The 1,133,203-nt window shown below is 41.2% G+C and overlaps 5 protein-coding genes, 1 non-coding gene and 4 pseudogenes across 19 annotated transcripts; 5 read left to right on the top strand and 5 right to left on the bottom strand.

Annotated features, from left to right (window-relative positions):
* Window positions 1-50,586: 50,586 nt before the first annotated feature.
* Window positions 50,587-51,181, bottom strand: LOC138436281 (low molecular weight phosphotyrosine protein phosphatase pseudogene; annotated as a pseudogene).
* A 7,713-nt stretch (window positions 51,182-58,894) lies between these two features.
* TRNAC-GCA (transfer RNA cysteine (anticodon GCA)) lies at window positions 58,895-58,966 on the top strand. Its single transcript has one exon. It is a non-coding gene; the product is annotated as a tRNA-Cys (tRNA).
* A 24,037-nt stretch (window positions 58,967-83,003) lies between these two features.
* RAB11FIP5 (RAB11 family interacting protein 5) lies at window positions 83,004-128,179 on the top strand. 4 transcript variants are annotated; one of them, XM_069583696.1, is made up of 6 exons: window positions 83,137-83,758; window positions 110,569-111,005; window positions 111,101-111,800; window positions 120,032-122,032; window positions 125,545-125,734; window positions 126,021-128,179. In XM_069583696.1, exons 1-6 carry the CDS (start codon window positions 83,328-83,330, stop codon window positions 126,222-126,224), a joined length of 3,963 nt encoding a protein of 1,320 aa, XP_069439797.1. In that variant the 5' UTR covers window positions 83,137-83,327; the 3' UTR covers window positions 126,225-128,179. The 4 variants fall into 4 exon arrangements, with proteins under 4 accessions (XP_069439799.1, XP_069439797.1, XP_069439796.1 ...); XM_069583695.1 differs by having other exon boundaries at window positions 83,211-83,758; window positions 120,329-122,032; XM_069583697.1 differs by having other exon boundaries at window positions 83,231-83,758; window positions 120,788-122,032.
* Window positions 128,180-130,180: 2,001 nt separating this feature from the next.
* SFXN5 (sideroflexin 5) lies at window positions 130,181-258,188 on the top strand. Of its 10 annotated transcripts, XM_069583686.1 has the most exons (15): window positions 130,181-130,329; window positions 142,842-142,910; window positions 154,560-154,637; window positions 172,758-172,784; window positions 173,302-173,356; window positions 175,519-175,544; window positions 194,821-194,874; window positions 195,869-195,925; window positions 197,267-197,332; window positions 210,034-210,124; window positions 229,912-230,027; window positions 231,923-232,008; window positions 239,329-239,446; window positions 245,474-245,601; window positions 246,387-248,377. In XM_069583686.1, the coding sequence occupies exons 1-14, from the start codon at window positions 130,228-130,230 to the stop codon at window positions 245,561-245,563; spliced, it is 1,035 nt and encodes a 344-aa protein (XP_069439787.1). In that variant the 5' UTR covers window positions 130,181-130,227; the 3' UTR covers window positions 245,564-245,601; window positions 246,387-248,377. The 10 variants fall into 10 exon arrangements, 8 of the variants coding, with proteins under 8 accessions (XP_069439787.1, XP_069439788.1, XP_069439794.1 ...); XM_069583687.1 differs by lacking the exons at window positions 245,474-245,601; window positions 246,387-248,377 and adding an exon at window positions 255,252-258,188; XM_069583690.1 differs by lacking the exons at window positions 245,474-245,601; window positions 246,387-248,377 and adding an exon at window positions 255,252-258,188 and having other exon boundaries at window positions 130,206-130,329; window positions 142,842-143,027.
* A 7,715-nt stretch (window positions 258,189-265,903) lies between these two features.
* EMX1 (empty spiracles homeobox 1) lies at window positions 265,904-284,435 on the bottom strand. The gene is made up of 3 exons (XM_069583685.1): window positions 282,552-284,435; window positions 276,509-276,693; window positions 265,904-266,459 (listed from the first exon to the last, which is right to left on the bottom strand). Exons 1-3 carry the CDS (start codon window positions 283,063-283,065, stop codon window positions 266,292-266,294), a joined length of 867 nt encoding a protein of 288 aa, XP_069439786.1. The 5' UTR covers window positions 283,066-284,435; the 3' UTR covers window positions 265,904-266,291.
* Window positions 284,436-308,141: 23,706 nt separating this feature from the next.
* Window positions 308,142-314,435, bottom strand: SPR (sepiapterin reductase). The gene is made up of 3 exons (XM_069580500.1): window positions 313,761-314,435; window positions 312,875-313,165; window positions 308,142-308,943 (listed from the first exon to the last, which is right to left on the bottom strand). Exons 1-3 carry the CDS (start codon window positions 314,080-314,082, stop codon window positions 308,753-308,755), a joined length of 804 nt encoding a protein of 267 aa, XP_069436601.1. The 5' UTR covers window positions 314,083-314,435; the 3' UTR covers window positions 308,142-308,752.
* A 78,961-nt stretch (window positions 314,436-393,396) lies between these two features.
* EXOC6B (exocyst complex component 6B) lies at window positions 393,397-1,120,145 on the top strand. Of its 2 annotated transcripts, none has more exons than XM_069583682.1 (22): window positions 393,397-393,662; window positions 481,267-481,432; window positions 493,720-493,767; window positions 495,695-495,785; window positions 495,896-495,941; window positions 511,832-512,036; window positions 696,239-696,415; window positions 721,975-722,043; window positions 765,306-765,389; window positions 771,557-771,603; window positions 772,906-773,026; window positions 793,570-793,641; window positions 794,329-794,426; window positions 795,897-796,002; window positions 796,853-796,962; window positions 809,062-809,173; window positions 839,525-839,659; window positions 850,666-850,845; window positions 910,657-910,798; window positions 944,841-944,914; window positions 1,112,501-1,112,613; window positions 1,116,747-1,120,145. In XM_069583682.1, exons 1-22 carry the CDS (start codon window positions 393,550-393,552, stop codon window positions 1,116,871-1,116,873), a joined length of 2,436 nt encoding a protein of 811 aa, XP_069439783.1. In that variant the 5' UTR covers window positions 393,397-393,549; the 3' UTR covers window positions 1,116,874-1,120,145. The 2 variants fall into 2 exon arrangements, with proteins under 2 accessions (XP_069439783.1, XP_069439784.1); XM_069583683.1 differs by having other exon boundaries at window positions 393,416-393,502.
* On the bottom strand, window positions 406,045-479,840 carry LOC138435178 (transmembrane protein 225B-like; annotated as a pseudogene).
* On the bottom strand, window positions 654,139-655,671 carry LOC138435176 (heterogeneous nuclear ribonucleoprotein M pseudogene; annotated as a pseudogene).
* On the top strand, window positions 851,129-852,033 carry LOC138435175 (large ribosomal subunit protein uL1 pseudogene; annotated as a pseudogene).
* Window positions 1,120,146-1,133,203: the final 13,058 nt, after the last annotated feature.

Below are 1,133,203 nucleotides of genomic sequence, written 5' to 3'. Positions count from 1 at the left end.
TAGTACTGAGACTTCAAGTAGGTAGGGTAGGCAGTGAGGAATGAAGGTGGACATGAAGTGCAGAGGAATGGAATCACTGGAACCTTCGAGGAAGAGCTGAAACTCACAAGAAGAAACTGAAACTCACTTCTTTCACTATCTTGAAGCCTCCAGCTTCCGTGATGTAAGAGATCGATAGCTGAATCTGGTGTCTTTCATCTCAGAGCTAAAATTGTACCTAGGAGTTGAAGAAGCTGAAGAAGGAGATCCAATGAGACCTAAAAGCTGCAGACTCAGCTCCTGACTTACACCAGTAAAGTGAACCAACAGGTCCACAGCTCTATGCCTGAGCTGCAATAACACCTGACCATACAGTGACCTTCCAAGTATAAACTTAGCTACTTCACTTCTACCTTTCATGGAAATTTCTCCTGTGGCCAATCCTACCTCAGAACCATAGAGGAAAGGAAATTCTTGAAAGTATGATTCCAGCTTAGCTAAGGTGACAAAGTACAAAGCCATCATTGTCCACCCTTTGTCAACTGGGCATCCATAAATACTTGTTTTCACCAGACTTAACTTTCAAATAGCTTCCCTGGTGGCTCAGATGGTAAAGCATCTGCCTGCAATGCAGGAGACCTGAGTTCAATTCCTGGGTCGGGAAGATCCCCTGGAGAAGGAAATGGAAATCCACTCCAGCACTCTTGACTGGAAAATCCCATGGACGGATGAGCCTGATAGGCTACAGTCCATGGGGTCTCAAAGAGTCGGACACGACTGAGTGACTCCACTTCACTCAAAGGCTGAAAGCAAATGACAGCAAAACTGTGTTTCTGCTTAACATGATATACCTATTTCTATACAGTGAAAATATGTCATATCAATAGGGTATCCATGTGGAAAAGGTTCATTTCTAACTCTCCCCTGCCAAAAGAGGATATAAAGTCTACAGTTCAGTTCAGTCGCTCAGTGGTGTCTGACTCTTTGTGACCCCATGAATCGCAGCACACCAGGCCTCCCTGTCCATCACCAGCTCCCGGAGTTCACTCAGACTCACGTCCATCGAGTCAGTAGTGCCATCCAGCCACCTCATCCTCTGTCGTCCCCTTCTCCTCCTGCCTCCAATCCCTCCCAGCATCAGAGTCTTTTCCAATGAGTCAACTCTTCGCATGAGGTGGCCAGAATACTGGAGTTTCAGCTTTAGCATCATTCCTTCCAAAGAAATCCCAGGGTTGATCTCCTTCAGAATGGATTGTTTGGATCTCCTTGCAGTCCAAGGGACTCTCAAGAGTCTTCTGCAACACCACAGTTCAAAAGCATCAATTCTTCGGCGCTCAGCCTTCTTCACAGTCCAACTCTCACATCCATACATGACCACAGGAAAAACCATAGCCTTGACTAGACGGACCTTAGTCGGCAAAGTAATATCTCTGCTTTTGAATATGCTGTCTAGGTTGGTCATAACTTTTCTTCCAAGGAGTAAGAGTCTTTTAATTTCATGGCTGCAGTCACCATCTGCAGTGACAGGTTCATAGTTTTCGTAGTTTGGTGATGTTCACTTCTCTTCTAGCTAAGTCACACTACCCATTACATCCCGTAACAATTAATGTTAAAAATTTATTTATACAGTAGAGGAATTGGAAGGGAAGGAAAATTTTGGTTAAAAGACAAAAGTATTTACATTGAAATAAGAAAAATTTTGTCCTTATTCCTGCAACAGGTTGTCTTGTTTTAGCTGGTATTTATACTCTTCCTCTCCCCATTTCATATTCCCTGCCTGATGGGGTGACCTTTTTTTCTGGTATGTGCCAATAGCACTCCTTCTTGTATTAGTTTGTAGTAGTTTTGCTATGGGTTTTAAGTTTTGCTATGGATTTTAAGATACTCCCCATCCCCCACCCTTGATTGTCAGGAACAACCACCCCAGGCAATACAATAACCTTCTTTGCCTGTTGATTCACTGGCAAGAGAAGCCGGAAGTAGCCAGGGCCAGTCTCAATTTACAGTTCAATGTCTCCTGAGAAAATATTTCTCTTTGGGGAACTAATACTCTAAATAGCAGAGACCAAAGTTTCAGAGACAGAAAGCAATAATTCTGCTAGAGAAGTTCTGTGTGTTATCTCATCTCTATGTTCAGCTTCCTGACCCATGAATCCTTGCTTTGGGAGAAAGAACACCATATGTCAGTTGCTCATTTAGAGCATACCCTGCATCCTGAAGGGCATTGCCCAAGCCCTCAAGGTGTTGCCACCCAGCTGGCACCATAACTGAGTCTTCAAAAACCTATTCTACTGTACTCAGGCCAAGTTACTTTAGACTGATGGGGAACAGGGCAAGACTAGTGGATTCCATGAGCCTGAGCCCATTGCTGCTCTTCATTTGCTATGAAAGAAATTCTTCGGCCAGAAGTAATGTTATGTGGAATGCCATATGGGTAAGGCATCCTTTATGTTCATAGATGGTGGTTTTGGCAGAAGCATTGTGGGCAGGAAAGGGAAAATCCATGTCAGTTACTGAATATTCCAGTGAGAACAAAGCCCTGTTCCTTCCTATGTAAACAACCTGCCAGCAGGTGGCCGATTGATTTCCAAACTGGGAACTCAGTGTTGGCTTCTACTCTTGGCAGGTTGGGCACCCAGCAGTGGCTGTAGCCAGACTGGTGTTGGTGAATGGGAATCCATTACTAAGCCCATGCATGACCTCCATCCCTCCCACCAGGGCCACAGTTTTTCATGAGTCCATTATAGTGACTATACCTACTTTGTCTTTGGAAATTAAGCACCATCACTTGGTCCCTGCTAATGTGAGATTCCATCATCTCCACTGAATTTGGGGAACCAGATGAATGTTGTAAATTCCTCCATCATTTTTGGTCAACAGAGAATAGCCACCATAGACCTCTTCAAAGATATCAGAGCTCTCCTGTGAATGTGTTTTTCACAGATTTGATGAAAGGAGTGTTTTCTGGACTTTCTGGAGCACGTTTTTAGGTGGTAGGTAAATAAGTCTCATATGATAAATCTACTGTAGCATTCCAATCTTCCTTAACCTTTGAATATTTTCTTCTACTGTATACCAAAGAAGTTTTGACCTTCTAACTTCCAGATTTCAATCAACCAACTGAACAAATGGTTGGAAACGCTCAAGCTCTATACATTTCCCTAGGTTTCTGTTGATGTAAATTGACAAAGTCATGCAATTATTTTGGTGTTTATCACACCTTCTCATGGGTCATGCTTTGTATTTCACCCTTTAAAGTCTGTCTGGACTTGAGCCTATGAGCAGTGGAGGTAGATCCTGAGAAAAATCAAGACCACTATTTCAGAGAGGGCCATTACAGGCCCCACAGACAAGAAAGATTCCTTACTGGGTGGAAGGGTCATTGCCACTGAAAAAAGAGGTTCAACAGAACTTAGGCACTCAAGGTCCCCAGGTTCACTGGAATCTGTCAGTACATGTCTCCATCCTAAATTTCATGGTCCTACTCCCTCACAATCAACTTCCTAATTTTAACAGAAGAGGCTTATGAGGCTTATACAAGCCTCTTAGCCTCCTCCATCACAGGGTAGACAGAAGAAGCAAAAAAAAAAACAAAAACAAAAACATAGTCCTGTAGCGACTAAAACAAAAACCACATTACAGAGAGTTAATCAGCATGAAAAAGCACAAAGTTATGTCCCAGATGAATGGAAAAGATAAAACTCCAGAAAAACAACTAAATGAGGTGGAGATAGGCAACCTTCCAGGAAAATGATTCAGAATAATGATAGTGAAGATAATTCAGGGTCTCAGAAAAAGAATGGAGGCAAAGATTGAGAAGATGCAAGAAATGTTTACCAAAGACCTACAGGAACTAAAGAACAAACAAGCAGAGACGAAGAATGCACTAGAAGGAATCAGTAGCAGAATAACTGAGGCAGAAGAACAGATAAGTGACCTGGAGGACAGAATGGTGGAAATCACTGTCACAGAGCAGAATAGAAAAAAAGAATGAAAAGAAAAGAAGACAGCCTAAGAAACCTCTAGGACAACATTAAACGCACCAACATTTGCATTGTAGGGGTCCCAGAAGGAGAAGAGAGAGAGAAAGGACCTGAGAAAATATTTGAAGAGGTAATAGCTAAAAACTTCCCTAACATGGGAAAGATAAAGTCAATCATGTCCAGGAAGTGCAGAGTCCCAGGCAGGATAAACCCAAGGAGGAACACACCAACACACATAGTAATCAAACTGATGAAAATTAAAGACAAAGATAAAGTATTAAAAACAACAAGGGAAAAATGACAATATACAAGGGAACTCCTATAAGGTTATCAGTTCATTTCTCAACAGAAACTCTACAAGCCAGAAGGGGATGGCATGATATGTTTAAAGTGATGAAAGGGAAGAACTTAATTGAGAATACTCTACCCAGCAAGACTCTCATTCAGATTTGACAGAGAAATCAAAAGCTTTCCAGACAAGCAAAAGTTAAGAGAATTCAGCACCACCAAACCAGCTTTACAACAAATGCTAAAGGAACTTCTCTAGGCAGGAAACACAAGAGAAGGAAAAGACCTACACAAAATAAACCCAAAACAATTAAAATGATAGTAGGATCATACATATTGATAATTACCTTAAAGGTAAATGGATTAAATGCACCAACCGAAAGACGTAAACTGGCTAGTTGGATGAAAACATGTACAGGTACGCACTTCCACTTACCGCATCACTCTACTTAACCCCCCAGATTGTATGTTATTATTTGATATTGTTAGGCTAATCATGTTTCCATTATAGCTTGCAATTGTAGTTATCTTTTACCTTTTGTCTGGCTATTGATTGTGAAAACTGATAAATGTCTTCTACTATTTTGATTATGTAACTATTATTCACTTAATATCATTCTATCTTGATTGGTCAATAGAAAATAATAGAATTCTATATCACTAAAACTACCATTTAAGAGAAGAACCAATAATCACTTTTAAAAATTCAAATACATATCAGAATTTTCTCAGAATTTTTGAAACATACAAACGTTCAGATGTTGCTTTCTTTCTCCAAAGCTGCAGATGTGTTTTTAATGAGCAGCCATGTTTAAAAATAACCGGACTGTAAGATGATCTTCTACTTTTATCTAGTTTGTTTCACTTTTCCTATTTTATATTCAATGCTCCTATTTCACTTAGTTTGTTTTCCAATTTCTCCATCTCCTTTTTGTTGCTGTTCTTTCTCAAGCCTTTATCAAGCATAGCAGAAAAACTTTCGTATACATATATATATAAATAATGTGTATAATATCAGTCCAGTTCAATGGCTCAGTCATGTCCAACTCTTTGTGACTCCATGGATTGCAGCACACCAGGCTTCCCTGTCCAGCACCAACTCCTGGAGCTTATTCAAACTCATGTCCATAATGCCATCCAACCATCTCATCCTCTGTCATCCCCTTCTCCTCTTGCTTTCAATCTTTCCCAACATCAAGGTCTTTACCAAGGAGTCAGTTTTTCGCATCAGGTGGCCAAAGTATTGGAGCTTCAGCTTCAGCATCAGTCCTTCCAAAGAATAGTCAGGACTGATTTCCTTTGGGATTGACCGGTTGGATCTCCTTGCAATCCAAGGGACTCTCAAGAGTCTTCTCCAACATCACAGGTCAAAAGTATCAATTCTCTGGTGCTCAGCTTTCTTTAAGGCCCCAGCTGTCATATCCATACATGACTATTGGAAAAACCATGGTTTTGACTAGACAGACCTTTGTCAGCAAAGTAACTTCTCTGCTTTTTAATATGCTGTCTAGGTTTGTCATAGCTTTTCTTCCAAGGAGCAAGCATCTTTTAATTTCATGGCTGCAGAAATCATCTGAAGTTGATTTTGGAGCCCAAGAAAATAAGGCCTGTCACTGTTTCCAATGTTTCCCCATCTATTTGGCATGAAGTGATGGGACTGGATGCCATGATCTTAGCTTTTTGAATGTTGAGTTTTCAGTTCAGTTCAGTTCAGTTCAGTCGCTCTGTCATGTCCGACTCTTTGTGACCCCATAGACTGCAGCACGCCAGGACTCCCTGTCCATCATCAACTCATGGACTTTACTCAAACTCATGTCCATTGAGTCGGTGATGCCATCCAACCATCTCATCCTCTGTTGTCCCCTTCTCCTCCTGCCTTCAATCTTTCCCAGCATCGGGGTCTTTTCAAATGAGTTAGCTCTTCTCATTAGGTGGCCAAAATATTGGGGTTTCAGGTTCAACATCAGTCCTTCCAATGAACACTCAGGACTCATCTCCTTTATGATGGACTGGTTGGACCTCTTTGCAGTCCAAGGTACTCTCAAGAGTCTTCTCCAACACCACAGTTCAAAAGCATCAATTCTTCGGTGCTCAGCTTTCTTTATAGTCCAATTCTCACATCTGTACATGATTACTGGAAAAACCATAGCCTTGACTAGGTGGACCTTTGCTGGCAAAGTAATGTCTCTGCTTTTTAATATGCTGTCTAGGTTGGTCATAACTTTCCTTTCAAGGAGTAAGTGTCTTTTAACTTCATGGCTGCAGTCACCATCTGCAGTGATTTTGGAGCCCCCCAAAATAAAGTCAGCCACTGTTTCCACTGTTTCCCCATCTATTTGCCATGGAGTGATGGGACCAGATGCCATGATCTTAGTTTTCTGAATGTTGAGCTTTAAGCCAATTTTTTTCACTCTCTTCTTTCACTTTCATCAAGAGGCTCTTTAGTTCTTCTTCACTTTCTGTCATAAGGGTGGTGTCATCTGCATATCTGAGGTTATTGATATTTTTCCTGGCAATTTTGATTCTAGCTTGTGCTTCATCCAGCCCGGCATTTCTCATGACGTACTCTGCATATAAGTTAAATAAACAGGGTGACAATATACAACCTTGATGTACTCCTTTCCTAATTTGGAGCCAGTCCGTTGTTCCATGTCTGGTTCTAACTGTTGCTTCTTGACCTGCATACAGATTTTTCAGGAGGCAGGTAAGGTAGTCTGGTATTCCCATCTCTTGAAGAATTTTCCATAATTTGTTGTGATCCACACAGTCAAAGGCTTTGGTGTAGTCAATAAAGAAGTAGATGTTTTTCTGGAACTCTCTTGCTTTTTTGATGATCTGACAGACGTTGGCAACTTGATCTCTGGTTCCTCTGCCTTTACTAAATCCAGCTTGAACATCTGGAAGTCCTTGGTTCACGTATTATTGAAAACTTGCTTGGAGAATTTGGGGCATTACTTTGCTAGCATGTAAGATGATTGGAATTGTGCGGTAGTTTGAGCATTCTTTGGCATTGCTTTTCTTTGGGATTGGAATGAAAACTGACCTTTTCCAGTCCTGTTGCCACTGCTGAGTTTTCCAAATTTGCTGGCATACTGAGTGCAGCACTTTAGCAACATCATCTTTTAGGACTTGAAATAGCTCAGCTGGAATTCTATCACCTCCACTAACTTTATTCATAGTGATGCTGTCCTAAGGCCCACTTGACTTTGCACTCCAGGATGTCTGGCTCTAGGTGAGTGATCACACCATTGTGATTATCTGGGTCATGAAGATCTTTTTTGTATAGTTCTGTGTATTCTTGCTGCCTTTTCTTAATATCTTCTGCTTCTGTTAGGTCCATACCATTTCTGTCCTTTATTGTGCCCATCTTTGCATAAAATGTTCCCTTGGTATCTCTGACTTTCTTGAAGAGATCTCTAGTCTTTCCCATTCTATTGTTTTCCTCTATTTTTTTGCTCTGGTCACTGAAGAAGGCTTTCTTATCTCTCCTTGCTATTTTTTGGAACTCTGCATTCAAATGGGTATATCTTTCCTTTTCTCCTTTGCCTTTAGCTTCTCTTATTTTCTCAGCTATTTATAAATCCTCCTTAGATAACCATTTTGCCTTTTTACATTTCTTTTTCTTGGGGACGGTCTTGATCACTGCCTCCTGTATAATAGAATATATATATTTTAGAAAACATGTTTAATATATAATTATATATTATAACATAATACATATTTTAGAAAACATTAATTTTTGCCCAGCTTAAAAATGTATAACATTTTGATTCCACCTGTTTGACTTAGTATGAATAAAATGCTAGATTTCTAATTTATATTCACTCAAAAATTTAATATAATAATTGCATGCATTTTGGCAACTAGTGTTATTGCTAAAATCTAGAAATTTTATCTTAATGATTTAAAAAAATTTTGGAATGAAGCTTGAAACTTCTAATCCAATTCTGAGAATATAAAGAAATACTATGCTGTAAAAGAAACAGCAAATGAACATGTGATACAATATTATTAACTAAAGTACAGAGTTTGTTCAAATTTAACAAAATGTTATGCTAGTGTCCATTATTTGGCAAAGAACCTGTCTGCTGATGTAGGAGATGTAAGCGAGGCAGGTTGAATACCTGGATTGGGAAGATCCCCCTGGAGGAGGGCATGGCAACCCACCCTAGTATTCTTGCCTGGAGAATCCCATGGACAGAGGAGCCTGGCGGGCTACAGCCCATAGGGTTGCAAAGAGTTGAACACGACTGAAGTGACTAGCAGCAGCAGCAGCAGAACACTCCACTGCAGTAGAGAACTAGTTTCTTTCTCGGGATTGAGGGAAGAAGCCTCGCAGTACACACCAATATTCTGAGCCTTAGTCAGGACCCCAGGACCACTGGGGACTGAGGAAGATGGAACAGGCATGTTGGGAGGCCCCTTAGCTGCCCTTTCCTCCAGCACCCTTGAAAATCTTTGTCCCTTTTCTCTTTCCCCACCTTCTCTATGGTAGATTCTTTCTCCATCTCTTTTTCTCTTTCATCTTTTCAAAGGGAGACTTTTTCACTCAGAACAAAGGAGCTAACTGGGGAATATGAAGGTCATTGCAGCAGAGATGCAGGGCCCACACATATCAGGGCTCAAGTCCAGCCCAGTCTACAGGAAGAGAGAGCCTGAGGGCTACCTCGAGGGAAGCCCCACACCTCTTGCCCAGCTGCCTCAGCTCCCCCCGACACCTGCTTCCCTGCTCCTCTGCCCCCCTGCACCCCCTTGCACCTGACAGGCCAAGAGCAAACAAGTTGTTTGCTCCTCTCTCCCAGGAACGCACAGCGACACAGAGGAGGCGCACATTGCTAACAGTTACCTACTGTTCTCCTAGCTTTTTCTTATGCATGCTGCTTTGAAGACTTTCTCTGAAATTCTACGCTCTTTAATTAGACTGAAGTCAACAAACATCTATTTGCTTGAGACCTATTTTATGTGCTGGGTTTATGAGGGCTACAAAGAAATGAGGACTACCGTTTGTTCCCACTGGGAACTCACAGTCTCATGGTAGGGGAGAGCCACCACTAAGTGATACAACTGTCAAACCAGGTAATGCAACTGGCAAACTAAAAGTGCAGGTTCCATGTGAGTACGAAGGACAGAGATTAGTTACAGCTTCAAAGATCTGGGAAGTCTCCTCGGAGGAGGCTTTCTTCTGTGGATGCTTCCAAAGAGAGGAAAGCCTGCCAAGGCAAGAAGACGGGGAGATTTTGCAGAATGAAAGTGCTTTGAGAGAAGAGAGAAGGGCTAGCTAGTATGGACCCATGTGGACTCCTCAGGTTTAGGGATGGGCAAAGGCAGAGGGAAGAAGCAGTGAGCAGAGGGGAAATGTGAGTACCAGGGCAAACAGCCCTCATTCAGGGAACTGGTGTATTTTCTACCCACTGAGAGTACTTTAGAACTGAGGTCTAAAGTACTGATCTCAACTGAGCTGTGGAGATCTTCACAACCAGCTAGTCAAAGCCCTCTGTTGTACTGAAAAGAAGGACACTGAGCCCAGCCCGCTAACTGGGGAGAGATTTGTGCAAAAGGCAAAACTCGGTCCAGATTTCAGTTTCCAGCTCACTGTACACCATGCCCTCATGACAGCCCAGCCCCGGTCAGCAGCTTCTTTGTCATTTTACCCACCAGCCACACCTACCACATATTTGGTGAACTGAATTCTATTTCTCCTTTATCCCTCCAGCTTCTAAAGAAAGGAATAAGGAAGAGGGATGGTCCTCTACCAAACCCCCATGTATACCGCAGGCCCTGTGTAAGGTGTGTATCTTATTCATCTCCATGGTTTTTCTGTCATTTACATTTTACAGATGGGGAAACTGGATCTTGAAGAGCTAAGATTTGTTTTAGTTAGTGAACTATAAGAATTCAAACACAGGTCCATCTGACTCTAAATTCCACAATGAAGTCTCAACTTGAATGGCTGTAATTAATTTTTTTTAACTTTATTTATGGCTGTGCTAGATCTTTGTTGCTGTGTGCAGGCTTTCTCTAGCTGCGATGAGCAGGGGCTAGTCTTCACTGCGGTGGTTTCTCCCGATGTGGAGTGCAGGCTCTAGGCTTGTGAGCTTCAGTAGCTGCAGAGCCGGACTCAGTAATTGTGGCTCATGGGCTTAGATGCTCCACAGTATGTGGAATCTTCCCAGACCAGGGATCTAACCTGTGTCCCCTGCACTGGGAGGCAGATTCTTAACGTCTGGACCACGAGGGAAGTCCTGAAGTTGAATTTAATTGAATTGATTGATTTCTCCTCTCTGCTTCATAGTCCTTCAAAAGGGAAAGTGAAGTCGTTCAGTTGTGTCCGACTCTTTGCAACCCCATGGACTGCAGCTCTGTCCATGGGATTCTCCAGGCAAGAATACTGGAGTGGGTTGCCTTTTCCTTCTCCAGGGGATCTTCCTGACCCAGGGATCGAACCCAGGTCTCCCACATTGCAGGCAGACGCTTTAACCTCTGAGCCACCAGGGAAGCCCCTTCAAAAGGGAAGGATTCTTTTTTTCCCTTTGGGGGTGACTGCAGGATGATGTTATAGTAGAAGAGTGTGTGTGTGAGACAGAGTAAAGCCTTTAAAAGACCAGCTTGTTTCAACTGCTCATAACTGACTGAACTTCCAACACCACTAGAAGGGGCGAACAAAGGGATTGGATCTTTTAAAAAAGTCAGGTTGAGCCCGTCTCTGCTCATCATGTTCAAACCTGGTCCGAGGGTCCAGAAACTCAGGGGTGTTGATGAAATGGAAAAACCCAAGAGGAGTTGGGTTATCATGTGTGTGACCTCTCCAAGTGTCTTGTAAGCAGGTGGAGTTGGAGGGGGAGAAGATGAAAGAAAGACCTAGAAAGCAGTTTCTGTGCTCAGAAGAAAGGGAAACAGAGGACATCATTTTGGTGGTGGTGGTGTGCGTGTGAGTCACAGGCAGACGTGAAGGGTGTTGGGCACGGAAAAGAGGGCAGACTTGTCTCAGGCCCTCATACCCGCCCAGACCTTCCCTTGTGCCCTTGTAGCTGTTTTAAGGCTCTTCCACAAGTGGGCTTCTGGGGTTGACAGCAAGCCTTTGCCATCACCTACTAAGGCCGGGGAGGCCGAGTCCAGGACTGGGGAGAGAACTGGGTGGAAAGGAGCGCTGGAGTCCTGGGAAACCTCACGTCCAGGCCAGGAGCAGAGGCTGGGCCCTGCCACCAGCTGGAGGTCTAGGGGTCGGGGTGGGGGGCGCTCTGGCTGCCTGTTTGTTCAGCACTGAACTGAGATTCCTGTTAGGAAGTAGCCTTATTTGTGTTCAGACTGACTTGTTTGCTGTTCACACTTGCATGGAGAGCTGCCCCTTGGGGTCCTGACTTCAAACGAAGGGGTAGGCTTGGGATGTGGGAGCACTTCCCCCAGGGTCCAGAGAGTGCTCTGGGAAAACTAGTGTCTACAAGCTCCTGATGAGCAGAGGGAGGGTTGGACGCCCCTGGAAACTCTGCCCCGGCTCCCAGCTCTCCTGAGGGGAGCCATGCGGGGCTTGCCCAGTGAGGAGTCCTAAGCCAGGAAGGATGTGGAGCCTGGCTTCCTCACTCAGCAGGGGAAGGGCCTAGTGAGGAACGAAGTATTCTAAGGCCAGGTTCCCACCCTGAGATGCTGATCTGGTTGGCCTGGGGTGCGCCCAGGGCACTGAGACTTGTAAAACTTTCCTGAGTGAGTCCACTGTGGGGCCAAGGTGAGAAACTCTGTTCTAGAGTCTACCAGCTTCTCAAACCTTAGTGTGCGTACACATCACCCAGGAGTCTAGTTAAACTGCAGACCCACCTCAGAGTGGGTCTGGGCTGGGTGCTTAGATTCTTCACTTCCAACGCACTCCTACATGGTGGGGCTAGTCTGGGGACTATTCCTTGAATGACAAGGCTCTATACATGCTTTGCACTCCTCATTCCTATTGTCAGGGGAAGGGGGTGGAGCCATGGCCCCAGCTTACTGCACCTGTTTGCTCAGCCTGCCCTTTCCTCACCACCTTACTTGGTTAAGTGATCAACATAGTTCACAGCCTCTGTGGCCAAGGCCAGGCCTCTAGTCATTCTCGAAGTTTAAGTGGACGAAATAGACCCCCTACCCTACTTGAGACAAACCAATTCGACTGGCTTCGGCTGGGAGGTGTGGCAGAGGTAGGAAGAAGGCAGCAGCAAAAGCTGCAGGCACACCCTGTGGGCCCAGAGGCCGCAAACATGGAATGGGAGGGTATGTGTTCAAAGAAGGCTTCTTCCCCACGTGCTCTGTTGCAAAGAGGCCTTGCCGTTTCCTCATCCCCTCTTCCTGGATCTGGGTTAGCCCTGTGACTTTGCTTTCGTCAGTAGAATATGAAGAAAGTGACACTGTGTAACCTCTGAGGCAGGACTCTGAAGTTTTCCCTTTGCCATTTGGGTGCCCGCTCTTGGGATCCAGCTTCTACGTGAGGAAGCCCAAGCTAATCATGCAGAGAGAATGAGAGAGTCCCAGCCTCCCAGTCAAGATGTTAGATTTGTGAATAAAGCTATCCTGAATGGTCCAGTCCCAGCCACTATCTGATCGCAAGCCAGACAGCTGCATAATTTGCAGAGCCCAGGTAGCTTAGCAGTAAAGAATCTGTCAACTCCATGGACTCCCCGAGTCACCCCAGGTGGGGACTGACAAGGTCCTCCACTCCTCTCATTTCTCTAGCCTCATCCACTACTGTCCCCTGTCTCACTCTGCTCCAGACACACTGGCCTTCTGGCCTTCCCTTGACCAAATACACTCCTACCTCAGGGCCTTTGCACTTGCTATTCCCTCCTCCTGTTTGTCCTGCAGCTGTGCACATGGCTCAGCCCCTCACCTTCTTTTGGTCCTTGCTGCAAAGTTACCTTCTTAATGAGGCCTTCCCTGACCTGACTTTCTTGGCCTTGTCCTATGGTCCTTATTTCCCTGTAGTGCTTAATTTTTCTCCGTAGTGCTTATGTGTGTGTGTTTGCTCAGACACTCATTTGTGTCTGACTCTTTGCAACCCCATACAAAGTCCACCAGGCTCCTCTGTTCATGGAATTTTCCAGGCAAGAATAGTGGAGTGGGTTGCCATTTCCTACTCCAGGGGCTCTTCCTGGTCCAGGGATCAAACCTTCTCTTGCATCTCCTGCTCTGGCACTTTACCACTGCCCCATCTGGGAAACCATAAGTGCTTACTACTTTCTAATAAATATATATTTTCCTTATTTATTTATTTTTGTTATGTCTCTCAACAATAATGTAAGCCCCCTAAACAGCAGAGATTTTTCAAATTTGCTTTGCTTACTGATTTTTCCCTTGGTGCCTAGAACTGAGCCTGGTACAGAATGTTCAGCCCACAAATATTTGCTACATGAGTAAATCCATGAATGAATGAGCGTAACTGATGGTTTAGCTTCACCAAATACAGTCCATCCAGTTTGTTTGGATTTAGTAAATCTAAAACAAGTAATACAGATACAGTTCCTGGGGTGGAGCAGAGGCTTGCGCACACACATGTTGTGAATATAGGGGAGTTGGAGGAAGGCATGGCAACCCACTCCAGTACTCTTGCCTGGAAAATCTCATGGACAGAGGAGCCTGGCGGGCTACAGTCCAGGAGGTCACAAAGAGTCAGGTACAGCTAAGCGCGCGCACACACACCCCCACACCCCTCATTGTTTAATCCATTGCCTGAATTCCTGGTGGCTCAGACGGTAAAGTGTCTACCTGACGTGCGGGAGACCTGGGTTCGATCCCTGGGTTGGGAAGATCCCCTGGAGAAGGAAAGGGCAACCCGCTCCAGTACTCTTGCCTGGAAAAGTCCGTGGACCGAGGTGCCTGGTAGACTAAGGTCCATGGGGTCCCACAGAGTTGGACACGACTGAGCAACTTCACTTTCTTTTTCAATGATGTTTTCGCATTTTGGACCTCAGGAGCAGAGGATTGAGGTAATGTTTCCTGCCTCTTCTTGGCCACCGCCATCAGAGGTCCACACCAGACTGCTCTTCTTTCCGCCTGGCTTTCCCTCTTTGTCCTCATCCTCTTGCCAGTCCTCCTGCTCTCCTAATAAACTTTTCCCTCATATATTTGTTATCTGTTATTGAATATTTATGGATCCATGAAAAATATGCAGGGCTGTTTTGTATATGTGTTCTTAATTTACATAAATGGTAAATTTTTCCTCCTTGTTCCTTTTTACTCAAAACTGTTTTAAAGTTCTCTTTGGTGCCCTGTGGACAGGAGTCCCCTTGCTCCTGACAGCTGTTTCCTAGCATCTCACGTGCAGATGAAAAGCCTGCTGTCAGGTTGGCTTTTATTTGCAGAAAACCCTTCTGCTGTTAAAAAGCTTGTAAGATCTTTTTATTTATCATCAGCATTCAAAAGTTTCCACAAGAGATCTGAGTATCTCTCTTCTTTCAACATGTCCTTTTGGGGGTACTTCTGGCCATATTGAGGGTTAGGGTCTGAGAAACATCGCTGTGGAGACCTCTGACAAGAAGTTGGGTAAGAGAAGGTGTCTGGGCTGGATTGGGGAGTTATCTGCATTTGGGTTCTAGTTTGACAAGAAAAACCAGAGAAGGCGATGGCACCCCACTCCAGTCCTCTTGCCTGGAAAATCCCACGGACGGAGGGGCCTGGTGGGCTGCAGTCCATGGGGTCACCAAGAGTCAGACATGACTGAGTGACTTCACTTTCACTTTTCACTTTCATGAATTGGAGAGGGAACTGGCAACCCACTCCAGTGTTCTTGCCTGGAGAATCCTAGGGACGGGGGAGCCTGGTGGGCTGCCGTCTATGGGGTCGCACAGTGTCGGACACGACTGAAGCGACTTAGCAGCAGCAAGAAAAACACGGCTGGATAAGAGTAACGATGGAGGAGAACTGGTCAAGTGAGGATGCAGGGCTGCTGAAAGCAGGAGGTTATCAAAGGGTCTATTATTAGGTGAGCAACTGTTATCTTCTTTTTTTTTTATTATAATAAAGTATTTCAAACACTATGTTTGAAATAGATAAAGATATGATAAATACCCAAGAACTCACCATCCAACGTTGTCAACTTTGGCTATGTTTATTTCAGTTTTGTTTTGTTTTTTAAGTAAAAGTGCATTATAGTGCTTCCCTGGTGGTCCACTGGCTAAGAATCCGCCTTGTAATGCAAGGGACACCAGTTTGATTCCTGGTTCAGGAAGATCCCACATGCCATGGAGCAACCGACTACTGAGTCCATACCCTAGAGCCTGCAGGCCACAGGCTGCAACTACTGAAACCCGCGAGCCTACAGCCTGTGCTCCGCAACAAGAGAAGCCGCTGCAATGGGAAGCCTGGGCTCCAGCATGAAGAGTAGCCTCTGCTGGCTGCAACTAGAGAAAGCCTGCATGCAGCAACAAAGACCCCCCATGGTCAACAAATAAAATGAATAAATAAATAAATCTTTAAAAAAAAAGTGTATCATGGACATATATATAGCCCCCTTATACTTCTCACCAGTTCCATTCACTGGTGTTAATTACTATTCTAACCTGGTGCTATCATTTCCATTCATGCTCTTACAATTCTTCCATAGTTACTTATCCTTAAGCAGCATACAGCATGAAATGTTTTGCATGCTTCTAAACTTTATATAGGTGGTATCACATTGTACTTTTCCTTTTTCAGCTTACCTCTTTCACTCAGCACTATGTGAGTTTGCTATATGTTCAGTTCAGTTCAGTTCAGTTCAGTCACTCAGTCGTGTCCGATTCTTTGTGACCCCATGAATCGCAGCACGCCAAGCCTCCCTGTCCATCACCAACTCCCGGAGCTCACTCAGACTCACATCCATCGAGTCAGTGATGCCATCCAGCCATGTCATCCTCTGTCGTCCCCTTCTCCTCCTGACCCCAATCCCTCCCAGCATCAGAGTCTTTTCCAGTGAGTCAACTCTTCTCATCAGGTGGCCAAAGTACTGGAGTTTCAGCTTTAGCATCATTCCTTCCAAAGAAATCCCAGGGCTGATTTCCTTCAGAATGGACTGGTTGGATCTCCTTGCAGTCCAAGGGACTCTCAAGAGTCTTCTCCAACACCACAGTTCAAAAGCATAAATTCTTTGGCGCTCAGCCTTCTTCACAGTCTAACTCTCACATCCATACATGACCACAGGAAAAACCATAGCCTTGGCTAGACGGACCTTTGTTGGCAAAGTAATGTCTCTGCTTTTGAATATGCTATCTAGGTTGGTCATAACTTTCCTTCCAAGGAGTAAGCGTCTTTTAATTTCATGGCTGCAATCACCATCTGCAGTGATTTTGGAGCCCCAAAAATAAAGTCTGCCACTGTTTCCACTGTTTCTCCATCTATTTCCCATGGAGTGATGGGACCAGATGCCATGATCTTCGTTTTCTGAATGTTGAGCTTTAAGCCAACTTTTTCACTCTCCTCTTTTACTTTCATCAAGAGGCTTTTTAGTTCCTCTTCACTTTCTATATGTAGCTATAGTTTATTAATTTTCACGGGTTTAGCGTATTCGGACTTCACTGGTGGCTCAGACAGTAAAGAATCTTCCTGCAATGCAGGAGACCTAGGTTCAATCCCTGGGTTGGAAAGATCCGTTGGAGAAGGAAACGGCTACCCACTCCAGTATTCTGGCCTGGAAAATTCCAAGAAGCCTGGCAGGCTATAGTTCACCGGGTCACAAAGACCTGGACAAGACTGAGCAACTTTCACTTTCTTCAGAGTATTCAAAAAACGAATAGACTACAATTTATTTTTCCATTACACTGTTAATGGACATTTGCGGGTCATGTGCTGTGTGCTAGATATGGCGAAGCTGTAGCAGTGAATGCACTTCTCAACCTGTGATAAATTATGAATGCTATTTTACAGATAGGGAACGTAAGGCTCAGGCAGGGCAAGCCACTTACCCAGGCGTCACAGCCAGTACACAGCAGAAGGGCACCATCTCCTCCCTTCAGGATCCTCTGGCCCTGACCTTGCATTGTCTCTCCTTCCCCAGGGAACTCACAGCTTCACCCCTGGGGGAGCTGCTTCTGGAGCTTTCCTGAGCGGGGGCTTTTCTGTTTGCTGGAAGCACAGCTGGAGTTGGTTGGGGAGGCCCCTGTCAATGCTCACCGCCTGGGCAGGTCCAGCCCAGGACAGAACAGCTATACTCACAGGGCTGGCCCCCGGCCCGCGAGGGCAGCTAACAGGACACAGAATCAGGCCTGCTCCTGCTCTGGGGCTCTAGGTTTTCGGGAGGCAGGACCCTATCTTCTCAGTTTCCGCAGAGCTCCTCATACAGTGCTTGGAGAATTTACGCCCTCTGTTCCCTCAGAGCTTCGTAGAGGTCTGGACTTGCTGTCAGGAAACATAGGCTGTGGTTTGCTCCTACATCTTACCTGCGTAACGTGATGCAGAAAAGTCACTTAGGCCTCCTCCGAGGTGGGATTATAGCCTCGGGGGTGCTGTGCCCATTCACGGAGGCACCAATTTGCTTTTTAAATGTCTGGGCGCTGTCCTAACAAGGCCTGGGGAACGACTGCCACAGGAAAGGTTCAGGGAGAAGGGGTCCTGGCGCTTAGCTCTCCGACTGAAGGGCCAAAGGGCCAGGCCGATGGAGAGTGTCATTTCTCACAGCGGGCAGCAGGGGGCGCGCGCAGACCGTGTGATGTGGGCACCGCCTCCGCTGGCTGCAGGCTGCAATCGCATCCGCCGGGTCTCGGAGCAAGGAAGAAGAGGTCTTTCACCTGGGAGCTTAGTTAGGGGTTAGGATCAACTTGGTCTACAGACCCCTCAGAAACTCCGGGAAATGAAGCCCGAGTCGGAAGGTGGTACGCAGCGCTGTGCTCCGAGGGCACTAGAGGGGCAAGGAGGGACGTTGTGTCCGGTGTCTAAGATCACTGCTTTCCAGCTGGTGAAGTCAACGCTTCCTAACTATGGGATAGAGACAGGCATGACCCGCTGGTTCAACTGGCTGGAAGAAAATAGCCAGTTGCAGGATATCCCCAAATGTCAAAACAAAAAAAGACTACAATTCTCGTCTGGCTACCTTCCCAACCTTGGGGCGGAAGGGAGGGAAAGGACCGAGCGGGAGCAGGCAGGGAGGTTTCGAGGAAAGTCACACCTAGGAGATGTCAGTGTGTTGGTGGGACCCGTCTTCCTGCCAGAGCATAACCCTTGCCAGCCTCAAATGTGCTGTCAAGACCCTTCTGTCCTGACAAGATGGTCCATAGACTTATTTTTCTTTTCGAATTCCGAAGCTAATATATACATTTTGCGTAAAAACTAAACAATACCAAAATTATTATTAAGAAAATGAAAGCTTCTCTATAACCTCCTAACAAAATAACCACCATTTTTTTCAGGTTTACTTCTGTCCCATACATATACTAACATTTATTATAACAATTTTTACAAAAAATCATTGAATCAAAGTATTTTAAACTATTTTAAACTTGCTTTATTCCTTATTTAATATATATTGGACACGTCTCTGTGTCGGTATATATACCTCCACCAAATTTTTCACAAACTGTTGCACAGCATGCAAACGGTTGAGCCAGTCCACCACTGATGGGCTTTAAGATTTTTTTCTCTTTCCCCTCATGACAAACATCCTCCTAGGTGCTGTGCTCCCTGCAAGCACTTTTAAGGAGAGATTCTTGTGTAACTCCTGGGATGAGAGAGAGGTTCATTTGAAATGGCTGATGTGGCTGCATTGCCCTCCACAGGCTGCACTGTCTGGTCAGTATGTCCACCCATGGTGAGGGCAGCTTCCTGGTGGTTTTAGCCACAACCTCTCTTGAGGTGAGGTCTTAACCTCCTGAATCTTGGAACTGGTAGTTGCCTGATCATTTCTAGAGGTTCCAGCAGCTCACTAAGGACCTCAGGAGAAGGTGAAAAGGAAGCCTGTTTAGTTCAGAGGTGTCAACAGCCAGAGAAGGGACTTCATAAGCTTTCCAAGAACAGGGGAAGATTACAAAGTGGCCTTACCTCCCAAGGGATCTCGGTGGGGTGGGGAAAGGAGCAGAGGAGCCAGTCAGAGGAGTGAGGAACTGGGTGGGGTTCCCTGGGAGAGAACCTGTGTCACTCCTAAGGGACAAAGGCCCTCATAGGCACAAGTACCTCCCCGACCAGCCCACTAACTTTTTAAGCTCCAGCTGTCTGGAGGTGGGGGCGAGTGTGGGCAGATCCTATTCACAGCCAAACTGCTCAGTTCTAAGAGAACATACAGCCTGACTTTGAAAGGGAAGAGAGAAGGCCGGGGCCCACCACAGAGGGGTCTTGTGATGGAATCAGATGCTAAATTGGAAGGGGCTCTGAGTTGGAGAAGCCCTAGAGGGCTTCCAGGAGGAAGAGACTGGATGCTTGCTGTGCCTTGGTGGTCAGGATTTGAACCCTCCCGGAAACCTGAGCAAAGGCATGTTTGTAGGAATGGCCAGTCTGCTCAGGGAACAGGGAGGAGCAGGGTCTGAGAGTTGCGGAAGGGCAGGAGGGGCTGTAGCTGGGGCTGAGGCAGAAGCCAGGGGGTGAATTCCACAGCTCCCAGAATTTGTTCTGGGGTCCCGGACTGTCCTTCTGGCCTTTAGGTCCCTGGAAGCTCTGGAGTAAGAGTCTGGACATGTCCTCCGGCGCTCCTGGAGGCTTATCAAAGGCTTGCCTCCCAGAGCAGCGGAGAACTCAGACCGAGGGCGGCGGTCGGCGCCGGGCAGCGCGGGCCCCTGGACACAGGAGACGCCGTCCTCTGCCGCATGGCCCGGGCTGCAAGGGGCCCGCCGCTCCCCGGTCTTCACACCTCCACCTTTGCCTCTTTTTCCTTTCCCATCCCCAGCCGGGAGCTCTTGGCCCTCACCCCCACCAGGCAGATGGGGAGGTAGAGGTGCGGGGAGAGAGGAGGGTCGGAGGGACCGGCGCCTGGCTTTCCTCCATTCGCCCTCCGTCTTCCCCTTCCTTGTCCTCCCGACTCCACCCAGGTCCTGCTCTGTCGTCCATGCCCTCCTTTTTCTCATTCTCCCACCATGATCTACGGTACCAACCCAATTTTTACGGGAGTTGGTCTTCCACGTGTAAGCTTATTAAGGAGCAAAACTGATAAATATTTAAAGGAAGAAAAAAAAAATAAAACAAAATCCGTCGCTTCCCCGCCAGGCGCAGCTCGGCTCTGCGCCCCGCCCCCGCAGCTCGAGCCTGCAGGCGGAGCGTCCCCGGGGGAGCGCGGAGCCCGGGGCGGGGTAGGGGCCGCGGCCTCCCCGGCCCGCGAGGGCGCCTCCCCGCGTCCCGGCCTTGCGTAGCCGCGGGCGGAATAGAGGGCGGCGGATTGAGGCGGCCGCCGCTTGTTTGTCCAGCGCCCGCCCCCGCCGCCGCGAGCCCTAATCTCCGATACTCTTGCGAGTTGGCTTCCTGCCCCGGAGCCCCCACTCCCCGAGCAAACAGGGCGGCGCGGCGCTGCATCCGAAATGCGGCATTTGAGCCCCGCAGTGGAGGAAAGCCGGTGCCGGCCGCTCGCCCGTAATTGCCCTTCTCCGCCCTAATCCTTCGGTCCGGCCCAGTCCGCCGGCTGCGGCCCATTGATCAGCGCTGCAGTCGAGGGCTCCGGGAGGGGCTTCCCACCTTCTCCCCGGGGCCTAGGAGGCAGTGGAGACCCACCTACCCGTCCCCCACCTCTTGTTCTTAGAGCCCCTCTTGCTGAGGTCAATCCGGCCTTGAAGGCGGAGAACGTCCTTGGAAAGGGCATCGAGGTTGCCAGGGGGAAATGAGCGTGGAGGGAGGAAGAGAACACTCACACCCTTGGCAGGGCCCGCCAGGCTGAGACCGCAGATCGCGCTGACCTTCGTTAGGTGAGGGATGGGGTCTGGCTGAGCTTGACACTGTGAGAGTCAGCTATGGAGCTGGGGGGCGTTGAGTGGCCCCTGTGTGCCCCAAACTACCCTCCAGGCCCCAGAGCTTCTGCAGTTTTTTGAGGGTCCCACTTCCTGAAGTCTGCCAGAGGGGCCTGGGCGTCACTGCATCCACATTCAGGCTTTCTCCACTGAGTGTGGAGTGCAGAGTGCTCCAAGCTGGGAAACAGACATGGTCTCTTATATTATACGGGATTCCCTGGTAGCTCAGATGGTAAAGTGTCTGCCTGCAACGCGGAAAACCCAGGTTTGATCCCTGGGTCGGGAAGATCCCCTGGAGAAGGAAATGGCAACCCACTCCAGTATTCTTGCCTGGAAAATCCTGTGGACCGAGGAGCCTGGTGACGCGACTTCATTTTACTTGTGTTATACAGGTCCTTAGTAAGAGAGATCATAGCAGGAAAAGAGAGAGGGTGACATGGGAGCCTTTGGGGACAAACCCACTGAGGCTCTAATGATGGCTTCACCAGGACCAGACTCTGTTCCTAGCTAGGGTGAGCTTTCTTTCTTCCCAGTCTCCCCTTCAGGTCCCCAGAGTGCACCTCCCCCCCACCCCCTCTCCCAGAACAGCCATTGCAGGCGGTGGGGCGGTGGTGGGTAGGGAGGGGGGACCTCCTCTGACACCCTGAGGCATAGGGAAGGAAAGCTAAGGCTGGGGCCAGAGGCTGGGCCAGGGTAACTGGGGCTCTACGGAAACGGAGGATAAAAACCGAGACACACAGAGGAGAAATCAGACTAGGAGGACTTGATAGCAAATTGGAGCTTCCTGCCTAGGCTCCTCCCCTTAGTGTTCTTGACACAACTGGGATGAGTGTGAGGCAAGGGAGGCGCCACTGAGGGCACAGATTTAAGGCCACTCCCCCGGAGGTTGCACGGTGCAGGGGCAGCTCCTGGGAGGGAGGGTCTTCTTGCTTTGCCCTAGTCCCAGGCCTGCCCTCTTGCCCTAGGAGCCCTCCCCTGTCCTAGGGTAACCCTCCCTAGGTTGGTGCATTAGGTGGGTGCTGACTTTCTCCCAGCTGGGATAGAAGTTGCAGAAAGCAGGGGTCTCCTTCCTCAGAGCACTAGGTAGGCTGTAGAGGCTGAGTAAATAAATAGCTGATAAATGAATAAATGACTGTTTCTCCCTCCTTCCTCATTCCCAAGTCTGAATTCTTCCCTGTAGACATGGCCAGTTGCTGCGGTCACCCCGGGGTTGCTTGATTTACCTTGAACCCCATTTGATCCTCAGAGTCTCCACCTGACAGTGAGTTTGCACAGTTGGTGCGTGTTTGTTCTTACATCCTCTGATACGAAGCCCTGCTTCTCTCTCCAGCTTGATGCTGACTCCTTGAGGGCAGGGACCAAGCCTAGCCTGGAATTTCTTATCTGCCTTGCAGCACCCAGGCTGGGGTGGCCCTCAGTATATGCTGTAGGGTGAATCCCCAGGGCCCTAATGCCTGTCTGAAGACTTTGGACAGTTCCTCCTATTGCTTTTTTCCTGGTTGTGGACAGGGTGACCCAGGTCACATGTCTGCTGTGACAGGACTGAGCTAAAGCCTGAGTCCTACATCCCGGAAGCGGTGGGATCTCCTCCTCCTGCATCTCATCAGGCAGATTACGAAGGCGCAGTTCTCTCCACCTCACGCTCTTTGGTGCGGCCTGGTGGGGGCTCCTCAGCTTTCTCATATACCAGGTGTATGGCCGCCAACTCCAATGAATGTGAGGGCACGTGTGAGCAGGTGTAGTGTGTGTTGGGGGTGTGAGGGTGTGGTGTCTGCTGTGTATGAATGTGTGGGTGCCCGGGAAAGTGTGAGGCTGTATGCGTATTCTATTAGCAGAGAGTATACACGGCTTTGGTCGGTTGTGAGCATAGGTTGGTGGGGCAGTGTTAGCTGGGTGTGTGTGCCTGCTGAGTGTGGGTGTGTTTGTAGTGCCTCGTGCCTTGTGTCTGTATGTGTATAGTGTTTGCCGAGGGGAGGGTAAGGGTGTCTGCGGGGAGGGCTGTGTCGGTGGAGCGTCTGCAGTGTTGACGGGGATGTGTGTGTGTGATATCTGCTATGTATGCAGCGTGGCTGGCATGTCTATAGGCTGTTTGGTGATATTGCCTTCCGATGTCCCCAACCAGTAACCCTATGAGTGGCCAGAGAATGCTGTCCCTAGTCTAGGCTGGCTAGGGAGCCATGCAAGGAGGGTCTGGGAAGTCCAGTGTCTCAGGAGGTCAGGAAGCTGAGGGACGGCAGGGACTACTGTGACCAGAGGCATGGAGACCCAGGCAGGGAGAGAGGCCGGCTGCAGTAAGTGGACAGAGGCCAGTGCCTGGGGGCCTTGGCTCCTGATGAGTACAGATGGCAAGGCCCCAAGCTCCACACAGACCCAGGATGGAGGACAGGAGTGGACACGTCAAATCTGGGCCTCGAGCCAGACAACACATTCATGCTTAGGACATTCAGAAGGAGAAGAGCCCTGGGAGAAGGCTGAGCTCAGAGGGTTAGGGCATGTGGGGCAGAGAAGTGAGTCAGCTCCGAGCCCTCGTCCACTTGGGCCCCTTCTGGGCAGAGGCAGCTCCACGCCGGGCAGCACAGGGCTCAGTGAAAGCAGCAGGGGCTGTATTTCAGCCCTTGCCCGCCTGGCCAGTGCCTCTGTGCAGTGTGCAACCTGCCCAAGGGCCGCCATGATTCTGGACACTGGGAACCTGTGGCTTCCACTTGCTCTGGGGTAGAGAAGAGGAAGACAGCTTCCTTAGGCTCTGGAGGAGCGGGAAGGCCTGGCTGGCTGGGGGAGGATGGCTTTGCGGCAGGATGGCTGGATGTGTGTGTGTGATATCTGCTATGTATGTTGGCTGGGTGTATGGTCTCCTAGGTCCTGGGCTGACCTTCACAGGAAGGCAAGGCAGAAGGCACCAGCAACTCAGAGGGCCAGAATGGCCACGCATTTCCTACGGAGGAGCTATGACAGGAAAGAGATGACAAAAATGTTGGAGGGCTGACCAAAAAGGGCATTCAGAAAGGAGCTTGCTGGAGGAGAGGAGAGAAGCCTCCCAAACAGTAATATCATCAAGATGACCCACTGACTGGATTCACTGCCTCCATCTGCCAATTTCTGTCCTCAGGTCTGTCATCTGATTCTGGGAACTGAACTAAGACAACTTTAAGATTCGTTTCCCTGTGACTTTGACCACAGACAGAATTGGCCTGGCCACAGCCTGACCCGGGGACAGTTCACACTAGCTCCTGCCCTCAGTCGCAGGGAGGCTGGGAGAGTGTGTGTGTGGCTCAGTGGAGTGGAAACCCAGCCCAGGGTCCATAGCCCGCTGTCTGGAACACTGGCCTCACAAGTGAACAAAGGCTTGAAAGGATGGGTGCAAACTGTTGGCTCCAGGGAGGGCTTTGTCTTTCTAATTCTAATCATAGAATCAAATTTGGAGCTCACATCATCAAGAAAGACTTCCAAGGCTTAGATTCTGGGGAAGCCCAGCCAAACTCCAGGGCTTTTGTGAGTAACCTGCGACCATTGCTTTGGTCATTGGGGCCTTTAGGAGAGCGAAGGGCAAGAGGCAGAGAATTCCAGACCTTCGGATGTCAGGAGAATATGGAGGAAGCGGGAGCCGGCTGCCTCAGCACTGAGGAGGGAGGGGGGCAGTGGTGAGTAAGACTTTTCACCCCTTCAATAAAACAACAAAAAATTATTTCTCCTATTTCCTTTGCTGAGATTAATGATAAACTGTCTATCCCCTAAAAGAAAATGATAAAGACTCTAATTTTACTTGGAGGCTTAGAAATGCCATTTCTACGCAAAACAGGGAACCCATAATCAGACTTGAGCAGGGCAGAGCTTTGATAGAAAATATTTTCCTCTCTCCTATTTTTTCCCCTCCTTTCCCTGCGAACCAAGATGCCCGACAGCTAAGAACAATGCTCAATAAAGTGAAATAATATTTTAGTCAAAATAGGTCGAGACTGCTCCCAGCCAACTGTAAATTAGCATTTTGAGGGCAAATATGCAGACAATTTGAGATAATGAAGCCTGATTATTCAATCCAATGAATGTTAACTAGGGAGCAGAGGCTCCACTGCCTTATCTCACTCTCTTCGATTTATTTTTTTAATCGTTTCACATTTGAACTCTTTATTTGTTTCTGTTTTATGTGCCCCCTCCCTCCCTCTGTCTCTGTCACACACACACACACACACACACACACACACACACACACACAGAGACACACTTGGTCTCCCTCCCTTCTCTCCCCGCTCCACTCTTGCCCAGGCGGCAGAAGAGGACCACTGGAGATGGTCAGTCTGTCCGCCCAGCCTCCTGGCCTGCTTTCCTGCTGGCTCAGCAAGCCTCATGGAGCACCCACTGTGCACATGGCTCTTTGTGGAGCTGGCAGGGGTGGGAGGGCCCAGGTGCACTGAGCAGTTGACACAGGCCCTGCTTCTCAGAGCCTAGAGCTGGGCTGGATACAGGATATGGGAGAGTCACGCACAATTACAAGGAATATACTGGGTGCGTGTGAGGGGTAGGAATCCAAAACAACAGGAGGAATGCCTTCCAAGGCCTTCAGCCACCCTCCCTGAAAGATCCATGGGGAGCCCCCACCCCAATGCCCAGAAATCATCGAAAACCTTTCTTCGATTATTCATCCTTCCAGGCAGCACGAACTTCATCATCTGCGGGCCCAGTGCAAAGTGAGAGATGCAGCTCAGTCATGTCTGACTCTGCGACCCCATGGGCTGCAGCACGCCAGGCTTCCCTGTCCATCACCAACTCCCGGAGCTTGCTCAAACTCAGGTCCATCGAGTCAATGATGCCATCCAACCATCTCCTCCTCTGTTGTTCTCTTCTCCCCCGCCTTCAATTTTTCCCAGCATCAGGGTCTTTTCTAGTGAGTCAGTTCTTCGCATCAGGTGGCCAAAGTGTTGGAGTTTCAGCTTCAGCATCAGTCCTTCCAATGAGTATTCAGGACTGATTTCCTTCAGGATAGACTGATTGGATCTCCTTGCAGTCCAGGGACTCTCAAGAGTCTTCTCCAAGACCACAGTTCAAAAGCAGCAATTCTTTGGTGCTCAGCTTTCTTTATAGTCCAACTCTCATATCCATACATGACTCCTGGAAAAACCATAGCCTTGACTAGACAGATCTTTGTTGGCAAAGTAATGTCTCTGCTTTTTAATATGCTGTCTAGGTTGATCATCGGAGAAGGCAATGGCACCCCACTCCAGTACTCTTGCCGGGAAAATCCCATGGATGGAGGACCTGGTAGGCTGCAGTCCATGGGGTCACAAAGAGTCGGACACAACTGAGCGACTTCACTTTCACTTTTCACTTTCATGCATTGGAGAAAGAAATGGCAACCCACTCCAGAGTTCTTGCCTGGAGAATCCCAGGGACGGGGGAGCCTGGTGGGCTGCCATCTATGGGGTCGCACAGAGTCAGACACGACTGAAGCGACTTAGTAGCAGCACCAGCAGCAGCAGCAGGTTGATCATAGCTTTTCTTCCAAGGAGCAAGTGTCTTTTAATTTCATGGCTGCAGTCACCATCTGCAGTGATTTTGGAGTCCCCCAAAATTAAGTCTCTCACTGTTTCCATTGTTTTCCCATCTATTTGCCATGAAGTGATGGGACCAGATGCCATGATCTTAGTTTTCTGAATGTTGAGTTTTAAGCCAACTTTTTCACTCTCCTCTTTCATCAAGAGGCTCTTTAGTTCTTTGCTTCTGCCATGAGGGAGGTGTCATCTGCATATCTGAGGTTATTGATATTTCTCCTGGAAATCTTGATTCCAGCTGTGCTTCATCCAACCTGGCATTTCTCATGATGTACTCTGCATATAAGTTAAATAAGCAGGGTGACAATATATAGCCTTGACATAGGCCTTTCCTGACTTGGAACCAGTCTGTTGTTCCATGTCCAGTTCTAACTGTTGCTTCTTGACCTGCATACAGATTTCTCAGGAGGCAGGTCAAGTGGTCTGGTATTCCCATCTCTTGAAGAATTTTCCACAGTTTGTTGTGATCCACATAGTCAAAGGCTTTGGGGTAGTCAATAAAGCAAAAAAAAAAAAAAAAAAAGCAGACTCCCTTGTTAAAATATTAGTGAGAATTTCAAGATGGTGATGGTAAGGCACTAAACCAAGCATGGAGCCTCCTTCTTCTGAGCATGGGGCTTGGGCAGTTGCACAGGCCATATGCCCATGGAGCTGGCCCTGGCTCCAGGAGCTCCTGGTGGAGGTAATGCAAGAAGGCTTTCTGGAGGAGGAATGAATGAGGCCATTCTTAAAGAGATGAGTGCTGTTCCTGAGACCCTGGGGAGGTGCCAGTGGGCCAGGGCTACCCCTGGGTGGGCTGCGGAGGGGACAAGGCAGGAACCCCCAGCTACTGAACAGCTGTCAGCGTGGCTCTGTTTCCCCTCGGCAGTGCCTGTTCTCCAGCCCAGAAATAATGCTTACTTGGTGGTGGACGGAACAACTCACGCCTGGGCAAGGCCGCCTTAATGCTCTGGTGATCACTGAGCCTCAGCTTCCTTCTGTGAACGTGGTCCTATTATTTCCTCACCAGTGCCTGCCTCCCGGTTCCTGCCCCTTTCCCAGGCAGTCCTGAGCCTGCAGCTCCCCTTCCCTCTCTGCCCAGCGAGTGCCCCTCATGGTGTGCACAGCAGTCTCCTCCTGAGCCTGGACCCACCCTTCCTCCACCCTTCCCCTCAGCATGCCCACTCCCCCCAAGACCTCCTGCTCACTGCTGCCCACATCCGGCACACTCAGACCCCGCAGCGCCTCTGCTCACGAGGCTTCCTCACCTGGGGGATCTTCCTTCAGCCCCCTCCCATCTCCTGTCTGCTTTATTTCCGTCTGCCTTTTCACACCTAACCAGAGCTTTGGTGTCAATCAGCCCTGGTTCTATGCCCTATTCTGCCCTTTTCCTGTGTGTGCTCTTGGGCAGGCTGTTTAACCTCTCTGAGCTTCCATTCCCATGAGTAAATGGGGATGTATTAAGCCCTGTCTTATGAGGTACATGGGAGGATAGAATGAGCTGTGCAGGGGTGGGTCCCCATGTATACGTGAATATACATACACCACCCTGGGAGGCCGTAAGGCGAGCTGCCCTGTCAGAACGTCTGTACCGTCTGGAGTCCCCTTCACACCATGCAGCCTGCAGTCTTGCACTGCTTCCTCTGTCTGAGTTTCGCACCCCAGGTGGGATGGTGGACAAGGAGAACAGGCTTCCTCAGTGTCCCATCTCACCTTCGTTTCCAATGAAGAGGCTGGAAAACTAAAACCTGCATTTCCCAGACTCCCTTGCAGCTAAAGTTCTCCAGAAATGAATAGGATTCCACCAATCCGTTACATCCATGACGTCTGGAAGGTGGATGTGAGGGGAAGGCTGTTTCCCGTCTCTGGTTGTTTCTGGGTTTTTGCTTGTTTTCTACAGCAGCTTCTCATGGTCTGTTTTCTAGCTTCTGGATTTCAAGAGGCAAAGACAGTGGTGACAATGTCAGTGGTGGTTCATTCTGGTTTCTTGTTCTCTGTATTGCAGCTACAGTGGTTTTGAACGCATTCAAAAGATGAGTCCAAGAGATGGTCTCAGAGGCTGTAGTGCTACTGGGGTCAGTTTAGAATTCTTCTGGAAATCATTCCTGGGTGTTCAGTCTTGAATTCACTGTTCCGGCTCTTCCAACAGTTTGGAACGCATCTAATTCTCTGCACTAAATCTCTCCTTGAGATTCTGTTTCTATATAGAAGCTTGACAGGCACAGGTGCAAACCAGACCTTCTCTTTGTTCTGTACACTCAGAGCGCACACTACACAGGCCTCCACCTCTCAAAGAAAACCTCACCCTTCACACCTGCAGACCCATCATCACATGGGCTTCATGTGTTGGTCATTGTTCGTTTGCACTTCCATTCACCTCCTGCCCTTTCTCTGCTCTCCCCTGTATGCATGGAGCTGACCCCTGCAAATTGTGTTTCCCAGGGGGAGCCTGGTGGGCTGCCATCTATGGGGTCGCACAGAGTCGGACACAACTGAAGTGACTTAGCAGCAGCAGCAGCAAGCTGCTCTGTCCACTGGTTTACTGCTGGGTTAAACTAACGTGAAGCACCAGTGGGTGACTGGAGGGTGGGAGGGGGAAAAAGCCCAGGGTATTGCTTTTCCTTTCTCTGCTTCCACTGGCTTCTATTCTGTGCAGTCAGCTTCTGCCAGCACCCTTCCCCGATGGCTCCAGCTCCCAGGTGTTGGCCCCTTGGAGTTGTAGTTCTGCCCTGGCAGCTCCAGCTCAGGTTCCAGTCAACAGCACCTCCTCCCCTGACAGTCCAGCTCTGGGGTTCTAGCAGCTTCCTGCAACAGCTAATCTTTGAGTTGCCTCGCCTTCCCCTGTTTTTATCTCTTCCAGTGCTCCTGTAACTGGATTCTCAAATTAAATCTCCTCTGTAGTGAGCTACTTGGTGTGAATGACTTTTCCTGACTCTAATGTTATTCCCCATACATGTCGGTAGAGGGGCTGAGGGCTCCAAACCACATCTTCCCTCCTCAGGGACACAGTCTGCCTTTGAGACCTGCCTGATCAGCCTGTCCTGGTCCAGACTGCAGGCACATCTGGGCAGAGCGCTGCAGGGTCCCTTCCCCCAGTTGGGAGTGGGGGCCAGAGGAGGAGCCAGGGTGAATGGCAGCTTTCGCCAACACCTCACTCTTCTCTTCTCGACATGTTTACTCACAGGCTGTCTGGAAAGTGAGAATCCTCCTTAATGGATGTTTCGCCCAATTAAATAATTAACTCAGAGTGTTGCTACGCATCCCCAGCAAAGCATCTTCCAGTCCTGGAGGGTCCCCCATGCCAAAATAGATACTTAACCCCAGGGAGTCTAGATTCTCAAATCAGTATTTTTCAATCATTTTGGCCTGATGTCATAGTGAGAAATAGGTTCCCAGGATATCCAAGTACACACACGTATATATATCTGAAACAGAAATTCCACAAAAAGATGTTTGCCCTTAGTACATGTCATGTACCGTTTTTCTATTAAAAATTTTTTTCCCTTTAAAAATACTGATTGTGATCCTCTACATAGATTTCAAGAATTAATGGGTTCCAAAATGCAGTTTTGGAAAACACTGTCTAAACTGTTGGGGCTGCTGGGCCCTCTTAAGAAAGCCTTGGTGGTCAGGGGTCCTGCTAGTCAGGAGAGGAAGCCAGGAGACTGTCGTTTCAAGTCCCGCAGGGAACATGGAGAGGATGTTCTTCGCTGGCATGACCACAAGGTGGCAGCGCTGGCTGCATTCACTACCAACCTAAGCGCCAGCCCACAGGTTTATCTTTAAACTGAACCATGGCCAACGCTCACCCCCACCTCCAAGAGGTCCCTATATTGAAAGACGTTAGAGACAGGCCTCTACATAGATAACAAACGAAAAAACTCAAAACACTGTGGCGTGAGTGTCGTAAGAATGGAACCAAATCCCACCCAAGTTCCAAAGTGGCCTTGGAGAAATTCCGTAACTGATTTGTGTCTGTTTCCTTATCTGTAAAGTGGGCAGAGGTTAGGTTAAGGGGTTTTAAAGATCAAATGAGTTAATACACACCGAGCTCTACGAGGGCTTCGCAGGTGGCTCAGTGATAAAAGAATCCTCCTGTCAATGCAGGAGAGGCAGGTTCAATCCCTGGGTCCCCGAAGGCTCCCTGGAGAAGGAAATGGCAACGCACCCCGGTATTCTTGCCTGGAAAATTCCATGCACAGAGGAGCCTGGCAGGCTGCAGCCCATGGAGTCGCAGAGTCGGACCACTGAGCGACTAAGCACGCAGGCACACGGCGTAAGCCCTAGGAACAGTGCCTGCAGTCAGCAAGCGTGGGCTATTATCACCCTTCTTTCCCTCCAGATTGCTCGCTCTGGAGATGCGCCCGCGGGCGAGCAGTGCTTTCGTGGGCAATTAAACGCAGACATGAATGAAATCCAGCAGAGTCCATTTCCACCCTTTCCCTTGGGCGGGGCAATGGGCCGGAGCGGTTGGTCGGGGTGAGGGGAGGTGGAGTGTGGCAGGCGCCGATGAGGCTGATAAGTCACGAGTCCAGCTCCCTTGTGACCCAGCCTGGGGGCCTGACCGCCGACCCCTGACTCCTCCGCTCCCCCAGCCAGGCCTATCTTGGCCATCACTGCCGGCCCCTTTCCCCAGCCAGTGGGGCGGAGGCAGACACGCCCCGCAGACCCGGAAGCCAACCTAAAGTCGCCTGGAAAGGTGCCCCTCCCCGTACCCCACTCCCCTCCCCCCTCCCCCTCCCCCCCCCGCCCCGCTCCGCTCCGCCCCGCTCCGCTCCGCCCCGCTCCCCTCCCCCCCCTCCCCCCCCCGCTCCCCCCGCGCTCTGCACCTCTCCTCCGCCAGGTGCAGCACTCCTGCGCAAGCTCACCTCCTCCCAGGGCTCTGGTCCTCAGGTCAATCTCCCTCCTCAATTCTCTGATCCTGCTAAAAAGCATCCTTATACTTTGCCAACAAAGGTCCGTCTAATCAAGGCTATGGTTTTCCCAGTGGTCATGTATGGATGTGAGAATTGGACTGTGAAGAAAGCTGAGCGCCGAAGAATTGATGCTTTTGAACTGTGGTGTTGGAGAAGACTCTTGAGAGTCCCTTGGACTGCAAGGAGATCCAACCAGTCCATTCTGAAGGAGATCAGCCCTGGGTGTTCTTTGGAAGGAATGATGCTAAAGCTGAAACTCCAGTACTTTGGCCACCTCATGTGAAGAGTTGACTCATGGGAAAAGACTTTGATGCTGGGAGGGATTGGGGGCAGGAGGAGAAGGGGACGACTGAGGATGAGATGGTTGGATGGCATCACTGACTCGATAGATGTGAGTCTGAGTGAACTCTGGGAGTTGGTGATGGACAGGGAGGCTTGGCGTGCTGCGATTCATGGGGTCACAGAGAGTCGGACACGACTGAGCGACTGAACTGAACTGAACTGAACTGAATACCCTGGGCTCCCTAAAGCCTGTTTCCTGACCTGGGTTAGTTCAGTTCAGTCGCTCAGTCGTGTCCGACTCTTTGCGACCCCGTGGACCTGCAGCACACCAGGTCCATCTTAACCTGGGTTAAGCCAGGCCCATCTCAGCCGTCACTGGCCTGGGGGCCAGCGGCTTCAACTTCTTCATCTTTAGAAACCCGGACAAAGCATCCAAAAGTATTGGAAGTCACCTTTAAAAGGGCCATCATTGTTCATTTTAACTGTTTCACTGAGACAAACAACACAGGGTGGAACAAAGAAGGACCAGAGAACGAGCCCCAGCATTTAAATTGGAATACATTTAAACTTCTCTCTTGTTGGCATGTAGTTTTATGGATTTTGACCACTACAGAGAATCCTGTAACTGCCACCAAAATCAGGATACACAACAGTCTATCTCCAATTCCCTCCTGCCTCCTCTTTTCCTCAGCCTCTTCTCCACCCAGCCCCTTGTAGCCTCTCATTTGTTCTTCCTGGTAGTTGGCCTTTTCCAAAAATGTCACATAAAAGGAATGCTAGACTCTGCAGCCTTTTATATCTGACTTCATCACTCAGCAGAGCATTTCTAAGAATCAGTCATGTTATTGTGTGTATTAGTAGCTTGTTCTTTTTATGGCTGAGGAGCATTCCATTGTCGGAGAAGGCACTGGCACCCCACTCCAGTACTCTTGCCTGGAGAATCCCAGGGACGGGGGAGCCTGGTGGGCTGCAGTCCATGGGGTCGCTAAGAGTTGGACACGGCTGAGCGACTTCACTTTCACTTTTCACTTTCACGCATTGGAGAAGGCAATGGCACCCCACTCCAGTGTTCTTGCCTGGAGAATCCCAGGGGCGGCGGAGCCTGGTGGGCTGCCATCTATGGGGTCGCACAGAGTCGGACACAACTGACGCGACTTAGCAGCAGCAGCAGTGTTCCGTCGTATAGATGTACCACAGTTTGCTTACTCGTGACGGGTGAGAGACACGGGAGTAGTTTCTAGTGTGGGGCTATAGTGAATAAAGCTGCTATATGTATTTTGGTAGACCAGTTTCTATAAGAACGTAAGTTTTCATTTCTCTTGAGTAAATACCTCAGAGTGGGGTTGCTGGGTCACAAGTAAGTTACTTAAAATTAAAGAGAGCAAATCTCCTCCCAGGCCTCTAACACCCCAGGGAGCCTTCATTACCTTCCTTCTTCTCTGTATTTTTCCAAAGACATGTGTGTGCACGTGTACATGTATGTGTGTATAAAAGAGAAACCGTAATTTTTAAAAATAGAAGTGATCTGATAACACACGTATTTTGCTTTTGTTGCCTTTTCCACCCAGTGGATCTTGAAGATTATACCCTCTTAATTCATATAGCTCTGTCTCATTTTTTCCTATGAGTATTGGATATACCTTACTTCCCTTAGCAACTCTGTATTGGTGATTTCTGATTTTTTTTGAATTACAATATTGTAATACATATCCTGTACCGGTTTCCCCCGCTTTCTGAAAGTAAAATGTTCTTGTGAAACCTTTCATAAGCTGAAGTGGAGTAAAGCGAAGAAGGATATACCTTAGGACACATCTTGCTAACAGATGCACAGATTAAATGGAGATAAAGCACAGATGCTCACAGACACGGTTCAAAGCTGTGGTGGCTGATGCTGAGAGTAGTTCCACGGAAGGAGCTTGGTGTGCCCCTCTTGCTGCTGGAGATGCGAGCTGCCTCCGTCCGTAACAGCTCACTGCAAAACAAATGCTGAAGGCTATTTTCACTTCAAAGGGAAACTCCTCTTCTAATTTCTTTGCGTTAGTGAAAGCAGTTACTGATGCCAGTCTTTTGTAAAATTGAAGTGGGGTGCGGTGAGCTTTCAAAAAGAGGAGCACATCTGTGCTTCCTGGGCCCTGGTTTGAGCAGGGCTACAGGATAACTCAGAGGTGGACCTCCTAAAAGAGCAGCTCACAGCCCGCTGCCAGCTGCCGCCCTTCTCCGCTCCTGCCTGGCCCGCAGCAGTCTGGCCTGTGCCCCCAGCACACCAGTGAAAGGGCGGTCTCCAAGGCCACCACCGACCCTTCACTCTCACCCTCCTCGATTTCTCAGAGGCCAGCGATGTTGCTGACACCACCCTTCTGTTTGAAACATTCCTTTCGGGGTTTCCGGCCTTTCTTGGGTCCCTTACTTGTCTGATGATCTCTTCCACACTTCCACTTGCTCCCCACGGCCCTTGCAGACATTCAGCAAGATGTCCTTGGCTCTCTCCTGTCCCACCTGCATCTTCAGCCACACTTGCTATTAGGCAGCTCCCGCTCTAAGTTCACAGTTCTGAGCTCTGTTCTCAGCTCTAGTCAACTTCACTAGAGCGTGGCCCCGCACTGTGAGCCGGGCATCCCAAATCCGACTCAGCATCTCGCTGCCCTCCAAAGCTGTTCCTCACCTACCAGCCCTGGCTTTATTTATGCAGCTGCCGTGCTTCCAGGAAACTGGGGGAGATTGTGTCCCCCACTCTCTCCTCCTACTGATTAGTCACCCCGAGCCGCCCTTCCCGTGATTCTTCCCCTTCTAATTCCAGACCAGTCAGTCTGGGACTAAGCTTCCCTTGACAATAAAGCCTGACTCTTTCTAAGTATTTGCTGTGTACCAAGCACGATGCAAGAATTACTAAGCAAATGTGAAACCTCACACTTCAAGAAAGATTCTATTTGCCTTTGAAGCTCAGATTCATCAGCACACTTAGGAAATGGTGAGTCCAGGATCTGGTCTCGAGTCATCCAGAGTCTGTGGTGAGACTGCATCACAACACAGCCTTACTCACTGAGACTGTTTTGTGACAGAGTGTCTGGCCTCCAGACCTTACCATATCCAACTGACACTCGGCTCACAGATTGATATCCCTAAAGCCTTGCTCTAGCTAGGTCATAAGTTGGGTCAAAAGCCTTCACTGCCTCCAAATAGAACTTTGATGCCAGGCTTGCCATACAAGGTCCTCCAGGTGCTGGGCCCAGCCTCCGCATCCTGCCTCCCTAAACCTCCAGCTGTTCTCCTAAGTCCCTTGTTTCTATCTCGGCTCACACACTGCTTTGCTGGGAGTGCCCTCCCCTCTCATTTCAGCCGGGTCAAATCCGTCCCATCTTTTATGGCTCAGCTAAATTTTACCTCCTCCACAAAGCCTCCCACTTAACAAAATAGTGGCCATAAAAAGAGAATCCCTTCGACTCAGACTTCTCTTTACCAGCCTCTGTGCTTCCAGTTCAACCAACCCGACCCTCAGAGGTCTCACTTTAACAACTATGGTGGACTGAAATCAGTTTGATGAAAAAAATAAAGACTATTCCAGAGACATTTAAAATGAATTTATTTTTGGGGGTGATAATAGTTTTACATTGTACCCTTTATATCTGCAAAGGATACAAAGTAAAATTCTCCCTTGCCTCTCTCAGCCACCCAGTTCTTATGCTCACAGGAAAAAAATTTTATTAGTATCTCATCCTTTTTTTTTTTTTTCCCAGAGGTATTTGGTTGTGGTAGTTTAAAACTGTCTATAAATTCTTTGATATTCTTCCTTTGAATGTGGGTTGGACTAACTGACTCACTTACGGTAGTGGGTAAACCTTCCAAGACTAGGGTGTAAAGGCATTGTGACCTTCTCCTTGCTTTCCTCTAGCGGATCTCGCTGCTGTGTCACGAGGACCCTCAAGCAAGCCCTCTGGAGTGTCCCGCACGATGAGGAACTGAGGCCCCCTGCCAACAGCTGTGTGAGGGAGCTGTGCTGGAAGCAGAACTTCCAGCCTCAGACAAGCCTTCAGATGACTGCAGCCCTGGCCCACGACTTGACTGCAACCTCATGAGATACCCTGAGCCAAAGCCACCCAGCTGCTGCTGCTGCTAAGTCACTTCAGTTGTGTCCGACTCTGTGTGACCCCAGAGACAGCAGCCCACCAGGCTCCCCTGTCCCTGGGATTCTCCAGGCAAGAATACTGGAGTGGGTTGCCATTTCCTTCTCCAATGCAGGAAAGTGAAAAGTGAAAGTGAAGGCATTCAGTCGTGTCTGACTCTTAGCGACCCCATGGACTGCAGGCCTCCCAGGCTCCTCTGTCCATGGGATTTTCCAGGCAAGAGTAATTTCTGGCCTACATAAATTATGAGATAATTCAGTTGATTCTTGTTATTCATGTTCTATATAGTCACCAGGAATTATAGTCACACTGAATTATCTAAACCATTGCTCCTATGGGAAATATAGTTAGATTCTGCAAGCTTCTGGTCACATTTTTATCAACTGATCAAGATCAATAAGCCTGTTTTATGTGTGTTTCTATTTAAGGATAACAATATATACTGTTGATTCATTAGCCAACAGCACTGTAACTCATATCTGAACAAAGCTTCTTTAACACACATGCTTTCTCTGTAAAGCACATCACATCCTTTTTATGGCTAAGGGGGCCATTTTAAACAGTGAAATTACCAGTGAAAGTGCAAAAATGCAAAAAGTATGGCACTAAATACAATAAGAAAAGGATACTTCTTTACAGTGTGTAAACTGAATCAGGGCACCTTATTCAACCTCAGCTGGGAATGCACCCACAGGGCAGCTCAAATTTTGCTGCTCTGTTTTATATATATATATATATATATATATATACACATGGGCTTCCCTGGGGGCTGAGATGGTAAAGAATCTGCCTACAATGTTGGAGACATGGGTTCGATCCCAGGGTTGGGAAGATTCCTTGGAGAAGGGAATGGCAACCTACTGCAGTCCTTTTGCCTGGAGAATCCAATGAACAGAGGAGTCTGGTGGGCTATAGTCCATGAGATCACAAAAAGTTGGACACAACTGAGTGCCTAAGCACACAAACATATATATATGTATATAGAAATGGTCGCGAAAACACTTTGAGAATTGATTGTGGGATTATAAATTAATTTTCATGAGTAGGTGAGTTCACAAATACAGAACACACGAACGAGGAGGATTAACTGTAAATATTTGCTGTTTTAGTTCACTAAGAATTGGGGTTTCTTACTCTGCAGCAGGACATCAATAATATGCATACCCTAAATATGTGCACTATGATTCCAGTTTTGCAGCGTAATGATGTATGCACAGAAAAGGACCTGAAACAAAAAATTCCAGAATAAGTAACTTTGGGTGTGTCATTATGGGTGCTTAAAGTGTCTTCATTTCATGGCATCTTCTGATTTTTCCTGAAATAAGTGTGTGTTTCTTTGTGATAACAAAACATAATAAAAGAGACATTTAAAATTATATTGTTCAATGTTGTGTTTATCCCAATGAGTTACCAATTTTTAGATGAATATTTTGCTATAAATTCCATATTGTTAGACATTTATTTAACCGAAACAATCCCTTTTTGGATATTTAAGTAATCTCATTCCATCTCAAACCAGATCACTTTTGGCCAAATTGTTTGGGGCCCTGTGTTATTTTACCTATTCGACCACTCACTCTTGTCCTTTTTCTTCAACTTACTCTCCCTGATTCCTTTCTAGACCCCACTCAGGTTTCTCTCATTAAGACAAACCTTTCTTTGCCAAGAATTCCTGTATGTGCAGCTTTCTTTGTCACTCCCAGATTCTCTGTCCACTTTAGCGTACCTGCTGCCTGAACCCATTCAGCAGAGCTGTCCCCTCAGTCTCCTTGTGGCTGAGTCCAGTGGCCACCTCTCAGGACCTTTATTACCCTAGGACTTCTGGCTGTTGCCCCTTCCTCTTTCTGAAGCACTCTGGGTTTCCATGTCCACGCACCTTCTTCCTACCTGTCTGCCCGGTCCTCTGTGCCTCTTTCTCAGGCTCTCTCTTCACTCTGCACCCCCGTCTACAGGAGCCGCTCCCCATGGCTGCAGGGCTCCCATCAGCTCCCTGCTGTCACACCTGAGCTCCAGCCTGCCCGTCAGCCGGCCGCTGGGCCTCTCACGTGGAGGTCTTACCTGCACCACGCACTCAGTCTGTCCACACGGGACCCATCATCTCCCTCCCTTAGCCTTCAAGTTTGTCCTTCCACTTCCTCGTTCCAGATTCTCACACTAGGAGCCTGGGAGTTCCTCCCGCTCTGCCCCCTTTCTTCATGTTCTACACAGTGTCCGGCACTCAGGAGCATCCAATTAATATTCACTTAATGATTTTAATCAACCACCAAGCCCAGTCAGTCCCACCTTCTGGATGACACTAAGGCCTCTCGGTCTCCCTGCACCACCTTGCATCGCCTTGCATCGCCTGTTGTGTGTTCCTTCATTAGACTATGGGACCCATCTCAGAGGCGGCAGAGCTGTGAGCCCAGGACACTGTAATAAGATGCTACAGGAGAATGAAGTCCAACCCACAGGCACAAAACTGTGGGACCTGCATACGGCTTCCCGTCACCTCTCCCTGGCCACCACCCTCCATCCAAGGCGAAGTGGAGCCTTTAAATCTGTGTCTTCAGGGCTGCAATCAAAAGGGGCAGCCCTTTCTAAACAGTCAAAGGTGAGATTCATCCACACCCAGAACCTGGTCCAGCAGGCTGCATGTCCAACTAAGCTCAAGGAAAGCGAGGGACTCCTGCTTCCAGGAGGTTCCACTTGGCTGTGAGCCAGGAGAGGTGGGAGGAGGGAAGGGGAAGGGGCAGAGGGGCGGTGTGTCTTGTGGAGCAGTGGGTTCAGTGAGGATGGTCACCGGCTGGAAGAGGGGAGGATGAGTGACTTCCCACTGCTCGCAGACCTCCCTGGGGGTGGCCTTCCTTGTTGGGGCAAAGCAACCAAATTCAGTGGGGCGATCCTGCGAGCGACTCTTAGGAGTGCAGGTGCTCAAAGGAGTTGTAGTTTCTTCAAATCATCAGCAGAGGGCGCCCTCAGTTCACCTCTGCTCCTTGCCGGGCGGGGTACGCCAGGTGAGATGCGATAGGAAGGTTCCGATAAGCTGTTGAACGGGGGAAGCAAGTGCGAGAGAGAGGTGGGCTGATTTCCACATTTCTCGCATGTGTAACATTCAAAAGCCAAGAATACAGGAGAGAGCAGTGTGGTGGTAGTCAGGGAAAGTGAGTGAGATTTGAACCTGCGGGGAGTGAGGTCCTGAGGCACATCTCGTGGGAGATGTATATTGGGTGATTGATATACAACTCTGGAGCTGGGAAAGATGACCTCAAACACAAAGATCTGAGGTCATCGTTGTGTATGCAATGCTGCGAGACTTGAAGTGACTGAGACTGTCTAGGGAGTATGAGAAAGAGGCCAAACGCAGAGGCCTGGGGAGCTTTAGTGTTTAAGGGCTGGGAAGAGAGGAAGCGGACACATCAGAGATGTTGAAGAATAACCAAGGGATCATGCAGTAGATGCAAGGGATGAGACACTTTAAAAACAGATGAGTTTCCCGATTGCCAGCCATCTAAAGAAACTGCCAGCCTGGCCCCAGGATCTTTTACGATGTACGGCCCAGAGAGTGAGAAAAGAGAAACCGCGAATTCCCTAGTGGGTCAGTGGTAAAGAGTGGTAAAGCCTTGCAATGCAGGGGACGTGGGTTCGATCCCTGGTCAGGGAACTAAGTTGCCACATGTCATGAAGCAACTGAGCCTGCACGCCAAAACTACCAGAGCCCGTTGTTGTCTGCTCTGGAGTCTGTGTGCCACAACTAGAGAGTCTGTGCACTACAACCAAGATATCCTGCACGGTGCAACCAAGACACGAGACGGCCAAATAAATAAAGATTCAGAAAGAGAGAGACAACACCAAGAGGCTGGAGGGAAGGTGGGGCCCTTAGCTTGAGAGACTAAGTACCTGATGAAAAGAGTACATTTAAAAAGTTAGAGAAAGAAAATCCATGTGGGGTCAGGGGGGAGCATTACTGTCTTGGGGCTTAAAAATGTTTTGAGTTTGGAAATGTGAAGGTCTCCAGAGTAGCTCCAGAGTGAAAGAAAATTAGAGGAAGGAAAGAAAAGGGGGCTCTTGGAATGTATGTTCTTTCAGTAGGATGTAAATAGAAATTTCTTCTTGATTTCTATTTGGAGACCAGATAACACATCTTTGAATGGAATGCATCTTTGAAGATCTTTGAGGATCTCAGCTTTTTTAGGATTCATTAGACTTTAGCAAGCTAAAAATGGAAAAAAATATTCTTAACATGTTGAAGGGAAACTACCAGAAATCAATACCATACTTGATGGTGAATTGTTAAGAGCATTCCCATAATAATAACACTAAGGCAAAAATGTCCATTATCATTGCTGTTATTCAACATATACTAAAGGTCCCGCCTTGACAAGAAGACACAAAGAAAGTCTACTTTTTGGAAAGGAAGAATCAAAATATTATTGTTTACAGATGTTGCTATTATATACCTAGAAAAGAGAATTAACTGAAAAACTGTTTTAACGAACAGAGAATTAAATGGCCAATACAAGATCAACATACAGAAATCAACAGTTACACAATAATAAGTGATTAAAAAACATGAAAGTCAAAAGATACCATTTCTAATAGGAACTAAAAACTATAAAATACTGTACGTATACACTTTAAAATGGTTAAAATGGGAAATGTTATGTTATTTATACTTTATACAATAAAACAATTAAAAACACTATATCAAGGATTTAAATTAATAAGGGGCAACTTTTATACGATGAAAACTCTAAAGCATTACTTAAGAGAAAAAAAGAAAAGCTAACAAGTTAAGAGATACACCACATTCTGAGATACTATTGTTTTCTAGTATTTTAACTATGTTTTTAAACCTCACAAATTAGACATTATTAGAATCACTTTATAGGCAATATCTGTTTACGTACATGTTTACCAATTTCTTTGCTCACCATTCCTTCTTAAATCTCTGACCTTCCTTCTTGAATCATTTTCCTTCTTTCTGAAAGAACATTCTTTGTATAGGTTTATTCAAGCTAAGCTTAGTCTTTGTTATGTATAAAAGAAAGTGAGTCGATCAGTTGTGTCTGACTCTTTGCGACCCCATGGTATGTAGCCCACCAGACTCCTTTGTCCGTGGAATTCTCCAAGCAAGAATACTGGAGTGGGTTGTCATTCCCTTCTCCAGAGGATTTTCCTAACCCATGGACCGAACCTGGGTCTCCTGCATTACAGGCATATTCTTTACCATCTGAGCCATCAGGGAGGCCCTTATCATTATATATATATATATCAGTTCAGTTCAGTTCAGTCGCTCAGTCATGTCCAACTCTTTGCGACCCCATGAATCGCAGCACGCCAGGCCTCCCTGTCCATCACCAGCTCCTGGAGTTCACTCAGACTCATGTCCATCGAGTCAGTGATGCCATCCAGCCATCTCATCCTCGGTCGTCCCCTTCTCCTCCTGCCCCCAATTGCTCCCAGCATCAAAGTCTTTTCCATATACATGTCCCTAATTCATCTCATTCTTTTTTTTTTAAGTTTTTTTTTTTTGATGTGGATCATTTTTAAAGTCTTTATTGAATTTGTCACAATATTACTTTTGTTTCGTCTTTTTGGCCACAGGCATGTGGAGTCTTAGCTCCCTGACCAGGGATGGAAGCCATACCCCCTGCATTGGAAGGTGAAATCTTAACCACTGGAGTTTCAGGGAAGTTCCCACCTCATTCTCCGAAGATACTTTTGCTGAGTATGTAATCCTAGCATGGAAGCTATTTTCTCTTGGTCCTTTGAGTATATTCTGCTATCTTCTGTTTCCCACTCTTGTTGTTAAGCAGTCCTTGTTGCTTAATAGTTGCTTCTTTGTGAGTGATAAGACTTTTCTTTCAGATTGCCTTAAAATTTTTTTTTTTTTCCTTTTCCTGGCTGTACTGCAAGGCTTGTGGGATCTTAGTTCCCTGACTAGGGATTGAACTCAGGACTCAGCAGCACTGGACCACCAGAGAATGTCCAAGAAAACTTTTTATTATGGAAAATTTGAAATGTATCCCAAAGCAGAGAGAAGAGTTTAGTGAACTTCCTCATTCCCCACACCCAGGTTCAGAAGTTAACATTTTGGCAGTAGAGTTTCCTCTGTTCTGCCTCCCCTTCTTGGAAGCATTTTTTGCTTTTGCTGAAGCGTTTAAAGCAAATTCCACATTATGTATATGGATCAGATTGTGTCTTTGATAGATGAGGACTTTTTGCTTTATTTTTATGTTAATTTCTTTATGTCATCTAATTCCTCAGCATGTTCAGATTCCTCTGTTCCAAAAAGGTCTTAGCCCCACTCCACCTCCGTTTATTTGTTGATAAAAACAGAACATTTGCCTGTAGAATTTCCCACAGAATTCGGCTGATTGCTTCTTCAGGTGTCATCTCCCTTGTTCCTCTGGACCCTGTATTTCCCATAAACTGGCAGTTCTATCTAGGCCTTAATTAGATTTAGGTTAAATTATTTTGGGAAAAGCTCCCTGTGCATCAGGCCAGGAGGTGCACGATGTCTAGTTGTCCCACTTTGACTTTAAATTCATCTGTGACTGAATTAGGGGGTGTAAAATGGTGATCTCCTCCAAATCTGTCATTCCTTCTCCATTTATTAGCTGGAATTTATTCATCAGAAACTTTTCTTCATTAACTACTTGATTACAATGCAGTTGATGTGCCCAAAGGTGGGGGGGTGTATGTGTGAGATTATAAAATTATGGGGGTTTCTGTATTCCATGTGCTTTAATATGCAGTCATTATCATTTACTGGTTTTTATGCTGAAGTGATCCCATCTTTAGCCAAAGTCCCTTCAAGTTGCCTCCTATGATCTTTTAAAAATTCCTGAAATCATTTGAAATGATTGAAATTCCCCATCATTTGAAATGCTGGGCTGGATGAAGCACAAGCTGGAATCAAGATTGCTGGGAGAAATATCAACGACCTCAGATATGCATATATCACCACCCTAATGGTGTAAAGAGGAACTAAAGAGCCTGTGGATGAAGGTGAAAGAGGAGCATGAAAAAGCTGGCTTATAACTCAACATTCAAAAAACTAAGATCATGGCTTCTGGTCCCATCACTTCATGGCAAACAGACGGGGAAAAAGTGGAAACAGTGACAGATTTTCTTTTCTTGGGCTCCAAAATCACTGCAGATGGTGACTGCAGCCATGAAATTATAAGATGCTTGCTCCATGGAAGAAAAGCTATGACAAACCTAGACAGCATATTAAAAAGCAGAGACATTGCTTTTCCAACAAAGGTCTGTACAGTCAAAGCTATGGTTTTTCCAGTAGTCAGGTACGGAAGTGAGAGTTGGACCATAAAGAAGGCTGAGTGCTGAAGAACTGTGGTGCTGGAAAAGGCTCTTGAGAATCCCTTGGACAGCAAGGAGATCAAAAGAGTCAATCCTAAAGGAAATCAATCCTGAACATTCATTGGAATGGCTGATGCAGAAGCTCCAACACTTTGGCCACCTGATGTGAAGAGCTGACTCATTGGAAAAAAACCTTGATGCTGGGAAAGATTGAGGGCAGGAGGAGAAGGGGAAGACAGAGGATGAGATGGTTGGATGGCATCACCGACTCAATGGACATGAATTTGAGCAAACTCTGGGAGATGGTGAAGGACAGGGAAGCCTGGTGTGCTGGTCCATGGGGCTGCAAAGAGTCAGATACAATTTAACGACTGAACAACAGGTAGTTTGTTTGCAACTTCCTTCTTTATGGCTCAATTGATCTCCTAGGTTTGACTTGTACATTTCCTGCCCCATAACTGGAATCAGCCATTTCTCCAGGGAGCTCTAGTTCCTTTTTGTGAAAGATGGTATTCAGACAGCAAAACCTGGTCAGTAAAGGTGCTTCTTGCTACTGGATTGTCATTTCTTCAGAGGACAGAGCTGGAAAATACCAGTTTTTCTTTTTTTTTAAGTAAGTCATGAGTTCATAGTGATACTTCCAATCCAATTTCAAGATTATGAGATTTTTAAACTGAACAGAAAGTTTTAAATCTCTGGTGCCTTTTACAACTCCTTCTTTGTCTTTGGTTCTCATTTCCTTACAAGCATCTAGGGGTGGATTTCTTTTTATTTACCCCACTTGATATTATGTTGTGCATCCATCCTGTATCTGTGGATTCATATACTTCATCAGTTCTGGAATACTCTTCCTCTGTCTCCTCATATATTGCTTCTCCTACAGTCTTGCTGTTATATAATGCCCTACTGGGACTTCAGTTAAACAAATTACAGGCTTTTTCATTCTATACTCCATAACTCTTAAACCATTTTTCACATTTTCCATTTCCTGTTTATCTCCGCTGCATTTTAAGTAATTTCTTCAGCTCTTTCTTCACTGTATCCCTTTTCAGTTGTATATAATCTATTGCTCAGCATATCCAGTGAAATGCTTTTTTATTGTGGTATTATTTATATTTTTAAACATATATATTCTTTTTCATTATGGCTTATCACAGGATTTTGAGTACAGTTCCCTGTGTAGTATTATTTGTTGATGGCAAAACTGAAAGAAGATTAAATTCCATCACTATAAATTATTATATGTATATAAAATGAATATTTTAAGTCATTTACATGATATATATAAAGCTTTAAAAATAGTATACAAAATTATGTTAAACAATTGCAAGCAAAAAAAATCAATTATATACATGTTTATCTCAGTTACATATAAATTATGTACAGAAATAACTAAAGTGTGATCCATTGAAAGTAGAATAAGAAAAATAGATAAGACTGTGGTACTTGGAACACAATAGAGCAGTGAGAAATGCAATATAGCTACGCAAATGAACACGAACAAATCTCACGACCATGAAAAAGCAAACTACAGGAAAATACATGCAATATGATGTATAGAAAAGTCAAAACTAAACGAAGCAACATATTGCTTAGAAATGGGTACAGTTTGGACCATGTGAAATTGCTTAATATATATGTGGCAAAACTATAAAGAAAAGTTAAGTGAGAACAACAAAATTGAAAACACCTTGATGCTATTCAGGATGAAAGGGCTGGGATCTGGGAAGGGCAGCAGAGATTTCAGAAGTTCTGGCTTACTAACTGGGTGGTGGATCCACTGATGTTTAAATTTTGTTTCTATTCCTTATGTCTTAAACATATGTAATAAATGTTCTTTTATAATTATTCAGCATTTAATAAGACCATATGTTTAAAAGAGTAAAAGGAAATATATTTCAGTGAGAGTCATTGCTGCATCTGGGCATTTTGATGATGTGTGATTTTCCCCCTCTTCTATATTTTTATGTCATTAAAATTTTGTACAGCAAGAATGTATTACTTTTATAGGCGGAAAAATATCTCCCAGCTAAGATGAAAAGTTGGCAGGAGAAAGATGAATGTTTTTAGAAATGAACCTCATATTGGAATGTTAAAAAAAAAAAGGAAAATTTAGGTGAGATATCTTACTGGTCCTTATGCATAAGAAAATGGAGAAGGCAGTGGCACCCCACTCCAGTACTCTTACTTGGAAAATCCCATGGACGGAGGAGCCTGGTGGGCTGCAGTCCATGGGGTCGCTAAGAGTCACACAAAGCTGAGCAACTTCACTTTCACTTTTTACTTTCATGCATTGGAGAAGGAAATGGCAACCCACTCCAGTGTTCTTGCCTGGAGAATCCCAGGGATGGGGGAGCCTGGTGGGCTGACATCTATGGGGTCGCACAGAGTCGGACACAACTGAAGTGACTTAGCAGTAGCATGCATAAGAAAAAACCAGCATTTTGGTGTTTTTCTTGCATGATGACAATAATATGTACCTCACAAGGTTATTGCAATGACCTCAAAGTGACGACACTTTGAGAATGTTACACAGTGTTCTACAAGTATTATTTTTAACACTTATTATTTATTTAGCAGTGGGTCTTAGTTGTGGCATGTGGGATCTTCAATTTCATTTGCTACTTGTGGGATCTTTAGCAGCATGCACACTTTTAGTTACGGCCTGTGGAACCGAGTTCCCTAAATAGGGATTGAACCCGCACCCCCCCCCCCAACATTGGGAGCATGAAGTCTTAGCCTCTGCACCACCTGAGAAATCCTTCTATAAGTATTAATTGCTGTGAGAAATGAATAAGAAAGACTAAGCACAAAACTGTTCAGATAGAATTTATAAAGCATTCTTCAACAGTAAGATTTTGGAGATTTTATAAATGTTAACAAGATAAGTATAATATCCTTCTCTAGAGACTTAAAAGTAATTTATTACGGACAATTTCAAACATACCTGGGGCTTCCCTTGTGGCTCAGCTGGTAAAGAATCCACCTGCAATGCGGGAGACCTAGGTTCAATCCCTGGGTTGGGAAGATCCCCTGGAGAAGGGAAAGCCTATCCACTCCAGTATTCTGGCCTGGAGAATCCATGGACTGTATAGTCCATGGCTCGCAGCCGCCTGTGCAAGGAGATCCAACCAGTCCGTTCTGAAGGAGATCAACCCTGGGATTTCTTTGGAAGGATTGATGCTAAAGCTGAAGCTCCAGTACTTTGGCCACCTCATGTGAAGGGTTGACTCATTAGAAGACTCTGATGCTGGGAGGGATTGGCGGCAGGAGGAGAAGGGGACGACTGAGGATGAGATGGCTGGATGGCATCACTGACTCGATGGACGTGAGTCTGAGTGAACGCTGGGAGATGGTGATGGACAGGGAGGCCTGGCGTGCTGCGATTCATGGGGTCGCAAAGAGTCGGACACGACTGAGCAACTTTCATTTTTCAAACATACCTGAAAACTGGGGGAGGACATTTTAATGAATTCCCACATATCTATTACCCAGTTTCAACAATTATCAAGATTTTGTCAAACTTGCTTCATCTTTTCCTTGTGATTGTGTGTGTTTGCTGTTGATGAAGTATTTGGAAACAAAATCCAGACTAATGCAACTTTGCTCAGTTGTGTCCAACTCTTTGTGACCCCATGGATTGTAGACCACCAGGCTCCTCTGTCTATGGGATTCTCCAGGCAAGAATACAGGAGTGGGTTGCCATTTCCTTCTACAGGAGATCTTCTTGACCCAGGGATTGAACCAAGGTTGCCTACATTGCATGTGGACTGTTTACCATCTGAGCACCATGGAAGCCCCCTAAAATATGTACACTTTTTCTTACATAGACATAATGCCGTTATCATACTTAACAAAATTAACAATAATTTCTCTAATATCAGGTCATATTCAAATTTCCCTAATTTTCCCAGAAATGTCTTTTCCTAGTTCATCTCTTTGCATTAGGATTAACATACTGCATTTAGTAATTGTGTATTTTAAATTTCTTTTAGTCTGCTGCTGCTGCTAAGTCACGTCAGTCGTGTCCGACTCTGTGTGACCCCATAGATGGCAGCCCACCAGGCTCCTCTGTCCCTGGGATTCTCCAGGCAAGAACACTGGAGTGGGTTGCCATTTCCTTCTCCAATGCGTGCATGCATGCTAAGTGGCTTCAGTCGTGTCCGACTCTGTGCAACCCCATGGACAGCAGCCCTCCGGGCTTCTCTGTCCGCAGGATTCTCCAGGCAAGAACACTGGAGTGGGTTGTCATTTCCTTCTCCCTCTTTTAGTCTAGAGCTATCTTTTTTTCTTTGTCATTTGTTTGCTTTCCTTGTGATAGTGACATGGTGAAGAAACTGGGTCAGTTGTCTTGCAGAATGTCCCAGTTTTTGTTCTTATCTCTGACCTTCCTAATGGTGTGGTGGCCAGTGTTCCTCTGCTTTGTGTTGATGTAAACTGGAAGTCAGTTCCGAAGGCTTGCTGAAGGTTGGGTTCTTATTTTGTTGAGATCACTTTGTGCACAGGGTTGTGTCCTGTACATCCCATCACATCAACATGCTCATATCGCCCTCGCTCCATATCCACTGAGTCTTCCCACTCTAAGAATTCCATTTTTCTTTTCTAGAAGCACTCATTTTTTCTATTCTGTTTTGTCCTTTTAAATAGTCTCTTTTCTCTTTCTCATCTGTGATTCCATCTCTTATTTCCTTAAACATTTCATACATAGGCATTTCCATTATGTAGCTGATAATTCCATTCTCACTGAGAATCTACATCTTCTGACTGTCACTCTTCGTGGTTTGGATGGTACTCTATTTAAGGTGGTTAGGGACGCTTTCTCCAGAAAGCGTCTTGTTTTGTTTCCAGGAGAAACTGGGCACAGGGGGCTGGAACAACCTCGGTTTCCTTATAGAGTCCTGACTGTGGTGCTGAGCCCCAGACTTGGGTCCCCACCCTGCTTCAGTCCTGCAGATTGATGGAGGGCGCTGTTGGCATTTGACGTGAGTTCCTATCATTTACCATTCTGGTTTCAGCTTAAGGCTTTCTTTTTTTTTTTTTTTTTCAGTTCTACCAGTTTATTGCTACCAACCCCTCTCCCTGCTCCCTCATGCACACATGCTCAGTCATGTGACCCCATGGACTGCAGTCTGCCAAGCTCCTCTGTCCATGGACTTTTCCAGGCAAGAACACTGGAGAGGGTTGCCATTTCCTTCTTAGCTTAAGGTTTTTGCTTCTTTGTATTTTGTTTTGTTTTTCTTTTCTCTTTTGAAATTTTTCTTGCTTCTAGTGAACTCAGGAAAACACTATGTTTGATGTAGTAATTATTATTATTACTATTATTTACCTCTAATGTAGTAATTATTATTATTACTATTATTTGCCTCTAATAATTTTGTAGCAGGAGGGCCTTTCATAAGTATATAGTAAGCCACACTCCTGGGAGGAAGTGGGGAGTCTACAGCACAATTTGTAGAATTAAAATGTGGAAACAGAATATAACAAATGAGTAAATAAAACAAAATAGAAACAGATTCACAGATAAAGAGAACAAATTAACTGTTACCAGTGGAGAGAGGGGAGAAGCGAGGGGCAAGATAGGGCTATGGGATTAAGATGTACAAACTACTATGTATAAAATAAATAGGTGGACTTTCCTGGTGGTCCAGTGGTTAAGCATCCACCTGCTTTGAATTATTAACTAAAGTACATACTGTGTTCACATTTCACAAAATTTTATGCTAGTGCTTATTCAAGAGTCCACATTGTATTTAGTTGCCTTGAGCAGCTTCAGCTGCATGCAACAAATACTGATAGATTCTCTTTTCATTCTTATTCTGTTACACATGTTTTCTAATTTTCCTTGTTGTGGCTTCTTAGATGTACCCATCATTTAATAGTGGACATTCAGTTTCCAAATACATGGGGTTTTAAAAGTATTTTTGATATTAATTCCTCATTTTGATATTAATTTTTCATTTAAATGCTTTCTTCTCTGCAATCACCTTCTGGGTTTTTTCAGTCTTTTAACTTTATTGAGGCTTTCAATGGCTAAGTCACAGATCTCCTGAATCTTGAAGCTTCCCTGAGAAATCCTGAAGATTCCCTGGAGGAGGAAATCCAACCCACTCTAGTATTCCTGCCTGGGAAATCCCATGGACAGAGGAGTCTGGCAGGCTGCAGCCCATGGGGTGGCAAAAAAGTCAGACATGACTGAACCTGAGCTCGCACACAATCATTAGTGATATTGAGCATTTTTTCATGTACTTGTTAGCCATCTGAATGTCTTGTGGGGTTTTTTTTTTTTGGCACCTCAGTTGTATTTTTGTAATTTCCCGTTTGAGAACAATTTTTTTCTGACATATATTCATATGAATTTTAGATCAGTTATTTCAAAGTGTGCACAAATTGTGTATATTTCCCTATAACCAGGCACTAACAAAAGAATACCTAATATATCAATATTGAAGCATTCCAACATAAAAGGACTTTTCCCAGCTTAATACTGTTTACCACACAAGGTGATCTATAATTGACATTCAGGCAATTATACGCATGCAGAAGCAGACACAGTCCCCAAACTGACCATAAGATAAACCAGCACACATGTCCTTCTCCTGGATATAACTACATTTCCAGAGGCAAAGGGGTTCAAATGGGAACACATAAGGCGGCTTCCTTATGAAATGAACCACACAGACACAAACTAAGAAGGAGGGAAGGTGCTAAGGATGAATCCCACGAACCTCGCTCCTTCCTGTCCTGAGAATGTGCGCCCCCGCACTGCGAGCGAGTGGCCGCTGGGCGCCAGGCCCCCATCGAGAGGCGGGTGGGCAGGGCCAGGCCACAGAGGGAGGGGCAGTGCAGGCTCCTGAGGGGCGTCTTGTTTCACCTCATTATGGTCTACTGCGCTGCTCCACTACTTCGGCTGTTCCACTGTTTTTGTAACTGGGGCATCGTGGGAGGTTTAGCTAGTCTGCTACTGCTGCTGCTAAGTCGCTTCAGTCGTGTCCGACTCTGTGCGACCCCATAGACGGCAGCCCATCAGGCTCCACCGTCCCTGGGATTCTCCAGGCAAGAACACCAGAGTGGGTTGCCATTTCCTTCTCCAGTGCATGAAAGTGAAAAGTGAAAGTGAAGTTGCTCAGTCGTGCCAGACTCTTAGGGACCCCATGGGCTGCAGCCTACCAGGCTCCTCCGTCCATGGGATTTTCCAGGCAAGAGTACTGGAGTGGGGTGCCATTGCCTTAGGAATTCTTACCCCATAAACTATCTGAATCAAAGATTTTTTATTTACTCTTTCGCCAAACACAAAGACTGAGTTCCATCTACAATTATTTTTCCAGGTGAGAAACAGTGAGTCAGCTGAAGAGAGGACACTGTTGACACTTGCCACACGGCCTGGGGGGACGAGCCTGGGCCACAGCGGGACGGCTGGGTCCTCGAACCTTCTCCAGGAACGCTCTGCAGCACCGCACGCCCTGCTGGTAGATGGCCTCAAAGTCAGCGTCGTTGCCATAATAGGGATCTTCAATGATAAGTTGTTTTTGTGGATCATAGCTCCAGAGTAGTTCGATTTTCGCTCTGCAGTTTTTAACTTGATTACTTTTTCTATTCACACCTCTCAGATTGCTCTCATCTGTACACAGTATATAATCAAAAGTGGCAAAGTCTTCTTTGGTAACCTGCCGGGCAATGTGACTCATGGGGATCTTGCTTCTTCATGCAAGCCTGCCCCCAATAATCAGGAGGGTTTCCTAGCCATACGTGGATGTTGCTGCACTGTCTGTCCTCCAATTATCTGAAATGTTTTGATCAGTTACAAGTTTCCTGAAACCCGCTTCTGCGATGGGTGATCGACAGATGTTACCCAGACATAGGAACAGCACTGACTTGGTCACCGGCTCAGCCATCTACCCGCGCGCCGAATGTCTTCTTTGGAGAAATGTCTATTTAGGTTTTCTGCCCATTTTTTTGTTCAGGGTGTTTGTTTTCTTTTGCTATCCAGTTGTATGAGGAGTTTGCCTACTTTGGAAATTAAGCCTTTCTTGGTCCCGTCATTTGCAAATATTTTCTCCTGGTCCACTGGTTGTCTTTTCATTTTGTTAATGGTTTCCTTTGCTGTGCAAAAGCTTGTAAGTTTGATTAGGTTTCATTTGTTTATTTTTGCGTTTGTTTCTATCATCCTGGGAGACTGACCTAAGAAAATATTGCTACAATTTATGCCAGATGATGTTTTACCTGTTATCTTCTAGTTTTATGGTAGCACATATATGTTTATATACTGAAGACTTTAAGCCATTTTGAGTTTATTTTTGTATATGGTGTGAAGGAATGTTTAAATTGAAGGAACTGTTCAAATCAATCAAATAAATGTTCATTGATGTACATGTGGCTGTCCAGCCTTCCCCGCATCACTTGCTGAAGAGACTGTCTCTTCTCCATTGCATATTCTTGCCCCCTTTGTCAGAGATTAACTGACCACAGGTGTGCAGGAGTGACTGGTGTTTTGCTCTTGCCTCATCCGCATCTTTGCACTGGATGATCACTGTCTATTCTTTGTTGCAGAACTACAGATGCAGTGGCTCAGACCACCGGTCAGGTGTCTACGGGGATGAACTTAGGGCAGCATAAAGCCCTGCCAGGGTCAAGAGTTGATGACCTTGGGGAACAACTGTTTTTGAGCAATCCCTCACCCCATCTTTTGCTCTCCAAATTCCCAGGCTGGCCCCTCCCTCAAATCAACAGAGGAGCTTCCTTTCAGCACAGGGTAGAAAGTGAAATCAAGAACCCAAGGAGTTTTGGGACCAAATGCAAACAAGCAGGAGTGATGACCTGTGATTGTGTGATGCCTGGGGTACTCCAGTTGAGATCTGAGGCTGTGTCCTCTCCTTGAAGTTAATAGACTGGCAGACACTGAATGGCCTTCTGTCCTTCCCTCAAACGCAGTACAGTAAATACCCCCAGGGAATAGGGGTTCACAAGCCAAAAATGTTGAGATACTCACAGAGTAAAATTAAACCAAAAGAAAAATAAAATCACAACATGTAAGATCCGAAACAGCAGGACAGAAGCAGCAGAATTCATTAGTAGAGATGGACTAAGGATTTCAAATCAGTTCTACAAATACACAAAAGATATATTAGCAGTGTAAAAGAAAAACAGGAAAACACTTACAAGAGTCAAAAGAAAGTATTGATATGAAAAAGATAATAGTTGAAACAACACAATAAATGAGATATATAACTGACAAAAATAGATTTGAATACCATATTGAGAAACACTTTAAGAAGGACCCATTGAAGAATGAGAAGATAAAAAATTAAATTTAAGAAATAAGAAGGATAGAAGTAGAATGCCCACACCCATGCAACAGGAATTCAGGAGAAAGTAAAACTGAAAAGAGGAATACATTTGAAGAACAAAGGATCTAAATTTTTTTTTCAGGTTTAAAAAGAATGAATGACCAGATTGAAAAGGCCATAGAGTGGAAAATAAAAGAGAGAAATGAAAACCCACTAGATGGTAAAATTTAAAAATACCAGAGAGGGGATTCTCTGCTGGTCCAGTGGTTGGGACTCCGCACCTTCCCCGATGAGAGTGCTGTTTGGGGAACTAGGATCCCACAAACAGTGTGGAAAAAACAACAATAACAACAACAGCAAACAAAAACAGAAAAAAAAACCCCATTAAAACCAAAGAGAAAATTTTAACAGGGTTAGATTGGTGTTAGACTGCTCACCTACAACCCTGGGCACAAGAAGACAATGAAACAGTGTTTCTTAAGTACTAAAGAAAATAACTTGGAACCTATAATTTTGTCTACAGCCAGCTTGTCTTTCAAAATTCTTAAACAGATGGGAATACCAGACCACCTGACCTGCCTCCTGAGAAATCTTGACCTCCAGGTCAAGAAGTAACAGTTAGAACCAGACACGAACAATGGACTGGTTCCAAACTGGGAAAGGAGTACGTCAAGGCTGTATATTGTCACTCTACTTATTTAACTTACATGCAAAGTATATCATGCAAAATGCTGGGCTGGATGCTGCACAAGCTAGAATCAAGATTGCTGGGAGAAATATCAATAATCTGAGATATGCAGATGATACCATCCTGACAGCAGAAATGGAAGAGGATCTGAAGAGCATCTTGATGAAAGTGAAAGAGGAGAGTGAAAAAGCTGGCTTAAAACTTACCTTTCAAAAAACTAAGATCATGGCATCCATTCCCATCACTTCATGCAGAAATAGATGGGGAAACAATAGAAACAGTGATAGACTTTATTTTCTTGAGGTCCAAAATCACTGCAGATGGTGACTGCAGCCATGAAATTAAAAGATGCTTGCACCTTGGAAGAAAAGCTATAAGCAACCTAGCAGCATATTAAAAAGCAGAGACATTACTTTGCTGACAAAGGTCCATATCTTCAAAGCTATGGTTTGTCCAGTAGTCATGTACGGTTGTGAGAGTTGGACCATAAAGAAAGCTGAGTGCTGAAGAATTGATCCTTTTGAACTGTGGTGTTAGAGAAGACTCTTGAGAGTCCCTTGGACTGCAAGGAGATCAAACCAGTCAATCCTAAAGGAGATCAGTCCTTAATATACATTGGAAGGACGATGCTGAAGCTGAAGCTCCAATACTTTGGCTATTTGATGCGAAGAACTGACTCACTGGAAAAGACACTGATACTGGGAAAGACTGAAGGCAGGAGGAGAAGGGGACGACAGAGGATGAGATGGTTGGATGGCATCACCGACACGATGGACATGAGTTTGAGCAAGCTCCAGCAGTTGGTGATGGACAGGGAAGCCTGGCGTTTTGCAGTCCATGGGGCCACAAAGAGTAGGACATGACTGAGCGACTTAACTGAACTATCTTTCAAATGTGAAAAGAGTGAAAAAAATGTATCAGGAAAGGGAATCATCCTGCATTGTTGGTGGGAATGTAAATTGGTATAGTCACTATGCAAAATAGTATGGAGGTTCCTTAAAAACTAAAAATAAAACTACTATATAATCCAGCAATCCCACTCCTAGGCATATTATCTGGGAAAAAAAGAAAGTCTAATTTGAAAAGATACACATGCCCCAATGTTCAAAGTAGCACTATGTACAAAAGCCAAAACACGGCAACAACCCAAGTGCCTATCAACAGACAACTGATTTAAGATGTGGCATACATACCTACAATGGCACAATACTCAGTCCTAACCAAGAATGGAGTGTGGCCATTTGCAGCAACATGGATAGACCTAGGGAACAGTATACTTAGTGAAGTAAGTCAGACAGATAAAGATAAATATTATATGATACAGTTTATATCTGAAATCTAAAAAATAACACAAGTGAATCTATATACAAAGCAGACTCACAGACAGAAAACGAAGTTATGGTGACCAAAGAGGGGAGTGAGGGATAGACAAATTAGGAATATAGGATTAACAGATACAAACTACTACACGTAAATAGATAAGCAACATGGATTTGCTGTATAGCACTGGGAATTATATTCAATAATTTGTAATAATGTATAACGGAATATAATCTGAAAAAGAAAACAATCACTATGCTATAAAGTAAAGTGCTTTTTGGAGAAGGCAATGGCACCCCACTCCGGTAGTCTTGCCTGGAAAATCCCATGGACAGAGGAGCCTGGTGGGCTGCAGTCCATGGGGTCGAGAAGAGTTGGACACGACTGAGCGACTTCACTCTCCCTTTTCACTTTCATGCACTGGAGAAGGAAATGGCAACCCACTCCGGTGTTCTTGCCTGGAGAATCCCAGGGATGGGGGAGCCTGGTGGGCTGCCGTCTGTGGGGTCGCATAGAGTCGGACACGACTGGAGCGACTTAGCAGCAGCAGCAGCAAAGTGCTATGCTATAGCACTATGCTATAAAGTAACACAACATTATAAATCAACTATCATTTAAAAACTTCTCAGGCAATAAAGTTTCAAAATGCTTGTTGCACTAAGAAACACATTAAAAATATCTCTGGGGAGCTGAAAAGGAAGGACAAACTGAAATATCAATGGAAGGATTCTGAATTGTTTAACCTAATATATAAAGCAAACTGTTTAAAAAATGTTATGGGGGAGGGATATATTGATGTTCATTGTACTATCATTTTTATTTTCTTAGAAGTATGAAAATTTTATAATAAAAAATTTAAGACATTTTGGAGGAAGTGCACAAACAAGAAGAGATACATATTCAGAAGACTTTGCCAGAAATATATAGAGTAAGCGTGATTAAATACACTGGTAAAATTTTGTGTTGTCTGGACAATAGCAAGAACAACCACAAACTTAAGACCAATGAAAATAAATAGAAAGTGCATCTATAATAACTTCACATTAAAATCCTATATAATATTAAATTGATAAAGGATTGAGGGTAGGTAGAAATTTGGGAAATCTCCAAATATTTGGAAATTAAACAACACATTTAGACATAACCCATGAGTCAAAGAAGAAATCACAAGAAAAATCATTCATCTTTTAAACTTAATAAAAAAGAAAATTCAACATACCAAAATTTGGGGGATGTAGTAAAAGCAGTATTTTCAGGGGAATGTGTAGCTTTAAACATCTAGATTAGAAAAGAAGCAGTTTTCACTTTAAGAATCTGCAAAAAGAAGAGCCAACTAAATCCAAAACAAGAAAAAGGATGAAAATAGTAAAGATTAGAGTGTAAGTGAAATAGAAAACAATAACAGAGAAAAAACTTTTAAAACAAAAAGCTGGTATTTTGGAAAAAATTAACAGAACTGACAAATCTTTAGCTAGAATAACAAAGAGAAAAAAAAGACAAATTACAAAATCATTACTGACCCTAAATAAATGAAAAGAATAAAAGTGAATATTTTACAAATGTAAGGGAATATATGGGGGTAAAATACAAATTTAAAAATTTGGTTGAAATGGACAAATTTTCAGAATGATATAGATTATAAAAATCGGCTCAAGAAGAAATAGAAAATCTGAGTAGACTGATAGCAAGACAGAATTCATACTTAAAATTTTCCTACCAAGAAAAGCTCAGTCCCAGAACATTTCACTGGGGAATTCTTTTGGATAATTAAAGGCGATATAATACTATCTTTTATAAATTCTTACTGCCTTTTCATATTGCTCATGGGGTTCTCAAGGCAAGAATGCTGAAGCGGTTTGCCATCCCCTTCTCCAGTGGGCCACATTTTGTCAGAACTCTCCACCATGACCCGTCTCTCTTGGGTGGCCCTGCACGGCATGGCTCATAGTTTCAGTGAATTACACAAGGTGTGATCCATGTGAGGTTAGCTTTCTGTGACTGTGGTTTTCATTCTGGGGGCCATAGGACTGAAGCTCTTATTTCTTCTGTCTGTCCTCTGATGGATGAAGAGGTTTGTGCAAGCTTCCTGATGGGAGGGACTGACTGTGGGGAAAGCTGGTTCTTGCTCTAGTGGGCAGGGCCAGGCTTCCCTAATCTTTAATCCAGTTTTCTGCTGGTGGGTGGGGCTGTGCTCCCTCCCTGTTGCTTGGCCTGAGGTGGCCCAGTCATGGAGTCTGCAGTCTCTATGATGGGCTATACGTTCTATGGTAAGACTAATGGCGATCTCCTCCAAGAGAGCTTATGTCGAGGCACCGCGCCTCCCAGGACTGCTGCTGCTGGTGTTCCTGCCCCGACAGCACGCCACTGTCAACCCACACCTCTCTTGGAGACTCCCACACACTCACGGCAAGACTGGGTCGGTCTCCTGTGAGGTCATATCATGGATGTGAGAGTTGGACCATAAAGAAGACTGAGTGCCAAAGAACTGATGCTTTTTAACTGTGGTGCCGGAGAAGACTCTTGAATGTCCTTTGGACAACAAGAGACCCAACCAGTCAATTCTAAAGGAAATCAACCCTGGATATTCACTGGAAGGACTGATGATGAAGCTGAAGCTCCAACGCTTCGGCCACCTGATGCAAACAGCTGACTCACTGGAAAAGACCCTGATGCTGAGACAGACTGAGGGCATGAGGAGAAGGGAACGTTTGAGCAAACTCAGGGAGATAGTGAAGGACAGGGAAGCCTGGCATGCTGCAGTCCATGGGGCCACAAAGAGTAGGACATGACTGAGCGACTGATCAACAATAAATCCCTTCATAAAGCAGAGAAGAAGGGAACAGTTGCCAATTATTCTATGAAAACTACACAATATCCCTTACAAACATATTTGGCAAAAATCCTTAACACATTATATAATAAAATCCAGCAACATTTAAATAGAGTTATACACTATAACCAAGTCACCTTTATCCCAGGAGTGCAAGGCTGGTTTAACATCTGAAAATCAATGAGGGTAAATCCCATGTTAATAAAATAAAGGACAAAAACCGTATGATCATTTCTGGAGATGCACAAAAAGCATTTGAAAAACTCTTAAGCTAGGAATAAACATAAGCATAAAAACTCTTAAGCTAGGAATAAAAGGGGACTTTCTCAATGTGATAAAGGGTATCTAACTCAAATTTACAGTCTACATTATATGTAATCGTAAAAGACTGCATCCCTATAAACCTGGAACAAGGCAAGGATATCTGCTGATGCCACTTTTAATCAAATTGTACTGGAGGTTTTAGTCAGTGTGACAAGGCCAAAAAGTAAAAAAATAAAAATAAAGCCATTCACATTGGAAACGAAGTAAGACTGTCTTTATTCAAAGATGACATGATCTTGCATACAGAAAATGCTATGAAATTTAAAACTACTATTGTTAATATAATAATACTGCCCCAATTGATCTACAAATTAAATGCAATCCTTATTAAAATCCCAGCTCTGTTTTTTGCAGAAATTGACACACCAATTCTAAAATTAATATGGAAATGCAAAGAATCCAGAATAGCCAAAACAATCTCAAAAAAAATTGGAGAACTCACAATTTCTGATTTCAAAACTTACTACAAGATTACAGTAATAAACAAAACATGGTACTGGCATTAAGACAGAAATAGAGGCCAGTGGAATAGAATTGAAATAAGCCCTCACATGTAAAGTCAATTTAGTTCTGGCAAAGTTTCCAAAGCAACTCAATGGGAAAAGGATATCCTATACAAGTATAAGCAAGGATGTGGAGAAACTGGACCCCTCACACTTTCCAAATAGGAGTGGAAAATGGTACAGCCACTTTGGAAAACAGCTTGGTAGTTTCTCCCTTCCTAGGTATCTAGCCAAAGAAATGAAAACATACGTCCACATGAAGACTCATATATGAATATTCACAGCACCATTTATTTGTAAGAGCCCAAATCAGGAAATAACCCAAATGTCCATCAACAGGTTAATGGATAAACAAATGCGATTTACTCTTAAAATGGAATATGACTCAGGAATAAAAAGGAATACTACTGATTACTGATACACACTCTGACACAGATGAACCTCAAAAACATACTAAGTGAAAGCTAGACACGAAAGACTATATGGCGACCCCATTCATAAGTAGCCCAGAAAAGGTAAATTTATGCAGATAGAAGTAGATTAATGGATGCCTTAGCTGGACTTAGGAGTGGTGATTGACTGCAGATAAGCACAGGGTACTTTTTGAGTTGATGGAAATGTCCTAAATCTGGATTGCTGTGATAGTTGCATAACTCTAAAAATCTACTAAAAATAATTGTGTATATACTTATGGGGGTTTCCCTGGTGGCTCAGACGGTAAAGCGTCTGTCTGCAATGCAGGAGACCCAGGTTCGATCCCTGGGTTGGGAAGATACCCTGGAGAAGGAAATGGCAACTCACTCCAGTATTCTTGCCTGGAGAATCCCATGGGCGGAGGAGCCTGGTGGGCTACAGTCCACCAGGTCGCAAAGAGTCGGACACGACTGAGAGACTTCACTTTCACTTTCACTTATGTAATTACAATGGGTGGATTTCATGGCATATACATTGAACCTCAGTAAAACTGTTTTTAAAAAAACATAATCAGTTTAGGGACCAGAGTATTGGGATTATTAAGGGATATTTTAGAACTAACACGCAAAAAAAATGTCCTTTTCATTATAGGGGACTGGAATGCAAAAGTAGGAAGTCAAGAAACACCTGGAGTAACAGGCAAATTTGGCCTTGGAGTACAGAATGAAGCAGGGCAAAGGCTAACAGTTCTGCCAAGAGAATGCACTGGTCATACCAAACACCCTCTTCCAACAACACAAGAGAAGACTCTACACATAGACATCACCAGATGGTCAACACCGAAATCAGATTGATTATATTCTTTGCAGCCAAAGAAGGAGAAGCTCTATACAGTTAGCAAAAACAAGACCGGGAGCTGACTGTGACTAGGATAATGAACTTCCTATTGCCAAATTCAGAATTAAATTGAAGAAAGTAGGGAAAACCACTAGATCATTCAGGTATGACCTGAATCAAATCCCTTATGACTATACAGTAGAAGTGAGAAATAGATTTAAGGGACTAGATCTGATAGACAGTGTGCCTGATGAACTATGGATGGAGGTTTGTGACATTGTACAGGAGTCAGGGAGCAAGATCATCCCCAAGAAAAAGAAATGCAAACAAGAAAAATGGCTGTTTAAGGAGACTTTACAAATAGCTGTGAAAAGAAGAGAGACGAAAGGTAAAGGAGAAAAGGAAAGATATACCCATTTGAATGCAGAGTTCCAAAGAATAGCAAGGAGAGATAAGAGAGCCTTCCTCAGCGATCAATGCAAAGAAATAGAGGAAAACAACAGAATGGGATAGACTAGTGATCTCTTCAAGAAAATTAGAGACACCAAGGGAACATTTCATGCAAAGATGGGCTCGATAAAGGACAGAAATGGTCTGGACCTAACAGAAGCAGAAGATATTAAGAAGACGTGGCAAGAATACACAGAAGACCTGTACAAAAAAGACCTTCATGACCTGGATAATCACAATGGTGTGATCACTCACCTAGAGCGGGACATCCTGGAATGTAAAGTCAGGTGGGCCTTAGGAAGTGTCACTACGAACAAAGCTAGTGGAGGTGATGGAATTCCAGTTGAGCTATTTCAAATCCTAAAAGATGACGCTGTGAAAGTGCTGCACTCAATATGCCAGAAAATTTGGAAAACTCAGCAGTGGCCACAGGACTGGAAAAGGTCAGTTTTCATTCCAATCCCAAAGAAAGGCAATGCCAAAGAATGCTCAAACTACCGCACAATTGCACTCATCTCACACGCTAGTAAAGTAATGCTCAAAATTCTCCAAGCCAGGCTTCAGCAATACATGAACCGTGAACTTCCTGATGTTCAAGCTGGTTTTAGAAAAGGCAGAGGAACCAGAGATCAAATTGCCAACATCTGTTGGATCATGGAAAAAGCAAGAGAGTTCCAGAAAAACATCTATTTCTGCTTTATTGACTATGCCAAAGCCTTTGACTGTGTGGATCACAAGAAACTGTGGAAAAGTCTGAAAGAGATGGGAATACCAGACCACCTGACCTGCCTCTTGAGAAACCTGTATGCAGGTCAGGAAGCAACAGTTAGAACTGGACATGGAACAATAGACTGGTTCCAAATAGGAAAAGGAGTATGTCAAGGCTATATATTGTCACCCTGCTTATTTAACTTCTATGCAGAGTACATCATGAGAAACACTGGGCTGGAGGAAGCACAAGCTGGAATCAAGATTGCTGGGAGAAATATCAATAACCTCAGATATGCAGATGACACCACTCTTATGGCAGAAAGTGAAGAACTAAAGAGCCTTTTGATGAAAGTGAAAGAGGAGAGTGAAAAAGTTGGCTTAAAGCTCAACATTCAGAAAATGAAGATCATGGCATCTGGTCCCATCACTTCATGGCAAATAGATGGGGAAACAGTGGAAACAGTGTCAGATTTTATTTTTTGGGCTCCAAAATCACTGCAGATGGTGATTGCAGTCATGAAATTAAAGGACACTTACTCCTTGGAAGGAAAGTTATGACCAACCTAGATAGCATATTAAAAAGCAGAGACATTACTTTGTTAACAAAGGTCCACCTGGTCAAGGCTATGGTTTTTCCAGGAGTCATGTATGGATGTGAGAGTTGGACTATAAAGAAAGCTGAACACTGAAGAATTGATGCTTTTGAATTGTGGTGTTGGAGAAGACTCTTGAGAGTCCCTTGGACTGCAAGGAGATCCAACCAGTCCATCCTAAAGGAGATCAGTCCTGGGTGTTCATTGGAAGGACTGATGTTGAAGCTGAAACTCCAATAATTTGGCCACCTGATGTGGAGAGCTGACTCATTTGAAAAGATCCTGATGCTGGGAAAAATTGAGGGCAGGAGGAGAAGAGGACGACAGAGGATGAGATGGTTGGATGGCGTCATCGACACAATGGACACGGGTTTGGGTGGATTCTGGGAGTTGGTCATGGACAGGGAGGCCTGGCATGCTGTGGTTCATGAGTCGCAAAGAGTTGGACACGACTAAGTGACTGAACTGAACTGAACTGAACTGAAGGGATATTTTATTATTGTAGCTGAGGGAAAAATCTGAGATAGGTTGAGATCTGAGGGCTGTATTCAACTATATACCTGTGAAAAGTTGAAATGGCCCCAAAGATATTCAGATGTTAATTCTTTAAATTTGTGAATATAATCTTATATGGCAAAAGGGACTCTGAAGATGTGATTGTTAAGCATCCTGAAATGGGAAAATTATTTTGGATTATCCAGGTATGTGGCCCCTACATATAATCACAAGCACTGTTATAAGAAGGAAGCCGAGGGAGATTTGACTACAGGGGTAAGAAATGTGAAAATGGAAGCAAGAGCTGGAGGAAGGGATCATGAGCTAAGGAATGCAGGCATGTCCAGGAGCTTGGAAATGGAAGTAGATTCTCCCTCAGAACCTCCAGAAGAACTCAGCGCCACTGATGCTTCAACTTTAGACTGTTAATACTGACTGCAGATATCTGGCCTCTAGAACACTAAAGGAATACCTGTGTGCTATTTTAAATCACCAGTGTTATGGTAATTTGTTGTAAATGGCAATAGGAAATTAATATAATATCTAATCTCAAACATATTTGCCTTATATTTTATAAATTTTGAATTTATTGAAAACACCTAAAAACTTTAAAATCTCATACTCTGAACATTTTTAAATTGGAAAATTAGGCAGCACAAATTTTCCCCATCAATATGGCAGAACTTACCCCAATTTACCCATTTCCCGAACCCCTTCCCCACCTAAGAACACCCTCGGCGTACTTTCCGCATCTGGAAGGAAAGCCTCACGGAACAGCCCCGCAGCTGTGCTTTGGCACTGCCAGTGGGGCCCCTTGGGATATCCATTCTCCCCCTGGGGTCTCCATTCTGAAGGGGAGATTAGCCTAGAGTGCTCTGGCTGCCTCCCTGGCTCTCCTCCCAATTTCCTGTGGGTAACTGTTTTGAGCAGGATATACCCACATCCTTGCCAAAAACATTGGCTCTGGAGACTGCCGGGTCTGAATCACACTTGTTGAAAAGCAACATTTTCCTAATCCACAGTTTTGCATTGCCCTTAGTGGAAAATTCCAAATTCTCAAAGTGGCCCACACCAGCCTTTTGTTAATGTTGTAAATGCTCCCAGCAATTCCTTATCTTGGACTTTTGCACAAGCCCTTCTTTTTCATTTCTCTGCTGCGCCCCATGACATGTGAAATTTTAGTTCCCCAACGAGAGACCAGCGATTGAACCCAAGCCCTCTGAGCTGGAAGTGTAGAGTCTTAACCACAGGCCTGCCAGGGAAATTCCAAGTCCTTTCCTTTTCATGCAAACTGTTCTGGGACTCCTTCCTCTGGTCTCACCTAACGTAATTTCCTCTGGGAAACCATCCCTGACCAACTGAAATGAAGTCTACCTATATTCCCTATAACATAGTCCCCTATATATAAACCCCATAATACAGGCTCCCATAATCCTTCACAGTGCTTACTGAACTTTGTAGTTTTATCTTTTTTGTGGTCAAATATTTAATATCCGTTCCCTGGTGGCTCAAATGGTAAACAATCTGCCTGCAATGCAGGAGAACTGGATTCGATCTCTGGGTTGTGAAGATACCCTGGAGAAGGGAATGGAACCCATTCTAGTAGACTTGCCTGGAGAATTCCGAGTCCACATGGTGGCTCATGTGGTAAAGAATCCGCCTGCAATACAGGAGATCCAGGTTCAGTTCCTTGGTCAGGAAGATCCCCTGGAGAAGGAAATGGCAACTCACTCCAGTATCCTTGCCTAAGAAATTCCATGGACAGAGGAAGCTGGCAGGCTACAGTCCATGGGGTCGCAGAGTCGGACACGACTCAGCAGCTCACACACAGACATACGCACATCCATTCCTTCACAAGAGTTCCTCCCCTCATGAAGGGAGCTTCTTGAGAGGCTGTGTCTGTTCCTCATTTGTTGAATCAATACACAAATGAAAGGGAACCATTTACAAAGACACTTTCCCCCTCCATCACCAGCAGTATAAAATATGCAGAGATTCTTACTGCTTTAAACCTTTTTATTTTAAAATAGGATGTTGTATATATCTTCACGATTTTCCTAACTAAAAGGCCCAGGGTTTAAATGTTTTCCTCAAAATCAATGATAAGTCAGTCACCAAAGCTGAAGTCTAGCAGCATAAAAATATGCTGGCACCGGGAGGCCAGAGCCTGTCCCCAGTGGGACTGAAGGTCTGAGTGACCCTGGACCTCCGACCAGCAGGCTCTGCCAGAAATTTTCCCTAGCACAGGGCCAGTGAGACTACAGCTTCCCTTTCCTCAGCAGCCTGCAGTGCTCATGGCATTTTTCTCTGATAGGCTGTGACCTCACCTCTATTAATGGATATTTATACTCCACTCCAAGAATTTTGCTGTTTTAATGCAGAAATGAACATCCTTATACAATGTTCTTTGTATACTTATGTGAGGATTTCCACAGGGCAAAGTCCTTGAAATGTAATTGCCAGATTATAGGGACGACCTGTTTTAAATGATTGGTAGATAATGTTGAATTAGTCTCCAAAAAGGCTTTGCCAGTTCATACCCCCAGAGAAGGCAATGGCACCCCACTCCAGTACTCTTGCCTGGAAAATCCCATGGATGGAGGAGCCTGGGAGGCTGCGGTCCGTGGGGTTGCTAAGAGTTGGGCACGACTGAGTGACTTCACTTTCACTTTTCACTTTCATGCATTGGAGAAGGAAATGGCAACCTACTCCAGTGTTCTTGCCTGGAGAATCCCAGGGACAGGGGAGCCTGGTGGGCTGCCGTCTATGGGGTCACACAGAGTCGGACACAACTGAAGCGACTTATCAGTAGCAGCAGCAGTTCATACCCCAAAGGTGTCCTTTTGCCCCCTGACCCCACTGGGTATCGCTGTCATATTGATTTATCATTTTAAGCTACCAGTGAGGCTAAGCTTTGTTTTCTCCATGTTTAACTGCCCTTTACATTTCCCTTGTGAACTGTTTATTCAAATTCTTTGAGCAGTTGAGATGGAACTCCAAATATGAAAAGTAAACTTCTAAATTTTATTCTATTACTTAAGTGGGATTTTTAATGTTTAGATCTTTAGTCTATCTGATACCTTTTTTTAAAGTTGAAACTCTTAAGTTTATATTGAATATTTATGGCTGTTTATTTTTTACAAGTAGGAAGTAAAGTTGTCTTTTCTTTATGTGTTTGAGCTATCATCATTATCATAGATTAAATTCTTATGCGCATGTAAGGCCATTTCCAGACTTCCTGTTCTGTTCCTGCTGACTCTATTTGTCTACTTTTGGCTCTACCCCACGTTGTTTTCATTATTGCAGCTTTAAAACACATGCCTGGTACCCAGTAGGCATTCAACAAATATTTGTTACTCTCTGAATTTACTCTTTTGAATATACTTAAGAATCAATTTGTCAAGTTTTTTTAAAATCCACTGTTTAGTTCTTTTACTTTCAAACTCCTTGAGCCGTTTTATTTTAGGCTATCTTTATTGATAGCATATGTTTTCATTTATTTTTTTAAAATTATATCTGACAGTATTTTCTTTTAGTTTGCAAGTTTATCCCATTCAGTTATTGTAAAGCAGATAGACTTAGTTGCGTCATCTTTTACAGATTCAGATTGGTTTTTAATACTCTCTCTTTTTCCCTCATTTGCTTTCTGGTCTGTGTTCTCTTTGTTGTTTCTCCCCAACCTCCATAATTTGAAAAACATATAATTTTTATAAATTAGTCTTTATATTTTTACTTACAGAGAAATATCGTTAAGCCTGTGTAACTCCAACGTCATTCCTCTTAGAAACCTAGACACCAAGAGAGCAAGACAAAATTTAAATAGAGATAATGAAGATATGGCAATCCACTCCAGTGTTCTTGCCTGGAAAATCCCACGGACAGAGGAGCCTGGTGGGCTACAGTCCATGGGGTCGCAAAGAGTCGGACACGACTTAGCAACTAAACCATAAACCACCAATGAAGATATAAACAATACAGTTAATAAATTTGATCAATCAGATATAAAAGAACCCCACACTGGACAAATAATTCACATTCTTTTTGAGCCAGAAGAACATTTAAATTGGCCATAAAAGAAACTATAATAAATTTCACAGAATCAATATCATATAGACCATGTTGTCTGCCCATAATGCACTAAAATTAGAAATTAATAACAAAAGTAGGGCTTAAAAGCATATGCCTCTTGCAATTTTGCTGATTCTGCTGTCTGTTCTTCCCGCTGATCTATTCTACCTGCTCCTCCCTCGTGGATTGCTTTGTGGCTGTGGGAAACTTGAAATTCACACTCTGCACAGCAAGTCAGATTCTCTAGTCTCTCCTTGAGGAGCTCATGGACCAGTTTTTTCATCCAGAACCCATTCAGGCGATCAGCAGAAACAAAAGGGTTATCTTCTGACTTACCAGGATCCATGCTCCTAAGAAGTTTTTAATGGAAACTTCATGTACAATCAGTATCTCATCATTTTCCATCCCCATCTCCATGAAAAATGAATAAGCTATAAACACTGCGGTAATTCCCTCCTCCTCTCTCCCCCCCCCCCACCTTTTAAGCATGTTTTATGATTTTCATTCATCTCTGAAATCAACAAGTAGTACCCGGCATCTACCACATGCCAGGCACTGTGGAGGAAGCCGATAGAGGTGGTCCCTACTGTCAGATGTGGTCCCTACTTTCGTGTAGCTTATGGTCTAGCAGAGAGACAGACAGAAACAAATAGCCACTCAAACCAGTGCAGCACTGTGGACAGCAACGAGAGCCTGTGGTAAGGAGATGCTACCCAGCTAGGGAGGCCAGGCAAGGCTAGACTGTATGAAGGACGCTGAAATGATATCAACAGAGGAGCAGGAGTTACCTTGGCAGAGGAGGGAAGAGTGTGCCAGGTAGAGGAAACAGCAGGTGCAAAGACCCTGCAGCAGGAAGGAGCAGGTAAGATATGAGAGACAGAAAGGGGGCCTGCGTGACTAGGCCACTATGAATCAGGCAGAGATAGGCTGGCACAAAGTCATCTGGGCTCCACTGGCCAGGCTGAGGCTAGCTGCCACTATTCTAAGAGCAATGAGAAGTTACTGTAATTTTTTGTTTTTTTTTTGTTTTTATTTTAACTTGTTGTTGTTAAATATAACACAAAATTCAGAAAATTGTATAGAGCATATGTCTCATTTAATGAACTGCTATCAAGTAAACATCACAGAGGGTTTCCCAGGTGGTGCTAGTGGTAAAGAACCTGCATGTCAAGGCAGAAGATGTAAGATACATGGGTTCAATTCCTGGGTCAGGAAGATCCCCTAGAGAAGGGGATGGCAGCCCACTCCAGTATTCTTGCCTGGAGAGTCCCATGGACAGAGGAGCCTGGCAGGCTATGGTTCATAGGGTCGCAAAGAGTTGGACATGACTGCTGTGACTCAGCACACGTACACACAAACATCACAGGTGGGAGGAAGCTAAAGAGACATGATGATCAAAGGCAATGTGGGATCCTGGATTGGGTTTTGAACAGAAAAAGTGATGTTAATGGAAAAACTGGTGAACTCTAAAGTCTGCAGTCTAGTTAATGATACTGTACCAAATGTTGGTTTCTTAGTTTGGTCAATGTACCTATAAAATGTTAACATTGCTGGAAGCTGGGTTAAGGATAAATGGGAACTCTCTATATTATGTTTGCAACTTTTCTGTAAACTCAAAATTGTCCCCAAAATTGAAAAAAAAAAAAGTTTAAGCTGACAAATTCCAAAAACATCCTGCAATCCAGAAAACAATGTAATTCAAAAAGCTAACCAACTCACATACTTTAAGAATACTTTTCTCCTATTGTGTTTTGCTTTCATTTGACAATGTCTTCACATAACAATGATTTTGTAATATTTTCTAAAATAGAATAAAAGGTCTCTTTTCCCTCAGACTGTACTACAAAGCTACAGTAATCAGAACAGTATGGTACTGGCACACACACCACTGTGTGTGTGTGTAGATCAGTGGAACAGAATGGAGAGCCTAGAGATAAATTCATGCAATTATGGTCAGTTAATCTACAACAAAGGAGGCTAGACTATACAACGGAGAAAAGTTAGTCTTTTCAATAAGTGGTGCTGGGAAAATGGTACAGATACATATAAAAGAATGAAATAAATCCATCTTCTCACATCATATGTAAGAGAAACTCAAAATGGATTGAAAACATAAATGTAAGGCAGGAAACCACAAAACTCCTAAAAGAAAACATAGGCAGAATATTTTTTGACATAAATTATACCAATATTCTTTTTGACTGTGTCTAAAAGAACTAAAAACAAAAAGAAATACATGGGACCTAATTAAAACATTCTACACAGCAAAGGAAATCATCAACAAAACAAAAAGATAACCTACTGAATGGGAGGAGATATTTGCAAACGATATGACTGATAAGGGGTTAATATACAAAAGCAGATCACACAACTCAACATCAGTAACAACAGACAACCTGATTAAAACACGAGCGGAAGACCTGAACATTTCTCCAAAGAAGACATACAGATGACCAACAGCCACATGAGAAGATGCACAATGCTGTTATCACAGGGAAATGTAAATCAAAGCCACAATGAGATATCACCTGTCAGAAAGGCTATCATCGGAAAGAGCACAAAAAATAAACGTCTGTAAGAATGTCGTACACTACTGGTGAGAATGTCCATTGGCGCAGCCGCTGTGGAAACCAGTATGGAGGTTCCTAAAAAACTGAAAACAGAACTACCCTCACCCAGCAATTCTACTCCTTGCTCTATATCTGAAGAAAACAAAAACATTAATTCGAAAAGGTATATGAGCCCCTCAATGTTCATAGCAGCATATTTACAATGGCCGAGATACAGAAGCGACCTAAGTGTTCACTAACAGGTGAATGTATAACAATATAGTGCTTCCCCGGTGGCTCAGGAGTAAGGAATCTGCCTGCACTGCGGGAGACACAGGTTTGATTCCTGAGTCAAGAAGATCCCCTGGAGGAAGGCATAGCAACCCACTCCAGTATTCTCGCCTGAAGAATCCCATCGACAGAGGAGCCTGGTAGGTTACAGTCCATAAGGCAGCAAAGCGTTAGACATGACTAAATTGATTACACACGCACACACACACACACACACACACACACACACACACACTGGAATATTATTCAGCCCTAAAGAAGAATGAAAACTTGCCATATGCAAAAACATGGATAGACTTCAAGGATATTATGCTCAGTGAAAAGTCAGACAGAGAGAGACAAATACTGCATGTTATAACTTCTATGTGGAATCTAAAAATACAGCAAACCAGCGAATATAAAAAAGTATGAAAAAATTAAAAAATACAAAAAAAGAAACATTCACAGTCACAGAGATCAAGCTAGTGGTTACCAGAGAGGAAAGGGAAGGGGGTGGGCAGGATAGGAGTAGAGGATTAGGAGGTACAAACTGCAGTGTATAAAATAAGCTACAAAGATATATTGTACAGCACAGGGAATATAGCCAATATTTTACAATAACTATAAATGGAGTATAAACTTTAAAAATTGTGAATCACTATCTATACACCTGAAATTTATTTAATCTTATAAATCAACTGTATCTCAATAAAAATAATTTTTAAAAGGCAATTTCTTCAAAATAACAGGTAAAACTAAAACCTAGTGTTTGGGGATCACACTTGGGGGATGAATTGGACAAGGATGTGCACAGTTTAGGTCCCCTCAAGGAAGGACATGTCTCCTAAGTTTCCTCCCGTCTCTGATGATTATCATGACCTTGGCACTTGCCAAGGGTACTGCTCAGATATTCTGAAGGATGTCCCTCAATTTGTATTTGTCTGTTGTTTTTCTCTTGCTAGAAAGCAGCTATGAGTCTTTATTTTTTTTAAAAAATTGGAATATAGTTGATTTACAATGTTGTGTTAGTTTCAGATGTACAGCAAAGTGACTCTGTTCTATGTATACATATACCCATTCTATTTTTTCAGATTCTTTTTCCAAATAGGCCATTACAGAGTATTTAGCAGAGCTTCCTGTTCTATGGGCTTCCCTGGTGGCTCAGATGATAAAGAGTCTGCCTGCAGTGCTGGAAACTGGGCTTTGATTCCTGGGTCCGGATCCCCTGGAGAAGGAAATGGCAACCCACTCCAGTATTTTTGCCTGGAAAATCTCATGGACGGAGGAGCCTGACAGGCTACAGTCCATGAGGTCGCAAAGAGTCGGACACGACTGAGTGACTTCACTTTCTTTCACTTTCCTGTTCTATATCATAGGTTCTTATTAGCTGTCTATCTTATATATGGTAGTGTGTATGTATAAATCCCAGTCTTCCAATTTATCCTTCCCTGCCCCATCTTTGCCCCTGGTAACCATAAGTTTATTTTGCATACCTATAACTCTATTTCTGTTTTGTATATAAGTTCATTCATAGCCATTTAAAATTAGATTCCACACATAAGCAATATTATATGACCCTTGTCTTTATGACTTCCTTCACTCCATATGACAATCTCTAGGTCCATCCAGGTTGCTGCAAATGACATTATTTTGACCTTTCTAATGGCTGAGTAATATTCCACTACATATATGTCCCTATCTTTTTTATCCATTCCTTTGTTGATGGACATTTGGTTGCTTCCATGTTTTGGCTATTGTAAATAGTGCTTCAATGTATATTGGCATGCAGGTATTGTTGAATTATGGTATTCTCTAGATATATGCATGGGAGCGGGATTCTTGGATCATATGGTAGCTCTATTTTTAATTTTTCAAGGAACCTCCATACTGTTCTCCATAGTGGCTGTAGCAGTTTACATTCCCACCTACAGGGCAGGAGGGCTATGAGTTTTTCTAATATAAAGGCACACAGGTGAAATGCCCTTATTGCACTGTACATATGCTAATCAATATGATTTATCACTAGTGATGAAAGTGAAAAAGGAGAGTGAAAAAGTTGGCTTAAAGCTCAACATTCAGAGAACTAAGATCGTGGCATCCAGTCCCATCACTTCATGGCAAATAGATGGGGAAACAGTGGAAACAGTGGCTGACTTTATTTTTCTGGGCTCCAAAATCACTGCAGATGGTGATTGCAGCCATGAAATTAAAAGACGCTTACTCCTTGGAAGAAAAGTTATGACCAACCTAGATAGCAAATTAAAAAGCAGAGACATTACTTTGTCAACAAAGGTCCACCTGGTCAAGGCTATGGTTTTTCCAGTAGTCATGTATGGATGTAAGAGTTGGACTATAAAGAAAGCTGAGCACTGAAGAACTGATGCTTTTGAACTGTGGTGTTGGAGAAGACTCTTGAGAGTCCCTTGGACTGCAAGGAGATCCAACCAGTCCATCCTAAAGGAGATCAGTCCTGGGTGTTCACTGGAAGGACTGATGTTGAAGCTGAAACTCCAATAATTAGGCCACCTGATGCGAAGAGCTGACTCATTTGAAAAGACCCTGATGCTGGGAAAGATTGAAGGGAGGAGGAGAAGGGGATGACAGAGAATGAGATGGTTGGATGGCATCACCCACTCAATGGACATGGGTTTGGGTGGACTCTGGGAGTTGGTGATGGACAGGGAAGCCTGGCATACTGTGGTTCATGGGGTTGTGAAGAGTCAGACATGACAGAGTGACTGAACTGAACTGAACTGATGTTAATCTAGATCACTTGATTAAGGTGGTGTCTGTCAAGTTTTGTCACTGTGAAATTTCTAATTTTCATACTCTATGCTTTGAAGGTGAGTCTCTTGAGTCCAATCACACCCAAGGAGAGGTGAATTACGTTCCACTTCTTGGAGAAGCAGTATCTGTTAGAATTCTTGGACTTCCTTTGTGGTCCAGTGGTTAAGAATCTGCTTGCCAATGCAGGGGACACAGGTTCAATCCCTGGTCTTGCAAGTTTCCACCTGTTGCAACTATGCCTGTGTTAGACAACTACTGATCCTGCCCTCTAGCCTTTAAGCTGCAACTACTGAAGCTCTTGTGCTCTAGAGCCTCTGCTCAGCAACAAGAGAAGCCACCACAAAGAGCCTAGACAATGCAAATAGAGCGTAGCCTCCATTTGTTGCAACTAGAGAAAAAGCCCAAGTATAGTAATAAAGACCTAGAAAAGCCAAAAATAAATACATAAAAATTAAAAAAATTCTTCCATCTCTTCTTATTCAATCATTTATTCATATAACTTTAGGTTTATGGATTATAATCCAGTACTATTGTGATATATTTTATTGCTCAAATTACTCCAGCTCTGGCCACTGGGAGTTCCTTCAGGTTGGTGGCTGTACTCTTTTGACACTATCCCTCCCCTCTTTTCTTCCTGAGGACTACCTTGTTTTCTGGCATTACAAAATCATACAAGCCCGTCTTGTATTATCCCTGCCCTAGTTCTAGAATCAGCCATTTCTCCAAGGATCTTGGTTCTTTTTCATTGGTGAATGGTATTTAGAAGCCACAGTCTGGGTGCTGGATGTACTCACTGCTATGGGAGGGAGCGGTATTTACTCGTTCTTAAAAATGTATTTTTCAAGTTCCTGGGTTCTTCCTCTAGCTCTTTTTTCCTTGCAATTTATTTTTTTTGAAAAAAATTGTCCTGTAATTTCCCACAGTTTGGATTTTATTGGTTACGTCCCTGAGTTGTTGTTCAACATTTTTCTCTGTCCCATATATGTTTCCTGTAAATTTGTAGTTGGATCTATAGGCACGAGCAGATTCTGGCTGGATTTTGGGGGCAAGACTGCCTCATGAGTGGTGGTATGGTTCTTCCATCAGGAGGTGCATAATTACTGGTTCTCTATTTTTTGGTGAGATGTCAACAGCCATGGGCAATCATTGCCCAGATCTGCTCATTCCCTCAAGGCTGCCAGACGGTGAGCTTCCACTTCAGTCATTCCTCCTTCATTCATTCGTGGGAACACACAACAATTCATTTCATTCTATTAAAAAAATATCCTCCTCATCTACTATTCTGTTACCTCATGTTGCAGTTCATATAGAAAGTGAGGCTTTTCCCCCCTTATTTAGGAGTTTTTAAAAATAAAGTGTTGGCTCCTCTGACACCCTGTCACCCCACTGATTGCCAGGGTTTGTTTGGCTGATGTGGCTGGGCTGGTGGGTGTCCTGTTCCTCCCTCACAGTTCTGTGTATGTGTTTCCTGAAGCTGCACGCTCAAGTCAGAGAGGATGACCTTCTCCCAGGATGGTTTTTCGGTTAAGGGTAAATTAGTAGCTGTGCTCTCCTACTAGAACCTCCAAACAAGTTCCTTAGTATCTTCTAATGATGACAGATCATTATGAGATCATTAAATATATTTTATGTATTTCAGTGCATTGATTTATTATCCCTTTGATGCCCTATCTGTTGCACTTTGGGCCAGTGAAAGCCTCTCAAGTCGGCTCCTGACACAATACTAGTAGTCTTTGGCAGTTTCTTCCAATACGGTGTCGAGTAAGCAGGCAGGAGGCAGACATCCTCTGCAGCTCCCAGGTCTTGTGGGAACACCTCTGTTTAGTTTCGCCCTTAGAGAGGATACCACGCCTTCCAGGTTTCTGGTGAGGGCCTTGAGAGTCACCAAGAGAGGGATGACACAGACGGAATTGGTGGCGATGGTGGGGAGACGATGAGCTCGACTTTTAACTTTGTTATGGGCTAAATTTCAACACCCCCCTGCTCCTCCTGCCAATTCCTTTGTCCTAACCCCCCAGTACCTCATATTGTGACTGTATTTGGAGACAGTGCCCTTGAAGAGGTCCTTGCCTTGCTCAGTCACTTCAGTCGTGTCTGAAGTGACCGCATGGACCACAGCCTGCCAGGCTCCCCTGTCCATGGGATTCTCCAGGCAAGAATACTGGAGTGGGTTGCCATTTCCTTCTCCAGTGATAAAGTATGAAGTGAGTGAAGTGAAGTTGCTCAGTCATGTCCAACTCTTTGCAAGCCCATGGACTACCACGGCCTACCAGGCTCTTCTGTCATGGGATTTTCCAGGCAAGAGTACTGGAGTGGGCCGCCATTTCCTTCTCTATTTGAAGAGGTAATTAAGGTAAAATATGGTTATATTAATGGGCCTTAATCCAGTAGGATGAAGCACAAGCTGGAATCAAGATTGCCGGGAGAAATATCAATAACCTCAGATATGCAGATGACACCACGCTTATGGCAGAAAGCAAAGAGGGACTAAAGAGTCTCTTGATGAAAATGAAAGAGGAGAGTAAAAAAAATGGCTTAAAACTCAACATTCAAAAAACTAAGACCATGGCATCCAGTCCCATCACTTCATGGCAGATAGATGGGGAAACAATGGAAACAGTGACAAACTTTATTTTCTTGGGCTCCAAAATCACTGCAGATGGTGACTGCAGCCATGAAATTAAAAGGTGCTTGCTCCATGGAAGAAAAGCTATGACCAGCCTAGACAGCATATTAAAATGCAGAAACATTACTTTGCTGACAAAGGTCCGTCTAGTCAAAGCTATGGTTTTTCCAGTAGTCATGTATGGATGTGAGAGTTGGATTGTAAAGAAGGCTGTGGTGCTGGTGAAGACTGTTGAGAGTCTCCCGGACTGCAAGGAGGTCAAATCAATCAATCCTAAAGGATCAGTCCTGAATATTCATTGGAAGTTGAAGTTGCATATTCAATATTCATTCAAGTTGAATATTCACGCTGAAGTTGAAGCTCCAATAGTTTGGCCTCCTGATGTGAAGAACTGACTCAATGGAAAAGACCCTGATGCTGGGAAAGATTGAAGGCAGGAGAAGGGGACGACAGAGGATGAGATGGTCACCAACTTGATGGACATGAGTTTAAGCAAGCTCTGAGAGTTGGTGATGGACAGGGAAGCCTGGTGTGCCAATAAATGGGGTCGCAAAGAGTCAGCCATGACTGAGCGGCTGAACTGAACTGAATCCAGCAGGACTGGTATCCTTTATAAGAACAGAAGATTAGGACAGGGACAACACCTAGGCCAGGGGAAATCCATGTGAGGAGGAAGCAAGAAGACCACCGCCAGCAAGCCAAGGAGCAAGGCCTCAGAAGAAACCAAATTTGCCAACAACTTGACCTTGGACTTCTAGCTTCCAGAACTGACGGAGAAAAATCAATTTGTGTTGTTTAAACCACCCAGGCTGTGGTATTTTGTTATGACAGCCCTAGAAAATGAATACAAACTTGTTGAGTGAGAGGTATTTGGGGGATGTTTCGCAGCATCCACAAGGGTGGGCTCAGGGCTCAGGAAAGAGGACTGGCGTGGAAGCAGAAATATGGGAGCTGGGGACAAATACAGGGTGGATAAAGCCATGTGGGGGGAAGTGAATCTCCAGGGAGAGCCTGAGGAGTGGAAAGAGAAGAGAGCTGGGAAATAAACCCACGTTAAGAAATGAGGGAAAGGGATGTCCCTGGTGGTCCAGCAGTTATGAATCCCCTTGGTGATCTGGGGTTGAGAATCCGCTGGCCTACAGGGGACGTGGGTTTGGTCCCTGGACAGGGAACTAAGATCCTGCATGCTGTGAGGCAGCTAAGCCCGTGTGCCACAGCCATTGAGCCTGAGCTCTAGAGTCCATGAGCTGCACCTACTGAAGCCTGTGTTCCCTAGAACTCATGCGCCACAACAAGAGAAGCCACCACAAGGAGAAACCTGCGCGCCGTTCCTGGAGAGTAGCCCCTGCTCGCCCCAGCTACAGAAAAGCCCTCATGGCAACGAAAGCTCAGTGAAGCCAGAAATAAATAAATAAAAAGAAGCGGAGGGAGGAAGAGAAGTCCCTGCAGTAGCCCTAGAGGTGAGTGGAGGGGGAGGCAGGAGCAAAAGCCCAGAAACAGGCCCAGAGGCAGAAAGCGGGGTTAGGGAGCTGGAGGCCTGAACGGTTAACTACTGAATGCCAGAGAGGTCGAGTAACAAAAGGGCTGGAGGAGAGTCCTGAGATGCTGCCATCGTAGACGGGGTGGGAGCCTGGAGAGCCAGGCTGCTGCGGTTCAGGGTAGGAAGGGGGAAGACGGAGATTAAGGTAAATCATCTTCCGGAAGCCTGACAGAAAGGACGTGGTACAGACTGATGGAGGGATGTGTTGTTTCCTCTTGTGTTTCTTAGCAGTGACTTGAGCATGTGTTACATGATGAGATGAAGAAGCCAGTGGATAGGAAATAAGCAAATGAAGAGATGGACCCCTGGACTATTCCTAGGCAGAAAGAGGAGCATTAAGCACACAGGAACACCCATTCCTCTGAGAAAGGAGAATGCAGGTGGTGACAGGTTTGGAGGTTTGGGGTTGGAATCTGGGGATGAATATTCATGCACATTTTTTATGTAGGATGTATGTTTTCACTTCTCTTGGGCATATTTCTAGGAGTGAAATTGCTAGGTGATATGGTAGCTCCCATGTTTAACAATTTAACTGCCAAACTGTTTTCCAAAGCAGCTGTACCGTTTAATACTCCCACCAGCAATGTATGAGGGTTCCAGGGTCTCCACATCCTGACAACGCTCGTTATCATCTGTCTTTTTTAAATAGACCCATTCTAGAGGGAGTGAAGTGGTACTTCATTGTGGGTTTTTTAAGCTTCGAGAGGACCTATAGTTTAATTAATTTTTGGCTGTGCTGGGTCTTCAGTGCTGCGCACGGGCTGTCTCTAGCTGCGGTGTTGGCTTATTGCAGTGGCTGTTCTTGCTGTAGGGCACAGGGTCTAGGGTGTGGGAGCCTCAGTAACTGTGGCATGTGGGCTCAGGAGTGGCGGCTCACAGGCTCTGCGGCACAGCCTCAATAGTTGTGGCACACGGGCTTAGTTCTCCTGAGTCATGTGGAATCTTCCCCCTCCAGGGATTGAACCTGTGTCTCCTGCTTTGGCAGGCAGATTCTTAACCACTGGACCACCAAGGAAACTTTTCATTGTGGCTTTGATTTATATCTCCTTAATGGCTAATATTTTGATATCTTTTCACATATGTATCGGCTATTTGCAAATCTTCTTTAGGAATATATCTATTCAAATCATTTGCCCATTTTAAAACTGGGTTATTTGTCTTTATTGTTGAACTGTAAGAGTTCTTTAAATATTCTGTACGGGTGTGCATGCTAAGTCATTTTAGTCGTGTCCGACTCCATATGACGCTATGGACTGCAACCCACTACGCTCCTCTATCCACGGGATTCTCCAGGCAAGAATACTGGAGTGTGGGGCTTCCCTGGTGGCTCAGTGGTGGAGAAACCACCTTCCAATGCAGGGGGACAAGGGTTCAATCCCTGGTCCGAAAAGATCCCACATGCTGCAGAGCAGCTAAGCCCATGAGCCACAACTACTGAGCCTGCACTCTAGAGCCCAGGAGCCTCAGAGTCTGTGCTCTGCAACAGAAGCCACGAGAAGCTTCTCATCACCATGAGAAGCCTACACATCACAACCAGAAAGTGACCCCCTGTTGACCACAACTACAGAAAAGCTCCTAGAGCAATGAAGACCCAGCACAGCCAAGTAAATAAACAAACTTTTATATATATATATATATATATATATATATATATATATATATAAAAGAATATTGGAGTGGGTTGCCGTTTCCTTCTCCAAAATATTCTGGATACTAGTACCTTATCATATATTATGATTTAAAAATATCTTCTCTCAACCCATTCGTTGTCCTTTTACTTTCTTGATGATCTTCAAAGGACGAGAGTTTTTAATTTTGATGAAGTGTAGTTTATCTGTTTTTTCCTTTGGTTGGTTGTGCTTTTGGTGTTGTATCTAAGAAAGCCTTGCCTAACCCAAGGTCATGAATATTTACTTCTACGTTTTCTTCTAAAAGTTTTATAGGTTTAGTGCTTAGATTTAGATCTATTTTAGGTTAACTTCTGTGTATGGTGTAGGGAAGGGGTCCAACTTAATTCTTTTGCATGCAAATATCCAGCTGTCCTAACACCATTTGTTGAAAAGACTATTCTTTCTCCATGAAATGGTCTTGGAATCTTTACTGAAAAATCAGTCGGCCATGAATGTAAGGGTGTATTTTTGGAATCTCAATTCTATTCCACTGATCTATGTCTATCCTTATGCCAGTATCTTATTGTCTTGATTTGTAGTAAGTTTTGAAATCGGGACATGTTAGTCCTCCAACTTTGTTTTTTGTTTCCAAGATTTGTTTAGCTATTCTGGGTCCTTTGCATTTCCATATGATTTCCTGGATCAGTTTGTCAATTTCTGCAAAAAACAGCAGCTGGGATATTGATGAGGAATGTGTTGAATCTGCAGACCAATTTGGGGTGTACTGGCATCTTAACAATATTAAGTCTTTCAACTTATGAACAGGAGATGTCTTTTAATTAGGTCTTTGTTAATTTCTTTCAGTGATGTTTTGTAGTTTACAGTGTGCAACTCTTACACTTCTTTTGTTATGTCCTATTTGTTTCTAAGCATTTTATTCTTTTTGGTACTCATAAATGGAATTATTTTAATTTTATTTAAAAACTTTCATTGCTAGTATGTAGAAACAGTTGATTTTAATATATTGATCTTGTATCCTGTACCCATTTATTAGTTCTAATTGTTTCTTATGATTTTCTGTTTACAAGGTCATCTAATCTGTAAATAGATAGTTTTACTCTTCCTTTCCAATCTAGCTTTATTTTGTTTTCTTGCCTAATTGCCCTAGCTAGAACCTCCAGCACAATGTTAAATAGAAGTCAGGAGTATGGCTATTGTTTGAAAAGATGTCAGTTTTTCTCATAACAATTTCTCTTATAATTCCAAAAAGAATTAGAGCTCATGGGGATGAATACACAGGTGAGAGCAGTTATAAAAAGAGAAACGAGTGAAGATTTCCCCTTCTGCTGTAGTAAAGCATTTAAAAGACAACAATAATCAACAATAATCAAAATGGAATAGCACTGACAGAAAGATACAAATCTCAGTGGATTCGAGTAAAAAGTTCAGACTCTGTATATATAAGAGCAAGAAAACCAATGGCAAAGGGACAGGGTTTTTTAGTAAGTATTGGGAAACTTGGATAGCTGCTGGGGAAGACAGAGTTACATTTTCACCTCAAATCATTCATCAAAATAGTTTCTAGAAGAAATTAAAGAGAATGAAGGAACAAAGAAAAAGCCAAACAATTTAAAAACTAGAAAAAATATGAATGGATATTATTGGACCTGTGAGTGTGATAAAACATAAGCTTGAAATATTAGAAGAAATTCAAGGATTTGACTCCATAACATATGTCAAAACATATTTGCAATAAATAAAAAAGGCAAAGTATTGTTATGCCTAACATAGACAGGGTTAATATAAATTAGTAAGTTAAGGCTTCAAAGAAAAATGGGCATAGAAAAGAGACAATTCAAAAATAAACTTAATAAAAGGGGAAATACAGATGAGTAATAACTGAAAAAAATGTTCAATCTCACTGGCAATCAAAGAACTGCAAAGGGAACAACAAGAAGGTACTACCTTCAGCTTTCAGCAAAGATTTCTAAGGTGTTACTCATCACTGCTTAGGGTATTTTGAGCTAGCTCTAATACTAATCTTATTAATTATTAGATATATTATTAGGCCCATTTTATAATGTGGAGACTGAGATTCTGGGGCTCAGTATTTTGCCCAAGCTTATACCACTAGTAAGTGGTGGCACCAGGATTTAAACCCAGGCTGGGTGACTCTATTATAGTAAAGTGAAAGCGAAGTTGCTCAGTCGTGTCCGACTCTTTGTGACCCCATGGACTGTAGCCTACCAGGCTCCTCCGTCTATAGGATTTTCCAGGCAAGAATACTGGAGTGGGTTGCCATTTCCTTCTCCAGATCTTCCCCACCCAGGGATCAAACCTGGGTCACCTGCATTGTAGACAGATGCTTTACCGTCTGAGCCACCAGGGAAGTCAATTATAGTAAAGGCCCTTCAAAATGTGGGAGGGAGAGGTGAAGGACAGGGGGAAATGTAGCTTGCAGAGCCGGGGAAATGCATTTTATAGTGCCTGCACGGAAGGGTTATGATATTGCCCAGGGAAGCAATGAGTGGAAATTACATAAAAGGACCACTGTTTCAAAGCAAGAACTGTCCTGAATGCACTAGAGAGGCCCAGGAAGGCAGAGAACACACCCAACCCTGGGGAAGAAGAGGAAGCAGGAGGGGTCTCTCTTTAACCCTCACATCAGACTGCAGTGGGTGGTCTCATCTCCTAGAGCAGAAAACACCTCTAGGTGGCCAAGACCTCAATGTTTTCAGAGCTTCTGCTCTTTTCTCAACTGCAAACAGCTAATAGAGCCCACCCTTTCTCTTAGGGCCAAGTGGCCTGCAGTGGAGACCTTCCTGACTTCACTGCCCTCTTGCAGCTGCAATCCCAGGCTAGCAGGAAGCCTGAGCTTGCCAAATTATGAGGGCCAGGGCAGGAGGAAGGAGGGAGTAGCCCATCTTTGTTCTCTTTTGCCCTTTCCTGGAGCCGTACTACTCCATGGGGGATGGGGAGGGAAGTGGGCGGACGGAGCCAGTCCTGTCATGTTGGAGAGCTAAGAAAACACATTAAACAGAGCCATTAAAGGGCAATGACAAGCATATGCTAGTCATGGCTCGGCAAAGATACCTTCATTTGCAAAGCCCCCAGGGAGTTTATTCTTAAAGTGGGGCTTCATCCTGACTTTTAACCTCAGGCAAGCCTGTTTAACCTTTTTTTATATCTCAATTTCTTCATCTGTAAAATGGGTATGACAACACTTCCTGCTTTATTGACTTCAAATGATGTAGTAGGCTTAGATGACCAACAAACTAAGCCAGTGTAAGGGCAGAGTAACACAGGCAGTAGAGTCACTTGGACCTGAGCCCAAGTCCAGTCTGCAATTTTCTGGTTACAAACTTTAGCTTCCTCACCCATGAAGATGAAGTAGCAATTTGTTGTTGCTGTTTAGTCCCCAGGTCGTATCCAACTCTTTGCAACCCCATGGGTTGTAGCCCGCCATTCTCCTCTGTCCATGGGATTTCCTAGGCAAGAATAGTGGAGTAGGTTGCCACGATCTTCTCCAGGGGATTTTCCCAACCCAGGGACTGAACCCACATCTCCTGAATTGTAGTTGGAGTCTTTGCTGCTGAACCACCCAGGAAGCCCAAAGGTAGCAATAGCATTTGCTTTAAAGGGTTGTCTTCAAAGGTAAATGAAAAAGTATACATAAAGCAAATGGGAGAACAAGGACTCAAGAGCACCCAGGTTTAACCATTACACTATAATTCCCTCACAACCGAATGCATATAAAACAACAACATACACTGTAAAGACTGGAAAGAAATTCAACAAGTTGTTAACAGTGCTTATTTCTGAACAGTGAGATCCTAATCTATTTTTTATTTCCTTCTTTATATTTTTCTGTATTTTCCAAATAAATTTTATAATCAGAAAGAAGCTATATATGATGTTCAGATGCTTTGAGATCATTTGTGATGGTCTCTATCATGTAATCTCAGCAACTGCTTAAAGTAGGAATCATTATCCCCATTTTGTAGATCAGGAAACAAGGCTGAGAGAGGTTAGAGAGCTGGCTTAACCTTCAGGTCTTACTGTTGTTAAGTGGCAGAGAGCCACGATCCATAGGCAGAGGTGGCTGTCTCCAAAGCTAGGTGCTGTCCACAGGGATGCTGGGCTGCAGGGCTCAGCAGAGTATACTCCTTCACCCCATTTTGATCATAGGTGAGGTGGAAGGATTGAGCCCTGGTGCACAATACGCTTCCATGGGTCTCATGTACCTGGTATACCACCATATTCCTGGTAGAGGACATAGCCTGGAAAAGTGGGGATTCTGGCATCCTTCTTTCACAGCATAAAACATCAAGAAGTACTGTGGAGTCTCCCCAAGAAGACATCAAGGTTTCCACTATCAAATGCAGGAGACCTGGGTTCGATCACTGGGTTGGGAAGATCCCTTGGAGAAGGAAACGGCAACCCACTCCAGTATTCTTGCCTGGAGAATTCCATGGATGGAGGAGCCTGGTGGGCTACAGTCCATTAGGTCGCAAAGAGTCGGACATGACTGAGCGACTTTCACTTCACTTCACTATCAAAGTATCCAATAGAGGAGCAACAACAACAGCAAAAGCATAACTACAACACATAAGACTGAGAGAGAAAAGTGGGCAGGAGCTAAATCATTATCTGTCCTAGCAGGAAGACAATAGATAGTGACCAGTCCTGATAAATCTAGATGTAACTATGTAAGCACGTAGAGATGGGGAGGTAACCACCAAGCCCAAAGTTAACCCTGGAATGAGGGGTGGGAAGGAAATTTTTTGCTTTTCATCATAAGCATTTCTGTCCTATTTGATTTTTTTTTAAAGCTCTGTGTTTCATATATATTTTTTAAAATACGGTTTTTAATACAGGCTCTGAAACTAAAACAACAATAACGACTTTGGAGTCATCTGTGCGGATTCATATCCCACTTTCTCCAGTTATGAATCATGGCAGGTTAACCTCTCTAAGCTGCAATTTTATCTTCCTGAAAATAAGGATTAAAAACCATACTCACCCCACAGGGCTGCTTTGGGGACAAAATGAGGTAACGTATGTAAAACATAGGGGCCAGCACTGGCCGAAATTCAGCATCTGCAATTATTAACCACTGTTGTCATTATCAATAATAAACCCAACCATGCAAGTAATACCAAGGGTTTTGCACAGAGTAGGAACTTAATGGATATAAGGAATTGTTTAAAACCTCAACCAGAGCCTATAATTTTCCCCAACTCGGGACGCATGAGCCCCAGCGGTCCGAGTGAACACTTAAATATTGATGTGGTTACTCATTTATTCATCTCTGCTCTACGCCGCAGTGGACGCTGAGGGCGAGCTCCTTGGACTCCCTCGCCGGGTTCTTGCTGCATACTTGGTCCCTCCCGCGCGTAGAAGTGGGAGACAGCGGCAGCTCACCCGCTTTCGGGTCGCTGACCCGGAACCATCACGCGGCGTAGCGTGAATCGCCTCTGGTTTCACGCGGGGAACTTCCCCGGCAAGGGCAGGCTGGAGGAGAAACCAAGGGGGCAGCCGGGGTCCGCAAGGCTCCCACTTGCCAGCGCCAAGGGGATGGCCATCCAGGGGAGGGGTGGGGCGGAGCAGTTTTAGGGCGAGGGCTTTCCGGGCAGGGACGTCTTGAAGGAAGACTTGGGATTGGCCGGGAGGCGCGGAGCGGGCATTTCAGACCCGGCCGAGGGTGCGGCGCGGCCCCCAGACGAGGCAGGGTTTCCCGGGCGCCCCCAGTTGGGGGCGGTACCGACGCGGGAGCCCCGCCCCCTGCTCTGCGGAGGCCGCGCGCCCCGCCCACGGCCCGCGCGGCACCCGGCTGACCTCTAGCTCCCGGTTGGTCTGCGGCGGCCGGGGCGAGGGCGTGGCGGCCACCTTCCCGCCGCTCTGCCGCACTGTCGCGCGGGTCCGGGTCCCGGTCGCTAGTCGCGGGTTGCGGCCGCGGGGCGGGGCGGGAGGCGGGGCGCTGACGTCGCGGCGCGGCCGGCGGCCGGGAAGGCGGGGAGGCGGCGGCCGGCTCGGCCCAGCCCGGCCCGGCCCAACCCGCAGCTGCGGCGGCACTCCGAGCCGGCTCCTGGCCACCCTCCGCCGCTGTCCAGTTTCTTACTTGGTCCGGGTGTCTGCGGTCCTGGTTCGGCCAGGCCTCGCCCGCCGCCGCTTCCGCCACTATGGCCCTGGTGCGGGGCGCCGAGCCGGCGGCGGGGCCCTCCCGCTGGCTACCCACGCACGTCCAGGTGACGGTGCTGCGGGCCCGCGGGCTGCGGGGCAAGAGCTCCGGCGCGGGCAGCACCAGCGACGCGTACACGGTGATCCAGGTGGGCCGCGAGAAGTACAGCACGTCGGTGGTGGAGAAGACGCCGGGATGTCCCGAGTGGCGCGAGGAGTGCTCCTTCGAGCTGCCACCCGGCGCCCTGGACGGCCTGCTACGGGCGCAGGAGGCCGATGCGGGCCCGGCGCCCTGGGCCGCGGGCTCAGCCGCCGCCTGCCAGCTGGTGCTCACCACCATGCACCGTTCGCTCATCGGCGTCGACAAATTCCTGGGCCAGGCCACGGTGGCGCTGGATGAGGTCTTCGGCGCAGGCCGCGCCCAGCACACTCAGTGAGTGCGGGGCGCGGGGGAGCAGAAACGGTTAAAGGCCTCGCGGGGCGGGGCTGGGGGACGCAGGACCCCACACCTTGGCGGGGGCGGTGCGCCCTTTTGCCTGGGGTTCAAGGGCGTAAACCGACACGTTGGTTCTTCACATATAGGGTCTCCTTCCGGCCCCCAAGTATTTGGGAGGCCTGAGGGGTTGAGAATGGTGGTCTACTGTTAGGAGTAGATTGTCAAGTGAAGTTAGGAGTGGGATCCAGAGACTCCTGGGCTGTGGGAACCTCAAGAAGGAAAATCTGGGGGCCATTCCTAGGGCCTCTGGGCCTGCCCCACTTTCTTCGAAGGGGAGGGTAACTGCCTGCGGACGCCTGTTCCACACCAGGCCCGCAGGGAAGTGGAGAGGCGCTGCCTCGCCCTGTGAGAGGAGGGCAGCGATTGAACGGAGGTGCCACACCAGATCCAGAGGCTGCAGAGGGCATCTACTGCTTCCCGGCACTCGGGTGCCCTCTGCTGCTTAGGAACGCCCCAAAGCCTACTCTTCAGTGTCCCTGATCGGAGAACAGGAGGACCTCTAAGAAGGAAACGCGTTAGTTAGGCTTCAGGTGTCCTGCCTGAGGTGGAGGCAGCATGTGCTTAAGGCACAGCAGGAGATGGTCTCCCAGTCACTTATACCTAGAAAGGCCAATGAGTTACTGCTTTTTTCTTTAATCATTTATTTTGGCAGCATTTAACTTTCTCTGTGTTAAGATCAAGGCTTCAGACTTGGAGCCTCATTTCCTGTTTTGGGCTTGGGCAGGATCTGGAGGCCAGACAACCAGCCATGGGTCTCTCAGATAGTTAACTGGGGTGATGCCACCCATAGGCCCCATGACCTCTGGATGGGGAGCATAAGGGGCTGGGGGTCAGGGGTCCCATGGCTCCTGGATGAGGAGGGTAAGGGGTTGGGACAGGTGCTGGACAGGTTTGCCCAAATGAAATGGCATCCAACTGAGTCAATCTAGGAAGGCTTGCTGGAGAAGGATGAGCCTGGTACAGACCCAGATGAAAGCAGTATTTGGACAGAAAAGATCTGACCTTGAACACTTTAAAAACGTGGGTACAGAAGGCCTTCATGGCTTGTTGTGGCTTTGGTGGGAAACTAGTTAGCACAGGGCAGGTTTGGGGAGGGCTGTGACCTAGTGCCATCTCTCCCTCCCTGGCCTCGCCTTCCCTCCTGACTTGCTGTTTGGTTGCTGGCTGTGGGATCACGTGGTATAGTTTGGCCCTCCTTTTGTTTTTTTCCTCCCCTTTTCTGTCCTCTCCCCCCTGCCTGGCTCAGGGAGCCCAAGGGGGTGGGGTGGGGCAGAAAGCTCTTCTCTGGCTCTCTTAGCCCTTTCTTTTCCAGGAGAGGCTCCTGCCCCCAAATTCATTCCACCCCTTTCTTTCCTGGTCCTTCAATCTCCACCTCTCAGCTAATCTGACCAGACTGGTAGATAACACGTCCCGGGCTGGTGGGGGTGGGGTTGGGGGTGAGTACTAGAGGGGAGACTAAGAGCACAGACACAGAGTCTCTAGGCTTGTGGGGAGGGGCTTCTGTGAGGTCAGTGACTTGCAGGGGAAGGGGGTTGGGGAGGGGCTTTGATTTTTTTCAGTTCCTGCTCTTGCTTTCTTCTTGGCCTCTGGGTCTTCCTTAACTGAGCTGTCTTTCAGCCCGCATGCACCTGTTTTCAGCCAAGGACAGTCCCTCTTGGAGAACTGGACGTACCCACCCCTTGATCTCAGTGGGAGCTTTAATTTACTTTAGAGAAGTCATCTTTTCCACAGGATCTTTCCACACCCACCTGGCTGCCTTTCCTGTGATGCATTGACCTGGGTTATTTATAGAACTTGGAGGGGGCAGGAGGAGGGGGACTTACGGGCAGCAGAAATGCCTGTAAAATCAGCCCAATCTTTTAGTTTATGGGACCAGACAGCATGCCCATTGACAGAGGTGAGGGCTGCTGCTCCCGCTCTAGTTTGCACCTTTCACCTCTGGCTCTGATGGCCACTCTTCATGGCCTTTCCTGGAGCACCTTGGCGTGAACTGCTAAGACAGTGAGTCTGCACATTTTCCAGTGGGGAGAGGATTGGGGTGTGCCCTCCTCAGCTCTGGATAATGGTGGCAAAGAACTCCAGGAACCAGCTGTGGTGCTCTTAAGGAGAGCAGATGGCCCTGTGTTGCCCAGACAGCACTTGACTAGGGAAGAGCAGTCTCAAGCTTAAGAGGAGGGGCCTGTGGAGTTGCAGATTCCCTTCCCAAACCTGCCACCTTGTGGCCAGTCAAGTAAACACTGGCGCCTCAGTATTTTCATCTGTAAAATGGGCTAATTTCATATCTTGACAAGGTTGATGTAAGAGATGAAAGGAGCACCTAGTTCCTGGACATGTTTGGTGGTCAGTGAACGGCAGTGATGGTGGAGGGAGGTTTTGGTAGCCTGGTAGCTATGATCTCGGAGATGTCCCCTGTCTTAGAGGAGCCTCTCATGTGACAGGAGGAGATAATACAGAACTTAGCACCTGGGGAAGCCCCAGGACTGTGGTGGCAGGGTACTCACAGAAGTATGAGAGCTCCTGATGAAATGACCTGGCCCTTCACATCCTTCCACCATTCTCTTTGCTGCTGGAGTTTTGAGAATTGGGCTAGTCTTGGGAGCCCTTTGCAGTTCTGGAGCCACGCTCAGATCAGCCTTAGATCTCTGCAGCTGTCTTTCCTGGCAGGGCAGCAGCATACTGTTTAAGAACATGAAAACTGGGATTTCCCAGTTCTATCACTTATTAGCAGGCCAGTTACTTAACCTGTTTCTTCAATTCTGAAAAGGTCCTATGTGATAACAGTCAGAATTGTACAAATTAAATACAGTGGTGTCTCTAAAAGTCTAATTATTGTCCTAGAGACATAGCAAGCTTTCAAGATATTCTTGTTGGGTTATTCCCAGGGCCCTCCTTATGTGCTGGTAATGATGATGAGGGCGAGGGTACTAGGTACCTCAATAGTCCCCGAAGCTGCTTTGTCAGTGGGTTGCTATTTGAGGTGAGGGATTTCACCGGACGCTTCCAATTGATTAAAAAGAAAATTGTCGAAACAACATTTAATGGGATACACAAGGAAACTAACTATAACCCTCTCCCTTCAATGAAACCATTCATGGATCACCGTGGCTCTGAAAATCCCAAGAGATACTTCTTTCTTTGGCCACTCCGAGCAGCTTGCAGGATCTGAGTTCTCCAACAAGGGATCGAACCCAGGCCCCTGCAGTGAAAAGCACCAAGTCCTAACCACTGGACTTGCAGGAAGTTCCCTCTTTAGCTTCTTTAGATGTGTGCTTTCTGGTTTGTACCTCAGTGCCATCCATAGTACTCCCCAGTGGGTACTTGTATGGAGAAAAATGGTCCCTTCCTTAAAAGAACCCCCTTCCTGGGCCTGTTGGACAGAGGGTTACAGTCTGGCTCCTTGGAAAGGCCACGTCTGTGGCTTCGATTTGGGTTAAATGGGACCATGGACAGGCTGCAGCTGTTGCCCTCTAAGTGGCTCGATCAGCCCTGGTCAGACCTGTCTCGTTGGTTTTATGAGGGCCTCCGGGGGGCCTGTGCTGCGGAGGACTTAGGTTGGAGACCTGAGCCTTCTGCCTGGGTGGCGGTGGTGCCCTGAGACCTCCTTGAGGAGGGTCTGGGGCCCTGGGAGAGGCACCTGAAGCCAGTGTAGCCGGCTGGTCTAAGGTGGCATGGTCTTTGAGGGCTCCCACCTGCCCCCTAGCCTCCAGATGGACTGCGTGTTCCTCTTGCAGACAGATGGTGCGTGACCCACAGCCTCGTCCCTGCTGGTTTCCAGCTGTGACTGCTCCTCAGGAAGCAGCTGAGGCCATGAGGGTCCTTGGCTCTAGCTGCTGCTCCAGCCTCGGACCTGGCCGCTGGGGAAGTCTGCTTGGCTGCTGGGAAGGGCGTGGCTGTTCTTAAAAGCAGTAGTTAGGGCTTGGGGAGGCTGCATTCCCTGAGTTATGGGGCAGTTTTTATTTGGGGTTGCTTGAGCAGCAGCGTCTGGGGGTGTGGGGAGGGGTAGGAAGTGACTCCCCCGTCAGACTGGCAAGCACAGCAGCTTTCCCTTCCCTCCACAGCTGGCCCTGTTTTCCCCTCCCTGCTGGCAGCTGGGGACAGACGCAACTCAGCAGAGCTCCATGCGGGTGACCTTGAGGGCTGTCCCTTTCTTCTGATGGGGCTGCCTGCTCTCTTTATTGCTGCCACCCTGGTGCTGTGACACGCTCGCCAGCCACAGCGACACTAAAAGGCTTATCTGGCCTCGTGCAGGTGTTTCCCCTGCCATTCCCACCCTGCGCAGGGACAAGATTAATACAATGACAGGAGCTCTGTGTGTTCTCTGGGAGTCTGTACCTTATTTTTTTCCTGCTCAGGGCCGTCTTCTGCAAACTGGTGCGGTCGTGAAGAAGCCTTGCCCTTCCTCATGGCCAAGTAATAGGGATCAGTCCAGGGAGTGGGTCATTTCTGCAGCTGGCAGTTCTGTCAAGGAGGAGTCTGATGGCTTTGTTCTGACTGAGCTGGCCTGTGGGGCTGGGCCCAGGTCTCCTTAGTGAGCATAATAAGCTAGTTTAGCTCCCAGGAGATAGTGCTGGTGGTGTGGGGGAGGGGGGGTGTTGTCAGGGGCCACCTTGACCTTCAGTTGACCCCAGGGGTGGGAAATGGAAGCACTGACCTCGACTGACCACTGACCGTGGAATTCTAATGTCAGAGCTGTCAGAGTGCTTAGAGGTGTGGAAATGGAGGCTGGGAGGGCGAGTGGCAGGCTCAGGTATGTAGCAATTAGGGAGGGTGGGGCTCTGTGGTTTCTCTTAGGCCCTGGCAGCCTGCGGGGCTGAAGGACTGGGGGCAAAGAAGAGATGGCACTTGGGGCCCTGAGTGCATCCCAAGGTTTCTGTGGAAGTGCCAGAGCGCTTTTAGGGAGATGGGGACATTTCCACTGGGTTAGGGAAGGGGGCCTTGGGACTTCTCCGAGACGCTGAGGAACAGTCTAATCCACAGGCCTTTCTCTGAAACGCTGAGGAACAGTCTAATCCACAGGCCTTTCTGCCTGGGCAGAGGCCAGGGGAGGCCACTGGTTGGGCGGGGAGTTGAAAGGAGGGGAGCACATGACCCCAGCCTGCATGTTCAGAGGGTGCAGTCTTATTAGGAGGATAGACCCTCATTTGGAGGAAGGGCCATGGCCAGGTGCTGTATTTTGGGGCCTAGCCAGGAAACACTGGAGATTTCAGAGCAGACAGAAGTCCTGGGCTCAGCTGTAGTCAGAGACGGCCTCCTGGAGGAGGAGGTACCCCAGACCTGTCAGGCTGGCCATCAGGGATCCCGTTTGCCACCCAGCTTGCTCTGAGTTCCCATACAGACCGCATGTAGCACTTGTTTTTGGAGAACTGTCATTGCCTCATTTGTCTAGTGTATCATTGATTATGTCCTGCTTAGGTGCTGACGCTGTCCTGAGGATTTGTCTTCCGTCAGCTTATAACAACCTCTTGAGGTGTAGGTACTGTTGCTGTGTTTAACAAGTGAGGAAACTGAGACACAGAGAGGTGAAGTGACTTTCGTAAAGGTACACAGTACATGGCTGTCAGGCTTGTACCCAGACAGTCTGGCTCCAGATTCTGTGCTCTTCAGCACCATGCTGCACCATCCGTCTGAGTCTTCCCTCCTGTCTCCCAGCATTCAGCTTGGCACGGAACCCGGTGTTCAGCAGCTGCCCTCCTTGGGGTTCATCTCTCCTCCCCAAAGTCCATCTCTGTGGTCAGGCTTGGAGGCTCTGGAAGCATGACCTGCTTCTCCTGTGAGAAGCCTCGACTGGCTGGGATAAGTGCGTTTAGTCTGCAGCTCCGTGTCTAGTCATAGCTTTCTCAGGAGATGGGGGTGTTGCCTGGTCGTTTGGGGAAGAGGGTATCACTGCCACTACACTGTCTCACAGGAGTTAGGGAGGGGCTGGAAAGCTCTGCCTTGGCCCCAGACATCCCCAGCCCCCACCCCAGGGAGATTTGCTCTCGTTGACTTGTGCAGCATAGCTGGGCTTGGGATATCATCACCAGATACAAGACTTCCTGACCTTTCCCAAAAAATGACATGCTTGTTTTACTGTGATGGAACCCTCCGAGCCATCTAGTTCCTCTTCCTACAGTCATGCGGCGGTTTGCTTTTTTCTTTCTTTGTTTTGTTCAACATCTGGTAAGTAATTACTGGGCAACCACTGTGCCAAGGTTAGGGCTTTGGAGGAAACATGAGAAAGAAAATTTATAGCCCTTTCCCTAGGAAGGCAAAAATATGTTTGAGGCAAGACTTAATACAGGAAGGGTAATTAACTAAAAAGCGGTATATAAAAAGTATGCGAGAAAGGATCAAAAGAAGGACCAACTCACCAGGCTTGTGATCAGGGTGGCCTGCCTGTAGGAGGTAGAGCCTTGAATGACAGATGAAGTGTGATAGGGGCTGGGTGAGTTGGGAGGGAGACTGCCCCTCTGCAAGGGAAAGGAAGTGGGATGGGCTGGGCCAGGAAAGGGAGTGGAGGGGAGCTGAGTTAGTTTAGCTGTGTGCTTCTCTCAGCAAAACAGCCTGACTTTCTTCCACATTTATTTTTGAGTAGTTTACTGGTTTAAAAATTCTAAAGATACAGAGGTTACACAGTGAAAAATTTTCCTTGCCCTGCCCTTGAGTCATCTAGCTCCTTTCTTTGGAGGCAACCAGGATTACCAGTTCTCATATACTTTTAAAAGCCAATGCATTATAGCTTTCTTCTCCCCCTCACACTGTGTTTGCAGAAACGCAGCTTTCTTCATGCACACAGTTCTATGCCTACTCTCAGCCTGGCTTCCCCACAGAGGGATGTCACTGCTTGTGTCCACCTGTTGCGGTGCTTTCCTGGTGGCTCAGCAGGTAAAGAATCTGCCTGCAATGTAGGAGACACAGCAGACGCTGGGTCTGCAAGGTTGGAGAGGAAACTGAAACTCACTCCAGTATTCTTGCCTGACAAATCCCATGGACAGAGGAGCCTGATGACCTATAGTCCATGGGGTTGCAAAGAGTCGGACACGACGGAAGGACTGAGCACGCCACCTGTAGTGTCTGAGCCGAGACCCTGGCAGGAGGACGGCCATACTTAGTTTTATCCTCTGGAACGCAGGACTCTGGTTCAGGGTGAATATTGGGTTAGGAGCACCGGGGAGGGGAGTGTGGGTAAGTAGAATTTCTTCCTTATTCCTCGTCTGCCAGAGATTCTCCTGGGAGGGCCATTCGCTGCTCCTCCTGTCTCCTGGGCAGGGTCTTCGCTCTTAGGTCCTGGGCCACCTTCCTCCCATAGGGCTGACACAGCCTGTGAAAGGTCCCGACAGATGGTAAATCCAAATCTGTATGTGTGGGTTGACCTGCTTCTCAGAGTGCTTTCCCAGCATCACCTCATTTCCTTCTTCCCTGAGGGCAGGCAGGCTGACCCCCATTTTTACTGATGTTGAGACTGGGGTCTGAGGAGTGGGATGACCTATTCAAGGTCACGCAGCTCATTAGTGGTAGTCAGGTTTCCGACCCCTAAGCCCAGTGCTTTTCCCATACATCATGCTTTCAACTGTCCATACTTCCTGTTGCTTTGTGGTTAGACTTGTCTCCAAGTAGGTATGGATCCCTGGCCTCTGCCTGAGGCAAGCTGACGGAGACAGACCTTTGGATCCTACAGCAGTAGGAGGGGTGAGGGCTGGTCGAGAAGTTTGTGCCCAGGCGGGAGGGAGGCTGAGCCTGCCTGGGCTGAGGTGAGCCCAAGCAGCCCATGCCCACAGAGGCAGGGGTAACTAATGAAACAATGGTTCTGGGCTCTGAAGACTGTTGCCCAGGGCCAGAGTAGGTGATAAGAATCATCTGGCCTGATAAAAGGGCACTGTCGTCTCCTGCAGTTGAGTCTGGCTTGCAGTTTTTACCTTGGATACCAAATCAAAGGTAGGGTTAGGTTGTGAGTGTTGAGATCCATAAGGGATTGGCCTCCTCCCTGCATCCTATCTGCTGATGTGTGAGGAGGTCGGCTGGAGGGAGATCTGGGGAGGAGGGAAGGCATCTAGATGGAGGAGCCTATGGGGAAAATTTTTCCAGCTAGCTCTTCAAACTCTGAGTAATACGGTTTTAGTTGGTATTTCTCCCTGTCTTCACTGGCTTATTTTATCATCTCTTTTACAGAGGTGAAGTGGGTGGTTGAAAGACTCTTTGTAAGTCAGATCCAGGACTAGAACCTGGGTCTCCTGTCTTACAGCTCACTGAGGTTTTTCCTCACGTGAACTGTGAACTTCCAGATGTTCAAGCTGGTTTTAGAAAAGGCAGAGGAACCAGAGATCAAATTGCCAACATCCGCTGGAGCATGGAAAAAACAAGAGTTCCAGAAAAACATCTACTTCTGCTTTATTGACTATGCCAAAGCCTTTGACTGTGTGGATCACAAGAAACTGGAAAAGTCTGAAAGAGATGGGAATACCAGACCACCTAACCTGCCTCTTGAGGAACCTATATGCAGGTCAGGAAGCAACAGTTAGAATTGGACATGGAACAACAGACTGGTTCCAAATAGGAAAAGGAGTATGTCAAGGCTGTATATTGTCACCCTGCTTATTTAACTTCTATGCAGAGTACATCATGAGAAACGCTGGGCTGGAAGAAGCACAAGCTGGAATCAAGATTGCTAGGAGAAATATCAATAATGACCTCAGATATGCAGATGACACCACCCTTATGGCAGAAAGTGAAGAGGAATTAAAAGCCTCTTGATGAAAGTGAAAGAGGAGAGTGAAAAAGTTGGCTTAAAGCTCAACATTCAGAAAACGAAGATCATGGCATCTGGTCCCATCACTTCATGGCAAATAGATGGGGAAACAGTGTCAGACTTTCTTTTTCTGGGCTCCAAAATCACTGCAGATGGTGATTGCAACCATGAAATTAAAAGACGCTTACTCCTTGGAAGGAAAGTTATGACCAACCTAGATAGCATATTCAAAAGCAGGGACATTACTTTGCCAGCAAAGTCCGTCTAGTCAAGGCTATGGTTTTTCCTGTGGTCACGTATGGATGTGAGAGTTGGACCGTGAAGAAGGCTGAGCGCCGAAGAATTGATGCTTTTGAACTGTGAACTGTGGTGTTGGAGAAAATTCTTGAGAGTCCCATGGACTGCAATGAGATCCAACCAGTCCATTCTAAAGGAGATTAGTCCTGGGTATTCTTTGGAAGGAATGATGCTAAAGCTGAAACTCCAGTACTTTGACTACCTCATGCGAAGAGTTGACTCATTGGAAAAGACTGATGCTGGGAGGGATTGGGGGCAGGAGGAGAAGGGGATGACAGAAGATGAGATGGCTGGATGGCATCACCGACTCGATCGACGTGAGTCTGAGTGAACTCCGGGAGCTGGTGATGGACAGGGAGGCCTGGTGTGCTGCGATTCATGGGGTCGCAAAGAGTCGGGCATGACTGAGTGACTGAACTGAACTGAGGTTTTTCCACTATTCCTTTAAAATAATTTTTTTAACTTTTTAAAAAATATTTTATTTTTTAGAAAATTAATTTACCCCTTGGCTACATTGGGTCTTAGTTGCTGCATGTGGGCTTCTCGCTAGTTGTGGTGCGCAGGTTCCAGGGCACGTGGGCTCTGAGTTATGGTGCATCGGCTTAGCTGCCCTGTGGCCTGTGGGATCTTAGTTCCCTGACCAGGGATCAAAGCTGCATCCCTTGCATCGGAAGGCAGATTCTTCATCACTGGACCACCAGGGAAGTTCCTAAAATAATTATTTTTCCCAGCCTATTTCTGGGGTTGAAGCTAAGCCCTGTCCATGCCATCTCATCTATCCAGCATGTGTTGGAGCAGGCCCAGTCCCTGGGCTGTGGGGTTAAAGGTGAGTAGCATTCCGTGCCATCAGTAAGCAGCCCAGGTGGAGTGGCTCTGCTGCAGGCACAGAGACAACAGCTTGGAGAAAGGCATTCTGGGCCCCTCCTTACCGTCCCCATTGCTCCTGTCCTAGTTTAAGCAGGTTTTTTTTTCTTCTTAACGTCTCCTGCAGACTTAGCATAGCTGCTTCAGCTTTTTTATAAGCCAGAATGCAGTGTATTAATTTATGATGAGAAATAACTGCTAAGGCACAGGGAATTGCCTGCCTCAGCCTGGCTGTGGGACCTGACCTGGAGTGGCCGTCTCTGCGGCCTCACCTCTCGCCTGCCCCTTTCCCTGCTGCCCTGTGCTCTTCCTAGAGCCCAGCGGCCATAGGTCTTATCCTTGTTTCCTACCCTGTAGTGCTCTTCCAGGCCCAGCGGAAAGCTGCAGCTCTCTAGCATGATGTTTGGGGCAGTCTCCTCTATCTATCTGCTCCAAAGCACCTTTCTGTCCATCTTCACTTCTCCAGCCCTGAGCATCTAGATATTCCGTTCCTCCCACCTGGAATGTCTCTGCACCTGCCTCCTTGCCTCCTGACCCATCATTCAAGGCCCAGTATGAGTGTTGCATCTGTCAATGAAAATAATCAATAAACAGTCTGTTATAAAAATAGGAAAGAATTTCGTTTGAGCCAAACTGAGGATTAGCCTGGACACCCACTTCCCAGATTACTCTTGAGAAACTGCTCTGGAGAAGCATGGTTTCCAGCACAAGTTTATATATCCTGTCAGAACAAAGAACATGAAACAAGTCAGGGATACATGTCAAGAAGACCTCCACCCACCCACCCACAAGCATGTACACAGCAAGTCAGCATGGCCTTGCACCTGGGAAGGGAATCTTATTAAGGGAGGACCAGCATTGGGTCCCCTGGAGAAGGGAGCAGCTACCCTCTCCAGTATTCTGGCCTGGAGAATTCCATGGACTGGATAGTTCGCGAGGTCACAAAGAGTTGGACAGGACTGAGCGACTTTCACTTATGAGAATTTATGAGCATTGGTGACACAAGAAGAGAAGTATTTAATCTTTATTTTTAACATGGGCATGCTTTACTTTTTGTTAGTGTCTTTTCTCTAATAATTAAAGCAGATGTCTAATGTATGTTTGTAACCTCATGGCAAATAGATGGGAAAAAAGTGGAAACAGTGACATTTTATTTTTTGGGGTTCTGAAATCACTGCAAGTGGTGACTGCAGCAACACAATTAATAGATGCTTGCTCCTTGGAAGAAAAGCTATGACAAGCCTAGACCAGCATATTAAAAAGCAGAGACAATCACTTTGCTGACAAAGGTCCATATAGTCAAAGCTATGGTTTTTTAGTAGTCATGTACAGATGGGAGTTGGACCATAGGGAAGACTGAACGCCAAAGAATTGATGCTTTCGAACTGTAGTGTTGAAGAAGACTCTTGAGAGTCCCTTGGACTGCAAGATCAAACCAGTCAATCCTAAAGGAAATCAACCCTGATAATTCACTGGAAGGACTGATGCTGGAGCTGAAGCTCCAATACTTTGGCCACTTGATGTGAAGAGACTCATAGAAAAGACCCTGATACTGGGAAAGATTGAGGGCAAGAGGAGAAGGGGGCATCAGAGGATGAGATGGTTGGATGGCATCATGGACTCAATGGGCATGAGTTTGAGCAAACTCCAGGAGATAGTGAAGGACAGGGAGGCCTGGCATGCTGCAGTTCATGGGGTCACAAAGAGTCAGACATGACTTAGCAGCTGAACAGCAACAACAATGTATGTTTGATAGGCCATAAACAGGCTATTTTAGTTAGTGTAAGATTCAGGTTTTCTCAGCTATAAGCCAGAATGACTTCCTATATCTCAATATGTGAAAATTTCTTTTATCACATCCTTTACCACTTCTCCTGAAATATTCTTCCATTTAGCCTATCTGTGCATTTTATTTGTACATTTTTGTGGTGTTAATCACTTTCTTCCTTTATTTATGTGGCTGTCTTATCTCCCTACTATGATGTAAGCTTCTCAAGGACACTCCCTTTTTTTTTCTTTTAATTTTGGCAAATACTTAGGAAATATTCTGAGCCTGGCTGAGGGCTCCTCTGGTTAGATGGGATTTCATGGGCAAGTTCCCTGTGCCTCTGAGACTTTGTGGGTGTCAGGATCTCACATGCCATGCCCTGTGCTGAGGCTCTGGAGATGTGTAGATAGCACAAAACTCAGGTATGCGACCAGGAGAAGGGCGCAGTCTACAGGACAGGGAGAAGAAATCCTGTGTCCTGGCCCAACTACCCTCACCTCCACAGGGATCTAATAGAAAGGCCCTGTTAGTCTCAAGTGGGACCGAAGGAGAGTATAGCTGAGTCAGTGTGTGTTTCCAACCATTTCCAGCAGATGCTGGTGCTTTTCAAAAAACATCACCATGGTGCTTGTTAACAGACAGACAAAATCAGCAGTTCCTTAATCCAGTCAGTATCCAGTCCATATTCAAATTGCCCTGATATCAGGACTCCCTGTTTATGAGTGGTTTGTTGAATCAGGATCCAAATGGGGCTCCCTCCCAGCTGGGGCCTGGTTGTTAGGTCTCCTAGGGCAACAGTCCCCTCCTCCCTTACCTGAGGGAGGAGCTGAGTCACTTGTCCTTGAGAACATACACATTGTGGCTGATGGTTTCCCCTTTGATGTCTTTCACCCTAATTTTGCAGCCCCTGAGGGCTAGCTGCTGGGTCTGGAAGGCCTGTTCCCTAGACCCTGCCTCCTGTAGGAGTCCCTCTGCCTGAGGAGGCTGACTCTGCTACATGGCCTCAGCAGGCACACCAGCTCCATCTCCACTTCAGTGGGGCTGAGATTAAGCCGTGGTTTCTGGACTGTTAGCTGACCCAGCTACCATGAAGTTTTCCATTCAGCCTTTCTCCCAATGGATTTTAGTATCCATTAGTGATTGCTGCCTAGCACTCTATAGTTTTTTTTTTTTTTTTTAGCAGAAATCTGGCATAAGGAAGAGTTTTAGTTTTCCCTGTGATTATTTGGTCATTCTACATAGGAACATCAGGAATGGCAATTCTTTGCCATTGTTTTTCAGTTTGTGGTTGACTTCCAAATTAGAAATCCGTAATGGTGTGATGACAGCAGTCACTTACATGATGGGGGTTTCCTGCCAAAGAAAAACTGTAGGACTTTGTGAGCCTGGAGAAAGGGAGACAGGGTGGTCTCTGAAGGCTTCAGGCCTTTTCAGCTGTTGTTGTTGAGTCACTCGGTCCAATTCTTCACGATCCCATGGACTGTAGATGTCCGGCCTCCTCTGTCCATGGAATTCTCCAGGCAAGAACACTGGAGTGGGTAGCCATTTCCTTCTCCAGGGCATCTTCCTGACTCAGGGATCAAACCTGGTTTTCCTGCATTGCAGGCAGATTCTTTACTGTTTGAGCCACCAGGGAAGCCCTCAGGCCTTTCCAGAGCAAGCGACTTAATCAATACAATGTTGCTTGAAGTGACTGATGGCTGCTGGCCTAGAATAGGGATTTGGGGCAGATTGTTATGCCCATCAGAATGTCATGGACAGGTATCTTGATGTCTTCTCCTAGAGTTTTCCCCAACATCTGCTTTGTGAGCTGCAGTGTTCTCCTCTCTGGAGCTCTGTAGCCCCCACTTGTACTGACTCCCTGGGGAGGCTCAATGGGGAGAGTAAGCCCTGGAAAGGACAACTGGATAAGTATGTCTTTCCTTCACATTGGTGGTTCTTTTAGGAGATTCTTCAGCCAGAACACCGGGCAGGACAGCTGTCTTCTCAGGGCCTCTCAGCTTCATTTGTCTTGGGGTGCAGTTCATTCCTACAGCCGTCAGCTTTGCAGGCCCCTCATCCCCAGCATGGTGGTAGCTGTTCCCTAGCCTGAGGTAGGCCTGTCTCTGAAGATGGTGGCTATGGCCAGAAGGGAGAAGCTGCAGATAAGTAGGCCGGTAAGGCTCAGGTGGGGACCAGCCTGGGAAAGTTGGAGATTGTGGTCTTGGGGACACGAGGAAAAGCTCTGGGAGCAGCCTGCCCCTGAGTCAGCAGGTGCACCTGGCTGCTTTTGCTTGTGTGGAGTCACCTTCACTGCCTTGCTGGGTGTTTGAGGGTCAGACTTAGCACTGTGGTGAGACGCTCAGGAGCTGCAGAGCCTTTGGCTGGTTCCTTTCCCGTTACCAGCAAGGCTCTCTTGCACCCAATGGGACATGAGGTGTCTGTCCTCTCCTTTGAGATCTCAGCCTGGGAGCCATGCACTGGGACAGGAAGGGGAAGACGTGCTCAGCATGTGTTTTGCAGCAAGCCTTATAGAGGCAGCACAGCCCGAGCAGTGAGACTAGCATCGTCCAGCTCCTTCTCTGGGAACTACACTCAGCACCTTGCACAGAGCCCTCGCTTTAGCTTTGAGCTGTATCTGTGAGTGTCCTTTATTATTTTGTGCCTCTGTCAGCAAGATGTGTTCTAAGGTAATTGCTTTATCACTGTATGCCATTTCAGCATAAAAAGTAGGAATCCTCTACTTTCAGATAGCAGAAGCCTGTAACTTTAAAGTTCAAAGTAGTGATAGAGGTGATGAGCGTAGACAAGACTTGGCAACGCCTGCTGCAGCTGTCACGTGGTATGAAAATGCCTGGTTTCCCTTGGTGGCGCGTTCAGAGGTACTGCTGCTCTACAAAGATTTGCAAAAATTCATAATTGAAAAAAGTGCCAAATTTCAGTTAGAGATGAGGGGAAATAGAGATGTAATTCTCCTAACACATAGCCCCTGCTTTAGAGAAATTCCTTGGTTGGGAAGGAACATGGGGGTTTCTGGGTCCAGGTGTGTGTGTGTGCTGTACTTGGGGAGGGAGGCAGGCTAGTGCAGTGATCAGGGCCAGCTGCTCTGGAGACAAGCAGCCTGAGATCAAATCCTGGTTCCTCTGCTTACTAACAAGAAGCATGTGCTGTAACCCTGTGGACCTCTCTGTCCTAGTGCTTGCATCTGCAAAGCATGTCAGCTAACATTTGTGTGGCACTTCCTGTGTGCTTCACGTGTAATCTGTTTAATTGTCAGCGTGGTCTTGGGAAGGGAGCCAACATCCATTAGCCTCATTTAATAGATAAGTACGGAAAGGCATAGAGAGATAGGGGAACCCACTCTCCGTCATGCGGCTGGTTATGTGGTGAGCTGGGGCTTAGACCAGGCAGCCAGGCTCCAGAGTCCAGGCTGGTAGCCACTTTCAAGGTCAGCCTCCCACACCTGCGTCACAGGGCTGTCAAGGGTATTATTTGGATCTAATTTGGTGTGTGGAGTGCTTAGTACAGTGCCTGCCCACAGTAGATGCTAAATGAGAGGTGTAGTTGTTGATGCTAAGATTATTGCCCTAGTGATGGGCTAGCATGGGATCAACAGCTGACCTCCATTCAGGAAATGGGCATTTACCAGAGCTGATGGGTGTATTCTCTCAGGGAAGTTAATGGAATTCTTAGCTCAGGGATTGGGAATGAGGGCTTCAGGGTTAAAGAAGGCATCCTTTTGGAACTGTCTGTCCCCTGAAGCCTGGCATGTGGCTCCCACCTCAGGAGGCTCTTTCTGGGGACAGGGGTACCCTCTTTGCTTTGGGAGCTTCTGGTCTCATGATTAAGACTTGTGGGTTTGTGGTGATATAAGCATTACATATACATTCAGTTGTGAATAGGGACAAACAAGTTCCTAAGTAATTTCATAGATTAATTTGTTAGTTAATTGAAAATATACTTGACTATCCACTCTTTCAAACCTGGTGACACAGAGATGAGCAGACTAAAGCTCCTGCCTGTAGAGCTGGGAAAGACAGACATTCAACAGCAGTGTGTTGTTCAGTCGCCAAATCATGCCCGACTCTGTGACCCCATGAACTGCAGCATGCCAGGCTTCCCTGTCCTTCAGTGTCTCCTGGAGTTTGCGCAAACTCATACCATTGAATTCGTGGTATCATTCAGCCATCCATCTCAAGCTCTGTCACCTCCTTCTTCTCTTGTCCTCAATCTTTCTCGACATCAGGGTCTTTTCCGATGAGTCGGCTCTTCACATCAGATGGCCAAAGTATTGGAGCTTCAGCTCCAGCGTCAGTCCTTCCAGTGAATATTCAGGGTTGATCTCCTTTAGGATTGACTGGTTTGATCTCCTTGCAGTCCAAGGGACTCTCAAGAGTCTTCTCCAGCACCACAATTCAAAAGCATCAGTTCTTTGGTGCTCAGCCTTCTTTATGGTCCAGCTGTCACATCCATACATGACTACTGGAAAAACCATAGCTTTGACTATATGGACCTTTGTCAGCAAAGTGATGTCTCTGCTTTTTAATATGCTGTCTAGGTTTGTCACAGCCTTTCTTCCAAGGAGCAAGCATCTTTTAATTTCATGGCTGCAGTGATTTTGGAGTCCAAGAAAAGAAAATCTGTCATTTGTTTCCATTTTTTCCTCATCAGTTTACCATGAAGTGATGGGACCAGGTACCAAGATGTTAGTTTTTTGAATGTTGAGTCTTTTAAAAAAATTTATTTATTTTAATTGGCAGCAAATTACTTTACAACATTGTGGTGGTTTTTGCCATACATTGACATGAATCAGCCTGAGTGTTGGTCTTAAGCCAGCTTTTTCACTCTCCTCTGTAACCTTCATCAAGAGGCTCTTTAGTTCCTCTTCACTTTTTGCTATTAAAATGGTATCATCTGCGTATCTGGGGTTATTAATATTTCTCCCGCCATTCTCGATTCCAGCTTGCACTTCATCCAGCCCGGCTTTTCACATGATGTACTCTGCACGTAAGTTAAATAAGCAGGGTGACAATATACAGCCTTGACGTACTCCTATCCCAATTTTGAACCAGTCTGTTGTTCCATGTCCAGTTCTAACTGTTGCTTCTTGACCTCCATTCAGATTTCTCAGGAGGCAGGTAAGTTCAGGTCAGTTCAGTTCAGTTGCTCAGTCGTGTCCTAATCTTTGGGACCCCATGAATCGCAGCATGCCAGGCCTCCCTGTCCATCGTCATCTCCTGGAGTTCACTCAGACTCACATCCATCGAGTCCGTGATGCCATCCAGCCATCTCATCCTCGGTCGTCCCCTTCTCCTCCTGCCCCCAATCCCTCCCAGCATCAGAGTCTTTTCCAATGAGTCAACTCTTTGCATGAGGTGGCCAAAGTACTGGAGTTTCAGCTTTAGCATCATTCCTTCCAAAGAAATCCCTGGGCTGATCTCCTTCAGAATGGACTGGTTGGATCTCCTTGCAGTCCAAGGGACTCTCAAGAGTCTTCTCCAACACCACGGTTCAAAAGCATCAGTTCTTCGGCACTCAGCCTTCCCCACAGTCCAACTCTCATATCCATGCATGACCACAGGAAAAACCATAGCCTTGACTAGACGGACCTTAGTCGGCAAAGTAATGTCTCTGCTTTTGAATATGCTATCTAGGTTGGTCATAACTTTCCTTCCAAGGAGTAAGCATCTTTTAATTTCATGGCTGCAGTCACCATCTGCAGTGATTTTGGAGCCCAGAAAAAGAAAGTCTGACACTGTTTCCATTGTTTCCCCATCTATTTCCCATGAAGTGATGGGACCAGATGCTATGATCTTCGTTTTCTGAATGTTGAGCTTTAAGCCAACTTTTTCACTCTCCTCTTTCACTTTCATCAAGAGGCTTTTTAGTTCCTCTTCACTTTCTGCCATAAGGGTGGTGTCATCTGCATATCTGAGGTTATTGATATTTCTCCCAGCAATCTTGATTGCAGTTTGTGTTTCTTCCAGTCCAGCATTTCTCATGATGTACTCTGCATGGAAGTTAAATAAGCAGGGTGACAATATACAGCCTTGAGATACTCCTTTTCCTATTTGGAACCAATCTGTTGTTCCATGTCCAGTTCTAACTGTTGCTTCCTGACCTGCATACAGATTTCTCAAGAGGCAGGTTAGGTGGTCTGGTATTCCCATCTCTTTCAGAATTTTCCACAGTTTCTTGTGATCCACACAGTCAAAGGCTTTGGCATAGTTAATAAAGCAGAAATAGATGTTTTTCTGGAACTCTTGCTTTTTCCGTGATCCAGTGGATATTGGTAATTTGATCTCTGGTTTCTCTGCCTTTTCTAAAACCAGCTTGAACATCAGGGAGTTCACGGTTCACGTATTGCTGAAGCCTGGCTTGGAGAATTTTGAGCATTACTTTGGTAGCATGTCAGATGAGTGCAGTTGTGCGGTAGTTTGAGCATTCTTTGGCATTGCCTTTCTTTGGAATTGGAATGAAAACTGACTTTTTCCAGTCCTGTGGCCACTGCTGAGTTTTCCAAACTTGCTGGCATATTGAATGCAGCACTTTCACAGCATCATCTTTCAGGATTTGAAACAGCTCCACTGGAATTCCATCACCTCCACTAGCTTTGTTCGTAGTGATGCTTTCTAAGGCCCACTTGACTTCACATTCCAAAATGTCTGACTCTAGATTAGTGATCACATCATCATGATTATCTTGGTTGTGAAGATCTTTTTTGTGCAGTTCTTCCGTGTATTCTTGCCACCTCTTCTTAATATCTCCTGCTTCTGTTAGGTCCAGACCATTTCTGTCCTTTATCGAGCCCATCTGTGCATGAAATGTTCCCTTGGTATCTCTAATTTTCTTGAAGAGATCTCTAGTCTTTCCCATTCTGTTGTTTTCCTCTATTTCTTTGCATTGATCGCTGAAGAAGGCTTTCTTTTCTCTCCTTGCTATTCTTTGGAACTCTGCATTCAGATGCTTATATCTTTCCTTTTCTCCTTTCCTTTTTGCCTCTCTTCTTTTCACAGCTATTTGTAAGGCCTCCCCAGACAGCCATTTTGGTTTTTTGCATTTCTTTTCCATGTGGATGGTCTTGATCCCTGTCTCCTGTACAATGTCACGAACCTCATTCCATAGTTCATCAGGCACTCTATCTATCAGATCTAGGCCCTTAAATCTATTTCTCACTTCCACTGTATAATCATAAGGGATTTGATTTAGGTCATACCTGAATGGTCTAGCGGTTTTCCCTACTTTCTTCAATTTCAGTCTGAATTTGGCAATAAGGAGTTCATGATCTGGTGGTCTGGTATTCGCATCTCTTGAAGAATTTTCCTCAGTTTGTTGTGATCCACACGGTCAAAGGCTTTAGTGTAGTCAATGAAGCAGAAGTAGATGTTTTTTGGAATTCTCTTGCTTTTTCTATGATCTAACAGATATTGACAGCTTGATCTTTGGTTCCTATACCTTTTCTAAATCCAATTTGTACATCTAGATGTTCTTGGTTTACATACTGTTGAAGCCTAGCTTCAACAGGATTTTGAGCATTACCTTGCTAGCATGTGAAATGAGTGCAATTGTGTGGTGGTTTGAACATTCTTTGGCATTGCCCTTCTTTGAGATTGGAATGAGAATTGACCTTTTCCAGTCCTGTGACCATTGCTGAGTTTTCCAAGTTTGCTGACATATTGAGTGGAGTGCTTTAACAGCATCATCTTTTAGGATTTGAAGTAGCTCAGCTGGAATTCCATCACCTCCAGTAGCTTTGTTTATAGTATTGCTTCCTAAGGCCCACTTGACCTCATACTCCCCTGTCTGGCTCCTGGTGAGTGACCATACCATTGTGGTTATCTAGGTCATTAAGACCTTTTTTGTACAGTTCTTCTGGGTATTCTTGCCACCTCTTCTTAATCTCTTCTGCTTCTGTTAGGTCCTTGCCATTTCTACCCTTTTTTGTACCCATCTTTGCATGAAATGTTCCCTTGGTAGCTCTCATTTTCTTGAAGAGATCTCTTAGTCTTTCCCATTCTGTTGTTTTACTGTGTGGGATACATGCGTGCGCATGTACACACACACACACACACACACACACACACACACACACACACACACACACCCACCCACCCACCCACCCACACACACACACACACACACACACACACACACACCCCCACCCCCCCCCCCCCCCCCCCGTTGTCAGGTGGTGTGAGTATGCTGAAGAAAGAGAACAGAGTTAAGGAGCAGTTGTAGTTGGGCTACTCAGGGAAGACTGAGAAAGTTCAGACAAATGGGGACCTGTTGTGAGTGAGTAAGAGAAAATCTGGGCCTGTGTCTCAGGCGGAGGGAAAAGCAAGAGCAGTGGCCTGGAGGTGGGAACACAGTGAAGACCAGTGTGGGATGAGATATACAGAGGATCAGAGGAGCCGGGACCCGAAGGATGAGTCCTTTCTGCCGTGCTGAGGAGCAGTGTGTGGTGCACTCCAAGTTCAACCTACATGCTGCAGGAAGCATGGATGGCAGGGAGGCAGGTGCGCAGGGAACTGTGACAATGAGAGCGGGTTGTGGTAGACTGCGCTATAGGCTGCCAGTGGGGAGAGGGAGGGGTTGAGATCTGCATGTAGTTGGTCGACAGAGTTCAAAGTTTAGATGTGGGGTATGACGGGGAAAAAGAGACAAGGATGGTTCCTGGTTTGGGATTTGAAATAAATGAGGAGTGGATGCTTGGGAAGGGGTACCATTATTTGGGTCATAAGCTGAACTCTGGACTGGTAGTGGTACAGGCAGCAGAGCCAGTCTCCTGACACTGGGTAGTGGTGAAGTAAAGAACAGTGTTTGTCTTCAGAGTGGCAAGTAAGGTGAACAGGCAGCTCGTGCTCAAAGGCCTGAACTCCCCGTTGGCTTTCAGGCAGAGGTTTGTAAAGACTGTGTTAGGAGCTAGCTCGTGGACCTTCCGGTCGGTCGGTGGTGAGGTAACAGGATGTTGTGTGGGGAGCCTCAGTCGTTAGCTGTCTGGTTCCAAGCAGTCTGGGCCTGCTTGCTTGTTGTGGTCAATAAGTAGTCGCCACCCTCTGCCAGGTGGCGGAAGGGCCTTAGCTCCTGCAGAGCACCTCGAAGACAGGCATCAGCCTCCTGGAGGCCCCCCTGATGTCCTGTGGCTCCACTCTTCTAATCGTTAACTGCTTGAGTCTGCTCTGTGGAACTCAGGGAAGGTCTAGGATACTGAAGCCTTTTTTTCCCTACAAGCAAGAAACAGGACACGGAGGGGCTTTTGTGTCCTGGAAGGCCCCACAGAGTCCTCCGTGGCTTCAGTTTCCCTTTTTCTGTGGAACTCCGCAATCCTGGGGAGACAGGGGTGGGACAAGGAAAGGAAGAAAGTTTTGGATCAAGAGATAAATCATGAGAGAGAACTAGAACATGAAGACGCCTAACTCAAAGTCCACATTCTTAACCTTCAGTGGGCAGTGCTTGTCATTAAGCTGAATGCACACGTTGGGCCTCTGGATATCCTGAGAGGACAGAGCTGGAAAAGGTCGGCAGGGGGACTTGGTTTCAGTGAGAACTGGAGACAAGTCAGGTGTGCCTGGCCCTGTGGCTGTCAAGGACCCCACTGCCCTCGGGGATCCTGAGAAGCCAACCAGGCCCTTACATGTGTGTGTTTGACATCTGCCCTGGGTCTGCTTTCCCGCAGTGGTGGCTTTTCCAGTTTTGCTATCTGAGAGCTGTCAGCCCAGTTCTGTTTACTGAGAAACAGGTGAAGAGCTAGGTACGGTAGGCCTGGGAGCCTCGCTCATAGGAATAGCTAGGCCAGAATCTTGGTAACAGGTGAGGCAACTACCACCCTCCTTTATCCCGCCTCTGTCCTCTGCGCCCCCGCAGAGGGTGGGGAGGGGTCCAGCAGGGTAGGAGGCTGAGGGCTGAATCTTAAGTTCATACTCAGCCTGCTGAATTTTGTCACACAGAGGGAGTCTGAGGGGGAGGCATGGTGACTGAGCAAGGGCCGTTGTAGAGGTTTCCTGTGGTTCTGCGTCCCCTCCTGCTGCCGCCTCCCCCGCCATCCCTGAAGTCTGAATGCTCATGGCTGCGAGAGGAGGCTTTGAGCACGAGCTGCCTGTTCACCTTACTTGCTCTCAGCCATGGTTTTAATGGTCTGGGGACAGGACAAAACCCCGTGGTTCCCTTAGTGACCTTTCAGGGCTCCATCCTCCTGGGATTGTGCCAACCCTTTGAAGGGGGTTCTGGTCTCCATATCCCACCTCCGTTCCTCTTTGGGCCTCTGTGGTGTACTCCAGACCTTTTCCAGCTTCTGTCCTCTCAGGATGTCCAGCTTAATGAGAAAGGCTGCTCCTGGAAGGGTAAGAATGTGGACTGGGAGTTAGGCAGCTTCATGTTCAAGGACTGGCTGTATCACTTAATAGCTGTTTGATCTTGGACAAGTCACAAACCTTTTTGTAACTTGGTTTCCTCATCCACAGAATGGGGATGGTGGATCTCATCTCCTGGACTGTGTGGGTAACAAAGAAGATACAGAGTTCAGCACACACTGAGCATGCACTGAGTCTCGCTCTGCGGAGTCCTGCCTCTCAGGTGTGGTCCACAGGCCAGCAGCACTGGCATCCCCTGGAAGCTGGGAAGAGATGGAGCCTCTCTCGGGTCCATTTGCACCCATTGCATCAGAATCTGCATTTTAACTAGACTCAGTGGTCCTTTTGTATTAATACTTGAGAAGCTCTGTTGTATGTCACTCCTGAAGAGCAGCGTCTATAGCGGTGCATACCTCTTGAAAGTGCAGTGAAAGTGAAAGTCGCTCAGTCGTGTCCGACTCTTTGCAGCCCCATGGTCTGTAGCCCACCAGGCTCCTCTGTCCATGATATTCTCCAGGCAAGAGTACTGGAGTGGGTATTCACTTCCTTCTCCAGGGGCTTCCCAATCCAGGGATCAGATCTGGGTCTCCTGCATTGTGGGTGCGTTCTTCGCTTTCTGAGCCACCAGGGAAGCCCCATACCTCTTACATGCGAGGCATTTTCTCCTCCTACTTTTTTCCTGATGGAGCCTGTCTTGGCTGCGATCATACCTAGGATAAGTCCCAGATAATGATCATTGTCAAAACCCTTGTTTCCTGAGCACTTGCTGTCCAGGCTTTGGAAAGTTTAGGTGCTTGGATGGTGCAGGAGTTGAGGTGGGTGCCACGTAGGGGGAACGGTTAGGTTCCTGCAGTGAAGAATGTGCAGATGGGTGTTTTACATGCCACAGGGGCCAGGGAATCCAGGCTTTGAGGGCTGAGCGGGTGTCAGGGAAGTTGTATTGGGTCAGAATCACTGTCCTTCCTCCTGAGCTAGTGAGTCCCATTTTAGAAGTTGCTTTGTGGAACAGAGGCCTTGTTCATTTTGAAACTCTTTATTCACAGAAAGCACTTAATGATGCCTGCCCCTCCCCCATGTCTGTATTCCTTCAGTAACTTGTCCCCAGCGGGGTGGGGGAGGTGGGGGAGGGATGAGCATGTCTAGGGTCAGTTCTCTCAGAAGAAGCAGGTTCAGTGGACTTTGAAAGGGAAGCCTTGGCTGGTCAGGGGAGAGACGTGGGTTTCTTCTGGGTATCAATTGAGTGTTCCTTTTTTAAAAATTTATTCATTTGGTTGTTCCAGGTCTTCGTTGCAGCGCTTGGGATCTTCAGCTGTGGCGTGTGGGATCTAGTGCCCTGGCCACGGGAATCGGCCCTGGGCCCCTGTGTTGGGAGTAGTAGTCTTAGCCACTGGCCCACCAGGAAAGTCCCCCAGTTGAGAGTCGTTGATGAGGCGCCCAGGCGGAGGGAGAGTTGGTCTCCGATCCGTGAAGCACGTAGAGTAGGCAGGGCGCCAGGCAGGGGTCTGGTGAATTCCGTCACCCGAGGACGGGCTCCCTTCAACCTTAAATCACAGAATTTCCAGGCCTGTTGCTGCCTGCTGCTTCTTAGTCGCTCAGTCGTGTCTGACTCTTGGTGGCACCGTGAACTGTAGCCTGCCCGGCTCCTCTGTCTATCGGGTTTTTCAGGCAAGAATACTGAAGTGGGCTGCCATTCCCTTCTCCAGGGTCATCTTCCTGACCCAGGGATTGGACTCACATCTCATGCATTGCAGGCAGATTCTTTACCCACTGAGCCAATGGGGAATATTTTTTAGGCCTGGCCTTACTAATTTAGTGGGTTTTAGGTTGTATCTTGGTATGAGTAGGTATAAAGAAACCCTACCCTGATATGTGCAGGTTAGGGTACTGCAGCAGCAGAGCTCTGAAGATAAAATCTGTCTTGTGAGCCAATATCTGGGTGTGTGCTCAGGCCGTGGTCAAATCCTGATTGGTTTCTGCCAGATCTCAGCCATGGATGAGAGTGACAGGGCTTCGTCTAAGAGAGGTTGGCTTGTGGCCTTGCCATTGTGCTCAGCCTGTGTGGGTCACACTCCTGGGAGAAGGCCTGCTCCAAGTACCTGGCAGGGTCCGACCAGTCCTGCCCGTGACCTGTAGGGAGACAGATGGTGACAGTGGCTGAGGATCCATAGGTGGGTCCCAGCCATCCTCACTCTGCTCCGGATGGGGAGGGTGACAGCCAGAAAATGGCAGAGAAAGCCTTCTTTTCCCTGCTGTCTCCCTGAAAAGCAGGTGCAGAGGAAGCACCCAGATCCCCTCGGGAAGAGCAGGAGCAGCAAAAGTGACCTTATGGGCCGGAGGTTGGGAAAGGCGGGGACAAGGATCCTTTGGGCCAAGGACCCGAGCCCCAGGCTGGGCTGGCGACACATCCTCTGTGACTGAGGGGTTGGACGGAGAAGTGAGGAGCCCGCCTGTCCCAGGCAGCTGAGGGCGTAAGAAAGGATGGGGCTTGCTTTCATCGCTTTCCGATTACGATGGTAATATATGGCCCTAATAAAAAATTCACACAGGACAAAAACAGACAGTAGGAAGGGATAGTGCCCTGCAGCCTCGCCCCCGGAGATAGCCACTGTTAATGCCATGGGGTGTGGAGCGTGACTGCTAGGGCTCAGGGCCTCTGACCTCAGCCCCGGAGACGGACGTCTGTGCTTGCTGATTCCCGTCACTCGGGGCTTGGTGGCTTTGTGGCTGGAGTCCATGTATTAATACTTCTCATTGCCCCACCTCCCAGAATCTTTTTGTACTAAATGAGGTCTAGTCCAGCTTTGAGCAAGTTGACTTGCCCTTGGATGACTTAAAGGGTCAGGCCCAGGGTGGATGTTGGGTTAAGAAGGCCAGGGGGTGAGGATATTGATGCCCGCTGGTTTGTCTTTCTAGTAAATGTCTCCTCATGCCCCCAGACCCATCCTCGCACACATCCCATCAGTCTGTCTCTTAGCTCTCTTCTCTGCTCCTCGCCTTTCCTCCCCCATCTTTCTTCCCTGCCCCTGCTCATCTTGAGAGTACAGAAACACACACCCCCCCGCTCTGAGCACGGCCCTCTGCCCTCCTTGCTTGTGCTATGTCCTGAGCCAGCCTTCCCAGGGGTGGTCTCTCAGGTTTGGGGGGGAAAACCAACCGCCAGGGCTCACTTTACTTGGGCTTCCCAGTGGTCACCAAGAAGAGGCCAGGTGCAGAGCCCGTGATGGGCACCCAAGAGGTTAGTCATGATGGATACTTCCAAAGGGATCCAACTGGAAACTCCCCTGGGTAGGCTTTTTTTTTTTTAAGTTACAAGGTTTAAACCCACCAGTACCACCAATTCCTTGCAGTGACTTAATCTGGACATTTGGACATATAGAGGCTTTCATACAGAAGATCTCCCACCCCTTTATGTCCATGAGAAGCTCAGGGAGCTCGTGCTGTGGGGTGAGCAGATGTTAGGTGGGAGATGACCACCACAGCAGGGACTGAGGCGTGTGTGGTGGGGTTCGTGTGTAGTGTTTGTGTGTGATATGGGGGGTATGTGTGTGTGCTGTGTGTATACTCTGAGGGTCTTTGAGCCCTTCGGTGACCAATGTGACCACCTCCACTGGACTTTATTATGGAATAAAACTTGACTGGCTGGGTCTAGAATTCTGGGGCGTTTTTCCCTCAGAATTGCAGAGGCATGGCTCCATGAGGTGTCCAGTGCTGCCAGTGAGGAGCTGATGCTGCTCTGACTTGTGACTGTGTTACGTGGGCCTGGCTCCCCTCTGCGGAAGCCTCTAGTCTCCTTTGCGTGCCTGGGGCTCTGAAGCCTCAGTGGCCCCGTCCCCAGGTCTGTCTGTGCTCACTGTGCTGAGTGCCGGCGCTCTTGGTCTTCAGGAGAGCGTCCTTGTGTTATTCCTTTCGTGGCTTCTTGCTCACGCTCTCGCTGTGCTCGCTGTGTCTGCTTTTTTTAATTAAAAGAGTTTATTTTTAGAGTAGTTTTAGGTTTACAGAAAAGCGAGTGGAAAGTGCACAGAGCTGCCGTGTATACCCCCTCCCTGCTCCTGCTGTAGTATCCTCTGTTAGTAACATCTGTGTTAACATTAGTGCGGTACATTTATGATTGATGAGCCAGGAGCAGTGCATTATTGTTAATTTCAGTCTCCTTCCTGGCTGCTTGTTCTTGGCTGAGCTGCCTCACCGTGGAGCTTTGACCTCCTGATCTGTAAAATCCCAGGCCTGTTGTGAGCAGTGCATGGAGGGGAGATGAGAACCACCGCCCTCCCCATCCCTTTGTAACACATGGTGGGTGCTTCCAGATGAGGAGGGCTCTTTCCTTCCCTGAGCCTGTTGCTTAAGGCCTCTTTTATGCCATCGTGCCTGCTTCTCTGTCTTGTAGAGGTGTACCTGGCAGGGCTTTGGGTGAGTAAGTGAGGGCGTGAGGGGGGGTGGGGTGGCGGTGTGTGTATGTGTGTGTGTGTGCGCTTGCGTGTGTGTGTGTGTGTGCATGCACTAGCATTCCTGGCCCTGGGCTTCGGGGAGAGCTGTTCTTTCCAGGACTCACTGGTGGCTCAGAGCAGAGCTTAGGCTACGACCAGTCAGAGGAGATGATGTAGACGGGGAAATGCGGGTACCTGTGTCTGTACCTGGGGCCTGGAGTCGTAAGGGTTCCTCCCAGGCCTGTGGGAGCCTTTAGCAGGGGCTGTCATGACCCTCAGGGCAGGGAGGGGCTCTGGGGGTCCCTGCGACTGGAGCCCTGACACCCCCTTCTTTCTCACAGGTGGTACAAGCTGCGCTCGAAGGCGGGCAAGAAGGAGAAGGAGCGCGGGGAGATCCAGGTGACCATCCAGTTCACACGCAACAACCTCAGCGCCAGCATGTTCGACCTGTCTGTGAAGGATAAGCCGCGGTCCCCCTTCAGTAAGATCAAGGACAAGATGAAGGGCAAGAAGAAGTTTGACCTGGAGTCTGCCTCTGCCATCCTCCCCAGCAGCGCCCTGGAGGACCCTGAGCTGGGCAGCCTGGGCAAGATGGGCAAAGCCAAAGGCTTCTTCCTCCGCAACAAGCTGCGGAAGTCCTCGCTGACCCAGTCCAACACCTCGCTGGGCTCGGACAGCACTCTGTCCTCGGCCAGCGGCAGCCTGGCCTACCAGGGCCCCGGCGCCGAGCTCCTCACCCGCTCGCCCAGCCGCAGCAGCTGGCTGTCCTCGGAAGGGGGTGAGCGAGGGCAGCGGAGGGCGGGCTGTCCCCTCGGCTGTAGGGAAGGCCGAGGTGGGAGCAGGCGTCTCACCCCACATGTGCTTCCTTTCCAGGCCGGGACTCTGCACCGTCCCCCAAGTTGCTCAAACACAAACGGACCTACAGTGACGAGGCCAGCCAGATGCGGGCGGCGCCTCCCCGGGCCCTTCTTGACCTTCAGGGCCACCTTGATGGGGCCTCGCGCTCCTCTCTGTGTGTCAACGGGAGCCACATATACAACGAGGAGCCCTCGGCGCCCCCACGGCACCGCAGTTCCATCTCGGGCCCGTTTCCACCCTCCAGCTCCCTGCACGCTGGCTCTTCCCGGCCCTCCGAGGAGGGGCCGCGGTCTGCGGACGACTCCTGGGCCCGAGGCGGCCACCGCCCCAGCAGCTCTGAGGCGGCGCCTGGACAGGAGGAGCTGAGCTCACAGGCTGGAGTGTTGGCCGCGGGGGCCTGCCGCTCTGGAGAGGAGGAGGGGGCCCGGCCCTCAGAGGGGAGGCCGGTGCAGGTCGCCACCCCCATGGTGGCCTCCTCTGAGGCTGCGGTGGAGAAGGAGGGAGCCCGGAAGGAGGAGCGGAAGCCCCGGATGGGCCTTTTCCACCATCACCACCAGGGGCTGAGTCGGAGCGAGATGGGGCGCCGAGGCTCTCTGGGGGAGAAGGGGGGCCCCACTCTGGGAGCCTCCCCCCACCACTCGTCCAGTGGGGAGGAAAAGGCCAAAAGTAGCTGGTTTGGCTTGAGAGAAGCCAAGGAACCATCCCAGAAACCCAGGTATGTCCTTGGCAAGACCAGCTTTGGTCCCCGGGAAAGATGCTGGGGTGTCTGCAGTGAACCCCGGGGCAGGGAGGATGGAGCAGCTGGGGCCCTGGGGCAGGCTGCTGGGGCTCTGGCTTTGCATGGTTGAGAGGGGGAACCCTATCTACCTAAGCCAAGGCTTGTTGTCTACATGTGGACACAGGTGAGTTGAAGGGCACGGCACTCTGGGGGTCCTGTGGGCCTCACTTCCTGAGTTGGCACAACTATCCCCTGAGGAGGGGGAGGAAGGGGACAAAAGCAGGAAAGGCCATTTGTAGGGATTCTTTGCTTCCCAACCTCTGCCTCTTGCCTGCTGGCCTCAAGGTCATGAAGCTTTGCCAGATAGAGAGGTGGGGACTGAGGACTCACTTGAGGCTTCCCCACCCTGTCTGACGGAGAAGGCAGTGGCACCCCACTTCAGTACTCTTGCCTGGAAAATCCCATGGACAGAGGAGCCTGGAAGGCTGCAGTCCATGGGGTCGCTGAGGGTCGGACACGACTGAGCAACTTCACTTTCACTTTTCACTTTCGTGTGTTGGAGAAGGAAATGGCAACCCACTCCAGTGTTCCTGCCTGGAGAATCCCAGGGGGAGCCTAGTGGGCTGCCGTCTGTGGGGTCACACAGAGTCGGACAGGACTGAAGTGACTTAGCAGCAGCAGCAGCAGCACCCTGTCTGAACCTAGATGACTTCCCACCAGCTGTCCCAGCTGGCTCTCTGCTCTCTTCTCTCTGAGAGACAGGAGTCGAGTAATGGATGTGCCCACTCCTCCCCCATATACTCACCCCTGGTTGCTCCCAGGACTTGGCCAGAGGCTGTGGGCAGCTCCCCTGAAGTCTGACCTATTCTGCGTCTTTGGAGACTCTTGGGGCCCTGGCCCCCTCTGGTGTCTCTTGGTCTTGGGGTAGGGCGTGTGCTGATGGTAGCTGCTCTATTAATATCCTGAGTCCCATCCAGGAGGAGAATGCAGTCCTTCAGCCTAGGCCTGGGACAGAGCCCCTAGCCCCCACCTTAGGCCTTTGGCCTCCTCCTAAGTTGGAGCCGGTGGAGGTTGCCGCGTTGTCCAGCAGGGCTCAGGAAGGGGCTCTGGGCTTCGACCAGGAGCAGGTATCCTGCCCTCCCAAGGGCTGGACATGTGCCTCTGTGACAACCTCACCCAGTGTGGCAAGGGCGGCTGTCACTGTTCTCTCAGCAAGCCCACCCATCCCCATCAGTGGATATGGCCAGAGGTGGAGGGGGAGGATGGGGCACAGTGGTAAAGGGCTAAAAGGCAGGGTGGAGAGAAAGGCCCTAAGCCTCTTCCCCAGCAGGGAGGCGTGGACTCCTGAAGTCTCGGTTCTTCTCTTTCCCTGTGAAATTCTGAGTATGCTCAGGGGAGCAGGGAGAGAGATGCAGGGCCTTTTAGCTTTGAGCCCTGACCGTCTCACAGCTCTCTGTACAGGCTTGGAGATGAGTATGTGGGGGGATCAGTCTCTGGGCGGTTTCTCCTACTTAGGAGCAGCTTCTGTCCCTGCTGCCCAGCCCTGCTCACTGGAGCCCGGGGAACTGCTGGCTGCCTGCTGCCTAGGGGAAGGAACGGTGGGCCTTTCTCAGATACCCAGGCTGAGCCAGTGGCCCTGTGGCCACTAGGAGATTGTAGGTGGTGTGGTGGAGGGAGGGGCACAGACCGCGGGCCAGTGCTGCTGTCCGTGGGGTGTCTCTGGGCCTTTTCCAGGCCAGGATGGATGAGGGGACGTGTCTCAGTAAGGCAGTTTTTAGGCGTGTGCCGGGCCTTGGGCTCAGAGCTCTGCAGACCGTGACTGAGTGATGTGGGGGTTGTCCTTGGGCTGCTTACTGTATTCCTTCAGTGGCTCCATGTCTTCTGATGGCTTTTCAGAGGCAAGAGAAGTTGGATGACTGACAAACATAAGGAGGCTGAGGTTTTTGTCCTTCTGGACTTGAATTCCAAGTTCGTCCTCTGCAGGTTGGAGGGTAGACGGGGCTTCCTGCCCTCCCTGGGGCCTATTTGCTTGCAGTGGCTGCAGAGCAGGCTCTGCGGCCTGGTGTCCAGGCAGGGTGGGAGGGAACTGTTCTTGGAGTAGAGTGACCTGGACTTTGAGCCTTGTCAGTGTCACCCTGGCCCAGTGCCTCGGAGGTGGGGGGCTGGTCTGGGAGAAACCACCTTTGGTGTCTGCTCAGAGGGCTTGGGGCTTTTGAGCAGAGAGTAAGAGGTGAGCAGGAAGAACTTGTGGCAGGAAGCTGTAAGTTGGACACCTAGAACTGGAGTGACTGAATGTAGCTGCGAGACCCCCAGGGGGGCCTGTCTGCAGACCCAGAGGTTTGGGTGCCTCTGCCCCAGGGCTACCTTTGAGGAGTGCTGGGCGTTCCTCACTAGGCAGGGCAGCGGCGCCCTCTAGTGCTCCCACATGGCACTGAGCCCCTGGGAGAGGCCGCAGGCGGGATGTGCTGTGCTCAGCATGGCATGCAGAGAAAAGCTGTTGCTGTTGGAGGAGCCAGAGTATGAGAGGCCAGGAAGGGGGTCCTCCCGCTCCTCCTGCCTTGCCCCTCGTCCGCCAGGTCCCGTGACTGCCACACTAGCCCCTACCAGCGTGTGTGTGTGTGTTGGGGGCAGTGGGTGGTTCAGATCTGGGCCATTGGAGTAGGCCCTGCTTACCAGCCCTGCTGTGGGCCATTCACCCTGGGCTGCAGCACAGGCTACTTTAGTGTGTGTTTTAGGACCATCATGACCGTGCGTGTAAAACCCACCAGTGCCAAAACAGGTGGTTTCTGTGTCTGTCCCTTTCTGATCCTCTTAGGGTGACCTCTTAGGGCACCTCAGGCTCCTGTCCCTCCCTTCACACTAACCGTGGATCTTTGTGCTCAGTAGCAGATCAGGTGTTATATAAAAACTTTTTTTTTTTTTTAAATTGAGAGCACTCATGGTCCAGCCTAGAGGCATGTGTATTGTGGTGGTCTTTAGCAGTCTCTGCATCAGCCCCAGCCTCTCACCAGGTGTGAACAGCAAGATCTCGATGAACCTGGAGTGTGCGCTGGCTGCTGAGAGAACTCGGGGTCTCAGGGGCATCCTTAGTGGTGCAAACCCGTGACTCTGGCGTGTGCTAGTGACTTAGAGGTAATGAGGCTCTAAGTCCTGTTTATGCCTGTTTTCCTGGCATAGTCCCCTTTACTATATTAAAACTAGTCTGGTTTGGAAGATAACTCTTATGATCTCCCTATGTGGCAGCATACAGGCACCCCTTCCGCCCCCCCCACCCCCTGCCCGGGTCACCTCACTGCCCAGATGAAGGGAGAGGGTGTCTTGTTACATTTCCTGAACATTAGGGTACCTGTTAGACAGATGCCAGGAGATGGAGTCGTGGGGGGTGCTGGCTGAAGGCATGTTTGCTGGGGTGGGAATGCCTGAAAGGTTGGCTTTGGCCTTTTCAGGGAGTGTCTGGGGGAGAGCCTTTGTAGATCTCCATGCCCCTTACAAATAGCTGTGAAAAGAAGAGAAGTGAAAGGCAAAGGAGAAAAGGAAATACATAAGCATATGAATGCAGAGTTCCAGAGAATAGCAAGGAGAGATAAGAAAGCCTTCCTCAGCGATCAGTGCAAAGGAATAGAGGAAAACAACAGAATGGGAAAGACTAGAGATCTCTTCAAGAAAATTAGAGATACCAAGGCAAGATTTCATGCAAAGATGGGCTCGATAAAGGACAAAAATGGTATGCACCTAACAGAAGCAGAAGATACTAAGAAGAGGTGGCAAGAATACACAGAAGAACCGTACAAAAAGGATTGTTACAACCAAGATAATCACGATGGTGTGATCGCTCACCTAGAGTCAGACATCCTGGAATGTGAAGTCAAATGGAAAAGGTCAGTTTTCATTCCAATCCCAAAGAAAGGCAATGCCAAAGAATGCTCAAACTACCGCACAATTGCACTCATCTCACACGCTAGTAAAGTAATGCTCAAAATTCTCCAAGCCAGGCTTCAGCAGTACGTGAACCGTGAACTTCCAGATGTTCAAGGTGGTTTTAGAAAAGGCAGAGGAACCAGAGATCAAATTGCCAACATCCACTGGATCATGGAAAAAGCAAGAGAGTTCCAGAAAAACATCTATTTCTGCTTTATTGACTATGCAAAAGCCTTTGACTGTATGGATCACAATAAACTCTGGAAAAGTCTGAAAGAGATGGGAATAGCAGACCACCTGACCTGCCTTTTGAGAAACCTATATTCAGGTCAGGAAGCAACAGTTAGAACTGGACATGGAACAACAGACTGGTTCCAGATAGGAAAAGGAGTACGTCAAAGCTGTATACTGTCACCTTGCTTGTTTAACTTCTATGCAGAGTACATCATGAGAAACGCTGGGCTGGAAGAAGCACAAGCTGGAATCAAGATTGCCAGGAGAAATATCAGTAACCTCAGATATGCAGATGACACCACCCTGATGGCAGAAAGTGAAGAGGAACTAAAAAGCCTCTTGATGAAAGTGAAAGAAGAGAGTGAAAAAGTTGGCTTAAAGCTCAACATTCAGAAAATTAAGATCATGTCATCTGGTTCCATCACTTCATGGCAAATAGATGGGGAAAACAGTGTCAGACTTTCTTTTTCTGGGCTCCAAAATCACTGCAGATGGTGATTGCAGCCATGAAATTAAAAGACACTTACTCCTTGGAAGGAAAGTTATGACCAACCTAGATAGCATATTCAAAAGCAGAGATAATACTTTGCCAACAAAGGTCTGTCTAGTCAAGGCTATGGTTTTTCCATTAGTCATGTATGGATGTGAGAGTTGGACTGTGAAGAAGGCTGAGCGCCGAAGAATTGATGCTTTTGAACTGTGGTGTTGGAGAAGACTCTTGAGAGTCCCTTGGATTGCAAGGAGATCCAGCCAGTCCATTCTAAAGGAGATTAGTCCTGGGTGTTCTTTGGAAGGACTGATGCTAAAGTTGATACTCCAGTACTTTGGCCACCTCATGCGAAGAGTTAGCTCATTGGAAAAGACTCTGATGCTGGGAGGGATTGGGGGCAGGAGGAGAAGGGGACGACCGAGGATGAGATGGCTGGATGGCATCACTGACTCGATGGACATGAATTTGAGTGAACTCCGGGAGATGATGATGGACAGGGAGGCCTGGTGTGCTGCGATTCATGGGGTCGCAGAGTTGGACACGACTGAGCAACTGAACTGAACTGAACTGATGCCCCTGGGACCAGTGCATGGAGATAACAAGGACACACGGCTCGTCTCAGTCTAAGGAAGAGCTGTCCACCAGTGCAGCCTGGCCCCTAGCTACAGGGATGTTCTCCTCGTGCTGTAGGGGGTCACCCAGCGACAGTTGTGTTTAAGAAGAGGGGGCCTGTCAGAGTGAGCAGACGATTGCTGTGTTAAGTGGTGGGTTCATGCGATTGCTGTAAGGTTCCTGAAGCAACACTAAGGCCCTGAAGTTTTACTCTCACACCGGAGGGGCAGAGACCCTTGGACTTCTGATTTCTTTCCCTAGCTTTTGGTCCTGGAAGAGAAGATGAGTCAGGGTGTGTTGAAGCCTCGATGCTTGGTGGGGATCAGAAGGAACAGGGCAGCAGTGTGTGGGGCTGGCACAGTGGGCCCTGTTCTCAGAGCATACCCTGCGAAGACAGCCCCACACGGCAATGCGTTTCTGATCTGTGTCAGGTGCAGTGGTAGGGAGGGGAGTTTTTTTTTTGTTTTTGCCCCGGCTGCACAACTTGGGGGATGTTAGTTCCCTGACTAGACATTGAACCTGGGCCCTCCGCAGCCAAAGTATGGAGTCCTAACCACTGGACCGCAAAGGAATTCCTGGGAGGGGCCTTTGTAAAGTGAGAACTTGCAGAATGTGCCGCTGGTGTGGAGCCGGGGGGCGCACGGGGGCAGGGAGGGCGGGTGAAGCGGTGGAGTGCTGGCTCTGGGGCGGCTGCTAGCTAGGCTTTGTACCTGGAGCTCCGTCCTCTAGGGAAGGCCATTTGCGGGTGCCATACAAACAGGTGCAGGTGCCATACCAACAGGTTCGTGTGCCCCTCTGGGGAGCCAGTGGAGGGAGGGTTGCCCGCCGAGCCTGCGGCTCCCAGCCCTTCCCCTGCCCTCTCCTGCCCTGTGGCTCTGACAGTCTGCCAGATTGCTGCAAGACCGCACGGGTGAGTGGGGCCAGGCCGGGGCTGAGGGCTGTGGGGTTAAGCTTGGGGCTGTTTAATGTTTGATGGACCTGCTTCTGCCAGACTCCTCTGTCCACTTGTCATCACGGGCACTGGCAAGAGCTGGCTCCGCTTCGCTCAGCCCTGCTTCTGGGGCCGAGCCCCGCCAGCAGGGTTGGCGCTCCGATGGTGGGGTGGACTGGACCACGCGGTGGTGAGGCTTTGCTCTTCTGGCCCCTGAGGCAGACGTTTCTGGAGGAAAGGAGAAAGGAGCTCTGGGCCCAGGGTCCTCCCTCTGTCAGTGTCTTCACCGTGTCTTCACCGTAGAAGCAGAGCTGTTCTGGAAAGCCCTGGTGAGGTGGGAGAAGGCAGGACTTTATATGCCCCGCCCCCCACTCCTTCTTCCCCGCCTGCGGGAGTTATTACAGGGCAAAAACAGGCTCAGAAGAGTCTCTGGAAGCTGGATTCTTAAGAGAAGCCCAGGGGTTGGGGGTCTGACTGTGTCCCGCCTTTGAGACTAGGCCGATAGACTCCAGCCTGTCTGGAAAGCCCTCCTGTGACTCCTTCCCATCACCTGCCCCTGGTGTCTGCAGATGAGCGGCGCTGCCTCCGCCCAGCCCCCTGGGACCTCCTCTGACTGGGCCCTGGCTCCCTGCAAGCGTCCTGACTCCAGACTCCCGGGCCTCTTTCTGTAGGCGCCTCTCCTACCCCTGCCCTCCTTCCTCATGGTCTGACTGTTGAAGCCTGGCCTCTGCCGCCTCAGAGTTCACCCCCAGCATTTCCCCATGGGAAGGAGGTGCTTGAATGGAGAAGACGGATGTATAGGAGTTCTTCGGGATGTTTCCATCTGGGCTGGCAGGGATCGAGGAATTGGGGGTCTTAGGGCTTGTGGGGATGGAAGATGGCACTCGAGATAGCAGCCGAGGCCAATGAGGTCTGGGTCTGACAGGTGGGCTGAGCTGCAAAGCATTGTCAGACTGCTGAAAATGAGGGTGTCTGCCCCCCCTTTTTCCCTGTGCTATCGTTCTGGCCTTCTGTCTGTGTCCCGGGGGTGTCCCAGAGAAGCCAAAAGCTCTCATTTTAGAGTCTGTCCCTTCCCATTCCCCTCAAGTCAGCTGCGTGCCACAGATAAGGCATAGGTGCAGGGTGTGCTCCCCGCAGGGAGAGCCCGGAGGGGGCACCTGAAGGCCAGCACGTGTCTTGGTTAATGTGAGTGTATCATCAGGGAGTGGATTTCCCAGGGGAGCCAGGGATCTGTGTGGGGGACCCCAGGAGGCCCCTGGTGACACCTAGAGTTGCTCTTGCTGCCACGTTCCAGCCTTGGTCTCCCCCGCGGGGTCACTTCCAAGCCTGGCCCGCCGGTGTCCTCGGTGAGAGGCTGCCTGCTGGGTGCCGGGCCAGGTGGACGCCGGGCGGCAGACATTCTCAGCAGTGTCTCATCCTCTTTGGCTGGTTATGGTACCCCTCCCCAAAGCGAGAAGGCCACAACAGAAGGTTCTGTCTGGTTGATACCGTGTCGCATCTGATAACAGCCCCATCATTACCTTCCATTTCTTCCTGGGCTCAGGAGGACCCAGGCTGTTTCAGGGGTCAGAAGGTCAGGCACCAGCTGGGTTCTGTTAGTCCTGACTTCGTCCAGCCACATACCTGCGCCTGGCTTTTCTCTGGTCTGTCTGTCCTGTGTCAACCAGCCGGTATTTTCTTTTCTCAGTCCATAAAGAGATGTAAAGTGCTTTCTAGTTGGTTCTTCAGATGGCAGTCTGGCATTGAGTAATTGTCAGCAGGGGCTCGTAGTTGGGATGCCACCTGTAAAATGGGAGTGTTGCTCCTCGGGGTTGGTGTGAGGATCAGATGAGCTCTGTCCAGCATCCTCGTCCTGGGGGTGCTGCCTCATCATGTACGTGCCGGGGGCTTCCCTCTGTCCCCGGGCCCGCGTCCCTGAGCCCAGCCCGCGTAGCACTGGCACCTCTTCCCCAGGCGGGTGGGGGGCAGGCCGTGGGGCTCAGCAGGGGCCTCTCCAGTCTTGGCATTAACCAGGAGGCTCACGATTTTGTCTCCCCCCCACAGCCTGGACGTGTCTCCTCAGGTAGAATCTGGCCTGGCTGCTCTTCCTCACCACCACCCCTGCTCCCCCTGCACTCCGGCCCCCCCCACTGCTCCCCTGCTAAGCACTAACCTTGGTGCAGCCACCTCCCCCGCTGCTGCTGCTGCTGCCGCTGCCGCCGCCATCCCCGAAGCCACCCCATCTGGATTCTCGGGTCTCACCAACCCGTTCCTCACCTCCCTGCAGAGCAACCCTTTCTTCGAGGAGCTCATAGCCGACATAGCGCTTAACTCTCCTTCACCTGCTCCCTCTCTCCCCAGAGCCTCGAGGGCCAACCCCACCCCCCTGGCCTCCCCTGGGAAAGCCCCGCCTGAGTGGGACGACACCTTCAACGTCTTTGCTGCCAGCAGGCTGCGTCCAGAGGCCAGGAATGAGATCCTGGCCCTACCAGGAGCCGGGCTGGAGGCGACTGGGCTGCAAGACCCAGGCCTCAGGGCCATGACAATGAAGGCAGCTGAGCCCCAGGGGGACCCTGAGGGAGGAGAAGGAGGTGGGAGCAGCGTGTGGCTGGAGCCCAGAGTTCCTCTGGACTTGGGACTGGACTGTCCGAGCACGAGTGTGGCTGACCCAGGGCCCCTCGGGTCAGAAGGGGCCTGTCTGCCCCCCGCGTCAGCCCAGCTGCACCCGGGAGCCTCAGCCTCCGGAGCAGACAGGGAGTTGCCGGCCCCAGGAGGGGAGGCAGGGCAGAGTCCGGCAGACAGCGCGACGTCTCTGTTTAGCTCCCCAGAAGTGATCAGCATGTGGGAGAGGCTGCCTGACCCAGACAGCGCCCCTGAGGCCCACCAGGACGAGGAGACCTGCCAAGGTGGAAGCCAGCTCTTTCACGAGCTCGATACAGTGGATGATTCCTGGCCATGGGATGTGGTCACCGTTTCTCCTGCGGCGGAGACTGCCTCACCGGTCCTGCAGGGAGGGTCATCTGATGAGCTGCCTCCTCCTCCCCAGATGCAGCTACGGTCACCAGAACCTGTGAGCCCCCAGAGGAGCGGGGGGCTGCCCCCTCCGGAGCCAGACTCAGAGTCCAAGCCTGAGTGGGAGTTGGACCAGGGGCTGCAGCCCCAGACACCACCTCCCAAGCCACCGCGTCTCTTCACCCCCTCAGATTCCCAGGAGAAGGAGGCGGCGGCAGCGGAGGAAGAGAAGAAGGCAGAGGCGGTGGAGGAGGAGGAGGAGGCGGTAGGGGGGCTGAGTCGCAGGGGGTCAGAGACGGGAGAAGAAGATGTCATCCCAAGTGCACCTGTTGGTGGTCCCCAGGAGGCCGAGCAGGAGGAGGAGGCCCGGAAACCTGAGCTGGAGTCTGACAGCCATTCCTCTGGAGCCGCGCTGGGTGGGCCAGGCCCAGAAGCTCTAGCAGAGGATGCCAGCCCTCCCGTGGCATCCGGGCCCTGCCTCTCTGTGCCCGCCAGCTGCCCTCAGGGCCCTGCCCCCACACCCCATTACTCAAAGAGCTTGGCTCTTCAGAGTCAGCAGATGTGGGGGACTCCAAAGAGAGAAGACCCTGAGGCCCAGTGCCAGGACCCAGTAGGAGAGGGGCCTGGGTTCCCGTCAGGCAGCCGCCGACAGGCTGACTTATGGCTCTCAGAGGAGGATGCCTTGAACCCCTTCACGTCTCAGGGGAGCCAGCATCCCCCCAGCCTCCCATCCACATCCCCTCCAGGGTCCAGGGAATCTTCCATCCGCTCTGGTCCAGAAGAGCTGCCCACCCCCCCAGAACCTGCCTTGCCACCACCCCCTCTCCTGCCCGGGGCCAGCCACCACCACGGGGGCCCCAGCCCTCCGTGTTCTCCCCTGCCTGGAGCCTGGACCTTGACCTCTTCCTCCCCAGCCCCTGGGGAGCCAGCCTCCCCCACTGGGAGCCCCTCCACCCCACTTGGGGAGGACCACGCTGCAGGCACCCCAGCCTCCCCGCTTGCGCTTCTGCCCTTGGAGACACGACCAGCTGAGGATCCACAGCCCAGTGCCAGGTGAGCGGCCACCGGAAAACGCTCTCCGGGGGGAAGGGAGGTGAAGGGCAGAGCGGCCCAAGGCCTGAGGTGCTCACATTCCCGCCTGAGCCCCTTCGGGGGTGGTGAGGGGTTCCTTCACCCCAGAGCTCTGGAGACATGAGCCTTCCATGGTGCTGGCTCAGAGGCTGCTTCCTCTTGGGACCTTGGGCCAGCAGGTGCCCCCCCATTGGTCAGGAGTTGGGGGATGATGACGATGAGGTGAAGAGGGGAGGCATGGAGTAGGGAGAATGATACGGGCCAGCGGGGGAGCAGAGATGAGAGCTTAGGTTCCCAGCACAAGGGAGGCTGGGGCAGTTCAGCTTGTCAGATGGGGGCCGTGTCCTCCAAGGCAGGCCTGGGGGAGTAGGTTGTGAAGACAGAGACTAGAGGGGAGGTCCTGGTACTGGGATCAGAGAGGAGAGCCAAAATACCTTTAGAGGACAAAAGAAAATCTAAGATGCTCCCTGGGTATGACCCCCAGAAAAAAGGTTTGTTTTTTTCTGACTCCAGCAGGTGCCTCATTGGTTGGCATTTGTGCCTTGCACGGGGTGGTCCCAGTGTGCTTAGGACTGTGCTGAGAGGTCAGTGGATGCCTGTGAGGCTGTGGTCACTGTGGCATTGTTCTGTTTGGGAGATTTAGGCGGCCGAGACCTCACCAGGTGCCTGGTGAGGGATGACCAGAGCTGAGTCCTGCAGAGCTAGGTCACTGTGGGGAATGGTGTACGACTTAGCAGGAGCAGCAAAATTCAGAGGGAGTCTGGTGCTCTGGGAGAGCTGAGTGAAGAGGCAGGGGTGGGTAGCAGGGGGCACAGGCTCTCGCACTGGCCTCTGGAGGCCCCCAGCCCACCAGCTCATACCTTTGGTCATCCAAACTCACTGAGTGTCCACTGTGTGTCAGCCACTGAACAGAGGTGAAAGACACTCCTCCTGCTGTATTCCCAAGGAGTTCCCAATCCAGACAGCAGACAAAAGTGAAACAGGGGAGGGAAGCCCCAGAGGGCCAGTGCTGGTTTCTGAGAAGTGGGTGGGAAGGAGTCTGGGCTGCTCCGGCTGCTGTTGCGGGGAGAGGTGGTGATGCTGATCCCAGAGGTGGGAGAGCGGAGGTGATTACAGCTTCCCTGCTCTGATGACAGCACCCTCAGCTGGCGCTGCCACATTCCAGTACCACTTCTAATTATACTCACCACTTTCTGGAAGTTTTATTCTCTTCAGAGTTGACGTCACGTCTGTACTTGGCACGTTCCTTACATCATGACATGGATGGGCCAAGTAAAGCTGTCCCCATTTCTCAGATGAGGAAATGAAGTCTGTGAGAGTCGAGGGGTCTGGGGTCCCTCAGACGTAGCGGACAAGCAGACCGAGGGCTCAGGACTCCAAGCCCCCGTTCAGGGTGTTTCTGCGCCCCACTTGTGTCCCTCCCCTCCTTTGGCACTGCCCCCTCGGTGGCCTGAGCGCTGCCTTTACATCCTGCTCCTCCTGTGAAGCCTCCATGGGCAGGACGGGCTGGATGTGTTCTTCTCCCCACTGTCTGCCCCCGCCTGGGCTCTCTGCCTCTCCTCCTGGGTTGACAGCGAATCCTCAGCCCTCCTGAGTGCCAGCGCTGGCTTCTCGGGGGCTGGCTGGGCCTCCCTCCAGTGTAGTCAGGGCCTTGGACTAAGCCGCTGTGCTTCCCCACACTGAACAGTCCACATCCTCTGTGAAGTAAATGAAGATTCTGAGAGGTGCCCTAGAGGCAGGTACGTTGATTTGGAGGCTAGTGCTTGCAGTTTGGGTACCTGTGACAAGTACCGGGTGCTGGGGGATCTCCGAGGAGAGTCACCCCAGTAAGCATGGGGGGGATCAGGAAGGTTTCCTGGAAGAAATGGACTTGCACAGCTTTGAAATATGAACCGGCGTTAGCAGGCCGACAGGCAGAGGGACAGTGTTCCAGACAGAGGAACAGCTTTTATAAGAACCTGAAGGTGATGGAGAGCATATTTTCCTCTGGCTGGAGGGACAGACAGAGTAGGGGCCGGAGGACAGACCTGGGGCCGGTTGTGGTGGAGATTGTGTTTTCTTACTTTGATAGGGACTTCCCAGGTGGCTCAGTGGTAAAGAGTCTGCCTGCAATGCAGGACTGCAGAAGACTCGGGTCCAATCCCTGGGTTGGGTGATTCCCCTGGAGAAGGGCATGGGAACCCACTCCAGTATTCTTGCCTGGAGAATCCCATGGATACAGGAGCTTGGTGGGCTACAGTCCATGGTGTTGCAAAGAATCAGACATGACTGAAGCGACTTGGAACACACACACTTTGATAGGGAGCTGCCAGGGAGGGGAGACCATTATCCATAGCGGATGGGGGAGCGGTTGGAGGTGGTGGCTTGGGTGTAGCTGGAAAGTCTTACCCAGTGCTGGCTTGGAGGGGAGGGGATAGTGTGGGAGAAGGCAGCAGAGCTTGATGTTTGTCAAGGTTGAAGCGGAAGGAGGGCGTTCAGAGGGCTTCCTAGGTTTCTGATTGGAGCCATAAGAAGCTAATGGTGCCTGATACTCTCTGCCAGGGAGCACCGGAAAGGGCAGTCAGGCTGGAGGCGAGTGTGGACCCTGAAGGAGCCAGTCTGCAACTGTCTACATAGGTCTAGAGCTCAGGGGTGCAGTCTGGGCTGCAGATGGAGAGTAGGGGTTGGGGCGGGAACCGAGAGGCAGACCCTCAGCTGAGACTGGGAAGGATGTCAGGTGTCCGGAAGCCAGACAGAGGTTTTGGGTTTCCAACCAGGGAGAAGGAGCAGCCCAAAGGAAAAGTAAGTGAGTGGTGCCAGGGGAGGACCACAGAGAGGTCAGTGAGGTGAGAGCTGAGGGGTCGGTGGCCTCAGCAGGAACGCTTGTGACAGGCCGGTGGGGGCCGCTGTCCTAACGGGTTGAGGAGTCGACGAAAGGTGGGAACTTACGGAGAGAATGCAGTCCACATACTCTGGAGAGGCTCGTGAGAAGGAAGAGGAGGTAGAGATGACTGAGGGGGATGGCTAGATGAAGACAAGCTCAGACAAGCTCGAGGGAGTGTTTCTCAGGCCTGTGTAAATGCTGCTAGCAAGCAACCAGTAGAGTGAGGTAGGCCAGTGACCCAGCACCACAGGTTTGCCTGGTCTTTCCGGTTCTAGCACTAAAAGACCTGCCTGCTGGGAATCCCCTGTCCTGGGAAAATTAAGAAACTGGGAGGATAGATCATCACCCTGGAGAAAAGTTACAACAGAGAAGAGGAGGGAGGGAGGGAGTTGTGGGCGTGGGGGTTCTGGGATTAAAGACTGGGATTAGGTCCAGAGAAGTTTGTAGCACGCCTGGGCTGTCTCCGTGAAGAGGGAGGGGTCTGAGGGAGGAAGGGGGCAGGTGGGGGCAGGTGGAGAGCAGGGCAAGGGGCTGCCAGGTGGTGAGCCCTGCTGGCCCCACGGAGAAGGTGGCCGCTGCTCCCTCGTGCCACTCGTCCTCCCTGTAACGCGTCTCCCGTCTGTCTTCACAGTCCCCACCCTGTGAGGCCCCTCAGCACTGCCCCAGTGGAGGGGAGCCCTGACCGGAAGCAGTCCCGCTCCAGTCTGAGCACAGCCCTGAGCAGCGGATTGGAGAAGCTCAAGACAGTCACCTCTGGCAGCATTCAGCCTGTGGCTCCAGCCCCCCAGGTTGGCCAGACTGTGGATGCCAAGAGGCTAAAGGTGAGGTCCAGCAGGGTGCCAGTGGTTTCAGACCAGGCGTGTGGTACTCTGAAGAGATGCCAGGTGTCTCGAGGTTCGGGGGCGGGGGAGGCATGCCAGGCAGGCTGGAGCAAGAAGCAGGCCTGGCCCCTGGCCCCACTTGGCCAGAGCCTCGAAGCCAGTTAGGCTGTCCCTGGCATTGGGACAGAGGCAGCTCCTAGGGCCGGGGTTGGGAAATGGGGCTGTGGGGGGTGGGGGCAGGTGGGCCCAAGGCTGTTCTGCCCACACTCCCTCCGTCTGGCCTCAGGACTCGGATGTGCTGGACCAGTCAGCCAAATACTACCACCTGACCCACGACGAGCTCATTGGCCTGCTCCTGCAGCGGGAGCGGGAGCTGAGCCAGCGGGACGAGCATGTGCAGGAGCTAGAGAGCTACATCGACAGGCTGTTGGTGCGGATCATGGAGAGCTCGCCCACGCTGCTGCAGATCCCCCCCGCTCCCCCCAAGTAGCCCCCTTCATCCCCATTCCCGGAGGGTTGGCGCAGACCTGCTATCCCACGGGGCCACTCCCTCCCTCCCTCCCGCTGAACTAAGTCCCACCCTGTCCCCCTGTCTCCTCCCTCAGCTGGGGCTGCTGGAAAGGGGGCCGTGTGGACTCCCATTGGCACCGTCAAGTACTGTGGACAACCTGTGTGTCTTTGGGAGCTCTGGGTCTTTCCCACCTGCCTGTTTTCATACCCCTTAGCTATGGGGGCTCCAGAGAATTGGAACAAAGAATTTAACCCTCAAGATGAAACCAGGGTGAGCTCCAATTTGATGTGGTACCTGGGACATGCTTTATTACCCCCATTTCTTCCACAGCTAAACCCTTGTCCTCTCCACCTCCCTCCGCCTCTGGAGGGCTCCTAGTATTACTGGGGCTGTGGCAGGGACCAAGCTGCCCAGATGGCTGTGAGTTGTGGGCAACCAGGGTGCCTACTCTTCAGCTTCACACCCATACCCCCGGGAGCAGGGAGCCTCGTGGTCTGGTCTTTCTCTGCCATGTCCGAGTCTGCTTGTTTCATGAGCGAGTGCAGCGTGGATGGAGGGAGAAGACGGAGGCCACTCCCCGCCCTCCTCTTCTGACTTTTGCACGGAGTGAGTGTCACGTGTGAATGTGTGGAAAGCTGGGGCCAGAGTTGGGAGAGCGCCTCCTCACTCATCTCTGGGCTTTGGGTTGCTTATGTTTGGGGATCAAGCCTCCAGCTCTCTTCTCGTTGCCTGTCTAGATACCAAAACCCTGCTAGTGCAGGGTTTGAACTTTTGGAAACCAATTAAAATGTGCCTTTTGTGGGTGGGGTCAAAAGCCTCTGGATGTAGACCTCTCCCCCTAATTGGTGTTCCCCTTTCCTCCTGTTGAGCACATGGGGTTGGATCTCTTGGGAGCCTGGGAGTGGGGAAGGAGGGTAGGGCAGTGCTGCTGCATGCTCTGCCCCTTCCCGTAGAGTTAATTCCAGCTAAGAGTCTGGCCAAGCTGCTGCTGCTCGCTCAGCCTCCCTGCCATCTCCACCTCCCCAGCTGAGGAGGGTCTTAGGATAAAAACCACATTCTGGAAGTGGGAGGCCCCACCCTGCCTATACTTAGGAAAAAGCCTTTCTTGCCCTCCCATTCATCCACTAGCTGCTGACCAGCCTGTCCCTTCTGCCCCATGTCCTTGCCTGGCTTTGCTGCAGTGCACTTTGAAACAAAGTGTCTACCCTTGACACAGCCTCTGGTTTGCTTGTGGTAAACATGACAGGCTTCCCCAAGGCATCTGCAGGGAAATCTTTGGTGGCTGGGGCCACTCTGCCTTAGCAAACACTGTGGGGTGAGGAGGTGCTGAAGGGGGATACTTCTGGCCCACTGAAAATGTGAGAGCTCCTCTGTGGCCACCTCTTCTTCATGAGACAGCTTGAGGGGTCACTTGGAAAGCTACGGGAAGGGATGTGCTATCTGGGTGACGTTTTCCTTCCACCAGGATGAAGCAGAGGAGCCCCACACACAGGGGAAAGCCCCTGTCATGCCATCTACCTTAAGAATCACTCATCAAAGCTGAAGAGTGTCCATGGGTGCTCAGACTTTGGTCATGTTTTGGGGGGGTCACTGAGGGTGTCACTTCAGGAGGAGGGGGATTACTCCTCCACTGGATGTTCCTCTGGGCACTGTTCAGTCCTAGGCCTGACCCTGGTCTTCCGCTCACCCTTGGCTGTGGGCTTCCAAAATGCCCAGGGCAGAGGTCTCTCTAAGAGTTTTGGGTTGAAGCCCAGGGTTCTTGTGGCTGTTTATGCTCCTGGCCATAACGTGGAGGAGAGCTGCAGGTGAAGTGGGCAGGGAGCAGGCACAGTACTGCTTTGCTGTTTGTCTTCCTAGTTGTAACGCCTGTTTATAAAGAGCTTGTTCTTCATGTTTTGAGCACTTTATGATGAATAAAAAATTAACATACTGTAGGTGGCTCTGTTGTGTTACTGTTGATAGACATATGAAGGAGGCTTCTTCAGGAAGAAAGCAGCCTTTAATCAAGATGATGAGGTTCTCAGATAATACTGTCCTTGCCCTGACCTCAGGGGCAGCAGCACAGTGTTGCCCAGTGGGCTGGGCTAAGCCTTTTCTCATTCCCAGGTTACCCATACTTGTTGCGTAATGTGGGAAATACAGAGGGATTTCAGGACTTGGTTCCTACTCTCAAGCCACTTAGTCTAGTAGGGAAAGATGAGATACAGATCCAAGATACAAATGGTTCTTCATGGCCAGCTAGACTCTCCACAGCTAGGAAAAGTCTGTTTCTTGTGGTTTAACATGGATGAGGAACTGACTGCTACAGATCATGCAGTGTCCAGAGGCATGATGCAACCCTGAGCTTCACTATAAGCCTGAGGAGACTCAAAGCTGGTCAGCGGAGAAGAAGTTCCGAAGGTCAAAACCAAACATTTCTACTGCCCTCTTGGGCAAAACAGGCAGCTCTCCCTCTGTCCTTCCCATAGTCCTCCCCCGAGTCTGGCTCACTGACCAGGTAATTCAGCTGGGAGTCTGCTAGTCTGTTCTGCATGAGTGTATCTATTATCCCTGCTGGTGCCTTGCTCTACAGTTGGTGGTACTCTTGCTTAAGGGAAACTCCTGGTACCTGATGGTGGTTAAGCATGTCTGAAACTTCCCTTCCCCATCCCAGTTCTCTTCTTGCCCTGGAATTGGACCCAGAAGAGATCTTCTGTTGGCCAGAGGAAGAGAAGGCTGTCAGGACTCTTAAGCCCCTGCTGTTTTAACTCTTACAGCAACAGGATATTTGAGTCTCTGCTTGAGCCCTCAGCACTGAGGACTTAGCAATGAATCCCAAAATCACAACTCCTGCCCTGTGGACCTCACAGAAGAAAAGGCAGATACTCAAAACCATGCTGCTGCTGCTAAGTTGCTTCAGTCATGTCTCTGATATATGAAAAAGAAGGCACTTCACCTCTGTGATATTCTCTCCCTAAAACTCATAACTCTAACCGTTAAACACTGCTGATGCTGCTGCTAAGTCGCGTCAGTCATGTCCGACTCTGTGCGACCCCATAGATGGCAGCCTACCAGGCTCCTCTGTCCCTGGGATTCTCCAGGCAAGAACACTGGAGTGGGTTGCCATTTCCTTCTCCAATGCATGAAAGTGAAAAGTGAAAGTGAAGTCGCTCAGTCGTGTCCGACTCTTAGCGGTGGACTGAAGCCCACCAGGCTCCTCCATCCATGGAATTTTCCAGGCTAGAGTACTGGAGTGGGGTGCCATTGCCTTCTCCGACTCAAAACCATAAATATAAATGTAACGGCTGCGAAAGGAAAGTGCTGGCTGATAGGAACATGTAAGATTTTGCCCAAGCAGGGCGAGGATTGGGAAACACAATATTTAGGCTGAAGCCAGAGAGAGCCTGCATTAGGCAAAGACCAAAAGTTAATATCTTCTGGGTCAATGGCGACGAGCGCCCAGAATGCTCCAGGAGCTGAATCAGGGTGACTGGAGAGCAAGAGCCAAGGGACAGTGTGGTGACAGAAGAACCTGCATGAAGATTCTGCAGTGCGATTCTTCATAAAAAGCTTTCCAAGATTTCCCTACTACGTCTGGAGTCCTTACCCATCTGATCCAAGGGTCAGACCCATATCAGTAATGTCCTTCTGGGCTGCAGCTCCAGGGGCGACGCCCACTGCTTCAGCTCAAAATTCTAGGGGCAGTACCAGCGAGGGGTCGCCCGACTGACCCCTACTGAGATCTTAAGAGACGTACACGCGCCCTCTTCTTGGACTGCCGACGCCTGCAAAATTAGCGGCGGGAACCCAGAGCCAGTCTGAGTCATTGGAACTCTCCGCAGTCTAGGGCTGTCAAGCTCCGAGACAAGAAAAACTACACTCCCCACAACCCTTTGCGCCTTCGGCTTGCTGCGGTAGCTTATGGCCAATCGGGACAGGCAGCTGTGGCGGGGGCCGAGGAGGGACATTTTAAAAGGGCCGGAGATTGCAGGCGTCAGTGGCCATGGCGGATACAGCGACTACAGCATCGGCGGCGGCGGCTAGTGCCGCTAATGCCTCGACCGATGCACCGCCTTTCCAGCTGGGCAAACCCCGCTTCCAGCAGGTGAGGACCGGGCTGTGGCTTGAGGGTCGGTGGGTGGCACAGGGAGGGCCAGCAAACTCCTCCCCAAAAGCCTCTTTAGCCCTAGGGTCTCCGACCCGCGGCCACCGGGGAGCCTGCAGCTACTGCCTGGTGGACCTCGGCCACAGTCACCTTTTTCCCATTGGTCAGTGGTGTGGGCGAGGGCTGATATCTTGGCTTCCTATTGGCCATCGACGCCGTCATTCTCCGCCGCCCGCGCCCTCCAGCCCTTCCTGCCAGAGGCGCTCTGTGATTGGACACTGCCCGCCGCGGCCGGGGATCCTAGCCCCGGGATCCAAGCTGCTTCTTCAGGGTCGCTTGGGCAGTGCAGCCGCCCCCTCCAGGCGGAAAGTTCGAATCCGGCCCTGGGTGAAAAGTTGGCGTGGTCGAGATGCATTCTAACTTTTTTCCCGGTTGGTGACCCACATTCTTCCCGAGCTGCCCCGCTCCCAGCTCTCCACCCCAAGCTAGGTCCGCGGTGGGGATGGGTTAGGACCGCCTGCCGAGGGGTGCCTGGCCACCCCTGTCCCCTCCGCTGATGCAGCGAGTTGGCCGGCAGGTGCCCTGTCGGGGATGGAGTGAGGACGTGCGGGGAGAGCCGGGGGTGCAGAGGAAACGCTGTGTCATCCCCGGAGCTCGGAGCGTCCGCGTCCCCGGGGGTTTACCCCAGCCCTCTAACCCTCTGCGACCTCCACGAAGCGCTCGTCTCTGTCCGACCCTATGTGGCTCTTCGGAGCACAGTGACAGTCGTCCTTTTCCTTCGGACCTTTTCTCCTCACTACAGTCTCTTCCTCTCCCTCGGCCCAGGAGAGAGAGTCCGCAGTTCAGGAGAGAGAGTCCGCAGTTCAGACTTATTGCCCGGGCAGGAGCCTGGGTGGGACCGTTCCTACACCGCATACCCGGGTCCTTGTCTGCCTCCAGCGCTGAGGAAATGGACTTTGTTAAGAAAAGGGGCAAAGAGACTTGGCTAAAGTGAATTAGGCTTGCCTGGGGTTGAGGGGCGGGGGGAGCGCCACGGAGGTGGATGGAAAGTTTGCAGGAAGAAAGAAAGTTGTATCAAGATCGGTGCGGTGGTTGATTGGTTGGTTATTATCATGTTGGTGGGAGAGGGACTGGTTCCAGCAAAGCGGTGCACTGAGCTTTGCTAATTAAGGAGCTGCGCTTTTGAGCCTTCTGAGAAAACATCCCCACTGTTTTTAAACAAGACTTTAATTCCTTTAAAAAATAAACCGTCTCAACATGCAAGTCGGAGAAGGCAATGGCACCCCACTCCAGTACTCTTGCCTGGAAAATCCATGGACAGAGGAGCCTGGTAGGCTGCAGTCCATGGGGTCGCTAAGAGTCGGGCACGACTGAGCGACTTCACTTTGACTTTTCACCTTCATGCATTGGAGAAGGAAATGGCAACCCACTCCAGTATCCTTGCCTGGAGAATCCCAGGGATGGGGGAGCCTGGTGGGCTGCCGTCTATGGGGTCGCACAGAGCCGGACACGACTGAAGCGACTTAGCAGCAGCAGCAGCAGCAAGTATCTAAGGCGAGACTGATGTCATCCTGCCAGTGCAAGGTGCCACCCAGAGTGGCCTGTTGGGGTGCCTGTGCCTGGGCTTGAGTGACGCTTCGTTCGCTGACCCCTTCCCCACTCCCCAACCCCACATTCTACTAGTCCTTCAAGACTCAGGCCCACCTCCTTTTAAACGCTTCCTCCCTTCTTTCCCTTATCCCCTGGTGGGACCCCTCCTGCCCAGCTCTTTGACTACCCCAAGTGTGATCCTCATAAGTCAGCCTTTACTGCAGTCTGCCCTGTGGTCCTCGAATATCCCTACTCCTCTGTGTGATTACTGGTTCTCCTCAACACTGGTGAACACTCTCGGAGAGGAGGGGCCGCTCTTGCAGTTCCGCTTGTCTCCATGATACCCTGAGCTGGGGCTCAGCACATAGTAATGTGCTCAGTTAATTTATGGGCTCGTTTTTTTCCAGCAACTGTCCTGGGACAGTCACACACATTTGAGAACCTCCTAGTGGCTCCAAATGATGGAGCCCATTGCTGTTATCTCTGTTGGAGATGTAATCGCATACTTGAGGCTACTCTGTCGAGGCAGCCATTGCTGGTACCTCTTTTTGGCACCACTCCCAAGGGCAGCAAGTGTTTGCTATATTTGCTTTAGAAGCAGCTCTCCTCCAGCCCTGTGTAAAGCACAGTGCATGTGATATTCATTCATGTTAAGGAACCTGTCTCCTCCAGCTCTGCCCCTCTCACACGACTCCCTGGTTGTGCAAGCAGCCCAAACTGCCATCAAGTTGACTCCAAGAAACCCAGAGTCCCCTGTGTACTTGACTTCCTCTCTTTCATCCTCTAAATACAAACAGGATTTTCATCTCATATAGCTCTCAGATCCACTTGTCTCCACTGCTGGAATCCTAGACTGAGCTCCCATTCACTGATCTCTTGAGCCACTGCAGAAGCTTCCTTCCAGGTCTCCCTGCTTGCTCTCTGGCCCCCTTCCAATCCCTTCTTCTTTGCATGGCAGAGTCGCAACAGTGCAGGTCTGATCAGGCGATGCCGCACCCTCCCCCATCACACATGCTCTTAAACACCTTCTGGTGGCTTCCCCTGCTTCTGAGGTAAAGACCTCTATTTTGAAGACCCTAAAGGCCTGCACGGCCCACCCCTGCTGCCCTCCAGTCAAACCCCTGTCCATCCCCTGGAATCCTGCTTCCAACCACACTGACTGTGTTCAGCCCCTTGAACCCTGAGTGGTTCATGATCCAGGGTTCAGTCCCAGAGCCCACAGCAGGAACACTGCTCTTAATCCACTAACCAATAACACCATTTTCTGCAAGACTGGACAGAACCTTTCCTTACTCCCTGGAGTCCCCCAGAACCCTTCTTCCTTTCATTCCTCAAGGATCTCTCTTTGCAGGGGGCAGGGGAAGGAGGAGCTCTGAGCAGTATCAGAGGGCGGAGAAAGCTTGCTTTGATGGGCTTTGGTCTGTGAACATCTTTCTTCCCATAAGATGATGATGCTAGCTGAGTATTGTTCTAACCTTTTCATGTATTGACCTATTTAATTTTCATGACAATCATGTGAGACAGGTTGAGACAATTATCCTATATATTCTAGGTGAGAAAACTGGCACACAAAGAAACAGATTCAGTAGGCAGTCTGGCTCCAGAGTCTGCGGTTTTCTGTTTATTGTCAACTTTTTTATTAGGGAGGTTTTCAAACATACAAAATTGAGGACAGTTGTCAGTGAACTCCTGTGTACCCATCACTCAGCTTCAGCAATTACCAGTGTTAGGCCAGCTTCTTTTCTATGCCTTCCACCCCGAGTCAGGGAATTATTTCAGTGCGAAGCCCATTAGTTCACTCTACCTGCTATAGGTAACTCTGAAAAAGAAAGACTGTTTAAGTTAGCTTTTCTAAATACACTTTTTACAATTGGAAATCGTTTTGTGTGTGCAGAATTCGAGTAGCAGGATTCCTGTATAAGCCTCACCTCGTTTCCCCTAAAGTCATCATCTCTGATTACCGTGGCACATTTGTGGGAATAAGAAACCAGCATTACTATTAACTATACTCCAGACTGCTGGATTTTACTATTTTTTGCACTAATGTTATTCTTCTGTTCTAGGATCCCACATTAAATTTAGTTGTCATGTCTCCTCAGTCTGCCCTCTGTTTTATGACAATTTTTCAGACTTACCTTCTGTTTGATGACTTTGACAGTTTTGAGAAGTACTGGTCAAGTATTTTTTAGAAGGTCCCTCAGTTTGGGTTTGTCTAGTCTTGTTTAATGGGAGAAGGCAATGGCACCCCACTCCAGTACTCTTGCCTGGAAAATCCCATGGACGGAGGAGCCTGGTGGGCTGCAGTCCATGGGGTTGCGAAGAGTCTGATACGACTGAGTGACTTCACTTTCATGCATTGGAGAAGGAAATGGCAACCCACTCCTGTGTTCTTGCCTGGAGAATCCCAGGGATGGGGGAGCCTGGTGGGCTGCCGTCTATGGGGTCGCACAGAGTCAGACACGACTGACGCGACTTAGCAGCAGCAGCAGCAGCAGCAGTGTTTAATGGATAGACAGTTATGGGTTTTAGGGAGAGAATATCACAGAAGTGAAGTGCCTTCTTTTTCATATGATATCAGAGGATTTTATTTTATTTTATTTTATTTTTTTTAAAGTATCTCAATTAATTTAATAACTGTTGAAATAATATTTTGGATATATTGAGTTAAATAAAATACAGTAAAACAAATTTCACCTACTTAATTTTTAATATAGGTATTAGAAAATTAAAATTGACATATTTGCTCACATTTGTAAGCTCATATTATAATTCTATCAGAGAGCACTGTTCTATTTTTTTTTTTTTAATTTTAGTTTTTTATTTTTTAAATTTTAAAATCTTTAATTCTTACATGCATTCCCAAACATGAACCCCCCTCCCACCTCCCTCCCCATAACATCTTTCTGGGTCATCCCCATGCACCAGCCCCAAGCATGCTGCATCCTGCGTCAGACATAGACTGGCGATTCAATTCACATGATAGTATACATGTTAGAATGTCATTCTCCCAAATCATCCCACCCTCTCCCTCTCCCTCTGAGTCCAAAAGTCCGTTATACACATCTGTGTCTCTTTCCCTGTCTTGCATACAGGGTCGTCATTGCCATCTTCCTAAATTCCATATATATGTGTTAGTATACTGTATTGGTGTTTTTCTTTCTGGCTTACTTCACTCTGTATAATCGGCTCCAGTTTCATCCATCTCATCAGAACTGATTCAAATGAATTCTTTTTAACGGCTGAGTAATACTCCATTGTGTATATGTACCACAGCTTTCTTATCCATTCATCTGCTGATGGACATCTAGGTTGTTTCCATGTCCTGGCTATTATAAACAGTGCTGCGATGAACATTGGGGTACATGTGTCTCTTTCAATTCTGGTTTCCTCGGTGTGTATGCCCAGAAGTGGGATTGCTGGGTCATAAGGTAGTTCTATTTGCAATTTTTTAAGGAATCTCCACACTGTTCTCCATAGTGGCTGTACTAGTTTGCATTCCCACCAACAGTGTAGGAGGGTTCCCTTTTCTCCACACCCTCTCCAGCATTTATTGCTTGCAGATTTTTGGATCGCAGCCATTCTGACTGGTGTGAAGTGGTACCTCATTGTGGTTTTGATTTGCATTTCTCTAATAATGAGTGATGTTGAGCATCTTTTCATGTGTTTGTTAGCCATCCGTATGTCTTCTTTGGAGAAATGTCTATTTGATATCAGAGGATTTTAAAATTAGTTTTAATGTAACCACTATACCATTAACACACCTAAAATAATTATTTCTTAATATCATCAAACCAGTCTGTTTGGACTGCAGTAACAAAATACTATAGATTGGGTAGCTTATGAACAACAGAAATTTATTTTTCACAGTTCTCAAAGCTGGAAGTCCAAGGTCAAGGCACCGGCAGATTCATTGTCAGATGAGAGCCAACTTTCTTGTTCATAAATAACATCTTCTAGCTGAAACTTCCCATGGCAGAAGAGAGGAGGGATCTTTCTGGGGTTTCTTTTATAAGGACATTAAAACTTCCCCAAAGACACCACTTCCTAAAACAATCACCTTTGAGGTGGGGGTGGGGGTGGGGTGTCAGGATTTCAACATGACTCTCAGAGTGTGGGGACAGGCGTTCAGTCCATTGCACTATTCGCATTTCCCTTACAATGTTTTAAAAATAATTGGTTTGTTTCCATCAGACTCCCACAAAGCCCACACATTATATTTGACTGACAGGTGGGTTCATCCCTCTTTCTTTCTATTGGGTTGGCCAAAATGTTCGTTCAGGTTTTGCAAGCAAACCTATTGGCCAACCCAATATTTGTTGAAGAAACTGGGTTGCTTGTCCTGTACAATTTTCCTGTTCTGAACATGGCTGAAGGCTTCTCTGTGGTATTAGGTAAGATGCCCCTCTGTCCCTGTTGTGCTTGTCAACTTCAAGTCCATGCTTGTACCCAGCGCCCCATGTTACCCCTTTTCTACTCATTTCCTTCTTTTCTACTCATTTCCTTTCCTGAACCCACTCTTTTCTTCCTTTAGGGCTGACACCATTTTTGGCAAGTTGAGGCCCCAGGACAGGAAAACAACATACATGATTCTTTCCATTTGTGATTTAATCTATACAGAAATGTTTGCTTTATTATTATTATTTTTAAATTTCCTTGCTCCTTCAGAAATCTCACTTATCTGCTAAGATGACTGGGGGTATGGGTGTGCTATGTGTGTGCTGGGCCCCGAATCCACCAAGGCTTATGAGAACAGAGCAGGTGCCTTGTTGAGGGCTCCCTCTTGGCTCTGGGCAGCTTGTGGGCCCGGAAATGCACTCTTCACCTCAGGGTGGAGAGGTTTGTGTGGGCTGAGAGTCAGGCGGCAATGGGGAAGTGTCTCATATAGTTAGCTGAAATAAGTTCTGAAGTGAAAGTGCCTTGCAGGTAGTTATGTTTTTAAATCATTTATGTCCTAGAGGCTAGAGAGTGACTGTTCACAGGGCTGATCCTAGGGCTTCTTTGTGCCTTGGAGACGGTCAACACCTTCGAGTCCAGTGGTTCTCATCCCTGCTGCACAGTAATCACCTGGGCAGATTTTTAAACAGACTTTCATGCCTGGAGCCCACCCCAGGCCACTAGAATTCGAATCCCTGGGTGTACAACCTGGATTTTAGAAACCTCAGGGGATTCAACATGCTACCAGGTGAGGACTACTGAGCTCGTCTAGCCTTTCTGCCGTTGGGCTACAGCTTCAGAGAGTGCTTATTCCTCATCCAGATGAGCAGCCGTGTAGAGGTCCGGGTACAGGCCTGCTGTCAGTCTCTTCTCAGCCCTTTGCCCTGGGCTGCTGCTCCCGAGGCAGCTCTCTGGCTCTGCTCTCCTGGGCCAGGCCTGGGAGTTAGGAAGCAGCAGGCTGGGAGCCCCTGCTGAGAAGTAGCTGACTCACCTTTCTTGTAAGGGGAAAGGGAAGGAATTACTTGACTGACTCACTCTTCTGGTGAAGAAAAAGGGAAGGAAAAAAAAATCCACTGATTATCTGATGGGGTAAAAAGTGAATTTTTGGGGGAAAAAACCCAAAAGACCCTGTATACTAAACTGTTGAGAAAATAAAGACTGATGAGGTTGCCATGTTTTGCATTGGGCTGGGAGGACAGACACATTATTGCAGCTACAAAGAAGAGTGCTTCCCTCTAGGCCTACTCAGCTCTGAGGGACCCCAGCCGCCTCCTTCACTGGGTAGCCATTCTTTTGTACTCACTGAGAAATCACATTCTCCAAGGTTGTGGATTGCCAGGAACTTCGCTGCTTAAATGGAGAAGAAAATGGCAACCCACTCCAGTACTCTTATCTGGAGAATTCCATGGGCAGAGGAGCCTCTCAGGCTACAGTCTAAACTCCAGGCTGTACAGACCATAGGATTGCAAAGAGCTGGACACAACTGAGCAGCTCACTCATTCATGTGCTGTTTATATCAGTAGGGTCAATATCGAGGAAAACAAACACAAAAATGCAGACTGTAAGAACTGTGAGCTATTTAGTGTCTATTGAGGACTATAGTCTGGGAAGCAGCCTCTCAGAGAGCTCTGAAGAGGTAAAGGGGGAGAGGTCAGCATGTGTGTGATTTTGGCAAAGGGGTTACGTGTAATCAAGTGCACATCTCAGAAGGCTGCTGCTATATGTGAGGAACAGATATCTTAATTAATGGGTTTAGTGCATTTCTAAGTCTGGGAAGATGTAAGAATCCAGGTTCATAAAAAGTTTCTCCTGAAAAAAGTACTTAACTCTCTGAAGGGCTGTTCTACCAGTCTTCCCAGAGCACAGAGTGCTCTGCCCTAGACTCCTTTCAGGGTGTGTTGAAAGTCAGTGGCTGCAATGGCTAATGGCTCAATCCTTCTATTAATGGAACCAGGTGGTGAATGACCTCCTCTACTTGGCAATAGGAGTGAAACATCCTGCTTTTGATTGGTGGGTCTTTGGCACTTTGACTCAGAGAATCAATACGAGGGCAGGGCTTCAAAGAAGGAGTTTCTGGACATCCCATGCCATGGTTAACTGAATCTTATAGTTTTTAAGAAACAAAACCCTCTGTTTACTTCTCAGTCCAGACCTATGTAGGCCTCTTCCCCACAGCCCTGCTTTGCCTTGAGCCTGTTAATGTACTGTTTCACTTAAATTTTGCTCTACCTTTCCCCAGGATTCTGCACTAACTCAGTTTTCCCCCCCTTGTTTGACAAAATGCCTTATGGTTCCTCTACTTTATGGCCTCCATCGTTGCAGTGAGTCAGGAAGCCTAAGTTTGTGTATCCCTGGTGGGTCGGGGGGAGGTTCTTTGGCTGATTGGGTTAGGACATTGTCATGTGTGCACATAAAAGGAATCTCAGACCTTTATATGTGTTTATTGAAAAGTTACATCTGGAAGGCTCTTAAGTGTCCCAAGTGTACATCACCAATCCAGAACTGTTATCTTCCTCTTCACTGAATCAATGCACTTCTTGCTTTCCTCATCCTGGTTAGTAAGTGTTAGTGTCTGGCTAGAAATCTGGGCATTACTATGACTATGTTATTCCTCGTTCCCCCAGCCAGTCAACTTTGCTCTATTCTCAGGACCTAGCACAGCCTTGGGCACACAGTGGGTCTCCAGTAGCTTTCTGGTGAATGACTGAATAAACTGCAGGAGCCAGGTGCAGCTTCTGACCTGAGCCTGCGTGCCTTCGAGCTCCTGCTGATACCCTTCTCTTGGTAAATTCATCCATCCGCCCATCCCAGCTCTTCTGGGACGCTTCTTGACTCACGAGGGAGAAATAACCTGTGTCCCCAGTGCCCGTTATGATGCCTCACTTAATTTTATAGTTATCTCTTTACTTGTTTGTCTCTCTTGATGGCCTCAGCTCCCTGCGGGCTTGTTCACTGTGGTCTACCCTCAGCTAGTCCGGTAGGGGTTGGTAGGCATCTATGGAGCAAAATGCTTTATTTAGGACTCTCTCCCAGTGGCAGTGGTGGAGAGTGATACAGCAGGGTCAGCAGGCTGGGACAGAATGAAAACAGTGACGGACCACTGGGCAAGTCAGAGGCTGGATGTTTTCCCGGACCATCTACAAGCAGCGCTTCCCTTAGGCCGTTCTCCTCTGGGCCCTCCCCTCTGCTGATCCTCTTCCCTCCTTGGGCTGCTAACTGCTAATACTCTTGTCCCTTTCACATCCTACCCTCCCTTCAAGGTCCAGCCCAGGCTGCATCACTCCAGGAAGCCTCCAGGGCAGTGGCTGCTCAGCAGCCCACTCATTCATGTTGTGGCTGATGTATTTACGGAACTTCTTCTACGTGTGTGACATGCGATTAGGAGCCGAGAGAAGGCACATACAGAAAGAACATCCAATAGCCCACATCCTTCAGCAGTTTATAATTGAGTAATATATCGGTCTGTATTTTAATTTAAATGCGTATTTTAAAAATAGAATATTACTTCTTTATATTATTGTATATAATATAATACTGATTTTTTTCATTTAAAAAGCAATGTAAAAGATATGGAAATAAAAATATACCATATTCTTATTACCCGGAGGCTGTCTCTCTTAACATTTTAATATATTTCCATGTAGTTTTTTAAATAATGTAATTTTGAACTTTTAATTTTGAGGCAGTTTCAGTCTTACAGAAAAGCTGCAAGAAGAATTCATTCCATATACCCTTTGCTTCCATCCGCCAGCTTTCAACATTTTGTCACATTTCCTTTATTATGCTCTTTGTCTACAGGTGGTCATAAAGCCAGGAAGGACAGCAAAGGCACATGATACTAAGAACATCTTCAGTCTGTAAATAGAAGAATAGTACCTGCATTTCCAGGTTTTATTGCTGCCCTGTATATCCACACATCATTTTTCTGTCAACCTTTTGAGAGTAGGTTATATTCAGCTATCCCTTAATACTTCACTGTAATCTTAACAACAAGGGCATTCTCTTTTATCTCTGTTTGGGCTGTTATAATAAAAATAGCATAGATGGGGTGCTTTATAAACAACAGAAATTAATTTCTCCCAGTACTGAAGTCTAGGAAGTCCAGGGCTAAGGCACTGGCAGATACCGTGTCTGGGGAGGGTCTGATTCCTAGTCATAGACAGCTCCCTGTGTTCTTACATGGTGGAACAGGGCGAGGGGTTCCTCTGGCGTCTCTATAAGACTGTTCATGCCATTCATGAGGGCTCTGCCCTCATATATGCCCTCAGCTCTCAAAGGCCTCACCTCCAAATATCATCCCCTAGGGGTTTAGGATTTAACACATGAATTTTGAGAGGACACTAATATGCAGTCTGTAGCAATAACCAGAGTGTGGTTATTCAGGAAATTTAGCATGGGTACAATCCTTTTATTACTGTGTGATCCTATTCCAGTTTTATCCTTTGTCTCAGCAATGTCCTTGAACGCACCTCCCCCTCTAGTCTAGGATTCATTCAAGAATTACACGTTATGTTCAGTTGCCTTATCTCTTCAGTTTCCTTTAATGTGGGGCAGTTTTTTTGTCTTTCTTTGTCTTTACAGCATTGGCATATTTGGTGAACAAGGCCATTTATTTTACAGAATGCTCCTCAGTTTGGGTTCGTCTGATGTTTCCACATGGTTAGACTCAGTCCCTGCAGAATACCCTGTGAACCCAGTTGGGAACTTCTCAGGGACACACAGAGTCTCTTTGCATCTTACGGATCCTTCTGACACGCCCCCGTCATTTTGGGGAGGGGCACTTTGTTCCATTCTAGCACAACAAAATGTGCCAATCGCATCGTGTTCGTTCCCTACCTCAGCCCTGGAATCAGCCACTTCTCTAAGGCAGGGGTCCCCAGCCTCTCAGATCTAATGCCTGACGCTCTGAGGGGGAGCTGCTGTCATAACAATAGAAATAAAGTGCACAATAAAGGTAAAGTCCTTAAATCATCCCGAACCCGTCCCCCCACCCCACCCGCAGTCTGTGGAAAAGTTTCTTCCACGAGAAACCAGGTCCCTGGTTCCAAAAAGGTTGGGGTCCGCTGCTTTAAGGACCCCTGGTTTGTTTTAATAGGTGTCATCCTGTCTTCTTGCTACCCATTTAGTATCCATCGCGCTCTGTTTATCTCCTATTAAGTTGGAATCATGTGTTTTAGATGCAGTTCACAAATCGCAAGCTTTTTGCATGGCATAAACATAATCCCAAATATGATGGCTGCGCCGTGTTCCATCCTGTGAGTGGATCGTCATTTCCACAATTCACCCTTATAGATAATGCAGCAGTGAGTGTTCTCCGCACACGCCTCTGCCCACACTTCTGAACATCTCTGACTGAGCATTGTGTCTAAGCTGGGGGATGGTTTAGGCCTTTGATGTCTAAGAAGTTAGAGAAGCAACTGTTTTAGTTAGCAATGGTGTGGAAGCTTGATAGATCTGTGAACGGCTGGGGCTGGGAGTCGGGTGGAGAGGCTGCCCCAGGCAGAGGGTGCCATGGTGTGTCAGGAGACCTCGTGGTGACCCAGGTCTATTTTCGGTCTTTTTTGAGAAGGGGAAGGAGCAGAAATTGGCTGCAGGATCTGATGTCCTAGTGAGAAGGGAAAAGAGTGGGAGTGTTCTGTTTCCTCCCCCGAGTGGAGGCTGGGCTTGGAGAGCTGTGGTGCTCCAGGGAGGATGTGGCAGGGAGCCTGAGGATAGTGAGGCATGAACCCCCAGCGTGTGCAGCTTTCCCCTTTGTCTCCTGGCTCGGTCCCCTCTCTCCTCCCCTAGAGCTTGGCTTTGCCAAACTGGCTCTGTCCTGAGGGCAGAAGGCCCAGCAGCCGCGTTGCTTGGTTTCCTTTCACTGTGCTCTGATGCCTGTGGCCTGTTTAGCACAATGCCCTCCTTTTCCAAGGCCCCTGCTCAGGGATAAGGATGGGGAGCTGGCCTTCTGTCCTGGGGCGTGGGTGAAGGAAGGCCTGAGGGCTGCAAGCTGGGCATCCGCGCTTGAGCTCTGCTGTGGGGAGCTTTCCCTGGCGGCAGAGCCTGTGCTGGACTTTGGGAAGAGACCCTCTCTCCGAGAGACCTAAGTAAAGCAGAAAGGCCGTGGTGGGCAGGGCAGACTGGGAGAGGGCTGGGGACCAGACCGCCCCTCTAGCCTTCATGCTTTGTGGTTCTCGGAGCTGCTGAAAGGCTTGGAGTTGATCTCCGGGAGTTGGGAGAAGAGGGAGGAAAATGGGAGGCACATGGAAGAGATGTGGGGTCAGACGTGTCTTAATGGTCGTTCTGAGTTGACTTTAGAAAGCCCTTGACCTGGGAGAACTGCCGTCAGGTCACCGAGCAGCGAGAGGCCTCGTTGGCGCTCATCACCAATGAGGAGTCCTGGTGACTTTGGGACCCTGACCGTAAGGGTGAGCTGTGGGTGGGTTCCCCGTTGTCTAGAGAAAGAGGTACAGCAACTGACCCACTCTCCTCTCCCACCCCTTCTCCAGACTTCCTTCTTTGGTCGCTTCAGGCACTTCTTGGACATCATCGACCCTCGCACGCTCTTTGTCACTGAGGTGAGTCGTGGCTGTCGCTCTCAATGGAGGCCCCTTGGCCTTTATACCTTGTGACTTTGGAAGATCTGCAGGTCATCATTATCTCATTTCATCTGGATCTCACAACATCCCTTCAAGGTAGATATGTAATTATTATTATTTCAAACTTCAATAAAATGATTGCCAAGTACATGGATTATGTGCTCATTACAAAAATTCAAACGGTACGGAACAAAAAGGATCCTTCGTGCCCTCTCCCTACTCACTCCCCTCCTCTGATAGGTAAGATTGCGACTCAGGTATATGTTATATTTTATATGTGAACAATCCTAAGAGTTTTGACAGACATATCAAGTGGCCACAATGAAGTGTCCATCATGAAGATGGAGACCATTTCTGTCATCCTACCGTACTCCTCTGACCATTTATAATGCATCTCCCCAGCCCCCTGCTGAGCCCCTGGCAACCGTTCGTCTGCTTCCTGTCCTTGTTGTTTTGCTGTCTCTGCAGTGTCAGTGTCGTATGAGTGAAGCCCTACAGTGTGCAGCCTTGTGTGTCTGGCTTCCTCCCCTTGACATGGTGCTTTGAGGTTCATCAGTGTTCTGGCAAGTGTCAGGATGTCATCCCTTCTTACCACTGAGCAGCATTCCATTGAAAGGATGTTCCAGAACTTGTTTCTTCTGTCTACTTGCTGATGAACACATGGGCTGTTTCCATTTTCTGCTTATTATGAATAAAATTGCTCTGAGCATTCTTTGTGTGGACGTATGCTTTCATGTCTCTTGAGTGAATAACTAGGACTGGGGTTGCCGGCTCATATGGTAGGTATACGTTTAACCTCATAGGAAACTGCTGAACTGATGTTTAAAGGTTACTATCCATTTCACATTCTCATCCGCAATGTTCCAGTCGCTCCACATCCTCACTAATCCTTGATATTGCCACATTTACTGACAGATTTCTCTGAGCCATTCCAAGAAGTGTGTCTTTCTATCCTTTGTATTGTATTTACAAACGTTTATAGGAATGCATGCACATATAATGTAGGGAATATTTGTTAAGCACTTTCTGTGAGCAAGGCAGTGTCATAAACATTTTACATGTATTAGCTTGTCGGATTAGCTCAAAACAACCCTTTGAGGTAGATTCTATTTGAAGTTCCATTTTCCAGATGAGGAAACAGACAGACAGAAGTTAAGTCTCAGCCACGTGGTACTGGCCAGTGATGGAGCCAGGGTATGAACCCCAGTAAGCTTGTCTCCAGAACACTTATTTTTGGCCACTTTGCATTCCTGTTCAGGTCACTCAAGTTTAGGGAGCTCTCCCAAGCTGGAAGAAGGCCTGAACTCCCCACCCCAGGTCCCCACATACCCTGATGGAAGTCATTGAGCCTCTGAGTCAGCCCCCTGAGTAGGCAGCCCTTCTCTGCTCCCATTTGTGCTGAGCACTGGCTTGCTTCAGCTCTGGGAAGAAAAAGAAGCACAAGGCCTGCTGGGCACCTGGCCCTAGAACCATCTCCATCTCTCCATCCCCATTGTGCCTGGGAGAGCAGTCCAGTTATGGGAAGTGCGGGGATTACCCTGATATGTGATTTCCTGTTGCAGCTCAGGAAGGATGAAGGACTCTAGTATTTAACTGGCTGACCTTATTTCTGGGTGTAGTGCCTCTGAAGGGCAAGGCTATTGTACTTCCGGGCCCTGTCAGGACTCTCCCAAGGAGTAATCAATGGGATTACATAAAAATTTGGAGGGGCGCCAAACTAGAGGAACTACTTACCCAGCCTAGGTTATGTGTCTTTCTTGAAAGCTCTGGAATGGTGCCCAACTAGACAGAATTGTGACGAAAATCCCAACATAAATGCCTCCTGCTTGATGGAGGAGGCAGCAGAGACGAATGCTTATTTCAAAAGATGGAGGTGCTAATGGTGAACTTGAAGGCAGCACACTGAGAGATGGTGGAGGGAGCGCTGGGCGGTCTGGACGTATATCAGTGCTCCCCGCAGTTACCATGAGCAGGCAGGGGCTCTGGGGGCAGCTGGGCAGCATGCCGCTTGTGCTGGGGGCTCTCAGCTCCGCCTCTCCAGTCCACACTCCTCTCATCCCCAGGCCATTTCATGTCACTGCTGTCTTCCTGTACCACATTTTTACTTCTACTCTTGCATTTTGAAAGACCTCAGCATCTTTGTACATTACTAAGCCATCTTTTGCCTATTTCCCTGTGAGTAAATTTAAAAGTCTTATACACTTTTTTTAACCATTAGTTGAAATGTCAAAGACTCTTTACTATTTAATGACCAGAAAGTAACCAGTGCAACAATCAGTTAAAAATATTTTTCAAATTTCTGTTTCTTCTCATCAAGGGTGCCGATAGGCTTCCTGGAAAGACCTACACCTTTTCCTACTGCAACCCAGCTGGGGACTGTTTCCAGTACTACTTGCCTTTTGGAAATTTTCTGCCCATAGAAGATCTTCTAGGCCCTAAAAAATCCCAAAGGGCCATAAGTGGGCCCTTCCGTCCCTCCCTGGTTCCAATCCAAGCAGGTAGCTTGGCAAGGCCATCTGCCTGGAAGCGATGAAAATTAGGAGCAGGAAAAGGAAAGAATCCCTTACCTGAGCCCCTCCCCGACAACTGTGGTGCTATCAGGAGAGCCAGCCTTCTCCTGCTGGTAGGCTCAGCCCAAGACCATGACTTATGCCCTCAAAGCACTGTCTCTCTCCCAGAGTGTCCTGGGACACTCCTAGGCTGCGTCCTGGGAGGGAGCGTGGGGGGATGGCTGCCCCGGCGGAGGAGGTCTGGACAGGCCAGCGCAACTGTGTGAGAGGAGAGTGGAGGACAGGAGAGGTGGCTCTGGAAGCCAGAGTTTCCTGAGGTGGAAAGATGCTGTGCAGCTGGAGCCTTCTGGTGACCCAGTTCTGAGGAGCAGTAGCTGAGTCAACGGATAGACTCCTCTTGAGAGGGTTTGGCAGCTATTGTTTGTAATTTATAACCAATGAAGCTTTAAAAAGATTCCAGCCCTTGTGTGTGTAATGAGGTGGAGCAAATTTTATTCACCATAATTTCTCTTAGGAAGAAGGCTGTCTTTGTTCTAAGAATGTCTTGAGCAAGGCTTCAGAGAGGAAGGAGGTTGCCTGCTTGACAGAAGAGGAAGAATTGTGCTTTTCTGATCCTCCTAAGAGAGAGGAGAGAGAAGGAACATGAGGGGAAAGCAATGGGAAGGAGAGCAAGCAACCATGAGGAACGGAAAGGCCAGTGTCTGGGGGCTCTTTAGAGGTTGGTCGTGCATGCTGGGAAAGTTGCTGTCCCTTCTACCATCATTCCTATTATATTGTCATAACATCTGCCTGGTTTCTGAAGTCTCTGCAGGATTTCATTCTTTAAAGGGCTCTTGAGGGGCTGGGAGTCTGCTCTCGGTGCTGTATATGGACAGTTGAGCCTGAGGAAGGAAACCCCCGGGACCTGGCAGAAGCCCCAGCTTCATCCTTTTATGTGGGTCATGGAATTAGATCTAGATCTCTAAGGAAAAGGCTGTGCCAGCTGACATCTAAGTTGCGTTAAATCGTGAACTGAATGTGAAAGGGGTTTGCTATTCTGAATTCAATAATTATTTAAGAGAGTGAATGTTTGGCAGATCATCATTCTGAAGGACGTGGAAAACCAACTGAAGCAGTGCAAATAGTACAAACACATTACTAGTATTTGTGAAGTAATCTGAAACTGTTTTGGGTGTATCATAGGACAGAATAAATCATTATGCTGATATTGGGAACCAGGGTTCTCACCGCAGGAGTAGGGAGATACAAATATGAAGTAGGGGCAAGGCAAAAACTATGTTATGTTGTATTTGAATTGGAGGAATCAATGTGAATTGATTTATGCACATATACATTCATATACTTACATTTATATTTCTCAGTTTTCTGACTCTGCTCACTGAAAGGGCCTAGAAACAATGACACCCCAGTAATAGTGGACACACTTAGCACTCAGATCTTCATTCCTAAATGCTATTACTTACTAAAGCACCCAGGGCTTCTTGGAGAGTTGGCCAAATCCACACCTGAGGCAAAGAGCATCGCTACAGAAAGTAAGAAAATGTTTCTAGAATGATGGAGACACAGGAACAGGAAGTGGCCGAGTCCCACTAGCCACATTTGAGACAATTTGAACATTAAGAAGAAGAAAAACAATGGATTATAATACATTGAATAATAAAAAAGAATCCATGAGTCCATAGTAAAACTAAAAATATGAGAGAGGAGAGCTCTTATTCTCAGAAGAATGTCAGCTGATAAAGGTTGAAGGAAATAAACATTATGTAGTCCTCAGTGACAGAGAAGGCAATGGCACCCCACTCCAGTACTCTTGCCTGGAAAATCCCATGGACGGAGGAGCCTGGTGGGCTGCAGTCCATGGGGTCGCTAAGAGTCGGGCACGACTGAGGGACTTCACTTTCACGCATTGGAGAAGGCAATGGCAACCCACTCCAGTGTTCTTGCCTGGAGAATCCCAGGGACAGAGGAGCCTAGTGGGCTGCCGTCTATGGGGTCACACAGAGTCGGACACGACTGAAGCGACTTAGCAGCAGTAGCAGCAGCAGTCCTCAGTGAAATAACTGATTTCAACCAGGATCATTAATAGGTGCTATTTTCATGGAATAAAATGTTGTTGTAAAACAGGATATTCTTAGTCTTTCAGGTAAGTATCGCCTCCAAATGTTGCTTAGCAATTACTAAGGGAAAAAGGTACCTTTACGGTGGTGAGCTTAGAGAACACTCCTTTAACCAGATGACCAATGAAAACAATTGACACTATGTGCCTCTTGATGTGATGTGATTCTGGTAGTAATCTCTAAATACTGGAACATACGAAAGTCTAAAAAAGAAAATAAAAACTGCTCATTATCTCTCCTGCAAGAAATAATCACAATTATCATTCTAGTGTATAGATCTGAACAAAATTAGGATGGTTTGTATAATGTGTACATATATATATGTATCTGTATCTTACTCTCTGTCTGTATTGATGGTCCCTGACTTCAGTCTACGATTTATGGTCTTTATGATGGTGTGAAAGCAGTATGCATTCAGTAGAAATCATGGTTCCAATTGTGGATTTTGATTATATCCTGGGCTGGTGATGTACAGTACAATACTCTCTTGGGATGCTGGGGTCCAGCCACAGGTCCCAGTCAGCCACGTGATCACACGTGGGAACCACCGATACGCTTAGAACCATCCTACACCCACACAACCATTCTGTTTTTCACTTTCAAATAGTATTCAAGGAATTACGTGAGATAGTCAACATTTTACCATAAAATAGTGCCTGCATTAGATGATTTTGCCCAACTGTAGGCTAATGTTAGTGTTCTGAGCACGTGTAAGGAAGGCCAGGCTAAGCCATGATATTCGGTAGGTTAGGTGTGTTAAATGTATTTTCAACTTAAGATGTGATATTTTCACTTACAGTGAAATTTTTATGATGGGATGAACCCCATCATAAGTCAAGGGAGATCTCTTTCTGTATGTATTGTGTATATATATATGTAAATTTATATTTAAAATCATATGTGACATATGTATACAAGATATATATTGTTTTTTCCATATAGCGTATCTTGAGCATTTTTCGTTGTCATTAAATGTTATTTCAAAGTGTGTTTAATAACTACATAGTAATCCATCAGGTGGTTATTCTAAAACTTAATCATCTTCTCTATTGACCATTTGGGTGGTTTCAAGTCTTTTGCCATTATAAATCATATGATGATAAATATCCTTATATATATATCTCCCCATATTTCTCTTTATTTCCTTGGGGTAAATTCCTAGAAGTGGAATTTCTGAATGAAAGGCATTTTAAGGCTTTTGATATATATTGCCAAATTGCCCTGCAGATTGTACCAACCTGTACCAAGACTATCAGTTTATGCTGTCAATAGTAGTAAGAATATCCATTTAAATGCATTCTAGACAGCATCAGGTAGTCTAATTTTAAATTTAGAAATTTCCAAATTTCAGTACCCTTATACACTTCAGGTTTTTGCCCATCTGCATACATTTTTGGCATGCTTATTACATTGAACATAGACTTTTTATTTGCTTTTTTTCATATATTTCCAAGTCTTTATAATTTTAGGAAGTCTTTTAGTATAAATATCCATCTCTGTTAGGCTTTTAGGTCTAACAGATAGGTTGTTTCCTACTTTTTTCTTTCCTGCCAAAAATAGTCTTAGGCAAATTATTTTTCATTTCTGATAAATTTATTTTTTTAGAAAAATAGTCCCAAAAGTAGGGTATCCAGGATGTAGACCATGATTGTTTCTAAAGTTCTTAGGTGTAGTTGGGCAGATTTACTTTCTAAAAGGGTATACCACCTGTCATGCTGCCAGAACTGACTCACATTCAGTGTCCTGAAGGTGGCCAGAGGTTGGCCACAGGGAAACACGTGTGCCTGGTTTCCCCTTCCCTTGGGCCTCCCAGAGGTAGCTTGTGGTTGAGCTAGGAGACAGTCTCAGCGCAGATAACCCTGTGGGTCCCAGGATTGCTGGGAAGGAACAAGAAGGGCTTAGGAAGGCCAAGGGAGGATGAGAGAAGGGCTTGAAACTCTACCTGCACAAAGCCTTGGCCCCCAAATCCCACCGTCTGGGAGCCAGAAGGGAATGGTTGAAGATGTGGCAGGCAAGGTAAGAATGCACAGCCCTGCCCTTGGCTGATTCAAGACCGGCCCAGGTGAGAGCAGTCAGGTACTGAGCGATCAAGGCAGGCCGTGCCCCCGTCCCTACCATTAGCTCCGTTCCCTCATGCACACCAACCCCACTCCCCACATTCATTTTCACCCTGACCATCGACACTTCTTTTTCCTTTCTCTTTCTTTTCCTTCTTTCCTTTCTCCCTCTTCTTCTCTCTCTCCTTCTCTCCTTCCCTTTCTCCATTCTCCCCCGCCCCCTGTTTTAAGTGGGACTCCCAAATTTTGATTGCCTGAAATGTCCATGTTTCAGTTGTACCCACTTTTGCTAAACATGCAGCAGCAACTGAGCTTGCCTTTGAATGAGAATAAAGAAGGCCCTTCCCTTCCTTATGTGGGGTACCTGGCCCCTGTTGACATCAGCTTTTCAGGATGCAAGCGTTTCTATGGTTTCTCTGGGAGACCACCCCTCTTTCAATTACTGACCATCCTGAGGACAGGAGGCTCTTCCATGCTCATGTCTCATGGAAATGGCCCAGAGCTGGGAATGCAGGGACTTGAGATTCCTAGATGACACCCACCCACTCTGTGGTCCTGGTCATTGAAATGCCCTTCCTGCTCGGACCTCAGCTGTCTCAGAGAAAGGAATGTCCACATGGTTCAGCAGACACTCAGAGGAGTAGTCATCCACATCCTGTGTGAACAGGGCATGGTCTCTTGGAATCCCAGGATTCTGAAAAACCAGTATCGCTGTCAAGGGCCTCTAGCCTGCTGTTTTGGAACCTGGTCCCTAACCCTGATTATACCCTTCACCTCTCCTCCCAGCAGCCTCATTTTTATCAGTGCTCATTATGTGTGGCCCTGTGTTGGTGATGGACTAGGGTAGGTGTGCCCTGCGTTTAGGCCAACATAACCTACAACCAGTCTCTCGCTCCCTGCACCCTGCAGTCTCTGACAGGTAACATGGGCACATGGTGGTAAGTGATCACAGACCTCAAAGAGGTGCAAACTAAGTGCTCTCTGAGTGTTCAGAGGGCAGAGGGAACATTTCTGGAAGATTCCTAAAGATGGCCCTGAGCCTTGAAGGATGGACATGGGTAGGGACAGACAACCGGGGAGGCGGGATGTCCTCTTCCCCCAGGGTGGTGGGGTGGTATAGGAAAGATCAGGGGCGAGGGCCTGCAGGAAAAGTGGGTGGCCTTTATCACAAGTAGGGGTGAAGTGTTTCTGGGTAATCCTCACCTCCTGGCCCGGTGCTGTCATGCCCATCGTATATTTTAACATATTAAACATTATAATAAATAAAATATTCAGATCATTTAGACATGCTTCCTAGCCAAGCATGGATTATGCTGCGTGCATTTAGTTTGGGGTTTGGCTAAGGTATACCCCTTCCCTCCAAAGAGATTAGCTTTGCTTCTGACGACTTTCCTCATCTTCCTATTTTGTGCCTTTCCGTCCTGTGTTCCAACATCCCCATTCCTGTCTGTCAGGGTCTCCTGCCCTCTCTGCCACTACCCTAACACTGCAGGACTGCCCTTTGGCTTCCTTCTTCCCCTCGGGGCCTTGGGGCGGGACCTCTGTTCAGATTCTCTGCCCTGGAGCAGAACTCCCAGGTGCCTGTCTCCAGAGAGGCTTTCTGGAGACCATGCCCCATCAGATACAAGAAGAGAGTCTTGCTGCAGTGGTTTCTGGCAGGTAGGTGATGGAGTCTGGGAAGCAGCAACCTGGGCTGTCCCTCCCCAAGCCCAGGGCTCCAGAAAAGGGCCTGCAGCCTCGTCTCCAGGCCAGCTGGGCCCCTCACCATCTTAGCATTCAGGGCGTAGCTGCCTGTTTGTTCCTGACTGAAAAGACGTCCTGCAAATTTCACCTGCCACTGACCCCCTGATTTCCCCATCCTTCAAGCGCTCAGGGCTTCTCTGTCAAGTGTGTCAGTGCATCAGGGTGAGAGGAGGACTTCAAGCAACAAGACCCTCCTCCTGTCCCTCAAGGCTCCCTGAAAATGGCTCCCTTCTCTGCTGTGAGAAGTCCAGCTCCCAGAACAGCCAGCCCTCAGGGACCTCTCAAGACAAGGCCTGAGGCCTTGCCTGTCCCACAGAGGCGCTGGGAGCCCTGTCCCTCAGTCTCTGAGCTAGGAGGCCAAGCTGAGGCTTCGCAAGGCCCAGAGGCAGACAAGCACATTCTGGCTTGTCCCAGTCCTGCATTAGCAGGCCTGTCTCGGGAAGCTTGGATTTGGTTCTTTCTCAGTGAGTGCCAAGATCAGGGCTCTTTGGCACTTAATCCTGTGGCAAGAGGCCTCCCTTTGATGACTGTGTGGAATGAGATGGAATCTGGCCAGGTTGTTAGAGGAACTGAGTCCCTGGAGTGGGAACGTAATGAGAACGTGGGGCCATTCGCCATTCAGGGTGGAAAGTAGAGCACTTATTGTGGGGCCAAGGCTGAGGCTGGCAGGAAGCAGGCTTGGAGCGTGGAGCTTGCCGTATCACCAGGAGGATTTGGGGGGTGGTTGCAGAGACAGCGAGGGTCTGACTAAACTCCTGCCTCAGATACTGAACTGCTCACTTTCTGTTGAACTTAAGCAAGTTAGAGCAATCAACCAACATGAAAAGCAAATGTATTAAGTCTAGAAGGAAAATAATAACTTTTGCAGTGGTTATCTCTGTGGTATGTTGATAGGTGATTATAACTTTTTTGTGTGTGCTTTCAATTTTTCTGACATTTTTTCTAAACAGAGTGGATTACACCTGAGAAAACGTACAAACTCAAAGTTGTCTCTACTTTGAAAGCAAAGAGATTCTGGGGAAGGACTCTGGAATTCAGAAATTGATAGACATATTTTGAAAGGGAAGAGGCAGTACTTTACAGCAGTCGGGCTGCTCCCAAGTAAGATGTTCTCCTGGCCTCCTGACAGCCTGATTGGCTTATCTGGGCTGGGGTTAGTCCTGCTGTTTTAGTGTGGAAGGTGGCTGTTCCTTTCCCATCCTATGTGACCACTGTCAGCCTGCTCAGAAGATGCCCCATGGGGCAACCTGCCCTGGAGCTGCATCCTGCCTTTGGACCAGGGGCTTCTGTGGAGGTCTCTCTGCACTCCCATCCTTAGCCAACTTTGTCCCTTGGTCAAAGCGGATCAGGGTGGCTTCCCTGGGTTTCTTCCCAAACCATAAGCATCCTTGATGCCCCTTCCTCATCTGACCTAGACGTAGGCTGCCTTCTCTCACTGTTGTCTGTTTATTAGTGATTTTTTTTAAAAAAGGATATATCATACATACAGCAAAATACATAAATCCGAAGTGTATGGCCTAATGGATTTTGACACACATTTATACTGTGTAACTACCAGTCAGATCAAGGCACTGAGCATTTCCATTAATCCAGAGAGTTCCCTTGGGCCCTCTCCAAGTCAACACCCCCACCCACCTTCACAAAGGTAATACCATAATGACGTCTACCACCATAGGTGCGTTTAACCTGTTTTTGAAATTTGTATATACTTTTTGCATCTGCCTTCTTTTGCTCATCATTATGTGAATTGGCCTTCTATTATCATGTAACAAATCACCCCAAAATTTAATGGCTTGAAATAGCAGGCAATTCTTTTGCTCACTGACCTTCAGTTTTGACAGGACTTAGAGAGGATGGTTTGTCCCTCAGCCTTGGCTAAGGCAGCTTGACAGGGGGACGGTCTGTTTCAAGATATCTCACTTCCATGGTGGGACAATTGTTGCTGACCATTAGCTGGTCACTTAGCTGGAGCTGTGGGCCAGGCCCTCAGTTCTTATCCACATGGGTCTCTTCATAGGCTACTTGGGCTTCCTTACAATGTGATGGCTAAATTTCAAGAAAGCAACCATCCCAAGAAAGCCAGGTGGAAATGCAAGGCATTTTCATGACCTAGCTTCAGAGGTCGCATAGCCTCACCTTGGCAACACTCTATTGTTAAGGCAGTCACAAAGGCCTGCCCAGGATCAAGTGGAGGGACATAGACTCTACCTCTGGATGGAGGATGTGGGAAAGTTCTATAAGAGCATGGGGTGAGAGATATTAGGGTGCCATTCTTGAGAAAATTTATCCGATTGTAGCATATTTGTAGTTTGCATTTTAAATGCTGTGTAATATTTCATTGTGTGCATATACTTCCCCAGTCTGTTAACTGACATTTGAGTTGTTTGCAATTTGGGCCTGTTTGAAGAGTACCACTATGAATATTGTTATACAAGTCTTTTGGTGGACAAAGACTGCCTTCTCTCAGTGTTGCTGTCTCTAGGTTTTAAGATTTAAAAAATCATACAATTCTATTCTCTTTTATTTTTTCCCCATCAGTTACTGTGGCCATATGTATTCTAGTATGTAAATCTCTGCTAGTGTTTTTTAAATGATGAGAAGAAATTATATAAGTATTACATAAATATCTTCTCTTTATAAAAACTTTCAATATTACAATTAAGACTAAAATTTCTTCCAACACCACTTGCCAAATCTGAACCCTTTCCTCATACTTCAAGGTAACCTCTGTCACTAGTTTGGCGGGTCTCCTTTTAGAGCTTTTTTGATGCATTTACTCACATAAATATTCTCACAGGAAATACTGTTTTCTTTGTGTGTGTGTGTGTGTGTGTGTGTGTGTGTGTGTGTTGTTTGTTTGGTACAACGAATGGCATCATACAGCTCTGCAATTTGCTTTCACACTTAAAGAATACCTTGGAGATACGGCCATGGAGATCTACTTTACTTTTTAAACTGCTGAATAACGTGCATGGTATTGTTACACTGGATGAATGGCAAACATTTATCCATTTCCCAGTGGAAGGCCGTTTAGGCTATAGTCGTCTTTATCGTTTTGCGTGTGTCCCATAAACTGAAGGGCAGGCCTTGCGCACTGTGAAGACTGTCAGAGCTGGGTCAAGACTGATGCACCTCTGCAAAGGGAAGTGTTGCTGGAGCCCTGGATCTGTGCCCCTCAGTGTCCCTTTTCTTTGCCTGCAGAGACGTCTCAGAGAGGCTGTGCAACTGCTGGAAGACTATAAACGTGGGACCCTGCGCCCGGGGGTCACCAATGAGCAGGTAACTCTGCTGGAGGAGGGGTGGGGGAATAGTGGTGGGGAAGGACGGTGGCAAATTCACTATCCCTCCCCTGCAGCCAGAACCACTTCTCTTCCCCTCAGAATCCACTTTTACTGCTGCTACATCTCCTGTGGACTTCTGGATTTTGGAGGGGATGCTCAGGGCCCTCCTGTAAGCTGGTCTGGTGGGAAATGTGGAGGCTGCTAAGACTAGAGAAACCTAAGGCAATAGTCTGCTGGCTCTGAGACCTGCATCTTTTCCCAATTCCACATTCAGTGACATCACAGTGATGACTTGAAATCAGCCACAATGTGAGAATTTACGCCATGGAAATTGACAGATACTATAAATCAGGACTTTTTTCTCAAAAATACTCACCAGCATACCACTATCCCGAAGTTTAGACTGAGGATGAGAAAGATGGAGGAGACAGAGTGGAATTAGGCTAAGACACTGTAATTTCTGTTTTGTTAATATCATGTAGAAACTTGAACTAGAGCTAATTAAAAAGTTGATGGTTTTGTTTCGTTTGGGGGTAAGGTAGAGAGATGTAGTATAGGGCAGCTCTAGTGATTGTAGAGACAGATGGTTAATGTGCTGAAGTTTTTCTTTTTGTTCATAAGCTTTATTTTAAAAGCTATCAAAAACTAATCTCACAGTTTTTTTTTTCCAAAGTAATTTATATACAAAGTTCAAAAAGTCAAATAGTATGAAAACGCTTGTAAGGGAAAATAGTGTATTGCCCCATCCCTCCCCAGTTCCCATTTCTCTTCCCCAGAAGCAAATGCTGTTAGCTGTTTCTTCAGAGAGAAACCTATATTTCAAACTAAGCATATCTATACTGCTATTTCTCAACTAGTTCTTTTGTGTGGTAGTTGAGGATACATCTCTCTTATTATTTACCTCTATAAACACATTTCTCTCCCCTACCCTCATCACCCTCCCCAAATAATTGTCATATTTTGGGGTCTATGGATATTCAATATTCACATTATGACAGTTATATGAATAATACTACAACTTTGCTGTATATGATTATGTTTCCTCTCCTTTTTGACTTTATGTTTTATCTGGATTTAATAATTGCCTCATTTTTCTCACTGACAGAGTTTTCTTTGTACCATCTCTAATCCTTACGGTATCTTCTAGCAGCTCTTTGATATTTTTAATGGTGGTGGTGGTTTAGTTGCTGAGTCTCTGTGACCCCATGGACTGTAGCCAGCCAGGCTCCTCTGGCCATGGGATTTCCCAGGCAAGAATATTGAAGTGGGTTGCCATTTCCTTCTCCAGGGGATCTCCCAACCCAGGGATTGAACCCAGGTCTCCTGCATGGCAGGCAGACTCTTTACCAGCTGAGCTACAAGAGAAGCCCTTTCCACTTCTGTATTTTTCCCTGAAATTTTTAATGCTGGGACCCAGCTCCCTCAGCTCCTCTTGGTATACACCTTCATTTTAGTGGAAGACCTTGTCTGGTAGCTCCCTGGGGTAAATGGAAAGAAAATTTGGAGTCCTTTTATATCTGAAAATAATGTAATTTGTAATTGTAATTCTGTACTCAGCTTTAACTGACAGTTTGGCTGAGGAGAAAATTCCAATTTTTAGGTTGACAACATTTTCCTTTAGAATTTTGAAGACATTGCTCTTCTGGCTTCTAGTCTAACTTTTGAAAAATCCGATGCTGTTTTATTCCTGATTCTTTGCAAGTGACCTGTTTTCTCTCTCTGGGAATGTTTAGGACCTCCTCTCTATGTATATGTTTTATTTCTGAAATTCCACAATGCCATGTCTTGTAAAATTTATTGTTTTGGGTTTCTGGTGACCTTTTTCAATCTGAAGACTCCTGTCTCTCAGTTCTGGCAATTTTTCTTATACTGTTTCTTTGATAATTTCTTCTCATTCTGAAATTCCTATTAGTCGAATGTTCAACATCTTAGATTGATAACCGGGTTTTCTTATCCTTTTTTTCTCTTCTATTCTTTCACTTTTTCCTTCTGTCTGGCTTTACAGGACATTTCCTTGAGTTTATTTTCAACATGTCTATCAAATTTTTAACTTCAGCTAGTACAAATTTTAATTTCTGAGAGCTATTTGGCTGTTTCTTTTCTTTATTCCTTTCAACAGGATCCTGTCCTGTTTTGTTAATACAGTATCTTCTCACCTCTGCATTCTGGAAGCCAAGTAGAGGGGCAAGGCTGAAGCCCCAATATTCACTTTGCAGATTTTCATTGATTTCTCTGCTTTTAGCCACACCTGCTCCCTCTTTCCACTGGGCTAGCGTTCCCAAGTCTGGAGTCACTTGGATTCAGTTTCTCCAGAAGGTTGATAACCCTCTGGTGTTTGGGGGACACAGGCGAGGGCAGTGGGAGCCCCCTTGCTGTGTGGGGAAGGCCGAGGGGTCCTACTGCTTTGAATTCAGATTTTCAGCCAAGTCCCTCTGTTTAGCCCTATGATTAACCCTTTGTAACTGGGGTGCCTGGGCCCTCCAAGCCCTGAACTTTGCTGGCATCTGGGGGTGATGGTCTGGGTTCTCAAGTGTGGCTTCTGCAGGCATCGAGGGACGGCTTCCTCCTCTCTGCCGGATCAGTTCCTAAAACGCTGCTCGTTTTCCGTGCAGGAACACGTTGCTGTCTCTCCCGTGCAATTGCCTCTTCTGTTCTGTTGGCGACTGTGAGGCACCGCCCTGCCTTCTCACACCTTTAGCACAAAGTCCACACCACCTGCTGGCGCCTGGCTGGGTGTTCCCTGGGCCAGGTGGCCAAGCCATCAGCCCTCCCCAGTCCAGTTTGTTTTGCTATGTATTTATGGAGCACCTCCAGGCCAGTGTTGGTGCTAGGACCTGGGGGAGAGCAGGGGAGAGGCTGGAGAAGGGTGCTGCCCCCGGGAATCCCCAGAATCCGGCCAGGACAGTGAAAATGCATGATGCTGTGGGAGAGCAGAGGGAGGAGTCACCTGACCAGAAGCAGGGAGTCTGGAAGAGATTTCTCACCTGAGACTGAGGGATGAGCAAGGATTAGTGAGGACAGGGCGCTGGGAAGGGGCGGAGGAAAAACATCCTGAGCACAGAGAGAATGGCCCCTAGAGGAAGATGGTCCCTAGAGGAAGATGGTCCCTAGAGGAAGGGACGTGCCAATGTGCTGGTCAGCAGCCTGCCACATGGAGAGGGGGCAGAGGTGCCAAGAGAGGCAGCCCCTTGGCCAGATGTCCTGGTGCGGGCCCCTGAAGTGACGCAGTTGCAGTGTTGGCTACACAAGGTCTCAGGAGTCTGTGTGGCCTGCTGAGTTGGTCGGGAGCAGCCATCAGCAGACAGGGCAGGGCCGGATCTCCTTACTCCTGAGCGAAGTGCTGCCCTCTGGCTGTGGCACCGAGGAGCCCGCTGGTGTGACCTGACATGCCCCTCTCTAGGGTGGTGGTGGGGGTCCTCACACCCTGGCAGCTCCTCATGGACCAGAGGAGTCCAGCCTCCAGGCCCTTCCTGACCCAGTGTCTGCTCCCAGCCCAAGCTCCCCTCCAGCCTGGCTTTTCCTCCTGGGACTCTTTCCAGTTTTCAAGAGTTGGGAAATGAGGGCATGTTTCCTCTCTTTGTTCCCTTCAAAAGCTTAAAGCTGCCTGTCCTGTTTTCTGGGCCTGCTTTGTTTTCTATCCCGAAAGCTCTCATGTGCCTCCAGGCAGCTGGGAGGCCAGGAGGGTTGGGGGGGGGATTTGCTTGCACTAGCTGGGGGAGGGTGGGGGTACCCTGCACTAACTGGGGGAGGGTGGGGGTACCCTGCACTAACTGGGGGAGAGCTGGGTGAGGGTGCAGGTACCCTGCACTAGCTGGGGGAGGGCGGGGGTACCCTGCACTAGCTGGGGGAGGGGGGGTACCCTGCACTAACTGGAGGAGGGTGGGGGGACCCTGCACTAGCTGGAGGAGGGTGGGGGGACCCTGCACTAGCTGGGGAAGGGTGGGGGGACCCTGCACTAGCTGGAGGAGGGTGGGGGTACCATGCACTAGCTGGGGGAGGGGGGGGACCCTGCACTAGCTGGGGGAGGGGGGGACCCTGCACTAGCTGGGGGAGGGTGGGGGGAGGGCAGGGGTACCCTGCACTAGCTGGAGGAGGGTGGGGGTACCCTGCACTAGTGGGGGAGGGGGGGTACCCTGCACTAACTGGGGGAGGGTGGAGGGACCCTGCACTAGCTGGGGGAGGGCGGGGGTACCCTGCACTAGCTGGGGGAGGGGGGGTACCCTGCACTAACTGGAGGAGGGTGGGGGGACCCTGCACTAGCTGGAGGAGGGTGGGGGGACCCTGCACTAGCTGGGGAAGGGTGGGGGACCCTGCACTAGCTGGAGGAGGGTGGGGGTACCCTGCACTAGCTGGGGGAGGGCGGGGGGACCCTGCACTAGCTGGGGGAGGGTGGGGGGAGGGCGGGGGTACCCTGCACTAGCTGGAGGAGGGTGGGGGTACCCTGCACTAATGGGGGAGGGGGGGTACCCTGCACTAGCTGGAGGAGGGTGGGGGTACCCTGCACTAACTGGGGGAGGGTGGAGGGACCCTGCACTAGCTGGGGGAGGGTGGGGGGACCCTGCACTAGTGGGGGAGGGTGGGGGTACCCTGCACTAGTGGGGGAGGGTGGGGGTACCCTGCACTAGTGGGGGAGGAGGGGTACCCTGCACTAACTGGGGGAAGGTGGGGGGACCCTGCACTAGCCGCTCCTCCCTGTTCTGGCTCCAGTTGGTGATGCCTGAGGCTTCCCTCTGGAGGCTGGCAGCACAGTGCTCTAGGTGTGAGTCCATGGCCCAGAACCCCTCCCCACGCCCTCCTGGCTCCCCAGACATCAGGACTGGGCTCTGCTGCAGCTCTTACAGTACCTCCTGGACCTAGTCTACAGAGCCCTGGCCCCCACCAGCCTCCACGGCCACAGCAAGAGCGGGTAGGTAGTGACATACCAGCTCAGGATCTGGGGAGCTTCAGGGATCAGAAATTCACCAAGTCCCCATCCCTGGTTCAGGCTGGCCCTGCTCAAGGGTCATGCTGGTGCTGTCTGAAGAGGCTGAGGATGGTTCTTGACCTCGGTCTGGACGGTGGCCTGTGTGCTCTTGGGCTCTGTGCCTCCCCTGATGTCCTTTTGCAGGTGTGTGAGTCAGAAGCCTGTGGCTGTGTGCTGATGCCTATGGACCTGACGCAATGTCTGGGCACCACTGGGTATCTTATGCACTAATTTGTTCCCTAATCTGCCCTCCAGTTACAATATCCCACCAGGGGGCTACAAGCAGATTGAGAATTTATTCACACCTGATGGCCTTGGTTAGTGGGTGGCTGATATCTCCTCCAGAGACTGTTAACTTGTTGAAAGGTTGCTGTACCAATGAACAGTTAGTCCTAAGGATGAAATAAAAATAAGCACAATTCACTCTTTGGGCTTGACAGGTATAGATTTGATGTGTTAGGAACCCTAATAAAGACTGTAGCTATTGTTAAACAACAAAGCCATAGATGAGAGCAAAAACGTGAGCCCAGGCAGCTAAGTTTTTGAGGGTTTGCTGTGCTGTGTGCTTTGTGTATGCTGGGGCTTTGCTGGGATGGTTTGGTATGGATGGAGATGGCTGGGGTTCAATATGGAAGACCCCCATGGTAATGAGTCATCACTCACTGTGAGCTCACCAAGGGCTAGGAGCCATGCTGAATATTTGCACTTTATATGTATTCTCTCAATTAATCTTCACAGAAGCCTTATTTGGTTGATGCCTATATTGACCCCATTTTACAGGCAAGAAAACTGAGGCTCAGAGAGATTACAAACTTATCTCAGGTTACATAACTAATGTGTGGTGGGACAGGGACACTGGACCTGGAAGATCCAATGCCCATTTTTCACTCACTGTCTGAAGACAGATTTGGAAGGGAAGGTGATACTCTGGAGTGGAATGTGTGTGCTAACAGGCAGAGTGAGGGGGTGGGGTAGAAGTGCCATCAGAGGGGCTTGGCATGTGTGCAGGTCTCATAGCCCCAGTCACACAGGGCAGTTAACCCTGTCAGGCCAGGCTGTGGGCATCTGTGGGGCACCTGGTACATGGAGGTGCAGTGGCAGGTGGGCACTGGGAGGTTCCTGCCCTCATGCAGCCAGCTCCCACGCAGGCGCACACGTAAGGGAGTGGCTGGAGGCAGGAGTTAGGCTGCGGTTGAAGGAATTCAGCGGTGAGAGACTCCTGAGAACACAGGTGCTGAGGAAAGGCTTCATGGAGGACACAAGCGATTCGACGTAGAATGTAGAGACCCAAGGCATGAGAAGGACGTCCCTGTAAGTTGCAGACGAAGGCTGAGAAGAAGAGTGGAGAGAGAGAGAAGGACAGAAGATGAGAGAGGAAGTTGGGAAGTTTCAGGCCAGATTGTGAGTTTCTGGGACCCAGAAGAGATGCTGGTTGTGTTGTCCTGGAGTGAGGGGGGAGCAGGACAGTGGAACTGTGGCTGGATCCTTCTGTACCAGGTATATGGGGAGGGAAAAGTGCTGAAAGGAAACCAGCCTGGGAGCGACTGGGGTGGTCGGAAGTGAGGGGGCAGGGAGCCACTGTTGGCTTCTGAATGGCGGTTCTGGTCCATCATTCCACATCCCCAGAGGCTGGGAACCAGCCCACCTTCCTTGGTGCCTGCTCAGCACCCAGCACAGTGTATTGGTTGCCCAGGGGTCCCGTGAAGGATGGGTTCTGCCTGCAACCTGCCAAGGAGAAAGGGCAGCTGAGATGTGAGAGATCCTGCCGGTCTACTCCCCTGGCAGAGCAGAAATGGGGTCAGCTGTGTTTGAGTTTTGCTGAAAATAGCAGAGAAGATGCCAGAGAGTTAAAAATTCTTGCACCCTGAATCTTCTCTGGGTATCAGCAGGATTGTCTATCAGAAGCTTGACTGACATCCCCCCCACCCGACTTGCCCTGACCCCTGGCCTCTGGGATCCTGATCAGCACCCAGCACCTCTGGGGCAACTACAAGCTGACCCTTATTATTAACACAAAACAGGCAAGTGATCAGCATTAGCTGAAGCATTTGTATGATATGCTGGAAGTGGTACTGGGTGCTGTATAGCATCTCCAGGCTGGGTCTTTCAGTGGCCTCCTGGGTGGTCTTTCTGTTCTTCCTGGGCTCCCTCTGCCCATTCCCAGTATAGCACTCAGAGTGACCTGTGAAACTGCTCCAGGGTTTGTTCCTCTGCCTCAGGGTTTCTCAGACTCAGCACGATTGGCATTTGGGGCTGGGTAATTCTTTGTTGTGGGGGCTGTCCTGTGCACTGTAGGACGTTTAGCAACACCCCTGGTCTACCCACTGTGTGCTAATGGTACCCCTTCCCAATTCATGATAACCAGATATTTCCTAATGGCCCCTGGGTGGAAAATTGCCCTCCTGTTAAGGACCACTCTATAGTAAAAACTCAGAGTAAAAGCCACAGTCCTCAGCACAAACTGCAAAGCCCCAATTCCTCTCTGATCTTATTTCCTACTGCTCTTGCCTTCATTCAGCCCACTTCAGTCACACAGGCCTCCTTGCTGGCCTTCAGATAGGCTGGGGAGGTCCACTCTGCCTCAGGGTCTTTGCACTGGCTGTTCTGCTGGACAGAAAAATCTCCTACCAGGCATCTGCATGGCTCACTCCCTCCAGGTATTTTCTCCAAAGCCATCTCAATGAAAACTACCCTGACCACCTTACTAAACATCATCCTACTTGAGAATCTGTCCAGGGAAAGAAAAGTTGGGGGGGCAAAAGAAGGAGCCACTAGAACCAGAGGCAGGACAAGAGATGGAATTTTAGGGGGCCGTGGCCAGCGAAGGGATCTGACTAGAGGCGCTTCTGGGGGTGGAGGATGCAGCCTCAGTGTCTCCCCCTCCCCTCTTCCATCCCAGCTCCAGCCTAGCCTTTACTTTTCTGTCCCCCCTGTGACAGAAGCTGTGACCCTGGTCATGTCATCATGTTCCTGAATGTTCCCCATCCTTCACCCCCTCCTTTCGTGAGGACCTCACTATAATAAATTTTTAAAAATCCATCCTTGCTGCCAGCACACTCTCCCTACCCTTACTCTGCTCTACTTTCTCTTGTTTCTTGAAGTACTCATCCTTCTCACATGTGAGCAAATTTACTTTTCATTATTTTTTTGTTTATTGTTTTTCTCCACAATCCTGTAAACTCCACAAGACCAGAGATTTTGTGTTTTTTTTTTTTTTTTTTTTTTTTACTGATATATTCTTAGTGCCTAGAGCGGTGCCCAGCACATAATATGGACTCAATAGATATTTGTTGGATAAATGAATTGTTTTTAATTATCACAATAAGCTTGAAAGTAAGTATTCATATTCCTATATTACAAATGAGGAAATGGAGGCTCAAAAAATTGAGTTGTTTTTGTTTAGTCGCTAAGTTGTGTCCAATCTTTTGTGACCCCATGGACTGTAGCGCACCAGGCTCCTCTGTCCATGGGATTTCCCAGGCAAGAATACTGGAGTGGGTTGCCATTTCCTTTTCCAGGGGATCTTCCTGAGCCAGGGCTTGAACCCACATCTCCAAGTAAATTGCCCCAAGTCACATGGCTAGCAAGTGGGAGATCTGTAATTCCAATTCACAAAAGAGGGTTTGACTAGAGGCTCGAGCCTCTTAATAGAGAGAAGCTGTGTGTACATGGAAGTCATGACTGCTCATGTGTGTTGTGTAGCAGACTGAGGGGGGATATTTGTCTCGTTTCATCTGTAGATTGGCCCATCTTTTGCCCCACGTAGATTTGCATTTGTACATATTACCTGGGAGTAACCATGGCAACAAAGTTAATGGTGAGAAATAATAGGATTGGCCCAAATGATGAATTAAGAAGATTTCTTATTGTTTCATGAAGGCATCCTCTGCCTTATAGAAGGATCCCTTTCAGGCTCTGTTTAATTACATTGTAGAGGTTGTTTTAAATAGGCTCTGTTGTTGCTGCTTCAGAGGTTTGGAGAAGCAGCTTGGAAAGAGGAGAGGGGAAGGGGACTCCTCCATCTGAGGTTTGAGCATAGGAGGTCTCTGCCCTGAGAAGGAAGAAGCTTCTCCCCCTGAAGTTTGTTTGGGGCCCACCCTCTGCCCCTTGCTTGGCCTCTGCACTGGGTTCCTGATAGGTTCAAATGGCAACTCAGCTGAGACTTAGGCCATTTCTGAAATCAGCAAATGTCTGCATTGTTCCAGCAACCTTTCTCCCAGGCTGTTTCCCCATGTCCTCTGTGTCCTCATTCTCCAAGCTGAGAAATCAAGAAAGGTCGAAAGTCTCACATCCACACTGGTTGTTGCTGCACCAGTAAATTCCAAGGGATCGGGGCTATGCATTTTAATGTTCAGCCAGAAACACAGAGGGAGATGACTGAGCCCAAAGGAGACCAGGTCACACTGAGGAATTGTAGCTTAAAATGGAGCTGCTGTGGTGGGCCGGCAAGAAGACGCAGGGGGCACCCTGTTCTAGATTCTCAGTGTGGATGGACTGTCCACCATGTCTCCTTGGCCTCCATCAAGTGCTTCACATTCCAGGGTTTCCTTGCTTGTAACTTGTTTGCAGGGTTGGCTCATTAAACTTCAAATTAGCAACTAGTTCTTGGCTTGTGGGTGATATCTGCTGCCATTTCTGTATCCAGCATTCAACTCATGGGTCCAGCATGTCCCAGGGAAAAACCCAGACTCAAGAAATCAGGCCCGAGTCCTTGTCCTGGGCTCTCTGGAAGCCAGAATTGGCATCATCAGACGGGAAGGGACCTTGGAGAGACTAGCTTCCATCTCCTGTCTCATTAATTAAAAAACCAAAACAGTGTAATTCTAAGGAGTGAGGTGACTTGCTCAGGAAGATCAGGCGAGTTACCGGCTGAGCCAGGCCCCAGGTCTGTGACCTTGACTGTTGTTGGTGCAGCCTGGAGATCGGATGAACCTAAATGAGGTCAGATCATGACTAGGAAGTCAGTTTAAGATGGAGCTGTCCCTCCCTTCTCACCCCAAAACTTCCTGAGGTAGGAGCACTTCTAGATGCCGTGAGAAGAACCTCAACATGACTTAGTGTTCATTCCTTCCTCTCTCCTGTGGAGAGGCTTCCCTGACATTGTGGGAAGCACTTTCCCCAAACCCCAAATGGGTTACTTTGGTTAAGGTTATACTAACTGCTGTAATGAAATGACCTCAGAACACACCAGTTCAAATAAGATATATGTTTATCTCTTGCCCATGTCATAGTTCAAGTTCCAGGTGGGCAGGTGGCTCTGCTCCACAGGGTCTATCAGGAACCCAGGCTCCTTCCGTCCTGTTTCTCCTCCATCTCCTTAGGTACTTCCCTCTGCCTGGCCCAGGCTGGGCTGCAGCCACATTGTTGTTCTGGCTCACAGGCGGGTGATAGAAAGTATAGGTTGGGAGGAGCAGCAGCAGCAGCAGCAGCTAGGGAAAGGCACATCTCACCTCCCCTCAGATGCCACTAAGGGACTCAGTCACATGGATAAGCCTAATTGCAAAGGAGGCTGGGAAATGTAGTATAGCAGGCCAACCACCTGCCCTGCAAAGGAGGCTGGGAAATGTAGTACAGCAGGTCAGCCACCTGCCCACTACCTTTCTATTACTATGACAGAAAAGGACATAGGTTTTGTTGGACCATTAACAGTCTATGCCATAGAGGACTATAAAGAGCTGAAAAGTTGTGCATGTTATTTCTATTTTTCTCTTAAATTTTTAAGAATTATTTTTGGGAAGAACTGTACAAGAAAGATCTTCATGACCTGGATAATCATGATGGTGTGATCACTCACCTAGAGCCAGACATCCTGGAATGTGAAGCCAAGGGTGCCTTAGAAAGCATCACTACAAACAAATCTAGTGGAGGTGATGGAATTCCAGTTGAGCTATTTCAAATCCTGAAAGATGATGCTGTGAAAGTGCTACATTCAATATGCCAGCAAATTTGGAAAACTCAGCAGTGGCTACAGGACTGGAAAAGGTCAGTTTTCATTCCAATCCCAAAGAAAGGCAATGCCAAAGAATGCTCAAACTACCGCACAATTGCACTCATCTCACATGCTAGTAAAGTAATGCTCAAAATTCTCCAAGCCAGGCTTCAGCAATATGTGAACCGTGAACTTCCTGATGTTCAAGCTGGCTTTAGAAAAGGCAGAGGAACCAGAGATCAAATTGCCAACATCTGCTGGATCATGGAAAAAGCAAGAGAGTTCCAAAAAAACATCTATTTTTGCTTTATTGACTATGCCAAAGCCTTTGACTGTGTGGATCACAATAAACTGTGGAAAATTCTGAAAGAGATGGGAATAGCAGACCACCTGACCTGCCTCTTGAGAACTCTGTATGCAGGTCAGGAAGCAACAGTTAGAACTGGACATGAAACAACAGACTGGTTCCAAATAGGAAAAGGAGTATGTCAAGGCTGTATATTGTCACCCTGCTTATTTAACTTCTATGCAGAGTACATCATGAGAAATCCTGGGCTGGAAGAAGCACAAGCTGGAATCAAGATTGCCAGGAGAAATATCAGTAACCTCAGATATGCAGATGACACCACCCTTATGGTAGAAAGTGAAGAGGAACTCAAAAGCCTCTTGATGAAAGTGAAAGAGGAGAGTGAAAAAGTTGGCTTGAAGCTCAGCATTCAGAAAATTAAGATCATGGCATCCGGTCCCATCACTTCATGGGAAATAGATGGAGAAACAGTGGAAACAGTGTCAGACTTTATTTTTTGGGGCTCCAAAATCACTGCACATGGTGATTGCAGCCATGAAATTAAAAGATGCTTACTCCTTGGAAGGAAAGTTATGACCAACCTAGAAAGCATATCGAAAAGCAGAGACATTACTTTGCCGACTAAGGTCTGTCTAGTCAAGGCTATGGTTTTCCTGTGGTCATGTATGGAGGTGAGAGTTGGACTGTGAAGAAGGCTGAGCGCTGAAGAATTGATGCTTTTGAAGTGTGGTGTTGGAGAAGACTCTTGAGAGTCCCTCGGACTGCAAGGAGATCCAGCCAGTGCATTCTGAAGGAGATCAGCCCTGGGTGTACTTTGGAAGGAATGATGCTAAAGCTGAAACTCCAGTACTTTGGCCACCTCATGCGAAGAGTTGACTCATTGGAAAAGACTCTGATGCTGGGAGGGATTGGGGGCAGGAGGAGAAGGGGACGACTGAGGATGAGATGGCTGGATGGCATCACCGACTCAATGGACGTGAGTCTGAGTGAACTCCAGGAGATGGTGATGAACAGGGAGGCCTGGCGTGCTGCGATTCATGGGGTCGCAAAGAGTCGGACACGACTGAGCGACTGAATTGACTGACTGACTAAAGAGTTCATGGGGTTGCAAGAATTGAACACAACTTGGTGAGTAAACCACCAACACTGAACAATCTGCTGAATGTTAAAGATGTCAAAAGAAAATAGAATATACAATGTTTCCCTTTCCCTGCCTGCCAGTTTCTTGCTTCTCCCTAGAGTAAGGATCAGTTTCTTCTATATCCTGCCAGAGATCATTTGCATACATTCATCCTTTTCCTTTAAATGTTATTGATATAATAGTGGTAACTCCAGGGACATTCACTGGAGTAGGGTCATAATAGCAAAAGATGAGATAGTCACAAAAGGACAAATGTTGTATCATTCTACTTATACAAAATATCTAGAGTGGTCAAATTCAAAGAGACAAGAGAGCAGAATGGTAGTTCCCTGGACCTGAGGGGAGGAGGATTTGGGAGTTAGTAGTTACTGGGTACAGAGTTTCAGTTGAGGAAGGTGAAAAAATTCTGGAGATGGATGGTGGTGATGGCTGTACAACAGTGTGAATGTACTTAATGCTGCTGAACTTCCACTTAAAAATGGTTAAATGGTATAGTTTGTTATTTATATTTTACCACAATAAAAGATTGGAAATAGCTTAAAAGTCCAGTATGCAGGTCAAGAAGCAACAGCTAGAACCAGACATTGAAAACAGACTGGTTCCAAATCGGGAAAGGAGTACATCAAGGCTGTATATTGTCACCCTGCTTATATGCAGAGTACATCATGAGAAATACTGAGCTGGATGAAGCACAAGCTGGAATCAAGATTGCCAGGAGAAATATCAATAACCTCAGATATGCAGATGACACCACTCTTATGGCAGAAAGTGAAGAGGAACTGAAGAGCCTTTGATGAAAGTGAAAGAAGAGAGTGAAAAAGCTGGCTTAAAACTCAACATTCAGAAAACTAAGATGGCATCCAGTCCCATCACTTCATGGCAAATAGATGGGCAACAATGGAAACAGTGACAGACTTTATTTTCTTGGGCTCCAAAATCACTGCAGATGGTGACTGCAGCCATGAAATTAAAAGACGCTTGCTCCTTGGAAGAAAAGCGATGACCAACCTAGACAGCATATTAAAAAGCAGAGACATTACTTTGCTGACAAAGATCCATATCGTCAAACTATGGTTTTTCTAGTAGTCACATATGGATATGAGAATTGGACCATAAAGAAAGCTGAGTACAGAATTGATGCTTTTGAACTGTGATGTTGGAGAAGACTCTGGAAAGTCCTTTGGACTGCAAGGATATCAAACCAGTCAATCCTAAAGGAAATCAGTCCTGAATATTCATTGAAAGGACTTATGCTGAAGCTGAAGCTCCAGTACTTTGGCCACCTGGTAGAAAGAACTGACTCATTGGAAAAGACCCTTATGCTGGGAAAGATTGAAGGCAGGAGGAGAAGGGGACAACAGAGGATGAGATGGTTGGATGGCGTCAATGACTCAATGGACATGAGTTTCAGTAAGTTCTGGGAGCTGGTGATGGACAGGGAGGCCTGGCGTGCTGCAGTCCACGGGGTTGCAGAGAGTCAAACACGATTGAACGACTGAACTTAACTGAACTGAATAGGGTGAGGTTTATATGTTCATTCAATGTTTCTGTTAGGAAGAATAAGACTGCTCTCCATGCTCTGATGTAGAAAGATCTCCAGATTATACTAGATGCCTTAAGGGACAGAACAGTGTGAACTGGTGTGCTAGCATTTAGAGATGAGTGTATAGGGATTTGGATGGGGATTATGGAACCAGATGGCCTGGGTTCAAATCCCAGTGCTACTGTGGGACTTTGGGCAAATCACTGAACCTCTCAGTGCCTCAGTTTCCACATCTATAAAATGGGAGATACACTACTCCCTGCCGCATAGGGTTGTTGAGAAGATTAATAAGTTAATATGAACAAAGCCCTCAGAAAGATGTTTGACACATAGCACTTGTTCACTAAACATGAATGAATGAATGAAGATGAATGAAGGAATCCAAGTCACAGATCATAACCTGAAGTTCTGGCTCCACCTGCGAGAACTTGGGTGTGGCTGGGCTTTGCTTTTCTCGTCTGTCTTATGGAAACAGTTTTCTGAGTGTGAGGCTCAAATAGATAACAGGGCCATTGCCTCTTATCTGTGGCACTGGCCTGCCCACACCGTGTGTGTGGGTGTCGTGGGGAGGGAATATGTCTGTAAGCTCTGGCCTCCTGGCCTTACCTGCTGACATCCCTGCTGAACTTCGGCCTTTGCTGCTGAGCCAGCACCTGCCTGAGTCTCCCATCGCTGGGTGGGAATGGAGGGGGCAGCCCTTGAACTTGAGGGACACAGATGCAGCCATGGGTAGCAAGTGTTCCTTGGCTAGTCTTCCCGGGGAGGGGGAGAAGGAACAGGTGGAGGTTCTGGGACCTCAGGTGATGTCAGCCGAGGTCCTCTTCCTCTTCTTGTGCGTCAGGTCTGGCTGTCACCCTGGCCAGACATGATGTCAGTCTGCTCCAGAGAACAGGGGGCACACGAGTCTGGAGGCCAGGAGGCCTCCATCTTCTTCCTGCCACCAGGCCTCTGGAACCATGGCTGAGTCACTCAGTCTCTCTGAGATGAGTTGCTTTGTGTGATGTAATCTACTCATGTTGTAGGAATGAAACAACAGAGATGAATTTATTTAGAAATAATTAAGTTCTTTGAAAACTACTGCTCATTTGACTGACTTCCCCTTTATGTCAGGCATTTATGGAGCATGATCTATGGGCCAAGTATTCAGGTATACATACAGGTCTCAGGGAACTTCTGTGTTGCTCAGTCTAAGCAAAGCGCTGCAACAAAACCCCGTGGACTTGGGGGCTTAGACAGTAAGGTCTGTTTCTCACTCAGGTCGGAGTCCAGTGTCACCCAGGAGCCCAGCACCTGCCGTTGCCCAGGAGCCAGGCCCCTTTCACCGTGTAGCTTTCCTGACTTCTAGGGCCTCACTGTCCTCCAGTGGCTCCTCTGTGGGAGGTGCTGGGGCCGAGCCTGGAAGTGGCGAACTCCATTTCTACCTACAGCCCGTCAGCACCTGGTCGTGTGAGCCCACCTGACCGTGGGGAGGCTGGAAAGCATAGACTTAGCTGTGTACCCAAAGGGAAATGCCAGCTGTTGGGAGTATCAAGCATAGTCCTTACAACAGCCTATTGTTTGATGGAGAAACCGGCATGGAGGCAAAGTAATTTGCCCAGGGTCACACATCCAGTGGGTGATAGGAATGCAGACTGCTGGTTCTAAAGCCTGCTCTTTACACTGTCTTTCAATGTCTTAGATCAGTGTTTTCAGCCCAGGCTGTTCATCAGGCGGGGAATCTTTCTCTTTATTTATAAGAATTGTATGAAGACATCTTAGTTTTTTTTTTTTAAATAGACTTAGGTTTGCTGTGTGCACGGCTCTGGGAGATGCTGTGGCCGGTACTCAAAGGCAGGACCCTGCTCCAAGGATCTGGGCCATGACCCCACAGGGTGAGGGGACACGGATGTAGTGGATTCTGACTTGGGGTGGAGAGCCTCGAGTGTCAGGATTTTGTGCCCAAGGCCTGGGGTCACACCTGCTTCGGTCCTGGGACTTGGTGGGTTGCACTTCAGCAAGGCACTCTTTGAGCAACGAGAGATCAACCTATTATCATTTTTTTACTTCTCTCCTGTTATGCTCTCACATACTGTCTTTGGCTAACAGTGATTCTACATTTGGTTTTTCTTTCTTTAGTCCCCTCTGTTCCTCAATTATAATTTAAAAAAAAATCTACTGCCTCTAATCTTTCTGGATATGGAATAGCAGACAATCAAATATGTTTGAAATGTATCTAAAATCAGAGTGATTAGACTGTGAATTAGACTTAAGGACTCGACTGTTGGTAAAAGCATAAACTTTAATACAGATGGTCCTTGACTTACGATGGCTCAACTTACAGTTTACAGACTTGATGATGGTATGAAAATGATATGCATCCAGAGAAACTGTGCTTTGAATTGTGAATATTGATCTTTTCCTAGCTAGCGATGCATGGTCTGATACCCTCTTGTGATGCTGGACAGACAGTGAGCCGCAGTTCCCAGTCAGCCACGAGATCAAGGGGGGACCTAGCAATATACTTAGAACCATTCTGTACCCACACAGCCAGTATGTTTTTCACTTTCAGTACAGTATGCAATGAATTACATGAGATATTCAGTACTATATTATGAAATAGCCTCTGTGTTAGATGATTTTGCTCAACTGTAGGCTAATGGAAGTGTTCTGTGCCCTTTTAAGATGGGCCAGGCTAAGCTATGATGTTCGGTAGGTTTGATGTATTAATATTAAATGCATTTTTGACAATGATAATGTCAACTTACAATGGGTTTATTGGGACATAACCTCATTGTAAGTAGCAGACAATCTGTATGTCAATTATATAACTCTATTATAGCAGCAGCAGCAGTAGCAGCATTCTGCAGCTTAATTTATATCCCAGATGACATTGCCATATAAATGAAGCATAGCTATTCCATTATAAAACTTTAAACATCAGTGCTTACCCGGTCGCCCCTCTTACCTCATGCCCTTCTTGATCCAGTGAAGACGCACTGGCCTTTCATTTGCCCACAGTGCACATTTTTACTTGCCATATTTTCTTGATTCCAAAAGGTTATTTTATCACATAGTATCATCTCTTAAATGGGGTGAATCTTTTAACTGATGGACATCATGGTATCATGCCATAGTTTTCTTTCTTAGTGGCACAATTAGTATATCTTAGGATAAATGATGTCTTAGAGTCAATGAAGAGAAGGCAATGGCACCCCACTCCAGTACTCTTGCCTGGAAAATCCCATGGACGGAGGAGCTTGGTAGGCTGCAGTCTACCTGGTAGGCTGCAGGGTCACTATGAGTCAGACACACTGAGCGACTTCACTTTCACTTTTCACTTTCATGAATTGGAGAAGGAAATGGCAACCCGCTCCATTGTTCTTGCCTGGAGAATCCCAGGGACGGGGGAGCCTGGTGGGCTGCCGTCTGTGGGGTCGCACAGAGTCGGACACAACTGAAGTGACTTAGCAGCAGCAGCAGAGTCAATGAAATACAGTATTTTTTATTATTTGAAGAAATTGACAAATTGTTCTGTTCCTGTAGCCTGTCCCCACACTGTGCTGGAAGAAACAACCTCCTCATTCGTGTGAAAGTGCACAACCTTCTTATAACGATAACAAGAATAAGAATAATAATACGTATAAGATTTAGCACTTGTAAAGCATCTACTGTGTGTCCAGCACTGCTCTGGGCACTTTTCGTATGCCTCTTCAACAATGTTAGAGCCCAGCTATTATCCCCATTTTACAGATGAGGAAATTGAGTCTCAGAGGTAGAAGTGGCAAATCCAGGGATCCAGGCAGTCTGTCTAGCTCTGAAAAATTATGCTGTGATTCTGGGAGACAGCTGAAGTATCTACCTAATGAAATGAAATGAAGGTACTTAAATGAAAAGTATCTTCATTTAAATCAGGGCTTTAACCAGGGAGTGTTAGGAACATGCTGGAAGAATTCTTCAAGTAATTTTACAGCACAGTCAGAGTTGAGATCCCTTGGTTTAAATAGTCTGGGTGAGTCCCCCCAGCTCTGCTCTTCTGGGATTCCTGGCCTTCCTTCCTGGTGATGCCACCCGCCCCCAGTCCAGGGAAGCTAGGGCAACCAGGGGCAGCTGGTTGCCTCTAAACAGTCTGAGCCTCTAAAGCCCCTTGAGATGGAGCCCCTGGTGAGAAAATGGGGCTTTGAGACCTTAAACTAATATGTGCTTTTAATCTTTGTTCCTTTTCCTTCTGTTTCTTTTTCTCCCTTCCTCCTTTCCAGCTCTGGAGTGCACAGAAAATCAAGCAGGTAATTCCATTTTGGATTCCTTTCCTTCGTTCCCTTCTGCTGACCTCTGAAACCCTGCCCTGCCCTGCCCCCACCCCACCCCACTCCACCCCACCCCACCCGCTTCCTTCTTGCTCTGCACCCAGGCCTGAATCTCTGAAGACGAGCGCTCAGGTCAGCCTGCTTTTCCCTGGGCCCCCTGAGCTCCTTCCCTGTGGGTTCTCTTCATGAATCCTCCTTGTGTTTCTTGTGCGCATGGCATGGGGGACAGAGGGCCTGCAAGGTAGGCATGGGCTGCTCTGCCTGCATTTGGTTTGAGCATTTGTCAGGAGGGGAAGCTCCGCCTGTGGCCCATGTTTGGTTTTTTCTTGCCCCAAATGGTAGGGAGGACTGACCAGCCACAAGGCAAGGGAGGATACAGCTACAGGCCACTGGGGTCTCCCCTGGGGGGGCTCCCTCACCTCCTCCCCCTCTCTTCTCCCACATCCCTTCTCCCTCCCCAGTTGTCACCTTGTGCCCTGTTCCCTGCTCTTGCCAGGCTATTCTACACCCGGACACCAATGAGAAGATCTTCATGCCTTTTAGAATGTCAGGTAAGCCCTCGGGACCCTCTGGTTCTTCTCAGTTTGGGCCACTCTCGAGGGTCACAGCTCCGACGGTATCCGGATGTTACATCCTGTTGCACATACGGCCACACTTGCACCTGCAAGGTCATTTTGGCTCAGCTGTACAAGACTGGCCAGCCTATGGAGCTTTGGAAATGTGTCTGTCTATCTTCTCTGCCTGAGCAGTTGGGCTGGAGTCCAGGCATCCACAGGTAAATCTGGTGCGCCCACCCCAGGCTGATACCGCTCTCACTTAGCGGCAGCTCCAGGGTGGCGTTTGTTACGGCAGCCCTGCCTTCCATGAGTCACTCCTGTCTTACCTGCGCACACAGCATGCCTTCCTTCCAAGCCCCGCTCCCTGCTCAGCCCTTTCATGCAGTAAATCCCCAGTCTAACTCCCTTGTCTCTGATCCTACTTTTAACCTGCCCTCTGTATGTACAGGCTGAGTTTGCACCACTGCACACACAGGGAGGCAGATTCCCCTTGCACGGAGACCAGAGGGCAGAGGGGGCAATGGGAGAATGTGTCTAAGATCCCTGCCCCCAGGAAGTCCCCACCCTGTGGCCACTAGAGGGACAGCTCTATGTACAGCTTGAAAGTGAAAGTTGCTCAGTCTGTCCAGCTCTTTGAAACCCCATAGACTATACAGTCCATGGAATTCTCTAGGCCGGAATACTGGAGTGGGGAGACTTTCCCTTCTCCGAGGATCTTCCCAACCCAGGGATCAAACCCAGGTACCAGCTGAGTCACAAGGGAAGCCCAAGAATACTGGAGTGGGTAGCCTATCCCTTCTCTAGGGGATCTTCCCGACCCAGGAATTGAAGCAGGGCCTTCTGCATTGCAGGCAGATTCTTTAGCAACTAAGCAATGCACAGCTTATGTACGGCTTAGTGGCCTAGAAAGCCCTTGCCTGTACACTGGCTGGGGCCGGCGTGGTTGCCCTGCCTCCAGTTCTGAGAGGCTAAGGTCCTTGTCCAGAGTCATGAAACAGAGGCCAGTCTCACTGCAGGGTGCTGCCGCCTCCTCCACGCCAGTTCCCAGGGTGGTGCGGGGCGGGTGGCAGGGCGGCTGACTGCTGCCTTGGGAAGCCCCACCAGGGCAGGTTCTCAGTCCAGGAGCTGAGTCAGCGTCCCCACCCGCAGAGAGCCCGACCTCATGAGGGTGGGGGAATATAGGCAGCCAGGTGATGTCACTGTGTAAACCAGGGCAGTTAGTGCCTGGTGACCCCGGCCTGGCCGTGAGGAACTCCAAGGCAACGAAGGTTCTTGTAGCCGTGGCTGTGGGTGCTCTGAAGTACCTGCACGGGGCCATAGCAGACTCTCCTGCTGAGAAACTTATCCTGCAACTCTCTCCTCAGTCTTTGGGCCTCTCCCCAGTGGTGTGGGTAGGAGAGCGGTCTCCTGGTATGCATACGCAGGAGACCAGCGTTTGCTCTAGAAGTGACCCATACAAGTGTGCTTCCCTGCTGCGTGGCCACCAGCCGACTGGCTGCTGGGAGCTAGAGGCTGGGACAGGAGGATGCCCACCTATAGCAGTGAGGGTGAAGGAGGGAGCCGTGTCACAGTCCGAGGCTGTGGGCAGCCATGAGGTGGAGCCCAGGGCCCAGCTGCACCACACGCAAGCCCTTTCCTGATCTGTTGAAGCTGTCCAGCCAGGGACCTAGAGATTCAAAGAGCTCTGGCACGAAGTCTCCAGTAACGGTCATAATGCCAGGAAAGTAAGGGTATGTTTTAGAAAGACAAGGTGAGGGAAGGTGGAGGACATTCCAGGGCCTTCAGAGACACTGTGGGGAGTGTGGGCAGGGACGTGGACATCATGGAGGAAGTCGTGGGAGGACCGCCAAGTGCAGAGTGCCAGTGCCCCAGCCGTGGTTGGCCCCCTTCAGGAGTGGGGCCCCTGGTTTTGGAGCAGAATGAGAACTGAGGGGAACAGAGACAAAGAGGTTGGGGGACACAGGGGAGCCCTCTGTCCTGGGGAGGGCTGAGCTGGGAGAAGGTCTGGGGGCTGGAGATGCCTCCTGCTTAACTGACCCGAGCCCTTTCCTTGGAGCCACTGCTAAGATCAAGGTCAGAAGTCTCTGTGGCATCTCGGTTGAAAGGCAGGTGGGGCAGAGGATTATACAGCTTGACTCTTCTCTGTCCTCTCACAGGTTACATTCCTTTTGGGACGCCAATTGTAAGTATTACCGTCAAAGGGTTTTCTTTTCTAAAATATTTTTTAGTGTATAGCTTTACATCACCATTCATAAATATTTGAGTGAGTTGCTGATTTACGATAAATTCCTGGAGGGGAATTATTGTAGAAAGCGTCATGTATCTCTTCTTAATTCTCTTGATGTGTGTTATCAAACCTCTTCCCATAGATTGTCAGTAATTAGGACTTGCTGGTTTGATTACAGGGAAGTTTTTCCAGGGAGCTTGGGAAGTCAGAAAGTAAGGATGCCTTCTGAAAACTGAAGAACTCAGCATTATTTTTGTTCAGTTTTGAAATCGAGATTAAGTTTATTCAAATTTTTTTATATTGGAATAAAACGAATGTACAGAAAGGTTGCATTTGTCATAAAGGTACAGCTTGATAAATTTTCACAAAGTGAGCTCAGCAAAGTAAACATCACTTAGATAAACAGCATTATCAGCATCTCAGAAAGCTCTTGTGAACCCCTCTCAGTCCTCACAGGGAACCACTTTTCTGATTTCCTTCATTATATTCTCATTTTGCCTGTTATCAAACTTTATATAAATGGAATCACTTATATAAATGTACGTTTTGGGGGGCCTGGCTTCCCTCATTCAGCTGTTTATGAGCCTTATTGTTATATGTAGTATTAACTTGTTCTAGTTCGTTGCTGCCTAATATTCCACCACACATCCTCATTTCTCTTACATTTTGCCTAGGAGGCCAAAGAGACAACAGCTAAGTGAGAGGGGTGATCCTAGAATCAGAACTGGGTTCAGGACAGGTGTATGTGTAAAATGATATCGCAGTTTCTTATAAAATTAAACATATGCTTACAATGTGAGTCAGCAATCCTACATTTAGGTATTTACTTTAAGAGAAGTGAATGCGCATGTCCGTACAAAATCTATACATAAGTGTTTATAGTAACTTTTTTCATATTCACCTAAACTGATGGCCAGGATGCCAACAGATGTTAAAACCACTAAGCGAAAAATGATTGGGAACAGGATATTTACCTAGTCTAAAATTTCCTATTTATTTCATAAATATCATTCTATATTTATTAATTTATAGCCTCCTATAAATAAGGGTCTTCCCCTCTACCTCCCACTTTCTTGTGTTTTAAAATTATCAGTATGGTCTTATATATTTTTTGTGTTCCATGGATAATAATTTACTTTTGTCATTACTCATTTTTATATAAAAATTATGCTAAATTTTACCAGTAGAGACCCTTCAGGCAATTTTTCTGTCCATTTGACATGACATGTTTTTTATTCTTTGAATATGTACTTCAATACTTACTGGCACAATGTATGGATATTGCAAACTCATCTTGTAGTTTCTCTGCTCTGGACCTGGGCTCATCCATTTCTCCAAAGAGCCTGATTCCCTTCAGAGGGAAATGGTATTTAGAAACCAATATCTGGCTGTCTAGGTATGCTCTCTGTGCTCATTGTCACTGGCGTGTCATTGCTTCTAGCCCCTCTTAGCAGACAGAGCTAGGACCTACAACTTTTTAAAAATCATGACTTCAGACTAATATGTCTAATTCCAATCCAACATCTCAAAATTAATCCCCTCCTTCCATTCCATACCTACAATCTTTCTTCTCCCTGAGTGAGAATACAACAATGTATTTATTCAGTTACAAAATCTTGCATATACAAATAAAAGAACTTCAGCATTTCTGCATTAGTGCCACTCAAACATATATTAATCCACCAAAATGTACTAAATAAACCTCAAGATTTCTTTGAAGCTCTTTTTGTCCATGGAATAGATCCTACATATAGAGCATATAGTTAGAGGACTGTGTTCAAAAGTTATTTGAATTATTTTCTTCTGTGTGTATATGTTATTTATTTGAGATATAGTTAGGTTTATTTGTTTCTGTTGCCATTGAATTTCAGATGTTTCCCCATTTTTATTGATTTATTTTTTAAAATATATAAAATATCAACATAATTCAAAAGTCAAAGCTATATTGCGTGCTTTGTGCTAAGTCGTTTCAGTTGTGTCCAACTTTTTGTGACCCACCAGCTCCTTGGTCCATGGGATTCTTTAGGCAAGAATACTAGAGTAGGTTGTCATTTCCTTCCCTAGCGGATCTTCCCTATCCAGGGATTGAACCTGTGTCTCTTATGTCTCCTGCATTAGGAGGCAGGTTCTTTACCACCTAGCTATATTAAAAAGGCATAATACAATTCCATTTCCCTCTCTAACCCTTCATGGGAGGTCCTTCCCACTCATCCTCTCTAAGCAAATAATCTTATGCTTCTATTTCTTTTTGTAAAAATAAGCAAATGCAAATATATTTTCCTTTCTTTTTTATAAAGGGTAGCATACTATATACAGAGAAGGTAATGGCAACCCAATCCAGTATTCTTGCCTGGAAAATCCCATGGATGGAGGAGCCTGGTGGGCTGCCGTCTATGGGGTCGCACAGAGTCGGACACGACAGAAGCAGCTTAGCAGCAGCAGCAGCAGACTGTATAACCCTTTGTCTAATGCTTTTTTCACTTAATGACATACCTTGGAAATCACAGTATATCAGTTTACAGAGATCTTCCTCATTCTTTTTTTTTAAATAGCTGCATAATAACCTGCTATGTGGAAGTCCCATAATTTACTCAACTATTTTCTTAAATGGCTTCCCCGGTGGCTCAGACAATAAAGACCTGCCTGCAGTGTGGGAGACCCTGCGTTCAATCCCTGGGTCGGGAAATCCCCTGCAGAAGGGAATGGCTACCCACTCCAGTATTTTCCTACATATGGACATTTAGATTGTTTCCATTATTTTGCCAGTATGAATAAGCAAGAATAGATACTCTTGTACATATGTGTTTTGATATTGTTGGAAATATATATTAAGGGTAAATTTGTAGCTTTTCTGTAAGGAGTAATTAAATAGTCATTTCTGGCAATACTGAACAAGAAAAAAGAAAGAGGATACAAATGAACAATACTAGGACTAAAAGATAGAATAATTAAGTTTAAAAGATCAGAATGCATTGAGCAATCTGAGGCAGTAAATTTGAAGACTTAGAAAAAATGGATACATTTCTAAAACAGTATGGATTACCAAAAACTGCCTGAAATACAGGATTTGAAAAGACCTGTAAAGAGAAAGAAATTAGATCAGTTGCTTAAAATGTATGCACCAAAGAAGTAACCAAAAAAACAGAACTTACCACTAGGCTCCTATGATCTTTCAGGTGAACACACTCAAAGGAATAGCCAAATTCGATCTTTACAAAACTCTTTAAAGAGAATAAAAAAGAGGAAATGTTCCCCAATTCATTTATGAGGCACTTTGAGACCAATACCAAATAAGTAGATATAAGAAAGGAAAATTTTAGGCCAATGTTACTTATGAAATTATACATAAATAGTCTAAATGAAATAATAACAAGTTGAATCCAGCAATGTATTAAAATATATCATATAATATTTACCAAAAATGGTAGCATTAGAGAATGTATTAATGTAGTTAATTAAATTGAAGGAGAAATGATGACTTAGTAGATACAGAAAAATCATTTGATACAATATAACTCCATTTATAATTTTTTAAAAAAGATTATTTAGGTCTAGAGAGGAGGTTCATTAACTTAATAGAATATCTGTCAAAAAAGAGGAAAACCACCAAACCCCATAGCGAACACTATTCTTTAAAACATTTTTTATTTGGAGGATAATTGCTTTGCTATTTTGTGTTGGTTTCTGATGTACAGCAACATGAATCAGCTTTAAGTATCCATGCGTCCCCTCCGTCTTGAGCTTCCCTCCCACCCTACCCCCATCCCAGCTCTCTAGGGCGTCACAGAGCACTGAGCTGAGTGATCTGTTTCACACGTGGGAGTGTCTATGTCAATGCTACTGTCTCAATTTGTCTCTTTCTCCTACTGTGTCCACAAGTTCATTCTCTATGTCGTGCCTCTACTCCTGCCCTGGAAATAGGTTCATCAATACCATTTTTCTGGATTCCATGTATATTCACTAATGTACAATATTTGTTTTTCTCTTTCAAACTTACTTCACTCTGTATAACAGGCTGTAGGTTCATCCACCTCACTTTAACTGATTCGAGTTCCTTCTGCTTTACGACTGAGTAATATTCCATTGTGGGACTTCCCTGGTGGCTCAGTAGTAAAGAATCCGCCTGCCAATGCAGGAAATGTGGGTTCACTCCCTGGGTTGGGAAGATCCCCTGGAGAAGGAAATGGCAACCCACTCCAGTATTCTTGCCTGTGGAATCCCATGGACAGAGGAGCCTTGGTGGGCCACGGTCCATGGGGTCACAAAAGAGTTGGACCTGACTTAGCGACTAAATCACAGCAGCAACAACATTCTATTGTATAAATGCACCACAGCTTCTTTATCCAGTCACCTGTTGATGGACATCTAGGTTGCTTCCATGTCCTAACTGTCACAAATAGTGCTGCTGTGAACATAGGGCACAGGTGTCTTTTTGAATTATTGTTTACTCAGGGTATATGCCAAGTAGTGAGATTGCTGGGTCATATGGTAGTTTTTATTAATTTTTTTAAAATATAAATTTATTTATTTTAATTGGAGGTTAGTTACTTTACAATACTGTATTGGTTTTGCCATACATCAACATGAATCCACCACAGGTATACACGTGTTCCCCATCCTGAACCCCCCTCCCTCCTCCCTCCCCATACCATCCCTCTGGGTCGTCCCGGTGTACCAGCCCCAAGCATCCAGTATCATGCATCGAACCTGTACTGGCGATTCGTTTCATATATGATATTATACATGTTTCAATGCCATTCTCCCAAATCATCCCACCCTCTTCCTCTCCCTCTCCCACAGAGTCCAAAAGACTGTTCTATACATCTGTGTCTCTCCTAGTTTTTTAAGGCTCCATACAGTTTTCTATAGTGGCTGTATCAATTTATATTTTCACCAATAGAGCAAGAAGGTTCCCTTGTTTCCACATCCTCTCCAGCATTTATTATTCGTAGATTTTTTTTTTTGATAACAGCCATTCTGATGATGGCCATTCTACAGTGAGGTGATCACTGTAGTTTTGATTTGCATTTCTTAATACTGAGCAATGTTGAGCAACTTTTCATGTGTTTGTGGCCATCTGTTTGTCTTCTTTGGAGAAATATCTGTTTAAGTCTTCCACCCATCAATCTTTTTTTAATTGGAGGTTATTGCTTTACAATATTATGTTGGTTTCTGCTGTACAACCATGCGAATCAGCCATAAGTATACAGATATTCCCTCCCTCTTGAGTTCCACCCATTATTTGATTAAGTTGTCCATTGCAAGTACCATTCTTAAAGATGAATCAAATAAAGGTAAAATCTTAATGTCTGGGACAGAGTAAGAATGTTTGATAATAGTGCTTCTATCTGTCATTTTCCTAAGAGACTAACAAGTAGAATAAGACATGAAAAATATCAGGATTGGAAAGGAAGAAACACAAGTATTCATGAGAACAGGCAAACTGTGGGAACTACTGTTTTATGAGTTCTGGGTGTAGGACAAATATATAAAATCATTGCTGTATGCCTATAGTTCAGTTCACTTCAGTCGCTCAGTCGTGTCTGACTCTTTGCAACCCGTGAACCACAGCACGGCAGGCCTCCCTGTCCATCACCAACTCCCCGAGTCCACCCAAACCCATGTCCATTGAGTCGGTGATGCCATCCAGCCATCTCATCCTCTGTCGTCCCCTTCTCCTCCTGCCCCCAATCCCTCCCAGCATCAGGGTCTTTTCCAATGAGTCAGCTCTTTGGATGAAGTGGCCAAAGTATTGGAGTTTCAGCTTCAACATCAGTCCTTCCAATGAACACCCAGGACTGATCTCCTCTAGGATGGAGTGGTTGGATCTCCTTGCAGTCCAAAGGACTCTGAAGAGTCTTCTCCAACACCACAGTTCAAAAGCATCAATTCTTCGGCCCTCAGCTTTCTTTATAGTCCAACTCTCACATCCATACATGACCACTGGCAAAACCATAACCTTGACTAGATAGACCTTTGTTGGCAAAGTAATGTCTGCCTATAAGCCTATAGCAAACATTTAGATTTTGGTTTTTAAAAAAACATTTAAAATAGCACTTAGAATGATAAGTTACCCAAAATAAATTCAAGAAAAAATAAATTACCCAAAATAACTTCAAGAAAGGATATGCAAGACCTTTATGGAAAAACTTATAGCACTATATTGAAGGCCACTGGAAGCCTTCAACTAAATAAATGGATAAATATATCACCTTGGGTAGAAGTATTTGTAATCATGAAGATACTCATTTTCTTCAAATTATATTCAATATAATTCCAATCAAAATAACAGGGTTTTTCATGGAACTTAACAAATTGATACTAAAAATTAATGAACAGGCTAAACTGTGGTGTTGGAGAAGACTCTTGAGAGTCCCTTGGACTGCAAGGAGGTCCAACCAGTCCATTCTAAAGGAGATCAGTCCTGGGTGTTCACTGGAAGGACTGATGCTGAACCTGAAACTCCAATACTTTGGCCACCTCATGTGAAGAGCCGACTCATTGAAAAAGACTCTGATGCTGGGAGGGATTGGGGGCAGGAGGAGAAGGGGACAACAGAGGATGAGATGGTTGGATGGCATCACCGACTCAATGGACATGGGTTTGAGTGAACTCCGGGAGTTGGTGATGGATAGGGAGGCCTGGGGAGAAGGCAATGGCACCCCACTCCAGTACTCTTGCCTGGAGAATCCCATGGGTGGAGGAGCCTGGTGGGCTGTAGTCCATAGGGTCACTGAGTTGGACACAACTGAGAGACTTCACTTTCAGTTTTCACTTTCACCCATTGGAGAAGGAAATGGCAACCCACTCCAGTGTTCTTGCCTGGAGAATCCCAGGGACGGGGGAGCCTGGTGGGCTGCTGTCTATGGGGTCTCACAGAGTCGGACACGACTGAAGTGACTTAGCGACAGTGATACGTAAGAAAACAACACAGGAAAGAAAAAAATGAACAGGGCTACAATTGTCAGTACTGATAAATCTCAAAAACAATGATGAATGAACAAAAATAGCAGAGTAAGAATCCTGTCTGGTGTAATTTATGTAATGTTTCAATACGTAAAGCGATATTATATATACTATATATTAACATATAACAATATGTAATAATATATATGTATGGGTATGTTTTTCATGGAGTCATAAAAACACTCATGGGAACAGTCAGCAACAGCTTCGTGATCCTTCTTACCTCTGGAGAGAGAGTGCAGCGGGATCTAGCAGGACAGGAGGAGCTTCATTCATGGCTTTTATGTTTCATCTTTCAAAAAGAAAATTTTCACAAAAATTTAACAAAATAATTAGATTTGGCAGTGTGTGGATGTTCATTATACTGTCCTCTGGACTTCGCTGCACACTTGAAATGTTTCATTTTATGCATGTATTTTAAATATGTATCGGCATGTTTAGGCATATCATTCTCATCTCTATGCTTTTGTAGTTTCCCTGAAACTTCTACATTGTTCTGAAATATTCTGAGCAAGTATTATAAACTTCTCCCACCATAATTGTGTGTGTTTAATTTCCTTACATTGCTCATAGTTGTTGCTGGGTACATTTCAGTGCAGTGGGGTTTGGTATGTTCATGACATTTTTGTCTGGACCATTATAGTCTGCACCTTCCCACCTCTCTCTTTCTCTCACAAATGCACACACACACACACATGAAATATCTGCTTCTCTGAATATCGTTGTCTTGAATTCTACTTCATCTCATGTTAACATTTCTCTTCCCTTTTTGTTTGTTCGACTTGTAAATTGTTGCCTACACATTTTCATTAGAGTGATATTTCTGTGTATATGTCTCTCATAGACAAAACTGAACTGAATTCTACTTCTTTTTCTAACCCACTTTGAGAAACTGTCTTTAATTTCAATAATTAATGGAACTTGCTCATATTTATTCTGCCACTGGTTATTGTGAGCGCTTATCCCAGCCATCCAGTAGTAAGTTTGTTACTGTTTCCATTTATTTTCCTGATTTATGCTAGACTGATAATTTTTATTGGTCCTTTTTGTTTCTTAAGTAGTTTGGAAGGGGAATATCCTAATCCTTAATTACCTGTAATGTGTTATAGAGAGATTTCATTGATATTTACCTTATCAATATCAATAACTGAATAGGAAATAGGATCTCCCCAATCCTACTCATAAAGGGAGAGATTTTTAGCACACCATCTTAGCCTGTTTTCTACCATTTCATTCATATGCACTTGCCCAGATTTTGCATATAGTCTGGAATCTCACCAGCTTTTTGAACCCTTGCTTAACACCTATATTAAACTTCACAAGTATTTAGGCTGCGTGTGTGTGTATGTATGTGTATGTGTATGTATGTGTGTGTGTGTGTTCTCTATGCTTGGCTAGAGTACTTTTTTGAATAATATTAAGAGTGTGTGGGCAATACTTTCTGAGTCCTTGCATATCTGAAATGATTATTTTCCCCTCTTATACATGAACAATAGTTGGCCTGATTCTCTTTTTCTTTATAGGTAAACCTCCCCCATTCCCTTTGGGATCTTTTGGTATTTTTTCTCTTTTTATCTTTGGAGTGCAGAAATATACTTAGAATTAAAAAAATCTTCTCCATATATTTTATAAAATTATACAAGTAATACATGAATATGTTCTTTGGAATTCAAAAATATCACTAAGAATTTTTTAAAGAATATTTTTAAAGTTATACAAGTAATACATGAATATGTTCTCTCAACTCAGAATTCAAACAATGCAAAAAAGTATTAAAGTTCCTCTGACAATCCTGAATTCCAAATCTGTTCCCAGAAGTAATCTCTGTAAGAATTTTAGTGTGAACTTTCAGGACTTTTTTCTAGGTATTTGCATAAATATGAATCATCACTAAAAGTTTTGTTTTGTTTTATATCTTTCCATTAAAAATACAAAAATATACTTATTTATCTACAAATAGCTTAATTACACTTAGCAGTTTGCCTATGTAAAGATCTCTTTCCTTCCTTCCCTCCTCATTCCATTTTTCCTGCTGAGTAACATTCTCTCCCATAGTGATGCATTTAGATTGTTTCTCATAATTTTCTATTAGAAATAACAGTGCTGTGGGAAAATCCTTATAAAGCTTTTCTTGTACAAGTATGAGGATTTCTTAAGGGCCCAGAAATTGAGCTTGCTGTGTAAAAGGCTATGCACATTTCCCTGAACAACAAAAGATCTCACTTCTTTTCATATATTTATTGACTATTTACATTTCTTCTTTTGTGAATTAGCTATTAACATCCTTTGCCCATTCTTCCATTGACTATATTTTTCTAATTAATTTGTAAGTATTTCTTATATGCTGCTGCTGCTACTAAGTCGTTTCAGTCGTGTCCAATTCTGTGTGACCCCATAGACAGCAGCCCACCAGGCTCCCCCGTCCCTGGGATTCTCCAGGCAAGAACGCTGGAGTGGGTTGCCATTTCCTTCTCCAATGCAGGAAAGTGAAAAGTGAAAGTGAAGTCGCTCAGTCGTGTCCGACTCTTCGCGACCCCATGGACTGCAGCCCACCAGGCTCCTCCATCCATGGGATTTTCCAGGCAAGAGGACTGGAGTGGGGTGCCATTGCCTTCCCCAATTCCTTATATATTTGAATATTAATCCTTTGAAGTATATATATTGGAAATCTCTTCTCCTAGCCATTCTTTCTTTACTCTCTGGTGTCTTTGGTAGAAAAGTTTTAAATATTGATTCTTAAAATATAATGGTCTTTTTTAGGACTGAGCTTTGAGTCTTGTCCCCACTTCTCACCTCCATCTCCTTTATTAAAATAACTGGATTTTTGAGAGTTGTGTCTAGGAATCAGCTCGTAGATGTATTTATCGATTCTTCTGTTTTCATTTTCTAATTTATTCTTATCTTCATAATATCCACTTTTCCTCTTTGATTTGTTATGGCTGGCTTTTTTTTTTAACTTATTGCTTTGAATTTATTCTTATTTAGTCTCATTCTTTCCTTCTAATGAAAAACTCTTTAGGCCTCTGAATTTGCTTCTGAGTATATATCAAATACTTGGCTATGTCTAATATGTTTTCATACAATTATCTATATTTTTATTTTTGAAATAAGTTTGAAATTATAGCTTTGAGTCCTCTTTAATCAATTAGTCAGGAGAATACATTTTAAATTCCAAATGATTGTGTTTTAAAATTATATATTCTTTTATTATTATGTTTATCTTATTTTTAGAGAGAGTCACCTCTACAATTTTGCCATTTGAAATTTATTATGGTTTTCTTTGTAGCATAGTATATGATTATATGAGAAGTAGGATCGTTTGTATATAACAAAAAGTTCAAAACAATAGTAGTTTAAACAAAATAATTTATTTCCCTCTCAGATCAAAGAATTTTGGAGATAGGCAGAACCCACAGTCATTTTGAATCCAGACTTCCATTTTTCTACATCATTCTCAGTGCTGGCTTCTAGTGTCAGTAACTTCATAGCCCAGGATGGCTGCTGAAGTTCCAGTCATCACATCTACATCCCAGGGAGGAGAAAGAAGGGAGAAGTAAAAGGATGTACCTCTTATGTGAGTCATTTCCCTTTAAGTAGTCCTCTTCAGAGTATCACACAACAGTTTTGTTTATATTACATTAGAAATTAGCTGGATATATATAGTCAATCCCCAATTATAGGGATTTGTTAGTGAGAAAGAAGAAAAGAATAGCTATAGGTAGTCAAACAAGGATCTTCCATAATAATTTTTAACAAATATTCCATCAATGATTAAAAATAAAGAGATCTATCATTTGGCAGTATCGTCTCTCTCAAACCACAGAAGTTGAGTTTGGGGCTTATTCCTCATAGAAGGTCAACTGGACCCTTTCAAAATTAATGGCTGCCATCAACTGGTATTATCTAGCCAACCCAAGGGATGCTCACACTCTCTCTAGTTCACAAGTGTTATTGAGGACACCCCGTAGTTTTCCTCTCTCTCCTCTTCCTAAGACAAATCAATCACCCCAGGGCCACTACGGCCTTGTTTTGTAGGTGTCGTAGGAACGTGGGTGCTGATTCCCATGTTGCTCAAGGCTTTACTGCTGAAGTAGACACTGTGAATGTCCTACCAGGACCAGTGCCTCCCATCCTGGAGCAAACATCCCTCTGTGAAGAAATGTGTAGGATGTGAGAATAGGAATCCTAGCCTCTGACACCCTGTATGAACACATGATTGGGATTAATGGGCAACATGACTTGGGATGGTCTCAGTGGCAGCTGGAGCAAAATGACAGTACTCACCTAGCCTCCCTAGGTGAGACTCACTTCTTAGCCCCAAGTAGCTATATCCCAAGATTCAGAACAGCTGGGCCAGAGGCCAGGTCCCAGGAGGAGCCACTGGTTGTGGAGAACCTGTGGCCTTCTATCTGGGCACTTTGATGTGGATGAGCAATGTGAGGACTCATTGGTCCCACTCCCTTCTTGGGGCCACCACCTTGCCCAGTAAGGATGGAGCACTGTGATTGTCTGGGCACTTCAACCCCAGGCCTGGCTTCCACCAGCCACATCACCTCTCCTAAGATCCTGCTGTCTCCTGCTAGCACTGAACATCTCAGTAAGGGCGTGGTCTGAAGGGGAGTGAAGGTTCCAGTCCATGCCTTAGGGAAGCCCCTGCTCTGATAGAATGGGTAAGAAATATACACATGCAGAAACCACTAAAATGCTTACCAAAATAGAAATGGGGTGCCAGCGAATGTGCTAGGAACTGGGTCCCTGAGTGATAAAGGGAAGGGGTGAGTCAGGCTGGCAGGTGTCTTGGCTAAGATGCTTCTGGAAGTAATATCCGAATTACCTCCTGCGCAGGTGAGCATCCCTGACTTGACACCCCCCTCCCATGCTGCTCCCGCCTTGCCTGAGAGTAACCCTGCCCCCATCCCGCTCACTCCCAGAGCTCAGGAGAAACGAGCTGGTTTTCTCCCAGAAGCTGGTGCCAGTTTAGTCAGCAGATTTCACAGATCTATTGGCACCCATGTAGTGTCTTATTTTAAGCTTAACATTTGAAGATGGAAACTTTTCCCCCTTTGATGTGTGGCAAAGAGATCCCAATTTATACATAAGCATGGCGGCTAAGCCAGTGCACCAAGGCTGTTCCCAAGGCGGGTGCAGTTCATGGCTCCCCTTTTTCAGGTACCTTCCCAGAAGGACCCCCAGCAGCTGTGATCGCTTCTGACAATTGGCATCTAAGTCCTCAGATTTCCTTCAAGAGATATGCAGCCCTGTGCTTTCTGGGCACGTGCAGCTGGGAGAGGCAGGGCCAGGGTGTGGGCCCCATCCTGCCCTCTCTGCATTTCTCCAGCTGCCAGCCTCTACCCTTGGCCCGCATAATGTCTCAGGGCAGCGAGCCTGAGGTTCTCCCAGGCGGCCTCTGTGTCTCCCTTCTCGGCCCTGAGCTCCCTGACACTGCCGTCCTCCTCTCCTCTCTCCTGTCATTCTGGGAGTCTCGGAACTCAAGCCTGAAACCCCTCATATCCAGCTGGAAGGCTGAGGAGGGCAGACCAGGAGCATCCTGTCAGTGAATTCAGAGGTCTCAGGTTACTTCCAAACCTGACGTTTTCTTGGGACTTGAGGAGCCCTATCTACTCTGAACCCTCTCGTTTTAATGCTGCAGATGATTGTGTAGACTAGAAACCCCACTTCTGCAAAAGTGCTGCTATAAGTCACATCCTCTCTGTGGGGAGGACAGGTGGACCATGGAGGGTTCACTTACGTGAGGATTTGGCTGAGTCTCAGGGCCTTTCTCTCACCTCCCAACCCTCTTCATCCCAGACTCCACTTTTTCACACATTTCAATCCCAACCCCAATTTTCTCCATTGTGATCAGACACCAAAATGGCTGGTGTCTGGTTTGCTTCTGACTGCAGCTCTGGCTTAGTTTATACCATCCAAGAGGCGGGGTTCAGTTACACTGGAATGGACCAGTCAGGGACAAACATTCATTTGACAAAAGATATTTTCTTGAACTGGTTGGGCTGCTTTAAATAGCAGCACCCCTAATGCGCCTGAGTGTTACTTTTCGGACCATTAGCTTTAGAAATCAGAAGATGGAGACAAAGTCGAAGGAAAAAGCAGGCAAGTTGTTGAGTACCGGAGCCCATGCAAGGTCTTTTGAAAATGAAGAGGAATATTTTAGAACTGAGTGCATCAGTGTGGAGGAAAAGCGTGTGATGCTAAAGGACTGTTGCTTTGCCGGCGAGGACTCCCAGGTATTTGAGAAGTGAAAGTTATGTGGTCTCATCCCTCTGAAGCATCTGGAAGCTCTCAAGGAAGACAGATTTTAAACATATATTTACTACCAAGATAAAATACTGCAAAGAAGGCAGGCAGGGTGCTGAGAGAGCGTGTGACGGAGACCCACGTCACCTTGAGGGCTGGTGGGGGCTTCCTGGAGGAGGTGACAACTGACCGGAAAGCCAGAGGTGAGGAGGGACTAGCCGAATGAAGATGGGGTGGAGGGTGGCAGGACTAATATTTCTGCCATTTTCCTGCCAAGCAAGACGATTCTGTACCTACAGTCTTCCCCTGACTTAAATTTCACCACTCAGTCGTTTAGACACACACCCTGCTTACCCTTTGAATTTTTTTTATACTTTTAAAGTTTTCTTTTTCTTATCACTTGAATCATTTTCATATGAGTGCCAGCCCAAGGGGTGGGAGGCTGCTCAGTTCTGAGTCCCAATATCACAGTGGCTAGAACTGTGGCCCTTTCCTCATTCTATCCTGAGATGAGGCTCAGTTACAAACTTCCCTTCTTTCTGGACCAGCCAGGGTGGCCCCAAAACTGGGCCAGTGGTCACCAGTTGGAGTCGGTTGACAAGCTGGGCTGCTCAGGAAACAGCATCATGAGGGAAGACATTAGTAGTGGTACAGGTGCACTAGTAGAGATACCGAATTTTGCCCAGGAAGGACAGCATATTCACTATATGAAGGAATCCCTATACCAGTCAGCTATTGCTACTATAGTGCTGTGTAACAAACATCCACAACATGGCAGCAGCAGCCATAGCATTCATTCTTAGGGATCTGCAGTTACCTGGGAGTTTGGCTGGTCTAGACTGGGCTTGATTGAGGCAGTTTTGCTTCTCACTACAGGTCTGGGGTCAACTGGGAGTCAGCTCAACCAGGCTGGACTCTGCTCCTCACATCTTATCCTCCTTCAATGAATGAGAACACTGGTCAGGGCATGTCACCTCTTGGCGACGTTAGGAGCACGGAGGGCCAGCATAAATAAGATCTCTGAGGCCTGGGCTTCGAACTGGCACACTGCTGCTTCCTCCCACATGCCACTGGCCAAAGCAATACCAAGAGCACGGAAACAAATTCCTCCCCTGGCATGGGTGTGCAGGGACCAAACTCAGTCTGCCCCCTCTTCAAAGGCCAACAGCCTCATGCAATCAGACTTTAATGAAAGGAGTAAGACAGAGATGGATGACGGTGATCATTGTCACAATCCATCATAGATCTTTTCCCTGGCCAAGAATGAGTTAATGTCCTTAATAATGAGCTAGCGATGTTCTTCCAGTGTGTGCTGAGTGCTTTGGGGAACATCAGAGAGAAAAGCCCTGATTCTACCACCAGGAGTTCACTACCCTTTGTGGACTAAATGTTGCTCAATTGTGTAATGTGGACTGTGAAGGTCAGAGACACGAGAGAAGAGCAAAGACTGGAAAAGAATGAGATAGAAGGAGAGGACCGATACTAACACCTAACACCTGGGGCAGGGGGCGGGGTGCATGCTCCGTTCCAGACACCGTGCCCAATTCTTGCCATGCCTCACTTCTTCTTCTGGTCATTCAGAGACGTACCAGGACTGTCCCCATTTAACAGATGAAAAAACAGAGGCACAAAGACCTCGAGTTACTTGTGTGTGGTCACACAGCCAGTACGTATAAGAACCAGAACTGGAGTCCAGCTCCTCCCACCGCCAGAGTCTGAGCACTGGTTACGAGGGCCTGTGGCCGGCCACCCAAGGGGAAGAGGAAGCAAAGGCAGACAGATGTGCAGAGAGGACAGCTGCCAGGGGGCGGGAGCCGTGGAGGGGACCCCAGTCGTGTTATGAACTATAAATGAGAGCAAAGATAGGATGTGCGATTTGGCCGAGGTCCTGCGACAAGATAGGGTGCAGGCTGGGAATTCTGGCTGTCGGCTCTCCTTCATGTTCCCTGGTCGCAGCCGCTTTCTGGGCTCTCTACCCGCTGGGCGGCCACGCTGAAGCATCTCCGTCTTGGAAGAGGTACCATCCACTGGCATTGAAGCCGGCGGACTGGCTCCCTCTCTCTATTCATCTCTTTCCTCCTTTCCCCTGCCGTGTTCTGGAAAGGGCAGCGTGAGGGAATGTGGGCAGGTTGCACCAGAGATATACATCTGAGAACTGAAGGAACATTTATTTTTAATTTAGACTTAAAAAGAAAAAAGGAAGTTATAAAATATCTGCTCTTGCTCCTGGGATTGTGCAGATGGTGCTGCGTGTTGCCTAATAGGGAGCGGGGCTGGCACCGCGTGCCTGCGGCCCCACCAGCCACTGTAGGAACCCGGAAGGCGGGTCCCGGTTCCTCTTGCCTCAGCCTCAGATGGCTCCCTTGCGTCCTCTTTGGCCAGTGTGGCATGGTGTTCCACTGCCTTCTCACCTCACCCTCCCTGGACTCCCATCTGCCGATTGCCTGAACCTCCTCCAATGAAGCTCATCTCTCAGCTGTTCCTGCTCCCGGGAGCACACACGTGCACACCTCAGCTCCAGCCTACCACCTCCTTTGGCAGATAACCAGACCTCTCTTTTCCTCAACTCCTGCTTGGATGTGAGAACTTATCAGTTTTACACACATCCAAATACCTGTTTAAACCATCTAGTCATTTCCATGCCCAGGAGTTATAGAAGACATCCCCATACATTTTCCTGTTTGGCCTTTGTGTTTGCTGTGATTCAATGCTGTATATTCAACTCTTCTGGTAGTCTCCTCCGGAAGCTGATGGAGCTCAGTGCATAGAAGATGCTCGAAAATGGGCGTATAATGTGACTTTTCCTTTGTACTCAGGCAGTTGAGCTAGAGAAGGAAGCCCTAGAGAGGTGGGGCTCCCAAGCCAGAAATCAAGAGACCTGACTCTTTCTCTAGCTTGCTTTGAAGCCTCTGGCAGATCACTGAATTTGTCTAAGCCTCAGTTGCCCCATTTGTAGAATATAGAAAGTAATCTTTATTTTGTTTGGACCCCAAAGTTATAATAAAGATCTTGAAGGTGACATAAGGAAAAATGCTTAGTGAAATCAATCGATTAATTCATCTCTTTAAGAAAGTGTGCCAAGGCACAGGTGCCCAGCCTGTGCAGGAGTTTGGGACAGGAGTCTGGTCATATTGGCCAACCAGATGAAAAACTCACTGGTTACACTGTGTGTGTGTGTGTGTGTGTGTGTGTGTGTGTGCTGTATAGACAGGGTACTAATTTGCTTTAGTTTAGGGCTATAGTTTGCTCTGAAAAATAACTCAATATCATGTAAAAAAGGCACGCCATAAAAAACAAGTAAGTTGAAAATGAGACAAAAGGAAAGTTAGAGAAGAAAAGAAAAAATTAAGGTATAAGTCCAGTTTCATACAGGACATAGGCAGTGTGGTCTGTCTCCTTGGCAGATGTGGGTTGTCGAGACCCAGGCTGGACATCTTGACAGTCAGTGCAAAGAGGGACACAGTTGGATGCCCTGTGTCTATAAGATAGATGGAAACCAGATGTTCAGAAGTATAAATTTCTGGTCCTGAAACCAGAAAATTTCCTCCAAGAGGATTCATAAAGGGGACCGATGTAATGGACAGTGAGTATCCTGGACAACAGCTGTCTGGTAAATACAGTGAGTCCCATTGGCCACATCTTATGATGGTCCTGGTGACCCAAGCGCAGTTCAGGGGGTGCAAAGGGAACTGAGGGGGAGAATGCAATGTAGTTCATAACTCACCTGTGTTATGTAAACCAGTGGGTTAAGGGAATGTGTTTCCCAACGTGGAAAATAGCTTTTATTTTCTTGGGCTTCAGGAGGCAGGCAGACATACACATATGTACATGTACATCCCAGTGCAGGAGAAAGCACACACACTCACTCACACACACACACACACACACACACACACATATGCATACCACACACTCATGGGCTCACCTGTCTGCCCAGCTTTGGCCTCTCTAGGCTCAGCTTCCTCGCTGTGGTCTGGCTCCTGACTAGGGCCCTAGGAGGAGATCCTGGGTCCCCTGGGGTTCCTTCTTGGCAGGACTGGTGGGAAAATTCCCTTTTACAGACAATGGAACCATCTGTATTGGCTTCATACCTACTACTTGGACTCTGGGAATAGAATTTAAGTGGAGATTGGAACTCCAAGGTCAACCTCTTCATCCTACAGGGGTGAAAGCTAGAACCCCGAAGGGGCAAGTCTTCTGCTGGAGACCACACAGGAATAGAGCCAAAGCTGAGACCCCAGGTCCCTGATTCTCACTCCAGCACCCTAAACTGTCATTGTGGAGAAAAATCGAGTTGGGATCTTACCTGGGGGAGAAAAATATCATAAGATCATCCTTCACTGGTGCTGTGGAATGGCTTTACATTATATAATTTTATTCAAACTGATATGGGCCAATAAATATAAATGTGTATGCATGTTCACTGTTTTAAAACATTTTAATGTTTAAAACATGATTTACTAATGCTGCTAAGGATGTCTAGAATTTGATTTACTGCATAGAATTGAGTGTTTATACTTGTTCCTTACAGAAATTCTTGCCAAAGAGCCATTTTATCTACAGGAATAATAAATAAGTCAATATGTGGATGGCTGTGCACATTTTTTCCATATGCAGCAGCACTTGGTAGATGTTATTTTGCACACAAGCACTCAAAAGGTAAATCTGACAGACACACATGAATCCTTGAAGTCTAAGATTTGGTCAGTGTCATGGGTCTAGGTCTTAGGTGATATTTGGGCTTTGGGAATAATGGGTCCACACTTCCGTAACCAGACTTGGTCATATGTGTGCTTTTATTCATTCATTCACACATTCAACAAATACTTATTAGACATCTATGTTTCATTCAGTAGCCTAAATATAGTGTAGGTTTTGCTTCATGGGGGCCCAGAGATAATATATAAATTTCCCTACTTGTGTTGGTAAAACACTTAAGGCCTTTAAATATGGAGCTTCCCAGGCGGACCAGTGGTAAAGAATCTGCCTGCCAATGCAGGAGATGTGGGTTCGATCCCTGAGTTGGGAAGATCCCCTGTAGGAGGAAATGGCAACCCCCTCAAGTATTCTTGCCTAGAAAATTCCATGGACAGAGGAGTTTGGTGGGATACAGTCAATGGGGTCGCAAAGAGTCAGACACGACTGGGCACACACCCTTTCAGTTCAGTTCAGTCGCTCAGTCGTGTCCAACTGAGTTGACTCTCAGTCGACTCTTTGCCACCCCATGAATTGCAGCACGCCAGGCCTCCCTGTCCATCACCAACTCCTGGAGTTCACTCAGATTCACGTCCATTGAGTCCGTGATGCCATCCAGCCATCTCATCCTCTGTCGTTCCCTTCTCCTCCTGCCCCCAATCCCTCCCAGCATCAGAGTCTTTTCCAATGAGTCAACTCTTCGCATGAGGTGGCTAAAGTATTGGAGTTTCAGCTTCAGCATCAGTCTTCCAGTGAACACCCAGGACTGATCTCCTTTAAAGCCTTTGAAATGAATATTATTGAGTCCTCACAAAGATCCTGTTGGACAGCTAGGGTGCGAAGAAGCCAGGTTAGCTGGGTGGAAGTAAAGGGGCTTGTTGTGTATGTTCCTTTGTTTTTATTGTTCCCCTGGACACCAATTATGAAAATACACATAAAAGAATTGATGTGTTGATAAAAAGAATACAGAAATACTCCAGAAGAATGTGAGGAAGTACTCACCAGCAGGGACGTCTACGTGCTGTGCCATAGATTTTTCTGATGCTTGGAGATATGTATATGTATGTGTATTTGTGTATATGATATATATGGTGAGGTTTTTTCCCTTTATAAAAATGGGATTATGCTGTCATATAATTCTGCAACCATGGTTTCTTCATTGTATGTCAACTCCCTTTGGGCCCTGGTTTGTACAGATCGTACACATCAGTTTGTACAGATCCAGCTCACTTTTGTTCGTGACTGTGTCATTTTTCTTAGCAAAAGTGTAGGGGGTTTCTTCTGCCTTCTTCAGCCTTTTCTTTCTCTCTCATAGGTTGTTGGCCTTCTCTTGCCCAATCAGACATTGGCGTCGACTGTCTTCTGGCAGGTAACAGTTTCCCTGTGCACAGAAGGCTCCCTGGAGGGCACCCGAAAAGTGCTGGTTAGAGCACCCTGTTCCAGTGTCACCTCTGTCTAGTCCCCTTGTGGAAAGTCGCCTCCCTTCTGACTCCTCCCCAACCCAGAAGCCACTGGGAGACACCCCAGGACTTCAGTCCTGCTGAGCAGGTCCCAGCAGCCCTTGGGCCGGAGGGGATGAGGGCTGGCTTCACCTGGACGCTTGTTCCATGGCCAGTGACCTTGAGGCCCTCCGCCTCATTTTGACATCAGCCTCATCCAAATCTACGGGGGAGGTAATCCACCCTCAACCCTATGGTCATGAGGCGGGTGAAAGAGCATCGCGGCCCCTGGTCTCTGCCCTTGGAGGCAGTCTGGGTTGTGGCTGTCTCAAAACAGCAGCTCTGTGTGTGTCTGTGTAGGGAAAGCAGGACAGGAAGAAAAACCTGTCAGTCTTCAGGAGAAAATGTCAGAGTCTTCCTGAAGGGGGAAAAACCTCCTAACAGTGTCCGTGTCTAGGCTCTGCAGGCTGTGCGGGACACTGGGCTGGGGTATTCTGAAAGGGGCCCAGGGCTGCCAGCCGCTCCAGGGCCCTTCTGGAGTGGTGTCCACCTTCGGTCCAGTCGTCAGTATGAAAAGGAAGATGCAACAGAGGCAGTGGGCCCATCTGGGGCGGTGGACCTTATTCTGGGAGAGGGGGCTGGGTCTGGTCTGAGATGGACAGCTGGGCATGATGGGCCAGTGTCTTGGTTTGCCAGGAACTGAGGGGTCTCCCAGGACTGGGGCCGTTCAGCGCTGAAACCTGCATCGTCCTGGCAAATCAGGATGGCTGGTCGCACTACCTTGGGGGGTGGATGGAGCCACCATGAGTGGAGACCCGTGTCTTTCTGGAGGACTGTGGCCTCCCAGGTTCACACCTAGCTTCCAGGGAGGTGACCACACCTCTCCTGACTTCTCCTCCCACGTCCCTTCCCCTTGCCTTTCAGTGGCTGAACCAGAGCCACAACGCCTGTGTCAACTATGCAAACCGCAACGCTACCAAGGTGAGCATGGCAGACCATCGCCTGGCGGTGGGCTGCAGGCAGGGTGGCCCCTCCTCTCTGCCATGTGGCATGCCTCCATCAGGGCTGCTCCTCGGGGTTTTACTGCCAGCCCTTCGGGAGGGGCCCCACCAGGGAGGGGCTGTTCACCTGGCATGACTAAGGCCTATCACGTGGGAGTGTGGTGAGGAAGGCAAAAGGGATAAGCCCCGCTGGTTTCTGAACATTTCTGGGGCAACCCTTGGATCAGGACAGCATCAGCCACGTGAGGACTGAATTCCTCTAAATCTGCCTCCAAGTTTGCCTGGAAGCGGCCCCGGTGCCCCAAGATCACTGGCTGCACAGCTTTATAAAGGGCCGCCTGTGAGGGTAAGGGGTCTGAGAGGACTGGCTTGTCCCCCTAAAGTGCCCTGCACTCCTGGGATGAGCTCACAGCAGAGGCCCAGTCACCCTTCTCTTGGCGAGGAAGGGCTGGGCTCCTAGACTTTGCTGGCAAGGCTTTCTCTCTGATATCAGTGCCCCCACACTTCCGTCCAAAGGCAGCAGAGGAGAGGGGAAGTCTAGGTCCCCTTGGGGGCTGTCAGTCTGGGGAGGAGAGGGTCTGGGCACTCACAGCCTTGGTGGGGAGTGACAGGGGAATCATGAGCTGGGATGAATGGTACAACTTCTGGGCCTGATACTCCGGGCACCTCGCCACCTTCTCCCATCTAAACCTTTGGCCCACGTCTCTCTCAGATGCTCCTCACCTGGACAGCTCTGCTTGGCTGGCTCCCATTCACCTTAAACCAAACATCTCTAGAATTGCGGTCGTAGGTCCTCAGCTCTTGCTTAATTTTGTGTGTCACAACCTGGGGTCCACTTTCCCACCGAAATATGGAGCAACAGCCTCCTACTGGCCTGAAGACCTGCTTGGTTGACGAGGCCCGTGAGAGCCAGTCAGGCTGCGGCCACCTCGACTCTGCCATTTCCACTGAGAAAGGACTCTGGGTGCCAAACAGCCCGTTTGCAACATTTAGCTTTCCTGACTGGATCTGCTTGCCCCAGCCATAAGTGACCTATTTTGGCCCTTGCTGTTTTCTACTTCCAGCCAAATGTCTGCCAAGGACTTTTCTAGAATAGAAAGCAGAAGAGCATTGGGCCCTTTGGCGTCTCACTGGACATAGCTGCCCCGTGTTTCCATGTGCGGAGCTGTGCTGAGGGAGGCATGGATCCCTTTGGCTCCCAGAGGCCTTCCTTTCCTCCTGCCCCTCAGGCTACTGGGCGGGAATGTCCCTCGTGGCTGAGGCCATTTGCAAGGATGGGAGCTTTGGGCACCCCGGGGTCCTGAAATTCTGTATCTTTCAGCCTTCACCTGCATCCAAGTTCATCCAGGGCTACCTGGGAGCCGTCATCAGTGCCGTCTCCATTGCTGTGAGTAGCTCCCACCCCCCGCCATCCACGCCACCCTGCTGCTCTGTGGCTGTGCCCCCAGCATCTCGGGCCAGACCTTGTCTGAGGGTCAGGGCTGGGCAAGCAGTGTGGGAGGCAGAGGTGTCTGTTTAGGGGCTGTCAGGCAGAGAAAAGTGGAGCATAGGTAGAGAAGTGATGCTTTCGTAGAGGGAGAGTGCAGGCTGGTGCTCCAAGTTCGGGAGAACAGGAGGGGAGGGGAGGCAGTGCCCACGGGCCTTGTGAAGGGCTGACAGGCCTGCCGGGGCAGGAAGCCTGCTCTAGGGGGATGCATGCTTACCGGCTGCCTTCCTCAGAGGAAGCTCGGCAGTGTGACTGCTGCAGCAGTGAAGGGCCTTGCAGTCCAGCCCCAGGACTGGCCCAGGTGTCAGCTCCCCTTTAGTCTTTGCCTGTGTTCCCCGGGTCCCCTCTTGGTGGCCTTGGTCGTGTGGTCACACGTCCAAGCCCTCCTGGAGTTCTGTGAATTCCTCTAGACAGGGGCAATAGACTCATTTGGAATCCCACAGGGCTTTGAGAATACAGCAGCTAGTAAGCAGGGAAGGTTTGTAGACTGACTATGTGAGACCGACCATCTGCCCAGTTGAAGGCAGAGGGCAGGTGACCCAGCGAGGGGGCTGAGCCAGAGCCATAGTGAAGACCAGGCTCCCGAGACCTTGGCATGTTCACCCCACCCCTGCACCTGTCTTTGGTCCTCTCTCCATCCTGGCTGCTGGTCTCCCATAGCCCACTCCAGGGGGTAAGAGTCACGTTACAACTTGATTATTTTATTCATTACCCAATAAGTACAGGTAGTTGGCAAGAAACATAATCAGGAAATGCAAAATTAAAAACATTTACACTTAATAAAAATTCGCATATACTCATCTTTTTGTAAAACCCACCTTCTCATCTTTCCCATTGGAGAAGGCAGTGGCACCCCTCTCCAGTACTCCTGCCTGGAACATCACATGGATGGAGGAGCCTGGTAGGCTGCAGTCCATGGGGTCACTAAGAGTCACACACGACTGAGTGACTTCATTCTCACTTTTCACTTTCCTGCATTGGAGAAGGAAACGGCAACCCACTCCAGTGTTCTTGCCTGGAGAATCCCAGGGATGGGGAAGCCTGGTGGGCTGCCATCTGTGGGGTCACACAGAGTTGGACACGACTGAAGCGACTTAGCAGCAGCCGCAGCAGCATCTTTCCCATGTCTTTAAATAAATATGGTGGTTCAGACCTGTGTATTGACCCACTGGTATGGGTGATACCCGTATGGTATGGTGGTGATACCACATACCACCACTTATTTCACCTTTCTCCAAAACAGGGCTTTGTGGCTGTACTGATATGGCCTCATTTACTCTGTTCCCACGTGGACCAGGTTCACTTCCAAATACCTGTTAGGAGGGAGGGGGGTTCCCATTTCATGCCCAAGATCCCTCTCCTTTCCTTATGTCTCACCCAAGCATGAAGCCAGAATTGCCAGATCTATTTATATCACTCAAGAGGCTGCTAACCCACCCTGGTGGTCCTGCAACCCAGCATGAGACTTCATACCTTTGAGGGTCATGATAATTGGGATCTCTGATTCTGGGGGTTGCTGGTCAGGGTCAGGGGACCTTGTGAGAGAGGAGAAGGGGCTCCGTCACCTTCCTCCTGCTCCTTATGACACGAGGGGCCCATAGCTGTGCCTGTTTTAGTGGCTTGAAAATCCCAAGTTCCTTCTTTGAGATGTAAGGGGAGGTGGGGAGGAGCCAGGAGGAGGAAGCCACACAGGGCGTGGCCTTGGCTGGGATGGGCTGTAGTGCAAAGGGCTCACTGTCCTGGGAGACATCCCTCTCCAGCAGGCCTGGGGCTGCAGGGACGGGGACATGGCTTCCTCCCAGGGCTCCGGGCTCTCTGCACCCCCAGTCCTCACTGTCCCACCCTTGCAGTCCTCAGTCATTCCATCCCAACTTTGCAGGGCTGGATTCAGCCCAGATTGTGGGGGGAGGGTTCTGACGCTCAAGCTGCAGAGTTCCTGGGGACTTAAGGCCCTCCAGGCTTGCAGAGCCAGGGTCTTACTCACAGGGGATGGGGCCTCGTGCTGGGCTCTCACAACCCCTAGGGGGTGTACCTGTGCTGGGGACACCCTCCTCCCCCTCCCCTCCTAGCTGCAGAGCCCCTGGATGAGGTGTTCCCTGACTATGCCAGCCCCAAGTCCTAGAAACTTCTGTCTTTCTCGTACACTCGCTCAGTTACACCCCATGTCCTGCCCTCTCATTGTTCTGCCGGATTTCACACTTATCAGGGACAGGGACAGGCCCCGTGTCTTCTCCCCCACAGAGTGGGGTGCGGAGCAGTGCTCCGTGAACACTTGTTATTAGGTTGCTGATCGACGGTTGGCTTCGGAGGCCCCTCTGCGCTCCACCCGCCAGCGGCTTGTCCCCCAGCCTGACGTCTGCGCACAGTGAGGGTCTAGCTCCGGCAGATGGAGTGGAGTTTCTGACTTGGAAAATTTGCAGCTTGCTTGCTTTTCTTTTGTGTGTGTAAATCATGAAACCTCCAAAGAAAGAGGCTTTATTTTATTTTCCTTTCCCCTTGTTCTTTGGAAGCCCAGGCCTCGCGGCCTCATTAACTGATTTCTGCTTCAATTAATGACAAATCCACCCCTCTCCCTCCTGCCCCAGGGTGAGCCTGTTAGGAGGAGATGACCTGCAAACAAGTGTCACGGCCCCAGTGGTTGGCCCAGTTCTGGCATTAATTAAAGTGAGTCCTACAAGCAGGCGGCATGGATGAGGGCTGACAAGCCAAGGAGAGATCCCAGAGACTGAGGACCTGCTGAGTCAAGGCCAGGCCCTGTGAGTCCAGCCCTCTCTCCGGACCTGGGAGAGCCCGTTTCCCCTCTCAGAAGAGCCCCTGACCTTGGACAGCAGCCCCAAGAATCAGTCCCCTCTGTGCACTCCCTAACTGCAGTCTCCTCCTGGTGGCAGGACCACCAGTGGGAGGTTAGCAGCCTTTTGGTGAACCCTCTAAATAGATCTGGCAATGTCTGTCTTCTTACTCGGGAATGAAAAAGAAATTTCGTCTTAAGTTATTTTTGAAATCTAGCAGTTTGCTGTCTTTTAACAAAGGAAGTTCTGTCAGTGCTTGCTGTGCTTTGGTTCGGGCGTTCGTGTTGAGCGTTTCTGTGGTCACCCCCGCCGAGTCCTGGCTACCGGAGGGAGACCCGGTCATTCCCTTCAGGAGCGCAAGAGTTCCAGGCGCTTCGCCAGTGCTGGGGGATGGCACAGACCCGTGTGACCTTCAAGGTGCTGCGAGGGGAAGAAGCTGAGGATACTCTGTAGTGTCACCATGATTATGATAAAAGTGATTCGGTGGGAAGGACACAGGGGAGTGCCCCCAGTTCACACAGGGCTGACTCATAAGACAGACTGCAGAGGCGAGGGCAGGGCTGGGTGCTCCAGAAAGAGGGCACAGCACCCAGAGGGGCACCAGGAGAAGGAGAGCAGGACAGATTCCAGAAGCGGGTGGGGGTGGGGCAGCAGGGGCCCCGTGAATCACCATGCGTGCCTTGTCAGTCATGAGGACAGCCCTGCCAGGAACCCCTGCCTGGGCTCAGGGGCCTGGGGGCATCACAGAGGGCTTGGGCAGAAGAGGGTTGCAGGGGAAGTTGTGAGCGGTTGGCAGGGCCAGTAGATGGACTACCTGTCTGGACATGGGGTCCCGGTTGAGAGTGGACTTGGGGCCAGAGAGGGCACAGGGCTAAAGGCTCACGTGAACATTCAGGAGCTGGATGGCAGAGCAGAGGATGAGCGTTGCTTCATGCCTGATCCTCAGACACTTCACCTTCAGCTGGGTCTTCACTGGACAAAGGCTTTCCCTGTTGGAGAAGTGCTGACCTCTGTTCCTAAAGGGCCTGGGCCCTGGAGGGTCCCTTCTGTATAGGATACAGTGGTTGTCTGTTAACCCAGTCAGTGGACACAAGGAGGTATCCCAGGGGCTGCCTGGGCTGAGCTCCACCCCTCCCAGTTCCCATTGCTTACTGGAGCTCTGTGCCCCCGTGATAGTCAGACTGGCAAGTAATCATAGTGGGTAATACTTACGGAGCGCCTTCAACTTGCTAGGCATCTCCTAAGGCACAACCTAAGCTACACCCTGGACCACGGAGGACACCACTCGCTCAAGCACAGAACGAGTCAGGTGTAGTCTTGCAGAACGCCCAGAAACCAAGTATGCAGGTGGGTAGAGTGCAACCCCTTGTTACACTTGAAGAGCCCCTCAAAAGTTTTGTTGCAGTCCCCTCTGGTCTCAGAGCACCTGGGAGAGACTTGTCTACCAGGGGGCAGGGTAAGAGTTCCTCCAGTGGGGAGCCAACAGCACAGCCTGACTTTTCTAACCACCCTACACCACAGGGAAGCAGGAAGAAAGAAGTGGCTTTGTGTCAGTAAAATAGTGTCTGTCCTTGACTTCACTTCTGTGCCTCAGTGTCTTTATCAGCGTCTTCAGCAGGAGCCCTCTGTGGTCCAGGGTGTAGATCAGAGTGTCCTCATGGTCCAGGATGTAGCTTCAGGTGTCTTCATGGTCCAGGGTGTAGCTCCAGGTGTCCTCATGGTCCAGGGTGTAGGTCAGGGTGTGCTCTGCAGTCCAGGGTGTGGGTCAGAGTGTCCTCATGGTCCAGGGTGTAGGTCAGGGTGTGCTCTGCAGTCCACGGTGTAGGTCAGGGTGTCCTCATGGTCCAGGATGTAGCTTCAGGTGTCTTCATGGTCCAGGGTGTAGCTCCAGGTGTCCTCATGCTCCAGGGTGTAGGTCAGGGTGTCCTCATGGTCCAAGGTATATCTCTGGGTGTCCTCATGTCCAGGCTATAGCTCTGGGTATCCTCTGTGGTCCAGGTTGTAGCTCAGAGTGTCCTCTGTAGTCCAGGGTGTAGCTCTGGATGTGCTCTATGGTCCAGGGTGTAGCTCTGGGTGTCCTCTGTGGTCCAGGGTATAGCTCTGGGTGTCCTCTGTGGTCCAGGGTGTAGCTCAGGGTGTGCTCTGTGGTCCAGGGTATAGCTCAGGGTGTAGCTCAGGGTGTGCTCTGTGGTCTAGGGTGTAGCTCAGGGTGTACCTCAGAGTGTCCTCTGTGGTCCAGGGTATAGCTCTGGGTAGCCTCTGTGGTCCAGGGTATAGCTCAGGGTGTACTCTGTGGTCCAGGGTATAGCTCAGGGTGTAGCTCAGGGTGTGCTCTGTGGTCCAGGGTGTAGCTCAGGGTATCCTCTGTGGTCCAGGGTGTAGCTCAGGGTGTCCTCTGTGGTCCAGGGTATAGCTCAGGGTGTGCTCTACGGTCCAGGGTGTAGCTCAGGGTGTAGCTCAGGGTGTGCTCTGTGGTCCAGGGTGTAGCTCAGGGTGTGCTCTGTGGTCCAGGGTGTAGCTCAGGGTGTAGCTCAGGGTGTGCTCTGTGGTCCAGGGTATAGCTCTGGGTGTCCTCTGTGGTCCAGGGTATAGCTCAGGGTGTAACTCAGGGTGTGCTCTGTGGTCCAGGGTATAGCTCTGGGTGTCCTCTGTGGTCCAGGGTATAGCTCAGGGTGTAGCTCAGGGTGTGCTCTGTGGTCCAGGGTGTAGCTCAGGGTGTAGCTCAGGGTGTGCTCTGTGGTCCAGGGTATAGCTCTGGGTGTCCTCGGTGGTCCAGGGTATAGCTCAGAGTGTCCTCTGTGGTCCAGGGTGTAGCTCAGGGTGTGCTCTGTGGTCCAGGGTGTAGCTCTGGGTGTCCTCTGCGGTCCAGGGTGTAGCTCAGGGTGTCCTCATGGTCCAGAGTGTATCTCAGGGTGTGATCTGTGATCCAAGGTATAGCTCTGGACGTCCTCATGGTCCAAGGTGTAGCTCTGGGTGTCCTCTGTGGTCCAGGGTATAGCTCAGGGTGTAGTTCAGGGTGTCCTCTGCAGCCCAGCGTGTAGCTCAGGCCCAGATACTCTTCTCTGAGCCTGATGGAGTTAGGAGACCAACAGCCTGAGAATCCAGACCAGACTGCTGCCTCTCTGCTGTCACTCTGTGTGGCTTCCAGGTTGGAGGGCCCATTGTATGGACCCTGCATCAGAATCTGAAGTGTTCCGGAAGCCTGCAGATGGTGATGCTGGCAGTGACAAGTCTGACGCAGATATCGGCTCCACATCTATCCTGAGGAGGACATGTTGTTGTCCCTTCCTAGACAGAAGGGGTCTGATATCATTGGTTTTCCTGTAAGTGGCCAGCAGGTTCCTCTGGGGCATGGTTCAGGGGTCAGTGTTGGTCACTATTGCTAGCAAAGAAGCTACACAGCTGCGGCTGGAGCTGACTGGTGTTTGAACCTGTGCACAACTCTGTCCTGGCCACCTTGGCCCTTTGCTCTTGGACCTGTTGCCAAGCAACAGCCTGATTGGGGTTGCAGGACAAACTGACCTCCATAGAGGCTCAGGGTCCACTGGTTGCTATCGATTTTATTCTATTGGATCAATGCACGCCCTCTGGTGGGCAATTTTGGTACCTCGGCGATGCCTTGATCTGTTCCAGCCCTTGCTCCACCAGGGCCTGCAAAAACCCCTGGCCACTTTGGTGGTGTTGTTCAGTAGCTCAGTCGTGTCCTGCTCTTTGTGACCCCATGGCCTGCAGCACACCAGGCTTCCCTGTCCTTCACCGTCTCCCAGAGCTTGCTCAAACTCATGTCCATTGAGTCGGTGATCCATCCAACCATCTCATCCTCTGTCGTCTCCTTCTCCTCCTACCTTCAATCTTTTCCAGCATCAGGGTCTTTTCCAATGAGTCAGCTCTTCCCATCAAGTGGCCAAAGTATTGGGACTTCAGCTTTAGCATCAGTCCTTCCAATGAATGTTCAGGGTTGATTTGGTTTTGAATTGACGGATTTGATCTTGCAGTCCAAGGGACTCTCAAGAGTCTTCTCCAACACCACAGTTCAAAAGCAACAATTCTTCAGCGCTCAGCCTTCTTTATGGTCCAACTGTCATGCTTGGTTGTATGACCACTTGGTTATTTTATGATCCACCACCCAGAAGTAGATCCTAAATTCTGACCTCATGCCATCCCTCCTTTCAGACGTGCTCCGTCTGTCGTCCTCCAGGGCGCCTTGGGCCCCTTATGGCAGGTGCTGTTAGTCCGCAGAACTGGCTGCAGACAACCTGGTACTTCATATTCCTGCAGCCTGCAGAGTCCCCCTCCCTTCTTGCCTGGCTGCTCCCTACCCTCCCTCAGGGCTCAGTTGGGCATCCCCTTTCTCAGAAGCCTTCCTAGCCCTGGGGGAGGGCACGTGCCCCCTCAAAGCTCCTCCTCCTGGCAGAGTGGATATACCATCCGCTCAGGTGGTCTTAGCCCTGCATGTGGATCTGGCCCCATAGAGCTGTGTTTGCCGAGGTGGACAGCAGTGGCTGCACAAGGCAAGTCTCATTTGCGGCTCTTTTTTTTTTTTTTTTTTTCTGCTTCAGAAATCAGTCACTTGATTTATCTAGAAACATTTATTAAGCACCTACTCATTTCATCAGGCACCAGAAATTCCATGAGGAATAAGAGTGTACATAGGCCCTGTGCCCAGCACTTTAGGGCCTATGGGGAGAGATGGATGTTTGGTAAAGTGTCCACAGATAACAATATTTCCATATAATTCTGTTTTAAATAATACACATGAGTTACTTTGATTCCCAACGTTTTAAGAAGTAAATGAATGAACTTAGGGACTGTGATAGGAATGTGGAAAGAAGAGCTCCAGGTTTCGTGAGAGGCTGTAAAAAGGGGGAGCCCTGAGTGAAAAGGAGGCCTCTCTGAAGGCCTGATGTTCAAGCTGAAAAGTGAGGAAGCTGAGAGAGGGCAGGGCTTTCGAGAAAAGGTGGGAGAGGGAGGGAGGGAACTGGCTCATTGGAGGAGCAGGGTGGGGCTTAGGTGACCAGAGCCTTGCAAGCATGCCCAGGTGGTCAGCTAGGGCCGTGTGGGTCTTAAATGCAGTGAAACCACTGAGAGACTCACGCGTGTTGGTTCTACTCTGGCTGCTGTGGATTAGACAGTGGATTAGAAGGGTCAAGAGTGCAAGTAGGGAGCCCAGTTAGGAGGTGGGCAGTTGTCCAGGGAGAAGTGATGGGTGCTTAAGCTAAATGGTGGGCTTGAGCAGAGAGAGAGAGAGAAATAGCTGTACTTAAGACACCCAGCACACAGAGATGGGTGTGGGGTAGCAGAGGCTCCTGTCCAGGTAGACCCCTAGGGTTCTGGCTTGAAGAGCTGAGCTGGGAATGGGAGAGGCAGACAGGATGTGGGTGAGGAAGATCAAGATGACCCTCATTTGCCGTGTGTGCAGGTGGATTGCCTGAAGCCCATGGAGATAGAGGCATTCTGCAGGGGGCCAGATGTGTGGGCTGGAGTGGAGGACACAGGCATTGTTCCGACCCCATCCGATGTCTCATCTCTGGCCTTGTAGAAGCTAGGCTGGTGTTGGCCTGAAAGGACCCTCCTACTCAAGGAGACAGTTATCAGCTGTGTTCCCCGATGACACTGAAGGTCTTGGGACGTGGGTCCCCAGTTCTTGGTGCCGGGCAGCATTTGTCTCCATTGTGGGGGTCTGCCAGGGAGCCAGACTTCCCTCCTCCCCTTCTTGTGCCCTCAGCTGCCCATGGCAAATCCACCCTCCCGGGAGCGAGAGCTTGGACAGAGGTGGGTCCACTGCTCTCTCAGCCCAATCTGCTGTCCACGGGTCCTGGGCTCTGGCTTCTCCCAGGCACCCTGCCGCTGGCCCCATGGGGAATTCTTATACAAAATCCCCATTTTGTTTGTGCTCCCCTCCACCAAAATGGAGCCCCTGTTTGGTTAATTTCTATTTTGTGGTTTATCTGGAGGCTGTTAAAACAAACCCTGGGGGACCCTCAGCGGTGACTGTTCCATATCTCATTATCTTTCCCGAACCCGATTATTAGCTCAGATTTTTCTGATCGCTAGCTGCTGTTTGTGATGAGTTGTGTGCCATTAATGCCAGCTGGTTCCCTTAAACAGGACCCACCATGCCAGGGAAAGCGAGTTGGCATTCAGAGCCATCAGCCACTTGGCTTTTTAATTTTAATGGGCTCTACCAAATGTTCCAGGCCAAAGGGTCCCCGAGGAACCAGAACAGACGGGCTCCCAACCCCCAGTCTGTAGCCCACCCTGGTTCCTTCCCAGACTGTGGCCATCCTAATTGCTGGGACAATAAGATCTGGGCTGAAGCCTCACCTGTATTCATGCCTTCTTGCCACCAGGCCCATCCTTGATGAGTGGACAGAGTGACTTCATGGGTTCCTAGCAAGCTTGCAACTACATATACCAAACCTCTCTGGTCCCAGCCCCCTCCCTGGGGGAGACAGGCTGGGTCATCATCCTGGGCTGTGCTAATCCTAGCCGCTGGGAAGAACAGTCAGCCAAGTGTGGGGAAGGGTTGAGGGCAGCAGGCAAGTCTGAGTGTTTGCTCCAACCAATGGCCCCTATTCCTTCCTGCCCTCCCCCACCACCAGCCTGGCCTGTCCCCAGGAGGCTGTGTGGGGAAGGGCTCCAGCTCCCTGCTGGCTTCTCCAGCTGCCCATTCCTCCAGCACTTCCCCCGTCTTTCCAAACAAATGCAGAGGGTTTTGAACCCAGACCTTCATTTTCCTAGCTGCCAGGTTTAAGAGGTTTAAGGGCCCCATGTTCTCCACCTGAAGCTGCCTTCCGCTCACCTGGGCCTCAGCCCCAGGCTGGCCTTTTCAGGGAGGCTTTTGCGCTATAGACAGCCAGTCTGAAACGGCTTGTCGTCGTTTTAAAAAATGGCCTGTCGGACATTCCTGACTGAGATAGACGATAATTGGAAAGGAAATCGCGCCGTGGCCAAGAGCAAAGCTTTGGAATCAGCAGACTGTGGGCTTGAGTCCTAGTGTTTCCTGCCTCATGACAGTGTCTGTCTGTGAGCAGTCACCTCACCTCTCTGAATCTGCCTGAACTTCCCTGAATCTGTTCAAGGGCAACGCGCCCTGTCTCTACGGCTAGCACTGGGGACTGGAGTAAGATATTTCGTGTGACGAGCTCAGCACTTGGCCTGGCATCTCCACATGCCCTTTCCTCCTCCTTCCTCATCGCTTACGCCTGCCTGTGTCCTCCTTCTAGACTGGCTTTCTGTAAGAACATATCCCCTGGTATTTTGGGGGGCTTGGGGTGACCATTTCTGAGTCACCAAAATAGTCACTTGCTGTTTGAGAGTGGGGAAACCTGGCCTTGGTGAGTTCCCTCTGTGTAGCAGGGCTGCGGGACCCAGGGTGGGCTGGCATCCCCTCAGCCTACCCACCTGCACTGCCCTGCCCCCGAAGTGTGTCCAAGCTCCCCTGAGTCTCCCTGCCTCTCCTTGAGCAGGCAGAGAGGACGAGAATTGGACTCTGACCACCAGCTTGAGGCTTCAAATGGAAGTCAGGCCCCCGAGAGCCCAGGCTGGGTTTGCCTGGCAGCTCCTAGTGCGGGGTCCCGGGTTGCCCACAGCTGGTGGGCTGGCACTTGCTCTCTTCCCGGGTCTTACAGTTGCAGCCTGGTCTGGGCCATTTGTGCCAGGCCATGAACTGATTTGATTGCTGTGGCATCCACCCTGATGCCCTGGAGGCCTTCCCAAGGCTCTGCCTCTCCCCAACAACCCAGAAGGTTGAGGCCAGAGCCAGGGCTGCGGGTGCAGGGTGGCCTGCTGAGCTGCCGGGTGTACCAGACTGAGAGCAGGCTGTCCGTGGTCCTGTCAGGCCAGGAGGCCCCCAGGGGAGGCCTGGCTCTGGCCTCAGTTTGGGGGAGCAGAGGCTTCTACACAGCCTCCATCTAGACCACAGGCTCCTCTTGTGTCTCCCAGTGTCTGCGCTCATGCTTGTCTTCCCACCGGAGTCCTCCCCAGCCCAATCCCCCCTTCTCCAGGATGCTCCTCCTCCAGCCGTTGCTGGTCTCTCCATCCATCCACTTGTTTGTTGTTTTCTTGCATTTATTCCTCAGCCAGTGCTTTGCTGAGCCTGTATTATGTGCCCAGACATCCAAAGACGAGGAAGGCACAGTCCCTCCCTCTCAGTCTGGCCAGGGTGCCAGGCTCACAGACTCACAGGGTAGTGAGTGCTGGGGATGAGGGGAGTGATGTGCGAGGGAGTGACTTTCTGCTGGGAGAGGTGACATCACTCCTACCTAGGTTCTTTCACTGATGCCTCTTATGTGCCTGCTCACGCCAGGCACTGTGCGTACATCCTCACAGCAGCCCTGGTGCTGTCAGATGTTATCATCCCTTTTTACAGACAAGGAAACCAAGGCAGACAAAGGCTGAATGACTCCCAGCGTGAGTGACACGGGAGGTGGAGTGCAGAGGTGGGCCTTAAAGGGCAGGCGGGGACTGAGCAGAGGAAGGAGGGAGTTCGGGGCGCAGGGGCCAGCACGGGCAAAGGCCCTGGGGTGGGAAACGCACGTACTGTTGGTGACCAGCCGACTGGATCGTGGAGAGAGGGAATGGGGTGCTGGAGGAGTGGGGAAGGGAGGTTATGAAGGCCACGACTGCTGCACGGAGATGGCGGCTCTTTCACAGGCCACAGGGAGGTGGATATGAGTGAACCTGTGTTCTAGGAAGATGAGGCTCAGTGTAGGGGGTGGACTGGAGTTGGGAGTGCCCATGGAAAAGGCAAGGCAGGCCCAGACGTCCTGGACTGAGTGAAAGGAGCTCGAGTCTGAAGGTGGTCACCGAGCCCAGGGTGCCCTCTGAGCCCCCATCCTGCTCTGGGCGGCTCTGCTTAGCTCTCCAGTCACCTATGTGTCTCCCTGTGTTGAGCCCTCCAGTCTGGCCAGGCCTATGGCTGGGCTCACAGTGGGACCCCAGAAATGTGGCGCTTAACACGCTGGAAGACAGAAAAGATTCACAGACTTAGAGAATGAACTGACAGTTACCGGGCAGGGAGGGCAAAGGTTGGGGGGCTGGGAGATGGACACGTACCCACTGCTATATTTAAAATGGATAACCAGCAAGGTCATACTGTATAGCACAGGGGATTCTTCCCAATATTATATAACAATCTGAGTGGGAAAGGAATTTGAAAAAGAGTAGATAAATATGTGTGACTAAATCACATTACTAAACACCTGAAACCAACACAGCTTTGTTAATCAGCTATGCTTCCCAGGTGGCTCGAGTAAAGAACCCGGCCTGCCAATGCAGGAGACAAGAAAGGCGAGTTTGATCCCTGGGTCAGGAAGATCCCCTGGAAAAGGAAATGGCAATCCATTCCAGTATGCTTGCCTGGAGAATCCCATAGGCAGAAGAGCCTGGCTGTCTATTCCATTGGGTCGCAAAGAGTCAGATACGACTGAAGCAATTTAACACACACATCCACACTCCAGTATAAAATAAAAAATTTTAAAAAAGCTGAGTAGGAGTGAGGGGCGTCCTATACTTCCCCTACTTCCAGCTTATATATTCTTCTAAAAGCAACCGTCCTACCATCCCTTGTCCTGTGCCCAGGGAGGCTGTGTGCCTGCGTGCCTGTGTGCAGCTGTCTCCCAGGCCGGCTCACTGGGCCGCCTGGGCAGTGATGCCTTAAGGAGCCGCACTGGGGCTCGGCAGCCTCAGGTGGGGCTGAGGGTGCAGTTGTAGGGCAAGATGGTGGCCCTTGCTCTCTGCTCTTCCCCTGCCTGCCCCTCCCTCCCCAGGCTGCCTCAGCAGCACACACTCTTTCTCTTTTCTCTTTCGAAGGTGGGCCTTAATGTCCTGGTTCAGAAAGCCAACAAGTTCACCCCGGCCACCCGCCTTCTCGTCCAGAGATTTGTGCCATTCCCTGCCGTAGGTAAGCCTTGCACAGCAAGGAGCTTCTGTGCACGTGTGCGCAGGAATGTCTGGGAACATGGGCTGCTGGGCTCTGGGGAGCTGCAAGGGCCCTCCAGGCCTCTCTCGACGCTGCGGTGGGGGGAGTTCTGCCTGGAGCAACTGGAGGAAAATATGTGCAGAGAGAAAAAAGAGTGATGGGGTAAAGAATCCGCCTGCCAACACGGGAGATGTGGGTTCACTCCCTGAGTTGGGAAGGTCCCCCGGAGAAGGAAATGGCAACCCATGCCAGTGTTCTTGCTGGGAAATCCCACAGACAGAGGAGCCCTGTGGGCTACAGTCCAAGGGGTCACAAAAGGGTTGGACACGACCAAGCAACTGAACAACAAACTGAAATGTAACATTTCCTTCCATTATGAATCTAGGCAGCACATTGCAGTAGAGAGCAGGACCGTGACTCTCACCAGTAGAAATCACAGGTATTTTCATGTCATATTACAGTTGTTACAGAGATCTTAAAAATACCATTCGTGCTTAACACTCACCCCAAATCATAATAGATCCACTTAAAGATCTTTTTAAAATTCAGTTTAAAAGCACATATATTTACTATATCACAATTGAAAAAATATTTTGATAATTTATTTCAATATAATCTCCTTGTTATCCCACTTGTTTGGCTTGCAAAGCATAAACTTTAGAGACATTATTTGGAGAGGGGTGTAGGGGCCTCAGGTTCCTGACAAAAAAGAAGGTTCAAGGCTAGTCATGGGGAGGGTGTGGGTGTGTGTGGGTGTGTGTGTAGGTGCTTTCACTTGCTTTCAGCAGAGCCTTTGCTGGTCTTGGGAGTCATGAATTCACCATAAAGCCCAGCCAGGCTCTTAAAAAGCCTACACCTTACTTGGGGAGAAGGTACAAGAGGAGAAACAAGTGCTTGAACCACAACATCGAGTCCCCCATCTGATGCCAGAGGACAAAGCTGGGACAGGCCCAGAACGGGCAAGAGGTCCCGTGAGCTCCCTGGTGCCAAGACTCGGTCTGAAGAGCGGGGCATGAGACCCAAGCTCATGGTCCCAACCCTGTTCTTCACCTCCAGGGCTCCGCTTGCCCATCTGTAAGACGTGGGCACCAGTACCTACCTTTCCACAGCTTTGAGCTGAGTGAGGAGCAGATGAGACCGCAGACTAGCTCGGTTCTTCAGAAAGGGCTTTGAAGCACCTGAAAAGCCTCTGTGAATAGGTGAGAGATCACTGTTGAGCAGCCCCACCTCCTCGTGGGCCCGGAGGCTAACGAACTCCCAGGACCAGCCACCCGGCTGATCCTCAGCCGACCCAGATAATTGCTATAGCAACTCCACACTTTTAATGAACTCTCAGCTATTTCTGGTGTGGGCCATTAATGGAATAACTCTTTAGATCTGACTTTGTTAAGGGGCCTAATTGAGTGAACACAGCGGCCGAACCTGTGTTCCTCGCTGTCCTGAGCTGGGGGGTCAGATGCAGCCTGAGGAGGGGGCAGCTCTCAGCTGCATTGGACTGGATCTTGGTCTCAGCCAAGATTTAATCTGTCCTTGAGCCAGACTTCAGATAAGGACTCTACCGGGACCCACTGCAGCCTTGCTCAGCCAGCTATCTTGCTGTGTGACCTTGGAAGTGGTCTTAACCTCTCTGGGGGCTCCCTCAGGAGGAGGGCCCCTGCTTTCGGGTTTGACCCCTTCCGAGGCTTTCCGACCTGTCCCTCTTTTGGCTCCAGCCGATTCCTCTCCTATCTTATTGCTGGGGAGGAGCCTGGTCTGGCTGTCACAGACGGTCTTGCAGTCTTGCATGTCCCTAGCCCCTAGGGGGTTGCACGGGGTGTTCATGGTGAGGTCTGCAGCCCTGATGGTCCTAGCTCACCAGGATCCTAACAGCAACGGGCCCTCTCTGCCTGCTTCCTCACACTGTGGTCCAGTCCTGGCTGTGTGCCTGCCCTCCACACCCTGCCCCTTCTCTCCTCCCCGACATGTGAGCTTCCATCTCTCTGGCCTCCAGTGCCTATCCTAGGCCCACCTACAATGGCATTTGCTGACTCCCCTAGCCGAGACAGACACAGTAGTGTTCAGGGTAAATGGGCAGGCACCTTACCCCCCAGGGGCTTAAAAGCCCCCTGGTCCCCTCAGGCCACTGAATAGTCCTGCACTTGGCCTCCTGCACCTTATCCTCTGGGGCCTCCAGCCAGACAGAGTACCTGTCTGCCTCACTGCACACTGGCGGGGCCTAGGCCCTCCAGGCGTCCACCTCTCGGCTGGCCACCGTCAAGGCTGCTGAGAAGTCTTATCAGGGCTTGTTGGTCCTCTGGACCCCTGGACTAATGGAGAGACAGAACTCATGGAGCCCTCAGTGCACATGGGGAGCAGGTTGAGGCACGTGAAAGTGATCAAGCCGATTGCCAGGGTGGGGGTGGGAGGGTGGAGCAGCGGAGGGTCTCCCATTCAGGGTGAGAGAGGGTCCTGAGAGGGCCCCTGTGCTCAGCGGCCACGCCCCTCCTCCCTCTCCCCTGGGTGGGCTGGGGACTCAGGCTCTGGGAGCAAGGAAGCTCTTGGGGTCAGCTGCTTCTTTCCACTGCTTTGCCCTGTCCTGATCCAGCTTGAAGTCCAGGAGGTGCCCCACTGCTGCCCAGGAGAGAGGTTCGAGACTCTGGGCACAGGAAGCCTGATTCCTGCCGCTCCCACCCCTCTCTGGCATCAGGCCAGACCCTGCTGCCCCTTCCCATGGGGGCCTCTGTGACAGTCACCACAGGCCTTCCCTGGGTGTGCCAGGCCCCAGACACTGCACCACCAGGAGCACTCCGCCACCAGGAGTGATCCACCATTCTCCCCTCGTTTTTCAGCTAGGGCTATGCACACGTGTGTGCAACTAATGTGTGTGTGTGAGTGTGTGCTGAGTGTGTGGGAAGCCCCAAGGATGCTCACTGCAGCCAATTCTCTCCCTCAAGGTGGTTTCAGAGCCTCGCCGTGCCCTGGTCTAGAACAGCAATCATGTGGGAAATCTCAGTTTCTATTTATATGTGGAGATGTTAGGAAAGCCGGTGAGCCCAGGAGCATGTGTGCTGGCATTGGAATTGATTGGGGACTGGTAATTAATTTGTTTAGACCTTAATTAATTCTTCAGTTCTTTCTTATTTGTGGACTGTCACGCTTAATTGTGTTGAGGAGCTCGAGCTCAGAGCAGGCCCTCCATTAATTGATGTGCAATTGCTGTGAGGTGGAAGTTAATGGTTTGGGGAGCTGGGCAAACAGTGTAATTAAAGGTCAATCGAGGAGGCGTCGGAAAAATACCCCCGCCCCCAGGTCCAGCCACCAGTCTCCACGAGCAGAGTCCATTCCAGGGGAGGTGGGCTCCACAAACAGCCTTCCTGTGAGTCCTTGGGATGGGAGGCTGGAGGAGTGGCAGGCAGGGTCAGAGGCAGGTGCCAGTTCCATGATGGGACACCAGGAAAGAGGCATAGACACACCTGGTGAGAAGTGGGCATGGCAGGGCCTGTGGCCTGGAGCTGGGAAGGGGAGGCCCGGGTGTCACCTGGTGGCGCACCTCTGTGCCTGGCTCTGTGGATGTGGTGCGGGGCAGGGTAGGGGGCTCTGAAGGTCACCCCCAGGCTGCCCGGCTGCATCCACGTGGAGCAGCAGACAGGCAGTGTCGTGTGCTAAGGGCCCCATCTGGACCTGAGCCTCAGTACTAGCTGGTCAGCTCCTGGCACAGGGAATAGCCCTCCTGCATGGAGCCTCAATTATCCCTTTGTGGAAAGTGACTTCGTCGTGCGCTGTTGGCAGCAGTCCCTTACATTAAATGTCACAGCTTATTTCACTGCCGTGAAGAAGTCTCTGTGTTCTGCAGGGAGTCTGCTGCTCGGGGTGTCTGGGCAGCCTTTGGGGGAGGTCTTCTGTTGGTTCATACCCAGAGTGCCCCACCTCCACCCCCGTCTCTATGCTTCCCTTCGCCCCAGACCACGGGTCTTCCTGTCATTGATTCCCCCTTCATTTTACCGCTCGCCTCCTGGTGCTCAGTCCACCCTCTTGCTTCACCAGGACGTGGCCCTGGCAGTGTGCCCAAGCGGCGACGGTCCTCCCTAGGCGTCGCCTCCTGCATCCCTGTCGTTGGAAGACGCTCCCTAGGCGTCGCCTCCTGCACCCCTGTCATTGGAAGACGCTCCCTAGGCATCGCCTCCTGCACCCCTGTCGTTGGGAGACGCTCCCTAGGCGTCGCCTCCTGCATCCCCTGGGAGACGGCAGGGTGCTCCAGTGTCCGCTGTGTCCTGGGCCTTGTGACTTATCCTCCCTCTGTCTGGGTCAGTGATACTTGAAGTGGCATCCGCAGACCTTAGGCAGCCTCAAGGCCCTTGAGTCACCTTTTGGACGTGGCCCCTGGCCTTGCTCGAGCCCTGTCGCACTGTGGTGAACCTTGCGGCTCCCCTTCTGTCTGGCCCCGGGCCTCTGCACAAGGCCCTGTTTGACTGGAGCGCTTGCTCTTCCCACTCTCTGCCTTCTCTTGGCTGCCAGGCCTTCATTTCTCACTTCCGACATCACCTTCTCCAGGAAGTCCTCCCTGGGAGCCCCAGTCAGGGTTACAACACAGCACCCTGTGTGTGCCTCTGTCTGTCCTGGAACTACTCATTTTGCTTTTGAGTCTGCCTCCTTCATCAGACTGCGAGCTCTCCAAGACAGGGACTAGATCTCATTCATCACCAACCCCCAGCCCCGCTCTTTGCTCGGCACCTAGCGTTCTGTGTGAGTTTGTACAGTGAGCAGATGAACGTTTTAGTAAACATGGCTTGAAATTGGGCACCCAGAAGTGAAACCCCACCCTGATGACATTGGTGACCACATTGTGTCACCTTAGATGACATTGGTAGCCGCATTGTGGCTGCTTAGAATTTATTGCGGTGTGTTTCTTTTAATTGTTTTTTTTTTTTTTTTTAATGTTTTCTCATGCAAGTTTTTGCGGTCACTGTCATTCGCTCAGTTGGCAGGCCTAGGGTGGATGACTCGGTCGCCCTGGGCACATTCTTCAGCCTTTCTTGGTTGGATCTGGGTGGGGAGGTGGGCCAGGCTGGGTGCCAGAATCAGGGCCCTGGAACTGGCATGGGGCCCTGGTGTGTGTCAGGCCCCAAGAGGACAGGGCCAGTGGGCCCGAGTCAAGCAGAGGGGAGTCTCCCAGTGGTGTATTCTAGGGCTCTGCCTTCAGTCTTGTCCCCTCACTTATTTTATAACTGCCTTGGTCAGAGGAGGTCAGTGGGTCACACACAAGGAATGGAGATAGCAACTTGGCAATGATTATGAACTCACGGGCAAGGGTGTGTGTGTGTGTTCAGTCATTCAGTCGTGTTAAACTCTTTGAGACCCCATGAACTATAGCCCACCAGGCTCCTCTGTCCATGGGATTCTCCAGGCAAGAATGCTGGAGTGGGTTGCCATTTCCTCCTCCAGGCGATCTTCTCAACCTAAGGATCACACCCAGGTCTTCTGCATCTCCTGCGCTGGCAGGCAAATTCTTTATCACTGAGCCACCTACCAGGATCCAAAAAGATCTCACAAGGTTTGATGTAAGGCTCGCTATTCAAAAAATGCAGCTGCACAAGTTTGAAGGTGCTGAACTTGATTTGGTTGGAGTAATTAGGATAACGACTGGGGATTTTGTGGACTGTATGCCCGAAATAGGTCCACCCAAGTGGTGTGTTGGGCTTCCCTAGTAACTCATTTTTCACTTTCATGCATTGGAGAAGGAAATGGCAACCCACTCCAGTGTTCTTGCCTGGAGAATCCCAGGGACGGGGGAGCCTGGTGGGCTGCCGTCTATGGGGTCGCACAGAGTCGGACACGACTGACGTGACTTAGCAGCAGCAGCAGTAACTCAGACGGTAAAGCATCTGCCTGCAATGAGGGAGACCCTGGTTTGATCCCTGGGTCAGGAAAGTCCCCTGGAGAAGGAAATGGCAACCCACCCCAATATTCCTATGGGGTCTTAAAGAGTTGGACATGACTGTGAGACTAACATACAGACACAGACATGTGGTGTGTGGCTCTGATGAGGCTGCCCGGCTTCAGCTGCAGATTAGAGACAGTGGCCAGAACAAGGCTGCCTCTTTGGTTCTAGATCCCACACAGGCAGAAAAGCACTGGGAGTGGAGACAAAAAGAGTAGCAGGATCTCCTGAAAAACCGACAGTCTATTGGAGGAATGAGCCGCCTGACTCCTGAGATAGAGAAGCACCTGAGTATAAGCTTGGTACAAAAATCTGAGAGAGGCACTTATGTGTGACCAAGTCACCTGTTGCGGGCAGATTGCCTAGGACCTGGCATACAGTAGGTGCTTAGAGAGTGCTTGTTGAACGAGTGCCCTTCCAATTCAGTTATCTTCTAATTTCTGAAATCCGGAAGGCAGAGAAGACCAGACGTAGAAGAGGTGGGGAAGCCCAAGACAGAGGAGAAGGGGTTAGGAATGTGAGAGGAGGGGGCCTGGTTGGGGTGGGCCAGGCAGGGAAAGGGCATTTTGGGGCCCTGAATACTAGCTGAGAGTTCAAGCTTTAGTTTATGATTAATGGGGGCTCATTGAACAATCTTCAGCTGGGGAGGAGCTGTGATAAAAGGGTGCTTTTCAGAAAATGAATGAGTCAGCAGGAGTCTTTTGTTAGGAGATCCCAAACTTCAGAGTCGGCCTATACCTATGTTTACAGGCTGATTTTTCAACCCAGAAATTCCTAGTCCTGAGTTTGTGACGCTTCAGTATGGGTTGTGAAATTCTCCCTAAATTCTCAGGCTATTTAGAAGAAAATGTGTGCCGCAGGGCTTCCCTGGTGGCTCAGTGGAAAAGAATCCGCCTGCAGTGCAGGAGACGGAAGAGACCGGGTTCGATCCCTGGGTTGGGAAGGTCCCCTGGAGGACGTCATGGCAACCCACTCCAGTATTCTTGCCTGGAGACTCCCATAGACAGGGGAGGCTGGCGGGCTACAGTCCATGGGGTCGCTAAAAGTCAGACACGACTGAAGCATGCCCGCATGTACGTACATGTGCCATATAGCCCAGCCTCACAGGCAGAATGGTGAGGGATATCACGAAATCAAGCAGGTATTAGGGAACACATTCCCATCTGATAACTGCTCCTCCGAAGACAAAGGCTGTACAATCTGGTGTGATTCAAGTGTGTGTGTAGACATAAGGTAATGATGCATCAGTACATACATGTCTGCTTGTGAATAGACCATGTCTGGCAGGGACATGAGAATCTGGCTTCAGTGGCTGCCTAAGGGGAGGGGAGTAAACTGAAGGTCAGGGACTGTAAGGAGACTTACTTTTTATTATTCACTCTTTTTTTGTGATTTGGATTGTTCACTCTACGCACTTGTTACCTACAAAATAAGAAGAGGGAGAAGAAGTGGAGTCTGGAGAGCGTTATGCTCAAGTCTCCTGGTTTCCACTAGAGTGTTTTGGGTTTTGTTTTAATAAAAATTGTTCTGTTTTTTTCTGATAATACTTGATTGTTATATAAGTTAAATAATTTCACTTCTCTCCTCAGAGATAAGTTTGGTATATATCCCTCAAAATTCAAATAAATATCTCAAAGTATAGGAATCTCTGCCTGTTTATTATATTTATATACTATAAACATGCCAATATAAATATATATTTAATATAAGTGAGCCCATACTGTGTATACTGTTCATAAATTTCTTTTTAACTTCACAATCAATTTTGGATGTCTTTCCATGACAGTCATAAAATTCCAACTTATCCTTTTAATAGTCACAATAATTCATCTGTGGCTTTTTAAAAGATGTGATATATTATTTCAACACATGGAATATTATAGGAAATAGAGAATAAAATATTAGATGCACCCAAAGTTTTCTCCGCCCTCTGCCTTTTTAATTCTGTTTTCTTCTCTCTTGAGGAAGGCTATTGACTTACACCTTCCCCATTTGTGTTTTTATATTGTATCTTATGTGTCTGTATCATAAACCAGAAATTGTATTGTTTACATGTTAAGTTTACATTATGTTGTGCTGAACATGTCATTTTAAACTTGCTCTTCATTGTGGTTTTGAGATTTATCCATGTTAATACATATGCATTCATCTCAGCTTCTAAAGACTAATTGGGAACATCTAGGCTGTTTGCAGTTTCTCACTATTATATGTAGCACTGCACCAGACAGCCTTACACACGTGTCCGTATGCACACAAGTAGGAGCTTCTCCAGGCCAGAGGTTTTCAAACAACCACCTTGGGAGCTTTAAAAAGAGATGCAGACATCTGGATCCTACCTCCGATTTGGTTCAGTTGTGCAGCCAGTACTGAGAATCAGCACTCGAGGGTCAGTACAGAGAAGTGGAATGATCACATCAGAGGTAATGCCTGTCTCCTAGTTCAGTTCACTTCAGTCACTCAGTCATGTCCAGCTCTGCGACCCTAGGAACTGTAGCACGCCAGGTTTCCCGGTCCACCACCAACTCATGGAGCTTGCTCAAACTCATGTCCATTGAGTCGGTGATGCCATCAAACCATCTCATCCTCTGTTGTCCCCTTCTCCTCCTGCCTTCAATCTTTCCCAGCATCAGGGTCTTTTCCAATGAGTCAGTTCTTCACATCAGATGGCCAAAGTATTAGAGTTTCAGCTTCAGCATCAGTCGTTCCAAAGAATATTCAGGACTGATCTCCTTTAGAATTGACTAGTTTGATCTCTTTGCAGTCCAAGGGACTCTTACGAGTCTTCTTCAACACCACAGTGCAGAAGCATCAATTCTTTGGCTCTCAGCTTTTTTTATAGTCCAACTCTCACATCCATGCATGATTACAGGAAAAACCATAGCTTTTACTAGACAGACCTTTGTCAGCAAAGTAGTGTCCTGCTTTTTAATATGCTGTCTAGGTTGGTCACAGAAAACTAGCCAAGCTGATCACATGGACCACAGCCTTGTCTAACTCAATGAAACTAAGCCATGCCATATCGGGCATGCCGAGATGGTCAGGTCATGGTGGAGAGGTCTGACAGAATGTGGTCCATTGGAGAAGGGAATGGCAAACCATTTCAGTGTTCTTGCCTTGAAAACCCCATGAACAGTATGAAAAAGGCAAAATGATAGGACAATAAAAGATGAACTCCCCAGGTCGGTAGGTGCGCAATATGCTACTGGAGACCAGTGGAGAAATAACTCCAGCAAGGATGAAGGGATTGAGCCAAAGCAAAAACAACAACCAGTTGTGGATGTGACTGGTGATAGAAGCAAGGTCTGATGCTGTAAAGAGCAATATTGCATAGGAACCTGAAATGTTAGGTCCATGAATCAAGGCAAATTGGAAGTGGTCAAACAGGAGATGGCAAGAGTGAACATCGACATTCTAGGAATCAGCTAACTAAAATGGACTAGAATGGGTGAATTTAACTCAGATGACCATTATATCTACTACTGTGGGCAGGGATCCCTTAAAAGAAATGGAGTAGCCATCATAGTCAAGAAAAGAGTCCAAAATGCAGTACTTGGATGCAATCTCAAAAATGACAGCATGATCTCTGTTCATTTCCAAGGCAAACCATTCAGTATCACGGTAATCCAAGTCTATGCCCTGGCCAGTAACACTGAAGAAGCTGAAGTTGAACAGTTCTATGAAAACCTACAAGACCTTCTAGAACTAATACCCAATGTCCTTTTCATTATAGGGGACTGGAATGCAAAAGTAGGAAGTCAAGAAACACCTGGAGTAACAGGCAAATTTGGCCTTGGAGTACAGAATGAAGCAGGGCAAATGCTAATAGAATTTTGCCAAGAGAACGCACTGGTCATAGCAATCACCCTCTTCCAACAACACTAGAGAAGACTCTACACATGGACATCACCAGATGGCCAACACCGAAATCAGACTGATTATATTCTTTGCAGCCAGAGATGGAGAAGCTCTATACAGTCAGTAAAAACAAGACCAGGAGCTGACTGTGGCTCAGATCAGGAACTCCTTATTGCCAAATTTGGACTTAAATTGAAGAAAGTAGGGAAAACCACTAGACCATTCAGGTATGACCTAAATCAAATCCCTCATGATTATACAGTGGAAGTGAGAAATAGATTTAAGGGACTAGATCTGATAGAGTGCCTGATGAACTATGGATCTGGAGGTTCATGACATTGTACAGGAAACAGGGATCAAGACCATCCCCCATAAAAAGAAATGCAAAAAAGCAAAATGGGGAGGCCTTACAAATAGCTGTGAAAAGAAGAGAATCAAAAATCAAAGGAGAGAAGGAAAGATATACCCATTTGAATGCAGAGTTCCAAAAGAATAGCAAGGAGAGATAAGAAAGCCTTTCTCAGTGATCAGTGCAAAGAAATAGAGGAAAACAATAGAATGGGAAAAACTAGAGATCTCTTCAAGAAAATTAGAGATACCAAGGGAACATTCCATGCAAAGATGGGCTCAATAAAGGGCAGAAATGGTATAGACCTAACAGACGCAGAAGATATTAAGAAGAGGTGGCAAGAATACACAGAAGAACTGTACAAAAAAGATCTTCACGACCTGGATAATCATGATGGTGTGATCACTCACCTAGAGCCAGACATCCTGGAATGTGAAGTCAAGTGGGCCTTAGGAAGCACCACTATGAACAAAGCTAGTGAGGTGATGGAACTCCAGTGGAGCTGTTTCAAATCCTAAAAGATGATGCTGTGAAAGTGCTGCACTCAATATGCCAGGAAATTTAGAAAACTCAGCAATGGCCACAGGACTGGAAAAGGTCAGTTTTCATTCCAATCCCAAAGAAAGACAATGCCAAAGAATGCTCAAACTACTGCACAATTGCACTCATCTCACACGCTAGCAAAGTAATGCTCAAAATTCTCCAAGCCAGTCTTTAGCAATACATGAACCGTGAACTTCCAGATGTTCAAGCTGGTTTTAGAAAAGGGAGAGGAACCAGAGATCAAATTGCCAACATCTGTTGGATCATCAACAAAGCAAGAGAATTCCAGAAAAACATCTATTTCTGCTTTATTGACTATACCAAAGCCTTTGACTGTGTGGATCACAATAAACTGTGGAAAATTCTGAAAGAGATGGGAATACCAGATCACCTGACTTGCTATACAGGAGAAACTTGTATGCAGGTCAGGAAGCAACAGTTAGAACTGGACATGGAACAACAGACTGGTTCCAAATAGGGAAAGGAGTTTGTCAAGGCTGTATATTGTCACCCTGCTTATTTAACTTATATTCAGATACATCATGAGAAACGCTGGGCTGGATGAAGTACAAGGTGGAATCAAGATTGCCGAGAGAAATATCAATAACCTCAGATATGCAGATGACACCACCCTTATGGTAGAAAGTGAAGAAGAACTAAAGACTGTCTTGATGAAAGTGAAAGAGGAGAGTGAAAAAGTTGGCTTAAAGCTCAACATTCAGAAAACTAAGATCATGGCATCCAGTCCCATCACTTCATGGCAAATAGATAAACAGTAGAAACAGTGGCTGACTTTATCTTTCTGGTCTCCAAAATCACTGCAGATGGTGACTGCAGCCATGAAATTAAAAGACGCTTACTCCTTGGAAGGAAAGTTATGACCAACCTAAACAGCATATTAAAAAGCAGAGACATTACTTTGCCAACAAAGGTCCACTTGGTCAAGGTTATGTTTTTTCCAATGGTCATGTATGGATGTGAGAGTTGGACTATAAAGAAAGCTGAGCACCAAAGAATTGATGCTTTTGAACTGTGGTGTTGGAGAAGTCTCTTGAGAGTCCCTTGGATTGCAAGAAGGTCCAACCAGTCCAACCTAAAGGAGATCAGTCCTGAGTGTTCATTGGAAGGACTGATGTTGAAGCTGAAACTCTAATACTTTGGCCACCCAATGCAAAGAGCTGACTCACTGGAAAAGACCCTGATGCTGGGAAGTTGAAGGCAGGAGGAGAAGGGGACGACAGAGGATGAGATAGTTGTATGGCATCACCGACTCGATGGACATGAGTTTGGGTAAACTCCGGGAGCTGGTGATGGACAGGAGGCCTGGCATGCTGTGGTCCATGGGGTTGCAAAGATTTGGACATGACTGAGCAACAGAACTAAACTGAACTAGGTTGGTCATAACTTTTCTTCCCAGGAGCAAGGCCATCTCCACCTGCACCAAATGAGCAGACTGGCTTTTACTCTGCTTGCAAGGGTGATTTTTGTTTCCCTAAATCTTCTTCAGCATTTGCTATTATCAATTTTTAAAACTCAGTTTCATCCATCTGAAATGGATCTTTCTCATTTTAATTTGCGCTTTCCAATTCCCAGTATGGTTGAGAATCTTTTCTTAACTTCACTGGGCATGTGGTTTTCCAAATAGAAGAGAGAGAAGGAGATTTCTTTTCATTTATTGTTCAGTTGCTAAGTCTTATCTGTTCTTTGGGATCCCATGGACTGCAGCATGCCAGGCTCCCCTGTCCTTCACTGTCTCCCAGAGTTTGCTCAAATTAATGTCCATTGAGTTGGTGATGCTACCTAACCATCTCATCCTCTGCCACGCCTTCCTCCTTTTGCCTCAGTCTTTCCCAACATTAGGGTCTTTTCCAGTGAGTCAGCTTGTTATAGGAGGTATCCAAAGTACTGGAGCTTCAGCTTCAGCATCAGTCCTTCCAATGAATATTAAGGATGGATTTCCTTTAGTATTGACTGGTTTGATCTCCTCGCAGTCCAACGAATTCCAGACAGATTGAAGACCTAAATGCGTACAGTAAAATGTTAAAGCTTCTAGAAGGAAATGTAGATGAACATTTTTGGAGTAGGGATAGAGTTTCTTGGTAATACAAAAAGTATATACCAGAGAGGAAAGGATTGCTTATATGATAACATATATGACGATATATTGTATGTTAAAGGGCTTCCCAGGTGGTGTAGTGGTGAAGAGTCTGCCTGCCAGTTCAGGAGACACAAGAAACAGAGGTTTGATCCCTGGATCAGGAAGACCCCCTGGAATGGGAAATGACAAACCACTGCAGTATTCTTGCCTGGGAAATTCCATGGACAGAGGAACCAGGTGGGCTCTAGTCCATGAGGTCAGAAAGAGTCAGACACGACTGAGCATACACAAACACGTATGTATGTTAAACTGCATGACCGAAGACACCATCAACAAAGTGAGAAAACAAGCCCAAGCTATTTGTAAACCATTAAACCAATGAGTCAAACGCCCTTATTTTTTGCTTACACCCAAAGATGAAGAACTCTTGCAGGTTAATTTTTTTCTTAGATTCAAAAATCAGTCTTTGACAATTAGTAAGTTCACATTCATTGAATTTTAAAATATTTAAAAATATTTCTTTTATGAATTTTTACTTGAATATTTTTCAGTGAGTTTGACCATTGTATTTTTCGCTTAAATTTTTACCTTATATTGGACTATGGTTGATTGACACTGTTGTGTTAGTTTCAGATATATACCATAGTGATTCTGTTATATTTATACACATATCTGTTCTTTTTCTAGTTCTTTTCCCATTTAGGTTATTACAGAATATTGAGCAGAGTTCCTGTGCCATACAGTGGGTCCCTGTTGGTCATCTGTTTTAATTATTAGTAGTATGTATATGTCAATCCCGAACTCCAAATCTGTTCTCCCCCCTACCCTGCTCCCACCCCGGTAACCTAAAGTTCGTTCTTTGAGTCTGTTAATCACTATATCTTTTTCTTAATAATTGTTAATGCTCTTTATGTATTTTATGATCATTTTTGGCTGAAAGTAACAGAAACCCTCAACTCAAACGGCTTAAATAATAATGATGACTTTACAGAGGTCAAGTCTCCCTTCAGGCATCAAGGCCGTTCTTTCCTTATCTTTGCTCTGCTGGGGCTTCATCTTCAGGCTTACTCCCTTCATGGCTGTGAGATGGCAACTGCAATTCCAAGCTTCATATCCAAACCCACCACTGTCCAGAGGACAGGAGGTTCTGGTGACCACCACTTTTTTAGTGGGAGGAGGACTTTCCCAGAAGTCTTGCAGACACCCTCATTGTCTAAGTTGGTCACACATCCCATCCTCCATCAAGGGAAGGACATTATACTTACTTATGGGGAGTCAGTCACCATGACCCTCCATTAGACCCTTCATATCAGTAGCCGTTTGTCATATATAATAAATATATTTTAAAGTTTCCCATTTCTTGTAATATGGTTCATAAATAGGTATCAAATGCCTTTGTTTCTTAATTCTGAGATACCTTAGTTGTGAGGCATTAATGTAACAATCTTTCCGAAGAGGAGAGGACTATATTTCATTTGAAGGAATAAATAAGCATATACTGCACATTCAATCCAAATCACTTTTTCAATATCACAGAGTCTGAATCTCAGGCTTTTCCACATTTTACAGTTCTGTTTTGGGCATTGATTGTTAAATACGGCATCGTGACCACCACTGCTTTTTGTAATCTCTGCCTCTACTCTTGACCCTTTTTAGTCCCTTTTAAATTAACAGGAAAATTTCAAAACACATAAAAGATTATTGAGGTTTTTTTTTTTAACTCCTACTTTGTTATACTAGTGGTTTCATTTTATTCTTTACTTGAGGAAAAAAAAATATTTTTAAAGTTAATCAGCTTCTTTAGGAAGTTTTTGAAACAGATGCCTAAGTACAGGACCCATGCCTAGGTCACACCAACCCCTGCTGGGGTTTGACATTTTTCTGATCTACTTCAAGAAGTTTGGCATTTCCTTTTCAACTTTTAGAAAAGAAAAGCCTGGTTACATTCTCTTTGCAAAAATGCAAACAGTCTAGGTAAATTTAGGGTAAAAAAGTAGAAGTCCTTCAATAATCCCTAATTTCCAAATTTGGTTCTCTTCCCCAAGAGGATCACTTGGTGAGGTGTGACCCTTCCAGAACATTATCCAAGGATTTATGCAGACACGTGTGTGTACCAGTTACATGGTTTACGTTCCATAAATCACCCTGTACATACTCAGCAAGTCTGCTCACATAAGTTTGTTCTGGCGATCTCCCCGTGTGAGTTCCCTAATGGTGGACATTTAGGCTGTTTCTAATTATTTGCTGTTACAAACAGTGCTATAATTAACATCCTTGTAAATGTCTCTTTGTGCATATGGGCAAGCATTTCTTTAGGGGAGCTATCTATGGTTTGGCAATTTCTGCTGCCTTTAATTGCATTGCCTGGTGTCTGGCAGGCGATCTTCCGCATGCACAATAACTTTCCATGTCCGTGCTCTATTATGGTGTAAGTTTTAAAAAGATGTTTCAGGCAACAATTAGGAATCTAAGTTTAAGTTCAAATTCTGTGTGGATTGCTGTGGGCAGCTGAGGTGACACTTGCGTGAACAGGTGCCTCTAGACGTGGCTGAGGTCGCGCGTGCGCAGGCAATTGTGATGAAGAGCCAGCGAGGTCTCCCCTGCCACAGGCATTGTAAGGCACATTGTGATTTTTGTGCTGTTAAAATATGAGTAAATGCTTCTTAGAACAGAGGAGTTATGGTGTTTGATTTTCCCAGAGAAATAGCCCACTGCTCCACCCCATATTTTGAATGGCCCTTGCCCCGTGAATTGATACAACCGCATTTACAGAAATTCCTTTCCCCTACAGCCAGGAGTGTTTCAGGACTGTTAACTCCATTGATCTATGCTTCTGTTTCGCTGCTAGTTCAAGGGGCAAATTCCCCTGTAGTCTTCTTTTTGAGAATCTTCTTGCACATTTGTCTTTCTGTCTGATGCTCTGTCTTCCTCCCCACGCTGTCCTTTTTGCACGGGCACTTCATTAGCTGTTCACAATCTGCATGATTTTTGCATCGTGGTGTGTCTGATGTGAGAACATCTGCGGTAGTCAAGAGCATATTTTCCTCAGGCCTCGACCCTGAGCTCGCCATCAGCATGAAGCAGTCTCTCTCGCTTTCTCTCCCTCTCTTTCTCTCTCATCCACTGACATCTCCCAGCATCGCTGCTCCAACATCAGCTATGCCTGAGTCTTGAATGGTGTCAATCTGAGTTGAAAATGTGCCAGCTTTCTTAACATTATCACTAACAGACTGCTTAATTAACCTGCTGATACTATCAATAATGGATCTTGCTGGTATGCTAGAAAGAAGACCCGTAGCCCACGGTTGGTCTCTCTCTCTCTTTTCATTTGTTTAGTCTCTCGGTAACAATACCACTGGAGCTGAGCTTTCCAGGAGTGGGATAAGAGCGACCTGGGAGGGTTTGAAAGGACTACAGTAGAACTTAAAGCTCTGGAAGAGATAATGGAACCACTGACACAGGCTGGCATTCTCATTGCTCAGAGGTAGGGATGGCTGGTGACCGGTGCATCCAGCAAGTGCTCAATAAATGGCTAACCACTGTACAGAGTCAACGGAAGAGATCACAGGGCCTGTGCTGTCTGAGTTGACAGTAAGAAAGTTGGTGTTTGCCAGGAGGAGCCTAGGGTTGCCATCATTCTGAGGTGGCTTCCAGGGATTTCTCTGTCTCTTTTCCATGCCGCAGCTTAGATGAGAGGGGGACATTGTCATTCTCAAAAGGGTCCAGACAGGGAGGGAGGCTGGGTTTTCACTTCCTTTCATGCTTTACCTTTCATCTCAAGCGGCTTTGTGTTTGAACCAAAGACCTCCTCTATCCTTCTGAGGCCACACCACATATTCAGACATTTCAGGAAGCAGGTGAGATGTCACTGCAGCCTGGGACAACTCCATCGCCTCCAAAACCACGCTCTCTCCTGTCTGTCCCCAGCATGCGCGTCAACGCACACACACGCACACAGTCGGGTTTGACATTTCTCAGCTGTCCCTGGCTTCCCCCGACCTGGACAAGCCCGTAAGCTCAGCCAGCACCCAGAAATTCACAGACACACTAAATGCAGCCCCATTTTTGCCCTTGGGAGGCCAGCAGGGAGCGGAGTTCACAGAGTGAGTTTAAGTAGCTGCTCCTCTCCTGAACCACATTCCTGTGGCCTTGCCTTTCCTGGAATGGTGGTGGTGGTGGAGGGACAATGTATTCTCAGAGGGCAGAGATTAACGCCTTTCAGGGCAGAAAACCCCAATATCATCTCCAAAGGTTTTCTTGGGTCTCCTGGTACTTAATGCTAAGTCGCTTCAGTCGTGTCCGACTCTGTGCAACCCCATAGACGGCAGCCCACCAGGCTCCCCCGTCCCTGGGATTCTCCAGGTAAGAACACTGGAGTGGGTTGCCATTTCCTTCTCCAGTGCAGGAAAGTGAAAAGGGAAGGTGGAGTCGCTCAGTCGTGTCCGACCCTCAGCGACCCGATGGACTGCAGCCTTCCAGGCTACTCTGTTTATGGGATTTTCCAGGCAAGAGAACTGGAGTGGGTTGCCATTGCCTGGTACTTAAGGGCCTGGCTATCCCAAGGATGTGATAGGTTGCAGTACATCCCTGCCACCACTAGAGGGCAAGTCACTGACACAGGCCAGGTGCCCCTACCCCAGGCCTCTCTGGGGCCCTTCTGGACCCTAAGCCCTAGGGGGGCCCTGAGACTATCAGGAGCTCACCTCTAAGGGTGAGGAGCAGGAGATGCAGAGCCAGGCTTGGAACCCAAGGCCAGCTGGCCTGAAACCCAGGCTCCCATTCTCTCCTCCTTTACCTCAGATTCACCTGCCTGACTCTCAGTCTCTGGTTGTGTCTAAGAAAGGGCTTTTCAGCATCAACGCTACTGACATGTTGGGCTGGATAATTCTTTGCTGCAGGAGCTGTCCTGGGCATTGTAGGATGTTTAGTCTCTGGTCTACCCAGGGATGCCAGTAACAACCCCTGCCCCTCCAGATCGGGATCATCAAAAATGTCTCCAGCTTTGCCAAATGCCTCACAAAATCAGCCCCGGTTGAGAGCCCCTGTTTAAGACAGGAGAGTGTGGCTGCTGTGGAGACAGCAGGGACTGAAGCCGACAAGGTCTGCCCATGGCTCCCACTGTGACTGTGTGTCGTGTGGAAACACGAGAGCTACTCGGAGACGGCATATGTGCTGTAAACACGTTTCAAAACTGTACTGGGTCTCCTGCTTTTCTTCTCCAAAGGCTGCAGAGTTCCTCAGTCTTCCCCTCTGTTTTTTCCACCTCCCCGCTTTATTGAAACAGGAGACGGAGGCTCAGAGACCCTCAGAGCCTCGAGCAGCCCCTCACCTGCAGGGCCCTGTCCCCCAACTGCAAGCGCCCTGGCCTGCTCTGCTCCTAGCCTTGGCTTGGGCACCAGGAGCATCTGCGGTCCTCCTCCTCCTCCACCTGCCCACTAGGCCCTGCCGCCCTCCAGTTCCCCAAACCCTGGCGCCCCCCCTCACTGGAGGGAGCGAGGAAGCAGCAGGTGTTGATGCTAATCAGCGTTCACAGCCCAGAACTGCAGTCGCTCCCAGGCTCACACACTCCCCAAAATTAAACACTCATTATACAAAATTAATTGACATTAATTAGCAAAAATTAAAACTTTAAACACAGCAAGGCGCTTTTGGGGGAGGAGTGAAGCAGGCGGGCTCCACATTTGTCACCCCCCTCCACTGCCCACCCTCCCACCATCCCCAAGTCCCCCCACTTCCATCCTGGAGCAGGACAAGAGTTCAGGCAAGGTCAGCACCCTCACCCGCCCCTGGGCCCAGGCCCAGCCATGTGAATCCCAGGGGAGAGAAGCCAGCTGATGGGTGGCCCGCCAAAGCTGGACACACTCTGCCGAAGTAAGGAGCCAGGAGCCATGCCCTCAGCCCGGGTCCCCATGATCTCAGCTGAGATGCGGAGGCATGGCCAAAGGAGGAAGCCCAGCCATCTGAATCAAGCATGTAGAAGGCGTGCCTCTAGCCCCCACCCCAAACTCGTCCATCTCCTGGGTACCCAGAGGATGGGGCACTGTAGCCTTTTGGCTCTGTCCCACTTTGCTGTGTGACCTCAGATAAGTCACCCCCTCTCTGAGCCTCAATCTTCCATCCATATGATGAGGGGGAGGCGCTGGGTGAGCACTGAGGTTCCTGCCTGCTCTGGCACCTGCTGTCAGGGAAGCAAGTCTCTGCGAGCTTGATTCACTCTGAGGAGCGAGGGGCTAAGTGTGTGGGGCAGCTGGCATTTTAAGAGGATGCCCAGAAAGGCAGCCAAAGGACTGAGGAGCTGACAGTGGAGTATCCGGTACCAGTGGGGGTTGGCCTTCCAGCCACAGAGCCCTCCTGGACGGGCATCCACTTTGCCTGCTGGTGGGGCCTGCCCCTGAGGAGAGGAAAGCAGCATTCTGGATAACTGGCTGCTCTCTGAGCCCTGAACAGTTTCCCCTTCCCCCTCACACTGGTTATTTATTTTCCACCTTTGCTTTCCAGGTTCCCAAGGGCCCCACATCCTTCACCAGGCTGATAGGCAGCAGAGCCATGCCTTCACCCACTGTTGGAGCAGTTCTGTGCTTAGTCACTCAGTTGAGTCTTTGTGACCCTGTGGACTGTAGCCCACCAGGCTCCTTTGTCCATGGGAATTCTCCCAGGCAAGAATACTGGAGTGGGCTGCCATGCCCTCCTCCAGGGGATCTTTCCAACCCAGGATCGAACCCAGGTCTCCCTCCTTGCAGGCGGATTTACCATCTGAGCCATCAGGGAAGCCCATGAATACTGGAGTGGGTATCCAGAGAGGATCTTCTCCAGGGGATCCTCCCAACCCAGGAATGGAACTGGGGTCTCCTGCATTGCAGGCGGATTCTTTACCCACTGAGCTACCAGGGAAGCCCCAGCATTTATCCAGAAGCTTGGTTGCCTGGTGCAGGTGGAGCCCAGTGGTCTTCTCCACAAGGTAGAATGCCATCTCCCCCGCTCACTCCTGCTCCCTTCTCTCTCTCCAGCCAGCGCCAATATCTGCAACGTGGTTCTGATGCGGTATGGGGAGCTGGAGGAGGGAATTGACGTCTTGGATGGTGACGGCAACCTCGTGGGCTCCTCCAAGATCGCCGCCAGACATGTGGGTCATCTGGGGGCTCAGGGGGCTGGTGGGGAGGCTCTGGTTAGTTTTCCCTCTACGTGATCATTCCCCAGGGGTTTCTGTCCACCGTGCCCTTGCCTTTCCTCTTGCGCACGCCTCCTCCCCCGCAACTCCCATCCCTGTGAACCACAGGCCTTAGGTCTGGCCCTCGCCAGCCCCACCCTTGCTTCTCTGCAGCAACCTCTTCACCCCTGGGAAACATCCCCATCTCTTATCCCAGCCCCTTAGGACCTGCTTTCTCTGACCTGTTAATTGGTGAGGGCAGAGGAGGCCGCCCGCCCCAGAGCCTTCTTTCCCTTCCCCAGGACCTAGAGCCCTGCTCCTGGGGCCTTCATATCCCCCTGGGTGAGAAGAGGACAGGTGGAAGTGGATGATTTGTGGTCTGTGCTAACAGGCACTTCTGCAGGTGATACATCACCAGGGAGTGAGTGTGGCCAAGGTGAAGGGATTTCAGGCTTGCAGGAAGCCATGGAGATGGTTTGGGGAAGAGTATTTTGTTTCAAGAGGCCCTCTTTCACTTCTTTCACTTTTTACCAGCCTCACCCATTCTAGCAATTATAATTTTTTTTTAAAGTTCCAGTCTGTGTATATATCTCCCTGTGCTTTCTGGCCTTCATCCTAATGGCGACTAGCATCATGTCCTGCTCCAGCCCCTCTCCCTAATCAGCTCCCATGTGGGGCCCCCGCTGTGCTCTGTCAGCGAGGCCATCTCCATAGGCCTCTGACCCCACTGGGAAACTAAGTGTCCATGCAAGGCTTGTGAGGGGCAAGGAGCTCGAGGGTGCTGGTGTCCAAGCCACATCCTCGGCTTCCTGCACAGGCTCCACCCTCAAGCCTGTTCAGGAGACTGGAGGGACCCTCTCTCAGGTCTTCCTGCAGCTGCTGATGAAGAACCCAGGTTCCTGGGAGAAATATTCAGCCCCCCACCCCTCATCAGAGGGGATTTAGCCTCAACTTCCCACCTGACCCTAACCTCCTATCCAGCCCTATACTCTTTCCTGACTTCCTGAGAGGGTGGCCAATAGTGATAGCTCCTTCACGTGGTCCAAACAGCAGGGACCCCCAACTCTTCTGCAGCCCTGGGCTTCCCTTGTCTTGACGCTGCTGGCCCCTTGCCATTCTGGAGAAAGACTCCAGGGACCCATGTGTTCCAAGCATTCCTTGAGCCTTCTTCTGAGAGCCAGGAGCCTGCATCACAGTGACCATCAGGATGCAGAGATGCCACTGAGCTATGCCTCGACAGCCGCCACTGCCCGGGGATCCTGAGGGGAACCCCGAGCCAGGCCCCAGGCAGACCCCTTATGGGGACCGCAGACACTCAGCAGAAGCCTTTCCCACTACAAAGTTGACCTCTTGTCGCTAAGAAAGACTCTCCTCCAGAGCCAGGAGATGCAGCGCCACCACACCTTTGTCTTTAAGGGCCCAAAAGAGAAAGTCAGTCCCAGAATCTCTGTTCTCACTGGGCACGAGGAACCTCAGGCAGCTCAGCAGGTCCCAGCTGTTTGTTCTGGTCCTTCCGGTGCCTGCTTTGTTTCTGAGCATCTCGAGTCCTCCATGTGCTTCCTCTCAGCCGCAGCAGCCCCCTCCCCAACTCAGGCACCTCCCTGGGCGCAGGCCCCTTCCTGGGACTGCCTCTGTGTTGCCACCCCTCCCCCACACGTGGCAGGTGATGGGAATCTGTGATGGGAAGACAGGGAGAGCTTTTTTCTGTTGTTGGGAATACAGTTTAGCGAGCAATTCCATGAATTATTCCGTTCAGCCAGATGTGCTTAGCAGCAGTACACACACCTAGGGGCTCCAGGGCGGGTTTTGCTGCCAGGCAGCTGTCCCACCCCCAGAAGCCCCTGCTCACAAAGCCTCTTCTTGCCCCTCAGGCCCTGCTGGAGACAGCGCTGACACGAGTGGTCCTCCCCATGCCCATCCTGGTGCTCCCCCCGATCGTCATGTCCATGCTGGAGAAGTGAGTGGGGCCAGGACGGCGGCCATCGTGGAGGTGGAGGGGAGGGGGCCCTGCTGGCCCAGGGCAAGGGCCCTAGTTTGTTCTGACTCTCCTTGAAAGGACTGCTGGAATCATCTTGTGAGAATTAATGGACTTTCCCTGCTCAGGACCCTGAGCTATGAGCTGGGAGGGAGGTCCTGATGCACAAGGCAGGGCTGGCGCTTCTTAGGGGTGTGTGTGTGTGTGTGTGTGAGTACGCACTCTATTAGTGCACAGCACAGGACCAGTGGTACTTGGACCCAGCATACCCCTTTCAAGTATCTGCAGTGAGGCAAGTCTCCACCTCACTATGCCTCAGTTTCTCCATTTATAAAATAATAATATTAACCTTCGTGCCACCCTCAGAGGGATGTTCTGAGAACATATTTGTCCTGATTCTAAAGAAAGAGTCAGGAGTCATGATTTTGTCTCTAAAAGAGATATCTGCTCTTGCTTAATATAATATATTCATGTTGTGTTATGGTACTCGGTTCCTTTTAATTGACAAGTGATATCCCATGGTAAGGGCTTCCCTGGTAGCTCAGCTGGTAAAGAATCTGCCTGCAATGCAGGAGACCCCAGTTTGATTCCTGGGTCAGGAAGATCCCTGGAGAAGGGATAGGCTACCCACTGCAGTATTCTTGGGCTTCCCTGGTAGCTCAGACAGTAAAGAATCCGCCTTCAAGGAGGGAGACCTGGGTTCGATCCCTGGGTTGGGAAGATCCCCTGGAGAAGGGAAAGGCAACCCCCTCCAGTATTCTGGCCTGGAGAATCCCCATGTACCAGAGAACGCTGGCAGGCCACAGCCCATGGGGTCACAGAGTCAGACTCTACTGAGCGACTAAGCACAGCACAGCACAGCGGAGATACAATAATAAGAACAGTGATGGAGTGATTCTATTAAGTAATGAGGGTAAAATTGAATGATGAAGACGGGGAGGCTGCTGGGAGGAGAGGCTGAGGGGAAGAGGGAAGAAGCAGGCAGATCCCTGAAGATGAGGGCAAGTCTAGGAGGATGGCAAGGAGCAGGGAATGGTTCTAGGGGCAGGGAGGAAGATAAGCAAAGGCCTGGAGGTCTGGTGCAGGTAAAAGTGAAGAGGTGATCGCTCCCTCCCGCTGGGGGCCCTGCCTGGAAGGCGGCATCTCAAGGCTGTGGATGGGCTTGGGGCTGTGTAGGACAAGGATGGGGTTGGTGGCACTCCATCTAAGGCTGTGGATCAGGGGCTTCTCCCCACTTTGGGGACTTTCTTATTCTCACAAAACAAATGACAATTAGCATCGAACCCTTATTAAACACTTGTTACATTCCAGTCCTCTCTCAGCCAGGTCCCTACCTGAATGCCATCTCCTCAAAGATGCCCTCCCTGACCACCCCATTGAGATGACAGCCACCAGGACTCCTTCCCCGGCTACACTGACTTATTTTTACTCACAGCACTTACCAATATCTGAGATTCTTTTTCTAGCTGTATGTTATCTGTCTGCTTCACTAGAATGTCATCTACACTTTTGTTTTTACTCAGTTGGGTCCAAGTCTTTGTGACCCCATGGAGTACACTGTCCATAGATTTCTCCGGGCCAGAATACTGGAGTGGGTAGCTGTTCCCTTCTCCAGGGGATCTTCCCAACCCAGGGATTGAACCCAAGACTCTTGCAATGTAGGAGGATTCTTTACCATCTGAGTCACCAGGGAAGCCCATGGAGGCGGCTAAATTCCTTTTGTTTTCTGCCTGGCACAGCATCTAGCATAGTTCCTGGCACATAGTGATGTTCAGTGTTTGTTGAATGAATGAATGATCTCATTTAACCTTCACAACAGTGCAATGAAGTGAGTATGGTATCCCTATTTTACAGATGAGGAAAGGAAGGCAAAGAGAGGTTGTGTATCATCTGCTTACAGTCACTCACTAGGAAATGGCAGAGCCAAGCGTGACCCAGGAAGATGGCTGCAAAGCTGGGCTCTTCCTACCACACTGGCTGCCTTTTGGGTTTTTGGATCCAGCACATAGTCACGTCTTTGGAATCCACCCCACATAGAGACAAGGGAGGAGCAGATCTGGGGACCTGGTCTCAGAAAGCCTATGTTTTGATAAGGGGGAGACCCACACACTGGTCAGCTGCAGGTGGGACCCAGCAGTGTGTGAACAGGGTCAAGGTGATCTTGAGGGGAGGTCTGGTCCAGAGGAAAGGGGCTGCAGCCAACTCTGAGATCAAGATAGGATTTGGTGGAAAGGAAGGCTTTTGGGGCAAGATTGGGCCTTCTGTGTGGACCTTGAAGAGCCCAGCCTAGGAAAAGAAAAGGAGCCCTGTGTCCAGCTATGGGGCTGATCCCTTTCTCCCCTGGAAGAGTGGGGAGGTGCAGGGTGGGAGTGAGTACCTGAGTGGGGATGGCATATTGAACACTGAGGTTTAAGAAAATTAATCTCCTCTAGAAGTTGAAAAATGAATCCTGGAAGTGACTGCTTTGGTGCCCCCTGACCATGTAGACATAGCTCTCTGGTGACCTAAGGCTGTCCCCAGATGCCAGTGACTACCAGTGCACACAAGGACCCCAGCTGACAAATGAGCAAGGAGGGGGGCTTCTGTCTTCAAGGCGACTGAATCTTGAACCTGAGATTTGCAGAGGGAAAATGTATGCGGTGCCTGCTGGTGACATCTGAACTGGGTTTGCAGTAAGTGGAGTGGTGGTTAGTGTCCCATGCGTTGGAGGCTTCACGGGAGATGGGGTGAGATTGTTCCAGTTCTGAAGATCCTGGCCTAAAATCAGCCTGGACTATGGGTACCCCGTGTCTGGCTCAGCTCTGAGTCCTGAAAAAGCCCCAAGGCAGGTAGGTGTGGGTTAGTGGGTCTCCTGGCAGCCTTGTATTTGGTTGGTCCTTTCTTAAACCTCGTAGGAGGGTCTCTGAGGGAGAAGAAAGAGTCCAGTCTGGGTTGCCCCAGGAATATAAGGTGGGCAAGACTCAGTTTGCACCCCCAGAGACATAACCCCATATATAAGGGGAACTGTCAGACAGAGAGGAGGGGGCTGGGCCGGGCAGGCGCCAACTGAGACTCCTGGAGGCGGGGGTTCCACTCCACCGCTTCCGCTTCCGGGTCTGGCTGGTCAGTTTCCCACCCGGAGAACCACAGCATGGGCCCCATGACCACCTGGTCTGCTAGAGCTCGGCATTTTGCACCACCCAGCAGGCCCCTCTGTCGAGCACCTCACAGCCTTCCCATGCAGGGTGCTAATGGCGGGGCCTCTGCTGAGGAGGCTGTTGGGGGAGGCAGCCCGACTCTCAACTCTCGACCCTGGGAGCTCTGGTTGGGTGAGGGAGTCAGGACCGCCAGGGAGAAAAGACAAAAGAACACTTACTAAGCAGCCTACTTGCAAATTAATGGAGCGTAAAGTAAAACTGCTCCAAGTGCTGAGGGAATGCACAACAATGGGGAGACAAGCTGTTGTGTGGCGGGCCTCAGTTTCTCCTCTCCCGGGGAGCTCTCAGAGACGAGGTCCCTGGGTTTCCAGCTAGGATAGCACAGGTAGGGGGCATGTTCAGATGTCCCATCTCTGAGACTGAAAGGAAAGGAGTCTCAAGTCAGAAGCCAAGAAGCCTTTAGCACCAGAGCAGGGCACCCCTCTGAGGAGCTGCACACCCTCCCCTCACCCTCCACTACCCCTCCTCTCAGGTTGGGGCTCACACTCCAGCTTCACCGTCCTGGGGAGGAAGTTGGTTTTGGACTCTGGGCTGGGAGAGCAGCCCCATACCCCCACGTGATCCCCCAACTCAGGCAGGTGTGGGGCGCTCTCCCCCAGCCCTGCGTCTCTGCCCTGGATTGGGCCCTTGGGTTCACTGCCCTCCCAGGACCGGTCTCAGCTAGTTGGGGTTCAGGCCACACCCTCCACGGTGGTTCCTGAGGCCGCTCCCCAGCCTCCCTCAGTCCCTGGGATCCGGGTCTTTCCTCTCTCCCAGGCATTCGCACATCTCTCCATCTGCATATTTTAACTCCCCCAGCTGCCTTTCCAATTCCTCCCTGCCATTTCCCTCTCCTCCACCCCTCCCCCTGTCCTGCTGTGTTCACTCTCCCGCCTGGGCTGGGGCTTCAGAGCCTACTGTTGGCTGCTGTCTGAGCCTGCCTCCTTCCCGAGTGGGGAGCCAGGCCTGGGGCTTTCTGGATCCCTTGTACAGTGAAGACCTCAGCCAGCCACCTTGAGAGAGGAGCTGAGGTCACAGCCCCACATGGAGGGGGCTGGTCTGTCCAGTGTCCCCACTGGAATGAGCCCATGGCCTGCCCCTCACCTGCCAGGAAGGAAACCTCCCTCCATGACCCTGGTGGAGAGACAGTGCCCCCAGGGAAAATACACCCTCCTGTCTGTCCCCCTGCTCTGGCCACCCTCAGGGCCTGAGGTCCCAGTCACTGCCCCTCCTGGTCCTGCTGGAGAAGTTGTGTGTGTTAAATCTCTTCAGTCATGTCTGATTATTTGCAACTCTATGGACTGTAGTCCACCAGGTTCCTCTGTCCATGGGATTCTCCAGACAAGAATAGTGGGGTGGGTTGCCATGCCTTCCTCCAGGGGATCTTCCCAACCCAGGTACTGAACCCGAGTATTTTCATGTCTCCTAAAATGGCAAGCAGGCTCTTTATCACTGGTACTGTTGTAGTCACACGTTCTGGGAAACAAACTCACTCAGAAGGACAATGCAGATAGTGGAGTGCACTTTATGACACCGGCCGGCCCAAGGCAGAGTCTCCTCTTAGCCAAGGACCCTGATCAACTTTTGTGAAAACCTTATATACCTCAAGCGTACTGCTCAAGCCCACATCCCCAAATTCCTTAAACCTAGCCTGGAAAGTGTTAAAGGGAGACACAGGTTACAGCCATGATTCCTAATCAGAAGGGTCAGCTGGTTAGACACTGTAGCCTGCACCAATGGGTACCATAAAGATTACAAAGGTGATTGACTGCATTTGGGATTATTACATTCCTTTTGGCAATGGGAAATCTTGGTGTTTATCAGTCCAAGAGGCCAGTTCGGCCATAGGTATGTTATCCCCATTGCTACTGTAGGAAGAGTAGGCCCCTCCCCTCCAGGGCCCCAAGAGCAGGCTCTTATCTAACACTCAGAAAAGAATTGTCCGAGGAGGCACATGCTGATGAAGCAAGAGATTTTATTGGGAAAGGGCACCCGGGTGGAGAGAAGGAGGGTAAGGGAACCCAGGAGAACTGCTCTGCCATGTGGCTCACAGTCTCGGGTTTTATGGTGATAGGATTAGTTTCCGGGTTGTCTTTGGCCAGTCATTCTGATTCAGAGTCCTTCCTGATGGCACACGCATCGCTCAGCCAAGATGGATGCTAGAGAGAAGGATTCTGGGAAGTGGACGGACATGCAGTGTCTCCTTTTGACCTTTCCCAATCTCTTCTGGTTGGTGGTGGCTTATTAGTTCCGTATTCCTTACCAGGACCTCCTGTCGTAAAACACTTCGTTTGAATGGTTGCTAGAGAGCCTGGCCAGGGTGGGCAGTCTCAGTCAGGGTGCTTCCCCTAACACTACCAGGCACATAGTCCAAAGCTCACTGAAAGTGCAAGATGGAGTTTCCTTCTTTTTCAAGATGAAGTCAGCTCAGCCTATTCCTTTCCTCCCTGGGTGCCACCTAGAACTGAGGCACAGGGAAGGCCAGAAGGGTTTGAGTTTGATTTGGGCAATTCTGTCCCGCTGCTCTTAATCCTGCTCTTAATTCCCCTCGCCAGTAGATCAATTCGGGCTTAATTCAACAACTGGTCAGATGCTGGGGTCTGGGCCAGTGGGGAGGGCTGGGGGCCAGCCCAGCCACCAGGATCTCCCTCCTTCCAGCCGGAAACAAGGGCAGTAACAATAGCAACACTAACACCCCTCACTGAGCACTTGGTGTGTCCCCGTCTTTTACTGAACAGAACTTACAAGTAATTGAATCATTATTGGTACCTTAGCAGGCACATTCTGGGCCAGAGTGTCCCAGAGTGTGGTCTGGGGATCACCTGTTTCAGACTCAGGGAGGGTTCCCAGGTGTGGTACCCACAGAATCAGGATCTCATGAGGGCGAGGGAGTCTGCATTTTTAACCCCAGCCTGGGTATGAAAGTTTGAAAACCACTGCTCCCAATTCTGCTGTCCCCTTAGAGCCAGAGTCGCTCTTGGGATTTGTGTCTGGAGGTAAAGGTGGTGTGGGATTTGCCTGCCCACACACTGAGGCACAGCCCCCAGGAGCACCTCTCCCCGGCCCACTCCAGGAAGGAAGGGCAAGAGTCCCAGTTCCATCTTCTTCCCACAGAACCAGTCTTCCTCCAGTGAAGACTGACGCTTCCCGAGGGCAGCGTTAGTACCCGCCCAACATCCCTTGGCAAATAATCCACCCTGCTGGCTCATCCCACCCCAGGTCTCCCCCAAGTAGATGGCCTGTGGTGCTCACAAGGACCCAGTGGATTATACAGAATGAGATGCTCTGATGGACAACACAGTGAAGGTGGACCTGCCAACCACTATGATCCCCACTCTGTCTGGAAAGCCTGTTCTGTCATGGGGCTGGGGGACCCGGCCCCAGAGGGAGGAGGCTTTCATACCCCTTTCCTCTCCAAGAATCCCTCCTCTGACACTCGCTGCAGGGAGGGGTGTTAGCTGTGAGCTGGTGATGATGTGGTCAGAGGGTCCAAAGGCAGGAGCTGGAGCAGCTCAGTGACAGCACTTGCGGGGAGTCAGGAGTCCAGAGAGGAGCCCTGCCTGCCTCCTGCAGACTTGGCCTTGGGCAAGTCACTGCCTTCCTCTGTGGCTCTTGGGTCAAAGCTGACCAGGCGGCATGTAATCTTCCCATACCCAGAAGAGGATCATCTCCTCCTGGCTATGCACATGTGTGTATGCGTGTTCGTGCATGCATGAATGTGTGTGTGGTTTGTTCACTGTTTCAATACGTGCCACCTTCAAGGACCGTCTTCCTCTGCTGTATCCCGGTGGGGTCCCCCCAGCCCCTGCACAGGAGCAGGGGTCAGCAGCTTCCTCTGTTGTCTCCCCTACTCGGGGCCTTCTTTCCACAGTGGACACACAGTGGGGTGGGGCCCCCACAAGTGCTTGTTTATGAGCTGTGGTTGAGAGTTCAACCAGCAATGTTCTTCAAGGCAGGGCCTGGGGAAAGGGGTGCCAATGGGTGAAGGTCCCCAAGACAGAATTTCTCCACTGCTATTTGACTACTGGCTGGCACTGGCCCTTGGGCCCAGTGGGACCGAGTGCGGTGGCTAGTGGCCAGCTCACTGTCTCCGGGTTTCATGGCTCCCCTTCTCTCTCTTCCGCAGGACAGCTCTCCTGCAGGCGCGTCCCCGGCTGCTCCTCCCTGTGCAAAGCCTTGTGTGCCTGGCAGCCTTCGGTCTGGCCCTGCCACTAGCCATCAGCCTCTTCCCTCAGATGTCAGAGGTCAGTGGAGGGAGGGGCTCAAGGGCAGGACAGGGAAGGTTTGCGGTTTGGTCATTTATAAATCAATACTTAGTGCTGACTCCTTAGCAAGGGGCTAACTAGGCACTGGGGTTAGAACATGAATGAGATAGGCGCAGGTTCTAACCTCAAAGAATCAAGGTCAGGAAGTGAACACAACGAAGCCACAAGGAATAACAAGTGAACGGTGAGTGGTGTGAGGTGTTCGGCTGTGGGAGGGGATAGTAGAGGCCCAAACGGCGCCTAGAGAGACACGGCATTTCATGGGGCCTGAAGGATGGGTTAGAGCTTCCCAGGTGTGTAAAAGGTGAGGGGACACATAGGCTGAAGTCACCTGGTGTGAAGGTAGGCAACTGAGGAAAGCCTGCATTTCTGGCGGAGAGTGGGGAAGAAAAGGGGCTAGGTAAGGGGGCCTAGGGTCAGGTGGTGCTGGGAAGCTGGAAGCCACCGCAGAGGGTAAGTGTTAACAGAAGAGCTGTGCAGGACCAGAGTCCTGATTTTGAATGGTCCCTGGACTTGCATGGTAAGGCTGGGCTGCAGCTCCAGAGGAGAAGGAGCCTTCAGGAGGCAGTGGCGTGCATCCAGTGAGAGGATGGTGGCTTGGACCAGGCTGTTGGCAGTGAGCATGGAGAAAAGTGGGTCCTTGAAGAGAGAATTAGGAAGCAGCTTTATCCGGATTTGATGAAGAACTGCATGTGGTGGGAAGACAAGGAACCGGCAGGATATGCGCCCGGCTACCAGGCAGATGTAGGTACTGCCTAACAAGATGGAGACACGGAGGAGCTGACATGCGGGAGGACAGCGAGTGAAGCTGGATGTGTGCGTGGGGCTTGAGGAGCCTGCGGAACATGTGAACGGAGGCACCCTGTGGGATTTGGCTTTGAGTCCAGAATCCTGGGCTGGAAGGACAGAAGAAGGGGCCCCCAGCCTAAACAGTGGTGGAAGCCAGGGTAGCGGGTGGGACCAGTCAAGGAGTGTGTGGTGAAAAGAGGCCTCCAGAAGCATGCTGCCCGAGGACGAGTGGCCAGGGAGGTAGGGATAGAGCCAAGTGGGATTAGACGTGGGGGCGTCCTTAGACAGCAGACCTTCCTGTGAGGTCAAGCTCTGTGAGGTTGAAGAGTGTCATTGGTATCTCTGGACATGAAGGCAAACCCCATCCCAAGGGATCAGAGGGGCTCAGGGCGGGGGGTGGTGAGGAAACAGGGTGGCAGGCTGACTGCTTGGTCTAGAGGCTTGGGATGGAAAAGAGAGAAGAGAAAGGAAGCCAGGGAGAAAGAGAGAAGCAGCCCCACCATTGGAATGAGATGTGGGGTCAAGAGAGGCTTTATTTTCACTGTTTACAAATGGGAGAGACTGGAGCTTGTGCAAATACAAAGGGAAGACCTCAGGAGAGGAGGACATTGGAAGGGGAGGATGGAGAGCAAGTCCGTGAAGTCGGGGAGGCAGGGCACGGAAAGCAGTTCGGAGGATTCGCTCGGTTTGGTGACCCCTCTCCCCTTCAGTAGGGGGAGGCAGATGCGGCTGGGGTGGAGTTCAGGGGTGGGAGGTTAAGGAAGTTGTTCTGATAGCTCCTGGGGTCTCAAGACTGAGCAGAGGAAGGAGAGTGGGAAGGGGAGGTCAGAGGTCAGAGGGCCATGGAGAAGGATGGAGACCTTCAGAGGAAAGAGCAGGAGAGACCGGGGACCAAGGATGTCAGAGAGCCTGGAGGGCAGGGCCAGGGGTCAGCGGAGGGGATGGCTGGGGGAGGGTTCAGGGCTGTGGGGGCGGCCAGGGATCATCTACCCAGAGGTGTGGGGCCGGCTCCAGTTTTGTCTGGCTGGGTGAGGCATTTGGGAGGCTGGTATGAGTTCAGGAGGAGCAGAGGACCCCAGAATCTTAGCTGGGTTGGGGTGAAGAAGCACTAGCAAGCTGAGTGAGAACAGCAAGTTTTGGTGCAGAGGCAGACCTCTGGAGGCAAAGAACAACTGCGGGGTCATGAACTCATGGGAGGATGGCGGCGGTGGCTGCAGCACTGACCCTGCTCAGTCCTCACCAGAGCAGCTGGGAGGGGTACCGGTTCCCCCAGCTGAGGAAGGTGAAAATAAGGTCCTGGGTGTTACACCTAGACTGTGAGGACTGGAGACATAGGGTCTTAAAGTAGGAGCATGTGACCCAGCCTCCAGGCCCCAAGGAGGGTATGGACTGGTGTCACTTCCCTCCACTGAGTCCCAGAGTTTTAGGAGGAAGCTATAACAGGAAGGGGCTCCTGTCTTGGGGGCCAGCCCAAGGCACATGGATGGAAGGCAGTATCCTCATGCCCACGGGGCCCAGCCTTGCTACAAAGCCGGGGTACCCTTCCAAACCTTATAGCTCAATCCCAACACTGAACGGCTGTATACTGATGCTTGCTGCTGCTACTGCTGCTAAGTCCCTTCAGTCGTGTCTGACTCTGTGCGACCCCATAGACGGCAGCCCATGAGGCTCCTCCGTCCCTGGGATTCTCCAGGCAAGAACACTGGAGTGGGTTGCCGTTTCCTTCTCCAATGCATGAAAGTGAAAAGTGAAAGTGAAAAGTGAAAGTGAAGTCGCTCAGTCATGTCTGACTCTTAGCGACCCCACGGACTGCAGCCCACCAGGCTCCTCCGTCCATGGGATTTTCCAGGCAAGGGTGCTGGAGTGGGGTGCCATTGCCTATCCTGATGCTTAGGGACTCCAAATGGAGCTGGGGGTTCCAGGTTGCCTGGGAGCTCTGAAGATGGGAGGGAGGGCACTTCTTAGTGGTCCCAGCATCCCCATGTGGAAGGCCCGAGCCCACGCTCTCCATGGTCATAAACTGCATCTCTGTGCCGTTGGGCCGTGTCTGCAGTTCTGGGCAAGAGTTGAGTGCCCCAGGTGCTTGCAAGCACCCCTGTGTTCAGAAGCCTCGAGTAGCTCCCATAGCTCTACCTGACTGCACAGGGGAGGGACCCAGGGCAGAGAAAGCTCACGAGGGAACTGGAGCCTCTCTCACTGGAAGAATTTTCAAGGTCATCCAGTTTAGCACCCCCCTGGCTCTCTGTGGGGGGAAATGGAGGCCCAGAGAAGCTGAGGGTCCAGCCCAGAGTCACAGATAAGCCAGGAACTGATGTGGGAGAACACCTCAGAGGCCAGCTCCCAGTTCAGAGCTCCCAGGAGGTGTTGCATCTACTTGTTTCATGGGATTTTTCCCTCTCACTCTTTTCACCTACCCTGGGGCAGTGAGAGAGGAGGGAGCTGGGGCCCCCCTGTGCTGCTGGAGTCTAGAGCTGTAGGTCTTTGGAGGGTGCTCCTCTGGAACAAATAACAGAGAAATGGCCGTAGTCCAGCCGCTCCAGCCTCCAGTGCTGGCTGCCGAAAGGTGGTCTAAGGGAGCAATGTCCAGGCTCCTTCCTTCCCCCATGCCTGCCACAAATAGGCGTGGAAGTTAGTTCTAACCAAAGTTCCTCTCATTGCAACCCAAGCCTCTTTCTCTAGATTGAAAAGAGTGTAGTCATTTTGTAATAAATCTCCAGAACTTTCTCTGGGAAAGGAGGGTAGGGACGTGATTTTCAGGCTCCTCCTCACCTGCATCAACCCCACAGAATGCAGGCGAGCCTGTGCATTATGGGGTGTTTGGAGGCCTGTCTCTGACTTATGGCACTAAGGCCATCAGGCCGAGAGGACTTGGTTCCCTCTTTCTTCCTCCCAATTAATTCTCTCTAATGAGGTGCTGCTTCTGCTGTGTGGGGATCACGTCTTACATCCCAGAAGCCAGTGGGATTTGCCACAATGAGTCTGGACTTGCTTGGGCTGACCCAACCTTGCCAAGAGCCACCAAGGCTGTCAATAGGAGTAATCGCTGGCACACTAGTTAATTAATTAGGTGACCTGGAGATGGAATTTAGGAACTGGTTCCTAGAATGGCTGGCCTGCAGTGATTGGTGTGGGGTTTCCAACCCACTAACCCCAGAAGTTGAGGAAAAAACTTCAATCCCCTCTGCAATCTCTGGGAGAGTTTTGTCTATTCTTTTCACTAGTATTTCTGCCTATTAAAATGGTGCTAATTTTAAAATTAAAATTGCAAATGATAATAATTACAGCTACCATTTACTAAACATCTACTAGGCCAGGCAACATGGTGGGGTCTCTGAGTGTCTTGTATTAAATCTTCCTAATATTCCTTAAGTCAAGGGAGTACTCCTGTTTATTAAGGGGTGTTGCCTAGACAGTTAGATATATGTGTCTCAGGCTCTAGGGAGAGATTTTGGCTGGGGAACATGGAACCTCGGATGCATGGGGGAGACTAAAGCCCTGGAAGTATCGAGGTTGCCATGAGAGGCAAAAAAGCTGTCTTAAAAAGGGCAGGAGCAGCCAGGGGAGAAACCTCATGAGCGTTTTCATGGACACTGAGGACAAAGCCATTTTGAGGTGGAGGGGGCTCCCTGCAAGTGAGCTGCTGCAGAGGGGACTAGCAGGGGTTGACGAGACTTGGCAGCCTGGGGGTGTAGCTGGACAAAGCTGAGGAGGCAAAGTGGTGGTCAGGATTCGCTCTCTGTTCTGAGAAATGAGCTCAGGAATGGGAAGCCACTGGAGAACAGCAAAGAAAATGTCACTCGCCGGTGTTCTGTGAGATGGTCAGGGGATGGGACACCTCGGGCGGCCGCTGTCCTGTGAGCCCGGGAAGGGGGCCATGATGGGGAAGGAGTCATACAGCCCAGGGCGGAAAGGCCTGGCCTCCCCGGGGTCCAGGGGTCCAGTAAGCAGAGGGGCCTGGTTGATATGGTGGTGAAGTGTGGATGCAGAACATGACTCCTGCAAGGCAGGACCAGTATTATTCCGTGTTTACAACTGAGAAGACTGAGGCATATAAGCAATGTGCCCAAAGCCCAGAGGTGGTAATAATGGAGGGCTCTGTATTCGCAGAAGGATTCCAGAACCCTCCAGTCCACCCCCACCTTACTGTCAAGTGAGAAGGCACAGGTCTGAACCCCAATGGGCTCCTTGCTAATTTGCCAGTAGGAACTTTCCAGTGCCCTCCCCCAGCCCTCCTCCATGTCTACATTCACAGGGACCTTCTGAAGTCTGCCTTTGTTCTCTAACCCAGAGCTGAGGTCAGGTGGGCCTATAGGCCAGCAGTTTGGGTAGGAAGCTTCCTTTGGAGCTTGAGTGTGAGAATGAGGAAGCAAGGTCTGGCCTCCCTTCTGAGCCCCAGTCCTGTAGCAGGGAATGTGGGGTGTGTCCTGGTGGACCCTGGGACCTGCAGGTTAAGGCTATGGGGCATTGGCCAAGGCCAACTCAGCCAGGCTGTGCCCAGGCAGCGATGGGCCCATCTGCATCCCTGCCACAGATATTGGGGTGCTTTCCCCTTTTCCTTGTAATTGGGAGGGCCGTGTCATAGCCCCTGCTCTCAGGGAGCTCTGTTCTGGGGAGGCAGATAGAAACCCAATAACCAAGGAAGGTCGGGTGCGGAGCAGCTAAGACGGAAATAAAGCAGGGTGCTGTGCTGGAGCTCACCCGGGGCTGCGCCGGTCGCAGAGGCCGCCCTGTGGCATGTGGGGCCTGGTTTGTTTGACCTTTCTGGCCCTGCCCTCTCTGGAGATTGGGGCTCTGGGCTCCAGGCCAGTGTGGCCAGCTCTGTCCTGCCCCAGACACACACATACGCACACACGAGCTGGTGCCTTGGGTCCCTCAAGGGAGATGTCAAAGGTCCTGTCTCCGGGCCCGTGGGCTCCCACTCTGACAGCCAGCATGCCCCACCTGGGAGCACTTCCAATCCCATTTAATGAACCTCTTGTCTCCTCACAGCAAGAAGCTGCACCTTTGGCAAGTGCCCTGCCCCGGCCCTGCCTGCTCTGTCTCCATCTCTCTTTGTGCCTCTCTCCCTTGATTCCTCTGGGCTCCCCCCCCCCCACCCCATTCCCCTCTCTTCCCCCCGCGGTTCCCCCGGGAGCTTGGGGGGCTGGGGGACCGGGCAGCACATACAAGCTGGAGCCATTGTTCGACAATCTGTTTTTGTCTTCATCTTGTTGGCAGGCGGCAGGAGAGGAGCAAAAGGTTAATGAGACACTGTGCAGCGGGATTACCGCGACGGCGAGCGGCGGGCAGGCGAGCCAGCCGTGGTGACAGGGAACTAATTAGGAGCAGTTTAACAGGAGGAAAAAGTGAGATCTCCTCTTCACCAACTGTCAATAATTAGCTGGTTTGGTGAGGTTGAAATGTGTCCACAGGAAAAGGTGGGGCTTTTCTGTGGACGAGTGAGGCTCGGGGGTCCAGGGGCCCCTGGGGGCTCTGTCCTGTCCCTAGGTGGGGTTCAGGCTGGGGGCTGCCCCATGTGCCCCGGGTATGCCCTCCTCCCCTCTGCCTGGCATCCCCCACCTCAACTCTCCGTGTGAGTTTGGGCTTCACCCCAGGACCTCCGTTTCCTTTGCCACAAGATGAGGGATTAGAAGTAAGCTTTCTCCTGGTTCGGTCCATTAGGATTCTGGAAGTGAACCCATGAAACTGGGCCCTGGTACTGGAGTCAGGAGAGCGGATGGTGGGCTGTAGGACCTTAAGTCAGATGCTGACCATAGGGTGCTTCTCTGGTAATGTGGGTGCACCACCCTCTGGGGCCAGGCATGGCTTGTGAATGGTGCTGAGTGGCGAATGGGCAAAACCTTCCTTGGAACATGCCTTGGGGCCCCTGGACCCTCACTTAGCTCCTCAGCCCTCCCAGCAGCAATAGAGGTGGGAAAGAGTGGCTAGACTGCCTCTGTAGGGCTGGGGGCTTCCTGAGTGTATACACGTCTCTCTGTCTCTCCCCTGCACCAGCTTCACAGGGTCTGTGTGGGGCCAAGGAGTCTGGTTCCCTAGCAGTGAGGATTGTTGCCCTGTGATTGTTGACTGTTGATTGTTGGTTTGTTGGTCCCTGACACCTCACCAGGGAACCCCTCCTCTGTCCCTCCAGGCTCTGCCAAACACCTTGACAGGAAGAAAAGACATCATCTGAGCCCCCCCAGGGCTTCCTGCTCAGAGCTCCCCTGTCAGCCCTGCTAACCCCCAACCTCTCCCTCTCAGCTGAGCCCTTCTTTAACTCAGCCCTGGAGGGTCCAGGGCACCAGAAGCTCAGGCCCTCCTGTGTCCTCACTCTAGTCACCTGGTCTCAGAGATTGGCTTTTAGAAGTCACATGCATGCTATAGATGAGGTGTTTGAAGGTCAAGCTTAGCCATGCCCCTGCTCACTCCCCTACTCCTCCCAGGTCCCCCTCCCAGCTTCCAAAGTTAAGAAACAAAGAGGCACACCATCCCTGTATGGGAAAAAATGTGGGTACCCCCAGTGGGTACCAGAGCCTCCACCATCTCTCTCCTCATCACTAGCCCTGAAGAAAATGATAGCAACCAGCTTGGCTGGAAGCTGTGACCTGCTAGAAGCAAATGTCTCTCCTAGCTTGCCTCTTTTTGTCTGAGAAAGCCTTTGAATTCCCAACCAAGAATGGAGAAGAGTTGGGAATGAGCTCAGGTTCATATTCAGGTCTTCCGAGGTGGTACTAGTGGTAAAGGACCTGCCTGCCAGTGCAGGAGATGTAAGAGACATGGGTTCGATCCCTGGGTCAGGAAGATCCCTTGGAGGAGGGCATGGCAATCAACTGCAGTATTCTTGCCTGGAGAATCCCATGGACAGAGGGGCGTGGTGGGCTACAGTCCATAGGGTCGCAAAGAATCAGGCACGACCGACCTTAGCACACAAGCTGTTCTGGAAGAGGTTCCTTCTCCAGGAAGTCCTCCCTGATGAGCCCCACTAGGATCTGTCTCACCCCACACGTGTAGACTCTGGTCACATGTTTCCTGCATCCCAGCTCCCTCCCCAGGATGGTAGTACTGTCTCCGGGTATCGGGTATCCCTAAGGCTAAGAACTGGTGCTATTTATCAACACCTAATACAGAGCATGGCTTATCTGGGCTCACCTTGACTTGACTGCTTCCTGCTTCTCCCACTCTTCCAGGGCTGACCCAAGGCCAGAGCGATGTCTAGGGGGTATCGTGTCCCTCTTAGTCCACCAAGATTGGCCATCTCTGAGAGCAGGTGTTTCCTCCCCTCCAATCTCAAATCCATTTCCTACTTTGCTTGGAGATGTTTGTTTGGGGCTTTTCTCCTTTACTGCTTTAATCAGTCCCTATTGAACTCTAAAGTGGGCTATTTTTGCCATCAGAAATCTGCCGCCTCCCCGCCCGCTGCTTTCTTGGAGTTTGCCCACAGGACCCCCCAGGAGGGATGGATGGGAATGGCAAAGCCGCTCGGAGCCCAGGAACGCCAACGCCACCTGTCATGTTGCCTGTTCTGCACACCCCCACCCCAAACCTGCGCGTGCACGCAAGCCCACACACAAGCACGTGCACGAACATGCACACACGTGCCCTGGTGACAGGCATCAGCAGGGCCACCTCTCAGCCCATCCCTCCCCAGTTCTTTCCAGGACCTTCTAGAACACCTATCTAAATAGAGGCCAGGAAGGAAGGAGGCTTAGTTATGCAAAGCTTTTGTGGAGACAATTAAACAGGTCAGTATATGTGAAGAGTTTAGGGTGTACCTGGCCCACAGCAAGGGCGCAGTCCTGTGAGCCGTGAGGAGGCACAGGCAAGCAAGACCTAGGCTGGTGGTGGGATAACCATGGAGTTCTGCCTCCCTTAAGCAGGTTTTCTAAGCCTCCAAACTGTTCTCTCATCCATTTCTTGGTATTATCCACATCGTAGCCCCAGGAGAGTAGAAAATCTCCCCACCACACTTACGGGGAAACTGAGACCTGAAGAAGATGGAGGTGGTAGAATGATTCTGAGATTGGCCCACCAGGGGGCCCCTCAGGAGTCCAAATGGGGAGGGGGCTCTGCACATTCCCTGGATGCACATCGCCTGGCGGGGGCGGTGGGGGGGATTGGAAAATATAACATAGGATCCCTGGACTTGAGGAATTCAGTTTGATTCAACTTTTATCAAGGACTGACTATGCACAGGGTGATCGTAACTACCCTGAATGGCTCACACAGACGTGGGGAGAGGGACCCCGGGATTCACAGCTGGTAAGAGTACAAATCAGTGTGTAGCTGGGGGTGTGATGGAGATGAAACAAGTGCCAGGGGTACCAGAGGCAACAGCGATGGATTTGGTCTGAGACTATCAGGGGAGGCTTCCTGGAGGTGGCAGACAGCCTTAGCGGATTAGGCCTCAAAGCCTGAACATGTGATGGAGAGGAGTTGGTGAGTGAGGAGGCAGGAGAAGGTGGCAGAAGGCCTCGAGTGTGCAGTCGATCAGTCTGACATTCACTGGGAAGGCAGTGGGGCCCAGCGCCACCACTGGAGGCCTGACCCAGGGATCTAGGCTCAGGCCCCAGCTGCTCCCCAGCCCTGGCCTAACACCCCTGTCCCCTGAGAATGCTCAGGGTGATGCTCAGGCCCGGGTGTGCATATCTAAGCAGGACTTGAGGTCTGCCCAACCCTGGTGAGAGAGGGTGGTTTGCAGCTGCCCAGTGGGCAAGTTGGTTCCGTGCTTGGCAGAGTTGGACAAGTTGGTGCCGGCTTGGGCTTTGGATCTGTGTCAATGTCGCCACCACCTGCAGACCTTCAGAGGCCCAGAACCCTGACCAGGAGCAGGAGGCAGCTTTGAGCCATGTCACAGGGTCATGCTCATCACCCCACCCCCTGCCCAGCGCCTTTGAAAGGGAGGCAGAAAAGCCACCAGAAGAAAGGCAAGGAGGAGGAACTTCTTTGTAGTAGGTAAAAGCCCCAGAGAATGGGGCACAGACCGGGGATCCAGTTTCCTGTTTATGTCTCAGCACCTTAGCTCCAGGTTCAAATATGTAAACTATCTGCTGGCTGCGGGCTGCAGGTGTGTGTGTGCTCCCAGGCTGCAGAGGCAGAGGTGGCCCCACATGCATTCCTGCCTCTGCCCCCCATCCAAGATGAGCCAGGAGACAGAGGCGAATAGCTCAGGGTTAACCCTTCCAGCGCCACCAAGGAAGCCCATCCGGCCGCTCCAGGGTGCTCTGGGGCCAGTGGGCCTGGGGGTACTCCTCGGAGGCTGGTGCTTCCTGCTTGCTGCATCTGACCTTAGATGCAGCTGGAAGTCTGGGCCATCTGCTCCACGGGGAGCAGAGTCTGAGCCGGGTCTGGAGACCAGGGTGGGGCCTTGGCTGGGGAGGGCATCTGGATGAGGCTGTGGGAGCCAGGGTGCAGTTCTGCCTGGCAGTCCGTGAGTGTGAGCAGGACAGCACTGCTCATCCCAAGGCAAAGCGGGGCCGTCCCTAGCAACCCGTGTCTTCTCGGCACCCCCAGTTCTGGGGTGGGGTACCGTCAGCCAGTGCTGCTGGATCACTTCAGCCAGGGCTCTGGCTCCCCGTCCTAGACGTCCCTTCTCTCGAGGCCTGGGCTGCTGGTAGACAGGCTCCTGGGGAGGGGTTTATCAGATGAAGGAAGGGACCCATAGGTTCCTGCAGGCCCCCTGGGCTGCTTGCACTGGGTCACCCTTCTCCCTGTGGCCACTCCTTGTCCAGCCTTCTTTCTCCTTGTCACCTTCTCCCCAGAGGAGGCCCTTCAGAGCTTCTCTGTGGTCAAGCCCCTGCCCTTGGTCCCCTCCCCAGGGGTTCTAGTCTTCTGGGCTGATGCTAGTGGCCTCTCCTTGCTACACTCACTCCTCTCACTGGGCCTTGGCCTCTCCCTCCATCCACAACCCACCTGCGAGCCACTGTGGCCATCCCACCATTTGTTCTGCTGCTGACGTAGCACGTGAACCAGGGGGAGCCCCAGAGAACACATTCCCGTCTCTACTTCGGGGCCCTGGAGCTGGTTAGCTGCCCTCCCTCAGTACCTGAATCACATTCATTCACCAGCACAGCCCTGGATATGATTCTGTGGAGGAGATTCAGGCCCATCCCACCCCCCCACCCCACCCACCAACTGCAGAGAGGTGATCATCAAAGGGTGGGTAGCACATAGGTCCCTGCCCCAGCCTCCCCTGCCGAGCCCAGTGGTGAGGACCCCCAGTGGACCCAGCATCCGTGAGTCCAGGAGATGCTGGGGCATTGGCTCAAGCCCCAGCTATGGTCAGAGAACTGGTGAGGCCTTAACTAATGACCAGTTGAACTGGCCCATGATAGAAGTGAGAGGCTAAGTGAGGGTTAGGAGTCCTCCTGGATTCTAGGAGGTCACCAAATCCCACCCAAATCCCTCTGTCAAGACCAAAGACATGCCGGGGCCATTCTGTTTGCCTGATGTCCATGCTGGCTGTTGTCTGTGGCGCCTTCCATCACTGTGTCCGCTCCTTGGGCTGGACCCCCAAGGCCACCATCATGGGCTTGTTCCCTACACCCGCCCCTCAAATGCGCCTGTTCCCTCGTCCTGGCGCCCTCCCCTGCCATCTGCTCTTCTGGGCAAGCTCCTCTACTCTGGGGCTCCGACTGTGCTCTCACATCCCGGGCTCACTCTTCTGCCCAGGGCCCTGCCCAGAGCTCCACCCCCAAGACCTGCCTGCCTCCCCTGCTCCTCAACCTGGGAGACCCAAGCCTACCACACTCCCACTCCGACCCGCCCCCCATATTCCCCTGCCTCTGAGCATGGCGTCACCAGCCACCCCGGCTCCCGAGCTAGAATTAGGAATCATCCAACGCACAGTCATCCTGCACACCTCCCTCTCACCCCCACATGGAATTGGTCATCAGCTCCTGTGGCTTTTGTCTTCAGAAAGGATCCCTGCACACCCTCCCGTCAGCCCCCACTGGCGGCATCATGGGGAAGACCTGGCACCTTTCTCTGATGCCTGCAGCTGCCCCCTCACTTACTCCTCCATCCCACTACCACCAGCAAGATGGGGATCTTGGACCACCCCTGCTCAGAAGCCTTGCATGGCTCCCTATTGCCCTCAGATAAAATGCTGACATCTTCAGTGGCCTGTGAGGGCCTGCCTGTCGCAGCTCCGCCTCCATTTCTTCCACATTCCAACCTGTCCACCGTTGCCCACACCAAACATGCCATGCTGGCCAGCTAATGCTTTTCTCTTCCCCAGCAAGCTTTTCCTGCCCTCTCTCATCAAAACGCCCATTGCTTCCTGGCTTCCCTCCCCTGAGAAGTCTTCCTTTCCCATTCTTTCCTCAGCGCATGGTAACCCCCAGTGCGTGGTAACTCCTCCCCAGTTGCCATGGCACTTTGTCTCTCTGGAATCCATCTGCTTTCCTGTCTGACTCCTCCCCTAGACTTGAAGCTTCTCAAGGGCACGGGCTGGTCTTGTCCATCTCTGGGTGCCCAGCCCAGTGTATGGCGTTGGCAGCCATAAGCATCTGCTACTTAAGGGCCGACTGAATTGAAATGAGAGGAAAAGCCTTAGATGCCATCTGTCCCCAGGTGCCTGCTCCTGAGTTGAGGGCCTCGACCACCGCCCTCCCCCGCAGCCTTCCCATTGCCTGCTCTTCCCCTGCTCCCCTCCTACCTGCTGTCCTCAGCTCAGTGGGGAGCTGGAGGGGGGCGCCTGGGTCTGCGACAGCTCCACTTAGAGGATGAGGTCTCATCTCCACCAGGGCCAGCGCTCTCCAGGGAACGGGCCGAGGAGGCTGTGGCCCTGGCCCGCGGTCCTCCACCATGGTGGTGAGCAGCCTCTCGGATTTTAATGCGGGACTTAGTGCTTCAGTGAAAGCCGGCATGGGAAGTTGCTAATAATGGCACTAAAATAAAATATGCTACATCTGTTATGGGTAGCAGAACAAAATTAGCTGCTCACACCTCTGACATCCAAGATGTCTTAACTTAAAATACTCCTTGGCTTACTTTACATCATTTACTGATTATATTTAAAAGAAATACAATTTTGCAATTACTGTTCTTTCCAGCGTGATATCTATGCATCATTTTCCTTTTATGTTTATATATTTCTCCTTCATTAGTGCAGTCTGAAGGGTGATTAGGATTCTTCAAACATTTTACAGAGGTTAAACGTTGATTAAGATTTAATTATTACTGTAAATAGCTTGGAATGACATATGGTGCAAAAGCCTGACATATGTGCATTTGAATAAATGAAGTGCTATTTCCCAGGATGCCTCAGTAGCTGTTTAACAGCTTTCCCGAAGGGTTATGTTACACCTCATGGTAAGATTGCTGGGATGTTATATTTTGTTGGTTTTTGCAGCTGAAAGCTAAGAACAGTTTTCCAGTTTTTTAAAAACATTGAATATTTTAAATACCTAAATTGTTTTGCACAAATTTTTGCTAATTTGTCTAACTAGGTTAAACATTTTCAAAAGCATTTCGATTTCTAAGCGTGGGCGCTGTGCATTGTGTCAGTGGCAGCCTGGGGGCGAGGGGAGCGGGCGGGGTGGAGAGGACTCGGAGGCCAGCAGGGCGTGCAGGGAGGAGGTGGTTTGAGGAGAGCGGGTGGGGAAGAGGCCTGGGCCCTGAGCCTGGTTCTTGTCTCTTTGGCCTTCTCAAGTGGCCGGTGTATTGAGGTACCAGAGACCACAGGGAGAGGGTCCCTGCCAGTTGCAATCCACAGTGAATCCCCTCTTGTCTGGCCCCAGACCTGACCGAGTTCTCTGAAAGCTGGGCCAGGCCATGGCACCTCCTGCCTGCTCCCCAGGGCTGCCATGTCTTGATATCTAGCAGGTACCTGGGACCAGGCTCAGCTGAGCTGACTTATAGCTGGTGCTTCCTGATTCAACCCGGGGCAGGGGTCAGGCCGGGGCTCCTCACGGAGGAGGTGGTGTCTCCCTCCCGGCTCCCTCAGGTTTAGGGGCTCCGGCATCCCCGCTGGCTCAGCCCCCAGAGCTGTGGGTCAACATCCAGGCTGCTGTGGGGACTCCCAGGGGACCCCGCCCTCCCAGTACTTTCTGCCTTTCTTCTTTCCACTCATTGACTCAACACTTGAGAGCACCTACCGTCTCCCAGCCTTGAGGATGGAGGATGCATAGCAGCATGCTCTCGCTGCCTCGTGGAGCTTGCGATCTACCGTGGGAAGAGGAGCAGGAGCAAGCAGTCAGCCTCAAATCCTGTGCTACGACAAGTGTACAGAGGGAGGCAAGTGTGGGGCTGGAGAGGTGGCCGCACCCAGCCTGGATGAGGGAAGATAGCTGAAGCAGTGGCCTGGAAGCTGAGCGGAGGTCCAGGGAGTCAGAGTTGGCCAGGCGAGGAAGAGGCAGAGGGGCAGCTCAGGCAAAGGCTTGGGGTGTGAATAAGCCAGCGTATCTGAGGCACTGTGATAGGCAGGTGTGCTGTGTCTCCAATCCCACGGACAGGGTAGCGAGTGGGAGGCAGGGTCTGGGTCCCTGAGGGCAGTGGTGGCGGTGAGCCCTTTTATAACAAAGAGAGGCATGATTGGACTTGCTGCTGAGAAGGCTCACCCTGGCTGTGGTGGAAGAGGGGCTGGAGGGGGTGAGACAGTGAGGGGAGGGAAGGAGAGTAGAGATCTGAAAGTCCCCGGGGTCCCTGGCCAGAGCACTGTTGGACGGTGGTGTAAAGCTGGGGTCGGGGAGGAAGAGACGAGGAATTCAGTTCTGTTCTAGATGGGTTGAGTAGAAGTACCTGTGGAGCTGTGTGCAGGGAAGAGGGACCCCGAGACCCTGAGACGTGTCCAGTAGGTATCACAAAAAGGGAGCTGGCAGTAAGCTTGGAGAGAAGGACTTTTGTGGAGGGGAGTGGAAACAGAAGCCAGGTTTGCTGTGGGTTGGGAAGTCAGTGGGAAGTGAGGAGCTGGAGCTGCCCCTAAAGGAGTGGGCAGCGCCTTAAAGAAGCGTGGCTGTTATGGGGGGAGAGCCCCAGTGGCAGTAGGAACATGACCCGGGGTACAGGGGTGTATCAGATGGGAGGTTCTCTGCTGATGAACAGGAGTCCCTGAAAAGGTGGGCAACAGGGTGGGCCATCTGGGAGTGGTCTCCGCTGTGGGGTCCTCTGGGGGCAGGGATAGCCACAGTGGGGCAGCAGGAGGACAGATCCGGAGCCGAGTGTGGACACAGGTAGGTCATGGGTCTGATGAGAAGCTGAGGGGTGCCTCGTGAGGCCTTCTGTTTTCACTCCGAGGTAGGAAGATGAGTGGGAAGCTAAGGAGAGCAGAGGAGGCTTTAGGCAACCTCTGTGGAGAATGGGAGATGGAGCTGACCAACCATATGGCCCAGGGGTGGGGATTTTCTGGCCACTGTGAGGGTCCAGCCAAAGTCAAGGACAGTGAACGCTGAGCAGTCTCTGCTCAGTGGTCAGGTTCCAGTGGGGAGAAGGTAAGATGCATGATTGAGCTCCTCCTTCTGCCAGTCAGGCCAGAAGGGCCTTGCAGCTTGGAGAGGCTCAAGTGGTGGCCTCTCACATCCAGGCTAGAGGGGGAGGATGTGAAGAGAGCTCTAGAGAGTCTGGGGCTGGGGTCGGTGGTCTGGAAGCAGATAGGAGAGTGAGGAGGGTGCTTGGAGGGACAGGGGATGGAGGGGTGCAAGAGGGTGGGGTTTGGATTTGAGTTTGGCTGGAACAGCCATGGGGGTGACCAGGCCCAGGGTGTGGCCTGGGCATGTTTTGTGCACTGTTGGGGATGAGGTCCTTGGAGATGAGGGAGACAGAGAACTCAGGAGGTAGGACTTTCCCCTACACGGACGTGCTGGCAGCGGATGAGGTACAGCTTTGGCTGGAAGGGGTGTCGTGAGCCCCCCCAGAAAGAGGGAGATGTGTCACGAGGCGGCACGCGTGGGCCCTGGTTGGGGGCTGGGGGCAGAAGCAGAAGCGGCAGCACCAGGCGGTCCTGACCACTGAGCTCCCCACTTGTCCCTTCCCTCGCGTCCCCTCACCTCTCCTCTTTCTGCTCTCACTCTCTCCTCAGATCGAAACAAGCCAATTAGAGCCTGAGATCGCCCGGGCCACAAGCGGCCGGACAGTGGTGTACAACAAGGGACTGTGAGCAGTGGCCGGCCGGCCTGGGGACAGAGCGCTGTCCAGGCCCGGAGTTGGGGGCAAGGAAGGAGGCCTGTGGGCTGCGCCTGCAGGGGACATGCTGACCCCCACCCCAGTCCCAGGCCACCTGGGGGGCACTCCCCCCTCAGTGCTAGGGAGACTAATCTATTCACGAATTAACATAAGGGAGAAGAATTCTGACACATTTACTATAAAAAATAATCAAGTGCATTTCTGGGCCTTACGTGGGGTTGTCAAAACTCTACTTAGCACAATTATGTGTGAAGCTGAAAAATTGTAGAGTGCCCATGGGGTAGGGTTAGGATCCTTTTATACTTGATTTCTTTTTTCTTTTTAATTAGAATCAAGCCTTGGTTACCGCTGCCCAGAGGCAGCAGGTGGTGGGAGGAGGAGAAGGCCTGGGAGCTGGTGGTCCTGGTGGCTGGGCTGCTGGATTTAAGATGCTACTGAGCCCAGGCCCGATAGCTGCCTGGGCTGGGGAGGGGAGGCAGGCGGATGAACCAGCTGTGAGGAAGTTCCTCAGGAAGTGGCCCAGGAAGTCAAGGGGCACTGGGAGATTCCTTGGGCAGCTGGCTCTGAGTGTGGCCAGCCTTCATTCACGCCTCTCCTGCAAAACCAATTCCTCTGCATGAAGCCCAGTGACACACTGAGGCTGTCATCGCCCTTCATGGAGCCCTCATCCGTTTGAGACCCGAGATGATTCCGGCTCCAGGCAGGAGGCCCTAAGAAGCAGCAGTGCTTGGCGGAAACTGTACCTGCCTGGGAAACACCCTGGCCTCTGTGCAAAGGTCTTCCTTCCAGGCACAGGCTAGAAGCTGGGTGTTGGGGCTGAGGGTGGGGCTGGAGCCGGGCTGCCTGCTGTCGTTTCCAGCCACTGGGTCACCTACCCAGCTCATCATTTCCAGAGCTGGAGGGTCTTGTGCCCAAAGCCCAGACCTCTAGGTGCCGACCTGAGAGCATCAACCCTGGAACGGCAGGCCCCAGCTCTGGCACTCATGGGCTGTGAGACCTTGGACAAGTCTACTCCCTTCACTGAGTCTGGAACCAGAGGACTGTACAGAGGCATTCCCACCTGCTCTTTCAGCTAGACTTCATCTTTGCCCGTCCTGCTCAGTTGCTGGGCAGTCCAGGCACATCCCCAATGTGGACAGTGGACTGGGAACGGGGCAGGCTCCTTTGGGAATGGCCAGCGGTTGGCCTCAGCACTGGAACCTTGCCCTTCTGTATGTGAACATCCTGGGAGCACTTGACCTTTGCCAAACACTTTACAGTTCTGAAGTAGGGGGCAGAGTGCCTGCCTGGGCCTGCGTGTGCGCACGTGCCCATGCCGTGGCCTCTCACTGTGCACAGGTCTCCAAGGCCCCTTGCTGCGGGCTCCCACTGGCAGGCCAGGAAAGAGGAGAGCTCTGCAGGAGCTTTGCAGAGGGAAGCAGGGCCTGCGGTGAGGATGAACAGGACAACCCCCCTGCCACACCCCCGTCTGAAAGGCCCAAACAGAGAGGAAGCCTGGCCTCCAGGCATCCCTCACCTGGCCCTAGCTGGAGTGCAGCCTTTGCTATGCAGCCTGCAGGGCAGAAAGTGCGTGGCCGTGGGCAGCTCTTCCTGTCTTTAGGGCAGGGCAGTTGTGAGGTGGGCCTTCCACAGGCATTGACACTGCATACCCCCAGAAGCCCCTGCTGCTCTCTCCTCCCAGCCAGACCCTGGTGCCCCCCAGCTAGTTCTGCAGGATACTGCTCTGAGGGCTCCCCACCTTCCGAAGGAGCAGCCCATCAGTAAAGGCAGAAGGTGGAGACAAGCATGGAGGGCGTGAGCAGTGTTGGATGGACAGGTGGTTTCAGCTAATCCCCCTGTAATGGGAATGTGCTGCCGACTCGGGGCCGGGCATGTCTGGAGCCTCTCGTGAAAAGCTCACTTCAAGCTCACCTTGCCCCACCTCTCACAGGGTCTTGTTCTTTTGCACTTTACCTTGGGACCAAAACTGCCCACCCCGGCCCCTCTCCCATCCCCTCCCGGGCCCTGGCAGAGACGGGGGTCTTTCCAACTCGGTCTGTGTGCTTGCTGCCCCAGCCCTGGGAGCCCTGTGGCCTTGGCATCTCATAACCTACTTACATCGTCTCCTGGGTGATTTCTGGCCGTGCTCCCAATGCAATTTCATGTGAGCTAAGGGGGTTTCTCCTGGAGACAGGGGAGTGAGGGGTGGGTGGCAAAGGATCCTGACAGCTCAGTGTAATAGTGACAGAGGTTCAGGGGGCCATGCTGCTGAGTCCTGGTCTGGCTGCATTAAATACCGTGAGGGTAAACTTGGTCAACATCCATCCTCTACTCTGCTGAGGCCAGAGGACAAGAGGCCTCGTGGGCAGATTGGTTCATATCTGGAATGGAGGCTGAGGCAGGACCCACTGAGGGCAGGGCCTGGCCCAGCTGTGCCATAGTCCAGGGCATGTCTGCCACTGACTCTTGAGCCCTGATGTCCCAGCCCACCCTCCTCTGGTCACTTCAAACATTCCCTCAGGCCTGGGGATACCCTGCTGCCATCCCAGAGAGTAATTTGAGAGCACAGGGACTGAAAGCCCAACACGTCGAGATGACCGACTGACCCCGTTCCAGTTCCTGACTGTGAGCCAGCGGGTCTCCTGTCCTGATGGCCTGGGAGGAGAGGGGCCAGGGCATGGCAGCAAGGTGGTTCTCCAGCCCTGGGTCAGAGCGAGTGAAGCACCAGCACACACGCTGTGTTCACTCCCAGGGTACTTTGCAGTGTCTTTTTAACCTTCTCAGAAAATTTCTCAAACTCTGTGATTTCTGTAATACTACTGAGCTGTGGGCAATAAATGATGGATTTAAGGCATCAGGGCTTGGCTTTGTGAATTGTAGGTGGGAAGGGTGGGGGTGGGGAAACAGTGGCAACCAGCCAACAGCTGACTGAGGATTTTGTGGGAAGGCCCTGAGGAAGCTGCAAAGCTATCCTCTAGGAGGATCAGGCCTGCTGGGAGGCCCATAGGGAAAGAGAGATGGAAGGATGGAGGAGCAGGAGAGGGCAGAGAGCTGGACGAGGGGGTGAGTTGAAACTCTGCCGAGGGACCCTTTACAAAGCGGGTGCTGAATGGAGCACCCACTAAGGGCCCACTGCAAGAAAACGAGTAGAAAAGGGATTCTGGTAGATCCTCAGCTGCTGATAGCCGGAGGACAGGAGGGAGGCATTGGGGGGGGGGGAGGGCGGGAGGTGGGCGGATGCATTCTGGACTGTCTGGGGGCCAGGAGGGACTTCAGAGGGAGAGGTGTGCACCAGGTAGAAAGTTACCTGGCATTGGCAGTTGTGCATGGTACCATCCCTGGCAACTCTGCCTCTTTCAGACTCTTCCACAGTCCCTCAGGGCCAGGCCTTGGCCACCTCCTGACAGCTCTGGCTCCTCCAGTTCCAGGCAGCTCCCAGGGTTCCTGAGGAGGTGAGGCCTGGCTTCTTCTCTGGGACCTCCAGGCATCATCTGCCCTCTGCAGGGAGAAGCTGACGGCCTCCCCTGCCAGGCAGTGGACGTGTGGTTCATGGTCCGGCAGCCCCGGGTTCCGACTCCAATTTGGCCTCAGCATGACTGTGACTTCTAACCGATCACTTCCTCCATTCACCCATTCATTCGGTCAGGTGTTTATGGAACATCTCCAGCAACACTTTGGTGTGGCTAAGCCTATAAAATGTCAAGAACAGCATTGCTCGCTGGACTGGGGTAAGTATTGGAGAGACCAGGTGAGGAACACACCCAGACTCTTTTCCACACACCTCCCAGGTGTCAGAGGGGCTGTTGTCTCCCCTACCTAGGCACAGGGCATCCCTAGGAGGGTGGGAGGAGGAAAAGGACGAGGGAGGGGTCTGTTCTCAAAGTGATGCTTTTAGGTCAGGGGCCTTCTGGCCTCTGGGGAATTTGCTAAGAGCCTCACTGGCCACGGCTGCCATCCGGACGGAAATCCTTGACTCTCAGGACAGACACAAATCCTTCCTGGGAGCTGTTTGTTGTTTTTAGCTAGTTTGGGGGCTCAACTTCTGCCCAGCCCAGAGATCATTGACACTCCAGGAATGTGGCTTCTCCTGGCCCCATCCCCACCCACTGGCCCCTAGGGCCTCCCTCCTCCCACTCAGGCCACAGTTAGGAGGAGAGTCAGAGTGCCAGCGGAGGAAAGCAGTGATGAGTGACACTTTCCCAAGGCCCTGGGGAGCCCAGCCTCATTTTCAGGATGGAGCTTCCCTCGGTCCCCCGGAGCTGCTGCTGTTCCTGCCATCTCACCCATCCCACTGCCCTTGATTAGCTCCCCAAACAGGAAAGACTCAGCGTTCCCTGAAAGGCCTCACCCCCCAGGACCATGCTTCCCTCAGTACCAGGTGTGTCTCTCAGGCAGTAGCCCAGAAGGGTTTGCGTTCCACTCCGAGGAAGCTGCTGGCAGCCTGTCCAAGGTCAGAGCCTGCCTCCATCTCGACAAGCACAGCTCCTCAGCCGGAGCTAGAATCTGGAGACCCCACCTCGCTCCAGTTCCCTGGGCCTTGCAGAGGGGTGAAGAGAAGGAAGGACAGAACACGGGAAAAGAGAAGGTGTACAGACGAGACAGAGGCACCAGACACCCCTTCAAGACCCCCACACAAATCCAGCGGGGAAATGAGGAAAGGGGCTGCCATCAGCCCCTGGCCGCCCGGGCTGGCTCTCAGCCGCCTCACATGTGTGTGCACAGAGGGACGGACAGTGCAGCAGGACCCTCACTCTCTTCCAGAGGCTAGTTGCAGAAAGACACTGGGGATGTCAGTGAGCTGGCAGCTGCAACACCGAAGACAGCCGGAGCCACTAGAGGCTTTAAGTAGGGAAGTGGCTGTTCAGCCATCAACAGAGCAGAGGATAGCGTGAACAGGCAAGAGTGCTGGGGAGACCGGGGAAGAGACCTCTGCGGCAGTCAAGGTGAGGGAAGATGGACCCTGGACCAAGTGATGGGATGGGGATGGAGAGAAGTGAGGAGGTTCAGGACTACTTAGCTCCTGCTGATTCATGCGGAAAGGATGGCAGAGGACAGTCCAAGATGGCCCTGGATTCCTGGCTTTGTTTGTTGAGGACATAGATGGTGGTGCCATTTCTCAGAGCTGAGGACAGAGAAGAAAGAACAAACTTGCAGAGAAGACGACGCATTCTGTTCCACAAGTTTCTAGAGGTTCCTATGAGACAACCAAGTCAAGACGCCAGAAGTCAACTGGGATTGCCTGTCTGGAGTTCAGGAGGCAGGGCGGGGTATCCAATCCCAATCGATGCAGATCGGTATGTTGTCCATTTATTGATTCCCTGGTGGCTCAGACGGTAAAGAATTCGCCTGCCAATGTAGGAGACCGGGGTGCAATCCCTGGATCAGAAAGATCCCCTGGAGAAGGGAATGGCAACCCACTCCAGTATTCTTGCCTGCAGAATTCCATGGACTGAGTCACAAAGTCCAATCCATGGAGTCACAAAGAATCAGACACTACAGAGGAACTAACACTTTCACTTTTCACCCGGAGCTAAAGGAACAGAGGCAACCATGGGGCGAGTACATAGAGGGAGACCTGGGCCGGGACCTCCAGGGGTCCCCATCTGTGAGGACTGCAAAGAAGCTCAGCCCCAAGAAAGGTGTTGTGGGCTGAACCATGTCTCCTCAGTACGTTGAAGTCCCAACCTGCATTATCTCAGAATGCGACTCCATTTGGAGGTACAATCCTTAAAGAGGTAATTAAGTTAAAATGAGATCAATTAGGATGGGCCCAAATCTCAGCAGCATGACTGCTGTCCTTATAAGAGGAAATTCAAACATAGTCACGCATAGAGGGAGAGCACCAGGTGAACAGGAAGACGGCCAAAGCCAAAGAGAGAACCTTCAAAAGAAAACAACCCTGCTGACACTGCGATCTTGGATTTCTAGCCTCTAGAACTATGAGAAAAAAAAAAATCCTATTGTTTAAGCCACCCAGTCTATGGTGCTTGTTGTGGCACCCCTAACAGACTAATACAAGAAGAAAGAGGAAGATGAGTGGAGTGTGGAATCCCAGACGACAAGAGATGAGCATGCTTCAAGTGGGAGAGGTTGTCCAGGTGTTTAATAGATGCTGAGAGTTGAAGAAGAATGAAGACCAAGGTGTGTCTTGGAAAGACCTGGAGAGAGTGGTCTCAGTGCAGTGTGGTCATGGGCACAGATTTCCATGGGTGAGAACTTAGCGGGACTCCCACTAACTTCCAGCACGACATGAGGTTAAGTGAGGGCTCTAGGAGGGAGACTCGGGCAGGTCAGCACTCTAAAGGACGGGAGTGAAAGAGAGTGTAAAGGCAGGAAAGGGGAAGAAACACCTAGAAGTGAGGTCCCCAGGGTGGCAGGGAGTGGTAACAAGAGGCAAGAGGAGAGAACAGACTGGATGCAGGAGGTGTGGGTCTGAGGGTGGGAAGCTGGTGGGGCATGGAGGCTAGCTTCCCTGGCCCCTCCAGAGCCACTCTGCAACCGTCTCCACCCACAGTCCGTCCCAGGAGGCTGACTCATACGGACTTGCTCTCTGGCTCCCGCCATTGGGAGTCACCGGAAGGAGACTGGGGGATCAGAGGAGAGTGAGTCTGGAGCTCTCCCCTCTGAACCCTCTGCAGTCTGTGGGCCTCGTGCTCCTAAAGTCCATAGCTCGTTTGGGGCCCCCTCCATCCAACTGTCCTCTTAGGCTCTGGTGCTTGCTCCTGCGCTTGCTTGGCCTCTTAAGGTCTGAAGGCCACACGGGTTCCCAACTGTTGCTAGTCCTGGGGTCCTGCAACACCTCTTATTGGTTTCCTAAAAGGTGTTGATTCTCTTTTATTTAACTCTCCTCAAAGTGCTCCATTTGAAGAGACAATCTCTTTCTACTGGGCCCCTGGCTGATACAAAGGTGCTCCCTTCTAGTGCTTCTAGATGGAAGTAAGTTCCTCTGCTGAGGGTAAGGGAGGAAAGGGGTTTGGGGGAGAACCCTGGGGAGAGGTTTGAGACACCCCATGGAGAACAGGAATGGACCTATAAATGGGGTGAGATCTCAGCGGAGGGGCGCCATGTAGCTCACTAGTCCGATGGTCTCACAGACTCAACTGCCAGGGCAGGTGGGAAAACGGGTTCAAGCAAGTGTGTGGTTTCTCCAGGCGCGACTAAGGAACAGCAGGACCAGGGGATGTCAGAGGATGGAGGGGCCCGCGAGGTGAGAGCAGGGATGGAGAGGAAAATCGTGTGAGGGACAGGAAAGAGCGTGCGGTCTGAGAGGAATGGACATCTGAACGTGGGATGGGAAAGCAGGTGGGATGCTGGGCCCTGATTCACCCGAAGAGTGGGTGGTGGAGAGGGACAAAGAGGGTGAGGGGTTGGGGTGCTGGATGGGTGGTCCGTGTAGACCCTCAGGCTTTGCGAGGAGGTTCAGGACGTCTGGGAGGACCGGGAGCCGGGAGCCACAGTCTTTGACAAACGAGGGGGCCGACTGGGACCTGCAGCCACACGCCCACACACGCCCCCGTGGTCACAGTCACATGCAGCACGCCCACAGCCCCACCAGACACTCCCAGACACCCTCACACGCACTCACCCTCACACGCGCCCCAGACAGCAGATGGGGCGCTCGGGTAATTGGTTAAACCTGTTCCCGATGTCTGGCTCTGCACTGGCAGCGCCTGTCTGACAGGAAAGCTGGCTGGGCCCCGCACCGCTCAGCCTGCTGGCCTCCCTGCCCCTCCCCTGGGGGCTGCCCTGAACAGCGCCCCCAGAGAGGCCTGTGGACCCCGGCCCAGCTCCCTCCCAGGCAGAAGAACCCGGTTTATGAGTGAGGGTTCCACGAAGCCCCACAGGAAGAGATCCCAGCACCAGTAGGGAGGAGCCCAACCATGTTTGCAGAGACCGGAGAGGCACCAGGCCCGGAAAGTCCCATGGACAAGGGGACATGCCAAGATCATGCCCTGGGCGGGAGGCACGCCACATAGGCCACCAGACCTGAGGACAGCTCCCTGCGTCCCCTCCACCTCAGCCACATGCCCCTGGGGTTCTCAAGGTGCTGTCAGTAGCTCAGCCTGTGGAACTCCGTGGGCCCCGGGAGGCCAGCCCAACTGAGGGCTGCGACTGAGTCGACTTGCCCAGGGAAGGCCTGCTGAGCGGTCTTGTCCGCCTGCAGGCCTCGTCCTGGTCCTCACCTCCACAGAGCCCTGATCTCTGGGGGGAGGCGTGGTTAGGGGAGGGAAGGGAGCATCATTCCTCGCTGCTTCTCCCCTTCCCGCTGCATCTGTGTCTCTTCGAGAGAGACTTTGGTTTGTTCCCTGGAGAGGGCCCAAAAACTCCCAAATTAGCAAACCTGGCAAGCCCACAGCTCAGAAAATAGTTCATCCTGATTCCATGTTTTTCAGGCTCACAGAAGCCTTTATTAATGAAGTCACAACACCAATATTTACCGTCTGCGGGGCGAGGCACAACATGGGGCATGGATGGGAGTGCCGCGGGGACTCCTGCCCCGCCCCTGCAGGCCTGGCCCGGGAAGATGGGCAGGCTTCCTCGAGTCCTTTCCAGCCCTTTATGGGGATGACAGGGGTGCTCTGCTGTGATTTTCCTGCATCCCCTCCCCCACCAAGTGAGAGAGAAGGAGTTTACCCATTCCTCCACCCCTGGTGGGGCAAAAAAAGAAAAAAATGCCTCGTCTTCTTACCTTCACCCCATCTGCACATACATGCTCCCCAGAGGTTATCCTACCTGTCTGGGAGCGAAAGTTCACTGTGAGATTCAACTTGGACTTACCCAGGTTAGGACTTTCAGGCTGTGAGGGAAGCATTTTCCTGGTTGATGTTTGGGAGGGAGGCATTGGGATGGAATGCGGCCCTTAGGTTTCTGGCATTCACTGGACTCACGAGAGACACTGACAGGCCCCAGCAATAGGACCTTCTGTGCTTAGATCCCTTCATGTGCCTCAAGCAACAAAGCTCGGCCTTTGACATCTTTTCAATGACTTCAACATTGGTCAACCCCCCAGGACATTCTAGGTAGGTACCAAGAATAGGCTAAGGAAAGACACAGCACAGGCAAAACCCCTCACTCACCAGGCGACAGGGATGACGTGGGTGAGACGGAAGCAGAGGACACCAGGAGTGAAGGAGGACAGGCCAGGGGTGGGAAAGAAGGGGGCAGAGTCAGGGGCTGAGCACGGGGGCAATGTGCTCCTATTTGGGCTTCAGGAAGAGAGCCCTAGGCACAGCACAGCTCCTTTGAAGTGGGCCTCATCCTTGACATCCACACAAACCTCATTATGCCTCCCACTCCTCCCCTCCCCACCCAAACCCCTGGGATCCATCTACGCTATTTCCCAAGGTAGAAGAAACCTTGGTTGTTGGCAAAGGTGGGAAGTCCTAGAGAACAGGCAGGGCAATGAGTCAGCTGTGAACAGGCTGGGCATGAGGTGCTGGGGGGCATGGGGTGCCACAGGCAGCCGGCTCGTGGGTCTGCAGCTCAGCAGAGGTCAGCTGGTGGCATTGACCAGGAACCAAAGAGAAGTCCTGGAGGTGGGTGCGAAGGCCCAGGCAGAGGGCACAGCGAGGGAGGCAGGCGGGGCACGGACTGACCCTGGGGTAGACAGAGGGGACAGGACAGGGATAAGAGTGGGGAGGACTCAGAAAGGCAGGAAGAGCCATCAGAAGCACTGGAATGAAGGCAGGGAGGGGTGGGGGAGCCTAGGCGGGAATGGCCTAAGATAAAGAGCAGTGAAGCCAGATGGAGGCGTTGAGTTGGGCCACAAGGGGATGGCAGTAAGCATGGTTGGGGACAGTCTTCAATTCCCACCCAGTGGGGAGGCCGAGGTGGGGAGCAGGGGTGTGGATCACGTGCCAGAGGGAGCAGTAGAGGCAGGTCTGGCCACGGTAAGGGCCAGAGGCACGGGATACAGGTTACGAACACAGGTTTTCTTAGGATGAAGGAAACTGTGCTGCGTGACAAGCAGGAAAGACAAGTGAACAAACTGGAGGCAGATGAACTAGAGATCGGTGGGCCCTGCCTCGAGCTCTTTCCCAGGCTGGAAGGCCCTAAGGAGCCAGTTGCGAGCTCAGCCTGAAGCCCTGTCTCTGAAGCTTTCACCCACCCAGAGGAGCTTTGCAGGGACAGGAGAGCATCCTGGTGGGGCAGGACTTGGGGCAGAGGTGGTCAGCCTCTGGGAAGGGTGCCCCCTCTACCCAGCCCCATTTTCCCCTCCACTGGAGAAGTCACTAGAGCTCCACGCATGGAGGAATATGGATGCTCTCTCCTCCATGACCCACCTGGGCCTGATTCTCACCATTCATTAAGTTTGGGAAGACTTGAGCATAGCCTCCCTCAGAATATAGGGTGGTCCTTCCCTACATCTAGCCTCAGTTTCTCCTGCTGTGGAGTTGGAGCTAGAGACCAGGGTCAAGCACCATCAAGAGAAGAGTCAGTGGATTGAGTCTCCAAGGCCCTGTCCGGATTCCCAGGCCCTGAACAAGCTTGCTCAGCTGGTTCCCCCTGTGGCTCTCAGAGCCAGAACCCAGCAGGCTCACAGGCTCGGGTTGGAGCTGGATACCCATGTCATTAAGAGAGAGACTTTTATTGTTCCCATAGGGAAGGGAGACACAAGGGGATCACTAAGAACTACAGCGGGTGCCTGCAAAATAAATTAAAACAGAAATGCGTCAAAACGAAAAGGAGATAAGAGAAATGGAGAATGGCTGGGAGGTTGCACTGCCCAGGTGGGCAGGCTCTCCAAGGAGAAGGTCGAGCAGTCCCGGGCCTCAGCCAGCCCATATCTTGTCCCTCTGTCGGTGGTGGCCCCAGGCGCCGAGCCCTCCGGGGCCGTGACCTGAGGCCTCCACGCAGCCCGGCCGAGGAGTGGCCAGAGTCCTGCTGGGCCCACCGGTGGGGGGGCCTGGCCAGCAGCGCGTGGCACTCTGCCCTGGTGGGGTTGTGGCTGCCCACCCTAGTCATTGGAGGTGACGTCGATGTCCTCCCCGTTGGCCTGCTTCGTGGCAATGCGCCACCGGTTGATGTGATGGGAGCCCTTCTTCTTCTGCTCCGACTCGGGCCCTTCCTCCTCCAGCTTCTGCCGCTTGTACTTTGTCCTCCGGTTCTGGAACCACACCTTCACCTGGGCCGGGGAGGGAGGGGCACAGGTGAGAAACACCCAGGAAGCCCCCAGCAGCCACTCAGCCTTCAGGCTGGGCTGGGAGCCGGATGGGGAAATCGAGACCAGGGCCATCTCCGAAGGCCGGTGCCACCTGATGGGTCTGGAGGTCTTCCCTTCCAGATGCAAATGAGGGGGGCCAGGGCACAGTGGGCCTGAGGGGGGCTGTTTTGCTGTCCCCTCAACAGAGGGGCGGAGAAGGCAGTGGCACCCCACTCCAGCACTCTTGCCTGGACAATCCCATGGATGGAGGAGCCTCGTAGGCTGCAGTCCATGGGGTCGCTAAGAGTCAGACACGACTGAGCGACTTCACTTTCACTTTTCACTTTCATGCGTTGGAGAAGGAAATGGCAACCCACTCCAGTGTTCTTGCCTGGAGAATCCCAGGGATGGGGGAGCCTCATGGGCTGCCGTCTATGGGGTCACACAGAGTCAGACAGGACTGAAGTGACTTAGCAGCAGCAGCAGCAACAGAGGGGAAGGAGGGGGCATGGAGCTGCCGCGCATCCTGGTTCCTGTAGCCATCACATGGGTCTGGATGGCTGGGGTGAGCCCCACCCCCAGGGCAACCCTGTGCTCAGAGCAGCACAAAGACGCAGAGCAGACACAGCCACTTAACCCGGAGGTGCTGTCCCTGCCACGGGCAGTGTCCAGGACAGCCAGAGCTCTCTGAGGCCCACAGACCCCACTGCTCGAGGCGCCAACATCTCATACCATCCAGGTCAGTCTGTCTCACAAGAGGATCCTGTCTTAGTAACCTCAGGTAGAATCCTCCATCCCGTCTCAGAGCTGGAGCTGGATGGGTGGGGAGTCTGGGATCCTTGGGTGCCAGCTCCTCAGGGTAGTCTGAAATCCACCAATGGAGGCCTCATTCTCCTGACACATCAGGGTGTCTGCATCCCCACCCGGTGCTCTGGACTTGCTGCCTCCACATCACCAGCCCTTGGAGCCCATCCAGATGTGAGAACAGGTCACACAAGGAATATCTGGGAGAAATACCAGGGGACAGAAGCGAGCTCCTTCTTAAACACAGAGAGCCCCCCAATTCGTGTCAGGCAGTGAGAGCCCTGACAAGGAGAGGGGTCAGAGGCCAACAACTCTCCTGTGTGCTGCGGAGGCAGGGCAGGCCCATGATGCTAAGCCCATCCCTCTAGGAAGCCTCCCATCAGTCCCATCTCATCATCCCGCCTTCTCCTGCCTCCTCCAGCATTTGCCCAGTGCCCAGCCCACAACAGCCCTTAGCAACCTCTCCTGCATGATCTGGGAGGATCGTCCTGGTCCTTCACTAGTTTTATAGTTTTAGTTCTTGAGGACTGCGGAGGAAACCTCACTTTGTCAACTCCTCCTGACGACACAGTCCTTTTCTTGGCCTTGCAGCACCAGGCCAGACCAGATCACCCTCAGAGTTGGCGGGAGGCGCTGAGTGCTGATCATCTGCTGTGTTCCCTCCCCTCTCTGGACTTAAGTCCCTCATGCCTAAGAGAGATGCTTTCTGGGGCCCTTTACAGCTTTAGGGCACTTTCTGGGCTTTTGTTCCACAGGATACCTGGGGAAGGCGGTGCCAAGGGGCAGGGTTATGAGGCATGGAGGGTTTCCTGAAATAATAGCACATTTAAAAAGCAAATGGATGGGCTTCCCAGGTGGTGCAAGTGGTGAAGAATCTGCCTGCCAACGCAGGAGACATAAGAGACACGGGTTCGATCCCTGGGTTGGGAAAATCCCCTGGAGAAGGGCATGGCAACCCACTCCAGTATTCTTGCCAGGGGAATCCATGGACAGAGGAGCTTGGAGCGCTACAATTCACGGGGGTCACACAGAGTTGTACACGACTGTAGCAACTAAGCTCAGATGCAGACAATCGCAGTTGGAGTGACCCCTGGCCCCCATACAGGTGGTGAGCGGTAGCTCACGTGTGTGGAACAACGGTGAGCACCTCCCTGCGGCAACAGCAGTGACTGCTAGGGGAGAACCTTGAATCCTGGGGTGGGGGCAGCTAAAGGCGATCCTCAGAGACACTACACGGATCTGTCCCTGCTCCCTGAGAATGGGTGAAAAGCATAGGCCTTAGCCACAAAGCCAGGTGGTGGCAGACAAAGCTGGACTGGCACGCAGGCCCAGGGGGCAGCTTTATGTTCAGGACGCCCCGCCTTCCCATTCTGCAGACATCGCCCCCCCCCCCCCCGTTCCCTCCGTGGAGCCCGTCCCTCCCAGGGTTTCCATGGCACCATCGGTCCTGCCTGTTGGTTTCCGAGCACCAGGGTGGGTGTGAGGGCAGCCGGCACTCAGTGCTACACAGAACAGCCACATGGACGGGAAGAGATGACTGGCCTTGGTGGATGGAGTGAGGGGAGGCCTCCTTCCTTCAGTTCCCGGGCTGGATTCAAACCCATTGCCTGCATGTCCCAGCTCAGATAGATGGAGAAGATGGCAGATGCTCCAGGGGCAGGGCTTCTGGATTCCGTGCCCACCTTTCCTCAGGCACAGGGCTGGCTGGGCCCTGGGTGGTTCTCGGCAGAACCATTTGGCAGCCAGCCTGGCCCCTGCCCCCCACCCTGGAGCCCACTGTGACTGTGCCAGCCCGTAGGCGGGTGAGCTCGCCCAGCCTCCTGTGCAAGGCGGGTGTGTGACTCAGGCCTGGATGCAGGGCTGGGGCGGTATTCCTGAGAGCCCCAGGGGCTGGCTGAGGGCTAAGCATGGCCAGACTGGTGATGCACGATCTGGGGCGGCACCAGGGACACAGGGCCCTTTCTGTACCTTCTCCCTCCCACATGCATTCCCAAGTCTCCTTCCAGAAAGGAGACTCATCTCTAGAGGGATTAGCCTAGCCTGCTACCCTTGCCCAGCATCACTGGCCCAAAGAGTGAAAGCTTTAGTGGTGGAACTTAGGGCACAGAGTATGTTTTCACACCAGGGACAGCTTCCTGGCCAACCCAAATGAAAAGCAATTCTGAATATTTTTTCCATGAAAACTACTAGGGTCAAGGAGGCCACTCTCTAGAAACGGGGACAAAAACTCTCTTCCCAGGCAGCCTGGCTATCTTCCGGAGAACAGCCTTGGGCTGCGTGTCCAGATGCTGTTTACAAAGACTGTAATAACAAGGGGATGCTCATGGCTTAGTAATATCAGTGAAAACGGCAGGATGCACAGTTTGGGCACAGTGTGATCACAACCACGGAAAAACAAAGCCTATGCACGGGGAAAAAAGACTAGAAGGAAATGTGCCCAAAGTATGGGTGACTTGTCTTCTTTCCACTTTTCCGACTTTTCTTTAATGCTTACTTATAACAATTAATAGTAATTTTTTATTTGGTAAAAGAAAAGGAATTGGGCCCAAGTGTGGTAAGAGTTAAGAATGACACCCCATGAACTTTCCAGTCCAGCCAGGCAAACCTGGGGTCATCCCAGAACTCCTTCCCTAGAGGGCAGAAAACCTAGAAAGGAGCCAGGTCACATAACGTGGCTACCAGCTCAGTGGCAGAGGCCGCGGGAGGCTGTACTTACTCTGCACTGCCGGCCCCCAACACCGGCAAGCTGCTCACCTTTCCTTAAGCCCAAGGCACATTTGGCTTTCTGACCAGGGAAACCCTCTGGGTTTGGAGAGAGGTTCCTTGTGGCCTTCTAAGTCCCTACCACACTCAATGGCTCTCAGTTGTTCTGATAAGAGTCTCCACTTTTGTCCAAGTTACACCACCGGGAACTCTCTTACTTGCCCTCTGAAGCTCTGTTCCCTTGTCCCTGGATGTGGCCCACTGCCTGCCTGTACTTCCTTAGTGCTTTTCTCTGTCTCAGTGACAGTGACTCCAGCAACATGTTAATTTATTTGCTCGAACCTCAGTCTCCTCATCAGACAGCATGGGAACCTGGAGAACAAAAGTGGTGTGTTAGCTGGCTTTGGAGGCCCAGTGGGCATGTTCCAGGTATGTTCAGCTGGCAGGGCAGAGGTGAAGTGACTGAGCCCTGTGCTCTAGGAAAGAGGCACTTGTGCCAACCTGGCAAACAGGAGAAAATCAGTGGTAGAGGGATTGGACTCTTAACTGGAAAAGGGGTTTGGAAATTGCTGACTGCTAGAGAGATGGGATCCTTTCCTGGCTTACTTCAGTGGCCACTTCTATAAGAGGGTCAGTTCCTAATTCTTTCAGCCTTGGACTGGATTAACCACTTCTAGGAGGAAGGTGGAGAAGAAGATCCATTGTTGAGGGGACAAGGGTCAGCTTGAATTAGGCTGACTGATTGATTCAGGTGAAACTGGTGAGGATGAATGAAGGTATCAAAGCATTAGTGGATTGATCACTGTAGACACCGATGAATGAAGACGTGCGTGAGTGAATGGACAGATGAACTTACAAACGAGCAAACTATAGCTCCAGCCAATGTTTCAGACTACCTTTGAATGAACCAGGTCTGGATCCCTTCTTTTCCACCATTCCCCAGTCTTAGCCCATCCTATCTGGGCCCCTGCACACTTTCAGGTGAATACTTGTCCTCTCCTCAAAGAGTTCAAAAACCTCTATCAAGGGCATTTGAGTCTTGTAACTCTGATACAAGAAGTGTCTCCTTATGTCCTACTATTATCTGTTCTGTTTTAATTTAAGCCTGTGTCCTTCTATTCTGTCACCCTCAGACACAGAGACACACCACTCTTTCTAGTCTGCCATCCTCAGACGAGACAGATGCTTGGAGGCATTAATCAAGCCACTCCTCAGCTCGCCTCCCTGCCCTCTCCACTGGGGACCTGCTTCCTAACATTTGCCCCCCCGAACTGCTCCCACACTCAAGGTCAAGCCCAATGCCATGCTAAGCTCACCCCTCACTCCCCCAAACTGAGGTTGCCTCTGGCTCCTCATCAACCAGAGTCCTAACTCTTCCTAAGCTTTCTGGCTTCCTCCTCTCTCGGTCCACCCTGGATGACTTCACTCTCAGGGAGACATCACAAGATTCGCCTGTCTTCTCAGGACCACACCCTCAGAGAACCACTCCAGCCTCCCTTACCTCTCCTGTCCTCTCCTGCCTCCCACTGGACTCCTGGACCTTCAGAGGTGCAGAAGTTCTTGGAGAAGAGCCAAGACTTAGGGAAGGGATGAATCCATCTCAGAATACACAGTGAGCCAGTAACCTTTCCCAAAAATTCAAGTTCCTTGGATATCTCCCTTTTATCCATCCCCCAAAGGGAGATATTCCAGGCAGGAAGTCTTCTTACCATGCCCCTCTGGGGAAAACCCATAGGCAGGTGACCGCACACTTCTGCCTCCTAAGATCGCCCCCACCCATGCTCTTGGGCCCTAAGAAGGCAGCCACACTCGATAGCTCCCGCACCATCTTAATCCCAAACCCTCCCCCTTTCTTCCCACCAGTCTAGACAGCCCTCCTTGTCTCCCTGGCTGTGGTCTTCCAGGAGCCTTCCGCCCATGTAACTCTCCCCTGACCTCCTCAGTCCACAGCTGTGGCTTCAGTGGGACTCCAGTCACTCACCCCTTGCATGCCCCACCACTGTCTGAGGAATCTCCAAGGCCAAGAGACCACATTTCTGCATCCCTTCCCCTCACAATTCAGCTAAACTCAGCCAGGGTAGGTCAAGAAACACCTCCTGAACTGTCTGGAGTTGGAGGAACAGCTAGAAATACTGACCAATCCGTCAACTGGAGCAACCAAATGCTTTCTCTCCCTCCCCCTAAAACTAATGTGCCCCTCCGCCCACATGCACAGAAGCTCACAGAGGTGCTCCGTGCCAGGTTGTACCTGTGACAGCATCTGACCTTTGGGCACTGATCACACTCAGCCCACATGTCCTCCACATTACAGGCACATATATGTTCATGCATGTGTGCTAAGTTGCTTCAGTCGTGTCCAACTCTTTGCAACCCTACGGACTGTGGTGCTCCAGGCTCCTCTGTCCATGGAATTCTCTAGGCAAGAATACTGGAGTGGAGAAACGAACTAAGCAGAGCTCTCCAAGCAGGCAAATAGGATTACAGTATTTGCCTGCCTGCTAACTGACTGTATGACCTTGGGCCAGTTACTTCATGCCATGCCCTCCTCCAGGGGATCTTCCCAACTCAGGGATCAAACCCATGTTTCCTGCATTGAAGGTGGATTCTTTACTGCTGAGCCACCAGAGAAGCCTCACATATATGTTACATATGCTCATTACACACACACACGCAAGCTCACTCAAACTCGAGGGTCTGATCTAACCCAGGCCTGAGTCTGCCCTACCAGCCACCAGGATTGAATCTTAGATGGCCTTCACCCTGGTCAGACTGCTGGGCTGTGCTACAGCAAAGAGGAGCCAAGAGCTAGAAGGAAGAACTAGCGCTTGCCCAGGGCCCCTCCCTCCTCCTCCTGGATTAACCCACGCCATTAACTCCACTCCCAACCAATTTAAAGCCCTTTCCCAACTAAAAAGCTTGGGTTGCCTACCCACAGCATCCCATGCTAGAGCTTTGGGCATACAGATACCCCTGAACTCTGAACTAAGACCCACACACTGATCTGCTTAACCCTCCCTGAAGTTTTATCCATGAATTGGTCAATAAAACTCCATCACCTATGACTGATCAACAATCAGCTATGGACGTGCAAGGGAATCACAGAAGCAGAAGGACGGAAAGAGAGAAGTGATGGCAAAGAGTGAGGGGATGACTGATAAAACTAGCATACGGATAAGTATACAGTTAAGAGAAAACTGCCCACTCATTCAGTACATGTTTATGGAACACCTACTCCTTGCTGGTCACTGAACTGGGCCCTGGGGCACAGCAAGAAGAAGGAAGGCTTGCCTTCTGTCTCCCAGAGTTGAGATGCTCAGGCCTATTGTTCATTAGGATCACCCAGAGAGCTACTTTATAAACTTCCCTGGGTCTCACCCTGGAACTCCTAAGAGAACCTCATGAGCAGGCTCTAGGAATCCGTATTTTAAGATTTCTTTGAGAGATGGATGCAACCAGTGTATAGTCTGACACTTGGCATGGTGGGTTATTAAACAATAGCAAAATCCTACATATATTGTGATATGCAGGAGATATGCTGTGAGTCCTGAGAACCTGGAGGAGAGATTATACAGAAATACAGAGAAATAGAATATAGATAAGCCAGATGCTCAGGGATGGAAAGAACCCTGGAGTTCATTTTACTCAACCTTACAGATCAGGAACTGAGGCCCAGAAAAATAGACAAAGCAAGAGTTGATGAGATGATAACCACTATAGACATATGCATATACTGTCAGCTGCTAAAGATCTATAGAGACGGAAGTTTGACATGGATGGTAGATATATAGAAGGTAAAACAGAGTAGATGATAAAGAGATAATCAACAGTTGGGTAAACAGGAATTATTGTTCAGAGATAGAATTAATAATAACAGATAGAATTAATAATAAATAGGAAATATAAATTAACCAGCTTTGTGGAGGTAATTTAATGAGAGTAGACAGAAGTACATGGCTAGATATAAAATAGCTATCTGTGAGGGACAGAATAGAGAGTTCTGAGAGACAAATATAGATAATGACAGTAGAAATAGATGGCAGGGGGCTGATGGGAATGATTGAAGCTTGACAAATAGCTGATAGCTAGATTTGACAGGTAAGCTTGCCTGGCAAATACAGCGAGATGGATAGATAATTAGTTAATTATATAGCCTAGGTCCAAATGATAGTTACAAAAGGGACAGAAAGCAGCTCTGCTGATGAAAAAGACTGAACTAAGAATCAGTAATTCCAGGTGTAGACCTTATTACAACAATAACTTGACATATTACTTTCAACAAAGGGGAGAGAAGTACTGGGGGTGATAGTTAATATTATTTGAGTTCAAGTTAGGTATCTTTGATCCTTAAACCTATTTTCTGGATGATGATACCAGAATTCAGAGAAGTTGAGTAACTGGCCCGAGGTCACACAGTCAGTAGGGAGGCAAATGCTGAAATCCCATTTGCGCGTGCTTGGGGAGCTCTGCCTAGTTCATCTCTCCATCTTAAAGGCCTCACCTGGAAGGATAGGACTCTACAGGGAGGTTTCTCAGGCTCAAATGTCCTACAGTTCTATTATTTTGTTTGTTTCATATGCTTATACCAGCTCATTTATAGATGCAACAAGATTAGCCATGAGTTTTGATAGTTAACAAAGCTGGATCCATTTTATTTTCTAGCTGGTTTTCTTTTAAACATATGTTTAAGCACCTTCTAATAAAAATGAGAGGAAACAATCATTAGGTTTACTAACTGGCATTGTTAGGCCCAAACAGTGACAGGCAGATAAGTTCAGTTGAAAGAAGGTCAATTAAAAATGCTCTCACTGAACTAAAAATATGGAAGTTAAAAAAAATGACATTATTTCAACAAGTGTTAATCTGTGGTTGGTGGACATAAATGGTTTTTTCTTCTTACACTTCTGCAGTTAAATTTAATAACTAATAATTTTTAAATGAAGATAACTATAAATACCATTCTTAAATGACACCTTGTTTTAAACAAAAATTTTAAAACGTTTTCGAAGAGGGAAAAGTGGGTGTTATTTTATTATTTTTTAAAAATACCTTTAAAAAAAGTTTTAAAAATTTAACTCTGGGTTTGTGTGTGTGTGTGTGTGTGTGTGTGTGTGTGTGAGCTTGATCTCTGCAGTTAGAACAGACCGGCTAGCAAATCTGAAAAAGCCCGGGTCGTGCCGCAGAGACGGGAGCAATGCGTTGATGAAACAGGGCATCATACAGGTGGGACAGAGATAACAACATGTGTCTTGAGCGGGAAGAGTGAGGTCGGGGCTGGGGACGAAGTTGAGTTTGGACTCCCACATGAAGCCTTCTATCTAGCCTCACTGCTACCCAGGAGAGCCCAGGCTGCACACACACCCCACCCCCGCCCCCAGCCCGGCACCATCTCTCCGTCGGGACTCGGGTGGAGGATGGTGGTGTGAGAGGCGAGCAGAAAAAGCAGAGGAAGATGAGATGCCGGCGGCGGGCGAGAGCGGCTGGGCCGCCAGCCGACCTCTCTCTTTGCGAATCTGGAAGCTGTCGGGGACGCGAAGGAGTTAAGGTCTCCCAAAGTCTACCCAGTTACAGAAATCCTCCTCCAGGGCAGAAACCAGCCACCCCAGCGCGCTGGACTCCGGGCGGACCGAGAGCTTAGCGGTGCTTCCAGACATTTATTTATGCCAAAGTCTTTACTTACAATAAGGCCAAATCTGCCTCCCTATACTTCCCTTCTAGTTCTTTAATTTTTTAAAATCAATTATAAAAACACTACGTGGTGATTGTAATTTCATCCAGTTCAAATCCCTTCAATGCCATCGCAGTTTATTCCCTCCCCAATTCAACAGCTCTTCAAATGATGAAAACAGGCCCTGGATACCAGAATCTACTTTCCCACCGTTTCCAGGTCTCGCCGACGCCCGCACACACACACGGCCGTTTCAGCGCGGTGCCAGCCCGCCCGCGCAGAGACCAGGGCCGGCCTCGGACCCCGGGCAAGGGCGCGCACTCCCGGCTAACCTTTTGCTCTTCAAAGCCCGGGGACCCGTGGTCTTTCTCCCCACCGCGAGGCCTTGCCCCCGTCGCCCCTGCACGGCAGCGGAGCGAGTACGGGACAGGCCTGGGCACCTCACACACCTCCGAGCGCCCCCAGAACAGTGGCGGGAGAAGGGCTGCAGTCACCGCCGGGCTGAGACGACACCAGAGGGCCCGGGCGGGCGCGGAGTGACCGCGCGTGGGTGTTCCGCGCGCGGCCGGCTCCCGAGGGCGCCCGCCGCCTCCCGACAGCTGGCATCTCCCGTGGGCTGTGTGAGCTGGGTCGGAATAAGGTTTGATCCCAGCCTCCGGGTAGGTCCTTAGTACTTAACAAAAGTCCTGTGGCCCCTTCGAGGCTGTACGCAGTTGGAGGGAAGACAGTCACGGCGGGGGCGCCGCAGGGGTGGCGGGAGGAGCCGGGGCAGGCCAGGGGGCGAGGCTAGGGTGCCTCTCCGGCGCCCGCCCGGCCCACCTCCACCTGGCCCCCGGGCGCAGCGCGGACCATTCATTACCTGCGTCTCGGAGAGGCTGAGGCTGCCGGCCAGCTGCTTCCGCTCGGCGCCCACCACGTAGTGGTTCTTCTCGAAGGCACGCTCCAGTCGCAGCAGCTGCGAGGGCGAGAAGGCCGTGCGGATCCGCTTGGGCTTGCGCGCGAAGGGGCCGTGCAGAAGCAGCCCGTCCTGGGGCACGTCGCTCGCTGCGGCCGCGTCGCCGACGGCAGACACAGACAGAGAGAAGCGCACCGTGAGCTGCGGCCCGGCCGCCCGCGGAGCCGGCCGAGCTCGGCCCTCGCGCCTCGCTCGCACACGCCCCGGAGCGCTCCGCTGCACTCTCCAACCCTTGACACACACACACCCACGTCTCGGCTTTCCCTTTTGCCGCCCCTTCTTTAAGTCCACACCTCTCCCCATACCTCCTCCTGGCGGAGAGCTGTCGGGTCAGGGGACGCCCGGAATCAGCGCTGCGGATCACTGCTGGGCCAAGAGGCGGGCCGGGGTCTGTAGAGGCGCCCACCCGCCCGAGTCCACAGTGCCTGAGCAGCCTAAGAGGCCAAGGGAAGCTCTCTTTGTCTGGTATGCCCCGTCGTGTCTCCCTCAAAGTGGACCAGGGGTAGAGACAGGGCTGGGTGTCAGGAAAGTGGCAAGGGGCACAACCTGGCTGTCAGGTGCCCTCGTACCAAACGCAGATTCAAGAACTGAGGGTATCTTAGGAACTCTCCCTTCACACCTGCTTAAACCAGCCTTGCAACTAAATGCTCAGGCTACTAGCCCATAGAAAATTCCTGCCAACAAGCGGAGGCTCCGCAAGTGGTAAAAATAGGCCAGGGGCCAGGTCAAAATCCAGACAGCATCTGGAAGTCTCCAGTTAGGTTACTTCTTCCAAATATCCCACCTCTCTCCCCCCCAGGTCTTCAGATAAAATCCTCTTCCTGCAGACTTACTGCTCTCTGGTGGAAAAAGACCTTGCTTCATCCCTGAATAATCTCGTGCTGAAGAGACATGTGTATAAATAACTAGATGTCATCTCTCTCTCTAATAGATATAGATATATTGGTTTCTGCATGGGCGTATGTAATATATGCTCCAGCCTCCCTACTGTCTTTTTCTCCTATCTACCATACAGGATTTTCAAAGAGTGTAACAGTCCCTTGGCAAATGTTGGCCATCAAGGGGACTCAGCTGCTCCATGCAGGAGGAGGGGCTGACATTGGGCTGAATAGGGCTGAGGTAGTAGGGTCAGGAACTACAAAAGCTAGAACAAGCTTCCATCCACAGCCCCAGTCTCAAGGAGTCCCCCCACTAGGCCCTCACACAACCTCTGGCTTGGTTGCACATGCCAACAAGACTGGAAACAGGCCCTGACACCATCCATGGATTCCCATGCAGTGGCACATACTAACTAGTACCCTAACCCACCAAGAATGCAGAGCACTGCATGAAATGTTTTGACAGTTAGCGGTTGAGATTGACTGATCCAATTAATTTCTTCAGAAATGGCCACTGGTTTGACTCAGTTTGATTTGTTGTTTTGTTCTTAAGACAATTGTTTGGATAATTCAGTTGAGCTCTCCCATCTCTGGAACTATCTCTGTAAGTGAGGCAAGAGCACATAATTGAGATGCTGTTGCTACAACTCTCCAGGTAACTGTTCATGTCCCTCTGCTGGTGGAAACTGCCTGACCTGATTTTCTCCAAGTCTGTGGGCTTTGGACATCTACATAGGAAAACCTGATTGCTGGGGTTTTCTGGGGAACAGTGTTGCCTAGGAATGAGTGGCCAGTGCCTGGGTGGGTGGGGGGAGACAGAGTCCCCTGAGAGGGAGAAGCTACTAACTTCCAGTTGCCTTATCCATTGCAAATGACTGGATCTGTGCTGCTACAAAAGTGAGTGGGATCACATACAGGAAGATGGAGGGTCGGGGATACCCTGCCCACTGGGTTCTTCAAGGTGGGGGCAGAGTCTCAGGCCTGACAGAAGGAAAAGTTTAGCTTGTGGTGATGGAGGGGACAGATGATCAGGGGAGGTGGTCTGGCAGAGAGGGATAGGAGGGAGAGAAAGGAGGAGAAGGATCCAGGTGCAGAAAAGGATTACAGCCTCAAGTGGGAGCCAGTGTGACGAGGCCAGAGAAAGGTGGCAGAGGTGGGTGGGAAGCAAACATTCCTTGTTGATGTTAAAATAAATTGCTTCAAAAAACAATAGCATTCCGAGCTCAAGTCAAATACCAACAGTGGTTTTCTCTGGACAAATGAGCTGGAGAGGGAGAGAAAGTCTAGCACACGCCTGTGATCACAGGCTTTGGCCTCAGCAACATGACGGGGGCCCAGGCTGGTCAGAAATGAAGTGGCAGTGTGGAGACACCCTTGATTTGTGAGTGAATGGGATGCAGATGTGTGAAGGGTAGTGTGGGGTTGAGAAAGCAGGACTGCAGCCTGCCTCAGTGTGTGACTTGATGGGTGTTTTATAATTCCATGCTGTGTGTTGGTCACTTGTGCGGTAGAGTTCTCTGTGCTTGTCTTTATAAACCCAAGGTGGAGGATGGAAACAGCAAGCTTCTCTGTCCTGACATACATAGGACCATTTGGCTCAAGTCTGGCTATTTTAGGGGAAAGATAGACTGCTTGGGGTCTTCTTCAGCTGGGGAGAGAATAGCCATTGTAAGTTCATTGTAATCCCCCAAAGGGGCAGATAGCATGTGTCCTGTAATCTGTGTGTGCATGTGCAGAAACACAGAAGTCCTGACCCGACCAAGAAGGAGCAGAGACCAGGAAAAACTACTCAAGAGGCTGATTACTGATGAAAGATATGATTTCAAAAGAAGCAAGGACTTTTTCCTGTAAGGAAGAGTATGTTTAGTACAGAATTAACCATCCTGAGAAATTGATCCATAGTTTCATGTTTCTGTAAGAACCAGGATGATGCCTACGAGCCTGGGCCACTCTGACTCTGGTCTATGGAGAAGGGACCTCAACCGTCCCTACCATGGCTTCAGTTTGCCTTAATCGGACCACAGAGCAGAACAAGCTCTCAGACTGGGGTTGCAGTGTGGCCTGTTTAGAGACAGTCTGTGAGAGGAGGCTGTCAGTTTTAGTCAAGGACAGGCGGGAAAGTGGAAAGGGGCTGGCTGAGTCTTCTCTGTAGCTAGTAACTGAAGCCCACTCTGCCCCGTTTTCCTCCAGTCTCTCTCTTTAAGGCAATGGCTGGGAACTAGCAATCGACGACGTTCCCAGGACTGAAGTGGCAGGAACTGAGAACTAGGGATTCGAAGGCCTGGGGCCCAAGCTGCAGTGCCTCCTGGAGATGCTATGGCAAGCCGGGGGCTCTGGGCCGGATGGCGAGGCGGAGGGGCCTGGGGCTACGAGAAGGAGAAGCCGCCCGTGAACGGAGATAACCTATTCCCCGCTCCTCCTGCCGGAACAAAGGCTCCCTTTGAAGCACCGGCCCATTACCACCACCAGTCCCGAGGGCCTAATCTCCCACGGCCCCCTCCCGACGCAGCTTCCCGGCCTGGAAAGTTCCTGCTGTCCGCGGGAAATGGCACCGAAGTTCGGCTAACTCGCTGTCTTCTCCAGCTCCTCCTCCTCAGGCCTCGAAAGCCGCCTCCGGCTTCGGGGTCCCCCCGCCTGGTCCCTACCATTCCGCGCTGACTTTTCTTCTCCCAGCGCCTTGCTCAGCGGAGAAGCCCTACCCTGCGCGCCGGGACCGCACTGTTGGAGAGCGCTGCGCACGGAACGCAGACGTTTTCCTTTTCGTTCGTGTAGGGTTTTGCTTCTTGCATTAAAACGGGGCTGAAATGAGCATCGCAGAGACCCGGTTCTCTAGAAAACGCGGCGCCGGAGGGCCTGAAATGACTCGGCTCATATCCCCGAGGGCCCCCAAGACGCAAGGACGCCGGGGCCTCAAGGTGTCTGCCCCGACGCTGACCAGCCCTGAAGCCAAAACCTCTCAGAATTTTTTTTAAAAAAAGGTCATTCCGTGCCCAACGGATTCTCGTGTTCAAAAATGAGACCACATTTGGCTCCATCTCCGCGTCCAGACACAGCTCTTGGGAGAAAAATGCAACCGTTTTTGCAACTAGACAACGTGCCCGCCGGGGCTGAAGGCTCAGGGAGCGGCGGCAATTTCCGAGAGGATTTTGCCGAGGATTTATTCAGCCTCGCCTGACTGGGGATGCTCAGAGCCGGAGCTGGATCTCCTACAAGGCGTTCCCGACCCTTCGTGCCCCGGCCCTCGAACCCTAAAAGCCGGTGTCGGCGAGGTCAATGGCGGGAAAGGAAGCGCGGAGGGCATGGGGCGCCGGGTCTAAAGCTGAGGGCGTCGCCGGGGACGCCATCTCCGAGTGAGCAGAGACTACAGGGGTCAGGACCGGTTCTGCCCTCTTCTTCGAGCTCCTGTTCCTCCTCTGGTCTGCTAACCGCCGGTCCTTCCGCCGCCCCAGCCCGAGGGTTTACAAACAGCCGCGACTTTCAAATTGGCCTGCAGTTGCCAAGTTTAGAGACCGGTGACCCAGCCCATGGAGGACCGAGGTGGTTTGCTCAATTTAAAATAATGCTTAATCAGTAAACATTGGTTTTCATTGACAGACTTCTTTCCCATAGCGGCTGACACCATAGGCATTTTTTTTTTTGTTCCGGATGATTTGGGCAAATCTTTGAAATCCCCAGAGCAGACAAGTCTTCCCACAAAAATTCTTGCTCAAACAATTACATTACCTTATTTTGTGGAATCTGCTAGGTCAGTATCTGTGAGCCAGATGCGACTCGGAAAATTGTCTGATAAATTGGGGTGGGGAAAGCGGCTTTCCATGATACAGTTAAGCATCCATAGCGAAAGCTTCATGAGGTCATTTTCTTCTATTATCTAGATAATTGTACCAAATACCCAATTTATTTTGACCGTGTAGATCCAGTTTACCACCAGATCAGCCAAAGCTCTAATCACGTCCTTTTCATTTGTTTTGCTAAGAGCCAGTTTACCTAGCTCTGAGTCAGGAAACCTAAGGCTGAGGTCTGGTCTACACAAACAAAATAGAACTGAAGACTAAACCAATTACTGCACAAATTAAGGCCACTCCAAAAAAAGTGAGGGGGGGGGTGCGCAAGAAGAAAGAAAGGAAAAGAAAAAAACCAATAAATTCAAAGAGGAAAACGAACTCCAAACTAATGGAACTCTCTGCTTAGAGAAAGTCAGACCACTGAAACCTGTGTGTGTGTCTGTGTGTGTGTGTGTGTGTGTGTGTGTGTAAAAGAGAGAGAGAGAGAAGTGGGGGATCTTCCTTGCCAATCCCATTGCCCAGTGCAGACTAGGGGGCTCAGACTGCCTACGACCTTAAAAGCCCTCTGCCCCCGCCCCCTGCCTGGGAGGACTTCAGTCGGTACCCTAGCAGCCTGTCGGTTCCCGGAGTCCGCGAGCGTCGCGGGAAGCCGGTTTGCTTTGGCAAACCTTCCCACCCTGGGTCCGAGAGGCACGTGTGACTTGGAGAAGTCGGGCCGAGGTTGCTGAGAAACACCCCCAAACAGAGGAGCACTGAACACTGAACATTAACTCTCCAGTTTTCCCTCCCCTCTGCCCCTTCTTCCCACAGAATCGGGACAAGCAGGTGGACTTTCCCCTGTCTCCTTGCGCCAGCGAAGGCGGATCCCTGGGAGTTGGTTGTGGAAGTGCGAACGTCGTACGGTCCCAGGTCCAGCTGGGTCGGAGGGAGGGCGGCCGACGCTCAGTTCTCTGGGATGGGGCTGGCTCAGCCTGGAGACTTTAAGGCAGGCCGCAGGGAGGACCAGGAAAGGCTCCAAGGATGCGCCCGGGCTTGGCGTCCGGACCGGCATCATTCCTGGAAAAGCCTGGAGGTCCCAACCTGGTTCTCTGGGGGGGAACCCAAGGAGGCAGAAGAGCGAATGGATCTGGCGCGGCTTTTCCCTGCTTAGGAATCGGCCTCTGTGGACCTGCAACCTTTTCTGACACAACTTCTGAATGGCCCCGGACTCCCCCGAGCCTTCCGCGCGCCGCCGCAGCACGGGCGCCGGCTGGCCGCCGAGGCGGGCACAACGTGGGCACTCACCCTGAAAACGGTGGCCGAAGAAGCGGTTCCGCAGCACCCAGGGATAGAAGTGCAGAGGGTCCCGGTGCTGGGCGCCGAAGAAGGAGTGCGGGGGCTGCAGCGGGGAGGCGCCCAGCTGGTGCGCCGGGTGCACGGTCAGCGCGTGGTGGTTCATGGCCTCGGGGAATACGAGCTCGGGACCGCCGTAGAGCGAGCGGCCGGCGCCCGCGGCGGCGGGGAAGCCGCTCACGAAGGCCGCTTCGGCTGTGCTGGGGTGAGGATAATTGAGCGCCGTGGGCCGGAGCGGCTCCTCCGAGGCGGCCGCCGCCAGGGGATGGGAGCCTGCGCCCCCGCCGCCAGTGCCCCCTCCAGTGCCGCCGTCCTTGGCCACCAAAGACTCGATGGTAAAGCCGCGCTTGGCTGTGGGCTGGAACATGGTCGCGGCCGCCAGAGCCGAGCGAGGCACCCGGGCTCTGGGGAGCGCTCCGCGTCCTGGCGCCGCCGCCGTGCGGGGTGTGCACCCAGCCAGGCACATGCACACACACCAGCACCCTTCACCTCCCCCGCCCGCCCGCCCGCGCTCAGCCCCTGCCCACAAGCCAGGCGCGGAGCGGCGAGGGGCGTGCGAGCCGGCGAACGCGGAGTCGGGCCACGGCGCGAGGCTAGGCGCGCCGGCCTCTGCGGCCAAGCGGGCAGCTCCCGGCGCCGGCACCAGCGCGGGCTCCGAACGAAGCTGCGAGCTGCCTCGACCGCCTGGGGACTGAGCCCGGCCCCTTCCCTTCCGAGTCCAGCCGGGACCGACCCCCGCCCCCGGTCCTCCCAGCAGTGTCCTGCCCGGCCTCGGCCACCGCGCTGCTAGGCGAGAGTTAGCGGGCACCTGCCCCGCGCTCGCCCATTGGCCGCCGCTCACCTGCCCCAAGGTGGGGGGCGGGGCGGGGCGGGGCGAGGGACCGCGGGAAGGGGAAGGAGCCAGCAGTCGGAGGCAAAAGCCGGACTGGAGCTCTTGCGGGGCGAGCTAGGCCTCCTCCTGCTCTCGCGTCTTCTCGCAGCTCTGCCCTTTAGCTGAGTCTGGCGGCAGCCGCAAGCGTCTCCACCCAGGCAGGAGCGGAAGGAGGTGTGTGAGGGGTCTGGGGCTTGGGAGAGTCTCCAGCCCCGCTCCCCAGTGTGTAAATCAGTTGAACCCTCTCCAGTTCGTCCCGGGATGTCGTTTCAGTTCCCAGATAACTTGAATTCGAGTGCAGCGTGGGTGTTTGGGGTCCAACGAATAGATTCTTCTGAGAACTTGCTCCTCTGGCCGCTAGGACCCTCGGGATCTCCCATCGTCCGTCTCCTGGGACGCAGTCTGAAGCCGCGGGCTTGTTCCTGAGGTTTCTCGTTTTCTGAGTGGTAAAGGGGACAGCTTCGGAAAGCGGACGCTCAGTTATTTTCAGAAGAGGCCAGGCCAGGAAAAGCGCTGGAGGAGCTGGCGGAGTGGTCACCCAGTCTCAAGCTGCAGTTCTCCGGGCTTGCAAGCAGGTCCTTGGCCCAGCTACGGGCATCGCGACCAGCCCGCAGGGCCATCTGCTTTCCTCCTCTTCTCTGATTGCGGAGCTCAGGTGCAGGCGGTCCAGGACAGGCCGGGGCCTTGAAGACACTGTCTTACTTTGGAGGTGGCCGAACAGTCCACAACCAACGCCTAAGACCCTCCAAGAAGACACATAGACCATCCCGGGAACGTAGCGGCCACCTGGCCTCCTCCGACCCTCACCACTCGCGAACGCGGAGCAGCGGACTACTGTACTCCAGCCAGTTTCTATTTCGTGCACTAATTCGTCGGGGATGAGAGGGCAGTGGGAAGGAGAACAAATACTCAGCAAACTTTTCCACCAGGGCCTTCCAGGCCGCAGGAAAACAGTATCCAGGCCCAAGAGGACGCTAGGCGGTGATGGGGAGGCTGGGACCCGCACCCTGCCAGTGCACCGCGAGAATCCGGTCTGCTTCCTCGCTGCTGCCGGGCTTAGTCAGAGCGGCCTGGCCGCGGCCCGGGTGCGCTGATCCGGGCAGTGCGTCCCGGGGCCCGGCGGCCAGAAGGTCCTCGTGCCGGGAGGCTCTGCAAGGACTCCAGGCCAGGTCTTGAGAGTGGCCTGCCTGAGCGCCCGCAGTCTCGGCCGGGGAGAGCGCTCCGGGCGCCCTTGTTGCCACAAAGCGGGTTAAAGTCTATTTTCCACTCGACTGGTCCGAAAAGCCCCCGCGCGCCGAAGCCGTTCCGGCCCCCTTGGGAGAGGTGGGGAGGAGACGGCGAGGGGTGGGGGGAGACGGCCGCACCCTGCAGCCGGTCGCGTCCAGAGCAGACCCGGGCGGAGCACCTCGGAGGCGCCCCAGAAACACCTGAGGAAGGAATCGTTACTGAATGCGTGGCGAGGGCTTGTGTCTCTTTTGCTGGCCCCTCCAGATCTTTCTGGCTCACTGTGCGTCTCCGCTTCTGTCTCAGGCTGTCTGTCTCTTTCTCCCTTTCCTGCCTCTTTACCGCCCTCTCCCCCCCCCCCCCCCCACCACTTTCCCTCTGTTTCTTCCCCCTTTCCCTTTGCCTCACCCTCCGTTCCGGGTAAGGATAAGCTACCCTGAGTGGGGATAAGGACCTAACCAGGCCATATCGCAGGGGTGGTGAGGGTGCGAAGCTGGGCAAAGACATGGAACCGAGATTTTCGTTCTATGTGGAAGGAGACAGCGTGAATTTTGCTGGAGCAAGGTCCCTGCAGGGAGGCAGGTTTAGTTGGATAAGCATCACCCGGGCCTGTTCTCTGAGTGTGGCTAGGAAGGACTAAGTGCTTGGGCTTGTGACCGAGGAGACTGGAGCCGGATAGGGTTGAACTCAGCCCCAGGCTTTGTTCCCCTAGCGGTGGTGAACCTCACCAGTCTAGCTGCAGGCCCCCACATCCTACCTCACTGCAAGGCCGAACATTGACCACTGAACTCACTAAATTGGGCCGGTAGAGGAGCTTGGAATCTACTGGGCCATTCTGGACATATCTACACTGGCCACATGGACTTTCCTCACCTGGCTCTGGGTATCCATGTCCCTGTGTAAATCCATAGAGCTTTATAGTAACAACTTCTCTTGTTGCGCTTTCCAAATAGGTGGACATCAGTTGTCTGTCATTAACCCTGTTTACAGATGAAGAAACGGTCAGCATGGGACCAATGACTGGAGTCTAGTCTTGGACTGGGTTGAGGTGGGACAGTTCAGTGGGCCTGGCCTGATTCAGGTTCTGCCCCCATTCTACCCCAACCACCCCCCTACCCCCCCACCCCCCACCCGCACCCCCGCACCTCTTACCTGATTTCCTCTGTTTCCGTTGCTCTTAGGGCCTCTTTTCCCCTTGTTGCCTCCCCTGCATTAGGTTAAGAGAAGAATTTGTTACCTTCAGGAGGTCTCTAAGTCTCCCTCTCTGTTCTGGATCCCGCATCAATGCGCCCCACCACACCCCAAGTTTTTCTTGTGCCAGATTCCCTGCTTGGTCCCTGCCAAGCTCCCACAGGTCTCCCACTGCGACCTCCCCTCAAAACAGCTGACCATGTGCTTGCTTCCTCCCCTCACCAGTGGACGGAAGCCCACCTTACCCCAAACCTGTGGCCCCTCCCCCACCTCTGCTCCCCAGCCCTTCCCCTCCACTTCCCCATCCTCCCTTTCAGGCTGCTGAGTTCCGCAGGAGCCCCCAGGTTGATCATGCCTCCCTCATGCTGGAGCACATTATAGTCTCATACATCTGCAGGCTGCTTGAAGCCCAGTGCCTTTCCTGGGTTCTTATCTCCCCAAACCCAGCACTTCGCTTTATTCAGAGGAGAAGACCTGAACCATCTGTCCTAGTTCTAGCCCACATCAACTTTTCTCCCCTCTCCATCTCTGGAATAGACTGGGCTCAAGTCCTGACTCATCCATTTACTAATGGTGAGCCCTGGGGCCAACGATCTTGTCTCAGCTTGCACATCTGTGAAATGGCAAGCCTTTAGTGGGACCTCTGTGTGGATTAAATGAAATAAGTTTGTGATGTCCAGGACCAATGTCTGGCTCCAGAGAGGCACTCAGTGAATGTTACGCTGTCTGCCTTTGCCTATGCAGGAAACTGGAGAATCATCCTCAAATCCTCATTCTTCCCCATTCTCCTTATCCTACCAGTCACCAGGTCTTCAGGTCAAGTACTTCTGAAATCTATATCTTCTCCCTTTTTGCTTCTTTGCTGGCTGATTTCATTCTTCATAACTCAGTTCAACTTCGCCCAGAACCATCCCCTATCCCCGCCACCCACCTCTCACCACTCAGGCATAGCATTCCCCTGGAGGGTGGAGTTTTCTGTGGAGACATTGGTCCCAAACATCCCCAGTCATCTCCCTTTGGCCTTCTGTCTTCCTCTTTCCTCTTCAGCCTACTTCATGTTCATGTCTCCCTGCCCTCGTGTTTCCCTCACCCTGTTAACTTTTCTTCTTCACAGCCAGCTAAGTCTTAAATAACTCTTTGTCCCTCTCCGGCTCCCTCATTTCCTTCCTGACTCTGCAAGCCTTTACAATCTGGCTTCCATCCCCATCATATTAGGAATAAGCCTTGTAAAAGCTCCAAAACTTTTTATCACGGTGCTATTACAACAGTAATGTGTGCTTACAGAGACAATAATAAGCACAACAACCTCATCATGTTATTGTCAGATTGAATTAGTTATAATCCCCACCCAATGCGCTTGAAGCAGCAAGCACTTGATAAATGTTAGCAATTATTTTATAGAGCTGTGTTTTCCAATATGGAAGCCATGTGGCTGTTGGGTGCTTGAAATGTGGATGGCTTCAATTGAGATATTTTGTAAATATAAAATACACACTAGTTTTGGAAGGCTGAGTGTTAAAAATGCTAACAATATTAATATTTTCTATGTTGATTACATGTTACAATAATAATATTTGGGATTTTGGGGATTAAATAAAATATATTATTTTTATAAATTTCTTTTTACTTTTTAAACATAGCTAATAGAACATTTTGAAGTGCTTATGTGTCTCACATTCCTATTGGACAGAATTGCTGCAGAAAATACAAGTAGTGCAGAAAAGAGAGGAAGAGTAAATGGGTTTGGGGGAAGGGAAAACAGAGGTCTTATAATTGTCAAGCCCTCCCACACCAAAACAGCGTTATGGAATTCTTGCAGTATATCCTTCCAGTTCTTTCTGTCTCTATGTGTCTCCCTTCAAAAGTGGGGAATCATACTGTACACACTTTTGTAAACTGCTTCTTTGTAACCATCACAAGCATCTTTGTATCCATTAAATATTCTCTATTGTGGGACATTTATGCTGTTTACAAAGTTTCACTATTTTAAGCAAAATTTTGAGCCAGTCTTACTATCAATACATGTACATGGGTATTACTTTTCTATATATTTCTAGAAGTATAATTTCCAGATGTATCTTGATGGTTTGGGGGAAGAAAATGGACAGAATAAATAAGATAAATTTGCTATCATTTAATAAGTTCTATATGAAGTGCCGCATGCTGTGCTATGTCACCTGTACGTTAGTTTCCAGATATGCAGTATTTTGATTCTTTTGAGCCACATTGCTAATTTGGCCCTGGAAATGTTGTACCCATTTATTCTCCCCTGAGAGAGTTTAAGGGTTTCTCTTCATCATCTGAAATGCTACTCAGGACTCCTTATTTCCAAACCCAAGTCTTTCTAGTTATAATTGTCAGTGGGCTCTTCAGCTTTTGACTACTTTCAACTTCCATTCTTTTGGAAATTCTCTCTTCCCTTCATTTTCCTAACAAGCAATTGCCTAGATCTGCAGCCTCTGGGAACAGCTCCTTCATGGACTTCCCTTTCTTTTCCTAACTGTTTGTGTCACTGAGACTTCCCTGTCTATTCCAACCTTCCTATCTATCCATCCATATACCATTATTTACTCCTGCAGCTTCAACCAACAACTGATACAGACTCCTTTATGGGTTTGTAATACCAGCTCTTTATTTTTCCCCAGATCAAGTCATTAATTTTTCAGATATTTGTGAGATGCCTTCTCACAGGCTCCTGAGACACTCACAATACCCTCAAACTGAGCTCAATATCTTGCCCACCAAATCTGTGCCCCTCCCTGGCTCAGCTTCCTCTGAAACCGCCCCATCTTTCTCCAAGATACCAAGCAGCTAGGAAGCATCTGTGATGTCTTCCTCTTGGCCAGCACCTTGCACAGCCAGGCTTTTCATCCATTCCTTTCTTTCCGTGCCCTCTGCCAGTGGCATATTTCCTCCTTGTCACCTGTCCCCAGTGATCCTCCTACAGTAATAATTTGTGGTCTCTCCTCTCTATGGTTCATATTATATGTGGCTGCCAGATTTCTACAACACAACTGTATCTCAGTAAGATGTTTTCACACAACTGTGGGACCCAGGGCAGCTTCTTTACCTCTCTATGACTCAGTTTTCTCACCTGCAATCTGCAGATAATAATAGTACCCAGAGGAAGAATTAAAATGAAGTGATTCATGTATAGCTTTGCAAACTCAATAAGCATCACCTGTTAGTGTCAATGTCTCCAATAGAGTTCAAACTCCTTAGCTGGGCATTCAAGGACCTTCATGAACAAATGCCTACTAGATCATGTCCTCTGCTCACCTAGGGATAAACTGTGCTGCACAATACTCCTACCACCCAAGGCATTCATCCAGAGACCCCTTACTCTCTGTGGCATGTTCTACACATTTCTCCTCCCTAAGGCGTATGTCAGTCCCTTTTCTGAGAGGAGGAAAATTGTCAAAAGTGCATGAAGTCAACAGTACAGAATGCCAGCTCCATGAAAACTGTCATTTATTTTGTTCATTGCTGTGTTCCCGATACCGAGAATAATTGCCTGGCATATGATAGATGCTTGTTCAAGATTGTTGACTGAATATACCAATTTGAAAAACACAATTAAAGGTTATGTTTGCTCTGAGACAGTGTAAAAGTGTAAATTTTCATCACCATAGAACATAAAGAAAAGATGACCCCATGCTCTGTGAGGTCTGTGATGAGAACTGGACCTATGCCTCATTTTGGGAGATTTCTTCTGAAGAGCCTCCAACAGATGGGAAAGGAAACCCAGACACTTTGAACTTGAACCCTGCCCTTTAATTATCTAAAGTCTTGAGTGGGGAAGACTAAATTTTCCAGTGTCTCTCTATATTGTAAAATGTGTGAACTTGGAGCAAATAACTCTTTCTTCTGGGAAGACCACTTCAATGGCGTCCTCACTTTTGCAAAGACAAACAAAAGACTCAGTTCTTAAATGGAGCAATTAGAGATCCCATGACGCAGTGTTCTGCATAACGATATAAACATCTTCTAATAGGATGGTATCTTTGTAGATTACTATTACTTCAGGGAAATGTTTCTTTTCAGCATATGGATCTAGGCTGCTCTCTCCCTGAAAATTAGAACTCTTTCTTAGGAGTGTAGAAGTGCTCTTATTCAAATACTTCTTCTATGGAATTGAAGGGCAGGAGGGGCCAAGCCCTTCACCTCCCATTGATAGTGTGGTCTTGATCAGAAGTGCCAAAGCCCACCCCAAGTTATTGATTCTGCTGAATACCCACTCAGAATATCAGTGCAGAAGGAATATTTTGACTTTTCCTTTTAAAAACTTGCAAACATACCCAAAAGTAGACAAAAGCGTATAATTCCTATCCATATTCCCTGTTGCTTAGATTTTACAGCCACTCACATTTTTCCATTTTGCTTCATCCTTTTTTCTCTGGAGTATTTTAGAGTAGATTACAACCATCATGATATTTCACCTCAAATATCTCACTGTGACTCTCCTTGGGGAATTATTTTTGAAAAAACCAAGACTTTTTACCATGTGAAATTTCAAACATACTTTGTAGAGAGAATGATATGATGAAGTTGTTTATCATTCAACTTCAGTTATCAGTCTTTTGCCTGTCTTAAAAACATCTTTTTGAATGATTGCTGAGTTGGCACAAAAGTAAAGAAAAATAATTGCCCTGAAATTATAGAAACTTGAATTGAGACAAGAAACTACATTCTGAAGTTAGAGTTTGTGTTGGAACAAATCCTAGTTCACTGGTGGTCCAGAGTTTGGGCTTTAAAGGGCCCCAAGTTCGAAGGACAGAGGACAAAGAATGGGACAGGAAGTCGGATCAAAGACCTTTGAAAGGTGACATCTTAGCTGAGAGAATGAGAAAATAATTCACCTGCCACAAAAGGAGGTGGTGACATATGTATCTGGCTTAGCTTTGGCTCTGTGTGGAAGGGAAAAAAGAAAGCATGTTCTCTTGAGAGTTCCTAATCATAGCCCCGCTATACTTGGATTAGGGGCCAGAAATTTTAGCAAGCCTAAAAGATTCCAAGCTGAAATTTAGTATCCACTGGAAGAAGCAAGCAAGCTTCTTTAGAGGAATACACTTGAAAGCCAAACTTTAAAGTTTTTTTTCTTTTATATTGGAGTATAGCTGATAAACAGTGTTGTGTTAGTTTCAGGCGTACAGCAAAGTGATTAGGATATATATATATATATATATATATATATATAAATCCTATTTAGGTTATTACAGAGCATTGAGCAGTTTCCTGTGTTATACAGTAAGTCCTTGTTGGTTATCTGTTTTAACTATAGTGGTGTGTGCATGTCAATCCCAAAGGCCTAATCTATCCCTCCCCCTGCCCCTGCCCCCCTCCCTCCCAATCATAAGTTTGTTCTCTAAGTCTGTGAGTCTGTTTCTGTTTCAAAGCCAAACTTTAAATAACTTCCCCAGACAAAGTTCCAAGGAAGATAAACTCACAATCAAAAATCACAAAATACACAGGGAAATAAACTACCGTGAAAGTCAGCAGATGCTATAAACTATGAATCAGACCTGCAGAGGCAGCATATATGGGAACTATCAGGTACAGAATATAAAATAATTATGTCTATTATGCTTTTAAAATAAAAGAGTATCAAAAAAGAAACAAAAACACTTAACATGGGTGTGGAAAATGGTTCAACTTCAAAAATTACTTGGCAGGGTTTTGTTTGGTTTTTCTTTGGCCGTGCCATGTGGCTTGCAGGATCTTAGTTCCCTGATGCGGGATCGAACCTGGGTCCTGGCAGTGAGAGCACTGCGTCCTAAACACTGAACTGCCAGGAAATTCCCTTGGTAGTTTTAAATAAAATTATAGTATACCCATTCAGCCATTCTACTCCTGGGTATATATCCAAGAGAAATGAGTGCGTATCTACAAAACTTGATTCATAATCGTTGAAACCTGGAAACAATCTACAGGCCCATCAACAGTAGGGTGAACAGATAAGTTATGAGACTCATACAATGCAGTGCAGTAAAAATGAACAATGGCTCAGGCAACAACATGGATAGATCTCAGGTACACTCTTGGGTTGATAGGAGTCAGAATAATGGTTATCCCTGAGGAATTCTCCAGTAAACCAGAAAGTGGAAGAGTGGAACATGCTGATGCTCTATATTTTAACTTTGGTGGTGTTTATACGGATACACACAAACAGAAAGGTTCATCATGAGTACACTTATGATTTATGCATTTTACTATGTAAATTATACCTTATATAAACAAAAGGGACGAGCCCATTTGGAAAAGTACCAGGGAGAAATATAAAGTAAAATTACTGAAACTAGAAACTCAATTACAGAAAGTTAGTAGAGCAGACATAGCACAAGAGAGAAACTATCACCTGAAAGATCTAAAGAACTGAAGGAATACAGCACAAAGAGAGGCAAAGATGTGAAAACGTTTGAGAGTTTAAGGGATATGGAGGGTTATCCATGAGAGATTATATCTAATCAAGATTCTAAAAGTCGAGAAGAGAGGTCATAGGCCAGAGGCATCATTTGAAGAGCTAAGGGCTAAGAATTTTCCAAAATCGATGAAGGACACCAACCCTTGGATTAGGGAAGTCCACCAAATTTCTACAAGATAAATAAAAGAAATCCACACATAGACAGTGTAATTGCAGAACACATAAGGAAAAGAGATCTTCAAAGCAGCCAGAGAAAAAGGACGGATTATTACAAAGACTGACACACGACTCTCAACAGTGGATACCAGGAGCAAGTGGAATGTGTCTTCAAAGCACTGAGAGAAAGTAATATACAATACAGAATTGTGTTGTTAACAAAACGGGCTTTTCAAGATAAGAGTGAAATAAGGACATATTTGGGCAAATCAAAAATGAAAATTTCTACCAACCCATCCTCCCTGAAGGAATTTCAGGCAGAAGAAAAGTCTGAGATGAAAAGATAAATGGTGAGTAAAGTTAATATAGCAAATACTGACTGATTCAAACATGGGCAAAAACTTGAACAGACATTTCTTTAAAGAAGATATACGGATGGCTGAAAGCACATGAAAAGATGCTTAACTTCACTAATCATTAGGGGAATGCAAACCCAAAAGGTAATGAGACAGTACCTCATACCCACTAAGATGGCTACTATCACTAAAACAGAAAATAAGCAGTGTTGGCAAAGATGTGAAGAAATTGAAAGGCTTGTGCCTGTTAGTAAGAATGTAGAATGGGGTAGCCATTGTGGAAAACATACCAGTTCCTCAAAATCTTAAAAACAGAAGTACTGTATGGTCCAGCAATTCTACTTATGGGTATAGTACCCACAAGAATTGAAGGCAGAATTGTGAAGAGATATTTGTTCATCCATATTCAATGCAGCATTAGTCACAATATCTAAAATATGGAAGCAATTCAAATATCCATCAACAGATGAATGAATAAGCAAAATGTGGTATGTACATATATAATGGAATATTATTCAGCCTCAGAAATGAAGGAAATTTTGCAATATGTTATGATATGAATGAACTTTGAGGACATTATGCTAAATGAAATAAACCAATCACAAAAATTAAATAGTGCATGATTTCACTTTTTTGGGCTACTTGGAACAGTCAAATTAATAGTGACAGAAAATAGAATGGTGATTGCCAGGGGCTGGGAAGAAGGGGGAATAAAGAGTTATTTTTTAATGGGTAGAGAGCTTTAGTTTTGCAAGATGGAAAGAGCTTTGGAGATGAATGGTGGTAATGGTTGAACAACAGTTTGAATATACTTAATACCACTGGAGAAGGGAATGGCAATCCATTCCAGTATACTTGCCTGGAGAATCCCATGGCATAGAAGCCTGGTGGGCTGCAGTCCATGGGGTTTCGAAGAGTTGGACATGACTGAGTGACTAACACATAATACCACTGAACTGTACACTTAAAATGGTTAAGATGGTAAATTTTATGTTATGTGTATTCCACCATGATAAAATAATTTAAAAATGAATACATAAATAAATAATAAGTAAACAAATGATGGCAATAGCAAGAAATATGTGTATATCCTAAAATATCTCTTTCTGGCAAAGTAAAAACTGCAACACATCCATCTAAAATATACATATTGATGATAAAACCTCAGTGTTCTTGTATAATTTGTAGGGCCAAAAAACCACTAAATATTGAACAATAGCACGTTAGTTGGGGTGGACTGGTGACCAATTAAAGTGGTAGTCCCCAACTTTTTTGGCACCAGAGACTGGTTTGTGGAAGACGGTTTTTCCATGGACCGGGGTGGGGGATTTGGGATGATTCAAATGCATTATATTTATTCTGTATTTTGTTTCTATTACTGTTACATCAACACCACCTCGGATCAAGGCATTAAATTCTGGAGGCTGGAGACACCTGAATTAAAGCATATCTGAATTGCATATTTTTCTGAAGGAAAGTAAAGATAGTGATTAACAATTTTTGGAAGTTACATGTGCCTGATAAGATGTCTAGGGTAATGACCAAAAGGACAAAAACAGGATATTATTTCCATGTTACTAAAAGAGGAAAAAATTGAATTAAAAAAATCTAGACTGAAAGATAGTTAAACAACAACAAAATATCTTCTTAATAAAAACTGTAGTCCAGTGGAAAAATCTGAAATTCATGGTTTCTATACTATACAGTAGAATGCCACTAGGCTGAAAGAGCCCTGCTTTGGGACATTAATCTGGTTAGAAAATAACTGAGAAAACATGGAAAGTGTCATAACAAGAAGTGTTAGAGAATCTGTCATTGGCATTCTCTTCTTGGAGATGGAACACAATCACTGAGCAATTCTAAATAAATACTTAAATCACAGGAATTTAAAACATGATGTCAAAACAAAAGTTTGAGTTTCTATTTTTCACAAAAATTTCGAAGAGTTTACCATCAAATTATGATGCCAAATAGAATTGTGAGGAATAATCACATATTTCACCATCAAGAGTTAATCAGGGTTGACGCGAAGATTGGTATAGAGTAACACATTTCAAGCCAAGATTCTGTATGTGGTTTGAAATTTATGAAAGAAAGTAATAGGCCTTATCAATCTGAAACTACCTTCAAACTATTGCACAAAATCTTCAAGAAGAATTAAAATATTCTTTTAAAACCTTTATATTCAGATTACTGATGGATGAGACAGAGCATTCTAAAAGAGGTGCCGTTTTTTAACCCACTCTAGGGAATGGGCATTTTGTTATTCTTCTGACAAGAATTCAGGAAAGAAAGTACTTGAAAAAAATTACTGGAAATTCAGACAACCGGAAACAACGTGAAATACATTTATATTGGTATAGTTTTGTAGAAAACATCTACTTTTTGGTGACATTGTCTTTTGCAAACTATCATTTGATTAATTGAAACCTATTGAAGAAAGCAGACTGTATCTACAGCTGAAAATGAAAACTGTGTCTATCAAGGGGGTAGGGAATCTAATTTGTGAACAAAAGGAAGTATCTCGCATTGGAAATCAAAGAGAAATATCAACTAATTTAAGTTGGTTTCTACAAATTGTTCACACAATATGAAGCTTAGGTAAGTTGCTTAATCTTTCAGTGCCAGTTTCCTTTTTTGAAATGGTAATATATCATAGAACTTGCTTTGAGTATATAAATGCAAAGCACATAAAATTGTGACCAGCACATAGCAAGTATTTAGAATTATTAATAATATAATATAGACATTGTTTCCTTAAATTATGCATGAGATACAAAAAGACAACTGATGGTGTAATAACACTAAACTCTGTGCAAGTTTTTTTGCAGAAAATGTCCCAGACCATCCTAATTAAGCAGATGTTCCTGGGTGCCATGGCTATGGATGAATTCACAGGGAGGCTCTTACATGAAATTATTATGGAAGCTGATTTTAATAAAATGCATGGCTATATCTACATGGGAGCTGCTGACACAAGTGAAAGATTTAATGTTGTTGCTACAACGTTTACGGAGGATGAGCCAAGAGCTTTATACACACATTGTCATGCACATCTTGGGGATTTAATGGTGTTGAGGTTTGTTGGGATATGAAAGAACTCCACAGTGATCTCAGTACTGTCAATTCTTTGTATGACACTATTCATGCATCTCTGAAAAGCTGGCAAATTTTCAAAACATTTGTAAGTGGAGTGAAGGCATAACATACAGGAAGCTCCAAGGTTGTTGAAAACATCTTGGATTGTTGGTTGTGTCTGAGGGACTTTGCAGATTATTCAAACATGGGAAGTTCTATCAAGCTATTCTTGAAATGCACAGGTGGCTGGTACGGTAAGGCGGACTCTGGTTTCCAAATTTGAATTCACCTTTGTTTACAAATTTTAACAAATTTTAAACAAAAGGATAAGCATTGCAGGCATTATTTTTTTCCCTAAAGAGCTTCCAAGGAAGCTATAGACATTTTTCTCTTTGCCATCAAAGTTAGAAGCAAAATTTTATGGTTTATCATCTGAAAGAAGTGATAACTATTTCAAAATCATTTGGGACAGAATAGAGAAATTATGCCAAAGAGTAATCCCTAACGATTTCAAAGTGGGAAAAAATTGTTTTAAGAAAAAAAAGTTTTCATGTTAATTCAGATAAAACATTTTCCCTACTACATAGAAAAGGTATAAGAAACCTTCATTTTGAATAAATAGTAGTCATATTGCTAAACTTTATTTTGAATAAATAGTAGTCATATTGCATAGTAGTCATTTTGTATTTTCAAAAACCTGTAATAGCTGGTTAATAAAATGAAAGAAATTTCAGAAACACTATCCTGTGGAACAGTATATTAAATGAAGCGAAACGTGTACAAGAATTTTCATTGTTCCTGCCTGCCATGCCCAGAGCTCCACACACCCTGACTGTCCTGGGTGAACTTGGGCCCTCCTCCTGGCCACAGCTGATTGGACTGCGATGGGCACCATAAGCTTGCCCGTCACCTTCGGGCTGGGCTCAAACAATGGGATACTCTCTCAGGCATTTGAGTTAAGTGACTTACGGTGAAATGACGCCTGGTAGTGGGCAGAGGGGCAGAGAGCATTGCAAACCAGGGAGCTGGGGATGGTGGAGGCCCTGCAGGCTGGGCCTCCGCATGAGCCCAGGGAAGCCCGGCCCATGCAGAAAGGCCATCCCGGCTTCAGGCCGAAAGCCTGCTCTACTGAAGGTCGGGAGTGCAGCCCATAGCATGCAAGTGCTCTCCAACCCAGTCTGTCTCCCCGAGTCTTTGAGAGCAGTCCTTATATTGCCTCCTGTCCCCCTACAGTGATGTTTGCCAGACTGCCTGATAAATGGATTAATTAGGATCAGGGGACAGTTAGGAAATATCTGCTGGGTGACGGATGTGATGAGCATGGTAGATACTGCAGGAGAGGACGCTTGGCCTCTTACTGGATCTCCTGGAAGGTGGCTGAAGTATTGGTGGGGAGAGGCCTGAAGAAAACTGAGACAGCCTTGAGAAGTCCCAGCAGCCAGGGGCTGAGGACAGGGGCCTGTTGGTGTAGACAGTCATCCCTAGCAGAGCATCCCATGAGAGCCCAGTACCTCCGTCCAGGTGCTTCAAAGACTCCTGCCATCTGGCCTCATCCGCTCCCGACAGGCCTCGGGACACCCAGTCGGCTGGGGTCCACATCCTCACACACCACACCCCTCACTGCTGTGCCGTGCAGCGCTCACCAGAGCCAGCCCTGCTCAAGCCTCAGGGCCTCTTCTAACCTCACCTCTCCCAGGCAGCCTTCTCCACCTTTGGAGGCTTGGGCCTCCATTCACACTTGCATCTGTTAACTCAGGAGAGGCATGTGGCAGGAATTCAGGACTCCCCGGGGCGATAGCCACTGCCCTTGATTCCCACAGCAGGCATTTAGGCCCTCCTCACCCCCTCTTTTGCCTCATTCTGTGACCATTCTCCAGTGAGAGAGGAGAGCCACAAGAAGTCTTCTGGCTCATCCATGCCTGAGTTTCTGGTCCTCCTTCTCTCGAGTCCAGGAAGCCTGTGGTTTCAGCTGTTCCCTTTCATTCTGCCTCCACATAGGTACAGGATGCTTCTCACCTCCACCCAACCCTGGGGACACCCCTGTGTCTCCCCCAGGCAGCCAACCACCCTATAATAGCACATTACCGCTCAGGTGTGGTGAGCCCGCGATTCTTAGTAAGCCTGGCCTTAATAAGAGACCCCTCTCTTTCTCAAGGGATCACAGACTTGGTCCCCTCAGTTACCGCCGAGTCTACCCGGCCCTTCCCACCCTGCTGCCCCCTGCCGCTCAGGCCTCAACCTTGCCGCTCCCTTTCCCTGTAGTCTGAGAGGCTGCTTCCAGGCCTTGACTAGTCTGATGTTCTCAGTGCTGTCACTGTGATGGGTGGAATTTCCGATTGCTTAGACATGAGCCACGAGAAAGGCCAGGACACGCCAAGCCAAGCTGCCTCTTGCTGCAGCGGAATCCCCATCTTACCGCCTTCAGTGCCATTTGCTCTTCCGCCAGGAAGCCTCCCCAGCTACTCTACATCTAACTCCCCTGGATCTGCCTGTTCTCTTCCAGAGAAGTTTGAGGCTCACAAGTGCTTTTGTAACGTGTTCAACTTTTGCCTATCTATTAGGCCTTTGTAAATGTACAGAATGGTGTGGTTATGTGCTTTCCCAATATTCAACAGATATTTCCTGATCACCTGCTACGTGCCAAGCATTGTACTTGGTGCTGAGGACAAAGCAGTGAGCAAAACGAAGCATGGTTGCCCTGCCATGGAGCTTACCTGGCAGCATGGTGGGTGAGGCAGAGCGGGCAACCAGGCCCTGATGGTGTGAATGGTGCTGAGTGGGTGGCAGGAGGTTTTAGGAGCAACACGGCAAAAGCACACTATCAGAGATGCCAACCGTTTCTTGTTCCACCCAAACCCTGATCCGAGGAATCTTTGGTCCAAAGAGCCATATTCTGTGTGAGCCACACAACCCAGAATAAAGGAGATCCGAGAAAACAGGCTTTTAGGTCAAGCTTAAGCAGGGGGTGGGACTGGCCAGGCGAAGCCGCTGGGGATGTGGGGGGTCAAGCAGACTTAACCACCACGAGAGGAGCAGGAGGGAGTCTCCTGCAGGTAGCAGTGTTTGTCCCCATGTGGGTGAGACTTCCAGGGGGCTAGGCCCCACCACTGCACTCACTGCAGCATGAGCAAAGCAGTAGACACGTGAGAAAAAAAGATCAGAAGAGCTACATTTGGTATGAACAGTGTACATTTTTCCAACCCTCCTTCCTTCTCTGTATTTCTCAGTTTATTCTCTCTTTTATTAAATTTTCTTCTAATTGCCAAGGAAAGGAATTTTCATGACAGAAAAAAGTTCAGTACACTATAAAGCAAAAAGAGCTATATAAAAATTCTTCAAAGTTCCACCACTCCGATATCATTATTGTAAAAATCTTGGTGCTATTGATTACAACTAATACTTGTTGAGCTCTTTCTAGATACAAGGCACTCAGACTTACCAGGCGTTATTTTATTTAGTCCTTGTGACACTAATAGGTGAGTATTCTTTGCAACTCAACCTGGCAGATAGAGGAGGACATTGAGACATGGTCTAAGTAGAAGACAGACTGCAACACGAATCAGGGCAGGTGACAAGCAAGCTGAGTGATAGGCGGTGTTCAATTTTTGTTGTACATATTTATGGTCTTAAAAAAAGATCATAAACAAATATGGACTCTTGTTTCTCTTTACAAATATACTTTGAAGAAATTTTAAGTAAAATATAGTCATATTTAATGTACTTTATACAGGTCAAGTCATATATTTGTGCTGGAGAAAGTAAAAAACACAAGTGATTGTAACAGAGAAAACAAAAATCATCTGTGATCCTCCCACCTGAAAGACCACTGTTTACATTTAGAATCTATCCTCCATTCCTGGAATGAATTTAGAATTAGGGACATAGCTGCAGCTCCTAAATAGGCAACATCACCCAGGGAGCCTTTTAATGAGCTGGGAAGCCACATGAGCACACACTGGAGGATGTGAGTTACGTTAGAAACCCTGAAGAAGTCTTCTGTCTGATGGCAGATGAGTTTGTTACAGACTGTAAGGTTAAACACTGCACAAAGTCTTTACAGACACCCCGGTGCAGCGCAAGGGGAGCTGGACTTTCTCCCCAGTGAGGCATGAGCTGGACAAGTCATTTCCTGTCTGAGCCTCAGTTTCCTCATCTGTACAATGAGCTGCTACCTTTCGAAGAATGAGTGAATGCCAGCAGGGTTTCATTTCTGGGTTATCTGCTGCATTTTGGATGATTCCTGACACAGTTCCCACCCAGCTCTGGCACGAAAAACAAGAGGGCTGGTATTAACGAAAGAAGCTGGGGTCAGGGAACACCAAAGGCTTAAGGATGCCCAAAGGAGGGTGTGAGCGCTATTTCCCTGGAGGGCTGGGCCAGCCAAGCCGATTAGGGCCCCAGAGCAGCTGTGGGCAGAGTGAGGCCGCTGGGAGTGAGGGGATTCAAACGGCTCTTTCCCACCCTCTCCCCCACCAGCCTGCTCTGTGTAAAAATTCCAAACTCCCAATCAAACCCCCATCTCTTTCTTCTTTCATTCACCTGCCCATCTTCCTCTCCTCTTCTCTCCTTTTCTATCCAAACTCATAATTAATCGCTCAAGGCAAAAGTAATGAATGTTAATTGGCCATCTGTAGGAAGACTAATTAAAATCTACCACGCTGGGGTTTCAAACATACCTATAGCAACGGAGTGAATCGGGAATGAGGCGAGGAGGGACTGAGGTAACAGCTGAAAGACTGCAAAACACCATTGGGCTTAGGTGTGAGGGAACAACGCCAGAGAGGGGCCGAGACGCTGGAGAGAGGGAGAGGGGGAGAAACTTACTTGATTTCTTCTTACCAGTGCAGGGCCTGGTGTTTTGTGGCTTTCTGTTTTGCATTTAACAAACACATTTACACATCTCCTTCTCACTGGACGTGGTTTAAGGGGTGGCTGGAGTCTGTTGACTCACAGTTCTCGTTCCTCGGCTCCAGGCCTGAACACACCCCTTTTCCCAAGGACACTCGCCCCATGTCAAAATCGCACACACACACACACACACACACACATCACACACTCCCACATACGCTGGCTGGTTAAATCTCTTGCACAACTTTGCACACGTTCAGGCTTGTCCTTTATACACAGGCACATTCAGTTATAACCTGAGAGCAACCCAGGGACACGTGGCGACACACAGTCACGTGTGATCATGTCTGCACACGGTTCTATGCATGTATGCTTCAAGCATGCAAACCAACTGTTATGCAGATATGAAAGTGGGTGTGCACTCACAGTAGTTTATCCCTACACTCAAATTCACACAACTGTCTTCTAGATATGCACAGATAGATACCCAGGCACACATTTGCATGCATATACTGTTACCTGGCAAGTTTTACATCAAAAGTTTTAGACACAGGTATACTATGATGACTTAGATGGTAAAGAATCTGTCTGCAATGCAGGAGACCCAGGTTCAATCCCTGGGTTAGGAAGATCCCCTGGAGAAGGGAATGGATACCCACTCCAGTTTTCCTGCCTGGAGAATCCCATGGACACAGGAGCCTGGCAGGCTATAGTTCACAGGGTCACAAAGAATCAGACACGACTGAGTGGCTGACATTTTTCATGCATAAGCAGGGCCAAATATTAATACTAAGGGGGCAAACAGTGACCCATACATACTTGGCTGGGGGCCAGGGCAGGCCTATGTATGATTCATATGTATCCACATATGTGCATACAGAGACTCTGGCCCCAGGAAAGAACACACCCTGAATGATGACCACTCACCTTCAGGAGTTGGTGATGGACAGGGAGGCCTGGCGTGCTGCGATTCATGGGGTCGCAAAGAGTCAGACACGACTGAGCGACTGAACTGAACTGAACTGAACCTTCTCTGGAACACAGGGCTGGAGCCACAGATGCAAGCACTCAGGCCTCATCCTCTTTCACTGCTTTGAGCAATGTAGGCACCTACAAACTGCCTAGAATGGCCCATCCAACCTTCGGGCAGAAAGGATGGTGGATCTTGGGAAGGAGGGAGAGAGGACTTGGGAGTCGGGACTGGCTTGGAGGAGGCAGGGCAGAGGTGGGGCTGCTGGCGAGTGGGATGGGTGGCAGGGCCTCTGGACTCTCCCCATCTTGATGGGGTCAGTTACGTGGGTGTGGGGAGGCTTCCACCTCTGGGCCTGGCACTGTGGAAAGAGCTCTGACCTGGGGCTGGGTGCCTTCCACCAGGGCTCCTATTCACTTAGACTAAGAAGGCTGCCCTCCTTTCTGAACAGATTCGGAGGACCCTTCCTCATGACTGTAAAATCCCTCTATGATAAGTGTAGATGAAAACAACAGAGAGTGCAAACACATGGAAAAGAACTTCCTGACACAGGGGCTAAGGCTAAGAACCTGGAAAGGGTCAGTGAAGAGAAGGGAGCCAGACTCCCCTGCTCCTCACCAGAAAAAGGTAAGCACCCTGGGCCTTATACCCACACTCCCTGCTCAGGATCTGAGCTTCTCAGACCTCTATGGCCCAGAGTCAGTGTCCCAGCACATCCCTAGGCCCAGCAGGGAATCCAGCTGGGAGAAGAGCCACCCAGAGGAAGGCCACGGCTTTGGCGCTGCCAGAGGGAGCTGCAAGCTGGGTGCGTCCCCAGAGGCCAGGAGTCAGTCACCGAAGGGATCCCAGCTCTAGTAAAAGGCTGCGAAGAACCCTTGAGGTCCAGGAATGACAGACATACAGGAGGCCAACACTCATTACCACCTCTGTGGGATCCAGGGGGTTTGGCCACCTTTCCTCCCTACCGACACGTGAGGACACCCAGCGGCTCCAATTGCCCGGGGCCACATGGCTCTAAGAGGCCAAACCAGGCCACAGGAGCCAAGTCCGGTACTAGGCCTCTCCGCGTGCAGGCCGGGAGGGAGCGGGCCTGCTTCCCTGGGTGTGGACTTCCTGGAGAGCCTCCGGGTCCTCGGGGATCTCCCTCTGCCAGGCTGAGGGCCTCTGCATTCTCTGGGAGGAATAGGCGCACACATGCACACACTCTCACACTCACACACACAACCCTACGACAGCTTCCACATTTGGAGCTGACAGATGTGCAAGGTAACAGCTCGGTGCCGCCTGTGCAGCTGAGGCCCCACGTCAGAGTGGGATTATTTCCAGCGAGGCTCAGGGCGGCTGCATGAGCGCAGGCCCGGCTGTGTGTGAGTGTGTGAGTGAGTGTGAGGGAAAGAGAGAGAGAGAGTATGTGTGTGCATGTGGTTTCTCTTACTCTCTCTCCTTCCATCTAAATCTGTCTCACTATGTTGCAAATCTTTCTGTTTTCCTCTCTGTGTTTCTCTGTCTTCCTCTTCTGTCCTGTTCATGCTGTCTCAGCCATTCACCCGCGCCCTCTGAGTTTTATCGTCCTGACCTGGATGCTTCAGAGAGGAGAGAAGACGTGCCTCCCCTTGACTCCCTCACTTGGCCCATCCCTTTCCTGTCACACCCAGCAGGCCCCGAGGACGGACTCTTAGAGAAAGACCATTTCGTCTCAGAGGACGATGCAGCTGTCCCTGCCCTGCGCACAGGGCTCCTGCCTGGGGGACAGGGTGGTGGAAGCTGGGGTGGTCATGAGGCTGAGAGCAGCTCCCTGCCTGACTCCTCGCCTTGGTCACTGTCTTCAGGCTTGGCTTTCTTCTCCTACTGAGCCAGCTCACCCCACTGCTCATCACTTATGTGCAGGCCTCCTTTGCTTTCCAGATGTTCTATCTCCCTCTTGTTATTCTCAACTTCCAGCATAAGCTCAGCCTACCATGGCCCTGGGCTGACCCCAAATCTGGACTCACAATGACCCTGAACTTGGCCACATATTAATCCTTAATTCTGACCTAGACTAACCCCAACTCTTAAGCCTGACTCTGTCTCTTGAACTTCCCTTTCTTTGAGGGGTTAGCTCCTTTGATCTCTGCCAGTATCACCTGAGATTACAAGGTTCACAGCTCACTTTTTAAATTAATTAATTTTCACAGCTCACTTTTTAGTACTGTAGCACTGGAGTGGAGACATACTTGGACCCACTGAATTGGAACCTGTAGTAAAGGAGGAACAATGGAGGAGCGATTTTTTTTTTTTTTTTTTTACTTTCTTGGTGATTCTGACACAGGCCAGTCCTACCCATGTCCACAAAACACACACGAGGGCTTGCCTTTAGGGATTCCAAGGGGGAGTCCAAGGGGGTGGGGCTTAACCGCCACATAGGGAAGGTTGGCGTGGGTGGAGGCTTGTCTGCCAGGCACCAGTCATCACACCCAAGCCCTTTTAAATGCTCCACTACGCACCGGGCAGTGGGCCGCTATGGCACTCACTTGCTCACTTATTCATTCATCCATCCACCCCCTTATCCCATATCCATTCACTCGTTTATCATCAAAGACTCAGCATGGCCTCGAAGAATTAGGTCTCTGTAAGGTCTGTGGGATATACGCAGCCCCTTGAACCTTGGATTCCTGGGATCAAACTGGGCCTTGGAAGGGCAGGACCTGACAGGAAAGGACTCCGCAGCAGCTGGACCAAGACCTGAACCAGAGTATGGACCAGACAGATTCCCGCGGCCCCAAGAGGAGGCACCAGGTCTTGAAAGTAGGACCCAGGCCTCTCTCTTCCCTTGCCCTGGGGTTGGAGACGGGGGACATGGGCCTGTGGGCTAAGAGACCACTAGACAGCTTGCAGGCTGGTCAGCTGAGGAATTATCTGAGCCCCTGGAATCAGCTGGGGGTAGGCCTGAGAGGTGGATCTCTCGAAGGAGAAAGGAGGCTTCCTTTTCCCTTCCTTCCTTTTCCCAACCGCTTCCTGAAAGTCAAAGTTCAGGACCCTCTCAGCTCACCCTAGGGGCAGTTAGAGCTGTGGGGCTGGGTGAAATGGGAGACAGAGGGGAGGGGGGGGGGTCTTGCTGGAGTGGGATAATTTGGGGTGGGAGTGGGGAGGTGGGCCTTACTTCAAGTCTGAGGGAATGTCCAGCATTTAGCCCTGCCTCCCAGCACTGCAGGCAGAAGACCTTGGGGCTGGGGCAGAGAAGCAACGACAGCTCAGTCTCTCCTCTGTCCAGCTACCCTCTAACCCCATCTTCAGTGACCCCAGAGGCTCACAGTGAATCCTCAGCTAACGGCCCCGCAAGCTGCCTGGTGTCCTCAGGCCCACCTCCCTCGCCGCTACCCCATCACTGTGTGATGCTGTGGGGATCCCGCCTGGTGACTGGCAGTACTTTCACCCCCATCCCTGCCACCGCACAGGACCCCGATGGGTCCTGTGGTGAGGGCGCAAGGCTGGGCACTGGGAGCAGGAATTACTGCACACACGTCTGCACAGGAGGCCGTGCTCTGCAGGGAGAGGCTGGGTGAGAGGAGGCTGGAGGCAGCAACCCCAAGCCCAGCTCTGAGGTGAGACCCCAGGGAGAGCTGGTGGTACCCTGCCCCAGGAGTGGTCCTGAGGCCAGGTAGAAACAGCTGCTCACATCTAGCCTTGGCCAGCGGACTCAGGCACCAGCCTGTATTTTATTCAGGGGACGAAGGAGAGGAATTGGGGGTGGGAAGGGAGCTTCTGATCAACCCAACCCCCTCTGGTCATGCTCTAGGAGAGGTGGGTGCTGGGCTCCCTGGGGTGCGCCTGGACTATCCTCTTCCCCCGCTCCCACAGGCCAGCTGCTGGCCTCCAGCTCAGGCGTATTAAACACAAAACCGAAAAACTACCAGCTCATTCAGGCCACAGACAAAGAGACCTTGTTTGTCTTTAGGCTAATCTGAGGCCCGCACGGCCAGCAGCTGAGCTCCAGGCACGTGCAGGCATGTACTGTGTGTGTGTTCGAGTGCGCTCGTGTGTGTGGTAGCCAAGGACAGGCCATGCACTCTGAGAACACACATGGCTGCCCCTGAGGTGGCAGGAAGGCCTCCCCGCCCCAGGGGTGCAGGACCTGGGGAGGCTGAGTCCAGCCCAAGAAGCAAGGCCTGGGAAATCCCTATGGTCCGAGCACAGGGATCACTACAGAGGCCAAGAGGACCCGCCGGCGAGAGTGATCCCGGCTCTTTCTGCCTCCCCAGCTCCCTGGGGGCCCCTGAGAGTCCAGAAAAGCACAGGCAGAGAGAAAGGTCTAGGGTTTCCAAGGCTCTTAAACCCCCGGCTCCAAGCTGAGAGAGGACATGTCAGGCGCGGGAGTGTGTTGCCACCTTGTGGGGACATGTGGTACTTCTCCCTAAGTCTTGGTCAACCAGCTTCCTGGGGAGAGAGACAGCCCCACCCGACATCATACATTTTGCTGGTGCCGACTGCCCTTACATTCCCTTGGGAGCGAGAGGCCAGGAGAGGAGATCTGTCCCACACTCACCAGACAGAAGTAGCCTAGGCTGGCCCAGCCACCCACAGAGGCCAATCTGAGAACTGCAGATGCAGCCTGACCACATTTGAAGCACCTTGGAGAAAAGTTTGCAGGAAAGAATCTTAAAGCTCATCTGTTCTAAGGAAACTGAAGCCCAGAGACAAGTCCCTGTCCAGGGCCCACAGCATCTCTATCACAGAGGGAAGCGAGACGGAGGATTCCACTCCAAGCCTCAAGCATTTTCCTGCCTCATGGCTCCCACGGTAAAGCGTCTGCCTGCAGTGCAGGAGACCCGGGTTCGATTCCTGGGTTGGGAAGGTCCCCTGGAGAAGGAAATGGCAATCCACTCCAGCACTCTTGCCTGGAAAATCCCATGGATGGAGCAGCCTGATAGGCTACAGTCCATGGGGTCGCAAAGAGTTGGACGTGATTGAGCGACTTCACTGGTGAATCCAGGACAAGCTGTCCAGACAGAACCCCAGCCCAGGAGGCCGGGGTTACAGGGGCTGCAGTGAGGGGCTCTCGCCATAGGTCAGCAAGGGAACGGGCATCTGAGCCACACGGAGATGAGGCTACAGCGTGCTCTGGATCTTGATTCTGTTACTGCTAGTTGCTCAATTTGTGTCTGACTCTTTGTGACCCCATGGACTGTAGCCTGGCCAGGCTCCTCTGTCCATAGAATTCTCCAAGCAAGAATACTGGAATGGGTTGCCATTTCCTTCTCCAGGGTGTCTTTCTGACCCAGGGATAGAACCCAGGTGGCTCCTTTACTGGGGACCCATCAGGGACACCCCATCCAGATATTAAAAGGCAATAAATAGTATCAGCTTCTGCGGGCACTTAGTGCAGTGCCAGCACTGTGCTTAGCAGTTACAAACATCAGGTCATTTAATACTCATGATGTCCCTTTGAGGGAGGCACCATTATAATCTGCTTTTTTCAGATAGGGAAACTGAAATAAGAGGAGTAGCCTGCCCCCGGTGGCAGAGCAGGGGTGAGCACAGGGCCTTTGACTCCACTGAGGGCAAAGGCTCCGCTGGGTAAAGAAAGCGCATGAGTTACTCCCTCCCTCCTAGGGAACCCAGCAGGGCACTGCCAGCTCTAGCTCAGGGCCTGCCTCCACAGGGACCCGTGCTGCCTCTGGTTCCCCAGGAGGCATGGCTTCAGTGCGCCCTCTGCTGTGCACAAGGAGGAACAAAGAGATCTGTCCAGCAATCAGAGGCAGGGCTGAGGCCCGATGGCTGGCAGGAACCATGGTCTCTCTGACCAAATAAGGAACAGGGACAAAGGGCTGGCTGGCTGTAGACCACCACCACTGCAGAGCTCTCAGCCTAGCCCACACCTACTGATCTGCAGGAGGAGCGCACCCTTGGTTTCTCAGGGTTTTTCCCTCTTAGAATCTTGTCTACCTCCCACAAAGGCATGTTGGTCCTATGTCCAACCCTCTGAGGATCAGGTCCGTGGCGCAGATAAATGTTATCAGGAGGGCCCACGACAGGTCCCCTGAAGATCTGGGATCCATCCAGAGCATTGCCATGTGGGTAAAGGGCAGAGTTGGGAATCTGAGAGCCAGGGAAACCACCCTTCCCCAAGGGCGAGGGAGCTCCAAGCCAGGCCCAAAAGGCTGGCTACTCTTTGAATAGGTCAAGGGCGAGGAAAGGGCATAAGACTGGGGTAAGAATAGGCAAAGGCATAATGGAGGCACAGGTATCTGGGCAGGCCACCTAGGACAACTTTGTTTGAACCTGGGTTTGCTACTGAGTGGGGCTCTGTGAGAAGAGGCAGACAGCCCCAAGACGCCCCAGGACATGAGGGCAACACCCCAAGTTTGGATTAACTGCCTCAGGAATACCCCTTGAGTCGAGGAAACCAGGGAGTTAGTCATAGGACCTGTATCAGAAGAGAAAGCAGGTATTAATAAAGGACAATCCACATTTTATTTGTATCTGCCTTTAACATGTACAGAAACTCTCAGGCTCCTTTCCCCCTTCTGGTGGATAGATGGCAGATTCTGGAGGGAGGAAGCATCAGAATGAGGACACAGAGTTCAAGCGAAGGTCTTGCTACCCTGGCAAAGAGAATCCCTGTGGGCTGGGACTTTGCTGTCCTCCTATCCCTCCAGGCCATCTGTCAGTTTACATGGGTCCTCCTGTTTGACACTAGCTCATCCCTCCTTCCCCGTGGGCCGGTCATGGGCCGGAGACCCAGCCTCCTTTTCTCAGTGTTTTTAGCTTCCTGTCCTAGTTTTCCCATCCCTAAAATTCTATTTCTAGGGAGAAAGAACACCAACAGCCATAACTCGTCTCTCCCAAGTCCACTCCTACTACAGGTAACTGAAAACTGGGGACTCCAGCCACCCAGGGCCCTCACAGGTGGTTGGATCTGTGGGCAGGGCAGTAAGCATGAGTGCTTATCTGTGTAAGGCAGGGTTGGCAGCGCCACTGTGGCAGCATGTAGGGAGGCACAGGGCTCCTGGGTGTGCCTGTAAGAGGGGGAAGAAAGCCCCTAAAACCAAGGGCATGGTCTTAGTCATCGTAGAAGTCAATATGGGCTCCAGACTTGAACTTGTCATTCTGCAGCAAGCTCAGAAGTTTCTGGGCTGATATCTTGCAATCCACAAGCTCCCCCTTTCTCTTCAGCTCCTGCAGGCTTTTTCGCAAGTCTGGGTCCACAGAGGTCTCCCGGGCTAACTGCTGCATGTCAGTGTCCAGGGGACCTAGGGGATGAAGAGCAGAAGATGAGGGGACATGGCTGAGGCAGGGGCCCCTGATGTATGTGTGGAGTTGGGTGGAGTCAGGTCTGGCCAGAGGCAACACCTCACCTTGGCTGACATGTGGTCAGCATCACCAAAGGCTCCACACTGTCACTATCGAGCTCTAGGCTCATCCAAAGTTCACTGAACACGGTCCCCTTAGACTACCAAATCCACAGATTCACACTACCCCATCATTCCTCCTCAAAGTCCCAGAGTGGAGAGAGACATTCTCCTCCCTGTCGGAGGAGAGTGAAGTGAGCAACCAACTTCTCAGGGCCTCCCGAGCCAGCCTACTCCAGCACCAGGTCAACTCCCATGGCCCTAGGTGGCTCCCTGTCGTTCCCAAAAATTGTACAAACAATAAATGCTGGAGAGGCTGTGGAGAAAAGGGAACGCTCTGCACTGTTGGTGGGAATGTAAATTGATACAGCCACTATGGAAGACGGTGTGGAGATTCCTTAAAAAACAAGGAATAAAACCACCATATGACCCAGCAATCCCACTCCTAGCTTGGTTTCCTACCCTGAGGAAACCAAAATTGAAAAAGACACATGCATCCCATTGTTCATTGCAGCACTATTTACAATAGCTAGAATATTGAAGCAACCTAGGTGTCCATCAACAGATGAACGGATAAAGAAGTTGTGGTACATATACACAGTGGAATATTACTCAGCCATAAACAGGGATGCATTTGAGTCAATTCTAATGAGGTGGATGAACCTAGAGCCTATCATACAGAGTGAAGTAAGTCAGAAAGAGAAAGACAAACATCGTATAATAATGCATATGTACGGAATCTAGAAAAACGGTACTGAAGACTTTATTTGCAGGGCAGCAATGGAGAAACAGAAATAGAGAATAGATTTATGGACATGGGGAGAGGGGAGGAGAGGGTGAGATGTATGGAGAGAGTAACATGGAAACTTACATTACCATATGTAAAACATATAGCTGATGGGAATTTGCTATATGGCTCAGGGAACTCAAACAGGGGCTCTGCATCAATCTAGAGGGGTGGGATGGGGAGGGAAATGGGAGAAGGGTTCAAGAGGGAGGGGATATGTATACCTATGGCTGATTCATGTTGATATCTGGCAGAAAACAACAAAATTCTGTAATTATCCTTCAATTAAAATTAATAAAAAGAAAGAAATGATAGCTGACAACTTCTCAAATCTCTGAGATTTGTACATCTAAGCTTATGAAGCTATTATTTCAACTCCAAATTATCTTCTCCAAGACATCAGGACTAGATGGTTTCACTGGTAAATTGTGTCTATTTTTTATGCCAATACCACACTAGTTTGATTACTGTGGCTTTGTAATATAGTTTGAAATCAAGGAACATGATGCTGGGGATCTTTGTTCTTCTTTCTCAAGACTGCTTTGGCTATTGAGAGTTTTCTGTGGTTCCATATATATTTTAGAATTGCTTGTTCTATTTCTGTGAGAAATGCCACTGGAAATTTGATAGAGATTGCATTAAATCTGTAGATTGGGTTGGAGAGTATTGACATTTTAACAATATTAATTCATCCAATCCACAAACATGGCATCTTTCCATTTTATATCTTCTTGAGATTCTTTCATCAGTGTCTTGTAGTTTTTGGTGTACAAGTCTTTTATCTCCTTATTCTTTTGGATGCAGCTGTAAATGGGACTGTTAATTTCTTTTCCTGATACTTCATTATTAGTGTATAGAAATGTAACTGATTTTTCACATTGTTTTCTCTAAGATGATCATACAAGTTTTATCTTTTGTTATTGTGGTGTATTACACTGATTTATTTGCAGATGTTGAACCATCCTTGCATCCCTCGGATAAATCCCACTTGATCATGGTATACAATCTTCTTAAAGTATTTTTGAATTTGGCTCACTAACAATTTTGCTGAGGATTTCTGCATCTCTGCTCATCAAGGATTTTGGCCTATAATTTTCCTTCCTTGTAGTGTCCTTGCCTGATTTTAGTATGAGGATAAAGTTAGCCTCAAAAAGTGAGTTTGGAGAGTGTTCCCACCTTTACATCCACTTATCCAGAGTGCCTTCCACCTGCTGATATGGAAGCAGCCCTCAAGATCAATGTCCAATTTAGCTGCCTCCAATAACGCCATCCCTGGTCACACCACCAGAAAGTGCTTCCTTCTTGAACTCTTACAAGTTCACTGTTTTTATTTTTTTAAAGTATTTATTTATTTATTTGGCTGTGTTGGGTCTTAGTTGTGGCATGTGGATTTCCAACCTCCGTTGCAGCTGCTAGATCTTTCAGTGGTGACATGCAGGATCTTTCAGTGGTGACATGCAGGATCTTTCAGTGGTGACATGCAGGATCTTTCAGTGGTGACATGCAGGATCTTTCAGTGGTGACATGCAGGATCTTTCAGTGGTGACATGCAGGATCTTTTAGTGGTGACAGGTGTGATCTTTAGTTGCTACATGTGAATTCTCAGTTGTGGTATGTAGTACCTAGTTCCTGAACCAGGATCAAACCCAGGCCCCCTGCATTGGGAGCACGGAGTCTTAGCCACTGAACTATCAGAGAAATCCCTGTAAGTACTTTCTCACCTGGGGAACCACAGCACCCCAGAATTTGGAGTCAATGGACCTCATGGGCAGAAAATCAAGGAATCTTGGACTTCAAAGAACCACCCTCCTGATCCTCAAATATCTTTCAATCAAATATCGGTGCATCCCCAGTAAGAAGGGATTTGCTTCCTTTCCAAACAGCTCATTCCATCTTTGGACACCTGTTAGGACATTCTTCCAGAGACGGAGACTTAAACAAAAACCCAACTGGTCTCAGCCTTCATTCCTAAGAGCCCCACAAAAATGTTCAACTTTCTCACAATGTCCACGGCAAGCTCCCTGAGACATAAACCAGTCACGTGGTATTCTGGAGTTTGTTCTGCTCCTGACTATGGTTTCCATTTGCTCTCTGTTGACTGAGTCTGAGGCTGAGCTCAGAGTGGGTGCTACGTTGAATGTCAGCTGCAAGAATAACAGTATATATTTGGGAGGAAGGCAGGGAAGACAGGCCAACTGTCACAAGGCACCCCCCTCCTTTAAATTTCATGAGAATGGGGCTCTATCTTATTTATCACAGCATCCCCCAGTGTTCCAGCACAGTTCAGCATGGGATGGTCAGCATTCAATAATGTCTGTTTGCTCTGCATTCAGCTAACATTCACTGCAGACTGGCTTAGTGGAGTGCTTTGCGAGAAGCTGGGGACAGAAAGATGAATAGTGCATAATCCCTGCCTTCAAGGCTTTCCTATGCAGAGAGAGACGTACAGTATGATAAGTCCTATTTAACAAACGCGAATGAGATGGCTGGATGGCATCAGCGACTTGAAGGACATGAGTTTGGGTGAATTCCGGGAGTTGGTGATGGACAGGGAGGCCTGGCGTGCTGCGACTCATGGGGTGGCAAAGAGTCGGACACGACTGAGCGACTGAACTGAACAATTGGATAGTCCTTCACAGTTTGGGATCACTTCCACAAGTTTGACCTCATTCTCTTCCACAAATGGCCCTGTGAAACAGGTAACATCTTTCCCATTTCACATGAAGAAATGAGGCACAGGCCTGGAATTCAAATCCTAAAATCCTAACCATCTCTCACGCTCTAATATCACAGCCTTCCTGTCCCCACCCTCAAGTCCAGGCAGCTCCCCACTCTCAGTCCATATCCACTAACTACAGCTTCCTGCCGCCACCAGCCCTAACTTCCTTGGAACCTGTATTTCCCTTAAGGAGTGATGGGTCATGATTCAAGGACAACATCCTCTCTGGGGCCTTTCCTGCAGGAGACAGAGAAGGCTCCTAGCCCAGTCCCTAAAGGGTAAGCAGCCAGTTCTGAGAACACGGATGGCAGTAAAGCCTCACCTACCTGGGGCATAGCTCAGCACCCTCACACTAGGCTCTTCTGCTGCCAGGACCTGGAACATCATGTTACGGGCAGCCTTGCCAGCGCAGTACAGTGCCCAGCCCTTGAAGGGCTGCAGGGCACAGATGGACGAGATGTTAACCACAGTCCTGCTGAGGCCAGGACTGTCCGGGAAGGCCTTCAGGATACTGGAAGTCAGGCAGAGTGTGGAAGTCAAGTTCAGAGTCCAGTAGTTGTTCACTTCAGTTGGGTCAGCCAGGTCCACCCAACGTTTGGATACATCTCCAAGAGTGCCTGAAAAACCAGATCTTACGAATCACTCAGTGCAAGGCGGGTTTTTCGCTTCTCCCAGCCCTTTTCAAATTCATTCAGACACCCGCTTCCCAACCACCCCTAAAGAAGGAGTTTCTCTAGGGCTTCTGAAGATGCCTCCCTCTTCCCAGCCCTGCAGACTGACATATCTGGGGAACCCCCTTACCCGAAGCTTCAAACTGAGAAGGGGCATGCTCTGCTCTGGGGCTGGGTTCAGGGGAACTCTGGGGGCCATCTGGATAAGTGGGGGAAATTTACAACTGCGGGCGGACTCCATGCCCTAATTCAGGTCTCCGCCAGAGGGCGCCGAACAAGAGGATCAGAAAAGTACCGCAGGCATTCTGGAACAAATGGCGCTGAAACAGGAAGGGGAGCGAGGGGGCGAGAAGGGGGGACAATGAGCCGCCCAGACAACACTAGATCTTCCTCCACAACTCGCTGAAACTAGGACTTCCAGGCGTCTTTGCTGACTCCTAGGAGTCACCTTTAAAGTTCCAAGAAGCGAGGGGGATGAAAGGGAAAACAGAACGGGACGCTAAGCAGTATTCGAAGCGCTCACGGCCAACGGGCGTCTTACCCGCATTGTTGATGAGCAGCACTCGCTGCAGGCCTTCGGGCCTGGGGAGGTCGCACACAGCACCGAGCAGTTGCTGCAAGCCGGTCTCGGCGCCCAGGTCGGCGGGCACCCGCACGATGCGCAGACCTGGCCGCTCGGCGCCCAGCTCGGCCTCCAGCTGCCGCAGGGCCTCGTCATTGCGGGCGCTTAGGACCAGCACGGAGCCGGGCGACAGCAGCGGGGCCAGGAGCTGGGCCAGCGTCCGTCCGAAGCCCCGGGAAGCCCCAGTGAGCACGCATAAGGTGCGCCCCAGGCCGCCCACCTTGCCGACGCTGCCCTCCATGCCTCCTATCTGCGAGCTGGAGCCGCTACCGTGACCCGGCAGGGGGCGGGGCGGCCGCGGAGGGAGGCAGAGGCAGCGCCCGGCGAGGGCGGGAGCCTAAGGAGAGCGGCGGGAGCCTAAGGAGAGCGCCGGCCGCCTTTCCTTGGCCGCAGGCGGTGAAAGAGGAGGCGACTGCAAAATTAAAGCGTGAAGACACTAAATCCGAGGCAGAATCCCCACAGGAAATCTTGGCCCAGTACGGACCGCGGGCCTCATCCTTTGCCCTGCAAACCCATCAGTGCCCCTGTGGAACTCATTCTCCTCCCGAGTTCAGACCTAACTTCCTTGTGTAAGTGATTGTTAGTCGCTCAGTCGTGCACGACTCTTTGCGACCCCATGGACTGCAGCCCCCATGAGATTTTCCAGGCAAGAATACTGGAGTGGGTTGCCATTTCCTTCTCTGGGGGAATCTTCCCAACCCAGGGATCGAACCCAGGTCTCCTGCACTGCAGGCAGATTCTTTTATCGACGGAGCTACACGCGAAGCCCAGTTTAAGTGATTGCCTCCAGGTTAAGCCATCTTGCTTCTTGCTAGACACCTCTGCACGTGCCACAGTGTAGGGACTAGGGTCCCTACTAATGTTTTAGCCACGCCATCCGGGAAACAAACTCACCCAGAAGGACAATGCAGATAGCGGAGTTCAGTTTATTGCACCGGTGGGCCCAAGGCAGAGTCTCCTCTTAGCCAAGGACCCTGACCAGCATTTGTGAAAATCTTTTATGCCCTGTGTGTATGTGTCCGAACCCACCACCCCAATTTCCTTGAGACTTACATAAAACGAAGGAAATGTAACCACAATAAGCCCATTATTCAAATGTTATCAAGTGTTAGGTGTTCAAACAGTTAATAATCAGTAAGCCTGCCGTTACACTCCGATAGATACAGAAAGAACTTATGACCTGTCCAGAGGCAGGGGTGATTAGAGTATGTTTTCTCTTAGGCGATGAGTAACCTGGATGTGATCTTCAAGTTTCCTCTGTCTGGAGGGGGGTCTTATCCTTCTATTGTAGTTTCCATAGGCACTAAGCACAGAGTCCAGAGTCCGTTGGAGAGGTGGCCGAGCATGATCAGCATGAACAGGCCTAAGATGGGGTCCAGGCCCTATGAATTCCTTTTCACTATGGGGAAACTCGCCACCCCAGAGCAGCCTCTGGGGGAACAGAGTCTTCTCTCTGCTGTGTTCACACAGATTCCCCTTGCCTCTCTGAGACTTCTCACTCCTTCTGTCCCTAAAGTCCTGTGTTCGCTGGGATCCTGCACCCACTCATGCCACACTCTTCCTCGTAGGCAATTCCATCCACTCCCACATTCAGCTTTTCAGAAGTGACCAGGCCTGTGCTTAGAAAACCCACATTTCTGGCTATTTTTTCACAGAGAGGTCTCAACTTAAAAAAAATATTCACAACTTATAAGTTCTATTTTATTTGGTGGGAATTTTTAGGACTTCAAGCCAAGGAGATAGCATTTCAAGAAACCCTGAAAGAACTCCAAAGAGGCAAGGAGAGGTACCAGGTTACACAGAAGTTTTGCAACAAATGGCAGGTCATCTGAACATCAAAAGATTATTGTTAAAGAAAACCAGATGACCCAAGTCAAGGAATTTAGCACTTTTCTATGTGTGGGAAGCTGCAAGAGTCTGGGTTCACTGAAATCATTCCTTTGATACATGCCTTAGCTTTCAGGGGCCAGTATCCTGTTTTCACCTCCCTAAGTTCCTCAGAGCTCACCACAGGGAGTGGCTGCAGTCTGGTGGCCACTAGATGGCAAGTATTCTTTCCTTCTTAAACCCTAACCCTAACCATGAGTTCCCTCAGGGCTCACCAGCTCACTACCTGTGGTGGCTGCTGAAGACTGTGACATCCTTGTTTACTGATATGGCAGGAAGTATTCCATTTCTTAGAGGCAAAATGGGAAAGTTGGCAGATGGCCCCAGATCTCCTTACAAAGCAGTCTCCTGAGAGTTCAGCAAGCATGGTAGGCAACTCTCAGAGCTTAGCCCAGGTCCACACAGGGCTCTTCCCTGCCCCAGAGATAGACAACAAATTTGCCTTTCAAGGCTCTTAGAAAAATGCACTTTGCTCCCTTGTCCTTTGGGCTGTCACTGTGAACACCAGAACAATTTGGGAGAAGCTTTTCACTTTCCACTTAGGTGCCATTACCACAGACTTTTTGTAAAATGTACACCCCGGACTGCAGTACATCACTGTGGAAATTATTCTAAGAACAAATGAAACTGGAAAAATTAGTAGATTTATTTGTTTATATAGCATAGCATTATTTTGAAACATTTTTATGTAAAATAGGATAAAGAAGATAAGTATTTATGCTAACTGATGTTGGGAGTCAAGACTACCAATTTTAGTTAAGGGAATAATCTCTAAATTGAGTTTGAATTGGAAGCCAGAAAATGGTAGAATTTACTGCAATTACTTTCACATTTATACAATAACACCAAAACCCCTTTTCCCTTTTGATGTGTTCATTTTCCAATACCTGTTGCAACAGAGAAAAACAAACCTGGCTCCATACGGAATCTATTCCTTTCGCTCTAACCTTTGTGCTCTGGTGCCGGTGCTTTGGTCAGGCTGGCTCTGTACCTTTTGTAAAAAGTGTTGCCTAAGCCTGAAGTACGTGGGACTGCGCATTCTCTAGACTCTGACCTTTAAAAGTATAACACTTTTACTCATATAGAAACGAAAAGTTGCAGAACGGAGGATAACATTTGTCTTGTTGGAGGTTTATAGGAACATTTAGACCTTACCTACTGGAGACCTACAAGGACAAAGGATTCTAGCACCAAGAAGTTTGCAACTAGCCATACCCACCTTGCCCCTTTAGGTATAAAAGAAACCCAAATTCTAACGTGGGTAAGATGATTCTGTGGAACACTCCTCCACCATCTTCTCAGCCTGCTGGCTTTCTGAATAGTTACCATCTCTTGCCCCAACACCTCGTCTCTCAATTTACTGGCCTGTTGTACGGAGAGCAACACAAGCTTGCACTCAGTAATGCTATGATGCTCCTTTTTAAGAGTTCTCCCTGCAACAGTGGCAGAGATTAAAGCAGTGCCCAGATAAATTCTGTGCTTGTGTTTTGTTTGGCCAATAGGGCTTTTTTTTTTTTCCTTTTAAAATGTGAGGTGACATTTCTAAACTGGAAGATTTAACATAGCATCAGAATTTCCAGCTTCTTTGGAGTAATGGGAATGCCTGGCAAGCTGGGTTCTGATTGAGGTGAGCCAACAGCACCTCTTGGAAAGAAGACTGCTCCAGTTTGCCAAGATTTTCATCACTCACAGATGTAGGGAAACATTTGTTTTCCACTAATGACGCATATGCTAGTAAAGTAATGCTGAAAATTCTCCAAGCCAGGCTTCAGCAATACGTGAACCGTGAGCTTCCTGATGTTCAAGCTGGTTTTAGAAAAGGCAGAGGAACCAGAGATCAAATTGCCAACATCCACTGGATCATGGAAAAAGCAAGAGAGTTCCAGAAAAACATCTATTTCTGCTTTATTGACTATGCCAAAGCCTTTGACTGTGTGGATCACAATAAACTGTGGAAAATTCTGGAAGAGATGGGAATACCAGACCACCTGACCTGCCTCTTGAGAAATCTGTATGCAGGTCAGGAAGCAACAGTTAGAACTGGACATGGAACAACAGACTGGTTCCAAATAGGAAAAGGAGTACGTCAAGGCTATATATTGTCACCCTGCTTATTTAACTTATATGCAGAGTACATCATAAGAAACGCTGGGCTGGAAGAAGCACAAGCTGGAATCAAGATTGCTGGGAGAAATATCAATAACCTCAGATATGCAGATGACACAACCCTTACAGCAGAAAGTGAAGAGGAGCTAAAAAGCCTCTTGATGAAAGTGAAAGTGGAGAGTGAAAAAGTTGGCTTAAAGCTCAACTTTCAGAAAACAAAGATCATGGCATCTGGTCCCATCACTTCATGGGAAATAGATGGGGAAACAGTAGAAACAGTGTCAGACTTTATTTTTCTGAGCTCCAAAATCACTGCAGATGGTGATTGCAGCCATGAAATCAAAAGACGCTTACTCCTTGGAAGGAAAGTTATGACCAACCTAGATAGCATATTGAAAAGCAGAGACATTACTTTGCTGACTAAGGTCCGTCTAGTCAAGGCTATGGTTTTTCCAGTGGTCATGTATGGATGTGAGAGTTGGACTGTAGAGAAGGCTGAGCGCCGAAGAATTTATGCTTCTGAGCTGTGGTGTTGGAGAATACTCTTGAGAGTCCCTTGGACTGCAAGGAGATCCAACCAGTCCATTCTGAAGGAGATCAACCCTGGGATTTCTTTGGAAGGAATGATGCTAAAGCTGAAACTCCAGTACTTTGGCCACCTCATGTGAAGAGTTGACTCATTGGGAAAGACTTTGATGCTGGGAGGGATTGGGGGCAGGAGGAGAAGGGGACGACAGAGGATGAGATGGCTGGATGGCATCACTGACTTGATGGACATGAGCCTGAGTGAACTCCGGGAGTTGGTGATGGACAGGGAGGCCTGGCGTGCTGCGATTCATGGGATCGCAAAGAGTCAGACACGACTGAGCGACTGGACTGAACTGAGTGATACATAGCTGAATTCTTACTTAAAATTAACATTAAAAGCCAGGGCACTGAGCGGGATTGTGCAGAAGTGGATCTCAGGATGAGATGAGGAGGCTTTTGAGGCTTTAACAAGGACAGGACTCTGTATACCTGTATATCATTTGAAGCTCCCCTGTTTTTCACTTATCTATTAAGGATGGAAGATACAGAGGTTAGATTTGATTGCTTCAAAGCGAAGCTCTCTTGTACTGGCCCAAAGGCCTGCTCTTTAAGTAAACTTTAATAGCTTCCCCTGCTCTCCTGGCCTCAGATAACAGATTGGTGGAAGCACAGCCCCATCCATTCATTCATTCAGGATTTATTGAATTTCTACCATGTGCGAGGCTTTGAAGAAAGGAGGGAACAATAAAGGGATGGCCTAACCTCTTCTAAACTTAGCAGCTTCTAAGAGGAACTATTTGTAAATAGCACCCAAGGAGAGTATGGTTTGCTTGACTGGAAGAGAGCCTGGAAAAATTTTCTTTTCTGAGAAAAATTGTTATCTGCTGTACCTGTCCTCCCACCTGTCTTATTTCAAGTAATATTTCAGTAATTTATGAATAATACTTCATGGGCAACACAGCTCATAGAATTCATTTAATAGTAGCACTGCTGCTACTGCTGCTGCTAAGTCGCTTCAGTCGTGTCCGACTCTGTGCGACCCCAGAGATGGCAGCCCACCAGGCTCCCCCGTCCCTGGGATTCTCCAGGCAAGAACACTGGAGTGGGCTGCCATTTCCTTCTCCAATGCATGAAAGTGGAAAGTGAAAGTGAAGTTGCTCAGTCATGTCCGACTCTTCACGACCCCATGGACTGCAGCCCACCAGGCTCCTCCGTCCATGGGATTTTCCAGGCAAGACTACTGGAGTGGGGTGCCATTGCCTTCTTACAATTTTTGTATCCATTCGTTCATCCTTAGACAATTAGATTGTTTCCATATCTTGACTATAGTAAATAATATTGCAATAAACACAGTTCAGTTCAGTCACTCAGTCGTGTCCAACTTTTTGCAACCCTATGGACTGTCGCATGCCAGGCTTCCCTGTCCATCACCAACTCCTGGAGCTTGCTCAGACTCATGTCCATCGAGTCAGTGATGCCATCCAACCATCTCATCCAATGAACACAGGGATGCATGTTTCTTTTCAAATTAGTGTTCTTGTTTCCTTTGGATAAATACCCAGAAGTAGAATTGCTGGATCATATAGGAGTTCTATTTTTAATTTTTTGAGATACCTTTATACTATTTGCTATGGTAGTTGCACCAATTTGCATTCCCACCAACAGTGCACAAGGGTTCCCTTTTCTCCACATCATCACCAACACTTGTTTTTTGTCGTTTTTATAGCAGCAGTTCTAACAGGTAAGAAGTGATATCTCATTGTGGCTTTGAGTTGCATTTCCCTGATGATTAATAATGTCAAGCATCTTTTCATGTGTCTGTTGCCATCTGTGTGTCTTCTTTGGTAAAATGTCTATTCAGATCCTCTTATCCATTTTTAATTGGGTTGTTTGGCTTTCTGCTTCTGAATTGTATGATTTGTCTGTTTTAGTCCCTTATCAGATATATGATTTGAAATTATTTTCTCTCTTTCAGTGGATTTCCCTTTTTATAGTGTTGATAGTTTCCTTTACTGTGCAGAAGTTTTTTTAGTTTGATACCCTCTCATTTGTTTATTTTTTGCTTTTATTGCTTTTGGTGTCAGAGTCAAACAATCATTGCCAAGACCAATATATCAAGGAGCTTACAGCTTATGCTTTCTTCTAGGAATTTTACGGTTTCAGGTCTTATGTTCAAGTCTTTAATCCACGTTTAGTTCCGTTTTTGTGTGTTATGTAAGATAGTGGCTCGATTTCATTCTTTTGCAAAAGGTTTTCCAACTTTCCTAGTACCAATTATTGAAGAGACTGTCCTTTCCCTGTTTGATGTTTTTGGCCTCTTTGTCATTTTAATTTTATTTTTATTTTGTCATAATTATTTAACCGAATTTGTGGGTTTACCAATACCATACTGTTTCAGTTGCAAAGCTTTGTAATATATTTTGAAATTGGGGAGAATGATGACTTCAGCTTTATTTTTTCTCAGGAGTTTTCTCTAGGAGCTTGTATATCTGGAGGTTCTCAGCTCACATACTGTTAAAGCCTAGTGTGAAGGATTTTGAGCATTACCTTGGTAGCATGTGAGACAAATGCAATTGTTTGGTAGTTTGAGCATTCTTTGGCATTGCCCTTCTTTGGGACTGGAATGAAAACTGATATTTTCCAGTCCTGTGTCCACTGCTGAGTTTTCCACATTTGCTGGCATATTGAGTGCAGCACTTTCACACCATCATCTTTTAGGATTTGAAAGAGCTCAACTGGAATTCCATCACCTCCACTAGCTTTGTTTGTAGTGATGCTTCCTAAGGCCCACTTGACTTCACACTGCAGGATGTCTGGCTCTAGGCGAGTGACCACACCATTGTGGATATCTGGGTCATTAAGACCTTTTTTGTACAGTTCTGTGTATTCTTGCTACCTATTCTTAATCTCTTTTGCTTCTGTTAGATCCTTACCATTTCTGTCCTCAAGATTGCCAGGAAAAATGTCAACAGCCTCAGATATGCAGATGATACCACCCTAATGGCAGAAATTGAAGACAAACTAAAGAGCCTGTTGATGAAGGTGAAAGAGGAGAGTGAAAAAGCTGGCTCAAAACTCAATATTCAAAAAACCAAGATCATGGCATCTGTTCCCATCACTTCATGACAGATAGATGGGGAAAAATGGAAACAGTTACAAACCTTATTTCTTGGGCTCCAAAATCACTGCAGACAGTGACTGCAGCCATGATATTAAAAGACGCTTGCTCCTGGGAAGAAGCATAGGTTTCAAACCTAGACAGCATATTAGAGAAGAAACCTACATGACAAACCTAGACAGTGTATTAAAAAGCAGAGACATCACTTTGCTGACAAAGGTCCATATAGTCAAAGCATGGTTTTTCTAGTATTCATGTAGGGATGTGAGAGCTGGACCATAAAGAAGGCTGAGCACTGAAAAATTGCTGCCTTCTAACTGTGGCGCTGGAGAAGATTCTTGAGAGTCCCTTGGACAGCAAGGAGATCAAACCAGTCAATCCTAAAGGAAATCAATCCTGAATATTCATCGGAAGGAATGATGCTAAAGCCGATGCTGGAAACGATTGAAGGCAGGAGTAGAAGGCAACAACAGAAGGTAAGATGGTCGGGTGGCCTCCCCAACTCAATGGATGTGAATTTGAGCAAAACTCCAGGAGATAGCGGAGGACAGAGAAGCCTGGTGTGCTGCAGTCCATGGGATCACAAAGAGTTGAACACGACTTAGTGGCTGAACAACAACCATCATATTGATGTGTTTTATCACTTTTATGTGAACTCAATAAATATTTCTTAAATCAGCCTTTTAAACCACTGTAGCATCAATCTGTAAGTCATTGCCTCCTTATGTTTACCTTGTTGAATGCAGGGCTTCAGACTGCTTTAAGGTATAAGGACAGAGCTCTGTGTAGCAGTCAAGCTCAGTGCTGTGCAGAATGGATGATTGTCACCTGCTCCATGTGCAGGAGGGTTATAAGTTATATGTGCGTGTGTGCACCTGTGTGCATGAATGTGTGTATGTCTAAAAGGTGGTCTCTAAGTCTGCTTTTGTTGGCCATGGAGAGAAGATGCTGATTGCTTGCAGAGGCATCTGGCCCAAGCACTCCAAAATCCTTTGACTTAATAGCAAAACACACAGATATAATACCTGTACAAGGAAGCATTCCGAACCTCTGAACAAAGAGTGGGTTAAGCATACACATTTAACCTTGCTTCCTCCTGAAACAACAACAACAATAAAGTTGTTATTGTTGCTTTTAATGATACAAACATACTTGGTTTGGGAGATGGGAAAGGAGGTAATTACAAAATTTTGGATGCTAGAAATAACATAGATGACTTAGGAGACTCAAAGAGGCCAAATTATTGGCAGCAATGGAGAGAGCTGAGATCCAGCTTAACCTACTGGCAAAATTCTAAAAAGGATTAGAAATTGGCAACACCAACTATCTCTAAATGAAGGATAATGAGGAAGGCCATGATAGCAAGTAAGTAAAAGCCAGTGAGAATCTAAATCCCCTCCTTCAGTCTACACCTGTGGTTGATTAATCCTCTCTTGCCTCAGATTATCTGTAGGCTGTTATGGACTAAATATTTACCCCTAAAATTCATATGTTGAAATCCTAGCCCCCGATTCGAGGTGGGAAGGTAGTTAGGTCACGAGAGTGGAGCCCTTATGAATGAGATTAGTGCCTTTATAAGAACTCGAGAGCTTGTCCTTGTTCTCTGCCACGTGAGATACAATGAAAAGATGGCTTTCGTAAACCCTCACTGGACACTGGATCTGCTGTCACCTTGATCTTGGATTTCCCAGCCTCCTGAACTGTTTGTGGTTTAAGCCACCCAGCCTACAGCAATTTGATATAGCAGCCTAAACTGTCAAAAACAAAGACTAAAGGTTTATTTTCTGGAAAGGGAAAAACATAAGATCTCTGGGCTAGAGAATACCAAGTACAGGTGAGGCCATGAACACCCTAATAAATGGAGATGAGGGAATGAGAAGGCAGGATTAAGTGGACAAATAAGTCTGAAGGCTGGGACACCACCCCCCATCCCCCCGCCAGGCTTCTTCCCCCACTGAGCCCTAAGAATGATGGCAGCAAGACCTTGATCCTTCACACTGCACATTAGAAGAATCTGACCATCCCAAGAGGAAAGACCTAACATCAGGAGTTTACCATCAAATGGTTTAATGAGATCATCTTATAATGAAGTCCATAGTCAACAAGCTCCATTCACTTACTCAGGGCTTTCAAATAAATTTTTAGTTCCCTCATCCCAAATAGAAACTATGTTATGAATGAAACAAGAAAATACTATACGAGAACCAAAAAATTACTAGAAGTTAAAAATAGGATAGCAGAATAGTTATAAAAATTAATAGACTGGTAGGAAGATAAATTTGAGAACAGTTTTCCAGATAGTAGAGCAAAAAATATAAGGCAAAAAGAAAGCAAGAATGCTAGTGGACCAACTCAGGAGATCCAAAATCTGGATGAGAGCAGTTTTATAATGAGAGTTAGAAAGTAAGGAAAAAGAAAAAAAAAAAAAAGGAAATCAGTAGAGAAACAATTCTAGAAAAATGTTCAGAATTAAAGGACACAAATTTCTACTGTGTACCCAGCACAACGGTAAAAAAAAAAAAAAAAAAGGATCCTACTAATTTCTAGAGAGAGAGGTAAAAACAACAACAACAAAAAAATAGATTATATAGAAACAAAAGATGGTAATTAGAATGTTGTTGGACTTCTGGACAGTCACACCAGAAATTCTGAAGGAAAATTGTTTCTAACCTTGAATTCTATATTCACAAAAACCATTAATTATGCATGAGGGTAGAATCATATGCCTTTCCAGGTACACGTGCATGCTAAGTCTCTTCAGTTGTGTCCAACTCTTTGCGACCCTATGGACCATAGCTCACCAGGCTCTTTGTCCATGGGATTCTCCAGGCAAGGATACTGGAGTGAGTTGCCATGCCCACCTTTTTCCCAGGTATACAAATCTCAAAATATGTCTCTTACATACTCTTGAATATATCAATAAATTAACTCAGGATTATGACAGTAAAATAAGACAAACCAACGAAAAAAGGCCTAGGATATAGAAAAGAAGAGCTAAAACACAGGAGAGGAACAATAGGATCCCATGATAACAGCTGAACTACCTGATGGCAGGCAGAAGTTGTATTTCTCTCTCTCTGTCAAAAGTAGGTGTGCTCTCCTGGGAGGGTCGATCACTCTGTCTTCCATAAGACTGTTCAGGGGCCCAAATCTTTCTATCCTATTGGTTTGCCATCAACTAGGATGTTGTCCTTATCTACATGGTCCAGTCTGGCTCACCAACACTCCATTTACATTCCAACTTTCAGGAAGAAGAGGGCAAGCAGCTTCCACTCATATTCCATTAGCCAGAATTGATTACATGATATATGCACTGGGAAGGCTGGAAATCACTTGTTCCTGAGCTGGGTTATGGAAGTGGATTTTCCTTCCCTACAGCAACACTCCAACTTCACTGCTGTCATTAAGGTAGCTCCTGCCTTTCTTTAGTGGCTTGAGAAAAAAGGGAAAGAAATCAGAGCCAGTCCTCTTGCCCTCATACTTGTCATTATTCCTCAAAACTCACCTTTTCTAGACCAATATCATATGATATAACTAATATATGGAATCTAAAAAAATGATATAAATGAGCTTATTTACAAAACAAAAACAGACTCACAGACATAGGAAACAAATTTATGGTTACCAAATGGGAAGGGGGGCGGGGAATGGACAAATTAGGAGTTGGGATTAACATATACACTACTATATAAGAAACATATAATTGACAAGTGCCTGCTATATAGCACAATGAACTCTATTCAATGTTCTGTAATAACCTAAATGAGAAAAGAATCTGAAAAAGAACAGGTATATGTATGCATATAACTAAATTGTTTTGCTGTATACCTGAAACTAACATAACATTGTATTCCAGTATAAAATTAAAAACAAAAATTTAACTTACTTTTTCTTTATTGCCTCCTTTGACCTAAGATTCCTCAATAGTTTGTCACCTGGTGACAGTTGCCTTATTTGTATTCTTTGGTTTCTTTCATTCATTTGTACCTTCATTTGACAGCTATTTATTGAGTACCTATGAAGTACCAGGCTTCCAGGATACCACATCCACCTTACATTTAGGCACTGGGGAGACCTCAGTGTAAAAAATAGGTTGAAACTAACATTGTAAATCAACTGTATATCAACTATACTTCAATTTTCTAAAAAAGGCAAAAATTCTTGTCTTCCCAAAACTTCCTGCAGGCTGGTAGGGAGAAACACACACATTACATGCACACACACACACACACACACACACTCACACAAAGTAAGTAGTGTATTGGGGATGGTGACAAACTTCAAAGGAAAACATAACAAAAATGGTGACTATGGAGTGCTAGGCTGGAGGGTGCTTGCAATTTAATGTAGAGTGGCCAGAGAATGCCACACTGAAAGCACAATACTTGAGAACTGTAGGAGGAGAGAGAGTGATCCATGAAGACAGCCAGAGGAGGGATATTTCAAGCATAAGTATTTCCGAACATAAGTGTTAAAGTTCTGAAGTGGGAGTGCTCTTGGCTTGTAGGAAGAACAGGAAAAAGGCAGGGTAGTTTTATTAGTGTCAGAAAGGCAGAGGGAATTTGGAGCAGAGATCAGAGAAATCACTTAAGGCCAGATTTGTATAGGATCTTATAGGCTTTTCCTCTTATTAAGAGAACTCTGGATAAGCATTGGAGGGATCTGAGCAGAAGGGACCTGCTTAGATTTAGGATCACTGTTGCTTCAGTTTTTAGAATAAACTGTATCTTCTAGGGAGAAGCAGGAAGACCATTTAGGATAGTATATCTGTAATACAGATGAATGACTGTGGAGTTTTGGGCCAGAGTGATAGCAGGAAGATCATGAGAGGTGATCCATATGGGGATGTATCTTGAAGAAAAACCCAAAAGTATTTGCTGAGGAAGTAGATTTGGACATATGAAAGAGATAATAATCAATAGTGACCCTAAGGTTTGGGGCCTGAGCAACTGGGAGGATAGAAATGGCCATTTCCTGGGATGCGGAAGACGGCAGAAGGAACAGGATTCTTCCAGGGGAAATCAAGAGCTTGGTTTTGCATCTAAGTCTAGATGTCTACTAGACATCCAAGAGGTAAGAGATCAAGTAGTGGATAATGTTTGGAGTAAAGTAGAGAGGTCGGCATTGGTGATATAAATTTAAGAGTCTTCAGCAGAGAGTTTTAAAGCCTCAAGGCAGGTTGAGCTCACTTAGTAAGTGTGGATGAAGATGGGTGGGCTTCCCAGGTGGCACTAGTGGTAAAGACCCTGCCTGTCAATGCAGGAGAGGAAAGAGACACGGGTTCTATCCCTGGGTCAGGAAGATGCCCTGGAGGAGGGCATGTAACCCACTCCAGTATTCTTGCCTGGAGAATCCCATGGACAGAGGAGCCTGACAGGTTACAGTCCATAGGGTCACAAGGAGTCGAACACAACTGAAGGGAATCAGCACATGCATATACTCTAGACCTACTGAGGGTAGAATTCAGCAGGCTAGTTCAACAGACGACTCTCTAAGGCATTTTGAAGCATGGTATCTGCAATAGGGAACCCCTGCAATAGAGGTGACATCAACCATACCCACTCAGGAAAAAAGTAATAATAAATATTTTCATATGATAAGAAAAATGAAAGCTTGCAAACTGTAGACAGTCATTTTTCATGTCTTTCTTGGTCAAATAAAATTAGTGCCTTAAGTGTGTATATATATATATATATATATATATATATATATCCCATGTATATTATATAATATGTTGGGACAACTAGATATCTTTCTGGAAAAGATAAATTTGGATCCATACCTCACACTATATACATCAATACAAACCCCAAATAGGGCAAAAATTTACGTGGAAAAATAAAACTGTTAAAGGAGTCTAAGAAAGATGGGCAATTTCTTTGTAACATTGGCGTGAAAGAGGCCTTTCTACGATTCAGTCCAAAAACCAAATAAGAGGGATTGCTATATTTACCACCAAAAAATCTGATGGCAAGAAACAGTCCAAGTTGCGTGCATGCTCAGTTGTCTCCAGCTCTTTTGTGACCCCATGGATTGTCATTATGCAGACTCCTCTGTCCACAGGTGCCGGGGTACAGCCCCAGTGGATCCAGGGTAATTTGAAGCAGGGACGGAGTCGGCGAGGACAGACTCATTTATTTAGGGATATAAAGAGAGATTAGGAAAGAATAGTGTAGTAGGAAAATTAGTGGGGAAAAGAGGCTGAATAACTTGGTTTACACAGGAGACCAAAAAAGCGCCAAGACAAGGGGCTTGTACCATCTACATAGGCCACCGGCGCCACTGGAGGGTGCCCCTGGAGGGTGCCCCACCTTGGGCTCCCTCTCACGTGGGTCTTAGAAGCCAGGGCAAATAAGTAGACACGGAGAGCCTCTGTGCTCCAGACGGGAATTCAGCCTGAAAAGGGAGAAAAGAACGACATGGGGGAGCCAAGCATTGGTGCCAGACCCACAACTTTATTTTCAAAAGCAGCTTGTATACCCCAAGTTGTACATAAAGAAATAATGGAATATGCAGAGTTAGGCAGGGGCAGCAGTCCTGACCTTTATTGAGACCAGGCTTCCTTTTGCATACCTTCCTGTATACAAAAGGTCTCAGGTGGTTTTACATCATCTTCTGGCCAGGGGACCTGTTAACATTATTATGGCTCTTTTCCTAGATAAATGTCTATCAGCCAGAAAACTCATTTTCCCTTGAAGTGTTCTTTTCTTTAATCTGCATCACCCTCAAAGTACTAAATAAAGTTACATTCCTGTAGAACAAAGGTGCAGTGGGTTATAACAAAGAAAGTACTTAACTTAAAGATCTAACGTTGCTAATACCAGGGCTACTACCTGTTTTTTCTACATACCAACTGTATCAACAAATAAAAGATATGAAAACTTGGCAGCAAGTATTGGCTCAACAATGAAACCCTTAATCAGTCCTATTCTAATGATTTTGACTCCTCGGAAGCCCCTACATTCCTAGGATGTTTTGAGCTTCCTGTGCCTCTCGCAGTTGGGAGGCTGCAAACAATCACATGTGCAGCTGTAAGAGTCCAGACAAACTTGTCAGGTAGGCTAGAAAGCCATCAGAGGGGTTTTTGGATTGAAACACTCTTATTATGCCCATGAAACTTATTATCTAAAAGCTCTAAATTAACTTTTTCCAGAAAAAGGTGGTGGGAGGACAGCCCCCTGTTAATGTTAGAAGAGTAGGTGGAAAGCATAACACAGTAAAGCAGGCAGACTCTGATTTGGGGGGTAGATGCTCGAGAAAATCCAGGGGGACACCTGAGGCCTGATCCCACCTTTGTGTTTGTCAGGCCCCCTTCCTCATGACCTTTGTCATGGGCGGGATTCCCCATGCTGGCTCCCGGCACAAGGGGTTTTCCATGCAAGAATCTTGGGGTGGGTTGCCATTTCCTCCCCCATGGGATCTTCCTGACCCAGAGATCCAACCCCTGTCTCCGGTGGCTCCTGGACTGGCAGGAGGATCCTTCACCACTGGGTCACCCAGAGTCAGTTATAAGGCAGAGTAATAGGAAATATTTGCAACTCAGAAAACTGACAAAGGGATAGTTGCCTCAATATATGAAAAATTTCTTGCTATCAAGACATGAAAGAACACAATATGAAAATAGGCAAAACATATAAACAGATGATTACCAGAAAAAAGAAATGTAAACGATTTTAAGCACATGAAGGGTGCTCAATTTCACTTATAATGTGAGAACTGAAAATTAAAACAAAACTGACCCCCAAATTTGAAATTTAATAACATATTTTGGCAAGGAACTCTTATGCATTGCTGATTACAACCCTATGGAAGGCAACTTGAAAATATCTTTCAAAATCACAAATGTTTTTATTCTTTGACCAGTAATCTCCCTTACAGAATTTTACCTCAGACTTTCTATGTATTAAATAACTTATGTTAAAGGTTTTGCATTGCTTATAACAACAAAAGGTTAGAAAAGATCTAAATGTTATAAACAGTGGCCTGGTTAGGTACGTTATGGCACCTCTACAAAGTGGAATAGTACACATGTGTAAAAATGAATGGGACTCTATATACTAATGTGAGAGGTTCTCCAGACTGTACTGACTGGAAAAGCAAAGTGAGGAACAGAAAAAAGAGTATATTATGCTGCCTTTTGTGCATTATAAGGGGAGAATAAAAATATACACTTAGATTTTCTTACACTCACATATTAAATATTAGAAAGATCCCCAATAAATTATAAAATTAGTTAACTATAGAAGAAGAGGAGACTGTGAATATACTCGGAGTGTACCTTGTTGTATTATTTTGATTTTTTAAGCCTCATAAATGTATTCCCTATACAGAATTAAATTAAATAGGTTTTAAGTGAAAACAAAATGTACTAAAAGAACAAAGAAAGATTATATCAGAATTTTAATCTTTGTAGACTTCCTTGGCATTTTAGCATTCATAACATGAAACAAAATAATCTTTAAGAATTTAATTTTTAGTTAATAAATTTTATTTATCTTTAAGTCTTTCATAAAAAGGCCTATTTGGGAATTCTTCACAGCTTGTGAGAATGACTTACAAGAACATCAACCTGGCCATCATAAAAGTTTGTAAGAAGGAAAACTCGAAAATCCTGTAAAGCAATATCTATGCTGCAATAACTCTGACCCAGATAGAACAAAGAATATAGACTATGAATAAAAGGAGAAAGTTTCAGAGAAAAATTTGATATCCCACACCGATTCTTTCCTTAATTAATCAAATTTCAAAACAACAGGTTTATAAAAACATTTCAAGAAAATAGGTCCTCAAAATAGACTTTTGAGTCTATGCAAAAATTTAAACAGAAAGCTTGAAAAATATTGCTATAGACAACAAACTATTTTCAGTGCTAGAAGATGAAGGATTTTTGATGTTTGATGAAGAAATAAAATCCTTCTATAAAATGTTACTAAAAATATTTCTTAGAATTAAAGTCTGTGGTGTATAAAAATGTTAATGATATTATTAAATGTGCTACTTGTGTATCCTGTACATCTTAAGAATGAAGAAACTTGAAAACATTTGAAAATGCAGAAATAACTAAACTTCTTTCAAAAATAAGAACTATGGATTTCTGGAAATAAACAGAGTAGATCTTTTCCATACTCTTCTCCAGACAAAGCAAAAAATGTGATGCAGAAGATATTTGGAATTGCTGTTGGACCAAAAGAAAGCCTTGACATTTTCTTTGCAGATAACAATAGCAACACAGCAACAACTCATGGTAGCTTCAAGATAAAGCAGTTAATTTGCTGGCATAGCTGAAGTAATCAACTCAGTTGTCTTGTGAAGGCAATGTTCCTTTCTCTGTCTGAATTTAACAATAAACGTGAGCAGGAGGGAAGGCTAGAATGACCCATGTGATAATGGATTGGCATTGGAGATATCAATATGAACTCATATTTAGATTAATATTGACACAAAAGAACAGAAAAATAATAATAGATATGTGCACACACACACACACACATATACATTTATAATCTGTCTTGTGAGAGGGTCAGAAGCAAAGATTACCCCAGTGGCAGTGAATATTGTATAAGTGTCCAGATCTTGGCTTGTAAAACCATTCTCTGTAAAAAGAACCAGGGCTCCTTGGAGGAATGGCTGATTTTAGATCTGGTACAAAAAATGGCTTTGAGCCTGTTGTAGTGCCAGAAAGTAAAACAGTGCTTAAAAAATAAAAGCATCCACAATGACAGGGGCAAGGAGGCAACTGAAAGTGCTCACAGTGGCCAAAATGGAACAAATTAAGGAATAAAACCAAGTAGACTGGATTGTGACCCAAAGCATAAACTAATTTCCCATGAATCTACATGCTATAAAAAAAACAAGTAATAAACAAAAGGAGTCGAATAGACAAAAGTGAAAGTGAAGTTGCTCAGTCGTGTCCAACTCTTTGCCACCCATGGACTGTAGCCTACCAGGCTCCTCTGTCCATGGGATTTTCCAGGCAATAGTACTGGAGTGGATTGCCATTTCCTTCTCCAGGGGATCTTCCCAACCCAGGTATCGAACCTGGGTTTCCCTCTCATACAAAACAATTCCAAAGAATTCATGTAGATACTATCACCATAAGGAGTGCAGCCTAACTCCCCATTTCTTAACTGTGACTGTGCTTAGTGAATTCCTTCAAATGTATAGTATATAAGGGCCAGGGGGTGAGAACATTACAGTGGAAAAACAATGATGTGATGAGAATGTCACTTTACCACTGAGATCTTCCCCACCCCCCCGCCCCATAATCCCAGAATAATCATGAGAAATATATTAGTCAAACCCATATTGAAGGACGTTCTACAAAATAGTTGACCAATACTGTTCAAACATATCATGATTATCAAGAACAAAGAAAGTCTGAGTAACTATCGTTGCCAAAAGGACACTGAAGAGACATAGCAACTAAATGTAATATTTTATACTGGAAGGGATCTTGGAACAGAAAAAGAATATTAGGTGAAAACTAAAGAAATCTGAATAAAGTGTTGACTTTAGTTAATAATAATACTTCAATATTGGTTCATTAGTTGTAAACAAATGTACCACACTAATCTAGAATATTAGCAAGGGTAAGCTACATGTAGATATATCATCACAATATTTTTTGTCAACCTAAAATTACTCTTAAAAAAGAGCCACTCAATAAATTTCTCTTCTTTTAAAAAATTATCAAACCTAGGTAGATATATTTTTAAATTATTTTATTATTCTTATTGTTACTTTATTTATTTTTATTTTTTGGCTGTACCATGCAGCATGTAGAGTCTTCGTTTCTTGACCAGGGATTTAACCTGTGCCCCCTGCGTTGGAAGCCCAGAATCTCAACCATTAGACCACCAGGGGAGTCCTGATAGATATGTTTTTAAGTATACGGTTTATTACTTCAAATGCATGCAAAATATTGGATGGATTAATGGAAGGATAGAGGGCTAACCAGATAGACAGGTATGTGATTAAATTAAAAAAAGACAATAGTGAATTGTTAATAGTAAAATCTAGGTTGTTGACCAGTAATTCCATTCCTAGGTATTTATTCAAGAGAAATGAAAACATATGTCTCTGCAATAACTTGCATACAAATATTCACAGCAGCATTATGCACTGTCGCCCCAGACTGGAAACATTGTAAATGTCCATCAACTTGTGAATGGGTAAATAAAAGGTGGTATATATATAAATTGGAATACCACTAAGCAATAAAAAGGAACAGTTCTGATATATGCTACAACACAGGTAAACTTTATGAAAGAAGCCAGGCAAAAATAACTACTTATTATATGAAACTTCTAGAAAGAGCAAAACAGACAGAAAGCAAACCAATGGTTACCTAAGACTAAGGGTAGAAGCAAGAATTAGCTCCAAATAGGCACAAGGAAACTTTTTGGAGTGATTGATATGTTCTAACACTGGATTGTGATGATATTTGCACAATTGTAAGCGTTCTCTATTTTTTGTTCTTAAATTTAAGTTTTTGATCCATTTGGAATTGACTTTTGTGTATGGTGTGAGGTGATGGTCCAACTATGGTTTGTTTTTTTTTTTTTTTTCCTTGTAGATATCCTCTTTTCAGGCTTCCCAGGTGGTGCTAGTGGTAAGGAACCAGCCCGCCAGCGCAGGAGACACAAGAGACACAGGTTCGATCCCTGGGTTGGGAAGATCCTCTTGAATGGGACAGGGCACCCCACTCCAGGATTCTTGCCTGGAGAATCCCACGGACAGAGGAGCCTGGCAGGCTACGGTCCATAGCATTGCAAAGAGTAGGGCATGACTGAAGGGATTTAGCGCACACACACACATATCCTGTATTCACAAAAATACACTGTTGAGAAGCCCTAGACCTGTCTCCCACTGAATGGGCTTGGTACTCTTGTCAAAAATCAATTGGCCATAGATAAGAGAATTTATTTCTGGGCTCTCAGCTTCATTCTATTGCTCTATATGTCTATCTTTATGCCAGTGCCACACTGTATTGACAACTATAGCTTTGTACATTAGGAAATTAGGAAACTAGGAAACTGTGAGTTCTTCAAGATTGTTTTGGTTCTTGAGGGTATTTTGAAATTCCATATGAATTTTAAGATAAGCTTTTCCATTCCTGAAAAAAAGAACAAGAAATGCCATTGGAATTTTGAAAGGAATTACATTGAACCTGTATATCAGCTTTCCAATCTGTGAACATGGGATATTTCCCCATTTATTTAGGTTTTCTTTCATTTTCAGCAACTGTTTTGTAATTCTAACCCAGGTAAGATCTTTGAGACACTAGTCCACCATCTTCTCAGCCTGCTGGTTTTCTAAATAAAGTTACTGTTCTTCGCCCCAATACTTCTTCTCTTGATTCATTGGCCTGTGATGTGGTATTACAGCCTTGAACCTGGTAACATTTTCTTGCCTAATTGCTCTAGCTAGAACTTCTAGTACAATGTGGAAAAGAAGTGGCAAAAATCAACATCTTTGGTGTTTTCCTGATGTTGTTCAGTCACTAAGTCATGTCCAACTATTTGTGACCCCCATGAACTGCAGCACCCCAGGATTCCCTGTCCTTCACTGTCTCCTGGAGTTTGCTCAAACTCATGTCCACTGAATCAGTGATGCCATCCAACGATCTCATCCTCTGTGATTCCCTTCTCCCGCCTTCAATCTTTTCCAACACCAGGGTCTTTTCCAATGAGGTGGCTCTTCATATAGGGTGGATTGGAACTTCAGCTTCAGCATCAAGCCTTTCAATGAATACTCAGGGTTGATATCCTTTAGGATTGACTGGTTTTATCTCCTTGTGGTCCAAGGGACTCTCAAGAGTCTTCTCCAGCACCACAGTTTGAAAGCATCAGTTCTTCAAGGAAAATCTTTCAGGATTTCACATTAGGTTTTTTTACATGGCCATTATCGTGTTGAAGAATTTCCCTTTATTTCTATTTGTTGAGTGTTTTTATCTTGAAAAAATGTTGGATTTTGTCAAATAAATTTTCTGCATCAGTTCAGATGTTGATGGTCATTTTCCCCCTCATTCTATTAATGAGATACATAGAATTGATTAATTTTATATGTGAAACCAACCTTCCATTCTTGGGATAAATCCCACTTGGTAATGATTAAATTAATTCTTTTATAATCATAAGGGAATGTTGGTCTGTAGTTTTCTTGTAGTGTCATTTGCTTTGTTCTTAGGGTAATAGTAAAGGAGATTTTAACAACACAGTGAACAAGTTTGACTTAAAAGATATATACTGTGAACCTGCATGTGTATATATGTGTGTTTGTGTGCATTTGTTTGTGAAGACAGAGAGAATATTTTGTATCCACAACTAAACAACATTAATATTTTAATTACCCTAAGAACATAAACATAGAGATTTCTATAAATCCCTCAAAGTCTCTTACCACAATGTATTATTAGCTGCTGCTGCTGCTAAGTTGTTTCAGTCGTGTCCGACTCTGTGCGACCCAATAGATGGCAGCCTACCAGGCTCCTCTGTCCCTGGGACTCTCCAGGTAAGAATACTGGAGTGGGTTTCCATTTCCTTCTCCAGTATTAATGGCAAATGGTGTTTTTTTTTTTTTTAATCACTTGAATTTCTAAAATCATCTTTCCAGATAATTCAGTTCAAAGTAGAAATAAAAATCTGTTCATTAAATAATAACAATGACAGCCCTACTTTGTACACTAGCAAAACCTTTCTCTGAGGAAAACTTACATTACTAAGTAGCTTTTATTAGAAAGCAAAAAAGAAAAGAAATGAATGAAATGAGTTCATTGAGTTAAGGATCTGTGTTTGCAAACAACAGAAATCAACTTGGACAAAATAAAAACAGAAAAAAATTTGGTTCAATTCAGCACTGAAAGAAAAAGCTAAAAAATCACAGGTCTTTGGAAGGAATGATGCTAAAGCTGAAACTCCAGTACTTTGGCCACCTCATGCGAAGAGTTGACTCATTGGAAAAGACTTTGATGCTGGGAGGGATTGGGGGCAGGAGAAGAAGGGGACGACAGAGGATGAGATGGCTGGATGGCATCACTGACTCGCTCGATGGACGTGAGTCTGAGTGAACTCCGGGAGATGGTGATGGACAGGGAGGCCTGGTGTGCTGCGATTCATGGGGTCGCAAAGAGTCAGACACGACTGAGCAACTGAACTGAACTGAACTGAATAAAGGGCAGAAATTGCAAGTGGCTCTGGGGTTGCTTTCTGAACCAGGAAACAGAAAGCAGTGAATCAGTACAGGATGAATCAATTACTAGATGAATCAGCCGCAGCTGCTTCAAGTCTTATGATTTTGCTTAAGATTTAGTTGCCATGGAAAGAGCATAAAATTAGCCTAGGTCAGGTTTCATGTCTATTTCTTAATCTAGAAAAGTTCAGTGTGTTTTCATTGATGGTTTCACCAAGTAGTATCTGATGGGGACATTACTTCCTCAAGAAAAATTGGAATGGTGCTATCAGAGGAAGGGGCAATGAATATGGTATGGAAACAACAAATTGTCCATTGTGCACCATTTGATGCTAGATTTTTGCTAGGATGTTCACTACAGCATTTATTTATAGTACCATAAAGCTACTTATCTTTATGGCAAAAAGCATTTATCTCACCATAAAGTTATGAGATCTCAATATTAACTGAACTGATAAATATACAGTATTTAAGACCATCTATGATATAGCCATTATAACTATGTTTTGGACAAATATGTAAAGAATAGAAAAAACTTACAGTGGATAAGTAGAATAAAATCTGTTGAGTCTATGAATTAAATTTAGTTAAAGCATTTTATCTATGCATGTAACCAACTCCTGAGAAAAATATGAAATATGTGTGTGTATATCCAGAAACTAACATCTGAACCTGTAAAGATAACCTTATTTGGGAAAAAGGTCTTTGTAGATGTAAGCATAATAAAAAGAGTGACCTTGAGATCATCTTAGATTATCCGCATGACTTAGAGCTAATGACCAGGGTCCTTAAAAGAGACAGAATACAAGACACAAACACAAAGAAGACATGGCCACGTGAAGGCAGAGTTTAGAGTAATGTGACCACAGCGAAAGAATTACTGGAGTCACCAGAGGCTGGAAGAAGCAAGAAACTGTTCTCTTCACTCTTGAAAGAAGAGCAGCCCTGCTAACAGTTCAGTTCAGTTCAGTCGCTCAGTCGTGTCCAACTCTTTGCGACCCCATGAATCACAGCACGCCAGGCCTCCCTGTTCATCACCATCTCACGGAGTTCACTCAGACTCACATCCATCGAGTCCGTGATGCCATCCAGCCATCTCATGCTCGGTCGTTCCCTTCTCCTCCTGCCCCCAATCCCTCCCAGCATTAGAGTTTTTTCCAATGAGTCAACTCCTCGCATGAGGTGGCCAAAGTACTGGAGTTTCAGCTTTAGCATCATTCCCTCCAAAGAAATCCCAGGGTTGATCTCCTTCAGAGTGGACTGGTTGGATCTCCTTGCAGTCCAAGGGACCCTCAAGAGTCTTCTCCAACACCACAGTTCAAAAGCATCAATTCTTTGGTGCTCAGCCTTCTTCACAGTCCAACTCTCACATCCATACATGGCTACAGGAAAAACCATAGCCTTGACTAGACGGACCTTAGTCGGCAAAGTAATGTCTCTGCTTTTGAATATGCTATCTAGGTTGGTCATAACTTTTCTTCCAAGGAGTAAGCGTCTTTTAATTTCATGGCTTCAGTCACCATCTGCAGTGATTCTGGAGCCCCCAAAAATAAAGGCTGACACTGTTTCCCCTGTTTCCCCATCTATTTCCCATGAAGTGATGGGACTGGATGCCATGATCTTGCTTTTCTGAATGTTGAGCTTTAGGCCAACTTTTTTGCTCTCCTCTTTCACTTTCATCAAGAGGCTTTTTAGTTCCTCTTCACTTTCTGCCATAAGGGTGGTGTCATCTGCATATCTGAGGTTATTGATATTCTCCCAGCAATCTTGATTCCAGCTTGTGTTTCTTCCAGTCCAGTGTTTCTTATGATGTACTCTGCATATAAGTTAAATAAGCAAGGTGACAATATACAGCCTTGATGTACTCCTTTTCCTATTTGGAACCAGTCTGTTGTTCCATGCCTAGCTCTAACTGTTGCTTCCTGACCTGCATACAGATATCTCAAGAGGTATTCACATATCTTTCAGAATTTTCCACAGTTTATTGTGATCCACATAGTCAAAGGCTTTGGCATAGTCAATAAAGCAGAAATAGATGTTTTTCTGGAACTCTCTTGCTTTTTCCATGATCCAGCGGATGTTGGCAATTTGATCTCTGGTTCCTCTGCCTTTTCTAAAACCAGCTTGAATGTCAGGGAGTTCACGGTTCATGTATTGCTGAAGCCTGGCTTGGAGAATTTTGAGCATTATTTTGCTAGCATGTGAGATGAGTGCAATTGTGTGGTAGTGTGAGCATTCTTTGGCATTGCCTTTCTTTGGAATTGGAATGAAAACTGACCATTTCCAATCCTGTGGTCACTTCTGAGTTTTCCAAATTTGCTCACATTTTGAGTGCAGCACTTTCACTTTGAAACAGCTCAACTGGAATTCCATCACCTCCACTAGCTTTGTTTGTAGTGATGCTTTCTAAGGCCCACTTGACTTCACATTCCAAGATATCTGGTTCTAGGTTAGTGATCACATCATCATGACTATCTGGGTCATGAAGATCTTTTTTGTACAGTTCTTCCGTGTATTCTTGCCACCTCTTCTTAATATCTTCTGCTTCTGTTAGGTCCATACCATTTCTGTCCTTTATCGAGCCCATCCTTGCATGAAATGTTCCCTTGGTATCTCTAATTTTCTTGAAGAAATCTCTACTCTTTCCCAATCTGTTGTTTTCCTCTATTTCTTTGCATTGATCACTAAAGAAGCCTTTCTTGTCTCTTCTTGCTATTCTTTTGAACTCGGCATTTAGATGCTTATAGCTTTCCTTTTCTCCTTTGCTTTTCACCTTTCTTATCTTCACAGTCTAATCACACCTGGACTACAGCCTTGTCTAACTCAATGAAACCAAGCCATGCCTGCAGGGCAACCCAAGATGGGCGGGTCATGGTGTAGAGGTCTGACAGAACATGGTCCACTGGAGAAGGGAATGGCAAGCCACTTTAGTATTCTTGCCTTGAGAACCCCATGAACAGTATGAAAAGGCAATATGCTAGGATACCAAAAGAGGAACTCCCCAGGTCATTAGGGGCCCAATATGCCACTGGAGATCAGAGGAGAAATAACTACAGAAAGAACGAAGGGATGGAGCCAAAGCAAAAACAACACCCAGCTGTGGATGTGACTGGTGATAGAAGCAAGGTCCGATGCTGTAAAGAGCAATATTGCATAGGAACCTGGAATGTCAGGTCCATGAATCAAGGTAAATTGGAAGTGGTCAAACAAGAGATGGCAAGGGTGAACGTTGACATTTTAGGAATCAGCGAACTAAAATGGACTGGAATGGGTGAATTTAACTCAGATGACCATTATATCTACTACTGCAGGTAGGAATCCCTCAGAAGAAATGGAGTAGCCATCATGGTCAACAAAAGAGTCTGAACTGCAGTACTTGGATGCAATCTCAAAAATGACAGAATGATCTCTGTTTGTCTCCAAGGCAAACCATTCAGTATCACAGGTATCCAAGTTTATGCCCTGACCAGTAATGCTGAAGAAGCTGAAGTTGAATGGTTTTATGAAGACCTACAAGACCTTTTAGCACTAACACCCAAAAAAGATGTCCTTTTCATTATAGGGGACTGGAATGCAAAAGTAGGAAGTCAAGAAACACCTGGGGTAACAGGCAAATTTGGCCTTGGAATGCGGAATGAAGCAGGGCAAAGACTAATAGAGTTTTGCCAAGAAAATGCACTGGTCATAGCAAACACTCTCTTCCAAGAACACAAAAGAAGACTCTACGCATGGACATCACCAGATGGTCAACACTGAAATCATATTGATTATATTCTCTGCAGCCAAAGATGGAGAAGCTCTATACAGTCAACAAAAACAAGACCAGGAGCTGACTGTGGCTCAGATCATGAACTCCTTATTACCAAATTCAGACTTAAATTGAAGAAAGTAGGGAAAACCGCTAGACCATTCAGGTATGACCTAAATCAAATCCCTTATGATTATACAGTGGAAGTGAGAAACGGATTTAAGGGCCTAGATCTGATAGATAGAGTGCCTGATGAACTATGGAATGAAGTTCGTGACATTGTGCAGGAGACAAGGATCAAGACCATCCTCATGGAAAAGAAATGCAAAAAAAGCAGCCCTTCTACAGACAGAAAGAAAAAATACACTGGGATCTGACTCTGGGATCTTACTCAGCACTGTAGCCCAGGAATGTAGCCTTTCAAACAGCCCTGAGGAATTGTTTCTAAGAGGGAAGGGAGGAACAGGATATTTAGGAGTTTTTACTTAAAAAGAATGCATTTGTTGTCAAAATATTACTGCTAATCACAAAAAAATCTTAACAATTTTAGTGCTTTTTATGCAAAAGAAGATGCAAGAGTCTGAGCATATTGAAATTATGCTTTTGATATGTATCTTAAGATGCATATCTTGATAGTTAACTATCCGGGACCAGTATCCTGTTTTTTTCTCAATCCTGGATTTCCCTCAGGGTGTCTGCATTGGCTGATGACTGGATGACTCAGCTTGATAGTGGACAATAGTCCCTGTTTACCAAAATGTCAGGCAGTGTTTTATGTCCACAATGCCTCGTCTTGGTCATAAATTCTACCAAGGATTGGGGAGCTTTTAATGCCCAATTTGTCCCACGGTGCTAGAAAGATTCACTCTTAGATCAGGAGAGGATTCTGTTCCTAACCCACTTAATGTGTTAATTTTTGGATTAGACCCTGTTAATAATCTAAAATTCTCTGGATTACTTGTTCTTCTAGTCTACTGTGATCTAGGAAATGTTTTCCTTTATTGCTTCTTCCCATGGCTAAAGTTGCTTAATAATATTATAATTATTCTATGTAGAGTTATATATCTGATCAATTGTCTCAAGATATTTAGACATCATCAATTTTGTCAGAGGCTTAGTTACATACTGGGTAAAGCAAGAGACAGCAATCTTAGAAAATAGACAAGATATAAGTAACACAACTAGCATTATTAATAAAGTCATATATAACACAGAGAGATGCAAGGCATAAATAATTGGAAAACAATGAGGGAACAAATTAAAACAAGGGTTAGTTTAAATAGTTGTAATCCGGTTGCAATAAGCCATCAATTCCACAGGGGAACCAACTGGAGAAACCAAATTCTGGAAGGATCAGGTATTGAGAAAAAAGAGAAATGTTTCATCTTTGTTTATAAATGTATGTTTTATCAACTGGTTAAGTCATGGTTAGCATAGGAGGAAATGGTTTTTGGAAAACAAATGTTTGTTGTTGTTCAGTCACTTGGTCACGTCAGACTCTTTGCCGCCCCGTGGCCTGCAGCACGCCAGGCTCCCCTGTCCTTCACCATCTCCCAGAGTTTGCTCAAACTCATGTCCATTGAGTCAGTGATGCCATCCAACCCTCTCATCCTCTGTCATCCCCTTCTATTCCTGCCTTTAATCTTTCCTAGCATCATGGTCTTTTAAACAAACCTTAAATACCAGTATATTTCAGAAACAAGTCATAAAATTATAAATCATCTTTATCAGTTCATTTAGTCCCATGTAGTTAATTTCTGTTGATCAGGGAAGTCATCAGACTTTCCATTAGAGTATTGTAATTTCTTATGCAGCTCAGTGCTGTGCTTAGCCCCTCAGTCATGTCTGACTCTTTGTGACCCCATGGACTAGTCCACCAGGCACCTATGTCCATGGGGATTCTCCAGGCAAGAATACTGAAGTGGGTTGCCATTTCCTTCTCCAGGGGATCTTCCTGACCCAGGGATTGAACCAGGGGGTCTCCTGCATTGCAGGCAGATTCTTTACCAACTGAGCTATGAGGGAAGCCCACCCAGTTCAGTGATATGATCTAAAAGTCAGAAACTTGTATTTGTCAAAAAGTCCTTTTTATGAACTTTCTTGAAGGTCTTCATTTTATGAAAGCATCAGAGTAAAACAACAACTGATTATCAATGAGAAAAGACTTAAAATGGCCCAGATTAAGATGTGACTACAAAGCAATTGACAAGAAACTGGGTCATTTCTGTGACATACTTTTTAAGATGATAACTAGAGTTATGAATATGTGCAATTATTATTACCCTAGGACATAACAGACTTTTTAGGAACTCCATGTAAATTTTGGAATATTTACCCACACAGTATAACCTAAGATGATTTTATCACCACTTCTTTGACAATGTTTCCCATGTAATTTAACATACCAAATAAGCCTAGTTAGTTTAAAATCTCTCTTCAGAGTGTTTCAGAGCCCTTTGGAGCATCCCAAAGTTAGCTAGAGAACTTTATTAATGAAGAACCATATTTAAAATTTGGCTTGAAGAAATTTTTTAGAGATATCAAAGATCTTGAAACACTTGGTCAAGGGAATTCCCTAGTGGCCCAGTGGTTGGGACTCAGTGCTTTCACTTTCCAGGGCTCAGGTTCAGTTCCTGGTCAGGAAACTGAGATTCACAAGCCATGTGGTTCAGCTAAAACAAACTAACAGAAAAACCTTTGTCAAAAAAGATCACAGGTCTCTGTGAAACAATACTTGTTCATTTAACCAAAGTGGCAATAAAATAATTTAAAGGCAAATACTGGTCATTTAGCAGGCAAAGAAACTCATAATCTAATACCAAACTTAGCATAGCTTTACAAAGAAAACGTTGTTCTCTTAACGGAGAGAGAAAACCAAACTTCTGTCCTGCACCAGCTCACCCTCAATAACAAAACTTATTTACTTGATTAAGTTAAATTCGGTTCCAACCTGACCATGCACAAAACTCTTTTCTTAGGGTTCCCCTTCTACAAACTTTCCACAACTTTCTATATCTGTATTAGATATATCTGTATCTAATCTATATCTTTATCTATATCCATATTAGATATATCTATAAAACTTTTTTCTTTTCCAGCTTTAGGACAAAATCACTTTTCTGCCATAACAGAATGCACTTACATTGCTCATATCTTCTTTTGCTGAAAATACATCCTACTTTTTGTTTCATACTGAAATGTTTCCTTTATTATTGCAGTAGCTTTCATGGCATATATTACAATACTAACTCTTAAAAAAAACCTCACTATCTAATGAAAAATGAGAAGCAAGTAATTGTGAACTGCTTGCCAAGCTAGCATTTCTTGATTGGAAAACTTAGAAACATTCATAACATCTAGAAATACTCACCTTCTCAGAGCATAACTTCTTTCCTCAATGTGGTACAAGTCATATGTCTAGCAAACCCAAACTTTTCCTCTCATGAGAAAAAAGTAGGTAAACTTAGACTTGTTTAGTAATTAATGTTCCAATATTTTATCCTAATTGAAATTATCTGGATATTCAGTGAATTCTCATCATTTAACTTAATATGGCAAAACTTTGTAATTTTAACTTACAAAAAATCTGGAGAAAGTATTTTGATAGACATATTACCCCAAAACATAATTATTTCTAAATAGTTCACCTAAAAACTACCTCATATATCTCTATTTTGTAACTTATGAAAATATCATCATAACAAGTTATTTATTTATTTGTTTTTGTTAACAGACTGCAACAGAAATAACATAAACTTACCGACCTTCCATAAACCTAGGTAAAATAAAAGACATGTTTCTATTGCTTAAGCCATCAAGCTTAAGCCAGATTTAATGCTTGTGTTTAATACTCAATATTTCCTAGATCATGAGAGCCTGAAATTCATTCTGGCTTTTTTTCTTTATATTTCAGTCAGTTTAGTTCAGTTGCTCAGTCATGTCCGACTCGTTGCGACCCCATGAACTGCAGCACGCCAGGCTTCCCTGTCCATCACCAACCCCCAGAATTTACCCAAACTCATGTCTATCGAGTCAGTGATGCCATCCAGCCATCTCATCCTCTGTCATCCCCTTCTCCTCCTGCCCCCAATCCCTCCCAGCATCAGGGTCTTTTCCAATGAGTCAGCTCTTCACATCAAGTGACCCAAGTATTTGAGTTTCAGCTTCAGCATCAGTCCTTCCAATGAACACACAGGACTGATCTCCTTTTGGATGGACTGGTTGGATCTCCTTGCAGTCCAAGGGACTCTCAAGAGTCTTCTCCAACACCACAGTTCAAAAGCATCAATTCTTCGGCACTCAACTTTCTTCATAGTCCAACTCTCACATCCATACATGACCACTGGAAAAACCATAACCTTGACTAGACGGACCTTTGTTGGCAATGTCTCTGCTTTTTAATCTGCTGTCTAGGTTGGTCATAACTTTCCTTCCAAGGAGTAAGCGTCTTTTAATTTCATGGCTGCAATCACCATCTGCAGTGATTTTGGGCCCCCCCAAAATAAAGTCTGACACTGTTTCTACTGTTTCCCCATCTATTTCCTATGAAGTGATGGGACCAGATGCCATGATCTTCGTTTTCTGAATGTTGAGCTTTAAGCCAACTTTTTCACTCTCCTCTTTCACTTTCATCTAGAGGCTTTTTAGTTCCTCTTCACATTCTGCAATAAGAGTGGTGTCATCTGCATATCTGAGGTTATTGATATTTCCCCCAGCAATCTTGATTCCAGCTTGTGCTTCTTCCAGCCCAATGTTTCTCATGATGTACTCTGCATATAAGCTAAATAAGCAGGGTGACAATATACAGCCTTGATGTACTCCTTTTCCTACTGGGAACCAGCCTGTAGTTCCATGTTCAGTTATAACTGTTGCTTCCTGACCTGCATACAGATTTCTCAAGAGGCAGGTCAGATGCTCTGGTATTCCCATCTCTTCCAGAATTTTCCATGGTTTATTGTGATCCACACAGTCAAAGTCTTTGGCATAGTCAATAAAGCAGAAATAGATGTTTTTCTGGAACTCTCTTGCTTTTTCCATGATCCAGCGGATGTTGGCAATTTGATCTCTGGTTCCTCTGCCTTTTCTAAAACCTGCTTGAACATCTGGGAGTTCACGGCTCATGTATTGCTGAAGCCTGGCTTGGAGAATTTTGAGCATTACTTTACTAGTGTGTGAGATGAGTGCAATTGTGCGGTAGTTTGAGCATTCTTTGGCATTGCCTTCTTTGGAATTGGAATGAAAACTGACCTTTTCCAGTCCTGTGGCCACTTCTGAGTTTTCCACATTTGCTCACATTTTGAGTGCAGCACTTTCATAGCATCATCTTTCAGGATTTGAAACAGCTCCACTGGAATTCCATCACCTCCACTAGCTTTGTTTGTAGTGATGCTTTCTAAGGCCCACTTGACTTCACATTCCAGGATGTTTGGCTCTAGGTGAGTGATCACACAATCGTGATTATCTGGGTCATGAAGATTTTTTTGTACAGTTCTTCCATGTATTCTTGCCACCTCTTCGTAATATCTTCTGCTTCTGTTAGGTCCATATCATTTCTGTCCTTTATTGTCCCCATCTTTGCATGAAATGTTCCCTTGGTATCTCTAATTTTCTTGAAGAGATCTCTAGTCTTTCCCATTCTGTTGTTTTCCTCTATTTCTTCACATTGATAACTGAGGAAGGCTCTCTTATCTCTCCTTGGTATTGTTTGGAACTCTGCATTCAGATGCTTATATCTTTCCTTTTCTCCTTTGCTTTCACTTCTCTTCTTTTCACAACTATTTGGAAGGCTTCCTCAGACAGCCTTTTGCATTTCTTTTCCATGGGGATGGTCTTGATCCCCGTCTCAGCATTTAATTTCTAAGTGCTTACTTTTAAATCAGTTAAATAGAGCCCTTTTGTCATTTAGTTTTGATAATACTATTCATATCATATGTATTATGTATACACAGATGTATAAACAGATATAACTGGAGATCTCATAATTTCATTTTAAAATTTAGTTTTGAATCTAGTATTACAATATAAACCCACTAGTTTATAAATAACAGAATAAGTGAAATTTATTTGCTCAGATGACTAAAGTTTTACTATCTGTGGAAAAGAGTTTTAAAATTTGTGTTGGTCTTGATAAACCCTTAAAGAGGCAATGAATTAGCTGTTGGAACAAGGAGTGGCTTGAGTTTTGAATGGCATTTTCCCCTCAGTTCCAGGTTTACCTGGCTGAACCAATGGGGCTCAGTCTCAGGTCAGTCTGTGGGCTGTATTTACATTTCTGAGTCGCGGAGATTTGCAAGACAAAGATGGCTGCTTTTAATTTCATAAAAAACTGGTCTTCTGCCTAAATAATTTTAAAAGATTGATTTGTCTAACTACATTTTCTTTAATTTGTTTTTTTTTTTTTATAAAGTAAGAAGATATCCAACTAAACTAAAAATCAAGAGTTCCATGGTCTACCCCACACATCATTGGTGGGAATGTAAATTGGTGTATCCAGTGTGGAAAACGGTATGGAGGTTCTTCAAAAAACTAAAAATAGAACTACCATATTATCCAGCAATCCCACTCCTGGTTATATATCCCAACAAAACTATAATTAAAGAAGATATATGTACCCCTATGTTCATAGCAGTAGCACTATTCGCAATAGCCAAGACATGGAAATAACTTAAATGCTCAACAGATGAATGGACAATGAAGGTGTGGTTCATATATATAATGGAATACTACGCAGCCATAAAAAGAATGCCATTTGTAGCAACATGTTGGACCTAGAGATCATCATGCTAAGTGATTTAAGTCAGAAAAAGAAAGACAAATACCATACGATATCACCTGTACGTGGAATCTAACATATGAGACAAATGAACTCATTTATGAAACAGAAACAAACTCACAAGTATTGAGAACAGACTTGTGCTTGCTGAGGGTTGAGGTGGGAAGGGAAGAGGTGGGAGTTCGGCATTAGCAGCTGCAAACTCTTATACACAGAAGGCATAAACAACAGAGCACAGTAGTACTGCACAGGAAAATATATTCAATATTCTGCAATAAACCATAATGGAAAAGAAAGAAAAAGTATGTAAATATGGGTATAACTAAATCACTTTGCTGTACTGCAGAAATTAACACTTGAATGTAAATCAACTATGCATGCATACTAAGTCACTTCAGTTGTGTCTGACTCTGTGACCCTATGGACCATGGCCTGCCAGACTCCTCTGTCCATGGGATTCTCCAGGCAAGAATCTTGGAGTGGATTGCCATGTCCCCCTCAAAGGGATTTTCCCAAACCAGGGATCAAATCCCTGTCTCTTGTGTCTCTTACCAGCACCACCTGGGAAACCCCAGATCAACTATACTTCAAGATGATAATTTTTTAAAAGAAGAGTTCTATGTCCTAGAACTTTAGGGTTCAATATATCATGCATTGAAAAATTTGCTCCCTTCATTAATCATAGCCTTGTCATGATGAAGGGGCTTCAGTTCAGTTCAGTTCAGTTCAGTCGTTCAGTCGTGTCTGACTCTTTGCGACCCCATGAATCGCAGCACATCAGGCCTCCCTGTCCATCACCAACTCCCGGAGTTCACTCAGACTCACGTCCATCGAGTCCGTGATGCCATCCAGCCATCTCATCCTGGGTCGTCCCCTTCTCCTCCTGCCCCCAATCCCTCCCAGCATCAGAGTCTTTTCCAATGAGTCAACTCCTCGCATGAGGTGGCCAAAGTACTGGAGCTTCAGCTTTAGCATCATTCCTTCCAAAGAAATCCCAGGGTTGATCTCCTTCAGAATGGACTGGTTGGATCTCCTTGCAGTCCAAGGGACTCTCAAGAGTCTTCTCCAACACCACAGTTCAAATGCATCAGTTCTTCGGTGCTCAGCCTTCTTCACAGTCCAACTCTCACATCCATACATGACCACTGGAAAAACCATAGCCTTGATTAGATGAACCTTAGTCGGCAAAGTAATGTCTCTGCTTTTGAATATACTATCTAGGTTGGTCATAACTTTCCTTCCAAGGAGAAACGTTTTTTAATTTCATGGCTGCAGTCACCATCTGCAGTGATTTTGGAGCCCCAAAAAATAAAGTCTGACACTGTTTCTACTGTTTCCCCATCTATTTCCCATGAAGTGATGGGACTGAATGCCATGATCTTCATTTTCTGAATGCTGAGCTTTAAGCCAACTTTTTCACTCTCTTCTTTCACTGTCATCAAGAGGCTCTTTAGTTTCTCTTCACTTTCTGCCATAAGGGTGGTGTCATCTGCATATCTGAGGTTACTGATATTCTCCTGGCAATCTTGATTCCAGCTTGTGTTTCTTCCAGTCCAGCATTTCTCATGATGTACTCTGCATAGACGTTAAATAAGCAGGGTGACAATATATAGCCTTGACATACTCCTTTTCCTATTTGGAACCAGTCTGTTGTTCCATGTCTAGCTCTAACTGTTGCTTCCTGACCTGCATACAGATTTCTCAAGAGGCAGGTCAGGTGGTCTGGTATTCCCATCTCTTGCAGAATTTTCCACAGTTTATTGTGATCCACACAGTCAAAGGCTTTGGCATAGTCAATAAAGCAGAAATAGATGTTTTTCTGGAACTCTCTTGCTTTTTCAATGATTGGCAGATGTTGGCAATTTGATCTCTGGTTCCTCTGCCTTTTCTAAAACCAGCTTGAACATCAGGGAGTTCACGGTTCATGTATTGCTGAAGCCTGGCTTGGAGAATTTTGAGCATTACTTTACTAGCATGTGAGATGAGTGCAATTGTGTGGTAGTTGGAGCATTGTTTGGCATTGCCTTTCTTTGGGATTGGAATGAAAACTGACCTTTTCCAGTCCTGTGGCCAGTGCTGAGTTTTCCAAACTTGCTGGCATACTGAGTGCAGCACTTTCACAGCATCAGTTTTCAGGATTTGAAACAGCTCAATTGGAATTCCATCACCTCCACTAGCTTTGTTCGTAGTGATGCTTTCTAAGGCCCACTTGACTTCACATTCCAGGATGTCTGGTTCTAGATTAGTGACCACATCATCATGATTATCTGGGTCATGAAGATTTTTTTTGTACAGTTCTTCCATGAAGGGGCTTAGCTTGTATAATTCAATGAAGCTATGAGCCATACCATGCAGGGCCACCCAAGACAGACAGGTCACAGTGAAGAGTTCTGACAAAACGTTGCCCACTGGAGAAAGAAATGAAAACCCACTCCAGTATTCTTGCCTGGAGAGCCTCATGGACAGTATGAAAAGGCAAAAAGATATGACACAGGTCAGAAGGTGTCCAATATGCAACTGGGGAAGAGCTGAATATGATTACTAATAGCTCCAGTAAGAATGAAGTGGCTGGACCAAAGCAGAAATATTGCTAGGCTGTGGATGTGTCTGGCAGTGAAAGTAAAGTCTGATGCTGCAAAGAACAATATTGCATAGGAACCTGGAATGTTAGATCCATGAATCAAGGTATATTGAATGCGGACAAGCAGGAGATAGCAAGATTAACCATCAATATCCTAGGGATCAATGAGCTAAAATGGATAGGAATGGGTGAATTCTGGGCAAGAAAGCCTTTTAAGAAATGGAGTAGCCCTCGTCATCAACAAGAGTCTGAAATGCAGTACTTGGGTGTAATCTCAAAAACAATAGAGTGATATCAGTTAGTTTCCAAGACAAACAATTCATCATCACAGTAATCCAAGTCTATGCCCCAATCGCTTTGCCAAAAAAGCTGAAGTTGAATGGTTCTATGAAGACATACAAGACCTTCTAGAATTAACTCCCAAAAAATATGTACTTTTCATCATAGGGGATTGGAATGCAAAAGTAGGACATCAAGAGATACAGGAGGAAACAGGCAAGTTTGCCTTTGGAGTACAAAATGAAGTAAGCCAAAGGCTAACAGAGTTTTGTCATGAGAACATGCTGGTCATAATAAACACCTTTTTACAACTGAAGAGACGACTGTACACATGGACATCACCAGATGGTCAGTATTGAAATCAGATTGATTATATTCTTTACAGCTAAAGATGGAGAAGCTCTATACAGTCAGCAAAAACAAGACCAGGAGCTGATTGTGGCTCAGATCATGAACTCTTTATTGCCAAGTTCTGACTTAAATTGAAGAACGTAGGGGAAACCATTAGGCCATTCAGATATGATCTATCAAATCCCTTATAATTTATACAATGGAGATGACAGATTCAAGAGATTAGATCTGAGAAAGAGAATGTTTGAAGAACTATGGACAGAGGTTCATAACATTGTACAGAGGCAGAGTGACCAATACTATCCCAAAGAAAAAGAAATGCAAGAAGGCAAAGTGGATGTCAGAGGAGGCTTTACAAATAGCTGAGGAAAGAAGAAAAGCAAAAGGCAAAGGATGCCGGGAGCCACCACGGCAGACCCCCCCATGACAAAGTTCATGTGGAAGAGAACTGTTAAGCAAGGCTTCAGAACTCAAGGGGTTCCCTAGGCTTTCTCGAGCATCTACCCCCAAACCAGAATCTGTCTGTTTTACTATTTCATGACTTTCACCAACTCCTCTGACATTAACAGGGGGCTAACCCTGACCACCTTTCTCTGAAGAAAATCAACTTAGGGCTATAGCTAGTAAGTCTCCTGGACATGAGAGGAATATTTCAAATCAAACCCCCTCTGTTAGCATTCTAGCTTGCTTGGCAGGTATATCCAGACTCTTACAGTTATGCATGTGATTATTTACAGCCTCTCAACTGTGAGAGGCACGGAAAGCCTAAAACATAGAGCCTTTCAAAGAGTTAAAAGTTATCAGAGTAGTGCTGGTATAGGATTTCATTATTGGGCCAATGCTTGTTGCTAAGTTCCCTTATCTCTTACCCACTGTGCACCTGGGAATGCATTAGTTAACACAGTGAAAATGTAAGAAAAACAAGTGTAGCCTTGAATTTAACCACATTAGATCTTTGAGCTAATTGGTTCTTTCTTGTAACTTACTGCACCTTTACTCTGTGAGAAATGTAACTCTGTTTAGCATCTTCTGAGGCTGACATAGATTAGAAATATAAAGAAAAGACACTTTGAGGGAAAATAAGTTTTCTGGTTGAGCAGCCTTTATCAAAAGAGGGTCATAAAATGTTCACAGGCCTCCAAGGTCAAAAGATACTGTACACAACATCATTTGTGGGAAAGGTGTGCAGAAAAATCCTGGTTTTGATAAGGGCAAAACTGCTGGAATGTTTGGGCTGACTCTGTATGACCTTGCCTCTTTCATTTCCCTCTATGTACAAAAAAGTATATAAGTACCTTTTGAAAATAAAGCTATTGGGCCTCGCTGACTGAAACAGCTTGGTCACCCCGTGTCAATCATTTTCTCTCTCTTACTTTCTTTTTCAGGCTGATCCCTTGGAGCATAGAGGCTCCCTGTGTTCACTTATCTGCCCGGGTTTCTAAGACCTGAACGGGAAGACTTTCTGCATTTTCACTCCCTCGGGAGACCGGGAGGGCACCTGTGGCCTCCGTGAACAGGGCAAACTTCTTGTCTCGGAGTTTTATTGGTTCTCTATGTAAACCAAGGGATATCAGCCTCTTTCTCTCCTCTATTTTCTTATCTTCAACATTTTTTCCTTATCTTTCTCTAAATCAATTGCCGACGCCGTTTCTCCTTTGGGTTTCCCTGGATCCTGCGGGGGCTGGACCCCGGCAGAAGGAGAAAGGGAAAGAAACAGCAAACTGAATGCAGAGTTTCAGAGAATAGCAAGGAGATATAGGAAGGCCTTCCTAAATGAACAATGCAAAGAAATAGAGGAAAACAATAGAATGGGAAAGACTACAGATCTCTTCAAGAAAATTGGAGATACAAAGGGAACATTTCCATGCAAGGATGGGCACCATAAAGGACAGAAATGGTAAGACCTAGCAGAACCAGAAGAAATGAAGAAGAGGTAGCAAGAATACACAGAAGAACTATATTTTTTTGGAGTTAATTCTAGGAGGTCTTGTATGTCTTCATAGAACCGTTCGACTTCAGCTTTTTTGGCAAAGTGATTGGGGCATAGACTTGGATTACTGGATGCTGAATGGTTTGCCTTGGAAATGAACTGATATCATTCTATTGTTTTTAGATGTCATCTAAGAAAAGTCATAATAACCAGGATAACCATGGTGCTGCGGTCACTCCCCTAGAGCCAGATATCCTGGAGTGTGAAGTCAAGTGGGCCTTAGGAAGCGTTATTACAAGCAAAGCTAGTGGAAGTAATAGAATTCCAGCTGTGCTATTTCAAATCCTAAAATATGGTACTGTTAAACTGCTGCATTCAATATGTCAGCCAATTTGGAAAATCCAGCGGTGGTCACAGGACTGGTAAATGTCAGTTTTCATTCCAACTGCAAAGAAAGGCAATGCCAAAAAATGTTCAGACTACCATACAATTGGGCTCATTTCACATAGTAGCAAGGTAATGCTCAAAATCCTTCAGCTACGCTTCAGCAGTATGTGAACCAAGAACTTCCAGATGTGAAGCTGGGTTTTCAAGAGACAGAGAAACCAGAGATCAAACTGCAAACGTTGGTTGGGTCACACAGAAAGCAAGGGAATTCCAGAAAAAATCTACTTCTGTTTCATTGAGTATGCTAAAACCTTTGTGTGGATCACAGCAAACTGGAAAATTCTTGAAGAGATGGGAATACAAGATGACCTTACTTGCCTCCTGAGAAACCTGTATGTAGGTCAAGAAGCAACGGTTAGAACTGGACATGGAACAACCGACTAGCTCCAAACTGGAAAAGGAGTACAACAAGGCTCTTGTCACCCTGCTTATTTAACTTATATGTAGGGTACATCATGCGAAATGCTGGGCTGGATGAATCACAAGCTGGAAAAACATCAACTTATAACTTCATATATGTAGATGATACCACTTTAATGGCAGAAAGTGAAGAGGAACAAAACAGCCTCTTGATGAGGATGAAAAAGGGAGTGAAAAAGCAGTTTAAAACTCAATATTAAAAACAACTAACATCATAGCATCTGATCCCATCACTTCATGGCAAATGGGGAAAAAGTGGAAGCAGTGACAGATTTTATTTTCTTTGGCTCCAAAATCACTGCAGACGGTGACTGCAGCCATGAAATTAGAAGACGCTTGCTATGACAAAACTAGACAATGCATTAAAAAGCAGAGACATCACTTTGCTGACAAAGGTCTGTATAGTCAAAGCTATGTTTTTTTCCCAGTAGTCACGTATGAATGTGAGAGTTGGACTGTAAAGAAGGCTGAGCACCCAAGAACTGATGCTTTCAAATTGTGGTGCTAGAGAAGACTCTTGAGAGTCCCTTGAACAACAAGGATCAAACATATAGTCAATCATATAGGAAATCAACCCTGAATATTCATTGGAAGGACTGATGCTGAAGCTGAAGCTGCAATACTTTGGCCACCTGATGTGAAGAACCAACTCATTGGAAAAGACCTGATGCCGGGAAAGATTGACGGCAGGTGAAGAAGGGGTCGACAGAGAATGAGATGTTTGGACGGCATCACCAAATTCAATGGACATGAGTTTCAGCACACTGTGGAAATTAGTGGAGGACAGAGGAACCTGGCATGTTACAGACAGTCCATGGAGTCGCAAAGAGTGGGACCTGACTTAGCAACTGAGTAACAACAATAAAAATTTGCACAAGGCATTCAACAAAGTTCCTCTTTCTAAGGGTACAAGTTAGATCCACAGAGGGGGAAAAAATCTCTCTTATTGTTTGTATTAGTCCCTGAATATTAGCTCCCAGTTTTAACATCATTATGTGTGGACTGAAAACCCTACTGATTTTCTTTTGTACATTTAATTAATATAGTCTAAGAGGCAGTTCTATATGCCCTGTCTTATAATACAAGGCAGGGGAAGCATTCCCCTGTGAGACATAATGTTTATCCCATAATATATTTAGGCAAAAGAGATGTAATTATTTTATATAAAGCCCATTTTAATAAACCAATTTTTGTGAAATTTCATCTAATCTGTATCAGATTTTATACCTATAACTTTAGTTTCTATTAGGATCCCATCAGTAAGCCTTAGACTTACAAAATCCCCCAAAAGCCATTTTTTTAAATCCCTTGGCCATTTTGTCTATTTTTATAAAGGCTTTGGGGTCCCCAGTGACAGGTAGAGCTGAGGGACTCAGGCCTTTTTGTTAATCTCTTAACTTGATTAATCAGTCAGGTATTTCACTGTAATTTCACAATTTTTGGCGAGATATTTCACTGTAATTTTCTTCCAGTCTTTTAAACATATATATTTTCAGTATACATATATTGAACAGGGGTAAATAGAGTGGGACTTGTTTGGGACCCTTTAATGTTGGGTTCAATGAAGGTCCCTTCAGTTCAGTTTAATCTCTCAGTCGTGTCCGACTCTTTGCGACCCCATGAATCGCAGCATGCCAGGCCTCCCTGTCCATCACCAACTCCCGGAGTTCACTCAGACTCACGTCCATCGAGTCAGTGATGCCATCCAGCCATCTCATTCTCGGTTGTCCCCTTCTCCTCCTGCCCCCAATCCCTCCCAGCATCAGAGTCTTTTCCAATGAGTCAACTCCTGCATGAGGTGGCCAAAGTACTGGAGTTTCAGCTTTAGCATCATTCCTTCCAAAGAAATCCCAGGGCTGATCTCCTTCAGAATGGACTGGCTGGATCTCCTTGCAGTCCAAGGGACTCTCAAGAGTCTTCTCCAATACCACAGTTCAAACGCATCAATTCTTTGGTGCTCAGCCTTCTTCACAGTCCAACTCTCACATCCATACATGACCACAGGAAAAACCATAGCCTTAGGCCTATCCAATCTCTGGTAGTAGTGTGTCAAAACCTTTTGTTTTAATTCCATCAGCATCCACTTTATTTTCCCCATTTCTTAATAAACATCTGAAAATCTCTGTCCTATTGGGATGAGTTCCTTTAAAATTTCCATCTTCTTGGGAAGAAATCTCTATTTTCCCTCAGCTTCTTCTTATATCCTTATTAATCAATCTAATTAACACTTTAAAAAATATATATATATATTATTGAAATATAGTTGACTTAACAATGTTTCAGGTGCACAGCAAGGTAATTCAATTATACATATATACATATATTATTTTCAGATTATTTTCCATTATAAGTTATCAGAAGATATTGACTATAGTTCTATGTGCCATACAGTAAACCTTTGTTGCTTGATGATTATATATTTTTTTAGATTAGAAATCTAGCATTCTAGTCACACTAAGCTAAACAAGTGGAATCAAAATGTCATAAATTCTTACAGTAGGCAAAATTTCATGTTTTCTAAAATATATATATTATACATACTATATACATATATACATATGTATACAAAAGTTTTTCTACAGTGCTTGATAAAGGCTTGAGAAAGAACATCAAAGGACAAAAAAAAGGAAGAGCTGGAGAAATTGGAAAACAAGTGAAATGAAATGAGAGCACTGAATATGAAACAGAAAAAGTAAAACAAACTAGATGGAAGTAAAAGATCAGCATATAGTCCAGTTGTTTTTAAATATTGCTGCTCATTAGAAACACATCAGGAGCTTTGGAGAAAAGAAGCATTACTTGGGCATTTGCATTTTTTAAAAAGTTTCAAGATAATTTTGATATGCATATGGATTTTAAAAAGTGATTACAGGTTTTTGCATTAAATGGCAGTTTTGGTGATATAAAAGTCTATTATTTTCTATTGACCAATCATGATAAAATGGTGTTGAATGAGTAATAGTTACATAATCACAATAGTAAAAGATGTTTATCAATTTTCACAATCAATTGCCAGACAAAAATTTAAAAGATAATTCTATTTGCAAGGCATAATGGAAGCATAATTAACCTAACAATATAAAATAATTACATACAATTTGGGGGGTTAAGTAGAGTGATGTGGTAAGGGAAGTCCATACATACACATGTTTTCATCTGCCCAGCCAGTCTATGTCTTCTGGTCAGTGCATTTAATCCATTTACATTTAAGGTAATTATCTATATGTATGATCCTATTGCCATTTTCTTATTTGTTCTGGGTTTATTTTCTATAGGTAAGTCTTTTCCTCCTCTTGTTTCCTGCCTAGAGAAGTTCCTTTAGGATTTGTAAAGCTGGTTTGGTGGTACTGAATTCTCTTTGTCTGAAAATCTTTTGATCTCTTCATCAAATCTGAATGAGTCTTGTTGGGTAGAGTATTCTTGGTTGTAGTTTCTTCCCTTTCATCACTTTAAATATATCATGCCATTCCCTTCTGGCTTGTAGTTTTTGTTGAGAAATCAGCTGATAACCTTATGGGATTCCCTTGTATGTTATTTGTCTGATCGAAGGGCCTCAGCCTGAGCTGAGGATTGAAGGATGATCACCTCTGCTTGGCAAAGAACTTGAATTCTGGTTCTGTTCTGGTCTGGTCTGTGGTTTGAGTTCTGGTTCTGTTCTGGTCTAGTCTGGTTTCTGGTAGGGCCGAGTTCCAGTTCTGCCTTCCCTGGAGGCCCAGAGTGAAGTCCCGTAATGCCTGGGTGTCTGCAGGTGGCAGACCTTCCAGACGTCTGTGACAGCTCCTGTTCCTTCCCCTCTTTTCTCAACCTGGCTTCCTTTCCTCCCTTTGAAGACCTGAGGCATCTCCATTTACTCTGTTGGTACTTGGATCTGCAGTTCTGTGTCTCTGTAGGAGGTTTTCTGAGAGACTGCAATCTTGTATTTCAGGGACTGTCTGATTAGGATGGCTGGGCATGTATTCTATGGTGTGATTTGTGATGGCCATTTTGCTTTGTGGGGATTAAAGTTTCTTTTTTTGGTGGGGTATGGAGGCAGCCAGGCAGTAAGAACACAGACCACTTTATTTTTAGAAACTGGAAAGTGGGAACATGTCCTGAGTATTCTAGGTGCCCAGTGTGCCAGTTCACCCAACAAAAGAAAGTGAAGAAAGTGAAAGTCTCTCCCTTGTGTTCTACTCTTTGTGACCCCATGGACTGTACAGTCCATGGAATTCTCCAGGCCAGGATACTGGAGCGGGTAGCCTTTCCCTTCTCCAGGGGATCTTCCCAACCCAGGGGTCCATCCCAGGTCTCCCGCATTGAAGGCAGATTCTTTACCAGCTGAACCACAAGGGAAGCCCAAGAATACTGGAGTGGGTAGCCTATTCCTTCTCCGATGGATCTTCCCGGCCCAGAAATCGAACCGGGGTCTCCTTCATTGCAGGTAGATTCTTTACCAACTGAGCTATCAGGGAAGCCCAAAGAAGGCGTCATCTAACCGGGTGGATTCTAGGAAGAGTGTAGCTCTCAGCGGTGTGACAGGCAGGCGGAGGATCACTGGCAGAATCAGCATCCACCAAGCGGGGGTTTAAGCCCAGCCTGTCACACCGCCACCAGGTGGCACCAAAGCGCAACCACACCTCATGCATTCGGATTTAGCGGCCTCGGACTGGACAGTCGGGAAGGCAGAATCAGATACTGAGGCAGGTCTCTTGAGAAAGGGTCTTTTCTGTCCTCTGCCCCCAATCCTCAGGGTTGAAACTTCCCTTAAGGGGATATGAACCTCTCCCACAAGCCCCCAGTTAGGGATGTGGGATCCAAAAGTCGATATTCTCTGGGGAGAAGAGGGAGGCAGCAAGTCCTGCATAAGTGAGTCCAGAGAGCCTGGCAAGGTACCAAGATCATCAAAGGACTAGAGGGCCTGAGAATGCAAAGGTTTCACAAAAGTGGGTGGGAGGGGACTAGCAGAATAGAAGCGGCCCTGAGCTCTGGGCCAGAAGTGAATGTACTAAAACTACCAAGTGTGGGAAACAGTCCCGCATGGTCCTGCATAGTCTGTGGCACATGACAGACCTGGAAGGCGAAGTTGATTTACATCTCAAGGATGCCAAAGTTGGCAGGTGACGACCACAGAACATTCAGATGACTCTCGCTTAATGCTGTGGAAACTCCCCCCGACTTAGATGTAGCCTTCTGTAAGAAGATGGGAAGGGGGAAATTATAATTCACTGGGAAAATCCTGAAAAGGCAGAAATGGCTTAATTTATCTGAAAGTGAGTGATAATATTCATGTCTGGTTGTGGGTGTTGCTTTTCTTGGCCATTAAGAGTAAAAAAATAACTCAAAATAGAGGAAAAATTGTGTAAAAGAAAAATAAAGCTACATTTTGTTTTACAAAACCTGAATCTTCAGCCTATGAAATGCATATCAGTTACAAATATTCATAAAAATTGAATGCATATAATTCAATTAATACATTCCAAAAGCAGAAATTGTACAGATTACATTCTGCGGCCACAGTGCAACCAATAAACATGCCAAAACAAAACAAGAAAACCCAGTCACTTGCAAATCATAAAAAGGGGAAAATTATCCTAAACAGCACTAGAATCATGGAGAAATTTAGTGTACAGTATAAGACTCTTTAGAGAAAGAATAAGTAAGAAAGCACAACATATTAAGCCTAAGACATATGGGCAAAGTTGTGTTTTTGTACTGTGCTAGATCAGTTTCTTTGACTTGAATTATTCTAAGTTGTTGAATCCAGAGACTCTCAGCATCCAATCCCAACACAAAAATACATTTTTCATGTGTCCCATCACCACTGATGAACCCATATTTTGGACCAAGGATTTTAATTCTAATTGTGCATCTGAAATTAAAGGAACTACTCTGATTTCCGGGCCACCTATACCAATCATTTGTAATAACTGACACCATATACAAGGACTCAGTGTCAAACAATCATTGTCTCTGTTAACCTCTTAGCATACAAGCCTAAATAATGTTTGTAAGACTCTAAAGATACTGGAGTTATCATTGTGCTACAAAAAGTATTACAAATATTTTTATAATAAAAAGTATTTTAAAGTGATTTCCCCCTATGCTTTTAAAAGTGTTTTTTCTCCATTCTTATTGTATGCATATAAAAAATGATATGTATATCTACCTTGGTCTTTTCAAAGCTAAAATCAGAAGCCCCAGCACTAGAGCATGTGACATCATGTTGTGGTCTGACAGCCATAAGGTGGCAGCAAAATCTGAAGTTTTTTCACTGACATGCAGTCCAGGCTTTCTTGCCTTATCCAGATACAGTAGCCCTCCTTGTCCTTATAATCCTTTGGTCTCTAGTCTGGTTTTAGGGCTTGCTTTTCATGATCTTGCTGTGCTGCTTCTCACAAGTGAGCAAACACAGTACTTGTTGTATAGTTACTAAGTCATGTCTGACTCTTTGGGACCCCATAGACTGCAGCACGCCAGGCTTCCTTGTCCTTCACCATCTCCCAGAGTTTACTCAAACTCATGTCCATCAAGTCGGTGATGCCATCCCACCATCTCATCCTCTGTTGTCCCCTTCTCCTCCTGCCTTCTTTCTTTCCCAGCATCAGGGTCTTTTCCAATGAGTCAGCTCTTCACATCAGGTGGCCAAAGTACTGAAGCTTCAGCATCGGTCCTTCCAATAAATATTTAGGGTTGATTTCCTTTAGGATTGACTGGTTTGATCTTCTTGCTGTCCAAGAGACTCTCAAGAGTCTTCTCCAACACCACAGTTTGAAGCATCGGTTCTTCGGCTCTCAGCCTTCTTTATGGTCCCACTCTCACAACTGTACATGACTACTGGAAAAACCAAAGCTTTGGGTATATGGATCTTTGCCAGCAAAGTGATATCTCTGCTTTTTAATATATTATCCAGGTTTGTCATAGCTTTGCTTCCAAGGAGCAAGTGTCTTTTAATTTCACGGCTGCAGTCACTGTCTGCAGTGATTTTGAAATCCAAGAAAATAAAGTCTGTCACTGTTTCCACGGTTTCCCCATCTATTTGCCATGTAGTGATGGGACTGGATACCATGATCTTTGTTTTTTGAATGTTGATTTTCAAGTCACTTTTTTCACTCTCCTTTTTCACCTTTATCAAGAGGCTATTTAGTTGTCTTCACTTTCTGCCATTGCCGGGAAAAATATCCATAACCTCAGATAGGCAGATGACACCATCCTTAGGGCAGAAAGCTAAGAACTAAAGAGCCTCTTGATGAAAGTAAAAGGGGAGAGTGAAAAAGTTGGCTTAAAACTCAACATTCAGAAAACTAAGATCATGGCATCCGGTCCCATCATTTCATGGCAAATCGATGGGAAAGCAATGGAAACAGTGACAGACTTTATTTTTTTTGGGCTCCAAAATCACTGCAGATGGTGACTGCAGCCATGACATTAAAAGATGCTTTCTCCTTGGAAGAAAAGTTATGACCAACCTAGACAGCATAGTAAAAGGCAGAGACATTACTTCACCAACCGTAGCTTTGCCCTGTTTCATTGTGTACTCCAAGGCCAAACTTGCCTGTTATTCTGGGCATCTCTTGACTTCCTACTTTTGCATTCCAGTCCCCTCTTATGAAAAGGACATCTTTCTTTGGTGTTAGTTCTAGAAGGTGTTGTAGGTCTTCATTAGAACCACTCAACTTCATCTTCCTTGACGTCAATAGTTGGCGCATAGACTTGGATTATGTGGTGTTGAATGATTTGCCTTGGAAACAAGCCAAGATCATTCTGTGATGTTTGAGACTGCACCCAAATTCTGCATTTCAGACTCTCTTGTTGATGATGAGTGCTACTCCATTTCTTCTAAGGGATTCTTGTCCACAGTAGTGGATATAATGTTCATCTGAATTAAAGTTCATCTGAATTAAAATTTCCCATTCCTGTCCTCATTGGAGAGTTCTGACAAAACATGGTCCTCTGGAGAAGGAAATGGCAAACCACTTAAGTATTCTTGCTTTGAGAACCCATTGAACAGTATGAAAAAACACAGTCCTGGCTTGCGTTAAAATATCACAGTTGCTAACACACAGTGACTTTTGTAACTTATATAAAACCACTATAATGAGTGTTGTTGAAGCTTAATTCTTTCCTAATGCGTTTATTTTGATTTATTAATACTCTAAGGTTCCTAATTTACCACTTCATCACTTTCTTCAAATTTTGGCAGCTAGTCTTAAGTGAAATCCATGGACTCCCTGCTGCTGCTAAGTCACTTTAGTCGTGTCCGACTCTGTGCGACCCCATAGATGGCAGCCCTCCAGGCTCTGCCATCCCTGGGATTCTTCAGGCAAGAACACTGGAAACCCTAGTATTAGCTAAATCTAGGATTGGGAGAGCATCCCCAGGGTGAGAACTCTGAAATTCCTGGACGCTGTCTTGGTGCCACTGAGGTCCATTTCCTCTGAGATTTGGTGTGCATTTTCAGTAGTTTGTGCCTTTCTTTTTGTTGTATGTTTCATAGGCATGTTGTTGTTGTTGTCATTTAGTCATCAAGTTGTGTCTGACACTGTAGTGAGCGACCATTTCCTCCTTCAGGGGATCCTCCCAACCCAGGGATTGAACCCAAGTCTCCTGGTTGGCAGGTGGATTCTTTGCCTCTGAGCCACCAGGGAAACCCTTGTTACGGGGAAGTTAAAAGGAGCTGTATTGAAGACCGCTAACCAGAACATCCTTATAACACACAATGGGGCTGAACCTTTGACAGTCCTGTGGAATAACCAGATACTGAATTTGAAGGTTCCTGGAGCTGGCACCAGGGGCAATGGAATGCTCCCCCTCCTCCAGCCCTCCCGACTGTGCTCACTTCTCACCATCTTCAGGAAGAAAATGAGGTCTGGCTAGATCAAATGTCTGTGGCTCTGGAAGAGACTCTCAGGAGTGTAGCACCAGGAGGAAAAAAAGCCAGAAGGGTTATCTAGACTTTTTTTTTTTTTTAATCTGTGTAATTCCCTGGCTGTCCAGTGGTTAAGATTCTGTGCTCTCACAGCTGAGGGCCCAGATTTGATCCCTGGTCAGGAAACTAAAGTCCCAGAAGCCACGAGGTATGGCCAATAAAAAACAAAAGTTGTTGCTTCCTTTGTGTTCAAGTAGGGCAGAGGGTGAGTCTCCTTGTGGCCCCTTCTCACTCATGGGCTCTCGCTGACCAGGGCCCCTTTAGGTCTCTGCTCCTGACCACGATGCTCTTTCACATCTGGGTGAAGCCAGCACCCTACAAAGGTTCTTACTGTTATTGCAACCATCCTCTCATGACATCTCAGACAAGCATTTGGGAACTTACACTCTGTAGTGTGGGCTCGACAGAGGGGTGACTCCACTTTGAAAAAGGAGGATACCCACTATGGCAGCCCCAATCTCTATGGAGATTACACCATAATCTCCCCATAGCCAATTGTCCCAGCCCCTGACAAGCCTCTTGGTTTTTTCCTCTCTGAATTTGTCTATATAGATATATCATTATTAAAAACCTTATTATTTCTGGCTGCACTGGGTTTTCATTGCTGCATGCACACTTTCTCTAGTTGTGGCAAGCAGGGCCTCCTCTCTAGTCATGGTATGTGGGCCTCTCATTGCAGTGGCTTCTCTTGCTGCAGAGCATGGGCTCCAGAGCAAGTGCGGGCTTCAGTACTTGTGGTGCTCAGGCTTAGTTGCTGTGTAGCATGTGGCGTCTTCTGGGACCAGGGATCGAACCCATTTCCCCTGTATTGGCAGGTGCATTCTTAACCACTGGACCACTAGGGAAGTTCTTCCCTCTGAATTTGATGGTCAAGGCAAATGATCCCAAAATATTACATTCATTTAAAAGACCCCTTAGTTGGTCTAAAGGATGAAAAGGAGATAGGTGTTGCAGTGGAGGGAGGAACATCCCACGGTAAGGGGCCAGTATGAGGGACAGCTGAGGTGGCTGGCCCTTGGACAGTGAAGAGCGACCAGTGCAAGACAAGGCCACGGATTGCTGGGGTTAAATATTTTGACCTTTATCATGATGTGATGGAGAGCCATTCGATATTTTGAAACTGATTAAGTGATACAACCTGATTTGTGCTTTAAAAAATAATCTGTCTGCAAAATAATTTGGAGCATGTCAGGAGGATATAGCTATGGCCCAAGCGAGAGATGATGGGGATGGACAGAAGACATATTTAGAATCTGGGGGGAGAGGAATGAAAGATATGTTCACAGCACAAAGGTAGGGTTGTCTTCCTATGGCCATATCTACCTTTCCCTATACTTTCACACCTACGTTTATACTTTCACTTCACTTTGGAGGGAAGGGTTTCTCTGTCAGTCATCTCGGAGGGAGAACTCGGGGAACTGGGAGCTTTGGGTAAGGAGATAAACATACAGTAGGTGAGATGGGGAGACTGAGATCCCAAGGTGTGGATCACTCTAGGTCAACAAAGCTGTTCAATTTCATCTAGCCAGACCCTCACCGAGAACTCTGGAGGAAAGCTATCCAGCTGCTTCCCTGTAGACCCAGAAGCTCCCTGGGTCCCAGTCTCTGGAGAAGTTGCGCTAGAGTGCCATGGCTACAGTAGTCACGTGACGGACGTAGGCCTCCACCTCCATGTCCCTAAGGACCTGGTGCACCACAGTTGGAAGGAGGTTTGGGAGCAGGACCCCTGGGTTTTCATGCAGGGCCTCTTAATTGTCTTGGTGACAGACACAGCTGAGGTGTGGTGTTTTCTGACTTTAGCCCTCCACAAGGGGCTAGTCTAGCCCAGCCAAAGGGAAGAGTGTATGGAGGTGACAGGCCAAAGGTCAGAAAAAACCTGGAGACCTTGGAGGAAGAAGCCAGGCACCAAGAGAGGGAGATTGGCCACTGGCCTCAAGGTAATAGAATCAAAAGCAAGAACGTGCTCAAAAAAACAAGAGAATGAGAGCGTATCAAGAGAACACAGGAGTTGATCTGAAGGAGTTCCCAATGGTCAACGCTGGAACAATCTGAGCAATAAAATGAATAAAATAGTATTGGATTATTATCCAAAAACATTAAATATATGTACATGTATTCATAGTCAGGAAAATATGATTGAAGAAATAATTAAATGGGGATGGGAGAGAAATCTTGCCCCCAAAGTTCTTTTCACTTATGTCAATAGTCTCTCATCTAGAAATCGGAGCTTAGTTCCCTTTCCACACCTAAGGGTGGACTTGATACTGTCTGTATTCAAAGAGAGTTTAGAAGAGGAAAAATAGTAACATAGCTATTAGTGGAAGAATCTGGCAAATACTGCCTTAACCATGTGATCAGGGTAAACATCACAGGTGATGTTGTGTGGGTTTGTTGTTGAGTCACTCAGTCGTGTCTGACTCTTTGTGACCACATGGACTGAAGTGCACACTGGTCTTCCCTATTCTTCACTGTTTCCCGGAGCTTGCTCATACCCATGTCCATTGAATCGGTGATGCCATCCAATCATCTTGTCCTCTGTCATCCCCTTCTCCTCCTGCCTTCAATCTTTCCCAGCATCAGGGTCTTTCACAATGAGTCAGTTCTTCTCATCAGGTGGCCAAAGTATTGGAGCTTCAGCTTCAGCATCAGTCCTTCCAGTGAATATTCATCAGTCCTTCCAGTGAAATATCCTGATTTCCTTTAGGATTGACTGGTTTGATCTCCTTGCAGTCTAAAGGACTCTCAAGAGTTTTCTACAACACCATAGTTCAAAAGTATCAATTCTTTGGTGCTCAGCCTTCTTTATGGTCCAGCTCTCACATCCATACATGACTGCTGGAAAAACCATGGCTTTGACTATATGGATCTTTGTTGGCAAAGCAATGTCTCTGCTTTTTAATATGTTATCTAGGTTTGTCATAGCTTTTCTTCCAAGGAGCAAGTGTCTTTTAATTACATGGCTGCAGTCACCATCTGCAGTGATTTTGGAGCCCAAGAAAATAAAGTCTGTCACTGTTTCTGTCGATTCCCTATCTATTTGCCATGAAGTGATGGGACCTGATGCCATGATCTTCGTTTTTGAATGTTGAGTTTTAAGTCAGATTTTTCACTCTCCTCTTTCACCTTCATAAAGAGGTTTTTTAGTTCCTCTTCACTTTCTGCCATAAGGGCGGTGTCATCTGCATATCTGAGGTTATTGATGTTTCTCCCAGCAATATTGATTCCAGCTTGTGCTTCATCCAGCCTGGCATTTCACATGATGTACTCTGCATATAAGTTAAATAAGCAGGGTGACAATATACAGCCTTGACGTACTCCTTTCCCAATTTTGAACCAGTCGTTGTTTCATGTTGGGTTTATGTGCCCCCTAATGTGGTGCAGAGAAATGACTTCATCTCTGTGGTGTTCTTTCCTGAAACTCACAACTCCAGTCTAGATATGAGAGGAGCATCAGCCAAACCTAAATTGAGTGGTATCCTATGAGATAACTGACCAGTATTGGGCTTCCCCAATACTGCACTATTTTCACAATTTTTTTCTGTAAATATAAAATTATTCCAAGTTATTATTTTTGACTAATGTGGTGAAATTGCCTTTCTAGTTGTTGTTGTTCAGTCACCCAGTCGGGTCCAACTCTTTGTGACCCCATGGACTGCAGCACGCCAGGCCTCCCTGTCCCTCACTATCTACTGGAGTTAGTCCAAGTTCATGTTCATTGCATCAGTGATGCTGTCCAGCCATCTCATCTACTGACACCCTCTTCTCAATCTTTCCCAGTATCAGGGACTTTTCCAGTGAGTTATCTATTCACATCAGATGACCAAAAATACTGGAGCTTCAGCTTCAGCATCAGTCCTTTCAGTGAATATTCAGGGTTGATCTCCCTTAAGATAGACTGGTTTGATCTTGCTGTCCAAGGAACTTTCAGGAGCCTTCTCCAATGCCCATATCCGAATCCCTAGAATCTGTGAATGTTGTCTTACGAGACAAAAGGGACTTCACAAATACTATTAAGGGTCTTAGAAAGGAGGCTGTCCAGCATATCGTAGGTGGGCCCAGTGTGAAGTTGAGACTGAGTAGGATTCTGTGTGGCCTTCCTGGGTACAAAAGACCCTCTATGTCTCCCATTTCTTGTCTGTAGGAAACAGGCTTTAGTCTCCTGGGTCTTTCCTGAGTTCCAAAGGCTACTCCATTTCTTCTAATTGATTCTTGCCCACAGTAGTAGGTATAATGATCATCTGAATTGAATTCACCCATTCTCATCCATTTTAATCACTGATTCCTAAGATATCTGTGTTTAATCTTGCCATCTCCTGCTTGTCAATGTTAAATTTACCTTGAATCATGGACCTAACATTCCAGGTTTCTATGCAATATTGTTCTTTACAGTAGCAGACTTTACTTTCACCACCAGACACATCCACTTTTGAGCAATGTTTTCACTTTGGCCGACCTGCTTCATTCTTGCTGGGGCTATTAATAATTGCCTGCCTCTCTCCCCCAGACATCTTCTGGTGTCGTATCTTTTTGCCTTTTCATAGTGTCCATGGGGTTCTCCAGGCAAGAATACTGGAGTCTAAGTGTAAATTGGGATGAATGCTATGAAGGAAAAGAACCAGCTGTTCATCTTATAGCTGAGGACCTAACACAGAAGCTGGCCCTGAAACCAGTGCTGTCAGGGAGGGGAACTTGAGGCACTAATGTAACCCACGCCTCAGCTCCTCTGCTCGAGCAGCACCTCACCGAACTCCAAGTCCTTGGGCCTGATGCTGCTTTTTGTAATGGCCGCACCTGCCTGATGCAAAGACTCATTGGAAAAGACCCCGATGCTGCGGAAGACTGAGGGCAGGAGGAGAAGAGGGCTAACAGAGGATGAGGTGGTTGAATGGCATCATCAGATCAATGGACATGATGCTGCTGCTGCTAAGTCGCTTCAGTCATGTCCGACTCTGTGCGACCCCATAGACGGCAGCCCACCAGGCTCCCCCGTCCCTGGGATTCTCCAGGCAACAACACTGGAGTGGGTTGCCATTTCCTTCTCCAACGTAGGAAAGTGAAAAGTGAAAGTGAAGTCGCTCAGTCGTGTCCGACTCTTAGCGACCCCATGGACTGCAGCCCACCAGGCTCCTCCATCCATGGGATTCTCCAGGCAAGAGTACTGGAGTGGGGTGCCATTGCCTTCTCTGCAATGGACATGAGTTTGAGCAAACTCCGGGAGATAGTGAAGGACAGGGAAGCCTGGTGTGCTGCAGTCCATGGGGTCACAAAGAGTCAGACACGACTGAGCAACTGAACAACAACACGACCTGCTAGATCTTTTCAATTTGAGTGTTTAATATTCAAATACCATAATCAAGTCATCAGTCACATTCTGTTTGCTACTCTGAGGAGTAACTACTAAATCTGACTCATCATGTGGGTCTCAGACATAAACTGCAAACCCTGAAGTTGTCAATGTTTCGGTTTTTGAGGGATGAGAAATGGCTGATGGTGCTGGAGGGAAGAACAGGATATAATAAAACTGGGTGCTAACTTTGGGGAAGGTGCGCCGGGCTATGGTTCAAGTTCAAATTTTGTGCTAATTGCAATGGGAGTCACGTGCAGAATTTAAATTGAGAAGTGTCTGTCTAATATTTCTTTTAAACCATATCACATAGTGCTAGGTTTTAAGAGAAATGACCGTTTATTTGTTTTTTGATTTTTTGATGATTCCTTGCCAAACTGAATTAAAATAGGAGTTGGTAGATGCAGGCAAGAATTACTTTATGGAGATGACTTCCTTATGGTTAATAAAGACTGGTAAGTGAAAAAGTTCGGTGTTGAAGCTTTTTAAATTTCCCATCTGTGAGAGTCAGAACCTGGAAAAGCTGATACGTTGTCCTTGTTTCCTCTTGCTCAGCTTCTCCCTTTTCCAGTCTGAAAAAAACCACTGAGGAATATTTTTTGGGTTTTTTTCTCTTTTTTTGGATAATTCCCTATGTTTTCTTATTTATATTGGTGTGTCAGAGATTCCAGGCAGTGTGTGTGTGTGTGTGTGTGTGTGTGTGTGTGTGTGTGTGTAAAGCAAAGTAATGAGTGAGGCTTATGATTTTAGGGGTAATGCAAGTTACGGTGAAAAACAAAAAGAAAAGAAAGGGACTTCTTGGCAAAGAGTAGGACCTCCCAAATCACGGTTAGAAGTTGTTTTAGGCAGGGGCATGTAGGTCTGAGTTTCTATGAAGCTCCATGGAACCAAGGGTGACGTCAGTGTGATTGTGGCCTCTGGGGCCTGGCGGAGCAGGAGGCTGACATCATTGCCCAGGGGATCCAATGAGCTCAGACTCCAGGGAGGCCTCCTCACAGCCCCCACAGATGCTGGAGCAGCAAACATGACCCAAAGGAACCCTGGGGACTGAGCTGCTTCCATTTGCTGGTCAATTATTGTCCTTTCCTTCACAGCTCCACTAGCACAGAAGCTTACCTCAGCACTGGTGAGGGAGAAGGAAGGAGTGTTGACACTCTGCTCCCAGTAAACTTTAGGCTTGCGGGAAGGCACATTTTTTCCCTTGAAAGAGAGCCATCAGCTGAGACAGGCTCCTGCCTGCAAGGAGCTCATGGTATAGATGATGAGACAGAATAAAAACTAATTAAAGCAATAAAGGAAAGCGTATGCGCTCTGAGGTGGGGCCCGGCTTCAAACCTCAGTCTGTCAGTGACTAGCCCTCTGACTCTGGGCAAGTTATTTAACCATACTGAGCTTCAGTTTTTCCCTCAATAGAATGGAGTCTACAACTTTTGTCCTACAGCAGGGTAACTGTGGCAATGAAATGAGAGAAATGGAATTATGTTCCTGGAACCTAGCAGGTCTTAATAAGCAGAAGCTGTTGCCCCAAGTGAGAGGGACAATATAGAGTCATGTATTAATGCAAGATAGAGGTGTTGACAAAGGACCTACTGTTCAACTGCCTGTGTTAGGAAAGAAAGGCTTATCGTCACAGGAAAAGGTCACACAAACCTGGATCTTGAAGTATAATTTTAGCAAGTGAGGAAGGAGGTGGAAAGGGAAGAGTATTTCATTCAGAAGGAACAGAATAGCATAGGCAAACCCGAAAAAAGCAACCAGCCGTTCATTTCAGTTCAGTTCAGCTCCACTCAAGCTACATGAACTAAGTGCTGTCTATTCTAAGCCATTAAAAAAAGTCTATTTTTGGAGTATAGTTGACTTATAATGGTGTGTGAGTTTCAGGTATACATCAAAGTGAATCAGTTAAACATATATCCACTCTGTTTTAGATTTTTTTCCCTTTACAGAGTATTGGGTCAGGTTCCCTGTGCTATACAGTTGGTCTTTATAAGTTAACTGCTTTATATACAGTAGTATGTGTATGTCAGCCCCAACTTTCCAATGTATCCCTCCCCCACTGCCTTATCCCCAGTAACTATGTTTTTTTTCCTACATCTGTAACTCTATTTCTATTTTGTAGATAAGTTCATTTGTACTTTTTATTAAGATTCCACAATATCATATCATATTTATCTTTCTCTGTCTGAGTTACTTCACTCAGTACAGCAGTCTCTAGGTCAATCCATGTTGCTGCAAATGGCATTATTTCATTCTTTTTAATGGTTGACTAATATTCCACTGCACAATGTACCACGTCTTCTTTATCCATTTCTCTGCTGATGGACATTTAGGTTGCTTCCATGTCCTGGCTATTGTAAATAGTGCTGCGATAGCATTGGGGTTCATGTGTCATTTTGAATTACGATTTTCTCTGGATATACGCCCAGGATTGGGATTACTAGATCATATGGTAGCTCTACTTTTAGTTTTTTAAGGAACCATCATACTGTTCTCCATGCTTCCCTGGTTGTTCAGACAGTAAAGAATCTGCCTGCAATGTGGGAGACCAGGGTTCTATCCCTGGATTGGGAAGATCCCCTGGAGTAGGAAATTGCAACCCACTCCAGTATCCTTGCCTGGAAAACTCCATGGACAGAGGAGCCTGGTGGGCTGCAGTCCATGGAGTTGCAAAAGTTGGACATAACTGAGTGATTAAACCACCAGCACCATATATCCTGCATAGTGATTGTACCAGTTCACATCTCTGCCAACACTGTAGGAGGGTTTCTTCTCGCCACAACCTCTCCTATATTTATTTTTTATGGATATTTTTATAGCAGCCATTTTGATTGCTATGAGTGATATCTCATTGTAGTTTTGATTTGCATTTCTCTAATAATTAATGATGTTGAACATTTTCTCATATGCCTTTTGGCCATTTGTATGTCTTCTTTGGAGAAATGTCTATTTATATCTCCCACCCATTTTTTGATTGGATTATTTGCTTTGTTTTGTTTTTTATCTTGAGCTGCATGAGTTCTTGTATATTTTGGAGATTTTCCCCTGTCAGCTGCTTCATTTTCAAACATTTTTTTCCCATTCTGAGTGTTGTCTTTTCATTTGTTAATGGTTTTCTTTGCTGTGCTAAAACTTTTAAGCTTAATTAGGGCCTATTTGTTTACTTTTGTTTTTATTTTCATTACTTTAGGAGGTGGATCAAAAAAGATATTTATTGCTGTGGCTTCTGTCAAAAAGTGTCCTGTCTATATTTTCCTCTAAGAGTTTTATAGTAGCCAGCTTTTCATTTAGGTCTGTAATCCATTTTGAGTTTATTTTTGCATTTGATGTTATGGAATTCTAATCTACAGATTCAATGCAATCTTGGCCAAATTACCAATGGCATTTTTCACAGAATTCAGTTCAGTTCAGTTCAGTCACTCAGTTGTGTCCGACTCTTTGCGACCCCATGAATCGCAGCATGCCAGGCCTCCTTGTTCATCACCATCTCCCAGAGTTCACTCACTCACATCCATCGAGTCTGTGATGCCATCCAGCCATCTCATCCTTGGTTGTCCCCTTCTCCTCCTGCCCCCAATCCCTCCCAGCATCAGAGTCTTTTCCAATGAGTCAACTCTTGCATGAGGTGGCCAAAGTACTGGAGCTTCAGCTTTAGCATCATTCCTTCCAAAGAAATCCCAGGGTTGATCTCCTTCAGAGTGGACTGGTTGGATCTCCTTGCAGTCCAAGGGACTCTCAAGAGTCTTCTCCAACACCACAGTTCAAAAGCATCAGTTCTTCAGCACTCAGCCTTCTTCACAGTCCAACTCTCACATCCATACATGACTACTGGAAAAACCATAGCCTTGACTAGATGGACCTTAGTTGGCAAAGTAGTCTCTGCTTTTGAATATGCTCTCTAGGTTGGTCATAACTTTTCTTCCAAGGAGTAAATGTCTTTTAATTTCATGGCTGCAGTCACCATCTGCAGTGATTTTGGAGCCCAGAAAAATAAAGTCTGACACTGTTTCTACTGTTTCCCCATCTATTTCCCATGAAGTGATGGGACTGGATGCCATGATCTTCATTTTCTGAATGCTGAGCTTTAGGCCAACTTTTTTGCTCTCCTCTTTCACTTTCATCAAGAGGCTTTTTAGTTCCTCTTCACTTTCTGCCATAAGGGTGGTGTCATCTGCATATCTGAGGTTATTGATATTTCTGCCAGCAATCTTGATTCCAGCTTGTGTTTCTTCCAGTCCAGCGTTTCTCATGATGTACTCTGCATAGAGGTTAAATAAGCAGGGTGACAATATACAGCCTTGACGTACTCCTTTTCCTATTTGGAACCAGTCTGTTGTTCCATGTGCAGTTCTAACTGTTGCTTCCTGACCTGCATACAGATTTCTCAAGAGGCAGATCAGGTGGTCTGGTATTCCCATCTCTTGCAGAATTTTCCACAGTTTCTTGTGATCCACACAGTCAAAGGCTTTGGCATAGTCAATAAAGCAGAAATAGATGTTTTTCTGGAACTCTCTTGCTTTTTCCATGATCCAGCGGATGTTGGCAATTTGATCTCTGGTTCCTCTCCCTTTTCTAAAACCAGCTTGAACATCAGGGAGTTCACGGTTCACGTATTGCTGAAGCCTGGCTTGGAGAATTTTGAGCATTACTTTACTAGCATGTGAGATGAGTGCAATTGTGCAGTAGTTTGAGCATTCTTTGGCATTGCCTTTCTTTGGGATTGGAATGAAAACTGACCTTTTCCAGTCCTGTGGCCACTGCTGAGTTTTCCAAATTTGCTGGCATATTGAGTGCAGCACTTTCACAGCATCATCTTTCAGGATTTGAAACAGTTCAACTGGAATTCCATCACCTCCACTAGCTTTGTTCGTAGTGATGCTTTCTAAGGCCCACTTGACTTCACATTCCAAGATGTCTGGTTCTAGATTAGTGATCACATCATCATGACTATCTGGGTCATGAGGATCTTTTTTGTACAGTTCTGTGTATTCTTGCCACCTCTTCTTAATATCTTCTGCTTCTGTTAGGTCCAGACCATTTCTGTCTGGACCATCTTTGCATGAAATGTTCCCTTGGTATCTCTAATTTTGTTGAAGAGATCTCTAGTCTTTCCCAATCTGTTGTTTTCCTCTATTTCTTTGCATTGATGGCTGAAGAAGGCTTTCTTATCTCTTCTTGCTATTCTTTTGTACTCTGCATTTAGATGCCTACATCTTTCCTTTTCTCCTTTGCTTTTCGCCTCTCTTCTCTTCACAGCTATTTGTAAGGCCTCTCCAGACAGCCATTTTGCTTTTTTGCATTTCTTTTCCATGGGGATGGTCTTGATCCCTGTCTCCAGCACAATGTCATGAACTTCATTCCATAGTTCATCAGGCACTCTATCTATCAGATCTAGGCCCTTAAATCTATTTCTCACTTCCACTGTATAATCATAAGGGATTTGATTTAGGTCATACCTGAATGGTCTAGCTGTTTTCCCTACTTTCTTCAATTTAAGTCTGAATTGGGTAATAAGGAGTTCATGGTCTGAGCCACAGTCAGCTCCTGGTCTTGTTTTTGTTGGCTGTATAGAGCTTCTCCATCTTTGGCTGCAGAGAATATAATCAATATGATTTCGGTGTTGACCATCTGGTGATGTCCATGTGTAGAGTCTTCTTTTGTGTTGTTGGAAGAGGGTGTTTGCTATGACCAGTGCATTTTCCAAGGCCAAATTTGCCTCCAGGTGTTTCTTGACTTCCTACTTTTGCATTCCAGTCCCCTATAATGAAAAGGACATCTTTTTTGGATGTTAGTTCTAGAAGGTCTTGTAGGTCTTCATAGAACCGTTCAACTTCAACTTCTTCAGCATTACTGGTCAGGGCATAGACTTGGATACCTGTGATATTGAATGGTTTGCCTTGGAGACAAACAGAGATCATTTTGTCATTTTTGAGATTGCATCCAAGTACTGCATTTCGGACTCTTTTGTTGACCATGATGGCTACTCCATTTCTTCTGAGGGATTCCTGCCTGCAGTAGTAGGTATAATGGTCATCTGAGTTAAATTCACCCATTCCAGTCCATTTTAGTTCGCTGATTCCTAGAATGTCGACGTTCACCCTTGCCATCTCTTGTTTGAACACTTCCAATTTACCTTGATTCATGGACCTGACATTCCAGGTTCCTATGCAATATTGCTCTTTACAGCATCGGATCTTGCTTCTATCACCAGTCACATCCACAGCTGGGTATTGTTTTTGCTTTGGCTCCATCCCTTCGTTCTTTCTGGAGTTATTTCTCCTCTGATCTCCAGTGGCATATTGGGCCCCTAATGACCTGCGGAGTTCCTCTTTTGGTATCCTATCATATTGCCTTTTCATTCTGTTCATGGTGTTCTCAAGGCAAGAATACTAAAGTGGCTTGCCATTCCCTTCTCCCGTGGACCATGTTCTGTCAGACCTCTCCACCATGACCGGCCCATCTTGGGTTGCCCTGCAGGCATGGCTTGGCTTCATTTAGTTAGACAAGGCTGTGGTCCTAATGTGATTAGATTGACTAGTTTTCTGTGAGTATGGTTTCAGTGTGTCTGCCCTCTGATGCCCTCTTGCTACACCTACCATCTTACTTGGGTTTCTCTTACCTTGGACATGGGTGTATCTCTTCACAGCTGCTCCAGCAAAGCACAGCCACTGCTCCTTACCTTGGATGAGGGAATAATTTTATTATTGTATATTATATATATTATGTATATAATATGCATATAAATGTATATATAATATTATAAAATATATAATATAGTATAATGCATATACAATACAGTATAATATTATATAATATATTATAATATATAATATTATATACATTGTATTATAAATACTTTTATTATAAAAAATTATAATTTTATAATTTTAATGGAAACACAAAAGAGCACAAATAGCCAAAGCTGTCTTGAGAAAGGAAACAGAACTGTTGGAATCAAATTTCCTGGCTTTAGACTATACTGCAAAGCTACAGTAATCAAAACAGTATGGTAGTAGCGCAAAAACAGAAATATACATCAATGAAACAGGATAGAAAGTTCAGAGATAAGTCCACACACTTATGATCACATAATCTATGATAAAGGAAGCAAGAATATACACTGGAGAAAAGACAGTCCGTTCAATACGTGGTGTTAGGAAAACTGGGCAGAATTAACAAAAGGACAAGAAATAACGTGTGCTGGCAATGATTTAGAAAAAAGAGAACTATTGTCCACTGTCATGGGAATGCAAACTGTACAGCCACTGTGGAAAATAGTATGGAGATTACTCAAAAAATTAAAAATAGCAATTTCACTCCTGGATATTTATCTGAAGAAAACAAAAACACTAATTAGGAAAGTTACATACACACCTATGTTCATTGCAGCATTATTTACAATAGCCAAGATATGGAAGAAACCCATATGCCCATCAATGGACATGAATGGAGAAAGAATATGCAGCATATATGGAAAAGACACACATATACATATTTATATAATATGATAGAATGAAATATTGCTATTTGTGATAATATGGATGGACCTAGAGTATACTACACTAAGTGATATGTTAGAGACAAGTGATATGTTTGAGACAAGTGATATGTTTGAGACAAGTACTGTATGATTTTATTTGTATGGGGAATATGAAAACAAAACAAATGAACAAACATAAGAAAACAGATGTTTCTGTTGACTCAGAGATATAGAAAAGAAACAGGTCATTGCCAGAGGAGAAGGGTGTGAGAGGAAAGAAATAGGTGAGTGAAATTAAGAGGCGCAAACTTTCAGTTGCAAAATAAATGAATCACAGTATAAAATGAACAGTGTTGGGTATATAGCCAAAACCTTTGTGGTGTCTTTTTATAATGACATAATGCAACTAAACTGTGGTGATCATTTTGAAATGTATAACGACACCAAATCACTACATTGTCAAACAGGAGCTAATATAGTGTTGTGAATCAATTATACTTCAAAACCAACCAACCAAACTCATATTAAAGAGAATCAGATATGTGTTTACCAGAGGTGGGGGCTGGGGGAAGGGGAACTGGATGAAGGTAGTCAAAAAGCACAAACTTCCAGTCACAAGATAAACAATAGAGATGTAATGTACAACATAATAAATGCAATTAACACTTCTGTTCGTTATGTATAAAAGTTGAGAGAATAAGTCCAAAGAGTTCTAATCACAAGAAAAAAGTTTTTTTTCCTATTTCTTTAATTTTGTGTCTATTTGGTATGATGGATATTCACTAATCTTAGCTTGGTAATCATTTCATGATATATGTAAGGCAAATCATTATGCTGTACACCTTCAACTAATATGGTGCTGCATATCCATTCTATTTCAATAATCCTGGAAGTAAAAAAGGTCTTCAGATCTTCTGTGCATTTTCCAACTGGATTATTTTGCTATTGAGTGAGCTGTATGAGTTCTTTATATATCTTGGATAGTATTCTCTTATTGAATATATGATTTGTAAATATTTTCTACCATTCATAGTTTGTTTTTCCATTTCATTGATGTTCGTTGTTGTGTGTGTGTGTGTGTGTGTGTGTTTCATGGGCAGAAGCTTTTTGGTTTGATGTTGTCCCACTAGTTTATTCTTGGTTGTTTCATTTGCCCTTTTGATATCACATTGAAAAAAAAAACTGTTGGCGAAGACCAATGTTAAAGAGCTTTCACTCTGTGATTGCTTTGAGCAGTCTTGCAGTTTCTGTGCATGAGATAATGACCAAAACCATTCCAAAGAAAAAGAAATAAGAGAAGGAAAAGTGGTTGTCTGAGAAGGCTTTACAAATAGTTGAAGAAAGAAGAGAAATGAAAAGCAAGGGAGAAAGGGAAAAATACAGTCAGCTGAATGCAGAGTTCCAGAGAATAGCAAAGAGAGAGAAGAGGGCCTTCTTAAATGAGCAAAGACATAGAGGAAAAAAATAGAATGGAAAAAAGTACAGATCTCTTCAAGAAAATTAGAGAAATCAAGGGAATATTTCATGTAAGGATGGGCACGATAAAGGACCAAAACAATAAGGGCCTAACAGAAGCCGAAGAGATTAAGAAGAAATGGCAGGAATACGCAGAACTATATAAGAAAGGTCTTAATGGCCTAGATAGTCACAGTTTGTGGTCAGTCACCTAGAACTGGATATCCTGAAGTGGGAAGGCAAGTGGATCTTAGGAAGCATTACTACAAACAAAGCTAATGAAGGTGATGGAATTCCAGCTGAGCTATTTCAAATCCTAAAGCATGATGCTGTTAAAGTGCTGCATTCAATATGTCAGCAAGTTTGGAAAACTCAGCAGTGGCTACTGGACTGGAAAATGTCAGTTTTCATTTCAATCCTGAAGAAAGACAATGCCAAAGAATGTTCAAACTACTGTGCAATTGCACTCATTTCACATGCTAGAAAGATTATGCTCAAAATCCTTCAAACTAGGCTTCAAAGTATGTGAAGCTAGAACTTCCAGATGTGCAAACTGAATTTAGAAAAGGCAGAGGAACCAGAGATCAAATTCTCAACATTCATTGGATCATGAAGAAAGCAAAGGATTTCCAGAAAAGCATCTAGTTCCACATCACTGACTACACTAAAGCGTTTGACTGTGTGGATCACAACAAACTGTGGAAAATTCTTAAAAATATGGGAGTATCAGGCCACCTTACCTGCCTCCTGAGAAACCTATATGCAGGTCAAGAAGCAGCAGTTAGAACTGGATATGGAACAACTGACTGGTTCCAAATTGGGAAAGGAGTACAACAAGGTTATATATTGTTACCCTGCTCATTTAACTTACATATAGAGCACATCAAGTGAAATGCCAAGCTGGCTGAATCACAAGCTGGAATCAAGATTGCGGGGAGAAATATCGGTAACCTCAGATATGCAGATGACACCACCCTTACGGCAGAAAGCGAAGAAGAACTAAAGAGCCTCTTGATGAAAGTGAAAGAGGAGAGTGAAAAAGTTGGCTTAAAACTCCAGTCCCATCACTTCATGGCAAATAGACGGGGAAACAATGGAAACAGTGGAATATTTTATTTTCTTTGGCTCCAAAATCACTGCAGGTGGTGACTGCAGCCATGAAATGAAAAGACTTGTTTGCTCCTTGGAAGAAAATCTATGACCAACCTAGACAGCATGTTAAAAAGCAGAGACATTACTTTGCCAACAAAGGTCCATCTAGTCAAAGCTATGGTTTTTCCAGTAGTCATGTATGGATGTGAGAGTTGGACTATAAAGAAAGCTGAATACAGAAGAATTGATGCTTTTGAACTGTGGTGTTGGAGAAGACCCTTGAGAATCCCTTGGAAATGGTTTAGTCAAATTGGTGGTTAATGGGAGTATGAGTAACTTCTAACACTTATTCTGCCAAGGCCTGTGGTTGGCCCCTTACATTAAGTATTTTTAATTCTTACACATGCCTAGGGTTTATATTATATACTCAATTTTATACCTGAGAAAACTGTAGCTTACAGAAACTATATAACTTACTCAAATTCAACTGCTGTTTAGTGGAAAAACCAGGAATCAGATAAAGATCTCTCTGAATTAAAAGCTTAGATAGAAGAAAATTCAGGATAGAAGGGAAAAATACCAATAAGCTTCATAAAAATCAGAAAGGAAAACAAGGATCAGAGTAATGTGTGAGTTCCATAGAAATTGGGCAGAGGAAGAGGTAGATGGAAAAGTAGCACTGAGAGGAATTTCAGAGTTTGTAGTCTTGGGGGTAGAACAGTGTTAATTGAATGTAAAGAAAAAAATGAGGTTGTGAATGCATTGCTTCTGTGGCATGAGGAACATGGCTGGCATAGTTGGGATCCATGAAGTCAGGGTATTGGATGGGTTATCCATGAATAACTAGACAGTGTGTTAAAAAGCAAAGACATTACTTTGCTGACAAAAGTCCATATAGTCAAAGCTATGGTCTTCCCAATAGTCATGTATGGTTCTGAGACCATAAAGAAGGCAGGGCACCAAAGAATTGATGCTTTTGAATTGTGGTGCTGGAGAAGACTTTTGAGAATGCTTTGGACAGCACAGGGATCAATCTTAATGGAAATCAATCCTGAATACTCATTGGAAAGACTGATGCTGAAGCTGAAGCTCCAATACTTTGGCCACTTGATACGAAGAGCTGACTTACTGGAAAAGACCCTGATGCTGGGAAAGTCTAAAAGCAGAAGAGGGCGAGAGAGGATGAGATGGCTGAATGGCATCACCGATGGAATGGACATGAACTTAGGCAAACTCCGGGAGATGGTGAGAGACAGGGATACTTGGCATGCTGCAGTTCATGGGGTCGCAAAGAGTGACATATGACTTGGTGACTGAAGAACAACAACATCCATGTTGAGGTTGATGTGCTTCAAGGTGATGGCAGAGAACGAGATGGATAGAAAATCTGTAAGCCACGTTGTTAAACTTCTGAGGAATATGGAAATTAGGAAATGACCACAGCACAACCTAGTGCCTTACTTTGTCAGGAGGGTTGAGGAGTTAGGGTGTCAGAACAACATTTTCAAACTGTCAGTGCAGAGTAACAAGAAGTTATAAATCTACGAGGCCAGGAGACAAAAAATTGGTTCATTTAAAGGGAATAAGTGGAAAGAGGTAGTTGTGTGAAGAGGTCTTTGAAGTGATCTGGAAAGGGCCTGTGAAATGATTCAACCTGTTACACCAAGGTGGAAGCAGATACCGAGAGGCAGAATGATAATTTTAAGTTCTTACAATAAATGTGGCAATGAGAGGGTGGGTGGGACAGACTGGCTAAACTGGCAAGGAAATGGGGCTTGACAAGGAAATGGAGTTTGAATACCAGTATCATCATATACACTGTGAGACTCAAAGTATTATATCTGCAAAATGAGATATATAATATTTATAGCATGGATTTACCCACTGCCTCAGTGGTAAAGAATCTGCCTGCCAAGCAGGAGACTGGGGTTTGATTCTTGGATTGGGAAGATCCCCTGGAGAAGGAAATGGCAACCCATTTCAGTATTCTTGCCTGGAGAAGCCCATGGACAGAAGAGCCTGGTGGCTATAGTCCATGGGGTCACAAAGAGGCGGACACGACTTACTGACTCAACAACAACAATAATATTTATAGCAAAGGATTGATGTAAGGACTTAATGATGAATATGAAGTGCTTACTTTCTATATTGTGCTTTTTACCAGGAAGTGCCCAGTATGTTAACTGCTAATGTTGGAACTAAACTAAATGCCCCCAAATTTTAGTCCAGTACTTTTCTGGGTCATTCCACATCACCTGACGTACTGTCAATTTAGAAGGCATTAATGTCAGGCAGGCCATCTTCACTGGAGTTTTCTACACTGGTCACTCCAAACTCACACTGTTGCTGGTGAAAACTCATGTGAGCTCTCTGGCTGCTGAGGAGGGGCTAGAAATAAACCCTGCTGACAGCAGCGGAAGCTCATTTAATCACTACTGTACATATTTAGTCTACATACCCATCTTCTCCCTGTGATGTATAAAAAGCTTTTTGCTTAGTTAGATGTTAAAATTGGTGATTGAAGGGACCAGAGATCTTTAGAAATATGAAAGCCTTCATACTCTTCCTGCCCCTCTTACCTGTGTCTGAAATTCTTTAAGCATGAGTAATGAAACAAGGTGAGACAGCAAGAGATTGTCTAGAAACAGACAGGTTTAGCAACCTTCTCAGTTCCTGGCAAACCAAGACTTGTAACTCATTCTCCTCAGTATTGCTTTGTTTATTTATAAAATGTGTTCTTAATTAATAATTACTATTCTTTATTAACGGAGAAGGCGATGGCACCCCACTCCAGTACTCTTGCCTGGAAAATCCCATGGACGGAGGAGCCTGGTAGGCTGCAGTCCATGGGGTCGCTAAGAGTTGGACACGACTGAGCGACTTCACTTTCATTTCTCACTTTTCACTTTCATGCATTGGAGAAGGAAATGGCAACCCACTCCAGCGTTCTTGCCTGGAGAATCCCAGGGACGGGGGAAGCCTGGTGGGCTGCCGTCTATGGGGTCGCACAGAGTCGGGCATGACTGAAGCGACTTAGCAGCAGCAGCAGCAGCAGCATTCTTTATTTTTTTTTTTATTTTTTTTTAGTTTTTTAGTTTTTTATTTTTTACATTTTAAAATCTTTAATTCTTACATGCATTCCCAAACATGAACCCCCCTCCCACCTCCCTCCCCATAACATCTTTCTGGGTCATCCCCATGCACCAGCCCCAAGCATGCTGCATCCTGCGTCAGACATAGACTGGCGATTCAATTCACATGATAGTATACATGTTAGAATGTCATTCTCCCAAATCATCCCACCCTCTCCCTCTCCCTCTGAGTCCAAAAGTCCGTTATACACATCTGTGTCTCTTTCCCTGTCTTGCATACAGGGTCGTCATTGCCATCTTCCTAAATTCCATATATATGTGTTAGTATACTGTATTGGTGTTTTTCTTTCTGGCTTACTTCACTCTGTATAATCGGCTCCAGTTTCATCCATCTCATCAGAACTGATTCAAATGAATTCTTTTTAACGGCTGAGTAATACTCCATTGTGTATATGTACCACAGCTTTCTTATCCATTCATCTGCTGATGGACATCTAGGTTGTTTCCATGTCCTGGCTATTATAAACAGTGCTGCGATGAACATTGGGGTACATGTGTCTCTTTCAATTCTGGTTTCCTCGGTGTGTATGCCCAGAAGTGGGATTGCTGGGTCATAAGGGAGTTCTATTTGCAATTTTTTAAGGAATCTCCACACTGTTCTCCATAGTGGCTGTACTAGTTTGCATTCCCACCAACAGTGTAGGAGGGTTCCCTTTTTTCCACACCCTCTCCAGCATTTATTGCTTGCAGATTTTTGGATCGCAGCCATTCTGACTGGTGTGAAGTGGTACCTCATTGTGGTTTTGATTTGCATTTCTCTAATAATGAGTGATGTTGAGCATCTTTTCATGTGTTTGTTAGCCATCCGTATGTCTTCTTTGGAGAAATGTCTATTTAGTTCTTTGGCCCATTTTTTGATAGGGTCGTTTATTTTTCTGGAGTTGAGCTGCAGAAGTTGCTTGTATATTTTTGAGATTAGTTGTTTGTCAGTTGCTTCATTAGCTATTATTTTCTCCCATTCAGAAGGCTGTCTTTTCACCTTGCTTATATTTTCCTTTGTTGTGCAGAAGCTTTTAATTTTAATTAGATCCCATTTGTTTATTTTTGCTTTTATTTCCAGCATTCTGGGAGGTGGATCATAGAGGATCCTGCTGTGATTTATGTCTGAGAGTGTTTTGCCTATGTTCTCCTCTAGGAGTTTTATAGTTTCTGATCTTACATTTAGATCTTTAATCCATTTTGAGTTTATTTTTGTGTGCGGTGTTAGAAAGTGATCTAGTTTCATTCTTTTACAAGTGGTTGACCAGTTTTCCCAGCACCACTTGTTAAAGAGATTGTCTTTACTCCATTGTATATTCTTGCCTCCTTTGTCAAAGATAAGGTGTCCATATGTGTGTGGATTTATCTCTGGGCTTTCTATTTTGTTCCATTGATCTATATGTCTGTCTTTGTGCCAGTACCATACTGTCTTGATGACTGTGGCTTTGTAGTAGAGCCTGAAGTCAGGCAAGTTGATTCCTCCAGTTCCATTCTTCTTTCTCAAGATTGCTTTGGCTATTTGAGGTTTTTTGTATTTCCATACAAATCTTGAAATTATTTGTTCTAGTTCTGTGAAAAATGTGGCTGGTAGCTTGATAGGGATTGCATTGAATTTGTAAATTGCTTTGGGTAGTATACTCATTTTCACTATATTGATTCTTCCAATCCATGAACATGGTATATTTCTCCATCTATTAGTGTCCTCTTTGATTTCTTTCATCAGTGTTTTACAGTTTTCTATATATAGGTCTTTAGTTTCTTTAGGTAGATATATTCCTAAGTATTTTATTCTTTTTGTTGCAATGGTGAATGGAATTGTTTCCTTAATTTCTTTTTCTACTTTCTCATTATTTGTGTATAGGAATGCAAGGGATTTCTGTGTGTTGATTTTATATCCTGCAACTTTACTATATTCATTGATGAGCTCTAGTAATTTTCTGGTGGAGTCTTTAGGGTTTTCCATGTAGAGGATCATGTCATCTGCAAACAGTGAGAGTTTTACTTCTTCTTTTCCAATTTGGATTCCTTTTATTTCTTTTTCTGCTCTGATTGCTGTGGCCAAAACTTCCAGAACTATGTTGAATAGTAGCGGTGAAAGTGGACACCCTTGTCTTGTTCCTGACTTTAGGGGAAATGCTTTCAATTTTTCACCATTGAGGATAATGTTTGCTGTGGGTTTGTCATAGATAGCTTTTATTATGTTGAGGCATGTTCCTTCTATTCCTGCTTTCTGGAGAGTTTTTATCATAAATGGATGTTGAATTTTGTCAAAGGCCTTCTCTGCATCTATTGAGATAATCATATGGTTTTTATTTTTCAATTTGTTAATGTGGTGAATTACATTGATTGATTTGCGGATATTGAAGAATCCTTGCATCCCTGGGATAAAGCCCACTTGGTCATGGTGTATGATCTTTTTAATGTGTTGTTGGATTCTGATTGCTAGAATTTTGTTGAGGATTTTTGCATCTATGTTCATCAGAGATATTGGCCTGTAGTTTTCTTTTTTTGTGACATCTTTGTCAGGTTTTGGTATTAGGGTGATGGTGGCCTCATAGAATGAGTTTGGAAGTTTACCTTCCTCTGCAATTTTCTGGAAGAGTTTGAGTAGGATAGGTGTTAGCTCTTCTCTAAATTTTTGGTAGAATTCAGCTGTGAAGCCATCTGGACCTGGGCTTTTGTTTGCTGGAAGATTTCTGATTACAGTATCAATTTCCGTGCTTGTGATGGGTCTGTTAAGATTTTCTATTTCTTCCTGGTTCAGTTTTGGAAAATTGTACTTTTCTAAGAATTTGTCCATTTCTTCCATGTTGTCCATTTTATTGGCATACAACTGCTGATAGTAGTCTCTTATGATCCTTTGTGTTTCTGTGTTGTCTGTTGTGATCTCTCCATTTTCATTTCTAATTTTATTGATTTGATTTTTCTCTCTTTGCTTCTTGATGAGTCTGGCTAATGGTTTGTCAATTTTATTTATCCTTTCAAAGAACCAGCTTTTGGCTTTGTTGATTTTTGCTATGGTCTCTTTTGTTTCTTTTGCATTTATTTCTGACCTAATTTTTAAGATTTCTTTCCTTCTACTAACTCTGGGGTTCTCCAACTCTTCCTTTTCTAGTTGCTTTAGTTGTAGAGTTAGGTTGTTTATTTGACTTTTTTCTTGCTTCTTGAGGTATGCCTGTATTGCTATGAACTTTCCTCTTAGCACTGCTTTTATAGTGTCCCACAGGTTTTGGGTTGTTGTGTTTTCATTTTCATTAGTTTCTATGAATATTTTGATTTCTTTTTTGATTTCTTCTGTGATTTGTTGGTTATTCAGAAGTGTGTTGTTCAACCTCCATATGTTGGAATTTTTAATAGTTTTTCTCCTGTAATTGAGATCTAATCTTAATGCATTATGGTCAGAAAAGATGCTTGGAATGATTTCGATTTTTTTGAATTTATCAAGTTTAGATTTATGGCCCAGGATGTGGTCTATCCTGGAGACGGTTCCATGAGCACTTGAAAAAAAGGTGAAATTCGTTGTTTTGGGGTGAAATGTCCTATAGATATCAATTAGGTCTAACTGATCTAATGTATCATTTAAAGTTTGCGTTTCTTTGTTAATTTTCTGTTTAGTTGATCTGTCCATAGGTGTGAGTGGGGTATTAAAGTCTCCCACTATTATTGTGTTATTGTTGATTTCCCCTTTCATACTTGTTAGCATTTGTCTTACATATTGTGGTGCTCCTATATTGGGTGCATATATATTTATAATTGTTATATCTTCTTCTTGGATTGTTCCTTTGATCATTATGTAGTGGCCTTCTTTGTCTCTTTTCACAGCCTTTGTTTTAAAGTCTATTTTATCGGATATGAGTATTGCCACTCCTGCTTTCTTTTGGTCTCTATTCGCGTGGTATATCTTTTTCCAGCCCTTCACTTTCAGTCTGTATGTGTCCCTTGTTTTGAGGTGGGTCTCTTGTAAGCAGCATATAGAGGGGTCTTGTTTTTGTATCCATTCGGCCAGTCTTTGTCTTTTGGTTGGGGCGTTCAACCCATTTACGTTTAAGGTAATTATTGATAAGTATGATCCCGTTGCCATTTACTTTATTGTTTTGGGTTCGGGTTTATACACCCTTTTCGTGTTTCCTGTCTAGAGGATATCCTTTAGAATTTGTTGGAGAGCTGGTTTGGTGGTGTTGAATTCTCTCAGCTTTTGCTTGTCTGTAAAGCTTTTGATTTCTCCTTCGTATTTGAATGAGATCCTTGCTGGGTACAGTAATCTGGGCTGTAGGTTATTGTCTTTCATCACTTTAAGTATGTCTTGCCATTCCCTCCTGGCCTGAAGAGTTTCTATTGACAGATCAGCTGTTATCCTTATGGGAATCCCCTTGTGTGTTATTTGTTGTTTTTCCCTTGCTGCTTTTAATATTTGTTCTTTGTGTTTGATCTTTGTTAATTTGATTAATATGTGTCTTGGGGTGTTTCGCCTTGGGTTTATCCTATTTGGGACTCTCTGTGTTTCTTGGACTTGGGTGATTATTTCCTTCCCCATTTTAGGGAAGTTTTCAACTATTATCTCCTCAAGGATTTTCTCATGATCTTTCTTTCTGTCTTCTTCTTCTGGGACTCCTATAATTCGAATGTTGGAGTGTTTCATATTGTCCTGGAGGTCTCTGAGATTGTCCTCGTTTCTTTTAATTCGTTTTTCTTGTTTCCTCTCTGATTCATTTATTTCTACCATTCTATCTTCTATTTCACTAATCCTATCTTCTGCCTCCGTTATTCTACTATTTGTTGCCTCCAGAGTGTTTCTGATCTCATTTATTGTGTTATTCATTATATTTTGACTCTTTTTTATTTCTTCTAGGTCCTTGTTAAACCTTTCTTGCATCTTCTCAATCCTTGTCTCTAGGCTATTTATCTGTGTTTCCATTTTGATTTCAAGATTTTGGATCATTTTCACTATCAATATTCGGAATTCCTTCTCTGGTAGATTCCCTACTTCTTCCTCTTTTGTTTGGTTTGGTGGGCAACTCTCCTGTTCCTTTACCTGCTGAGTATTCCTCTGTCTCTTCATCTTGGTTATATTGCTGCGTTTGGGGTGGCCTTTTTATATTCTGATAATTTGTGGAGTTCTCTTTATTATGGAGCTTCCTCACTTTGGGTGGGGTTCTATCAGTGGCTTGTCAAGGTTTCCTGGTTAGGGAGGCTTGTGTTGGAGTTTTGGTGGGTGGAGCTGGGTTTCTTCTCTCTGGAGTGCAGTGGAGTGACCCGTAATGGGTTATGAGACATGAGAGGTTTGGGATAATTTTGAGCTGCCTGTATATTGAGGCTCAGGGGAGTGTTCCTGTGTTGCTGGAGAATTTGCGTGGTATGTCTTGTTTTGGAACTTGTTGGCCCTTGGGTGGAGCTTGGTTTCAGTGTAGGTATGAAGGCATTTGATGAGCTCCTATTGCTTAATGTTCCCTGAATTCAAGAGTTCTCTAATGTTTTCAGGCTTTGGGTTTAAGCTTCCTGCTTCTGGTTTTCAGTTTTATTTTTACAGTAGCCTCTAGACTTCTCCATCTATACAGCACCGATGATAAAACATCTAGGTTAAAGATGAAAAGTTTCTCCACCTTGAGGGACACTCAGAGAGGTTCACTGAGTTACAAGGAGAAGAGAAGATGGAGGGGGTAGTTAGAGGTAACTGGAATGAGATGCGGTGAGATCAAGAGAGGAGAGAGCAAGCTAGCCAGTAGTCTCTTCCTTATGTGCGCTCTATAGTCTGGACTGCTCAGAGGTATTTACAGAGTTATACGGGGAAGAGGAGAGGGAGGAAGTAGACAGAGGTGACCAGGAGGATAAGAGAGAGGAATGAGTAGGAGAGAGACAAATCCTGCCAGTAACCAGTTCCTTAGGTGTTCTCTACCGTCTGGAACACACAGAGATTCACAGAGTTGGATAGAGAAGAGATGGGGGAGAAAAGAGACAGAGGCCACCTGGTGGAGAAAAAGGAGAGGCCAGAGGAGGAGAGAGTGGACAAGCCAGTAATCTCGCTCTCAGGTAAACTTGGGTAGTGAAGTTTGGGTTTTTAAATGTACAAAATTGACAACAAAGATTAAAAATCTGTTTTGAAGAGAATGGTCTGCTTTTCTGGTTGCCTGATGTCCTCTGCCAGCCTACAGAAGTTGTTTTGTGAAGTTTGCTCGGCGTTGAAATGTTCTTTTGAGGAATTTGTGAGGGAGAACGTGATCTTCCCGTCCTATTCCTCCGCCATCTTTTCAGCATTCTTTATTAAAAAAGAAGTACATACACAAGGGAAAGAATTCCAAAACTGTATGCATAATAAAAAATATCTTCCTGCTACTTCATGCCCCTTCCTCCCAATATCTGTCCTTACTAATGTTTACAGTTTCTTGGATACCCTTTCAGAAATATTCTGTGAAGTATTTTATACATATATAAGCATATATATGATTTTTTTCTTTGTGACTTTTTATTGAGGTATAACTGACACACAGCGTTACATTAGTAATTTCAGGTATACAACATGATGATTTGATATTTATGGATGTTGTGAAATGATCACCACAATAAGTCTAGTTGACATCTGTCACCATACGTATTTACGGAATTTTTTTTCTTGTGGTGAGAACTTTTAAGACCTAGTCACTTAGCAATTTTCAACTGTGCAATAGAATAACAGTTTTGTTTTTGTCTTTCATTTTTCATCAAATATTTGTTGTTCAGTCGCTAAGATGTGTCTGACTCTTTGCAAACCGCGGGCTGCAGCATGCCAGGCTCCTCTGTCCTCCATTATCTCCTGGAGTTTGCTCAAATTCAGGTTCATTTAGTTGGTGATGCTATCTAACCACTTATCCTCTGCTGTCTCCTTCTTTTTTGCCTTCAATCTTTCCTAGCATCACGGTCTTTTCCAATGAGCCCATACTTTGCATCAAGTGGCCAAAGTATTTGAGCTTCAGCTTCAGCATCGCTCCTTACAATGAGTATTCAGTTTTGATTTCCTTTAGGATTGACTGATTTGATCTCCTTGCAGTCTAAGGAACTCTCAAGAGTCCTCTCCAGCACCACAATGTGAAAGCATTAATTCTTCGGTGCCCAGCCTTCTTTATGGATCAACTCTCACATCCATACATAACTACTGGAAAAACCATAGCTTTGACTATACAGACCTTTGCCAGCAAAGTTATGTCTCTGCTTTTTATATGCTGTCTATGTTTGTCAGAGCTTTCCTTCCAAGAAGCAAGTATCTTTTAATTTCATGGCTGCAGTCATTGTCCACAGTGATTGTGGAGACCATGAAAATAAAATCTGTCACTGCTTTCACTGTCTCCCCTTCTATTTGCCATTAAGTATTAAAAAGCAGAGATATTACTTTGCCAACAAAGGTCTGTCTAGTCAAGGCTATGGTTTTTCCTGTGGTCATGTATGGATGTGAAAGTTGGACGGTGAAGACAGCTAAGCGCCTAAGAATTGATGCTTTTGAACTGTGGTGTTGGAGAAGACTCTTGAGAGTCCCTTGGATTGCAAGGAGATCCAACCAGTCCATTCTGAAGGAGATCAGCCCTGGGATTTCTTTGGAGGGAATGATGCTGAAGCTGAAACACCAGTACTTTGGCCACCTCATGAGAAGAATTGACTCATTGGAAAAGACTGATGCTGGGAGGGATTGGGGGCAGGAGGAGAAGGGGATGACAGAGGATGAGATGGCTGGATGGCATCACCGACTCGATGTAATGAGTTTGAGTGAACTCCGGGAGTTGGTGATGAACAGGGAGGCCTGGCGTGCTGCAATTCATGGGGTCACAAAGAGCTGGACACGACAGAGTGACTGAACTGAACTGAACTGATGGGACCAGATGCCATCATCTTAGTTTTTTGAATGTTAAGTTTCAAGCCAGCTTTTTCACTCTCCTCTTTCCCCTTCATCAAGAGGCTCTTTAGTTTGTCTTTGTTTTCTCTATTTGGGTTGTATCATCTGCAATCTGAATCTAAGGTTGTTAATATTTCTCCCTGCAATCTTGATTCCAGCTTGGGATTTACCCAGCCCAGCATTTTGCATGATGTACTTTGCATATAAGTTAATTAAGCAGGGTGACAATATACAGACTTGATGTACTCCTTTTCCAACTTTGAACCAATCAGACGTTCCACGTCTGGTTCTAACTGTTGCTTCTTGACATGCATACAGGTTTCTCAGGATACAGGGAAGGTGTCTGGTATTCCTTTCTCTTTAAGAATTTTTCAGTTTGTTGTAATCCACACACTCATTGACACATTCTATCACCTTTTAACACAGATAAATAGAAACAGAATATTTAATATAAATAGAATTACACTGAAGTTAAGGTAAAAAAAACCAAAAACTTATAACTTTCCTTGGAAAACTATAAATGAGTTGATAATTTCCCATCAGTTTTGCATTAGCCTTCTCCAACCAGTCCATTCTGAAGGAGATTAGCCCTGGGATTTCTTTGGAGGGAATAATGCTGAAGCTGAAACTCCAGTACTTTGGCCACCTCATAAGAAGAGTTGACTCATTGGAAAAGACTGATGCTGGGAGGGATTGAGGGCAGGAGGAGAAGGGGATGACAGAGGATGAGATGGCTGGATGGCATCACGGACTCGATGGACGTGAGTCTGAGTGAACTCCAGGAGTTGGTGATGGACAGGGAGGCCTGGCATGCTGCGATTCATGAGGTCACAAAGAGTTGGACACGACTGAGCGACTGAATTGAACTGAACTGAACTACGTCAAGGTTTATGCTCTTTTAGTATTGTACTTTTTATGCTGATCACATGTGATGTAGTTTCTTAGCCAGAAAGAATTCAAAGCAAAAATCAGATTTAGGGTCTCAACCTGTTCTAATTGGTTCTTCAGTTCAGTTCAGTTGCTCAGTAGTCCAACTCTTTGAGACCCCATGGACTGCAGCACGCCAGGCTTCCCTGTCCACCACCAACTCCTAGAGTTCACTCAAACTCATTTCATCACATTGGTGATGTCATCCAACCAGCTCATCCTCTGTTGTCTCCTTCTCCTCTTGCCTTCAATCTTTCCCAGCATCAGGGTCTTTTCCAATGAGTCAGTTCTTTGTATCAGGTGGTCAAAGAATAGGCGTTTCTGCTTCAGTATCAGTCCTTCCAATGAGTATCCAGGACTGATTTCCTTTAGGATGGACTGGTTGGATCTCCTTGCTGTCCAAGAGACTCTCAATAGTCTTCTCCAACACAACAGTACAAAAACATCAATTCTTTGGTGCTCAGCTTTCTTTATAGTTCAACTCTCACATTCATACATAACTACTGGAAAAATCATAACTTTGACTAGATGGACCTTTGTTGGCAAAGTAATGTCTCTGCTTTTTAATATGCTGTCTAGGTTGGGTCATAACTTTCCTTTCGAGGAGCAAGTGTCTTTTAATTTCATGGCTGCAGTTACCACCTGCAGTGATTTTGGAGCCCCCCCAAATAAAGTCTGTCACTGTTTCCATTGCTTCCCCACCTATTTGGGATGAAGTGATGGGACCAGATGCCATGATCTTAGTTTTTTAAATATTGAATTTTAAGCCAACTTTTTCAGTCTCCTCTTTCATGTTCATCAAGAGGCTCTTTAGTTCTTTGTTGCTTTCTGCCATAAGGGTGGTGTCATCTGTATATCTGAAGTTATTGATGTTTCTCCCAGGAATCTTGATTCCAGGTTGTGCTTCATCTAGCCCAGTGTTTCTCATGATGTACTCTGCATATAATTTAAATAAGCAGATTGACGATTTACAGGCTTGATATACTCCTTTTCTTATTTGGAACCAGTCTTTTGTTCCATGTCCAGTTCTAGCTGTTGCTTCCTGACCAGCATACAGATTTCTCAGGAGGCAGGTCAGCTGGTCTGGAATGAATTTGACCTTTTAAATATGATATAAGTGTTTATGAAAAGTTGCTTTAATAAGAAATAATTAAAATTCTATCGCCTTTTAAAAACTTGAAATAACTTTTGTTTTAAAAAATACAGTAGTAAAGACCAATGCATAAACTTTTCACAAAACATAATTAGTCTTTTTACACTGAAGATGTTTTTCACTGAAAACATACTTTGCATTGTCCAGGGACTTAATAACGACCAGTTTCTTTCTAATTTTCACCTTTGTTCCCAGTAAATGTTCTTTAGGGTCCATATTCTGACTGTAAACACCAAGTTCATATTTACTTTCTTCCTGTGGATGGACGGAACCATATATGAGAATTTTATATCCAATTTGCAATGCTAAATCTTTTAAAGGGAAAATGTCCTAATAGACTTGGGCTTCTCTGGTGGTGCTAGTGGTAAAGAATCTGCCTGCTAACCCAGGAGACACAAGAGACACTGGTTTGATCCTTGGGTTGGGAAGATCCCCTGAAACAGGAAATGGCAACCTGCTCCACTCTTCTTGCCTGGAGAATTCCATGGACAGAGGAGCCTGGTGGACTACAGTCCATGGCATTGCAAAGAGTCAGATAGGATTAAGCACACACAGCCAAAGGCTTTAGCATAGTCAGTGAAGCAGAACTAGATGCTTTTATGGAACTCCTTTGTTTTCTCCAAGAGCCAGTGAATGTTGGCAGTTAGATCTCTGGTTCCTCTGCCTTTTCTAAACCTAGGTTATGTATCTGGAAGTTCTTGGTTCACGTACTGATGAAGCCTAGCTTGAAGGATTTTGAGCAGAACCTTGCTAGCATGTGAAATGAATGCAATTATACTGTAGTTTAAAATCCTTTGACATTGCTCTTCTTTGGGATTAGAGAGAAAACTGACATTTTCCAGTCCTATGGCCACTTCTGAGTTTTCCAAAGTTGTTGATATATTGACTGCAGTATTTTAACAGTATCATCTTTTAGGATTTGAAATAGCTCAGCTAGAATTCCATTACCTTCACTAGCTTTGTTCATAGTAATGCTTCCCAGGTGGCTCAGTGGTAAAGGATCCACCTTTCAAGCAGGAGATGGAAGAGAATGTGGGCTTGATTCCTGGGTTGCGAAGATCTCCTGGAGAAGGAAATGGCAATCCACTCCATTATTGCCTGGAAAATCCCATGGACAGAGAAGCCTGGCAGGCTCCAGGCAGTGGAGCTGCAGAAGAGGGGAATAAGACTTAATGACGAAACAAAAATAGATGCTTCTTAAGGCCAACTTGACTTCACACCACAGGATGTCTGGCTCTAGATGAGTGACCACATGATCAGGGTTATCTGTGTCATTAAGACCTTTCTTGTATCAGTTCAGTTCAGTACAGTTGCTCAGTCATGTCCGACTCTTCGCCACCCCATGAATCACAGCACGCCAGGCCTCCCTGTCTATCACCAACTCCTGGAGTTCACTCAGACTCACATCCATCGAGTTGGTGACGCCATCCAGCGATCTCATTCTCTGTCGTTCCCTTCTCTTCCTGCCCTCAATCCCTCCCAGCATCAGGGTCTTTTCCAATGAGTCAGCTCTTCACATGAGGTGGCCAAAGTACTGGAGCTTCAGCTTTAGCATCATTCCTTCCAAAGAACACCCAGGCCTTATCTCCTTCTGAATGGACTGGTTGGATCTCCTTGCAGTCCAAGGGACTCTCAAGAGTCTTCTCCAACACCACAGTTCAAAAGCATCAATTCTTTAGTACTCAGCTTTCTTCACAGTCCAACTCTCACATCCATACATGAACATTGGAAAAACCATAGCCTTGACTAGATGGACCTTTGTTGGCAAAGCAATGTCTCTGCTTTTTAATATGCTGTCTAGGTTGGTCATGACAAGGAGTAAGCGTCTTTCAATTTCATGGCTGCAATCACCATCTGTAGTGATTTTGGAGCCCAGAAAAATAAAGTCTGACACTGTTTCTACTGTTTCCCCATCTATTTCCCATGAAGTGATGGGACCAGATGCTATGATCTTTGTTTTCTGAATGCTGAGCTTTAAGCCAACTTTTTCCCTCTCCTCTTTCACTGTCATCAAGAGGCTCTTTAGTTTCTCTTCACTTTCTGCCATAAGGGTGGTGTCATCTGCATATCTGAGATTATTGATATTTCTCCCAGCAATCTTGATTCCAGCTTGTGCTTCTTCCAGTCCTGCGTTTCTCATGATGTATTCTGCATAGAAGTTAAATAAGCAGGGTGACAATATATAGCCTTGATGTACTCCTTTTCCTATTTGGAACCAGTCTGTTGTTCCACGTCCAGTTCTAACTCTTGCTTCCTGACCTGCATATAGGTTTCTCAAAAGGCAGGTCAGGTGGTCTGGTATTCCCATTTCTTTCAGAATTTTTCACAGTTTATTGTGATCCACACAGTCAAAGGCTTTGGCATAGTCAATAAAGCAGAAATAGATGTTCTTCTGGAACTCTCTTACTTTTTCCATGATCCAGCGGATGTTGGCAATTTGATCTCTGGTTCCTCTGCCTGTTCTAAAACCTACTTGAACATCTGGAAGTTCATGGTTCACGTATTGCTGAAGCCTGGCTTGGAGAATTTTGAGCATTACTTTACTAGCATGTGAGATGAGTGCAATTGTGCCAGTAGTTTGAGCATTCTTTGGCCTTTCCTTTCTTTGGGATTGGAATGAAAACTGACCTATCCAGTCCTGTGGCCACTGCTGAGTTTTCCAAGTTTGCTGGCATATTGAGTGCAGCACTTTCACAGCATCATCTTTCAGGATTTGAAACAGCTCAACTGGAATTCCATCACCTCTACTAGCTTTGTTCGTAGTGATGCTTTCTAGCGCCCACTTGACTTCACCTTCTTGTATAGTTCGTGTATTTTTGCCACTTCTTCATATCTTCTGCTTTTGTTAGGTCCTTATGGTTTCTGTCCTTTTCGTGCTCATCCTTTCAAGAAATGTTCCTTTGATATTGCTAATTTTCTTGAAGAGATCTCTAGTCTTTGATCTGTATTTAAAAAGAGATCCAAGATGCTTTTGATGCAGGTGGTTGTTCGCCCAGTTGAGCCATTAGAATAAAGTACACATTTCTGTTCCTGGTGTTCCTCTTCCAAGATGCTCTTCTAGCACCATCTCTCGTTGCTAATTCTCTATACACCAGTGCAAATGAAGTTCTTTCTGGTTTTCTAGGTGCTTCTCACACCTTCCAATCACACCTTTTGAAATGTTCAGGCATAGTCTGTCAATGAATTCTTCACAGACAAAAGTGCTTGCAGTGTTTGATTCTCAGAACTTGCTTAGAGGTACATTACACCTTATCTGTTAGTTTTGGGTATTTTAGTTTTGGGCTTTTCCTCTTTCATAACTTGTAAGATATCTGTTCAGAGAAACCCAGTTAATCCTTCCTTAATATTCGTGCCTAAAGAGGCTTTTGGACTTTGAGGCAAGGGTCTTCAACAAGAGCTGTCTGACAATCGCCGTTGCATATGAAGTTCCTAATTGTTCTTTCTTACAGTAGAACTCCCCCCCCCCAAAAAAAATTTTATTTATTTGGCTGCACCAGGTCATGGTTGCAGCACATGGGATCTAATTCCTTGACCAGGGAGTGAACCCAGGCAGCCTGCCTTGGGATTACGGAATCTTAGCCACTGGATATAGTGGAGCTCTTTTCTAAAAATTTAAATTTATTTATTTTAATTGGAGGCTAATTACTTTACAATATTGTATTGGTTTTGCCATACAGCAACATGAATCCGCCACGGTGTACACGTGTTCCCAATCCTGAACCCCCCTCCCGCTTCCCTCTATAGTGGAGCTTTTAACAGAAGTTTGTGGCTTCAATGAATGATGTGTGAAATCAGGCTTTCTTCCAGAGAACTACAAATCCCAGCGGGCATCGCGCGGAACGTCCGCGGACGTGGTGATGCTAGGGGGCGTGCCCAGTCTGAGGGAGGGGTCGTCCTGCGGGTGGCCGGAGGCTTAGGATCCCCGGGAGCCTGGAGTGAGAGAGAGAGATTGAGAGCGAAAGGTGAGCGGAGCTGAGGGAGGGGACGCGCTGCGGGGCTCCCCGAGTCTATGGAGCGGGTTAAGATGGCGGAGGCGGAGAGCCTGGAGACAGCGGCGGAGCACGAACGGATTCTTCGAGAGATCGAGAGCACCGACACGGCCTGCATCGGGCCCACGCTCAGGTACCCTGGGTACCGGGGCCACAGAGGGGTGGGCACGGGCGGGACCCGGGAGGAGGCTCCCTCGGGACTGTGCGCCTGGCCGGCCTCTTGCAGGGCCAGCGCCGGCCCCTCCCTTCGGAGAACGCGGCGAGCGACCTCAACCCTCGGCAGGGCAGGTCCCCCTCCGTAGCCCCGCAGACCCGACGTGGGGTTCCTTCCCGACCGTCGGCGCCGGCAGCCCCGTTACCCTGTAGGCTCTTACTGCCTCCCTCAGGGCTGGGGCAGCCTTCGTTCTCCCTCCGAGGCTGGCCCGGCGCGGGCAGCCGGAGCGCGCCGGACAGATGGTGGCTCTTAGGAGAGGGTCCCCCTGAGGACATCACCCTTCTGCCCCAGACTCAGGTCCTGCTCTTCAGGCAAAACAGAATTCACCCCACGGTCTGTTGCTCGGAGAGCGAACTCTTGCCTCTAAAAATCACAGTCACTTCTCAGAAACGAGTTCCTGAAAATCCTAGGCCTGGAAGGAAGGAAGTTTCAACCCGCGCGCCCCTCTCCTGGGAGCGAGTACTTGCCGAGCACTGTCAGGAGGACGACCTCCCCAAAGGTCAGATTCCTGGTGCTCATCGCCGAAAAGACCTTATCTCCCTCCGTTCCCCGTGACACTTACTTTGCCCACACACCCCCATTTCACTGGAGACGTCAAACTAAGCCGCTACCTACCTCAACTTATTTAACAAACTTAGCTACAACTTACTGTGTACAGCGCAAGCCATTTATTAAGAGATTTACAAGTATAACTTATTCAAACCGCAAAACAGCCCTATTAGGTAGGTACTGTTATTACCCTCATTTTACAGATGAAGCCCAAGGAGGTTAAGTGACTTGCCCAAGGTCACAGGGAACATAAAGCAGGGGAGTCGCGATTCCTGCTCATGCATTCTGGATCCAGAGTATGCATTCTTAACCCCTCTTGTTCTGCTTCAGTTGGGGATCACCATCTATCCGTACTTTCTGCTAATTACTCACCCAAGCGCAAACTACCTTTCTCTTTCCCCTCAGTGTATTAGTGCCCTAGAACCAACACAGCGTCCTTCCTGTGGCACCTTCTGATCTCCATGCAGCCAACAGAGAGAATGATCTTACCCACCTCGTCCAGTCTTGGGGCGCTATTCCTCCCTTCATAAAGATTATTACTCACTGCTTGTGTTTTTCACGGGGAGAAGTTGCCTCATGAAAGTGGTTGAAAGAGGGGCAGGCTGCGGACTTTGCTTCTCATCTCCACCTCCACAGCTTCCTTCTCCAGGGCACACGGTTCCCCCAGTGCCATCCCTGGACATGGGGCATGGCCATCCTCAGTAGTCTGCTTTTTGTCCCTGACTGCAGTATGATCATGACTGTCACACTCCTCTCTTTTCATATTTTCTTGAGCTTTTAAAGGTGAATGACCCTTATTCCATTATCTTTACTTTTATAAAAACTAAGATTACTTACTGGTATTCTATGTACATTACTATTGGTTATTAATATTTAGTTTTTGTAAAACGAAATGTTATTAGACTTACAGAGGATGCTGTTTGAGTATTCTACTGAGAGATTTGGCTGCTGAGCTATATAGCTGGCAGCCAAGCAAAGCTCCCACTGGAATAGTTGGGATTACCAGAGTTTTTAGGAAGGATTTTTCATCAGAATACCATTAATATTGTCTTGAGTTGGTTGTTTTCAGTTGCTGTTGTTCTTGGTTTATATGATAAATGACTTAATTTAGTGTTATCAGTTTAGTTTGTTGTGATTTATTATGTTAGCCCTCCACTGAATAATAATGCATATTTGTTCAGCTGAATTTTAGCCTGTAATTTTCCATTATATTGACTGAAGAATATATACATTATGTTTAAAATGTTATCCATTTTCCCTAAAATTTGCTGCATTATCACTGAACTCCATTGGAAGGTGGTGATTTTTTTTTTTGGGGGCTAGATGAAGTAGAGATCTTTTGTCCTAAGGGGACGTGGTAAGAAAAGTTTTGAGAACCACTGCACTATCCTACTAGTTTTATTTTCTGTTGTTGACTCCCTTTTTTCTTTATCAGGGACTTTTTATTTTTGGCATTGTCCTGTCTCTGATGGATAACCCTAAATCTTAACTATCAGACCCAAGATTCAATCATGTGAACATCCTACAATACAAGTAATATCCACTGTCTTTGTCTTCAGTCTAGCTTGTTCCTGCCCGTGTTCATAGGAGATGATCTCATCTTTCTTCCGTATCCCATGCAGAGGCAGCAACATGCATAGACTTGGTGTTTCAGATCTCATACTTTAACCCTGGGTGCATGTTCATAATCATTATCTCGTGGTTTTCCATCACAGTCAGTAAACAGGTATGCTAAAGGCAATAGGCTCTTCTTCCTACCATTACCCTCAACTGTAAATCTCAGCCTCTATCCCTTTTCATAGTCTTTCCTGTTTCTTCTGTCTTTTGAGGCATTTTTAAGGCTCTTGGTTCTTACTTGTCCCTGAGATAGGTGTTCTAACTGCAGAGGAATTAAATAATAATAATTTGTGGTACCAAATTATTCTTCCAATTTTATCCCTTTTTGTTTGAGGAGCCACAATGGCTTGACTTTTTCATTATATGACTATCCTTATTTTAATCTTGAAATAGTACTTGCAGTATTAGTTGATTACTGTTTATCATAAGGAGTGACTTTCTTTATTTATTGTAATTCTAAAAGTCCCAAGCTTATCCATATATACAGAGGCTGTTGCCTAGAAGATTCTTTTGGGGAAGCAGCCATCTCTTCTCTGTCTTCATCTCAAAAATTATTTTGTTAGCTACAAGTCCTAATTTTGCAGATGAGGAAAGAGGCCCATTAGATGTAAGGGCATGTTTTGTTTTTAAAATGATATTGATTCTTGCTTTGTAGTGCTAATGCACTGCAGAAATTGATCACAAAATACTGTGCTGCTAATACATTGCAAAAATTGATCACAGAATATTGGTCACAAATCACTCATGAACAATAGCTCTATATTCTCATTTTTCAAATCACATCTATGTATCTCTAGTCTTCTTTCATATCACTTATTCAAAATAAGCTGTTTCCTCACTTTGCTCTCTGGGTACTGGCAATTAATATTGTTTTAATTGTTATTTGAGATTTTAAAACAGATTTAAAAATTTTAAAATTTAGCAGTGAAATACCTTGCCTTTAAAACAGTAGCTTTATTGAGATATTCATATACTGTACAGTTCACCAATTGAAACTGTACAATTCAATGTTTTTTTTTTTTTATCGAATTCACAGAATTGTGTAACAGTTACCACAATCTAATTTTAGAACATTTTCATCAGCCCTGAAAGAAACCCCATACCCATTAGCAGTCAGTCTTCATTCTGTCCCTTCCCCAGGCAGTCACTACTTTCTGTCTTCATGGGTTTGCCTGTTTTGTTCACTTTGTATAAATGGAATCATAGAACATTTTAAGGAGCTGCCAAACTCTGTAACAAAATGCATGCACTATTTTTTAGTCCCACTAGCAATGTATAAGGGCTCTAGTTTCTCCATATCCTTGTCAGCACTTGTTGCTATCTTTTTTTATTTTAGCCATACCAGTGGATATGAAATTGTATCTCACTGTCATTTTGATTTGCATTTCTCTAATGGTTAATCTTTTCATGTGCTTAATAGTTATTTGTTTATGTTTTATGTTTTGTGTATTATGTTTTTTGGAGCAGTGCCTTCAGTTCCTTTGCTCAGTTTTAAATTGGATTATTTTTATTGTTGAGTTATAAGTGTTCTTTATATATTCTGGATATATCTTCTACCAGGAATAGGATTTGCAAATACTTTTTTCCATTCTTTTGGGTGGTTTTTTTCATTTTTCTTGATAGTATCACCTGCTGTACGAAAGTTTTAAATTTTGATATGAGGCCAGCGTATCTAGTTTTTATTTTTTTGCTTGTGCTTTTGGTGTTGTATCTAGGTAACCTTTGCTTAACCCAAGATTATGAAGATTTGCTCCTAAGAGTTGTATAACTTTATTTCTACATCATGCTCTGTGATCCATTTTGAGTTAATTTTTGTCTGTCATATAAGGAAAGGTGTCCAATTTCATTCTTTTGCATGGTGATGTGCAGTTTTCCCAGCATCATTTGTTGAGTGCCATTTTTTCTTATCCAGGTATATTTCTGGTTGACTTATTTTGTCTTTTTATCATGAAATTTATGTTCTTTATTTGTAGCAGCAGTGTAACCTTCAAGACCTTGTCATTGTGTTTATTGCACCTCCCTTGCTGCGTGTTCTCATCTGGGAAGAAGTTTGCTCTATTGTTTTCAGCTCACGATTTCCTCTTTTTAGCTTAGTTGCTGCCTTCCATTTCTAAGGGGCTGGTGTTGTAAGAATGATATTATTGCTATATTTGATCCTAGTAAAGCACTTGACTGTAGGGACCGAATCTTGTCTTACCATATGGAATGGTAGGTTTTAAGATTAACAAAGGGTATTAATGATAGAATATTATCTATTTGATCTTTTTTTTTAAATTACTTTACAATATTGTATTGGTTTTGCCATACATCGACATGAATCTGCCACAGGTTCCCCATCCTGAACACCCGTCCCTCCTCTGATCTTTATCACTATTAAAACATTAAAAATTATGTCAACATTATAAAAATTTTGGAAGCTGTATTAGGAATTACTTGTACTAATGTAACATAGCTGCCGTTGTTCTGGTGCATTTCCTTTTAGATGCTTGCTTTATTTATTCTGTGGTTAAAAAATTGTATTTTTGGTATAGCAACAGTTTTCTCTCTTGCTTATTTGGTGGTGGAGGTGGTTTAGTTGCTAAGTTGTGACCTTTTCTTGTGACCCTAACCCACCAGGTTCCTCTGTCCCTGTCCATGTCTCTTGCATTGCAGACAGATTCTTCACTGCTGAGCCACCAGGGAAGCCCAAACTGTGTATAAAACTGCCTCTTCCAGAAAACAAATATGGGGAATATTTTCAAAAGCTCTTTTGCTGGATGTCATTTGATAATTAAATATGGCGAACTGACCTCCCCGCTTACTGCTTCTCTGCCTTTGGCCACATGACTTTGTTTTCCATCCTTTGGCCTCCCATTACCTGCTGCTGCTAAGTTGCTTCAGTCGTGTCCGACTCGGTGCGACCCCATAGACTGCAGCCCACCAGACTCCTGTCCCTGGGATTCTCTAGGCAAGAACACTGGAGTGGGGTGCCCTTGCCTTCTCCACCATTACCTAAGTTTTACAAAATCCAGATAATCATAATCCTTGGTTGCTGACACTTTCTCGTTATTGGTCCCTGTATGGACCTCTTTAAGCAGTTAATTATTTTTGTAAGCAACTTACCACCTGAGTGGGCAATTTTTTTTCATCTTTAAATGGGGATACCACCTACATTGCAGGAACAGTATTAAAAAAAAGGAGATAAAGCATTCTTCATGGTACCTGCTAGGTAGTAGTAACTCTGATAGTGTGAGTCATATTCTGCCTTTTACCCTTGAGTTTGTAATGAGGACTTAGGTGTTTCATTGTTGTTGTTTAGTTGCTAAGTCGTGTCCGACTCTTTGTGACTCCATAGACTGTAGCCCGCCAGGCTCCTCTGTCTACGGAATTTCTCAGGCAAGAGTGGGTTGCCATTTCCTTCTCCAAGGGATCTTCCCCAGCCAGGGACTGAACCTGTGTCTCCTGCTTGTCAGGGGGATTCTTTACCACCAAGCCAGTGTTAATTACAAAACTTTGTGTTTGGAGTGATTCTTGACTTTTTTTTCCCCTTCTATTCATATATCTGAGGGATAAAATATTCATCAATAATCAGACCCTGGAAGTGGTTATTTTGAGATTGATTGGAGAATGGAGGAGGAGATAGGAAACAATTTTATAAAAGCAGATTAGGTGACTCCGATATTCTCCCTCCTTGACAATCAATGAGGGGAAAGAAATGATCTCCTATTTCTGATCGTTTATTTTTTTAGTAGTAACTACCCATTCATGGGAGACAGATGGGGAAACAGTGGAAACACTGTCAGACTTTATTTTTTTGGGCTCCAAAGTCACTGCAGATGGTGATTGCAGCCATGAAATTAAAAGATGCTTACTCCTTGGAAGGAAAGTTATGGCCAACCTAGATAGTATATTAAAAAGCAGAGACATTACTTTGCCAACAAAGGTCCATCTAGTCAAGGCTATGGTTTTTCCAGTAGTCATGTATGGATGTGAGAGTTTGACTATAAAGAAAGCTGAGTGCTGAAGAATTGATGCTTTTGAACTGTGGTGTTGGAGAAGACTCTTGAGAGTCCCTTGGGCTGCAAGGAGATCCCACCGGTCCATCCTAAAGGAGATCAGTCCTGGGTGTTCGTTGAAAGGACTGATGCTGAAGCTGAAACTCTAATACTTTGGCCATCTGATGTGAAGAGTTGACTCATTGGAAAAGACCCTGATGCTGGGGAGGGATTGGGGGCAGGAGGAGAAGGGGATGACAGAGGATGAGATGGTTGGATGGCATCACTGACACAATGGACATGAGTTTGGGTAAACTCCAGGGGGGTCGCAAAGAGTTGGACACGACTGAGTGACTGAACTGAACTGAACCTTTTAAAAAAACATTTTTTAAATAATTTATAACTGTAATGTAGTGACTTTTAAAAAGAAGAAACAGACAACAACAAACTTAATCCTACCACCCTGTCACAACTCTTATTTTTGTATGTTTCTTTCAAACTTTTTCCATATTAATTTTATTATATTAGAAGAATAGTATCATGTTATATGTTGCTTTTTCAGGTAACAGTTTTATACATTGTTATATATCTATTATTTTAGTGGTTTCATTCATGAATTAATTTATTCATTTATTCAACAGATATTTATGAAACAACTTTTGTGTGCCTGGTATTCTTCTGGACTCTGGGTTATAATAGAGAACACAATAGATATGTCCTTGCCCTTTTGGGCCATGCATTCTACTAGAGCGCTTACAGAATAAACAAACACAGAGGCACATAAAGTAATAGTGCTGTTTAGTGGTTATGTTACATATGATGGGATATTGTTTCTGACTAGGTGTTTATAAAAAGTTGTTTGAAGGAGCAAGCCATATATCTCTTCCAGACAGCAGGCACAGTATGAAGACCCTCAGGAGAAGCATAGTGGGAGGTGATGGTAGGAAACCAGTGAGGGTCCAGATAGCATAGACTAAGAAAGAGACTGTTTTTATTTCTAAGTGTCATGTCGAGGTACAGAAGAGCATTGAGCAGGGAAGTGACATGCACTAACTTAAGTTAAACAAAGAACATTCTGGCTGCTATATGGGGATTGGAGTAAGAGAAGAAACAGGAAAACCAGTCAAGAAAGTGAAAGAAAAGTGAAAGTCGTTCAGTCGTGTCCGACTCTTTGAGACCCCATGTACTGTCCATGGAATTTTCTAGGCCAGAATACTGGATTGGGTAGCCTTTCTGTTCTCCAGGGGATTTCCCCAACCCAGGAATTGAACTCTGATCTCTTGCATTGCAGGTGGATTCTTTACCAGCTGAGCCACAAGGGAAGCCCGAGAATAATGGAGTGGGTAGCCTATCCCTTTTTCTTTAGGAGATCTTCCCGATGGGAAGAACTGGGAAGTCTCCTGCATTGGAATGGGACCAGGGTCTGCTGAATTGCAGGTGGATTCTTTACCATCTGAGCTATCAGGGAAGCTTTAACCAGTCAAGGGATATTTGGAATTATAAGAGCTAAGAGATGGTTGTAGCATGCAGTAAGCTATTGGGGAGAAGGTGATGAGAAGTAGTTGGATTTAAAATATTATTTTGAAAACAAAGTCACACTTTTGGGATTACTTAAGGGGGTTAAAGAAAGAGAGGAACGAAGCATGATTCCAAGGCTCTTGGCCTAAGTAAATGGGTGAATAATGGTGGTGCCATTTGTTGGAATAGAGAATAAAGGGGAAGGAACTTTATTTTTCTTCATAGCACTTCTGCCTGACATATATTTTTGATTGTCTCCTCTGTTGGAATTTGTATCCCAGGAGGGGAGGAATTCTGTTCCTTTTGTTTTCTACTGTATCCTGGGAACCTAAGAGAGGGCCTGGCAAACAGCTGGTGCTCAATAAATATTTGTTTAATGAATAGAATAAAATAATTGTACCATGAGCTGTTAATTATCTGGGAGATTAATTAACTGATTTGCGGATTGACTGTCTTTAAAAAAGTATGACTAGGCTTTTGACGGAGGAGGCAATGGCATCCCACTCCAGTATTCTTGCCTGGAAAATCCTATGGACGGAGGAGCCTGGAAAGCTGCAGTCCATGGGGTCGCTAAGAGTTGGATACGACTGAGCGACTTCACTTTCACCTTTCACTTGCATGCATTGGAGAAGGAAATGGCAACCCACTCCAGTGTTCTTGCCTGGAGAATCCCAGGGATGGGAGAGCCTGGTGGGCTGCCGTCTTTGGGGTCGCACAGAGTTGGACATAACTGAAGTGACTTAGCAGTAGCAGGCTTTTGAGCTGGAGAAGAAAATGACACCCCACTCCATTACTCTTGCCTGGAAAATTCCATGGACGGAGGAGCGTAGTAGGCTACAGTCCGTGGGGTCGCAAAGAGTTGGACATGACTGAACGACTTCACTTCACTTCAGGCTTTTGAGAAAAAACAAAATTGCTGAAAATCTTGAAAACCTTGACATATCAGAAGATTTTATTTTTTGGAATTACATATAATTTTAGAGTTTCTTCTTCTCTTCATTGAAAGTATAACCTAAAGTAATTGACCTCTAATGCCTGTCATTCTTCAGTATTTTTGCAGTGTTGTTAAAAATTTTCAAATTTAAGTATAACTCTTGAGTAAAATGTTATTTTCTAAGTTAAAATATTTATAGATTTGGGAAAAAGGGGATAGAAATAAGTTTCAGTTACACTATGGAATTGTTCAGTCACTAAGTTGAGTTTGACTCTTTGTGACCCCATGAACTGCAGCATGCCAGGCTTCCCTGTCCTTCACTATCTCCCTGAGTTTGCTTGAACTCATGTTCATTGAGTCCGTGATGCCATCCAACCATCTTGTCCTCTGTTGCCTCACTTCTCCTCTTGCTCTCAATTTTTTTGCAGCATCAGGGTCTTTTCCAATGAGTCAGCTCTTCACATCAGGTGGCCAAAGTATTGGAGCTTCAGCTTCAGCATCAGTTCTTTCAATGAATATTCAGGTTGATTTCCTTTAGGATTGACTGGTTGGATCTCCTTGCAGTCCAAGGGACTCTCAAGAGTCTTCTCCAACACCACAGTTCAAAAGCATCAATTGTTCAGTGCTCAGTCTTCTTTATGGTCCAACTCTCACATCCATACATGACCACTGGAAAAACCGTAGCTATAACTATATGGACCTTTATCAGCAAAGTGATGTCTCTGCTTTTTAATACATTGTCTGGGTTTGTCGTAACTTTTCCTCCAGGAGCAAGTGTCTTTTAATTTCGTGGCTGCGGTCACCATATGTGTGATTTTAGAGCCCAAGAAAACGAAATCTGACACTGTTTCCACATTTTCTCCATTTATTTGCCATGAAGTGATGGGACCGGATGCCATGATCTTCAGTTTTTGAATGTTGAGTTTCAAGCCAGCTTTTTCACTCTTTCCTCTTTGACCTTCATCAGAGGCCCTTTAATTTGTCTTTGCTTTGGGATTGGAATGAAAACTGACCTTTTCCAGTCCTGTGGCCACTGCTGAGTTTTCCACATTTGCTGGTGTGTTGAGTACAGCATTTTCACAGCATCATCTTTTAGGATTTGAAATAGCTCAGCTGGAATTCCATCACTTCCACTAGCTTTGTTCATAGTGATGCTTCCTTAGGCCCACTTGACTTCACACTCCAGGATGTCTGGCTCTAGGTGAGTGCACCACTATGGTTATCTGGGTCATTAAAAGCTTTCTGTACAGTATGAAGTAGGATAATGAATTTTTTTGTAGTTTGATAATGTTAGGTTTTATTTTAGTAACTGCATTGAATTGTCAGGCAAATTGGAAAAATGAACAAAGCCGTGTAGCTGGTAAGACAGTGTTGGTTTGGTTCTATCAGCAGTGGGTTCCAACTTTGATTTTATTTGAGCTAAAAACAAATTTTCATTGCAGCTTTTCCAGTGGAAGGTTATTCTAGTGTGTTATCTGATCAATTAGATTCAAGCCATAGAAAAATTAGTAGTCACATACAGAAATTAAATGGGAGAGTAACATTTGGCAATCATTCCTATATTGAATTTGAAGAGTTTATTAGGAATCATCAGATCAAATATGTGATGCTGGTAAAACTCATGTGGAAGTTTTACCTAGTATAATTCTGAAAATAAAAAAATGAATAGGTAAATTATTTCTCTGGGTTAGAAATATTTAAAAAGTGCAAAGAAAAAGATATGAACCATAAATCTAGTATGTTTCCTATTCCCTCTCTTTGTTTTATTAGTTTGTTGTTTATTCTTCCATTGTATTTTATTACAAATAGAGGCATATATGATTTTATTTTCTCCTCCCCTTTTATATAATAAATAATATACTGTATATACAGTTATGTAGTTTAGTGTCTTATAGTTTTTGTATTTTTTAATCAATATATATATATCTCCAATATATTTTGGAGATCTGTCCATATCAGTATGTAGAGATTTTCCTTATTCTTTTTTACAGCTACATAATGTGACAATATTATGGTTTATTCATCCAGCCCCCTATTTCTGTATATTTGGGTATTTCCAGTCTTCTGTTGGACAAAATGATACAACTGTGAATAACCTTGAATATCTGTCATTTCTTATTGTATACATTGTACTGTATCTGTAGGATCTATTTTCAGAAGTGGGATTGCTAGGTAAAATGATGAATGTATGTCAACATTTTAATAAATTCTTTACTTTAAAATGTTATGTTATATATTAAAATGTTTACATAATTTCCAGCATCTGCATAATTTGTCTATGAATTAGTTGCAAAAAATTATTGAGGACAGTTGTTAGTATGGACATTTATTTAGAAGGACAGTTATTTTGGAAGCAGTTTAGAATTTTAGATGACATTTATGATTTTGCTTTAGTTTGAAATATGATATATGTAGTTTAAAATACGAATATAGTTTGAAATATGAATATTTTTATGTCATTGAGGGAAATAATATTTTTATTCTTTCCATCATTGGATTTGATAGCTTTTAGCATTTACTAATGATGTAATAATTGATTTAATCACACACAGGGTTTCAGCTTTCTGCTGAAAATAGCCTGAAGAAATTAAATTGGTGAATAGCTTCCCTATGAAACGTATGAATCTAGGTTGAGATGCTGAGCATCTATGATATTTAATATTTGCTTGGAGGAAATACCAAAAATAATAAGTGGGGATGAGTTAGTAAAAAGTGAGTTAAAAACAGAGCTGGTCTTAAACACTTGTGCCCTGTTGTGACTAATAACTTATGTTTTAGAAATAACCTGCTAAGGCTATGAGAAAAAACAGTAAAGCTCTTTTTTTTTTTTTGTAGTGTTGTAGTATCTGCTGGAGTATGTAATAGAAAACAAAGAAGACAGTTTGCTGACTAACTGATGTTGCATGAACTTTGTTCAAATATTTGAAATAAGTAGAGGTCAGCTAAGAACTAGAAAATGATAATGACATATTTTAATATTTTGGCTATTTTAAAAAGGAATTTGTGATGTAAATTTGTAAGTTATAGTTATGTTGTATTTTACATTTACAGCTATCCTAAGGATGCTAAATGTTTTCTTTCAAATTGCAGGTAGCTTAGCATTAATATTTCCTTTACGTTTTGACTGATTTTTTTGAAGGGTGATTAATTTTGTTTTAACTTTGTTTTGTGGTTATTCTCAATCTCCTTCCCCTCTTATTCTGGTTGACAGTTGACTGTTCGCCCCTTCCCTCTCTTTTTCTCTGATTTTCCCCCTGCCTTGTTGTAGAGAGGAATTAGATGGTTTTCAAAAATATATATGATTTACAAAAATACACATAGTAGATACAGTCAACGGTGGTGAGCAAATTAGGGCAAGGGAAAGCAAAGGTAGGAAAGAATATGAAGTCAAGAGAGAGCTGTGAAAAGATTAGGTTTGTTAAAGTAGCCATCGGTTTGGCTCTAGGGTTTCCAGCAGCTAGTGCAAAAATGAGATATGCTTCGTTGTTTGAGTTATGATGTAAAATTAAAAAGTAGTTCCTTTTTTTTTTTAAAGAATTCAAAAAACGTTTAACAAATATCAAACACACGCAGGATAGAATCACTGTGAGTAGGGGGAAGGGAGAGGTTGACTTGACACTCAAGAGCCTCATCAGAAGCGGCAGAGACTGGTGGAGGCTGAAGAGCCAGACACACTGACCCGTGTGCACTTGACGAAGGGCAAGGCACAGACTGTCTGGGTCTAGATAATAGTTTCTTCCTTCAGCAGCGTCTCCTTCTGTGTGGAGCTCAGTTATCCTCCCAGACTATCCAGGTTTTCCAGGTATGAGATCTTTTGGGTGTCCTCAGTACTCTGGGAAATGGGCAACAGATGGCATCTAGGGCAGTCTATTTCTTGGATGAGGCAGATGGCACCAGCCACCGTGAACAGAAGGATGCTGAAGCCCAGGATGTAGTAAGGCCACTGTATGGAGAACTGAGGGGGGCTGGGCTTCATCCGCAGACTCTGAATCTCCAGGGTGTGCAGCAACAAGGCCAGGAAGGCACAAGGCCCTGTGAGGAAACTGATGAAGGCTGACACAGAATTGTGCTTCTGGGTCCTCGGAAAGAGCTGAGATGCAAAGGACACCATGATGAAAGTGGTGAGGAAAGACAAGACAATGGCGGACAGCAGGGAGACTTGGCCGAGGATGACGTAAATGGATAAGGGTCGAGGCTTGCAGCACTTGATATGGAAGCGGTTCTCAAACAGGCCACTGAAGAACACTTCCTGGGACTCCTCGTCCACCAGCTGCACCTAGAAGGGGAAGATGGAAACCAACCAAAAGTAGTTACTTTGGAGAAGCACAGCTATTCTTGGTTCTGAGTAAGACCAGAGAGCTGTTTATACCATGTGTCCTCACAAAGAAGACCCTGTGTAATGTAGCTTTAATATCCGTACAGTAAACCAGCAATATGTGACAGGCTGCTTCTTACATTGTCGTCTAGTGAAAACATGGCATAACCAAAGCGCAAGCAGGGAGTCAAGGGAATGCAGGTGTCTGCCTGTCTTGCCTGAATCAAGGCATAGATTTGATAATACCTACAGTGAGAGTTCTGCACTTACCTCCTTTTTTTTTGGTGATTGATCACTTTGAGAATCTTTGAATGCTATACACCCTTTCCTTAGTAAAATGCTTGTGACCAGTCTTCATAACTTCTAATCTAGAAGAGTGTATGCATTGCATGTACGTTAGTTAATTCTCCCTAAGTACTGCTTTTAGTAGTCAAGGTTTTTGACAATGACAATTATCAATGAGTTCAAGATTATACATATATATACTTGCCTTTCTTTCTGAATGTATCACTTGCCTGTGTTCTTAGTTAAGTAAGACCCACATGTGCTTTAAAAGTAAACCATCTGTGGGTTGGAATATTTTTATGAAAGTTGAAGAACCTGAATAAGCCACTTTATTCCTTCAAAAGAAAAACAGTGAGAGAGAGTACTTAAGGATAGGGCCAAAGGTCTTTGCAAGTTATTTGGGTTGTGTTCTAGAATGACAAATGCTGTTAAAGCCATAATAATTTTATTCCTAATAGTCTTAAATTTGGCGTTGAAAAAGACGAACTCACCTTGGCCATTTAAAAAATTGCCAGCAAATAAAGTAATCATAGATATTTTATCTTAAGTTGTGTAACTTAGAATATACTCTCAGGAAAAGGTATGCGCTATTAATTAATGGAGGTTATTTACCTACAATGTCTGGAACCTAACTTATTCTCAGTTCAGTTCAGTTCCTCAGTTGTGTCCGACTCTTTGAGACCCCATGGACTGTAGCAAGCCAGGCCTTCCTGTCCATCACCAACTCCTTGAGCTTACTCAAACTCATGTCCATAGAGTTGGTGATGTGATCCAACTATCTCATCCTCTGTTGTCCCCTCTCCTCCTGCCTTCAACCTTTCCCAGCATCAGGGTCTTTTCCAGTGAGTCATTTCTTCACATCAGGTGGCCAAAGTACTGGGAGTTTCAGTTTCAGCATCAGTCATTCCAATGAATATTCAGGACTAATTTCCTTTAGGATGGACTGGTTTGATCTCCTTGCAGCCCAAGGGACTCTCAAGAGTCTTCTCCAACATCACAGTTCAAGAGCATCAGTTATTCAGCGCTCAGCTTTCTTTATAGTCTGGCTCTCACATCCATACATGACTACTGGAAAACCCATAGCTTTGACTAGATGGACCTTTGTTGGCAAAGTAATGTCTCTGCTTTTTACTATGCTGTCTAGGTTGGTCATAACTTTTCTTCCAAGGAGCAAGCGTCTTTTAATTTCATGGCTGCAGTCACCATCTGCAGTGATTTTGGAGCCCCCCAAAATAAAGTCTGTCACTGTTTCCATTGTTCCCCATCTATTTGCCATGAAGTGATGGGACTGGATGCCATGATCTTAGTTTTCTGAATGTTGAGCTTTAAGCCAACTTTTTCACTCTCCTCTTTTACTTTCATCAAGAGGCTTTTTAGTTCTTCTTTGCTTTCTGCCATCAGGGTGGTGTCATCTGCATACCTGAGGTTACTGATATTTCTCCTGGCAATCTTGATTCCAGCTTGTGCTTCATCCAACCCAGCATTTCGCATAATGTGCTCTGTGTATAAGTTAAATAAGCAACGTGACAATATATAGCCTTGATGTACTCCTTTCCTGATTTGGAACCAGTCTGTTTTTCCATGTCCAGTTTTAACTGTTGCTTCCTGACCTGCATACAGATTTCTCAAGAGGCATGTCAGGTGGTCTGGTATTCCCATCTCCTGAAGAATTTTCCACAGTTTGTTGTGATCCACACAGTCAAAGGCTTTGGTGTAGAAGTAGGTGTTTTTCAGGATCTCTCTTGCTTTTCTGATGATCCAGCAGGTGTTGTCAATTTGATCTCCGGTTCCTCTGCCTTTTCTAAATCCAGCTTGAACATCTGGACGTTCACGGTTCATGTACTGTTGAACCTATTCTAGATTTATAATTAAAAAACTGAGATGTATAAGTCTCAAGAGCACAGTGATTGATAGAATAAATTTAACCATGTAATGTGTATTTGCATAACTGTGATTTAGAACTTTGAAAAACATGCATTGCCCAGTTAAACATCTAAGTAAGCAAGAACTATCACAGTACAACCAGCTAGATTACCTTGATGTGATTTGTGATGATACATATGGACTAGGACTCTGTTAATACATGCCTCCCATTCAGTTTTTTTTTTCTTTTTTTTTAAGTTTTTTTTTTTTTTTTTGGGTAGGCACCATTTCTAAAGTCTTTATTGAATTTGTTATAATGTTGCTTTCGTTGTTTATGTTCTGGTTTTTTGGTTGTGAGGCATGTGGGATCTTAGCTTCCCCATAAGGGAATGAACCTGCACCCCTGGAATTGGAAAGTGAAATCTTAACCAGTGGACTTTAGTCCTCCATTCAGAGAGTTGATGATCATTTCATTGACATGTATCTTGTACTATAATGAATTTACCTTCAGTTATACGGTAATTTGATAATCAGACTAGATAAAAGCAAAAGCAAAAACAATGACTGTAATAACAGACTTTTAAAAAGAGTAGTTCTATAATTTTTTGAGTATTTAGATGTTTCCAGTGTTTAGGATATCTCAGGTTATTGATATTTCTCCCAGCCATCTTGATTCCAGCTTGTGCTTCTTCCAGCCCAGTGTTTCTCATGATGTACTCTGCATAGAAGTTAAATAAGCAGGGTGACAATATACAGCCTTGACGTACTCCTTTTCCTATTTGGAACCAGTCTATTGTTCCATGTGCAGTTCTAACTGTTGCTTCCTGACCTGCATATAGGTTTCTCAAGAGGCAGGTCAGGTGGTCAGGTATTCCCATCTCTTTCAGAATTTTCCACAGTTTCTTGTGATCCACACAGTCAAAGGCGTTGGCATAGTCAATAAAGCAGAAATAGATGTTTTTCTGGAACTCTCTTGCTTTTTCCATGACCCAGCGGATGTTGGCAGTTTGATCTCTGGTTCCTCTGCCTTTTCTAAAACCAGCTTGAACATTTGGGAGTTCATGGTTCACGTATTGCTGAAGCCTGGCTGGAAGAAGCACAAGCTGGAATCAAGATTGCTGGGAGAAATATCAGTAACCTCAGATATGCAGATGACACCACCCTGATGGCAGAAAGTGAAGAGGAGCTAAAAAGCCTCTTGATAAAAGTGAAAGAGGAGAGTGAAAAAGTTGGCTTAAAGCTCAACATTCAGAAAACAAAGATCATGGCATCTGGTCCCATCACTTCATGGGAAATAGATGGGGAAACAGTAGAAACAGTGTCAGACTTTATTTTTTGGGGCTCTAAAATCACTGCAGATGGTGACTGCAGCCATGAAATTAAAAGATGCTTACTCCTTGGAAGAAAAGTTATGACCAATCTCGATAGTATCTTCAAAAGCAGAGACATTACTTTGCCAACAAAGGTCTGTCTAGTCAAGGCTATGGTTTTTCCTGTGGTCATGTATGGATGTGAGAGTTGGACTGTGAAGAAGGCAGAGCGCTGAAGAATTGATGCTTTTGAACTGTAGTGTTGGAGAAGACTCTTGAGAGTCCCTTGGACTGCAAGGAGATCCAACCAGTCTATTCTGAAGGAGGTCAGCCCTGGGATTTCTTTGGAAGGAACGATGCCAAAGCTGAAACTCCAGTATTTTGGCCACCTCATGTGAAGAGTTGACTCATTGGAAAAGACTCTGATGCTGGGAGGGATTGGGGGCAGGGGGAGAAGGGGACGACCGAGGATGAGCTGGCTGGATGGCATCACTGACTTGATGAATGTGAGTCTGAGTGAACTCTGGGAGTTGGTGATGGACAGGGAGGCCTGGTGTGCTGCGATTCATGGGGTTGCAAAGAATTGGACACGACTGAGCGACTGAACTGACTGACTGAGTGTTTAGGAAGCTGGATAAATATTCTTTTGTGATAGGCCATTTACGAAAAGCGATAATTTGGATTAAAGTGAGGCTCTTTTGCTATAATTATTTTTGAATAAAAAGCTGTGGAGCAACACAGACTTTCAGTTTTGATTGTGTTTTTATGCACTTGGAACATGACAGACTGGGATGAAGCTGCATCTTTTGGCACTGTAATTTTGTTTAGTGAAGCACTGACATCTTATTTCTTGTCCAAGACTTTGCTCTTATTCTCAATATCTGTATGTTTGAAAAATGCTTTTTAATGTTTTTCTCCTTTGCAAATTTTGGCTTTGTTTCTTTCATTATATTTGTGCTTGCTTTTTGTATCTCTCTTCTGCTTCCTGTGAAACATCAAAGCAAGCAAGAATCATCACAATGCAACTAACTTTCACTTTCTGGGGAAGCTCTGGTGCCAGCAAACAATAAAATTTTAAGGGTACTGATATGAAATATGATCTTACTGAGAAATATGAACGAATAAGGGCTTCCCTGGTGGCTCAGCAGTAAAGAATATGCCTACAATGCAGGAGATGCTGGTTCGATTTGTGGGTCGGGAAGATCCCCTGGCGGAGGGCATGGCAACTACTCTAGCATTCTTGCCTGGAGAATCCCATGGTCTGAGGAGCCTAGTGGGCTACAGTCCATAGGGCCACAAAGTTTGACACGACTGAAGCAGCTGAGCACGCACACAGGGATGAACAAAAACAGCAGACATTGAGCTTGACTGAATCCATGTTATGAAACGTTTTTGGTATGGAGTTTGATGCTGAGAAAGACGTGTTTGTATAATACGTTAAAAAAAAGAAATAAAGGCGCTCGCCAAACATTTTGTTTTTGATGAGGTAAAAGAATTACTTGACATTTATAAGGGAGAAGTGTACAACAAAGATCTTTTGGCATTGGAGTAGCAAAAGAAAGAGGAAAATGGAATGAGAAGAGCTCTGGAAATCTAGAGTAAAATAGGCTATTGGAAGCATTTTAAATGGTAAATGTGGATCTGACTCTATACATTTATTATTTGCATTTTTAAAAAGGTAACTTTTTGTTTTGAGATAATTGGGGATTCAGTTCTAAGAAATTATACAGAGATCCCCTGTACCTTCTACACACTTTCCTCCACTAGTAGCATCTTGAAAAACTGTAGCACAATATATCAGGAGCAAGATACTGGCATTTTTACAGTCAAAGTACAGAACATTTCCACCATCACAAGCATCCCTGTTTTCCTTTTGTCCCTATATGCTCTTTAATCCCTGACAGCCAGTAAACTCTTCTCTATTTCTATAATTTTGTCATCTCAAGAATGTTATATAAATGGAACCATACAGAATGTAACATTTTGAAATTGGCTTTACTCAGTATAATTTCCTGGAGATTGTATCCAAATTGATGTGTTATATCAAGTTTGTCCCTTTTTATTGCAGAGCAGTATTCCATGGTACCACAGTTGTTTAATCATTTACCCATTAAAGGACATCTGGCTTGTTTACAGTTTTTGGTTATTAAAATGAAACTGCTATAAATACATCTGTAAAGGTTTTGCGTTTTGGTTGAACACACATTTTCACTTCTTTGGGGTGTATAACTGGTAGTGGAATTGCTGGTCATACAGTAACTCTATGTTTAACCTTTTGAAGAACTACTAAACTTGTTTTCTAAAGTGGTGGTACCATTTTACATCCCCACCAGCAATGTAGGTGGGTTCCATTTTTCCAGATCCTTGCTAGCATTTGGTATCACTATTTTTTGTTTTAGCCATTCTGATATGAGTGTAGTAATATTGCATTGTGGTTTTAATTTGCATTTTTCTAACTGCTAATGATGCTGAGTATCTTGTCGTGTGCATGTTTGCCATATGTGCATATACTTTGTTGAATTGCCTCTTTGTGTGTTTTGCCCAGTTTCTAATTAGATTTTTTAAATTGTTGAGTTTTGAAAACTATATATCCTAGATACTAGTCCTTTATTGTATGTGTAATTTATAGACATTTTCTACCACTCTGTGACTTGTCTTTTCACCCTCTTAACAGAGTCTGTTGCAGATCAGAAGTTTTTTATTTTGATGAAGTTCAAGTTACCATTTCTTTCTCATATAGAACATATTTTTGGTGTCAATTCTGAGAGCTATTTGCCTAGCCCTAGATCTTGAGGATTTTCCCGTGTTATTTTTTAATCCTAAAAGTTTATAGTTTTACTCAAATATAAAGCCTGTGATTCATTTTGAGTTAATTTTTGTAATTCTGTAGTTTTTGTATAAGGAGTGAGACTTCAAAATTTCTTTCTCTCTCTCCTCCTCTCCTCTCCCCGCAACCCACCATGGATATCCTGTTGTTCTACCTCCTTTTATTGAAAAGGCTCTTTTTCCTCTAATGAACTACTTTTGCATCTTTGTCAAAAGCCACTTGTGTATTCTGGGGCCTCATTTTTCTGTTGATCTATATGTCTGTCCCTCCGTCAGTATCATAGTCTTGGTTACCGTAACTAAATAGAATAAGTCTTGATAATGGGTAGACTGATTCCTCCCACTTTAATCTTTTTTTAATCAAAATAGTTTTAGTTCATTTATTTCCTTTGCCTTTCCAAATAAATTTTAGAATAATTTTGTCTACATCTATGAAAGTAATTTGCTGAGATCTTGATAGGAGTTGCATTAAATCTGTTATCAGTTTGTGGAGAATGGACATCTTTACTTCATGAGTCTTCCAGTCGCAGACATGGTATGTCTTTCAATTTGTGTAGCTCTCTTTTCATCACCATTGTGTAATTTTTTGCAAATAAACTCAGCCTATATTTTGTTAGATTTACACTTCAGTATTTCTTTTTTAAAAAGTGATTATAAACGGTATTTTTAATTTTAGTGTCATTATGTTCATTGCTAACATGTAGAAATATAATTAATTTTTGGATGTTTACCTTATATCTTTAAAACTTTCTTTATTATTCTAGGACCTTTTTTGTAGATTCCTTGGAATTTTCTATGTGGATAATAATGTCACGTGCAATATGGACAGTTTTATTTTTTCTTTCTAATCTGTACTCTTTTTAACTTTTTTTTTCACTATCTAGAACTATGCTGTCAGGACTGTCCAGGACTGGACAGGACTATGCTGAATGAGACCAGCAAATGTGAACATCTTTGTCTTGTTCCCAGTCTTAGAGAGGATTCAGTGTCTTCCCCCAAGTATAGTGTTTAAGTTAATATGATTTTTTGCAGATACTCTTTATCAAGTTGAGGAAGTTTCCTTATATTCCTGTTTGCTGAGAGTTTTTAATCTTGAAAAAGTGTTGAATTTTGTCCAGTGCTTTTATTTCATTGATTGATATGATCATGTGGTTTTTCTTCTTTAGTCTTTTGGATTACATTGATTAATTTTGAATGCTGAATGAACCTGCCTTCCTGAAATAAACCTAACTTAGTCATTGTATATGTTCCTTTTTATATACCTACTTGTCTATTTTTTCTTAAGGATTTTTATGTTTATATTTATGGGGGATATTGATATGCAGTTTTATTTATTTTTTGTTATCTTGATTTTGTTGATAGCATAGTTTCAGAAAAGTTAATTAGAAGGTGTTTCTTCTCTCTTCTGTTTTCAAGAAGAGGCTTTAGAATTAATTCATAATTAGATTAATTCTGCTTTAAGCATTTTGTAGAATTCTCCAATTAAACTATCTAGGCCTGGAGACTTATTTTTTGGGAGATCTTATATCAATATTACAAATTCTGGGCTTCCCTGGTAGCTCAGTGGTGAAAAATTCAGTGTAGGAGGTGCGGGTTTGATTCCACGATCCAGAGAGGCTTTCCTGGTGCCTCAGACAGGAAATGGCAACCCACTCCAGTATTCTTGTCTTAGAAATCCCAAGGACAGTAGGGCTACAGTCCATGGGGTTGCAAAAAGAGTCAGATATGAGTTAGTGACTAAACAACAAATCGATGGACATGACTTTGAACAAGCTCCGGGAGCTGGTGATGGACAGGAAGGCCTGGCGTGCTACAGTCCATGGGGTCACAAAGAGTTGGACACTACTGAGTGACTGAACTGAACTGATTACTAATTGAGTTTCCTTCATAGTTGTAGGGCTGAATTACTGTTTTCTAGTGGGTAAATTGTGATAATTTGTGATTTTTGAAGACTTGGTTTGTTTCATCTACGTTATCAAATTTATGTCAAAAGAGTTTATAGTTCTCTTTTATTATCCTTTGATGGCTACAGGGTATATAGTGATATCTGTGGTTTTATTCCTTATCTTGATAACTTGTTAGATATCTGTTGATTTTGTTGGTGTCTTCAGAGAATCATTTTTTCATTGATTTCATTGATTCCATTGATTTTCTGTATTGTTTTTCTATTTTCTTTTGTATTGATTTCTGCTTGCATCTTTACTATTTACTTCCTACTGTTTGTCTTTTGTTTTTGCTCTTGTAGCAGCTTCAAATAACGGTTTGAGATTTTTCCTTTTTTTCTAATGCTATAAACTGTCTCTCATGCTGTGTGCGCTCAGTTGCTCAGTTGTGTCTGACTCTTTGGGACCCCATGGACTATAGCCTGCCAGGTTCCTCTGTCCTTGGAGTTTTACAGGCACGAATACTGGAGTGGGTTGCCATTTGCTTTTCTAGGATATCTTCCCAACCCAGGGATTGAACCTGCATCTCTGGCACCTCCTGCAGGCAGATTCTTTACCACTAGCACCACCTGGTAAGCCCATCTCTAGTGCTACCAATCTCTATATTTATAATACTATAAATTATCTCTGGTGCTATAAATAGCTCAGCTCTGCTTTACCTGTGGCCTACAAATTTTTATATGTTGTATTTTCATTTAGTTCATTTTTGATTTCCCTTTAGACTTCCTGTTTGACCCATGAATTATTTAGAAGTGTGTTGTTTAGTATCTGAGGATTTGAATATTTCCTGTTATCAATTTCTAGGTTGATTCTATTGTGGTTGGAGAAGATACTGTATTGATTTCAGGTCTTTTGAATTTGTTGAGATTTGTGTTATGGACTATATGGTCTTTCTTGATATATGTTCTATAAACTTTTGAAAAGAATGTGTATTTTGTTGAGTGTGTGTATGCTCAGTTATGATCAACTCTTTGCCACCCCATGGACTGTTTAGCAAACCAGGCTCCTCTGTCCATGGAATTTTCCAGGCAAGAATACTGGAGCGGGTTGTTGTTCAGTCACTCAGTCATGCCCAGCTCTTTGTGACCCCATGGACTGCACCACGCCAGGCTTCCTTGTCCTTCGCTGTCTTCTGGAGTTTGCTTGAACTCATGACCATTGAGTCAGTGATGCCATCCAACCATCTCTCCCTCTGTCGTCCCCTTCTCCTCCTGCCTTCAGTCTTTTTCAGAATCAGGGTCTTTTCCAGTGAGTTGGCTCTTCACATCAGGTGGCCAAAGTGTTTGGAGCTTCAGCTTCAGCATCAGTCCTAAAAGATGGTGCTATTAAAATGCTACACTCAGCAACCGGAGCAGGTAGCCATTTCCTGCTCCAGGGGATCTTCCTTACCCAGGGATCGAACCTGCGTCTCTCGCGTCTCCTGCATTGGCTTCTTTACCATTGCGCCACCTGGGAGGCCCATTCTGTTGGGCAGAGTATTTTATAAATGTTCATTAGATTTTGATTAATTTGTGTTTTTCTATATCCGTGCTGATATTCTATTTCTCTTAATTGTTGAGAGAGGGGTATTGAAGTCTCTTAATTATAATTGTGGAATTGTCTATTTCTCCTTTCAGACCTGTCCATTTTTGCTTCATATCTTTATCAACTCTTTTGTTTGGTACATATGAATTTAGAATTGTGATGTCTTCTTAGTGGACTGAGCATTTCTTTTTTTTTTTTTTTCTGGTAGTTTTCCTTGCTGTGAAGTCAGCTTTATCTGATGATAATATTAAATATTAAATTATTAATTAATATTAAATTAATATTGATTGAAATATTAAGTATTAAATCTGATGATAATAATAGATTACCCATTTTCCTTTTTTACTGTTTACATGATATATAATTTTCCCTTCTTTTATCTTTAACCTGCCTCACTGTATTTTAATTTGTGCTGATGGCCTATAGTTGCATTTTTCCCTCTACCCTTTCAGTCTCTGTCAGGTGTAATTAGGACATTTACATTTAATATAATTATTGATATGCTAAATCTTAGTTCTGTTGTTTCATTGTTGTTTTCTGTTTATTCTCTCTTTCGTTTTTGTGTTCTTTGAATTACTTGAACATTTTTAGAGAATTTCATTTTGATTTAGCTTATGTTTTTGAGCGTACACTTTTTGGTGGTTTCTCTAGGCTTGATGTTGTTATTTAACTTCCTAGTGTTTTACTAGTGTCATCATTTTCTACTTTGAGTGAAGTATAGAAATCTTACTCCCCCCTCACCATGTCCCTTTATTTATCCACATTTTTGCTTACTGTGTCCTTTCTGATACTCCAAACTTTCCTTAAAAAAAAAAATCATTTCCTTTCTGCTTAGAGAACATCCTGTAGACATTCTTTTAGAGTAGGCATGCTGGCAACAAATTCTCTTTACATGGGAATGGCTGAGTTTTCCTTCACATGAGAATGTTTTGATTTTTCCTTCATTCCTAGAGGATATTTCTCCTGGGTATAGGATTCTGGTTGAAAAGTACTGTACCACTTCTTTTTGGCCTCCATGGTTTCTGATGAGAAGTTTGTTGTCATTTAAGTAATTTTTCCCTTAGAGGAAAGATGTCATTTTTCCTCTGATTACTTTCAAGATTTTTTTTCTGTCTTTAGTTTTCAGGAGTTTAATTTATAATGTGTCTTGGCATGAATTTCTTTGGGTTTATCCTGTTTGGGATTTGCTGATCTTTTTGAATTGGTAGGTTTGTATCCCTTGCCGAATTTGGGAAGTTTTTAGCCATTGTTTCTTCAAGAACTTTCTTGCCTCATCCTTTTTCTGTTCTCCTTCTGGGACTTTGGTAACACGAATGTTAGATTTTTTGGTACAGTCCAACGGCTTCTGAGGCTCTGTTTGTTCTTTCAGTTTATTTTCTCATGTTGTTCTGATAACATGATTTCTCCTGTTCTTTTATTTCACTGAGTCTTTTCCTCTGTCCCTTTCACTCTATTCTTAAGTCTAGCCACTGAGTTTTTAATTTCAGTTCTTGTATTTTTCAGTTCTAAACTCTCCATTTGGTTATCATTTCCTATATTTCTTTGTTGAGGTTCTCTTTCTGTTTCAAGCATGTACATAATTATTTGTTGAATCATTTTTCTCATGGCCACTTTGTAATCTTCATCAGATAATTCTTTTCTGTTGTCTTGGTTTTGGCACCTAATGATTGCCCTTTTCATTAGTTTGGCAACTTCCTGGTTTTTGGTATGAAGAATGATTTTTAGTTGAAATCTGTACATTTTTGTATTATGTTAAGTGACTCTGGCTCTCATTTAAGCCTGTTCTTTTAGCTGGCTTTCTTTGATACCACTTTGGTAGGAGAACTTGTGGGTCACTGCTTCAGTACTGCTAGCTAGGGTGCCCCCTTGGTTTCTGTTGACATCTGAGAGAGGTTTCTCATCACTGCCGGGGATGGCAGTTCTGACTCTACTTGGTCTCTGCTAACACTGTGGTGTGGGAGAGGGGGTTGTAACCATTTGGTGGGGAAGAAAGTTCCAGATCCCTTCTTGGCCTTCTCTGACACCCTGACTGGGGTGTTGGGTGCTTTGTCATCCATCACCTGTGAGGGTAGATTTCTAGGTTTTCTTTCTGACTGTGGTGGTCTGGGTTATGGGTGGGTCACTTTCCCCCCCTCCCTTCCCCCCAGCCCTGTGGTGTTTATCTTGAAATAGAAGGGTGATTGTACAAATGTTTTCTGTCTGGACTGACTGCCTCTTTGGTCATCTTTTGACTAGAGAGAGCAAGTGTTTGTGGGGGCTTTTAAAAATTTGCACCTGTTTGTGTTTCTGGGTTGCCAGTCTCTTTAGTTCCAAGTCTGAGATATGAGGCAAAAGAAAGCACAGGGAACTCATCATTGTGGCATTCTTTTTGTTTTGAGATCCAAGCCAGTTTGCTGCCTTCTTTCCACCTTTCATATTTTATTTTGTTTTACATGTAATGTCTAGAGTTTTTAGTTATACTAATTGGGAGAAATAGAAAATACTATGTCTGCTGCATCTTTCCAGAAGTGGAAGTCTTATTATAAGCCTTTTGATTTTCAGTTTTTTTTTCTTTTTATAAGTATGATGCATGCTTATTAGTAAAAATAAAATTAAGCAGTAGAGAGAGTATAAAGATGATACAAGTATATATCAGGCAGTAATCTATTTATGAGATAGAACCATCATTAACTTTAGGAGAACTTTTTACTTAAGGTAAAAAGTCAGTTTCCATATTTTAGGCAAATTGAATTCCATTCAATTTTAGGCAATATTAATTAATTTCCCATTGTGGAAGAAAAGAGAAGTTAGTGCTTTTTCTTTTTTCCCAATGGCTTTATTGAAAATAGCTCATGTACTATACAATTTACTTATTTAAACTGTACTATTAAGTGGTTTTTAGTATATTCTAGGCTACATGATTTCTCCAGAAAAGAATCCCCTGATACCTTGTTAGGTGTTGGGCTGCTGGAATCTCTATGTATGGGGTACATGTGTATGGGTTTGACTATTCTGTATTAAGTATTTCAATTAACCTATTTGTTTTCAGTGCTTCTGTTATTCATGGCGTTCTAAATCCTGACCTTCTCCATGGTTGTGGTTGGTACTTAGACTCCCTTTTGGATTTTGTTCCATTGGCAAATAGACTCTTTTTTTGTACTAATCTGCTTCATCCTTATTGCCTTTTAGCAGCTTTTTTTCCAGAAAATGTTGCTATCTCTTGTTAGCTGCAGGTTCTTCCCTAGTTCTTTTTGGAGTAATAGGCTTACCTTTTCCTTTAGTGGAGTCTTCAGAAGGAGGAAGATAAATGTATGTTGTTGTTTCATCAGATTGAAATAGAAGTCTGAAAGCCAGAGTTAACTCACACTGCTCAAGCTGTTACCCTCTAGGCTGAAGCCAGTATACATTAAAGAGTGGATATTCACTAGAGTTTTAAAAATGAAGGAAAGCTCTAAAGATTTCCCGTGGCTACTAACTGGCTGTCCTGCTCCCCATCCCTCATTTATCAATGCTGTTTTTGTGTGACGTGATGACCCTCTCCCATGCATGGAACTTTTTCACTATCTCCTAATTTTCTTTCCACATATTTTGTGTCTTTTTCTCCTCTTCCCTTGTTTTACACTGCTTGTCTTTTCTCATCCAGTGTACCTCTATCCATGATTATCCTATAGAAACCTTATTTATATATATGTTCCAGTGTTTGTATTTCTTCTTTTTCTTTCATATTTTATAAAAAGTGTATTGAAGTGATTTTTCCTTTAAACTTTATTGTTTTCTATTTTATGTAAAATTTTATGTCATAGCTATGAGCGTGTGATAGCCCCTAGGCAATTCTTTAAAATTTTTCTTTTGTTAATTGAGGAACCTTTATGTTCCTTTATGTTCCAGGTACTTTATTTTTAAACAGTAATGCGTTTTAAATATTAAAAAAATTTATGTTTATTATAAAAAAGAAACAATTTAGAAATATATAAGTAAAATTCCCTCTCTTCCCCACTCTAAATTTGTCTCTTCAAAGCATTATTAATTTGATATATAGTTTTCCAGACTTTTTTCTCTGCTTATATAAGCATGTGTAGATACATTCTTGCATTTGTATGTACATACATAGTCTTATAGTTTTCTTTTTAGCTAAGAATTATCATTTACATTTTGTTACATGTCTTTTTTTTCTATTTAGCAATATGTAAATATGTCAGGTATCTTTGTGACTGTAGAATACTTTGTTGTAGAATTAAATATTCCTCTCTTGATGGACATTTAGATAGTCTCCTTTTCCTCCTTCCTCACATTGTTTTTACAAAAATTTTTGTTATCAATGTCTCTTTATATATCAGTACTATAGAATAGATTCTCAAATGTGGGATTGTTCAATATGAACTTAGTAAATTTAAAACTTTGATAAGTATAGCCAGTTCTTGTCATATTCTTTTTTCTTTCCAAATGAACTTAATGTGGAAAATTTAAAGGGTACAAAATTGAAAAAACAGTATAATAAATTCCTGCGTACCCTTCTCACAGGCTTAACAGTGATCAGCATACAGCAAATCTTATTTCATCTAATTCTCTAACTGCCTACCCCTTCTCCCCATGCCAACCTTGGCTAATTTTGAAGTAAGTCCTAGATATCATATCAATTCTTCCATAAACATTTCAGAAACACCTGTGTTATTTCTGGAAAATTTTGGTTTGATTTACAAATATTTGCTTTGTACATAGACTCCTAGGAACTTATTTATTGAATGAATCAGGGACTGCCTGTAGTTGGTCTGAAATTATCCTTTCTGGCAATAATCAGGCAGCAAGGCCAGTTGTCTGAGGTCGTACCTAAAACTGTATGATCAATGTATAAGATGTAGCTTTTGTCTCCATTCTCTGCAGGTGGGCATTGGGAGGGTGGGATGGGGAAGAAAAGCATGCATTCAGCTCAACCAAAAGAGTCTAAATCTTTAGGGTATAAGACTAAACAACAGTAAAATAAGTCTTTGTTTATCTCACTGAGTTATCATCTGATCTTTCAGAAGAGTTTGCCTATAGTTCCCAGCTCCTGCACCAAATTTTAGGAATTGACTCTAAAGACTTTGGGTTCATAATTTTTTTTACTGAGAATCTTAAGTAAGGAAGCCTAATGCAGTTGATATTCTTTGTTATGATTCATTGCATTCATTGAGGATGCTGGCATGTAATTATAATGGATTACTTGATATGTACTAATGGATTATTTAGTAATGTACTACTTTTTTTCTTTTGTAAACTGAGAATGAGGAAAAGGTTCTTTAAAATAATGACTCAGTAAAAAAAATAAAATAAAAATGAAATAATGACTCAGGCCCTTCTCTCTAATCAGAAAAGACCATTCATGTGGAGGAGGTAAATTGGCAAAGTTATTCTTAAATACTGCTGGAGTGAGGAAATCTTTCTAAGGCTTTGTTTAGCTTGAACTTTTAAATCAGTTGTACATTATGGGGGCCTGTGATCAGTACTTTAAAGTGGCTTATTTCAACACACAAAGTTCTGAGAGTTTATAAAGCTGGGAAAATAACCTCCCAAAGGTATACCAGACTTAAAATGTCATCATCTTCTTTGTCAAATTTGTACAGCATGACCCAGAATTTGCCCTTGTTAACCAGACTTTTTAAAAAAAGAGTTTATAATAATTAATTCGTAAAATAGTTCCCAGGTCTCATTTTCCTGTGGTTTTATTTCCTATGTTATTACATAAACTTGGTCCAGAGTTTTATTTTTTGCTATCTGGCAGTCTTTGACAAAGTAGAAGGACAAATTCCATGTCACTTGCAATCAGGTTTCTTTTTTTTTTCGGCCGTGCTGTGCGGCCTGCAGGATCTTAGTTCCCTGACCAGGGATTGAACCTGTGCCTCCTTTCTTGGGTGCACAGAGTCTTAATCAGTGATCAAAGAAGCAGGGAGAAATTTCTTAAGATACTTGAAGTAGAGTTGTAAAAGTATATCACTGTATTACAACAAGTTGCTAGAAAGACTTTGAAATTCCTTTAATCTTTCTGGTTCTCTTCAGTTTGCTAGTCTGCAAAGGCCAATCATACATGGAGATGGCTCTTAAATAGCTCTTTAAAGTGTTAAATGAAGGAGAAAGTGTCATCTCTCTGGTCCAGGAGTGAAGAGGGAGGGGCTGCAGAATGCTACAAATTGCTGTATACCTGAGCAGATTTATTTCTGGTATTACTATTTTGCATCATTAGGTTCTTTTCATCAAATGAAAAATTGAAAGACTGTTTTGCTCTAACTAACCCAAGTTAGTAGGTTGTCAGTAAAATGATTAGTTGCTCGTAATCAGACCACTCATTTCACCATGGCCTTGCGTACTCGGTTGTGTCCAGCTCCTTGTGACCCCACGGACTGTAGCCTGCCAGAGTTCCTTTGTCCATGGGATTTTCCCGGCAAGAATACTGGTGTGGGTCGCCATGCCCTCCTCCAGGGTATCTGTCTGTCTGTATTGCAGGCACATTCTTTACCACTGAACCACCAGGGAAGCCCCTCTTCATGGCCTTAGGATGGGCTGTATCAGACCTTTGTCTATTGTGGTGTTTTTGTTTTAGAGATATAACAGATAAAATAGGAAATCAGATCTGTTAAAAAATAGATAAAAATTAAATTGACTTAGAGTCAAATGAAGGATATTAATCTGCAGCAAAATTCTTAAGTTGATTTTGCTTTCCCATGTACTAGATCCATGGTCAAAGCAGCACCACCATGTTTGCTGGAAAAGCCAAGAGTCAGAGGACAACCTGCTGGTCTTTATGTGCTTGAGGTTGCAAGCATGTGGTTTCATCACTAGTTACTTGGAAAGACGAGGTTATAGGTTATGTATGGAGCGGGGAGACTCCTGTCAGTCCAGTGTCTGCCAGCTTTATGATCAGGCCGTCTGAAGATTTCTGATTTACTGGGAGGTTCATGTATGGTCTAAATTAGGTTAATTCTTAAGTGTGTTTGTTTTGCACATTTGTGCAGGTTGTGTAGTGCATAGCTGCTGCTGCTGCTGCTAAGTCACCTCAGTCATGTCCGACTCTGTGCGACCCCAGAGACGGCAGCCCACCAGGCTCCCCTGTCCCTGGGATTCTCCAGGCAAGAACATTGGAGTGGGTTGCCCTTTCCTTCTCCAATGCATGGAAGTGAAAAGTGAAAGTTAAGTTGCTCAGTCGTGTCCGACTTTTCGCGACCCCATGGACTGCAGCCTTCCAGGCTCCTCCGTCCATGGGATTTTCCAGGCAAGAGTACTGGAGTGGGGTGCCATTGCCTTCTCCGCTCCTGTATTGGCAGGCAGATTCTTTACCACTAGCAGGCTGACTACTGCTGCTGCTGCTGCTGCTAAGTCACTTCAGTCGTGTCCGACTCTGCGCGACCCCATAGACAGCAGCCCACCAGGCTCCCCCGTCCCTGGGATTCTCCAGGCAAGAACACTGGAGTGGGTTGCCATTTCCTTCTCCAGTGCATAAAAGTGAAAAGTGAAAGTGAAGTCGCTCAGTTGTGCCCGACTCTTAGCGACCCCATGGACTGCAGCCTACCAGGCTCTTCCGTCCATGGGATTTTCCAGGCAAGAGTACTCGAGTGGGCTGAGCTGGGCCATATCAATGATGATGCCATTTATAGCATATGTAATGTAGGTTTATACATTGATTAGGACAGTTTTCCAGCAGATGGCAGGCAAGTATCTTGAAGAGGAGAAAGATACCATATGGGCAAATTTTTTTTTTTGAGTATATAAAAATTTCTTGCAAAACTGTAAATGAGAACTCTTTTTTAAGTTGTATTCATAGATGGAGTAATTTTAAGTGCATTGTCCATATATTTAACGCCTCTTTCCTGTATTTATTATGTCTCTCACATTTTCCTTATTTTAATACTATGTATTTTTTTTTCACCTCTTTCCCTGGACCCCTGGAGAAATGAACTCAAGTAAATTTGCTATGAAAAATTTAGTTTGTTCATAATTAAGCAACTCTGAGCTTTAATATGGATGTTCTTGACATTTTGAGATGACTTAATGCTTGGATCCTGTTAATAGTTCCATTGTATGTTGTATAAACCGTACATCTTTGCCAGAGGTCTGTTCTATCAGTATGTGATCAGCTGGGATTCTGTTTGTTACTGTCTAGAGTTTTCAGAAGGTTGCCCTGGGTAGCACCAGGCTTTTGATAGGATTCACCATCTGGAGCTGTTGTTTGTAATGTTAGGCTTGGCAGTTTTGTTATTTGTTCTCTTTGCACCAAGATTAGTCACAGGTCAGGTGGGATTGCTCCTTCATTAATGATGTTTTGAATATTTTTGAGGCCTTTATCCCCTACGTTTATCAGAAAGAAGGTTCTCTTAGTGGAGATGTCACCTACATTTGTTTGGATTTATGTGGCGCTAACAATATCAAGCGGAGAAGGCAATGGCACCCCACTCCAATACTCTTGCCTGGAAAATCCCATGGACAGAGGAGCGTGGTAGGCTGCAGTCCATGGGGTCGCAAAGAGTTGGACACGACTAAGTGACTTCACTGTCACTTTTCACTTTCATGCATTGGAGAAGGAAATGGCAACCCGCTCCAGTGTTCTTGCCTAGAGAATCCTAGGGACGGGGGAGCCTGGTGGGCTGCGGTCTATGGGGTCACACAGAGTTGGACACGACTGAAGCGACTTAGCAGCAGTAGGAGCAGCAGCAATACCAAGAGGTGTTTAAATTGGTCTTTCAGGTCACCAGATTGTGAGTTCATCTTAAACAGTGGTCCTCAAACTGGAGGATGGATCGGAATCAACTGGATACAGGTTGTGGGCTCCGCCCTCAGATGTTCCAGTTCAGCAGGTCTGGAGTAGAGCCTGAGATTTTGTATTTCTAGCTAGTTTTTGATGATGCTGATCAGCTGCTGGTCACTTTGAGAACCATTGCTCTTAAGATGAAATTATCTTATTCTTCTCTAAATTAACAGTACTTAGCATCTGTCATGAAAAGAAATAGGTTCAGGTCTTTGATAAGATGATCCAAATCTTAGAATTCTTTGTTTTATGAGATGAAAAGGGATGTTTTTCCTCTCAGATTTAAAAAATTATATATATATATATGTGTGTGTATGTGTGTGTGTAGTAAAAAAATCAAACTAAAAGGAAAAGTTTAAAGATAAAAGTAAAAAATACTTTAAGTCCCATTATCAATACCCTAAGCTAATTTTGGTATACTTCATTCCAGATGTTTTTCAATCCATTTATATACATTTATGATCTCATTTAAAACAATTCAGTTTATACCTGATATTTTGTAACCTATTTCTAAGATTCAAAAATATGCATTGACTCAGAAGTACATCAGAGTAGTATTCCTTTATATAGATTACACAGTTTAATCAACAATAATGATAAACATTTAAATTGTTTCAATTTTCTAGCAATTATAAGTTCTTATATTACATCTTTGTACATATGTCTAATCATCTTATGAATTACAAGAAATGGTATTGCTGGATCAAAGGAAATGTACATTTACAATTTTTATAAATATTGTCAAATTGCCCTCGAGATAAGGTAGTGAATTAACACTTCCAACAAGCTTTCACAGATTTTTCCTGGGAAGTGAAATGGTTTTAAAGATATTAACTTCCTTTATTCTAAATTCCAATCTTTGTATGGTAGAAAATGTTTTTTGTGAGATAAGTGTTAGTCGCTCAGTCGTGTCTGACTCTTTGCAACCCCATGGACTGTAGCTTGCCAGGCTCCCCTCTCCATGGGATTCTCCAGGCACGAATACTGGAGTGGGTTGCCATTCCCTTCTCCAGGGTATCTTCCCAACCCAGGGATCAAACCTGGGTCTCCTACATTGAAGGCAGATTCCTTACCATCTGAGCCACCAGAGAAATAGACTTTCTAAAATGAACAGTGACTATTCTTGGAGCAAATAAATATTCTAATAGTTCTGGGATTGAGAGTCTTTAGTTCTCTATCCCTTCAAATTTCATCATAGTTCTGATAAGATTATTTAATCTTGGTGAGCTTCAAAACACTGTCCCAGATGTTACCTTTATATTCATGATACTGAAAGGACCTTCTGGGATGACAGATGCATTATTTGTCCTTCATTCAAGTTTTGTTGAAAGTTTCTGAGAAGGACCTTTATTGCAGGGTAGGAACAGTCAACGTGGTGTTTTTGGAATTCGTCTGGTGACCAGTTAAACAGTTAAAAATATCCTGAAACTTTAGGGTGTAAAAGGAAACCTTTAAAATAAAAGTCAAACCATCTTTATAGTGATGTAATTTTTTTTGCTAAGTTGTCTATTTTTTGACCATGTATTCCTGTCAGTAAACAATGAGCACACTTACCTCTTTAAAGTATATTTATTTATAAATTATGTGCAAGTACTAAAATATTATATATTTTATAAAACATGCATTGGAAAATAGAAATTTAAATGGATGAGATTAAGAGATTGATAGTAAGAATGCAAATGTTTTCTTTCTGTACTTCAGTAGAAACTACTGCTCTATTCAGGGTTTGTTTCTTAAGCATCATTTTCTACAGAGAATAAGGGGGCTTCCCGATTTGAGGCATCAGTATGAGCTGAATTTTTATATCTATCACAGTCCTATGAAGCCCAAGTCCCTGTTTTGCTTGTTTGTTCCTGAACCTGATTATGCGCTTTATGTTTCCTTAGCAACTTCTGGAAAACTTAAGTTACTCTTAATCCAACTCAAGTTACTTGTAATATCCACCACAGTGGAGAATGGGAAGAAGAGGATATGCCGCCTTGGTCAAATCAACTTATATTGGCCTCTGGTTTCTCAACATTTAAATGAGTGATGATAATAGTGCCTATCCCGTAAAGTTATTGTAAGAATTAAATGAATGTGTAGAGGTTAGGAGAATGCTTGGATATAATGAGTGATTAATGAAATCTATATATTTTATCCTTTACAGATACTTAAAAATATATTTGTAAATTTTAATTTTTAAAGCGGTGATGGCGGTTTAGTCATTAAGTCGTGTCTGACTCTTGCGACCCCATGGACTCTAGCCCGAGACTCCTCTGTCTATGAGATTTCCAAGGGAAGAATACTGGAGTGGGTTGCCAGTTCCTTCAGGGTATTTTCTGACCCAGGGATTGAACATGGGTCAGAGGGCATGGCAACCCACTCCAGTATTCTTCCCTGGGAAATCCATGGACAGAGGAGCCTGGGGGGCTATAGTCCACAGAGTCTCAGGGTCAGACACGACTAAAGTGACTTAGCACTTAGCTCTCCTGCATTGCAGGTAGATTTTTTACCTTTATGACTGACTGACTCATCAGGAAAGCCCTTTGTTTTGTTTTAATTTTCAGTGTCTGTGATGCCGGTTCAGTCCCTGGGTTGGGAAGATCCTCTGGAGCAGGGCGTAGCAACCCCCTCCAGTATTCTTGCCTGGAGTAGTGACGGACCACACACGCATGAATGTATTTTTGGTCACCACAGGAAAGAGTCGTTTTATGTCATTCTCCTGTTTAGAAACTTGGTTAAATTATTGCTAACAAAAGAGATTTTTTGGGGGGCGGGGCAGAATTTGAATATGATGAAAGGTATAGTTCCTTTCCCAGTAATAATGACCACATAGAAATTTTGTAATAGTTTTGGAATGGCCTTTTAGAGGGCTAGCCTGACTTTGAAGACCTTTTCAGTCTAGCCATAATCTAGCTGTCCTTTTATTCTGACCCAATTACTCTGCCTTCTTTTTTTTTTTTTTTTTTGAGTTATAGCTTCTCAAACCTCTACCTCAGAAATGTACATAAAATTATGTATCTGTAATTAACTCCTTCTCTTTCCAGGCAAAGTTGAGAACCACTGATACAGACACATTGGATTGTTATATTCCTGGAGAATTTAACCTCTTCCTTTTCTTTTACTCACACCCTCTAGATAAATTCCTAGTATTTTTTCAAGGTCTGAGTGAGATGGTGCTTATTCTGTTATGTTTCCCTGACTCAATTCCTATTAGAACTTTTCTGTTATTTCTTTACACTTAGATTTCACACTTTTTATAGTTTCTGTTATAACATTTAACTCATTAGGTTTAGTTGTTCACATTTGTATTCTGAGCAGGTTATGAATTCCTTGTTTCTAGCACCTGCTACACTCATTGGGTCATGTTAGGTCAGTTCAGTTCAGTTCAGTTCAGTCGCTCAGTCGTGTCCGACTCTTTGTGACCCTATGGAATGCAGCACGCTAGGCCTCCCTGTCCATCACCAACTCCTGGAGCTTACTCAAACTCATGTCCCTTGAGTTGGTGATGCCACCCATCTCATCCTCTGTTGTCCCCTTCTCTTCCCGCCTTCAATCTTTCCCAGCATCAGGGTTTTTCCCCACTGAGTCATTTCTTCGCATCAGGTGGCCAAAGTATTGGAGTTTCAGCTTCAGCATCTGATGTTGAAACTGAAAGCTGAAACAATATTCAGGATTGATTTCTTGTAGCTTGGACTGGTTTGATCTCCTTGCAGTCCAAAGGACTCTCAAGAGTCTTCTCCAACACCATAGTTCAAAAGCATCAATTCCTTGGCGCTCAGCTTTCTTTATAGTCCAACTCTCACATCCATACATGACTACTGGAAAACCATAGCTTTGACTAGACGGACCTTTATTGGCAAAATAATGTCTCTACTTTTTACTATGCTGTCTACGTTTGTTGTAGCTTTTATTCCAAGGAGCAAGTGTCTTTTGATTTCATGGCTGCAGTCACCATCTGCAGTGATTTTGGAGCCCCCCAAAATAAACTCTGTCACTGTTTCCATTGTTTCCCCATCTATTTGCCATGAAGTGGTGGGACCTATGCCATGATCTTAGTTTTCTGAATGTTGAGTTTTAAGCCAACTTTTTCACTCTCTTCTTTCACTTTTATCAAGAGGCTCTTTAGTTCTTTACTTTCTGCCATAAGGGTGGTGTCATCTGCATATCTGAGGTTATTGCTATTTCTCCCTGTAATCTTGATTCCAGCTTGTGCTTCATCCAGCCCAGCATTTCACATGATGTACTCTGCGTATAAGTGAAATAAGCAGGGTGACAGTGTACAGCCTTGATGTACTCCTTTCTCGATTTGGAACCAGTCAGTTGTTCCATGTCCAGTTTTAACTGTTACTTCTTGACCCACATACAGATTTCTCAGGAGGCATGTCAGGTGGTCTGGTATTCTCATATCTTGAAGAATTTTCCACAGTTTGTTGTGATTCACACAGTGAAAGGCTTTGGCATAGTCAATAAAGCAGAAGTAGATGTTTTTCTGGAACTCTCTTGCTTTTTCAATGATCCAATGGATGTTGGCAATTTGACCTCTGGTTCTTCTGCCTTTTCTAAATCCAGCTTGAACATCTGGATGTTCACGGTTCACGTACTGTTGAAGCCTGGCTTGGAGAATTTTGAGCATTACTTTTCTAGCGTGTGAGATGAGTGCAATTGTGCAGTAGTTTGAATATTCTTTGGCATTGCCTTTCTTTGGGATTGGAATGAAACTGAAGCTGACCTTTTCCAGTCCCGTGGCCACTTCTGAGTTTCCCACATTTATGGCATATTGGATGCAGCACTTTCACATCATCTTTTAGGACTGGAATTCCATCACCTCCACTAGCTTTGTTCGTAGTGATGTTTCCTAAGGCCCACTTGACTTCGCATTCCAGGATGTCTGGCTCTAGGTGAGTGATCACAAGTTAGGTACTCAGTGTTTATTTTGATCGTTTGTCAAGTAAACTCACTGAACTCATTCATCTGCTTATGTTTAGGCCGTAGCATTTTAGCACCTTCTCTAAGAATTGAATAAAGGAAAGATATGTATAAAGTGGTAGGAACTGATTAAAGTGTTTTGATTATTAGTTTACTTTATATGAGTGAACTTTCTTTTTCTGTTTGTAGCTCTGCATCTCATCTAAGTATCTGGGTGATGTTCACCAAGTTTCAACAGTACCTTTAGGATTGTTTGACATTGCTTTTGGGGAGCTCTATAGGGAGGAGTACCCCAAAACTACACAGTTATCATTGCAGAGCAGCTGATAGGGAGTTAGGTTAAGAGTCCCATGTGGCTGCCAGTTTGGAAAGTCATGCCATACATAGTTAAGCTGCGATAGATGGAGAAACAGTAGTTTCAAATGTTGGCTCCAAATCAAAGGTCAAATGATGGGTTATATGTATGTTTTATCAGAATTGAGCTGCTCCTAACAAGTATTGCATGAAACAGAATTTCTCTGTTTATATAATGATTAATGAGTATACTGAGCAATATGGCAGTGGTTAGTGCAAAGGCAATTAGTTGTTGATAAATCAGTATTCATCTCTCATCCCTAATACCAAGGAGCACTTCCCTTTTGAAATGAGGTTTAGAGCAGCTCTTGCTGGCACACCGTGGCTCCACTGGAGAGACTGAGGCTCCACTTAGTTTTCCCAGCATTCTTTCTCTTCCGTTTTATTAGTATGTCTTACATACTGTCTACTGGCTTTTTGCCCATGTCGTATTTGTTGTTCTAGGTATATATTATTCCAGTATCTTGTTTTCTAATATACCTTTTTCTTTCTAGTCCATCTTAACTTCCCAGTGGCAGAAGGGGCTCATCTCCCAGTTGAAGTATTCCTGTTGTTAGTTTTTTCCTGACGCTGTACCTAATGAATTCTTCTCACATCTCATTGGCCTGTTTGTAAGGGTTGTCCTTTCAACCATCTTCCACCTCAGAGCCATGCCTACTCTTCAAGGCCCGCGTTAGGTGTCTGTCATCTCTTTTCTCCTAACTCCTTCAGGTAGTTAAAGTATTTCATTTTCTTTGCTTCAAAACAACATTGTTCATATCTCTGTTATGGAATTTATAACATTATTCTTGCCTGTCAATTCCTTCTTCTCCCTCAAGACTGAATATTTTACCCTTCTGTGAATATTTGGGATGGGTGAGGCATAAGCCTTTATATTACAAACGCAGCCTGTTCTTAGATCAGTTTTAGAAAGTAGTATATACGGGAGTTATGGGTCTGAGTTGAATTCTTGAGAAACTGTATGCCCATTTACTGTTTGGAAACTCTGTGTATGTTCTTTGTGTACCCTTTGTGTAAATATGTGTCTGTTTGAAGATCACTGCCTAAAGAAAATCTTTTGCTTATACATCAGGTTACATGTCAAGGAAATGGTCACATCACCAATGTACATAATAGTTAAAACATGGAAATGATTCAGATGTACAAAAACAATAGGATGGATGAATTATTATATGTTCAAGCTGTAGAACAGTGTATAATAATGAAAATGGATGACTCATAGGTAAGGTAGAACCACATGGATTCAGCTCATTATTTATGTAATATTGAAAGAAACAGGGCACAATAGAATGTCTTATATTCAGTTTGTGTAACATTCAAGAATGAGCAAAGCTAACCAATCTTGTTTATAGGTGCGTATGTATATGGTAAGATATAGAGGAGAACAAGAAAATGATTATCACAAACTCAGTGTAGTGGTTACCTCTGGGGGAAGGAAAATGAGATAGTGATTAGGGAGTGACTCTTGGTAGGGCAAAAGTAATGATTATAAGTGACCCAGTGAGTTTAGGCATATTATCTAACCTTTTAACCTCAGTTTCTTTAATTGGAATAATGTAACTACTTTATGAAGGTTGTAAGGATTAAGAGAGATAACCTATATAAAGCAGTTAGCTCAGTGTCTGGCTAATAGTTAACACTAAATAAATGATAATATTTTCCTTGTTATATTGTTTCTGTCACCATGACTTGAAGTAGATGCTATAGACTTTTGGTACAGAGGATAAAGTTCAAAAAAAGTGGATGAAATTGAAATAAGAAGAAAATCTAGAAATAATGAAAAGGACAGGAAACTACATTTAGGAACTACTGAACCACTGTGTCATATGTCTTGCTAGGTGAGTACATTATTTAATCTTCAAAATAACCCTGAGACCAGATTCAGTTATATTATAATAGCCAGAGTTAACCCATATCTTGTGGCTTAGGTGTCACTATTACCGTTTCATGTCAGATTGGTTAGGTAACTTTCCCAGGGTTCTACAACCAATAAGTAATAGAGCTGGAATGTAAAGCAAGAAATTTCCCCACTGTGCTGTTATAATGATTAAATTTAACTTGTAAGTTCCCAGAAGAGAGTCTACATTCGTTGTATTTATAAATGCTCACAGAATTATTTAACTGAAGTTTATCCTGAGAGATTTCTCTTGAAGAACATTAGAGTATATTCATTTCCAGTGAGGGACTCTGTTTTTCTATGGCTGTGGAACAGAGTCTGGTTAAACTACTGTAGTTTATTCTGGGCCTCCAGGATTAATTCTGATTTAATAGGATCGATTCTGGAATGCTGAAGCTGAGTTTTGTAGAAATTATTTGGAATCTAAATTTCAGTGAATTCAACAGTAGAAGGCAGACACTTACAGGGTTGGTTGCTAAAGAATATCTCATGTTGAATTATTGTGCTCACTGTCTTAGGTGCTTCCTGCAGTGAAGCCTAGTGTGATAGTGTGCAATCAGATTTACAATATACTCCAAGGATTAAAAAAATGACTTAATCAAGAATTGCTTATCTACTAGGGATATATCCTTTGGGTATTAACTCATTCCCAGTTGTGTTTGCTCTCTTCATTATTATTTCTTAATCAGCATTTATATAGCCCATAGTTTTAAATTTATTTTTAATTGGCCTATTTTCAGTTCAGAAAGTATGGTTAGTATTGCTCTCAGTTTAAGTAGATAAAGTTAAGTGGCTTTCTAAAACCACCCAGAGAGATTGTAGTGATATCAAGATGTATATCCCCAGCTCCAGACTGCTTTTAGTGCCAGCAGTAATCGTCTCGTCTAATTTTCTAGACTCTTGTTTTCTACTGAGAAGTTTTGAGTTAAAATGGCCACTTTTTTTCTTCTTTTTGATTGGAGGATGATTGCCTCTCGGTGTGTTGGTTTCTGCCATACAACAGTGTGAGTTGGTCCTAAGTGTACACGTCCTTTCTCTCTTGAGACTTCATAAAATGGACCACTTTTGTCTTGTCTCCTACATTACTTAAGAAAGGAGCTATGAATGGTTTGTTCCCTCCTTAGCTTAAAAATTTTTGGAGAACAGAGGAAGCTGAAAGCATAACTTTGTGTCCCAGAAACTACCCGAGAAACCTTTTAATAAGGTGGGACTGCTCTGTGTCCCAGAAACTACTTGAGAGAACTTTTAATAAGCTAATTATTGAACTTAAAAAAAAAATCCCTGATTTCACATTATTTTTGTTTCCTGTTGAAGAGCATATTGTGGATTAGGTCCCCCCTGAAGTTGTGGCATTGATGGCTACTAAATACACAGTTCTTTTTCTTACTTCTATTTAACTGAAAAAAAAAAAAATCTCTCTTTTGCTTCCTAGGTTGTAGAAACTCACTGCTTATTGCTTCTATGTAATTGCTTTTTCTAAGGCTTATTTAATTTAACTTAGTATTTTCATTATTGGATTTAAAAATTAAAAAAGTTAATAAAGGTTTGTAGTGTTTTATTGGGAGAAGGCAATGGCACCCTACTCCAGTACTCTTGCCTGGAAAATCCCATGGGTGGAGGAGACTGGTGGGCTGCAGTCCATGGGGTTGCAAAGAGTCGGACATGAGTGAGCGACTTCACTTTCACTTTTCACTTTCATGCATTGGAGAAGGAAATGGCAACCCACTCCAGTGTTCTTGCCTAGAGACTCCCAGGGACGGGGTAGCCTGGTGGGCTGCTGTCTATGGGGTTGCACAGAGCTGGGCACGACTGACGCGACTTAGCAGCAGCAGCAGCAGCAGCAGCAGTGCTTTATTGGAGTTTTTGTGGTAGAAGCTGAGAATACACTCAATAGACCAGTCGATTTCAGCTGACTGTGTTAGAGAGTAAGGGGATTTTTATGGCTGCCACATGGAAATTCCTTTTCCTAATTAGCCTTGTGCTATTCCTCTGAGTGTGGCCTTCTTAAGGGGGTCTATGAACATTTAGGTAGATTGGTATAAGACAACAACATTTATAAAAATAGGAAAAAATCAGAAAGATTTTGCTTTCTATTAGATGGTGTAGTTTTTTCCCCCAGCTTCAGGGAGTGTTAGTGTATGAGTGTGTTAAGTTCTGCCACTCTGCCCTCTGCTGCCCTTTTATTAAGCAAAAGACCAACCACGTAGATTTAGTAATTAATTATTAGCATTTGCCATATTAACTCTATACAGTTTCCTCTTTGAGCATCAAATTGGCTTTTTATTATATAGTTGAGAGAAAGTGCAGGTTGGTATCCACTAGGTAGTTAGTAGTTCTGATTTTCACATTCTTCCTGAAATGTAGAACATTTTGACTTCTGAATCAGAAAATAGAGCAGTTTTCTTTCTGATGTTAATCATGACATAAACATTAAATGTACAATCACACCGACCTTTCAGGAACTTGGGAGGTACAGCTAAAATGAGGAAGTAGGAGACGGATATCGTTAATTTACCTTCTGCTCAGAAGATACTGAGTTGTCAAAAACCCTAGTGTCTCCAAGCTGTTCCTCAGCAAGTTAAGCAGGCACACCCATCCTAGCTAGACTCTACAGACTTTTCATTGTATACTCCTTGGAGGTGGGGATAAAGTAGGGAGAGGAAGGTTAGAAAGAAACTAGCATTTATTGATTGGTGCAAGATGTATTATATATCTTAGCTCATTTAATAATAACAGCAATGTTCTTACAGATATTAGTATCCCCATTTTATAACTGAGGAGACTGAAGTTCAGATAAGTTAAATAATTTGCCCAAAGTCACATACTCACAGTAAGTAGAGGAGAAGTATTTTTGAATTAAAAAAACAACTGTGTTGTTTTTAGGTCACTGTGATGACAGTATATCAGGTACATTTGAATTAGAGATCTCAGTTGATAAATGGTTCATTTAGCATCCCAGGTGGCGCAGTGGTAAAGAAAACGCCTACCAATGCAGGAGGCGCTGCAGACTTGGATTTGATCCCTGGGTTGGGAAGATCCCCTGGAGAAGAAAATGATAACCCACTCCAGTATTCTTGCCTGGATAATCCCATGGACAGAGGAGCCTGGCGGGCTGCAGTCCACGGGGTTGCAAATAGCTGGACACGACTGAGCACACGTACACGAGCATCTTGCAGTTGGGTAAACTATTTGTCTCACGTGATTGGCAGTCTGAGTGGGATTTGTTAATACTGCTTCATAGAAGGTAGTTGACAAAGGTCTTAGTTCTTTTGGGATTTGATAGTGCTAAGTGAAGAACTTGTTGACATGTTTTGTGCGTTTCCTCACCCTGATAAAGAAGTGGTGGAAAATTACAAGTTAAACTAGTCTTAAATACAGCTGAATTCTATCACATCAGCATTCTCAGAGGAGATGGTGCCAAACATGGCACCACACCCAGAATCAGCCAGGCACACCCAATTAGAGTCTAAATCAAGAATTTAGTGGAGAGGTTGTGACTCATTCCAGGATCCTGGAGAAAAAAGCTGACATTAAGCTCTCAGGAGGAAACTCAGGCAAAGAATGGGATTCTTGCTCATTTGCTGGTGGTAGCGTTAGTAATATGGGACAGTCTTGATACTCCTGAAGGATATATGTTAAGAATCTGCAGCTCCGGAACACTGCTAAATGCTGATGCAGGGTAGTTTCCTGGGCTCATGCACAGGCTAAATGACTAGCCTTCACACTTATGTTAATACTGACTCATGTCCATCTGGTTGGTGATGCCATCCAACCATCTCATACTCTGTTGGCCCCTTCTCCTCCTGCCTTCAGTCTTTCCCAGCATCGGGTCTTTTCCAGTGCGTCAGTTCTTTGCATCAGGTGGCCAAAGTATTGGAGTTTCAGCTTCAGCAACCGTCCTTCCATTGAATATTTAGGCCTGATTTCCTTTAAGATTGACTAGTTTGATCTCCTTGCTGTCCAAGGGACTCTCAAGAATCTTCTCCAACACCACAGTTCAAAAGCATCAATTCTTCCATATTATCTACCCCAAATTTCTTTTTCTTTTCCCAGTCACATGTTATGATTACACGCCCTTGGTCCTTGGAAGTTAGATGTGGCCATGTGAGTTGCTTTGACCTGTGATGTGTGAACTGAAGTCATCTTAGTCTCTGCCACAGTGACCTGTAGCTCTCTGATAAGGCTGTGGGCCAAATATGGTCTGTTATCTGTATTTTTAAATAAAGTTTTATTGGAACATAGCCCTACTTAATTTGTTTCTGTGTTATCTGTGGCCACTTTTGCATTACAATAGCAAAGTTAAATAGTTGTTATAGAGACCGCATGTCCTATAAAGCTGAATAAATTTGCTATATGGCCATTTACAGAAAAGTTTTGTTGATAGCTTCTCTGGATGTTGGCTCCTTCTTAGAATGAGGATTTTGTAGAGCAGAGACTCCTGCTGACCCACAGTGGAGATATGCGTATGCCATCAACAAGAAATGGATCTTTATTCTTTTAAGTCACTGATATTTGGGAGTTGTTTGTTACAGTGGTGTAATCCAGCCGATCTGACAGCTGGGCTCTTCATAGGAAACATATTTCAGTGGTTCAGAGACGAGGAGACCTTATGGAGAGTAGTAATGTGGGACGAGGGTGGATAGCAGTGTTGTGGTAATGTGAAACTGTGAGACTGTTAAGGTCAACTGTTTGGATTTTGTTTAGAATCCTCAGTATGGAATCAAGACTTATGATTTTTTTCAATGGACAGAATAATAGTATGGTGGGAACTTTATGGCAAAAAGCTTAATCTGCGAATAGTTATCAAAAGGGAGGATTTGTTGAATCAGGAATTTGATCTCTGTAAAATGAACGTTCCTGCAAACTGGACTGACAGTGGTTTAAATGGAGTTTTTTTCTTTTTAATTTAACAATTTGCTGTGACTTAGTTTCTTGTCCTATTAAATGCTTAAGAACAACCTCAGATTTTCTGAAATTTGAGCTGTTGTACACAAGTGAGGAAGCCTCATTGTAAAGAGAATTGTGATTGATGGCAAGTTTTTAAAAAAAATTTTCATCTTTTTTTCTTTGATTTCCTCTTTTTTTAGATAAAGCAAAACATCAAATACTGCCATCAACTCAGTAAAATTTGGTGTCAGGTAGCCAAAGGTAGTTTAAATGGAAAAACAGTCACTTTAGAGTTAGATCTTACTACATCTCCTGTAATTTCATCTGCTATATAGCTGCTGAAGGAAACCTTTGTCAGTTTGCCACGTTACATGAATACAGCTCAAGGTTGATGAGTCTAGCTAATGGTTTGTCAATTTTGTTTTTCTCAAAGAACCAGCTTTTAGTTTTATTGATCTTTTCTATTGTTTCCTTCATTTCTTTTTCATTTATTTCTGCTGTGATCATTATGATTTAGTTCCTTCTACTATGAGTTTTTTTTGTTGTTGTTCTTTTTCTGGTTTCTTTAGGTGTACGGTTAGGTTGTTTATGTGTCTCTTGTTTCTTGAGGTAGGTTTGTATTGTATAAAACGTCCCTCTGCATTGCTTTTGCTGCATTCCTTAGGTTTTGAGTTGTTGTGTTTTCCTTGTCATGTTTCTATGCATATTTTGATTTCCTTTTTGATCTCTTCAGTGATCTTTCGGTTATTCAGAAGCATGTTGTTTAGTCTCCATGTATTTGTTTCTCATAGTTCTTTTGCTTTGTGTGTGTGTAGTTGGTGTCTAATCTAGGTCAGAGATTATGCGTTGTGGTCAGAGAAGATGCTTGAAATGATTTCACTTTCTAAAGATTTACCAAGGTGTGATTTGTGGCCCAAGATGTGATCTATCCTAGAAAATGTTCCATGTGCACTTGAGAAAAAAGTGAAGTCTATTGTCGTTGGATGAAATGTGCTGTGGATATCAATTAGGTCCAACAGGTCCAATGTATTATTTAAAACCTGTGTTTCCTTAATACTTTTCTGTCCAGATGATCTGTCTGTTGGTATGAATGGGGTATTGAAGTCCCCCACTATTACTGTGTTACTGTCCAGTTCAGTCACTCATTTGTGTCTGACTCTTTTTGACCCGATGGACTGCAATACGCCAGGTTTCCCTGTCTGTTACCAACTCACAGGCTTGCTCAAACTCATGTCCATCAAGTTGGTGATGCCATCCAACCATTTCATCCTCTGTTGTCCCCTTCTCCTCCTGTCTTCAATCTTTCGCAGCATCAGGGTCTTTTCCAATGAGTCAGTTCTTTGCAGCAGGGGGCCATAGTATTGGAGTTTCAGCTTCAGCATCTGTCATTCCAATGAATAGTCAGGATTGATTTCCATTAGGATTGACTGGTTTGATCTCCTTACAGCCCAAGGGACTCTCAAGAGTCTTCTCCAACACCACAGTTCAAAAGCATCAATTCTTTGGCACTCAGCTTTCTTTATAGTCCAACTCTCACATGCATACATGAGTACTGGAAAAACCATAGCTTTGGCTATATGGACCTTTGTTGGCAAAGTAATGTCTCTGCTTTTTAATATGCTGTCTAAGTTGGTCATAGCTTTTCTTCCAAGGAGCAAGCGTCTTTTAATTTCATGGCTGCAGTCACCATCTGCAGTGATTTTGGAGCCCCCCAAAATAAAGTCTGTCACTGTTTCCATTGTTGCCCATCTATTTGCCATGAAGTAGTGAGTGGGACTGGATGCCATGATCTTAGTTTTCTGAATGTTGAGTTTTAAGCCAACTTTTTCACTCTCCTCTTTCACTAAAGAGGCTTTTTAGTTCTTCACTTTCTGCCATAAGGGTGGTGTCATCTGCATATCTGAGATTACTGATATTTCTCCTGGCAATCTTGATTCCAGCTTGTGCTTCATCCAGCCCAGCACTTCACATGAAGTTCTTGGCATATAAGTTAAATAAGCAGGGTGACAGTATACAGCCTTGATTACTCCTTTCCCGATTTAGAACCAGTCTGTTGTTCCATGTCCAGTTCTAACTGTTGCTTCTTGACCTGCATACAGATTTCTCAGGAGGTCAGGTGATCTGGTATTCCCATCTCTTTAAGAATTTTCCACATGATCATGATGGATATTTGGGTGTTGTTCATAATCTGCTTTAGTTCAAGGAGCCAGGTATGCCACATGCTGGACCAGGTAGAGCCACAAGCAACAGGGCTAGTCTGGGGAGGAACAAGTAAGAGGCTAACAGATAGGAAGGCTGGGGACCCCCAAACATAGGAAATAGGCTGCAAGTGTCAGATATTTTTATCTCTCTCTTAAGCAGCTGCCGCTGCTAAGTCACTTCAGTCGTGTTTGACTCTATGTGACCCAATAGACGGCAGCCCACCAGGCTCCCTGTCCCTGGGATTCTCCAGGCAAGAACACTGGAGTGGGTTGCCATTTCCTTCTCCAGTGTATGAAAGTGAAAAGTGAAAGTGAAGTTGCTCAGTCGTGTTCGATCCTCAGCGACCCCATGGACTGCAGCCTTCCAGGCTCCTCCGTCCATGGGATTTTCCAGGCAAGAGAACTGGAGTGGGGTGCCATTGCCTTCTCCCTCTTAAGCAGCAGGAGGAAGCAAACTACAAGTGTCAGATCTTTTTTCCCTTTCATATACAAAATTAAAAGGAGATTTCTTTTAAAATTCTGTTGCCATACTTGGTTCCACCTGAGCTTAACTTTTCTCAAATCTTGAGCTAACCAATGCATTTTTCTTACATAAGTATTTTTCTTAAGCTATGTTAATGAACTATGTATTTACCCTAGACTCTGTCTTTCTTCAAGTCGATTCCACCTAAGACTCAGAACTGATAAAGGCTCAACAAACCAATGTTTTACTGATACAATTGTTCTTCAATATATTTTAATAAGACTATGTATTTGCTTGGAAACCTGCCCTTCTTCAAGATTCATGTCAATTGTTTTATGGCCTGTGATGACTCATCTTGTGCCAATGTTATCTCAAAATGCATGTTGTGGGTGAGGGGCCTGGTGCCACTCTCTGAGTTTTGAGACATTTCCTTTCTGTAATTAGCAGCCTGCTAGTAGGTATATAGCATGGCCCCACCCATCAGAACAAGACCCAGTTTTCCCCACAGTCAATTTCTCCCATCAGGAAGCTTCTATAAGACTCTTATCCTTCTCCATCAGAGGTCAGACAGAAGGAAAACCACAGTCACAGAAAACTAATCAAACTGATCACATGGACTACAGTCTTATCTAAGTCAATGAAACTATGAGCCATGCCGTGTAGGACCACCCAAGATGGACGGGTCATAATGGAGAGTTCTGACAAAAAGTGGTCCACTGGAGAAGGGAATGGCAAACCACTTCAGTATTTTTGCCTTGAGGACCCCATGAACAGTATGAAAAGGCAAAAAGATAGGACACAGAAAGATGAACTCCCCAGGTCAGTAGGTGCCCAATATACTACTGGAGATTAGTGGAGAAGTAGTTCCAGAAAGAATGAAGAGATGGAGCCAAAGCAAAAACAACACCCAGCTGTGGATGTGACTGAGGATGGAAGTATAGTGTGATGCTGTAAAGAACAATATTGCATAGGAACCTGGAATGTTAGATGCATGAATCAAGGTTAAGTTGGAAGTGGTCAAACAGGAGATGGCAGGAATGAATATTGACATTTCAGGAATTGGTGAACTAAAATGGACTGGAATGGGTGAATTTAACTCAGATGACCATTATACCTACTACTGTGGGCAAGAATCCCTTAGAAGAAATGGAGTAGCCCTCATGGTCAACAGAAGAGTCCGAATTGCAGTACTTGGATGCAATCTCAAGAAACAGAATGATCTCTGTTTATTCCCAGGGCAAACAATTCAATATCACATTAATCCATGTCTATGCCCCGACCAGTAACGCTGAAGAAGCTGAAGTTGAACAGTTCTGTGAAGACCTACAAGACCCTCTAGAACTAAAACCCCAAAGAGATGTTCTTTTCGTTATAGGGGACTGAAATGCAAAAGTAGGAAGTCAAGAGATCCCTGGAATAACAGGCATATTTGGCCCTGGAGTACAGAATGAAGCAGGGCAAAGGCTAACAGAGTTTTGCCAAGAGAACACACAGGTCATAGCAAATACCCTCGTCCAGCAACACAAGAGAAGACTCTACACATGGACATTACCAGATGGTCAGTACCGAAATCAGACTGATTATATTCTTTGCAGCCAAAGATGGAGAAGCTCTATACAGTAATCAGAAACAAGACTGGGAGCTGACTGTGGCTCAGATCATGAGCTCCTTATTGCCAAATTCAGACTTAAAGCAAAGAAAGTAGGGAAAACCACTAGACCATTTAGGTATGACCTAAATCAAATCCCTTATGATTGTACAGTGGAAGTGACTAATAGATTCAAGGAATTAGATCTGATAGACAGAATGCCTGAAGAACTATGGATGGAGGTTCATGACATTGTACAGGAGACAGTGATCAAGACCATCCCCAAGAGAAAGAAACGCAAAAAGGCAAAATGGCTCTGAAGAGGCCTTACAAATAGCTGAGAAAAGAAGAGAAGCTAAAGGCAAAGGAGAAAAGGAAAGCTATACCCATTTGAATGCATAGTTCCAAAGAATAGAAAGGAGAGATAAGAAAGCCTTCCTCAGTGATCAGTGCAAAGACATAGAGGAAAACAATAGAATGGGAAAAACTAGAGATGTCTTCAAGAAAATAAGAAATACCAAGGGAACATTTCATGCAAAGATGGGTACAATAAAAGACAGAAATGGTATGATCTAACAGAAGCAGAAGATATTCAGAAGAGATGGCAAGAATAGACAGAAGAACTATACAAAAAAGATCTTCATGATCCAGATAACCACGATGGTGTGATCACTCATTCAGAGCCAAACATCCTGGAATGCAAAGTCAAATCGGCCTTAGGAAGCATCACTACGAACAAAGCTAGTGGAGGTGATGGAATTCCAGTTGAGCTGTTTCAAATCCTGAAAGATGATGCTGTGAAAGTGCTGCACTCAATATGCCAGCAAATGTGGAAAACTCAGCAGTGGCCACAGGACTGGAAAGGTCAGTTATCATTCCAATCCCAAAGAAAGGCAATAGCAAAGAATGTTCAAACTACTGCACAATTGCACTCATTTGACATGCTACCAAAGTAATGCTCAAAATTCTCCAAGCCAGGCTTCAACATTACGTGAACAGTGAACATCCACATGTTCAAGCTGGTTTTAGAAAAGGCAGAGGAACCAGAGATCAAATTGCCAACATCCATTGGATCATCAAAAAAGCAAAAGAGTTCCAGAAAAACATTTCCTTCTGCTTTATTTACTACACCAAAGCTTTTGTGTGGATCACAGCAAATTGTGTTACTGTCCATTTCCCCTTTAGTAGTTGTTAGCACTTGCCTTATGTATTGAGGTACTCCTATTTTGGGTACACATATATTTATAATTGTTAATATCTTCTTGGATTAATCCCTTGATCATTACGTAGTGTTCTACTTTGTCTCTTGTAATGGTCTTTATTTCAAAGTCTATTTTATCTGATATGAGTATTGCTACTTCAGCTTTCTTTTGATTTCCATTCACATGGAATATCTTTTTCCAGCCTCTCACTTTCAGTATATATTTGTCCCTAGGTTTGAGTTGGGTTTCTTGTAGACAACACATATAGGGGTCTTGTTTTTGTATCCATTTAGCCAATATGTATCCTTTGGTTGGAGCATTTAGCCCATTTACATTTAAGGTAATTATTGGTATATGATCTTGTTATCATTTACTTTATTGTTTTGGGTTTGCTTTTGTAGGCCTGTTCTTTTTGTGTTTCCTGTCTAGAGAAGATTCTTTAGTGTTTGTTGAAGAACTGGTCTAGTGGTGCTGAATTCTCTTAATTTTGCTTATCGATAAAGCTTTTGATTTCTCCTTTGAATCTAAATGAGATCCTTACTGGATAGTAATCTTGGTTGTAGGTTTTTCCCTTTCATCACTTTAAGTAAGTCTTGCCATTCCCTTTTGACCTGTAGAGTTTCTGTTGAAAGATCAGCTGTTAGCTTTATGGAGGATCCCCTCACTTGTTATATGTTGCTTTTCCCTTGCTGCTTTTAATATTTGTTCTTTGTGTTTAGTTTTCGTTAATTTGATTGATGTGTATCTTGGCATGTTTCTCGGGTTTATCTCTGGGCTTCCTGGACTTAGGTGGCTATTTCCTTTTCCATTTTAGGGCAGTTTTCAACTATAATATCCTCAAATATTTTCTCACGGCTTTTCTTTTTGCCTTCTTCTTCTGGGACCCCTATGATTTGAATGTTGTTATGCTTAATGTCCCATTGTATTGTTCAGTTGCTCAGTCGTGTCTGACTCTGCGACCCCATGGACTGCTGCACACCGGGATTCCCTGTCCTTCACCGTGAGGTGAGCTCTGTTGTCCAAGAGCTCTCCTCATTACTTTTTATCCTTTTTTTTTTTTTTAAATTATGTTCTGTTTTAGTTATTTCCACCATTATATCTTCCAGCTCTCATCCATTCTTCTGCCTCAGATACTCTACTGTTAGTTCCCTCCAGTGTATTTTTAATCTCAGTTATTGCATTGTTCATTGTTTATTCTGTAATTCTTCAAGGTCTTTGTTAAATACTTCTTGCATCTTCTCAGTTCATGCCTCTAGTCTATTTATTTGTGCCTCCAGTGTATTTTCAAGGTTTTGGATCATATTTACTATCATTACTCTGAAATCTTTTTCAGGTAAATTGTTTCCTCTTTATTTGTTTGGTCTTGTGGGTTTTTATTAAGGTGTTAATCATTCCTTTTCTCTTGTGGCTAATATTTTAATAATATATTTCACACAGATGATTTCTTTAAAATAAATTAATAGTATAGACATTCTTTTTTACATATTTATTGATTATACAAATAATAATACTTATATTGCTTGGGATTCTGATTGCAAGCGATAGAAGCTATGTGAATTAACTTTTGCAAAACAGTTCAGTTTATTAGCTTCCTTTGAGTAGGCATCTGAAGACACAGGGTGAAGCTGGTGTTATGTAAGGGACCCTTGTGTTTTTCTACTGACAATGTGTTTTACATTTTTAGGAAATGTTTTCAGTGTAGTTGAAAAATACATGTACAAAAATGTACATTTAGAAATTTTATATATATACATACCTGGGCTTCCCTGGTGGCTAAGATGTTAAAGAATCCACCTGCAGTGTTGGAGACCTGGGTTCAAACCCTGGGTTGGGAAGATCCCCTGGAGGAGGGCATGGCAACGCATTCTAATATTTTTGCTATGGATAGAGGAGCCTGGTGGGATACAGTCCATAGGGTCGCAAAGAGTCAGACAGGACTGGGCGACTGAGCACAGCACAACATGTACATGTTTTTATATAACTTGTATATTTATAATGTTATGTTTATTTTGTCATAGGACAGCAAGTTGTAATCTATACATTTCATGTATGTATATTATATATTCTTTTTTTTTTAATGGGTGGGTAGAGAAATAACTGAGTGTGGGATTCTGTATCAGTATACGTATACCTTATCATGGCTCTGTGACTTGGCAAATAATTTGTCTTATCTGAGTCTTTGTATGTAAAAATGAAAATAATAGTATTCTCTATCATGGGGTGGCTTTGAGGTTAACAAGATGATAAGGATGTTTATAAGCATCCTTTATAAGTAGTGAACATGGGCTAAATGTTAGTTATTATAAATGCTGTAATGTTTATATCATACTTTTGTTGTTGTTGTTCAGTCACTAAGTCATGACTGATTCTTTCTGACCCCATGGACTCCAGCATGCCAGGCTTCCCTGTCCTTCAGTATCTTCCAGAGTTTGCTCAAATTCATGTTCATTGAGTCAGTGATGCTATTTTGTCCTCTGCCACCGTCTTCTCCTTTTGCTTTCAGTCTTTCCCAGCATCAGGTTCTTTTCTGATGAGTTGGCTCTTCACATCACCTATCCAAAGTATTGGAGCTTCAGCTTCAGCATCGGCCCTTCCAGTGAATATTCAGGACTAATTTCCTTTAGGATTGACTGGTTTGATCTCCTTGTGGTCCAAGGGACTCAAGAGTCTTCTCCAGCACCACAACTTGAAAGCTTCAATTCTTCGGCATCCAGTCTTCTTTATGGGCCGACTCTCACATCTGTACATGACTACTGGAAATACCTTAGCTTTGACTATATAGACTTTTGTCTGCAAAGTGATATCTTTGCTTTTTAATAGGCTGTCTAGGTTTGTCATAACTTTTCCATGGGTTGGAAAACTCAGCAGTGGCCATAGGACTAGAAAAGATCAGTTTTCATTCCAATCTCAAGGAAAGACAATGCTAAAGAATGTTGACGTTACCATACAGTTGCACTCATTCCATGCACTAGCAAGGTTATGCTAAAAATCCTTCAAGCTAGCCTTCAGCAGTATGTGAACTGAGAACTTGCAGATGTACAAGCTGGGTTTAGAAAAGGCAGAGAAACTAGAGATTAAATTGCTAACATTCATTGGATCATGAAGAAAGCAAGGGAATTCCAGAAAAACATCTACTTTTGCTTTACTGACTTTGCTGAAGCCTAAGCAAAGAGAAACCAAAGAGCCTCTTGATGTAAGTGAAAGAGGAGAGTGGAAAACCTGGCTTAAAACCCAACATTCAAAAAACGATCATGGATCCAGTCCCATCACTTCATGGCAAATAGGTGGGGAAACAATGGAAAAACAGTGACAGACTTAATTTTCTGGGCTCTAAAATCACTGCAGATGGTGACTGCAGCTGTGAAATTAAAAGACACTTGCTCCTTGGAAGAAAAGCTATGACCAACCTAGACAGCATATTAAAAAGCAGAGACATTATTTTGCCAACAAACATCCGTCTAGTCAAAGCTATGGTTTTTCCAGTAGTCATGTATGGATGTGAGAGTTGGACTAAAAAGAAAGCTGAGGCCAAAGAATTGATGCTTTTGAACTGTGGTGTTGGAGAAGACTCTTGAGATCACTTGGAATGCAAGGAGATCAAACCAGTCCATCCTAAAGGAAATCAATCCTGAATATTCATTGGAAAAACTGATGCTGAAACTGAAGCTCCAATACTTTGGGTACCTGATGCGAAGAACTGACTCATTGGAAAAGATGCTGATGCTGGGAAAGATTGAAGGTAGAAGAAGGGGACAACAGAAGATGAGATGGTTGGATGGCATCACCGACTTGATGGACATGAATTTGAACAAGTTCCGGGAGTTGGTGATGGACAGGCAAGCCTGGCGTGGTGCAACCTAAGGGGTTGCAAAGAGTCAGACACAGCTGAGTGGCTGAACTGAACTTGACTGTATAGATCAAAAACTTTACATGTAACAACTGACTGGTTCCAAACTGGGAAAGGAGTACGGCAAGGCTGTATATTATCACCCTGCTTATTTAACTGTTATGCAGAGTGCATCATGTGAAATGCCAGGGTGGATGAATTCCACCTGGAATTGAGATTGCTGGGTGAAATAACAATCTCAGATATACAGATGATATCACTCTAATGGCAGAAAGTGAGGAGGAACTAAGGAGCCTTTTGATGAAGGTGAAAGAGGAGAGTGAAAAAGCTGGCTTGAACCTTAATATTCAGAAAACTAAGATCATGGCATCCAGCCCCATTACTTCATGGCAAATAGAAGTAATGGGTCTTGTTCTCCAATATCACTGTGGATAGTGACTGCAGCCACGAAATTAAAAGATGCTTTCTTCTAGGGAGGAAAGCTATGACAAACCTAGACAGAGTATTAAGAAGCAAAGACATCACTTTGCTTGAAAAGGTCCATATACTGAAAGCTGTGGTTTATCCAGTCGTCATGTATGGATGTGAGAGTTGTTCCATAAAGAAGTCTGGGTGCTGAAGAATTGGTGCTTTTGAATTGTGGTGCTTAAGAAGACTCTTGTGTCCCTTGGAGTGCAAGGAGATCAAACCAGTCATTCCTAAAGGAAATAAACCCTGAATATTCATTGGAAGGACTGATGCTGAAACTGAAGCTCCAATACTTTGGATCGGTGATGTGAAGAGCCAACTCATCAGAAAAGAACCTGATGCTGGGAAAGATTGAAAGCTAAAGAAGAAAAGGGCGACAGGGGATGGGATGGTTAGATAGCATCACTGACTCAATGGACATGAATTTGAACAAACTCTGGGAGACAGTGTTGTACAAAGGAGCCTGGCATGCTGCAGGGCATGGGGTCTCAAAAAGTGGGACAGAACATACAACTGAATAACAACAATGGGATTGCCTCGTGGCTCAGTGGCAAAGAACTTGCCTGCTAAGCAGGAGACCCAGGTTCAATCCCTGGGTTGGAAAGATGTGCTGGAGAAGGAAATTGCAACCCACTCCAGTATTCTTGCCTATAGAATTCCATGATCAGAGGAGCCTGGTGGCCTATAGTTCATGGGATTGCAAGAGAGGCTGACACTACTGAGCAAGTAAACAACAACAGTGGATAGATACATATGGATTTTGTATTGTGCTTTTTTCGCTGTTCTGTTTGTTTTCTGTGTTATATTTTTGTAGTTTTAACACCTTTTGGAAAACTCATAAGCCTAAATGAGAGAATATTTGGAGTTCCTTGGTGATCTTAACTTTCCTCTGAAACATGGCATTTTGGGAAAAACTATTTGAGCATGCTAGCCCTTAACCCAGAGATGTGATGTGTTCAGAAGGAATGGGGGTGGCTAACGCCAAGTCTCAGTCATGATTTATGGTTGTTGCTTTAATGTGTCGGTTAGCAAGATTAGTATATCCCTTTCGTGAACTGAAAAGATGATTTTTTGATTTAAAGAGTCGAAAGATCAGCCAGGGACTCTATCAGCGATTAAAATGACAGTTTTTCATTAGTGGTATAAACCATATTGTGATTATATTTTAAGTTTCTGTTTATTTTTGTGTTCTTCAGGATAACCGATTTGTTATTTGCACTACTTATGTGGGATTTATTGTTGCTGCCTGTTTGATATTTTCAGATATGTTCTGTTACCCTCCTATACCTTGCCAGTACTTTTTTAATGGGACTGATTCGTGATATAATGAATGTGATTTTTTGAATTGTAATGAATTATGTCAACATTTGGAAGACCTGCAAAACTCAGAGAATGAGTATTCTTCAAATAATCAGTGTCTGATGTTACATAATCATACATGGGTAAAAGTTTCACTTGAGGTTTAAGATCAATGGATTTTAATCTAAAACTCATCAAATTTTGAGGTTGTATCATAAATTTGCCTATATATATTATATATAAAGTTTCCTGACAGGTCTTTAAAAATACTTTGTCCTTTTTCCAACTACATTTGTGCAAGGCTGGATTTTCTCTATATACTATAACCAAAACATGGCATTCATTAGATTTAATGTAGAAGTGATACAGAGTCCAGATGTCTCCTGTTAAACCAGACATTAAAGATATTCACACAATAGCAGAACATACTCTTCCAACTATTTTTCAGAATATACAGCTGTTTTTCCTAAAATGTATTTTTAACATGTAAATATTGTTGGTTGTTAATATTGTGAATTAATTAGTATTTTCTAATTTTTAGTTTTAATTTCTAAAACAGTTAAGTATTGATGTATATAAAATTAATGTAAACAAAAATTATTTAGGATTACTAAGAATTTTTAATAGTCTAAAGGGCTCGTGTTTAAAATGTGGAGAACTGCTAGTTTGGATGAAAGAAAGCCGAAGGTATAAGGCAACTGAATGTAATACATGGTCCTGGACTGGATACTCTCCAGGAGGAAATGAGACCACTCTAAAGAGCATTACTGGAGGACTTGCCTGGTGACCCAGTGGTTAGAAAGCTGCCTTCTAATGCAGGGGATGTGAGTCCAGTCCTTGTTTGGGGAACTAAGATCCCACATGCGTGTGGCAACTAAGTGTGCATGTGTGTTGCATGCCACAAGAGAGAGAAGCCCAGGTACCTGAAGTAATTACTGATGTAGCCCCCCCAAAAAAAGTGGGACCAAGAGAGGGAAATGGTCCCCTGATTAAAAAACAACAACAAAAAAGATTATTATTGGGACAGTTAACAGGATTGGACTGTGGACTATAACTTAGATTATAATTTTATCAGTGTAAATTTCTTGAATTTGATAATTGTGTTGTAGTTAGGTACAAGAGGAAACATAGTCTTGAGAACTTAATGCATGCAAGATATTCTCAAATGGTTTAGAAAAATAAATGTACAAATACAGGTACATAAACAGATGTACCTATATGTACATATGTGTAGAAAGAAAATAATAAATGTGGCAAAAATGTTACAAATTGCTGAATTCTGTATATGGCTAAACAAGAGTTCTCTATTATTTGTACAATGTGAAAGTATTTCAAAATAGAAATTAAAAACTTATGAAGTAATATAATGAATCTCTTAGAAGCAGATTTTACAGATTAACTGGTGAGAGTTTTATTGTGCTTGTGAATGACTGAGAGGTTTTGAGCAGTTTTATCAGTTCAGTTCAGTTGCTCAGTCGTGTCCGACAGTTCGCGACCCCATGGTCTACAGCACGCCACGCTTCTCTGTCTATCACCATCTCCTCGAGCTTGCTCAGACTCATGCCCATTGAGTCAGTGATGCCATCCAACCATCTCATCCTCTGTTGTCTCCTCCTCCTGCCCTCAATCTTTCCCAGCATCAGGGTCTTTTCCAGTGAGTCAGTTCTTCACATCAGGTGGCCAAAGTATTGGAGCTTCAGCTTCAGCATCAGTCCTGCCAGTGAACATTCAGGACTGATTTCCTTCAGGATTGACTGGTTTGATCTTGCTGAACAGTTGATAACTAGTTATAAACTCCTTTGGAGTTGTCACTGCTTTTCAGAGGACACTCCTTGTGCTCTGCTGCCCCCTAGTGACATTTATGTTTATCAGCATTTCATTGTGGAAGTACAGTAAGTTGGGAATTTATAATATATCATTGTAGTTATCATTTAAAAGTACTTTAGTAATTTTAATTAAGCAAAATAATTTTTAAGGGGAGGTTGGGGAAGATACTACTGTGAGGCCACATCTCATGATATTTTTTTTCCTAAATTTTTCTAAATTTTTTTCTAAATTAAAAAAAAATATATTTTTGTTCTTACAGTTCCTTTCCTTAGTCCCTCCTCCCTCCCACCTCTCTTTTTTGAAGATAGTATTTATTGGTTCCTCATCTGACAGAGATATCTCCAGGATATAGTGAAGGACAGGGAAGCCTGGTGTGCTGCAGTCCATTGGGTTGCAAAGAGTCAGATGCGACTTAGTGATTGAATAGCAACATCTGACAGAAGTAGTAAAACTTCCTGTGTTTTCTTTTCTGTGACCACAGATATTAGTCAATAATATTATCTTAGTGTTTTACTTTATGGCCTTAAAATGTTTAGAATTCTGCTAGCCCATAATCTCTCATTTGCAATTTGAAAGTACCAAAGATTTAGAAATCATTTGTTATTAAAAGCTATCTGAATTTATTTGGTGAGAAAACTTAATGTGAGTTGATATGAGATAGTCTTTACATTCACCACTTGTGTGAATATTCCTGCATTTTGCTGCAGAGTTACTGATGTGATTGATTAGGAAATGTTTCTTAAGACCTCACTGGGGACGTTATATATAATGCACACACTATAATTATTTTTTTAAATCTGCAAAAATCTGAATTATGGAACATTTCTGCTCCAAGGATTTTAGATTAGGGATTGTAGACTTGAACCTGATTTGCTTAGCTTTGACTCCCAGTCACTATGTATAAAGCATCACCAGTTTATACTACTTTCTATCTTTTTTCTCTTTTTTTAATTAGTTGTATAATTTTCACATGCTATTTAAAAATTTTTATTGGAGTGTAGTTGACTTACATTGTTGTGTTATTGCAACAATGTTGTGGTATCTATTTTTATATACCATATTTTGTCACTCTTAATCTGATCTTTTTGTCTTGGGGTTGCAGTTAAATATGTTCCCTCGTTACTTCCAGTCTTTTTTGTTGAAGTTTCTTGTGTCATTTAGTTTGGTTGGAGTTTCTTCTCTACCAGTTCCGAATGACTCAAACAGTACTTTTTGGATTATTGTATTTTCAGAATGACTGCTCTGTAGACTGTATATTCAGAGGACTGTTTCATTGATCTTAAAATTTTGACTCCTATTTTGTTTCCCTGAGTATTGACTTCTGGTGTTCACTGTTGTCCGATGGCTGCTGGGTTTTGTTTACTTGATTACTGACTATTTTTTCATTTGATGTCTTTCGGTTCTTCTTTTTCTAATCCACTTCTTATATGAAGTACTTTTCTGAGTACTTCATATTAAGTGTTACATGAAGTACTATTCTGAGTACTTCATATACGTAGAGTTGTGCAGTATTTCTCTTTTTCGCTTAGGATAATGTCTTCGGGTCTCACTCATGTGGTGTATGTGTTAGAATTTCCTCCTTTTTAAGGCTGAATAATATTCCACTGTATGTGTACTACATTTTCTTTACCCATTCATCTGTTGATGAGCACTTGAGTTGCCTCCTGCTTTTGACTCTGGTGAATAATGCTGCTAAGAACATAGATGTTTATATATCTCTTTGAGTCCCTGCTTTCACTGTTTTGGAGTATGTACCCAGAAGTAGAATTGCTGGATTATATAGTAAATTATTTTTAATTTTTTGAGGGACTGCTGAAATGTTTTCTGTAGTAGATGTACCATTTTACATTGCCCGCTTTAACTTTCTAGGGACTTTTTTTTAAACTTAGTTTTAGGATTTTAAGTTTGTAGTTTATTTTTTGTTTTCAGCACTTTACTGTTTCATTCAGTTGTTGTTTGATATGTATTTCCTGTTAAAAAGTTAGCTCTTAATATTCCTTTTATATTTTTGACTATGTTTTTGGTTTTCTGCAGTTTTACTATGAAGTACTGAGGTATAGTTTTCTTTGTGTTTATCTTGTTGGGGTTTGTAGAGCTTGAAACTGTGGATCGATGTCTTTCATTAGTTTTGGGAAACAGTTGACTATAATGTTTTAAATATTACTACCACCCCATTATAGAAAGAGTAGACCTCTTTCTACAGAGTCACAAATTCAAAACTATTTCTTAGTAACCACTAAGGTATTATTTCCTTTTTTTACTCACATTTCTGTTGGAGGATATAGTGAAGTATCCAGGAGGCTATATGATATGTGAGGACTGTCATTGTTTTAATGAGTAATGTAATATATGCTTGTATATTGTTATATTTAAACTCTTATTCAACTTTAATTTTTAATGTGATAAATGTCAATAAAATTAACCACATATACAAAATTTGGGGGGGACCTTCATATTTTTTAAGAGCATGAAAATATCCGTAAGCCAAATAGTTTGAGAACCACTGGGGTAGACATTTTTGACTCTATCTCATATATTTCGTACAGTCTTACATATTTTATGGACTTCCCAGGTGGTGCAGGTGGTAAAGAATCTACCTTGAATCTCCATTTGGAGATTCAAGAGATGCATCCCAGGGTTGGGAAGAACCTTAGAGTAGGAAATGGCAACCCATTCCCATTTTTCTTGCCTGGAAAACTCTATGGACAGAGGAGCCTGGCGGGCTACAGTCCATACGGCCACAAAGAGTTGGACACAAAAGAGCACACCCATGTGTATGTGTTGTATTTTACATATTTTAATTTTCTTCTTTATGCCTTAATCTGAATATTTTCTAGTAATTTATCTTCACTAATCTTCTCTTGCTGAAAAACCGTTCTATTGGAACTCTTAATTTTAAAAATTACAGCAATCCCACTGCTGGGCATATACACTGAGGAAACCAGAACTGCAAGAGACACGTGTACCCCAGTGTTCATCGCAGCACTGTTTATAATAGCCAGGACATGGAAACAACCTAGATGTCCATCAGCAGAGGAATGAATAAGAAAGCGGTGGTACATATACACAATGGAGTGTTAATCAGCCATTAAAAAGAATACATTTGAATCAGTTCTAATGAGGTGGATGAAACTGGAGCCGATTATACAGAGTGAAGTAAGCCAGAAGGAAAAACACCAATACAGTATACTAACACATATATATGGAATTTAGAAAGATGGTAACGATAACCCTATATGCAAGACAGCAAAAGAGACACAGATGTATGCAACAGTCTTTTGGACTCTGGGGGAGAGGGAGAGGGTGGGATGATTTGGGAGAATGGCATGGAAACATATATAATACCATATATGAAACGAATTGCCAGTCCAGGTTCAATGCATGAGACTGGATGCTTGGGGCTGGTGCACTGAGACGACCCAGAAGGATGGTATGGGGAGGGAGGAGGGAGGGGGTTTCAGGATGGGGAACACATGTACACCCATGGCGGATTCATGTTGATGTATGGCAAAACCAATAAAATATTGTAAAGTAATTAACCTCCAATTAAAATAAATCAATTTATATTAAAAAAATAAATAGTGCTGCTATAAAAAAATTAGTTTTCATTTCTGATTTTTGTGTTTTTAAATAACATAGATTTCAATGCTCTGGTGAATTTTCCATCTTTTCATCTATTTAGTTCATCTTTTTCTTATCATATTACTCATAAGTCCTTTTCTCATAACTTCCAATGTCTAGATTATCTGGATCTTGATTTTCAGTTTTATGGTCTTCTTCCTTGGCATTCTTGGTAATTTTGGACTGAATGAGAATTAAAAAAGTCATGGAGGTTCTGCCTTCTCTTGCTTAAGGTTAAACTGTCTTCCCCTTACCCCCTTTTTAAGGTAGATAGAATGGCAGTGATCTCAATCCAGTCAGGGACAGAAATGTGGCTATCTCTGGGTCAGTACTGCCTTTTGATATAGTCTTTCATATATTCTAAAGAGCCTTGAAGTGATGATTAAGTTTCCTTTCTTCAGCTGGACACTACTTTCTGCCTTTACTCCATACCTCAAGACTACCTAAAACTCTGTTTAGCTTCTCAGAGGCTTTTTTCTTGTCTTCTTAGCCTCTTGCCCACTGTGGATTAAGAGTTCAGCGCCTGTGTTGAAGGAAGAACAGAAGAATGTTGTGTTTTTTACTATAGTTTCTTCTCTAGGAACTTCACCTCTTCTTTTTTAAAGTTAATTAATTCATTTTAATTGGGGATGAACACTTTACAGTATTGTGGTGGTTTTTGCCATCCATCAACATGCATCAGCCCCGGGTGCACGTGCGTCACCCCATCCTGAATCCTCCTCCCACCTCCCTCCCCACCCCATCCCTCTGGATTGCCCCAGAGCACTGCCTTTGAGTGCCCTGCTTCATGCATCGAACTTGCTCTGGTCATCTATTTTACATATGGAAATATATGTTTCAATGCTGTTCTCTCAATGAATCCCACCCTCCCACATAGTCCAAAAGTCTGTTCCTTACACCTGTGTCTCTTTTCTTGCCTTGCATATAGGATTGTTGTTACTGTCTTTCTAAATTCCATATGTATGTGGTAATATACTGTATTGGTGTTTCTATTTCTGGCTTACTTCACTCTGTATAATAGGCTCCAGTTTCATCCACTTCATTAGAACTGACTCAAATGTGTTCTTTTTTATAGCTGAGTAGTATTCCATTGTGTATATGTACCACAGCTTTCTTATCCATTCATCTGCTGATGGACATCTAGGTTGCTTCCATGTCCTATCTATTGTAAGCAGTGCTGCAATGAACATTGGGGTACACGTGTCTCTTTCAGTTCTTGTTTCCTTGGTGTGTATGCCTAGCAGTGGGATCGCTAGGTTGTATGGCAGTTCTAGTTCCAGTTTTTTAAGGAATATCCACACTATTCTCCATTGTGGCTGTACCAGTATGCATTTCCACCAATGTTGTAAGAGGGCTCCCTTTTCCCCACACCCTTGCCAGCATTTATTGTTTGTGGACTGTTTGATGGCAGCCATTCTGACTGGTGTGAGATGATACCTCATTGTGGTTTTGATCTGCATTTCTCTAATAATGAGTGATGTTGAACATTTTTTCATGTGTTTATTAGCCATCCGTATGTCTTCTTTGGAGAAATGTCTGTTTGGAACTTCACCTCTTAAGTCTCTAATTTATGTCACTTCAGTGCCATAAAACTGTCATAAGCTGATTTCTCTACCTCTTCTACTTGATTCCTTTAATGGAAACAGCCTCTTGTGTGCAGATTTGGCAAATATCTTGGAAAAAAGTGAATAAAGAATGTTGGTACACCCCTTTTCATTCTTCCCCTGGTCTCCAGCATATTGTTCCCTTAATTTCTGATTGTCTAGCAGCTCTATAAGTCAGCCAAGAAAGAACATCACAAATATGGTATGCAGAAAGGCTGAACAGGTGCTAGTTCAGATTTGAGCAGGGGAAATGGGGTCATCAAGAGAGAGTTTTCCAGAAAAGGGGGGGTTCCATTAAGACAGGGATGGTAATCTTAGTATACAACCTGGCTTAACAATAAAGAATATTATATAAACTAATACAAATATTGTTTATTGGCTTTCAAAGACAAAGTACTGGTAAACCATAAAAGCCGCTTTTGATTCTGGTACAGAATACCTATGTTATCAACTCAGTCAGGGTATAACTCATTTCATCAATTGGAAGAAGGTGAGGTAAGGAAATCAAAAGAAAGTAATGGAGAGCTAATGCCTCACTTTGCACAGGTAGGGGGTTGAGATAATCTATAGATAATAATGTAAGAATTAAAAGCTTAAGTACATTATTAAGAAATAAAAGCACAATATTAAACAGTATATTACTTACAAAAATCTTTAGAAAAACTAACAGTGGTATATGTATATTGAGGAGGGGAATGTATGATATGATGAGGTAAATCTGCTCTGATTACAGCAGGAGGTAGTCAGTATCTAAGCTGATAAAGGAGCTTCCTGGGTGGCTCAGCGGTAAAGACTCCACCTACCAATGCAGGAGACTGCAGGAGATGTGGGTTTCATCCCTGCACTGGGAAGACCTGCTGGAGGAGGAAATGGCAACCCACTCCAATATTCTTGCCTGGAAAAGTCCATGGACAGGGGAACCTGGTGGGCTACAGTCTGTGGGGTCGCAAAGAGTCAGACATGACTGAGTGACTGAGCACAATAAAAAGAAAGTAGTCTGATCATATTTTTTTTACAGATATGGGTTTCAGTTCAGTCGCTCAGTCGTGTCCAACTCATTGCGACCCCATGAATCGCAGCACGCCAGGCCTCCCTGTCCATCACCATCTCCCGGAGTTCACTCAAACTCATGTCCATCGAGTCAGTGATGCCATCCAGCCATCTCATCCTCTGTTGTCTCCTCCTCCTGCCCCCGATCCCTCCCAGTATCAGAGTCCCTTCCATTGAGTCAACTCTTCGCATGAGGTGGCGAAAGTACTGGAGTTTCAGCTTTAGCATCATTCCTTCCAAAGAACACCCAGGGCTGATCTCCTTTAGAATGGACTGGTTGGATCTCACTGCAGTCCAAGGGACTCTCAAGAGTCCTCTCCAACACCACAGTTCAAAAGCATCAATTCTTCGGCGCTCAGCTTTCTTCACAGTCCAACTCTCACATTCATACATGACCACTGGAAAAACCATAGCCTTGACTAGAGGGACCTTTGTTGTCAAAGTAATGTCTCTGGGTTTACCTCCACAAAATTAAAATCAGAAATTTTAAAAAGCTCAAAGTGATTTCCTCTGGTATATTAGAACGGAAGTGCAAGAAGCCTAAAGATCCTTAAGCAGGATAAACACAAGCAACAAAACTATACCAAGGCACCATCAAAAGAATCACAGTAGTAGCTCAAAAGATGAGAAGGGGAAAATGAAAGTATACTCAATTAATTACAAAGAAAAAGAGGGAATTATTTATATTAACATAATTACCTATTTGACTAGGTTTAAATTTATTATCTTGCTATTATGCATTTGTCCCATCTGTCCCCCTTTTTTCTCTTTTTTACCTCTCCTTAACTAAATTAGATTAACTGAATACATTTTAGGATTCCAATTTTCTCCAGTATTGTCTTATTTAGTATACCTTTTTATTTTATTTATATGTTTTCATTATTCCTTTAGGGTTTATAATATGCATTTTTACCATTTGCTACTACCTGAATGTTTTGTATCTCTTTAAAATTCACCTCCCAGAATTCTGGAAATAAGAGCAAAAATAAACAAATGGGATCTAATTAAAATTAAAAGCTTCTGCACAACAAAGGAAAGTATAAGCAAGGTGAAAAGACAGCCTTCTGAATGGGAGAAAATAATAGCAAATGAAGCAACTGACAAACAACTAATCTCAAAAATATACAAGCAACTTATGCAGCTCAACTCCAGAAAAATAAACGACCCAATCAAAAAATGGGCCAAAGAACTAAATAGACATTTCTCCAAAGAAGACATACGGATGGCTAACAAACACATGAAAAGATGCTCAACATCACTCATTATTAGAGAAATGCAAATCAAAACCACAATGAGGTACCACTTCACACCAGTCAGAATGGCTGCGATCCAAAAATCTGCAAGCAATAAATGCTGGAGAGGGTGTGGAGAAAAGGGAACCCTCCTACACTGTTGGTGGGAATGCAAACTAGTACAGCCACTATGGAGAACAGTGTGGAGATTCCTAAAAAAATTGCAAATAGAACTACCTTATGACCCAGCAATCCCACTGCTGGGCATACACACCGAGGAAACCAGAATTGAAAGAGACACATGTACCCCAATGTTCATCGCAGCACTGTTTATAATAGCCAGGACATGGAAACAACCTAGATGTCCATCAGCAGATGAATGGATAAGAAAGCTGTGGTACATATACACAATGGAGTATTACTCAGCCGTTAAAAAGAATTCATTTGAATCAGTTCTGTTGAGATGGATGAAACTGGAGCCGATTATACAGAGTGAAGTAAGCCAGAAAGAAAAACACCAATACGGTATACTAACACATATATATGGAATTTAGGAAGATGGCAATGACGACCCTGTATGCAAGACAGGGAAAGAGACACAGATGTGTATAACGGACTTTTGGACTCAGAGGGAGAGGGAGAGGGTGGGATGATTTGGGAGAATGCCATTCTAACATGTATACTATCATGTGAATTGAATCGCCAGTCTATGTCTGACGCAGGATGCAGCATGCTTGGGGCTGGTGCATGGGGATGACCCAGAAAGATGTTATGGGGAGGGAGGTGGGAGGGGGGGTTCATGTTTGGGAATGCATGTAAGAATTAAAGATTTTAAAATTTAAAAAATAAAAATAAAAAAAATAAATTAAAAAAAAAATTTAAAAAAAAAAGGGAAAAAAAAATAAAATTCATATGTTGTTATCTTAACCTCCCCTTCAATGTGATGATATTAGGAGGTGAGGTGTTTGGGAGTTAATTAATTCATGAGGAAGTCGTGAGAATGAAATTCTCTTGAATGGGATTTGTACCTGTGTAAGGACAGACATGAAAGCTCTCTCTGTTCTCTGCAATGTGAAGATACAGTGAGAAGATGGTTGTTTGGTAGACCAGGAACCTGGCTCTCACCGAACATTGGATTTATCAGCACCTTGATCTTGGGTCTCAGTCTCCTGAATTGTGAGAAATAATCTTTTATTAAGCCATTCAGTCTATGTAATCTGGCATAGTAGCCTGAACTGATTTAGACGACAATCTACTTTCACATGGTATCATGGCAGTTCATGTATGACACAAACTTGTAATAGTATACTTTCATTTCCACCATTGACCTTTGAGTTATAGTTAACATGTAATTTACTCTACATATCTTACGAATTCCACAATTCATTGCTATAATTTTTGGTTTAAAACATTCATTTATCTTTTAGGGACTTCTCTGGTCGCCCAGTGGCTAAGACTGCTTTCCCAATGCAGGGGGCCTCCATTTGATCCCTGATTAGAGAACTAGGGAGTTCATGTGCCACAACTAAAAGTTTCCATGCTGCAACTAAAAAGATCCCACATGCTGCCATTAAAATCCAGCATGGCCAAATAAATAAATTAAAAGACAAAACCATTCAGTTATCTCTTTTAAGTAAGTTTAAAAATTATAAAAACCTATATATTCATTGTTACTGTGATCTTTGTTCCTTTGTATGGATCCATATTTTGACTTGATTTTGTTTTCTTTTCACCTGAAGAACTAAACTTTAACGTTTCTTGTAGTGCAGGCACATTGGTAACAACATCTCTAAAATTTTGTCTGAAGACAATCTTTATTTTTCCTTAGATTTTGGAGAATATGTTTGCTGGATATAGAATTCTAGGTCTGTAGTTTTTCCTTCAACACTTTAAAGATATCTTTCCATTGTCTTCTTGCTTACATAATTTGGATGACAAATCTGCAGTCTTTTTTTCTGTTCCTTTCTTTGTGTTTTTTTTTCCCCCTCCTCTGTATCCTTTAAGCTATTTTTTCTTCTCCTTTTTTTCTTTTTCACTGATTTTCACCAACTCCAAGAAACCCTTTTCTGATTAATCCAGTTCCACACCAAACATTATGTTGCTATAATGCTGTACAGATTTAGGTATATAGCTTTAACTGTACAGATTTAAACATTATATTAATTTCTGTACAGATTTATAGTTTATAATTATCTTCAATTGTATTTCCTTGTGCTTTTCTTTACTAATTAAAGTATGTGCTTCCACAAAGAGTATGTGCTTCTTGTCTCCTTTTCAGTAAATTCTCAATAAATGCTTATTAAATGAGCCTATGATGTAAAATGTCTAAACCACTTGGTAGACCCAGTTTCTATTTAACTTGCTGTGGTCATTTCATTTTATTATTTGCCTATTTTATTTCTTTGTAGTCAAATTTCTCCTTCCTTTTAAAAGTTTATTTCTTCTAGTTTAGTGTATCACGAACAGTATTAAAAAATTGCTCCCAGGGTGTGGAGAAAAGGGAACCCTCCTACACTGTTGGTGGAAATGCAAACTAGTACAGCCGCTATGGAGAACAGTGTGGAGATTCCTTAAAAAATTGCAAATAGAACTGCCTTATGACCCAGCAATCCCACTGCTGGGCATACACACCGAGGAAACCAGAATTGAAAGAGACACATGTACCCCGATGTTCATCGCAGCACTGTTTATAATAGCCAGGACATGGAAACAACCTAGATGTCCATCAGCAGATGAATGGATAAGAAAGCAGTGGTACATATACACAATGGAGTGTTACTCAGCCAGCAAAAAGAATACATTTGAATCAGTTCTGATGAGATGGATGAAACTGGAGCCGATTATACAGAGTGCAGTAAGCCAGAAAGAAAAACACCAATACAGTATACTAACACATATATACGGAATTTAGAAAGATGGCAATGATGACCCTGTATGCAAGACAGCAAAAAAGACACAGATGTGTATAGCAGACTTTTGGACTCAGAGGGAGAGGGAGAGGGTGGGATGATATGGGAGAATGGCATTGAAACATGTATACTGTCATGTAAGAGTCAAATCGCCAGTCTATGTCCGATGCAGGATACAGCATGCTTGGGGCTGGTGCACGGGGATGACCCAGAGAGATGTTATGGGGAGGGAGGTGGGAGGGGGGTTCATGTTTGGGAACGCATGTACACCCGTGGTGGATTCATGTCAATGTATGGCAAAACCAATACAGTACTTTAAAGTAAAATAAAGTTAAAAAAAAAAAGCTCCCATTTCCGTCATTAAGTAAACAATCAAGTTACTCCTTAGATTGGACAACCAGAGTATTGTAGTGATATTCCACAGTTTTTGGAGGGTAACCTAAACACAATCCTATGGAGAAATGGTTTACTGGTAAGCAGCATTTGTTTTTTCAGTGATTTTTGAGGCCATATTAGATTGTCATTTTGTTGACTGCAGAATTGATCTCTGTAGGGTATCTGATTCTTCAAAGAAGTTATATGATCTAGACCAGATTGATTGATTATATATAATTGATAATAGATGAGTAATGAAAATATGCATTAGACCTCAGGTAGATATCTAATGAATTATATAACAAACTTTAATCATAGGATCATTTCTGAAAGAAAGGCAGTTTACTTTTCCCATAGTTACCTATTGTACATCTCTAAAATTGAACCAATAATGCAATATTAATGACCTCTCTTTTCAGAAAAATGTCTCAACATATTAAATTAGTCCATCTCCAATCTTTATTTTATGTAAGTTTCCTTATCAGTCATTCTGTTAAACTTTATTTTGTATTGGAACCATTTTTCCATGTAAGTCCAGATTTTCTTTTAATCTTTCAAAATATGAAAAATAATGTCATTTTAGTATCATTTATGTAGTTGAACATATATTTTATTTCTTGGTCTAGGTATAAAGTAAATTTATTCACTAGAGCAGGTACTAAGATCACTCCATGTAGAGATAGTTAATGAAGTAAAGTCTTAATCAAAGACCATGACCAGCATTTAAACTAACCCTGTCTTGAACATAAAGGACTATATAGCAAGGCTGACTGTGATATGCCAGGGCAGTGTTTCGGGATTATGATCCAGATCATTGGTTCTGGATGCTAACATTTGAGAATGATTTCTTGATGGAGCATTTGTGACCTTGAAATTATGAGTTGTCTTAGAATTTCTTTTCAAGGGAAGGAAGCGTATGAATGGGAGGGTAAGCAGATATTTTGTTAATAATTTGCTATAAAGATGGTTTATTACAGTTTAATATTAAACAGCTCAGGAGGCCTAAAATTTATCTCACTTGGTTCTAACTGGTGTTTCTCTCTGACACATGTTGTGAATCAACTGTCCTTCCAACTTGAAAGAGCAGAGAGCTTGCTGACGCAACTCTTTTGTTCTGGGGAATTGTTTCCACTGTGCCTTCAAAAGCAAGGGACATTAAAAGCTTTGACTCATATCAAGTTCTCTCCAAGTTGGTCACAGTTGGAGAGTTGAATTCAGGCTAAAGGAAATGGGTTGATGATTTCTTCTATATCCTAGACTTAAAAAAAGAAAAATTGAACATTTACTTTTTTGAGCTCTCTATTTAACCTTATGTGATTAACAATCCTTTCTTCCCTCTTAAAATGGAATCAGAAATGTCACATATGTTGGTGTTTTCCAGAGTTCTCCTTTCTTAGATCCTAGAGTTGCTTGGGTTTCTGCCCTTCCCGATAGTTGAATTACTTTTGTGAAAATATTCATATACCTACTTAACTAAGCAAAACATGAAAAGGGAAGATTCAGTGACAAAATCCTGTCTCAAAAGATCTCAGACTAGGAAAAGGATTATAACAGGTAATAAGTAGTAGATTCAGAATATAAACTGAATGTCTATAGCCATATGTTAAAACAAAGATTTTATGTGACTTTAAGTTCTGTGTACAGCATGATATACCTGCCAGAAACACTCAAGCATTATTTTTAGGCTGTTTTAATAGAGGCTGAGTAACAAGTTAAAGGCACTAAGTTTTATTTTCCTAGTTTGACCATTTTTGATTTGAAAATTGTTTGTATTTGAAGTGTGCTTTCTGTGTGTCATGTACTGTTGTGAATGTTTTACTGATGCCATTTAATCTTTTTTTTTTTTTGCCATTTAATCTTTACATAACAACTGTATGAAGTGGTTGTTATTTTTGTCTGTGTGTTATAGATGTGGAAATTGAAATAAAGAGAAGTTTAATAACTTTCCCAAGGTCACACAATTAATAACCAAGACTTGAATTCAGGAAGTTTGGCTTTGAAGCCTGTGCTCTTGACTGCTGCACTATAAATACTGTCTGTATTGTTGCCTTTTAAGAATGTTGACTACTAGAATGTGTCCAGAGGGTAAAAGTCTGAATTGAAAGGCCTTATGTAGAATAGTTGATTAATTTGGATTCTTGAGTTTGGAGAAGGGAAGGGAGTGACCAAGGACTCATTTTTGGTGGTTCTTTGAGTGTAAAAATAAGATAAATGATGAAAATTACAGAAAGGCAAATTTTATTTTTTACAGGAACTTTGCAACAGCTGTTGAAATGAGATTGCTTACCTTGTAATGAGCTTCCCTTTGCTAGAGATGATCCTCTGGAGGAGAATATGGCAACCTACTCCATTGTTCTTGCCTGGAGAATCCCATGGACAGAGGGGCATGGTGGGCTATTGTCCATAAGGTTGCAGAGAGTCGGACATGGCTGAAACGACTTAGCACACATGCATACATGTGGTAGAGACGTTTAGACACAACTGTAACTTGTGTCTGTGAATTAAGGCCAGTCATTTCTGAGGTTCTTTTTTTCTGTACATTTCTATGTATCTCTATTAAATAGGGATCTTTCAAATGGGCTAGTGTACACTGTCCTTAAGCAAATGCTTCTATTAAAAGAAGACACAATATTGATTCCTGATGGAAACATGGTGTGAGAGCCTGGATGTGTTCTCATTTATTTTTGTCCAAAACATGAAGGTTTGTTGCAAATAGTTTTACGATGTTGGTAGAAAGTTCTTTGCACATCTGTTAGGGGTATAGGAAACAACAGAAAATGGCCTACTTTTCCAATTCACAGAACAAGTTACTTAAATTGAGTAATAGATCAGAGGTTCCATCATAGTAACCACTGAGGCTCCCTTCTTCCCCACTAAATAAAGGATTATGAAAGAAGGTTAATTGGTGGGGTTCATAGTTGTGAGGGAAGGGCTCTGGGAAACTGCTATACCAATTTGCAAATTAAAAATTTCAGGGTATCAAGTATATCTATGTTTTAAGTGTATTTTGAGGTGATGATCAGTAATAAGATGGTTAGAATATAGAAGAGACTAAATTTTAGCAATTTTGGAATTCTGTGGTGGTCCAGTGATTGGGACTCCATGCTTCTATTGCAAGGGGCACGGATTCTGTTCTTGGTTGGGAAACTAAGATTCCACTAGCTGAGCAGTACAGGCAAAAAAAAAAAAAATCTGTGGTGATTGCTTCTTGGGTTTGTAGGTGATAGATTGTGGGAAGAAATTCTTGTTCTTTATTTTTACATAATATTTTGAAATAACTGTTAAAAACTAGGCCCCCAGATACTCTGAAGTGTTTGTTCTTGTTTGTTTTTTATTTCGGTTAATATTTTATTGAGCATCTGCTATGAACCAGGTACTATTGTAGACTTCTAAAAGTACACCTCCTTTTTTCAATTATGTAAAAGCAATTATTGTAAACGCAACGCATGGAGACTTCCCTAGTGGTCCAGTGGTTAAGAATCTGCCTGACAGTCCAAGGGGCACAGATTCAATCCCTGGTTCAGGAACTAAGATTCCATATACCCTGGGGCAGCTAATCCCGTGAGCGGCAGCTACTTGAAGCCTGTGCGCCTGGAGCCCGTGCTCTGCCCCAAGAGAAGCCACTGTGGTAAGGAGCCTGCGCACCACAGCCCAAGTGTAGCTCCCGCTCACTGCAGCTGGAGAAAGCCCGGGTGGCAGCCAAGACCCAGCACAGCCCAAAACATTTTTTTTTAAGCAATGCATGTTTTAGAAAATAAAAAATGTAGAAAAGTAGAAACAAGAAGGTCACATTTGCCTTATTCAGACATTGCCATTTGTATTATTTTGGTGATTTTCTCTGCCTCTTCTATCTTGTCCTCATCTTCCTGTGTCCCCTGTTCCTTTTCTTCCTTCTCATCCTTTTTCTTTTATCTTTTTCTTGATATAATTGTAGCAACCTGGGAAAGTAAATATTTTTGTTTCCTGGCAATGTCAGAAAGATTGCTTCATGTGTGAAATGATGATATTAACAGTGGGATTATTTTTTTTAAAGATTTATTTATTTACTTTTGTAACATATAAAATATATGTTACGATAATTTTGAGCTGGATTTATCATTTAATGTTCTGGGTGATATTGGTGTAATAAGATTTCCTAGACTTAATTGCTGGGTGGTTGAATGACTGCTTCTAATTTTCTTTATGAGTTGGTACTGTAAGTGACTTTTTTCACTCACATTCTTGAGCCATCATTACAAACTTAGACATATACCTCACACTTTTTTCACAACCAGAATTAGTCATAAATCAACTTAGCTGTTCCATAAGATGTACGGTAGTATTTCTCTTCATACTCCTATGATAACCATTTAATCAAATACTTTATCCAGGTCAAAATAGAGTAATGAAAAATTGCTAAATAGCAGGACATTTAGCATTGCTCTGTTCAGCTTTTTGTGATTGTACGTTATAGTGTCTATTCTGGGTATGAGACTGATGTTTATCATTATGATACAGAATTCTTGACTACTTTTATGTTCTATCAGATACAAATCTTTAACAGACTCTACCCTGCCCTCCTCCTTCAAAAAAGAAAGACTTTCCCAGCAGATTTTTCTCTCCTTTGAGAGTTAGCTTTGTAATTTGGAGCATATAACCATGATGTTTGGGAGCTATCTAACTATTTTCACTGTTGCAATCTGGTTGTCCATGGTTTAATCATCAGTAGTTAAGAAAGAAAGCAAAAAAAAAAAAAAAAAGTGGCTCCAGGCTGCAGATTACCACAAAAAATTTCCACCTGGAAGCAATTTTTTTCTAAAAGCCCTTAGGGACTGCTGTCACCCTCCACCTCTACTGGCAAAAAGGTCTAGAAACACCGGTTCCCTTCAGGGCCAGGTTTTGTTGCAATTTAATCATTTTCCTTCTAGCTTCCAGAGAAGTTTTGAGGAAAGCTGCTGCTGCTAGCTGCTAAGTCGCTTCAGTCATGTCCGACTCTGTGCGACCCCATAGATGGCAGCCCACCAGGCTCTGCCGTCCCTGGGATTCTCCAGGCAAGAACACTGGAGTGGGTTGCCATTTCCTTCTCCAATGCATGAAAGTGAAAAGTGAAAGTGAAGTCGCTCAGTCGTGTCCGACTCTTAGCGACCCCATGGACTGTAGCCCACCAGGCTCCTCCGTCCATGGGATTTTCCAGGCAAGAGTACTGGAGTGGGGTGCCATTGCCTTCTCCTGAGGAAAGCTAGGGAAATATATTATTCTCAGACACTTCTCTTCTATAGTAGATTTTCTTGAACTTTCTAAGTTCCTTCTTTTCTTCCTCTAACTCCTTTTTCTGTTAAGCATTTTAGCTGAAGTACAAATTATTTGCACTGCTAGAACTTGAATTTACTTTTGAAGCAATAATGTTTATTATTAACTCTAGTGCTTGTCTTTGGAGAAGGTCTAAATATTCAAACATTTTGGGACATTGCTTTAGGCCCTTTGTCACTTTATAATATTTTCTCTGTGGGAGGTGGGCATTGTTCCAGGTATAAACCCTCAAGCAACTTGTGGTCCTGTAGGGGAGATAGACATGTAAATAAATCATTACCGTGTAGACTGCATTACCGTGTAGACTGCTCAATATAGTGCCTGTTCAAAAATATGAACAAATAAACAAAACAAATTTCAAAACAAAAGCATATCAACTCAGCTTTCCATTGGTGAATGTCATTAGAGGTGATGACCATTAATTTCTAGGATAATACTATGCATTTGTTCAAGAAGAAGACAGAATGATAGTACTTCTGGTGAAACTTAACCTCAAACCGCACATGGGTTAATAGGATCAAGGACAGTTCACATTGTACAGTGTCAGAATGAGGTGGTAAATGAGGATACTGTGGCTATAAAGGAACCACTTATATCACTTCTTATCAAGGGTAGGTTTGGGTGTTTCAACAGATTTTGTTTCTTCATTTTAAAAATTGAATTTTAAATATATTTCTTAAAAGTAGGCCATTACGTGCTACAACAAGCTTTTAATGTAGTTGAAGTTGGCTTCTTTTTGGGAAAGTAACAGAAAAGTAACCTTCAGTATGAATCTTCAAAGAATGGACTCATAATCCTGTTTGGTGTAAATGTCTCGAGAGAGTGCAAGTTTAAATTCTTTCTGGTTTTATAAACAGTTTCTTAGGTTCTGCCTAGTTTGTAAGGAGGGGAGTTCCTGTATCGGGTTAGAGTAATTGTAGTAGGAGAGGAAGTTTTAGAGAGAGAGTGTCATGAGCTGAATCTTGAAGGATAAGGGGGAATTTGCCAGCTGAAGTGATAGTAAGGAGATTGTGGGCAGAAGGATTATATAGTACACTCAAGGAACTTTAAGCAGAGCTGTGGAGTGGTGTGGGGAGTACTCAGAGGTAAATCTGTACATGGAGGTGTCTCATATTCTATGCTAGGGAATTTGGATTTGATCCTGAGGCAGGACTTAATCCTAAATTGTGGTGTGTGTTTTATGATCATATTTCATTTAAAAATTACTGTGAAAGAAGTATTAAACACAAATTTTTAGGGAAAGATGAAGAGGAAGGTGGAAATAGTTGCTCAGAAGAGAAATAATGACATGAGGGAAGGCGGTGGCAGGGGAGGATAGGGAGGAAGAGAAGCATAGAAAAGCTATTATGGAATTAAATTAGGAGGCGTTAGGGATTGATTAGCTGGAGGCAGGTGCAAGGTGGAGTGAAGTGTCAAGATTAATTTACCTGTTTCTAGTTTGGTTAACTGGTTGGCTGGTGTTTATTTCAGTTGAGATAGTGAATATAGGAGGGACGTGTAGGTTTGAGAAGAAAAGCTAATGGTTTAGCTTTCGAGGTGCACAGTTTGAGATGTATTTGAGGATGAGTGGTGGTTGAATATTCAGGCTTGTGGGATTTGACAGCTATGCCTTGTTACTGATTTGGAAACCAAAGAAGTTTAATTAACAGTGAAAGCGAAAGTATTGATAGATATCTCTTAGGGAGTTTGAAGAATGAGAAGAGGTGAAGTCTGAGCAGATATTGAGGGCCAGAAGGAAGAAGAATTATTGAAGACTGAGAAGGGGACTAGAATAGAAACTCTGGGAGAAGATATTTCAGAAAGAAGAGATGGTTAGCAGTGGCACATACAAAGAAGGAATCAAGCAAATGATGAATGGAAGAATGAATATTTGATTTGACAGTTAGTAGGCTTTTATTGATCTTAGTTAGCAAGAGTAGGTTCTTTGTGGTGATGTGGTAAGAAACAGGTATGCTGGGTTGAAAAGCAAATCTAATTTGAGAAAACGGAGGCAATGAGTATGGACTGCTCTTTAAAGAACCTTAACTGTGAAAGGAGAAAGAAGGAAAGAGAAAGGATTCCAGATTAAAGTTACTGGAAAAGAGATTTTAATAATAGTACTTCTTAAAAAAAAAGAGAGCTCAGTTGTTTTATTTGGTGGCATGTTTTGTTAACAAAAAGAAGTCAGTAGAGCGAAACATGAAAACTATAGACATTTAAAAATGTATTGATGGGGTAGAGGAGAAAGGAGATTTTTAGAACATAGTATTAAAGTAAGGTAGATCATCTTTTTTGTTGAGATCAGTTCAGTTGAGTTCCTCAGTTGTGTCTGACTCTTTGTGACCCCATGGACTGCAGCATGCCAGGCTTCCCTGTCCATCACCAACTCCCAGAACTTGCTCAAACTGATGTCCATCAAATTGGTGATGCTGTCTCACTATTTTGTCCTCTGTTGTCCCCTTCTCCTCCTGCCTTCAGTCCTTCCCAGCATCAGGGTCTTTTCCAATGAGTATCGGTTCTTTGCATCAGATGGCCAAAGTATTGGAGCTTCAGCTTGAGCATCAGTCCTTCCAGTGAATATTCAGGACTGATTTCCTTTAGGATGGACTGGTTTGATTTCCTTGCAGTCCAGGGGACTCTCAAGAGTCTTCTCCAACACCACAGTTCAAAAGCATCAATTCTTCAGCGCTCAGCTTTCTTTATGGTCCAACTCTCACATCCATACACAACTACTGGAAAAACCATAGCTTTGTCTGGATAGACCTTTGTTGGCAAAGTAATGTCTCTGCTTTTTAATAGCTTTTCTTCCAAGGAGCAAGTGTCTTTTAATTTCATGGCTGCAGTCACCGTCTGCCCTGATTTTGGAGCCCAGGAAAATAGTCTGTCACTTTTTCCATGGTTTCCCCATCTATTTTCCATGAAATGATGGGACCAGATGACATGATCTTCGTTTTTTGAATGTTGAGTTTTAAGCTAGCTTTTTCACTCTCTTCTTTCAATTAATTGAGATAGGAATGTACAAATGTTAGGGTAGATGGAGACAGAGATAGACTTGTATATTGGGATGCAGAAGATTAAGAAGATTCATGCCTCATATACCTGAATTTTCTTTATGAAATAGATGGCAAAATCGTTTGTTGTGAGAGTAAATTGTGAAAGTGGAAGAATGAGTTGTTAAAAGACATACCAAATGTTTGAATGGTGCTAACAGTTCATCTATTTGTATAATTAGCTCCATCAGTGTAAAGTTCTATATATTACTGTAGTTGAGTCCTGAAGAACTGACAGCCAGTTCTAAATGTTGATAGATAGAGCTCAACAGAGAGGAGTGCCCTTCCTCTGTTGGGGGGACTTATTTTGGTAAAGTTTATAGATTTGTCTTTTTTATTTCTAGAATAATAACTTCTTTGTATCTTTTATCAATATTGGGAAATCTTCAGCTATTTTTCTGGGTATGAATATTACCTGTTATTTCTTACTAGAGCTCCCATTAAACCCATCCTATTCTCCATGTTCTTAAGCTTTCTTTAATGTTTTCTGCTATAGGTTGAGTGTTGTGTCTCCCATTAAAATTCATATGTTAAAATTCTAACTCTAAGGTGATGGTATTAAGAGGATTAATGTAGTACCTTTAGGGATGATTATGTCAAGAAAGTGGAGGCTTCGTGGACAGGATTAGTTTTTTGAGCCATTATAAAGAGGCCCCAGAGAGCTTGCTTGCCCTTTCAGCTCTGTGAGGATACAAGTTGGCTGCCCAGAAGGGAGAGCCCTTACCTGACCATGCTAACCCCCTCATCTCAGACTTCCACCTTCCAGAACTGTGAGAGAGGAAATTTTGTTTGTTTATAGGTTACCCAGTCTGTGATATTTTGTATAGTCACCCAGCAGACTAAGACATCTTACATTTTTTGTCTTTGTGCTATATTTTGTGCAGGTTTTAAGTATACTTCCTAGTTAAATATTATCCCTTCCCACTATTAAATTTTTAAATATCAGTAATTATTATAACTTTCATTCCAAAAGTTCTGTCTTTTTCAGTGTGTCTGTTTTTGTTTTGGTAGTTCCCTCATATATATTTAAATGTATTGCATGTTTATTTTTAACTTATACATATTTATTTTCAAGTCTTTGCAAGTCTAATTCTGTTATTTTTGTTGATTCTTATTTATCATGCTTTGTTTCTTTGTGTGTTTCATGGTTTTTGATACTTGAGTTCAGCTCAAAGGAATGTTATTTGTGACACTAATTAGAACTGTGACTGAAGATGTATTCCTCTAGAGAAGTTTTTCCTTTTCTTCAGTCAGTTTTCTGGGGATACTGACAACCAGGCTGGGACTACTTTTAAAATAAATTCTCAGCTTGAGATATCTTATACCACGCAGGTAATGGTATGAACATGGGCCCGCCCTTTGGGTGAGAAGGGCCAGCTTGTGGCTTCAAATTATCCCAGGAGTCCATCCCCCACTTCCCTAGCCAAAGCAAGTAAGTTTCCTTTCAACCTTCTTTTATGGGGAAGAATTTTTCTGCATCTTTAACTAAGGGAGTAGCCCTTGGGTATCTTGGCTTTATTCATTTGGAGGCCTCTTACTGGACTCTCTGTCTCTTATGGGCCCTAGGTTTTGTCTCTTGTTCTCTAGATAGCTATAAAATAGAAGCATTACATTATAAGGGATTGGTGGAATCTGGATTCTTGTTCCAGTTTTGTTTTAGCCTCTGGAAATCTTATTTTCTTTTTTTTGCTTAGTCATGCACCAGAAAAGATTTAGAAACTTAATCCAGCAGTTTTAGAAGTTTGGTAGTAGGGACGTTTTTCATGGTATATTCAGTCTTGCATATTGTTCCTGGAATTTTATCCTGTTTTGCCTACTTAGTCTCCATCATTTTTTAGGATGGAAACTATTCTGATACCTTTTATCCATCTTCCTTTCAGGGTCTTCATTGCTTAATGAGTCTTAAATTGTGGTCAGTTTTGGCCATGGTGTGCAAAATTGAACCAGGAATTGAATGTTATTTTGCCAAGTCAGGTTCTTTTCTCAGAAAATCTGAAAAGTGTGTGTGTGTGTGTGTGTGTGTGTGTATGACTACACTCATACATATAGCACACACACTATGTAATATACCTATATGTGTATATGATGTGTACCTATGTAGGTATAATAAATATTTACAAATGACATACACATTTACAAATGATGTCAGATTTATTAATGTGGGCCTAACAAAATTCAACCAACCGATTTTCCCAGAATCACTAAATCATGGAATTTTTCAAATTTTCAAATTTTTCTGGGAAACTTGGTTGGTTGAATTTTGTTAGGCCCAGATTAAATCTACATGCATAAGGAGACCAGGACTATTCACTGAAGTGTTTCTAATACCCACCCTGCATTGGTTTTCTTTTCTGTATGAATACCTTTATGATCTTTGTCATTGAAACCACAATGATAATTTTAAGTGTGGAGAAGCTGAATCATTTCTTCAATTAATAGGCAGTCTTTTAAAATATTTTTAGAGCTCTTCAGAGTAATTATTTAAATACTTAAATCTTTTGTAAAGGATCTTGAAGAGTTTTACTTCTGCTGCTGCTGCTAAGTCGCTTCAGTCGTGTCCGACTCTGTGCGACCCCATAGACAGACAGCAGCCCACCAGGCTCCTCCATCCCTGGGATTCTCTAGGCAAGAACACTGGAGTGGGTTGCCATTTCCTTCTCCAATGCATGAAAGTGAAAAGTCAAAGTCGCTCAGTCGTGTCCGACTCTTAGCGATCCCATGGACTGCAGCCCACCAGGCTCCTCCGTCCATGGGATTTTCCAGGCAAGAGTACTGGAGTGGGTTGCCATTGCCTTCTCTGGAAGAGTTTTACTAATATACCCTAAATCCAGATGATTGTGGTAGTGGTAGACAGTAAGTGAGTCAGTAGTTTTATTTAGTTCCAACTTTGCATATTTAAGTGGTAAATTTGACACTTTGAATTCCATGCAGTGAAATTGGAGCTTATCTACTGATGTTAATTGTAACTCTGTATCTACCAACTGTATCACCACTCTACTTTCAGCAGTTTTCCAGTTTAGATTCAATTGGTATAACCAGGCCATAGGTGGAGTATTTGTTTCATTTGACAGCAGTATCTAAAATCTAACTTTTAGCTGCCAGATTTTATGACCACCACTGAAGACTACAATGGGATAGATCTTATTACACTTAATACAAATTGATACAGAGGTCAAGATGAAGGCACTAACATATCCTGTAGTACCTTTATGTCTTCAGTTACTTGGGCTGATTACTTGTTCTAATAGTGTGACATTATCCTGGTAGTAGTTAGAACATTCTTCGTATCCTTACTTTGGAGTTTCCTTGCTTTTGTTTCAAGGCTATATATTGTTTAACTGCTTATTTAACTTATGTGCAGAGTATATTAAGTGAGATGCTGGGCTGGATGAAGCACAAACTGGAATCAAGATTGCCAGGAGAAATATCAATAACCTCAGATATGCAGATGACACCACCCTTATGGCAGAAAGTAAAGAAGAACTAAAGAGCCTCTTGATGTAAGTGAAAGTGGAGAGTGAAGAAGTTGGTTTAAAACTCAACATTCAAAAAATGAAGATCATGTCATCTGTTCCCTCACTTCATGGCAAATAGATGGGGAAACAATGGACATAGTTACAGGCTTTATTTTCCTGGACTCTAAAATCACTGCAGATGGCGACTACAGCCATGAAATTAAAAGACGCTTGCTCCTTGGAAGAGAAGATATGACCAGCCTAGACAGCATATTAAAAAGCAAAGACATTACTTTGCCAAGAAAGATCCATCCAGACAAAGCTATGGTTTTTCCAGTAGTCGTGTAGGGATGTGAGAGTTGGACCATAAAGAAAATTGAGCGCTGAAGAATTGATGCTTTTGAGCTGTGGTGTTGGAGAAGACTCTGAAGAGTCCCCTGGACTGCAGGGAGAGCTACCAGTCAATCCTAAAGGAAATATTCATTGCTGATGCTGAAGCTGAAGCTGAAGCTTCAGTACTTTGGCCACCTGATGTGAAGAACTAACTCACTGGAAAAGACCCTGATGCTGGGAAGGATTGAAGACAGGAGGAGAAGGGGACAACAAAGGATGAGATGGTTGGATGGCATCACCAACTCGATAGACATGAGTTTGAGCAAGTCTGGGAGTTGGTGATGGACAGGGAAGCCTGGCGTGCTGCAGTCCTGGAGTTGCAAAGAGTTGGACACGACTGAGGAATGAAACTGAACTGGTTTCATTAGTTTATTTCCTAACAGTCTGTTGTTGATTTGACTGATGTTTTGTGACAAGGTCCCTTTCTCCATTTTCCTGTGCTGTTTAACCAATACCAGGTTTTTAGTAGGCTCTATGGCTAAGTGCCATTTGAAAGTTCTCCACTCTGTTTTTATCCCTTTGAAAAGAGCTTTCATGGAAGTGGGTTTCCTTCCTGCCTTGCGGGAGAGTTCCATCACAACTTCTTTTGGTTGCATGGGCTGTCTTGGTGAAGCCAGTTGTATACCTTGGTATCTGTAAGAGTGGGAAAAGGATTTGAATGTATTTGATCTCCTGTGGCTGTACAAAAACATTTGATTGTGGTCTTCAACTTAGACCTCATCTACTAGCATATCCTTCCCCTGTCATTGATGATAATATACAGTGATCTTCTTTTACCTTTTGCAGTCAGGGCATTCAAATGACCTTAGTAAGGTCTGAATTAAATTGATAGGCAAACTGAAGTAAGGAAGGGAAGGAACTTTAAACTCCTCTTGACCTCCTGCAGTTTCTCTTGCAACATCATGCTCAGATCTGTTTTTCCATTTTATTTTTAACTTTTGGAATAAACAAGAAATACTAATGATGCTTTTATGGAGCTTAATGAGAAGAAAATGTTTCATGACTAAAACCATGACAGAAGTTAAAAAACATATATAAGAAAAAGAAAAGAACAAACCAAGCTCTGAATTTTTTTCTCGGATTAATCAAAAACAAAAGCAAAATGTTTAGTCCTTTGTGTCTTGAAGTTCTCTTTGGTTCTGAAAACATCTCAACAGATAAACTTTGTTTGATATGGTACTCTTTTGTATCTATCTTTGAGGCAATCAGAAACTTACATCTTAATTTCCTACCGTTCCTTCTCTTTCTCTGTTTTTAGCATATATGGAGGGTCTCCTCTATGCCAGTCTCTGTGCTATTAGCTGGAGATAAAATGGGTAAGACACGGTCTCAGCCGACAAGGAGATTAACCTTTTGGTATGGGGAAATTGACAAGTGAATGGGTAATCAGAATATAATTAAACAAGTTCTGAAATGGCATTAATAACAAAAGAGAAACACATAACAGAGTCTATGTTTAGAGAATGTTTCCCAGTGAAAAAAAGTGCAAGCTGAGATTTGAAGAGTGAATTGGGAGTTAACTGTTAACTAAAAGAAAATGGGGACGAGCAGTCTAGGTCCTGGCAACAGGATTCCTTAGCCGTATTTAGACTTTGGCTGCTGGTTGTTTTCTTTGATTTGCCTGCTACCTTTGAAGAATGAACAGTGGTAAGCATTTAGGATACTTTCCTTTGCAAGTAGCAGACTATTAAGACAAAGTAGAAATAGGAAATTTTCCTTAAAATAGAACATTTCTTATCACACATAACATGAAGACTGGAGATAGGACTATTCCAGGTTCATCATTAAGGACCCAGTTGTTTTCTTTCCTCTTTGGAATTTTCAAGTTATTGGCAGTATCTCCTCTCATCTCGGGATGGTTGCTGCATCCCAAAGTATTATACAGAACAATTTTCAAAGTAGAAAAAGCAGTTTCTCTTTCTGCAGCCTTCAGGAAAGAAGCCTTTCTTTGGATCCTCACTCCCAAACTTCCTTTTACTTCATCAGTGAGTTGAGTTTTGTCATCTGTTAATTGGTCACTGACTAGGGGAATTAAATTATTGTACTGGTCTAAATTATTAATAGTTTTACCTCCTGTAGTGGGCTTCCCAGGTGGCTCAGTGGGTAAAGAATCTGCCTGTCATGCTGGAGATGCAGGGGACACTGGTTCAATCCCTGAGTTGGGAAGGTCCCCTGGAGGAGAGCATGGCAACCCACTCCAGTATTCTTGGCTGGAGAATCCCAGGACAGAGGGGCCTGGCGGGCTGCAGTCCATAGGGTTGCAAAAGAATTGGACAAAATTGAAGTGACTAAGCATGTGTGCACGCACCTCTTGGAGTAGGATAGAAAGGCGAAATACCAGAACAAACTGGGACTCTTCCAACAGGAAGAAGAATGGAATAGCTGTTGTGTAGGCACAGCTAATAGACAACTGACTCATCTTAAAGTAGAAGTGTGTATGTGTGTCTTTTTAAAAACCAAGCTTCATATTGCATTGCCAGGCTTCACGTTACGTTAGTTTTTCATTTTTTTAGGGGGGAGGAGTTGGGCCCAGGTGTATCAGTAACAGGCAATGTAATTTTGATTAAGGCGTTTAACTTTTCTTGATTTCAGTTTCCTCCATTGTACAATAAAGGCGTTGTATTCCATTTCCAAGACCTCTTTCAGCTCTAATGTTTTAGGGGTCCATGTGACTTTCTTGTTGTCCTTTGATGTAAAAGGAGACAGACTGATGTACTACAGAGAATACTCTCTAGGAGTGTGGACTTGGCAAATTACTTCATCTTCTTGGATTTTAGGTTCTTCAGAATAGAATAATGTCTAATTTATAAGGTGCCTAGGATTTACATGAGATAACGTATGCTCATAACATTGTATTTATTTTTAGCTTTTGACAAATGAGTGGGAGTTGATACAGGCTTTCACAAGGGATATAATCCTCTTATGATTCAGTACTTGGGAATAAATATTTTTGTTGAATAGAATTCCTGAAGTGTTTTATTTATAAGTTAAAAAAAACTCTGTAATTTAGGTGCAATGTTTAGAAGTATGTATCAGATATGGACATTAGGATGAAACATTTTAGTTTTTGCAGAAGCCTGTGGTTTATTTGGGATTTTTTTGGAAATGACTGTGCAAGGCAGTATTTATGAAGTTGAATGAAAATTTAGGCTATACAAAGTTGCTAGTTTCCAAGCATATCTTCTTGTTTAACTTTCACTAGGCACCAGAATATTTGTTGGGTCATCACAAATAATTAAACCCATGGTGCAGTTTATTTTGTAGTCTTGTTTAACTATGACACACCTAAGGCCCACATGTCAAAAGCATAGAACTTTGTTTTTAAGATTCTGCTTTCTATTAGAAATGGTCATCTAAACATTAGAGTACTTCATATACAATATCATTTAATAACAAATTATAAGACTTTGGCTAGCAAGTATTATAGAATATAGTTTTAGATTTTTAAGCAGTCCTTTGCTTGGTCACATCAAATTTTAAAGAATGTTAGAAATGGGTCATCACTAGATGGCAGTCTTTCTCCAGTTTTAATTCATTTATTGCAGGGAAGGGAAATACTCTTGGTTCAAGTTCAATGTTGACTACCAGTATTAGGTGAATTTCAGGAGATCTGTGGCCTTTCCAGAATTTAAGGCTTGTTATTTTTGTTTTTAGCATTTTATATCTGATGGCTGGTTAGCATTAAGTCTGAGATATATGTGAAATGCTGATTTAAGTTGAACTGTTAGGTACTGACTATAATTATAATTGCCTTTTCCTATGTTAGGCAATTTGAAACAAACTTTTAGGTTTTTAACCCTTTGATAACCAGATGAAAACTATGGATATTTCCCTAAAAACTTATATATATGTGCTTCTTCCTATACACACAAAATCCACATAAAATATGGAAATTGTGGTTTTCCAGTTGGGTACTCATGGAACACATGTTAATTAAACACAGTCCAAAACTCCTGTTTTAAGTGTAGGTTTTACATTTTATTCTAACTTTTTAAGTTCTCAGCATACTCAGGAGATCCACTATATAAGCCTTTCATATTATTCAACATTATTATAATTAAGAGAGTATTAGATTCATAAACAGAGAAAGCAATGGCACCCCACTCCAGTACTCTTGTCTGGAAAATCCCATGGACAGAGGAGCCTGGTGGGCTGCAGTCCATGGGGTCGCTGAAAGTTGGACACGACTCAATGACTTTGACTTTTCACTTTCATGCATTGGAGAAGGAAATGGCAACCCACTCTAGTGTTCTTGCCTGGAAAATCCCAGGGACGGCGGAGCCTGGTGGGCTGCTGTCTGTGGGGTCGCACAGAGGCGGACACGACTGAAGTGACTTAGCAGCAGCAGTAGCAGCAGAATCATAAAGGTCCTAAAATAGGAGAAACAGGTGGGGCCCTAGTGATAAGGATGTAGAAAATACATTAGCTGTTTACATTGTTCTGAAAAATGTTTGATGTTTACGTTATTATGATTGGACTTGAAAGTGGAATTGAATTGTAGAAATTTAGAGCTAGGCTGATGCTAAAAAGAATTTATAATTGATTACTTCGTATTTCCTAAATGAGAAAGCTGAGTGTCCTAGAGATTAACTCCTAGTTAATCACATGGCTAAACACCAAGGCCACACAGTCAAGGCAGCTAAAATCCACTTTACCTTTCTTTCATTTTTACTTTTTTAAATAGAAATTTCAGGTAGCTAGGGAGGCACTATTAACATGAATTATGAACTTCTTAACTTTGAGATTTTCTTCTCCTTGAGGTTGTCTTTTGCATATTAATGTAGCTTTTTGGAGGGAGAACAATAGAAAGTTTTACATTGTATAAAAAAGTATACTTACTACTTAAAAGTATTGTTGGGTCAAGATATAACTGAATTTGAAACCAAGAGGCTTGTCTCAATATTGAGTAATAATCTTCTTACTCCATTTAGATGGTTGGATTTTCATTGGTTATTTCTCTTCTTCAAATGGCCAGGAACACTGGTGGCTTTACATGGAAATCTTTTTTTTTCTTTCCTTTGGAGGGGGAACAGTTAGGCTTGTTTGAGGTTAGTTACTCAAACCTTGTTTGAGGTTAGTTACAGATAGCTCTGTTAGGCATTTTAATTGTTTTAATTGTCAAAGCAGGGGTTGTTTATAATTTATTTGAAGATCTCTTCCTTTTATCTATTCATAAATAAATAAATGTTCAGAATTTTTACTGTAATCCAAACTTGTATATGTATTATCTTCTATGATTACTGCTGAGTTTTGGGTAATGGAACTGATTTGCTGAGTCAGGATGGTAATCTGGTACCTACAAACGATGTGCTGTGTGTGCTCAGTTGCTTCAGCTGTGTCTGACTCTTTGTGACCCTAAGGACCGTAGCCTGCCAGGCTCCTCTGTCTGTGGGATTCTCCAGGCATGAATATTGGAGTGGGTTGCCATGCCCTCTTTCAGGGGATCTTCCCAGCCCAGGGATTGAACTTGCATTTCTTGCATTGGCATGCGGGTTCTCTACCACTAGTGCCACCTGGGAAGCCCAAATGATTATAGAACCAGAAAATGTTGGTAATGAGCAAAAGTATATTTGTTGAATAAATGTCAGAGATCTAAGAGTTCGTAGAGATAATGTTCTTCCTAGGTGGCACTAGTGGTGAGGAATCTGCTTGCCAGTGCAGGAGATGCAGGAGACACAGGTTTAGTTCCTGGGTCCATGAGATCCCCTGGAGAAGGAAATGGCAATCCACTTCAATGTTCTTGCCTGGGAAATCCCACGGGTGGAGAAGCCTCTTGGGCTACAGTCCATGGGGTTGCAAAGAGTTGGACACGACTGGGCAACTAAACAACAGAGACAACAATAGTCATTCATTTAGTCAGTGAGTGTTTACTTACTACCTATTACCTATCTGGCATTGGTTTAGAGGTAGAGGTGAATATGGCAGACGAAGTTGTTGCCCTGGAGCTTACAATCTAATTGGGATGGGTTGGGGGGAAGATAACAAACTGGATGAGGAGGAGGAGAAAATTGTTTGACGATATAGGGAATGAGTGTTATTAGCATATGAAAAGCAAAAAGAAAGTGCTTGAGGCAGGAAGAGACTAAAAAAAAATCCTCTGTAGCAGGAGCATAGAGGATGGAGGAAGGCAAGGCTAGAGGTGTGACTTAGGGAGAAACAACATTAGAGAAATAATCAGAGGCTAGATTATGTGGAATGTTATAGGCCATGATAAGGATTTATGACTTTTATTCCTTTTGTAAAGAGAAGGAATCGGAGAGTCCGACTCTTGCGACTCCATGGACTGTAGCCTGCCAGGCTCCTCTCTCCATGGGATTCTCCAGGTTAGAATACTGGAGTGGGTTGCCATTCCCTTCTCCAGAGGGTCTCCCTGACCCAGGAATCGAATCTAGGTCTCCTGCATCGCAGGCACATTCTTTACCCACTGAGCTATGAAGGAAGCCCCTTGAATAACACAAACAAGAGGGTAACATCTGAACTACTGCTTCATAAAGGCCATTTTTACTGCTGTGTGGAGTATCTCCTTTGGGACAAGAAGTAGCGGGAGTGAGGGGTGCCGAATAGAGAGTTTTAGGAGGCTATTGCTTTGGTCCAGTGAGCCAGTGATAGAAGTTTAGACTAGGGTTTTTATTGGAAATGGTGGGATGGTGGTTAATTTTAAGATATGCTTTGGAGGTTAAGTTGTTAGGACTTACTAGTGGATTGGATGAGGTGTTTGATGGAAAGAGGTGCATTGGGAGTGATTCCTGGATTTGGATATTTGACTTGGGCAACTGGATATGCCATTAGCCGTGTTGGGTAGCTGAGTGGTAGGGAGCTTTTTGGAGGATCAAGTTTGGGATTGGAGATAGTTTGGTGATAGTTGATTTTTTTCTGTGTTAAAATTCAAGATGATTTTAAAAAATCCAATTGGAGTTGTTAAATAGTAGCTAGGCATTTGAGCCTGGTGCTCAGGGCAGTGCTCAGAACTGAAGGTATAGATTAGGAAGTCTAGCACTATAGTAGATGGTATATATCCTAAAGACATGGGATCAGCTGTCATTTCTTGGTGAGAGAGCACAGCTAGGTAAGAGAAGAGCTGTTTGGAATATTTAGAGAAAGAACAGAGTAGGAAGAGTCCAGGAAGGAGATCAAGAAGGCATGCCAGTAAGATGATGAAAACCACTTAGTGTGGCATCATTGAAGTCTGGAGAAAAGAGTGTTTCCAGAAGGAAGATATATTAAACCATAGCAAATGCTGCTATTAGGTGCAGTAAGATGAATGCTAACTATTGGGAGGTGAGGAGGTAGAAAGAAATTTTGCTGGGAAGAGAAGCAGCAACATAAGATGGTGGCTGGAGGGAAATGAGTAGGTAAAGATGGATTTCATAAAGTCATGTTTATATATTCAGAGAATGATTTAGTAGAGTTGACGAGATATATAACTCAGGTTAGGAATGAAAGGGGATAATTGCAGGAGTAAAGTTCTTAGAGACAACAAGAATGACTATAGATAAACACTTGATTTTTATTGTTACAAGAGGGTGGACAGAATAGGAATTTTAAATGTAAGCAGGTTGGTTGAGGGGAGATGAAATAATACACATATATAGATAGCATATATATATTTCTGTGAAATACAACTGAAAGTGACAGAGAGGGTGGACATTTGAGGAGTGGAAAAAGTAAGGTTTTCATACATTTTAGAGACTACAACGTGATTTTTTTTGGTGGTGGTATTGGGTGGGATAATTTTAATATTATTATCTAGTGATGTTTGGCTGCCCAATTTAAATTTGTCATCAGATATAGCTGCACTGAGTTTAGCAGCACAGTTGTGTGATTTCTTTCTAGCAATCTCAGCTTCTTGAGTATAATCTTGGAGTAAATGTATAGTTGGGTTTTTCCAAAATTAAGTTTTTCTAGATTAGTTTAACTGAGAAAGAAAGGTACCGAGGAATTATAATGCAGTCCTTTTATGATGAGAATCTATGATGATTACTGTCAAACACTTAAATATTTTTCAATAAATAAGGAAGTAAAATTTTAGATTTTCCGAAAAAAAAATTCATCAAGCATGGGGGCAACATTAATACAGTTGAATTACTCTGTGGTTTATGTAACTTAAACATCTGATTTCCAAATAAATTTGCTTGTGGGTTTGTGGTTTTGTTTCTCTTTCTTAGGTATAAATCTGTGTGTAATCTTCATGGCATTTTTTTTTTTTTAAAAGGTCTGTCTATGATGGTGAGGAACATGGACGATTCATGGAGAAGCTTGAAACTCGCATCCGCAATCATGACCGAGAAATTGAGAAAATGTGCAACTTTCATTATCAGGGCTTTGTGGACTCTATAACAGAACTGCTGAAAGTGAGAGGAGAAGCCCAGAAACTCAAAGTAAGGAGACTCTTTCTCTCTGTCTTGGGGTTTTGGTTAACGTTAAAAGAGTAGGGACCGCATTACCGGTTCCATATTTGTGGTAAAGATTTTTGAATAGTCAGAAAGGGATTTGTACTGAAACATAGATAATTGGGATTACAGCTTTCAGCTGAAAAGGATACTCTTTTAAGTTAAAATTTATTGAGGATAACTACATGTGAATGAAAGCTAGTAATAAGAATCAGTTTCTTCCAGATAGAAACTTAATTGATCCTTCAAGTCATCTGTCTACTTCCTTGCTAGATAAAACCCATCACCATTGAATGACAGAATTGCAAGCCATGGCTGCAGAAGTCTTTGCGGCATGGCAATCTGAGGCAGAGGAAAAAAACATTGTGATAGTTGTGGAAGGTCTTCTACCAAAGTATGGAAGTTCTTTCTTGATAGGACTAACTCAGGTTCAGGAGAGAGGGTAGCTGTATTGGTTTTGTCCCTGGCATAGCAAATTTCCTTATCTTGGGTAACTGACTTTGCTACAGAAGTACTACTATATTTGATTATGGGATGCTGTCTTAGTGCCTTTTGGGGGGTATTATGAAATAAACAATATTGGCTCTATAAAATCACCCAAATTCTGAAGTCCAAATCACAGTGGGTCTGCAAGGTTTCAAATAGGAATCTATGGACGTGTATAACAACTATTTAGTCATCATAAGAAATATAATGTTACAAAGAAAATTAAATCTCTCTTTTTTACCCTTCTCAGTGGCTTTCTTTACTCTACCATTCAAAAATAGCAAATCTTCTTATTTGTTGTTAATGTTCTTTAATGCTTAACTATTATAATTGAAATTAAATTAATTTCCCAGTCAGTTTACCAAATTTAATTTCAGGTGAATTAAAAAGTTAAATGTAAAAAATAAAACCATAAAGAAACAAATAGAAAAAATAAGTGAATATTTATGTGATTTTGGAGAGTGAGGAATGCATTTCTAAACACAATTCCTAAGCTAGAGAGAAAATATTGATACATACAATGATAGTACAGTGAAAGAACTTTCTACATACAAGTTAACAGTATAAAGATAAGTAATAGATAAAATATTTACAAATACATATGACAAATGATTGATATCCTAACAGAAAAGATCTTTATAAATTAATAGGAAAAATATGAACACTAATAGAAAACAGAAATCTTTCTTAATGTACAGTTTACATACAAAGAAATAGAAGGGAATTCTACATATTGGAAATAATTAAATACAAATTTAAACAATAAAGTGCCACCTAATAAAATAGCAAAAATGAAACAAATGTTAATTAAAGTTGGAGATGATACTTGTCAACTGGAGAATGCCTGGTTGGAGTGGAGACTGTTACAACTTTTAAGGGGAGCAGTTTTATGTATCAGTACTGAAAACTTCTCATGGATCACTGCCTTATCATGATGAAGGGGCTTGTATAACTCAGTGAAGCTATGAGCCTTGCTGTGCAGGACCACCCAAGATGGACAAGTCATATTAGAGAGTTCTGACAAAATGTAGTCCTCTGGAGGAGAGAACAGCAAAGCACTCCAGTACTCCTGCTATGAGAACCCCATGAACTGTATAAAAAGGTAAAAAGATATGAAACCAAAAGATGAGCGCCCAAGGTCGGAAGGTGTCCAATATGCTACTGGGGAAGAGCAGAGGGCAATTTCTCATAGCTCCAGAAAGAATGAAGCAGCTGGGCCAAAGTGGAAAGATGCTCACTTGTGGATATGTCTGGTAATGAAAGTAAAATCTGATGCTATAAAGAACAGTATTGCAGAGGAAGCTGGAGTGTTAGGTCCATGAACCAAGGTAAATTGGATGTGATCAAGCAGGAGATGGCAAGAGTAAACATCAACATATTAGGAATCAGTGAACTAAAATGGACGAGAAAGGGAGAATTTAATTCAGATGACCATTATTATACCTACTACTGTGAGCAAGAATCCCTTAGAAGATATGGAGTAGCCCTCATAGTCAACAAAAGAGACTGAATGGCAGTACTTGGTTGCAACCTCAAAAACAGCAGAATGATCTTGGTTCATTTCTAAAGCAAACCATTCAACATCAAAGTAATCTTAAGTCTGTGCCCAGCCACCGATGCCAAAGAAGCTGAAGTTGATCAGTTCTGTGAAGACCTAGAAGACCTCCTAGAACAAACACCAAAAAACATGTCCTATTCATCATAGGGGATTGGAATGCAAAAGTAGGAAGTTAAGAGATACCTGTAGTAACAGGCAAGTTTGGCATTGGAGTACAAAATGAAGTAGGACAAAGGCTAGCAGAATTTTGCCAAGAGAATACACTGATGATAGCAAACACCCTTTTTCAACAACACAAAAGAAGACTTTACGCATGGATATCACCACATGATCAATACCAAAATCAGATTGATTGCGTTCATTGCAGCCAAAGATGGAGACACTCTGACGCTCTGTAGTCAGGAAAAACAAGACCTGGAACCGACTGTGGAACAGATCATCAAGTCCTTATAGCAAAATTCAGGCTTAACCTAAGGAAAGTGGGGAAACCACTAGGTCAGTCAGGTATGATCTAAATAAAATCCCCTATGATTATAGTTAAAGTTAAGTCACTTAGTTGTGTCCGACTCTTTGCGACCCCATGGACTGTAGCCCACCAGGCATTCTCCAGGCAAGAATACTGGAGTGGGTTGCCATTTCCTTCTCCAGGGGATCTTCCCGACTGAGGGATTGAACCCGGGTCTCCCGCATTGCAGGCAGACGCTTTAACCACTGAGCCACCAGGGAAGCCCCCTATGATTATAGGGAGGTTACAAGTAGATCTGGTAGATCTGGTAGACAGAGTTCCTGAAGAACTGTGGACAGAGCTTCCTAATATACAAGAGGTACTGGAAGGAGGCAAACTGGTTGTTTGAGGAGGTTTTACAAATGGCTGAGGAAAGAAGAGAAGCTTAAGGCGAGGAAGAAAGGGAAAGGTATAACCAACTGAATGCAGAGTTCCAGAGAATAGCAGGGAGAGACAGGAAGGCCTTATTCAATGAACATTGAAGAGAAACAGAAGAAAACAACAGAAGGGAAAAGACTAGAGGTCTCTTGAAGAAACTAGCAATATCACAGGAAAATTTCAATGCAAAGATAGGCATTATAAAGGACAGAAACGGTTAAGACCTAGTAGAAGCAGAAGAGATCAAGAAGAGATGGCAGGAATACACAGAAGAACTGTACAAAAAAGGTCTTAATGACCCAGATAACACGATGGTGTAGTCTCTCACTCAGAGCCAGATATCCTGGAATGTGAAGTCAAGTGGGCCTTAGGAAGCACTGCTGCCAATAAAGCTAGTGGAGGTGATGGAATTCCCGCTGAGCTATTTAAAATCCTAAAAGGTGATGCTATTAAAGTGCTGCATTCAATATGTCAGCAAATTTGGAAATACCAGCAGTGGCCACAGGACTGGAAAAGGCCAATATTCATCCCAATTCCCAAGAAGGGCAGTACTAAAGAATGTTCAAATTACTGGACAGTTGCATTCACTTCCCATGCTAGTAAGGTTATGCTCAAAATCTTTCAAGCCAGGCTTCAGCAGTACTTGAATCAAGAACTTCTAGATGTCCAAGCTGGGTTTAGTAAAGGCAGAGAAACAGGGATCACATTGCCAACTAAATCACAGAGAAAGCAAGGGAATTCCAGAAAAAAACTTCTGTTTCTGATTCATTGACTGCTAAAGCCTTTGACTATGTGAATCATAGCAAACTGGAAAACTCTTAAAGATATGAGAATACCAGACCATCTTACCTGTCTCCTGAGAAACGTGTTTGTGAGTTGAGAAGCATCAGTTAGGACCTTATATGGAACAACTGACTGGTTCAGAATTGAGAAAGAGTGCGACAAGTCTGTATATTGTCACCCTGTTTATTTAACTTATATTCAGAACACATTATGTGAAATGTTGGGTTGGATGAGTTACAGGCTGGAATCAAAACTGCCAGGAGAAATATCAACAATCTCAGATATGCAGATGATACCACTTTAATGGTGGAAGGTGAAGAGGAACTAAAGAGCCTCTTGATGAAGGTGAAAGAGGAGAGTGAAGAAGCCAGCTTAAAACTCAATATTAAAAAAACGAAGATCATGGCATCTGACTCCATCACTTCATGGCAAATAGAAGTGGAAAACGTGGAAGCGGTGACAGATTTCCTCTTTCGGGCTTTAAAATCACTGCGGATGGTGACTGCAATCATGAAATTTGAAGACGATTGCTTCTTGGAAGGAAACTATGACAGTCCTAGACAGTGTGTTAAAAAGCAAAGACATCACTTTGCTGACAAAGGTCCATATAGTCAAGGCTATGGTCTTTCCAGTAGTCATGTACTGATGTGAGAGATGGACCATTAAGAAACCAGAGCACCAAAGAATTGATGCTTTCAAGCTGTGGTGCTGGAGAAGACTCTTGAGAGTCCCTTGGACCACAAGGAGATCGAACTAGTCAGTCCTAAAGGAAATCAAGCCTGAATACTCATTGAAAGAACTGGTGTTAATGCCTGGGCCACCTGATGCTATCAGCAGACTCACTAAAAGAGACCTGATGCTGGGAAAGATTGAAGGCAGAAGGAGAAGAGGGCAACAGAGGATGAGATGGTTGGATGGCATCACCGATTCAGTGGACATGAACTTGCGTGAACTCTGAGAGATGGTGAGGGACAGGGAGGCCTGGCGTACTGCAGTTCATGGGGTCGTAAAGAGTTGGACATGACTTGATGACTGAACAACAACTGAAAACTGCAAACAGCAACAAATGAAAACATAGTTTTCATTTATTCTAAAGCTACAGGTGCACGTACAATGATGTGCATGTGATTTTTTTTTTTTGATGGCTAAAACTTTAAAATGTCCCTGAAAGTCATGTGCTAGAGGATTAGTAAAATAAAGCATGGTATATCCATTTAAAAGAATAAGAAACTACATTACTGCAGAAGGATATCTGATATGAGAACGTTTGCTTAATGTATAAAAACAGATTAAAAAATATGAACAATTCGGTTCTATTTAAAAAGTTATACTGAATTTTAGGGGACTGAAAAGCCTCAAGTGGACAGAAGTATCTGAAATATGTGAAAACAAAGATACGGAGCTTCTGCCAGGAGTTGTATGTGCTGTTTGTCCTCACTGAGCTTCCCAGCTTCCCATCCACCCTCACCTTGTGCTGTTCTTGATGCCTGTGTTCGAAAACCTCTCTCTCTTCCTCGGGTGCTTAGTTCATGATAGGCAAAGGGTGCTGTGTCTCTGGTTACTGAAGTAGTCATGTAGTGGAGTACTTGAATATTACCCATAATGTTCTCTGTTAACACATGGGAGACTGCCCTAGGGTCATCCTTTCAGCTTGTGTGAGGAGCCTGTGAAAATTCTTGAACTTTAGGAAAAAGTTTAGAAAATGGAAAAGGTTGAATATTACCTACTATCAGTATTATTTGAACATAGCAATGAAATTTCTGTGTTCTCTAGAATGCCAGTTATTTTTTTTTTTTTTGATTCACTGTGTGTGTGTGTGTGTGTGTGTGTGTGTGTGTGTGTAGGTATGTATAAATATAAACACATATCATATATTCTCTGAATCAAGAAGTAGCATTCTAGACAAGCAGAATATAGTAGCCTTTATTGAAATAAACATGGTATGTTTCTATATTTATTTATATCTTAATTATTTAAAATCCATCGAGGTTTTAAAAATTTTTTTAAAAAAATTCCTAAAGTATGGTAATGCTTTTCAGATGACTTGGAAAACATAGAACAAAGTTACATATAGTTCCAGTATATATTACAATTCTGTTTTAAGTAGATAATTTAAGATTTTTAATTGGAGTTTTAATATCAAACTTTCAGGAATTCATAGCATGAATAAGCAGAAAAGTAGAATACAGTAACCTGAAAAGCAGTATGAACCAATTCAACATAATTAAGACTTATACAGTTTTCACACAATAGCAGGATACAAATTCTATTCAAGTTCCCATAGACTGTAAAGCAGGAGACACTGAAACATATCCAGAGACATAAAATAGGGCTTCCTAGGTGGCTCGGTAAAGAATCTGCCAGCTAATGCAGGAGACACAGGAGACTCGGGTTGATCTCTGTGTTGGGATCAATCTCCTGGAGGAAGAAATGGCAACCTACTCCAGTATTCTTGTCTAGGAAGCCCATGGACAGAGGATCCTGATGGGCTACAGTCCCTAGGGTCCCAAAGAGTTGGACACGACTGAGCACACACGTGCAAATGCCAAAGAAAGTGAAAAAATTTCGTGGTCTTTAGGTATTGGAATCACACAGAATCTGTTCTCTTATCGCAGTTGAATTATGTTAGAAATCAATTCCAAAAGGTACTCGAAAATATCCCACAGATTTTCAAGTGTAATGTGACATTTACCAAGAGAGATCTTGACTTAGCCGTTGAAAGCCTCAATAAAGTTCAGTTCAGTTGCTCAGTTGCGTCTGACTTTTTGCGACCCCATGAATCGCAGCACGCCAGGTTTCCCTGTCCATCAACAACTCCCAGAGCTTACTCAAACTCATGTCCATTGAATCGGTGATGCCATCCAACCATCTCATTCTCTGTCGTCCCCTTCTCCTCCTGCCCTCAATTTTTCCCAGCATCAGGGTCTTTTCCAATGAGTCAGTTCTTCCCATCAGGTGGCCAAAGTATTGGATCTTCAGTTTGAGCATCAGTCGTTCCAGCGAATATTCAGGACTGGTTTCCTTTAGGATGGACTGGTTTGATCTTGCAGTCCAAGGGACTCTCAAGAGCCTTCTCCAACACCACAGTTCAAAAGCATCAATTCTTCAGCACTCAGCTTTCTTTATAGTCCAACTGTCACATCTGTACATGACTACTGGAAAAACCAAAGGTTTGACTAGATGGACCTTTGTTGGCAAAGTAATGTCTCTGCTTTTGAATATGCTGTCTAGGTTGGTCATACCTTTTCTTCTAAGGAGCAGGCGTCTGTTAGTTTCAATAAAGTTAAAAGACAGAAAAAACACAGAGGGTGACTGTAAAGAAGGAATCATTTAAGTGAGAAATTAATATGAAAATGAGAAATTAATATGAATGATGCTTAAAAAAAACATGTATTTGGAAATTAAATGTGCATGTGTAAGTGATGGATGTATCTAAGAAGCCATAACAAGGAAAATTAGAAAATGTTTATAATAGAATAAAAATAAAAGGAATAAAAATAAAAGGATAATTTATCAGATTTTGCTGCTCTGTGCAACTTCAATGTGGAATCTTGAATAAGTTATGAAAAAAAATAATGGACACGCATAAAATTTTGTGAAATTTGAATAAAATCTTTGCTTCAGTTAATAATACTGTATCACATGTTAATTTTCTGTTTTTTTTTTTTTTGTATCATACTATTTCTTTATATTCTCAGAATTGGACTGAAAATGTCAAGCCTCATTCAAATTGAGAAAAACATCACAAAGATAATAAACTTTATAGACTTTTAGCAGTAATACTAGATGCCAGAGTAAGTGGAACTATATCAAAATTTTGAGTGAATATAAGTTAGAAATCTAGGATTCCATTCATGCTTAAGCAAACAACTGGAACCAAAATGTCATAAATTTAAGCAAAAATTCATAAGTTTCTAAAATATATATATTATACATATTTCACTTTTTCTATTTCATGTTCAGTGCTTCCATTTTGTTTAAATGCTTTCCAGTTTCTCCCTCTTATTTTTTGTTGTTCTTTCTCAAGCCTTTTTTGAGTGCATTTAAATAAAATGGGAGCACTGATTATGAAATAGAAAAAGTGAAACAAACTAGATAAAAGTAAAAAGTCATACTGTAGTACAGTTATTTTTAAATAGGGCTGTTTATTAGACTCACATCTGAAGCTTTGTTAAAAAAAACAATTCCTTGGCATTTGTATTTTACAAAAAATTTCAAGATAATTCTAATATGTATCTGGATTTTAAAAAGTGATTGCAGGTTTTTCTATTAAATGGTAGTTTCAGTGATACAGAATTTATTATTTTCTGTTGACCGGTCATGATACAATGGTGTTAAAATGAATAATAGTTACATAATCACAGTAGTAAAAAATATTTTATCAGTTTTCATGATCAATAGCCAGATAAAAATAAAAGATAATTTACAATTGCAAGCTATAATGGCAACATGATTAACCTAACGATATAAAATACTTACATACAATTTGAGGGGTTAAATAGAGTGATGTGGTAATTGAAAGTGCATACTTCCAAATGGATGTGCATACTTCCAGGTGTTTTCATCTACCCAGCCAGTCTGTGTTTTTTGGTGGTGCATTTAATCCATTTACATTTAAGGTAACCATCGATATATATGATCCTATTGCTCTTTTCCAAATTGTTTTGAGTTTATTTTTTGTAGGTCTTTTCCTTCTCTTGTTTTTTCTCCTTAGAGGAGTCTCTTTCTCATTTTATATCCTGCTGTTCCCTTCTGCCTTGTTCCTTTTGCATTTTATATCATGCCATTCCCTTCTGATTTCTATTGAGAAATCAGCTGATAACCTTATGGGAATTCCTTTGTATGTCATTTTTCATTTTCCCCTTGTATTTAATTTTTGTTATTTTTATTGCTATGTGTCTTAGTGTGTTCCTCCTTGGGTTTACCCTGCCGGCGAGTCTCTGTTCTTCCTGGACTAGGTTGAATTTCTCCTTTTCCATGTTAGGAAAAATTTCAGCTGTTATCATTTTAGACATTTTCTCAGATGCTTCCTCTCTTCTCCTTTTGGGACCCTTATAATATGAATGTTGGTGTGTTTAATGTTGTCCCAGAGGTCTCTTTGACTGTCTTCATTTTTTTGTTGTTGTTGTTCTTTTTTCTGTATTCTGTTTTGTGGCAGTGAGAGCCACCATTCTGTCTTCTAGACCAATTTCCTCTTCTTCTGCCTGTTGTTCTGCTATTGATTCCTTCCACTGTATTGTTCATCTCTGTTTGTTCTTTAGTTATACTTGGTCTTTGGTGAACATTTCTTATATCTTCATTCTTTTTCCAAGATCTTGGATCATTTTCACTATCATTATTCTGAATTCTTTTTCTGGAAGGTGCTTATTTCCCCCCCTTTTAGTTGTCTTCCTGTGATTTTATCCTGTCCCTTCATCTGGGACACACTTGGCTGCATTTTCACTTTGATTAACTTTCTGTTATGTGGTTTTTCTTCTGGTGGTTGCAGGATTGGAGTTTTCCTTGCTTCTTCTGTCTGCTCCCTGGTGGATAAGGCTAAGAGGCTTGTGTAAGCTTCCTGATGGGAAGGACTGGTGGTGGGAAAAACTGGATCTTGCTCTGGTGGGCAGGGTTGTGCTTAGTAAAACTAATCTGGGGACTTCCCTGCTGGTCCAGTGGTTAACACTTCGCCTTCCAATGCACAGGGTGCAGGTTTGATCCCTCGTCGTGGAGCTAAGATCCCATATGCCCTATGGCCAAGAAACCAGATCATAAAAAGCAGAAGCAATATTGTAACAAATTTAATGAGGACTTAAATTAAGAAAAAAACAAGTAATCCAGTTGTCTGCTTATGGGTAGGGTATTGCACTCCCTCTTTGTTAGTTGTTTGGCCTGTGGCAACCCAGCCCTGGGGTCTATAGGTTCTATGGTAGGGTTAATGATAACCTCAAAGAAAGCTCACCAAGGGGCACCTCCCAGGACTACTGTTGCCAGTGCCTGTGGCCAGCCACTGTTGACCCATACCTCCATAGGAGACCCTCCAACACTAAGTAGGTCTGGTTCAGTCTCCTGTAGAGGGTCACTGCTCCTTTCCCGTGGGTCCTGGTGTGCTCAAGATTTTGTTTATGGCCCCCAAGTCGGTGTCTCTGTTTCCCAGAGTCCTGTGGAAGTCCTGTAATCAAATCCCACTGGCCTTCACAGTCAGATTCTAGGGGGATTTCTAGTCCCTTTGCTGGGTCCCCTGGCTGGGAAGCTTGATGTGGGGCTTGTATTATTGTTCTCCAGTTTGTGGGTGGCCCGCCCGGTGGGTATGGGATTTGATTTTATAATGATCACATTCCTTCTACTGTCTTGTTGCAGCTTCTCCTTTGTCTTTGGATGTAAGGTATCTTCTGTGGTCCGTTCCAGCATCCTCCTGTCAATGATTGTTCAACAGCTAGTTGTGATTTTGATGCTCTCACAGGAGGAGATGAACACATGTTCTTACACGCAGCCATCTTGAACCCCTAGATAGCTGTGTAGATGTCCTCTCATTGTTATGTTCAAATTGTATTAAAATAGTAATTATCTTTCTGTCAGAAGCTTTGATTAGGCTCCTGTGGGTGTTTAGAATTCTGATTTGCGTGAAATTGGTTTAGTGGGCCAGAATCAGTATTTTTAATAAAAATTGAAATAAAATGGAAAAGGGAACAATAAAATGTATTACATGCAGTAAGACAAAATTGTTTCTTGAAAACTTTGTTTCTCTCTATGTGTGTGTGTATTCCCTATACTTGCATACCAGGTTGCAATGTAAAATATATTTCTTACAATGAGTTTGAGGTTAAAAAAAAAGTTTCAGAAATATCTTTATAAAGTAAACAAGGCATTCTAGTAGAGAGTGTGATACTGAAATTAGTAGTATTTATGGAAGGTTGAATTTTATGAGATCTCCTGTTTACATGAAAAAAATCTAATCATTCTTAAATAATAATCACTCAGGGGCTGCCCACACCACTTTTATTCACATTGTTTAAAAGCTTTTTCTTATATTGAACTGATATTAATCCCATTTTTGAATAACATCCATTTATTGGTTTGAATAATAAGCTCTTCAGTCTCACTTATTCTAGACCAAGAATCAGCAACGTATGTCTTCCAGGCCAAATCCAGCTTGCCTCCTAATTTTGCAAATGAACATAGAAACATATTAGAACATAGAAACATCCATTCATTTATGTTTGTATATGGTTGCATTTTTGCTTCAGTGACAGTGCATGTGGTGATCTGCTCAGAAAATGATAGTCTAGGTATAGTGTATAGTTTTGGGCAAAATTTTCAAAGGTGTGTTCCTAAAAAACTGATTTCCTAAGATGATCCTCAGTGAAAGGATACGGCATAAAATAAGTTGGAAAACACTGTGTGATATCTCCTTAGGCATTTAGAGTACTATAGAATATTAAATGCTTCAGAAGTTCCCAGTAAACGAACCTTTTTAGTATTATTTCCCATATATATTATGTGTGTGTGTCTATGTTTGTGTGTATACAGAGTGCAGAGTATCTATTAATTAAAATTTGTTGGCATTCTGAGGGACATAATAGAAAATGCTGGGTTAAGGAAGTATCTTAGTAAGGAGAGATTTAGATTCCACCAATTTAGAATTGGTGGAAGTATAGGTAGCCTCTATTAAAGAAAGCTTTAGGAGTTAATATTGCTCATGTTTTGATAATGTTTAAGAAGGTGGGGAAGTTATTACTCTATAAACTTAATTTTTATATCTACTGATTCCTCAAGAGTGGCTACCAAAATGAGTTGTGCCAATTCACTTTAATTATGAATTCTATGTAAATTTAAAGCTTGTTTACCTGATTTTTTTACTATCTGATGGATAAATTAATTTAGAAAAGAGGGACTATGGAAATGTTAGGAGCTATCAAGAATTAATGATCCAAGAAATTAAGATAAAATGTTTTCTAAAATTAGATTATAAGTAGAAATATTCGACCTGAGTTTAGTTCAGTTCAGTTTAGTTGCTCCGTCCTGTCTGACTCTTTGCGACCACATGGACTGCGGCATGCCAGGCCTCCCTGTCCATCACCAACTCCCGGAGTTTACTCAAACTCCCTGAGTTAAACAGTTCAGTTTATGCTCAAGTAAGGTTCTTTGTCCCACTCCAGTGTTCTTGCCTGGAGAATCCCAGGAACGGGGGATCCTGGTGGGCTGCTGTTTATGGGGTCACACAAAATTGGACATGACTGAAGTGACTTAGCAGCAGCAAGGTTCTTTGTGTGTTATTTTTTCTATTATAGTTTTTCTTTCCATTTCAAATGAAAGTGTGATCTTTAGTTGTGTTATATTAGTTTGTACTATTGCAAACTGAACATATTTTTTAGTAATTTTTTTTTAATTGTTCAAAAAGTCATATAGATGTTGAGTAGAAAAGTTAATACAGTTTAATCCTAGGAGAATACAACTAAACAAAAATGTGGTGAAATATGGAAACAATCTGAATACTTACACTAAATCTTTGCATTTAAAATCTTCATCTTAATCAAACTATTGTCTAGGTATTTATTATAAGTTTAAATTGTCTTCTCTCCACAGAATCAAGTGACGGATACTAATAGAAAACTGCAACATGAGGGAAAGGAAGTAAGACCAGTTTACCTTTTGAAAAAATCTTCTCTGTTTCCTGTCATTCTCTTTGATGACTGTGTTCCTGATTTAGTGGTTTGAGACCATAAGCTACATGTTGGAAGAACTTGGACATTATCATTGCTTCTCATGTTTGTCTGAAGTAAATGAATATAATCACTAGAAAGCTTAATGAGAGTATGTAGCCTTCCTTAGTTGTATTTTTAAATGACTTGAGTAGTCATATGGCCAATGCTGTTTCCTCTGCCTAGAATCTTCTTTCTCCAGTGTTTATGCACTTCAGATATTTGCTGATATGTTACCTCCTAATGAGGCCTTTGGAGAAGGCAATGGCACCTCACTCCAATACTCTTGCCTGGAAAATCCCATGGACGGAGGAGCCTGGTAGGCTGCAGTCCATGGGGTCGCTAAGAGTCAGACACGACTGAGCGACTTCACTTTGACTTTTCACTTTCATGCATTGGAGAAGGAAATGGCAACCCACTCCAGTGTTCTTGCCTAGAGAATCCCAGGGACGGGGGAGCCTGGTGGGCTGCCGTCTATGGGGTTGCACAGAGTCAGACACGACTGAAGTGACTTAGCAGCAGCAGCAATGACGCCTTTACTAACCAACTTATTTAGAATTGCAGTCTCACTTTCACCTTTTGTTTTCTTTTTACCTTTCCTGCTTAATTTTTCTCCATTGCCCCTATCATGCTCTGATATTATATAGTTTTCCTTATATGTTTGTTTTTTTGGTCTCCTTCTAGTAGAAATTAAGCAAAGTCAGGATTTTTTTTTAAAATACACTGCCTATCCCCTCTACCTGCCTAAACAGTGACTGGCACAACATGAATATGCCATAAGTATTTGTTAAAAAAGTGAATCATTGATTCTATTAATTGATATATTCACCGTTTAAATCATAGTTTATAAGATCATTTGATGTCCATTTTCTCACTTAATCCTCATGGCCGACCTATGACAAAATTAGGACCAGTATTTTATTGACTAGGAAAATAAAACAGATGATTTACAAAAGTTTACATAGTAATTGATATGGCTGAGACTAATATCCAAGTTTTCTGACTTACAGTCAATTAATGTTGTCTGTATCATGTACCTTCCTTATTGCCTAATACTTATTTAATGTTTAATAATCTTTAAGATTAGCCTTTGATTGTCTTATCAGCAACTTAATCATGACCACTTCTCTCTCTCTTTTTTTTTGGGGGGGGAACATAGTATTTAAGTAGCTAACATTTTTAGGTATGGATATGGGATGAATTCTATAAGAGGCCATATAGGTTATTGCTTTTTAAAAGTTTGTCTCACATATTTTAAGTTTTTGCAAAGAGCACAGTTTCTTCTAGTTGTATTGTCTATCGCTTCAGATGGAAGACTTTTTAAAACTCTATGAGAAAATAAGTACTGCATAAGTACTTCACTAAACTGGAATTCTTGGAAAAGCCACAACTTCTAAGTGTGTGGTTTATTCTCTATTAAAATAGAGATTTAGTTAAAGATTATTTTCAAGATTCATTTGAAGCTGTATAAGAAGGACTGTTTTCCTCTAGGCATCTGGCACTGATGAAAGAAATATAGGATCTTCTTAGATTGATGAAATCATAAATCATGAAAAGTCTGAATAGGGTTTGGAGCAAATCTGCAAGTCTTTTCTTTTTTCCTGGATAGCCCCTGAATTTTAAGGTTTCATTTAACCTAGCCTTTCCTATTGTAGTGTGTATGCATCTTGGGGAGAAAGGGGGAAGCCATGCAGGGATGTTTTACTGGTTGAGAAAGGCAGTTCCTTAGTCCACTTGGAGGTCTTACTATGAAACTGTCTGGGATGTTCTGATGAATTGAACATAGGGTGGAAAATGTGACTGAAAGCTTTTTATTTACAGCTGTTGGCATAATTCAGTTTTTTTTCCCTCTTGGCAAGCTGGTGATAGCAATGGAAGAGCTGAAGCAGTGTCGGCTACAACAGAGAAATATTTCTGCCACTGTTGATAAATTAATGCTGTGTCTTCCAGGTGAGAAACTGGATATAGAGTAGAATTCTTGATGCAGTTTCTTTAGCTTTAATTAATCTTTCACTTTCTCTAAATTATTCTAATGTGCTCTTTTTCTCTTCTCTTTAAAGTTCTGGAGATGTATAGTAAACTGCGGGACCAGATGAAAACTAAAAGGTAAGTTTTTTTAAAATTGAATACTTTGTGTTATCTAAAATTTGTTATTTAGAATTCTTTTAAAAAGTCCATATTTAGAATAACCTTTCAAAAATAACTAAGTCCATAAGACATCTTCTCTAGCCTTTTGTGTATCTATTGATTCATCCTGAGAGTTATTATTTACATATGCTAGTGGTATGCTGATGTATTTTGTCATGTATTATGTTTAAGAAAAAATACTACACATAGTTTGATTTTTAGAAGACCCAGTTTTTTAGGGGAAAAGCATATAACTGTTTTAATGATAGTTAATTTCAGAAATATGCTTTGGTTTAGAAAAAATAATTACTGGTTCTGGAGGTTCTCCATTGAAACAGAACCAATAATGTGTATATCTGTGTGTGTGTGTGTGTGTGTGTGTGTGTGTGTGTGTGTGTGTGTGTGTAGAGAGAGAGAGAGAGAGAGATTGATTTTCTTTTTTTAGCAAATTGGTTCACATGATTATGGAGGCTGGCAACTCCAAAATCTGCCTAGTAGATTAGTAGGCTAGTTAGTGTCAGGGAAGAGTGAATACTATTGCCTGAGTCTGAAGACAGTCTGCTGGCCAAATTCCATCTTCCTCTGGGGAATTTAGTCTTTTTTCTATCAAGGCGTTTAACTGGTTTAATGAAGCCCACTCACATTATGCAGACTATTCTTCTTTACTCAAAGTCTACAGATTTAAGCACTGATAATCTTGTGTCAGCTTAAAGCTCAACATTCAGAAAACGAAGATCATGGCATCTGGTCCCATCACTTCATGGGAAATAGATGGGGAAACAGTGGAAACAGTGTCAGACTTTATTTTTTTGGGCTCCAAAATCACTGCAGATGGTGATTGCAGCCATGAAATTAAAAGACTCTGACTCCTTGGAAGAAAAGTTTTGACCAACCTAGATAGCACATTGAAGAGCAGAGACATTACTTTGCCAACAAAGTTCTGTCTAGTCAAGGCTATGGTTTTTCCAGTGGTCATGTATGAATGTGAGAGTTGGACTGTGAAGAAAGCTGAGCGCCAAAGAATTGATGCTTTTGAACTGTGGTGTTGGAGAAGAGTCTTGAGAGTCCCTTGGACTGCAAGGAGATCCAACCAGTCCATTTTGAAGGAGATCAGCCCTGGGATTTCTTTGGAAGGAATGATGCTAAAGCTGAAACTCCAGTACTTTGGCCACCTGATGCGAAGAGTTGACACATTGGAAAAGACTCTGATGCTGGGAGGGGTTGGGGCAGGAGGAGAAGGGGACGTCAGAGGATGAGATGGCTGGATGGCATCACCGACTCGATGGATGTGAATCTGAGTGAACTTCGGGAGTTGGTGATGGACAGGGAGGCCTGGTGTGCTGTGATTCATGGGGTCGCAAAAAACAAACTTCTGTGTCAACTTCTCTAAATTAACAAATAGTAACAATTCTGGTTTTAATTCATATATATGTATGTATATATAATTTGTGGCATATATAAACATATGTGATCAGAGAGAGGTAAAGATGTACATTTTAAGAAATTCAGGTAGATAGAACTCATCCCCTTCCTCAATCCTCTTCCTTTCCTTTCTCCTTTGAGGAAACCAGTATCATAAATCTGGTATTTCCTTCTAGTCCATGTTTTTAATGTCCAAAAATCATATTGTATTTTAAAAAGCATTTACATGAATAGTTCTGGTCTTTGTTTTTTTGAGATTCATTCATTCATTCAATAAAAATGAATTGAGTACCTACTCTGTTGCTAGGCATTGCTTTTAGTGTTGGGGATATAGCTCTGAAAAAAATAGACAATAATATCTGCAATCATGGGCTAACATACTAGTGGAGAGCTTTTTAAAACTTATGTATAGAGATCTAGTTCGCTTATTTTAATTGCTTGATAGTAGTTCATTATATGGACAATCTGCATTTTTCCTCTTAGTTCAAGTGCTTGTCATAAGTACTATTGACCAGTATTTCCAGTTCAACCTTTTTCTGGTGCATAAAGTAGAATTATATTTTGGGGGCTCCCTTAAGCTATATCAACACCACATACAGAGTTGCCCTCCTGTATGGTATCCTCCTTAATCTGCTTGGGCTCTAATACCCAATGTTATGCTTCTGTGCTGCCTGAATGCCCTTCTCATTCCTGTTTGGCCCTGACACAGCTGCCTTCCTATACATACAGTCTTACCACACTAGGTCCCTCGTATCCCATCCCTCTTACCCCTTATCCACCAGTACATGAATGCTCTGATTTATTTGGATCTTCTTTAACTGTTTTCTGCTTTTTTAGTGAACAAGTCATATATATCTTATATCATATTTATCCCTAATTATTTTATATTTTTTGATGCCTATTTTCAATGTTGTTACTTTTTAAGTTTTAATTTTCAGTAATTTATTACTAGTATACTATTAAATTTGTGTATTTATCTTTTATTCTGCAATCTTATTAAATCATATACTAATTCTAGGAGCTTTTTTGAATTTTCTATGTAGCTGATTATCTTATCTGCAAATAAAAATAGGTATATTTTTTTCTTTCCAATTGGGATGCTTTCTTTTTTGGTTTGGTTTCCTTGTCTTGCTGAACTAGTTAGAGCCTCTGAAAGTGAAGTGAAGGTGAAGTTGCTCAGTCATGTCTGACTCTTTGCGACCCCATGGACTATACTGTCTGTGAAATTCTCTAGGCCAGAATACTGGAGTGGGTTGCTGTTGCTGTCTCCAGGGGATCTTCCCAGCCCAGGGATAGAACCCAGGTCTCCTGCATTGCAGGCAGATTCTTTACCGTCTGAGCCACAAGGGAAGCTGGTTAGAGCCTCTGCTGCTGCTGCTGCTGCTGCTAAGTCACTTCAGTCGTGTCCGACTCTGTGCGACCCCATAGATGGCAGCCTACCAGGCTCCCCAGTCCCTGGGATAAGGCTAGATATCTTTGTCCTGTTCCTGATCTTAGAGGGAATGCATTTAACCATTAAATCATATATTAGGTGTAATTTTTGGTACATGTAATTTATAAGGTTGAAGAAGTTTGCTTTTATTTCTAGTTCTTGAAACTTTCTATTAGGAATGAATATTGGTTTTGTCAAATGCTTTTTCTATGTAAATGAGATGATCATCATGCGTGCTAAGTTGCTTCAGTTGTGTCTGACTCTTTGCGACCCTGTGGACTGTAGCCCACCAGGCTTCTTTGTCCATGAGGATTCTCCAGGCAAGAATACTGGAGTTGGTTGCCATGCCCTCCTCCAAGGGGATCTTCCCAGCCCAAGGATAGAACCTGCATTGGCGCCAGCATTGGCAGGCAGGTTCTTTACCACTAGTGCCAGGTGATCATACGTTTCTTAAAAAATGCTTTTAGTTTCTTAATATGATGATTTATATTGAATATTAAATGTTAAACTTGCATTCATGGAATAAATCCCACTTGGTCATGATATACTGTCCTTTTTAATGTGATGTGGTATTTGATTTGCTAAAATTTTGTTAAGGATTTTTATATCTGTGTTCATGAGAAATGTTTATCTGTGGTTTCCTTTTTGTGTTATATCTTTTTGGAATCAGATTCATGCTAGCCTTGTGAATAACTTGGAAATTTTCCTGTCTTTGATTTTCTGGAAGAATTTGTATAGTATTAATAATTATTTTCCTTAAACATTAATACTTGGTAGAATCTACCATTGAAACCACTTGACCCAGGAGATTTGCATGTTTTTGGTAAGAAAGTTGTTAACTACAGATTTAATGTAAAAATAAATACATGGCTGTTTGCATTTTGTGTTTCTTGAGAAAATTTTGTTTATTTGTATCTTTCAAGTAATTTGTCCATGTTATCCAAATTGTTGAATTCATTGACAAAAATTGTTAATTGTATTACTGTATTATTTTAACATGTAGAATCTATAGTGATACTTTTTCTTTGATTACTTATGTTGATGATTTGTCATTTCTGTCTGTCTCTCATTATTTTGGCTAGTTGTTTGTCAATTTTATTTATTTTTTGAAGATAGCATCTTTAGGTTTTATTGTTTTTTTTTCCCTTATTTTTCTGTTTTACTGATTTTTGATATGAGGAGAAGGGGACAACAGAGGATGAGATGGCTGGGTGGCATTACCGACTCAATGGACATGAGTTTAGGTAAACTCCAGGCGTTGGTGATGGACAGGGAGGTCTGGTGTGCTGCAGTCCATAGGGTCACAAAGAATCAGACACGACTGAGCGACTGAACTGAACTATTTCCTTTCTCCTATTTAATTGGGATCTAATTTGCTCTTTTTTGGGGGTTGAAGTATAATTGATTTGCAATGTATTAGTTTTAAGTGCACAGCAAAATGATTCAGTCATACACACACACGCACACACGCACATGCCTGGCTTGCTGCAGTCCATGGGGTTGCCAAGAGTAGGACACGACTGGGCGACTAAATAGCAACTCTCTCTATATCTACCTGTCTATCTCACATCTTCTTTATCCATTCATCTGTTGATGGACACTTGGGTTGCTTCTGTATCTTGGCTGTTGTAAATAATTTGTTCTTTTTTCTAGCTTTTTCAGGTGGAAGCCCAGGGCATTGATTTTGGTTCTGTTTTCTAATGTAGCTAGTTAAAGCTATACATTTCTCTTTAACAGTGCTTTAACTGAATCTTACATGTTTTATAATGTTGCAGTTTTTTTTTTACATTTATTTAAAATATTTTCTAATTTCTGTTGTGATTTTAAAAATTTATTTCACAGACTATTTAGAAGTTCACTGGTTAATTTCTAAATATTAGGGGATTTTCCTGATGTATCAAAATTGATTTATATTTTAGTTCATTGTGTTCATAAATGTAAAATGTATGATTTCAATCTTTTATATTTTTTGAGACTTGTTTTATGGCCCAGTTTTATGGTCTGTTTTGGTGAAAATGACATATACACTTTAAAATAATATATATTGTTATTGAGAAGAGCATCTCTAAGTATCATTTAGACGTACTGGTTGATAGCACTGTGCAGCTTTTCTACATCCTGATGATTTTGTATTTGTTATTTGCTGACAGGGGAGTGTTGAAATTACCTATTATGATTGGACTTACATATATGTTCTTTTTATTCTTTCAGTTTTTTCAGTGTATATTTTGAGGTTCTCTTATTGGTTGCATACACATTAAGCATTTTTTTATCTTCTTTATAAGGACCCATTTATTATTATGGAAAGTTCTTCTTCATCCCTGGTAATATTTTTTTCTGAAATGTATGTTGTTTGGTATTAATATAGTCAGCCACTGCTGCTATCTTTTTGCTTAATTTTTACATTGCCTATTTTTAATATACATTTTTCTAAAATATTTTTAACAGCCTCACTGAGACATAGTTCATATACTTTTCACTTCATTTATTTAAAACATACAGTTCAGTGGCTTTTAGTGTATTCAGGGTTGTATGACCATCATCACAGTCAATTGTAGAATGTTTTTATTCTTCACAAAAGAAACTCTGAGCCCCTTGGCCATCAGTGTTCAATTTTTTCCTGTCCCCTGCCTCCCTTGCCAGCTACTGGGAATCACTGGTCTGTTTTCTGTTTCTTCATATTTACTTATTCTGGACATTTCATATAAATGGAATCATATAACATATGATTTTTTGTGATTGGCTTCTTTCATTTAACATAATGTTTCCCAGGTTAATCCATGCTGTACCATATATCAGTACTTTATTTCTTTTTGTTGCTGAATATTCCATTGCATGGATGTACCACACTTTATTTATCCATTCATTAGTGGATGAGCATTTGGGTTGTTTAAGTTTTAGGGTTTTACAATAATGCTTCTGTGCATTTTTGCTTACAATTTGTTGTGTGGAAATATGTTTTCATTTCATTTCTCTTGGCTTTCTTGGAATGAAATTTTGCTGGATCATGGTAATTCTGTGTAACTATTCAAGGAACTGCCAGATTTTTCTCCAAAGCAGCTGTGCCATTTTGCCTTACCCCCAGCAGCATATGAGGATTTGATTTTCTATACATTCTACCAAGACTTATAATTGTCTTTTGATTATGGCTATCTTGGTGAGTGTGAAATGGTATCATATTGTTTACCTTCATTTTTGAAATCTATCTTTGATGGATATATAATTCTAAGTTTATAGATTCATTTGTTCTTGAGATATCTTTTTTTTTGTCTTCTGGCTTATATAATTTCTGAGGAAAAAGTATATGAACAGCTTTTTTTGGTCACTCTCCTTATTGTGTCTTTTCTCCAGCTATTTTAAGACTTTTGTCTATAAAATTTGTTCTCAGCAATTTGATTTTGATGTGCTTTTGTATAAATATGTATGTATGCATTCATGTATGTGTGTATTTATCCTGCTTGTGGTTTAGTTTCTTGGTTTTGCAAGTTTATGATTTTCATAAAATCTGAAAGATGTTCGGATACTATTTTTCTAAATATTATTTTTGGTCCCATTTCCATCCTCAATCTGAGATTTCAGTTTTATCTATGTTGGACAACTTCACAAAATCCCATAGGTAATTTGAGGATCTTCTTTTTTTCCAATCTTTTTTCTCTGTACTTTATATGGGATAGGTTTTATTGCTGTGCTCTTTTTCATTGTCAAATCTTTTAATTTCATCCAGTGAAATTTTCATTTCAGATGATGTATTTTTCATCTTTAGGAGTTCCATTTGGTTTTTTATATTTATTTGTTATTTTACATCTTTTTTTTTTTCAGTTTGTACTCTGGGATAATCAATTTTTTTTTTTGCTTTTTTTTTTTTAAATTTTAAAATCTTTAATTCTTACATGCGTTCCCAAACATGACCCCCCCTCCCACCGCCCTCCCCACAACATCTCTCTGGGTCATCCCCATGCACCAGCCCCAAGCATGCTGCACCCTACGTCAGACATGGACTGGCGATTCAATTCTTACATGATAGTATACATGTTAGAATTCCCATTCTCCCAAATCATCCCACCCTCTCCCTCTCCCTCTGAGTCCAAAAGTCCGTTATACACATCTGTGTCTTTTTTCCTGTCTTGCATACAGGGTCGTCATTGCCATCTTCCTAAATTCCATATATATGTGTTAGTATACTGTATTGGTGTTTTTCTTTCTGGCTTACTTCACTCTGTATAATCGGCTCCAGTTTCATCCATCTCATCAGAACTGATTCAAATGAATTCTTTTTAACGGCTGAGTAATACTCCATTGTGTATATGTACCACAGCTTTCTTATCCATTCATCTGCTGATGGACATCTAGGTTGTTTCCATGTCCTGGCTATTATAAACAGTGCTGCGATGAACATTGGGGTACATGTGTCTCTTTCAATTCTGGTTTCCTCGGTGTGTATGCCCAGAAGTGGGATTGCTGGGTCATAAGGTAGTTCTATTTGCAATTTTTTAAGGAATCTCCACACTGTTCTCCATAGTGGCTGTACTAGTTTGCATTCCCACCAACAGTGTAGGAGGGTTCCCTTTTCTCCACACCCTCTCCAGCATTTATTGCTTGCAGATTTTTGGATCGCAGCCATTCTGACTGGTGTGAAGTGGTACCTCATTGTGGTTTTGATTTGCATTTCTCTAATAATGAGTGATGTTGAGCATCTTTTCATGTGTTTGTTTTAAAAATACATGTTACAGTGCTCTAATTTCTCTGTTTATGTACTTCTTTGCTAGTGCTGTCATTTTTGGTATTTTGGATTTCTCTGAAGATTGTTTTTCCTAATTATAGGTCAATTTTTTATTCTTTTCATGTCTTGTAAGTTTTGATTAGATAATGGCCATTATATTATGTTGCCGAGTATTTGAATTTTGGGAGACTTTTCTTTCTTACAGGATATTGGTTTTTGTTTTGGCAAATAGTTTAGTTGTTTGCAGATCCATCTGAATCCCAGTCTCATCAGACCCCATTTTTAAGCTCAGCTAACTTTTCCTTTTGGGGCTTCCCTGGTGGCTCAGCTGAAAAAGAATCCGCCTGCAATGTGGGAGAACTGGGTTTGATCCCTGGGTTGGGAAGGTCCTCTGGAGAAGGGAAAGGCAATTCACTCCAGTATTCAGGCCTGGAGAATTCCATGGACTGTATAGTCCATGGGATCGCGAAGAGTTGGACATGACTGAAAGATTAAGCACAACTTTTTATTACAGGGGTTGCTTGGAGTAGTATTCATCTTCTTTGAAAAACTCTGAAATCCCAAGGGCTCTGCACTTGGGCTCTTCAGAGTTCAAATGTTTTCTCTGCTTTGTCTGAGCTCCTTGGAGTATTTATCTTACATCTCCCTTCTGTCTGTCTCTCCTTCCTTGTTCTTCCTGTCTTTCGTTCCCTTCCTTTTTTTTCCTTCCCTCCCTTTTTTATTCCTGTTCGTGCAGAATTTTACTTTTGCTATGCCTGGCCTAGTACTCAGCAAAGGCTCAAGGGAACTCTTGTATAAATTTCTGCACTTCTTTCTGCATTGCTTCGCTTTTTTGAGGAAATTCTGCACAACCTTAAGGTGTATCATTATTCCTGAACTGCATCTCTGAAGCTAACTATGCTAAGTTGTTGGGCTCTGTTTGAGTTTTCTCTGACTGTGTCCATGATCTAGAAATCACATTCAGGTAACTATTAAATTCACCTTGTTTGTTTTCCTTTTTTCAGAGACCACAGTTTTGTGTTATTTGATGTTCACAGTCTGAAAGCAGTTGTTTTATGAATTTTAGCTAGTTCCCAGGTGGTGTTAGTGGTGAAGAACCCTCCTGCCAATGCAGGAGGCATAAGAGGCATGAGTTTAATTCTTAGATAGGAAAGATCTCCTGAAGAAGGGCATGGAAGCCCACTTTAGTGCTCTTACCTGCAGAATCCCACGGCAGAGAAGCCTGGTGGGCTACATTCCATAGGATTGCAAAGAGTTGGACATGACTGAAGTGACTTAGCACACACGTAGCTGGTATTTTACTTCTTAAGAGCAGAAATGTGTTCTCTTCCTTGTTATTCCTTCATGACTAGAAGCTTAGTTACTTTTTTTAAAGCTGTAAATACTGATTATAATACTAGGTTTTGTGCTCCCTGAGGAAAGCCATCTGACCATCTTTCTATCATTAGCTCATAGAAGGAATTAAGTATTTTTTATTAATGATCTTTAATTAGGAAAGACAACAGTGTTTTCTGTGGTGAAAGCTTTTATTTCATATTCTTATCATACTCTGAATTAAAATTCTCATGGGTAGTTGTGATCCACTTTACAAGATCACTTATTAGAAATTTAACACCTGTCATTTTGAAAGAGTGCCATGTGCTGTGCTGTGCTTAGTTGCTCAGTTGTGTCTGACTCTTTGAGACCCCATGGACCATAGACCACCAGGCTCCTCTATCCATGGGGATTCTCCAGGCAAGAATACTGCAGTGGGTTGCCATGCCCTCCTCCAGGGGATCTTCCCAACCCAGGGATCGAACCCAGGTCTCCTGCACTGCAGGTGGATTCTTTACTGTCTGAGCTACCGTGGAAGCCCAAGAATGCTGGAGTGGGTAGCCTATCCCTTCTCCAAGGGATCCTCCCAACTCAGGAGTAGAACCACGGTCTCCTGAATTGCAGGCAGATTCTTTACCAACTGAGCTACCCGGGAGGCCTGAAAGAGTTCCATACTATGGCAAAAAAGTACCAAAATTTCATTTGCCTATAATCAACATTCCTCTTTTTAGAATAGCATTCAATCATGTCTAAGTTATTCTGACCTTAAGTTATCCAGTTTTTAGAATTATTTTGACTTCATTTCGTGCCTCATTTTTAAAACAATTTTTTGCTTTTATTTCATTTACCTTCTTTCTGCTCACATTTCTACTGGGGAATCTGCATAAAGTGGGGAGAAGGGGAGAACTAGCACACATGCAAATGAAACTTAGGAATTGGCTTTTGATTCCATTTTAGTAATGTTTAGAGGTTGTCAAAAGTAATGTCAAAGTTGTGTTCTAGATTTCCATGGCCCCTGGAAATAGAATTTTATTCTTTTGTTGTCTGGTATAGAGGAGTTTAATTGGAGGATCATGGAAATTTGAATGAATGCTATTGATCTATTATTGATGAAATATGAATATGTTAGGGAAAGGACAATGGAGAAATAAAGTAATATTCTTTATTGCCAGAAATCACTGGATTTTATACTAATTAGCCTTGAAAAATGTGGCGTTATTTGACAGACCAGATGTTTCCAGCATATAGCCATGTGTCTCATCAGTGAATGTGCCTGTGTCCGCAGGCAACATTGTTAGATTTTTCTCATTCTGTAAACAGTGTTCCAAAATATAACTAGACCCTAAAGTGTGTTTATCTTTTGGCTTAATTTCTGAGTTTATATCCATTCTAAAGTTTCTCTCTAGAGGAAATGCATTTTATTGCACATAGCTCTTCATACCTAATTGTAGTATAAACACCATTATGTTTACACTAAACCATGTAAATTGTACTGTTTTTGAGTCTGTAACATTTTGATAAAAGCAACCATTTCAGGTTAAGCTATATTTGTAGTTTTATTTCTAAATTTAGGGGAAATAAATTTCTTCCCTTCATTTATTTGGATTAAAATTTTGATTTTTGGAACACAGGAAGGGAAAACATAAACAAAGAAAACAAGTAAATCCAACCTCTAGACTTTAGTGTTTGTGGTATTAAGTGCATTGGAGTAAAAAGAGTTTAAATATCTACCATGAAATTCATTCTTAAAACCTAAAGTAGAACTAGAAGTCTTTCATTTAAAGGATCAGAACTAAGTTTTTCCTCAGTTCAGTTCAGTCGCTTAGTCATGTCCAACTCTTTGCGACCTCATGGACTGCAGCACGCCAGACTTCCTTGTCCGTTACCAACTCCTGGAGCTTGCTCAAACTCATGTCCATCAAGTCGGTGATGCCATCCAACCATCTCATCCTCTGTCGTCCCCTTCTCCTCCTGCCTTCAGTCTTTCCCAGCATCAGGGTCTTTTCTAATGAGTCAGTTCTTCGCATCAGGTGGCCAAAGTATTGGAGCTTCAGCTTCAGCATTAGTCTTTCAAATGAATATTCAGGACTGATTTCCTTTAGGATTGACTGGCTTGATCTCCTAGTAGCCCAAGGGTTTTTCCTGTACCAAGTATATTTTGGGAAATGCGGAAATTAAAAACATGAAGAAGAAATTTATTACCTTTAAGGTTTCTATCCGAAGGAAAGGAAAAATCACAGTTAACATTTTTGTATGTATTTTCCTAGTCATTTTCTATGTACTTGTTTGTGTGTGGGCTTATATTTAGTATATGTAGCCATACATAGATACATATACTTAATTTACACATATATATGTATTTGTAATTTTGAAAAACATGATTATACTTATAAGTTCTATTTTTTGAATTAACTTTCATTCGACAATATTATGAACATTTTGCTATTTTATTATTCTTTGGATATACATATATACTACATGGATATATCATAATCTGTTTAACCAATTCCTTGTTAATAGAATTCTAGTTTAGTATTTTATTTGCAAATATGAATAACTATAATTCAAGAGGCTTATACATATTTTTGTGCATCTAATTTTTTTTTGGGGGGGGAAGAAATGCAACTGTTTAGAATATGTGTTTGGTAATATTTTTCACTGAAAACTTGTATCAGTAATATAAATTTGTTTACCAGTAGGCTGTGAATTCTCATTTATTGAAACTTCTGATAATAATATCCATTACCCATCTGACACAATCATATTTTTGACTTTGATGTCTTCATATCAGTCCAACTTCTTTTTTCAGGTTTGCCTTTTGGGGTGCTCTTGTGACTTTTCTTTTGCTCATTGCTTTAAAAAAAACCCTCAAATTTATATGTTGTAAATAATCTGTACTAGGTTGTTGTTTCTTCTTTATTCTTATTATGCTCTTTTTATATATACTTATTTGTTTTTGCTTAGTCAGCTGTATCAATCTTAGTTTTGTTTGTTCTCTTATGCTAATAGAAGCTTTCCTACCTAACAGGTAAATCTTGTCCCTATAATTATTATAAAATGTCCTTCTATGTTTCTAGCAATATTTGTTGTATATTAATATAGCCATTCAAACACTTTTATGTTTACATTTTGGGTATATATTATTGTAGCTTTTACTTTAACCTGTTTGTATCTGTGACTCTAAAGTGGGTTTCTTGTAGGCAACATATAGTTGGATCTGCTTTTTAAATCTGGTTTTGATTAGCGAGCTTATTAGTCCATTTGCCTTTAATATAATTATTAATATGGTTGGGTTTTATGCTCTATTTTTCATGTCTCTTTTGTTCTTATTTATCTTTTACCCCTTTGTTGTATTAAATATTTTGTAGTATACTATTTTAATTCTTCCATAAATTTTTGTGAAAAATTTATATATTTATTTATTTAGACTGTGCTGGGTCTTCGTTGCTGTGCACAGCCTTTGCTGAGCACAGCTGTGGCGAGTGGGGGCTACTCCTCATTGTGGTGCGTGGGCTTCTCACTGCAGTCGCTTCTCTTATGGTGTACAGGCTTAGCAGTTGTGGCACACAAGCTTAGTTGCTCCAATGCATGTGGAATCTTCCTGGACCAGGGACAGAACATGTGTCCCCTGCACTTGGAGGCAGAGTCTTAACCGCTGGACCACCAGGGAAGCACTGTAAATTTTTTAACAGCATATTTTTTGAGTTGCTTGTTTTTTTAGAGGTTACTCTATGGAGTATAATCTGCTTCTTTATTTGTCATATATTTTTTTAATATTCAGAAGATATTTATTGTTTCCTGTGTTCTTCTTTCTTTTTTTTCCTGTGAATTTATGTTACTACTTGCTATCATTTCCTTTCTGACTTTCGTTAGTATTTCTTGTAAGGAAGATCTGTTAACAAGGAATTCTCTCAGTCTTTGTTTTTCTGGGAATATATTTCATTCATTTTTAAAGGCTAGTCATCAGCTAATGATTGGTCCTGGGTGCTCTAAGAAACTTGAGCCGATGAAAGTATCTACCCTTTGTCAGTGGATTTGTTTGTGGATTAGGGACTACATTAAAAATTCAGGCGGTTTTTAGCTTTGCTGAGCTTTTATATCCTCCTAGGTGCAAGCCTGAAGCTTACTAGTCAGCCAGGGCTGTGTGTGGTACTTAGGCCCTTTTAGGTGTTACCTGTGTTTGTGCACAGCCTCTGGGTCAGCTAGGGATATGCAGAGAGCTATCAGGTTATTCGTATTGCTGAAGCCTGGCTCGGAGAATTTTGAGCATTACTTTACTAGCGTGTGAGATGAGTGCAATTGTGCAGTAGTTTGAGCATTCTTTGGCATTGCCTTTCTTTGGGATTGGAATGAAATCTGACCTTTTCCAGTCTTGTGGCCACTGCTGAGTTTTTCAAATGTGCTGACATATTGAGTGCAGCACTTTCATAGCATCGTCTTTTAGGATTTGAAGTAGCTCCACTGGAATTCCATCACCTCCACTAGCTTTGTTCATACTGATGCTTCCTAAGGCCCCCTTGACTTTACATTCCAGGATGTCTGGCACTAGGTGAGTGATCACACCATCATGATTATCAGGGTCAAAATTCTCTAAGCCAGGCTTCAGCAATACGTGAACTGTGAATTTCCAGATATTCAAGCTGGTTTTAGAAAAGGCAGAGGAACCAGAGATCAAATTGCCAACATCCGCTGGATTGTTGAAAAAGCAAGAGAGTTCCAGAAAAACATGTATATCTGCTTTATTGACTATGCCAAAGCCTTTGACTATGTAGATCACAATAAACTGTGGAAAATTTTGAAAGAGATGGGAATACCAGACCACCTGACCTGCCTCTTGAGAAACCTGTATGCAGATCAGGAAGCAACAGTTAGAACTGGATATGGAACAACAAACCGGTTCCAAATAGGAAAAGGGGTACATCAAAGCTGTATATTGTTACCCTGCTTATTTAACTTATATGCAGAATACCTCATGAGAAACGCTGGGCTGAAAGAAGCACAAGCTGGAATCAAGATTGCTGGGAGAAATATCAGTAACCTCAGATATGCAGATGACACCACCCTTATGGCAGAAAGTGAAGAAGAACTAAAGAGCCTCTTGATGAAAGTGAAAGAAGAAAATGAAAAGTTGACTTAAAGCTCAACATTCGGAAAACTAAGATCATGGCATCCGGTCCTGTCACTTCATGGCAAATAGATGGGAAAACAGTGGCTGACTTTATTTTTGGGGCTCTAAAATCACTGCAGATGATGATTGCAGCCATGAAATTAAAAGACTCTTACTCCTTGGAAGGAAAGTTATGACCAACCTAGATAGCATATTGAAAAGCAGAGACATTACTTTGTCAACAAACGTCTGTCTAGTCAAGGCTATGGTTTTTCCAGTGGTCATGTATGAATGTGAGAGTTGGACTATAAAGAAAGCTGAGCACCAAAGAATTGATGCTTTTGAACTGTGGTGTTGGAGAAGACTCTTGAGAGTCCCTTGGACTGCAAGGAGATCGCACCAGTCCATCCTAAAGGAGATCAGTCCTGGGTGTTCATTGGAAGGGCTGATGTTGAAGCTGAAGCTCCAATACTTTGGCCACCTGATGCGAAGAGCTGACTCATATAAAAAGACCCTGATGCTGGGAAAGATTGAGGGCAGGAGGAGAAGGGAACAACAGAGGATGAGATGGTTGGAATGCATCACCAACTCAATGGACATGCTGCTGCTGCTGCTAAGTTGCTTCAGTCATGTCCAACTCTGTGTGACCCCATAGATGGCAGCCCACCAGGCTCTCCCATCCCTGGGATTCTCTAGGCAAGAACACTGGAGTGGGTTGCCATTTCCTTCTCCAGTGCGTGAAAAGTGAAAGTGAAGTCACTCAGTCGTGTCTGACTCTAAGCGACCCCATGGTCTGCAGCCTACCAGACTCCTCCATCCATGGGATTTTCCAGGCAAGAGTACTGGAGTAGGGTGCCATTGCCTTCTCTTCAATGGACATGAGTTTGGGCAAACTCCAGGAGTTGGTGTTGGACAGGGAGGCCTAGCGTGCGGTGGCTCATGGGGTCGCAAAGAGTTGGATACAACTGAGCAACTGAACTGAACTGAACTGATCAGGTTATTCTGTGGGTCTCTTGTTTCTGACTTCCTTGTTAAGTTTTTGATTAGTCCTCTAGTCTGCACTTTGTCCCAACCAAGATGAATATCGGGCCAGTAGATTTGGAAGTCCCCACCTCTTTTTTGTAACTGAGTTTGCTACTTTTCCTAACAGCGCTATTCAGTATAGGATTTTCATCCTCTGCTCCAAATCATGTCATCCCCTAATGGCAGAGAAGTTGCTCATTTTCCTGACAAGTTATAACCAAGTGATGTGATGAGGGAAAGTGAAGAGGATGATGGAGGTAGCCCCAGGCAAGAACACCATTAAGTCCCTTTCTGTTTATCAGTTTTCATGAATAAACCCTTCTGAAGCTATTGTTCTACTTTCCAGAGTCCTTTCTAATTTCCAGAGTCTGAAATGGCTGTTTGCAAAGTTTTGTCCAGGTTATATTTGCTTTTTGGTAAAAGATTTGCTAAGCTCTTCTGTGTGCCACAGTTGAAAGTCTGTCCTTGGGTATTTTATTTTATAGGATGATTTTTATGGCACTGATAGGATCATTTTGTATTTCTCTTTATTTTCACTCTCTCTCTCTTTTTTAATCTCCTAGCTGTGGCCTTTATTCTTTATGTAATGAATTTCATTGGTGGATTTTCTATGTTTTCTGTATTCTTGAGATAAAATCTTTTTTGATTATAATTTATTAAGTCCTATAATACATATATTAGTTTTTAATAATTTGATATTTATTTTTCCATTGATGTTTTTATTGAATCAGTCCTGTATTTGTCTTAGTATAAGTGAAAACTAATTCAGGCTAGAAATTTTCCCTGAGGAATATATCTGTGGCCCTAAAGAAGACTGAATTGAGCTAAAGGCGATGCAATTCCTTTTATAGGCATTATCCTGCACTGAAAACTCTGGAGCATCTAGAGCATACCTATCTTCCTCAAGTCAGCCACTATCGATTCTGCAAGGTGATGGTGGACAATATCCCCAAGCTTCGAGAAGAAATTAAGGATGTGTCTATGTCTGATCTCAAAGACTTTCTGGAGAGTATCCGCAAACATTCAGACAAAATTGGAGAGACTGCTATGAAGCAAGTAGGTCTGGGGTTTATGATAGGCTGGCCAATGACTTTGCAAGTATTCTGTTACACAGGTTTCTTTTTGCTAAGTGTCTTAACTGTTTTTTGTCATTTTAGGGAAGTCCTTCATCTTTATGGGAACATGTGGTTTTAAAATATTTTTTATTTTCTTAACAGAGCAATGAATCATTTACCAGTATATTGTTTTGCTCTGTGAGTGCTCAGTAAACATTAATTGGCTGTTATGGTTTATGCTGTTGTTTTGAAAAGCTTTCTCTATTTTTTGAATACTTTTCTTGACTTTGGGTATGATTCAAAGCCCCAGGTTTTAAAAAGTACTACTTCTAGTTAATGAGCTAAATTGTGCTGCATATACTTCTGATTGATTATTTACTATGTAAGCAAATGTTATATATGAGTATTTCTGTAATTGTTATTTTGGATATCAGTGGGTATCGATGAAAAAAGGCCTGTTTGAAATGCTGTGATTTATGATCATAGAAAGGAATTCGCTTATAGCTTATTAAAAACTAACAAAGTATTTAGATTTTTTTCTTTTAGTATCTTCATCTCTAATTTATGAAAGTCACACAGAACATCCAGAAGTACTTTGTTGTTCTGAATAAAGAACAGTAGTAATTTGCATTATTATTTGCTCTTTTGAAACTTAAGTCATGCTGATTTTATTAAAATTTCTCAGGATACCTTGATGTAACCTACAATAATTAGTAGATTCATTTTTTTATGGGAAGTCTTTTTTGGTTCTATAAACAACGTTTCTTGAATAAGTCATTTGTAGTTCATATCATTCTGTGAGAAAGGAGGGAGCAGGTCATATTTTGGGTCAGATTTTTGGTCTCAGCTATTTTTTTAGGTATTTGATTCTGTAAAAGAGATCTGCCTGTTGGAAATCTATTTCCTAGAGAATACAGATATTCTTTTCCCCTTTCTCCTCTAAATTTTTTTATTATTCTACTTTGCAAAGTAGAAAGTTTACAACTAGTTGATGATAAACTTTGATGGAAATAATCATATCATGTCTTTTTATTTTTTTTTAGTGATGTAGAAAAAATTTAATCATTGGAAATACACTTTTGCTTTGCTCTGTATATTTTGAGTACAGGAATGAAAGTATCTTGTAAGGCAAGTCTTTATTGTGGTTGAAAATTTTTTACCAACCTTTCAAAATATTGAAGAATAGAGTTGCTTTTTCTAGGCCTTTGCTTGAGAAATTACTTTGGTTTTGAAGTAAAAGAGAAGATTCCATGAAGAGTATTATTATTTCATTTAATGAGATTATCTGTCTCTCCCCCTAATTATCTGAAGAAATTATGGCCTAGGGCAGGGAAGTGATTTGCTCAAGTTCAGTTTATAAAGGTCAGATCTTGTAGTATAGAATTCAGATTAGATTGAGATGAATTTATCTGCTGTGTCATTCAGTCTGTATAAACTGTTAGTGTTGGCTGTATTTTTGTCATTTAAAGAAATAGTGATGAACTATTTTGTGAATTCAGGACTTTTTAATTAATTGATAACCCTTTATTCCTCCTATAATATTTTTCATCTCAAATATAGCTCTTATTGCATGTATTACTATCTTATGCTATAAGATCCTTGAGTAAGGATATCTTACACATTTTAAAATCTTCTGTAGTCCCTAAAAAGTAAGGAAAGTGGGAGGGAGAGAAACTACCACATATCCACATCCTTTGTACATGTAGGTGTTCAATAAATATTTGTTTGAATTCATGGATGTTGAATAAAAGGGAGAGGTTATGGTTTATTTCTCTCTTATGTCAAGTCCAAAATGATGTTTCTGATTTGTAATGGTTTTCTTTGCAATGGAGATTTAAGAAATGTCTCCATTATATGGCTCTGTCATTTTTAATATGGTTTTGAAGATTGCTGCAGAAGGGGAAAGACCAAAGAGTATTGGGTGTGGTAGGTTTTTTTTTTTTTTAAAGAAGCTTGTTTATTTTGTTCTTAGCACACATTCTATTATTTATTTATCTTTTTGTTTGTTACTTTGGCTCTTCCCTGTGGCATGTGGGATCTTCGTTCCCTGACCAGGGATCAAACCCTCATCCATTGCACTGGAAGTACAGAGTGTTAACCACTAGAGCACCAGGGAAGACTCTGTGGTAGGGTGTTTTGGGCTAGGCATGGGGGTGACACAGCATCACTACTACACTGATTTCATTGGCCAGAGCTTAAAAACATGGCCATACCAACCTGCAAGGGAGACTGGGAAGTATGATTTCACTCTAAGAGGAGAATACAGTTTTGGTGAATAGTAGCTAGTCTCTGGCACAGTCTACTCTTTTGCTCATCAAATATGACTTCATTCTTCCTTTTATCCATAGAACATTTCTGTCCCTTCCCTAAGGAATACAACCTAATATCCCATCTAGTTACTACATCCATCTCAACGAATGGTATTTTCCAAGGATGTTCAGTGTTCTCCTTCAGATCCAGATGTGGCTCTTCAGTGGGCTGATGACCATGGAGAAGCTAGAACAGAATAGCTACAGCAAAAAACTTCCATTTAGAAATGGGAAGAACAGGAGACGTACAGTATTCCCTGTTTCATATCAAATCATCTAATCTTTTTGGGTCATCATTGGCAAATCTTTCTCAATTAGTAATAGGAGAACTTCCTTGCTTAGATGTTGACTGTCTGGAAAGAACTCCTTTGCTGCATCTTAGTTTTTCTTTCCCTATTTTTTTTTTTTCCTGTGTACATTTCTGAAGTGTGTGCTGGGGAATTTACATTCATTTGAATACTTATTTTTCTCTCTGTAGATATACATATACAGCTAGACTTACATCTACAACCACATTTATATATCTATGTATCTTTCAGTGCCTGCTTTCTGCTCTATGAGTTTAGGAGCCCAATGTTTGTTTTAATGTTCTGAACAAAGATTTATTTAGTCCAAATTTGTGGGGTTTTGGCAGTATAGGTACCTCAAAACTTAGTAGACCTCTGATCTCTTTGTTTCCAGTGGGTTCTGTTTAGATAGTGTACCCAGTGTTCTTTTCTAAATCTAATTTTCAGGAATGATTTTTTTTCTTCTTCCCTGTTTGGAGAGGTAGTGGAATTAGGGGAGAATAACTCTTGCCTCATGTCTTTTTTCTTATTTTAATGGCCCTACTTGGAGGCCATATGAAATAGTGAGTAAGAAAACCATACCTGAATCTAATTTTTGCCTCAAAATTAAGTTCAACAAGTTTTTCTTTGGACTTAATTGCTCAAACTTTTACTTTCTTTTTCTTTTACTGATTGGGATCTGTATGTGTTCAGCTTTCTGACCCTCTGAGGCGTAAGTTTCTGGGCTCAGAAATATGGCCCAAATTTTAGTTTGCAAATTGGGAAATTCTGTGCTCATCTCTTTTGTGTAAAACCTTGCTAAAAGCAGAAAGTAAATGCCAGTATACACTATAACTGTCTACATTCACTTATAGAGCTACAGGCCCAGTAGCCACGTGGTATGCCTTTTCATTTATTACTGGTTCTCGTTTTACCAGGATTTTTTTTTGTTGTTTGTTTGCCACAATATCATAGGGCTCTTCAGGCTTTTGACTTGCTGTATGTATATTCTTACTGCCTACCGCCTGACCTCTAAACTGATGCCATTTATTTTAGGCTTTTTTGTTATTTTTTGTTATCAATACCATTCTTCCAACTCTAGTGCTTGTTTCTTTAAATAATGCTACCTCTTATAATAGTTAAGCTCTAAAATCTAACCCTAGAAATTTTATTTTTTTGCTTAGGTGAATTCTTCAATGGGTATTCCTGGTGGGGTAGCTCTTCTGCAAGTGACTATGAAGGGATCTAGGACTTGTGGCTCTATCACTTCGCGTGACTTTCAGTGTTATAGCAGTAGGGAAACGAGTAAGAGCATTAGGGACTGTTTTTTTTTTTTTCATTGAACAACTTGAAAGTGATACATATGACTGCTGCCAACATTACATTGGCTGAAGCTCACACTGCAAGTGAGGATTGGAAATACAGTTTATCTGTTTGACTGGGAGAAAGAGGAAATAGTTTTGGTGAATAGCTAGCTACTCTGCTACAACCTACTATTACATAGCCTAGAAAAATACATATCTCCATGGTTTTTTTCCTTTTTTCTTCACAGTTTCATCTCTTTAACATTTCTCCCCTGTACGTTTGCCTTATAATTTACTGATCCAGTTTTTAGCATTGTCTGTGCCACTAATCATCATTTTTAGTTCAACAACTGCAGTTTTGGTCTTAAAAATATGCTCTTGTCCTTTAAAGAAAAATTTAAGTGGCCTTCTTTAGAATCATACAAGAAAACAGATTTGAAAGTATCAATTTTGATAGTTGATCTAGGTGCTTCTAGCAATTATATAGTACATTATGCATTTTCTTCGTGGACATCTCCCTTTTTCTTATTCTACTTATCCTATCCTGAGTTGCTACATTGATCCATGGTTGAACTTTGTCCTTTGTAAAATGAAATGTTGGAGGCAGTTGGTAGACTGGCTTCTCTTTGGGATATACCATTTAAGCCACCAGAAGGACTCCACCAAATTGGGGTTTAATGAGCAAAATAGGCTCCAGGCTTTTATCTGAGATTATAATCTCAAAGTGTTTATTCAATTTTGTCAAGATATATGATGCAAAAATTACTATTTTAGGATGATGAAAAAATGCTGTTTGAGGGATATGTAGTTTTGTTCATTTTTTTGTATTCCAAGTATTATATTGTTTCTGGATAAAGCTTTATCTGTAGGAAGATCTGTGCTTTGGTTTCATGTGGCAGGCAAAATTCTGAGATAGTCCCCAGGATTCCTGCCCCCTGGTCTGTACACCCTGTAAAATATTCTCCCTTAAGTGTGTGAACCTAGTGTATAAGGTGAGTACCTTTAAAAGAAGGTCTAGAGATACAGTCAAACGTCCATATAGTCAAAGCTGTGGTTTTTCCAGTAGTCATGTGTGGATGTGAGAGTTGGACCATAAAGAAATCTGAGTGCCAAAGAATTCATGCTTTTGAACTGTAGTGTTGGAGAAGACTTTTGAGTGTTCCTTGGACTGTAAGAAGAGCAAACCAGTCAATCCTAAAGGAAATCAGTCCTGTATATTCATCGGAAGGACTGATGCTGATTCTGAAGCTCCAATACTTTGGCTGCCTGGTATAAAGAACTCGCTCACTGGAAAAGGCCCTGATGCTGAGAAAGATCAAAGGCAGGAAGAGAAGGGGATGACAGAGGATGAGATGGTTGGACGGCATCATCAACTTAATGGACATGAGTTTGAGCAAGCCCTGGGTGTTGGAGATGGACAGGGAAGCCTGGCGTACTGCAGTCCATGGGGTCACAAAGAGATGGACACAATTGAGCAGCTGAAGTTGACTGAGAGGTTAGATGCAGAAGTTAGCGAGATTAAAAACTGCATCTGATGCTTAACTGTTGATCTTGAAGAAACAGATTGCCATGTTTTCGAGAGGGCCATGTGGCAGAAAATTGTAGGCCGCCATGAGTTGCTAAGAGCTATTCCCAGCCACCAGCCAGCACGAAAATGGGGACCCGAGTTTTACAACCACAAGGAACTGAGTTCTGGCAACAGTGTGAGTAAACTTAGAAGACCCTGAGCTTCAAATGAAACCACAGGCCTGACTAACATCATGATTTCAGTCTGGTGAGACCTTGAACAGAAGACTCAGCACAAACCTGCTTAACTTCTGATCTATGGAAACTCAGATAATATTTTTGTGTACTTTTAAGTCACTAAGTTTATAATAGTATATTACACTATTGCTGCTACTGCTAAGTCGCTTCAGTCGTGTCCGACTCTGTGCGACCCCATAGACGGCAGCCCACCAGGCTCCCCTGTACCTGGGATTCTCCAGGCAAGAACACTGGAGTGGGTTGCCATTTCCTTCTCCAATGCATGAAAGTGAAAAGTGAAAGTGAAGTTGCTCAGTCGTGTCCAACTCTTAGCGACCCCATGGACTGCAGCCTACCAGACTCCTCCGTCCATGGGATTTTCCAGGCAAGAGTACTGGAGTGGGGTGCCATTGCCTTCTCCGAGTATATTACACAGTAATAGAAAATTAATGCACTCTTAATTTGGTCTTGAATAGAATTACTTTTTACTGAACTGTACATTTTAATTTTGCCTTTGGATCTAGGAAACAGTGGTATAGTCTGTCTGGTTAAACTGTGTTAAGCTAGAAGTCTCTGTGGAGAAGGCAATGGCACCCCACTCCAGTACCCTTGCCTGGACAATCCCATGGATGGAGGAGCCTGGAGGGCTACAGTCCATGGGATCGCTAAGAGTCAGACACGACTGAGCGACTTCACTTTCACTTTTCACTTTCATGCATTGGAGAAGGAAATGGCAACCCACTCCAGTGTTCTCGCCTAGAGAATACCAGGGATGGGGAGCCTGGTGGGCTGCCATCTATGGGGTCACACAGATTTGGACACGACTGAAGCGACTTAGCAGTAGCAGCAGAAGTCTCTGAGTCTTTCGGTTATCTTCCAGTATACCTGGGGATCTGTAGAAAATCAAGAGAATGTATGAGTATGGATATGAGAGTTGGACTGTGAAGAAAGCTGAGTGCCAAAGAATTGATGCTTTTGAACTGTGGTGTTGAAGGACTCATGAGAGTCCCTTGGACTGCAAGGAGATCCAACCAGTCCATTCTAAAGGAGATCAGTCCTGGGTGTTCATTGGAAGGACTGATGCTAAAGCTGAAACCCCAGTATTTTGGCCACCTCATGCAAAGAGTTGACTCATTGGAAAAGACTCTGATGCTGGGAGGGATTAGGGGCAGGAGGAGAAGGGGACGACAAAGGATGAGATAGCTGGATGGCATCACCGACTCGATGGACATGAGTTTGAGTAAACTCCAGGAGTTGGTGATGGACAGGGAGGCCTGGTGTACTGCGATTCATGGGGTCGCAAAGAGTCGGACATGACTGAGTGACTGAACTGAACTGATAAGTATGAAACTGTTAGGGAAAGCACACTGACTAAACTGCCCACCCTGGCCAGGCTCTGTAGTAACCATTTGCATGAGTTATTTTACAATAGGAAGTCCTGGTAAGGAACACGGACTTAATAAGCCACCACCAGCTGGAAGAGTTGGGAAAGGTCAAAAGGAAATGTTACGTGTCCTACTACCTCCCAGAAATCCTTCTCACTGGCATCCATCTTGGCACAAGGTGTGCACCACCAGGAAGGACTCAGTCTGACTGGCCAAAGACAACCTGGAAAGTAATCTGATCGCCATAAAACCTGAGGCTGTGAACCATGTGGCAGAGCAGTTCTCCTAGGTTCCTTTACCTTCCTGCTCTCTGCCCTGTTTCCCCTTCCCAATAAAGTCTCTTGCTTTGTTAGCACGTGTGTCTCCTTGGACAGTTCACTTCTGAGTATCAGACAAGAGGCCAATCTTGGGCCCTGGAAGAGTTTCCCTTTCCTGCGACAAAACCTATGTTCAATCATATACTGGAATCTGAGGAGGAATTTTAAAATTGTTCATTCTACTGTTTATTGTCCTTTTGAATTTTAAGTTAAGTAGTTTTATTAAAAAAGCAAAACAAAAAACCCCACGTTCATCTTCCTGTATATCTCTTAACATGAATTGGATTGAAAGCATTTAATGGACCCTCCTGTGAGCTCTGCTACAAGAAGTAGAGCCATCTTTAAAGCAAGTAGAAAAACCTTCCCTTTTGTCCTATCCCAAAGGATATGTTGATATTCTTACAGTGTGCTTCCAGAATACTGTGTACATCTTAATTTGGAATAATCAATTTAGCTTGACCTGATTTTATAAAAAATGTCTAAAGTAGTTCTTTGTTAATTGTATGCTGTTTTTTAGTTTTCTTTATGAAATTGATTTCTGTAATTCGCTTGTTATGGAATTGATTTGTGCAGGAGGGAAGTTCTGTATTTGTTATTTTGATTAGTTTGCCTCAGGCTTTGTGGGACTAAATAACATTTGTAACATAAACATTCTTGGCTAGGTTGATGTTTCTATGTGAAGTCCTTTAACAAAAGGAAGAATTTATTTACTTTTAAAATTCTAACTTGGCTTTGCCAAATTATATGGGTTATATAACTGATGCTTAGAAAAGGAACTGGTTGCTCATAAAAGAAATTGAAGGCTCCCAGGCATTCTTCCTTTAGTAACTAGTTTTAAAGAAACCGATCCTTGGGTAAGATTAATTTTCACCATGGCTCTTTTCATGGTCTTCTGAAGTGGCCCAGTGGCAAAGAATCCACCTGTAATGCAGGAGACATGAGTTCAATCCCTGGGTAGGAAAGATCCCCTGGAGAAGGAAATGGCAACCCACTCCAGTATTCTTGCCTGGGGAATCCCATGGACAGAGGAGCCCGGCAGGCTGCAGTCCATGGGGTCTCAAATAATTGGACATGACTACGCGACTGAGCACACTCATTCACACAATTCTTTCAGCCTTTGACTTTCTTTGGTTAGATCTTGGCTACAGCAAAATGAGCTCTTTTATTTATTGTGTAGAACATCTTTTGATTTAGATCAGGCATGGTACTACCAGCTGAGTTCATATAGGCTACGTAATGCCTGCCAAGTAAAAGCAGTATTGCCACTGAAACCTCTTTTGTGCTGGGTGCTCTGCAAAACTTCCACAGAATATGGCCTTTGGAGTCAAAGAAGTTGATGCTCACTTGGTTTGGTGTTCCTGGATTTACTTTTATTCTCTTTTCTTCTTGATTTTGGTATTTATGTATTTGTGCAATTTCTTGCTCCTTACTCTTTGATAATACAGATGGCCTTAGGGTAGGGTGGGGGAATATGGACCTGTAAAACAGGGATTCTTGAAGTTGGAACCAATCGGAGTAGCTTATGCTAGATCGTACAATGTTAGAATCTGAAGAGGATAGTAGGCATTTAAGTTTACTGTTCAGTAATATGATAATTAACAGAATAGACTTTGCAGTTTGGGTTAGACTCCTAGATTTGCCATTTGCTAGCTGTATGACAATGGGCAATTTACTAAACAAAACATTCAGTCTTCACAGCTCTATAGTTAGAATTTTTAATCTTCTCTTCAAAGATGTGGAAACGTTTAGGGAAATCAAGGACTTAGATTAGTCCTAGGCTTATAATATATGTTAAATTAAAAAGAAAGAACCATCCTAGATGAATGGTGAAAGTAAATAGATTCTAAGAGTATGGAGAAGGAGAAGATAAACTTGATGATTGAAATACTTTTAATTTTATTCCTAAAATTCAGTTTTCTGTCACAATTGTCAGCCTTGAATTAGATCTAACTTTTAAACACTTTTCTTCCTTCCCATAAAAATTATTTCTATTATGTATACTTTTAAAATATTTTGCACCTGCTTTCAGTTGAAAGATGAACATTAAATTTAAAAGGGCAGTGACTTGATTCATGTTGCATTAAAGAACATACAGAATTTGTTTCTTAAATCTGAGGACAATATTGAGGCTTGGTTTTGAGTTTTCTTTAGGATGAAAAGGAAACTACAGTGTGTGTATGTGTGTGTAAATATCATACATGTATTATTTATTTGCTTTGACTAAGCAAAGCATGCTAGCTTATTAGGAGAAATTTTTCTGTTATGAAAGGCAAATTGTCATATGGGTTCTCAATATAATTTGTAAACATGGCTAAATAGACCATTACTTTAGAGAAACAGCAGCTATTGCAATATTTATACCATCTCTCACAAATATGCTACATATATATATATATATATATATATATGTTTCAGTTATTTTAAGATTTAATTCTTTTGAAAATATTCCTTTTACTGAGCCTTGGCTTATACTGTAGAGCAGTAAATACTTAATTTAAAACTGTGTGGCATCATAAGAATAAACTGCTGAGTAGGATAGAAATACAGAAATTGACCCAAATATATAGTATATGAATTTAATAAGTGATAAAGGTAGTGTTAGAGGCATAGACACAAAAAAATTAGCCATAAAATTGTAAAGTACATTTCCTCAGTAAGCCTTATAGGCAGAAAGGTCAGCACAGTGCACAAAAGTACCATCTTCTATCATTTTATGAAGGAATCGAATGGGTTCTACTTCGCACTACAAGCAACAGCATATGCCTCACGAGAAGGACTCTGCTCTTGTATTACTGATAGGGAAGCTGAGAGAGGGGGAAGAACATCTAGTCAGTATGTACTAGATGGATCCTTGTTGGTCAGAGAAATGATTTGGCTAGGGGAAGGGGAATTCTCGTATCGATGCCACTTAGACTAGCTAAAGAGACCTCGTATTCTTCAGATGAACTTACTCAGTCTGCTGAGCTAGTTCATTGCTAAGCTTTGCGAGTGGGAAAGGTAGAGAGTTACTCAGGCCTGCAAGGTAGCATCTCACAGTAGGAAGGAATGCCATTAGTATGATTGCTGCTTTACTTATCTGTCCTCCCAAACAGCTTATGGTCTCTGTAAGGACAGGGGTAGGTTTTTTAGATTTGTATCCTCAGCACCTTTCTAGCATAGTGCTCGGTCATAGTAGATAGTTAATAAATCAATCAATTATCTTAATTATGTATTTAATTAAATTTAATGTACCCACACCTTAACATTTTTCAGGAAAGCTACCCTTTTTGATATTCTAAGGTATATCCTCTTATTCCAATTATATTAACTATGTGAAAATACCTAAAGTTGTTCTTTAAATGGATTTTGAAACTATCTGAAAGTTCTCTGGAGGTGCTATAAGGTGATCAAATTAACATCTTAATAAAGATAGTGTGTTGAACACATACATTTCTGTCTTCTGCCTTTCATAAAAACAACAGCTAAGGAAATTTTTTTTTTGAGAGCATGAGCTGTCAAACATAAAGAATATAGAAGAGAAGGCAACAGCACATTTTTTGGAAATTGGAAAGTAAAAAGATGTGTGAAAATTGTCCTAGCATATCAAAGAAAACTCAGTCCTAAATTGGTAGTAGAAGAAACTGAGAACAATCTAGTTTTAGGGTTTTGCAAAACTTCTATGTTTAATAAATTGCTGGCCTCAAGGAAAGGGGAGTAAAATTGATGCCCCAAAAGAAAGATTGGTTGAATGTCTATTTAAGAACCAGTTAGACAGAACCGCTGGTTGAGTGTCTATTCAGAATCAATTAGGATTCCTTCCTCAGCTTTTCTTGCCAGTTAACTACCTGATCCCAACTCCAGCAGAAGACCAGAGAACAATAGACACAAACTGAAAACAGCGAGTTTATATCTGAAATACTGAGATTTATCCTAAATCTCACAGCCCTCTTTTCTGATTTAGTTTCCAGAACCAGACTTACACCCTTCAGGTGTGAGACTGGAAGATAATCTGAATACTCTGAATAATATAATTAGCCCAAGAGAAGTGTCCTAAAGATATGTCCACTGGGTATTCGCCAATAAAAAGAGCAAGTCAGATGACTTTGAAGGTCACAGTTGGTTAGACTAATGTACAGCCCGAGAAATTTCAGTTAGCTTTTTAGTTTCCCAAATTAAAATTTGAGCAGATGGCTAAGGATCACCAGATACTTGAAAAAAGATTCTAACATGAAAACAGAGTCAGAACAAACATGTACAAAGAAGCAGCATGAAGAAGATAGAGACTATGCAACAAGAGGAAAACCTAAAAGGCAAAATGAAACAAACTATCATCAGCAGCATTGGAAAGATAAAAGAAAGTAAATTACATGGTAGAAGCAAGATCAGAATGCCACATAAAAGAAGAGCAGAGAACAACAAGAATGTCTAAAAATTTAAAATATGGCAGCTGAAAACATTTAAAGGAGTGTTTGGAAAATAAAGTTGAAAAAGTCTTTTAGAGAGGAGAGTAAAAAAAGACGGGACCTGGGAAATAGAAAAGATGAAAAGAATATTAGGGAGTCAGTTCAGGAGATCTAAAATAGCATTTGAATACTAGGTATTTTAGAAAAAGGAAGCAAAAAAGAAGGGAAGGAATTCATCATAGAAGTAATGCAGGAAATTTCCCCCAATTCTATTAATAAGACACAAACAAGCAGATTAAAGGACCTACCAAGTATCCAACAAAAAAGATGAAAGTAGACTTACATCAAGGCATAGTGTAAAATCTCAGAAGCCAGAGAACAAAGTGAAAGTCGTGGGTGTCTTTAGAGATTATAGGCAGTATCTTACATAGCTGTGAATTGCATTCATACAGTTACAATAATTAAATGCTAATGCTAAATGTTAACATATCTAATTAATCCATTGATTTATCTCTGTTGTAAAGGGATAGGTGAATGGGCACTGCCCAGATATGTGGTACTAGTGTGTTAAGAATGTGAAAGAGGCCTAAACCTCCTTCTTCCTTGGTGGAAAGTAAATAGATAATGCTTAAAACTAAACCATAGTAGCCAAGAGGTAGAAACAACCCAACTGTCCATTTCCAGATGGATGGATAAGCAAAAAATGGGTGGAATATTATTTCACCTTAAAAAAGGAAAATTTGACACATGCTACAACATGGATGAACCTTGAAGACATTATGCTAAGTGAAATAAGCCAGGCATGAATGGACAAATACTGTTTAGTTCCACTTAGCTGAGTTTCCTGAACTAGTCAAATTCATACAGACAGAAAGTACAATGATGGTGTCCAGGGCCTAGTAATAAAGGGAATAAGGAGTAAGTATTTCAGGGGTACAGAGTTTCAGTTGGGGAAGATGAGTTTCTGAAGATGGTGATAGTGATGGTTGTACAACAATGTGGATGTACTTAATACCACAGAACTATACAATTAAAAATGGTTAAAATGGAAAATTCTGTCATAAATCTTACCACAGTGAAAAAGAATCTAAAGAAACAGGCAGTAGCACACATAAGCATGATATATAGAGATAGAGTGGTTGCTTCTGGAGAGCAGGATTTGGGGGATAGAGGAGAGGAGAAAGCAGTTGTTTTTCATAATAAGTCTTTGTGTATAATTTATGCATAGATTTGCATACATAACTTAGATAAGATATATTGAAAAAAAAGAACAGAAACTTAAGTCAGGTTTGGTATATGTGTGTAATAGGATTTGTTGGTGGACTGGATATGAGATAGAAAGTGTTATGACTATCAGGTACAAAGGAAGTGTTCCCTTATTTAAGGGATTATTTATGCTTATTTATGGCATTATTGATTTTCCTTTTTGCTTTATGTGGGTAATTGAGTCTTCAGAATCATAGCTGTAGCAAGATGGAAAAGGAATTATGTGTTAGATGTAAATTAAATGATTGCATGCAATTCTCTGTTGTATTGTGTGCCTTATTAAAGAAGTGAACAGATAAGTCTGATATAATGGACAATTTTTTTTAAAATAATATAAAAATCTTAAAAGTGATGATTGTTGTTGAGTTGCTATGTTGTTTCTGACTCTGCTTCCCCATGAACTTCAGTGATGATAAAGATGGCAAATTTGTGATCACCAGAATGATCCTTTCCCCTTGCCTTGAATTCTTAAGATAAACATTAACCCTTGTTCAGAAGAGAATATGAGGTCTTCAGCATTCCCCTTTGGTTGCAAAATGTTACAGTACCATACCCCTGCCACTATTGCAGGCTCACACGCATTTCATACTTGGTTATGTGTTCTGATGAGTGAAGAGTCCCTATGTTGCTGCAGGAAAAGATGGGGAAAGAGGTAATTAAGAGGGCAGTGAGGGAAAATATTTCTGATAAGTTAGCGTACATATAATTTGGCTTGGCCTCAGAGTCTTGTGGGAGAGAGCCAGTAGCCTCATTATTATCAATATTTCATTGGGAAACTTAACTTTCTGCTAAATTTAAAATAAAGGAGAATGACCTACACTGTGAAGTTTTTCTTGGAGGGTTTGTACAGTAACTGAACTTCATTCCATTACAATGCTCCTGGGATTTCCTACAGCCTCCAAGTATCGTGAATAATTGTGCCGCACTAGTGTGGAAATGAAATTCAGATCACTGAACTCACTTTTGAATTGAGCTTGAGACCAGTCCTTTATCTAAGTAATGAGGTAGAAGTGAATTGATCTCATTGACATAAATAAGATGCTTGCTGTTTGTGTTTTTATTATATAATTTAACCTCTGAAACATGCAAGGATATGAAGTTATTTAAAATGATGCCTCAATTATAATACGAAAATATACAGCTGTTAAATATTACTATACAGGGGGCCAAGAACAACCACTTTATTATCTTTATTGTCAGATTAAATTTATTTATTGTTGCTATTTTTTGAAAAAGCCTTTATTTACTTATTTATTTTTGACTGGACCACGCAGCTTGCCCAGACCCCTGGCAGTGGAAGCACAGAGTCCTAAGCACTGGACTGCCTGGGAGTTCTCATTACCAGATTAACTCTAGGTCTGGTCAGACACAGCCTCTGTCTGCCTTTCTAAAAGATGAATGGAAGCAAGAAGATACATTTTTTGTCTCATAGGAATGAACTGTTAAAGTTTATGTTTAATAGGCAGTGTTTATTAAGACTGAATGAACTACTATTCTTGTATTATATCTATTTATAAACTTAACTCTGCTTATGTATCACTTCAGTTCAGTTCAGTCACTCAGTTGCGTCTGACTCTTTGCGACCCCATGGACTGCAACACGCTAGACCTCCCTGTCCATCACCTAATCCCGGAGCTTGCTCAAACTCATGTCCATCGAATCAATGATGCCATCCAACCGTCTCATCCTCTGTTATCCCCTTCTCCTCCTGCCTTCAGTCTTTCTCAGCATCAGGGTCTTTTCCAGTGAGTCACATCAGGTAACCAAAGTATTGGAGCTTCAGCGGCAGTGTCAGTCGTTCCAATGAATATTCAGGACTGATTTCCGTTAGGATTGACTGGTTTGATTTCCTTGCAGTTCAAGGGACTCTCAAGAGTCTTTTACCAACACCGCAGTTCAAAAGCATCACTTCTTTGGTGCTCAGCTTTCTTTATGGTCCAACTCTCATATCTGTACATGACTACTGTTAAAACCATAGCTTTGACTAGATGGACCTTTATCGGCAAAGTAATGTCTCTGTTTTTTAATATGCTGTCTAGGTTATGTGTGGATGGTGTTTTCTCAAGGCAGATATAACAACTGCATGACTGAAGCACAGAATATACATTTTAAAACAGACTTTTTGACAGTTAGATGTCTGCCATGTGTGCAGAGTGTGGTAGAACCAAGTTTGAGGTTTGGATTTAGAGCCCTTCCCAAATCCCTGTAGTGTGCCCTTTGACCTGAAGGATCAGTCTTACTGGCCCTGGAGAAATCCAGTTAATTCCTAGGATTGTTGTGCTCTCAGTGCGTTCTTTATTCTTGTGTCCTCTGCCAGATGTTCCCTTTACTAAGCATGAAAACTCCTTCAAAATAATGATAAGGCAACTGGTATGTGAGGAAATAGAAAGTAATGGCAAGGGAACTGGTATGTGAGGAGACAGGAAGAGAAAGAAGTATTCACATTTATACTGGAGGGCCAGAGATGTGGACCTAAGGATGTTCTAGAACAGGAGGAATCTACTTTGTCACATCCTTCTAAATCTCCCTGCTGAAAAGTTTTAGCAAGTAAACATAAAGTAGCTTTACAATTTAAAAAGTTGCATACAATAAAATCTTCTTTGTTGTTGTCCATAAGTTTTTTAACATGCATAGATTGATGTAAGCACCACCATAAACAGAATAATTCCGTCATCTTTCCAACTTCCTTTGTGCTCCCTCTTTGTAGTCAAATCTCGCTCTTCCTAATTCCTGGCCATTGATCATGAAGTCTGTCAAAAGTATAGGGTAGGAAGCACATGGAACAGATAATGAGACTACCAGAAACTTTTTAGTTAATTAATTATTGCTAATTTTTATCTCACTGATTGAGACTGTGGCATCTCTTAATCCTTTTTGTTTAAGATCTCAGCACAGAAATGAACCCCAAACCAAAAACACAGAAAAATGAAATCTTTGTAATTGAAGAGTGACAGGTGACCACCAAAGTTGTTGCTTTTTCTACATCTATGTGATTGTATGCTTTAGAGGCTTTATGACCTTTGACTGTAGTGGGATGGATTCTTTCTGTCTTCATTAGAAGGTGAATAGTTACATGACTGCACCAAGCTGGCTAGGAAATAAACACTAGACTGGGAATATGGAAAGTGGTTAGATCAGTGGAGCTGAAGTTTTCATTCAGACTCATCTTTGTTCTTTGTAAGTGGCTCCTGAACAAAGCAATGGCGAAAGTTTATACTGTAAGCTGAAAGTTTTCAACTGGCTACATTTTATTTGTTTTGAAAGCTTGCAAAAAAAGTTACTTTGTTGAGAGCTCAGGCTACTTTACCTTCCTCACATAACTTTCTGATTGTACATTTACAGCAAATTTAGAACAGTTTTCAATGATTACTTCTGTGTGTGCATGCAGAGGAGAAAATGCTCTACAGATTAGGGAAGTTGTTTGAGGGGAGAAAGAAAAGACCTTGTCAGGTTGTGGTGCCTACTTCCACGTGTGTGTTTGCTTTTAAACTCAGAAGTCAGCCAACCATTGAGGCCTCTAGTGTGGTTAGCTATTAAAACAGAACAGTGATAATGGATCTTTATATAAATGTTTAAGTATTTGGAAATTTTTAAAATTTGAGAAAATTCTGCTTTAGAGAAAATCAGGGTGGGCTGTCAGGGGAGATGATTATACTCTGTACCAGTGAGATGTTAATGAGATTGGGAAGGAAGTAGGAAATTTAAGAGCCCTTATTTTTAAAAAGTCTTATAGTGCCAATGCTTAAGATGTGTTCTGTGGCACACCGCCGTAAATCACAAGGGACTGACTTGCAGAATACTAGGTAATAAAAGGGATCTGGGGCAGGTGTTTGGAGGAGGGGAACCTAAAGCTAGGATAGAGTCCAGGAAGTGGAACTAAGATGATAATCATTTACTGGCATTTTCTCGAGGGCATGTGTCTGAATTAGCTTCATCTTTTTGTTCCCATAAAACCTAGCACACTGCATTGTACAGACTTGGCATTCAACACATTTTTATTATATTAAACATAGATACACTTTTTTCCCCTTTGTCAGGGCACTTATGCATTTAAGGACAGAGAATTTTCATGGATATTCTAAGTGTTTTAATATTTTTCTGGTCTTCTTAGACTCTTAATTTACTGATGAAACCTTTGACTGTTATGTTCAACTTTGATATCTCAAGATGCAAATTGTCTTGAAGTCCCAGGTGAAGTTTTTTCACTTAGGTATAATTTTATCTTGATTCTCCACCAGTGAACATTTCTCACTTTTGTGCTTTTTTCTTCCTGGGAAAATATGCATAATATAAAATTTACCTTTATAAAATCATTTTAAAATTATACAGTTTTAAGATATTAAAAGGTATATTCACATTGTTTTGTAACCATCATCACTATCCATCTTCAGGACTTTTTCATCTTCTGAAACTGAAACCCTGTAACCAGTGAATCAAAAGCTTATGATTTGTGCTTTAGTACTGACTGAACAAATAAAGTCTTCTGTTTAGATACTGAGGAACATGTGATCTCTTTGCCAGGAAGAAAAAGAGGCAAAAAGCAAATCTGGAATTCACACAGTAGCTTATTAATTTAATAAGAAGTAGATTATAGTTCCTGAATTTTTATAGATAGATTTTTCTCTTCTTCAGTTTCCTTAAGAAATTTGTTCAGAAGCAACTACTGGGAGTAGCTCTTATTCTTCCAAAGTATTTCCGGTTTCTGTGTGTGTGTAGTATGTGTGTGGTATGTGTGTGTATGTGTGTTTCTGTAGTCTTCGTATCTAACAAGACATGGAAAGCTGTAGTTTTACTTTAGGTTTTGTTTTAGTGTTGTCACTGGCTGGCTTGAACCACGGTGGTCTTCATCTACTTTTGAGGATTGTGCCCTTGAATATGCTGACTTTACTCTGGTGTCAGAGAATTTAAGAATATAGAGGATCTTATTTTTTGGTGCTGTAATCTTATTTTGTTGACTTAGGCTGAAGTCTGTTATTAATCTTTACCTTTCCCTTGCTTTCCATGTAAGCAAACAAGCAAATGTCAAAAAAATTGTACAGCCTACTTTCCAAGAGAATGACTTCAACTGTCTTCAGTTTGCTAAATGTAGGCATCTCCTAGCCTCCCTGATGAAGAGGCTATGGTCTAGCTGGCATGCCTTCTGTTTTGTTTTTCTTGGTAGGTCTTTAAGCAGAGTTGGTCTTTTAACATTGGAGAAGAGAGATATCTATAGCAGTAGTTCATAAACATTTTAGAGACAAAAGCTTACCTTTTGAGAATCTATTGAAAGTCATGAACCCTCTTCTCAGAAAAGTTACTGAGTGAACACAAAGTTTCATAAAGTGTCAGACGATTTGAATACTCTGTGAAATATATCCTTGTGGGAGCCATCTGGACTATTAAGATCCACTATCTGTATCAGATTCAGTAGTATATTCTGAGATACTCCATTTTCATTTTCATCATGGTTTGTAAAGAATACATAGTGGAAAAGGTTGAATAACATTGTAACAGTCTCACAGGTCAGTTTTATGTCCTTTGTGAAATGGATGCTATTTTTACTATAACACTTTGACAAGTAGGTTCAAGATGTTGGTATACTTTTCTGAGTTGCCCAGTTTAGACAGTAGATAGGTCTCTGAGAATAAGTTGATCTGCATTGTATACTGTATTGAAAGTTGGATATGGTTATGTTTTCAAACTTTGGTTTGCCTATGATTCCTCATATGTTTCTGTCACTTTTTTTCTTACTTCTGTTGTATAGGAAGTACAGAAGAAATACAGAAGGGCAAATTAACAGTGGAAAAATTATTATTATTATTATTTTTTAGGGCATAAGAAATCCTTTTGTTTTTAATGGACAAAATTTTTTTTTCAGTTTTATTTATTTACTTTACAATATTGTATTTGTTTTGCCATACTTTGTCATGAATCTGCCATGGGTGTACATGTGTTCCCCATCCTGAACGCCCCTCCTACCTCCCTCCCCATCCCATCCCTCTGGGTCATCCCAGTGCACCAGCCCCGAGCACCCTGTATCATGCATCAGTTTTTGACTTGAAACAGCTAGAGATAGGACAGTATGAGTAAACTTAAAGTTGGTATGTTCAGTATGACTTAAAATTGGTCATATTTTGTATGACATAAAAAGGCATTTTGGTGGAGACTAACCTTTTTTTCACAGAACAAATATTCCTTTTTCTGTACAGGTGATCTTCTTAACCAATGTCATAGAGAAACTGAGGACTTTTAGGCAGAAACTGTCTTGACTTTCAAGACTTTCCTTAACTATGTGTCTCCACCATTCTTTATTCCTTCAACTCCAGTTTCAGAGGAAGAGGCTATTCCTCCTGTTTAGGACTTATTTGTTCCACTTGTGCTCAGTCTTATTTCTTTGTTCTGTTAAATGTTTCGACTTTCTCTTCCTTCTTTTTTTCTGTTTTTCTTCAATCTTTCCTTTCCAATGACTGCTTTCATTTTACATTTGATGTGCCCAGGTCTTCCTTTCATCAGTCATACCACTGTATTTCCTCTTCCTGTTGCCAAACCAGTCAGTGCTCTTCTTCCATATTTCCTGTCTCATTGAAAGATATCATTGTTCATCTAAGAAAGAAATTTGCTATGCTAAGGATTTTGATATTTGGGTGGTGATCTAAGTGTAATCAGTAGTATAGTAAGTAAAATATTGTGGGAGGAGGGGAGTATACATATATTGTAAGGTAAAAATGCACTGTATTAGTAAAAGCAGAATATTAGAACTATGGAGATTCTTACTTCCTGGGATAGTTTGGAAATTGTAATGTTGGGAAATAGTGGTGGACTAAATAGTGGGGCTCTTTTTCCAACTTTTACTGCATGTAGTAGTGCTTGACAGCTAACTGAAGGTTTTTCAAAAAATTTGGTACCATCATCTTCAAAAGAAAGAACATTTATATTGAATAGCTGTATATTTGTAAATATAAATTTTATGTGTATATTAATTTCAGTAGTAGTATACATATGGTTCTAAACTTTTTGATTATGATTATATACCTCCAGTAAAACTTTTTGTGTATGTATGCATTATATATGTATATGTTATTTATTTATAAGTGGTATACATATGTACTATTTTTTTTTTTTTTTACTTTACAGTATTGTATTGATTTTGCCATACATTGACATGAATCCGCCATGGGTGTACATGTGTTCCCCATCGTGAACCCCCCTCCCGCCTCCCTCCCCATCCCATCCCTCTTGGTCATCCCAGTGTACCAGCCCCGAGCATCCTGTATCATGCATCGAACCTAGACTGGTGATTCATTTTACATATGATAATATACATGTTTCAATGCCATTCTCCCAAATCATTCCACCCTCTCCCTCTCCCACAGAGTCCAAAAGACTGTTCTATACATCTGTCTCTTCTGCTGTCTCACATACAGGGTTATTGTTACCATCTTTCTAAATTCCATATATACCATATTGGTGTTTTTTTTTCTGGCTTACTTCACTCTGTATAATAGGCTACAGTTTCATCCACCTCATTAGAACTGATTCAAATGTATTCTTTTTAATGGCTGAGTAATACTCCATTGTGTATATGTACCACAGCTTTCTTATCCATTCATTTGCTGATGGATGTCTAGGTTGCTTCCATGTCCTGGCTATTATAAACAGTGCTGTGATGAACATTAGGGTACATGTGTCTCTTTCAGTTCTGGTTTCCTTGGTGTGTATGCCCAGCAGTGGGATTGCTAGGTCATAAGGCAGTTCTATTTCCAGTTTTTTAAGGAATCTCCACACTGTTCTCTATAGTGGCTGTACTAGTTTGCATTTCCACCAACAGTGTAAGACGGTTCCCTTTTCTCCACACCCTTTCCAGCATTTATTGCTTGTAGACTTTTGGATAGCAGCCATTCTGACTGGTGTGAAATGGTACCTCATGAGTGATGTTGAGCATCTTTTGATGTGTTTGTTAGTCATCTGTATGTCTTCTTTGGAGAAATGTCTGTTTAGTTCTTTGGCCCATTTTTTGATTGGGTCATTTATTTTTCTGGAATTGAGCTTCAGGAGTTGCTTGTATATTTTTGAGATTAATTCTTTGTCAGTTGCTTCATTTGCTATTATTTTCTCCCATTCAGAAGGCTGTTTTTTCACCTTGCTTATAGTTTCCTTGTTGTGCAGAAGCTTTTAATTTTAATTAGGTCCCATTTGTTTATTTTTGCTTTTATTTCCAGTATTCTGGGAGGTGGGTCATAGAGGATCCTGCTGTGATTTATGTCGGAGAGTGTTTTGCCTATGTTCTCCTCTAGGAGTTTTATAGTTTCTGGTCTTACATTTAGATCTTTAATCCATTTTGAGTTTTTTTTTGTGTATGGTGTTAGAAAGTGTTCTAGTTTCATTCTTTTACAAGTGGTTGACCAGTTTTCCCAGCACCACTTGTTAAAGAGATTGTCTTTTCTTCATTGTATATTCTTGCCTCCTTTGTCAAAGATAAGGTATCCATAGGTGCGTGGATTTATCTCTGGGCTTTCTATTTTGTTCCATCGATTTATATTTCTGTCTTTGTGCCAGTACCGTACTGTCTTGATGACTGTGGCTTTGTAGTAGAGCCTGAAGTCAGGCAGGCTTGATTCGTCCAGTTCCATTTTTCTTTCTCAAGATTTCTTTGGCTATTCGAGGTTTTTTGTATTTCCATACAAATTGTGAAGTTATTTGTTCTAGCTCTGTGAAAAATACTGTGGGTAGCTTGATAGGGATTGCATTGAATCTATAGATTGCTTTGGGTAGTATACTCATTTTCACTATATTGATTCTTCTGATCCATGAACACGGTATATTTCTCCATCTGTTAGTGTCCTCTGATTTCTTTCACCAGTGTTTTATAGTTTTCTATATATAGGTCTTTTGTTTCTTTAGGTAGACATATTCCTAAGTATTTTATTCTTTTCGTTACAATGGTGAATGCAGTTTTTTCCCTTAATTTCTCTATTTTCTCATTATTAGTGTATAGGAATGCAAGGGATTTCTGTGTGTTGATTTTATATCCTGCAACTTTACTATATTCATTGATTAGCTCTAGTAATTCTCTGGTAGAGTCTTTAGGGTTTTCTATGTAGAGGATCATGTCATCTGCAAACAGTGAGGGTTTTACTTCTTTTCCAATCTGGATTCCTTTTATTTCTTTTTCTGCTCTGATTGCTGTGGCCAAAACTTCCAAAACTATGTTGAATAGTAGTCATGAAAGTGGGCACCCTTGTCTTGTTCCTGACTTTAGGGGAAATGCTTTCAATTTTTCACCATTGAGGATAATGTTGCTGTAAGTTTGTCATACATAGCTTTTATTATGTTGAGGTATGTTCCTTCTGTGCCTGCTTTCTGGAGGGTTTTTTTTTTTTTTATCATAAATGGATATTGAATTTTGTCAAAGGCTTTCTCTGCATCTATTAAGATAATCATATGGCTTTTATTTTTCAATTTGTTAATGTGGTGTTTTACACTGATTGATTTGTGGATATTGAAGTATCCTTGCATCCCTGGGATAAAGCCCATCTGGTCATGATGTATGATCTTTTTAATGTGTTGCTGGATTCTGTTTGCTAGAATTTTGTTAAGGATTTTTGCATCTATGATCATCAGTGATATTGGCCTGTAGTTTTCTTTCTTTGTGGCATCTTTGTCAGGTTTTGGCATTAGGGTGATGGTGGCCTCATAGGAGGGCTTCCCTGGTGGCTCAGTGGGTAAAGCATCTGCCTACAATGCGGGAGACCCGGGTTTGATCCCAGGGTCAGGAAGATCCCCTGGAGAAGGAAACGGCAACCCACTCTAGTACTCTTGCCTGGAAAATCCCATGGACTGAGAAGCCTGGTAGGCTACAGTCCATAAGGTTGCAAGTTTACATTCCTCTGCAATTTTCTGGAAGAGTTTGAGTAGGATAGGTGTTAGCTCTTCTCGAAATTTTTGGTAGAATTCAGCTGTGATGCCGTCTGGACCTGGGCTTTTGTTTGCTGGAAGATTTCTGATTATAGTTTCAATTTCTGTGCTTGTGCTGGGTCTGTTAAGATTTTCTATTTCTTCCTGGCTCAGTTTTGGAAAGTTGTACTTTTCTAAGAATTTGTCCATTTCTTCCACATCGTCCATTTTATTGGCATATAGTTGCTGATAGTAGTCTCTTATGATCCTTTGTATTTCTGTGTTGTCTGTTGTGATCTCTCCATTTTCATATCCAATTTTATTGATTTAATTTTTCTCCCTTTGTTTCTTGATGAGTCTGGCTAATGGTTTGTCTATTTTATTTATCTTTTCAAAGAACCAGCTTTCAGCTTTGTTGATTTTTGCTATGGTCTCTTTTGTTTCTTTTGCGTTTATTTCTGCCCTAATTTTAAAGATTTCTTTCCTTCTACTAACCCTGCTGTTCTTCGTTTTTTCCTTTTCTAGTTGACTTAGGTGTAGAGTTAGGTTTATTTGACTTTATTCTTGTTTCTTGAGGTATGCTTGTATTGCTATGAACCTTTCCCTTAGCACTGCTTTTACATTGTCCCACCTGTTTTGGGTTGTTGTGTTTTCATTTTCATTCATTTTTATGTATATTTTGATTTCTTGGGTGATTTGTTGGTTATTCAGCAGCGTGTTGTTCAGCCTCCATATGTTGGAATTTTTAATAGTTTTTTCTCCTGTAATTGAGATCTAATCTTACTGTATTGTGGTCAGAAAAGATGCTTGAAATGATTTCAATTTTTTTTAATTTACCAAGGCTAGATTTATGGCCCAGGATGTGATCTATCCTGGAGAAGGTTCCGTGTGCACTCGAGAAAAAGGTGAAATTCGTTGTTTTGGGGTGAAATGTCCTATAGATATCAATTAGGTCTCATTGGTCTATTGTATCATTTAAAGTTTGTGTTTCCTTGTTAATTTTCTGTTTAGTTGATCTATCCATAGGTGTGAGTGGGGTATGAAAGTCTCCCAATATTATTGTGTTATTATTAATTTCCCCTTTCATACTTGTTAGCATTTGTCTTACATATTGTGGTGCTCCTATGTTGGGTGCAAATATATTTATAATTGTTATATCTTCTTCTTAGATTGGTCCTTTGATCCTTATGTAGTGTCCTTCTTTGTCTCTTTTCACAGTCTTTGTTTTAAAGTCTATTTTATCTGATATGAGTATTGCTAATCCTGCTTTCTTTTGGTCTCTATTTGCATGGAATATCTTTTTCCAGCCCTTCACATTCAATCTGTATGTGTCCCCTGTTTTGAGGTGGGTCTCTTGTAGAAAACATATATAGGGGTCTTGTTTTTTGTATCCATTCAGCCAGTCTTTGTCTTTTGGTTGGGGCATTCAACCCATTTACATTTAAGGTAATTATTGATAAGTATGATCCCGTTGCCATTTACTTTATTGTTTTGGGTTCGAGTTTTACACCCTTTCTGTGTTTCCTGTCTAGAGAAGATCCTTTAACATTTGTTGGAGAGCTGGTTTGGTGGTGCTGAATTCTCTCAGCTTTTGCTTGTCTGTAAAGCTTTTGATTTCTCATTCATATTTGAATGAGATCCTTGCTGGGTACAGTAATCTGGGCTGTAGGTTTTCTTTCATCACTTTAGGTATGTCCTGCCATTCCCTCCTGGCCTGAAGAGTTTCTATTGAAAGATCAGCTGTTATCCTTATGGGAGTCCCCTTGTGTGTTATTTGTTGTTTTTCCCTTGCTGCTTTTAATATCTGTTCTTTGTGTTTGATCTTTGTTAATTTGATTAATATGTGTCTTGGGGTGTTTTGCCTTGGGTTTATCCTGTTCGGACTCTCTGGGTTTCTTGGACTTGGGTGATTATTTCCTTCCCCATTTTAGGGAAGTTTTCAACTATTATCTCCTCAAGTATTTTCTCATGGTCTTTCTTTTTGTCTTCTTCTTCTGGGACTCCTATGATTCAAATGTTGGGGTGTTTAACATTGCCCAGAGGTCTTTGAGATTGTCCTCATTTCTTTTAATTCATTTTTCTTTTTTCCTCTCTGTTTTATTTATTTCTGCCATTCTATCTTTTACCTCACTTATCCTATCTTCTGCCTCCATTATTCTACTGTTGGTTCCCTCCAGAGTGTTTTTGATCTCATTTATTGCATTATTCATTATATATTGACTCTTTTTTATTTCTTCTAGGTCCTTGTTAAACCTTTCTTGCATCTTCTCAATCCTTGTCTTCAGGCTATTTATCTGTAACTCCATTTTGTTTTCAAGATTTTGGCTCATTTCCGCTATCATTGTTTGGAATTCTTTCTCAGATCCTCTATCTCTTCCTCTTTTGTTTGGTTTGGTGGGCATTTCTCTTGTTCCTTTACCAGCTGGGTATTTCTCTGCCTTTTCATCTTGTTTATATTGCTGTGTTTGGGGTGGCCTTTCCAGATTTTGGCAGTTTGTGGTTCCTCTTTATTGTGGAGGTTCCTCACTGTGGGTGGGGTTGGATGGATGGCTTGTCAAGGTTTCCTAGTTAGGGAAGCTTGTGTCAGAGTTCTGGTGGAGCTGGATTTCTTCTGTCTGGAGTGCAATGAAGTGTCTGTCCAGTAATGAGTTTTGAGATGTTAATGGGTTTGGTGTGACTTTGGGCAGGCTGTATATTGAAGCTCAGGGCTATGTTCCTGTGTTGCTAGAGAATTTCCTTGGTATGATTTGCTCTGGAACTTGTTGGCCCTTGGGTGGTGCTTGGTTTCAGTGTAGGTATGGAGGCATTTGATGAGCTCCTATTGATTAATGTTCCCTGGAATCAGGAGTTCTCTGGTGTTCTCAGGATTTGGACTTAAGCTTCCTGCCTCTGGTTTTCAGTCTTATTCTTAAAGTAGCCTCAAGACTTCTCCATCTATACATCACCGAAGATAAAACATCTAGGTTAAAGATGAAAAGTTTCTCCACAGTGAGGGACACCCAGAGAGGTTCGCAGAGTTACATAGAGAAGAGAAGAGGGAGGAAGGAGACAGAGGTGGCCAGGAGGATAAAGGGGGAATCAAAAGGAGAGAGACAGATCTAGTCAGTAATCCATTTCCTAAGTGTTCTCCACAGCTCAGAACACACAAAGAGATTCACAGAGTCAGGTAGAGAAGAGAAGGGGGAGGAAGGAGATAAAGGCGACCTGGTGGAGAAAAAGGAGAGTCCAAAGGGGGAAGAGAGCGGTCAAGCCAGCAATCTCGCTCCTAAGTAAAAACGGGTACTAAAGATTGGGTTCTTAAAGGTACAAAATTGATTACAAATACCAAAAAGCAAAGATTAAAAATCTAGAATAGAGGTTGGATTCTCAAAAACACAATATTAACGAAAAAAAACAAAGTCACAAAAATTATAAAATATATATATTGTTTGCTTTAAAAATAGGATCTTTTTTCATTTTTACAAAGTATTAGTCAGACACAACTGAGTGACTGAACTGTACTGAACTGAATAGCAGGTTATAAAAATGAAAATTAAAGGAGTAATAAAGGACTTAAAAATTAAAAAAATTTTTTTTTAAACTTAAAGAATGATAATAGTAAAAATATATCTAGGACTTTCTCTGGTGTTGTTGTGGACAGTGTGGGGTCAGTTCATTTTCAGATAGTTCCTTGATCTGGCTTATACTTCCCAAGATCTTTAGGCCCCTTCCTATGTAGTCAGTGCTAACTACAGGGTTTTAATCTATTGCACCTGTCATTTCCAAGGTGGTTCCCTCTGTTTTAGCTTCTGTTTGCTGGTCTCTTCAGTGTCTAATTTCCACCCTGACACAGGGGGCGGTGGTGGACAATCTTTTAGGCTCCCTGTTCAGTCGTGCTGTGGGGAGGGAGGAACACTGCAAACAAATAGCACTGGTGAGTGCTCGCAGTGTCTTGGCCACACTGGGTTTGCCCCTGCTCATGGCGTGCGTGCTTTCCCTGTCTGCACTGCTTAGGCTCTAGGTTGCTCTGCCGGGAACTCTCTGAGGCCGGCCCTGGGTTGTATGCACTTCCCAGGTCTGAGCCACTCAGGTACAGGTACTGGGGTACTCCACAAAGGCACAGACTCTGTCGGGCCTGCGTTTTGTGCCCTTCCCAGGTCCGAGCAGCTCAGGTGACCAGGTGCTTGGCAAGCGTGGTTGCTGCGACTTATGGCCTCCCCCACCCCTGCCGCTCAGTTTTCTGGGTGTACAACTGGCGCACCTTCTCAGGTGTGCTGTGTGTCTCTTCTGGGGAGCTGATCTCTGGCTGCGACCCTCCCGGCAGATGTCGACTGTCCAGAATCCCAAGAAGCCTTGGTTAGCAAGGAAGCCTGCTTGCAGTTTGGTAGATGATGCCTCTCTGGGGCAGCGATTTCCCCCTTCTGGCTCTGGCTGCCCTTGCCTGCTTGTTAGTGGAGGGGGATGGTCTGCAGCTGGCTATCTCTGCTGGTCCTTTGTTCTGTGAGCAGGCCTGGCGGTGTCTTAGGTTTTTCACAGGGTAGCTATCCCACAGTCTGGTTTGCTATCTCAAGTTAGTTCCCTCTGATTGCCCTCGGGGCATTCAGGCCGGGTCCTTACTCTAAGCACTGCAGCCTTCGCCTCCCTGCCCAGTCCCCACTTGCTAGTGGCAGATGAGGGCGTCTGTGCAGCTTCTCCACTGGGAGTTACCGTTGGGCACGTAATCTGTGGGTTTTAATTATTTATTTATTTTTCCTCCCGGGGTTATGTTGCCCTCTGAGGTTCCAACACTCGCCACAGACCCGCCTGTGAGAGTGTTTCCTGGTGTTTGGAAACTTCTTTTTTAAGACTCCCTTCCCAGGACGGATCTCAGTCCCTGCCTTTTTTGTCTCTCTTTTTATCTTTTATATTTTTTCCTACCTCCTTTTGAAGACAGTGGGCTGCTTTTCTGGATGCCTGATGTCCTCTGCCAGCATTCAGAAGTTGTTTTGTGGAATTTACTCGGCGTTCAAACGTTATTTTGATGGATTTGTGGGGGAGAGAGTGATCTCTGCGTCCTATTCCTCCGGCATCTTAGGACTGCCCCCCTGTACTACTCTTTTAGCTACTATCTTTAGGCAGGATATATAGTTAGGGAGAGATTCATTGTTAACAATGTGTTTAAATCCCCTTTTTAAATAGTCATTGTATAATTTCATATTCAGGGTGTTATTTTCTGTCAGATTTACTTTGATCATCTTTATGTTTGCCACAGGGCTTCCCTGATGGCTCAGTGGTAAAGAAGCTGCCTGCTATGCAGGAGACGTGGATTCAATCCATAGTGTCGGCAAGATTCTCTGGAGGAAGAAATGACAACCCACTCCACTGTTCTTGCTTAGAGAATCCCATAGACAGAAGAGCTTGGCAGGCCACAGTCTGTGGAGTTACAAGGAGCTGGATGTGACTGAGGCGACCGAGCATGCATGCATGCGTATTTGCCACATACTGTATTTTATGGGGAGATCTTACCAGGTGTATCATTATCTATTTCTCTTAACAAACTACCTCAAAATGTAATGACTTAAAAGTAATGCTTGCATATTTTTTCTTTTTTTAAATGTTAATTGAGTGGCATCATGGTAGAGCTGATGCTTAGAATAGAGATTGGTTCATGTTAACTCTTGGCTTTTTTTTTTCCCCTTGGCCGAGCCACGTGGCTTTTGGGATCTTAGTTCCCTCACCAGGAATGGAACCTGTGCCCTTGACAGTGAAAGCATGGAGTCCTAACCACCAGATCGCCATGGAATTCCCTGATGTATTTTTTTCTTATGAGTCCGTGCATTAGCACCTCACACTGGGCATAGCAAGAGAATTTATCTGCTGTCTTCACCTGGAAAATACTAATGTGGCTAGCTGGCAGTTGGTGCCAGCTGTTGTCTTGGTTCTGTACCTGAACTGTACCCTATTAACCCCCCACTGCCAAGTAGGCTAAACTATGCTTCCTCATGGCATGGTGGTCTTCCTAATAGCATTCCCCATAGCATGGGTTCAGACAGAGAAAGAGAGCTGAAGCTGCTAGACCTCTTAAGACCTGGACTCCAGAATTTTGCAATGTCCATCACTTTCTGTTAGCCAAAAGCAAGTCACAAAGCCAGTCCAGATTGAAGAGAGTGGAGAAATGGTCTCTATCTCTTTATAGAAGCAGCAGAATCACATTGCTAAGGGACATGCACACAGGCAGGCTTGATTCACTGGGGACCAATATTAAATGTGCTTCCCAGGTGGTGCTAGTGGTAAAGAACACGCCTGCCAGTTCAGGATGTTGTAAGAGAGACAGGTTTGATCCCTGGGTGGGGAAGATGTCTGGAGGAAGGCAGGGCAACTCACTCCAGTGTTCTTGCCTGGAGTGTCTCATGGACAGAGGAGCCTGGCAGGCTACAGTCCATAGGATCACAAAGAAAGAGTCGAACATGACTGGAGTGACTTAGCATGCATAGCATGCAGTATTATAATGGTCTTACCGCACTACGATGCAGATAGGTGTTAACCCTGTTTATTAGTATTATTTCAAGTGGCCACGTATATCTAGGAATATGCTGAAACTATTTCTACAAGTTTAACTAAAACTAGGTAATAGAACCTAATTTTCATATACAGCATATGTAATCTATAATATATCACACTAAACTGAAAGAAAATCAACAAATGACAGTATTACTATCAACCACTCTGTCCTCCTTTTTCCTTAATATATATATTTTGAATTCCATATGTGGTATTTGACTATCAGAGGAAGAGGGTATCAGTGTCATTTCTTTAATCAAATGTTAGTAACTTAGTTTCTTTCTTTGTTCTTTTAAAACAAATACAAATATAAGTACTAATGTATTGTTTTTGCATAACCTTGGCGGTAGACACCACCCCGCCCTGGAGACCATCGATCTGACTGATGTGGAGCAGTTACGTGCCACAAGCCTGTGCCACTTGTTTATGTTCACCCTGATAGAGTCAGTGATTCGGCATGGCAGCCTTGCCACTGCCCTAGACTAAACCGCAGAGTCCTTCTCAGTGGACCAAGCCAGCTTTCACAAATGGATCATAGATGACACATGAGATTAAATGTGTTTGTTATTCTGGTTATAAGAGATTAATTGCACTTGTGGAAGAGGTAATGTGTTCGTATATTTTGTAGTTGGTGTTTGGAAAAGATCTTTTCAACAGTATGTGTGTATGTTTTTGAGGGTTTGCTTCAGTAAATTGGGGAGATAATGCCTTCCATCTCTGCTTTAGTAATTTTCTTTTTTGTTCAATCATCAATGGTAACTTTCCTTTGGTTTCCACATTCAAAGAAATTTAATAGCATTTTAATATATTTTAAACTTGTGTGTAGATGGGAATTGGAAACAAGTGTTTATTTCCAAAATATGAGATTTGTTTTAATCCTTTGTGTCTACAAAACTCAGTTCACAGTTGCACTTTCCTGATGTTGAGAGTTTGCTGATGTGCATTCTTTACCTTTTGATATATAATTGTCATATTGTGCTGCTGGAGTTTTGTGCTTTTACTAAGGAGTTTACTACTTGAAAAGCTTTGTTACAATTCTGGTGTACTCACAGGTACTTCTCTTATAGTGTGGTTTTCTGTGTCCTAGTGACTCTGGAGAATGCTTCTTCCATGCAGCCAGCAGGATTAACAAATAGCCAAGCTGAACCTAACGCATTCAGCCTTCTTTCCTGCTTTGACCCCATAACCTCTCCTCTGGTTGGCAGTGTGCTGGTGTTGACAGTTCTCCTGGTTCAGCCAAAGGTGAAAGATAATTGCTTGTGGAGTAGTGGTTGGGATGGTATGTGTTTTTGCAGCAAGCACCCCCACCCCCGTCCGCAGGCAAAGCTTTGGATCTGGTGCACATTTCAAAGCATGTGTTAAACTTTATGTGATACTGATTAAAATAGAGGGCTCCAGGGTGAATTGGCAGAGCCCCACAACTGCATCTGCCAAATGACATACAAAGAAATGTCTTGCTACACATGGAAGGCCTGAATTCTGTCTATCTTAGCAAGATGTAAGCCTACAGAAGGAAAGGTGACTCTGGGCATGTATACATATACAGCCTGTGGAGCATCCAGGTTTCTTTAGTAACTCCTTTGTTCCTCTGACATTCTAACAGGGGAAAAAAGGCTTTGTATTTTTGATCTCCTTTAAACAACAACAGCAAAACCCATGTGGAAGTAATAGTTCATATTACCATGTCCTTCAGTTTGCCATTTCCATTGAGCATTTATTAAAAACCTAACTTGGACTAAAGACACAGAGATGGAAGAGCTATTTACTTTCTGAAGCTAGATTTGAAGCTAGATTTTTGGAATGAGATCCATGAATGTCATTGTTGAAGGAAGCAAGCTTTTACAAAGCAGGTAAGATTGTGTCCAGAGGTTTTTAGGTTCAAGGTCTCCTCAGGATTCCTTTCTAAAAAGGAGTATGTATTTTTTATCATGTGCATATATCAACACTTCCCCAGAGGGAACATAAATGACATTAGTATTGCAGGTCATGTTTCCTTAGACAGCTTGCCCTGCTTTTATGACAGAGTTAGGCTAGAGAGACCATCAGTTCTTTAAAGAGCTTTAGGCATTTTGTTAGGGACAAAGTAAGGAATTTAGAGGCATAAGAAGGGTAAGTGGTAGACCTGCAGGAAAAGTTGAAGAGATTGGTAGAAAGAGGTGGATGAATAAAGAGATCAGCCAGGCTTCTAATCCATGGGTGAATCAGAGGGAACAAATATTAGGGATTATAAAATGAGGAGTCGGTATGAAAAATCAATGAAAAGTAACCACAATTATATTGATTTATGGATTTAAATAACACCACTAAACATTGATGTGTTTTATCACATTCATTCTCTTTTCTGGAAAATGAAGAATTGTTTTATCCTTTGCAGTATCCTTTTGTTTTTCAGAGTAGACCAAAGATGACTTGGGGACTTACTATAGGATTTGTTATCACCTAGGTCATATTTGAGGTGGGGAAGGACAACTTGGACAATTTCACAGGAAAAGAAAAGTACTGTGTACAGCAGATCCTGAATTGGGCAAACAATTACACTTTATTGTTTAGATTGCTTTTACAAATGCTATGTAAAAAACAAACATGAAAAGGCAAGCACTGTACATATGGATATATTCCAGTTTTCAAGGTGAGACCATCAGATCTGTTTTGCTTTTAACTGTTTTCTATGATGTATCCCATTTCTTTGTTAAATCAGATTTCATCCTCCCTCCTCCTCTTGCTTCTCCTCTCATTTCTCCTCTTCTGTCTTTACTCTTTTGAAACAAAGGTAGAGAATGTACAGGGAACAGAAAGAGAATATGCTGGCTGTTTGCCTACTATTTTGGAGCTTTTATTGAATTTCATACAGTTTGTTTTCTTCTGGTTTTAAAGCTCAGTTTCAGTCATGAAGATACTTATTTCTAAAGAGTATTTTTGATTAAACTTTTGTGTAAGAGTTGTTTGGGGGGGTGGGAGATTGGTAATCTCTTTTTCTCTCTGCTAGAGTTTTGGTAGGGTCAAATAGGATTTGCCCCGAGGATATTAGTATTGACTTCATGTAAAAGAAGTTTGAAACCTAAGAGTACAGTTAGTTTCCTCTCCTGGGCTTTTGTAGAATATTTTGCAGAGAGAAAAATGCAACTGGAATGTAGTCAGTCACCAATCTTAGTAGTGAATGCCGCTTCTTTCCAGCTATCATTTTAGAGCTTCAAATGGGTCAGTTACCAAATGGAAGCTTCACTTGATATAAAGTAAAATTGATAAAGAATACTATGAAAACAGAAGAGGAAGGTTTACACAGTTCTTTATGTAGTCAAAATTGTAAAACAGAAGGTGGAATAAGAAAGAAGAAATTTGTAACATGTCAGTAAGCACATGGTATTCTTATATAACACATTCATTTCACTGTTTTATGTGTCAGAGATTATCCTTGTCTAGAAATATCCCAGAATTTGAATATAGTTTTAAAAAAGTCAAGTTTAATATCTTTATGTTTTATACTTCATATATTATTTCAGTCAATAAATACCTATTGAGTGTGTATTAAAAACAAGTCAGTTTAGTTTGTCAGGTGGTGGTATTTGCTATGGAGACAAACCAAGCATGGAAGGGGAAAGGTTTAGCTGTTTATTTAGAGGTTGGGTAAAGAATTCAGTCCTATAATGCTCTATAGCTACTTAAAAATTAATTTTATATATTTAAAAGATTCATTGACTTCACATCAACCAAATCATCATCTTGTTAGAGTAGGCTACCTTTGGGAGGCAGCACTTAATGCTTCTGCTTCTTCAGTAGCCCAGATTCTGACTGTAAGCAGCTATTTTAAAGTAAATGGGCATACCATTTTGTCTCTGTCTTTGTTTTTCATAGTATCTTTGGCTAGTACAAATACAACAGCAGAGCACCAAATAATAATATCCAATTTTTAAAAAGTTCTTGAAACTTTAAAGAAGTTTTTATGCATTATAAATTTATATGTTAGGTCAAAAATGTATTTGGATACATTTCCTCTTTTTTCTTTTTTAAATTATGAGAATATGATAACACATTTACAGGAGACTTGGAAAAAACAGAACAAAGTTACATATGGTTCCACTGTGTGTTATGGTTGTTTAAGTTGATAAATTAAGATTAGTTGGAGTTTCACTATCAAACTGTCAGAAATTAATAGAATGAATGTATAGAGAAGTAGAAGAATATAGTAGACCTGAAAAGCATTATAAACCAATTTGACATGATTAAGATTTATACGATTTTCACAAAACAGTAGGATACAAATTCTATTAAAGTTTCCATAGACTATAAACTGGGAGACACTGGAACATATCCACAGACATAAGACAGAAATTTCATGGTCTAAAATCATTCAGAGTCTATTCTCTTATCACTGTGGAATTATGTTAGAAATCAATATCAAAAGATATTTGAAAATAACCCATATATTTTCAAGTGCAGTGTGACAGTACCAAGAGAGATCTTGGACTTAGCCATTGATTGCCTCAATAAGGTTAAAAAACTGAAAAAAATACAGAGAGTGATTGCAGAGAAGGAAGCATTTAAATGAGAAATTAATATAGAAATGAGAAGTTAATATAAAAGATACTTTAAAAAATTCCATGTATCTGGAAATTAAATGTCCACTTTTTCTTTTTTAGTTTTTTATTTTTTAAATTTTAAAATCTTTAATTCTTACATGCGTTCCCAAACATGAACCCCCCTCCCACCTCCCTCCCCATAACATCTCTCTGGGTCATCCCCATGCACCAGCCCCAAGCATGCTGCATCCTGCGTCAGACATAGACTGGCGATTCAATTCTTACATGATAGTATACATGTTAGAATGTCATTCTCCCAAATCATCCCACCCTCTCCCTCTCCCTCTGAGTCGAAAAGTCCATTATACACATCTGTGTCTCTTTCCCTGTCTTGCATACAGGGTCATCATTGCCATCTTCCTAAATTCCATATATATGTGTTAGTATACTGTATTGGTGTTTTTCTTTCTGGCTTACTTCACTCTGTATAATCGGCTCCAGTTTCATCCATCTCATCAGAACTGATTCAAATGAATTCTTTTTAACGGCTGAGTAATACTCCATTGTGTATATGTACCACAGCTTTCTTATCCATTCATCTGCTGATGGACATCTAGGTTGTTTCCAGGTCCTGGCTATTATAAACAGTGCTGCGATGAACATTGGGGTACATGTGTCTCTTTCAATTCTGGTTTCCTCAGTGTGTATGCCCAGCAGTGGGATTGCTGGGTCATAAGGTAGTTCTATTTGCAATTTTTTGAGGAATCTCCACACTGTTCTGCATAGTGGCTGTACTAGTTTGCATTCCCACCAACAGTGTAGGAGGGTTCCTTTTTCTCCACACCCTCTCCAGCATTTATTGCTTGCAGATTTTTGGATCGCAGCCATTCTGACTGGTGTGAAGTGGTACCTCATTGTGGTTTTGATTTGCATTTCTCTAATAATGAGTGATGTTGAGCATCTTTTCATATGTTTGTAGCCATCCGTATGTCTTCTTTGGAGAAATGTCTATTTAGTTCTTTGGCCCATTTTTTGATTGGGTTGTTTATTTTTCTGGAATTGAGCTGCAGAAGTTGCTTGTATATTTTTGAGATTAGTTGTTTGTCAGTTGCTTCATTTGCTATTATTTTCTCCCATTCAGAAGGCTGTCTTTTAAATGGAGGGTATATCTAAGAAGCCATAGCAAGGAAAATTAGAAAATATTTGTAATGGAATAAAAATGAAAAGAGAATTTACCAGAATTTGTTGCACATAGCTGAAGCTGCTCAATTACATTAAATACAATATGGAGTCTTGAATAAGGGAGAAAGCAAATAATGGACACTAGCATAAACTTTTGTGACATTTGAACAGAATCCACACTTTAGTGAGTAATGCTGTGTCACACACTAAATTCCTGGTGCTGTTTTTTTTTTTTAACAACATAATATTTTTTTATATTCTCAGAATTGGATTAGAAGTTTCAAACTTCATTCAAAATTTTTCCTAATCACTAAGGTAACAGACTTTTTAGACTTTTAGCAGTAATGCTAGATGCCAAAATACGTGGAACTTTATCAAAATTTTGAGTGAATATAAATTAGTAATCTAGCATTCTGTGCATACTAAATCAAACAAGTGGAATCAAAATGTCATAAATTTTTTAGCTAGGCAAAGATTCATAAGTTTTCTAAAATATATATTATATTATACATGCTATTTATATTACATATATAAAAGTTTTTCTACTATGCTTGGTAAAGACTTGAAAAGAACATTAAAGATGGAGAAATTGAGAAACTAAATGAAATGGAAGCACTGAATGTGAAATGGAAAAAGTGAAACAAGCTAGATAAAAGATCATCATATAGTTCAGTTATTTTTAAAGATGGTTGCTCATTAGATACACATCTGGAGCTTTGGAGCAGAAAAAGCAACACCTGGGCATTTGTGTTTTTTAAAAAATTCCAAGATAATTCTGATATGCATCTGGATTTTAAAAAGTAATTACAGGTTTTTCTATTAAATGGTAGTTTTAGTGATACAGAATTCTATTATTTTCTGTTGACCAGTCATGATGAAGTGAAGTAAAGTGAAATCGCTCAGTCATGTCTGACTCTTTGCGACCCCATGGACTGTTGCCTACCACGCTCTTCCGTCCATGGGATTTTCCAGGCAAGAGTACTGGAGTGGGTTGCCATTTCCTTTAAGCAAGAATCACAATAGTGGAAGACATTTATCAGATTTTGCAATCGATAGCCAGACAAAAAAATCAAAGGTAATTACAGTTGCAAGCCATAAGAGAAACATGATTAACCTAACAATATAAAAAAATTACATACAATATGGGGGGTTAAGTAGACTGATGTGGTAAGTGGAAGTGCATGTGTGCATGTGTTTTCATCTGCCCAACCAGTCTATATCTTTGGGTTCATGCATTTAACCCATTTATATTTAAGGTAATTATAGATATATATGATCCTACTACTGTTTTCTTAGTTGTTTTGGGTTTCTTTTGTGTAAGTCTTTTCCTTCTCTTGTGTTTCTTGCTTAGAGAAGTTCCTTTAGCATTTGTTGTAAAGCTGGTTTGGTGGTCCTGAATTCTCTTAACTTTTGCTTGTCTGGAAAGCTTTTGATTTCTCTGTCAAATCTGAATTAGAGTTACTGGGTAAAGTATTCCTGATTGTAAGTTCTTCTCTTTCATCACTTTAAATATATCATGCCATTCCCTTCTGGCTTGCAGAGTTTCTGTTGAGAAATCAGCATATAACCTGATGGGATTCCCCTGTATATTATTTGTCTTTTTTCTCTTGTTGCTTTTCATATTTTATCCCTGTCTTTAATTTTTGTCAGTTTGATCACCACGTGTCTCAATGTATTCTTCCTTGGGTTTATCCTGCCTGGGTCTCTCTGTGCTTCCTGGACTTGGTTGACTATTTCCTTTCCCATATGAGGGAATTTTTCAACTATTATCTCTTCAGATATTTTCTCAGATCCTTTCTCTCTTTCTTCTCCTTCTGGGACCCATATAATGGGAATGTTGGTGCATTTACTGTTGTCCCAAAGGTCTCTTTGGCTGTCTTCTTCTTCTTCTTCTTTTTTTTAAATTTCATATTCTGTTCTGTGGCAGTGATTTGCACCATTCTGTCCTCCAGCTCATTTATCCATTCCTCTGCCTCAGTTATTCTGCTGTTGATTCCTTCAGGTATATTGTTCATTTCTGTTTGTTGTTTCTTTAATTCTTCTAGGTCTTTGGTAAATGTTTCTTGCATTTTCTCTTGGGATCCTGGATCATTTTCACTATCATTATTCTGAAATCTTTTTCTGGAAGTGTGCCTATCTCCACTTCATTTAATTGTTTTTTTTCTGGGGTTTTATCTTGTTCCTTCATCTGGGATAACTTTCTGCTTTTTCATCCTGATTAACTTTATTTAATGTGGTGTTTGTTCTAACCACTGTAGGATTAAGATTCTTTTTGCCCCTTCTGTCTGCACTCTGATGGAGGAGGCTAAGAGCTTTGTGTAAGCTTCTTGGAAAAGTTGGGTCTTGCTCTGGTGGGCATTACTTTGCCAACAAAGGTCCGTCTAGTCAAGACTATGCTTTTTCCAGTAGTCATGTATGGATGTGAGAATTGGACTGTAAAGAAGGCTGAGTGCTGAAGAATTGATGCTTTTGAACTGTGGTGTTGGAGAAGACTCTTGAGAGTCCCTTGGACTGCAAGAAGATCCAACCAGTCCATTCTGAAGGAGATCAGCCCTGGGATTTCTTTGGAAGAAATGATGCTAAAGCTGAAACTCCAATACTTTGGCCACCTCATGCAAAGAGTTGACTCATTGGAAAGGACTCTGATGCTGGGAGGGATTGGGGGCAGGAGGAGAAGGGGACGACAGAGGATGAGATGGCTGGATGGCATCACTGACTCAATGGACATGAGTCTGAGTGAACTGGGAATTGGTGATGGAGAGGGAGGCCTGGCGTGGTGCGATTCATGGGGTTGCAAGGAGTCGGACATGACTGAGCAACTGAACTGAACTGAACTGGACTGGTGGGCAGGGCTGTGCTTAGTAAAGCTTTAATCCAGTTGTCTGCTGATAGGTGGGGTTGTGCTCCCTCATTGTTAGTTGTTTAGCCTGAGATGACCCAGCCCAGGGGTCTGTGGGCTCTATGCGAGGGTTAGTGGTGACCTCCAAGACTTCTGCTACTGCCAGTGCCCCCGTCCCTGTTGTGAGACACTGCTGACCCATTCCTCCACAGATGACCCTCCAACATTAGCAGGTAGGTCTGGTTCAGGCTTCTGCAGGGTCACTGCTCCTTTCCTCCATGACTTGGTGCATGGAGGATTTTGTTTGGGCCCTCCAAGAGTAGAATCTGTTTCCCCCGGTCTTGTGGAAGTCCTGTAATCTAGTCCTGCTGGCCTTCAAAGTCAGATTCCCTGGAGATTCCCAGTGTCTTTGTTGGATCCCCAGACTGGGAAGCCTGATGTGGGGTTCAGGACCTTTACAACAATAGTAGAACTTCTTTGGTATTAATGTTCTCCAGTTTGTGGGCTGCCCCCTTGGAGAGTATGGGATTTGATTTTATCGTGATTGTGTCCCTCCTGCTGTCTTATTGCAGCTTCTTCATCTTTGCACGTGGGTTATCTTTTTTTGGTGGGTTACAGTGTCCTCCTGTTGATGGTTGTTCAACAGCTAGTTGCAGTTCCTGCTCTTGCAGGAGATAAGTTCACGTCTTCTACTTTGCCATCTTGAACCAGAGCTGTATTTCCTCTTTTTGTTGTAGTTTTTAGACAGGTTGTTAGACACATTTGTGTTGTACTGTTTTATTTCAGGGCTGGGAAATTTCAAACCATTCAGTCTTTTGGTTGACACTGCAGCTTTTACTTTTTTCCTCTATAGTAGGATTTTTAAGACGGGTTTGTTGAACTCCTTGAAGCGCCCTCATTTTTTGTCTTTGTGTGTGTATGTGCATTACCTTGGTTTCTAACTTTCCTGTACTTGCCAAGTGGTCCATGTGTCAGACCAGGTTTAGTCAGAGGAGGCGAACCACTGGGACAGTCTTACCCAGTTCCTACAGTTGCATAAGTCAGCCTGTAAGCAGAACTGTTATTTTTGTGTCTGATACTGGAGTTTGAAATCGAAAGGGAAGATAAAAGAAGAGAAAGAAGAATAAAGCAGGGGAGTAAGACAGAAGTCACAGGCATGAGCTAGAACCAAAGAGAATGGACTGAAACTCATTCTTACTGCCTCTGATTTTGATGATGTGTACATACTGCAGGAGAAATGGTGCCCTACCTCTGGGAACTAAATACATACCTGGCTTAGGAGAAGCTGAAGGCAGATCCAGGGGAAAGTAGAGTAATTGGCAGGTTTGGCTGTTGTTCTGTGCCAAAAAGCTTAACCAGCAGGTAAAACGTAGCCTGTGAGCTACAGGATAGCTGCTGCTTCCTTTCCTCTCTCTACATTTTGCACTGGAATATCTCATGTGTCTCACTTAACTAGAAACACGCAGGGAGGGGAATTGTGGGAAATGTAGTTTGGCCTAGCCAAGTTGACTCATAACCATGTGTCTGTTTCCAGGACAATTAAGAACCATTACTCTATAGCAGGAGTTGGAACTACAGCCTTCCGGTAGTCCACCTGTTTTTGTAAATAGAGTTTAACTGAAACATAGCCTTGCTAATTTGTTTACATGTTGTCTACATTTGTGCTGCCAAGGTGAAGTTAAATAGTTGCAATAGCCACTGTATGGCCTGCACAGCCTAAACTATTTACTATTTGGCTCTTTAGGAGCAAATTTACTGATCCTCGTTCTGTGGGAACTGAAGGATTCTTTGGATCCCAGCAGGCTCATATCTATCTAGAAACACTTCTCAAAAGCTCTAGAACATTGTATTTATCCCCAGGAAGCCTTGATAGTTTATATTTTATTTTAATATCAATAACCTCAGATATGCAGATGACACTACCCTTATGGCAGAAAGTGAAGAGGAACTAAAGAGCCTCTTGATGAAAGTGAAAGAGGAGAGTGAAAAAGTTGGTTTAAAGCTCAACATTCAGAAAATGAAGATCATGGCATCCGGTCCCATCACTTCATGGGAAATAGATGGGGAAACAGTGTCAGACTTTATATTTTGGGGCTCCAAAATCACTGCAGATGGTGATTGCAGCCATGAACTTAAAAGACACTTACTCCTTGGAAGGAAAGCTATGATCAACCTAGATAGCATATTCAAAAGCAGAGATATTACTTTGCCAACTAAGGTCCGTCTAGTCAAGACTATGCTTTTTCCAATAGTCATGTATGGATGTGAGAGTTGGACTGTGAAGAAGGCTGAGCACCAAAGAATTAATGCTTTTGAACTGTGGTGTTGGAGAAGACCCTTAAGAGTCCCTTGGACTGCAAGGAGATCCAACCAGTCCATTCTGAAGGAGATCAGCCCTGGGATTTCTTTGGAAGGACTGATGCTAAAGCTGAAACTCCAATACTTTGGCCACCTGATGGGAAGAGTTGACTCATTGGAAAAGACTCTGATGCTGGGAGGGATTGGAGGCAGGAGGAGAAGGGGATGACAGAGGATGAGATGGCTGGATGGCATCACGGACTCGATGGATGTGAATCTGAGTGAACTTTGGGAGTTGGTGATGGACAGGGAGGCCTGGTGTGCTGTGATTCATGGGGTTGCAAAGAGTTGGACACGACTGAGCGACTGAACTGAACTGAACTGAACTGAAGCATTCCTGTTACATTTTGTTTACCTTTGTATTTTTAAGTTTACTGAAATGTTAATCAGAAATCGAATACAAATTACTCATGACATTATTGATTGACATTCTTTTAAGAGCTCTATGAATTAACTGCATATTCATCATGGTTTTTCTGTAAGTTTTGTAGCTAAACATTGTTGCGTGTGAAGTTTTTTTAAAAATGTGATCCTTCAGTTTATAGTTAAATTTCTTAAGGTAGGTGTATTAGTTTCCTCAGGCTGTTACAAGAAAATAATACAAATAAGGTGGCTTAAAAAAAAAACCAGAAATTCATTCTCTCACAATTCTGGAAGCTAAAAGTCTGAAATCAAGGTGTAGACAGGGTTGCTTCCTTCTTGGAGCCTTGGAGAATCTGTTACATGCTTCTCTTGGTTTTTGGTAGTTGACAGAAATCTTTGGCATTCTGTGGCTTGTGGCAGTATAGCTTCAATTTCTGCATCCTTCATCACATGACATTCTCCCTGTGTGTCTGTGTCCCTTTTTCTTTTCTCATAAGGACACCAGTCAGGCTGGATTAAGACCCAGTCTGATGGTCTCATATTAACTTGGTTATGTCTGCAATGACAGTTTCCAAATAAGGTCACATTTACAGGTTCTGGGAATTATGACTTCAACATGTATTTTGCATGGGATACAAATTGACCCTCAACAGTAGAATTTAAGTAGACTCAGTGCCTGACATGCCCTTCTCAGCAACTTTTTCTCTGTATTGTCATGCCACAAAGAAAATGTAGAATTGAGCTTTACACACCCTAGAAAATTTTAGTGTAAGAAACTTGTCCTTAGGAAAAACTGATAAAAGCTGAATAGGATATGAAAGTGAAAGTCGCTGAGTCGTATCTAACTCTTTGTGACCCCATTTTCCAGGCCAGAATACTGAAGTGGGTAGCCTTTCCCTTCTCCAGGGGATCTTCCCAACCCAGGGATTGAACCCAGGTCTCTCACATTGCAGGCTAATTCTTTACCAGCTGAGCCACAAAGGAAGCCCAAGAATACTGGAGTGGGTAGCCTATCCCTTCTCCACCGGATCTTCCCAACCCAGGAATAGAACTGGGGTCTTCTGCATTGCAGGAGGATTCTTTACCAACTGAACTATCAGGGAAGCCCTGATAAGTAGGTATAACAGGTTCTATATTCAGAAACTCAGACTATGTCAGTATACACAAGGTTGGCAAATTGATTAAAGAGACTGATTCATGATTTGTTACTAGTGTTTGTTAACAAGTCAACAGTGGTTAGTCACTGATATTTTTTATATGACCATTAAGTACAAGGTCTTATGTTAGATGTTGTCAAAACACTCAAAAAAAAGAATCCCTTGAGGACCTTTTCAGGAAATGTGAATTGCTGTATGATCAACTGATAAAGCTATTGAGGCCCCTTTGGAATAAAGGAATGATTCAGTTCAGTTCAGTTCAGTTCAGTCGCTCAGTCATGTCCAACTCTTTGCGACCCCATGAATCACAGCACGCCAAGCTTCCCTGTCCATCACCAACTCCTGGAGTTCACACAGACTCACGTCCATCGAGTCAGTGATGCCATCGAGCCATCTCATCCTCTGTCGTCCCCTTCTCCTCCTGCCCCTAATCCCTCCCAGCATCAGAGTCTTTTCCAATGAGTCAACTCTTCGCATGAGGTGGCCAAAGTACTGGAGTTTCAGCTTTAGCGTCATTCCTTAGGTTAGTTTAATTTAGAATATAAGATACTCCTTTATTTCTTGTCCTATGGAAATAAAATTACTGGTATATGCATGGGGATATGAAAAAAGCCATTTGTTAATTTGTCATTAGTTAATTGTAATGTTGCTGTCCTTGGCTATCACATACCCAGAAGATACTCAAATGATGAAAAGATTGTTGATGATTTGAAACATCTGTTTAGAGGTTTTGTAGTTACTGTTGACATTTTTGTGAAGTAGGTCAGTGTTTTTTATCTTCTCTGCCTTATAGACTGTGAGGAAAAGCAGCGTCTATGGGCAGAATGGCTATAGAAACTTTATGATAAACTGATTTGAAATGAAGGTGTAATTCCTGGGTTTTAATAAACCATCTCTGTCACCCTTTTGTGAAGAGTTCAAACTTGTAGAACGGGTTGTCTTGGTAGAATCAGAGCTAGAATGATGAGTTAGGCAGTGTTCCCTTGAATGTCTTATATGTGTTTTGGTCAGATACTCTCTTTAACTGTACCAGAAATCTCAGGGACACTTAAGCAGCAACTAGCTATGTTCCCTATTTGTCTGGTACATTATGGACCACCTGGGAAAGACAGTTAACACTATGCAGAGTTGTGCATACTTAAACTGAAATAAGGTGATCAGATTGCAAGGAGAAACAGTGGAAGCCTCTGTGAGAAACAAGCATGTGTATAAGGTTCCTGGCAGAGTGAGCCATACTTTGGCACAGAACCTAGATATTAGAAAGGGGCATTGATCCGACCATTCTAACCTAATCATCTCCCTAACCTCACTCTAGAGCCAAGCAGTTGAATACCCTAGGATATGAAACTGTGCGATTATATCATTAGGAATCCCAATTCTTCTACCTATGAGATACCCATCTTTAAACAAAGTATTTAAAGAAAGGTCATTTCTGTAAAGAATAGAGAGAGACTCCTACAAAGTGGACTGCAAGCGAGAGTATGAGGGGAAACTGCAGATAGATGGGGAAAAAGTGGAAACAGTGGGAAATTTTATTTTCTTGGGATCCAGAATCACTGTGCACAGTGACTGTAGCCACGTAATTAAAAGACACTTTCTCCTTGAAAGAAAAGCCATGAAAAACCGAGACAGCATATTAGAAAGCAGAGACATCACTTTGACAAAGGTCCATGTAGTCAAAGCTATGATTTTTCCAGTAGTCACATGTAGATGTGAGAGTTGGACCAAGAAGAAGGTTGAACGCGGAAGAACTGATGCTTTCAAACTGTGGCGCTGGAGAAGACTCTTTAGAGTCCCTTGGACAGCAAGGAGATCCAACCAGTCCCTCCTAAAGGAAGTCAGCCCTGAATATTCATTGGAAGGACTGATGCTGATGTGAAGCTCCAGTACTTTGGCTACCTGATTCAAAGAGCTGCCTTACTGGAAAAGACCCTGATACTCGGAAAGGTTGAGGGCAGGAGGAGAAGGAGGCAACAGAGGATGAGATGGTTGGATGGCATCACTGAATCAATGGACATGAGTTTGAGTAAACTCCGGGAGACAGTGAAGGACAGGGAAGCCTAGCGTGCTGCAGTCCATGGGGTCACAAAGAGTCAGACACAATGACTGAATAACAGCAAAAGACAACTGAGCGGCTTCACTTTCGCTTTTCACTTTCATGCATTGGAGAAGGAAATGGCAACTCAATCCAGTGTTCTCCCTGGAGAATCCCAGGGACGGGGTAGCCTCATGGGCTGCCATCTGTGGGGTTGCACAGAGTCGGACACGACTGAAGCGACTTGGCAGCAGCAGCAGCAACAACAAAAGAAAAGGCAATTCTATAAAGAATAGAGAGAGACTCCTACAAAGTGGACTGCAAGTGAGAATATGAGGGGGAACTGAGGTCTAGCTGCTTTGATAAGTTTTTGAGCCGGTGGGTTTAAAGACATGATATTGTTAGAATAGGCTACTAGAATACTTAGATTGCTGGGTCTAGATGGCATTCAGGTTGCATATACCTTTTGGAAATTTAATATTATGGCCAGGTATGCGTTTTAATTATGGTTACCTAATTGTGAAATAAAGTAATGTCCCTTTCTGGCCAGCTGCTCTGGGCTAAAATTCTTAGAGCTGGGAATTGGCATAATTAATGTTCACATTAATTATGTATCGCCTGTGAAAGTTAGCAGGCAATACATTTGAAAGTTTAAAATGGGCACCATGAGTTTAGCTGTTAATTTTACCTTAATTTACTTTTGGAACTACTACATTACTTTGTTGATTTTGACTTGTTTTCTCATTGGTGAAATAGGGATGATTAATGTTCATCTATGATACACAGTAATAAGGATAATATCATTAACCCAAATAATGTACAGCTTTGACTAGGTAATTTTGTAAAAGTGCTTGGTAATTTGGGGACCCTTATCACTTATTACTAAGTTATTAGCTTTCTAAGAGACAGTAGGAAAGGATCAAATCAGAACTTCCAAGAGACAGTGTTTTCCATTGGATAAAATAGTGACACAAAGTAGCTCAGTTATCATAATGAATGTGGCAAATGCCATTGTGTTTTGTTTTATATCCCTTTAGACCTTACCCTTTCAGTGTGTGCCTACTGAATCTCCAGTTCTAACACCTGCATTTCTTTGTCTCAGAGTTTTCTTTGGATGTCAGAAATAGGGAATTAATCCCACTCCCCACACCCTCAATCAATAACTGATGGAAATTGATGTAAATACTTCACCTACCCTGCCCATCAGGGGGTAGGATGGTATAAAATACTTCTGAGGCAGGTATTCTATACTATTTCAGTGTACTCTTTGGAATTGTCTCAGTTGACCTAATTTGCTTGATAATAGACCCTTTATTGGCTTCTTTCTTTTCATTGTCTCACTTACTTCTTCATGTCCCTACCAGCCCTTCCTGGGGTCTTCTCCAAAATGAATTTGTTGGACTGAAAAGCTTAAGACAATAATTAATAGCAATGAAAAGTCTGGACCATGTTTCTGTACCTCCTCAGAAGTAAATGTGAGTTTCTAGTGGTCCAAGACAAAGAATATGTACATAGCCACTTAACTCCAACTCCCATTGAAGTTATAACCCCCCTTCTGTTCTCCTACCTGTGCAGTGATCTGGATGACAATTCCTTGGGGAGAAACTTCCCTTTGTCAGTATCTTTTGGTGATTTTTTTTTTTGCTGTTCAAATTATTCCAGTTAGGAGCTTCTAGAATCCTTCTTGCTTGCCAGCATTTTAAGAAGTCTAGGAAGGAAAAGACTAGGAATTCCAGCATTTAGTAAGTAGACTGTTATGCTTAATCCCCCATTTTCAAACTAATACTCATATTCCCCAGTTCAGAGACTTTCTATCTTTTTGCTGTGGTGAGGGAAGGATAGGTGGTACCCAGATGAAGTTAGAAAGGGGAATCTGAGAGTCTAATTATTTTTAGACATACTTTCAACTTAGCTTATTCAAGCTTCCTTTTTTACTCTCCCTTCCAGAAATACCTAGTACTACCGATGTGGTACAAGTTAGGCTGCCACTTGGTCTTCCCCACTGCTTGCTTTGTCTGCTTACCAACTGGGCCCTTTTTTTTACAGCCTCCAACATTTTTGCTGTTGGTTCTTCTGTATTCTTTGATTTTTGTGGGTTTATGCTTTTAAAGCTCAGTGCACATTGTCAGTCCAGTATTCTTGCCTGGAAAATTCCATGGACAGAGGGACCTGGTGGGCTATAGTCCATGGGGTTGCAAAGAGTCGGACACGACTAAGCAGCTATCAGTGTCACTTCACTTCACATGCTCAATCTGCCATCTTTAACTTGAAATCTTAGAAGTTAGTTTTCACCAAAGAAAACATAATAAAAGAAGGCTGTATATCCAGCAGTATTGATTAATGTAGTAGATGGTATATAGTGCTCCTGTAGTTAACTATGTATTTATTTCTGAGCATCTGAGGAAGAACATTCCATGCAATTATTTCTTTTTGGATTATTCATAAAATGATGTTGAGTAAGAAAAACATAGACAAAAATGAAAGTTGGGGAAAAACCAAGATCTTACGATTTTAGTGGCATGAGATATATATTCTCTATTTGTGTAGGGTATTTGTGCTGAGTATTATTGTTTGGGCTGTAAGTACTATATTTATGTATTATACAGGTCCTCTTCTTTTATAGTAGGATGAAATAAGACTATAGCAAGAGTACTTACTTACTCTTGCTTCTGGAAGGTAAAGAATCTGCCCTCAATGTAGGAGACCTGGGTTCGATCCCTGGGTTGGGAAGATTCCCCAGGAGAAGGGAATGGCTACCTACTCTAGTATTCTTGCCTGGAGAATTCCATGGACGGAGGGGCCTGGTGAGCTGCAGTCCTTGGAGTCACAAAGAGTTAGACATGACTGAGAGACTTTGGGCTTCCCTGGTGGCTCAGATGGTAAAGAATCTACCTACAAAGCAGGAGACCTGGGTTTGATCCCTCCATTGGGAAAATCCCGTAGAGAAAGGAATGGCTGCCTTCTACAGTATGCTTGCCTGGAGAATTCCATGGGCAGAGGAGCCTGGCAGGCTGCAGTCCATGGGGTTGAAAAGAGTTGGACATGACTGAGTGACTAACACTTTCACTTTCCCTATGAGAAGTTCAGTCTTTAAATATAAATAACTTAGAAAGTTTGGTTAATTTTACTGATGGGATGAATAAAGAATTAAGAATCTTTCTATGGTTACACAGAAGTCTCCAAACAGAACACTAATCCTTCAATTCTGAAACCTGGACTTTTTCAGGTACTACCCCTTGGCAAAAAATCTGTGCCATAGTCCTAGTTTTACTTCAGTAGGACTCTCAGATCATGGTTGTACATTCTAAGATTCCTATTGACTAGTGATTTTTCCCTAAGAGAATGTCTTTCTCCCATCACCCATGGTAGAGTCTATCTTATTGTATCTTAAACTGCATTAACTCAGTTAATTTTGTATGTAGCATATTTGTTAAGTTACAGAAATCTGTGGGTGGTTTTTCTATCATGACTCTTTTGCCTCTTAAACTTAAAAGCCTGAGCCTACCTAAGGAAATTCACTTTTCAAAACTCCAGACTTAACATATGATGGAACTTAAAAGAAAAACTCTTGGCTGAGCTTGAATGCTGAGAGCCAGCTAAGTGGTTTTCTCTGTCTGGAGAAAATTGGAAAAAGGGAATTATTAAGCCCAGCAAATGTAGTTGCTGATGGAAATGCTGACATACTGGTCTTGATTGGTGCCACTGTTGTAAGAAGTCGATCAGTATTAGATGCATTGTAAGAGCTGCTGCTTATGTACAAGTTGTGTCTTGTAGACTGTCACACATAAATAAACCCCTTCAAAAAATGTTAAGTGATTGTCATAAAAAACATTTATTTTGTTCTCTGTCTTAAACCAAATTCTTGTTGTTTATGGCTTCCTGTACCCAACAGTTCCTGATTGTCTCAAAAAGCAAAACATATCCTGCATGGATTAAGCTGCTGAAATGCCTCTCAGGCATTGTTTATGAGTCTGCTCTCTATTTTCAGAGAGAAAGCGAATACTTTAATGTCTTCCATATTCCATAAATCTGTCCCATGCTGCAATTCAAAGCTGTGTGTGTTTTTGTTAGAAGGTACTTCTGGTTGTACTTAGGGAAGAAAAGCTGCTTAAGAATGTTAGTGAATATTTGGGTGGTGGTGGCAGACTCCCCTAAAAAGGATTTGTACTGGTTAAAAGGGCTCTTGAGTTTTTAACTCAAGAAAGAAGCCATCAAAGGTGCTGTTAGAGTTAGTAGTAGTGTAGTAGCTCTTTGATTGCTTTGCACCAGTCAGTTTCCTGTTTGGCTCATCCTTTGAGACCAGTTTTCCCTCCAGGCAGGCTTGATGATTTACCACTTTTGACTCCACTACTAAGTAAGCATATTGAGTGTGCTTGTCTAGTGGTGTCAGTAGAGGGAAACTAGACTTCACTTCTCCCCAAAACTCCATCTGTCTCTGGAGACTAAGCAAAATGTAATCTGAGCTGGAGGTCAAAGTTTGCTTTTTTCTTAACTTTTTTTTTTTTTAAATGTCAAACATGCAGAAAAGCTGAAAGAATTGTACAGTTAAAAGTCATACTTATCTACCACCTAGATTCTATAGTTACCATTCTACAATACTTGTTTTGTTATCTAATCTATTAATATTATTCCTCAACCCATCACATCTTTTTTAAAAAAATGAATTTCAAGGTAAATCTGAGACATCAGTACACTTCATCTGTAAATACTCCAGCAAGTATAACATTAGCTTAGAGTTCAGTATTCATTTGACTATTTCTTAGAGGTAAAAGGTGGTGCTAGTGGTAAAGAACCCACCTAACAATGCAGGAGACATAAGAGACGCCAGTTCAGTCTCTGGGTCAGGCAGATCCCCTGGAGGAGGGCATGGCAACTCACCTCAGCATTCTTGCTTGGTGAATCCCCAGTGGACAGAGGAGCCTGGCAGGAGTCACAAAGAGTTGGACATGACTGAGGTGACTGTGCACGCATGCATGCACGCATACATAGTATGTACAAATCTGAAGTGTTTTTAGTAAGTCAAGATATAAAACTTTACCATTTCCTTAGAAAGATCTCTCATACTCCTTTCTCCTTGGTCCTCTACTCTTTTCTTCCCAGAGACAAACTTTTTTTTTCCATTACAGATTAATCTTGCCTGTTGTAGAACATCATATAAGTGGAATCATACAATATGTATTCTTTTATATAAGGCTTCTTTCAGTCAGCATAATGATTTAGACATATATTTATATGGTTACATGTTTAAATAGTTCATTCTTTTTCATTGCTGAATTCTGTTCTCTTATATGAAATTGACAGTTTGTTTATTCATTTTCCAATGGATGGACACTCAAGATGTTTCAGCTTTTGGCTATTATGACTAAAGGTACTCTGAACACTCTTATCTAAGTCTTTTGTGAAGATTTGTTTCATTTCCCAGGGTAAATATACCTGGAGGTGGAATTCTGGGTCACAGTTTTATAAGACTGACAAACCTTTTTGCAGAGTGGTTGTCCCATTTTATACCCTATTAATATATGAAAGTTTCCATTGCTTTTCCTCCTTGCTAACATTTGTGTTTTCATTGTGTTCAACATTTATTTTTGTTTTAATATCAGAATGATAAATAAGGGATGGAGGGGACGTAAAACCAAGTTGTATCAGCTCAAATAGTGAATTTTCTGCCCTGATGTTGGATGTGGAGTGAGGAATACACCAAGAAAAATAAAACAGAAAGGTGGACTGATAAGACAGATGAAAAAGGACCGACAGCCACCAGGGCTGAAGACACTTCAGGAATTTGGGGAAAAGTATAGATATTAGCTTAGAGAGTTAAATTTAATTGAGTTTTTTTCCAACATAAAAACATTTTAATTGTTTTGATATCCATGGGAGGGATTAATATTCATTATTTTAAAATTTCATACACTATATAATAGTGTAGGTAATGAGGAATGTGGGAATCATTCCAAAATCCCACAGCTCACAGATAACATTTTGGTAAAAAGATTTTATATTTTCTTTATGGATAAACAAGAATCACTTATGTATATTTACATGTCAGTATATAGATATTTGCAAAAATGAACTTACAAAAATTTTTGTAAACTATATAATCTTTCATTCACATCTTAGACATAGTGCACAAAAGTATGTCAGATCACTTAAGATGTTTTATATGGTACATATATAAATTATTATATATAATGGTATAATATATAATTTTGCCTGTATTTCTGGACATTGGATTTTTTCTAATTTTTTTTTCCTTTCAATATTTTTAAAGTAGCTCTTTTTTACTGTGTAAAACTATGCTAGGCACTGGGTGGGCAGGGTTGAGGAAAGCAAAGAATCAAGAAAGAAAAAAACATACTTCTGCCTTCTAGGAACTCACAAGCCAGTGAAACTGAATCAGATGCTAAAAGCTTTCAAAGTACGTGTTTTTCTAACTTAGAGTGTGCAGAGTGTGTGGTGGTTTGTGCAAAAGCTCTTTAAGTGAGATTTAATATGACTATTGCGTGTCAGTCCTTTGTCATGTACCTGGGCAACGAGATTGCCAAATTTTGATAGAGTTTGCTATTCTAAGAAGTATTTTAAACAAGTTGCAGTTTAGTAATAAAAAACTCTACCTGTGGTTTTTCATGTGTGACTCCGCAGAACCTTAGTATTGCATGAGATCTTTATGAGGGTTCATTGAAAGAAAGAATAATTTTAGAGAGTGTGTCTTTACCAGTGTTTACATGTAATCCCACAGTAAGATTTCAGTAGGTTATAAAACAAGACCACAGAATAGCTTCATAGTTTCTGCTTTAACTAATGTGAAATCAAGTTGGATTTCTTCTTATAGATTTCTTATTAGTTATGTTTATAAAATCAGAACAAAATCAGTTTCAATAGTATTATTTGGTAACTTTGTTACCATCTGACTTAAATGTTTTAAAATTATTGAATGAGTGAACAGTTGGTTTTCTCCTGTGCTTTCTCCTTATCTCTTATAGTTACCCTGTGGTTTATTTTCAAGCCCATCATTTCTCCTTTCAAAAGTACTCTAAAATGTATTTTCTTCTAAGAATCTTCTTACAGAAGGGATAGCAAAGAAGATGAGAAAATAATAGAAATAGAAAAACAATAAAATATGTCTAGGAGTTTGTGCACTTTTACTGTTACTATTCTCTGAATTTTATCTGGTTTAAATTGTGGTCTTCAACTCCAGGGATCTTGTTTCTTGAATAGAATAAATAATGTCAGCCTATCCATTTGTGAAAATGGAATCTTAGGAAGAAAGAGCAGATGGTTGGAACCATTGTGTTTCTTACCCAGCTGGGAAAGATACTATTTTCAAATGTTATTTCCATTGTGTTTAATATGGCTCAAGGGCCTATTTCCAGCACCTTTTTTATTTGGCCATGTGTTTTGCCTAACACATGGTGCAAAAAGGAACTCTGGTCAAGACTTTGATTATAGGAATTAACCAGGCATTGTGACTAGCAAAATTAAAAGCCTTCACAGACAGATTGTATTAGTTCTTTTTTTTTTTTTTTTTTTTTAGATACTCTAGTTAGAAATAACTTTATGAATTTGGACTGTCCTGATTCATTGCCAGTGGAGAGAAGGGACCTAGAAAGTTGTCATTTTCTATGGTCTATGCCTCTGGCAGCAAAAGCATTTTCAATTGTTAATATTGTTTTTAGCAGATTAAGAGCACAATGTTGTTGTGACTGGTGTATATTAGGCAATCAATGAACATGTGTTTGGAGTAAATGCTCTTTCTTACCAAGTAACTGTGTCATCTACTTTTTCTGAGCTCTGAGGCATGGAGCTGTTTTTTTTAAGATGGAAACTTGCATGGCTAACATTTTACATACTTGGTTAAAAGTATAGACTTCACTTTAACATTAGACCTCTGCTTTGGACAAATGCTTTCACATACTGTTATTAGTAGCTACATTGTGTCTGAGTCTTTTGTGACCCCATGGACTGTAGCCTGCCACCGACCTCTTCTGTCCATGAGATTTCCCAGGCAAGATTACTGGAGTGGGTTGCCATTTCCTTTTTCAGGGTTTCTTCCTAACTCAGGGATTGAACCTGCATCTCCTGCATTGTCAGGCAGATTCTTTACCACTGACCTACTGGGGAAGCCCTTTCACATGCTGCTCAATAGATTATCTTGTGTCTCCATTGAAATTTATGTCAACATTGGAAATTATGTCTATATTGGAATCTCTTTCAAGATTCTTCTCGATTACTCAGCTCTTATTGAAAACCTACATCATTTCAGGTTTTGTGCTTAAAATTTGAAGGCTTAAAGTACATAGATCTTGCCCCTAAGCAGCTTAGAACCTAACCTATAATCACTAGTCAGTGATTATAGTATAATACCATGGTGGAGGTATGCATGTAGGGTTTTGTGCTCTCAGAGAGGTGTCTACATCATACTGAGATGTTCTGAGAGTGAAAATGAGGTGGCTAGATGAATAAGGGTGAGATCCTGTTGTAGGCAAAAGAAAATCATCTGTGTTAGGGATTGAAGGTAGATAAATCCCGGGTGGCTCAGATGGTGAAGAATCTGCCTGCAATATAGGAGGCCCACATTCAATCCCTAGGTCAGGAAGATCCCCTGGAGAAGGGAATGGCAACCCACTCCAGTATTCTTGCCTGGAGAATTCCATGGACAGAGGAATAAGATGGGCTAGCATAGGGATTAAAGATTTGTATTCATAGAACTACACTGAGGCCCGAGTGAAGGGTGTATTTGTGGAAGTGTGTTGAGAGATGAGAACAAGGAAGTATGCTCTAACTAAATGATGATGGGTTTTATGATAAGTTTAAGAAGTTAAAATTTTATTCTTGTTTTTTTTTTTGAAGCTCAGTCAAATTGGTTTACTGAAAATAGAGAAACAAATTCTTCCCCAGTCAGAATCTCACAGCCACCACTTGGCTGGGCCACAGTGCCCTCACTTCAAAGATATAGGGTATTATTCTTAAAGCTAATATTGAAAATTTTAAGGAAGATCTCAACAGAGTTGTATGTATAAAGAATTACATGTGTAATACCCCCTTGACAGCCATCAGAGAATAGGTTAAAGAATGACCAGCCTGGAGACAGGGATCAATAACTTTGAAGTTAAAAGATGAAACATCATGACTTTCCCCACTGTTTGTTTCTTTTTTTCTGTAGTTAGCTTAGTCTAAGAGAGTAGTGGGGTGACGTGGGACGAGAGTAAGAATGATGTTTGGAAAGGAATAATAATAACAATAATGAGTAAGGTTTGAGTGCTTTGTATTTGTTGGATATTATTCTAATAGATGCTTTACATGAATTATCTCGTTGTCATTTTATTCTTTACAACAACTTGAGGTAGTTTTGTAGTATCCCTATTTAATAAATGAGGAAACAGAAGCAGAGGCAAAGGTAAAAAGCTTACTTGTCTAATGTAACAGTGACAGAGCCAGACAGCCATGCTCAGAGCACATATTTTTAAATACTTTAAAAAATAATATCAGACTGAAAATTTACAGAAGTTGTACAAACAAGTCTATATACACTTTATCCACGTTGCCCAAATGTTAGCATTTTACCATATTTGCTTTACCTATCTCTCTCTACGTATATTAGTTTTTTTCCCAAACAGTTACAGACATAATTCCCCCTTTAAAAAATGCATTCTGTTAAAAAATACATTCTCTTTAAAATTGTATTCTCTTATATGATATATATTCTCATATATTATCTTTCATACTCACATTTGCAAAGTCAGGGAATTAATATTCATATTGTTATTGTTTAGTTGCTAAGTCTCTCTTTTGCTTCCCATGGACTGTAGCCCACCAGGCTCCTCTGTTTATGGGATTTCCCAAGCAAGAATACTGGAGTGGATTGTCATTTCCTTCTCCAGGGGTTCTTCCTGACTCAGGGTTGGAACTTATATCTCCTGGTTGGCAGACAAATTCCTTACTACTTGAGCCACCTGGGAAGCCCCGATATCCGTATTATCCAATCTATGAACCTTATTTAATTGAAAAAATTTAAAGATCTTATTGGCTTTATTCAGTGATTCATGAGTCAGGCAGCATCCAATCTAACAGATAGACAAGATCTCTCTAAAATTTTATAAAAGAAAAATAATTGTTTGTCCCCAAATCCAATCCAGGATCACCTGTTCAGAGTTTGTGCTCTTAATCCCTACGTGGTATAGCCTTCCCACAGGCTGGTCACCACTGCTAGTATTAAATACTACCAGAATCATTGTCTCTAGCTAAGCACTGATTATGTTCCATGTTTCTTTTGAAATCTTCTATCACCATTTCTGTCAGCTCAAAGATTTAATAATCATGGATCCTGTTTTTCTCTTTGTCAGAATTTTTTCTCCAGTTGTAAGTATACATTCTACCTTTTCTGTTACTTTCTCCCAGTTCATTTTATAGCTTATATACCATCAGTGAAGTCCCATGACATTACCAATTTTTTAGAAATTTTAGAATGTTAGAAATTTCATTTTCTTCCAAACTTCCTTTCTTTTCTCCTTGACAATAAACCTCCAAAACCATAATATTTATTAACAGATTATATCTAAGGGACCCACATGCCCCTTATTTACCTTAAGATGTCTTTTTTTTTGTAGAACTAGAATTCTCTCTTGTTTTTAATTGAACTATAGTTGATTTATAGTGTTGTGCCAATCTCCGCTGTATAGCAGATTAACTCAGTTATACACATATATACATTCTTTTGTAATATTCTTTTCCATTATGGTTTATCACAGGATATTGAATATAATTCCTTGAGCTATACATTGGGAACTTGTTGTTTATCCATTCTAAATGTAATAATTTGCATCTACCAACCATCTACCAACCCCAAACTCTGAGTCCGTTTTTCTCCCCACCCTACTTGGCAACCTCAGTTTTGTTCTCTATGTCCATAAGTCTGTTTCTATTTTGTAAATAGATTCATTTGTGCCGTATTTTAGATCCTGCATATAAGTGATATTGTATGGTATTTGTCTTTCTCTTTCTGATTTAGTTCACTTAGTGTGTTAATCTCTGGCTGCATCTGTATTGCTACAAATGGCATTACTTTTGTTCTTTTTTATGGCTGAGTTGTACTCCATTGTGTGTGTATGTGTGTGTGTATATACACCATGTCTTCTTTATTTATTTATTGTTGATCGGCAGTGTAGGAGGGTTCCCTTTTCTCTACACCCTCTCCAGCATTTGTTACTTGTAGACTTTTTAATGATGGTCATTCTGGCAGATGTGAGGTCATGTTTCATTGTAGTTTTGATTTGCACTTCTCTAATAATTAGTGATGTTGAACATCTTTTCATGTGCCTATTGGAATTCTTAACCTGTGGCCCATTAACCTGCAAAAAGTTTATGTTTTTGCAGATATTTCTGGAGAGAGTGATCTTATCTTTCAATGGAATCTTAAAGTAATTGATAGCCCAGAATGATTTTTAAGAATTGTCCAGTTAGTTTGTTAATTTCTAGAATGGCGAAATTGTATCTTGAGGGGTTTTGTGTGTGTGTGTGTGTGTGTGTGTGTGTGTCTTATGAAATTCTAGTAGACAATAAAACAGTAGGTCCTAGCAAATTTTAATCAAGTGCACTTTTTGAAAATTTATACTGTACGCTAATTTGATGTGTGCACGTGCACATGTTGTATATCTTTGTTCCTAATTTAAACAGACTGCTATTGTGTATGTTTTAGCTATTAGCCTGTTTCTGTTCCTTAGTAACAGCCGTATCTACTTCTTATTGCTACCTCTTCCAGGGAACCAGTGCCAATCCAGTCACACTGTTTTACTACTGGGCAGTGAAATCAGACTGTACACTAGTGGCAGCAGCATTTACAGGCATTGAAACAGAAATTGGTAATCGTATTACAAATGTTCAGTAAGTCACATTTCATGACCAACTTTACAAGAAAATATTGAAAGTGTGAACAGCTGTTGGTACGTTGCATTTGCATTTCTGAAATTTCAAGTGAGGATAAAACATTAGCAGCTGTGATAGATGGATTCCTGCATTTGACCTAGTGCCTCAGGGTATGTAACACACTGATGTCACCAGACTGTCAGGGTCCTGGTGAGAAGTGTGGAGAGAGGGAGAATCTAAGAGATGAAAATAGGTTTGTTATTCTTTTAAGCTTTTACTTTTTTTTGTTGTTTTAAAATCTAGATAGACCTACTGGAATCTAGCAATTCCCAGTCAGTCAAAGAGCTTTTGATATAGAAATTCCAATAGTTGATTGTCCTCAGACTGTGTATGCCTTAAAAATATTAAAGTAGTTATCTGTCTTGTAGATTGCCCGTTTTTAAATTTTGTCTGTTCTAAATTGTGTGCCTTTATGAGCTTTTAATTCTGCTTTGAATTTATTTGAGTTTCCTCTTCTGTCTTCACTTAAGGCATTGTTGAGGAACTCTTTTATGAGATCCAAATGCTTGAGGGCTGAATTAAACTTTATTGATGAAATTACTTTAAGCTCACTTCTCATAATATTTATTAATAAATTATTTTTTCTTTCTCCTCTAGGAGTTATGAAATAAACTGTCAAGGAATATACCACTGTTTGACTTTTGGGTCCACTGAAGCTCAGTGTGTAATGCTTTGGAGAGGGTCCAGATAAAACTATTCAGCAGGATTTAAAGTGTGAAGAGTAGGCTTGAAGGCGTTGAGTACCTGGAGCTGTGAAAGAAAGAATTGGGGAGGAGCTGAAAAGGATCAGTCTCCAGTAAGGATCTATTTCTTATAAATTTGAAAGTATTTAGTTACTCTTTACTGTTGTGCACTCATTGTCCCCATTTGGTTGACCTATAGAAAGGAAGGTCTAGGGTTTGGTCTCTGGTAACTAAGAATTAGGTTATAGATTAGGACTGTGTGGATTCTGAAACACTGAAGTATATTCCAAAAGTTAGCAGGTTTTTGGTCCAGTGATACTAGTAAGAAAGGTAAATTTAATGTTTTGTTTGGAATGGTTTATTTTAGAAGACCTTGAAGATATTTTAGTCTAAGATTTAGATTCTTAAACTAAAGCTTAGTGGATCTTATGGGAAGAACAGTGAGTCATTTGTGGGTTTTGCTGTTGTTGTTTGTTTGTTTGTTTCTGGCTCATGTGAAACCAGGGCATTACTCTGATGTGTCATAATGTGGGTTAACACAGAACTTCTTTGTTTTGGGTCTTTTTTTGTGTATGTATAATTCCTTCCTTGTTTGAAAACGAAAATAGTTTTTCAGTCATTGATAATATCTCCTTCAGCTGTTTAGGAGGCAAAAGATCTTGTGATCTGATTGTTTATCGAGAATATATTTGACATCTGATTAAACAAGGATGCTTTTTTCTTGCCTTCTTTTAGTTAGAACTTTTGCCTCTGTTTTGGAAATAGCATTTGGTGGTTCCCCCTCCACTCTGAACCACTAGACTTGTTAATCTTATTGAAGTCTTGAGATTTTATATGCAGGCTGTGCAGGTAGCCAGATGCCATGTGCTGTTAATTTCTGATTCCATGAAGGCCAGATCATACAGCTGGAAATGATTGAAAGGAAAAGCATGTTCTTTTGTTTAACAAGACAAAGCCTATTGTGTACTCTGCTTCTGATACTTAAAAGATGTATTTTTTTTTTCTTACTGCATAGTATGTAGGGCTAAAAGTTTTGAACTCTTCACTTCAGAAATTACTTTTCCAGACAGAAGAGCAAAACAATGTTTGTATAAATTGTTCTCTGGAACATGACTGATAGTGTTTACAACATTTCTATGACATTTTGATCCAGTGGGGAGTACTTGGTGAGGTATTTAAAGTGCTTTTCACTAAATAAGATGCTTTGTACTGTTTGAACTTTAAAAAAAAATCATTTGAAAGGTTGAGCTGAGAGACGGAAAATGGCCAGGTCCTTCTCTAAAGACTAAGAATGGCTTATCATAAGCAAAACTAATTTTCTTCCCTCAAAAATAGAAAAACAACTTCTTTTTTAACTAGAATGAGATGCATACATATTGGTTCAGAGCTTTTTTATTCATGTCAGCCCTTTCATAAGGGCTGTGTGTAGAGTCTACCTGCCATTCAATGAGAATTCTTTAGAAAAAGCCATTCAGTGTGTGTGTGTGTTTAAATTCTACTGCAGAGGAAGTTCTAGCTTGATTCAAATATCAGGGACATATTAGTAGAACATAGAAGAAAGTACTACATAAGTGTCTGTATTGAGCCACAGATAGAGTATACATGGAGAAATCTGTGTTTTGAACATTGTTTTTTTCTAATCCTGATGCTTGACATGTGAGTTGAAGACATTTAGCTGCTTGAAACTGCCTCAGGGGAGCTTACGAGCTATAAAAACTCCACAACATAAGTATTTAAGTAATTGACTCAGTTTGTATCATCAGTTACTTACAGAGAATCCCAGCTTTTAATGGTGAATTTTTTAAGGCATTCTGTTTAGACTAGTGGAATATTTAAATACTGTCTTTAAACTGGGATGTGATCATTTTCAGCATTTTATTTTTATTTTTTAATCAGCTATAGAAATTTTGCATCACAGAATTCCAGATATGAAAGTCAATGCAAAGTTCAAAGAACTTAGTAATATGCCCTGATCATATAGCATTTATCAGTAACAGACTTTGGGATTGGACTATGCTATGTACATACTTGTATAAATCATGGCAGAGCAAGATATTTTAGTTTTGCCTGTTTTGAGTGGCATATGAAGAAATAGGTCAATCTGATTTTGTAAATGGGCTATATAATGGAGTTGGCTTTTAACCTAAAGATATGAAAGGAATATATTTAAGAAGCATTCCAGCATCATTATTAAGCACATTTATTGTTGTCTATTAGGCAATTTAGATAGTTAAATTGACACTGTCTGCTCTGTAGGCCTTTGTATGTTAAACCAGATAAACATTGTTTGTTTAACATCGGTTTTCAGTCAGATGCACAGTCTTTTTAAAGGTACATAAATCATTACTAGTGGATAGATATAAATGATTGAAATAAATGGACATATGCAGAAATGCATCTTCGTGTGTACAGAGTATGAAAAATAAGTGAAGAACATTGAAAGTTGAGCTAACACTGGTTCCAAGACTATTAATTAATGAAATGCTTTGTATAAGCCATGGAACTTTGAATTTGAAAGATTATTAAAGGTAGAGAACTTGATAGTCTATAAAAGACAGGACCTTCCTAATCATAGAGCAAGATCTGAGAAAAATCTCAGAAGAAAGGTGATGTCATTGAAGGGAGATTGATGCTTGTTTGATAGAGGTACAAAGGACCAAACTAGGGAAATAGGGAATTGGGATAACTGGGACTTCCTAGTGAAACTCACTGAAATGAAGAAATCATAGTTTTGTAAAATCAAATGGTAAAGGATATCATTTAAGTCATATAATCTAACCTTTCTGCTAGTGTAAAAGTCTTTCTTCAGTATTACTAATAATTGAAGTGAAGAAATGAAAGTCGCTCAGTCGTGTTTGACTCATTGTGACCCCATGGACTATACAGCCCATGGAATTCTCCAGGCCAGAATACTGGCATTGGTAGCCTTTCTCTTCTCCAGGGAGTCTTCCCAACCCAGGGACAGAACCCAGAACTCTTGCATTGCATGTGGATTCTTTACCAGCTGAGCCACCAGGGAAGCCCGCTAATAATTGAAGGGAAGTTTTAAATGTTTTAAAAACTCTTTGGTCAGTCAATAAATGCTTATTGAATGTCTGCTGTGTGTCACACACTGTACTATTATTAATGTAGATATGAAGGAAATAGATACAGTCTTCTGCTCTTGAATTTTACTGTCTAATTGAGAGTTGATGGTGGAGGAAGAATAATCTTAAGGGGCTTAAAACTAAACATATACTTACAACTTTGTGATAAGAATTATTTTCTTTCCAGTTGCAGAAACCTAACTCTAGTAACCTTCATCCAAAAAAAAAAAAAGGGGGGGGGGAACTTGCTGGTGTACATAATTGAAAGTTTCAGGAATGGATCTACAGAGGGATCAAATGTGCTCCTTATATCTACTTTTCTTTGTGATGACTTAAGGAGACTTTTTCTACCAGGTGGCAAGGATAGCCATGAACACCTCTGGGCTTACATAATATTAAACAGTCAGTACTTCTCCAGTTAACTTCAGTAAAAGCTCAGAAAAGGACTCAGCTTGAATCATATACTTAATCTTAAACTATGATATGACCAGATGAATGGGGTACTCTAGCTAGCTAGTGTAATTTGGCAGCAATCCCCAACCTTTTTGGTAAAAGGGATGGGTTTCGTTATTTTTCCAGGGACAGTTTTTCCAGGGATGGGGTAGAGGGTGGGGCTGGTGGGAGGAGAGATGCAGGTGGTACTAAGAGTGATGAGGAGCAGTCCAGGGGTTGGGAACCCCTGTTATATGAGCACCCTTGTGTGGGGAAGACAGAATATCACTGACAGTCACATTCATTCATTTCATAAATGCTAATACTGATATGCCCCAGACCAGTTGAACCTGAATCAATGAGGATGGGGCCTGGCCAATGGTATATTTTAAAAGCTTCCCAAGTAATTCTATGTATCCAGTCTAGATTAATGCTAATATAGGCCCTGAGTTAGTATAAAGGCTTACTTTTGAGTGAGAAGGAAGCCTTTGGAGGGTTTTGATTAGAAAAGAATTGATCACTTTTTTGACTCTTTGGATACATCACTCTCACTGCTGTGTGGAATACAGGCAAAGAGGGTAGAAATAGAGTAAGAAGACCAGGTAGGAGGCAATTTTAATAATGCAGGCACGAGAGGATACAGTTTAGATAAGGCTGTACTGGTGGAAAAGGCTTACACTCTGGATTTAGTATATCTTCAGTGTGGAACCAATGGGTGGATTAAGTAGGGTTGTAAAATAAAGAGATACCAGGAATGACTCTAAGCCTTTTGGTTTGAATAGCTCAAAGAATAGAATTGCTCTTTACTAAAATGGAGAAGAATGTGGGTGGAGTAGGTTTTGGTGGAGGAGAAGGGATTGGGAGAGGGAGTCAAGACACAGGGGTTTGATCCTTGTGTCAGGAAGATCCCTTAGAGTAGGAAATGGCAACCCCTCCAGTATTCTTGCTGGGAAATCCCATGGACAGAGGAGCCTGGTGGACTCCAGTGCGTGGGGACACACAGTCAGATGCAGCTGAGCACACACATGCACACATACTACATCAGAGATGCCTGTAAGACTTGTGAGTACAGTGTTTAGCAGGGTGATTGGATTTATGAGTCTGTGGTTCAGGGGAGCGGCCTCAGGTTGTAATATAATTTTGAGACTCATTGTAGAACTGGAAGGGTTTCCCTTGTGGTGCAGCTGGTAAAGAATCCACCTGTAATGTGGGAGACCTGTTCGATTATTGTTTTTGGAAGATCTGGAGAAAGGAAAGGCTACCTACTCCAGTATTCTGGCCTGGAGAATTCCATGGACTATATAGTCCACGGGGTCACAAAGAGTTGGACGTGACTGAGTGACTTTCACATAGAACTGGATGGAATCACCTAAAAGGGTAAGCATTGATAAAGAAGACATCTAAGACTGTAGCCCACCAGGCTCCTTTGTCCATGGGATTCTCCAGGCAAGAATACTGGAGTGGGTTGCCATTTCCTAGAAGAGAGAGGTGTTCCAGGTTTTGTTTTGTTTTTATCATGAAGAAAGCTTTTAGTATGAAGGAAAAGAAAGTTCAGAGAAGGAAATATTGTAGGACAAATAATAGTATCATATGATATAGGATTTTGAATGCCATTTTGAGGAATTTGGGCTTCCTTTAGCCCGATAATTTATAAACATCAGGGAGCATGATCAGGTTTGTGTTTTAGGTAGGCTTGCTGGTTAACATTGTGTTGGCCAGGTTAAATGAGAAGGGAGAGACTGCAAAATTTCAGGGGAGAGGTGATAGAGTTTAATGTACCAGTTCAGCTCTCTCAGCCCCAATGCTGCCTTTTTGTAAGAAATATTTAATGCCCCTGTTTACAGTTCTTAATAAAATAAATAGATAATATAATCTACCTCTTTACATGTACCTCTGTACATGATTCAGAAACTAACATAGTACCCTAACTCTAGTATAAAGGAGAAATGAAAGTAAGTTGCAATAAAATATTATAACATAAAAATTATATAACTTGACTTGTAAAGTGTTATTACACCCCATCCATGTGTGCATGAATGAATCTGAAGCAGATACCATTAACACCATATAATTCTTACAGATGTGAATCCAGAAAATAGAACTGAGCCTGTGTATTTAAAAAAAAATGTTTATTAAGCAGCTTACCCAGTGTGCCTCCTACCTGCACTGTAGTATTATAGTATTATTGTGGTATTAATTCCTCATATTTTTGAGTTCTGAAGCATATAAAAACAAATTGATAAAAATGGTATCCACCCCCTTTATAAATCAGAATCTTTTTTTTTTTTACTTTGTTTTTCCCTCTTATTTTAGAAAAAAATAAATGGTCTTTGTTAGCTTAGATTGCAGTTACATTTTGGGTAAGAGAAACTTCACAGTGAACCTCCCACATGTTCATTGAGTGTTGTGAAGATTTTTTGACTACCTTTAGTGATTGGAACTTTTTTTTTTTTTGCTGCAAAAACCGTTATTGTTTCCATTTGGTCCAAGGCTTGAGAGAGGGCTCCAAGGTGTTAAAAAGTTGCCTAGTGGCTGCAGAGAGGGGCTTCAGGCAGCCCTGATGTTCAAAGGCCACTGGTCTCCAGAAGCTCCTAGTCGTGCTTGAGGGTGAGCCTTTTGAAGAGATACTCGTCCAACCCAGCCTGGAGACCAGCCAGCCTGTGGAGGTTGGTCAAGTGGTCACCTATTTTCTTGATGAGTTTCACTTCCCCATATGGGAAGTGGTTCTCCAGGAAGTCACAGATGTGGGGGTCTGCATGGGCAGAACCCAGGTCATGCAGATCCAAAATGGCCTGATTGAGGTTCTTCTCTACAAGAAGGGCGGCTTCCATAGTGTCCTGGGTTTTACCCCACTCATCTTGAGATGGCTTCTGCACGTCCAGGAAGAGGACACAGCTGCCATGCTGGTTTTGCATTTTCAAGAGAGACTCCATGCCCTCGTGCTTTTCCTTGGCCAGTTTGCGAAAAAAGTGATCCACACTCACACATTGTATAAACATTGTAATGTAATGTAATACTCCATTGTATATATGTACCACAACTTCTTTATCCACTCATCTGTCGATAGACACCTAGGTTGCTTCCATGTTCTAGCTATTGTAAAAAGTGCTGCAATGAACAGTGGGATGCATGTGTCTTTTTCAATTTTGGTTTCCTCAGGGTATAAGCCTAGGAGTGACATTGCTGGGTCGTATGGTGGTTTTATTCCTAGTTTTTTAAGGAATCTCTATACCGTCTTCCATAGTGGCTGTATCAATTTACATTCTTACCAACAGGGCAAGAGCATTCCCTTTTCTCCACACCCTCTCCAGCATTTATTTGTTGCAGACTTTTTGATGATGGCCATTCTGACCAGTGTGAGGTGATATCTCATGGTGGTTTTGAGTTATATTTCTCTAATAATGAGCGATGTTGAGCATCTTTTCATGTGTTTGTGAGCCATCTGTATGTCTTCCTTGGAGAAGTGTCTGTTTAGGTCTTTTCCCCACTTTTTGATTGGGTTTTTCTGGTATTGAGTTGTATGAGCTGCTTGTATATTTTGGAAATTAATCCTTTGTTGGTTGTTTTATTTGCTATTATTTTCTCCCATTCTGAGAGCTGTCTTTTCACCTTGCTCATAGTTTTCTTTGCTGTACAAAAGCTTTTGAGTTAATCAGGTCCCACTTGTTTACTTTTGTTATAATTCCCATTGCTATAGGAGGTGGGTCATAGAGGATCTTGCTTTGATTTATGTTGAGTGTTCTGCCTATGTTATCCTCTAAGAGTTTATAATTTCTGGTCTTACATTTAGGTCTTTAATCCATTTTGAGTTTATCTTTGTGTATGGTGTTAGGAAGTGTTCTAATTTCATTCTTTTACATGTAGCTATCCAGTGTTGCCCAGCACCATTTATTGAAGAGGCTGTCTTTGCCTCATTGTATATTCTTGCCTCCTTTGTCAAAGATAAGGTACCCATAGGTGCTTGGGTTTATTTCTGGGCTTTCTTTCTTGTTGCATTGGTCTATATTTCTGTTTTTGTGTCAGTACCATACTGTCTTGATGACCGTAGTTTTGTAGTATAATCTGAAGTCAGGAAGATTGATTCCTCCAGCTCCATTCTTCTTTTTCAAGACTGCTTTGGCTATTCGGGGTCTTTTGTGTTTCAAAAAATTGTGAAATTTTTTGTTCTAGTTCTGTGAAAAATGCCATTGGTAATTTGATAGGGATTGCATTGAATCTGTAGATTGTGTTTGGTAGTATAGTCATTTTCACAATATTGAGTCTTCCTACTCAGGAACATGGAATGTCTCTCCATCTGTTTATGTCATCTTTGTTTCTTTCGTTAGTGTCTTATATAATTTTCTTTTGTCTCCTTAGGTAAGTTTATTCCTAGATATTTAATTCTTTTTGTTGCAGTGGTGAATGGGATTGATTCCTTTCTCTTTCTGATTTTTTATTGTTAGTATATAGAAATGCAAGTGATTTTTGTGTATTGATTTTGTATCCTGCAACTTTGGTAAATTCACTGATTAGCTCTAGTAATTTTCTGATACTCTCTTTAGGGTTTTTTACGTACAGTGTCATGTCATCTGCAAACAGTGAGCGCTTTACTTCTTTTCTGATCTGGATTCCTTTTATTTGTTTTTGTTCTCTGATTGCTGTAGCTAGGACTTCCAGAACTATGTTGAATAATAGTGGTGAAAGTGGACACCCTTGTCTTGTTCCCTGATCTTAGGGGAAATGCTTTCAGTTTTTCACCATTGAGAATAATGTTTGCTGTAGGCTTATAATATATGGTCTTTACTATGTTGAGGTCAGTTCCTTCTGTGCCCGTTTTTTGAAGAGTTTTAATCATAAATGGGTGCTGAATTTTGTTCAAGGCTTTTTCTGCATCTATTGAAATTATCGTATGGTTTTTATGTTTCAGTTTATTAATATGATGTCTATCACAGTGATTTCTTTATATAGAAGATTCCTTGCATTCCTGAAATAAACCCAACTTGATCATGGTGTATGAGCTTTTTGATGTGTTGCTGAATTCTGTTTGCTAAAATTTTGTTGAGGATTTCTGCATCTATGTTCATTAGTGATATTGGCCTGTAGTTTTCTTTTTTTGTGTGTGTTGTCTTTGGTTTTGGTATCAGGGTGATGGTGGCCCCATAGAATGAGTTTGGAAGTATTCCTTTCCTCAACAATTTTCTGAAAGAGTTTTTGAAGGATAGGCATTAGCTCTTCTCTAAATGTTAGATAGAATTCTCCTGTGAAGCCATCTGGTCCTGGGCTTTTGGTTTTTGGGAGATTTTTGATCACAGCTCCAATTTCAGTGCTTGTAATTGGGTTGTGTATAATTTCTATTTCTTCCTGGTTCAGTCTTGGACAATTGAACTTTTCTAAGAATCTGTCCATTTCTTCCAGGTTATCCATTTTATTGCCATATAGTTATTCATAATATTCTCTTATACCCTTTGTATTTCTACATTCTGTTGCAGCTTCTCATTTTTCATTTCTAATTTTTGTTGACTTGATTCTTCTCTTTTTTTCTTGATGAGTCTGGCTAAAGGCTTGTCAATTTTATCTTCTCAAAGAACCAGCTTTTAGTTTTATTAATCTTTATTGTTTCTTTCATTTCTTTTTCATTTCTTTCTTCTCAGATATTTATGATTTCTTTCCTTCTACTAATTTTGGGGTTTGTTTTTGGTTCTTCTTTTTCCACTTATTTTAGGTGTACTAAAAGGTTGTGTTTTCCATGTTTTCCCTGTTTCTGGAGGTAGGATTGTATTGCTATAAACTTCCTTCTTAGAACAGCTTTTGCTGCATCCCTTAGGTTTTGAGTTGTCGTGTTTTCATTGTCATTTGTTTCTGGAAAATTTTTGACTTCGCTTTTGATTTCTTCAATAACCTGTTGATTATTTAGAAGCCTGTTGTTTAATCTCCATGTGTTTGTGTTTCTTATGTTTTTTTTCTTGTAATTGATATCGAGTCTCATAGTATTGTTTTCAGAGAAGATGCTTGATATGATTTCAATTTTCTTAAATTTACTGATGTTTGCTTTGTGACCAAGATGTGGTATATACTGGAGAATGTTCCATGTACACTTGAGAAGAAGGTGTATTCTTCTGCATTTGGATGGAATGTCCTGAAGATATCAATGAGATCCATCTCATCTAATGTATCATTTAAGACTTGTGTTTCCATATTAATTTTCTGTTTTCATGATCTGTCTGTTAGTGTGAGTGGGGTGTTAAAGTCTACTTTATTGTGTTACTGTCAGTTTCTTGTTTTATATCTGTTAGTGTTTGTCTTATGTATTGAGGTGCTCCTGTGTTGGGTGCATAGATATTTACAATTGTTATGTCTTCCTCTTGGGCTGATCCCTTGATCATTATGTAGTGTCTTTCCTTTTCTCTTGTAATCTTCTTTATGTTAAGGTCTATTTTGTCTGATATGAAGATTGCTACTCCAGCTTTCTTGTGCTTCCCGATTGCATGGAATGTATTTTTCTATCTTCTCACTTTCAGTCTATATGTGTGTTTAGGTCTGAGGTGAGTTTCTTATAGACAGCATATTTATGGGTCTTGTTTTTGTATCCATCCAGCCAGTCTGTGTCTTTGGGCTGGAGCATTTAATCCATTTCCATTTATATAATTATTGATATATATGTTCCTATTGCCATTTTCTTAATTGCTTGAGGTTGATTTTGCAAATCTTTTTCTTCTCTTGTATGTCTTGACTGTATTAGTCCCTTTAACATTTGTTGTAAAGCTGGTTTGGTGGTACTGAATTCTCTTAACTTTTGCTTGTCTGAAAAGCTTTTTATTTATATACAAATTTTGAACGAGATCCTTACTGGGTTCAGTAATCTTGGTTGTAGATTTTTCCCTATCAGTACTTTAAATATATCCTGCTATTCCCTTCTGGCCTGCAGAGTTTCTGCTGAAAGATCAGCTGTTAAGTGTATGGGGTTTCCGTTGTATGTTATTTGCTGCTTCACCCTTGCTGCTTTTAATATTCTTTCTTTGTGTTTAGTCTTTGTTAGTTTGATTAATATGTGTCTTGGTGTGTTTATCCTATATGGGACTCTGTGCCTCTTGGACTTGATTGACTATTTCCTTTTCTATGTTGGAGAAATTTTCAACTATAATCTCATCAAAACTTTTCTCATGCCCTTTCTTTTTTTTCTCCTCTTCTTCTGGGACCCCTTGGTGGGTTTGATATAGTCCCAGAGGTCTCTGAGACTGTCCTCAGTTCTTTTCATTCTTTTTACTTTATTCTGGTCTTCAGAAATTATTTTCACCATTTTATCTCCTAGTTCACTTGTTCATTCTTCTGCTTTAGATATTCTGCTACTGATTCCTTCTGGAGTATTTTTAATTTCAGTAATTGTGTTGTTTTTCTCTGTATGTTTATTTTTTAATTTTTCTAGGTCTTTGTTAGTTGATTCTTGAATTTTCTCCATTTTGTTTTCAAGGTTTTTGATCATCTTTACTATCATTATTCTGAATTCTTTTTCAGGTAGTTTACCTATTTCCTCTTCAGTTATTTGGACTTTTGCATTTCTGGTTTGTTCCTTCATTTGTGTAGTATTTCTCTGCCTTTTCATTATTATTTTTTTAAACTTATTGTGTTTGAGGTGTCCTTTTCCCAGACTTCAAGGTTGAATTCTTTCTTCCTTTTGACTTCTGCCCTCCTATGGTTGGTCCAGTGATTTGTGTAAGCTTCCTATATGGTGAGATTTGTGTGGAGTTTTTGTTTGTTTGTTTCCTCTTCCTCTGATGGGCACCTCTGAGTGAGGTGAGAATCCTGTCTGCTGATGATTGAGTTTGTTTTTTTGTTTTGTTTGTTGTTTAGCTGATGTGTCCTGCACAGGATGGTACTTGTGGTTGGGTGATGCCAGGTCTTGTATTCAAGTGGTTTCCTTCCTGTGAATTCTCACTATCTGATACTCCCTAGGGTTAATTCAGGAGAAGGCAATGGCACCTCACTCCAGTACTCTTGCCTGGAAAATCCCACGGATGGAGGAGCCTGGTAGGCTGCAGTCCATGGATACGACTGAGCGACTTCACTTTCACTTTTCACTTTCATGCATTGGAGAGGAAATGGCAACCCATTCCAGTGTTCTTGCCTGGAGAATCCCAGGGACAGGGGAGCCTGGCAGGCTGCCATCTATGGGGTCGCACAGAGATGGACACGACTGAAGTGACTTAGCAGCAGCAACAGCAGGGTTAATTCAGTTGTGTTTGACTTTGTGACCCCATGAGCTATACAGTCGATGGAATTCTCCAGGCCAGAATATGAGAATGTGTAGCCTTTTCCCTTCTCCAGGGGATCTTCCCAGTCCAGGAATCGAACCCAGATTGATTATATTCTTTGCAGCCAAAGATGGAGACGCTCTACACAATCACAAAAACAAGACTGGGAGCTGACTGTGACTCAGATCTTGAACTCCTTATTGCCAAATTCAGACTTAAATTGAACAAAGTAGGGAAAACCACTAGACCATTCAGGTATGACCTAAATCAAATCCCTTATGATTATACAGTGGAAGTGAGAAATAGATTTAAGGGACTAGATCTGATAGAGTGCCTGATGAACTATGGATGGAGGTTCGTGACATTGTAGCAGACAGGGATCAAGACCCTCCCATGGAAAAGAAATGCAAAAAAGCAAATGCCTATCTGAGGAGGCCTTACAAATAGCTGTCAAAAGAAGAGAAGCAAAAAGGACAAAAGGAAAGATACAAGCATCTGAATGCAAAGTTCCAAAGAATAGCAAGGAGAGATAAGAAAGCTTTCCTCAGTGATCAATGCAAAGAAATCGAGGAAAACAACAGAATGGGAAAGAATAGAGATCTCTGCAAGAAAATTAGAGATAGCAAGGGAACATTTCATACAAAGATGGGCTTGATAAAGGACAGAAATGGTATGGACCTAACAGAAGCAGAAGATATTAAGAAGAGGTAACACGAATACACAAAAGAACTGTACAAAAAAGATCTTCACAACCAAGATAATCACAATGGTGTGATCAGTCACCTAGAGCCAGACATCCTGGAATGTGAAGTCAGTTGGGCCTTAGAAACCATCACTATGAACAAATTTAGTGGAGCTATTTCAAATTGAGCTATTTCAAATCCTAAAAGATGATGCTGTGAAAGCGCTGCACTCAATATGCCAGCAAATGTGGAAAGCTCAGCAGTGGCCACAGGACTGGAAAAGGTCAATTTTCATTCTAATCCCAAAGAAAGGCAATGCCAAAGAATGCTCAAACTACTGCACAATTGCAGTCATCTCACACACTAGTAAAGTAATGCTCAAAATTCTCCAAGCCAGGCTTCAGCAGTATGTGAACTGTGAACTTCCAGATGTTCAAGCAGATTTTAGAAAAGGCAGGGGAACCAGAGATCAAATTGCCAACATCCGCTGGATCATGGAAAAAGCAAGAGAGTTCCAGAAAAATATCTATTTCTGCTTTATTGACTATGCCAAAGCCTTTGACTGTGTGGACCACAATAAACTGTGTAAAATCTGCAAGAGATGGGAATACCAGATCAGTGGACCTGCCTCTTGAAAAATCTGTATGCAGGTCAGGAAGCAACAGTTAGAACTGGACATGGAACAACAGACTGGTTCCAAATAGGAAAAGGAGTACATCAAGGCTGTATATTGTCACCCTGTTTATTTAACTTCTATGCAGAGTACATCATGAGAAACGCTGGACTGGAAGAAACCCAAGCTGGAATCCAGATTGCTGGGAGAAATATCAATAACCTCCGATATGCAGATGACACCACCCTTATGGCAGAAAGTGAAGAGGAACTAAAGAGCCTCTTGATGAAAGTGAAAGAGGAGAATGAAAAAGTTGGCTTAAAGCTCAATATTCAGAAAATGAAGATCATGGCATCTGGTCCCATCTCTTCATGGGAAATAGATGGGGAAACAGTGGAAACAGTGTCAGACTTTATTTTTTTGGGCTCGAAAATCACTGCAGATGGTGATTGCAGCCATGAAATTAAAGGACTCTTACTCCTTGGAAGAAAAGTTATGAGCAACCAAGGTAGCATATTAAAAAGCAGAGACATTACTTTGTCAACAAGGTCCGTCTAGTCAAGGCTATGGTTTTTCCAGTGGTCATGTATGGATGTGAGAGTTGGAATGTGAAGAAAGTTGATCGCTGAGGAATTGATGCTTTTGAACTGTAGTGCTGGAGAAGACTCTTGAGAGTCCCTTGGACTGCAAGGAGATCCAACCAGTCCATTCTAAAGGAGATCAGTCCTGGGTGTTCACTGAAAGGCCTGATGCTAAAGCTGAAACTCCAATACTTTGGCCACCTCATGTGAAGAACTGACTCATTGGAAAAGACCGTGGTGCTGGGAGGGTTTGGGGGCAGGAGGAGAAGTGGATGACAGAGGATGAGATGGCTGGATGGCATCACCAATTCGATAGACGTGAGTTTGGGTAAACTCTGGGAGTTGGTGATGGACAGCGAGGCCTGGCATGCTGCGATTCATGGAGTCGCAAAGAGTTGGACACGACTGAGTGACTGAACTGAACTGAGGGTCAATTCTTTGGTAGTCTATGGTCTTGGCATCAATGCTCCCACTCCAAAGGCTCAGGACTTGATCTATGGTCAGGAGGAAAGATTCTACAGTGCTTTAGTATGGCATTAAGTAAGATTAAAACAAATATCCAAAAACGAGAAAGCAAAGATGAACCCAAAACAAATAGCAGTTACAAAAACAAGCAAATAATTATTAAATAAATGGAATATATATATATACATATACATATACATATACACCCATGAGCAAAGGCAAAACAGTCCAACAGTAATAAAGTACAGTAGATTGACCTGGTGAACAAAGGACATAAAAAATTATATTTACCAGTTAAGAAAAAAACTATCTAAAGGACAAACTGGTGAACAAAACTAAAGCAAGGTGCCAAGTGAGGAATAAAGCAGTGAAAACAGAACTGATGAAGAAGATTTATATCTACCTCTATTTAACTTTGCATATCTTTTCTTTCTTTCCTTTTCTCTCAACATATTTGACAGTTTTGTTTTCACTGCTTTATTCCTCACTTGGCACCTTGCTTTAGTAGAGGTAGATGAAGAAGATTTATATGGGAGAAGGCAATGGAACCGCACTCCAGTACTCTTGCCTGGAAAATCCCATAGACAGAGGAGCCTGGTGGGCTGCAGTCCATGGGGTTGCTATTGAGTGACTTCGCTTTCACTTTTCACTTCCATGCATTGGAGAAGGAAATGGCAACCCACTCCAGTGTTCTTGCCTGGAGAATCCCAGGGACAGCGGAGCCTGGTAGGCTGCCGTCTTTGGGGTCGCACAGAATCGGACATGAGTGAAGCGACTTAGCAGCAGCAGCAGCAAGGGAAAAAGAACAGTGGGAAAGGCAAAGGAGTACCTGTAGAAAAAATATAATAGGTTTAAAAAAATTAAAACTTAATATAAAAGAGAAAAGAAAAAAATGGAAGAAGAAATGAAAAGGAAATAAAAAAGAAAACTCCACAGTACTGCAAAAACCCAATGTAGAGGCAGAGGATTATAACAACAATAAAAAATCTGACTGAATATACACATATACATATACATCCATAAGCAAAATCAAAACAGTCCAAGAAAAATAAAGTATAATAGATTGACCCAGCAAACAAAGGAAACCACAAATTTTATTTACCAGAAGAATGCTAACTAAAGGACAAACTGGAAAAAACTAAAGCAAGGTGCCAATTGGGGAATAAAGCAATGAAAAGAAAACTAACAAATATGTTGAGAGGAAAGGAAAGAAAGAAAAGAAAGAATGAATAGGCAAAGTTAAATAAAGATAGATCAAGAAGATTTATATACATTAAAGATTAACTGCAAGGGGAAAAGAACAGTAGGAAAAGGAAACAAAGGAAAAAGTAATAATAGGTTTAAAAAATTAAAAATTAAAGGGAAATGAAAAAAAATAAAAAAGGAAAACTTCACAAAACTTCAAAAGCCCAGTGTAGAGGCAGAGGTTTATAACAACAATAGAAAATGTGACTGAGGGAAAAAAAAAGTTCAAAAGCTTAATTAGATTTCATAGTGCCAATAAAATCGACAACCACAACAGATGGCGGAAAAAAAGCAAAAAAGAAAAAAAAAGAAAAAGAAAAATAATCTACAGAACAAGTCAAAACATAAGAACAATAAATGTTTTTCTTGAGTCACTGCTGTCAGAGTCCTTTCCCTCCCTGGGAGTCACAGTCTACCTCACCTCCCTAGGATGCCCTCCAGCACTGTGCTGATCTCTGGACCTGCTGTGGGCACAGCTCAGATTCTAATCTGGTCCTGCTCCTGTGTGTTCTTGCCTCCGATGTCCACAGCTATCAGAACTAGTGTGTTTTCTTTTGTGGGAGCTCTCAATGATCTTTTATATATCCCATAGACTCAGAGTCTGCCTAGTTGATCATGTGGATTTAATCTGCCAGCTTGTATAGCTGGGGGTAAGGTTTTGGGTCTTCTTTCTCATCCACACTGCCCTGGGTTTCAATTGTGGTTTTCTTTCCACCTCTATGTGTGGGTTGTTCAGCGGGGTTTGCTCCTGAGGCTGCCTTGGAGGGCTTGGGTTTGCCCCTTTGAGGGCCAGGTGTGGAGGTGGTGCAGCTGCTTGGGTCTCAGGGGTTCTGGCAGCACCAGGGACTCAGTGGAGTTGGCGGCTAGGGCAGCAGAAAATATAGTGCTCTAGAATGGTATGGCAACCAGTACTGGCCAATATGTGCCAGTATTCTTGCCTGCAGAACCCCCCTCCCTGACAGAGAAGCCTGGCAGGCCACAGTCTACAGGGCTGCAAAGAGTGTGAGCACAACTGAAGTGACCCTGTGTGCATAGACGCAAGACTTTTTTTGCCTGTGGTAGCTCTGCCCCAGTGAGGGTTGAGCATGAAGGTGGCACAGCAGCTTGGCTTGTGGGAACTCTCGTGGTACCAAGTGTGCAGGGACATGGACTGCCTCTGCTGTAAGAGTAATGGCCCTATCAGAGTCTTTTTTTGAGCCTCTTGTAGCTGGTGATCAGAAGACCTCTTTGGCCAGTCTTTCTCCATAGCTTCGCCTGTTCAGGCGCTTAGAGGGCTCCCTTCTCTGTTGTTTGTCAGGTACACAAAGGGCACCCCCTGGCTGGCATCCTATTCTTTAGATTGGCCATCAGACACTTAAAGGGGCACCCTGGGTGTGATCCTGCTCTGTAGTTCAGTGCGTCAGGCATTTGATGGGCAAGCCTGTCTGCTGTTCAGCTGCCAATGCTGATGTGTGGGGAGAGAGAGGCTATGGTGATGGCTCCACCCCCTACACGTGACTCAGCAGTATCGCCTTGCTTCCATGACTGCCTGGCTTTCCTCCGCGGGCATTTTCCACCATGATCTCCTCCCTCACATCCTCTCAATCTGTCTCTCCACAGTCCATAGCAGCCCTCACCCTGGGATTGCTGCACAATCCCTAACCTCTAGGCCCCAGTCGCTGCGCCTTCCAGGGGACCTGTGTCCCTATCAGGGGTATATATTGCTGTGGCAAGGACTGTCTGATTCTCATTCCATTTAGACTGCCACAGATCAGCTGTTTCACTCTCAGCCTTAAATGTTTTTCCTCTGACTCAAACAATTCCCCAATGTGGGGACTGGACTCCTGCTTCAGTTCCTCCACCCACTGATGGCAGGTCCAGTCCTATTTTTCCCCTGGTTCCTTCATCCTACTGAGTTGTGCGTGGTTCTATGTATTCTTTTCCTCTGGACATGTACTTCTGTCTGCTCTCAGCTGGTGTTCTGCATGCACTTCTGTATCTCAAGGTGTTTTCCTGATGTATCCATGGGGAGAGATGTACTCCACGTCCACCTGCTCCTCTGCCATCTTGTTCTCGATGTATCTGCTTTTTAATACGCTGTCTAGGTTTGTCATAACTATCTTCCAGGAAGCAAGCGTCTTATAATTTCATGGCTGTAGTCACTGTCCACATTGAGTTTGCAGTCCAAGAAAATGAAATCTGACAGTTTCCACATTTTCCCCATCTATTTGCCATGAAGTGAGGGCTAGATGCTATGATCTTTTTTTTGAATGTTGAGTTTTAAGCCAGCTTAAAACTGAGTGAATATTTTTCTCTGTAAAACATTTCATAGTTTTATGTTTTACAACTAGGACTGTGATTCATTTTTAGTTAATTATTGTATACAATAAAAAGTTCAAAGCTTTTCCTCCCCCACTACTCCCACTTTGAGCAGAGGGGAACATATGAATGTTCAGGAAATCTAGCATCATCTGATGAAGAGACTTTTTTTCTCCAATGAATTCTTTCTGCACCTTTTTCAAAAGTCAGGTGGCCATATTGATGTGAATCTGTTTCTGTCATTTCTCTTCCATTGATGTACGTGTACATCCCTTTACCAGTAATATGCTGTCTTGATTATTGTAACTTTAAGTCTAAAAAATCAGATAGTTTAGTTCCTTTCACTTACTTCTTTTTCCAAAATCAAGAAAATATTTTAGTTCCTTTGCCTTTCTACATGAATTTTAGAATCAACTTGTCAAATATCTAGAAAAAGTCCTATTGGGATTCTAATTGCAATTGCATTTAATCTATGGTTCAGTTTGGGAAAAACTGATGTCCTTGTAATGTTGAGTCTTCTAATACATGGATATGGTATGTCTTATCATTTATGTAGGTCTCATTTGATTTCTGTCATTAGCATTTTGTAGTTTTCAACATACAGATCCTGTATATATTTTGTTATATTTTTACCAATTCATATTTCATTTATGGTATGATAAATGATACTGAGTTTTTGTTTTCCATTTATTTATTGATAGTTTATAGAAGTACAGTTGATCTTTGTATATTGACTTGTGTTCTCCAAGTTTGACAAACTCACTCTTTTGTTGTAGTACTTTTTTTTTTTGAAGGATGTGTTGATACTGTCTAGGTGGATAGTCATGTCACCTGTGAATAGCAAGTTTTGTTTCCTTTCTAATTTGTATGCTTTTAATTTCCCAGTCTTGTTTTATTGCATTGACTAAGTATTTTTCAGTTTCCTGGCTTTTTTTAAAAAAACCCTCTAGTTAGAAAGCTCAGGCTTCTGTTATTCTGCTTTGCTGTGGGACTTCTCATCTGCCCCCTCATCCTGAGACAAACAGTGGAAAGATATGAAGAAAGCAACCCTGGTTTTGGTCCAACCCTATAGGAACCACAGCCTTACTATATAGAGGGAAAGGTTATACCCTTAAGAGCTTTAGCTCCTATAGGCTGTTATTAGTGACCAGTGCCACTGTTGCTTAGAAATTCCTTATAGGCTTTGGTGGGATGGAGAAAGGAAAGAGGAAAAAAGATGAGATACTTCTGTACTATCTGAACATTAGATAGTCCCTTTCATCTTGACCCCAAATCAAAGGGCAGGTCCTGAAGCTTTGTGGTCTACTTCCAAGTTTTTGGTACATTGGGTTCAGGCTAGCAGACACCAGGAGAAAAAATATGTAAATTTACTGTCAATTTGGTGGTGCTTCAAATTCTGATCTTCTTCTGCAGTCAAAGTGCTGCTGTTTTCTTTTTAAAGTCCTCAAGTAGCTGCTCCATGCTTTATGTCCATATTTTATAGTTATATTCAATAGAAGAGATTGGTTTGAGTATGTTTACTCTGTTTTACCTGAAATTCCATTAATGAAATTTTACAGAGATTGAGTCAAGCCATCTCTCTTTTGTATAGACTGAGTAATCAAGAATGAATGAGCTCATGATGTTGCTATAGTTATAAATGAAAATATTCTGTGGTAGATCAGTTAATAGGCAAATGCATTGATGGAGACAAAGTTGTTTTTCAGTTCAGTTCAGTCACTCTGTTGTGTCCGACTCTGCAACCCCATGGACTGGAGCATGCCAGGCCAACTCCCACAGTTTACTCAGACTTGCATCCATTGAGTGAGTGATGCCATCCAACCATCTCATCCTCTATCGGCCCCTTCTCCTCCCACCTTCAGTCTTTCTCAGCATCAGGGTCTTTTCCAACAAATCAGTTCTTTGCGTCAAGTGGCCAAAGTATTGGAGTTTCAGCTTCAGCATCAGTCCTTCCAATGAATATTCAGGACTCATTCCCTTTAGGATGGATTGGTTGGTTCTCCTTGCAGTCCAAGGGACTCTCAAGAGTCTTCTCCAACACCACAGTTCAAAGCATCACTTCTTCGGCACTTAGCTTTCTTTATAGTCCAACTCTCACATCCATACATGACCACTGAAAAAACCATAGCTTTGACTAGATGGACCTTTGTTGGCAAAGTAATGTCTCTGCTTTTTAATATGCTGTCTAGGTTGGTCATAGCTTTTCTTCCAAAGAGGAAACATCTTTTAATTTCATGGCTGCAGTCACCATCTGCCGTGCTTTTGGAGCCCCCCAAAATAAAGTCTATCACTGTTTCCATTGTTTCCCCATCTATTTCCCATGAAGTGATGGGACCAGATGCCATGATCTTCATTTTCTGAATGTTGAGTTTTAAGCCAATTCTTTCACTCTCCTCTTTCACTTTCATCAAGAGGCTCTTTAGTTCTTCGCTTTCTACCCTAGATGTGTCATCTGTGTATCTGAGGTTATTCATATTTCTCCTAGCAGTCTTGGTTCCAGCTTGTGCTTCATCCAGTCTAGCATTTCTCATGATGTACTCTGCATATAAGTTAAATAAGCAGGGTGACAAAGTTGTTTTTAGGAGGCATTGAATCATAATAATACTTGTACATTGTTCCTGAAGGGAATTTCAAGGATACTGTAGATAATTCATCTTTATTGTACCATTAGAAAGAGATACATTTCTATAATTTTTTTATTAATCAAAGGAGAATAGGAAGAAACCTAATTATCATAAAGCTGAGAAAGGAGAGCATTTTCTGAATACCAGTCTACAACTGTCTCTGGAAATTTGTGTGGTAAGTATGTATTGTTAACTATATTCAAGATAATTAACTTATTATAGGCTTTTATTTCCCCAGCTTTTTGATTAGACAAGTCAAAGTTTTAAAGAATTAGGATAGTATTGCCTATCAGCAGACTGGGTTTTAAAAGCTAATACTTCGTTCTTACTCTAAAAAATGTTTACTTAAAAGAGAGAGAGAGTGTAGTAAAGGGGACCATTGTGTCAGATTTATGCTGTGATTCCTCATTTTGGGGTTTGTCCAGACTGATCTACATGGGATAGACCTTTTGCTGTTTTCAGATTGCCCTTAGTAAGCTAAGGCTTTTAAGAGTTTAACATTACAAATACCTTGGGTTCATTGGCATATGCAGAACAAATGTGAATCAAACACAAAAGTGATTTCTTCAGGAATTTTATTTATTGATGTGGTAGCGAAATACTACACCGTTTACAACAGAGAGCTAAGTGGGATTTTGGGTATGCTGAGAAGTTGACAGCTGGTGGGTCTTGAACAAAATACTGTCTTTTGTGGAATAAAAGAAGAAAAGATTATGTTCTTGAAATGATTATTTATAAATTATTTGAAATCTTGTTCTGCTTCCAGCTCAGAAGGCTTTTGCCAGCATTGTGGTCACTGCTATAGTGAAATTTTGGATGCAAAAAAAATCCTCACAAAATCTGTTTACATTTGAGTAACAAGTTAAAGAACTCTTATGTAGACTCAGGGAAATAAGATATAGATGTGCTCACAATTCTTTCACTTTCTTTCTTATAGTAAAATAATTAGGAATTGGAATTAGAAGTTGAAGGAATTCAATGAAAAGTGAGTCATGGGTAAGTGAGAAGGATCTTTGCTTGTTATAGCTTGGTTAAGAGATAGCAGTCACGTGATTGAGGAATAGATATCCTGTGAAGAGATTTTCTTCTTGTGTGACTTTTATCTTCTTCTAGGATGATAATATCTCATTTTTGGTTGTTTTTTAGAACTTGGGCTGTAGTCAAAAAACTGCATTGTTTTCATATTGTATATATTCCGGTTTGTTTATTAATGTATTGTATTGTTTCTGCTTACTTTAAAAAAAAATTGAGGTATGTTTGGAAAAAGACAGACATACAAATACTGTACATGGAACAACAGACTGGTTCCAAATAGGGAAAGGAGTACATTAAGGCTGTATCTTGTCACCCTGCTTTTTAACTATATGCAGAGTACATCATGAGAAACGCTGGGCTGGATGAAGCACAAGCTGGAATCAAGATTTCTGGGAGAAATATCAATAACCTCAGATATGCAAATGACACCACTCTTATGGCAGAAAGTGAAGAAGAACTAAAGAGCTTTTGATGAAAGTGAAAGAGAGTGAAAAAGTTGGCTTAAAGCTCAACTTTCAGAAAAAGAAGATCATGGGATCTGGTCCTATCACTTCATAGCAAATAGATGGGAAACAGTGGAAACAATGACAGACTATTTTTCTGGGCTCCAAAAATCACTGCAGATAGTGACTATAGCTCTGAAATTAAAAGATGTGTACTCGTTGGAAGGAAAGTTATAATCAACCTAGACAGCATATTTGAAAGCAGAGGCATTACTTTGCCAACAAAGGTCCATCTAGTCAAGGCATTAGTTTTTCCAGTAGTCATATATGGATGTGAGAGTTGGACTATAAAAAAAGCTGAGCCCTGAAGAATTGATGCTTTTGAACTGTGGTGTTGGAGAAGACTCTTTAGAGTCCCTTGGACAGCAAAGAGATCCACTCAGTCCATCCTAAAGGAAATGAGTCCTGAATATTCACTGGAAGGGCTGATGCTGAAGCTGAAACTCCAATCATTTGGCCACGTGATGCGAGGAACTGACTCATCTGAAAAGATCCTGATGCTGGGAAAGATTGAAGGCAGGAGGAGAAGGGGCGACAGAGGATTAGGTGGTTGGATGGCATCACTGACTCAATGGACATGAGTTTGAGTAAACCGTGGGAGTCGGTAATGGACAAGGAGGCCTGGTTTGCCACAGTCCATGGGGTTGCAAAGAGTCGGACATGACTGAGCAACTGAACTGAACTGAACAAATACTGGAGTTAAATGAACAGTCGCATAGTAATGAAAGTGGTAGTGAGCAGGATGCATAATGCAAAGGAAGAGGAAATAATTATACCAGTAAATTTTTCTGCAGATACTTGCTGTTTCTGTATTTAACCTTACTCCGAGTTTTCTATCAGCTAAGGTTAAAAAAGACAATATGGATTGTTTAATTCTCCTCGGTATCAGTTAAAAAGTATAACTTTTCTCCCTGGAAGTTTCTAAGACAATGCAGAGTTTTTTTGTTTTGTTTTTAAACTAAGTTTACTCTTGACCATGGAAAATATTAAAAATATGTTTGTGAAAAAAAATGAAAATTACTAACTCAGTAAAAATGTATACACTTATTAGAAAGTTTTTTTTTTCTTAATGTTTTGATCTCTTTCTTTCCTGCCCTTCTGAATTGTAACAGTCAGATGGCCATTCACATAGGAAGGGCAAACGAAAGCTCTTTCTTTGCTCTCATATCATAGTGTTAGGGCTATAGGCTATAAAGGCCAAGATGATGTAGCAAAGGCAATGGAAGGGAGGGAACACTGCAACTATAACTGAATCTTTCGTCCTTCCTGAATCTATTGAAATGCCTGAAAAAAAGACAACTCAGTGTAGAAACTAGCAGATATTGTAAATTATTTTGACAGGCAGAAACATTTGTTTCACTTTGCCAAAAGGAACTTTATTTTTTGGTTTTTCTATATTATGGAACCTTTATTGGCTTAAAATTTCTTAGTTGATTGTGTGTGTGTGTGTGTGTGTGTGTGTGTGTGTTTTAAGTTAGTTTTGCTCTTAGTGTGATATATAATTATCTTTGATTTTATCCATCTCCTGCTCCTTCCCTTCAGTTATCTCAGTGTACATTCATCTTTTAAAGGTGAAGAACATATCTAAATTGGTTCCTTAAAGATGTTTTTGTGTGTGACCTTATGTAGTTTTACAGGGAAAGTTAGAACTGAAGAGCAGTACTGAATAGTTAGGCTGCTCTTTGGATGTTTTCCAATACCTATTGCCTTATTTTAATTTTACACATTTTTTCGAATGATAAAAGTAATAGTTGTTTTGTGCAGGATATCAGGTAAATAAATAAAATAAAAATTACATATAATTAATACTTAGACATTATCACTGGTAATATTATGGTAATTTCTTGTGATTCTTCATATGTCCAGCTTTTAAAATCTAGTGGTATATTGTGAACATTTTTAATGTAAGAAAATATTCTTTAGTAATAATAATAGCTAATATTTATTGAATGCTTTATTTTACTCATGTAAAATTCTTATGGCAGGCTTTTCAAGACTAATGTAATGACTGTAGCGTACAAAAGCATCAGAGATCCAGCCTTTTTCTAGCTTGCTGCTCTGTCATCTCTCAGTGCTGCCTCAGGTTGAGGATAACTATTTGAGTTTGTCTTAGCCATATTCCAGCCAGGAGGAGCATTGTTCAAAATACCTCCCCCCCCCTCCAAAAAAAAAGAGATAGAAATGAAGAAAAGAGAATGACCTAACTTTGAACAGTCATAGTAATATGGCTAAATGGTTAATAAAATAGATACTGATGTATATTGTTAATTTAAAACATCAGGTTATAAAACAATATGTGTATATTTAGTTAGCCTTCCAGTTCAACTAATTGCAGATTAAAAAGACTTTGCGAAAAACAAAAACTCAGAAAGTTTCAAAAAACAAAACTGAATTTGCCATACTCTGGTAGCTTTTATATCGCATTTACACTGTGTTAACCCACTCCAGTGTTCTTGCCTGGAGAATCCCAGGGACGGTGGAGCCTGTTGGGCTGTCATCTGTGGGGTTGCAGAGTCGGACATGACTGAAGCGACTTAGCAGCAGCAGGTATAATAAATAATCTAAAATATGGGCATATCTCAGAGGTGGTGTGAGTTTAATTCCAAACCACCACAGTAAAGGGTGCATCACAATAAAGCAAGTCATACAAATTTCTTGGTTTCCCATTGCATATAAAAGTTATGTTTATACTATACTGTGTCTAGTAAGTGTAAAAATAGCATTATGTCTAAAAAATGTAGATACTTTAATTAAAAAGTACTTTATTGCAAAAAATGCTAACTGTCATCTGAGCCTTCATGAGTCATAATTTTTTTTGCTGGTGGAGGTCTTGCCTTGATTTTGTTGACTACTGACTGATCAGGGTGGTGGTTACTGAAGCTTGCGGTGGCTATGGCAATTTCTTAATATAAGACAGTAATGAAGTTTGCTACATTGACTGACTCTTCCTTTCACCCCAGATTTCTCTAGTGTGTGGTGCTGTGTGATAGCATTTTACCCACAGTAGAACTTCTTTTGAAATTGGAGTTAATTCTTTCAAACCTGTGGTTCTTTATCAATTTACTTTTTTCAGTGATCATGTATGGATGTGAGAGTTGGACCATAAAGAAAGCTGAGTGCCGAAGAAGTGATGCTTTTGAATTGTGGTGTTGGAGAAGACTCTTGAGAGTCCCTTGGATGCAAGGAGATCCAACCAGTCAATCATAAAGGAAATGAGTCCTGAATATTCATTGGATGGACTGATGCCAAGGCTGAAATTCCAATACTTTGGCCACCTGATGCAAAGAGTTGACTCATTGGAAAAGACCCTGCTGCTGGGAAAGATTGAAGGCAGGAGGAGAAGGGGCTTACAGAGGACGAGATGGTTGGATGGCACCATCAACTTGATGGACATGAATTTGAGCAAGCTCTGGCAGTTGGTGATGGACAGGAAAGCCTGGCTTGTGCAGTCCATGGGGTTGCAAGAATTGGACACTACTGAGTGACTGAACTGATAAAATATTCTAAATCCTTTGAGGTCATTTCAACAATTTTCACAGTATTGTCACTAGGAGTAGGTTCTATCTCAAGAAACTACTTTCTTTGCTCATCTGTTAGAACAGGTCCTCATCCATCAAAGTTTTACCATGAACCTATAGCAGTTTAGTCATATCTTCAGGCTCCACTTCTCATGCAGGTTCTTTTGCTATTTCTACCACATCTGCTGTTCTTTTCTTCCCTCCAGGTTATCTATGAGGATTGGAATCACCTTCTTCCAAACTCCTGTTAGTGTTGGTATTTTGACCTCTTCTCATGAATCAAGAATACTTTTAATGTACTCATCTCACATACTAGTAAAGTAATGCTCAAAATTCTCCAAGCCTGGCTTCAGAATACGTGAACCATGAACTTCTACATGTTCAAGCTGGTTTTAGAAAAGGCAGGGGAACCAGAGATCAAATTGCCAACATCTGCTGGATCATGGGAAAAGCAAGAGAATTCCAGAAAAACACCTATTTCTGCTTGAGGAGAAGGCAATGGCACCCCACTCCAGTACTCTTGCCTGGAAAATCCCATGGACGGAGGAGCCTGGTAGCTGCAGTCCGTGGGGTCGCTAAGAGTCGGACACGACTGAGCAACTTCACTTTCACTTTTCACTTTCATGCATTGGAGAAGGAAATGGCAACCCACTCCAGTGTTCTTTCGTGGAGAATCCCAGGGATGGGGGAGCCTGGTGGGCTGCCGTCTCTGGGATCGCAGAGTCGGACATGACTGAAGTGACTTAGCAGCAGCAGCAGCAGCAGCAGCTGCTTTATTGACTATGCCAAAGCCTTTGACTGTGTGGATCAGAATAAACTGTGGAAAATTCTTCAAGAGATGAGAATACCAGACTACCTGACCTGCCTCTTGAAAAACCTATATGCACGTCAGGAAGCAACAGTCAGAACTGGACATGGAACAACAGACGAGTTCCAAATAGGAAAAGGAGTACGTCAAGGTTGTATACTGTCACCCTGCTTATTTAACTTCTATGCAGAGTACATCATGAGAAATGCTGGGCTGGAAGAAGCACAAGCTGGAATCGAGATTGCCAGGAGAAATCTCAATAACCTCAGCTATGCAGATGACACCACCCTTATGACAGAAAGTGAAGAGGAACTAAAAAGCCTCTTGATGAAAGTGAAAGAGGAGAGTGAAAAAGTTGGCTTAAAGCTCAACATCATAAAACTAAGGTCATGGCATCTGGTCCTGTCACTTTATGGGAAATAGATGGGGAAACAGTGTCAGACTTTATTTTTCTGGGCTCCAAAATCACTGCAGATGGTGATTGCAGCTATGAAATTAAAGACGCTTACTCCTTGGAAGGAAAGTTATGACCAACCTAGACAGCATATTAAGAAGCAGAGACATTACTTTGTCAACAAAGGTCCATCTAGTCAAGGCTATGGTTTTTCCAGTGGTCACATATGGATGTGAGAGTTGGACTGTGAAGAAAGCTGAGCACCGAAGAATTGATGCTTTTGGACTGTGGTGTTGGAGAAGACTCTTGAGAGTCCCTTGGACTGCAAGGAGATCCAACCAGTCCATTCTAAAGGAGATCAGTCCTGGGTGTTCATTGGAAGGACTGAGGCTAAAACTGAAACTCCAATACTTTGGCCACCTGATGCGAAGAATTGACTTACTGGAAAAGACCCTGCTGCTGGGAGGGATTGGGGGTAGGAGGATAAGGAGATGACAGAGCATGAGATGGCTGGATGGCATCACTGACTCGATGAACATGAATTTGAGTAAACTCTGGGAGATGGTGATGGACAGGGAGGCCTGGCATGCTGTGATTCATGGGGTCGCAAAGAGTCGGACACGACTGAGCAACTGAACTGAACTGAACTGAAGAAAAGGGAGAAAGAAAGGGAATAGCTATCAGTAGAGCATCCAGAACACACAGAATTATTAATTAATTTTGCTGTCTATTGTGGGCGTGGTCTCTGATCTCCTATATAGTAGTATACTACTATACAACAGTTTACTGCAGGTCTACTACTTACAGTAGTAATACGGATCACTGACCACAGACCAGTTTAACAAGTATAATAATAATGAAAAAGGTGGAATCACTAAATTTGATACAGAGACACTGAGTGAGCAAATGCTATTAGAAAACTGGCACCTATAACCTCACTTTACACAGGATTTGCCACAAATCTTCAATTTGTAAAAAGCACATTATCTGCAAAGCACGGTAAAGGCATACCTCAATAAAATGATGTATTCATGTATGTGGAAGGATGTACACAGGATGCAAATACTACATCATTTTTATATAAGGGAACTGAGCATCCATGGATTGTAGTGTATGTAGGGGTTCTTGGAATCAGTTTCTCACGGATACTAAGGGATGAGTAAATTTGAATATGTATCTATGCAATTGTATTTGTGTGTGTATGTACACACACATATGTATTCAAAAGGTCTGGAAGTACATACACTAAAGTGATGGTTGTAGTCATCCCTGGGTGGCAATTTTATGTATTAAAAACATTTAAAAACAGTTATATGATTAACATCCTTCAATGAAGATGTCAAATTTCCTCAGTAGTGATTGAATGCAGATTTTTGATCTGTAGTGTTGGCTGCCTTTTTTTCGTATTGAATTTACAATGTATTAATTTTTGCTGTACAGCAGAGTAACTCAGTTATATGTGTTTATATACATTCTCTTTTCTTTTCTATTGTGGTTTATCCCAGCACACTGAATACAGTTCTTGGAATAGGACTTTGTCATCCATCCATTTTATATGTAATAGTTTGCGTCTACTAACCCCAAACTCCCTGTCCATCCCTCCTCTACCCTCCCTCCCCCTTGGCAACCACAAGTGTGTTCTATGTGTCTGTGAGTCTGTTTCTGCTAAGTGGATATGTTCATTTGTATCATATTTTAGATTCCACATGTGAGTGATATCATATGATGTTTGTCTTTCTCTTTCTGACTTACTTCAGTTAGTATGATAATCTGTAGTTGCATCCATGTTGCTGCAAATGACATTATTTCATTCTTTTCTATAGCTAATTAGTATCCTACTGTGTATATGCACCACATCTATTTTATCTATTCTTCTGTTGATGGGCATTTAGGTTGTTTCTATGTCTTGGCTATTATAAATAATGCTGCAATGAACATAGGGGTGCATGTATCTTTTGGAATTAGAGATTTGTCTAGATATATGCCTAGGAGTGGAATTGCTGGATCATTTTAGTTCTATTTTTAGTTTTCTTAGGAACCTGAATGCTATTTTCTTTAGTGGTTGCACCAACTTACATTACCACCAACAGTATAGAAGGAATCCCTTTTCTCCATACTCTCTGCAGAATTTGTATTTGTTGAGTTTTTGATGATAGCCATTGAGACTGGTGTGGGTTAGCATCTCACTGTAGTTTTATTTATTTTAATTGAAGGATAATTACAGTATTGTGAAGATTTTTGCCATACATCAACATGAATTGGCCATAGGCATACATGTGTCCCCTCCCTCTTGAGCCCCCTTCTGACCTTCCTCCCTACGCCATCCCTCGAGGTTGTCACAGAGCACCCCACATCAGACATCAAACTCCCACTGGCTATCCGTTTTATATGTGATAATGTGTACGTTTCAGTGTTATACTCTCAAATCATCCCACTCTCTCCTCCCACTGAGTTCAAAAGTCTGTTCTATATGTCTGTGTCTCCTTTGCTGCTCTTCATGTAGGATCGTCAGTGCCGTCTTTCTAGACTCTCTATATATGTGTTAATATATGATATTTGTCTTTCTCTGTCTGACTTCACTCTGTATAGCTGAGTAATATTCCATTGTGTATATGTACCACAGCTTCCTTCCCAGTTCATCTGCTGATGGACATCTGTGTTGCTTCCATGTCCTGGTTGTTGTAAACAGTGCTGCAGTGAACAGCACCGGGGTACGTGTGAACGGTGAACAGCACCGGCGTGCGTGTAAACGGTGAACAGCACTGGGGTACATGTGTCTTTTGCAATTATGTTTTCCTTAGGGTATATGTCCAGTAGTGGGATTGCTGCGTCATGTGGTAGTTTTATTCCTAGTTTTTAAAGAAATTTCCATATTGTTCTCCATGGTGGTTGTATCAGTTTGCATTCCCACCAACAAGGTAAGACGGTTCCCTTTTCTCCACACCCTCTCCAGCATTTATTCTTTGTAGACTTATTGATGATGGCCATTCTTTCTGGTGTGAGATGATACCTCATTTTGGTTTGATTTGCATTTCTCTAGTAATGAGCCTATTTTAGCATCTTTTCAGGTGCCTGTTGACCACCTGTATGTCTTCTTTGGAGGAATGTCTGTTTAGGTCTTCTGCCCATTTTTTGATTGGGTTGTTTTTGTTTTTTTTTCAGTAAACCTTTTACTGATACAAAAAGAAAAAAAATGATATCTTATTGTTTTGATATATAATTTTTTGACTATTTTATTTTTTCTTTTGTAAATGCCTTTTCTTATCCCTTGCATTTATTTATAGGCATTTTGTTTTATCTAATCATATTTGATGAGCTTTTCCTTTGTTTTCTATTGTGAAATCTTTCACTATTGTAAGATTAAATAGTTATTTTTATGGTATGATTATTTTAGTATGAGATAGAAACATGACATTGTATTTTTCACCAAAGTTTATTCATTTATGCCATTTATTAAATAATTAATATTTTCCTGACTGATTTGAAATACTATCTTTATAATTTTAGGCTGTTTTTGGATTTTCTAGTCTATTTATTTTTTTCTTCTTAGTATTTTTCAGTTCAAATTGATCTTGAGGATTTTCATTTATGTTTCTTCATTTCCAACATTATCTTAGAAAACACTGTCATGTTTCACATTAGAACTTTGTTAAAACTTTGAAAAGAATTACCTTATATTTCCAATTTAATTTGTGGGTGCATAGACATTTTGCAATAGAGGCATCACATCTAAGAATATGGAATGTATCTTCACTTATCCTGGTCTTTTTTATGTCTGTTAAGTTTTGTAGACCAAGATATTATCAGAAAATATGTAATTTTAAACTGGGAACCTTTGCAAAATATCTCAAGGATAGTTAACTAGTTCAGTGTTGTTATTCAGTTGCTAATCATGTCTGACTCTTTGCACCCCCATGGACTGCTGCATACCAGGCTCCTCTGTCCTCTAGTATTTCCCAGGGTTTGCTCAAATTCATGTCTATTGAGTTGGTAATGCTGTCTAACCATCTCATCCTCTGCCACCTGCTTTTGTCTTCAGTCTTTCCCAGCAACAGGGTCTTTTCCAGTGAGTTGCCTCTTTGCATCAAGTGGTTGGAGTATTGGAGCTTCAACTTCAACTAAATTACAAAGGCACTTTCTACATAAAAATTAAATTTATAATTTTGGTCATTGTGCTTTCAATAATTTTTTGGAATCTATTTTGTTAAATATTTTGGTGTTTATATTCATATGTTATATACTCATTTTGGGGTTCTTATTATGATTAGTTCTGTTTATATGAGTGCATCTTTGACTACTTTTTCAGTAACTTTACATGGAGTGGCATTTATGTGGATGAAAATCTTTTGAAACTGTTGTATAGCTGAAGAATTTTTTTTATTCCTTTTTCTGTCACAATTAACAACTTTCTTAAAAACAGAATTTCTGTGTCATACATTTTTTCCACCCCAGAAAGTATCTATTTTCCTTCATCATCTTCTTATATTTATGATAGAAGTCTTATTTATACATGCTTGATTTTTCCTTTTAGCTTGTCTCTAAAAAAAGCTATGGATTTAAAGAATTAAGGAAGAAAAAAACCTTGATAGTTTTGAATCAGTTAGCATCATTATTTGTAATATGTACTTATAAATTTTTATTGGCCTTTATATTCCCCAGCTATTAAGGTGATTATAGTTACAGATATTTCTGCATAAACTTCACTGCTCCTAATAGTGCTTTGTGTAGAGTGGTTACTAAAATTCTACATATTTGTTTGACTCTTTGATCCAGTAATTCTGAACACTGGTTTTATCTGGACACCAGATTTGTTTTTCAAAAGATGAACAGAATTGTAAGTAAAAATAATGAATTAATTCATTTTTAGTACTTATATATGGTGTTATTTGTTTTCAAGCAATAGTCCTGTCTTTTTTTTGGGAATTATTTAAGGTAGTGCATGTAGAATAAAACCCAAGAAAACATGTTCAGCCTGTTTTCTGCTTAATTAACATATAAAAGCATACAGCCAGCTATCTTGCTGAGAGATTTTTGTGGTTAGAGCATTTAGGCTATCTTGATATGTGGGTGATAACAGCTGTTAAGAATTATATTTGGGGACTTTGAATTTAAAATAATCCTGCCATAAAGTTGTGTGGTCAAGAAAGGCAAAACGAAAGAAGCAAAGGAAGGATGGAAGGAAGAGAGAGAGAGAAAGAGAAAGGAAAAGAAATTATTTATCCTTGTGTTCCACATGTGAACATTTCATGTATTCAGAAAGGAAGTAAAGGCACTTGGTTGTTTAATTTACGTCTCTAAAGGAGTCAGAAATAGGATGACAAAATCAGAAACTCTACACATCAGTTTTAAAATCTAATCCTCCCCCTCAACCCAAATCATTGTTGTTAAAACTTTGGGTTTCTCTTGGTTAACCCAGCCAGTTAAACATGAGAGGAATTAGGAAACTGACTGAAGGATTTGATGTATGAATCCTTTGGGAATAAGATAAGACTTGTTAGAAGACAATTATGAAAGACTTCTATGTGGATTGAAAACTGGAAGAAAATCTAATTTAAAAAGTGTGTTTCTAAAAAATTAAAAAGGATATTGTGCATTGGTGTTATCAGAGATAGCTAGCCCTGCAATCCTTTGGATGTTACGAATACATAATATCCTTTTAGATTCATTTCCAGCAATGCTGTCATCATTGCTTATAGAAGCTTGGATGGTTCCACTGAAGCACATATGTGGGAAGATTTGTATTTGATAAAATCTCTGCTAAATGTTAGGTTCAAATGTTGGGTATCAAATCAATAACTCTTCTCAGCCAATTAAAATTATTTCTTCTTTAGAGAGTATTTATAATTCAGTATTAGTCAGTGAAATCAGGTGATTTTTAATGTCTGTCAAGTCAATGTCAGTTGAAAGATATGGTTCTCATGTGGCTTTCTAGAAAAAGGCAAAATAATTACAAATGAGTAAGTAATTTTTCCTTTTCTCTATGGAATTATATATATGAAACATTTTATGATTATATGTGATATATGCATAATATTTTTCCCACTGTCTGAAAATACAGCATTCCTATGAAACCTTTGTAAGCCTTAGTGACAAAGAGTTAAAAGTATGCTCTGCTTTCTGAAGTTCACATTACACCACTTTGCTTTTCAGGAAAGTATGGTAATGGCTTTTTTCTAGTAAAGTGAAAACCTTCAGATTTCTTTCAGTTAGTGAAAATAGACACCTCCCTCCTCATCTCTGTCTCTCTGTTTCTCTCTCTACACATACACACACCCCTTCTCTCTCAGTCACACACACACACACACACACACACAGACACACACACACACACACACTACCCCTTTTCCTTCTCTCACAAATAACTTTTTTGAAAACAGAATTTTTGTGTCACGTGTTTTTACCACCTCATAATGTATTTGTTTTCCTCTGTGGGCTTCCTGGTGGCTTAGTGGTAAAGAATCCACCTGCAGTGCAGGAGACATAGGAGACCTGGGTTCAGTCCCTGAGTTGGGAAAATTCCCTTGGAGGAGGAAATGGCACCCCATTCCAGTATTCTTTCCAGGAAACTCCCATGGACGGAGGAGCCTGGTGGGCTAGAGTCCATAGGGTTGCAAAGATCTGGACACGACTGAAGCAACTGAGCATAAGCACACATTGTCTTCTTGCATTTATGGTAGAAGTCTTATGTTTGCTTGATTTTTGCTTTAAGCTTATCTTTAAAAAATCTAGAAGTTTAAAGAATATATATATAAACTATATGTATATATGTATAGTTTATTTTTGTGGAATTTTTTTCATTTAGGTAAGCAATAGAAATTGTAATTAGATTGGTGTAGCAACAAGTAAGAAAAGAAATTTATCACTATGTCATTGCTGATAGTTGCAATTTCATTTGATTAATCAGGAAAAATCATAGGTAGGAGGAATTCTTTTTCTATCAAAACTGTTACTCTGTGTTACTGGCTAGGAAAAGTGACATTATTTTGGTTAGTGATTTGAGTTATTGTTGAAGCCACTATGACAGATTTTTAATGTGGTTTGTACTGTGGCAGTAAAGTCTGTTGAAAGTTGTAGATCTTCACGACCCAGATAATCATGATGGTGTGATCGCTCACCTAGAGCCAGACATCCTGGAATGTGAAGTCAAGTGGGCCTTTGAAAGCATCACTACGAACAAAGCTAGTGGAGGTGATGGAATTCCAGTTGGGCTATTTCAAATCCTGAAAGATGATGCTGTGAAAGTGCTGCACTCAATATGCCAGCAAATTTGGAAAACCCAGCAGTGGCCACAGGACTGGAAAAGGTCAGTTTTCATTCCAATCCCAAAGAAAGGCAATGCCAAAGAATGCTCAAACTACCGCACAGTTGTACTCGTCTCACACGCTAGTAAAGTAATGCTCAAAATTCTCCAAGCCAGGCTTCGGCAGTATGTGAACCGTGAACTTCCTGATGTTCAAGCTGGTTTTAGGAAAGGCAGAGGAACCAGAGATCAAATTTCCAACATCCGCTGGATCATGGAAAAAGCAAGAGAGTTCCAGAAAAACATCTATTTCTGCTTTATTGACTATGCCAAAGCCTTTGACTGTGTGGATCACAATAAACTGTGGAAAATTCTGAGAGAGATGGGAATACCAGAGCACCTGACCTGCCTCTTCAGAAATCTGTATGTAAGTCAGGAAGCAGCAGTTAGAACTGGACATGGAACAACAGACTGGTTCCAAATAGGATAAGGAGTACATCAAGGCTGTATCTTGTCACCCTGCTTATTTAACTTCTATGCAGAGTACATCATGAGAAACACTGGGCTGGAAGAAGCACAAGCTGGAATCAAGATTGCCAGGAGAGATATCGATAACCTCAGATATGCAGATGACACCACCCTTATGGCAGAAAGTGAAGAGGAACTAAAGAGCCTCTTGATGAAAGTGAAAGAGGAGAATGAAAAGGTTGGCTTAAAGCTCAACATTCAGAAAACAAAGATCATGGCATCTGGTCCCATCACTTCATGGGAAGTAGATGGGGAAACAGTGGAAGCAGTGTCAGACTTTAATTTTGGGGGCTCCAAAATCACTGCAGATGGTGATTGCAGCCATGAAATTAAAAGACGCTTACTCCTTGGAAGGAAAGTTATGACCAACCTAGATAGTATATTCAAAAGCAGAGACATTGCTTTGCCAACAAAAGTCTGTCTAGTCAAGGCTATGGTTTTTCCAGTAGTCATGTATGGATGTGAGAGTTGGACTGTGAAGAAGGCAGAGCGCTGAAGAATTGATGCTTTTGAACTGTGGTGTTGGAGATGCCTCTTGAGAGTCCCTTGGACTGCAGTGAGATCCAACCAGTCCATTCTAAAGAAGATCAGTCCTGGGTATTCATTGGAAGGACTGATGCTAAAGCTGAAACTCCAGTACTTTGGCCACCTCATGTGAAGAGTTGACTCATTGGAAAAGACCCTGCTGCTGGGAGGGATTGGGGGCAGGAGGAGAAGGGGACGACAGAGGATGAGATGGCTGGATCGCATCACCGACTCGATGGACATGCGTTTGAGTAAACTCTGGGAGTTGGTGATGGACAGGGCGGCCTGGCATGCTGCAATTCATGGGGTCACAAAGACTTGGGCACAACTGAGCGACTGAACTGAACTGAACTGAATCTCACTGGAATAGAATCCTGATCTGTTTCCCTTACTTCCATTCTAATTCCCTTTCAAATCCATTCTTTACTCAGCAGCCAGAATAATCTTTATAACATTAAAAATTGAAGGATTAAGCATATATTGTGTTTTAGTTGCTAGAGTAAAATCCAGACTCTTACCTTACCTCTCTTGCTTATCTTTCATAATTCTCCACTTCTGCTTTCCAGGGATTTTGAGCTCCTTTTATTTTATATCATGTAAAATGTATTTTAGTTTCAGTGTTCAGGTCTGAACACTTTTCCTCCCACTCTTTGTGGGTCTTATCCTTTCACTTCACCCTTGACATAACTAACTCCCACTGATTTCAGCATAAATGTTGTTTCCTTTGTTGAGTTTTTTGTAAGGTGTTTCTTCACCATACTTCTTCCTAATTCTTTTAAGCACCTTTTTTTGTGTACTTACATGGTATTCTTATCAGAAGACCTTCCACATTGCATTTTAGTTGCTTCTTGTCTGTATTGCTCATTTGACTGTAAACCTTCGGAGGGTAGAGATCAGTGCCTGGTATAGAGAGGGAGCTTAAGAAATAATTAATTGTTCATGACTGAGTGAATGAAGAGTGAAACATGAAAATGAGGTATAGAGATGCACTGATGTATAAATAAGTATAACTCATGTAACCTGCTCTGGCTAGACTGGAATTCTCTTACTTCTTTGTGTTACTGGAAGTTAAACTTAGAATTTGTGGAGAATTACCCTAATGATTGTGAGCTAGAAAGAAGAACCAATGAAACAAAGTTAAAGGAACTAAGAAGATTATGAGTAGCTTGAAAATTAGCAGTATGATCTAAAGCTGTATGTAAATATATGCATGCACAGTTAATTTTCTAGAAATACATTGATTAGCTAGTTATTCTCCACCTTTTCATGAGGAAAGATAATTTGATTCTATAGCAGAATTTGCATTTAGTATATGGAGGAAAACTTAATAGCTGCCAATAAATCCTGAATTTATTTTACAATATGAAGCAATGGGATCTGCCAGCTTTTGTTTTAATATATAAAAATCCTTGTAAGTAGAGAAGCCTTGTTGAGAAAAATAGATAAAGGTGGTTTCTGATGTTCATTTCATCAGTAAATAAAATACATATAATAGTAGTGCCTAAATATTATGGAAATGTAAAACTAAAATTTCTCCTCCAAAAAGTTGTTCAGAATTGAGTATCGTTGATACAAAATAATTTTCTGACTAATCTTTGGAATACCCTCATCAGTTTCCCCTCAAGATGTAAGAAATTTTAGCCTTAAATCTATGGGGAAAATTCTGTCAAAATCTGAGATGTTAATAATCAATATATGAAGAGCTATTTGGGGAGTAACATGAGCCTAGAAATGTTGACTTGAAGAAGTGAGTGATGTGTATCCTATATAATCAACACAATGTAAGGTTTAGCTTTCTCTGCAGCTGCTGGCGACATATTTAATTAATACTGAAGCAATTATCTTGACAAGTAAATCAAACTCAGTTAGATCTCAATTAGAATATTAACATTTTCTAAAATATTGTATGTTTGCCAGATGGTTACATTTCTTTTTAGCTTCCCACCCTCTTTGTTCTTTTAAAGATTGACTTACCCACTACTGTGTCTATTAGGTATAATCACCTGGTTTTGTTTACTTATTTTGGGGAGGAAATTTGAAATTTTAGTGTATGTCAAAATTCTCTTCCTAGCAATGTGTAGTTTTGTTTTATAGAAGATTGCAAAAGTAACAGATACTCACTTACAAAATTAACAAATCCTAATTAGAGATTTTAGACTACTTAGGAAGAGGTTGTTAGAAAGTATTTAATTCATACCCTTGCCAGAGGCAGCACAAATTACAACTGGATCTATATATCATTTATCTACATATCATCATATGTCATAGTTATATTTTCTCTCTGAGTAAAATGGAATCGTAGTATTTTTAGACTCCATAAGTGTAGGTATTCTGATTACTAACTGTTATGATGCCCAATAAATAAGAAATTATAACATCTTCTACTCTTCAGTTAGTTATACTTAGAACAACTGTGTCTTCAGAGGTTTTCCTTTTTAGTTCTTTTTTGAAGGTCAACTAAATTTATCAGGTCCAGCTATTTCACCTCAATCTTAAATTTAATTTCTTGCATCCCTACTTGTCTGAGGATGCCTTACAAATAGCTGTGAAAAGAAGAGAAGTGAAAAACAAAGGAGAAAAGGAAAGATATACCCATTTGAATGCAGAGTTCCAAAGAACAGCAAGGAGAGATAAGAAAACCTTCCTCAGTAATCAGTGCAGAGAAATAGAGGAAAACAATAAAATGGGAAAGACTGGAGATCTCTTCAGGAAAATTAGAGATACCAAGGGAACACTTCCATGTAAAGATGGGCTCAATAAAGGACAGAAATGATATGGACCTAACAGAAGCAGAAGATATTAAGAAGAGGTGGCAAGAATACACAGAAGAACTGTACAAAAAAGATCTTCACGACCCAGATAATCACAATGGTGTGATCACTCATCTAGAGCCAGACATCCTGGAATGTGAAGTCAAGTGGTCCTTAGGAAACATCACTACAAACAAAGCTAGTGGAGGTGATGGAATTCCAGTTGAGCTATTTCAAATCCTTAAAGATGATGCTGTGAAAGTGCTGCACTCAATATGCCAGCAAATTTGGAAAACTCAGCAGTGGCCACAGGATTGGAAAAGGTCAATTTTCATTCCAATCCCAAAGAAAGGCAATGCCAGAGAATGCTCAAACTACCACACAATTGCACTCATCTCATGCTAGTAAAGTAATGCTCAAAATTCTCCAAGCCAGGCTTCAGCAGTAGCTGAACTGTGAACTTCCAGATACTCAAGCAGATTTTAGAAAAGGCAGAGGAACCGGAGATCAAATTTCCAACATCCGCTGGATCATGGAAAAAGCAAGAGAGTTCCAAAAAACATCTATTTCTGCTTTATTGACTATGCCAAAGCCTTTGACTGTGTGGATCACAATAAACTGTGGAAAATTCTGAGAGAGATGGGAATACCAGAGCACCTGACCTGCCTCTTGAGAAATCTGTATGTAGATCTGGAAGCAACAGTTAGAACTGGACATGGATCAAGAGACTGGTTGCAAATAGGAAAAGGAGTACGTCAAGGCTGTATATTGTCACCCTGCTTATTTAACTTCAATGCAGAGTACATCATGAGAAACACTGGGCTGGAAGAAGCCCAAGCTGGAATCAAGATTGCCAGGATAAATATAAATAACCTCTGATATGCAGATGACACCACCCTTATGGCAGAAAGTGAAGAACTAAAGAGCCTCTCGATGAAAGTGAAAGAGGAGAGTGAACAAGTTGGCTTAAGGCTCAGCATTCAAAAAACTAAGATCATGGCATCTGGTCCCATCACTCCATGGCAAATAGATGGGGACACAGTGAAAACAGTGTCAAACTTTCCTTGGCAGCCCACTCCAGTACTCTTGCCTGGAAAATCCCATGGACAGAGGAGCCTGGTAGGCTGTAGTCCATGATGGGGTCACTAGTAGTTGGACATGACTGAGCGACTTCACTTTCATTTCTCACTTTCATGCCTTGGAGAAGGGAAGGGCAACCCACTCCAGTGTTCTTGCTTTGAGAATCCCAGGGATGGGGGAGCCTGGTGGGCTGCCGTCTATGGGGTCGCACAGAGTCGGACACGACTGAAGTGACTTAGCAGCAGTAGCAGGAGCAAATCACTGCAGCTGGTGACTGCAGCCATTAAAAGATGTTTCTTCCTTGCAAGAAAAGCTATGACCAACCTAGAGAGCATATTCTAAAGCAGAGACATTACTTTGCCAACAAAAGTCCATCTAGTCAAGGCTATGGTTTTTCCAGTAGTCGTGTATGGAAGTGAGTGTTGGACTATAAAGAAAGCTGAGTGCCAAAGAATGCTTTTGAACTGTGATGTTGGAGAAGCCTCTTGAGAGTCCCTTGGATTGCAAGGAGATCCAACCAGTCTATCTTAAAGGAAATCAGTCCTGAATATTCATTGGAAGGATTGATGTTGAAGCTGAATCTCCAATACTTTGGCCACCTGATACTAAGAGCTGACTCATTTGAAAAGGCCCTGATGCTGGGAAAGATTGAAGGCAGGAGGAGAAGGGGTCGACAAAGGATTAGATGGTTGGATGGCATCAACTACTCAATGAACATGAGTTTGAGTGGACTCTAGGGCTTGGTGATCGACACAGAGGCCTGGCGTGCTGTAGTCCATGGGGTTGCAAAGAGTCAGACACATCTCAGCAACTGAATTGAACTGAACTTGGATGGAACAGTGGAATGGAATAGAACTGCAGGTTTGATCAGATTGCCTGAATTTTGAGTCCTGGCTTTTCCACTTCTTAGTAGTGAGGCTTTGGCAAGCAAATTCTGTGATCCATAGTTTAACGTGATAAACTTAATTTAAGGTTTAGTAGTTGAAGGTTGAGTAAAGATTTGCTATTGTTTTATTATTATCCATATACTTAATCATTTTTTTCTTCATTCACTTTTTTGGTGACTACTTGGGTAATACTAGTCTCTGTGCATGAATGCTAAGTCATTTCACTCATGTCCAACTCTTTGCTATCTTATGGACCCTCCAGGCTTCTCTGTCCATGGGATTTTCCAGGCAAGAATACTGGAGTGGGTTGCCTCGTCTTCCTCCAAGGGATCTTCCCAGCCCAGGGATTGAACCTATGTCTGTTGTGTCTCTTGCATTGGCAGGTGGTTCTTTACCTCTTACGCCATCTGGGAAGCCAGTACTAGTCTATATCACATTGATTCTTAAATTTAAAGATTTTTGATTTTATTAACTTAGCTTATGTTAGCATATGTATAGGATTTTCAGGAAAGATGAAATAGTCTCAAATTATTTTCTTGTTTCTGTTTTTGTCATTTTTCTATCCATTCTCCATATACTCTACATCAGGTGTGGACATATATTTTGTTTCAAGGGCAAGAGGGCAGATACTAATTGTAAATATTTTATGCTTTGGGAGCCACATAGTGTCATTTATGTATGTTTTATATATATATATATATATATATATATATATAAATTTCTTACTCTTGAGATATGGATTTACAGAAAATTGCAAAGATAATTTAAAGAGGCCTTATATACCTTTCCCACATTTTCCCCAGTGATTACATCTTACATAATTATATTACACCAGGGAGTTGACATTGGTATATGTGTGTAGACTTCTGTGGCATTTTTTCACATCTGTGGATTCCTGTACCTACCACCTCAATTTGCAATCAACATACAGAATTATTGCATCAATTGCAAAGAACCTCATGCTTCTCTTCCTTATCTCACCATACCTAACTCCTGGAAATCTCTAATTTGTTCACATTTTTGTCATTTTGAGAATTTTCTATGAATAGAATGATATAGTGTGTGACTTTTTGGGACTCATTTTTTTTTTTTTTTGCTTGTTCTTGAGACAGTGTTTCATGTTATTGTGTACCACTTTTTGATTCTTGTGTGTAGTTTTTGAGGAGTCGGTTCATTTCATCTAAGTTGTGTAGAGTTGTTTGCACAGCAGTATGGCCTACATAATCTCTGGTGATATCCCCTAGTTCATTCCTAATTTATGCCTATTCTCTTTCATTGTCAGTCTTGTTAGAAATTTTTCAAGTTTGTCAATTTTACTAATATTTTTGAAGAACCACCTTTTTTGTTTGATTGATTTTTCTCTATTATGTCCTGTTCTCAATTTAGTTGATTTGCGTGTGTGAAATTATTTTCTTTGTTCTGCTTGTTTTGGGTTTATTTTACTTTTCCCATTTCTTGAACTTAATTGATTTGAGATTTTCCCTCTTTTCTAAAGTATACATTTAGCACTATGAATTTGCCTACTACTTTAGCTGTATCCCACAAATTTTGAAGCACTTTATTTACGTTTTCACTCAGCTCAGTGTATTTTTGAATTTCCTTTGAGGCTTTCTCTGTTCTCTTGTGTTGTTTAGAAGTGTTTTGCTTAGTTTCCAAGTGTGTGGAGATTTATTATTCACACCCTCTGATTTCCGTTATTTTAAATTTGTTTTCATGTGTTTTATTGCCCAGAATATGGTCAGCCGTAGTCTGTGTTTTGTGAGTACTTGAAAAGAGTGAATATTCTGTTCTTACTGTAGGAATATTCTATGAATGTCAATTAGATCTTGTTGGCTGATGGCAGAGTTGTTCTATATCCTTGTTGATTTCTTGTCTGCTTGTTCTATCAGTTGTTGAGGTGGGGTGTTGAATCTCAACATATAACTGTGAATTGCTTCTCTTTCCATTCTATCATATGGTCTCCATTGACACTGTGCAGGGAGGGGTTGCTTGTGACTGCCCGGGCTCCCTACTCTGCCTTTTCTGACAGCATCTGTAAGTGGGGGAGGAGTTAGAGCACCTCATTAGAGTCTGGAAGGGTGGAAGTCTTGGCTCCTTGGTAGGCTTCTGATGAGGTGGTGGTGAGTGGAGCTGCAGTTTCTTCTGTGGTGTTTGGCTAGAATAGAGTGGTTACTGTGTAAGTTTTCTGTCTTGGTAGAATGCTCCTTTCCTGGTCCTTTGGCTAGAGACAGGAAACTTTTTGGCTTTCTTTTGGTCAGCTTTCATTGGCTTTTCCAGGTTGCTCGCTTCCCTAGTATCGAGTATGGTATATAGAAGTCAAAGTAAAACCCAGAGAACTTACTGCCATGTTGCTTTTTGGGTCCCATGATGGCCTACTGCATTCTTTCCTCCTCTAACAATCTCTATGTAATGTCTAGAATTTATAGCTGTAGTTAGCAGCAAGAATAGGGAAAAATACATCTGTCTTTCTGAAAGTAAAAGCCTGTTTTGTTTTACATTAATTTCTTCTAAGATTTTTTTGGGGGGCAGTGTTTGGTTTACAGCAAAATTGAGAGAAGGCTACAGAGATTCCTTGTATCTGTGCTATCGCCACATGTGCATAGCCAGCACCTCCATCATCAGCCACCTCCATTACCCTCTACCATTTCAACTGATGGATGTCTATCAACACATCATATCACTCGAAGTCCATAGTTTGCATTAAAGTCTGCTCTTGTATATTCTGTGGGTTTGGGCAAATGTATAATGCTATATATCTACTATTATAGTATCATCTGGAATATTTTTTTTAATTTTTATTTTTACTTTATTTTACTTTACAATACTGTATTGGTTTTGCCATACATTGACATGAATCCACCACGGGTGTACATGCTTTCCCATCCGGAATATTTTCACTGCCTTGGAAATTCTCTATGCTTTGCCAGTTCTTCACTCACCCCTGCAACCCTTGGCAAACGACTTATCTTTTTATCAACTTCATCATTTTGCCTTTTCCAGAATAATGTCATATAGTTGTAAAGTATATAGTCTTTTTAGATAGATTTCTTTCACTTAATAATATGAATTTAAGTTTCCTCCATGATTTTTCATGGCTTGATAGCTCATTTGTTTTTAGTGATGAATAATATTCTGCTACTTGGATTTGTCACAGTATATTTATCTACTGAAGGACATCATGGTGGTTTCAAGTTTGGGCAGTGATAAATAAACCTGCTGTAAACACTTGTGCAGATTTTTGTGTAGACATAAGTTTTCAGCTCCATTGGATAGATACTAAGGAGTGCAATCGATGAATTGTATGGCAAGGGTATGTTTAGTCTTGTAAGAAATTGCTGTACTGTTTTCCAAAGTGTCTATACCATTTTGTATTCTTGTGCGTGCATGCTAAGTCACTTCAGTTGTGTCTGACTCATTGTGACCCTATGGACTGTGTAGCCCACTAGGCTCTTCTGTCCATGGGATTCTCCAGGCAAGAACAATGAAGTGGGTTGCCATCCCCTCCTCCAGGGGATCTTCCTGACCCAGGGATCGAACCCATGTCTCATGTCTTCTGCTTTGGCAGGTGGGTTCTTTACCACTAGCACTACCTGGGAAGCTCTTTGTATTTCTCTCAGTAATGGATGAAAGTTCCTATTATTCCACATCTTCCTCAGCATTTGGTGTTGTCATTGTTCAGGATTTTGACCATTCTAATAGGTGGATAGTGGTGTCTCATTGTTTTATCATGTTTTTTGTACAATCCTTAAAAATGTTGAAAAACATTCTTAGCTCTAGAACTGTATGAAAGATTATGGAGTGAATTTGGGTCATGGGCTGTAGTTTGCCAATGTGATAGCTGCCTCTATTTTTAAAGTCTCATCTTGTGTCTTTCTCGTGGTTGCTCAGTATATTACAGCGACTGGGTTATAATTTTTTTTTTTAATCTGCCAATTCTTTGCTGTCTTTGGACCTTCAATCATGCAATTTTGTTTTATGAAAATTTATTTATTTTTTAATTGAAGGCTAATTGCTTTACAGAATTTTTTTGTTTTCTCTCAAACATCAACATGAATCAGCCATAGGTAAATCATACACTTTCTTGGTGGAGATTGTTCTTATCTTTTGTCCCCTTCCATGTCTCTTGTTTATCCTTTAGACTTTAGCCTAAATATCATCTTTTAAAAACAGTCTTTCTTGACCCTAAGCAATCTAACTTAGATTCCTTATGCTGTTTAATAAAACTCTCAACTTTTCTTTTATAGTGTTTATGATGATATCTTACTCTAAATTTTGTAAGTGTGATTATTTATTTAAACTTTGTTTTTATTCTTACAAAATTGTATGTCCTTCACTGGAACAGACCCCCTACACCCTCATCTGTTTTATTCACCAGCTTACACTGCCCTGAAGCAATATTTCAGTGCTTAACCCAGTAGTTGACACTTCAGCAATTTATTAAGGGGAAGTTGAAATTTTCATGTGGGTCAGCTCCAAGATATTGTTCTGTTTGTTTTACCTATGTTTGCTAATTTTTTGTTTATAGACATGTGTAAGGCAGACATTGTTATTCCTTTTTTGTAGGTGAGGATGCTGAAGCTCTAAGAGCTAAAGACATTGAATGCTGGAGAGTTAGAAAGGACCAGAGTCAGGTGGTCTGAATCCAAACTTTTTTTGTTTTTAATTACACTAGTGGTTCTCACTGAGGCCTCAGAATCTTAATGGCAATAGGAATGGAGTGATATTCAAATAACAGAACAGCAAAATGAAATGATATATGATCCTAACTATTCTCTTTACCAGTCAGGTGGCCAGGAATGTGCTCCTGTGTTTAGAATCCCTGCACCTCCACCTGCTGGCAGACAGACTACTTTTTGTTAAGGGCCTTAATATTTGATCTGAGAGTCAAATTTTGTATTTTATAATTTGCTATTGAGCTAATAAGTTAATGAGGCATAAAATAAATGCTGTAAAATAAAAAACAACATATCAATGGATATACCAAAGAGAGTACAATTCATGCTAGTTGGACAGTTTAAAGAAGTTTGTTTACATCCCATTGGGAAGCCAGGGTGTAAATTAATTAGAAAGCTTGGGATTTACTTCCAAGGGCCAGTTAGTGTAGACTCTTACCAGATGTAACGTATGGGGACTAAGTAGAGGGTAAACTAAGAATGTAAAAGGCCACTATTATTAAATTTTTGCTTATTTTCCTCAAGAATTTTGTTCTCCATGGCTATGCTTCTATAAACATTCTCAATCATACTATATATGTAGTTGTGTATCTTATTCTATACATTTACTTATAAGTGTTTTCATGTTGTCTATTCCATGTAAACATCACTTATAATGAGTGTTTTTTATTCATGTAGAAAGTGATTATGCTATATGTTAATTATTTTTACTAAATGATGGATGTTTAGATTGTTTTTAGTTTTTTAGAATTGATTTTTAGTATTTTTAATATTAAAATATCAACAATATGCTGATAGCCTTTTCCATATTAAGATCATGTCTTTAAGATGGATTCTGAGTAGTGGAATTATTGAGTTAAACAACATAAATATCATCAAAACTGTTGCTTCACATTAAAGAATTGTTTTCTAAATTGATTTTTCACATTTTACTGATATTTTCAGAGAGTTTGTTTCATTGTGCTCTTGGCAGTAGCATGTATTATTGTTTTTTCAGCATTTAAAAATGTAATAGGCATTGCTTTACTTTGCATTTCTTTAATTGCTAGTTACAAGTAAACATTTTAACATGTGTTTATCCACTAGTTATATTTCTCTTTTGTGAATTGTGTGTTCATTTCCCTTGTTCATGCTTCTGTTCTGTTGGGAGATAGTACCTAGGTTTTTTTTTTAATCATTAATTTGTGTTTACTTCACAGTATATCGTCTATCCTTTTTTCTTTGTGATTTATTCTTGTTTTTATATTTAGATATTTATATTTGATCTGATTTTTTAATAGTTTGAGTGTTTTTATCCCTTAATTTAGCTCTTTAACCCATTTGGAATTTATTTTGTTGTGCAGTGTAAAGTAAAAATTTAAATTGCTTTCCAAGTTAGCATCACCATTTATTGGATAATCCTTATATTGTATTGTGAATTTGACTCCTGTACACACCCGTGTGTTTGTGCATTAGAGTTAAACATTACAAGTGGATATAGTGAGGAGTAGAGCAGTAGAAGTTCTATGTAATAGTGATGTGTGATTATGGATAATTAATAACCTTTGACTTATTTAAGTTACATTGTTTTATACATATGTATATATGCACATATATCTGTAAACACATAATTTTATGCTTTAGAACTATGAAGAAATATTAGCAATGCTATTTTGCTTTTTTACACTGTGATATAGTTTCCTTTATAAAAAAAGTTGATTTTTGTAGGATGTTGTGATTAGTGATAGTATTGCAAAGTCATGATGAATGTGCTATTGTATAGTCTGCTATTTTAGGACATCACTTTGGGATTATTTAGTTTCGTTTAGTTATTTGATATGGTGCCAGCATTTTTCCTTTAGGGTTGATTGGTGTAGCATTGTTACTCATATTGCTCTTTCCTCCTGAGATTTTCACTTGAGCATTAGAATTTTTTTTCCAGGGAAAAAATATAGTTAATATGCTTTAGATTGCCTTTTCTCCTACTGTAATTGTTTAATTAGTTAACTTGGGAGTTCTTTTCTCTCTTACTTAGCTTGAGAAGTAATCCTGTATTTCCTAAATTCTGAAAGCATTATTTCAAAAATGTAAAAAAAATTTTTTTCTGGTTGGAAATATATACACACATTTATTATACAATACAGAAGAATATGTGAGAGTATGTAAGAGTTGATGATCACAGAAGAATACTTCAGAGGTCACAGCGGAAAGGTTGGAGGATGAGATCATGGACATGGACAGGACTAGGTTGTCTTGGGGCAGACGCCTCATAGTCAGTTAACTCCAGGAATTGAGCAGGTGTGTAAGTAAGTGTGGTGAGGATTGTGCAGTTCTAAAGGGATTAGCTACTATTCAGCTGTAGCTGATTATTTCACTGGGGCTCAGTGTTACTAGACCTTAATTTTTTTTTCCCAAGAGATATTGGAAACATGGATTTTGTGTGAAGTCTCTTAATTTCTAAATATTAGCAAGTCATACAATTGTGATCACTTAGGAGATCCCACTATGTGGGAATAGCCGTTCCCTTCTCCAGGAGATCTTCTCAACCCAGGGATTGAACCCAGGTCTCCCACATTGCAGGCGGATTCTTTACCAGCTGAGCTATGAGGGAAGCCCAAGAATACTGGAATGGATAGCCTATCCCTTCTCCAGCGGAACTTCCCTACCCAGGAATCGAACTGGGGTCTCCTGCATTACAGGAGGATTCTCTACCGACTGAGCTATCAGGGAAGCCCTGACTGGCATTTTAGTCACTGTTTATACACAGTGAGGCCTTCCCTGGTGGCTCAGATGGTAAAGAATCTGTCTGCAAAGCAGGAGATCTGGGTTTGATCCCTGGGTTGGGAGGATCCCCTGGAGAAGGAAATGGCTAACCACCCCAGTATTCTGGCCTGGAAAATTCCATAGACAGAGGAGCCTGATGGGCTACAGTCCATGGGGTTGTACAGAGTCAGACACGACAGAGAGACTTAAGCTTTCATACACAGTGAAGAAGTTTTAGTTGAGTATAAAGACCAATATGTAGAAACTGGTTGAATATAAAGTACAATGATAAATGAATCTGTACAAACAGAAGATTGCTGCTATTGTATAGCAGGGTTCTCTGTGTTGAGTACTGACTCTTTTTTTAAAAATCAGACTAAAGATATAATGAATAGGATGAATATTAGAAACAAGATTCTGAATACTCTTTATAGGGTGATAAATCTGGCTTCATCCAATAGAATAAATTTTTGTCTTGAGTTGAAATTTTATCTTGAGTACGTTGCACTGCTTTAAATCTATAATAATTAACTGTTAAGTACAGTGTGAGAAAAGTTTATAAGCAATGTGTGTGTATGTGTATGTGTGTATAGGAATCTGGTCATTAAAAAAAAAAGGCTGCATGAATAGGTTATTACTGAATGAGGGTATTCTGTTTGGAATACACATGGAATGTAATATTTATCTTTTGGTGCAGCACTGTAATAGGCTATCCATGAAGCAGAACACCTTCAGGGAAGTGGAAATAGAGTAACTATTCAACAAAACACCTCTGGCTCTGAGGAGTAGTTGAAGGGCTAAAAGACGTTTTTAATTTGGAAAACAGAACTTTGGGGGCCATTGGTATGATTTTATATTTTGAAAGAGTTAAACATGGAAAATTGATTAGAATTGTAATGTTTTGGCACCAATAATAGCATTAGATAGATAGAAGCTTTGGGGTTGGGGATAGATTAGGGTAAAGGGAAAAAGTGCAGGATGGGAACTAACATTTCACACTTTAAATGTATTATATCATATACTCCTATAAACACTGAATACATTAAATATTACTTGAAGAACTTAATTTTATGTATAAACATTTTTATAATATAAAATATTTTTACAGTTTTGTTGATTGCACATTTGCTTAAAACAGCATTTAAAAGCTAATCTAGTAGTTCAGATGACTTCTATATGCTGCATTTACAAAACTAATGAAGAATAACAAATGTATCTACAAAAATACATTTTTCACAGAATAACACATAAAAAATGAGAAACCATGCAACCTGAACCTTAGATTTTCCTAACTTGGCATTTTCTGATTAAAAGGATGTAAAGTACTGGGGATACACTATATCATTTTCTTTCAAAAAGAAAAGAAAAGAAAAGATAGGCTTTTGCCAGGCCTCTGCAGAGTACATTTGCTTCCTAGGTAGCCAGATTGTGTGTGGCAGTTGAATAACACAAACAGAAACAGCCAATACTTTTCATTAACAACTCATGTAAGAACTTTTATTGGTAACTTTATTGATTTTTTTTCTTCGAATATAAAAACATAGTGTATTCTGTTTGTGGCTGTCTCCATCCAAAAGCTTTTCCACCTTAGAAATGATTCTGTGGATGGTATGCTGGTTGTATAAGTGTGTACAGCATAGTCTGTTAAATTACAAAAGTTCTGTTCTGTGAATGGTAAATTATAATGCAGTTGGGCAGTGATCTCTAATGTGGCACCAGTAAAGGGAGTACTGCTAAAATGGAGAGTGTTTTTAATATGAACATTTTAGGGTCTTCAACTCAATTAGAGAAGGAATTTGGTTTGTAGTTTGCCCTGACTTTCAGTAACCTGAGAAGCAGGGATGAAGAAAGGAACAATTTTGCATGCAGAACAGCATTCAGAGCAGCTAAAGAGAAATAATAGGACTTTGATTTTTCTGTGTGCTTACTAAAAGGCTGTTTATGAATTCTGTCCTCACCCCTTGTCTTCATAATAGCTAAGAGGGCAGTCCCTCCTTACTCAACTACAAAATATATGATATTCATCTGATACTGCTTTCTTCCTTAAATCATCAACAAATCCACCCTGTGCAGTAGAATACTGTATAAGCCTCATTAAATAGAATATTAAAATTGCTTCTGACTACTAATATCTATCCAATAAGGTATAGATCAGAATTATCCCAAAATCATTGCCCAGCAAGGAGCAAATGTTACCCCATATATTTATTTATTTATTTTTTTTTAAATTTTTAGTTTTTTATTTTTTAAATTTTAAAATCTTTAATTCTTACATGCATTCCCAAACATGAACCCCCCTCCCACCTCCCTCCCCAGAACATCTTTCTGGGTCATCCCCATGCACCAGCCCCAAGCATGCTGCATCCTGCGTCAGACATAGACTGGCGATTCAATTCACATGATAGTATACATGTTAGAATGTCATTCTCCCAAATCATCCCACCCTCTCCCTCTCCCTCTGAGTCCAAAAGTCTGTTATACACATCTGTGTCTCTTTCCCTGTCTTGCATACAGGGTCATCATTGCCATCTTCCTAAATTCCATATATATGTGTTAGTATACTGTATTGGTGTTTTTCTTTCTGGCTTACTTCACTCTGTATAATCGGCTCCAGTTTCATCCATCTCATCAGAACTGATTCAAATGAATTCTTTTTAACGGCTGAGTAATACTCCATTGTGTATATGTACCACAGCTTTCTTATCCATTCATCTGCTGATGGACATCTAGGTTGTTTCCATGTCCTGGCTATTATAAACAGTGCTGCGATGAACATTGGGGTACATGTGTCTCTTTCAATTCTGGTTTCCTCGGTGTGTATGCCCAGAAGTGGGATTGCTGGGTCATAAGGTAGTTCTATTTGCAATTTTTTAAGGAATCTCCACACTGTTCTCCATAGTGGCTGTACTAGTTTGCATTCCCACCAACAGTGTAGGAGGGTTCCCTTTTCTCCACACCCTCTCCAGCATTTATTGCTTGCAGATTTTTGGATCGCAGCCATTCTGACTGGTGTGAAGTGGTACCTCATTGTGGTTTTGATTTGCATTTCTCTAATAATGAGTGATGTTGAGCATCTTTTCATGTGTTTGTTAGCCATCCGTATGTCTTCTTTGGAGAAATGTCTATTTAGTTCTTTGGCCCATTTTTTGATTGGGTCGTTTATTTTTCTGGAGTTGAGCTGCATAAGTTGCTTGTATATTTTTGAGATTAGTTGTTTGTCAGTTGCTTCATTTGCTATTATTTTCTCCCATTCAGATGGCTGTCTTTTCACCTTGCTTATAGTTTCCTTTGTTGTGCAGAAGCTTTTAATTTTAATTAGATCCCATTTGTTTATTTTTGCTTTTATTTCCAGCATTCTGGGAGGTGGATCATAGAGGATCCTGCTGTGATTTATGTCTGAGAGTGTTTTGCCTATGTTCTCCTCTAGGAGTTTTATAGTTTCTGATCTTACATTTAGATCTTTAATCCATTTTGAGTTTATTTTTGTGTGCGGTGTTAGAAAGTGATCTAGTTTCATTCTTTTACAAGTGGTTGACCAGTTTTCCCAGCACCACTTGTTAAAGAGATTGTCTTTACTCCATTGTATATTCTTGCCTCCTTTGTCAAAGATAAGGTGTCCATATGTGTGTGGATTTATCTCTGGGCTTTCTATTTTGTTCCATTGATCTATATGTCTGTCTTTGTGCCAGTACCATACTGTCTTGATGACTGTGGCTTTGTAGTAGAGCCTGAAGTCAGGCAAGTTGATTCCTCCAGTTACCCCATATATTTAAAATAAACATATTTTAAAATAATAAAAAAGTAAAAAGAGGTTTCTCACATTTAAGTGTATCATGGGGTATCAGGAAAACAAAAAACTCCTCCTTATACTTAGCAATATTTAATAGTATGTGTAAAGTACTATGCAAGTTCAATGCCAAAAAATTATTAAAAGCTTAAGATATTGCCTTTAATATTATTATAGTCTATGTGGGAAGACAAAGCTATTACGTGTAGAAAGAAACTAAAATGGTAGTATATAAAAACCAAGTAAATATTTTAGGCAATGTGTAGTAAAGGTTTTCAGTACAGGGAGAGATCACTGTTGGTAGAATGGTCAAGGGAAGCTAAATTGGAGAATTATCAGAACTTCATAGTTTTTAAGGACCTACAAAAGTCATCTTGTCTAATAATCCATTTAAGAGTTGACTAGTCTACAGTCAAATACCTCTAAAAATTGGAAACTTACCTCTTTCCAGTTTTGGTTGATGAGGTTGAATCATACAACGAGACTTCCCTTGTGGTTCAGTGGTAAAGAATCTGCCTGCAAATGCAGGAGACCTGAGTTTGATCCCTGAGTTATAAAGATCCCCTGGAGAAGGAAATGGTAACCCACTCCAGGGTTCTTTCCTGGGAAATTCCATGGACAGAGTAACCTGGGAGGCCATAGTCCATGGGGTCACAGAAGAGTCGGACACGACTTAGTGACAAAACAAACAGCAACAACAATAAAGTCATAAAATATCCTTCCAAATATATTTGGGGGCTATTATGTCATCTATTTATTATCTTAAGAAGAACTATATACTATTAGGAGTCTTTGGTATTCTCTTCTAGATAACCATTTAGTGCTTATTCTCCTCTTGATGAATCCAGCTAGGTCAGTTGCTGAAAGACCCGATCATTTCTGTAGTTGAATATGAATGAGTTCATCTGTAAGAATGAATTTAGGATATTTTTATATTTCATCATCTTATTCTTTTAGTGAAAAATGTGTTTTGGAATTTTAAATGATGTTTTTTTCTAGATTTGATGAGGTGTTCTGAGAAACAGGGAAATGCATATCTTTAAGTTCCTTGATTTATGCTGTCATTCTGATATAGGAAAGGAAGGGCTACTGTTTAAATTCTGAATGAAGGTGAATTCAGAAGAGAGGTTTATATAAGCAGAAACGTTGAAGAATAGCCAGAACATCTAAGTTTAGACTTTGAAACCATAGAAAAGTTAAAATAATTTGGTAAAATCCACAATAAATTCAGTTGAAACCATTGTTTTCTGTAAATGATGATGAAATGTGAGTTGGAGACTAGGGCATTCCTGAAGTTAAATTTGTAATGGATCCGCTGTGGTGGTCTTGTAGCAATGGAAGGAGAATAGGAATACCCACTGATACTTATATGATTCAGTGAAAGACTTAAGAATCCAAAGAGAATGCATAACATTTAGGATCTGTAACAAGACTGAAGGAATTTGGATGTAATTGGTATAGCCTGGAGCCTTTCTGGGCATATGTTAGCAAATTTTGGAAAAAAAATGTTCTCTTTCCAGATGTGTTACATGGGAGAGTTTCTGGAATGAGGACAATAGAGGAAACAAGAAACTGATGTTTCCTTGCCTTCCTTTGATGGACAGGAGAGGGGGCCAGTCTCTCCTCATTGAGTCTGGAAATAAATTTTGTGTGAGAGATAACTGAAAATTAGTGAACCCAGCAGAGCTGTAGTTAAGAGTTTTGGACATATATTTGACTATATGATTACAGGCAAATATGAAAAAACTATCTTGTTTGAAATTTCGTAAGTGAACAAATTTTGAACAGTATTGAGTCTTTTTTCAATGTCTCTTTTTATAGAAAAGAAAAACTGTATGTTCCTGAGCATGGAAAAAGATGTGGACAGACAGACCACCAGGCTATAATCATTGGTTAGAAGGTAGAAGAGTGTAGTGGTTAATACTACATAATGGACTCTGCAGCCAGACAGTATGTTTCAAACCCTAACTCTGCCACTCTGTGTGTAACATTCCTAACCTCTTGGTGTCTGTTTCTTCAGTTGATATGAAAATTCAATCAGGTAATACTTTAAAGTACTTAGAGTGGTGCCTGGCAGATGGTCAGTACTATATAAATGCTTTTTATAGTAAAATAGAGTAAATAAAATTTCCTTACCTTGATCTGTGGGGAGAAAATATAGAGTTACTCTTTACATTTTTGTTCTTCATTTCTACTGAGGTCTGAACACAGTGTATTGTTAAGTGATTTTGTCATTATATTAATGTGCCACGGTTTATGGAACCTTTTTATACTATTGGATATTTAAATTGTTTCCAACCTAAATCTTAGGGTCTTTCAAAGATCTTGTGTATATATTACAAAGTTGTAAAAAAATATAGAATCTGAATCCAGCTTTAATATTCATACAGATATGCTTTTAATTTAAAAATATCTCTGATGGCTTTCATTGAGATTGAGTAAAAATCAGTTTTGTTAACCTTAAGAATATCTGATTTTATCTTATTTTATCCTATTGAACTTTATTCCCAGAAGTGAATTGTGGTTTTTGAGAGAGCCAATGTAGTCCAAAATTTAAAAAAATTTCATAGTTATCTCCTGTGGAAACTTTATGTTTTTTTGATTGAAAGACTAATGAAGAAGATATATATGAAACTGTAGTTTTTTGCCTCCTTTCTGTACTGTATCCAAATATTTAAGCAGATTATATTTAAATAGCAAATTATCACTGTTTCCACTCCCATAAATGAGACAGTAAGATTAGAACTTTTCCTAAAATTTTAATTTTTAATTTTTGAGCCTAGGTACAATGAAAGTTAAATTGCTACATGAACCTCAGCCAATAAAATTTAGTTTAGCCCATTACCCTGAATAATGTTTCTATCTTTGTATTAATTAATGTTTATTAAACATCAACAGATAACACCATCTTTATTGATCTCTAGCTTAGACTTTTTCTTGCCCTTTGGTTTTTTTAACCATTAAAAAAAATCACCCTAATTTCTTTAAGTTATCAAAGAACTTTTATTTTATTTCTTTTATCCTTTGAAAATTTTATGGGTTTATATTCAAATGCCCCTTAGATTTAAAAAATCTTGAGTCAAAAAACAAAGTACACAGTTGAGAAAATAGTAACAGGCGATGAATTATTGAACTCCTTCAAGCTCAGCTTCAGTAGTTTGTGGAACTGAGAACTTCCAGATGTACAAGCTGGGTTTAGAAAAGGCAGAAGAACCAGAGATCAAATTGCCAGCATTTGTTGGATCATGGAGAAAGCAAGGGAATTTCAGAAAAAACATCTAGTTCTGCTTCACTGACTACATGTTGACAGTGTGAATCACAACAGACTATGGAAAATTCTTAAAGAGATGGGAGTACCAGATCATCATACCTGTTTCCTGAGAAACCTGTAGGTGAGTCAAGAAGCAACAGTTAGAACCACACGTAGAACAACAGACTGGTTCCAAATTGGGAAAGGAGTGCCTTAAGGTTGTATGTTGCCACCCTCCTTATTTAACTTCTATGCAGAGTACATCATGAGAAATGCAGGGCTGGATGAAGCACAAGCTGGAATCAAGTTTGCCTAGAGAAATATCAACAACCTAAGATATGCAAATGACACCTTAGGCAGAAAGTGAAGAGGAGCTAAAGAGCCTCTTGATGAAGGTGAAAGAGGAGAGTGAAAAAGCTGGCTTAAAACTCAACATTCAAAAAACTAAGATCATGGCATCTGTTCCTAGCACTTCAGGACAAAAAGAAGTGGAAAAAGTGGAAGCAGTGACAGATTTTATTTTCTTGGACTCGAGAATCACTGTGGATGGTGGCTGCAGCCTTGAAATTAAAAGACTTGCTCCACAGAAGGAAAGCTATGACAAACCTAGATGGTGTATTGGAGAAGGCAATGACACCCACTCCAGTACTCTTGCCTGGAGGATCCCATGGACTGAGGAGCCTGGTGGGCTGCAGTCCATGGGGTCATGAAGAGTTGGACACGACTGAGTGACTTCACTTTCACTTTTCACTTTCATGCATTGGAGAAGGAAATGGCAACCCACTCCAGTGTTCTTGCCTGGAGAATCCCAGGAACGGGGGAGCCTGGTAGGCTGCCGTCTGTAGGGTCGCACAGAGTCGGACACAACTGAAGAGACTTAACAGCAGCAGCAGACCGTGTATTAAAAAGCAGAGATGTCACCTTACTGACATAGGTATATGTATCTTGTATATCCTTTAACTATCCATGTAGTCAAAGCTATAGTTTTTCCAGTAGTCATGTCCGGATGTGAGAATTCATAGAGAATTCTGAGTGCTGAAGAATTGATGCTTTTGATTTGTGGTGCTAGAGAAAACTCTTGAGAGTTCCTTGGACTGCAAAAAGATCAAACCAGTCAATTGTAAAGGAAATGAACCCTAAATATTTATGGGAAAGACTGATGCTAAAGCTGAAGCTCCAATACTTTGGCTACCTGATGTGAAGAGCTGGCTTTTGGAAAAGGCCCTGATGTTGGGGAAGATTGAAGGCAACAGGAGAAGGGAGCAGCAGAGGATGAGATGGTTAGATAGCCTTACCGACTCAATGGACGTGAATTTGAGTACACTCTGGGAGATAGTGGAGGACAGAGGAGCCTGGTGTGCTGTAGTCTGTGGGGTCACAAAGAGTCAGATGAAACTTAGTTACTGAAAAACAGCAAATTATTTAAAAATATTTATTGTTTTTTGATGTTTCTTCTTTGAGATTTTCATCATTTGGACACGTATATAGAAGAACCATGGCTCCCCAGGTGGCACTAGTGGTAAAGAACCCACCTGCCAGTGAGGAGACAGGGATTCAATCCCTGGTTCGGGAAGATCCCCTGGGAGAGCACATGGCAACCCACTCCAGTATTTTTGCCTGGAGAATCCCATGGACAGAGGAGCCTAGCGGGCTGTGGTTCATAGGGTTGTAAAGAGTTGGAGATGACTGAAGTGACTTAGCATACACGCGTGCATGGAGAAGATAACAGGGGGAAAAGAAAAGGTTAATGCTACCTGCTTTCCAGGGGTATTACTGCTTTTATGTAACAGGACACTGCTTTATTGTATTATGAGCGTTCTTCAGATTGTCTCAGGTTGGAGTCCTTCCATTTTTCAGTCTTCTGTACTTACTGAAATTTGCCTGAAATTTGATACTCTGATATCTTTTTTAGCCATATCATTTGTATTTCCTAAATGAGTGGTATTTTTATTTTTTCTGAGTATAAGTTTTGCCATACTATTAATAAAACTTTATTCATAAGTGTTTGGACTTATTCCTAAGATTTCCATTGGGTATAGAATAGTTTCATATTACATAGACCAGGCATCAAGGTTGTCCACAGCTTGTCACAGCCTATCTTTCTTATCTCATGGTCTTTTTCTCCTTTACTCAAATATTCTTTTCCTGCCGAGATTATCCTGTGAGCCTATCAGGACCTCGGTTCAGATCCCAGTCAATTATTACCTCCTTTATATAGGTTTCTTGGTATCTTCAGTTAACTTTCTTTAAATTTTTAAATAATTAGAATTACAAAGATTGCAGGGATAGTATGAAGAAGTCCTGTGTACTGTTTACCCATTTTCTCCGTTGGTCACATCTTACATAATTATAGTGCAGTATTAAGATCAGCAAACTGACATTGGTAGAATGCGTGAGTATGGGTTAGTATGTGCCATTTTATCATTTGTGTAAGTTCTGTATTTTTGCCACAGTCAGGATGCAGAACTGTTCCATCATCACAGACATTTCCTGATATCAGTGCTTTGCCAATTAAAGTGTAGGAATCTTACCCTCTCTACGTCTCTTTATTATCCCTTGAAGAATAATATAATGGTCTTAAAATTTTTCTCTCTATAAGTTGAAATCTCTACCAGACAATATTGTATTTTTGCTTTGATCATTGAATATAATTTAGGAAACTCAAGAGAAGTAGGAAAGTCTATTCTACTTATTCATGCTTTGTGCTCCTTCTGTTGTTTTTCCTTTTTTCCTGATGTTCTAAGACTGTTATTTATCATGTTCTAAGATGCTCATTTATCATTTCCTTTCTTTTTAAGAACATCCTTTAGGCATTTTTAGGGTAAGTCTGTGGGTGACAGTTCCCTTAGTTTTCCTTCATCTTTAGTGTTTTGACATATTCTGATGACAATATGGAAGACACGACTTCCCCTTTAGTCATTTTTTTTTCTTTTTACTATATATCTATGTTTATTGAGGTATAGTTGATTTACAGTGTAAAGTTTTAGGTGCATAACACAGTGACGCACAGGTTTTAAATGTTATACTCCATTTATAGTTATTCTAAAATGCTATATTCCCTGTGCTGTACAATATATCAACTTATTTATTTTCTACATATTAGTTTGTACCTCTTAATCCCCTACCCCTATTTTCTTTACATGGTTTTTCTCATCCTCACACTTAGTCTTCTTATGACAGCTGATACTAAAATGATTGTTTTGTGATTTTATCACCTTCCATGACTATGAGAATATAACATACACCAAGGGATAAAGAGAAGGAAGACCGGAAGATATCAACCTCTGTTTCACCTTTTGTCTCTTGAGAATACCTTAGTTTACTAAATTACCTGTTTGTTGACCTTTGTTGATCTTGTATGGAAATGATCAATGCTATGTAACATCTGTAGATAGTTAATTACAAATTTGTACAGTATGTTTTCTGGGGTCATATGTTTTTGCCTTTATAAAAGGCAGCAGTAAATTTTTTTCTGTATCTAATTTTTTCTACATACAATTTCAGTGGTGGGTAGTTAGAATAGTTTGTTACCCACATCTTTTGTTTTTTGGTGGGGCTCTTGGCCTGAGAACACTGTGACCATTTCAGTATTTCACTATTTTCTAAAGTACTCCAAAGGCTACATTATTGGAACTTCCCTTATGTAGAACATAAAAGTGTTGTTGTTGTTTTTAAAATTGCAGCCATATTTTTAAATTAAAATCAGTTGCAATTCCAGAGAACAGTAAGTCAGAAATTTTTCCAAACACTGGCCTTGAGCTGTTGTTTCTGTTTTTAACTTTATGGAAACTAACTTTTTATTCTGATTATAAAAGTAATATACGTTCATTCTAGAAAACTTGGAGAATGCTGAGGTACAATGAAGAAATACATACACATCAATAATGGTGTATCAGCCAAGAACAAGATTAAAATTTTGACAGGTTTTACTTTTTTGAAAGATATTTAAGGACACATTTATTTATCAAAAACATTGACATCATATTTATAGACTATTGGGCATGGTTTACTATTCATATTTTTCACTTGTTATAAAATAGAAAATGTACTAAAACATATATGAAAATTGTAAAATATAAAAATAAGTATCTTTGTATTACTCTCCAGCTTAAGATAGATATTATTAGCAACTTTGAAGTCCTCTGAGTAGATCAATTTCATCATATCCCTGCCTTTTCCTCCACAAGAAATACCTAATATGCTATATTTGGTGTATATAATTTACTTCTGTTTTCTGTAGTTATGTCTAACTATATATAATGTATTGTTTACTTTTCCTTGCTTTTGACCGCTATGAAAAGGGTAACATACCTGAGGCTTGTATTTGACTCTCAACATTATGTTGCTACAAATGTCTTTATGTCTTTGTGAGCCATTTACTTTCATTGCTCTAGGAAAATATCTTAAGGTATACACTCCATCATTCTTCTGAAGGTGGACATTTAATGATGGCAAGTTTGATGACCTGAAAGTAGTATAGTATGGTTTGGTATATAAAATTATATATATAAAGGTTCAGTTCAGTTCAGTTCAGTCACTCAGTCATGTCCGACTCTTTGCGACCCCATGAATCGCAGCACGCTAGGCCTCCCTCTCCATCACCAACTCCCGGAGTTCACACAGACTCACGTCCATCGAGTTGGTGATGCCATCCAGCCATCTCATCCTCTGTTGTCCCCTTCTCCTCCTGCCCCCAACCCCTCCCAGCATCAGAGTCTTTTCCAATGAGTCAGCTCTTTGCATGAGGTGGCCAAAGTACTAGAGTTTCTGCTTTAGCATTCCTTCCAAAGAAATCCCAGGGTTTATCTCCTTTAGAATGGACTGGTTGGATCTCCTTGCAGTCCAAGGGACTCTCAAGAGTCTTCTCCAACACCACAGTTCAAAAGCATCAATTCTTCAGCGCTCAGCCTTCTTCACAGTCCAACTCTCACATACATACATGACTACTGGAAAAACCATAGCCTTGACTAGACGGACGTTAGTCAGCAAAGTAATGTCTCTGCTTTTGAATATGCTGTCTAGGTTGGTCATAACTTTTCTTCCAAGGAGTAAGCGTCTTTTAATTTCATGGCTGCAATCACCATCTGCAGTGATCTCGGAGCCCCCCAAAATAAAGTCTGACACTGTTTCCACTGTTTCTCCATCTATTTCCCATGGAGTGATGGGACTGGATGCCATGATCTTCGTTTTCTGAATGTTGAGCTTTAAGCCAACTTTTTCACTCTCCTCCTTCACTTTCATCAAGAGGATTTTTAGTTCCTCTTCGCTTTCTGCCGTAAGGGTGGTGTCATCTGAGCTTATTGAGATTTCTCCCGGCAATCTTGATTCCAGCTTGTGCTTCTTCCAGCCTAGCGTTTCTCATGATGTACTCTGCATATAAGATAAATAAACAGGGTGACAGTATACAGCCTTGATGTACTCCTTATCCTATTTGGAACCAGTCTGTTATTCCAAACAGACTGTTGCTTCCTGGCCTGCATACAGATTTCTCAAGAGGCAGGTCAGGTGGTCTTGTATTCCCATTTCTTTCAGAATTTTCCACAGTTTATTGTGATCCACACAGTCAAAGGCTTTGGCATAGTCAATAAAGCAGAAATAGATGTTTTTCTGGAACTCTCTTGCTTTTTCCATGATCCAGCGGATGTTGGCAATTTGATCTCTGGTTCCTCTGCCTTTTCTAAAACCAGCTTGAACATCAGGAAGTTCACGGTTCACATATTGCTGAAGCCTGGCTTGGAGAATTTTGAGCATTACTTTACTAGCATGTGAGATGAGTGCAATTGTGCGGTAGTTTGAGCATTCTTTGGCATTGCCTTTCTTTGGGATTGAAATGAAAACTGACCTTTTCCAGTCCTGTGGCCACTGCTGAGTTTTCCAAATTTGCTGGCATATTGAGTGCAGCACTTTCACAGCATCATCTTTCAGGATGCTAAGTGTATTACTATCACTTTTTATTTATTGATAGTTTGAAGCTTAGGCGTTTGAATCTTATTGTAAGATCTTTTATCTGTAGTAATTGTTGCCTGATATTTTGTGTGATATTAAACGAACTATGCTAGTATGTGTGTATGTATGGTTAGTATTTTTATTATTTTCAGGTTTTTTTTGAAAATAAATTTTTAGATGTGTCTCTTGTGAAGAGCATATGGCTGAACATTTAAAACGATCCAGTTGGATCCATTTTCAGTGTTATATTTACTAACAGGGGTATTCAGTTTGTTTACATATAATTTATTGTTAGTACATTTGAATTTTTATTTGTCATCTTAATTTGTATTTTCTGTTTTTTGGCTCTTCTTTGTTTCTTTCTCTCCTTTTCTTGCCCATCTTTGGATTGATTTTTAAAAATCCTTTATCCACTATCTCTCAATTATTTCTCCCTCTTTGCAAGTTATATATACTTTCTGTTCTTTCAATGCTCACCCTGTAAATTATAACATATATCCTTAAGTTGTGAAAGTCTAAAGCTAATTAAACTTTTACTTTCCTCATGGATAAAGACCTTAGAACACCAAAATTCTGTTTAGCCTCCACATGATTTGTGATATCATTGTTTTAATTTTCTTTTTATTCCTACTAGACCTTATTATAGTTTCACAAAATAAGTGTTAGTTTATATTAGCAGCCTGCATTTTGGCTTTTTAGTCCTTCTTTCCCTCGATGTCAGACCTTTCATTTGAGATCACTTACCTTCTGCCTGAAGAATGCCCTTTGTAATTTCCATTGATGGAAGTCTCTCTGCAACTAACATTTTCAGGTTTTAAAAAAAATTCTGTTGTTTGGCTTGAAATTTCTTTATTTCACTCTTATTTTTAAAAGTAGGTATGTAATTCCGAGCTTGCAATTATTTTCCTGTAGTACTTTACACACAGTATTTCACTGTCTTCGAGCTTTGTTTTTTGATGGTTTAAAATTAGCTAGGCATCTGATTCCCACTTTGAATGTAATTTATCTTTCTTCACTTGTCTCCTTTAAAATTTTCTGCATATCCTAGACTTTCAGCTGCTTCATTGTGAGATGCTGGTGAGTAGATTTCTTTTTGTTTATATATTTTGGATTTATTGCATGTTTGAACCAGTGGATTAATGTCTGTCATCAGATCTGGAAAATTCTCAGCCATTTTTTCTTTAATTGTTTTTCTTGCCTCAGTCTTTCTGTTTTCTCGTTCAGGAGCTTTAATTAAATGTGTGTTAGATTAATTTTACTCTAAACTCCATGTTTGTTATTTTCAGCTGTATATTTTTCATTTTTCTCTGACTTGACTCTATGTAATTTCTTTCAATATATTTTCCAGTTAGTTCTTTCTTCTGTTGTGTTTCATTATAAGTAATGTACAGTGAAATTAAAATTCAGTTTTTTACCCCCATTTCTAGGATTTCTGTTCTTTTCCCAAATCTGGGTGTATGTGTGTGTATGTGTGTATGTATCTACATATCTGTCTATCTATATATATGTTTTTCATATTCTTTTCCATTGTGGTTTAGTACAGGATATTGAATATAGTTCCCCGTGCTAGACACTAGGACCTGGTTGTTTATCCACTTTATATCTACCAGTTTAATAGTTTTATATTTTTATAAGGTATTTTCAACAATTTTATTTTCTAGAAACAGGTAAAGAATAGTTGTAATATCTTTGGCTATTAATTCTAACAGCTGAAGTCTTGTGGGTGTTTTTCTGCTGGTTCATACTCATAGATCTTTATTTTCTTTTCTGCCTAGTTGTCTTCGACTCTATCATGGCTCTTACCTTTGAAAAAACATGTGTATGCATCTGTGTGTTTGTGTGTATTCCTGGAATCTTGAATGAAAGTTTCTTTCTCCAGGGCTGAATTTTGTCTGTTTCTGTCAGGTACCTAAGTAACACTGCCAATAAAGGACTTTTTAAACCAAACTCATGTGGTCTACCCAGATACGAGCTGCAATTTCTTTTGAGGCTTTGGGTATGAATACAGCTTCTTCAGAATGTTGTTTATTTTAACTCCTCTACTCCTGATCCAGCCCCCTGACTTTCTTTTTTTTTTTTTTTTGTAATATTGTTTTCTGCTCTGCACCAAGGTAACTTGCATTGGATTCCCGTCTGGATGGTAAGGATTTAGTGATCTATTCCTACTTCTAGAGTGTAGTTATTCTTTGAAACTTCATATAGGAGAGAATCCTGGATTCTTGGATGGATTTGACCCTTAAATTCTGCCGCCTTTGCCCTTTTAGGCTCCCAAGATGAATCTCACGTCTTTGGAATTGTAATTGAGAAATATCTTCAGTTCAGAATCAGTTTGGTGCTCTAGTATTCTCCTTATTTCTCTCGGTATCAGGTTTCTTCTGAAACTTGTCCTGGTGTTTTCACAGTAGCTTGTTAACACTTTGCTGTTTTTCATGTGATGCTTTAATGCTTTAGAATGATGCTAGAGCTGAAACTCCAGTACTTTGGCCACCTCATGCAAAGAGTTGACTTATTGGAAAAGACTCTGATGCTGGGAGGGATTGGGGGCAGGAGGAGAAGGGGGTGACAGAGGATGAGATGGCTGGATGGCATCACTGACTCAATGGACGTGAGTCTGAGTGAACTCTGGGAGTTGGTGATGGACAGGGAGGCCCGGCGTACTGCGATTCATGGGGTCGCAAAGAGTCGGACACGAAATGAACTGAACTGAACACTTACTTATTTTAAGAAGAAATGTTGGTTTGAGTAACTGTATGATTTGTTGTTGTTTTTACTGCTAACTCAGTTTCTTTGGAACTTTATTTATGGGTGCTATTGTTCTTATGAGAAAATTGTATTAGTAGCTGCGCATGGGGTGGAGAACATTGATTACTTGATATCAGTGTAAGTTAAATTTTCGCTTTGGTAGTTTTTCTGCCCCTCATCCATATGTAGACTATGTGGTAGCTACAAATACCCAGGGAAAGACTTCTTTATACCTGGTCCCCTGCCCTGAATATTTATTGTGTAAGTAGGCCTGGGTCCATGTTATATGATTTTGTGGGATATGTATTTCTCTAGTTTGCTTTTGATTAAGTGTGTATCCCTCTGTTCTTATGCCTTTGTACCACATCTCCAGTTTAATTCCTTGCCCTGTGTGAGCCAGAGGCTTTGTTTCCTGTCCCCCTTGTGTATTCATTAAAAATGAAGCTATTGGCCAAGAGTTGGCAGACTTTTTCTGTGAAGGGCCAGATAGAAAATATTTTAGACTTTTTAGGTCATACAGTCTCTGCTGTTGTGATATGAAATATCTGTAGACAAGACTTAAGTGAATGAGCATAGGTATATTGTAAAGAACTTCATTTATGGATACTGAAATTTGAGTTTCATATAATTTTCATTTGTTAAGATTTCTTCATTTTTATTTTCAACTATTAAAATTTAAAAAACTATTCTTAGCTTATGATTATAAGCTGGATTTGGCTTGTGGGTTATAGTTTTCCGACTTCTGCTTTAGGCCATTAAGATAGCTTTCCTCCTTGCTGCTCTCATTCCTGGCCCTTTTAGAATTTTTCTCACTTCCATGCAAGCTTAGGAAAGCTTAATATTCATTTTAATATGAAGTTAAAAAAGCAAATTTTCTATTTTATCCAGCATTTTAGGTGTTTTGCATTAGGAACATTTCAGAATACACACACACATTGCCAGATTCATGTTTATTTCATCAGTTCATATTTAGTAATATACAGTAAAATATGAACAAAAGGCCAAACATTCCATTCTAGATTTTATGACCCTGTCTGATCCTTGTTTTGTGTTCTTTGTTTTATATAACTTTAAGAGTGTATGTACATTGTTTTTGTTCTGTGCTTTCAATTAATGTTCTTTTGTATGCATAACAATCTCCATATTTATTTTTTAATGAGGATTAATATTCTTTGTCTTGTCATACTACAATTTCCTTAATTTACTTCGTTATTTGGAAATTGTGGTTTTTTTTCCCCCTTCAGGTATTGGTGTTTGTTGTTGATTGCAACTGAGTTTCTGCTGACAAGTGCTGAGTAGTGTCTGACTGTCTATAACCCCATGGGATTTTTCCAGGCGTGAATACTGGAGTGAGTTTCCTTTTCCGTCTCCAAGGGATCTTCCCAACCCAGGGGTCGAACCGGGTCTCTTGCATCTGCTGCACTGGCATGCGGATTCTTTACCGCTGGCACCACCGTAACTGAGTACTATAGCAGTTTTAAAAAAGTGGAAAAGGTTTTTGTTTCCCATCATGATTCATTTCATTAAGACCGTTTAAAACACTTAAAGAAAGGTGCTTCCTAAAGAGGGGATCTTATTTTGTTCCTTCTTCACTCCAGATAACCTCTGCATAGCAAATGCCTATTCAGTAAAATGTTTTGTTACATAAACACTAAGTCATTAAATGAGAGTAAATTGAGAGGTATACCTCTGATTGTATTGTCATTGTTTTAATGACAATAATTCAAGCTGTTTCTCCTTAGCTTTCCCCCAAACAAGAATGGAACATTTCCTCTTCTACCTGTCCCAGGGAACCAAAGCCAGTAGGTATTGTGGCTTGAAAAATACCAAATACAACTAAGTTGAATGACTTTCTTAAAAGTAGATTTTTGTTCTCTTTTCAAGAGGACAAATATAAGAAAAATTGGCATATAGCCATCAGTTCTTTACTATGTGGATTGTATACATGTGTTCAAAGAAAAAAAAAGACATTTAAAAAAAGAGGGTTATATTTCTCTTGTATCACAAAGTAAGGATGTAGGCAGTTCAGTGCTGATGCATTTGGGGCCCAGTCTTCTTCTATACTTCTGCCCAGAAATCCATAACATGTAGTTTTTACCCATGTGTGTTTACTTCTCATAATTTCTCTCTCCAGCGTTATGTCAAGAAGAAGAGTAAGAGGTGAAGGGGAACACAAACCGAGCTGAACCTTTACTTTTTTAAAGAACATTCCTAGATGATTTTTGTATACAATTTCAAAATGTAGTTTTTTAACCTAAGCACACTGCTACTTCTAACAAAATTGGAAATCTTTTTCTTTTAAACTAGTTTATTTTTTAATTGAAGGATAATTGCTGTACAGAATTTTGTTGTTTTCTGTCAGACCTCAACATGAATCAGCCATAAGTTGATTCATACATCCCCTTCCTTTTGAAACTCCGTCCCATCTCCATCCCCATCCCACCCATCTAGGTTGATACAGAGCCCCTCTTTGAGTTTCCTGAGCCATACAGGAAATTGCCATTGGCTGTCTATTTTACATATGGTAATGTAAGTTTTCATGTTACTCTTTCCATACATCTCACCCTCTTTCCCCATGTCCATAAGTCTATTCTCTATGTCTGTTTCTCCATTGCTGCCTTGTAAATAAGTCCTTCAGAACCATTTTTCTAGATTCCATATATATGTGTTAGAATATGATATTTATCTTTCTCTTTTTGACTTACTTTACTCTGTATAATAGGTTCTAGGTTAATCCATCTCATTAGAATGGACTCAAATGTGTTCCTTTTTATGGCTGAGTAATATTTTATTGTGTGTGTGTGTGTGTGTGTGTGTGTGTGTGTGTACTGCAACTTCTTTATCCATTCATTTGTCGATGAACATCTAGGTTGCTTCCATGTTCTAGCTATTGTAAATAGTGCTGCAATGAACAATGGATACATGTGTCTTTTTCAATTTTGATTTCCTCAGGGTATATGCCTAGGAGTGGCATTGCTGGATCGTATGGTGGTTTTATTCCTGGTTGTTAAAGGAATCTCCATACTGTCTTCCATAGTGGCTGTATCAGTTTACATTCTCCACACCTTCTCCAGCATGTATTGTTTGTAGACTTTTTGATGAGGGCTATTCTGACCTGTGTGAGGTGATATCTCATGGTAGTTTTGATTTGTATTTCTCTAATAATGAGTGATGTTGAACATCTTTTCATATGTTTGTTAGCCATCTGTATGTCTTCCTTGGAGAAGTGTATGTTTAGGTCTTTTCTCCACTTTTTGATTGGGTTGTTTGTTTTTCGGTATTGAGTTGTATGAGCTGCTTGTATATTTTGGAAATTAATCCTTTGTCAGTTGTTTCATTTGCTGTTATTTTCTCCCATTCTGAGGGTTGTCTTTTCACCTTGCTTATAGTTTCTTTTGCTGTGCAAAAGCTTTTAAGTTTAATCAGGTCCAACTTGTTTACTTTTGTTTTAATTCCTGTTACTGTAGGAGGTGGGTCATAGAGGATCTTGCCTTGATTTACGTCACTGAGTGTTCTCCCTATGTTTTCCTCTAAGAGGTTTTTAGTTTCTGGTCTTACATTTAGGTCTTTAATCCATTTTGAGTTTATCTTTGTGTATGGTGTGAAGAAGTATTTTAATTTCATTCTTGTACATGTAGTTGTGCAGTTTTCCCAGCACTATTTGCTGAAGAGGCTGTCCTTGCCCCATTGTATATTCTTGCCTCCTTTGTCAAAAATAAGGTACCCATAGGTGCTTGGGTTTATTTCTGGGCTTTCTATCTTGTTGCATTGGTCTATATTTCTGTTTTTGTGCCAGTATCATACTGTCTTGATGACTGTAGCTTTGTAGTATAATCTGAAGTTAGGAAGGGTGATTCCTCCAGGAGGAGCTCCATTCTTCTTTCTCAAGACTGCCTTGGCTATTCTGGGTCTTTTGTGTTTCCATATGAATTGTGAAATCTTTTATTCTAGTTTTGTGAAAAATGCCATTGGTAATTTGATAGGGATTGCATTGAATCTATAGATTGCATTTGGTAGTATAGTCACTTTCACAATATTGATTCTTTCTACCCAGGAACATGGAATATCTCTCTATCTGTTTATGTCATCTTTGATTTCTTTCATTAGTGTCTTATATTTCTGTGTACAGTTCTTTCATCTCCTTAGGTAAGTTTATTCCAGATATTTAATTCTTTTTGTTGCAATGGTGAATGGGGTTGATTCCTTAATTTCTCTTTCTGATTTTTGATTGTTAGTATATAGAAATGCAAGTGATTTCTGTGTATTGATTTTATATCCTGCAACTTTGGTAAATTCACTGATTAGCTCTAGTAATTTTCTGATACTGTCTTTAGGGTTTTCTATGTACAGTGTCATGTCTCTGCAAACTGTGAGAGCTTTACTTCTTTTCTAATCTGCTGCTGCTGCTGCCAAGTCACTTCAGTTATGTCCGACTCTGTGTGACCCTATGGACAGCAGCCCACCAGGCTCCTCTGTCCACAGGATTCTCCAGGCAAGAATACTGGAGTGGGTTGCCATTTCCTTCTCCTTCCTGATATGGATTCCTTTTATTTGTTTCTTCTCTGATTGCTGTAGCTAGGACTTGCAGAACTATGTTGAATACTAGTGGTGAAAGTGGACATCCTTGTCTTGTTCCTGATCTTAGGGGGAATTAAGCCTTTCACCATTGAGAATGTTTGCTGTAGATTTATCATATATGGACTTTACTATCTTGAGGCCCATCAAGAAAAAAAGAGAGGTGAATCAAGTCAATGTAATTAGAAATGAAAAATGAGAGGTTACAATAGACAATGCAAAAATACAAAGTATTATAAAAGAGTATTATGAATAACTATATGGCAATGAAATGGATAACCTGGAAGAAATGGACAGATTCTTAGAAAAGTTCAATCTTCCAAGACTGAACCAGGAAGAAGTATAAATTATGAACAAGCCAGTTACAAGCACTTAAATGCATGTAAGAATTAAAGATTTTAAAATTTAAAAAATAAAAAACTAAAATTAAAAAAAAAATAAAAATTAAATAAAAAAAAAATAAATTGAAGCTGTGATCAAAAATCTCCCAAAAAACAAAAGCCCAGGACCAGATGGCTTTACAGAAGAATTCTATCAAACATTTAGAGAATTAATGCCTACATTTCTGAAACTCTTTCAAAAAATTGCAGAGGAAGGAACACTTCCAAGCTCATTTTACGAGGCCACCATAATCCTGATACCAAAACCAGACAAAAGCAACGCACAAAAAAGGAAACTATAGGCCAATATCACTGATGAACATAGATGCAAAAATCCTCAACAAAATTTTAGCAAATAGAATTCAGCAAGACATCAAAAAGCTCATACACCATGATCAAGTTGGGTTTATTCCAGGGATACAAGGATTCTTCAGTATATGCAAATCAGTGTGATACACCATGTTAACAAATTGAAAGATAAAATCCGTATGATCATCTCAATAGATGTAGAAAAAGCCTTTGACAAAATTCAGCACCCATTTATGATTTTCTTCAAAAAATGAAAATCTTTTAGAATGGAAGGAGATAATTGACCTCAGATAAGCAAATGTCAGCATCTGCCTCATTTAGGATGCTACTTTTGTAGACACTTCAAAAGAAAGGCCATAGAATTAAAAATTTGACCTCGAGGCATGTGATACTCAACTTCCATGGTGCAACAAGAAGAGAGTTTTTAAAAGCTCTCATGAGAATTTTTAAAGACTATCAGAAATTCTTTAATTTACATTGTTCCTTTCTTTATTGCATTACTGCCAGTGTTGTTGTACATTTTACAAGAATTAAATATTATTTAAATAGTTTTTAATATTGATTTTCACATTTAAAACATTATTTATTAAGCTTTTACCACATTGTTAAATTTCCTTTTAAACATTTTTTAAGGTTACATACAGTATCTCATGATATAGGTATATCATATATAGATATATGATAATTTTTTTACCAGTTCTCTTACTATTAAACATTTACTTGTTTAGTCTGATTACAAATTGATGCTTTTGAATTGTGGTGTTGGAGAAGACTCTTGAGAGTCAGTAAAGACTGCAAGGAGATCAAACCAATCCACCCTAAAGGAAATCAGTCCTGAATATTCACTGGACGGACTGATGCTGAAGCTGAAACTCCAATACTTTGGCCACCTGATGCAAAGAATTGACTCATTGGAAAAGATCCTGGTGCTGGGAAAGACTGAAGGTGGGAGGAGAAGGGGGACAACAGAGGATGAGATGGTTGAATGGCATCACCGACTCCATGGACATGAGTTTGAGTAAGCTCCAGGAGTTCGTGATGGACAGGGAAGCCTGGCGTACTGCAGTCCATGGGGTCACAAAGAATCGGACATGACTGAGTAACTGAACTGAACTGAACTTGCCTATTTAATTATACTTTAGGGGAAATAGTTTTAGATTTACAGAGAAATTTCACAGATAACACAGAATGTTCTTATATTCCCCTTACTCAGGTCCCCCATTGTTAGCATCTTACATTTATACTTGTCAAAACTAAGAATCTAGCATGGATACATCACGGATAACCAAACTCCAGAGTGTCTTTATATTTCATCAGGTTTTCTGCTATTTCCTCTTTCTGTTCACTGATTCAGTTTAGGATAGCACATTGTTTAGTTGTTTTGTCTCCCCATTTTCTTGTGACCTGTGATAATTTCTCAGTCTTCCCTTATTTTTCATGACCTTGACAGGCTTGACAAGTTCCTAATAGGTATCTTTTAGAATGTCCCTCAGTCTGGGTTTGTCTGATAGTTTTTCTTATAATTAGATTGGGATGTGGGTTTGTGGGAAAGAATGCCATACAAGTCAACTGTCCTTTTTAATATCATCATATCAGGGAGTGTGTGGTGTCCACGTGACAACACTGGTGATATGACACTTCATCACTAGGGTAAGGTTATGTTTGCCAGGTTTCTTCACTCAAGAGTTAACAGTTTTTCCCTTCTTCCTCTTTGGAAGTGAGTCACTAAGTTCATACACTTAAGGTAGTGTTGTCCGGTGGGATGGGGAGAAGCAGATACTCTTTCACCTTCTGGCAGGAGTATGTATATAAATTATCTGAAATTCTTCTGTAAAGAAGATTTGTGCCTCCCCCCATCATTAATTTATTGGTTCAATGATTTATTTTATCAGCATGATCTTATGTATATTTTATACTTTGAATTGTAATCTAAAAGTATATTTTTTTATTTAGATGCTGAGATCATTCTAGTTTTGGGCATTGTGAATTCTTTAAAGGCTGCTCTCTCTATACCTTTGATATACTCCCATTAATTTTTTAAAAAAATCAGTTTCTTAACTTTTAGTACCACAAGATGCTCCAGTCTCATCTTTTATTTGTATTCCTAGAAACATCCATTTCTCTGGGTAGCTCTGCTTCCTTTTTTTTTGGTGAATGGCATTTAGAAACCAAGATCTGGTTGCTGGGAGTGCTCATTAGCTGCTAGGGTTTCATTGATTTTAGTCCCTCAGTAGAAAGAGGCCCAGTGTCCATGTGGGGAACTGATGAATGCACACACATGTGTTAAATTTTTTTATGTCTTTTAAGTAGCTTGACCATTTTATTATTTTGAAATCTACCACTTTATCTCTGGTAATGTGCTTTGTCTTGAAATTAATTTTACCTAATTGTAAAATAGACATACTGGTAGTTGTTTTATAGGATTGCTGTTTTTGTGTTGTAGTTTTCCACCTTTTTTAGTTTATTTTTTATTGAGATGTAGTTGATTTACAATATTATATAAGTTTCAGTTAAAGTATTGGCTGTATTCCCAGCACCATATAACTTTGTAGCTTATTTATTATACCTAGTAGTTTGTACCTCACAATCATCTATCCCCTTCTCCCTTCCCCTTTTCTTCTTCCCACTGGTGACTACTAGTTTTCTATATCTGTGAGTCTCATTTTTGTTGTACTCACTAGTTTGCTTTATCTTTTAGATTCCACATATAACTGATAACACACAGTATTGTCTTTCTCTGCCTGACTTATTTCACTAATATGATACCCTCCAAGTCCATCCATGTTGTTGCAGATGGTGCAATTTCATACTTTTATATGACTGAGCAGTATTACATTGTACATATCTACCACATCTTTTTAAAGTTTTTAAAAAACATTTATTTATGTATTTTAACTGGCGGATGATGACTTTACAGTATTGTGATGGGTTTTGTCTTACGTCAGTATGAATCAGTCATAGGCATACCCGTGTCCCCTCCACCCTGAACCCCCCTACCGCATCTTCTTTTTCCATTCATCTGTTGATGGACTCTTAGGTTATCTCCATATCTTGGCCATTGTAAATAATGTTGCTATAAACATTGGGGTGTATGTATCTTTCAAATTAGTGTTTTTGTGTTTTTCAGATATATACTCAGGAGAGGAATTGCTGGGTCATTTGATAATTCTGTCTGTAGACTTTCTTTTTGGCTGTGCCACATGTCTTGTGGGATCCCAGTTCCCTGACTAGTGATTGAACTTAGGCCCTTGGCAGTCAAAGTGCAAAGTCCCAACCACTGGACTGCCACCCTCCTGTCTTTTAAGGAACATTGATACTATTTACCACAGTGATTGCACCAATTTTCATTCTACCAGCGCTGTTCAAGGATTTCCTTTTCTTCACAGCCACAGCAACATTTGTTATTTGTTGTCCTTTTGATGATAGCCAATCTGATATATGTGAGGTGATACCTTACTGAGCATTTGAATTGCATTTCTCTGATGATTAACAGTGTTGAACATCTTTTCATGTGCCTGTTGGCCATTTGTATATCTTCTTTGGAAAAATGTCTATTTAAGTCTCCTGCCCATTTTTCAGTCAACTTGGATTTTTTTTTATATTGAGTTGTATGAGGTATCCATATATTTTAGATATTAACTCCATGTTAGTCATATCATTTACAAATAATTTTTCTCATTCAGTAGGTTGTCTTTTCTTTCTGTTGATGGTTTCCTTTGCTATGTAAAAGCTTTTAATTTAATTAGGCCTTATGTGTTTACTTTTGTTTTTGTATTATTTGCCCTAGGAGAAAGATTGAGAAAATTATTGCTGGGATTTATGTTGAGGAGTGTTCTGCCTATATTTTCTTCCATGTCTTTTATTGTTTCTGGCCTTTCATTTAGGTTTATAATCTATTTCAAGCTAATTTTTATATATGGAATAAGGGAATGTTTTAATATCATTCTTTTATATGTACCTGTCCAGTTTTCCCAGCACCACTTATTAAAGAAACGATTTTTCTCCATGTGTATTCAGTGCCTCTTTTGTAATAGATTAGTTGACCACAAGTGTGTGGGCTTATTTCTGGGTTCTCTGCTCTGTTCCGTTAACCTATGTGTCTGTTTTTATGCCAGCGCCATACTATTGTGATTACTTTGGCTTTGTAGTATAGTGTGAAGTCAGGGAGTATGGTATTTCTAGCTCTGTTCTTTCTCAAGATTGTTTTGGCTTCGGAGTCTTTTGTATTTTCATACAAATTTTAAAATTATTTATTCTAGTTTTGTGAAGAATACTATTGATATTTTGATAGAGATTGCATTGTACCTGCAGGCTGCCTGTGATAGTATGGTTATTTTAAAAAATATTCTTCCAATTCATGAACACGATCTATCTTTGCATATGTTTGTGTCCTCTTCAGTTTCTCTCATCAGTGCCTTATAATTTTCTAGTACAAGTCTTTTACTTCCTTAGGAAGTTATTACTAGGTATTTTAATTCTTTTTGATGTGATTGTAAATGGGATCATATCCTTAATTTATCTTGTGGTAGTTCATTATTAGTGTATAAAATGCAGTATATTTCTGTATATTAATTTTGTATCCTGTAGCTTTAACAAATTCATTGGTGAGCTTTAGTAGTCTTTTGGTAATATCTTTAGGATTTTCTAAGTATAGTATCTATGTATAGTCTGTTAACAGTGATGTTTACTTCTTTCTTTCCAATATAAGTTCCTTTTACTTCTTTTTGTTGTCTGATTGCTGAGGGTAGGACTTTCAAAACTATGCTGAATAAAAGTGGTGAAAGTGGGCATCTCTGTCTTGTTCCTTCTGTTAGAGAAAATACTTTCAACTTTGTATCATTGAGTATAATGTTGTTGTTTAGTCCCTAAGTCATGCCCGATTCTTTTTGCAATCCCATGGACTATAGCCCACTAGGTTCCTCTGTCCATGGAATTTCCCAGGGAAGAATACTGGAGCGGGTTGCCATTTCCTTCTCCAGGGAATCTTGCTGACCCAGGAATCAAACCTGCATCTCCTGCACTGGCAGATGGATTCTCTACTACTGAGCCACTGGGGAAGCTCGAGTACATTGTTAGCTCTGTGCTTGTCATAGCTAGTCTTTATCATGTTGAGATCGCCTCTATGCCCAGCTTCTGGAGAATTTTTTTCATAATGAATGTTGTCAAAATGTTTTCTGCATCTGTTGGTATGCTTATATGATTTTTCGAACTGTTAATTTGTAGTATAGTGTGGAGTCAGGGAGTGTGTGATATCTGCAATTAACATTGCAGATTAAAAAAAATTTATTGGGGTATAGTTGGTTTACATTCTTGTGTTAGTATTTTGCATATATTGGGCCATCCTTGCATCTCTGGGATAAATCCCACTTGATCATGATGTATGATCCTTTTAATGTGTTGTTGAATTTAGTTTGCTAATATTTTGTGAGGATTTTTGAATATATTAGGTTGGTGCAAATATAGTTACAATGTTGGACTGTGAATTTTAAATCATTATAACTAGGCTTGAACACATCTTTATTAATCAAAACAGAAACCATTATAATAAATACATTTTTGCCAACAAGAAATCTTGCTTATTCCTTTAGCATAAAAATCTATGCTTCAGGATTTGACAAACTCTTGGAAAGCATTTTCTGCATCCTGCTGGTTGTGGAAGTGTTTTCCCTGCAAAAAGTCATCGAGATGCTTGAAGAAGTGGTAGTCAGTTGGCGAGAGTTCAAGTGATTATGGGAGATGAGACCAAAGCGTCATAGCCAGATTCATTCAACTTTTGAAGCATTGGTTGTGCAATGTGTGGTTGGGCATTGTTGTGGAGAGTTGAGCTCATTCTATTGACCAGTGCCAGTTGTAGGCATTGCAATTTTCAATGCATCTCATCAATTTGCTGAGCATACTTCTCAGATATAATGGATTCACCTGGATTCGGAAAGCTTTAGTGGATCAGCTGGGCAAGAGACCACCAAACAGTGACCATGACCTTTTTCTGATGCAAAATTGACTTTGGGAAGTGCTTTGAAACTTCTTCTCAGTTCAGTCCAGCCACTGAGCTGGTCATCACCGGTTGTCTTATGCAGTCCACTTTTTGCTGCACATCACATCCAGTGGAGAAATGGTCCTTTGTTGTGTAGAATAAGAGAAGACGACGCTTCAAAATGGCGATTGGCAGTCACCTCATGAGGTACTCACTAATTAAGCATTTTCACCCTTTCAATTTGCTTCAAATACTGAATGACAATAGAATGGTTGATGTTGAGTTCTTAGGCAACTTCTCATGTAGTTGAAAGAGGGTCAGTTTCAATCATGGCTCTTAGTTTTCATTGTCAGCTTCTGATGGGCCAGGCACTGCATTCCTCAGTCTTCAAGGCTCTCATCTCCTTTGCAAAACTTCTTGACCCACCATTGCACTGTACGTTTGTTAGCAGTTCCTGGGCCAAATGTGTTGTTGATGTTGTGAGTTGTCTGCATTACTTTATGACCCATTTTGAACTCAAATAAGAAAATTGCTCAAATTTGCTTTTTGTCTAATGTCATTTCCATAGTCTAAAATAAATATAAAATAAACAGCAAGTGATAAATCATTAGCAAAAAAAATGAAGTGAGAAGTGTGCATTAAAATGATGTATAACATAACCACGTTTATTTAAAATGTATTCCAATATCAAATGGCAAATTTCAACAATGCAAAACCCACAGTTACTTTTGCACCAACCTAAGATATTCATCAGTGATTCTAGCCTGTAATTTTCTTCTTTGTGACATTGTTGTCTGATTTTGGTAAAAGGGTGATAGTGGTATCATAGAATGAGTTTAGAAGCATTCTTTCCTCTTCAATTTTTTGCAGTAGTTTGGGTTGGATAGGTGTTAACCCTTTAAATATTTGGAAGATGTCACCTCAGAAGTCCTAGATTTGTGTTTGTTGGACTTTTTGAAAATTTTTGATTTGATTTTATTGATGGTAATCGGTCTGTTCATAATTTCTACTTCTACCTGTTTCAGTCTTGGGAGACTGTACATTTTTAGGAATTTGCCTGGTTCTGCTAGGTTGTTCATTTTATTGGCATATGTTAATAGAGCTAGACATCCTGGAATGAGAAGTCAAGTGGGCCTTAGAAAGCATCACTACAAACCAAGCTAGTGGAGGTGATGGCATTCCAGTTGAGCTATTTCAAATCCTGAAAGATGATGCTGTGAAAATGCTGCACTCAATATGCCAGCAAATTTGGAAAACTCAGCAGTGGCCACAGGACGTAAAAGGTCAGTTTTCATTTCAATCCCAAAGAAAGGCAATGCCAAAGAATGCTCAAACTACCGCACAGTTGTACTCATCTCACATGCTAGTAAAGTAATGCTCAAAGTTCTCCAAGCCAGGTTTCAGCAATATGTGAACCGTGAACTTCCTGATGTTCAAGCTGGTTTTAGAAAAGGCAGAGGAACCAGAGATCAAATTGCCAACATCCGCTGGATCATGGAAGAAGCAAGAGAGTTCCAGAAAAACGTCTATTTCTGCTGTATTGACTATGCCAAAGCCTTTGACTGTGTGGATCACAATAAACTGTGGAAAATTCTGAAAGAGATGGGAATACCAGACCACCTGACCTGCCTCTTGAGAAATCTGTATGCAGGTCAGGAAGCAACAGTTAGAACTGGACATGGAACAACAGACTAGTTCCAAATAGGAAAAGGAGTACATCAAGGCTGTATATTGTCACCCTGCTTATTTAACTTCTATGCAGAGTACATCATGAGAAACGCTGGACTGGAAGAAACACAAGCTGGAATCAAGATTGCCAGGAGAAATCTCAATAACCTCAGATATGCAGATGACACCACCCTTATGGCAGAAAGTGAAGAGGAACTAAAAAGCCTCTTGGTGAAAGTGAAAGTGGAGAGTGAAAAAGTTGGCTTAAAGCTCAGCATTCAGAAAACAAAGATCATGGCATCCGGTCCCATCACTTCATGGCAAATAGATGGGGAAACAGTGTCAGACTTTATTTTTGGGGGCTCTAAAATCACTGCAGATGGTGACTGCAGGCATGAAATTAAAAGACGCTTACTCCTTGGAAGAGAAGTTATGACCAACCTAGATAGCATATTCAAAAGCAGAGACATTACTTTGCCGACTAAGGTCTGTCTAGTCAAGGCTGTGGTTTTTCCAGTGGTCATGTATGGATGTGAGAGTTGGACTGTGAAGAAGGCTGAGTGCCAAAGAATTGATGCTTTTGAACTGTGGTGTTGGAGAAGACTCTTGAGAGTCCCTTGGACTGCAAGGAGATCCAACCAGTCCATTCTGAAGGAGATCAGCCCTGGGATTTCTTTGGAAGGAATGATGCTAAAGCTGAAACTCCAGTCCTTTGGCCACCTCATGCAAAGAGTTGACTCGTTGGAAAAGACTCTGATGCTGGGAGGGATTGGGGGCAGGAGGAGAAGGGGGCGACAGAGGATGAGATGGCTGGATGGCATCACTCACTCGATGGACATGAGTCTGAGTGAACTTCAGGAGTTGGTGACGGACAGGGAAGCCTGGCGTGCTGCGATTCATGGGGTCGCAAAGAATCAGACACGACTGAGTGACTGAACTGAACTGAACTGAGCTGAATAGTTGTTCATGATAATCTCTTACGACCCATTATATTTCTATGGTGTCAGTTGTAACTTCTTTTTCATTTCTGATTTTATTGATTTAGGGTCTCTCTCTTTTTATTTCTTGGTGAACTTGGATATGGGTTTATTGATTTTGTTCATATTTTCAGTAAACCAGATCTTAGTTGCATTGATTCTTTTCTCTTTGTTTGTTTGATTTTAGTCTCTATTTCATATATTTCTGCTCTGATTCTTTTGCTTTCTTTCCTTCTACTAACTTTGAGTTTTGTTCATTCTTTTTCCAGCTACTTTAGGTGTAATGTTAGGTTGTGTAATTTGGGATTTTTCTTGTTTCCTGAAGTGAGCTTGTGTTGCTATAAACTTCCCTCTTAGAACTGATTTTGCCATGTCCTATAGATTTTGAAGCCTTGTATTTTTATTTTCATTTGTTTCAAAGTATTTTTTGGTTTCTTCTTTGGTGTTTTGGTTGATCCATTGGTTGTTTAGTAGCAGATTTTTTAGCTACCATGTTTGTGTTTTTTGCAACTTTTTTTCCTTGTAGTTGGTTTCTGTCTCATAAAATTTTGGTCCAAAAAGTTACTTGATATGATTTCAGTGTTCTTAAAGTTAAGAAGAGTCCCTTTGTGGCCTAACATGTGACTTATTCTGGAAAATGTTCCATGTGTGTGTTGAAAATAATGTATATTCTGCTGCTTTGGATGCAGTGTCCCATATATATCATTAAACCTATATGATGTAGTGTGTCTGTTAAGGGCAGTATTTCCTTATTAATTTTCTGTTTGCATGATCTGTCCATTGATGTTAGTGAGATCTTAAAATCTCCTACCAATTTTGTGTTACTGTCAACTTCTTTTTTTATGTCTGTTAATATTTGCTTTATGCATTTAAGTGCTTCTATGTAGTGTACACATATATTTATAGTTGTTATATCTTCTACTTAAATTGACCCCTTGCTGCTGCTGCTGCTGCTAAGTTGCTTCAGTCGTGTCCGACTCTGTGCGACCCCATAGATGGCGGCCTACCAGGCTCCCCCGTCCCTGGGATTCTCTAGGCAAGAACACTGGAGTGGGTTGTCATTTCCTTCTCCAGTGCATGAAAGTGAAAAGTGAAAGTGAAGTCTCTCAGCTGTGTCCGACTCTTAGCGACCCCATGGACTGCAGCCTACCAAACTCCTCCATCCATGGGATTTTCCAGCCAAGAGTACTCTATTATGTTATGGCCTTCTTTGTCTTGTTCAGTAGTCTTTGTCTTAAAGTCTATTTTGTCTGAAATAAATATTGCTTTCTTTTCGTTTTTGCTTGCATGATAAAACCTTTTTCCATACCCTCATTTTCTGTCTGTGTGTTTTTACATTTGATGTAAATCTTGTGTAGGCAGTATTTATGGGTCTTTTTTTTTCTTGTATCCATTCAGCCACTCTGTGTCTTTTGATTGGAGCACTTAGTTCACTTATATTTAAAGTAATTATTAATATATACTTTTCCTGCCATTTTGTTAATTGTGTTTGTGGTTCCTTTTAGTTCCTTTCTTCATCTTTTTTATCTTTTTATATTGTGGTTTGATGACTGTCTTTAGTATTATTTTTGGATTCCATTCCCTTTGTGTGTATGTGTATGTATATTTGTTAACAGATTTTTGGTTTTTGATTACTGTGAGAGATATATATGATAGTTTTAAGTTGCTGATCTCTTAATTTCAAATTCATTTTAACAGTCCTGAATTTGTAGTCTCATCCCGTTGTGATTACTGTCTTTTGACATTTTATTCAGCATCTAATTGTTTTGTGTAGTCCTTAACTCCTTATTGTGGGTAAGAATTATTTTATTCCTACCTTCCTACTGGCTTTGTGTGTGGTTGATTTCCTATCTTACCCTATATTTTCCAGTACTCTTTTGTAATTTCATGTTTCTAGTTTTGCCCTTTCCTTTTTTGCTTAGAAAGTCCTTTTAACATTTCTTATAAAATTGGTTTGGTGGTGCTAAATTCTTTTAGCTTTGCTTGTTGGTAAAATTTTGACCTCTCCATGAAATCTGAATGAGACCCTTGCTGGGTACAGTATTCCTGCTTGTAGATTTTTAAATTTCATCAATTTGAATATGTTGTGCCACTCTTCTGATCTGCAGAGTTTCTACTGAACAGTCAGTTGGCAGCCTAAGGAGTTACCTTATATGCAACTTGTTACTTTTTCCCTTGCTGCTTTCTATATTCTCTCTTTATCTTTCATTTTTGCCATTTTAATTAAAATGTGTCTAGCCATTCTTCCTGGACTTGAATGTCTGTTTCCTTTCCCAGATTAGGGAAGTTTTCAGCTATTATATCTTCAAATATGTTCTCTGTCCCTCCCCACCTTTTTTGTCTTTGCTTTTGGGGACTCCTCTATTGCAAGTGTTGCTATGGTTGATGTTGTCCTAGAGATCTCTTAAACTTTTCTCATTTGTTTTTATTTTTATTTCCTTCTTTTTGTTCAGGATCAGGATTTCCACTGCTCTGTCTTTCAGCTCACTGATGGGTTTCTCTGCATTGTTTATTCTGCTTTTGATTGCTACTGTATATTTTTCAATTATTTTATTATTCATCTCTGGTTGGTTGCTCTTTATATTTTCCAACTTCCTGTTAACAAACTTCTGTCTTCTCACTCCGTGTCCATTCTTCTCTCAAATTCTTTGATCATGTTTACAATCATTACCGTGAACTCTTTCTCTAATAGTTTGGTTATCTCCACTTCACTTAATTCATATGGGCTTTTATCTTGTTTGGAACATGTTTCACTGTTGACTCATTTTGCCTAACTTGTTTTATTATCTCATTCCTTTATTTCAAACATTTTTATTGTTGACTCATTTTGTTTAGCTTCTCATTTTATTTCTATGTATTTGGTAGATTGGTTATGTTTCCCAGCTCTGGAGATATGGTCTTTTGTAGGGGACATCCTGTGTGTCCCAGCAGACCACTTTCCATTTCGTCACCAGAGCTATATGCTGTAGGGATGTCCCCTATGTGGGCTGTGTGAGTACTTCTGTTTCATTAAACTGGCTACTGTGGGTGGTCTGGTAGGCTTAGTTAGTTCCCGGTTTGATTGGTTGCCAGGCTGTGCCTTGTACAAAGGCTCATTGGCAGGGCTGGGTCACACTGCAGCTGGCTGAGGAATCCTGTGGGAACCTGGGGCTAGTGCTGACTTACTGGTGGATAGAGTTGGCTCCACAAGATCCCCAGGCTGGTACCTGTCCACTGATGGGTGAAGCCAGGCACCAGGGCTAATGCTGGCCCCCTGGCAGGTAGAGTTGGGTAGTGGTATCTAGCTGCAGAGCCCAGAGGCTCCAGAGCTGGTGTCAGACTGCTGGTGGGTGGGTGGTTCCTGACACAGTTGTCTGTTTGGTTCATGGTTCCTGAACTATGTGCTGGCCTGCTGGTTGGTTAGCTGTGTCCTCAGGCTTTGGGGCTGCAGTTGTCCTGTGGCTGGTGTCCTCTTGCTAATGTGCGAGGCTACTCCTGATGCTAGAGACAACTTGCTAGTGACCAGGACCAGAAATTCTAGTTCCTGTCCACTGTTGTGTGTAGGTGGGTCCCGTGGTCCCTGGCAGCAGATTCCCATGGATCCCAGGTTTAGTGTCTGTACAGTGGTATGTAGGTTCAGTCTTGGGCCTTTTGGGCAGGGGCAGCTGTGGGCTCAGGGGGCCTTAAGGCAGCCTTTGTGGTTGGATGGAGCTGTGTACTCACCTCAGTTAACTACTTGGCCTGAGGTGTCCCAGTACTGGTGTCTGTAGGCCATTGGGTAGGTACAGGTCTGGATTCTGAGGCTCATAAGGTAGGGGGAGGATTCTGAATTTGTTTTTGCCAGCACCAATGTCCATGTGGTAGAACAAGCTCCCTGAAATGTCTGCTGCTGCTTTCTCTTTCCCCAGGGTGGGCTCCAGTTGCCTTCTATCTCTCTAGGAAACTCTCAAGATCGGCAGATAGGTCTGACTCAGGTGCCTTTCAAATTACTGCTTCTGCCTTGTATCCTGGAGCATGTGAGATTTTATGTGCACTTTTTAAGAGTGGAGTCTTGATCTCTAGCCTTCTGGGACTCCCAACAGTAGGCCCTGCTGGCCTTCAAAGTCATGTGTTTAGGTAGCTTGTTTTACTGGTACAGGACTTTAGGGCTGGGAAGTCTGCTGTGGGGCTTAGATTCATCACTTTTAGGGGAGAACATCTGCAGTTGTAATTATTCTTCCATTTATGGGTCACCCATTCGGGGTATGGGCCTTGGCTATATTGTGTCTCTGCCCCTCCTGCCCATCTTGTTGTGGTTCCTTCTTTAATATCTTTAATATGTAGAAGATCTCATCAGATAGGTTCCAGTCATTTTCCTCAATGGTTGTTCTGTAAGTAGTTGTAATTTTGGTGTGTCATTAGAGGAGCCGAGCTCAGGATCTTGCAATTCTGCCATCTTGGCCGATATCTTGTGCATTTTTTATGTTAGCCTCTCTGTATTCTTCAAAGTGTGTTTCTATTACATAGCATAGATTTAGTCTTTCTTTAAAAAATTTTTTTTTGGTAAATCCATTTTGACAGTATCTGACTTTCACATAGTATTGTTAGTCCATTTGCATTTATCATAAATCCTCATATGGCTGCATTTAAATTATGTGTTTCTTCTTCATTTGTTGTAGCTGCTCTTTATTCATTTGTTCCTCCTTTCTTCTTTTGGGTTCATTCAGCATTTTTTAGAAATCTGTTTCATCTTCTCAATGAGCTTTTTGCTTTAGTCTTAATTTTTAGTTATATACCAATTTTTTATTGGGCTTCTTTGGTTGCTCAGATGGTAAAAAATCCACCTGCAATCCAGGAGACCTGGTTATGATCCCTGGGTTGGGAAGATCTCCTGGAGAAGGGAATGCCTATCCACTCCAGTATTCTGACCTGGAAAATCCCATGGACAGAGGAGCCTGGCAGGATACAGTCCATGGGGTCTTCTTTTAATGGAAGTAATTTTCTTATTAGGCAGTCTAAAATTTTAATATGTATGTTTCACTGTTTGTAGCATATCCATATAGTGTGTGTGTGTGTGTGTGTGTGTGTGTGTGTGTGTGTGTGTGTGTGCGTGCGTGTTCAGTCACTCAGTCATGTACAACTCTTTGAGACCCCATGGACTGTAGCCTGCCAAGCTCCTCTGTCCATGGGATTTTTCAGGCAAGAACACTGGAGTGGGTTGCCATTTCCTTCTCCAGGGGATCTTCTGGCCCCAGGGATTGAACCTGTATCTTTTGAGTCTCCTGCATTGACAGGGAGATTCTTTACCATTGTGCCACTTGGGAAGCCTATATAGTACTAGTAAACAATTTTTATACAACAGTATTATTCCACTTACCTGCATTCTCTTTTTTGTACTATTGTTATATATTGTATGTTATTCCTACATATTTTATAAATCCCTTAATATGGTATTACCACATTTTGTTTAAATTCAAAATCCTTTAAATACATTTTGCAAGAAGTCTTTTATATTTATGCACCTATTTAAACTGTTTGGTGCTCTTTTTTTCCTCCTTCATAACTGGGTCTCCATCAAGGATCACTTTTCTTCAGCCTGAAGAACTTACTTTTATATTTATTATTGAGTAGGCTTTCTGGCAATAGTTTCAGCTTTTACTTGTCTAAGTATGCATTTATTGCACCTTCATTTAAAAGGATATTTTTCACTAGATATAAAATTCTAGATTATTTAGTTTTTTGTCTTTCCCATAACTTTAATAATGTTATTTCATTATCTTCTGCTTGTATTGTTTTTGATGAGAAACCAGCTGTGAATATCATACAATATCACTTATACATGGAATCTCAAAAATGGTACACAGAAACTTATTTGCAAAGCAGAAATAGAGTCACACTTGTGGAGAACGAGCTTATGGTTATGGGTAGGGGGGAGGGAGTGGGATAAACTGGGAGTTAGAGATTGACATATATATACTATTGTGTGGGCTTGCCAGATGGCGCAGAGTTAAAGAATCTGCCTGCCAGTGCAGGAGTTGCAGGTTTGATCCCTGGGTTGGGAAAATCTCCTGGACGAGGAAATGGTAACCCACTCCAGTATTCTTACCAGAAAAATCCTATGGTCAGAGGAGCCCGGTGGGCTACAGTCCATGGGGTCACATCACAATTGGGTCTTACTCGTCCTTGCACACATACTCACACTACCATGTATATAATAGATAACTAATGAGAACCTACTGTGTAACACAGGAAGCTCTACTCCTATATGGTGACTTAAATGGGAAAGAAGTCTGAAAAAGAGTGGATATATGTATGTGCATAACTGATTTGCCTTGCTGAACAGCAGAAACTAACACAACATTGTAAAGCATCAATATTCCAGTAAAAATGAACTGAAAAAAATCAGCTGTATTTCAGTTATTCCTCCCCTGAATGCAATGTGTATTGTTTTTCTAGTTGCTCTTAATATTTTTTGTTCTTGTTGTTGTTGAGTTTGTGTAGTGTTCAGGAGAGGATTTGGGGGTATGTGTGTCAACTTTTTCATTCTTTGGGTTTACTGAACTTCTTGGACCTTGGTTTGGATTTTTCCTTTTTTGAATTTTGGGAAGCTCTTATGCTTGATCTCTTCAAATATTTGTTCTGCTTCATAATTTGTCTCTTTTCTTTTGGGAATCCAGTTATGCTTTTGTTAGATTTTGATCATTTGTCTCTGATACTTTTTTTTCTCCTTTGATAGTTTGATTTCATTAATGCTGTCTTTTCTTTCATCTGTCTCCTTTTAAGACCATCCAGTACATTCCTCATTTCAGATACCTTATTTTCCAACACTGAAATTTCTGTCTGATTCTTTTTAGAGTTCTCATTGCTGAATTTCTTCTAGTCTTCTAAATTCTTACATATAGTACTTATTTTACTGTTTTTGTCTGCTAATTTGGACAATTAGCTCATCTGTGAATCTTCTGTTACTGTTAATTTTTTTATATATAAGTTGCTTTTCCCCCCTTTTATTACATGTCTTCTCATAATTTCTGATTCTCTGCTTTTCTAGTAGGACTCTAGGATGTAAGAAATGTGAAGCTCTAGATTTCCCTGTGTTTTCCGGTACCATCCTTGTCTTCCCACATATTGCTTAAAGTGAAAGTGAAGTCGCTCAGTCGTGTCCGACTCTTTGCGACCCCATGGACTGTAGCCTACCAGGCTCCTCTGTCCATGGGATTCTCTAGGCAATAGTACTGGAGTGGATTGCCATTCCCTTCTCCAGGGGATCTTCCCTACCGGGGGATCGAACCTGGGTCTCCCGCATTGTAGACAGGTACTTTACCGTCTGCGCCACCAGGGAAGTCCCACATGTTGGTTACTCAGTTAATATAACTCTGTGAGCAGAGGTGGGGTGAAGTGGTAACTGGGTGGTGAGGATTATGAGCTTTGTGTTTGGAACATTTCTAGATTCTAATCTTTGACACCTAAGTGTTAATATTAAAAATTTGAGTATTTTCTCCTTATTGCAAAATGTTGCTCTAGGCTTATTTCTCTTCTCATCTGTGACCCAGACATGACAACTTTCCCTACTGAGGATAATGGATGCTATTCTTTGCTAATCTGGAGAAGGGCTTGTCTCTTTCTGGTACTTTGTTCATTTAGATGTTTTTCATTTGTATCTCCTGTATGTTTTTAAAGAAAAAACTATATGTTAACTTTTTGGTATGTATTTTCACTGTTATTATTGATATGGTAAAGGCAGTAGTCTTTTGTGGCCTTCTATAGCACAAGATTGGAGAAGGCAATGGCACCCCACTCCGATACTCTTGCCTGGAAAATCCCATGGGTGGAGGAGCCTGGTAGGCTGCAGTCCATGGGGTTGCGAAAAGTCGGACACGACTGAGCAACTTCACTTTCACTTTTCACTTTCACGCATTGGAGAAGGAAATGGCAACCCACTCCAGTGTTCTTGCCTGGAGAATTCCAGGGACGGGGGAGCCTGGTGGGCTGATGTCTATGGGGTCACACAGAGTCGGACACGACTGAAGCAACTTAGCAGCAGCAGCATAGCACAAGATTGAATTGAAGGATTCAATCAAAAAGGAATGAAGAATCCTTTTTCTTCTTTGAATTTAGTTTTTAAAAATTTCTTTCAGATTTTATATCCCTTTTAAAACATTAAAGTGGCGGGGAAGGTAGCCCCAAATCTCATGGTTAATGTGTGAGTATGTCTGTATATATGTCTCTTTATGTATGTGTTAGTTGCTCAGTTGTGTTTGGCTCTTTGCGACCCCATTCACTGTAGCCCACCAGGCTTCTCTGTCCACGGAATTCTCCAGGCAAGAATACTGGAGTGGGTAGCCATTTCCTTCTCCAGGGATCTTCCTGACACCCAGAGATTGAACCTGGGTCTCCTGCATTACAGGCAGGTTCTTTACCAACTGAGCCACAAGGGAAGCCCCTGTATGTCTATGTATATATAATAAAAAAAGAAATTGTAAAGACTCTTTGGTTCAATAATGATTTTGAACATAAATGACTGTTTTGGAGAGAAGAGAGAAGGCTGGGTTTCATAAGAACTAAACCATTAAACTAAGTAATACAAAGGTGTTACTCAGTGATTTCTAATGAATAAAAATTCATTGCTCAAATGAAACTATTTAGTGATCTCTAAGACCAAAGATCTTTTCACTCCTTACAAAAAGGACTTCTGGAATTTTTTTTTTCTCCTAGGAACTGGTATTTATTATCAAAGTCATACTCAATGTCAATAAGATGCCACAGCTACACAAAAAAACTTGCACACATTGCAATCTCAATGCAGTCAAATGGAACCCCAGTCATTAAAAAAGTAATTCAGATTACTCCAAAGAGCAACTGAATTTTTTAAACATCTTTATACATCCAGCCAATCAATTAAAATGGTTAATAAGAAAAAATAAAAATTCAGAGGTCTGGTATCAATGTTTTAAAAAGGCAACTGCTTAAGCATTTTTATTGATTTGAACATCAATCTTTCCGCCACTCAGCTTCATCCCATTCATCATCCGGCAGGCTCTCAGCCACCTCTGGCAACTCTAACTTAACCACACCTCACCCCTTTGGCTCTCCATTCTCCGTCTTGATGTCGGCATACAGCATGTGGTTGCATTCATTGAACTTCTCTGTTAGCATTTTCCATGTAAAATCAAATGGGAGATTTGTCACAAATATCTGGCATGCCTTCCTGGCCACCCCAGGGGCATGGCCTCCAGCTCCACCAAAGGAACCTGTGAAACTTCCTCCAAAGTTGCCAAGCTCCATCTTGATGGCATGGTCAATGCTGACACTGCCACCGCCACCCATGGCCAGGCCCATGAGCTCAATGTGGGCACTGTGTGCTTGATGGCAGGGCCCATGCACTCCACATCAGAGCCCATGCACTTGATGGTCTGGCCTACACGGCCAATGGGTGTGGCCATTTGCTCGAGGCCAAAGACCATGCTGGCACACATGTGCTCCACACCAGAGCTGACGCACTCTGTGATCTGGCCCACGTGCTCGAGGCCAGAGCCCATGCGGTCCATGACCAGGACCATGCACTCAGTCTCCGAGCCCACACGATCCATGCCATGGCCTAGGCCTGTGCCCATGTGTTCCATGCTGCCTGCCTGACGCCCCCCCCCCCCTCCCCGTCCAGCCCCAGCCATGCGGTCATGTTGGGGCCCCTCCTCTTGATTCCAGGGACACTGCCTCCACCTCCACCATTTATTCTGCCCATGTTCATCCCAGATCCAAATCGACCCATGTTTTTCATACCACCACCAATGGGTCTTTCCATGCTTCCCATTTTATTTGTTCCAAATCCTATGCCTTCCATTCCCATTCCTGCAGGTCCCAGGTTGCTCATTCCAATGCCTTTATTCAAATGGTTGGCATCAGTAGGCTGCCCTCCTGGTCCTAACCTCATGCCAGTACCACCAAGTCCATGGGGAAGTTGTTGTGGATGCTCAGAAGGGAAAATATCTCCCTTTGGTAAGGCCCTCTTATCCATTTTCCTGTGCATTGGTCTCAAACAGCAGCTAGCCACTAAACATAGATATAGCTTGCATGGCTTCAGTGGACTGTTCAAAAGTAACAGTGCCTATTCCACGACTTTTTCTATCTTTATCCTCAAGAATGTCTGCTCCAACCACCACACCAGCCATACTAAAAACTTCCTTCAGTTTCTACCAGCCAACTTTATAATCCAGATTTGCTACAAATACTGTGCTTCCTAGTCTTCCAGCCTTTTGCATTACTCTCCTGGCATGTTCACCACCAGGATGTTCTTTGACTTTCAGTGGTCAGACTATGCTTGTTTAGAACTTCAGTAGCATTTTTCATGCTTTCTTCCATCTTGAATTCAACAAGAGCACATCCCCTTGACTTTCCTTCAGCGTCCATTAAAAGCTCCACGTATGTTACCTCACCAACTTTTTCTTTAACCAGATCTTTATGTGAGTGCCATTTCACATCAAAAGGTATGTTTGTAATGAAGGCTCTGTATCTTTTAGTTGGATTGGCATATGGATCAAAGTGATTGCCTCTCTTTTTATGTTTTTCTTCTTCCTCTTCTCATTCTGAGCAGGTTGTTTTCCTTCACCTTTCGGGCCTGGAGTGCCATTGCCACTTGGCATGCCGGGTGCACCACTCTCCTCCTCCAATTTGGGCTCTGTTGCCGCCACCTTGGCCGGCGTTTCAACCCATACTGCCATTTTCTGCACATCAGGGCTTTTGACTTTCTGGAATTTAATTACCTTTAATATCTAGAAATCTTGAAACTTTATTGTTTGTCCCTTATTCTCTGCTTTTTGCAACTATTTCCCTTTAATATCTTCTTTGTGATGGTATTGAGTAACTTATTAAGTTCTTAAGGGATTTAAAAGTTCTTTGAAACTCTGGGCTTTTTGTGTTAAATCTTAATGCTATTCTCTGAGATCCATGAAACAAGAAATCACGGAGGTAATTTTTAGGATATTTTATTTTGTGTTTTTCATTTATTTAGCACTGTTTGGTTCATTTACATGTTATTTTTGATGATAATGTTCCTTCATATTTATTAAGCATATATAAAACTGTCATTTTTTTTCCAAATAATATTCCCTTTGTTTTGGCTCAGTTTTGGTAATTTACTTGACTATACCCTAGAAAATCTTAAGTATAGGTCTATCTGGTATCTTTGAAAATTGGGTAAGTGTTAGATATGATCTGTCAGCTAGTAGGCTAGCTGTCTAACTATTGTAATATTGTTTTCTTAGATTGTCATATTGAATACTATCAAATATTTGGTTTATCATATGTTGGTTCATTTTTTAAACATACATTTCTCTCTTTACAAATGGACATTTTTCAGCTTTATTGAGGTATAATTGATAAATAGAATTGTAGGATATTTAAAGTGTACAACATGATGATTTGATATACATATATAGTGAAAGTATTCCTTCCATCAAATTAATGAACATATCCATCACCTCACATATTTACTTCTTTGTTTTCTCCTGAGAGCATTTAAATTCTACTCCCCTAGCAGTTTCAGTTATACAGTGCAGTGTTATCAGCCACAATGATGTTATAAATTAGGTCCTCAGATCTTATTCCTTTTATAGCTGAAAGTTTGTACCCTTTCAACAACCCCTTCCTGTTTCTCCCACCCCCACCCAGGTAACCACTTTTCAACTCTGGTAACCACTGGTAACCACTTTTCTACTCTGTTTCCATATGTGTGTGTATGTGTGTGTGTTTAATTACACATATAAGTGATACCAACACATGGGTTTTTGACTTATTATGTTTGAAGAATCTTAGAAAAATTAATTTATATATAAATTTTTATGAAGTTAGAAGAATTTATCATGTTATTAATTATCCAGTTGCAGTGTAAACCTCATTAAAAGGGAAGATTGATTTTTTTTTTCTGTCTGTGGAATAGGGAATGACTGACTGGACTCTAGGATATCGCATACATTTTCAAGTATCCACTTAAAGACTTGGATTGAGCATTATAATGTATCTGTGAAAATAATTATTATGTCTTAGGAAAGAGTTTCTACGTGAGTGGGTATAGTCATTATTTTCAATGGTTATGAGACATAAGACTGTCCTAATTATTTGGTGAAATAACTGGAGATTTAGAGTTAGATTTAGTGCATATAGCGGTATTTGGGGAATAGGTTTTTTTATATTGTAATTTGTGTTCACTCTCAATCTGAAAAATATTTAATTCTCGTTTTCTGATTCATTCCACTGATGAGCTGTAGAGGGCGTTACATGAATAGTAAATACTGCTTTGTGTTTTCAATTTTCATCTGAAGTCATTGTACAAGGTGACTAGATTCTGAGTTATTATTCACTTTCTTTGATAAGACATAAATATCAATATTATCTTCAGTGATAGTAGATTGAGATAAATATTTATGAAACTTAATTTAATTACCATGAATTTTTCATTAAAATAATATTTTTCATTAACTGTGTTCCATTTTTTCTGAGGGCTAAATGAAAAAAAAATGTGTTTAAAGGGATTTTGAGAACATATAAATAAAGCTTCTTAAGATATGTTTGCCTAGAATGGATTAGTTAATGAATCAGGCTTTTAATGTATGTGTGCTAGTCTAACCTTTTCTAAAATGCTACCTGAGTGATCCTTGCTATTTTAGAACAACAACAGGGTGAATAAAGGTTTGGTTTTTTTCCCCTTATTGCAGACATTTTGTGAACTTAAATTGCAAAGAGTTTAGTTCTTTTTATCTCTGAGACAAGTTAATATAATTTAATGAGAACTAGTGAAAACTTACAAAATGCATTTCCGCTGGCCTAAGGGGCCAACTGTCTAATCAAAGTAAGAATGAGAAGAGGCTACTATATGGGACTGGAAGTTGTGAAGCCCACCTTACTTTCTTTTCACAATGTAAACTAAGTGACATGCCTGTTTATCTTGGGGTTTTAGTGTTACTGTCTGTAAGCTGGAGATTCTTGAGTGCAACCTTTGTAAGATAGTGTTGTGCTTTCAGATTTTATGAGATTCTTAAGGACATTAAGAGATGCTTATGTTCTTGTATACACCACTGAATAATCGAATACCTAGTGCTACCATTTTCTTTTTTTATGGTGTCAGTAATTGGGAAACGGAGTAAACGAATGAGTGATTCTAAAAAAGTAATTTGTGTAAAAGCTTATCTTTACAATATAGAAAGACTTTTTGCCTAGAATTTTAAAAATAATTTTTCTTATCCTTTGGTATAATACATGCCAGACTTGGAATTGCTGTTCAGTCACTAACTCATGTCCCACTCTTTGTGACCCCATGGACTGCAGCGTGGCAGGCTTCCCTGTCCCTCATTATCTCCTGGAATCTGCCCAAACTCATGTCCATTGAGTTGCTGATGCCATCTAACCATCTCATCCTCTGATGTCTCTTCTCTTTCCTTCAGTCTTTCCCATCATTAGGGTCTTTTCCAAAGAGTCGGCTCTTCACATCAGGTGGCCAGGATTGGGATTAAAATGCTTTTAATGTAAAATAGCCTGATATGATCAGCAACAGGTGTTCTATTATTATGCAGATGAGAATATAGTTTTAATGATTATGTGTACAGCCACTATTGTTAGTTTGCCTTCAAATCTTACTTGTGCCACTCTCTGGAATTTGTAACCTATGGTCACTTAAATAGCCTTTCTAAACTTTAGATTCCTCTTCTCTAAAGTGTGAATAACAAAAGTATCTATTAATACTTTATAGGGTTGTTTGTAGTTTAAATACAATTATCCAGTGTAAGTGTTTAGTATTATAATGCTTGGTTCATAAAGAGTATACATAAACATTATTATTATTATATAATTCCTTTTTATAATTATTTTTAAGGCAAAAAAAGTTGCGATTTTCCTCATTTTAATGGTAAAGTGGAAATATTAAAGTATCTTCGAAGAACCTGAAACCTGAGTTTATTCACAGGTCTTTTTTGTAGTGAATTTAAGACCATGAGTAATACTAACTCTCATGGGGAAATCTCCAGACATCTTTGAGATCTATTTCAGTAACACTGACTTTAGGTTTTGTATTATACTTCCTCCTAAGGTGGTTAGAGTCAATAAATCATTTGGGGAATCTAGATTAGTATGACAGAAACTTACATCAGCTCTAAGTGACCAGGCACTAATAAATCTAAGATTTTTTTTTGGCACAATTAATAATTCAGAAACTCTTGATGGAACAAATAAATGAAAAAAAAAAAGGTTTTTAAAATTTTTATTTTAACATATCAGGAAACCACTCTTGATATTAAGGGGGGAAAAATGTCCAGGGCTGTGAAGGGAAAAATGTGAGTGGGGGAAATCCTTGAAAAGTTGTTAACTTGAGTAAGGGAAATACCAGTATCTCTGTGGTCTTTCAGGAACAAAAAACATCTTTTGCAAAGGGCCTTGTGTTTGAGCCAAGTTATGAAGTGACCTTTGTGGCTGGCTGGCTCAACCTCAGATTTTCCTAGGGAGAGTTAGTCAGCATTGCTTCAGTGCTTGTCAATGGGCAACAGATCACTTATCAGTGGGAAGCAAGGAAATGATGGCTGAAGCAGGGAATGACTGCTATTTCTCACCAGCAGATAGGTACACATCACTTGCTGAAATGATTCAGCAGTTTAAAGTTGAGTTGTGAGACTTTGTGAGTTACCACATGGGGAACACAGGACCCAGGAGGGTCAGCTGCCTTGGAATACTTCTGGGATTGCTCTGTTCCCTTCTGCTTTGAATCACAATTGTAGGCTTTTTCTTCTTTTTCTCCTCACTCCTAACCCTACCCCCAAAGCTCCCTAATAACAGAGTATTATTCTAGCCAGCAGCAGGTAAAAAATTTTCAGTTGTAGTGGGAGTGTGAGGGGTGGGGGAGGGAGAGAAGGAAGGTGCTTCATGTATTTCATTGGTGTTTAAGATACTTCCATCTTTTAAAACTGACACAGTCCATCTTTTAAAACTGACACAGTTCTGTTCCACCCTCACTGGCAGAAAAGAACAGGCCTCTTGTCTGGATCTTTTCCTTTTAATGATTTCCATGAAAAAGCTTTTACCCAGTCTCTGACATGACTGTCAGAACACACATTTAAATAAATGTGAGACTGCTTCAAAGGTTATTGATATTCCCTGGTGGAAAAGAAAGGGCTTGAAAAAAAAAAACCCATCTGTCCATACCCAAGTTAACTCAGGCTGTTTATTATTATTTCCATTCTTGCTTTCTCCCCTTCTTCCTCCCTTCCTTCCTGTCTTTCTTTCCCCCATCTCTTTTTCTCCTCCTTGCTTTCCTCTTCTCTTTCCCCCTCTTTTTGCTCAAAGACTCAGTTTAAAAGCAGGTCATTTGTTTCACAAAATTCTTATGTCACCATGTCTTAGAAGCTGTCATTTTTATACATCGATGTCTCTGATTAATTTAATCCATGTTCAAAGATGTTGAATGGCAAGGAAGAATGCTGAATTCTAAGGCTGCTGTTTAGTTTCTGTAGACTATTCCTTTTGCCTATAGGGTTCATTTCTGTTTGTATGTCTCAGATTTGTTAGCAGAAGTCAGATATCTGTGTGATAAAAAGATGGTATATACAGCAGGAATTTGTATGTAGTATTTATAATAAAAACACACTGGGCATTAAAAAAATATATTGGGCATTAAAAAAGCAAATTGGGTATGGATTTACTAAGAATTAGTGGGAATTAAAGTTCCTATCAGATTGCTGTACTATATAAACCAGTCTTTTATAGCAAATGGGTTCTCAAGTAACAACCAGATAATTGGTAAGATTTCAATTATTTGATAGGCATGAGAATATGGAGTTGTTAACATGGTTTGTCTGCTCTGTTTAGAGAGAATGTTCTAATTACTATTAACCACTGTGTTCATTGTTGTTCTCTTTTCCTCACATGAAGTATGATGGTTTTATTGAAGAAGCAAGAGATTCAGGTAGTAAATTTCATAAGGAAAAGCATTTATGGCTACTTATAAATAATTATCTCACAAGTCCTGATTAGTTTTTCTATGGTGATTATTGTAGACTTCTTTTCATGGTACTCAGTCCCACAGCTTACCTCTATTCTGTATTTCAGCAGATGATCCTTTATGTAGAAAGCAGACATGATTAGCTAGGGGTATAAAAGACAACTAGGCCATTTAGAATAACTGTCTCACATTTCTTTTTTTCTGCTTCAAATTCCCTCTGGGTCATCACCTCCCTTTGCTATTTCACAGAAAGAAGTGCATAACTTCCATAAGGCTAATAGCTACAAGCTTTTTGATCTTGGTTCTTCCTAATTTTTCTAAAACATTGTTTCTATAGAATATCTGTCTTTTTCTTACATTTTCAGTCCCATAGTTGGCCCTTTTGCCACCAACTTGGTCTTGTAAGTTATAATAGAGAAAAAGTTATTCTAGCTATGCTTCCCTCTTGAATGAAACTTTAGCTTTATAGTTCTTTTTTTAAACATGTATATAGTTTTTTATTTAAACTAAAATTTGTTTACAGTGTTGTGTTGGTTTCTGCCACACAACAGTGCAAATCAGCACTAATTATACATACACTGCCTCCCACCCTAGCTTTCCTCCCTTCCCCTCATCCCATCCCTCCAGGTCATCACAGAGCACCAAACTGGGCTTCTTGTGCTACACTTTCTCACCAGCAACTTCTCGCCAGGTATCCATCTTACGCTTTATAGTGCATATATGTTGATGCTGCTTCCTCCATTTGTCCTACTCTCTCCCTCCTCTGCTTTGTCAACAAGTCCATTCTCTATATCTGTGTCTCCAGTTCCTTGCAAATAGGTTCATCAGTACCGTTTTTCTAGATTCCATGTATATGTGTTTATATACTATATTTCTTTTTCTAACTTACTTCACCCTGTATAAGAGGCTCTAGGTTCATCCACCTCACTAGAACTGACTCTAATGTGTTCCTTTTTATGGCTGAGCGATATTCCGTCGTATATATGTACTACATCTTCTTTATTCATCAGTCAGTGGACATCTAGATTGCTTCCATGTCTTTGCTATTGTAAACGGTGCTGCTATGAACATTGGGGTACAAGTGTCTTTTTCAGTTATGGTTTTCTCATGGTATATGCCCAGTAATAATGCTTTAGTAGTGATATTTTAATGTTTTTCAATGAAATTCAGTATTCACTGAGGACTACCTATTGTATGCTCAGCACAAAGATAACCAAGTTTTGGCCTCTGTCTTCTGAAAGTTTATGTATATTTTGGTTTGGTGAAGAGGAGTAGATCTAGTTATAATAATAAGTTGTAATGCTTTAATAGAGATACGTACTTAGTGCTCCAGGAGTTTATCCTGGCATTCACAGTGTGTCCTCAACTTGGCTCTTCACTTTTCACAGCACTCTAAATATTGAATACTTAATGATTCTCCCAGTGGAGGATAAAAGAATTAATGCAGTTATACTGTGTCCTTTTTCTTTTCATCTCATTTATTCTTATCTTTTCTGTTTTGGAGTTCATGGGTTCTGGTTATAATTAATTATTTTATGTGATATGAAGTTTTATAACATATTATAATCTGCATGTAATTTAAAGCTTCTACTTTTTATAACAGTTTCATGTAGTCTTATGAATGTGAGATAAATTATTTAGAGCCAGTTCAATTTTAAAAGAATTGGTGTTTCTAGTAATCCTTTCATAGCCAACTTCCTCAGTCACAAGTACTTTATTTTGAATCAAGACTAGTTTAATATCTAACTTCAAGTAGAGTTTTCAAGAAGGGTTCATAAAATGTGATATTTTCCCCATGGATTAAAAAAAAAAAAAGTGAATATATCCCCCTGAAAGTGAAAGACTCTCAGTCGTGTCTGACTCTTTGTGATCCCATGGACTGTAGCCTGCCAAGCCCCTCAGTCCATGGAATTCTCCAGGCCAGAATAGTGGAGTGGGTAGTTGCTCCCTTCTCCAGGAGATCTTCTCAACCCAGGGACTGAACCCAGGTCTCCCTCATTGCAGGTGGATTCTTTACCAGCTGAGCTACCAGGGAAGCCCATATATCTCTCTGATAATATGAGCAAATAGAATGTTCTCATATGCTGTTTCTCTCCCTAGTGCAGTTTACCCTATTATTAATATCTTCCATTTGTGGAGCATTTGTTACAATTGATGAATCAGTATTGATTTTTTGAGACACAATTGTGTAAGTTTAAGGTGCATAGTGTGTGGACTTAATCCTTTTATAATATTATAGTATGATTACCACCATAGCTTCACCTCTATTGTGTCCCATAATTATAATTTCTTTTTTTGTTGTACTGATTGCATTTAAGCATCTAGTCTCTAAGCAGTTTTGAAGTCTATAATGCATTATTGTTGACCATAACCCCTGTGCTCTAGGACTTATTATCTACTGATTGCAAATTTGTACTCTTAAACAGTATCTCCCCATTTCTTCTACTGCCAGCCCCTGGTAACCACCATTTTATTCTCTGGTTTTAAGAATTTAGCTCTTTTAGATTCCATATATAAGTAACATCATACAGTATTTGTCTTTTTCTAACTTACCTTGCTTAGCAGTAATGTTCTCAAAGTTCATCCATGTTGTTGTTAATAGCAGAGTTTATCCAAAGGAAAGGAAAACAAGATATCAAGAAGGGCCCATGTTTCTTGCAGCATTTATTCACAGTAGCCAAGATATGAAAATAACATAAGTGTCTGTCAGTGGATGAATGGATAAAGAAGATGATGTGTATGTATATGTGTGTGTGTATAAATAAAAAAGGAATATTATTCAGTCATGAGAAAGACGGAGATCCTACCATTTGTGATAATATCCACTCCAGTATTCTTCCCTGGAGAATCCCATGGACAGAGGAGCCTGGCAGACAACAGTCTGTAACGTCGCTAAGAGTCAGGCATGACTGAAACAACTTAACACACACAATGGTATATTATTGTTAACTAGGTTTATACTTTAAATTAGGGCTTATTCTTTGTTCTGTACAGTTCTGCAAGTTTGAGTCATGCATAATGTCATGTATCCATCACTGTAATATTGAACCAAATAGTTTAACCATGCTAAAAATTTCCTGTGCTTCACAACTATTTATTCCTTCCTCCAACCCCAAGTCTCTGCAACCACTAATCGTTTTATTGCCTCCATGGTCTAGTTTTTCACCTAGACTATCATATAATTAGAATTATATGATATGTAGCCTTTCAGACTGACTTTTTTCACTTGGCAGTATGCTTTTAAGGTTCCTCTGGGTCTTTTTATGGTATGATAGTTCATTTCTTTTGATTTCAAATTAATATTTCATTGTATGTGTGTGCCACAGCCTCTTTATCCTTTTACTTATTGAAAGACATCTTGGTTGCTCCCAAGTTTGGGCAGTTATGAATATAGCTGCTATAAACATTTGTACCTATGTAAATTTTAAACTCTTCTGGATAAATACCTAGGAGTATACTTGGTGAGTGCATATAGAAAAAGTATATTTAGCTTTGTAATAAACCACTAAACTGTCTTCCAGAGTGGCTGTGTCATTTTATATTCTCATTAGCAACAAATGAGAGATCCGATTGCTCCACATCCTCACCAGCATTTGGTATAGTTAAGGTTTCCGCCCCCCCCGCCACCCCCACCCCCCCGCCACCCCCACCCCCCCGCCTTGTTTTGGTCACGACAGGTCTGTAGTGGTATCTTGTTTTATTTAGCAGTTCTCTAATAAGAGATGATGTTGAGCAACCTTTCATATGCTTAGTTGTTATCTGTATATTTTCTTTGATGAGGTGTCTATTCAGAACATTTACTCATTTTTAAATTGAATTGTTTTTGTAATTGAGTCTTAAGAGTTCTTTATATATTTTGTATACCAGTTCTTTTATCAGATATGTGTTCTGCAGAAGTTTTCTCCTAACCTATGAGTTATCTTTTTACTCTCTTAGCAGGCCTTTCACAGAGATGTTTTTAATTATAATGAATTCCAGCTTGCTAATTTTGCTGTCATGGATCATGTTTTTGGTATTGTTATCTAAAAAGTTATCACTAAGCCCAAAGTCACCTAGATTTTTCTCTATCATGTAATAGTTTTACATTTTTGCATTTTATATTTAGATCTACGACACTTTTTTTTTTTTTGTGAATGGTACTCAAGTTTATGTCTATATTAATTCTTTTGCATGTGAATATCCAGTAGTTTTAGCACCATTTGTTGAAATGACTATTTCTTTTCTATTGAGTTGCCTTTGTTTTATTGTCAAAGGTCATTTGATTGTATTTATCTGGGCCTGTTTCTAGAATTTGCATTCTATCCTGTTGATCTGTTCTTTTGCTCCTCAGTTCAGTTTGGTTCAGTCGCTCAGTCATGTCCGACTCTTTGCGACCGCATGAATGGCAGCACGCCAGGCCTCCCTGTCCATCACCAACTCCCAGAGTTCATTCAAACTCACCTCCATTGAGTCTATGATACCATCCAGCCATCTCATCCTCTGTCGTCCCCTTCTCCTCCTGCCCCCAACCCCTCCCAGCATCAGAGTCTTTATCAGTGAGTCAACTCTTCACATGAGGTGGCCAAAGTACTGGAGTTTCAGCTTTAGCATCATTCCTTCCAAAGAACACCCAGGACTGATCTCCTTTAGGATGGACTGGTTGGATCTCCTTGCAGTGCAAGGGACTCTCAAGAGTCTTCTCCAACACCACAGTTCAAATGCATCAATTCTTCAGCACTCAGTCTTCTTCACAGTCCAGCTCTCGCATCCATACATGACCACAGGAAAACCATAGCCTTGACTAGACGGACCTTTGTTGGCAAAGTAATGTCTCTGCTTTTGAATATGCTATCTAGGTTGGTCATAACTTTCCTTCCAAGGAGTAAGCGTCTTTTAATTTCATGGCTGCAGTCACCACCTGCAGTAATTTTGGAGCCCAAAAAAATAAAGTCAGCCACTGTTTCCACTGTTTCCCCATCTATTTCCCATGAAGTGATGGGACCAGATGCCATGATCCTGTAATTATTACAATATCTTTATCCTAAGTCTTAAAGTTGGATACTATGAATCCTCTTACACCTTTCTTTGTCTTCAGTATTATAATGACTACTTTGTATCTTTTGCCTTTCCATAAATTTTAGAACCAGTTTTGCAATATCCACAAAATAACTTGCCGAGATTTTTTTATTGGTGTTATATTGAATCTGTAGAACAAGTTGTGAAGATTTCTTAACATCATTGAATCTTCCTATCAGTGAACGTGGACTATATCTTCATTTATTTCAATCTTCTTTGCAGGCAGATTCTTTACCAACTGAGCTATCAGGGAAGCTATCATCTTGCATCATAGTCTTGTCATTTCCTTTTATAGGTATTATACAGTGAGATTTATACCTAAGTATTTCCTTTGGGTGCTAATGTAGGTAGCATTGTGTTTTAAATTTCTAATCCCAATTGTTCACGTCAAGAATTTAATGAAACAGTTAACTTTTGTATATTCATCTCTATCATGCAACTTTTTTGTAATCACTTACTAATTTTAGGAGGTTCTTTGTTGTTGATTGTTGATTTTTTGGAAGTTTTTACATAGACAATCATGTTGTCTTCAAACAAAGACAGTTTTATTCTTCATTCTTAATTTTTATTCACTTTATTTCCTTTTCTTGCCATATTGCATAAGGCAGGTCTTCCAATATAATGTTGAATAAGAGGGAACATGCTTGCTTGATTCTTGATCTTAGGAGGGAAGCATGTAGTTTCTTAACATTAAGTAGAATGTACTATAGAAGTTTTTAATAGGTGTTCTTCTTTAAGTCTAGGAAGTAAGTTTTTAAGTAATACCTTCTTTATCCTTGATACTTTCCCTTGTTCTGTGGTCAGCTTAATCTAACATATATAGTTACTTCATTTTTCTTTGAATTAGTGATAGTGTGGTCTTTCTCCATTTCTTTACTTTTTCAACTTGTGACTTTATGTTTAAAGTGGATTTCTTATAGGTAACATATAGTTGGGTCTTGTTTTTTCATCCAGTCTTTTGGTCTTTGTATTTTAGTTGGTATATTAACATTCACATTTAAAATAATTATTGACACAGATGGCTTAATATCTACCATGTTCATGATTCTTCAATTTATTGCATTTGTTCTTTGTCTCTTTCTTAAAAAGCCTCTCTAATTCTGCCTTCTATAGTTTTGAGTATTTTATAATTCCATTTTCTCTCTTTTTTTTTTTTTAGCAAGTAATTATATTTTCTCTAAGTTTTTTTTTTGCTGGTTGCTCTAGCATTTGCAATATACATTAATAATAAATCAAATCCACTTTCAAATAGAACTTCACAGGTTAGGCAAATATCTTAAAAGAGAGTATTCCAGGTCCTCCTTCTATCCCATATATTATCATTGCTTTTGTATATTTCCCTTAACCATAAATTGTGATAATGTATACACTTAGCTATTTTTAAAATAAAAAAAAATATTTTAAAAAATTGAGGTTAAATTCAGATTACATAGAATTAACCATTTTAAAGTGAATGATTTAGTGGTATTTAGTACATTTACAGGGTTGTGCATTCACCATCTCTATTTACTTCCAAAACATTTCCATTATACCAAAAAGAATCCGTACTCATTTTTCCCACGTTTCACTCTTTTTCTAGCAGATATGTTGTGTCATATACTAGGAACTAAGGAAAACAGGATTTTAATGTGAGTGTTTATATGTATCATAGGAGTTGCTGCTGCTGCTAAGTCGCTTCAGTTGTGTCCGACTCTGTGTGACCCCGTAGACAGCAGCCCACCAGGCTCCCCATCCCTGGGATTCTCCAGGCAAGAACACTGGAGTGGGTTGCCATTTCCTTCTCCAATGCATGAAAGTGAAAAGTGAAAGTGAAGTTGCTCAGTTGTGTCTGACTCTTAGCGACCCCTTGGACTGTAGCCCACCAGGTTCCTCCGTCCATGGGATTTTCCAGTCAGGCGTACTGGAGTGGGGTGCCGTTGCCTTCTCCGATCATAGGAATTAGGCTGTATTTAATGTTTGCTTTAACTGTAGTTGTCAGAGGCTCAAATTTTTTGTTTTGCTTTTGTTTGACCTTTCATCTTTGGGTTTCCCTAGTTGCTCCTTTTAAAATAGAGTCTTTTTCTTGTAACTCTCTCAGCTGTAATTCACTGTAATTACACTGGAACCCTGTTGATATGGTGGTAAAGTATTGGGGAATGGAAGTAATCTATAGTCTTAAGATTATATCTCCATTTTTTGTTTTGTTTTAGATTGGACAAAATCTCAGAGCTGTGACCTTCAAAGTTTCTTAACTTTTCTTTTTTAATAGTCTTTTGTGATAAAGAAGGCTAGAGGGTCATGTTTCATAATGATTGCTCTTCCTTTTCCCTTGTAAGTATAAGGGAAATTTTCTTGGTAGTTCTCGATGAGAACCTTGTTGAGCTTCTGGAGGTGACATTCATGGATGTGTAAGGATCCTTCTATCACTGGGTCCTCAGGAGTTTCAATTTTCAGGCTATCTCAGACCCAGCCTCTAGGAATTCAGTGTATCATGTAAGTTTTCCTACCAGTTACTGGGTTGGCTTTAGGCACTTCTGTTTCTAATAAGCTGTGATTCTCTGTGTCTGCTTCTTTAATTTTTAGATAACAGTCTGCCTTTTGACCTCAGTTCTCTAATGGATTTAGAAGAGTTGGTTTGCTTTCTTTTTTTCAGTTTTTTTCTTCTTTTGAGAACAGGAATGACAACTTCAAGCTCTTTGCTCTTTGGAGCTGCAATTGGAAGTCTGTTGCATTTTAACCTTTTGTATTATCTTTGGAACAAGTCCTTCCTTCACTTTCTTTCTTAACCCCTCCCCTCTATATTTTGACATCTTTTGTTATTGAGAAGAAGCACAAGATCTACTTGACTTTTCTTTTTTTTCTCTTTTATGATGGATGCAGTGTGCTTCTTTTGACTTGATGATGATGAGATCTTTAGACTTAAGCTTTTGAAATCTTAGGCTGTATCTTGATATTGATTATTTTGGAGGAATTGGTAGTTTTCTTTGATACAGAAAATTGAAAATATTTTATCCTTCAACATTTTTTAATTCTACTTGTTTTTTCTCTTAGTCTGAAAGCATTTCATTGTTACTTCTTCATATGTATCATCATTTCACTAATTGTTTCATATCTTTATCACTTATCTTATTGTGTGTATATGTATTTTTTCTTTAATTGATGTCAGCTCTCTGCTTTTTTGTGCCTAACTTGTACTGCTTCTGGCTTCTAATATGCTTTCAATTATGTAATGGTATAATATTTTATTCAGTTTCTTCTACTAACTTTCATCACTCTTAAAAAAAAGGCACTCTTTTGACATTTTCCTTTTTTAGCATGTTGTTTCTTTTCTTTGATCACTTGTTTTATAGTACTTATGTTTTCTTAATTTCTGTTTGACTTTTGCTACATCAAATTATTTTTTGAATATTTTTTCTTTTAACAATATTATTTTTATTTTAAAAATTATATTATTAGCCCATCCTTTGATTTTATGTCTTTCCTTTTTTTTTCCACGCATGTCTTTTCCACTTACTATCTTTGAGTTGAAGTGTTTATTTCTAGAACTGTAATTTTCCAGAAAATATTGTGAATAGGGTTTCTCTGACTTATGTCTTTCTTTAACTATATACTATTGAAATCATCCTTTTGAACTTGAGCTACAGAATTCAAAACTGTTTTCAATACTAATCTTGTGGTTTGGGGTTCTTATTAAGTAAAATAAAGGTTACTGAACACATGCATTCTTGATTGCTTAAAACAATCAATATGATAACTGAGATGAGTACTAACTGACTATTGGGCAGGATATGCTGGACAAAGGGATAATTCATCCTGGGCAGAAAGCAGGATAGTGAGAGATTTAATAATGCTACTCAGAATGGCATGCAGTTTAAAACTTACGGATTGTTTATTTCTGGAATTTTACACTTAGTATTTTTAGACCTTGTTTCAGTGCAGGTAATGATACCATTGTTCACTTAGGAAGGCTTTCTAAGGGAACAGTACAAAGAAATAAGGAAAACAATAGAATGGGAAAGGTTGGAGATCTCTTCAAGAAAATTACAGATGCCAAGGGAATATATCATGCAAAGATGGGCACAATAAAGGACAGAAATGGTATGGACCTAACAGAAGCAGAAGATACTAAGAAGAGGTGGTTAGAATACACAGAAGAGCTATACAAAAATAGATCTTAATGACCCTGAGAATGAGGATGGTGTGATCACTCACCTAGAGCCAGCATCCTGGAGTGCGAAGTCAAGTGGGCCTTAGCAAGGTTCGCTATGAACAAAGCTAGTAGAGGTGATGGAATTCCAGCTGAACTATTTCAAATCCTAAAAGATGATGCTGTTAAAGTGCTGCATTCATTATGCCAGCAAATTTGGAAAATTCATTAGGCCACAGAACTGGAAAAGATCAGTTTTCATTCCAATCCCAAAAGAAGGGCAGTGCCAAAAAATGTTCAAACTACTACACAATTGCACTTATTTCATATGTTAGCAAGGTCATGCTCAAAATCCTCCAAGCTAGGCTTCAACAGTTCGTGCACCGTGAACTTCCAGGTGTACAAGCTGGATTTAGAAAAGGCAGAGGAACCAGAGATCAAATTGCCAACATCCACTGGATCATAGAAAAAGCAAAAGAATTCAAGAAAAGCATCTACTTGTGCTTCATTGAGTATGTTAAAGCCTTTGACTGTGTGGATCACAACAAACTGTGCAAAAGTTTTCAAGAGATGGGAATACCAGACCGCCTTAACTGCCTCTTGAGAAATCTGTATGCAGGTCAAGAAGCAACAGTTAGAACTATGTTGCAGCAGTAGACAGTGTTATTCTAAGTTATTGGTTGACAAGTAGCACTTTAGGATCATTTTCATCCAATTAATTGCTTAATTTGAGTCCCTACAAGAGCCTGTCTAATTCTGGCTTAACCTTTTCAAAGGGTGCAGCGTTCAACCCGTTAAGAAAGGTATACCCAAGGCCATTCCTCCCTGGTGGCTCTTGACTTTTACTCCAGATTTCTAATGTTTCAATATTTCATGTAGTTACCCTTTCAGTATTGATAAATGCACTTAGGAAAAATGGCTACAAATGTTGACGTCCCTTCCTCATGTCAGTTCCCTTTGCTGGATTCTGGCCTAGTTACTAAGTTTTTCCATCATGTTAACTTTCTGAAGTCTTTAAGCAGTTGACTTTTATATTTTGTTCAGTTATTAATATCTAGTTATCCAGCTTACCATGGTCTAAGGTGCACATTGCCGTACAGTTGTTTATATCCACAAATGTTTTATAAAATGTTGATCATATTATCTATATTAATTACATCTCTTATTTTTTATACTTAATATTAAGAATGTTTGTCCATATAACTAAATATCCTTTAAAGACATGCCTTTAAAATATTTATTGAATAATATTTCTTTACGTTCTTGTTGAATGCACGTGGGCTTAGTCACTTTGTCGTGTCTGACTCTTTGTGACCCTTTGGACTGTAGCCCACCAAGCTCCTCTGTCCATGGGAATTTTCAGGCAAGAATACTGGAATGGGTTGCTGTTTTCTTCCTCCTCGGGATCTTCCTGACCCAGGGATGGAGCTTGCATCTCCTGTGTCTCCTGCATTGCAGATGAACTCCTTACCCACTAAGCTATCAGTTAAGCCTCTTTTATGTTGTATAATTCCCCGTTAGTTTTTCTGATCCATTTCTCTATTAGTGAACATTTTATATTCCCTCTTTTTATTTGCTACATAATGCTAGGTTCAAAATTGTTTACAATTCCTCTGCTTTACACATTTTATAAATATAACCTTGGTTATCCTTACTGGAATAGACATGTGATATGATAACAAAATTGAATTCTTGAGGGAGGATGCATAAGAACCTTTAATATCTTGAGAAACACAGAGTTAATCTTAACTTTCTTCTAGCTATTTCATAGTCAATCATTTGGCAATGATCATCACCAAGGAGCAAATTTTTTTTTTTTTAACAAGCATCACTAGTTTCTTTTGTGGATAAGAATTAGACATTTAATATCACATTTTTTTGATGGAGAGTCCAAATTGGAAATTTTAATAACGTCACTGAGATTAAATCTTACAGTTTACTGCTTGATTTTTGTGTGGCATTTGTAGTGGCCTGTTAGTCTGTTTTCATAAACTAGATTATATTTGTAATGTTGGGTCTTTCATAGATTGGCTCAGTTCAGTTCAGTTCAGTCGCTCAGTTGTATCCAACTCTTTGCGACCCCATGAATTGCAGCACACCAGGCCTCCCTGTCCATCACCAACTCCCGGAGTTCACTCAAACTCATGTCCATAGATTGGCTAAATTGCAGTTATTGCTATTCTTTTTCCTGTGGCACTTAAGAATAGGTAATAGAAATACATTCTGTTTATTCTGTAACACTGTCTACTATGGCTTATCAAAACTCAGTGTTGCGAGAAATTGTGTTCAATTTTTTAATTCGTTTATGAACTGGTTTATGATTTTTATATTTAGCAGTCTTTTGTAGGTTGACTGCATAATAATTATGCTGCTCCTTTTCCTGCTGCACTTCGTAAAGAAGTGAGTAATAGAGATATGCTCTTGCTGTCCTGGTATTTTTTTTTTCCCAATAAAGATGAAAAACATAAGAGTTTGGAAATCAGCACCGTGCCCATCCCCCCACCCCCACAGCTTTCCAGTAGATGAAGCTGTCATGGCACTCATGTGGAAAAGGTTAACCCATCCAGAAAGGTGGTGCTAATGAACCCATCCACAGGGCAAAAATGGAGATGCCCACATAGAGAACAGACTCCAGGACACAGTAGGGGAGGGAGAAAGTGGGGTGATCCAAGAGAGCAGCACTGAAACATACATACTCCATATGCAAAATACATAGCCAGTGGTAATTCACTGTAAGAAAGAGGGAACCCAAAGCCAGTGCTCTTGTGACAACCCAGAGGGATGGGATGGGGAAGGAGGTGGAAAGGAGGTTCAAGAGGAAGGGGACATGTCACCTATGGCTGATTCATGCTGATGCATGGCAGAAGCCATCACAATGCTGCTGCTGCTAAGTCGCTTCAGTCGTGTCCAGCTCTGTGCTACCCCATAGATGGCAGCCCACCAGGCTCCCCCATCCCTGGGATTCTCCAGGCAAGAACACTGGAGTGGGTTGCCATTTCCTTCTCCAATGCATGAAAGTGAAAAGTGAAAGTGAAGTCACTCAGTCGTGTCTGACTCTTAGCGACCCCATGGACTGCAGCCTACCAGGCTCTTTCGTCCATGAGATTTTCCAGGCAAGAGTACTGGAGTGGGGTGCCATTGCCTTCTCTGAACCATCACAATATTGTAAAGCAATTATCCTCCAATAAAAAAAAATCATCATGCAGAAGCAAAATAAAGAAAAGGTTAACCCAGGAGGCCTACATTGTCCTAATTCTACAACTTCTAAATCTTCAAGACTGGCTTTTGATCAGTTCTTGGAAGAAAACCTCTGAGCCATTGAAATATGCAGCCTGATAAGCAAGTCTTTGCAGGATTGTTGATACTGACAGTGCCATTTATGGGGAATGCTTGCTTTTGTTTGTCTGGGGCCCTGGGCCATGCCAAATAAGTTTGACTTCTTGGGGAAAGGGAGTTGGAAACTGAATAGCTACGGTCAGTCACATGATTGCTTCCTGCCTACATGACCCCCAATAAAAACCCTCAGTATTAAGTCTCAAAGGAGTTTTGTTGGTTGACCGTAGTTCATACATATTGTCACATACTGTTCTTGGGACCATGATGGGTTGTCTGTTTGATTCCACTTGTAGAGGAACCTGGAAACTCATGCTTGGTTTCTCCTATACTCTGCCTTACACCGTGTACACCTTTGATTTTTAAAAAATTTTTTATTGAGCGATAATCGCTCACAGAATCTTGCCATTTTCTATCAAACCTCAACATGAATCAGCCATGGATATACATAATATCCCCTCCCTTCCAAAACTCCCCCCACACCTCCCTCCCCATCCCAGCCCTCCAGGCTGACACAGAGACCCTGTTTGAGTTTCCTGAGCCACACAGAAAATTCCCACTGGCTATCCAGCCTACACATGGTAATGTAAGTTTCCATGTCACTCCCTCCATACATCCCACCCTCTCCTCCCCTCTCCCCATGGCCACAAGTCTATTCTCCATGCCTGTCTCCCCACTGTTGCCCTGCAAACAAATTCCTTGGCACCATCTTTCCAGATTCCATATATATGTGTTAGAATATGATATTTATCTTTCTCTTTCAGACACACTTCACTCTGTATAATAGGTTCTAGGTTCATTCACCTCATTAGAACTGTCTCAGATGCATTTCTTTTTATGGCCGAGTAATATTCATATATATATATATATATATATATATATATATATATATATACCACAACTTCTTCATCCATTCATCCATTGATGGACATCTAGGTGATACCATGTTCTAGATATTGTAAATAGTGCTGCAGTGAACAGTGGGATGCATGTGTCTTTTTCAGTTTTGGTTTCCTCAGGGTATATGTGTAGGAGTGGGATTGTTGGGTCGTATGGTGGTTTTATTCCTAGTTTTTTAAGGAATCTCCATACCATCTTCCATAGTGGCTGTATCAATTTACATTCCCACCAACACTGCAAGAGTGTTTGCTTTTCTCCACACCTTCTCCAGCACTTTTTGATGATGGCCATTCTGACCAGTGTGAGGTGATATCTCATGGTAGTTTTGATTTGTATTTCTCTAATAATGAGCGATGTTGCGCATCTTTTCATGTGTTTGTTAGCTATCTGTATGTCTTCCTTGGAGAAGTGTCTATTTAGGTCTTTTACCCACTTTTTGATTGGGTTGTTTGTTTTTCTGGTATTGAGTTGTATGAGCTGCTTGTATATTTTGGAAATTAATCCTTTGTCAGTTGTTTCATTTGCTATTATTTTCTCCCATTCTGAGGGCTGTCTTTTCACCTTGCTTATAGTTTCCTTTGCTGTGCAAAAGCTTTTGAGTTTAACCAGGTCCTACCTGGAGAATCTCATGGACGGAGGAGCCTGGTGCACTGCAGTCCATGGGGTTGCTAAGAGTTGGACACAACTGAGCAACTTCACTTTACTTTTCACTTTCATGCATTGGAGAAGGAAATGGCAACCCACTCCAGTGTTCTTGCCTGGAGAATCCCAGGGACGGCGGAGCCTGGTGGGCTGCTTGGTCCAGTCTATGGGGTCATACAGAGTCAGACATGACTGAAGCGACTTAGCTTACTTAGCACTTGTTTACTTTTGTTTTTATTTCCATTACTGTAGGAAGTGGGTCACAGAAGATCTTGCTTTGACTTATGTCATGGAGTGTTCTGCTTTCCTCTAAGAGTTTTTTATTTTCTGGTCTTACATTTAGGTCTTTAATCCATTTTGAGTTTGTGTCTGGTGTTAGGAAGTGTTCTAATTTCATTATTTTACATTTAGCTGTCCAGTTTTCCCAGTACCATTTACTGAAGAGGCTCTCTTTGCCTCATTGTATATTCTTGCTTTGTTTGTTAAAAATAAGGTACCCATAAGTGCATAGGTTTATTTCTGGGCTTTCTGTCTTGTTGCATTGGTCTGTATTTCTGTTTTTGTGTCAGTACCATACTGTCTTAATGACTGTAGCTTTACAGAATAATTTGAAGTCAGGAAGGTTGATTCCTCCAGCTCCATTCTTCTTTCTCAGGACTGCTTTGGCTATTCGGGGTCTTTTGTGTTTCCATATGAATTGTGAAATTTTTTGTTCTAGTTCTGTGAAAAATGCCATTGGTAATTTGTCAGGGATCACATTAAATCTGTGGAATGCATTTGACAGTATAGTCATTTTCACAATATTGTTTTTTCCTACCCAGGAACATGGAATATCTATGTTTATGTCATCTTTGATTTCTTTCATAGTGTCTTATAATTTTCTGTGTACAATTATTTCATCTCCTTAGGTAAGTTTATTCCTAGATGTTTAATTTTTTGTTGCAATGGTGAATGGAATTGATTCCTTAATTTCTCTTTCTGATTTTTCATTGTTAGTATATAGAAATGTGTGATTTCTGTGTATTGATTTTGTATCCTACAACTTCGCTAAATTCACTGATTAGTTCTAGTAATTTTCTGATACCATCTTTAGGGTTTCCTATGTACAGGGTCATGTCATCTGCAAATAGTGAGTGCTTTACTTCTTTTCTGATCTAGATTCCTTTTATTTGTTTTCTTCTCTGATAGCTGTAGCTCGGACTTCCAGAACTATGTTGAATAATAGTGGCAAAAGTGGACGTCCTTGTCTTGTTCCTGATCATAGTGGGAATGCTTTCAGTTTTCACCATTGAGAATAATGTTTGCTGTAGTTTATCATATATGGCCTTTACTATTTTGAGGTAGGTTTCTTCTAGGAGGATAGGTTCCTTCCTCCTATCTAGACATATTCTTAATGCCTGTCTAGTGTGGTTCATGAAAAGCATATTTTCTTGTTGATAGAAAGTAATTGATAAAGCAAGGAAACATTATTTTATGGAAGGAAGAGATAAATTGTTATTTTTCAAATATCATTGCTCATTTTACCCTGTGCCAGTTACAGTGCAAGGGACGCTCATGTAAACTGAAGGAAATGTTTTGCTTAGAACCTTTGACATTTTAATGAAAAATTGTCAAAGCAGTTGAAGCTTAGTTTTGGAAATGTTAATTTTTGCAGTGTTTTCTTTGTAGTTTTCATTGTTTCTGGAGTAAGTGAATCAAGCGCAGAATAGTAATTTACGGAATTTTTTGGGAAATATTCCTATTCTTCAAAGATTAGCTCTCTTTATAGTTTTTTTTAAAAGCAATCTTTATATTAGAACATGGACTTAAGCTTAGTGTTTTCATAACTTTCCTATTTATATTATAAACTACAATGCTCTCTGTATTATTTTCCCCGATTGGCTTTATTACTGATAGTTTATACTGTATATGAATTTTACTGGGATCATAACTAAATTTTTCCCTGTATGGAGTTTTTTGGTATGAGCAGTTGTCTTATATACATTTGATTTCCCCATCTTTGATCTCATTAGCACTCTTCTAGCCAGTGAGTTATATCCAGCAACCTTACTGCAGTCCCAGAATCGTGCCCGAAAATCAAGGTAATTTACAGGATAGGAGAAGCATACCATGTCTTTCCTAGTAAACCACACTAAAGGTATGGGTTTCCTCTGCTAAAAATTGGCTTCCTTCATCATTCTCCCTTCTTTAGAGTGCAGTTTAGAGTATTACCCTTCACTTTGATGTGGTCTTTAAATTTCTTCTCTTAATTGTACTTCTTACAGAAATCTTTATTTGAAACAGAATGTTGAAATCTAATTGTGGGTTTGTAACACATCATTTTTTTTTTTTCATTCAATACTATGCCAAGTAAGTTGAGTTGGATCTGCTAAATCATTTTCTTGATGCAGAGCCATGAAGAGAAAAGCATATGTAGGTAGACATGGGAAGTAGTTCTAGGTGACTTAATGCCCGTACTTAGAGCAACTTGTCTTTAGACTCCTTAATTTTGCTAGGGGAATATTACTATTTAGGTAGACAGGGTATCTTACTGGATCTATTAGATGTAAAGTATACAAATATACCTTAATATTCTGCTCTTATTCAAAATTTAAAACTTTTAACAAAGGATTGGTTTTCTTTATCTAGTCTGTGTTCCTAAGTATTTTAAATATTCAGTGTATATTGTTGAATATTTTCTATTTGATAATATTTAAGATATCCAGGGCACTTTGTATTACTTTATAGAAGAAAATGGAAGGGGACAAATTTGCTATTTACTTAGAACTATGGATGTGAGTTTGCGTGAACTCCAGGAGTTGGTGGTGGACAGGGAGGCCTGGTGTGCTGCAATTCATGGGGTCGCAAAGAGTCGGAAAATCCCATGGGTGGAGGAGCCTGCTAGGCTGCAGTCCATGAGGTTGCTAAGAGTCAGACAGGACTGAGCGACTTCACTTTCACTTTTCACTTTCATGCATTGGAGAAGGAAATGGCAACCCACTCCAGTGTTCTTGCCTGGAGAGTCCCAGGGATGGGGGAGCCTGTTGGGCTGCCGTCTATGGGGTCGCACAGAGTCGGACACGACTGAGCGACTGAACTGAGCTGAACTGAACTGATGGTTACTATTTTGATTCAAACTTTTTGCATGTTATTATAGCAGTTATTAACTTTGTATCTTCTATCTTGGTGGAAAGGGTTCTGGTAACTTAGAAAAACGGATCCCTTTACTTTTCCGTTTTCCGAGTCTGATAATTTTTTGTTCTATCTCCTTTTAAATGAGCTTGTTGTTTCAGGTGTTGAAATAATCAGTATATATCTTTAGAGTCTCAAAATTTTCATTTTCCTTTCAGCAAACCAAAATCATATAGGGTCATGTAAGTATTGAGTAGCACTTAGAACTACAAGTTAAATCTCATGACTCTGACCAGTATTTTTTCTTTTTAGTCATGCCATTTGTTTTGTCATAGTAATTCCTTAGTAGTAACTTCCTTGTGAAGAAATCTGTCTTGAAAAAAAATTCTGACAGACAGTTCAAAACTGGGGCCTAATTGGATTCCTCTTTTTGTGATAGGTTACTGCCGAGAGAAAACCATAATTGTACATTTGAAGGGAACTGTTATATTGGATTGGAATCTTCAATACAGTGTTGGAATGGGAAGCTTTTGTCCTTTGGGTTCTATTAGTAGTGATATAAAAGTTTTTGTTTTTTAGATTTACCTAACATTATTGCCCCTTTTCCTACGCCCTTTCCTTCTCAGATCCCTTCTCACTGTCACCTGTACTCAAACAAATAACAAACAATCATGAGAGTTTGGAAGGGATGAAGAAATATGGTAACAATACTTCTCTTTGGGTAAATGACTGGTACCTCCGACATTTTGGAAAGATTGGTATCTCCTCTACTTCTGATAGCTCTTGAGATTCTAATACATTTTATTACATGAATACATTTTATTAGAAATTCATTCCAGAATTTAAAGGCTTGGGCAAAAGTCATGAATTACCTAGTTTCCTGGAAGGAAGGCAGTGCATAAAGACTGGTAAAGATACATATAGAATTACTATTTTGCTGAAAGGGTGAATCAGTAGAAGAGATAATTTTGAAATAATTCTTCCCGTCAAGAGTAAATCCCAGGTTCTCTTGATTTTATTTATACTTTCTACCACACTTCTCAATTTTATCCTGTTTTTGTGTTTCTTACCTGGCTTTCGACTATAGGTATTTAAGTGAACCAGAAAAAAGAAGACATTTTCTCTGTCAGCCTAATATAGAAGAAATGAAAGGGACATTGAGAATGATATGTTGTTGTCTACCTTGGAGATATATTGTGTTACTTAGTGACACTTTCTTTCATTGAAATATAATTGACATGCAATCTCAGTTTCTGGTGTACAACATAGTAGTTTGACTTTTGTATACATTGCTAGGTGAGCACCATAGCTTTGGATACAATCTATCAACATACAAAGCTAATACAATATTATTGACTTTATTCTCCATGCTGTACTTTACATCCCCATGACTTACTTATTTTATATCTGTAGGTTGATACTCCATGATCCTCCAACCTCATCTCCAGTCATGCCTCCCTTCCCCACACTATGGTAACCACCAGTGTCTTCTCTGTATCTATGAGTCTGGGTACTGTTTTTTTCCTTGTTGGTTTTGTTTTTGGATTCCACATATAAGTGAAATCATGTGATATTGTTTTTTCTCTCTTTTACTTATTCCACAGCATAATTCTGTCCTCAAGAATTCTGTCCTCATAATTCTGTCCTCGATTCTGTCCATCCATACTGTCACAAATGGAAAGATTTCATTATTTTGTATGACTCTGTGTGTGCCTGTGTGCTCAGGACTCAGTTCCTAAGTCGTGTCCGACTCTGTGACCCCATGGACTGTAGCCCGCCAGGCTCCTCTGTCCATGGGATTATCCTGGCAAGAATACTGAAGTGGGTTGCCATTTCCTCCTCCAGCGGATCTTGCCGACCCAGGGATCAAAACTGTGTCTCCTGCAGCTCTTGCATTTGCAGATGGTTTCTTTACCACTGAGCCACTTGAGAAGCCTCATGGCTGAGCCCATTACACACGCACACACACACACACACACACACACACGTTCTTTATCCATTGATTTGTCATCTATCAGTGGTCATTTAGGTTATTTCCAAATCTTGATTTTTATAAATAATGTTGCAGTGAACATAGAGGTTATATACCATTTCAAATTATATGTTTGTTTTCTTTAGATTGGTTTTCAGTTGTGAAATCGCTAAATCATACAGTATATCTATTTTTCTTATTTATGAAGAACCTTCATACTGTTTTCCATAGTTGCCACCCAATTTACATTCCCAGCAACAGTACATGAGCACTTTTTTGTGCATTCTTGCCAACACTTGTTATTTCTTGTCCTTTTGATAGTAGCCATTCTGACAGTTGTTGTGTGATATCTCATTATGGTTTTGCTTTGCATTTTCCTGATGATTCATGATGCTGAACATTTTCCCATGTGCCTATTGAGCATCTTTTTATCTTATTTGGAAAAATGTCTATTCAGATTTTCTCCCCATTTTTTTTTACTGGACTTTTTCTTGTTGTTGTTGTTTATATATATGTGATCTTTATATATTTTGGATGCTAACACCTTGTTGGAAATATGATTTACAAATATCTTCTTCATTTTGTTGATTATTTCCTTTCCAATTCAGAAGCCTTTGAATAAATGTTGTCCCATTTATTTATTTCTGCTTTTGTTTCCCTTGCCTTTGGAATCAGGTGCAAAAAACATCTCTAAGACTGGCATCAAGGAGCTTAGTACTTGATTTTTGTAGGGGTTTTACAGTTTCAAGTATGTCATTTAAACTTTAATCCATTTTAAGTTATTTTTTGTGTATGGTATAATATCAGCTTTTGTATATGGTAAAACTTCAGTTTCATTCTTTTGTGTGTAGTTGTCCAGTTTTTCCAACATCTGTTGAAGGGACTAGATTTTCCCTGTTGTATATTCTTGCTTCCTTTGTGTAAATTAATTGACCATATATCTGTGGGTTTATATATAAGCTCTCTTTTTGTTCCACTGATCTATGTGTCTGTTTTTATGCAAATATTATGCTCTTTTTATTACTATAGCTATGTAGAGTAGTTTGAAATCAGGGAACACGATACCTCCAGCTTTGTTCTTAGGTCTCAAGATTGCTTTGGCTATTCAGGATTTTTTATGTTTCTGTACAGATTTTGGAATTATTTGTTCTCATTTTTTTGAAAAATGTCACTGGAGTTTTGATAGGTATTGTATTAAATATGAATTTTGCTTTGGGGAGTATGGACTTTTTTTTAAGGGGAAGTGTGGACGTTTTAACAGTATTAATTCTTCTAATCCATGACCGTGGGATGCTTTTTATGAATTTGTGTCTTCTTCAGTTTTTGGATCTTTTACCTCCGTGATTAAATTCGTTTATAGATACTATTTTTGCTGCAGTTGTATTGCATCACAATTGTTGACTGATTTCTCTTTCTGATAGTTTATTATTTATGTATAAATATAACAGATTTTTGAACATCAGTTTTGTATTCTGCAGCTTTAGTGAAGTCATTTATTAGTTCACATAGTCTTTTGGTAGAGTCTAGGTTTTTCTACGTATAATATCATGTCATCTGCAAATAATGACAATTTTGTTTCTTCCTTTCCAGTTTGTATGTCTTTTATTTCATTTTCTTTCCCAATTGTTGTTACTAGGAGTTCTAATACTATGTTGAATACAAGTGAGGAGAGGGGGCATCTTTGTCCTATTCCCGATCTTAGAGAAAAAGCTTTCAGCTTTTCACTGTTGAATATGATGTTAGTTGTGGGTTTGTCATATATGGCTTTTATTTTGTGAGGCAAATATTTCAGTAACGTGTTGTTTAATTTCATGTTTCAGTGTTTTTTTCTTAGTTTGTTCCTTATAATTAATTTTTATTTTCATTTCATAGTGGTAGGAAAACATACTTGAATTATTTCAGTCTTCTTAAATTTACTGAAATTTGATTTTTGCTCTAACATGTGATTTATCCTGGAGAATCTTGCATGTGCACTTGAGAAGAATGTATATTTTGTTGCTTTTGAATGAAGTGTTCTATATAAATCCATTTTGTCTATCTGATCTAATGATATTTTCTTATTGATTTTCTGTCTGGACAATGTATCCATTGCTGTAAGTGTGGTGTTAATGTCTCCTACCATTATCATATTGCCGTTAATTTTCTCTTTAAGTTCATTAGCATTTGCTTTATATATTTTGGTTCTCCTATGGTGGTTGCATACCTATTAATAAATGTTATATCTTCTTGTTGGATTAGCCCCCTTATTGTTATGTAGTTTCTCTCTTTGTTTTTTATTACAATCTTTCTTTTAGAGATTATTTTTTCTCACATGAGTATAGCGATACCAGCTTTCTTATCATTTCCGTTTGCACAGAATGTATTTTTCCATCCTTTTTACTTTCAGTCTGTTTGTGTCCTTACTTATGAAGTGAGTCTTTTGTAGGCAACATATAGATGGGTCTCTAAAAGAAAAATCCATTCAGCCATTCTGTATGTTTTTTTTTTTTTTTATAGTTTGCTGTTAGTATCTTTAATAAATATATAGTATTAATAATAAATCATTAGCCTACTTCTATTGAGATGATCATATGACATTTTTATTTTATTTTTTATACACTTCTTAAAGGCTATACTCCATTTATAATTATTGCAAAGTATTGGCTATGTTCCTTGTGTTGTACAGTATATCTTTGTAGCCTGTCTTACAACCAGTAATTTATATATATATATATATCAACTACACATCTCTATGTTGTCTCTTCATAAAACTAGAGATAAGCACTAGTTTTTTTCTCTATATCTGTTAGTCTGCTTTGTTTTTTGTTATATTCAGCAGGTTTTTCTGTTTCTTATATTTCACATATAAATGGTATAATAAAGTATTTATCTTTCTCTGTCTGACATTTCACTTAGTGTGTCTTCCAAGTCCATCTATGTTCCTGCAAATGGCAGCGTACTGCTGTTTTTTTAGCTGTATTCCATTGTGTAGATATACCACATCTTCTTTATCCATTCATCTGTTAATGGACAGTTATTTTTTTTCTCTCCATATCATGGCAGTTGTAATTAAGGTTACTGTGAACATTGGGGTGTGTGGATCTTTTCAAAGTAGAGCTTTTATTTTGTTTTTCAAGTGTAAACTGAGGAGTAGAATTGCTGTATCATCTGGTAGTTCTATTTTTAGTTTTTTGAGAAACTCCATACTGTTATCAAACTTTCAAACATCACAGTGAATCAGTTATGTTTTTACATTTTTTTCCCATATAAGTCATTACAGAGTTTTGAGTAGAGTTCCCTGTGCTATGTAGTAGGTTCTTTGTAGTTATCTCTCCCAATTTATCTTTCTTCCTTTTTCCATTGGTAAGCATACTTTTTTTTCTTCAACATATGTGACTATTTGTCTTATAAATAAGCTCATTTGTATCTTTATTTAACAAATTTTGCATATAAGCAATATTATATGGTATTTACCTTTCTCTGACTTGCTTCACTCAGTATGATGATTATTTCATTCTTTTTTTTTTTTAATTTTAGTTTTTTATTTTTTAAATTTTAAAATCTTTAATGCATTCCCAAACATGAACCCCCCTCCCACCTCCCTCCCCATAACATCTTTCTGGGTCATCCCCATGCACCAGCCCCAAGCATGCTGCATCCTGCGTCAGTTTTGATTGGAGAAATTAATCTGTAAAAATTGGTGTCTATGTTGATAGTTATAATTGAAACTATTGGTTCAGTTGAAATAGTGATTGAACCAACAGTTTAAATTATAACCATTTCTGGCCCTTTTCTGTTGAAATATGGGGTGCTCCTTGGAGGAAACCTTGCTTATATATGACATCTTTTCTGGGAGACTAGGTTAGTAAAACATTAAGCAGCTTGGCACTACTTCCTACTGTTGAATTATTTTTCTTCCCAACTTTACTTATATTTTTTATATTTGGGGGTCATTATTATAACCACCTAAAATTGACATTGATAAAAAGATACAAAATTCAAACTGATATGTGATAAAAAAAATTGTGGAGGAAAGTTAATGCTGTTTTCAAAAATAATGTTAAAGATTATCTTGAAATTTAGTTTATCCGTTGACCAGGTATCTTAGAATAATGTGTAAATGATGCTGCGTGATCATTTAGTGTGTTAGACAGGTAGCAAGACTACCATAATATGCCTATTTTCAGGTTGTGTGTGTGTGTGCATGCTTAGTTGCTCAGTCATGTCCAACTCTTTGTCACCCCATGGAATGTACTGTCCAACTCTTTGAGACCCCATGGACTGTAGTCCACTCTACTCACCGTCCATGGAGTTTTTCAGACAAGAATATTGAAGTGGGTGGCCATTTCTTACTCCAGGGGATCTTCTCAACCCAGGGTTGAAACCTATGTCTCTTGCGACTTGCACTGGCACGTGGACTCTTTACCACTGCACCACCTGGGAATCCAGGTTATTGGCATTCTGAAAAGCATGTTGTGTTTGAAAATGACTAAAGGTTTCTTGAAATAATATTAACATGTTAGATATTGTCCTGCCAGATATTAGAATATATAATAATGTTTCCAATAGTATAAAATATATGTAGGAATTCAAGATTAAAATGTTGTTCACATGCATATCTGTTTTCTTAAGCCTCTATGATTATTAGATAAATAAGTACTAATGTCTGAAATGCAAATGCCACTTTATGAAAGATACTTTCCTTGATCACTCTGTATTAGAAAAGCAGCCTCTCTTGTCTTCATGATTGCTAAACTATTTTGCATTTTCAATTCGATTCATTCATTTCTGAGAATCATTTATTGGAATCGTTTGCTTTCAGCCTGAAAAACTTCCTTTAGCACTTTTATAGTACAGATGTGTTGGTCTTAAATTGCCTTTGTTTTCTTTTATCTGAAAATGTTTTCCGTTTGTTTTCATTCCTATATTAGTTTTCTAGGGCTGCCTTAACAAAATACCAAAAACTAGATTTTTGTTGTTGTTCAGTCACTCAGTTGTGTCTGACTCTTTGTGACCCCATGGACTGTAGCACATCAGACTTCCCTTTTCTTCACTATCTCCTGGAGTTTGCTGAAACTCATATCCATTGAGTCGATGATGCTATCTAACCATCTCTTCCTCTGTCGCCCCCTTCTTTTGCCTTCAATCTTTCCCAGCATCAGGGTCTTTTCGGTGAGTTGGCTGTTTGCATCAGGTGGCCAAAGTATTGGCGCTTCAGCTTCAGCATCAGTCTTTCCAATGAATATTCAGGGTTGATTTCCTTTAGGATTGACTGGTTTGATCTCCTTGCTTTCCAAGGAACTCTCAAGAGTCTTCTCTAGCACCATAGTTCAAAAGCATCAGTTCTTCAGTGCTCAGCCTTCTTTATGGTCCAACTCTCACATCTGTACATGACTACTGGAAAAACCATAGCTTTGACTATGTGGACCTTTGTTGGCAAGGTGATGTCTCTGCTTTTTAATACACTGTCTCGGTTTGTCATAATTTGCCTTCCAAGGAGCAAGCGTCTTTTAACTTCATGGCTGCAGTCACTGTCCACAGTGATTTTGGAGCCCAAGAATATAAAGTATATTACTATTTACATTTTTCCCCGTCTATTCACTACAAAGTGATGGAACCAGATGACATGATCTTTTGTTTTTGAATGTTGAGTTTAAGCCAGCTTTTTCACTCTCTTCCAAAGAACTGTATGGCTTAAAAAAAAAAATACTGTCTCACAGGTCTGGATGCTACAGGTTCAAAATCAAAGTGTCAGTAGGGTCCTGTGTCCTTTCTTCTCATGTTTTGCCTACAGTGTTAGCATTCCTTGGCTTGCAATCATATCGCTTTAATATGACTCAATTATCACCTAATGTTTTCCTTTATATCTTCAATCTTTGTCTTCTCATCTTAAAAGGACACCAATCATATTGAATTAAAGACTCCGCCTGCTGCAATATTACTTCATCTTATATACATCTGCAGTTATCCTATTTCTAAATAACATATTCTGAGATGTTTAGGACTTCAACATTTCTTTTAGGGGGCAAATTTAACCTCATTAAAATTTTTGAAGGATATTTCCTGGATTTAGAATTTAAAGTTGCTAATTTTTCAATTTTATTTTTATTTCTATTGCTTTCTGAATTCTGCAGTTTCTGATAAGAGATCAATAGTCATTTGTATTGTTTTTCTGCAGTATATAATACAGTGTTTTTTCCCAGTGGCTTTAAAATTTTTCTCTTTATCTTTGATTTTCAGTAGTTTGACTGTGGTGTTCCCATTGGGATTCATTAAGCTTCTTGACTCTGGTACTTTATGTCTTATATAAAATGTGGGAAATTTTCACCTATTGTTTTTTCAGGTTTTTTTCTTCACTATATTGTTTCTCCTTTTGTTCTAGGATTCTGGTACTACTTAGGTTAAACTTTTTGACAGTGTCTTCCATATTATGCAGGCTTTGTTTTACATGTTTGTTTGCTTTTTTAATCTTTTATTTATTTTTTTCCTAATTTGATCATTTCTATTGTTCTGTCTTCAAGTTTACTGTCTTTTTGACTGTTAAGTGCTTTAAATGGTGAATTCTTTATTTCAGATATTTTATTTTTCAGTCATAGAATTTACTTTGGTTGTTCTACATAGTTTTTATTTTTCCGATGATATGTACTGTCATTTCATTAGTTTATAATGAGAGTGAACAGGGCATAATAAATCTTTGGCAGAAACAGAGTTGTGGTACATCTAATGTCAACAAAGCATCTACATATGTTAAACAAATTACTAACAGTTTTGAAGGAAGAAAGAGACAGCAATACAATAGTAATAGGAGGCTTAAATACCCAACTTGGACAATGGATAGATCTCCCAGACAGAAAAGTCAGTAAGGAACCATTGGACTTGCACTAAACCTAAGACCAAATAGACTTAAAAAAGCATATAAAGTTTATTCCACCTAACAATAGAACACATATTCTTCTGAAGTGCACACAGAGCATTCTACAGGGTAGATTACGTGTTAGTTCACAAAACAAGTCTAAGCGAGTGTAAGAAGATTGAGATTATACCAAAGGATATTTTTATACTATTATAAAATTATGCTATGTTTCTAATCACAATGGTATGAAACTTGAAGTCAGTAACAGATGGAAAACTGGAAAATGTATAAATGTGTGGAAAGTAAACAACACACTGCTGAACAACTTAGCAATAATGAATCAGGAAGAACAGGAGATGTGAAAGGATCAATTTTGAGTAAGGAGATTGAAACAGTAATAAAATACCTCCCAAAATCTAGAGAAGAGTTAACATCAGTTGTTCTAAATTCTTCTAATAAATTGAAGAGGGAACACTCTCAAACTTATGTTACAATGTGTCTTAATAAGGTGAAAGTGAAAGTCACTCAGTGTGTCCGACTCTCTGTGACCCCATGAACTATACAGTCCGTGGAATTCTCCAGGCCAGAATACTGCAGTGGGTAGCCTTTCCCTTCTCCAGCATCTGTTTATGGCCATTCTGATTATTATGAGGTAGTACCTCATCGTACTTCTGTTGCATTCCTCTAATAATTAACAATGTTGAGCATCTTTATATGTGCCACTGGCTATATATATGTCTTCTTTGGAGAAATTGCTATTGAGGTTTTCTGTCCATTATTAGATTAGGTTGTTTGTTTTTTTGTTATTGAGATATGTGAGCTGTTTGTGTATCTTGAAATCTAACCCCTTGTCATTTGGATCATGCACAAACATTTTCTTCTAGTCTGCAGGTTTTTTTGTTTTGTTTATGGTTTCCTCTGGGCCTCCCTGTTGGCTCAGATGGTAAAGAATCCACCTGCAATGCAGGAAATCTGGGTTGGGAAGATCCCCTGGAGGAGGGCATGGCAACCCACTCCAGTATTTTCACCTAGAAAATCCCTATAGCAGAGGAGCTTGGCAGGCTAAAGTCCATGGGATCCAAAGAGTCAGACATGACTGAGCAACTAAGCACATGGTGCCCTTTGCTGTGCAGAAGCCTAAGATTTTGAAAAGGTCCTATTTGTTTATTTTTGCTTTTATTTCTGTTGCCTTGGGGGACGACTGAAGAAAACATTGGTATGATTCCTGACAATCTTTGTTATATATATATATATATAATACATATATTATATATAATATGATAAACGAAATTTTTAATTTTTAGGATACCAATGAATTTTTCAAACATATTATTTTGTTTTCTACCTTATCTGCCCCATCTAGCTAGTACTTTTTATTGTTATTTGTTTCCTCATATTGGTATTTTGTATCTCTTTCCAGTTGGATATTTTCCTCAAATATCTATTGATCCTTGGCCAGTCACTCATATTTAGTAATAAATTACTTAACCATTTACAGGAAAGTCTATGGGCATAGACTTGTCAAGTAGCAAACTTCATGGAATTCTACAAAGGAAATCACATCTTTGATTGGGAAATACAAATAGTACTTTGTGACAGTTCTTTATTAATTTCTCTAGAAAAAAATTTTCCAATCTCCCAACTAAGACTATAAGTGCAAACATTCCATGCAAGGGAGTTGGATGGCCAGATCATATGGCAACTCTACTTTTAGTTTTTTAAGAAACCTCCATACTGTTTCCCACAGTGGCTATATTGATTTACATTCCCACCCAGTGAAAGAGATGGGAATACCAGACCACCTGATCTGCCTCCTGAGAAATCTGTATGCAGGTCAGGAAGCAACAGTTAGAACTGGACTTGGAACAACAGACTGGTTCCAAATTGGTAAAGGAGTATGTCAAGGCTGTATATTGTCACCCTGCTTATTTAACTTATGTGCAGAGTACATCATGAGAAATGCTGGGCTGGAAGAAGCACAAGGTGGATTCAAGATTGCCAGGAGAAATATCAATAACCTCAGATAAGCAGATGATACCACCCTTAAGATCATGGCATCCAGTTCCATCACTTCATGGCAAATAGATGGGGAAACACTGGAAACAGTGGAAGACTTTATTTTGGGGGGCTCCAAAATCACTGCAGATGGTGACTGCAGCCATGAAATTAAAAGACAGTTACTCTTTGAAAGAAAAGTTATGACCAACCTAGATAGCACATTAAAAAGCAGAGACATTACTTTGCCAACAAAGGTCTGTCTAGTCAAGGCTATGGTTTTTCCAGTAGTCATGTATGGATGTGAGAATTGGGCTATAAAGAAAGCTGAGTGGTGAAGAATTGATACTTTTAAGCTGTGGTGTTGGAGAAGACTCTTGAGAGTCCCTTGGACTGCAAGGAGATCCAACCAGTCCATCCTAAAGGAGATCAGTCCTGAATATTCATTGGAACAACTGATGCTGAAGCTGAAACTCCAATCCTTTGGCCACTTGATGTGAAGAACTGACTCATTTGAAAAGACCCTGATGCTGGGCAAGATTGAAGGTGGGGGGAGGAGGGGATGACAGAGGATGAGATGGTTGGATGGCATCACTGACTCAATGGACTGAGTTTGAGTAAACTCTGGGAGTTGGAGATGGACAGGGAGGCCTGGTGTGCTGCAGTCCATGGGATTGCAAAAGAGTCAGACACGACTGAGCGACTAACTGTAACTGTACAGTGGTATACTTGTAGGGCAGTTTGCTTCCTTCATCCCCAGACTTCTGAGAAGCCATATGGAACTCACTGTTGGTGGCACGAAATGGGGAGTGTATCTGTTCGCTCTTTGGTCAAAGTTTGTCTCACTTCTGGGTTGAGAATCATGAATGCTAATTAATTGTTGTGGGATTCCACACTATAATGTCTGCAAAACCTCTGGGTAGGGAGCTGGAAGCTTGGGGTACATGCTAAGTTGGTTTCAGTTTACACTATATGACGCTTCCGAGGCTGCCCAGAACTGGTTGCTGATATTATACTTGAAATAAGAGCTGAACATGAGAGGATGTGAGGTAGAGTACAAGAAGTGTGCAGTACAGATATCTAATAGCTGCAGTATAGTACAAATACAAAATTGAATGGCAGTATGAAGAACTATTAGATAACATTAATCATTGTGTATCTAAATATTGCTAGATCTTTGATGCTTCCAGAGTAGAGAGTGAAACAAGATTCCTATCTCACATTCAGAGGAAGACAGGTGGAACTTAAAATTTTAGCGTTTTTTTTTCTTTTAATGTATCTTTTTAAAAAAATGTGCAACATAATAAATATAATTAGCTCTGCTCTATGTTATATAAAGTTGATAAGAGTAAATCCCAAGAAGTCTCATCACATAGAGCAAAAAATTTTTCTATTTACCTAATTTTTTATCTGTATAAGATAATGGATGTTCACCAACATTATTGGGATAATTATTTCATGATTATATTAAGTCAAAAACTTTTGCTTGCACGTATCTTTTAATTCAGGATCATTTACGTGGGGCTTTCTTGGTGCCTCCGTGGTAAAGAATGTGATTGCCAACAGGAGACACAAGTTTGATCCCTGATCTGGGAAAGTCCTGCATGCCACAGAGCACCTAAGCCCATGTGCCATAAACTGTGGGGTCTGTGCTCTAGAGGCTGGGACCTGCAAGTACTGAGGCTCCGTGCCGCAAATACTGAAGTCCGAGCACCTTGGAGTGCAAGCTCTGCAACAAGAGAAGCCACTTCAATGAGAGGCCCACCCACCACAATTAGAGAGTAGGCCCCGCTGTCTGCAGCTAGAGAAAAGCCCCTGCAGCAAGAAGACCCACCACAGCCAAAAGTGAATAAATAAATAAAATCATAGAAAAATGAGTGAATGATCAGGCATGTAAGTTAAATGCCATTGAGCTAAAAGCCTGTTCCCAAACACAGTACTTCTGCACATTAATTTAAAAAATTAGTTTTAAAGATAATTTACATGTATTTCTTATTTAATCCTTGTGGCAGTTCTGAGTAGATGGGATGTTGCATTGAGAAGAACCTACCCATGGTTATAGAATTAATATATTGTAGAGCTTAGATTTAAATGTATGTTGCTCAAAGAAGGGGGTTTTTTTGCCTTCTTTTTCTTTTCTGATACAACACACTGTGATTGAAGTCCGTGTTAGAGCTATAAGCCTAGGCCTCTCTCCATTTGTATGTATTCCTTTAGTCCACTAGAGGTCAGTATTGGGCTGATAAAGAAAGGAACCTTTGTTTTTTTTTGATTCACAGAATTTTGAGTCTTATTGCTAGGTACTCTTGGAAGTTGTATTTGCAATAAAACTTTATTTAATGGCATGTGTAATGACAGCTGTAAAAGTTTCAATAGCTACATTTTCAGGTGAATAATTCAAGTTAGGTGATTCTTATGCCACCCCCCACCCACTTTAAATAAATAGGAGAATATTCAAATTATGTCTTTTACAGACATCCCTCTCTTTTGTTGGGCCAAATCTCATTCTTACATAGATCTCTTTTATTATTTTTTCCTTTATATAGTAAGCATTTATCTGAGTTTTCTGTGTGTTTGTCATTGTGTCTGGACTGGGAGGATTCTAAGAATGGGCAAGTATGTTTCCTATCCTGAAGAAGAGAAGTGTTGAACTCTGAAGTGCTGTACTGTCATTTTTTATTTGAATACTTGACAAGTTTACTTAACTCGTCTTCTCTATCCTGCCTTCAACTTACTATTTCCGCAGTTCCTATTTTTTGGAATGATCCCATTGTCTAGTCTTAAAGACCAGAATATTTGCAGTTATTTTTATTGTCTTTCCCTCTTCCACATACAACATTTAAATCAGTAAACTGTATTGCTTCTGCTTCTTCTGTATCTGGTGCTCCCTTAATTCAAATGCTCATCATTGTTACTTGGACTCCTTTAGTGATCTATATTGATGTTCCTGTTTCTCGTCTTCATCTTCTCCCAGTTGACCATTCCGCAGCTCCCAGAGGTTGTGCCCGAATTGTAAAGCTGATCCTTTTCTCCCCTTGCTCACATTCTTCTCTTGTTCCTCCGTTGCCTCCTAGCTGCCCTTGAAACTACTTTGTATGGCATCTTTAACTTTGTCTCTTACTGTTGTTCAGTCGCTAAGTCCTGTCCAGCTCTTTGTGACCCCATGGGCTTCGGCACAGCAGTCTCCTCTATCCTTCACTGTCTCCCAGAGTTTGCTCAGATTCATGTCCATTGAGTTGGTGATGCTATTCAACCATCTTGTCCTCTGCCGCCTCCTTCTCCCTTTGCCTTCAGTCTTTTCCAGCATCAGGGTCTTTTCTAATGAGTCAGCTCTTCACCTCAGGTGGCCAAAGTATTGGAGCTTCAGCTTCAGCATCAGTCTTTCCAATGAATATTCAGGGTTGATTTCCTTTATGATTGACTGATTTGACTATCTCTTGTTAGTCCTTCATAACATATTCTTGTACAAAATTACTTATTACTTGGGTGGATAATGTTATTTCACATGTCTTTTCTTATGCAGTTTCTTTCTTCTGGAATGGCTACCCTTTCTACCTACTTCCCTTTGTAAAAATCATATTCACTTTTTTAAATTGGAGGATAATTGCTTTCCAATGTTGTGTTAGTTTCTACTGTACAACATGGTGAATCATCTGTAAGTATATGTATATCCCCCTGCTTCTTGAGCCTCCCCACTTGGCTACCTTTTCCTCCAAGCTCCTGAAATCCCTTCTTGCAGATATGATTACTTTCTGCTAATTATCGTACCCATGTTTATTTCTGTCATTATACTCATTGCACTGAATTTCAGCCACTTGTGTGCTTATCCATTTCTTAAAATGATGTGAGTTTCAAGAGTCAGAAAATCTGTTTTATTCTTTGTATAGTCAACACAATACTGGGACTCAAGTGGTTGTTCAGTACATGTTTGACTGAAAGTAGGGATATAGGGAGAAAGCACTGTGAGTTAAAACAGTGAGAGGAGGCTTTCTAAAGGAAAAAGAATTTTAGTTGGGTTTTGGAGGAAAGATTGAGTACAGGTAGGGAGAGGTCATCTAGAAGAGAAATGGCTTAAGCAAAGATAGAGTAGTGAAAATATTCTTAGTATATCATGAGGTAGATTCTGTTCCAAGCAGAAACTCATGTTGGAGAGTACTGGAAAATACATTGGGACAGTCAGGTTCACCTCCCATTAACTGTAATGAGAAGGTGATGAGTTCCATTTTAGGTATGTAGTAAGTGAAGTGATGATGGAAGACACAGTAGTATATGGAACTAGAGATATGCTATTTAATTTTGAAAGAGTGGAAAGAGTGACAGAAGAGCAGGGGTTGAGGAATAAACTTGCTTTATTTCTATATATTAGGAAAACAGAGAAGAACATATGTGAGGGAATCTTGAGGAAGAGGTGGTTAAATGTGTAAAGATTATTCACAAAGAGAATGAACAAAGAAGTTAAAAAAAAAAAGCCTAAATGTTTTCTAAGGTCTGTTTGTTTGCTTGATACCCTGTTACCTGCACTCTGGGCAGCAAAAGTCAGTCAGCTGCTTCTCTGTCTCCAAGGCTGTTCTTGGAGGGACAGAGTAAATGGTCCTGGCGAGATGGCTTAGCAGGTTAGAAAAGAGCTCTGAAGAACTTGTATGGACTTTAGAGTCACATTTTAGTTTTTACATATATTGCATATATTTACATATTTTAATCTCTATTTACTCTTCTCTACTTCCTGCCAGTCCCATAACATAATTTTGAATAGATGGTGGTTTTCCTGTGCTTTCTAATGGGTAATATCTGAGTATTTATTTCATTATTCTACCTGTTTTAGTATTTCCAACTTGATTAGTTCTTTCTTGGCAGATCTGCCCTGACTGCTCCTTGATAAATGGAAAAGCCTTGATAATTTTGACAGAGACCCCAGGTTACTATAGAGCTTTGGAATAAACCTTGCAGGGTGCTCATTTCTAGCATAGGGTATGTTGATTTGGCCTAAGCTACTTTGTGCTCCATCAAAGTGATTGGTAAACCAGGCACAAAAAGAACAAATCATAGATGATCTAAAATTACTTCCAGAGGGTTTCTTTCAGATTTGTATTATTTGAAGTATAAATGATAGTACTTAAATGTGGCTCCTCTTGATTGCTTTTGGTACATTGATAGTATTTTATTGATTGTGAGAGAAAAATATTTAACTTTGGATTCAATAAAATAAAACCAACTTATGAAAGCTTTTAGTTTTGCTGTACTGAGAGAAAGAGTAAAGAGACAAGTGATCATTCTCTAGTTGAGGGCTTGCTTTTTTAATATGAAAGCTTTAGCTTTCTAGAGCCCTCAGTCTCTTTTTGTGTGGTTTACATTGAAATAAGTGAGAGGGGTGAACTTCCTACTTTTGAGAGGAGTAGGAAGAATGTTTTATCTAATTTGGGATCTCAAATGCTTTAAGGATATATATGTCTTGTTTACAAACATAAAGTAAATGTTATTGGGTATCTTCCCTCTCAGTTTTGTTACTGAAGCCATGTATTTTATGTAAGTCAAATTAAAATATCAACAAGTACTATGCAGAGAAACAAGTTGGTCCATTGATTCAAATCTCTGGAATGTAGATTCTTTTCATTTTCTTGGCAGAGTCTAGCTCACGTAGTTCAAGTTTTTCTCTGTCCTGTTATAATTGTCTTATTTAACTAGTACCTGGACTAAGCCTTATACTTAGTATTTATCTAGAATTCTTAATCTCATTCAAAATATTTGGAGATTCTGGTTTTTCTCTTGAACTAATTTCTACTTGTTGCTGAGTAGAAACATCATATAGTGATTAAGGAATGTATATTCTGAGAAGTCACATTTCTTAAGCTTTATATCTTTGGATGATACTAAGTATTAATATTATTGTTTTAAAAAGAAAAGTTCCATTGTGAAACACTTTTGGAACATGCTAGATTAAAGCATGTTAAATAACCTTTCTTAAAATATGACTTTTCCCAGTTTTTATTCTGTTAATGTATTATACATCATACAAGAAGTTTTGCATAACATGGAGTGTTTCACATTTATTTGACTTCAGAACTCTTTTTGGGGGGGCTGTTTTTGTCATGCTTTATGGGACTGTTGGTATAGTGGGAAGATGACTCATGGAATTTAGGAGCTCACACTTTGGGCTTCTGACTTACCACTTACTAACCTTGTGGCCTCAAACAATCCTTTGTCTTCCAGTGTATTTCCTGAGTGGTGATTACGATCCCTTCCAGCTCTGATACTTTGGTCTAACTTCTGATGTTGACTCTGTATAGTCACGCTTTCCACCTCTTTGGATATATGGAAACCACATTGTTATTTGAGTGTATTTTGTTAAGCTGAGGGAATTACACTTTTCTATAAAAGTTTAGAAAAAGAAATGCTTAAAACTCTGATTTCCTCAGACTAAGGTCATGAAATTCTGTTGCATTCATTAGTTCATATTACTCTATTAAGATATTTCATTCTCCTGATTAAAATTTATTGATCTCATATATCCACGTATCTGTTTTTAAGAGTACCCTAAGCTTGAAGACTCCTCTCCCTTTTCTCCAAACCACAGTGGTTCTGGTATAGCACTTATCTTTTAAGAGATAAATATTTAGTCATTTGCACTAATCTCTTTGCTGCTGTGCCATGCTAAGTCACTTCAGTCATGTTCAACTCAGTGTGACCTTATGGAGTCTAGACTGCCAGGCTTCTCTGTCCATGGAATTCTCCAGGCAAGAATACTGGAGTGGGTTGCCATGCCCTCCTCTGGGGAATCTTCCTGACCCAGGGATCCGGCCTGCATCTCTTAAGTCTCTTGCATTGGAGGGCGGGTTGTTTACCCCTAGTGCCACCTGGGAAGCCCCACTCTCTTGGCAAATCAATAGATTTCATTTTTGTGATGACAGGGTGTGTATTTAGAAAATCTTCCCAGGTGGCACTATTGGTAATGAACCCTTCTGCCAATGCAGAAGACTTAAGAGATGTGGTTCAATTTCTGAGTTGGGAAGACCCCCTGGAGGAGGCCATGGCAACCCACTCTCATGTTCTTGCCTGGGGAATTCCTGGCACAGAGGAGCCTGGTGGGCTGCAGTCCATGGGGTTACAAAGAGTTGGACATGACTGAAGTGACTTAGCTCTCACTAAGTGATTATCTTTTTTTTCTTCCTATGTGCTACATTAATATGTTTGGTTTTATTTCTGGTACTAAAATTTTATGTATTTTAAGGCATTTCATTGTATTTTCTTTTGATACCAATTAATTCAAAATTAAAAGTTCTTTGAATGCTTAAGTTTTTTTGTTCTTTTGTTTATTTATTTGTGTGTATTTATTTCTGTCCTAGGCACAACAACAAAGAAACCTGGATAACATCATCTTGCAACAACCCAGGATAGGTAGCAAGAGAAAATCTAAGAAAGAAGCATATACAATTTTTGATACAGAGATAGAAAGCACTAGCCCCAAGTCTGAACAGGATTCAGGAATTCTGGATGTTGAAGATGAGGAAGACGATGAAGAGGTAACTAACATTTGAACCGGGGCAGTGAACTTATTGTTCCTTTAAATATAGTGTGTTTGAGGTGTGATGAGGAATTTATCCATGTAACATAACTCATGTGATCTTCAGGATATTAAAGATCATTTAAAATACAAATGGTGCCTGATTTAAGGAAACTGAAGATGTACTAAGATATCTTAGGTTCTAAATCTTTATATTTTAAATATGCTCATCCATTTTTTGTTTGTTTGTTTCAGTGTTTTTGATTGTATACTGAGTACTTCATTAAGGGAAGAATAGAGTTTACCTGACCTAGAGAAAGAGATCTAGATGACCTCCACTGGAGCTGGAACAAGTTACTTGAGACAAATAAAAGATGTTACTTTAAACAGTGGGGTGTAAACAAAGAGCTTTCTTAGCCTTGAGAAATGATTCAGATTGAAATTACTAAATGGTTTCAGAAAGTTGAGAACACATTTCTAGAAGAAATAAATGTATAAGTGATTATAGAGTATCTGGGAATTTTGAGACATGTCCTTGCCGTCTTAGTTCTGTGACACTTTGAGGTAAAGAATAAGGTTACGTGGCTTACCTAGTATATTTTTATATCTTTCTTTGTTGTTAAAAGTATATTTAATGTATTTTTAAAAATAAAACTACTGTGATATTTGAGATGTCCAGTTAAAATATTTTTGAACTATTCATTATTTGCATAAACTGGATCATTTTTTGTGTAAGTATAGTGGTTAGGAGCATGAACTTTGAAGGCTTATGGACCATTCAGATATTGATTTTGCTATTTTATTTTACTTAAAAATTATGATTAATGATCATATTATTTACTTTTCAAATGCTCACTGACATGAGCAAGAAACCATTTACTACTGTTCTCAGGAACCTGTTTTATCTTTAATTGTCTCTTTCATTGATTCATTTCCCCAGATAAAACTGGATTCACTGTTTCTTCCCCATCCTTATTCTTTGTTACATCCTTACTACGCTTCTTACTCTTCTCTCTCTGCTGAAACTATAGCCCCAAACTTTTCACTAACTTTGTAATCTTAGGTATTATTTGGAACTTCTCACTATGTCTTCTCACTTAGTCTTCCAAACTAAAATTTGGAACTTTAGTGTCTTTGGAACAAGTGCCTCTGCTATTAGAGGTGGTCAGCAAATTTCACTACTCTTCCTTGCTGATTTCTGTTTCATATTGTTATTATCAGAGTGCCTGTCCTTATTATCATTACTCTTTTTGCTTCAGAAATCAAATTGATGCTATTTAAATGGGGCTGAAAAACAAATACTTACTTATTTGTCTAAGTCATTAGCATTTAACTGTCATTGCGTATCTGAGAGACTGTCCTATGTATAAGGTACTACATTCTTTTATATAGTTTTTATTATTGATGGGATACACTTCTATAATACAAATCAATAATTTTATGTACAGTTTATCAGGTTGTGTTTACTATGTGAATGGGGTACATTAATATTTCACTGGGCATCCCTGGTGGCTCAGATGGTAAAAAAGCTGCTTGCAGTGCAGGAGACATGGGTTCGATCCCTGAGTTGGGATGATCCCCTGGAGAAGGGAATGGCTACCCACTCCAGTATTCTTGCCTGAAGAATTCCATGGACTGAGGAGCCTGGCGGGCTATAGTCCATTGGGTTGCAAACAGCTGGACACAACTGAGCTACTACACAATAGTTAATAAAGTGTGAAAGTTTCATTTTAATCCCTAATGTACTTAGATAAAAAGAACTTTTAATAATTCTAAGATATAGAGCTAAGGAAAAACTAGACATTTCCCTGATACCCATGGAAATAGAACGGGGCAGAGAAGACTTGATCCCCTGAGTATTTTTTAGCATTCTCTCTAGCTTGGAATGACTTGTATGGTTGGATATGGATCCACCCAGGAGACCAGATTGTCAGGAATTAGACTCATCACAAGTAAGAAGTTTTAGTAGCAGTAAAATAAAGCATCAAGATCAAGATGAGGTCCAGTTAACATTTTAAATTTACAGTTTTGATTCCCATTAAGGAAATTAAATTCTGTCAGGCACTATGGCTTAACCATAGTGTATACCCCTGGATAATACATACCCCAAAGAGAGGGTTATGTGATAAGATGAAAGAAAGAAAGATGTACACAGTTCTCATATAGTAGTGAGAGCCTTCTGGATATGAGCCATTCTTTATTGTTAGCTCACTGAAGATGCTGGGCAAGTCCTTTTTAATTTTTGTTCCATATTTTTTCATTGTTTTGTCTTCTGACATCCAGAGAAGATGAAGAAAGCCTGACTAGTAAAATATGTTGGGGTTCCTCATTAAGGAAGTATTATAAGAATGTACTTGGAAGTTAGCATTTTAAAATGGTTATGTATCCCAAATCAAACAGAATTTGTGTTAGAGATTTGCTGATTGAGCTCTTACAATAAGAATTCAGCACTTTGCTGTCATCTAATGGCATCCTATCTTAAAAAAAAAATCCTACCTTATATTTATTTACTTCTCAGTTTGAATCTTCTTCAAGTGCACATTCTTAATCTCAAACCTCATGTAGAGAATTATTTATTTAGATGTCTCCAAACTGGTTTCTTGGCATAGTTCTTGCATGGTGTGAATAAATTCTTCAGATAAGGTCTTCCATGACCCACTGTGACGTTCTGACCTTCATTCTTGTCATTCTTCAACAGACCTCATTGAGAGTAGCATAAATAGTTTTTGAAATATTTTGACTTTAAACTGTGGCATAGAATTGAGTAGTTCTTAATCTGTTTGAAGGTCATATTTTCTGTGAGAGTTTGGTAAACTATATGGAAGCTTTACCCAGTAAAATCTATGTACATTCACTTACAAAAATTATGTATAAAATTTTAGGGAATTTGTGAAACTAATGTTGCCCCTAGGACTTAAGTTAAGAACCTGTGTTGTAGCAAGAGTGCTTCTTGAACATGAATTTGCATAGAAATCAACTTGGAATCACGTTTAAATACAGATTCTGATTGTATAGGTTGGGGGGTGAATCTGAAAGTCTCCATATTTAACAAACTCCCTGGTAAGAACTGTGGTTCTGGTCCCTGGGCATACTTTCAGTTGCAAGGCTATAGTGGACCATGAGGAAGCACTTTTAGTATATAAAGCAAACAAATTCATGAATATTTAGATATCTTACTGATTTTTCATTAATGTGTCCTAACATTTTTCCTGTAAAGAATACAGTACTTGAATCAGTTCATTTCAGTTCAGTTGCTCATGTCCAACTCTTTGTGACCCCATGGCCTGCAGCACGCCAGGCTTCCCTGTCCATCACCAACTTCCGGAGCTTACTCAAACTCATGTCCATTGAGTCAGTGATGCCGTCCAACCATCTCATCCTCTATCATCCCTTTCTTCTCCTGCCTGCAATCCCTCCCAGCATCAGAGTCTTTTCAAATGAGTTAGCTCTTTGCATCAAGTAGCCAAAGTATTGGAGTTTCAGCTTCAGCATCAGTCCTTCCAGTGAACACCCAGGACTGATCTCCTTTAGGATGGACTGGTTGGATCTCCTTGCAGTCCAAGGGACTCTCAAGAGTCTTCTCCAACACCACAGTTCAGAAGCATCAATGCTTTGACACTCAGCTTTCTTTGTAATCCAACTCTCATATCCATAGATGACTACTGGGAAAACCAAAGCTTTCACTAGACGGACATTTGTTGACAAAGTAATGTCTCTGCTTTTTAATATGCTGTCTAGATTGGTCATAACTTTTTTTCCAAGAAGCGTCTTTTAATTTCATGGCTACAGTCACCAGCTACAGTGATTTTGGAGCCCCCCAAAATAAAGTCTCTCACTGTTTCCAGTGTTTCCCTATCTATTTGCCATGAAGTGATGAGACCAGAGGCCATGATCTTTGTTTCTGAATGTTGAGCTTTAAGCCAACTTTTTCACTCTCCTCTTTCACTTTCATCAAGAGGTTCTTTAGTTCTTCTTCGCTTTCTGCCAAAAGTGTGGTGTCATCTGCATATCTGAGGTTATTGATATTTCCCCTGGCAATCTTGATTCTAGCTTGTGCTTCGTCCAGTCCAGCATTTCTCGTGATGTACTCTGCACATAAGTTAAATAAGCAGGGTGACAATATACAGCCTTGACATACTCCTTTCCCAATTTGGAACCTGTCTGTTGTTCCATGTCCAGTTCTAACTGTTGCTTCTTGACCAACATACAGGTTTCTCAAGAGGCAGGTCAGGTGGTCTGGTATTCCCATCTCTTTCAGAATTCTCCACAGTTTGTGGTGATCCACACAGTCAAAGGCTTTGGCATAGTCAATAAAGCAGAAATAGATGTTTTTTCTGGAACTCTCTTGCTTTTTCGATGACCCATCACATGCAGGCAAGTTGATCTGTGGTTCCTCTGCCTTTTCTAAAACCAGCTTGAACATCTGGAAGTTCATGGTTCATGTATTGCTGAAGCCTGGCTTGGAGAATTTTGAGCATTACTTTACTAGTGTGTGAGATGAGTGCAATTGTGCAATAGTTTGAGCATTCTTTGGCATTGCCTTTTTTTGGGATTGGAATGAAAACTGACCTTTTCCAGTGGCCACGGCTGAGTTTTCCAAATTTGCTGGCATATTGAGTGCAGCACTTTCACAGCATCATCTTTTATGATTTGAAGTAGCTGTTTAAAAAAAAAAAGTACTTGAAAGTCATATTTTGTTTTCTAAAATCTGTTGCTTCCCAGGTGGCACTAGTGTAAAGAACCTGCCTGCCAAGTCAGGAGTTGTAAGAGTTACAGGTTCAGTCCTTGGGTTGAGAAGATCCCCTGCAGGAGGGCATTGGTATCCACTCTAGTATTCTTGTCTGGAAAATTCCATGGACAGAGGATCCTGGCGGGCTACAATCCATGGGGTTTCAAAGAGTCAGACACAACTAAAGCAACTTAGCATGCACACGTAATAAACTAGATCATTATCTTTAGTGAAATTTTATAATTCTGATTTAACATACCTTCAGTTTAGGTATTTTTTTCAATATCTGAAGAATGTTTTGCCTTTTCCTGTGTTTTTAGTGGAAATATACTTAATATATTTTTTGAGCCAAGTGACATTTGTACATTATTTACTATGTCTTTTGGTTGATAATAATAGTAGACTATAGAATGAGATGGGTAAGGAAAACTGAACACCTGCAAAATAGGTTTCCACATAGTAAACAGATTGTGTATTTTTAAACTGAAGTAAAGTTTGTGTCCACCACGGTGGCTCAGGTGGTAAAGCGTCTGTCTACAATGTGGGAGACCTGGGTTTGATCCCTGGGTCTGGGAGATACCCTGGAGAAGGCAATGGCAACCCACTCCAGTACTATTGCCTGGAAAATCCCATGAACAGAGGAGCCTGGTAGGCTACAGTCCATGGGGTTGCAAAGAGTCGGACAGGACTGAACGACTTCACTTCACTTCACTTCAAAGTTTGTGTCAGAGATGGGAAAAACTTCATAGCCTGGGAATGAAAAACTTAATAGCCTGAAGATGAAGTCATAGTAGTAAGTTGTCATCTTGGATGAAAAAATGAATAAATGTTGAATTGACTGGCAAAGTCAGTTTCTTGATTGCTAGTTGCAAGAAAACTATTCCCCTGTAAATTCTGTCCCTATTTGTATTTTATTTTTGTCTAAGTTAATGAAAGGGTCACCTTAATTAATGTAAGTTTTTTTATTGTAACTTGTCATATATGTATATAAAGTTGAACTATATAAACTGCTGGTATTTGCCCATTTTTTGACCAAGAACTTAATTAGTTTTCAGTGGAAATACGTATGAATTTTAGAATTCAAAAATATTTATATTTCAATTATACAGCATTATAATTTGAGATCTGTAACATTACAAAGTGATCATTCCCCAAAGGGTCATGTCTGCCACCATACTGCTGACCCCTTGAATGCCTTGCAGCCCTCCTCCAGGCCCCTTCCCCTCTGTTAACTACTGGTCTGTTCCCTGTGACTATGTGTTTGTTTTTGTTTTATTTAGTTTTATATTCCACATATGAATGAATTCATACATCATTTGTCTTTTTATTTCTGATATTTCAGTCAGCATATTACCCTCAGTTCCATCCATGTCATCCCAGTTGGCAAGATTTCATTGTTTTTATCTAGTTGATTAGTATCATTACGGGTATATCTGTATCTTTATCTTTATTTGTACCTATATGCCAGCTCTTTTTTATCCATTCATCATTCATTAATAGACATTTTCCCTTCTTGGCTATTGTAAATAATGCCCCAGTGAATGTAGGGGTTCATATATCTTTTTGAATTAGGTTTTCATATTTTATATATATATATATATATATATGTATATATACCCAGTAGTTACAATACCTGGATAATATGGTACTTCTATTCTTAAGTTTTTGAGGAATGTCTGTATTGTTTTTCATAATACCTGCACCAATTTACAATCCCACTAGCAGTATTTGAATGTTCCCTGTTCTTTATATCCTCTCCAGTACTTGTTATTTTTTAACTTTTTGATAAAGCCATTCTAATGGATGTAAGATGATGTTGTGGCTTTCATTCCATTTCTGTAGTAAATAGTGATGTTGAACATCTTTTTATGTGATTTTTGGCCACTTGTATGTCTTTAGAAAATTGTATATTGGGTTTATTTTCCCATTTTTTTAATTGGACTGTTTATTTTTTGTTGTTGAGTTGCAAGTTCTATATATGTTTTAAATATTAACTCTTTATCAGATATATGATTTGCAAACATCTTCTTCCATTCAGTACGTTGTTTTTTTTGTTTCAATGATGATTTCCTTTGATGTGCAAAAGCTTTTTAGTTTGATATAGTCCCATTTGTTTACTTTTGCTTTTGTTTCCCTTCCTTTTGAAGTTAGATCCAAAAATCATCACTAAGACAGAAGTCAATGAGATTACCTCTTGTGTTTTTTTTCCAGGAATTTTATGGTTTCAGGTCTTACATTTAAGTCTTTAAACTGTTTTGTGCTAATTTTTGTGTGTACTTTAGGATAGTGGTTCAGTTTCATCCCTCTGTCTGTAGCTGTCCAATTTCCCGACACCATTTATTGAAGAGACAGTCCTTTCTCCATTGTATTATATATTCTTTGCTTCTTCATCATAAATTAACTCTGTATTGACCAGGAGAGTTTTGCAGAAACTAATGCCTGTGGCCAGTGATTTGTTATATAAGTGAATATTGAAAAGTCTCTGATCAATAATGTTTGGGTAACAAAAGATGTTTTCATATGTCTCTGTTCAATAGTGTGATAACTGTCCACATATGTGTAGATTATTTTTTGGGCTCTTAATTATGTTTCATTGACCTGCGTGTCTGCTTTTGGGCCACTGCCATTTTGTTTTGATTGCTATAGCTTTGTAGTATAGTTTGAAATCAAGATCATGGTCTCTCTGGCTCTGTTGTTTTTCAAGATTGTTTTGACTATTTGGGATTTTTTGTGGTTCCATACAGACTTTAGAATTGTTTTTTCTAGTTCTGTGAAATACTCCGTGGGAATTTTGATAGGGATTTATCTGCCTGCAATGTGGGAGACCTGGGTTTGATCCCTGGGTCGGGAAGATCCCCTGGAGAAGGAAGTGGCAACCCACTCAAGTACCTTTGTCTGGAAAATCCCATGAACAGAGGAGCCTGGTAGGCTGTAGTCCATGGGATTGCAAATAGTCAGACAGGACTGAATGACTTCACTTTCACTTTTCATTGAATCTGTAGATTGTTTTGGATATTATGAACATTTTAACAGTGTTAACTCTTCTATTCCTTGAGCATGGAATGTTTTTTCACTTACTTGAGGCTTCTTTACTTTCTTTCATCAGTCTTAGAGTTTTCAGTGTACAGGCCTTTTATCTCCTTGGTTAAATTTAATCCTGGATATTTTATTCTTTTTGATGCAGTTGTAAATTGGATTGTTTTCTTAATTTCTTTTTCTGATATTTCAATACTGTTGTACAAGAAATGCCATGGATTTCTGTGTATTGATTTAATATCCTGGAACTTTGCTGAGTTCATTGATTAGTTCTGATTTTTTTTGGTGGGGTCTTTAGGGGTTTCTAAATATAGTATCATGTCATCTGCAAACCGTGACAGTTTTATTTCTTTGTTTCTAATTTGGATGCTTTTATTTAATTGCCTTGCCTAATTGCTGTAGCTAGGACTTTGAATACTTTTTTGAATAAAAGTGGTGAGAGTGGACATCCTTGTTTTATTTCTGATCTTAGAATAGCATTAAGCTTTCCACTGTTGGCTATGGTGTTAGCTGTGGGTCTGTCATATTTGGCCTTTAGTATGTTGAAGTATATCCCTCTATCCTTGGACAGAGGAGACTGGCAGGGTATGGTCCCTAGGGTCACAAAGAGTCACACGTGACTGAAGTGACTTAGCACACAGGTATATTCCCTCTACAACCACTTTATTTAGAATTTTTATGTAAATGAATCTTGAATTTTATTAAAAGCTTTTCCTGCATTGAGATGATCATATTTTTATCCTTTATTTTGTTAGTGTGATGTATCACATAAGATTTTAGATGTAGAACCATCCTTGATCCCTGGAGTAAATCCCAATTGATTGTGGTGCATAATCCTTTTAATGTATTGTCAAATTCAATTTGTTAATATATTGTTGAAGACTTTTACCTCTATGTTCATCAGGGGTATTGGCCTGTATACAGGTTTTCTTTTTGATGTTGTCCATGTCTGGTTTTGGTGTCAGGGTAATCATGGCATCATAAAGTGTTTAAAAGCATTCCTTCATATTCATTTTTGTTTTGAAGGGGGGTTGGGAAGAGTTTGAGAGGCATGCATGTATGTTAAGTCACTTCAGTTTCTATTTCTATTTCATTTATTTCTGCACTGATCTTATTATTTTCTTTTATCTACTAACTTTGGACTTTGATTTGTTCTTCTTTTTTAGTTCCTTAGCATTAAAATTAGATTTCTATTATTTCTTGAAGTAGTCCTGGACTGCTGTTGACTTCCCTCTTAGAACTACATTTGCTGCATCTCAAAGACTTCAGTATGTAATATTTCCATTTTTCTTTGTCTCTAGGTATTTTTTTAATTTTACTTTTGATTTCTTCAATGACCCACTGGTTGTTTGGTAGCATATTGTTTAATTCCCACATTTTTCTTTTTTTTTTTTTTTGTTCAATTTTTTTCTTGTAATTGATTTCTATTTTCATAGCATTGTGACTGGGAAAAATGCTTACTATGATCTCAATCGTACTAAGTTTATTCATTTAATTTCTTTTTTAATTGGAGGAAAATTGCTTTACAATGTTGTGTTAATTTCTACCATATAATAGCACAAATCAGTCATAATTATATATGTATTGGTTACATTGAACAATTCTACATTTTTACTACCCCCACCACATTTTATGTTTTTGATGTCACATTTTGCATCTTTTTATTTATGTTTCCTTAGAAAATTATTGTATTTTCTTAGCTAAGTTCACTTCTTTTGTCTCTTAAGCTTTATGGTAGCTTTATAAGTGCTTGATTGGCTACCTTCTTTTTTTAATTTTTAATTAATTAATTTATTTTAGTTGGAGGATAATTGCTTTACAGTGTTGTGATGATTTTTGCCATACATCACCATGAATTGGCCACAGATATACATGTGTCCCCCGCATCCTGAACCTCCCTCTGCCCTCCCTCCCCACTTTATCCCGCTGGGTTATCCCAGACCACTGGCTTTGGCTACCCCTGCTTCATGTATCAATCTTGCACTGGCCATCTGTTTTGCATATAGTAATGTCCAGGTTTTAATGCTATTCTCTCAAGTCATCCCATTCTCCCCTTCTTCCACTGAGTCCAAAAGTCTGTTCTTTACATCTGTGTCTCCTTTGCTGTCCTGCATGTAGGACCATTGGTACTGTTTTCCTAAATTCCATATATATGTATACATATGTCTTTCTCTTTCTGACCTGCTTCACCCTGTATATTAAGCTCTAGGTGCATCTACCTCATTAGAACTTCTCAGATGCATTCCTTTTTATAGCTGAGTAATATTCCATTGTGTGTATGCACCAAAACTTCGTTGCCCATTCATCTGCCGATGGACATCTAGGTTGTTTCCACGTCCTAGCTACTGTAAATAGTGCTGCAGTGAACATTAGGGTACATGTGTTGCTTTCAGTTCTGGTTTCCTCAGGGTGTATCTTGCTTACGTTTTCCCATGAGATTTTTACTTTCCTGTGTTTTCTTATCAGTTAGTTTTTTTTTTTGTTTTTTTGTTTTTGTTTTTTTTTAACTTAGGGAATTCCCTGTAACATTTCTTGTAAGTCCACTTTAGTGGTGATGAACTTCTTTGCCAGGCTATGCTTAGCTGCTTAGTTGCGTCCAACTCTTTGTGACCCCCATGGATTGTAGCCCTCCAGGCTCTTCTGTCCTTGGGGATTCTCCAGCCAAGAATACTGGTAGCCATGCCCTTCTCTAGGGGATCTTCCCAACCCAGGGATCAAACCCAGGTCTCCTGTATTGCAGGCAGATTCTTCACAGTATGAGCCACCAGGGAAGCTAACTTCTTGAGCTTTTGCTTATTTGGAAAAACCTTTACCTCATCTTTAATTTTGAATGACAAACTTGCCGATTAGAGAAATATTGGTTGGAAAATTTTTCCTTTTAGCAATTTGAATATGCCATGCCATTCACTTATGGCCTGTAGAGTCTCTTCTGAGAAATCTGCTGGAAGCTTTATAAGGATTTTTTTTTTTGTATATAATAAGTTTTAAACTGTGGAAAATTCTGAAAGAGATGGGAATACCAAACCACCTGACCTGCCTCTTGAGAAACCTGCCTCTTGAGAAACCTGTATGCAGGTCAGGAAGCAACAGTTAGAACTGGACATGGAACAAAGGACTGGTTCCAAATAGGAAAAGGAATACATCAAGGCTGTATATTGTCACTCTGCTTATTTAACTATATACAGAGTACATCATGAGAAATGCTGGGCTGGAAGAAGCACAAACTGGAATCAAGATTGCTGGGAGAAATAGCAATAACCTCAGATATGCAGATGACACCACCCTTATGGCAGAAAGTGAAGAAGAACTAAAGAGCCTCTTGATGAAAGTGAAAAAGGAGACTGAAAAAGTTGGCTTAAATAACATTCTTAAAACTAAGATCATGGCATCTGGTCCCATCACTTCATGGCAAATAGATGGGGAAACAGTGGAAACAGTGGCTGACTTTAATTTTCTGGGCTCCAAAATCACTGCGGATGGTGATTGCAGCCATGAAATTAAAAGATGCTTACTCCTTGGAAGGAAAGTTATGACCAACCTAGACAGCATATTAAGAAGCAGAGACATTACTTTCTTTGTCCACAAAGGTCCATCTAGTCAAGGCTATGGTTTTTCTAGTGATCATGTGTGGATGTGTGAGTTGGACTATAAAGAAAGCTGAGCACTGAAGAATTGATGCTTTTAAACTGTGGTATTGGAGAAGACTCTTAAGAGTCCCTTGGACTGCAAGGAGACCAAACCAGCCAGTCCTAAAGAAGATCAGTCCTGGGTGTTCATTGGAAGGAGTGATGCTGAAGCTGAAACTCCAATACTTTGGCCACCTGATGTGAAGAGCTGACTCATTTGAAAAGACCCTGATGCTGGGAAAGATTGAGAGCAGGAGGAGAAGGGGACAACAGAGGATGAGATGGTTGGATGGCATCACTGACTCAGTGGAAATGGGTTTGGGTAGATTCCGGGAGTTGGTGATGGACAGGGAACCCCTGGTGTGCTGCGGTTCATGGGGTTGCAGAGTCAGACACGACTAAGCGACTGAAATGAATGAATGAATGAAGTTGTTTTTCTCTTATTGCTATTAGGGTTCTCTCTTAGTCCTTACTCTTACCATTTTAATTATAATGTGTCTTGGTGTAGTTCTCCTTGGTGTCATCTTTCTTGGAAGTCTCTTGACTTCTAGACCTGGATGTCTGTTTCCTTCCCCAGCCTGGGCAAGTTTTTCAGCCATTATTTTTTCAAATAAGTTTTCTGACCTTTTCTCTTAGCTTTCCCTTCTGAAACTTCTATAATATGAACATATTTCCATTTGATGTTATCTCAGAGATCCCTTGAGATATATTCACTTTTTAAAATTCTTTTTTCATTTTACTCCTTTTTCTAGGTGATGCCCATGTTTTTCTTCCAGCTCATTGATCTTTCTTATATTTTAATCCAATCTGCTGTTAAATCCCCGAAGTGTATTTTTCAGTGAGTTATAACTGCTGATTAGTACTTTCTTATATTTTTTATCTTTTTGGTGAGGATTTCACTGTATTCACTCATTTTACTCCTGAGTTTGAGGAATATCTTTATGACTGTTACTTTATTTATTTTTTTTTGTCTCTGTATATTATTTTTTATTCTACTGATTTTTTAACTAATACATTCCCATTTTATTGAAGTTTCTTTTTTTTTTCTCTTATCTTTATTTATTTTTTTATTTTAGTTTTTTATTTTTTAAATTTTAAAATCTTTAATTCTTACATGAATTCCCAAACATGAACACCCCTCCCACCTCCCTCCCCATAACATCTTTCTGGGTCATCCCCATGCACCAGCCCCAAGCATGCTGCATCCTGCGTCAGACATAGACTGGCGATTCAATTCACATGATAGTATACATGTTAGAATGTATGACTGTTACTTTAAACTCTTTATCAGGTTGATTGCTTATCTCTGTTTCATCAAGATCTTTTTCAGGGCATATGTCTCCTTATTTGGTTTTGAAATATGTTCCTTTGTCTCTTCTTTAGCCCAACTCTCTGTTTGTCTAAATGTGTTAGGTGAAACAGCTGTCTCTCTCAGTCTTAAAGGAGTGTGCTTTATAAGATATGATCCGTGTGGCCTGGCAGCACGGTCTTCCCTGGCCACCAGAACCAGGTGCTCACAGGCTGTCCCTCATGTGGACTGTGCATGCCCTCCAGTTGTGATGGGACCTTTGCTGCTTCGTGGGGAGGGTGGAGTGTGGTGCACTTGTTTTGATGTTAGAAATCCATTTTGAATCTTTACATGTTACTGTGGTATATTCAGATGTTATTGCTTTTTTCTAAATGTCTAAACAGAACTTTAAAAATCTTTAGAAGTAGTGAACAGTTTAGTATGAGAATGTATTAGAATCATCAGAAATATTATTTTTTAAATATTGGAAGACAGAGTGCAAAGAACCATTTAAGATGATACATTATTTGTGAGAAAGTGGCCAGTAATACCTACAGAGAGTAGGGTTGTGGTGAGGATTGACTGAAGTAATTTATGTGATGTTTTGTCATGGTGCTTGGCACTTACAATGCTACCAGTATGTAATAGTTAACACTGTGGCATTCTGACTGTGCTTTTTTTTGCAATAAAGGTGAAATATATCTTGATATATTTTTTGATGATGTACCAGAAAATGGTGATGATAACCATCTACTGTAAACAAACAAACAAAGTCAATTGAAATAAAGCAATATTGAGTAAGACATCATTTGAAGAAGCAGGGCCTATGATTTCTGCTTTGTTCTAAAGTTACTTAGAGCTTCTGCATTCTTAGAATACTTCATTGTTGCCACATTTCTGGCACATCTCATATTCTAGTTTGTTTGTTACCGCTCTTGTTTACATACTGTTAGTAAGCAGTGGTCACTGTTACCCACACAGCTTTAATACAGTGTGGATCAAATAAATGATCTATGTCAGGTTTAATGCTTAAGAGTTGGTGGGTGTGTTTTTTGAAATGAGTGTTTAACAGGATGCAAGTGCTAATTTAAATACAAGTGTTGTATAGTTAGTGTAAAGTCTTCTGAGATGTCTTTCTGCCATATCAGAATTCCACAGGTTGCATGGCTTAAACAACAGAAATTTATTTTCTCACAATTCTGGAGGGTGAAACTCTTAAGATCAAAGTGCCAGCGGGGTTGGTTTATCCTCAGGCCTCTCTTCTTGGCTTGCAAATGCACACCTTCTTGCTATGTCCTCACATAGCTTTTTCTCTGCTTGCATGCCCCTGGTATGTCTTCCTCTTCTAAGGACATTGTACTGTTATATTAGGGTTCCAGCTTTATGACTTTATTTAACTTTAATTACCTCCTTAAAGGTACTGTTTTCAAATGCAGTCACTTTGTGAATTTGGGCTTTAACATACGAATTTTGAGGAGACACAGTTCAGTCCGTAATGAGGTGATTTAAAAAAAACACAAGATTTGTATTTAGAAAGTGTAAGTTCTGTCAGCTTTTGTGCTATTGGAGGAAGTCCTGTAATTTCTCTAAGCATCTCTTTTCTCACCTATAAAGTAGTGACAATAATTAATTAATGTTAAAATGCTTATGTGAAATTGTGGTTATTATGATACTTGATCCAAATTTCAAGCTGTTTATTTCAGAATTTTCTTTTGAGAGGAAGGTAACAAAATGAGTGTTATTTCTCAGAAAGTTAAAGTGAAATAAAGGATGCTATTAATACCTTCATAGTTTAGATTAGAGGTTACATTTGGGTAACCGATGGGCCAGAAACAGCTTCCAGAATGGTTGTTGGCTTATACAGGGCTTAAAAGTTTTAGAGTTAGTTTTCAACTTTTAAAGTTAGTTGAATTCACATAAAAAATCTGTATTTCTAACCTAGTCTCTTTCTAAGCATGGTAGTAACATTCCAGCACTGAGCAGCAAGGTTGCTGCAAAGGATATGGTTTTTCTGCTAATCCACAATCTCTGTTGCGTCTGCATGTTGGATATTACTATTTATCATCTTATTTGTGCAGGTGCTGAGGGAGATATATTATTACTTTTAACAAGTATGTAATAAAAATAGGAAAATGGAAGATAAAATGTTAGGACCACATGTTTGGGAAAAAATAATGACAATAGTTAATTGTAAAAATAAGTAGTAGTCCAGTATATCTGTTAAGAGAATACACTTAATGTGCTGGCCTGCTTTGCTGACTCCCTGTATCCACTAACCCCTGCTGGCTTTGCATTTCCCATTTCTGTCTTGATGAAAACTGGTCTTTTAAGAATAAATGTAATCAGATGAAAAGTAAGCACCTATATTTATAAACAAGTGGCAGTAAAGACAGTTGACCAAGTTGAATGAAGTATGACATGCTTTAGGTATTCTATTTTGCTTTTCTTATTCCTAGTGTTTGATCTTTTAAATCTATCCTTTGGCAGAAATTTATTATGGCTCACATTGATTTAGGATCTTAAAATTTTTTTCATTTTCTGATAGTATAAAAGTTTTGTTTTGAAATTATTTGCCTTAATTATAAAAGTCCACCTATCTTTTCAGGTCTTCCTGAATGTCTACCTTATGTACTCATTGCTTTTTCAGCCACCACTTTAACTATGTGCTAAGTTGCTATTAACCCCAAATAGGGAATGTACTTTCCCCCATTCCGTCTTTATAATACCAAATTCTACTTTTCCATGAGGACTGATTGAATCTCACCTCTTCTGTACTTATTTATCTTTTACTTATTTATAAAAAGTTTTAATTAAATATGCTACATGTCAATTAAAGTATAATTGACGTACAGTGTGATATATTGAATACACACACACACACACATGCACAGACTCTCCACTTAATATTCCATTATTAAATTTGGAGCCTTTTCTGTCAGAAAAATGATTTTCAAAGTCAATTTTATTCTTCATTCTTCCCCACTGCCCCTGTTAAATTTGTCATTTGAAAGAAAGTGGTATATTTTATCCATCATATTTGAACTCTCAGTACATTGACTTGTTTTCTGAGAATGATATCCTTCCACATTATCACAATAAAATAATCACACTCAAGAATTTAATATATAACTTATATACAAATTTTCCCAGTTGTCCCAATATTATAGCAGTTTTTTCTTTCATTTACTTTCCTGCAAACATGTAGACATGTATCACATGTTACATTTAATTTTAATGTATATTTATTCTCTAATGTTCTTATATTTAGGTACATATGGTATACCCCCATGATTAGATTCAGGTTAATAATTTTGGCAAGAATATTACAAAAGAAGTATTATGTTCTTTTCAGTGCATCATATCAGGGAGTGCACAGTTGATTAAGGTGGTGTCTACCAGATTTCTCCACTGTTTTTCACCTATTGGTTTTAGGATTGATGATTCTTTCCTGAATCATGTATTACTGTGGTGATTATAAAATAGTGTTTTTTCTCTCTTTACCATTTGATTCACGTTGATTGGTTGGCATTCTTCTAAAAGAAGAAATTTACTTTTCTCCCTTTGCTTTTTTCTTTTTTGTCTCAGTGTTGGCACCTATATATATATTTAAATATACAGCAGGTTATAGTCCATCCTTTCTTTCATTTTGATTCTCCATTTGTTCCCAGTTTTGTTAGTGGGAGTCTCATCCATTGTCCTCTGCTGTGTCTTTGTTAGTTCGGAGCATTTCATTTGTTTTCTCGCACAGGATTGATTCACTCCAGGTTTTGCCCCAGCCGCAGCATTAGCTGTTTTGTCAAAGACTTCTTGTTTCTTTTACTGGAGAACGGTATTTAGAAACCAAGATATGGGCATTGGGTATGCTCCTTTTGTGGACAGAATTAAGAAATATACATACTACACTGACAGAGATACTTTTATAAATTGCAAGTTAAATCTGATGCTTCTAATTTAAACCTGATATCATAGTTCTTCCTCATCTGTTGCATATTTGTGTCTGAGAATTCTGGCTCCCAGAGTATTAAAATATTTACTCATTTGCCTAATTATAATGCCCAAAATAGTTTCAGAATTTCTATGCACATATCACTAAAAGCAGTAAACTTACTAAGTTCAAGATTTCTTTGCTGTTCCTTTCGTCTTAAATGCAGTGGAGCTATATTGTTCAAAGTGTTTTGTTCAGATGTTTGTTGGCTATTTTAGTTTCTCGTGTGTGCTCATTATCCAATTTATATATTCTTAGACTCATATGTTTCTTTTTGTGTAATTTTTGGAGGTTTCCTATCCTTATTAATTTTTTGACCATATAAAATATGGACATGGTTCAAAAGGCAGAGTTATATAAGACAGTATGTTCACTGAAATCCCACTCTTCTCTTTATCTCTCCCTCCTGATCTTACCCACCCTTTATAAGTAATCAATATTGTGAGTTTGTGTTTGTGGCGTGTGTACATACTCTTTCCCATACCTTATATAACATTAACAGCACAATGCATATATATGTTTTGTACTTTGTTTTTTCATTTGAAAATATATCCTGAAAATAATAATTTTTATATCAGTTCCTGGAAATTGTTCTTGTTCTATTTTTACTACTAAATTGTACTCCATTTTTGTAGGAATTTAATGATTTCTAATCTTTTCCTGTAAAAGTATAGTGTTTCTGTTATAGAGCTATTTTAATTAGCTCAACAAAATACTGACAATACCAGGTACTGGCAGGGTGCAGGACAGCTGTGCATTTGCTCTTAAAATGCAAAATGGTTTAGTCAGTTTGGAAAAGAGTCTGTTAGTGAATTTATAAAGTTGAACATACATGTACCGTATGATCCAGCAGTCTCACTCCTAGGAATTTACCCATTATGTTTACACAATAACATTTACCTGAATTTTTATAGCAACTTTATTCATACATTGCAGAAAGTAGAAGCAATCCAAGTATTCTTCAGTGAATGAAGAGATAAATGAACCATGGTATATCCATAATTAGAGTGTCACTTTGAAGTAAAAAGAAGTAAACTGTAGATACATGAAATAACACAAATGAATCTCAAATGCATTATGCTGAATGAAAGAAGCCAGATTCAAAGGTTACATACGGTGTGAATCTCTTTATATGACATTCTTGAAAAGACAAAACTCTAGGGACAGGAAATGGATCAGTGTTTGGCAAGGGCTGAACATTACGGAGAAATTTGACTACAGAGGGGCATGACGGAAATTTTGGGGGTGGTGGAACCTTTTTTTAAAATCTAGATTGTGACAGTGATTATAGGACTAGATGGATTATTTTAGAACATAAAGTTGTTATAGAAAGTTGTCACTAGAAAGGATGGATTTTCCTCTATGCAAAACACCTTAAAACTTAAAAAAAAAGTTTTATAGTAAACCCCAAAACCTGAGAATTGCTTTATATATAGTTGGAGATGTTTCTTCAGGGTAGGTTTCTAGATTGCTGATTCAAGGGATAAATGCATGTATATTCTTGTTGGATAATGTGAAATTCTGCTCCATAGAGGTTGAACCATTTTCTGCACCTCCCCACTACCAGCCATGTATGAAATGCTTATTTTCTTACAGCTTCTTTCAGGGAGAATTTTGTTAAGTTCTTGATTTTTTGCCAGTTGCATAAATGAAAAACAGTATCTCTGTATAGTTTTAATTTGCATTCCTATTACTACGGGCGAAATGTGGTATCTGAGAAGTTTGAGAGGCATTTGTACTTTTTTCCCCAGTAAGCTATCTGTTTGTTTTTTTTACCCATTTTTTTCTGATTTTTTTCCCCTTCAGTTTTTATGATTTGCTTATATATTAGGGATATTAGTTCTTTACCTATAATAAAATTTTCTTCTACCTACTTTTGATCAGCTTAACTTTTCTTCCTCTTAGAACTTTTATATTTAATACCACATTCATGCTAAATTTCCTTTTTGCCTGATAGTTTAGAGTTTCTTAGCATGCAGTCTCTCTCTCTCTCTTCAGTTGCTAAGTCATGTCCGACTCTTGCTACCCCGTAGACTGTAGCCTGCCAGGCTCCTCTGTCCATGGGATTCTCCAGGTAAGAATACTGGAGTGGGTTGCCCTTTCCTTCTCCAGGGGATCTTCCCAATCCAGGAATCAAAGCCGGGTCTCCTAGACCCAGCAGATTCTTTACCAACTGAACTATGAGGGAAGTCCTAGCATATAGTAGACCATTGTAAAATAAAGATCAGTTGAATTTTTATTTCCTAAGTGTTCAGGTTCAAGCAGAGAATTCTTAAAGGACTCTCATTTGATTTGGTTGCAAGGTGTTTTGTAATGCCTCAATAAGGAGAAATGCTGTTATCTTTCCTGATTTTCTTCTGTTTAGTGCAAACACTTGAGTAAATTAAGTGGTAATGTACTTAGGGATTTTCCAGGAAGAAGTTGAATAATTTGTGAGATGCTCAGTGGAAAAATGCTATACTTTTAGGGTAGGGCTCTGGTCAGGGTATTCTTGTGTGTTCAGAGGCTTAGAGTGTTTTTCATGCTTTTACTCACTCTAGTCACTTAGAATCCTATCTTCTAGTTTGTTGGTGTGTCTGTGGTATTAGTCCAGCTCCGTTAGAGCTTATGTCCAAATGAATTCTACCCTTTTTCCCTCTGAAATTTGTAAGTCAAATAGTTCAGAAATGCACACTGGTAAAAAAATGTTTGCCAGGTACTTCTTGGCTTCTGGACATAATACAGGCAGTCACAGTTGGATCTTCTGAGTTCAAAGGCAGTGCCCCTTTAGCTAATCATTTGTTGTTTTCTCTCTTGAGAAAAATACCTGGTACATTTTAGTGACTTGAGATCCAAGTAATTTTCAGAAATAGGTACCAAGTCCCTACATTCATTTATCAATACCAAGAAACCAAAGTACCAAAATTCTCTTTTATGTTAAGTGGTAATCAAAAAGCATTTTCAAGATCAAGAATGACCCAAATAATTAGTGAGAAGCATATCTAAATTTTTTACAAACTTCTGTCTTTCTCTTTTTGGAAGATCCACCTGCTTTGAAAGAGTTCATGAGAAAAAAATAAGTGTGTGTGTGTGTGTGTGTGTGTGTGTGGGTGGGTGTGTGGGTGTGGGTGTGGGTGTGGGTGTGTGTATCTCCCGGGCCTACTTAGAGGGAAAACACGTAGTTTTATCTGATTGTTACCTGCAGATACTCTTTCCCCCACCTCCATTCACTAGTGAGCCTTTAAAGTTATGGAGAGAACTAAATTCTAACTGTTTTTTTGAGGGGGAAGGTTGTGTTATAAAAATATTAAATGAATATATCTGATAAAGCTTGAGTGTCATTATTTTAAAATAAAAATATCCTTTAAAGAAACTAAATCATTTTCCTTATCATTTATGAGACTAGCTTATCCACTAACCTTTCCATTTTCAGAGATTTCCTTTGACTTTAACTAAGATATATTAGAAAAGAAGAAAAACATATCATAAAGCCAAATCCTGATGTTTTTCAAGAATTTTCATAATGAGAAAGTCTTTCTTTTCTTCTTGATATCTAATATTCCCATTTCTCCCCTGAATCTTTATATCTTATCTAATGTATGTTGTGTACAGAGGTTCATAGACTGTTTTTTTCTAGGTGCTTTTCATTAATCCTATTTATAAATTAGCTTTTCTTATTTTGTAATATCCTCTGTCTCCAGACTCTTTTTCCCATCTATGTAGTGGCATCATGTGACAGCTGGTGTATTGATGGATATAATGGTATTTAACAACAAATAGTCTATACACAATAATTAGGAATAATTGCTTCAACTAAAGCTATTAATTTTAATTGTAGGTATATAAGATTGAAACAGTCAAATTAGCCTTATAGATTGGTATCTCATGGCATATGATCGCTGGTGGGTATGTGAATGTATAATTGTTGAATGTAGTTGTTGCCTCGATGATATCTCTCTGTGGATGTGGTAGGCCAGGCATCCATAGATTATTTTAGCAGCTTATTATTATCTGTTAATTTAAAATATATCCAAGTTTTCTTAATTTCATGGGCTTTCCAAGTGGTGCTAGTGGTAAAGGACCTGCCTGCCAATGTAGGAGACTTAAGAGATGCAGGTTCGATCCCTGGGTTGGGAAAATCCCCTGGAGAAGGGAATGACAATCCACTCCAGGATTCTTGCCTGCAGAATACCATGGACTGAGGAGCCTGGAGGGCTGTGGTCCATAGGATTGCATAGAATTGGACATGATTGAAGCGACTTAGCACTAGCAGTCTCTTAATTTATATAATATTACACTGTGCTCTCCTTACCTGCCACCTTACCTGCCTCCTGAGAAACCTGTATGCAGGTCAAGAAGCAACAGTTAGAACCAGACATAGAACAATGGACTGGTTTAAAATTGGGAAAGGAGTATGTCAAGGCTGTGTATTGTCACCTTGCTTATTTAACTTATATGCAGAGTACATCATGTGAGATGCTGGGCTGGATGAAGGAAAGCTGAAATCAAGATTGGCGGGACAAATATCAATAACTTCAGATATGCAGTTAACACCACCCTTATGGCAGAAAGTGAAGAGGAACTAAAGAACCTCTTGATGAAAGTGAAAGAGAAGAGTGAAAAACCTGGCTTTTCAACATTTTTTCAACATTCAGAAAATGAAGATCATGGCATCTGGTCCCATCACTTCATGACAGAAAGATGGAGAAACAATGGGAACTGTGATAGACTTTATTTTATTGGGTTCCAAAATCACTGCAGATGGTGACTGCAGCCATGAAATTAAATGATGCTTGCTCCTTGGAAGAAAAGTTATGACAAACCTATAAAGCTGATTAAAAAGCAGAGCCATTACATTGCCAACAAAGGTCCATCGAGTCAAAGCTATGGTTTTTCCAGTAGTCATGCATGGATGTGAGAGTTGGACCATAAAGAATGCTGAGCACCAAAGAATTGATGCTATTGAACTGTGGTGTTGAAGAAGGCTCTTGAGAGTCCCTAGGGCTTCAAGGAGATCAATCCAGTCAATCCTAAAGAAAACCAGTCTGAATATTCATTGGAAGGACTGATGCTGAAGCTGAAGCTCCAATGCTTTGGCCACCTGATGCAAAGAGCTGACTCATTAGAAAAGACCCTGTTGCTGGGAAAGATTGAAGGCAGGAGGAGAAAGGGACTCAGAGGATGAGATGGTTGGATGGCATCACCGACTCTATGAACATGAGTTTGAGCAAGGTCTGGGAAATGGTGGACAGGGAAACCTGGTGTGCTGCAGTCCATGGGGTTGCAAAGAGTGGACATGACTGAGCGACTGAAAAACAACAAATAGTGTGCTCCCAAGCATAAATTTCTTGGTTGTGTGTGTGTGTGTTGTCACTTCAGTTGTGTCTGACTCCTTGAGACCCTATAGACTGTAGCCCACCAGGCTCCTCTGTCCATGGGATTCTAGGCATGAATACTGGAGTGGATTACGATGCCCTCCTCCAGGGGATCTTCCTGACTCAGGGATTGAACCCATGTCTTTTATGCCTCTTTCATTGGCAAGCGGGTTCTTTACCACTAGCACCACCTGGGAAGCCCGGAATTCTCAGTTACATAATCTAAAATTTTACCTACTATTGGCTCCTCCCTGATAATAAAGAGGTTTGAAGATACTCTCTTCAGAAACTATATAGGGAATTAGGCAGCTGCTGTCCTTGGTGATGAAATTATTTCATGTGAATTCTTAAGGAAAACAACTAGTTAAAAAAGTGGGATAATCTTAAGTGTATTGTTTGTGACTTCTGTTGGTATGATGATAGATCTGTTTGAACTAGAAAGATACAGACTGCAGTATCTTAATGTCTTGAGTTCCTGACTGCCATACAGAGGAAATGTTTAACTATTTTAATCATGTTTCTATATCTCAGAAAGAAAGCCCTTATGAAAGGAAATGACAGCGTCCTACCACAAAGTTATCTCTTATCAGTTATAGTCATAGTCGATAATGATTTGTCAGAGTTGGACATGTGTAAAATGCAAGGGCTGTGTTATTTACTTTGGAAAGGAAAAATTAGATGAAGCTGATAAAGACGGAGTCATGGCTTTTGTTAGGAGACAGAAACCATTAAAGGCAGTCATTGTTAGCTTAGGAAAGTGTCCTTGGACCCCTCCCTCTGTCCCAGCTGAAACCTAAACCTGCTTTAATCATTCTTTGCAACTTGAGGGGAGGGAGGGACAACTGAGGGGAGAAGAATGAAGACAGCTCTGGCAGAGATTTAGCATTTTAAATGGGGAGCAAAATGTGGACCTTGAAGCAGACTATTTATTTGAGTCAGGAAACACTGCCTGTTGTTCTGGTACTCACTCCCATTTATTTAGGGTTTTGAAAGTTCATTTCTTATCCTTCCGAACGTGTAGCATTCCTTCACGTACAGTGTATGTTGCTCTCCTCCTTTCACCTTTCTGTAGATGTGATTCTTTTTCATTAGTGGAAGCAGAGAAAACACATTTAGCTCAAAGCAACGTGAGTCAGTGCATGCTTTACATACCTTTCTTCTCACAGCACTCCTCTGGTTTCCTCACAGTGCTCCTAGTGTTCCTCACAGAAGGGAGCATGAAGGAAAAATGATTTCTAAATAGTAGACTGTTTGGAGGGTGGAAGTCAAGTTTGTGAACTTAAGCCCCATTCTGTTCCTTTTTATCTTGATTTCTGTGTACCACCTTCAAGGCAGGAAAGCATGTCCTCAGGAGGACTTAACTGGATTATGGTTTCAGAGGCTAAGAAATAGCATTGACAGCCCTTCTGCGTCAGAGTACTTTAAACAGTTAGAAGCTGAATATGATGATGTCAAGACAGCCTCAACAGAGAATAGATTTGGTTGTAAATATTTGGTGGAGATGACAGAAAAGGCCTTTGTCTCTTCTCTAATTATATCTATTTTTAAGTTGGTCCAAAAAAACCAGTCTTCTCATGCCATTAGTAAAGGGTCCCATTAGGTTATTTGTCACAGATTTCTTGGAAAATTGTCCCCTAAGGTGGGATGATCATTCTTTAAGGATGGGTCTGACATGTGAAAGGGCTAAGACTCTGCCTGTGCAATGGCTAGAAGCAGTTTCCTTTTGAATGAAAGGCTTTGAGTTCAAAACAAAACAAAATAATCTGTATGAAGAACATAGAAACAAAGTTAATTAAATTTGTTGTTTAAAATTATAATGTTTTTAATATTTTTAAAGGTATATATTTCTAAAAATAACTTTATAATCATTAATTCTAAATAAAAGGAAAAAGTTTAATTTTCCATATGGATCAAAGTAATTCTTTCTATGCATTTCCTTTCTTGTCTTTTTCATGTACACATGTAATTTTTAGGTAATTTAAATACTATTGTAAATATAATTTTATGGGAATTTTCTATGTTTCTTCTTTTGAAATTGTTTTTCACTTAGCTACAGTTGTCACTAGTAGGCTGTGATTTTCCAGAAAAATAAAATAGATTTCCTTGAAATCTCCACTTCAGAATCAAAGAGGAGCGACTGTGAAGGTGCTTTAATGTTGTAGTCATTTCAAAGAAGAGTGCCTGTAATGATCACCTATTGCCCCTTGTTGTGTTAAGATGAAAATGAATGTCCATTTGTATTCTTAAAGTTAGAATTTTTACATGCTTTTTAATTATACTTTTCTTTACCTACATGGTGCCTGTCCATGAAATGTTTTTCTTAGTAATTTGGCAGTGCTCACTAACTCTTCTAGATTTTTTTTTTTTTTTCCAAGTAAAACTATGCTTTGGCCATGGTGTAGGATCTTGAGCACCTTATCAGTCTTTGGAGTCACAAAAACATTTGTTTGGAGTGCTTATAGATACATAATATATTGAGTGAGATTCCCAAACATAGAGGTTTAATTTCTGATCTCATGGATGCAAAGCAAATAAACAGAATAGCCAATAAATTTGAACCAATATATATATAGAGATGTGATGGTTTTGCAGGGAAAAGAAAGTGGATATTGGACTATTGAATTGCAGGATGAATAGGTTTCATTAGAAACAGCATCCTGATGAAGAATCAGTTCGCCCAAAGAAGATATGAGGTTTACTTTTATGAAGTAAAGGAAACTGACCTTATAGTCATGAATCAGCCCAATCCAATTTAGCTGTGCCTGCTGCTCGTATTCAGATGAATCATACAGTTACTAGTGTTGTACTAAACACTTTAGTCTTCGTCTGTATTTAGTCTTTAGTTTTTATTTTAGTCTTCATTTTGACTGCTGTATTTCTTCATGTAATTTTGTCTTTTTCTTTTTGTTCTGTTTTGCTTAATACTTGCTTTTTAGTGTTTCCTTTTATTCTTATTAAATTTATTTAGGTCAACTAATATTTTCCTTTTTCAGATGAGGAAATTGAGGTCAAAGTAAATTGTGACTTATTCATCATCACAGTTGTAATGAATCAGTTTTAGCACTGTGACTGTATTGCAGTTCTTACCTGAAGTTTTTTGTTTTACTTTCCTTTCTTGATGTCTAGGATTAATCTGTATGCATTTTTCATACTATAATTTGTTGATACTCTAGGTTTGATTTTTCCATTCATTATCTTATTTTTAAAAATATCATCTCCCCTCTTTTCTTGGAGTATATCTGTATTTGACTGCATGGCTGTCTTAAATATACATAGATTCTAATGCCCTTTCCTGCTTTTTTTCTGCAGCCTCCAAATGTATCTCTAAAAGCATATGCAAGACCAGAGACACCTGTTCCTCTTCTCTGTTATCTGTTCTTCAGTTCTGTGTCCCACCCTTGGTGATAGCCTCACTGTTTTTTAATCTATGACTGAAATGCTAAAACGAGGTTTCTTGAAGCATACTTTGTTTTGCTTTAACACTTTAGTATTAAAAATAAGTGCTGTTGCTCTTCATAGCTTTGTTTGAATATTTTGTGACAATTTTGGTTGTTTTGCAGGTACCTGGGGCCCAAGATTTGGTTGATTTCTCTCCTGTTTATCGATGTCTACACATATATTCTGTCTTGGTGAGTCTTTGGCTTTGCCTAATAAAACTATATTGAATTCAAATCTCTGCTTTCTCATATTTGATAGTTTTTCTTCTTATTATTAAGGAATAAGAAACTACTATTAAGGAATTGTTATTGTTGTTCAATCACTAAGTCGTGTCTGACTTTTGAGACCCTGTGGACTATAGCACACCAGGCTCCTCTGTCCTCCACTATCTCCCAGAGTTTGCTCAAATTCATGTCTGTTGAGTCAGTGATTCTGTTTAACCATCTCATCCTCTGCTGCTCCCTTCTTCTTTTTTAAAGGAGTATCAGTTATTAAAAAATAGTCTTTTCATTTCTTCTTGAATCTTTTATTTATCTTTGCCATGTCATATGTGGTAACTAGTAACATTAATTTCTGTCAGTCATCAAAAGATTATTAGATTATAGCTAAAAATAGTGACACAAATTTGAATTTCTGCTGTTAATTTTAAAATGTGGCATTCATATAACAATAGCCTATCTTTAAATATTAAAATAAGATTTTTTTATTCCTGATGGTAATTACTCCTTTGTCATGTAACACATACGGAAAGAGGAACCTCTCTGAGGAGAAATACTGTGGATATCAATGTCAATCTAAGAAAGGCGCTTTATCCTTTTTGGTAGTATACCTACATGCAGACACACAGATACATACAATCAGTAAAAATATTAAACTCTAAAGTATCATCAAAGACAAATTGATGAGAAAAGTCCATTATCAATACATTTTATAACAAAATTCAGTGAATCTTCTATCAGGTTTTCAGTCTATTTGAATATGTTTTATTGCCTAGTGCCTATGCCTATCCATATTCTTTCCTTATATATTTACCATAGTATCATTACTCCAGATAGTTTGGGTGGACTTTATAGCCTGAAGTGTTTTTGGTAACCTCCAGTAACTTGAGAGCTTCCCTGGTGGCTCAGAGGGTAAAGTGTCTGCCTGCAATGCGGGAGACCTGAGTTCGATCCCTGAGTCTGGAAGATCCCTGGAGAAGGAAATGGCAACCCACTCCTGTACTCTTGCCTGGAAAATCCCATGGACAGAGGAGCCTGGTAGACTGCAGTCCATGGGGTCTCAAAGAGTTGGACACTACTGAGCGACTTCACTTTAGTAGCTTGAGAAAAGAACTGATAGCTTCTTCTCTTCTTCCTCCTCTCACTTGTTGCCATCTGCTTCCTTCTTCCCTTCTCCTTCTTTTCTCACTCTGTATTCCTTTTCTCTGTTCATCGTTCTTTTGTATAAAAATGGGGCTTCCCTCGTGGCTCAGCTGGTAAAGAATCCGCCTGCAATACCAGAGACCTGGGTTTGATCCCTAGGTTGGGAAGATCCCCTGAAGAAGGGGACAGCTATCTATACCAGTATTCTGGCCCAGAGAATTCCATGGACTGTATAGTCCATGGGGTCACAAAGAGTCGGACATGACTGAAGCAAGATATAGATAAAATTGTATCAAAACATCTAAAATAAGTTGACTACTTCTTTTTAATATCATGTGTGTGAAAGTCGCTCAGTTGTGTCCGACTCTTTGCCACTGCATAGACTGTAGCCTGCCAGGCTCCTTTGTCCATGGAATTCTGCAGGCAAGAATACTGGAGTTGGTAGCTATTCCCTTTTCCAGGGGATCTTCACAACCCAGGGATCAAACCCAGGTCTCCCTCATTGAAGTCATATGCTTTACCATCTGAGCCACCAGGAGAATTAAATAAATTATATGCATCTTAGTTTGTGACATGCTTTTTTTGTCATTTCATACAAGGTCCCCTGTTGTATTGCATTTTATCATGGTTTTTCCATTCATCCCCTGTCCATAACTCCACTTCTCTCTCATCCCCGATTATACTAACTCTATTATGTTTAACATATGATCATGGTTATGTTTTTGTTTTTGAAAAGTATATAGTAACTTTGTATTTGATTTTAACTTATTCAAATAGTATTGTCTTATGGACCTAGTTCTATTTCTTATATCTTTTGTTTAGTACTATTTTTAATATCTGTTCCTCTTTATAGTTTGTATATTTAGTTCATTGCCTCCTGCTTATATGTGATAGTTAATTGATCCCATTTGTATTTGCTGTGTTTTAATTATCTATTACCTTAGTGTGTGTTAGTCACTCAGTTGTGTCCAACTTTTTGTGACCCCACGGACTGTGGCCCACCAGGCTTCTCTGTCCATGGGATTCTCCAGGCAAGAATGCTGGAATGGATTGCCATTCCCTTCAATCAACTCTTAAATTGCCTAATATATTCTGTTGTAACAAATAAATACCCTGTTATGGACTTGTAAGTTTCTATACTTTAGGTATGAAAGTCTTGGTTGTAAGGTATATGTGTAATATTTAATTTTACCAATTTCTAATTTCTGATAACCTGATGGATATTGATATCATTTTAATTTGCATTTCTCTGATTACTGGTAACATTATACTTCTCTTTTTGAACTTACTAATCCTTTAAGATTTTTCTTCTCTGAACTGCCTACTTTTAGTCTTTCTTCAATTTTTTATCAGATATCTTGTTTTTGTCTTTTCTGTTTGCTGGAAAGAGACATTTCAGGCGTTCTTCCAATATTGTAGATACTAACAGTTTAGGATATTGCAAATATCTTTTTTCCAGATTGCCACCAGATTGTCTTGTGTTATCTTTCATGAAATATAAATCTTTGATTTTAACATAATTAAGTCAATCAGTAGTAACCTTATAAGCTGTACTTTCTGAGTTTCGTTATTTGAAAAATCCCTCTCTCTTCCAGGTCATAGCATGTTCCTTTTACATTACCTTTAACATTTTACCATGCACATTGTAATTTTGATTCATCTTGTTTTCACTGTTGTATATAGTATGAGGTAGGGGTCCAACTTAATTTTTTTTCTGTGTGATGAATTCAGTTTTACTAATTCTATCTATTACATAATCTATACCTTACTCAGTAATTCCTGGTAGTACTTCTGGCATCCACTGAATATTCATATTTGTATGAATCTGTGTGTGTCTCAGCTCTATGATTTGTTATATTTGATTTTGTAATATATATACATATATAGTAAAAGAAGTCCTTTTTCATTTTTCCTCTTTTAAATTGCTTTCACTATTTATAGATCTTTATTTTTCCATATATATTTTATGATCAGTTTGAGTTTATATGAAATAAGTCCTAGAATTTTTATTTGAATCAGTTGAATTTATAGGTAAGTTTTGGGAAAAAATGATCACTTTATAATGCTAAGTCATCCCATTTGTGAAAGAATAAGGTCTACTTTAAAGTTATTTAATTAAGCTTTATTTTTCATTGTTAATAGTCTTGGGCACTTTTTGTTTAGTTACTAGCAGAACACTTAGTTTTTGTTGCTATTTTCTGCTTTAATTTCTAAAATTATTGCTGATATTGAGAAACACTATTGGTTTTTATAAGTTAACTTACATCTGGCAACCTGCTCAATTCTTTTGTTAGTTATTATAGTTTGTTTTTTGGTTTATGATAGGTTTTCTGTGTGGTTGATCATAGTATATGGAGATATTTACTTTGTTTCTTTTCTTTACAACCATTTATCTCTGTTCTCTCTATTGTGATGTGTTCTTTCTATTGACCAGGATCATCATTACTTTGCTGTTCAGTAAAGTGATAATGGACATCCTTCTCTGATTTCTAAATTCAAATAGGGAGTATCTAAAGTTTTTCCATTAACTGATGTTTGCAATAGGATTTTGGTAAATATTCTGTATATAATTATTCCTAGACTTATAAATTTTTTATAAAAACATAAATGAGTATTGAATTTTATTGAATTTGTTTTCCAAATATATTGATAAAATGCTGTGGTTTTTATTCTTTAATTCATGAATGTGATAGCTTTCATTGGTAGATATTTTTGATAGTAAACAATTCTTTTATTCTTAGATAAATCCAACTTGTAGATGTAAATCACTGCCTTTCTTTAACTCCCTGTGGAATTTGACTTCTTTTTTGTCTATTTTATTTTTAATCTTTTTTGTATTTATGTGTATGGCTATGAGTAACACAGCCCTAGTGTTGTTCTTACTCTTCTTCTTTTGTTTTGTATTTTCCTGTGGGGTTTGTAAGTCAGTGTTATTTTAACCTCATTAGAATTGTTGAACATCCTTCCCTTTCTTCGGTCTTATGAAATGATTTATATAACATAAAAGTTATCTATTTATTGAAAGCTGAGTAGAAATCACATTCAGTAATATGCATTTTTCATTTGCCACATACTTCTTCCTCCTTTTTCCCATATTATCTTACTCCTATGACCCACTCCAGTATTCTTATCAGGAACATTCCATGGACAGAGAAGTCTGCTGGGCTATAGTACACAGGGTCGCAAAGAGTCAGACATGACTGAGTGACTAAGAGCATATGCGTCATGATTTTGTTTACTCTCTTCAACAGTATGTATAGCTAAAGAACCATATTTGCTTATATAAAATTTTAAGTTTTATTATAAGCCTCATAATTTTAAAATCAAGTGACTATTTCCTCATAAAGTATATGAAAATGGGTAGTTTGTTTAATGTTATATCCTCAGTACCAACAAGAGTTCTTGGTGTAGGTACTCAATAAATATTAGTTGAATGAATAGATAAATAAGTGGTACCTGAAGATGGATAGGGCTTCCTTGGTGGCTCAATCAAGGACTTATGCTTTTACAAAATTATAATCTGTCAAGAAATAAGTTACAACATTTGAATGACTATAATATGACAGCACTATATCTTATCACTGTGTTTTTGCTAGTTCCTCAAGTGAGAAATCTAGTAGTGATTCATAAGAGTACTAAAGTAATTTGTTTGCATAGTAGTGGTGTTAAGTGTGACCCAGACCTCAGCTTTCTCATATATAAAATGTGATAATAATGTTCAGTTTTGTCTTACTTTTTGGGACCCCATGGACTGTAGCCTGCCAGATTCTTCTGTTCATGGACTTCTCTGGGCAAGAATATTGAAGTTGGTAGTCATTCACTTCTCCAGGGAGTCTTCCCAACCCAAGGATTGAACCCAGGTCCTCTGCATTGCAGGCAGATTCTTTACCATCTGAGCCACCAGAGAAGCCCAATAATTACCTACTTAGTGCAGTTATGGTATGGTATGCACGTTGCCTGGCTTAGTGCATAGTTGGCATTTAATAAATGGTAGTTAATATGTAAAAAGTATGTGTCTCTGATGCTAGTCATGAGACATGTTATAGGCATTTTTCAAAGTATATGACAAAGTATAGACATGTTGATAGAGATTGTAGTTTCTGCCATCAACATGCAATTTTTATCAATTATTTAAAATTCACACATCTTAAATATACAAAGTCTATATAGTCTTAAATTGTAAGAACAAAAAAGAGGGCCTTAAACTGCCCATTTCAAAATACATTCAATAATATTGAAATATTTAGTGTTTGTAAATTTTAATGTATTATTTATATGGCAGAAAGAAGGCTCTTTCCCCATTTATAATGTCTCTTTACAAGTTTTGAAAAGGTACAACCCTCAATTAGGGTGGTAAGAAGTCAGCTATATATTTTTTGGAATATCTGTTTAGTTTTTAGATGTTGCTGTACTAGACCTATACGGACTTTAAATAAGAACTCAGATATCTCATTTGCTAAAACAAGAGCCAAATCATGTATAACTTCTAGGGTTGAATCTTTTCACAGGTTTTTGGGGGCCATAATTTGTCACTTTTCTGTATTTGTTTCCTTATTCTCAAGTCACTAATTTATATTTTTGTGTGATAAAAGGTAGTTCCTCGTAAGGTTAATGACAATGATATTTAGAAATAGGTTACTTAATATATATATTTATAACAAATATTTTCTTATTTCCTGTGTAGTTCATATTAGCATTTTACTTGTTGTTATTTAGTCTCTAACTCGTGTCTGACTCTTTGTAACCCTGTGAACTGCAGTGTGCCAGGCTTCCCTGTCTTCACCATCTCCCAGAGTTTGCTCAAACTCATGTCCGTTGAGTCGGTGATACTATTCAACCATCTCATCCTCTGTCGCCCCTTTCTCCTCCTGCCTTCAGTCTTGCCCAACATCAAGGTCTTTTCCAGTGAGTTGGGCCTTCACATGAGGCGGACAAAATTTTGGAGTTTCAGCTTCAGCATCAGTCCTTCTAATGAATATTTGAGGTTAATTTCTTTTAGGATTGACTGCTTTGATCTCCTTGCAGTCCAAGGGATTTTCAAGAGTTAGGCTTTAAGAAAAGATTTAGGAATAGAGAAATGAGGAGTGAGGAGAAAGTAAGCCTTCTCTTTCTCATTCTTTTCCATTCCTATAGTTGTCTTGACTTCTTCACTTTTCATTCTTTCATCAACCCTGTGTATTTATCTTCTGTTTATACCACTACCCTGAATCTGTACGTTACTGGACATTTTAGCAGCTTTTGACTTTGTTGATAGTTTACAAACTAAGTTAACTGCTTAATCCCTTCCTATTTTAATAACATATCCAGATCTCAGATCTTGCAAGTGTTGCCTCTTAAATGTAGTTTTACTTCACCTTCTTTCCTAAAATGATTGCCCTAGTTCAGATTCTTGCCTGGAGGGTCCCATGGACGGAGGAGCCTGGCGGGCTGCAGTCCATGGGGTCGCTGGGGGTCGGACATGACTGAGCGACTTCACTTTGGCTTTTCACTTTCCTGCATTGGAGAAGGAAATGGCAACCCACTCCAGTGTTCTTGCCTGGAGAATCCCAGGGATGGGGGAGGCTGGTGGGCTGCCGTCTATGGGGTCGCACAGAGTCGGACACGACTGAAGCGACTTAGCAGCAGCAGCAGCAGTTCAGATTCTTATCAAGATTACTGAAAATTGTCTCCTAACTGTTCTCCTTACCTTATATCTTAACCCCTCACTCAGTTCTCACTATAGTGTGTTAATAATTTATCATATAAATCTGATCAATGATGTCTGTGTAAAATGCTCTAATTGGTCATCTATGGAGTAAAATGTAGAGGTATAGAAGAAGACACAGCATATGAAAGTGTAGTAGGTTTTCCATGTCCAGTCTGCTGTTTTTCCCTGCTGGTTCCCACCTTCCTTTACTGATACTGAAATGCTTCCAGTTTGTTGAATATACCATGCTATTTCACGCAGCTCATCCTGTCTTCATGCTAGTCCTTCTGCTTGAATTACTATTCCCATTTCTATTTTCCAGATTCATATTTATTTGCTACTCAAGTCCTCTAGCAAAATTTGTGGATGCTGTTTCTCTTTACACTACTATAGAACCTAGTACATATTTATGTTAGTGCTTGCTGTATTATATCATTGTATTCTAAATAGGCATTCTTTTTCTGCAGTAGACTATAATACTTGGTCTTAATACTTATAATACTATACTTACAATACTATAGCACTTAATGCTTAGTAGAATATAATGCTAAATAAAAGTTTTTTTATTTTGAAATATAACTACCCTCCTTTTGACCTGCAAATGAATCTAGTATTCTAGTCTCAGTCAGTGTTATACAATATCAGAGCTGGGGCTTATACAAGGGAAAACAGTTCTATTGGTGTCCAACGGAAGGATCATAACAGAAGTAACAAAAAGTTCTAATATTTGTCATTTACAATAGTGTTTATCTGAACTTTTGGCCTGGAGGATAACAAGGCACACTTTGAATAAACATGGCAATATTTATTATTTTTAGTGAAACCGACCTTCCATTCACCCCCCTTTTATGGCTGTGCTGCTTATAAATTCCCAAAGGATTATTTGAAAAATCCTACTTATATCTGCCAGCCTTATCAGTAGGGCAGGAGTTCACGTATTGTAACAGGAGGTCAGATTTCGGTCATGGTCTTATAGATGGGGCCAAGCACCTGTAAATTCTTCCTTTGGTGACTAAAGTGAAGTACAATATCAAACAGGCTGTGAGACTTTTCTAGGAAGTGCTGAACTTTGGCAGGAAGGGCAAACTTTGGCAGGAGGAGGGGAGGGAAGAAAGTGAACAAGGGTCAGATAGTGGTTAATTGAGACTGGGCTCCTGGTGTAGTAATGCAAATGGAAATGTACAAAGCAAAGGTGGGTATATTTTATAGAATTGTTTTAAAGAGCTTAAAGTGTTTCAGTCTTCCTGTACGGTTTAGAAATGGGCAGGTAAGCCATAGGATATAAGTCGTTTGACAGTCATTAAGGATAATTTTTTAGGAAGGGAGAAAATAGCATAAACTAAAAATTTAACTGGAAGGGGAATGATGAATAATAATCTGAGATTCTTGTACATTGTGTAGTTTTAGTTTAAAAGATGGATAGTTGTCTAATGAAGACAGAAACCAATCTGTCTTGCAGATTTTTTAAAAACATCTCATCAATCCAGTGATGTCTGCCATGTTTATGGGCTTCAAGCCTTGAATTCCAATCAACTTGGACAAAGATTTGTACATACTTCAAGCTTCTCTATGTACTATTCCATCTTTCTGACTCTTCTTCAAATTTGTTGCTCACTCACCTTTCTCTCACTTAAAGGGTGTATATATGCCCCATAACAAGGATCTTGGGTATCATTAAGATACTAGGGGAGCAAATCTGTAAATATAACCATAACCCCTAGTTTGTGGGCCTGATTTATAATCTTCTTGTGGTATATAGGTTGTCAGTGATCTATATCATCTGCTCATTAACAATTTAAATAATTACCAGATTAAAAAATGTTGACAAATGTACACCTTTGATTTATGTACTTTTCTGCATGTGTGTTACACTGTAATGAAAAAAAATCATTTTAAACATTTCTGACATCTTGAGCCCAGGGATAGCAATTATAGCAATATATGGATTTTTTTTTTAGTAGGCAGTAACCCCTCAGTATTACATAAATCATCAGAACCTCAGTTTCATATCATTGTCCTTCAGTCACTAAAGGACACTGTGAAACTGCCTAAGATATAAGGAAAGAAGAATGCTGTTGTGCAGTGAATTCATTATTATAAAGGCAATATAATACTACAAGTGTAGTATTTTTAAAAACTCTCTTCAGCAGGAGGCCTCTGACAATTAGATGAAAGCTGAGAACCCTTTCCCTAGACAAGATGTGCATATATCCATGTACTTTGTATTCTGCTTAGAATTTCAGAGGCTTCCCTAACTCCTGAATCTCATCCAAAGACCTTGAAAGAATAATTCATCTAAAGGGATCTACAAGTTGAGTTAGATTTCAGGTATCTTCTGACTACAGACCTATGCCCCAGAGTAGCTTATCCCAATTCCATTTGAGTATCCCCTTTTATAAGTCCCCTAAGGACTCCCTACCACCTTGTCTTTTTCTTAGACTTGCAAACCTTGCCAAAATCTAACTTTAAAAGCATATTTCAAAGTAACCTTATTTCTTTGTCATAAATCTTTATTCCCTAGGAAGCTATTATACATGGCAAGTGGGTGGACCTGTTTTCCTGTTAAGAGTAAAGTTAACATCAGCATCTAAACTAATAGATTTATCCCCCTGAATTCTTCAACTTAGAAGGATACAGAGCAGAGATTTAGAAATAATATGAAAACTGTAGTTAGTAGTTTATCTTCCTGAATATAACTGTGGTAAATTTCAGAATATGTTACCTCTTACTTGTATCTAACAGTATCTCTTTTTAAGTGTTTGGCCATAATTAGGAGAGGTGAATCAGCAGCAGAGTTAGAATTTACCCACAATCTCTTTAAAGTCCTTCGTTCATGATCATTGTTGACACAAGAGATGGGGGAAGGTTGGGTGGGCAGAAACATTCCTGGAACATGTTTCTCCCTTTATAATCTGACGTGACTTAGTGACTAAACAACAACAAATTTAGTAGAAACAATTAGCTCATGGACTTAAAAGAAATCGGAAGGATGGGGTATGTTTTTGATGGTCAGATTTTTTTAAATTGTTATTTTTTTGAATGAAACCCCCTTTAAAAAAATAAAACATTTCTGCTACACCTTGATTTTAAGATAATTGATTAGAAAATGAAAAAAAAAAAAAGATATTCAGGTATTAACCTCACATAGCTTTTGACAGTGCTTCTCACAGATCATTGACCTGGCAATGTGTGTGTGTTTGCTAAGTTGCTTCAGGAGTGTTGGACTCTGTGCAACCCTAAGAACTGTAGCCTGCCAGGATCCTCTAGCCATGGGATTCTCCAGGAAAGAATACTGGAGTGGGTTGCCATTTCAGTGAATTCTGATAAATAAAGCCCTGACTGATTATTTAGTTTTCATTATAATTGATTGTACTTTTACTGTAGCCTAGTTTGTAAAATCTATCTTTGTTCTACTTTGAACAAAGACAGTTGATTTGTATTAATTTATGTAACTGTAGTAAAAATCCATTATTTAGACTCTTTCAATTTCTTACAAAGAAACTTGAATGAACATTTAAATTTTGGTTTGGATATAAATATAAGTATGGTCATTTATTAATATTACTGCAATGGTAGAAATAAAAACCAATGGATAAGGCCTATATGCTAAATTCTTGGTGCTTAGAGTTGGTGGATAAGGTGGTTTTGTTTTTCTCCTTGTTTGACATTGCAAAGATGGTGATACAGAGAGAGGGAAATATCAGATGATTTTGCCTCTCACACAGAATTGGAAATTGTGGGTATAGAATTTCAGCATTGTCAGAGGCAAATAGGATCTAAGTCTCCTTACAGTTGTTTCTGGAGCTGTCTTCCTGGGGAACCCCAGTTTTATCAGTTGATCTGTTTTTTTTTTCTTTCTGTTTGAAAAAAAAGGAGGGGAGCCCTATTACAAATGTCTTTGAAACTCTGTGTACTTTATTTCTGTCTTAGGATTTTCACAGTTCACACTAGTATATTCAAGTATATTCTGAGATCTGAAAATAAAAATGTTATATTTCACTCAAGCAAGCATTTCCTAATTCAGTGGAATATGTAAAGATGATCAGGATGTTTCCTGATCATCAAACTTTTTGGTGCTCAAAAAATTTATAATTTGATGGATCTAGAGACAAGCTCCTTTGTAAGAGACCCTGAAGAGGTCTGTTTTTTTGTTTGTTTTTTTTTAAATTCATTATGTTTAGTTGAAATATGTATACTTACTTTGGGAAGTAAGAAAAGAAAGTTGAATTTTTAATCAAAAAGCCTTCCTGAGAACCATAATTTGAAATGAGTAGGTACTATTTTCAAATCTTTATACTGTTAGAACAGAGCTGAAAGCTTTCCTGATTGTTTCCATGGTGACCTTGAGTATTTCTGAGCAATAAGAATGTATTTTAAGTATTTTCTTTAGAGATATTTTTTAATGTGGAAAGTTTTGCCCTGAAATACTTGGTGACTCCTAGTCCATCTTTGACACTTAACAGATTGTCTCATCACTCTCCTGCCATATCTCACTGCCTCCTAGTTTTACTGACCTACCAGTGCCTGGTGAGGGTAGATAGGCATAAACACTACATAGATCATAGCGAAAAGCTGAGAGTGAGATACTCTGTGCACTGCATTGATAAGGGCACAGGAAAAGCCATGTATAGTGATAACTTTACTGTAGTATGGGCTAATGGGTCCTGGTTTGTAGTAGCTGTAATCTAACTCTTTATAATTGTCATATTGCTCTTTTAACCTGGTGACCTTATTACTCATGGGCATACATATCATTTGGCTTTGAATAAAACAAGCGGAAAAAAAGTGATTAAAGTGTTTTTTTCTAGACCTGCTTGTGTTTGTTTTTCGAATGCTTACTTTGGTAACATGGAACTTCTCAAGTGTGCTTACGTTTTTTAAAACAAGAATATCTCACTTAAACAGCTTTAGATACCACAATAATGTAACTGTTTTTCAAGTCCTGACAAAATGAACAAGAAATAATTCACTTTCCTTATAACACACAGTCATCTTTCTAGATACAGTTTAAATCATATAAAAACTGTGCTTTAAATACTTTAGTTTCTTATTGTTCTCAGAGTAAAGTAAACTACTTGGTCTATATAGTTTTCCATATTGTATCCTTGGCTTATCTCTCTTACCTCATTCTGAGTGCTCTCTTCCTCCTGCCTGCTCCAGATGTACAGACCCCCGTGTTCTTTCATAGTGATGCCTTTGCACAAGCAGTTCTTTCCTGAAACATACTTCATCTTTTCTTTCTTCTTTTGATGTTTCTTCCTATTAATTGTGCCAAGTTTCTTCATTGCTGTGATCTTGATTTGGCATTTATAGTCTTCTTTCCCTCATCTCATATATCCAGATCTCTTATATCTTTTTCTTCCTTTTCCTTCTTTCTTGGTTGTGACTGCCAGGTATTTTTTTGTTTTTAAATTTAAATTTTTTAGTTTGTTTTGTTTGTTTCTCTAAAATGGCTTCTATAGTAGGTACTTAGTTTAACACATTGCCCTAATAGTTGGGGATTCTGGAGGGGGGCATAAATAATTGTTGCCAGAAACTTGTGATCTAAGTAAGAGGGCATGGAAGGGAGGAATTTCCTTTTGTTTTACAGGTGAAATTTGGTCATTCATTTATGTAAATTACATGTACCAAAATGATCTTCTCATCAGAAACAAATACTGGAGCTCAGTATTTGTAGCAGGTGTAATGAAGAATTTGTTTTTCACCTATGAATACAAATGGATTTAGTTTAAATTGTGCGGCCGTGCATACAGGCTCACTCACTCAGTCATGTCCGACTCTTTGAAACTCCATGGATCAGAGCCCACCAGGCTCCTCTGTCCATGAGATTTCACAAGAGAAAACTGGAATGGGTTGCGGTTTCCTTCTCCAGGGGATCTTCCTGACCCAGGGATCAAGCCTGTGTCTCCTGCATTGCAAGCAGATTCGTTATTGCTGAGGATTGTGGGGGATTCAAAAAGCTGAGTTAAAATAGAAGTGGATTCTCTTTTTCTGATTCCAAAACTCAGATCACAATCTTTAGGTGAAGTAGTCTAGGACTTTGACATTGGCGTGGAATTGCTTGTCCACACCCCTGACTCTTTGCTTGTCAACACCCCTGACTTTCTCAGGGAATGTAGGCAGTTTAGTTTCTTTCTTCAGTGTCTTTAACCAGAATTTCTGGAAATCTCAGAATACTGTGTCATTCACACCTCACAGAAGGAGTTTAGCAAAAAATATTAGAATGAATAAATGAACAACTATAATCAAAATATGCCAAGAAAATACTATAAAAAATAAAAGGACTATGGTGGAAAACTGAAAGCATTCTCCCTAAGATCAGGAATAAAATATGCCATAGAGTAAGATTTAGATGTTTTAATTGAAATTAATATAGTTAACCTGTTGATTATATAGAGTGTTATCATTTAAGATTTGGAGTTTTGTCTTGTCCTAAATTGCCAACATCCGTTGGATCATCAAAAAAGCAAGAGAGTTCCAGAAAAATATCTATTTCTGTTTTATTGACTATGCCAAAGCCTTTGACTGTGTGGATTACAATAAACTGTGGAAAATTCTGGAAGAGATGGGAATACCAGACCTCCTGACCTGCCTTTTGAGAAATCTGTATGCAGGTCAGGAAGCAACAGTTAGAACTGGACATGGAGCAACAGACTGGTTCCAAATAGGAAAAGGAGTACGTCAAGGCTGTATATTGTCACCTATTTAGCTTATATGCAGAGTACATCATGAGAAACACTGGGCTGGAAGAAGCACAAGCTGGAATCAAGATTTCCGGGAGAAATATCAATAACCTCAGATATGCAGATGACACCACCCTTATGGCAGAAAGTGAAGAAGAACTAAAGAGCCTCTTGATGAAAGTGAAAGAGGAGAGTGAAAAAGTTGGCTTAAAGCTCAACATTCAGATAACTAAGATCATGGGATCCAGTCTCATCACGTCATGGCAAATAGATGGGGAAACAGTGGAAACAGTGGCTGACTTTATTTTTTGGGGCTCCAAAATCACTGCAGATGGTGACTGCAGCCATGAAATTAAAAGGTGCTTACTCCTTGGAAGGAAAGTTATGACCAACCTAGACAGCATATTAAGAAGCAGAGACATTACTTTGTCAGCAAAGGTCCGTCTAGTCAAGGCTATGGTTTTTCCAGTGGTCATGTATGGTTGTGAGAGTTGGACTGTGAAGAAAGCTGAGCGCCGAAGAATTGATGCTTTTGAAGTGTGGTGTTGGAGAAGACTCTTGAGAGTCCCTTGGACTGCAAGGAGCTCCAACCAGTCCATCCTAAAGGTGATCAGTCCTGGGTGTTCGTTGGTAGGACTGATGTTGACGCTGAAACTTCAGTACTTTGGCCACCTGATGCAAAAAGCTGACTCATTGGAAAAGACCCTGATGCTGGGAAAGATTGAGGGCAGGAGAAGAAAGGGATGACAGAGGATGAGATGGTTGGATGGCATCACCGACTCGACGGACATGGGTTTGGGTAGATTCCGGGAGTTGGTGATGGACAGGGAGGCCTGGCGTGCTGAGGTTCATGGGGTCACATAGAGTCAGACATGACTGAGCGACTGAACTGAACTTGGCCTAAAACGAAGTGTAAGATATGTTAACGTATTTTTTAGATGTGAAAAACTAAGTCATTTATAATGTTTAATGATGATGTTTGTAGCAGTGCAGATTGTATTTGTTTACGTGTCTCTAAAACCCAAGCATAATGGTTTAAATGAATATGGAATTTGTTTGTTTATATGATAAAGAAGTCCAGATGTAGGCAATTCACTATTGCTATGGTGACTTACACTGTCGTTAAGACTTAGGTTCTTTTAGTTGTTGCAGTTCTCCTTCTGTAGCACATAATGTGTCTTCAGTTTTGCAAGGTGGATCATTTTCATATTTCAGAAAGAAAGCAGGTGTGAAGGCCAAAGTGTAAAAGCTGCATCCCATCTGTATCTGTTTCTGTTTTCAAGAAAACAGTAGCTTTAGTCAAAAAATAGAAGGTTCTGCAAAAATGATGAATTATTTTGTGATTTGCCAGTCCAGGTTCGACGCATGATACTGGATGCTTGGGGCGGGCTGGTGCACTGAGATGACCCAGAGGGATGGTACGGGGAGGGAGGAGGGAGGGGGGTTCAGGATGGGGAACACGTGTATACCTGTGGCAGATTCATGTTGATGTATGGCAAAACCAATACAATATTGTAAAGTAATTAACCTCCAATTAAAATAAATAAGTTTATATTTAAAAAAATAAAAACAAAAATTTGGGAACAAATCAGATCATCTTGAATCTAGTTCTTGATCTACAATGTGTTAGTTAACTTCTTATAGCTTCAGTTTCCCATTAAAAATGCAAATAAGAGTGTTTATCTCACAGTGTTTCTGTGAGAATGAAGTGAAAGAGTATATGTAAAAAAAAGTACCTGGCATACTAGCTCGATCTGAAAAGAAATATTTCTCCTTCTAACTTGTACATGTTCTGCTCACCCCTATACCATCTCCTATCACCAAGTTGTTATAAGGATGTGATACAGATGGAGAACGGAACTAGAAACTAGAGTGACTCATGTGTAATACATATGCAGATACAAGAGACAATTCAAGGAAACCCATACAGTTCCTCTCACAGCCCATCCCCATTTAATGTTGTTGTTACTGTTTACTTGCTAAGTCATATCCAGCTCTTTTGCAACCCCATGGACTATAGCCCACCAGGCTCCTTTGTCCATGGAATTTTCCAGGCAGGAATACCAGAGTGGGTTGCCATTTCCTCCTCCAGGGGATCTTCCCAACTCAGGGAGTGAACCCGCATCTGGCAGGCTGGTTCTTTACCACTGAGCTGCCAGGAAAGCCCCATTTAATGTTACCTTGAGAGTCCCTTGGACTGCAAGGAGATCCAGCCAGTCCATTCTGAAGGAGATCAGGCCTGGGATTTCTTTGGAAGGAATGATGCTAAAGCTGAAGCTCCAGTACTTTGGCCACCTCATGCAAAGAATTGACTCATTGGAAAAGACTCTGATGGTGGGAGGGATTGGGGGCAGGAGGAGAAGGGGACGACAGAGGATGAGACGGCTGAATGGCATCACTGACTCGATGGACGTGAGTCTGAGTGAACTCCGGGAGCTGGTGATGGACAGGGAGGCCTGGCGTGCTACGATTCATGGGGTCGCAAAGAGTTGGACACGACTGAGCGACTGAACTGAACTGAACTTATAAAAAGTCTAATCTACAGATTAAAAGCCATGCTATATTAAGAGGAGAAAGACTTTTATATACCTTTCGTTTTAATCATCTTATTTTCCAGAGGGGGAAACCTCGGCCTAGGGCAGTTGAATTACTCACGTAAAGTCACCTATTACCAAATAGCAGAATTAAAACTAAAAACTGGAAATACATCTCTGTCTTGTGTTCTTTCCTCCATCAGTTTTCATTATTATTAAAGCAGTTAAATTTATCATCCTTTGTGTGATGCCCTATTCTAAGCACTTAAAAGTGTTAATCAGTAAATTATACTGTACTCTAATTTGGTAGAGAATAATTATATGAAATTTATAAACCTAATTAACCCATGGTTTTTCTTATTCCACTACAGTTAGGGACTAGACTTGGTTTCCTGTCAGAAATGATTGCAAATAGCAGTGCAAAGCCTTTTGTATTTGTCTATCTTAATTTTTTTTCTCTTTCAGCATTTTCTTTGCTATATACTTTAACAATTCTATATTGTCAGTTCTTATATGACCATATTTGTCAAAATTCTTACTCTGGTTGACCAGAGCCATGTTACAGGGAAGCCTAATGATCATAGTTGTTGTAGGGAAACGACCATTTTCCTTTCTTAAACAGTAAGATCAGTTACTTTTCTTCCATGAAAATCATCTGTCTCCTTTTTTAATTTTTTTTCCCTCTCTTGTAACATAAGAAATGCCATTGAAACCAGTATCTGTGAGAGAGTGAATAGTCCACACTAGACCACAGTTGGCTGCAATTGGTTTTGGGCTCAAGCAATCAATAGCAGCTACTTGTGAATTTTTTTTAGGTATTATTCAGGTTTTTAGGAGGGTCCTGAGGACACTTAAATCTTAAGTTTTAGTTGTATTTGGCCTCTTGTCTTTCTGGATTTTCCTACATTATTCAGAAGTTCACAAATATAATTTCTTCCATCAAATGATACAATAAAGTATAGTTGGGCTTTAAAATCTGAATGAGAAATAGAAAAATTTATGAGTATAGGTATTTTTCATTGGGGAAAAATCAGAAAACTATGAGTCTATACTGATAATAAACAGGTTATAAATGAATAAACTACTACATATATACATTAAGTACATACACAAATAGAGAAGAAGGCTGTGATCTTACTCATAGCAGGATGCTGCGTCTTGACTGATGGGAGCCAGTTATGGGTCTCTTGTATCTTTCTACATCTTGTGAGCACAGGCACTGACTTTGTTCCGGCTAGGTTTTCAAGGATGTTTGTGTAGTCAGCAGGTTTCTAAAGGAGGGATACTGTCTCTGCTCAGAGAAAAAAAGCAGGTGTGCTTCCAGGTTTGGAAGACTGAGATAGTGTTTTTCTATGGAATAAAAATATTTGGGTTCTCTACACTCAGGGATTCTCTCCTGTAGAACAAACCTAGATTCTTTCCCATTGGCGTGTAGAAACTGGGACTCTGGGAACTGGTGCAAGTATAATTGTTGATACCCTGGCCTCTGCTGTTGATACTAGTAATGAAGTCCTTTGTCTCTGATCCAGGGATCCAACTTTGTTTTTTTACCTTCTACTAGTATCCATGAAACTGTGGCATGCTAATTTGTTGGCTTATAAGTGAGTAAATCTCAGATTCTTAATGGCTCTTTATTTTCAGTCATTATAATAAAAACTTATTCAGGTAGAAATCATCAATAGATACTAAATTTATTGGGATAATTGGTAAAAAAAAAGTTTATTTGTGTGGTCTTAAATTGTCTCCCCAAGATTGTTTATTAATAGCAAGACAAAAATTGTAACTAGACACTACCTTTGCCAGGTGATCAAAATTAACATCGTAATTGAGGATCATTGAGTGCCTTTGAATGAGAAGCCCCAAGAGGGATGTACTATTTTGACATAGAGTGTGTACCCTGAATCTAATTTACAAGGAAACATCATAGCAACTTCAAGTGAGGTGCATTCTATTATGAAAGAAAGAAAGAGTGGAAGCGAGAGAGAGAAAAATTTTCAAAAATATCAGTCATAAAAGATAAATGCTTAGAAACTATTTTAGACTAAAGGAAGCTAAAGAAAACATGAGAACTAACTAAATGATCTAGATCTGGGATTGGCAAACATTTTCTCAAAAAGACCTAACAGTAAGTATTTAAAGCTGTGAAGGCCACAGGATCTCTGTCACAACCACTCAAGTTTACTGTTACAGCTCAAAAACAGCCAGTCACATGTAAATGAGTGAGTGTGACTGTATTCTAATTAAACTTTATTTGCATAACAGGTAATGGGATGTATTTGACCCGTGGGCTGTGGTTTACTGATCCCTGTCCCCTATTCAATCTTGTGCTTGAGGGAGAACATGCTATAAAGAGCATTTTTGGGTCCATTGACAGAATTAGAACATGGACAGTAGGTTAGGAAAATGTCATATTTTTCTGAAATTGATAAATATTCTATTACTATGTAAGAAATTATTCTTATTCTCAGAAAATACACAGTGAAGTATTTAGAAGGAAAGAGATCTGTATGTTACATACATTCAAATGGCTAAGGAAAAATATATGCAGAAAGAGCACATGAAAAAGACTGGGGCAAAATATTAACAGTAGGTGAATCTGGGTGGAGTATATGGGTGTTTTTTGATACTGTTCTTCTAACTTTTCTATAAATTGAAATTGCTTCCAAATGAAAAGTTAAATGAGTATATGTGTTTATGTATGTAAACTTATATGCGGGTACATAGCCCATAGGGAGAGAAAAATATAAAAGATTTGGTAGCTTCTTTACACTCTCTTGATACCTATTTTTTTAAAAAAAAAGGAGAATTTAACCAACACATGAATTGAAAATGAAAATCTGTGGTTGATCTAATAAGGGGAGCCAGCAGACATCATCTTTGGCCTAATCTGAATGCACTTAGTTACCAAGTGGCTGTAGTCTAGGGGCCAGAGGTTTTTAGTGCGGTCTGAAAACGATGGTGGGAGCCACATTTTCCAGACTATGAAACACAGGGCACCTTGTTTAGTCAGCACAGTTTAGGTCAAATGTGGTTATGAAAAACAGATGAATTCTGGTGATCAAGTTGTACTTTGACAAATATTCCATTGTTTGAACATGCAGTAATTTCTGAAAAATGTGAAGCAGCCTGGACTGCAGAGATTGAGTTCTCTCTTCTCAACTCCCTTGCCTGCTCACAAAGGTCTTGTCATCATGGGGAGTAAAAATAACATGGCAGAAGAAGTATATTAGATACCACTCCCCGCCTTTTTACTCTTTTCTTTTCTTTACTGGTAAATCAAGCAGTTTGGGGCAGGCTGTTTTGTCAGCTGGAGGTCTTACACTTACTCTGGGCTTTGGGTACAGCTTTTGTGCTTCAGTTTTATGGATAGTGGTGTGTTCTAGTGAATTAGATACTTTGAGTTTATCCCATTAATAGGAAAATGGTACTTGAGGTTTAGTGAGACGTTGTTGTATTTCACTGGCTCTTCTGGTCGTGACCTAAGAGACATTATTTCATCTAATGTCTAACCCTAGCTCAAGAGGCTTATCCCTAGAGCTCTGTTCCTATAACTTAAGAACTATGATAATAGTATAACAGGCCAGAGCTACTTGATGCAGAACATTTCGCATAGAATCAAGTCTTCTTTGATGGCTTATTTTTCCATTTTTGTGCTTGTGTTGTATTTTTTTGTTGTTGCTTTATGGTTTTTGTCTTACTTTACTCACTCTGTTCATTTATCCATTCAATAAATATTTATTGCATGCTTATTGTATACAGAGTACATGATCCAGCCTTCTGCCTTTGAGTAGGATTTTCATTTTGGATGATTTAGACTTGTGGTGTTTAATATGGTAACCATCAGCCACATGTAGCTTTTGAGCACTGGAAAAGATGGACAGGCTGAATCAAGATATAAGTATAAAATATGCATCAGCTTTCAAAGACTTAGTGTGAAAGTTATTTTATAAATAATTTTTGTATTAATTAGTTCAGTTCATTTCAGTTGCTCAGTTGTGTCTGACTCTTTGTGACCCCATGGACTGCACCATGTCAGGCTTCCCTGTCCATCACCAACTCCCAGAGCCTACTCAAACTTGTGTCCATTGAGTCGGTGATGCCATCCAACCATCTTATCCTCTGTCATCTCCTTCTCCTCCTGCCTTCGGTCTTTCCCAGCTCCAGGGTCTTTTCCAGTGAGTCAGTTCTTCACATCAGGTGGCCAGAGTATTGGAACTTCAGCTTCAGTATCAGTCCTTCCAATTAATTACATATTGAGATGATATTTTAGATATATTAAGTATATTGTTAAATGTTAATTATATATATTATATTAATACATTATTAAAATTTATATCACTTTTTTTTACTATTGCTTCTAAAAAATTTAAAAACTGAATATGTTGTTTGCATTATATTTCTGTTGAACATTGTTGCTCATCATATATGAACTCTGAGTATTTTTTCTCCTCTCTCTTATACAAAGTGATCTTGGTCTTTTCTAGTATTAGTATTTTAGCATTTTTATATAAAAACTAATCAGCCACAACTATTATACCTTCAGTTTTTTTCTTTCAGTTTTGATGAAGATCAGCACATATAAAAAATACCATCAGTTCGTGTCAAATTTGTATATCATTTATAAATAAATTTGTAATCTTAATGAATATTTCTGAGCATCTAGATAAGCTTAATAACAAGCTGACATTTGTAACAATAATGATTATTGGTTAGAAATCTTGAGTGTAGTATTCTCATGAATTCTGTTAGAACTTTTATATAAGCTACTAAAATCTTAGGGGAAAGTTTCCATTTTTTTTTTAAACTATTCTAGCTACAAGAAAGTAAATCTTGGTAGTTGCGTGAGCTGTAAAATATGAAAGAAAGAACTCATCTCTAATCTTGAACATTTAAAAATTTTAAAAATTCTGAGTAAGTATAAAATGGTACAGTACCTGTTTAATACTTATTTGTGAAGATTACTTTTTGTTGCTGAAATCTTCAGTGCATCGTGCTTTGAGAATAGACTGAGGAAATTTTTCAGATGATTGTCTGGCTGTATCTTTAAAAATATTGGTTCTTTCATGTCCTGGGAAGTCTGCCAAGATATAAGTATTGCAGTGCCCTGCAGATAGCTTTAATTTTTAGAAGATTGAAGCTAAATCTTCATTGTGTATACTAGTGTTGGAGCTCTGCAAGTGATTGTGGCAGTATTAATGTCTTTTTTCATCGTATCCTCATGGTTTGGATTTAGTTTGCCTTTCATTAGGTAAGTCATATTTGGTGTTGATGGCATACCTGAATTTGGGAAAGTCTTTAATCTCTTGAAGTCTCAACTGTGGTATAGATACTTTTCAGGGCTGTAGGGACTTCTGTGACCTGAGACGCCATCAGGGAACAAACAGTCCTGATGAGGAATGAAGTTGTGGGCAACTTTAAGGGAGGAGAGAAACAAAAAACTCCTGCTGTAGAATTGCTTAAGCAGAGGGTGGAAGCATGTATTTTAGCCAGGAAGAATCATATTCATCTGGATAAGGTGAGTTCCACAATAGGAAGCCAGAATGTAATTATCATTATTTCTCTCTCTCCTCTTTTTTTTTTTTTTTGTTTTGTTACCTTGACTGATTCATCTTTGCAATGAGCTTATTAGGAAAAAGACCAATCAATCTGAGAGTATTGTTTTTACTGTGTCTTATACTTTGAGGAGAGACAAAAAAAAATGGGACATATTCTTATATTCAAGAAAAATTGATACACTAGAACTGCTTTGGTGGTCCAGTGGTTAAAAGTCCCTGCTTCAAATGCAGGGTGGTGTGTGTTCGATACCTGTTATCAGCAGTAGGATCCCACATGCTGTGCAGTACAGCATAAAGTAGAGTAGACTCGAATAAAAGAGTAAGGTCAAATGAAAATAACTTCCTTGAAAAAAAGAAAAGGATATAGATAAGACATGAGATGAGTACCAGTATGTATAGAAGTTTTTAAATTTGGTAAGGGGCATCTATGAAAAATCCACAGCAAAGATCAAAATGACTAAACTTTACAATGATTTCCAATAAGTCAAGAAGAAGACAAAGACAAATTCTAGGCATGGCAAATACATGCCAGCATCATGATCATTATTCCCAAGGTTCTAGGCCAAGAAAAAAAGAGAAAAAGGTAGATTTAAAAAATTATACAACATACCCAACAGCAGTTCTTTAAATCAATTCTACTCATCAAGAAGATACAATAGAAAATAAATAAACTCTTTAATAGGTTATATAGAAATTAGCCTGAAAAATGTACAAGTCCTTTATGATGAAAGTTTCAAATTTCTATTAAAGGACAGATAGGTTTAGGAAGTACTGAATAAGTGAATAGTGAGATACTCTTCTAACAGAATGTCTGAACATTGCAAAATTGTCAGTTTCTCCCTAATTTAATTAGTTAAGTCAATGAAATTCGTATAGTAATCACAATAGAAAGGTCGTGGTAATGTTACAATCCTCTTTTTAATTCATCAGAGTTGCTGTGCTGTAACATATGGGCAGTGACTTACTGTCAAGACTTGAGGCTGCCACATTGTGATGGCTTCTATCCCACAAAGAACTCTCCTTTATTCCCACAAGGGTGCATTTATGAGGGTTTTATTTTGGCATTGTTGAGAGTGGCAAATAGTGGAGGCAGGTAGGTATTCATTACCCAGGAATTAGATGAGTAAAATTGGTACTTACAGATGATTGAACGTAATATGAAACACATACCAAGCATGTAAATGATGAATAATACTTATATATAACAATATACTATAAAGATTTCAGAAATACAATCCTGAGGATCAAAGTAAGAAATAATACAGTTGATAGCTCAGTATCATTTATATAAATTAAACTTAATGCATAAACTTGTACTATACATACTCACCTCAAAGATGCATTTTTAGATAAATAACTATGAAAGATTCATATGAATAACAGGTCTTATATATAGTAAGATGGGTGTGTTGATAAGGAAAGTGAAGTTAGGAATGGAGTATAAAAGAGAAAAAAATTTAACTGTGTAATACTGTATACTTCAACAGTTACATTTTGAACTGGGGTAGTGTTATAATATTAAGTCAGTTCTTGCAAGTGATTCCCTATTACAATAGTCTTAAATTGCTTCTACCTGCATGTCACATTATCAGATAAATTCCATTCAGTTCAGTTCAGTTGTCAGTTGTGTCCCACTTTTTGTGACCCCATGAATCGCAGCACTCCAGGCCTCCCAGTCCATCACCAACTCCCAGAGTTCACTCACATCCATCGAGTCGGTGATGCAATCCAGCCATCTCATCCTCTGTCATCCCCTTCTCCACCTGTCCCCAGTCCCTCCTGGCATCAGAGTCTTTTCCAATGAGTCAGCTCTTCGCATGAGGTGGCCAAAGTATTGGAGTTTCAGCTTTAGCGTCATTCCTTCCAATGAACACCCAGGACCGATCTCCTTTAGGATAGACTGGTTGGATCTCCTTGCAGTTCAAGGGACTCTCAAGAGTCTTCTCTAGCACGACCATTTAAAAGCATCAATTTTCAGTGCTCAGCTTTCTTCACAGTCCACCTCTCACATCCATACATGACTACTGGAAAAACCATAGCCTTGACTAGACGGACCTTTGTTGGCAAAATAATGTCTCTGCTTTTGAATATGCTGTCTAGGTTGGTCATGACTTTCCTTCCAAGGAGTAAGCGTCTTTTAATTTCATGGCTGCAGTCACCATCTGCAGTGATTTTGGAGCCCAGCAAAATAAAGTCTGACACTGTTTCCACTGTTTCCCCATCTATTTCTCATGAAGTGATGGGACCAGATGCCATGATCTTAGTTTTCTGAATGTTGAACTTTAAGCCAACTTTTTCACTCACCTCTTTCATTTTCATCAAGAGGCTCTTTAGTTCCTCTTCACTTTCTGCCATAAGGGTGGTGTCATCTGCATATCTGAGGTTATTGATATTTCTCCCGGCAATCTTGATTCCAGCTTGTGCTTCTTCCAGCCCAGCGTTTCTCATGATGTACTCTGCATATTAGTTAAATAAGCATGGTGACAATATACAACCTTGTGTACTCCTTTTCCTGTTTGGAACCAGTCTGTTGTTCCATGTCCAGTTCTAACTGTTGCTTCCAGACCTGCATATAGGTTTCTCAATAGGCAGATCAGGAGGTCTGGTATTCCCATCTCTTTCAAAATTTTCCACAGTTCATTGTAATCTACACAGTCAAAGGCTTTGGCATAGTCGATAAAGCAGAAATAAATGTTTTCCTGGAATTCTCTTCCTTTTTCCATGATCCAGCGGATGTTGGCAGTTTGATCTCTGGTTCCTCTGCCTTTTCTAAAACCAGTTTGAACATCAGGAAGTTCACCATTCATGTACTGCTGAAGCCTGGCTTGGAGAGTTTTGAGCATTATTTTACTAGTGTGTGAGATGAGTGAGATTGTGCAGTAGTTTGAGCATTCTTTGGCATTGCCTTTCTTTGGGACTGGAATGAAAACTGACCTTTTCCAGTCCTGTGGCCACTGCTGAGTTTTCCAAATTTGCTGGCATATTGAGTGCAACACTTTCACAGCATCATCTTTTAGGGTTTGAAATAGCTCCACTGGAATTCCATCACCTCCACGAGCTTTGTTCATAGTGATGCTTTCTAAGGCCCACTTGACTTCACATTCCAGTATGTCTGGTTCTAGATGAGTGATCACATCATCATGATTTTCTTGGTCATGATGATCTGTTTTTGTACAGTTCTTCTGTGTATTCTTGCCATTAGCATTTATCAAAGGTTACTGGGAATTTCCTATAGAACTATATTTACCCTGAAAATCTTGTCAAAATTGCCACGTAACTTCTACAACTTGAAAACTAATAGTTATTTTTAAGGTCTTTGGGGTATGTGTTAGGCCACACAAAGTGGCTTTCCTTATCTGTTTTGGAGAATGAAAATAGAAAAGACTATGGTCAAACTTAAAGCAAAGAGGATCATCGAAAAAGCAAGAGAGTTCCAGAAAAAACATCCATTTCCACTTTATTGACTATGCCAATACCTTTGACTGTGTGGATCACAATAAACTGTGGAAAATTCTGAAAGAGATGGAAGTACCAGACCTCCTGACCTGCCTTCTGAGAAATCTGTATGCAGGTCAGGAAGCAACAGTTAGAACTGGACATGGAACAACAGACCGGTTCCAAATAGGGAAAGGAGTACATCAAGGCTGTATATTGTCACCCTACTTATTTAACTTATGTGCAGAGTAAGTACATCATGAGAAATGCTGGGCTGGAAGAAGCACAGTGTGGAATCAAGATTGCCAGGAGAAATATCAATAACCTCAGATATGCAGATGACACCACCCTTATGGCAGAAAGTGAAGAAGTACTAAAGAGCCTCTTGATGAAAGTGAAAGAGGCGAGTGAAAAAGTTGGCTTAAAGCTCAACATTCAGAAAACTAAGATCATGGCATCTGGTCCCATCACTTCATGGCAGATATATGGGGAAACAGTGGAAACGGTGGCTGACTTTATTTTTCTGGGCTCCAAAATCACTGCGGATGGTGATTGCAGCCATGAAATTAAAAGATGCTTACTCCTTGGAGGGAAAGTCATGACCAACCTAGACAGCATATTAAAAAGCAGAGATATTTTTTTGCCAACTAAGGTCCATCTAGTCAAGGCTATGGTTTTTCCAGTAGTCACATATGTATGTGAGAGCTGGACTATAAAGAAAGCTGAGCCTCAAAAAATTGATGCTTTTGAACTGTGGTATTGGAAAAGACTCTTGAGAGTCCCTTGAACTGCAAGGAGATCCAACCAGTCCATCCTAAAGGAGATCAGTCCTAGGTGTTCATTGGAAGGACTGATGCTGAAGCTGAAACTCCAATACTTTGGCCATCTGATGCGAAGAGCTGACTCATTGGAAAAGACCCTGATGCTGGGAAAGATTGAGGGCAGGAGGAGAAAGGGATGACAGAGGATGAGATGGTTGTATTGCATCATCGACTCAATTGACATGGGTTTGGGTGGACTCCAAGAGTTGATGATAGATAGGGAGGCCTGGCGTGCTGTGATTCATGGGGTCACAAAGAGTCCGACATGACTGAGCGACTGAACTGAACTGAAAGCAAAGAGTGTGTACACATTTGTATTCCTACAGTGAATTTTAGTCACCATACATTCTTTAAAAGTCAACCTTTCAAAGGGAAACAAGTATACCAAAGCAAAGTAATGCTTTAATACAATCTACTTTATTCATTAAACTAATATTTACTGCTGGTACATTTAGTCTTTAAAGATGGGTTTTAAACCAATTAACACTCCAGATTTTGAAGAGATACATCAGGGATTTCTTTCTTTGGAAAAAAAAAAGTTGCTTGCTGAAAGTCTCAGCAGCTTTGTAAACATAAATATCATTGAGAAGTTATTTGTTCTTAAAGTGAGAAAAGATGTAAATGATATGAAATTCAAGTTTTTGTTTTTTGTTTAAGCTTTCCATCTACAATCCATGGATAAAATGTTCTTTCATTAAAATGACTTGATTGAAGTTCCCTGAAACCGCAGTGGATCTGTCTGCCTACCAGTAGACAGTGGACCTGGTAGATAGACACATCCACTGTGGTTTAGTTTAGTGTGACTTAGTCTTAAAAAAAGCTTGATTTGGTGGAAGGGAGAGTTCCATAAGAAAATCTTCATCCATTCATTGGCGGAGAATGAAAAAGCTGCCTTTATTAGTTCCTGGAAGTAGAGACTCTGCAATAGAAAAGGGTATAATAGGGGCAGCATGAGCAGGTATCAGACAGATTTGTCTTGCTATCAGTGTACTTTGAGTTTCACTTTCAAGGAAAGTGAAAGTGAAAGTCGTTCAATCCTGTCTGACTTTTCGCAACCTCATGGACTATCTACAGTCCATGGAATTCTCTAGGCCAGAATACTGGAATGGGTAACCTTTCCCTTCTCCAGGGGATCTTCCCAACTGAGGGGTCAAACCCAGGTCTCCCACATTGCAGGCGGATTCTATTAACAACTGAGCTATCAGGGAAGCCCATAACTTTTCTTACAGTTGTAGGAAAATATACTTTAAAGAATTGTTGAGAATGGGAAATGGGACACTAAGCTTGTTTTTATAAAGCATGTAGTAGGTGTAGTGGTTGTTCCCGTGTGCATGCTAAGTTGCTTTAGTTATGTCTGACTCTTTGCGACCCATCAACTGTGGCTGACCAGGCTCTTCTGTCCATGGGATTCCCAGTCAAGAATACTGGAATGTGTTGCCATGCCCTCCTCTAGGGGATATTCCTGATCCAGAGATTGAACCTGTTTCTCTTATGTCTCCTGCATTGGCAGGCAGATTTTTTAGCACTAGCGCCACCATACTTCATAAAAATAAGCTCCACTTAAGAGTCTTGAAAAGGTAGGAGTTGGATTTAGGATTTGATGAAGTAAAAGAGGCATGCTTAAGAAATGCTTTATTATATACTGACTTATATCATGTAATTTTGTTATATGCTTTTTAAAATCTGAAGCATAGCTTATTTTCTCTTTTTTCAGAATAATTAAAATTTTTTTTTGTTTGTGATTTCTATGAAATATCCTTCGTGAAAATGGCCAGCATGGAGGATCCAGTTTAACTTTTAGAGCTATATCTATCTTCTCAAAGTTCTTACAAATACGAAAATAGAGAAGGATTGAACTTTAATCCTCCTTAGAAGGAAGGATAGTTTTTGTCTTTTTTCTCCATTTGAGAGTATTACCTATGTGTGTGTTAGTTGCTCAGTTGTGTCTGACTCTTTACGACCCCATGGTCTGTAGCCTGGCAGGCTCCTCTGTACATGGAATTCTCTGGGCAAGAATACTGGAGTGGGTTGCCATTTCCTTCTCGAAATATTACCTATAGCTGTAAGGTATTCTACAGTCAGTGTCCAAAGTGCTGCATTTTTTCAAGTTTAGGATACCAGTCTGACAAAAACAGGTTTTATAGTCAGCATCTTATATTGACTTGGTAGTTGAGGGAACTGAAGTTCAGCAAGATTAACTGAACTGCCTAATGGGTCATGTACTCTATACATCATGTGAAATGCCAGGCTACATGAAGCACTAGCTGGAATCAAGATTGCTGGGAGAAATATCAATAACCTCAGATATGCAGATGACACCACCCCTATGACAGAAAGTGAAGAGGAACTAAAGAGCCTCTTGATGAAAGTGAAAGAGGAGAGTGAAAAAGCTGGCTTAAAACTCAACATTCAACAAATTAAGATTATGGCATCTGGTCCCATCATGGCAAATAGACGGGGACACAATGGAAACAGTGACAGACTTCATATTTTCTTGGGCTCCAAAATCACTGCACATGGAAGACTGCAGCCATGAAATTAACAGACTCCTGCTCCTTGGAAGAAAAGCTGTAACAAACCTAGATAGCATGTTAAAAAGCAGAGACATTATTTTGCCGACAAAGATTCCTATAGTCAAAGCTATGGTTTTTTCAGTAATTATGTGAGAGTTGGACCATAAAGAAGGTTGAGAGCTGAAGAATTGATGCTTTTGAACTTTGGTGTTGGAGAAGACTCTTGAGGGTCCCTTGGACTGCACGGAGATCAAACCAGTCAATTCTAAAGGAAATCAATCCTGAATATTCATTGGAAGGACTGATGTTGAAGCTGAAACTGTAATACTTTGACCACCTGATGCAAAGAGCTGACTCATTAGAAAAGACCCTGATACTGGGAAGGATTGAAGGCAGGAGGAGAAGGTGATGACAGAGGACAAGATGGTTGGATGGCATGACTGATTCAATGCACATGAGTCTGAGCAAGCTCTGGGAGATGGCGATGCTTCTGGACTGGGAAGCCTGGCACGCTGCAGTCTGTGGGGTTGCAGAGTTGGACACGACTGAGCAACTGAACAGCAACACTGGATCACAGTGCTAGTGGTTGGCAAAAATAGGAGCTAAGTTTGTTTTTGTATTGAGTTTGAAACCTCTTATTGCTTTTCTGTATTATTAATGTTTCTGTTGCCGGGGCAAAAGTTGTGCAGTAAGTAAACAAACTTTTTCTATAACTATACATTCTGAACATTCTAATAAAAAAATAGATTGACATTATTTTGCATTCATATCTGGTATTTGAAATTTGAGGAAAAAGAAAAAAAAATTATAAAATTCTTAATTAAGAAAGCAATGCTCTTGGTAGTTTTGGGAAAATTTTTTTTGAAAATAATAATCATGCCCTTCCAGGCAAAGCCCTAGAAATCAGATATAAGGATGTAGAGAAACTCAGTCATATTAAACCGTATATGTATTGGCTTAGAAAAATGGCTGCAGTAGAGAGAGAAGGTAGACAAATAGGTTTAATATTTTGCCCTTGGATTAGGAGTATTGGCTTATGAAGTGAAGTCGCTCAGTTGTGTCCAACTCTTTGCAACCCTGTGGACTGTAGCCCACCAGGCTCCTCCGTCCATGGGATTCTCCAGGCAAGAATACTGAAGTGGGTTGCCATTTCCTTCTCCAGGGGATCTTCCCGACCCAGGGATCGAACCCAGGTCTCCCACATTGCAGGCAGACGCTTTAGCCTCTGAGCCACCAGTGAAGCCTAGGAACTCTAATAATGTGTTAGTGTCGTCATGCAAGGTCTCTTTGAACATGTCAGGGTTCTGCAACTGCCATGTGAAACTGCAGCCTTGCTGGGGTAGTTCTGCATAGTTCATCCTAAGGGTTTATTTTTAATTAGAAATTATCCTGTGCCCACTCTCTGCTCTTCACTCTAAACCTGGCTTGGGAAATTCAGGAGGGTAGAGACAGGTGATAGTTTTAAAAGGATCGCTGCCAGCCCTAAGTTAGGCAAAGCCAAGCTCACTCTGGGCTAGTCTTAGGATGGATCATCCTTCCTTGAGTTGCCAAATAGCCCTTCAAATAGCCAAGTTATTGTGCAGTTTGTTCCAAGATTAAGCTTCACTTGGACCCTCCCATTCAGAAAAGAGCAAAAATTTTCCTCTTTCCAGGCATATTTTACTCTCTTAAGGGAAATTTTCAAACAGACCTTTTGTTGAAAGTTTCTACAGTGCCAGATATCTTCTGCTGTCTGAAATCGTCCTGTATAGTTATTATAGAGTTGCATACTTGGTTTTTATAGGGAGGAGTGGTTAGATAGGCAGCCACCTTGTCTGTAGGCAGAGCGGTAGATGGCAGGGTCCCAAAGTATCAGTTTTATGCTTTTCTTATTGCTACAGGATGGTGAGTTCCTTTCCAGGTGCCAGCTGTTACTCTAACCCTGTCTAACTCTAGACATAGCACAGGAACCACTTTTATTCTCACCTATCTACTTTGAAGAAAGCACTTATTTTTTTTCTCTTCTTATGTTCTTTATCTTGGAATCTGGCAGTTTCTATACTAATCATTCCAGTCTGTCTGTTCTAGGCTCTTTCTACCCTGACCTGGTGAGATCGTGGACACTGTCATGCCTTTGATATTTATTCTTCACCTAAATATCATTGTGCCTTGTTTTAAAAAGTTGAAAATTTTAAGAAACCAAAAAACTTGTAATTTCACCACAATTTTGATCTACTTCCTTACAGACATTATTCTTTGGACACATTTGATATACAATATAAATTTTTACATAAATTTAATTATACTGTGTGCATTTCTTTATACTTTGCTTCCCCTTCCCTTAATATGTACATTATCACAAATATATGTTCATGTCATATGTTGTCATATGATATTACAGATCAACATTATTGTTTTTATTTTCATTATATAGGTTTCTTTAATCTAATATAATTAATCATGATAGTCATGAATAACAGTAATGATGATGCTGATGATGATGTCACTGTCTACCATTACTTAGTGTATGCTAGGCATCATTTTGTATGATTTGCATACATTGTCTTATTTTATCCTGCTAGCAAAAGTATATATTTTAATATTCCTATTTTTCAGGTGAGGCAGTTGAGACTTGGAGAGATTAAATAAATTGCTTAAGATCACAGAGTTAGGAATAAGCCAGGGTTCTAACCCATACTGTGAGAATGTGAACCCAAGTTCTTTCAACTGTGCACATTTTAAGTGTTTTTTAAAAAAATCACTCATCTGATAATTACTTTAGGTAAAATGATTAAAGTGAGTTACAGGGCAGACATTTTTAGCTTCCTGATAATTTCTCAAAAACGTCATGACAATTCGCATTCCTTAAGAAAAGAATTTAAGATTGTGACTTTGCCATATTTTTAATAATACAGAGTATTGTCTTTTTTCTTTTTCTAACTTTGTAGCAGGAAAACAAATGGTACATTGGTGAATTTTATTTGTATTTTAAAAATCACTATTGATTTTGGACTTTTTTAAACAAAAATATTCTTTTTTTTTTTTTTAATTTTTAGTTTTTTATTTTTTAAATTTTAAAATCTTTAATTCTTACATGCATTCCCTAACATGAACCCCCCTCCCACCTCCCTCCCCAGAACATCTTTCTGGGTCATCCCCATGCACCAGCCCCAAGCATGCTGCATCCTGCGTCAGACATAGACTGGCGATTCAATTCACATGATAGTATACATGTTAGAATGTCATTCTCCCAAATCATCCCACCCTCTCCCTCTCCCTCTGAGTCCAAAAGTCCATTATACACATCTGTGTCTCTTTCCCTGTCTTGCATACAGGGTCATCATTGCCATCTTCCTAAATTCCATATATATGTGTTAGTATTCTCACTTTTTTTTTAAAAATTGAAGTATATTTGATTTACAAAGTTGCGACAATTTCAGGTATATAGGATATATATTTTCTTTTTTAGATTATTTTCCATTATAGATTATTATAAGATGTTAAGTATAGTTCTCTGTGCTATACAGTGAGCTTCCCAGATGGTGCTAGTGGTAAGGAACCCACCTGCCAGTGCAGGAGACATAAGAGAGACGGGTTTGATCCCTGGGTTGGGAAGATCCCCTGGAGCAGGAAATGGCAACCCACTCCAGTATTCTTGCCTGGAGAATCCAGGACGTGGACAGAGGAGCCTGGTAGCCACAGTCCAGAGGGTCATGGAGAGTCGGACACGACTGAAGCGGCTTAGCACACATGCTGTGCAGTCGTCCCTGTTGCTTGTTTTACGTATAGCATTGTGTGTCTGTCAATCCTGCACTCCCGGGTTACCTCCTCTTCTGCTTTGGCAACCCAGTTTGTTTTCTATGTCTGTGAGTTTATTTTAGTTTTGTAAATATGTTCATTTCTATCATTTTTAAGAGTCTGCGTATAAATGGTATCATGCAGTATATTTGGCATTATTTCATTCTCTTTTGTGGATGAGCAGTATTCTATTATGTGTGTGTATGGGTATATATACACGTGTATATAGCACATCTTCTTTTTTCATTCCTCTGTTGGACATGTAAGTTGTTTCTCTGTCTTAACTATTGTAATAATGCCACCTTGAACAATGGAGTACATATAACTTTTTGAATTAGAGTTTCTCTGGATATATGCCCAGGAGTGCAATTGCTGGATTATATGGTAGCTCTATTTTTAGTGTTTTAAGAAACCTCCAGATTGTTCTCCATAGTGGCTGCACAAATTTACACTTCCACTAACAATGCAGGAGTGTTCCTTTTTCTGCGCACCCTTTCCAGGATATTATGTTTAGAGTTTTTGATGGTAGCCATGCTGACTGGTTTGAAGTGATACTTCATAGTTTTAATTTGCACATCTCTAATAGTGATGTTGGGAATCTTTTCATGTGCCCATTGCATGTCTTCTTTGGAGAAATGTCTATTTAGATTTTCTGCCAATTTTTTTTGTGGGGGGAGGGGGTTTGATATTAAGCTGCATGAGCTATTTGTATATTTTAGAAATTAAGCCCTTATTGATAGCATCATTTACAATATTTTCTTCCATTCTGTAAGTTGTCTTTTCATTTTGCTTATGGTTTCCTTTGCTCTGTGAAAGCTTTAAAGTTTAATTAGGTGAAGAGGGTTAAGAGGTACAAACTTTCAGTAATGACAAAAATCCTGGGAGTGTAATGTACAGCATATTGACCATAATCAGTGATATTGTAGAGAATACTTGAGAGTTGCCATGAGAATAAATCCTAAAAATTAAGCTTGTGTGGTGATGGATGGTAACTAGACTTATTGTGGTGATCATTTCACAATGTGTCCTATCTAATCTGAAACCAAATGATGTTATATATAAGACATAGCTCAATAGAAAGCTTTTTTTTAAAAAAGAAAGATGTATGGAATTGACAAAGGGCTACACAGACCAGTGGGACAGAATAGAAAATTTAGAAAGATAAAAATATGTGACAAAGTTGCAGAAGCAATTCAACAAATGGTGCTAGAATAGTTGCATATTCACATAGCAAAATAGTGAACCTTGAGTACTTCTCACATTTTGTATAAAAAGTAACTCAAAATGTATTATGATTTAAATGTGAAATGCAAAACTAGAAAACTTTTGAGAAAAATAGAAGACCCCCAGACTCTAGACGTAGACAGAGTCCTTAGACTTTACTCCAAAAGCACTTATTGCAAAAAGAAAATAACTGATAAACTGAACCTCATCAAAATTAAAAGATCCTGTTAACAGGGTGAAAAGCCAGGTTACAGAGTGGGAGAAAATGTTAGCAAATGGCGTATCCAAAAAGGACTAGTATGTAAGAATTAAAGATATTAAAATTTAAAAAATTAAAAAAAAACAAAAAGGACTAGTATCTAGAATGTATATAAAGACTTTTCCAAACTCAACCATAAAAAAAGTAAATAATCCAGTTATGGTATGGACAAAAAACACACAATGAACAGTTTACCAGTGCATATGGACAGATGGAAACTAAGCACTTGGTAACATCTTTTGTTCAGCATCATTAGTTATTAAAAAGAATTAAAGCCACCATGAGCCATCATTCCACTCCTTTACAATAGTGACTACCCCAAATACCATTATGATTGCTGATGGGCACATATATGGTGCAGGTCACTCTAGAAAACAGTTTGGCAGTTTAAAAAACTCAGCATGAAACTATCATGTAACCCAGCAATTGCACTCATGTTTACTTATCCCAGAGAAAAGGAAGCTTATTTCAGGTATTTTATGTACTTTATAGCAGCTTTGTTCATAATAGCACCAAACGGGAAACAACCCTATAATCTTGAAGGAGATGAATAGTTAAACTATGGTCCATTTGTACCATAGCACTGTGACATATTACTCGGCAATACAAAGGAAAGAACTACTGATATTTGCAGCAACCTAGATGAGTCTTCAGAGATTTATGCTGAGTGAAATAAGCCAATCTCAAACGGCTGCACACTGTAAAATTCCATTTACATAAGTCTTAAATGACAAAAATTATAGGAATGGAGAGAACATTAGTGCTTACCAAAAGTTCCGTAGAAGGTAGCGATGGAGGGAAGTGGGTATGGCTATAAAAAGGACGCTTGTGTGATCCTTGTAGTTTTGGAATTGTGCATCCTTGACTGATTGTATCACTGTCAGTGGCCCAGTTGTAATAGTGAACTGTAATTTTCTAAGATGTTCGCCTTTGGAAAACCTGTGTAAAGGCACATGGAATCTCTCTCTATTAATTTTTTTTATAATTGCATTTAAATCTACAGGCCTCTCATAATAAAAAGTTTAATTAAAAATTAGTATTGAAGCAAAGTTTATTTAACTTTTAGTTTCCTTTTTTTTCTTAACCTATATTCTTATATTTTTAAGCAAACATCAGCTGAATATATTTATCTTTTTTGTTTTTAGATATTCTTTCTCTTTTCCTGAATATCTGAAGTTCAATGTGACAGATTTTTTTAATTCTTATATTCTAAATTTGTCTGTTTCTGTACAGTTTCTGTTAATGGGGGAGAAAAGGCATAGATTTATTTATACAAAATTCCTCCAGTCGTCACTTAACTATATAAAGAGCTGTTTTGGGAGGTGGTTTGGCAAGTTTGATTTTGAAAGGCAGGGAGCAGCCATGTGTCTTTAATAAAACAGCCATTACATACATTTATATATCATAAAAATAATGTGTATAGCTCATTCAGTTTATAAAGTTCTTAGACTGAGCCTCAGATTTTTTGCTTTTCCTGGTGTTGACTTCCTCTAATATACTTGAGAAGTCACTTGAAAGCTATATGCTTAGTTCTTCTTGTATAAAATCTTGTATTACACCTTCTGTTAAGCCAGCAGTTTCTATTTACTTATTGTTAATAGTGGGAACTATTAATAATATCTCATTGCCTTTCATCTCCATGAAGTGATTGGTGTAACAACTGTGACAAGATGATATAATTTTTATTTACATTTTTAGATGGTACCTTTTTCTATGTGCTCTTTAGTAATTGTTCAAAGCCCTATTCATTTTGGCAACATGAAAAAGATTAAGAGATTGGGAAATTTTAAAGTTTTAAATTTTGAAGCACTTCAGCAGTTGAAAAGATTGACAGTTGTGAGTTAGAAGAGACTTCTAACCATCGTAATCAAATCACCATACTGTATGTCTTAAACTTACACAGAGATATAAGTCAATTATTTCTCAGTAAAATTGGGGGAAAAAATGGAAAAAAGAATTATCTTGCTAATTGTCTACAAATTGATTAAATTGTATTATAGTATACAATTAGCACATTATTTGTGCATGTAATTGTGCACAGTTATATACAGATTATTCAACTTATGTTTTTTGTAACAAAATGGGACGCTTATCTTAAAAGTGAAATCCAAGTCTTTTCCTGATCAATTACCTTAATCATAGAGGAAGTCTGGGTTTCTGTTCTATCCAGGTAGGTAGGTTGTAATTTTAAGCAGTTTGGTTTGCTAAGCATGATTAAGACACTGTTCCCTTTGAGGTTTACCCTTTCGCTTCTAAGGTACAACTGTTTATCATCTTGGGTCAAAGGTTATAAAAAGTAGTCATCAATTAAAGCTTTATTGGTTGTAATTGGTAATGCTATGAAAGGAGGCAGCCAAACTGAATCTAATAATAAAAGACTCTTTGTTAAAATATTTAATAAATTAACACTCTCTCATGGAAGAGGGGAAGCTAATTACAAAGCCCAAGATTGTTAATCATAATGTTTACTTTCTTCAAAAGCACAGACCCAACTATCCATAATCATTAGACATTAGATTTCTTTCTTTTTTAAAATTCTGTAGACTTCTGTCATTCCCGGAGGGGATGTTCTTTTCTATGGCTCAGACTTGGGGTATGGGAGAAAGAGGAAATGCCAAGACAAACATAAGTTATAAGGGGCATCTTAAAAATAAACAGGATTCTGTTAGAACATCAGAATGCTGTTGCTCTTCAAAAAGGGTCAGAAGTTTATGTAGGTTTACTCTGTAAGCTAAGTGAGTAATATCAAGAATTGGGGCATTTAGAAAGTAATGTGTGTTTTTTTTTTTTTCATGGTTAATTATCTACCAGAGCAATTATCCTTTCCACATCTATGTTGTGAACAGTGTGGTTCTTGAATTTTAGACATTTTTCAAAGCCATAATGTAGGTAAGTGGAGCGGTGACACAGTACTACCGTCATGACTCTTGAATGATCTTGCCATGAGAACTCTGTGAATGGGCTTTCACATCTGAGAATCAAACGATCAAATGAATGTTTCTAGATTTAAGAAATAGGGGACATCTTGGGTTTGTTCTTTACATGTGTTTCTGTAGTCTGATCTTTAAGTCACTTCTAATGAAAGAAAATCCTGCTTTGCGCCTGCTGTTCAAATTAGCCATATGGTGAAGTGTAATATCCCGCTGAATGTCATTACGGTGCCCTGTGATATGTGCTTCCCTTTTCACATGGAAGCAAATTAAAACAGCCCTTTCAGGTGTGTGTGTGTTTGTGTGTGTTTTTTTTTTAACACTCTGAATAAACCTGTCTTCACTTGGATGCTGGGACAGTTAAAAGGGTGTTCTCCAGCTGCAGTCAGGGCGATAAAATTATAGGCTTTGCTCAAGAGCAAATGGAAATATTGCTTCCTGTAGGCAAAGCCGGAAGAACCTTCTATGTGATTCCCTTCTTCCATTTCTCTCTCTCGTTCTCTGCATACTCGTCCATAGTTGTTTCTCAGTCCAAGGGTTCACTTTGTTTTGTTGTGATGGATGGGAAGGATTCTGTCTACTTTCCAGTGAACCTCATATCGGTCTCTGCCATGGAAGAGTCACTAGATGAAGAGCTGTTTAACCAAATAATGGCATAGTAAATATTTAATAAAAAAAATAGAGGGTCTTTTCCTCTATGTAGACATATTGCCCCTATGAGGAAGTATTGTCCCAGCATAAGCTTTTTTTTTCTATGAAACTGGACATGTTTCCACTAACATTTAGAGACCTGGAGATCAGTAATTGTATGGAAGGTTCAGGATGTTTCTGCATATAGGATACATTGTTACCTTTTATGAAGGAAAGAAATTCAGGAAAGATCTTTCATCTGGCCTTCTCTTTTCCCACTAAGAGCAAGGATCACATGATCCTGACTTATTTGATTCCTGGTGTGACCTACTGTAGCAACTATAATTTGAGCTTTGTTAGCAATGAATTTTATCACTTTTATTTATATACAAAAACAAAAGGCCTTAACTCATTTGCCCACACTGAGTGACAATACTGCTTTTTTTTTTTAATGTTTATATTCAGACAAGTCTAGACACATGGGAAACTCAAAATCATCACTTGTGTTTTTATTTTTAAACATTTATTCATAACCCATGCTCCGGGATTTGTATAGCAGTCTTTAGCATGTGTTTGAAGAAAAGCAGTTGGAACAGTGTTGTGCAGTAAAAGTGGCTCATATTGGATTATGATGTTCTGGAAAAGATTTTTGCCTGGAAAAGTCAGTGAAAAGAACATGTACAATATGATATATGATCCTATTTATATATGTGTTATATGCCCATATGTGTGTAGGTAAAATATCTGTTTAGAATAGCTGCCCTGGTAGCTCAGACGGTAAAGAATGAGACCTGGGTTCAGTCCCGGGGTCGGGAAGATCCCCTTGAGAAGGGAATGGCTGCCCATTTCAGTGTTCTTGCCAGGAGAATTCCGTGGACAGAGGAGCCTGGTGGGCCGCATTCCATGGGGTCGCAAAGAGTTGGACACCACTGAGCGACTAAGCGCACACACACACACACACACACACACACACACACACACGAAGTAGTAAGCCGTAGTTATCTCTAGGAGATGGGGATTATGAATGAAGTTTTTAAAAACTGAAGGTTGATTTATAATATTATCAATATATTAGTTGCATGTATATAACATAGTGATTAAACATTTTTATAGATTATAGTGCATTTAAAATTGTTGTAAAATATTGGCTGTGTGCCCTGTGCTGTACAGTATGTCCTCATAGCATGTTTATTTTTTATGTACATAGTAGTGTGTACCACTTAATCCCCACACATGTCTTATCCCTCCTTCCTTCCCTTTCCCTACTGGTAACGATTTGTTCATTCTCAATATCTGCTAGTCTTCTTCTGTTTTGTAGTATTCAATTGTTTATTTTTTTTATATTTCGCATGTAAGTGATAGCATGCAGTAGTTATCTTCCTTTGTCTAACTTGCTTCACCAAGCATAATACTCTCTAGGTCCATTCATGTTGTTGCAAATGGCAGAATTCCATTCTTTTTTATGAGTGAGTGATATCCAATTGTATGTATTTGCCATATCCTCTTTACCCACTCATCTGTTGATGGACATTTAGGTTGCTTCCATGTGTTAGCAGTTGCAGATAGTGCTGCTGTGAACAATGGGATGCATATATCTTTTTGAATTACTGTTTTTGTTTTCTTCAGATCTGGATATATAAATATATAGGAACATGCGTATCAGGCAACTCAAAACTTTTACCACTCTGTGTATGTCTGTGGATGACTGTGAAAGTGCCATGAGTTTTGATTTTGAGGCTACCCATAAATTTTAGCAGGCAGGCAAATTTACAAATTAGGAATCCATGAATAATAATTGACTGTATTTCCTCCTGATTGCTCTCTTATTAAATGACACCACCAGCCAAACTAGTTACCTAGGTTAGAAATCTCTGGTCAGCTTTCTTTCCTTCATATCCTTTACCACATATATCCAGTTGGCTTGTGCCTCTTTAAGTATATGTCAGGGTCTAATCCTTCTGCAGCTGATTTCCCCTTCCTTCATAGTGCTTACTACATTATAGCTTCCAGGTGTCTAAAACCAGAGTTGAAGTCCAAATATCTTATCATGACCTACAAAGTCCCCCGGCCTTGTCTCCTATCACACCTCTCCCTCACACCCTGAAGTTCCAGTTGTGAAGAACTTCTTGCAGTTCATGGAGTGCGATATCTTTTTTCACTGAATCTCTCTGTCTCTACAAGGAACATTTTTCCCCCTTTCTGTTCACCTGGCTCACTCTTCTGAGTCATTCTTCAATTATGAGTATAAATGTTATTTTTTTCCTGCGAATCTTTCTCTAACATTTATCCCTCCCCATTCATGTGCATGCATACACACACACACACACACACACACACACACACACACACATACACTCAGTTATACGTTCCACTTCAATCCATAGGATTTTATAGTTTATTTTAATATAATTGCTTGTTTAATTTCTAGTCTTCCACTATAGACTATAAATTCAGTGAGGAGATTCTTAGTGTCTTTTACATGGTAAGCACTTTATATTCTTTGTAACTGATTTTTCTGTGACATTGTATGTATTAATTCATTAATTATTGTATAGTCTTTGGAGCACTGTCATTCTAAAGACATAAAATGAAAAAGAAAACAACTTTTGCCTTGCCTTCCTACTGTTTTGTATCTTTTTGTTTATACTTTTATTAGCTTTTCAGATGACTCTTTTTGGTTTGTGTTTTGTTTTTTTTTTTCATTTGAGTGGTTAAAGGAGCTTGAGGCCGAAGTGGTAGGACTCTACTGAACATTGTCTATTGACCTATTTGTGAATAGGCAGGCACTTCCTCAATTACTCAGCTGTATTGGGTAGACATCAATTTCTCAGTTGCTTCCTATAAGCATTGAATTGACAAAATTGGCGAAGAAATAGAAAAATCAGAGGTGAATTTATTGAACATTCATTAGGGAAAATCTAACTCAATTTTGTAAATGGAGAAGCCAGACTTATTAGATAAATTGGTCTTTTCTTATGTTTTAATTTTATTAAAAAACAAAATGTATATAGTTTAGAATTAAGTAGAAGTTCATAATTTGATTTATATAGAATGTCATCTTGTTTATTTTCTGTCATTTATGACAAATAATTAAATTAGTATGCTACTGCTAAGTCACTTTAGTCGTGTCCAACTCTTTGCTATGCTATGGACTGTAACCCTCCAGGCTCCTCTGCCCATGGGGTTCTCCAGACAAGAATAGTGGAATGGGTTGCCATTTCCTCCTCCAGGGGATCTTCCTGACCCAGGGATCGAACCCGTGTCTCCTGCAGTTCCTGCATTGAAGGCAGATTCTTTACCACTAGGCCACCGGAAAGTCCTGGTTAGTATGCTGTGTCCTAATTAACAAGGCTTTCCCTAAATTCTCAACTAAGTATATCTTGGCTCAAAGGTATGTTGAAAGTGTAATGTCACACTCACATAATAAAGGGCCTTTTAGGGCTGTTAACCTTAAAATGAAATGTCCTTCACTGTGTACAAAAGGTAATTGACCTTTAATAATACCACTATGCTGGAAAATGGTGACAAGTAGGGGATAACTTTAACAAACCAACATGCAATTTCCACTTCTTATTTCTTAATATAATTATTTGCTACCTCACTAGCTTATGGACTAAGAAAGTCTTGAAATAGCTGTCTTAAGGTTTGCTTTCATTTTTTAGACAGAAAAATTCAGATGTATACAGTTGTCAAAACCTTAGTGTGTTAAAATATTCGATTTTAAGCTACACCAAGAGTTGTCAAACCATGACTCTTGTGTTAGGTCCATCATACTGCCTGTTTTTGTATGACCTTGTGAACTTTTACATTTTCAAATGATGGGTAAAAAATCATTTTTTATCCATAGAAGACTATATTTTATGACAGGTGAAAATGGTATAAAATTCTAATTTCAGTTTCTACAAATAAGGTTTTATTGGAACAGAGCCATACTCATTTATATATTGTTTATGACTGCTCTTATACTACAGCAGCAGTGTTGAGTGTTTGCATCAAGACTGCATGGCTCAACAAAGACTATTTACTGTTCTGCTCATTACAGAAAACATTTGCCAACCACTGAGCTACACTATCGAGTGTGCATGATTTAGGACCTTAAATAGCTTTTCCAGTTTAAGGATAACAAAGAAGTCATGTTGAGTAAGATTCTTCAGACTTTTGGGAAGGTGAAAAAACCTGAAGGTAGATAGTACATGGTAAGTCTTCTTTCTGTGCAGGAGACCTGTGTTCAATCCCTGGGTTGGGAGGATCCCCTGGAGAAGGGAATGGCTACCCACTTCAGTATTCTTGCCTGGACAGAGGAGCCTGGCAGACAATGGTCCATAGAGTCGCAAAGAGTCAGACATGACTGAAATGACTAGCACTTTCACAGTAAACCTTATCTTCACATGGGTGGGGCTTTCACTTTCATCATTGATTTCATCTTATGTTTTAAATAAGTATTTGCATAGTGGTTACTATTTACCAAGACAATATTCTAAAAGCTTTATAACTCTTCATAATCTTTATAACAAACAAAGGAGGTTGGCATCTCTACAAATAAGTAAGCCATAGCATGTCTACTAGTGAAAGGTAAAGAGTTGAACAGTGGAAGTTAGATTAATGAAAGGGAAATTATATAGCTAGTCATATGAGTTATGCTGTGGGAGGAAATGGCAGCCCACTCCGGTATTCCTGCTGAGACAATCCTATGACAGAGAAGCCTGGCGAGCTACAGTCCACGTGGTTGGAAAGAGTCAGACACAACTGACTGACGGACACATGAGTTACACAGTTAATAAGGGCTAGGCCATGATTTGAATAAAGTCATCTGGTTCTGAAATCAATGCTGTTAACCGCTGTACAATGCTGTCTCTCCCTTTCTACTTTTGTTTATTTAGAAAAGTCTTGGGTTGAGAGTAGGGCTTAATAAAAGGGGAGCATCATGTTTTAAAAGTTTTGAGTTCATATCAGTTTCTAGGGTTGTTATAATCAAGTACCACAACTCGGTGGCTTAAAATAAGAGAAATTTCTTCTGTCACTGTTTTAGAGCATAGAAATCCAAAATTGGGATGTTAGGAGGCTGTCCTTCCTCTGAGATTCTGGGTAGAATCCTTCCCTGCCTCTCCGCGGCCTCTGTGGTAGCCAGTAGTCCTTGGTGCTGAGATGTATCAGTCCCATCTCTGCTTGTGGCTCCATGTTGAATTCTCCCTGCACTGTCCTCATACAGCATTCTCCTCTTCTTAGGAAGATACCAGTTATGCTAGATGAAGGGTCATCCTGTTATTGCACGACTACATCTTAGTGTAACTAATTACACTTGTAAAGACTATTTCTAAATGGTCATGCTGTGAGGTCTGGGGAAGGACATTAATTTCGAGAGGACACTATTCAACCCCAGTTATAGAGCATATAAATCAGCTCTTGTTTTCTAGAGTACCTTTCAGTTTAAGTCCAAAAACCCTACATGAAAAGCTACAAGGCTTTGTTTCTTCCTTTTTAAAAGAAAAAAAATTTTTTTTACTTTATTTTGCTTTACAATACTGTATTGGTTTTGCCATCCTTTTTGGTGTTAATCCTGTGCTAGATAATATTCTGTCTGAGAAGACTGACATTATTCTCAACTTCTGCCTTTTTCTTGCCTTCTTTTGGCCTCTTGCTCATGATTTGAGACTAGATTTTATTCTGGAATTTTCTTCTGGGATGTTCTGTGATTTTTTTTTTTAAAGGATCATTTTCTCAACTGTTATTATAACCTACAAGAATGTTGGTTTGTTTTTTTTTCTTGTAAATTTGTGATAATTAGTTCAGAAACCAACTTTGGTGTTTTTGGAGGTTGAGTTCTGACAGTTTCCTCTGAATAATCTTGTGTCCATTTCTATTGGGATTTGTAAGTTAGGTTCAGTAAGTTCTAATAATTATTTTTGTTTTTTTCAATGGTTATTATTGTTAAAATGACAGATTGTGAGAAATATGGGACTGCCTTAGCTTCTGACCTGGGAGCGTCTCTATACTAGCGTGGTTGGCCCAATTGTGTCAACCTATTTCCTTTCATTTGTTTTGCAGGGGGCCCGGGAAACATTTGAGAACTACTACCGAAAACAAAGGCGAAAACAGGCTCGTTTGGTGCTCCAGCCTCCATCTAACATGGTAGGATAACCACTTTTATTTTTCTCCCTTTTTCATTTTTCTTCTATATCTTTTAATTATTTTCCACTTGTGACCCCCCCTGCTAAATTGTCATTTGGGGACCACTTTTGATGGCTGTGACTTGCACTAAGAAAGTAGCAACTAACATTTCTTGGTTGCTATGTTTCAGGCATTCTTCTAAGTACTAGATATGTATTGTCTCATTTCATCCTCACTGTAATCCTATAAAGGTAGGTTGTTGTTGAGTCACCCAGTCGTGTCCGATTCTTTGCAACCCCATGGACTGTAGCACGCCAGGCTTCCCTGGGCTTCAGTATCTCCTCAAGTTTGCTCAAACTCATGTCCATTGAGTCGGTGATGCCATCCCACCATCTTGTTCTCTGTCGACCCCTTCGCCTCCTGCCCTCAATCTTTCCCAGCATCAGGGTCTTTTCCAGTGAGTGAGTGCTTTATGTCAGGTGCCTGATGTATTGGAGCTTCAGCTTCAGCATCGTCCATCCAGTGACTATTCAGGATTGATTTCCTTTAGGATTGTGTGGTTTATCGCCATACTGTCCAAGGGAATCTCAAGAGCCTTCTTCAGCACCACAGTTCGAAGGCATCAATTGTTTCATGCTCAGCCTTCTTTATGGTCCACCACTCACATTGGTACATGACTATTGGAAGAACCACAGCTTTAAGTATATGGACTTTTGTCGGCAAAATGATGTCTTTGCTTTTGAATATGCTATCTAGGTTTGTCATAGCTTTTTTTACAAGGAGCAAGTGTCTTTTAATTTCATGGCTGCAGCCCCCATCTGCAGTGATTTTGGAGCCCAAGAAAATATAATCTGTCGCTGTTTCCACTGTTTCCACATCTGTTTGCCATGAAGTGGTGGGACTGGATGCCGTGATCTTTGTTTTCTTAATGTTGAGTTTTAAGCCAGCTTTTTCACTCTCCTCTTTACCTTCATCAAGAGGCTCTTTAGTTCCTCTTCACTTTCTGGCATTAGGGTAGTGTCATCTGCATATCTGAGGTTATTGCTATTTCTCTCGACAATCTTGATTCCAGCTTGAGGTTCATCCAGCCCAATGTTTCACATGATGTACTCTGCATATAAGTTAAATAAGCAGGGTGACAATATACAGCCTTGATGTACTTCTTTCCCAATTTGGAACCAGCCCATTGTTCCATGTCCAGTCCTAACTGTTGCTCCTTGACCTGCATACAAATTTCTCAGGAGGCAGGTAAGGTGGTCTGGTATTCCCATCTCTTGAAGAATTTTCTACAGTTTGTTCTGATCCACACAGTCAAAGATTTTAGCATAGCCAATGAAACAGAAGTAAATGTGTTTCTGCAGTTTACTTGATTTTTCTGTGATCCATCTGATGTTGGCAGTTTGATCTCTGGTTCCTCTGCCTTTTCTAAATCCTGCTTGAACATCTGAAAGTTCTTAGTTCATGTACTGTTGAAGCCTCACTTGAAGGATTTTGAGCATTACTTTGCTAGCATATAAAATAAGTACAATTGTGGGGCAGTTAGAACATTCTTTGACATTGCCCTTCTTTGGAATTCAAATGAAAACTGACATTTCCAGTCCTATGACTACTGCTAAGTTTTCTAAATTTGCTGATATATTGAGTGCAGCACTTTAACTGCATCATCTTTTAGGATTTAAAATAGCTCAGCTGAAATCCCATCACCTCCACTAGCTGTGTTCATAGTGATGTTTTCTTAGGTGCACTTGACTTCCCATTCCAGGATGTCTGGTTCTAGGTGAGTGATCACACCATCGTGGTTATCTGGGTCATTAAGACATTTTTTGTATAGTTCTGTGTATTCTTGACACCTTTTCTTAATATCTTCTGTTTTTGTTAGGTCCATACCGTTTATGTCCTTTATTGTGCCTGCCTTTGCATGAAATGTTCCTTTGGTAATTTTATTAAAGAGATCTCTAGTCTTTCTCATTCTATTGTTTTTCTCTGTTTCTCTGCATTGTTCACTTTAGAAGGATTTCTTATCTCTCCTTGCTATTCTTTGGAACTCTGCATTCAGCTGGGTATGTTTTTCCCTTTCTTTAAGACTTGCTTCTCTTCTTTTTTCAACTATTTGTAAGGCCTCCTCAGATAACCATTTTGCCTTTTTTGCATTTCTTTTTCTTGGGGATGATTTTGATCACTGCCTCCTGTACAATGTTAGGAACTTCTGTCCTTGGTTCCTCAGGCATTCTGTCTGTCAGATCTAATCCCTTGAATCTATTTGTCACTTCTACTATATAATCATAAGGGATTTGATTTAGGTCATCCTTGAATGGCCTAGTGGTTTTCCCTACTTACTTCAATTTAAGTCTGAATTTTACAGTAAGGAGTTCATGATCTGAGCCATAGTCGGTTCTTGATCTTGTTTTTGCTGACTGTATGGAGCTTTACCACCTTTAGCTGCAGAGAATATACTCAGTCAGATTTTGGTACTGATCATCTGGTGACGTCCATATGTAGAGTCGTCTCTTTCTCTTCTGTTGTTGTAACAGGGTGTTTGCTATGGTCAGTGTGTTCTCTTGGCAAAACTCTGTTAGTGTTTGCCCCGCTTCATTTTGTACTCCAAGGCCAAACTTGCCTGTTATTCCAGATATCTCTTGATGTCCTACTTTTGCGTTTCAATCCCCTATGATGAAAAGGACATCTTCTTTTGGACACCTTGTTAGTTCTAGAAGGTCTTCTAGGTCTTCATAGAACTGTTCAGCTTTGGCTTTTTTAGCATTAGTGGTTGGGGCATAGATACGTAGGCACTCTTATTGTATTTACTTTATAGGCTTGGGAATTGAGCCTTAAGAAATTTATTTATTTATTTATTTATTTATTTTTTGTGTCCATAACATACCAGTTTACTGAACTGCTGAAACATGATCATTTACCTTTTTTCAAAAAAATTGAAGTCTAGTTGATTTACATTGTTTCAGGTGTACAAAGTGGTTCAGTTTTATATATATACAGATAAAGATATACATGTATTATTTTTCAGATTCATTTCCATTATAGGTTATTACAACAAATTGAATGTAGTTCCCTGTGCTATACCATTTATCCTTGTTGGATCATTTACCTTTTAAAAATATACAATGATCTCCCCACAAGGTCAATTTCCGCTGTTGTTTTCCTGGTGGGGCTTCAGACATCTTTTGACTCCACATACAAGATAGAATGAAAGAAAACAGAAACTGTTTCCTTCTGGAGCAGTCACGTAGTTTCAGTTTTCTTCTGGTGCCAAAAGGTGTGAAATAGGACTGGGTGGTATTTAAATTATTTCAACTGGGATTTTCAGCTTCAATGAGAATTAGATATTTCACATTTGTTTTTAAAAAATGTACATTAGTTTATTTAGGTATTTCAACATATATCGATAAGCATATTCAAGTATGAGCTGTAACTGTTACAACAAAAAGGACTTTTACTGGGAGGGGAGCAAGTAGATTGTCTAAAATATTTAACATGTGAAATAGTTTCCTAACATTCGCTCTCGAAAACAGAATTACCAGAACAATCTCTTCAAAGGGTTGGATGTATCTTCACAAGCGTGCATCTGGCGAGCTATTGTTTTCAGTAGCTGGAGGTGATAATGTGATCCCTTCTGATGTAACACACCAGAATTTCTATTCAGTTCCTGGGGACCCACAAGAGACCCCAGTTTTTTGCTCTAACAGACAAAGCATTATTAGTTAAGAGACTGAGTGACTTCACTTTTACTTTTCATGCATTGGAGAGGGAAATGAGAACCCACTCCAGTGTTCTTGCGTGGAGAATCCCAGGGACAAGGGAGCCTGGTGGGCTGCCGTCTATGGGGTGGCACAGAGTTGGACATGACTGAAGCGACTTAGCTGAGGCTTCTATTTAAGGCTGTCAAATGTACCTTTTCTTTTTTTTACACACTTAAAATACCTGGTGTATATAAGCTCAATAGTAAATATACTAAGAGATGTTTGTTGTTGTTATTGTTAAAAATCGGATTTCCAAGGACAGTATTTCTGAAAAAATGAATGTTTTTAACCTGTCATTGAAAGGCAATAATGTAGATCTGCAAAGATGTCACAAAAGTTCACAAGCCCATTAGCATCATCAATAACATGCTGGTTAGGAAAAGAACCCTAGAGAAGGTAAGCAACTATCATTCAGTACAGTTCAATTCAGTCGCTCAGTCGTGTCCGACTCTTTGCGGCCCCATGAATTGCAGCACACCAGGCCTCCCTGTCCATCACCAACTCCCGGAGTTCACTCAAACTCACGTCCGTCGAGTCAGTGATGCCATCCAGCCATCTCCTCCTATGTCGTCCCCTTCTCCTCCTGCCCCCAATCCCTCCCAGCATCAGAGTCTTTTCCAATGAGTCAACTCTTCGCATGAGGTGGCCAAAGTACTGGAGTTTCAGCTTTAGCATCATTCCTTCCAAAGAACATCCAGGACTGATCTCCTTTAGGATGGACTGGTTGGATCTCCTTGCAGTCCAAGGGACTCTCAAGAGTCTTCTCCAACACCACAGTTCAAAAGCATCAATTCTTCACCACTCAGTTTCCCTCACAGTCCAACTCTCACATCTATACATGACCACTGGAAAAACCATAGCCTTGACGAGATGGACCTTTGTTGGCAAAGTAATGTCTCTGCTTTTCAATATGCTATCTAGGTTGATCATAACTTTCCTTCCAAGGAGTAAGTGTCTTTTAATTTCATGGCTGCAGTCACCATCTACAGTGATTTTGGAGCCCCAAAAAGTAAAGTCTGACACTGTTTCCACTGTTTCCCCATCTATTTCCCATGAGGTGATGGGACCAGATGCCATGATCTTTGTTTTCTTTTTTTTTTTTTTTATTTTTTTTTTTTTTTTTTTTTATTTTTTTGTTTTTTATTTTTTAAATTTTAAAATCTTTAATTCTTACATGCATTCCCAAACATGAACCCCCCTCCCACCTCCCTCCCCAGAACATCTTTCTGGGTCATCCCCATGCACCAGCCCCAAGCATGCTGCATCCTGCGTCAGACATCGACTGGCGATTCAATTCACATGATAGTATACATGTTAGAATGTCATTCTCCCAAATCATCCCACCCTCTCCCTCTCCCTCTGAGTCCAAAAGTCCGTTATACACATCTGTGTCTCTTTCCCTGTCTTGCATACAGGGTCGTCATTGCCATCTTCCTAAATTCCATATATATGTGTTAGTATACTGTATTGGTGTTTTTCTTTCTGGCTTACTTCACTCTGTATAATCGGCTCCAGTTTCATCCATCTCATCAGAACTGATTCAAATGAATTCTTTTTAACGGCTGAGTAATACTCCATTGTGTATATGTACCACAGCTTTCTTATCCATTCATCTGCTGATGGACATCTAGGTTGTTTCCATGTCCTGGCTATTATAAACAGTGCTGCAATGAACATTGGGGTACATGTGTCTCTTTCAATTCTGGTTTCCTCGGTGTGTATGCCCAGAAGTGGGATTGCTGGGTCATAAGGTAGTTCTATTTGCAATTTTTTAAGGAATCTCCACACTGTTCTCCATAGTGGCTGTACTAGTTTGCATTCCCACCAACAGTGTAGGAGGGTTCCCTTTTCTCCACACCCTCTCCAGCATTTATTGCTTGCAGATTTTTGGATCGCAGCCATTCTGACTGGTGTGAAGTGGTACCTCATTGTGGTTTTGATTTGCATAAAACTCCTAGAGAACATAGGCAAAACACTCTCAGACATAAATCACAGCAGGATCCTCTATGATCCACCTCCCAGAATGCTGGAAATAAAAGCAAAAATAAACAAATGGGATCTAATTAAAATTAAAAGCTTCTGCACAACAAAGGAAAATATAAGCAAGGTGAAAAGACAGCCATCTGAATGGGAGAAAATAATAGCAAATGAAGCAACTGACAAACAACTAATCTCAAAAATACACAAGCAACTTATGCAGCTCAACTCCAGAAAAATAAACGACCCAATCAAAAAATGGGCCAAAGAACTAAATAGACATTTCTCCAAAGAAGACATACGGATGGCTAACAAACACATGAAAAGATGCTCAACATCACTCATTATTAGAGAAATGCAAATCAAAACCACAATGAGGAGCCTTAAGAAATTTAACTGATTTGTGTCTTTATCAAAACAAAAACAATAACTTTTTTCTTCTTTGCTTTTTTGTAGCATGAAACCTTAGACGGCTACAGGAAGTATTTTAATCAAATTGTCGGGTGGGTATTTGTGTGTGTGTCTTAAATTTATGAACTTTCAATAGTTTGTACACTTTTCCTGAGACTTAGAAAAGTACAACAAGTGTTCTTTTGGAATTTATTTTTCTTTTCTTTATTTAAATTCTTAAAACAAGATTTGGTTTTGAATATCTGATGATTTTAAAGGAATGTCTATTTGTTTCAACATTATATTGTTGGAGAATACTTTTTATGGAGAAAGGAAGAATAAAGTTGAATTGTAACCTTATTATATGTGATAGTTTGCTTTTCCATTGTTAAGAGAGAACCAAGCAATCAACAAATGTTGGCACATTTTTTCTAAAAGAGCCAAATGGTAACATGTTTTAGGCTCAACAGACCAAGTGGTTTCTCTTGCAGCTATTCAGCTTTGTTGCGGTACAAAAACAGCTATAGACAATATGTACATGAGACACAATTGGTGTGTTCCAATAAAACAGTAGTTATAAAAATAAGCAGTGTGCCAAATTTATTCCATGGACTGCATCGTTTGCCACCGTCATCTTGAGAATATACACTAGTTTGGAATTGCAGTTCCCCAATAAGCTCCCCAAATATAGGCAGCTTATTCTTATTGCAATATAGTGACTTTGTAGTGAAAAAAGGGAAGTAAGTTGAATTGTTCCATGAAATTTCTTTTTCAAATTCAGATTGTTATAATGTAATTGATAACTTTATTAAAGTGTTATCATGAGCAATTCTCTATTTAAAGAATTGTTGTGATTAGTATGACTATTTAGGTAAGATAGCTAAAGATACATTTCAGATGCATACAAATTAGGATACCACAGCAGAATGTTAAAAAATATGTGTGTATTTTTTTACTTTTGTGCTATATCTTTTCAACACTTAGATGAAAAAGTTTTGTATAAGGGGAATTATTTTAATATTTTGTGTGTTGGATTCTTAAAATAATGGGTGTTTTAACTTTTGTTGTTTTTAGTAAAATGTTTTAATGGCCTGGTGTTTTTACTGTAGTGAAACTAGTCTGCTTTATCTATAAACATTATTTTCTTCCCTTTTAAATTCCAGGATAGCATGGTTAACATTTAATGCAAATGTAATTCCAGTTTCTGTTGAAGTGATTAATATGATATCATGATCAAAGGTATAATTCCAAGTCTGATAAATCTGATTTTGTTTGCTATACCAAATAGCTTTCTCTAAGAAAAAACACTAGTATTGCCTTCAAATTTAATGGCAGCTCTTAATGTTTGTGACATGCTGAAAATTGTAATCAAACTATTTTCTGACAGCTGTTCTTTCTTTTTTCCTCAATCTTAGCTTTTTTGTGGTTGAAGATCACATTTTACATACAACACAGGGCTTAGTAAATAGAGCCTACATTGATGAACTGTGGGAAATGGCACTTTCAAAAACCATCGCAGCACTCCGTACTCACTCGGTATGTAAGACACCCAAGAGAGGTTTTTACTTCAAGCTAATTGTCTCTACAGTATTCAGTCTTCTACAGCTTTAAAATCATACTATGAATATCATTTACTCATGAAAGATGTATGGAAGTAACCACTTCAAATTGCATGTTCTCTAATGCTAAGCCCTCTTTTGTGGATGTTCTTTGCATTAAGAAAGCAATGGCTAACATTTACTGGTTGTTCTCTATGTCTTGGGCATTGTTATTGTATTGTTACTGTGTACTGCATATATATTTCATCTTCACTTCATCTTTCTAAGGCAGATACTGTTTTTATATTTGTCATGTAGACTGCAGAACAAACTCAGAGAGGTTAAGTAGCTAGCCTAATATCACCCAACAAATAGAGCTTGGATAGGAACCTTGACGGTATGGCTGCAGAGCCCATTTCTTCGCCACTACACCTTAGTGCCTTTGGAATGCCTATTAATACTGGTTTGGAGTTCACAGATTTATTCTTACTCCATAACATTTCAATAAGTTGCCCGATTTTCAGTTTCCATGCTCTATTGATCTGTTTTACGATAGCATCAATTTTTAATGATAATCTACTTTATTACAGGTGGAGAATCCTGGCTCTGAATTACTCCTTTATTCATTCATTCAATATTCCTTGAACAAGGATTACATGTTGATCATAGCAATACAAGAATGAATAAGACTAAGGACTTTGTTCTTAGAGAACTGTATTATGATTGGGGAATTTCCCAATAAACTAATCAATATCAGACAGTGATAATGCAATGCAGTTAAAAGAGAGTGATATATTAGGACAACACGGTGCCTGATTTTGATAAGTGATATGAATGGCATTCTGAGATCTAAATATCAAGGAGTCAGTATTTGTGCAAAGATCAATTAAAGATCATACTAGGTATAAGGAACAGTAGTGCAAGGACTTTGTGGTATTATTATGTGTGAAAGTGTTTCAGGAGCAATAGTGAGAAGTTAATAATAAAAGATAATTTGGTATTTTAAAAATTTCAAGAAATGGTTCTAGTATGCATATTATTTTGTTAACCAGAAGCTTAAAAGTCATTCGTCTCAATCTATACATTATCAAGTGTTTCAGAGTAAATACCATGTCTAAAATTTAGAGTTGAAGGGAGTGTAGCCACTTTAAAGGAAACTGAACAATGCTCCAAGTGGGTAGAACATAAGACATAGAACCCTAAGGAGGTATGGTAGGAAGTAAGAATAAAAAAAAATAGGAAGATTTCACATTATTTAGGACCCGTTTGACCCTTTAAGCAGTGAGTTAAGTGGAATATGTGTGTTCGGGACAGGAGTAGAGTAAATTGGAGTGAGAAGATCAGATTTCTATTTTTAAAAGATTATTCTAGCTAAATAATGGATGAGGGATGAGAATGGATGTGGGGGGAAGAGTTATTGGTAGGCTGGTCTAGCATTCCAGACAAGAGATGATGATTGCTGGACAAAAGTGATGGTAGATATGGAAAGAAGTAGATGAGTCTGGGAGATATTTAGGAAGTAAGACTTACAATACTTTGTGATGGACTAAATTAAGAGAGAAGGTTAAAAAAAGTATCAGGGCCTAGGTTTATGATTTTCTTCCTTGGATGATAGTGTTGGTATTGATGGTTTGGAGTGGGAAAGTCATAAGTTACTTTTGGATACGATTACTTTAGATGCCTTTGTGCAGTTAAAGTAGTAGGGTCTATCATTGTTGGTCAGTTGCTGAGTCATGTCCGACTCTGCGACCCCATGGACTGCAGCACACCAGGCTTCCCTGTACTTTACCATCTCCCAGAGCTTGCTCAAACTCATGTTCATTAAGTCAGTGATGCCATCCAAACATCTTGTCCTCCATCATCCCTTTCTCCTCCTGCCTTCAATCTTTCCCAGCATCAGGGTCTTTTCTAATGAGTCAGCTCTTCACATCAGGTAGCCAAGGTATTGGAGCTTTAACTTCAGGATCAGTCATTCCAATGAATATTCAGGATTGATTTCCTTTAGGATTGACTGGTTTGATCTCCTTGCAGTCCAAGGTACTTTCAAGAGTCTTCTCCAACACCACAGTTCAAAAGCATCAATTCTTTAGCACTCAGGCTTCTTTATGGTCCAACTCTCACATCCATACAAGACTACTGGAAAAACCATAGCTTTGACTAGACAGACCTTTGTTGGCAAAGTAATGTCTCTGCTTTTTAATACACTATATAGGTTTGTCATAGCTTTTCTTCCAAGGAGCAAGTGTCCTTTAATTTCATGGCTGCAGTCACTATCTGCAGTGATTTTGGAGCCCAAGAAAATAAAGTCTGTCACTGTTTCCATTGTTTCCCCATCTATTGGTTATGAAGTGATGGGAACAGATGCCATGATCTTTGTTTTTTGAATGTTGAGTTATATGCTAGCTTTTTCACTCTCCTCTTTCAGTTTCATGAAGAGGCAATTTAGTTCATCTTTGCTTTTTGCCATAAGGGTGATGTCATCTGTGTATCTGAGGTTATTGATATTTCTCCTGGCAGTGTTGCATCTAGCTTTTGCTTTATCTAGCCTGGCATGCTGTACTCTGCACATAAGTTAAATAAGCAGGGTGACAGTATACATCCTTGACATACTCCTTTCCCAATTTGGAACCGTTGTTCCATGTCTAGTTCTAGCTGTGTTGGGTTTTGACCCAGATAAGGTGGTCGTATTCCTATCCCTTTAAGAATTTTCCACAGTTCGTTGTGATCCGCACAGTCAAAGGCTTTAGCATAATCAATGAAGCAGAAGTAGATGTTTTTCTGGAATTCTCTTTCTTTTTCTATGATATTGGCAGTTTGATCTCTGGTTCTTCTGTCTCTAGCTTTATTGATTAATGTATCAATTTGAAACCAAAGAGGTTGTGTTGTTACTGAATGTGCTGCAATACTTTCTCTTTTTTCTTGGTAGTTTCTTTAGTATTTATAAATGTTAAATGTTTACATATCTAATTTATATTTATCTTATTTAAAAATTTCTCCCATTGCTTATATGAGTCCAAGGACTTTATCTGGCATTTTAACCATTATATGCTTGCATCATATTAAAATCTGTCATATTTTAAAGTATTTTTTAATGTTTCTGCCTATTTGAAACTAAAAAAGTCTCTTACCTATTTTATGGCTTGATTTTTACACAGTTATATTATTACAACCACCTGTTCTTTTTTTATTACTACCACCTGTTCCTAATGTCATTTAGGGTATGATTAAACAATCTCATTTTAATTTTTTGCCATACTATATCCATTGTCCTAGGATCATTTTTTAAATGTCTTACTATCTTACATTTTATGGTGTGCTATTATTAATACATAAAAATTATACAAAGATAACATGATTAATAAAAGATAGGAAATATTGATTATTAATAGTAATGAAATTGGCCATGATCCCTGGCATAATTATCTGTCTTATATGTAAATTTGAAATGACTTTTTTTCTGTGTATGAATACATGATAGTGCAGTATATATTTTAAATAAAACATGCTGTATTTTTCACTTAATAGGTAATGAATTTGTGTAAATTTTAATGTGCATTTATATAACATTCCGCCTCAGGGATGTAACATTTTAAAGAATAATTCACTTGATAAGCTTTTTAAAAAAAGTTTTTTGAAGCAGACATTATGTGTGTGAGGCAGACAAAATCACAGGGGTAGATGTTTTTCAATTTTTCCCATCCTCTAATGGGTAGACAACTTGTGACTTTTACAAGGAAGGGTTATCTTTCCCTTTGCCTCCATTCCAATGGCAGTCTAACTTTGTCTTTTTTTTTTTTAAATTTTAAAATCTTTAATTCTTACACGCATTCCCAAACATGAACCCCCCTCCCACCTCCCTCCCCATAACATCTCTCTGGGTCATCCCCATGCACCAGCCCCAAGCATGCTGTATCCTGCGTCAGACATAGACTGGCGATTCAATTCTTACATGATAGTATACATGTTAGAATGCCATTCTCCCAAATCATCCCATCCTCTCCTTCTCCCTCTGAGTCCAAAAGTCCGTTATACACAGCTGTGTCTTTTTTCCTGACTTGCATACAGGGTCGTCATTGCCATCTTTCTAAATTCCATATATATGTGTTAGTATACTGTATTGGTGTTTTTCTTTCTGGCTTACTTCACTCTGTATAATTGGCTCCAGTTTCATCCATCTCATCAGAACTGATTCAAATGAATTCTTTTTAACGGCTGAGTAATACTCCATTGTGTATATGTACCACAGCTTTCTTATCCATTCATCTGCTGATGGACATCTAGGTTGTTTCCATGTCCTGGCTATGAGCTACCATATGATCCTGCAATCCTATACCAGGGCATATATCCATAGGAAACAGAGGACTGGATGAAGACACGGTACATATATACAATGGAATATTACTCAGCGATAAAATGAATAAAATACTGCCACTTGCAGTAACATGGGTGATCCTGGAGATTGTCATAGTGAGTAATATATGACAAAGACAGATATCATATGATATCTCTTATATGCAGAATCTAAAAAAGGGTACAAATGGAGTTGTCTACAAAACAGAAGTAGAGTTCCAAATATAGAAAACAAACTTAGGGTTACCAGGTGGTAAGGGGAGAAGGGAAGAGGGAAACTGAGAGATTGGGATTAAGATACAGAAACTACTATATATAAAATAGATAACTAAAACAAGAAAATAGATAACTAATAAGGACCTACAGGTCACTCTACTCAATACTCTAAAAGCCTATATGAGAAAAGAATCTAAAAAAGAGTGGATATATGTATAACTGATTCACTTTGCTATACACCTGAAGCTCATACAACACTGTAAATCAACTATACTCCAATAAAAATGTAAATTAAAAAAAAGTTTTTTAAGCTGTTATTAACATTGTAGTAAATATTCTACCAACTTAACCTTGGGAAATTGATTATTCTTAGGATAAATTCTTAGATGTGAATGTAGTGAAGTCTGTGTGTTGCTGGGGCTCTGGTTGTATATTGCTAATTTGCTTTACAGAAACACTGAACCATTTAGCACACTAAACATCATCTATTAGAATTCCCATTTCCCTATTCCTTTTATTCCACAGAAAGTTATTTTTAAAAACAAAAAAAGTCATTCCCAATCTAGTAATATCAGAAATTATATCTTAATTTAATATTTTTCTTTAATACTGATGGTAAAAATCTCTTCACATGCTTTTTATTCATATATCTTCTTATAATTTCCTGTTGATATGTATAACCTTTATTTCGTATTTTAGTCATTTTATTTTATATTTATTAGTAACACATGGATGTTAATTTTTAACATTAACTTTAATCTGAATGTTATTCTCTAGTCTGATATATATTAATAGATTGTATTATCTGATTGTAAATATTTTCTTAGTTTCATGTGTCTCTGACCTTTGGTGTCCCTTTTTATGGCTTTACAAAAGTTTAAAGTTTTTTATGCAGTTACATTTATTGATCTTTACTATTTATGTTTTCCTTATTGCAAAGAAATATAATTATTTGTCTATATTTAATTTCAGTAGTTACTTTTTAAACATATAATTCACAAACTAATAGTTTATTTTAATATTGAGTGTGAGGTTGGACTCTAATTATTGTAAAACAACTCATCAGTGTGTGTGTGTGTGTGTGTGTGTGTGTGTGTGTGTACATGCCGATGACAGTATTGTGATGATCTGTTGTTTTATTCAGCTTGGTTTGCCATAATAAAATATATAGATTGGGTAGCTTCAACAGCAGAAATTTAGTTTGCCACTGTTCTAGAGGCTGAAAGTCTGAGATTAGGATGCCTTCATGGTTGGTTTCTGGTCAGGGATCTCTTTTGGGGTTGCAGATGGTCACATTCTCATTGCGTCTTCACATGGCCTTTCCTCAGCATATATTCCACTGTCTTTTAAAAGGACCCTGATGTCGTCAGATTAGGACCTCACCCTTATGACCTCATTTGATTTTCTCTCTTCAGGGCCTTCTCTCTTTGGAGAAGGCTACACTGGTGCTAGGACTTCAGTATATGAATTTTGTGGGGAACAGTGTTCAGTTCATTAACATCTGTCCTTTCCCAATATATGTTGAAGACCACCTTAATCATATACAATAATATCTTATATATATACTAAGATCTACTTCTGAGCTCTGATTCCTGCTCACACCCTTCCTTCTCTCTATATGTCTTTTAAGAAAAAGCTTTATTTATTAACACTTTTGGCCATACTGGGTCTTCACTGCTGCATGCAGAGTTTCTCTAATTGCCGTGAACAGGGGCTATTTGTTGTGGTGCTTGGGTTTCTCATTGCAGTGGCTTCTTTTGTTGTGGCTCATGGGCTCTAGATGAGTGAGGTTCAGGAGTTGTGGCACATGGACTTAGTTGCTCCACGGCATGTGCGAACGTACCGAACTAGGGACTGAACCTGAGGACCCTGCATTGGCAGCTGGATTCTTAGCCACTGGACCACCAGGGAAGCCCCTCTCTGTATGTCTTGAATCAGTATATTATTATTATTTGATTACTACATCTGATATAATATGCTTTAATTTCTTTTTTTTTTGGTAATAATATTCTTTTGTCATTTTTCATGCCAAGTTCCTGTACATTTTTACTACATTGGTAAATTATATATTCCAGTTCAGTCAGAAGTTTAGATATTATGTATTCCAGATTGCAGTTTACACTGTACTGCAAACAGCATTATGCCTAGTGCAGCTGTAATAATGGAGGTATCACAGAGTGTTGTACAGATATGAAATGTAAACTTAAACTCTGAAAAATTCATGGAAATTAAGGATAAGCAAGGAGAAAGTTTTACCATAATGTAGTATACATATATATATATTTGATTTAATAACATATTCATAGAGATTTTATATGTATTCATTAGCCTAGTATAAGCTTCATTCATTTATATATTAAATGCCAACCATTGACTACTTCCTCTTAAATTCTGGGCATACAACAGTGAATAAAACAGTCAAATTCCTCCTCACATGCTGCATATATTCTAGTAGGAGAAGAGAGACCTTAAATACATAAATATAAATATTAATATGTCACATCAAATACTGATAAATTCCATGAAGGATAATAAAACTAAGCAAGGATAATTGGGATTTCTAGAGAAGAAATATTGGGGAAAGTATCTTATTTTGTGTGTGATAGGATGGGAAGGTCTTTCTTTTTTTTAAATATAAATTTATTTATTTTAATTGGAGGTTAATTATTTTACAATATTGTATTGTTTTTGCCATACATCAACGTGAATCCACCACAGGTATACATGTGTTTCCCATCCTGAACCCCCCTCCCTCCTCCCTCCCTGTACCATCCCTCTGGGTCGTCTCAGTGCACCAGCCACAAGCATCCAGTATCATGCGTCGAACCTGGACTGGCGATTCGTTTCATATATGATATTATACATGTTTCAATGCCATTCTCCCAAATCATCCCACCCTCTCCCTCTCCCACAGAGTCCAAAAGACTGGTCTATACATCTCTGTCTCTTTTGCTATCTCGCCAAATCATCCCACCCTCTCCCTCTCCAACAGAGTCCAAAAGACTGGTCTATACATCTGTGTCTCTTTTTCTGTCTCGCATACAGGGTTATTGTTACCATCTTTCTAAATTCTTTCTTACAAGGGCATTTTTGAGCAAAGACATGAAGAACTAAGGGCTTTGATATAGTATGCTTTAATTTTTTTTAGGTCATATATATCTTATAATATACTCTTTTAAAATATACTGTTTATCTCATTGTTCTTCTAGACTAATTCAAGAATTGCTTTGTTGTATCCCTTTTACCTCTTCAGTTCAGTTCAGTTCAGTCGCTCAGTCATGTCCGACTCTTTGCAACCCCATGAATCGCAGCATGCCAGGCCTCCCTGTCCATCACCAGCTCCCGGAGTTCACTCAGATTCACGTTCATCGAGTCACTGATGCCATCCAGCCATCTCATCCTCTGTCGTCCCCTTCTCCTCCTGCCCCCAATCCCTCCCAGCATCAAAGTCTTTTCCAATGAGTCAACTCTTTGCATGAGGTGGCCAAAGAACTGGAGTATCAGCTTTAGCATCATTCCTTCCAAAGAAATCCCAGGCGTGATCTCCTTCAGAATGGACTGGTTGGATCTCCTTGCAGTCCAAGGGACTCTCAAGAGTCTTCTCTAACACCACAGTTCAAAAGCATCAATTCTTCAGTGCTCAGCCTTCTTCACAATCCAACTCTCACATCCATACATGACTACTGGAAAAACCATAGCCTAGACTAGACGGACCTTAGTCGGCAAAGTAACGTCTCTGCTTTTCAATATGCTATCTAGGTTGGTCATAACTTTTCTTCCAAGGAGTAAGCGTCTTTTAATTTCATGGCTGCAGTCACCATCTGCAGTGATTTTGGAGCCCCAAAAAATAAAGTCTGACACTGTTTCCACTGTTTCCCCATCTATTTCCCATGAAGTGATGGGACCGGATGGCATGATCTTCGTTTTCTGAATGTTGAGCTTAAAGCCAACTTTTTCACTCTCCTCTTTCACTTTCATCAAGAGGCTTTTCAGTTCCTCTTCACTTTCTGCCATAAGGGTGGTGTCATCTGCATATCTGAGGTTATTGATATTTCTCCTGGCAATCTTGGTTCCAGCTTGTGTTTCTTCCACCTCCCCCAAAACTGAATCATAGTATTATTATGCAGTAAATCTGCACATTTAAATGGAGGTAATTGACCTATTTCAGTATCTGGTATTTTTTCACTGGGAATGTTTGTGTTTTTCTCACCTATTTGCTTTTATGTCTTTTGGTAGACTATTTTATGTATTCCTGTCTAAGTCCTAATTTTGGTATTTTATGGTTTATTTCAGGTACTATTTTAAAGAAGGTTTGTTTCAAACTCATATTTGTTAACCAGTATTACTGTCATTCTAAGGGAGAGAAGTCCTTGATTTTGTTTATTTTATATCTATTTCTCTAATTTCACCAATTTTGTTTTTCCTGGGAAAAGCTATGTTTCTTATAGAAAACTTAGATTTCTTCCAATTTTTTTTTTTTGGTAAAGCAGTAGTTCTTCACTTTTTGTGTATGACTGATACATTTGAGACTATGGCAAGTCTTTAAAACTCTCTCAGCAAGAAAATACACTGTTTTCTTCATCATACAATCGTATTTATTATCATTAAGAATAGGACACACTGCAAGTGTGCTGATGAAAGTGTATATCTATGGAAAATTAATTTAGTGGAATTTTCACCTGTGGATCTACTGTATATTCTTTTGAACTGAAGGAAAAATGACACAACTACTTTTAAAAAATAGTTCAGCATCAGTCTACAGAGGCATAAAGAAATTAGTGGTCTCTTAGGGCTGAAAGTGGGTATGAGGAATAAGCAGGTGATAGCTTAAGGGGCACAGGGTTTCTCTTTGAGGCGATGAAAATGTTGTAAAATTGATTATGGTTATATTTGTACCTGTCTGCAAAGATATTTTGTTAATGTAAAAAAAACCATTGAATTATATACTTTAAATGGGTGGTATTGGAATTTTATTTCAACATAAGCATTAAAACATAACTCAGCATTACATGCATTTACCCACTGAACCATATTTATCCATTATGAGATAGTGTAGTTGATGCCACATATACCAGTTCCATCCTATGATACTATTTACTGCATTATATTTTCAGCAGGAAAGACAGATAGACAACCTAAACATCAAAACAAATCTCAAAGGGAAACATTTTATCTGAGTGCTTATTTTTTTATAAGAATTATAACTTTCTGTCACTAACTAAAACTCTTCGTACTTTCTAATTGAATTATCAATCTTTGTATAAATTAGAAACATTTTGAAAGGTATATTATTCTCAGTGCTGATTTCAAGAAAAATCTTATACAATCCATTTCATGTAGACTTCAAATTTAACAGTACCTATGTATTAAAATAATACAGAGTTCATATAAGAAATGGTTTCATATTAGATCTGTTAATATAATTGCTAGCCTGATTGCTAGTAAAATGATAGGCAGATCATCTGATAATACTGGAAAAATACTTTTTTATAATTTAAATTATGGGACAATGTAATCTATAGGCAAAAATCATCATGTTTTATAGCTATTAAACATTAGACATCTTTTCTTATTATGTGATAGGCAGACAAGAGTGTGTACTCTGATAGTGGTTTGATACTCACCCACAGCCATATTCACCCTCCCACACACCCATTTTTGAATTAGAGGGTATACTGAGAATATATGTCATTCAGCTCCCCTAACCAAATTGACATTGAAATAAAATGTAAGAAAAACTAAAAGGAAAAACAGTTCCAAGTGTACCTCTATAGGCTAGAAAATTTGAAAAATTTCTCTGAACTTAGAAAATCAGATGGAATCAGAGTAATGACTCAGCCTGAGGAAAGAAAATATTGGATTCAGTATGAAGTAGAAGGTTTTGTGGCAACCCACTCCAGTACTCTTGCCTGGCAAATCCCATGGATGGAGGAGCCTGGTAGGCTGTAGTCCATGGGGTCACTAGGAGTCGGACACGACTGAGCGACTTCACTTTGACTTTTCACTTTCATGCATTGGAGAAGGAAATGGCAACCTACTCCAGTGTTCTTGCCTGGAGAATCCCAGGGACGGGAGAGCCTGATGAGCTGCCCTCTATGGGGTTGCACAGAGTCAGACACGACTGAAGTGACTTAGCATCAGCAGTAGCAGCAGCAGCAACAGAGGGTTTTGTTAAAGCAGGAAGTGTTCCAAATGGAATTTAGGAACACTGTAAATTCAGTCAACAAATATCATGAGCAGGAATGAGGCTGGGAGAAATCTTGGTGGAAATACTTTAGAGATCTGCCTTATATGCAGAATACATCCTGCAAAATGCTGAGCTGGATGAATCACAAGCTGGAATCAAGACTGCTTGGAGAAGTATCAGGAACCTCATATATGCAGATGATACCACTCCAGTGATAGAAAGTGAAGAGGAACTAAAGAGCCTCCTGATGAAGGTGAAAGAAGAGAGTGAAAAATGTGGCTTAAAATTCAACATTCAAAAAACTAAGATCATGGCATCCAGTCCCATCACTTCACGGCAAATAGATGGGAAAATAATGGAAACAGTGGCAGATTTCATTTTCTTGGGCTCCAAAATCACTGCGGACAGTGACTGTAGCCATGAAAGGTGCTTGCTCCTTGGAAGAAAAGCTATGAAAAACCTAGCTGCTGCTGCTGCTGCTGCTAAGTCGCTTCAGTCGTGTCTGACTCTGTGCGATCCCATAGATGGCAGCCCACCTGGCTTCCCTGTCCCTAGGACTCTCAGGCAAGAACACTGGAGTGGGTTTGCCATTTCCTTCTCCAATGCGTGAAAGTGAAAAGTGAAAGTGAAGTCGCTCAGTCGTGACCGACTCTTAGCAACCCCGTGGACTACAGCCTACCAGGCTCCTCCATCCATGGGATTTTCCAGGCAGGAATACTGGAATGGGGTGCCATTGCCTGCTCCGTGACAAACCTGTATTAAAAAGCAGAGACATTACTTTGCTGACAAAGGTCCATACAGTCAATGCTATGGTTTTTCCGGTAGTCACGTATGGATGTGAGAGTTGGACCATAAAAAAGACTGAGCACCGAAGAACTATTGCTTTTAAAATGTGGTTCTGGAGATAACTCTTGAAAGTCCCTTGGACAGCAAGGAGATCAAACCAGTCAATCGTAAAGGAAATCAGCCCTGTCTGTTCTTTGGAAGGAGTGATGCTGAAGCACCAGTGTTTGGGCCACCTGATGCGAAGAGCTGACTCATTTGAAAAGACCCTGATGCTGGGGAACACTGAGCAGGGGGAGAAGGGGGTGATAGAGGATGAGATGGTTGGATCCATCATAGACTAAATGGACATGAGTCTGAGCAAACTTTGGGAGATAGTGAAGGACAGGGAAGCTTGAAGTGCTGCAGTCCATGGGCTCGCAAAGAGTTGGACAAGACTGAGTGAGTGAACAGCAATATTTACATGATACAGAAGACATTAATAATCAAAATGAATAGCTATTCTTTAGCAAAAACAAGTAATTCATGGACTAGGAGAAAAATTTATAAAATAATCATTTCTCATTTTAGGAATATAGGAGGCTAGATTATTTATAGCAACTCTTCGGCTTGAAACAACTAAAAGTACTGCTTTATGTATATGTGTCATATAAGACATTAAGTCTCAGAGTGCTTAGTAAGGTTATTAAGGAATTAATCAGGCCCAATCCAGGGGAAATTGAGAGTCCAGAATTTCAGAGTGATATGCTGAAATACATAAGCTGCCTTTCCCTTGAGGTTGCTGGTTAGTCCAGACAATTTGTACTCAGATTTTATAATCTCTTGGGCCTACCTGAGATAGAGAGTCTAGTATGGTGCCCTCCCCACATTAAGCTGGAGAAAACTATTCCTTTCAGGTTAAGAATGCATCTGAAGTAAGTGATAAGCAGTCACGGTTCTACCTTCAAAGAGATCTTCAGGTTTGGGGAGTTTTATCTTCAATTGTTATCTTACATAAATTCTCAGAGAACAGAAAAGGAAAATACTAACTCATTTTATGAGTGTATGAGGTGTGAGTAATCTTGATAATGAAGCCAGAGAAGGATAGCATAACTCATAAGCTCATAAATATACAGGCTCATTCATAAATATAGTTGTATTTAGTGTTATAAAGATAAAAATATAAATAAATTAGAAAATAAACCTTTGAAAAGAAAAAGCAAAATTGTCATTTTTGCCAATGATATGTTTTAGTACATTGAAAATCCAAAGGAATTTACAGAAAAATTATTATAATAAATGGAAGAGCTTAGCGTATTCTCTGTTGCAAAATTAATTGTCACTTTATATCCAGGAATAAAATTTGAAAAATTAAAAATTTTAAAAGATAAAAATTGTTACAATAACATACATTAAAAGTAGTAGAAATATACCTAACATAATATGTCAAGACCTATATGGAGAAAATTCAAAAATATTTTTGAGAGATGGAAAGGAATTAAAGAAGACCTAAATAAAACTGAGAGTAATATCATGTTCAGTGATTGGAAGAGTTATTATTGTAGATACCTGCTGTCTTAAAATTTATCTATAAATTTAATTCAATGCCAATTAAAATCTCCATAATCTTATTTTTGGAAAGATGAGTACCTTTGCAATTTGGTTTATAATATTTTTAAGCCAGTACAAAAGCAAAGAATAGCTGAGAGACTCCTTAAGACTGAAGGCAGGTGGTTTTTCTCTACCAAATATGAAGACTCGATTTAAAAATCTTATTAAATGAATACCAGACACTCTGGTACTGTCATTGGATAGATAATGGAACAGAATATAGGCCTCAAAAAATATTTGATATTTATCAAAGATTGTTGCTGGTCAGTGGGTAGAAAACAGACTTTTCAATGAATAGTACTAGAACAATTGATAATCAGTATGGGGGAGATAATTATACCAAAAAAAGTTTCAGGTTGATAAAATACCAAAATGTGAAATGTAAGACCATAAATTTTCTACAAGATAGTGTAAGAGAAAATCTTTGTGGTTTAGGATATGGAAGGAATTCCTAACTAAAATACAAAAGAGACACTAACCATAAAGATTCATACATTAGCCTACATTAAAACTAAGAAAAAAACAAAAAAAATTAAAGATAGTAGATAAAATAAGACATATGGTGAGAAATGATATCTTCAACAGAATATCAGCAAAGAACTAACGTAAAATATATAAAAATTTGCACTATACGTCATCACAACAGAGACAAACATCTCAGTAGAAATAACAAGCAAAAGATTTAGTTATTTCATTAAGGAAAGAATTCACTTGGCTGAGAAACATGTGCTCAACTTCAGTGCATTGGTGAAAGGCAGATAAAAACAAAATGAGATAGCATGTAAAAATTAGTAATACAAATGTTGATAAAGACATGAATCATTCAGAACTCTTATATACTACTAAGGGAATAAGTTTAAATTGATAAAACCCTTTAAAAAATAGCATAATCTTCTAAATAGACGATCCTCATTAACCACAAATTCTTTTACTAACTATATTCCCTTGAGAAACTTGCCCCAATGCACCATAGTACACATGCAAGAATATTCATTCCAGCATTGTTCACTTTTCAAAATTAGAAATGACTTAAATGTCAATGGTTGGATGGCATCAGCGACTCAATGGACATGAGTTCAGGTGAGCTCTGGGAGGTGGTGAAGGACAGGGAAACCTGGTGTGCTGCAGTCCATGTGGTTGCCAGGAGTCGGACACCACTGAGCATCTGGACAACAAAATGTCCATTGATAATAAAATGAACAATCTGAGTTAAACTCATAGCATGGAATATTATACAGCATGAAAATGCCACCCTGCAGCTATATACAGTAGCGTAGATGAATTTCACAAGTATAATGTTGAATTATAAAAGCAGGACAGAAAATTGTACATACAGATTTTTCTCCATTTACATAATGTTGAAAAAATATTGAGTAAGGCTGAATATTTAGATGATTACAAAACAATGAAATTAAGAGAACGAACTGACAAGCCACAAATTGGGAGAAAATCTTTGCAAAACACATTCCTGATAAAGGCCTGGTATTGAAAATATATACAGAACTCTAACACTCAGCAGTAAGAAAACAACACAATTAAAAAATTGGCAAAAGTTCACCACAGAAAATACTCAAATATCAAGAAAGCATGTAAAAAGATGCTTAACAACATACATCATCAGTTCAGTTCAGTTCAGTCGCTCAGTCGTGTCCAACTCTTTATGACCCAAGGACCACAGCACGCCAGGCCTCCCTGTCCATCACGAACTCCTGGAGTTTACCCAAACTCATGTCCATTGAGTCGATGATGCCATCCAACCATCTCATCCTCTATTGTCCCCTTCTCCTCCTGCCCTCAATCTTTCCCATCATCAGGGTCTTTTCAAATGAGTCAGCTCTTCACATCAGGTGGCCAAAGTATTGGAGTTTCAGCTTCAACATCAGTCCTTCCAATGAACACCCAGGACTGATCTCCTTTAGGATGGACTCTCAAGAGTCTTCACCAACAACACAGTTCAAAAGCATCAATTCTTCTGTGCTCAGCTTTCTTTATAGTCCAACTCTCACATCCATACATGACCACTGGAAAAACCATAGCCTTGACTAGATGGACCTTTGTTGGCAAAGTGATGTCTTTGCTTTTTAATATGCTGTTTAGGTTGGTTATAACTTTCCTTCTAAGGAGTATGCGTCTTTTAATTTCATGGCTGCAGTCATCATCTACAGTGATTTTGGAGCCCAAAAAAATAGAGTCAGTCACTGTTTCCACTGTTTCCCATCTTTTTGCCATGAAACGATGGGACTGGATGCAGTGATCTTTGTTTACTGAATGTTGAGCTTTAAGCCAACTTTTTCACTCTTCTCTTTCACTCATCAAGAGGCTCTTTAGTTCTTCTTCACTTTCTGCCATGAGGGTGGTGTCATCTGCATATCTGAGGTTATTGATATTTCTCCTGGCAATCTTGCTTCCAGCTTGTGCTTCCTCCAGTCCAGAGTTTCTCATGATGTACTCTGCATGAAAGTTAAATAAGCAGGGTGACAATCTACAGCCTTGATGTGTTCCTTTCCCGATTTGGAACCCATCTGTTGTTCCATGTCCAGTTCTAACTGTTGCTTCCTGACCTGCATACAGATTTCTCAAGAGGCAGGTCAGCTGGTCTGATATTCCCATCTCCTTTAGAATTTTACACAGTTTATTGTGATCCACACAGTCAAAGGCTTTGGCATATTCAATAAAGCAGAGATAGATGTTTTTCTGGAACTCTCTTGCTTCTTCCATGATCCAGCAAATGTTGGCAATTTGATCTCTGGTTCCTCTGCCTTTTCTAAATCCAGCTTGAACATCTGGAAGTTCATGGTTCATGTATTGCTGAAGCCTGGCTTGAAGAATTTTGAGCATTACTTTACTAGTGTGTGAGATGAGTGCAATTGTGCGGTAGTTTGAGCATTCTTTGGCATTGCCTTTCTTTGGGATTGGAATGAAAACTGACCTTTTCCAGTCCTGTGGCCACTGCTGAGTTTTCCACATTTGCTGGCATATTGAGTGTAGCACTTTCACAGCATCATCTTTCAGGATTTGAAATAGCTCCACTGGAATTCCATCACCTCCACTAACTTTGTTCGTAGTGATTCTTTCTAAGGCCCACTTGACATCACATTCCAGGATGTCTGGCTCTAGGTGAGTGATCATACCATTGTGATTATCTTGGTTGTGAAGATCTTTTTTGTGCAGTTCTTCTGTGTATTCTTGCCACCTCTTCTTAATATCTTCCGCTTCTATTAGGTCCATACCATTTCTGTCCTTTATCAAGCCCATCTTTGCATGAAATGTTTCCTTGGTATCTCTAATTTTCTTGAAGAGATCTCTAGTCTGTCCCATTCTATTATTTTCCTCTATTTTCTTTGCATTGATCACTGAGGAAGGCTTTCTTATCTCTCCTTGCTGTTCTTTGGAACTCTACATTCAAATGGGTATATCTTTCCTTCTCTCCTTTGCTCTTCACTTCTCTGCTTTTCACAGCTATTCATAAGGCCTGCTCAGACAGTCATTCTTCTTTTTTGCATTTCTTTTTCCTGGGAATTGTCTTGATCCCTGTCTCCTGTACAGTGTCATGGACCTCTGTCCATAGTTCATCAGGCACTCTGTCTACCAGATCTAGTCCCTTAAATATATTTCTCACTTCCACTGTATAATCATAAGGGATTTGATTTAGGTCATACCTGAATGGTCTAGCGGTTTTCCCTACTTTCTTCAATTTAAGTCTGAATTTGGCAATAAGGAGTTCATGATCTGAGCCACAGTCAGCCCCTGGTCTTGTTTTCGCTGACTGTATAGAGCTTCTCCATCTTTGGCTGCAAAGAATATAATCAGTCTGATTTCGGTGTTGGCCATATGGTGATTTCCATGTGTAAAGTCTTCTCTTGTTTTGTTGGAAGAGGGTGTTTGCTATGACCAGTGCATTCTCTTGGCAAAACTCTATTGTCATATGTCATATGTCATCAGGGAATTGCATATTAAAACAGCAGTGAACTACCACCACATGCCCAGTATAATGACTATAATGCTGAAAGCACCAAATTCTGGAGAGAATGTGGACAACTGGTACTCTCATTGTTGATGGGAATGGAGAATGGTACAGCCAGCTTAGAAGAGAATTTGGAAGTTTATACAAAATGCAACATAGATATAAGATGCAGCAAGTAGGTATGCAGTATAGGTATTTGCCAAGTGTGTTGAAAACTTATGTTAACACAAAAACCTGCCCACTAGTGTTTATAACAGCTTATTCAAAATAGCCAAAACCTGGAAGTAACCAAGATGTCCTTTAATAGGTGAATGGATGAACTCTAGTACATCCTTATAATTGAATATTACTCAATGGCAAATGAAAGACATAATCTGTTAACCCACAAAAAGACACGGAGGAAGCTAAGTGCATATTGCTAAGTGAAAGTACCCAAACTGAGAAGGCTACATATTCATACGATTCCAATTATACGATATTCTTGACAAGGCAAAATTAAGGAGGCAATAAAAAGATAAGCGTTGCTAGGATTTGGGAGAAGGCTTGAGGGATAAATAAGTGGAAGATAGGGAATTTCTGGGGCAGGCAGTGAAACGATTCTGTATGATATTGTAATGGTGGAATACATCATTATGCTTATGTTAAAACCCATAGATTATATGACATAGAGAGTAAACTCTAAGTAAACTATAGAATTTAGTTAACAATAATAATGTGAATAATGTGTCGGTATTGATTCACCAACTGTACCAAATGTCACCACACTAAGGGAAAATGTTATAATAAGGGAACCTGTGCATGAGTGTCTGTATGAAGGGATAAGTGGGAAACTCTGTACTTCCTGTTCAATTTATCTCTAAATGCAAAACTGCTCTAAAAAATAAGATCTATTAAGCTAAAAAACTACAAAGAAAAAAGAATGAAAGAAAGATATATAATGATTATAATAAACATCATGATAATGTTTTCCTGAGTGGAAAGGAAAGAAGTTGTTTTTGAGTTTCTGATATGCTGGTACTGATCAGTTATGTTTGCCTGGTAAAATTACATGTATATTATGTGTACTATATTCACAGTTATACAAAATGTGAGAAGGAGGAAAAGGAAGGAAGGAAGCCACAGGAGGATAGAAATTAAGGATTAATGTTGTTTTCTTGAGATTTATGACTACCATAATAGAGAAATTTAATTCTAAGATTAAATAGATAAAAGTGAATATCATTCTGTGATCAGAAGAGAGTCAAATATATAACCCCAATATAGAGCAGAGACAGAAAGAGGAGGAAAATATGAATGAAAAGTTAAGAAACACGGATAATTGATGTAGATTTTGGTTGTATTTAGTGGAGATTTAGAAGTAAAATATAGTCACAAAGGAGGGACCTTAATAATTAAATGAACGAGGGAAATTTCCCTGCAGTAGAAAACGACTATATTATTACAGCTCAAAGGATGCATCTTTTTGTCAGGCAGAGTAAAGGAGGCAGGCAGTTTTCTCATGTCTGAAATTGTGTATTTTGGTTTGAATGCAAAAGAAAGACATTTCCAAACATATGAGGATGCAAAGTTTACTTTTCACCCATCCTATCTTGATACTGATGTCTTACCAAAAATGAAAAAAAAATTCAAAATACAAGATGGGGTGAGAATAAATAAAATGCGTGCAAAATATGAGAGTAAAACTCATAGAGAAATCTAAGTAACTGATCAGTTGTTTGTAAGTGAAAGTCGCTCAGCTGTGTCTGACTTTGCAACCCCATGGACTGTACAGCCCATGGAATTCTCCAGGCCAGAATACTGGACTGGGTAACCTTTCCCTTCTCCAGGGGATCTTCCCAACCCAGGAATAGAACCGGGGTCTCCTGCATTGCATGCGGATTCTTTACCAACTGAGCTTTCAGGGAAGCCCATTGTTTCTAAAGTTTAATGCTATTAAGAATCCTTACAAGAGGAGTGGCTTAATGTTGAAAACATTTTTAAAATGACACTACAGATTATTTCAAGTAAACAGTGGACAGAAAGTATCAGTTCAGTTCAGTCGCTCAGTTGTGTCCGACTCTTTGCAACCCCATGAATCACAGTACACCCGGCATCCCTGTCTGTCACCAACTCCCAGAGTTCACCGAAACTCTTGTCCATCGAGTCAGTGATGCCATCCAGCCACCTCATCCTCTGACAGAAAGTGTATATTGTTATTAATAAGCAGTATAAGCTAATTTGAAAAAACTAATCCAATGAAAAACATGAAAGGAAGCAAAAAAGAAAGAATAAATCATCGAAAATAGAAAACTTAAAATAAGATGGCTAGAATAGGTCCAAATATGTCAGTATTCATGAGAAACATCACTGGTAGAAAGTATTATAGTTTGGTTACTAAGAGTAATTTCTGCATTAAGATTATATAGAAAGTTTAAAAACGAAGAATGGGCAGCAGAAAGGGCAATATTCTTCAAGAACACTGGATTGAAGTTAACGATTGTTAAACGGGAGAAGAGAGCAATATTTTGTTTGATAATATTTTTAACCCATCAAAAAGACAGTAGCCCATTTACTGGAAAAAGCAAGCAGTAGTATGCATATAAACAAAAACTGATAGTGGTAGGACGAGAAAGAGAGGCCACACACACCACTTTGGGAGAATTCAACATGCCTTCTTTAGGAACTGAGTTAGGTAGAGATCAAGTAACCAAATTATACTTGAATATTTGAATATCAAAAGTCACTGAAAAATAGTGACATAATACATCTTTGTAAAGAAGATGCCTTCCAAGTCGTTTCAGTTTTCAGATTTGTTAAGAGATTATACAGTGAATTTATTTGTAAATTTTATTTTCTTCTGTGTTATTTTATTTTTTGTATTCCTTGCATTGTTGTTTCTTTTTGTTGTTTAATTGGGCTTACCTGTGATTTGTCTATCCTACTGATTTTATGTTTAACTTGAGTTTTTGATTTCATGGATCAAATCTTTCACATCTTCTCTGTGTCATTAATGTCTGCTTTTTATTTTATCAATTTTGTTCTCTCATTTATGGTCTATTTTTATTTTTGGCCTGCTTCATGTGTTGAATTCTTAGTTTATTATAAGTCTTTCATGTTTTCTAATGTTCACATATATTTTTTAAATGGGATTAGCTGTATTCTCTAAGTTTTAATATGAACTTTTTTTTTAACTGTTTGTTTTAAAATAATCTGCAGTATCACCTTTGATTTCTTCTTTAACCAGATAGTTATTTAGAAGTGTGTTTTTAAATTTCCAAAAGTTAAAAATGTAGATCATGGATTATTGGAGTCTTTATACTCACTTTCCGCTGACTGTATCTGGTGTTACCTTAAACCAGGAAGGCTTTCCAGAGAGCCTGCACCAGGTGAAGCATTAAGTAATTGAATAAATCAAAAGTTAGTTTTGTTTTTAATAAATATGTTTTTCCTCATTGTTTTTTATTTCCTTTAGTCTTACTGCTCTGATCCAAACCTCGTGTTAGATTTGAAGAACCTCATTGTGCTTTTTGCTGACACACTTCAGGTTTGTGGCTTATGTTTATGTAGACTTAACCTAGATGAGAGTGTTTCATCAGCTCTATAGCCTTTGATTGTCTATCTAAGCTTGAGTAAGTACCTTTTTCTTTTTAGTTGTGTTTCTTCTTTTCCTTGAGCTAGATAATTTTTATCTCTTTGTAGCATTTCCTGGTCATCACCTTGTCTATTATGTTCTCATAATTTGTTCTCATCTCCCCTTTTTTTTTCTCATAGCAAATCGATTAAATGACTCACTACATTAGTTCTTAAACTATTTTCTTACCTACTATTTTGGATAATGATTATTGATATGAACCACATATTATATTCAATAGAATAACATTAGAAGTGGGTAAGATTGGTAGCATTCTCATTTTCTGACCCTACTCTTAAAAGTTGCCAAGAGTTACAGAAGGAGTTATAGGGAAAACTTCATTGACAGTTATATCTAATATATATTAATTCTAATGTTCATCTTTTTATTTTTTTCTGACTGGCTCAAATGTTTTGGTATATATATTTTAATTATTGAGGATAATCACTAGATATTAGGTGGGAATGGAAGATTCTTATATCGTGGTTTTATTTAAATTGTTGTCCAAAGTACAAAATTATCTTTCAGTGCCTAATCTCTCTCATGTTGTTTAAAAAAATCACCTTAAAAAATGAAGCTTTTTTTCTTATTTTGTTTCAGGTATATGGTTTTCCTGTAAATCAGCTTTTTGACATGTTATTAGAAATCAGAGACCAGTATAGTGAAACTTTGCTAAAGAAGTGGTCAGGTATTTTCAGGTGAGAAATTATCTACAGTTGAGTGTGTGTGGGCATGCATGTTTGTACACTCATCTTTATAAATACGGGTTTTCGGGTATAATAAGCAACAAGTGTATGTGGCTTATTTTTTTCTAGGTCTGATTCCAATTATGATTGGGAATTCAATTAAGTAGTAATGGTATCCCAAATAAAGTTCCCAAGACATTCAAACTCTGGATATTAGTACATACTATGCGAGGAGTCCCAAAAATCCCCAGATTTGTTTCATTGAATAAATGGTAAATACCTTGGTTCATACCAACTAGATCACCTTGTGTCATCTTAATTTGATTTTTGATTTTCTCTTTGGGGATCATGCCTAATCTATGTCTCGCTTGTAGGATAGTGGATTTTGAACCCTTTTGAATAATTTAGCTTTTTTAGAACTTTTTTGAAGACTCACTCATGTTATTCCTCATCTTCTTTATTCTCCATATCCAAAGAAGAGACCTATTACAATCTAATATTTGAAGCACATTATTTAAATAGTTACTGCAACATGCATACAACGCTAAGAAAATTATTGTATTACACCTTCTCTTACAAATATTTCCTTGGACATGTTTTCCTCACACATAACTTATGTCAACTCACTTGTTTCTTCATTTAAAGTGATCTTTCTGCTTACTGCAGGACCACTTCTCTAGGTCAACTTACTTTGTTTTCAAGTTCTTATAGCTTTAAGGTATTACATTGTCCCATTAATCTTACTCTTCACATTTTATAAACATATAGCTGATAATTATGTAGTATAACTCATTAGTATATTAATATAAATATTTGTATTTATAAAAAATCCTGTTTGTTAATGATATAATTTTCTTTAGGGGAGATTGTCTTTGAAAATTAGTACCATGATATATCCAAGTGCATGTGATCTGAAACCTTCAGTAAATTTCTTTTTTGATTTTGGTAGTATGGTCTCTGCTCTGCAGAATTCCTAGCCTAGTTAAGGACACAGAACCTTTGGATGAAGAAAAAGTCATTCTTAATGAAGCAGTAGATGAAGTACATGAACATAGTTTGATAAAATAGAAAATCTAGCCTAGAATTAAAGAAAAGTCTTTATTTTTTTTTTTAAGAAAGCATATAAAACCTCTTTGCCTTTTCCAGAGCTCACATTTTTTGTTGTTGCTGCTGCTTCTCATTTGCCTTAAGGCTTCAACATGTTGCCTTGAAATTTTCTGTCTGAGCTGTAAATCTCAAGTACTATGAGGTCATCTTTATATTTGTGTTCCATTTGTTTTAGAATGCAATTTTCCTTTTGTGTTTTTTTTTAAGATGTCCTTACCTAAGACCAAATAGCTGTACTGTAAAAAGAATAGATTAGGGACTAAGAAATGTTTATTATGAAAGTTATTTGTGATCACTCTACTGATGAACCCACCTGTCTTTCCTTTTTTATTTTATCCCTCCCTCCTTTCCTTTCTTCTTTTATTTTCTTTATAGAAACATACTTGATTCTGACAACTACAGTCCTATACCAGTAACAAGTGAAGAGATGTATAAAAAGGTGATAGGACAGTTCCCATTCCAAGATACAGAGCTGGAAAAGGTAAGGAACACTAAAATAAACTTCTCTGATTTGGCATTCTCTTAAAGCTTTCTTTGTATCAGTCTCATTAAAGGCATAATTTCTAACTCAGTGAGTTAGGAATCTAAAACAGCTTCAAAGGATGATTTTTCAGCTTAGAGGAGCAGAAGTTCCTGTTTGGGGAATCAATCAGTAAATGGCTTTGGGGTATTGTCACCTCTGAAGCGTTTAGGAGATTTCTGGCAGGGTTTCCTTTTGACTTACACGTTGAAATATTTGCTTTTCTTATACTTTGAGGACATTTTATCCAACATATACAGTAAAATTTACCTTGCTATATAATTGTATTGGTTTTGACTGTGCTTTGTGGTGGATGTACTACCACAACAATGTTGCAGAACAGTTTCATGATTCCTCCAAATTCCCTCATGCTATACCTTCTTAATCAATTACTCCTCAACCCCTAGCTTTTGGCAACCAACTATCATTGCTATCCATCTACTTTTACCTTTTCTGAAAGGCCTTATAAATGGAGTTATATAGTGTGTAACCATTTGAGATTGGCTTTTTTCACTGAAGATGATGCTTTTGAGACTCATCTAAGTTGCACATATCAATAACTCATTCCTTTTTATTGCTGAGTATGTGTCAGAATTTTTTTATTGGGTTTTACAGGATGTTAGAATCGTTTACTTAATTTAATCTTATTCTTTTTAGTATTAGAAAACTGTCACAAATATGTTTTTAAAATGTAGAGTTGTTAAGAAGGCAGTTCCTAGTGTGTAAGAAAATCTCTTTTGCATTTTAATTAGTTAGTAGGTATTTTCAATGTATGGTCATTTGTAACTTTCATTAATTCTTGCTTTTACAGCAACCATTCCCAAAAAAGTTTCCATTTTCTGAATTTGTGCCAAAAGTTTACAACCAAATTAAAGAATTTATCTACGCCTGTCTGAAGTTTTCAGAAGATCTTCATCTAAGGTATAGTATGAAATAATGGAGGTGCAGTAGATACTGAGATATACATAAATATTCTGGAATACTTTTGATGTTCCCTTCAGTTCCAAGTTTGAAAGTCTTAATATTAGCCTTGTATGGTATGCCACTGCCCTATTTATACGGTCAGGTAAAAAAAAAGGGAAGTTGGAAACTCTTGAATAATTTCTTTTTATATTACTTACTTTATTCTCTACTGTTTCCTTTATAGATTTGCATTTCTAGTGAGAGTTAAACTAGAAAAGAGTAGTATAATATTCTTGTTTTTACATTATATTGATGAAATGTTAAGGCCAGTAGAGGAGTGGCATGTGAAATTCTTGCTGTGATCTTGCTATCCAATGGAATCTCAAGAGCTTTCTTCAGCATCACAGTTTGAAAGCATCAATTCTTTGGTACTAAGCGGTCTTTATGATCCAGTTCTCACATCTGTACATGATATTGGAAAAACCATAGCTTTGAGTATGCAGACCTTTATCAGCAAAATGATGTCTCTGCTTTTTTAATACACTGTCATGTGAGGTTTGTCATAGCTTTCCTTCTTGACTCTTTGGTTCCTTCACTTTCTGCCTTTAGAGTGGTATCATCTTCATATCTGAGATTGTTGGTATTTCTCCTGGTAGTTTTGATTCCAGTTTGTGATTCATCCACCCTGGCATTTTGTATAATGTACTTTGCATATAAATTAAATAAGCAGGGTTTTTGTTTTTTTAATGGTATGGATGGGAAAACAGTGGAAACAGTGGCTGACTTTATTTTTCTGGGCTCCAAAATCACTGCAGATGGTAATTGCAGCCATGAAATTAAAAGATGCTTACTCCTTGGAAGTAAAGTTAGGACCAACCTAGACAGCATATTAAAAAGCAGAGACATTACTTTGCCATCAAAGGTTCGTCTAGTTAAGGCTATGGTTTTTCCGGTGGTCATGTATGGATGTGAGAGTTGGACTATAAGCTGAGCACTGAAGAATTGATGCTTTTGAACTGTGGTGTTGGAGAAGACTCTTGAGAGTCCCTTGGACTGCAAGGAGATCCAACCAGTCCATCCTAAAGGAGATCAGTCCTGGGTGTTCATTGGAAGGACTGATGTTGAAGCGGAAACTCCAATACTTTGGCCACCTGATGCGAAGAGCTGACTCATTTGAAAAGACCTGATGTTGGGAAAGATTGCAGGCAGGAGGAGAAGGGGACGACAGAGGATGAGATGGTTGGATGGCATCACTGACTCGATGGACATGGGTCTGGGTGGCCTCTGGGAGTTGGTGATGGACTTGGAGGCCTGGCGTGCTGTGGTTCACGGGGTCACAAAGAGTCGGACTCGACTGAGCGACTGAGCTGAATAGGTCTCTCATGCTTTCTTTACAGTTTTTCTCTTTGTTCCTCTTTCTGTTTTTAAATGGCCTGTTTTCTAATGCCCTGATTCTTTCTTCTGCATTATTTAGTCTGCTGTTGATGCTCTAAGTATTTTTTAATTCTTTTATTGTATACTTCAACTCCAGGATTTGACTTGGGTTCTTTTTTTATAGTTTCTATATCTTTATTAAACTTCTCATTTTATTTGTGCATTGTATTCCAGATTTCATTTTGTTGTCTCTCTGTGTTCTCTTGCATATTATTGAGCTTAATACGATATTTCAAATTCTTTTTAGGGCAATTTGTATGTCTCAGTTTCTTTGGGATTTATTAGTGGAACTCATATTTATTTTCTTTGGTGGTGTCAGGTTGTTTGATTCTTTTTGGTCCACGTAGCTTTGTATTGGTGACTCTGCTTTTGTGCTTCTCTGGGGACATGGAGATATATGTCTCCCCTAGGCCACAGGGTGGCAGGACTATTTCTGTACCATGCCTGAAAGGGCCTGGAGCCAAATCACAGGTCTACTTTGGGGTTTCACAATTAGAATGACTGATAGATTGTGGCTCTGCAACTGCACTGAGGAATTCATCTGGGGGTACTTTGGGGGTTTCCTTCTGGTGGGTTCCTGGAAAAGTAGGGTTTCTCTTAGATCATAGTTGGGAGTGGCTGAAGCCAGATTGCACAGCAACTTCAAGATCCACAGTGAGACTGAGGTCACTGGGCCTATCTCTAGGGGTACATATAGGCATGTCTCCTGTTGGATCCCTGGCAGGCACAACTGCCTCCCGTCCATGGGTAAAGTGGGCTAAAGCCAGGTTGTGTGGGCACATTAAACTCTGTAGTCAAATTTGAGATTGGCGGCCCTTCTTCCAGGTGCATGGAAGGTTATTGCTCCAGCAGGTCTCTGAGTAGGCAGGAGTGTTCCTGGTCTGTGGCTATGAATATATAGGGCAATGTTACAGGGATTTTTTTAGTATTTGCAGTCAGACAAAGGTTGGAGAATTTGCCTAGATTCATGAATGAGCATGTTTCTGCCCAGTTATAGGCAGGCAGGGTTTGCAGCTAATCGGAGCTGGAGTTGGGTCATGGAACAATTCAGTTTACAGCTGGAACTGAGGTTGGTGGACCTATTATCCAAAGCACAGGTTTGCATGACTTTTCCTGGGTTGTTTTTCAACTTGTGATGGTGGCAAGTTCAAATAGGGCATGTCCATAGGCTGTCAAGGGTCAGGGTCTGTTCCTGGGTCTGTAGGTAGGACTAAATTAGCAGGTATGCCACATGAGTGAGTTTATGCTTGCCTTCTAAAAGCAACCCTCCTTGGTCTTGGATGCTACCAGAGTTTTACAGTCTTCTTTCTTCAATCCAAAGTTTCACAAAAGTACTTTTGTCTCTGCTTGCCTGCCAAATTATTGTTGCTGAGAAGGGATATGAATGCAGGACTTCCTGTTCTGCTATTTCTAATGTCATTCCTCTACTTTTAATTGGTCTTACAGAAAATTGCTTGTGTACATGAAAAATAATGATAGTGTCTGGTAAAGAAATGTAACTATAAAAGCAAATATATGATAGTAATAGGACAAAGAATATGAGAGAGGAATTTGATTTACTATTTAAGGATTTTACATTATGCATGAAGTAATATGATCTAGAACAACCACTGAAAAAATGGTCAAAACCATGAAAAAAGTAAAAGTAATAAGCCAGTAATGAAAATGAAAAGGAATCATAGAAAGAATACTCAATCCAGAAACAACCAACTAAAGAATTAAATGGGCTATAGAACAGGTGGAACAAATAGAGATCAACTAAGAAAATGGTAAATTTAAATCCAGTTACAATAGTGTTCCATGTATATTTGAATCAAATCTGTATCTTTAGTTGTTGAATGTTGTAGTCTCTAAATGACAACTGGATTAAATTTGTTAATATTAATATTATTGTACTATTTTCTGTATCCTTTCTTTTTTAAGTCTGCTTTTTTGTCAATTACTGACGAGTGTTAAACTATCCAAATATGATTGTAGATTTGTCTATTTCTCTTTTGAGATCTCTCAAGTTTGCTTCATTTATTTGAATATATCTTTTTAAGGTTATGTACAGTTTGAATTATGATATCTTCTTGTTGTATTCGTCTTTTAAATTTAATGAAATATCCTTCTTTGTGTTAAAAGTTAAAGTAGTCTTTTTAAAATGCATTTATTTTTTAATATAAATTTATTTATGTTAATTGGAGGCCAATTACTTTGCAATATTATATTGGTTTTGCCATACATCAACATGAATCCACCATGGGTGTACACGTGTTCCCCATCCTGAACCTCCCCCCCCCCAGCCTCCCTCCCCATTCCATCCCTCTGGGTCATCTCAGAGCACCAGCCCCAAGCATCCTGTATCATGCATCGAACCTGGACTGATGATTCGTTTCACATGCCATTCTCATACATGTTTCAATGCCATTCTCCCAAATCATCCCACCCTTGCCCTCTCCCCCAGAGTCCAAAAGACTGTTCTGTACATATGTGTCTCTTTTGCTGTCTCGCACACTAGATTATCGTTATCATCTTTCTAAATTCCATATATATGTGTTAGTATACTATATTGGTGTTTTTCTTTCTGGCTTACTTCACTCTGTATAATCGGCTCCAGTTTCATCCACCTCATTAGAACTGATTCAAATATTCTTTTTAATGGCTGAGTAATACTCCATTGTGCATATGTACCACAGCTTTCTTATTCATTCATCTGCTGATGGACATCTAGGTTGCTTCCATGTCCTGGCTATTATAAACAGTGCTGCGATGAACACTGGGGTACACGTGTCTCTTTCAATTCTGGTTTCCTCGGTGTGTATGCCCAGCAGTGGGATTGCTGGGTTGTATGGCAGTTCTATTTCCAGTTTCTTAAGGAACCTCCACACTGTTCTCCATAGTGGCTGTACTAGTTTCAATTCCCACCAACAGTGTAAGAAGGCTCCCTTTCTCTGCACCATCTCTAGCATTTATTGCTTGTAGACTTTTGGATCACAGCCATTCTGACTGGTGTGAAATGGTACCTCATTGTGGTTTTGATTTGCATTTCTCTGATAATGAGTGATGTTGAGCATCTTTTCATGTGTTTGTTAGCCATCTGTATGTCTTCTTTGGAGAAATGTCTGTTTAGTTCTTTGGCCCATTTTTTGATTGGGTCATTTATTTTTCTGGAGTTGAGCTGCAAGAGTTGCGTGTATGTTTTTGAGATTAATTCTTTGTCAGTTGCTTCATTTGCTGTTATTTTCTCCCATTCTGAAGGCTGTCTTTTCACCTTGCTTATAGTTTCCTTTGTTGTACAGAAGCTTTTAATTTTAATTAGGTCCCATTTGTTTATTTTTGCTTTTATTTCCAATATTCTGGGAGGTGGGTCATAGAGGATCCTGCTGTGATTTATGTCGGAGAGTGTTTTGCCTATGTTCTCCTCTAGGAGTTTTATAGTTTCTGGTCTTACATTTAGATCTTTAATCCATTTTGAGTTTATTTTTGTGTATGGTGTTAGAAAGTGTTCTAGTTTCATTCTTTTACAAGTGGTTGGCCAGTTTTCCCAGCACCACTTGTTAAAGAGATTGTCTTTTCTCCATTGTATACTCTTGCCTCCTTTGTCAAAATTATCCTCAGTGGTGAAAAATTGAAAGCATTTCCCCTAAAGTCAGGAACAAGACAAGGGTGTCCACTTTCACCACTACTATTCAACATAGTTTTGGAGGTTTAGGCCACAGCAATCAGAGCAAAAAAAGAAATAAAAGGAATCCAAATTGGAAAAGAAGTAAAACTCTCACTGTTCGCAGATGACATGATGCTCTACATAAAAAACCCTAATCAATGCATATAGTAAAGTTGCAAGATATAAAATCAACACACAGAAATCCCTTGCATTCCTATACACTAATAATGAGAAAATAGAGAAATTAAGGAAACAATTCAATTCACCATTCCAACAAAAAGAATAAAATACTTAGGAATATATGTACCTAAAGAAGCAAAAGACCTATATATAGAAAACTATAACACACTGGTGAAAGAAATCAAAGAGGACACTAATAGATGGAGAAATACACCGTGTTCATGGATCAGAAGGATCAATATAGTGAAAATGAGTATACTACCCAAAACAATCTATAGATTCAATGCAATCCTTATCAAGATACCAGCGGTATTTTTCACAGAGCTAGAACAAATAATTTCACAATTTGTATGGATATACAAAAAACCTCGAATAGCCAATGCAATCTTGAGAAAGAAGAATGGAACTGGAACAATCAACCTGCCTGACTTCAGGCTCTACTACAAAGCCACAGTCATCAAGACAGGATGGTACTGGCACAAAGACAGAAATATAGATCAATGGAATAAAATTTAAAATAGTCTTGATGTCTTGCTTGCTTTGTATTAATACAACTACCACTTTCTTTTATGGTATGCATTTGTCTCTTCTATTACTTATAACCTTTTTTAGCATGTTATTTTCAGATAATTTCAACATTACATAAGAATTTTGAAAATGTGCTGAACTGAAAGCTTTTTCCCCAGATTCTTCAGTTTTTTGAAATGTTGCCATATTGACTTTATTACTTTCTTTTTCCCTCCTCTACTGTATCTGTATATGTACCTATGGGCGTTTAGCATTTTAATGTCTTTTGGTTCATATTAATTTTAATTATCTAGTTAAGATTTTTGTTTTCTGTGTATAGTTTCCATTTTTCCTTTTGTAATAAGTAATGTTTGTATTAAAGTACTTTGAGACCATGTATTTATTCTTTTAGTTACTAGATGTCTTTCACTATAGTATTCATTAATGATTCTTGCCTGAATCAGTTTTTTTCCTCTGATAATTTAGTTAATATAAGATTATTTATTCCTTAAGGGGCTACTTCATTGGAGCAATAGTAAAAAATCTGCTTGGAGTGCAGAAGACTCAGGTTCAATCCTGGGTCAGGAAGATCCCCTAGTGGAGGAAATGGCACCCACTCCAGTGTTCTTGCTGGGACAAAACCATGGAGGAGAGGGAGAGGAGAGAAGAGGAGCTTGGGGGCTACAGTCTTTGGAGTCACAAAGACTCAGACACTACTGAGCAACTCTGTGTGTGTGTGTGTGTGTGTGTGTGTGTGTGTGTGTTTATGTGTGTGTGAGAGTCACTCAGTCACATCTGACTCTTTGTGACGCCATAAACTGTAGCCTCCAGGGGTCCTGTGTCCATGGAATCCTCCAGGCAAGAATACAGGAGTGGTTTGCCATTCTCTTCTCTGGGGAGCAACTGAACATGTCAATATGTATTACTTCGCATTCTGTATTAAGGAATCCTTCTGCATTACCTGTTCACCTGTCTGTTTATCTTTCTATCTGTCTACCTATGATCTCCTATTATTGTATTAGACTCATAGATTTTTACATCATTCAGTCAGGTTGTTCCTTTAATGACCTTATTCATTTTGATGCTTAGATGGTCCCAGATGTAGCTGGTATGAGCTACCTCAAGCTGATTCATATGACATGTTGATGCACTTTTATCATTTTGGGCAAATTTCCTAACTTAATCATGATACCATTAATTTTTTTAAGGTGCTCAGTTCTTTTTAGTGCTGAATGGCATCTTGACAATAAGATCTGGCCATGTGTCCTTGTATTTAAAATGTATCAGTTTGAATCAACAAGTAGCTAGGTATCAGTTTTTTATTCATTCTGCCTAATTAGAATATTTATTCTATTACATGAACTTATTTAGTGATTTATGTTGATTTAAGTCTTAGATCTAGCTGTTGTTTTTCTATTTGTTCCATTCTTTTTTTTTAAGGCTCCTTTTGTTCCCCCTGTTTTCCTTCCTTCTTCTAGATTACAGTCTTTTAGTATTATGATTTAGTTTCCCTATTACTGGAGTATAACTTTTAACTTTATTTATTGTTTGTTTGTATTTGTTCTGGGGATTATAATGTGTATTCTTAAGTTATTAGTTTATCTTGAATAATGATATGTCACTTTACATGTAATTTAAGAATCTTACAGCAGTATAATATAATTTACCTTTACACTTTTTTAATATGGTTGGTATATACTTATACAGTTGTTTTTAAATGCTAAATATGTTATTGTTTGTGCTTTGAACATTTCACTGTATTTTAAAATTCAAGAAGGAAAAGTAGTTCATTATACTTATCCACAGATTTGCTATTTCCAGGCCTTCTCATTCTTTCTTACAGATCTATTTTGTGACTTGGTGTCATTTTCTTTCAGTGTGAAGAATTCTTTTAGTTATTCTTTTAGTGTATATCTGCTGGTTTTAGATTTTCTTAGCTTTTATCTAAAAATATTTTTTCATCTGTTTTCAAAGTTATCCCTTTCCCAACCCCTTAAAGATGTTATTCCTCTGTTTGCTTTCATTGTTGCTGAAGAGAGATAAGCCAGTAGTCACTGGTATTAATCTAAATGTATTGTCTTTTTTTTTTCTGGTTGTCTTTAAGGTTTCCTCTTTATCTTTGCATTTTGCAGTGTTTGATCTTCTTGTGAGATTTCATTTGCATCAGTTCTCTTGGGGTTGTGTTAAACTTCTGAGATCTGTAGGTTGAGATATTTTATTAGGATTGGAGATGATGTTGCCAGTTTACCCTTAAATATGTCTCTTTTCTCATTTCTCCTTTTGCAACTCATTGTTGTTGTTCAGTTGCTCAGTCATGTTCGATTCTTTTCGACCCCATGGACTGCAGCACACCAGGCTTCACTGTGCCTCCTAGCTGCTAAATATATCATTCAGATTTCATCATTACTTGAGTGGACTGAATGTGTCTCAGTTTTTATTAGTTTCAAATTACTTATGATTTCAGTTCTAAAAATTCTATTGTAAAGTCTCTTTGTCCTTAAGACTCTGAAATTCCAAAGCTTCTGTCCAGGGGCTTATCTCTGATTTTAACAGGATTTGAGTTGGGCTGGGTTTCAGCTTTGATTGGTTTTTACTCTCCTTTGGATTGCAAACTGTGCAACATTTCTCTCTGATTTCTAGCACTCCCCACCCCTACCCCACCCCCACGCACCATTTCTTATGGAACAGAATTGTTTTAGGGAAGAATTGTTGGGTTAGTATGTTTATTTTTGTTTAGAGGCTCTTCCAAGATTACAGTCCATACTAGCAGCCCACACTATTAAAGGATTAAGTGGTTTTTTGTTGTTTTTTGCTTTTTTTTTTCATTCCACCAAAGTCTCTCAGCATATGACTGTTTCACTCTCTCATCTCTGTGTATCCAGATTAGGCAACTGGCCTTAGATATGAAAGTGATGGCTACTTTTTGCTCATCTTTCAAGAGCTTTATCTCAGTGTGCAATTTAACTCAGTTATACACTTTTGTGTATATTATACTTCATTAATATTAAAGGAAAATACAACTTTTAGCTTAGACTTAGTTTTCTTCTGCTTTTAAAGGTAATGACAGTGTTTCTTGATCTTTGACATTCTAATCTAAGAATAGAATTTCTACCAGATCTTCTTAAAGCATAACAGAAATATGTAATATAAGTAGAGATGCTAGGTGAGTGATTACTATCAGAGTCACCAGATTATTTTGGGCCCCTGTGTTCATCACTTTTATAGCAACCTGTGCTTATTCATTACATATACTGTAATTGATATGATATAACTGTGAGTTTAATATATGAAGGCAGGAACCATGAATATTTCTTCGCCATTGTAAATTCAGTATTCCATCAAAACAAGTGTAACTTCAATATCCCTTCACCATTGTAATTTCAGTACTCCATTAACACATTTTTGTAATGAAGTTTTAAATTCAATAACATTTTTGGAAAGGGTGGCAATAGGCCAGAGGTTATCATTCAGTTAAATATATCCTGTAAGGATATTTTGAGGTATCTTTTTTCCCCTAACTGAATTTACTACCTGGATTCCTTGCAGTCTTATTTATTTCTAATAATTCTGTCTTCCGCATAATAGACAATCTAGTTTATGTACATATTTAGTAATTTAACATTTTTAATTGAACTATATACTAAGCCTCTGATATTCTGTAGAAAGAAATCAGTAAGATAAAATTTGTGACCTTTGCTCACAAGCAATAAATTATTGAAAAAGAACTGCTTACAGATCTTATGTTTATTTCTTGATAAAGAAGTATCATTGCAATGCTGAATTTATTTTGAAGAAATATTTGTCTCAAAACAGTTTCTTTTATAGAGAGACATCTTGGGTGACACTTTTAGGGGCTTGTGAAAGATATATAGTTCTGAAATTTTGTTTGTTGATTGTAAGATTTATTTTTAAAACTTTGCTTGTAAAGATAGTTTTGGAGTTATTTTCTTTATGTTTAGTTTCCTTTACTGAATAAAAAGTATCATTATTGATCACTTTTGGAATAGTAAGGATTATAAAACATTTAGGTAGAATTACATTATTGGTTTCTTTTCAAAGTCAGGGGAAAAGGCAGTGCCAAGATAGATGTAGGGAATTAAGAAGTACATACTACTGCGATTGGATTAATAAGCTACAAGGATATGTTATACAGCACAGGGAATATAGCCAATGTTTTATAACTTTAAGTGGAATATAATCTTTAAAAATTTTGATTCATTTTGTTGTCTACCTGAAAGTAATAAAATCTTATAAATCAATAATAAAGGAGAGAAATGGTAGAGACCTAGTAGATGCTGAAGAGATCAAGAAGCGATGGAAAGAATCCACAGAAGAACTGTACAAAAAATATCTTAATGTACTGGATTACTACACTGGTGTGCTCAGTCACCCAGAGCCAGACATTCTGGAGTGCAAAGTCAACTGCTGTTAATAAAGCTAGTGAATGTGACAGACTTCCAGTAGAACTATTCAAAACCCTAAAGGATGATGCCTTCAAGATGTTGCATTCAATATGCCAGCAAATCTGGAAGACCCAGCAGTGGTCTTCCTGGTCACAGGACTGGAAAAGGTCAATCCTCATGCCAGTTCCCAGGGCTAACCATCAGACAGTTACACTCATCTCCCATGAAGTCATGCTTAAAATCTTGCATGTTAGGTTCAGCATTATGTGAACCAAGAACTTCCAGATATCCAATCTGGATTTAGAAAAGGAAGAGGAACCAGAGATCAAATTGGCAACATTCTATGGATCATAGAGGTTAGGGAATTCCAGAAAAATATCTACCCCTTTTTAATCGACTGCACTAAAGCCTTTGGCTGTGTGAATCATAAAAAACTGTGGAAAGCTCTTAAAGAGATGGGAATACCAGACTATCCTACCTATCTTCTGAGAAACCTGTTTGCAGGTCAAGAAGCAACAGTTAGAACCCTGTATGGAGCAACTGATTGGTTCAAGATTGAGAAAGGAACATGACAGGGCTGTCTGCTGTCACCCTCTTTGCTTAACCTATACACTGAGCACATCATGAGAAATGCTGGGCTGGATGAGTTGCAGACTGAAATCAAGGTAGACAGGAGAAACATCAACATCCTCAGATATGCAGATGATACCACTCTAATGGCAGAAAGCAAAGAGGACCTAAGGAACCTTTTGATGAAGGTGAAGGAGGAGAGTGAAAGAGCCTGCTTAAAACTATGTATTATAAAACCAAGATCATGGCATCCAGCCCTATACTTCATGGCAAATAGAAGGGGAAAATGTGGAAATAGTGACAGAATTCCTCTTCCTGGGCTCCAAAATCACTGTGGATGGTGACTGCAGCCATAAAATCAGAAGATGATTGCTTCTTGGCAGGAAAACTATGACAAATCTAGACAACGTGTGAAAAATAGACATTGCCCTACTGACAGAAGTCTGTGGAGTCACAGCTGTGGGCTTCCCAGCGGTCTCATACAGCTATGAGAGCTGGACTGTAAGAAAGGTAGAGCACCACAGAATTGATGCCTTCGAACTGTGGTGCTGGAGAAGACTCCTGAAAGTCCCTTGGATCTCCAGCAAGGAGATCAAACCAGTCAATCTTAAGGGAAATAAACCCTGAATTCTTGGAAGGACTGATGCTGAATCTCCAGTATTTTGGTCATCTGATGCTAACAGCTGACTCATTGGAAAAGCCCCTGATGCTGGGAAAGATTGAGGGCAGAAGGGAGATAGGGTGTCAGAGGATGAGGTGGCTGGGTGGAATCACCAATGCAATGGACATGAACTTGGGCGAGCTTCAGGAAATAGTGAGGGTCAGGAACGCCTGGCGTGTTGCAGTCGATGGGGTCACAAAGAGTTGGACATGACTGGGCAACTGAACAACAAGAAGATATAATATGAAAGATGATGACATAGGAGCAGAGATATTTTTCTTTTTTTAGGGGCCTTTATCAGCTAATTGCACAGGAAGGCTACAGAGAGATCAGCTTGAAAATTTATGAATATTAACTGTGAAGGAATTTGAATGTGTGGGAGAAATAAGGGTTTCAGGACACAGAATCATGTTAGAGGATTCTTTCATGAGAGGTAGTGTAGCATAGTGTTTTAAGTGTTGTAGGCTTTAGATCTAGACTGCCTTATTAAAATCTTTTCCTTTTTTGCTATCTGCTCAATACTAAAATTATTTCACATGGTTATTGTGAAGGTTAAATGAATTTTTATACATTAAAATATTTAGAACCTAATTTCTGAAGTACAATAAATATTTCCTGCAGTTATTATTATTATTATTATTATTAAAGTACTACTAGAGCCTTGTTTGCAAAATAATTCTCCTACCTATGACTGATTCTTGATACTTCCTTTTTAGCTCAACTGAAGTTGATGACATGATTCGTAAATCAACAAACCTGTTGCTAACTAGGACTCTAAGCAACTCTCTGCAGAATGTCATTAAAAGGAAGAATATTGGACTTACTGAGGTAACTCTGCTATTATTGGAGGCAGTCAAGGCAATACGTGAATAGATCTCCTAAGTCCTGGGGCTTGTGTGTTAATTAATTACAATTTTCTGTGTGGTCTGTCATGTTCTTCATGGGATCATGGTGAAAGTGCAAAATAAATTCCTTGTATTTTTCATTTGTTGCCTTGGAGAAATCTAGTATTTTTTTGGAGAAGTCACTGTTTTTTCTCTCTCTCATTATCTTCACTAATTTAACTGGTTTTCCTTTCTGAGGTTATTGGGTTAAATTTGTATTATTTGCCATTGATTATATATTTTAAAATTGTTGATTGGAGAATAGAGTCAATGTCAGGATCCTGTTTAAAATAATGGCACTTTGAGTACAGCATACAGTATGAAATCACATTTTGCCTACATCAGTCACTGATGCCAGGGATATTAGCATTCATAGTCATTGGTTAGTGTTAGGTTCAGATTTTGGTTTTGAGATACATTAGGAATATGAATAGAAAATTACTCTTAATTAGCATGTAACTGGGAATTTAGGACTGAGGAAATGTGAGAGAAAGGCAGTTGTCACATTTCTGTGGAAGCTTACACAATCTCACAAAGGATGAAGGGATATTGTACATATGTTGAGAACAGTATCTTGGCAAACTGAATATCTGATGCATTGTCATAAGTCCTAAAATTTAGAAAGATGTGAAATTTCCCTTTTCGTAGAAACCCAGGTTTGTGTGGGAGCCTCAGCCTGCCATTTTATGGAAATCATAGTGCTAAAAGTGAGAGATGTGAGGAATCTTCTTCACAAGCAAAGAGAAAGGCTATTGGCCATCTACTTTACCTATATAGGTGGTGTAGTTTCAAATTCGGTTGGTCTAGAAAATTGACATTTTTAGGTATATGTTACCAAGGATGAACATCAGAAAGTGATTAACTATACTGACCCATAGGTAAATATAGCTGGAAGCCAGGTGAACATCTATTGTTATTTCTGATTTTGAAGTGATTGTTTCTTTCCCTGTGTTAATATTTTAAAATACTATATTATATAAATAGTGTATTACAACATGAGACATTGCCAGTGATTGAATTCTACTTATAACCAACTTATTTTTTTAAAGTCACATTTGACATTATTAGACAGTCCCTTCACTTTGCAGTGCTTTGTTTCTGTTGCCTGATCTAGAAGTGATAGTTGTTGCCATTATGTGTCTGAGGATAGGCTAACTTCTTTTGTAGTCAGGTACGCTACAAAGTTGTAGTCAGGAACGCTACAAAGAACCAATTTCAACTAAAAATTTGGCAGTCCTTCTATTTTGAGACTATTCTGTTCTCCTTTTCTGAATCCCAAGTAAGACAAGAAATTTATTTATTTTATGAACTTCTGCATTCAGTTCAGTAGAGTCGCTCAGTCGTGTCCGACTCTTTGCAACCCCATGAATCACAGCATGCCAGGCCTCCGTGTCCATCGCCAACTCCCAGAGTTCACTCAGATTCATTTCCATCGAGTCAGTGATGACATCCAGCCATCTCATCCTCTGTCGTCCCCTTCTCCTCCTGCCCCCAATCCCTCCCAGCATCAGAGTCTTTTCCAATGAGCCAACTCTTCTCATGAGGTGGCCAAAGTACTGGAGTATCAGCTTTAGCATCATTCCTTCCAAAGAAATCCCAGGGCTGATCTCCTTCAGAATGGACTGGTTGGATCTCCTTGCAGTCCAAGGGACTCTCAAGAGTCTTCTCCAACACCACAGTTCAAAAGCATCAATTCTTTGGTGCTCAGCCTTCTTCACAGTCCAACTCTCACATCCATACATGACTATTGGAAAAACCATAGCCTTGACTAGACGGACTTTAGTTGGCAAAGTAATGTCTCTGCTTTTGAATATGCTATCTAGGTTGGTCATAACTTTTCTTCCTAGGAGTAAGCGTCTTTTAATTTCATGGCTGCAATCACCATCTGCAGTGATTTTAGAGCCCCCAAAAATAAAGTTTCACACTGTTTCCCCGTGTATTTCCCAGAAATGATGGGACCAGATGCCATGATCTTTGTTTTCTGAATGTTGAGCTTTAAGCCAACTTTTTCACTCTCTTCTTTCATTTTCATCAAAAGGCTTTTTAGTTCCTCTTCGCTTTCTGCCATAAGGGTGGTATCATCTGCATATCTGAGGTTATTCATATTTCTCCCGGCAATCTTGATTCCAGCTTGTGTTTCTTCCAGTCCAGCGTTTCTCATAATGTACACTGCATACAAGTGAAATAAGCGGGGTGACAATGTATGGTCTTGACGTACTCCTTTTCCTATTTGGAACCAGTCTGTTGTTCCATGTCCAGTTCTAACTGTTGCTTCCTGACCTGCATACAGATTTCTCAAGAGGCAGGTCAGCTGGTCTGGTATTCCTGTCTCTCTCAGTTTTTTCCACAGTTTCTTGTGATCCACACAGTCAAAGGCTTTGGCATAGTCAATAAAGCAGAAATAGATGTTTTTGTGGAACTCTCTTGCTTTTTCCATGATCCAGCAAATGTTGGCAATTTGATCTCTGGTTCCTCTGCCTTTTCTAAATCCAGCTTGAACGTCAGGAAGTTCACGGTTCACATATTGCTGAAGCCTGGCTTGGAGAATTCTTAGCGTTACTTTACTAGGATGTGAGATGAGTGCAATTGTGCAGTACTTTGAGCATTCTTTGGCATTGCCTTTCTTTGGGATTGAAATGAAAACTGACCTTTTCCAGTCCTGTGGCCACTGCTGAGTTTTCCACATTTGCTGGCATATTGAGTACAGCACTTTCACAGCATCATCTTTCAGGATTTGAAATAGCTCCACTGGAATTCCATCACCTCCACTAGCATTGTTTGTAGTGATGCTTCCTAAGGCCCACTTGACTTCACATTCCAGGAGGTCTGGCTCTAGATGAGTGATCACACCATCGTGATTATCTGGGTCGTGAAGATCTTTTTTGTACAGTTCTTCTGTGTATTCTTGCCACCTCTTCTTAATATCTTCTGCTTCTGTTAGGTCCAGACCATTTCTGTCCTTTATCGAGCCCATCTTTGCATGAACTGTTCCCTTGGTATCTCTAATTTTCTTGAAGAGATCTCTAGTCTTTCCCATTCTGTTCTTTTCCTCTATTTCTTTGCATTGATCGCTAAAGAAGGCTTTCTTATCTCTTCTTGCTATTCTTTGGAACTCTGCATTCAGATGCTTATATCTTCCCTTTTCTCCTTAGCTTTTCACTTCTCTTCTTTTCACAGCTCTTTGTAAGGCCTCCCCAGACAGCCATTTTGCTTTTTTGCATTTCTTTTCCATGGGGATGATCTTGATCCTTGTCTCCTGTACAGTGTCACGAACCTCCGTCCATAGTTCATCAGGCACTCTATCTATCAGATCTAAGCCCTTAAATCTATTTCTCACTTCCACTGTATAATCATAAGGGGTTTGATTTAGGTCATATCTGAATGGTCTAGCAGTTTTCCCTCTTTTCTTCAATTTGAATCTGAATTTGGTAATAAGGAGTTCATGATCTGAGCCACAGTCAGCTCCTGGTCTTGTTTTTGTTGACTGTATAGAGCTTCTCCATCTTTGGCTACAAAGAATGTAATCAATCTGATTTCGGTATTGACCATCTGGTGATGTCCATGTGTAGAGTCTTCTCTTGTGTTGTTGGAAGAGGGTGTTTGCTATGACCAGTGCATTATCTTGGCAAAACTCTATTAGTCTTTGCCCTGCTTCATTCCACATTCCAAGGCCAAATTTGCCTGTTACTCCAGGTGTTTCTTGACTTCCTACTCTTGCATTCCAGTCCCCTATAATGAAAAGGACATCTTCTTTTGGGTGTTAGTGCTAAAAGGTCTTGTAGGTCTTCATAGAACCGTTCAACTTCAGCTTCTTCAGCGTTATTGGTTGGGGCATAGACTTGGATTACCGTGATATTGAATGGTTTGCCTTGGAGACGAATAGAGATCATTCTGCCGTTTTTGAGATTGCATCCAAGTACAGCATTTTGGACTCTTTTGTTGACCGTCATGGCTACTCCATTTCTTCTGAGGGATTCCTGCCCACAGTAGTAGATATAATGGTCATCTGAGTTAAATTCACCCATTCCAGTCCATTTTAGTTCGCTGATTCTTAGAATGTCGACATTCACTCTTGCCATCTCGTTTGACCACTTCCAATTTGTCTTGATTCATGGACCTGACATTCCAGGTTCCTATGCAATATTGCTCTTAAAGCTTCAGGCCTTGCTTCTATCACCAGTCACATCCACAACTGGGTATTGTTTTTGCTTTGGCTCCATCCCTTCATTCTTTCTGGAGTTATTTCTCCATTGATCTCCAGTAGCATATTAGGCACCTACTGACCTGGGGAGTTCCTTTTTCAGTATCCTATCATTTTGCCTTTTCATACTGTTCATGGGGTTCTGAAGGCAAGAATACTTGTTTGCCATTCCCTTCTCCAGTGGACCACATTCTGTCAGACCTTTCCACCATGACCTGCCTGTCTTGGGTTGCCCCGAGGGCATGGTTTAGTTTCGTTGAGTTAGACAAGGCTGTGGTCCTAGTGTGATTAGATTGACTAATTGTCTGTGAGTATGGTTTCAGTGTGTCTGCCCTCTGATGCCCTCTTGCAACACCTACCATCTTACTTGGGTTTCTCTTACCTTGGGCGTGGGGTATCTCTTCAGGGCTGCTCCAGCAAAGCACAGCTGCTGCTCCTTACCTTGGATGAGGGGTATCTTCTCACCCTGCCCTTCCTGACCTTCAAGGTGGGATGGCTCCTCTAGGCCCTCCTGAGGCTGTGCAGCCAGGGCTCCTTGGATGTGGGGTTGCTCCTCCCGGCCACCACCCCTGGCCTAAGGCACCGGGTAGCTCCTCCTGGCCCCCGCCCCTGACCTTGGACGCGGGGTAAATCCTCGGTTGCCGCCCTTCGGGCATGGGGTCGTCCTGGCTTCTGCCCCTGACCTCGGAGGTGTGGTAGCTCCTCTTGGCTGCGCGGCGCAGGCGCTTAGTGCGCCAGGCGCAGCTGCCTGCGCTTAGTGCGCCTGCACTAAAGCTCTTGCTTTAAAGCTCTTGATATAATTCTGCTTCTGCCGTTTGATTTAACAGTATCTTAAAAGCCGTTTTATTTAATTATTTTTTATTGAAGTTTAGTTGATTTATACTACTGTGTTAGTTTCATGTATCCAAAAAAACAAAGAAGTCCATTTTAAACAAGTAGCATAGCAGGATTGTGGTGTGGTAGAAAGAGCTTTGGCCACGGAAGACTCTGGATTTAGTTATGACTATGCCATTGATTTACTGTAGCATCTTAAAAGAAGACCTAACTCGTTAGCTCTTTAGTTTTTCTGACTCCATTGTTCTTTTCAAAGGTACTGTACAGATCAGCTAACAACAGGAAGAAGCAGTAGGAGCTTGTCAAGAAGGACTGTATCACGTTTCTTGACATTATTTCACTGAATGCTAAATGTTATTGCTAAGTCATTGGATTGTTTTAGGAAAAAATACTTTTTGTTATCAAAATCTTTACATATGCATGAAAGAACATCCACACATACTTATTTTGGCTATGATGGTTGTGTGTAACACAACTAGTGATTTTTTCCATCACCAAGTAAATCTTTGACTAACTGTATTATTCACCTTTTATGAAAGGGAGGACATTATATCTTCCTTTATAGGTAACTGAAGTGATTTTTCCATCTGAAATCATCATCATAATAGGCAATGTTTGTGTAACAATTTATATTCTTCAGGAGCTATTCACATAATCACCTTATCTAAATAAGGTGATTTAGCACAATAACATTTGAAGCAGGTTGGGCATATATTATTACTCCCTTTTTATAGAAGGTGTAATTAAAGTTCAAGGAGAATGTCTAAGCGAGCAAAATGATAGAAATGAGCCTTGAGTTCAGGTTATTTTTTCCCCAAACTTACTAATATTTACTATATTGTATTTTCTCACATATTGATTTAATTATTCTATCATAACAAGGATAGAGATTTTTATAGGAGGTCCATGGTAACATGGAAATGGTTCTACTTATACATGATTTTGTAATACACTCAAATGATAGAAGTATTGTAAACACTCAAAACTCACAAGAGTCCTATTTTTGGTTACCAGACAGACAATTCTTCTAGCATTTAAAAGCTCACGTAACTTAATGTCTTCTTGCCTATCTTGATTCGCGATTATATGCCATCTCATCTCTTATTTTTTTCTGTCCGTATACTCTATCCTTTTATCTCTTTCTCTCTATAAACTAGCTTTCATAACCTTTCACATGACTTCTTTACTTCCCCGTGTTAAGCCAACTCAGCATTACCTTTCATTTCTAGCCCCTACTGTAACTTGAATGCCCTAACTCTCAGACCCTAAGTGATGCTCTACATACAGTCCAGTCAGCATGTACAGCTGTTTCCTAGGGATACCTCTTCCAGGTCTGTGAGAAGATCAGCTGAGCAGCAGTCAAGAGTATATGTTCTAAAGCAGACTGCATGGGTTCCAGTTCTGGTTTTCTTTAATAAATATGATCCTGGGTAGATTACTTGGGCTTATGTGAAAAATGGGGACAATAGTAGCATGTATTTCATAAGATTTCTGTGAAGATAAAATGAACAGATAAAGTGCTTAAAATAGTTCCTGGTTCACAGCAAATACTCAATGCATATTGCCTATTATTAAAAAAGAGGTCTGGCAGATAGGGTGGTGGTTAGGGCTAGTACAAAAATGGAGTTTTTCAGTTAAGAAAAGTCAGAAGACTAGAGCAAGATGTCCTATTAAGATAAATAATTTTTAAAATTAACTTTACAATTTTATTAATTTCCTACTCTGTGACAGGCACTGATAGAAGTCTTAAGAATAAATAAGTAAAGAACAATAAGAATAAGAACAACAACTAAAGAGATTTTTGCTTATATTCTAGTGGTAGAAAACATAATAAAGAGTAAATAAGTAAATCATCTAGTATGATAAAATGTCGTGAATTCTATAGATGAAGAGAAAGAACCTGGGTTAAGGAAATCAGGAGTCTGGTGGAGCTTCAAGGTTGGTCTTACCAAATAGAGCAGCATATTGACAGTAAGTTATCATTGAAGGGGAAAGGGTATTCTTGGCAGAAGTTAGAACTAGAGCAAAGGTCTGAAAGTAGTTAAGTTGTTGGCCAGTTTAGGGTATAATAAGGAAGCTAAAGTAGTTGGACTGGAGTGATCTAGGGGATGAGAAAGAGGAGATTAAATCAGAGAGGTACCAGGGATGCATGCTAGGTCGTTAAAAAGTGTTTGGCTGTTGTTTTGTATGAAAAAGGATGCCATGGCAGGATTTTGATAGTGGCATGATCTGGCATATTCAGAAAGGATCACATTGACTATGGTATTGAGAATTAAATGTATGGTAAAAACAGGGAGACCAGTTCAGAGGCTATTACAGTAATCCTGCAAGATTTGATGGAAGCTTGGGGATAGAGGTGATGACAAGTGGTCCTATTTGGACTGTATAGTCAGTATGGTTTCCTGATGGTTAGATGTAAGAAAGCAAGAAAATGAGAAATTGATACTTCTCAATATTTTCATGTGAGCAGCTAGAATGCTGCATATAACATGTGCTTTGATAGGAAAAATTTGCAGTAGAGTTAAATTTGGGGTAGAGGAAGACTGGGAATTTGGTACTAGACATATTTGTAGTGTTATTAAACATAGTTTGAGATACTGAGTTAACAGATGTATGTATGAATTTAGTTTGAGAAAGTGATTTGACCTAGAGATAAAAAGTTGGGAGCATAAAAATTATGTTTATAACCACCTGACTGCATAATATTGCTTTATTTGTAAAGATGCAGAGAAATAGATGAAAACAATAACAATAGAATGGGAAAGACTAGAGATCTCTTCCAGAAAATCAGAGATACCAAGGGAACGTATCATGCAAAATGAAAGAAAGTGAAAGTGAAAATTGCTCAGTCATGTCCAACTCTTTGCGAACCCATGGACTATACAGTCCATGGAATTCTCCAAGCAACAATACTGGAGTGGAAGGCCTTTCCCTTCTCCAGGTGAAATTCCCAACCCAAGGATCGAACCCAGGTCTCCCACATGCAAAGATGGGCACAATAAATGACAGAAACAGTATGAACCTAACAGAAGCAGAAGATATTAAGAAGAAGTGTCAAGAATACACAGAAGAACTATACAAAAAAGGTCTTAATGACCCAGATAACCATGATGGTGTGATCACTCACCTAGAGCCAGACGTCTTAGAGTGTGAAGTCAAGTGGGCCTTAGGAAGCATCACTACGAACAAAGCTAGTGGAGGTGATGGAATTCCAGCTAAGCTACTTCAAGTCCAAAAAGATGATGATGTTAAAGTGCTGCATTCAGTATGCCAGCAAGTTTGGAAAATTCAGCAGTGGCCACAGGACTGGAAAAGGTCAGTTTTCAAAGTAGGACAGTGGCAAAGAATTCAAATTACCACAAAATTGTACTCATTTCACATACTAGCAAAGTAATACTCAAAAGTCTTCAAGCTAGCCTTCAACAGTATGTGAACAAAGACTCCCAGAAGTTCAAGCTGGACTTAGAAAAAGGCAGAGGAACCAGAGATCAAATTGCCATTCTCCATTGCATCATAGAAAAAATAAGACAATTTTAGAAAAAAATCTACTTCTACTTTATTGACTACACTGAAGCCTTTGACTGTGTGGATCACAAAAACTGTAGGAGATTCTTCAAGAGATGGGAATATCAGATGACCTTACCTGCTTCCTGTAAAACCTGTATGCAAGTCAAGAAGTAACAGTTAGAACCGGACATAGAACAATGGGCTGGTTCTAAATTGGGAAGGGAGAACATCAGAACTGTATATTGTCACCCTGCTTATTTAACTTATATGCAGAGTACACCATGTGAAATGCCGGGCTGGGTAAAGCACAAGCTGGAATCAGGATTGCTGGGAGAAATATCAATAACCTGAGATATGCAGATGACACTACCCTTTTGGCAGAAAGCAAAGAGGAACTAAAGAGTCTCTTGATGAAGGTGAAAGAGGAGAGTGAAAAACTCAACATTCACAAAACAAAGATCATGGCATCCAGTCCCATCACTTCATGGCAAATGAGTGGGGAAACAGTGGAAACAGTGACAGACTTTATTTTCTTGGGCTCCGAAATCACTGCAGATGGTGACTGTAGCCATGAAATTAAAAGATGCTTGCTCCTTGGAAGAAAATCTGTGACAGACCTAGACAGCATATCAAAAAGCAGAGACATTGCTTTGCCAACAAAGGTCCATCTAGTCAAAGCTATAGTTTTTCCAGTATGTATGGATGTGAGAGTTGGGCTGTGAAGAAAGCTGAGCACCAAAGAATTGATGCTTTTGAACTGTGATGTTGGAGAAGACTTTTGAGAGTCCCTTGGACTGGAAGGAGATCAAAGCAGTCAATCCTAAAGGAAATCTACCCTGAATATTCATTGGAAGAACTGATGCTGAAGCTCCAATACTTTGGCCACGTGTTGAGAAGAGCTGACTTATTGGAATAGACCCTGAAGGAGCACACAGCAGCAGGGTGAAAGACCATAGAAAGGAAGATTGAAGGCAGGAGGACAAGGGGACGATTAGGACGAGATGGTTGGGTGGCATCACCGACTCAGTGGATATGAGTTTAAACAAGCTCCAGGAGATGGTGAGAAACAGAGAAGCCTGGCGTGCTGCAGTCTGTGGAGTCACAGAGACTGGGATGTGACTGAGTGAGTGCACAGCAATTTATAAAGATGGAGAAAAAGGTAAAGAATTGAACCTTTGGCCTTTTTACTATGAAGAAATCAGGAGAAAAGAGGACTCTGGAATGGAGGATGAGAAAGAGCTACTAGGGAAGTAAGAAAAAAGTAACAACAACAGAAAACAAACACGAGAGTGTAGTGTCCTGGAAGTCATTGAAGAAAGTATTTCAAAAAGGAAGGAGTGGTCAGCTATGATAATAGTTGGGGATACTTCAGGTAATTGAGGGTTAAGATTTACTGTTGCGTGTAGCAACTTGGTGTAAGATGGTTGACCTTGACAGGAGCATTATTAATAGAATGATGTTAGGAAACTCTTCATGAAGTAGGTTTAAAAGAGAATGAGTTCTTCACAGAAGAATTTCAAGTAAATTATATGGATATTACCCCTCCAGGGCTGGAGCTTTGCTTCATACCCCTTGGGTAAGTTGTTCTTAGTGACTTCCTGAAAGCGGAGTGTTGAAGGAAGGAAATGCTGCTTTACAGTGAGCAAATCTGACACACTATTTAAGTCAGGTAATCAAGTTTATCACCAATTAAGTAGACTTGAGTTTGAGGAAACTCTGGGAGATGAAACTCTGGAGATGAGAGGAAACTCAAGAGAAGCCTGGTATGCTGCTTTCATAGGGTCACAAAGAGTTGGCATGACTGAGCGACTGAACAACAACAAAACCAAGGTTAACATCATCAGTTATAAGCAGTGTGGATGGCATGTACCTTCAATATGATGTGATAAGGTATTTTACCTCTCTGGTCTTCCTTCCAAACCCATGACGTTAGTCTATGCATGAGAAAAACGTTAAACAAAACCAAACTGAAGGATATTCTACAAAAATACTCAGCCAGTACTCCTCAAACTTCATGATCAACAAAAAACAAGGGAAGTGTGAGGAGGCTAAGGAGACAAGACAAATAAATGTAATGTAGTATCTTAGATGGGCTCCTGAAAACAGTAAAGAACATGAGATGAAAACTAATGAGGCCTAAAGAAGGTGTGTTGTTCAGTTATGGGCTTCTGTCATAGCTCAATTGGTAAAGAATCTGCCTCCAACTCAGGAGACCCCAGTTTGATTCCTGGGTTGGGAAGATCTGCTGGAGAAGGAATAGGCTACCCTCTCTAGTATTCTTGGGCTTCCCTTGTGGCTCAGCTGGTAAAGAATCTGCCTGCAATGTGGGAGACCTGGGTTCAATCCCCTGCAGAAGGAAAAGACTACCCACTCCAATATTCTGGCCTGGAGAATTCCAGAGGCTGTATAATCCATGGGGTTGCAAAGAATCAGACACAACTGAGTGACTTTCACTTCACTTCACTTCAGTTAATAGTAATGTAGTGATGTTGGTTCCTTAGTTATGGCAAATGTACCATGGTAAAGGGCTTCCCAGGTAGCTCAACTGGGTGAATAATTACCTGCAATGCAGGAGATGTGGGTTCGATACCTAGATTGGAAAGATCTCCTGGAGAAGGGCAGAGCAACCCACTCCAGTATTCTTTTTTTTTTAATTTAATTTATTTTTTATTGAAGAATAATTGCTTTAGAGAATTTTGCTGTTTTTCTGTCAAACCTCAACATGAATCAGCCATAGGTATACATATATCCCCTCCCTTTTGAAACTCCCTCCCATTTCCCCCCCACCCCCCATCCCACCCCTCTAGGTTGATACAGAGCCCCTGTTTGAGTTTCCTAAGCCATACAGCAAATTCCCATTGGCTATCTATTTTACATATGGTAATGTTTATTTCCATGTTACTCTTTCCACTCATCTCACCATCTTCTCCCCTTTCCCCATGTCCGTAAGTCTATTTACTATGTCTGTTTCTCCATTATTGCCTTGTAAATAAATTCTTCAGTACCATTTTTCTAGATTCTGTATATGTGTGTTAGAATACAGTATTTGTCTTTCTCTTTCTGACTCACTTCACTCTGTATAATGGGTTCTAGGTTCATCCACCTCGTTAGAACTGACTCAAATGCGTTCCTTTTTATGGCTGAGTAATATTCCATTGTGCATATATATAGCAGAACTTCTTTATCCATTCATCTGTTGATGGACGCAGAGGTTGCTTCCATGTCCTGGATATTGTAAATAGTGCTGCAATGAACATTGGGATACATGTGTCATTTTCAATTATGGTTTTCTTGGGATATCTACTCAGTAGTGGGATTGTGGGGTCATATGGTTTTCTTATTCCTAGTTTTTTAAGGAATCTCCATACCATCTTCCATAGTGGCTGTATCAGTTTACATTCCTACCAACGGTACAAGAGTATTCCCTTTTCTCCACACCCTTTCCAGCATTTATTGTTTGTAGACTTTTTGATGATGGCCATTCTGACTGGTGTGAGATGATAACTCATTGTACTTTTGATTTGTATTTCTCTAATTATGAGTGAGGTTGAGCATCTTTTCATGTGTTTGCTAGCCATCTGTATGTCTTCTTTGGAAAAATGTCTGCTTAGGTCTGTTTCTCACCTTTTGATGGGTTGTTTGTTTTTCTGGTATTGAGTTGTATGAACTGCTTGTATATTTTGCAAATTAATCTTTTGTCAGTTTTTTCATTTGCTATTATTTTCTCCCATTCTGAGAGTTTTCTGTTCACCTTGCTCATAGTTTCCTTTGCTGTGCAAAAGCTTTTATGTTTAATCAGGTCCCACTTGTTTACTTTGTTTTAATTTCCGTTACTGTAGGAGTTGGTTTATAGAGGATCTTGCTTTGATTTATGTCATTGAATGTTCTGCCTATGTTTTCCTCCAAGAGTTTTATAGTTTCTGGTCTTACATTTAGGTCTTTAATCCATTTTGAGTTAATCTTTGTGTATTGTGTTAGGAAATGTTCTAATTTCATTCTTTTACATGCACCTGTCCAGTTTTTCCAGCACCATTTATTGAAGAGGCTGTCTTTGCCCCATTGTATATTCTTGCCTCCTTTGTCAAAGATAAGATACCCATAGGTACCTGGGTTTATTTCTGGACTTTATATCTTGTTGCATTGGTCTGTATTTCTGTTTTTTGTGCCAGTACCATACTGTCTTGATGACTGTAGCTTTGTGGTATAATCTGAAATCAGGAAGCTTGATTCCTCCAGCCCCATTCTTCTTTCTCAAGACTACCTTGGCTATTTGGGGTCTTTTGTGTTTCCATATGAATTTTGAAATTTTCTGTTCTAGTTCTGTGAAAAATGCCATTGGTAATTTGATAGAGATCACATTTAATCTGTAGATTGCATTTGGTAGTATAGTCATTTTCACAATATTGTTTCTTCCAACCCAATACATTGGAATGTACTCCATCTGTTTATGTCATCTTTGATTTCTTTCGTTAGTGTCTTATAATTTTCTGTGTACAGTTCTTTTGTTTCTTAGGTAAGTTTATTCCTAGGTATTTACTTCTTTTTGTTGCAATGGTGAATGGGATTGATTCCTTAGTTGCTGTTTCTGATTTTTCATTTCAGTATATAGAAATGCAAGTGATTTGTGTGTATTGATTTTTTATCTTGCAACTTTGCTAAATTCACTGATTAGTTCTAGTAATCTTCTGATACTATCTTTAGGGTTTTCTGTGCACAGTGTCGTGTCATCTGCAAACAGCGAGAGCTTTACTTCTTCTTTTCCGATCTGGATTCCTTTCACTTCTTTTACTTCTCTGACTGCTGTAGCTAGGACTTCCAGAGCTATGCTGAATAATCGTGGCAAAAGCGGACATCCTCATCGTGTTCCTGATCGTAGGGGGAATGTTTTCAGTTTTTCATGATTGAGAATGATGTTTGCTATAGTCTTATCATATATGGCCTTTACTGTGTTGAGGTAGGCTTCTTCTTTGCCCTTTTTTTGAAGAGTTTTAGTCATAAATAGGTGTTAAATTTTGTCAAAGGCTCTTCCCGCATCTATTGAGATGATCATATGGTTTTTATCTTCCAGTCTGTTAATATGGTGTATCACATTGATTGATTTCTGTATACTGAAGAATCGTTGGATCCCTGGAATAAACCCACTTGATCATGGTGTATGAGCTTTTTGATGTGTTGGTGAATTCTGTTTGCTGAAATTTTGTTGGGGATTTTTGCATCTATGTTCATTAGTGATATTGGCCTGCAGTTTTCTTTTTATGTGTCGTCTCTGTCTGGTTTTGGTATCAGGATGATGGTGGCCTCATAGAATGAATTTGAAAGTGTTCCTTCCTCTGCAATTTTTGGAAAGAGTTTTAGAAGGATAGGCATTAGCTTTTCTCTAAATGTTCGATAGAATTCTCCCCCGAATCTGGGCCTGGGCTTTTGTTTTTTGGGAGATTTTTGATCACAGCTTCAATTTCAGTGCTTGTAATTGGGTTGTTCATAATTTGTTTTTTTCCTGATTCAGTCTTGGAAGATTGAACTTTTGTAAGAACCTGTCCATTTTATCCAGGTTATCTATTTTATTGCCATATAGTTGTTCATAATAGCTTCTTATGATCCTTTGTATTTCTGCAATATCTGTTTTAACCTCTCCTTTTTCATTTCTGATTTTGTTGATTTGATTCTTCTCTCTTTTCTTGATGAGTCTGACAAGGGTTTGTCAATTTTGTATATCTTCTCAAAGAACCTGCTTTTAGTTTTGTTAATCTTTACTATTGTTTCTTTCATTTCTTTTTCATTTATTTCTGCTTGGATCTTTATGATTTCTTCCCTTCTACTAATTTTGGGTTGTTTTTCTTCTTCTTTTTCCAGTTGCTTTAGGTGTAAAGTTAGGGTTGTCCCTTCGATGTTTTTGTTGCTTCTTGAGGTAGGATGGTATTGCTATAAACTTCCCTCTTAGAACTGCTTTTGCTGCATCCCTTAGGTTTTGATTTGTCATGTTTTCACTGTCATTTGTTTCTAGAAATTTTTTTATTTCCCTTTTGATTTCTTCGGTAACCTGTTGGTTATTTAGAAATGTGTTGTTTAATCTCCATGTGTTTGTGTTTCTTACAATTTTTTTCTTGTAATTGATATCTAGTCTCATAGTCTTGTGGTTGGAGAAGATGCTTGACACAATTTCAAGTTTCTTAAATTTACTGAGGTTGAATTTGTGACCAAAGATGTGGTCTATCCTGGAGAATTTCCCATGTTCACTTGAGAAGAAGGTGTATTATTCTGCATTTGGATGAATGTTCTGAAGAAATCAATAAGATCCATTTAATCTAATGTATCATTTAAGACTTGTGTTTCCATATTAATTTTCTGTTTTCATGATCTGTCCATCGGTCTGAGTGGGGTGTTAAAGTCTCCTACTATTATTGTGTTACTGTCAGTTTCTCATTTTATGTCTGTTAGTGTTTGTCTTATGTATTGAGGTGCTCCTATGTTGGGTGCATAGATATTTACAATTGTTATGTCTTCCTCTTGGACTGATCCCTTGATTGTTATGTACTGTCCTTCCTTATCTCTTGTAATCTTCTTTATATTAAGGTCTATATATTTGTCTAATATGAGGATTGCTATTCCAGCTTTCTTTTGCTTCCTGTTTGCGTGGAATATATTTTTCCATCCTCTCACTTTCACTCTATATGTGTTTTGAGGTCTAAGGTGGGTTGTTTTGTAAACAGCATGTATGTGGGTCTTGTTTTTGTATCCATTTAGCCAGTCTGTGTCTTTTGGTTGGAGCTTTTAATCCATTTCCATTTAAAGTAATTATTGATATATATGTTCCTATTGCCATTTTCTAATTGTTTGGGGTTGATTTTATAGATCTTTTTTCTTCTGTTGTATTTGTTGACTATCAGTTCAGTTCAGTTCAGTTGCTCAGTCCTGTCCAACTCTTTGCAACCCCATGAATTGCAGCACTCCAGGCCTGCCTGTATATCACCAGCTGCCGGAGTTTACCCAACCCCATGTCCATTGACAGGGATGCCATCCAACCATCTCATCCTCTGTTGTCCCCTTCTCCTCCTGCCCTCTATCTTTCCCAACATCAGGGTCTTTTCAAATGAGTCAGTTTTTTTGCATCAGGTGGTCAAAGTATTGGAGTTTCAGTTTCAACATCAGTCTTTCCAGTAAACACCCAGGACTGATCTGCTTTAGGATGGACAAGGGACTCTCAAGAGTCTTCTCCAAAACCACAGTTCAAAAGCATCAATTCTTCAGCACTCAATTTTCTTTATAGTCCAACTCTCACATCCATACATGACTACTGGAAAAACCATAGCCTTGACTAGATGGACCTTTTTGGCAAAGTAATGTCTGTGTTTTCTAATATGCTGTCTAGTTTGTTCATAACTTTCCTTCCAAGGAGTAGGCATCTTTTTAATTTCATGGCTTCAATCACCATCTGCAGTGATTTTGGAGCCCAAAAAAATAAAATCAGCCACTGTTTCCACTGTTTCCCCATCTATTTGCCATGAAGTGATGGGACGGGATGCCATGATCTTCATTTTCTGAATGTTGAGCTTTAAGCCAACTTTTTCACTCTCCTCTTTCACTTTCGTCAAGAGGCTTTTTAGTTCCTCTTCACTTTCTGCCATAAGGGTGGTGTCATCTGCATATCTGAGGTTATTGATATTTCTCCCAGCAATCTTGATTCCAGCTTGTGTTTCCTCCAGTCCAGCGTTTCTCATGATGTACACTGCATACAAGTTAAATAAGCGGGATGACAATGTACAGCCTTGACGTACTCTTTTTCCTATTTGGAACCAATGTGTTGTTCCATGTCCAGTTCTAACTGTTGCTTCCTGACCTGCATAGAGGTTTCTCAACAGGCAGGTCAGGTGGTCTGGTGTTCCCATCTCCTTCAGAATTTTCCACAATTTATTGTGATCCACACAGTCAAAGGCTTTGGCATAGTCAATAAAGCAGAAATAGATGTTTTTCTGAAACTCTTTTGCTTTTTCCATGATCCAGAGGATGTTGGCAATTTGATCTCTGGTTCCTCTGCCTTTTCTAAAATCAGCTTGAACATCTGGAAGTTCACGGTTCACGTATTGCTGAATACAAGTCCCTTTAACATTTATTATAAAGCTGGTTTGGTGGTACTGAATTCTTTTAACTTAAGCTTGTCTGAAAAGCTGTTTATTTCTCCATCAATTTTGAATGAGATCCTTGCTGGGTACAGTGATCTTGGTCGCAGATTTTTCCCTTTCAGTACTTTAAATATATCCTGCCACTGTCTTCTGGCCTGCATAGTTTCTGCTGAAAGATCAGCTGTTAAGTGTATGGGGTTTCCCTTGTATATTATGGCTTCTCCCTTACTGCTTTTAATATTCTTTCTTTGTGTTTAGTCTTTTTACTTTGGTTTGTACGTGTCCTGGGGTGTTTTTCCTTGGGTTTATCCTGTATGGGACTCTTTGTGCCTCTTGGACTTGATTGGCTATTTCCTTTTCCAAATTAAGGAAATTTTTATCTATAATCTCTTCAAAATTTTTCTGATACCCTTTCTTTTTCTCTTGTTCTTCTGGGACCCCTATAATTCTAACGTTGGTACGTTTGATATGTTCCCAGAGGTCTCTGAGTGTGTCCTCAGCTCTTTTCATTCTTTTTACTTTATTCTGCTCTTCAGAAGTTATTTCCACCATTTTATCTTCCAGCTAGCTCACTGATTCATTCTTCTGCTTCAGATATTCTGCTATTGATTCCTTCTACAGTATTTTTAATTTCAGTAATTGTGTTGTTTGTCTCTGTGTGCTTATTCTTTAATTCTCCTAGGTGTTTGTTAACTGATTCTTGCATTTTCTCCGTTTTGTTTTCAAGGTTTTGTTATTTTTTACCATCTTTACTATCATTATTCTGAATTCTTTTTCAGGTTATTTTCTTAGTTCCTCTTCACTGATTTGGACTTCTGTGTTTCTTGTTTGTTCCTTCATTTGTTCAGTATTTCTCTGCCTTTTCATTTTTTATTTTTAAAGTTATTGTGTTTTAGGTCTCCTTTTCCCAGACTTCAAGGAAAGTTGAATTTTTTCTTGAAGAAGGTTGAATTCTTTCTTCCTTTTGATTTCTGCCCTCCTAACTTTGGTCCAGTGGTTTGTGTGAGCTTCATATAGGGTGAGATTTGTGCTGAGTTTTGTTTTGTTTTGTTTTTCTGAGTTTTATTTGTTTGTTTTTCCTCTGATGGGCAAGGGTGAGTGATGGGGTACTTCTGTCTGCTGATGATTGGATTTGTATTTTTGTTTTGTTTGTTGTTTAGATGAGGCATCCTGCACAGGGTGCTACTGGTGGTTGGGTGATGCTGGGTCTTGTATTCAAGTGGTTTTCTTGGTGTGAGTTCTCACTGTTGGATCCTCCCTAGGGTTATTTCTCTGGTAGTCTAGGGTCTTGGATTCATTGCTCCCACTCCAAATGCTCAGGGTTTGATCTCTGATCAGGAACGAAGATTCCACAAGTTATTTGTTATGCTATTAAGGGAGAGAAAAACAAATATCCAAAAACGAGAAACCGAAGATGAATCCCTGACCAATGGTATTTACAAAATCAAGCAAATAGTAATTAAAATAATGGAATATACACATATACATATACACCCATGAACAATATGAAAACAATCCAACAAGAATCAAGTACAGTTGATTGATCCAGCAAACAAAGGAAATCAAAAGTTATATTTACCAGTTAAGGACAAAACTAACTTAAGCACAAACTAGAAAACAAAACTAAAGCAAAGTGCCAAATGGGGAATAAAGAAATAAAAACAAAAGTAACAAATATGTTGAGAGCAAAGGAAATTAAGAAAAGAAAGAAAGAATAGGTGTGCTAAGTTAAATAGAGGTAGATGAAGATTTATATACATTAAAGATTAACCGCAAGGAGAAAAGAACAGTAGGAAAGGCAAATGAAGCAATAAATGTAGAAAAAATAGAATAGGGTTTAAAAAATTAAAATTAGAAAAAAAGAGAAAAGAGAAAACACTTTAGTATCCTTGCCTGGAGAATCCCGTGGACACAGGGGCCTGGTGGGCTACAATCAGAGGGTCGTAAAGAGTTGAACACGATTGAAACGACTGAGCACGCACACATGTACCAAAGTAATGTGAGATGTACACAGTAGGGGGAACTGGGTGTGGAGTATTTGGGAACTCTTTGCAACCGTCTTGTAAATATGAAACTGTTCTACATAAAGTGTTTATTTATATTAATATTTTTAAAGAATGGAAAGAGAGGAATTGGAGACAGTGTGTATAAGACAACTCTTCCAGGAAATTTTGTTACAAAGGTAGGTAAGGAAATGAGGTCATAGCTGGCAGTGGAAGTCGGTTAATTAAATTTAAAAAAAATTGTAATAGCAGAAGTAACAGCATGTTATTTATGGTGAGAATAATACAATAGAAAGCAAAAAGTTGATGATGTATGAGAAAGGGGGAAATCTCCGGAATGCTGTACTTGAGTAGGAGTGAGAGTTTAGAATCCCATGCACAATTAAAGGAATTGGTTTTAAGTAGTATGAAGTTCACCTCTGATAACAGATGAGAATCACAGTAGGTGGATGCAGATGGTGGTGATTGTGTATATGTTATGACGGAATTTTCCAAGTGCTCAGTTTTCCCACTGAAAGAAAAGTCTTCAGCTAAAAGTGGATTTCTAGTACAAATGTTGGGTTTAAGATATCTCTGAAGAAGAGGAGGTATCTCTGGGCACTGGAAAAGACAATTACTTCATGAACATTAATGTGGTTATTTCATAGCATTATGTGCACACTTTGCCTAGTGGATATGAAGTAAAGTGAGGCTCGCCCGCCTAGTTATATATTTTATTCAGCTATATAAGCCATATTTAGCTGATTCTGTATATAATAAGCAGTAAGTCCATATCAGTAATAAAGTTCTCATGAATTTGGTATATTTTATACTTGATACTTTGTTATTTATATTGTTGTTGTTGTTATTCAGTTGCTAAGTCTTAGCTGACTGTTTGCAACCCTATGCACTATAGCATGCCCGGCTCCTCTGTCCTCTACTATCTCCTGGAGTTTGCTCAAGTTCATGTCCATTGAGTCAGTGATACTCTCTGACCATCTCATCCTCTGCTACCCCTTCTCCTTTTTATTTTTTAAATTTATTTTCTTTTCTCCTTTTGCCTTTGAAGAATGAGTTGGTTCTTTGCAATAGGCAGCCAGTGTATTGGAACATCAGTTTCAGCAACAGTTCTTCCAGTGAATTTTCAGGGTTGATTTCCTTTATTATTGACTAGTTTGATATCTTTGTTCCCAGTTTGGAACCAGCCCATTATTCTGTGTCCCATTGTAACTGTTACTTCTTTACCTGAATACAGATTTTGCCAGAGGCAAGTAAGGTAATCTGGTATTCCCATCTCTTGAAGAATTTTCCAGTTTGTTGTGATCCACACAATCAATGTCTTTAGTATAGTCAATGAAGCAGAAGTAGATGCTTTCTGGATATGGAGATACCATATTATCCTGCAATCCCATTCATGGGCTTATATCCAGAGAAAACCATACTTTGAAGAGATACATGGACCCCCCACCTTGTTCATAGCAGCACTATATACAATTGCTCAGACATGGGAACAACCTAAGTATCTATCAACATATGAATGGATAATGAAGATGTGGTATATTTGTACAAAATATTACTCAGCCAAGAAAAGAAATAATACCATTTGTAGCCATAACGATGGACCTAGTGATTATCATACTAAGTGAAATAAGTTAGAGCAAGACAATATATATATCACTTATGCATGGAATCTAAAAAGTGATACAAATGAACTTATTTTCAAAATTGAAACAAATTCCAGACTTAGAAGCTTATGGATACCAGAGGGGAATGGTGAGCAGAGGGTATCAACTAGGAGGTTGGAATGAACACATATACACTACTATATGTAATATATATAATCAACAGACATCTACTGTATAGCCCAGTGAACTTTACTCAATGCTGTGTAATAACTTACATGGGAAAAAAATCTGATAAATATTATATACATGTGTGTGTGTATGACAATCACTTGGATGTACGCTTGAAACTAACACAATGTTGTAAATCAGCTGTATTTCAACTTAAAAAATTTTGAAGTTTTAAAATAAGGTTTATTTTTTCCTAAGCCTTTTCTTTTTTACTACAGAAATTTGAAAACAATGTTGTAAAGAGAAAGGAAATAAACCACAAGTTTGTTAATCTCAGGATATCAGAGAATTAATTAAATTTGAAAGGTTTTAAAATGAATCAAAGGATATTCTTTCTGTATTTAAAATGTACTGATGGGCTTAAGATATAAATTAGACTTAAACTTATTTATTTATCACATATGATAGCAATATATCTTCAGTTAAGTCCCTACTCAAGTATTATTTCCTTAAGATTTCCTTGACCACCTATTCTCAGAATAGCTCAGATCTACCATCCCCATATACCTCCTTATCCTTCCTTCTATTAATAATATTCCCAGTTTTTATTGCCACCTGTTGTTGTTGTCATACAGTTGGTAAGTCATGGCCCACTCTTTGCAACCCCATGGTTTGCTGGTTTCTCTGTCCTCTGCTGTTTCCTAGAGTTTTCTCAAATTCAGGTCCATTGAATTAGTGATGCTATCTAACCATTTCACCCTTTGCCAGTCTCTTCTACTTTTGTATTCAATCTTTTGCAGCATCAGGGTCTTTTCCAATGAATCAACTCCTTACACCAGATGGCCACAGTATTCCAGAGGTCATAGCTGGCAGAGTATTCCAGAGGTCATAGCTGGCAGTGGTCTTTTCCAATGAATCAACTCTTCACACCAGATGGCCAGAGTATTGGAGCTTCAGCTTCAGCATCAGTCCTTCCAAATGAATATTCAGGGTTGATTTTTATTAGGATTGACTGATTTGATCTCCTTGCAGTCCAGGGGAATCTCTGGAGTCTTCTCTAGCACTACAACTAGAAAACATCAATTCTTCAGCACTGATCCTTCTTTATGGTCCTGCTCTCACATCCATACATGACTGCTGAATAGACCATAGTTTTGACTGTATGGGCCTTTGTTGGCAGTAATATCTCTGCTTTTTAATACACTGTCTAGGTTCGTCATAGCTTTCCTTTCAAGGAGCAAGCATCTTAATTTCATGACTACAGTCATCATCTACAGTGATTTTGGAGCCCAAGAAAATAAAATCTGTCACTGTTTCTACTTTTTCTCCTTGTACATGCCATAAAGTGATGTTAGTTTTTGTAATGTTAATTTTCAAGCCAACTTTCTCACTCTCCCCTTTTACCCTCATCAAGAGGCTCTTTAGTTCTTCTTCACTTTCTGCCACTAAAATGGTATCATCTGCATATCTGAGGTTGTTGACATTTCTCCCGGCAGTCTTGATTCCAGCTTTTGATTAATCTAGCTCAGCATTTCACATGTTGTACTCTGCATATAAGTTAAATAATCGGGGTGACAATTTATAGCCTGATCGTACTCCTTTCACAATTTTGAACCAGTCCGTTGTTTCACGCCTGGTTCTGTTACTTGACTCACATATAGGTTTCTCAGGAGACAGAGACGGTGATCTAGTACTCCCATCTCTTGAAGAATTTTCAACAGTTTGTTGTTATCCACAAAGTCAAGGGCTTTAGCATAGTCAGTGAAGCAGATGTTTTCCTGGAACTACTTGGCTTTCTCCAAGACCTAATGAATGTTGCAATTTGATCTCTCTTTCTTCTGCCTCTTCAAAACCCAGCTTATACATCTGAAAGTTCTCAGTTCATGTACTGCTGAAGCCTAGCTTGAAGGATTTTCAGCATCACCTTGCTAGCATGTGAGATGAGCACAGTTGTAGCTGGGACTTTCTTTGGCGTTGCTTTTCTTTTGGATTGGAATGAAAACTTGACTCTTTCCAGTCATGTGGCCACTGCTGAAGTTTCCAAATTTGCTGGCATATTGAGTATAGCACTTTAACAGCATCATCTATTAGGATTTTTAAATAGCTCAGCTGTGATTCTGTCACCTCTAGCTTCCTCATAGTAATGCTTCCTAAGGCCCACTTGACTTCACACTACAGGATGTCTGACTCTAGAAGAATGATCACACCATCGTGATTATCCGAAATTCTGTGTTTTCTTGCCACCTCTTGTTAATCTCTTCTGCTTCTGTTATGTCCTTATCAATTCTGTCCTTTATCATGCTCATTCTTGCCTGAAATGGTCCCTTGATCTCTGCAGTGTTTTTGAGGAGATGTCTAGTCTTTGCCCTTCTATTGTTTTCCTCTGTTTCTTTGCATTTTTCATTTTAGGAGGTCTTCTTATCTCTGGTTGCTGTTGTCTGGAACTCTGCATTCAGTTGGCTGTGTCTTTCTCTTTCTCCTTTGCATTTCTCTTTTCTTCTTTCTTCAGCTATTTGTAAGGCTTCCTTGGACAACCACTTTATGTGGGATAGTTTTGGTCACTGGCCCCTGTACAGTGTTACAAACCTCCATCCATTGTTCTTCACACACTGTCTACCCGATCTAATCCCTTGAATCTATTTGTCACCTCCATTGAATATAATGTAAGAAATTTGATTTAGGTCATAACCTGAATGTCCTGGTGATTTTCCCTACTTTGTTCAATTTAAGCCTGAATTTTGCAATAAAGAGCGCATCATATTAGCAATAGTCAGCTACAGGTCTTATTTTTGCTGACTGTATAGAGCTCCTCCATCTTTGGCCTCAAAAAACATAAGCAGTCTGATTTCAGTATTGACCATCTAATGATGTCCATGGGGCTTCCCAGGTGGCTGTAGTGGTAAAGAACCCCTCCTGCCAATGTAGGAGAGGCAGGTTTGACTGCTGGGTTGGGAAGATCCCTTGGAGGAGGGCATGGCAACAAAGTCCAATATTCTTGCCTGGAGAATTCCATGGACAGAGGAGCCCAGCAGGCTACAGCCCATACAGTCGCAAAGAGTCTTACATGATTGAAGCAACTGAGCTGCAGGGCAGTCGCAATGTCCATGTGTAAGGTCATTTCTTGGGTTGTTGGGAAAGGGTATTTGCTATGACCAGTGTATTCTCCTGTCTAAACTCTGTTACCCTTTACCCTGCTCGCATCCCAAACCAAACTTGCCGGTGGTTCCAGGTATCTCTTGATTTCCTACTTTTATATTCCAGTCCCCTAATGAAAAGGACATCATTTTTGGTGCTAGTTCTAGAAAGTAGGTCCTCATAGAACTGGTCAGCTTCAGCTTCTTTGACATCCGTGGTTGGGGCATTGATTTGGTTTGCTGTGATGTTGAATGGTTTGCCTTGGAAGCGAATCGAGATCATTCTTTCTTTTCAGGTTCCACCCAAGTACTGCATTTTGTACTCATTTGTGGACTGTGAAGGCTGCTCTTCTTCTTCTAAGGGATTCTTGCTCATAGTACTAGATATAATGAATTAAGTTTGCCCATTCCTGTCCATTTTAGTTCACTCATTCCTGAGATGTTCTATCTTGCCATCTCCTGCTTGACCATATCCAGTTTACCTTGATTCATGGACTTAACACTACAGGTTCCTATGCAGTATTGTTCTTTACAACACTGAATGTACTTTCACCATCAGGTACAACCATGATTGCTCATCATTTCCACTTTGTCCCAGCTGCTGCCTTCTTTCTGGAGCTATTAGTTATTGCCCTCTGCTCTTCCCCAGTAGCATATTGGACACTTTTCTACTTGGAGGGCTCATCTTCCAGTGTCCTATCTTTTTGCCTTTTCATACTGTTCATGGGGTTTTCCAAGCGAGAATACTGGACTGGGTTGCTATTTCCTCTTCCAGTGGACCATGGTTTGTTGTAACTATTCACTATGACCCATCCATCTTGGGTGGCCCTGTACTGCATGGCTCATAGCTTCATTGAGTTATACAAGCCTCTTTGCCATGACAAGGCTGTGATCCATGAAGGTTTTACAATGAATGAAAGGATACTCTCTTTATGAAGAATGTAATTATAGAAAAGCTTAAAATATAAATTAGACATAAAAGAATTTATTACACATGAGAGCAATATACCTTCACTTAAAATCCTTCTCAAATATTATTTCCTTAAAGAGGCCTCTTGACCCCCCTATCTCCGAGTAGCTCAGACAGATTAATACTATCCCCTTGTACCTCCTTTTTCTCTTTCCTATTCCCAGTGCTTACTACCACCTGCTGTCATACTATGTGTTTATATGTGTTTACTACAATCTCCATGAAACCAGGGACTTTGTCTTGTGTATAATTATGTACAACCCTATCCCAGTTCCTGGGTATATAGGAATTGTTAAGTAATGAAAGAGAGAAGAAGGGCGGGGGGGTGGGGGAAGAAAGTAGGTAGGTAGGTTTTCAGCATAAAGTTAAAGAAATTTAGAGGGGCTGGTAGTTATACCATATTGAACACATATTTTTATGGTTATAATCATGCCCCAGGGGACCTGAATAAATGACCAATGCTTTGCATTCTCCTTTTCCTTTTAATATGGTTTAGATTGATGACCATGTGGTTCTGTCCTATGTTATCTCCCGCATATCATTTGTCTCCATCCCCTATTGTTAACAGCAGTGATATTGCTAATATTATGTTAAAACATGTATACAGAAGTTTTTCAAATATAATCTTTGTGTTAGTCCTTTGAATTCAAAACCAATAATTCCAAGTATTTTAATAGTTTAGGTATTTACCATAGAGATGGTATAAAATGGGTAGCTGACACAGCTTTTTATACCCTTGCTGAGGTGAAATGGAGATAAAATTCCTTGAAGTCTTCAGTTCAGCTCAGTTCAGTCACTCAGTCATGTCCAACTCTTTGTGACCCCATGAACTGCAATTCACCAGGCCTCCCTGTCCATCACCAACTCCTGGAGTCAACCCAAACCCATGTCCATTGGGTTGGTGATGCCATCCAGCCATCTCATCCTCTGTCGTCCCCTTCTCCTCCTGCCCTCAATCTTTCCAAGCATCAGGGTCTTTTCCAATGAGTCAGCTCTTCGCATGAGTTGGCCAAAGTATTGGAGTTTCAGCTTCAACGTCGGTCCTTCCAGTGAACACCCAGGACTGATCTCCTTTAGGATGGACTGTCTTAGGGATAGCTTATATTTGTGAATGAGAAATAAGACTGTTATTTCATTTTTAATATTTTCTATCAGTAGTTGAGAGGCATTGGTGGGTGGAAAGAGTCATTTTCTTGGCTTGGATTAGTCCATTTGGAGCTTCAGTATACTAAATTATCTGTTTTGGGGGACAAGGTAATGTAATATATCCTAATATAAGTAGATGTGTATACTTCAGAAGTAACTTATAGTCAGGAACGAAAACCTCTTCTTGGAATTTAAGGCTTAGTTTTGAACTGTTAATGATTATGAAGACATTTTCTTTCCTGGAGTTTGTCAGGAATATGAATACCTGTCTGTGATCATGGTTCGGCCTCTACTGTGGTGTTTGGAGCAAAGTTGAAGAAGTGATGCCTACAGTCTACTCTGTGCCTTCTTTATTAGATTCTCTCTGATTTTAGGAAGAAAAGACTCCCCACCCCCTGCAAAAACAAATTCCTGTTTCTTAATGGTTTTTCATCTAAGTATCTTCTGTCATTTAGTTGTGAGAGGTGTTTATTTGCTTTTTGGTGGGGTTTTTTTTTTTTGGTACAATTTTCATAGAACTCCACTTTATATGAGCTATAACCAGTATCTTAATACATTGTTAGTTCCATGTTCTTGAAACAATAGGACAGTTTAGATTGCTGCAGTGATATATTTTTAAAAGAGAGTGGGTAGTATGGGTTAAAAATATCAAAGGAGCTCAAACTCTGATGGAAGTTGATATAAGAAATTGCTTCATTTCACCCTTAAGTTCAAAATAACTCCCAAAGCATCTGGCTTCACATCTGTAAATGCCCTTTTAAGGATTTTGGTTAGCTGTCATTCAGGAGTAGAGATCACTTAGACCTCATTAGCAGCCAAATATTCCCTTTGAAAATGACATGGTATCTACTGTAATCTTAGAGTGTTTTAATAGTCTCTTCTATGCTCAGCAATGAAACATTTCAAAAGTGACTGACAGCCAATTGATGTAATTCATGGTGATCTTTTGTGTTGACAGATCTTTAAAAAGTCATGGGAAATTACTACTGTACCCAGTGAAGCCGCCTCCTTTTTTTAAAAACTGCCAATATCCTGCAAAACATGACAATTTTCTCTTTGACTGCCACTGTTTTTTATTTCTATAACATGACACGATTCCTCCTTATTATTAGGATTTCTTTTGATAGATAGAATGTGTTCCCTATTGGTTATGCTCATTTTAAAATAGAAAATTTTTGGTTCCCCAGATTAACTCTCTTACTTTTCTAGCTTCCACATCAAGACAACCTTTCCAGTAGCCACATTCCCACTCATGAGGAAGAATGATTTAACGTATAAAATTTAAAATTTTAAAGTGATTTTAGTCCTTCTCTGAAGAAGAAACACATTGAAAGGAAGAGGATGAGAAATCACTTATTTTTGTGGGTGTTTTTCCCTAAAGCACTCTCAAGTTAAAAAGCTGATATTTTGGGTAATTTTATAGGTGACAGAATTTTTTTTCCAAAATTCAGAGTGTCCAAATTCAAACTATCGAATGAATAGAAAGGACCTGGGTATGTGCTAAGTTGCTTCACTCGTGTCTGATTCTTTGAGACCCCATGGACTGTAGCCCACCAGGCTTCTCTCTCCTTGGGGATTCTCCGGGCAAGAATACTGGAGTGGGTTGCCATTCTGTGCTCCAGGGGATCTTCCTGACTCAAGGACTGAACCCATGTCTCTTATGTCTCCTGCATTGGCAGTCATGTTCTTTCCCACTACCCCAACCTGGGAAGCCCAACCCTGGGATGGAACCCAGGTCTCCCATAGTGCAGGCAGATTCTTTACTATCTGAGCCACCAGGGAAGCCCAGAAAGAGCCTAATGATTAATATGAACTTGTCTGATGAATTGTGGGAAGTCGTAAAAAACTTAGTCCCATTGTTGCCCTAACTTATCTTTCTTGGAACTGGGTCTTTTATCTTTGCCATTATGTTTCAAAAGTAGCTGTTTTTGGCTGATCCTTAGGGGGTAGAAGTTACCTTTTCCCTTACTTGAATCTATTACTAAAGCATTATTATGAGTTGACATGTATTTTTGGAGAATGAATTGTGTATTTGGCCCTGTGCTGTGTGCTGTTTGAGGAAGGGGTTGTTACTCAGTCGCTAAGTCATGTCCGACTCTTTGAGACTGCTTGGACTGCAACACACCAGGCTTCCTGTCCTTCGCTATCTCCTGCAGTTTGCTCAGATTCGGGTCTGTTGAATCAGTGATGCTATCTAACCATCTCACTCTCTGCCGCCCTCTTCTCTTTTGCCTTCAAGCTTTACCAGCAGCAGGGTCTTTTCCAATGAGCAGGTTTTTCAGTCAGATAGCTATAGTATTGGAGATTCATCTTCAGCATCAGTCCTTCCAATGAATATTCAGCATTGATTTCCTTTAGTACTAATTGGTTTGATCTCCTTGCTGTCCGAAGGACTCTCAAGAATCCTCTCCAGCACCACAATTTGAAAGCATCAATTTTTCAGCCTTCTTTACGGTCCAGCTTTCACGTCTGTATATGACTACTGGAAAAACCATAGCTTTGACTATATGGACCTTTGCCAGCAAAGTGATGTCTCTGCTTTTGAATACACTGTCTAGGTTTATCATCGATTTCCTTGCAAGGAACAAGTGTCTTTTAATTTCATGGCTGCAATCACTGTCCGCTGTGATTTCAGTGCCCAAGAAAATAAAATCTGTCACTGTTTCCACTTTTTCCCCTTCTATTTGCGATGAAGTGATGGGATGGGATGCCATGATCTTAGTTCTTTGAATGTTGAGTTTTAAGCCAGCTTTTTCATTCTCCTCTTTTACCTTCATCAAGAGGCTGTTTAGTTCCTCTTCACTTTGCCATTAGAGTGTTATCATTGGCATATCTGAGGTTATTGATATTTCTCTCAGCAATCTTGATTCTAGCTTGTGTTTCATCCAGCTCAGCATTTCTCATGATATAATAAGCAAGGTGACAATACATAGCCTTGATGTACTCCTTTCCCAGTTTTGAACCAGTCTGTTGTTCTGTGTCTGGTTCTAACTGTTGCTTCTTGACCTGCATACAAGTTTCTCAGGAGACAGGTAAGGTGGTCTGAGATGTACTCAAATCTCTATAAGAATTTTCCACAATTTGTTGTGATCCACACAATCAAAGGCTTTAGTATAGTATTTCTGATTACGGTCCTATTAATAATTTAATTTAATATTCCACAGCATAATATAGTCACTTTTACTGAAGTACAATTCCATCTTTTAAACATTGTTTTGGAATATCATTTGATTTAAAAATGTGTAGTACCTCCCTTCATCTTTAACTCCAGTTTTCCCCTTCTGTCATCTACTCACTTCTCTGGATTATTATCTCATTAGACTAAAAGAAGATACAAGTTCATTCATAGCCTTAAACACCAAAACTCCCCTGCCTACCACAACCCCACCCCTTGACATATTCTTGTGAAAATGAAAAGTTAAAGACGTGGGAAAGAAAGGTAAAAAAAGGTTCCATTTTACTTTCTCTTTGTGTTTCTTTTTGGGGAATGTGAATAGTTTTTTATAGTTGAAATACATAGTAGGTATCAGTCATTAAAAATTTTAACTTAATTTTTTACACAAGGTAAAATCAAAGCATGGAGATGTATAGTTGATGTCAGCCCCTGAATCTGATAGTTCAGCCTAATATACATAAAAATGTAGCACTCCAGGGCTGCCATCTTAAGCTTATGCTAAAAGGCACTGGCTGAAATCATTAAGATGAGACCATAATTTGAAGGTTGATGACTTGGATTTGAATCCCAGTTTAATTTCATTTTTTGTTTCTCTTACGGTAGAATGGAAGTAATAATTATACCCACTTAACTTACTTCTTCTGGTTGCTAGGAGGGTGATATAAGAAAATGAACTGTGAAGTGGTTTAGAAAGTTTAATTCTATAGACAACAGTTTTCTTCCTCATCCTGCTCTCGAAGAAATTTACAGATGGCTTTTTATCTTATCAGTACTGCCTTCTCTAAGGATCTCTTCTATAAGAAAAGGAAAATAGTATTAACAAAAGAATGTTTAGTCTTCATAATAAGTGTGTTAGAAATTATTAATATTTTACAGGTAAATAAATAGGCTTAGAGAAGTCAAGAAATTTTGTCAGTATCGATAATTTGTAAGTAGTTGCTCCCTGATTTCTCTGATTCCTGTGCTCATGTTTTTTTCTTTCATAGAAACTGATGTAGTTTATTTATATATTGCAACTGTTTCAAAATTCCTATGTTCATTGTGCCTTATTTTGAAACTTACTGTCATTTACTGTCTTATTCTTTTAGTAGGAGTTTATTTTATTCATTTGGCAATTATTTATTTCCAGGTTGTATGCTAAATACTATCAGTTTTTTATCTTAGCCTAGCCTTTATTTTAAACCAAAGATATGAGTTTAAAATAGTGACATTTACTCGTATAGTAGGGGGAAATGCCAGATTCTTTGGGAAGTCAGGGAAGTCTTCACAGAGGAAGTGATACCTAATCCTGTGTTTTCACTTTAACATTTACAGAATACAGAATGTCTCTGCCATTGTGCCTTTTGTTTTTCTTGCACCAGCAGATTCATAATGAGCCATGCATCCAAGGGTAAATAGTCAAATGACCCTTACATGTTCTTGTTATTTTCTAGCTTGTCCAGATTATTATCAATACAACACACTTGGAGAAATCCTGTAAGTACTTGGAGGAATTTATCACCAATATCACTAATGTCCTTCCAGAGACAGTCCACACTACCAAGCTGTATGGCACCACGACTTTTAAGGTGAGAAAGTCCTGCAGTACTATGGAAGTGCTTCTGGTGTGCTGGGGCATTATACCTATCCTTGCTTTGTTTCTCCCATAAGTCATACATGGTCTTGAGAATAAGTCCTTATTATTTCCTTAGGAAAACAAACACTAATGCCTATTTTGTGGTGTTTAAACTAAAAAGGGTCTATAGTTGTATTCACTGAATCTTCCTTATATTTCATACATAAAAATGACTGTTTTCCTCTATTGACTGCCTGGCATTCAAGAAGTTTTAAGTTTGGTCTAGAAAATGGTGATTATAGCTGGAATCAACAGCAATTAAAATTTAAATTTAACCATCTTCTCTTCTCTGTGTCCTACTTCTAGTCTTTTTTCTTTTTTTAACCTTACTAGAACATGTATGTTTTAGGATTCTGTTGCTATTGTTTGATGATTTTAGTTTTGGAGCAAATATATGTTTTGAAATCCAGAAGTTGATATGAATTAGATATGAAGTTCAAGAATTGAAATTTTGTTCTCTATTTCTCTTTATTGATACATTCCCTTGAGAATAGCTTTAAGAATACAAATCAAATTTGATTCATGTTGCTTATTATATTTTATGAGATATAGAAATTGTTGGTATGATCTACTTTTTTTCTGTTCTAAGAAAAAAGAAGTGAAAGAACCTGTCCAAAGCAAGCTTGAGAGAAAAGAACAAAGCTAGAAGCGTTACACAGTCTGATTTCAAAATGTATTATAAAGCTATAGTAATCAGAATGGTATGGTATTGACATAAAAACAGAGATATAGATCAATGGAACAGATTGCAGAGCCCAGAAATAAACATGCATATATGGTCAATTAATTTATGACAAAATGGCCAAGAATGTATAATGAGGAAAGGATGGTCTTTTCAAAAAAGTAAATCAAAACCACAATGTGATAATGCATCACACATGTTAGAATAGCTATCAGTAAAAATACAAGAGATGATAAATACTGGTGAGGATATGTAGTAAAGGGAACACTTGTACACTGTTGGTAGGAATGTAAATTGATATAGCCACTATGGAAAACAGTATGGAGGTTCCTCAAGAAATTAAAAATAGAGCTTGTAATTTCTTGAGGAACCATATGATCTGGCAATTCTGCTTCTGGGTGTGTATTCAAAGAAATTGGAAAATTGTATTTCAGAGTTATATATAGTTCCATGTTCATTGCAGGAATAATCACAATAGCTACAATATGGAAACAGTCTTCAGATAAGTGGATAAAGAAATGTTTTATATATATATACACACACACATATTCTCCATATATGTATTGATATTGATATGTGTGTATATATGAATATTATTCAGTTATGAAAAATAAGGGCATCTTACCATTTGTGACAATGTAGATGGACCTAGAGGGCATTATGCTAAGGAAAATAAGCCACACCAAGAAAGGCAATTACTGCTTTTATATGTGGAATATTTTTGAAAAATTAGTAGAAAAGTGGTTGCCAGGTACTAGAAGAGTAGGTTAGGCAATAGAGAGTAGTTGGTAAGGAGGAACAGACTTTAGCTTTAAGAGGAAAAAGAGCTAAGAATCTAATGTAAAGCATGGTTTCTGTAGTTGATAGTACTGTATTGTATAATAGTTGCTAAGAAAATAGAACTTAAATGTTCTTATAGAAAAAAAGGTAATATGTGAGGTGATGAATGTGTTAAATAACTAGTGATGGAAAAAAAATACTCTCACGATATATATGTGTGTTAGATCACCACAATGTATGGTTTTAAATATCTTACGATTGTTTTCAGTGAAGCTGAAAAAAAGGAAAAAATGGTATGTGTGACAACCAGTGTATTCTTTCTCTAGGTTTATCATTACATAGTCTGCTAGATGAGTTACACATTTATGATGTGACCTTGGGTTATTTCAAATTATCTATAAAGTTACTTACAATAAAATTTATTATACATGATTTATATTTGTAGCTTGTAAACTTTTCAATAATGTCTCATTTTATTAATATTGATTCTCTTTTAGTGATGGATAGACTTATTTTATAAAGAGGCCCCAAGTATTAATATGAAAATATGACAAGAGATTTAAGAGTTTTAGGATGACTTTCCTTACGTAATTTAATAGGAATTATAAATATTCTTAAATATTATCATTATTATGGAACATGGGTAATAATTTTATCAAAAAGTATTTCTACATGATTTCTACATGTGGAATCCAAAATTTCCCCTTGAAAGAAAATGAGGTAGGGACTTATAGTTGAGTGTTGAATAGAAAATAGGAGAGAGAATGTGATGTGCATTTATAGTTGTTTATCCTATGTGTGTGATGTAATTACATACATATGTATGTACGAATATGTAATATGTACTACTATTCTTCCTCTAATCCATTTCAATTTTCTTATTTCAAGGGCTTTTCAAATTATGGTTAGAAATCCTCCCAGAGGATGACTTGTGTATTTTGTTGTTGTTCCAGCATTAAAATTGCTGAGGGAAAATTAAAGGCAGACAGGAAGGCATAGAGGTTGAGCAGCCAGTTAAATACTTAGTAAAGGAGAAGTTCTGGAGACCACTAAAGGTCATGTTGACAGTGCTTATTGGAAACACTGATTGCTTAAAACACATTGAAAGTTTATTTTTACCAGGACTGTTTCAAAGCAGCTAACCCAGAACTCAGTATAAACATGGCAATTATAAGAGCTTCATATTGTGTATTTTCCTAAGCTACTGTTTCCAGAAAACTTCCCCTTGCAGATGGAAACCTTAATGCTGAAAATGGGGCAAAAATAATCAGAAGGTCTTCAAGGTATTTTCTTCCAGAGTTCCTTCTTCTTTTTACCATATGTGACCCAATCAAGCTGATATTCTTAGCTTTCCTTGTTTATAAGAATTCCCTCACTCACTTACAATATAAAATGAAGGTATTTTACATCACAAATATTGCCTGTGTACCTACTATTAAATAAGGTAGATTTTTGGGTAGAAGAGAAAATACTTAGTCCTTTAGTTTAGAGTTTATAATCTATAGGGAAGATAGTCACTGTAAATTCTGTAAAGAACTGTGCAGAAAAAAAAAGCTATAATAATACAAAAAATACATTTAACTTCTCCTTTATTCTGAAAGTTTTTATAAAGCATTTTTTACATACCAGGCAATAAACCAGTCTCCTGGCTTGACATAGCTTATATTCTAGTGGTGATAGATGACACACAAACAAAAAATTTAATATAATGTCAGGAGAAGGCAATGGCACCCCGCTCCAGTACTCTTGCCTGGAGAATCCCAGGGATGGAAGAGCCTGGTAGGCTGCCGTCTATGGGGTCGCACAGAGTCGGACATGACTGAAGTGACTTAGCAGCAGCAGCAGCAGTGTTAAGAACTAGGAAGAAAAAGAAATCACCTGGATGAAATCAGAAATTGAATCACTTGTATTTCTAATAGATAAGCATTTCTAGTCAGAGCTAGGCCTTCCTAGGTGGCTCTAGTGGTAAAGAACCCACCTGCCAATGCAGGAGATGTGGGAGATGTGGGTTGGAAAGATCCCCTGGAGGAGAGCATGGCAACCCACTCCAATATTCTTGCCTGGAGTATCCCACGGACAGAGGAGCCTGACAGCCTGCAATCCATAGGGTCTCAAAGAGTCAGACAAGACTGGAGTGACATAGAAGTTACAGTATAGTAGAAGGTATTATGTAGTCAAGGTGATCAGTATGCAGAGGGGTCAGTCTGGCAATGTTGTATGTATCGTTTGTGATAGGAATGGTAAGAGACAAGATTAGGAATCATGATTTCTGGATTTTAGGCCACAGTAAGGAGAAGGCAATGGCACCCCACTCCAGTACTCTTGCCTGGAAAATCCCATGGATGGAGGAGCCTAGTGGGCTGCAGTCCATGGGGTTGAAGAGAGTCTGACACGACTAAGCGACTTTGGACATGACTGAGCGACTTCCCTTTCACTTTTCACTTTCATGCATTGGAGAAGGAAATGCCAACCCACTCCAGTGTTCTTGCCTGGAGAATCCCAGGGACGGAGGAGCCTGGTGGGCTGCCATCTATGGGGTCACACAGAGTCGGACACGACTGAAGTGACTTAGCATCAGCAACAGCAAGTATTTTTTATTTTACTTGAAATGAAATGTGAGGCCATAAGAAGACTGGAAATGGTGGTAATAACCTGATTTTATAATGGGTAACACTGGTTGCAATGTGGAAAATATACAATAGGTCAATAAGAGTGGAAGAAGGAGCCAAATCTGAAGGTCATTACAATAGTCTAGGTAAGAGAGACTGATCATCTGGACTATAGCAGCAGGGATAGAAGTGTAAAGAAATATTTTTGAAGGTAGAGATGGCAAGTTTGACTGCTAGATTGCGTATGAGGTTATAAGAGAAAGCATGGGGTCAAAAATTATTCCAAGATATTTAAACTAAGCAAACTAGATGAGTAGTGATGCTATTACCTAAGATAGGGAACAGCGAGAAAATAACAGGTTTGGGGAGTGGCAGTAGAATCAAGATTTCCATTTTTTTAATATATTATATTTGAAATATTTAGTAGGCATTTATCATAGAGATATTAAATTGACAGGATAAAGTCATAGTTGTACATAAAACTTTAAAACTCATGTATATATAAAGATGGTATTTAATACCATGGAGCTGGCTTTCTGCTGGGAATTGAGTATAGATAGAGAAAAGCTGAAGAACAGGGAAGCCTGCAGTCCATGAGGTTGCAAAGAGTCAGACTCTTGCTAAGTCAGACTTAGCAACTAACTGAATAGCAACAACCAAAGAAAAGGCATGAGGTTTGAGCACTAAGGAAAATCAACTTTGACAGGTCTAGAAGAGGTGAGTGGTACTTATCCCAGCTATGAAACCTTCAAGGAGGACTTACCAGAAAAGGCTCAGTAGGAGGTGTCCAACACAAGTATCTTTGGACCTGCAGAATGTATCCAGAGAAAGGATGACGAAGGGATAAGGGACATTTTTAGGTGAGGCAACTTCATGTACAAAGATGAAATAATGAAATAAAATTGTACATGTCCATATCAAATAAGGGTAGCAGTGACTTACAGAAGTAGGTAAATATCAATTTGTGAAGCACTTTGCTTTATAATGATGGATAATTTGAATTTCATCCTAATAAAATCTTTGAGAGACTTTAAGCAAGGGTATGTCTCAATTTTAAAAAATAATTGTTTATTTTGCTTAATTGGAAGGAAAAGGACACTTCCCTGATGGTCCAATTGTTAGGAATACTTGCAGTGCAGAGAATGTGAATTCAATCCCTTGGGGAACTAGGGTCCCCTATGCCTCGGAGCAACTAAGCTGACTCCATGCACCACAACTAAGACCTGAGTCAGCCAAATAAATAAATAAATGTTAAAAAAAAAAAAGAAAGGAAGGAAGGAAACAAGGAGACAGGAAGGAAGGATTGAAAAAAGGATGAAGAGCAGAAAGGACAGGAGAAAAGAAGGAAAAAGGAAGGAATAAATAAATCACAATTACTTGAAATTCATAATCAGAAGAAATGAAATATATCTACAAAATATGTTGTATAACTCTATGCTAATAAATTTGAAGATCTATTGGAAAATGTGTGATTAATAAATGATACAAGAAAATACAGAAGATTGGCATAACTATGAAAGAAATGAAAATATTAAGTATTTCTTGAAAACAGGAAGGAGTCACATAATTTTATAAGTGAATTCATTTATGCTTTCATGAAACAGATAACTTCTGTATAATTTAAAATACTCTAGACTATAGAGAAAAAAGGAAAATATCTGTTAATTTTTGTGAAGTCAACAATGATTCAGAAACTAGAGAAACCACAAAAAGCCCTGAACAATTTATGTGAAAATCATAAATAATAAAATATCAAACAAAAGCTGGAAGTGCATAGAAAATAGGGATAAACTAAGGTTATGAATGCAATGATGATCAGTACTATAAAATTATATAAAATTATTCACTACTGTAATAGGTCAACTGAAAAAAAAAGGCATGAATATTTTAAAAGGTATTTATTAATATATAAGACAGATTTTATTCTCTTGGGCTGCAGAATCATCTCAGATGGTGACTGCAACCATGAAATTAAAATACCCTTCCTCCTTAGAAGGAAAGTTATGACAAATCTAGATAGCATGTTATAAAGCAGAGACATCACTTTGCCAACAAAGATCCATACAGTCAAAGCTATGGTTTTTCCAGCAGTCATGTACGGATGTAAGAGTTGGATCATAAAGAAGGCTTAGCGCCAAAGAATTGATCCTTTCAAATTATAATGCTGAAGAAGACTTTTGAGAGTCCCTTGGATTCAAGGAGATCAAACCTGTCAATCCTAAAAGAAATTAACTCTGAATATTTGTTGGATGGACTGATGCTGAAGCGGAAGCTCCAGAACTTTGGCTGCCTGATGTGAAAAGCCAACTCATTGGAAAAGACTCTGATGCTGAGAAAGAATGAAGGCTAAAGGAGAAGGGGCGACAGAGGATGAGATGGTTAGATCACAATAACCGACTCAATGGACTTGAATTTGATCAAACATTGAAACATAGTGGAGGACAGAGGAACCTGGCACACTGCAGTCCATGTGGTTGCCAAGAGTCAGACATGACTTAGCAACTGAACATTAGCAACAGCATATGTAAGACCACATCTCTTCCTGGTAAAATCTCTTAGTAAACCCCTCTATCAGCAATTGACAGATTATTAGCAGAAAATTAGTAAGGCTGTAGCTTAACTGAATTGTGCTATCAATCAGCTGGATCAAATTGACATTTATAGAATATTTCATCTAATAACAACATAAAACATATTCTTCTCAAAAGTCATAAGAACATTCACCAACACAGATTATGTTCTGGGTATTAAAACACATCTTAAAAATTTTAAAGAATAAAAATCGTATGAAACTTGCTCTCAGGCCAAATGGTATTAAACTCTAGAAATAAATAATAGAAAGATAGATAGAAAATCCACAGATATTTGGAGATGAATCTATATGCTTCAGAAAAACACATGGGTCCAAAAAATTTTTTTTCAAGAGAGATTAAGAAAGACTTCAAACTATATTGTATGAGTCCACTCAAACTCATGTCCATCAAGTCGGTGATGCCATCCAGCCATCTCATCCTCTGTCATCCCCTTCTCCTCCTGCCCCCAATCCCTCCCAGCATCAATGTCTTTTCCAGTGAGTCAACTCTTCGCAAGAGATGGCCAAAGTAATGTAGTTTCAGCTTCAGCATCAGTCCTTCCAATGAACACCCAGGACTGATCTCCTTTAGGATGGACTGGTTGGATCTCCTTGCAGTCCAAGGGACTCTCAAGAGTCTTCTCCAACACCACAGTTCAAAAGCATCAAGTCTTTGGCATTCAGCTTTCTTCATAGTCTAACTCTCACATCCATACATGGCCACTGGAAAAACCATAGCCTTGACTAGATGGACCTTTGTTGGCAAAGTAATGTCTCTGCTTTTGAATATGCTATCTAGGTTGGTCATAACTTTCCTTCCAAGGAGTAAGCATCTTTTAATTTCATGGCTGCAATCACCATGTGCAGTGATTTTGGAACCCCCAAAAATAAAGTCTGAGACTGTTTCCGCTGTTTTCCCATCTATTTCCTATGAGATGATGGGACCAGATGCCATGATCTTCGTTTTCTGAATGTTGAGCTTTAAGCCAACTTTTTCACTCTCCTCTGAAACTTTTAAGGTACAACAACCAAAACATGATCCATCAAAGAGAATACTAAGTTGGACTTCATTAAATTGAAAAACTTCTGCTATAGGAAAGACACTGTTAAGAAAATGAAAAGACAATCAGAAAATATTTGTAAAAGGCTTATCTAATAAAGGTCTTATATCTAAAATATGAAAAGAACTTGTAAAACCCAACAATAACAAAATTTAAAACTGGGTTTAATATGCATTCACTCTAAAAGTGGGCAAAAGATCTGAACAGATATCACACCAAAGCATTGAAAGGGTATTATAAATTAAACAACAGTTAGATACCATTGTACAGTTCTTAAAATGACTAAAACCCAAAATAGTAACAACAATTGCTAGAGCAATAGCAACTTTCTCATTCATTGCTGGTGGTAATGCAAAGTTCAGTTCAGTTGCTCAGTCATGTCTGACTCTTTGCAACCCCATGGACTGCAGCACACCAGGCTTCCCTGTCCGTCACCAACTCCCAGAGCTTGCTCAGACTCATGTCCATTGAGTTGGTGATGCCATCCAACCATCTCATTCTCCGATAATGCAAAATGGTAATGTTATTTTGGAAAACAGTTGTCAGTTTCTTACAAAGCTAAACAGAAATAGTCTTTCTATGCAATTGATCAATCATGTTCCTTGATAAGGGGTGAATTGAAGTCTTAATCCACACAGAAATCTACACATGAATGGCCACAGCACCATTGTTCATAATTGCCTGCATTTGAAGACTACCAAGATGTCCTTCAATAGGTGAATGAGTAGACAAACTGTGATGCATACTGACAATGGAATATTATTCAGTGATGAAAAGGAGTGAGCTGTCAAGCCACAGAAGACCTGGAGAAGATTAACTGCACATTGCTAAGTGAAATAAGGCAATTTGAAAAGCTACATACATGATTCTAAGTATAAGACACTCAAGAAAGTTAAAATTTTGGAGAAAGTAAAATGATCAATTATTTCCAAGATTTGGGGATAAGCGAGGTAGGGATAGTTAGAGCAGAGTGGATCTTTAGGGCAAGAAAACTCTTCTGTATGATTCTGACTGTAATGGTGAATACATGGCGTTATCCATTTGTAAGTAACCATAGGACTGTATAACATGAATAGTAAAACCTGATGCAAACTATAGACTTTAGTTAATAATAAAATGTCAGTATTGGTTCATCTGTCATAACAAATGTTCCACACTCACTCAAGGGTTTTTTTAATTGGGGAGCCAGCAGGAGGGAGACAGGGGTGCAGAATCTGCAAATGCTCTGAGCTTTCTCTCAAGTTTTCTTCAAGCCAGAGTTTCTAGAAAATAATGTTTATTAAAAGAAAATTTAGTAAAATGGGAATTCAAGGACAACATTAGATTATCATACAAGTATATAAATAAGCAAGTAATCAGAGAAATGTTCTTGAAACTGTTCATATAAGTAAACATAGTTAGTACCTATATTAGAGTATGTAAATACCTTGCAAAATTATGCAGGTTTTAAAAAGGTGAAAATGGAGAAGAGGTTATGAGTTAGCATAAAATTTGGAGGTTAGAATTTATAGGACATAGTAACTGACTATGGAGAGGAATCAGTGGAATCTAATATGTTGCTTAGATCTCTGCCTTGAACTGAAATGAACAGATGAAGAGTGGTTCAGTGCATGAAAGGAGGCACGCCAGGCCTCCCTGTCCATCACCTACTCCTGGGGTCCACCCAAACCCATGTCCATTTAGTAGTTGATGCCATCCAACCGTCTCATCCTCTGTTGTCCCCTTCTCCTCCTGCCCTCAATCTTTCCCAGCATCAGGGTCTTTTCAAATGAGTCAGCCCTTCGCATCATGTGGCTAAAGTACTAGAGTTTCAGCTTCAACATCAGTCCTTCCAGTGAACACCCAGGACTGATCTCCTTTAGGATGGACTGGTTGGATCTCCTTGCAGTCAGATTATAATTATTTTAGTCCTGGACTTAGAATAATATTTAAAGTTTCTGTGAACCATAATGTAGGAAACAATCAGATAAATGTCTCTTTAACAAGAATGAGTTTGGACAGAGATAGAAAATGGCAACCCACTCCAGTACTCTTGCCTGGAGAATCCCATGGAGGGAGGAGCCTGGTAGGCTACAGTCCATGGGGTTGCAAAGAGTCGGACATGACTAAGTGACTTCACAGTAAGTGAAAGGCATAGGAGGTGATGAAATCACTCAGAAAAGTGAGAGGATTAGAGGCCAGAAAAGTAAAAGAAAAACTATGTCCTGAAAGCCAAAAAAGAACAGTGTTATAGCAGAGAATGTTCAACAGAGGATGGTCAAGTAAGATCAGCCTGAAAAATGAATATTAGATATGGTAGCCTGGTGAATTACCCTGGACCAATCCATGTTGATGGATTGTTAGCATTTCAGTTTAGACTATTTTGCCTTAAAAATGTTTTTCTCGGAGCTTTAGTCCCATGACACTTCTTAGCACCTTTTATATGCCACTGTACATCACAACTCTTTTAAATAGGGTTTCTCAAACTTACTTGATTTAGGAACATTTTTTGCTATTGTTGCTGAGTCAGACACGACTGAGCGACTTCACTTTCACTTTTCTCTTTCATGCATTGAAGAAGGAAATGGCAACCCACTCCAGTGTTCTTGCCTGGAGAATCCCAGGGATGGGGGAGCCTGGTGGGCTGCCATCTATGGGGTCACACAGAGTCAGACACAACTGAAGCGACTTAGCAGCAGCAGCAGCAGCAAGCACTTTTCAGGACTATTGTTAATTAGTCCTGAAATTGTTAATTTTTGTAAATGTGTGCCCATTTTTGAAGAAACTTCATTATAAAGAGTCTAGAAAGGTGGGATAGTAACTAGTGGAAACAAAGAGCATTAAATTTGGAACTTCAGGAAACCTACAATAAGGAAAGTAAAGAGACTAGCAGTTTTAAGAGAGGTTGGTATTCTCAGGAGGGAGGTTCTTGGAATCCCAGAAGAGAAGAGAACAGGATCCTGAGAATGAGTATAGTTTTGATAGTTTGTTTGATAGATAGTTGAGTGTAGTTTGATGGATAAGAAAGTAAAAAGAATGCAGATAGCTGAGAGCAGTGAAGGCAATTTCTTATTTGGTAAATCTAAATAATAGCTTGTCTTGCAGACACAAAATAGAAAAGATTCTACTGAACTTTTGGAAAAAAAAATTAATGGAGACTGTAATATTACTTGATATTCTCAATTATGTTACTTTGTTTGAGATGTTTCCAAGCAGAAATTTCTGCTTTCTTTGTAATGCAATTCTGAATGATTATAAATATTTCATATTTCATAGGATGCCAGACATGCAGCTGAAGAAGAGATTTATACCAACTTAAACCAGAAGATTGACCAGTTTCTACAGCTGGCTGACTATGACTGGATGACAGGAGATTTGGGCAGCAAAGCGAGTGATTATCTAGTGGACCTCATTGCCTTTCTACGTAGCACCTTTGCTGTGTTCACACACCTTCCTGTAAGTGATGACTGCTTTTATTTTGTCCATCATATAGAAAAAAGATTTCTTAAAATCTAGGTTGGTGAAAGATATTTGTTTCTGCTGTAACTAGCCAGAAAGCTATGGGTATAAAATCTCACATTATAATTATCCCTTGACAAGATATACAGATTTCTTCTATCTTATTCTAAGACTTCTTTTTTTCATTAACATTTGCATTTTGTTTATTCTGGAAATGATTCCTAATATTATGTCTGCTTATATATCCCTGCTAACTTCAAGGTAATTGGTACAACACATGATGGATGCCTTGGTGGAAGTAAAATAGAAAATTAGGAGTTAGAATTTTAGATATATGTCTTTTAATTCTATAATATCCATTTAATTTTTTTTTAATATCCTCAAATTCTCTGGTAAAATTCTCCAAGATTTTTCTAATTTGTTTATCTTTTCTCTATTTTCTTGAGCATATGTATCACTGCCTTTTAAAAATTGAAGTATAGCTCTTTTCCGGTTATCGCGGCGTAGGGAACTGTGAGCAGCAAAGTCTCCCGCGACACCCTCTACAAGGTGGTGCGGGAAGTCCTGCACGGGAACCAGCACAAGCGCAGAGTTTTTGGAGAAGGTGGAGCTTCAGATCAGCCTGAAGAACTATGACCCTCAGAAGGACAAACGTTTCTCGGTCACCGTCAGGCTTAAGTCCACTCCCTGCCCCAAGTTCTCCATGTGTGTCTTGGGGGACCAGCAGCATTGTGTTGAGGCCAAGGCTGTGGATATCCCCCACATGGACATTGAGGCGCTGAAAAAACTCAGCAAGAATAAGAAACTGGTCAAGAAGCTGGCCAAGAAATACGATGCCTTTTTGGCTTCCGAGTCTCTGATCAAGCAGATCCCCCGAATCCTGGGCCCAGGCCTGAACAAGGCTGGCAAGTTCCCTTCCCTGCTGACCCACAATGAGAACATGGTGGCCAAAGTTGATGAAGTGAAGTCCACGATCAAGTTCCAGATGAAGAAGGTGCTGCGTCTGGCAGTGGCTGTTGGCCACGTGAAGACGACAGATGATGAGCTTGTGTACAACACCCACTTAGCTGTCAGCTTCCTGGTATCATTGCTCAAGAAAAACTGGCAGAACGTCAGGGCCTTGTACGTTAAGAGCACCATGGGCAAGTCCCAGTGTCTGTACTAAGGCACAGCTTAATAAACCATCAAAAAAAAAGAAATTGAAGTATAATTTATTTGCAGTATTATGTTAGGAACTTCCCCGCTGGTCCAGAGATTAAGATTCCTTGCTCCTGATGCAGGGGGCATGAGTTTGATCCCTCACTGGGGAACTAAAGATCCCACATTTCTCACAGCATAGCCAGGAGAAAAGTTACAACATTATATTGGTTTCAAGGTTACAGCATAGTGTTTCAGTGTTTTTACAGATTATAGTCTAAAATAAGGGCTATAATTCCATGTGCTGTATCGTATCCTTGTTGCTTATCTATTTGATACCCAGTAGTTTGTCTCTTAATCCCTTTCTCCTGTCTTGCCCCTCCCTCTTTCCCTCTTGTTTATTGATTCCCTATTGTCTGTTGATCTCTGTTTTATTCATTTTCTCTCTAATCTTTATTATTTCCTTCCTTCTGATGACTTGACTTTGTTCATCTTTTTCTAATTTTTAAAAAAGTGGTTGGTTAGGTACTTTATTTGAGGTTTTACTTATTTCTTGAGAAAGGCCTGCACTGCTGTACACTTCCCTCTTAGAACTGCTTTCTGCATGCTATAGATTTTTGGAGTTTTGTGTTTCCATTTTCCTTTATCACAACTGGTTTTCTGATTTCCTCTTTGATTTCTTATTCAATTAGTTGGCTTTTTAGTAGGATGTAGTTTAGTCTTCACATTTGTGCTTTTCCCATTTTTCTTCCTGTAATTGATTTCTAACTTTGTACAGTTGTAATGGGGGAATATGCTTGATATATTATCCATCTCCTTAAATTTGTTCAGACATTTTGTGGCCTAGCATGTGATCTGACCTGGGGAATGTTTTATCTGTCCTTGAAAGGAATGTATATTCTGGTACTTTTGGATGAAATGTCCTGTCAATAGCTTTTAACTGTTCAAATGTGTTAGTTAAGGCCACTGTTACATGATAAATTTTCTGTCTAGATGGTGTGCTCACTGATGTAAGTGAGGTGTTGTTGCAGCCCCATGGGCTGTAGTCTGCCAGGCTTCTCTGTCCATGAGATTTCCCAGGCAAGAATACTAGTGTGAGTTGCCATTTCCTTCTCCAGAGGATCTTCTAGACCCAGGGATCAAACTCATGTCTCCTGCATTTGCAGGCAGCTTCTTTGCTACTGAGCCACAAGAGAAGCCCAAGTGAGATGTGAAAGTCCTCTTTTGTTACAGTATTATTGTCAATTTCTCCCTTCGTGTCTGTAAATATTTGCTTCGTATATTTAGGTACCCTTGGGGTGTGCATATTAATATGTATAATATCCTTGTCTTGTATCGACCCCTTATCATGGAATAATACCCTTGTTTGTGTTTTGTTGTAGCCTTTGTTTTAAAGTCTATTTCATCTGAAGCAAGTATTATTACCCTGGGTTTCTTATTGTTTCTCTTTGTATGAACTACCATTTTAATTTCCTCACATTCTTTCTATATGTGTATTTTACTTTGAAGTGAATCTCTTAAGCAACATGTAGAAAGGTCTTCTCTTTTCATTTAATCCGTCACCCTATATCTTTTGATTGGAGCATTTGTTCACTGATATTTAAAGCAATTATTGGTAGGTATATAGTTACTGCCATTTTGTCACTTGTTTTCTGATTGTTCTTATAGTTCTTCTCTGTTCATTTTTTCTTCCCTTTGTATCTTCCCTTGTGGTTTTGTTGATTTTTCTTTAGTAGTGTATACCAGAGAACGCTCAGAGTGTTTTGAGATTTTACAATTTGCTTTTTTTTTTTTTTTAACTGTTCAGATTGGGTGATTTCCTTTATTTTACCAGATTACTTACATGTCCCTCTGTATCACTTAGTTTGCTATTCATTTTTCCTAGTGTGTTTTTATTTATTTATTTTTTGTTTATTTTTTTATTTTATTTTTACTTTATTTTACTTTATAATACTGTATTGGTTTTGCCATACACTGACATGAATCCACCACGGGTGTACATGCGTTCCCAAACATGAACCCCCCTCCCACCTCCCACCCCATATCATCTCTCTGGATCATCCCTATGCCCCAGCCCCAAGCATCCTGTATCCTGTATCGAACATAGACTGGCACTTCGTTTCTTACATGATAGTATACATGTTTCAATGCCATTCTCCCAAATCATCCCACCCTCTCCCTCTCCCATGGAGTCCAAAAGTCTGTTCTATACATCTGTGTCTCTTTTGGTGTCTCACATACAGGGTCATCATTACCATCTTTCTAAATTCCGTATATATGTGTCAGTATACTGTATTGCTGTTTTTCTTTCTGGCTTACTTCACTCTATATAATCGGCTCCAGTTTCATCCATCTCATTAGAACTGATTCCAATGTATTCTTTTTAATGGCTGAGTAATACTCCATTGTGTATATGTACCACAGCTTTCTTATCCATTCATCTGCTGATGGACATCTAGGTTGCTTTCATGTCCTGGCTATTATAAACAGTGCTGTGATGAACATTGGGGTACATGAGTCTCTTTCAATTCTGGTTTCCTTGGTATGTATGCCCAGCAGTGGGATTGCTGGGTCATAAGGCAGCTCTATTTGCAATTTTTAAAGGAATCTCCACACTGTTTTCCATAGTGGCTGTACTAGTTTGCATTCCCACCAACAGTGTAGGAGGGTTCCCTTTTCTCCACACCCTCTCCAGCATTTATTGCTTGTAGACTTTTGGATCGCAGCCATTCTGACTGGTGTGAAATGGTACCTCATTGTGGTTTTGATTTGCATTTTTCTAATAATGAGTGATGTTGAGCATCTTTTCATGATTTTGTTAGCCATCCGTATGTCTTCTTTGGAAAAATGTCTATTTAGCTCTTTGGCCCATTTTTTGATTGGGTCGTTTATTTTTCTGGAGTTGAGCTGCATAAGTTGCTTGTATATTTTTGAGATTAGTTGTTTGTCAGTTGCTTCATTTGCTATTGTTTTCTCCCATTCAGAAGGCTGTCTTTTCACCTTACTTGTAGTTTCCTTTGTTGTGCAGAAGCTTTTAATTTTAATTAGATCCCATTTGTTTATTTTTGCTTTTATTTTCAGAATTCTGGGAGGTGGATCATAGAGCATCCTGCTGTGATTTATGTCGGAGAGTGTTTTCCCTATGTTCTCCTCTAGGAGTTTTATAGTTTCTGGTCTTACATTTAGATCTTTAATCCATTTTGAGTTTATTTTTGTGTGTGGTGTTAGAAAGTGATCTAGTTTCATTCTTTTACAAGTGGTTGTCCAGTTTTCCCAGCACCTCTTGTTAAAGAGATTGTCTTTACTCCATTGTATATTCTTGCCTCCTTTGTCGAAGATAAGGTGTCCATAGGTGTGTGGATTTATCTACACACCTAGTGCGTTTTTAATTTCAACTATTGAATTCTTCATTTCTTATTGGGTCTTTTTAAATAGTTTCTAGTTTTTTTATTAAAATTATCACTGTGTAGATATAGTCTTTCCCCTAATTCAGTTAACATTTTTTATAACCAGTGGTTTGAATTCTTTATCAGATTAATTATTTATTTATGTTTTATTATTTTTTTAGGTGTGTTTTCTTGTTCTTTCAATTGATAATGGTTCTTCTGCCATTGCATTTTGCTTAACTCATCTGTTTCTACGAGTTTAGGTGAAACAGTTACCTGTTGTGATCTTGAAGGGGTGTTCTATGTGGCAGCAACCCAATGTGTGCCCTGTGGCTTTGGTGTGAGAGCTGCATTTGATGGGAAACAAGTCACAGTGATAACTTTCCTCAGGGTGTGCTGATAGCATCAGCTTGGTAGAGAGTGGGGCTCCAGAGGGAGGAGCTAGGGTCTGTTCCCAGTGTGAAATGGGGCTTCCCCTCTGCTTAGTGGCCATCAACACTCTATGGGGGTGGGGTCTGTTTCCAAATTCCTGGAACAGAAGTCCTGAGGACCTGGCCTGGGCCAGCTCTGTCCCTTTAACTGTGTGGTTCCCCTTTTTTCCACACTGAGAGCCTTACCTGAGTAGTGGGAACTGCTGCAGTAAGTTGGGTCCTTGGGGGCTCTTGGCTTGTGTTGATTACAGGCAGAGGCTTAAGCTGTCTCTTATGCACTGCCTGTATGGGATCCCACATTTGTTTCCCTTACTCTGCTTTGACTCAGCCACAGGTCCAAGTACTCTGTGTCTCACACTGCTGATCACTGCCCTCTGTCCCAGCTCCCTCTCCCTGTTCGGGAACCACATGATAGTGTTGTTGCCTATGTTGACTCTCAGTGTGTGTCAGGAGGTGAGCTATGCTTGAGTGCTACCATCAAAGATCTGGGTGGCTTGTGATGTTCTGCTTGAGTAAGACTCGACAATTACCCCATCCTCCCCCCCTCCCCCAGGCTCCACCAAAAGACCAGGTTGCTTCTGCATCCCAAGATCGAATTTTCTCCCTGGTCATGACCACCCCAGATTTAATACCCTGCTGAGATGAAGAGTGAATAGCCATGGTACACTGGCTCAGCTTGGGCTGAGTCACACACTGAGGTAGTTGTGGGAAACCTGGCAGCCTCTAGAGCATACCTCTTTCCACACTGTCTTGGGGTATGAATGTGCTCCTCATGAGAGGAGTGCAGACTTCCCACTGCCCTCCTAGTAGTGCCAGTGGCCCTCAAACCAGCCAAGAAAGCTTGTCTCTCCTCCATAGGACCCCAGACTTGGGCATCTAATTTATGGCTCTCACTGCTCACTCCCCTGGGTAGGTGTCCACCCATGTATTCTCCCTTTTACTCTGAGTCACCTCCCAGGAACACAGGGCCCAACCCCATCATTTTCTTCATCCTTCCTGATTACTTGTGTATTTTTCTTCCAACTTTTTTCATACTAGATGTCTTCTGTCAGTTTCCACTGTTTGTTTTCAGTGAGAATTTTGTGACTTGTAGATGTATTTTTGATATGTTCATGGGGGGATATGAGCTCCATGTCCTCTTAATCCACTATCTTGATCCTACTCCTCTGCAGTTGTTTTAAACATATTTATTAATGCCTACATGTAATTCACCTACATATTGGTTAGATTTGTTTCTGAGTTTTATTGTTGTTGTTGCTGTTATCAGTCATATGGTCCTATCTCTTCCTATCATTTTTTGGTATATGGTAGACATTGTTTTTAAAATATGTTTTAATAGATGTTCCAGATAATATCTTCTGCCACCAGAATTGCTTCATCCTTTCCCATACTAAGTAGTTAAAATGAGTGGGTGGTTTGTGGTTTGAACCTCATCACCTTGATCCAGTTATGAACTGATCTGGATTGAGCTCGGGTTGCAGTTGTATTGTACCTTTGGTTTACATTTGTTGCTAGGATATGGTTCTTCAGAGCTTTTAATGAGAGCCTGGCACATTATTGTCTCTTCAGTACCAAGAGGACTGTGGAAATTTCCACTTTTCATATAAACTTAGCTCTTCAGTTTCCTGCTTTTTACAGTTTTAAAATTTGGCAAATATCTTGAGTAGGTGTCTTACCCAGATCAGCAATTGCTAACAGTAAAAACTGTGATTGGAGATTGTCTATATCAATTCATTAATCCCTCAAGAGCTTTCAAGTTGCCACCTGTGATTCTTATGAACACTCCCACTAGTGAGTTGTTTTTTCTGAAACATTGTGAAACTGCAGGAAAGCTTACTTTGCTTTTGAAGGGTTTTGGCTTAGACCATTATTTTCCTCAGCTGTATAGCTTTAGAATTCAGAAAATGTCTTGAGAAAACTGGCCCTGAGATCTCTAAGTTTGGCACGTCAGCCCCATGGAAGCAACAAAAATTCAGTGTTTTTTTTTTTCTTCACCAGGGCAGTTACTTACTTTCTGCCTGGACCTAACCCAATTCTTAGTCTGTTACTATTCCTAGGTTTGTCAAATGTCTCCAGGGACAACTTCAGATCCTCAGCTCACCTTTAACAGGTCTGCCCTCTTTGCAGTTTTATTCCCTTACATTTTCATTGCTTCCTTGCCTTCTGGTTTTCTCTAGTTTTTAAAATTACCTTTCCTAATTTTTGGTGGAAGCAGTAACCTATAAAAAACTAGGCCATTTTATCTATTTTATCTTGATACCAAAGTCAGAGAAAGTAGCCCCAAAGATAAAACTATAGATTAATCTCACAATTATAAATTAAAAAATTTAGCAAGTCTATTCCAAAATGTATCAAGAAAATAATTTAGCATTAGTATGTAGGATTTACTCTAGAAATGCAGAGATGGTTTGATATTTAAAAATCTAATAATATAATTTATCATAATACTAGGTGAAGGAGATAATGTATATGATCATCTTTATGTAATTCTAAAAAGATATTGTATAACATCCAGCCTGCTTTTCAAATTTTTTTAAAAAGTTTTAAATGCAAGCAATATTATATTTCAATAGCATGGTAAAGAGCACCTATATGAAATGCAGCAGCCACCAAAGATTTAACAGTGGAACACTAGGAATATTTATTTGCATCAACATCAGAAGAATGGTGAAGACATCTCACCATTACTTTAGATGTTCTATAAAATAAATAAGGTAAAAGAGAAGTAAATTACAAATATTACAGTGAGCCATGTATCTTATCATTATCCTTATATTAGTATTGTGTGGTTGGAAAACTCTAGAAAATCAACTGAAAAATAATTAGGACCAATAAAACTTTTGGTTACAGAGTACACCTAGAAAACAGGTCGTCTTCTCTTACCTTTGCAATACCTTCGTGGAAAACACTGTCCCAAAAGTATCCTATTTGCCATTGATGCGTATTACATAAGGTCTCTATGAGTATATTTTAACAAGTCATATATAGCATCAGTGTGGAAAACATGTCACAGAATAATTTAAAAGATACTTCATTATGATCAGATATGTGCAGGGTTCTAGGATGAGAAAACAAGGATCGTGGCATCTGGTTTCATCACTTCATGGCAAATAGATGGGGAATCAATGGAAACAGTGAGAGACTTTATTTTCTTGGGCTCCAAAATCACTACAGATGGTGACTGCAGCCATGAAGTTAAAAGACACTTACTCCATGGAAGAAAAGCTATGACAAACCTAGACAGCGTATTAAAAAGCAGAGACATCATTTTGCCAACAAAAGGTCCATATAGTCAAAGCTATGGTTTTTCCAGTAGTCATGTGTGGATGTGAGAGTTGGACCATAAAGAAGGCTGAGTGCTGAAGAGGTGATGCTTTCAAACTGTGGTGTTGGAAAAATTTCTGAGAGTCCCTTGGACTACGAGGAGATCAAACCTGTCAATCCTAAAGGAAATTAATGCTGAATATTCATTGGAAGGACTGATGCTGAAGCTGAAGCTCCAGTACTTTGGCCACCTATGCGAAGAGCCAACTCATTGGAAAAGACCCTGATGCTGGGAAAGATTGAAGGCAGGAGGAGAAGGAGACTACAGAGGACGAGATGGCGGCATGGCATCACTGACTCGATGGACATGAGTTTAAGCGAACTCTCGCAGATGGGGAAGGAAGGGAAACCTGGCATGTTGCAGTCCATGGTGTCACAAAGAGTCGGACACGACTGAGTGACAGAACAACGAGGATGAGAACAGTAGTTTTCCCCAAAGTAATCTAAGTGCAGTGACTCCGAAGTAGATTTGATGGTGGTGGGTTATCTTAACAAGATAATTCTACAGTGCATTCAGAGACAAAAATGGACAATATTTGGCCAAAAAAATATGGAAAAGAAAATTAATGAGTGTAGTCCCTTCGAATATAGAAATGTTATTAATGAAAATAATATCCCTCCTACACAGAACTGGACTGATAGAATAAAGCAATAGTTAAAGAAAATATCTAAAAGTATTTCAAAGAATAAATAAGATTTAATATGTGATAAAAATGGCATTTAGCAATTGCTATTACCAATGCTGTCTGCTCGTTTGGTAAAAAGAATATTAAGTCTATATCTCATATATCAAAATGAATTCTAGATCAAATGCATGTTCATATTTTTAAAAAGAAAGAAACTATGGGAAAACCAATAAAAATATTAGCAAATATTTCTATAATCTGAAAGTGACTTACTATCATAGGGATGACAGCAAAGACTGAAATCATTAAGGAAAAGGTTAATAATTTGACTACAGAAAATTATTTATAATGTTCCTAAAAGGTATTAGTTAGAAAATAGAATGCAAGATTATCAGTAAAAACATTTATAGTAAATATTTCCAAAGGTTAATATCTATAATATATAACAATATAACACATTCTTTCGGTTTTAATCAGAGGAAGATACAACTTGAAGAAAAATTTGCAAAAGTTGTATTAAGGCAATCAGAAGAGGAGAAAAATCAAAGACTAATAATAACATGAATAAAGCATGTAATTCTAATGATGACATATATATATATAAACATTGTGGGGTATTTTGCCTATAAATTTGCCAAACATAAATAAGAAATGACAACCTTCAGTATTTGTGATTAGTATTTCAGGAAATATGTATTCTGATACATTGCTGGTAGGTGTGTAAATTGGTATAGTCTTCTTAGTACTTAATTTTTCAGAGTCTCTCATAAATGTTTTAAAATTTGTGTACCTATTATGCTGAAATCCCATTTACAGAAATCTAACTTAATGAAATTTTCTTCATGGCTTATAGCCTTGATGTGATGAAGTGATTTGTGTAACTCAGTGAAGCTACGAACCATGCCATGCAGAGCCACCTAAGACGGATGGGTTGTAGTGAAGAGTTCTGACAAATTGTGGTCCACTGGAGGAGGAAATAGCAATCCACTCCGGTATTCTTGCCTGGAAAACCCTATGAACAGTATGAAAAGGCAAAAGGATGACACTGGAAGATGTTGGAAGGTGTCCAGTATGCTACTGGGTAAGAAAGAAAAGTGAAGGAAAGTGTTAGTTGCTCAGTCGTGTCTGAATTTTTGTGATCTCATGGTCTGTAGCCCAGCAGGCTCCTCTGACCATGGAATTCTCCAGGCAAGAATACCAGAGTGGGTAGCCATTCCCTTCTCTAGGATTTCTTCCCAACCAGGGATTGAACCCAGATCTTGTGCACTGCAGGTGGCTTCTTTACTATCTGAGCCACCAGGGAATCCCTGGGGAAGAGCTGAGGGCAATTTACTAATAGCTCCAGAAAGAATGAAATGGCTGGGACAAAGCAGAAATGACATTCAGTTGTGATTATGTCTGGTGGTGAAAGTAAAGTCTGATTCTGTAAGCAAAAATATTGCATAGGAACCTGGAATGTTAGGTCCATGAATCAAGGTAAATTGCACATGGTCAAACAGGAGATGGCAAGAGTGAACATTGGCATCTTAGGAATCAGTGAATTAGTAATAAAACGGACAAGAATGGGCAAATTTAATTCACATGACCATTATATCTACAACTGTGGGCAAGAATGCTTTAGAAGAAATGGAGAAGCCCTCACAGTCAACTAGAGTCTGAAATGCAATATTTGGGTGCAACCTCAAAAATTACAGAATGATCTTAGTTCATTTTCAAGGCAAACCAGTCAGCATCTCAGTAATCCAAGTCTATGTCTCCACCACTGACGCTTAAAAAGCTAATGTTGACCTGTTCTATTAAAACCTACAATACCTTGTAGAACTAACACCAAAAAAGATGTCCTTTTTATCATAAGGGGTTGGAATGCAAATAGGAACTCAAGAGGTACCTGGAAAATCAGGTAAGTTTGGCCTTGGCATGCAAAATGAAGCGGGGCAAAGACTAGCAGAATGTTGTCAAAAGAACACATTGGTCATAGCAAACACTGTTGTCCAACAGCCCAAAAAAATGACTCTACACCTGGACATCACCAGATGGTCAATATTGAAATTAGATTGATTCTTTTCTTTGCAGCCAAATCTGGAGAAGCTCTATGCATGCTTGTGTGCATGCTAAATTACTTCAGTCCTGTCTGACTCTGTGCTGTCCTATGGACTGTAACCTGTCAGGCTCCTCTGTCTGTGGGATTTCCAGGCAAGATACTGGAGTGGGTTGCCATGCCCTCCTTAAGGGAATCTTCCAGACCCAAGGATTGAATCCCAGTCTCTTTCATCTCCTGTATTGACAGGCACATTCTTTACCACTGGTGACACATGGGAAGCCCTGGAAAGGCTCTATACAGTCAGCAAAAACAAGAACTTCAGCTGACTGTTGTTCACATCATGAGCTCCTTATTGCAAAATTCGGGCTTAAATTGAAGAAAGTAGGGAAAACCACTAACCATTCAGGTATCACCTAAATCAAATCCCTAATGATTGTACAATGGAGGTGTTTAATAGGTTCAAGGGATTAGATTTGGTAGGCAGAGTGCCTGAGAAACTATGGATGGAGGTTCATAACATTGTAAAGGAGGCAGTGACCACAACTGTCCCACAGAAAGAGATGCAAGAAGGCAAAGTGGTTGTCTGAGGAGGCTTTGAAAATACCTAAGGAAGAAGAGAAGCAAAAGGCAAGAGAGAAAGGGAAAGATATACCCAACTGAATACAGAATTCTAGAGAATAACAAGGAGAGATAAGAAGGCCTTCTTAAAGGAACAATGCAAAGAAATAGAGGAAAACAATATAATGGGAAAGACTAGAGATTTCTTCAAGGAAATTGGAGATATCAAGGAAGCATTTCAGGCAAGAATGAGCATGATAAAGGACAGAAATGGTAAGGACCTAACAGAAGCAGAAGAGGTTAAGAAGAGATGGCAAGAATACACAAAAGAGCTATACAAAAAAGGTCTTAATGACTGGGATAACCATGATGGTGTGGTAACTCACCTAGAATCAGACATCCTGGAGTATGAAGTCAATTGGGCCTTAGGAAGCGTTACTATGAACAAAGCTACCTGCAGTGATGGAATTCCAGCTGAGCTATTTAAAATCCTAAAAGATGATGCTGTTAAAGTGCTGCATTCAGTATGCCAGCAAATTTGGAAAATTCTATGGTGGCCACAGGACTGGAAAAAGTCGGTTTTCATTCCAGTCCCAAAGAAGATAAATACCAAATAAAGTTCAAACAATACCAAATAAAGTTCAAGCATACAGTTACACTGTTTTCACATGCTAGCAAGGTTATGCTGAAAATCCTTCAAGCTAGACTTCAGAAGTACATGAACTGAGAACTTCTGGATGTATAAGCTGTATTATATAGCTGTATTATATAAAAGGCAGAGGAACCAGAGATCAAATTGCCAACATTTGCTGAATCATGGGAAAAGCAAGGGAATTCCAAGAAAACATCTACTTTTGGTTCATTGACTATGCAGAAGCCTTTGACTGTGTGGATTACAATAAACTATGGAAAATTCTTAAAGAGCTGGGTATACCAGACCACCTTATTTGCTTCCTGAGAACCCTGTATGCAGGTCAAAAAGCAGCAGTTTGAACTGGACATGGAACAATGGACTGGGTTCAAAATTGAGAAAGTAGTATGACAAGGCTATATATTTTCAGCCTGCTTATTTGACTTATATACAGAGTACATCATGCAAAATGCTGGGCTGGATGAATCACCAGCTGGAATTGAGATTGCTGGGAGAAATATTAACAACCTGAGAAGTATAGATGATACTACTCTAATGCAGAAATTGAGGAGGAACTAAGGAGCCTCTTGATAAAGGTGAGAGAGGAGAGTTAAAATGCTGGCTTAAAACTCAACATTCAAAAAACTAAGATCATGGTATCCGATCCCATCACTTTATAGCAAATAGAAGGGGAAAAAGTGGGAGCAATAGCAGATTTTATTTTCTTGGGCTCCAAAATCACTGTGGACAATGACAGCAGCCATGAAATTAAAAGACGCTTGCTCCTTGGAAGAAAAGCTATGACGAACCTAGACAGAATATTAAAAAGCAGAGACATCACTTTGCTGACAGAGGTAAGGTTTTTATATAGACAAAGGTAAGGTTTTTCCAACAAATTATATATGAATGTGAGAATTGGACTCTAAAGAAGGCTGAGTGCCAGAGAAATGATGTTTTTGAATTATGGTGCTGGAGAAGACTCCTGAGAGTCCCTTGGACTGCAAGGGGAAGGAAATCAAGAATGAATATTCATTGCAAGGACTGATGCTGAAGCTGAAGCTCCAATACTTTGGCCACCTGATAAGATGAGCTGACTCATTGGAAAAGACCTTGATGCTGGGAAAGTTTGATGACAAAAGGAGAAGGGGGCAGCAGACAATGAGATGGTTAGATAGTATAAATGACTCAGTGGACCTGAATTTGAGCAAACTCAGGGAGATAGTGGAGGACAGAGGAGCCTGCGTGTTGCAGTCCATGGAGTCGCAAAGAGTCAAAAATGACTTAGTGACTGAACAACAACAAAAAAAGAACCATGGATGTACTATAAAATTAAGATATAAATATGTTCACCGTGGCATTATCTTTTTTTTAAGAGTGTTAAAATCTTTATTTTTACCCCACAGCCTTATAGATTTTCTTTTACCTTACTGATTTTTATTTTTCATTAAATGAGACACAGCATGTAAAATACCCGACATGCTTAGTATAGTTAAGTAACATACTTATTATTTTTAGAGAATTGAAATCGAGTTTTTTTTCCCCAAAAATATAATAGACAGTGCCCTTATCATCTTTAAAGGACTTCCCTGGTGGCTCAGACGGTAAAGTGTCTGCCTATAGTGCAGGAGACCTGGCTTGGGAAGATCTCCTAGAGAAGGAAATGACAACCCTCTCCAGTATTCTTGCCTGAAAAATCCCACGGACAGAGGAGCCTGGTGGTTTATAGTCCCTAGGGTCACAAAGAGTTGGACACGACTGAGCGACTTCACTTACTTTGTATAGTAGAAAGTTGGAAATAAATTAAAAATCTAGTAACAGATGTACTAGCTAAATAAATTATTACATATTCACATAATGTGATATCAGTGATTCACTAAATAAATATAAATGCTATTTACTTATTTAAAAATATGTTATTTGTCTCTTAATTTGAAAATTGAGATTACTTTTCAAACTGGTTGGAGAGAAGGTGAAGTTCAATGATGTTTTTGATTTTAACTCTGGATTACTCTTTTATTCTTAGATAAAGAAGACTATAACCAATAAAGAAAGGACATCCCTGCAGTCTGGCTGTTAGTACTTGGCACTTTCCTTGATGGGGCCCAGTTTCACTCTCTATTCAGGGAACTAAGATTTTATTAGCTTTATAGGATGACCAAAAAAACACCCAAAATACGAACAAAAAACTATAACAGTATGATCTCATTTTTATTGATATAATTATAGGAACATTATTCATTATTCATTGACACTAATGTGTTATAAAATACACCGATATCAATGTGTGATGAAAACTAGAATTGAATCGCTCTCTAGTTTGCCTGTGCTCTGTATAATCTGTGACTCCTCCCTTTTGTGTATCTGTATTGAAAGGTGTTTTTTCCCATCATGAAATCATGAAACGTTTATAATCCTGGATTGGTGGAAGGTCATGTTTAGAGTCTATCTCAATATATTTTATTATTCTCTATCTCAAGATTATTTTTTGATAATTAATTCATATTGAAATATTTTTTATTAATGAAACATTATTTTTAAATGTGTTTCATATTTCAATAGGAACGTGGCCAGCAGTATTTTGGTCATTATTGTCTCCCCCAGTATTGTACAATTCTTTGACTAAGATTTTGGAGTATCATAAGGTAAAAATGCAGTATGCCAGGAGAAGGCAATGGCACCCCACTCCAGTACTCTTGCCTGGAAAATCCCATGGATGGAGGAGCCCGGTGGGCTGCAGTCCATGGGGTCACTAAGAGTCGGACACGACTGAGCGACTTCACTTTCACTTTTCACTTTCATGCATTGGAGAAGGAAATGGCAACCCATTCCAGTGTTCTTGCCTGGAGAATCTCAGGGATGGGGGAGCCTGGTGGGCTGCTGTCTATGGGGTCGCACAGAGTCAGACACAACTGAAGTGACTTAGCAGCAGCAGCATGGTGTTCTTAGTGGCTAAGTCATGTCCGACTCTTTGTGACTCCCATGGACTGTAGCTCACCAGGCTCCTCTGTCCATGGGGATTCTCCAGGCAAGAATCCCAAAGTGGGTTGCCATGCCCTCCTCCAGGGGATCTTCTCAACCTAGGGATCAAATGCAGGTCTCCGACATTGCAGGTGGATTCCTTATGGTCTGAGCCACCAGGGAACCCACAGAATACTGAAGTGGGTAGCCTATACCTTCTACAGGAGATCCAGGTCCTCCTGCATTGCAGGCAGATTCTTTACAAAATGAACTACTGGGGAAGCCCCCCAAATACAATACTTCTAGTCAAAACCATGCTGTATAGGTGTTCTTGGTGTTCAAATTTCTTTTTATTTTCTGTTTTTAAAATGTAACAAACAACTTATACCAAGTGTTATTGTTCATGCCATATAATACAGTGGTTCTATATATAGTGTAACTATCATATGTCAATACCATACTTACATCAATGTCCAGGCCATTTAGAAGTAGTACTTTGACTTAAATTCATGTTTGTCTAACTACAAGTACACACTTTTTCCACTTGTGGAGTTGTAATCTTTGTTATAGGATTATATTGTAAGTATTTAATTGAGGGTATTTTTTTCATTTTTGTTTGTTCTGAGGTGCCGTTGCTTCCTAAATACAGTAACCTCTCAGTGTAGATTCAGTTGATCCTACCATTCATAATCACCTTACCACTTACCACTAATAATTGAACTCAGGTAGTTCAGAGTCCTGAATCGTCAATATCACTTTCATAATTGCCCTATTTTTATCTTGTCTAATATAGAGATGTCTTTCTGAAGCCATACTTTACAGACTTAATCATATTGACCAACTTTGTATTCAATAAAATAAAATTAGTATGATTTTATAAAACTACCCCTTGTTCTGATTTTTCACAGAGATCACTCCGCATTTATGTTCTTGTTCCCAGCATGCTAGATAACTTCTTTGTGGAACTCCATTTTAGTAAAATGTATTAGCAAAAATAGCTGTGTCTGAGATTCACTGTAGTACGTTATTAGTGAACAATGAGAGAGGAATGAGCTAGGTATTTCTGAAAAAGTACTAGAGTTATCTGTCTTTTCATAAATATAAATACTTTTTATTTAAAAAATTCCCTGATAAAAATGACTCTATGTCAAAAAGGGATTGAATGATATGAAATATGGATATGGAAAGAACTGTAAAGAAAAAAAGCAAAGACTATCTTGTTCTTTTACACTTTGAAATCCCCAATTTGTCTTAGTTCTCAAAGATGTTTTATCACCACAATAGCAACAAAGCTAAAGGGTGTATCAGTGACTGACTGTGTGCTGGGGAGGGGAGATGATGTTCTGGATTAGATTTATTAGATGGTGAATGATTAGGGGAAAATTATTGAAATTTGCAACTATTTTCTCATTGAAATTTTGATGACCAAGGTAGCTTACCTCTTTTCACATGTATTGTATCGTGTGTGTGCTCAGTCGTGTCTGACTCTTTGTGGCACCATGGACTGTAGCCCACCAGGCTCCTCAGCCCATGGAATTTTCCAGGGAGGATACTGGAGTGAGTTGCCTTTTCCTACTCCAGGGAATTTTTGTTGACCCAGGGATTAAACCCACCTCTCTTGAGTCCCCTGAATTGGCAGGCGGATTCTTTACCACTGAGCCATCTGGGGATGATTTGTGGGTACCTCCTAACTCTTCTTGAGACACCCACAAATCAGTAATAATAAGATTTTCTACAGTTAGTCTTCTAAAATGTTGCTGTGTCCTTTTAATTAACAAATGAGGTAAACAGACAAGTATTTTTTCAGCCTCCAGTTGTATAATTCACACTTGCATGCATAGCTACTCATTTTGCATGCTCAGCATAAGAACATACTTTTGAGAGTTTATTCTTGTTGTTCTGATAATTATCTTTGAGAAATGCTTGAGAGAGAGGAAATACTGTCTCAAGTATCAGACCCAGAGGAGGGAATCTTGAATTAGTTTTCTCTGTCTGCTGTTAATGTTAATTTATATGACCTGGGGCAAGATCTCTCTTAACCCACCTTGGTTTGCCTTAGTTTCTTTGTCTGAAAAATACAGTGATACCTGTCCTTGGTCATCCTTCTTTGGCAGTTACTTGATGGGTCATTTTTAACGGAAAGTTATTTTCTACATGCAAGTTCCTGAAATTCTTCTAAAATCTTTTAAAAAAGGACATTCCTCTTAGCACAAATGGATGGACCTAGTGATTATCATACCATGTGAAGTAAGTTGTCAGAGAAGGACAAGTATCATATGATACAGCTTGTACGTGGAATCTAATTTAAAGAAAAGATACAGATGAACTTATTTCCAAAGAAGAAGCTGACTTGTAGATATCAAAAACAAGCTTAGGATTACCAAAGTAGAAACTTGGGGTGGGGGGTGGGGAATAAATCAGGAACTTGGGGTGAACACATGCATGCTACTGTATATAATATAGGTAGCCAGCAAGGACCTTCTGTATAGCACAAGAAACTCTACCGAGTGTACTCTGATAACCTCCCTGTATGAGAAAAGAATCTAAAAAGAATGAATATAAGTATATATACAACTGAATCTCATTGCTGTATACCAGAAACTAATAATACATTATAAATCAACTATGTATGTGTGTGTGTATTAAGTCACTTCAGTCATGTCTGACTCTTTGCAGCCTATGGTCAGTGGCTCGCCAGGTTCCTCTGTCCATGGGATTCTCCAGGCAAGAATGCTGGAATGGATTACCATGCCTTCCTCCAGGGGCTCTTTCTGACCCAGGGGTTGAGCCCACCTCTCTTATGTCTCCTGCATTGGCAGGGAGGTTTTTTACCACTAGCGCCACCTGAGAAGCCCAAATAAAATATTAAAAACCTTCATTACTGAATTGAAAAGGAAGAATAAGATAATAATAATAAGTCCAAATACATTAAAGATCACAGTAAATGTGAAACTACTACAATTTCCGTTTCAACTTAAAGATTGTCAAATTTACTTTATGTCAGAATTTGGCTTTGTGTTATTTATAAGAATAAACAAATTAGGCAAAACAGAAAAATGCAAAATAAGTGTGAGAAGTATTCTAGGCTAGGAGCAGAAGAGATTAAGAAGAGGTGGCAAGAATATACAGAAGAAATGTGTAATGAAGGTCTTAATGACCTGGGTAACCACTATGGTGTGGGCACTCACCTAGAGCCAGGCATCCTGGAATGTGAAGTCGGGTGAGCCTTAGGAAGCATCCCTACTACAAACAAAGCTATTCAAGGTGATGGAACTCAAGCTAAACTATTTAAAATCCTAAAAGATGATGCTTTTAAAGTGCTGCACTCAATATGCCAGCAAATATGGAAAACTCGGCAATGTCCATAGGAATGGAAAAGTTCAGTTTTCTTTCCAATCCTAAAGAAAGGCAGTGCCAAAGAATGTTCAAGGTACTGTACAATCATGTTCATTTCATGTGCTGGCAAGGTAATGCTCAAAATCCTGCAAGCTAGGCTTCAACAGTACATGAACTGAAAACTTCCAGATGTACAAGCTGGATTTAGAAAAGGCAAGAGAACCAGATCAAGTTGCTAACATCCAATGGACTCTATAAAAAGCAAGAGAATTCCAAAAAAACATCTACTTCATTGACTGCACCAAAGCCTTTGACTGTGTGGATCACAACAAACTGTGAAAAATTCTCCAAGAGATGGGAATACCAGAACACCTTACCTCCTCCTGAGAAACCTATAGGCAGGTCAAGAAACAATGGTTACAACCGAACGTGGAACAATAGAATGGTTCAAAATTGCAAAAAGAGTACATCAAGGCTATATATTGTCACCTGCTTATTTAACTTCTGTGAAGAATACATCGTGCAAAATGCTGGGCTGGATGAATCACAATCAGCAATCAAGAGTGCTAGGAGAAATATCAACGACCTCGGATATGCAGATGATACCACTCTAATGGCAAAAAGCAAAGAGGAATTAAAGAGCCTCTTGATGAAAGGAGAGTGAAAAAGCTGGCTTAAAACTCAACATTCAAAATCACAGATATGTCATCCAATCCTATTACTTCATGGCAAATAAATGGAGAAACAATGGAAACAGTGGCAGATTTGATTTTCTTGGGCTTCAAAATCACTACAAACAGTGACTGCAGCCATGAAATTGCTCCTTGGAAAAAAAGCTATGACAAATTTAGACAGCCTATTAAAAAACAGAGACATAACTTTGCTGACAAAGGTCCTTATAGTCAAAGCTATGGTTTTTCCAGTAGTCATGTATGGATGTGAGAGTTGGACTATAAAGAAGGCTGAGCACTGAAGAATTGATGTTTTTGAACTGGGGTGCTGGAGAAGACTCTTGAGAGTCCCTTGGACAACAAGGAAATCAAACCAGTCCATCCTAAAGGAAATCAACCCTGAATATTCATTGGAGAAGGAAATGGCAACCCACCCCAGTACTCTTGACTGGAAAATTCCATGGATGGAGGAGTCTGGTAGGCTACAGTTCATGGGGTTGCAAAGAGTCAGACATGACTGAGCAATTTCACTTCACATTCATTGGAAGGACTGATGCTGAAGCTGGGGGTCCAATACTTTGACCACCTGATGTGAAGAGCAACTCACTGGAAAAGATCCTGATGGTGGGAAAAATTGAGGACAGGAGGAGAAGAGACTGCAGAGGATGAGATGGTTGGATGGCATCCCCGATTCAATGGACATGAGTTTGAGCAAGCTTCTGGAGATAGTGAAGGACAGGGAAACCTGGTGTGCTGCAGTTCATGGGATCACAAAGAATCGAACATGACTTAGTGACTCAACAACACCACCAAGACAAACAAAGCATATATAGCAGTATTAACATTATATGGTTAGCAGACATTTTTTCCTGTCCAAAATATTCATAAGAAGTTAGGTTCATGCCAAAAGATTTTGATATTTGGTCCTATTCAAAATCACTTTGCATGCCCATGGGCATTTTGGATAGGACCAAATTTCAGAGACCTGGCGTCAACCAAATGTATTACGGACATTTTGAACAATACCAAATGTCCTACAAGGCATTATATAAAATAGAAGTTAAGGCAGACAACCTCAAAACTAGATAAAATAGGTATATAATGTAGTATAAAAAATTACACTACCAGGCAGATTAAAAGGGAAAAACCATATATTCATATAAGTATTGAAAGGAATAACATTTTAACATGAAATTAACAATTTAACATTGAATATATAGCCATTCCTAATAGAAGCTGAACAAACTAATATTAGACTGAAACTTTTGTCAATTTAATAGTTGCTGTCTATCAGAGACTTGGAAAAAACATCATGTTTAATGGTGAAACACTAGAATCAATTTTGTTATGCCAGACCAAAGAAATAAAAAGACTATTATCACCACTGCTGATCAGTGTTTTCAGGGGATCCAAACCAATGCAGTAAGACAAGAAAAATAATAAGCAGCAGGACTGTTGGAAAACAAGTGAGAAAGCTTCAATATGCAAACTGTGATTATGTAAAACAGTCTTAAGACAACAATTGCAGGCCAACTGGAATTGATGAGAGTTTAATAAAAATGACTGACTGCAGTATTATAAATCATATTCTTCAGCTTTTCTGTGCCTTATAACATATTACAAAATGTAGTAAAAATGGTTTGCATTCACAACTGCCAGAAAAATAATAAAATAGTTACAAATATACATGACAAGAAGTATGTTTGACTTATAGGAGGAAACTTTGAAAGTTTAATGAGAGGATCACTAGAAAACCAGATTAATAACAGGAATACAATGTTCCTGGACAGAAAGGTTTGGGATTTGAAATTACTCGAGTGTAAAGCAGTAATAACTAAAACAGTAAAGTATACTAATAGAAAAGAGAACAATGACCTAGAATGGAAACCAAATTTATTTTAAAGTGCCTCATAAAATTAAAATTTGTGTACAAATAAGATACTGCATAATAAAGATAATTCTAGATAAAGACTGAGGAAATATTTATAATAAATATAACAAAGATTAATAATTAAATCTTACAAATTATTAAGAATAAGCTTAATAGAAAAATGGGCGAATATTTTACTAAATGACTGGTAATAAATGAAAAGAGATTCAGTCCTTCGAAAAATGTAGTTTAAAATCATAGCAATACATATTTTTGCTGTCAGATTAGCATAAATTATAAAGATTGATAAAATACAGGAAAACCAGCTCTTTCATATATTTTTGATGATAAGCTCTTTTGGAGCACAACGTAACAGTATCTAGCAAAACTTTTAAGTACATACTCAGAGTCAGTGATTCCATCTTATACTCATAAATGAAGATCAATATAGATATAAATATTCATCATAACAGTGTTATATGAAAAATTGAAAAGAACCCAATTGCTCATTAATAGGGGGCTTGTAAAGTAAATTATAGTGAGTACTGTAGTAAATACTTAGACTAATATTTATTCTTTCAAAATAAAGCAATGATATAATAAGTTGCTATTTGAAAATTTAAGTTGCAGAGCAATAGATAGATACATTATGACTTTATGTTTTAAGAAAAGATAATATGTGCTTGTGCAAATGTATGAAAATGTATAAAAGCCAGACTGGAAGAATGTATTCCGTGCTGTTAGGGACCTCTCTAGAAGAAAGTTTTTTCAGTGAGTATATGTGAAGAAGGACTTACACATTTTGCTCTATTAAATTCTTAATTATTTTGAGTCTTGTATAGTGACAGTGTAATGAAAAATTAGAAGAAAATTGTGCAAATGACAAAAAGTACACAAAGTACAATAAGTTAACTTATTTGCACTCATAGAAACACACATAAAAACAGTGAGATTTTTCATCTATCATATAAGGAAAGGTTGAAAAGAACTCAGTCTTTGGAAGGTTGTGACCAAAATAGGGCCTGATATACCATAGGTTAGAATCATATTGTGAAGTCAGTTGACTTCATCTAATGAAATTCTAGTTTTTTATTTAGCAATCTCATTCTTATATATCACTTTAAAGACACCTCTTCAAAAGGCAACAGTATATCTCTAAAAATTTTTTTAAAGCTTTGTTTTTCAGTTATTCAGTTTTTACAATGCTATGGAAATAATCAGCAGGGACTTAAATTTGGACACATTCATATGTCAAAATTTTTCCAAGATACACATTAAGATTTTTTTTTTTAAGTTTGGTACAAATAAGCATGTCTAGTGTGATCTCATTTTTCCAAAATGTGTGTATTTGCAGGGTATTTTGATTAGGAAAAAACTTCTAAAGGTAAGTAAAAGGTTTGAAATCAATAATCTCTGCAGTAAAGGAAAAGGGACTTGCTCTTTCTCGCTTAAAGATTTCCATGATGTTTGATGATTTTTTTTTAGCTACAATTATGCATTGCTTTATCAGGGAACCACAAATATGGCAGTTAAGCAATAGAGTATCTGTCTTCCTATTAAAAATATGTTCTATGATTTTTAGGAGTTGAGTAAGCAAAAGTCTTCTTTTGTTTTTATTTACTTTTCATCCCTTTGTTATCAGTAGTAACAATAATATCTAATATTTATTCAGTGTATATTTTGCCAGGCACTGCTCATGACAAATAGCATTTATTTTAATCCTACAAAATCCTTGAATCATTATTATTTGTGCTTTATAGTGGCAGTTTTCAAACTTTTTGGTTTCAGGATCTATTTGTATGCCTAAAAAGTATCAGGGACCCTAAATAACTTTTGCTTATTTGTGTTATATCTGTACGATATATGCCATATTAGAAATGGTCTTGAATGAAGTCACTCAGTCATGTCCGACTCTTTGTGGTCCCATGGACTGTAGCCTACCAGGCTCCTCTGTCCATGGGATTTTCCAGGCAAGAGTACTGGAGTGGGTTGCCATTTCCTTCTCCAGGGGATCTTCCCGACCCAGGGATTGAACCCAGGTCTCCTGTATTGCAGGCAGATGCTTTACCTCTAAGCCACCAGGGAAGTCTGGAAATGGTTTTAGACATCTTCTAAGTATTATTTTATTTCAAAGAGCAATAATAGATTTAATATGTTAATATAAATAACACTTTTATGAAAAATAAGTATTTACTATGCAAAAATTTACTCTTTTGAGTAGCACTGTTTTACATTTTTGCAAATCCCTTTACTTTTCTGGCTTAATAGAATACAGCTGAATTCTTCTACATCCTGCTCCGTTCAATCTGTTGTGATACATTATTTTAGTAGATTATATTATTTCCAGTTATTCAGTTCCCTTCCCTGTATCAAGCTTGGCCATGTGACTTGCTTTGGCTACTGAAATGAAAATGTTTCCTGTATTACTTTTCAGAATAAGCTTTAAGAGCCATTTTGTGGTTCTTCATCACTCTTTTTCCTCTGCTGTGTGCATAGAATGTCATAAAGAGTAGCTGCTTCATTTCCAGCTTTGTTCTACAATAAAAATGTCATGAAGCAGAGCAACTGATCCCTAGCCAACAATAACTGAGGGGGGATTAAACCTTAGTTGTAAGAAACTGAAATTTAGCAGTTATTTTGTTATCATATCATAACTGAGTATAAGGTAACTGATACAGAAGTGGATAAAACTCTATGAGATACTGATGTGATAAACACATGTACAAAAATACCTAAAATATATGACACTGACTTTGGGGCTAAGCAAAAGTTGATTCCCATGATAAAACTTTTGATGAAGTTGTCTCGAGATAACTAGAAATCAGATAATATTCCAGACAAGTGTACCAGCAAAGAGTTTGGGAACAGAATATGATCAATATTCTTTGGTTTCTCTTGGTTTCATTTGATTACAAAATAAAGATAAGCTCAGGAAAGAATTGGCCTGTTTATAATCAGAGGATAAAGGGAATGGAGAGAATCTAGAAATTTCAATAATAACAGTCAAAATGTGAAACTTTTTCTCATTTTCTCATTTTTGGTAATATACATAACTGAAAAATTTTATGAATGGATAGAAGTCTATTTCAGCTATCTGTCAAAGATAACATCAGGGTTAAAGCCAGCATATTTTTTTTAAAAAACCTTAGATTCAATTAAAATAGGTACCCAGTAAATCTTTTCATTTGATTGAAATGTCTCAGAAGGCAAAACAAACAAGTACTGAGTATGTGGTTATACCATAGAAACTTGCTCACTTCAGGGAACTTGTTATCAAGTCTAGAGTAAGAGGCATATCCTGAAAAGATTTGTAAATATGGGTACTGGCATAACAGGATCACTGCAATTATTAATAAATAAATAAAATTTCAAGAATGTTGTACTGCCCAGTGAGCTAGTAGGTTCCACTAAAGAAGATTGTGATTGTTCGTAACTTGTGTGCCTCCTACCTTCTGTGAATTAGAAGTAGCCTGAGAAAGCTGCTCAAATCACCAAGGAAGTAGTAGTGAGTCATATTCTTCAATACCTTATCTATAGATCTAATGAGGGTCAAACAAAATGAATAGCCTCTTACAGGCTGAGCCAGCAGCCTCAAAGAACAGTGAATTAGGAAGGTACCACAGGAAAGTAAAACCAGGGCCCAAGTAAGGTATGCTCCCCTCTTCAAGGGCAAGCGGCCCTCACAAGTTCTGAATTGAAATGGATAAGTGACTGCTGTGTGTTTCCCATTCTTCCCCTTTCCAAATTGGAGATTTAATCCAGTTGTGTTTTTCCCCTTCTCCAATTATATGTTGGATATTTGAGGGGCAGCTCACTTGTTTCTTTAGTTTATTGGTCTACAGAGTAAGAAAGAGGTGCCACATCTGGGTTTTGTATTGGGTCTATTGCCATGTCCAGAAAGGACTTTGAGGTTATCCCTTCTGGGAAACAGGGTATGTGTAGTTCATGTGCAGAAGGCAAAAGCAAAGCTAACTGACTGGTTATCAGTTAGCAGACTGTGGTATTATTATTTTATCCAATTATTTGCTGCCTTTCCCTGTGACAGAATTATGATTCTCCATTCAGTGATTGGATTGCCACAATCACTCCACTGCGACAATCACAATCTGCACAGTGATTGCCTGTGTCCAGTGTAATGTGAACAGAAGGGATGAATGTCACCTCCAGGCAGAATCTTTAGAAACATTACATTGTTCTGCCATGGCTGTCTTTGCTTTGCTGTGAAGTTAGCATGTCCATGAAAAGGGCTGCTTCCGCAGCTGACATGGAACGTGGGTAGAAAATAAATCTTTGTAGTTGTAAGTCACAAAGATTTGGGAGGTGTTTGTTATTGCAGCATGTAGTGTAAGCTGTCTGACAAATCAGTATTTGGCTGAAGTTTTTCGTGTGTACTGCAAGAATCCTGAAGATTCCAAGACTCCAAAATCTAGAAATCACGTTTTCTCTGCACTTTGCTAATAGAAGATATGCAGTAAAAGGTATGATTGCTGTTTGGCACTGTTTCGTATGTCTTCTCTGTTGGTGGTAGCGGTGGGGCTCAGTCACTAAGTTGTGTCTGACTCTGTGACCCTGTGGACTGTAGCACGCCAGGCCTCCTTGTCCCTTACCTTCTCCTGGAGTTTGCCCGAGTTCATGTACTATATATACAGTTGTTATTTTTTTCACAGTTCTAAGCTCCAACTTGTTTTGTCATAAGATCAGAAATTTCATTTTTTGCTACCTGTTTCCCCTGATAAGCAGAGTAAAGCAGTGTCCTTCAATAGTTTTATTCCGTTAGCTTTTACATTGGCATGGTTAATTCTAGAAGCTGTGATCTAAATTGGTTTATCATACTTTGGACACTTAAATACAATGGGTTGTAGCAGCTGCCTGTGATTGAATACAGTTTAAAAAAAAAAAACAACGTGGAAATGTCTCCACACTTTTCAAACTACAGTGTCAGTACATTTTTAAGAGTTTTCAGGATCCTTTTCAAACTTAGATTTTTGTTTTTTGTACCCTGAGAAGACCTTGCTACTTTCCCCCACTGCTTTTTGTTTGCCACAGCTACAACGATTTGGCCTTTGATCAGTGTATTCTTTGGAGGACCCTAGGCTCAGCATCTTTTTCCTTTTTGTTTGCTCTTTGACTTGTAAGCTTTCAGAACTCTGTAGCTATATTTGGGAGACTGGGGCAAAAGCTGCAGTCAGGAAATTTGTTTAATTTAGCTGAGTTGTAGAGACTTAAGGTTCATTATCTTTCCTGACTTCGAAATATAAATGAGTACTAGAGTTTTAAGAATCTTTCCAGATTGCTTCAGCCATTGATTGTGTTTAATAAAAGAAAGATATATTAAAAACTCCGCTTGTTCATATCCTTTACAAAAACGTTTTCACCAAGTAAGTGAGAGGGGAATGCTTCTGACCAGGTTAATTCACCTGAGGCTGTGGGCATAGTCTTACATTAGGCAAGGAAAAAAAGGACTGCCATAAAATAGATTGTAATCTGCTAAATTGTCTGACTATTGATCCTCTGCTAACCCGAACAACTTGAGGTAAGTACGAGCAGAGCTGAGCAATTTTAATGAGCTAGTAAATTTTTATCAACTTGAAAATTGTATTCTTAGGATTTATCTTAAGTCTGTCGAATGGACTTGAATTCAACATAATGCTCAAGAAGTTGGCACAAAAAATAACTCAGCAAAGCTCTGCAAAGTTCATTGATTTCTAAAGTTTAACCAGTTGACACTGAGTGCATCTGGTCCTTGCAAGGCTGCTCTTGAGCGTATTAATATCCCTGCAAAGAGGGCCTCTGGCAGTATTATGTGAAATCGGTAGGATTCTCTGTCTTCTTGTCATATTAGCTAACTGGAGTCAAGTGCTCAAATTTGAAAGTAATTCTTTTTTTTTTTTTTTAGTTTTTGGTAAGTATTTATAAAACTGTCTATTTGGATGACTCATAATTAGACAAATAAACTATTCATATAGTAGTGAGGGAAGCATTTAGTTTTCAAGGGTTTTTGGAAAACATTATGTAGTTGGTTCATTGTTTTTTGACATCCTTAGAAATTCTGTTAGGGAATTAAAAAAAATAATTTGTAGAATGCTCAGTCCAGAGTCTTTAAGTTCTCTTAATGTCAGGGAAAGGATACCAAGATATCTTAAAAACTGGCAAGCTTTTAAATTAGAGGTGACAGAGATCTGAAACTCCTCTTAGCTTGATGAACTAAAACTAAAATATAAGAAATAATACACTCTCTTCATATATGAATATGTCACTAATGGCCTACGTATGTAATGTGCATTTTGTTGATTTTCTCAGTAGAGATGGAAAATAAAGAACAGCAATGTTTAGTTGGTTATTCAAATCAATTGTGCTTGTTAAAAAAAGGCTTGAGAATTTGAGTTGACTGCAAATTCAGGTTAAGTAAGCAAGATCTACCAAACAGCTTAATTGTTCTAATATTTTATTATTGAAGAATATTATCTAACAGTTTTCAAAATGTGGTACCTGGAACAGCAGTGTCAGAATTTTGTTAAAAAATGCATGACCTTAGGCCCCATCCCAGACATACTGAATCAGAAACTTGGTTTTGCCCTAGCGATAGGTATTTTAATATGTCCTCCAGGGAATTCCTGATATATGCTAAAGTTCAAGAACTACTGATCTAGAACAAAACCCTCTTCTACTTGATGCTGACTGGAGCATTTCTGAATCAATCGTTTTGCTTTTATTTTGTAGTCTAAAAAGGATGCTGAGCAGCGGAGTCCTCTAAAAGAAAATGCTGTGGGGTAGAAAGGACTAGAAACTAAACCCTATAGGGATATTTGAAGATGTTTACTTAGCTTTGAGAAAAGATCACTTAGAGGCTCATGGCATATAATTGTGGCCTTCTGTTAGCTAAAGGGCTCTTTTAGCTCCAGAAGGTGAGGTTTAGCTGAAAAACCTTCTGACAAAAGTTTTATTTGATGTCTCTTTGATTTTGTGATCTTCACTTCTCTGGAGGCATTTGTGTAAGTTCTAAACACCCTCTTAATGGCAGTACATTAGTAGTCATTTGTGTAATGGTTAGAATCAGATGCCACTAAGGTCTTTTCTATATTTAGTTAGTGGCATCTGATTCTAACCACTAAACTAAACGAACTAAAATGGACCAGAATGGGTGAGTTTAATTCAGATGACCATTACATCTACTACTGTGGGCAAGAATCCCTTAGAAGAAATGGAGTAGCCCTCATAGTCAACAAAAGAGTCTGAAATGCAATACTTGGGTTCAATCTCAAAAACAGCAGATTGATGTCTGTTCATTTCCAAGGCAAAACATTTAATATCACAGTAATCCAAGTCTATGCCTCAACCAGTAATGCCAGAGAAGCTGAAGTTGAACAGTTCTATGAAGACCTCAAGACCTTCTAGAAATAAGACCAAAAAAAGATGTCTTTTTCATCATAGAGGACTGGAATGCAAAAGTAGAAAGTCAAGAGATACCTGGAATAACAGGCTAATTTGGCCTTGGAGTACAAAATGAAGCAGGGCAAAGACTAACCAAGTTTTGCCAAGAGAAAGCATTGGTCATAGCAAACACCCTCTGATCAAACACCTTCACTGATCTAAGACTAGGTTCTTGTTCATATTTTAGCTTAGGGCTTCCTGTACCACATTTGTGTTGTAAATTCTGACAGTATATCAATACTTAGATTTTTATTTCTCATGGGAAGCTATTTTTTTTTCCAGTGCAAAATATCACTTTAATCTCATTTCTTTTGACTGAAAGTATAGCCTTTTTTGAGGTCTCAGTAGCGCAAGCACTATGGACTGAATATTTGTGCCCCAGTGAAATACATATGTTGAAATCTAACTCCATGTGATAGTGTTTGGGAGTCTTTGGGAGGTAATTAGGAATGAAGGTGGAGCCCACATGTAGAACGGATTAGTATTAGTGGGCTATAGTCCATAGGGTCTCAAAGAGTCGGACACAACTGAAGCGACTTGACATGCTCACGCACGCCTGCCCTTATAGCTAGCTTGCTGTCTGCTCACCGTTTGAGGATACAAAGAGAAATCGGCAGTCTGCAACCCCGCGGAGGGTTCACACCAGAACTCAGTCATACGGGCATCCTGAGCTTGACCTTCCAGCCTCCAAAACTGTGAGAACTAAATGTCTGATGTTTGCAGATCACGCAGTCTGTGGTACTTTGTGGTAGTAGTCTGAAGCAACTAAGCAGGAGTCTATTTTATATGCCTATTCCTTCTGCAGATCCCAAGGCGTATTGCTCTGTTGATATTAAACTCCTGTATGTAGCTGTGAAGTAATTCCAGCCTCATGTCCTCCCGGAATCAAGGCAACAAAATACTAGGAAAGTGAATCCAACAGAATATTGAGAGTGTTGTGTCCCTGGACCAGTTGGGATCTTACCTAGAAATGCAATGGTGTGATGGTGTGAAGTCGCTCAGTCGTGTCCGACTCTTTGCGACCCCATGGACTGTAGCCTACCAGGCTCCTCCCTCCGTGGGATTATCCAGGCAAAGAGTACTGGAGTGAGTTGCCATTTCCTTCTGCAGGGGATCTTCCCGACCCAGGGATCAAACCTGGGTCTCTCGCACTCCTGGCAGACGCTTTAACCTCTGAGCCACCAGGGAAGCCCTAGCGGTTCACTATAAGGGGGTCAATAATTATAATACAGTGCATTAGTAGAACGAAACACAAATACCACATGATCATCTCAGTTCTTGCAGAAAAGTGATTTGACAGAATGCAACACCTTTTTATGGAGAAACGATCAGTAAGCTAGGAATAGAAGGGAACCATCTTCAGTATGATAGAGCATTTTTGAAAATTCTATAGCTAACATCTTAGTGGTGAGCAACTAAAAGCTTTCTCCCTAAGAGCAGGATTAAGACAAGCATTCCTGTTTTCACTGTTACTGCTCAACATTATAGTGGAAGTTCTAGCCAGGTCTCTAGATGAGAAAAACAAATAAAAGCCTTCGAAATTATGATGGAAGAAGTTAAAGCATCTCTAAAGCAGATGATTTGATTCTCTATGTACAAAAACCAAAGAATTCACAGAAAAGTTATTATAGCTAAAAACAAGTTCAGAAAAGCTTTAGGGTACATGATAAACACACAAAATCCTGTTCTGTTTCTATATACTCACAGTGAACAAGAAAGAAAGCAAGAAATTCTGTTTACAATAGTGTCTTTAAATATTTTACCCTCAGTGTATTTCCTGTATACTTGTAGCTATTGGTTAATTGATTGATTTTGGGTGGACACACCCATTAGGTTAATAAATTTCCTGATATTCCAATGATTATGAATATTTTTCTCACCAGTTACTGAATTCCTCATTTTCTTTTCTTACATTTATTGAGAAAAGTATGTGATATTTTCCCCTTTATTCTGTTACAAGATAAATTACAATGGATGACTTGTATTCCTGGAACAAACTGATTGTGATACATTTTTACATGACACTGGATTTCATTTGCTAATATTTTGTTTAGAATTTTGTTTTTGTATTCATGTGAGAAATCAGCCTATGCTTTGCTATAATGTCTTCATCAAGCTTTGGTATAAGAGTTATTCTGCCTTAGAGAACAAGTTGGAAAATGTTTTATTGTCTGGAAGTATTTGTGTAAGATTGTCATTATTTGTTTCCTTCTTGTTGTTGTTGTTTAGTCACTATGTTGTGTCCAACTCTTTTGCAACCCCATGGACTATAGCCCACCCGGCTCCTCTGTCCATGGGATTTCCCAGGAAAGAGTACTGGAGTGGGTTGCCATTCCCTTCTCCAGGGGATCATCCCAATCCAGGGACTGAACCCAGGTCTCCTGCATTGCAGGCAGATTCTTTACTATTGTCTGAACCACCAGGGGAGCCCTGTCTGTAAGTATTTGTATAAGACTGGTATTATTTGATTATTTACTGTTGGAAGTTTCAGAGAAGCCCCCTGCGCCTTTGCTTTTAAGGGAAGTTTGACCTGGGATAGGTTTAATTGCAGTGTCAGTGTACTTCAGGGCTATCCAGATTTTCTTCTTCTTGTGTCACTTTTGATAAGCTGTGTCATTTGTTTCATCTACCTTGTTAATTTTATTGGTATTTATTTGTTAATAATATATTATTCTTTTTAATGTCAGCATTTATAGTGATGTCCTGCTTTTCAGTCTTCCTGATGCTATTGATTTCTTAAATGCTCTTGTTATTATTTATGTTAACCATCAAAATTTTTAATCTTTTCTTGTTAGTTGTTTATAATTTGATTTATGCTTTCAAAAGCCAACTTGTGTTTTTATTGTTTTCTCTATTGTATATTTTTCCACTTCATTTATTTTTTCTCTTATTTTTATTATTTACTATTGATATGTTTAAAAATACATTTTTCTACTGTTTGTTTTTTGAGATGGATACTTATGTAATCAATGTACAGCCTTTAAAACAATGCATGTTTAAGGCTGTAACCTTACGTGTATCTTTAGTTACATTGCTCAAATTTTGATGCATTATATTTTTATTCTGGTTCAGCTCAAAGTAGTTTTTAGTTTACATTGTGATTTATTTCTTGGCCGATAGATTATTGTTGCTTGATTTTCAGTTTCTGTTGTTACTATTGCTGTTGGGAGGGGATTTCTTTTTTAGGTGTCTTTTCTCAAAATCCATTTCTTGCTTACTTCCATTCTGGTCAGAGACCAAAATCTATATTAAATTTTAATACTATCAAATTGATAAGGACTTGTACTATGACTATGACCTATTAGTTATATGAGCTCTTGAAACACATATATATTCTGAAGTTCTTAGGTTCTGCATTATTTTATGTTGTATCAATTAGGTTAAACTTTTTCATTGTGACATTTAAATATTCTATATTATTTTGGTTTATTTGAGTTAGTCTTTTTTTAGTTCTGTTGTTTTTGTTTAATATATTTGAAGCTAGTAAGTGCATATGAATTTAGATTTATTTTATCTTTTCATTGGATTAACTTTTTTTATCTATGGGGATATTTTCATACCTTATAATCTTTTTCTGATATTTGCTAAGGTGCACAAATTTTCTTTTAATGCTTACATAGTGTATCTTTTTCCATCTATGTGTCCTTACTTAAACATACATTGCTTTCAAGTAGCATATGTATGTATTATTACATATTTTTAAAAACTATTTTGACAATTTTTTCTTTAAATTGTACTGTTTATTTGACATACTTCTAATATGATTACTGTAGCATTTCTATTTAAATCTGCCACCTTACTTTTTGCCTTCTCTTGGTCCCATCTGTTTTTTGTTTCTTTATTCTCTTCTTTGCCTTATTTGGATTTAATCAATTCTTACTATTCTCTTATTCTATATTAGCTTGTTATATAACCTTATTATTTTAGTTGTTTCATAAGAGATCACAGCATGCATTTAAAAATTATTTAAAGGTACTGCAAACAAGTAATTTTGTTAGTGCCTGAGCAATGCAAGAACTTTGCGATACTACCATTCCATTACCTTCTGTCTGCCTTTGTGCTACCATTGTCACGTATATTAATCTTACATTTATTTCAAAACTTTTAGAACCTTATTATTACTGTTTTGCAGTGTATGCATTAACCTCATTTATAATTTCTTTTTGCATTATCTTACTTCCATCTTGGTATTATTTATGTCCTGGGTAACTCCCTTTAGTATTTTTTGTTTTTGTGAGTCTACTGGCAGAAAATTCTCTTACTTTTGTGTGTCAAAACAAAAAAAGTTTTCTTCATTTTTGAAGGATCTTTTAATTTTTCTTGGGGTATAGTTGCCTTACAATGTTGTGTTAGTTTCTGCTGTGCAGCAAAGTGACTCAGTTATACATATACATATATCCACCATATAAAAAGATTTCCTTCTAAATTTCCTTTTAGATTTCCTTTAGATGGCCATTAGGTCATCACAGAGCACCGAGTTGAGTTCCTTGAGCTAGACAGTAGGTTCTCATTAGTTATCTATTTTATACATGGTGGTGTATGTAAGTCAATCCCAGTCTCCAAATTCATCCCACCTCCCTTTCCTCCTTGGTAGCATAAGTTTGTTCTCTACATCTGTGACTCTAGTTCTGCTTCACAAATAAGTTCATCTGTACCATTTTTCTAGATTCCACATATAAGTGATATTATCCAATATTTGTTTTTCTCTTTCTTACTTCGCTGTGTATGGCAGTCTCCAGGTCTTTCTATGTCCCTACAAATGGCACTATTTTGTTCATTTTCTTGGCAGAATAATATTCCATTATGTACATGTAACACCACATATTCTTTTAACATTCCTCTGTAGATGGACATTTAGGTTGCTTTCATGTCCTTGCTATTGTAAATAGAGCTACAGTGAAATTTGGGGTGCCTGCATCCTTTCAAATTCTGGTTTTCTCTGGATATAAGCCTAGGAGAGGCATTGCTAGCTCATATGGTAGTTCTATTTTCAGTTTTTAAAGGAGTCTCCATACTGTTCTCCATAGTGACTGTGCAATTTTACATCCCCAACAACAGTGTAGGAGGGTTTCTTTTTCTCCAGATCCTCTCCAGCATTTATTGTTTGTAGATTTTTTTTTGATGGCACCCATTTTGACAGGTGTGAGATGATACCTCATTATTGTTTTGATTTGTAATATTCTAATAATTAGTGGGCAGCATCACTGATGCAATGAACATGAACTTGGACCAACTCCAGGAGATGGTGAGGGGCAGGGAGGCCTGGTGTGCTACAGTCCATGGGGTCGCAAAGAGTTGGACACGACTAGACAACCGAACAACAACAACAACAATCAGTGATGTTGAACATTTCTTTCTGTGTTTGTTAGCCATCTGTATGTCTTCTTTGGAGGAAAAAAATTGGGAAAGAAGAGGTAAAACTGTCTTAGTGTTTAATTTTTTTCTTGGCTCCCCTTTGCAAACATCAGTTGGTCTGGTATTAACTTAATCTTCTGTCTTCGAATTGATCATCTCTGTTATGATTCTTAGCTTCATACTAATTTTCTAAGTTCTGGGAAAATGTTTCATGTTTGTTTTCCAAATAACTGGGGTAATTTTTCATAGCATACGTCCTAAACTTATGTCCTCTCCTTTGAATCTTAAACTACTTACTGTGCTTTTGGTTTTTCTTAATGACTCTTCATCTTATTCATCTCCCTTTATATTTCTATTTGATGTTTTTAATTTATCATGTTATTATTTCACTTCACATTATTCTCTTCTTATTGTCTTGTGCTTCTCTTTTTAATGGTATTCTTTGTTTTTATTTTTATTTTTGATTGGAAGATAATTGCTTTACAATATTTTGTTGGTTTCTGCCATACAACAATGTGAATCAGCTATAAGTATACATACATTCCCTCCCTCTTGAGCCTCTCCCCAACCCACCCCCACCCCCGTCTCATCCCCCTAAGTCATCACAGAGCACCAAGCTGAACTCCCACTGGCATTCTCCCACTAGCTATCTGTTTTACATATGGCAATGTATGTGATTCAGTTCTGCTCTCTCAGTTCATCGCACCCTCTCTTTCTCCCTCTGTGGTTCATAAGTCCAGTCTCTACATCTGTGTCTCTCTATTCCTGCCCTGCACATAGGTTTTTCAGTATCATTTTTCTAGATTCCATATATATGTGTTAATATACAATATTTGTTTTTCTCTTTCTGACTAACTTCACTGTGTATAACAGGGTCTAGGTTTGTCCACCTCTGTTCAACTGACACAAATTTGCACCTTTTTATGACTGAGTAACATTGCTTTGTATATATGTCCTGTAACTTCTTTATCCATTCATCTGTCAGTGGGCATCTAGGTTGCTTCCATGTCCTGGATATTGTAAATAGTGCTGCAGTGAACATTGGGATACATGTGTCTTTTCCAATTACGGTTTTCTCAGGATATCTGCTCAGTAGTGGGATTGCTGGGTCATATGGTTGTCTTAGTCCTAGTTTTGTAAGGAATCTCCATACCTCTCTCCATACTGGCTCTATCAGTTTACATTACCACCCACAGTGCAAGAGGATTCCATTTTCTCCATATTCTCTCGAGCATTTACTGTTTGTGATTTTTTTTGATGGTGGCCATTCTGACTGGTATGAGGTGATACCCCACTATAATTTTGATTTGCATTTCTCTAATAATGAGTGATGTTAAGCATCTTTTTATCTGCTTATTTGCCATCTGTAAGTCTTTGGAGAAGTGTCTATTTAGATCTTCTGCCTATCTTGGGGTTGCTTGCTTCTCTTTTCATGGAAATGGTTTATACTCTAGCTTATGATGCCATAGAGTTGTCTGAAAAAAATTTTTTTGATCCTCTAATGTATAATTTTATGAAGCTTTATAGTTTTCGTAGTCTTTTAGATATTGTATTAATCAGGATTCTTCAGAGAAATAGAGCCAGTAAGTTATGTGTATATATATCTAAGAGACTTATGAGGAATGGGCTCATGCAGTTATGGAGGTTGGGGAGTCCCAAGGTTTGCAGTGGCAAGCCTGAGGCTGAGGAATTTGATATAAGTTCCTAACCAAAAGCTAGCATACTGACGATCCAATAAGTTCCATAATTCAATTTGATTCTGAAAACTGGAAAGACTGATGTGCAAGGTCAAGGCAGTTAGGCAGAAAGAATTCTCTCTCACAAGTGGATAGCCTTTTTATTCTATTCAGGTCTTTAACTGGTTGGATGAGGCCCATTCACAATAAAGAGGGCAATATGTTTTCCTCAGTCTACTGATTTAAATATTGTGGTTGTTCAGTCGTGCAGTCATGTCTGACTCTTTGCAACCCTGTGGACTTCAGCACACCAGGCTTCCCTGTCCTTCACTATCTCTCAGAGTTTGCTCAGATTCATGTCCATTGAGTCAATGATTCTGTCTCATCCTCTGTCACCCCTTTTTCCTCCTGCTGTCAGTCTATCCCATCAACAGGGTCTTTTCCAATGAGTCAGCTCTTCGCATCAAGTGGCCAAAGTTTTCGAGTTTCAGCTTCAGCACCTGTCCTTCCAATAAATATTCAGTACTAATTTTCTTTAAGATTGACTGATTTGATCTCTTTGCTCTCCAAGGGATTCTCAAGATCTTTCTCCAACACCACAGTTCAAAAACAACAATTCTTCATTGCTCAGACTTCTTTATGGTACAACTCTCACATCTCTACATGGCTACCAAAAAACCATAGCTTTGACTAGATGGACCTTTGTCAGCAAAGCAATGTCTCTGCTTTTTAACATGCTGCCTAGGTTTGTCATAGCTTTTCTTCCAAGGAGAAAGCATCTTTTAATTTCATAGCTGCAGTCATCATCTGCAGTGATTTTGAAGCCCAAGAAAATAAACTCTGTTTCCATTTTTTCCCTATCTATTTGCTATGAAGTGATGGGACTGGAAGCCATGATCTTGGTTTTTTGGATGTTGGGTTTTAAGCCCGTGGCCTGCATGGGGGTCAGTGGCACTGGCGGCAACAGGCCTGGGAGGCACAGTGCTGGCACAAGTCCTCTTGGAGGAGGTGGCCATTACCCCTGCCATAGGGCCTATAGCCTGCCACAGAGACTGCAAACTCTAGAACTGGGCCACCTCAGGCCAGACTACAGGGAGGGAGCGTAGCCCCACCTTCAGCAGAAAGTTGGATTAAAGATGTTCTGTATGTTGTTTCTTAATTGTCCACCCTACGGCTCTGTGGTGGGACTAATGGCGACCTCCTCCAAGAGGACTTACACCACACACAGTGCCTCCCAGAACTTCTCTGGCCAGTGGCCCTGGCCCCGCGGAAGGCCACTGCTGACCCGTGTCTACACAGGAGATCATCAGGCACACAGACAGGTCTGGCCCAGTCTCCTGTGGCAGTCACTGCTTCTCTCCTTGGGCCCTGGGGCACACAAGGTTCTGTTTGCGCCTTCTGAGAGTCTCTGGTGGAAATGAGGTTTGATATTAAATGCGATTGTACCCCTCTATTGTCCTGTTTCAGCTTCCTCTTTGTCCTTGGACACAGGGTATCTTTTTTTTGGTGGGTTCCAACACCCTCCTTTCAGTGGTTGTTCAGCAGCTAATTGTGATTTTGGTGCTCTTACAGAAGAAGATAAGCTCATGTCCTTCTGCTCCACCATCTTGCTGGTATATGATTTAAATATTAATTTCATCCAAAAATACTTCTACAGTCACATTCAGCATAATGTTTGACAAAATCTCTGGGTAGCTCATGACCTAGTCAAGTTGACACGTGAGATTAACCATCACAGAGTTTGTACCCTGTCCTTTGTTTTGTAGTATTTTTCCTTGGATTGTATGTTAGTATTTTTACCTTCCTCCTTCCCTGAGGAAGATATAGAAGTCTTTTCACACTGTATACTTGTCCAAAAACAAGGTAAGTAGATAGCCTTTCATCCCTTTCTTCAGACTATTCATGTGTACATCTCTCATCTGATTTCCTAATTCTACTGGCTTGGACTGTAGCCCTCCCAACTCCTGTCCATGACATTTCCCAGGCAAGAATAGTGGAGTAGGTTGCCCATTTCCTTCTCCAGGGGATCTTTCTGACCCAAGGATCAAACCTGCATCTCCTGCATTGGCAGGAGGATTCTTTACCACTGAGCCAGCAGGGAAACCCAACTGTTTATATAGCCAAGGATTATTTTGTTAAGGTAGAAGGGAGCATGGATAATGTATAGGCAGCTAACATATTCTGCAAGTATATTCTTTTTTCAGTGCTAGCATATTTTTCCTATCACCAGTGTTTGGTTCTCTGAAAATTATCTGAACTTGTAGAATATAATGTGAATGACTAATATCTAGTATGTCCTGTTGTAGAGTTCCTTCTACAAGGCCAGTTAGGGTCATTGCTCAAGGAACTATACCAGTATCTCATCAATATCTGCAGCTTCTGATTCAATAAGAAACTAACCAGGCCGCAGGTAGCAGGTGAGGAACCCACTAGGAATAGGAAGAACCACATTTTAACTTAATGGCTAGTCATAGCAAAGTATAAAGAGGAACAGCTGCCTGGTTCTGTGTTATGCAATACTCAGGGTCTGTGAGAATAAGGGATAGATGGTAGAGCACTTTACAAGAATGTTTGATGTCTCATATTCTGAATTTCTAGGAAGGCTTTTCTTAAGTCAGCTTCTGCCTTCTACTTAGTATAACTCATCTGTGGGTTTGTCAGTTATGTTTTTAACATTATTGTGGCCTTTCATCTTTTTCTGGGTCTTTACTATTGCAAATGTTTGTAAAAAGGTATATTGAGGTTGTGAGCCAAGCAGCCTGTATTCAGTGGGTACTTATTTTAATAGCCATTTGGTTTCATTACTGTTTAATGAGCTTTTTGATAGTAAGTTTCTTAATTAACAAGGCAGTCTTTCAGATTTCCTTTTCTCTAATTGTTAACATATTTTGGTGCTTTCACATAGATATACTGTGATGAAAAGTTTCCTCTTTTATAGCTCCTGTTGGACCATTCAGAAGGGAAAAAGACAGGGATGGGAAGAATGTACAGCATATTTCCCTGAGATATAAATGGTTTAACAGCATTTATCCTCTCAAACTGAGACTTAGGCTTGCTTTATGCTCAATGTCCTACAACATGATTAACTCAGTGTGAATTTCTAGCTGTATGAAAGTTGATTAACTTCAACTCACATTAGAATTTGTATGTTGAGTTTTTATATAACCACGTTTCCCTGGGACCCAAATAAATTGTCCCTTTAAATTTTCTTTGATGTATCGGCAGCACTGCTCAAAATGACAGGGATATTTTATTATAAAGTATCTACCATTCATTGAGTCTCTACTATGTGCCAGACACTGTACAGGGCTCTATATTATATGACCTCAGATATTGCATATGTTTTCTGCATAGCTGATATTACTATATTCATTTTGCTGATGAGGAAGTTGATTCTAATGAAGATTAAACTTTCCCAACAGTCACACAAGTGATAGGGCCAGGATTTGAGCCTACGTTAGTATGAACCAAAGTTATTGCTCTTTCTCTATGTGTTCCTTCCACTCTGGTCCTATCTTGTTTTCACTATTACTTACCATAAAATGGATATAATGGTTCATGCACTATTCTCCCAATAGTGAAATTAATTAGAGCTAATTAAATTCTTGTAAAGAAGATCTTAAATTGTTTCTGTCAGAGAAACCTGAGGTTTTAAATATTCTGAAATGAAGCATATGTTATTGGCAGAAAATAATGAACCAAACTACCTACAGGATACATTAGCTCAAAAAAGCAAAAAAAAGAAACAGGCTAATGAGGTGTTTGGGTGGAGAAATGCTCTTATTTAGGGTATTGACCAGTTAGGGACTGAGTAATAATTTGTATGTGGAAGTTAAAAGCAACTGGCTGGCAGACATTCAGGCGTCTGTAGCATCGTGTTTTGTAAACTTTCTCCTATGGCTGTGGTGTGTTTTTTCCAGGCCCATTTAATTTTTTATGAGGTTTGTAAAGGTCTTGAATAAACAATTGAGATTATAGAGGTTTTCCTGGAAGCTTTGGTTAATATTTTAATATGCTTTGCTTTGTCACATTATTAAATGGCTTATTGGAAAGTTTGAAAGAGAAGGTTTATTTTTTACTTTTCCTATTTTTCTCCCCCCCCCCATTTTTTGTTCTAATAGTTAAATGTCAAAATTGGCTTTAATTTTTAGCTCATTCCCACTCTTCTTTTCATTTTGACTTTATTACTCTACAGATCACCCTTGGATTAGGAATTCAGCTTCTGGGAGGCCTCCACTTAGAATGCACTTCCAGTGAAATTACAGTCAGTGTAGAGGGTATATCTTGAAACAAAGCCAATGACTGTACATGTGTGTAGTAAGAGAGGACCGGAGAAAGGGAGAAGGAATTGGATAGGGTCAGAAAACAGGAACTAATAGAACTTTGGAGATTACTTCATCGTGACCTTTTCCTTATTAATATTTGAATCTGATTCTTTGGCATCTTGGTTACAGTCTGGTGAAATGTCAAACATGACAAAGACTGAATACTCTTTTTTTAATTATTTTTTTAATTTTTATTTAATTGTATTTTTTTAATTTTTATTTTTACTTTATTTTACTTTACAATTCTGTATTGGTTTTGCCATACATTGACATGAATCCACCATGAGTATACATGAGTTCCCAAACGTGAACCCCCCTCCCACCTCCCACCCCTGAATACTCTTAAAGATATTTCTGTGTTAATGAGATGACTTGATGAAGTTGAACTTTAACCTGAACAGGAGTTGAGAAAGGGGAAAGGAAACGTTTTTATTTCTCATTAAGTGAAAAGTAAAAGTGTTAATTGCTCAGTCATATCTGACTCTTTGCGATCCCACGGACTGCAGCCTGCCAGGCTCCTCTATCCATGAAATTCTCTAGACGAGAATACTGTAGTGGGTAGCCATCCCTTCTCCAAGAGATCTTCCAAACCCAGGGATCAAACCCAGGTATCCTGCATTGCAGGCAGATTCTTTATAGTCTGAGCCACCAAGGAACCCATTTTGTAGAGGTTTGTATAGTAATAATTGTTGCTATTTGTAAAATGTATTGCCTCATTTCAAATTAGAAGCCACTTAAATATTTCTATGTTGTTGGGATGAAGTGAAGGTCACCCAGTAAGTCCTACCACCTTTGTGAAATCTTCTCTGATTATTTTGCCCTCATAGTCTTTTCTTCTAAAATCATATAGTACTTAGAGTTTATTCTGCTCTATTTAGCACTTAATTGTATGTTCTCCTTGATTTGCTTCAGAATAGGAAGTATGCTTTCCACTTTTTTGCATGACAATTTTTGGTTTAGAAGAAAAAAATTATATGACTCTATAAAAGGCATAAGTGATTAGTAAAATATTATGTACTTATAAAATACTTACATTTTAAGCAAGTATACCCATTATCTTTTTCAACTGTTTTTCATGTTCAGGATCATAGAAATAAAAATTGATCATAATCACAAGATATTTGCTGAATAATTAATATAAGACAGGTACTGCAGTAAATACTACATAGGAATTGTTTTTATTTAACCATTATAACAATCATATTGTTCAGGTGATGAAACTGAGAAAAAGATTAAGTAAAGTTAATGCTCTAGGACATTGTATTTAATTTGTATGTTGATTTTCATTAAAACACGTATCTGTACTTTCTCCATTTACCTTTATATATTTTTCTTTGTTTTGCTCTGACAATGTTTTGGTCTATGGCAGTAGAACATACAAGCTAAGATTTTTGCCTTTGGTGGTATTGTTGTTTGATAATATGCATGTACTGATAATTGGCCCTACCCTTTATCCCTTATTGTAAATTTGAGTTCAAAAGAAACATATATGTGTGCATTTTCTTTATAAACATGCTGGCCAAGATGATAAAGGAAATCAGGACTAGGGCATTTAAAAACATTGACCAGAGAGACATTCTTTATTTTCTCTACTATTCTCTAATTTGACTACTGTAGTTGTTTTCTGGTTGATACAGATTGGTAAATGATTTTGGGGGGATTCTAGTTGTGATGACAGAGTGAGTATCAGACTTATCCTCTAGCCATCAACAATTACAAAAACTGGATAAAGTATAAATCAGAATATTGTCAAAAGAATGAATCAGTGTTTGGGATTCCAATAAGAACTGGTTATTGAGAAACAGAATACTAAAGAAGAGATATAGAAGAGGGGCCCCCTCAGGGTCTGTATAAAATTCTCCTTCAGTCCTTGGCCAGTTTCTAAGCTGCACATGAATACAGTACGATGGACTTAAGAAGACAACAGTTGCTAAGATATTGATCGCTGAACAAATATTCTAGAAGTTACGTAGCGGAAACATTGGAGATTGAACCCACAGAGTGACTAGATGAACATAAGGTTCAATTAAGGTCAGTTCAGTGGTGTCCAATTCTTTGTGACCCCATGGACTGCTAAACACCAGGCTTCCCTGTTCATCCCCAACTCCCAGAGCCTGCTCAAACTCATGTCCATTGAGGCAGTAATGCCATCCAACCATCTCATCCTCTGTTGTCCCCTTCTCTTCCTGCCTTCAGTCTTTCCCAGTGTCAGGGTCTTTTCCAATGAGTCAGTTCTTTGCATTAGGTGGCCAAAGTATTGGAATTTCAGCTTCAGCATCAGTCCTTCCAATGAATATTCAGGACTGATTTCCTTTAGGATGGACTGGTTGGAGCTCCTTGCAGTCCAAGGGAATCTCAGTTCAAAGGCATCAATTCTTCTGCACTCAGCTCTCTTTATAGTCCAGCTCACATCCATACATAACTAGTGGAAAAACCATAGCTTTGAGTAGATGGACCTTTGTCAGTAAAATAATGTCTCTGCTTTTTAATATGCTGTCTAGGTTATTCATAGCTTTTCTTCCAAGGAGCAAGCCTCTTTTGATTTCATGGCTGCAATCACCATCTGCAGTGATTTTGGAGCCCAAGAAAATAATTCTGTCACTGTTTCCATTGTTTCCCCACCTATTTGCCATGAAATGATGGGACCAGATGCCATGATCTTGGTTTTTTGAGTGATTGAGTTTTAAGCCAACTTTTTTACTCTTTTACTTTCATCGAGAGGCTCTTTAGTTCTTCTTCACTTTCTGCCATAAGGGTGGTGTCATCTGCGTATCTGAGGTTATTGATATTTCTTCCAGCAATCTTGATTCCAGCTTGTGTTTCATCCAGTGCAGCATTTCTCATGATGTACTCTGCATATAAGTTAAATAAGCTGGGTGACAGTATACAGCCTTGACATACTCCTTTCCCAATTTGGGACCAGTCCATTGTTCCAAGTCCAGTTCTAACTGTTGCTTCTTGACCTGCATACAGATTTCTCAGGAGGCAGGTAAGGTGGTCTGGTATTCCAATCTTTTGAAGAATTTCCCACATTTTGTGGTGATCCACACAGGCAAAGGCATTGGCATAGTCGATAAAGCAGAAGTAGATGTTTTTCTGGAACTCTCTTGCTTTTTCAATGATCCAGTGGATGTTGGCAATTTGATCTCTGGTTCCTCTGCCTTTTCTAAATCCAGCTTGAACATCTGGATGTTCACATACTGTTGAAGCCTGGTTTGGAGAATTTTGAGCATTACTTTGCTAGCATGTGAGATGAGTGCAATTGTGCACTAGTTTGACCATTCTTTGGCATTGCCTTTCTTTGGGATTAGAATGAAAACTGACTTTTTCCAGTCTTGTGGAGTTTAAATATCAGTAAAGTCATTTGAAGGGGTTAAGGACAAGGTCCTAAGTGTAAGGGAAAAATCACTGTAATTTTTAAAACAAGACTGACTATATCAAGATGATCCACTAATAATTTAACTGCCTGCCTAAACAAAACTTAAAATTCTATTTAAGAAGGTAAGATAATCTAGAGCCTCTATAGCATCTTATTTGCCATATGAAACAAAATTTCTTAACAGGATAATAAGCGGAAAAAACTGAACCTTAATCAAAACTTAAAACAGTCAACAGAAGCAGATTATTAGATAATCCAGATATTTATGCTAGGAAACAATAATTTCAAAGTAACTATGATTAATATGTTAAAGAGGAATGAATGGACAAAATACCAAAACAAAGAAAAAAAGATTATACAGTCTTTGTACAGATATTAAAAAGCAAATGTATATTCTAGTATGCTGTACTATGCTCAGTCACTTCAGTCATATCCACCTCTTTGCAACCCCATGGACTGTAACCTGCCAAGGTATTCTGAGGCAAGAATACTGGAGTGGGTTGCCCATGCCCTTCTCCAAGGGACCTTCCTGACACAGGGATCGAACCCCCATCTCCTGAATTACATGTAGATTCTTTACCAATGAGCCCCTTGGGAAGCCTGTATTCTAATATATAGCAAAATACAAAATCTGTAATGAATAACTCATTAGGTGAAGTTTTTAAAATGCATTAAATGGGTTTAACAATAGACTCAACAAAGTAGAAGTCAAGATTTGTAAACTCAGAGATCTAATATTAATTTTAAAAAATATAAACTTAAATACATATAGAAAAAAATAAATTTTTAAATTTTAAAACTGGTAAGGAGCATAAAAGAGAGATGCAACATAGTTGAAAGGTATAATTTGTATGTCTTGTGGAGTTTCAGAAGGAGAGGAGAGAATGAAAATGGTATAGAAGCACTACTTAAATAATGTTTGGGCATTTCCTGTATCTGAAGAATTGTATCAATCCACAGATTTTTGGAAGATCAATAGGTATTGTAATCCCCTGAGGCTTTGGCTAAATATTAACTGTTCATGCATAGGGTGAAAAATATCCATAAAGTCAGGCAAAAAACATCTTCTGGGGCACAGAAGCTGAGCACAATTACCAGAATTCATGTAAGGAAGAGAGATAGATGGTCAAGTTCCTACTTGTAAGATGGGAAAGACCTCACTGAACTCCTGAAGCATTCAGTAGAACTGCCAGAAGAGTCGTGTCCGACTCTTTGCAACCCCATGGACTATATAGCCTACCAGGCTCCTCGGTCCATGGAATTGTTCAGGCAAAAATACTGAAGTGGGTTGCCATTTCCTCCTCCAGGGGATCTTCCCGACTCGGGTTGAACCCAGGTCTCCTGCATTGTAGGCAGGCACTTTACCATCTCAGCTACCAGGGAAGCCCACCAGAAGAGTAGAGACTCTAAAGTTTAACCACAGCTTGTCTTAAGCATTGAAAACCTGAGACCTCATCTCACTGTTAGGCCCAGAGCAGTGTTTGGCAGGGGCTTCCGAGATGACTAAGTGGTAAAGAATCTACCTGCCAATGCAGGAGACACAGAAGACACAGGTTTGACCCCTGGGTTGGAAAGATCCCCTGGAGAAGGGAATGGCAACCCACTCCAGTATTCTTGCCTGGAAAATCCATGGACAGAGGAGCCTGGCGGGGCTACAGTTCAGGGGGTCACAAAGATGATTTCTAATCCCTACATAAGTATGTATGCCAACAAACCTCCAAATTTCAAAGTGAAAGAAAAGAAATGGAACTGTTTGCTTCAACAAAAGTCAACACTCTTTAAAGAAATTCATAAAGAAGAGAGACTGTGAAAGGTTAAAGATGCATATTATAAAGCCTGAAGTAACACTGCATATATAAAACAGGGAGCTGTAGCTAATAAGCTAAAAACAGAGTTAAATAGATTCATAAAAATATTCAAATAATTCAAAAGAAGGCATAAAAATTGGAAAATAAGAGATTGGATGAAAAGAAAGCTAAGATCTAAGTAAGCAAATTAAATCCAACCAATTCTGCTATTTATATTGTACCAATACTCTGAATAAATGGCAGAGAATGATTATTTTGGATAACTGGAGTTATTCAACTGTATTATATAAACACAGATAGGTTAAAAGTAACAGGAAAGAATAAAGATACACCATGTAAACACTAATCATAATAAAGGTGAGTTTCCATATTAATATCAGGTAAAGTAATCTCAGAAGAAGGAGCATTCTAGGGATAAAGACTGATATTTTATATTGATAAAATGACCAATTTATCAAGGATATATTGCAGTCTTAACCATGGCTACATTCAGCAATGTGTGAACAAAATTTTAAATTCATGAACAAAAAAGAAACTGAGGACTGCAAAGATAAACAAATTCACAATTGCAACTAGTTAACACGCCTTCAGTAACTGATAAAATAAGTAAAGAGAATATCAGTAAGGATATTGAAGACCTGAACAGCAGTATCAAATAATTTTACTTAATTGGCATTTATAGTTCCAGTGTAAACAGAACATTCACTAAGCGAGAGCATATTCTGGACCATAAAACAAGTCTCAATAAATTCAAAAGTAGTAAAATCATATGATTATTTTGCCATCCGCAACAGAAATAAATTGGAAATCAGTAACAGACTCATTTATATAGCTATAGTGCATCATTTTTTTTTAAATATAAGGCTGGACTTGATTTGTTATTATTATATTAAATTTTGTGTGTGTTTATGTGAGATACTGTTCTGTAGTTTTCTGTTTTTGTTTTGTCTTTGCCTTTGATTTTTCTGAGTAATGTTGATTTCATAAATAAGTTTATAAATATTTCCCCCCATCTATTTAGTGAAAGATTTTATTTAGAATTGGTTTAATTTCTTCAACAAATATTTAGTAGAATTTATTAGGGAAATAAACCCACTCCAGTGTTCTTGCCTGGAGAATCCCAGGGACAGGGGAGCCTGGTGAGCTGCCGTCTATGGGTCGCACAGAGTCGGACACGACTGAAGTGATCTAGCAGCAGCAGCAGCAGCAGCAGCACTAGGGAAATAATCAAGGACTGGAATTTCTTTGTGAAAGATTTTTAAATACAAATTAAATTTCTTTATTAGAAATAAGCTCATTCAGTTTGTGTATATGTGTGTGTATGTCTGTGTATGTATGTTATCATCTCAATAGATGCAGAGGAAGCATTTAATTGAATACCCTTTCATGAAAAAGAGACTTTCGGTAGACTAATCTGGTCTTATCTAATTTGAAAAAGGGTATCTATGAAGAACTTACTACTAATATTTTACTTAATGGCAAAAGACTGAAAAAGGCAAGATTGGAACAAGGCAAGGTATGTTTGCTCTTACCATTTCAATTAGTATCCTGTTGGAAATAGTAAGTGCAATATGGCAAATAAAAGAAATAAAAAGCATATTACTTAAAACAGGGAGAAATTAAACTTTTTTCTTTTTAAAAAAGATCGCACTGTCTTTTTATTCTTACAATATATTTATTGAAAAAATAAGGAAATCACAAGAAAAAGACTCACAAATTGGACTACATAAAAAATTAAAATTTCTGCATTACCAAAAACACAGTACACAAAGTGAAAAAAATCAAGTCACAAAATCAAAGATTTGCAGTGCATAAAACCAACAATAGCAACAACAAAAATACCCACTGTTATCTATATAGAAAATCCTAAGAGATCTACAAAAAAAGATATTAGAACTAATAGTTTAGCAAGATCAAGAGTACAAAGTCACTATGCAAAACAATTCTATTTCTAGGTACTAATAATGAAATAATTAGAATCTGACATTAAAAATCAATATAATTAAATAACATCAAAAAACTGGAAATACTTTGTAATAGGCAAAATATGTACAAAACTTATATACCCAAAACTGCAAAACATTATTAGCAAAATTAAAACTCTAAGTGGAAGCGTATACTATGTTTATGGATGCAATATTGTTAAAATGTCAGTTCTCCCATTACTAATCTGTGGCAGTTCTTCTCCAGGCTTCTGAGTGAGAATTAAGCCTTAATGCTCTAAGCCATCCATTATATATAATAAATTAATAGTTCTTATATTCATGTAAAATCATACTAGCTATGCCAATCTAGAGGAAATAGAGTATAGATGTTAACAAGCTGATTTCAAGATTTATATGAAAATTAAAAGGACCTAAAATAAAGACTATCATGAAAAAGAAGAATAATGTTTGGAGAACTTTATGCTGCTTGATTTCTATATCTACTCTAAAGTTTGGGCTGTTAAAGACAGTGAAGTACTGGCATAAAGATAGACAAAAAGATCAATGGACCTGAATAGGAAGTCTCAAAATAGACCCACATGTAGCGGTCACTTGATTTTCAACAAAGGTGCCTATGCAATGAGCGAAAGATGAGTCTTCTCAATAGACATGTTCAAGCAATCCAATATTTGAATTGACAAGAAAATTAGTACTAACATCTATCCCACACTATTAATTAAAATGGATTATACAGCTAAATGTGAAAGCTAGCATAGTAAACTGTCTAAAAAATGTATGAGAATGTCTTCAAGACTTGGACTTAAGCAAAGATTTCTTAGACAAGTCATAAAGGGTATTAGCCATAAAAATAAAAGTTAATACTTTATCAAAATCATACCTTTCTGATCATCAAAAAAAAACACCATTAAGAAGCAAAAAGGCAAGCCAAAGAACATGTGAGAATATTTTCAGTACTTGTAACAAATCAGTCATCCAGAAAACACAAAGATCTTGTACAAATCTCTAAGGAAATGTTAGTTCACACTTTCACCTACCCCCAATGTGGACAATAAACTTAACTGGTACTTTACAAAAGAGGATATACATTTGCCCAAAAGGCCCATGAAAATATGCTTTAATAGACTTACTCAAAAGGGACTGTAGATTGAAACTGCAATAAATGCCACTATATGCTGATAAAATAGGAGGAATTAAAAAGACTTACAATACCAAGTGTCAAAGAAGATACAGAACAACTCTCAATACATAGCTGGTAGGAGAATGAAATAATACAATCACTCTGAAGAACTTTGATAGTTTCTCATAAGATTAAGCATACTACTAACAAACTATGATCCAGCAGTTTCACTCCTAGGTATTTTTCCAAGGAAAACAAATAGTTCCACTTGAAAGACTATTCACAGGGCTTCCCTGATGGTCCAGTGGTTAAGAATCCACCTGCCAAGCAGGGGCACAGGTTTGATCCCTGCTCTGGGAAGATCCCACATGCTGCGGAGCAACTAATCCTGTGTGCTACAAGAACTGAACCGGTGCTCTAAAGCCCACAGGCCACAACTACTGAGCCCTCATTTCACAACTGCTGAAGCCTTTGCGCCCCAGAGTCTGTGCTCCACAATAAGAGAAGCCACTGCAAGGAGAAGCCCGAGCACCGCAACAAGGAGCAGCCCCCACAACTAGAGAAAGTGCATGCGTAGCCATGAAGACCAAGTATAGCCAAGTAATAATAAGTAAATAAATCTCACAAAAAAAGAACACTCCTTGACATAAATCATAGCAATATTTTAAAAGACAGTTCATAATAGTGCCTACATAGAAATAAACCAAATTGGTATCAATAGGAAAAATGAATAAATAGATTGTGGTTTATTCATACCTGTAGGGGTATTTTTTGTGTTATGTATGAAGTTCAAGAATAGGCAAAACATATCTATGGGCTTTAGAAAAGTTATGTCATGTGTTAGTATACTGTATTGGTGTTTTTCTTTCTGGCTTACTTCACTCTGTATAATCGGCTCCAGTTTCATCCATCTCATCAGAACTGATTCAAATGAATTCTTGACCCTGTATGCAAGACAGGGAAAGAGACACAGATGTGTATAACGGACTTTTGGACTCAGAGGGAGAGGGAGAGGGTGGGATGATTTGGGAGAATGACATTCCAACATGTATACTATCATGTAAGAATTGAATCGCCAGTCTATGTCTGACGCAGGATGCAGCATGCTTGGGGCTGGTGCATGGGGATGACCCAGAGAGATGTTATGGGGAGGGAGGTGGGAGGGGGGTTCATGTTTGGGAACGCATGTAAGAATTAAAGATATTAAAATTTAAAAAATTTAAAAAAAAAAAAAAGAAAAGTTACGTCATGGCGTCAGTAGATCTGATTTGAAAGGGGCATGAAGAACTTTCACGTTTTACGGGAAATATTTCACATCTTGATCTGGATGTCAGTTTTAGAGGGTTTTACATGTAAAGGTCATAAATGAAAACAGTGACAGACTTTATTTCCTTGGGCTCCAAAATCACTTCAGAAGGTGACTGTAGCCATGAAATTAAAAAGATGCTTGCTCCTTGGAAGGAAAGCTATGACAAACCCAGACGGTGTATTCAAAAGCAGGAACATTACATTGCTGACAAAGTTCCGTATAGTCAAAGCTATGATTTTTCCAGTAGTCATGTATGGATGTAAGAGTTGTACCATAAAGAAGACTGAGCATCGAGGAATTGATGCTTTTGAACTGTGGTGTTGTAGAAGACTCTTGAGAATCCTTCGGACTGCAAAGAGATCAAATCAGTCAATCCTAAAGGAAATCAAATTGCCAACATCCGCTGGATCATTGAAAAAGCAAGAGAGATCCTGAAAAACATCTTTTTCTGCTTTATTGACCATGCCAAAGCCTTTGACTGTGGGGATCACAATAAACAGGAAAATTCTGAAAGAGATGGGAATACCAGACCACCTGACCCACCTCTTGAGAAACATGTGCAGGTCAGGAAGCAACAGTTAGAACTGGACATGGAACAACAGACTGGTTCCAAATAGGAAAAGGAGTGCGTCAAGGCTGTATATTGTCACCATGCTTATTTAACTTCTACGCAGATTACATCATGAGAAATGCTGGGCTGGAAGAAGCCCAAGCTGGAATCAAGATTGCCGGGAGAAATATCAATAACCTCAGATATGCAGATGACACCACCCTTATGGCAGAAAGTGAAGAAGAACTAAAGAGCCTCTTGATGAAAGTGAAAGAGGAGAGTGAAAAAGTTGGCTTAAAGCTCAACTTCTAGAAAACTAAGATCATGGCATCCAGTCCCATCACTTCATGAGAAATAGATGGGGAAACAGTGGAAACAATGGCTGACTTTATTTTCTTGGACTCCAAAATCACTGCAAATGATGATTGCAGCCATGAAATGAAAAGACGCTTACTCCTTGGAAGGAAAGTAATGACCAACCTAGACAGCATATTCAAAAGCAGAGACATTACTTTGTCAACAAAGGTCCATCTAGTCAAGGCTATGGTTTTTCCAGTGGTCATGTATGGATGTGAGAGTTGGACTATAAAGAAAGCTGAGCACTGAAAAATTGATGCTTTTGAAGTGTGGTGTTGAAGAAGACTCTTGAGAGTCACTTGGACTGCAAGGAGATCCAACCAATCCATTCTAAAGCATATCAGTCCTGGGTGTTCATTGGAAGGACTGATGTTGAAGCTGAAACTCCAGTACTTTGGCCACCTGATGTGAAGAGCTGACTCATTTGAAAAGACCCTGATGCTGGGAAAGATTGCAGGCAGGAGAAGAAAGGGACGACAGAGGATTAGGTGGTTGGATGGCATCACTGACTCAGTGGACATGAGTTTGCGTAAATCTGGGAGTTGGTGATGGACAGGGAGGCCTGGCATGCTGCGGTTTATGGGGTCGCAAAGAGTCAGACACGCCTGAGTGGCTGAACTGAAAGGCAATCAATCCTGAATGTTTATTGGAAGGACTGATGGTGAAGCTGAAGCTCCAATACTTTGGCCCCCTGAAGCAAAGAACTGACTCATTGGGAAAGACCCTGATGCTGGGGAAGATTGAAGGCAGGAGGAAAAGGGGATGACAGAGGATGAGGTGGTTGGATGGCACCACCAACTCGACAGGCATGAGTTTGAGCAAGCTCCAGGAGTTGCGGATGGACAGGGAAGCTTGGTGTGCTGCAGTCAATGGGGTTGCAAAGAGTCAGACACAGCTGAGTGACTGAATAACAAAGGTCATCAAGCTGTATATTCTTAAGATCTCCATATGTACTGTTTGGGACCATACCTCAATAAACCCATGGATAGCAAAAAGTATTTTTAGAAAGTTTCTTGTGTTTCTTGAAAAATGACCGGGAATAAGAGTGAAACAGGTAGGTGAGTCTGAGACCCAGGCTTATGACATCTATTATATCCCTCCTCTGCCACTTCCTTCCATCTACATCCTAGTTTTCTTTTGACTCTGCATTTTCATTTGAACTTTTTAATTTTTTCATGAGAAATTGATTAGGCGTGATTTCCCCTTATTTACTTTCTGTTGTTTTTTTCTTATTTTTAATTTACTAGAGGTTCACCATTTCATTGTAGACTCTACTAATGTCATCAAATAACACCATATACCTTGCATAGTATATTTTAACTATCACCCTTGGGCTTCATTTTCCTTAGTTACTAGGGAATATTTGTTTATCTAAAATAGTACTTTGTGAATCTTTTGATGAGTGGGTATTTATATAGATTTTCTAATTGAATTTGAGATTGCTCTTTAAATAGGATTATAATCCTTCCTAAGACATGGATACAGTTGTAGGAAAAACTACTTGGACAATATATGTGATTTTTTTTTTTTTTTTTTAAATTTTAAAATCTTTAATTCTTACATGCATTCCCAAACATGAACCCCCCTCCCACCTCCCTCCCCAGAACATCTTTCTGGGTCATCCCCATGCACCAGCCCCAAGCATGTTGCATCCTGCGTCAGACATAGACTGGCGATTCAATTCACATGATAGTATACATGTTAGAATGTCATTCTCCCAAATCATCCCACCCTCTCCCTCTCCCTCTGAGTCCAAAAGTCCATTATACACATCTGTGTCTCTTTCCCTGTCTTGCATACAGGGTCATCATTGCCATCTTCCTAAATTCCATATATATGTGTTAGTATACTGTATTGGTGTTTTTCTTTCTGGCTTACTTCACTCTGTATAATTGGCTCCAGTTTCATCCATCTCATCAGAACTGATTCAAATGAATTCTTTTTAATGGCTGAGTAATACTCCATTGTGTATATGTACCACAGCTTTCTTATCCATTCATCTGCTGATGGACATCTAGGTTGTTTCCATGTCCTGGCTATTATAAACAGTGCTGCGATGAACATTGGGGTACATGTGTCTCTTTCAATTCTGGTTTCCTCGGTGTGTATGCCCAGAAGTGGGATTGCTGGGTCATAAGGTAGTTCTATTTGCAATTTTTTAAGGAATCTCCACACTGTTCTCCATAGTGGCTGTACTAGTTTGCATTCCCACCAACAGTGTAGGAGGGTTCCCTTTTCTCCACACCCTCTCCAGCATTTATTGCTTGCAGATTTTTGGATCGCAGCCATTCTGACTGGTGTGAAGTGGTACCTCATTGTGGTTTTGATTTGCATTTCTCTAATAATGAGTGATGTTGAGCATCTTTTCATGTGTTTGTTAGCCATCCGTATGTCTTCTTTGGAGAAATGTCTATTTAGTTCTTTGGCCCATTTTTTGATTGGGTCGTTTATTTTTCTGGAGTTGAGCTGCAGAAGTTGCTTGTATATTTTTGAGATTAGTTGTTTGTCAGTTGCTTCATTTGCTATTATTTTCTCCCATTCAGATGGCTGTCTTTTCACCTTGCTTATATTTTCCTTTGTTGTGCAGAAGCTTTTAATTTTAATTAGATCCCATTTGTTTATTTTTGCTTTTATTTCCAGAATTCTGGGAGGTGGATCATAGAGGATCCTGCTGTGATTTATGTCTGAGAGTGTTTTGCCTATGTTCTCCTCTAGGAGTTTTATAGTTTCTGATCTTACATTTAGATCTTTAATCCATTTTGAGTTTATTTTTGTGTGCGGTGTTAGAAAGTGATCTAGTTTCATTCTTTTACAAGTGGTTGACCAGTTTTCCCAGCACCACTTGTTAAAGAGATTGTCTTTACTCCATTGTATATTCTTGCCTCCTTTGTCAAAGATAAGGTGTCCATATGTGTGTGGATTTATCTCTGGGCTTTCTATTTTGTTCCATTGATCTATATGTCTGTCTTTGTGCCAGTACCATACTGTCTTGATGACTGTGGCTTTGTAGTAGAGCCTGAAGTCAGGCAAGTTGATTCCTCCAGCTCCATTCTTCTTTCTCAAGATTGCTTTGGCTATTCGAGGTTTTTTGTATTTCCATACAAAGCTTGAAATTATTTGTTCTAGTTCTGTGAAAAATGTGGCTGGTAGCTTGATAGGGATTGCATGTGATTTTTAAGATGGTTTAGATATAAAGACTTTGCCATAGGGTTTCTGCAGCACATAGGAACCAAAGTTCAAAACATGGGTCCCAGATAACAGGAATATATGGAATGATCCAGAACTCTGCTCTCTGAATGTGGCTTATAGAATATCCATTCTGAGTAAATAGCAAGTGTAGTGCTCTGGGAATGAAGCGGCCATACCCATGTCTATGGGATACTGAGGAAAAGGAAACAAGGCAACTTCCATGTTCAGTGAAGAAAGGAAAGCTGGAAGAAACTGTCTATAGTCGTGGTCAGGGCAGAAGTTTAAGGAGTTAGAGGTACGGGTACACAGAAAGAATGAGCAGTGTATAGGGTGGATTTACCGCTCTCTGAGGAGTTCTTACTTGCCTTGCTAGAACAGTTTCTGTGTCTGAACTTTTCTCTTTCACAGTGAAATAACTCATTAAATAACTAGAGAAAGATAAAATGTGACACATCATACCATAAGCAATGGAGTGTTACTCAGAGAGCAGGGAAGAAGGTTGGTGTGAAAAGACAGCTCTTTCACAGAATAGTTCTTTAAGCATTCCTTACTTTGAAACTTAAGATTATCCACAGAAAGAGAAATTTGGCTTTGACCACTTAAAGTCATATAGTTAAGATTCTTGATGATCCAGAGCTCAGATCTGATCCCAGCAGGTTGACAGAGAGCAGTGGTTGGGATTCATTCTAAACATTTGTGAATCCAGTGTTCTTTGGATGCTTTCTTAGATGGAGAAGGGAGAAAAAGTTTTCTTCTTGTCCTCTTCATTCCCTTACCCACAGTCTCAAAACTACAGAAAAACAATATAGTAAGTATCACAAGGACTTTTACTGGAAGGCTGAATCAAATGATGAGAGCCTTTGGAGTTTGGCAAGGCCGAATTCACATCTTTGGTCCACAACTCACGAGATGTTTTCATATGGCTTAACTTCTCTACCCTTATCTATTAAATGAAAGTGAAGTCACTTAGTCATGTCCGTCTCTTTGTGACCCTGTGGACTGTAGCCCACCAGGCTCCTCCATCCATGGGATTCTCCAGGCAAGAATACTGGAGTGGGGTGCCATTTCCTTCTCCAGGGGATCTTCCCAACCCAGCGATCGAACCCAGGTCTCCTGCATTGCAGGCAGACGCTTTAACCTCTGAGCCACCAGGGAAGCCCTTATCTATAAAGTGAAGTGAAGTCACTCAGTTGTATCCGACTCTTTGTGACCCCATAGACTGTAGCCTACCAGGCTCCTCTGACCATGGGATTTTCCAGGCAATAGTCCTGGAGTGGATTGCCATTTCCTTCTCCAGGGGATCTTCCCAACCCAGGGCTCGAATCCAGGTCTCCCGCATTGTAGACAGACGCTTTACCGTCTGAGCCCCTCATGGAGTTCTTGTGAGAATTATATGAGAAACTATTTTCAAAACACTTGGCACATAATCAGTGTTCAATATATGGAAGCAGCTGCTCTGGTGATGGTGGTAGGGTTTGTGGTGTTACTCTGGGTGATGATACTTTCTCTAAACTGTTCACCTCTACTCGCTTGTATTTACTACTATGACATAGCACTTAGTATTGTATAACTGAAGTACATAGTAATGGAAAGTTATGAATACTAAACTTTCTGTATTTCCTTGATATTTGTGAGATTCCTATACATTTTTCTTAGTTGTGTTTAGTTATATCTGTGTATGAAACAATGGATGGTATCTCTCTTTTTGTAGAAGAGAATGAGACAGCCCTGAAGCATAAAGTTGGATGGCAGTGTGTACCTACTTTGCAGTCTAGAACTACTGCTTCATTTAGACATACCAAAATTTTAAATGCCATAGTTTCTTTCCCTGCAAATCACATAAATTTCAAGGAAATGTAGACGCATGAAATGACACTGCAGTAACTCATTGAGTGCAAAGTTTTATGGTACAAGGGAGACTGTAAATAGAGAATAGGAGGTAGATGGAATAATTCAAATTAGATGATGTGAATCTGCATATATTTTTGAAGGAAGTGGGTTGATTTGGTTACTAAAGAGCTCCATGGTGAGAATAAAAAGACGTATTATCACAGGTCTTGACTTACGCCCAGTGATGGTCCTCACTATGGTAATAAGCCTGACTTTGAATTTACAATATGAATTTTTACCAATGTACTCTTCTTGGTTTCCCAAAACTTTTTTTTTTAAAGGTATTTCAACTGAATTGAGAAGTAGTATGAACTATCTAAGTCCTTTGGTAATTGACTTTCAGTTCATTTAGTTGATATTTATTGACTCTCTTGGAATATGGAAATTTTGTAGCTGCATCAAGAGGAAGTATGATGTTGCCTATAGAGCTTTTTATAAGATTGTGTGACTCAATCTCCCTGCATCCCAGGTTCCTCATATATTCAAAATATGATGATAATGCTTAGGTCATTTTTCATCTTCTCTGACATTCTATTTCTGTTCATGTGTAGTCTCTGTACACTATCATAGCCTCATAAGATATAACCTAGTTGTGATTATCACTGATTTGAAACTATTCCTGGGGTTATCCAAAGGCAGTTTGTGTCAGATTAAGTTTTCTTATGTTCCAGATTCTTATCCTGTCCTAGAGTTTGGTGGTTCATTCCTAGAAAGAATCTACTTCATAAGCAGATTACTTAATAAAGAGGGTGAAAGCACCAATTTTTATTGCTTAATGCTTTGATTATTATTGCCTAAGTCTCTGTTTATCCTTTCTTAGAAAACCTATGGATGCTGTGGTAACCAGAAGCAATGGAAACCAGAAGTAAAAAGGGAAACACGGGAATGAATAGCAGACCGTGAATTAGCAAAGCTCCAAAATGCTTTCTAGAATTAGAAAAACGTTTAACAATGAAAATATACATTTCTGCAATTATCACTGTTTGAAAATAAAGAATTAGCTTGAGTGGGAGGAAATAGGGTGGAAAGTGATTGGAGGACAGTTAAGTAATTCAATGTGTTAAGGTAGTATATAGCATATGGTCAAGTGCCTTTGGCTCTATTGATATAAACTGATAGATTTGTTTCATGTTAATGCTAAAGTTGATAAGCTGTTTAATATTTTGGGATAAATAATGAGTTTAAAGTATCAACTAACTTGTCCTAAATTACACTTCTAATGAGTGATGGACATAAAAATTCAAACCTTGGTCTTTCTGATTGTGAGCTGTCTTATTTTAATTTTATTATGTCAATTTTGCTTCTCCTTGGCAATCTGTTTTGACTGCTCGAAACAAGCTTTTCAAATGTTATCTTCTCAGCCTCCAGCTTAATTGGACTTTTAGCTATTTAATTTTTACAACATCTCCTTGTTCAGTTTGTTAGGACCGTTAAGTATCTATCTTGGCCTAGATAATTATTTTGAACTTTAAGTTAAAAAGCATGCCCCAGCAGATACTCAGTATTTGAAGAGCTGGCTCCTAAACTACTACTGTCCTACCTGTTTGGACCTAGTTTTTATGTCTTGGATAACCTGTCAACCCTGTTATTATCTGAACCCGTTTCAGCCCAACTGTTCCAGTATAAGACAGTGTAAGATTTACTGTTGCTTTTTAGGTGATGATTTACTGGAAAGATACAGATTTAGGATTGGGTAGAAGTAACAAATAGCTGTATTAGTTTGTCTAAATTTCTTAACCTCACAGAGAAGTGAGGTTTATTCATCTACAAGAAAGGAATAATGCCAACTTCTTGGGGTGATTGGGAGAATTAAGTGAAGTAACATAAGATGTCAGCTGCTGAGACAGAGTGTCTTTCCCTTTTCTCTGCCTTCTGTTTTGCAGTGTTATCTCTGGACTTACATTTTAGTCTATCCTCATTGCTTCACTGCACTCCCACGCTCACTGTTGAAAAGCCATAGGGCTTCTCACAGCTTTGATCTGCTGCCTCTGAGTGTTCACATGGGACGTAGCCTAACAACTGTGTTGAATTATATGGCTTCTTGGTGGCACCGGTTCTAGGTTTCCAGCATGCCATTTAATATGGATTTCTTTTTGTGACTTTTCTCTTTAGGCTACTTTATGCTTTCATTGCCTTTCTGACTTGGTCTCTATTCCCTAACTTAAGTATTTCCATTTGTTGTCTTAAATCACCTACAGAGTGTGGGTCTTGAGAACATACAAACAGAACCATCTAGAGGAGAAACATTTTTAGAATGTGTAATGTCACTGTTTATTAGTTATTTTTTATTCTGTAAAATAATTTTCAATCAAATAAAATTTAGAAAATTTCTACTTTTTTTTTTTTTTTACTTTCTCAAAGGTAGAAGCCAGACATACAAATCATAAAATATCTCTTATTTAATTGTGGAAAAAACTGTTATAGTACTCATGCTGGTGATTATGCAACTAAGTGACACTCAGAAATATCTAGGAACATTGTAAATCAGAATATACCGTAGGCAGAGCTATTTATAGTTAGGTATTTGGAAATCTGGCTTCTACCTGTGTTCCTCTTCATATATACACATGTACATTATGAATCAGTCTCATTCTAGTAGATTCAAAAAATAACCTTAAAGGAATTATCTGAAGTATATAAAAAGGCATGCAAATTGAAAACTTCATTGTGGTATTGTTTGTTCTATTTGTTCAATTTAAAGCCTGCTACTTTTGTAGAAGGGGCTTCCCTGGTGGCTCAGCGGAAAAGAATCTGCCTGCCAATAGAAAGGGGTTCAGTCTCTGGGTTCTGAAAATCCCCTGGAGAAGGAAATGACAGCCCACTCCAGTATTCTTACCTGGGAAATCCCATGGACAGGGAAGTCTGGAGGGCTGTAGTCCATGAGGTCGCAAAAGAGTCAGACGTCTTAGCGGCTAGACAACGGCAACTTTTGTAGAAGGCCCTGGCCCAGAGAAACATGTGAAAAAAAAAAAAATATATATATATATATATGAAAACTATAGTCAGAATCTGGCATAATAGCAAAAGAAAAAAAACCAACCATAAACCATCAAGAACAGAAGAATGGACAGATGGATTATGGTATAGTCCTAAAATGGGATACTGTGGAATAATTAAAGGGATAAACTACAACCACATGCATTTCATTAAAGAAAATCCACATTCATAACATTGACAGCAAGTTGTAGAAGGATATCCTGTGTAGTAATAGAAAGTTCCAAATACCTAAAATAAGATGTTGTTTCTTATTTTATACTTGTCATATAATATTTTTATAATACAAATGGTATACTCAACACAAGAAATGGTCACCTCTGGGGAGAGGGAAGAAAATGATTTAAGGAGGCCATATAGGGGTGTTAACTATATTTCTTATGTTTAGTGGATATGTGTGCTCGTCATAGAATTATATATATATTTTCTATATGACTGAAATACTTCATTATTTCAAAAAAGAAGGATCCACTGAGTAATATGAGGAGTCAGACTTTTAAAAACTTATCAGGCTTTTCAGACCAGATGATAAATAGCAGAAATAAAATAAATATACATCTGGGGAAGAAATGGATATGTCCTCCATACTGTATAACTCAGACCTGGGACTAAAATATAATTCACTAGTGTAAAAATGAATCTTTCAAAGAAATAGCAAATTACTAATTTTAATATCAGTGTTTTGAAAATTAGAATGTGTGCTCATAAACTTCAGTGCTTATTTTTTGAGAAAATTTACCTTTCATTAATTTTTTCAGAAAACTTTTTGTTTTAAACCATTCTTTTCATTTTATATGTGTTAAATCATAAAATAGTAAACACTTTGGTTTCTAGATAAGTTAGAAAATTGTTTTCATTTGCTCTTTAAGAACTGCAGTAGTTTTGAAGAGATTGCTGAAATTTATTCTCTCTGGAAACATTCTTTCTCAGTTTAATTAAGATTTTGAGTATTGTTTATCTATTGTTGATTTAGGGGAAAAAACACTTTGTGAATGAAGAGCTGGGCTTTATGAATTCTAGCTGAGTATTATAGTGACATGACTAATGGTAATGGAGCTAATATTTAAGATGTTTGCCATCAGGTGCTATTAATTTCAAAATTATTTGAAAGGAAGGGATATCATGATGGAGAAAACCTTTAAAGAAATTCCCAATTGATATTATACATGTTTCAATGCCATTCTCCCAAATCATCCCACCCTCGCCCTCTGCCACAGAGTCCAAAAGACTGTTCTATACATCTATGTCTCTTCACTGAGATGACCCAGAGGGATGGTACAGGGAGGGAGGAGGGAGAGAGGTTCAGGATGGGGAACACGTGTATACCTGTGGTGGATTCATGTTGATGTATGGCAAAACTAATACAATATTGTAAAGTAATTAACCTCCAATTAAAATAAATAAATTTATATTTAAAAAAAAGAAATTCCCAATTGAAAAATAAATGATTTTAATTTTTGTTGGAATTTCATTTTAATCCATCAACCTTATGATTTGCTTTCTTGTATTTCAGGGAAAGGTGGCCCAGACAGCATGTATGTCAGCTTGCAAGCATTTAGCCACATCTTTGATGCAACTTTTGCTGGAGGCTGAAGTAAGGCAGCTCACCTTGGGAGCATTACAGCAGTTCAACTTGGATGTCAGAGAATGTGAACGTAAGACAGTAAACCATCTTTGTTTATTTGTTTTACCTGCCTACTCACTTCTGCAGGAAAAAAGTTTTAGGTCTGTGGGGTTTTGGTCCTAATGGAATCAAAGAATATCTAAGTGACAGAAGTAATTTGTAGGTCTAAAAGTAAGAGTCTGTCAGCAAGCTGATTTGAACACCCAAAGTGCATAGACCCACATATAGGAAAAAGACCCCTGGCCACATGGAAGTCTAGAGGGGAATACAAGGCAGACATGCATTTCATACACATCAAAGGAAACCTGATTAGTTCATAGACTTCAAAAGAATGCAGTTCTCAACTATTTGCTTTTTATCTTGTAATTTAAAATTATTTTTTCATCTTATGTGCAAACTCTTCTTAGTCTAAAGAACAAATGGAGTATGCATTTATCAGTCAGAAATGCTTTCTATGATAGGTAGAAACAGAAAACCTTAGACAGAGTAGTTAAATAGGTTTTGATTTTCTCAGAGACAGTGTGTTGCTGTACTAATTTAGTTGTTCAGTGATGTCATCAAGGACCCAAGCTCTTTTGTTCCCTCTCCTCTGTCATACTTAGGAATATAGAATTTTCCTCCTCATATATATTATAGTCAGAAAGGACTCACATTCAATGGACAAAAAGGTGCCAAGATCACCTAGTCTTTTTTATTTAAAAAATTAAAATCTTTTCAGTAAACCCCTAACAAACTTTCCCGTATGTCTCGTTGATCAAAATATAGTTGTATAATATTGAAGAAGTGAATGAGCCTTATTTTCATGTGTAATTAGTAGATTTATCACAGTCCAGATTCTAATCTAGTTTCATAAATAAATTATTCATTAAATGAAAAATATATATATAATTGTATGATCACCTCCAGCTCTCAGGGAGGCTGGGGGATTGAGTCTCTGGCAGAGTGAAAGAGGAGCATCATTCCTGACATAGCTCATTTATCATGAATCATCTACTTAGAATTAAACGTGAAATCAAGCTTTGGTTAGCAAAGAAGGAAGGGATGAAAAGTGTTGTAGTGTTCACTGTACCATTGGTGAGAAATGAAAATGAACTAAAATATGACTTCTGGAAACTTCTGTTTCTAGAAAAATTAAACCAGTGAAAAATTACATAAGTGTACTAACACTTCTGCCTCACCTTTTCATTTTTCTACTGCTTACTGGTTTCCTTTGGTGGGCATTTTTTTTTAATGTACCATGCAACGGCAGGATCTTAGTTCTCCAACCAGGTATTGTACTTGGGTTCCCTGACCACTGGACTGCCAGGGAACTCCACCTCTTGGTTGACTTTTGATGGCCGGAAATTAAGGCTATGCTATTTTTAATTAATTAAATAAGACTTCCAGTTCCAGCATCACAGCGTAACAGCTATCAAAGTCACCCTTGTGCCATAAACAGCTCTAAAACTGGATTAACTGTATGAAGCAACCTTTTTCATGCATTAGACAGCAGACAGCACACGACTCTGATCCTTCAAAGCGGAAGTGCACAAGGTAACCTTGACATTTGCTCTTGTTTTCTGTCTAAGGGCACTATCTAGACACAGCACAGAAAAGTAGAACCGCTATAAAAAGCTGTGTTTTACATAGGAAAATACCCAGAGATTGTCTTATAGAACTGTTGAGACAGCTTAGCTTAGGTTTATGGACCAAGGTACCATAGAGCAAGGAGTTGTTTGGAGAAATAGCTCTGGAAATATGCATTGGAGATCCCTTGAGTCTTTGATCAAAAACTAAGTTGCCATGTGTGGTGTAAAACTCTGGGAGGCTTAGCAGAGAATAGCCACTAAGGAGCTATGAGCTGAATAGGAATGCCAGATGTCACAGAGTGCTAGGAAGCCCTGGAATTCTGGCCAACCAGAGTGGAAAGACCACCTTAACGTATTGTGCATTCAGTAATACCCTTGAAAGTTAGGCATTAAGAATACTTTTCAAGCTCTGGAGTAAGAGCTAATCTTGATCCACCCTAATAAAGCCTAATAATAAGACTTGACAAGATGAAGGTAATCTGCTAGTAAAATAACTGCCTGCCAAAACATTCAAGAGTCTTTGAAGGAAGAGGAACATGAAAAAGTTTTCAGATTCCCACCATCTAGCATCTACAATTTCACATCAAAAAACTAAAATTTGGGACTTCCCTGGTAGTACAGTGGATAAGAATCCACCTGCCAATGCAGGAAACATAGATTCAGTTCCTGATCCAGGAAGATTCCAAATTCTGCTAAGCAACTAAAAGCCTGTAAACTAGGACTAATGAAGCCCATGTGCCCTATAACCAGCAGGCTGCAACTACTGAGCCTGTGTGCCTAAAGCCTGTGCACAAGAGAAGCCACTGCAATGAGAAGCCCTCTCGCTGCAACTGGAGATTAGCCCCCGCTCTCCACAAGCAGAGAAAGCCTGTGTGCAGCAATGAAGACCCAGTGCAACCAGAAAAATAAGACAAACATTAAAAAACTTAAAAAACCCTACAATCTGACAAACAAATATGTAGGGAAACATGACCCATAACAAGACAAAATGAAAAATAGAAATAGATCCATTGATTATACAAATGTTGAAAATAGTGGACAGGGCCTTTAGAAAACAGAATATAGTCAATAATACAAAGGAAAAGGTGGAATGACTGTAGCTGAAATCTTTTCCAGGTTTGATTTTAAACAGTGTTAACTCACCGATTTAAAAAGCTTAACAAATTTTCAACAAGATAAGCATATAGCCACACCCAGGCACATTATGGTCAGACCGCTAAAAATAGCAATAAAAAAGAAAATTGTCAAAGCAAAAGAAAATACACATTACATAATAAAGAACAATGATAAGAATTGGAAACAATGCAATCCAGAAAGCAGTAGAAGAACATCTTTACAATACTGAAAGAAAAAGAAAAAGTCTGTTAACCTTAACTCAGAAATTCTTTTTCTTGTGAAAAATTTCCTTCAAAGATAAAGGTAAAATATAGACATTTTGAAATATGGAAGTTGAAAAAATTTGTCACCAAATCACGACATTTAAAAGCTGGTTTTTCAAGTTGGAAGGAAATTATACTACCTGTGACCCCAGCTCTGCAGTGAAGACAACATTGTTCAAAGATGTAAACCACAGTATCTCTTTCCTCACATCTTTTTGTAGAATCTTGACACTACTAAGAATTGACGTCTGTTAGACTGAAGCGACTTAGCAGCAGCAGCAGCAGCAGAGGGAAGTGCGCAGTATTGTATGCATCAAAATTATTTAATTGAAAAACTAATCAACATCTAATTCCCCTTCTCTTGAGTCTGGGCAAGCTTGTGACTTGACTGTAACCCACAGAATGTGGCAAAAGTGACTTTTGTGGCTGGATCATAAAAGACAATGCAACCTCCATGTTCTTAGGGAGCTGCTGTAGAACAAGCCCCTCTGCCCTGAGGCATCCACGCTGTGAGGAAGCCTAAACCAGCTCGTGTGGACAGGCCACATGGAGGAACTCTGGTGTATGACGTATAAAATTGGATGCTGTTGCTGCTGGGTTTTGTTGTACTCCTTCAAATAGTGCTAGATTTTCTTCTGACCTGCAATTGCATTACTGGTTGGATCCTTTTGAGATTTGTTTTTCATTTATATTGGGTCTAGAGCAACCTTTTGTTTCAGTCAGATTTAACCCCAAATCTAAAGCAATGCCCTTTGAAATATTCTACCTCATTACCCAAAATATCTGAAGATATTTCAACTCTGGCTGGTGGAAACCCAAAGTATGCCTGGCTATATAAGAACTCCACAAATCATTCTGCCATTTCTTTCTCATACTTCTGTCCCCAGCCTTAGGTAGTTTCTTCTCGTACGTGTGCATGTTAATCTTCAGCCAGGTATTCAGTGGGGCCCTTACATAGTGTTCCTCTTGCAGCTTCCTCCACATGACCATTGGCATGGCAAACGCTAGTTGCCATGGCATCCTGGACTACAGTCTCTGGCTTTTGAACTCAGACTAGCATGTTTGTTTGGGTTCCCTCCCTTTGCCCACTATGCATCATACCTAGAAACTGCTGCTAGACATGCTCACCTGGTTTGTTTTCTTTCTGTCAGGGATCACAGCCCTGCATTGATTGTTATCTAATATCTAAAACCATTCTTTCAGATGGTTTGGCCAGTTTTCCAGGTTTTTGTGTGTATATATGTGTGCGCTATGCCAAGGCCTTTGACTGTGTGGATCAGAATAAACTGTGGAAAATTCTGAAAGAGATGGGAATACCAGATCACCTGACCTGCCTCTTGAGAAACCAGTATGCAGGTCAGGAAGCAACAGTTAGAACTGGACATGGAACAACAGACTGGTTCCAGATAGGAAAAGGAGTACATCAAGGCTGTATATTGTCACCCTGCTTATTTAACTTCTATGCAGAGTACATCATGAGAAACGCTGGACTGGAAGAAACACAAGCTGGAATCAAGATTGCTGGGAGAAATATCAATAACCTCAGATATGCAGATGACACCACCCTTATGGCAGAAAGTGAAGAGGAGCTAAAAAGCCTCTTGATGAAAGTGAAAGTGGAGAGTGAAAAAGTTAGCTTAAAGCTCAACATTCAGAAAACTAAGATCATGGCATCTGGTCCCATCACTTCATGGCAGATAGATGGGGAAACAGTGGAAACAATGTCCAGCTTTATTTTGGGGGGCTCCAAAATCACTGCAGATAGTGATTGCAGCCATGAAATTAAAAGATGCTTACTCTTTGGAACAAAAGTTATGACCAACCTAGATAGCATATTAAAAAGCAGAGATATTACTTTGCCAACAAAGGTCCGTCTAGTCAAAGCTATGGTTTTTCCTGTGGTCATGTATGGATGTGAGAGTTGGACTGTGAAGAAAGCTGAGCAATGAAGAATTAATGCTTTTGAAGTGTGGTGTTGGAGAAGACTCTTGAGAGTCCCTTGGACTACAAGGAGATCCAGCCAGTCCATCCTAAAGGAGATCAGTCCTGTGTGTTCATTGGATGGACTGATGCTGAAGCTGAAACTCCAATACTTTGGCCACTTCGCGCAAAGAGTTGACTCATTGGAAAAGACTCTGATGCTGGGAGGGATTGGGAGCAGAAGGAGAAGGGGACAACCAAGGATGAGATGGCTGGATGGCATCACCGACTCGATGGACGTGAGTTTGAGTGAATTCCGGGAGTTGGTGATGGACAGGGAGGCCTGGCCTGCTGAGATTCATGGGGTCACAAAGAGTCGGACACGACTGAGCGACTGAACTGAACTGAACTGATGTGTGCAGTGAGAAGATGAGTCTTCTTCCTATTACTCCTTAATGAAATGAGGTGAATTCCATCATGACATTAAGTGAATTCCATGGTGGAATTAAGTGAATATCTTTTCAAAGTTTTACTTTTTAATTTATATATTTTTGAAAGTAATATCTGCTTTTTAAAATTTCCAGGGTAAAAAAGTACAAAAAATTATCATAATCTCATCATTCAAAAATAAGTACAATTCCAGGGATTGCATCCAGGCATGATAACATCCAGCTGCTGCTGCTACTAAGTCCAACTCTCTGCGACCCCATAGACGGCAGCCCACCAGGCTCCCCCTTCCCTGGGATTCTCCAGGCAAGAACACTGGAGTGGGTTGCTATTTCCTTCTCCAATGCATGAAACTGAAGAGTGAAAGTGAAGTCACTCAGTCATGTCCAACTCTTAGCGACCCCATGGACTGAAGCCTGCCAGGGTCCTCCATCCATGGGATTTTCCAGGCAAGAGTACTGGAGTGGGGTGCCGTTGCCTTCTCTGATAACATCCAGCAGCCATAGAATTTTTTCTAAAAGTCATTCACTGGATTCCTTCCATCTAGTTAGCCAAAATTGTTTCACCTGCTTCTGTCTTAACCAATTATTCCCCAGGAGAATGAAAACATGATTGGATAAACCAATCAAAATTGATTCTTTATGTTAAATATGAGGTTATCCTTTTCTGAATCTTGAGGAATAGTAGAACCTCATTGTGATATAAATAAAAGGGAGGAAAACAACCAGTTGTTGTTGCTGTTGTTCAGTCACTAAGTTGTGTCTGACTCTTTCTGCAGCATTCCAGCCTCCTCTGTTCTTGAGTGTCTCCCAGAGTTTGCTCGGCTTTGTGTCCATTGAGTCCAGTGATGCTATCTAACCATTTCATCCTCTGTCACCCTTTTCTCCTTTTGCCTTCAATCTTTCCCAGCATTAGGGTCTTTTCCAACAAGTTGGTTCTTTGAATCAGATGGCCAAAGTATTGGAGCTTCAGCTTTACCATCAGTCCTTCCAATGAATATTCAGGGTTGCTTTCCTTTAGGATTGACTGATTAGGTCTCCTTGCTGTCCAAGGGACTCTCAAGAGTCTTCTCCAACACCGCAGTTCAAAAGCATCAATTATTCATCGCCCAGTTCTCACCGCCGTACATGACAACTGGAAACACCGTAGCGTTGACTATGCAGACTTTTGTCAGCAAAGTGCTGTCTATGCTTTTTAATACACTGTCTAGGTTTGTTGTGATAGCTTTCCTTCCAAGGAGCAAATGTCTTTTAATTTTATGGCTGCAGTCACCGTCCACAGTGACTTTGGAGCCCACAAAAATAGAGTCTGTCACTGCTTCCACTTTTTCTTCTACTTGCCATGAAGTGGTAGGACTGGATGCCATGATCTTAGTTTTTTTTAATGTTGAGTTTCAAGCCAGCTTTTTCACTCTCCTCTTTCACCCTCGTCAAGAGGCTCTTTAGTTCCTCTTCACTTTCTGCCATTAGAGTGGTATCATGTGCATATCTGAGGTTGTTGATGTTTCTCCCAGAAATCTTGATTCTAGCTTGAGCTTCATCCATCCTGGCATTTTTCACTATGTACTCCGAATATAATCTAAATAAACAACCAGTACCATTGGTTGAATAGGAAAATCTGATGGATGATTGGGAATGACTTGTGACTGCATTTTTGATAGAGCAAAAAGATAAAGAGGGATGAAAGGTGATAGGCTAAAATATATTAACCTCGAGGAGGAGGAGCATTGAGAGAATAAGGAAAATGCCCATCTTATAGCCCAATTCTGAAAGTCATTTTATATGAAAGAATGAACAGTTTCTATTTAGACAATTTATAGGTGAATTGGTATCCTTAGTAGAGAGCTATATTTCAGTTAATATTGAGGAAGAGACCATGAAAAGGTGGCAACTGTGCAAATAGTTTGTTAATTTTGCAAAAGGAGTCCCAGCGGCCAGTGTCTTATCTGAAAAGCCATTCAGTATCTATAATAGCCTTTTGTAATTGGGATCAGCTTGAAGCTAACATTTGTAAAGCATGACAGTGCCTCTAATAACCCTATTACCACTGAAATTTTTTCTCCGTATATTGAAGAGCCTCTAAGGTTCATTGATTTAGAATTTAATGTTTCATTTCTGATTGGCATTAATTTGTCTGTCAAAAAACTTTTCATGGACATTTATTTTAATTTAAAAGAAAGAATTCTATGTCTTTTGGTATACCATCCCCCTCATTTTCTTCTTTAGATGCTCAGTGGTCTATAAAAAATCTTAAAGAAATGATACATAAGATTCACATAACTATACAGAGGCGTATTAAAGCAACTCCAAATGACAAGATAATTAACACTTACATCTTTCTACCCAGTGGTGTGTACGTGAGGTATTTTTGCTATTGTCTGTGAGTCCTTGGAAGAACTGTGTATAGGTCTTAAATAAAACTTTGGACAAGATAGAATGTGAATGTATCTTTAGTGTTTGACTCTGAGGCCTGGCCTGCCACTTTGTTAGATTCAAATACTTAGACAATAATCAATTAGGATAGTGTAGTCATTAAGAACTCAAATTTTAGAGTCAGCTCAATCAGATGGATTCAAGTCACCACTTCTTTTTACTGTGATCGTGTATAAATTATTTAACCTCTTATAGCTCCACTTATGAAATAGGTACAATAATAGTACCTAATATTACAGGAATGGGTTTAGAATTAAATGAGATAATGCATGAAAGAGTTTATTTCATTACTGGCAAAATATTAAATTTGCAGTAAGGAATAACTTCTCCTATTGTTATCATTGTCAGCAGCCACAGCAGTTAATAAACATCCAGCAACTCTCAGAAGGTCCTTTGCAGGCCATGCAGACCTTTGTCTGTAGTTTGTGAATCAGTTAGGTTTGGAGATGCCCTTTTATTTTATTTATGTTGTGCTTTTTTGTAGCTGTCTGTCAAACTTCCATATTTATTTGGAAAGTTATCATCCAGAACTGATAATTTTCTAATTCTTAGCTTATGCTTTTGCAAGAAATCGATTAGTTAGCTCAGATGTTTACTAGAGATGGTACCTACTGCTCTGGATTCCACCATCTAGGAATGTTGATTTCTTACTGACAGACTGTCAAACCAAGTACCTTTAAGGTGACAATTATTAGGACTTAGGAGATATGAAGAAAATATTCCTTTTCCTTTAAAAAATGACAGTAACCTCTCGGTATTTCTTCTCTGTTTGAGTTTCATCTTATAGTCTCCATATGTCTTATATGTAGTTTTGGATATTGGAACACTGGATCCCAACAGAGAAACTGGACTTTGAATACTAGCAGGTCTTGATCACCTAATGCTTACCTCCTTGATCAAACTTGGGCTATTGTAACTTTCATGTACTAGGATGTTCAGTCTGTGTCTGGCTTTGGAATTTCCAAACCTTTCACTTTGTATATTCTAAAAATATGGAGGTCTGGGTTTATATTCAGGCTCAACTACTTGTTAACAGCACTAATTCAGTAATTTGTTCATTTGTTCAACAAGTTCATGTGAAGCCCCTACTCCATGCAAAGTACCATGCTGGAGGCTTGAAACAGAATGGGAAACCACGGATGTTAAATAAGAGAGTAATGAATCTAAATTCATTAAATATGTGGATTGAAAAGGAACTCTCCAATTTATCAGGAGCCTCAGAGATCTGTTGTAAGGCTGTTGCAGTAATCCACGATAGAGATAATTTGGAAGCTTCAGCATATTTATGCATCATAATTCAAGCCATTGGAATGAATGAAGCAATTCATCTAACCTCTCTGATTCCATCAGTAAACTGGAAATGCTAATCCCTGTATATTTTTCTCACAGTATTGCTATGAAGTCAAATGAGATACTATGCATAAAATCATTTGTATACAGCCATGGAAATTTTATTTATTATAGCTGTCATATCTTTATCCGTATGCTTTCATATGTTTTTATCTTGTTTTCTTTTCCAGTATTTTCAGATTTTAACAATCTATTCACGTTCCTATATTATTTGAAGGATAGATGTGTTAAAAATATAACAATTAAACCAAGTCCAGGGGACATTTGGTTGTGAGGAAATGCAGCAGCAGTCACATCTTTTTAAAGTTGCCATAATCGTCTTTTCCCAGGGCCCGTCAGCCTTTTGCACAGAACAGACCGAGTCCTTGTACAGGAAGGCTAATAGTATGCTTCTTGCCAGCTTCCCAGCTCTTGGATGGTCAAGTTAACCAGAGCTCGGTTTGCTCTTTTGGAAAGGAGCAAGGACTCCAAAGCCTTGTATTTCACCCTTCTTACCATAATAGCCCTTGCTTTACAGGTCAAGAAACCAATGTGGAAAATCTGCCTAAACTCAGGACTTAATAAAACAATTTCAGGTTAGATTCATGACTTTACTGAGTGAATTATGGTATAAAATATAGGCAGAACACCATTTGTCATTTAACTCCATAAACCCCACTCTAACTGAAAGATGAGATCACTTTCTACATTCCCAGAGTAGTTTTAGCTCAAAGTCAGGATCAAATAGCCCACTACTGAAAAGTCTGAATTTTCTATCTCTTAGTATATATTTACTAAAACAAATGGCTGCAAGTTTCCCTTGTGGTATAGCAGGCTCTCCTCTGACTCAGGTGTGAGATGTTTTAGCAAATCTTACTAAAGGGGCAGACCTTAATAGACTTGTTTATGATTTTGCAACTGGAGCTTCTGAACTAAAGAATCTTTATAAAGTGATCTTTCTGAATTTTAAGTACTAAGCCCAAATACCTGCCATTTGAGGTAACTGTACTCACTTTTTATTCTTTCTGTTACTTGAGTCCAGCTATCCTTGACTGTCCACCTCTGTATAGTTAATTATCCCCATAGACTCTCCACAAAAGTCTGTCTGAGAACTTTCAGGCATCCCTTTACCAATCTCTTCCTGGTGAGAGGGAGACGGAAGAGAAGTGAGTCCTCAGGACCCTGGTCAGAAGCATCATGGAACCATATGTGACAGGTCTCACATCCATTCTTCTCTGACAACCTTTGAAGTTTACATTTGCAAAAGGAATTTTGATCTTTAATAACTACGCCAGTGTTAAACTCCCTGGTGGCTCAGATGGTAAAGAGTCCACCTGCAGTGCAAGAGACATGGGTTCGATCCTTGGGTCAGAAAGATCCCCTGGAAAAGGGAATGGCTACGCACTCCAGTATTCTTGCCTGGAGAATTCCATGGACAGAGGAGCCTGGTGGGCTACAGTCCATGGTGTTTGCAAAGAGTCGGACACGACTGCATAACTAACATTTTCACTTTTCACATTTTTCAAATCCAAACTGCATCAGCTAACCAAACTGTACCAAGTGACTACTAGCTCATATATTAAATCAAACCTCTCCAGTGAGATGCCTTATAGTAATTAACTTGTCATTCAAAATTATGTTTAGTTGTCCTTGAATAAGTAGTACAAAATGCATATCCACACCGTTGCTTTTTTTCCCCTTGGAGATTCCTTAGAAAACTCTCCTGTTTCTTTCTGAATGTATTTTCTGCTACTCTTATTTAGCATATCACCTTTGAGACCACGTTGTGTTTAGATCCTAGTCATGGGACAATATTCAATAAGGGATAGAGCGGAGCAAAGTGCTATCCTTCTGTGGAAAGGGAGACACAATGGAAAGCATTCTGGAGAGGGCCGAGGAATCAAGGTTTCAAAATTTCTCTTACCACCCTTGCATTTATCAAGGAAATGTGGTGAAAGTATGAAGACAGATGGTGTATCAGTTCATAACTTGAAAGATCAGTTTGTGCCCCATTTTCTTTGTAAGTTGCCCAGTGTTATTAAAAGCTTTTACATGAAAACTTTTCATATTCTTCAGTTTACTTAAACTAAACAATGTCAGGACAACCTGGAGAAGGAAGTGGCAACCCACGCCAGGATTCTTGTGGGAAAATCCCCTGGACAGAGGAGCCTGGTAGACTATAGTCCATGGGATCTCAATGAGTCGAACAAGACTGAGCAACTAATGCTAAATTCTAGGATAGTCTAGTCCTCCAAAGCTTCACCTTCAATGAGAACTTGTTCCCAAGTAACTCAAGATAATACCTTAATTATGGGCTTGGCTGCCATATTCCACTGACCATTAAGTTCTCATCCTAAGAAATGAAGAGATATCTTAATGCCCCTTTCCCTGCCATCACCTATTAATAAATTCCAAATATTCTACTTTTTAAATAAAGTCTTTGGATTGCCAGCTCAATCTTCAATCATCTGTCTTATGCTTATTTGCATGGAACAAAAATTTATTCAAAATAATTCAGTAAAAGAGGAGGGCTTATTTTGAATACATGGATTCCATAGGACCCCAGAAAAAGATAAATAGCAGATCATTTAGGTTAGGGATCATGTCTGCTCACTCCTGTCTCCTTAGTCTCTTACATAGTACCTGACATATGGTACTTACTTAATATTTATTTATTGAATGAATAAAAATGACTCAGCAACTACCAAAGTTTCTAGATCTTTTCAGTCAGCTCTGACAATGGAAGGGAATAGAAGTAAGAAGTGGCTTGGAATGGATGTCATGTGATGTGAACAGCAAGACAAACAGGGATGTAGTTGGAACCCTAAGGAATATTCTCTAAGGAGAATGGACAATTGGCAACTTGAAAACACATATCCTACCAACTTCTGTGGATTATAAAGCCATTCTTGACAACAACAGTCACTTTTTGATATATCACCTGTATACTGCTACTGCCAAGTCACTCAAGTCATGTCCGACTTTGTGTGACCCCATAGACGCAGCCCACCAGGCTCCCCCGTCCCTGGGATTCTCCAGGCAAGAACACCGGAGTGGGTTGCCGTTTCCCTCTCCAATGCATGAAGTGAAAAGTGAAAGTGAAGTCGCTCAGTCGTGTCCGACTCCTAGCGACCCCATGGACTGCACCCTACCAGGCTCCTCTGTCCATGGGATATTCCAGGCAAGAATACTGGAGGGGGGTGCCATTGCCTTCTCCGATCACCTGTATAATATATAGTAATTAAAATCAGAGGTGATGCAAACAGATTGGCCTTTGACATCAATCTGTCACTTCTGGTTTTTATCATTATATATTATATTTAATAGTTTGAACATATTTTATTCCTATTCTAAACCTCAGTTTCTCCACTTATAAAATGAATTTACAGTTATACTATCTCACAGACTTATTCAGTTGATTAACTAATACATAACAAATGCTCAGTAACTGCTAGCTGCTATCCTAATCATCTGTGTCATTATCATTGTCATAAAGAGTATTAACCTGGAAGGAAAGTTGTATTATGACCTCAGTTTTGCCACTAATTTGCTGTGTGATCTTGGTAATTCATTAAATCTGAATTTGGGCTTCTTGTTTATAATATGAGAACACTTGGCTAGACTGTTTCTGAGTTTCTATTTAGTTCTAGCTTCCATAGTGGCTCAGACAGTAAAGAATCCACTTGCAATGTGGGAGACCTGGGTTCAATTACTGGATTGGGAAGATTCCCCTGGAGAAGGAAATGGCAACCCACTCCAATATTCTTGCCTGGAGAATTCCATGGATAGAGGAACATGGTGGGCTATTTAGTTCTAAGATATTACAGTTTATCATGGGAGGGAAGATTGTGTGGATATGTTTATGTGTATGGAAAATTGTTATAATTTTTTTAATTTTTATTTTTACTTTATTTTACTTTACAATACTGTATTGGTTTTGCCATACATTGACCTGAATCCACCATGGGTGTACATGCGATCCCAAACATGAACCCCCCTCCCCCCTCCCTCCCCACAACATCCCTCTGGGTCATCCCCGTGCACTAGCCCCAAGCATGCTGTATCCTGCGTCAGACATAGACTGGTGATTCGATTCTTACATGATAGTATACATATTTCAATGCCATTCTCCCAAATCATCCCACCCTCTCCGTCTCCCTCTGAGTCCAAAAGTCCGCTATACACATCTGTGTCTTTTTTGCTGTCTTGCATACAGGGTCATCATTGCCATCTTTCTAAATTCCATATATATGTGTTAGTGTACTGTATTGGTGTTTTTCTTTCTGGCTTACTTCACTCTGTATAATCGGCCCCAGTTTCATCCATCTCAACAGAACTAATTCAAATGTATTCTTTTTAACGGCTGAGTAATACTCCATTGTGTATATGTACCACAGCTTTCTTATCCATTCATCTGCTGATGGACATCTAGGTCATTTCCATGTCCTGGCTATTATAAACAGTGCTGCAATGAACATTGGGGTACATGTGTCTCTTTCAATTCTGGTTTCCTCGGTGTGTATCCTAATACATACATATTTGTAAGTGTGAATAAATATTAAATATGTTTCTTGTAGTTTTTATTATATTATGTATGATACCATGTTCATCAGGGAACTTGATAACATGTTCATCAGGAAACAGTATATGGAAGTAGAAAGCAGGCTTTGAGTGATTGCCATCAAGGGTTCTTATAAATTTAATGACCATTGGAATAGGGTCAGTAATTTTTTTTCTCAAAGAAACTTTCTGTATAATTGAGACAAGATTGTCTCAGGCTGCTTTGTGCTATTTACTTTGGATAACATTAGTTTAGGAAGAAAGCAAGCTATCTAGTCAAGACCTAAAGCACTATGAAAAAGTGAAAGTGTTAGTCACTCAGTTGTGTTCAGCTCTTTGCGACCCCATGAACTATGTAACCTGCCAGGCTCCTCTGTCCATGGGCTTCTCTGGGCAAGAATACTGGAGTGCATTGCCATTTTCTTCTCCAGGGGATCTTCCTGACCCAGGGATTGAACTGTGGTCTCCTTCATTGCAGGCAGATTCTTATACCATCTGAGCCACCAGGGTATCCCCTAGAAATGTCAGTGTGGTTTTGGGGAAAATCAGAGTTGCCGTGGTGAAACATGTTAGCAGTCCTGAATTTCAGAAGTCTGAAGAGTATTATTACATTTCTTTTGGGAACTTACTTACTAGAACCTGAGTACTAATATAGTACTGATATGAGAAATAGATTTTTTTAAATTGGCTTTCTATAAGATTTACTTTAATCTTAGAAAAGTTAAATTATTGTAGCAAATGGTATCATTACATATTATGGAATTCTTATGAAAAGTCTTGAATTTACTTCCTTTCCTATTAAAGCATAGGTTTTATGTTTTTATCCAGAAGACACTTTTCAAATTGTATATTAATTATTTTAATTGTACCTCTTCAAGTCTTAAAGAGAAAGCCCTCTTAAGCCCTCTTAAGAATATAAGGCTTGAAGAGAGACAAATGGAGAAAGTTTGAGCCCAATAAAATTTTAAACCTCATCTTCCTAAGTTATATCAAAACAATAGATGCCTCCTTTGTTTGAGGATATGTAATGCCTGAAGATGCAAATTTCCTGTTGCAGACTACTGAAGGACATTTTGTGTGTTTCAATATCATTAATTTCAGATCCCTTAGCTTCTATCCTTGGCCTCATCTTTCTAAATTGCAGTTTTAAAACAAGCTTTCCTGTTCTGCCCTCTTCCATCTGAGAAACATTACAGTGGAAAGATTGATGATAGACTTTGAGTTTGTATGCAGAAAAATAAACTTGCTTCCTATAATTTGCAGTGTTCTGCACATGTGAAAATCTAAGGATAATTAGTTGTTATTGCTTTAATGTGATGGAGACAATAACTTGTTCTATGAGACAAGCTCCATGGCTAATGAATTTTGTCTTTTGGTTGATTGACTGGTTAATGGAATCAGAAAGAAATATTTTATGTTTCTTCTTCAGAAAAATGCTTTCATTTTCTGTTGGAAATGTAAAGGGATTTGGGTGGCCACTCTTTGTTAGAACACATCTTTATTTGTTTTATCATTTGTATTCCCTTTTTCTCAGTTTTGTTCTATATTCTTGTTTCTCATTCTCATTTTGATTCAATATTTGCAATGAAACTCACATTTACAAGGGAAAATCATTAAGTTGGCAGTTATATCTGCATATGTATTATATATAGTTATAGTTATCAATATTTCATTCATTCTCTTCATTCCTTGTTTTCTCTGCAAGACCTGGAGCACTGTAGGTATTCTATACAAGAAATCAAATTTAAAACTGAGGTGCAGTGGGAATATGTAGGATGAAAATAGAGGCCATTTTTCTGAGAGGTGCTTTCTCAGTCACACAGCTCTCAATCAACCTATGCAAAGGCTTCCCCGGAAACTTACAGGCTGTGTGGCTTTGTCTCTCTCCCTCTTCCCAGGCCCTTACTAGTTCTTTTTAAAAGTAAGATTGAGCTTGGATTCTCAGATCTAAAATGGTGTGGGAAGAACACAAACTGCAGATATCGTCCTTCTGTCAGAAACAGGCAGTACGCACCCTGCTGTGTTCGCTGCCGTCTGCCCACACCAGCGCGGTTCCTCGTGCTAGGTGCCGTGCTGTTACAGTGTGCCTTCCTTAGCCATGGAAACCCAAACGGAAGGCTTCACTGCCGTTTAAAGGGCCATGTCACTTCTCTTTGACTGTGGATGGTGGACCCTGGACCCTCTGGAAGGACTTTCCCCAGACATGGATCAGTGAGTAGTGCCCACTCAGCAGTTATTTTGGTTTATGGGCTGAAGTTCCTTGAATTCCAGGAGATAAGGCAGTCATTGTCTCTGTGAGCCCACTGCCAGACACCTAGTCGTTTGATAGTAGGTGCTGCCAACCTGAGCGCTGAAGGCAGGCAACCTGCTCTTCCTCACCATGGCGAAGATGCCATCCTTGTCAAGAAAATGGAGATGGATCGTGCTGCTCTGACCTTGTTATGCATCACTGTCAAGCCCTGTTGTGGCTTCCAGACATTGGCCAACAGGGACAAAATACTTTTTCTGGTAGCAAGTGTGACCTTGGATTGTTTGTGAGCATTTAAGTGATGAGGAAGTACAAAGGACCTGCTACGTGAAGAATCATACTACTCAATTAAGCTTTTTTATTTGTGGCAAACTTAATACTCTAAATTCTGTTTGGCTGTTTGGTAAATGTGGTACTTATCCCAGCCCTAAATAAGGACAGGGACTGATTCCTCTTTGAAATTGTTTAGATTTTTCTTCCCAGCTTTATTTCAAGGGATATTTGGAGGTAGGAAGATAAGAGGTGGTAGGAGGAAATTAACTTAAATCAGCTGGTAGCTTCCAGAAGTCCATTTTTCTGCTGTATGATTTTGAAAAGAAGAGGACCAGATGTTTTTTAAAGTGATATTCCAAACTTGGTGCTCCTTCCTTCTTTTTCTACATTTTCTGTTTTAGCTGTTTCAGATTTCAATACTTATTTTTTCTCAACTTTGAGACCTTCTGCGCTTTGGAAGTTTCAGAGACTAGAAAGATTAAGAAATGCCATTTCAAAGAAGTAGAAATTGTAAAATATATTGTGGTTATTGCTATTTTCCTGTTACTTAACCCTGGTTCCAGACCCAGTAAAACAGATTTTTCTTAAAGTTAAAAGAGTATGTTATAGCAATTTCATAATCTCCAAAGGCTTTTTACTATTTCTCTATTAGAAACTTTAAAAACAATTATTTAAAATTTTTCATGAGTCCTCATAATTTGCTTGAAAACACCCAGAAACATTTTCATGGAGAAATGAGCCCACTGAAACAACAGTGTTTCTTAATCATTGCAAACTAGGTGCCTCACCTCACCTTTAGCACCAGAGCAGTGTTTGGCTGAGGCTTCCCAGGTGACTCAGTGGTAAGGAACCTGCCTGCCAGTGTAGGAGATGGGGACCAGCAGGTTCAGTCCCTCGGTCGGGAAGATCTCCTGGAGGAGAAAATAGCAACCCACTCCAATATTCTTGCTAGGATAATTCCATGGACGGAGGAGCCTGGTGGGTTACAGTCCATGGGGTTGCCAAGAATCGGACACGAATGAGCCCCTGAGCTTGACAATGTGTGTACGGCTGGCCATCTCTTTCTCCTGTATCAACTAGCTGCAAAAATCACCTCAGATGAAGAGTTGTTTCTTCAGCACCACTGCCTCATTCCCTCAAGCCATTTGCACCTCCCTTTTGTTCACATAGGCTAAAATCCTAATATTTGTACTAAACCAGACTCTCCCAAGAACATCTGATGCACTTACTGTTCTTGCCTCCGAGTGATTATGCTGAGACATTGTGTACATTTTCTGTTTCCTTTGGCCCTAACTTCATGTCTCTGGGGTTGAGGCCAGTAAACTATTTATTTTAATTAGGCCACTTTATAGGGTATAAACCAGGAACTCATATTAAATACAATGTATATTTAAAAATTATTTTAATTGTTGCAAATTTACAGACTTGGGCCCACAAAAAATGCCTGTAACATTCTCGTCCACCTACTGCCTTTAGGTGGAACAGTACCGTATACATCTCAAAAAGTTGATCAAAGTCCTAATTTTTATGAAACATTTTAAAAGAAAAAACTTTCGTTCTTTTCCATTATCACCTGCTGTAACATTTCAAGAGTTAACAGAATCTGATTTGAGTTCTAATTTGAGTTCTGAGTTGATTTTAATTAAACCATCTATCTGATTTAGTTTTAGTATTACAAATTTTAGAAATTTATCCTTTCTCTCTTCCTCTCTTTTGTGTGTGTGTGTATGTGTGTATGAGAGAGTGGCACCACACAATTCCCTTAGCATTCCCAATTTCTTTTTTCTAAGATTGAAATTTAGAAAATATGAGTAAAATGTCACTGCCAACACTTCCACTTAGAAAAGCTGAAGTTTTCAGAAACTAGTGAGACAATGAATAGCATTTTAAAAGTCTTACCTATAATGTTCTATAATAGTAGTTGATCTATATTTTGCTTCTATTTTCTACTCCTTTCCTGGAAGGAGAAAGTAGTATATATTAGGGTCACTGGTGGGATAATATACAGCTACCAGTACATTGGATGGGTGAATTGAGGCCTGTGTCTTTGTCTTTGTTTGATCACTAAGTAGCTGTGAATTTGGACAGCATACTTAATCTCTTGCAAAACCTTTTTACTCATTTGTTATAAGTGAATGATTTGGACTAGGATATCCCATTGGACAACATGGCTAGGAATTAGCCATTCAAGTAGGATGAGGTAGATTGGGAAGGGTATTCTGACAAAGGCAAGTATTTGTATCATTTCTGGGAGGAAATAAAGAATATGGCATATTAGGGAAATAAAGCTAGTTCATTTGACTAGAAAATATAGTGAAATGAACTAGGGTATCCAGAAGGAAACATGGAAATATAATTGTTACTATTGGAGCCAAAGCAGATTTTAGACAGCACACTTTTAGTGGAAGTAGATGATAGACCAGATTGCTAGGAGTTGAGAAATGAATGGAAGACAAAGAAATTGAATCAGCTCTTGTAAAAGACTCTGAGAAATTGACATTGAAAGAGAGGAGAGAAAAGGTTGTTTATTTCATTGCCTCTGTTAAGCCTAATAATTGGGACTGTTTAATTGTAAATAACAGTATATATTTTGTATAATGTAGCCAAGAATAAAAGAAAAATAAGTCTTAAATTATTTTGTGGTATCAGTAAAATCTCCCTAGTAATCTTTGTCTTCCTTCTTTGCTCTTTCTTCCTGAATGATGTGCCTCTCTGAAGAAATTCAAGTCTCTCCTCAAGTTTTTCACCAAATCCCAGCAGTCAGGCTTAAGGGCCTGCCATTCCCTCTGGCTCACAGAATCTCTTTGTCAGCTGTCTGCCTGTCAATGGATGGAAACAAGGTGTAGCATCAGCTCCTGCCCAGACAATTAACCAGGGAAAAGAATGTGGTTCTGTACTCTCCTGTAGAAAAGCATTTTAAACATTTTAAAGACAGGAGTGCTTTTAATACTTGAGATGGTCATTTGTCTCCTATACTTCCTATTTGTTAGGATATTGCTTTCAAAGTACCAGTTTATCATGGAAAGAAGTTGCTTTTGTACCTAAAGAAACACTTACTTCCATTTCCTTTTTTTCCAACTGACTTAAATTCTCTTAAAACACTAATCTCCCCCTTTCTTACCAGTGCCTCCAAGTTAAAACGCCTAACACTGCCTCTGGAGTTCCCTGTTGTGTCTCCTTCAAGTCTTTAGACTTAGAACCACCAGCTTAAGGTCTCAGGTTTCACTGACAGAGATTCTCTTCTTCACCTTCTTTTGTGTTTGTTTGATTGGTTGTTTGTTTTAGGGGAAAAAAAGAAAAGGGAAAACAAACCTCAAACTGAGCTTAGTGGCAATGTTTATATTCTTTAGTAAGATAGATCCTAAGTGTAGATCTTGACCTCTGAAAATAAATTCATTAGTCTGTATAGCTATAATGGCAGACCAGTATTTATGTTCATATTGATCTAATGCAAACATTTAGTGTGGAGGTGGATCATCATTTTAATACTTAACATTATAATTCCATTTGGGGTGGTGGAATTCCCAACTAATACTTGAACAATTATATGAAGTACAGCTAGAAAGTGTAGAAAATGTTATCGTTGTCTGAGACAGATACGTGAAACTTTTTATTTTGCCATGTCAAAAATAATCTCTTGTAATGAACACTCACTTTAATGCAATATTTTTAAGATTTTTGATTTATTGAAGAAGTGGCCATGTAGGCAAAAAAAAAAAAAAGCATATCATTATTTTATTATATCTGTTTCCAGTAAACTTCATATTTGTTATGCTGGGACATATCTGGCTATAACCTAGATATTAAAATGGACCCAATATCAAGTTGTATTGTGCGTGATCTGAGTTGAAACTTGTGTTCCAACAGCAATTCTCCAACACCAACTGAGTGAGTGAGTGAAAGTCGATCAGTTGTGTTTGACTCTGCGACCCCACGGACTATACAGTCCATGGAATTCTCCAAGCCAGAATACTGGAATGGGTAGCCATTCCCTTCTCCAGGGGATCTTCCTAACCCAGGTATCAAAGCCAGGTCTCCCACGTTGCAGGCGGATTCTTTACCAACTGAGCCACCAGGGAATCCCAGCAACAACTAGGTGTTCTACAATTCAATCCAGTTCTAACAGTAACTACCTGGAGTTAGTACAGATTCTACAAATTAAGGGTTCAGTCCCACCAGACTGCCCCTCTACAGATGTCAGCCACAAGCCTCAGGTGTCCTCAAGCCACTCCCACTTCTTTCTAGCTGACTACAGATTTTGGGGGCTTCCCTGGTGGCTCAGATGGTAAAGCATCTGCCAGCAATGCGGGAGGCCTGGGTTCAATCCCTAGGTTGGGAAGATCCAATCCCCAGGTTGGAGAAGGAAATGGCAACCCATTCCAGCACTCTTGCCTGGAAAACCTCATGGATGAAGGAGCCTAGTAGGCCACAGTCCATGGGGTCGCAAAGAGTCGGACCCGACTGAGCGACTTCACTTGCATTTTTTACTTTCACAGATATTGAGCTCACCACATCCCCTTTCAGTTCAGTTGTTGTTCAGTTGCTGTCATGTCTAACGCTTTGGGATCCCATGGACTGCAGCATGCCAGCCTTCCCTGTCCTTGACTATCTCCTGGAGTTTGCTCAAATTCATGTCTGTTGAGTCAGTGATGTTGTCTACCCATCTCATCCTCTGCTGTCCTCTTCTCCTTTTGTCTTCTGTCTTTCCCAGCATCAAGGTCTGTCTTTTCCAGTGAGTTGACTATTCACATCAGGTGGCCAAAGTATTGGAGCTTCAACTTTAGCGTCAGTCCTTCCAATGAATATTCAGAGTTGATTTTCTTTAGGATTTACTGGTTTGATCTCCTTCTCCAGCACCACAATTCAAAAGCTTCAGTTCTTTGGCCCTCAGCTTTCTTTATGTTCCAACTCTCACATCTGTACGTTCAGTTCAGTAATTCACTACAAAAAGTCACATAACTCACCAAAAATGCTGTATTTATGATTGCAGTTTTATTATAAAGGCTATAACTCAGGAACAGCCAAATGGAAGAGATATACAGGACAGGATCCTGGGGAGGAGGGTGGCAAAACAGAATTTCCATGTCCTGTCCTTAAGGAATCAGGTATGTCAACCTTCCAGCACATCAGCATGTTCACCAAATCAGGAAGATCCACTGAGCTTCAGTGCACAGAGTTTTTAATATGAGGGTTTTATTATGTAGTGAAGTGAGTCATTCAGTTGTGTCCAGCTCTTTGTGACCCCGTAGACCGTAGCCTGCCAATTAATTAATTAATTCCTGTCCGTAGAATTATCCAGGCAAGAATACTGGCGTAGGTAGCTGTTCCCTTCTCCAGGCGATCTTCCCAACCCAGGGATGGAGCCCAAGTCTCCACATTGCAGATGGATTCTTTACCATCTGAGCTACCAGGGAAGCCTGAAGCATGATTGAATAAATAACTTACTACATGATTGAAATCTCAAAAACAACAGAATGATATCTGTTCGTCTCCAAGGCAAACCATTCAATATCACAGTTATCCAAGTCTATGCCCCAACCGGTAACGCTGAAGAAACTGAAGTTGAACAGTTTTATGAAGACCTACAAGAACTTTTAGAACCAACACCCAAAAAAGATGTCCTTTTCATTCTAGGGAACTGGAATGCAAAAGTAGGAAGTCAAGAAACACCTGGAGTAACAGGCAAATTTGGCCTTGGAATGCGGAATGAAGCAGGGCAAAGACTAATCGAGTTTTGCCAAGATAATGCACTGGTCATACCAAACACCCTCTTCCAACAACGCAAGAGAAGACTCTACACATGGACATCACCAGATGGTCAACACTGAAATCAGATTGATTATATACTCTGCAGCCAAAGATGGAGAAGCTCTATACAGTCAACAAAAACAAGACCAGGAGCTGACAGTGGCTCAGATCATAAACTCCTTATTGCCAAATTCAGACTTAAATTGAAGAAAGTAGGAAAAACTGCTAGACCATTCAGGTATGACTTAAATCAAATCCCTTATGATTATACACTGGAAGTGAGAAATAGATTTAACGGTCTAGATCTGATAGATAGAGTGCCTGATGAACTATGGAACGAGGTTCGTGACATTGTACAGGAGACAGGGATCAAGACCATCCTATGGAAAAGAAATGCAAAAAAGCAAAATGGCTGTCTGGGGAGGCCTTAGAAATGGCTGTGAAAAGAAGAGGGGTGAAAAGCAAAGGAGAAAAGGAAAGATATAAGCATCTGAATGCAGAGTTCCAAAGAATAGCAAGAAGAGATAAGAAAGCCTTCTTTAGCGATCAATGCAAAGAAATAGAGGAAAAGAACAGAATGGGAAAGACTAGAGATCTCTTCAAGAAAATTAGAGATACCAAGGGAACATTTCATGCAAAGATGGGCTCAATAAAGGACAGAAATGGGCTGGACCTAACAGAAGCAGAAGATATTAAGAAGAGGTGGCAAGAATACATGGAAGAACTGTACAAAAAAGATCTTCATGACCCAGATAATCATGATGATGTGATCACTAATCTAGAGCCAGACATCTTGGAATGTGAAGTCAAGTGGGCCTTAGAAAGCATCACTACAAACAAAGCTAGTGGAGGTGATGGAATTCCAGTTGAGCTGTTTCAAATCCTACAAGATGATGCTGTGAAAGTGCTGCACTCAATATGCCAGCAAGTTTGGAAAACTCAGCAGTGGCCGCAGGACTGGAAAAGGTCATTTTCATTCCAGTTCCAAAGAAAGGCAATGCCAAAGAATGCTCAAACTACCGCACAATTGCACTCATCTCACATGCTAGTAAAGTAATGCTCAAAATTCTCCAAGCCAGGCTTCAGCAATACGTGAACCATGAACTCCCTGATGTTCAAGCTGGTTTTAGAAAAGGCAGAGGAACCAGGGATCAAATTGCCAACATCCGCTGGATCATGGAAAAAGCAAGAGAGTTCCAGAAAAACATCTATTTCTGCTTTATTGACTATGCCAAAGCCTTTGACTGTGTGGATCACAAGAAACTGGAAAAAACTGAAAGAGATGAGAATACCAGACCACCTGACCTGCCTCTTGAGGAATCTGTATGCAGGTCAGGAAGCAACAGTTAGAACTGGACATAGAACAACAGACTGGTTCCAAATAGGAAAAGGAGTACGTCAAGGCAGTATATTGTCACCATGCTTATTTAACTTTTATGCAGTGTACATCATGAGAAACGCTGGACTGGAAGAAACACAAGGTGGAATCAAGATTGCTGGGAGAAATATCAATAACCTCAGCTATGCAGATGACACCACCCTTATGGCAGAAAGTGAAGAGGAGCTAAAAAGCCTCTTGATGAAAGTGAAAGAGGAGAGTGAAAAAGTTGGCTTAAAGCTCAACATTCAGAAAACGAAGATCATGGCATCTGGTCCCATCACTTCATGGCAAATAGATGGGGAAACAGTGGAAACAGTGTCAGACTTTATTTTGGGGGGCTCCAAAATCACTGCAGATGGTGACTGCAGCCGTGAAATTAAAAGACGCTTACTTCTTGGAAGAAAAGTTATGACCAACCTAGATAGAATATTCAAAAGCAGAGACTTTACTTTGCTGACTAAGGTCCGTCTAGTCAAGGCTATCTAGTCAAGGCTATGGTTTTTCCTGTGGTCATGTATGGATGTGAGAGTTGGGCTGTGAAGAAAGCTGAGCGCTGAAGAATTGATGCTTTTGAACTGTGGTATTGGAGAAGACTCTTGAGAGTCCCTTGGACTGCAAGGAGATCCAACCAGTCCATTCTGAAGGAGATCAGCCCTGGGATTTCTTTGGAAGGAATGATACTAAAGCTGAAGCTCCAGTACTTTGGACACCTCATGCGAAGAATTGACTCATTGGAAAAGACTCTGATGCTGGGAGGGATTGGGGGCAGGAGGAGAAGGGGATGACCGAGGATGAGATGGCTGGATGGCATCACTGACTCATGGTCGTGAGTCTGAGTGAACTCCGGGAGTTGGTGATGGACAGGGAGGCCTGGCGTGCTGCGATTCATGGGGTCGCAAAAAGTTGAACACGACTGAGTGAGTGAACTGAACTGAACTGAAATCGACCACCATCCCTTCCCCTCTCTGGAAATTGGGGGTGGGGCTGAAAGTGTCAACTCTCTGGTCACAGGCTTGGTCATTCTGGTGTGTGCAGTCCCTCCCTTAAAACTACGTAAGGGTCCTCAGGAGTCGGCTTCTAAGCATAAACTTAGGTGTGATCAAAATGATTCTATTATGAATTGCTCATGAGCTTTCCTATTGCTCAGGACCTTTGGAGGATATAAAACTCCTTGTCAGGAGCTAGGACCAAAGACCAGGTATATTCTTTGTTATATAATAGGCCTCAAGAGTATATTTGAGTCAGTGCCATAGCTTTAAGCAAGTGAAATATTACTGCCTTCATTTTACAGAGGAGATATCTGGCACTAAAGACTTACGTGATAGACCCAAGGTCACATAAGTAAAATCTAGAAATATTGGAATCCCAGTTACATTAGCTAATGATAGATCCATTGTCTGTGAACACCAATCATTGTAGACTGAGACTCAGTTTTCCTAGCAAATTGTGAGACCATCCACAAAACTTATACCAGAGAAACAGTATTGGCTTTCAGTTTAGAAAGAATTACAACTAACTTAAAAAAAAGTCTACTCTTTTAACTTAGAAAGCATCCTATGTGGAACTTACCTTAATCATTTCTCTTTTGGTGGTTTTGGAACCTTTGTATGGTGCACCTCTACCCTGTTCAAGAGCGCTGACAGTGTCCTGATGCTTTTCCTTAAAAGAGTTAGCACTTGTTTTGTGTTGTGGATTTACAAAATATTTTGCAGTTATAAGTCAGGACTGTTACTGTCATCACTTGCTGGGGAACCTGAGTCAAAAAGCTTTGTCTGGAAACATATGCTGCTCAACCATTAGTTTTTTAAATATACCGTAATCATTCCAAAATGATTTGAGACTACTTTCAGTAGGATAAGTTGAAAAAAGTAGTAAGTTAGGTATTAAGAAATGAAAATGGGATGAAGAGAAAAAAGGAAAGAATACTAGCATAAGAATTAATAGAGAGCTACTGTAGAAATTTATTGACAGACATAGTGAAGATATACAAAGTATATAGCTGCCTCAGAGGGTGGCATATTTTTAAAATATGAGCTGAAGAGAAGCCATTGTGTAGTGCCAGGAACATTTGTTTCAATCCTAATTTCATAGTCAATGTAGAAACAATTCATATTGCTGTGAATTTGGAGAGTGCTCTTTCCTTGTCATTTCAAAGTCTGAAATCATTCTTTGCACATTTCATTTTAGCTTTCATTCTTTACCATCAACAGCATTTAAACCTGTGTTGTCCAAAACTATAGTTACAGCCACAAATGGCTATTAGAGCATTTGACACACAGCTCAAATATGAGTTGTACTCTTAAGTGAAGAACACATCCTGGATTTTAAAAAAAAAACTCATGAATAGTTTTTTAAATGCTAATTTTATGTTGAAATTAAAATATTTTAGATATAGTAAGTAAAATAAGATATGCTATTATTAATTTTTAATTGATTTTTATTTTCTTCAGTGTATCTACTAAAAATTCTAAAATTACACATGTAGCTCTTGTTTCTATTTGGACAGTGCTTTTCTAGAGAATTTTTCACCGTTATGTTAAATGCCTACAGAATCCTTCTCAGTGTAAAATTTCAGATAAACTTAATTCTGTCTTGTGTCCATACAACAGAATGATCAGTGCTGAACAAACACATGGATAAGATTAAGTCCTTGAAAGCATAGTAAAAATGTCAAGGATATGAAGTTACTACTTTAGAACACCAGTCTTTCTCATCTCTCAGGAAACCCACGCCTTTCATCGCAGGTTCTCAGCTTTCTTTAAGATTATGCACAGAAGCACTGCTGTTTGCTAATTGGCGGAAGCTTCTTTTCACTATAGTATTAAAAAAATCTATTATGAAATTGGCCTTTATTTTGCAAAATTGCAAAACTTCAGAAGAAAATTGTGATTTTACACAGATCTGTATATTTTTATGACTTCATTGTTATTGAAATGAAAAAGATATACAAACATATATATGCATATATATATAAGGAACATGTAAAGTAAATATTTGCTTTCAGACATTATAGGTCAGGGATACATATTGAAATAATAGGGGGATTAGGTTTTAACTGGTTCACCAAGTTACTTTTTTTTTGGTTTTAATTTTTTCATCTGCAAAAGTCCTCAGCAATTGCAAATGCTCCTTTCAGCTTTAGGATTCTTGGTTGTAAACTCAAGTCCTGGGACATTTTGTGCTGTGTTTTTGGCAATTATTTATGGAATATTAAGGGAACGTCCAATGCCATGTGGCATGACATTGTTCTGCCACTTGTTATGGGTCTTGGCTTTCCTCAACCTTCTTCTTCTGCAATGCAAAAGATACTCTGTTTAATTTGGTGAATACATCTAATGTGTTCTTATCCACCATTTAGACTACTATTTCCTTAAACAAAGAATACCACTTTATAGAAGCACCCAGTGGCACCTGGACTCCATGACATGGTAGGAATTTATATTATCTCCTTCTTTTAAATCTTGAATAAAATTATTTTCTAGTTTGCTTTGCTAGAAATCAACCAATTAATTTCATTAAACTGTTTACAGATTCTTCTGTGTTAGAGATGTTAATAAGGCATAAAAATCAACTTCTCCAATTTCCTAGGTTTCTTCCGCGTAAGACAGCTGTCTCCAGGGAATGTGTTCTGTCATTGACACCAGTCTCTGCCAGTATCTGAACCCTCATTTCCTTTCAGTGGTATGGTATAAGGGACAGACACATGGAGACTGATTGGCTTATTTACTCAGCAGCATCATGAAAGTTCCTTCATGCTTGGGGCCATTTTCTCTCTTACAGTGGATTAATCTTTTATTAATTAAAAACCTATATTTATCTGTCCTAGTTTTCAATTGTCTTTTAAAGCAAAAGGAGCTAGGAGAATTAAACTTTGAAAACAGTCTATAAATCTATTTAGAGTGCTGCTTTGGCATTTGCTATCAGACTCTGGTATTATCAGTTTGAATTGTATTTCTCACACAAAAACTCAGAATAGGTTAGATTGTACTTTACTCTGCCCTTCTTAAGGCAGAAGGTCCAGTGAGTTTAAAATATATGAAAGCAAAGAAAAATGTATATCACAGGATTATACTCTATGTAATTAAAGGTGACTATCTTTTTTATAATCACATGTCCATACAAACACTTACACAAGTAGAGTCAGCTGAATCTTCAAGGAACTTTTCCCTCCCCACTCCCACCCCTACCCCCAGTCCTCCCTTTTTCTGTCTCCTTCATAGCTCTCTCATTTGTGCTTACTTCCTTATGTTCTGGCCTACCTTTCTCTGACCATCAGGGCCTTGAGTGGAGTCCCAGTGGAGTCCATCAACTCTTCATTGTAATTAGCTTCGTGGAACCACTGTGAAGTGATGCAAGAAGGCTTTAACTTCCCCAGAGCTGCACTTCATAGTCTAGCACACTATGCCCCAGGGACCCAGATACCAGGAAACCGTTACATTAATACAGCAACAGCAGCTCTTATTTGTTTTAATCCCATAAAAACCGCATGTGACCTGACCTGATCTCAAGATATAAACAAGTACCCAACATAGTTTGAGCTCCAGAATACTGATTTTCCTTTCTCACCTGACATTTTGGCCAAAAACAAAACCCTAATCTGTTCAGTGGAGGCTGGTGATGCTATGTTGTCTACTGTCTAACTTGGAATTTCACTGAAAGCAATAGTATATTATGCTAACCAGGAATTTCTGGTTAAAATTTTGCCCACTGCCTTTTCAGTGTTCTCTTACTTGAACAAATTAGCTTTTCCTCTAAGAATTATGATACTAGATGCTTGGGGCTGGTGCACTGGGATGACCCAGAGGGATGGTACAGGGAGGGAGGAGGGAGGGGGTTCAGAATGGGGAACACATGTATACCTGTGGTAGATTCATTTTGATGTATGGCAAAACCAATACAATATTGTAAAGTAATTAACCTCCAATTAAAATAAATAAATTCATATTTAAAAAAAAGAATTGCTATTTTACCTACTTCCCGGATATTGTACTAGTTTTTATTTTTTGAAATAAATTTTACCTTGGTCATCGTCCTTTGAAAATTATTCTTGTTTTATGGACAATTTGCAAAGATTCAGAGGAATTTCTTTTATATTCTGTTTCCCACAACTTGCTTTTGATAAGTTCTCAAATGTCCTGTCTGGATATACAGATTACAGACTAAGGCAGCCTTTTTTTGGTGGGGGGAGCTATGTTTTATTTGGTGACCTTGTTGTTGTTCAGCCATTAAGTTGTGTCCGACTCTTTGCAACCCCATGAATAGCAGCACACCAGACTTCCCTGCCCCTCTCTCTTGGAGTCTGTCCAAACTCATGTCCATTGAGTTGGTGACACTATCTAACCGTCTCATCCTCTGCCACCTCCTTCTCCTTTTGCCTTCAGTCTTTCCCAGCATCAGGGTCTTTTCCAATGAGTGCTCTTCGCATCAGGTGGCCAAAGTATTGGAGCTTCAGCTTCAGCATCAGTCCTTCCAATGAATGTTCAGGGTTGATCTACTTTGGGATTGACTGGTTTGATCTCCTTGCAGTCCAAGGGGCTCTCAAGAGAACCATCTAGTACCGCAGTTTGAAAGCATCAGTTCTTCCGTGCTCAGCTTTCTTTATGATCCAACTCTTACATCCATACATGACCACTGGAAAATCCATAGCTTTCACCACTGAGAACTAAAGCCTGGGAGGCACCTCTCAGATAAAACTGTTCCCAAAAGGTAAGGGAGGAGCCTGAATATATAGGAATTTTTGCGGAAAAAAAAGAAAACATAGAGTCAAACATCAATAGATTACTGCTAATCACAGAAGGCAGACGTCTCAAATTAATGATTTTGGTTCTTATCTGTAGATGGAAAGATGCAAAAGTCTGACTCATGGAATTTATTCCTTTGATATGTATCCTATCTTGGGCCAGTATCCTGTTTTTCTCCATCCTGAAATCCTTTCAGGGCATACTGTCTAGGGTAGCTGCAATGGTTGATGGTTGATTTTCACCAGAATGGCAGGCAACATTCTTGTTTACAAAAATGGCAGGCAACATTTTTTTATCCATATTGATGTTAAAACTTAGAAGTGCTGTATCCTGGGAACTCTTCAAGCAAGAAGAGGGAAAAAAGGAGACACATAAGTCAAGCTTTTCCAGGTCCTCACCAGCCAACTTCACCTATAATCACTTAAGGTTTAACCTTTCTGAGTTTAATTCACTTTCCTTTACTCTTTCAAGGCCTTGAACTCTGAAAAACTACAATACGGTTCTCTGGCTATAAGGCAATTATTTTGACTCCTCAAAGCCTCTTCTAACTGTGACTCTCCCATTTTTTCTAATTAGGGTTCTATGCTTTTTTTAAAATTAAGGTCCTATGCTCTTTATCAAATGTATATTTTGTTTTCCTCAGTGAAATGTGAATGTACCAAGTAATTTTAAAGTTTATTTAAACATTTTTTCCTCCCCTCTCTAAGTGGTAGTTCACTTTAAGAAAAGCTTTCAAGAAGTCTAGAAAGCATTTTGAAATTAGTTGAATTCCTCTATTTTCTACTTTGGTAATTTTTATTTCAGTAAACTATGAAGGTTATTAGAACTGTAAACCTGTTGGATATTTTTGAGAAATTAATATTAATTTAAAAATATTGTCACACTTCAAGAGTGTATGAAAATGTGAAAAACTGTTGGATATTTGTTAAGTAAAAGTGAGAGGATTTTTGTATGTGATTTTCTTTCCCTGTTTATACCTTCACTTAACAGTATGCTGCCTTTCCTATAATTTGTATACCTCCCTTTAATTTTTTTAATGAAATATTTATTTCATTAAAATATTTTTTATACTTGCAAATTGGATTTGAGAGTCAAGCTCTGATAGCAGTTTCAACTCTTGAGAAACCACACTGTGATTAAGGGCAGTGAAAAGGAACTAGGGTGAGCCAAGCTCTCAAAAGGATGGCTTGGTGCTGGCCAGAAGCTCCAATAACCTGAACAAGTTTTTTAAGAGGAAGCTTTCTTGCCAGCCTCATTGGAACCTTGATTCAGTCCCCAGATAACATAAGATAGTCAAAGGTAGGATTTGGTTCTCTATGAAGTGGAGCAAGCACCTTGATATTCTTGTGAGGCTGGCGCCACTCTGCAGAACTCCAGCCTTGGGGAACTCTGGCACTGGCTTAAGCCTCTTAGAGACTGAAAACCTACTACAGATCTTAGAAAGCAGAGACAAGTTCAAAAGGGGGCTTCTTCACTGTCCTCCATACATCCATTTGTTCTACTTGGCCACTAGTGCAGGCGTGTACTCCTTTTTATTGGTGATTATAAGGGAAAGCTTCTGTGTGTTCAGAGTCAATTTGTATATGTTTCAGTGGACTGGGGGCTTCTTGTACCCCTCCCATATGTAGTTGTTCTCCTCTCTATTAAGCAGCCTCTGAGAATATGGGTGTGCAAATCAATCCCAATTGCCTGTAATGCTTAATCTTGAACAGGTTATAGCTCTTGTTACTAGAGAAAATAGCACTGAATAATTTGGGGATGTATGTGTTCTTCTACTTCCTTTCTCTGATTATAAAAGTGGCCTGTACTCATTTTTAAAGTTTATAAAATGTAAAGGAGAATAAAATCCCTTGTAATCTTTCTGTCTTTAACAGCCTCAGTTAACATTATGAAATGAATGCTTACTGTCATGTATTTTACTGTTATTATATTTTATATAGTTGAAGATAAATACAAATTTTAATCTAAAAATATTCACACAAAAAAATATTCACACTTTCTTATGCTATTAACATTTTTCATATACATAAAAAATTGATTCTACAGGAACAGTCCTGTTTTAAAGGAAATATTGGGTCACAAAATTATAGGAGAGCTGCTTAATATATTTATTGATTTTCTGAAATAATATGAGTGAAAATTCCTGTGCTGTGGCTAATTAAATATTTCATAGCAGCAGTATAAGGAATACACTGCCACCCTCATTTTTGAAATAAAGATATTGAACCTTTTAGGAGATTAAGTAGTTTGCATATATCCATAGAGCTAGTAAGTAGAACTCAAACTCTGATTTTTAAAACCCCAGAGTCCATCCCCTCAATCATTGTGCACCTAATTTTAGGAAGCTCGTATATTCTTAAAACCTACTTATTGATACTCATGTTAAGGATGCCTTACTATTGCAATCCAAAGAGTTTCATTGGCAGTAAAGAATATGTGTAATTAATTGACCTTGTTATTTCTGTAAAGTAAAGTATAGGTATTTGTTGGACATCTACTATTTTGAACACTTTGCTGTCTTCTGTGTTCTGGTCCTTACCCCTAAGAATTTTACTGTCTACACGAGAGGATAAGAACTGCATTTATAAAATAATGAGAAAATATAAATATGAAGTTGAATATATAATGTGTAATATTTCTATATTAAATAATTAATCTCTTCACTTTGTTGCACCTGATGCAATTGTCATTCTCTGATTTATAAAATTAAAATCAAATCTAAAAGGCCACTGTGTCCTCTGGGAACCTGGAAAATTGAGTGTGTCATAAAATGAGATCTATAAAGTGTGACTGACTAAATATGTATTAGATCCAGATACCTGAGTGGTTTCAGCATCCTGTCAGCCCCAGGGAGCATGCCCAATCACGAGATTCAGCAATGTGTAGCCAGCTCTCAAGCACTGAACCCATGTATCACCGGGCAGTCCTGTTGAACTGAACATGTGTGGGTCAGCAGAACACCTTGACAGCTGCTGCACCTTGACTTGCAGGCTTCCTACTGACAGAGGAGGTGTCAGTGCTTCAGGTGATGCAGCGTAAGGCGTATGTCATATGGGAGTGACAGTGGTGACCCACCAACCTTGGATGAAATCGTCAGACATAGGAAGCTTATTTAAGCTGACCGTCTGACCATCTAGGCTGTCAAAAAGAGTGCCTGTGGCTATGACTCAAAGAGCTGCTTTCTATAGGAGCACAGTATGAGAAAGTTGTACATGTGATTGAGCAGCTGTTATATACAAGGTTATCACAGATGATTGCTATTGAAAGATATGAAGGATGGATTATTTAAGCTTTTATTAATATGGCTCTCATCATGTATTTGTACAGTTTTAGAACTTTACCCTTTTAAAACTTTAATTATTTGGGCTATACATGTGATAGAATTAATTTATAAATGCCATATAAATGTTCTTCCCAAAGTAAATAGAAACTTAGTAAGCTGTCACTCTATATGGTTTATCTCCTTCCATTTGAGTTATCTTTATTTGAAATCTCTAAAATAAGACTATTTTGTGAAAACTCCAGGATAAGAATGTTTTTTTAATTTCACATTTGTGCTCTATATAATTAGTTTAATAAATTGGTTTAAATTTTATTTCATGTAGTGCTTTTATATTCCCTGCAACTTAACTTGTTAACAATATTTTTTAAAGTAGGGCAAGGAATTTATGAAAACCCATTAGACATTTCCTAGATGGAAAATATTTTTAAAGAACAGGAATACCTGTCATTGTTCATAAATCATCATTTGAAGCTATCCAGTTACTAGTTGTTTGGAGGAATTTTTCAGACATATATGCAAATATATTGGTAGATTTTATTTAATTTCAAAAGAAAATATGATACCAACTTCATGTAGTTTCTTAAATTCATTCCTGGAAAAAAATTAAATCAAAAGGAAAACATCCCTTTTCATATTGGTTTTGAGCAGATATTTGAGTTGTTTTTGAGGTAAATAGTAGATTGATGTTAGATGTTTATCTTGCTTTGTTTAACTTCACAGATAGAATTCAAGGGATAGTAACTGTACAACTTTTGAATTTTCTATGTGTCTGTTTTGTCTGTATATAGGGGCTTAAACAAGACCTTTCGATTTCATAATAAGCAGGGCGGAGGGACAATAAAACTTGACATTCTTAACTGTTAACTAGTATATTTCCCTATAGTCCTGTGCAGTTACCTTCTTCTTAATGATGTAGAAGCCAGAGTCGTAAACTAAGCATGTACCCAAGGCACTATTGTAAATTGCAAATAGCATCCGTGTGTCTCTTTGACCTAAGACTCAATTGGAGTACAGGAAGAGAAAAATAATTTTTAAGAGTGAAATAGAAGCAGAAGTCAAGAACAAAGAATACCCTAGGAGGATGGACATATATAAAAATTTCCTAAGTTTTTGCAGTGATATTTGTTTAGATGGGTCTTTTCATATGTGAAATACTCCTCTACTGAAGAGCCAAGCACTAGATTGGGGCAGCCTCTGCTGCTGGTTTGTGTGGTTGTGTGTCTGTGTGTGGGTTGGCAATAATGCACTCATGAGATAATACAAATAATCAGTGAGGGAATAATTAATGATGTGGCAGGGAATATTTTTTGATAAATGCTTGGGGAATGAGGTGACAGGCATGAAATTAGAAAATTCCTTCAGCGATCTAAAATATAAATAGCTTTCGGAACTGAAAAGAGTTTCACAGCTGAAGATTTTATTGTGTTGAGAGGAAAAACTTTTTTCTCTCCCCCACTCCCTCCTCCTTTGCAAGTTGTTTGTCCATTCACAAAACAAATACTCTGAAGCCCAGCGCGGCTCATGGGAATAAATTTCAGGTCGAATTAGTACAGTTTCCTTGCTGTCAGGATGCTGGAATTAATGGTGTTTTGATGACACGAATTTTGAAGGGCGAACAAAGAAGCTGAAGGGAGAGAGACATGACTCCTTAGAAGCTTGGTCCTCCTCTCCCCCAGCCTCTCTTGTCTTCCCTGTCATCCGTCTGCCAATCTCCCTGTCCATGGTTAGTTAAAGGCGCTTTTTATCCTCTTTTCTTTCCCACAGAGTTTGCCAGATCCGGCCCGGTGCCTGGGTTCCAGGAGGACACGCTGCAGTTGGCCTTCATCGACTTGAGACAAGTAAGTCTTTGTGTTTTTGTTTTTTGTTTTTCTTTTAAGATGTGTGACTGAAGACCATCAGGTCTTAAGGAAAAGAAGAGGGGAGGGGCATTGGCATTGGCGATTCACACTGGAGACCTAAGGGCTTTTCCCTGTGTTTGAGGCCACCTCTTTTATTTAGCTATCTGGGATCCTTAGCTATGGTGGAGTTAAAGGTTTTGTGGATGGAACGAAAGGGAGGAGGTGGAAGGAGGGCCCCAGAATGTAGCGGGACTCAAGTGACCCTCAAGTGATGTGACCCATTGTGCTATAGTTGCCTTTTGCAGACACAGCAGAAAAGATAACTCGGCAAACTGATGCTAAGCAGGTGCACTGATGCAGACTGCCTGCTTAGAGAACTTCTGTTTGCAGATAGTGAGGGCAGTAACAGTTAATAAAAATGAAATATTTTACATTCTGGATTGTTGGTTTGGTTTGTTGACTTTTTTTTCTGTTCCCTTAAGTCTTCTCATCCCCACCTTTGTAGAATGTGGTCAGCCATGAGTGACTGAGTGGTCATTTCAGGTGATTAGTAAGTGCCCTGACCAGTCATGACACCCTGGCAGGTAACCCTACTAAAGTAGTGTGATGAAAGCTGGTACTTAGGTATACCTGAGGTTTGCAAGCCCATCAGACAGAGTCATTCTATAGAGCTGTTGCTTGCAGATTGAAAAGGGTGGGTTGGTGGGTCTTGGTGGATTTGGTACAGAGGAGCAGTATGGGTGGGGGCCGAAAGAGGGAGAGGGTTAACTGGGCTTTGTCATCTCTTCACTCTGAAGATGGATGGGGTTGGATAGAAAGTGTGAATGAAGTAAGAATCAATGACTGATGCTTCTCTCCTATTAAAACAATCTTTTTTTTGGTCTGTTTTTAAAAGGGTGCTGGCTTTGTTTCTCCTGCCATAATGATGCAGTGCCTCTTGTTTTCAGAGCTGACAAAGTTTGCATTCTGAGAACTTTTAGATGCCCAGGGTATTTCTTAAAGCTGTAGGACCCCTTGTATTGGTAGTCTCCTTACCACTGTGACTCGATTCATGCTAAAACAGCTTTTAACCCATAATAGATGGCCTGAGCTACCCCTGAATCCTTGTGGATGGGTGGTGTAATCTGTCATCTGATGACAATTCTGGAAAGCCCTGTTAAGCAGAAAACAGAAAATTGTGTCTCTATAGACCCGCCAAAGTTTGCAGATTCAGGCCGCGTCCCAGAAACGTGTGTCAACTTAATATTTAGGAGTTGAGGTGGGGGTTCTCTTAAACATAAAGGCTTTCTCAGCATGGTCCCGAATGGAGCTGAGTATCCCTTTAGACCTTCTACCTGTGGATTCAACAACTCAACTGAGGTGTTCAGGTTTTAACCCCTTGACTGATGTTAAGGCTGAAAGGTTGGGATTTTGCTTTGGAGTTTTGCGGTATGGTATCTGTTTGACTATCCCCGCACTGTTCCTTCTCAGAGACTTCTGAGCCAATTGGCTTTTCTTGGAAAGCAGAAATTGAATTCACTGGAAAAACACATCCAAGGAAAAAATTTTTTCTTCTCACTGTTCATGAAAAGGAAGTGTGGTCATTCTCTCAAGTTTGTGGTTTTGTTCCCTATGGAAAGTAACTAGTGTTCGCAGAAAATGTTAACTACAGGAGTAAGTTAGAAAGCCCAGCCAAAATAAGGTGGATCTGAGCCGGGATGAATGCTGAACTACTTGTGAGTTCTCAGTGAGCACTGCTGTTTATGCTTAAGTTCCTATTTTCTATTACATTTTTATTCTCAGAGTTCCTTGCATGAAATTTTTAGTAGTAGAAAAATCTCTAAAACTCACTGAATCATGAAAGAGTATGCCTCTTTCCATTGAATCTATCACTTAATTTCTATTTATGTCTGTCTCTATTAAGGCAGCTTAAATTCTTCTTAGATCATATGAAAAACTTCTCTAGCTCATTATTAGCAGATTAACTTCAGGTAGGTTAAATCAGTGTGACAAAAATAATCTTTCCCCATCCCATGGTGAAAATGCATATCTCTTTGTAGTTCATCTTAGTCATTCTCATAAATTAAGTAAAATGAGCATTGTTTTTAAAGGGAGCAGCTTATGAACCATTAAGAGATGTTCAGATTATAAATAGAAAGCCTGGAAGTATGTTTTCAAATAAGACGTGATTAGGTGTCCTTTAATATATGTCCTTTTGCCTCTACTCTTTGGAATCCTAAAATAGAGTTACAGAATTTGGGGGCTACACTGGGTGCTGATCTTAAAAATCATGTAAATGTATCCTGATATACGGAGCTTCCATCTGCTAGTGATTGGATCTTTTTCACACATAACATTGCTACCCATTATATATCTAGTTCTTATGTAGTTGATTTTATGCACCACAGCTGAAGGTTTCACTCTCTTTGGACAGTGTTTTCCTTTTAAGACATTTTTTTAACAAACCAGATTTTAATCATTAAATCATTATTTAATAATTAGTCATTTAATTATTTATTTAGCCTGTCTAAACCTTTAATGTCTTGACTCAGTTACCCACCTTACTATTTGATTTGACCATTATGTATGTTCCTTGTAAGTCAAAGATAACAGTATTGATCAGAAATGGCTGAGGTTAAAGAAAGAAATTAAAGTTAAACATGTTATAGGATACATATATGCACCCATGGAAAAGGGGGATTTGTGCCCGTTAAGTGCAGCAAGGATGTTCTTTTACTGTCATTGAGTTTGTTTTGCTCACTGGTTTATGAATATATTCATGCTGATCATGTTTTTCATGTCCTTTTGCTTTAGAGTGTTTCAGACTATCAACTGAATGATAATTTTGAAAATATTCAAAACATAGAATATTTGATGAAATCGTCTCTGTACAGACTATAATAGCAGAGTGTCATTTGAAAGCCACAGAATTTTATTAGGAAGCAAATTAGATGTGGATAGCAAAACGATTTATCCTTTCTGAGCCATCCTGTCTACTCTGATTTTTCTACTTCTTAAGGAAAAAAGTGAAATGACATTCTGAATACACAGGATTTCATGATATTTTACATTTGTAAAGCACTTCAGAATTAAAGCATATTTACACACATAAGTCATTTGTCAGGTTTCTGGATTTAGAAAACCAGCTGTTAATGGGGATTAGTGCAAATCAAAATCTTCTCCTTTTGCACTTTATATTTTCTGTATTCCCAAGCTCATGAAAGTAGGATTGCAGTACAATTTCACATCCATATATCAAATGTGTGCTATTTCTATTAAAATCCAAAATTTGGATTAATCCTAAATATTGAGACGGTCAGCTTAAGGGCTCACTTATTAACTGTCTTGAAGTAGCATTTATATTCTAGGTACTAATAGTTGCTGTCCCTTAATGATTCATAATTGAGAGTAGCAACACAAGGCCACTGTCAGATCCTCAGTAGTTATTTGATTCTCAAACAGTACTATGGTTGGTATTTTCTTCTGTTGTTAAACTCTAAGTAAATAATGCCAATGAACACCAGAATTTGAACTTTAGTTGATTTTCATTTCAGTCTATCAAACTCTGAGTGCCTACTATGAACAAATTACAACTTAGGTGTTGTGGGAATACACAATGGATATAATATGCTCTAATAGCAAAGAGGTGAACAGCAAATACTTGATTCTAATATAAGGCACACTATGAGTAAGTATTTCATTGGAAGGCTAAAACCATTGTGTATGTTTCAGTTATTTCAACAGCTTTTGCTGCATGACAGATCACCCCACAACATATTGGCTTAAAATGGGCATCATTTATTTAGCTCAAGTTTCTACAGACTGGATAGATTCAGCTGAGCTCATCAGACTTTGAGATGAGCTACTAGAGTGGCTGCAGACTGCCTGATCTAGGATGCCTTAGCTAAGCTGAGTCTTCTCTGCTCTTTGTGATTTCTCTCTAACCAACAGCCCAAGCCAGGCTTCTTCACATGGCATCCTGGCAGGGTTCCGGGAAAGCAAGAGGAAATGAGAAAACTTCTTGAGGCCTACACTTGAAATAGTACTTCTTCGGCATTCTGTTGGCTAGAGCTGGTCACAGATAGGGCCAGCCCAAATTCAAGGAATAGGGAAATAGATTCCAACTTACAGTCTAGTTGGAATATGACTGTTATATAATGATGCAAAATAAACAATGCAAATCAGGAGCAAAATTAAATCCCTAAGTACAAAAAAGGGCCGTGAAGTAGAGAGGTCTTTGTAGGCCTTGGCAGTATAAAATTTTTCATGGTGAAGGTGGAGAGTTAAACCAAGAGGAGAGTTACATTGAGAAAAGCTGGATTGAAGTATTGTTTGGAAAAATCTGTGCATGTTTATGTGCGTGTGTGTGTATGTGTCTCTGTGTTTGTTGTTAACCAGGATCTAACTGTCTTTCTGCCTTTAAGTATTAAGCTCATCTCTTTAAATACCATTTTCTTAGTTTCTCTTCTTTATTCTTTGCTTTTACTTCTCAGCTTCTTCTTAGACCTCTTTTTTTACGTTCTGTATCTCCTCATCAAATGCTGTTTATTACAAGCTGCCCTGAAACATTTCACATTTCTGTTATTCCATTCCTTAAATCCCCCTGATAATTATTACATTATTTATTTATTTTTAGCTGTTCACCTTCCATTTCTGACCAATAGGCAAAGGCTTGAATGTGTTCTTTAGCAGTGTCACATTATTTTCTGTTCTATGGCATCAACAGTTATTTGCTTCCAATATACTTAAGTTTTATAAAGCTGAATGAATTAGGTTGTGACATTGCATCAGATCTCCTGAATGGAGCTTGTTGGCAACGACTCTTAAACAGCAAAGCCATCCCAAGTTATCTGTGGCTTTTTTTAGATTGAGTTGGTGACATTCCCTCTAGGCCAGTTATTCTCCAATTTCTAAACCTTCTGTCTAAAGTAAACACAGTGCATTTCCATTGCAGGCACTTAACATGCCTTAAAAACAACTATAGGACCTAAGAGAAACAATTGTAAATTTCTTTGGAGATATTGAACAAATTCTGGTATTATACCTGTTAGAGATACATAGGCAAAATCAATAAGTTAGCCAACATCAGGTAGGGAACCCTGAGAACCACTCAAGAATCTTACTATGTAGAACTGCCGCTTTTATTTCCTCTCCTATCTTGATCCTGTTCAATAAAATTTTGTCTTTTTATTAAATTTACTTTCTGTCTTTTTTGGCCTACCCCCAAGTTCAATGAACAGTATTCCCATTAAGAGGAATATGTTCCCTTTGCTTGACTGCTGTTGGCTCCTATGGAAAAAAATCCTAACTTTGCTTAATAATCACTTATATTTTAGCCTCAGTTGAATATCTATTTATATCAAAAAAGTGCTTTTGTCTAATATAGCATATATCAAAATGATACTTAATAGAATTTATTTTATATTATTTCACCCTAACCAGACTAAACAACCCCTAAGTAGGTGATTACACAGGAGGCTAGGCTGGGGGGAGGCAGGAAAGGCCTCAAGGATCAGTCTTCGTCACTGATCATTTCTTCCAGTATTAAACTGAAAGAAAGCCATCTCCCACATGTGCTACTTAATAAGGAGGGGTGGTAGCCTGTCATTTTCCCCTGTATTTACTGAGCAGTTGTCAGTAAGTGATGGTAAAGAAGGGAGGTGTGGGTGTAGATAGTAGGGGAAAGTTATTATGAAAGGATATTCTTGATGGAAAGTAGAGACCGTGGTGTATTAACCCTCTAGTATTGAAGTGTGTGGATCAGTAATGTTGTCGGTAGAAATGCTCTCCAGGTGCTCAAATAGTTGGAAATAGTTTGTGGATATTTAATAATGACCTATAAAACTGGGAGTCATCTATACCAGAGTTATTAATCAAACAGTTTGATAACCCATGAAATTGGAAGATGTCATTTCTATAAATGATGTGAATGGTGGGGTTGGAAGGAATGGTTTAAGAGATTAATTGAATTATCTAGGAAAAGATTATGTGTACAACCAATATGATAGCATATGTAACCTATCCCTTGGACAGTAGGGAGATCAAAGCAGTATACCCTAAATTTAGTAAATTCTAAAGGAAATCAACCCTGAATATTCACTGGAAGGACTGATGCTGAAGCTAACGCTCCAATACTTTGGCTACCAGATGTGAAGAGCTGACTCATCGGAAAAGACCCTGATGCTGGGGAAGATTGAGGGCTGGAGGAGAAGGGGACAATGGAGGATAAGATGGTTGGATGGCATCATCAATTTAATGGACATGAGTTTGAGTAAACTCAGGGAGATAGTGAAGGACAGGGAAGCCTGGCTTGCTGCAGTCCATGGGGGTCACAAAGAGTTGGACACGACTGAGTGACTGAACAACAATGTAGGTAGATGTCATTGCTGATTAGAAGAGATTGTAGTATTAATAATATATTGGAACACCTTCACAAATCTCTGCTGATACAGAGCTACTAAAAGTTCCTTCAGGCTATAGTCCATGTCTTGACATAAGCATGGCAAGCACTTGAATGTTAATATAGACCTCCCTAATCAGAAAGTATTTATTCATTCATTCATTCAACATATGCCTAGCACTGTTATAGTGGGTATAGTGGTATAGTGGGTATAGGATAATGAATAAAATATGGTCCCTGCCCTTGTGGAGCTTATATTCTGGTATAGTTTGCCCATGCTGGTAAAATAGGCCTTTTTAATATTCTGCCCTTCCCAAAATCTCTCTTCATGTGTCCCTGGTGCTTTGAGAGAATGCCATTTTGTCTAGATAATCTATTTTTGGTATTGATGCTATATTGGTCAGTTTTAGGGACAGCTGCAGAATTTTCTGTAAAGATCTCCAGGACAAGGTGAAGTCTGCTGCATATTGATAAGCTGCTTCTGCTAAGTCACTTCAGTCGTGTCTGACTTTGTGCGACCCCATAGACGGCAGCCCACCAGGCTCCCCCAACCCTGGGATTCTCCAGGCAAGAACACTGGAGTGGGTTGCCATGTTCTTCTCCAACGCATGAAGGTGAAAAGTGAAAGTGACGTCGCTCAGTCGCGTCTGACTCTTCGCGACCCCATGGACTGCAGCCTACCAGGCTCCTCTGTCCATGGGATTTTCCAGGAAAGAGTACTGGAGTGGGGTGCCATTGCCTTCTCCGATATTGATAAGCAGGCTTTCACAAAAGAGTATGTAGGTATGATTGGCAGCCTGGCATAAATAAGATGGTTAACTTGAAATACTTCAAAAAGTAGTCCTTTGGTTTTTCTAATTGTATTGACAAAATTCTTTTGCCCAAGTTGTTTTGACAGGTGCTTATAACCCTCACAGTGATACATCTAACCTTAAAGGAGTTTCTGACAGCAAATACTTCCTATTCTGAAGTAGGAGAACGCTAACACTTTTGGGTCTCTAAGTGTAAATAAGTGAAAGTCACTTAGTCATGTCCAACTCTTTGTGACCCCATGGACTATACAGTCCATGGAATTCTCTAGGCCAGAATATTGGAATGGGTAGCCATTCTCTTCTCCAGGGAATCTTTCCAACCCATGGATAGAACCCAGGTCTCCCACATTGCAGGCAGATTCTTTACCAGCTGAGCCACCAGGGAAGCCCTTTTGGGTCTAGTTCTGTTAAAAAAAAAAAGAAAGAAAGAAAGAAATGGGAATATTTCCAAGAATAGACTCTACTGAGCTAGACTTTTGACCTCAGATAAGTCAACGCTAGATCAGCATACACACGGATGGGGCACAGGTGAATAAGGTCTTCAGCTACTGCAATGTGGCTGCAGCTTTTGCAAACCAGATATATCTCCTTACCTTGCTCAGGACAATATTAACTAGAGCTGTCACGGAAGATTTACAGAAGGAATTGCCAGTAATATGTCATACATTCTAGGATTTACTGAATGTTTTTGGTTGGTTGGAGAATTTATTCTAGAACTGTTGAGACTTTGTCTCACCTAGACCAGCCTCTTAATTGGGGAGGAGGTGAGCTCAGAAATTCTGTCTTAGGGCTCATTTCTGATTTAACACAGAACCCATTTTTTCTAGACTAGGGTTTTATGGGATAATATCCAAGTAGAGTACAACTCTTTGGTAATAGAAAGTCATTTAAGGAATCACTTAAGAGCTAGGAAAAGACCCAGATATTTAATGGGCCAGATAACATTATAGCATGCTAGGAAAACTATTTTCTATTTATTAACCTCTCTCTATGGAGATCATATTAGCAATTCAGAGGTCTAATTTCTTAAAGTCTCATGGAATCATTTCAGGAGGTCAGGAGTCAGAGGAGAGGGAACAAATATTACTGGTTGATCCTCACCTCATTGAGAACATGGTAGTCTCAGAAGAGGGAGACTCCTCAATGATTTTTTTGAAGTAAAGAGTAGTTGGGGTCCTTGAAGGGCAGATGGAAGGGTTAATGAGCTCCACTGTGTATTTGCCAGGGGCTTTGCTTTTCCTCTGAGAGGAGGCATATCCACTTAGCAAAAATTTAGGCAACAGAAACTCTTTGCACAGTTGTGCTTGGTGGAGAGGCCTCTTAGCTTCTTTAAGGGCCTCCTCCTGTAGATAGTTTGCGTGTCGGAAATGCTGAATCATTAATAATAGGATATTAATGGCAGATACGTGGAAATAAGCAATGGATGAAGAACCCTCAGTTAGAGGAGCTGTGGACAATCTTTTGGGAAGCAGGAGATAAAACACCAGGCTTTTGATGTATTTTCCCACAAATAATACATTGGACTTGGCCTTTGATTTACAAGCTGGCCAGGCTAACATTTTCCATTGTTACTGGCAACTCATATTGGTATAGCCCTGGGTTAGATGGCTCATCTAATCTAAAGCTGGTCAAGAGTTGTCCACTACTTCCTACTTTAAACTGGAGGCAGAGAGATCTGCCAGCTAGAGGTTCTACCCAAGTATAGAATAGCCTTTCCAGAAGAGAGAGTCTATAGTCTGTGACAATCCTCCTACTCCTTTGGTCCAGTAAAATCTCTGTAACTTTTAACATGAGCATGGTGCCAGCATCACTCCAGATAGCCCCATAATGAAATATGTCAGTTCAGAGGCTAGTTTCATTCCCTTTCAACTCTTATGTGAAGAGCGAATAAGTGTAGCATAGTAAGCCACCTGGTTATTTCTATGTTGGCTCATAGACATTTGTGATCCTCATGCTAAATCATAAAAGACCTAGGCAGTCTGTGAGACTAGCTACTAGGCTGACCTGAGGTGCTGCACCACTCTCTACTTTCTCAGCAAGCCAAGCCTCAGAAACTCAGATTTCTCCCTTACCTCCAACACAGTGTGGATATGCATATGCATAAGCCTGGAATTTGTGAATTTCTTAGATAATAATATCCTCAAGAGAAAGGACAGGAAAGTCATCACCAGTGAATTTCCTGGGAGTAACAGTGGAATCAGAGGCTGTTGTAGGTAGTGCTGGCTGAGCTGAAGCCTGATGAGCTCCCAACACAAAGCTCATCTGCATTAACTGCACTGTCTAGTGTCCTATTAGAGGACGCGCACAGGCCAAAGGGCAGTAGAGCCAGTGCGTGCGTGCTCAGTTGCTGTGTTGTGTCCGACTCTTTGTGACCCCATGGACTGCAGCCCACCAGTCTCGGCTATCCATGGAATTTCCCAGGCAAGAATACTGGAGTGGGTTGCCGTTTCTTGGAACTAATTTTTAACAGGGCTTCCCTTGAGGTTCACTCGGTGAAGAATCTGCCTACAGTGCAGGAGATCCAGGTTCGATCCCTGGGTCTGGAAGATCCCCTGGAGAAGGAAATGGCAACCCAGTCCACTATCCTTGCCTGGAAAATCTCATGGACAGAAGAGCCTGGTGGGCTGCAGTCCATGGGGTCGTCAAGTGTATCCTACTGGTAGCCGCTGGAGGGCAGCAGAGAGTGACAGCAAAGGGCTAGATTTGGGGACTTGGGGCATATTTCATTTTGCAAAGAAAGAAGCCCCCATAACTGTAAGAGAATTAGCTCTCTGGGAGCCACCATTACAAGCATAGGCCCACGGTGAACAAGGAACAAAAGGAACATCCAGAACCTGATCTGAAGGTTAAAACCCTTTAGTAAGCAAGCTCAGAAAATAGGATTTGGTGAAGAAATGAAGTAGAATGAACTATGAAAGGGGAAACAGACATCAGTAAAGATAGGGAACCAAAAGGACTGTCTAAAGTGTCAAGTGCAATGAAGCAAGCAAAGATGGAGCAAGAACCAAGTAAAAGAAACAGCTACAGTGGGACGCACGCCAGTGTGAGCGCACCGAGGCAAACGGGCAGTCAGGAGCAACTGACTCTCAGGCAGCCACACCGGAAGGAGCCTTTTGTAGGACACCTATCAGCAAGCAGGGAGCTGCAGAATTTCAGACACAAGCGCACAGCTATGTCAATGGGATGCTCACCTTGTAAAGTAGTCCCTCCTTGACTAGCCAGGATTATTTCTTGTTTTGGTCTTTGTTGATTTCAGGAGCAAAATAACCAATTGAGAATGTGGAGAGAGAGAAATGATAAGGCATTTTAAGATGTGACTAAGGGATTATTATATATGAAATGTTAAATTTGGGCATGAAGCCCTTCTGAATAGTATTGGTGTGTAAGGACAGCTCACTTTCCTAGTATAGCTTCTGATGTTCCCTTTTGGTATTTTACACGGTAACATTTGCTGAGAATATCTTTCTTTTGTGGAAAAGAAAACCAGGCTCTTGACTAGTTATATAGGCAAGATCCCAATCAATCCAAGATTTGGGATCTGTTCCCAGTAGGTTAGCAGAGAGCTTTTTGGAGTCTATTCTAATTGCTATGTAAGCAGATTTCCAAACCTCTTAAGTATGGAGAAAGAAAACTCTTTTTTGGCCTATTAAAATTCTAGTGTCTCCCTTTGTTTCAACTCCTTAAACGTCAGGAAAAGGAAATTCTTATACATGCAAATTACAGTAACCTTATAGTGGCTGTTAAGACAGCATAATGGTTAAGAAATTTGGAATCAAGAAGACCTGGATTTCTAGCTGTGATATTATTTGACCTTACTAAGATGTAGTTTCCAACTATCTTTGATTATACGTTTACCAAATATTGTGATGTAATTATAATATCTTATTTAGTGCTTACTTGAGCATTTTTAATCTTATAAGCTATAAAATCTTCATTTTTATAGGACTAAGAAATGTTTTCAGTAGGTTAGTTCATAAATATAACTGGTTAATAAATTATGCTATGCCCTATATTAAAGAAATATCTCTCATCAATAAAAAGAATAAACTACTGATACATCCAATTCTAGAATTTATGTAAAATTCCAGGAAGAGAATTTCATACAGCATGTTTGAGATTCATCCATGGAGTAGATGTATCAGTAGTTCATTCCTTATTATTGATGAATGATATTCTTTATATGGGTATATTGTACTTTATTTGATTTTTCACCTCTTATGAATATTTTGTTTCCAGTTTTGCACTATTGTAAATAAGGCTGATGAACATTCATGTACGAGTGCTTGCATAGATACATGTTTTTATTTCCCTTGGGTAATGCTCGGAGAGGAATTATTGGAGTATATGTTTGACTTTAATTTTTTAAGGTCAAACTATTTCCCAAAGTGATTGTACCATTTTCCATACCTGTCAGCAGTGAATGAGAGTTCTGCTTGTTCCACATTCTCTTCAACGCTTGGTATGACAGTCTTTTATTTGTTTGTTGGTTTGTTGAGGCATAATTAACATGTAGTAAAAATTCATCCTTCTTAGATATACAGGTCTATAAATTTTTACAAAGTTGTGCAGTTGTGTAACTACCGCCAAAATCACGATACAGAATATTGCCATTACTCAAAAAATTCCTTTATACCTCTTTGCAGTGAGTCTCCTCTTTCTACTCTCAGCTTCTGGCAATGATTGTTTTGATCTCTGATGCTACAGTTTTGCCATTTAAAAGGAATAATACATATAAATAGACCCATACATTTCATTTGACACTTAGCATGATGCTTTTGAGATTCATTCATATTGTTATGTATATTAGTAGTTTCTTCATTTTTATTACAGACTACTATTTTGTAATGGGGATTATTTATTTACTCATTCACCAGGTGGTAGATATTTGGATTGTTTCCAGTTTGGGGAATATTATGAAAAAAAACTACAATAAAGATATGTGTAAAAGTTCTTATGTGGACATGTGCTTTCATTTCTCTGGAGTACTTAGGAGTGGGATTACTGAGTCATATAGTAAGTATATGTTTAACTTTATAAGGAACCGTCGAACTGTTTTCAAAGTTGCTTTACCATTTTACATTTTCACCGAAAATATTTGAGAGTTACAGTCGCTGTGCACCCTTGCTGACATTTGATAGTGTCGATTTTCTTTTCATTGGTAACATTCTCATAGGTATATATAGCGGATCTTGTGGGTTTTATTTGCATTCATGTAATGACTGTTGATGCTGAACATTATTTTGTGTACTTATTTGACATCTGTGTTTCTTCTTCTTTTATGAAATATTTGTTCAAATCTTTCATCCAGTTTTAAAAATAGTTATTATTGAGTTGTAAAAGATTGTTGCATATTCTTATTAGCAGTTCTCTTAGATGTTTGGCAAGTTTTTTTCCTAGTCCATAGCTTTTAATTTTCTTAACAGTATTTCTTCAAAAGTTTGAGATTTTTACCTTAATAAAATGTAGTTCACAGTGACATCAATTTTCTCTTTTATGGCTCATGCATAATGTAGAACATGAAGTTCTTTGTTAAGAAATTTTTACCTAACCCAAAGACACAAAGATTATCTGTTTTTTCTCTAGGACTGTTGTATACAGTTGGGGTTTCTGTTTTGTTTTGTGTTTTTGTTTGTTTACATCTGCATCTCTGTTGACACTTTCTGAGTTAATTTTTCAATATAATGTAAAATATGGTCAAGGTTCATATTTTTATATAGAATGTACAGTTTTTCCAGCAGCATTTTATTAAAAAGAGCATACTTTTTTGTTGATTTGCCTTGAAACCTTTATCAAAAATCAGTTGACCGTAGACGTACTGTTCTATTTCTGGACTCTATACTTTGTTCTGTTTATCTGTGTGTCTATTGTTTTACTCTGTCTTGATCTTGCTCTTATATTGTCTTGAAATGAGGTAATGTGGTATGTCCTCCTGTATTTTTTCTTTTTCAAAATTGTTTATTTACTCTAGGTCCTTTACATAGATATTCTAGAATCATTTTGTCGATTCCTACTAAAAAAACTCTTGGTGGAATTATGACTAGGATTTTACCAACTTCATAGGTCACTTTGGAGAAAATTGACATTCTGACAATATTGAGTCTTCTAATCCATGTACATAGCCTGTCTCTCCATGTATTTATGTCTTTGATTTCTTTTATCAGTGCTTTGTAGTTTTTCAGATAATGTGCACATACTTTGCTAGGATAAATCAAAGTACTTCATGTTCATTTTAAATGCTGTTGATTTTATGTCAATTTTTAATTGTTCGTTACTAGTATATAGAAACCCAATTGGTTTTTGTATGTTGATCTTAAATATCAAAATTTTCAAACTCACTTATTATATCTAATAGTGCTTTATGCATCTTTGGGATTTTCTGCTGCTGCTGCTGCTGCTGCTGCTAAGTCACTTCAGTCGTGTCCGACTCTGTGCGACCCCATAGACGGCAGCCCACCAGGCTCCCCTGTCCCTGGGATTCTCCAGGCAAGAACACTGGAGTGGGTTGCCACTGCCTCTTCCAATGCATAAAAGTGAAAAGTGAAAGTGAAGTCGCTCAGTCATGTCCGACTCTTAGCGACCCCATGGACTGTAGCCCACCAGGCTCCTCCATCCATGGGATTTTCCAGGCAAGAATACTGGAGTGGGGTGCCATTGCCTTCTCCTTGGGATTTTCTAGGTAGACAGTTATGGCATCTGTGAATAAAGACAGTTTTACTTCTGCCTTTCCAATTGATGCTTTCTGACTTGACTAGTTGCACCAGGACTTCCAGGACAATCTTATGTAGAAGTGCTGAGAGCAGATATCCTTGCTTATTCCTGATCTTAGTGGGAGAATATTTGATTTCACACTGTTAAATGTAATGATAGCTGTAAGTTTTTTTTATGCTTCTCATCAGTTGAGAAATTTTCTTTTAATTCTTAATTTGCTTAGAGCTTTTATTATGAAACATATATCAATTTTGTTGTTGTTGTTTAGTCACTAAGTTGTGTCTGACTCTTTATGACCCCATGGACGGCAGACTTCCCTGTCCTTCACCATCTGCCAGAGTTTGCTCAAACCCATGTCCATTGAGTCACTGATGCCATCCAACCTCTGTCACCCCCTTCTCCTGCCCTCAATCTTTCCCAGCATCAGGGTCTTTTCCAGTGAGTCAGCTCTTCCCATCAGGAGGCCAAAGTATTGGAGCTTCAGCTTTAGCATCAGTCCTTCCAATGAATATTCAGGATTGATTTCCTTTAGGATTGACTGGTTTGATCTCCTTGATCTCCAAGGGACTCTCAAGAGTCTTCTCCAGCACCACAATTCAAAAGCATCAGTTCTTTAGCACTCAGCCTTGTTTATGTTCCACCTCTCACATCTGTACGTGATGACTGGAAAAACCTTATTTTTTACTATATGGACCTTGGTTGGCAAAGTGATGTCTTTGCTTTTTAATATACTGTCTAGATCTGTCATAGCTTTTCTTCCAAGGAGGAAGCGTCTTTTCATTTTAGTATATCATCATTTAATTAGTCATTATTAGTTTTGGACTTATGTTGTTACTAGTGTTTTTTTTATATATTTAAATTATAATGTGTTCATACATAAAGCCTTCTTTGAATCTGAATTTTTCCTTAAGGTAATTTCTTTATGCAAGAGTTATAAAAGCATTTTTATGGCTTTTAAATATATTGCTGGTTCATATAACAGTAACTTAAAGTACACCTAGTAGTGTATTCATGTACTAGTTTTTCAGCGCCCTCATCAATATTGAGTCTATAAATTATAAATTTTAAGTGTTTGGTTAACACAAGAGGTATAAGGGGGTATTCTTATTTTTTTATTCCATGTCTTTTCTTTTTTGCCGCACATTAAAAAAATGAGTAGCCCATGAACATCAGTAAGGGCCTGAATTTACCATTGTCTGGTTTTCAGTTCTCATTGCCCGATCCTGTGGTAGGTTTTTGGTAATCTGATTTGATGGATCTCCAATTTAGCTTTTAGCTTATTACAATCTAGTAAGAAAGATAAACCTAATGTTTCTGAAAAGTAGCATATGACTGACAAATTGAGTATTGTGCAAGCATTACAGGCATTTGAAAGAGGGAAATATTGCTGAGCCTTTAGAAGTGAGGATTCTTGCCTTTCTGGTTAATGGGTCAGTAGGAGATGATTTTGTTTCTTAATTTTATTTTGTTTACTTAGTTTTATAAAAGTGTTCTGTGACCAGTGCATTTGAAATTCACTATTTATGGTATCTCTAAAATTGTGTGTGAAATTTAATTCCATGCTAATAATAAAAAATATTCAAACTATTGCTTACCGCCAGTGTTACTGTAAAAAGAGCAAATGAGCTTACTATTGGCTAGAAAAACTAAGGTTTGACTTCTCTATTTTCCAGAGTATGCTAAAAAAAAAAACAATATGCTCCAGAGATTTTATATAAAGATTGAAGTGCATGTATTCACCTAAGCTAAGCATCAACCAGAAAAGACCTATCAAATTCTTCCCAGAGTTCTGATGCTTTGGGCCTGGTGAAGACAAGTAGCAGGTTCTCTGTCATAATGTTTTGGCTACTTTAAAAGCTACTGCTAGTATAGTCTGTGGTATTCTGTGACTTGGGGCCACAAGAGACTTGGAGAGACAATGGGAAGAGAGCGGTTCTCAGGAGCTACTGGTACACCAAAGCTATGTATAAGAGAACAATAATGAATTAGCAACATCACTGAAAGTGAATGTATGTTAAAAGGGAAGGGAAGGGAAGGTGTATCACTCTTTTTAGAGTGTATGTTGCTAACCATTTGTCAATCATTTGTAGTGTGTGTGCTTCCCTGGTCTAAATCCAAGTGTGATTAGAGTTACATTGTTGTTGTTGTTCAGTCACCCAGTCGTGTCCGACTCTTTGCAACCCCTTGGACTGTGGCACACCAGGCCTCTCTGTCCCTCACCATCTTCCAAAGGTTGCCCAAGTTCATGTCCATAGCATTGGTGATGCCATCCAGCCATCTCATCCTCTGACACCCTCTTCTCCTTCTGCCCTTAATCTTCCCCAGCATCAGGGATTTCTCCAATGAGTCAGCTGTTCACAAAGTACTGGAGTTCCAGCTTTATCAATCCTTCCAGAGAGTATTCAGAGTTGATTTCCCTTAAGATTGACTGGTTTGATCTCCCGCTGTCCAAGGGATTCCCGGGAGTCTTCTCCAGCAGCACAGTTAGAAGGCATAAATTCTTCAGCAAAGGTCCATCTAGTCAAGGCTATGGTTTTTCCAGTGGTCATGTATGGATGTGAGAGCTGGACTGTGAAGAAAGCTGAGCACCGAAGAATTGATGCTTTTGAACTGTGGTGTTGGAGAAGACTCTTGAGAGTCCCTTGGACTGCAAGGAGATCCAACCAGTCCATCCTAAAGGAGATCAGTCCTGGGTGTTCATTGGAAGGAATGATGCTGAAGCTGAAACTCCAATACTTTGGCCACCTGATGTGAAGAGCTGACTCATTGGAAAAGACTCTGATGCTTGGAAAGATTGAGGGCAGGAAGAGAAGGGGATGACAGAGGATGAGATGGCTGGATGGCATCACCGACTTGATGGACATGGGTTTGGGTGGACTACGGGAGTTGGTGATGGACAGGGAGGCCTGGTGTACTGTGGTTCATGGGGTCGCAAAGAGTCGGACACGACAGAGCGACTGAACTGAATTCTTCAGGGCTCCACCTTCTTTACGGTCCAGCTGTTACAGCTCTATGTGACCCCTGGGAAGACCATAGCCTTGAATATATGGACCTTTGTTGGCAGAGTAATGTCTCTGCTTTTCAACACACTGTCTAGTTTTGTCATAAGCCCCCTACCAAAAAGCAGCCGTCTTCTGATTTCATGGCTGCAGTCACCATCTGCAGTGATTTTAGAGGCCAAAAAGAGGAAATCTGTTGCTACTTCTACTGTTTCCCTCTCTATTTGCTATGAATTAATGGGTCCAGATGCCACGATCTTAGATTTTTTAATATTTGGTTTTCAGCCGGCTCTTTCACTCTCCTCCTTCACTTCATCAAGAGGCTCTTTAGTTCTTTCACTTTCTCCCGTTAGAGTTTGTATGTCAAATATCTGCATATTTGAGGTTGTTGATGTTTCTCATGCCTGTCTTGATTCTCATACGTCATTTCTCATGATGTGCTCAGCGTATAGATTAAACAAACAGGGTGACATTAGACAGCCCTGTCGTACTCCTTTCTCAATCTTAAACCAACCAGTTGTTCCATTCAGGGTTCTAACTGTGGCTTCTTGACCTGCATACAGATTTCTCAGGTAAGATGGTCTGGTATTCCCATCTCTTCAAAAGCTTTCCACAGTTTATTATGATCCACATAGTCAAAGGCTTTGTTTGGTGTAGTTGATGCAACAGAGGTAGATGGTTTTCTGGAATTCCCTAACTTCAACTATGATCCGGTGAATGTTGGCAATTTGATCTCTGGTTCCTCTTCCTTTTCTAAACTCAGCTTGAACATCTGGAAGTTCTTGGTGCGCATAATGCTGAAGCCTAGCGTGCAGTATTTTAGGCATGACCTTACTGGCATGGGAGAGGAGTGCAGGTGTTTGATGGTCAGCACAGTCTTTAGCACCACCCTTCTTGGGAACTGGGATGAGGACTGGCCTTTTCCAGTCATGTGGCCACTGCTGGGTCTTCCAGATTTGCTGGCATACTGAATGCAGCACTTTGAAGGCATCATCCTTTAGGGTTTTGAATAGTTCTACTGGAATTCTGTCTGGCTCTGGGTGACTGACCACACCATTGTAGTCATCCTGTTCATCTGGATCTTTTTTGATTATAGAGTTCCATATGATGCTGTTAATTTAATTTTTCCTTCCCTTATAACCTCTGATAGAAATCATTAAAAGAGAGAAAGTGGTTTTTCTTGTGTTTTCTTGGGAATACCAACTTCCTACGTCTATCTGTGTGAACCTCTTTTCCTTCACTGTCTGATTGATTAAATGATAGTGAAAGAAGACAGTTAAATTCATTGGAGGAGGTAATGATTGACTTGGAAAATAAGTGGATAGTGGTTATATTCATGGTTCTTTCTGTTAAGTATGACACTATTTTATTGTTACTTCTTCTCTTGACCTGTCTTATGCTGCTACCATTGAAAATTTCTTATTTCTTTTCTTTCATTCTGCTACCTACTATTTTTTTAAAAAATACAGTTATCGTTATGTCATTTGCTTGCTTATAAAGCCTAAGAGCTCTGTTGCCCAGAGAACAAATGAAAAACTCCCAGCAAAGCAAGTCTGGTCCCAGCCTGTCTCTCTAGTCTCCTTTCCCTGTCTTTTCCCCATGTAACCTCTAATAGGACCTCTTGTCTAATAGGACAAGCTTTAGGCCCCCTCTGCCTGTCACAGACTGCTCTCTTGATAAAGTGACAAACTCCTTCCCTTCCTTCACAGCTTGGCTCAAATGTCATCTCCTTTATAGATTCTTCCCAACCTCCTCAGACAGATTTAATTGTTCCCCCTTTGGGTCCCTGACATTTTGTTTGTCCCTTCATTACTAACTCCTTTGTAATTACTTGTTTAATCATCTGCCTTCTCCGTTAGATTCTGAGTTCACCAAGGGCAGGATCTCTGTTTTTATTTATCCTCAAATTTCCCCTGCTCCAGTGGGTAGCATAGTTCCTATGAGGTATTATGCTTTCATAACTGCTTTCTGAATGCATTGACTTAATATTGTTTTGTGCCATTTCAGAAGTAAATGGAATTAGATTGAATTTCTGATAATATTTGTACTCAAACTCCCTTAAATAAATAGTATTCATTATTTTCCTGCCACACCATGCTCTTCATTTTCACTTGAATTCAGTCCTGTTAAATGAAGTGCAGAGGTCACAGCCCTGAGCAAGGTAAGACCAAATATAGGGAGAGGGAGCGTCACCGGTAGTCCCTGTGACCCCAAATAGGAAGAGCTTCACTTCCTATAGTGAGAGTCATGAGGAAAGCCTACCTAGACAGGAGATGACTTCTTAGATGAAACACTTGGTCATATTCCCCCAACCTTAGTGAGCACCTGGGTTCAAGTATCTGGCGATGCCTTTGTATTTCTGTGCCCAGATGGGTATCATTTTTTCTCAATGGGAATGCTCCCTTAGAGTCCATCCAGCATTTCATCCTTGCTATATCCCTCTGAGATGCATGTATCCCCCCTAACTGAGCTCCAAAATTAGGCCAGAATGTCAATCCAAATTCTGAAATAAATTCACAATGTTGATATCTTTTTTTAGAATGACTTCTAATTTACAAATAATTCCTATTGAGGCAGTGAGGAATTGTGAATCAAAGTGATTATTGCATTAAAAATATAAATATGGTCGTATTTTCCAAGCCAGAAATATACTATCTTCATCTTATATAATAATTTTAAAACTCTTAATATGTTATATCCTAATTTTAAATGTCCTAAAACTAAGTTCCTGATTCCCCTCACCCCCACCCCATAAAACCAGGCTTCCCAGGTGGCACTAGTTGTAAAGAACCCCCTGCCAATGCAGGAGAAGTAAGAGATGCAGGTTCGATCCCTGGATCAGGAAGATCTCCTGGAGGAGGGCATGGTGACCCACTCCAGTGTTCTTGCCTGGAGAATCCAACACACAGAGGAGCCTGGTGGGCTAAGTCCATAGGGTTACAAAGAGTTAGCCTTGACTGAAGTGACTTAGCATGGCACCCTCAAAAAAACCTGTTCCTTCTGTAAGGAACCTGTTCTTCACCTCAGTTAATGGCAATTCTGGTCTTGCTTGTAGGAGTAGATATCTTGAAGTCATCTTTGACTCCTTTCTTTTTCTCACCTCCTACATCCAGTCTGTCATGAAACCGTCTTTTCTCTCCCTTCAAAATATATCCAGAAACCAGCCATTTAGAACTATCATTTTTCTCATGATTCAAGTAGTAATTATTTCTCATTGTATTCTTGCAGTAACTTCCTAACTAGTCTCCATGATTGTGACTTTGCCCCCCTACAGACCATTCTCAATATGATAACCAGCATAAAACAATTAAAACAGAAGTCAGATCATATCAGTCCTCTGTCCAAAACCTTACGATGATTTCCCATTTCACTTTAAGTAAATGACTAAGTTCTTTTAATGTTAAGTCGCTCCAGCGGTGTTCGACTCTTGGCAGCCCTATGGACTGTAGCCCACCACGCTCCTCTGTCAATAGGATTCTCCAGGCAAGAATACTAAAGTGGGCAGCTGTGCCCTCCTCCAGGGGATCTTCCTGACCCAGGAATAGAACTCATGTCTCTTATGTCCTAAGAACTCTTGTGTCTCCTGCATTGGTAGGTGGGTTTTTTACCACTAGCACCACTTGGGAAGCCCTTTTAATGACCTACAAGCTACTGTAGAATTTTTGTGCACACACACACCCCCCGCTTGACCGTCTGGCCTCATCTCTGCTTTCCTCCTCACCCGCTCTGGCTCTGACAGCCTCCTTGTTGTGTCTCCACTATGTCAGGTACAGGCCCAGCTCAAGGCCTTTGCACCTGACATCAACTCTTCCTAGAAGGCCCTTTTCCAGATACTTGTAGTGTTTGCTCCTTTCTCTCTTTATTCAAGTCATTTAAAATTCACCTTTACATGGAGGCCTTTTTTATTTAAGATTGGAATGTCACTCTTCTGCTACCCCTGCCACCCTACCACCAAACCAAAACCAAATTAATAAAAAATAAAATAAAATAGCCTGACTCAGAACACTGTATCCCCTGTGGTTCCTGGAAGTATTGGACCATAAGTAGTTGTTTTTCTGATAGAAGCATACAAAAGTATCTATAACAAAACCCATAATAAAAGAATTATTTATAAATTTCATTTTGCAAGAAAAAAAAAAACTCTATCCTTTTCCTTGTTTTATTTTTGTCTGAAGAATTCATTATCTTCTAGTATGTACCTTACATATCTTGCTTAATGTATTTTCCCTTCACTAGAAAATGATTTCATGAGGGTAGAGATTTGGCCCATTTTGTGAACAACTTTATCCTTAATTCTAGAACAATTCCTAGTACAATAGGCCTTCAGTAAGTATTGTTGAGGGAAAAAGTGTAACCTCTACATGTTTGTTTTAGTTTTAAGTACTGACAGGTTAATATCCTTTTAGACATGAACTGTTCTACAAAGCAACCTTATACTATTATACATATATATATATATAATAGTTATACTATTATAAGCAACCTTATACTATAGGGATTTCAAAAAGCTGTTGATCAGTAGTTTAAAAGTATGTTGTACATATTGAACATAAACTCTTTCAATGAAGTAGAGAAATGATATTTCCTAAAAGTGTTCTTGGTTGTGGATTTCTTTGCTTCATAATATAGATTGATAGATACCTGCTGATAAATGTCTCTCTCTAATAACCTATTCCCAGGATGATGATGATGGTGATGATACTGTCTGGAGAGGTAAACTGTAAGCCAGGCGCCATAATTTCTGATCACAAGGTAGCAATGAAATTTAAGGCAACCCTGCTTATCAAGAAATGCGGAAGTCACTTTACAGTGGCCAAAGTAAGTCAGCAGAACTTGATGAGAAGCAATGTTTTCGTAAAGGGAAAATTGACTCCTGATTGCAGAAGTGTGTTGTGACTTTTACAGAGGACTTCTAATGTTATATAGGGACATTATATATTCTTTTTCCAGCACAATACAGTGGAGTATAATGAGATATGGAGAGTTTGGGAAATCAAAGGATACCAGGTAAATATGACACCCTGGATAATCAGCGTGACTACACCAAGAGGCGGAAGTCCTCCCTGCGTTGTGATAATCCACATACTCTATTTTGTATAACAGCAACAACAGCAGCAAGAGATATTTAAACTGTGTAATGATAATTAGAATCTATTAATTCAGCAGCTCATCCTGAGAAGTGGCAGAGAAATCTGAAATTAGATTTCCCTCCATTTTCTTCACCTTTTTTTTCCTTCGTCTCCTTTCTCAATATGGTTATATGTCGGTGTCCTGGAGGCGTTAGGCTCAAAAAAACCAAGAGAAAGAAGGGTGATCTGTGGAGGATCTAGCCTGCAGAAATATCCCCCTTCTTTTACAAAGGGCAACTGCCACAGTTTACTGTCTTTAAGCAATGCATTGCCTGGACAGGGACCATAGGATTTAATTGTTAAATCTGTGACTGGCTAATTGCATAGATGCTAGGGCTGAGTGGCCTAGATAGGCCAACTGACTCCTTAATATGTGGGTTTTTTTTTTTTTTTCATTTCCCTGTCTGGAACAGAAGAAAATAGCTGTGGTTTTATGTGAGTTGCATCCTGTAATGTGCTGGGAAGCATGAGTTTCCGAGATTTCTTTATTGTGGCTCCCGCTTTTTATGAGGTAATAGAACTAAAAAAAAAAAAAAAAGTCTTGGCAAAAATGAAATGTGGGAGAGGTGAGGTGAAACCATTCACCTTTTTTCCTACTTTCTCTTTCCCATTTTCATTCCCCAGAATCCAGAAGTGGTTTTACATTCACACACCCACCTCACAATCTCTTATGCAGAGCTATTGAGTTTTGAGTTGTGTACTGTCTCTTGGTTTTCTAGGCATACTAGCCCCTGGGAGACACCTGGAGTTCCCTGGTTTTTAGAAGTCATCCCCTAGAAGAAAACATGTTATTTAGGCTCAAATATCCTAGAACTGACTTTCTAGTAAATGGAGGCTAGAACTGCTCACAGTGTTAAAGCATTGTGAGTGGCAGCGTCTCACCCATGTTTTGGTCTTCCTCACTGAGGCCCCAGAGTAAAGTAATTGAGCAAAAGAATCCATTAAGGAACTGGAAGTAGATCTACCCTCTGTGGACCATCCCAGGATGCAGACATTGAAGGGGAAGTCAGGATAGCTCTGATGTTACAGCAACTAGGTTATTTTGGAAAAGCCCCTTCATTGTATTTTAATTTCCCCAATGTAAAATGAAAAGATTAGGTTAAATCTTCTTGTTCTCTTTGATCTCTTGTGTCCTGTGATTTTTGATCATACTTACTAGCTTTAAACTTCTCTTCTTTTTTTTTTTTTTTTCACTTTTTATTTTTTTATTTTTTTTTTAACAGCCTCATCAGTAACTTTTATTTTTTTTTTAATTTTTAGTTTTTTATTTTTTAAATTTTAAAATCTTTAATTCTTACATGCATTCCCAAACTTCTCTTCAAGATGGTTTCTTCCTTACCTTCTCATATGTACTTGTTTAGAATTCCTGTATTCCTATATTTCAGTTTTAGAAGATAGCATGTATTTGATAGGAAGCTTTTTGCCTTTATTATCACTGATAATCGTCAGCTTATAACACAGAATCCACCGAATCTTTTAGTTAAATTAATACTTATTAATCCACAAGTCTATATCTTATAGAACTTACTGACTCAGTGCAGGGAGCAGGGTGGGGTGGGGGGAGGTGGAGAGTAAGTACTGACACCAGGAGATTCCCCACTTGGTCTCTCCTTTTGAAAACCTGAGGTCAGGATCTTGTTTGCCAGCAATGGAATCTGCCATCAAGGTACTGCAGCTTTCCACAGCTACCTTGCTTTAGAGAGTTCTAGCATGATCTATTATTCTATTGCCTGGAGCAAGATGTTCCTGGAAAAGAGGTCTCTGAATGTTCAGCCAATTTAGCAATTCATTGGCTCAGTGTTAGAGATATTTCAGTATACTATGTGCAAAACTGAAATTTGTCTGGTCACTGCCCAAGAATCAGCACCATTAATGATGACTGGATTAGGAGGTAAAAGACTGGGCAAAAGAGCTTTGGGAAAATAGCATGTTAAGTGATGTTTCCAAGTTAAAGAGGAAATCAATAAGTCAAGAGCAGACAAAACTTCACATAAGAATCTTTAAGATGCCTCAGGATCTACCTCTCTGACTGTTTCCCAGGCTCTTTTTTTGCAGGAGGCAGGAGAGGGGTTTTTTCTTCTGCTTGTCCTTTAGTATCAGCATCTTACTTCAAGGGCTCGACCAGTCTTCCGTCAGATCTGCCAGCCCTCTGTTCTTACTCTGTATATTTACCTAGCTGAGGCAAAAATATAAGGGTGTGTGTGTGTGTGTGTGTCGGAGAAGGCAATGGCACCCCACTCCAGTAGTCTTGCCTGGAAAATCCCATGGACGGAGGAGCCTGGTGGGCTGCAGTCCATGGGGTCTCGAAGAGTCAGACATGACTGAGCAGCTTCACTTTCACTTTTCACATTCTTGCATTAGAGAAGGAAATGGCAACCCACTCCAGTGTTCTTGCCTGAAGAATCCCAGGGATTGGGGAGCCTGGTGGGCTGCCGTCTATGGAGTCACACAGAGTCAGACTTAGCAGTGTGTGTGTGTGTGTGTGTGTGTGTGTGTGTGAGAGAGAGAGAATAAATGCCCTGTTCATCCAGAGATGTCCACATATTAATCCCTGTTACATGCCATGCTACCTTTAAGACAAAAGAAATGTCATTGATGTGATGTTAAGGACTTTGAGCAGATTATCCTGAAACTGTCTGGGTGAGTCCAGTCTAATCTCATGAATCTTTAAAAGCAGAAGAGGGAGCAGAAGAGTGGGTCAGAGAGATGAAAAAAAAAAAGAGGGATTCAAAGTGTGAGAGGGATTTCATAAACCTTGTTGGTTTTGAAGATGGAAGAAAGAGGCCATGAGCAAAAGAGTACCGGTGGCCTGTAGAGTCTAGGACTGGCTAGGAATAGCTGACAGCCAGCAAGGAAATGGGGATCTCAATCTTCTAACAACAAGACACTGAGTTCTGTCAACAACCCAAGTGAGCAAGGGAGTCCAGCCTCCAGAAAGGGATGCACCCCTGCCGACACCCTGATTTTAGTTGGTGGACACCCATGTTGCACTTCTGACCTATACAGAGCTAGAAGATAATAAATTTGTGTTGCGTAGGCCACTAAATTTATTATGGAAGCAATAGAAAGCGTACATTCCCTTTTGTTACTAAAATCAAAAACTTTACATTATGGTATTTAATAATGAAACGCGGTACAGTCGAGAAAAAAAGAGTGTGGTCTGTACAATTAGACAAAGCTGGATTTGAATCTTGCCTCTATCATTTCCTACTGAATGACTTTGAGATAATTCCCTTTTTGAACTTTTTTTTTCTCTAGAAAATGGCCTACTACCAACCAAGTTAGAGAGAGGGAGAATGAGAGCGAGAGCAAGAAAGGGGCGGGGGAGGAAATGAAAGAGCGCACGCGAAATGCCGGCATGTGGTTGCAATTTGATAAATTGTAGTGATTAATATAATAAAAATTAAAGCCAAAATTGACATATTTTAGCTCTCAAAAGAAGCACCATAGTTAAATATGATATCAAAGAAACAAGCAACAAAAGAAACATAAATTGGACTTCATTACAATTGAAACTTTTTGTTTCAAAAGACACTATGAAGAAAGTAAATGACAGCTGATACAATGGGAGATAATATTTGCAAATCATATACCTGATAAGGGGCCAGTATCCAGAATATACCAAAGAATTTACAACTTAACGATAAAAAGAAAATCCAATTTTAGAGTGTACAAAGGATTTAAATAGACATTTCTCCAAAGAGGGTATACAAATGCCCAATAAGCACCCGAGAAAATATTCAGCACCAATAACCATGACAGTTCAATATTACTCTGTACCTACAGGGTAACTGTAATCAATAAAATGGAAAATAACAAATGTTGGTGAAGATATAGAGAAATGAGAACCCTTGTACATTGCTGGTGGGTGTAAGATGATGCTGCCTCTGGAAAATAGTTTGGTGGTTCCTCAAAAAGTTGAAAAGAATTACCATATGACCCAGCAATTTCATTCCTGAGCACATACCCCAAATAATTGAAAACAGATGTTTAAACAAAAACTTGTACTTGATTATTCATAGCAACAATATTCACTATAGCCAAAAGGAGAAACAACCCAAATGTCCATCAACTGATGAATAGATAAATAAAAGGTAGTATATATACAATGGAATTATTATTCAGCCAGAAAAAGGAATGAAGTTCTGGTACAACGTGGAGGAACTTTGAAAACATTATGCTAAGTGCAAGCAGTCAGATGCAATAGGTCACAAAGTGTATGATTCCATTTATATGAAATATCCAAAATAGCCAAATTCATAGAGAGAAAAAGCAGGAACCAAGAATGTAAGGGTGAATGTTCAGACTAATTTTCAATAACTCCACATTTTAGTGAGGGGTATAAAACCAGAGGTTCACTTGAAAACAAAGTTTCTGAAGAGATTAGAAGAGCATTATTAACTTGGCATCAAATGGTGGGAGCCAAATGAATCCCCTATAGCAGCCAGGTCATTTTCTCCTCCTTTTAAATTCTCTTTCCTATTTACCTGGTTTTTGTCCCTCTTTTCTCATAGAAAAAAATTGTTAGGTGGCCATTTAGGATCAATCACAGAAAAAGAGAAAAGTAGAAGCAGAAAAACTTCCGGGCAGTTTTATATTGCTGTAGAAAGCAACATCGCCTGTTGGTCAGAGGGAGTCTCAGTGTCGTAGGGCTGCCCCAACAAAAATACTACACACTGGACCTCTTAAACACCAGACATTTATTTCTCACAGTTTTAAAGGCTGCGAAGTCCAATATCAAGGAATTGGCAAATTTGATGTCTGATGAGAGCCTGCTTCTTAGTTCATGGACGGTCATCTTCTTACTGTGTCCTCACATGGCAGAAGGAATGAGGAAACTGTCTGATGTCTCCTTTATAAGGACAGTAATCCCATTTAATGGACAGCAAGGAGGTCAAACAAATCAATCCTAAAGGAAATCAGTCCTGAATATTCATTGGAAGGACTGATGCTGAAGCTGAGGCTCCAGTACTTTGGCCACCTGATGGGAAGAGCTGACTCATTGGAAAAGAGCCTGATGCTGGGAAAGAGTGAAGGCAGGAGGAGAAGGGGAACACAGAGGATGAGATGGTTGGAAGGCATCATCGACTCAATGGACATGAATTTGAGCAAGCTCCGGGAGATGGTGAAGGACAGGGACGTCTGGTGTGCGGCAGTCCATTAGCTCACAAAAAGTAAGACATGACTTAGCAACTCAACAGCAACCACCACCATCATGACCTAATTGTTTCCCAAAGGCCTCCTTTCCAAACACCATCACTTCATTAATGGGGGACTCAAAACATACAGTGTACAATGTAAGGTTATCTATCCCTTGCTTCTCCGTGATTCTGCTTGAGATAACTTATTTCCTAAGGTTTTTTAAATTACTTTTCTGTCAGATTTGCCATCTTTTTATTTTAGTAGGAATTATTTTTTCTCATGACAATTAAATCATTTTGACTGAAGTACTTCCCTTATTCATTTAGAGTCATCATTTACATTAAATGACAGAAAATACCTTTGTTTCCCTACTAGTAAAAAATAAAAGTAGACAAAAAATTTTTAACTAAAATAGTTTTAGATTTTATGAAGAACTTCGTATTAGGATAGGGAAAGTAACAAAGTTGGGATATTAGAAACTTCCGTAGAAATGTACATGTATAGAGACTGTCATCAGCCATGAGTAAACTAAGACGTCTCTTATTAGCCCAAAATGCTGGCCCAGGTTTTTATTTACTTAAAGTCTTAACTTCCAGCTGCCTAATGAGAAATGAAGAGATAACATTATAATAGTGCCAGGCACTAGGCATTCTGTGTGATTAACTCATTCACTTCTTACAGTACCTCTGTGAGGTAGATACTACTGTTACTCTCACTGCAGATGTGCCCTCAGTAGAATAAGTTGATCAGTTAGAAACATCACTTGACTGTAATGTGTTCCTTCTTACCTGCTCCATGGCCGTTCTGTTACTTATTTATTCCATAGCGGTTCCTCTTTCTTTCTTTGATCACTTTGTTTAGGCTTTCGGTGTATCTACAATAAAAAGAGAGTTGATGTTGACAGTCAATAATGCCATAAAACAAGAAAAAACCAAGGATGAGATGTTTAAAGGATGGTCCACTGTTGCAGAAAGGAGCTGGTGTTTAGGACTGATAGTTCTGCTTGAGCAGATGCCAGTGGACACATGGGCATTTCCTGGAGACTTTAGGGTTATTTAATGAAGTAAGTAGAGAAAGCAGAAACTATTTAGGTACTGTGATCTTTGCTGAATTTTCCTTCTTTGAAGTTTCTGTAGAGGAGATTTCTTCACTTCAAAGTATGTAAAGAACTCAACTGATTTAATTTTGTAAGTCTTTCAAATGAGCCAACTATTTTAGCACAGTGTTTTGATAAATTTTCAACAATGACTCTGGAAGCCCCAATGACTATGTTTTTGTGATGTATGATTGCCTCTTCTAGTTTATATTCTATTGTATAAACATATTTATAATGTTTTATGGTGAAATATTACAGAGTATTTGCCAGACAGAGACTTTACTAAGTTTGTTCTTTGTATTACATCTTGATATAAATCCACTGAACTCATAATTGAGGGTAAGATGCTGTGCTAAACTTTGGGTGGAAGAGATATATAAAAACCAGTCCTTATCTTTGGTTTACACTCTAGTAGGGAGACAGAATATACAATATCTAGCTCTTAAACTCCTGAGGTAAAGAAGGCTTGCTTGCTGCTCACCTGAAAAAACTCTGCTCTTACAGAGTTTTCTACAGTTCATTAGAGAGATCAGATAGTCAGTAAGCAGTTTGAATAAGGTGAGCTGATTAGTGAGGGAGCTTTAACTTAATGATAGATTTTAGTGACATTTAAGAGTAGCTCAGTACAATTTAGCTGGGAGAGGGAGGATCAGTCCCTTGGTGCATGCATTTGAAGTCCTGATCCTAAAATGTGTGCTGAAGTAAAAGTGGTAGTCACTCAGTCATGCCCGACTCTTTGTGACCCCATGGACTGGACTGAAGCCCACCAGACTCCTCTGCCCATGGAATTCTCTGGGCAAATACTAGAGTGGGTAGCCATTCTCTTCTCCAGGGAATCCTCCCAACTTAGGGATCAAACTCAAGTCTACTGCATTGCAGGCAGATTCTTTACCATCTGAGCCTAAAGTGAACACCTAAAAAAGCAACATGAGAGGAGTCTCATTTATAAAAGAGATGCAAATATCTTAAATAAAATAGAATTTAGTTTTAATAGCATTATCTAGAAGCTCATGACTGGTAATAAGAAACCATTATCACATTTCCCCAGAATTATAGATATTGAGAGCATATGGAAACTCACTACCACTTACAAGAGAGGACTAAGATCTGGGGAGAAGTAGGCTGGAAGAAGCACAAGCTGGAATCAAGATTGCTGGGAGAAATATTAATAACCTCAGATATGGAGATGACACCAGCCTTATGGCAGAAAGTGAAGAGGAACTAAAAAGCCTCTTGATGAAAGTGAAAGAGGAGAGGGAAAAAGTTACCTTAAAGCTCAACATTCAGAAAACTAAGATCATGGCATCTGGTCCCATCACTTCATGGGAAATAGATGGAGAAACAGTGGAAACAGTGTCAGACTTTATTTTTGGGCTCCAAAATCACTGCCGGAGAAGGCAATGGCACCCCACTCAAGTACTCTTACCTGGAAAATCCCATGGATGGAGGAGCCTGGTGGGCTGCAGTCCATGGGGTTGCTGAGGGTCAGACACGACTGAGCGACTTCACTTTCACTTTTCACTTTCCTGCATTGGAGAAGGAAATGCCAACCCACTCCAGTGTTCTTGCCTGGAAAATCCCAGGGACGGGGGAGCCTGGTGGGCTGCTGTCTATGGGGTTGCACAGAGTCGGACACAACTGAAGTGACTTAGCAGCAAAATCACTGCAGATGGTGATTGCAGCCATGAAATTAAAAGATGCTTACTCCTTGGAAGAAAAGTTATGACCAACCTAGATAGCAAATTGAAAAGCAGAGACATTACTTTGCCAACAAAGGTCCATCTAGTCAAGGCTATGGTTTTTCCAGTGGTCATGTATGGATGTGAGAGTTGGACTGTGAAGAAAGCTGAGTGCCAAAGAATTGATGCTTTTGAACTGTGGTGTTGGAGATGACTCTTGAGAGTCCCTTGGACTGCAAGGAGATCCAACCCGTCCAGTCTAAAGGAGATCAGCCCTGGGTGTTCCTTGGAAGGAATAATGCTAAAGCTGAAACTCCAGTACTTTGGCCACCTCATGCAAAGAGTTGACTCATTGGAAAAGACTCTGATGCTGGGAGGGATTGGGGGCAGGAGGAAAAGGGGACGATAGAGGATGAGATGGCTGGATGGCATCACCGACTCGATGGACGTGAGTTTGAGTGAACGCCGGGAGATGGTGATGGACAGGGAGGCCTGGCGTGCTGCGATTCATGGGGTTGCAAAGAGTCGGACACAACTGAACAACTGAACTGAACTGAGGCTTAGATGTAATTAAGTAAATTTCTGGTCTTTTTTGGAGAGGAGTGTAGCAATAAACAATGAAGATCATAAAATGGCCACTATTTTTGACCTAAAACTACTATTTTCATAAAATTACCCAAAGAGGTTAGAAAGTACTACATATGTATAGCTTCACCATCACTATTTTTAATAAAAATGAGAAAAAGTACAAATATCTAACAGTTGAAAAGTGTTAGACTGTTGTATGTTAATCAAAATTGGATATTGTAATTAAAATCACAGAGCTGTCGACTGTGTTAATGCATGTGAGGAGAATAATACATATAAAATGTACAACAAAGTAATGTTTAAAAAAAGTCAGAAAATGGCACATCCATATGATACAATTATATAAAATGTATTTTTAATAGTAAAGATAGCAAACATAATTTATGTTTCTTAGACTCAGTTTTTTTAAAAAATTATTTTTATTTTTGGCTGCATTGAGTCTTCATCGCTATATGTGGATTTTTCTCTAGTTGTAGCAAATGGGGGTTACTATCTAGTTGTGCTGTGCAAGCTTCTCGTTACTTGCAGTGGCTTCTCTTGTGGAGCACAGGCTCTAGGCACATGTGGACTTCGGTAGTTGTGGGGTGAGGGTTCTAGAGCTGGTGCACGGCACAGCTGCTCCGTGGCAGGTGGGATCATCCTGGACCAGGGAGCAAACCCATGACCCCTGCATTGGAAGGTAGACTCCCAACCACTGGACCACCAGGGAAGCCCCCTTAGATTCAGTTTTGTTAACTGTAAAATGAGGATGTTGGATTACAAATGTATACATTTTCTTTTCAATTCTGATCTATGAATTATTTATCCCCTTTTTTGTAAATATATTTAAGTGGGCAATATATATGAGTATATCTTGAGATATGTCTTAAAATGAATCAGCTTATTCAGAGTAGGAAAGTTCCTCCTTTCCTTCAACTGAGCCTGCTCTTCCCAAGAGGAAAAGTGTATTCAGAATTTTTAGGTCTCTGGGACCATGCTGCTTGCTCCCCCTTTTGGAATAGAAGAACAAGACAGGAGGCCCCAGCCATGCGCTGTGTAAATTAGAACAGATTTCTAAACCTTAGAATTGTAGTCTTTTAATTTTACTAGCTTCTTGAAATCTTTTGAATCTTACCAGCTAGTGTTCAGAGTTTTAACAAACCTAAATTAATTTGAAGTCAGTAGAGATTAGTTTCCTAAACATCTGGAGGATAATAATATATTGAAACTTGCTACTTGTTAGAGCAGACAAGGAATTTGGTGGAATACATTAGAGGTGGAAACTTTGTGTAACTCTATGCTAGAAGTATCTTCTTTAACTCCTTCATGTTGAACACAACATCTATTTTAGCACTGTAATCTACTTACTCTGCAGTCTTAGGTGGATAATTTGACTATATAATTTTAGTATCCACAAGGACACAGTTAACATTCCGTGAAGACAAATATTCTAACCTTTCTTCACAGGGTTCAAAAGGAGCACCTGGCTCAGTGTATAATTGATCAAACATCGGAAAGGAACAAAAACAGCATCATATACACACCTAGAAACATGCACTCACACCCTCACTCTTATACCATATTTTTTTTTTCAACTTAATTGTCTCAGGCATTCCTGTGAAATCATTCCTCCACTAGCCTCAGAGCCAAAGCCAACCTGGCTTTACTTACATAAACTTAGCGATATAACCCTGGACAAGTTCATAGCCATTCTGTGCCTCAGTTTCTTCACTTGTAAAACACAGATAATAACAGTAGCTGTTTAGCAGCTACCTCATATGCTTGTCATGATTAAATAAGTTAATCCATTCAGAGTCCTTAACATACTTCATGTCATATGATAAACATTCAATAAATGTTTGTGATTTGTACTTGTTCTGATTTACTGTATCATTCAGAAACTCCTTCATCCTTTAGGTATGCTCACATTGGATTTGTTGAAAGAAAAAAATGTGTAATGCATGTCCTCCCAGGCACTCTCCCAGATGCCTCTGAATGCCCACTTTTCTTTTTTTTTTTTTTTTTTAATTTTAGTTTTTTATTTTTTAAATTTTAAAATCTTTAATTCTTACATGCATTCCCAAACATGAACCCCCCTCCCACCTCCCTCCCCATAACATCTTTCTGGGTCATCCCCATGCACCAGCCCCAAGCATGCTGCATCCTGCGTCAGACATAGACTGGCGATTCAATTCACATGATAGTATACATGTTAGAATGTGATTCTCCCAAATCATCCCACCCTCTCCCTCTCCCTCTTGTTCTCAGTCTCAGCTGCCTGATAGCGATTCAAATAACCTAACCGCAACCTTACTGAATTTCTTCCTTGTTGTCTAGGCCCCTTGCACCTTAAAGGCAGTCAGGTTCCCAAACATTAGTTGTACATTTGGGGTAAAGGAGGTTAGTAATAATAGAACTGATATGACCAAAACTAAGGGTCCTATTGAATGCAGAGCTGATTAACCTTTTCATATCACAAAAGGGATTTTGTGTTAGAGGGATCATCTTCAGGTTGACTCTGCTATGTAAAGTTCACTCCATCTACTCCAGTCTATTTAGTGTAGCTTAACTTTTGAGAGCCTTACTTACTGACAGTCTAGAAAAAGATGGGTGGTAGGCAACATACAGATTATCAGCTAACCCTGAAAGGTATGTGTTTGTTTTAATTTTGCTGCATAAAAAAAATGAGAAGTTCCCTGTTTTGTCCTGGTTTAGATCAGCTGGATTTATCTCTTCTGTATCTCTCGAAAACAGCAGTCTAGAACTCAAGGAGTGCTATTGGCAAATTAGGGAGTGAGATATACACCTCATCCACAATGAAATAAAGCATAACTGTCCTAGAGTTATGCTGGGTATTTTGTTCTTTGCTTTGGTATTTTATTTTAACCTGCTGCTGATAAGTTGCTTCAGTCGTGTCTGACTCTGTGTGACCCCAGAGATGGCAGCCCACCAGGCTCCGCTGTCCCTGGGATCCTCCAGGCAAGAACACTGGAGTGGGTTGCCATTTCCTTCTCCAATGCATGAAAGTGAAAAGTGAAAGTGAAGTCGCTCAGTCGTGTCGGACTCTTTGCGACCCCGATGGACTGCAGCCTATCAGGCTCCTCCGTCCATGGGATTTTCCAGGCAAGAGTATCTAGATAGGTTTAATTTGGAGATAAAGGAAGGATCAATTTCTTGGTTACTGAACCTGATATTTCCACTGCACATTTTATCATATATACTTCCCAAAAATTATTGCTCAGAACTGCCCCCACCCCCACTCTTCTTTCTAAAAAATAAATAATACAAATATTTATTAGAGAATTATAGAGCTTACTTTCAATATACTAACATTAAAAGAAAAGAGAAATAGAAACAGCAGAGTATACATCACCAAACTGGATTTTGACCAGCATCCAGAATTACTCAGCACTGGGAAGACTCGTGTCACAGCACATCTGGAGTCTCATTTGGGAAAAGGTCCCAGGCAGTATGTCCACTCTGTGGGTGAGACTTCAGAGATTGCAGGTCAGGATTCCTGTTTATAATCCCAGGACGCAAACTGATTTCATCATCAATCTGTGACCGAATTGCAGCTCTGGTCTCATGTTAATGCTGTAGGTTTTGTCCTGTAAACTTGGAATGCTGCTAAGCCTGGGGCTTGGTTGCCCAGGTCCCCTCCAGGGTCTCAACAATCTTAAGATTCCTCCCCCATTTTATCTAAGGTGCTGGAAATCTTGCACTCACAGCAGGCAGGCAGTTAGTTACTCACAGTCAACTCACAGTCAGGGCAGCATCCAGGCAGGTTAGAAGCAAGGCTAGAGGCCTACTCTGATTTGTCTCTGAAGCCTAAGCAAGACTGTTTAATTTCCCCAGGATTGTTTAGGCTGAAGAGAAAAGGAACAAGGAAAAATAAGCAGTCTTATTAATTCTACAAATAACAATGTAGAACATATTGTAGGTTTTAGTGAAAACAGTCTATTCACAGTAATTGATGCAGTGTTCCAATAAGCAGGATTCTCAAATCTGAGAAGTTGATTCATGGCAGTTCTTCCATAGCCTTGTCACAGTCTGTCAGTAAATGGGTGCAGTTATCAAAGTCAGGTAATTTAACCACCCTTGCAAGAGTCTGTGATTTTATGCTTCTTTGCTGGATGGCATCACTGACTCAATGGACATGAGTCTGAGTGAACTCTGGGAGTTGGTGATGGACAGGGATGCCTGGCATGCTGCGATTCCTGGGGTCGCGAAGAGTCGGACATGACTGAGCAACTGAACTGAACTGAACTGAGGGCAGGTGAACTTGTCTTGCCACCCCCACTCTTGCCCAATACTCAGTTTATACCTGAACCACAAAGAAAACTTCCTGGGTTGAGGGGGCAGTGACTATCCTTTGCTGTTCTCTCCTTAGTGGAAAGAAAGTGCATGAATGACTAGCTTTTGTTGTATTCTTGTATATTTTCTTGCTATTTTGCTTTTCTTTTTTCCTCTTTTACTCTTTGGCCTACTATGTTTTCATTGCTTTTTTTATTTTTGCTGGTAAACAGAAGATTTATGTTACACTTTTATTTCTACTGGTTTTTAGTTTTCTCATACTTAATTTTGTTTTCTTATTCATGTATGAGACAGAAATTATTTATTCATTCATGCTCCACTCCCATAAGAGTAAATAAGCATTATTTTTCTTCTCTAAATTTTTTCTTTCAACCTTGCTTTTTCCATATTGATACTTGTATGTATAATCCAGTAGTATACATATGGTAGTATACAGATAGTATTACTGAGCTGAGTGCCTACCTGCTCAGTCATGTTCGACTCTTTGCGACCCCATGGACTATAGCCCTCCAGGCTGCTCTGTCCATGGGATTTTCCAGGGAAGAATACTGGAGTGGGTTGCCATATCCTTCTCCAGAGGATCTTCCCAACCTTCCTAACCCCGGGATCAAACCTGCATCTCTTTCATCTCCTGCACTGGTAGGTGGGTTCTTTACCATTGGAGCCACCTGGGAAGCCCTCATATGTAGTATACTGACATATAAAATATATCTGTATCTGTGTTAGCAGTGAGAAGCATGGAGAAGAGGAAGGTTAGGTAAGTGACAGCAGCTTAGTGAGGGAACTGGAAGGTTGAACAGGAGATGACAGTACAGCGTGACAAACGCTGTAAAAGAAAATCACAGTGCTCAAAGTGCACACCTCGCCTGACTTAGGGAAGGGAGTCCTCGCAGGGAACAGTGTCGGCATTCGTGTCCTGTCTTATAGTTATTATAACAATTTTTAGATTTAGTATCTTTGGCTGACTTCTTTGTTCACTACCAGGACACGGAACATATTAACAACATAATTTTTCCAGAATTCTTCATAAGCTAGTGAGTGTGTTTGGGTAATGTTTTCAGGAGTGACTTGAAGTAGATTTTGTAAGTCTTTATATACTTGAAAATCCCTCATTTTTTAGTGTCACATGGCAGTGACAACCTGAAGATTTCTCAGGTCATATCCTTGTGATCAGCTTGATTTTTGTTACTAAAAATTTACCTCTTACCTTTTGTTACTAATAATTTACCATATATTTGTATACTTGTTTCCTTATCATTGAAGTTCAACAAATTCCCCAGGATATATGATCTCTTTTCCTTAAGTTTTCTAGTTACATGGTGAATCTTTTCAATCTGTATGCTTCAGTCTTTGCGCTGCTCAATTTTTTTTCTGTTGTATTAATTTATTTCCTATGTTCTTTTCTTCCTCATAGATATGAATAATCTATATGTCATAAAAAACTTTATTTTCACTATTATGTTCCTCTTTCTGTCCTTTCCTCTATTTTCAGAGGAAGCATCCCCAATCAAAGGATTAAACCTTTGGGTTTTTAAATTTTCACTTTGTAGGACAGATTGTAGTTTTACTTGCATTTTTATTTCTTTATCATCTCTTGTGACATCTACCTCATTTTAAAGTTCCATGAAACTAACACTGTTTTGTTCAGTATTTTTATCTTTCAACTCTTTCCCCCAGAGAATATATCATTCCTTGAAGTCTATTGAAAATGTTAAAATTTTTGTCCATACTTGTTTATTTCTATAGGTTAGTGTGTTTTTATTATAAACTCCTTTCCTTGTCTTCCATGATTCTTTACTTCCTTTTCCTTAAAATTATGTACCTGACTCTGAAAAGAGAGGTCTATTTGGATCTATCACTTGCTTGTGGAAAGGTTGTCATGTAATTACTGACGTGGGGTCTTTACACCTCTCATCCAAGAATTATTAGAAATGTAGAATCTCATACCCTACTATGGACTTACTAAATCAGAATCTGCCTTTAAACAAGATACTCAGGTGACTGATATACATATTAAAGTTTAAAAAGCACCATTCTACATTAATGCTATTAGAATACATATAATCTCAAGTTAGAGGGGTGATTGATGGAAGCATTATCTATTCCCATTTGACTAATTGTTTGATTATCTTTATATGGGATCACAATCTGCAGTTCTCCTTTAGCCAAAGAAATTGGGGGAAGAGCAGGAATCAGTAGCCTACAGGATACACTACTCTTATGGATTTTCCAGGCTCATCTCCTTCTTGTTGACAACTTTCCACTGAGAGATAAAGCTATATCCCTTTACTATTTCAGTCTCAAACTATGTTTTATTCCCTGTGTAGAAGAGGAAGTACTTTCATTCTATACCCTGAGGTTCTATTTTGGGGCCTATAAATTAAACTGATGGAGGATAGACTAATAAGAGAACAGATGGATACATTTTAATATATTTTTTGTTGTTTGTTTTTTCTTTTAATATATTGATTCTTTTTAAGTTTATTTTTAATTGGAGGATAATTGCTTTATACTATTGTGTTGGTTGCTGCCATACATCAACATGAATCAGCCATAGGTATACATATGTCCGCTCCCTTGCGGCCTCCCTCCCACCTCCCACACCATCCCACCCCTGTAGGTTGTGACAGAGCACTGGTTTGAGCTCCTTGAGTCACACAGCATTTTTATATACATGGGGGCTTCACAGAAAAGAATTGGAAAACCAAAGAAGGAGCTAGATTCATTGTAGTATATATACCATTTTAACAAAGGGTGATAAATTGTGGAGAAGTGACTAGATAAAGGAAAGGGGATTTGGGATCCTAGGGGTGGTGAATTTGGGGACAGTGATTGGGAAATGTATGATACAGCCGACTCATCTGGTTGCCATATCTGTCTTCTGAGCATAGGAGGGTTTACAAATGGAAATTTATGTAATCTTTACAAAAGAAATTTATGCCCTGTTCTTGGGCCAAAGGTGGAAGAGCAGAGTATTCTTCTGTATAAATTGTTTCTCTTTTGCCTTCAGCTTGAAACAATCCTAAATAATACTAAAGTGGCATATTTTGGAGAAGCATATTCTAACCCCCTTCACAGGGAATCATAGTCCTAAAATGTCCTGTCCATGCTTTTACAGCCTTATCTATGCTTTGAATAATATGAATTCTTCCTGAATCCTGACAAGTAAGTTTCTTAGTTTTCAATCAGATTGAAACTTTTCATCACTTGCTGTAGTTTCATGAGAATTTTAATGGGAAGCTGAGGAAGGGCTAATAGGGCATTGTTAACATCATTGAACAAGGAGCCCTTACTGTAAAAATGCAGACGCCAGATGGCCACTTTAGAGAATCCTGTATGAAGAATTCCTCCCTGATAGAAGATTGCATGGATGACTTTGAGGTGTTCTCCCACCCAAACAGATCGTCATTTAGCAGTCCTTTTGTAGCATGTAGTCCAATTTATATCCCTCTCTTAATATGGAGTAAAGTAAAGGTTTATGAAGGCATACAGCGTACAGAATGTTTAACTATAAATACCATTTTGGGCTCAATCTTTCTTAAATTATTTAAAATGTTGAATTATTTCTTGTGTTTAGTTTATAATTTACACACACTGTGTTAATTTATGTTACGCTTTTGAGTCACATTTTACAGTTGAATTAAAATGTGGCCACAAAGATTAAGCAACTTGTTTAAAATAATTTAGCTGATTGTTGCAGAACCTCAACTACTTACTGGCTGTGTAAACTTCTCAAGTAACTAACCTGTTTGTTTTTCAGTTTCCTCATTATAACAAAGGGATTGCACCTTACTGCAAATAGTTCTTGTGAGGATTAAACATGTCAGTATATGTTAAAGCATCTAGTATAGTGTCTGGTAAATCGTAAATGTTCATTAACTGTTTATTTTTTCCCTTTTCTGCAGTTATGGTTTCCCAAGCACACTTTGTGCTTTTCTGATTTCATATCCTTACTGCCTCTTCTCTTTGCCACTAATCTCAGTCCATTGAGAAGGCACCCATTTAATTTAGGCTAAAGAAGTAATCACACAACTGCACAAAGTTGTATTTTCCAAGAAGTTTGTCACAGTATTGTTTGTAATGGCAAACATTTGGCACCATTTTGATTTATTTAATCCAAGTTTGAATTAAATTATTGAATCAAAATTTGATTTCTTTAATCTGATTAAATAAATTATGATACATATATACCATATGGTATGTTACATACCTCAGATGTAATGAAGATTGAGTTGATATTTATAAAACACTTATAACAGTGCCTAGTACAATCACTATGCTTTTTAAAAATGGTAAATTCAAACCACAGAATGTGATGCACTTGCTAAAAATGATTTTTACAAATCTACTTTTATTTACATTCAAATTGGCCACAATATATTGTTAAGATAGAAAGTAGCTCATAGTACAATTATCTATAATATTATATAGATATTTTTTTAATTTTTATTTTTACTTTATTTTACATTACAATACTGTATTGGTTTTGCCATACATTGACATGAGTCCGCCATGGGTTTACATGAGTTCCCCATCCTGAACCCCCCTCCCACCTCCCACCCCATATCATCTCTCTGGATCATCCCCATACACCAGCCCCAAGCATCCTGTATCCTGTATCGAACATAGACTGACGATTCATTTCTTACATGATAGTATACATGTTTCAATGCCATTCTCCCAAATCATCCCACCCTCTCCTTCTCCCTCAGAGCCCAAAAGTGTCTCTTTTGCTGTCTCACATACAGGGTTATCATTACCATCTTTCTAAATTCCATATATATGTGTTGGTATACTGTATTGGTGTTTTTCTTTCTGGCTTACTTCACTCTGTATAATCGGCTCCAGTTTCATCCACCTCATTAGAACTGATTCCAATGTATTCTTTTTAATGGCTGAGTAATACTCCATTGTGTATATGTACCACAGCTTTTTATCCATTCATCTGCTCATGGACATCTAGGTTGTTTCCATGTCCTGGCTATTATAAACAGTGCTGTGATGAACATTGGGGTACACATGTCTCTTTCAATTCTGGTTTCCTCAGTGTGTATGCCCAGAAGTGGGATTGCTGGGTCAATAGTTCTATTTGCAATTTTTTAGGGAATCTCCACACTGTTCTGCATAGTGGCTGTACTAGTTTGCATTCCCACCAACAGTGTAGGAGGGTTCCCTTTTCTCCACACCCTCTCCAGCATTTATTGCTTGTAGACTTTTGGATCACAGCCATTCTGACTGGTGTGAAGTGGTACCTCATTGTGGTCTTGATTTGCATTTCTCTGATAATGAGTGATGTTGAGCATCTTTTGGTGTGTTTGTTGGCCATCCGTATGTCTTCTTTGGAGAAATGTCTGTTTAGTTCTTTGGCCCATTTTTTGATTGGGTTGTTTATTTTTCTGGAATTGAGCTGCATAAGTTGCTTGTATATTTTTGAGATTAGTTGTTTGTCAGTTGCTTCATTTGCTATTATTTTCTCCCATTCAGAAGGCTGTCTTTTCACCTTGCTTATATTTTCCTTTGTTGTGCAGAAGCTTTTAATTTTAATTAGATCCCATTTGTTTATTTTTGCTTTTATTTCCAGAATTCTGGGAGGTGGATCATAGCAGATCCTGCTGTGATTTATGTCGGAGAGTGTTTTGCCTATGTTCTCCTTTAGGAGTTTTATAGTCTCTGATCTTTAATCCATTTTGAGTTTATTTTTGTGTATGGTGTTAGAAAGTGTTCTACTTTCATTCTTTTACAAGTGGTTGACCAGTTTTCCCAGCACCACTTGTTAAAGAGATTGTCTTTAATCCATTGTATATTCTTGCCTCCTTTGTCGAAGATAAGGTGTCCATAGGTGTGTGGATTTATCTCTCTCTGGGCTTTCTATTTTGTTCCATTGATCTATATTTCTGTCTTTGTGCCAGTACCATGCTGTCTTGATGACTGTGGCTTTGTAGTAGAGCCTGAAGTCAGGCAGGTTGATTCGTCCAGTTCCATTATTCTTTCTCAAGATTGCTTTGGCTATTCGAGGTTTTTTGTATTTCCATACAAATTGAGAAATTATTTGTTCTAGCTCTGTGAAAAATACCGCTGGTAGCTTGATGTGGATTGCATTGAATCTGTAGATTGCTTTGGGTAGTATACTCATGTTCACTATATTGATTCTTCTGATCCATGAACATGGTATATTTCTCCATCTATTAGTGTCCTCTTTGATTTCTTTCATCAGTGTTTTATAGTTTTCTATATATAGGTCTTTAGTTTCTTTAGGTAGATATATTCCTAAGTATTTTATTCTTTTCATTGCAATGGTGAATGGAATTGTTTCCTTAATTTCTTTTTCTACTTTCTCATTATTAGTGTATAAGAATGCAAGGGATTCCTGTGTGTTGATTTTATATCCTGCAACTTTACTATATTCATTGATTAGCTTTTTCAAGAGTATATAAATTTTTTACAGAGTACAGAGCCAGAAAAATAGCCTGATTTTTTTGTGCCTGACTTCCTTGGCAATAAGTCAGAATGAGATTATATGTGACCTTGAGAGATTTATTTAATGGTGATAAGTTTTAAAGATTTTACTTCAGCTCCTCTTAGTCCATGTGGCTGTCCAAGTAGATTCTTATGATGAGATTCTATAGCTCAAACTGATCAGACTTGCTTACTTGGAAATTAAGGAGCTTTGGGGTTAGAGGACAAGTGGCAACTTGCTTAACTCACCTTAGGTGGGGGTGTTTAGATATAACTAACAGATTACAAAGTTCCTTAAAGGGAAAATCATCAGAATGTCCTTTCTGTGAAAATGCTATTTGGGGAGACTAATTTCAGTTATCCCTTATGGGGTTGCTGTGAGCGTTAAATGAATTAATATATTTAAACTATGTAGAAGAATATCAAGCATACAGTAAGCATTACATATATATTTCTTAATGTTTATGTGTGTAGGTTTTTTGAGCCAGTATTTAAATAAAGCAGAAGTTCTAGTGAAGTATCTCACCTAGTGACTGTTTTCACTTAACCAAAAGACAGGGAGAAATAATGGTTTTTTTCTCAGTGTTTTTGACTATATATATATATATATATATATATATATATATATATATATGAAAGGAGGAAATGAAGGTGTCCTTATTAACAGTGTATATCATCATCAACCTGAACATTTCAAGTGAATTGATTAAAAAACAATATTCTAATAAAAAATGGTAAGCAAGTCTGTCAGGCATAACATTAATATACTAAGACAAATGCTTTCCTGTATAATAGGAAACACCTATGGAGGGGGGAAAATCCCATTTATAATAAGAATAGAATCAGTAGAATAAAATAGGCCATGGAAATTTAACTTATTTATGATTTAGAGACAATTTAAAATCAGTCAGAAAAATGTTGGTAAATGGTGCTGAGTCAACTCACTGTTTCTTTAGAGAAAACCCTAAGTTAGATCACTCCTTCATAGCATTGCCCCAAATAAATTCCAAATGTGTTAAAGGCCTAAATGTAGAAGATATTTAAGAAAAAAATAGAATGTTTTTATATGCTTAAGGTGGAAAAATACTTTCTGACTGAAATACAAAATCTAAAGCCATACAATAAAAGAGTGATAAGATCTGAGATTTTAACATGGTACAAGTCAGTATAAATAAAGTTCAATCACAATCTGAGAGAATAATGGTAGTATCTATAATGAAACACTGATTAACATTCAGAACATATTTAAAACTTTGAGGACTCAATAAGAAAAACTGCTAACAACCCAGTAAAAAGTGATCAGAGAATAATCAATAGACAGTTTTAAAAATAAGTGCTCTGTGACAACCTAGAGGGATGGGAGGGGTGGAAGATGGGAGGGAGGTTCAAGGTGGAGGGGGTATATGTATACCTGTGACTGATTCATGTTGATGTATGACAGAAACCAACACAATATTGTGAAGCAATTATCTTCCAATAAAATTTTTTTTTAAAAAAGAACTAAAGACTTGCATGGTGGTCCAGTGGTTAAGAACCAGCCAGCCAATGCAGGGGATATGGGTTCAATCCCCAGTCAGGGAAGATTTGACATGCCACAGGGCAGCTAAGCCCATGAGCCGCAACTGCTGAGCCAGCGCTCTAGAGCCTGCAAGCTGCAACCACTGAAGCCCACTCGACCTGGAGCCCACGCTCTGCAACAAGAAAAGCCTATGCAATGAGAAGCCCCTGCACCATAACTGGAAAGTAGCCCCTGCTTGCTGCAACTAGAGAAAGCCCCTGTGCAGCAATGAAGACTTAGTGCAGCCAAAAATAAATAAATAAACAACTTTTTAAAAACAACTGAAAGTCCCCCTCCCCCACAAGGAAGAAATTACCTTCATTATTAATGGAAATTAAAATTATGAGGTACCATTTTTTGATTATCAGATTAGAAAAAAGTTTTAATTTACAGTATCTAGCTTTGCCTGGAAAATCCCATGGACAGAGGAGCCTGGTAGGCTGCAATCCACGGGGTCGCTACTAGTCGGACACGACTGAGAGATTTCATTTTCACTTTTCACTCCTATGCATTGGAGAAGGAAATGGCAACCCACTCCAGTGTCCTTGCCTGGAGAATCCCAGGGATGGCGGAGCCTGGTGGGCTGCCGTCTATGGGGTCGCACAGAGTCGGACACGACTGAAGCGACTTAGCAGCAGCAGCTTTGCCAAAAGGAGTGAAGAAACTGACACTATTTTGAAGCTGTAAGTTACGGTGTGAATTAGTGCAGCATATTTGAGGACAGTTTTGGGAAATAACTATCATTATTTTAAATTACACTTTCTACTTGATCTCTAGTAATTTTTCTGCTAAGAGTCTATTCAAAAGAGTTAGTCATGTTTCCAAGAATATGAGTGTAAAATATTCATTAAAGTATTCTATGCAAGGGTGAGGAATTAGAACAAATATCCATTAGAAGAAAAATGGTTTAATGATGAACCATTTCTAGTTGGGTTATTATACATCCCTTGAAAAGGCTGAGGCAGTCATATACATATTGGCATGAAAAGATCTCCCAGACATACCAAATTTAAAAAGATAAGTCACCAAACAATACTTACAGTAAAATCCTATCTACACCTAAAAATCTATCTATATTGTGCATATTTATCTATGTTAACAATTAAAATTATTCTTTCATCTTGAAGATGGGAGAAAAGGGAGAATTTCAACTTTTACTTGATATCTTTCTTTAAAATTTTGAGAATGTTTTCACATATTTTTTGCATACTTTTTCAAAATGCAATTAAGATTTATCTCTGGGCTTTCTATTTTGTTCCATTGATCTATATGTCTGTCTTTGTGCCAGTACCATACTGTCTTGATGACTGTGGCTTTGTAGTAGAGCCTGAAGTCAGGCAAGTTGATTCCTCCAGTTCCATTCTTCTTTCTCAAGATTGCTTTGGCTATTCGAGGTTTTTTGTATTTCCATACAAATCTTGAAATAATTTGTTCTAGTTCTGTGAAAAATGTGGCTGGTAGCTTGATAGGGATTGCATTGAATTTGTAAATTGCTTTGGGTAGTTATACTCATTTTCACTATATTGATTCTTCTGATCCATGAACATGGTATATTTCTCCATCTATTAGTGTCCTCTTTGATTTCTTTCATCAGTGTTTTATAGTTTTCTATATATAGGTCTTTAGTTTCTTTAGGTAGATATATTCCTAAGTATTTTATTCTTTTCGTTGCAATGGTGAATGGAATTGTTTCCTTAATTTCTTTTTCTACTTTCTCATTATTCGTGTATAGGAATGCAAGGGATTTCTGTGTGTTGATTTTATATCCTGCAACTTTACTATATTCATTGATTAGCTCTAGTAATTTTCTGGTGGAGTCTTTAGGGTTTTCCATGTAGAGGATCATGTCATCTGCAAACAGTGAGAGTTTTACTTCTTCTTTTCCAATTTGGATTCCTTTTATTTCTTTTTCTGCTCTGATTGCTGTGGCCAAAACTTCCAGAACTATGTTGAATAGTAGTGGTGAAAGTGGACACCCTTGTCTTGTTCCTAACTTTAGGGGAAATGCTTTCAATTTTTCACCATTGAGGATAATGTTTGCTGTGGGTTTGTCGTAGATAGCTTTTATTATGTTGAGGTATGTTCCTTCTATTCCTGCTTTCTGGAGAGTTTTTATCATAAATGGATGTTGAATTTTGTCAAAGGCCTTCTCTGCATCTATTGAGATAATCATATGGTTTTTATTTTTCAATTTGTTAATGTGGTGAATTACATTGATTGATTTGCGGATATTGAAGAATCCATGCATCCCTGGGATAAAGCCCACTTGGTCATGGTGTATGATCTTTTTAATGTGTTGTTGGATTCTGATTGCTAGAATAATAGATCAATGGAACAAAATAGAAAGCCCAGAGATAAATCCACACACATACGGACACCTTATCTTTGACAAAGGAGGCAAGAATATACAATGGAGTAAAGACAATCTCTTTAACAAGTGGTGCTGGGAAAACTGGTCAACCACTTGTAAAAGAATGAAACTAGATCACTTTCTAACACCGCACACAAAAATAAACTCAAAATGGATTAAAGATCTAAATGTAAGATCAGAAACTATAAAACTCCTAGAGGAGAACATAGGCAAAACACTCTCCGACATAAATCACAGCAGGATCCTCTATGATCCACCTCCCAGAATTCTGGAAATAAAAGCAAAAATAAACAAATGGGATCTAATTAAAATTAAAAGCTTCTGCACAACAAAGGAAAATATAAGCAAGGTGAAAAGACAGCCTTCTGAATGGGAGAAAATAATAGCAAATGAAGCAACTGACAAACAACTAATCTCAAAAATATACAAGCAACTTATGCAGCTCAATTCCAGAAAAATAAACGACCCAATCAAAAAATGGGCCAAAGAACTAAATAGACATTTCTCCAAAGAAGACATATGGATGGCTAACAAACACGTGAAAAGATGCTCAACTTCACTCATTATTAGAGAAATGCAAATCAAAACCACAATGAGGTACCACTTCACACCAGTCAGAATGGCTGCGATCCAAAAATCTGCAAGCAATAGTTGCTGGAGAGGGTGTGGAGAAAAGGGAACCCTCCTACACTGTTGGTGGGAATGCAAACTAGTACAGCCACTATGGAGAACGGTGTGGAGATTCCTTAAAAAATTGCAAATAGAACTACCTTATGACCCAGCAATCCCACTGCTGGGCATACACACCGAGGAAACCAGAATTGAAAGAGACACATGTACCCCAATGTTCATCGCAGCACTGTTTATAATAGCTAGGACATGGAAACAACCTAGATGTCCATCAGCAGATGAATGGATAAGAAAGCTGTGGCACATATACACAATGGAGTATTACTCAGCCGTTAAAAAGAATTCATTTGAATCAGTTCTGATGAGATGGATGAAACTGGAGCCGATTATACAGAGTGAAGTAAGCCAGAAAGAAAAACACCAATACAGTATACTAACACATATATATGGAATTTAGGAAGATGGCAATGACGACCCTGTATGCAAGACAGGGAAAGAGACACAGATGTGTATAATGGACTTTTAGACTCAGAGGGAGAGGGAGAGGGTGGGATGATTTGGGAGAATGACATTCTAACATGTATACTATCATGTGAATTGAATCGCCAGTCTATGTCTGGCGCAGGATGCAGCATGCTTGGGGCGGGTGCATGGGGATGACCCAGAAAGATGTTATGGGGAGGGAGGTGGGAGGGGGGTTCATGTTTGGGAATGCATGTAAGAATTAAAGATTTTAAAATTTAAAAAATAAAAAATTAAAAAAAAATGCAATTAAGAGATGGATAAATTTAAAGGTGGAAAATTCTGTAGAATAATATTGTTCATGTCTTTCTTCTTTCTGCAGGTGTATTCTCTGTAGAATGGTATAAAAAGATCAGTTTTTCACATGACTGTGCACCATCTTCCCCAGGGAATTTAGTTCACAAGTAGAAATTTAGGAAAACTCGGAAAAGTATTCTGTTTACCCTGCATTTTCCTTTGCCTAATTTCATCCCGGTAGCACAGGGTTAAAGTCTCTTTAGATGTTACTTTTGTCTCCTTGATAGTCACATTCATGAATACTTGGAGAATCATCATAAAATCATGGATATAGAATGTCTTTTCTATTTCCATTTTAAAAGCATTATTGTACACATATCTTTTATCATGAAATACCTAGAACACTTTTTTGGAGCAGACAAAATAGATAAATAATCATAATGAATCATGATATCTGCATCTATCTGCTCTACTGTCATCTATTATTTAAATGTATACTATACATACAAGAGATCCTAAATACTGAATGAATTATCTTTATTTTTATTTATTTTTTTTTAGTTTTTTATTTTTAAAATTTTAATATCTTTAATTCTTACATGCTTTCCCAAACATGAACCCCCCTCCCACCTCCCTCCCCATAACATCTCTCTGGGTCATCCCCATGCACCAGCCCCAAGCATGCTGCATCCTGCGTCAGACATAGACTGGCGATTCAATTCTTACATGATAGTATACATGTTAGAATGCCATTCTCCCAAATTATCCCACCCTCTCCCTCTCCCTCTGAGTCCAAAGGTCCGTTATACACATCTGTGTCTCTTTCCCTGTCTTGCATACAGGGTCGTCATTGCCATCTTCCTAAATTCCATATATATGTGTTAGTATACTGTATTGGTATTTTTCTTTCTGGCTTACTTCACTCTGTATAATCGGCTCCAGTTTCATCCATCTCATCAGAACTGATTCAAATGAATTCTTTTTTTACAGCTGAGTAATACTCCATTGTGTATATGTACCACAGCTTTCTTATCCATTCATCTGCTGATGGACATCTAGGTTGTTTCCATGTCCTGGCTATTATAAACAGTGCTGCGATGAATATCGGGGTACATGTGTCTCTTTCAATTCTGGTTTCCTCGGTGTGTATGCCCAGCAGTGGGATTGCTGGGTCATAAGGTAGTTCTATTTGCAATTTTTTAAGGAATCTCCACACCGTTCTCCATAGTGGCTGTACTAGTTTGCATATTTAAGGGATTCTCTTGAACTCCCCTTCTTCCCTGTCCATCTGTGCTCTAAAGAGAACAGTAGTATTGTTATTAGGAAGGCCAAAGAAATTTGATCTTATGGTTTTGGCAACTCAGAAAGATTTTCTACTGGAAAAATCTGAATGTCCCATGTTTCTTCTCCCCCAAACATATCCAGAAATCATTTCAGCTAACTCAAACTATATTACATTAGAAAGTTCCTCTTTTTTATTGGAAACTTCCAGAATGAATATAATCTTATATTCAGCACTTCAGTAGTATATACTCATTTATTCTGAAGCATATCTATTGTTTTTAATATATTTTTATTTAATATCATATAAAACAGCGACTTAGAAGAAATGGAGTAGCCATCATAGTCAACAAAAGAGTCCGAAATGCAGTACTTGGATGCTATCTCAAAAACGACAGAGTGATCTCTGTTCGTTTCCAAGGTAAATCATTCAGTATCACGGTAATCCAAGTCTATGCCCTGAACAGTAATGCTGAAGAAGCTGAACAGTTCTATGAAGACCTACAAGACCTTTTAGAACTAACACAAAAAAAAGATATCCTTTTCATTATAAGGGACTGGAATGCAAAAGTAGGAAGTCAAGAAACACCTTGAGTAACAGGCAAATTTGGCCTGGGAGTACAGAATGAAGCAGGGCAAAGGCTAACAAAGTTTTGCCAAGAGAACCCACTGATCATAGCAAACACCTTCTTCCAACAACACAAGAGAAGACTCTACACATGGACATCACCAGATGGTCAACAGTGAAATCAGATTGAATATATTCTTTGTAGCCAAAGATGGAGACTCTCTAAAGTATTCTCCAGCACCCTGCAAAAGCATCAATTCTTCGGCACTCAGCTTTCTTTATAGTCCAACTCACAACTATACATGACTACTTGAAAAATCATAGCCGACTAGATGGACCTTTGTTGGCAAAGTAATGTCTCTGCTTTTTAATATGCTGTCTAGGTTGGTGATAACTTTCCCTCCGAGGAGTAAGTATCTTTTAATTTCATGGCTGCAGTAACCACCTGCAGTGATTTTGGAGCCCCCAAAAATAAAGTCTGCCACTGTTTTCCCATCTATTTGACATGAAGTGATGGGACCAGATGCCATGATCTTAGTTTTCTGAATGTTGAGTTTTAAGCCAACTTTTCAATCTCCTCTTTCACTTTCATCAAGAGGCTGTTTAGTTCTTCTTCGCTTTCTGCCATTAAGGGTGGTGTCATCTGCATATCTGAGGTTATTGATATTTCTCCTGGCAAACTTGATTCCAGCTTGTGCTTCATCCAGCCCAGCATTTCTCATGATGTACTCTGCACATAAATTAAATAAGCAGGGTGAAAATATACAGCCTTGATGTACTCCTTTTCCTTTTTGGAACCAGTCTGTTGTTCCATGTGCAGTTCTAACTGTTGCTTCCTGACCTGCATACAGGTTTCTCAAGAGGCAGACCCCATGGATTGTAGCACACCAGGCTCCTCTATTCTCCACTCTCCTGGAGTTTGCTCAAATTCATGTCTGCTGATTCAATGATGCTATCTAACCATCACATCCTCTGCCACCCCCTTCACCTTTTGCCTTCAATCTTTCCCAGCATCAGGGTCTTCTCCAATGAGTCAACTCTTTTGCATCAGGTGACCAAAGTATTGAAGCTTCAGCTTCAGAAACAGTCCTTCCAATGAATATGCAGGCTTGATTTCCTTTAGGATTGACTGGATTGACCTCCTTGCCATTCAGGGGATTCTCAAGCATCTTTTCCAACACCACAATTTGAAAGCATCAGCTCTTTAGTGCTCAGCCTTCTATATGGTCCAACTTCTTTATGGTCCTTGTGCTTTATACAGTATCTTTTCCTATATTAAAAAAAATTACATTAGGTCTGTTTTTCTATTCTTAATTTGTTTTATGCTCAGTTGTCTTATCTTTTACAATAAATATAATGGAAATGACTTCAGTATGTAATCTGGTCTAATAATTGGGATCTCTGACTCAGTTTCCCATAAAGCTGGAGTCATTTCAAAGCTCTCTTGGGAAAGATTTACTTCCTTGCTTACTTAGTAGTTGGTTGTTGGAGGATCCATTTTCTTATTGGACTGAGACCTCAGTTCCTCAAGAGCTCTTAGCCAAGACCTTCTTTAGTTCCTTGACACATGGGTCTCTCCCTAACGTATGTCATAACATGGCAGATTGCTTCATCAGAGCAAGCGAATGGGTGAAGTGAAGTGAAGTTGCTCAGTCATGTCCGACTTTTTGCGACCCCATGGACTATGGCCTCCCAGGCTCCTCTGTCCATGGGATTTTCCAGGCATTCCAGGCAATAGTACTAGAGTGGATTGCCATTTCCTTCTCCAGGGGATCTTCCCGACCCAGGGATCGAACCCGGGTCTCCCACATTGTAGACAGACGCTTAACTGTCTGAGCCACCAGGAAAGTCCTAATCCCAAGTGAATGGGTAACAGAGTATAATAGCAAGACAGAAATCAGTCTTTTGGAACCTAACCACAGAATCCCCTCACTTTCCCCATATTCTACTTTTTCCCTTCTAGTCTGGGTTTAAGGAAGTACTAATAACTGATCTGACATGTACAGACACATGACAATAAATATCAAGTTGTTTACTGTCAAAACAAAAAATTTTACCTGTAGCTGTAGACATTTAAGATCTACACCAATTTGTCAGCAGCTGAATTCACACCTGGGACCAGGATTCAAACTAGGGGTTGATTCAGAAATCACCTGACAGAACCTTGAAACCAAATACTCCTCATCTCTTCCTTTTTTTCTCTTGATACCTAAAAGGTTGGATAAAAGATAAACTAAGGCATATGTGTCTTAGAAGTAATACAGAATCTTATATAGATGACGAAACATCTTCACTCAAGCTAGATGAATATATGTTGAAAGATAGATCTGTTTCTCTCCTGCAGAAAGTTATCACCTGTAATGAACCAGGCAGTTACCATTGGAAGATGTACATATGAAAGAAGAAAGCAAATCACATCAGTTTTGGTAAGGAAGGGGATTCCTGAGAAATAAAGCAGGGAAAACACTTTCTCTCTAGGTCATACTGAAGTTTTACCCACTTAGGAAATTAAAAAAAAAAAAAAAGTCACTCAGTCGTATCCAGCTGTTTGAGACCCCATAGATTATAGCCTACCAGGCTCCTCTGTCCATGGGATTTTCCAGGCAAGAATACTGGATTGCCATATCCTTCTCCAGGAGACCTTCCTGGCCCAGGGATTGAACCCAGGTTTCCTGCATTGTAGGCAGATGCTTTACCGTCTGAGCCACCAGGGAAACCCAAGGAAATTAAGGTGGCAGTTTATTAGTTGGGAGGGAGTGGTTTTCACTGTCTTTGAGGATAGACATTCTGCAGTCTCATGATAGCTTTATTACAGTATTTTCAACCCTTCACTTAAAATCTGTTTCTTATTATTCTGGCCTTGATTGAGTTCATAAGTCATTCAAAACCATTATTGCATTAATTTTAGATCACAATTGAAAATGGACACACATACCACTGTATATACATAAACAGGTACCATACACCTAGGAAATTTTCCTCTCACCCTTTCTTCTCCAGGTTCAAATAGCCCCAGCTTCATTAGCCCCTCCTAGGACCTATGTTCTATCTATTAAACCTTGTGACTTAAGACCTTCTTTGAGTTTTTAATGTAGTTTGTTTTTTTCTTTCTCTGTGAATTTGACAGCCTTAATTTCAGGTATTTTTACAGATATTTCATACAAAAGTGACTTTTGTTTTTTGTTTGCAAGCCATTTATATCCAGTCCCTCGTTCTAATCTTCCTCTCTTTTTTTTGGATAATAGAGAGGGATTACAAGATTACATTGGTCCTAGCCATCCCCTCAAATATATAAATAGTTAGGTAATTAGAAATATATAAGGAGAAATATATACATAGAAATAAACACCTAATAAAGATTTTATTCTGGCAAATTTGCAATAAATTTAGGAGAGATGAAAAAAGAGGCAAGCCAAGGATGTCTGCTCTCAGAGGTTCACTGACTTGTCCTGACTCTTTGTCCTTTTGGCTCTGATCACAGTGATCAGCGGTCCCACTAGACTATGCTGCATCTTTGTCTGGATTTATTAGGAGTCCCAGAGCTCTGTTTTCCTGGTAACTGACTCCTTATCTCTCCTTCTTTCTCCTCCTACCATCTGGAAGACATACGTTTGGTGATATAATTTCAATTCCAATTTCTTTCTTACAGTTCCAGTTTAGTGAAAATGAGAGCCCTACCCCCTAGAATCACTGAAAGCTTCATGCATATCGTTATACTACAAGATGCATACAGATCTTTCTTTATGCCTTTTCCAGTCAACTTACAGAAGCAAAGATTGAAGTTATTACTCTTCTTTTCTGTATACCAGCTGGATTTGTCATACTCATAAAAAATTGTAGAACCTTTAAGATTCACCCTAAAGTGAATCTTTGTTTTTACATTCAATGGAATAGGGCGTGGGACAAATATTTAGGCCTGCTTATCCATGCCAAAAGAAATTAAGCAGCATCTCAGAGATTATATACTTTGAGTTCAGTTCACTTCAGTCTCTCAGTCGTGTCCGACTCTTTGTGACCCCATGAATCACAGCACGCCAGGCCTCCCTGTCCGTCACCATCTCCGGGAGTTCACTCAGACCCACGTCCATCGAGTCCGTGATGCCATCCAGCCATCGCATCCTCGGTCATCCCCTTCTCCTCCTGCCCCCAATCCCTCCAAGCATCAGAGTCTTTTCCAATGAGTCAACTCTTTGCATGAGGTGGCCAAAGTACTGGAGTTTCAACTTTAGCATCATTCCTTCCAAAGAAATCCCAGGGTTGATCTCCTTTAGATTGGACTGGTTGGATCTCCTTGCAGTCCAAGGGACTCTCAAGAGTCTTCTCCAACACCACAGTTCAACAGCATCAATTCTTCGGCACTCAGCTTTCTTCACAGTCCAACTCTCACATCCATACATGACCACAGGAAAAACCATAGCCTTGACTAGACGGACCTTAGTTGGCAAAGTAATGTCTCTGCTTTTGAATATACTATCTACGTTGGTCATAACTTTTCTTCCAAGGAGTAAGTGTCTTTTAATTTCATGGCTGTAGTCACCATCTGCAGTGATTTTGGAGCCCAAAAAAATAAAGTCTGACACTGTTTCTACTGTTTCCCCATCTATTTCCCATGAAGTGATGGGACCGGATGCCAGAGCGTATATTTGGTCATTCTGGTTTTAAAATACTCATTAACACTCTTAGTTTTATGTTTTAAAAAAATCACAGTAAATAATGACTGAAAATCTACTAGATTTATGGTCAAGTCTCCTTTATAAGGGGAATAGGAAAGTGGAGAACCTAGAGCTGTGCCTCTCACTTCATGTATTGTCATCTAACCTTAGAAAAAGGTTAAATTCAATCACACTGGCCCCATACTTTTTCTCTATAGCAAGAGTTGGCAATCTGTGGCCCACTGCCTATTTCTAGAAATAAAGTTTTATGGGGACATAGCTATACTCATTTGCTTACTATCTCGGGCTGCTTTCACATTACAATGGCAGAATTGAAGACTTAATTCAGAGAATAAATATATTTCCCAGGAATGTAAAGCATTTACTCTCTGGCCCTTTACAGAAAGTTTTCCACCTCCTGCTCAACAGAATTAAATGCAAGAAAGTGAAAATCTTTACAAACTTAAAATAGGATAAAAGTCTCTATAATACTAATCAAGTTGTTCATGTTTTTGATCAATGGAGTTTTGTTTTTAATAAGAGGATGTGATTCTATAAAAGGACTGGTAGGGAAAATTAAGCTATTTTTAAACATGAAGTCTGAGTAAATTTTGAGAAACGTTTTTAATATTTAAGATACTTTTGTATGTAAATACTTAAGAATAAGAAACTAGGTCTGAAATCCCTGATAATATCTGAGAGATGAGAAGTGTAGGGCTAATAATGCTGTTTTAGTCTTGACACTGCTTATGTTTATATTTTAAAAATTGAATTGAGACTGTATACATTCTAAATCATTATCAAAAACTAATCAGATAAAACTTCTGTGTAGCAAAGGAAACAACAAAGAAGAAAACAAAGCAGAAAGCACAGAAACAAATAATACAAGACCAAACATACTCATTATGATAATAAATATAATTAGAGTAAATGTTCTGCTAAAAGTCCCAGATTGGCTTTTTTTAAATATCAAAATATGAAAAATAGTTCTGAGGTGTTAAAAGACAAATAAAAGGCAAAAATTCAAGCAAGTACAATTTAAAGGAAAGAATAAGTTGTAGTTTATCAGGTTAAGAGTTAGTATGTTGATTTTTTTAATGGGGCTTCCTAGGTGGCGCTAGTGGTAAAGAATCTGCCTGCCAGTGAAGGGAATAAAGGAGACTCAGTTTGATCTCTGGGTTGGGAAGATCCCCTGGAGTAGGAAGTGGCACCCTTCTCCACTATTCTTGCCCGGAAAATTACATGGGCAGAGGAGCCTGGTGGGCTGCAGTTTGTTGGGCCACAAAGAGTCCCAAATGACTGAGCAACTCAGCACTACCATATTGATTTTTACTTGAAATTACAGTGCAACTGCATTTAATTTCATTGAACGTTGTTATTGAGTTAACAATGAAGCAAGATTGTTAAGGTCTATCATAGTAGTAAACATGTATATACTCTCTGGACATTAAAGTATATTGTATTTTGGATTAGTGTATAAATGTGTGAAAGATGAAGAAAATCTGTTTTAGATATATCCAAGTTTCTGAGGAAAGAAAGTCAAACACAGGTGATTATTGCTTATCTTCAACATGTACCTTGCTAATTCTTAATGCCTTGAAATTAGAACACACTGGTCAAAATCCCAGAGCTAAGCAGTTGTTATCAGATTCTCAATGATCTGTTTCTATTGTGAAGAATCAAACTGAGGACAGAAGAGAATGACTATAATGTTACCTTGTGGAGAATAAACACTAAATAATTGTTTATTCAGTTCTTAGGTCTTGTCTCCCCATACAAATCATTTTCTTTTTTCTGTTTCTTTTTTTTTTTTCATTTCAGCACTCATTAAAGTTATTCAAGTTTGTCCTTCATATATGTTATTTAAGTTGCTGAAGTTGTGATCATCATTACCTTCAATATTTATTGAAAATCCTACTATTGCAGGTTTTTTTGCATTGTTTCCAGTCTCTCCCTTAACATGAACTTTCATTGTGAACTTCTGCTTCCTTGCATTGTATTGAAAATGCAAGTTAGTTTTTATTTTTTTAATTTCTTTCTGGTTTCTATACTTTTAAAAAAATGTGCCTTTTCTCTTAAAGAATAATAGTCCCTTCTCCCTGGTGGCTCAAATGATAAAGCGCCTGCCTGCTGTGCGAGAAACCCGGGTTCGATCCCTGGGTTGGGAAGATCCGCTGGAGAAGGAAATGGCAACCCACTCCAGTAATCTTGCCTGGAAAATTCCATGGACTGAGGAGCCTGGTGGGCTGCAGTCCATGGGGTCGCAAAGAGTCGGACACGACTGAGCAACTTACTCTTACTCTTACTTTGTGATCTTGGAGTATTTTTCCATAGTTTTTTTTTTTTCCTGATTATCCATCATGGAAGGAATATTTAGATGCATTCTGCATATCAACAGACAGGATATGTAGTTCACTATGGTCCTGTTTCTTGGGTTTGTTAGCCATATAGTATCCCAAGAAATATCAGGAAAGGAAGTTCATGTTCTTGTATTTACATTAGGAGTCAGCACAGTAGCGTGTATTATAAGCCAAGAGGAAAAAAAATGTTGCCTTTTAGGCTACATTACCAGAAGCCATTTTTAGGCCAAAAGCCATTTTTATACCAGACTTTCAGTTTTAAAAACCAGACATCTATTTACCCTGTTCTTGAGTGTGATTAACCTCATCCCAGATCCATAGCTGGAGAGAGCATTGATATACACAATTCCTATCCAAGCACCTCACCATTAGCAGTTATTCATCAAATGCAACGTGATTTATCATAAGCCTATACCCTCATTGTATCTTTCTCTAATGTTGACCAGAGAGTGAATGGGAACTCTATTGCCCTAATATGTCCTCTTACTGGGCTCTTTCATTTGTGCCCACATCGTGACTCCATAGTATTTTGCATCGCTTAAGTCCTGTTGCCTTCTGCCATGTTATAAAGGCATAAGGGCTCAGGAAAAAGGATATCCAGCTTTGTGTACCTCAGGAAGCAGCAACTGACAAATGGAATGCTGGTGAGAATGCAGCACAATTGAATCTCTTGTGTATATATTACTGGTGGGGATATAAAATGGTTCTGTCACTCTGGAGAACAGCCTAGCAGTTTCTTATGAAATTAAATATATCCTTGCCATATAAACCAGCAGTCACACTCCTAGGCATTTGTCCTAGAGAAGTGAAAACGTTTACCAAAAAAAAAAGAAAAACCCTGTACGTGAATGTTCATAGCAGCTTTATTTGTAATAACCAAAACTGGAAGTATACTTCCAGTGTACAGTCCAAATGTACCCCAGAGAATGAATGGGTAAATATCTGTGATACATCTGTACAATGGAATACTACTTGACAGTAAAAAGACTGGTCTGTTGATATGTATGCAAAAACTAGGATAGCTCTTGAGGGTATTATGCTAAGTCAAAACTAAAATTCAAATTTTATATACTGTCTAATTCCACTTAGGTGACATTCTCTAAGTTACAAAATTATACTGATGGGGAACAAATCAGTGGTTGTCAGAGGTTAATGCTGGAGATAGGGGAAGGTTTGGCTAGTAAGAAAGAAAACAGAGGATTTCCTTAATGGTGATGGAACAGTTTTGCATTCTTGATACAAATCTACATGTGATAAATTTTTATGCAGCGGCATGCATGCAAGTGTATGTCTGACACTATGCGACCCCATGGACTATACAGTCCAAGGAATTCTCTAGGCCAGAATACTGGAGTGGGTAGCCTTTCCCTTCTCCAGGGGATCTTCCCAACTCAGGGATCAAACCCAGGTCTCCCACATTGCAGGCTGATTCTTTAGCAACTGAGCCACAAGGGAAGCCCAAGAATACTGGAGTCAGTAGCCTATCCCTTCCCTAGGGAATCTTCCTGACCCAGGAATCAAACCGGGTTCTCCTTCAGTGCAGGCTGCTTACCAACTGAGCTATAAAGGAAGCCGCGTATAAAACACACCTATACAAAAATGTGTGTGAAAACTGGTGAAATCCAAATAAGGTCTATACCTGAACTCATGGTATTGTACCAGAGTCAGTTTCGTATCTCGTTTTGATAATGTATTCTGGTTATATAAGATATTACCATTGGAGGAAGCTGGTTGAAAGGTTTATGGAAACCCTTGGTATTATTTTTTGAAACTTGTCATGAGTATTTCCAAATTTTTCAATTATGTTTTTTAAAAAATAGCAGCTAGTATGCAACAGAACAGTATCCACCCAGTTTTAGTAATTGCAATAGACCAGTAGTTTTCAAACCTGGGAGATCATCAGATTCATTTAGTGTTTTATAAAAAATATTCACCTGCTGACAACTCCCCCTACCCACCAACTACCCAAACCAGACCTTGAATTAGGATCTCTACAAATGGAGCCAAAGGATCTATATTGCATAAAATTGCCCAGTGTTAAAAAGTACTGTTGTAGAGCCTAGTTTCTGACCTGGGGGTAGGAGTAGAGAAGACTGGTGAGTCTGTTCTGAATGAGCCCTGAATCAGGATTCTCGATACTGCTCTCTTCCTGTTAGTTTGAAAATCCTTCTGAATTTTGGCAATAGTTTAACCGTTCATTTTAGATTTTAACATTGTTAAGAGTTTCTACTCTTTTCAGAAGTTTTTATGGCCATTTCAGTGGGAAGTGTCTTGGTGCTGTATCTTTAGCTCCTAATCAGTTGCCAGTGTAAACCAGAAGCAGGGCAGCAGTACTTTTGTAGATGGACCCTGTCTTTGCCTCATCCACATGTGAATGGTGACTTGCTTCCAGCTTTCCCCAGTTAGGCTGCAGAGTTCTGCTTGATCAGATTTTCACATTGATGTGGCGTCAGCGTAAATCACGCTTCCCCCAAGACTGGCTAGTAAGTGGGAGACAGCCAAGGCACACCACAGCGAAGACCTCAGTTGGGAAAATTACATCCAAAACCTGAAAGCAGCTGTCACTGAAGTTTTTGTTTATGAAAATTGGAAAAACTCTCCTCTCTCAACCACTGACATCGCTGATTTATTGTTTCTCCGCTGAAAATTATCCAAAGATGTTTTCAGACATTAGCTGGTGAAAGCCAAATTTATTGAAGGTGGAGGAAAATATAAAGAACCATTCTATTTGTGAATCTCTCAGTCAGATATGGCAACTTTTTAATAGCTAGAGATGACCAGATTCTTTTTGTGCATGTAAAAAAAAGTCTTTGAGGAGCTAATATGACTGATAGTGCTAGAAGGGGCAGGTATCTTACGTGGTGGTGCAAAGAATTCTGGCCCAATAATCAAGACACTTGAATGCTTACCCTAACTCTACTGCTAACTAAAACTGTATTCTTAGTTGAATTGCTTGACTTCTCTGGGTCTTGGTTTCTGTATCTGTGATATTTGGAGGTAGATATTAGATCCAAATCTACTTATATGACTTGTTGTTTGGAATTTTTAATTTTGAATATTGAAAGCTAGTATTTTTAGTATTTAATTTCAACTTGTGTTTCTAAATATTATAAGAAAAGGTCTTTCATGCTAGTAAGTGCAAGTAATTCTCAGAAGTAAATGTCAACACAACTAATCTTAAATCCTGATAAATATAAAGGCAAATTAAACATATTTCCTCTTTTTAAATACTAAGTTTAAAAAGATTAAGACTATGTACATTGTAAGTAGTCTGATCAATTAATGCGATTGCATGTTTAAGATATTTCAGACTTATTTGCAAAATTATGATAATTTTATGGTCTTTATGTATTTTTATTTTTTCAGTATTTCTTATGTTTTCTGCCTTTAACAAATGATCTATTATGGATAAAAATTAAGCAATGTATGAGTGTATTAGAGCTCTCCAGAGAAATAGAACCAATAAGATATATGTGTATGTATATGTATGTATGTATACTTGTTTACTTACTTGTAGTGAATTAGCTCATGTGATTATGAAAGTTGGCAAATTTCCCTAGATCTACAGATCCATCAAGTTGGAGACGCAAGTAAAGTTCCGTTTTAAAATGCTGGCAGATTTGAGACCCAAAAAACTCATGTTTTCATTTCAGTCAAGGCCAGAAAAGACTGATGTTCCAGCTTAAGGCAGTTAGACAGGAGGAGTTTCCTCTTACTTGTAGGAGGGTCAGCCTTTTGATTTTATGCAGTCCTTTACCCAACTGGATGGGGCCCGCTCCATGAGGGAGAGCAATCTGCTTTACTAAGTCTATCAATTAAAATGTTGGTGTTTATCCAGAAATACTCCCACAGGCACACCCAGAGTAATGTTTGACCTAATTTCTGGCCCAGTCATGTTGATACATAAAGTTAACCATCACAATGAGTACAAATGAAAACATTTTCAAGTTTTATGGTGGTAAAAATACACATACACACACACACACACACACACACACACACTTGTATCACAGAACCTAGTTGTGTCAGCTAGGGGGAAAACCAACCAAGACTCTGGATCTGTGAACACAGTCTTCTGAATTTCTTTGTCTATTCATGACTTACTCTAAACCCACTTAGAGGATCTGAAGCAATACAGATTTAAAGGAGAAAAGTTTACAAATGAACTTGTTTACAGAGCAGAAATGGAGTCACAGGGGTAGACAGCAAAGTTACAGTCACCAGAAGGATAGCAGAGTGTGTAGGGGAGGAGGGATAAATTGGGAGACTGAGACTGAAAAATGCACACACTGCTATGTATAAAATCAGAGCTTCCCTGAGAGCTCATTCGGGAAGGAATCCGCCTGCAATGCAGGAGACCCCAGTTTGATTCCTGGGTAAGAAAGATCCGCTAGAGAAGGGATAGGCTACCCACTCCAATATTCTTGGGCTTCCCTTGTGGCTCAGCTGGTAAAGAATCCACCTGCAATGTGGGAGACCTGGATTCAATCTCTGGGCTGGGAAGATCCTCTGGAGAAGAGAAAGGCTACCCACTCCAGTATTCTGGCCTAGAGAATTCCATGGACTGTATAGTCCATGGGGTCACAAAGAGTCAGACATGACTGAGGGACTTTTGCTTTCATATATAAAGTAGATTACCAATAAGGATCTACTGTATAGCACAGTCTTCTCAATACTCTATAATGACCTATATGGGAAAAGAATCTGAAAATGTGTGGAGATACACACACATATATATACTAATATATGAAACATTTAATATACATTGCTATACAACAGAAACTAACACATTATAAATCAACTATACTTTAATAAAAATTTTTTTAAAAGACAGTTCACGTCTACTTCTTAATAAGTCCTACCCATGGAAAAGAAAATGAGGAAAGTTAGAATATTCCTTTTATTGGCATTTTAAAGTCAAGGTTATTGTAGAATAGAAAAAGCTGTAAATTATAATTGTGCAACTTGATTTGTCTTTGTAAAGTGAATGTACCCATAAAACCAAGATAAAAAATTACTCATTCTTGGGAATGAACATTCTCATTATACCTGTTCCCTAATTCCTCTCATCCAGTAGTAATCACTATACTTATTTCTATCAATGCTGAATATTTTGACCTGTTTATGAGATTCATCTAAACTGTTGCATGAAGTGATAATTTATCCTTTCTCATTGCTGTAAAGCATTCCATTATATAGTTAGGCAGATATACAAAAAACTCAGCAGTGGCCATAGGACTGGAAAAGATCAGTTTTCATTCCAGTCCCAAAGAAGGGCAGTGCCAAAGAATGTTCAAACTACTGTGCAATCATGCTCATTTCACATGCTGGCAAGGTAATGCTCAAAATCCTTCAAGCTAGGCTTCAGCAGTATGTGAATCGAAAACTTCTAGATGTACAATCTGGGTTTAGAAAAGGCAAAGGAACCAGAGATTAAATTGCCAACATTCATCAGATCATAGAAAAAGCAAGGAAATTGCAGAAGAACATCTACTTCTTTTTCATTGACTATGCTAAAGCCTTTCACTGCATGGGTCACAACAAACTGTGGGATTTCTTGAAGAGGTGTGAATACCAGACTACTGCACGTGTCTCCTGAGAAATCTGTATGCCGGTCAAGAAGCAACAGTTAAAATCAGACAGGGAACAACAGACTGGTTCAAAACTGGGAAAGGAGTACGTCAAGGCTGTATATTGTCACCCTGCTTATTTAACTTTGATGCATCATGTTAAATCATGTTAAATGCCAGGCTGAATGAATCACAAGCTGGAATCAAGATTGCTGGGAGAAATATCAACAAGTTCAGATATGCAGATGGTATCACCCAAATGGCAGAAAGCAGAGGAACTAAAAAGCCTCTTGATGAAGGTGAAAGAGGAGAGTGAAAAAGCTGGCTTGAAACTCAACATTCAAAAAACTAAGATCATGACATCTGGTCCCATCACTTTATGACAAACAGAGATGGGAAAAAAGTAGAAACAGTGGCATATTTTATTTTATTGGGCTCCAAAATCACTGCCAATCATGACTGCAGCCATGAAATTAAAGAATGCTTGCTCCTTGAAAGGAAAGTGATGACAAACCTATTAGCATATTAAAAAGCAGAGACGTCACTTTGCTGACAAAGATCTGTATAGTCAAAGCTGTGGTTTTTCCAGTAGTCATGTACAAATGTGAGAGTTGGACCATAAATAAGGCTGAGTGCCAAAGTATTGATGCTTTCGAATTGTAGTGCTAAAGAGGACTCTTGAGAGTCCACTGGAGATCAAACCAGTCAGTCCTAATGGAAATCAACCCTGAATATTCACTGATGCTGAAGCTGAAGCTCCAGTACCTTGGCCATCTGATTCAAAGAGCCGGCTTGTTGGAAAAGACCCTGATGCTGGGAAAGATTGAGGGCAGGAGGAGAAGGGGGCGACAGAAGATGAGATGTTTAGATAGCATCACCAACTCAATTAACGTGAGTTTGACCAAACTTCAGGAGACAGTAAAGGACAAAGAAGGCTGGCACACTGCAGTCCATGGGGTCTCAAAGAGTCAGACATGACTTAGGGACTAAACAGCAACAAATACAAATAAGCCACAGTTTAGTCATTCCTGTTTGATTGTTGACGAACATAAGGGATATTTCTTCGCTGGGGTTTTTACAAATAGCTCTGCCTTAAACAGTCTTGTATATGCTTTTTGATGTGCCATTTTCTGTTGGATATATACCTAGGGTTGAATTGCTGGTCATATGTTAGGATATATGCCTCAGCTTTAGTAGATAACCACTGTTTTTTCAGTGATTGTAATCAGTTTATACCAACAATGATGGTACTTCAACATACTCCACATCTTCAACAATATGTGGTATTGTATTCTTCCTAATTTTAGCCATTCTGGTGGGTGTACTGCTATTTTTTGTGAGTTTATTGTGTAAAATAATTATTAGTAATATTTCTCTAATATTTCTGATATTAGGCAATCTTTGTATGTTAATTAGCCATTTTGGTATCTTCTTTTGTGAAATGCTAGTTCAGCTATTTTGCCCAATTTTCTGTTGGATTTTCTTTCTTACAATGGCCTGTGGGGGTTTTGGTATTAAGGTTATGCTAGTCTCCTAAAAATACTTGGTAAGTTTTCCCTCATTTTCTTTCTTAAGAAGAAAGTGTAAGGTTAGTTTTAGTTTTTCCTTTATGTTATGAAGATTTCATTATATGGACCAGGAAATTTCTTTCTGGGAAACTTATCATAGACTCAACTTCTTTAATTCACAAGTGATGAGTCCAATCTTCTATTTACTCTTGTGTCAATTTTGGAAAATTGTGTTTTCCTAGAAATTTGTTTCATCTAAATTTCCTAATATGTTGACATAAAGTTGTTCATAATATTCTCTATATTTTTAGCATCTATAGCATATGTAGTTATATGCTTCTTTTCATTTTGAATATTGATAATTTGTGCCTTCTTTCTGTTCTCTTTGATTATTGTTAATGCAACGTTTTGTCATTGCTAGCAGCCTTTTCAATGAGCCATTTTTTCCTTTATTGATTCCACTTTACACATGTATTCTACTTCACTTATTCTGCTATAAGCAGTGGCGGCGGCAGCAGTTTGCTATTCTTTAACTTCTTGAGATACATATTTAGATCTCTCTTCTTTCTTCTTTAGTTTTTCTTCTCTTTTAAGGTATTCATTTAGGGCAATAAAGTTCCCTAGAGATGCCTTCATCACAGAGATCTTTGTACCTCATATTTGCATTAACATCTCCAGATAGTTCTGATTTCCATTTTGATTGCTTCTTTGACATATGATATTTAGTAGGACATTATTTTCCATTTTTTGATTCCCTGGCTGTCTTTGTGTTGTTGATTTCTACCTTGATTCGCTGTGGTCAGAGAACATAAGAGAATGATTTCTAATCCTATGAAATTTGTTGAGACTTGACATTTGGCTCAGCATATGGCCAGTGTTGGTAAATATTCTGTATGCCCTTTAAAAATGTGAGTTGTGTTTATAGTAACTGTCTGCAGTGTTTCTATAAACATCAACTAGATCAAATTTGTTAATTACAATGGGTAAATAGTCTATATCTCTATCAATTCTTCGGTTTTATTCTAATTATCCATTGGTTGTTGAGAGTTGTATGTATGATTGTGAATTCAATTATGATTGTGAATTTATTTCTCTTAGTCCTGTCCATTTTTGGTTTGTATATAATATAAGCATATGTTACTAGAGGCATATAACTTTAGGATTTTTTATCTTCTTGTTAAATTGACTTTTAACATTATATTATTATATATATATACTATGTTATAATATTTAATAATGTTCTTTGCCTTAAAGTATACTTTGTCTGATATTAGTATAGCCACATCAGCTTTCTTTTTGGCTAGATTTGCACAATATATGTTTTTTCATCAGTTTACTTTCAACTTTTCAAGATTGTTGTAGTTAAGGTGTGCTTTTATAAGTGGCATGTAGAATGTTTGTTCAAACAAATTTTGCTTTTTATTGGAGTATTTAGTAAAGTTTCATTTAAATTAATTACTGATGTGTTGGGATTTATACATAGCATTATACTTGCGTTCTATTTTTGCCCTCTCTTTTGTTTTGTTTTCCTTCTTTTTTGCTTTTTAAAAATTAATTATACTTCACTACTCTACTTTTTTTCTCCATTATCTTGTTTGTTATACAGTCTCTAAGTGATTCCTCTAAACAATACAACCTGCACCTTTTACTTGTAAAAGTCTGATATTACTTAAACCCTACGAAAATGCTAAAACTTAAAGCAACTTTAATTTACTCCATTCCTACTTTTTTTTATTATTGCTAACATTTTCACTTCACAAGTATTTTAAGTCTAAATAAACATTAATATTATTACTAATAATATTTATTTATATGTATCTAATATATATGTTTCCTTGCACATTATTTTTAATATATCTTTTAGTATGGCCTGCTAATAATAAATTATCTTAGCCTTTGTCTTGAATTTTTTTTGCCTTCATTACTCAAGAATTTTTTTTACTGAGTAATGAATTTAAGTTGCCAGTTATTTTCTTTTAGCATATCCATGTGTGGTCCCATTGTTTTCTGATTTTCATCATGTTTCTTGCAGTAAAATATAAGTCGTATAGCTGCTCCTTTGAAAGTTTGTCCGATCTTGACCGTTTTACTATAATGTGCGTGGTGTGGTTTCCTTTGTGTCTTTCCTCTGTGGAGTGTAACATTACTCTCGAATCTGTAGATAGGGTTCTTTTGGAAGTTTTAGAAATTTTGCAGCGATTATGTCTTCAAATTTTCCTTCCCCCATTTTCTAGCTTCTGCTTTTGGGGACTCCAGAAAAACATAATTGGTTCTTCTCACTATGTCCCATATGTTCTTTTTGTTTCAATCTAGCCATTTGCTTCAGTCTAGGTATTTTGTACTCATTCCAATCTATTAATCTTCTCTTCAGCTGTGTATAATCTGCTTGTCAATCCACTGTCTTATTAATTTTAGTTATATTTTTCAATGCTAGAATTTCTTCTTTTTTACATATTTCAGTTGTATGGTGCAGTTTTGCATTTTCTTTTGCATTTTATTGTTTGTTAGTCATGTAATGTAAGTCACAGTTTTTTTTAAGCCCATTTCTGATTGTGCTCATCTGTAGGACTGTTTCTGTTGTCTAGCTTTCTCTTGCTCCTATTTTTGGCAAATCTAAATTTTTATTAAGTCCCTGTCATTGTGAATGAAAAATGTTACTGGTTCTAGATGACGATATTTTACGCCAGAGATGCATCTTGTCTTTTGGCAGGTATCAAGACTGTAGGTGACATCACCACAGTCTGCTCAGAAACTTTGCAGACTTGTGTCTGGGATGTGGTTCAGCCTACACTTGGTTCATGTCTACCACTACATGTATTCATCTTTGTGTCCCAGCTGAGCGTCCAGGGCATTTTAATAAGGCTTCTCCTAGGCGGACCTGAACTCTTAATTTTTGTTTCCGCAGCACCAAGAATCTGTAGGAAACTCTTTTCTACTTTTTAGCCATTATCTGCTTGGCTTCTCAGGCCCTGCCTTCTACAGCTTAGCATCAGCACATAGCAGCAGGCTCACTTTTCTGTCCCTCTCCAGCCCTTTGAGTTTTCTAGAAATTCTCTTAGCTTCTCTGTTTCTCCCAACATCAAGAACCTGGTATACAGAATTTTGGCTTCATCTCAAAGAACTTCTTTTTCTTCCAAATCTTGTCTTCTTAAGTCCTATATTCCTCAGTTGTTAGCTGATTTTTTGCTTCTAATCTTTCTGATTGTTTTTGGCAGAAGTGTTGGTCTGCTACAAGTTACCTCATTATACTCAAAATCCTGTTTATTGATTTAAAATAGAAATTCTTATGGATGCCATTACCACCTTGAACAATTTGAAACCTCAGGAATTCCCAAACATGTCTATGACTACATGATTTCTGAGTGAAAGTGAAAGTTGCTCAGTTGTGTCTAAATCTTTGTGACCCATGGAAAATACAGTCCATGGAATTCTCTAGGCCAGAATACTGGAGTGGGTAGCCTTTCCCTCCTCCAAGGGATCTTCCCAACCCAGGGATCAAACCTAGGTCTCCCACATTGCAGGTGGATTCTTTACCAGCTGAGCCCCCAGCTATGTTTAATTTTAACTTTTAATTTTAAATTAAATATACTGAATACTGAAGGCATATTTAATTTTAACTTCCAATGATTCTTTCATATAAACATCAAGAACTTTGATACCTATATCAGTGTATGGGAAAGGATCAATTCTTTTTGCTTAATTCCAAAATCTGTTCTTTCAAGTTTATTTATTTTCAAAAGGGTTATGAGCACAAAAAAAAAATGTGAAAAGAAAGAAAAAAAAAATAGAGTTTCTGTGTATAAAATATATTTGAATTTGTGAACCAGTCATCAGCAATGCAGGCTCCCAGAAAAGAATATGAGATGTAATAGGGAAGTAAAAGTACAGAAGGAAATGCCAAAGTATGATTTTTGAATCTGTGTCATAAAAATCACTTTGTTCCCATGCCATTTTTTAAGTACAGAAGAAGAGAAGATAGCCAAATTGAACTAGAATGATAAGAAGAAATGAATAATGACCGGAGGTTATAATGACTAAGACCCTATGCAGATTGAGTACTTGATACGTGGTTGCTATGAGACAAATGAAAGACGTACTTTTAGGAAGCATTCCTTGGTTCAGTAAAGCAGGATTTTGTTGTTGTTGTCATCATCGTTGTTGATAATGATGTTCCTCAGCCGTCTGACTGCGTCTCAATGTACCTTTAGAAAAATTTATCTGCTTTGCTAGTGCACTAATGTTGATCCAAAAGGAAAGGGTAAGTTTAGCGAGACTGAAGTTCCTTTGTCATCACAACTTTTTAGAGGAATAAAAAATGAGTTCCAGCTCACAATTGTATTTTATCACATAAAAAAAAAAAGAGAGAGTTCTTTAGCATTTGAACCCTTATGTAATTTTTGTGTGGATCAAGGTCCAAATTTTCTAAACCACCAAGTCCCTTACCCTAGCCATCTTGACTGTCATCTAAAGGTATGGATCATAATATCCCTGAGGGAAATCTGAAATGTGACTTTGTGACTGCCCAAAGTTTGGCAGAGGAATAATTAACTAAAGGTAAAGATCTTAACACTGGTCATAGGCCTATGACGTCTACACTTCTGAGAGTATGTAGTTGTTCTACTCCCAGGTCAGCCCTGACTCAGGAATAAAAGAAGAAAGAAGGACTTCCCCAGAGGTCTGGTGGCAAAGACCCTGTGCATGGGTTCAATCGCCAAGCTAAGATTCCACATGCCGTAGGGCATGGCCAAAAGAAAAAAGAGGGAAGGAGGAAGAGAATAAGGGACAGTAATGGGAAAGATGTGGTGAATTGAGATGGAAGTCCTTTTCATGTTTTTAATCTTAGTAATATTCTGAAAGCAATTAAGTTTGATATATCCTGGGATTTACTTTTGGGCTTCCCTGGTGGTTCAAATGGTAAAGAATCCGCCTGCAAGGCAGGAGATCTGGGTTTCATCCCTGAGTTGGGAAGATCCCCTGGAGGAGGGCATGGCAACCTACTCCAGTATTCTTGCCTAGAGAATCCCCATGGACAGAGGAGCCTGGCGGGCCACAGTCCGTGGGGTTCCAAAGAGTCAGACACGACTGAGCGACTAAGCACAGCACAACATAGGGGCTTACTTGGGAACAAACCCAGGGCTCTGGATTCCCCCTATCCCCACTGCACAACTTTAATTCCCTGAAGTTAAACTTGTACCCCTGTACCCCTTGGATACTAAATTACAAGCTGCCTGAGTATTCACCTAATGGCAGTTGATTTACAAAGTCAAAAATATATTTCTTTCTTATCTCTCTTTTGAACACTTAACATACTTAGGATCACACACAGGATCCTGAATCAGTTATATACCAGGAACAGTGCTTGATAAATCTTATCTTTTATATCTTGAAAATAATCTTGTGAGGTAGCAATTATTATACTACTTAAAGAGGTGAGGAAATAGAGGCAAGGTGCTCTTAAGCAGTATCTTATTGCTATGAAGTAGCAGTCTTAAATTTGGACTCCAGTGTTCTGACTTCAAGTTCAATGCTCATTCTAGAAACACAAAGTGTGTTAGTCGCTAGTTGCTCAGTTGTGTCCGACTCTTTGTGACCCCATGAACTGTAACACACCAGGCTCCTCCTTCCATGGAATTCTCCAGCCAAAAATATCGGAGTGGGTTGCCATTTCCTTTTCCTGGGGTTCTTCCTGACCCAAGGATTGAACTGCATCTCCTGCGTTGCAGGCAGATTCTCTACTGTCTGAGCCACCATGTGATCAGGATATCAGTAAATACTTGGTTAATTGGTGACTGAGAAGGAACAATTTTCCTAAAATAGAAGGCAGACTTTAAATGACTTCCTTGGCTTGATTTAACACTCATTATACCTCCTTCTGAATTTCATGCAAGGGAAATGATTAGTTTGATTATTGCCATTTTTAAGTTGAGACCAAATAAGCTTTATTGAAGGCCTCAACTTTGAATTGTCATTCTACTTTCTCATTAAGGAAAGTTGAGATGTGTGGAGGTTGTCATCTTGTTTGAAGATAAGATGGTGTGTTCAGTGATGACTGCTATGGTGGCTTGTCTCTTGTGATCTCTGTGATGATGTGATGACTAGGGATTTCTGAGTGAATACAGAGTGAGGGAGGAGAGAGATATCATTTCTGCCCCCTTAAAATGTTCTGCACAGAAAATAATTTTTTCCAATCTAAGGCAAGGCATTGTAATGCAAGATTTATTAAACATTTAGGATTAGCTAGGTTTTGTGGGGAGTATAATATAAACAAGCCAAAGCTCTTGTCTTCAAGAGACAGTCTTTTAATAGAAAAAAGTTCTAACATGGTCATTCATATAGTTCTGAGTTAATTAAGTTTGAGGAAATGATTTCCCACTTACAAATACCTATTTCCTAATTACTACCAACACCATGTCTTAGAAGCTTTTAAGCTGTGTTGGGTGGCAGCTAGTGGTTCTATTGAGTTCCCTTGGTTGTGAATCTGTACTGAGGTGGTAGAAGTGAGGGAAATTGAGGAGGTAGACGAGCTGAGCTGATAGGTCTCTGGGTGGTTTATCCTAAATCTGCCTAAGCAGCTTTTATATTACACATTTCATATTTTGGGCTTCTTCATAAGATTCACTTGGGAGAAGCAAACAGGCTCTGCAACTAAAAAATTTAAATCACTGGGTTATGCAACAGTAACAAAACATCAGGCTTTATGGTGGGGCACTCATCTAAATGCTTTGTGGTCCTGCAGGAACTGGAAATTACCTCCCTCATTTGAAAAGCACTATTGAAATAATGTGCGGTTAAGTTTTGAGAGTGAAAAAGGTTGTCATACCACCCACTTATTTGCCAAGAAAGGATCCTCTGAAGAGGGAATAAGTGAACATTATAGAAATTGTCCTTTCATTTTGTCAAAAAGGATTGACAAGACAGATCAAGCTGTAAGAAAGCAGATGCAGCCCAGCCAAGTGGGATCTAAATACCAGGGAAGACTGCTCTTAAACAATTTGAGACAAAGTACCATATGACTAATAATTGTTTCAAGGGGAATAAATGGCCAGGAATAAATGGGGTCTCTATTTTTTTATTTCTCCAAAACAGTTTGTAGTATGAACCATAAATACTAAGCAGTTGAGCATTTAGATAGTTTGAAAAAATAAAAGAAAACAAACAAAACATGGCTAAGCTCTGTGAAATGGAAAATGAATTTTCCGTACAAATGACTGATGAGTTATGCAAAAAGCATTCCTGAGCCAGAGCTTTAGGACCACTTGCTTTTAGTTTGGTTTGGTTTTTAAATGGGAAAATGGATCAGTTGGTCTTATTGGAAAAGTGAAAGTGAAAGTTGTTCAGTCCTTTCTGACTCTTTGGGACCCCATGGACTGCCAGGCTCCTCTGTGCATGGAATTCTCCAGGCAAGAATACTGGAGTGGGTAGCCGTGCCCTTCTCCAGGAGATCCTTCCAACCCAGGAATCTTATAAAACATCCCCACAAAGCTTGTCATTCCAACATGTGATACAGTATAGGCAGTAGAGATGAGAAGAATCACATCTGAAATGATTCCTCTCATTAATGTTACCTGGGCTTCTTCAACCTGATTTGTAAGATAAAGAGCCTTTGTCTGTAGAAAACATTTACCCTTCTGAGAACTTCCGTTTCTGCTCCTCTCTGTGTGTGTGCTTAGTTGCTCAGTCGTGTCCTATTCTGTGACCCCATGGACTGTAACCTGCCAGGCTCCCCTGTCCATGGAATTCTCCGTACAAGAATACTGAAGTGGGTAGCCATTCCCTTCTCCAGGGAATCTTCCCAACCCAGGGATAGAACCCAGATCTCCTGCATTGCAGGTGGATTCTTTACTGTCTAAGCCACCAGGGAAGCTGTTTTCTATTCCTGCTCACTGAGACAGAGAAGGAATTCAGCATTGCTTCAGTTGCCACCAATGCGGAATCAAGCTCCCACTGTTGTGGTCACTTCAGAATGAAAGTATAAGGCTGCCTTGGAGCCAGTTTTGTTTCTGGTAGTGGTGTGATCAAGTAAACACTAGAAACTCCTGAAAGGCTCCACCTCAAAAGTGTAGAGCGCTCCCCCACAACCCAGAATCAGCCAAGATTGTCGTTGGTAGTGAACTTCTCAGAACTGCAGAAGGCAGGAACCATGGCTCTGCTTCCCCTTTCTACCCTCTCCTTTCCTTCTCCCGCACTCCCTCCTTCCTTCAGAGCTACTAAGTGCTCTCTCTGGAATGTTTGAAGATGAGGATTTAGGTCTGGGCAACCTGTTAAAAATATGAATTGTTACCATGAACTCTGAGTGGCCTTTCAGCTTTGCTGACAGAAATTTACTCCATGTAGACACCCCCCTCCAAAAAAAAAATTAAGCAGGTAAGGTCATTTGGAGTTGAAACAAGCATGCAGTCGGTGTGTTTGAAATGAAATTATAATTAACCTACTGATGGCTGTGAGGTGTTACCTTGAACTCTGTGTGGCCTCTTGGCACAGCGGCTGAACTTGCTTTATTGAATACCCAGAGACCTGAACAGGTGAAATCAGGATATGTCCAGGGCCAATTGTACTTTTAGAAAAAAGGTTATTTCTTTTTTAGTGCTGATTATAAGAGAGTTGAGGATTAATTGAGCAACACTAATCAGAAAATAAAAATGAGTTTTGACCATTCATGTCTACGTGAAACATAAAATTGGTTAAAACTGCTGAGGAAAATGAGTTTACTTGGCCACTTTGTGAATTGATTCCTGAAGTGATGAGAAATTACTAGGCCTGAATAGTGGCCTAGGAAGATTATTGCAATTTGGAAATTATATATTATCTATATGTTTAGGAAAACATTATAATTACCAGCTGAGAGATATGAAGTGTTGCTCGAAGTCCAAGTGGTCTGTTGACACATGGGCTGGACAACTTTATGGAACTATTCAAAATGGGGTAGGTAAAATTATACAGCAGTAACTTAGCATTGTTAATGACAAGGAAGGATGGTGAGGTCATTTATGGTGTAGAATGAGTGAGTCAGAGATAAACTTTAACTCTCTCTTGTCCATGAAATATTATTTTAGCGGAAGTATGCAGCTTACTGCCTTACAGAATCAACAAAGTTGAATAATGGGTACTGCAGTTATCAAGTATGTACTAGGTTAAGGGCATACTATAAACAATTTATTGACAGAGTTGGTTATAAGCTATACCTTGTCTTGGCTTTAAGCTGACAAGAAATCCATTTCACCCCTTGTGACACTGAATAAAAAACAACTGCATTATTCTTTTGCTTCCGTCTTCACATCTCTTCCCTCTCCTTATCTAATATCATTGCATAGTAAAGTCATGTTTCATAAAAGCAAAAGTTTGGGGATCCTGCTTGTTTTGGCTGAGAGCACCTACTTCAACTAAACAGAGTGTTTGGTTCATTTTGTGCTTTTGACAGACTGGCTGGAATGAATGCTCTTGTTGATTTAATAAACAAAGGATAATAATCCAAAATGGGGTTTGATTACTAGGTGGAATTGCTCATTCATAGAATGATCTAATTGTTCACATCTCTGTGTAGTGTTAAGCAGTAAAGTATAAGTAATATGGAGGTTTTTCTATTTGAAAAGAAGTTTCAGTTAGGATACACATAAAAACACTCTTGACCTTCCCGACTCCTTTCTTAGTAGGAGTTGTCATCATATACTCTTCTGTTTCTTACGGAACACTTAAGTGAAGTAGAAAGTTCACAAAGTACTAACCAATAATCCAGGTTCATATCAACTTAATGCCATTTCACTTGGTTGATGACTAAGGTTCAATATCGGTAACAGACCAGAGAAATCTATCATTTTGGAAGTAAGTGCTTTGTATTTGCCCAGCATGTTTCATCTCAATCTAATGCACAAACTTAGAAATGGACTAAACCCCCCACAATAGTTATAGGTATGATCATGTCAGCTCAATGTCAACAGTGCTTGACTGCCTAGTCCTACTTTGGGGTGCCATGTAGATTTTGGTAGACTTCAGTGTAACTTGATATACCTGCCTAAATGTATAAGGCCTTGGATAATTTCATTTCTCTTGTTTTCCCCAGTAGTCTGATAGATGTTCTCTAGTTCACAGATGCATCATAGTTATATCCTGTATTTAGAGGCATCACACTTTATTTGAAATATTTCTGCAATCTGGGATGGTCATCCTATTACAGCTTCAATTGTATCTGCCTGCCTTCTCCTTAAAGCCTTTCCTTATCATCCCATTCCAGTCTCTGAACTCTTATTATATTGATTTTCCATAACACTCATAATGGTGGCAGATATATGACAAAATTTAAATAAGTTTCCACACTTATATCAGCACTTTTAAACTTAATCATACTAATTTTACATACTTGTCTCAGAGTCCCCTCTGCTTTTGCATAGTAGCAACTCCCTTCTGATTACTGCCAAAGTGATCTTTCTAAAATATAAATTTGATTGATTATTCTTCTGGGTCTGCCCATCCTCTCCAGAAAAGAAAGAGAAAGCCCTTGCATATTGCTATCTTTTTAGGCCAACTCCTACCTAACTTTTCTTTTTTTTTTTTAATTTAAATTTATTTATTTTAATTGGAGGCTAATTACTTTACAATATTGTATTGGTTTTGCCATACATCAACATGAATCTGCCATGGGTGTACACGTGTTCCCAATTCTGAACTCCCCACCCTCTTCCCTCCCCGTACCATCCCTCTGGGTCATCCCAGTGCACCAGCCCCAAGCATCCTGTGTCCTGCATCGAACCTAGACTGGCGATTCCTTCCTTTGGTATACCCACACTTTGTTGCTACTCACCCAACATGACATAGCAGAGTTTCTTCCTTTTAGCTGGCCACTTATACCCTTGGCAAATATTTATTCAACTTTTAAGACTCAGATGTTTCCTCCCCTTGGAAACTTTCCCTGACTCTTTCAAGCAGGAGCTGGCCTGCCCTCTGCACCTATTTAACACCATACACAATGCTCTAATACAGTATATCTTATTGTACTATTTTTGTCTTCCCATGTCTCCTCTTCTAACTGTATACTGTTCAAGATAGAAACTGTTACCTTCCTCATATTTATATCCTAGCTCAGTTCCTGCCACATAGCAGCTGCTCAATAAATGTTTGTCAAATGAATGAATGAATGAACAAATGAACTTTTTTAAAAGAAAAAGTTTAAAAGCCAAGTACTCTCCAATGAGAGAGATGCTTTAAAGTATTTTATACCCATAAATATCCTTCCTTTGATGTTAGTATATGAACTACTTGCTAAGGAGCCTGGGTCCATACCCTCCGTTGTCTTTCAGCAGGGAATCCAGTCTGTTGAAATATGTCTTGACCATGAATACTTTGATTGGAGAAAGTCTTCTAGTTTGAGTAGAAGTGATTATTGCTATTGTTGTTGATCACACCTAGATTCCAAAGTAGATCAGAGACGTGTGAGGACAATTCGACTGTAACAGGGTAGAGTTTTTAGTCTTATCTTTTACCTTCTCTTTACTGCAAAGTGAGCTTCAGAAAATTAATACTATTCCTTAGCGTTTTGCAGTATTTTCAACCTAGACCTTAACAGGGTGGAATGAGTCAATATTCCCACCTGCTTGTAATAATTCACATAAGACCCAAGCAATGGCCAGTTATATCCAAAATTAACATAAAGGAACAATGTCACTAATATCCTATTCAGGGACAGCCACAGGGCTTCCCCATCAGCCAACCCTCAGCCCCCAAATCTGGAAGCACAAACTTGAAATTTGATATTCTGTTTCTTTTTCTGTTCCTGAGACCTAGGTGTTCTACTCTCCAGGGCTCTTTAAGCAGGTAATAGAAGCAGTTTAGGAATAAAGAGTAAGAACTGCCATTTTATAGGAGAGTACAACAAGGCACGCCAAGGTTATCCAGTTTATGAAATGATGTTGGGAAGGTTCGGGTACAGGTTAATGCAGTGCTGAGGAAAGCACCCACGTATCCTTGACAGATACCTGGGCTAAATACCCAACTCTTCCACCCGGGGCAGTTTAACTTGTGCCAGCAATCCCATGGATTTTCTGAATGAATTACCATAATTGGATTTAATTCAGGAGGGGTATGTTTCCTGTACACACCAAACAAGCTGCATACTGGATTCTTTTGCCCCTATGACAGGGAGAAGAAACCCAACAGGAAATACATCTTTGCAAATTAAAAAAGTTGATGAGCTAAGTCCTTCAATATTGGGCACTTATCCAAAGTGAACTCCTAGTGACCCCCTGGCACCTTGGCTCACCTCACCACACTTCACAGCCAGAAGCATACCAGGTGGATTCCCGCTCTTCCCTCCCTGATAAGGCAGCAGGACCTTGCCACACCCACACTCACATCCAGTCTCCTTCCCCGCTTCCGCTGACCCCAGGTCTGATAGAAATCCAGGGTGATAATGCTATTGAGGTACAGGCCATAAACCATATCAGTATGTACGTAAGTGGAGGGAGGGGAAATGGGGAGGAAAAAGCAAAAAAGGCCAAATGGAGAGTTCAGCCTCACCTCTGGGTGACCTTGGCAGCATGTAGAGCAGAAGGGAAATTGCCAGGAACTTGCAGTCTTTTGTTGAGCATTGTTTTGACTTGGCTTTGCTACAGAGCAACTTTGGGGGACTGGGGCAAAAAATAGGTCATTGTGAACTGCAGGTGCAGTTTTGATCTTGAACTATAATCTGAACTGTATATGTGCAAACCCAGAAGTCTTTATTGAGATGAAAATGAAGCTTTCCCTCATAGATAATACAGACCACTTTACATTATAATAGCACCAACAACATAACTGGGTTTTTCTTTCCCCAAAATGGAGGGATAGAGTAGCCAGCTCTCCTTCCTTCCCCCTGCCCTTCTCCTTCTCTTTTTTCTCTCTCCCTCCCTTCCTCCTTCAATCTCTCCCTCTACTTCTCTTGTCTTCTCTCATGCCCTCCCTCCTTCACTTCCTCCTTTAATAGACTATGCTTCCCTATTGTGAAAAACCTCATTTTGACAAACCAACTCTTGAATCTGAAGGTACCCTCCTCAGGAGATACTGATTAATGTAGGCAGATGCACTCAAAGACTCAGTGACAGGCAGGATATTCAAAGGGCTGGGACTTTAACTGTCGCTCCCAAATAGTCAGCACTTACCATGATCTTTGCCTACTTAATTTAAACTCCTGAGAGTATGCAGGCCAGTGTGCAGAAAAAAACATACCCTAGCAAATGAAAGAGAGTTTTAAAACCCTTACTCTTGGCCTCAATCATGTCATTTAATCCCTCCCACCATATGTTTGCTCATTTTCTGAACCTAATAGGAAACATGTCAAAGCACCTGGCTGCTAAAGTGATAGGCACTGTCTTTGGACTAAGAGGAAAATCTGGAGAGTATTGCCTGAGCAATTTTGTACTTGAGAACTATTAAACACATTGCTGGGGTTGCTGATTTCTTCCCTCCAAAGTACTCTGTACATACAAAGAAGATTAAGAGAGCAGAGGTTTAAATTGCAGCAAGAAATATTTAGATTAGCCTAGAAATGCCCTGCCACAGACTCGTCTAGGAAAGGAGGAGTCTTTTGTGGTGGTGATTTAGTTGCTAAGTCATGTCCAACTGCTTTAGGACCCCGTGGACTGTAGCTGGCTGGGCTTCTCTGTCCATGGGATTTCTCAGGCACTGGAGTGGGTTGCCATTCCCTTTTCCAGGGGATCTTCCCGACCCAGAAATGGAACCTGCATCGCTTGCAGTGCAGGTGGATTCTTTACTGCTGACCCACCAAGTTAGGTGAGGCCTAATACCAAGAAGGTCAGTTTTATTCAGTTTCTGATCATTGTGACTTTTGAAGATTAATAACATAAAGGAAAATAGGTATCTGCTACTGACACTTTTGGGGTAAAGTTGGGTTCATTGACTGAAAGTGTCGAGAAACATAAGCAGCTAAGAAAAGTGGCTTCATTATGTTTTCAACAATGACTTGTGATGTAGTCTGGATAATGTGGGTGGGAAGGTGGAAAAGGAAGGATAGGTAGTCAGATGGACTCCACTGGAGGTTTCTTCAAACTTTGTGATTTAATATGTTTGAACAACTCAAAAATTTTTTGTTCTTTTTTTCTGAGCCTTTATTGATATTTGGAGGAAAGAGATTTAAACTATTGTCTCCTTTCAGGAGCGAGACAAGACTTGGGGTAGACAGATATGTTAGGACTGTGTTGGCCTTCGTTTGGGATTCGTCCCCTGTAATTCAGGGTGGAGTCCCCTAAGACACTAGGCTGCTTAGACAGAGTATGAGCCACTATCACCTTCCAGTGCCCCAGAATTTTGTCCACCCTGGAGATCCGGCTGCTGCCAGCAGGAAGTATCACACTTCCGTGATCTCTGGAATCCAGGTTCCCAGAGGGAGCAGTGATCTGGAGCTGCTACCAGCTACACCTCTGTTGTCCTAGACACCTTAAATTCCCAGACTGGGATACCGCTAAACTATTCATAGAACAGTGACTCTCAGTGATGATGGGAGGGCACTGGGGTTAGGGACACATCTAGAAGGCTTCCTGACCCCAGTCATCACCTCACATCTACTCACCTCTTCATATTCTTCCACTATTATGACGGAAACCCCTCATATTCATCATGTATGTAGAATTAATAAAAGAATGGTTAACCTTTAAAAGTCCATGTGTAACAATAAATGCTGCCTCATCCCTTTCATTTTCACTAACCATTCTTTGAATATTTCCTATGCGCTAGACAAAGTGGTATATTCATACATTATCTCAGGAAATTTTCCAGAAATTATGTGAGATGGGCTTCCCTGGTGGCTTAGATGGTAAAGAATCTGCCTGCAATGCATGAGACCTGGGTTCAATCCCTGGGTGGGGAAGATCCCCTGGAGAAAGGAATGGCAACCTACTCCAATATTGTTGCCTGGAAAGTTCTATGGACAGAGGAGCCTTGCAGGCTGTTACAGTCCATGGGGTAGCAGAGTCATACATAACTGAGTGACTAACACTTTCTTTCTTCACTTTCTATGTAAGATAAGAATTATTATTTCCATTTTATACATGAGGAAATGGAAGCTTAAAGAGGTTAAGCAGCATAGCTAAAGTCACACTTAGTGATTGAATCAGGAGTTAGGCCCAGATCTGTGTGATGTCAAAGCTTAATTGTTACGCTATTCTGCTTCCTCTTGCCAGTGTCCTTGCCTAGAACCAGGATTGCTGAATGGCTGGCTCATGTCTGTAGTAGCAGTTGTTCACTCAGATAGCCATGAACTCTCTCCTTTAAGTTTCAGAGGAAACATTAAACAGTGCTAAGTCTTTACATATGTTAAGAATTCCTAACATCCCATACATGCATTTTTCCATACCTCAAAGTAAATACAGTCAAGTGATTGGCCTCTTTGAGGTCTAATTTTTTTAAGAAATTTAAATAGAACAAATACTGTATTCCCACTATCTAGACTTGAAAATTAACATTTTTGTTTGATGTTTCATCTTTTTATTTTAAAACTCATACATTGTCAAGAAATACACAAAGAAAGAAAAAATAGTTAAATGAAAATAAATAAAAGGAGCAAAACATTATAACATAGATAACACCCTACTCGATCCCTAGGCAAGCCCATTCCTGCTATGAGTTTGGCATTTATCCTTTCAGTTTATAAAAATATTTTAAAGCCATTTATGAGTATCTATGTCTTAATATGTAATGTTGCTTTGTGTGTTTTCTAGGTTTATGTATGTAGGCCATGCTGTGTATCATTCTGTTACATTAGTTTTTGGGCTCAATTGGTAAAGAATCCGCCTGCAGTACAGGAGACCTGGGTTCAGTCCCTGGGTTGGGAAGATCCCCTGGAGAAGGGAAAGGCTACCCACTCCAGTATTCTGGCCTGGAGAATCCCATTTCAGTAGTATTTTCAGAATTTCTTCATCCTTATAGTGAGATCTAATTTGTTCCTTTATCTGTAACATAGTTCTCCATTGGTTACTCTGCCATGTTTTATTTTCCATTCTGCTATTGATGAACATTTCAGTTGTTTCCATTCTATTGTTTCCAAATAGCATTTCATGGAACATTCTTAATTGGTTCCTTGTGCATACATATGTGTGTTTCTTGAAAGTTTATTCCTAAAAGCATACCTACAGGTGAAATGACTGGCTCGTTGAGTTGTCTAGCCTTTTTTTAAAGCTTTTTATTTTTTATTGGGATATAGCCAATTAATAATGTTGTGACAGTTTCAGGTGAAGAGCTAAGGGACTCAGCCACACATATATACATGTATCCATGAGTTGGATATATATGTGTTCTTGAGTTGTATTCTTGAAAATATACATGTATTCTTGAGCTGTCTTGTCTTGATGCACATGAGATTTTTATATGTTAAGATAAGATCAAATGAAACCATCAGTGTGTGTTTACAGTAAGAGAGAAGAAAGGCAGGGATAGTGTCAGTGTAGAGTATAGAAGCGCGAGACTGGCTCCCACAGAATGTCAGTCTTCAGCTCTACTGGCAGGAGAGATCACTGTGGTTCAGTTGATTATATATGTCATCTTCTCTTTATTGGAATGTTTCCCCTTTTTGATACACTCTGGGGTAGGCCCATTCCTTAATTCAGAAAAAGGAAATAAAATGTTTTATGCTCAAAATTCAAACATCAGCCAGCTCTGTGGTATTCTAAGCAAACTGCTTTCAGGATCTTCGTAATATCCCAACTGTCTGTCAGAATGCTTTACTGTGGTGCCTGCAGCAGAACCTGAAAGAAAGAATTTCTCTTTGTAGGAGTGGCTGAGAACAGCAAGACTGTGCATTGTCTGGACGTTCTGCTGTACTTATTAAGTATTTATTTACTTTATTTAGTGGCAAAAGCTGTGACTTTTAGCTTTTAGCTTTTCTTTTAGCTCATTTTCCAGTGTAACAGGATAAGACCACTCCTGCCATTATGATTTACCATGCAGTAAACAATGAGGGCTTTTGGACTGCATTTTACAGAATTGCTTTATTTGGTTCTCCTTCCAATCCCTTTGGGAAACAATTGACAATTGATATTTCTCTTTTGGATTTCTCAGTGAATTCAGCATTCCTAGATTTGGTTTCTGTTTGTTATTTGTCATGTAAAATCCATCACTGTGGGGATAAGAATGGCCTATGTCCAGCCTAACAGCTTTTTCCTTACTAGCCTACCCAGTGACAGGAGGGAGAGCGCAACGTGGCTTGCCCTGGCCCTGTCTCAGTTGTGCCTTTCATATCTACTTCAAATATAGCAGTGCTCCACTCCCAAACAAACGACTGTTGGGTGTCACCTTTGACCGTGGAGCATAGTCCCTTCCCAGGAGTTCATCTTCAGTCATGGAAAGTTCAGGTATCTCAGAGTCAAAATTCTGCAGAATTAATCGGCTCATCCTAGTTGCTCTGTCCTGTCATGCCTACTCTGCAACCCCATGGACTGTAACTCGCCAGGCTCCTTTCTCCATAGAATTCTACCGGCAAGAGTACTGGAGTGGGTAGCCATTCCCTTCTCCAGGGGATCTTCCCAACCCAGGGATTGAACCCAGGCCCATTGCATTTCAGGAGGATTCTTTACTGTCTGAGCCACAGAAAGCCCATCCTAGGGGCCAGTTAATTTCACAGGGCATGTTTATTACACTGATAGAAGAGGAGTTTCTGGATCTTTTGTGTTTTGAGGCTTTCATGTAATTTTCAATCTGATGTCAAATGTAAATTGATTCCAATTTTAAATCATCCCCCAACTTTGGATCTTGCTTTCAGAGGAAAAGATTGTATATAGGTGCATTTTTATTTTATGCATCCATTTTTTTCTTGTATCAGCATAGCTTATTTGTCATCTGCATAATTGTCTTTTTAACATTAGTTGCTGAGTTCCTTTAAGGCAGGTCTCATTTTTTTTAATGTGTGTGAGTTTCAGTTCTCAGTGCCTTTTGTCCTGTTGATTTGCAGTAAGTAGATATTGAATTAATTCCATATGTATTTTCAGGGGTGAATTTGGAACTTATGGGGGGTAGGAAAGATACAAAGAAAGCACATAAGCCAAAACCCAACCACTGTGCAACAGAATGCTATTTTACCCAATGCTCTCAAACTCAATTTTAACTACTAGCCCAGAAGTAACATATACATCACTCCATTCTGCATCTTTGCTCTATATATTTTATATTCAAAATTCTGATTAAAAAGTGAGTATAGTTTATATGCCAGAGCTTCACCCGCTACCACTCAGGCTGATATTTAATTGTCTTAAATTTATAATTTGTCTTTAATGTCAGGGGAGTAAGTATTGGGATTTCAGTTGGGAGGTATGAGAAACCCTTCTGGATTGCACCAGACCTCTTAAACAAAGACCAGGAGGTGCTCACTCATGCTTTGATCCTTTGCGACTACATCCTTTGAGACCTGTATCCAGAGAGAATACATTTTTGTTTTCCTTTGTGGACAGGAGTAGAGACCCGAGTAAGGGAATTAAACTGGCCTGTAAGAAGGAAGTTCTTCATGCTAAGACTCATTGCTTTCCATTCATTCCTTTTGTAATCACAAAAATTCTGTAATCCATGTTGAAGAAACGTGTTTTTCCTATATAACAGATTATTTTCAGCATGATATAGAGAAAGAATTCTGACCTGAGAATACAGAGATCCATTTCTTATTTCTGTCTCTATTTCTTTTTGATTAAATGTGAACAAGTAATCAAAACTTTCTTGTCAATTGTCATTGGAGGCAGTTAGCTATGATAATAAGCCCATACCTAAGGCATAGCGTGTGGAGTACCACATGTTGAGCAAGACACTGATAAAGTATGTTTAGAAGATAAAATTAATCAGATTATCAAGAGATCTGGAACTCCTGTTTAAAGAACTGTGGATATTTCAACCTAGAAAAGAGAAGGCTTTAGTGATTTATGATACCCAGTTTCAAACATATGAGGACCTCACTTGTTAAGAATTATGAGTAGACTTACTTCTGTTTTGCTAACTAGAACCCATAGTTGAATGTTAAAAGGAAGCAGATTTCCTCAGTATTAGAGAAAAACTTGTCAACAGTTAGAGCACTCAAACATTTTAACAGACCACATTTCCTATGAGGCATGCAAGCAGAAAACAGATTCATATTTATAAGGGGATATTTTATATTGGGTAGCAAACTCTACTAAATGATTCCCAAGGCCCCTACCAAAGCTAAAAGTCTATGATTCTGTGAGTAGACACACTCAAATTCCTTCTACCCTTCACTTCTGATCCTAGAGGATCTATACGTTTTTAACAACCTTTTCTTAAAACCGTGAGAATAGGTAAAGCATGTTATTTTGTTACTTTAGAATCTGGCAGAATATCGAAGTCTGATATGATCACAAGTTCCCTGGAGGGGGTGCTCCAAGCTTGTTCTTCCTCTGCTGGTTCTCCCTCCCTCCAAGCACATCTGCCACGTTTTTCTTTCTTCTTCTTCTTCTTAGTGATTTTTGTATTTCTTTGAATCTTTACAGGTGGTAGCAATTTTGGCTCATCTGACTTGATGGTATGAAATTCTAAATAGTTGGGGGTCATTTGGAGTGATTACTTTTTTCTTTGTATTCTGGGAGCCTGGGGGAGTGTGTGCGGAGCTGCTTAGTTTATAGTCCTTGTCAACATAAATTCTGTATTCATCTTCCCATCTCTGAAGAACAGAGAGAGGAGGTTCATGATATCACAGATGTCCTACAGCAGACACATACAAAGTCAACAGAATTACAATAGTCTCTAAACTGGACAAATTTTGTAACTTACTTTTTAAGTCAGTGCTTCGGGGGGTTGGGTGGGGGGGAAATCTGTAGATTATCACCAGATAGAAAATAAGACTTCAGTTTTGATGGACAGTGTCTCTAATAGGAAATTTGTCAGAATATGCTCTTGCATGTGGGAATATCTTCACCTCACCATCCCCCCAAGGATTGAGTTACTGAGAATTGCAGCTATTACAATGAAATTGCCAAGATCTTCTCTGTTCTCTTATCAAATTATCTGGATGACTGGTTTGTTTTTTTTTTTCCTTACTTCCCATACTCCTCTTTCTGAATTCTGCTGGAGCCCACATTTTATGAGATTCTTCCCCATTACACTTTCCGGGTGTTTGAAATCCTATCTAGATTATTGGCCATGGGGCAGAGAAAGAGAATCTTTGAACTTGATCTGTGTGGCAACATATTTTAAAACAATCTCTTCCAACTTCACAGAGATTGTGCTTGTGACCCTCTGCTCATAATTGTTGCTTCACATAATCAAAACTGGGTATAACTTCTGTTATCCTACAGACTTGTTCCAAAGCAAATTTTCAAAAGTAGATTGCCATTCTTTCATAATGTCCCAGTCAGCCTCAACTCACCCTGTGATATTGATGAAAGCCTAACAGTCTCCGTGGGCCACAGCATTCCCCTTGGATATGCACACACAGTTCAGTTGTTTCCCTTCATACCTCTAACTTTTCTTTAAGGCATAATTAAAGATTGTTGTAGTTGTTTAGTTGCTAAGTCATGTCCAACTCTTCTACAACCCCATGGACTATAGCCCTCCAGGCCCCTCTTGTCTGTGAATTTTCCTAGACAAGAGTACTGGATTGGGTTGCCATTTCCTTCTCCAGGAGATCTTCCCAATCCAGGGACTGATCCCTTTCTCCTGCATTGGCAGGCAGATTCTTTTCCACTGAGCCGCCAGGGGAGCCTTTAATTAAAGATATTGCTTTATTATTATCTATAAACTTTATTAGCTATATACTTAAGGGGGAGCTCAACCGCTGCTAGTCCTCTAAAACAAAGGAATCCAGAATGTCATGCTGGGATGACACTAGCTGAAGCTAAATTTTTCAGTTTAAAAAAAGGGGGGGCTGATTAGAGCAACCAGAATGCTTCTACATCACTGATGGGAGTGTAGAATGATACATCCACTCTGGAAAATGGTTTGGTACTTTTTTATGAAGTAGACCTTATAACCCAACAATTCTAATCCCAGATATATATCTAAGATGAAAACATATGTCCACAAAAAGGCTTGAAAAAGGATGTTCATAGCCACGGTATTCATAATTGTAAAACCTTGAAACATCCCAAGTCTCCATCAGTAGGAGAATGGATAAACTGTAATATAGTCATGCAATAGAATATCATTCTTCAGTAAAATGTAATAACTGCTGATACATACAATAATGTGGGTGCATTTCTAAAAGATAATACTGACTAAAAGAAACCTTATGCAAAAGAGAATGTATTGCATGCTGTTATTTATGTGAAATTTCAGAATAGATGACTATTTACATTAAAATACTCATGAATCAAGTAATACTAATAAGGTAGGAAAAAAATCAAAACACTGGTTGCTTCTGAGGGATAGGGACTGAATGATGGAAATATTCTATCTTAATAGGGATTGGGGTTACAGAGATAATATGTATCTGTCAGAACTCATCTAAACTGTACACTTAAGATTTGTGCATTTCATTATTTGTAAATGTTATGTCATAGAAGTAGAATTGTATGATGCAATTGTCTGCAACTTACTTTGAGATACACCAAAGAGGAATAATTGATGAATATGTGTATGAAAAGACAACTATAATAAAAATATAAATTATAAAATTTAGGGGATGAGTATATAGTTGTTTATTGTTAAATTGTTTCAACTTTCCAGTATGTTTGAAAATTTTTATAAAATGTCAGTGAGAATAGCTGAGAAGCATTAACAACCACAATGACAAGAAAAGCCAAGCTTACAGTTTTCAGTGGAGTAATTACTGTCTCAGTCTGTATGTATTAGAGCCTTCTAATACTGTTATTACTTTTCATTATTGTTACTATATTCACTCATACACTTATTCAGCAAGCATTCATAGAGTACTCACTCTGCAGCAAATTCTGGTCTTACTGCTGGTAACAACAGGATAAAAGAAAGATAAACCCTGCCCTTAAAGAGCTCACAGTCTAATAGGGGAGGGGAGCTAAGAGATGCTTCCATGCTGAGACCTAAAGAGTCCACCTGCAAGCAGGAGAACCAGGTTCAGTCCCTGGGTCGGGAAGATTCCCTGGAGAAAGAAATAACTACCCACCCCAGTATTCTTGCCTGAAAAATCCCATGGACAGGGGAGCCTGGTGGGCTACAGTCCATGGGGTTGCAAAGAATCAGACACGACTGAGTGACTGACACTTTCCATGCTTTTCATACTTAACTTCCCCAAAGAAAAACATCTCTGTTTCCTTGCTTCTTTGTCTTAGTAATCTGAGAATTTGTGGGAGAGGGCGAGGGCGGGATGATTTGGGAGAATGGCATTGAAACATGTATAATATCATATGTGAAATGAATGCCAGTCCAGGTTCGATGCATGATACAGGATGGTTGGGGCTGGTGCACTGGGATGACCCAGAGGGATGGTACGGGGAGGGAGGTGGGAGTGGGGTTCAGGATGGGGAACACGTGTACACCCATGGCGGATTCATGTTGATGTATGGCAAAACCAATACAGTATTGTAAAGTAATTAGCCTCCAATTAAAATAAATAAATTTATTTTTTAAAAAATGAATAATTGAAAGACTGCATAAAATCTAATCAAATGTAGGGTTTTAGTTATAAAGTACTTAAAGACTCTAAAAGTGAAATCTAGTGAGTGAACCAGCCTCCTCCTGAAAATCCCAGGATAAAAGTTCCCAGAGGGTGTAGGATATAACACAGAACCGTGGGAAGAGTCTCAGTTGCCTGAATGAGATATTTGTGTGCCCCTCTAACTTTAACTCTTCAAAGAGTCCTTAAAGAGACAGGTGTTGTAGAAATTAGAATGCTATCTGGGGTGATGTGATTCCTCCCCATCAGCCTCATACTGCCCTGTGACTGTAGATTGTGAAGACTAGCCCAGCCCTGGGAAATGGGGTGGTTGGAACAAACAGAAAAAATAACTCCTGCTTTGATCTTCCTCAAGATAAGCGGGGATCTGTGTTTCATTGATCTTTCTAGGTTGTCCAATTCTGCAAAATTCACAAATCCTGTCTCCGTAAGGATCTTCTGCAGCTGACAGACATGTAATTCAGGCTCTATGTGTTGACAAGCCTTGTTAACACATGATTTTCAGCAAATAGTAAACATCAGAAAAATACATTTCCTTCTGTGTTGACTTCATGACCAGAGAGTCGTAGTGATTTTTAATTCTGTTAAGATTGGGTTTACTCAGGATCAACGAGTTTTAATGATTACATTTAGGCTCTAATACACACCTACTATTGGAGTTAGACATTAAATTTAGGAGACAAAATATGGTAAACTTGAGAGCCAAGAAGGTAACTCAAGCCTAGACTTAAACACAAACAAAAAAACCGTATATAGTCAAGCTGGGCCTTTTTCTAAGAAGGAAGATGTGTTTTCTTTTCTTAAATCTATGTGACTTCTGAAAGATGGAAAAGATTTTGTGAATATTATTCTCAGATGTGACAAACCGTGTTGGCAACACTAGCTTGTCTGCAGACACTTTGAACGATACCTGTTTCACTCGGCCTGTGTTGTGTCACACATGTGCTTTCCCTTTGTGGAGAGAAAACACGTGGCACAATCATCCTGTTCACAGAACACAATGAGATGCGACAGCAAGGAGTCAGCCAGGGATAGTGACTGGTTATGCAGAACAAAGATATTAAGAGTTATTTTAGGCCCAAATCCCATGCCCCTGGAACCTGGAATAAATAGGTTCCAGATACTTGCTTTTACATTCATCCTCTTTATGTTCACAGATACACACAGTCCACGCCCTGCATATATTTAAGTGTTGAAAACTATGGGAATCGGTCTCTAATCCAATATAAAACTTAGCACCAAATGAGATTTGATAATCATCTCACCCTGTGATTCCCAAACTTGGTGATCTTTAATTGCCTGGAAATTTTTAAAAGATAGATTTCAGAGCTGCAGTGATTCTGAGTTAACAGGTTGGACAGGGGTGGTGTGATAAAGGCTGGGAGTCTATAGTAAGTCTATAGGAAGCTTTTTATGTAAGCTTTCCATGTGATTCAGATGACTAGCAAGTTTTAAGCTCTCTCTCTATATATAATATATATTATATACATTAATATAAATATAAAATATTTATATATAATATAAATTAAATATATATATATAAAATACTCATCATCCCCACTCTCACTTTTACAAATGAGGCAACTAATGCCCAGAGAAGTTATGGCTTGTCCAGAGCCCCACAGCTAACACCAGAACTAGAACTCCCATCTCCTCACTTTGATTCCAGTGCCTTTTCCCTCTACCTTGAAGCAACAGTTGCAAAGACCATCTGTTTCATGCTTTTTCTTTAAACTGAAATCACTTAAGTTCTTTAAACTTTAGTTACCTTAGCTGTAAAATGTTGTCTTAGTTGTATAAGTTTCCTGTGGCTACAGTAACAAGTTACCACAAACTTCGTAGCTTGAAACAACAGAAATTTATTTTTTAACATTTCTGGAGGCAAGAATTCCAAAATCAAATGTAAGAAGGGTCATGCTCTCTCCAAAGCCTAGCGGAAAGAATCTTTCCTTGCTTCTTCCCCTTCTGGTGGTTGCAGGGATTCCTTAGCTGTGGTTTGTATAACTCCAGTTTTGGCCTCTGAGCTAAATGACTTCTCTTCTTCTCCCTGTGTCTCCTCCTCTCTTTTCTCTCAGAGGATATTTGCCATTAGATTTAAGGCTCATCTGTTTAATCCAGAAATAATGTTTTCTTAAGACCCTTAACCAAGTTACATCTGCAAAGATTCTTTTTCCAATTAAGGTCATATACACAGACACTTGAGATTAGGACCTGGACATACCTTTTTGGGGATCATCATTTAACCCACCAATTTTTACTTTTTGGCTTATGAAAAATACATTCACCCTGTTCCAACATCTACAAAAGTTCAACCCATTACAACATTTTCTCTAGGTCTGAAATCTCATTTAAATATTATCAGCTCAAAAGTCACAAATTTTATCATCTAAATCATCTGTGTCAGAGGTAGGTGAGAATCTAGGTGTGATCAATACTACGGTAAAACTCTTCTCTATGGCTCTTTGAACCTAGAAAATAACTTATCTGTGTCCAAAATTACTGTGATGTTTCAGGCACATGATAGACATTTTCATTCCACAGGATAAAATGAGAGAATAAAGGGGTTACTAATCCCGGAAACCTTGGAATACCGTAAGTAAAATTCCATTAGATTTCAGGGATTGGGACTTGGTCTGTGGCTCTTAGCACTGCGCTCTGGGCCTGTGACTCTAGCCTCCACATCTGTGGCATCTCTGTCAGCTTCTGCTTCTGCATCTGAGTCTGTCCTGGAAGGCATTCCTTCCTTTTCTTGAATGGTAGCACATGTTTGCAGGTAGGTGGCTCTATCAGCACATTTCCTGCTTGTAAAATTATGGAAGTGCAACAATCTTCCCTCACTTTCTCCTGTCTTAATCTTTTTCGGTTCAACATGATAGTGTTTCTGCTGATACCATATTCCTAAATATTGTAGAAAAGATTCCTGTGTATGTCACAGGCAGCCTGATTTTTTGACATGTAATAATATGTAGATTGTTCCTGTTGTTCAGTCACTAAGTTGTATCTTACTCTTTGTGACCCTATGGACTGAAGCACAGCAGTGCTTCCTGTCCTTCACTGTCTCCCAGAGTTTGCTCAAACTCATGTCCATTGAGTTGGTGAAGCCATCCAACCATCTCATCCTCTGTTGCCCCCTTCTCCTCCTGCCCTCAATCTCTACAGTCTTTCCCAGCATCAGGGTCTTTTCCAGTGAGTCTGCTGTGCACATGAGGTGGCCAAAGTTATTGGAGCCTCAGCTTCAGTATCAGTCCTTCCAATGAATATTCAGGGTTGCTTTCCTTTAGGATTGACTGGTTTGATCTCCTCACTGTCCAACTGACTCAAGAGTCTTCTCCAGTACCACAGTTCAAAAGCATCATTTCTTCAGTGCTCAGCCTTCTTTATGGTCCGGCTCTCACATCCATACATGACTACTGGAAAAACCATAGCTTTGACTCTACAGACCTTTGTCTTTCAAGGAGCAACCATCTTTTAATTTCATGGTTGTAGTCACTGTCTATAGTGATTTTGAAGCCCAAGAAAATAAAATCTGTCACTGCTTCCACTTTTCCCCATCTATTTGCCTTGAAGTGATGGGACCGGATGCCATGATTTCAGTTTTTTGCATGTTAAGTTTAAAGCCAGCTTTTTCACTCTCTTCTTTCACCCTCATCAAGAGACTCTTTAGTTCCTCTTCGCTTTCTGCCATTAGAGTGGTGTCACCTGCATATCTGAGGTTGCTGATATTTCTCCCAACAATCTTGATTCCAGTTTCATCCAGCCCAGCATTTTACATGATGTATCCTGCATATAAGTTAAATAAGAGTGACAATATACAGCCTTGACGTTCTCCTTTCCTGATTTTGAACCATGTCTGGTTCTAACTGTTGCTTCTTGACCTGCATACAGATTTCTCATGAGACAGGTAAGGTGGTCTGGTATTCCCATGTCCTTAAAAATTTTCCAGTTTCTTGTGATCCACACAGTCAATAGCTTTAACTGAGTCAATGAAGCAGAAGTCGATGGTTTTTTGGAATTCCCTAGCTGTCTGGAGAATCCCATGGACAGGGAAACCTGATGGGCTGCCGTCTATGGGGTCGCACAGAGTCAGACATGACTGAAGCGGCTTAGCAGCAGCAGCAGCAACAGCTTTATCTATGATCCTGCAGATATTGGCAATTTGATCTCTGGTTTCTCTGCCTTTTCTAAATCTAGCTTGTACATCTGGAAACTTGATTCACATACTGTTGAAGCCTAGCTTGAAGGATTTTGAGCATTACCTTGCTAGCATGTGAAATGAATGCGATTGTACAATAGTTTGAACATTCTTTGGCATTGCCTTTCTTTGGGATTGGAATGAAAGCTTACCTTTTCCAGTCCTGTGACCACTGCTGAATTTTCCAAATTTACTGGCATATTGAGTGCAGCACTTTAACAGCATCACCTTTTAGAGTTTGAAATAGCTCAGCTGGAATTCCATCACCTCCACTAGCCTTTTCGTAGCAATGCCTCCTAAGACCAACTTGACTTCACACTCCAGGCGAGTCTGGCTCTAGGTGAACGACCCCATCAAAGTGGTTGTCCAGGCCATTAAGACTTTTCCATAGAGTTCTCCTGTGTACTGTTATCACCTGTTAATCTTTTATGCTCTTGTTAAGTGAAGTGACTCAGTCGTGACCGACTCTTTGTGACCCCATGGACTGTAGCCTGCCAGGTTCCTCCATCCATGGGATTCTCCAGGCAAGAATACTGGAGTGGGTTGCCATTTCCTTCTCCAGGGTATCTTCCTGACCCAGGGATTGAACCCAGGTCTCCCACATTGCAGACAGATTCTTTATTGTCTGAGCCACCGGGGAATCTTATGCTTCTGTTAAGTGCTTGCCATTTCTGTCCTTTATTGTGCGCATGCCAAAGAATAAGATATGCATTTTTTTTCTGTGCCATTAACATAGTTTAATTTATTTAAACTCTTGTTTATTTAAACTTAGTTAAATTTTATTTATTTGTTTATATAGCATTATTTGTGTAAACTAGAAATGATTATAAGAAGCAAATAAAACCATTGGCTAATAGTTCACCCATTTACATTTATCTGTATATTCAGCAGGTGTTTATTGAGAACCTTTTCTGTGCTAGGCAGGGATATAATACTGAACCAGACAGAGTAAGTCCCCAGTCTGTTTATAAGCTGATGGAAACAGACAAACAAATGACCATACAAATAAACAATAAATTATCAGGCAGCAGTGAGTAGTTTAATGGTGAAAATAAACCCATATGCATTTGACTTTTAATGCTGGTGTAAGAGATATCCATTTGGAAAAATTTCACAAATCAGTTATAAAATTAAAGAACCCTATATACCTTTTTGTCCACCATACAAAAAAGGTCTCTCCTAGAAATCAGTACCAGGAAAATATTTGACCATTCAGATGAATTCTATTGAAATCAGAAATTTTGTGTGTTTTTCTTTTTTGTTTGGCAGCTAGGAAGCCAGTGAAACTGTTTAGCACTCCATTACAGTGATAAATTTACCCAGATTCCCAGTTCGTCTTTCTTACTTTCACTTCTATTTTTTCATTTTCTAAAATCTGACTCTTTTCTATTTATCTTATATGTATTTTAAATTTTTATTGTATTTTTATTACTTTTGTTATTCTATTATTTATAGCATTTTTACTACATACATATATTCATAATGTTTTACTATTTATACTATTAATTTTCTTATTTCCACTTTTTCTTATTTTCTGTTACTTTTAAAATCAACTTATTTTTTACTCTTTATATCAATCAGTCAGTCAATACTTTGACCACCTGATATGAAGAGCCAACTCACTGGAAAAGATCGTGATGCTGGGAAAGATTGAAGGCAAAAGGAGAATGGGACAGCAGAGGATGAGATGGTTAAATAGCATCACTGACTCAGTGCACATGATTTGAGCAAACTCCAGGAGATGGTAGAGGATATGAGAGACTGGCGTGCTGTAGTCCATGGGGTCACAAAGAGTTGGACACAACTTAGTGACTGAATTACATATGTTTTAATGTTATAGGCAACCTTATGTCATTTTTGGTAGTAAATAAGGTATGAATAATAATTTAACTAACTCTTAAGACACACCACTTTCTCATTTTTTCTGCAAGTACCCTTACATGAACAAACACTACCTATGGCACTGGTATAAACTGGGCAAACTTTAAGCTAAAATCCCTATGCCTGCAAAGGGCTTAAAATTCAACAAATCCAGATATAGCTGTTATTTCTTAAGTGTCTGTAAGTGCTGTTTACAATAAAATGATGACTTATCACACCTACATCCTACCTTCAAAGATGGTCAATCTGGTTGGTAAAAAAGAACAGAAATCTAAGATTAATGTTAACTGAAAATGTAATACCTATATCTGTCATGGGATATAGAATTATAATAATAAAAATGTTCTAACCTGTTTTTAGGTATTGTCATTGTTTTTGTGTTATCTAAGTAATTCAGAGTCTGGAAGAGAGGGTTGAGTAATGTGGCGATGCCTCCAGGAGGATTAGAGAACAGGCCAGTATCCCAAGGCTACTGGCAAACATAGGCACCAATAGACTCACTGTCTGATTAGATTGTATATTGTTGTAGAATCTTTAGTGAAAGGCTCTTCAGGACAAATTAGCCCATCTCGCATTTTCTAGGAATTCTCTCCCTATACCATTAAAAAGATAGATAACAACCTTTTTAAATAACCAAGATTCTTAAAAAAGAGATTGAAATTTAGATTCAGAACATTTTAATATGCTTTCCAAACTTTTTCATAAATTGAGTCAAAACAAATTACTGACCAAAAGTATGAACTTTGAGAAAACTACTAACCATTCTTCCCCTGCCCCTGACAAAAAGAGTCTCATCTATGAACCAGTCATCATGTTCTGACAGATTCACAAATTTCCCATATTTGCCTTCCAACACAGCTGTAGAAAAGGAGATGGGAGTTTACATGAGTAGTTACAGTCACAGACTTCAGTCTGCCAAAAAGTGTCTCAATTTCATAGCAGATCTGAGAGGGAGGACTTTGACATCTGGATGGAGCTGGAAAGGCCAGAGGCACATCATCAGGTCAGCACAGTATATTATCCTTGGGAAACCCTGGGAGAAGAGCTCAAGGAAGACTAGAAACTTTTTAAAAGGCTCTAAGCAAACAAAGGAGTTCCCTGGTGGCTCAAATGGTAAAGAATCTGCCTGCAACACATGAGACCTGGGTTCAATCCCTTGGTTGGGAAGATCCCCTGGGAAAGGGAATGGCTACCCACCCCAATATTCTTGCCTGGAGAATCCCCATGGACAGAGGAGCCTGGTGGGCTATAGTCCATGGGTCACAAAGAGTCAGACACAACTAAGCACAACACATTTTTAGTTTTTTTATTTTTTAATTTTTTGCATCGAGTTTATGAGCTGTTTGTATGTTTTGGAGGTTAAATCCTTGTCACTCATTTGCAAATATTTTGTCCCATTTTGTAGGTTGCCTGTTCATTTTGTTTATGGTTTCCTTTGCTGTGCAAAAGCTTTTAAGTTCGATTAAGTCTCATTTGCTTACTTTTGCTTTGGGAGATTAACCTTAGAAAACATTTCTACAATTTCTGTCAGAGAATGTTTTGCCTATGTTCTCTTCTGGGAGTTTTATGTTATCATGTATTATATTTAAGTCTTTAAGCCATTTTGAATTTATTTTTGTGTATGGTGTGAGAGTATCCTAACTTCATTGGTTTACATGCAACTCTCCAGCTTTGCCAACACCATTTGCTGAAGAGACCATCTTTTCTCCCTTGTATGTTCTTGCCTCCTTCATTGAAGGTTAATTGATCATAGGTGTGTGGGTTTATTTCTGGGCACTCTATTCTGTTCCATTAATCTATATGTCTCTCTTTGCGCCAGTACCACACTGTTTTGATTACTGTAGCTTTGTAGTATTGTCTGAAGTCTGGAAGGGTTATATCTCCAGCTTTGTTCTTTTTCCTCAGGATTGCTTTGGCAGTATTGAGTCTTTTGTGGTTCCATATAAATTTTAGGATTATTTGTTCTTGTTCTGTGAAAAATGCCCTGGGTAATTCGATAAGGATCACATTAAATCTGAAGATTGCTTTGGATGCCCTCATTATTCTTGGTAATTTTCCTTGACTCTGAAACCCAAATTGTCTGAAATTAATAGGTTTTATTCCAACTATTTACTTTTAATCTGTCTGTGTCTTTATATTTAAAGTGAGTTTCTTATGGGTAACATATAATGGCATCTTTTAAATTTATTTACTCTGTTACTGTTCATCTTTTAATTAATATTTAGATCATTCACTTACATTTGGAATGATTGTTGATATAGTTAGAGTAATACCTACCATATCTGTATTCTCTCTCATTGCCCTTGTTCTGTGTTTGTTTTTTTATTTTTGTTTTTTTCTCTGTATTCTGTGGTTATAACTGAATGTTTTAAAGATTTCTTTTTTCTCCTCTTGTATCGTATCAATAATAGTACTTTTTTTAGTGGTTGCTATAGATTTTGAAATGTAAATCCAAGTCTTTTCAAACAGTCTCCCTTCATGGGTAGTGCAAGCACATCATACCAAAGTATTTTCAATTTCCCCCCGCTATTTCTTATAACATTGCTGTCGATTTATTTCATTACCCATAAGGTATATATAATTCCCTAATATGATGTTTTTTGTTTTTTTGGGGGGGGGGTTGTTTTATTTATTTATTTATTTTTACTTTACAATACTGTATTGGTTTTGCCATACATTGGCATGAATCCGCCACAGGTGTACATGAATTCCCAGTCCTGAACCTCCCTCCCACCACCCTCCCCATATCATCTCTCTGGGTCATCCCAGTGCACCAGCCCCAAGCATCCTGTATCGAACCTAGACTGGCAATTTGTTTCTTACATGATAGTATATATGTTTCAATGCCATTCTCCCAAATCTTCCCACCCTCTTCCTCTCCCACAGAGTCCAAAAGTCTGTTCTATACATCTGTGTCTCTAATATGATGTTGCTATTATTGTTTTGAACAAACTGTTAGATCAATTAAGGTTAAGAAAATGAATTTTGTATTACCTTAGTTTATTTCTTCTCTAATGCACTTTATTTAGAGTTGATTTTCTGATGTATATAATCTTCTTCCTTTTAAGAACTTCATTTAAAATATCTTGCAAAGAACTGGGTATAGGATTCTAGGTTAGGGTTTTTTTCTTTCAATGCTTTAAATATTTCATTTCACTGTCTTCTCGCTTGCATGGTCTTCTAAGAGAAGTTGAAATATTTCTTGTCCATACTCCTCTATAAGTAAAGGCTTTTTTTCTCTAACTTTTTTCAAGATTTTCCCTTTGTCCTTGATTGTTTGCAGTTTCAATATGATATGCCTAAGTGTGGTTTTAGATATTTATTCTGCAGGCTTTCTCTGAGCTTCTTGTATCTGTGACTTGAGGTCTGTCTATGATTTTGGAAAGTTCTCAATCACTATTACTTCAAGTATTTCTTCTCTTTCTTCTTTCTTTTCCTTCTGGTGTTCCCATTACACTTACGTTATACCTTTTGTAATTGTCCTGCAGTTCTAAGATAGCAATTCTCCCCACTTTCTGAAACTTCACATTACACCATTTGGCTTTACAAAAAACCTATGTTGGTACTTCTTTTCACTACCAAAATAAATCCAAAGGGAATTTTTTAACAAATAAAAAAGTGGTACCATACTAACATTGGTCTTTCATGAAAGTAAAACGGCATGATGTGAACTTTTAGCAAGCATGAGATACTGTCTGCTTTATGCCAGTTTGGCATATAAAAGTTTTCATAGGAGTGCTCTGCATTCAGGTCCTGGGAGAGACCTATATTCTGTTCTTTCCCTTTCTCTTTGCATTTCAATTTTGACAGTTCCTATTGACATTTCTCCAAGCTCACTCATTCTTTCCTCAGCATGTCCAATCTAGGGATGAGCACATCAAAGGCATTCTTCATTTCTCCTCCAGAGGGCTTTTGATTTCTAGCATTTCTTTTTGATTTTTTCTTAGAGTTCTTATCTTTCTTGGTACATTACCCATCTGGTTCTGCATGTTGTCTACATTCCTGACTAGAGCCCTTAGCATCCTGATCATAGTAGTTTTATTCCCAGTCTGGTAATTTCAACATTTCAGTCATATATGAGTCTGTTTCTAGTGCTTGTTCTGGCTTTTCAAACTGTGTGGTTGGCCTTTCAGTATGTCTTGTAATTTTTTGGTTGTAAGCCAGACATGATGCAAAAAAACTGAGGCACTAAGATGTCTTTAGTGTAAGGTTTTATGAACATCTGGATAGGAGTCAGGTTGTGTTTACTATTTGCTGAGATCTGTCAGAGGCTAAAATTTTCTCTGATGTCCTTGTTTTTGTCTTGCTTGTCTTTGGATTTCCCTAGAAACTTCTTTAAAAAAAAAAAAACTGAGATATGTTGTTCATTCAGTTACATTCCTTCTTTGTTTGCAAGAGCTCTATTGTTATGGCCATAAGGTGTGGGGAGAGGGGGAGTGTTCTGCAGTCCTAGCATTTGGTCTCAGTCTTCAGTGAGCCTTTGCTCTTGTGAGATATTACCTTCACAAGCACATCTTAGCTCTCCTCACCCACTGTGATGAAATAGGAGGGCTGCAGAGGGCTGGAGTTCAGTATTTTCCTTCCCCCAGGCTGGAAGGAAATACCTGGAACAGTCTGGAGCATTTCCTTTCCCCAGGATTGTTAGGCTCTGATAAAACCCCAGTTAGGTTCTTATAAAATAGTTTTTCTTGAGAGCAGGCCTTGCTGAGAACAGGATGCTCTGGGAGTATTTCAAATTGACTACTGAAAATAGCGACAGGGTTTCTTTTTAGAGTGATGAAAATGTTCTAAAAGTGATTGCAGTGCTTGATGCACAGTTAATGTGAATGTCATAAAGACCATTGAGTTACACACTTTAAGTGGGTGAATTATATGATATGTGAGTTGTATTTTAGCTAAACTGTTAAAAAAAAAAAAAAAAAGCTTCCTCAAGTCCAAAAGTGAAAGAAATTTTTGCTTCCTTTTTTCTTTGGCCTTGACTCTCTCCTGTCTCTTCTCCACCCACACTTCAAGTCAGTAGCCTCCAAGGAGCACTCAGTTTACAGCCCCTGCTGCCACAATGTCAAAATCTGTAGAAATATGTTATGCAGAGCAGAAATCAAAAAGTCATAGTATGTGAAGTCCGACACAAACTGGCAATTGCACAGACACTTAGAGGTCAGGCAGGGGACGAGGGTAAGAAGAAGGACAAGCCGACTCTGGAACATGTTTAAATTCTCTTTGTCCTGTAGGTTGTTTTATATTGTCTGCTGGAGGCTTTACTTCATTTATACTCAAGTTTCAAGTTTTCTGTGTGTTTTGTTCGTAATCTACATGTTGATTTCTTTTCATATTTTTATTCTGCACATCGATTGAGTCTTGTGCCCCTGTCATATTGGCCCTCTTTTTCTAGCAAACATGTATGGTTGAAATTTGTACATGTACATTTTCAGCGTCATGATTGTATTCTCAGAGAGAGGACTGTATTTGGCCGATGATAAAACTATTGATCAGAAATAAAGGAGACAGCATCTCAGTTAAGCTGCCTGCCATATAGCACACATGCTTTCCTAGTTTGGTCTTGGCATTTACTCATCCTGGTGATAGATTTAACTTTAGGAATGTAACAGTTTGCATCTCCACTACTTAACATAATGCCTGGTCACTCTTAATGCACTCCATAAATATTTGTGAATGAATGAATTCATGAATGAACTACCTCATAGCCTCTACTTAGTACTGATGCTTCCACTTGCTTCTTTCTCTGGTGCCTTTTTCTTTTCTAAGCCTACCTTTCTACCTTGAAGTCTCAGGAAATATTGACTCTCTTTAAAGTCTATAGCTGTGTCATCTTTCTGTCCTGCAAGTAGAAAATCATTCTTGAAGAAAAGAAAAACATGATTACTACTTCTCTGTGTCTAAATATGAGACTAGTCATCTGCTGTTGACAGTGATCAGAGACAGCATTGCCTTTGCCAAAGAGCAGTAGAATCACCTGAAATTGTCTGGGAGAAATTGAGATCCTTTGTGGTCTCCTTAATTTTGATGTCACTCTTTGCTTACAATTCTACAAGATATCTTTTTGCACCAGACCTGGCTAAATGACAGTTAAGTAAAAAATTACCAGGAAAGTAACTGGATCTTTCAAGATTCTTCTGCTGAGTCACAGAAATCTCAACCACTTTGCCTATGGAATAGCATCACTGATTGATTGAATCATCATACGCCAAACATGTCAAAACAATTCAAAGACAGAGACAATGCTCTAATGAAGTTTCCAGGGCATTCTGCAGAACCTAAGAATACTTGAATTTATTGGTAGCTGTCTTACAGGAAACTGTGAGGAAAGTTAGATTGTATTTGAAAACCAAGTATTTAGTGATTTGAGAAGTCTAAATTCAAGACAGTACTGACAAGTCAGTGCCAGGATCCGATTTACTTCCCTTTGCCCTCAAAATGGTGTTTCCAGAATGTTATTTTCCAAGCTCAGAAAGAACTAGGATTCTGAATATTTCAAGTCACTTCATCTCCTCTTGTGGATGGAGTACCCTAATATTACAGCCCTATGCTCCAACTGCCATGCGCCTGCAAACATAAAACAATACCAGCTCTGCTGGTAAGCAAGCAATGGTACTGAAAGAATTAGTTACTTTGATTTGCCAGCAGGTTGCTTGATCTGGTCAGGAGAGAAGCATTCTTAGTTCCCTTTAGGTTCAGTTCAAGAATCTGAGGGAAGCAAGTTGGCTCTTGTAGATGTTAATTTGCATATCATAGAATGTGAGTAGGAATCCTTTCTTCTCAAGAATTATCAGAATGGTTAGATGTTAGCATCTGTTAGATGTTTTAAGCTCTGTCATCAGCTGATATCTGTATGTGTGATATCTGTATGTATGTGTTCATTTGTATGGTTGTGTTTACAATCTTCTCAATATGGGTGGCAAAATATACCTGTACAAAGATAAGCCAAAATAAAAGGTAATGTATGATAATTCAGTTCAGTTCAGTTCAATTCAGTCGCTCAGTTGTGTCCAGCTCTTTGTGACCCCATGAATCGCAGCACACCAGGCCTCCCTGTCCATCACCAACTCCCGGAGTTCACTCAGACTCACATCCATCGAGTCAGTGATGCCATCCAGCCATCTCATCCTCTGTTGTCCCCTTCTCCTCCTGCCCCCAATCCCTCCCAGCATGAGGGTCTTTTCCAATGAGTCAACTCTTTGCATGAGGTGGCCAAAGTACTGTATGATAAACGCCAAATAAATGATACAAGCATTGGGAAGAAGAGATGATAGCAGAGGCTGCAATGATGTAGAGAACCTGCTTGGAGAGACAGAGAGCCTTACTAATGCAGCAAGGGGGGACAGGACTGCACTGCAGAAAGAAGGACAAGGCATCCAAAGAACGCGGCTGGGAAAGAGACTGGAGTGAACGAAGTTAGAAACTGAAAGACCTGTATACCTGTGAAGTGTATCCTTGTTTCACTCTGTTTCTAGATACCCATTTAGAACTATAGTTATCAAATCTGCTTGAATTTTCTAGTGCCTTTTGTTTAACACAGAAAATATGATTCCACAGCACTGTGATCTTTTGAGGTTCTTGGTCCCGTTTTAGCTTTTATAAGAGTTGGGTTTGTTTAGTAGGGTTTATTTCCCTGAGTATAAAAGTAGTACATGTTTATTATGGAAATTTTGAAAAATATGGGTAAACTAATGGGAATTTACAATAACCTCATGTTTATTACCCATGTTTCATAGTAACATTATATTCTTATCAGTTATAGCTCTTCATATAGTAGAGTTATTACTTCTTTGTCATAAATACTGAAGACATTTTCTGTGGTTTCTTTGCCTTTTGGTTTTTTTTAGATGTATTCTAAAGCTGTAAATTTGTGTATATTAATAGTAATTTGTAATTTCTCCTATTCTTCAAAAGTCTTCCCACAATCAGAAATAAGATTAATACTGTCATTTCTTCTTTATTGTTTCATTTTTTAAAAAAATATATTGTAAATGCATCTAGAATTTATTTTGGAGAAAGGCCTGAAATTAGGATTTTTTTTTGTCTCATGCAGCTAATTTTCCCAGCACCATTGTTGATTAATCTATTTCCCCAGATTTGGCAATCTGGTCTTTTACATTTATAGTGCTGTTTACTTAAAGAATGTGTGTGTGATGTTTTCATGGAAAATAGGAAGTTGGGAAAGTTGGGAAAATCTTTCCACCATGTTAAACCAGAACGAGGTTCTATTTTCAGTGGGAACTTTTAAATCAAATATTCTCAGTGGATTTAATTTTGTCAAATCAATGCTAGTCTTTATTTCCAGCTGTTCTCATTGATGGAAAAAGATTTTAAGTTTTCCTTTTTGATATTTTTAACCTCTGTTCTCCGACACATACCTGTAAGGCCTGTTTCTTCATTCTTAGGAATATGCCAGTTTTTTTACTGCTTTCATTCATAGTGCTTTTTGCCTGAAAGGTTCTCTTTCTAGTCATCTTCCAATAGAACTTCAATACCCAGATCAAATCCTAATTCTTCCAGTTTGTTTTGTTTGGTCCTCTAAACTTAGGTAACATTGATAATCTATATCTGACGACTGAGCCCTTTCATTCATTTTATCCCCTATGTAAGTCTTGTTTTACAAGATATTGTAGGCTTCTTGCAGAGACTATTTATCTTCCTTAATACCTAACACTAAGATTTTCTTTTAATCTCATTTTAATATATGGATCAGGTCAATAACTAAAATATTAGAATGCAGAGAATCAAGTGTTATATATTTACCATCCTCTCTACCAGCATCTCATACAGCTAGTATCAGGGTGTCTGTAAGACCAAGGCAAAATAAATTACTTTCCCTACTTGACACAAGAAAGAATTATAATGCAAAAAAGTACCATCAGTTATTTAAAGACATCACTCAGAAGTAAGAACTCCCAAATTCAATCTTCTTGTCTTTCTACTAGTTCTTCCCTTTCTAAAGCTACTTTGTTACCAAATGATAATTTTAATTTAGTTTATATTTGTCAAAGTATGTTCAATAGAACCATAGTTTCATAGGATGCTAATAAGTGTTTTGCAATGAGAGTTCCATAGTAAATAAATTTGGGACATACTGAGTTAGATTTCAAATGAGCTTCCTTACAACAGAACTTCTCAAAATCCTGTACTTGACATAGTGGGTTTAATTTATAGACTGCAGAATTCTTTTTTGTTTTTCGCAGAGAATCTGTGAGCGTACTTTGGGAAATAGTGCTGCCCTGTTCCTTTACCTGTGCGTTTACTTCTCTGTGTCCTGCTTTTTATATTCCTTTTTTGGTTTCTGTCTAGGGTATAGTGTACAGTAAGGTGATCCTGCCTTTAAAAGATACTTTGAGATGGGGATGCCTGTCAGAAAGAGTCCCTTGTCTTGATATAATTACATCTAGTAACACAAAAATAGCCAAAGCTTTATCATTTTAATGAATGTTATTAAGTGGCATGTGGTATCTATTTCTTTGCAATAGGCAGCTTTTCTAAAAGAAATGTTTTGAGTTAATGTAGCAAAATCTACCAATTTGAATCTTTGTTGGGAATTTAGGTGATTTATCATTTTTGCTATTGCAAGTGACTCTATGATACATATTTTCATGCAGTATTAACTATAGAAGAATGAAAATGAAACAGATATTTGAATTTGTGAATTGTCTCTCTCCTTTCTTCCCTTTCTGTGATGCTCTGTAACCTCCACTGGGGGAACTCCCTACCTTGACCTCTCTGATAAATATACTTGATTTCTTCCAGGCCTGGAAAGAGATGTCTTGCTTATCATTACACAGCAAAGGTTGGACTGAACCTGTCATGTTGTCATAAAGATTGCAAGTGGCAGACTGATTCTGGGTGCTCAGTTTCTGCCAGCCTGAACCTGTCTGACCTCTAATCTGCACCTGCTTTCTCTTTGCTTAATGCTGCTTCCTCTACACTCTCCCATCACTGTCAGAGTTACATTTTCTTCAGGATGTCCCACTAGTACTCCAAATGCAGTGTGTCCTAAGTGTGATGCTGTATTTTTACTCTTTTACTTTTTTTCCCATTCCTTCTCCCCATTAATGGCATCACTGCCCAATCCATCATTCAAACTAAAACATTTTTAATTTACCCTTGATTCCTCTTTTTAATTTTTTTATTTTTTTAATTTAAATTTATTTATTTTAATTGGAGGCTAATTACTTTACAATATTGTATTGGTTTTGCCATACATCAACATGAATCTGCCACGAGTGTACACGTGTTCCCAATCCTGAACCCCTCCCCACCTACTTAACTGTTCATCCTCCTGGATATAGGGCAAATTTTCAAGTAATGTCAACTCAATGTCCTTACCACTCCTGCTGCTGCTGCTGCTAAGTCGCTTCAGTCGTGTCCAACTGTGCGATCCCATAGACGGCAGCCCACCAGGCTCCCCCATCCCTGGGATTCTCCAGGCAAGAACACTGGAGTGGGTTGCCATTTTCTTCTCCAGTGCATTAAAGTGAAAAGTGAAAGTGAAGTCACTCAGTCGTGTCTGACTCTTAGCAACCTCATGGACTGCAGCCCACCAGGCTCCTCCGTCCATGGGCTTTTCCAGGCAAGAGTACTGGAGTGGGGTGCCATTGCCTTCTCCGATCCTTACCACATCTCAGACCAATTGTTTACTCTGTATCTCCACTACTTCTACCCAACTGAAGCTCTTTCAATTTATCACTCTCTTCATTATTTCTTCAGTGTGGTCCGTCCTCCACAATGGAGTAGAATGATCAACGTTATCAACTCCACACTTCGACACCTTTGATCACTTCCCTTTATCTAAATGGTAAAATCCAAACTTCCTTCTTTGGTATAAAATCCAAACTTGCTGACTCCAGTCTGCTTTCATAGCCTCTTTTCCACTTTTTCCCTCTCCTCCTATGTATGCTTTCATCATACTTTCGCCCTGAATGTCTTGCTCTTTCATACCACTTTACCTTTACAACGCTTGTTCCTCCACCAGCAATACCCTCCGTGTTGGCCTGATGGATTCTATTAATGAGCAACCTTAGTTATGTAATGCTGAAATGAAGGTATCACCTCCTTAGCTTTTGTCCAACCAAGTTGTTTTTCTAAGTTGAGTAAAATCATTAGCTTCCTGATGAAAGATTGTCTTGTTTAAAAAAAAAATACACACAGCTTCAAGTTATTTGTTTGTAATTCTACTGCCCTAATACAAAGAATGTGGTATTTTTTTGAGATTTGTATTATAGCATGTTTCTGACCTAGTTTTGTAAACATCCCCTAGGTGCTTGTAAAGAATGTGTATTTTCTCATAAATAAATGCAGGGTTATATAGCCAGTGAATCAAACTTAATAATTGTTCTAAGTCATCTGCATCTTTACTAATTTGTTTAAAACCTGTTTCATCCAATTACCAAAAAGAGTATTAAAAACTCCATTATTGTGGTGCATCAATTTGTTCTTATACTAGTGTCAGTCTTCATTTTGTATATTTGAGTATATAGTCTGAGATCATGGTCTGGGCATATAGAAGTTTAGAAGTTTTGCGTCATGGTGAGTGTCTCTTTACCAGTGTATTGTGGCCTCTTTATTCCTGAAGACTGCTTTTTGTCTTACAGTCTGTGTCGCACCGACCTTCTCTTTAGTTTTTACTATCTGCTCAGTATGTCCTTTTGCCATTGCTTGACTTTGAGCTTTCTGTGTCCTCATGGTTATTTTTAAATTTATCTTTTATAAGCAGCATACAGTTGTGTTTACTTACTAATGCATGAAAATTTTTACCTTTTGACTGTTTTAATTTAGATCATTGCAACCACATTTTTGTTTCTAACATCTTATTTGTGCTATATGTACCATGCTTCTTCTTAGTTTCTCTTTGTTTTTATTTTTTCCTGCTTTCTATTCCTTATTTTGGTTTTAAAATATCAGCATTACAAATATGAATTTATAGAATGCAGATTTTTTTTAACACGATTGTACCCTTGGAATTGCTTTTGGTCTTTGACACACATATCAAGGATTCTATCTTTTTTTTGATTGTTTGTTTTATATAATGGCTGCTTCCTATTTACCTGACAATTCTACTGCTTCTTATTTACCTGAAAAAATAAACTGACACTTTGCTTCTAATTAAGAAGGCAGAGAACGTGCCATCCCTAATTTCAAAGCATTCATTTTTCCCTTTGCCATTATTTATTTGAAGGACAGAGCTATCAAATTTAATATAATCATCACCAGTTGGCTTCTCACATAATGTGCACACCAGTTCACTGATGAACCAAGGCTCCTGACTCACTGAAGGAAATTAGTCCCTGTGCAGTTACTGCCAGAACGACAGTGCTTAGGTGATGGTCCTCATCACTGTGCATGCCTGCATGCAGTCGTGTCTGACTCTTTGTGACCCCATGGACTGTAGCCCACCAGGCTCCTCTGTCCGTGGGATTATCCTGGCAGGCATACTGGAGTGGGATGCCACTTCCTCCTCCAGGGGATCCTTGCAATACAGGGATCAAACCCTCGTCTTATGGCGCCTGCATCGCAGGCAGGTGGTTTGCCACAGAGCCACCAGGGAAGCCCTGGGTGATGGTATCAAGAGCTAATCAAAGAGAACAGAAAATCTGAATTCTCGTTTTTTTCTTTAAAATGTGAGAACCTAAGTGAACCTCAACCAATATATTTTAAAGAGATATTAGAGAAAAAGGGATAATTAATTCATACATTCAGAGCTGCACCTTGACTCTCCAGTAACACCAGGCTGCCTCTAGTTCCTTGCATGGATGGTGCTGTTTCCCTCTCTATGTCTTTGTTTACACTCCCCTCCTCACCTGCTGGAATGTCCTTCCCCTTTCCCTTGTGTTTTATGTAAAATTTGGGGGAGGATATTTTAGATTTACAGAAATGTTACAAAGACAATACAGAGAGTTCCTGTATGCCTTTTAACCAGTTTCTCCTAATGTTAACATCTTTCCTCTTACTGTTGTATATTCGCCATACTAAGAAATCAACATTGGCATACTATTATTGACTAACTACAGACTTTATTCACATTTCATCAGTTTTTCCACTAATGTCCTTTTTCTGTTTCAGGATCTAGTCCAGGTTCAGTTCAGTTTAGTTCAGTCGCTCAGTCGTGTCTGACTCTTTGCGACCCCATGAATCGCAGCACGCCAGGCCTCCCTGTCCGTCACCAACTCCTGGAGTTCACTCAGACTCACGTCCATCGAGTCAGTGATGCCATCCAGCCATCTCATCCTCTGTCGTCCCCTTCTCCTCCTGCCCCCAATCCCTCCCAGCATCAGAGTATTTTCCAGTGAGTCAACTCTTCGCATGAGGTGGCCAAAGTACTGGAGTTTCAGCTTTAGCATCATTCCTTCCAAAGAAATTCCAGGACTGATCTCCTTTAGAATGGACTGGTTGGATCTCCTTGCAGTCCAAGGGACTCTCAAGAGTCTTCTCCAACACCACAGTTCAAAAGCATCAGTTCTTCAGTGCTCAGCCCTCTTCACAGTCCAACTTTTACTACATTGCATTTAGTTGTTCTGTCTCCTTAGACCCTCTACCTTCTATTTGACGTGGAAAAAAAAAATCCTTTTCCTCTTTTTCCCTTTACTCTGATGGTTTTGCATTCTATTTCTGTTCTTTTATAAGTTGCCAACACACCATGTTTCCTGAGATATGGAGGGACCATCACATTTAGTCCTGTGGTGGTATAAATTGGTACAACTTCTAAGGAAGAAATATAGTTTGTACATCTTTTAATCCAACAGTTCCTCTCCAAGAATATAGTCCTGCAGATTTATATACTTGTGCACATATACTAGGTAATTTACTGCATCATTATTTATAATTGTTCAATAGGACACTAATTAAGAAGTTTTATATACTGATAGGAAATAATGCCAAATATATTATTGTTAAATAGGGACAGGGGGAGCAAAATTCAGAACAGTGTGTTTAATGTGCTCTGACAAACAGATGTCCTTATTCCTGCTAGATTTGCTTTCTGGTCTGCCCTTTTATGAAGTTTCAGCTCTTGAAGAGCCCTTGTCTTCACACAGCAGTCTCAGTTCTAACCTGGCTGCATGGACAGGTCCAAGTCATTGACTCCAGTCCCCATGTGGGCTTGAAAACCCAAGCTTCAGGCACCTCCCTGCCCTCTAGGACAACTAAATGAATTTTTCATTACTACCTGGTTTTGATAATGACTTTTTATATCAATGTAAAAAACTACCACTTAGGAATATGAAAATTAAATAAAGAATAGTGTATGCAAAGAATTTAGCTCAATACCTGACCCACAAAGTACTCAATTAACTTTAGCTATTGTTGTTGAGTTTATTTTCTGGATACTGTCGGACTTGCTACTGATACTAGATTGATATTTATCAAACTTTCTTTACTCATATCTCTTCTTAGTAAGCCAAAACTATCATATCCTGTTTAATATTGTTTAAAATGATAAGATAAAGCAATTTTATATCTAAGAGTCAATAAAAGCATTGATAATTTCCAGTATCCTTTTCAAACTACACATGTATTTGGTTTCTTTCCTCTTTCCTTCTGGGAAGATTCTGATATACTTTCTTCCTCCATAAAAGGGTGCTGGTACTGTAGTTGATATCCAGTGATTTAACTTCTTTCCAATTTTGTGTCGTTTGGTTTCTTTTTCCCCCTGAGAATCCTGTTACGTACATCTCACGCATATAACATTTTTAGTCTGGTAGGTTATTGCCTTCATATAAACTTCTAGGAGTCGAATCAGTTGTGCCAGAGGTAGAAATATTTTTGTGATTCTCAAAACATAAGTTAGTATTTCTTCCTAAATTATTTGCTATATTATAGTGCTTTATTTGCAATGCATGAGTACACTGATTTTACCAAAACCTTGCAAGCATGAAGTTAATATTCAATGCATTTAGCTAATTCTTAGGTGTAAAATGGCAACTTCTCATTGTTTTAATGTCGTTTTTCTTGATTACAAGTGAGTGTAAACTAAATGTCTATACAACATACATTTTTGCTATCTTTTATTCCTTTAATGAGAATCACCAGGCATTAATCTAAAAAATTTAGTATTTAGGCACTCTGAAAAGATTTGGAGTTTAAACAAACTGAAACAAAGGAGAGAAATTAAACTAGAAAGTGGCTGTGTTTATAAACAAGCAGTCTTGAAACACAAGACCATTGTGGTAATTGGAATGGTCTGTATCCCAGAATGTCCTTCTTAATAGATGCCAAGCTTACCAACTAGCTGGGAAAAGGCAGAGCAGTGTGTTTGCCCCCAAGGTGTTCAGATGAGGCAAATCTGAGTTCCTAAGCTCCACAATTACTCTTTGCCCAAAAGTTACCATGGCCCCCACCATCTAAGTGTTTACGTTAAGGATTCTGTTTTTCTGACACGTTACAGGATTCTGGCTCTTTAAAAAAAATCCTAAAATACAAAAAACAGGCATCTACTAGATCTGAGAACATTTTCTTTCTTTATAAATGTATTTAATAATAAAATAGAAACACATGTTCTTTTTCCAAATACCATGTTAATTCAAAAAAGGCCTTTTCATTAGATGATATATACACAAGGGCTAAGGATTACAAAGGAAAAAAATTAAATTGTAAACTATACAAGGATGCTTAGGAGAAAACCTTAACAGGGGCCGTAATCAGAGATCCTATCCTTTCTACTTGCTCTGTTTGCAATCTGACATTCATGGGGAATACTGTCTAGGGAGAGCCTGAAATGGTTTCATAATCTGTAGCCACAAAGGGATGACTCAGATCTTTATCTTTTATAAACTGCACTCATAACTTGGTGCTGTACTCACTTTCCCAACGTCTAAATGTTTGGTCATATGATTTAAAACAAGTTGAAGGAATCTTTTTGTTTTGGGTTTTTTTTCCCCACTGCATTTTCTGAATAGTGGTTTCTCAGTGGCTATTAACCATTGAAATCAGTTAACCCTCATAACTTAATCTTCCTATGGGGCTTTTTCTGTCTTCTTACCAAGTTGGAGTAGAGCCTAGTGACCAAGGAAAAGACAGTGGTATTCTTTGCGGACAGAGGTGCAGGGTAGAGGGGATGGAGCTCAGACATGCTGAACACAGATGATGTTGCCACCACACATTTTTAGTCCTGGTGACTCACATAGAAAGCAGTCAGTCTCTGAAGAGAGAGAGTGCTGCAAGAACTCACGTGAAAGTAAGAGTCTCTTCTCCTTCTCCTGGTATCTTAGCCACCAGCCTCACCTCACTGGTTGAGTTACTAAGAAATGGTAAATACTTGAAGGGAAGGGACCCCTAGCATTAAAGTCTCTTCTGCCCAATTAGGGTTCAAAGTACCTTGTGATGAGTTATTTAAAGTGCTGTGCATATCTTAAGTGATATATACAACTCATTGTGTAGTCATAGCATTTTCCAGGGGAATTACTCGTGTAGCCAGGCAGCCCCATGACCCCTGTCCGACACAGGCCAGTATCAGATATTTCCTGAGAAAGGTACCAGTGAGCTCAGAAGGACTTAATTACAAAATCCTCCATCACAAGAAGAAAGGCTGTGTGCTCCACGTGCTCTCCCCAGCTGATAATTAGCTCAGCTTCCAGCCTAGGGCTGTTTTTGAGATCCTATAACTAGGTACAGTGCCACTCAAATATATCATCAAGTTTTTGTATTAAAAATGATTGAGAAGTTTCTTGAATAAATTGTCCTATGCCTTAAAAATATAGTTATTGCAAAGTTTTTATCATGTCTACAGAGATACTTCCTTCCATGCTTTAAGGCCTACATTTCCTGTAGAAAGGTTTCTCTGATAAACTGTGAACACAAAGATGGCCTTTGAATTTTTCTCATACATGGTGTTTCTCTACTGCAATGAGTAGGTGTTAGTCAGCTTGGTATAGCACTTCCCCTCTTTTCTTAGATCTGATTTTGTCTTCCAGGGGAAATCATAGCATTCCCCGTGTCTTATAGGACTCATTATTCAGGTGCCTAGAACACACCAGGCAGCGAGGTCTAGCCAATAAAAGAATGGAAGTTGTAAATGTTTGAAAGAAAGACCGTCTTCCTTGGCTATTATTTCAATAGTGAATCTCCTAGGTTCTGAGAGGCTTTAATGACTTCTCTTGTTATTATGAGACTACTGGCTATTTCTCAGTTATTCTAAAATCTCTGGTTAGTCACATCCCTTGGCTTTGCCCAGCCTCACTTCCCTAGCTTGACCCTTTTACCAGCTAGTTAATTCATAAAGGTTTTCCAAAGCCAAGGAGAAGACAGATGAAAGAAGGCAGTCACAGAGTATTTATGGGTTTCAGATACATATGTCAAATGTGTTTTCAGATATTTTCTGGGCCAAAACTCTGAGTTGATTACAGTAACACACAGAAGAAGGTAGCCTCTGCCCTAAAGTACCTTAAAAGTAAATTATTCTTAGAGGTTCCTTCATTCATTTTTTTCAGTAAATATTTGCTGAGTCTCTGCTGTGTGCTGGGCACTTGAAATATATCAGTGAACAAAACAGACTTCTGACTTCATGGAGCTTACAGTTTAGGATGGAGAAGTGAGTAAAAAAATAAGTAAGGAGAATAATCCATCAACTGTGTACTTGTAGGTGGGTAATAAATTCCGTGGAAAGAATAAGTAAGTAGAATAGGGGAAAGATGGGTGAGAGTGTGGAAGTCTAGGGATACAAGTCACAGTATTAAAAGAGATCAGGTAGACCTCATTGAGGGTGAGATTTGAGCAACGCCTTGTGGGAGATGATGTAATTAGCCAAGCAGGTACCTGGGAGGAGAGCAGCCTTGCAGGTGATGGAAGAGCCATGGTTTAACATTTAAAGCTTGCAGGCATTTTTAAAGTTGGTAATTTGATGTAGATTATTTTATTCTTCTTTTTCAAGGGAAGAAACTGGATATACTAGCTGAATATCAGCCCTGGCTTAAAGAGATTGTCAGTTGAGGTAGGTTTTAGACAGAGGCCACTGTCTTGGTTTTACAGATGGGAAAAAGTAAGACACAGAAAGGAAAGAGGAGCCAAATCCTTGGAGTCGTGAAGCTGAGCAATGTGGAACAGGCTGCAGCCTTTTAGATTAGCACTGCGACAGTGTATCATCACAGGGTTTGTCTTCCTTGGAGCTTAGAGATTTCTTTCCTTGTAAATTTATTTCAGTTCTTTTATTTGATGTATCACATTTTCATCAGTTTCTCTATGTGATAAGACGTACCTTCCTCTGTTATAAAGCAAGTTAAATGAATTTCAGTGAAAGGTGGTGGAGGGCTGGGAAACTATAACATGAAGACCTTGGACATAGGCCTAGGTCATTTCTAAGCATCATTGCCACACTGTACATGCTTTGAATGCCCTGGAAATTATTAGAATGTTTTCTTAGAGGTCAGAGTGCCCATCTGGAAGGTCTGTAGGGAATCTGCTTGTGATCATCTCTGCTGCTTCAGGGGGCATGAAGAGCCAGCCCTCCTGCAGTATTTTCTCACCCCTGGATGGATAGAGAACAACCATCTGCTTTGGTTCAAGTGAGGAGGGCCAGCAGAGTGAGGGCTTGCAAGCAGCAGTGCCATCACCTAGGAGCAGTTTAGAAAGAGCTGGGCCTGTTCTCTAAGCTCAGTCCAGTTGATAGACTTTGTAGAACCCTGGAAAGTATAAACACTTAGAGATAAATTCAGTTCATTTCTATGCTTGGGTACCTAATGTAGCCTTAACATTCGAAGTTAATTAAAATATTTATGTAACACTTGAAATCACCAAAACCCTTTATAGTTACGTATTGGCTGATTAAAATCTGCAGTTTCCCTGGGAAATAAGTTGGTACTTTAATCCTCATTTTAGAGATTAGACACAAGTAGTTTAAGTGGCTTACCTGAGGCTGTAGTGTGAGTTGGGTCCCCAGCATTCCACAGTACATGAGCCACTATTCAACCATGACCCCTCAGCATAAATCACTTAACCTCTCTGAGCCTTAGTTTTTTCATGTATAAGGAGAAGGTAATGGGCGACCCACTCCAGTACTCTTGCCTGGAAAATCCCATGAGTGGAGGAGCCTGATAGGCTGCAGTCCATGGGGTCGCTAAGAGTCGGACATGACTGAGCGACTTCACTTTCACTCTTCACTTTCATGCATTGGAGAAGGACATGGCAACCCACTCCAGTGTTCTTGCCTGGAGAATCCCAGGGACAGAGGAGCCTGATGGGCTGCTGTCTATGGTGTCACACAGAGTTGGACACAACTGAAGCGACTTAGCAGCGGTAGCAGCAGCATGAGATACTAATGATCTTCATCCTACCTATTCTGAAGAATAGTTGTAAAAATAAGTCATTGTATCATTCAGCAAACTGAAAGCACTATAATGCTTGTTATAATTAGGTAATGGATTAAGGCAGAAAGAATCAGCAACTTCATTACTTAGTATTTAGGGAGTGCTACTCGTTTGGGACCAGAGTGGAAGAAATGGGGAAAGAAAGCAGCTATTGCTGACCCTTTAAAAAAAACTGAGTCCTCCTACTTGTTTGACCCAGGCTTGATTAGAGTAGAGAAGAGAAGAAAAACAGAAGAGTGAGTAAATGCTAGGAAGAGAGATACGAAAGAGCTAAGACTGCCAGTCTTCCCAAGGTTAGCAATGAACTGCTAATCTCAGCCTAAGAATCACTGTCTGAATGTGGGCAGTGTTGCAGCATACAGGGAGAGGCGTAACATTCCAGAGCAGAGGACACTAGCTGGATTTTGCTGTCTAAACCATTGGTCCGTATCCCAGATCTGGTAATGACCTTTCAAGATCAGGTAGTCCTGCGCTCTTTCCCTCCCCACTCCCCACCTCACTCCCTCCTGCCACTGCCTAAGCCAAGCTTCAGGAAATGAGACCATTACTTGGTTGTCAGTGTCCGCACACTGGCTGACCACTTGATGATTGCAGCTGGCGTTCCCTTCAGCCCTCTCTAGTCTGGCTTTGAGAATTCCAGACCAGCCCTTTCTTTCCGTATAATCACAGGTGAATGAAGTGTCTCTTGTTGCATGTATAAAGCAAGGCCCCCAGATACAAGCAACTGAAGGTACAATGAAGTTGCTAAAACTTTAGCCTCCTTTTCATTCTCTCTGGTTTTTCGTTTTTCCTTCATTCCTTTTTCTTTTTTAAGTTGGTCCATACAAGAGCAGAATTGAAGGTTTAAGTAAACATAAAAACTGAAGTAAGTCGTGTGGAATAATGCAAAAGAGGTCCTTGGAACAAATAAAAACTCAGCAAGGCGATGAACAGTGTTGGAGGACAGTGGACAAATAAACCAGTGCTACTCAGGTTGTTCGTTATGGGTGTAAATGCGCACACGTGCATGTGCGTTTCTGCGTGTGCACGCCCATGCACACCGTGTTATGATGCCTTTTTAAAATGCTCTCCTTATTCTAGGTTGAGCCCCTAGAAATTAAGATAGAATCAAAGAATTTATTCATATGCATAAAAGCTAAAGTGTAAAACGTCTTATGCTTAGGATTAAAGCTCCATCGCTACTGGAGCAGGAAGTAACCTGGAAAATTCACCTTACTGAGAAGCTGAACACTAAGTAGCTGCTCTGCAGGCCTTACTGCACACATCCACAAAAAAACGAACACATTTATGAGATATTTTCTTGATTGACACAAGGCAAGTAATATTTTTCCTCTGAGTACACACTGACTTGTTAATGGCAAAGTTTTCTTCCTTCATTGTTCCCAGTAGCATGCATTTTCCTTTTCCAAAGAGTCCTTCAGTGATTTAGAACAAGTTACTTAACCTCTCTGGCCTCATTCTCTTCAACTATAAAGTGAGCTTATTAATAAACCCTGCCTCATAGGGTTGTTTTGAGGATAATTAAAATGATATATAAAAATGCTTGGCACAAGGTCTGGCATGTCATTTCCATATTAGCACTTATCACTTGCTGAATGCCTATTATGGGCTAGATTCTTTTCAGGGCAGTTGAGGCACAAAGGAGGTAAAGCATAGTCCAGGAGGCTTCCAGATGCTCATCCTCTCTTCAATTCCTGGAAATCCCTAACTAAAAATGCCTGATATCAGTTCTTGGAAGCAGACCCAACGTGCCTAAGCACTCAGGCACCCTCACTCACACTGCGATTTTCCTGTCTCCCACTCTTCTGTCTGGCCTCTTGAAGGCATGTTCCCTCTATCCCACCTTGAACAAGGAATGCCCCTGTGGTGGAAGACTATGTCTTGGCCACTAGACCAGAATCTCCTCGGCTGGAGCACTTTTCCTTCCTCTGCTTCAGGCACCTGGTGCACCCTGAATCTTAGACAGGGAGTGCTCTGAGTGCACGCACTCCTTTCACAGCAGCTCCATTTCGTAGCTGAGGAGTGTGTAGCTCCACACTCCTCTCACGCCAGCTCCATTTGAAGCTGAGGAGTGTGTAGCTCCACACGCGTTTGGACCAATACCTTCACGCCATGTCACTGGCTTTGGAAGTCCACCTCGGGTATCCATGCTACCCCAACTCAGGAGATCCTATTTCTTGATCCTGCTCTGTGTTTGTTGTGTGTTGGCTCCTTATCCTAATTCAAGTAAAGGGATGGAAAGTAGCCAAGAGGGAGAGACTGAGAGGCAAAGTTTGGTATTATCAATGGCAGACCTGCAGTGGGAAAATATGGTATGATAGTAGGATTCCATGGGAAGCATAGTTCAGTCCCTGGGTTGGGAAGATCCCCTGGAGAAGGGAAAGGCTTCCCACTCCAGTATTCTGGCCTGGAGAATTCCATGGACTGTATCATCCATGGGGTCACAAAGAGTTGGACACAACTGAGTGACTTTCACTTCACTTTATGGAAATCATACAATGTAAACCTTTAACCCCTGAAGTTAGGCCTATAGGAGAAGAGGAAGACACCGCAGTTCAGACCACCTTATTCCCTTAATCACCCCATTTGCTGCAACTTTTCTTCATGGTCTTCTGCTGCCAGTCCTACTGTCCACTGGGTGATCTTCTCCATGTTGCTGTGAGATCTCTCACTGCTCAGAGACCCCATAGCCTTAGGTCTCTCCTTTGACGGTTATTGCTTTCTACCTTGTGTGTAGAACTGTGTGTGAATATCCTGTCTTTGCCAGATTAGAAGGTTACAAGGTCACTGTGCTACAATATCTTTCTCTTCTTTGCTGATCAGTCTTCTTTATTTTATGAACTGCCCAGTCTGTACTAGTCTATGGAACCAACTGCCTCTGTTTAAATCCTGGCCCTGCCACATGCTAGCTGTCTGATCATGAGTTAACTTTTCAGTGCCTCAGTTTCCACATTTATAAAAAGAGCTACTAAAGATCAGATAAGGAGATACATAAATAATACCTAGCATATAGTTAATAGTTTGTAAATGAAGCTGCTGCTGCTGCTACTCTGCTGCTAGTAGTCAGAGGACAGTGTTTTTCCCCAGGGCTTCTGAGGTTCTGTGCTTGCTTCTAAGGTGACAACTGTCCCATAAAGAAGACTCATTCTTAGTCATGGGTGAGAGTACCTGCTCTCGTTCCAGCTCTTTAAAGGCAGGATCTGTCGTTACTTAACTCTTTGTTCTTTACAGTGCTGTGGAAATAGACCCTGACTTATGTCTTACGACTTAGTTTTCCAATTTTAATACTTCTAAATGCTCATTAAATAAACTTAGAGAATGTGATATATAATTCAGAAATAAAAAACATTACCCATTTTTGTACAACTCAGAGAGACTCACTGCAAATATTTTGATGTGTTTTCTTTCCTCACTAATATGGAATATTATGATTGAGCTGATTTTATATATATAGTTTTATATGCTGATATTTTTATACGGACTATTTTAAGAATATTTTCTCCTATATTTTTACAAACATATCTAAACTTGTTGTGGCTGCACTGTGAATTACATTAACATCCCTTTATTGTTGAATGTTGTTAATTTTAAGTTATAATGAAGAAGTCTGTAATGATCAATTTGGTGGTATATAATGCTTTTTTTAAAGCATGTCAGGGGACTCGGTACTTTCAGCTATCAAGAATAAAATTATAATGTCAAAAATATCAGTGACAATATATGAAATGTCAATTTCATTTTCATTTTCAACATCTGTTTTCTTCCCTTTTGTGAAAGTTGAGACATTTGGTCAACTCTAGGCTTCTATCATTCTTCTTATTTTTTATGTATTATAGTCCTTAATCATTTATATATTCAAAAGATAAAAGGTGAAGAGGCATCTGCAGAGGAATGGCCTGGCAGGTATGTCAGGGTCTCAGCAGGATGAGAAGGATGTCTGTGTAGAGGGTGGCCTGGTGCAAGGACTCAGGGCCCAGGAAGTGAGGAAAGCATGCCCACAGAGAGGTGGCCTGGGGTGGGCTGTCAGAGCCCACACAGAGTGAGGTCAGAGTGTGTGTTTGGGGGCAGTCTGGTTCCAGGGGTCAGAACCCGTGCAAGCAGAGGAGAGTGCACACTTGGAGGAGTGGCATGGCCTGGGCCAGCAGAGCACAGGAGCAGCATAAGAAGGGCTTGCACCTAGGAGAGCTGTTCAGAAAAGGGAGTCAGAGCCAAACAGGAAAAGAGGGTATCCACATGTGTGAGAAGGTAGAAACTGAAATAGGATACTCTTTACATAAAGGAAGATTGATTAAATAAATAAATGAATATATTAGGATAATGGAAGCCAGTTTCTGTCAGAGAAGGGGTTTATAGATATAGAAAGGGAAAAAAGTCAAATGAACCCTATGGTGTGAACTCATGGTTTTTTATTATAGATAAATAGAGAAATAAGTAAGTATACGTGTTATGTATGCATTCCCTAAGTTTGCCTGGGAATAGTAATACCCCCATGGAAATGAGTAAGTTTGTCTAGTGCTATATCTTGGCCTCTCAATGTAATTGTCTGCTAAAAAGAATCAGTGCATTTTGGACAAATGACTAATTCCTGGGTCATGAGTCTGTTTCTAGGCTCATCATGAGCCTAGAACATCTTGTACCAGACATGAAGCGCTCAAAGAATATGGAAGTATGTCAAGCAGCCTAAAGGGGCCACCACTGGCTAAATTGGTGACAATTTGAGCACTTAATTAAATAATTAAAATAAATTGTTATAGTAACAAATTATGTTGAAAAAATAAGAAATCACAAGACAGTACAAATACAAACAACAAACTGAATACATTGAAAGTTTGATGAAGAACGGTGTATTTATGTAATTTCAAAGTATGTATCTCCCCACAAAATACTTGCTAGATAAGAGTAAGAAAACGTGCCCTTACACCAGAGAAGCCTAGCAGATAGTGCCTTAATCCAGTGATCAAAGTGAACATCATCAGTAACAGGGCAATTTGAAATCATTTCATAGGATTGGAAATCTCTCGATAGGATGCAATGAGGAAAAAAGCAAGATCACTCATATAATATTATAGACCAAAATGATTCATCTGAATCTAGTCGTAGGAGAACATCAGATAAATCCAGACTGAGAGACATTCTACACAGTAACTGATCTGTAATCATCAAAAATGTCAAGGAAAATCAAGGAGCTAACAGTTCCAAATCTAAGGAGTCTAAATAAATGACAATTAAATGCAACACATAATTCTAAACTGAATGCTTCTGGTGTAAAAAACACTGAGACAACTAGTGAAACTTGAGTGGGATATAAGGATTAGATGATAGTAACTTATTGTAATTTTCTGACTTTGATAGCTGTACTGTGCTTATGTAGAATAATGTCTTTGTTTATAGGAAATATAAACGAAAGTATTTGCTAGAGAGAGGGAATCAGATTGGCATTTTACTCTCAAATGGCTCAGGAAATTTAAAAAAATTGTTCTGGTTTCATTCTTTTACAAGTGGTTGACCAGTTTTCCCAGCACCACTTGTTAAAGAGATTGTCTTTACTCCATTGTATATTCTTGCCTCCTTTGTCAAAGATAAGGTGTCCATATGTGTGTGGATTTATCTCTGGGCTTTCTATTTTGTTCCATTGATCTCTATGTCTGTCTTTGTGCCAGTACCATACTGTCTTGATGACTGTGGCTTTGTAGTAGAGCCTGAAGTCAGGCAAGTTGATTCCTCCAGTTCCTTTCTTCTTTCTCAAGATTGCTTTGGCTATTCGAGGTTTTTTGTATTTCCATACAAATCTTGAAATTATTTGTTCTAGTTCTGTGAAAAATATTGCTGGTAGCTTGATAGGGATTGCATTGAATTTGTAAATTGCTTTGGGTAGTATACTCATTTTCACTATATTGATTCTTCCAATCCATGAACATGGTATATTTCTCCATCTATTAGTGTCCTCTTTGATTTCTTTCATCAGTGTTTTATAGTTTTCTATTCATAGGTCTTTAGTTTCTTTAGGTAGATACATTCCTAAGTATTTTATTCTTTTCATTGCAATGGTGAATGGAATTGTTTCCTTAATTTCTTTTTCTACTTTCTCATTATTAGTGTATAGGAATGCAAGGGATTTCTGTGTGTTGATTTTATATCCTGCAACTTTACTATATTCATTGATTAGCTCTAGTAATTTTCTGGTGGAGTCTTTAGGATTTTCTATGTAGAGAATCATGTCATCTGCAAACAGTGAGAGTTTTACTTCTTCTTTTCCAATTTGGATTCCTTTTATTTCTTTTTCTGCTCTGATTGCTGTGGCCAAAACTTCCAGAACTATGTTGAATAGTAGCGGTGAAAGTGGGCACCCTTGTCTTGTTCCTGACTTTAGGGGAAATGCTTTCAATTTGTCACCATTGAGGATAATGTTTGCTGTGGGTTTGTCATATATAGTTTTTATTATGTTGAGGTATGTTCCTTCTATTCCTGCTTTCTGGAGAGTTTTTTATCATAAATGGATGTTGAATTTTGTCAAAGGCCTTCTCTGCATCTATTGAGATAATCATATGATTTTTATTTTTCAATTTGTTAATGTGGTGAATTACATTGATTGATTTGCGGATATTGAAGAATCCTTGATCAATTTCTAACACCGCACACAAAAATAAACTCAAAATGGATTAAAGATCTAAATGTAAGACCAGAAACTATAAAACTCCTAGAGGAGAACATAGGCAAAACACTCTCTGACATAAATCACAGCAGGATCCTCTATGATCCACCTCCCAGATTCTGGAAATAAAAGCAAAAATAAACAAATGGGATCTAATTAAAATTAAAAGCTTCTGCAAAACAAAGGAAAATATAAGCAAGGTGAAAAGACAGCCTTCTGAATGGGAGAAAATAATAGCAAATGAAGCAACTGACAAACAACTAATCTCAAAAATATACAAGCAACTGATGCAACTCAATTCCAGAAAAATAAACGACCCAATCAAAAAATGGGCCAAAGAACTAAATAGACATTTCTCCAAAGAAGACATACGGATGGCTAACAAACACATGAAAAGATGCTCAACATCACTCATTATTAGAGAAATGCAAATCAAAACCACAATGAGGTACCACTTCACACCAGTCAGAATGTCTGTGGTCCAAAACTCTGCAAACAATAAATGCTGGAGAGGGTGTGGAGAAAAGGGAATCCTCCTACACTGTTTGTGGGAATGCAAACTAGTACAGCCACTATGGAGAACAGTGTGGAGATTCCTTAAAAAATTGCAAATAGAACTGCCTTATGACCCAGCAATCCCACTGCTGGGCATACACACTGAGGAAACCAGAATTGAAAGAGACACATGTACCCCAATGTTCATCGCAGCACTGTTTATAATAGCCAGGACATGGAAACAACCTAGATGTCCATCAGCAGATGAGTGGATAAGAAAGCTGTGGTACATATACACAATGGAGTATTACTCAGCCATTAAAAAGAATACATTTGAATCAGTTCTGATGAGATGGATGAAACTGGAGCCGATTATACAGAGTGAAGTAAGCCAGAAAGAAAAACACCAATGCAGTATACTAACACATATATATGGAATTTAGAAAGATGGCAATGATGACCCTGTATGCAAGACAGCAAAAAAGACACAGATGTGTATAGCGGACTTTTGGACTCAGAGGGAGAGGGAGAGGGTGGGATGATTTGGGAGAATGGCATTGAAACATGTATACTATCATGTAAGAAACGAAGTGCCAGTCTTTGTTTCATACAGGATACAGGATGCTTGGGGCTGGTGCATGGGGATGACCCAGAGAGATGTCGTGGGGAGGGAGGTGGGAGGGGGGTTCATGTTTGGGATCGCATGTACACCCATGGTGGATTCATGTCAATGTATGGCAAAACCAATACAGTATTGTAAAATAAAGTAAAAATAAAAATTAAAAAATAAAATAAAATAGTTCTGTATTTCCAACTTTTCTGTATATTTGTGATTATTTATCAAAGTATAAAATATTAATTTAAAAAAGGAAAAAATAAACGATTCAAAAATTACATGAAAGCCAAAATAAATTAACCTATTTGTATATTAAAATGACAATATAACCATGTGAGACAAATAGTAATTTCAAGTTGCTTTTGAAAACAGTTCTATTCTTTCCACAAAAGGACTGCAAAATGTTTTAAAATTTTTGCTCATAGGTTCATTATAGTTGGTAAAATTGATGCTATACTTTGAATCAATTTTATGTATATTACAAGTCAACAACTAAACAGATCAATGTTATTAGAAACAAAGATTTTTACCAAAATAATTTAAAATAAGTAAAAGAGGCTTGAGGGCTGGACAGTCCTCTGATGTGTTTTTTTCCCATATATTTAGTGAATAATCTTATTTAATGTATTGCAGTGTTCTTTGGAAGGAATGATGCTGAAGCTGAAACTCCAGTACTTTGGCCACCTCATGCAAAGAGTTGACTCACTGGAAAAGACGCTGATGCTGGGAGGGATTGGGGGCAGGAGGAGAAAGGGATGACCGAGGATGAGATGGCTGGATGGCATCACTGACTTGATGGACGTGAGTCTGAGTGAACTCCAGGAATTGGTGACAGACAGGGAGTACCGGTGTGCTGCAGTTCATGGGGTCGCAAAGAGTCAGACACGACTGAGTGACTGGACTGAACTGAACTGAACTGAACTGTACAACACTATTTAAATTATATCAAAATTTAAGAAAAACAGAACATATTCCCAGTTCACTTTTTTTAGTCTACTCAAATTAGACTAATTGCAAAAGTTGCATTTCCAGAAACATACAAACAAAAACATTTTAAATTAGAACACTTATTTTTTTAATATGAAGTAAAATACTACTGAGTGAATTCAATAGCATTTTAAAAGAATAATCTGTCTTGACCAAATAAGATTTATCTGAGAAACACAAGGATATTTCACATTATCAGTAGATGAAAATAGAAAAATTAATAAGATAATTAAATTGCTAAATAAGAATGCCCACTATCACCAGTATCGTGGTACTATATTTTCCAGTTAATGAATATGACAAGCAGAAATAATAGGCAAGGTAAAGAAAAAAATTGTCCTTAATTATAAACAATATAATTGTCTGCTAATAAAACATATAGGAATAAGTTGAAAACTAACTGGAATTTGATGAAAACTTATAAACCAGAGTTAAAATACAAGGAACAGACTAGAAGAAAATATGTTCATATCTATAATTGATAGAAGATTAACATTCAGAACATATAAAGCACTCTCGCTAATCAATAGGAAAAAGCCTACAGAAAAGTGGACAACAGATGTGAACATGTGTATATATTGTTGTTGTTTAGTTGCTCAGTCATGTCCAACTCTTTGTGACCACATGGACTGCAGCATGCCAGGCTTCACCGTCCTTCACTGTATTCCGGAGTTTGCTCAAACTCGTGTCCGTTGAATCACTGATGCCAGCCAACCATCTCATCCTCTGTCGTCCCCCTCTCCTCCTGCCTTCAATCTTTCCCAGCATCAGTGTCTTTTCCAGTGAGTCGGCTCTTCGCATCAGGTGGCCAAAGGATTGGAGTTTCAGCTTCAGCATCAGTCCTTCCAGTGAATATTCAGGGTTGATTTCCTTTAGGATGGACTGCTTTGATCTCATTGCTGTCCAAGGGACTCTCGAGAGTCTTCTCCAGTACCACAGTTTGAAAGCATCAATTCTTTGGTGCTCAGCCTTCCTTATGGTCCAACTCTCACACCCATACGTGACAACTGGAAAAACCGTAGCTTTGACTATATGGACCTTTGTCAGCAAGGTGATGTCTCTGCGTTTGAATACATTGTCTAGGTTTGTCTTAGCTTTTCTTCCAAGGAGCAAGAGTCTTTTAATTTCATGGCTGCAGTCATATGTGTGTGTGTGTGTGTGTGTGTGTGTACAATGTATGTGTGTGTTTGTGTGTATATATATAGTGCAATACTACTCAGCCATAAAAAAGAATAAAATAATGCCATTTTGCAACAACATAGATAGGCCTAAAGATTGTCACACTAAATGGATTCAGAAAGAGAAAGACAAACACCATATGGAATCACTTGTATGTGGAGTCTAGATTAAGACACAAATAAGCTTATTTATGAGAGAAAAACAGGCTCACAGACATAGAGAGCAGACTTGTGGTGCCAAGAGGGAGGAGAGGGGTGGCAGGGATAGACTGGGAGCTTGGAATTGCCAGATGCAAACTGTTATATGTAGAATGGATAAACAACAAGGTCCTACCGTATAGCGTGAGGAACTATATTTAATATCCTGTAATAAAACATAATGGAAAAGAAAAAAAATTATCCAACATAGAGCTTTTTCAGTCTGGCTTCTTTCACTTTGGGGCTTGCCAGGTGGCGCTAATGGTAAAGAATCCGCCTGCCAGTGCAGGAGATGCAGGAGACATGGCTTTGATCCCTTGGTCGGGAACATACCCTGGAGTAGAAAATATATGCATTTGAGATTCGTGCATGTTGTAACACGCATCTGTAGTTCATGCATTTTGTCGTTGGCTAGTGTTCCATTGTATGGGCGTACCACTGTCTATTTATCCACTCATAATTTAAAGGACATCTAAACTACGTCCAGTTTTTTGAAATTATGAATAAAGCCATTTTAAGCATTCACATACAGGTTTTGCTCTGAAAATAAGTTTTCATTTAGCGTTTATAAATACCTAAGAGTTAGGATTTGTGTGTATGGATTGTGTGCTAAGCCTTAATGAGAAATTGCAAAGGTATTTTCCACAATAGGTGTACAATTTTGTTTTTAATTTGAGCTGTTTCAGTAGGTGTATGGTGATCTTGTTGTGGCTTTAATCTATATTTCCTAAATGACTAACGATGTTGAGCATCTTTTCATGTGCTTATTATCATCTGTGTACCTTCTTAGGTGACATGTCTACATAAATCTTTTTCTCCTTTAAAAAATTGGGATTTTCTTATTATTCAGTTTTGAGAGTTCTTTTTTTATTCTGGATACCAGTCCTTTATCATATATATTATTTGAAAACATTTTCCCCTGGTTATTGGCTGTTTTTCATTCTCTTTTAAAGGGCAGAAATTCTTAATTTTGATGAAGTATGATTTATCAGTTTTTTTTAGTTTATGGATTAGGCACTTTGTGTTAGATCCAAGAAATCTTTGTTTAAACCAAGATCACGAAGATTTTCTTCTTTAAGTTTTATAGTTTTAGATTTTTTTTCGTTTAGGCATTATGTTCCATTTTGAGTTAATTTTTATACATGATATAATGTATAGATTGGATTATTTGTATACAGCTTTGGTGGCCTCAGTGATGGTCCCCCCAAAGATATGTCCCCATCCTCACCCCCAGAACTGTGAATGTTACTTTATGAGGCACAAGATGTGATTAGGTTAAAAATTTTGAGAGACGTGCTTATCCCGTATTATCCAGGTTGGCCCTAAATGCAAACACATGTAGGAATTTTTGAAACATAAAGAGAGAGAGCAGGTGGTGGTGTGATCACAGCAGCAGAGATTGCAGTGATGTGTAGGCTAATAATGCTTCCAGAAGCTGGAAGAAACAACAAACAAATTTTCCTCTAGAACTTTCAGAGGGATATGCCAGCATCTTGATTTTGGACTTCTGGTCTACATAACTGAGAAGGAATAAATTTTTCTTGTTTTAAGCCACCCAGTTTATCGTAATTTATTACAGTACTCATAGGAAATTAATATAATGACTATACAATTCTCCAGCAGCATTTGTGGAGAAAGCTCTCCTTTCTCTATTGAATTGCCTAGTATTTTTATCAAAAACCAGTGACTACACTTATGTGTTGTGTCTACTTCTGATCTTTCTGTTCTAATCTACTGACCTGTATATATGTAATTTCACTAATACTACTTGGTCATGATTACTGTAACTTTATAGTAAGTTTTGAAAGTAAGTAATGTGAATCTTCTGGAGAAGGCAGTGGCACCCCACTCCAGTACTCTTGCCTGGAAAATCCCATGGATGGAGGAGCCTGGTGGGCTGCAGTCCATGCGGTCACTAAGAGTTGGACATGACTGAGCGACTTCACTTTGACTTTTCACTTTCATGCATTGGAGAAGGAAATGGCAACCCACTCCAGTATTCTTGCCTGGAGAATCCCAGGGACGGGGGAGCCTGGTGGGCTGCCGTCTATGGGGTCGCACAGAGTCGGACACGACTGAAGCGACTTAGCAGCAGTAGCAGCAGCAATGTGAATCTTCGAATTTTGTTTTGTTTTCAAAATAGTTTTGGCTTTCCTAGTCTCTTTGCTTTTCTATATAAATTTTAGAATCAGCTTGTCAATATCTGCTAAAAAGTTCCTGCTAGAACTTTCACTGGAAATGTCAGTCAGTTCAGTTGCTCAGTCATGTCTGACTCTTTGTGACCCCATAAACTGCAGCACGCCAGGCCTCCCTGTCCATCACCAACTCCCGGAATTTACTCAAACTCGTGTCCATCGAGTCGGTGATGCCATCCAGCCATCTCATCCTCTGTCGACCCCTTCTCCTCCTTCCCCCAATCCCTCCCAGCATCAAGGGTCTTTTCCAATGAGTCAACTCTTCGCATGAGGTGACCCAAGTATTGGAGTTTCAGCTTCAGCATCATTCCTTCCAAAGAAATCCCGGGGCTGATCTCCTTTAGGATGGACTGGTTGGATCTCCTTGAAGTCCAAGGGACTCTCAAGAGTCTTCTCCAACACCACACTTCAAAAGCATCAATTCTTGAGCGCTCAGCTTTCTTTACAGTCCAACTCTCACATCTATGCATGACCACTGGAAAAACCATAGCCTTGACTAGATGGACCATTGTTGGCAAACTAATGTCTCTGCTTTTTAGTATGCTATCTAGGTTGGTCATAACCTTCCTTCCAAGGAGTAAGCGTCTTTTAATTTCATGGCTGCAAAATCACCATCTGCAGTGATTTTGGAGCCCCCCAAAATAAAGTCTGACACTGTTTCCACTGTTTCCCCATCTATTTTCCATGAAGTGATGGGACCGGATGCCATGATCTTTGTTTCCTGAACGTTGAGCTTTAAGCCAACTTTTTCACTCTCCACTTTCACTTTCATCAAGAGGCTTTTTAGTTCCTCTTCACTTTCTGCCATAAGGGTGGTATCATCTGCATATCTGAGGTTATTGATATTTTTCCCAGCAATCTTGATTCCAGCTTGTGTTTCTTCCAGTCCAGCATTTCTCATGATGTACTCTGCATATAAGTTAAATAAGCATGGTGACAATATACAGCCTTGATGTACTCCTTTTCCTATTTGGAACCCATCTGTTGTTCCATGTCCAGTTCTAACTGTTGCTTCTTGACCTGCATATAGGTTTCTCAAGAGGTAGGTCAAGTGGTCTAGTATTCCCATCTCTTTCAGAATTTTCCACAGTTTATTGTGATCCACATAGTCAAAGGCTTTGGCATAGTCAATAGAGCAGAAATAGATGTTTTTCTGGAACTCTCTTGCTTTTTCCACGATCCAGCGGATGTTGGCAATTTGGTCTCTGGCTCCTCTGCCTCTTCTAAAACCAGCTTGAACATCTGCAAGTTCACGGTTCACGTATTGCTGAAGCCTGGCTTGGAGAATTTTGAGCATTACTTTACTAGCGTGTGAGATGAGTGTAATTGTGCAGTAGTTTGAGCATTCTTTGGCATTGTCTTTCTTTCGGATTGGAATGAAAACTGACCATTCCCAGTCCTGTGGCCACTGCTGGATTTTCCAAATTTGCTGGCATATTGAGTGTAGCACTTTCACAGCATCATCTTTCAGGATTTGAAATAGCTCAACTCTAATTCCATCACCTCCACTAGCTTTGTTTGTAGTGATGCTTTCTAAGGCCCACTTGACTTCACATTCCAGGATGTCTGGCTCTAGGTGAGTGATCACACCGTCGTGGTTAACTGGGTTGTGAAGATCTTTTTTGTACAGTTCTTCTGTGTATTCTTGCCACCTCTTCTTAATATCTTCTGCTTCTGTTAGGTCCATACTATTTCTGTCCTTTATCAAGCCTATCTTTGCATGAAATGTTCCTTTGGTATCTCTAATTTTCTTGAAGAGATCTCTAGTATTTCCCATTCAGTTGTTTTCCTCTATTTCTTTGCATTGATCGCTGAGGAAGGCTTTCTTATCTCTCCTTGCTATTCTTTGGAACTCTACATTCAGATGCTTATATCTTTTCTTTTCTCCTTTGCTTTCACTTCTCTTCTTTTCACAGCTATTTGTAAGGCCTCCTCAAACAGCCATTTTGCTTTTTTGCATTTCTTTTCCACAGGGATGGTCTTGATCCCTGTCTCCTGTACAATGTCACGAACCTCCAACCATAGTTCATCAGGCACTCTGCCTATCAGATCTAGTCCCTTAAATCTATTTCTCACTTCTACTGTATAATCATAAGGGGTTTGATTTAGGTCATACCTGAATGGTCTAGTGGTTTTCCCTACTTTCTTCAATTTAAGTCTGAATTTGGCAATGTATTTATCTACAATTTGGGCAATTTTGACCTCTTACTAATCTTGAGTCCTCTAATCCGTAAGTTTGGGTATTTAGGTGTTCTTTGATTTCTTTCATCATTTTGTAGTTTTCATCATACAGATCTGGTACCTAAGATCATGGGTTTTGGTGTTTTTAAAATAAATTTACTTAAATTTCCAAGTATTTATTTATATAGCATCAGGGTATATCTTTCTGTGGAGTGACCCTGTGTACTGTGATCTTACTGAATTTGGTTACTAGTGCTAGTAGCTTTTTTTGTAGACTTGGGGGAGATTTTCTATGTAGATCATCTTGTCATATGTGAGTAGTGCTGTTTCTCCTTTGCTTTCATGTTTTCTTCCCTTGCCTTATTGCATTGCCAGACACCTCCACTACAGTGTTGAAGAGAACGGTAGGAGTGGTCATCCTTGTTTGGGTCTTCGCTTTGTGCTTCATCTCCGAGTGTGTCTCCTCCAGCAATTTACTACTGCTGTTGGCTATTTGTTTCTTGCTGGTTTGGAGGCGAGGAGTCAAAGTGTTCACATTTTCTCTTCTCAGTGCTCCTGTCCCTCCCTCAGCAGTAAGGGCTGTCTGATGACCTTGGACCCCCTCCTTTTTCTGTGTCTCCCCATGGATACAGGGCATCCATGGGAAGGGTATTCCCTTCCCCCAGCTGCACTACATCTTGTCCTGTGCCCTAAATTCTGCCCCTTCTTTCCTAAATGGCTCAAGGCTTTCTTTTTTGCAATTGAGAAAGGGTGGAAGTACCTAGGACAGAACTTTGATCCTTTCTTGAAATGGCCACCACAGGTCTTCCCCAGGCCTCCACAGTGAAGGAAGCCTTTTCTCATCTCTCCTGTTCTACTCCCAGTCTCTCTTGAGTGGTGACATCTGTGAGAAGGAGTCTCCTAAACTCCTCTGGTGTATGTTGTCCCCAGAAGTTCTGTACTCTACTAGTCCACACTCAGCCTCTAGGGGTGTGTTAGCAGTTTGGGCTGGCTTCTTACCAGCTTGCCCGCACCCAGCTTCTGCTGCAGGTGAGCACGTGCTGGTCTTCCCTGTCTGTGTGAAGCTGCCTGTCTGTCTTTGGGTTTCAGGCTGGTTGGTTCTGCAATCTCAGCTGTCTGATAGATTCAAGAATTGTTCCTTCCTTCAACGTTTTTACTCTGCTTTGATTTTCATGGGCATTTTTATGTAGTATGATGGTTGCTTTCTTGGATATAAGTTTAGTTAATAAGCATGGTGTTTAATAGGGAGTAAGATGTGTTGCAGAGGTAATGTGAGGCAGAAGATGCATCTACTTCAGCCTTCTTGATTCCTGGATGATGCTAGGGTGGTAAATCAATGAAAGAGATGTGATGAAACTTGTGCCTGGCCAGGGCGATCCCAAGAGTGAAACAAGGTTTCTCTCTACATCTTATCTCAAAGGAGAGACGTGATGCTATAAGTCTCATTAACTTGAATGTCCCTACCTTCTTTCTGTGCCCAACCAGGCAGGTGGGAAGAAGATGAGATTATTTGGCCCCCTGTCACTATGCAGCCAGCTCATGAGTTTGAGCCTCATAAGTAGTTCTTGCTCCCCATTTCCAATGTAAGCCAGACTCCTATGATTAATGTGATGGGGCATTCACCAATGCTTTTAAAAGATGGATCATTGTGAAAAGGCCCAACCCTGTTTGCTGCATTTCCTCCCTAAAAGCAGTCAGTCTTGACAGAAGCTATGCGAGTCATCCCGTCTCCCATTAACAATGACCTCAGCTGTTTGTTTTAAAGAGTTCACAACCCCAAAGCAAAATTTTCACATACAGAAAAACATAGCATGAACCAAACCTTTTGGGAAAGCTTCTTCTGAGCCCTCCTCAGCCTGTGTTTCTGTTCATTAAATCCAAAAGACCCTTTATAGTAGATGGGAATCTCCCCCCAGTGGCATTGGTGTGGTCTTAAAGGAAGCTTGCAAACGGCCACCTCTCTGTGTGCCTGCAGTCTAACTGCACATCAGCTGATGAGTGGAAATTATGGCAGAAAAGAAGCAGAAGAGATGATTCCGCAGAAGCAGGGTTGATTGGCTAGGGATTCCTAGCCAGAAACAGACTCTGATAAGGGGTTTGGTCTACCACAGTGGTGTGTGGTAACAAATAGTCATCAGGGATGGTACTCGTGAAACACCCTGTGCCCTAGGCACCAGTAACAATTCTCAATAATAGCAAATGACTGGATGAACAGAAATGGCGCATTCTTGACTTAGGTTTTCCACAACAGGAAGAGACTCATTCTAGGGAGTGGTAGACAAAAGAGTATCATCAGAACCCCTTTTTGAGCATGAATGGAGAGTTTCTGTTTCAAGAGCTTCCAGTCTACAGATAAAGTCAATTTTTCCTTGAAGGTTAGTGCCATCCAGGAATCCTAACAAGACTTACTACAGAGAGTCTAAGGGAATTCATTCCTCCTTTTTCCCCGCGTTGAGTAGATTGGTAAAACCAGAAAGGTGAATTTGAGGCTTCACACTGTCTCTGAGTTACCAAAACAATGACTATCTAACTTGTTTCTATGGTTGATCTAGGAGGGAAATTTCCACCTGTTTTGATTTTCATTTGCTAATGTTAACCATCTACCCACAAATATAGTGACTTCAATCAACAATCATTTTATTTGTTCCCCATTCTGGAGGTCGCAGATTTGGCCAGGGTGCAGATGGGCTGTTCTTCTGCTTTACATGGTATTAGCTAGTGTCTTTTGTGAGGCTGCAATCAGATGGCACCCGGGGTTGGGGTCCCAGAATGGCTTTACTTATATGAGAGGCACCTTGGGAGGGCTGACAAGGAGGCTAGGATGTCTCTCTGCTTCCTCGCATGAATGGCTTGACTTCTTTACATGACACCTAGATTCCAAGAATGAGTATTCCAAGTAGTGAAGCCGAAGCTATGATCTCTTAAGGCCCAACTACAGAAGGTACATACACAGCATCATTCATGATAGTCTTTTGATGAAAACAAGTCCTAGGGCTAACCCATATTCCAAGGGAATATGGGAAGTGGAAGGATTACTATACAAAAGAGCACGCGGCATGGGAGATACCATTGCAAGCATCTTTTGAAATGCAGTCTACTACACCACCTAATGCTCTCCTTCCACTGCCTCAGATTCTGCTCTGTAAGAACTGTTTTGTATTTAACCAAAGTGTTATGTATTGCAGTTGGCATTCATGCTTTTTTGTTTGGAGAATATGGGAGTCATTGCCCCTCCATACATCCCTGAAAGACTGATTATCCAATAGACTTGAACTCTACTTAAGTAAGATTAGGAGTTGTGAGATATAACTTGGAAGGAAACAAGATGCAGATTCCTGCTTCATTTTCCCCATTGTTATCTACATCAAGTGCATTTTTATTATTATTAAGTTAAAGGTGTTTTATTATCCACACAGGGATTTTCAGTTCAGTTAATATGCTTGATACTGACATTTAATTTTTTTTATTACCCTGTTCTTTTATCCCTTCTCAGTACCATCCACTCCAAGTCCTCTTTTATAGGGCTGTTATTTTCTAGGGTGATTCTATTCCTGTGTGTGTTAGAAATTGGGTTTATTTCTTTGAGACGTTAGTAATTAAAGCAAATCTCTACAACAAGCCATAAAATAGCCTGCCCTGCCCCAAGAAACTGGAACTATGGAGGGGACTAAAAGTTGAGTCAGACAAAGATAAAAAGTTCTGTTGGTAGCTGATCCACCTACCATCACATCCTTTGAAACAGTTTCTGCTCCCTGAGTCTAAACATGCTTCAGGCCCCTCTTTCAGGCAAAGATGTCGCCTTTCTACAAAGAGAGGCACCGACCTAGGCCAGACACTACCTTTGAAACAGCACTCATTTTAACTCGGTGTTCTTGGGCTAAAGGGAGAAACACTCTCAGCATATTCCAAAGCAATGGAGCCTTTTTTTTTTTTTTTCCATCTCAACACACCTAAGGGATTCCATACACTCCTATCAGTGGTAGAGACTCATTAGGGCAGTGAAGGGCTTTGTGGTTTGGGAAAAGTCCATTATTGAGAATCACAGAAATAAAACTTTAATAGCTTAGGGTAACACTGGATGGCAGAGAAAGCGAAACCAAAGAAACAGTCAACCAAACCGATACACAACCTCCTAAATCCTTCACACAGCCTTTGAGGTTAACAAAACAATGACTGCTTTTATCCAGAATCACATTGGTTTCCTAGTAATCCTTGATTATGCTACCTGACCACATAATAAATTCACAGTGAGAAGTGGGAACTTGGGTAATTAAAAATCATTCATAACTCTGCTCATCACCTTCTAGTAACCTTGCCAGGCACCGTGCCTCATTAAAATCCTCATAAAACCTGCCCTGTGGTGGGTGTGGTATAGTGTTTCATCTCAAGCAGTGACCAAGTTTTTGTTTCTGTTATGGCTTCACGCTCTTGGGGCAAGTGGTAGGTCTTCATTATGGGTCTTCATTAATGAGTAGATGAGAAAATGAATGCATGTGTGGAAATAACTCTGCCGGCCTTAGTCCTGACCTTGTACCTGACTTTTCTAAAGGCTTTACTTTCCCTGGCAGTACAGCTTTAGTAGAAGAGGAAGGCTCAATTTCCCACCTCAGGCTCTCATTGGAGAATATGGCATATTTAAAGATTAAGTTTCAGAGCTCGAAAAGGGCCCTTAGAAATCAATTAGCTCCAAAACTTCATTTTACAGATGGAGAAATTGAGTCCAGAAATATTATGACTTTCCCCAGCATCACCTGTCAGTACATCTGTAACTGAATCTCTGCTAGGGGGCGGGGGGAAGCATATAAACTGGTTCATTGAGGACTGAGTCTTAGAGGTCACAGGTGCCCAGGCATTTGGTGCAGACAGGACACATTTCAGGTGGAGAGGGAGGAGAATAAAACTGCTAACCCTTTCCTGGATCAGCTCTGGCAAGAGGAAACAGAGGCTGCCTGGGGAGGGCGAGAGGTGGTGTGTTTGCCTTCTACCGAGACCATCTGACTCAGCCTGCTACTCTTTCGTCATCAGCACTCTCAAATAAGTTCTAAGTGAAAACACTTTGAGAAAAAGCCTTTGTAAACTCGGTTGGTCTCTTGTAACCCAGACATCTTCTCAAAGGTTTCACGGCTGAATGCCCTCTCCCGGTCAGCAAACGACTGATAGGGGTGCAAGCCGCGGGCTTTCTAAAGGGATGTGTGCATGCTTTGCTGAGGAAACAAGCCTCTCCATTGCAGACCAAAAAAAAAAAAAAATTCTCATTAGTAGTGCCAACCAGGCTCCTGTGGGCGCTGTCCCTGGAGAGGCAGTGCACGCTGACTTGTTACGTGAAGCATGTCCCCCTCTGGGACGGCTGCCAGAAAACTGCACAACCTTATGGAAATTGTAATGACTTGGGGGCCCTTTGGGAAAGGTAGATGTCCTGGAAAACACCTGGTCCCTCAGCTTTGAAATAGATGGCAGGTCAGGAGAGGGGGGAATTCATTCTATAAATATTTATTGGGTGTCTATTATGTGTCCGGCACTGTTCTAGGAAATAGGTATCTAGCATGAACCAAATAGTGTTATTGTCCACTGTTCTTCCTTTCTAAACCTTCTGTAGTGATCCATACCTTCCTGCACAATATGCTTATCTTATTTAGCATCAAGAGAGAATTAACAATATGCCACCCATAAAATAGAACTTGTATTGACAAACACATTGGTCAGGATGCCCAATTAAATTGTAGCCTCCTTGAGGGCAGAGGTAATATTGTCTGTTTCCTTTGTAGTCCTCACAACATTTCACATGATGGTGAATGCAGAGAAAATATTCAGTCAAGGGTAACTGAGTAGATCCCTAAGAAATAATATATGTAGACAACCAAAGAGAATTAGGGATAGCAAACAAAAGTTTAGGATCCGAAAGAGAGGGTATCTAGAGATACTCACCAAAAGAAAGCCTGATTGTTTACAGTAACTTTAACACCATCATTGAGTGCATCATATTCAATTGTAAAGAGCAGTCATAAAATACATTATCACTGAAGAACAAAATTAAATACCATTTATTTTAAGAAAGGATTGCCTTGATTATGACCATTGTATTCAGGTGCTCACAATTATATTTTCAGTGCACTTGGCTTGATTTTAACCCTGAGGACACAGGTTATAGCACTCATTCTCTGATGCAGACATAAGCCTTTACTTTGGCAAATACTGTAATGATTGGAAATGTAACTACAGCCCCCATTTCTTAAACGAGCCACTTGTTCTTTTCCTCTATGAGCTTAAGTCTGCGTTGGCTCTTTGAAACACATATAGCTTCTGATCAAGTGGGATTCTTACACTTCCTATTAGCAGGAGAGTATGCTAAGATGGAGAAATTTAGAGGTCCCGAAGACAGCAGGCTGAGCTTTGCTTCTTTAGAAACCTGACAAATGAAGAAAGAAGGGAGTTACTATGGAACAGAGAGAAATCTCTGTGATTGTACGATAAAATCCAGAGAGGAGGTGGTTCTGAATCCTTGATTAGTGGCAGTGGAAGACAAGAGAACCTTAAAGAATTTTTGATGATTTGCAATGAAGGGTGCGGGCACCCTGAGTTTATGGCATTGGGCTGGGTCTAAATGTAGGAAAGAATTAAGAGGAGACTAGGCATTCATTTTATTTTGTAACTTAATCATCCTTTGATTATTCCAGTTGGAGAATATGAGTTTTCATAGCCAATAACTTATTATTGTGGAAAAGTATTGTTTATACTTCAAAATGAGAATATATTTGAACACATTTTACAAATCATAAAGCACTAGATAAATGCAGGTTAGCACACTCCTTCCAGAATATTCCTGGTATTTTCAATGCGTTCACTGGATTTTCAGTACATATATATGATTTAGGCATCAGGGCAAGAAAGCATGGGATCTTATAGTAGATAGAAATCGTTGAGGTTCCTAACACTTTCCATTCACCTAGGCTCTATTCAGTTATTTCCATTCAAAAACACTTTGATATATGTTAATGGAGAGTAAGTCGATACACCATTTTGGAGGACAGTTTATCAGTGAATATCAAAAACTGTGACTGAGAATTCTGCTCCCAGAAATTTATCATCAAATATCATTATCGACATCATTATAGCTAACATTTGTTGTGTGTTTACTCTGTGAAAGGCACTGTTCTAAATGGCTTTGCATGAATTTATTCAGTCCTCACAGCATTGCTGTGGTGCGTGGTATTATCCCTGTTGGGATTTCTTTGGAAGGAATGATGCTAAAGCCGAAACTCCAGTACTTTGGCCACCTCATGCGAAGAGTTGACTCATTGGAAAAGACTCTGATGCTGGGAGGGATTGGGGGCAGGAGGAGAAGGGGACGACCGAGGATGAGGTGGCTGGATGGCATCACTGACTCGATGGACATGAGTCTGAGTGAACTCCGGGAGTTGGTGATGGAGAGGGAGGCCTGGCGTGCTGCGATTCATGGGGTCGCAAAGAGTCGGACACGACTGAGCAACTGAACTGAACTGAACTATATAGATAATGAAAAACTGAATTATAAAGTTAGATAACTTGCCCAAGATCACAAAGCTGGAAAGTTGAAGAGCTAATAATCTAAGTTAGTCTGTCCAGATCCAGAATCAATACATTTAACCTCTGTACTATATTAGGACTTGTGTTATTTCCTAAAGAACAATTGAAGAAATGCACAGTGATGTATATTCAGTATTTCATCAAGGTGTTGAGTAACGTAGGAAAGGATTAGTGGGAACCCAAAATATCTGCCAGCAAGACATTTGTTCAACTTAGTATGGTGCATAGCCATTAAACACAGATACTGTGGTGTCTTTAAAATGATTAAGTTCATCAATATAACTTATTTTGACTATCAGCAAAAGATGTGCTGTATTAGTGAAAAAATCAACCATTGAAAGTGCATATAATTTCCTCTGTTTTGGTAAGAACATAGTCTTGAAGGCTAGATACCAAGTCATTGTCAGTTATTATCCCTCCGAGATAAGATTATGGATGATAGGTTTTCCATTGTCATCTTCTTCTTCTTTTTTTTGGGGGGGGGGTGGGGTTAAGGAAGTTTTTCTTGAATTTTTATGGAAAAAATTATACTCAAAAGAAGTAGGTCTCGCTGTACTCCCACATACATATCCCTTACAGCCTCCACTCCAGCACAGTCTGCTGGTAAACGACGCTTTTTGTTATAAAATGTTTCCTCACTTTGTACAGTAAGAGATTTTCTTGGTTTCTGGGGCTTAGTCACAAACGTGTCGAGGCCCCACTATGTGTGCCCTGCCGTGTTAGGCATTCTGGATCTCAGATTGCAAAGAACTGACTTTCTATTCTGGGAGACTTTATCTCCTTAGGTTTGGGTTTCTCTCTGTATCAACATCTGGTTACTGACATAATCAGCTGTTTGGTTGTGAGGGACAAGTAGTTGGAAGAATAGAAAAGTATGTGGCATGTGACACAGTGCTTCCTGTGCACCGTAAACAGTAGGTGCAAATGGAGTTCAGAGAGGGGATAAATCTAAGAAGCCGATAGCAGCATTTAAGTTTTCCTAAAGGAGATAAGGACTTAAGCAGGATCTTGAAGGCTGATAGGAAAAGGAGGACATTTTATCCAATCTTACCAACATGAACTTTTGTAGGTTTCCTTCCTGGTTCTAAGAGTCTGCTCTCATATTTAAAGATGCATTGAATCAGATAAACCTGAGTTCAACTTCTGACTTGTTTCTTTATTATCAGTGAACTTTTAAGCAGTTGTTTATTTGCTCCATGCCTCAGTTTCCTTATCTATAAAATGGGCATGGTAATAGTATCTTCCTCTTAAAATTAAATGAGACAGTGCCAGGAAAGCATTTAATATAATGCCTGGCCCACTTTCAGCTCACAACAAATGTAATTTTTATTATGCTTCCCAAACCCTCACCCTCAAGTTGCCACCCAAGGGTATAATTTCTTATTTTGTATCTCTTGGAACATAGTTGCCTTTCTTCCTCCCCAAGTTTACTTTTTCAGTTCCTAACTGACCTGTTGAGTCTGTCTCACTGCCCTTGGCTGGCATCTATGTGTTACGCAACTGTTTGCCTGATTTCAGACTGTCAGCTTTGTTACAGCCTCCTGCTTGCTCACTCTACTTTCCCGTGATTCTCATATCCCAGCCTCCATATGTCCAGACTCCAAGACTCACCACCAAACACAGAACTTGAACTGAGAGGCAAGAACCTGTTTTCATTCTTCTCCAAGACCAAGCTAAAACTCGACACCAGTTGCCCCCGTGACTAGAAGCTAACTTCAGAATCCCCAAGCCAAACTTAAATATCCCCCAGTACTGTCCTGGCTCCGTGGCCATTTCACTTCTCCGCTCAGCTCTGAGTGTCAAAGGCAATGCCAAAGCATTTCTGAAGGCCTGATTCTTTTGAGCAGTGAGAGGTCTTGCCTAGAGTGGAAGCTGAGCTAAGCCACCAGCTGCTTTCCTCATGTCATGGACCCTGGGTTTTGCAGATTTTATGGTCAAGGCCTTGCCAACTGTAGAAACAATGAGTCTCTTTAGCACCCGTGTCTCTGCCGTAGGGTAAGCAGAGACAGAATGACTCCTTTCCAAAGGTGACTTTGCTGGCCAGAGCCTATCACCTCAGTCTGGGCTTCCTGACCACATTTTACAATTCTTTTGGATCAAACAGAGTACTCTGTGGCCTTCTCTGGTTATAGAGGTCTCATTGTTTAATGGTCAGTACAGGCTTGTTGCAAATGTATCCTGGCTTTGGAATCTTAGAGGATTTAGCAAACTTTACTTCAGTGGAATATCCATTTTTTTTTTCTTTAACCATGAAACAGTGAATCATAGAAATAAATGTTCTTGGGTCATCTGGTCAGTCTCCCGGGTACAGCTACAGGGTGTTTCCTTTAGAGTATGGTCTAGTCTCTGTCCAGTCACTGTTTAAATGTCCCAGATGTCAGGGCATCCTCATCTCCCTTAGCAGCTCAAAGAACAAAATAAGCAGTGTTTTCTTTCAGGCTTCTTTCTCCTGCCTGCTGCCCTTCAGTTTGCCCCATACTGTACAGCAAACCAAGGAAGAGCATCTCTCATACAGGCAGAAGTGTTACTTCAGGAAAACCCTTTATGGCAGCCAGGAGTCAGGGCAGAACAGGTTCGTGTTCACCTGCGAACCTGCAGATTGCCTGAAAATGGGACCAAGAGCAGCTCAGCTCTTCTGTTGGGTTTGGGGCTTTTGGAGTCTTCTAGAGCTTTAATTTCTCTCACATGGCCAGATTTCTTTCCCCTTCTTTCTGGGATACCTATGCAGTGTTTTCTCTTTTGTTTGGAGCTGTGAAAAGGAACTGTTTGTTTGAGTTTCCCTTTTTGTTAACTCCCCCCCCCACCCTAAACCCGTAGCTCTCTTCCTCTCCCAAAGAAGAAAGAGGAAAGCAAGCCACAATAATACTTCTGTAAATTTATGGCCAGTCTGTAATGTTTAATCACAGCTACGTGACTGGGGGCTTCAGAGCAGGCGTACAAGTTCAGCGCAAGGTGAATCTTGTCTGAGATAATCTGAAAGTTCATTCAGAGGTGAGGGCAGCAGCCTCTTGCAGACGGGTGAGGTTAACAGGAGGTCACCTGCTTTTTTTTTTTCTTCTGGTCTTCTCCCCTTTAATGTGTAAACAAAGGGAAAATGTAACTTCCAATGAACTTGGCATATGTTGTGCTCACGCTAATCTTGGCCTGGCCAACTGTAAACAGTCCAATATCCTGTGGCTGAGCCTTTCCACCCATTCTCCGCCCTTTGGAGAGCATGAAGAAACATCAGCAGAGAGCACAGACCAGCACCTTGTGGAGGCGGACTCCGGTGCCCCCAGAGAAGCACCAGGAGCCCAGCAGGGAGGCCCTGGCCAAGACTTCAGACTGACGTTTTTGCTGTGATGTATTCAAGGGCCTCCAGCACATGTGATGCTTTCTGACAACCATCAGTCAGCATGCATTTATTGAGCTGCTTTTCTGCCCCACTACACAGTGCTAAACACTAAGACGTAAACATGCATGGGCCCCAAGGTGCTTTCAAGTTGAAAGGCAAGAATACCTATGATCTGGCCCCAGAGGTATGAGAATGAGGGAGGGGACATTGCTAGTATCCAGAGAAGGCTGACCACAGCCTCTGGAAAGAACGCTGTCAGAAGCTCCCTCCATCGTAGGTCTTTGCTTTGGTTTCCATCCCATTTGCAGACAGACAAGTCTCCAGGCTAGAGGATTCCAGAAGCTTATGGAGGCAGTATCTGTGGGCTATATGGGGACCCATAGCCTAAGCATCAGCAGCTTACAGTAGAGCAGGGGTTATTTGATGATTTGTTACCAGCGCTCATTTGCCATGAACCCAATTCCTTGGGCCAATACAGATGTGCTCGGGGAACGTACCTCTGCGGTACCTCAACAGCTCTCTTGGAAATGTGGGAATGTAATTAGTATTCCAATATCCAGAACAGGAATTACTAATCAGTGAATTATCTGTTCAGTTCAGTTCAGTTGCTCAGTCGTGCCCAACTCTTTGTGGCCCCATGGACTGCAGCACGCCAGGCCTCCCTGTTTATCACCAACTCGCAGACCTTACTCAAACTCATGTCCATCGAGGTGGTGATGCCATCCAACCATCTCATGTTCTGTCGCCCCCTACTCCTCCCACCTTCAATCTTTTCCAGCATGAGGGTCTTTTACAGTGAGTCAGTTTTTCACAACACGTGGCCAAAGTATTGGAGTTTCAGCTTCATCATCAGGCATTCCAATGAATATTCAAGACTTATTTCCTTTAGGATTGACTAGTTTGATCTTGCAGTCCAAGGTACTCTCAAGAGTCTTCTCCAACACCACAGGTCAAAAACATCAATTCTTCAGCACTCAGCTTTCTTTAGAGTCCAGTTCTCACATCCATCATGACTACTGGAAAAAGCATAGCTTTGACTAGACAAACCTTTGTTGGCAAAGCAATGGCTCTGCTTTTTAATATGCTGTCTAGGTTGGTCATAGCTTTTCTTCCAGGGAGCAAGCATCTTTTAATTTCATGGCTGCAGTCCCCATCTGCAGTGATTTTGGAACCCCAAAAAATAGTTTCTCACTGTTTCCATTGTTTCCCCATCTATTTGCTATGAAGTGATGGGACCAGATGCCATGATCTTAGTTTTCTGAATGTTGAGTTTTAGGCCAACTTTTTCACTCTGTTCTTTCACTTCCATCAAGAGGCTCTTGATGAAAGACAAACATGAATTATCTGTTCAGTTCAGTTCAGTCACTCAGTCATGTCCAACTCTTTGCAACCCCATGAACTGCAGCATGTCAGGCCTCCCTATCCATCACCAACTCCTGGAATCCACCCACCCATGTCCATCGAGTCAGTAATGCCATCCAACCATCTCATCCTCTGTTGTCCCCTTCTCCTCCTGCCCTCAATCTTTCCCAGCATCAGGGTCTTTTCCAATGAGTCAGCTCTTCGCATCAAGTGGCCAAAGTATTGGAGTTTCAGCTTCAGCATCAGTCCTTCCAGTGAACACCCAGGACTGATATGCTTTAGGATGGACTGGTTGGATCTCCTGGCAGTCCAAGGGACTCTCAGGAGTCTTTTCCAACACCACAGTTCAAAGGCATCAATTCTTTGGTGCTCAGCTTTCTTTATAGTCCAACTCTCACATCCATACATCACTACTAGAAAAACCATAGCCTTGACTAGATGGACCATTGTTGGCAAACTAATGTCTCTGCTTTTTAGTATGCTGTCTAGGTTGGTCATAACTTTCCTTCCAAGGAGTAAGCATCTTTTAATTTCATGGCTACAGTCACCATCTGCAGTGATCTTGGAGCCCCAAAAATAAAGTCAGCCACTGTTTCCACTGTTTCCCCATCTATTTGCCATGAAGAGATGGGACTGGATGCCGTGATCTTCGTTTTCTGAATGTTGAGCTTTAAGCCAACTTTTTCACTCTCCACTTTCACTTTCATCAAGAGGCTCTTTAGTTCTTCACTTTCTGCCGTAAGGGTGGTGTCATCTGCATATCTGAGGTTATTGATATTTTTCTTGGCAATCTTGATTCCAGCTTGTGCTTCCTCCAGCCCAGCGTTTCTCATGATGTACTCTGCATAGAAGTTAAATAAGCATGGTGACAATATACAGCCTTGACGTACTCCTCTTCCTATTTGGAACCAGTCTGTTGTTCCATGTCCAGTTCTAACTGTTGCTTCCTGACCTGCATACAGGTTTCTCAAGAGGCAGGTCAGGTGGTCTGGTATTCCCATTTCTTTCAGAATTTTCCACAGTTTATTGTGGTCCACACAGTCAAAGGCTTTGGTATAGTCAATAAAGCAGAAATAGATGTTTTTCTGGAACTCTCTTGCTTTTTTGATGATCTATCAGATGTTGGCAGTTTGATCTCTGGCAAGCATTAACTCTTAAACCAGCTTCTAGAACCCCTTACTCATATGAGGAGTATTTAGGGAATATGGGCTTTCCCAGCATTCAGCCAACATAGGACTTTTTTGAGTAGTATGAGACAGTAAGAAAAGCTCAGAAATCCTGAGCTGCCAATAAGACACAGCCTTCAGATGGGAAATTCCCTGAGTACTGTGCTTGGTACCACTCTGTGACCAGGAAATAGAAACCTCTGTAACTACACTTAATATCAAGTATTTTATAGGTAACATGGGCCCAGGCTTGTGTCGGGTAGAAGCAAAGGGAAAGATCCTGTGCTTAAGGAGCTTATAATCTCCCTGAGGAGGCAAGACAAAAAATGATAATAATATTTGGGAGTTTAAGCTGGGTTTTGACACTATCAAGTGAGCCATTGTACCTGGAGCACCTAGTAACAATTAGGAGTTTAAGATGGACAATGATACTACCAAATGAACTATTGTGACAAAGACTTCTTAAGGGTCTCTTTAGAAAGGGAAAGGTCTGGATGGACATAGAGAAAAGGGGAGATATTCCGCATGAGAGAGCAGCGTGAGAGCATTGTGAGGGCAGAGATGAATTGCTCAGCTTCATTGTCGTTTTCTTCTTTTCCTTCTTTCATCATCATAACTAATATTTGCTGAGCATTTACTGTGTGCCAGGCACTATGCTAAGTACTTTACCAAGGCAGGCATTAATATTTCCACTTTCATGAGAGCCCAGGGCCACAGAAGTGAGACACAGTGGAAATTCTGAACTATAGCTCCTAGGCAGATTGACTTGGATTTGGCTCAACACCACTCCTCTTTATAACTCTGAAGATCTCTTGATCCCCTTTCCTCTGCTCTCAGCCCAGTGTTGTAAAATGTTTGATCTTGAGATCCATAATGGGATCTTGAGATCCATAATGGAAGGTGTTGGGAAACTTTAGCTGCTGAAGAGGACACTTTGAGTCAGGAACGGGGCTAGTCTGTGGAGAGGACTAGTTAAGGGCTGACAAGATGCTGGTGATTTGCCAGCACACTGTGGTAGCTCCTTTGGGGTTATTTTCTTACAGACACGCAAAAGGTCTCAGGTAGAAAACTAGATTGCTTTTCCCACAGCTTACCCACTGTATTTAAAGTGTGGGTGGTCCCCTCCTAAAAGCCACTGCTTATAATCTGACCCTTGAAGGAATTCTGCTCCGAGGAAACAAGCCACATGGACAAATGCTAATCTGGAGAATGTCCATCTGCCCCTGGCTCACAAATAATATGGATGGGAAAGCCCTGGGGTCAGGGGAAGGGAGTTGTAGCTTGAAAGAAAGCCAGGGGCTCCAGCCTATATTACATTGAAGCAAAATTTAGACAGTTTTTGTTGCTTTAAAGTTCATGAAGGGTAATGTTTAGTTGCTTTTTAGAAACATCTTTGAATAGTAATGAGGCCCTGTGATAAGAATGTTATTAACTATAATAACAATGTGAAATTTTCAAGTGGTTTCACTTACTATGTCTCTTTTCATACCTTTATTCAATAAATTGGAGCAGTGTTGTTTTTTTTCTTAACAAATTCACATCACTGATTGATTCAGAAGACCACAGTGATTTGTTTGAGACCTTACAACAAGCCATACTATAACCCAGAGATAATAAACGGGAAGATCTTCTGTAGGATAAAGGCTCCCATGCCATCAAGGACCTTATTACTCTGGCCATACAAGAAACCAGAAGGTTGATTTATCTTTGCAAAATAACAGAAGAATTCTTTCCATTCTAGGATCTCGGAGAATGACACTAAATTCTCCCCCAAGGAGGCCTCTTTCTTCTCCTAATTTCTGCTTCCCACCAAGTCAAACACTAGCTAATGGGCATTTAGGTGCTTCAAGTTTGAGACAGAAGAAATGGCCACTGAAGCAGAGTTTGCCATTCTCTGCCATCCCAGGTCAACCTCAGCTTTGAAAATACTGTAGAAACTTCCTGGTCCATTCCCAGAGACTCAGAAATGAGAATGTAACTTCCTGACTTTACTATTCAGGGAAGAATTAGTTTGTGTTTATCTTCATTCTAGTCTGAGTGGATGTGCTTCTTTCTTTATTCCTCTGCATGTTCTTTCTCAAGGAGAGATGGCGACCCTTTCAGTTACTCTTTAAGAGTCTTGGTCTGGACCAAGATTCCTCTGTGCCACTGGCTGTGGTGTCAGATTCAGGACATATTTAAGTTGGTTCGTTAAGTGACAGGACACTTTGCTGTCGTTTCAGATATGTATGGTGGTAAGGATGAACTGGCACCCCTTTCTCACTGTACTCACCTAGAATGCTGTGTATTCCTTGCAGGCACTACAGATGCCCTATCAGCCAGACACCCAGTTGTGCAAATTCCCATCAGTTAATGAGTTTGATAAATACAGTGTAGTATATGCTTATACAGTGGAGAATATTCTTTAGCTGTCAAAAATCAGTGAACTCGGTTTACATGGATCAATGTAGGTAGATCTTGAAAGCATTCTCTTTTTTTTTTACTTGGGGTATAGTTTCTTTACAGTGTTGTGTTAGTTTCTGCTGTACAACAAAGTGAATCAGCTATATGTGGGCATATATCCCCTCTCTCCTGGACTTCCCTCCCACCACCACCCCCATGCCATCCATCTGGGTCACCATAGAGCTCCAAGCTGAGCTCCCTGTGCCATGTAGCATGTTCCCACTATCTATCTGTGAAAACAAAATACTGGATGGAAAAAAATAACTTACAGAATGTTGTATGCAATGTTTTAATATATATATAAAGTAAAACACAAAACATGACCATATATTGTCTCTCTAGTTGTTCTTTAGTCACTGAGTCTTGTCTGAGTCTTTGCGACTCAAATGGACTGCAGCACACCAGGCTTCCTTGTCCTTCACTGTCTTCCAGAGTTTGCTTAAACTCATGTCCATTGAGTTGGTGATGACATCCAACCGTCGCATCCTCTGTCACCCTCTCCTCTTCCTGCTCTCAATCTTTCCCAGCATCAGAGTCTTTTCCAGTGAGTCAGCTCTTTGCATCAGGTGGCCAAAGTATTGGGGTTTCAGCTTCAGCATCAGTCCTTCTAATGAATATCCAAGGTTGATTTCCTTTAGGATTGATTGGTTTGATCTTGCTGTCCAAGGGACTCTCAAGAGTCTTCTCCAGCACCACAATTCAAAAGCATCAGTTCTTCAGTGCTCAGCTTTCTTCATGGTCCAACTCTTACATCCATACATGACTACTGGAAAAACCATAGCTTTGACTACACAGACCTTAGCAAGCAAAGTGATGTCTCCTTTTTAATACACTGTCTAAGTTTGCCATAGCTTTTCTTCCAAGGAGCAAGCATCTTTTAATTTCAGTCACCATCTGCAGTGATTTTGGAGCCCAAGAAAATAAAGTCTGTCACTGTTTCCACTTTTCCCCATCTATTTGCCATGAAGTGATGGAACCGGATGCCATGATCTTAGTTTTTTGAATGCCGAATTTTAAGCTAGCTTTTTTATTCTCCTCTTTCACCCTCATCAAGAGGTTTTTAGTTCCTCTTCACTTTTCTGCTATTAGAGCAGTATCATCTGCATATCTGAGGTTGTTGATATTTCTCCCAGCATCTTGATTCCAGCTTGTGATTCATCCAGCCCAGCATTTTGCATGATGTACTCTGCATACAAGTAAAATAAGCAGGCTGACAATAGATACCCTTGACCTATCCCTCTCCAAATTTTGAACCAGTCTGTTGTTCCATGTCCAGCTCTAACTGTTGCTTCTTGACCTATATACAGAGGCAGGTCAGGTGGTCTGGTATTCCCAGCTCTTTAAGAATTTTCCACAGTTTGCTGTGATCCACACAGTCAAAGACTGTAGCATAGTCAGTGAAGCAGAAGTAGTAAAAGCGTAAAAGCTTATGCTATGTGTGCTATGTCTCTTTAGTTGTGTCCGACTCTTTGTGACCTGATGAACTATAGCCCGCCAGGCTCCTCTGTCCATGGGATTCTCCAGGCAAGAATACCGAAGTAGGTTGCCAGGCCCTCCTCCAGGGGCTCTTTCCCATCCACTGATAGAACCTGCATCTCTTGTGTCTCCTGCATTGGCAGGAGGGTTCTTACTGCTAGCGCCACCTGGGAAGCTCTTAAAAAAAAAAATCTAGATTACATAATTATTTATGATGGTAGTCTCCTCCAAGAAGGCATAAAGGAGGGGGATTTCACCTTTACTTATGTTTTATTTCTTGAAAACAAAGAGAGGGTCTAAACTAAATTAGACAAATTGTTAACGTTTGTTCACTAGGGCTAAGATGGACTTCATATATTCTTTTTTACTTTATTTTTTAATTTAAAAAAAAAAGCCTCTTTCCTTTTCACTCACCTGATCTAGGCATTTGTTCTCATAGATTTTGGTTCTTCACCAGCTGGTTAAATTGCACCACATAACTGTAAGAAAAGTTGACTAGAAATCAAGGGTTTATGTTCTAATCCTGCCTGCATTCACGGAAGCTTTGCCTGTGATCATGAAATCTTTCTTGACCTGTTTCCTCCTCTGCAAGACAAAGAAATGGTCATCTTCTCTGCAATTCCTCACAGTTTGCCATTTTACCAGGCTCATTCCTGCTAAGTGATGAGAATTACTCTCTGTGTCCTATGGTTGCTTACTTCCCAATAAGGAATTCTCTGGGTTTAGAATCTTAGAGCTAGAAGGGACATTAATGTTGCTGGTCATCAGTAAGTGTGATTTTTAGAGGAATCCTACTTAGTAGTAGGACTATCTGCTGTTGGCAGATCTGGGGCTGTGATGCTGGGCCCTGATTGATTTTCCTAGAAATTAAACGAAATAAGATGAGTAAGTTGCCTGGCCCAGAGGAATCTATTGCATAGTAAGTGTTCAAGAAATGTCTAGTTCATTCTTCCCTTGAACACATCTTAGCTACTCCCCTTTCTGTACTTTGACTTCCACTAATCTTTTTGTCTGAAATTCCCTCTGTCCTCTTCTGTATTTGATCTAAACTGTGCCTATCCTTTTGAAAGACTGAAACTTTAAATCATTTGGGCCTCTCCCGTCTTTCCTTGTCCTGAATGCTTTCATTTGTCTCCCAAGGACAAGTGACATGCTTCACAGCACTTTTTATCAAATTTGTTTAATTCCACCTATTTCCAAAATGACCTTGAGGTGGTTCATTAGAATGATACATAAAATATAATTAGGAAAATAGGATTGAAAGGAAGGAAAGAAATTTAATGAAAAAGAACCAGCAAATACCCCAACCCCATGGGTCTGAGTCTCTAGCCTTCCTAGGAACTAGTGTTTGCTTCACACAGTCTTTAGGAAGCAGAGAACCCTTTTGTGGTTTGGAGTGGTGGTTGAAAACCATTTACCATCTAATACTTCTTTAATTGGTCTATTGATCAGCTCCGAAATTTGGCAGTGGAATCTGAGCTGCAGTTTTCCTCGATCTCCAATGTCTCACACACAGAACAAAATAGATTTTATTTTTTTAATTTTTATTTTTACTTTATTTTACTTTACAATACTGTATTGGTTTTGCCATACATTGACATGAATCCACCACGGGTGTACATGCGTTCCCAAACATGAACCCCCCTCCCACCTCCCTCCCCATAACATCTCTCTGGGTCATCCTCGTGCACCAGCCCCAAGCATGCTGTATCCTGCATCGGACATAGACTGGCGATTCGATTCTTACATGATAGTATACATGTTTCAGTGCCATTCTCCCATATCATCCCACCCTCTCCCTCTCCCTCTGAGTCCAAAAGTCCGCTATACACCTCTGTGTCTTTTTTGCTGTCTTGCATACAGGGTCGTCATTGCCATCTTTCTAAATTCCGTATATATGTTAGGTATACTGTATTGGTGTTTTTCTTTCTGGCTTACTTCCCTCTGTATAATCGGCTCCAGTTTCATCCATCTCATCAGAACTGATTCAAATGTATTCTTTTAATGGCTGAGTAATACTCCATTGTGTATATGTACCACAGCTTTCTTATCCATTCATCTGCTGATGGACATCTAGGTTGTTTCCATGTCCTGGCTATTATAAACAGTGCTGTGATATACATTGGGGTACGTGTGTCTCTTTCAGTTCTGGTTTCCTCAGTGTGTATGCCCAGAAGTGGGATTGCTGGGTCATAAGGCAGTTCTATTTGCAATTTTTAAAGGAATCTCCACACTGTTCTGCATAGTGGCTGTACTAGTTTGCATTCCCACCAACAGTGTAGGAGGATTCCCTTTTCTCCACACCCTCTCCAGCATTTATTGTTTGCAGACTTTTGGATCGCAGACATTCTGACTGGTGTGAAGTGGTACCTCATTGTGGTTTTGATTTGCATTTCTCTAATAATGAGTGATGTTGGGCATCTTTTTATGTGTTTGTTAGCCATCCGTATGTCTTCTTTGGAGAAATGTCTATTTAGTTCTTTGGCCCATTTTTTGATTGGGTTGTTTATTTTTCTGGAATTGAGCTGCATAAGTTGCTTTTATATTTTTGAGATTAGTTGTTTGTCAGTTGCTTTATTTGCTATTATTTTCTCCCATTCAGAAGGCTGTCTTTTCACCTTGCTTATAGTTTCCTTTGTTGTGCAGAAGCTTTTAATTTTAATTAGATCCCATTTGTTTATTTTTGCTTTTATTTCCAGAATTCTGGGAGGTGGATCAGAGAGGATCCTGATGTGATTTATGTCGGAGGGTGTTTTGCCTATGTTCTCCTCTAGGAGTTTTATAGTTTCTGATCTTACATTTAGATCTTTAATCCATTTTGAGTTTATTTTTGTGTGCGGTGTTAGAAAGTGATCTAGTTTCATTCTTTTACAAGTGGTTGACCAGTTTTCCCAGCACCACTTGTTAAAGAGATTGTTTTTACTCCATTGTATATTCTTGCCTCCTTTGTCAAAGATAAGGTGTCCATATGTATGTAGATTTATCTCTGGGCTTACTATTTCATTCCATTGATCTATATTTCTGTCTTTGTGCCAGTACCATACTGTCTTGATGACTGTGGCTTTGTAGTAGAGCCTGAAGTCAGGCAAGTTGATTCCTCCAGTTCCATTGCATACCTTTCTGGGCTAAGGGCCTTCAGAAGCTAGCCTTCTAGTGCTGAGCCTTTTGTCCAGACCCATGCATATTTCCCAGACCACTGAGATTCTAGCTTATTCTAAACTTATAAGGTTATAAGGATGCTTCCTGCTTCCTGACCCTTTTGATGTCAGATATTTTTTCTTATGCCAGTCAGAAAGTTCCTGGACTGTAATTTGTAATGGCTCATATAAGACAAGAAATAGTGTTCTATAACTAATGTTTCTAATTTATCCACTTACAAAAGAGAACCCAAACCATTTTCATTATGAATTTTGATAGTTTTTCCTGCAGGTTTTCTAACCAGTATCTCCAAACTTTTTTTGATTGGCCACTACTGTTGACAAAGACATCTTGAGGACTCACCCCAAATATATGTATAACAATTTATTAACAAACTGTAATTAGATACTGAATGGCTACAAAAGAATAGTCCCACACACACCCTTCTCCCCACCTCAGTTTAAAAAAGAGAAATTACATTACCTTTGAAAGTCTATGCGTATGCCCATGTGTGTGTACATACTCATGTTACTATCATTAATATTTCAAGGCACAACATGTACTTAGGCTAAGTTAAGTTCATTGTTCACAATAGTGGATATGAATCATGTTTTAAATAGCCTTCTTATAATTTCAGGTTTGGCAAACTGCTTTATCAAAGCTAAATAGTCATCATTGTTTTTACTCTATAGTGTGGATAATAAATAACTTGCCCATGATCTGCAGACTTGTATGCTCTGCCATTTTCTTGATGCTGCTTACACTTTATGGCTAATATTATCTTCAGTTCATGGTGTCTTTACAGGGGTATTTTTTTTATTAGTTTTTTATTTTTTAAATTTTAATATCTTTAATTCTTACATGCATTCCCAAACATGAACCCCCCTCCCACCTCCCTCCCCATAACATCTCTCTGGGTCATCCCCATGCACCAGCCCCAAGCATGCTGCAACTTGCGTCAGACATAGACTGGCGATTCAATTCTTACATGATAGTATACATACAGGGGTATTTTTTAAACTAGTTATTTATTTTGACCAGAGAGGGAAGAAGAGTAGGTTAGTTAAAAACTGAACAGTACGGGGATGAAAGGTAATTAATTATTCTATTAGAAAAAAAGAAAAAAAACTGAACAGTATAGTGCCCAATCCGCCTACCTAGCAAACTTTAACAGATCACAATATGCTGAAAAGGAACTGGCCCGTGGCTCCCGCCTCCTTCTACCACATCTACAGCAGCAGTCCATCCAAACCAACACCTGCCTGCCTCCCCCCTTCCCCATCCCAACAAGGGACAGGCAGCTCAGCCCAGGGCAGTCTCCCATCCTCCCCTTGAACATGTATGTACAATATGGTTATTACCACCCTGCAGCAGGATAGATGCTGTCATGAATGAAAAATGGCCTTACCGTACGTTTTCTGACACAAAGGAATGCTTAGTGTTAAAGTTTTTTGAATTTTGGGACTCTTCCCTCAGACACCAGTTGATGACAATGGGAGAGCCGCAAGCCTCCCTGTCTTTCCTTTTCTCTTTACCAGGGTAGTCTCAGAGGTGAAAAGTTTAGATAGCAAACCTATAAACCCATATTTATGAGGCAAATAAATATTTCCCAGAGTGACGTTCCCTTCCAGGCAAAGCTGCCGACGTGTAATGGGTTTCTGATAAAGAGCTGAGTGAAGCTTCTACCCACCTGGCAGCTGGGCTGGAGGGAAAACAGGGGACTGTATAGTTGCTGTTTGCCCCTTGCCTGCTGCACTCATCTGGGGGAGAAGGAGGAAGAAGGCAGAAGTTTCTGGGAGGCCCCAGTGCCAGCCTATAGAGTGGCAATTATTGCAAAACTCAGGTTTAAGCCAGATCCCTTTAACCCATAGAGATCCAGAGAAACTTGGACCCTCGCCCCATCCCAGTTTCATAGCCTGTGGAAAATCCAAAGACCTCTTTCAGATTTCTGTGGATCCCTAGATACTTCCAGGCTTCTTGTTTCCTGGGTTCCACTTTCCACAGTGTAGCTATGCAGCTTTCTAGGTGTGAAACTCAGCCTTAAAAAAAAAAAAAAAAAGTCATTCACCCAAGCAATTAAGAACAGATCTACTGAATTGTCTTAAGACTGGGATTGAGGGTATGGATTTTTAGGGGCGATTTATATCATACACTACACAGCAAACAGCTTTGAAAAAGTCAGTTAATCAGCCATCCCAGATCTCCAAAGTTGTTTGGGGCCATAATAACAGTAATGATAGGAATTCCCTTCTTAGCCCTTCTCCAACACGTTAGTTGTCTCCTCTCTTTAGATTAGCTCCCTGCCTCTCAGAAACCAGAGCAACAAATTCTGTCCCCTTTCTCCACTGCATGTCTTGGCACCCTGGGGGATCTCACAAAGCAAGGTATTTCCCCCAAACACATTTTTCTATCCTAAAAGAATTATGATGCCAGATGTTAAGATAATGAAGTTTTTGCCATTCACATTATAACCAAAGTTGTCTCCCTGAAGCCATTTTCTTTCCTTCTTTTTTTAAATTTAGTGGCTATTAGACATTTTACACCGGAGAAAATTTCAGACCACTCTGTCCTCCCTGGCCTGAATCTAGACGCAAATTTTCTCTGTAAAGGACGGGGTGGTGAATATTTTCAGTTTTTTAGGCTATAATGGTCTCTGTCACAACTACTTAACTCAGCCGTTACAGCACATAAACATAGACAATATGTTAAGCAATGAGCATGGCTATGTTCCAATAAAACTTTATTTGCAAAAACAAGTGGTGGCTGTAGTTTTCCATCCCATGATCTAGAAGAAAGCAGATAGCAGCTTTGATGAAAACAAGTAGAGAAGGCTCCAGGCTAAAATTCAATCTCCTTAGTTTATTAGCATATGAGGCCATTTATCATTTGCTTCATTGGTCCTGCTTATTCACTAAGGCAGTCTCCACCTACCTGGCTCAGGCTTAGATGCCCCTCTTCTGAACTTTCTTTGCACCCTGTTAAAGTGAAGAGGAACTAAAAAGCCTCTTGATGAAAGTGAAAGAGGAGAGTGAAAAAGTTGGCTTAAAGCTCGACATTCAGAAAACGAAGATCATGGCATCTGGTCCCATCACTTCATGGGAAATAGATGGGGAAACAGTGGAATCAGTGTCAGACTTTATTTTTTTGGGCTCCAAAATCACTGCAGATGGTGACTGCAGCCATGAAATTAAAAGACTCTTTCTCCTTGGAAGAAAAGTTATGACCAACCTAGATAGCCTATTCAAAAGCAGAGACATTACTTTGCCGACTAAGGTCCATCTAGTCAAGGCTATGGTTTTTCCAGTAGTCATGTATGGGTGTGAGAGTTGGACTGTGAAGAAGGCTGAGCGCCGAAGAATTGTTGCTTTTGAACTGTGGTGTTGGAGAAGACTCTTGCGAGTTCTTTGGACTGCAAGGAGATCCATCCAGTCCATTCTGAAGGAGATCAGCTCTGGGATTTCTTTGGAAGGAATGATGCTAAAGCTGAAACTCCAGTACTTTGGCCACCTCATGTGAAGAGTTCACTCATTGGAAAAGACTCTGATGCTGGGGGAGATTGGGGGCAGGAGGAGAAGGGGACGACAGAGGATGAGATGGCTGGATAGCATCACTGACTCAATGGACGTGAGTCTGAGTGAACTCCGGGAGTCGGTGATGGACAGGGAGGCCTGGCGTGCTGCGATTCATGGGGTTGCAAAGAGTTGGACATGACTGAGCAACTGAACTGAACTGAGAGTACATCTCATAGTGCTCACATCACTCTGTATCTGTTATTTACTAGACTGAGTTTCTCAGAAGTAGAAGTGTCTGTTTCATCCTTTCATGTGCGTAGAAGAGCACCTGATACTTTGTTGGTACTCAGTTTGTGCTTGTTAACGTAATTGCTGCTTTCCCTTTGCTGTGTTTGCCCAGATTTCTGTGTCAGGAAGTATGGGAGGCAGACAGACGGTCTGTGAATGAGAGTGGCCCAGCACCAAGGACAAGGAGTTGGGGGAACCTTGGGCAATAAACACAAATGAGTCCTTGGTCAAGTCTGTGCTTTTTGGTGGACTTTATACAATTGTTCTCTTCATCTGCCCTCAGCTATTGATAGGAGCTATTGTGTTTCCATATCCAAATGAGAAAAACAGATTTGGTGACTTACCTGGGATCACACTGTCAGTTGGGGGACCTCCAGCCTGAGGGTCTTTTATTGTGCTAAACTGCCTTTTAAAAGCCACCTGGGCATTGGATGTTTATGAAAAATACTTTATAGTGATATGATTGGTTTCATCCTGTCAGAGGCTAGAAGTGGACCCAAAAAAAAAAAAAAAAAACCCTGGCTTAGTGATCTATATGTTTGAAAAATGAAAGTGAAAGTGTTAGTTGCTCAGTTGTGTCTGACTCTTTGCGACCCTATAGGTGGTAGCCTGCCAGACTCCTCTGTCTCATGGATTCTCCAGGCAAGAATACTGGAGTGGGTTGCCATTCTCTTCTCCAGGGGATCTTCCTGACCCAGGGATTAAACCTGGATTTCCCACATTACAGGCAGATTCTTTACCATCTGACTGCACTTTATATGGTAGCCACGTTCTGAAGAGGTAGCATATTTAGAATTTTGTCATTTAGACTGTATGTTAAGTGTTCCAGAGGAGCGTGTCACTTGAAATCATTTTGTCATCTAACCTGTAACAGGAAGGTTTCTTCTGGAGTATATATAAAGTGCAAGTTCAGATCTTCATGTATCAAGTTTCCTTCAAGGACATACTTTGGGAGCACAGTTCTCTACCGGACTCACTGTGCCTTTTCAATAGAAAACGTAAACAAAATCGCTTCTGGGCAGAAGAGGTGTGGCTCTGGTCAGTATGTCTTGGTGTCTGTCTGCGTGTACCTTCTCTGTGTACCTGTGGTCCTTTGCTGCCCGTGGAATCTTTAAGAGCAGACTCTCCCTAACATGAGGTAGGCCCCATGCTGCCTGCTAGAAGCCAGCCCAGTTAACTTGTTGACGCCAGACATCTGCTGAGTCCCCATCACTAGTCACAGGATCTTCCCCTTCGTGCCCACTCATCTGTCATAGCTCCTCTTATTGCTCCCGTTTGATGTTTCCTTCTTCCCCAGACAACCTTCTTTCTAGTGCTGGTCAGAAGGACCCTAGGTTTGGTCTCTTTGGAAAGTTTGTTTGGAAAAACAAATTATAAGTCCATCCCACCATCCCCAATATTGTTCCTATAAAATGTCAGTTTTACCTATTTTAATTCTACTTTACATGCTTTTACTGACTACCTGCTGGTAATCTAGCCCTATGCCGGTCCATGTCTTGGAGCAGTCAGAAGAAGGAAACATGACCTCCATCCTTGTGAAGCTCCCCATCAACGTGGGAGATGAGACTCATATCTCAAGAATTAGCAGTGAAGAGGAGAATATATAGAACAATTCTCCTCACCAAAAGTAAGCATGAGTTTGTTAGCCATCCGTATGTCTTCTTTGGAGAAATGTCTATTTAGTTCTTTGGCCCATTTTTTGATTGGGTCGTTTATTTTTCTGGAGTTGAGCTGCATAAGTTGCTTGTATATTTTTGAGATTAGTTGTTTGTCAGTTGCTTCATTTGCTATTATTTTCTCCCATTCAGAAGGCTGTCTTTTCACCTTGCTTATATTTTCCTTTGTTGTGCAGAAGCTTTTAATTTTAATTAGATCCCATTTGTTTATTTTTGCTTTTATTTCCAGAATTCTGGGAGGTGGATCATAGAGGATCCTGCTGTGATTTATGTCAGAGAGTGTTTTGCCTATGTTCTCCTCTAGGAGTTTTATAGTTTCTGGTCTTACATTTAGATCTTTAATCCATTTTGAGTTTATTTTTGTGTGCGGTGTTAGAAAGTGATCAAGGATTCTTCAATATCCGCAAATCAATCAATGTAATTCACCACATTAACAAATTGAAAAATAAAAACCATATGATTATCTCAATAGATGCAGAGAAGGCCTTTGACAAAATTCAACATCCATTTATGATAAAAACTCTCCAGAAAGCAGGAATAGAAGGAACATACCTCAACATAATAAAAGCTATCTATGACAAACCCACAGCAAACATTATCCTCAATGGTGAAAAACTGAAAGCATTTCCCCTAAAGTCAGGAACAAGACAAGGGTGCCCACTTTCACCGCTACTATTCAACATAGTTCTGGAAGTTTTGGCCACAGCAATCAGAGCAGAAAAAGAAATAAAAGGAATCCAAATTGGAAAAGAAAAAGTAAAACTCTCACTGTTTGCAGATGACATGATCCTCTACATGGAAAACCCTAAAGACTCCACCAGAAAATTACTAGAGCTAATCAATGAATATAGTAAAGTTGCAGGATATAAAATCAACACACAGAAATCCCTTGCATTCCTATACACGAATAATGAGAAAGTAGAAAAAGAAATTAAGGAAACAATTCCATTCACCATTGCAACGAAAAGAATAAAATACTTAGGAATATATCTACCTAAAGAAACTAAAGACCTGTATATAGAAAACTATAAAACACTGATGAAAGAAATCAAAGAGGACACTAATAGATGGAGAAATATACCATGTTCATGGATTGGAAGAATCAATATAGTGAAAATGAGTATACTACCCAAAGCAATTTACAAATTCAATGCAATCCCTATCAAGCTACCAGCCACATTTTTCACAGAACTAGAACAAATTATTTCAAGATTTGTATGGAAATACAAAAAACCTCGAATAGCCAAAGCAATCTTGAGAAAGAAGAATGGAACTAGAGGAATCAACTTGCCTGACTTCAGGCTCTACTACAAAGCCACAGTCATCAAGACAGTATGGTACTGGCACAAAGACAGACATAGAGATCAATGGAACAAAATAGAAAGCCCAGAGATAAATCCACACACATATGGACACCTTATCTTTGACAAAGGAGGCAAGAATATACAATGGAGTAAAGACAATCTCTTTAACAAGTGGTGCTGGGAAAACTGGTCAACCACTTGTAAAAGAATGAAACTAGATCACTTCCTAACACCGCACACAAAAATAAACTCAAAATGGATTAAAGATCTAAATGTAAGATCAGAAACTATAAAACTCCTAGAGGAGAACATAGGCAAAACACTCTCAGACATAAATCACAGCAGGATCCTCTATGATCCACCTCCCAGAATTCTGGAAATAAAAGCAAAAATAAACAAATGGGATCTAATTAAAATTAAAAGCTTCTGCACAACAAAGGAAACTATAAGCAAGGTGAAAAGACAGCCTTCTGAATGGGAGAAAATAATAGCAAATGAAGCAACTGACAAACAACTAATCTCAAAAATATAAAAGCAACTTATGCAGCTCAATTCCAGAAAAATAAACGACCCAATCAAAAAATGGGCCAAAGAACTAAATAGACATTTCTCCAAAGAAGACATACGGATTGCTAACAAACACATGAAAAGATGCTCAACATCACTCATTATTAGAGAAATGCAAATCAAAACCACAATGAGGTACCACTTCACACCAGTCAGAATGTCTGCGATCCAAAAATCTGCAAGCAATAAATGCTGGAGAGGGTGTGGAGAAAAGGGAACCCTCCTACACTGTTGGTGGGAATGCAAACTAGTACAGCCACTATGGAGAACGGTGTGGAGATTCCTTAAAAAATTGCAAATAGAACTACCTTATGACCCAGCAATCCCACTGCTGGGCATACACACCGAGGAAACCAGAATTGAAAGAGACACATGTACCCCAATGTTCATTGCAGCACTGTTTATAATAGCTAGGACATGGAAACAACCTAGATGTCCATCAGCAGATGAATGGATAAGAAAGCTGTGGTACATATACACAATGGAGTATTACTCAGCCGTTAAAAAGAATTCATTTGAATCAGTTCTGATGAGATGGATGAAACTGGAGCCGATTATACAGAGTGAAGTAAGCCAGAAAGAAAAACACCAATACAGTATACTAACACATATATATGGAATTTAGGAAGATGGCAATGACGACCCTGTATGCAAGACAGGGAAAGAGACACAGATGTGTATAACGGACTTTTGGACTCAGAGGGAGAGGGAGAGGGTGGGATGATTGGGGAGAATGACATTCTAACATGTATACTATCATGTGAATTGAATCGCCAGTCTATGTCTGACGCAGGATGCAGCGTGCTTGGGGCTGGTGCATGGGGATGACCCAGAAAGTTGTTATGGGGAGGGAGGTGGGAGGGGGGTTCATGTTTGGGAATGCATGTAAGAATTAAAGATTTTAAAATTTAAAAAATTAAAAAAAAATTAAAAAAAAAAACAAAAAACAAAAGTAAGCATGATATGAACTGGGTTAGTAACAAATACTAGTCGAGTAGTGAGCAAACTTTGGGAGATAGGAGAGGGAAGCCTGGCGCGCTGCAGTCCATGGGGTCACAAAGAGCTGGACACAGTTCAGTTCAGTTCAGTCGCTCAGTTGTGTCCGACTCTTTGTGACCCCATGAATCGCAGCACACCAGGCCTCCCTGTCCATCACCAACTCCCAGAGTTCACTCAGATTCATGTCCATCGAGTCAGTGATGCCATCCAGCTATCTCATCCTCTGTCATCCCCTTCTCCTCCTGCCCCCAGTCCCTCCCAGCATCAATGTCTTTTCCAATGAGTCAACTCTTTGCATGAGGTGGCCAAAGTACTGGAGTTTCGGCTTTAGCATCATTCCTTCCAAAGAAATCCCAGAGCTGATCTCCTTCAGAATGGACTGGTTGGATCTCCTTGCAGTCCAAGGGACTCTCAAGAGTCTTCTCCAACACCACAGTTCAAAAGCATCAATTCTCACAACTTGGCACTAAACAACAACAGTGGGAACAAGCAGGGCATTCTCCACTAATCTTTTCATTTTTACTTTCTGAGTTGGGTGGGAGGGTGATCCTTTCTGCCTATGAGAACACAAGAGCACCCTCAGGACCATTTGCTTGAATATTAACCTGTAATTCTCCTTTACCCATGAACAACTCATCCATTTGAATCACTTCTGCATGTTCTGTTGGAGAAGTCTGTATGTTGATATGCATGAACAAGTATGTATATTGATCTGCTTATCTTAACATCTCATTTCTATGGTCTTTCCTAGAAGTTTGCATGTGTTCTGCTATTATGATGCTATCTACACTCTCTCCAGTTAGCTCACTGTCTGGCTTTAAACTAGTTTGCACCTTGACTCATTTGAATTTTACTAGTCTTTCCTAGCTACCATTGCAAAATATGAAAGTCTGTTCAGAACTTTGATCTAGCCTTAGGCAAGTGCCTTACCCAGAATCAATGAAGATTTTAAAAAATAGACAGGTATGGCATCTTGGGGAGTAGAAGTCATCAAACCATGTCTACTACTTGTCTTCTTTGTGACTTTCAGCAATTTACTCATCCTTTCTGGGTCTTTGTCCTCCCCCCTCTGCCCACCCCCCGTCACCCCATGAAATCAGAGCTGTAATTTGAGTCCTAGAAAGCCATGAGCATGTTCTGAAACAATGAAAATGTATTAGAGTCAGGTTTAGATTGCCAAAGTCCTAGTTAGAAGTCATATAGCTAAAATTCATGGAAGAGGAAAAAAAAAGAAGATATTCCTAGAATTAATAGCCTGTTTAGTATAACCTGATATCTTTCCTTGTCATGTCCTTTCCTACTTGTACACAGTTTTGTATAATAACCAATAATCACATAATTTATAATTTTTATTAACCTTTGTAGTTTGTAAGATGTCACATCAACTACTACACTAGTTTTTCTGATAAATACCATAAACAAATAACTCTGTGTTAGAGGTCAAAGCATCATTAATGATTGGTTGAGTTTGCTTTTGATTGAAGAAGCCATAACATTTATCAGTATGTTCTATTCTGAAAATATCCAATACTCCTGTTCCACCAGTTAAATGATAAAATAATTTCTGATTATAATTTCCCCCAATTAATGTCTGATCTACCCCTTGAAAATGGCTTATATTGTTTATAAAAACTGTATTTATGTGAATAAATCAAGAATATGATTAATAAGGAATTCGCATCTTTGGTGTGAGTCCTAGGAGTACCGTCAAGTGAAAAAAGCAAAAGTGCGGAAGAGTATATAGCGTGCCACCCTTCCGGTGAGAAGGAAGAGGATATAAGAACGTGCACATGTAGCTTCTCATTTGTACAAAAGAAGTAAAGGAAGGATAGACCAGAAGCCATATTGGTCACCTGGGAAGAGTCTGGAAAAGATGTAGTAAGAAATGCAGAGAACAGAGCAGCTTAGTTCAGGTGAGGAAAGAACGATACTTCTGAGTATACTTTTTATATAGCTCTGATTCATTCACCAAAATAAATGATTTAAACCGACTAGAATGTGAGGGGGTCCAAAATGGAACACAAGCAGTGAAAAATAAATCTTAACTAAATTGTGAGAGAATAGCGCAATCATACTGAAAGGAGTGAGGAAGAAAACCAGTAACCTAAGTAATTTTGAGATGGCTGGATGGCATCACTGACTCAATGGATCTGAGTGTGAGCAAATTCAGGGAGATAGTGATGGACAGAAAAGCCTGGCGTGCTGCAGTTCACGGGGTCACAAAGAGTCAGACATGACTTAAAGAATTGTATAAAGTACTGAACTACAGGTAGTAAGCTTGTTTTTCTCACATGGGTATGGATTAGCAATTCTGAAGCTGCGTTAGACTGTACCAGGATAAAACCAGTGAGTAACATATAATGAGAGCCAGGTTTCTCATTGTCAGAGAAAGAAGTGATAGATAAGGAAAGAGGGAAAGGCAGCCTGAATCCTGTGGTGTTGGCCTGGAATATGAACTGACATAAAATATGAACTCATGATTTTAAACTATATTCACAAAGAGATATAGAAATGAATATAGATGTGTTAACAAATATACATATGTTTCCTAGCTCTGTCCATTGATAGAGCTTAGAAACAATAACACCGCAATAGGAATGAGCATGCTAATGGCCCAGATCTTGGTTTCTAAAAACTATTCTCCAACACAAGGAACCAGAGCTCCTTGGAGAAGTGACTAGTTCCAAAGCAGGGGCAGGGAATGTGCAAGATGAGCTTGGCACATCTTATAGCGTCAGCAAGTAAGGAATTGTTCAAGAAAGGATAGACAGATGGAAAATACATGGGAGAGCCAGTCTGCGGGCATCCCTGATGACCAAAGCTGGAACAGTTTGAATAACAGCATGAAAGATGATTGTAATAATCCACAAAATAAATACCTCTGAGGTCATACTGATATAAATAAATGGACAAATAAATGGAGGAGAAGGAGCAACACTTTTCCTCACAGGAGGATTTCATTTAATAACTGTATACATATATATTAGCATTATTAATTTAAAATTATTAATAATAAATGTTGTTATAGACAAGATCCACCAATGGATGTTAACATTAGTGGACAAAAGTTTGAGGAGAAACAGGATATTTTCTTAGTATCAAAGTATATCTCCCACAAACAAAATATTAATTACAAAGGTAAAAATAATAATTTTGCAATAGAGAAACTTAACCACTTAAACTAAGTGATCAAGTGATCATTATTGGTTAATATCACCAATAGTGAAATATGTGGATATCATGTACACCTGATTTGATACACTAAGAAGGGGACAGTATCACTTCTTTAGTGTTTTTGCAAAACAAAAAATGCATAGCCTCAACCCAGAATTTCTTAACCTTGACACTGCTACCATTTGGGATTGGTAATTCTTTGCTGTAGGGGCTGTCCTGAGCACTATAGAATGTTTACTAGCATTCCTGGCTCACTCAATACCAGAAACATCACCTCCACTACCACCACCAGCCTTGTTACAACCAAAAATGTCTCCAGACATATTTCCAGGTGTCCTATGTGAGGCAAGATCTCCCCTCACTGAAACCTACTGCCTCAGTCTGCTGCTGCTGCTGCTAAGTCACTTCAGTCGTGTCCGACTGTGCAACCCCATAGACGGCAGCCCACCAGGCTGCCCCGTCCCTGGGATTCTCCAGGTAAGAACACTGGAGTGGGTTGCCATTTCCTTCTCCAGTGCATGAAAGCGAAAAGTGAAAGTGAAGTCGCTCAGTCGTGTCCGACTCTTAGCGACCCCATGGACTGCAGCCTACCAGGCTCCTCCGTCCATGGGATTTTCCAGGCAAGAGTACTTGAGTGGGGTGCCATTGCCTTCTCTGGCCTTCGTCTAACCACAAGCAAATATTGAGTGAGTGAAGTCACTCAGTCGTGTCTGACTCTTTGCGACCCCATGAACTGTAGCAGGCTCCACCATCCATGGGATTTTCCAAGCAAGAATACTGGAGTGGATTGCCATTTCCTTCTTGAGGAGATCTTCCCAACCCAGGGATTGAACCCAGATCTCTCACATTGCAGGCAGACTCTTTACCCTCTGAGCCACTAGGGAAGTCTAAGCAAATATTCAGTTCAGTTCAGTTCAGTCACTCAGTCGTGTCTGACTCTTTGCGACCCCATGAATCGCAGCACGCCAGGCCTCCCTGTGCATCACCAACTCCCGGAGTACACCCAAACTCATGTCCATCGAGTCGGTGATGTCATCCAGCCATCTCATCCTCGGTCCTCCCCTTCTCCTCCTGCCCGCAATCCCTCCCAGCATCAGAGTCTTTTCCAGTGACTCAACTCTTCACATGAGGTAGCCAAAGTATTGGAGTTTCAGCTTTAGCATCAGTCCTTCCAAAGAATACCCAGGACTGATCTCTTTCAGAATGGACTGATTGGATCTCCTTGCAGTCGAAGGGACTCTCAAGAGTCTTCTCCAACACCACAGTTCAAAAGCATCAATTCTTCGGTGCTCAGCTTTCTCCACAGTCCAACTCTCACATCCATACATGACCACTGGAAAAAACATAGCCTTGACTAGATGGACCTTTGTTGGCAAAGTAATGTCTCTGCTTTTGAATATGCTGTCTAGGTTGGTCATAACTTTCCTTCCAAGCGTCTTTTAATTTCATGGCTGCAGTCACCATCTGCAATGATTTTGGAGCCCCAAAATAAGGTCAGTCACTGTTTCTCCTGTTTCCCCATCTATTTCTCATGAAGTGATGGGACCAGATGCCATGATCTTTGTTTTCTGAATGTTGAGCTTTAAGCCAACTTTTTCACTCTCCTCTTTCACTTTCGGGCAGACTCAAATTAAGGGTCCTTCTGCAAAATGAATAAGTAATTTAAAAGTGTCAAGTTCTTCAAAGATAAAAATGAGAAAATATACTGGAAGAGTCATAGGAGACATGATGATTAAATGCAGTGGGATACTGAATTGGATCAGAAAAAGGACGTTAGTGGAAAATCTGGTGAAAATAGAATGAAATAGTGTAATAGTATTGTACCAATGTTGATTTCTTGGTTCTGATAATTGTAATATAATATGTGGACATTAGAGAAGCTGGGTAAAGCTGGACATTAGAGGAATTGTCTAAACTATTTTTGCAACTTGTATGTAAGTCTAAAATTATTTCAAAACAAAATTTTTTAAAAAATGAAATCTGTGACTGATGGTAATAATAAAATGCAGGCAGATTTCTGTATCTGACTCAATGACAGAGATATAATCATAACACATTTGTTTTTGCTGATGTGATTCTTATCACCTCACACGTTATCTGATAATCAAAATAAATTTAAACCCAGTGTGTGTGTGCATTCTGAACCACAGTTTATATATGCTGTTTATATTTTGTTATAAGTGAAAAACCTGGTAAAATGTTCATGTGATAGTTCAAAAAGAAGAGGAATACATTACTTAATAGCATTAAAATCATTTGGCTTGGATTACAGTTATTTGTGTTTTTCTTTTATTCTCCTATGCGGGGAGAAACCACATATCTTAATATCACTTGTAAAACCCATCCCTGTCCTTCCACATATTAGATGATTCTAAAAACATTTGCTGAATTCAGTGGCTTATGTCTTCATTAAGACAATCCAAGACAAGCAACTATGCTTTATTATTTATGTTTCAAATCCTATGAGTAAATATTAGAAGAGGCAACTCACTTGAACTTTTTAAACTTAAGAAGGTTATAATTTTTATGCAACTCTTAAGAAATATAAATAGAATGAACATGGTGCAGGCCCACAACATGGTTCTGTAAATTCAATGAGAAGTCATCACATGGAAAATCAAGAATTTTAACAATGTTCTGACACAGAAGTAAGAATTCATCAAAAGTCTATTACGTGGAGACCCACTCTCTAATGAGGGTTCCTGGGGATGAGAGAAGTGAACTATTCTTGTGGTTGTGTTAGCCTGTTGCCCCAGCCCATCTAGCCTCCCAGCTCTGACCAACCAAACCAGACCTTTGGCTGTGGACCCTCCTGACCATCCCAGGACACAGGGCCCATGTGTGCTCTGATCTTCTCTCATAATGAGACTAATTCTTGCTGAAAATATCTGTTACAGGTGCTTCCTGTTAGGTGCTTCCACTTAACACTGGTGCAGGCACACAGTCATCACTCAACTCTTGGCTAAAGCCAGAAACTAATACCAGAACAGAGGGTGAATGGAGGGCTTCCCTCACAGCTCAGTTGGTAAAGAATCTGCCTGCAATGCAGGAGACCCCAGCTCGATTCCTGGGTCAGGAAGATCTATGGGAGAAGAGAAAGGCTACCCACTCCAGTATTCTTGGGCTTCCCTGGTGGCTCAGCTGGTAAAGAATCTGCCTGAAATGCAGGAGACCTGGGTTCGATCCCTAGGTTGGGAAGATCCCCTGGAGAAAGGAACGGCTAGAGACTTCCATGTATAGTCCATGGGGTCGCAAAGAATCGGACGCGAGTGAGCAGCTTTCACTCTCACGGGTTGGATGGAATAGCGGAGCGACGGAAGGCCATCGGAAGTGGCACTGGAGTTGCTGCTTCAGTCGCTCAGTCATGTCTTACTCTTTCCAAACCCATAAACTGCAGCACGCCAGGCTTCCCTGTCCTTCACTGTCTCCCAGAGTTTGCCCAGACTCATGTCCGTTGAGTCATGCTGCTACCCAACCATCTTATTTTCAGTCTCCCCATTCTCCTGCTGCCCTCAATCTTTCCCAGCATCAGGGTCTTTCCAGTGAGTCGGCTCTTTGCATCAGGCGGCCAAAGTATTGGAGCTTCAGCATCAGTCCTTGCAATGATTATTCAGGGTTGATTTCCTTTATGATAGACTGGTTTGATCTCCTTGCAGTCCCTGGGACTCTCAAGAGTCCCTTCCAGCACCGCAATATGAAAGCATCAATTCTTTGATGCTCAGTCTTCTTTATGGTCCAACTCTTACATCCATACATGACTACTGGAAAAACCATAGCTTTGACTAGATGGACCTTTGTTGGCAAAGTGATGTTTCTGCTTTTTAATACACTGTCTAGTGTTGTCATAGCTTTTCTTCCAAGGAGCAAGTGTCTTTTAATTTCATGGCTGCAGTCACCATCCACATTGATTTTAGAGTCCAAGAGAATAAAGTCTGTCACTGTTTCCACTTTTTCCCCATCTATTTGCCATAAAGGAATGGGACCTGATGCCATGATCTTCTTTTTTTGAATACTGAGTTTTAAGCCAACTTTTTTGCTCTCCTCCTTCACTCTCATTAAGAAGCTCTTTAGTTCCTCCTTTCTTTCTGCCATTAGAGTGGTATCATCTGCATGTCTGAGGTTGTTACTTCTCCCAGCAATCTTGATTCCAGCTTGTGATTCATCTACCCCCACATTTTGCATGATGTACTTTGCATGTCTAACCTGAGTACAGGCTTAGATAGTACCAAGATGCACATTAAATACAAAATCATTGTCGAAAGAAAGCCATCCCTTTATAGTCTTTGTGATAGTAAAGCGAGTATCTCATTGTTGCGCTGATGTTTGAGTTATCTTCTATTTATGACAAGTTAGAATGGTTTCCCATTTATGACAGTGGTGTAAAGTGTTCCTTTAAATTTTTTAATGCCAAAATATGAATCAATGCAAAAATGTAACATTAATAATTATACTTACAGCATGAGGATATGGTAAAAAATTACAAATTGATAATAAAGTTTGAAGAATAGTTCAGTCTCCTGCCTTTGACACTCCTCTTTTTTCCTCTTCTCCATCCCACTCCAGTACTCTTGCCTGGAAAATCCCATGGACGGAGGAGCCTGGTAGGCTGCAGCCCATGGGGTTGCAAAGAGTCGGACATGACTGAGCGACTTCACTTTCACTTTTCACTTTCATACATTGGAGAAGGAAATGGCAACCCACTCCAGTGTTCTTGCCTGGAGAATCCCAGGGATGGGGGAGCCTGGTGGGCTGCCATCTGTGGGATCACACAGAGTCAGACACGACTGAAGCGACTTAGCAGCAGCAGCAGCAGCAGCAGCATCCCCCTCCTGCTTATAAATGTGAAGAAATAAAATATGATACAGTGCATACATAGTATTCTACTTTCTGTGAAAGAAAGAAGAGGAAATAAGGAAGCAAACGTGTATCTGTTTATCTTTACAAATAGAAACATAGTAAGGGCAAATTCACAAACAATGGAGTTGGGCACCTATCAGGCACGGTAGAAATTGGGGTAAAAGGGATACAAGAAGGAAAGACTGACACTTTTTCTGAGTTAACGTTTTTTGTATAGTTTGACTTTTGGAAGCATGTCAATGTCCTACATATGTAAAAAAATAAATTACAAAGGATGGGAGGGAGGAGCCTAAATGGAAACAAATGAACCTGGTTTTATTGAGATGAATACCATAACCAAACTGAAGAGAGAATTTTTTTTTGCATTAGCTCCTTTTATTCATTTGATCTTAGAAGATAAAATATTGAGTCCTGAGGCTTCCCTTTTCCCGGTGAATCATGTTTATAATTTTTCCCTTAGAAAAACAATGTTATACAGATTTATTATTTAGAGAATTGCAGTTTACCGTTCTTCTTGACTCTGCTATGAGTCTATAGTTAGTCAATTCAGGGTTGTGATGTTGTGACACTGCCAGTGCTTTGAAAACTCTGTAGTAAGTTCAACTCGTTGAGCACCACCTATTTGCCCAAACCATGCTAGGTGCTGGAGAGATGGTAATGGATAAGATATATGACACCAGTCTACTGGGGAAGTTGAGGACTATACAATTAATTACCAGTGCGATGAGTGTTATGAGAGGGGGCAGATAACACAGATTTAATGGAGCCCTAGACGGTGGAACCTGATGGGCTGCCGTCTGTGGGGTCACACAGAGTTGGACACGACTGCAGTGACTTAGCAGCAGCAGCAGCAGAGGTGCAGGAATCAGTTCGGTTCAGTTAAGTCACTCAGTCATGTCCAGTTGTTTGCGACCCCATGGACCACAGCACGCCAGGCCTCCCTGTCCATCACCAACTCCCGGGGCTTACTCAAACTCATGTCCATAGAGCGGGGATGTTATCCAATCATCTCATCCTCTGTTGTCCCCTTCTCCCATCTTCAGTCTTTTCCAGCACCAGAGTCTTTTCCAATGAGTCAGTTCTTCACATCAGGGGGCCAAAGTATTGGAGTTTAGGTTCAGCATCAGGCCTTCCAAATAATATTCAGGACTGATTTTCTTTAGGATTGACTGGTTTGATCTCCTTGCAGTCCAAGAGACTTTCAAGAGTCTTCTCCAACACCACAGTTCAAAAGCATCAATTCTTCATTGCTCAGCTTTCTATATAGTCCAACTCTCACATCCATACATGACTGCTGGAAAAACCATAGCTTCAACTAGACTGACCTTTGTTGGCAAAGTAATGTCTCTGCTTTTGAATATGCTGTCTAGGTTGAGCATAGCTTTTCTTCCAAGGAGCGAGCATCATTTAATTTCATGACTGCAGTCACCATCTGCTGATGGGAAAATTTTAAAAAAGACTAATCTCAATGGCTTATGAGCACAGGCTTTGGTTGCACCCGCTCAGTCTTAGGCTGGAGGGAGAGCCGGAAACAAATCTCAGCCTTATTTTCAGCAGGTTCATTTTGCAGTGGCTTATGCAAACAGTTCTGAGACAATTTTAGATATACTATTGAGCAAATTAGTACGTGACAGGATGGTGTTGAGAATTCTCACTGTGGATATGTGAAATAGAGGAAGGCGAGAAAGAACTCTCCAAGAATGATTAGAATTGGAGGTACTGGTATAAACTCATGATTTCTAAAATATGTGTGCATGTGTGCATATATACTCACATACGCATGTGGATGTGTGGATATATTTATATTTATATATTTCCTAGCTAGGTCTGCTGAGAGGGCTTAATACCCCATAGATTGTCCCGCAGTAGCAATGAGCTCACCTAGCACCCAAAGCTTGATCTCTAATAACATCCCCACTAAAAGGTACCAGGGCTGAGTTCAGAACTGAGCACGGTCAATACAAGATGAACCCGCGACACCTTAATATGCCAGAAAGTAAGGAAGTCCTGAAAAGAATCAGGGGGGCATGTCACAAGAGCACAGGCTCTAGCTTGAAGGATCTCCCACTGCTAAACCTGGGACAACTTGAGAACCAAAGTAATTAGGTGTAGTAATGAATATAAACTATTAAACAGTGGAAACCCATGAATCCATACCAGTAAAAAAAACAGATGAATTAATAGTGGAGCAGAAGCGAGCCCTTGATTATGGTCAAATGCTGAGTGACAGCTGATAAACTTGGAGGGAAGGATGGAATCAGTTTGAAACTATCGTAGTGAAGACTAAATTGGAGAAGCATCTTCAATAGATGCTAAATCTAAATAGAAAAAATTAATCAGGAACAGTATGCTCACATGATCTCCTAAATTGCTTGCTCGTTACAAAAGAAAAAATAATACCTAGACAGTGGAGAAATCAGACGACATCCTATCTTGACTGGGTGATCAAAATTAATGTCACCGTTGAGAGACACGTGAACATTTGCACCTCCAGATGTGATGCCCTGAGGAGGATACAGCATCTCATGTAGGATTCTGGCCAGATATGCATATCTTATATCTTATTATGGGAAAGAGTTAGGAAAGTCAAAATGTAGAATGAAAAAGGAGGCAAGGAACTTTTGAAGAGTTGATATTATTCAAAAATGTCAATATCATATAAGAATGGCTGTGGAAATAGTCCAGATTAAAGGAGACTCAATAGCTAGCTAAATGTAGTACCTGATCCTGAACAAAGAAGCTATACAGGACATTATTGGGTCAATTTATAAAATTAGAATATAAACTGTATCAAAATTAAATTTATTAAAGTTAAAAACCGTATTGTGATGATATTTGAGAAGAATGCTGAAATATTTGGGGATAAAGGGCCATGATGTGTGTAATTACTCTCAAGAGACTCCAAGAAGAAATACTGTATATGTGCAAAAAAAAGAAAGAACACAAATGATGGAGCTTGCTGGGTAAAATGTTGATGATGCATGGATCTGGGAGGAAGGTATATAGTGCTCCTTATACTATGCCTATTCTTAGAACTTTCTGATAGATTGAAATTATTTTCAAAATGAAAACTTTTAGAAATAAAAAATGAAAATGTGATCGTGATAACACACGTTCAGTGATGGCAGAATGTTCAGCATCCTCAAGAGACTTTATTGAGATCTTACAAGGCAGTTGCATGCAGAGAACTAGGCTGAGAAGCCTAATTCACCTCGGAATATCGTAGTCTGGAGATCAAAGTGCCGTGATAAAGAGGCCTACTGGTTTTCTTATTCTCTTATTCCAGTGCTGATCTAAAGAATCCAGTAGAGCTGCACCCCAGAGCAGATTAACTTAGCTAAGTCTTACCCAGACTCTAGTCTGTGTCCATCTGTCAGAGGAGACCATCAGATCTAGGTGCAGGCCACGGAAAAGGCCTGTGGAAAGCAGCATAGACCCAGAGTGTGAGCCGCAGGCTCATACTGGTTGAGCTTAGTAGAGTTGTGTGGCTTCCAGGCCCAGCGTGGGATAAACTAGCTAGCTTGTCATCTCAGAGGTCGTAGGCTCAGTACTGGCATTGAGAGACTTTGGCAAGAATTTAAAAATGGGAAATTTTGGAACTAAGTTATGAACTGCCCTCCACGCCCTATTGGTGACTTACCCAGGTTTCATCATCCAGAAAGACATGGTGTTCTTTGCAGTAAATCAGAAAATGCTGATACCATCAATTCCATCCCTGAAATTAAGATTCTATTAGTAGAGAACAAAATGAAATTAGTTTTATTAAATGTGTATATATATATATATTTATATATGCCCACATCTGAGAAATAACATCTAAAATAGCTTTAAGAAATCAGGTTTTCAAATTTTTCCAATTAAACTTGTTATTCTTTCATGTTTCTTTTGTTAGGTCCCTAGCATTCAAACAGCAAAAAGCTCCCAACATTTTTTGTTTAGTTTTCTAAGAGAAAAAAAAAAACTAATTAATAAAATGCTATCTTTTTCCATCATTTCTTTCCTTGGGGTTTGAGGGAAAAGCATAATCTTACTTGTAGAAGACCTTTAGAACAAGGGACACTCCAAGTGTCTATCATATTCCCTAGGAGGAACTGTCTCGAGCAGTCTTTAGGCTGAAAATACCAAGATTAGGATAGGAAGTCAGGGAAATTTTTCTTCTGAAGGAGAGCTCTGTGAGGCCTTGGGGCAGTGAAAGGAAGTGGTAGAAGCCCCTTTACTTGCCAACTAAAATAAGCGTGACCGAAAAGGGGCCTGAGAGGGCCGTTTGGGGCCTTGCTGACCCAGGCCAACCAACATGTCTGTCTCTCTCCCCGTCTCCTCTCATATTTAGTATCCCTTTCTTGGCTGAGGGTGTAGGGGCTTTTCTCTGTTCTAGTTTTGGGACTTCATCCAGTTTCCATCCTGAGGAAGTTCTTAACATCTATTCTAAGAGAATGGGTAGGAGAGGAGACTGGGCCCACACTGCACGGTGGGGAAGACAGCGGAGGACGGTGTGCCTACGAGCCCAGACTCTGGCACTGAATTTGATTCTTGGCCTCTCTGCCTTAGTTCTGCACAGAGAGATTGTCGTCTACTTATCTCTTGGAAAGGGAGACGTAGGGAAATGCCCTGAGTCCAGAAGCACTTAAATATGTATCTCACTGCTAGAAAGACTTCTTGAAGGCCCTTGTTCTATGTAATGATGTGAGTCTGGGGCAGTGACCCCCCAGAGGTTTCTATGGGGGTGGCTAACAGCTTCCCTTTCATTACCTCTACCTTACCTGTAAAAGGCACTGATTTTTTTCTTTTTTAGTTTTATTTAGTTATGAGTTTTAAATATTTGTTAGACTGATACGAGGCTAAAGCTGGCTGAGAAGGAAAGCCTTTGACAAAATGTAGTTAGTTAGCAGATTTCTATCTGTTCAACCAGGGTCCACATAGGTGTTGTATATTGCCTCATGTAAATATTATATGGTCCATTTACGTCTTGGTTCAGTGGGCGTCTGTGCTGTCTGTGTATCCTGTTTGTTTTTAGCATGTGTCTGTATCAACTGAGTAACTTGGCAAAGTCAACACAGCAAGTCATGAAATTCATACTTGAACCCAGACCTTTTAACCCGAAAGCTCATTTAGTTGCATATGGGGCCCTGGACACACCCACCTTTATTTGTCCATGGTTGAATTCTGAGCTCCTAGAATGGTGCTTGGCACATGGCAGACATTTCGTAAGCATTTATGAAGTGAGTGAGTGCTTATTATGATAGTCTGGAGTTTTGATTCAGTCCAGTGCCAGTTTCTTTCCAGGCCTGCCTCTGAGAGCTCTCTGCCAGCATCAGCAATGCAGTGCTTCCGGCAGATGACTCTACCTTACAGTGATTACCCGTTTATTTTCTTAGTTTCGTTACTGTAGTCACTCTTTCTCTTGTGTGTGTGTTAGTCACTCAGTCATGTCCAGCTCTTTGCGAGCCCATAGGCTGCAGCCTGCCGGGCTCCTCTGTCCACGGAGTCTTCAGGCAAGAATATGGAGGGGGTCACCATCCCCTTCTCCGGGTGCTCTTCCCAACCCAGGGATCAAACCCGGGTCTCCTGCATTGCAGGTTTATTCTTTACCATCTGAGCTATCAGGGAAGAATCATACTCTCTCTCGTATTACAATTTTAATTTTATTTTTCAAATCTAGTGGGTAGTGAAGGGTGCTAGGAGTTTTTGAGATCCTGATTTGCCTTATCTGTCTGATTACTTACCGGAGTGGGGGTTTGGATATTTTACAGCTTTTGGATCTCTTCATCCAGTGGGATTGGTCAACCTACCTTGCTGACTACGGTCAGCCCACCTGCAAGTACCTCCGGGTGAACCCTGTGACAGCTCTGACGCTGCTTGAGAAGTGAGTACCCGTCCCGTGGTCTGTTCTGAGGGGTGGGGTAATGGGAGGGGAGGTTGATGCAGATGATAATTTTCTCTCTGCCACTACCTTGAAAAGATGGCAAAGAGGCCCCACTCTTAAAGCCGCCACAGGTGTTCTCAGCAGTTTCCATCACTGGATTTGGCAGTTCAGTCTTCCTTTTGGAGCCTCTTAATCCCTGAGCCCCCGCAAGCTAGGGAAAGTGTGTGTCAGGGGAACTGTGACATTACCTCAGAGCTTACCTAGAGATGACAGGAGGAGAAAGGAAGATGCCTTAGCTTGGGGCTCAGGTCAGCCTGGTGAACAGAGTGAGCCAGCCCCAGCCATCTGGGGTGTGATGATGGATGGAGAGCATCCCCACAGAACAGATGGCTTCTCTGGTTCCTGGCAAAGAAGCTCCTGAAATTATTTCAGCTGCCCTACCAACCCTTGTCTCCGTCAGACTGAGCTTTCTTATGCTGAGTAGCTCAAGAAAGCTGCATTGGAAGTGTCTAACTCTTGCCTTAAGCAGTCACTAGCCTGCAAAGTGGCTGCCATGGGACTTTGGCGTCTCTGAAGCAGAGGTGCCGCCGCTGAGGTAGAGTTAGCCGGCTCCAGAACATTTCACTAACCAATATGTCACCCAGATGCTGGAATCTGCGCTGCGTTGTAGCCTGGGTCTGGCTCTAGCTCACCTAGTTGAGAGCTGGCAGACTAGAGACAAAGACCCATGTAAAAAGGAAGCTTTTTGTTGTCATCAAACTAGATAAAAGCCTTGGCTTCTTAGAAGCTTCTTAGAAGAGTGCCCTGCATCTAGACAGTGTAGCAAGTCTACATATACAGCCGGTCAGGCAGGTCTCAGCTCCTAGGAAGGTGAGGATCCGAGTCCAGGCGGCCAGAGTGAAGCCTTCAGCAGCAGGAGAGGCTGAGGGGTGCCTTCCTACTGAAGGCTCTCATCGGGGAGAGAAGGGGAGGAGGTAGAGAGCGGGCGCGAGCAGGAGGTGTGTGTCTGGGGCCAAGCCACTAAAGAGCCCAGAATTGACTTTTTCCAGATCAAGACAGACTCATGTTTCCATTTTAACTCTGTTTCCCATGATTCTCTCTCCCAATGACCTTCTTCCCTAGGATATCTAGAGAGTAAGTATTTTATTCACTTGGGCCTTTTCCACTACTTTGAGGCAAGTCCTTCTGGTTTCCTCATTGACACTAATGACTATACTAAAATCCCTCCCCTGTGAGTTGTCCCCACCCTGACATGCTAATCTGCTAAACCAGCCCAGTGCCAGCTGGCTGGCTGCCTCCTCTCTCCTTGGTCCTTCAAGTGACCCTTGGCTTACCAGTTCCTTTGGGGCTGGGAGTGGTGACAGGGATTTTCCCCCATCAGTGCCAGGTGAAAGGTTGCTCCCGCCCACCTTCCTGGCACACTCAATGCTCTTGCTAGTCCAGGGCCTGAAATCCAGCCCCGACACGAGGGAGCTTCCTCAGCAGTCTTCCCGCCCTCCCAGTGGTGAGGCCCTGGCTTCAGGATCTCCCACAGAAGACTCTTTCTTAGAGGCGAGGCCTCACCCACGTTCTCAGCACCCTACTGGCTTTTGCGTTGCTGCTCGGGTATCCTGTTCAGATGGGCTCTGGGATTCCCTTCGGCCAGTTGCCTCTCTCAACAGTTCTTACTCGTCTGTTCCTGAGAATCTCAGATCCAGGAAGTACTGGCTTATCTACTTCCTGTGGATCAACAACAGGCTAAAAGAATCAGCCTCTCAGTAGCATTCTGGAGGCCTAGCCAGTGATAAGGCCGTGTGCTTACCCCGGGTGATCAGCAGGATTTAAAAGCCCCCTTCCAAACACAGTAGGGCAGAGGCCACCTGGATCACTAAAATCCACATTTCCCAGCCTCATGGGAGTCAGTCTCTCGATCTGACTCTCTCCTGCTTTCGCCACAGCCAGCTCTACCACCAGAGCTCAACACGCTCTCCTTTCCAACCTGACACTTCTTAGCGGGATGAGACCTGGAAAGACACAAGGACATGATGAGGACTTTCAGGAAAGAGAAGAGGCCCCTGCGTCTTTGAGAGGTGTCCAGGCCCCAAAAGATCCAGATCCTGGGCTCACAGAATGTGATAGGGGGTGGGGGCTCTCCTTTGGTTTTCGAGCATTGCAGGATACATGCCAGCATGCCACCATCAGCCCTCGGGGCACCTGAGTTTCTCCTTCAAGTAATCCCCACTCCAGGCCTTAATGGCTAAGAAATCCTGGCCTCTGGGGCCCAGAGACTACCCTCTTCTCCTGTTTCCTCCTACCTTCTTTCTGGACCTCCCCAAAGGGAGTTGAAAGCCATCTCTGTCTTTGGGCTGCTTTGAGGAGTCATGAAACGAATGACCACATCGGATGTTAAATTAAGTGTCCTATAAAGGTCAGAAGTGCTTTTCTTCCTTTATTATTCTTTTTGTTTTGTTTAGTGTTGGTTTTATTTAGATTTATAGTATATCCAGCAAAGGAGTTGCTGTCTGGGATAAATAATCCTAAGTCAAGCCAGTTCCACAAACATCATGGTGCAGTTACTGTTTGAGGGACCAAATACAGTAATCATCATAGCCTTGGGGTCCTTTGTGCTTTCTTTTCAACCTAAACCTCTAAACCTCTGTCATCTCTCCTTCTTCCTCCCTTTCAAGCACAGACCTCCACATGTGGGTGGTTGTGCCTTATACGCAGTGTCTAAGTATGCTTGATGAGTAATTCCAGGCTCAAGGCCCTAAAGCTTAGATCAGAGAGAGAAGTCTCAGTTGGTTTGTGGCTGTCACCATCAGCCAGGGCCATCAATCTGGGATGCTCATCAGAACCTCCCTACCATATGGATAGAAACGTCCTTATGGACTCTCTGACCTTCTGGCCTCTCTAGTCCATCCCTCTGCACGGGGCCTCCCCACAGGAAAAAGTGGTCCAGGATTAGCCAAAGGCCCCTGCGACGTCTTCCTGGAAGCAGTTCACTGCTCCCTGGACTCCTTTCTGTCCCCTCCTCACCCATCTCCATGCAGGGCAAGGGGCTTGAAGTCAGAGAGCTGACTAAGCTCTGGAGGGATGGTAGTGAGGAGCCACCTAGGCCGACCCCAGGGATGAATGAGTCTGAGCAGTGTCCTTCTTTCTCTACCATTATCCAGTGTGCAGAGACTGGGGCCGAAGTTGACAATCACCAACAAATACCAGGGGCTGGGGCACCTTTCAGGGGAATGAAAGACTCCTGGGATCTGTCACAATGGCTAAGTCAGGCTTGAGGTTCCTCTGGACCTCGGCCTAGCCTTACCTTTCTCCATCCATGCTCTCCAGTTAGGCCTCTCCATCTGTGGAATTGATGGCCAGAACTGCCCATGGTTTGTGCTCTAGGAATATGCCGTCTTGGGAGCATTAGCAGGAGCCAGTTAAAAAGCTTTCCAAAGGTCAAGATCTGAAGGTGTCACAGCCATTGAGAACACAGGGGCTTCTCTTGCCTAAAACCCTGGTTTTTCAAGTGAGAGAATGGCTCAGCCCTTTGGCACCTGCTTTCCTCAGCACCATGCCCTCTGAACTACCTCACTGCCTCTGGGCCCCTATTCTGAGGCAAAGGAAAAGAGATCAATCAAGCCCTTGGTTTTGTTAGGAGTAGGATAGAGTTACCAGCTAGAGTAATGTTTAGAAATGCATAGTGGCTTTCAGTTACTCGTGTTCTTTTGAAATTGCTCGTTAAGAGCATTGTCCTGCTTTCCCTTTCAAATACCAGCTGTAAGGTCGCAGCAGGATTTTAGGAGGTTCGGGGGTAATGAGAAGACCTTAGACATTCTCTGAGATCCTGTTGTCCATCAGGGCTGCAGCAGGTGCCAGACACCTATAGTAGGCTCATACCTGGGCACAGAAAGGAAGGAAGCAGGTAGGGTGAGCATGGGTAGTAAGGGGGCTGGCCATGGCTGGCTCTCAACTGTTTCCCAGAGGTGAGTGAAGCTGGGAGGCATGGAGGTGCCAGCAGGGCAGCTTTCTGAATAGTAGGTGAGTATGGGCCTGACAGTGGAAATGTTCTGGACTCTCTCAGCTCCGGGTGGTTGTTAAGACATACTGGCCACCATTGCCGCCTTGAACACTTTGCTGTCTTTCTTCCCTTCTCTGTTTAGGATGAAGGACACCAGCCGCAAGAATAACATGTTTGCACAGTTTCGGAAAAATGAGCGAGACAAGCAGAAATTGATTGACACCGTGGCCAAGCAACTCCGGGGACTCATCAGCAGCCACCACTCGTGAAGACGGGCCTCGGGCCCACAGAGGCTGCTGGCTGCAGCCCCAGAGTCTGGGACCCAGCGCTGGCTGGCCCTGCCTTTGTGCATTCTTCTTCAAAGAGAACAAATGTATTTTTTTATAATAACCTATGTACAGTATTCGCATAACCTTTCCCTATAGTAGAAGAGGCACGAGAGTAAGCAAGTCCATGAGACGTTGCTCAGCCAGGCTTCAGGGGAAGCCATGCTACACTGTATCTTCCTAGAGACGGTGGTGTCATCAGTCCAGTGTGAGGAACCACCTTTCATCCGTGGCTCTAGAGCTTAGGTCTGGGGCTCAGAAACTGCACAAACAAAATGGGCACTTGGCACTGGGAGGTAAGGTGAGCAGGCAGAAGGATAATAAAGTTCATCCTGTTGACTCCTAGGTACCCCATTCACTGCGTAGGTGAGGCTGGTTGTTGTTGATGCAAGGAAAGGGCCTGGAAGACACTACTCCTTGGTCCATGAAAGACCAACACACAGCTGTGGAGTTCCAGAGGTCTCTTCTCCTCAGTCCAGTGACTTTCCCTGACCAGACAGCAGGCATGCCGTTGTGACCAGATGAGAGCCTCACTGCCGTCCCCCCGAGGATGGCGTCTTTTAGCCTAGATCTGCCCCCGGTGCTTTCACTCCTGGTTCTTCTGGGGCATGGGAGAGCCGAGTACGCAGCGGGACTAACTAGACCTCATGACTAGCTGTGGGCTGCCCCCACACCGGGAGGAGGTCTTGACGCTAGTGTGAATGGGATCAGAGCCCTAGCCCCTTCCCTGTTCCTCTCAATGCCTTCTTTCCAGGTCAGGCGCCTGGTTCGGGGCATATGTCCGCAGTTATTCCACAGACAGAGAATCTCAGACTTGGCCTCCTCCAGCAGTGTCATTGGGATAGTCAGCTTGCAGAAGCCTGAGAAATGACCTTTTGCCTTCCGCTTAGGTAAAACCTGAAGATTACTGGGATCGTTCCTTTGTGTTTTAAAACCAGCCTTCTGGCCACCATCTCCATAGGAAATGCCACCAGCTCTGTCCTTGGAGAGAGCTTTCTCTGGGCATGCCTCTGGGATGGAGCCACTGTCACCATGAAATAGAGCAGGTCAACCATGACTAATGGTTTGTCACCCCAGCCGTCCCCCACCAAGTCATGCCCTGGATAAGAAGCTCCTGCTCAAGCCTAAAGCTTCCGTCCCCCTTTGAGGTCCCCAGAGCTATCTTTTGGCTTTGTCTGAGAAAGATTGCCTGTAATCCTATCCTTCAAGCTCGAGTTTGCAGAGGAGCCTGAACTGGCTAGGTCCTCTCGCAAATGGGCTCCTGTGACTTAATGCAAAGGCTTTGCTATGGGGTCAGTCATTGGAATCTGCCCCTTAAGACACTTCAGGAAGATGCTATTAAGGCTACTGGCAAGAGTATAATTGTGCATCACCAAACAATGACAAATAAGCCACACAGGCCTTGCCAGCTAGGATTAGTGGGAGGAAAGACTCAGCAGACAGAATTCTTCACCACCTTTGTCAGCTATTGAGCTGCTTCTAGGGAGGGCCGTGCTTTTCACCACCACCACCCCCCGCCCCCCTGCCAAATATTGTGTCACAACTTGAAAACCACGGGGAAGGAAATAGGCACACAGACACACACAGACTTCCCCAAAACTGGAAAGACCAGGCTGCTTGTGGGCTCTGCAGAAGCTTTCTGAGGCTCATCCTCAGGGCTCATCATCCTGAGGGTTTGGTCCAGGGTCTTAGAATGAGGCTCAGAGATGAGTGCTGCCACTCAGAACTGCCATAGCCAAGGGAAGGCAGGGGTCCAAGGGAATGAGACCAAAAATGCCATCTCTCAAATTCTGGACTTTATTAGAAAAGAGCAAGAAATGATCACTCTAATCCTATTGCTTAAGAAGGGCCCCAAACACCCTCCTCCACTAGACCCGTTACAGCAGGATCTCTTCTGCGTTTTGCATCCCACTCTCACTTTGGAGTGGAATGGAGAGAAGCTTAAGTATGTCACTTTGTTCTTCAAGCATTATCATTGTTGGTCTGGTCTCAGACCTGTACCCTGGAGAAACAGTGTTACAAAGAGAAAATGAACAGGGTGGAGGAACGAGGGTCACCTTGGCCCTTGCACACAGAAGTCCGTCTGTAGAAAACACTTACTCAAGCCCAAGACTCACAGGGTAGGTCCTTTGTTAGAGCCCTTCTTTCCTCTTGGTCTGCCTCCAGCCTTCCCTAACAAAACCAACCTGCACCACTGAGTTGTCTGTGGAGACACACTCTTGGTGCCCAGGGAAAGGTAAAAAACAGGCACTGGCAGTGTCCAGACTGTTTGAATTGGTGAAGTCGGAGTTTTCAGTTTTGTCTGTAGGCCTCAAGCTAGGTCAGCCCTTGAGAGGACTTGGACAAAGCATGGGTGCCTGTGTCCCCCAGAATCCTGACATCTGGCCTCAAATGCCCAGAGATGTAGATACGCCCCGGAGGCCTCAGAAGAGGCGAGAAAAAGAGTGCTTAGAGGCCTTTCCACCTTCTAGTTGGCTGAGTTCTTGGGAAAACCAGGTCCATATTCCTGAAGGGACAGTCAGGTATGGGACCCTAGTGGGTTGCAAGTAGTAATTTAGGCAGCTGGAATAGTGTGAATGTATCACATGGCAAAATCTCTGAGTAGAATAAACAAAGCTGCTGATGGTGGGGAAGAACAGGATGTGAAAATTGGAAGCAGCAGAGAGTTCCCGTTGGTAAAGGGCATATACAGCATCCAGGGAGCGATGCCCAGCATTTGCATTGTCTCCCAGGCCTCCAAGTCAGCCTAGCTTCACTGCGCACTTGACAAGTGCTTGCTCAGCAAGTCCCAGACCCAGGCCCTTTATCCCCAAGGTTGGCATTGGCCGTGACTCTGCCCATGAGGCCTCTGAGCACATGCCCCACGGCCTGCTGCAGACGCCCCTCACCAGAGCCACGCTTCTCCCAGGACGCCGCACCAGGCTGTTTGTGTTGCCTCTGTTGTTTTCCTTTGCCTGAGTTTGCAATTACTTTTCACTAATGTGTTGGAAATGGCCTTTTTATTTTGCACAAATAGTTGCACATTTATGAGGGAACTTTAGGAAAGTCCATTTTTAACTCTAAAGGGAACTTTTTTCTTTAAAACTCAACCAGTAAAGCTACTGATAAAGATGGGCTTGTGGTTAGTAGAAAACCTCTCACGTGGAAAGAGCATGTCTATTCCTCCTGTATGTTCTCTTTTCATTGCTATTAAATAAGGGAGCCTACACACCTGCCCACCGTGTTGTCTCATGGCTTTTGTTCTCCCGCCCCTTTCCCACCGTGGAGCGTGGTTGGTGATCTGGATACAGGCACTGCACCCCTTCAGCCACAATGGGGACTAGAGCAGGCAGAAGCCTGCTGGGGAGGAGAAAGCCGCCTGCTAGACAAGGCAAGAAATCGAATTGTGGCCTTGGAAACATTCCAAACCACCAGCCTGGCATTCCTCCCTGTACCATTAATACGGGCATCATCATCATCAAGAGGAATAACCCTTGAGTTGCCTGATTTATGAGGAGTACCTGGCTAGGCAACTAGGGGCACACTGTGTTCTGAACACTGGCCCTGCCATGGCAAGGCTCCGGTTAAGACGGAGCCAGGAGGGATTATCTAGAAGAAGGAGCGAAATGAACCCGTCTTAGAGCTTGGTGGGGAGAGGGGCAAGCATCACAGACTGCCGAGGGAAGGCTCTCGTCAGGCAAGCAGCACAGAGAAAAGTGAAAGTCGCTCAGCCGTGTCCAACTCTTTGCGACCCCATGGACTACACAGTCCATGAAATTCTCCAGGCCAGAACACTGGGATGGGTATCCTTTTCCTTCCCCAGGGGATCTTCCCAACCCAGGGATTGAACCCAGGTCTCCTGCATTGCAGGCGGATTCTTTACCCGTGAGCTGCAAGGGCCCAGAGGAATAGGGATGTTAATTAGCTGGGTCTTGAAGGAATTAAATCCAATGTGGGGCAGACCACGTTAGAGTGAAAAGTTGGCACAAGTCTGGTAGGCATATCTGAAATGACGGTAAGGCCTGAAATGTCTGTGCAACAGCACCTAGCCTTCCTGGCCCCAGGCTGGCATGGAATGGGAATAGGCTGGAGAGAATTTCTTCAGTAACAAGTCTGACCACTGCAACTGGGCTTCAGTGTCTGAGAGACCTGGGCTTCAGTTCCTGCTGTACCACTTACCAGCTGAATGACCTTGAAGAGTGAACTCCCTGAATCTCATAATCCTTATCAGTGAAAGCAGAACCATAGTCAGGCCCAATGTACAGGCTTGTTGTGAAGTGTAACTGGGCTACGGATGGTCAAAAGGCCTAGCCATTTCCTAGCCACACACACAGGCTTTTCCAGGCCTTTCCCTCCCTCGCCTCCAATTCCACAACATGCAGCAACACGTCATATAGAATTGTCCAGAGCATCGCTGCCTCCCGGGTTCCCCTCCCCAAAGCCCATCACAGGCTTCATGGTCCCTAGGTCCCCCGAGCTTCTGCGTAGACACTGACATTACAAGCCTTCACTTCAGCCAGCCAGTTACCTGGTTCAGAGTAGAGCCAGTCCTTCAGGTGGGATCTGCCCCTCAATTCTACTTGGAACCTCTTCTGCCAAAACTTATACCTCCTTCTAAAGTTTAGGAGTTCTTGACCAGAATTCCCTGAACCCCTGGAGTGTGTGTGGGGGGATATATGTACAAACACACAGGCTTGTATGCACTCAGTTTTCTGGCTAGACGGTACATGGCTTTCATCAATGTCTAAGGAAGATTCAGGACTAAAATCCTAAATAATAACCAGATCCCTTTGGAAGTATAGATCTCCCTGTAGGAAAAGCCAGACACTGAGCAGTCACCTCCTCTCCCTGCCTCACAGAGTTCTGGCAGGAGATTTTTCAGGACCCGCAGCTCTGCCTCCCACCTCTCCCGGGAACCTCCACGTGAACCTCGGGTCACACCTAAACACCAGTACAACCACCATTCCTAGCTTGACCTCCCGGAACCAGTTTAGGGTACCCAGGGGCACGCGAAGACTTGTAATTCTGAGAAGAGAGACTCCCAGCTGGTTGAGGGAATCGCAAGCAAGAAGGTCCAGTCTAGAGGCTTGGGCTGTGGAAGCTGAACTGAACCCAGACGGTTTCCCACAGCTTCTGAGTCTGAGCAGTGCTACAAAGCCTCACCCACGGCCTTGTCCAGAGAGGGCCCAGCAACCCTTTTGGTACGTGTGCGCTGCGGGGAACCACACCAAACCAGGGACAGATGGGAAGCTGTCTCTAGCTTGCCCCTTGTCTGATCTGCTCAGCAGGCAGATGAGGATGGGGAATAGCCAGTGGGAGATAAGGGGAGGGAGGAGAAAGCGTTGCCAACCCTTTACCCCGGAGACCTCAGCTTTGATTTAATGGACACTGTTTGCCGGAATGAGAGAGCCTCCAGGCCCAAGAGACCAGAAGACAAAGGCTCTCGAGGAAGTGCAGGGAGGCGGAGGGGAGTGGTGGGGGCCAGGCATTGTGCTGGAGCACCACCCCTCTATCTGTTTCAATCACTGCTAGGGTTAGGGTTACCCTGCCTTTGGGGCCCCGGCTCCTCTGTGGGGTCTGTGACATCAGCTGTTGTGATGCTAATGGAGCCCCCCTGCCCCCCCCCCACAGGGGGTACCCCTGCACTAGCCAGCCCACATCAGCTCCTGGGGAGGATACCAGCTCCTATTCCCTCAGGGAGGGGGCAGTCTGTGGGCCCAGAACCCAACCCAAGTCAACAGCCCCCCTTCCAGTCTGAACCCACTGCTAAGTGTACCTTCCAAGCCCAAGCTGTGACCTTCCTCTCTCCAAAGCTCCAGAAAAGGAATGAAATCTGAACATTGAGACGCTTTTCTGGCCCTAAACAATCCTTCCATTCTCTAGGCTCAATGATGGGTCTATTCCCTCCTGTAAATGGGTCTCGTAATCTTCAACTTTTACCTTTGCTTCTAAGGGTAATTAATTGCATCTCCCTCTTGTTCTCCCCACACACTCCCCTCTCTGTTACAAGGCTCAGGTTAAGCTGGGTGGATGGCTTTTCTTTCTTTCTATTCCATAGAGTGCTTATTTTTAAAGCTGATGGAGTAACGCCCTGCCCTCTGCTGTGATCCTCTTTTCCGGAGAAGCCTGCCGGGGAAACACCACTTCCCTGGGCACAGGAAAGGGGCCCTCAGACTGTCCAGCTTTTCAGAGAACCAGCTCTGAGCTACCATATCACTCCTCCCAACCCCCAGATATGTTTCCAAGGTTTTAGGAAAGACATTTTCAGGTACCACTCAGGAGCAAAGTGGAGGGTTAAGTAGTGATCTGGGAAGTAAAGCTGGGCACAGGAGAAAGCAAGACCAAAGGATCAGAGTCTCTCTTTTTTCCAGGATGAGGAGAAACAGTAAGGTTCAAGTGCAGGGAAGCTTGAGGACATCCAGGTTGGAGGTGAGGGTAAGACCCATGAAGGCCAGCTGGCAGAGAGACTGCCGTGGTGGGGGCAGGTCTTGCAGGCAGCAGGTTGAACCCCACAGAGACAGGTGGTTTCTGGTGTCGGTGTCCTTGGCTGATGCCTCTGCTCTTCGAAGGCGGGAAAGACATCGCAGGCCTGTTTGAGGCCCCCGCAGCACCTCAGCCAGCAGATGGCATATGGGCTATCGTGGCCACATCAGGTCACACTTAGTGATTCGCTACCGAGAGGGGACCGTGAGGGCAGCACCCCTTGCTAAGAGGAATTCTCTGTCACTGACATTCTTGAGAAAGCATATGGTGATAATAAAAAGCAAGCCAACGTTTAGCCAGGTTTATTACCGTGTAAAATTCTCTGCAGATATGTTCCATTCCACTCTTGGTATGCCACGGAATAAGGAACAGGTTGAAAACAGATTGAGTAAGGTGAGAAATCAAAGTAGCATTTTAATTCCTGATGGGCGGGATGTGGTCCTGGTGGTGATGGTGAACGTGTCCATACCCTCCTGCGCACACGTGCCCACAGAGATCCGACAGTGCCTCTGGAGGTTTTCCCCACTGGGCCCGAAGGCCGTCCCCACACTGAGCCATTGCTCGCAGGATGGTGATGCTCTTTCAGATCATTTTACTACATGTATATTGACTTTTTTCACACAAAAAATTATGGTGTATTAAACTGCAGGTTGTTTTTTTTTTTCTGCACAGTGTATCTTAAACATTTTTGTGGTAACATACAGGATATCTTCATCCTTTGTGAAGCTCATAATTATTTCTATTGCACGGATATACCTTGAGTTTACGTAGTCAATTCCCGATTGATGGATATTTGGGATGTTTCCAGTATTTCACAGGCGTTTCACAGTATATCAAGACATCTGTATACATCTTTGCCTTGTTTAGGCGTTTCTGCAGCATACAGTTTCAGGAGTGAAATTCATTGGTTAAAGGCTATAAATACCATTAATATTGATAAAAAGTGTGTCTTTCTAGCAAATCACCAACTTATACTGTCTCCAATACTATGAGTTTGCGTGTATTCTCAGCCCTAAGGTAGTTCAATATTCATTCACTTTTTACAAAAGTAAAAAATCATTTCCTTTTATTTATACTTCCTTATAGCGAGCCTAAGCATCACTTCTATTGTTTATTGCTCGGTGCATTTCCTCTTGTATGAAGTAGCCATCCATTTATTGTGCCTTTAAAAAAATAGGTTGTTTCCTTGTTCATATGATTTGTAACTCTTTGTCTATATGGGATTTCAATTATTTGTCTTATGCATAGCAAATATTTTCCCCAGCTTTTGAGTCTGCTCATGGTCCATATCGTTTAGAACTCTTCACTCTACAAGCGAAAAAAACCAGTTCATAAAAGGAGATCTATGCATTGACGGTCCAAAGTTAGTTCAAGGTTGTTTTGCTTCAGTGACTGAAAAACATCAAGGTTCTTTCCTTCTCTCCTTTGCAAGTAGCAAGGCCATCCTAAATGTCACTATCCTTCTGGTGGCTGACTGTCATTTTTCCAGGTTTCGTGTCTCCACACCACACTGTGTAGAAACTGACTTCCACTGGCCCTGCGAGATGAGTGAGGAACCTTCTGCCCCTGTGCCTCCCCTATTGGGAGACCTACATTTAATTACACGTCATCCTTTTTGATCAGGACCAATTCATGAGTTCACTGCTTATGCCAGAGTGACTTGTACCAATCATGGTGACAAAGGCAACAAGGTTACCTTGGTAGATTAAACCAATAATTTCTTACCCCTAGAATTTATAGTAAAGAGGTATTAATACTCACCACGAAGCAAACTGCAAGACGTCTGTACAATGGGGAAGAAGTGGAAGGAATATTGGGGAGACAGGCCACAATATTCACTGCATGGTGCTTTTTTGTCATATAGAAAGTTTTTTCATTTTGGGAACATTAATTTATCAGAATTTTCATTTATGATGTTTAGATTTCACATCATACTTAGATTTTCCCCTCTTCAAAACATGTTTTCTTCTGATATTTGTGTTTAATATAGCAACCATTTATCAGCTTGAATTTTACTTAGAGGTGAAGAATGTGGCAGAGATCCAGTTTTTTCTTTTTTTCCAAATGGCTCACCAGTTATCCCCCAACATCACTGATTTCTTTTTAAATGTTATTTTTATCATATATAAAATTCCCATTTGTTCTTGGGTCTATTTCTGGACTTTCTATACTGTTCCATGATCATTCTGTTTCTGAGCCATTACCGTATTGTTTTAGCTACTGTTGTCTTTGTAATTTCTTTTAATATCTAGTAACCTACATCGACCCACTCCAGTGTTCTTGCCTGGAGAATCCTAGCGATGGCGGAGCCTGGTGGGCTGTCGTCTATGGGGTTGCAGAGTCGGACGCAACTGAAGCGACTTAGCAGCAGCAGCAGCAGCAGCAGCAGCAACCTACATTGTGGAGTAGGAAATGGCAACCCACTCCAGTATTCTCGCCCGGAGAATTCCATAGACAGAAGAGCCTGGCTGGCCACAGTCCAGGGGGTCACAAAGAGCTGGACACGGACTGAAGCTACTGAGCATGCATGTGAGCATGCAACCTACATCGTGGTTTTCTTTTTCCAAAATGTTCTTCAATATTTGGTTACTTATTCTTCCCAAGTAGTTTTTTTTTTTTCTTCATAAAATTGAGGTATAATTGCTTTAAAATGCTGTATTCTCCCAGAGTAGTATTAGTCTTTAAAAAAAATGTTTAAAGGTATATTGTCATTTTGACTGGAATTGCACTGAATTATAAAATAATTTACAGGTAAATGACACCTTTATAACATAAAGCCTGTCTATGCAATGATGAAAAATGTTTATTTACTCACCACATGTATATTCCTCTGACAGTTTTTAATATTTTCTTCATTTAGATTCTTTGCCTTTCTTATTCAATACAAACACAGATGTTTTATGTCACCATCATTGTTATAAATGAGATCTCTCCTTCCATGTCCTATAGTTTCTTTGGCTTTTAATTACAGAAGTAATATATAAACCCCTATAAAATTAGCAAAACTCCTGAAGTCTGATATTACCTAATATTGGTAAGGATATAGAGAAACATTTGTAAGAAGATAAACTAATACAACTGCTTTAGAAAGTAGTTTGCTGATGCAGATCCAAGCCCCTCATCCACAGCTCAGAGATCCAAAGGGCTCTGAAAGCTGAACGCTCTTTCCTAACTCATCTGGTGGCAAAACCTGACCTGCTGTGAAGCTACGTGTCATCTTTATTTGTCTCAATGTGAATATTTATATTTTTCACCACAGAAGAAGTAATACATTTGATTATAGAATACTTTCCCAAACCCTACTGAAAGTGTTGTGTATGGCATATATACTATATTACATTTCTAAAATCCAAAAAATTCTTATCCTGAAAGGTATCTGACCATATGGGCATTGAGCCATGCATTGTGGGCCTGTATCTGAGAAAGATGCACATATCCCAAGACCCAGCAATGTTACTTCTGAGAATATTCCCTTGGGAAATCAGTCCTGTGGGCACGAGGAGACATAAGACTGTTCATTCTAGCATTGCTTGTGATGATGAAAAACTAGAAATTACCTAAAGGTCCACCAAGCAGTGAGTAGAAAAATTGTGATATATCCATCTAATAGAATATATCACAGCAGTTGGAATGAACGATAGTTACATATGTCAATATCAATAAATCTTTTAAAAGTTGTTGAGTCAAAAAGCAAGCTGAAGAATGACAGTGCCTGTCACTCTGCAAGCATGAGGGAGAGTGATAAACAGTAAGTTCCTTCTGTGGTAGGAGGAACAAAATAAGGTCCCCTGGGGCACGCGGGGTTTTGCTACTTTATAAAGTCTAATTTCCTTTTTAAAAATCTGAAATGCACATGGCAAAATGTTGAAATGTTTTTACAAATAAATTTGCAGTCTATGTAATGATCCTGACCCTTTTTGTGGCTGCATAGTATTCCATGCTGGGACTACTTCTTAATTTAGCCATTTCCTTACTCTTTATTGATATTTAACTTGCTTTTTCTTACTTGTTATAACCCAAACTGCAGAAGCAAGCACATTTGATATCACTTTGCATTTATACAAACACCTCTTTAAGATTGCTAGTAATTCCTAGGAGTGATGTTAGTAGGTAAAGGGTACACATTTTATGGACTCCCAGATGGCACTATTGGTAAAGAACCTGCCAGCCAAGGCAGGCTACACAAGAGACTTGGGTTTGATCTCTGGGTCAAGAAGATCCCCTGGAGAAGGGCATGGCAACCCACTCCAGTATTCTGGCCTAGAGAATCCCATGGACAGAGGAGCCTGGCAAGCTACAGTCAATGGGATTGAAAAGAGTCAGACATGACTGGAGCACCTTAGCACACATATATTTTATATTTGGTTAGATGATGCCAACTGTCTTTCAAAAAGGCTGTACTAATTTACTTTCTTACCAGCAATGTAAGAGACTGTCAGTTTCCCAACATCATCAGTGAAACACACTGGAGTGAGAAGAAATGGTTTATTAATTTGCAGTTGCCAATTTCTGTTAGGCTGAATCATCTTTTCCCATCTCATTAGTCATTTATAGTATTGTTTTCAATTCAAAGTATGTTCAGCTACAAGTAATGGAAAATGGACAATGAGTTTGGTAAAGAATAAGGTAGGGATTTTTTTTGTTCTTCATTTGGCTTCCATGTTTTGTTTTGACTAAGAAGAATCCTGGAGGCTTAGCACAAAAGCAGTACAAGGCTAGAGCAGCTGAGCAGCAGAGACCTAGGCACTTTCTGTCTTCCTGTTCCGTCTCCTCAGTATGCTCACCACTTCATAGGCACAGAGCAGCTGTGTCACCTGCAGACATCACGGCCACCTTCCAGGATGGAGGAAGAAACAAATAAAGAGATAAAGGTCTGTTCAGGTCAAATCTGTCCCTTTCGTATGTGCGTGCACGCTTAGTCACGTCTGACGCTTTGTGACCTCATGGACTGTAGCCCTCCAGGCTCCTCTGGGACTATCCTGGCAAGAATACTAGAGTGGGTTGCCATTTCCTCCTCCAGGGGACTTGCCTGACCCAGGAATCCAACCCGTGTCTCCAGCATCTCCTGCACTGGCAGGTGGATTCTTTACTGCTGAGCCACCCGAGAAGCCTGTCCCTTTCTTACAAACCTGTAATTTTCACCTTTCTTTGGGTTTGAATATTACCCTAAAATTATGCATTCTCTTAAATTGCTGTTAAACATTATCTCTTCACGTTACCTCCCCTTACATCATATTGGTCAAAATGCGGCCACTAAACCAATCACGGCCAAAGAGAGTATGACTATGCTTTAGATCAATGCTGGTTCATTCCCTGTAAGCTCCATCAGAGCAGAGTGTTTTGTTCATAGACTTATCCTTAGTGTCTAGAAGAGTTTTTGCCACATAGAATATGTTCAATAAATTTTGCTGAATAAACTGTATGCATAATGAAAAGATAAATGGAGCTGGAATGGGGTGGGAGATCAAGGGATCTGTAACAGTATTTGAGCCAATCTGAGCCCTGTCCACAGGAAGTCGTTAGGAGTAAATACTCTCAAGAGAGGGGGTCTATCACAATATCCTGGATCCACTGAGCCAACTGATGCTAACTACCTGTGTTTGTTATACATGGGCAACTATTGTCTCCCAGTCTTTCACTTATTTTTTAAATAAACTTAATTCTCAAATAATTTTAGGTTTACAGAAAAGCTGCAAAGTGGTACAGAGTTTATACCATGCGCCCAGATTCCTCTGTTAACATATTATCGTGTATATGTGTGAACATGTTAAAAACCAGAAGCGTCTTCCCAGCTCCTTAGTCGCCTCTGTCCATGACAGTCTCTCAGTCTTGCCTTGCTTTTCATGTCCTTAACAGTTTTGAGGAGTACTGGGCACGTATTTTGTAGAACATCCTTCAAATTTGCGTTTGTCTGGTGTTTTTCTCTTGATTAGCACGGAGTAATGGGTTTTTTGAAAGGATACCACAGAGGTGAAATGTACTTTCCTTTGCATATCAGAGCTTACTCGATGTCCATTTGACATCACTAATGACGCGAACCTTGATCACTTGGGTAAGGCAGCATCTGCTACGTTTCTTCACAATGAAGTCATTATTTACCCCTTTCCATATTCTGTTATTGGAAGCAAGTCACTAATTACAGCCCACACTTAAAAATGCCGACAGGAGAGGTGGAGTGTTTTTACCTCCTAAAAGGGTACCTAAATAAATTCTTTGGAATTCTTCTATAAGGATTTTTTTTCTTTTTATTCTCATTTATTATTTTAAATTATTTATGTATTTCAGTATGAATGCATACTCATTTTAGGTTTTTATCTTTTTGTAACTTTTTTTTTTACTTTATTTTACTTTACAATACTGTATTGGTTTCGACATAATTTGACCTGAATCCACCACGGGTGTACATGCGATCCCAACATGAACCCCCCTCCCACCTCCCTCCCCACAACATCCCTCTGGGTCATCCCCATGCACCAGCCCCAAGCATGCTGTATCCTGCATCAGACATAGACTGGTGATTCGATTCTTACATGATAGCATGCATGTTTCAATGCCATTCTCCCAAATCATCCCACCCTCTCCCTCTCCCTCTGAGTCCAAAAGTCCGCTATACACATCTGTGTCTCTTTTGCTGTCTTGCATACAGGGTCGTCATTGCCATCTTTCTAAATTCCATATATATGTGTTAGTATACTGTATTGGTGTTTTTCTTTCTGGTTTACTTCACTCTGTATAATCAGCTCCAGTTTCATCCATCTCATCAGAACTGATTCAAATGAATTCTTTTTAACGGCTGAGTAATACTCCATTGTGTATATGTACCACAGCTTTCTTATCCATTCATCTGCTGATGGACATCTAGGTTGTTTCCAGGTCCTGGCTATTATAAACAGTGCTGCAATGAACATTGGGGTACATGTGTCTCTTTCAGTTCTGGTTTCCTCGGTGTGTATGCCCAGCAGTGGGATTGCTGGGTCATAAGGTAGTTCTATTTGCAATTTTTTTAAGGAATCTCCACACTGTTCTCCATAGTGGTTGCACTAGTTTGCATTCCCACCAACAGTGTAGGAGGGTTCCCTTTTCTCCACACCCTCTCCAGCATTTATTGCTTGCAGATTTTTGGATCACAGACATTTTGACTGGTGTGAAGTGGTACCTCATTGTGGTTTTGATTTGCATTTCTCTAACTATGAGTGATGTTGAGCGTCTTTTCATGTGTTTGTTAGCCATCCGTATGTCTTCTTTGGAGAAATGTCTATTTAGTTCTTTGGCCCATTTTTTGATTGGGTCGTTTATTTTTCTGGAATTGAGTTGCATAAGTTGCTTGTATATTTTTGAGATTAGTTGTTTGTCAGTTGTTTCATTTGCTTTTATTGTGACATAACTCACAAAACATAAAATTCATCATTTCAAAGTAACAATTCAACGGATTTTTGTATACTCTCAGTGTTGTGCAGCTATCACCATCTAATTTCAGAATAGTCCCGTCAACCCAAAGGAAACACTGTATTTATTAGCAATCACTTCTAATTCCCTCTTTCTCTACCCCAGAATCTACTTTCTGTTCCTATTAAATTGCCCATTCAGTACATTTTATGTAAGTGGAGTCACATAATGTGTGTCCTTTTGTGTCTGGCTTCTTTCACATAGCAAAATGCTTTCAAAGTTTATACGTGTTGTAACATGTATCAATACTTCATTCCTTTTATGACTAAATAATATTCCATTATATAGATATTACTACATTTTGCTTATCCATTCACCTGTTGATAGACTTCTGCCCATTAGTGAATAGACAAGCAAGTCCAAGAGAAGGGTAGACAGCTTGTTCCCACTTTGGGGCTCTTGGGGACAATGCCACTGTGCCATCAGTGCACAGTTCTGTTTGGACATGTTTTTAATTCTACAGATACATACCTAGAGGATCTGCTAGGCCATGTGACATGGAGAAGGCAACGGCACCCCACTCCAGTACTCTTGCCTGGAGAATCCCATGGACCGAGGAGCCTGGTGGGCTGCAGTCCATGGGGTCGCTAAGAGTCGGACATGACTGAGTGACTTCACATTCACTTTTCACTTTCATGCACTGGAGAAGGAAATGGCAACCCACTCCAGTGTTCTTGCCTGGAGAACCCCAGGGACGGGGGAGCCTGGTGGGCTGCCGTCTATGGTGTCACACAGAGTTGGACACAACTGAAGCGACTTAGCAGCAGCAGCAGCAGCAGCAGGCTATATGATAAATTTATGTTTAACTTTTTGAGGAACTGCCAAACTGTTTTCCAAAGTGCCTGCATTATCTTATCTTATAGTCCTACCAGAAATGCATGAGGGTTCAGATTTCATCATATATTTGCCAGCACTTGGTATTTTTTGGTTTGCTCCTTTTTTTTTTTTAATAATTGTCATCCTGGTAGGTATGAAGTGATATCTCATTGTAGTTTTAATATTCGTTTCCCTAATGACTAATGATGTTGAGAATCTTTGCTTGTGCTTATTACCCATTTGTATATCATCTTTGGAAAAATGTCTGTTCAAATCATTTGTTCCTTTTTAAATTGGGTCATTTGTCTTCTTTTTGAATTGTAAAAGTTTTTCATATATTCTGGATATTAGACCCTTATCATATACATGATTTGCAAATTTTCTCCCATTCTGTGGAACTTTTCTCATTTGACACTGCCCTTTGATGCAAAAAAACGTTTTAAATGTTGATAAAGTCCAAATTTGTCTTTTGTTTTTGTTGTTGCTTGTGCTTTTGGTGTGATAGCTAAGAATCTAAGAAAATGTTGCTTCATCCAAAGTCATGAAGATTATGCCTTTATTCCAAGAGTTTTATAATTTTACCTCATGTTTAGGTCTTTAATGATCCAGTTTGATTTGAATTTTTGTATGTGGTGTAAGCTAGGAGTCCAAGTTATTTCTTTCACGTGTGATATCCAGTTGTCCCAGCACAATTCATCGAAAAGACAATTCTTTCCCCATAGAATAGTCTTGGCACCCCTGTTAAAATCAATTGACTATAGATGTATGGGTTTATTTCTAGACTCTCAGTTCTGTTCCATTGATCTATGTATCTACCCTTTGGGCTTATATATTTATTTCACCTTTTAGGTTATAGTCCAATACTATGTTATTTATTTCTTTTATTGCTCAGATTATTTCAGATTGGGAGCTCTTTTGGGTTGTCTCCAGAGTACCTTTGCTAAACCCCTATTCTTTTGTTAAAAACATTTCCTTGCTTTATCAAACTATAAGATGCTACAAGTTTATCTTCTCTTTCCCCTGTTCCAGCCCTAGAATTAACCAGTTTTTCATGGAGCCCTGATTCCTTTTATGAAAGAATAATTTTTAGAAACTAAGATTTGGGTGCGTGGTGTGCTCATTGCTATTGAGATGTCATTTTTTATTTTTTGGCTCTCAGCAGACAGAGCTAAACACTTTATTATATATGATATCCATATATACACATGGTATTGCTGTTCTTATATCTGTATATCTGTGTGTATATATATGAAGGTATGAGGCTTATGTATTTATTTATACTATGCATCAAAGTCTAGTACTATAGAAATAATTCTAACCTTTCGTTATTGCTTATCTCTCTCCAACAGTGAGAACCTGGCTCTCATCATCTACCAGCCATTAACTTATTTATTCAACCCCAGTACACAGTTTCAGAATTGTTAGCTCATACACTCACTTTTATCTATTTTCATTGTTTATGCTGGCTTTCCTCATACAAAATTTTGAAATTTGATGTAGTTTAATTGTCGATTCTTTCTTTTAAAAAGGAAGCTCCTGAGTTTTGTAT

The sequence above is a fragment of the Ovis canadensis genome, chromosome 3 (genome assembly GCF_042477335.2).
Source record: "Ovis canadensis isolate MfBH-ARS-UI-01 breed Bighorn chromosome 3, ARS-UI_OviCan_v2, whole genome shotgun sequence".
NCBI classification, from domain to species: domain Eukaryota; kingdom Metazoa; phylum Chordata; class Mammalia; order Artiodactyla; family Bovidae; genus Ovis; species Ovis canadensis.
Note: the sequence above shows the minus strand (reverse complement) of the source record. Positions and strands in the feature narration are given on the sequence as shown.

Coding starts and splice junctions, on each gene's coding strand:
- SFXN5 (XM_069583686.1), top strand. CDS start 130,228: ATGGCGGATACAGCGACTACAGCATCGGCGGCGGCGGCTAGTGCCGCT. Junction 142,911..154,559: donor GCACGCTCTTTGTCACTGAG/GTGAGTCGTGGC, acceptor CTTTGCCTGCAG/AGACGTCTCAGAGAGGCTGT. Junction 239,447..245,473: donor TCTTCCCTCAGATGTCAGAG/GTCAGTGGAGGG, acceptor TCTTGTTGGCAG/GCGGCAGGAGAGGAGCAAAA.
- RAB11FIP5 (XM_069583696.1), top strand. CDS start 83,328: ATGGCCCTGGTGCGGGGCGCCGAGCCGGCGGCGGGGCCCTCCCGCTGG. Junction 83,759..110,568: donor GGCCGCGCCCAGCACACTCA/GTGAGTGCGGGG, acceptor TCTTTCTCACAG/GTGGTACAAGCTGCGCTCGA. Junction 111,801..120,031: donor GAACCATCCCAGAAACCCAG/GTATGTCCTTGG, acceptor TCCCCCCCACAG/CCTGGACGTGTCTCCTCAGG.
- EXOC6B (XM_069583682.1), top strand. CDS start 393,550: ATGGAGCGGGTTAAGATGGCGGAGGCGGAGAGCCTGGAGACAGCGGCG. Junction 773,027..793,569: donor CAGCACTCCGTACTCACTCG/GTATGTAAGACA, acceptor TATTTCCTTTAG/TCTTACTGCTCTGATCCAAA. Junction 910,799..944,840: donor GGATGTCAGAGAATGTGAAC/GTAAGACAGTAA, acceptor TCTTTCCCACAG/AGTTTGCCAGATCCGGCCCG.
- SPR (XM_069580500.1), bottom strand. CDS start 314,082: ATGGAGGGCAGCGTCGGCAAGGTGGGCGGCCTGGGGCGCACCTTATGC. Junction 313,166..313,760: donor GCTGCTCATCAACAATGCGG/GTAAGACGCCCG, acceptor CTGGTTTTTCAG/GCACTCTTGGAGATGTATCC. Junction 308,944..312,874: donor GGTGCTGAGCTATGCCCCAG/GTAGGTGAGGCT, acceptor TTCATCCCCTAG/GTCCCCTGGACACTGACATG.
- EMX1 (XM_069583685.1), bottom strand. CDS start 283,065: ATGTGCCTGGCTGGGTGCACACCCCGCACGGCGGCGGCGCCAGGACGC. Junction 276,694..282,551: donor CTTCGGCCACCGTTTTCAGG/GTGAGTGCCCAC, acceptor ACGCGGCCGCAG/CGAGCGACGTGCCCCAGGAC. Junction 266,460..276,508: donor TCAGCCTCTCCGAGACGCAG/GTAATGAATGGT, acceptor TCCCCGGCCCAG/GTGAAGGTGTGGTTCCAGAA.